The 1136403-nt window shown below is 46.5% G+C and overlaps 1 protein-coding gene across 2 annotated transcripts; it reads right to left on the minus strand.

Moving 5' to 3' along the window:
• Positions 1-75225: 75225 nt before the first annotated feature.
• LOC147697215 (E3 SUMO-protein ligase RanBP2-like) lies at positions 75226-927263 on the minus strand. 2 transcript variants are annotated; one of them, XM_086934289.1, is made up of 28 exons: positions 927097-927263; positions 885813-885880; positions 858831-858942; positions 841614-841766; positions 834555-834785; positions 833456-833601; positions 812370-812562; positions 811023-811113; positions 788350-788559; positions 715410-715591; positions 715147-715322; positions 678486-678609; positions 613874-614035; positions 550177-550314; positions 458849-458989; positions 454218-454397; positions 423986-424069; positions 405422-405560; positions 362227-362321; positions 319027-323488; positions 243284-243442; positions 218381-218473; positions 192736-192902; positions 159092-159302; positions 115741-115842; positions 102637-102779; positions 82007-82280; positions 75226-75893 (listed from the first exon to the last, which is right to left on the minus strand). In XM_086934289.1, the coding sequence occupies exons 1-28, from the start codon at positions 927166-927168 to the stop codon at positions 75766-75768; spliced, it is 8436 nt and encodes a 2811-aa protein (XP_086790415.1). In that variant the 5' UTR covers positions 927169-927263; the 3' UTR covers positions 75226-75765. The 2 variants fall into 2 exon arrangements, with proteins under 2 accessions (XP_086790415.1, XP_086790414.1); XM_086934288.1 differs by having other exon boundaries at positions 192712-192902.
• Between the last annotated feature and the right edge of the window lie 209140 nt (positions 927264-1136403).

Here is a 1136403-nt window from a genome sequence, read left to right on the forward strand (position 1 = left end):
TACAGTCCTACACATTACAAAAGGAGGCAGACGTTGTAGGAGGTGAGGGCCAACTGGATGCTGGAACCCCGGAGGGGAAGAGGGGAGGGGAAGGAATGTAACCATTTTGAATGTTGTTGCTGTATACTATAGTTAATTGAGGATATTAGGGCCGGACAATGTATCACCAGGATGGGCCCTGAGTTTAATGATCACGTAAAACGACTATTCTGTTGGACCATTACTGCTGTAATTGTCGATAGCTGATTGACACACTGGTAAAATGTCACCCCATCGCATGAATCAGTATGTATGGGATAGTCCCTTCATTCACTACCCTACTGTCTTGATTGATCGATTGTATACTGTAAAATTGCAATGCCTTGTCGATTGCCCATTGTCTATGTATGAGAAAATGTTATAAATAAACGTTTAATAAAAAAAAAACTCTAGACCTTCCAAACTACCAGCACCTAGGCTATTCCCACTTCTCGACGGCAAACCGTGAATGCAGGGCCAACTTTGATGCAGGTACGGCTGCCTCGTTTGGGTATTCAGCTGAACCAGGGAACATGCCACGTGGATTTGCTCAATCTATCGCGTGCACTTTTGGGGAGGAAAGATCATGTACAACGCCAGCAGGTGACCACGCGCAATTGGCGACTACCGTGCCTACCTGTGCCACAGTAAACCAGGCTAGTCCTGCACCATGGTTATATGGCCCTGAACCCCCTATGATGTATGGGGGATCGGAACATAGCTTAGCAGTGGAATGGCTACCGGGCCCTACATCTTCCCCCGGCTGCCGCCCCTTTGGTGGTAGTCTTGAATGTTCCAGCTTTGCGGGAAGGACAGATTGAATCCACTGAACAATTACTGGCCAAAACTGTGCACTGGTTCAATGCACAATTGAAGGCTGTTGGGGTTTGGGACGGGGATATATGCAATCAGATGATCATGGCCAGATGTTCAGAATGGATAGGTCACTCTAGGAAGGAAGGGAGGGGCGATTGTGTAGTTGCCAATTTTAATAACGAGTAGGTTGTCAAATTTCTCCTGGATCACCTGGGTAGTAGTTATCTAGGGAACCAGTCTGGGAAAATTTCAGTCCTGCCCCTAGGGTACTTTTATAGACCACGCCATCCCCATTCAATAGGGTGGGGTACCTTACGTGCACGGAGACATCCATGGGCTTCCCCCAAGAACCACACATAGACTCCCCCATGTCAAACTTGCTAATAAATTTGCCACTTTGTCCGATCTAGATGCATGTGACTACTTCCAGCTGTCCCGCCCCAAGTAGTGAACCCTGATATTCAGCCCGTCCCCTCTCCCGTGACTTATATGAGACAACAGATAGTAAACTCAATCGCCCCTGGGAGTATAGGGAACCCAGCACCTATAGATAGGGGAGGTAGTATGGTTTCTTCCTTATTAACTCTAATATCTTGGAATATTGCCGGTCTACCATCTAGGATTATGTCCTCTGATTGGTCATGTTTCATTGAGAACCACAGCATTATTGTCCTCCAGGAAACCTGGTCATTGAGCATGATCTTTCTTCCTGGCTATCTGGCCTTTGGTAAACTGGCAACTGCAGGTCAGAAAGGGAGACCCTGTGGGGTATTGATTATTTGGGTGAGAAACAGCGGGTGGGTTATCAGGTGGAAGAGCTAATGATTGACAGCTCTTACATCCTGGCCATTAAAATCCGTTGTGAATATGAGCCAGATCTCATATTGATCAATGTGTATGCAAGAGGGATAGCAGGAGGGAAAGCATCACCAACCATCTCTAGACTGGACTCATTTATTGAACCCATGAAAGGGACAAATCATTTGGTAATTGCTGGTGATTTCAACTGTACATTTGAGCCATTTGGTCTTGAAGATCAATGAGGATGCGGTATAGGGGTATACCACTCTTACCGCTGCCCCAAATTAACAAATCGACAGAGGCAGCGCTCCAGTTAAAAAGCTTATCTCTGGAGAGGGGTCTCAGGGCTTTTAATGGAAGGTTGAAATCAGATAGTGAAGGTACCCACACTTTTAACAACGGGACAAGAAGCAGTAGAATCGACTACTTCTTTATTAATTTAGAATTATGGTCAAAGCTTATGGACGTGAAGATCCAACGCAGAACGGAGAGTGATCCTAACCTGTTAGTACTGACTCTAGAGACAAAGGGCCATTATATGGCAAGGTCAAGAACTGAAACAGTGACGGCAGACGTAATTATGTCCCCAGATTGTCGCCGACTAAAATGGGCAGTTGTTTCAAAAGATGAGGGAACCATGGATTTGATAAAGCTAACTCTTGGAGACACGCTAATAGCTCTTTCAACTCTAGATATGCATGAGGCCTCTCTCACTGCCTTTACAAAGGTTCATGGGGACCTTTTTTTTTAAAAGTTGAAAGCTTTTTTTTACTAAAACCAAAAGATCCTCAAGGCAGGCTACCCAAAAATCAGCAAAATGGTATGATGGAGCATGCAGGTCCACATTTAGGCACCTCTCTCAAGCCATTAGGTTGAGAGTACCGCAGGAGGTTAGGCAAGCAAGGTCCGAATATAAGAAAACCCAACTCAGGGCGAAGAAGACCTTTGATGAAAACAGATGGAAGGACTTGCTATATGCAAGTAATGGGAAGAACTGGCGACTATTCTGGCAAACAGTTAAATGGGGTAGTGGAGACATAGGGCCGGTACCAGTTAACAATGTACCACCGGAAGTATGGGTTTCGCATTACCAGTCTCAATCTGCATCTACTACAGGTAGCCTTAGCCAATACCCACAAGTAGCATCCGATACTCGCCTAGCCTTTGACATAGGGGAGATGGAAAGAGTTTTCGACGGTGTTCCAGCAGGCAGGGGCCCTGGCCCAGATTGTATTCCGGCCGATATATTTAAAACCAATAGGCAGAACTGGCTTAAATACATTCATACTTTATCTCATGCCCTGGCGAGAGGTGCCCCTATACCAGAATCTTGGCGCAGGGCAGAAATTATCCCAATTTACAAAAAAGGGGACCGCGCCAGCCCAAGTAACTACAGGCCTTTAAGCCTCATAGATACATTACAAAAAAGATGGTGGCCAGACTTGTGCTAAGTAGGGTAAATACCTGGATAGATGACCAGGGAATTCTTTCCACTTTCCAAGTTGGCTTCCGCCCTCATGTCAGTACCATCGATCAGGTTTTTAGATTCATGATGATATATTGGAATACAGTGGTTTTAGCGGGGGGACTCTTTATGCTGCATTCATGGATCTAAAATCAACGTTTGATCTTGTGCCCCGATACAAGCTGTGGGACACATTAAAGGAAGCAGGGATGCCCCCTGAGATTTTATGCTTTATTATCAAACTTCATGAGTCTAATTATGCCCAGGTACGGTGGGGACAACAGGGTGAGGTGAATGGTTTGTTTACCAGTGAATAAGGGAGTTCGGCAGGGGTGCGTTTTGGCCCCCACCCTTTTCTCTCTGTTTATAAATAAGGTTAGCTCATATTATACTGTGTATCCAACTGACGCCCCTACACTTGCTGGTACCAAGGTCCCACTGTTAATGTTTGCAGACGACACCTTAATTTTGTCTAAAACACAATCTGGCCTGCAACGGGTCCTTGACAGATTCACTCTCTTTTGTAACGGCCATGAGCTAGTAGTTAACATTTAAAAGACCAAGTTCAAGGTATTTACACAAAACAGTGAAAGGCAGCGTAGAAATGAATAATGTGTCCTTGGAGCAAACAGATACCTTCATGCACCTGGGAGTAACAATGGCCAAGAGGATGAACTGGAAGTACCAGATAGATTTACTGGTCGTCAGGCACAATCAATTAGCAGGGGCCCTCTTAAAAGAACATCAATAATATATGGTGCCGAACTCTGGGGCTTTGAAAATCTAGGTCCTTTAGTCCTTGCCAAAACAAGTTTGAGATCATTGACTGTTCTCCCACAATCGACCTCTCTCAAACCCCTACTATTAGATCTGGGATGCATTTCATTTGAGGAGGCATCGGGTTTTAGACCCCTGGCGTACTGGAGACGCCTATGGCCAATCCCGGAGTTAGCACCTTATGCTAATGCAGTAATGTTGTGTGGCGTTTCAGGCTCCGAGTAAATTTTTCCGATTCATGCCCTAAAATAGGCATATAAATCATTCCCTTATTTAGACATAGCCCATGCACACCAAATACAGGCATGGCTACTTCCACCCGTACAAAACGTCACAACGATTTCTAGGAAAATCGGCTTAAGCAGTTAGGGAAGTTACCCTTGCTTGAATATTGCTTTGTCCTAGAACTCATGTACTTTGCAAAGAACTACTATTCCCTAGGGGTTCTTTCCTGACGTTATCATGCCTGACTTTACGTCAAACTAGACACCTTCAAGGTATAAATATGCCTTCCCTTGCTCCAGCAAGACACAGTGGTTCGGAGCAGTTAGACTATCTACTTGCCTGATGCAGCTCGCCACAGCAAGTGCCGAAGGAAGCCGACCCTCCAGCTGACGCACTGATCGAGAAGCTGTCCTTTCTCTCGCTGAGAATCCAGCTCCAGTGTTTCCAAGCACCCCTTGCGGGATGTTGAGAAATCAAGTCCCGAGACAGAGATACCAGACCAGCTCCATACCTTAGTTTAGAATGAAGCAGATTAGAACCTAACAGAAATCTTGGATAGATTCTTGGCAAAGAAAACTAAACCTATGCTACACAATGCTCACTTCTTCCTGCGTACTAGACTTAGGTTAGGTACATTGGGGTAGGCGTATTTTAGAAGCACCAGTTGAGTACTTTTAGTCAATAATATATATGTATGTATTTTTATGTGGCTTAGAAACCATACAATGCTCTTAGTCCAGTCAAGTCAAAGAATTTATATAGCGCTCTACATACCCGCAGGGTCTCAAGGCGCTTGAAGAAGGGTGGGGAGTTACTTGTCAAATATCCAAGTTTTCAGTTGCTTTCTGAATGCTAGGTGGTTCTGAGTGAGACGAAGGTGAGTGGGGAGTGAGTTCCAGGTTTTAGCTGCGAGGTAGGAGAAGGATCTACCTCCCATGGTGGTTTTATTGATGCGAGGTACGGTAGCAAAGGCTTGGTTGGAGGATCGTAGCTGGCGGGAGAGGGTGTAGAAGGAAAGTCATGTGTTGAGGCATTCGGGTCCAAGTTCGTAGAGTGCTTTGTGTGCGTGGGTTCGGAGGCGGAAAGTAATCCTCTTATTGACGGGGAGCCAGTGGAGGTTTTTCAGGTGACTAGAGATGTGGTCTTTACGCGGGATGTCTAGTATGATTCTAGCTGATGCGTTCTGGATGCGTTGGAGTTTTTTCTGGAGTTTTGCGGTGATACCGGCGTATAGGGTGTTTCCGTAGTCCAGGCGGCTGGTAACCAGAGCATGGGTGACCGTTTTTCTGGTGTCGGTGGGGATCCAGCGAAATGATTTTTTTGAGCATGCGAAGAATGTTGAAGCAAGATGATGAAACGGCATTGACTTGTCTGTTCATAGAGAGTGAGGAGTCCAGGATGACGCCCAGGTTCCGTGCGTGGTCCGTCGGGATGGGTGCTTTTCCAAGGGCCTCTGGCCACCAAGAGTCGTCCCACGCGGAGGGGGAGGTACCTAAGATAAGGACTTCTGTTTTGTCTGAGTTCAGTTTCAGACGGCTGTGCTTCATCCACTCGGCTACTTCTTTCATTCCTTCCTGTAGGTTGGTTTTGGCGGTGTTAGGGTCTTTGGTGAGTGATAGGATCAGTTGAGTGTCATCCGCGTAGGAGATGATGTTGAGGTTGTGTTTGCGAGCGATGGCCGCGAGGGGGCTCATGTATACGTTGAAGAGGGTGGGACTGAGTGAGGACCCTTGGGGTACGCCGCAGATGACTTCAGTGGCCTCTGAGTTGAATGGTGGGAGGCGGACTCTCTGGGTTCTTCCGGTGAGGAACGAGGTGATCCATTCCAGTGCTTTTCCTTGGATTCCGATGTTACTGAGGCGCTGTAGAAGGGTGCTATTTAGAAAAGGGGGTGGTGATGAACAGAGTGTCTGAGTTAAACAGACCACTCTTACCCAGTCCAAAGATCAGGGCTTGATCCATCACCGTTATTTATCTCACTGCCCCATCCCAGCTCAGAACCTGGCTATATGCAAATCAGTCTGTCCCTGGCCCAGTGCATCATGGGAACAGGGCAGACTAAACTACCAAGCCAATTCTTCACCAGAAAGGAGACAAGCTACCGGGGACCGGTTTCTGGCATTTCAGCCTTCTTCGGCCCGGCTTGCTTGAATCCTGATGGAGCAGTGAGAAAGGGACTCATGTCTGAGTATACCCTGCCACACCTATAGTGGCCAAAAACAATTTAGAAAAGGGGGTGGTGATGAACAGAGTGTCTGAGTTAAACAGACCACTCTTACCCAGTCCAAAGATCAGGGCTTGATCCATCACCATTATTTATCTCACTGCCCCATCCCAGCTCAGAACCTGGCTATATGCAAATCAGTCTGTCCCTGGCCCAGTGCATCATGGGAACAGGGCAGACTAAACTACCAAGCCAATTCTTCACCAGAAAGGAGACAAGCTACCGGGGACCGGTTTCTGGCATTTCAGCCTTCTTCGGCCCGGCTATGGCAGACTGTGTCGAAGGCCGCGGAGAGGTCGAGGAGGATGAGGGCGACTGTGTCTCCATTGTCCAGTAGAGTTCGAATGTCGTCTGTTGCAGCGATGAGGGCGGTTTCGGTGCTGTGTTTGGCTCGGAAGCCGGACTGTGAGGAGTCGAGGGATTTGTTGGTTTCGAGGAAGGCGGCGAGCTGGTTGTTGACGGCTTTCTCAATGACTTTGGCCGGGAATGGAAGGAGTGAGATGGGGCGGTAGTTTTTGAGTTCGGTGGGGTCAGCTGTGGGTTTTTTCAGAAGGGCGCTGAGTTCGGCGTGTTTCCAGCTATCCGGGAAGGTGGCGGAGTTGAGGAAGCAGTTGATGACAGTATTATTTACAGTATTATTTACTTACAGTATTATTTTGTAATATTGTTCTCGCTGTACGCACTATATTTTGCAGCCTGCATTACGATTGTAGCTGTTCATTTCTTTTGCATGATAAAGAAGGCTGTTCAATAAATCCTTTTATTGAAAACGCCTGTCTCTCTATTTCTCTGCACCTCTGTTGAAATGAAGCATGCACAATTGACTGAGTGAAATACTTATCAATTGTTTCCGCGACTCTAGAGATACATTTCTTATTCTTGGAAAACAAAGTTGTCATGTTTATGCCGTTGTCAGAAACTTATCCCTTCTTGTCAATTCGAGAAAGTTTCTAGTGACCTCTGAGCTAGCTGGCACTCACTATTAAGTTTAATATATTCGATAGAGACCTAGTCGACCTTAGTCCTACGTCTAATCTATAGGATATAATATTCCAATGCGCAGAGCCTATTGGGAATATAGGAACTACACTACATGGCGTCCAACGTTTGGTAAGGCACTAATTTAACGCTAGATACTAAAGTAACTCAGAACTGCTTTTCTCAGAGACCCCTTTTGCCTGTAAATACTCCAATTGACGTCTGGAGTGGGTAAAAGGATAAAATATCTGCCATAACTGAGTAGGACGAGAATCCTCTGTATTAGTTTTTGGTTTTGTTTAACGTTGAAGGATACAGTGTTCCAAAATATTGTGCACCTTATCTTTGTTTCTCTGAAACTTGTGCTGCAACCTTCATTAAGCAATGTCGGTTAACATTGACAACAACGTGACAGGTGGAGCTGCGGCAGCTGCAGCCCTACCAGGCTTAGACGTTACAGGCTTTAATGAAGATGACCCAGATGCTATAATCATCCCGGAAAATTTAAGGAAAACCATCACTATAAAACTTCTAACAAGGTGGTAGGGTAATTTTTGTAATCAAGGCACATTAATATCAGCAGACAGAGTTATTCTATTAATGGATTATCTTCCCTGAAGCAAATTCAGTAATACATGTGTTTCACTTCTACAAAGAAGAGGAACATCCAATGGAATACACTCCTTTCGAGGATGTTGAAATTCCACTAACGTACCAAGAGCATGCGCTCTGGTTTAAAGGCGCCCTACAACATCAAAATCACATTACCAGGCTCGGTCCACTAGGTAGACCAGGAGCAACATGGCTGGTTTTAGCCAGTTATACACCACACCCTGCCATTGAAGAAATGTCCGGTGCGGAACTATTAGTTCAACTAAAACAACAAATCAAAATCCATAAACAAATGGTTCAATATGTCATGCAAACTCTAACAGTCCAACCTCCTATAAGGATTCCACAGCACACCCCTTACCAGGGGAACACAAATAAAATCACACCACAGACTATACAATCAGTCATTGGTAAATTTCCTGCAAAACAGGAAGAAATTCCATTCTGGACAGCTTAGAAAATAACTCAAATAGAGGCAGTATTTCCTGATACTACCCTTCATGAGAAACACAGGATTCTAACAATATGTTTACCAATGGGGATCGTTCCACACCGGGAGGACTGACACTTGGGCTACAGTCTTTGCTGGAATCTACACAAAAACACATGGTGTTCCATCTATGGCGGTAATACCAGATGTCCTGAAGCAGATTCAAAATGAATACAGGGCAGAGCCTGCTTTAAGTCTAGGTATGAAACTACTGAAAGATTTCAAACAGGTCTCAACAATAATATTACGTAATATTAAAGTTGAGGCAGCATCCGTGGCGATTCGCCAAAAATTAAGAGAATTTGATGTCACTGAACACCCTTATGAATTGGCCAAAATAATTGAAAAATCATATGAAGAACTAGGTAGAGATAGTTTGGGTGGGAAACCAGTTCAACCACAGCTAACTGAAAGAACTGAAAAGGTCTTTATTAAAAACACTCTCACTGTTCCTAAAAAGAAGTGGGAAAACACTAAAATTTCTAAAGAGAAGCGTTCTCAATCCTGAGGTAGGTCTCCTCAAAAGGAGCCCTCTGAAAGGAGGTATAACCTTAGGAATAGGGATAATTTGAGAAAACCCTATAGATATCAAGATACTGATACACGTTCCTCTCATACCTTTCAGACTTCCTCACAGAAATCGAAAAGAAGAGGACTGTCGGAACAGAAAGAAGAACGCGTGAAGTCCAAAGACGATCAAAACGTTCCAAAAAATAAGAAAACCCAATTCACCAAAAAGAAGGTAGCAGGTCTACAAATCAGACATGCCGAGGATCTTGAGGACACAACTCAAGAACGAGGAGTGGGCTCAGACAATGTTGGACAGCGCAGCAGAAGTAACCATGGCTCGCAAGATCATGAAGGATCATCTGGAGACAGTGGACTTGAATGAGTACATCCAAGTTGAAACTGCAGATATCAGGATTAGTGTACCCCATAAGTTATATGAAGTAACAATAAGCATGGAGGGGGATATATATAGAAAAATAAGAGCTCTCTTTTGGGAGCGGCTCTCTCAGGGTTATGACATTCTTCTACCTGAAAAAGATTGTCCACCTGAATTTATCAGGGAGTGCTCACAAGCCGAAGACATTATGCCTGCCTTCTCCAATCATATTCCAATTCATTAAAAAAAATACACCTGTGACAGGAAATGGGCAGTAGCCCAGGCTCCTGAATTATATATAAACATGAAGGATGGGATGAGGATTCTCCTCAGCATAAAATGCAGTTAAAAACTCAACCAACTGCACAAAGGCAGTTTCCAGTTAAGCAAGAAGCTAGAAAACAAGTCAGGGAGATCATAGATCAACTTGAATACCAAGGGGTCATTGAAACATGCACCTCGTCAATGAACAATCCTTTGTTTCCTGTCTCAAAACCAGACAATACATATCGTCTAGTTTTGGATTACAGACATTTAAACTCCTGTTGCAAAACTTTTGCAGAACAAAATGCACATAGTGCAGCACTAATGAATAACATTGTGCGTAAAAAATATAAAACATTAGATATTTCTAACGGTTTCTTCTGTCAAAACATTGCACCAGAAAGTAGGTATTTGACCGCTTTCTAAATAATGGGGACACAGGGTCAATTCTGTTGTCTCCCCTAGGGATTCAAGAATAGGCCAGGGTTATTTTCAGCAAGAGAAATAGAGTTACTACAAATGTATGAAGATGAGGCATTATCATATGTCGATGACATCTATCTAACGGATGATGACTTGGATAGGCACTTGAATAGGGTGAACACCATTATACTTGGCTTCGACTCTGAAGGGTAAAAATTCAATTTTAAAAAAAATCACAAATTGCCCATTTAAATGTCCTTTTTCTAGGATATGAATTATCAAGTGAAGGCAAAAGCCTGGCAGCCAACTTTTTTGAAAAGTGTGCGCTGCTCCAACCTCCAAAAGCGATGAAAAACTTAGTCAATTCTAGGTTTCCTAAATTTCGGAAGAACTTAGGGGCATATTACCAAGCAATAGCGCTAATTATCGCTATTGCTTGGTTAGAGACAAAAATTTACCGCAGCGCTGCGGCGATTTTTACAGCAAATAAACCTTGGTATTACCAAGGTTTAACGCAAATGCGGTAAAAATCGCCGCAAAGCATGAATATCGCTGAAAAGTCAGCAATATATTCATGCATTAGCGAGCTAATGCTCTTAGCCATGTTATCCACCTCCCATTGGATAACATGGCTAAGAAGTGCTCAGGGCAGGTGTTAGCTTTTGGAGATATTCCCGCTTAGCGCGAATATCTCCAAACGTTGGTAATAGGAGATAGCGATGTTAGCGACTGTTTTCAGTCGCTAACATCTTGGCACGCCCACTTTGCATCTCATTAGTGATAAATATCACTGACATGCAAAGTGGGGCCCAAGATGGTCGCTATCTCCTACTAGCTGTCGCTAACTGGTGTTAGTGGCAGCTAGGTAATAGGGAGATAATTTTATCTCAGCTTTCTTGGCTTTTAAAGCCAAAAAAGCGGAGATAAACCCCCTTGATAATATGCCCCTTACATTCTAATCTACGCAGAAAGGGTTAAACTTCTCTACGAATTAATCAAACCTGATTTCAAAACAACTTAATTGGACTCAAAAACACACACATTTTGCGTTCAGTGCAAACCGACATGTTGGCAACAACACATTTAAAGACTCGCGTAAACGTACGCCATCTTGTAATCCGAATCATTCCAGGAAGATGCAGATTCACGTACTTAACCTTTAATGAAGGAGAAAAAGTACCAATTGCTTATAAATCACGCTTGTACACACAAGCTGAAATGAAATTCACTTCTACAGAAAAAATTCTAACTTCGGTTCAAACTGCAGTAGCAAAAGAGAGAGCCCTCGCACAGGATAAGCGCATTATGGTTGTTACTCCTGTACCTGCCTTAGAGGCAGTTACAAAAGCGAGCATTCCAAATGCAAAGGCTTTACATCCGAGATGGATACCATGGGTTAATTCTCTTGCTGCAACAGACGTTGAATACGTTTTTGAACCCTATTTGAAAACACAAGAATTTCTAGAATACGAACAAGAATGTCAAAAACAACAGTTGATGGACAGAATGCAGAACAATGTCATACATTCACCCCAGTACAGAGATCTGGGCCTAAATCCATAGTTTTTTTGGCTCACCATGCCATTCCAGTTTGAACCCACCATATGCAAATCAGTCTTGGCCCTGTGCCCCATGGGAACAGTCCAGCCCGAACTGCCAAGCCAGGTCCTCCCTGGACTGGAAACAAGCATCCAAGGACCAGTTTTGGGCTTTCAGCCCTCATCATCCTGGATAGCTTGATTCCAGTGGCATGGAGAGCACGGGATTCACGTCTGAGCATACCCGTCCCACTCGGGGTGACAAATGCATAAACGACAGTTGATGGGCAGAATGCAGAACAATGTCATACATTCACCCCAGTACAGAGATCTGGGCCTAAATCCATCTTTTTTTTGCTCACCATGCCATTACAGTTTGAACCCACCATATGCAAACCAGTCTTGACCCTGTGCCCCATGGGAACAGTCCAGCCCGAACTGCCAAGCCAGGTCCTCCCTAGACTGGAAACAAGCATCCAAGGACCGGTTCGGGCTTTCAGCCCTCATCAGCCTGGATAGCTTGATTCCAGTGGCATGGAGAGCACGGGACTCTGAGCATACCCGTCCAACTCGGGGTGACAAATGCAAAAACAACAGTTGATGGACAGAATGCAGAACAATGTCATACATTCACCCCAGTACGAGAATGTCCTCTACCCACTGAGATTCTGCCTCTAGAACAGTACAAATGCATAATTTATACAGACGGATCAGCACAGCCTGCAATTGGAGGTAAACAAGCCTGTAGTGCTGCGTGCGCGATCATTAAAGGTCGCTGGCACGATGGTAAATTCCGACCTATGGTCACAAAAACGCAATCTCTCGGAGATTGTACAGCTCAGTGAGCCGAACTACAACCATTGAAGATGGCGCTTCAAAATACCGATCGCGAATTCCTCACACTCCTAGTGTGCGATTCTGATTACTGCGTTCAATCTTATAATGAATAGTTGCAGAACTGGATTCAAAACGGTTTCGAAGAGGCAAAAGGTGGCATAATCAAGCGTAAGTTACTTTAGGTATAAATAGTTAAGTTACAAAAAGAACTACAAAAAACTCACGTGATCCATACACTGAGTCATCAACGTGATGGCGTTCATGTTGCAGGGAATTTATTAACTGACGAAGCCACAAAGGCAGCTGTGCAAACGGCTTCCAAAGCTGCAATTACTCTTTCAAAAACGAAAATAGACGGTGAAATAATGCTAGCTTTCAATGCCACAAGCAAAGGCAGCGGTGCAGCGTTACCTCAAAATTACCCACTTGAATATTCATACATAATTGATGCCAACTCTGTTCCTTTTGCTGGAATCCCAGGAGTGGGGGATAGAGAAATTACAAACATGGAACATAGATTAGGACTAATCTTAGCAGCACATGAAGGGCTCGCTTCTGCACATGCAGGTGTTTCCGCCACAGTGTCATTATTAAAACAGAGATACTGGTGGCCGCGCATGAGGAAACAAACTAGAAACTTTGTTTTAGAATGTGAAATCTGCCAAAAAATGAAAGTCTCTACAGTGAAACGTCCTGCGCAGACACCTCTTTTAATTTCAGATAAACCATTAGCTTGCGTTTACCTGGACCACTGCGGTACCTTACAGAGGGATTGTAACTACAAATATATAATGGTCGCAGTGGATTCGTGCTCAAGATTGATTAGGATGTGGCCTCAGCGCTCGGCTGACGCCCGAACTGTTATAAAAGATTTGCGAGTCTTTATCGGCACATACGCAGTCGGCACCTTACATTCTGACCAGGGTCCTGCGTTTAGCGCTCGAGTTTACAAGGAGGTCATGGCCAATCTGGGCGTTGCATTGCGGTATTCTAGTCCATTTCATCCTGAGGGAAATTTGGTAGTGGAGAGAAAAAAACGGGACATAAAGCAATCAATAACAGCTAGGGTATTAGGCTCGGGTGATGGGTGGGTCATACATCTAATAAGTGTCCAACGTAGTCTTAATAATCTGCCAAGAAGTTCTCAAGGGGGTATCACTCCATAATAAATCCTTTTTGAAACTAGAATGATTGTCCAGAACCTTGATTGTTACACTTCAGTGGTAGAACAAAAAGCTTTGATATCAAAGAATGTTTGGCTGTTTTGCAGGACTTAAATGAAACAAGGAAAAGTCAAAGCAACACATTGCAGAAGCCAACGACCACTGAAAGGGAACCACCCGTCCCAGCAAGGCCTTCCTGGACTCCAAAGATTGGGTATCTAGTCAGAGAAAAGATCGTGGATAAGAAGGAATTTGGGCCTACTTACAGACAACCAGTACATGTGCTAGCAATCCACGGATCAAGAACAGTGTTACTACCGCCCCTTGCTGGAAGAAAGGAGAACAGGTTCGTATCCATCGACCTGTAAAACCACATCATGTGGCCGATCATAAGTAGTAGGCCAAGTGGGCTCCAAAGATGTAGCAGACAACCAAATCTGGCTACTATCCAAGAGGTTCAAACTGAGAGGCTCATTACCTTTAAAGAATCTGCAGTGCGAAAAGGAGGACTATGCAACAAAGCCATGGAACTTGTACCTCTTTTGAGACCCAAATAACAGTTCATCAAGAAACGCCTGTCTACAATGATATAGCGTCTGACTATACTAATATGACAAGGGATCAAGTAGCTCCAGCGATTTCAAATTATCCTGATGTAATACCTACAATTGACAGAACTGCCTCTGGCATTTTCATTAACTTTGATACGTTTTCCGAGGATCCCAGTGAACCGTAAACGACGCCAGCAAAAATAACTTTTACAGAACAAGCTACAGAACTTTTTCATCAACTAGAAAAGATTTATCTGGTTTCACCATGGGTTGAACTTTGGATTGTATTGGGCGCACTTTTTCTTCTACTTTGGTTGACTCTTGTATTAACTTTGGGAATAATGATAAATGGAAGATGTGATGTGATGTGAAGAACCATTTCTATAGCGCATCTATCACTCCAAGGAGCATCTTGGCGCTCAAAGACCAGAGACAGATGTAAACTGGTCATACTGCTCTTATCCGTGGGTTCCAACACTCAAACTAACGCTTTGCCCGCTGTGTCCGCAAGACTATATATCCAGGTCTTAAGTAATTTTCTGAACCGTGTTTCAGAAGGAATATGACGTAAATGGGGGGGGGGGGGGGGGGGGAGTTTGTTCCAGGTCCTGGACCCGATCACTGCCAGGGATTTCCCTCCCTTGGTAGCAAGCCTAAACTTGGGGATAATTAGCATATTCACGTTAGAGGATATAAGGTTACGCGATGGACAATAGCGCCTAAAAGCTTTCTGGAGATATTTTGGTCCTTGTGAATGGAAGGCCCTAACAATGAGGACTAGTATTTTGAACAAGATGCGTTTGTGAATAGGAAGACAATGAAGAGCATCCAGTGCTGCAGAGGCAGAGGACTTCCTGGGCCATCTAAGCACTAGGTGAGCGGCTGCATGCTGGACCATCTGCAGCCTATGTAGGACCACTTTCTTCGATCCCGCATAGAGGCTGTTACAATAGTCCAGCCTCAATGTTATCAATGCAACCACCACCGTTCGTCTTGCTGCTAATGGGAGAAGATCAAATAATTTTCTCAATCCCTTTATGATGTTAAAGCAGGTGCCTGCCACAGCCAACGCCTGTTGCTTAAAAGACAAAGTGTCATCAAACTTAATTCCCAAATTGCGGGCGGCACTAATAGTATTGGGGGGCGATTCTGCATCATCAGGCCACCACTGTTTCGGGACAAAAAGATTATGTTGTCCAAACGGCAGGATTTCAGTTTTACCAGAATTACACTTCAGGTGGTTGGTTCTCTTCCATTCAAAGGTGGTTGAGAGACAATTTTTAAGGTTTTCTTCAGCATTCACCAAGTCTTTGTCAAGGACTAGGATCAGCTGCGTGTCGTCCGCATAAGAGATGGTACTAATCTTAAAAGACTAAATTAGTTCGATCAGGGGGACCATATACAGATTAAAAAGCGTTGGGCTCAGACTGGAGCCCTGAGGTACCCCTGTCATCAGAGCTTTTTCTTCTGAGCAAAACTGTCCTAGGGTAGTCACTTGGTGCCTCTGTTTCAAAAAATTCCTAAACCACTCCAATAAGACTCCTGCTATGCCAGATGTTGTTAGGCGATCTATAAGGATAGCATGTGAGACCGTATCAAAGGCCGCCGATAGATCTAATAAGATCAAGACAGCCTTCTTGCCCTGATCCATGGCGGCCCGTAGGGTTTCTGCCGTGAACAGGAGGGCGGACTCAGTTGAGCGTTGGGCTCTAAAGCCAGATTGATTGGTATGCAATATATTATTGTCCTCCAGAAACATAGTGAGCTGCCAATTAACAAAAATTTCCGTTAGCTTACAAAGTGCCGGGAGAAGTGAGATGGGCCGTAGATTTGAGAGGGTAGTAGGGTCTGCTAGTTGTTTTTAGGTCTCGCCTTTTCCATTCCGAAGGAATGGGAAATGGCGAGAATTCAAGTGCTCAAAATACTCGTGAAACCACAGGTTTTTTCGTGCGGTTTTCTTTGAGTTCACGTGAATCACGTGACCAAACAAGCACGCGCATCAGCCTCCCTCCCTCCCTCCTAATTGCATTTTTTCACGGCCGCCACCACATCAAAGGGCTTCTCCCAGTGTGTGCTCTGCGGCTTCTCCTCCCATAATTATTCATGGCTGGCCGGTGGCCGGCCGTACTTTCAGTTTCCCTGCCTCTCTTGTTGTCTATTTTCTCAGAAAGAATCACGTTTTTGAGTCACTTAATAATTAGAAGCATTGTGTAAAGGATAGCCTACTTGTCACTAAAGTGTCTCTTGTATACTCAAAATAGACACAGCGACAAAACAAAATTCAAACTGTTTCGGATTGGAACACAACAAAACTTTAGTATGCTGAAATTGCTCAAACAAACGGAAGACTCAAATCTGAGGAATCTTAGGGCTCCCTAGAACAGACATGAACGGAACTTGTACGCGATCTCGATGCAGTTCGCTGGCCGACCGCGGATGTGGCTGGGTGTGCTTATGCCCCGAGGTTGTCTCTTCCCGTTTGCCTGGACCTGATCTGATACTCTATCGTCCAACCACCTACTCAAAATGGGTTGACTTGTAATCGAAGTGCTCATGCGAGTACAATGAAAGAACGAAATATTTTCAAGTTTCGAAAAGTGAAGCGGTACAACAGAAGCATCATTTGACAAATAAACAAAAGATATTCACGTGATTTGTGAAAAAACATGACTTTTATATGTTACCAATTTTAAATAGTTGTCATTTAGTTAACTTTATGCACATTATCAATTATTTATTATGTTTTAATATAAATTAATCATAACGCTGACATATAATTGTAACTATTTCACTTGTCAAAATAAATCATTATTACTGTATTTTCTGGCGTATAAGACGACTTTTTAACCCTTGAAAATCTTTTCAAAAGTTGGGGGTCGTCTTATACGCCGGTGTCATTTAATAAACAAGCGAATATAGCCCAAACCCTATATTTTAAAAGGAAATGTAGGGGGTCGTCTTATACGCCCAGTCGTCTTATACGCCAGAAAATACGGTAATAAATAATTTGTTCCTAGAAGTAAGGTCGCGAAATGTAGTGTCTCTTACACGGTTAATGCAAAGATGGCAGCTACGTTAGCAGGAACGCTGAAGTCTTACGCAAATGTTATCGCGAATCGTTTCACAAAGTTACCGCGGAGTTAGAGCTCGTGCATGTGTTTCGGTAGTCATGGAGATGGGAATACAACATGGCGGCAAGATACATTCAGAAGCAATGACACGATGAGGTGTGCACAGTGCTGAAGTCGGATCGCCACTTACCGACTACGGGCAAAGACCACTCTGCCCCATGATGACCAGTAAGTACACTACAGATAACAAGCTTTGTGCTCTAGTATTCATTTATTTGAAGGTAACTCCGGCAGGGATATCTCACAATGAGAGTACTTGTCTAGAAATCCAGCTTAATTACAGGGTATGCATCCATCTTAAGGACTGCGGCGGCAACAGTAATAATATATAACAGTAAGCGCATTTGAAGTTATGTTATCATCTAATCTTATTGTAAGAACTTCCAAGAGGGAAATGTATAGCATTAGGTGGAACGATGTAGTTTGCTCTTTGTATTATATTGGAGTGAGGACTATTTTATGGAACGTGGGGAAATCGGAGGGAGGTCATCAGGCCTCCCTAAAAAAACAGGAAATGTATTTCTTAAATAGTAATTGGATGCATGCTAAAAAGTCCATCTATCCATCCTACATGGCATCTCTGAAAGCTGAGTCTTCCCCAGTCTTCATTATAAACATGCAGACAGTCACCTTCATAACAAAGTGGCTCGCTCCTTAAAGGGTTCCTCCACTAGAATGCTCACACAGTACATAGGCTGCGCTGTTGTGGGAATGGATAAGAATGGCAGTGTGGTGACCACTTCCAAAGTTTCCTTTTTAGGGGTGGCTAATGATTGTTTTTAACCATCACACCCTCACCCACCCTCACCCACCCCCCTCACAACCCTCTCACCCTCACTCAGCCTCACACCCTCACCCTCACACACTCTCACCCTCACACCCCCTCACTCACCCTCGCACACTCACTCACCCTCACACCCTCACACCACTCAGCGCTACAACACATATGTGTGTGTAGGAGCAAATGCAATGTTCTTGGATTTTCGTCACAAAAAAATACACTGAACATAATCTTCACAAAATGTATTTACAAATGTTTAAGCTATTGCCATTATAAATTGCAATAACTTTTATTTAAGTATTAAATATTTACAAAATTAAAAGCCATTGTTATTTGTAATATCAATACATCTAAGTCACGTAAATACAACACACATTGCATTACAAATGCTATAGGTGTCACATTTGCGAAAGTTAAAACTATTGACATTGTAACTGACAAAGCTATTAATTTTGCTATTTTCAAAACCAACACATAAATTTAAAAAGTGTCATTTACAATACCAATCGCTCAAACTTTCCTAATGCGAAAAGTTAAAAGTATGGGCATTGTAAATCACAAAAAAAATAAAATGTCATTTAGAAAACCAATAGCTCAAACTTTCCTACTGCAAGACCTATTGGCAACGCCAGTGCTTGTTTATGAAACGGCTTTACTGCTGCGAGTTTCCATTCCATCGGGATTTCGGCAGATGCCAGTGAAGAGTTAATAATACTATTAATAATGGGGTTAGCCGTGTCCACCATTGCTTGTAACAGCATAGGGGGGCAAGGATCAAAAGGGGATCCCGATTTAATAGAGAAGATGGCCTGGCGGGTTTCCTCCAGACTGATAGGACAGAAGGTCCTCATACAGGCAGTATTTGTAGCAGCATCCATAGCCCCCCCATCAAAGATAGAAGAAACAGGATGGGGGAAATCTTTAGTGAGGGCTTGTACCTTCTGAGCAAAGAAGTCGGCTATGGTGTTGCAAAGGGTCTGGGAGGGTGGGATTTCTTGCAGCAATATTTTGGGGTTCCTAAAGACGTTTACAATCTTAAAAATCTCTTTCTGATTGTTGTTAGTGGCTTAAATGGCTGCCGTATAGAAATCAGCTTTTGTGCGTTTAATCAGGGCATGGTAATGTCTCCTAGCCGTTTTATAGGTGCTAAGATCATTGTTATCATAATTAATATATTTATATAGTATAAAGGACACAGCAAGTAGGAACATCAACTTACTCCTCAAACCACACAAATCTTCCCATTGTGAACAACGAGACCTATCATCAGTGAATACCACAGCTGTTCCTATAGAAGGTGGTATAGCTTGGGACATAACTGACTGACATCTTTGGTCCGGCGAAGCTGTTAAAAATTCCACACCAATTCAAGGTTTCCTTGAGTGACTTTGTTTCATCTAACACCTTTTCTGATGATTGGGACTTTGAGACTGTTAATAATATGATGTCAGACTTATAAATGTCTGCAAAATTTACAAATCATGAACACTTAGAAGGTTCATAAGATTATGAACAAATGTACTGTTATAATCACTATGATCATCACTTTTTGCATAAATCTGCAAATCCTAGAAATGTTTACACTTATAATAATTGGGAACATTGTCCAATGCCACCAAAGGGTAGCTCAAAAACATTTTATGACAAATGTCCATACTTTTCAGGTTTTAATGTCTCAAATCCAGAAGCATTTTACTTAAAAAATGTTAAGACAAGTATGAAAAGTATGTTGACTAATACTAAGCAAATGTATTCTGCGGCCTTTTATGCTCAGCTGTCTACATTAGGTTTTGACTTTTGGAAAGATAACATTGAGACAAAAACTGTCTGGGGCACAACAGACTGGCAGGTGCAGAGATTAGAAGCTTTATTTAGAGCCTGCATCATCCCAGAACAAATAATGTTTTAAATGACACTGTTCAACAGACATCCTGTCTTGGATTAGCTAAGATAAAAGATTTAAACAAACCGCCCATACCTATACCTACACCTGATAGTAAAAACACTACAGAGGGGGTGGCCGACGTAAAAACTATTTTACTTAAAAACAGAACAGATCCTTATTGGAAAAAATGGTTAATCTGGCCCACCTACACAAACGACTGTCAAGATAGATTCCTGAATAAGACACAAGGGGTCATATTCACTAGGCTAGATCCAAGATATGCCCAGAGACAACATCCAGGGATAGTAACATCATACAGTGTAGGAAAACTGTGCCTTGAGTGGCTACTAAAATCCACACTAAAAGAGGTAAAAAAAACACTTATCTTTACTTAAAGATGGCGTTGATTTAAGGGACTTCTTACAAAGACCTAGGAAACCGCGTCATAAACGTTTTATATACGCTGGTATCTATGCCGTTTATAATGAAGCTTGGAGAGCAACGCAAGCAGAGACTGCAGAAGGAATACGAGAAATTGATTGTATTCATTTAGAGAAATGTCTCTCTGTAGTTGTTAATGGGTTAACGACTCTGTCATCCAGTATATATTCTTTGGACAGCATAGTATCCTCTGCCATAGACATAATGGAACAGGACTTGGTCATGTTACAACAATTGCGTTCTATAATGCTTTTAGGCTGGACGTTACAAAATCTTCATTCTGGCTATGTGCCATGGCGTCTAATCAACACCACGTCATTCTTTTCTGAATTTAACCTTACAGATAAACAAATCACTTTGGCACAAAGAGTAGCAGACTATACGGTGCTGAGCATTGAAAAACTGGAAAGATTACCATTAACTGTTTGTGAAAAGCCAGCAACAGAATGGATAATGCATGGGACAATCTGCCTGTGACGATTTTCCATTTTCAATATTGTTGGAAACATATACCAGCAGGCGTATATGAAAGGTTGGGTAAAGAATACATCAAGACATCCTGGGATTTACCATATACACACAGATGTTGGAGTGGGGGGAAAAGAAGTGTTTCTTAGTGGTACAAACTGCAAAAATGCACTAAGCGGTACACTTTTATGTCGGGGTATTAACTTGCACGGGGCCTGCGATGGTCCTTCAACCAATTTATCCTGCTACCTGAAAGGTTCTCTAGCTGCAGTGATAGATCCAATTTTTAGGCAGCTTTCTAATGGAAGTTATATTACGTTGAATGATCACAGTTGCTGTGGCATATTGCCAGGAATACCCTATCTGTAAGCGTGTCAGCCAGGGTCACTTATTGTATGCAAGTATTGTTTCCTAAAACCAAGACAGACAGGGAGTTGCCGTTATGGCCTTCACTCAACATCTCTTCTATACGAATTGATACTTTAAGCAGAAAGAAAGCCATTCTTTTACAAAAAACTGTGCCACTGACCTCGACCAAAGAACGTATGATCTGCAAGTTGCAAGGACTTCTGCAGAGATACATGCCCTTTTATACATAAACTGCCCTATACATTTCTCAGAAATGTTAGGTCGTATCTTAAACTTGTCTGATACCAGTGGTATTGTACATGTATTTAAGACAGTTTTTTCGGGACTGTTAGCACTCTTTGAAGCAGTCCTAGGTATTTTTCCAAACTTCGTGCACTCAGTGTTTGGCGTCCTGCCTCTCATTTTGGGACTCGTTGCAGGGATACTATTTTTGCTCCTTTTGCTCCGATATGGAGAGTCAAATCACCATCGACACCCAGATCGCCTTGGAAACACCCTCTTGGCAATGAAGTGTCGTGAGTGCATGATACAGACTCTGGGACTTGCTCGTTTAAGAGATTTGAATACCACATGGCTCCTATCGTTCAGACCAATCTGGCATGATTGCATCTTACCTGTTCTGCGATGCCTGCTATGTGGAGAAGAATACGTGCTAGACATCTGTCTCTCCCATCAGTCCTGCCAACGGAAGTTGATACTTTGCTTGAACCAGTAACGGCTCATGCACTGTGTTGTCCCCAGTGGCTACCAATCCTGATGATATCATTCGCTGAGATCTCACAGACGCAATATGCTGACAGTGAGATACGTGATGCAACAGGTGCACAGATACCATCTACTTTGAACATTGCTAATGTGACTGCGCTGACGGCAATGCTTCGCATCTATGTGCTATTGATCTGCTTAACGAGGTAGTCCAAATTTTACCTACATTCTTAGACGAGTTCTTTACCAGCTAAGAAGATTTGATGTTTTCTCCAAACAATAACACTGACTTTTGAAATTGGCACACCGTGTTCTGAGAGACTCTAAATTAGACCTTCATTTTTTCAAAACAAGCTTCTAACTTTGGAACTCCCATTTAATTATTTTTTTTACTTCTACTTCTTTATGATCAGACCTTTTTCCAAATTTGTATTTTTTCCCTTTTGGCACAAAGTACTCTGCTTAAAGTAGAACTATTCATAGAGAACTAGATTTCATTGAAAAACTTCTAAAAGACAATATTTGACCTTGTCCACATTCAACCAGTTTATATAATCTGCCATGATATGGTCTCGACTTTTTTCGTCTGTATTTAAGAGCCATTTCATAAATGTATTTTTGTGATTCATTCGGATAGCATTTCCAATGTCACACTATATGTTTTGAATTCAACTTTGCTTTTAAAATGCGTACAGCACAAATGCTCTTTTCGTGTACAAACCATTTCAAATGCGTTTTTATGTATTTTGGGTGGGGTCTTAACACATCAAGTTTAGATATGTTTTAATGTGTTTTAGAAACTTAGTAATGTTGTACATGATAAAGTGGAGTGGGTGTTGTGTGGCGTTTTAGGCTCCGACAAAATTTTCCCGATTCATGCCCTTATATAGGTACAATTCACATTGCCCTAATATAGGCGTAGAAATCATTCCCTTATTTTGACATAGCCCATGCACACCAAATACAGGCATGGCTACTTCCACCCGTACAAAACGCCACAACGATTTCTAGGAAAATCGGCTTAAGCAGTTAGGGAAGTTCCCATTGCTTGATTATTGATTTGTCCTAGAACTTGTGTACTTTGCGAAGAACTACTATTCCCTAGGGGCTCTTTCCTGACGTTATCATGCCCGACTACATAAAACTAGACACCTTCAAGGTATAAATATGCCTTCACTTGCTCTAGCAAGACACAGTGGTTCTAAGCAGTTCAACTATCTACTTGCCCGACGCAGCTCGCTACAGCAAGTGCCCAAGGAAGCCGACCCTCCAGCTGACTCACTGATCGAGAAGCTGTCCTTTCTCTCGCTGAGAATCCAGCTCCAGTGTTTCCAAGCTCTCCTTACAGGGTGTTGAGAAATCGAGTCCCGAGACAGAGATACCAGACCTCCTTCATTCTAAACTAAGGTATGGAGCTGATTAGAACCTAACAGAAATCTTGGATAGATTCTTGGCAAAGAAAACTAAACCTATGCTACACAATACTTACTTCTTCCCGCGTACTAGACTTAGGTTAGGTACATTGGGGTAGGCGTATTTTAGAAGCACCAGTGGAGTACTTTTAGTCAATATTATTTATGTATGTATTTTTATATGGCTTAGAAACCATACATTGCTCTTACAGTATTATTTTATAATATTGTTCTCGCTGTACGCATTATACTTTGCAGTCTGCATGACGATTGTAGCAGTTCATCTCTTTTGCATGAGAAAGAAGGCTGTTCAATAAATCCTTTTATTGAAAACACCCGTCTCTCTATTTCTCTGCACCTCTGTTGAAATGAAGCATGCACGATTGACTGAGTGAAATACTTATCTATTGTTTTTGCAACTCTAGAGATACATTTCTTATTCTTGGGAAACAAAGTTGTCATGTTTATGCGGTTGTCAGAAACTAATCCCTTCTTGTCAATTCGAGAAAGTTTCTAGTGACCTCTGAGCTAGCTGGCACTCACTATTAAGATTAATATATTCGATAGAGACCTAGTCGACCTCAGTCCTACGTCTAATCTATAGGATATATTATTCCAATGTGCAGAGCCTATTTGGAATATAGGAACTACACTACAGTAAAGTAGATTAGAGATGCTGATTTGCGGTCAAAAATTAACTGGTTACAGAAGATTCAGTGCACACTCTTTGATATGGGGCTTAGACACCTGTGGGAGGACCCTGAAGGGAATCTGTTCCCATCAAAGAAATTATTTTAACGCCCTATATAGGGACATGGTCTATCATAAGTCCATGTCATTGGTGAGTAATGCATCCCTGACAGGCATCTTTTTAGAACAAAAGTATGAATATAGGCCGGAGGCCTACTGGGATTTTATTACGAGACCTGGTGACAGGAAAGTGTATCACCAATTTAGAGTAGGTTCCCTCCCCCTGAAATCTTTCATGGCAAAGTGACACGATGCCCCAGACACAAAATGTCCTATGTGTCCATCTATGGAAGAGACCATATCACATGTACTGTTTGTGTGCCCAGCCTATAAGGGCCCTCAACATATTTGCCTCAAGCCGATCTGTTCAAATCTCTGCACAGGATCATCCCAAATAGCACTGCCTATCTTAAAAATAGCCACACAGGAAGACGTAGTTATAGCTTTGGCTAAATTTTTTAGCTGGGCATGGGGCCTTAGAAGGAATAGTTTGGGTGTCACACCTGGCTCTATTCTGCATTAACTTACCTGTTTATATGTTGGTGCGATGGGCTCTCTGCCTATTGTATATCCATTGGTAAACTGTTACATATATGTTGTGTTTTATAATAATTTCCATGTGTTATGGATATTAATTTTACTCACCACTTTTATCACTAGCAAATTTTATTACTTAGAATTGTATGTCATAGCGTGGAAATTCTTTCTTTTTATGGAACCATTATGAATATTACAACAGCTATGACTACGGTCTTTTAAAATATTTAAGCTATTTTATGATATGTATGTATCGTATAAGTGTCTTTTATGATTGGAAAATATCGAAGAAAGACTAATTTGATTTGAATGTCAAACTATATTTTGGTAGGAGGCAGTAAGGAAGGTGAAATCTGGAAATAGGTTAATTTAAATTTTTAAATAAGTCCTCACCCAATGCTAGTGCTACATACATGTTGGAGCTAAATTCTATTTCCTGTTGAATAGAAGGCAGGGACTATGTAAAAAAAAAAAGGCAGTAAATCGTATAAATAGTGGGACACAGGGCGAGAGAGGGATTTCTTCTGGATGTTTCAAATTGCAGACGCCTCACCTTCAGGGAGCAGGAGGTGAACTTGAACTTCATCGAGCACAAGACACAGTCATGGGCCCATTCTCACTTGATGTCCTGGTCGAAGTCGCTGTCCTCTACTAAGAATAAGTTCAAAGGCTAATCTCAGCACAAACACAAGAAGTCGATATGGGAGACCAATCTTCGATGACTTACTCAACTCATACTCTGATCCCGAACAAAACCTTCAGATTGTTCCACATGGTGGGGAAAGCGATTAGTAAAAGTGGGGTAATTTTAAGCTGCTTCCTTACTACACTGATGATGCACTGTATTTAGAGCTCGAGAGTATTAGTGGTTTTGTCACTTCTCCTGAGATGTATTAGATTGTCCATCTTGGCGATGGACTCGAGACTAAGGGGTTTGGTGAGTGAGATCTTGCCCACACTCCCCGAAGAATTTGAGAACTCCACAGAAACTGTCCATACTCCATGGACATGCAGATACCCCTCATGGGAAGGCCCTTGGTGGCTCCAACCTATTTGGTGACCAGTCTGATTCAGCTTTAGATAGATTGAAAGATAGCTGCACAACGGCCCCATCCTTGGGCTTCCTTTCTCTGGCCCGCCAGGACCAGCAACTGTGTAAGTTCATGTGCAGCAGACTGTCTGGCCCTTATACGGCTGTAGGAGGTGGCGCGGAGGCTTTGGACGAGGCCACCATTTACAGGGTCAGCCCTCCTCTTCCTCTGCTGCTAAGCTGCTCTGGTTTGCCCATTGGAAGTCACCTGCAGCCAGTAGGGACATGATAAATTTTTACCCACAAAACTAGCGTGCGCGGTTACCTCAGTCCAATGAGTCTGATTGTCAGTCCTGGTTAGGCCTTTTTCTTTCTGTCAATCCATCCTACAGTTCCTCCTGATTTCTCTCCTGGGCAGAACATGGATGCATCTTTGATCAGTCACTGCAGGACAAACGAGCAATAGGGTGGCTCGTTAAGAAGGCGAGGGGACACGAGTGTTATTCCTACTACTACTTAGGGCCCAAAAAGGATGGTAGGCTCAGACCGATTTTGGCCCTTTGAGCAACTTCCTTTAGAGATACAAATTTAAGATGCTAACTCTGTCATTTCTGCCCTAGATCCTTGGGACTCAATGGTGTCCTTGGTGGTTTAGGAGTTGTACATTTGTGCCCCCAGTCTGCAGTTCCACAAGCAGTCCCTCTATTTCATCTTTGGGAAGAAACATTTTTAGTTCACCATCTTCGCCGGCTGGAAGCGCATGCATTCTTTATTGCGACGACTGATTGCTGAAAGTCAGCTCGTCAAAGACCACCTACTGATGACCATCCTGCACCGGTCTAGTGTTCCCCATCAATGAACCAAAATCCCATCTTCGGCCAGTATTGAAGATTTACTTTGTAGGGCTGTCCTGGTCATGGCCTGGAGGAAAGCCTTTCTGCCCCTACAGCGAGTCCAGGACATTCGGGTTATGGTCTTGATGTTTCAGGTTTGGTACTATGGTCCGGTCTGGACAGTTCTGAGGCTTCTTGCACACTGGGCCGCATGGATTCTGCTGGCCCCCCCATGCCAATAGGCATGTGTGGGTGGGCTATGCAGTAGAACTGCTGAAGTCAATGGACTCAGCGATGAGAGTGCTTCTTGGAAAGCATCAGGGTGTTAAACGCGGTGGCAGGGGATGTCCAATGGTGGATGAAGGGTGTCCGGCTGTTCTCCCTCGCAACAACAAGAGTGTACAGTGGTAAGACCGAGGAAGAGAATTGTTCACTCGTGATATATGCACTGGTCATCCTCCCATAAGTATTACAGGTCTCACCCAGGTATGGCAGGACCGGCCTCAAGACCCCTTTAATCTACTGAACAAATACCTACTGACACAGCATTGATTCACAATCTAAAAATGGATCTGCGCTGAGCCAGGTGTTAAATATTATGGATCAAATTTACTAAAAATGTTGCATTGGGTTGTCTTTTTTTATGCAGCCTGACGCAAAATCTAGTAAATATGGCACATTTCTGCATTTTTCCTTTAACAAAACACAGCGCATTTCCTTGTTGTGCTGCATGGCAAGTTTAGTAAATCTACCCCTACAAGTCAACCTTTCTGTATAAGAGCGTTCCCTGGTGGAGCTCCCTACATGTCTCTGATAAGGCTTCATCCCAAAAATAAATGTATTCAAAACTAAATCTGACACCATTCAATTTATCTCCGTGGTAATGTATGTGTTATCTGATGGAGCTGAGACCCCACAACGGTCCTGTGGGGTTGCTTGGCAACTCAAGACTTCTCTGCCTTCCGTCAAGAGACGTGGCATTCAGGGACCCCGTCAGAGGACTTTCACACAAGAACATTTAATCAGCCTCATTTTCATCAGGGCAAATGAGCTCAACAGTTGCCATCCAGCTGACCACGAGCGGCATGTGCATTAGGAGGTGGTTCAAGATGTTTCCTCAGTGGGATGCCCTGGGTAGATATTTTTGTCACCTCTAAAAGCTCTCATTGTTGAACTTTTTGATCTATAGAATTTCCTCCGCAGGGTACCCTAGGAGATGTGTTGTACCTACAGGGGATTTCCAACCTCCTTTATGCGTCCCAGTCTCTTCCGCAGTTTCATGTGGTTTTAAGAATGTTAGGTGCGTCTGGGCCCAGCTCCACCTGCTAATTCCAGACTGAGCTCTAGGGGCTCTACACCCCAACCTCCACAGCTTACACGTCCATGTGTGGAAATGAAGCACAACCAGTTGCGCAGACTATCTGCCCCAGGAAGTAGTGGGTATAATCCTGGCTGCTCACCATCCATCCATGAAGTCCATCTATTCCAGACGTTGGGCATAGTTTGTGGCCTAATGTGAGGATTGTCTCGTCGACTTTCTACAGGATAAACTTTCAGATCTTTGTGTTTCTCTTGTCTTGGTCCCATAAGGCTTTACTGCACGCAACCTTATAGGTTACTTGTTGGGCCTTTCAATGCTTACTGAATTAACTCTGTTTATTAAGTCACCAGTTGTGATGTTTTTAAAATAGCTTAAATATGTGTCCTCCTGTGCCGTTTCTCATGCCACAGTGGGACCTTAATTTGATTCTTACCCTCTTATTGTTCATGCCTTTCGAGCATATGCACAGCTGTTCTTTGCGTTTACTTTTAAAATAAATTCCTCATTGCGATTATTCAGTGTGCCGTTGTTATATTGCAACCACCATATACCACTTTTCTGGACAAGGTGCTGCTTCAGACTCTAGCTTAATTTCTGTCACACGTGGTGCCCACCTTTCAATGTGGGAGAGTTATTCATGCTCCCTGCTTTCCCCCCTTCTACCACATCTCTTTAAGGAGGACCCTTAGCTTTGACATCAACCTAGGGGAGAAGCACCTACTGGATTACCAACTTTTTGTGGGGTTCCGTGGTGCTAAAAATGGTCAAGGCACGTCAGATGGCTCATGAGAACACACACTGACTGCAGCTGTATGCCATGCTGGTTACACTGGTGGGAGTCTGAGGAGACGTGTTCCACTTGAGGTGGGACTTCCATTTTCAAGCATGCATTTCCTCCCATCCCTTGGAAGCTGTGTCAAAACCATGAGTTAGATGACCTTGATTACACTGGGCTGGCCGAGCAACGTGTGGGAGTCTGACCAGCCTGTATCTCTGCCCTCCACTCAGGATGCACCTCTCCCAATAGGAGACGTAGTTTCTGCATCTGAAACTCCAGACCTGTAGAAAAAGGGTAGGGCCGATGTCAACCGAGAACCTTTTAAGTATTGCCCGGCGCTAACCGCCTCTCATACCACTCAAATCTTTCAAACAAAGAGGCAGGCGCTGGAGTCTGGAAGGCAGGAAACAGAAGTTTTATTCCGACGGAGCAGGACACGTCAACTCAGACAACAGGGTATCTTCTCGAGGTGCTCTAACCGCATCTCTGAGGCCTGGCCTCTTATACACAGGTTTATTGCTTTATTACATAAAACACATCCTTGCCAACACTTTGATGTACGGAAAGACATCCTCGGAATCCCCGCTTCAAGCCCGTTCCCTCACACATTTACAGTAGAAGTCCCCTCCCCGTTCACAACAGGTGACGATTGTCACGCAGCTGGGCATTCCGCCGATTCCCGGAATGCATGTGGTTGATCGGATCTCATGGGGTGGGGGCTTTGATCAGTTGTGGATCCTTTTATGGGGGAAGCTTCCTACTGTATGGGGGCAATAAACAGCATCCGCAGGGCCAGGTGACGGCCTGGGAACGAGCAGGACAATCGGGCACAGAGGAAAGGGGGTTTATCAAAGGATACGGGATCATGAAAGGAATGGAGGGAGGTGTTGAGCTGGGAACAGGATAGGGTTCCGAGGCAGGGTTGCGCTGAAGAGGGGTTTATGGCCCAAGCATGTGAGAGCGGGGGCTGTCAGCGCGCGGGGATGCTTGCGAGGCTAGGAGAGAGAGAGAGAGACGCGCTGGCTATCTGCAGTGGGCAGAGAGGCCATGGCATTTCAAAATGGCTGCCGCTTACGCGCACGAATGAGCCTAAAAAGGGACAAGATGGCGCCGATAATGTTGATGTCGCAAACTAGATTTTAACAGTCCTCCCTTTTCAACATATCTAGCCAGCTTGTCTAATCGATATTTATCTTCATCAAGTTCCTAACCTCGACATCGTACAATGCTCTCATGCGTTCTTATTCGAAGTCCAGAGTCTTAGGGCAGATACAATTTGCACACAGAACACAGAGGCGGCAGGCATTGAATTCCTAGGCAGAACCCACATATCACAACAACAGGTATCAGTATAATCGTAAATAACCTCCACCCCCAGTTCTTTACAGTACTCCAGAACCAACCATCAAGCGACCATTCTTCTTGTTCCTGGTGAACTTCTGAGGAAAGTCTGTGGAGGTGTTCGATGGCTTTGTACACTGAGGGTGAATTGTCCGGTATATATGTGCAGCAGCTGGACCCAATAATACGGCATGCTCCTCCACGATCCGCTAGAACCACATCTAGAACAAGGCAGTTCTGGAGAGCCACCAGGCGGACCGCTTGAAGCTTGGCTGTATTGTTTGCAAGGATGCCAGCTGTAATGTTCATCGTTGTTTCAACTGCCTGGGTCAAATGTCGGATGGCACGGCTGTTCGCCATCGGGCCCCAGAGTGGAACAAGTCCCTTCATTGCATCGAGGAACTGTGCTCCAGTGGAGTCGGCCTGCTCAATGTCCTTTGCTCGTTTTTGTCTGATGATTCGCTGGAGCCACATAGGTCAAAGGAAGGATGAAGGCAATGTAACAGGTGCCCCCCCAGCCTTTGGGGAGCCAGGTGTAAGCCTTTGTACCACAAACAAAGTACATGTTCGGAGAAGTGACAAAAGAGGGTGGATCAGTGGAGTCCAGAGTTCTGGTGATGCGGCAAGCTCTGCGGCCTACCAGCTGCGTCCCAAGCCCTTCGATACACATAAGGCCTGTGACGTTGATGACCGATAGGGCCACAGTCAGGGTGGCAGCTGTTCGTTTCCGGAGGTAGGAGAAGGTGGGTCTGGTCGGATTGTTGAACACCTTCATTTCAATCCGTTCTTTGACAGGGATGTCCATGTGGATAGAGTCGTTGGAGGTCTGTGGACAAAAGTGTGCAGCAGTTTTCTTGGTTTTGTTCTGCCAGACCTCGTGAAAGAAATGTGTCATAGTTCTACTGGAGGTGGCATTATCCCTATAGCTTTCTTGCAAGAGGATCAGCCAAGCAAGGCAGGAGCCGTGAACTGAGAAGGGTGAAGGGATGAAGGGTATAGAATGTCCAGTGGTGTGGGGGTAGCAACCCACAGATCCAGCAGTTGGTTGCATTGGTGGCGAGATTGTGCCGGTGCAGCAGTTGCACGAAGGAGTTGTTCCAAAACTCCTTACGCCTTTCTCGGAGTTGGGGTGAAAGAGAAATCAGATAATGTTCCTTCATTGTGGTAGGCTGTGCAGTGGTCAGGAATGTCTCATGAGCTGGCGCGCTCTCTTCCACAATCCAGAGGGTGGTCATGAGGAGTAGGCAAAAGAGAAGGGCGATAAAAAGTGCAATAGTCTTTATACTGTTGATTTTGTCAGTCTTTGGATTTCTGTAGCGAATCTTCGGATGTCCGGTTGCTTCCATCATCTTCTTGTCGGGCGCTTCCATCATCTTCTTATCGGGCGCTTCCATCATCTTTAAGGGGGCTCGGTAGCGGGCAGAACCACAAGCTTCGTCTGGTTTCTCTCCTGGCAGCCTTAGTAGTGTTAGGCCACCGCTCTGAGAATTATGACTTAGTCAGTGGTCTGCTTAGCCGAAGCTCCCTCCTTTCGTCGCAGGTTATACCCTTCTCTGGATGGCACAGTGGGGTCGGGATATTTTGCCAATTCGAGTATCTCTGTATCAGGATAACAGTTCAAGGGTGGTCAGTCTTGTTCAGGAGCTCTTCTTGGGTGGCCACGTCTTCGGTCGTCGTCAGAGTCGATGCGATCTTCTTGCAGTGGTGTGCATGCACCCAATTGCGCTTCCCCTCCACTCGAAGAGCTGTTCGGGTGGTGATCAAGACTTGCCAGGGACCCGTCCACCGGGGTTCCAGACTCTTTGCACGCTGGAAGTTTCGAATCAACACGAAGTCCCCGGGTTGTAGGTTGTGTCCGGGACCCCTGGAAGCATCAGGAATGGCATGCAGCACCTGTTGGTGGATAACAGACAGTGTCTTAGTCAACTTATACAAGTAATCCGACAATAGGACGTCCGGGACGTCATGAATGGAAGTCGGTTTTGGTGCAGACCAGACGCTCGTGGGCCGGCCGAAGACGACCTCGTAAGGTGTCAAGTGGTGTTTGGTGGGGGTGGAACGCATTGATAGCAATGCCAGTGGGAGAGCGTCTGGCCATTTCAGTCCTGTGGTAGCCACTATCTTAGCGAGCTTTAGCTTCAGTGTGGCATTATGTCGTTCAACTAGTCCAGCAGATTTGGGGTGGAAGACTGCGTGGAACTTCTGTTTTACACTCAACCCCTTCAAGATGAGTTGGATAACTTCGGCTACGAAGTGGGGGCCATTGTCGCTCCACAAAATTCGACATAGGCCGTAACGAGGGAAGAATTCTTTCAGTAGTACTTTTGCAGTGGCCATGGCAGTGTTGTCACGGGTTGGATAGGCTTCTACCCACTTGCTAAATGCGCACACCACAACAAGTACGTACTTCAGGCCTTGGCATCTTTCTAGCTGGATGTAGTCCATCTGCAGGACTTCAAACAGGTGATTGGGAACCCCAAACCCTCCCCGTGGTACTACAGTTCCTTTCCCAGGGTTGTGTTGCAGGCATATCAGACATTGTTGGACCAGACGTTTGGCGGAGTCTGCGATCTTGTTATTGTGCCAAACTTTGGAGACAAGCTCGGTCATAGGGGCAGATCCTATGTGTGCAGGGGAGTGTGCCATGGTCAGTATGGGGATCAGGTATGAATCAGGTAGCAACCATTTGTTCGTGTCTTTTGTCCGCCAGCAGCCTTCATCATCTTTCAGTCCCACCCGTGCCCATTCAGGAAATTAGTCTGGTGAGCTGGCCATTTGGATGTCCCTAATAGTTTCCCTAGCGTCTGTCCATTTCTCTGCTTGTGACCTGGTCACGTACATGCATGTCGTCGTCCTATTCTCAGCTGTGGTTCGGGCAGTGATGTCAGCTAGTGCATCCCCTGTCCAATGATGTCTGTCACCTTTTTGTGTGCTTGGCATTTTATTACTGCAAGTTGTTTGGGAAGAAGGACTGCTTCAGTTAGGGCGGAGACTAGATCTCCGTGTAAGATGGGAGTGCGGTGTGAGGTCAAGAATCCCCTCTCCTTCCAAAGGAGCCCAAAATGATGAACCACCCCGAAGGCGTACTGGCTGTCGGTGTAAATGTTTGCTGTGGTTCCTGCTGCCAGGATACATGCTTGTGTGAGGGCAATCAGTTCTGCTGCCTGTGCAGATCGTTGTGTGATGCGGGCTGTTTCTACTACAGTTCGGGCTGTGGTAACTGCATAAGCAGCTGAGGTGGTGCCATCGGGGAGTTTGATGCAAGAACCGTCTACCCACAGCTCTCCGTCAGGGTCAGGGAAAGCTGTGTCTCTGAGGTCGACCCTACTCCTAGTCTGTTCGTCCGTGAGGGTCACACAGTCATGTGCAGGGGACACATTGGGGTCGTTTTCTGGTAGGGGTAACAAAGTCACTGGGTTCAGTGTGGTGCATCTTTTCAGGGTGATGTGGGGTGCAAGCAGAGTCAATTCGTATCCAGTCAGTCGTGCACTCGTCAGGTGTTGCGTCTTAGTCTGATTCAGGAGGGTGTCAGCCGCATGGGGTACTAACACTGTGAGGGAATTCGAGAGCACGATCCCCTCACTTTGTCGGATAGAGATAGCAGCGGCAGCTACAGCTCGAAGGCAGGCAGGCAAAGCTCTGGCTACGGGGTCAAGAGTGGCAGAGAAGTAAGATCATGGGCGTTGCTTTGGGCCAATGGACTGGGTCAAGACAGACAAAGCACATCCCTCCCTTTCGTGAGTGTAGATGGAGAAGGGCTTTGTGTAATCGGGGGTTCCTAGGACAGGGGCCGAGCAGAGGGCATCTCTTAGTTCTATGAAGGAGGATTGGCATTCAGGGGTCCAAGGGAGTGGGAAGGGGACATCTTTAGCTAGCAGAGAAAGCAGTGGTTTTACAATGAGGCTGAAATTCGGTAACCACTGTCGGCAGAAGGAAGTGAGGCCTAGTAGGGAGCGGACTTGTTTCTGGGTCTTAGGGACAGAGGTCTCTAGAATGGTTTAGATTCGGTCGGGAGTAAGTTTCCTTCCGTCTTTGGACAAGAGGTGGCCTAGGTAAGTGACCTGGGGTTGGCAGAATTGCAACTTCTTTTTGGAGACCTTGTGGCCATTTTCCGCAAGGAAGTGCAAGAGTTGGATGGTGGCTGTGACTGCAAGTGGAGTGGTGTCGGCCGCCAAAAGGATGTCATCAACGTATTGTATCAATACCACTCCATCTGGTAACTGGACTGCGTCCAGTTGCCTCTTGAGGGCCTGACTGTAGATGCTGGGGCTTTCAGTGTAGCCTTGGGGTGCTCGACAGAATCTATATGAGCGGGCTTTTAGGGTGAAGCCAAAGATGTATCGGCTATCTGGGTGGATGGGGATAGAGAAGAAAGCATTCTTTAGATCAATGACAGTGAAGGTGGGGGCGGTGGAAGGAATCAGAGTCAGAATAGTGGTGATGTCTGAGACCACGGGGTACTGAGGTACAACTACTTTGTTAACCTCTCGTAGGTCGTTGATGAAGCGGTACGCTTTCTCATCTCCCTCTCCTTGTTTCTTTATGATGGGTAGGATAGGGCTATTGCAAACATGGCTAACTACTTCCTCTACCACTCCTGCGTCTATCAGGGACTGAATAATATTTACCAATGCCTTCTCGCCCTCTGGCGATATCCGATATTGTGGAAGTTTTGGGAGTATTGCGTACTGTCGAACAGTTATGTGCACTGGGTCGATCATCATGCGTCCTACGTCAGAGTCAGTTTTGGCCCACAGATACGGAGGCAGAGTGTCAAGTAGGGACGAGTCAGCGTCAGAAATGGAAAACATGCGTCGGGAAGGACAATGTCTGAGCAGAGCCGGGTTGTCGTACAGAAAGACCCGAACTCCATCTTGTGAACACCTAATAGTAGCTCGGAAATGTTTCAGCAAGTCAAGCCCCATAATGGCGTCAGAGGTATTAGAAGAAAGCAAAAACGTCGTGTCAGTGATGTTATTTTCTAAATCAAAAGAGATCGGTGTGGACAAAGGGTTAGTGGAGGGCATTCCATTGAAACCTATCGATGTTACAAGTGAGCCAGACAAGGGTGCCCTTGGAATCAGTCGTTTAGATAACGCACTACGTGTCGCGCCAGTGTCTACCAGAAATGGAGACTTCGTACCCAGGACCTTAGCGGTGACATAAGGACCTTGCTGGTCAACATAGAGCTCGACTGGATCCCTCCCTTGCCCTAGGGAGTCCTATGCGAAGTCGTGGGTGTCGTCGCAGTCAGACTGTTGGCACTGGCTCGGTCGGGGACGGTCAAATGTATTCGGTCTGCCTGATCTGTCGTTATTCGTATCATTTGTGGACCCTCGTCCCTGTCCTCTATTTCTCGGTCCACCCGCTACGTCTTTGGGGTCCCTATTCTTATTCATCTCTAACAGAACCGGACACTGGGATTTCCAATGGCCGAATCCCTTGCAGAATGCACACTGGTCCTCGCTAATATCTTTACGTCCAACATAGGGTGCGGGGAGTACGGTCTTTAGAGGGTGGGTTCCTAGGGGCATTCGTCTGGTAATTCCCCTTGTACTGCTCTCGTCCTACAGTCACCCCTTGCAACTGTGCAATCATCACCCTTTCCTTCAAGTCCTTTTTCTTTTTCTCAGTCGCCCTATCATTTTCGTTTTTCTGATGCTCATAATATTGGGCCATCTGGAGGATAGCCGCGGGTTTGGAGGCTGCCCAACTACTCTCGCTAGCCTGCAATTTTTGAGAGACCTCCTGCGACAGACCTTTGACATAATTCTGGACAAACAGATGGTGTCCGGTTGCAGTGGCCGCTGTAATCGGAGAACACCGTTTCAAACGGGAGAATTATTCTGATACGTCTTCCTGGGGTTTCTTTTTTTTTTTTTATTTGTTTTTATTGCAGAATTATAAACAAACTTCAAGGTCAGATGACCAGTCTACATCTCCCATTACAAGGCACTATACTGTTGTAATATAGTACACAGCCATTCAGCCCACATCCCGGAGGCTGGGCGGCGCACCATCAAATCCCAGCAGGAGTTCCCATGTACCGACCAGAGGGATACCAGGTCAACAGCGCAATTATTTATCTGCTTTTGTTACCTATCAAACTCCCCCCTCCCCCTCCCCTCCCCACCGCCGATACATTCCAGCACTTTGTATTATGCAGTGCCCGGGCCCCCAGTGTCCGCATTGTGAGGTCTATGCCAAAGCTCTTCTAGGACAGCCGTCCAATAGCGTCTAACATCTTCCACTCCTCGTCGACACATGCGTGCCGCCCTACTCTCCACCTGCTGGGGGACCGGGTGAGTCTCCCTGTCGTAGGTGCCCCCTTTGGTGTGTCTGCGGTGTCCTAGTAACTCCCCCCCCACCCCTCCCTCCCCTGCTGCCTCTGACGTGGGTGGTATCTATGTGTTCCAATAGGATGCCATATTACCCATCGGGGTCAAGCATTCGGCCTTCCAAGCCTCATGGAACCTCCCTTTCCAGATGTCCCTCCTCTTCATCCTTGGTCAAATGGTCATTCAGATCCTGCACAATCATTTCCCATGCCCTTGCAAACTCTAAGCTCTTCTCGTTACCAGTCCCCGTGGCCTGCCGCATTCTGATCTCACTCTCACATTTGGACCATTTCCGCAGCTCATTCGACCATCTCCGAACAGATGGGCCCTCCCTGGATTTCCAGCGCCAAGTAATCTCTCTTTGCGCTAGCATGAGTCCCAGGTCAATAAACTTGCTCGTGATTTTGGTCTTTGTCGTGTGCGGGAACCAAAGTAATATGCACGCGGCCATATCAAATTCCACCTCTCTCTCAGTGACTGCATTCAGAAGCTCTCCCACCTCTGCCCAGTATGTCCCTAACTGCGGGCAGCTCCACAGCATATGATCTAGCTCAACTTCAGGTACTAAGCATCTCGGACACGCTGCATCCTGTACCTGAAAGTGCCTTCTGATTTTTCCTGGTGTCAGGTACGCCCTATGCAATATAAAGAAGTGTATCTGTTGGAAGCGGGCATTCCTACACCCCTTCCATGTTCTCTTACAAATATGGCCCCAAACCGGGTCTGGTAGGGGCTTACCTATGCTTTCCTCCCATTTTCCCTTCAGCGCGGCGAACGGTGCAAGACCCTCATTCAGCATTCTTGAAAGGATACAGGTCACCGCCTTTACCGTACCCGCAGCCATCACCACGTATTGGCAGGCCATGGTCGTATCTGGCTCCGCCAGTCCCCCCGTCCAGTGCTTTTGTATCGCTGTTGTCACTGCGGCATGCAAGAGGTAGCTCCCATCCGTAAGTCCAAACTGGTCCTGTAGTACCCGAAAGGGAACCAGCACCCCGTCGGCATAGAGATCTCCCACCATCTGCAGACCCAGGTCTTCCCATTCCGCCAACGGAGACCAATCTCCTCCATGCGGCAGCGCCGTCAGCATTCCTATGGGGATCTCTGGGGTGTATGGGCGAGCAGCCCCCGCCCTCCTCAGGCTCCTATGCCAGCACATCCGGAGGGTTTTCTCTTCAATCGTGAGATCGCCCAATCCCAGCTTCTGCTGCATTACAATGTAGGACAGAATGTGCCGCTGAATACCTTTCCCCCGTCCCTGGTCAGGGCCCCTAAACTCTCTCGCGATGTTCTGCGTCAAAATCTGAAGCTGGGCCGCTAGGTAGTACAGTTCAAAATCAGGGACCGCCATCCCACCCTCAAGTTTGGGTCTATGCAAAGTATGCAACGCCACTCTGCGCCTGCCCTGGCCCCAAAGGAAGGCAATGACCATTGATCGCAAATCTTTGAAAACCCACAGAGGGATCCATATCGGCAGGGTGCGGAAATAATAGAGCAACCGCGGCGGAGCTATCATTTTTAACAATGCTATTCGGCCCAGCACTGACAAAGGGAGAGAGGCCCAAAAAGTCATACAGCCCCACAACGCCCTTATGCAACGGCCTATGTTACCCTCCAGTAGTTCAGCAGCTTCATGATAAACCCGGACCCCCAGGTAGGTGAAGCATGAGCCCTCCCAGACCACATCTATCGTTAGAGGGGGGTACGGTACATTCCCCTTCAGCGGGAAAATGCAGGTTTTTTTCCAGTTCACCTTGAGGCCTGATAGCCTGCCAAATCGGGAGAGCATTTCCGTCGTCCCTCTAAGGGCGCCTTCCGTGTCCTCCAAATAGAGCAGCAGATCATCCGCATACAGTGAGATATGATGGGTTACCTCATAGCACCGGACTCCAGAATATAATACACCCGTTTGTGCCTGTGCCGCCAGTGGTTCCATCGCCAAAGCGAACAGGAGAGGGGATAGCGAGCAGCCCTGCCTCGTTCCTCTGCGCACTGGATACGTGGGCGATATTACCGGTCCCAGTCTTACCCTGGCCGTTGCATCAGCATAGAGGACCTTCGTCCAACGGCCAAAGCCACCTCCCAGGCCGAGCTTCTCCAGGACCTTATCAAGATATTGCCATTCAAGGCTATCAAAGGCCTTCTCGATATCCACCGATAGCACTGTGGATCTATGCTCCAAGGCCGGAGCGCTGTCCAGTATACGGATCAGGCGGCGGATATTAAGGGATGTATTCCAAGTGGGAATGAACCCCGCTTGGTCCTCATGGACCAATGTGGTCATGTGTGGCAGTAATCTAGTGGCCAGAATACGGCTTAAGATCTTGTAATCCACCGTCAGCATAGATAGGGGCCTATATGATGTCACATCTGAGGCTTCTTTACCTGGTTTCAACAGCGGCACCACTAAGGCTTCCCTCATTGATTGGGGGAGGGGTCCCAAGGTCTGGGCCTCGGAGTATACTACTAAGAGCCTGGTGCCAAAACATCTATGAATTTCGCATAGAATTCAATCGGCAGGCCATCCACCCCCGGCGTCTTATTTCTAGCCATCTGTTTAATGGCCACCGAATCTCCGATAGAGTTATTGGGCCGCCCAAATCCTTCGCAGTCTCGTCATCTAGTGTCGGGAGCTGAACAGTGTCCAGGTATTCGTCTATCACAGCGCCGTCTACCTCCAGTTGGCTCTCATATAGAGTCGTATAGTAGGACTGGAAGCGAGTCAAAACCGCAGTCTGGGAATAGACCACCTCCCCGACCCCGTTTTAATGCTCATGATCGGGCAACCCCTAGGTTCCGGGTTAGCGAGTTTAGCAAGTAGAGTGCCCACCTTATCTCTTTCCCCGTGCACCTTGGTGAGGTATAACTTGTAATCATACCATCTTAGCCTCTCTGTTTCAGTCGCCGCTACTTCCTTTGCTTCCAATAGCCTGCCCTGTAGTTCCGGTCGCTCAGGCCTGCGCTGCTCTAGATCCCTCAGTGCACACTCTGCCTTCTCCAGATCAGCCACCACAGACGTTATGGCATTCGAAAATCTGCCCATACACACACCTCTCACCACCACCTTTATCACATCCCATTCCACCGATCTCGTGGCAGTCGTGCCCTCGTTCATGTCAAAATACTGCTTGATGCCCTGCTGGACCGTGGCGCTAAACACTGGATCCTCTAATGTGTCAGGGCGCAGCCTCCATGTCTGTACCGCAGTCCTCGCCCGCTGCCATTGTACCGTCATCAGTAAGGGATTGTGGTCAGAGATGGTCCTGGCCAGATATTTCGTATGCGTTATCATGGCTGCCAGGGGACCACTACACAGTATAGAATCTATTCTAACATGTAATGCATGCAGTGCTGAAAAGAAAGAGTAGTCCCTAATGTCGGGGTGTTACTTCCTCCATACATCCACAAAGCCCCACCTCCTCTGCCAGTCTTTCCTGTGCGCGGCCAGCCTCCGCACCGGAGAGTTGGCCAGCGGCGGGTGTGATCTATCTCGCGTCACATCAATGATTGAATTAAAGTCCCCCCCCCCCACTATAATGGGGCCCGCTAGGAAGTGTGCCAGTAACCCGGAGAGTTTATCAAAGAAACGGGCTTGGTCGACATTAGGGGCATATATGCTACTCAGCACCACCTCCCGTCCATACAGCCTGCCCTCCACTACCAAAAATCAGCCCTCAGGGTCCACTAGCTGATTCGTAACCTGGAATGTGACTCCCGCTCTCACCCATATCAGTACCCCTCTGGCAAACGCTGAATATGTTGTGCCAAACACCTGGCCACGCCATCTCTTTTGCAATGCAGTACATTCCTGCTTGGTCAGATGGGTCTCCTGCAATAATGCAATCTGAATGCCACGTCTCACCAAATAAGCGTGCACCTTGCTTCTCCGGGACATCGTACGGAGTCCACGGACGTTCCATGTAAGGCTTTTTAAATCAGGTAACGTTCCCATTGCTGCTATTTCCCCTCCATTCCGGCTACATCATTTGGACCCCCACATCATGGCAGCATTCCCCCCAACATGAAACATCCAAAAAAACTTTCCCAACCCCTCTCCCCAGAACAGGACCCAATAATGAAGCATCAGCCCTCATCCAAACATGTAACATCACACACAGTCCACTACTCTGTGGTCGTCACCACAGAAGGCCTTAAGGGCAATGAGGGGAGGCCCGGGCCGACCCGGGGCAAGCTGGGCCCCTGCTCCAAGCCTATGATCCCTTATAATACGTACAACAGAGTACCTGCTAGTCCGCCCGACACCCCGGATAGTTCGCTCCAGCAGGAGCCGCGAATTTGGCCTGCACTGCAATTATCACTCGTTGAACAGTCCATCTGCCGTTTGTGGGGTGACCTTCGGCCCCACGGAGCTATCCGCCTCAGACAGTTCCTCCCCAGACTTTCTGCTCTCCACTTCTGAGTCTGAGTCATCCAGTCCCTTCTCCTGTTGCGAGCCCGTGATGATCGCCGTTGCCGCCAGCGCCCCTTTCAGTCCTCCGCCATCTCAGCAGTTCGCTGTGCATTTTTTAGTTTGTTCTTCTTGCGGATGCGTTGTGATTTTCGAATCTGCACCGGCTTCTGTCGTTCCCGTTCACCTTTATGTTGGCGATCTGTGCCAGCGCGGTACGACTCCAGCCAAGACCACGCCTCATCAGGGGTCTGGAAGAATTGGGTCGCTCCATCCAGGATTACTCGCAGTTTGGCCGGGAAGAGTAGGGAATACTGAATACCCTCGCTTCTCAGCTCTTTTTTCACGGCCAAGAATGACGCCCTGCTCCTCTGGACTTCTTGCGTGTAGTCTGGGAAAATCGTGACCGAGCTATTGTCTATTTTGAAGGGGCCCACCGAGCGTGCTCTTTGAATCAGGAAGTCTCGGTCCTTGAAGTGCAAGAGTCTGATCACCATTGGCCGTGGAGGGCGCCCCTGCATGGGCGGGCGAGTCGGGACCCTGTGCGCTCGCTCCAGGGAGAAGAATGGAGACAAGCCCTCCGGGGCCACGACCGTTTTAAACCAGTTCTCCATGTAGGCCACGGCATCGTCCCCCTCAATTTTTTCTGGCAGGCCCACCACCCTTATGTTGTTCCTCCGGTTGCAGCTTTCGGAATCCTCCACCCGTTTCTCCAGCGTCGCCAGCCTTTCCAGGATATCAGACAATTTGCGTTCTGCGGTGACCACCGCTGGTTTCAGTTCCAGGAGCAGTTGTTCATTATTCTTAACTTTGTCGGACAGTTTCGCGTGATCCGCCCTCAACAGACCCAGTCCCGTGGCCACCTGAGCAATGTCCTGATGAAGGGATTCCTTGGTTGCCGTAATCGCATCCAATATGCCATCCAGCCGTGCGTTCAGTCTTAGTTCTTGCGCTGACGCATCCTGTGCTCTGGGAGACCCCCGTCTGTGTCCGGCATGGCCAGCTGGCCGCTTCCCCTTTCCATGCACACGTTACTGCCAGTGGCGGCCATCTGGAGATCCGCGTGTATCGCCGCCGGGTAGCCCCCAGTTGACCGGCTAGTCCAAAGGTCCCTCTGCCGGGTGGGCTGCCCCTTGAGTCTCCCACTCCGCGTTCCTAACTGTCTGCCCAAGGTATATCCGCCGTCTCCAGGTAACGGGCCGCACCCCGCTCAAGGAGTCACTCTCGCATTCGGGGTGGGCATCCCCCTGTTTCTCCAAACAAGATCACCCCAACGGGTTCCTCACGGCTCAAGGGCTACGTCGTCCAGCGCCTCCCCCCCTTGCGCCAGGTCCCAACAAGCGCAAGGGCAGGGAGTCGACTACACCCCCTTAGGCACTCGAATCAGGGCAGCCCCAACTGGGCGCGGGCGCGTCACTCCAGCGGCGCAGCGTAGCGATCCCCCCTTGCCACCTGGGTCCTGACCTCCTGGTCGGCTCAGCACCAGCTGCGTGATTTTGTGCCCTCATATGCTGCTCCCCTCCCAGTGACCGGTCGGGTTTGCTAGGCCAGGTCGTGAGCACCCCCTCCAGCCTCTTTCTCACCGCTCGCGGACCGGGTCTCCCCTTGTGCTTCAGTTGCTTTCATCAGGCAGTTTCTCGTCCGTGGGCCGAGTCCACCGTGCCGCTCCCTTTCCAGCTCCTCCGCACTTGCCAATATTCCGGAGCTCCGACACCGCCCGGTTTTCCGCCGCTGCAGGGGGATCAGGCGTCACTGCAGATGACCGTTCCCTGGTGAAATGGCCGCCGGAACCAGCAGCGGGGGGATGGGCTCCCAGCCAACGACCCCGGAACGGCAGGCCCCCGCTCCGCGCCCCCTCCGCAGTTTCCCGTCCTCACACGGCAAGGGCTGCACCCTCCAGGGTCCTCAGACCGCCGCCCACACCGCACCGCAGCCGCGGCCCTCTGCTCCCCGCAGCTCAACCTCCGCTGCTCGGGGCGGCCGCCATCTTGGGCTCTTTGTCTCTCGCCCCGCAAGACTCCGATAGCTGGTCACCTCTCGGTCCTCGGCTACCTGCTGGCCCACGATTGTCACCCGCTGTGTATCCGGTGACTAAGGCTTGGTTTCCGAGCTTTCTGCTCGCCCGGAAGCGAGGGATTGCAGGATAAATATGGGATCAGGCATGGAGCTGTAGGCTCACGCCGCCATCCCGATCGGCGTCAAAGCCACGCCCCTCTCCTGGGGTTTCTGACGACAGGCCGTTACTATCGACCAGTCCACTTTCTTTTCTGGGATCAGGGTTTTCAATTTCTGCACAATTTTGTCTGGGAGTTCTAAAATGGATTTCAAAGGCTTCTGTCCAGGCTCTCGTTGTCTATCTATGCCATCGAGTTGTGACCAGGTATGTCCAAACAGCTCAAGGTGGTCGACTTTCCAGGTTTGCTTCCACACATCAGCTGGCAGACATAACCCGAAAAACAAGTCAATGTCAGCTAGGGTCATAATCGTTGAACCTAAGGCTGTACCTAGTTCAGTATATAAGGCAGTGGGGTTTTTACGTAAATCGGGCAGAGATTTTCGGAACGTCAGAATATCTTGCCGATCCCATGGTTGGTAGACCCAGTTATACACTACCCTCCCTCTTGCATCTTGATGGTTAACGTCATCGTGTGTTCCCTGACCTCGTGGGGGAACCCAGTAGGGAGCAGCCTCTCTTATTGGCATCATGGCGCCAGCTTGCTCTATTCGTGGTTCGGTCGCTACAGAAGTCGTAGGTTTAGCTTCCAACTCTTGTTCAGTGAGGTGGCAGAAAACCTCAAGCGTACGCACAAGGAGGTCCGTCACGTCACACTCGCCCTCATCCCCGATATCGACCTTTCTATACAGAGTCGTTAGGCTCTCGGGACCTTTGTCTCGATATCGGTCCTCATACGCATTTAGGGCATGATAACCTAATCGTACGACAAAGTGTCGTCTGTGGCTCCCAGCATATGAGTTGAACATATCAATGATGTGCTCCTCACTCTCCTTTCGTTCTACTAGTGTCCTTACTACCTTGTCAATCCCTGCTCGCTCATCTTTGCTCAACCTGTTCGTTCTTTTGGAATCTGTCTTTCGGCCCTCAGGGTCATCTAACATTGTTGCTTGTGCTGTATCTAGTACAAGGGGTTCGGCCGGCGCGGAAGCCATGGAGACCGAGGCCCTGGTACTGCTCTCGCCTGTGCTTGGGGGCGGCGGGTGCTGCGCTAAAGGTTGGGAAGGGGCATATGGAGGGGGCATGTAGATGATCGGAGGACCTAATAAAAGATCATTGTTGGCTCGCTGTTTCGAAGGTTATTCAGGGTAGAGCGTAGAGGGTGTTATAACAGGACACTGACTCGATGTTTCGGATTCTTGCTTCCGTTTGGCTTCCTCTCTTTCCTTTATCTCTTCTTCTAATTTTCTAGCAGCTAGGTGAGCTGCTTTTCATACCTCTTTCTCTAATCTAATTTTGTTTCTCTTTTTTCGTTGTTCCGTTTCTTTGCGCCACATACCGAGACTATCAAGCATAGTGGGCGTTGTCTTATTGTTACAAAGGGCTGTTTCTAGCGCGCTTATTTTATCTTCATCGAAGGATCCTATCAGTGGCCACTGACTTTTCTGATCCTTTTTTCGTATATTTATGCCATAGTTTTCTCTAGGCTGTGGCGATTAATCCATGCTTCATGAACATGTCCTTATTAGGGGTGCCTTCCAGTGGAGCCGGATGGTTCATCTCTAATAAGCGGTCCGGGCTGAACCAACTACCAATCAGTGGGGAGAAGATAGGCATGACAGATTACAACGGGGGACAAAGGTCCGCACTACCTATCCTTTCTTCTACTTGCAAAGACTAGACAGAATATTTCTATTCCACGTTATTTGCAAACAGAGAATATCTCAAAGAACCAATTTCAAACAGTCAATGTTCGAACAATCAAACAATCAGTGGGGAGAAAGAATAGGCACGACGGGTTACAACGGGGGACAAAAGTCCGCGTTACCTACCCCTCACTATCTGCAAAGGAAGAGAGAATATTTCTATTTTTCCTCGTTTGTAGACAGAGAGAATCTCAAGAGAACAATCCGCGAACAAACAATGTTCGGGCAAACAATCAATCAGTGGGGGAGAAAAATAGGCACGACGGGTTACAGCGGGGGACAAAAGTCTGCGTTACCTACCCTTCACTACCTGCAAAGGAAGAGAGAATCTTTCTATTCTTCTCCATTTGCAGACAGAGAATCTCCAAAAAGAACCAACAATCGAAGAGTAATACTAGTATTTGCCAAACAATCAAACAATCATTTCGCAATTTGTCGTGTTACACGACCTTACCCGGACCACATGGACAGTTTCTTGTCTTCCGAATCCAGCGCCCGATCGTCCTCTATTCTCCGTGACTGTCGCGGCACTCCTGATGGTTCCCAATCAGGACCGTAGATCACTCGAGAGAGGTCTGTTCGGAACCAGTGAAGTTCGGATGACCGGCTGTCAGACGAGGGTCTATCGGACAGGAGCTCTACCGATCGTTGCAGTCGTTCACTCTGTCGTCAGGACCTCTCCCACTGGATCCACGTGTCACTGATGGGCCCCACGTTTGGGACGCCAATTGTAGAAAAAGGGTAGGGCCGATGTCGACCGAGAACCTTTTAAGTATTGCCCGGCGCTAACCGCCTCTCATACCACTCGAATCTTTCAAACGAATAGGCAGGCGCTGGAGACTGGAAGGCAGGAAACAGAAGTTTTATTCCGACTGAGCAGAACACGTCAACTCAGACAACAGGGTATCTTCTCGAGATGCTCTAACCGCATTTCTGAGGCCTGGCCTCTTATACATAGGTTTATTGCTTTATTACATAAAACACATCCTTGCCAACACTTTGATGTACGGAAAGACATCCTCGGAATCCCCGCTTCAAGCCCGTTCCCACACACATTTACAGTAGAAGTCCCCACCCCGGTCACAACAGGTGACGATTGTCGCACAGCTGGGCATTCCGCCGATTCCCGGAATGCATGTGGTTGATCGGATCTCATGGGGTGGGGGCTTTGATCAGTTGTGGATCCTTTGATGGGCGTCTTCCTACTGTATGGGGGCAATAAACAGCATCCGCAGGGCCAGATGGCGGCCTGGGAACGAGCAGGACAATCAGGCACAGAGGAAAGGGGGTTTATCAAAGGATACGGGATCATGAAAGGAATGGAACAGGATGGGGTTCAGAGGCAGGGTTGCGCTGAAGAGGGGTTTATGGCCCAAGCATGTGAGAGCGGGGGCTGTCAGCGCGCGGGGGGGATGCTTGCGAGGCTAGGAGAGAGAGAGAGAGAGAGAGACGCGCTGGCTATCGGCAGTGGGCAGAGAGGCCATGGCATTTCAAAATGGCTGCCGCTTACGCGCACGAATGAGCCTAAAAAGGGACAAGATGGCGCTGATAATGTTGATGTCGCAAACTAGATTTTAACAGACCTTCCACCTTCATGCCTAGAGATTGAGTGGGGCAAATTGAGCTACTTTGTCATACCTTCAGTAGTGGCCATTGCACCTCTCCCAATACTTTTTAATCTGGCCGATGGTCAGTTTCTTTTCTCATTGCACAGATGAGATAGTTGATATCCTCAAAGACCGTTGTGCTGTGTAGGTTCCTTAGCTCATCTTGCTGTGGGCACTGTTAAGTGTTATTGGTTTTCCTTTTTCACTTTTCGTTCAAGACTCCCTTTTGTAATGCATTGTCTGAAAGAGTTGACATTTATTTTCCTCCTTCTCCCTCTGTTGTGCGTCATGGGCCCCTAACCTGTTGATGGACAGAATGCAGAACAATGTCATACATTCACCCCAGTACAGAGATCTGGGTCTAAATCCATTGTGTGTTTGCTCACCAAGCCATTCCAGTTTGAACCCAGCCATATGCAAATCAGTCTTAACCCTGTGCCTCATGGGAACAGTCCTGCCCGAACTGCCAAGCCAGGTCCTCCTTGGACTGGAAACAAGCATCCTAGGACGGGTTTTGGGGTTTCACCCCTCTTCAGCCAGGATAGCCTGATTTCAGTGGCATGGAGAGCACAAAAACCCACTTCTGAGCATACCCGTCCCACTCGGGGTGACAATTGCAAAAACAACAGTTGATGGACAGAACGCAGAACAATGTTTTACATTCACCCCAGTATAGTGATCTGGGCCTAAATCCATCGTTTTTTGCTCACCATACCATTACAGTTTGAACCCAGTCATATGCAAATCAGTCTTGACCCTGTGCTTCATGGGAGCAGTCCAGCCTGAACTGCCAAGCTAGCTTCCTAATGGGCTTACCTCTTGATCCTTTGTCGGCTGCTTACATTGAAAACACGGGGGCCATATTTACTAATCTTTTACGCAACGCAGTGTAGCAAGGCAACTTGCTGTGCTGCATTGTGTGAAAGGGAGGGAGCTGAAATGTGCCATTTCTACTACGATATGGCGGACTTTTGTTCTCTAATAGCATTTGCACACTTCAAAGTAGCCTAGCGCCAATGTAGGCACCCTTGCAGCACAGTGCATGGGTGCTTGTGTTACAAGGAGAAATGTTTTTGTGCAGGAAGATAGACCTTCCTGCATAAAAAGTCTCTGAAGGCATTTTCCTCTTTCTATGTGTGCTGCAGCACACTCCGGAGTAAGAGGACGGTGCAACAGGTACAAGGCAGGCACTGACCAGAAAAGCTGGTCAACATCTTACCGCTTCACTCCTGGAAGCATTGGCTGCAAATTCTAAGCGCATACATGATAAGGGAATCCCCTCTCACACTTCGAGAAACACCTTAGTGAGTGTAACACATAGCCTGGATTACACTCCTTTTTAACCTGCACTACACTCTATTTTAAAAAGGTCCTGAAGAAAGCCAGATTTAGTTTAAGGCACTGGCTGAAACATGTCGACCAACTGATGGATGTAGGAGGTAGTAACTCGCCTCCCCTAAACATCCCCAAGCCTTATTTTAACCGCTGACTGGGGCCCAGTTATTAAAATTTAATTTACCCTCGGGTACTGGAACCCTCGCCAAGCCGCTTTAACTCACAATTCACTTTACACCTTACACTGCACTCTCAGTAAAATACCAGCTCCGCTGTAATCAGGCGTCGCAGCACACCCGGGACACATTAGGTGTCACTGGGTGGGCCCGATGATGAAGCATGCCACCAACCAGGTTGGTGGGTGAGGGCTTCATGAACTCACCAACGAGGTGCCCATGACAAATCTTATCAGAGTCCTAACAATATTGGTCATATTTAAGCTAGTCTCTTTTGATAACACATATAAACTATGGGGACTCGGACTAGCTTTCTAGTCCTCTCTCTCTCTTGATACGCGCATTTGTTTAATAAAGCCCTCTGAAACCATTGTTTTGAATAGTTACCCAGATTCAGCATAGGTATCTTTAGTATCCCTTATTCATTATATAAGGCTAAAAAATATTTCTGAAAGAAACACTTAGTGATAGATTCCTTACCTTAAAATTACCCCCAGGCACCCGACTGGATCCAGGAAGTTTTCGTCAGCAGTACCCCTGCGCGTCGGAAGGTGGCGTTGTGCGGTTCTGCGCCTGTTATAGGCATTGTGATCGCCAGGATGACGTCGCGGCAGCTACTTAGACGCCGCCCTTGCTCGCTGACGTCAGTTCTTTCTTTTATCGCACCTTCAAGCGCAGATCCGGGAAGAGCAAATACCCCTAGTCACTTTTTGTCTACATTTTTTCGAGGCCTTTTGTCTCAATTCTTTTGAGTCAATCGACTCCTGGTGTCGTAGGGATGCCCAGCTTTAAGAACTGTGGGGACTGTCACAGCATGATGTCGGTGACGGACCCACACCGCATGTGTCTCTACTGCCTGGGGCGCGACCACGACGCCCGGCAGTTGTGCCCCGACTGTCAGGCCATGGCGCCAAAGACTTTGCAGGAGCGGTCCCGAAAGTTGCTGGAAGTCCGGCAGTCACTCCACGCCGTTCATGGTCCCTGTCCTGTGGGAGCTCGAGGGATCTAAGTCTTCACATTCGAGGTCAGGTTAAGTCGAAGCATTCCAAGAAAAAGTCGAAGACACATCGCTCTTCGACTTCCCCTCGCTCGTCGCAGGTGTGGGTGGTGCCTCCCCCGCAGCTCCAGTGAAGCCTGGGACATCGCCACCGGCCTACCTGCCCTTTCCGGGTCCGTCGGCGACGCCGGATCACTGAAATAATATCTACTACCAAAATATCGAGTTCCCAAAATATCGATGACAAAATATCGAGGGACATAATATCGACTTTCTATCTGCACTAAGGTAAGTACAAAAATATCGACTTTAAAATATCGAGTGTTAAAAATATAGACTGTCAAAATATCGATTTTGTTATGTCTTTAAAATAAGTTAAAACTATTATAATAATACATATATTTAATATAAACATTGTTAAAATTATTAAATAAATGTAACATTATTACATAATTAATGTAAATTTAAAAATTAATAATAATACATATATATATAAATACATGTTATTAATAAAACATATAGAATATATTTACCGTGGCATAGCAAAAGGTTTAAATTTAATGTACCCACTCCAGTGGGTGCTACATTACAGAGATCGTTGGATAGCGTAGGGGTAAAAATTACTATTCCCACTCCAGTGGGTGCTACAGTAGAGAAAGTGTACGCCTGTACACCTGTACCCCAAAAACCCAAAACTGACCCTGAACCCTAAAAATATCCCTGTACCCCAAAAACCCAAAACTGACCCTGAACCCTAAAAATACCCCTTTACCAAAAAACCCCAAACTGACCCTGAACCCTAAAAATACCCCTTTACCCAAAAACTGAAAACTGACCCTGAACCCTAAAAATACCCCTTTACCCAAAAACTGAAAACTGACCCTGAACCCTAAAAACACCCCTTTACCCAAAAACTGAAAACTGACCCTGAACCCTAAAAATACCCCTTTACCAAAAGACTGAAAACTGACCCTGAACCCTAAAAATACCCCTTTACCCAAGAACTGAAAACTGACCCTGAACCCTAAAAATACCCCTTTACCCAAAAACTGAAAACTGACCCTGAACCCTATAAACACACAACCCGCTACAGAAAATAAATTTTAAAACATTAATTATTTATCAATTATTTATTTTAAATTAATTACCAATTATATTTTATTTACCAATTATTATTTAATTAACAATTAGATTACATTTACATAATTAATTAATTATAATTAAATTACTTCCCACCCTATTCCCCTATAAACACACAACCCGCTACAGAAAATAAATTACTAAAAATTAATTATTTATCCATTAATAATTTTTAATTAATTAACTATTATATTTTAATTTTTTAACAATTATTATTTAATTAACAATTAGATTAAATTTACATAATTAATTAATTATAATTAAATTACTTCCCACCCTATTCCCCTATAAACACACAACCCGCTACAGAAAATAAATTACTAAAAATTAATTATTTATCAATTAATAATTTTTAATTAATTAACTATTATATTTTAATTATTTACAAATTATTATTTAATGAACAATTAGATTAAATTTACATAATTAATTAATTATAATTAAATTACTTCCCACCCTATTCCCCTATAAACCCACAACACGCTACAGATTTATATTACTCAAATATTATTAAATATTAATAACTTACCTTATTTTCGATATTTTTGTTGTCTATATTTTTTCTAGTCTATATTATGTCTAGTCTATATTTTTGATTCGATATTTTGGCTATTCTAGTCGATATTAGTCGATATTTTTGTTGTCTATATTTTGTCTAGTCTATATTTTGTCCAGTCTATATTTTTTACTCGATATTTTGTCCAATCGATATTTTGGACTCGATATTAAGTCTGTTTACCGGCGACGCCTACTCAGGTGCAAGAGTTTCTTGCTACCATGGCCGGACTCTTTGGGCCGTCTGACCCCGCCGGTGCGCCTACGGACCCGACTGAGGGTCCTGGCCTTCCATCGCCGGCGGCTTCGGCCCGGGGTATTCGACCCCGACGCCTCAGGATCCCCAGCAACACCGGTTGAGCTCATAACACCTCCACCGGTGTCAGCCCCTCCTCCGGCACCACCTCCGACATCATTCGGTGCTGCTGCCGACATCGGCTCTAGTTTCAGCCCCGACCCAGACACAGCGCTGGATCGGCGTCGCTTGACGCCGATGGGGCCATTTTTCCCCTATGTCCGTCCTCCTTATTTTCAGCCTGTTTTGCCAACTTCAGAGGAAGGGGGAGGACTGGCAGGGGTCTGAGTACCCTGTCACACAACAGTGTGACTATGATCTAGACTAGGCAGAGGACTTGGGGGATGCCAGTGGTCTTGACACCTCACCTGACTTTGGCATGCAGTCGTCTCCTACCGTGGCTACGGAGGAGGGACCCAGTTACGCAGTGGTGTTTCGTAGGGTGGCCGAGGCCCTCCAACTCCCTACGGTGGCTGTCAGGACTAACCTCCTGACAGAAGTGCTTCAGCAGGCGGCAACCTCTTCTGAGCCCTTGCTGCCTTTTAATGACGCACTTTCGGACATTGTTTAGGCACTTGGTCCAGGCCCAACACAAGGGCTCCTGTGGACAGGAATGTGGCCCGATGCCATCGCCCGGCTTTGGGCGGCCCCCTCTTTCTCTCCCAATACCCCACTCCTGAGAGCTTGCTTGTCCAAGCTTCTGCTTCCCAGAGCATATTCCCTTCCGCACCTCCGGATAGGGAATCCAAGAAGCTGGAGCAGCTTGGCAAGAAGCTGTTTTCATCTGCCAACCTAGGGCTACGGTCGGTGAACACTGCATGCCTCTTGGGCCGTTATTCCCCCTCTGTGTGGGACACGATTGCGCAGGTGCTGCACAACTGTCCGGAGGAGGCATGGACAGTATTCTCCCAAGATATAGCAGCTGGGAGAGACGCAGCTAAGTTCACCATTTGTTGTGTGGTTGATACCCACGACTCGCTGGGCGAGCGATTTCCACGATGGTGATGCTTCGGCGCCACGCCTGGCTGAGGACAACTGGCTTCTCTGGGGATGTCCAGAACACTCTGATGGAAATGCCCTTTGATGGCATTCGCCTTTTCGGCAATAAGGCAGATAGTGCGTTGGAGCGCTTTAAGGACTCACAGGCTACAGTCCAAGTCCTTGGGCCTGTTGGCCACTCGCCCTCCTCTCCGCTTTTTGCTTCTTTCGTGGCCACGGAAGGCGTGCCCCAATACGTTCATTTCAGAGCCACAGCCTGCGCAGCATCAGCGAGGCTGCGGAAACCGCCGAGGCGGTTCTGGGGGCCAGTGGGCGGGTCAGTCCACTTCCACACCACAGCATCCACTTCCAAGCCTTCCTAGTCCGAACTTTCAGGCCCATCAGACGCCAGTGGGCGGCAGGATTCGCCATCATCTCCCACACTGGCGCAAAATCACCTCAGACAGGTGGGTGCTGCAATTAGTCCGAAGGGGCTACTCCCTCCCCTTGGAGACTACCCCCCCAGCCAGGTCACCTCAATACCATTGCATGTCGGGGGAACCATCTTGCGCTTCTTATGGATAAGGGTGCCATCCTCTGGATTTGGCTGGAACACCAGGGCATTGCTCTGGTGGCTCAACACCTGGCAGGTTCTCTGAACGCCAGGGCGGACGAACTCAGCCGTCGGTGCATGATGGATCATGAATGGAGTCTGAACTCGGACATGGTGCAAGGTCTCTTTCAGCAGTGGGGAGAGCCTTTGGGTAGATCTATTCGCCACAAAAGAGAACGCGCAATGTCATCAGTTTTGCACGTTGGAATTTCCAAGGCGTCACGAGTGGAGTTGCGAGTACTATACGCCTTTCCGCCTATTCTTCTTCTACTCAGGGTGCTGAAGAAGATCAAGCACGAACGGGCCTAAGTCATTCTTGTGGCTCCGGACTGGGCTCGAAGAGTATGGTATCCTGAGCTACTCAGCATGGCCATCGGTCCCCTGATCCTCCTCTTCAGGAGGATCTTCCCTCACAGCACGAGGGGACGGTCCTCCACCCGAACCTGTCCAGCCTCCACCTCCTTGCGTGAAGATTGAGAGGCGGCAGTTGACATCTTTCGACCTGACTCCTGAAGTTTTTTAATGTAAGCTTGGCAGCCAGGCGGCCCTCCACTAAGACGGTATACTCCTGCAGGTGGAATAAGTTTGTGGCATGGTGCACAGCAAAGGCTGTGGATCCCCTTTCAGAGGTCCTTCTATTCCTACTCTCTTTGGCCCAGCAGGGCTCTGATCTGGGCACTATCAAGGGCTATCTCTAGGCCATTTCAGCCTTTTTACGGCTTCCAGATCTGCCTTCCCTTTTCAAGTCCCCTATTGTAAGTAATGTACTCATGGATCAAAATATTTATCACTTTCTTCTAATTTAGCATTTCCAATGCACTTCCCTATTTCTCAGCCTATACTTCGCTCAATATATCTTCTAGCCCAGCCTTCTGACTCATCTCAAACTTCTTTCTAGTACTCTTTCCAGTGCACTACCCTATCTCTCATCCTATACATCTATCAATATATCATCTACATGCACTCTCATTTATCCCAAACCCCATACCACTACTATGATCCCCAAAATAACCCTTTCTAGACTCTACTATACCGATCCCCCAAAACAAACCTTTCTAAACTCTTCTCTCTTTTCTACCCCTCCCGAACCCTTCTCAATCCAAATAACTGACTAACATATCCACCACTAAAATTACTTTCATGTTTCATCATACTAATTCAACACTAATCCTGATGGGTTCCAGAGTAGCGTGCTACTTTCACTTCAAAACCCCATCAGGGGTAGCAAGCGCTATATAAATACAAACCTCTTTCCCTTCACTATCCCACCACCTACCCTTCTCTACCCAAATAACAGAATAACATATCCACTACTCAAATTACTTCATATTTTACTATACTAATTTTCAACACAAATCCTTTATGGGCTCCGGAGTGGCGTGCTACTTGCCAGAAAAGCTCTTTAACATCCATCAGGGGTAACTAGTGCCATATGAATGCAAACCTTTCTTCCCTTTTATCCCTCCGCTATCCTACTCACTCCAAATAACGGACTGATATCCACCACTGAAATTACTTTCATATTTCACCATACTAATTCACCACTAATCCTTTATGGGCTTCCGGAGTAGCGTGTTTCAACACCCCATCAGGGGTAACAAGCACTATATGAATACAAATCATTTTTCCTCCTCTATCCTTCTGTTATCATTCCAAATCCAAATAACTGACTAACCTATACACCAGTTAAAATGTACTTGCATGTTTCACTATACTAATTCAACACTAATCCTCTATGGGTCCCGGAGTAGCGTGCTACTCGCCGAAAAAGCGCTTCAACGCGTCGTCAGGGTTAGTAAGCGCTACATAAATGCAATTACAATACAATACAATACTCATCTTTTCCCTCCTGTCCCTTTCATAATGCCTCTGTGGGACTTGAACCTGGTTCTGACATATCTGATGTGTGCTCCCTTTGAGCCACTTCACAACTGTCCTCTTCGTCTTCTCACTTTAAAGACTACTTTCCTGGTTGCCATCACCTCTGCCAGAAGAGTGAGTGAGCTCCAGGCTCTTTCTTTTAAACCTCCTTTTCTCTCTGTCCATCCGGACAAAGTTGTTCTAACGACTCATCCATCTTTTCTGCCAAAGGTTGTTGTCACTGCCTTTTACATCAGGCAGACCATCACTTTGCCCACCTTCTTTCCGCCTCCGCATCCCTCAAAAGAAGAGCAGAGGCTCCACTGTCTGGACCCAAAACGTGCGCTCTCATTCTACCTCAAACGCACACAAAAGTTCCGGGTGGATGACCAGGTTTTTGTTGGCTATGTGGGCGCCAAGGAAGTCGCGCCGTGTACAAGCGGACCATCTCTCGGTGGGTCGTTCTGTGCATTAAAGCTTGTTATTCTTTGGCTAAAAAGGAGTCTTCGTGTGGGGCTACGCTCCCATTCTACCAGGGCGACGGCAGCCACTACTGCTTTGGGACGGGGAGTTCCCTTGCATGACATCTGTCAGGCAGCTACGTGGGCCTGGCTGCACACTTTAACCAAGCATGACAGGCAAGTCCGGAGAGACGGCTTCTTTGGCCGTTCTGTTCTCCAGGACTTTCTGGTGTGTTCTTGGTTCACAGACCCACCACTGAGGTTGCTTTTGCTGGGGTATCTATTCTAAGGTAAGGAATCTATCACTACGCGTTTCTTTCAGATGCACAAGTTACTTACCTTCGGTAACAATATATCTGTAAGAAACATTAGAAGTGATACATTCCTTACCGCCCCTCCCATCCTCCCCGTTATGCGATCTGATTTCTAAGGTTAAGGTCATCCATTTCAGGGCCCTAGTTCAAGGCACGAGTGGTCAGCATCTTGCATGGGTCTGCATTCCTGGCACGGAAAGTCGTGTACAGAACTGACGTCAGCATGCGAAGGCGGCGTCTAAGTAGCTGCCTCAACGTCATCCCGACGATCATGACGCCTACGACGGATGCGGAGCCGCACAATGCCACCTGCCGACACGCAGAGTACTGCTGATGAAAACCTTCCGGATCCAGTCTGACTCCTGGGGGTAATTCTAAGGTAAGGAATCTACTAATGTTTTTTACAGATTTATCGTTACCGAAGGTAAGTAACTTAACATGACAATAGGTGGTTTAGCAGCTAAAGGAGGCTTATATACCCAGAGCTACAACTTTTTTTGAAGAGCAACATATCAAGAAAATCCAAACAAAATATTAATGTCTGGTTCTCCAAAAAGAGGTCTTGCTGTCCTAAACAATGGGCACTTTGGCAGTATGACCAAACTTTTTGAATGGTAATCCAAGAGAGTTGAAAGTACCCTGCGCTGTATTTCTAGGATATTAGGGGCATATTTAACAAAAAGTCACGCAGCGCAGCAAGTCAGCTTGCTGTTCTGCATGAAAAGAGAAATGGCAGGAATGTGCCATATTTAACATGATGCTGCACATTCCGGTCTTTTCCCAGCGCTGGCACATAACGTACTGCCTACTCCCAATTCATGTACCCTTGCACCAAGGGTGCCTGCGTTGTAAGCAGGATTGTTTTTGTGCAGTAAGGGATACCTTCCTCCACAAAAACAACCTGAGACATTTCCCTCTATCTATGTGTGCTGCACATCCCAGGGCAGAGTAACGCAAACAGCTGTTTGCGTTGAATTATTCTGGACTTATCAAGCCACTCGGGTCACGCAAGGTGGCCTTGCATGGCTTGATAAATCAAAATTATGGTTTGCATTACTTTTGCACCCCTTTCGTGGTGCAAAAGCAACACAATCTCAATGATGAATAAGCCCCTTAGTTTCCAAATCAGCAGTGACTAGCAGTGGACAAAAGTTAAAGAAAAATGCTATATCTCCAAAAACAAGGTGCAGTGTCAAAGTCTGCATTGTACAAGACCATGATGGACACAGCTAGCTTTTTTTTGGTTCAAAATGTTATATGAAATTTTAGATAGAATCAAAAGATCATACAAAATAGAGCACCGTAAAAAGGTACATAGCATTGTACATCAATATAACTAAGCCAATATCAATTGTAAGATAATATAAAAGCAAGCCAATAAAGTACCTATACATTCTCAAATCAGAATATGCTAATAAAAGAAAAAGGAATACATTGAAACATTTGAATTATAACTTAATAGAGCTACTAAAATGAACCAATCTATCTTCACCTGAAAGTTATATATAATGTTAGTGAAAGATAATAAAAAATGTAAATCCATATAATTATCAATAGGCTTTCAAAATAAATGATACTTAGGAGTATTATGAGTGAAAGTAAATGTAGCTCCTTTTCTAGTAAATATTATCCAGGACCACCATGCATGTGTAGATAACAATGACGCATTTTTTTAATTGGTAGTAATTGATTTTAAAGCTGCAGTAATAAAACAATCTAGGAAGTTTGCTATTGAGAAGATATCTTTGTTTTAAGTAAAGATGATCTACAAATTACTATATCAAATGACAGTTTATCTAGGATATGAAATATTTAGTATTGAGCCTACAAACCTCATTCCGAAATGTAAGAATAATATTACATTATTAAACATATGACGTAACGAGCCTGCATTCTGATTACAATTCCAACAGTTAGGAGAATCTGAAAAGTTTGCATTAAATAGTCTTAAAGGTGACCATAAGCAATTAAACAGTATATATGAATTTGTTTTATATAGAGAGACAGGCCACCATCCAGAGATACTATTCACCGAAATTTTCTTCCATGTGTCTTGAGATATTGATTAAACGTAATTCATTGTTTCAAATAGGATGACAAAATTTTAATATTGTCCCCTTTTAAATTAATCCATTTTTTGTAAAGCAAAGGAACTGCATGGGATGATGACACAATTGTGTGAATGAACATTTCTAAATCTGAAGCATTTGTTACATCAAAATATTTGGAAATGAATCAAGGATTGAATTACACAATAGCTCATATTTATTAATGTCTGAGGGTCGCATAGTAAATTCTGTAATTCATCAAAAGTCAAAAAAGCATTATTATGATAAATATATTTTAAATGAAAAATACCAGCCGGGGGAGGAGCCAAGATGGCGATGGGAACGGACGTGTAGTCTCTCGGCTCCTCGATCCTTTGTTCCTCGCGGCGACATCCTGATCTTTATCCTGCCATGGAGTGATAGCGAGAGGACGGCGAAAGAGCGCTGCATTGACTGATGCTCCCCCGTTGTCCCTGCCTGCCTGAGAACCCGATATATTATCGAGTGACTTGCGGCGTTCGTCTCTACCCCCGTGACCGAGACCCAGGCTGGGATACAGACATGGCGGCTGCCGGAGCTACGAGGGGTTATGGACGCAGAGTGAACCTGGCGCCCTGGCTGGCGCTGATGTCTGCTACTGTCAGCGCCTGCCCTTAATTTGTGAACCGTGTGCCTGCCGACCGGGAGTCCTCATGGGTGCCTCTGCCACCGGGATCTACAGGTGAGGTGCGCTTCGTCACCCCCATGCTGGGGGCCATCTGAATACCGTAGCTCCCCCACAAGCCTGCTCCTGCTACACAGTGACCGGCGGAGGGCCTTTATTATGGATCCCACACAGCTTACAGATCCGCTCTGGGACAGCGACCTGGGTCCCTGTTGTTTTGTGGTATTGGCGCCTACGCGCCCCTGTGATTCCCCCGGCGGGGCTGCTAAGATGGCTGGTCCGGCTGCGCTGATTACCAGCGTTGCCTCGGATGAGCGCTGGACTGAGCTGAGGAGCCCTGGGCGCTGTCCCGACTTGGGAGCCGCGCCTGTGATCGTGGAGAAGATGGAACCCCCGGCTGCTCTAACTTATGGCTCTATTCTCAATGCACTCGACGACTTGCGGGCAGAAATGCGTGAAGGTTTTCTATTGCTGTGCGAGAGGCTTGAGGCTGTTGCGCCCGGGGTGGATTGTATACCAATGGATTGCTTTTCTCGCCGTGACGCCTTGCCTATCCTGACTTTTGACCGGGCTACATTGTTGCCGCACGAGTGCTCTACACTTCAGCTCTCCGGCACTGTTGGCGGACGCGGTTTGATGCCCGCTTTCTTCACCAGCGCTACACTGTCTCCACTTCCACCGGAGCTCATACTCTCTGCCGTGGCTTTGCTGCCTTTGGGAATGGCGCCGCAGGCGCGGCATCTACCTTGCCTGTTTGCCCACGCTCAGCTGGTCCTGCTTCTGACTTTTACTATTTTGCAGCTTTGGGAGCATCTGTTGGCACTATTCCGTGGGGTTCATGGATCTGGTCGAGAATGGACCCGTCCATTTTGTCTCGGAACAACATCTCCCTGCCGAGAGCGGCCATCTTGTTCCTTTGTTCTGCTAGTGAGGGTTGCCCCACGAGGGTTCTGGCCGGGGGGACGTGTGCGAACTGGCCAGGGTTAGCGGATTTCCTTTGATGACTTTGACATTCCTTGCTGGCGAGATCTCGAATTGCAGCGCTTCTTTAAAGTGTACTAGTGTGACTCTCCTTGCTCTGTATAATGTTCGCAGCTCACTGTTTTTTGCTGGTACACATGGGGGGATGTGACAGATTGGGTTTGATTGTCGGGTGGGGATTCGGGATGGGACACCTCTTAAGTGCGTGCTGATATGACACGTGTGATCTCTCCCTATTTTACTTTGTACTGTATATTCTCTAATCTTGCTATGATGTATAGGGTGGGAGATGTTATATGACTGGGCTGTCCGAGAGACTTAGTATTCGGTGGGCTCCTCCCCTCTTTTCCTTTCATTGGGAGTTATAGATTAGAATCTTCTTTTCTTACTCCCTATATCCCAGGAGTTATATTTATTCTTTCTCTCTCTTCTCTCTTTTACTCTATATTTCGGGTTTATTGGGCGACAGACACACTGCTGGGGGGGGGGGGGGGGGGGGAGGGGGGGGAGGCCGTAGCCTCTGCATGCGTGTAGGGTGGGGGTTGGGGGATGGGATTTTAGGTTGGTTTCGGTTTCTATGGTGCCTTGTTTTTGCTTTTTTTACTTTTTGCCTTTGTTTCTCTTTCTTTACTTTTGTCTTGGGTCCGTGTTTAGGATAGTTGATGGGTAGGTGGTGATGGACACTGTTTATGACGTTGACTGTTATACTCCTGCTGTACATACTTAGAGCCGCTCTTCTGCCTGTGGAGATTACTTCTGTGTTAAAGATTACATGGTACTGTGGTTGCTGCTACCACGTCATGACTGCACGGACTCTGCTCTTTTGATTTCTTTGTCTATGCTAAAATTACGAATGTCGAACTTAATAGCTGCCAGAAAAAATATAAAACGAACCTTTATTAATCCTGGACGCGGTAACATCATGACCTACAATGTAACTTCCGAATGCTTGCTTTTCATGACAAGATGCTACTGTGTCGCCGTATTGCATGCTTTGGTGCTTCAAACGTATCCGTGGCCGGCCTGTTGGTTGTGGGCCCGTATTTGTTCTATTCTTGTTGCACAATAAAGGTTTTCAAAAAATTAAAAAAAAAAAATACCAGCCTGAAAAAAAGATTGCCAGAATTTAGGATGTCTAGCTAGTTTATGAGAGGATTATATCATAATGATAAATTTAAGGTATGTGAAATCAGGATTGGAAAACCAAATCCAAATCTTGTAATACCAATTTTGTAGACTTTAATATTACAGATCTTTTAAGCAGGGCAGATGAGTTTGCCATTGTGATTAAAGCTTATAAAGGAAATGAAGAAATCAAACTTTGTTCCACAAGAAGCCGTGAAGGTGAATTAGAAAGCTGTGGGTACAGAATCCATAAGGAACTTTGGGACATATTTACAAAGAGTTAACCCCAACAGACCATTACTTTTTACAGCATTCTGGTGACGTTGAGTCCTTCACCTTATTGACAAGGCGGCGTTAAGCCATTTAACGTCGCTTAATGCTGCCTTGTAAATAATGCCCCTATTCATGCAGCACTTAGTGTGGAAGGAGCGTGCAATGGGTGTTCTGCCACAACACCCATTGCTATTTGACCCTGCCCCATATTTGCAAGGTATGGGGCAGGACCAAAAATATTGCCAGGGAATATCTGGTCTTAAGCAGGCAACACGAGGAGAAATGCTCCATTTCTCATCGTATTTTGCTCTTTCCATGTGTGCTGCAGAAACAGCAAATCGCCTGTAAAGATTATATACAGGAAGGTATCCCTTCCGACACATGAACAATCACCCTCTTAGTGCAGCCACCCTTGCAACATTGTGCAAGGGTGCCTGCGCTGGTGCTAGGCAGCTTCTTTAGCACCAGCGCTAGGGAAAATTGCAGGGGTGCGCCACATTCTTGTATATATGACGCATCCCTGCATTTTGAAACTGACGAAGCGCAGCATTACCAATTTAGGCGAAACACTGTGCTTTGCCAGTTTCAAGTAAATATGCCCCTTTGTTTTCAAATTAACGCTTTATGATAATTAAGGAAATTTGGTAAAGTTGAATAGGTATCATAGAAAGAAGATAACAATTTGGAGCAATAACCATTTTAATAAAATCTGTTTTTCCCCACCAAGATAAATGTAAGGCAGACCACTTATGACATTTATTTTTGATATGATTGTTAATAACTTTACAGTTCAATGCAATCAATGGTTTGGTTTGAGAAAATAAAATACTGAGATATTTATGGTTTTCCTTTTGCCATATTATTACTCTGTTTGGTTGCATATCAGGGACACAACACATATTCATAGGAAACAATTCTGTTTTTTCAGTATTTCAAGTATATCCTGAAATCAGAGAGTACTTGTGAATTAGATTTAATAGACGTGGAATGGAAAATGTAGGATTACCAATATATGAGTACATCAGCATAAGCTGACGCTTCAATAGGAACATTATTTATGAGGATACCTAAAATTTCCACAGAATTTCTGATAGCAATAAGTAAAGGTTCACTAGCAAGAAGAAAAAGTAAGTGATGGGGCAACCTTGTGTTGGTACCTCTAAAAAGGAAAAATTTATTTGAAATTTGACCATTAATGAAAAGTTTGGCAGAAGGACCAGAGTAAAAAGAGGAGATCATATTAATAAATGAGCTGTCAAAGTTAAAAGCAGATGCGGTATGTAAAAGATATTGCTAATGGAATTTATCAAATGTCTTTTCCGCATCTGTAAAGATGGATCAGTTTCAATGGCATGGTATAGTAATCTTACACTAATTACCGCATATCTATTTTTCATGAAAACAGATTGGTCGATATGAACGTTAGTATCAAGCACGGAGGCCAATTTGGTTCCCAAAATCTTTGCAAAAAGTTTACAGTCTGGATTAGTTAAAGAAATAGGTGGATAGTTTGCGACAATATTGGGATCCTTATAATATTAAGTTGAATAATAATTCATAAATTTTTGAACTATTTCTTTGTGAGATAAAGCTATTTGGCCATTAGAATTATACTATTTGATTTGTATTTTACTTAATACGCAGATAATTTGCAAATATTTTCCAGATTGATTAGCACTGAAACAAATTTAGCTTTGCTATTAGAAATTTGTATGCCAGCTCTATAGCTTAATGTTGAATTTAAATTCAGAATAAAGTTTTTGCAGTAGCCAATTTATATTTGATGTGATAAAGAAACGTTCATACATTGCTATCTGTTTACGTAATTATTTAACTCTGGAATTAAGCGATTTGTTGTTATGAGCCACAATAGCAATTGTCGTCCCTCTAACATATGCCTTAAATGCATCCCATCTATTAATAAGTAAGGTAGAACCTTTGGGATTAAACAAAAAAATCACTTAGTGCAGACAAAAACTTGGACGTATTTTTTCATTGAGGACAAGATTGGTGTTCATGCGCCATCAACCTTGATATTGCTAAGAGGGGCTAGGACATAAAACACATGTAATTAGAGCTTGATCACAAATATTAACAATATGAATAGTAGGAGCAAAAACTGAAGGGATTCATTAACAGGATTTTTATATATAATTTACATGAGTAGGAATTATGATTAGGAAAAAAAGTAAATTGTTTCTGTGTTGGATGATGTAGACGTCAACAATCTGCTAATTTGGTAGATCTAAAAATGGTGAAAAAAGCCTTGGGAGAACGATATTTGGTTTGAGATGTTCTATCCCATAAGTTCTCACATTTAAGATTAGAATCGCCTCCAATAGTAAGCGGGACATTACCTATTTATTGAATTTCTGACGTGAATAGAGACCAAAAATTAGGGTCATCAGATGTTGGACCGTAGACATTAACTAGGTGCAAAATATTATCAATTTTAGCAATGATGTAACTATCTTCTGCATCTGAACATTTGTTCAGAATTTGAAGATGTATTTTTTTTTGCAAATAGAACAACTCTATTTTTCTTGTTAAGCGCGGGAGGAGAAATAACATTACCATCCCATCTTTTCGTTCATACAAGATAATACTGTATCATCTATATTGGAAGTAAACAAATATCAGCTTTATGTCTAGCTAAATATTGTAGAACCTTAGTACGTTTTGTAGGGTTTCGTAAACCTTTACCATTAAAAAAAAAACGTTTTTTTTTTAAAAACAATTTTTATTGACAGATTGCACACAAGGCGCAGCACTCCGTCCTCCGGAGGAACTGCAAGCAGGAAAGCATCATTTAGTGGGAAGCAATCTATACAATAGTTTAAACAGAACATTCCCCCCCCCCCCCCCCCCCCATCATCAACTCCCCCCCCCACCCGGATCTAACCCTAACCCCTTGCAAAAAGTCATTGCGTTCCTGAAAAAGGAGAAGTTCACACATAGCATCCAATGTACACACTCCCTCACCCATGGCCCCATCACACCAGTCCCGTAGCATCATCTTGTTGCACTGGTGGCTCCAACCACAGCCCCCTATAATCTGCCCATCGCTTCCATATTTTATAGTGTTTCCTAGGGCAGCCCCTGGCCTAAAAAACAGGACGCTCCAGCCCCATACAGAAGTCGATGCCCTTCTTCCACACCACTACCGGGGGGGCCCTGGGATCCTTCCAGGCCCGAGCCACGTCCCTCTTAGCAACAGTAAGGCCTAGAAGCAATAGATGTATTTTATAGATGTTGCCGCCCACTTGTTCCAGGATGTGTAGGAGGCCCAATTGTGGAGTACGAGGAAGGTCCCATCCCAACACTTCAGATAAGCAATCCCATACCCCTGTCCATAACCCCGCCAAAGCTCCACAAGCCCACACTGTGTGCAGAAAGGTGCCCACCTCCTGGCCACACCTCAAGCATTCGGGGGATTCAATCAGGCCTGCCTGCCACAGTCTCTCCCTAGTGTAATAGGCTCTATGTAGGTATTTAAATTAGATCAATCGTAGGCGTATGGCAATAGCCGCATCTCTTGGGGCTTCCAGAGCTTCCCTCCAATCTTCCTCCTCTAGTGCACCCACATCCCCTTCCCAGGAGTCCCACAGCTTGTCAAGAGAGGGGGAGCTATGTGTAACCAGCATCTGATAGATGCAGGATATTTTCTTGTCTTCTAAATCCCCCATAAATACCTTAGCTTCTAGTGGGCTAAATTCGGGCAAGGAGTCTAGGCCTTCTAAGCTAGGTGTAATGGCGTGACGAAACTGCAAGTATTTAAAGAACTGGGTTCGAGGCATGCCATACTCCTCACTAAGCTCTTTAAACGATATAAGGGTCGTGCATTTCAGAACATGACCCAACGCTGAGATTCCTATTGAATCCCACCCGCGAAATCCTTGCAAGGACGCCAGAGCCGGTAACCGACCATTCTGCCAGAGTGGGGTTTCTCCAGTTAACTTGTTCCACCATCCCATACGGCGTAGTGCCTGCCGCCAAATCCGAATGATCACCTGGGTGGCCACGAACAACCTCTTCCTCAACCTACCCGAGTATTGGATTGTGTGTAGGGTGTCAAGTTCCATTAAATACCTCTCAAGGGCATATGCCGGTCCCCCCTGTCCCCATACCACCATTCGTTCAATATTAAAAGATGAGATGCTTGGTAATAGGACAAAATATCGGACGTCGCCAATCCTCCGCAATGTCGATAGGAAACAGGTGCGCAGCGCCACTCACAGCACCCCCCGCCCAAAGGAATTGCCACAGCGCTGAGTTAACCTGCCGAAACCACTGTGGTGAAATAGGGTAAGGGTGGTTCTGCAATTGGTACAGCAGGCGTGGAAGGGCAACCATCTTGAAAATGGCCGAACGGCCGTAAATATTAAGGGGCATACGGGACCACGTTTTCATCTCAGACCGGACCCGGACCCAGACCCAGACTGGCACTACATTGCGCTCCCAGGAGACAGCAGGCAGATCCGTCAAAAACACTCCCAAATACTTAAGGCCCCCCGCTGCTACCTGCAACGCGGACGCCCAGAATCCTAGACCTGTGCGGTCACCCAGCACCCATAGTGTGGATTTACGTAAGTTCAAATGGAGCCCCGACACTTCCCCAAAAACCTACATTATCTCCAAAACTCTTGGTCCCGACCTATTAAGATCTGTAAGGAAGAACAGGACGTCATCCGCATAAAGCGCGATTCTATCAGACGGTCCTGTCTCCCACTCAAAGCCTCGCATCTGTGCGTCTATGCGTATCCACGCCGCTAGTGGTTCCATAGCAAGGGCGAACAGATACGTCGAGAGGGGGCACCCCTTTTGAGTGCCCCGTCCAATGGCAAAGGCGGTGGACGTCGCCCCTGCTACTCTCACCAAAGCCGCCAAGTCAGTATACAACAGCTTCAGGTACAATAGAAAATGGAGCCCAAAATTAAGGTGGGAGAGGAGTGCAAGTAGATTAAAGAGTCGAAAGCTCTGTCTATATTGGCCAGCAGACGCGCCGCTTGAGTCCCAGCTCCCCGAATCGCCTCCACCGCAACATGTGCGCGCCTAATATTGCGTCTCGTCGCTCTACCGGGCATAAACCCAGTCTGATCTGGGTGGATCAGCTCCGCTATATATTGTGGAGGAGTCGATTGGCGAGCGCCTTGGCCAATACCTTTGCTTCAACATTTAGGAGAGATATGGGTCGATATGACTCATGTTTATCCGGGGGCCTCCCAGGCTTGCAGAACACTATTTCGGCATGCCTCCAATCCGCTTGTAAGCGGCTGCATTCCCTGGCAGCCTCCAATGCCCCTTTATAATGCTTACCTAATTGAAGGTGGTATTTCCTGTAGAATTCACTCAGAAACCCATTAGGCCCGGGGGCCTTTCAGGTGTTAAGCTCCCCGAGAGCCGTGCCCAACTCCTCAGCCGACAGGGGAAGGTCGAGACGTTCCTGCACCTTATCCGACAGCGCCCGTGGCGGGAGGTCCGTGATAAATTTATCGACCGCTGCTGCAGGGAGAGACTCCCGCGGGGCATAAAGAGCAGCATAGTATCGCGCAAAACTGTCCGCTAGCTCCCCCGGGGCCGAGAGAGGGTCTCCAGCCTCATCCCGGAGTCCCGGCAATGCCTGCGCCTGGAAAGCTCCCCTACAGAGCCTATACAACATCGTACTTGACTTGTCGCCCCATTGATATATCCTGCTCTGCGTCGCGAACCACACCTGCCGAGCTCAAGTAGTAAGGATGCATAAGACTGCTGTGCCAGTAATAATTGTCCCATTTCTCTATCCTCCCTAGCCGCACTGCATCGCTCCTCTAGCTCCTGTACTTGCGCCGCGGCTGGCCCCAGGTTCTCCCTACGCTTCCTACGGGTCGCCGCACACCAGGCGATGTCCACCCCACGAAGCGTGGGCTTCAGAGCCTCCCAGAGTGTCACAACGTCGGTTACCGATCCAACATTGTCTTCCCAATAATGGGCTATGGCCTCTCCCATGTGCCTTTGGTAGTCGTCCTGCTGTAGATGCCATGTGGATAGGCGCCATCGGAAAGGCTGCCGCCCCTTGTCTAGCGAAAGGTCAACGGTGACCGGGGAGTGGTCCAAAAGACCCCGTGGCAATATGGATGCTGAGTCCACTCTCCCTACCATTCCTTGGGGGACGAATATGTAGTCAAGTCTAGAGAACGATTTATGTACAGCCGAAACATATGTATATTCCCGACTATGTGTATGGTGATAGCGCCACGTGTCCACCCAGCCCATCCCCCGCACCATACCTCCCAGTTTAGTGGGCGTGTCTGTAAACTGTCCTCCCCCGGGCCTACAACGATCTATCCGGGAATCCATGACATCATTCCAGTCGCCCACGACAACCGCCATTACCTCAGGAATTTCGGCCCATACTGTAAACAGCTTTTCTACCAGCGACCACTGCAGTGGGGGAGGGGCATACACACTTCCAAACACCATGGATTCCTCCCCAACCATTCCTTTGATAAACACATAGTGACCTTGTGGATCAACCCACTGCGTCGAGTGGATATAGGACACCCTGCGCTGCCCAAGATAGCTACCCCTCGCGAACCCAGCATGGTAAACCTGCTGGTACCCGTATTGCTGCAGGCTAAGTGTTTAGGTACCCAGAAGATGCCTCTCCTGCAGTAACAGGATATCTGCTCTTTCCTGTTTCCCCAACCTCAGAACTGCACCCCTCTTCAGCTTATCAAGCATACCCCTTACATTCCAGCTCATGATCCGTACAGATGCCCTGGGAGCTACCGGCCTGAGATCATCAACCCTCATCCAGGTGCATGTAAATCAAGGGCCTAGGTGTCGGGCATTGCAGACGTGTACATACCAATTGTGAAGAACTTAGAGGCATTGTGGACCAACCCCCCCACCCCCTCCCCCCAAACACCCAGCCCCCCAACCCACTCCCACAACCACCCCCCCTCCCCCAACCCCCTCCCTCCACCCAATACGTTGAAGTACCTGTCGCGTTATGGATCGTCGCCCGCCCCCCACGGGAGGCCGGCAACCATCCATCCCAATGGATCCCATGATCTACCTACTCAAAATCCCAACCACCCCCCTGAGGAACTAACTTCCTGAACTCGGGGAATGCATACGCCCAGAACACTGCCCCCCAACCCACATTCGTCCCACGTCAACCAAAGTACTGTAAAATTGTCTTGATGGTCGTTCCATGCGGCCTCGAATATTCAGCAGAGAATATCCAGTCTTCTCAAGCCCCACAGACTTAGATATGTGCCAAGGTGTGTTCCATACAGGACCAGTGTTCAAGGATCCTCCGCCGGAGGGTCGGAGGCCACCGCCCCCCGTTCAGCTTCTCTCTGGAATTAGAGCGTTGTTTAGGCCTGGATCTCCAGTTGCTTTTGCTCCGCGATCGGCGGGGGGTGTGAGTCGGCGCAGCACTGGACGTAGAGTCCGAGTCTCGGCCTGGCGGCGTATGCACTCTCACCTTCAGTCTCGTCCATCCAATTAAATACTTCCTCCGGGGAGTTAAAGAAAAGAGTACGGGATTCATAGACCACTTGCAGGCGGGCGGGGTACATTAAGGCGTAGGGGAGCTTCAGGTCCCACAGGCGTGCCTTGGCCGCCATGAAGGACTCTCTGTTGCTGCACAAGCCTGGTGTAGTCTGGGAAGATTAGGATTTTCTGGTTATCACACATGAGGGGATCCTTTGCCCGTGCTTGTCGCCGGATAGTGTCCAGATCATGATAATTCAGCAGTCTGGCAATCACTGGCCGGGGGCGGGATCCCACCTGCGGCCTTTGGATAAGAGGCCTGTGCTCTCGTTCTATCACAAAGCAGCGTGAGAGGGAATCCGGCGGTAGCCAGCTCTCAAGCCACTGTGTCAGGAAGCTCTCCATATTATCTTTCTCGAAGCCCTCCGGGAATCCAACAAATCATAGGTTGTTCCGCCGAGCCCGCCCTTCCGCATCTGCCCGGAGCGCTAGACCCTTCTGGATTCCTTCCATACTGGCCACCTTCCGCTTCAGGGTCGCCACATCGTCCTCCACTCCCGAAATTCTGTCTCAGCCTCTGTGATAGGGGCCAAGGCATTCCGTAGGTCTTCGCGCAGTAGCGTGACATCTGCCCCTATCTTCGCATCCAACATATCCCTGGATTGGGTTATCGCCGCCATAAGTGCCGCATTATCTGGTCCCGGTGTCTGTTGGCCCCCTGAAGCTCCAGCACCCCCACTCGGTCCCGTGAACTTGTCAATGGGTCCCTGCTTCGGGCCCCCCCCCTCCAGTGCCACCTCTGGCCATCGCGGGCTGCGTCAGGGATATCTATTACCTATGGCACATGACACCCAATCCGGTGCCTCCGAGAGGTGGTCTCTCCCAAGGTCGCACTATGTGTCCAGGGTATGAGCCGGACCAAGCATGTCCAAAGGTAACACTCGGGGCCGCCTAGGCTACAGCCAGCCGCCGTTGCCAAAAACTGCTCAGTGTCACACCACCGTGCCTCTCACCTCCAGGCCCCGGCCGCAGCTGCCGACCACTCCACTCGGTTCACTCCCAGATCGTCGTGGAGAGTATGCCTCCTCCTCAGGTCCAGCTCTGTGTACCCGCCGAGACGTCGCCGTCCCGGGCCCATATTGGATGGGGGCCCAGCGCCCCACCGCCGGGTCTGCCTCACCTGCGGCCGCCGCGACCCCCCCCCCCCCCCCCCGGACCGGGCCCCACACGGATTGGCCCTACTTCAATGATGACACCCCCGGATGTCTTGCCAATCCAACTGGCAGGGGGTGAGTTACACCTTCGGCCCCGTGCACTCTGCACACCCCCAAGCCAGTGCCATGGCCCATTCTGACCACCGATTGAGGGTATTGCTGGCCTCCCTGTCCTAGAATACTGCAATGGCGCAGAGCGGGCTCTCCGGGGCAGGGCTGTGTCCCAGATGCCCCCACCTGTTATCAGGGAGGCCCACCGGTTGGTGGCCTGCAGTCCAGCCCGGGTAGGGAGGAAAGGAAAGGTCAAGGCGGCTGGGCCAGTCCACGCCAGCCACCCCCCTTCCCTGCTGTGGCCAGGTCTTGATACACCCCTCGATACCGGTGCGGTCCGATTCGACTGCCGGGAGGGCCGCCGCCCACTCTACTTCACCTATCACCACACGGGGCCAAGTGCATACCCCAGGATAGCTCACCTCCGTGTCCTGCGGCCGGACGCCACCAGGGAAGGCCGCCACGAATCCCGGCTCCCAGGTCACCAAAATTGAGTCCCCGGCTCCATATGGACGTCTAGGCCGCACCGGACCCTCGGCCGTCGCTGTGAGCTGCTCTCTGGTGCCCACCATCAGTGGGGGCCGATCCGTATCGCCAAAGCACCTCTAGCGCCGATGTATGGCCGGTGGCAGCCGCCTCTCACCATCTGCTCCCCTGCCGCCGGGACCCACGAAACTCGAGGTCCCCGGCGTCACGACGTGGCACAGGCCTCACTGTATCGGGTTTTGGACCTCCGGCCCCCGGAGCACACCGTCCGCCGGAATCTCACACAGGGCTTGTTGCCGCTTTCCGCCACAGGAATATCGCACCGGGGCGCCTCAGGGTGGGGGAGGAAGGGATATTTCGGCGGATATTCGGCCGGCAGGACGGAGCTCATCTAGGCTGCATCCGCCATGCTGGCTACCTTGGCCACGCCCCCCCCCGAAAAAAACAACAATTTTAATACTTTTAATAATAGCCATTTTTATAAGAGTCAGTAAAGCAGAAAAAACAAGTAGATTAAGAGAATAAAAAGTAGCTCCAACATGAAGTGAAAGGAATAAAAGAAAATACGCAATCACCAAAAAGTCAACATTGACAAACAAACACACCATAAACACATAAATAGTAGCCCAGACTCACACAGATGCATATGAAAGGGTTGACTGCCTAAATAAAGCCCTCATAAAAGAACTTAGAAAAGTAGGCGAGTTAACAAGAATAACTTATAACATGGGATTCAAGTGTCAGACACATTTGTTTCCATTGAGAGCGGTAACTGTTGATCCAGGAAGAGACGGAGGTCCTCGGGGCATTGAAAAGACTTGGAAAAACCATTTTTCCATATTCTCATAGTGATGGCTCAAAAAGGCCCTTTATAAAACCAAAAGACACACAGTTGATGGATGAAATGCAGAACAAATCAAAACATTTACCCCCAGTCAAGAGATCTGGGTTAAATCCATCATTCTTTTGCTCAACATGCCACCCCAGTTTAGACCTGGCCATATGCAAATCAGTCATGACCCTGTGCGTCATGTGAACAGACCAGCCCGAACTTCCAAGCCAGGTCCTTCCTGGACCGGAAACAAGCATCCTAGGACCGGGTTCAGGGTTTCATCCTTCATCAGCCAGGATACCTTGAACCCAGTGGCACAGTACCCACGTCTGGGCATTCCCGGCACACTTAGGGCGAGAAAGCAGAAGACACACAGTTGACGTAGAGAATCCAGAACAAATCAAAGCAGTCACCCTCAGTCAAGAGATCCGGGTTAAATCTATCATTCTTTTGCTCAACATGCCACCCCAGTTAAGACTTGGCAGTATGCAAATCAGCCTTGACCCTGTGCCTCATGGGAACAATCCAACCCAGCCCGAACTGCCAAGCCAGGTCCTCCCTGGACCGGAAATGAGCATCCTAGGACCGGTTTCATCCCTCATCAACCAGGATAGCTTGAATCCAGTGGCACAGTGAGCCCAGGATCCCAGTCTGTGCATACACAGCACACTTAGGGCGAGAAAGCAAAAGACACAGTTGATGGGCGGAATGCAGAACGAATCAAAACATTCACCCCCAGTCAAGAGATCTGGCATGGCAGTTGGGGCTGGACTATTCCCATGAGGCACATGGTCAAGACGGATTTTCATATGGCCGGGTCTAAACTGGGGTGGCATGATGAGCAAAAGAATGATAGATTTAACCCAGATCTTTTGACTGGGGGTGAATGTTTTGATTTGTTCTGCATTTCGTCCATCATTTGTGTCTCTTTTGTTTTTAAAACAATAGCTTCTTATTTGAGGCCGGAGGTCCAAGAACGCCTTGATTATTTTAACTGTTTCTTTGACGAAGTCTTGGTGAATAACATTTTATGACCACTGACCATCAAAGACGAGATCTGCTGATTTCCCGATCATCACCAGATGATGAAAAAAACCTTGAAGATCATTTGACGAGGTATGTTATGGCTTGGATTACGATGTGAAGGAATTCTATGTGCCTTATCAATTTCAATTTTTTCTGGAATAGACCCGGTAAAACCTTTTATAAATATTGTCTGGAGTTATTTCCTTCAACATTCTCTGGCAAATAAAAAATATGCAGGTTGCCTTTCTATTGCAATTTTCTAAATCAAGCAATTAATGACTGCATATGCAATATTTTTGCTGTAATACGCATCAAATCATTAATTTTTGATTTATCATCCTGAATTTTATTTAATTGCATTGTCAGAAACCTTAATTGAAAGATGTGCTATTTCTTTGCGTATAGTTTTAAATTCTGACGCAAAATATTCTGTATTGGATCAAACTGCATGTAATTCCTCTAATGACATGGATAAAGAAGGCTCCTCAGTCTTTACAATTTTTGATTTGACTGGTGGAGGAGAAATATTTTGTTTTTATTTGTTAGGAACAGCATGCACATTTTTCCCTTCCATTTTAATAATTACACTGCAATAAAGATAAAAGCAGATTAAAATGATGACATAAGACAAATTAAATGACAAGATCTGCAAAAAAAGGCTGTGCAGCATTATGTCTCGTAGCATACTTTCGAGTGAGCGGAAGGCAGGAGGTAGGTACAGCGTCAAATTAGTGAAAAAGTAAAGACGCAGGAGCACCACCATTTTCGTAAGGGCAACTCTCAGTGACCGAGAGCGCAAGAGGCTTCCAAAAAGACCTCTGTGATGCTAAGTAAGCGATTGCCCTTGTGAAGTTGCCAATCAAGTAAGTCCCGGTCTGTGTGGTAAATCTGAATGCCAAATAACAGAATATAAGCGGTTGCCAAGAGGCAGTAGCTTAGTTGATTATGAGTGCTGGGTCTGGCATTCCGGGATCCAATGGAAACAAGAAAGGTTTTCCACAATTAACATTCAATACAGATAGGTGTGTAAGGTGGTCCGGTATGACACCCGGGACAGAGAAAGCATCTCTAACCTATAGTAGCAGATTATCCACGTATAGTGAAATCGCATGGGCTTCCCAAACCCTGTGGTTTTCCCCAGGATCCTGCCAAAGCTCGAATGACCAGAGCGAGGGGTTCTATGGCGAAAGAAAACAGGAGGAGAAAGGGGGCAACCGTGTCTAGTGTCTCAACAGACCTAGTGGTGCAGAGACGAGGCTTTCCATTAAGACCCTCAGGGTTGGGCTATCATAGAGAAGTTTCACCAAACATACACATTTCAGAAGGACCTCAAAGAGATAAGGTCACTCGATGGTGTAAAACGCCTTCTCTAGATCGAGGACGAGACATCTTGACTGCAGCCAGGCATGGGGGGCCGTATGACATCAGTCGGGAGTGGTGTCATAAATTAAAAGAAGTGGTACGTGCTGGAACAAACCTGTTGTGATCAGCGTGTATTAGGGAGGGCACCAGTGGAGTCAGCCTCTCCTCTAAAACCTCAACCAATATCTTGTAATCCGTGTTTAATAATGCCAGTGGATGATAGGAGCCCAGGAGTGTAGGTTCTCTATCTGGCTTAGGTAGGGAGACTAGTGTGGCCTCGCTGAGAGAGGCAGCGAGGTGGGAGGAGATGACCACCTCATCATAAACCTGCTGCAGATGTGAGGTTAGTAGGTCCGCGTACACATTATAAAATTCAGATGGGAAGCCATCTGGACCCGGCACATTCCCGGTTGCAAGGGTCCTCATTGCATCCCGGATCTCAGCAGAGGTAATGGGGGCATCAAGGTTCCGAGCTAAAGAACAATGATGGATTCAACCCAGACCCAATAGTGACTGGGGGTGAGTGTCTGAAAAGTTTATGCGCTCAGTCCATAATCTCCTTGTGGTTGCTTTGTTCGCCCTAACTTGGCAGGGTATACCCAGACGTGGGTCCCTTGTTTAATTTGCTGCTAGATTCAAGCTAGCCAAGCTGATGAGTCCCAGGATGCTTGTTTCTGTTACAGGGTAGACCTGGCTTGCTGGTTTGGACAGGACTGTTCAGATAAGGAACAGGGTCAAGATTGATTTACATAAGGCTAAGCCTGAACTGGGGTGGCGAAGTGAGCTAAAGAACGATAATGGATTCAACACAGATCCAATAGTGACTGAGGCAGTGAGTATTTGAAAAGTTTCAGCGCTGTCCATAATCTCTGTATATTTACTACATACAAACCCCCCCCACAATTTTACAGAAGTTCCATGACCCAACACATCTTTATAGATCAGACAAACAAAGAGTAGAAGAAAGATCTGACATAAAAGATCTGGATAATTCTGAACATGGCAATGTAGTTACTTTGCCCACTACTTGATATGATGAACATATGGAGGAAAAGGACACTTTGTTGCCTGCTAATGAATCAGCAATGAGTGTGGCTGATACACCTAATGCTGCTTATGTATCCCCTACAGAAAGTGCTACATATACACACACAAAAGGTGATGGGTGGATGCTTGCAATAAGTCAAACCACTGGCAATCGCTCTGGTAACATTCCAACCCATTGTTCTTTTGCCCAGCATGCCACCTCATATTAAACCCAGTCATATGCAAATCAGTTGTGACACTGCTCCAATAGGAACAGTCCAGCTTAAAGCCGATGCCTCTATGAACTGGAACACAAACAACCCAAAAAATTGCGCAAGGGTGCCTGCATTGGCGCTAGGCAGCAAATTGTGCACCAGCATTGTGAAGCACACATGCAAAGAGCAAAATGCCTTTGTTTATATGCTGGAAGGTGCCCCTTCCTGTACATTAACAATCATTAAATGATGGCGATTTGCTACTTTTGTGTGTGCAGAGCAATGCAGCACACATAGAAGTTACAAATTGCCATTATTGTTTATGTGCAGGAAGGGGCATCTTCCTGCACAGAAACAATAATTCTCAGCAACACAAGCATATGGGGCAAGGTTGGCCTGCGTTGGCACGAGGCAGGTAGTTTTGTCACCAGCACTAGGAAAAACACAGGGGTGCTGCTTATTGTAAATACATCGCATCCCTGCATTTTGGAAATGTGGGATCATGGCGCTGCAAATTTTGGCTCAGCTCCGCGCTCTGACATTTTCTTGCACATATGCCCCTAAATGTAGTAGGTGTGCAACGGAGAGGCAAAGCATCTGCCTCTAGGCGTGGCCCAACTCAGACAGGTTTGCCTTTGGTGAGCATGGTCTAGTGACACCCTAATCAGCTGCTTAAGCAGCTCACCAATAACTAGTGGGGTAAAGACAAAAATAAATAAATTGCTACACGGAGACTCCTAGTCAACCGGGAACCTACCACCCTGTGGAACCCACTAGGAAATCAACTTAAGGCTTGCCTGCTTGGTCTTCTGCCTCTATATTTTGTTCCCTTGGAAGATGCAGTGCCATTTTCAAAATGTTTCTTTGGCATCCTCACTTCCAGATGTACTGTGCTATCTTTAGTATAATTTTGTGCTGGCAGCAGTGTTTCCAGAAGAAAGCAGATTCTGACTGCCCATCCTTTAGCCTTAACTCATATGTATCTGCTGCAGTGTGCTGTATATGGTAATATTTTCTGGAGGGGAAAGCCTGAATGGGTATGAATCAACCTCCTCTTACGGGGAGTCAGTCTCCCCATCTTGCAAAATGTCTTCATCCTGAGTACCCTTTTCTATGGGTATGTCTACGTAATTCCCAAAGAAAACTTCTTCAGGCTCTTCCCTTGGTGCAGAAGATGTAGCTAATTCAATTGACTGTCTTCTCCCCTGAATCTTTTTGGTTTAATTAGAATTTTGAATGCTTTGAGCCACCCTTTGTATTCATTTCTCTTCTGGAGCAATGCTGCCATTTTGGCTTCGAGACATCATTTCTTTCCATTTTGACATCAACTGCCCTCTCTCTCTGCCAGACATTATGAATCAGTATGGCTTTTTTCTCAGGGGGGGGGGACAAACACAAGAAGGAAGCAGAAAAGCAAGCCATCGACTATGAAGCAAGGATATTAGTGACAAGATATCCAACCAATAGAAAGAAATGGGTGAGCTCTTAGCACATTTTAAGTTTTTGGTATGGTTCACATGAGGCTTTTTCCCCACAGACAGCTAAACGAGGTCGGTTAGAGGAGACCTAAAAACCTTGCTAAAACTTAAACACAAACATTAAATTCAAGGCTAACCAAGTAACCAATAAAAGGCTGCTTTCTCATATATGACTTTTATTCAACTTTATTTACATCACAAGTTTTAAAACGTGAATTTGTATTGAAAACACTAGGGCTCAGTTTAGGAAGATTCTAGGAAAATTAATTACACAGGTACTTGATTACTCATTACAAGTAGGAAAATCAAACACAGTAACTTAATATAAGATCAAAATGTGCTTGTTCCTGATGATCAATAACTGGGAATCTTCTCTGTGGAACATCGTGACTGGCTTTAAATTGCACTGCTTCCTGTTCAGTTTTTGCACTCCAACACTTATGTGACAGCACAATGAAGGGCTCTAATGCGACTTAGTACCAGTACAATCACCAAACTCTGACCATACTGATCACAGTAAAACCTAGCAGAAGGAGTACAGTGAAGTTCCATAGTGTCTCATCTGTTCGGTAGTTTAAAGCCATCAAATCTTCTGGCTCCTCTTAGCTCTAGGAGAGTATGACGTCAATCACTATGTGATTATCACCTTCAACCCAACATGTACAATGCATAATAGTAGGCTGTGGTACCAAAATTATTTTATGATTCAGACACGTGTTCAATTTCTGGTAAGTTGCGTTGACATTCTTCAAATCGCTTCTTGAAGGCATCGGTCATTTCCTGAGTTTTGAATCTAACTGCAAGTTGTTCCACTTTTCCTTCACCTTCTAAATAAAACCAAAAGAAAAATATATTAGATTGCTTACCTCTTCAATTTAACGAGTATTCTAATATATACAGTGCAGGAAAACAGTAGTTTAGGTATGAATAATCTTTAGTCGCTGCTACTAGAACAATAAGTTAATCAAAAAAACGTATGGATAGAAGTACTTACATAGTGGACAAATAAAAGTGATATGGAAAGGCTTTTTACTTGCAGAAGTTACTTACCTTTGGTAATGCTCTTTCTGGTGGATACTCCATCAAACGCCAGAATATCTTCAGGCCTGAAACTCAAAAACCTATGCTTCTGTGTAATGGTAGATTGCGTCATAGTACCATGTGTCAACTCCTTTCTGCTACGGAGGTGACTAGCTGAGTAGCATACAAGCGCCTCCCATGCTTGCTGATATCAGTTAATTTTTATAAGCCTGTCTGAGCACTTTGACGTGGACCCCATCAGTGACTGGAAGAACCAGTGTGCAGATTCATAAACAAGAGACCTTTTTAGATGAAGAGAGACTGCATGTTCACAAAGCACTACTGCCTTGAGAGCCCTGTCTGAAGAGATGGGCATTCTGCCCAATCCGTCCTGCAGGACTTTCTGATCTGGGTCGTTCCACAGACATACCACCTTGAGAGGTACTGCTTCGGTATCAATTCTAAAGGTGTGGGATCTCCAGTTAGAAGTGTGCTTCAGAATAACAATTTACTCACCTTTGGCAATTCTCTCTCCGAAGAATACTCTAACTGCAGATTCCTCATAGCACTCCTTCTTCCTGAGAATGGTCTCCTTTCTAATCTACAAGCATTTGCAATGCAATAGGTCTCGCAATAATTAAGTTTGAGCTATTGGCATTGCTTAACATTGCAACACCAATTGCAACAAAAGTCTATTAATTGTAGGCCAAAAAAATGTGTATTTATTTGCCTGGTGGAAGTGTGCGCTGTCGGCTGGTGGTGTGTGCCTGGTCGAAGTGTGCACCGACAGCTGGTGGTGTGGGTGTGCCTGGTGAAAGCGTGCACAGACAGCTGGTGGTGTGGGTGTGCCTGGTGAAAGTGTGCACTGACGGCTGGTGGTGTGTGTGCCTGGTGGAGGCTGGTGGGGTGTGTGTGCCTAGTGGTAGCGTGCACTGACGGCTGGTGGTGTTTGTGCCCTGTGAAAGCGTGCACTAATGGCTGGTGGTGTTTGTGCCTGGTGAAAGCGTGTACTGACGGCTGGTGGTGTTTGTGCCTGGTGAAAGTGTGCACTGATGGTGTGTGTGTTAGTGTGGGTGTGTGTGTGGGTGTGTGTGTGGGTGAGTGTGTGGGTGAGTGTGTGGGTGAGTGTGTGGGTGAGTGTGTGGGTGAGTGTGTGTGTGTGTGTGGGTGAGTGTGTGGGTGTGTGGGTGTGTGTGTGTGTGGGTGTGTGTGGGTGTGTGGGGGTGTGTGTGGGTGTGTGGGGGTGTGTGTGGGTGTGTGTGGTTGTGTGTGGGTGGTTGTGTGGTGGTGTGGTTGTGTGGTGGTGTGGTGGTGTGGTGGTGTGTGTGTGTGTGGTTGCGTGTGTGGTTGCGTGTGTGGTTGTGTGTGTGGTTGTGTTTGTGGTTGTGTTTGTGGTTGTGTGTGCTCGTGGTTGTGTGCTCGTGGTTGTGTGTGTGTGTGTGTGGTGGTAGTGTGTGGTGGTAGTGTGTGGTGGTTGTGTGTGGTGGTTGTGTGTGTGGTTGTGTGTGTGTGGTTGTGTGTGTGGTTGTGTGTGTGGTTGTGTGTGTGTGGTTGTGTGTGTGTGGTTGTGTGTGTGTGGGGGGGTGTGTGTGTGGTGGTGTGTGTGTGGTGGTGTGTGTGTGGTGGTGTGTGTGTGTGTGGTTGTGTGTGTGGTTGTGTTTGTGTTTGTGGGTGTGTGTGGTTGTGGGTGTGATTGACCACTTAATCACACTTGTGCAGTACTTGCTGCCTATGTCATCCATAACGCCACGGGCCCCCATTCCAATACCAGTAATTTCAAGATGACAACACAGGCCACCAAAAAAAGCAAACCAAAATGTCCACAGTCTTACCTGGATAACCAACAATTCATGCATATCGCGAAAAAGCTATTACCAGTAAGCGTTGCATAGCATGAAGTTATTCGAGAGGACGATGCATAACTGGTGGCAGAAAAAGAGGGCAACGATCTTCGCATCCCTACCAACTCTGTTACTGACACCTTCAAAGCGATGAGCATTTGTGGACAACCTTGAATTGTTATTGAGAACGTTCGCGTTCTCCTGGAAATGATCAGCGACATTCTTTTGCATTATTTGCCCTCTGGAAATCCAAATGCTCATATCTGTAGTCTAATATGTTGCCACTGGCCACGGTAACAACATTTCTAAGCAACCAACCAATACGGCAGCCTCTAAAAGCACCCCGGGTCTCCCTGCAATGCCTCCCATCCCGAGCATTGCTTTCTCCGAGCCCACCAGCGGGTATTGGAGCAGGCCGAAGGCCCCCATTTAATCAGACTACTCTTGGGAGGGGCATCATTTACCACACAACCCACCCTCTCCCACAGCACCCCTCCCCCTTTCAAGGCATTGCACTGCAGTGTTTCCTTTCAGCAGCCGATGATGCCCCGCACACCTCAAAACCACAAACTGTCCACAAACCACCAGGCTAGCAACTCTCCATGTCTGGCGACCTGCAGCAGCTCCCTGACTCCCTCAGAGCCCCCTGCTGCCCAAATGGGTGCAACCTCCGACACTTATGCGTTCCCTCTCCTCACTGCCCGACCCCTTGCCCGCCGGACAGTGGCACTCACGGCAGCCAAAACGTCACTTGCCACCCCACCGAACCGGTCACAGCTAGCAAACAAAACCCCAGCAGTTATGTCCACATACAGAACTAACACCACAAAAGCGTCATACCTGCCCCCTATCGTTCTGTGCAAGCGAAGGCACTCTCAGCCATCCTCTACCCCTTTGTCGCCCAACCGCCCCCCGGAGCCCGTACACGTTCCTCCGAGAGCCCTGCCACCGTAGCCCTGCCTTAGTTTGCCATACTGCCACTGTGGTGTATGGCCTCGCCCACTCCTATACCATTTTCTGTGTAAATATACATCGAATTATACTCTGCATGTGTCCAGTTCCTCCTACTGTTCCTTTGAACAGCCACAGAGAAAGGACATGTGCTGACCCCATGCAAAATGAATTCCCCCCACTCCCCGTCGGCAGCCCAGCATCTCCCCAACCTGTTCCTTCCTCCATCTACCCCACTTCAGCCCACCACAGGCCCCCTTCCCCCCACCTCACACTCTGTAGCCGCCGCACCAGGTTTGTAGCCGCCGCACCAGGTTCAGGCGCCATGGAGTGGACCCTCTAGTTTTCTGGCGAGCCCCCGCGAGGCTTGGAGAGTGACCGTGTCGGCCGTGGGACTGCCTCTACCAAGCCGGTAAGCCTTTTTTGCTGAGCCCTGCCCTCCAGCAAATTAAAACACACATACCTGCACATACCTGTGTACATCAGCGGTGCCCCAGCTGGGCTGCCGGGGACTGGAGTCGGATTGTCCGCCTGGTTGTGCTGCAAAACCGTTATCCTCCCTCCTCCTCCAGTCGATGTGCAGAAGAGGGAAAGAGGCAGCAGAGAACACTGTGTGACCTCGGAAGCTGCGGTGTGAGTACAGACTACTGGCCCACAGAGTGGACTGTGGTGGGGGCCTCTGTCGGAAGTGGGTCCTGCCAGGCACAAACAGCTCCCTGAACTGCAATTTCTATTGCATACTGGGTAGGGAGGAGGAAGGCGATCGCAAAACTGAAAGCGATCGGAAAAACAAAGCAGCGAGTGGTACACGCGCGTGCCATATGCTTTCAATTATCGCGCCCGTGTCTGGGCACGATAATTGAAACCATATGGCAGGAAATGCGCGTAATAGACATCTATATGCCAGGAGCAGAGCTATGCCCCTGCCTCTGGCCTATTGGTGTCTATTTTACAAAACAACACGCAGGGAAAGGCCAATAACAGGCCGCAAATGGAAAATCACACGCACAAGCGCGTGCATTTTCCAGGTCCATTTCCAAAACCCAGACACAAGGACTCTCGCTGTGCGAACACTAGGCGCGAGACTTAAAAAAGGGCCCAATCTAGGAATCTGCAAACTGGTATAGCTGAATACTGGCAGGCTCAAAGTCCAAAGGTGTGACATGAGCATGCCGGGGTTGCGCTTATATGCAGCTCTGTTCGTCACTGTCGGGGTGAAATGAAGTTAGTGTGGAGATGCATGATGCTACCTACCAGCACGTGGGAAGAATGTTGTTTAAATCTTCCAGGTTCAGTCTGGTGCCCTCGCATATTACAAAGGAAAGGAATCTGTGGTTAGATGGTGAGTATCAGAAAGAAAGTTACCAAAGGTAATTAACTTGCTCACTTAGAGGGTGGCCTAAAAATGGAAATACAAGCGTAGGGGTGAGAGGGTGGGTCAAGTCACTGTTTAGAGGTAGGAGCTCCTTTATTGGAACCACCTCAGCCCAGAACTGGTTATGTGCCAGTGTCTGGCTGCCCTTGCATGTATTCACTGTGTCAAGCTTCTTACTCCAAGGTGGAGAGCTGTTCCTTTTGGCTTGCCTGAGGTGTGGCACACCAGAGAATTGAAGGAGATGGAGGGGGTTTGGGTATATAAGCCTTAAAATCTAGCAGTTTTCTGAAGCAGCTTTGTATTACCATTTCAGAGTTTGTGGACAAGATTGTGTGTGGATGGCAACAAGAACATTACATTACCAAAGGTGCTTTATTAGGAGCAGGTAAGAGCTCCTGAATCCCAAAGAATTACTAATGTAGTAAACCTTTTAAAGGATGCTTGACAACTTAATTCTGTAATGTGAATACATGTATTGTTTGATAATAAAGTCATGACAATTTACAAATATTAATACTTCTGTAGTCATCCTTGATAGCTCCATAAGAAAATGAACACCTTCTGAATGAGAAAGTTTGGTAGATCTTTCTGTGATGCCAGGATTCAAAGGACCTTTAACCTCTTATTAGGACTCCCATGAAGAGTCCTATCAACCTATTGAGATGCAATAACCAGTCTGCATCAGCGCCATATGAGGAATCTTATGAGTATGCTTCTAGCTGTATTTTACTTTCTTCTTACTGAAGAAAGTATTCCCTATGTTGATTTCCTTGGTAGTCTAAGAATCATGCATGAAAGCCATAAAAAACGTACAAGGGTAAAGTTTTGGTTCAGTTGACATCTCAGACATTCCACTAGCTGTGGAGCTTGAGGAGTATTTGTTGGTTGCAGGACTTATAATTCAGATGCAGAAGATTTTACTGTTTAATTTCTCAGGACCAAATGCGTTGACCTCAAAGGACAGTCCTCCAACATGAGTTGTGATGAAAGCACTGCAGACACCTGCCTATTTGTAAAGTCGGTGCCAAAAGTCATATCTGGGTGAATAACACAGCAGATGCAGAGATGTTGGAGGCAGGGCAAGTAACCATCAAGAAATAGAACTCTGAAAGTATTCAGTGTGTTTTCTGCCAAAAATGGGGGTAGGGAATGCATACCTAAATTTTACATTGAAGGATTATCTCCAAGCAAGAAATGCTACCAGTTAAAAAAAGCTGACTGCTACCTACCCGTGCAGAATCTGCCACTCCACCCCCATATAACAGTTTATAACAATTAAGGTCCAAAAACAGTGTCAAACAACAATGGGATACTCTCTTACTGAGCTGACAAACTGAACTGAGATTTTATTCAGGGGGGAAATTGTGGGGGTATGGAGATGAAAGCGTTAAAAGGTTAACAATTTATTTGTTGGGCAGTCTGCTAAGGCTTAGATTAAAACATTGCAAATGTGTAATGATTGTGTTTGTTTTTATAATACTATCTGAGTAAAGCTCAGACTTTTAAAGATTTTACAAGTGTCAAGAATCCTGCTGGATTCCCATAAACATGCTGGTGGTGATATGAAGAAAAAACCTTTTCCTGGTTGGAGATAGATGTATACAATATGAACAAATGTACATGCCCACACTCTCACACCCAACCCAAAAACCCACACAGAGAGCCAATTACGCCCCCCCCCCACACACACAAACAAACAGCCCATACACAAGAACACCACCTAAAATAAAAGGCAGATGTAATTTGGACTTACCAGAATAATCCATGGCTGTCCAAACTAAAGCATTATTTGATGTGCTTAAAGGCTGGATGTCCATTGACTTGGAGATAACATGGTTTGCACACACTTTTAGAACTTGGTCTCTCCTCATCAGAACACGGTAATATTGGTTTTCTTGATGATAAAGGATTTTTATTTCTCCTACACCACGCTCCTTCCATTGGCCAACATCTCTGTCCCACCTGTACAGCTTTGCTCTCTCTTTGAACAGGATCTCTTCATCTTCTTCACCAGACTTTACCTCTACCTAGAAAGTAATACAAATCAACAAGATTCAAACTGAAAATAAAGAATCATGCCATTAGTGTGACAAGTTGGGCGTGGCTACACAGAGTAGTAACAGTGAAAAGCATTGACACAAGTGAACAATAAATACTAAACGTTCTTACCATTGAGGACACAATCTGGAAGGGGCAATCCCGTCTTACTCAGACAGAGACTCTTTAAAGAGGATCTTCCAAGTACTGCCACAGGCTTTCCCTAGCTTTCAGGTAACCCTCTCCAGGCCTGCACACAGTATTCATTCTACTGTATGACAGTGCTCATGCAGTCATCTCATTTTTGTCTGCACCAGTAAACATATGGAATAATAAACTGTGATATACTCAATGATTGACAAAGTGTTTGTCACAAGAAAAGACCCCCTTCCCACCCACAACTGTCTACCTCATTTTACCCTTGACATCTGTACTGTCCGATTGAGGCTATGGCTAGCTGCCTTGAAACACCTCCTGACAAGCCACAGTCCTGCTCTGCCGCCCTTCCTTTCAACGTCCACATACCCTTTTTCCTTGTGCATATGGGCCAAATGGGGGGAAGAAGGGCATATCCAGTGATATCTTAGAAGAACAAGCTACTTACTTTCAGTAACATTCTCACTAGTTGAAAATTCGTCACCTTCTGACCCTCCCTAGGCAACAGACTGGATCTGAAAACTTTTTTCGTTGTAGCCCTGCACGCCAGAAGGTGGCATTGTGTGGCTCCACACTGATGCCGTTCCCGAAGTGACATGTGGGGCCTATATAAGCACCATTCCCACGTGCTGTCAGTTGCTTTTGAGACTGTCCGTGGTCCAGATGTGGAGCTGCAAAAGCAAATTGATGTATCAGTGTTCAGAGCCCTAGACTTGGGATCTTATTAATAGGTAGAGAGCAAAAACAGAATGGGGCGGATTGGAGAGGAATCTGCGGCTAGATGGTCTCTATCAGGAAGCGAGTTACCAAAGGTAAGTAACATGTTCTTTTGATAAAAATTTCAAGCCGCAGATTCCTCAGTTCTGAATGTATACCAAAGCAGTACCTTTATGGAGCTGGGTCTGTGAATGACTCAAATCAGAAAGTGCTGCGGGACCGAGCGGGAGAAAAGCCCATCTCTGCAAACCTGACTGTCCTGGCAATAGTAATTTGTGAACGTATGAAGGAACACCAACATAGGTACCTGGCAGATGTCTAGTACAGGGACTATGCAAGTTAACATAGTGGTAGCAGCTTTGACCCTGGTGGAATGAGCACACAAGCATTCTGGAGGCAGCTTCTTTGCACTTGCGTAGCAGATCTTAATGGAGAGCACGATCCAGTGCCAAATGGTACACTTCTGCACAGCCTAGCCTTTTTTTAGGTCTTGCCTAGACGAAAGCAAAAGCGAAGCTTTTGCTGACTAGGGCGAGACTACTTATGTAATCACTTTTGGGGGAATGTGGACAGCAGACTGTCACACGCTTCTCCTGCCGGAGATTTGACCTCGTGGGCTTGCACGCCCAGCCGGCGCCGTGCACATCCCCTGCCTCTGATTCTCACCTAAACACGCAGGCAGGCACACACGCAGGCAGGCACACACACAGACGCAGGCACATACAAGCGCACGCACATACAGCCACACACGCACTTGCACCCGCCCCCCACACAGCCACGCACGCACACCTACCACTCACGGGCGCGCACACACACACACACACACAGGTTAAAACCCCCCACTCCCACTCACCGTGCTCTTTCTGCCTCGTTTTAAATTGTGCTTGAATACTGTTCTGAAGGTTTGCAGAACTGCAGGAAATCGAGCATTGTTCCGACACCCCTGTAACACTGACGAAGCCCCCGGGCTCCCCTAACGCTGCGCCTCCTGTACAGTTAGAGTTGCGCGCGCTCTGCACCCAGCGGGAGCTCGCCCAGCCTTCAGCAGTTCTTGCAGTGACGCGCCCTCTATACAGATACAACCCCCCCCCCTCCCACTCACCGTGCTCTTTCTGCCTCGTTTTAAATTGTGCTTGAATACTGTTCTGAAGGTTTGCAGAACTGCAGGAAATTGAGCATTGTTCCGACACCCCTGGAACACTGACGAAGCCCCCGGGCTCCCCTAACGCTGCGCCTCCTGTACAGTTAGAGCTGCGCGCGCTCTGCACCCAGCGGGAGCTCGACCAGCCTTCAGCAGTTCTTGCAGTCACGCGCCCTCTAGTGGCCCGGTGTGGTAGAAGAGCTCGCGCGCGGCTGACGTCAGCGGCGCAGCCGCCTGAGCTTGGAGGCTGCTGGAGTGCGAGACGGGCGCGCGGGCAAAGAGTTGCTGGCGGAGCAAGGAGTTGTGCGTGGGGCACGCGGGCAGCCGGAGGGGAGCCGGAGCATCGGGAGGACGTGCGGCTGGAACAATGGGGTGCAGGGGCGCCTCCCGCCGCCGCCAGTCCGGCAGCAGCCAAGGCGCGGGCGCTCGCTGCCATCCTCGGGACTTTGCTTGGACTTGTGACTGCGGTGCGGGAAGGCGAGACTTACACAGGTAAGGAGAGCTGCGGATGCGACAGATCTGGGTACTGGGGGGCGGGCAGCCCCCTTGTTGTGATTTTGGTTGATGCTCTGTTGCAGCAGAGAACCGGTGACATGGGACGTCGTCTACCCCTGTACTGCCAACAGTGCCCCTGCAGTGCTAACTGTGCCTCTGCCAAGCTAAGGGGTGCACGGGCACAGGATGCATCTGTAGTTTAAGGGTGAAAGTGTTCATGTAGAGGCCCGTGGCGTGGGTGAGCCCTTCCCTATCAGTGCATGCAACAGTGTGCGGACTTGGCAAACTCCTCACCTGTGACTCTGGAGCTCTCTGGCAGCAGGCGCCCTGGCACGGCACATGGTATCAGCAGCAACTTCAGGGTGGCGCCCAAGGCTGCCCCTTTCCTCGCCTGAAACTGCCCCCTGGTCTGTCTCAGGATTTCTATGCTTCCATTCCTGTGCCCTTTCCGCTTTTGTTGCAACTCCTGATGCTACCCTCTTCCCTATACCATGAGGGTGCCCTCGCCACCATGTTGTATCACTCCCGTTGTATGTGCCCTCATGCCCAATGTGGCTGCCCTCCTTCCTTCTCTGTCGGCTCGCCGCAGTTGCCCAGTCCTGTGAATCTGACCTCAGGTCTGTCTCCTGTGGGCATATCTGCGGTGTCTTCACCCGAGATCTGCCCTTTCAGTTGTCCTATTCTCTGCTCCTCTTCATAGCTTAGTTTCTGTGTATTTTTGCGGTCAGGGGGTGGGGGCACCAAAGTCTGCATGGTTCGCACGGGGTGCACCCCATGCAGCGGCTCCCGCTCGGAGCCGATGTGCACTTTAAATGGGCAGGTACAGTTGGATACAGAGTTTCTGCACTTTACCTATGAAGGGGGAGCACCTGCCCTTCTCAGCAGAGATGCAGGGGAATATTACCGTCACTTCGCAGTATCCCGCGGGTATTCTGGGACAGTGAGTACCTAAACTTCTGTATTTCCATTTCAAATACTGGAACAGGAGCACACCCAAACCTAATGTCAAATCTGCTCCAAGCCCACTGACAGTCACTCCTTCTCGGGCAGTCTCCAGGGAATCTTGGCAAAGCTCGCCCGCGCCCTCCGCACCTCCTGTGAACTTCCAGTGCCGGTCGCTGAGCAGACAATGCCTGATAAACATACTTCCCATGGCGGATCGACTGGGTGGGACAGGCCTTATGCCAGTCTCCTCAGCGGGGGATCGTCAGTAAACATTAAAGAAGAACGGGGGGAGCGCGGTTCGCTCCAAACGCATCTCTTTCCAGAGATGGTGCGGTGCCCTGCAGTTTCAAAGTTTGGAGCCAGGGCACCAGCCGCCGAATTCTGGCGCTCCCCTCCCTTCACCTAAAGTGTCTGACACTGGGCAAATCTCTGTATTTCCCAGTTCCACCGCTTCCTTATCAGCGTGAGGGCTGGGAGCACTTACGCTGAAGTCTGACGAGCCTTGCTGAAATTAAGTCAAGTTCACAATTAACTCTACGCCTAGCCGCAAATTGACCCCAAACTCTACTCAGCTCGCGTTCCGTTGCTGAATAGCATCCTAGCAGGGGCGTCTGTCAGTCATGGTGGTTCTCCCCTTGGGGCAGGCTACGTGCCACCTGAATTTGTAATCTGTAAATATGTAACTCTCACCTCGAATAACCGTAGTAGCCATAAATGTGGTTCCTTACTACCTTGTTACTTTAAACCTTCTCATGTAGCACTCCTCGCTCCAATGTAGAGCGCTCTGACGCCTCTGGTAGTGCAGGCGCTATATAAAATCGCATACATAAATCTGTAATATTGACTAGTGCGTGTTCTTGGAATTGTCCCAGTTGACTTGCTATGACTAATAAAGTACATTTGAATTGCATTTTGCTGAGGCCCTGTAATCCACCCTCCCCCCGGAGTGTTTTTGGGGCTTGTTAAAAGCACATACTTGAAGCGAGCACCAGGCACACACACCACCAGCCGTCAGTGCACGCTTCCACCAGGCACACACACCACCAGCCGTCAGTGCACGCTTCCACCAAGCACACACACCACCAGCTGGCAGTGCACACTTCCACCAGGCACACACACCACCAGGCATCAGTGCACGCATCAATTGTTAATGCATCCACAATTTACTATTGTAGCAATCGCAGTATGGTGCACTTTACTTCTAAACATGTCAGTGCACACTTTTCCACCAGGCACACACACCACCAGCCTTCAGTGCATGCTTCCAGACGCACACACCACCAGCCGTCAGTGCACGCTTTCACCAGGGATACACACACACACACCACCAGCCGTCAGTGCACACTCACCAGGCACAGACACAACCAGCCGTCCGTGCGCACTTTCACCTGACACAAACACCACCAGCCGTCAGTGCACGCTTCCACCACACACACACCACCAGACGTCAGTGCATGATTTCACCTGGCACACACACACACACACCACCAGCCGTCAGTGCACACTTTCACCGGGCACAAACAGCACCAGCCTTCAGTGCACGCTTCCACCAGGCACACACCACCAGCTGTCAGTGCACGCTTTCATCAAGCACACACACACACACACCACCAGCCGTCAGTGCACGCTTTCACCAGGCACACACCACCAGCCGTCAGTGTACGCTTTCACCAGGCACCCCCCCCAGCCTTCACTGCATGCTTCCATCAGGCACACACCACCATCCATCAGTGCACGCTTTCACCAAACACACACACCACCAGCCGTCAGTGCACGCTTTAGCCAGGCACACGCCACCAGCTGTCAGTGCACGCTTTCACCAAGCACACACAATACCAGCCGTCAGTGCACACTTCCACCAGGCACACACACCACCAACCGTCAGTGCACACTTCCACCAGGCACACACACCACCAGCCATCAGTGCACCATTTCTACAGGCACACACACCACCAGCCATCAGTGCACACATCAATTGTTAACGCATCCACAATTAACTATTGTAGAAATCGCAGTATGGCACACTTTACTTTCCGCGCAACCACTGCATCACTCAGCGCAACCACAGCATCACTCAGCACCACCACAGCATCACTGGTTCAAATATGTTCTCTCAATGTTTCAAGCTTTATTACAAATGTCACAAAAAGATGTTAATATTTCACTTCTGTTCTTGGATTTTCGTCACAATAAAATACACTGAACATAATGTTCACAAAAGTTATTTACAAAAGTTTAAGCTATTGCCATTATAAATTAGAATCACTTTTAAGTATTAATTATTAAAAAGAAATAAAAGCCATTGTTATTTGTAATATCAACACATGTAAGTCACGTAAATACAAAACATGTTGCATTACCAATGCTATAGGCGTCACATTTGTGAAAGTTATAACTATTGGCATTGTAAATGACAAAGCTATTAATTACTTTATTTTAAAAAAAACACATAAATAAAAAATTTGTCATTTACCATACCAATAGCTCAAACTTTCCTAATGCGAGACCTATTGCATTGCAAATGCTTGTTACTCTTGCGAATCCCATACAAAGCTGATCATCCACCCATAGGTCTTTGGTACGATCGATGTAGAAACTGAGCGCTATTTTGGGGTCCAAGCGATGGAGTCTCTCCTCTCCCTTAAAGGAAAGAAACGGAGCATAGAATGCCTGCAGGATGATGGTTTGACCGACGTGGAACAGCGTTGCAACTTTCGGTAGACACGAGGGCTAGTTCGCAGAACCAGCTTATCTGGGAAGAAGGTGGTGTATGGGGGACGAACACACAGACCCTGAAGCTCACTCACACACCAAACAGAGGTGATGGCAGTCAGTAACAAAGTCCTAATGGCAAGAAATCGCAAAGGACAGCTGTGGAGTGGCTCTAACGGAGTACACATTAAGGGGCTCATTAGGATGGCGGACGGAAGTGCCTCCGCAGGCCCGGAGCATGCGGAACATGGCTATTCTGCGTCCGCCCGTCGTGGACACTCCGTCCGCCAGATCAGGATAGGAAATATGGGCCAAAATCCGTCCGCGGCGGCAGATCACGGTCCGCCGCCCAACTACACCCAACCACGCGGCGGACGTAACCAATCCAGAGACTCCGCCGTACGGACTGACGTCTAGGACCGTCCTCCAAATCAAGATGGCGGAAAATACACATAAAAGCGCTGCGGAAAAAAAACCTGCCTGAACACTGCGGATGCCCCACAGCGACCATACCCACCACGAGCCGCTCGCCGACATGGACCCTGCACTACACGCTTACCCGATACTCTTCGCGATCCACCACGTCCTAGTCTTGGCCCACCATCGAGGTCGACGCAGGTAGGCAACAAACCATTCGCTGTCTGGAGAGGAGTACCTGCAAGGGTCGTGACGTAGGTAGGGGGGAGTGACATGTATCTGAACCCACTGCCTTGGAGTAAATACAAATACACACCAACATCACACACGCAAGAATGACTCCGACAACCCACGACACATGATTGACACGTTTATTTACACATAATCGGGGTAACATCACAGTCTAGGCTCGAGCATGGGCATTAAGGACACCAGAGCAGGTCCATCAGAGGCAGCACATGAGAGGGCATACAGCAGTATCAGAACAGCAACAGGGCATTGTGGACACTAGAGCAGGTCCATCAGAGGCAGCACATGAGGGCATACAGCAGTATCAGAACAGCAACAGGGCATTGTGGACACCAGAGCAGGTACATCAGAGGTAGTACATCAGAGGGCATACAGCAGTATCAGAACAGCAACAGGGCATTGTGGACACCAGAGCAGGTACATCAGAGGCAGTACATGAGAGGGCATACAGCAGTATCAGAACAGCAACAGGGCATTGTGGACACCAGAGCAGGTCCATCAGAGGCAGTACATGAGAAGGCATACAGCAGTATCAGAACAGCAACAGGGCATTGTGGACACCAGAGCAGGTCCATCAGAGGCAGCACATGAGAGGGGCTAAGTGCACCAACAGTCCATGGCAAGGCACAGGTCCATCAGAGGCAGTACATGAGAGGGCATACATCAGTATCAGAACAGCAACAGGGCATTGTGGACACCAGAGTAGGTACATCAGAGGCAGTACATGAGAGGGCATACAGCAGTATCAGAACAGCAACAGGGCATTGTGGACACCAGAGCAGGTCCATCAGAGGCAGCACATGAGAGGAGCTAAGTGCAACAACAGTCCATGGCAAGGCACAGGTCCATCAGAGGCAGTACATGAGAGGGCATACAGCAGTATCAGAACAGCAACAGGGCATTGTGGACACCAGAGCAGGTCCATCAGAGGCAGCACATGAGAGGGCACAATGCAGTATCTGAGGCACCACAAGTACGAATCACAATTAACCCGTCCCAAGGACCACAGCAGTGGAAGACTGTTTACAATGGACAATGTACACACCATGTACAATGACATGTGAGTGAAGACAACAGCACCTTACAGCACACTATCAGGTGGATTGCGTGAAGTACCCGCATCGGACAGACTGCCAGCACCAGCAACCGGAGTGTGACACACAGCCACAGATGTAGTGACTGACACGTGAGCCACAGACCCAGAGACCTCACACACCCCACCCACCACCACCGCCATCCCTATGCACATGGGGTCTGTTGGGAGTTGGACTAGTGACCTCTCACACACCCCACCCACCACCACCGCCACCCCTATGGACATGTGGGCCTGGTGGGAGTTGTAGTGCCGTCCTCTCACACACCCGACCCACCACCACCGCCATCCCTATGCACATGGGGGCCTGTTGGGATTTGGACTAGTGACCTCTCACACACCCCACCCACCACCACCGTCATTCCTATGCACATGGGGGCCTGTTGGAGTGGTTTAGACATTGGTGAGTATGTGGACTGTGTAGGAGAGTAGGGTCTGCAATCCTATGATCACCCAGATTTTTTGCTTTTGTTTCACTGGTTTACGACTTTCTCTGGCTGTGGGCCTGCTAATCAGACCCACAGCCTGGCTGTTCTCTTTCTAAATTACGATATGTACCCTAGGTGCATTTACCAATTGGTACTGGACCACCTTATCAGACCCCGTAACGCAGGGCATAGGTGTACCCAGGGCCGCCAGGGGCTGCAGCATGTATTATGCCACCCCTGGCTGGCCTCTTAAATTTGACACAACTGGCTGCACGACAGCTGGGGCGAAGACGTGTAACCACCCTTCGCTTTAGGTATAGTAGCTCTATATCTAACCATACGATGGACACCCGAGTTCCTATCAGTCACTCCTATGGCAGGCCTTAACAATCCTGAAGGCAGAGTGCGTGGGCTCGTGTGAGCTAGGTTCAGGCCCGAGCCGAGCCCGGTTGCAGCTTGCGGAATCAAGACCCAATGGCTGTTCCATGATAACGCGTACCATATCGGTAACTCCGGTGTCGCGTTATCAAGGCATGTCGAGTAAGGTGTCATACGAATCGGGGTGCTGCCCTCTCCCCAACTCTGGTGGGGAGGTTAGCATTCCACCCTTCTAGAGGGACACGACATGTACGTAACTGTGAACCCCGGTTAAAGTTAACTGAAGCCTCAGCTCCACAAAATGGATGCTGCCACCACAGACACAAGTCTGACCTCCTGCTGCTGGGAGTCCTTCCAGCGAGGAGCACTTGGACAAAGGGTTTCCTGTCGAGGGCGCTGTTCGCACCGTCCCAGACAGGGTTTGTGTATTCTGGGTAGGTAGGGCTTTGGCGAGAAGGTGACTGCGGAGTGGCACCCCGGTGCTCACTACGCATCTGCCGGTTAGAACCAGTTCCAGGGGCGACAGCCCTGGCCTGGGGAAAGTCCGGCAGGGGAGAGGGGCGTAACTACCCCCCTTCCTGGTCCCACCCTTAGGGCAGGACCTAGTCATGTACCCACCCCTTTCTTTAGGATAAAGGCCGGAGCGGGGACCCTTCCAAATTAGATCATCTTTGAATCAAGAACTACTTTCTACGAAAGGACACTCAAGACTCTTCTCAAGATTTCTCCCTTGTGGCTAAGGAGTAGTCACCCTGCATCAGCAGGCACCATCTAAGAACTCTGTGGTTTGCTGCAAGTCCTTCCTCAAGGATCCGACGGCCCAGCTCGACGAGAACCGGCTTCCCTGGCACCTCTGACCTCTACCCACGTCATCAGCTCAGCTGTGATCTGTGGGTGCGACGAGACCTCGAGGGACCGGCCATCATCAGAACCTGCACGCTCTTAAAAACCAGCACGACCATCGAGGTAACTCTCGGGTGAGTGCTCTGGGGTCCCAGAAACCCCGACCCTGAGCCGCTCTAGCACCGAAGTGCAGTCTCCCAGCATCTCCACGATCTGCGTGGGGCCCTTCTGCTCGCTGCTCAGCACGTTGTCTGGTCACTCGCCGCTGGCTTGTGCCCTTCTGTGACGACATCCGAGAATCATCACTGCTGGTCTGGTTGCTCCAGACTGGCCCTTGCTTCCATCTTTGCGAGAAGCACCCCGGACCCTCCTGGTCCACTCAAGACGCCATCTTAGGCCCACCCCGTGGCCCTGAGATCTGCCAAGGCTTGTTGCCCCATCCTGGGCCCAGCGACGCCGACAGCATCATCCTTCGTGGGACAGCTCGCACCTCCACCGTGGTCGCCGACAACGCCTCCTGGTCCGCGAGACTGCAGAGCCTAGCGTCGCCCACTCACCTGGTCGAGGTGACGGCCAACCGGTGCCTTCCTGGTACCCTCTGACTACTGGCTAGTAGTACGAACTTGGTCCCCTCTGCTTTCAGGTTTCATCAATCTCCGATCCAGGCTTGGATCTCTACGAACTATTCAGCACTGGTCGCCGGCCAGCAACTCCTTTCTTCCGGCTCCTGGCTCGTCAGCGAAGACCCCGACGCCTGTAAGACTTGTGCAGCCGCAGCCCTCGTGGCTAGGTAACTCGGCATTTCGGTGCCTGCATAGCCTCCTTACTCTAGGGTCCCGAGTCCCTCGCTTCCGACTTGCCTTATCGGGTCCGCCCGAGACCTTAACCTTTCCGTGTCCCCGGACACTTGTTTTAAACTGTGCACTTGAAGTATTTGCTAAAGAGATTTGGTTTGTGCTTAGTACCCTGTCCTCATAAAGAGTACAGGGCTGTTGTGATTCTTAATAAATATCTTGTTTATTTTCATAACACTTGTGTGGTGTCCTTTCACTGGGTATTCAAGGGGTACATGTGTGGTAAACAGCTGGCTTAACACGCCCTCTCGAGTCTTTAGCCTTAGACTGCTCGTATCCACGCTACTAGGATAGCTGGTCTATAGGTTGACTTACAACCAAACACCATAAGGGTCGTTGGAACGATACATAGCGGTCGCTAGAATAGCGAACGTTGCATATCGGGCCAACTTCTCACAGACTGCATGCATGGGTTGGGGTTTGGGAGATGTGTCTTCAGAGTTGTGCGAGGCACACCATGTTGTAGTGCTCGTGGTGCTTGGTTTGTACTTACCAGCCTCTTCTCCATCCTCAAGTCCATCAAGGGTCTCAGGGTGCAGGATGCTCAGCACCTTGTCCTCCCACTCGGTGTACGGTAATGGCTCCGGGGGGGGTTCCACCGCCTGTGTGATTTGCCCGGAGATAGTTCTTTGCTCGGATGGATTTGACTCGGGTCTTGAGGTCATGCCACCGCCTCTGAATCTCCTGCTTCGTCCTCGGGACGGTCCCAGACGCATTCACCCTGGTGACTATCCGGTCCCACATGTTGTTTTTCCTGGCTATGCTGGTCTGCTGCACTAGGGCCCCGAATAAGTGGGGTTCTACACGTATTATCTCATCTACCATAACCTTTAACTCGGTGTCAGTGAATTTGGGGTTCTTTTTTGGTGCCATGGTGTGTGGTGCTCGGGGTGTGGGTTTGAGTGAATAGTGAGGTGCAGGTGTGTGGTGTGTAGGAATGGTGTGGTGGGTCTTTGTGTAGTGGGTGTGTTTGGGTGTGGGTTATGTGTAAGATATCTGTGTTTGCTGTAAGTTCTGTGGTGTCTCCTGCTAGCAGCTATGCTGTGATGCAGAGGATTTCTGGAGTGGGTGGGAGTTATTTTATAGTCTGTGTCTTGGCCCTGTCTGAATGGTTGTTGGCAGTCAGGTGCTAGGTGGGTGTGTTGGCAGGTGTGCATTATGTGGTACTTGGGGGTAGGTCATTGTGTCTTGTGATTGGTTTTGATGTTTCAGGTGGGTGGTCGTTCATTTTCCTGTGTTTGGTGATAACTTCCGTCGCAATGTATGGCATTGGTTTGACGGTAGGGATGTTGTTCGTGTTGGGCTTCCGCTGTGGAGCACGGTTTCTCGTAGCATTGGTACCGCAGCGGACGTAGATCGCGGTGGCTACCGGGGTACTTGCGGAGTTATCCTAATTGCGGACACGGACACTACGCAGGTATCGCGGGGGAAGTGGATGTTTTCGCGGTCATGTGCGTATGCGGCGGTCGGTGTTCTTTCGGTTCCGTCCGCCTGCCGCGGGCTCAGGTGTACTTCGACCGCCGCGGACGGGGATTGGTGTGCTCCGTCCGCCGCGATCGGTGTTTCAATCATATTTTATCCTAATCGCTATTGCGGTTTTTCCGCGGACAGGTCCGGAGTATCTTGCCACCTTCCTCGGCGGACAGAACACGTTTCCGTCCGCGATCCTAATCGACCCCTAAGTAAATACAAGATTGAGGTCCCACTGGGTTATCACGAACAAAGGGGGAAAGGTGCTGTAATCCTTTAAAAAAATCGCATCACAAATGGTGATTTAAACAAAGAAGGCTGATCAAGCAACATTAAGAAGCCCAAGAGGTCCGAAAGATAACTCTTAACTGTGCAGAGAGCAAGGTCTTGCCAGGCAACAGAGAGAACAAATAATAAAACGACAAAGGTAACCGATGAAACGTTCGAGGGCAGAATGCACTTTTTCCCCGAACAAGTGAGCTGCATTAAAAACTCTTGTCCATCAGGGAGAACTGGACATTGTCAAGAACCCAGTTGATCAAAGCCACGCATGGCGATGAATGGCAACATTGGTGCCAATAGCCTGTCCGATGGAGTCTAGTGTCCAAGCCACAACAATTTGCTAACTTGGGAGCGTCACAAACATCCTGAATGGCCTGTGACAGAACAGGGTGAAGTATTTCAGGAACACCTGGGAGGCCTTGTGCCCCTCCCCCCTCCCAAGTCCCAGAGGGCATGAATGTAGCGGCCCAGCAAAAAGGAGGTGTTAATGGATCACAGGGTCATACTTGCTGCTGAGCAGAGGCATTTACCAAGTCTCTCCACTCGCTTTGATTCCCTGTCGGAGGGTGTGGTAGGAAAATTGTTGGGGTTAGTTTGGCTGGAAGAAACAGGCACCACAAGGCTCTCAGGATAAGGGTACTGAAACAAAAAGGCATGATCGCCTGATGTAGGGCGATGGCATCTGGCAATTTGCCGGTTAAAAGGAGGGCCAGTAAAAGGCCTAGCCCCCAATAAGGTATCAGTCAATGCATCATTAAAAGGTAAGGTTCAGAAGCACTCAAGCCAAGCTGCAGGTCTTCCACCAGGACACTTGTTTTCACCTACACAGAGGGGAGATGGAGGTCAATGACTTCTGCCACGCTACGCATAACCATGGTACAGGACCCTGATTCCTCTGTGGCGGGGGGTTGGGGGTGGGGGGAGATGGTTGGGAAGGTTAAAAAAGGTCAGACTCGGGGAAGTATCTAGCCCACTAGCATCTTGGAAGTCTTCATACCAATTGTCATTAGCATAGAAAGCTCTATCTGATTCTGTTGTGTGATGGGTCAAATTTAGGCTGGCTTTGAAAATAACAAATTGGGGTCACTCTCCAGGCTGCGGAGTTGTCATTGACATACTCTGGCCCGGAGTGGGAAGGGCACTGAAGCCGCGTTGGTACTGGAACCGAGGGTGGCTCAGAGGGTCCAGCTGGTGCAGAGGATGAACCTACCAGCGGTAATAGCTGGTCACTCAGTTCGGTGGTCCCCAGTGGCCCAGTGGCGCACCAGAGGGAGTTGGTAAAAATCTGAAGAGCCGAAGCATAATTAAGCAAAACTCTTAGATCTGATATGGTGTGGCTGAAGGTTCTGGTTTGGCCGGAACCAGCTGCAAAATCTGCTCCAAATTAGGTAGACTTTGAGGACGGGGACACTAGCACCACCCATGAGCTTCATCAAAGGAGGGGAATGGTGCAAAGGAGCAGAATTCCACTTTGAGTTCTTATGTTTCTTGTGCTTACCTGAGGATTTGCAGCGTGGTGAAGACGGACTCTGTGAACTCTGCGAACGGGACTTGGAGCGGTCCCGGCGCTTGGTCTTCTTGTACTTGGTGACGCACAAGTTACTTACCTTCGGTAATGATATATCTGTAAGAAACAGTAGTTTGTATTAGATTCCTTACCTTAGAATATCCCCAGGCGTCAAGACTGGATCCGGAAACTTTTGCGTAGCAGTACCCTTGCACGTCTGTAGGCGTCGTCTGCGGCTCCCCGTCCATCGTCGGCATCGGGATGACGTCGCCGGAGTACTTAGACGCCGCCCTCACGCACGGACATCAATTCTTATACACAGCTTTTCCGCGCCAAAAACGCAGAGCCATGATAAAAACCAACACTGGTGCCATGAAACTAGGGCCCTGAAAGGGGATGACTGTAACCCTAGATATCGGTTCGCAGAACGGGGAGGATGGGTAGGGCGGTAAGGAATCTAACACTAACTACTGTTTCTTACAGATATATCGTTACCGAAGGTAAGTAACTTGTTCATCTGAAAGAAACCGGTTAGTATTATATTCCTTACCTTAGAATAGATACCCCAGCAATACAAACCCCGGTGGTGGGTCTGCGAACCAATAATCACACCAGAAAGTCCTGGAGGACGGAACGGCCAAAGAAGCCATCTCTCCGGACTTGGCTGTCCAGGTAGTAGTGTCTTGCGAACATGTGCAGTGAGGCCCACGTAGCTGCCTGACAGATGTCCTGCAAGGGGACTCCCCGGCCCAGGGCAGTAGTAGCCGCCATGGCCCGAGTGGAATGGGCCCTCAGCCCAACAAGAGGTTCCTTCTTGGCCAAAGAGTAGCATGCTTTGATCCACAACACGACCCACAGACAGATGGTCAGTTTGTGCACCGCCCGTCCCTTCTTAGCGCCCACGTAACCAACAAAGAGTTGGTTATCCACCCGGAACTGGCGTGTGTGGTCCAGATAGTATAAGAGCGCACGTTTTGGGTCCAGACGGTGGAGCCGCTCTTCCTCTTTAGAGGGATGCGGTGGCGGAAAGAAGGTGGGCAAGGTGATGGACTGCCCGATGTGGAAGGCTGTGACTACCGTGGGCAGGAAAGAGGGTCTTGTCCGCAACACAACCTTGTCCGGATGGACAGAAAGGAAAGGAGACTTGGAGGAAAGAGTCTGGAGCTCACTCACTCCCCTGGCAGAGGTGATGGGAACCAGGAAAGCAGTCTTAAGCATAAGAAGACTGAGAGGACAGTTATGAAGCGGCTCAAAAGGAGCGCACATCAGGTAAGTCAGAACCAGGTTCAAGTCCCACTGGGGCATCACGAAAGGGACAGGGGGGGAACACAGAGTGATGCAATTCAAGAACCTATTTACAATCGGGGACTTGAACAAAGAAGGCTGATCAGGTAGCCTTAAGAAGGCGGAAAGGGCAGAAAGGTAGCCCTTGATAGTGCCCAGAGCAGAGCCCTGCTGGGCAAGAGAAAGAAGGAAGAGGAGAATCTCAGAAAGGGTGTGGATCCACAGCTTTTGCTGTGCACCATGCCACAAATCTGTTCCACCTGCAGGCGTATACCGACTTTGTGGAGGGACGCCTGGCTGCCAGAATCACATTACAAACTTCAGGAGGCAAGTCAAATGGCCTCAACTGTCGCCGCTCAATCTCCAAGCATGGAGGTGGAGACTGGACAGGTTCGGGTGGAGGACCGTCCCCTGCTGCTGCGACAGAAGGTCCTCCTGAAGAGGCAGACAAATCGGGAGATCAACAGACTTGCTGAGTAGCTCGGGATACCAGTATCTTCGTGCCCATTCCGGAGCCACAAGGATAACTTGGGCCCGGTCGCGTCAGATCTTCTTCAGCACTCTGGGCAGAAGTGGTATAGGCGGAAAGGCGTACAACAGACCGCAGCTTCACTTGCGACGAAAAGCGTCTCCGAGCGAGTGCCGCCTTGGAAACTCCAACGCGCAGAACTGATGACATTGCGCGTTCTCTTCTGGTGAATAGATCTAACCAAGGCTCTCCCCACTGCTGAAAGAGGCCTTGCGCCACGTCAGAGTTCAGACGCCATTCGTGATCCATCATGCAACGACGGCTGAGTTCGTCCGCCCTGGCGTTCAGGGAACCTGCCAGGTGTTGAACCACCAGGGTCACTCCCTGATGTTCCAGCCACTGCCAGAGGCGCTGAGCCTCCTGGCATAGGGTCCATGATCCCACCCCGCCCTGATTGTTGCAGTACCACATGGCGGTGGTGTCGTCCGTGAACACCTGCACTACACTCCCCCGGACAGATGGGAGGAATGCCTTCAGTGCAAGCCGGATCACCCGCAGCTCCAGAAGTTTGATGTGGAGACGGGACTCAGCCGGAGAACAGAGGCCTCTGATCTCCGCCTCTCCCATGTGGCCCCCCCAGCCCTGCAGGGACACGTCCGTCACAAATACGTGCTCCGGTTGGGGTAGGGAGAGGGATCTGCCGCTGACCCAATCGAGGTCCGTGAGCGACCACTGCAACTGTCTTGCAGTGACCTCCGAGACAAAGACATGGTCGGACAAGTTGCCCTGATGCTGGCCCCACTGAAACTTCAGGTCCCACTGCAGAGCCCGAATCCGCCACCTGGCGTGATGCACCAGAAGGATGCAGGAGGCCATCAGCCCCAGAGACGCAGCATCAACCTGACCGCGACTCGGGATAACGGCTGAAAGATCGTAATCAGAGCCTGAACATCCCGAACCCACTGTTCGAGAGGATAAACACGAAACTGCGCCGAGTCTAGAACTGCTCGGATGAAGAGGAGCTTCTGAGAGGGACACAGGTGTGACTTTGGCACTTTGATGGAGAACCCCAGCAGGTGCAGGAGGTCAGCCGTAGTCTGCAGGTGGCTGACGACTGTCTGGGGCAAGCCCGCCTTCAACAACCAGTAATCAAGGTAGGGGAAGACTGAAACCCCTAACCTGCGCAGATGAGCTGCGACCACCGCCATCACTTTCGTGAACACCCGTGGGGCTCTGGTAAGGCCGAAGGGGAGCACGGTAAACTAAGTGCTCGTGGCCTACCGTGGGCCGGCAGGACGGGGATGTGAAAATAAGCGTCCTGCAAGTCCAACGCTACCATTCAGTCTCCCGGGTCCAGGGCAGCTAAGACCCGAGCCAAAGTCAGCATCTTGAACTTCTCCTTCCGGATGAAGCAGTTGACGTTCCGCAGGTCCAAGATAGGGTGTAGGCCCCCTTTGCCCTTCTTGGATACCAGAAAGTAGTGGGAGAAACAACCACACCCTACTTCTGGCCCAGGAACGCGCTCGATGGCCCCCTTGGCCAAGAGGGCCGTAACTTCCTCTAGTAGAAGTTTCAAGTGATCCCCCGACAGGCGGTGGTACTGCGGTGGCATGGCTGGAGAAGTCGCCTTGACGGGGAGGGAGTAGCTCCTTCGGACGATTTGCAGCACCCACTTGTCCGTGTGCCTTGACAGTGCGCCAGTGGAGGGGGTGATGGCGAACCCTGCCCCCCACTGGCGTCACATGGGCCTGAAAGCTCCGACTAGGAGGGTTTTGAGCCGGATGCAGCAGGGGCAGGTGTGGACTGGCCTCGCCGTTGTCCACGACCGCCACCACGGCGGTTTCCACGTCCACCACCGCCCCGGATGGTAGTCTGCGTCCCGTGGCTAGCAGGACGTGTGGGAACGCCCATTCCTTGTACATGAAAGGAGCGAAAGGCAGCCGTTTGCTGGCGCGGGGCCGAGAGGCCCAAGGACTTGGCCGTAGCCCTGGAGTCCTTAAAGCGTTCGAGCGCATGGTCTGCCTTGTCGCCAAAGAGGCGACGGCCATAAGGGTGTTTTGGACATCAGCCAAAAAGTTGGCAGACCTCAACTAGGCATGGCGACGAATCGCCACCGTCGTTGCCATCGCTCTGCCCAGTGAGTCCGTGGTATCCAGCCCACACCGGATGGAATACCGTGCCGCATCTCGACCCTCCGCAAGGGCTTGGGAGAGTTTAGTCCGGACCCCCTCCGGACATTGTGGCAGCACGTCCGCGACCGTGTCCCACAGAGAGTGGGTGTAACGGCCCAAGAGGCACGCAGTGTTGACTGATCGCAACCCCAAACTCAGGGAGGAGAATACCTTTTTCCCGTATTGCTCATACCTCTTGGATTCCCGATCGGGGGAGCCGTCTGGAATGTGGTCTGGGAGTTAGAGGCCTAGATGACCAGGCTCTCGGGGGTGGGGTGGGTGGACAGGAAGCAAGGGTCACCCGGAGCCGGGCGGTGGCGCCTGGCCATGTTCCTATCTACAGGCGGACCTGTAGCGGCCTTAGACCAAGTGCCCAGAAGAACGTCTGACAAGGCCTCATTAAACAGCAGAAGAGGCTCTGCCGAGCTTGCTTGCGGTTTAAGGACCTCAGTGAGGAGGTTAGTCCTCACGGCCGCGACGGGGAGCTCAAGGCCCAAGACCTTGGCAGCCCCCCCCTCCGTAGCCACAGTAGGAGGGGAGACAAAACCAGTGTCAGGCGAAGTGTCCAGACCACTGGCCTCCCCAAGCTCACCTGTCCAGTCCTGAGAAGACCGGCACTCACGTGCCAGAGGGTCCTCGGACCCCTCCCAATCCTCCTTGCCACCCATCTCCTGATACTCAGGGTCAAAGGATGGGGCCGGGTCATAGAAATAGAAATCTCCCATCGGCGTCGAGAGCGGCGCCGCTCCAACGCCGGACCCGAATCGAGGGTAGGACCAGGGTCGTTGTCGTCTTGGGACGGCGCCAGAGGTGAGACCCTGGGGGCCGGCGAGGTCGTGAGGTCGACCGGCGACGACCCGGATCCGGCGGGACCCTGCAGCATCGGGACCGAAGTGGCCGACGGCGCCAGGGCCGAAGCACCCGGCCTGCATGGGGAACCAGTCGGGCCGCTTGGCCCGAAGGCGCCACGGAACCCGATGGAGGAGTGAGTGACCTCGTGGCCGAGAGGGACGCCTCGATCTCCTCCAGTGTCGCGTTCTGCCCAGGGACCAGCAGGTATGGACCAGGCCGCGACGCCTGCGGCTCTGGCGGAGCCGAGGGGGCGGTGTCACCCGAAACCCCGGCCGCGTCGGGGGGAGTCAGAAGAGTGATGACTCCTCTTCGACTTCTTGTGCCTCTTACCTGAGGACTTCGAGCCCGAAGACTGGTGACGACTCCCGGAGCTATGATGACTCCGACCCCACGACCGGTCCCTCGACCTCCTTGCGGACCGGGACCTCGAGCGGCGCAGGGCCGACTGCCGGAGCTTGAGTCGCTTGTGGGACCGCTCCAGTCTAGCTTTGGACGTCAGGGCCCGGCAGTCGGAGCAGGACTTGTCGTCGTGGTCGGGGCCCAGACAGTGAAGGCACCGGCGATGGGGGTCGGTCACCGACATCAGTCGGTTGAGGTCGACGCAGGGTTTGAACCCGGGCATCCCTACCGGCACCTTTGGAGTCGATGTACTCCGGCGACGTCATCCCGGCGCCAACGACGGACGCGGAGCCGCAGACGACGGACGCGGAGCCGCAGACGACGCGCAAGGGTACTGCTATGCAAAAGTTTCCGGATCCAGTCTGACGCCTGGGGATATTCTAAGGTAAGGAATCTAATACTAACCTGTTTCTTTCAGATGCAGAGTTTCACCTTGCTTTCCCTGATGGCCTTCGTTTCATTGAAACGCAGTCTCCAAAGGTCTTCGAGTCGTGGCTTGAACCCCTGTCACCCCAGGTAAACTAGGTGGAGATCTATCACAGACATTTGTTTGCAACAGTCCCTACAGAACTTAAACCTTGTCGTCTTAGGGGGTGCCATTACTTGCATACTTGAAAATTTGACCGAATATTGCAAAAATAAGTTGGAGAGACAAGAGAAGCTGATGTCTGCGTACAAGACTGGTCCCTTTATAGGCCCCATACATCACTTCTGGAGTGAAATGGAGTCAATGCTGCATGGCGCCACCTTCTGGCACATAGAGCTACTATGAAAAAAGTTTCCATCTGATAACTGAGGAGTATTAAGAAGGCGAGGAATCTGCAGCTAGAAGTCTCAGTCTTGTTGTTGGGTGTTGGCAGAAACTGCTCCTTAAAATCTGATCATAGTAGAAGGGATTGGTCGCGGTTTGTTGATTGGATCGTTTTAACAGTGGTTAGTGTTACAGGCTCAACTTAGAACAAGTCATAGCACCTATGGTGGGTATTTCTTTTTGTGGAGCGGCAGACACGCTGTAACAATCCTAAAATGAGTAGACGTCACACCATCTTATGCTATGTAGAAGCGGTATTGTTATAAAACAGAAAGTCAACGTGCAATTGTATGTTAATCCCCCCTTCCCCCTAAACATCAATAACTGTGCAGTATACTCTGAATAGTGTCTGAAAAGTGCAGACCACAGAAGAATATTAAAAATGTGAGCATAATTGGGGGAATGTTTCAAAGAGGTACCTGTTTATACAGTATTGTATGTAAAGTTCAAAGCCTAGAACAAAGCATTAATTACTTTTTTTCTGTGTGCACTGTGTGGATAATGATGGCTTGCTACACATTCCTCAGCAGACAAGAACTGAAAAAAGCTCAAAATCAAAACACACACTCAACCACTGAAATCAGTTTGATTTAGATGGAAAATATGTTTTACTTCAGCTCTTTTGATCTCATATCACCTGCATAAAACTGCTTCATTTAGATCTAGAGCTTACCTCTGGTAATGAAACTATTGGTTCAAAGTGTATTTCGTCATTTTGCACAGTTTCTTCGTTACCCTCTTCATCATCCTCACGTTTAGTGACCGTTAGGGATTTAAAAATAACTTCTCCAGTATTCTGCCATTTGAAGTTTGCATCTGCATGTATAGTAAGAAAAAAGAAAAAAATATTAGACTACATTTAAGGGAATACAGTTTCCGATTTTTAAAGTGAAAACTTAATCTTCCAGATAGCTTTGTGCTTGTTAAATCTCTCCATAGGTATCACCTGCAGGAAAGCTAATTTTTTAATTGTTAAAATGTATAGATTTTTTTATATTCATTCAACACACTAGTATGTATTCAGTATCCTTTCTTCGTAATACATCTACCAAGTCAGGTGTGGTAATTCGGCTTACGCTGGCTGATGTATTGCATAAACATAAAATACTTTTCTTGTTTTTTTTCTACAGCACAAACCCAAATACACCTCAGTGAACATTAGTTCCTTTATTGACATTTTAGCACGCAGAAGATGAAAAAAGGGTTTATCTTAGTCTGATATATAATTGTAAGTAGAGCATTTCAAAAGAAATAATCGGTTATCATAACTTTGTTTCATCTATAAGCATAGTCATTGTGCTTTCGCAGACATGAACAGTTTTGTAAATTAATTAACCCTGTGCATCTGGGTTTAATTAATTCAATCTACTGATATACATACATTTTGCAGTTTGTATTATGATCATAGGTGTGCTACACTTATATCTGAAGATGAAGAATGTGTGTTCTACGTGCTGTCAGTCAAACAAACAATTTGTCATGCTAAATCTGAACTAGGATGTACTACCGCCGAGTCATGTTGAAGAGGTTCGGAAGGCTGCACAAGGATCTGCGCTAGGAACTGTGTACAAATGAAAGATTATTTCCACATAATATGGCCATGCCCTAGGCTCCGGCATCTCAAGGATAGTGTTGGACGCTACCAGGAGAGATTTCGAGATAACAATTTGTTGGGTGCGAAATGGTTGTGTACACGGAAATGATTGTAGCCTAAAGTTACATAGATTCCTGGGATGCGAAAACCTTCCAACACTGAACTGGCGATAAATTATGCACCAGCTGTGTAGAGCAGGGGCTGCCTAAAGAAATGTAAAAAGATATGGCGACCCTGGCTACTAAAAGGCAAAAAGCTGCATATGAAAGGCTATGCCTACAATGGAACTCATTGAGTGTCAGAGACCCCAAGTAGCGAAATATCCTTTTGTGCTATCAGTTAAAATAAACTAAGAGAAAGAGGGGAGGAGGGTGAGGCCAGCAAGATGCCCAACGGCATCGCACACTGTTCCAGATGCGAAGCGTCAAAAAGGGGCCTGAAAACAGGCCAGAGGAACCGCTTACTCCAGATCCGCGTTGCATGCAGAAAAGAAGGAAAACAGACGTCAGCGCACCGGGAGGGACTTATATGACCTCGCTGACGTCACATCCGTGGACGACGTCAGGGCGAGGTTGTGTGGGCCGCCCCCCCCCCCCGCGCGCAGAGGTGCTGCTGCAAAAAAAAATCCGGGTCAAGTCTGACGCCTGGGGATATTCTAAATTAAGGAATCTGCGGCTAGATGTCTGTATCAGATTTACAAATGCAAGCTTGCTGGCGGACCAATCCACGCGCACAGTAATTCTTAGTAAATGTGTCTGGGGTCAACCATGTAGCTGCTTTGCAGATGTCAGCTATAGGGACATTACCCAGAAAAGCCATTGATGCCCCTTTCTTATGGATGGAGTGGGGTTTGCGAGGGACAGCAAAGGGTCTTTTTGTCTTAGCATTAACGGGCTGTATGCACTTTGAGCCCACATGCCACACCAGACTTAAAATTAACACGCCTCTTATGTTGTGTGGAGAAAGACACAGAGCTGTTGCATCTTACGGATGGGCTTGGTTCTGACAATGAAATATATGAGACCTCGTTTAACATCCATAGTTAGCAGAGCACGGTCAGCTACTGATTCTAAATTTGGAAAGAAAACTAGGGGTTCTACTGATTGTTTGAAATGAAAACTAGAAACCACTTTGAGTAGGAAACTGGGGTTTGTTCTTAGGGCTACCCTATCATGATGTACCTGGAAGAAAGGTTCTTTCAGGGTGATAGCATGTATTTCACTTACACGCTTAAGGAAAATGACGGCTACAAGGAAAGCCACCTTCCAGGAAAGGAGCTGTAAGGGATAAAGGTGAAGTGGCTCGAAAGGAGGGCCCATTAGTCTAGTGACTGTTTTCCTGAAGTTCCACAAAGGAGTGGGGGCGTCCGTGGTGGGATAACCCTTTTGAGGCATTGCATGAAAGTTTTGATAACAGGATTTCTGAAAAGCCTTGCGTGTTCCCAAATTTGTTAATAAACTGCCATAGCAGCTAAATGAAGTCTGATAGAGGTATAGGCAAGGCCTGATTCCTGCAGGTGACGAAGGTAACAGATCATGTCTTGCCCTGAGGATGTGAGATAGTCAACATGTTCAGGGAGACAGTGTATGATCCATTTCCACTTGGCCTCATAGCAGGTTCTGGTTGTAAGCCTGCATGCTTCCTTCAGAATGGTCGTGTATTCTGTGGGGAGACTGAGGTAGCCAAATTCTAAGACCTCAGGAGTCAAATTGCAAGATAAAGCTCTTGGGAGTTTGGAAGCCTGAGAGTGCCTTTAATTTGGTAGAGAAATCCAGTCATCTCATGAGGCACTAGAGAGAGGTCGAGAACGGTGGTGAACCAGGGCTGGCATGGCCAGGTTGGGGCTACTAGGATAAAATTGAGGGATGTTTTTCTCAGTTTACATACCACAAATGGAAAGGGTGGGAGAGGCGAAAAAATGCAAGCAAGTATCCCTGACCAATTCATCCATAGTGCAATGCCGATGGACTCTGGATGTGTGAGCCTGGAGGCGAAGCATGGGTATTTTGCATTTTTTGACGACGGTTAACAGGCCCATCTATGGGAACCCCCAGCGGTGGAAGTACGGGATTAGGACAAGGGGGTGGAGTTCCCATTCGTGGACTTGTTGATGTGTCCTGCTGAGCATGTCTGTCAGGTCGTTTTCCATCCTGGGAATGTCCTGGATGAGGAGATGGGCTCTGATGTATAACCTACCGCCAAATAATCAGGGCTAAAGCAGACAAGTGAAGTGAGTGGATGCTACCCTCTATTTGAAGGTAAAACATGGCAGACCTGTTGTCCGTCTGGACTAGGACTACTTTGAGTTAAATGAGAGAGCAGAAACCCTTGAAGGCCAACTGAACAGGTAGCAGCTTCAGATGGTTGATGTGGAAACCCCTTTGGGCAGTTGTCTACACACCTTGGATACCGAAATTCTGCAGATGCGCTACCAGCGGTGAGCGAGGGGGCCCGTGGTGATGGTCTCTTGCACAATGAGTTGAGAAAGGGCCATCTCTGTAACAGGTTGTTGGTATTTCACCACTGCAGAAAGCGATAAGTACAGTCCCAAATCAACTCTAGATCCCTCTAAATGACCCTCCGCTTGCGACCAATGTGCTGCTAGGCATTGCTGCAAGGGATGCCTGTGTAACCTGGCATGAGGAGCTTTGACGATGCAAGATACCATCATGCCGACTAAACACATAACCTTTCTGAACATGATCTGGCTGAAAAAGAGTTAGTAGTGTTTGGAATGCTTGTACCCTTACTGGGCTGGAGTAAGCTCTCCTAACCCTGGATTAGAGTATGGCCCAGAGGAAGGGCTGAACTTGGAGAGGCTGGAGGAGGGATTTGGATACATGGAGAGTGAAGCAGAGGCGGTGAGGGAGGTGCATGGTGGCCTGTGTTTGTGCTAGGCATTGCTGCAGCATGGCGCATTTGATCAGTAAATCGTCCACGTATGGGAAGACAAGGATGCCGCTCCTTCTGATGTGAGTTGCTTCCACTGCAAGACACTTTGCAAAGACCCTGAGGGCTGAGGTTGCCCTGAAGGGCATCTCTTTAAACTGATAATTCTGCCACTTACTCCAAACTGTAGGAATCTTTGATAAGCAGTGTGAATGGGTAAGTGAAAGTAGGCGCCCTTCAGATCAAGGGCGGTCATGGCGTCACCTTGTTGTAGGAGAGGAATGGCATCCTGAAGAGTTACCATGTGGAAGTGCTCTGACAGGATGTACTTGCTGAGCAACCCAAGGTCGAGGATGGGCATTAGGGACCCAACTTTTTTGCAGATAAGAAAGTATAGGGACTACACCCCTTTGCTGTAGTGTTGTTGTGGTACTGTTTCTATACACCCTTTGGTGAGTAGCGCATGCATCTCCTCTTGCAGTAGGCGCTGATGTTCTGGGGAGAGCCTGTGCTTGCAGGGGGAATATTTGGTGGTGTCTGTGTGAGCTCTAAGCAATGCCTTTCTTGTATGATGTCTAGAATCCACTGGTCGGCGCAATCTCTGCCCAGGATCTGGGTGCTTTGGGGCTACATCCTTTCCCCCCACCCCTGCCATTATTTCCCTTGTGTCTTCCCCTGTAGGAACCCTGAGAGGGTGACATTGTATCATATATTGGATTGGAAGAGGCCCAACACAATGCGCCAATGTGTGGCGGACTGTGCAGCGACGCGTTTGCTTCCTGGATCAATCTTTTTACTCTCCTGGTCCGGAGGGGGCACATCTTTTGTGCCCTTGGAGTTAGCCTGCATTCTGGCGTAAGTGCAGGACCAAGGAGGTTTTTTTTGGGGGGGTGGGGTGGGGGGGTGGGGGTTTGGGTTGCTGGCACATGATGTAAGGTGGGTCAGATGAGACGCCTTACATTTCTTATCCACCAATGGTGTGACAACTTGCACCTTCACTGGCTGTTTGAAGATGTCACTAGGAAGTTAAGCATGCCTTTCAGCATGGGCTGTCACTGGAGTGACTTGTGTGTGGAAGAGAGGGTCTCTATGAGGAAGTCATCCTCCTCAGGCTGAACGTTCATTTCCACCTTGTGGAAGGTGGCTGCCTGGTGCAAAACCTCACTGTATAAGGTGGTGTAGTCTGGGGATGAGGGTTTGGTAGAATATTGGTCCGGATCAGTGTCAGCTTGGGGGCACTATATTGTAGTCATCCCAAGGGTGGTCGGGATCACGTGGCAGGTAATAAAGTTCAAGTGGAGATCCTGGGCCCCCTCAAGAATGTGAAGAACACTGCGGGTATGTTGCAGAGGGTCCACAGGTAGCAAAGAAGTGGTGGGCACGGGGAGGGTGAGGAAGAGGAGGAGGACGGGAAGGAGGTCATTTAGGGAGTGTAGAGGAACTCCTGTCATGGGGCAATTGCAATCGAAGGCCAACTTCCTCTTGCGAGGAATCAGATTCTTATGTGCATGGAGAGGCTTGGCCAGGATCTGACAAGTGCCAGGATCTGACAAGTGCCAGGCTAGATGTGAATGTAACGGTCTGGCGTCGAGCTGTTCTTGAAGCTGCTGGAGGATCGGCTGGCGAAGATCCTCGGAAGCAGCGATGGAAACGGCTGTGGATGCCCGTCTGATAGAAGCCAGGGCTTTCGGTGACCTGATGACACTGAAGTGGGTCTCCACTCCATGAACTTTGGCTCCGTGGGCTCTGGCTACGATGGGAGCCTGGAAGGCATCTTTGACGCTGGCACCAAAGCAGCGGAGATTATTTGCGAGGCATTGAGCACGACTTCAGCACCAAGGTCTAGGCAGGCATCGGATCGAGCTTGTGTATTCTGTGCCAACCAATGCCATGAAGCAGTACTGGACAGAAGGCCTTATGGGTGGCTTGTGAGCTGGAACTTGTTGCTTCCCGGTGGTAAATGGAATGAGAGACTGTAGTACTCACTACAAGTATCTTCGGTGGTGTCGCTGAGCCGAGGCTTGTCTGCTGTGGTATCTGCGCTGTCCGCTTAGAATCTTGGGGGCGGGAGATTCCAGTTGCTAGGGATCTTTGGTGTTCTGGATTCTGCAGAGGTCAGGAGTATCCTCTGCTTCTCTCCTGTGTGCCATGGTAGCCAGAGGCGATACGATGAGCTCGGTAGCTCCAAAGAGTTTTCTCATTTCGAAGCACAATACATGCTGCACAAGAGTCTTCTCAATGGTCAGCGGACAGAGGTTACAGACAGTGCAGGTCTGTCCTCTGGTACTTGGAGCAGCAAGTGGGGCAGGAACAGAACGGAGACCGTTCCATCACATGAACATTCTTGGGTGCCGAAGTGCTGGAGGCCTGAAGGGGTTGAGCCCCGAACAGAGAAGAGTTGCAGACTGAAGAGCAGAGTCTAAAGGAATACGCAAAGGTTGGACCCGACGAGTAAGCATGACTATAGACTCTACAGACGAGAAATGGATCTGAGGGCCTGGCGATAACAGTACTATGTGGGAAGAGGAGCAACCTCTTCACAAGAGGCCTGCGCACTTCTTTTGAATGAAACCACTATGGTTTTTCTTCTTGTGTAAACAACATTCAATCAAGTCATTAAATCCATTAGGCTGACGTGCAGTTGTGAATCACTGTATTTATTTACATTTTCATCATGTTCCTAGTATTTTTTCTTCGTAAAGACAATAATACGTTAAATGATACTTCTCTTATTTCATATTGCCCAATGCATTTCGGGTCAACAAGGTATGACCCTTCATCAGGGGCCTGTGAATAGCAAAAAACAGGACCGTAGCATTTGTATTAATTCAAATGAAAATAAGACTCATTTGTAGTCATAATGATCATAATAAACAGTGGATATTCTGATGTTATATGAATAATAAATCACAATTAGTGCTATATCGTAATCCATGCATAGCGTGCTAAAACAAGATTCAAATAATGAACAAGGAATGATAAAGGATAATAGGTGTAGGAATGTAATCAGTGCGTAGCGTGCTCGGTATTCTACAACATATGTAGCTATTGAGTTAGCTATCATTTGATGTGGCATTCGGGTACATGAATTAGGATGTGTTGGTATAGAGAAATGGCAGGTTCAAAAACGTGATGCCAGATTATAGAAGAGTCCCGGGCGTATGGGCGAAATATCTCGGGCCACTTACTTGGGTGAGAGAAGGAAAGAATTTTCGTCTCGGACCACGTTGCTCTAGTGCCGAGTGGCTTGATTCGTAATGAAAGCCATGTGGCGTGTGGGTGTTTACTAAAAGCGTGTTCGCGATCACGTGATAACCAGGAAGTATAGTCTCTTTTTCGAGTCGGTGGATAATATATGCATTTTAATCCATATCTTTATTGTTCCCAATCGTGTCAAACACTCACACGAACATATCGTTCTTTCATTCATTACGCTTCGATACTTTAATCACATGATCTGCATCACATGACCATTTTAACGTTAATCTCGGTATTACATTAAGACAACATAATACTTTTTCTATCCCGGTCCCCTATTGTCATTTACAGGACGGATTTAACTGTAGATTCATCCGGGTCATATATTATCCACCGACTCGAAAAAGAGACTTTACTTCCTGGTTATCACGTGATCGCGAACTCGCTTTTAGTAAACACCCACACGGCTTTCATTACGAATCAAGCCACTTGGCACTAGAGCAACGTGGTCCGAGACAAAATTCTTTCCTTCTCTTACACAAGTAAGTGGCCCGAGATATTTCACCCATACCCCGTGACTCTTCCATAATCTGGCATCACGTTTTTGAACCTGCCATTTCTCTATACCAACACATCCTAATTTATGTACCCGAACGCCACATCAAACGATAGCTAACTCAAAAGCTACATATGTTGTAGAATACCGAGCACGCTACGCACTGATTACATTCCTACACCTATTATCCTTTATCATTCCTTGTTCATTATTTGAATCTTGTTTTAGCACGCTATGCATGGATTACGATATAACACTAATTGTGATTTATTATTCATATAACATCACATTATCCACTGTTTATTATGCTTATTATGACTACAAATGAGTCTTATTTTCATTTTAATTAATACAAATGCTAAGGTCCTGTTTTTTGCTATTCACAGGCCCCTGATGAAGGGTCATACCTTGTTGACCCGAAATGCATTGGGCAATATGAAATAAGAGAAGTTTCATTTAATGTATTATTGTCTTTACGAAGAAAAAGTACGAGGAACATGATAAAAATATAAATAAATACAGTGATTCACAACTGCACGTCAGCCTAATGGATTTAATGACTTGATTGAATGCTGTTTACACAAGACGAAAAACCATAGTGGTTTCATTCAAAAGAAGTGCGCAGGCCTCTTGTGAAGAGGTTGCTCCTCTTCACACATAGTACTGTTATTATTTAGGCACGGCGGGCACCGTGCAACAGACCTAGCGCCTGACCCTAAACAAAAGACTTTGAATCAATTTAGAACAATTTTTTGAGTGCAACTGGACAACACATTCTAGGCCTGCGATAACACCATGCGGCGTTAAACTGGAGCTCGCAGAGAAACGTCTGAACCTGATGGCAGAGAAAAAACAGTTAACAAAGGAGTGGATGCCCATGCGCATTCAATCAATCAATCAGGGCTGGTAGAGCGCAACTACTCACTCGTGAGAGTCTCCAGGCGCTGGGGGGGATGGGTGGGGGGGCTCCGCTGACTGCTGGGGTCATCCGAAGAGCCAGCTCTTGAGGTCTTTCCTGAGCTGGGGCAATATGGGAGCTTGCCTGAGGGGAAGGTAGTTCCAGGCTTTGGCTGCAAGGTAGGAGAAAGACCTGTTGATACGTGGGACGGTGGCCAGAGAGCTCGACTGATCGGAGGTGTGTTTTGGGTGCGTGGAAGGCGAGGTCGTTGTTCAGGTATGTGGGTCCGGTGTTGTGAAGGGCCTTGTATGCGTGAGTGAGGAGTTTGAAAGTTATTCTTCTTTCGACTGGGAGCCAGTGAAGATCGTGAAGGTGTTGGATGATGTGACTGTTATGGGGGATGTCGAGGATCAGTCTGGCTGCGACGTTCTGGACAGTCTGGAGTGAGCAAACGAGTATCTTGTTGATTCCGGTATAGAGAGCGTTGCCGTAGTCCAGTCTGCTGCTGATGTGTGTGTGTGTGACAGTTTTTCTGGATTCGGAAGGGATCCATCGGAACGTCTTTCGAAGCATGTGGAGGGTGTTGAAGCAGGTCGAGGATACAGCTTTGATCTGGCGGCTCATTGTGAGCGAGGAGTCTAGTATGATGCTGAGGTTTCGTGCGTGGTCCGTCGGGGTGGAGGAGTGAGGGCCACCAGGAGTCGTCCCATGCAGAGTGGGTGGAGCAAAGGATGAGGAGTTCTGTTTTAAAATGTGTTGAGTTTCAGGCAGCTGTTCTTCATACAGGTGGTGACAGCTTTCCTCCCTTTGAAGTTGTAGGGTGTCGGCGTAGGAGACTATGTTGAGCCCCTGGTTCCTGATGATGGTTGTAGGGGGCTATGCAGAAGTTGAAGAGGGTGGGGCTGAGGAATGAGCTCTGGGGCACTCCACAGTTGGTCTCTGTTTGTTCCGAGAGGTAGGGAGGGTCTGACTCGCTGAGTTTTGACGGTGAGGAAGGAGCGTATCCAGTCACGGGCCTTGCCTTGGATGCTGGAGTCGTGGAGTCTGGTAGCTAGGGTGTGGTGTGGTGGGAGACTATGTTGAAGGCAGCAGAGAGGTCCAGGAGGATGAGGGCTGCTTTTTCACCCTGGTGAAGGAGGGAGCAGATGTAGTGCGGTCTTGGTGCTATGGTTGCTGCAGAATACGGATTGGGAGATGTCCAGGGCGTTGTTAGCATCGATGAAGTTTGCTAGCTGGGTGTTGATGACCTTGGCTGCGAATGGAAGCAGGGAGAAGGGCCTGAAGTTCTTGAGGTCCGTCAGGTATGTGGAGGGTTTCCGCAGGATGGGGTTAACTTCGGTGTGTTTACAGTTGTCGGGGAACGTGGCGGTCTCAAAGGAGCAGTTGATCGTCCGATGTAGTTCGGGTGCAATGGCAGAGGCTGCTCTGTGGAAGATGAGGAGGTGGCAGGGGTCTGAAGGTGCTCCAGAGTGGATGCTTTTCATGGTCTTCAAGGTGTCTTCTGTTGTGAGTGGGGTCCATTTGAGAAGGGTCTGTTGGGTGGCGTCGCATGGAGGGGGAGCTGGAGTGCTGAGGTCTTGGTTGTCGAAGTTGTCATAGATCATCCTAATCTTATGGTAGAAGAAGGTGATGTGTCTGTTGCAAAGTTCTTGGGAGGGTGGACATCTGTTTCACTGCAGGGTTTGACAAATTCCTTGATGATGGATAAGAGTTCTTTGGTTCTGTGAGCGTTGTTGAGGATTCAGTCTTGGAGGGATTTCTTCCTTGTGGGTTTGAGGAGATGGTGGCGTGTGGTGGTGGCTGCTTTGTAGGCGGTGTGTGTTTCCGGGGTTTTGTTATTCCTCCATGTCTTTTGGAGTCCTCTGCTGGAGAGGCTGGATTCTTGGACTGCAGGGGTGAACCATTAGCTTACTTGATTTGTCTTCCTGTGGCTTTCTTGAGTGGGGCGAGTGTGTTGGCTCAGTTTCTGCGGTGCTTGCGTCTGACGGTGGTGCTGATGAGGGCGGAGGTGAGCTGGTTTATGGTGACTTTATTCCAGCTTCTGTGGGTGAGGCGGTGGGCGTGCTTGTGTATGGTGGGTGTTGTGAAGGAGAAATGGATGCAGTGGTGATCTGTCCAGAGGAGTACAGTGGTGTGGCTGTAGGAGACGCTGTTTCCTTCGGCGAAGACTGGGTTGAATGCGTGTCCCTCTGTGTGCTTGGAGGCGGTGACTAGTTGTTTCAGTCCTATGTTGGTCAGGTTCTCTAGGAGCAAGCCGGTGTTTTGAGTCGTCGTGGTTGTCCAGGTGGAAGTTTAGGTCTCTGAGTAGGATGTAGTCTGCAGAGGCAAGGGAGTGGGGTGCAAAGAGGTCGGTGATGGAGTCGGTAGTGGGAGCGCGGGCACCGGGCGGCCTGTAGATGAGGGTTCCTCAGAGTCATTTTAGGGTTGGTCTGGATGTGGAAGTGCTCCATGAGGGTCGTTGTGTCGTGCGAGACGGTGGTCATGCAGTGGGTGCTTTTGTAAACTATGGCGATGCCTACACCTTGACGGATCAGTTGGGAATGGTGGTGGTGATGTCGGGTGAAGAGATGCCTTTGGTCCAGGTTTCTGTGAGGAAGGCGATGTCAGGCAAGTAGGTGTTGAGGATGAGCCAGATTTCTATGGCTTGCTTGTGTAGGGAACGTACGTTGAGGAGGATGCAGTTGAGTGGTTTGTGAGCAATGATGTCCAGTAGGCTGGGAGATGCTAGTGGGGTACGGCGGTGGGTGAAGGTGTGGCGGCAGTGTAGACAAAAGAGAGGGCCTTGGGTGGTGTTCAGCTTCGAGAGCTGGCAGTTGTTGCATCTGGGGTTGAGATCGTGGAGGGTGCTGGAATTGTAGCGGAGGAGGGCGAGAGGACCAGGGTCCCTAGTGCTGCTCGGGTCACGGAGGGGTGCAGATGGGCTTGCCTTTGCCGCCCCAGCGGCATGGCCGCGCAGCAGCTGCCATTAAGTAGGGATCGGGGAGGGCAGGACAGCTGGGATGCGGTAAGGACACATAGGAGGGAGAGGGGCCGCGGGGTCAGCATCAGTGGGGGAAAAACGCAGCAAGAGACAGAAAGAAGGAAGAGACAGAGGAAAGAAGCAACAGAAGAAAGGAAAGTAAAAAAGAAGGCCCAGAGGAAAGAGGCGGCAGAGGCAGAACAACAGAAGAGGTGATTGATCTCCCACTGGACCACAAGGGATGAGGCACAAGCAGGAGCCTGCGGGTGGAGGAGGGCCTCGAACACCCTGCAAAAGTGAGCTCAGGGGGTAGCACTCAGCGGTGAAGCTGCGCAGGGGGAGAGCAATCACACTGACCAGGTCAGTGGTCCTGCAATACCAGCAATAGGTGGAGTCACTATAGCTTGTGACTCAAAAGAACCGCTTTGAGGAAAAACAAGTTACACACGTCCAAGCCCAATGCTAGATGGCAGACGTATGCACAGCATGTGTATCTACAGCTACACATGCCAAAAGAATCTGTACCAAAGAGGACCTCAATATTTTTGAGAGATTTGTACCAAGCACAACCAGTCTTAAGATTGGTTCTGGAATATTACCAGATCTACTTACAGCAGCAACACTTAGATGGGAATGGCAGTAAATAGATTACCTCTTAACAGATTAAAATTGCTATACTTTTACCTGGTCAGGGATATTTTCACAAATATCACTAGATGGTGTCAACGAGGGGCTAGTGCAGGGACTGCAACAAGAACTGCTTTGTGAAATAGTTAATGGGATCAAGACCAAGAATGGCTCTCAAAGGGTAGTGTCCAGAGATTGAGATGAACGGTGAGAATTCATTTGGCCCCATCAATATTTACCTGCATCTTTCCGCAACCAGTTTCAAACATCATAGAGAACACCCCTAAATTCCAATACTTAACAAGGGATAAACAGCTCATAATTAGAGGGAACATGGAGGCAGGCCTTGTGACAAATAGCAGCTAGAAACTACCTGTCAAACTATGGACTTCTCAAAAACAGGCATAGACCATAAAATAAATTAATAGAATCAGTAATAATGTTCTCCAAATTATAAACTCCATTGTATCGAAAGAACAGCCAGTGATTAAAAGCAAGGCTCACATTTCCACATTTATATTGTATACATGGATAACTGTGGAGGTGAATAAACTCTTAATGGCTCTAATCCTCAGAGATCCCATAAAGACCAGTGTGAAAAGAGGTCTCTAAACTGACACAAAATAAAATGTAAGTGTCATAGGTCTTCCCCCAACCTCTGCTTTTATCAGAAGACAGCAAATGAGTTATAAAGAAAGGAGGGTTATAAAGTGGCCTGAGGGGAGGGACTCACCTGTTTCCACAAGTTTCTTTTATCTCCATAAGGTGAACGCTGGTTCAAGACAATCAACCTAAAGCTGGAGACAAACCTCATTTGATAGCATCCTTAGTCCTATGTGGTTACGCTCTATAAAAGCTCTAATTGTATTAAAGTTCAATTCAGAATCAGCATAGGTGCTCACTGCAGTACTTAACAAGGAACACTATGAATACGACTCTTTAGAAGGCAGTGGTGGAGGAGTAGGATGTTTTAGCATTTAGAAAATACTCAAGGAAATTATGCCAGTTTTAATGACAACTTAATGTAGAACATAACAAACATCAATTCAATCTTACCAGCAACACCAAAGGCAAAGTCTCCTGAACTTGTTGAAGCTAGATCTGCAAAGGACTGGCCAGTGGATGAGCTAAATCCAAATAGATCGAAGTTTTTTAAACCTAAGAAACAAAAATAATTCTTTTAAAAGATAAACCTTGCAAAAACAGCTATCTTCATTCAGTTCTTTATCAATTTATTTGTGTATACCTAGCAGCAATAACAGTTGCATCAAATGATACAGCAAATGGTCCCATACAGCAAAATTGCGGTATAAAAGGGTAGTCAGAGAGTACAAACGAATGGACCTACTCGGCTCTCTGATCACCAGACTGACCAATAAATTATTTAACACTTCTACATTTTTGGTGTAGAACCAACATTGAATATTTATACTTTATTACAGCCCTATTTGTTACTTACTAGAGAAAATACAACCCAAATTACATTAAATAATTCTGCCAATGTATGAATATGATTGCAAGGAAAAATATCTATTTTCTAATGGAACAGAGAAATAAACTGCACATATTTACATCAGACCGGACTGGGTATCATTCATGTCTTTTTTCATCCTTGCCACGGACACTTTCGCCGCCAATAATCACGCCGGACTGCTATTTCTAAACAGCACCACGTTTCCGAACCCGTTCGTCTCGCATCATATTCCAGCCGCTTTTTAAACAGAACACAGAACTTTCATATACCGGCTGACATCGGATACACACTACGCAAATATACTGGGGGGAAAAGAAACGTGCGATGCAGTCTTTTATCCTGTATGTCTGGGAGCCTATAAGAGCACGCTCATACGAAGGTTTGGAGAGTTGTTCGTTTATTGCAAGATGTATACTGAATATTGAAGATTCCTGATACATCAGCAGGAACCTAATATTCCTATTTATAAAGTGGAATGACTAATACTTCGTGGCATTGCCTTTTAATCGTTTGAACCCATTTATCCTGAAGATTCATTTGAGAAACAGCTTCAGATATGTGCTGATAAGGTGCTGTTAAGGTCCTGATGAAGACACTGTGTCGAAACGAGTTGACATCGACCCGAACTATCAGCAGTGGGAGCCATTACAGTTTCCACTTCTTCTTTTACGATAAAGAGATTAGTCTATCTGTTTTCTCTTAATGTTATCTTTTATTTTAATATCAATAATGTAAAATTTTTTATCAATTTGTATCCATGGTATTACATTTTATATGTGACTATAATTAATGGTTATCTTGCTTTCTTTTACTTGTGTCTATATATTATTGCACTACATTGTGTGTTTTTTGCCAGTTTAATCTTATCCTTTATTGCCTGGATATTGTTGTTCTCTATTATCATTCATGTCTTTCCAGTTGCAGCAGGTAACCATAGTACAATTTTTAACTCTTGACGGACGAGTTCCAGTGCATGGGGCCTCCACGGAATTCTGAAAATCTATCTGTGGGGTGCCACAATGGTCGGCCCTCAGCCCGACCCTCTTCAATGCACACATGATCCCTTTGGCTAACATCATACATGCTCACGTCAGCAACATCCTCTCATATGCCAACAACACCAACTCGCACTCTCCCTTTCGGATAAGTCCCCAACACAGCAAATAAGTTCTTAGCCATAGTTACTAACTTGATGAAACCCAATGGTCTCAAGCTCAACACCGACAAGATAGAGGTACTGATCCATGGCAAGAACACCACCTCATGGGACCAACTGTCAGCCGTCCAAACTCTGACTCATGGCAGGAACCCCTGGATCATACTCCATAGCAAATTGGACATGACTGCACAAGTCAACACCATCACATCCATGCTACTTCTACAGCCTGAAGATGCTGAGGAAAATCTTCATATCGCTCCCATGCAATAAAAGAAAAAACTTAATTCACTCCCCCATCACCAGCAAGAGGGACTACGGGAACACTCAATACACTGGTATCAACAAGCAACTCACCAGAAGACTGTAGTGTCCGCCCCAGCTCCGGGACCATGCAAAGGAATACACCACACATGGAGCTCTGGATTGTACTTCCTTATTCCTCAGCATACAATCTCACACTGCACACTCATTGCGTCATAACCGTTCATAACCACACCATAACACCTCCCAGCACGTTACACAATTCCTTTTTGAGTCTGCCCAGAACCACAAAGGTCCTAATGCACAGTCTCATGACATGACATCCTCCCCCCTTGTTAAATAAAAAGTACAAAGAATAATCACATCATATTTCTTCAATAAGGCGTTGAGGCGCTGCCACTAGTTGGCCAGATCCAGTGATATAAGATGGTTGAGATGCCCTCTCCTTGTGCACAGATGGCACAGATTCGGATAGTTGATCTGGACTGTCAAGCAGAGCTCCCATACATTGCAGGAGCTTATGACAGTGAGGTAGGTGCTTAAAGTGAGAAGAGTCCAGTTTGCTGGAATTTCTGGGACGATGCATCATCACCATATGTCCTTCGCACATCACAACCCTCAAAAGATCGACAGCAAACAGTGTGTCTGTTTTCCGGTTTAGTCTCTGCTTGACCAGGACCCAGTTACCTTCATCAAAGGTGGTTTCCTGAGCTTGTTGATGTTCATCTGGCACTTACGAGAAGTGTTCATGACACCAACCTTATCAGTATTCAAGGAATGGTCTACTGAGGCAGTTTGGGGGACTCTTCAGTCAGGACTTACCCGCATACTAATTGGCTGGCACCCACATTTGCTGGGAAAGAGGGATAGCAGGGGGCTCTTCAGGTTCTCGCCGCTTTTGGCTGCCATATTGGGTTGGGACCACGAAAGTTCATTACTATCTTTAGGCGCCATCTTGCGTGAGGGGCCAGTGGCTTGCCCTCACAGGAATCTCGCGATACCTTGGTGTATAAGATGGCCACCTCCTTAGCGCGCAGCGTTGGCGTGCAGCGGGCGCGAGGTAGGCGGCCGTAGGTTCGCCAGAGGTAAGCCTGTTTGCGCCCGTTCGCGCAACGGACGCGCCTAGGACCGCTCACTCTGTGTTGTCGCACAGCCCACGCATAGTATTCTCCAGGAATGATCTTTTGCAGCTCAGACCCCAGCTGGCTGCTCCTGTGGCTAAACCAGAGCAACTACTATGTGGTCTACTGAACGTCCGCTCTCTATGTAAGCACCATATGGAGATTGCCATCCTTATTGAGTCCTGTAGGCTCGACGTGCTCTTCCTCACGGAAACATGGACTCGTGCGGATTGTGAGGTAGAACTGGGTCTGGCATGATCCCAGGGCTATAAAATCAGGCACACCCCTCGTGTGAATAACAGAGGTGGTGGTATAGGTTTCATTTTTAGGGAAACCCTGGCTCTAGCTCAGCTGCATATTAAGGAGGTGCAGGGCTTTGAGCTCATGGGTTTCTCCCTTAAAGGACAGGAGAAAACGCTATACTCTGGGGTGCTTTGCTATAGACCACCGGGCAAGGCCCCCTCTACTCTTCCGACTTTTATCGATCTTATCTATGATCTTTTCAACTCTCACAATAGACTGATCGTTCTGGGAGATTTTAATCTGTGGCCAAATGGCCCTTTGGATTTTGCCTACCATGACCTCTGTCAGGCCTGTAAGAACATCCAGCTGCAGCAGCTGGTCGGTTCTGCGACCCATCAGAAAGGCCATGCTCTGGACTTGGTGTTTGCTGACGCCCAACATGTAGTGGTGAATGACATCTTGCCCCAATGCTGGACGGATCATGCGCTGGTTTTATTTCATCTTTGCCTTCCTGCAGCCAAGGGTGATGCAGGGAAGAGCAATACTAAAATGGGTAGACCTTGGTCCCGACTTTTTAGATCCTCGACCTTGCCGATCCTTCTTCCCGAAGGTTTTGCATTGGGAAACAATATCGACGAAAGCTACGCCAGTTTATGTCGGCAGATGTCCGATTCCCTGGATAAGGCAGCTCCAATGCGTCGATCAGAGAATAGACAGAATCGCGCTATGCCCTGGTACACCCCCGACCTTCTGCAGCTAAGGTTGAGATGCAGGCGGGCAGAGAGGGTGTGGAGGAGGCACTATCTAGAAGCGGATAAAACTGTTTTCAAATCGACACTACAGGAATATAAAGCACAGATTAAATGTGCTAAGGCACTTTACCTGGAGAATACGCTAAATCAGTCAACCAATAAATCTCAATCTCTATTTAAGATTGTGAATGATCTTTCCCATCCGGTTGGTGCCACAAATGCTATCCCAGTCTCACAGACTTTATGTGATTCTTTGGCAGCTTTCTTTGAGGATAAGATCTCCACGATTTTGTATGGCCTTGCGGAGGAGCCTTTATCTCTATCGACTCCCTTGGACTGTTTATCTAGTTATCCTACCTTGGAAAATACGACAGAATCTTCCAGTCGACCCCAACTGAGTTGTTCGTCTCTCGACTTGGGAGCTCCGGAAGAATCCCCCAGCCAACCTCGGTCAAGTCGTCTGATTCTTAGCCTGGAAGCTCCGGAGGTGACCTTCAGTTGACCCGTTTTCTGGCCCGGGAGCTCCGGATGAGTCTTCCAGTCGACCCCAGCCCCCCCCCTCCGAGAAACTCTTTTCTCGCTGTGGGAGCTCCGGAAGAGTCTTCCAGTCGACCTCGGGAGAGTTACCGGTATCTCAGTCAGGGAGCTCCGGAGGAACCTCCTAGCTCTAGCCATCTCTATTGGCGATTTCTGGCTGACCCTCTTAATCATCCTCAATTAAGCCGTTTTCCTTTGCCCTCTTTTGAGGAGTTTTGTAAATTGGCACAGACGGTATCCTCAGGCTCGCCGCTAGATCCTCTTCCACATAAAATCTGGGAAGCACTCCAGGATGAACTTTTCCACCCTCTGTATTCCATCTGTCAGCAGTCGCTGGCTACCGCAACCGTCCCGGAGAGTTGGAAATTGGCGGTAGTCTCTCCCCTCCTGAAAAAACCCTCACTTGATCCCACCTGTCTGTCTAATTATAGACCTATCCCCCTGCTCCCTTTTCCGGCTAAAATCCTGGAGAAGTGGGTCATCCGCTCTCTATCTAGTTTTCTCGAGGATAACGAATGGCTGGATGTGGCCCAGTTAGGGTTTCGGCCAGCGCATGGGACAGAATCAGCGCTGGTAGCCGTGTTAGACAATCTTCGGGCGCGGGTCGACACAGGTCGGGCAGCCTTTTTAGTGCTGCTCGACATGTCGGCCACATTCGACACGGTGTGCCACTCCACCCTTATCAGGAGACTGGAGGAGAGCGGGGTTACGGGGTTGGCCAGGGACTGGTTAGTCTCCTATTTGGACAACAGACAGCAGGTAGTGGCTCTGCCGCCTTTTAAGTCGGATATGCGGAAAGTTGGGCAGGGGATACCACAGGGCTCGGCCATCAGCCCCATACTTTTCAACTTGTACCTCCGCCCTCTGATCCAACTAATAAAATCTTTCGGCATATCGGTGTTTAATTAGGCCGACGACACTCAGTTGGTTTTCTCATTGGAGGGCAAAGATGCCGTCTCCCTAGAGACTTTCCACCGCTGCCTGACTGCCACTTCGAACTGGTTGCGTTCCAACTCCCTCCAGTTCAACGGATCTAAGACGGAGGTTCTCTACTGCTCCAATGAACGTGTACCACGTGCTCTACCGGATGAGTTCTGGCCTCCTTCTTTCTCTGGGACGGTGACGGCCGCAGAGTCTGCTCGTAATCTGGGGGTCATGTTTTGGCCCAACCTTCAACTGGATCTTTTTGTAAATAAGTCCGTGGCCACTTGCATGCTGCTGCTTCGGATGCTACGGAAGGTTCTACCACTTCTTCCAGCTCAGGCTAGGCCAGAGGTAGTGCGGGGTCTGATCCTAAGCAGATTGGACTATTGCAACGCACTACTTCTGGAGGCGCCTAAAAGGCTGGTGGGCAGGCTGCAGCGGGTCCAGAACATGGCAGCCAAGCTGGCACTATCTCGACCACGTGCTGCTTCTTCCACTCTTATTACAAGAATGGGGTAACCCTAAAGGTATGGACCTGGGTAACTTAGCAGTATGAACAAACAATGGTCCGCAACCTATAAATTGAGGTATACAGATCTGATCAGAAATTAAATTATTATTCCCAAAACAGTAGCACCTTTGATAAGTCTGCTAACTATACAGCAAAGACTAAATCTTTGGGAGAAGAAACCTAACACCACGGTTTTTGAAAAATATATATTCTTATTTTATTTTTATATATTCAAATTTTTGGTATATTTTTTCAATAAAAACAAACGGGTTGCCCCACGACAGGAAAGTGCAGTGATAAAAGTGTGATTCAAGGGGGTGAGCAAGTGAAAACAGAAAAGAAATTGCACAGTAATAGAAAAGAGAATTGAATATAATTCAAACAATCAATACTGCATATACATAATTCAACAAAATTGCAGCAATGAGCACCTAACCAGCAGATATAAATTCATAAAGTCATAAAACACAACACTGTAGTCTTCATGTGTCAATGTCCATAGTTTTGCACAGTCTACAATGTTGGAAATACACTGGTCTAGGGTGTGTGTGTAGAAAGTGTCGACGTTTCGACTCAACTTATTCCCAACCGGTGATTTAGACCTGGGGATGGCGAGTCTTCATCAGGACAAGAGGCAAAATTACGAGGCAACCAGGGATTAATGAATAACTCCTTAGTAGTAGAGGAACCGTTGATTTTGGTGATCCAAAAGAATTCACCGCGTCTCACACAGGAATCCTTGAGAGACAGCACGAAAGGGTGGGTAGAGTCTATCCCACAACTCCGTGGTGATTATTCCCACCTCACCTGGTTGGTGATTCAAGATCAATATCTGAGTCCATATGGAGTCATTATTTCGTTATATGGACATGATAGGAGATGCCTTAGAGATATATAACTTGGTCCATGTAATATACGTAATCTTCTTATATGGGCATGTAGTTCCTACCTTAACTGTGTCAGTGCACAGATTCCAAATAGAACAGATACGACCGATCACTCCAATAAGTAGAAGGCGCACTGATTCCCAGTTATTTAAAGGACGCTAATGAAGCTAATCCAAATTCCATCCAATTGTTAGCCGCTGTATTCCGGCTTCCAACGTAAGCATCCGAGCCTCCCAGTGCTTCCGGATGTGTAAACAATGTGGAGGTCACTTCCACTGTTACATGGGGACGCCGTCCATACGTCCACGGAACCCTCTATCACCGAGCCTCACAGTGCTTCGGGATACCGGCGGTTCCGTGGATGTATGGACGGCGTCCCCATGTAACAGTGGAAGTGACCTCCACATTGTTTACACATCCGGAAGCACTGGGAGGCTCGGATGCTTACGTTGGAAGCCGGAATACAGCGGCTAACAATTGGATGGAATTTGGATTAGCTTCATTAGCGTCCTTTAAATAACTGGGAATCAGTGCGCCTTCTACTTATTGGAGTGATCGGTCGTATCTGTTCTATTTGGAATCTGTGCACTGACACAGTTAAGGTAGGAACTACATGCCCATATAAGAAGATTACGTATATTACATGGACCAAGTTATATATCTCTAAGGCATCTCCTATCATGTCCATATAACGAAATAATGACTCCATATGGACTCAGATATTGATCTTGAATCACCAACCAGGTGAGGTGGGAATAATCACCACGGAGTTGTGGGATAGATTCTACCCACCCTTTCGTGCTGTCTCTCAAGGATTCCTGTGTGAGACGCGGTGAATTCTTTTGGATCACCAAAATCAACGGTTCCTCTACTACTAAGGGGTTATTCATTAATCCCTGGTTGCCTCGTAATTTTGCCTCTTGTCCTGATGAAGACTCGCCATCCCCAGGTCTAAATCACCGGTTGGGAATAAGTCGAGTCGAAACGTCGACACTTTCTACACACACACCCTAGACCAGTGTATTTCCAACATTGTAGACTGTGCAAAACTATGGACATTGACACATGAAGACTACAGTGTTGTGTTTTATGACTTTATGAATTTATATCTGCTGGTTAGGTGCTCATTGCTGCAATTTTGTTGAATTATGTATATGCAGTATTGATTGTTTGAATTATATTCAATTCTCTTTTCTATTACTGTGCAATTTCTTTTCTGTTTTCACTTGCTCACCCCCTTGAATCACACTTTTATCACTGCACTTTCCTGTCGTGGGGCAACCCGTTTGTTTTTATTGAAAAAATATACCAAAAATTTGAATATATAAAAATAAAATAAGAATATATATTTTTCAAAAACCGTGGTGTTAGGTTTCTTCTCCCAAAGATTTAGTCTTTGCTGTATAGTTAGCAGACTTATCAAAGGTGCTACTGTTTTGGGAATAATAATTTAATTTCTGATCAGATCTGTATACCTCAATTTATAGGTTGCGGACCATTGTTTGTTCATACTGCTTCTTCCACTCTGGCATTACACGATCTACATTGGCTGCCGGTTCACCAGCGGATCCTTTTCAAAGCATCCTGTCTTGTTTTTAGAGCTTTACATAGACAGGGCCCAGTGCTGTTACAGAACCTTTTCTCCTGGTATACCACATCTCGGAGCCTGCGCTCCTCGTCGGCGTACTTGGTGTCGGTTCCTAGAGTGCAGAGAGTAAGGATGGGTGGACGGTCGTTTAGTTTTGCGGCCGCCAGACTCTGGAACTCCCTTCCGCTCTCGTTAAGTCGTCAGGGTGAATTCCTAGCCTTTAAAAAAGGGCTGAAAACCCATCTGTTTCCTAGAATAGCCTAACTTAGCATCTGTTTCTTAGTGCAGCCTAATTCCGCATCGATAGTTGTGGCTTATCTAGTCAAAGCGCCAGGATGCCCTTTGGGTGACAGATCAGCGCTATATAAGTATGCCACATAAATAAATAAATAATATTTGGTTCTGATGGTTCTCCCAAATAGTAAGGTTGCAGGACTCTCGCCAACTATGGAGTGAGAAGTTGAATGATAGGCACCGAGAGCTTGACTTGGATTTAACTTCATTCCCTCCATCAATGCTCATTGAATTACCAGTTTGAGGGTACCCATGAATCGTTCCACAACACCATTAGCTTGGGGCCACAGAGGTGGGCTCATTTGAAGCTTGACATTTAGTCTGACCAGAAATTCCTTCAATTCTTTGCTATTGAACGGCTGACCATTGTCAGACTTGTGAATGGTGGGATACCCCATACTGCAAAGATGTCTCCAGCCGCCCAACTACCTTGTCATAGGTACTTGACGATAACTCCTTAACTAAAGTAAAATGTGAATACTCATTGATAACTACCATGAGATGATGTCCGTTTTCTAAAGGACCAATGAAATCAATTACGCCTTTCCCACACATGTGTAGGAAGGGCAGACATTGTCAATGGGTGCTGCGTCACTTTAGGAGAAATTTAATTAAACAACAGGGGGTGGTGATGGACAGAGTTTCTGAATTAAGCAGAATACTCTCACCCAGTCAAGAGATCAGGGCTTAATCCAACACCGTTTTTTACTCACTGCACCATCCCAGCTCAGAACCTGGCTATATGCAAATTAGTCTGTCCCTGGCCCAGTGTATCATGGGAACAGGGTAAACCAAACTACCAAGCCAATTCTTTCACTGGGAAGGAAACAAGCTACCGGGGACCGGTTTCTGGCATTTCAGCCGTCTTCGGCCAGGCTTGCTTGAATCCTGATGGTGCAATGAGCTAGGGGCTCACGTCTGAGTATACCCTTCCACGCTTATGGTGGACAAAATAATTAAACAACAGGGGGTGGTGATGGACAGAATTTCTGAATTAAGCAGAATACTCTCACCCAGTCAAGAGATCAGGGCTTAATCCAACACCGTTTTTTACTCACTGCACCATCCCAGCTCAGAACCTGGCTATATGCAAATTAGTCTGTCCCTGGCCCAGTGTATCATGGGAACAGGGCAAACCAAACTACCAAGCCAATTCTTTCACTGGGAAGGAAACAAGCTACCGGGGACCGGTTTCTGCCATTTCAGCCGTCTTCGGCCCGGCTTGCTTGAATCCTGATGGTGCAATGAGCTAGGGACTCACGTCTGAGTATACCCTTCCACGCTTATGGTGGACAAAATAATTAAACAACAGGTGTAGAGGAAAAAAAGAAAACAAATTAAAAAAAAAACACCACCCACATCAGGATAGCACATTGTATGGGAGAACTGCCCCGCGCCAGGACATCTCCAGATCCTGACAGATATGAACACAGAGATAGGTACATGGCATGCAAAAAAATAAGCATGAGTACAGACTAAGAGCCAAATAGGGAGGAAGGACATTTTGATCGCACTGAAGACATTTGCTGGTAGACTGTCACTAAAGCTGTTTGAGGGTTTAAGTACTGTTAGGATTTTGAGAATGGCTTTCTCATCAAATGTTTTGAATGTGCTACACAAGGCATTCTCTTTGGGAAAGTGGGCTGTGAGGCATGGTGTCTCAGCCTGAGGTAAGAGAGGCAGTTGCTCCCTCGCTGTCCGCAGGTCACTTTCGCTCTTTCTGGTCTTATCCATGAAGAAGGCAGCAAAATCCTCTCGATATGGCTGTGTCTTAAAACCTGTAGGGGATGGGTTGAGTTGCTTATTGGATTGTAGTTTGACAAGTTTGAATACTTTTTTGGGAAGAGTTCTAGCTTCATTTAATTGGATTGTAAATAAATTAACTTTCGAGCTTCTGATACGTTTGTTGTAAATGCTCCTCAATTATCTCAGGTGTTTCAGGTTTTTGGGGGCGGTGAGAATTTAGACTGTCACTGAACCAAGGTTTGAAATCTTTGGTGGACATTCTTTTTAGCTGTAAGGGCGCTAACACGTTTAGAATGTTCAGCATTAAGTTACTGTAGTGGTCTGTGAGGTCATGGACATCCTCCATATCCAAGGAAGGTGTCAAGATGTTATTTCTGAGGGATGTGAGATCGTTCAAGTTAATACTCCGCATGTTTCGTTTCCATTGTTTGGGTTTCTTTAGTTGAGCCTTTATTGTCTTCATCGATTTTGTGATGAGGAAAGTGATGCTGTGGTGATCTGTCCAGTCACATGGGATGATAGATTATCGTTGGATGATATTACATTTGGCAATGATGAGGTCCAGGGTTGCATCCAAGTTATGGTTAGGACTTTCACAGAATTGAGTCAGGTTGAGGTCCACAAGGAAGGATTTAAAGCTGTTGACTGCTGGGTCATTAGTGTCATTCCAATGGAGGGTGAAATCTCTGAGGAAGATTTGGGAGCAGTATTGTCCTGCGTTGGAGATGGTTCCATAATTTGTTCTATAGGTGTGATGTTATCATCTAGTGGGTGGCAAATCGTGTGCAATTTGCACAATGGATGGTTGCTTAAAATGTAATGCATAAGAATTCGCATAAGGATACAGCAATGATTTGTGACTTTCTCTGAGACTGTTTGTGTGTATGCAAGTAATATCTCCAACAGGTCTGATGGGTCTATCTAATCTAATGATGTTGTGGTTAGGTGGGACTAGTAAGTCAAGTGTAGGTGTTGAGTCATTGTTTAGTCACAATTCGGTCAAAATCAGTATGTCCAGTTCGTGTGCAAGTATGATGTCCGCCACATGTTTCTTGCTGATCTGCAATTGAGTAGCATGCATTAAAGGTAAGGTTTGTTATCTAAAACGGTTGACTGAGTAATGGGTACTTGCTTAAGTTTTGACTTGTTTACTGCTCTCTACCTGGAGCTGGTTCTCTGTATGGGTTAGTAGGGACTGATTAGATTTGGCCCAAGTCGACTATGCTTGTAGAGTAGGTAGAGTTATAAGAGCGGAGAAGGGTGTATGCATGTCATTATCTGAAAGAGTATCATTTAATCTGATGGGCCTTTAATAGTTGTTGGGGTATGGTATATTTTGCCATCTACTATGTGGAGAAGCCAAGATAGTTGAAATCCTGTATACTGTGGTGTGTGTAATTAATAAGGCATGGTTGTGTCTATTCATACTAGGGGTTATGTTGTTCCATTCTTTGTTCTCCAACTCTGAAGAGATGTTTATTAGGCTTTTTAGATCTGCTTTAAGTAGTTGTAGATTATATGTCATCTCGCTAAGTATGGACTCTAATGATGTGGGAGCACAGGTACATGAGGTTTGCGTTAATAAGAGAAGCTGGGGGGAGCTCAATGCTGTGGTGTTAGAGTGCTGCTGGTTTGGGCTGAACCACTGGGTGGTGGTTAAGTTGGAGCTAGAGTGGGTCATGCAGAGGGGAGAAGTAGAGCTGAATAGGAAGGAGCGCTTGGATCTTACACAGTCTGATTTAGTTCGTGTTTTCAGGCCTCGTAGGTAAAACTGCTTGGCCCAAGTGGAGTGCATTGAGCACGCTCGCAGTATTCCCGTGGATGTGATCAGTAGACCCAGGGATATTGTGGATGAAATGGTTACTTCTGTGTCTGTGTAATTCTGAGATCAGTGCTTCTGAGGTGTAACAAGGGTGTTTTCTAGATTGGTGATTTGTGGATGCGGGCTCAGGTTCCCCATGTGGTGGTGTATAGTTAGTGTTGTGTGTGATGAGTACCATGGGGGAGCGAGAAGAGCTAGATGCAGCAAGGGCAAGCGGTGACAGTTCTCGGGGTTCCTGATGGACATCAGACGGGTCTAGACACCATTGGGAGGGGGCATGTTCATAACTAGTTATAGAGTTTTTGATGATAGAGAAGGTTTCATCAACATTTCTAGATTGTGGTCTGAGGACTGGATGAGGATAATCCAGTTATTGTATAGGGAGATGGTTGCATCAGCTCTATAAGCGCGTGAGGGAGCTACCGTGAGACTGAGCCCATGTGGAATTTTTCTGGATGCAGAGATCTGGAGCCTAGAGAGCAAGGCTTTCCTCCACTGAGTAGTGTTTTATTTGTGGAATGTAAGATCACTAATTATGGCTTCTTTTGTAGAACAGAAGTAAAGGTCAGAAATAAGCATTTCTGGGTGAGATATTCTAAATTTGTGTTTTAGGCGCTTGGATGCATTTTAGCTAGGTTAGGAGGATATGCAAGTATGAAGGCATTGCAGCCTACCTGCTCCAGTCTATTGTTGTGATTTCTAGTGGGGTTAGTATCCGTCTCTGAGTGACCAGATAAAAAAAAAACGAAATGTAATGGGTCTGATGGGACCGAATTAAAAATGTCGATATTGTGCTCTTTGCTGTCCAAGAGACGAAGCAGAGTCAACCAGTTAACGTGGCTGATGGTGGTTCCCCTGCAGGATACTCACAATTACAATGGGTGTCCAATTTAAGGGGTTCAACAATAGAACTGATAAGAGATTATCCTATTTACCATAAGTTCCCCGTGAAGCTGGAATTGCGGTGAAATGCTCATCAGCTGATATAGCGTGTGTAAAAGTGGTGAGGACAATGAGAAACTGTCCCATTTAGCCAAGTCTCTTCGGTCATCTGGATTTGCACATAGTTATATGTTCTCTATCTGATATGGTATGTGTAATGAGATGGGGAAAATAAACTTCCATCATCTAGGAATAATAAAAAGGAACACCTTGCCATATGATGGCTTGTGGAGGAGGATACAATTGTAAAGGGAAACAAACCAAAACCATTACAAAATGGCAGTTTCATTAGCTGTTAAGGAGGACCAATGTGAAGAGCCGAGTCCTTTACTTTCCCTAAAGAACTTCGGTCCCAGTCCTACCTCAATTGCAGTCACAAGGCGATTGAGCGCCATCTCGTTATTGAGTCCTCCTTTTTAAGCAGTAGGGTTAGCCCAAAATGGATGGTTTCTCCCCATCCAATGACAACTGTGTGTTCTTAAGTCACAACCCCCGAGGAGCAACAAATAGTTTACTGCCCAGGGCTCCCGAAGTGCAGGAAAAGCAGCGCAGATCACTCTAAGACCAGCCAATACCACTCAGGTGGTGTTTCCATCAAATTAAGAGTAGGGCGCATGCTGGGCTCTGCAGTATCCAACCAAATTCTGCCCCCACAATGTATATCACCGAGGTCCTGCTCCGTACACTCAGCAGCAGTTGCTCCCCGTTGGGGGCAACTTACAACCAATGTATGCGGCACGCGAGCCAGCTCCCGCTGCGACGCCCAACCAGCCAGTCAGCCCGTGAACGTCTAGGGCACCACAGCGCGAAAGCAGAGTATCTAGGCAACAACCGCTTTCAGTGCCTGAATGGAAGAAAGGTCGCAGGGGTGGAAGCGTGGCAGAGGCTCTGCAGGACGCTGAGTGCGGAAATCAGCAGTCCACCGACCAGTTAAAGGGGAGGGCGTCAGGCGGGTCCCTCCTTGTGTGTGGGCTTATCTGTTGGGTCACCATTGGCACACAGAACATTGCGCCCTTGAGACTGGGGACGGAAGTGGGCCTATGGTTCCCCTGGCGATACGGGGTCCAGCAAGCTCCGTTAACATCCACCCAGTGTTCTTGGTTCTCCTGTACTGCCTGCCCGTGGTTCTTTCAGCAGCTCGGGATTACAACTGCACTTGGGCACGTTTTGCTATGTACTCAGGGCACTTCGGAACAATTGGTCTGTTATTCTGTAGCTGTTCCAAATGCTTTGGTGAGGAGTATCCTTTGTTTCCAATGTATTCCCCGCAGATTTCTTCTTATTCAGGGCTTATATGAACTCCATCAACGTCACACCCTGAGGAGAACGACGCTACGGAGTCGCTCGAAGCTCACTACTGAAGCGCAGAGGTACCTCTGAACAAAAATGTCCGGATCCAATCTGATGCCTGGGGAGATTTCTAAGAGAAGAAATCTGCGGCCAGATGTTTATCAGATACAGGGATTTACAGGGGGCATCTTGATTTTCAGGTTGCCAAAAATAGTGAGCTGTACTTGATAATCAGTAATAACAAAGAAACGTTTTTCCATATAGAAACACATGAAAATGTTTCCAGACCCACACTACAGCCAGACTCTCCTTCTCCAGCTGAGAATAGGCATGTTCCATGTCAGACAAGCTTTTACTGGCATAGGACACAATGTGTGTCTGAGCATTCGGATGACCATTATATTGAGTAAGGATTGCCCCAACCACATCTTAGTGTGTAACTTAGAGACAAAATAGGCCTCATCGGTTGAATTTTCAATCGCATGTTTTATTCTTTTGAAGCTTTGATCCCATTCAGCAGACCACTGGAAAGGGACATCTCGTTTTGTCGAAGTCTCTCAATGGGGCACACACAGTAACAAAGTCACAAATGTATCTTGAGCAATGATTTGCCATGCCTAAGAAGGATCACAGCAGAACGACATCTTGTGGGGGACAGGTAGCTGACAGTGCTTGTAATTTATAAGGCTTAGGAGTCATTCCCCCATCAGAGCGTATGTACCCAAAGAATTTGAGTTTGGTCTTGTGAAACTCTCACTTTGCTTAATTTCGAGCAAGACCTGCCTCAGCAAGTAACTGACACACTTGCATAAGAGCCTTGTCATGCTCCTGTTAAGTAGCCCCAAATACCATTATGTCATCACTGTAATTGAAAGCATGCATGACAGGTTGAATTATTCGACGTATAGAGTTCTGAAATATTCTGCAGCAGACAAAATTCTACCTCAACCTTTTGTATCTGAAGTAGCAAACATGGGTGGAAAAATTTGTGATGTACCTGCTGTTTTCTTCCAACTCGAGTTGATGGTATCCCTTGTTCAGGTCAAGAAGACCATGGCACTGTTCAATTGCATGATCATGTCTGCTATGTGTGGACCAGGATGTATTTATCTCTCAATTGCTTTGTTGGCCTGGTGTATATCAACACACAGATGCACACTGCACCTCCACTGTCTTTTAGTGGCATCCCCACTATGGGCAAAACCCATGGCGTAGTACAGATGGAACGCTCAATGAGGTCATGCTTCAACAGTGTTTCTAGTTCTTTCTCAACAGTTTCTTGCAAGTGGAAAAGTGGCTGTGCTGTTCCGCTGGACATCAGGGCGAATGTCCTCATTGATGTGAAGTCACACTTTCATCATCTTGAGCCTGCCTACGCCATTAAATAACAAAAGAAATTGACAACTTCAGATTGAATGTGGAGGTTGTAATTGTGAGATATCAGTCTCATGTAGGCAAAACTGAGTAGGCATGCACTGGATGAGGCTCCTTGAACATGAAGTGGCATTTGCACAGATAAGGTTTTGTGTCTCATCGGCGCTATGAATGATCCTGGACTCTGAACGTTTCAGAAAAGGCCACATATATACTCTTGTGTTCGACGGGTTGAGGCATGGCACAGGAGAGAATCTATTTAGTTTTTCGACTGGCATAAAGTAAATCGACAGACCATTGTCTATGATAAAGGTTATGAAACAACTGTTGACCTTTACTGTAATCATGGGGCAATGTCCAAATGAATTCTGTGGTTTCGTGTGGTGGTTTGCCTATGTGTTTTGTTCTTCTTTGCAGGCGGCCAAACCTACATGTGCCTTTCGCTTGTTGGTCAATGACATCATTACACATCCATCTTCTTCACTGGCGCTCAATAATGGCTAAGACACGCAAACTTCAGAGAGGAGTGTTCGAAGGGGGCCTAGCGGTCCCAGACAAAGAAATACTACTGGGCAGCCCAGGTGATCACAATCAATGACAGGGTGTTTGCAGACAGTGATGAACCCACCTACCGGGTGGATCACTATGCAATGGGAAGTCGAGGCTATCCAGCCACACTTTACCGTCGAAAGCAGGAGAGGCGACTGCCATTACACACACACACAAGCAGTGGTCTGTGCATGATGGGAAGCAACTAGATTTGCAAATTAACAGAGAAAACCTCGCTATGGGACAGTGATTTGTTTTCGGGAAGTGGGGAGCCTGAAGGGATTCCATAAATGGGGAATTGTGGGTATTGACTACCTCAGAGATGTTTGGAGGAGTTGGGCAATGATTTCCTTTCACAACCTGAGAGTAGTACACCAAATGACAGATACACAAAGATTTCGATACTTACAGCTGGGGCATGCGCTGTGCAGACATGCGCTCGAAGGAGAACAATTGTACAGCCCTGGAGGATCGGCTATTGCTAGACCCTTTTGACAGCCAAAGCCACCTTTTTAACATACAGAAAACTCATGAACAACTCACCAGATACCATAGGGGCCCTGAGGGAGGCATGGGAAACTGATGTACAGAGTGTGACTAAGGTCATGAGCCTAGACATCCCACTGGAGGCGAGATGGAATGTCTTGTGTGTGACCGGAGACGAGTACGGCCCAAATATCACAAGATGTGGCTCATGGTAGTAGTCATCGTGGCGAAAAGGAACATAGCTAGGGCCTGGGGAGCAGATCTCCTGCCCAGGGTAATGGATTGGAAAATCGATCTAGATTTGTGCAGTATCACAGAAAAAGTGGTGCCAGAGTCGGGGCTGTATGCAAAACAGTGAAAAGGTTTGGGGTCTGTGAGAGGCATACAGGGGTTACTTAACATGTACCCTAGAGAAACTGGGATTGCATTTATACAGCGATTTTGCTTGATTAATCAGCAATGTAAAGTGGTGCACCTTACATGGGACAGTTGCCTTTAATGCAGATTAGTGAACACTGTAAAAATTGAAAACTTCTATGTCTATATTTTTGTTGAAAACTACGAATATGGAATGGTCCTGAGCACATGTTGCATAGAAAGAATTAAAAAAAGAAGTACTGTGACAAACCTTTGTAAGATGAACTTGACGACAATCAACGGTCTCGTTTTTAACTGTCATAACTTATGTTGCTTTTTGGCTTTGTGGGTATGGCTAAAATGCTTCCGGAACTTTCTGGGGCCCATTTTCTCTTCTTGCTGTGACTTTGTTAGTTTCTCTTGCTTTGCAAACCATTACGAAGTGTCTTTTTTTACTGCAACCTTTGCATGTCTGTCACATGGCTGAACATTTGCCTTCATGGGGATATTAAAACCCACATCGGAAAGGAACATGCTACTTACCAGTATGCATCTGTTCTTGGCATGAAGGGCTGCTGACATTCATATCTGTGCATAGATCGCCGCCTAGTGTTGGGTCCGGATGATTGCACATTGTTGTCCTGGAAGAGTCTTCGAAGTATCACGAGATAGGTGGCTCCTCCCCTGGACTACAGTGCGCATGGGCATCCTCTCCATCCCCAGATTGTTTTCCGCAATTGTGGCAGAGATGGAGTGTAATACTGAAAGTGATGACCATGCCTGAAAATGATTCTGAGAGCTACAGCTGCGACAGGCACCGGGGAGGAGGGTGGTCGATATGAATGTCAGCAGCCCTACATGCCAAGAACAGATGCATACTGGTAAGTAGCATATTCCGTTCGAGGCATGTGGGCTGCTGAATTCATATCTGTGCATAGAATAAATAGCAGTTACCTCCTTACCAGCGGGTGCCCGTGCCAGCTGCAGCAGTCTGAAAGAGAGTTCTGAGAACAGCCTGTCCTACAGCAGCTTGCTGTTTGGAGTGTACATCTACGCAGTAGTGTTTGGTAAATGTATGTATGGTGGACCATGTGGCTGCTCTACATATATCTTCTAGAGGAATGTTACCCAGGAAAGCCATGGAAGCCCCTAACCTGCGTGTGGAATGCGCTCTAGGGGGAACTGTTAATGTGCGCTTAGCCTTCAGATAACAGATCTGGATGCATTTAACAATCCACCTGCCTGTACCTGACTTGGAGATTGGGTTGCCCTTATGTTGTGGAGAGAAGGCAACGAATAGTTGTTTAGTTTTTCGAAAGTCTTTTGTCCTGTCGATGTAATACAGGAGAGCCCTTTTGACATCTAAAGTGTGCAATGCTCTGTCTGCCACTGAGTCAGGGTTAGGAAAGAAAACTGGCAGTTCTATGTTTTGGTTAAGGTGGAACTGCGAAACCACCTTTGGCATGAATTTAGGGTTGGTGCGAAGCACCACTCTATTTGCATGAATTTTCAGGTAGGGTTCTTGAATTGTGAGGGCTTGCAGCTCACTGACCCTCCGCAGCGATGTAATAGCTATGAGGAAGGCCACCTTCCAGGAAAGAAACTGTATTTCACATGAATGAAGAGGCTCGAAGGGTGGCCCCATGAGTCTGGTGAGAACGATATTTAGGTTCCAGACTGGTGAAGGAGGGTGTCTGGGAGGGATTACTCTCTTAAGTCCCTCCAAAAAGGCTTTAATGGCAGGCACACTGAAAACAGAAAGGTGCTGCCTGTTTTGAAGGTAAGCGGCTATGGCCGTCAAATGTATCCTGATTGAACTGTATCCCAGGTTGCATTGGTACAGATGCAATAAGTAACATATGATGTCTTGCGTAGATGCATCCAACGGATTAATGTCATTGCTGGAGCAGTAAATAACAAAGCACTTCCATTTGGCTGCATTGCAGGCCCTGGTAGTGGCTCGTCTTGCCTCCTTGATGATGTTCATACACTCAGGAGGCAAGTTCAGGTATCCAAATTCTATGACCTCAGGAGCCAAATCGCAAGGTTCAACTGTTGGGGATCTGGGTGCTGAACCTCGCCATGGCTCTGAGTGAGGAGGCTGGGAGTGAGGCGCAGCCGTTGGTGAGGCACCACTGAAAGTTCCAGGAACGTGGTGTACCAAGCTTGCCGTGCCCACGTTGGAGCAACCAGGATGAGCGTCATGGAGTGCTGTCGCAGTTTGCGCGCCACCAGAGGTATGAGGGGGGCTGGCGGAAAAGCGTACGCAAATCTGCCTGACCAGTTCATCCATATCGCATTGCCCTGAGACTGCGGGTGTGGGAACCTGGCGGCGAAGTTTGGGCATTTTGCGTTCTCGCTTGTGGCGAAGAGGTCGATGTCTGGATGACCCCACCGCTGGAAGTATGGATGGAGTACTGACGGGTGGATCTCCCACTCGTGCACCTGATGATTGTGCCTGCTGAGCAGGTCCGCCATCTGGTTGTCGACACCCGGGAGATGCTCCGCCATGAGGAAGATGTTCCTCTGAATGGCCCACTTCCACAAGCTCTGGGCCAGGTGAGACAGCTGCGGGGAGTGCGTGCCTCCCTGTTTCTGGATGTAATACATGGCGGTCATGTTGTCCGTCCGGATCAATACGACCTTGTTGCACAGGTGCAACTTGAAAGCCTTCAGAGCCATGAAGATTGCCATCAACTCCAACACATTGATATGCATCTTCTGCTGTTGTGACGTCCAGAGTCCCTGCACTGTGAGATGGAGAACATGCGCTCCCCAACCCTGGAGAGAAGCGTCCGTCGTTAGCACTATCTGCGGAACAGGCTCTTGAAACGGTCGCCCCCTGCAAAGGTTTTGTGGATTCCACCAATGCAGAGAGCTGTAAGCACGACCAGTCACCAACACTAGGTCTGTCAGATGGCCATGAGCCTGGTTCCATTGTAGGGCTAAGCATTCTTGAAGGGGACGCATGTGCAGTCTCGCGTGCGGGACTATGAATATGCAGGATGCCATCATGCCGATTAGTTTCATGAACACCTGCGCTGGGAGGGATTGCTGAGGTTTGAACCTCTGAATGAGCAGCTGCATGCTGTCGACCCTGGCAGAGTTCGCTGCGCTGTGGCCGACTGAGTGTTTATCGTTGCCCCTAGGTACTGTTGCACATGGGCTGGCAGCAGGTGAGACTTCGCGTAGTTGAATGAGAACCCCAGACTGTGTAGGAGGTGCATGGTCCGCGACATATCGCGGCCGCACTGCTTTGCTGATCTGGCCTGAACCAGCCAGTCGTCTAGGTAGGGATACACGTGAACACCTTGCCTGCGAAGGTGCGTCGCCACAGTCGCTAAGCACTTGGTGAAGACCCTGGGAGCAGTAGTGACCCCGAACGGCAGAACCTTGAACTGGTAATGCTGATTGTTGATAGTGAACCTGAGATATTTTCTGTGGCTGGGGTGAATGATAATGTGGAAATATGCATACTTGAGGTCCAGGGTGGCTAGGAAGTCGCCCTGACGGAGCAGCGGTAGGACCTGTTGCAAGGTCAGCATGTGAAAGTGCTCTGAAAGGATGTATTGGTTGAGGGGTCTGAGGTCTAGAATGGGCCGCAGGGAGCCGTCCTTTTTTGGAATCAAGAAGTACAGAGTGTACACCCCTGTACCCTGCTCTTCTACAGGCACGAGTTCTAGGACTCCTTTTTGCAGCATGGAGAGTACTTCTTGCTGTAATAAGTGCGTGTGCTCTGCGGACATAGGACGGTTCCTTGGGGGTATGTTGGGGGGGGTGGAGGTTAGTTCTAGACAATAGCCGTACCGGATAAGTTGTCTCACCCACCTGTCTGTTGTAATGTCTTCCCAGAGTGGCAGGAACTGCTGGAGTCTTCCCCCGACAGGTGTTAGAAGGTCGGGGGCAGTGACAAGAAGTCACTGTTTGTTGGGAGCGGAGGATCTGGCGTTGTTATTGCCGCGTCCTCTCCCTTTGGCGCTGTTCCCACGGTATCCACTCTTGGTGTTTTTCGTGTAGGTAGACTGCGTGTTGCCCTTGGCGTATTGGGAGTGCTGTAGAGCCTGTCCTCTTGTGGCTCCCCTGTTTCCGGAGCGAAAAAAGGAAGTGCCACGAAACTGCTGGGACTGTAGAGCCCCCATGGATTTCGCCGTCTGTGTCTTTTTTCATTTTCTCAAGTGTTGTGTCAACTTCCGGTCCAAACAGGAAGTCCAGGTTAACCGGCTGATTGAGAAGAGTAGTTTGGATCTCGGATTTAAACCCTGAGATGCGCAGCCAGGCATGGCGTCGCAGCATCACGCTAGTATTAATTGCCCTGCCGCTGTGTCTGCTGCGTCCAGAGCGCATTTGATTGACGCATTGGAGGCTAATTTCCCCTCTTTTATAACCATTCCTGCACCTTCTCTGTACATATCAGGCATGTGCTGCACTAACTGTTCTAGTGTATCGTAGTGCGCCCTGTCGTATCTAGCCAACAGGGCCTGTGTATTGGCTATTCTCCAAATATTAGCGGCTTGCGCTGCCACACGCTTTCCAGACGCTTCAAAGATTTTTACTCTTTGTCCAGAGGGGGAGCGTCACCACTGGTTTGAGAGTTAGCCCTCTTGCGTGCATTAGCCACCACGAGTGAGTCCAAGGGGAGCTGGCCTTCGATATAGGTGGGGTCCACTGGGGCAGGCCTGTATTTCTTGTCGATCCGGGGGTTAATAACCCTGGCTTTGGTTGGCTCCTTGAAAATGTCCGTCGCATGCTTGAGGACCCCTTTAAGCATGGGTAGTGTTTTAGTGGAGCGTTCAGATGTTGAGAAGGTGTCAAATAAGAAATCCTCATCCACTGGCTCGGCATGCATGTCGACGTCATGGTTAAGGGCAGCACGTTCAATTAATGCATTAAATGCTGCGGTGTCCTCAGTTGGAGATGGTTTAACATTGTAGGACTGTGAGTCCGGAGCTGTATGGGGGTCATCAGGGTCATCGCCTTGATCCCCTGTCCCTGACCATTGATGCGAGTCATCCTGATCAGGGTCTGTGTGGTAAGAGTAGGCCATAGTCTGTATTTAAGTCCTCCTTACTCTGAGCTGGAGAATGAGGCACATGTTGCTAATAGTCCTGAACAGGCTCAAAGAGAACAGGAGAGGTAGATGAGACCATCTTCTTTTTGAGGGGAATCCTGTAACCTTCCAACGGATGTTCAGGCGCGACCTTCCGCTTGTGGATGGTAAGCCTGCCTGTCTCCGAGTCAATCATGAGTTTAGCCTGGTTGTCATATGAAGGCTCGTGATAGACGACCTGTTCGTGCGTGGACTTGGAGGACACCTTCGACGTCTTGGAAGCCTCTGCGGTTTCATGGCGTTCGAGATGCTTCGGGCGGGCCGTAGGCGGAAGTCCAAACTTTATTTGCGCCGAGCATGTAGGTTTCGAGCCTGAAGCGGCTGATTCGGGCCTTTTCGACGCCTGTGTAGGCCGCTCGCTTGCCCGCGTCGAATCGAGCTCCCGCGGCGTGGCGCCCCCATTTTTGGGCGTCGCCGACACCTTCGGGGCATCCTTGGTTGTTGGTTCAGCTCGTTTTCCAAGCATAGTCTTGAGTCCAGACAGGTTTGTCTCGAGACTTTCTCGACGGAAGGTCTTTGCTCTTCTCGCCATGTTTGGTCGTCGACGTCGGCGCCGACGCCGACCCCTTCGAGGCGACGTGCTTGCTGGTCGAGGCCTGCTTCGATGACCCAGTCTTGGAGCCGACGGCCATCTTCGACGCCGAAGGATCGCCGACAGCCTTTGTTTGGACGTGCGTCGACGTCGAACCGACCACCATCTTGAGTAGTTTCGGTTTCGATTTCGGCTCCAACTGTTTCGGTTTCGATTTCGTGGAATCGACCGATGGCTCCTTGGAAAGGGTCTTAGCCTGGCTTTGGCGCGGGGCTGTAGACCGTGTGGAAGGATCTTGGCTAAGGCGTTTCGGCGATGCCTCGACCGGATCCGGAGGGGGGGTATGGTAGTGATAGGCCCCGTAACTGCGGGCGGGCTCGGCTCTCCATTGGAGTCGTCATAGACGGCCCCAAGGGCCTCATCGTCGTCCCCTAACTCGACGACGTCTTGGTCGTGGACGTATTCTTCAGCTTGCTCGTCCACCTCGAAGTTGGAGTCCTGCTCCGACGCCGGTTCCGACATTTCTTCGGGAACGTCTTCTTCGTCTTCCTCCTCTTCAGGGAGGACCTCTTCGTCTCCGGCATCGAAGATGTTCGCAGGTGCAGGTGCCGACTGTTGGGCCGACTGCCTCGCCGCGCGTCGAAGTTTGATAGTTTTCTTCGAGCGGAACTTCGAGCAGGCGAAACATTTTGACTCGTCGTGGTCGGGGGACAAACATGTATTGCACACTGGGGGCACATCTAAGTTGGAGTATTTTGAATTACAAACAGGACACCGCTTGAACGGGGTCCGTTCCATCGTCGATGTAGTCTGGGCCTGTGTTGTCGAAATAAATTTCGTCTTTCGACGTCGATTGAAGAACTCGAAAGGGACAGGCACCGAACAATACAATACCGACGCTGTGAAGGCCTTTTGGCCTTAGGAGTAAAGAGTACAAGTTTTGGAAACTGGAGTCGAGATAAGGACATCCGAACCCAATGGCGGAAAAAAACAATCTGGGGATGGAGAGGATGCCCGTGCGCACTGTAGTCCAGGGGAGGAGCCACCTATCTCGTGATACTTCGAAGACTCTTCCAGGACAACAATGTGCAATCATCCGGACCCAACACTAGGCGGCGATCTATGCACAGATATGAATTCAGCAGCCCACATGCCTCGAACCTAAACTTTTTCTTCTCTGTGGACGTCTATGTGCATGCCTCTTCCTTGTACTTGCTTTTCATGACCGGCACAGATTCATTTTCCGCTGTTCCAGTTTCCATATCAGAGGCTTGTCGATCTGCTCTTTCCTCTGCCCTTGCAGCCAATAGTACTTTCTCCAAGCTGAGTGTCTCTCTCAACGTGCGTCTTATGAAAGACAGCCATCGATGACTCGAAGATGTATGACTTCTTCATCATTGAAGTCATTAAACTTGCAGTGTCTGATAAGCACTTCAAGTCTTTTAACAAACTCATCCATCGTTTCACTAGCTAGCTGTCATTGAAAATGTACCTTTCATAGTCGACATTGGATTTAACTTGGCTCTCAAATGCTTCTGACGGTATGATATTGCATTAGCTTGTGATAATTTCTTTATCAATTCTTTCACTATCACAAGCAAGATTCTTTAAGTACTTCATTATTTTCTCATTGTCTACTTCTTACAATGTGTCAATAAAATCATCGAACGTCTGGATCCATGCAGTCCACCTGGTGCCAATATTCTGCTTCTTGGCCTTGTCAAATGGGGTTGGTGGTTTCAGGAATGCAGCAGCACAGTACTTTGCGCTCCCTACTGCAGCCATTAAAACATTTCTCCGTTCCGAAGGCCCTTAGGTGCACTGGATACCACTTGCCGCTGTGCATACTTCGGCAGCTCAACTAAGCCTGGTCATCACACCCGATTCGAGGTCGTGTGACACTTTCCTTGTTCTTGCTGATAAGTACTTCACCCTTTGGACCTGGTTATCACTGCCTTTAGAGTTGTACCAGGTTATGGCTGCCTTTGGAGTTTTGCTTTGCATGGATGATGGCTCTGTGTTATGATGGGGTGCCTTATCTCTTCTTTTCGCTTTACAAGGGTTTTTCTAGCAGGTTTTTCGAATGTGCTCCTCCGCAGGGCCTTTAAATTCTTTGAGGGTCATTTAGGGGCTGGAGCGGGGCTTTGATTCCACACACTGCAACATCATACTGCTTATCATCGACTTGGGCACATGTGGCTGTAGTGTTGCGAATTCTCAGCTAGAGTAGTTTGTTTCTTCAGGGCCCAGATCCCCTACTCGTTGCCAGTTGCCAGTTGTAGTGTCCTCCCCAGCCCAAGAAGCATGCAAAGGAATACGCCACACACTGAGCTCTGGATTGTACGTCTTTATTCCTTAGCAAACAATCACACATTGCAGACATTAAATCATAACAGTTAATAACCACACCTTAACACCTCCCAGCAAGTTACGTAATTCCTTGTCGAGTCCACCCAATACCGCAAGGGTTCCAACGCATAGTCTCATGACTCTACAAATACTACAAAATATCCAGAACTTGGCAGCCAAACTCATTCTACAAGGCATTATACAACTTATGCCCCACCTACCAGAACAGCCACATCTTCCACCAGACACCTCCACTTTACAGGACTCCTACTCGCACACACTCCACACATGCACAGAATTACACCCCAAGAGCGGGCTTTCTCTTGCATGACTCCTAAAGCGTGGAATAACTTCCCATCAAAGGGAAATCCTCTCTTTTTGAATTCCCCCAGAAGCTTAAGACCCATTGAGTTGAAGAAGGTAGTCTTTTTTAAGCATGATTTACAAACTGATGGCAGGCATGTCTTGATTTTCCCCAAATCTAGTGCAGACATGCAGTCCAGGGGGAAGTTTTTCAATGAAATGCATCAAGACTATCAATTTAGGCACCATGTGCTTATTGTAGAATGCAGCTATACTTAAAGGGGCATGAGATGAGACTTAAGACTTTAACGGTTCCGAGGTAGCCGGGTAATTTGTGGACAGCATATAAAACACAGTTCCCATGAGGGCTAAATGATGATAACTCCTGATGATAGGTAAGTGGCAACCCTCATTTTGCAAAACTGCTTAATTTTGTCTCACAGCTGTGACTAGTCTTGAAGTGGAATGTGCAGAACCCAAGCTGATGGATAAGTGGCGATACATCAGCATTATGGTGGTTCGTTGGTCTTTGGCATGTTAACAACTTTCTCCACTCCCATTCAATCCTCTCCTTTTCCTTTCTTTCCCTAAGGCAGGTTTGTAGTGCTTATTTTAATTTCATGTTTCACAAAAATAATAGTAAAATTGGTACTTTTATTTATGGCCTAATACGCTTCTGGCCTATACTATTAGTAAGAGAAGTTGCATGGGTATGCCCTGTCCCAACTGAGAGAAGCTACCCGACTTCAAGTCAAGGATATATCACAAAGGTTGAACATGGGTAGGAAACTGGTAGCCTACCCTAATCTGACTGCATTAGTGAAGTGTGACAATGTTATAATGGACGAATCTAGTAAGGGTTCAAATGTGTGTGTCTACCCAGCAGTCACAGGAGGAAACTAAGAAGTTCTATGACTTGATCTTGTTCTAGTCTGTACCAAGGACTGGCCTTTGCTTCAGCTTTTAATTAAAAGACCACTTCAGATACCGGTACTCCACAAAATGTTAAACATGCCTCATAGGGGTCTCTCTTGAGCCAAACCATTTGGTTAGTATTTGCTGAACTTATTCGAGTGCAGAAGTAGTTTTTAATCTGCAGAACTTAGATCATGAAGAGAATGCACAATAGAAAATTCATCATAATGTAGTTTAGTATGCCAAGGCATGATATTGCAAACTTTCGCCATCTACATGGGTTGTAATATTACAACTTCAGTTGATCTGAAAAGCCATCTATATATAATGTGCTCAGGGAGATGGACACCAAGATATCGAAATCGCTTTGCAACCAATAGAAATTAATAACTGGATGCATCCTAGTGAACGTATGCTCGTTCTCCACCACATTCGAAGAATTGCCCACAAAGTCGTCAATTCTCAAGTGAGAAAGTCAAGCTCACTTGCACCGGTTCAGGAGATATCTATTTGATGCCAACAGGCATGGGACATCATCTATGAACAGCTTTCCTTTGTATTAGCCAGAACCTAAGAAAAGATCTGCAATTTCAGCATTGTTTTGGATACATTGGACTGATGGTTTCATTGAAATAAGAAACCAGAGGGAAAAAAAGGCAGCTTGATTTCATGCTTCATAATACTTTGATAGCTTTGGAATGCTTAGAGTTCAGTTTAAGATGGCCTGAGAGCGTGGAAAGTTAGCAGAGGCAAACAGTTGTGTGTTGGGAAGAAATTATGTTTTGGCTACGAACCCTTTAATATTCCAATTGACATATTAATATTCCTTCCCTGCATCCAGTGACAAGACCTCATCCATAGTTTATCAAGGGCCAATCTTTGTATTCCGTTCAGTGCAAGGCATATTTCTTCACTCCCTTATCTACACTTTTCAAAGCCAATTTGCTCTCTACTATTAAACCGAGTTTAGCCACTTTGCAATTACCCTTCCACCGCACTTTCAGAGAGATTAATCTATATGCGCCACATAACTCCTAATCTTTATCCAGGTTAGGGGAATTAGCTCAAATACATAGTCCATCATAAAAGGTGTGATTTTGTGAGAATCCAGGCAGCAGGTGGAGATTCTGACATCCGTTTCTTTCCAAGCCAGATGTGCAGAGCTCTGAAGAACACTGACCACTGGTGTCTGAAACGAGGGCCCTGAAAGGGGAAACAGTCCTAAGTCTATAACCTGTTCCTAAAGCAGGAAGCATGGGTGGATCGGTAAGGAATCTGCGGCTAGATAGTCTCTACTAGATAAGGCGTTAAGAAAAAGGTAAGTAACTTGTTCATCCTACAGTTAATTCTAGTCACGGATTCGATGGCTCTGCAGAACGATTTTATACTAAAAAGTGCAGCAGGTTCAAATTGGCGAAGTACCCATCCCTATGGACCGGACTGTCCAGGCAGTAGTGCTTGGTAAACGTGTGCAGAGACGCCCACGTTGTTGCCTGGCAGATGTCCAGGACCGGGACACCTCGAGCAAATGCAGTGGTCGCAGTCTTGTCTCTGGTGGAATGAGCACGCATGCCCTTAGGGCAGTTGCTTCTTGGCCAATGCGTAGCAGATTTTGATAATAAGCATGATCCATCAGGAGATTGTCTATTTCTGTACCGCCTCTGCTTTCTGGGCTCCGATATACCAGACGAAGAGTTGGTGGTCCACTATGAACTCTTTTGTGCGGTCAAGGTAGAGCGACAATGTTCTTTTTAGGTCCAGCGGGTGGAGCCGCTCATTTTCCTTAGAGGGATGAGGCGGACTGCGAAAGATGGGCAGGGTGATGGACTGGCCTACATGAAAGGGAGTGACAACCTTCGGTAGGAAGGAAGCTCTAATGTGAAGGACCGGTTTGTCTGGAAAGATGTTGAGAAATGGAGGCTTAAATGGCAAAGCTAGGAGTTCACCGACCGTCCAGGCAGATGTTATTTCCACTAGATAGACGGTCTTGACAGTCAGGAGCCTGATAGTGAAGCTATTGAGTGTCTCAACAGGAGTGCATATTAGTAAAATCAAGACTAAATTTAGGTCTCACTGAGGCATGATGAAGGGTGAAGGTGAGAACAATTGTTGGAGACTTTCCACCTATGTACAATAGGGAATTGAAAAGGAATGGTTGAGATTGCAATTTTAGAAATACCGAGATGGCAGAAAGATAACCTTTTAAGGTGCCCATAGCAGACCCCTGCTAGGCAAGAGGAAGAATCAACAGAAGAGCCTGAGAAAGGGGAGCATAAAGGAGATCAACCAGTTTTTCTTCACACCATGCCACAAATTTTGCCCAACGGCATGCGTAAACAGTCTTCGTGGAGGGAAGCCTAGCTGCCAAGAGAACGTCACGGACTTCGGAAGAAGGTCAAAAGCGGTCAACTGTTGCAGCTCAATCTTCACGGAAGCCGAGCGTTGACAGTTTTGTGTGGAGAATCCTCCCCTGCTGCTGCTACAGAAGATCCTTCTGAATGGGCAGTCTGATCGATACAACAGCTTGGTATATACCAGACTCTCCGTGGCTACAAGGATGACTTAGCCCAGTCAATCCTGATCTTCTTGAGAACTTTGGGCAGGAGTGGTATGGGCGGAAAGGCTTACAGGAGAGGCCTGAGCTCCACTCGAGGTGAGAAGTCTACGAGCGACAAACTCCTTGGAAACTCCATCGCGCAGAATTGCTGACATTGCACGATCTCAGCAGCAGAAAACCAATATAACCAAGGTTCTGCCTACCGCTGAAAGAGACCTTGCACCACCTCCAGATGGAGAAGTCATTCGTGATCTGCTCGGCATCTTCGGCTGAGTTTGTCCACCCTGGCATTCAGAGAACCCCCCCGGTGGTGAACCACCAGGGAAAAACCCTGACATTCCAGTCATGTCCAGAGACACAGGTCCTCTTGACAAAGGGTCCACAACAACATCTCACCCTGTTTGTTGCAGAACCAAATGGGGTGGTGGTGTCCCCTAACACCTGCACTAGCCTTCCCTTGATGGAGGGTAGAAAGACTTTCAATGCCAGCTGGATCGTTCGGACCATCAACCGGTTGATGTAGAGTCCGGATTCCGCTGGAGACCAGAGTCCTCTGATCTCTACCTCTCTCAGATGGCTGCACCATTCCAGAAGGAATTAGTTACTTACCTGTACACTATAGTTCTCCAGTATTATCTTTCATAGATTCACATGCTTGTATCTTCCCCGTCGTCATGGTGGGAGTCTCACGGTAACAGAATGACCAAGCAGTATCATAGAGAAGAAAAACTGCATAGAAAATCCCCATAGGGGCTGTATTATTTGGTAACCAGACCATTTCTTTGTTTGGTCCAAAAGCCAGCCAATCAGCATTGCTGCCCTGCCCTCACACTCCCCAGCAGAAGCTTCCTGCCTCAGATTTCCGTCCCCGAGTGAGAGACATGGATAAATACCGAGATAACAGGTTCTGCCTGAGAAACGGGGAGGCGGGCGGGCGCATGTGAATCTATGAAAGATAATACTGGAGAACTATAGTGTACAGGTAAGTAACTAATTCCTTCTCCAGTATTACATCTTTCATAGATTCACATGCTTGTATCAGAGTAGTAAGCAGTGCTCACAACATTTGCAGCGTTTCCAGGACAGAACTCAGAAGGAAGCTCTGCCGCAAAGCAATAATATAACAATACATATCAATATATAAGCAATACGATAAATGCATGTTTAAATATAAGTCAAAGTATTGTCTAGAAAAGCAATCATGCCATTAGGTCATACCTTACTGAAATAGACGTTTCAGAACAGCTTGTCCCACTGCCGTGTCCTCCTTCCACGCAGTGTCTAGACAGTAGTGTCTTGTAAATGAATGCACGCTCTTCCACGTTGCTGCTCTGCAGATGTCAGGCAGCGACACTCCTGCGAACAAGGCCATTGAAGTTGCCATCTACCTCGTGGAATGTGCATGCACCTTAGAACATAGCGGCTTTCCCGCTTTTTCATGACATTTCTGGATAGCTAAGGATATCCACCTGGCAATACTCAGTCTTGACAAAGGAAGGCCTTTCATTTGTCCTTCGAATGCAATGAATAATTGCTTGGACTTGCGGAACGTTTTTGTCCGTTCAATGTAGAATTTTAGGCATCTGGAGATGTCTAGAGAGTGTAAGGCCCTTTCTGCTTCCGATGAGGGATTGCTGAAAAAAGTAGGCAAAATAATAGGCTCATTGAGGTGAAAAGACGTCGTCACTTTGGGAATAAAAGTAGGATTTGTTCTTAATATAACCCTGTCCTGACGGAATTGTAAGAAGGGTTCCTCCACTGAAAAGGCCTGGATTTCGCTAACCCTCCTTGCTGATGTCAATGCGAGCAGAAGGGCTGTTTTCCATGACAGGAACTGTAAGTCTGTTTTGTGTATGGGCTCAAAAGGCGGCCTCATAAGCTGGGATAGGACTGTATTGAGGTGCCACGGTACTGGTGGGCACCGGATGGGTGGGAAAACTCTAAAAAGTCCTTTGATAAATTCTTTTATGATCCTGCAGGACCAGAGAGATGGTTCATTTGGCTTCCGCCTGAAGCGTGATATCGCTGCCAGGTGAACCTTGACCGAGGCATGTGAGAGACCTGCCTTAGAAAGTGACAGTAGGTAAGGTAAGACACCTTCTGGTTGTACCTCAAACGGATGCAAGTTTTGACTGCTGCACCAGTGGCAAAAACGGGTCCATTTCGCTGCATATGTTGTTTGTTGATGCAGCTCTGGCTTGCGAAAGAATATGCTTGCATTCCTGCGGAATGTCTATATTTTGAAATTCCCGCTCGTGAGGTTCCATGCTGACAATTTTAGCGATTGCAGATCCGGGTGCAGAATCTGCCCTTCTTTCATGGAAATGAGGTTCTGAAATGTCGGAAGCTGGATCTTGTTGCCCTTCGACATTTGAAGTAGGTCTGAAAACCACGCTTGTCTTGGCCAGGCTGGTGCTATCAGTATGACATGGCAGGGTTTGAATCTCATCTTGCGCAGGATTCGCGGTATCACCGGAAACGGAGGGAAGGCGTAGGCAAATCTTCCTGTCCAGTCCATGAGAAATGCATTTCCCTTGGAACCTTGTTGATGGTACCTGGACGCAAATTGGACACACTTTGAGTTGTTCTTTGTTGCGAACAAGTCTAATGTGGGGGTGCCCCACCTTTGAAACAAGTTGCGAACCTGAGTGTCGTGCAGTTCCCACTCGTGCGTCACCTTGGAAGTGCGGCTCAGGGCGTCCGCCCGTGTGTTGAGGACTCCCTGTATATGCTGTACCTGAATTGAGATGCCGTTGGATATCAGCCATTTCCAGATTCTTTGCGCCAATGTCGACAGCTGTTTGGATCTCGTTCCACCCCGTTTTATCAAGTAAAACATGGTCGTGGTGCTGTCCGTCTGGATAAGTACTGACGATTGGCGTATTCTGGGAAGGAATGCTTGAAGCCCCAGAAACACCGCTTTTAGCCCCAACATATTTATGTGAAGCTGAGCTTCCCAATCTGACCAAAGGCCCTGAATTTCTAGCTCCTGAAGATGCGCACCCCATCCTTTCAGCGAAGCGTCCGTTGTCATCACGAATTGGTGATCTTGAGGAATAAAGCTCAAGCCTTGGTCCAAGTTCTTTTGAACCTTCCACCATGACATGGCCACCTTCATACGGTTCGTGATGATAATGCGATCCTCGAAGGTTCCTTTGGATTGGACCCACTGCTCGTCTAGTTGTTCCTGCAAAGGTCTCATTCGAAGACGACAGTTTGGCACCAGTGGGATGCAGGATGATATCATCCCCAACATGGACTTGTACAGTCTCACGGAAGTGGACTTTTTTGTTTGCAGTGATGCCGTTAGCCCCATGATCTTTCTCCTTCGATCTTCGGAAGGATAGGCTTTGCCTGTTCTGGTGCATATCCATGCCCCCAAGAACTGGATGCCTTGGGCCGGAGTCAGCGAGGATTTCTCCAAATTGGTCCTCAGACCCAAGCGTTGGAACAGCCGAATGCAGCCCTGAAGAGACCTTGCTGCGTCCTTGAAAGATGGACCTGTCACCAACCAGTCGTCCAGATATGGGTAAATGCAATGCCCTTGCAGTCTTAAATGGGCAGCCACCGGGGCCATGCATTTGGTAAACACCCTCGGTGCCGATTTGAGTCCGAATGGCAGGACCTTGAACTGAAAGTGGCGACTCTCCACAACAAATCTCAAATACTTCCTGTGCTTCCGGTGAATGGGAATATGGAAGTAAGCGTCCATGAGATCCAAGGACGCCATGTAGTCTTTTTCCTTTATCATTAACAGAATCTCCTGCAACGATAGCATTCTGAAGGGTATCTTCTTTATGTATTGATTGAGATCCCTCAAATCCAATACCTGCCTCCATTTCAGGGTTTGTTTCTTTTTGATGAGGAAGAAATGCGAATAGAATCCTCTCCCTCTGAGATGTTGCGGCACTTCCTCTATGGCTCCCTTTTGCAGAAGCAAGTGTACTTCTTTCTGCATTTCCTGGCGATGTTGGTTGAGCCTGAGTACTGGGGGATGATCCGGTGGTATTTCCACAAATTCCAGAGTGTGGCCCCTGCTTATGACATCTAGAACCCATTTGTCCGATGTTATGGACATCCAGTTGGTGTAATATTGAGACAGATAGTGGTCGTTTTCCGGGATCTGTTGTGTGGGGAGCGCCGGCCTGAAATCATTGACGTCTATTAGACTGCTGATTTTTCCCCCTGGCGCTTGGTTTACCTCTGGACTGTTGTTGGTAAGAGGAGTTGGAGGATCTGAACTGGTTGTTGGTATTATACTGTCGATATCCCTGTTGATTATACGGTTGATATCGATTGGACTGAAAAGAGGCTCTTTGATTAAATTGACCTCTTGCACCCCTCTTTCGAAAGGACTGAAACCTTCCCTGCTGAAGAGATCCCAGCGCTCTAGCTGTATCCGTGTCCGACTTTATGCCCTGCAACGCCTCATCGATATGCTTCCCAAATAAATTTTCACCGTCAAAAGGCATATCGACAATTTTCGCCTGCACCTCTGGACGAAAAGATGTCGCCTTAAGCCAGCCCTGCCTGCGAAGCGAAACCGCTCCAGCCAACTGCCTGAAGGCCATAGACGAGACATCCATGGCGATGTCGATAGATTCGGCAGCAGATTTAGCTCCTTCTTTGAGGAGGGCTGCCGCTTCCTCCTTTCTATCTTCCGGAAGTGCAGAAAGTATGGGTGCAAGATCGGACCATATTTGTCTGTTGTAACGGCCAAGCAGTGCCATAGCATTTGCCGCTTTAATGGTAGAGGCTGCCATGACCGCAAACCTCTTACCTGCTCCATCCATTCTCCTTCCTTCCTTGTCTGGTGGCACTAGGGAAGTAGCCACCGGGTTCTTTGAATTTCTTTGCGCCGCCTGCGTCACGACTGATTCCGGCCTGGGGTGCCCAATGAGGCAGGCTGCTGTGGACTCTGGTGCTCTGTACTTTTTTTCAATTCGGGGAACTGAAACCGCTATAGACGCCGGTGTTTTCAGAATCTTTAGGCCCTCCTCCCAGATGTGAGGGATAATCGGAATTGAGCGAAGCGATCTTTTGTTATCATCTTTGAAATCGTACAAGAAACAATCCGTCTCTTGCACTTCCACATCCAGATTGAATCTCTTGGCCGCTCTTTCCATGATATCATGGAAACCTCCGATGTCTTGAGGAGGAGAGGTAGACGGTAGTGGGACAGGTGACGAAGCCGATGGTAAAATGTATTCGTCCCATTCCCGCCCCGAAGCATCATGAACAAGCTCTCCATCCTCAGGCTGTTCATCTTCGTCGGATTCCGTTAGGTCATCCCTTATAGTAACCACCTGCGGTGATCTCACCCCTTGCTCTTGTGAAGCAGGTGCTTTAGGCGTCTGCGAGGAAGGCGTCTGCGCAGCTGGTTGCGAGGAATTCGCCTCCGGGAAACGACGGTAGTAGTCGTTTAACATCAACCTAAGGTCAGACACAAGAGTGAGAGGTATGGAAACCGTCTCTTGACGTTCTTCCTCCCGTGAGTCCTCATGCTGCTCCTCCTCCTCATCATAATCACCAGATTCCTGAAATGACTCATATCTGGAAGATTGGGGTCTGTCCCTGAAGGAATATACTTCCTCCTCGTCCGTGTCTTGGCTCTTTATCTGAAGCTGAGAAGGACTGTAGGCGGCACCTGAGGACTCCTCTCCATCTGAGTCCTGCTCCAGCAATGAGGATGGTGGCAAAGGAGAAATCTTTGTCCATGAGGTGAACTCTGCAGATTTACTGATAGTAGCCGAACCCCTGGTCGACTGAAAAGACCGGATTGAGATCATGGTCTTCGACTGCGGTGATTTGAATGCTTTTGCAGATGATAGCACAATTTTCGTCGACGGCGCCATCGACGGAACCATCGTCGACGGGACCTTCGTCGACGGGACCTTCGTCGACGGGACCTTCGTCGACGGGACCTTCGTCGACGGGACCTTCGTCGACGGGACCTTCGTCGACGGAGCCTTCGTCGACGGAGCCTTCGTCGACACGACCATCGTCGACGGGGCCCCCGTCGACATCCTCGACATCGAACCTGTCGTCGACGGAGTCGTCGTCGTCGACGGTCTTCTCGTCGACAGTGAAATTTTACTCGTCGATGTTGTTGTCGTCGACGTCGTAGCCGTCGACGTAGCTTTAGATCCTATCGTCGATGAAGCTGTCGTCGTCGACGGTGAAGTCGTCGACGGAGCTGAAGTCTTCACCACAGGTTTTGGAGCAGAAGCTATGGAGCTGGTCGAAGGTGCAGACCCAGGCCCTTTAAGACTTGACTGCTTTTCCAGAGGAGTAATAGGAAGAGATGAGGTTGATTTCTCCTTAGATTTACTCCTTTTAGACTCTACTCTCTCCACAGAAACAGAGGCCTTTCTTTTCTTGGGAGTTGAATGAGAAGATTCCTCCTCAGAGTCTGAGCCTGATGTGGCCTTCTTCTTCTGAAGCCATAACAGTAATCTAGCCTCTCTGTCTCTTTTAGTCTAGTCAGAAAATTTTCTACAGAGTTTACAGTCTTTCACCAAGTGTTTAGGGTAGAGACAGTAAAGGCAGTCCTCATGTGGGTCCTCAGAGAAAAGTCTGGCCTTCCCACAGGACCTGCAAGGCCTGAACAGCCTCTTTTTAGAGCTTTCAGCCATCATGAGAAAAATAAGTACACACAATACCTTAATCCAGCAGATAGAAAATAAGATTCCAAAGGGTCAAAAGTTCACACAGGAACAGAAAACTGAGCAGAGCTCAGGGAGACTCCTTTCTCACACGAAGGCGGTTGGAAATCTGAGGCAGGAAGCTTCTGCTGGGGAGTGTGAGGGCAGGGCAGCAATGCTGATTGGCTGGCTTTTGGACCAAACAAAGAAATGGTCTGGTTACCAAATAATACAGCCCCTATGGGGATTTTCTATGCAGTTTTTCTTCTCTATGATACTGCTTGGTCATTCTGTTACCGTGAGACTCCCACCATGACGACGGGGAAGATACAAGCATGTGAATCTATGAAAGATGTAATACTGGAGAATTGACGAATCGGTCACTACTGTCAATTCCGGTTGGGGAAGGGCGAGGGGTCTGAATCTGACCCAATCACGGTTCCTTACCCACCACTGCAGATCATTTGCAGTGCCATCCAAGATCTTGACCATGTTGGAGAGATTCCTCTGATGCTGTGCCCACTGGAAAGTCAGGTCCAACTACAGGGCCCCAATATACACGCTGGCATGTGTCGCAAGCAGGAAGCCATAATGCCTATCAGAGTCAGTCTCACCAAAATCTAGGATAGAGGTTGAAACATAAGTATCATAGCCTGAATATCCTGGACTCCCTGTCTGGGAGGATAAGCCGGAAACTGCACTGTGTCCATGCACTGTGTCCAGGACAGCTCCACTGAAAGGAATTGTCTGAGAAGGGGTCATGTGTGACTTCGGCACGTTTCTAGTGGCCGGCCGTAATCTGGAGATAGGAGAAGACTGCTTGCGACAAGCCCACCTTCAAAAACCAGCCGTCGAGATAGGGGAAGACTGGCACCCTAGATCTCTGCAGTTGAGCTTTAACCACTGCCATCACCTTGGTGAACACCGGAGGGGTTCTGGTAAGGCCAAAGGGGAGCATGGTGAACTGAAAGTATTCATGACCTACCATGAACCACAGGTAAGTTCTAAAGGCAGGTAAGACGGGGATGTGGAAATATGCATCCAGCAAGTCCAATGCTACCAACCAGTCTCCCGGGTCTAGGGTAGACAGGACTTGAGCAAGCGTAAGCATTTTTAATTTCTCCTTTTTCAGGACGTAATTGAGGAGGTCAGGTCTAGAATTGGACGAAGGCCTCTGTCCTTCTTGGGCACCAGAATGTAGTGGGAATAGCAACCGCAACCTATTTCTGCTGCCGGTACCCTCTCTATGTATTCCTTGGCCCATTAGAACTGCGACTTCCTGGCGGAGTAAAGAGAGATGGTCATCCTTCAGCCTATCATACGTGAGTGGCATGGGTGGAGAGGTAGTCACCAAGGTGAGGGAGTTGATTCTTCTGGGAATCTGAAGAACCCAATGGTCGGATGTTATCAACTGCCAGTGGTGCAGGTGATGGAGTATTCTGCCATTGATGATGGCCAGAGGCAAACCAAAGAAGTTTGGAGGCTGCAGCTGGCGGGGTAGTGTTGGGCTGGCCTACCCTCTGGCTACCTGACCCACGGGCCTGTCGGTACAGCGTCCTCAGCGACAAATGGTCTGGGATGCTTGTTTGCTGTGGTGGAAGGGCAGGTAATGACGCTGTAAGAAGCCCTTTCTGTCACCATGAAAGGAGCGAAAGGCGGACTGGTGTTGGTGAGGGGTCATGTTAAGGCCCAAGAACCTGGTCATAGCTCTGCTATCCTTGAAGCGCTCTAGCGCCGAGTCCGCCTTGTCCCTGAAAAGGCCGGTACCATCAAAGGGCATGTCCATGAGCCAGGCCTGGTCATCCCCCGAAATGTCAGTGGTTTTCAATCTGGCATGGTGCTGCTCAGCCTAGTGAGTTGGTCTTATCCAACCCACAGCGTATGCTGAACTTAGCTGCGTCCCTCCCATCAGCAACAGCTTGGGAGAGTATGCCCACGGCCCCCCTCTGAAACCACTGACAGCACCAACGCAACCCAGTCCCAAAGTGAGTGGGAGTACCGGCCCAAAAGGCAGGCAGTGTTCACCGACCTTAGTGCCAGACTGGCGGAAGAAAACATCTTTCCCAAGGTATCCAGTCTCTTCAATTCCCTGTCTGGCGGAGTGGTAGGGAATGACCGAGGAATACGTTTGGAAGTGGAGGCTTGGACCACCAAGCTGTCAATGGTGGGGGGTTGGGTGCAGAAGCTTGGGTCCCTTGGGGCGGGGCGGCAGAGTGCAATTGTCTGATTCACAGGAGCCCCTGTGCAAGGCTTGGACCAGGCCCAGAGTAGGACGTCCATGAGGGATTCATTAAAAGAGAGTAGCGGTTTAGATGGTGTGACTCACAGCTGAAGCACCTCCGTCAAGATGTTAGTCTTGTCAGCCACATAGGGCAGCTGAGGGTCCAGGACTTCAGCCACCTTTCTCACCACCATAGCAAATGAGGCTCTCTCTTCCGTAGCCATGGTAGGAGTAGAGACCAAGCCAGTATCTAGGGAAGTGTCCAAACCACAGGCCTCCGCCAGATCCTCACACCTGTTGACTCATTGGGTTCTATGGGCTGGTATCCATTAGGTTCCAGTGACCCCTCCCAATCTTCCCCAAGTCCTAGCCTATATAAAATAAGGCTCAGGCTTTGGTCTGGAGGGAATGGCGCTGGTGAACACCCATCCAGCTCCGTGTCAGAGACGAGGATGAAAAAGGGGGCGACACTGCCACTGGGCACCAGGGACATCAGTAGTGGGGCCGGTGCAGGTCGAAAAGCCTTGAACAGCATTGGTCCGGATTCGTCCATGGATCCAAGGGGCCTGTCTGGCGCGGCACACAAACCTGCCGGCGGCAAACCAGTAAGGGCCCCTCGTGAACCCACAGGGCCTGATGGCTCACCAGCGGGTCTCAACCACCGAAATATGAGGTGCATTGTCTCATAAAACTTACAGAGTTGGGTGAGGGTCACTTCGGCTCCCGGAAACTCGGGGAGGTGTTGAGACAGTACTGGTTCAACCATGGAGCCAGGCCACAAGAGCAGATGTTCCCTCATCTCATCAGAGGACTGACGGTTGGGGCGAAGATCTCTTCAACTTCTTTGTTCTTCCTTTTTTTGTGGGACTTACCCGAACACCCCGATGACTTTGACGATTATGGATGACTCGTTGAGCCAATTCCGGGACCTTCCACTCAAACAAGATGAAGATCAATGCGGAAGCGCATGTCTAGCAGCAAGGAGTTAGAGGGACTGGTCCCTCAAGGCCTTGTGGTGCATGGCACAACAACTGATGCAGGTCTTGGCATTGGGGTTGCACTGGAGACACCAGAAGCAGGTGAGGTGTGGGTACTTCACCAACATTTGGGGGTTGCCCAGCCTTCCTCGTGAACATACCTCACAACAGGAGACAATGTCTCAAAGTTCTTCGACAAAAGGTCGAAAAACATCAGTCAAAAAGTGACTCTGGGTAGCTCTTCTACCGAGCTGCACTGACTGGCACGGAAAGAAAACAACTGACGTCAGTGTACTGGGATGGCGCTTACATAGGCAATGTGCACATCACTTCCAGCGCGGACAACGCCAACAACGCCACACAGAGACGAACAACTCCACCTACTGGCACACAGAGGTACAGGTCAGGAAAATTTTCCAGATCCAGTCAGATGGCATGGGATAATTCTAAGGTAAGGAATCTGCAGCTTGAAGTCTCTAGAAGATGTTTTGGATATGTGCATGGCCCTGTCCTTGCCATGATTTGGTAGACCAGTACTTTTCTACTGTATCTTCCTTTTCATAATACATTTGCTTGGAGTGAAGTAGCTATTTAGATGCTGGTGTGGCTAGGACAGCTTCTAAATTCCCTCCTCAAATTCCTCAAGGAACTGGTAAATTTCAAAAATCTCAGTATGTTTTTCTATGTTACTTTAATTGGCTTTCTTAACCAAATCTTTGACTTTGGTCCAACTGATTACTTGTCATCAGTGAGTGCCATAGCACAGTCTTATAATGTGTGTAGTAGAACCTAGCCATGCACAGTCTTTCTAATATAATAACCTATAGGTTTTAATGACCACCTCTCTCCCATTATGGCCAATAAAAAATACCAGATTCAGCCTCTCAGGCCTATGGAGTCAAACTTTGTATAGGGGTGAGACAGTTGACTACAGGACAGTAGTATAGTTCAATAGAATAGACTCCATATGGGCCCTGCAAATCCCATCTTGTATCATGGGGGAATCAGTTTGCAACCTATTCAAGAGTGGCTTTATTGTACACTGAACTAGAAAGTGTAATTTCTTTTCCCAGGGGAACGGATGTGGTTTGGAAGCAGAAGAGATACTGCAATGAAAAGAATACAGACTTCAAAAGGACTCCATCTCCCTTCAGTTGGGGGGGGTGGGGGGTGGGGGGGGGAGGGTTCTTGGAGCACAGCCACGTCAACACTTAATCCTGAAGCAGTTTCACTAAGGCACTAAGCTTTACATGCGACTCCAGTCCCTGAACAGTGATCATTAAACTGGAAGTGAGATTATCTGTTCCCCGCAGTGGATTATGCAAGTGTAGTAGGATGAAGGATGAAGCCAACCTTTACAAAAGGTAAAACACAAAAAAAAAATACTAGAATCCTAATGGCAATATAAGAGCAGAATAAAAACTCCAGAACAATCAGTACCTAGCATGTGGATGTTCCATATTCTACACCTCAATATATATCCTGTTACTCTATTCCCTCGATTTCAAAAGGGTTGCACAAGCGATATTAGGATCCCTTATTAAAAAAAAAAAAAAAGCTTAACAAATTCCAACAGCTGAGCTACAAGGAACCAATGGTGTGATCTACTGTATTTCTCTAAAGGTCCTGGGTTTCTGGAGTATATAAACCTTTAATATATGGTTATGTCTCTTGGGGATCCCCAGGTAAACAGCACTGTTGTGGTCCAACTTGAACAGTACCACTGTCGGAACAGCAAGTACTTTGATTTCGGGGTCATAGCGACTAGGTCTTTTCAGTCATTCTCAGTTGGTGCATACCATCACCCTCCACTCGCTTCACACAGCTAATGATACATTTTATACTCTACAATATTCCAAAGGAAACTCCTTGATCCTGCTGAACATTCTAGCTTTGCCCATTGCCATTTGTTGGACACAAGCTGTTGGGATTATGATAAAATTCCTAACAGTTGCTTCAAGTGATGCAAAAGGTGGAAAAGTGACTTAATTGCAATAGTAGTTCTACATATAGGAATCAGCACTAAATTCATGTATAGTGAACATATCTCCATGTATGAGCAGGATACCAAAACACTTTTACAAGAGGAATAGCGATTATTTACGCCTGTGCCTCATGCAATCAGCAGAATCAGACTTTGGTGCTTTGCTGTAAAAGATAAAATTAAAAAAAAAACTGGGCAAAATAGCATCAAGACTACACAAAAAGAAAAATGCACTGCAACTTTTAAGGACGCACTCTAACTCTGCTATTTCAGTTGCAGGACACTGGCAGGCAAGGTAATCTTGATGCTTGAGGAAGGTGCAGGGATACTTCACTACATGGGCCACAAGGTGCAATTCAGGGTTCCAGAATATCAGTAAAGATCCAGGATATAGAGGGAAAGCTTACTTACCTTTAAGTATAGTTCTCCATCATAGGGGTGTCTTTACCTTCATAAACACTCACTGAAGCTCCCTGCTTCTTGAGGGTTTCGATCAAGTTAATACTTTTTTTGTATAAACATCAAAATGTCAAACTATTTGCCTCTTATGACAATAACTATAGCGGATCCATCATAATAAACTGTCTTTCAATGATGATCAAGAAGAAAGAAATGAGATAATGAAGCTAGCTCAAATAGGCTAGTCATCTTCCAAGTGAGAAAATAAACACTGCAATTTGACAAAAAAAGGGCAATAAATCCAGAATGCAATGCAGGGACAGAAGAAAGCAATTTTCACGGTCAAGCTATGGGTGGCGCCTAACAAGAATGGAGGACAATCCATCACTGCTATGCTTTCAGAATGGGACCCTCCAATCAGTTGTCTGTGAAATAGATGGTCTAGTCACTGCCAAAACTACTTTTACAAGACTGTACAAGTACTTCAGGATACACAAATGTTTGCAATAGGTACCTTGACGGTCACTAGTATTCAAGTATGGGAAAAAAGAACCGTGAAGAATTAGGGGAGTACAAAAGTAAGCGAAGTAGAGCATTGGAACTAAAGATGGTTACATGGCTATTTTCATATGGGAGACACACTGAAGAGATACACGTCAACCACAAGGATTTAAGTGGTTTCCTATAGGAGCATTGAGTTAATCTCTCATGGTCAGGCACGGGGTTGTCACTATTGCAATCTGATTAGATGTCGTCTCTAGCTTAGCAGCGATATGTATTTACTTGCCGCTTAAATCTAAGCCTCTCTGTGGAGGAGCACCAACTTCGGATGGTATGGTACAGGGAGACTGTCCTGGGGGTTGCCACCCAGTTCAAAATCTTGACTGGGAAGAGAAGTGACTCCGTGATTATTCAGTACCACTGATGTGATGTTTGCGCCTAACGTGGTGTGCCTGCCCTGACCTGCTTGCTTGCTACCAGCTTAGGGTTAGGAAAAACAATTAAACCAATTTAAAAGAAATAGTTTAGCATTGATGAAATCTGTTAACAGCTTGGGGAGACTTTCATTGATCACACGTAAAATTGCTGTTTAGAAAAGGTTGCAGAACTATCTAACAGAATATCATATGTGCTTGCCCTATATTTGAGGCTAGGAAATTTTTTTAAGGCATATATTGAAACTAGGATCACAACAGTCACTGTACAATGCTGCTACAAATGAGAAACTAATGTTACATGTAGTAAAGAAAAACTCAAATGTTGCATTAAATTCTATAAATATGTTCTCAAATCAAAACTGTTAGGGCCATTCTTAATCTAAAAACAATCATGGAGAGGCATCCAAATGGCCAGCATAGTTAAAACTGTTTAAACACCAACCAGATTGATACCGTGGCAAATCTATCTTTTTCGATTCCATCAATGCTGAGGGTCAGCGAAAATTCCAAAGGATTTCTTTAACAAAGCTTGTACCACGCAACTGATCAAGATTCAACAACAGTTATCAAACTTGATCCTGTGAACAGAGTAGCAGCATACTGACCACAATTAACAACTTTTTCCAGTTTCTGTTAGCAGGGAGGGCCAACAAAACAGCCAGGGGTAATTTCTATGAATTAAGCTAGAGTGTAAGAATTATCTGTGGTTAAAACAAAACGTCTTGAAATTTATTTTAGTAACTTATTACAGATATTTATATAAACCCTGCCCTTTGCTTCATCTAATGATGTGCAATTTAGGGAAACAAGAAACTACCATATGGTAGCAATACACACTTTTCACAATACTGTTACTTCTATTCTTTCCTCCTATTTTCTGTACAGGTAGTCGGAATCTCTAGGCTCAGTAGTTTAGCTCTTTGTAGCTTTCCTGTGTGCATCTACATCCGGTTCGAGTAAAAGTACAACACTATGTCATCTATTTTTCTGGCAATTTTGATAAAAATAAAGAAACAGAGATAAGTTTGTAAACATATATATGCAAATGTTGTGTTTTATCATATAATTAGTTCAAACTTAAATCATTAAATAGGCATGTTTCACAATGCAATGGTATAATGTAAATGCAGCTGCAACTTCAAGAAACAGAACAAAAACAGATACCTTGACTGGTGGAATCAGGAGTTGGGTGTTCTGTTTTAGTTGATAAATCGACAGGTTGGTCATCCGTCGCTGAGGAAGATTGAACCTTCTGTGAGGGGTCAGAAGTAGAATCTGGTTCCATTTCTGACTTAACACTAGGGAGGACTAGTGCTTCACCTTTATTTGAGCTTACTACATCAGCTGAGCTGCTGACTTCTTCATTTGGGGATTTCTGAGGGTAAAACGTTCAATGTATAATGTATTTCTCTCACATACAAAACACTTGGCAGGATATTAGTTATTTACAATGAATCATTTAAAAACAATTTTACAAGTAGTCAAAACAGAGGAAAACATACAATATTGAATAAAACTAGGGAGAAAACAATTGAAGCTAAAAGATTTTCCAGTGGAATAACTTGTCTCCAAAAATAATAAAAAAACAAGTGTGAAGTAATGGTAACACTGCAGCATACTGACCAAACTGAAGCAAACAATATATTCTAGAACAGGAACATGCTTGTTTAAATAAATACTCACATGGCAAATTCAAAAGATTTGTATTGACTGGCTTATCTGGCAATGGTATGGACGACTTGGTAGGCCCTTGCTACATAAAACAAGGTTACACTGGACATAAAGCCAATAAATGTAACAAATAAAATTAATAACAGAAGTTTGTTCTTACTTACCTTTTAAAATGGTGCTGGACGAAATGGAGATCAGGGGCACCAAGTCTCACTTAATTCTGTGGTAATTGATTTCTTTAGGTTCGAGGCATGTGGGCTGCTGAATTCATATCTGTGCATAGATCACCGCCTAGTGTTGGGTCCGGATGATTGCACATTGTTGTCCTGGAAGAGTCTTTGAAAAATAACTAGATAGGTGGCTCCTCCCCTGGCCTACAGTGCGCATGGGCATCCCCTCCATCCTCAGATTGTTTTTTTCCGCCATTCGGTTCGGATGTACTTTCTTGACTCAAGTTCGGAATCAACATAAAACTCTTTGCGCAAGGCCAAAAGGCCTTTGGGGCGTCGGTATGGTCTCGTTCGGTGCCTATAATTCATCCTGTTCTTTCAACAGGACATCGAAGCCCGTTTGCCTTTTCGACACCAGGCCCCAACTTCGACGACGATGGAACGGAGCCCGTTAAAGAGATGCCTCGTTTGCAACTCTAAGTACCCTCACATTGATGTGCACCCAGTGTGCAATAAATGTTTGTCCCCGGACCACGACGAGGCCAGCTGTATGGCCTGTTCAAAGTTCTAGTCGAAGAAGACGCTTCTAGTTCGACGCGCCGCGCGAGAGTCGGCGCAAAAAGCGAGGGCTGACCCGGAGAACATCTTCGAGGCCGATGAAGGCGTCGATGAAGAGGTTCCTGACCAGCAGTCGGACCCCGAGTCGGAGCGAGATTCTACCTTCGGTATGGACGACGATGAAGACTACGTCCATGTAGAAGACGTCGTCGAGGTAGGAGACGACGCAGAGGCCATCGGAGCCGTCGATGACGACTCGAGCGATGAGCAAGGCCCACCCACAATTGTGGGGCCTAATATTGACAGTGTACTCTCTAAGGCGCAGGTCGAGGCATCGCCGGAAGGCCTTAGCCAAGATCCTAAGTTACATTCTATAGCCCCGCGTCAAGGCCCGGCTAAGCATATGTCTATGGAGCCATTGGTCGATCCACAGAAATCGAAACCGAAACCAATAGAGGCAAAAGCGAAACCGAAACTGGTGAAGGGAGTCCTCGGATCGACGCCCTCGAGCTCCTCGGCTCCAGTCAAGTCTACTAACGTCATCGACCCTTCGGGGCCACAAGGCGGCACCGACCCCAAGAGCGGGGCGCCGAAGCCAGTCTCGACGATCAAGCACGTCAGTCTGACGCCCTCGACGTCGACGTCCAAACATGGCAACACTGCCAAAGGTCTCCAGACTAAAAAGACTGTTGAACCGACGCTTGTAGCCTCAAAGACGCTATTCAGTAAGGCCCTTGAGCCAAACCCGACCCGAAGGAGCATGTCGCGTCGAAGACCAAGACCGTATCTGCTGTGCACCATCAGCTCGAGTCGACGCAAGGCCGCAAGCATGCTGGTGATACATCGAAGCCAATCGGATCGAAGACGACATCACTCCCTAAGGCGGTCGGTTCATCTCCGGTGCTTCCGCCACCAATTAAATACGGACTGCCCCCAACCCCTCGACCCAAAACGCTCGAGCCACAAAGGAGCGACGAACCCTCCAAAAAGGTATCGGGACCTCCTAAATCTCAGTCCATTCCGGAGGAGGTAATGCTCCAGGCACCCTAGTATGACAATCAGTCGAAGCTCTACATCGACTCGGATTCTAGCAAACTCACCATTCACAAAAGGAAAATCGCACCAGAACATCCTTTGGAGTCATATAAAATCCCCCTCAAAAAGAAAAAGTACTCTGCAACCTCCCCTGTTCTCTTTGAATATATTCAGTCCTATACACAACATGGTACCGATTAACCCACGCGCAGCGACGAGGAAGTGGGAGATGATTATAGTCATATGGGATTCATTTACAATGCTGACGCTGATCAAGGGGAGACTCAACAATGGACTGACCCTGCTGACCTTGATGATCCCCACACTACGCCCGACACTCAGTCTTATATTTTTTATTTCTGGTATTTATAGAGCGCGACACTCATCCCATAGGATATCACGGCGCTAAAAGAAAAAGGGGACTACTGAGATTATGCGAGGGGAGTTCGTTTTTTGGAAAAAGGTGGGTTTTGAGTTTATGCCGGAATTGAAGGAGGTTTGTAGTGTGTCTAAGATCCATAGGTAACTCGTTCCATCGTTTGGCCGCCAGGTGTGAGAAGGCTCGCCCACCTGTCCTCGTTTTGTAGATGCGCTTGGGTTTTGCTAGGGCTGAGTTGTTGGATCTTAGGTTCCTGGTTAGAATATAAAATTCGATTTTTCCTTGCAGGATTGTAGGGCCTGTTTTGTGGAGGGCTTTGTGCGCGTGACAAAGTAGTTTGAAGGTGGCTCGCTGACGCATTGGTAGCCAGTGGAGTTTTTTCAAGCATGCTGATGCCAAATCTCGTTTGCCTTTGTTGCATACCAGTTTGGCTGCCTGGTTTTGAAGGACCTGTAAGCGGGAGAACAGCTGCTCGTTCATTCCTTCGAATAAAGCATTGCCATAGTCCAAGCGGCTGACCAGGAGGGCCTGGGTAATTGTACGCCGACAGTCCAATGGGATCCAAGAGAAGATTTTAGCTAGGAGTTTCAAAATTGCAAATCCTTTGCCCCAGAGTATGCGTACGTGGTCTTTCATGGACAGTGCGTCGTCCATCATGATGCCAAGGTTTCTGGCGTACTGTTTTGGGGTGTCAAAACCTCGCCTACTGAAGACACAGCAGCTATTAATGCCTTAATTGAAAGAGCAGCCCTCAACCATGATGTTGACATGCACGCAGAGCCAGTGGAGGAGGACTTTCTCTTCGATACTTTCTCCACCTCAGAAAGATAAGTAAAAACACTGCCTATGCTAAAGGGTGTCCTCAAACATGCTAATGACATTTTCAAGGAACCCACAAAGGCAAGGGTTATAAACCCAAGGATTGAAAGAAAGTATAGGCCTGCGCCTGTGGACCCTATGTACATCAAGGGCCAACTCCCATTGGACTCCCTAGTAGTGGCTAATGCTCGCAAGAGAGTAAACTCTCAGACAAGTGGTGATGCTCCTCCTCTGGACAAAGAATCCAAAATCTTGGAGGCTTCTGGTAAACGGGTGGCAGCTCAAGCGGCTAATATTTGGAGGATCTCAAACACACAGGCCCTATTAGCCAGATATGATAGGGCTCACTACGACACGCTAGAACAGCTGATGCAACACCTGCCTGATGCTTACAAAGAGGGGGCAGAAATGCTGATACAGGAAGGAAAGTTGATTTCAAATGCACTCGATGCAGCAGACACAGCAGCTAGAGCCATCAACACTAGCGTAATGCTGAGACGTCATGCCTGGCTCCGCATCTCTGGTTTCAAACCAGAAATCCAAACAACTTTGCTAAATCAGCCAGTTAACTCTGACTTTCTCTTTGGCCCTGATGTAGACACTACCCTTGAGAAAATTAAAAAAGACACAGACAGCTTTTTTAAAAATTAAAAAAGACACAGACAGCAAAATCCATGGGGGCTCTGCAGTCACAGCAGTTCAGGGGCAGTTCCTTTCGTCGCTCCGGTAACAGGGGAGCTTCTAGAGGTCAGGCATTACAGCAAGCCCAGTACAACAAGGGGAGCACGCAAACCACCTACAACAAGAATAACAGGGGTGGATATCGTGGGAACAGCACCAAAGGCAGAGGACGTGGAAATAACAATGCCAGATCCTCCGCCACCAATAAACAGTGACGCCTTGGCACTGCCCCCGACCATATAACACCGGTCGGGGAATGACTCCAGCAGTTCCTGCTAGTCTGGGAAGGCATTACCACAGACAGGTGGGTGAGACAACTTATCCAATATGGCTATTTTCTGGAACTAACCTCCACTCCTCCCAACATACGCCCATGGCACCGCCCTATGTCCGCAGAGCACATGCACTTATTGCAGCAAGAAGTACTCAGCATGCTGCAAAAAGGAGCCATAGAACTCGTGCCTTTAGAACAGCAAGGTACAGGAGTGTACTCACTGTACTTCTTAATCCCAAAAAAGGACGGATCCCTGCGGCCCATTCTAGACCTCAAACCCTAAACCAGTACATCCTGTCAGAACAATTCCATATGTTAACTTTACAGCAAGTTCTACAGTTGCTCAGGCAAGGGGGCTTCCTAGCAACACTAGACCTGAAGGATGCCTATTTTCACATTCCCATTCACCCAGGTCACAGGAAGTATCTCAGGTTCACAGTCAACAACCAGCATTACCAGTTCAAGGTCCTGCCTTTCGGGGTCACTACAGCCCCCAGGGTGTTCACCAAGCGCTTGGCGACAGTGGCTGCACACCTTCGGAGACAACACATCCATGTCTATCCTTACCTGGACGACTGGCTTGTTCAAGCAAAGTCAGCCCAGCAATGTGCAAGCCACATGTCCTGCACAATTCGCCTCCTACACAGTCTAGGATTTTCACTAAATTACCCAAAATCACACCTTCAGGCCCGCACGCGAGGCTGCACATGCGTCCCCTCCAGGAGTGCTTGGCGCAACAGTGGTACCAGGCTCATGGACATCTAAAAGACCTAGTGTTGGTGACCGGTCGTGCTTACAACTCTCTGCATTGGTGGAACACACAAAACCTTTGCAGGGGACGACCGTTCCAAGAGCCTGTACCACAGGTAGTGCTGACGACAGACGCGTCTCTCCAGGGCTGGGGAGCGCATGTCCTCCATTATACAGTGCAGGGACTATGGACGACACAGCAGCAAAAGATGCACATCAACCTGCTGGAGCTCATGGCGATCTTCATGGCGATCTTCATGGCAATGAAGGCGTTCAAATTACACTTGTGCAACCAAGTCGTGCTGATCCGGACGGACAACATGACTGCCATGTATTACATCCAGAAGCAGGGAGGCACACACTCCACAATTGTCTCATCTAGCCCAGAGCATGTGGAAGTGGGCCATTCAGAGAAACATGTTCCTCATGGCAGAACATCTCCCAGGCAAGGACAACCAGATGGCGGACCTGCTCAGCAGGCACAGCCATCAGATGCACGAGTGGGAGATACATCCCTCAGTGCTCCAACCTATTTCCAGCGGTGGGGTCATCCAGAGATCGACCTATTCGCCACATAGGAAAACGCAAAATGCCAAACCTTCGCTGCCAGGTTCCCACACCCGCAGTCTCAGGGCAATGCGATATGGATGAACTGGTCAGGCAGATTTGCGTACACTTTTCCTCCAGCACCACTCATACCACTAGTGGCACGCAAACTTCGACAACACTCCATGACGCTCATCCTGGTTGCTCCAACGTGGGCATGGCAAGCCTGGTACACCACGTTCCTAGAACTTTCAGTGGTGCCCCACGAAAGGCTGCGCCTCACGCCCAGTCTCCTCACTCAGAGCCATGGAGACATTCAGCACCCAAATCCACACAGTTGAGCCTTGCAATATGGCTCCTGAGGTCATAGAGTTTGGCTACCTCAACCTGCCCCCTGACTGTATGAACATCATCAAGGAGGCAAGGCGACCTACAACTAGGGCATGTTATGCGGCCAAATGGAAACGGTTTGTCATTTACTGTTCCAATAATGACATTGATCCCTTGGATGCGTCCACGCAAAATATCATATGCTATTTGTTGCATCTCTACAGATGCAATCTGGCATATAGTTCCATCAGGATACACCTGGCTGCCATTGCGGCGTATCTTCAAAACAGGCAGCATCTTTCCCTTTTCAGGGTGCCTGCCATTAAAGCCTTTCTGGAAGGACTCAAAAGAGTGATCCCTCCCAGGCACCCTCCTTCACCTGTCTGGAATCTAAACGTGGTTCTCACCACCCTTTGAACCCCTTCACTCTTATGAAATACAGTTTCTCACATGGAAAGTGGCTTTTCTGGTAGCCATCACATCCCTACAAAGAGTTAGTGAGCTTCAAGCCCTAACTATTCAAGAGCCTTTCATACAAATTCATGCTAATAGGGTAGTGCTACGTACCAACCCTAAATTCATGCCTAAGGTGGTGTCGCAGTTCCACATTAATCAAAACATTGAACTTCCAGTTTTCTTCCCCAATCCAGATTCTGTGGCAGAGCGAGCACTGCACACCCTAGATGTTAAAAGAGCTCTCCTGTATTACATCGACAAGACAAAAGATTTTAGAAAGATTAAGCAACTGTTTGTTGCCTTCTCTCCACAACACAAAGGCAACCCCATTTCTAAATCAGGTATAGCCAGATGGATTGTTAAGTGCATGCAAATCTGTTATCAAAAAGCTAAACGCACATTAACAGTTCCCCCAAGAGCGCATTCCACACGCTAGGTAACATTCCCCTAGAAGATATATGTAGAGCAGCCACATGGACCACCATACATACATTTACCAAACACTACTGTGTAGATGTACACTCCAAACAGCAAGATGCTGTAGGACAGGCTGTTCTCAAAAACCTTTTTCAGACTGCTGCAGCTGGCACGGGCAACCACCGCTAAGGAGGTAACTGCTATTTATTCTATGCACAGATATGAATTCAGCAGCCCACATGCCTCGAACGGAATATGCTACTTACCAGTATGCATCTGTTCTTGGCATGTAGGGCTGCTGACATTCATATCGCCCGCCCTCCTCCACGGTGCCTGTCGCAGCTGTAGCACTCAGAATCATTCTCAGACATGGTCATCACTTACTGTATTACACTCCATCTCTGCCACAATGGCGAAAAACAATCTGAGGATGGAGAGGATGCCCGTGCCCACTGTAGTCCAGGGGAGGAGCCACCTATCTAGTGATACTTCGAAGACTCTTCCAGGACAACAATGTGCAATCAGCCGGACCCAACACTAGGCGGCGATCTATGCACAGATATGAATGTCAGCAGCCCTACATGCCAAGAACAGATGCATACTGGTAAGTAGCATATTCCTTCCTCCCAAATGTACGGATTAGGTTGCAGAAGCAATCTTCCAAGGACATACTATCAACTGCTCTTTTCAAATCTTTGTTGTTGGCCCTCCTTATACTACTGTCTTCCTACTAACACTCTCTCCATCCAGCACAAGTGAAGAATGATTTGCTGATTCCTAACCAGAGTGTTCTGTTAAAAGGATCTTATTCTTACTGATTATCAATTTCATTTGAACAGCCTTTTCGGGGTATGGCTTGGCATTCTTTAAATATGATACTCTTAAATGTTTTTTTTTATATTTACTTTTATTAAGTATAACAAGCAAGGCATGAAAACAAAATTCAGAGCGCTTTGTTCAAATGAGGCCAGATAAACAGTACATCAAATAATCAGTAATCATTATAAGGAAGGGAGGAGTACAGGGGCGAAGCAGTAAGCAGACAATAAGCAAACATTAATGCGGGGTCAGGGGGAGAGTGGGATTTCGATGTTATCCACTGCAGGTGGTGTACATATGTCTCCACGATACCTGTTCCATGGCCCCCATACTCTATGCCATTTCCGGGGGCGGCCCTGGGCCAGATACACTGTTTTTTCACTGAACATGCACCAGTCCATGTTTTCCTTCCATACTTCAACTGTAGGGGGCCTTTGGGACCCCACAATTGTGCAATATCACGCTTAGCAATCATGGCCCCCAGGGTCGCCCACTGGGTCTGGGCTACAATGTAATCCGTAGGCTCCCAGACATTTAACAAGCAGCGCCTGGCCTCCGGTAAGAGAGCAATACCCGTAACTTCTTCCATTACATCATACACCCCGTTTCAATAAGCCGCAACTTTATGACATTCCCAAATAATATGAAGAAATGTCCCCACCTGTCCAAATCCCCGCTTACACAAACCCTCCTCGGAAAAGCCCATCCGAACCAGACAGGGGCCCGTGATGTACACCCTGTGAAGAATCTTAAGCTGAACCAGCCGAAGTCTCGCTGGAATCGCGACCTCCTTGGGAGAGGAGATCGTCGATTGCCAGTCCTCGTCATCCAATTCGAGGCCGTCACAGACCCAGAGATCACGCAAGGGCAACCGGAGGTCCGACCTATCGTTGATCAACTTTTTATAGACAAGGGAAATAGTACTGTCTGGAACGTGACCATCTAGCAATCTGTCTTCAAGCGGGGACGACTCAGGGAGCGCCTCCCCCATCGAAAAGACTGACATCAAGGCATGGCAAACTTAGACATAGCGGAAATACTCTGAGTTCCCTAATTCAAACTCCGTCCTTAAAGTATCAAATGATTTCACTTGTCCCTTAACCCAGAGGTCTCCCACCTTGCTAATACCAATAAGGTCCCACCTATCAAACCCTTTTGTCTTCCACAGTTTACCAAATCTATCAGAGTCGAAAAGTGGGATCGCTAAAGCCAAGCGGTCTTTCCATCCCATTGAATTAGTTGCATCTTGCCATATACGAACTGCCGTTTTAGTAGGCCCCTTGACCTTGACTTGACCACTGATTTCGAGTATAGTGCTCTATAGTAGTTACCCCCAGGCAGCAGCCATCTATCCATAGCGAAAGCTGGGTTCAATTCTGGACCATACATACCATGATTAATGGCCCCCAACTGAGACGCCCAGTAATATCGCTTGATGTCCGGGAGGGCAATACCCCTGTCGTACCACGGGAGCATTAGTTTGGCCAGCGCAATGCGAGGTCTACCGTCCCATATCGGTTTCCTCTGAAGACCCTCAGCTTTACGAAAATAACTAGCGAGGACTATATCAAGAGTGTTTTGGGGGACATAAAGGAAACTAGGCAGAGACATCTTCTTAAAGAGGGCCGCGCGTCCCAACGGCGCGAGCGGAAGTCTACGCCAACCCGCGACGTCCTGCCTCAATCTGGTCAGAGGTGGGAGGAGATTCCGCTCATACCGAGCCACAGGGTCCATAGAAACCCAGATACCGAGATATTTAAATCCAGTCTGTGTCACCTGTATGGGGCAGTTACGCGGAAGGAGGAGGACGTCACCAGAAAGAACGTACAAATAGGATTTTGCCCAATTGATAATTAAACCCGAGTTTCTACCAAAGGAGGCCAGGACATCGCAGAAAACCATCAACGACTTCCTGGGCGAGGTCAGATATAGGAAAATGTCATCTGCGTAGAGCGAGATGCGATCTTCCTACTCAGAGGACCACCGAATACCCCTCATCGAGGGCTCCCAGCGGATCCATGCTGCAAGGGGCTCGAGGGCCAGGGCGAACAGGAGCGGTGACAGGGGACACCCCTGACTAGTACCGCGCCCGAGACCAAACGGAACCGAAACTCGACCGTTCACTACAATTTGCGCAAGGGGGTCTTCGTAAAGAAGTCGCACCCAGCCAATAAAACCGGGACCAAAACCAAATTTAGCTAACACAGCCCACAGATAAGGCCATTCAATAGTATCAAAGGCCATCGTGGCATCCAAGGACGCCAAAATGACCGGCTCGCCTAGCGTCGCAGCCCTCGCAAGAACTCCGTGCAGACGCCTAAGATTCAGAGCAGTGTTACGATGGGGAATAAAACCGGATTAATCCGGATGGATCAGTTCGCTAATAACAGTAATCAATCGACTGGCCAGTACCTTTGCGAGAATCTTAGGCCCGGCGTTCAAAAGAGATATAGGTCGGTACGACCCACACTTGTCCCTCGGTTTCACCTCCTTATGTATAACAACAATTGCCGCAAGTCGCTGATCCCTGGGGAGAGAACCACGTTCACGAGACTCTAAAAACATATCTTTCAAATAGGGCGCTATCTCCTCGGGCCGCAACTTGTATAGCTCTATCGGCAGCCCGTTAGGACCCATGGCTTTACCAGACCGCAAGGAGCGGATCCCAAGGACTACCTCATCAGCAGTTATTGCGCTATCCATTTGTTCTCTATCTGCATCTGAAAAACCTGGCAGAGCAATGTCCCGCAGCAACAAATGAGAGTCCTCCTCCGGTCCATCCGACACGGGGGAGTACACCATCTGAAAATGATCAGCGAAGCACTCAACAATCTCCACAGGGTCCGCGACCCGCACACCACTCGCCGTCTCAATCTCCAGCACAACACGACTAGCTCTGTCCCTCTTGTCCTACCATGCTATGAATTTACCTGCTTTATCTCCCACATCATATAGACGACCCTGTTGCTCTCGACTCATGGCCTTAGCTGCATCCGTGACCAACGCCCTGTATTCCAACAGTTTTAATCGCAATACATGCGTCTTTGCGCGGGTGACCTCCTGTTCCAGATCTAACTCGAGGTCTGCTATTTCAGTCTCAACCTTCACTACTGCCTCATCTCTCCGTTTCTTAACGCCCGCAATCAAAAACAGGGCTTGGCCCCTGATAACTGTTTTAAAGGCCTCCCAACGCGACACTGCGGATGAAACAGAGCCCTCATTCTCTGAAAAATATTGATTGAGTGACTTTATCAAATCGTGACGAGTTTTAGGGTTGCGGAGATACCAAGGGTTGATCGGGGCCACCCGCCCCTCGGTCCCCAAAGACAATTCAATCCGAAGCCACAAAGGAGAATGATCAGATATTCCCGAGCCATATGTTTAACCTCAGTGACAAAAGGCGCCTGTGCAGCAGGCACCAAGATGAAATCGATCCTCGAGAGGCTACCATGAGCACCAGAATGGAATGTGTATTGCCACTGAGAGGGGTGCAACAGTCTCCAGCAATCTACAAGGCCTAAAGTATCAATGAAGTCATGAAGCCAATTCTGCGCCACCTTGAGGTCCCTAGGTGGGTGTCTATCAGAAATACCAGATACAACAGCATTAAAATCACCACCCAGTAGCAATGATCCCTCGGGGAGAGCAAGGATAACCCGTCCTAAGTCCGCTAAGGTAGTTGACTGTAGGCCGGGAGGGACATATACGGAGACCAGGGAAAGGGTCCTGCCCTCCCATCGACCAGTAAGAACAACATAACGCCCTCTATCACCGAGGACAGTTGCATCAACTTCCAACGGGAGAGAGTTCTTAATAAGGATACCCACCCCCCGGGAGCCTGAGGAGAACCCTGCATGGGCAACCAAATGATACTCCTTCCTTGTTAGCTGATAGCAGTGGAGGTGTCAGGGTGACGCTGCGACAAATGAGTGACTTATCATGGTCATCACTCAAATTTAAGAAAAGTGGATTCTACCTCCACGAAGCAAGATTTGTAATTGATTAAGTCTATCTTCTTTTACTCTGAACTATTACTCTGGATGTCACTCCATGCTCTTCATGAATATATACCAGTGAACCTGACTATAAGGATTGTGTCCCTAAGATATATCTTTTTTGGGACTCATATTACTGGTGTGACCTTAGAACTCGGCTTCATCTGCATTAGATAACAAGATTTGTGGTGTTCAATATCAGTGCATTATTTCCGTCTTCTTGGCCTTGAAAAAGTCTCCAAAGAGACGAAACGCGTGTCGGCAGGACAAGCTGGAAATATTTTTAATGTTTATGAAATAAAGATTTGAAGTCTAACGCTTGGCTCTGGATCCGTACTTTGGAAGTCCATTTCCTATCAATGAACTGTATTCTGTAAACTTGTGATAATTACTTGGATCATTACATATCTTGTGAGAGTGCTTGATTAATGCCTGTTCTTTCTTTGGTAAATGATACTCCTTCCTATTCATGGCATAGCATGTATTTCCTATCAAGTGAGTCTCCTGAAGTAGGACCACATCTCAGGAGTAACGTTTTAAAAGTTGCAGCACTACTCCACACTTTATCCTATCCCCCAACCCATTCACATTCCAGCTCATAAGCCTCAACCCCCTACCCCCATCCCACAAGAGGTAGAAGATCCGAACCCGAGAATAACCCAGCACTTCAATCAGAAAGTCTTGCAATACTGTGCCTTTGCGGAAAAAGAAACTGGAAAACCAACAAATCCCCCCCCCCCCCCCTCCAACATCCCATTACAAGCCCCCCACCCTGCACCCCTGCATAAGACTAGAAACCCACCCCAACTTGCAGTGTGCCTGTTGCCCCCACATCTAAACTAAGCTACAGAAAGTCAAGCAGAGCAGGAAAATCACCCCCCCCAAATGTCTCACAGAATCATACTGCATAACTAGTGCACCACAGTTCAAAGCCCCCGAAAGACCCCAGGAACCAGACAATGATAGCGCTTATTCCTGATCCATCGATCCGCCCTCCGCACCACCGGTCTTGCCTGTCCTGTGGATGATGGGTCGGTAGAGTATCCAGCCAGTCAGCCACCACTTCCGGTCTGTCGAAAAAATAGGTTCGCTCTGCATGTTCAATTCGCAACTTGGCCGGAAAAATCATGGCGTACTTGAGGCCCATCTCACAGAGTCTCTTTTTTACCCCAAGAAAACCAAGTCTCTGTTTCTGAACAGCTTGGGTAAAGTCTGGATAAAAACTGATGGTAGAGTTCTCAAACTTTATGGGACCGCCCGCCCACGAGGCCTGCAGGATAGCGTCTCTATCACGGAAGTAAAAAATCTGTGCTATCATAGGCCGCGGTGGGGCACCCGTCTTGGGTTTACCACCCAGAACCCTGTGAGCCCGTTCCACAGTGAAAAAATTACTCAGTCCCTTGGGTGCAAGGTAATCAACAATGAGGTTCTCCACGTAGAGATCAGCTGCCGGATCCTCTGCCTTCTCCGGAACACCGATGATACGGACATTGTTCCGACTAGCCCTTCCTTCAAAATCCTCCAGACGAAGCACAAAGAGGTCATTGGAGGCCCTCAAATTGCGAACCTTTATCTGTATCTCAACAACATCGTCCATCAGACTGGAAGTCTTAATGTCCAACGATTTAACCTTTTCGTTGGTTTTCGTTAGGTCCGTGCGGATCAGATTCACATCAATCGCCACCGTGTTGATTTTGTGGGCGAGTCTCCATTTGTTTCCTGAGGGACTATCTGATCCCATCGATGGAGGCCATGACGTCTTGCAGGGTCGACTCGGCTGCTGAAGTCAGTGGATCTCTCGTTCCCTCCAGCGACCTACCCGGTCCACTGAGAGATACCTTAGCCTGGGCATAGCGATCCATGATGTTAGTTTGGGTATAACCACCCCGCCGAGTGGTCTTAGACTTCTGTTTGTCCCCCTCCGGTTTCCCCGCCATTGTGGGAAATAGTAGGTAAGGTCCCAAAGGGGGGTGGGGAGATAAAGCGCAAACTAAGAGGCTGAGTGGTAGGCTATGTCCGGCAGCAATCGACGTCGGTCAACTTGGAACAGTCAGACAGAGTGGAAAGATGGAGGCCTCAAAGGTCCCTCGAGCGGAAGTTCAGAATCAGCCAGAGAACACGGCTCGAGCGTCTCTCCAGGGCAGGTCAATCCTTGAAATAAACACACTCGAGTGCCAAGCCAGACAGTTGCCTTCAGCGAGAGGTAGGCACTCCCAGTATCGGGTATCTCCAGTAGGCAAAACCAAAAGTGAAAGTGGACCGGACCAGCCGTCTCCGCCACCTCAGGCCGATGTTGTTCGATTACATCTCGGGCACCATGCCAACTCCACAGCCGGGCATCACGGGGGCGCAGGCCGCAATCTTCCAATCGCCACAACTCTGGTTCCCGGGGTCCGATCTGGATTCTGGTTACAGTTTTTGCCTCCCCAGTGGTTGGTCTTCACGAAGACATATATAAAGGTCAGGATAGTCGGCAGGATATATGCGGGAGGTTACGAGGGTCTCGGGAGCCCTGTGCTCACGCGGCCATATAGGTTGCGCGCGAAGCTCCTCCTATTTCGATACTCTTAAATGTTAATAATTTATGTAAACTATTATCCTTTTGTTCCAACATTTCAAGCATCAGTTTAAGTCTTCCAATGGACATTTGTAGCCATATGTCCCTTGTGAGCAATCATGTTAGCAATAAAATTGTGTGATTTAATGTTTACTGCTGAAACAGTTGCAGCCAGTTATGTTTTTGCAAGGTAGTCTAGTTATATGGATTAGTTATATCACTTTCATATTTCAACTTAGCTTTGTGAAGTTAAGTAAATAATCTGTATGTTTACTGTACTGTGTGCTTGTGGTTTTACAACTATATGCAGATTAATAAAATAGAGAAATATCTTTTTACAGGCATTTTTTTAACTGTAGCTCCAATGATGAAAGAGCTATGCAGTTGAGTATACGCATTTTGAAGAAAATATGAAACATTTTGTGAAACAAAAAAGAGTTTTTAACATGATGGAGATTTAAAGGGAATGTTAACTGAATGGCTCTGTAGTGTGTGCACCCTACTCAGGTTTCTCTTTACAATTAGGATCTGTAGGGTTTTGGTATTACCCACAGTACACACAGCAATCAAGTTTCTTGTTGAAGACATCACGTGTAATGGTTGGAGATCAAGAGAAGGGTACTGTGCTGTGAATGTCACCAAAAGTGCATCACTCAATTTGGCCAGTGGCACCTGTACCCACAACACCTCAACTCACCTAACCCTAAGGAACAGTCCGGCAGCTATAGCAGCTTTTTCGTAATTGAGTTCTGAACTCTTTCTCCCATCCTCAAACACAAACACAAACACAAACAATACCTCCCTGAGAACAAAAGGATTGTTCGCCTATGCTGCCCCGAGAGTCTAGTGCCAAAGGGTGTACTATGCTTAGTTTGCACAGCCATAGTATGACAGACACCAGTGATAAAAAGACCCTCAGGACACTAGTGACAAAATACCTGAACCAGTGCTCTGTCACAACAGAATATGGGAAACGCCACATGACATACTTATGGAAGATTGGGAGGACTGGAATAAAAAAAAAGTTGAAACATGTTTACTAGGTTTCACGTTGCATTATAACATAGGGTAGTTTAAAATGTATAGACCTAGCTCTATTACTGGCAAAGAGGGATATCCCTGTGTCTGGGAAATGGGAGAAAGAGAAAGAAAGGTAGAAAGAGAGAGATAAAGAGAGAGAGATGAAGAGAGAGGGAGAGATGAGAGATAGAGAGAGAGAGAGAGAGAGGGGGGGGGGGTTAATAGTGCTTTCTAAAGACCTATCATGGGAATATCTGTTATTGGACTTTGGAGGTGAAGGATAAAACCATGAGAAATTATTTTTTCGGCTCAATCTAGTGTGACTCGAGATAGGCTATATAAATGATCTGGATGAGTTAACCTACCACTAGATATGGCAATGAAGGGCTATGACCTTGAAATTAAAGACAGTCACCAGAAGTTACAAAGAGCACCAGAATTCCATATGTAAAAGACCTCAGGTAGCAAAACTCCAATATAACAGATTGCACACGTGATGAAGTAATCCAGTATCAAAGTGTACCATTTGAATGCGGCACAACATCTGTTAATACATGATCTTACACTCGTTTGATGGCAGAATTAAAGCTAGATTATTATCCTAATACTGAGCACAATCATTTGGAATAATTTTATGAAGTTTAGGTTCTTCGTTTTCCGAATTCGTTCCGTATTTAGCCGCCATTTTGTGTCTTGTCGCCATTTTGTGTTGCCCTCACTCAGGCAGCATGGCGAACGGAGTGTTTTTGCTTTTCCCAGCTGCTACGTGTCTCTTCTGTTAAAAAGTAACCCCCTGCCCTTGTTTACGAAACCGATGTCAGGGTCTGGGCGAGTTCACTAATCTATGTCTGGGTTGATTGATCCCGGTCTCGACTGACTATTTGGCTTCTTCTATTCTTTCCTTACATTATCCGACTAGCCTTCGGTATTCTCTCCTTGTATTCTCTTGTTACACAACTATCCTTTGAGGCACACAAATACGTCCTGCCACCTGCAAATTGGATTGTCGGTACTAGGATTGAATAATTTGTGGGGAGGGGTGACACAGGGTTTGAGAGAGGGGCGTATTTGGGACACCGGATAGTTTGTTTTCCAACTTTTCCTATTGGCTTGCTTTGTATGTACTTGGAGTAAACGTTGTAAATATGTGTGCTATAAAAGATTGTGCTCAACGGACTAAAGTGGCAGTCTCCTCAGAATAAAAGCTGTACTTCTGGGACAACTGTGCTTAGCTGCAGCTAATAAACCTGGTTTTCTACGCCTAACAGAGTGTCTCGTGTCTCTGTTCGACACGGCAGGTGAACTCGTGGATTTAAGGCGTGCCCTGCACCGCCAGGCCCATAAGGCCCGGTTCTCCAGAGTGCATATTTAGACTCTAAATTGACTATCCCATATGATAGGAATAATTGCTTTATAAGAACTTCACTTATCATAACTAAATGAAAATAATAAACTTTCAGTTAAGAAATGTCCCTTGCTTTCCCACAAACTGTGAGGTTTATTAGGTTGGGGAACAGTTTGGGTGGTGAATCTTGCCATGTTATGTATATATTAACTTATTGTTAATGCGTGTGTTGGGTTTACGTGTAAGCTGACATGTTGCGTGGGAAATGCAGCCCATGTTAATGATCATGGTGCACTCAATGCTTAATACTGCAAAACAGATAGTGAAATTGTAATTATCCATCTCTAGGTTGTTTTAGGTGCACAGTGTGACCATTTACTTTCGACTCCATATGAAGCCTAGTTAGCAGTTTGGGGAATTGAGCGCAGTACATCCATGAATCCATCTGCATGTTGTTGTGTAGGTACGTGCTGGATGTGCTGGTGTAGTATGGCTTATAGGTCCATTGTCGACATTTGCTAAGTTAGCATGAGCGTCGCTGCTATGAGCCTGCATTAAACCACGACACTGCATGCATATATTTCGCAAGACCCTGTTTGTGCCCCTTTCACAGGAGATCTGTCTACCTTGCCCGTTCTCTGCTGTGCTCTGAGGTTTAGTCAGCACATGCAGTTCAGGGTTAAACAACAATTCCCCTTGTTATTCCGTTCTGGTCAGTCCCTCGCACCTAGACATAACATGCTACACACAGCTGTACTATTGAAAATTGTGTGCTTTAATATTGCAAGCACAACAAGTATTGAGGAACTTGGAGAGACACCTTTCCTAAGAGAAGAGCTGAGCTTGTCCTGAGATGTGAACATTGCATCTATGCCTTGAGGTATGAGGTTCAGCTGACAAAGCCCAGAGGTGGTCTTTTTTATAATAAACAATCTCTTACCAAGGGAAGGGTGGTTAGGTCGTTAATTCCTTTTCCACTGTTTTTTATAACATGATATCCCCATTTGTATTCTATGGTATTGTAACAATGCTGACCATAATGTGTTTATGCATTTTGCTGCTAGTATTGGCTTGTGTACTGCACAATAGAGCGCGTTAGTTGAAATAAACATTTCTAAACTATACCGAGTCTCAGATTACTTGCATTGTGGAAAAGTACAAGTGAGTGAGCGAAAGAGTGTCTGGCTCCTGCGATTCCCAAGATAGAGTGACGTGTTCTGGGTTGTCTAATCATTGGTAGCTTCACTGTAGATGGAGAACGACACTATAGCTAGTCGGCTTGGGATTTTGGGTACTAATGTGGTAGGTTGGTACACCCCATACAATGAGGTCCTGTTTTCCTGTGCATAGTTGTAATAAAGTGGCTCTATAAATACAGGACCAAAGTAAGGTACAGGGTGTATAGAGTCCCCAGAGGTATGACAGAGGTTAAAGTTAGATATAACCTTACTCTCTAAAGTGGTAGCTCGGTCGAGCAGTATGGCAGTATCAGAGGACAGTGTAAAGCATTTGTTGTACACACTCAGTCAGCAAAAGGTTTCACACTCAAGAACTGAACTCTAGGCCAATTATTTTTATATCAAAAGATACAGTGGTTTTATTTTAGAACCAACAGGTATCAAAATATACTTTTCTTAATATGAATGACTTTAGGTAATTACTTTGCATAAAGGCAATAGACTATGTAAGTACAATAGCTACAGTGGTTGCAAAAGGCAGCACCATTTCTAAACACAATTTAACAATGAGCTCAGTGGGTTTTTCCTACATACTTACTGTAAGGATTACTTTTCTAACGACACGACTGGATCCTGGATTCAGTCCCGGGACCTCAACTTTAAAACAGTTAAGTAAAAGCATTTTGGTTACAGTTGTGATTTTTAAAGAATATAAATGTATTTTCAAAGTCACACTTGGAAACTTTTCAGTGAAAAACTAGCAATGTTATCCTATGGAAGGAAATTCAAGTCACAGGTAAAGTAGGTCTCGTTACTTTTGTAATCCAGTACTGGACTCCTAGGTTCAGCACTGGGACCTCTACCAAAGACAGATAAGTAATTACTGTTTGATAGTTGGTACGATTTGTAAAGAATATTTCTAGTTTGCAAAAATCGACACTTAGAAGAAATTTCACAGAAAAACAGTCAATGATTTCCTATGGAAGAAAATTCAGGTTATGGTTAAGTACGGTTAGGATTACTTTGTTGGTTCAGTACAGTACTGGCTTCTCTCCTGATCACAGGTGAGTACTTCGGAATTCGGCTGATTTTAGAAGAATATTTTAAAGTTTCAAAACTCCACACTTAGAAGAAATTTCAAGTGAAAACCAGTCAATGTTAACCTACAGAAGGAAAGCGAGTTATCAGCTTTTAGGGAAGTACTCGACTGGTGGAGTTAAGGTTCTGGGCGTAGACTCAGGGGTCTCCCAGGGTCTTAAAAGGTACAGTAGTTAAACTCTCAGCGGCACAGGGGCAGCCAGGTGCAGAGAGAGTAGGCCCAATGCAATCCAATAGAGGGTAGGGGGCCTCCGGTTGGTGGCTGCAAGCAAGCAGGCCACGCGGCTGTGGGATCGGAGCTCCTAGTCACTTACTCAGGGCAAGTGGGGAAGTAGAGTAGGGTAGTTGTTGCACTTCCAGCGGCACTCGGGCGGCTGGGTGCACGGTGATTTTGAGCCGTCTGGCGCTCAATGTTATATAATGGGAAAGTTAAAAAGTGAACAAAGGCTGCAGGCTCGGGGACGGAGATTCTTCAGGTGCGACCACCACTTCGAGAGGTAAGTTGGGATCATTGAGAAGAGGTAGGTACCCCAAAGGAGGGGACAGGGGGCCGCAGGGCGCCGGGTGCAGGGGTGTCTTTTGGTGTTGGGAAATCTTACCCCCGGCTGGTCGCGGTTGGAGGGGTCCCTAGTTCTGAGGCTGCAGGCGTCGTCTGGTTGGCCGAGGAGGGTCTTTGGGCACTGGACTTTGGGTCCCAGTCACCGGGGGGGATGTCCTCGTGGTCTTGCCCACAGGCCGGGCTTGGCAGGTGCAGAGTGGGCTGGATTCGTGGTTCCTGGCTGGAACCAGGGGTATTGCTGTTGGAGCAGAACCACTGCTCATGGGAGTCCCAATCTTTTGGAAGGTTCAAGGCAGGCGGGTCCTCCGGGGTTGTCGAGGTTGCTGTCCGCAGGAGACGCTGGAGTTTCACAGGAGCAGGTTCAAGGATCAACAGGCCTGTAGGGTTCTGGGGCCAAGTCAGTGGGCGTCGTCCTTTTGTAAGCAGCTGCGTAGCAGGTTTTCTTGTTTCTTGGTCTTCTTGTTGTTGCAATCGGGATCTGAGGAAGGAAGGTTCAGGGTGCCCCTAAATACTAAATGTAGGGGCATTACAGGTAGGGCAAGGGCAGGGACCAATGGGTCCCTGTCCTGGGGTGGGTACACTTCCTAGCCTGCTCCTCTCCTGTGGGAGGGGGGGCAGGAGCCTAGCTGTGATTGGGCAGGGATCCCCATCTTCAAGATGGCCGGAGACTGGAGTCGTGCTTCACCTCGCCTATCCCACCTGAGGGGTGGGGTTGGCATAGGCATTGTGGGACTGGGAGGCAGTGCACTAGTCTGGCGGCCATCTTGGAGAGGCAGGCTTGCTAGTCAGCGGACTAGGGTTGCTGCTTCCCGAGGACGGGCACTATAAATTCAGACGGGGATGCTTCCGCGCTGCGGACGTGAGCAGTGGACGCGCCTACCCCGCACCAAAGGAGCGCCTAAGGAAAGCCCGTCTGCGCCCGTCGGCGTCTCGGAGGCGGCGGACGGGCTGGCGCACCCCCGGGGCTTTCCTTGGGGAACTTAATCTGTACTCCTCTGCTCACCTCTTAAGTTTAAGAGGAAACTTTAATGGCGGGTGTTTAGGCAGGTACCACTGCCTCAAGAGTAACTTTCACTGCCCTAGATGTGTGTGGGCTTTAAATAAGGGCTTAATGAAAAGGGCCCCCTTGGAGCGGGCCCTTCAGTGTGCAATTAAGAGCGATCGGGGACCTACTGACAGCAACTTTACTTGTGCGCTGCTGAACACTCGGTCCGTGAGCAAACACGCTCTGGATCTATTTCATTTTTTATCATAATGCAAACCCGCATGCGTTTTTTTGACGGAGACTTGGCTTGGTGCGCTCTCCGGCCCGGACATTGCCAACGCTCTTACCCCAAATTATTTCATGATCAGGAAAGATCGGGGAGTTGGCGGAGGAGTGGCCTTGGTGATAGATAGTCGCTATAAATGCTCTGCTGTCCCGACGGATGATATTTATGGGGCAGAGGCTTTGGTCTTCTGCCTGACTCTTTCACCTCACCAATCCTGCGCGGGTCTGCTAGTCTATAGACCTCCAGGTCCGACTGGGGCTTTTCATGAGGAGCTGTATACTGTGATATCATCTCGGAGTGTGAAATTTAAACATTGCATATTGGTAGGCGACTTTAACATTCATATGGATCAGGCAGATGCAGCAGACACCATGAAATTATTTGATACCACTAAACCATTAGGCTTACTGCCCTATATTGTGTCCCCTACTCACAACAAGGGACACACTCTGGATCAAATATTCTCTACTGTCCCGATGGTAGCAGCCGTTCCTAAACCAGTGTTGTGGTCTGACCACATGCTGGTGAGTTTTGACATCTTGGGTAAATCCAGGCCCACGATTAGGGGCCCTGGCCGCCAATCTCAGCCCCAACGGGCTCTTGTTCGGATATCGGCTGATATGGTGAAGCAGCACCCAACGACACATCCGTGCAAGCTCATGGGCTGTCTTGAGAATGATTTGGAGCGTTTTCAAACATGGCTTGTGCAATGTCTCGATGAATTAACACCCTCTCAGTCGATGCATAAGAACTCGTTGCGGGCCTCGGCACCATGGTTCACGCCGGCACTCAACATCAGCAGGAGGCAGTGCAAGAAGGCTGAAAGAGCATGGCGATCGAATTATGAAGAACCACTTAAAAAAGCTTAAAGACAGTGTGTTGAAGCCTATCACAAAGAAATCTACCTGGAAAAAAATGCTTACTTCGCCAGGAGGATTGATGAGGCAATTAACACTAGCAAAGAAATCTTCACGATCGTGAAGGAATTTACATCTCCGGCCTCGATGACAACCAAGTGCGCTTTCTTGGAGCCATGGGTCTTGAATTAGCCAGCTTTTTTTGCTAATAAAATTCGTAACATTCAGCTCTCGTTTGGGCCGGCTGGTCCAGGGGTGACCGGTAATGTTGTTCCCGTTTCTTTACCTATGGGAGGGGACAGAGACACGCTGTCTGAGTTTCTGCCTTACGGTCCTAAGACGTCGTTGGATCTCCTATCCAAAATGAAATCTGGCTCCCAGCGGGACCCCTGTCCCGCTAAGTTTTTAGCTAAAATCGCACAGGCCATTAACCCCATCATTAATCCTATCTTAAATTGCTCACTTGAGTCGGGGGTGGTGCCTGCATGCACTGGTTCTAGCTCTACTGAAGAAGCTGACCCTTGACCCTAAGAGCCACGCTAACTATCGGCCCATTTCCCTGCTCCCGGTCTTGGCTAAGATCGCGGAAAAACACGTACAGGCGACTCTCTCAAACTTTGTTGAGACTCATGGGGCCCTGCATCAGACTCAGTCTGGATTCAGGGCTAATATGAGCACTGAAACAGCATTGTTGGAGGTATCGAAGGCCATTAAGGAGGTTCTTGACGGTGGGGGAAAGGCTCTGTTGGTGATGTTAGACCTCTCGGCGGCATTTGACACCGTCCCCCACAACCGTCTCCTCGCAAGACTCTCGGAAATTGGAGTTGAGGGGACGGTGTTCAGATGGTTCGAGTACTTTCTTTCGGACCGCCAACAGACAGTCTGGGCCCCTCCATACTCAGCCGGAGTGCCGCCTCTGGGGGTGGGAGTTCCTCAGGGTTCCATTCTGAGCCCCACTCTCTTCAATAACTATATGTCCCCACTGGCGGCGCTGGCTGAGTCTTGTGGTGCCCGGATTGTCTCCTATGCCGATGACACACAGCTTCTCTTCACCTGTGGTAAGAACAGGGATTTCAATGGAGAGCAGATTAAGAACTGCCTGGATACCATCTTCGCTTGGTTCTAACTAAACCAATTGAAGTGTAACTCTGATAAATCAGAGGTCCTTTTTTTCGGCTGTGCTCCGGACCCTGGCTGGAAATCTTGGTGGCCGGAAGACATGTTTCCGCCGGCCACGAACACTTCAGTTGCGAAGAATCTTGGAGTGAAGATGGACAATGGTCTTCCGTCCAAACTGCAGATTCTGGGCCTGGTCGGGCATTGTTTTGGCCTGCTCAAAATGCTGAAGAAATTTCTTCCACTCCTGTCCATCTCTCATAGGAGGATGATTGTCCAAGCGCTGATAGGATCCAGGCTGGATTATGCGAATGTGCTCCATCTGGGCCTCCCTGACTATCTTCTGTCCCGCTTACAGGTGGTGCAGAATTCTGCGGCGTGGGCAATTTTCGGTCTTGGCCGGAGATTCCACACCGCTGAGCTCCTGAAATCTCTCTACTGGTTGCCCATTCAAAAACGTATTGTTTTCAAAACCCTTACCATCGCGTTTAAATCTTTGCATGGTGAGGGCGCCGGTTACTGAGGAATAGGATTGGATTCCACAACCCGGCCAGAGCCTCACGCTCAGCCTCATTGGCACTGGCCACGACCCCGGTCATTAGACGTGCTCGCACCGGAGGTCGCTCCTTTAAGTATCTGGCGCCCAAGGCCTGGAATGCTTTGCCAATGTCTCTAAGGAAGATAGACAACCTATTGTCATTCAGAAAAGAGCTCAAGACCTGGCTGTTCTGCCAATAGTTTTATCTCCGTCTTTCGTTTGGTGTCTTTTGTTGGGTCTGTCAGCGCCGGGACACTCTGTTTGAGTAGCTGAGAGCTTTACAAAACCCTAATTAACATAACATAACATAGGCTGGGCCACCCCCTTTCCTCACTTAGGGTTTCCCGCCTTTCTTCCAGCCAGAGTGGGGGTCAGTTGCCGAGCACAGCAAGTGGCTGGAGAAGCTCACAAGGGCGGTATGCCTTTGAAGCTTCCCCTGCCCAGTCTGGGAGAGGAGGCTTTGCACCTCGTCCCAGGATGTGCATTGTTTCAGGCCCCCGAGAGCGGCAGGCTCTCGACCCAGGGGTCCAGAAACATGTCTGGTGTGTGGCAGCCTAGGCAGCCTCTCAGGCAAGACGTGGATTGTAGGTTAGGTTTCAGGGGGCATCTCTAAGATGCCCTCTGTAGTGCATTTTACATTAAATTCCACACTGGCATCAGTGTGGGTTAAATGTGCTGAGAAGTTTGATATTAAACTTGTCAGGCTTCAGTGTAGCCATTATGGTGCTGTGGAGTTCGTAATGACAACCTCCCAGCACCATATACTCTTAATGGCATCACTGCACTTACAGTACCCAGGAATGGCCCTGGGTACTGTAGGGGCACAGGGCTCATGCACCTGTGCCCACACCACTGGCATAGGGCACCCAGCTAGAGGCGTGGCTGAGGTAGGCCAGGGCAGTGGGTTTTGTGGGCATGGCACACAGGGATGTGTGCCATGTCGACTCCACGTTTAGTTCTGTACTTAGCCACTCAGCCTGCAAAGGCAGGGGTTGGATGTCAGGGTACAGGGCCCCTAAGGGTGGCACAATGAGTGCTGCAACCCTTAGGGGTCTTCTCTGGTACCATGCCCTGGGTACCTAGGGTCCCATTTACTAGGGCTGACAGGTGGCCAGAGATGCCAATTGGGTTTTGGTTTCAACACAGTTTTAGGGAAGGAACACATGCCCTGGGCACCTGGTTGGCAGGAGCCCAGGGCACACTCAAAGCACATCAGCAATTCAGCAAAAAGTGGGGGCTTACCTATGCAAGAAAGATGGCACTTTCTCACAATAGTTCCATATATGTGCAGAATCCCAGCAAAACTGGATCGGCAGAACAGACCAGTAAACAGAGAGAAACTTACTGGATCTGTTTACTCAACACAGACAAAGAAGGGCTTAATTTAGAGATTTTATGGATGGTTACCTAAATCCAAACCACCTTTGTTGGACATCATTTATCTCCACTAAATATGGAAGAACTGCTATATGGGCATAAGATCCAAAATTTTGCAGGCTATTGTGGACTATCATCAGTGGCCCTTTTTGATCATAAAGCTTTCACTCAACTACGTCGCTATGGAGCCATAAATAGTCCCAACCCAATAAGTTAGCCTGGCTATATTATCGATCTAATCCACTCTGACGAAAAATTGCAGTGAGAATATTAAGACTCTTCATACCATAGGACATTATTACATCAGTAGCCCTCTCTCTTTTGTCATACTGAAGTTGAACTATTAGGTGAATTCTCACCTGATATCCCATTAGCAGATATGGTGAGTTCCTGATATGTAGTACTTTACAGGACCACGTTTGCTTTTATATTGCATTTGTCTTTGTAATGAGTACAAGGGAGGACATATATTGATTCCATTGGTCACCAATGCAAGTGATAGAACCTGTAACGCTACACTTCAAGATGGTACCTAATATCACTTATATTTCTTTCCCTTGGGAACTAATTAGATATTACTGATGTGTTTTTTAACAAAAAACATCTAATTAGGTTATGCAATTCCTTTAAGCATAACCATATATAGCATGTATTAATGGGGAATATATGTTATCGATAGAAAAAGTTTTTAAGAGAGTGAATTCAGTCGCAGAACCACACTACAACATGGCGCAGAATATTTCCAACACTGTTAAGCAGTATTCAATTGGTCTTACCGCTCTCGCGGTATCGCTTTCTCCTCCCAGAAATTGGCTGCGTAATTTAAACAGGAGAAGCAATGTTCTTTTCCTTTTGCGCCAAGGACTAGCAGCCAGTGTCTACAACTGTTCGGACTTCAATATAAAGGTAGGCATATATATGATAGACTTGGCGGTCATAAGGTAACGGCTCACCGCAGATAGGAGGTTTTTAAATAAGCTGTATTATTGTTGGGTATTCGCAAGCCACCGGTGTGAGCGTTGATACACAGGTTAGGTTGGGCTGTCCCTAACTAATGTAGATGCACTAGGCAGCTGCTTGACCGTGGAGAGACCGCTTTTGGACAGCCGCGTAATGGCTGAGGATTTGAAAGCCATCTGCAGGGACTGTTGACTGACAGTCTTTCATTTCACTGACACATCCGGGTTTATTTAGGCAATCGGCTATCCCATGAGAGATACGTGGAGGCCCGAAATACCCATTTAACAATTTTTCATCTTTAGACAGCCAAACATCCTGAAATTTCCCTTACATATGAGATATTGCTTGTCTCACATGCATATCTTGTTTACTTTACTTCACTTCATGTCCACGATGACATATACCTTCGGTCTGAGAAAGATTATCTCGTTAAAATTCTCCTTGCTTTAAATGATTTCATGTAGTAGACATAGTAGACATAGTTTTGACCAACATTTATTTTTTCAATATGAGGTTACAACTGGTTAACACTTATATTTTGGTTACTTCTTGATTATATCTAAAGTAAAACCTTTTTATCACCGATAACAATTGGAGGCATCAATATCCAAAAGAGCGTGCCATTTAATTCTAGGATTTTAAACAACAAGGAGCTCTGGAGTAGATTATTCTCCCAGGTTGGTCCCATTTTAAAGGTCACTACAAAAATAGCCCAGAGTAGCTTCAACATGTGCACGTTATTATAACATAGCTCATGGTTGTCTCACTTTGAGTGAGTGAAGTTCAAGCACCACTAGACAAATGTAATTAAGTTTTGGAGCACACCTACATTTTTTAAATAGATCTGAATACCGTAGAACATATGCCATATAATGGTTTAATTATTGATTGGGCAGCCATACAATGATGCATTCTTTGGCTGTTGTCAGAGTTCCTTCTCATAATATACTTCTCAGATTTTACTTTTAACTGGCGTATCTGCACAGTACAGCAATTTAATAACCATCTACCACATCGGGCGTCACAAATATGGAAACCTAATATGTCATTTTTGCTTTCTTCGTGCCCCCAAAGTCTTTTTGAGATGCACTGAATAGTTTGATTTTGCATGACCAAGGACTCTTCACCATGCCGTTCTAGTATGACATCATCAGTAGTATGGCCTGGCATTAACAGACAAGTGCATGGTAAGGTATTACAACTTTGACCTTATGCCTTGATGGCCGACCATTAATACTAAGAAAATCTCTCAAATTAAAGTACCTTCTCTGAGTGCTTTGTTTGCAATCAACACAATGGATTGAATAAGCGCGAATATTCCTATTGTCAGAGCGATATGGGAAATGTACAAAAGTGAAACTGCAGCATGGTACCCTCATGAATTAAAAAGAAATCAATCTCACATACCCATGCTGTAAGTTCCCTAGACTCTTTTAATGGTCTTAGAACCCCTATTTTGTGTCTCCCATACGGCTATAAGTGGCACTTGGATGCAGAACCCGTATTCTTAGGGTTTCCTTCTCTCTTCCTGTGACACGGCTAATCTTTCAAGGCATGACCATTGGTAATGAGTTTATGCACAAGTCTCTAACTCTGGGATCACTTTATTATCCTGTTGCACACTTTTTGTTTTGACTATTCTAGTCATGCACATCTGAAATGGTGTTGGTGGTAGATATCTATCCTACTTTGGGCAAGTTAATCACTTTGTGAATTTTCTCGGTCTTCACAAACCGATGGAGCATTGTACAATAAAGAAACATGTTCTTGATTATGGGGTAGTCCTAAGTAACTTTGGGCTTTGAAATTTACAGATTCCCCAACCACTCGCCTTTATATTCTAGATTAGGGGTCCCGAAGAAGGTGGTCCCAAAGTGATGATAACCACTGAAACGTGCATTGACCTGGATGTTTGATACCCAACCTACAACACGGTCAAATAGACTGCTGTGTATCTGTCTTTACTGTGACCTTTGTAGTGTATGTGATCTAGGTATGGTATGGTATGTTTTGATGAGTCGGAATGTATGTTGGTGTGATAGGTTAGTTGCAAGTGTGGTCAATAATCAGGGGATGTATAATTATAATTAAATTATACAGGCATTAATGATAATGAAGAATAGCACATGTTCATATTTATATATAGCTGGAATTGTTGGATATTTAAAAAAATGTTGTGGGAGGAGCTACGTCAGCAAGTAAGATGGCTGCTTAGGCCGCCGCTTAGCTCCGCCGACCTCCGTAATCCGCTACGATATCCTGTAACTTATCCTGACTTTACACCTAGTCTATGTGTGCATGAACTGTTCCGCACTCCGATGGTGAAATCCGGAAACTTTTATCAGCTTTTTTGACGAAGTTCCATCGAGTTGCAGTTTACGACCTACTCCAGCGCTGAAGCCGGGGTCTGGAGTACTTTCACAGCCGGGCTGTAGTGCAACAACATCGGCCAGGAAATCGTGCTGGGTCCGGTCAACCGGAGTGGAGGCTTTAATTCAGCCCAAAATTGGCAGCGATCATTTTCATTACTCAGCATCGACCGAGGGGTGAGTCAGCTTGCTGCAGGCTGCGGGTGGGGACCCCCGTCCCGCGGACCCGGTTTGCGTTCGGTGGTTCGGGGTCTCTGGCCTGCGGCCTTAACTGGGTTCATCGTGGCTACGGTCAAAGACTAGTCACCCCTCGCATCTGCACGTTTGTGGTCCTGTCTGATCCCCCCCTCCCCGAGGATGCCGTATTCACCCGCGGAGGTGATTGTGACTGATATCGGGCTTGAGAACATGGATCGAACGGTGCATGAGCCATCGCTGAGGTCCATACTGGCACACCTTTGGGCATTTTGCTCACATGTGGATACTTTGTTGAGCAAATTGGACACGCGCCTAACTGAGATGCTCCGGGTGGAACCAGGCCCAGCCTTATTGTTGGAACAGGATTCTACAGCCATTCATACCGCAGCCATTTTGTCTGCGTGCGAGAACCCCGTGAGGAAACAAGTATTGGAACCATCGGATGGTGCCCTGGGAGACGGTGTTCCCGAGGATGTCATGGTATGGCTGAACCTTCCACCACCACCGGCTTTGGAGATAATGTCAGGCGTTCCCCTCCCGGAGAATATTGTTTGTAACTTTCCATTCATTTTGTGGTCATCTTCTCCTTTCCTGGTGACACTACGACTCCTGTGCAAGACACATTGGACTGTTTAACTAGGAGGGAGAGTTCGTCTGCGTCTGTGGACTCACTGCCTGCCGGTAGCCATGGGCTGCTTTCGGATGACTCTTTTCTTCTTTATTGCTTCATTGTGTGCCTTTGGGTCTCGCTGGGAGGGGTTCGTGTTCCTGTTCGGAAGGGCCAAGGTTAAGATCGACTGGGTCGGGAAGGGTTGGTGTGGCTTTCATAAGTGTTGGACCTGCAACTGTTTGCTCTAAGAGGCTGGGCGGTGTTTCACGGTACCCTCTAATTTCTTATATATTGTTGTCCTAAATTTGTCTTTTAGTGATAGGGGGTGGCTGTTTCAGGCGGGGGGTTTAAAGGGGCTGGGAGCCCACATGGATATGCCCTCCTCCGTTCTTTTTCCTACCTTTGGGGTTTTAGTTATTAGGGGCAACAGGCACGCTGCTAGTGGGGTTAGGCTGTAGCCATCTGCAGGGGTGCAGGGTGGGGGGCAGGAGGGGGGTTTTTTATTTTGCCTTTTTTATTTTCTATGGCCTTTCTTTCTTTCTTTCTCTCTCTTTCTTAAAGGATCTGTATAGCTATGAATCACTCGGATTCTTATCGTGTGCTTGTATTTCGTGCTTCTGCTCTTTTGATATCCTGATTCCTGGGTGGGCAGGTATCGGGTGCTGGCGCAACATGGAATGTACACTGTGTGTTCTTTTGTACCGATTTATATGCTCTGGCGTCAATTCTCCATTATAGTGGTTATCACAGACATATCCTGTTTCCTACCCTGTCCCCCGCATTCTGTTTGATTGTATGGCACCTGATCCCCTTTTATAAAATATAAAATGGAACCTTTGTCTCATACTGGAACCCAGTTGTGCATTCTAATATAGTTTTTAAACTGAATCGCTGCCGGGCCTCCGGGTTGTCGGCTGATGAGCTGTGTCACACTGTGATATCGGAGATTTTAATTTGTCTAGTGGCCGGCCCCAGCGTTTGTAGGCCCATACTTGTATTTTTTATTGTATGCTCAATAAAGTTTTTCAAAAAAAAAAAAGAAGAAAAAAAAATGTGGATACAAAAATAAAAAAATGTTTTACACTTTGTATGTTGACACAAATGATAAAATATTATTTTGAATAACTAAATTAAAACAAACAATAAAGACAGATATTGTGGGCTTGTTAAGTCATAACTGTGGATAGCCCCATAGAGCTGTGGTCAGCCTACATAAAAGCAATAAAGTTCTAGTGGGATTTCTTTGTGCAGATTTATTTTTGTCATCAAGTGTCATACATGTGATGAAGAACAGTACTCTGTTGAGAGAGCACACCTATGTTGGAACTGTAGAAATAGCAGTAGGCTGTTGCTAAAGCTAGTATGGGGAGTACCCCATGATATGCGACATTGAGGAAGTGTACTACCCTGTAGTGAGTACATGCATGATGTTGAAGAAAAAATGTGTGATATCCCCAGAGATTGTAAGGTGAAGTACCACATGGACTAAATATTTGGAGAAACGTAATACCCTGTGGTGCTGGGGGTGATAGACACAAGTTTTGCCTATATGTGCTCTGATACCAGTTGTATTTCTCCACAAATGGAAAGATTTATCAGAAGATACATTACGTTTGTGGTTGTCTAGTGGTGCATTTTATTCAATTTGCGTTAATGGAACCGGTCGGTGCTGTGCTTTAATTGTAGTGTTTGATGTAGCTCTAGTGTGTTATAGGAGAGTACTTCTTTAGCTGCTGACGTGGTCCAGTGTCAATGGATGTATTACTGGACTGCTCTAAAGTTTGATTGTTCTATTATGTATAACTTGGTCATGTTGGTTTGGCGAAGTAAAGTGCTGGGGTGTGGGGCATGTTTAGGGGCTGATCTGCATTTTTGTGTGTGGTGTAATGTGTTGTTCTTGTGGGGATGTGTGCGTTGCTTATAAAAGAAGGCAAAGGTGTTACAGTTTGTTTTGCTGTGTAGTGTGGTAATGTGAGGTGGATGTCTGAGGATACTGTGTATGAGTAGTTGTGATGACCTGTTTTGTGTTGGTCTGGTCAAGGGAATTTTGAATTGAAGTGCTGTATGGTTAAACGTTCTGTTTTTGTTTTGTGTCTTGAATTGGTAGACCTAGGAATGACAGGGAAACCCTTTGTCAAATGAAGCTGGTGGGATCCGTGCCCTGGCTACCAAGGGACTGAGCGTCCTACACTATGTCCTTTTTGCATAAATATTGTTCAGTGTCATTGTGCAATGTGATGGTAGGACCTCATGTCCGAGGAGGTCGCAAGACGTGCACGTCTTCTACTGTTGTGTAATGGTAGTCACAAGTTAGTTATTGTCTTGTTCCTTTGTTTGATATGAAGAGTAGGTCGAAGCTTCAAGTCAAGATCTATTACAGAGTCTCTGTGACTGGTATTTGTTATGTGTATGCATGGGCATTGGAGAATTTAACATGTAGTAGTTGGGTGAATGTGTAAGCTACACATGTTGGAGACTGAGTGATCGTGAATGATAGTCCTGTTCTTTGTTTTCTTGTTTGGAAGAAAGAGAGGTGTGTAGTATCCTGTGTGTCCCCATGCCCTAAATGTCCGAGATGAAGTCTGGAATGCTGAGAATGGATAACATAAGTTTGCAGTGAAAGCTAGGAGATAAGGAACGCTGGAGGGAGAATAGAGCCAAGAAAGGACCTACATATTGGTGCTGTATTCCAAAACCTTGAAATAAGTGAAAGTTTGCCTACAAGGGATTTTGTTTGTGGATGAATTTCAGAGATAATATCTTAAACATTTATTTTAGGTCAACCCTAACTGGTGGTGAACTATTGATCAATCTGGCAATAAAAGAATGATTTTGCTTAGCAGATTACTGTCATAAAAACAGAGTTTAACACACAGGGCAGACTTTACTTCAAACAAAACATATATTTAATATATGAACAATTGAGAGCTAGGGAGAAGGAAATCAACTAGACATAGTTCTAGAGGTGACATAAAATTGCCTACAAAGGAACTATGCATACATCTATTCTACAAATTGGTAGATGGAAACAATCTGATACATCAGAGAAAATTCCTTTAAATCAAAAAATGAACATAGAAGTAGATGCCGCAGTCAACATTTCGGTCTGTGTTGGCGATAACAGTCAGACCATCTTCAGGACATAAGGTTGAGTAATATCCCTATACGTACAATATGAATAAATATTTTTTAACATTATCAGCATATTTAATCAGTATGTTAAAAGAAGTGAAAGACGCACCTGTGGGGAAAAAAAAGGATAAAACCAAGCTGTAAAAGTAAGGAAATTACATCTCAACCCAAACGTGTGGTTAGTACAGAGACCCAAATCTCCATGTAAAGTAAAAAGTATTTCTTTCTTACAGAAGAACAATGCCCCTTAACTGATTAAATTTGCTGACAATGTTTAAAAATATTTATTCACATTGTACATATATGGATATTACTCAACCTTACGACCTGAAGATGGTCTGAGGCAAACCTTCACTTATTTCATGCTTTATCACCCAAGCCTCCATGGGTACATTGGGTTTGCCCACCTCTTTTGAAATAGTACCCCAAAACCGAACATGAACTTTCTTCCCATTTGAGTGGCTCCAGATTCTTGTATGAAGAGCCTGCCCTCGCTACACCACAGACTTGTTAATGCAGGAAACAAAGGGTATGTGCTATTCTCATTCTTGATAAAACAATATCAGTCAGTGGCATTACATCCTTTTAGATCTAAATCCAAAGCTCTCAATTGAAGTGTGCCTCAGTGGTCTCTACATCTGCCCTTTTATTCATCATCTACATGAGTCCACTAGCCATCATTAGAGACAGTTTTTATATGTATAATGACAACACACAATTGATCAGTGGGTTATCAAGCACCACAGAGAACTCTTCATTCTGCTAGAAAGCAAATTCGTAAACTACTGGTGAATGTCAGAAAACTGCAAGAAATTAAACTCTACTAAAACGGAGATTCTGATCGCTTCTCAAGGCTCGATGCCTCCAGAAGACTTCGACTTATCCTCTTATGTGGTCTTCTCATACTCTTGCTTCACCCTCTGTAAAATGGACATCTACCTTGACCCTAACCTAGTTGTGAAAAGTCAATCAAAAAAGGTAGCTAGTTCATGTTTCTCTCAACAGAAGATTGTGCATGCTATCTTCCCTTTCAAGGAATAACAATTTCACATTCCAGTGATGAACGCCTTGGTCCACTCCCAATTGGGCTTCAGCAATCCCATTTATCTTGCTTCCTCTGAGAATTTTAGAAATGACTACAGCTGAGACACAATGAAGCTGCTCACTTAGTGACATCCCAAGGAAAGATCATATCCTCCCATTTCAAGAAAGCTGTACTGGTTGCCTGTACATAATAGGGTCATTTTTAAGGTAATGGCCATTGTTCAGAGCCATCTAACAGGGCTTCCTTGACTTTTTGGCCTCCAAATTTACTTTCTACAAACCTTTGAGATCTTATAGGTCTACTCAGCTGTTCCGGATGACTACCCACATAGCCAGACCAGTTACCTTTGGAGACAGATCATTTCCATTTCAATTGCGAAAGAGTGGATCTACCAACCATGAACGCTGTACTATGATTCTTCCCTGTTCCACTTTAGGATTCTCTTAAAAAAACACATTTATTCAATTAATAATATTAGTAGACAGTTGCTTTGCTTGGCTATTTAGCGCCATGAAACTGCAGAGTGCGTACAGTTTATAAATAACCTTAACATTACATAACTTGGGTCAATGAAGATGTGATTTAGAAAGCAAAACATATATTCTGTGCACATTTGGTATTTTTTAACTTAAAAAAACACATAACTCATCTTACATGAGATCCTTTAATTTTTCTCACTTCAGTGTCAAAGTCTTCTTGGGGGTCCTTGTCCTCATCAGTATCACTACTTATGCCACAGAAGAATGTAGGTGGTAGCTTAAGGTTTTCAGCTTTTGCCTTCTCTTCAGGGGTTGGTCGCTTTTCCCACACCAAAACACACTCTTGCGATTCAGAACTTGCAGTGTCTGGAAAAGTAATACACAAGTTAAGCCAAAATGTGTCAGTAAAATTACCAGTCTTCTTTTAGGAGTCACACAAAACACAACTGTTAAACACTACCATATATTTAAACTGTACGTGGAATAAAAAAGGTAACAGAACACAATCAATCACTTCTAAACCTTGAGTCCATAGGCTTCCTCTAACAGTTATCTAATCGGAAGGTTTCACCACCTTGTGACAAGGACCTAAGGCTTTAGTTGGCAGATTAAAAAGTGCGTAATGACAAGGACAGCTTGGTGGACGGTGTCTGTACACCTTACATTTGTTTTCGCTCTCATTAGCTAAAATTATGAAAATGTGCCAGAATCACTACAAATACTGTATCTTCCAGTGGTAATGGAAGAAACCAAAGGATTGTGGATAGAATTCAGAGTTAGGACTGCTGAGTAGCAGCTACTTACTCTTACATCTGGCTGCCTTCCACTACCTGGTTATAGAAAGGCCCCAATATAGCCATTATCCTGTTTCAGTCAGACATCATTAACTAACGTTAAGAGGATAGGTTCTATATCTGTTCCAGGGTGCAGTGTTGACACTTCTGATAGTGACAAAGGTGGGCACATTTATACAGTTTGTAAAAGGTGCTGGATAATGTTTTTGGGTTACAGAGCCTTCCATTACCCTTCATCAGCACCTTTTCACTGGACCTTCCATTACATAGGGCCCGATTAACAGAACTAACTTAAGACAAAATCCTATCTTACGACAATTTTGGTATTTATTTTATTTTATTTTGAAAGTTTTATATAGCGCGGACAAGATCCTTGCAGATATCAGAGCGCTTTACACAGAGAAGTACATGAGCATGGCTAAAACAGATACATCAATAGGTCAAATGATACAAGTAGCTGGCAGCTAAGCCCAAATAGGTGGCTACAAGGCCACACATGTGAGTAATAGAGCAGTTAATACAAAATCAAAAGGGTCAAACAAGTAGTATAGATCGGTGCAGAGTACTAACAGATAGTAGTTCAGGTGTATTTAGCCATGAGGATAGCTTTTACTTCATTTTTAAAGAGTGTGGTGGAAGAGATAAGTCTTGTTTCGGGCGGGAGAGAGTTCCAAATCCTGGGCGCCATTCCCGAGAAGGAGCGCTTATATGTTTTTTCCTTCCGGAATCTTCGAGGTTTCAACAGAAGGTTGTTTGAGCCTCTGGTATTTCTAGTTCCTCCAGAGATTGTCAGTTTCTGAGCGAGGTATCTGGGTGAGTTTAGATGTACCGCCTTGTGTGTCAGGCAGGCGATTTTCAGATGTATTCTAGCTTCAAATGGCAGCCAGTTCAGGGATCTCAAGTCCGGGGTAATATGGGAGTATTTTTTGACCCAGTGATGAGTCTCGCTGCAGCGTTTAGAGAAGCTCTTAGGGGTGCGGTTGTAGTTAGGGGGAGTCCACAGAGGGCGATGCTGCCGTATTCAATTCGAGGGATGACTAGTGCTTGTACTGCGGTTTGGAAGTCCTTGGCTGGGAGGAAGGGTTTAAGTTTCCTCAGAGTGTTGATCTGGAAGTTTGCTCCCTTTGTTGCCTTGCTGATATGTTGCTGCATGTTCAAATTGGTGTCGAGTGTTATGCCTAGGGATTTTGCTGAGTCCACGATGGTGGGTTGGACATTGAGTGCAGTTAGGTCTTTAAGCCAAATTTGAGTGGTGGAGGCCTTCGCTGGAGGTGAGATCAGAAAGAATTCTGTTTTCAGGGCATTGAGTTTGAGATGATTATCGGCCAGCCAGGATTGGGTGCATCTGATCGTTGAGTTCAGGAGCAAGATGTCCTTGGGGGACTGTATTTTGAGATAGAGTTGGGTGTCATCTGCGTACATGTGAAAGTGTACATTGGATGCTTGTAGCAGGGTGGTGAGAGGTTCCATGACTAGGTTGAATAGAGTTGGGGATAGCGAGGATCCTTGGGGGACACCTAGCGTTACGGGTATTGGCGATGACATCCTGTTGTTGCTCTTGAATTTCTGCGACCTGTTGTGAAGAAAGGAGGTGAACCACTTGAGAACAGTACCAGATAAGCCCATTCTTGTGTTTAGGAGCTCTAGTAGATTCTCATGTTTAACAGTATCAAATGCTGAGGAGAGATCAAGGAGGATGAGGAGGCAGGTGTCGTTCCGGTCTAGCATTTGAAGTGCGTCGTCAATTATGTGAGTCATAGCCGTTTCTGTACTGTGCCCTGCTCGGAAGCCTGATTGATGCGGGTTGAGAAGATCAAATTGATCAATGTGTTTGGCCAATTGTAGTTGTGCACATTTTTCCAGCAGTTTGGCGAGGGTGGGAATGTTGGTAATGGGACGGTAGTTGTTGAGATCAGAGGGGTCGGCTGTAGGTTTCTTTAGGAGAGGTGTGACCTGACCAACTTTTAGTGAGTCAGGTATGCTTCCCTGTTGGAGAGAGCTGTTGATAATTTTAGTCCAGAGAGGGATAAGCAAGGGGGTAAAGTCTTTTACTGCTGCAGCAGGAAGGGGGTCCGTGAGGTGATTGGATAGTTTCAGGGTGCTGAGCAGTTTGCCAATTTCTTCTTCTGAGTATGTGCCAAAGGTTGACCATGAGGCATTGTTTTTTGGTTCAGTGGCTGCTAGGCACTGTGGTTTGGAGTAGAGGCTTGCGTCAATAAGGAGGTCGCTCTTTATGTTGTCAGTTTTTTGGGAAAAGAAAGCAGCGAAGTCTTCGCAGGAAGGCGCCTCACGCGCAGTGATGAGTGGTTGGGGTTGATCCTTGGATTGTGATCCGATTAGCTCAAACAGTTTTCTCGGACGGTTTTTTGCTTGGTCGAGCTGGAGGCTGAAGAAGTCTGATTTTGAGCGTTTTATTTTCCTGAAGTAGGCGTTTCTCTTTTCCTTTAGGTCTTTTAGGTGCATTGCCGATGGAGCTGATCTCCAGGTACGCTCTGCCATTCGCATGTCTCGTCTATCTTCATTGAGTCTCCCGTCGTACCATGGTTTAGAGATTTTAGTAGAGGTTCTTTTTAGCTGCAAAGGTGCAGCCTCATTAATTATGGAGGTCATAGCGTTGAGATACTGGTCAGTCAGTGTTTGAACGTTCGAATCGCCTGCCGGTGGCAGTAGGAGATTGCACCTGTTAGGGGGCAGAGAGTCTGGGTTGAGTTTTTTCATGTCTCTTTTCCAGACTTTTGGCTTGGATACTTGAGCCGGGTTAACTTTAACTTTTTCATTGATGAAGAATGTGACAGTATGATGATCCGACCAGTCACAGGGTTGGATGGAGTCGAGTTGGATGGATTCCTCTTTGGAGATGACCAGGTCGAGGATAGAGCCTTTCTCGTGGGTCGGGCTGTTACATATTTGGGTGAGGTTGAGGGCATCGAGGAAGCTTTTAAGACTATTTACCACTGCGTCCTTGCCATCATTCCAGTGGAGGTTGAAGTCACCCAGGTATATTTGGGTGAGCTGCCGTCCAGAATTGTTTGAGATCATATCCATGATTTGTTGAGAAAAGGTGGAGTTGGAGTTGTCCCTGGGTGGGCGGTAGATGCTGTGAAGAGAACATATCGGTTTGCCCTCATTGATAATGTCAAGGCAGATGTATTCCCAGGTTGTTGGGGATGGTAGGGAAGTAGAATTTACTTTCTGAACAGAGATGGTATTCCTGTAGATGCATGCGATTCCACCACCTAATTTGCCTGTTCTGTCTAGCCTGATAATGTGGTAGTTGGGAGGGACCAGAATGTCCATTATAGGTGTCAAGGATTCAGTTAGCCATGTTTCGGTCAGGATGATTAGGTCAAGGTCCGTTAATAATAGTAGATCAGCAATTGCGGCAGAGTGTTTCGAGGCCGATCTACAGTTGAAGAGGGTGCATTTGAGACGAGGTGTGGTGCGGGTGCTAGATTTTTCTAGCGAGAGAGGGACTTTTCTGAGGTTATTGGGGATGGAGAATCTGCTGTTTAGTGTGGGGGGTCTAAGGGGATTTTAGTGTATCGTGGGAATGTTGAGGTGTGGGGTGGTTATGTGATTTTGGGGGGCTGGGTCGTAGGAGCGTAGAAGGGTGAGAGTGTCACGGTCAGAAGTAGAGTTGTGGGTGCGACGGGGGCGGTTGTTGCGATTGCTAGCTGGGAGTGAGTTCAGGTTGGGGGAGAGTTGAGTGAGAGAGTTAGTCGGAAGGGTGGGGGACCCGTTGGGCGGGGAGGTGTAGTTGTGTGAGGGGGGGTTGTAGGGGCGACGAGGGAGACGGGGGCAGTTGCTGCGCCTATGGGCAGTAGTTGACGCCCGGTTTGGGGCGTGTTGAGTGGGGGAGTCAGCTGGAGGGCAAGGGGACAAGTTGGGAGGGGAGGTGGGTGCTGGGTGCATGAATGGATTGAGGGGAGAAGACGCAAGGCAGCGCCTCAACGCCTGAGAGGACGGTACCAGAAAGAGATGACCATCTGTCACCAGAGGACATGAGCAACACAGCAGTCAAGAAGAGGACAGACCAGACCATTTCCACGATCCATGAGGGCCCATCATAAAGTGTGAGAGGGACACAACATCTACATCTACTGATGCTGCTGTGTGAAGTACACATGATGGTCTGCACCTGCAGAAAAATAGACTGAAGAGGACAACGCAGGGCAGGTCCGTGACACTGCCCCTGAACAAGACGACTGCGGACCAGGAGGAAAAGCAGATGACCGCTTACTGCGTGCCTTTAAACTACTGACACTTGCAAAAGGTGCCCAGGAACTGAGTTAGAAGTGTCACTGTAGCACTATGCATTGCACAGAGACAATATTTGTTAGACACTTACTGCTGGTATCACAACAGCCTGCTGATATAATATTGATATCATCAAGATGTATCAACGTGACAATATATGCATTTTATGCAAAGACTGTGTAATGCCATCCAAAGATATGTAACTAATGTTTCCTACATATATATATATATATATATATATATTTTGGTTTTACACTAATGTTGGATAGGTATATCCAAAAGGGGGGATTGTTACAAAATATATATGAATATCCATATACATTCATTTGCATGTACTTCCAAAGAGTTCATGATTATATAAGATCACTTAAACATGAGGCCTGGAGCTCAAAATGGCTTCCTATCTGACCTTGACTGGACAAGCTTCAACAAGCTATTCTGTACACCCTTACAGGTCACCTTGCTTGTCTTGACTACATGATATGCAAATGTTACACAGTGCAGAGCCTGCCTTTCTGGTCTGCCCATATCTGGCTGTTTTGCATGGTGCAGACATTGCACATCCATGTCAGCCATATTTGGCTTGGCTTGGAAGGTATTCACAGAAGGCACTTACTCATTTCGGTATTCACGGAAGTTAGGAGTTGTAACTTTAGGATTCCTAAAAGCCTTCTGTGAATCACGAAAGTCTTAAAGTTAGGATGTTTCTCAGTTTAGGAGTAGTAAAAATCCTAACTTTAAGACTTTCGGTATTCACAGAAGGAATTTAGGAGTCCTAAATTTAGGAGTCCTAACTTTACTACTCCTAAACTGAGCAAAAATCCTAACTTTAAAGCTTTCGGTATTCACAGAAGGCATTTAGGATAACTTCTGTGAATACCAAAAGGAGTAAGTGCCTTCTGTGAATACCGATATGAGAAAGTGACTTCTGTGCATATCAAAATGGTAGTAAGTTTAGGATTTTGTCTTAAGTTAGTTCTGTGAATCAGGCCCACGCCGAGACGCCCTCGGGCAATTGTTCGCGCTCTATAAATTGCATTAATAAATAAATAATAAATAAAAAATAAATTCCGTTTGGGTTGGAACGTGGATTTGTGCAGGATGTACATGCGTGCTGCTAAATTGAATCTCACTTTGGATTCAACAAGTTTGAGAAACAGTTTTGTTGCCCCACTCAAAGATGGTAGCACCACAATTTGTTAATCTGTGAAAACTTGGAACATCCTACTCCTTATAAAGGTGACTGTATTGTACCTAATAAATATCAATTGATTTAACCTGTGTACCACAATACCAAAGGAGTGCTGTGTCTGAGCTTGCACATGCTCGATACTGTCTGGGGTGCATGTTTGGGTGGGCAGGGGAATACTGTTTACCATTCCTCAACTTGAAATTTATCACAGCTTCTGGATCTTGGGATTTGCTGGTAAACCGGTCAGGGTCATGAGTGCTTAATGTGTCATGCCAACTCACCTAACTCCACTTGTATGTTACATAGAGTAAATATGTACCTTAAGTTATATGCTTAAGGCACAACAACTGCCCAGAGATTGCAATGGCTTCAGACATCCCTTCAGGGCACATTAATTCAGACAGGAGGGGGCTTGGAAACAACAGTTTGCCTTAGAAAATCTCTGAAGTAGGTAAGTCTTGGGGGAGATAACTAGTGCGTAGAGGGTACAGCAGGGGAAGGAAGTTGAAGGGTCGCAAAAAGCATACAGGCTACAAACGTGGACCCCAGTGCTAGTCTTTCACCTCATCCATTAGACCGTTGCCCGCTGGGTAGGAGAGCCTTAGCGGTACATGCAGCACCAAGGCGTGCCTCACAAGGGGAACTTGCCAAACTTTCAAAACGACAGCCCAAAAGCCTGAGGAAAACTCATAATAAAAAGATCAATACATTCCTAGCGGATCTTCCCCCGGGTAAACTAGGGCAAGTGTACCCTATTTTTCTAGCACGAGCTATAGTCAGTGGCTTCCCTCGAAAAAAAGCCTGAAGATCCTGTAGAGGAGGCATGCACTAAAGAAAAGGGGGTTAACTTGAATTCTATTCAAGCGAAAGCACAATTAACGAGGAAGGCAAAGGACCGACAAGTGGACCAGAACCAACGGCAGCCAGCCCACCCCCGACCGGATAAAAAAGAGCCAGATATAACAGGAGTCGATCAAGTTCGCTACCTACCTGGCTCAAAGATTTTGGCTGGTTCAGTGCAACGCAACATAAACTCGGACAGTAATACGTGCAATCTGCCCCCCAAAGGTGGAAACAGACAAACCTTCATTGAAAAATCTAGTATCCAATCCATGAAGTCAAAATAGAAAATACGCAAATGCGGAACCTCGAACAAGGCACTGCAACGTTACAACAGAGTTTGCAAATATCAGAGCAGTGACCCAATGCCCGCCAGGAAGTAGTTTGTATAGCCCAGGCTGGTACAAATGAATCATCATTCCAGATTAGCCCTCTTAGCAACTGTTGCAAAGTGCCATTTTTTCCAATATACAAGTCTAGGGGGCACTTTGATAGAATAAACAGAGGTACGTATGGCCAGAGAAATACCAGTGTTAAATCACATTGACTCTTCTGATATCCATCCAGTCACATTTTTAAACGCACCAACATGGGGCGGTGAAGAACTGACGTTGATTCCTTGGGCAACAACCGCCTTAGCCCACCAAGTGTAGGTAGAAAAGGAGTTATTTGCAAAATGGGGAATAGACATGTCGAGGGAAAAGGAGGAAGCCTACCCACAGTTTCTTCACATGGAAGGTTGTGAGGCCCGTACTAAGGTAGAAGGATAGGGGGGAAGAAAGGGCTTTCAAGGAGTTTTTAAAAGGCATTAAAGCCTACGAAAAGCCCAATAAATCTCATGAATAATCGACAACTAGCTGCAACTTTGATTTTAAAAGGGGCAAGGAGTCAATCAATCTCACCATGTAGTGCCACTATAGCCACCCTGGAAGATAATCGTTACAAGGAAGACACAGCAAGCCAAGCCCCACACCAAAACTCTGACTGGTCTAGGCTTCCGGGCGCACTGCTTTCTGGGCCATACAAAGGAGTAAGTAAATGACAGAAAAATGGCTCATTAGCCGGCCAAAAAGAGAACAATGTTGACGTCTGTGAATGGAATATTGAGGGACTTATTGCAAAGACTGATAAGGAGTCCCTATTCTTCATTAGAAGATTTCATATAGTTGTCCTTCAACAGACATGGGCTCAAGAAGAAATTGTTCTCCCAACATATTTTTGCTACAGTAAATCAGCAATTAAAACAAAATCAATGAGGTACTCTGCAGGGTGCTAGGGGTTGCATGTAGCAGTGAACCTTAATATCAAAATCGAAGAAGTTAGGATTTATCATCTGCATATACTGGCGAAAATGGTTTGGGCCAACCACCCATTTAACGTGACCTCTTTGTGGATAATAAATGTTTATATTCACCCCCTTGAAATCATAAAAACAGAATCAATTGAAAACATACAGAGTTTCATATCAGCCCAATGTGCAATGAATCAAGCGCCCTTGATTTTCCGCTCTGGTGATTTTAACATGAACCTTTTTCAAGCAACGCCTAGGGACCAAATAATGGATATTATCAACCATATTTTGTATTTCCCGCCTACCCAAGTTTTAAACAACGGTTCGATAGAACGGGGAATGATGCGGCGTGTAACTTGGAGAATTTGGGTTTACGAGTATTAAATGGCCGGGTGTCTCCGGACATTCCGGCACAGCCGTCACATCACTCAGTAAAATCCCATGCAGTCATAGATTATTTCTTAGTATCACTTCCCCTATATCATATGGTTAAAAGCTACATTTTGGATAATAGGTTGGAAAGTGAACATCAGCCGCAAATTATCAGTTTTAATATAAATATCACATACCACGATCAACCGGCTACGGAAATAGGCTACGCTACGGTACAAAACTACAAAAAACTACAGTGGTCGGTAGCCTATATTGAGAAATTTGAACATCAAGCTAGAGAGCAGTGTGATAATCTATATGATGCAAAACAAAATCCTTTGGTCCACTGGGAACAATTTACAATGCTCCCATTAGACAAAAACGCAGTTCGTCAAACAGCCAGAACAACTAATTCTTTTCCTAGGAAAATTTCAGCCCAAATTATAACAGCTAAAAAGAAATTAAACCACGCTCTCAGGGTCTTAAGTAACAACCCGTCCACTAGCGTCCTAGTGATAATTTACCAAAACGAAGGATGCTTTACAAAAAAATCGTTTGGTCCTAAACAAATTCTAAGTTTGACCAGAACAGGTGCAAAATTCTCTATAAGCCTCTAAAAGCAATGATGCAAGAGAATTCTGGAAATTAGTAAATCAATCCATCATTTGGAAACTACAACGTTTAACGTCAAATATATCTAAATAAGCATGGAGTATACATCTGGGTGTCATGTACAGGGGTAGAGACACTAACCGGAGCTTTAAAAATAGCCATCCAAATTAACACTAAGGAAAACTAGCCTATTGTGATCCATTCCAGAACAGTGGAAACAATCACTAGCAATAGCCGTCAGGATGGGGCCCCGGGGCCGAACGGCCTCCCTCAAGCACTTTATAAAGTGAACCTGCGACACTGGATGAAGAATCTGACAACTTTATTTAACCATCCTGGTGAGGGAAGAAATACTGGATAATTGGAAAGGATAAATCCTCGTCCCTATCTACAAAGCCGGACAAACTTCGGACCCCGCTAATTATCAGCAAATAGCCCTAAAGACTGTGAGGCCAAATTTTTTGCCAAATGTTTGCTGGTTCATCTAACGACGTGGGTGGATTCTAAAAACCTGTAGCTGAGAAATAAGACCGGGTTTATTGAAGGCCTGGGTAAATCTATTAACATCCAAATGCTAGCACTTACAATTGATCTAGCCAGGCGGCACTCACTGAACCTTCATTTGTGTTTTATTGATTTTCGATCTGCTTTTCATTCGGTGCAGAGGAATATCCTCTGGGATAAGCTATAAAAATTAGGAATTTCCCCATATCTACTCAGAGCGATTCAGTTATTGTATACGGATAAAAGGACAAGAGTGAGGTTGGGCCAAGGCACAACCATTAAAAAAAAAAAAAGTATTAACAACTAATGGCCTAAAACAAGGCTGTGTCTTGGCCCCTCTCTTGTTCAATTGGTATCTTGCTGATATTTCTTCTTGTTTGAACAACATTAACTCGCACTCCCAGTCTGTGGCTGGTTTTAAGATCTCCCATCTTTTGTACACTGATGATATTGTCCTGCTGAGCTACACAAAGGTAGGGCTTCAGCAGTTAATTAGTAACACTGCTTTGTATGCCTCGTCCCATGGGTTAAAGGTCAACTTAAGTAAAACAAAAACTACGCTAGTGAGAAAGGTCATCGCAGCCCGCCCAAAATTCAGTATAGAAGGGACCGGGCTGAAGCGAGTTCTAGAGTACAAATATTTGGCGGTAATAGAGGCGAGGGGCTCCTTTGAGAACCAGTGCGCTGCAATACAAAGAAGGAATAATTATTTAATTGTAGCATTTGTTTCCCTCCTGAACACCTTAAAAGATCTGTCCCTCAAGCCTTTACTACATGTTCTGACAGCAAAACATGTTCCATCTTTGACATATGGCGTGGAGATTTTGAGAGGGAAGGCTGATAATATCATAGATAAGCTTGTGACAGGGACTTACCATTACCTGTTTAATCTCCCACAGCAGGCCTCGCTGGCACAAATCAGATTAGAGTTTGGCCTCAGACGACAATATTTGAATTTGTGTCGCAAACTCCAAAAACGATAATTCCACTCTTATGTCAGTTATTTGGGAGGCAATAAGTGAAACACACGAAGGCTCATGAATATTTTAATTTGGCTATATCCGCGTTTAAGGCAGAACAATTAGGGCCTTGCCCCTTTCACAGTCTGCATTTAAAAGTTATTAGTGGGGGTAGCAAAAAAAATTTCACCACTGTGGATAGAGAGATGCTGACGAAAAGATCCCACGCGTGGATGGTAATTGCAACATATGGCCAACTAAAACCCCAGAATTATCTGGGGTGTCTGAATGGATTAAATGCAAAACTAAAGGTTTTGAGACTCCGGCTTGGCAATTTTCGATTTCGCATTGACGTTCCCACCTGGAAAAAATTGAGCAACAGAACATCATTCCGTCTCTGGACTTATAACAGAGAAGATACTTGCCATATAGTGTGTAGTTGCCAAGCCTTAACTGTTTAACACAAATCTGCTAAGCAGGATTGTAATCAATAAGCTACACGTACTTGCAGCCAAGCAGCAGTAGCCAGTCTACAGAGAGAAGATTTACAATTTACTGGAAGATTTTTAAAGTTTGTAGATATTGCAGAGGGGAAATTAGCTAAATGTGCACATTAAAGGGCTTTCACTTCTTATTATCCTATCAATTTAGTAACAAACCACCTGGCAGAACAGATAAACATTGTAAGAGTTGAGCTGCTTCCTTATTACATGAGCATCTTGAATAACGTGGGAAAATTAGGGTTTAGAACCTGTCAAGCCTGGAGATGATTTTACAAAAGGCATATTGCACTTTATAACTTGATATGATGTAAGCTAACTTTATTTAATACCAATAATAAGTTTGCTAAGACTACCTGTAAGCCACACGATAGAATTGAATGAGATTACTCAGAGTGTAACATGAATCATGATTAGCAACCAACAGACGAAACAGAGCACTTGAGGCATAGCGGAAATAGTAGGTCGATCATATGTCTTGTAAATGCCTTTTGTCAGAAAGTTTTTTAGGTGGATTTTAACTTGATGAATTAACTGTATTTATTATGGGAGTAATTATAATTGTGCTTTTACAAAGTTGTTCAACTGTAATATTACGTATAATATGTGCACAAATGAGTCATATCGTACGTTTTTATTAAATGAACACTACATTTCAATTTCACAGGCTTGAGATACAGTCCATTGTGCACTGTCACCAATTCACTCTGAAAGTGTTCCAAGTCCCAGAAATAAAACTCTGTTTGACCTCTTCACTCTTTAGATACCAGGAACATTTGAAAAGGAGAAAGTTCATCATCTGCTGAATAGTTTGACCCTTTTCTATTAAATCTTTGGCACCTCTTTTTCTAATGCACTGAAAACTATCTTATTTTTAGGCTTCGCTGTACAGTAGAATTGTTTACCCGAGTTAGTTCCACCTGCTCTAGGGTGACCAAACAACTGGTAGTTTGCTTTATAAATTAAATATAAGTTTAATATAACATTAGAAACTAGGGAAACGAGTCCTTGAGTAGTCTCAGAGGTATCTTTGGTATTGCCTTTTTTCAGGTCTCACCTTTCCTGAACTAGAAAGAGGAAAAAGCACAAGACCATTAGGATTCAAAAAAACGTATTCCTGAAAACCTCCAGGTGAAAAATGGACACTGCTTCTACAAAACGTCAAGTGAACAACGCCTGCAGGAAATAAGGGGAGATGCCCTTCAGATGTCTCTTGAGAATCCTATGAGAAGAAGAATATGTCTTTGGGAGAAACAGCAGAAATCCTCTTGGGTATTAACAATTAGAAGTAGCAGTGCAAAATGCAGGAGACTGTCCTCCTTGCACTAGTAGTTGTGGAAGTATGTGTGAGGAGCTCAAAAGTGATTCTTTTGTTGACTTAGAGCCAGTGGAGTTCTCAAATGTATTTGAGGATGTGGTTGCCACGGGGATGTTGAGCACCAGTCTGACTGCAGCATTGTTAACGTTCTGTAGTTTCCGGAGGAGTTTCTGGGTGACGCCGGCATAGAGTGCGTTGCCATATTTGAGTCTGCTGCCGACCAGAATTTCTCCCCTTATCTTAAATATCGAGGATAAATTTCTCATTTCTGGATAGGGAAACTGTCAGCTTAGGTACTCCGCCTGTACATTCTATTCCCTTGCTATGCGGTCCACAACCAGAAAGATGTTAAGGGGTCAAGGGCAGACATTCTTCGCAGTATTGTAGAGGGCAGCAAGTCAGGCTTCATCCTGATACCGTCCAAACGAGCACTGGAATGATTGGTCTTTGATCATTACTTTGAGCTGCAGAATATTGATGTAGGGAAGAACATTCCGATGTAGTCATAAGCAGTTAAAAGATGAATGGCCACTCTGTTCTCTCCCATCACAACTCTGAAGAGGCAAAATGGAGTCAGAAGGAAAGAACCAATTACCCAATAGGGTTAATCATGAGGTTAATTCTGAACTAGGAACCTGTTCACGGTTCCTAATGTTGTCACAGTCCAGAGGTAAATTTGGAAGGGCCTCAACAGGAGTCCCGCATGTGGGAATATATCCTTTAAGAAGCCTGAAAGGTTAGTTGATGAGGCAACATATAACTCATGTCCATTATTAAGGATATTATTTATAAAGCATGAAAAAGCTATAACTTGTGTTATCCTTGATGAGTACAGTGAACTGAATTATTCAAGAAGGAACTATAGACCACTTTGGGATGTTTACTGAAAATGCCACAATTTAAAGTGTATGTGTGACACCAGGTTGGAAACTTGTTTCCATCTTCTCTTCCGAAATAAAAAAGCCTTCTGTTGAAACAAAAGTAACAATCCTGCAAAGTTAGAACAAGGCTCACCTTTCCTAAACAAGTTAATGCCACAGCATTCTTCTCTATTCTTTTTTTGGACTAAATGTCTAAGCAATACTACTTGGTGCTGATGTGTAGAAAACACATGGTTGTTGTACAAATACTGGGACTCCAGTCTAGCAAAGTGTGTTTGCAGCAATCCCTGTGGTGTTATCCTTGATGAGTACAGTGAACCGAATTATTCAAGAATGAACTATAGACCACTTTGGGATGTTTACTGAAAATGCCACAATTTAAAGTGTATGTGTGACACCAGGTTGGAAACTTGTTTCCATCTTCTCTTCCGAAATGGCCCTGATCACCAGTTCCTTGAGTTATAAATATACTTCGGTCACAGCTTTAAATAAAAAAGCCTTCAGTTGAAACAAAAGTAACAATCCTGCAGAAGTTAGAACAAGGCTCACCTTTCCTAAACAAGTTAATGCAACAGCATTCTTCTCTGTTCTTTTTTTGGACTGAATGTCTAAGCAATACTACTTGGTGCTGATGTGTAGAAAACAACACATGGTATTTGTACAAATACTGGGACTCCAGCCTATCAAAGTGTGGTTGCAGCAATCCCTGTGGTGCAATTTTCTGTAAGCTTCCAGACTAGCTTTCTGTTAATGTGTTACGGGAAAAGAAAATGGATCAGGAAATACCATGCTTGGATATTCACACACATTTTGGTCCCATATCTAATGATGAAAACAATTAGGCAATTAAACAGAATTTAATTAAGTTCTGATGAAAGACTAAGTGGACATCTAAAATGTATATTTAAGGTAAGTTTCTGCTAGGTGGAGGAGTCAGGGCAGGACTTGATGGGGTATGAAATAAAATTCTGCAACATTTTACCATTACTGAAAATATGAAATCCCTCCCATTTCATACAATACACAAGTCTGTTCCAGGATGCCCTTAGTGACTTCAAAACAGTCTCAGGTTGCTAGCCCACTGTCAAACTTTTGGGGTGGACCCACAGTCTAGACATTAGGCGAGAAAGGTTGGGGGACGTATTGGGACCCAGAACAAGATCTGTGTTAGCCAACAGTTCAAGGTTGAGCCATCTAAGTTTCATCCATTGTAATATTTATTTCCGAAAGTTTGATATTTTCTGCATAGATATATGTGATTGGATTCCAAGATACTGATCACTTTGATCATGTAGATGTTGAAAATGCTCGGTGAGAGGACAGAGCAGTGTGGGACCACAGTCTATGGTGGTGATGGCAACCAGTTAAAAAACAAACATGATGTGATTAACGCAATTGCTCAAAACTTTGACTAATAATAGGTTACACAGCAATTAAAGAACACATTATGATCAACAGTGTCCAAGGCAAACTAGATGTCCAGGAGGACCAGATCAAGTAAGAGTTCCTCTAAGATGTTTTTCCAACAGGTATCTGCCTAGTCAGAGTGGTGGTGGTATCCCAACTAAAGATCACTTTTATGGTACATGCAGAGATGTATAATGAAACACGTTACATACCTTTGGTAATGCCGTATCTGGTAGAGACTATCTTACCTTAGAATTAGCCCCAGGTGTCAGACCAGATCCGAAAATGTTTTGTTCCCCTATGCACCGGTAGCTGGCCTAGTTCGGCTCCATGTAGCGTAGTTCGCTCCGAAATCGACATGCGTGGTGCCTGTATAGGCGCTACCCCAGCACGCTGACGTCAGTTCCTTTTCGTGACTGTCCACGCCATGAGCGCGGAACCACGAATAACACTGACCACTGGTGTGGAAAACTAGGGCCCTGAAAAGGGAAAAGCCCTGTTCCTAGAAATCTGTTTGCAGAGCGGGCAGGATGGGTGGGTTGGTAAGGAATCTGTGGCTAGATAGTCTCTCTACCAGATAAGGCATTACATAAGATAAGTAACTTGTTCATCCGGAATGAGACTTTTAGCTGCAGATTCCGTACCTTAGAAGAGATAATAAAAGCAATACCTTCCCGGAGATGAGTCTGCATAACAATTTCACAATAAAAAGTCCTGCAGGATCGAGCAGGCAAACTGCCCGTACCGCTGGACCAGACTGTCCAGGCAGCAGTGTTTTGTGAATGTGTGCAGAGGGGCCCCCGTTGCTGTCTGGCAGATGTCCAGGATGGGACTCCGCATGCTAATGCAGTGGTCACAGCCTTGGCTATGGTAGAACCAGCATGCAAGCCCCTCAGGGGGCTTGCTTCTTGGCCAATGTGCAGCAAATCTTATTACAGGGCATGGTCCATCTGGAGATGACCCACTTCTACACAGCCTCTCTCTTCTTCGCTCTGACATAACCCACGAAGATTTGGATGTGCACATGGAATTCATTAGTGTGGTCATCACAGAATGACAATGCTCTTTTTGGGTCCAGTCAGTGGAGTCGCTCCTCTTGTTTAGAGGAATGAGGTGGAGCATAAAAAATTGGCAAGGTGACAGAGTGGCCTACATAAAAAGGAGTAACTATTTTCAGCAGAAAGGAAGCTTTAGTGCGAAAAGACAGCTGGGTCTGGGTAGATGTTCTGATACGGAGGCTTGGATGACAAAGCCTGAAGCTCACTGATCCTCTGGACAGATGTCATTGCCACCAGGAAGGCAGCCTTGATAGTAAAGAGCCTGAGAGGACAGATGTGCAAGGGCTTAAATGGAGTGTACATCAAGAATGTCAGGACTAATTTAAGGTTCACTGAGGCATGATGAAGGGGGAAGGAGGAAACATGTTGCAAACTTTTCAAGAACCTATGTACAATAGGGGATTGGAAAAGGGATGGCTGGTCGGGCAACCGCAGAAAGGCTGAGATAGCAAAAAGATAGCCCTTTAAGGAGCCCAGAGCACTGCTGGGCAAGGTAAAGGATGAAGAGAAGGACCTGAGAGAGGGGAGCAGCAAAAGGGTCAACCTGTTTCTCTGCACAACAGGCCACAAACTTGTCCCAACGGCAGGCGCATACCAATTTGGTGGAGGGACACCTAGCTGCGTTGTAAGGCCACCGTTGAGGAAACTCCTCTGCCTAGCGAGTCGGTGGTATCCAGTCCACATCTGATTGTGAACATAGCTGCATCTTTCCAATCAGCAACAGCTTAGTACAGTGGTCCGGGCCTCCTTCGCAACTATGGGTAGCACCTGCGCTACCGAATTCCATGGAGCATGGGAGTTATGGCTGAAAAGGTATGCAGTGTTCATGGACACTGTGCCAGGCTGGTGGAAGAAGACATCTTCTTGCCTAAGGTGTCCAGCCTCCTGGATTACCTATCCAGTGAGGCGGTTAGCAATGTGCCAGGATTTACACAGGAAGGAGGAGGTTTGGAAAACCAATGCCTCCGGGGTAGGATGTTGCGTGAAGAAACTGAGTTTCTCTGGGGCAGGACAGTGTCGGTGGGCAATCGTCCTGTTCACAAGAGCCCCTGTGCAGGGCTTGGATCAAGTCTTAAACAGGATGTCTGTAACAGCTTTGTCAAAAAGAAGAAGTGGTTGTGAGGGGCGTCACTCCTGGCTGAAGCATCTCTGTCACGACGTTAGCCTTGACTGCCACTGATGGTAGGCTTTGGTCTAGGACCCCGGCTGCCCTTCACACCATCATTACAAATGATGTTCCCTCCTCTTGAGCCACGATCGGGAAAGACAGCATGGCAGTATCTGGAGAAGTGTCCTGACCACTGGCCTCTGAAAAGTTCTCACACCATTCCACGTTGGTATCTATTTGACAGTATCCGCAACCCCTCCCATTCTTCCCAGAGGCCTTGCCCAAAGTAATATGGCTCATGCTCCAACCTGGTAGACATGGCTCAAGTTGGCATTGGATTCCACACCTCCGGCTCCATGTCAGAGTCGGGGATCAGAATAGGGATGGCACCGCCGGTACATCGGTATCAGGACAGGCACCAGAGGTAGGTCGAAGTGATACGACCGATGTTGGTCCGGTCAATCTGTAGAACCAGTAGGTGCCCCTCTCGAACTCACGAGGCACCAAGGCGCGCCACCGGGAACGGGCCGCTCAAATATCAGGTGAATGGAGCCCGGCTTCGAATAACGACGGTACCTTATCTTAGAAAGCGACAGGGCGAAGTCGAAGCCCTCTTCGACTTACCCGAGGTGTCCCGCCAACTTCGGATGCCACAAGGTTCGTGGACTCCAAGACTTATCCTGGGCTTTCCTCTTGACCAGGATCGACACTGCCGCAGCGACGCACGTCGGGCAGTAAAGAGCTTAAGGGACCGCTCCCTCAAGGCCTTTGAGTGCATGGCACGGAATCAGGGTAGGTCTTCATGTCGTGGTCCTGCTCCAGGCACCAGAGGCAAACAAGATGTAGGTAAGTCACTGACATCTGTTAATGAAAGGCGCTGCAGGGCTTGAAACCACCTTCCGAATGGATATCCCTGCCACACCAGGAGAAGAGTTAAAAAAAAAACTCTTCGGCAAGTCAAAAAAGTTCAGTCAAAAAATGACTGGGGTAGCTCTCTCTGTATCTGCACTGACTGGCATGGTAAGAAAATAACTGTTGTCAGCGCGCTGGGGAGGCACCGATATAGGCAACTCGCACGTCACTTCCGGCGTGAATGACACCAAGTGGAACCAAATGACGCCACCTACCAGTGCACAGGGGTACTGCTCACAAAAAATGTCTGGATCCAGTGTGACGCATGGGGATAATTCTAAGGTAAGGAATCTGTGGCTAGAAGTCTCTATCAGATAGTGTCCACAACAAAGCTTTGCTGAGCCAAGGAAGGCATACCATGCAACATCAGATAATCACACCTTAAGGGGGTCAACTTCCTCCTCTGCACACAAGGAGACAAAACTTGACCCATCCAGCGTAAACCGTTCACTCTCCAAGGCAAGAAGGCAGATTCTTTGGAAGTTCATGTGCAGGCCCTGCCCTTCCCAATGCAAAAAGAGCTCTGCCCTGAGCAGAAGAGGGCACAGGAACAGGCAGAGGAGACTTGAGTACCACTCTGCGACAAGTACACTGCTTTGAACTTCAATCATGCAAGACTGATGCATCTGTGCCAGAACATGAGGAAACTTAGGGATATGAGGAAACGGTGGTGAAAGATGAAGGAAATTCCACCTCTGGCAGAGCCCATTACTGTTCATCAAGAATCGCCCTTATGGGTATCCTGGAGGCTCTCGAGGAAAGCCAGCAGGATCGTACCTTGCAAAACCATTTATAAAGACAGAGTATGACCAAACAAACAACAATAGATTTAAGGGAAATGATGGAGTACTATAATCTATTAAGTAACTAATGCAATTGGTGTGGATGAATTTGTCTCGGATGATTATCATTATGAGGATGACTGCACTGTATTTATTTGTTAGGTTTACACATCTCCCCAGAATCAGCACAATGTAGTACTTGGATTTCTTCTTGCTAGACTAGCATTCGTCCACAGCAGACTGACTAGGAATTCTAATACCCAAAGGGACAGAGCTCCAACATCTGTTTAATTTTAGGGAATTCAGTAGGGGATTGTGACTAATCTACACATGCCATTCAGCAAACATTTAGCACAAATTCACTCTACATGACACCTAAGAACAAGTAACTTACCTTCAATAACACACTTTATGGTGGCTACTCTAACCACAGATTCCTCCTCTTGTGATTATCCCAAGGCACGAGCTGGAAAATTCAAAAAGTGCTTCCGCACAATGGTAGGTGGCATGGTGCAGATCTGTACAGATGTTATTCTGCTTTGAAATGACTAATGACGTTGCATAGAAGCTCCCCCCATGAGTGTGAATGTCAGTATCTTTGATTCGCTGGTCTGCACCCAAAGATGCAGAGTATAACAGTAGATAGAACAACCATTGTGCGAATTCCTACCTGGGAACTTTTTAGATGGAATAGGAGACCATTCCAGAGGTGGGAGGAATCTATGGTTAGATAGTGTATCCACCAGAAAGAGTGTTACAGAAGGTAAGTAACTTGTTCTTCTGATTGATACTTCTAACCGCATATTCCTCACTTTTAGAATAGAAAGCAAAGGAATACCCTCCCAAGCTGATAGGTCTGTGGATAAAAGGTCCTGCAGGTCACAAATGCCCTTTCCAACAGACCTGTTAAGGCATTAATGCTTCATGATCAAAGGCCTTTTGGAGGCAGCTTCTTAGCCAATGTGCAATAGATCTTAATCCCCTTCTTTGCATGAGAGAATCCCATAAAGAGCTGATCGTATTCCTGGCGGTCCTTAGTACAATCGATTTAAAAGGTCAGTGCTAAATTGGGGTAGAAGTGATGGAGTCTCTCTCTCTTTTGAGGGATGAGGTGGAACAAGGAATGTCAGACGAGTGATTGCTTGTCCAATGTGAAAAAGCCTATTGGGAATATAGGAACTACACTACAAGCTCTCATCTTGAGGAGGCTGTTTATCCAATGAGAGAAACTGGAATCAGAGTGTTAGGCGTTTACAAATACAGGAATTTGACATTAAAAAAAAAGAGTGTCATGAGGGTACATAAGTTTGCCCTCAGTGGTTATCGCAAAGGTGGTCCCTAGTCTGAAGCAAATTCCAGGATGCTCTAATCTTTCTCTTGTCCACTACACTGTGACCTCAAAGCTCAGTGTCTCTACCCCTAGCTCCTTTTGCCAACTCTATGGAACCACAATTCTTCAGGGTAAATCTTCAAGGTGAAGATCAGTCAACAAGCCAAGTCAATTTCATCATATGGCAAGAGTGAATTGCTTATATCAAAGATTAGAGTCAGATAATGTCTGCCTCTGAGATATGATCTTGCAGTGCTTGGAAAATCATGTTAAAGCCCGCCATTTTTAACTACTGCTGCAAGGCATTGCTTATATGTGTCGATTTCAGTGATTTTAAAATTACTATTATGAAACACCACTGTAATCTCTAATTTTACCGAATTATGGAATTGGTCTGCCAGCAGCTTTTGTGACATGATGAAATACAATGAGGCTCTTGATGACTTATTTTCTAAGTCAAGAAGATAGAGAGGTGAGAACAGGATCAGTAATTCTGGAAAACCCAACTATCTTGTGCTTTGTTTCTTTCTTGCTATGTCCCTAATAGTAGATCTATCTAGTTAGGCATCTCGTTTTCATGGAACGTCCTTTGGCGCTAAACAGAGGTCCAAAACATAACAGTAAAAGATGAGATTTCAGAGATAGTTGCAATTATGGCTGATCAAACAGCTGTCTTTCTTTTTATGTTTCAAAGTGAAACAGTTTCAGAGTTTTTAACCTAGGTTCAAAAAGGGCCTTCCTGATTGTCTGAATAAAGAATTATAAAAAGCATCAGTATTTGAACGAAAACTGATTTACATTTTTTTAAGGCGGAGGTTAGACATAATTTACTGGGTAGAAAGCAGGGAAAAATTTAGATAAACAACTTTGAACTTAATCCATTCTGGACAGAGAAACAAAGTAAAGATTTCAGAATGTGTTCGATTGCGAGCAAAACCACTGGTGCACATGATGATCTTAACAGAGTGAAAAACGGATGACTACGGATTCACTAACCCTGACATCTAACATAACTTAGGTGACCTCAGCATAAACGATCATGGAAATAACCAGACCATCAAGTACATTAACAAGGGGGAGGAGGGAGGGCCATGCAAATGCTGAATGAACAGCACAGGGGGGAGTGCAGATGGTAGTGGCACTCCCTGGGAAACAACTTTAGCAGAGGAAGTAACTGCTCCTAGCTGCACTATTTGTTTTTGTTATCCGAAAAAAAAAAAACCAGTAACCAGCCAATGGCTTTATCCTTAACATGTCAATCAAATAAATGTGACAGGAGAATGTGGTGGCATCAAACGCTGTTGACAAACCCAAGAAGATCAGTATCCTGACTCTGAAGACATCCACAAATACTGCTGCCTCAATAACTAGACCCAGACAAAAACCTGAGGATTGAGATGCAACAAAGTCTTGCAACTAGCAAGTCACTGTCTTATGTATCACTGTTGCTAGGTAGAGCAAAGGGGATACCACTTGAACATTGGCTGTGTCACTAGCCTTCAAAGAGGGCTTTTTCAATATAGGGAGAATTATGGTACCTTGAATTCAGAGGGAATGGTACCCAGAGAGGTTTCCCAGACGTAGAAGTAAGGGGCTAACTATCTCTCAAACTAACACAAAATGTTGGACAATCAGAAGACACTGGGCGAACTACTAACTTCAATGGAGGACAACCACCTCCGAAATTCTGTCAAAGGAGGGGGATAAAAACAGACTTGCTGCGATAAAAGAAAATTCTGAAGAAATGCAACAAGGCATATTTGTAGCAATCAGGATGCCATCTATGTCGATGCTATTCCTGATTGTATCAACTTTTTTAAAGAAACAGTGGAGACCACTCAATTAGTGCAAAGTAGCGTCGCCCCTCCCCCGCTGTCAGCAAAGGAGAAAAATAAAATGGTAAAATGAATGTATTACGTTTTTATTTTTCCCTTTCCCAGCCAGCCGTGTTTGGGGCGGGCCACTGCTGGTGACTGGAAGCTGGGGAGTGATGCTCACTCCACCAGTTTAGAGTGGACATGTCATTTTGGCCGGCTGTCTAGTGAAAGCCAGTCTGTCATGAGCACTTTAACCCCTGCATGCTGATGACGGCCGGGAGCCGTCATGGCACACAGTGCTCGTGTGCTGATGCCAGCTCCCGCCCGTCATGACCGCACCCGTGATCGGAATGTACTGCACAGGCGCAGAATCGCAGCAGCATGCAAGGGGTTAAACTCTCTACCCAGAGCTGGGTGGAGACTGGGTACAGGCCCCCAGTGCCTGCAGGAGCATCAAGGCAGCCCACTCGAGCCAATCCTGGCACTGTGAGGAGGGGATAAATATTTTTTTTCGAAATGAGCAAATCAAGAAATCTTCCTGGGCGCAGCTAGCAGAGAGATGTAAAGTGTATGTCGGCCATATTGTTCAACTCTCAGACAACTTCTCGGAGAAAAGGTGCCTCTGTCAGGAACAATTTATGAAAAATATATACTTTTATACAATGCACGAAGGGTTCATGCCTTTTCTTCGCGACCAGCTGGTGGGGGTCAGGGGACATGTGGGTGGTGGGTTGGGACTTGCGTAGCAGAAAGTCTTGCCTGCTGAAGGACAGCAGAGACTGAATGGCTCAGTGCAGGTTTGCTTATAGATTGGTTAAAAATGTCCTACACCTTATTATAACAGCAACGAGTGATAGCATTTTGGAGATCTGCTGGGCTTCCTTGTCAGGAATGTCAGAGCTAGCTGTATCTGTTCCAGCCCTCCCTTTTATCCCAGAAAATGATTTTTGTTTTACGATAAACTCAACTCTCAGGGCTATAGCTGTCCTCTTCAGTGTATTTTATGCCCCATTAATCAAATTAATCTTTGCTGTTGCAGTTACATTTTGTAAATTCCATTATTCCTTTATACAGTGCCTAATGCTTTGAGTAGTTTCATAGAGTGCAGCGTGGCGCTTCAGAGTCTAGTAAATGTGCCACAGTCTGTAGTTTGCGATTAGGGGGAAAAGGGCGAATTCGAATTCTGAAAGAGGGTCCCATTTCAGCATTATTCAGTCGCCAGTTAGTGCACCGCTGGTGGCTGGAGTTGCCGACCGTTGAGTGGCGCACATACTGTGAGGTGAAAGAGCACCATTGGTGGGGACCTCAGGAAATGTGAGACCAGTGCAGAGATCGATGCTTCATCAGGTTCGGATATGGTGCATAGTTTAAGGAGGGCAGCATTCCCGCCACTGAAGGCTGCACTTGATGGGTCTCTTTTCTTGGGTAATGGGTCACAGGGTGCAGGAATGAACATAGCCAGAGTGGTGCTTTCGCGCATGGCAGTGGTTGTGGAAAGGCTTGGTGAAATGGAGAGATTGTCTAGGATCACACAGACAGCAAAGCAGAGATTTTCCCAGATTTTCAATTTTTACATAGTGCAGTTTGGTCACTGGATAAGTGTATTTTTCTAAACTTTTGATGCTTTGTCCTTTATTTTTGGAGTATGGGATCAGAGTGTCAGACAGGAGACAGAGAAATCTTTGCATTTTTCAGCTTGGGGAGATGTGTTGGAATTCAGGGCTACTTCCCGATGTTTGGCAGCTGTGGCCGGTGAGCCACATCGCCTTTTGTGTTTTTGGTCATGAACCCAAGGCATGCAACTCCAACCTACTAGCCCCTGACCCTACGACGACGAATGTGTCACTGGTGACCTGATGGGAGGTCTGTTGTGGTGCTTTGTCTTTCATTCTTGGTGCATGAGGTTGGAGTTGGGCGGTAGGCAGAGGCTACAAGTGGGCTCTGTTTGTTTTAGGCTCAATGGTCCAGGAGCATCTCAGGCTGAGTCGGGCATCTGGCTCGGGCCTGCAATGGCTTGCACAATATCTGTATTTTTAGGTCATTATGTGAGATGATTGTGTATGGAATGCTCCATTTGGCTCCGTTTACTCTGCAAGCGCTTTTTGTCCAAGGAGTCCATGAGCCCCAAGCCCACCTGGGGAGGTTTCACTAGTTCTCTTCGCTGTCGTGCTCCAATGTAAAGAAATACAATGAAAAGAACTGCTAATCCAGCGAAAGTACTCAATCTCAGTTCTGATGGTGTTAGCAGGGCAAGGAGTTTTAAGTTACCCTAATCTTCAGAGAGCAGTGTTAGTTCTTTGTTTGCCGGACTAAACTGTTGTATTTTTCAAATTAGGAACAATAAAAGGATTTTTTAAGTGAATCCCAATTTTTCTCCAGTTTATTTCAAGTTTACCCAAAAATTATTTTTTTCTTCACGAAAAATAAATGTTTTCTTCCTTTGGCAAAGGGTGTGACCTATTAGCCAGATTGAGATGTTCCTTAAATGAGCTATTTACCTCAAATCTGAAACAAGGAGATCATGCATTACTTTAAGGCAAATTAACAGATCTTCAACCAGACGAGCCGTTATGCTTGTATACATTATCTGTTTCTAGACTGCAACATTTGTGGTAGATGCATTTGTTCAAGGGCAGCTAGAGATCACACCGGCTTTAGATTTTGTAAAATACAGTTTATATTAGAGTCAAGCATGTACCAAGGAAACAAAAGTTATGTCATTTCTTCATGAAAATTAACAGTGACTCTTAACCTCTTTTTTCCATGCCATACTGGCAGACGTTACAACAATTGAGGGGCACACAATCTACAGTTATTGAAAACCAATCAGCTATCAACCACATTTCAATAAGAAACAAATGTATGCTGATCACGTCTATTCTGGATTACAGTAGAATAATTCCAGCACTCGAAGGGGCAATGCTCACCTGGCCACACATTTTACTACCCGTGGAAAAATCAAATTAAATAAATTCTCAAGCTACATGGGGCCAAGCGCAGCATCACTAAAAGTGGCTCACTTTTATGATAGATCTACCTCCAGCATGGCTACCTTTTTTCCAAGGTTGACATGGGTACCACGAAGCGGGTGACAAATTGGTATCAGAAAGCAACCCCGAAACAACAGCACCCAGAAAATGATAACCACCTAAGTACAGGAATAAAAGGCGAATTTAGAGTTGTCCTAATAAAAAATAATGTAAAATATATAACAATAAGTGGGCAGGGTACAAGTCCCACAATTAAAATAAAGCGATCAGAGATTCAAAACCCCCTTTCAGTGTAAATTCAAGAGAAATAAAAGCAGGATTACCACATTGCTTACCGATACACAGCAAATTAATGTTTGCACTTTGGCAGAAACCACCCAGGCTCAATGAATATTTACAGTGTCAGCTAAAATTTGTCACTTATGGATATGGCGGGGTAAAATTTATAGCACTTTAACAATATTGATATCTGACAAATATTTCTAATTCCATCTGAAACTCAACAAAACTTGTAACTTCCTTCTGACAGAGGTACATCAGCATTGTAGCATAATCTGAAATGAGATCACATTTGAATATTTGCATAACTGACAAGGCAACACAGATCGACTGCTAAGCTTCCACTTAATCCAATTTTCCTTTCTTCCATTTCATATCAAAGCTGATCCGTTAGTGATGAGACAACCTGGGTGACGGCAACAATAATACCTCACAGGTTATTAAGGGGCGACTATAGAAAATAAACAACTTGCACCCAAATAATAAAAGTTGGACATTTTGACCAATCTGAGGAACTGGAATTGTGATTATTTGCTAACTGTCCACGCATTGACACAGCCTTCTATTCTATCGGTGCTAATGAGGACTATCTTCAATGCGATCATTACGATGTTTATGCTTGTTTTAGTACTTTTACTTACCAGTCACAACATCCTGAGATGACGTACAAACATTACGGCTATCCAGGTACAACTTTCCATTAAGTTGTTTCACAGCGGTTTCAAAGTCTTCATCTACAATAGAAAACATACAAAAATGTGCATTTAAAAGAAAAATGGTGCTTCCTCATCCAGTTAGATAAAGTGTTGAACATAAAGCAATATTTGCCTCTCATAATTCCAGTTATAGGTATGTGCACAGTCGTCATACACACACCCCTATCTTTGTAAAGAGAAAATAAAAGAAGCATGATTCTTAGGCCATGTTTTGCAGAAAACAGAGCGAGACATTTATGTTGCTGTGGGATCTTATGTTAAATATTAGCCCGAAATAGACTGGGCTCCAAAGGTATAAAGAAAAAGCACAACTTGGAATATTCAAGCTTTTGGCCAGAGTGGTCCAGGTATGCCATACATGCAGCTATCTTGGTCTTAAACGGCTGTATGATATATTAAGAAAGCCAAGTTAAATGGGAATGCAAGGTTTTTTTCCTGCCATCAAAGTTCCAAATCTTTGCCCTAGGTGCAGTTACCGGTTTATATCTGCTTTCTTTCAAGATCACTTTAAATGAATGAAACGGGACTACAAGATAAGTTGCACAGTACAGCGAGATCATTTTCACCCTAATAAACCCTTAGAAGATGGAAAATGTATACACACCTATTCTCTGCAAGTTTGTTTGCTGAGCTCTTTGAAGCACAATATTGCTTTGCACAGGAAATAAACAAAACTGCTTCACCAGAGTATCGACCGCAAGATTTTAAACTTGATGCGTATGACAATCGTTTACCACTGGAGATTTGTTTGATAGTGTTCTGCAGAGTTCTGGCTCTGGAGCTTTGTTTATAAGGATAACAATTACCTTAGATAAACAAGCATTTGCCATGCAGTAGGTCTCGCGTTTGCAAGAGTTTAAGCTATTGGCATTGTAAATGTCTTTTATTTATGTTTTGATTTTTAAAACATAAAGAAAAGACATGGTCATTTATAATGCCAATAGCTTAAACTTTCGCAAATGCGAGACCAAATGCATTCCAAATGCTTGAAGGCATCGCTGAGTAGCCTGCTTCTGTCTCCCATGGCCCCTGAAGAGCTTCTCGTTAGCCGGAGGTCACAACTGTGCACGAGAAAATGGTGCTTAGAGACTAAAGAAGACGTACATTGTAACAACCAAAGTAAAAGGGCCAGCCCACATGGGATAATACAAATGAAGACAAGGCGGTACTAAGGAGGGACTAACACAAGCCTAATAACAAATCAGAGGCCATCATCTACGAAGGACAATGACCCAAGCCAGTTACAAATATGGGCGGAGAGTGGGCGGGGCTTCAAGTACATACTGAAATACAGCATGGCTCGCAGAGCAGCTCATGCGCTGCCCAGGCTCGACCTAAAGATGGTTAGTCTGTTGGAATAAGAAATTGGGTTTGAGGACAAATGTGGTTGCTCAACAAATGGGTGCAACTATTTAAAGAGTGAATTTTAAAATCAGATAATTGGTAAGGAAAATGCTAGTAGTAGACTCGAGCCCCAGAGTGCCCACGGTCATCAGGGGCCCCTACAAGCTGGTTTCTTCAGACCACGCAGCACTCAGAGCTCACTGGCTTATCAGGACCCTCTTTACAAGAGCCGCAACCTTTGAGGTATGGGACATAAGGATCCTAGACAAAGTACCCTACCTTTTGGGAAGGCGGCTAAGGGAACAGCGTCACACCCCCCCCACCATGATGGTGGGCAAAGAGCCCACTCGGAACCCCCTGATGCCTTGGTTGCGTCACTGCTGCTCGAGTTGAGGGCAGGTTTTAAGGCGCTGGACTCCCGCTTTGACTCTCTGGATCAGACAATCGCGTCACTGAGCGCCAAATTTCAGGCCCACGACCGTCGTCTGGATGTGGTGGAAGCTCGTGTATCAGACTTAGAAGACGGGACAGCATGAAAAGGCTAGAACGGACGGAACGCCTTCTAAAAGAAGAGGCCATCAAGAACGAGGACGTGGAAGCACGTGGATAGTGCAACAACGTTCGCATTATAGGGGTCCCGGAGACAACGTCTACAGGCCGGATGGACCTCTTTGTCGAGAAGCTACTTCCAGACCTGTTTGGCAGCAAAGCTTTCACGCCAGGCTTTGTGGTACAAAAGAGCCCACAGATCGTTTGGCCCCAGACCTAACCCGGGTCAACCCCGAGACTCATCATAGCGAGACTCCTGAACTTCTGAGATAGCGACACAGCGCTGAGGCTGGTGAGAGTATGTGGTGTAATTGAGTAGCAGAGATCGAAACTGTCCTTATACCCAGATTTCACTCTAATGGTCCAGGAGGCACAACGGAAATTCTAGGGGGTGAAGGCCACACTGCGCAACCTTGGGCTCAAATATGGAATGTTATATCCAGCGAGACTGAAAGTTGACTTTGGCGGTAGGTCCTGAATATTTGACACTCCAGCAGAGGCCCAGGAATTCTGCAGCACGCATAAGATCCTGAACACGCAAAACTCTGTGGAGGGCGCGCTCGCCTCCCCGCCACACAGCGGATCAGATGCTAGTGCGGAACTTTTTTTAAACTCCGGAACTGGATGATGGTTTGATTGTATTTGATTGCATCAATACTTTGCTCTGGGGAATTCGTACTGTTTAGTGTTATTATATGATACATCACTTGGCCGGTCTGATTGCGGGCTGCCACTACCCTCTGGTATATCCACTGTGTTTGGTTTGATGCCATCCTGGGGTCTACTTCTTGGTCCTCAATTGCTAGCCTAACGGTCCCTATGACCTACAGGCGGGAGAATTATTAGGGGATGGTCACCTTTAGGATGGAGAGCGGCTGGGTGGGGGGGGGGGCGGTCAGGGGACAGAACTGCACATTGTATTTGTGGTTATTCACACTTTATTTTAGCATTGCTTGTCACATTGCCATTAGGTACAAGTCCTTACAGACAAAGGTTCACACACTGTTTAGATGTCACGGTTAGGTAACATACAGGGGTCCTCGGCCATCACCTTCATGTCCTGGATCGTTCGAGGACTCAACACCCGTAAGAGGAGGCAGGTGATCCATTGTCTTATTCGACATACGGTCGACATAGCATATTTACAAGAGACACACCTCCCGACTACAGACTAGGCCCATTTCGGCACTAGCTGGGGCACACACAGATTCTTCGCCAATTACAGTACCTACGCTAGGGGACAAGCTATATTTGTCCCCAGGAGAATCCCTTTCACACTTATAGATGCGGCCCGAGACCGTGAGGGCAGATATGTGATAGTCACAGGCAATCTATATGACCACAAAGTCACCTTAATGTTTATGCTCCCAATGCAGACGCCCCTGAGTTTTTCCACGACCTGAATGCCCGGGTCACAAAGCAAGACACCCATGCACTTCTCTTGGGAGGGGAGCTCAATTTATTATTACACCCTACACTGGACAGCACATCTAAGGCACGGGACGCCAAACCACGGGCACATCACGTCACGCCTTGTGGGACCTCTGTGTGCAACATACATTAATCGACATCTGGCGACAGCACAATCCACCCCTCACCAAATACACCCATCACTCTGGCCCACACGGAACCTGGTCCAGGATAGATTACTAGCTGATCTCTCCCTGACTGATTTGACTCCCATACTACGCTCCCTTACACATACTCTGACCACTCCCTGATTGTTTTACAGTTGATGCTCCCACGACCGTAATGGTCTGAGAGACAGTGGCGTTTCCCTGGTAAAGCCCTGCAAGACGACCTGTTCAAGGCTGAGGTTCAGGAAGCAATAGAGAACTATTTTGAACTTAACACTGGCTCTGTAGACACCATGGTGGTACTGTGGGAGGGCTTTAAGGCCGTTATCAGAGGAGTATGCATTTCCAAGCAGGCGGGGGAATTTAGGGATCTCAGACAGATGATTGCCCGAGCGAGAAATAGCCACATTAGATTCCCAACTAGCGACCCTCCCTGATACAACGGCTCAGGCTGCGAGACTCGCCCTGTTGACTGAATATAGGGACACGGCGGATCGTGAGATACTATACATGGGGGAATACCTCACGGCAAGAAGATATGGGGAGAGCGAGCTGCCCGCAGGGTACTGGCGCAAATGTTGAGACTCCCTTACAGTAAAAAGTATTTCACCGAACTACACTCAGCCACCAGTACCACTCACCTCCACAGCGGCTATCCGGGACGAGTTCTTAGACTATTATACTACACTCTACACAGCTAGAGCAGACCCCAACAGTATGGCCCAGACTGCATACCTAGACAAAATCGCATTGGTGTTCTCGGAGAAATACATGCTAAACTTTATGGCAGAGCCAATATCCGTTGCTGATGTCATACTAGCCATAGACACCCTGCGGGGATCTACATCACCGGGAGTAGATGTCTTCTCCGGGGACTTCTACAAAGAGTTCAAGGACATTTTGGCCCCCCAGTTAATTGAGGTATATGCAGAGGCATTGGAAAAGCAATGTCGCCCCCCCCACAATGCGTGAAGCTGTGATTATACTTCTTCCGAAGCCAAGCAAAGATCACAAACAATGCAGCTCTTATGAACTGCTGTCCCTACTGAATTTGGACTACAAAATGTTGGCGAAGTACTCACAAACAAGCTTTCACAGCTGATGGAGTATATCATTTCCCCAGTGCAGTCTGGCTTTGTCCCCAGGCGCTCGACATCCCTGAACCTCCGAACACTGTTTGCTATGTTGCACAGAATACAGCCTGAGGTGCCGGTGGTGTTACTTGATGCAGAGAAAGCGTTTGACTTCTTGGAGTGGCCATTCCTCGTGGAAGTGATGCAGCGCATGGGTTTACCTTATGGCTTCATCGCCAGTCTCCTTACTATACAGCGGCTCCTCTGCACGACTTAGCTTGAAGGGTACTCTGTCCATGCCATTTTGTCTACACCGGGGGACTAGACAGAATTGCCCCCTGTCCCCCTTATTATTCATTTTAGCAAGGGAACCGCTAAACAGGCATTTTCAAGAGCGCCATTAACATAAAGGGCTGAAGTTCAAAACAGGCCCGCTTCTGGCTTCACTGAACGTGGATGATACCATCCTGTTTGTCCGGGAGCCACACCTAAACCTGTCATCCCTGATCCGTGAAATTATGAGTTTCAGCAAATTCTCGGGACTGGGCATCAACTGGCATAAATCCATCATATTCCCACTAACAGAGAGCACAGTCAAATGGGATTGCGAATTCCCTCTTGAATGGTGCCAAGACTCAGTGAAATATCTTGGCATTCATATCCACCTGGACAGCACTCCGATTATACGCTTAAACTATGGGCAGACCTTCCAAAAACTAGAAGAGCAGGTGGACAAATGGCTGTGATTACCCTTGTCACTAGCGGGCAGGTTGGCTATATTAAAAATGGTGGTTCTCCCCAAATTTTTTATATCTCTTTAATAATATTCCAGTGCCCCTGTCGGACGGCTTCTTTCGCACTCTGCGGACACTCACGATCCGCCTGGTATGGGGTGGACAACGGCCCGCGTTCGCTGGTCCATATTGACCCTGCCGTACGACAGAAGGGGTTTCAATGTCCCGGAATTCCAATTGTACTACTTGGTGGCGCAATGCCACTATGCGCACACTTGGTTTCACCCTGAAGCTCGTATCCAGTTTCTAAGACCAGAGGCGGACCTGGTTCTCCTGGACAAATTGAGCGAGGTGCTGCCAGGGGGTTTTCCACAGGACAGAAGAGACATCCAGACAGTATCCACTACCGCTTGGGCGAGGGGCAAGCTGAGAAAGCGCACAGGAGCTACACTTCTATGCTCCTCCGCCCTCCCATTACCCAATGCTAGATGGTTCCCACTCACTGGAGAATAAATAGTACAGCGTACATTGGCTACATCAGACAGTGAAGATGGGAAATCTTTTTCCTGGGGGTCATATTTTCTGCATAGACGAAGACGCCAGGTTCACTGATTACAGCTTTATGACCCGCTTCCCAATGAGCCGAGTGGAATCCGTGCTGTGTGCGGTGCTCCCCACATACCCAGTAGATCCAGACTTGTTTTCCCCACTTACTTTGGTATTGGAGAACCCAAGTGGCGCACGCCTAATTTCCAAAATGTACAAGACCTGCGCCCAAATGCTCCCTGTAGATGACTAAAAAATTAGACAAGACTGGGAGGCAGATAAGGGAGGGGCGATTTTAGACGAGCAATGGGTGAAATGTTGTGTGGCCATCAAGGACCTTTCACTTAACACCAGCCATAAGTTACTACATTTCAAATTCCTCTGCCGTGCCTATTTTACATCAGCCATGGCCCACAAGATTGATGCCACTAAGTCACACAATTGTTTAAAATGCGCTTCCCCATACGCTGACGTTCTGCATCTGGCGTGGTCCTGTCCTCGTTTGCAGACCTACTGGTCAGCGGTGCATGAGACACTAGGGAAAATAATTGGGATTCCACTTGCCCCCTTCCCAAAATTGCACTTTTAGGATATACAGTTCAGATTCCAAAGAAAGTAAAGCGATTGGCGTCATTGGGGCTACTGCTGTCGAAAAGGGAAGTTGCCATCCACTGGGGCAGGAAAACTGCCCCCAAACTGCAAGATTGGCTGGGTAGCCTGGTATACTGCAACACCAATGCAGAGATATATGCCAGTCTTATGCCACCAACATTATGTCCCAAAGACATATTGGGACCGCTGAGGGCACATCTGGATGCAGCTAAGCAGGCTTCCAACGCAGAGGCAGGCAACGGCATAGTGCCGGAGGGAGTGGGCTGAAGGAGAGTTTCTGGTCACACGGTCGCACTGCACAGCGTGGCGGGATCATGGTGCGAGACAGTTGCTCAGAGCAACTAGCAATACATTGACAGCCTTAAAAATTACGACTTGGAATCGGACCGTGGGAGGGGGTGTGGGGAAGTGTTGCGAACAGGCGTCTGCTGTGCGTTATCACTGTACTGGTTGGTATCATATCCACTATTGTACTGAAAATGTCAGGCACGATTTGTTTTGGTTGTGAAGAAAATATATGCAATGTGAATTCTCTCCTTTATTTGAAAAATAAAGTGTTTAAAAACAAAAAAAGATGAAAAGATTAAGGCCTGATTCCGAGTTATTTAGTAAGGGAACCGCAGTTGAAGTGACGCTGAATTCCCCACCGCACAGCTGGTGGTCCGCCCGCCGAATGACAATGTTGGCAGTCTGTTAAAGGAAAGACTGCCAGAGTCCCACCGACGTCGCTAGGCATTCGCAGACCGCTGCAATGGCGGTTGGGGGAAATCCGTTGTCAGAGGGCGGTACAGACAATTTTACTGCCGTCGGAATTCAGAGTTGGCTTTCCATCAAGTTGACTGAGGAGGGAAGACCGCCTGCTTCGAGTCGGCGGAATCAAAGGAATTGGGGTGCATACACACGCATTTCCTTTTCTTCCCTTCAGTCTCCCACATGGATCCCTTCCTCCAGGCCTCACCTTCACAGCAGCATCTTGAACTCAGAAGAAAATTACCCTGTTGGCGCCAAAATCTAGGTAAGTCCATTTTGCGCTATTTACCCTTGACTGGACTGGGCACATATGGTCTGGACTCCAGCAATGGGAAAGTACCAGTAGTAAGTCTTTTTTCACGTGTCATGCATATCATATGTGTACATTGAACACTTTTGCAGTCAAAATATACACACCTGCCTCGACACATATGTTAAAATATTCCGTACCGTCAAATACACCGCCGCTGGCCCAGTGGTGACATTGTAATAAGGCTGGCAGGAGATCGCCACCGTGAGAGTATGGTGGTAAGACCGCCGAACTCTTGATCAGGCTTTAGATGTTATAAATGCAGCATTTTTAAAAAAAAGTTTGAATATAACATTTAAATATACTTCTACATTTAACGTAATTTTTATATGCTGTAATATTTTGCAGTACTATTTTTCAATTAATACTTTTTAACTAAGAATTTTAATGTTAAAAATGTGTTTGTAGTTAGAGTAATACTTTGAACATTCACAATTATAAGTTCTTTTATTTTGAGTTACAATATTAATTCTGATACCCCACCTACCGCCCAAACACAGTGCACTTTTACCAATGTTAGTAGGACTGGAGTTGGAATGGTAAATCTGATCCCCCAAATATATGCATTTTTCTCCCAATGTAAGGGGACTGAAATTAGAATATTTATCCTGCTGCTATGAAATACATATGCACTTGTTTGTAGGTTTCTTAATTCACAATAACAAATCTGTTCCATTAAATATATGAAGCTTCACAAATGACTGAGGACTGGAGTTCGAATATAACACCTGACAACCCCCCGCCTCCAACTTGTATGCATTCCCCAAGGTTACTTGTACTGGAATTAGAAAAGTAACTGTGCCCCCTCCAATTATATGTACTGTCCCTAATATTTGCGGGACTGGAATTAGAATAGTAAATCTGAAGGCCCAAATATATGCAGCTTTGGAGTAAGATGATCATATCTGCTTCGTCCCAATTCTAAGCACTTTTCTTCATTGTTCCTGGGACTGTAATCAGAATAGCAAATTGTATTTCCTCCTCTAATATGCATACACTTTCCTTAATGTTTGAGATATTGGGGTTGGAATAGCGAATCTCAAACTTGCTCCCCTCCCCAAGATAAAACAAAATGCACTTTTCTGATCCTTTGTATTACTGGAGTTACAAAACAGTAAAGCTGACCAATCTCCAAAAAATACATGCACTTTCTCCAATGTTAACAGCACTGGACTTAAGATAGTAAATCTGCACCCCCAGCTCCACACTATGTTCACACTCTATGTTTGTAAGCCTAGAGGTAACATAGTAATTCTGAGCTATCTCCCCCACCAAATATACAAACTTTCTCAAATGTTAGTAGAGCTGGAGTTAAAATAGTAAATCTGACCCCTCACAATAGATGCACTTTTACTATGAATGATGGACTGACGTTAGAATACTAAATCTTAAACATGTTGACATTATCCAATGGTTTTTAAACCAGATGAATAGCAAATCACACCCCAACATTAAAATAAATATACACACTATATATATATATATATATATATATATATATATATATATATATATATATTCACTGAAAAAACCGTAGGTTATAGACCATATATAGTTAGGAATTTAGGAATTTGCATTTACAAAACCTTGAAAATTCACTGAAAAAACCATAGGTTATAGACCATATATAGTTAGGGATTAGCATTTACAAAACCTTATTTTACTCGCACAAAACCATTGAAATTCCATATATAGTTAGTTGCACTAACTATATATCGCGCACCCGCAATCCACTGCTAATGATGTCACATATTACATCATTCATGACATGGTCAGTGACATCACTGATGACATCACTGATGACATCTCAAATGACATCACTGATGACATCACTAATGACAACACCCAGTGACTGTATGTTTCTGTAAAGTTAAAATATGTCTTACATATTGAAGAATGAGTGGATGTATAAGTGTCTGGATGAAGGATTTAGTAGGTGCATGACTGACTGTATGAGAGAATGATTAAATGTGTCTCACTGAGTGCATGGGTTAGTGACTAAACTGTCTTAATTTGGCAATCATTATATATGTTGTTCTGTAAACTGCTGCATGTTTAAATCAGTAGCTATATGAGTAACTATATGGGTTATTGAATGGTTGCCCAAGTATTTGTATGGGAGACTGAGTATGTGTGTGGGTGGCTGGGAGGTGTATGACTCTGTGCATAGATGTGTGAGCAGTTGATTCACTAAATGTATGGGTTCAAAAGTGCATGTGGAAACAGCTGTATGGGCGGTTGACTAAGTGCATGAGTGTATTGGTGAGTGAATGGATATCTCAGTGCTACATGTCAAAGTAAGTACATATGTAAAACACAGTCCATGTGAGAGTTGACATATATAAATAACTGAACATAAGAGCCAGTGAATGTGAGAATGGCTGTATGGATCATTGTGAACTTGTATCAGGGATTGTATAAGAGAGTAAATATGTGTTAGTATATGTTTGAATAAGTAAGGTGTGTATAACTGTATAGTTGAGGAAATGGAGGTGTGATTAATTTTTTGCATGACTGACTAGGTGTGTGAGTAACTCCATGGATAAGTGACAGTCTGTGAGTGTCTGTTTATACTGATTGTATCTAAGGTTATATTAGAGTCTGAAGATCATTGTATTATCACATAAATGATATCATCAGTGATGTGATCAGTAATGTCAAATGAGATGTCAGTGATGTCATCAGTGATGTCATTTGAGATGTCATCAGTGATGTCATCAGTGATGTCATCAGTGATGTCATCAGTGATGTCATCAGTGATGTCACTGACCATGTCATGAATGATGTAATATGTGACATCATTAGCAGTGGATTGCGGGTGCGCGATATATAGTTAGTGCAACTAACTATATATGGAATTTCAATGGTTTTGTGCGAGTAAAATAAGGTTTTGTAAATGCTAATCCCTAACTATATATGGTCTATAACCTATGGTTTTTTCAGTGAATTTTCAAGGTTTTGTAAATGCAAATTCCTAACTATATATGGTCTATAACCTACGGTTTTTTCAGTGAATTTCATTGGTTTTTTAAAAGCTAATATTTATAGCTGTAAAATATATTCTTTATTACGTGATGTATCACGTAGCCCGTGAGACGCCTCATGATGCATCGCTTAACCGTGACGTATCGTCTCTGCAGCGCAAACAAAACCCGTAACGTAAGCGCGCAAGAGCACGCTTAAAGATATATATATATTTTTTTAACCTTAATTAGACAAAATCCACACGTGCACATATCACAAACGTTCCAAAAACACAATATGTCGGACTCCCAGTACGCTGCCAGTTAGCTGCCCGGTTAACATACCGGAAAGCACCTCTACCGCGAAAAATCGAAATTTTTTTTTCTTTTGCCCCGCGGGGAACTTCAATAGCCCCCTCATCAATCCTAGGGGTTCAGGAGGGGTCTACCTTACCCCTTTCCTTCATTTACACCTTTTTTTTTTCCACCTCTTGTCTCTCGATCCCACCGAGAGACAAGATGGCGGCCGCTCCAGACTGTTTACAATGTTAACAGCCAATCAGCTACTCCTCAGACTCCCGTTACACTGCCGGTTAGCTGCCCAGTTAGCTGCCCGGTTCGCGTACCGGGACGGGCCTCTACGGCAAAAAATCACATTTTTTTTTTGCCCCGCGTGGCTCTATAATATCCCCCTCATCAATCCTAGGGGGTCAGAAGGGGTCTACCTTGCCCCCTTTCCTTCATTTCCCCCTTTGTTTTGGCCTCCTCTTGTCTCTCGATCCTACCGAGAGACAAGATGGCGGCCGCTCCGGACTGTTTAGAATGTTGACAGACACCGGAGAGCCAATCAGCTTCGCTTCGCAAAGTTCCGTTATGCGAAAAGTACGCGAACCGGAGCGCTGCCCGGAGCGCTGTCACAGATATATATATATTATTTTGAACGTTAATTTCTCAAAATCCACTGGAGCACATATATTGAGACCTAGCAAAGGCACATCGGGCTAACAGTCCCTACAATTTTGCCAAGTTTCGTGCAAATCCATTCAGCCGTTCGAGCTAAAAGTGAGGCCAACCGCCCTATGGAAAAATGAATGGGAAAAACGCGTTTTGGGACCCCCCTTTTTTCTCGGCCCCCCCTTGACAAACACCCCCCCAAATTTTCAGGGGCTGCTCAGAAACAAAATGTGCCATTTTCCTGAAAATTTCAGCCAATTCCGTCCACAAACGCCAAAGTTATTAGACATAGAATTTTCAAAAATCCCATAGAGAAAAAATCCTAACTATATATACCTACTGGCTATCGCCAGTAGGTAATATATATATATATATATTTCTAGCGTTTGTAGGATTGTTATTAAAACACATTTATTGTGAACTTTTTTATATTTTTCATTGACCTTTATAATTACTTGGTAGATGCTTATTACATATTTCTATATATTTATATTTTTATTTAAAATTAGTTATTTTCAGATTGTAATTTTTTGATACTTTTTAAATTATGTCTCTACAAGCATTTATGGTATTTATATAGAACAATCAAAGGAATTAGCTAAATATAAATACATTTTTTAAATTCTAATTTTATTTATATTTTTGCCTAAATATACTTTTTATATTTATTTATTGAAAAAAATATATCAATGTAGTTAATTGGTTTACACTTCTTTAGAAAGGTGTTTTAAGTATTTATATTTTGAAAACATTTGTAATGGCTTTAGTAATTGAAATTGTTTTATAAACTATTTTTAAAATACTTTGGAACACTGTTTTAGATATTGTTAATTTTGTTTTAATACTATATCACTGTAGGAGATCTTGTTAGTAGATATTTTTAAACTAAATCGAGGTTTTGCTCATTCTAATTAGAAAAGCTCAATATTTTGATAATAGATGTTTTGCCATCATTACTTTGGTGCATAGGTACTTTTAGCAGATATGTAAGACATCAAATTTGGCTTGGGCATTGCAGCCCTTTGCAGACAGTATACTGAGACATGACTGTATTGGAGAAGTCCAGGATACAACTGACACTTTCAAAATAACTATGTTTGCAGAACACATTATGATGTCACTGACAGATACACTATTCTCTTACCTACTTTGATGAAGGAACTTGGTACACACAGTGCAAACTCAGGTTTCAAAGTTAACATCACAAAATCTGAAGCACTATTGTTGCACTCATATCGGGACTACATTCAGACACGCTTTCCATTCTGATGGTCAACCAGAGCAGTATCTTACTGAGCTACACAAACAACCCATTTTGCAATAGAGATCATTGCCTTGAACTACCGGCCATTACTAAACACCATCCTGAGGGAACTGCAGTATTGGCATATGTAACACTTTTCCTGCCTGGGCAGAACAGGTGCTCCTAAAATGACAATACTTCCCATGATTCTGTAGTTGTTTTGTACGTTCTCTACTGCTTGCTGTGCATCAACAGTTTCAAAACTCAACAATTTTATATGGAGACTGGGGGAGGACGGGCAGCGGAGGTATTTAGAATAACAACTCAATTGTTGTATTTCCTGGTCTCCCAGATATTATCAAGCAACACAAAGACACTTCCTCTTGGGGTGGAGCAAAGTACAAAAAGAGTAGCAATGGTGCTTTACTGATCACACCATTGTAGGAATATCAATGTAGATGATCCCTCGAATTTAAAGGAAGCACAGGAACTGGGTTCTGTATTCCTCACAGTAACTACAGTGGCCCTTCAAATATTTTATGCACAAAGACTTTACATCACATCTATTCACATTGTCCCCAATTTGTGAAAACCGTTACTTTAACCCCAGCCAGGATAGGAGCAATTTTAAACCATGGAGGGGTAGCAAATTTCTACTGCTGGGTTCCTTATTTAAGGTGGGGTCCATTAAGATCTGAAGGTAAAGGAGTATGTTACTTACCCAGTAAGCATCTATTTGTAGCGTGTAGTGCTGCAGATTCACATGCTATGCACACACCTGCCATCTACTATTGGACCGGGCTGCTGTAATCTGTTTTTCTCGAGGAAGTCTTTAATGGTTGACGTCTTGCATTGTATCTCCTCCAGGCATTCGCCATGTTCAACGGTTCTTTATTAGATTAGAATGTTTTTTTCCCTGCCATACAGGAAGTGCGAATATAGTCTGCTAAGTTAGCGTCTGCTGTTGTGTACCATGGTTGACGTTCCCACGTTGGGGCTATGAGCATCATAGTTAGTGAACATGTCTGAATTTCCTGACCATGTAAGGAATCAGTGGGAGAGGTGGAAAAGCGTATGCAAATATCCCTGATCAGTTCGTCGCTAGTGCATTGCCCTTTGATTGTGGGTGCCTGGATGCAAAGTGTTGGTATTTTGCTTTTACTACAGTGGCAAAGACATCTATTGTTGGAGTCCCCCACCATTGCAAGTTTCTTTGTAGGACTTGAGTGTTGATTTCCCACTCATGGACTTGTTGTTTCATCCTGCTTAGTAGGTCCGCCAGGGAGTTGTCCACCCCTGGTATGTACTGTACCAGGAGGTGGATTTTGTGTTTGATGGCCCATTTCCATATGATTGCTGGTAGTTGAGATAGCTGTATTGAATGGATCCATCCTGGTTTCAGTACACTGCAGTCATATTGTCTGTGCGTAGAAGAATATTCTTGCCTTTTATGTTGGGTAGGAATGCTTTGAGAGCTAATTGTATGGCTATTAGTTCCAGCACATTGATATGAAAAGTCTGTTGTTGGGCAGACCAGTGACCCTGTATGGTAATGCCCTCCATGTGAGCACCACAACCCATGAGTGATGCTTCTGTTGGATTGTCACTTGCTGGACTGGGTCTTTGAATGCTCTTTGTTTCTATGTGTTTTGTGGGTTCCACCATTTTAGTGCCTGGTAGACCTTGGATAAAACCAACACTAGTTCCCCCAAGTTGCCTCCCACTTGTGACCATTGTGATGCTTAGTACTCTTGTAGGGGTCTCAAGTGTAGTCATGCACATGGTACTATTGCTATGCAAGAGGCCATCAAACCTAGGAGGAGCATCATCATTTTGACTGTTAGGTGATGATGTGGATGAAAAAGAGCCAGTTGGTTCTTGAGATTGAAAACCCTTTGTGGATTGGGATAAGCTTTTGATCGAACTGAGTATGGATGCCTCCAATGTAAGGCTGTACATGAGGCAGTAAGAGATGGGAGTTGGTCGCATTTATTGTGAATCCCAATTTGTGGAGTGAGTTGATAATGTTTTGAGTGTCCTGTAGACATTTTTGTTAGCTGGAACTCTTGATCAGGCAATCGTCCAGATATGGGAAGACAAGTATGTTTTCCCTTTGTAAACTTGCAGCTACTACTGCTTAGCATTCGGTGAACATGTGCGGGGTTGTGGTCACACCCAGTAGTAGTAATTTGAATTGATAGTGCTGTCCACTTAACGCAAACCATCAGTATCAGCGATGCACCGGATGGATTGGTATATGGAAGTATGCGTCCTTCAGATCTAGTGCAGTCATTTAGTCACCTTCCTATAGTAGTGGTATTACATTCTGTAGTGTCACCATGTGGAAGTGTTCGGATAGGATGTAGTAATTTAGTGGGCCTAAGTCTAGTATGGGACGCAGCTTTCCATCGTTTTTTGGGGTTGCCCAACTGAGTGAAAAGGACTATCCGAGAAAGATCATTCGGAAATCAAAGAAGAGGGCGTCCAACAATAATAGAGATTCCCTCTTGGAAATACAGCCACCCAAAGATAAGACAAACCGTATTGCTTTTGTGAATACATTTAACACACGCTCAAACCTGGTACAGAAAACCATAAAGAAACATTGGTCGATCCTAAAGACTGAAAATGATGACATTGCCCCCCCTATTTTTGCTTTCAAAAGAGGACAAAATCTCAAGGACCAATTGGTCCATACCCGCCCACGCAACAAAGAACCCAGGCAAGTTGGCACGTTGTGGGACTTACCTCCAGTATCTGGACACCACCCCTGCGGGGCATGTAGTGTTTGTCCCCAAACCAGGAAATCCACCGAGGTTGACATTGGGACTAATCGCCCTTGGATACAGAAGAGATTTACCAACTGCAACAGCAGCAACCTAATATACTTGATTACCTGCCCTTGCCTTTTGCGATACGTAGGCATGACGACCCGCAAAATCAGGACGAGACTACAGGAGCACAAAAGCACGGTGCGGTGTAGAAAACAAGCCACCCGCCTCACCGCGCATTTCTTGGAAAAGGGACATGGCCCGGAAGATTTCTGTTGGACTGTTCTTGAGCAACCATTGATACCCTTGTCCTGTACTGACATCAGCCGTTTCCTGTTCAAAATTGAACAAAAGTGGGTATACCGTCTTAACAGTGACAAAGAGGGACTAAACGAACCTATCCCTTGGATGTCCCTATGATCCTCTACTGTAAACACACACATATATCTACCCTCTGGGTTTTCACTAGCAACTCTGCCTCGGCGCTTTTTAGGCCATAGACTACTCTTTTGAACTCCCTAGATACTCATTACTGTACATATTTGCCTTAATCATTGTCTGATTTACACACTGATCTCAGTTGGAACTACATTTCCCAGCATTCCTGTGGTCATGTGATTGTACCACGTGACCGTCATTATTCCTTGTACAACGAGGAAGTGCATATCAGTCGCGTCCACAGTAACGCCGGTGCCCCCCCAAGCAGTACAGCTGACTGCCTGGAGACATCGACGGATTAGGTAAGCGAGCAGGCTCTCTGTGCTTGAAGCCCAAACAATGCATCGCTGTTAGATCACGATCGCGTTACTAGGTATACGCGCTGATGCAGCCTGCTGCCTGTTTCAGAATCGGAGCGCGTTGTCAGTGAGACGAGTTTCTTTACCCTGCTGCCTGTTTCAGAATTAGAGCGCGTTGTTAGTGAGACGAGTTTCTTTACCCGGCTAACAGAATTAATATTGTCACGTTAGTGATTTTGACAACGATCGCGCTATAATCAGTGTCTGCCTTTTCCAGAATCATAGCGCGTTGTTAGTAAGACGAGTATCTTTACCCGGCCAACAAAACTAATACTGTCACGTCAGTTATTTTGACAACGATCGCGCTAAAACCAGTGCCCCAGAGTTTGGATGCCTTAAGCTCACAAGGCTCAATATTTTTCTAACAATATGTTGTTTAAAAGCGCTTGACTTGAGTTCACAAGGCTCAATATTTTTCTAACAGTATGTTGTTTAAAAGCGCTTGACTCTGGAGGTGTTCTGATTACAAAGCACACACGCTGATAAGCGTAGTTTATATAACGATTAACCCCTCTATGACCAAGCTATCCTCCTCTTGGCCAGCCATTTTTGGATTGATGGAGTTGAGTAGTAGTGGGATGCTCCACATTTTTAAATGAGGAGTAGGAAGGACTTATCAAACCATTAACCACGATGTGAACTCATTTTTAAACTTTTGATTTATTGCTCTAAAGGCATTACTTATGAATTCTTTGTAGAGCGGTGCTCCTCATACCTGCGCTGTGGCCAGGTGGGGTGAAGCCTCTCAACCACAAGATTTGGGTGAGTCTGCTAATCGACAATGTTTGTCTTTATACATGTCTTTTTTGTCACAGTATACCAATCATGGGAATATGACTCAACCATGTTCTCTTTTCTATCTTGTCTGTCTTTTTGTGTGGATCTAATATCGTGCGACGCAACAGTATTCGGTTGAGTTTGTACCTGAAGATCAGGTGATATTGGTTTTAATTTCACAAAATCTAAGTAGCAGTGTTTTACAATTTCGGTCCTGAAGAATGCATTTGAAACTTTGTTCAGAATAATGCAGAAACATGTTGACCATCATATAGTACGGTGATTATTTGGAACCCGCACTTACACTTGCTTTTTAATTTTTAGGGATTGGGGGACACTAATAAATGTTGTTTGTCCACCCGACCACCTAATTTTATATTCTCTCCCCTCACTCAGCACTTTTCCCACCACAACACTGCCTCTACAGTAGCCACCTTAATCATTTGTACTTCATTCACTTCCCTTATCTCGCACATATCGGCTACGGTAACACCTGACCGGCCGTTCAGTCTCCTGGGTAAGGAGAACCCAGATGATGAGAATAAGGGCGGTACAGAGTGGCTTCTGATGGGAACTATTTCTCCATTTGCTCTTGAGCCTTACCTCGGCCGGCATTTCGCTATCGAAGCTCACTCACTGGTGTCTTTTGTGTTGCAATTGGTCTTATGATCCACCGCTTATTTTTGACCCCCAGGTGTTCTCTGTAGTGATAATACTGTATTTTGGGGCATGCACCTGGTTGGTCGGTAAACTCGCCCTTAGACCCTACCCCCATTGTTTGTTGTGAAAGGCAACCCTGTGTTCCTCAGAACCTGGGTATAGTAGATGTGTGCTACAATTGGTTGGGTTTTGCAATTGCTTTGTAAGAATAGTAATTCGTATTCAATTTCATCAGACAAAATGAATCAAACTTACACCCCACAATAGATATCTATATCACTCTCTATATATATATATATATATATATATATATATATATATATATATATATATATATATATATATATATATATATATATATATATATATATATATATATATATATATATATATATATATATATATATATATATATATATATATAGTGAATTTCTTGTCATAAATATGGCTGCTATACCGGCCAGTTCTTCTTTGCAGTCCAAATTAGACCACGAAAGGGCCACGTTCATGCCAATTCATTTAGCACTATTACTGCCAATTCCTGGAATATTCTCAGGCCGTCCATACTGGATTCATTAGTACAGGAATCATTTGTCCAGATGGAATCACACATTCGAGAACAAGCACATCGCTTGCACTGAATAAGGACCTTATCTGAATAATTGCATTCAGCCTGAATCGAAGAACTGGACGAGTCCACCACTTTCATTGGTTGTCTATATGCTTTGCTGCAAGTCCTGATGAAGACCCTCTGTGATGTTTCTACAATAACACATGCATCCTGGGTCGAAACGCTGAGCTACAGCTATTTCATGTCTTGAGTCACACCCCCTATCTAAAACAATTGTGAAACTAATATAGGGTGGGAGTTGAACCACTTGAAATCTAAAAAAAAGACAAACACCGTGATTTTCGTGAAATGGGATTCATGTTGCACATTTGTCACTATTTCTGTCACAAATATTTTTGGGTTTGTCTAAAAACGTCTTTTCAACGTTTGTTATAAATATGGTTGCTATACAATCCAATTCATGACAAGAATTTCACATAATATATATATATGTTGGTATAAGTATATTGTGTGGTGTATCTTTGATTCATTTTGTCTGATGAAACTGAATTCGAACTACTGTTAAAAAGCAACTGCAAAACCCAACAGAACCAATTGTAGCACGCATACTCCAGTGTTTGGCATGTCCTGGCGCCACGCTCTTTCTTGCAGCATCAATGAGCTTGCTCTCCTTATCAGGTGGTGGTGAGTCCCTTGAATCCTGTGATGCAGCTCTTTAAAGTGCTGTAGTTACTACTAAGGAGTTTTCAGCAGGGTGCCCTCTGATGTATAGATGGTGCAAAGATGAAGGCTGGTATTTTCTTTCAATTCTGGGCATAAGCACCTTTGATTTTACTGGGTCTTTAAAAATGTCTTTTGAGACTATAAACATGGATACTTTCATTGGGAGGTATTGGACTGTTCTCTCTGTTCAGGAAAGTATTTCCACTAGGAAGACTGTTTCTTCTGTGGTGTGTATTGGCAGTTTGTGATATGCGACTGCCCTTTGAATCACATGAAGAGGTATCATCAGGAGGAGATGCCTTAGTTATGACAAATGATTTGATGTCAGTGTCTGGGAGGACCACATCATAGTCGTCCCATGGGTTGTGGCTATGTGCTGTGCATCCCTGTGAGTCAAAGTAATCAGCCACATGTTCTGGGTGGTGTCCTCCCTCCATTTCCTGGGTAGGTGAGGGTGACCTTGTGCGTGGTGATGGCTGACTTAATGGCTTGGGCCCTATGCTCAGTAGCTACCTTTTTTGGTAGTGGATGTATTACATCCAAATCCTGTGCTTGTCCTTTGGATGCCTCCTTACGACTTCTTTTTCTTGAGCTCATGAAGGCCTTCAGATATATTGCCTTCTTCCTCTTGCATTGAAGGCTTGTGATGTGTTTTTGCCTGTTTGTCTGGTAATGGTATTGCTACTGAGAAAGGCGGTTTTGTCTTTTGGGTTGTTCGCACCAAGGTCGCCTTTGGCATTGAAGAGTGGCTGTGTGGTCTAGGCTTTGTCGGAATCAATGCGCTTTCCGGGTCCGAATGGCTCGACGCCGAGTGTTTTTTTTTAATCAACGCTTTCCTCTGAGCCAAAGCCTGGTGTACGTGTTTGGTCAATGCCGATGTGTGGTTCGATGTCTATAGCTGTTTCCTAACCGATGTCAAACTGTTATTGGCTCCATCTCTACCTGTAGGCCTCGTCACCCGATCGGGATTAAAAACGTTCTCGTCCTGTCTTGGCTCCGAGGCTTGCTCTCTGTGTCAACGAGAGCCTGACCGGTATGGCGCACTGTGGCATGGAGGGGGAGGTTTATGTATAATCCTTTTGGCACAGGTGGGTCAATTGAACTCATGGCTCTTGGAGTGGTCCTCATCCTGGGCCCTGACCCCGGTACCAAAGTCTGGTGCATTGCCGCTCCAACTTGCACAGCGTTACCGGAACCATCGGAAAAACGTAGTGTGGGATGGTGCCGACATACCATTAACTTGCTGTCTAGCTCGGCCTCGCTCTGCTCTTCTTCTTGGGAGAACTCTGCCTCTGTTGCCATGTCCCTTTATGGGTTAGCCTTCGATCGAGTCTGCTTTTCTGCATCTTCTTTTTCTGAAACAAGTTGCAACCAGCATAGTCCCACTCCTTGTGCTCCGGCGACAGGCACAGATTACAGACTTTGAAGGTGTCTGAATAGGCTTACATTGCCCCAGACCGAAGGCACCTCCTGAATAAATGGTCTTTTTTAGCCTCCTTTACCCAGACCAAACTGTCTCGACAGGTGTGGAAGGCAATAATGTGGAAGACTATTGCTTCCCAACGATTGCAGGAGCCATGCTGACTCAGTCAGTCATCCGTAGGCCGTATGGGTGTCGAAAACTACAGAGCTCCGACGCAGTCCATCAGCGCCGGATGGCAGAAAAAAATCATTTAAGAAAGGAACCACTGAACATATGCAAAGTCTTGAGAAGGAGGCGATACGATGCACGACAGACCATAAAAAAACTTTCAAGAAAATCAAATTGCAGAGTCCGGGTCCACCATTAAAACTCGAGGGTATGCATAGCATGTGTATCTGGAGCCAACACATGCTATGAACATTTAACTACCAGAAGTGGAGACTTATTTTAGTAAGACAGTGAGCAGACCACCAGGCAGTGACAGAAGGAACACTGTGCGAGGAGTTGAAATTTGAGAAATAGATGAAAAGGGGAGACCACAGCAGAAATCTAATTATATATATATATATATATATATATATATATATATATATATATATATTTATATAATATCTATCTATCTATTCTACTATTATAAAGAGAGAACTGTGTCCTTTAAGCCAGGTAAACTCGAAAAGTACACCACCTATCACAACACCCAATACAGCGCTGGAAAGGGGAGGTCCAGGAGATGGACATAGGCTATATAAATGGACACCATATACACTAAAAAGGGGGGGGCGCCATCAGTGGTAAAGTAGTCCCTTCTGGGCATTGTGTGTGGGCGTTAACATTCAGAGAGGCAAGTTGTGGGGGTTACATGTGGGCGTTAACCCCTTCAGCGCGGCGCAAATTTTCGTGCTGTGCTGAAGGTTCTAATGAGCCTATCGGCTCATGACGGAACGGTTCCGTCATGAGCACAGCTCAACCGACGCTCATGACGGAACCGTTCCGTCATGAGCATGGAAGGGGTTAACATTGTAGTTCACGGTGCAAAACCAAACAGTGAGGAGATGTGGGCGTTAGATGTGGGCATTAACATTCAGAGAGGCAAGTTGTGGGCGTTAGATGTGTGAGGAGAACACTGAGATGCGAGGAGATGTCACGGTGCAAAACCAAACACACCATTCGCGCTCACAGTGCAGAGTATTTGAAACGCGCAATAATCACAGTGCAGCATATTGCAACCGCGAAATATTCACTCACACACACATCTTCGGGGAGGCACATTCATTGACCTGGGAGTTACCGTTGTACGTTGACATCAGGGACGTGGCGCAGCATGCATTCACAGCCGACCAATCACGCCACATAACTCGCATAACACATGCAAGCCTTGCGAGGAATATTTTACAAATGATTTCACCATTGGTCACGCTCATGTTTGTCACAGGGGGATGACCTCAAGCAAAAGAGGTGCGGCTTACACGGCGTTTCATGGCTTAGGTGAGTAAGCGTTCTGCTGTTCTGAAGCTGCAATATTTATCGTACGGAGATATCATACATAAAAAAAACAGGCTTTCGAATGGCCCTTAAGCGAGTCAGCGTTCACCACAGTACTTGCGTTCTAAACCTAAGAACAAAGCTGCGGATTTACTTGCCGCTATCTGTGTTTTCACTGTAACACTCCCACTTATTGCGGTGCTAAGGGGAAAACTTGACTTCAGGGCTTAAACAAATGGTTCATTTGCCAACATCACCAAGTGCAACATAAAATATTGTCTTGGCAGAAGCAACAACATTCTCACGGGGGGGGCAAGGACAAACAAGGAAACACGAGTAACATTAACTAGAGGGACCTTTCGCCAACAAGATTACACAGTTTACTTTTCGAACCCGGACAACGTCGGGACGGGCTGCTAGTATATATATATATATATATATATATATATATATATATATATATATATATATATACTAGCAGCCCGTCCCGACGTTGTCCGGTATATATATATATATATATATATATATATATATATATATATATATATATATATATATATATATACCCACACACAAGATGATGAGTGTCAAATCAATCACAAATTCTCAGGGCAAACAACAGTGGTAGAGAGAATTAGGCAGAGGTGATAAATGAGGGGGGTTAATCTATGACACTGCTAGGGTGGAAATACAGCATGTGAAAAGAAGCGAGGATCTGTATCAGGCTCCTATCTACTGGTATCATACATCCAAAAAGCTCCATAGGTGGGACAAAGCAAAATTGTCAATTTGCTCGAGACTTTGTGAGCCAACAAGCTTTGTACTCCACCTATTATGGCAATGTCTGATGTAGGGAAAATATTGGACAATGATACTATGTGCAACTAGTGAGAGGTCGGACACTCAAATCGTGAGGAAGCAAGGGTGGTACTCTTAGGTCTCCACTACCGGAGCCAGACAAAGGTCACAAACTGGGAAGCCGCCACCCATGACATTGAGCCTGCAGTAGTCTAGGAAGCATTGGAGGATGATTGCCTGCCTATGTCTCCCAGATTTGCCAATCATACGTTTCTTGACCTAATCAGATACACAGTAATCAACATCACAAAGTGGTCATAAAGAGCTAATGACGTTAATGTTGCATTCTAACTGATTGCAGCAATACATGCAGGCACCTTGCCTAAACAATAAATGCTTAGGTCGCATGAGGGATGTTCACAGTAAGATACCAGTATCAATTATTTAAGACAACACCACAAGTAGCTTTTTAACTAACTGAACAATAACTGTAAGCGAGTTCAACTCCCAACCATCCATAAACAGCTAGTCTTAAAAATAAACCTCACAAATACAGATATGAGCCTTTTCATAGATATTTAAAATGTATAGTGAGTTTTTATACTTTGGAACCGGAGTACAAAAGAGTGGATATGCTGCACAATTAAAGTAGTACAATCCCATGATTTTCCTGAGCCGATAAAGAGTACCATAATTTAGAAAAAACTATCAGCAATTATCACGAAAAAAAGACTAGGCTCTGAATGTTGTAGAGCGGGACCTGAATAACAACTGCACCTAAGCAATTTTTATAATTTTTTTCTAAAGGGGCGGGTAATAGATTGTATGACAATATTTACATTTTTATAAAGGCCACTGTTGAAATAATCCTTGTTGAAAATGTCTCAGAGCACATGCAATGAGTGTTATTTCAGGTCGGTGCCTTGGGAGGACAGAAGACTTGTATGGTTAGTTGGTTTCAAACTCACAACTCAAGTACGACTAAAGCCACACAAGACTGCCACCGCTAGAGGTCTCTACTCCAGAATTCCACAACATGTCTGCCAAAGTACACATGAATTAAATTAAGCAGCTATTTACCTTTGTGTTACTAAAGGGTCAATAAATAATTCCATTAGAAAAAGATTGTACAGCACAGTTTTAATTAATATTAACTCAGCATAGAATTTTGTTCTCTCAAAGAAATAGGCTTAAATATCGACATCTAAATAAAAAAAATATATATTTTGCTTATGCTATTGTTGGTTGGTTTTTCTTGGAAACAATCTGACGTTTTGATTCTATATACACTGTTCTATACTATAGATCCACTTATGCAGATATGAGTTCTCTTTACCAACTGCAGCTCACTAATTGACTCAATGTATGAAACCAGCATGTACTGCGGTACATTCCAAACCAATAGTGCGATGGGAGGCTTTGATATTGATTTTAAGAATATTGTGTTTAAGCTAATATCAAAAGCGTAGGCAAATTCCTTGAATTATTAACAGACGCATTGCATATTTAGCCTAATAAACATTTTAATAGAAATTCTTCAAGAATTTTGACCGCAATCAATTGAAAAATATTCGCTGTGTACTTACAATATTAAAGAATGTAAAAATCTATTTTTTTCTAAGGCAGCTTTTTATGAATAAAATGGGTAGGAAAGAGAAAAATGAACAAAAATGACAATGCAGAATTAAAGAAATGCTGTATTACTGAGATTTTGCTTATGATAGTTGCAAGTAGCAGGAGTTAGAATGAAGCAAGCAAAACATTTTATAGGGGACAAGAAGGTTAAGCACACTGAAGGAAAGGCATGATTGACAAAGTAAATTGCTAAGAGTATACTGGTTAGAAAACAGTTGAGATGTGTGCGATGAGGTGAATGATCCAGGCTATTGCAGGCAGTCAGGAACTTCTCCTTATTGTCCTTATATCTAAACTGTTATCACTAGAACAAGATCAAAGGCCCAAAATACTCATTTTCTGTCTTCATCCAGGGCATTTCAGGAAGTAATTTAAGTACTAGAATTTAATTTATCGGCATAACCTTTCTCGGATTGTTTGTTGGCACTTTTAAGTTCCTAGCCTCCGACTGTTCTTTCCACCCAAATATTTCACCATAATAGTGTGACTTATTTTTTTTTAAGCGTTATTTAAATAAAAAAGTTGCATATTTTTACCATCTGGTTCATCATCACTAGTGTAGTCTGGTCTATTCTGGTAACAGAAGAAAGTGACAGGCAATTGAAGACTTTCTGCAAGGGCCTTTTGCTCAGGTGTAGGGATGAGTTCAGATACGAATATGACATCCGATGAATCTGTTTCTTTCTTGTTTTCAGCTGTAATGAAATAACAAAATAATGAAATTAACTCTGATTTCATAGCTGCCATTTACAAATGACAAATAGCATTTTAAGTTAGAAGCCATTAACTGTACAATTGGTGCCAGTTCTACAATTTGTATAACAAATATCTTGAATGGAATGTTCTACGGTTCATATTCAAAGCCAGTCACACTCTGAAAGAGCTACTCCATTGCCCTTATGAATGTGATGCGACAAGCATAGGAGCTATAAGATGACTGATTCCATGTCAACTAAAATCATAGTTTTCAAGTGTGTTTGACCAACTGAAATAACTCATGCTCCAAAGTGTACACCTAAACAGGAACGAAGACTCTAACTTCATCTGATAACTATGCACAAGCATACAGGGATACACAGTGGGAACTGCAAGCTGCAGACACCCAATACATGGTAAATCCTCTTGCGTTGTGTTGGCCCTTGCATACAAATATTATGAGTCATGGGTTTAAAAATAATCAAAATAATACATTTTACAGAGGTTTTGAAATCTAGAAATGGAAACATTTAGCTATACTAGGGAATTAAGCTTTAGAAGAGCATAACAGTATTAAAAGCTGGTCTAGATCTTCATTTCAGCGGTCATGGTCATTCTGACAAAGCATTTGACGGTATTGCTCTTTGCATATGCATGGACAGCTATCTTTTACCAGATTCCAGAGTTGTGATATTATCAACCCTTCTCATGATACACAGGTTACTATATTTCTCAAGCAATGAGTGTTTCAATCCGAGGTAGTTAAGCCTAAGGATTTTTCAATGCAAAAATGTGTCACTATTACAGCTGGGTGCATTGAGTGCCTAATGTGAACCAGGTTTTTCATTTTGGGCCTTTTGGGGGCTGGTACATTTTTTAGTTACCAGACACTGACCCCGACCAAGAGAGAGAGAGACACAGGGGTGATGAAAGATGAAGAGAAAGAAGGAAAAGACATGACAATCTGAAAAGCAGGAACCTGCAAGAGTCAGATAAAGGGACAAGGAGTCTAGCTGAAGAAAGAGGCATGAGGTGCAATTAAGACTACACAGCCTTGGAAATTCAACACCCCAAACTTCGGTAGCTTGGGCTGTGGGCTTCTGAATAAATCCTTGGTCTCCGGCACTTTACAAATTAAGCAGTGGGTGCAGAGCTAGTCCCTAATTGAGGAAAGATGTGCTTCGCCCACAGATGAAGATTGTATCTCTTAGTCTTGTAGGGAAAGCAGTAAAACAGTGTGTAACTAGCGAACCAATCCTTGACTGTGCCCAACCGGGACTGTGACCAATTTCTCACAGCTTCTTCATTAGGATTACTACTAAATCCTTGTATGTGTACAGCGCCCACCTTACCCAAAGCAGAACCCTACTCTGAAAAATGACACTTATTTTGAAAAAGAATTGGAATGAAAGGGGTGATTTGAAACTAGAAGGTGTTATCTTATTGCATATTTTATTTACAAGCACAGTAAGGAATATGCTACTTACCAGTATGCATCTGTTCTTGGCATAGAGGGCTGCAGAGTGGTACATTATGAATAGATCGCCATCTGGTGTTGGGCTCGGAAGATTGCACTTTGTTTTTCTCTTGGAGAGTCTTTTGTATCTTGGTGACTCCTCCCTTGGTTGGTAGTGCGCATGGGCATCGGCTCCATCCTTAGATTGTTTTGCCATAGTAGGGTTAGATGGAGTAGTGTATTAGAATACAGATAAGAATGCCCATGTAAGTGTATCTAAATTAGATAATGTTGGAACAGACACAGGTTTCCGGGGAGGCTGGGAGGGCATGTACCACTCTGCAGCCCTCTATGCCAAGAACAGATGCATACTGGTAAGTAGCATATTCCGTTCGAGGCATATGGGCTGCAGATGGTACATTATGAATAGACTATACAGCAGTTCTCTCCCTAGCGGTGGTCGCCCGTGTCTGTTGCAACTGTCTGAAATTACGTTTTTAATACTGCTTGTCCCACTCTAGCTTGTTGTGTTGTGTGCACATCTACACAATAGTGTTTTGTGAAGGTGTGCGGTGTAACCCAGGTAGCTGCTTTGCATATGTCATCTAGTGGAATGTTTCCCAAAAATGCCATAGATGCTCCTAGTTTACGTGTAGAATGAGCTCTAGGAGGAACAGTTAATGTTCTCTTTGCTTTTAAGTAGCATATTTGAATGCATTTTACAATCCATCTGGAAATGCCCGCTTTAGAGATGGGATTGCCCTTGTGTGTTGGAGAAAACGCAACAAATAGCTGTTTTGTCTTTCTGAAAGTTTGTGTTCTTTCTATGTAGTACAATATGGCCCTTCTAACATCTAGTGTATGCAGGGCTCTTTCTGCTACTGTTTGTGGTTTTGGAAAGAAAACCGGTAATTCCACTGACTGATTGATGTGGAATGCTGAAATTACCTTTGGTAAGAATTTTGGGTTTGTACTAAGAACCACCTTATTTTGGTGTAACTGCATAAATGGTTCTTGAATTGTAAAAGCCTGCAACTCACTTACTCTTCTAAGTGACGTGATAGCTATGAGGAAGGCCACCTTCCATGTGAGGAATTGTATTTCACACCTATGCATAGGTTCAAAGGGTGGCCCCATTAGTCTGGTAAGTACTATGTTGAGATTCCAGACTGGGGAAGGTGGTCTTCTTGGTGGAATGACTCTTTTGAGTCCTTCCATGAAGGCTTTAATTGCTGGTACTTTAAACAGGGAAAGATGTTGCCTGTTTTGTAGGTACGCCGCTATAGCTGCGAGATGAACTCTTATAGAGGTGTATGCTAAGTTACATTGCTGCAAGTGTAGTAAATAGCAAATGATTTGTTTAGTGGATGCGTCCAGAGGGTTGATGTGCTTACTGTTACAGTGTATAGCAAACCTTTTCCATTTTGCTGCATAGCATGCTCTGGTGGTAGGACGTCTTGCTTGTTTAATGATTTCCATACATTCTGGTGGTAAATTTAAATATCCAAACTCTATGACCTCAGGAGCCAGATCGCTAGGTTCAGTTGTTTGGGATCTGGGTGCATTATTTCTCCATGGTTCTGTGTAAGATGCATGGGTAATAATCTTAGCTTTTGATGTGGTACTTGTGAGAGTTGTAGCAGTGTGGTGAACCACGGCTGCCTTGCCCACGTGGGTGCCACTAGTATCATTGTCATTGAGTGTTGCTGCAGCTTCCGAACCAGTAACGGAACTAGTGGTAGAGGAGGGAACGCGTAAGCAAATTTGTTTGACCAATTTATCCATAGTGCATTGCCCTGGGACCGTTGGTGTGGGTACCTGGATGCGAAGTTTTTGCATTTTGCGTTCTGATGATTGGCAAACAGATCTATCTCTGGTTGCCCCCATTTTTGGAAGAATGGCTGCAGTATTTGGTCGTGCAGCTCCCATTCGTGTACTTGTTCTGACTGTCTGCTTAGGATGTCTGCTATCTGGTTTTGAACTCCTGGTAGATGTTCTGCTAACAGATAGATCTTTTGAGGAACGGCCCATCTCCAAATGTCCTGTGCTAGTTTGGATAGTTGGAGTGAGTGTGTCCCCCCCTGTTTTTGAATGTAATACATTGCAGTCATGTTGTCTGTTCTGATCAGGACTGCCTTGCCTGTAATTTGCATTTGGAAAGCTTTTAGTGCTAGAAATACTGCTAATAGTTCTAGGTAGTTGATGTGCAGTTTCTTTTGCTGCACACTCCACTTCCCCTGCACTGTGTATTTGTCCATATGCGCTCCCCATCCTGAGAGCGATGCGTCCGCTGTTATTATCACTTGTGGAATTGGCTCTAGGAACGACCGTCCCTTGGAAATGTTTTCCGTGTTCCACCACTTCAGAGAGCGATACGTCCGGTCGTTTACCAACACCAGATCTGTAATCTGACCTTGAGCCTGATTCCACTGTGTCGCTAGACACTCCTGTAGTGGACGCATTTGTAGTCTGGCATGTGGTATTAGCAGTAGGACATCATGCCTAAGAGTTGCATAAACACTCGTGCTGGTAGTGAGTGTTGTGGTTGAAATCTTTGTATTAACCCGACCATTGTTTGTATCCTGATTGGGTTGGGGTATGCTATTGCCTTTTCTGTGTTTATCGTAGCCCCCAGGTATTGCTGAATCTGGTTTGGTTGCAGGTGTGATTTTTTGTAGTTCACCGTGAACCCTAGGTGGTGCAGCAATTGAATTGTCTTCTGTGTGTTGTGAAGACATTCTTCTTTTGACTTGGCCTTTATTAGCCAATCGTCCAAGTATGGGAAGACATGTATTTGTTGTCTTCTTAGGTGTGCTGCCACCACAGCTAGGCATTTTGTGAAAACTCTCGGTGCTGTTGTGACACCGAATGGAAGGACTTTGAACTGATAGTGTTGTCCTTCTAATACAAACCTTAGGTATTTTCTGTGGGCTTTGTGAATTGGGATATGAAAGTAAGCGTCTTTTAGATCCAGTGTAGAAAGAAAGTCCCCTTTCTTCAGTAAAGGGAGTACTTGTTGGAGCGTGACCATGTGGAAATGCTCCGAATTTATGTAAGCATTGAGAGGTCTGAGGTCCAATATTGGTCTTAGGGACCCGTCCTTTTTGGGGATCAGGAAGTATAGAGAGTATACTCCTGTTCCTTGTTGATCTTTTGGGACCTTCTCTATTGCATGCTTTTGTAGAAGTGCTAGTACTTCTTCTCTTAACAATGTCAGATGATCTTGACTCATTGGACGCTGTTTGGGGGGGATGTTTGGTGGGGTAGCTGTGAGTTCCAGACAATAACCATGTTGGATAATTTGTCTCACCCACTTGTGTGATGTGATGTTCTCCCAGACAGGTAGGAACTGTGATAGACGTCCCCCGACCGGTGTTATGTGGTCTGGGGGAAGTTCTATGAAGTCACTGTTTTGGGGTTGAGGCGTTGCGGTTGTTATTATTTCAGCGGCCTCTACCTTTGTTGTTGTTACCTCTGTAACTGCCTCTTGAATTACCTCTGGGTGATGTTGGTGTGAAAGAGGTGGATTGCTGACTTGTTCCTGTATTCTTTGAGCCCCCTCTATAGGTGGATCTACGAAAGGAACCTCTTTGTGTTGGCTGTTGCAATGCTCCCATTGACTTAGCCGTTTCTGTATCTTTTTTCATTTTTTCTAAGGTCTCATCTGTGCTTGAACCAAACAGTGTCTTTTGATCAAATGGTTTATTCAGTAGGGCCGTTTGTACTTCCTGTTTGAATCCTGAGATTCTAAGCCATGCATGTCTCCTTAACATGACACTGGTGTTGATAGATCTTGCTGCAGTGTCTGCTGCGTCTAGGGCACACTTAATGGAAGTATTAGTTATTATTTTACCTTCCTGTATTAACTGATCTGCCTTTTTCTGATGTTCTTTGGGGAGATGTGTGATGAGTTTTTCTAATTCATCATAATGTGCCCTATCATAACGTGCGAGTAGTGCCTGTGTATTGGCTATACGCCAGCTATTTGCCGCCTGTGATGCTACTCTTTTGCCTGATGCATCTATTAATTTTGACTCTATCAGGTGGAGGAGCCTCTCCTGTAGATAATGAGTTTGCTCTTTTACGAGCGTTTGAGACCACCAGCGAGTCTAGAGGTACATGCCCTTTAATAAATATTGGATCCTTTGGAGCCGCCTTATATTTTTTATCAATTCTTGGGTTTAACACCCTAGCCCTCACTGGGTCTTTGAATATTTCTTCTGTGTGACTGAGAAGACCCTTCAACATAGGAAGAGTACCTGATGTTCTTTGTGCATTAGGTAGCGTCTCTAACAGGAAATCCTCTATTTGAGGTTCTGTATGTATATCTACTTTATGATATTTTGCTGCCCTATTAATGAGCTGCACAAACCCTGTGTTATCATCAGGTGGTGAAGGCTTTGAGGGATATAACTCTGGGTCGTTGTCCTCATCTGACCCTACGTCATAATTTTCCCATGGGTCATCCTCATCTGGGATGGTTTCGTCATCCCCTTGAGGTTCTCCCTCCCCTAGATCACTGTCTACATCAGACTGAGTGTAGATGGTCTTGGTGTGGAAGGTGTAGGAATATTTGGCCTAGTGTGAGGAATAGGAGAAGAGGGTATGACTTTAGGTCGAGGAGAAGCAGGAGGAGTTATATTTGTCCCCACTGTTCTTTTTTGAAGGAAGAGATTTATCTTCTGTCTGTTCATTCTTTCTCTTCTTTGTGACCACTTTGCCAGTTTGCGGATCGATAAACAAGATCTTTTGTTTGGGATCTGTCTGTTGCTCCTGAATCGGTACCGAAGGTCCTGGTTCCGAAAGGTGCTTATGTTTTCGATCGTCAGTGTTTGGTGTTTTCGGCACCGAATGTCTACTCGATTCCGATTTCCTGGGTATCGAGTGAATCTTGGACGACGAATCATATTTATGTTTCGACATGGAATGTTTCGATACCGAGCTTTCCTTTATATGTAGCCTCGGTGCCGAAGTCGATGTCGCCCTTTTCTCGGATCCGACATGGTGGGAGTCCGAGTGTTTTGGTTTCAGTTTCGGTTTCGTTGCCGGGCCCGAGGGCGGGGCGTCGGAAACTTTTTTCTGCGGTTTGACCGGGCCCGAAGGCGGGGTCGTTACCGCACGGAGTCGGTTTTTCGGTAAGGGGACGTCGTCACTCACGGTTTGTTGCTCGATGAGTTCTTCAACCTCCGACTGGTCCCCTTCCGACCCCGACTGATCCTCTTCTTCTTCAATTTGCTCGTCTCCGAACAGCTCCGGGATCGCCTCCGACTACATTCTGGAAACCTCGTGTCTTCGAGCTCGACGATTTCTAATCGTTAGCTTGGAGGAGAATGCTGCGCAGGCTTCGCAGTCCCTGGATTCGTGTTCAGGCGATAGACAGAGGTTGCACACCTCGTGTAGGTCCTTGTGTGGGAACTTAGCACCACACGTTGGTCATTTTTTGAATGGAGTCCTTTCCATGGACTCCGGGCTTGACTGCGTCGAGAAAGGTCTCCTGTTCGTCGACGTAGATCCAAGTTTTTTCTCTTCGATTTTGAATTTGCAACGCGTCGGAATGGAAATGAAACGCGTTCGATAACAATACCGTCGAATTGGAAAGGGAATACGCGCCGATAAATCACTTTTCTCTGAAGTTGATCTGGAGCGTCTCGATCCTCATCCGAACCCGATGGCGGAAAAAAACAATCTAAGGATGGAGCCGATGCCCATGCGCACTACCAACCAAGGGAGGAGTCACCAAGATACAAAAGACTCTCCAAGAGAAAAACAAAGTGCAATCATCCGAGCCCAACACCAGATGGCGATCTATTCATAATGTACCATCTGCAGCCCATATGCCTCGAACTTGTTAATTATTCTTTCACTGTTCAGATGTATCATTGTTTCACAACAGTGACAGAGGTTTAAGAATGCAAGAAAGGTAAAATAATAAGCATGTTAAGACTAGAAAAAGTGGTTCACAATTCCAGTACAACTTTTAGGTAAAATACACTTCATAAAAATCATAGCATGCCAAAGCAATTTCCTTGCGATCTGTACATAACATTTTCGAAAATATGCATCAGTACAGTGGCTTTCGAATGTCAAATGTTCTGACTTACAAAAAGCATTCTGATTACACCTTTCAGCACCAATCGCTCATAGTTATCAAATGCACCTACCAAGAGACACATCTGGCAAATAGGATCAGCATAGTCCACCAAAACCTCAACTGTGTGACTGATGGCTCCAACGTCTGCACAAACACAACACATTGTTCCGAGTCCACTTCACCCACATGCTACCACACACTATACCCTACCATTAAATGGTGGAGGTAGTGGCTGGCCACATAAGTTCCATAAGAGAGGCTTATGCAATAGTGTCCATCCTTGTGTACTGAGATTTTTGGAAGGCAGGCGCCAACAATATCAGCATGCAAGAGTGTACCTAGTCATCTGTTTTTTTTCTGCATTTGTCTTGTTTTCATAAACCATTAATATCAGTGCTTGATTCGAGTGAATGTCTGATGTTGAAAAATACGTTTCTCATTGTCCTCAAAAAGAAGCACCTGTGTCCACCAACACCAACTACTGGGACAAAACCAGAGAAGGAAAATCAGAAAAGTAAGCCTGGAAAGGAGAAGAGAAAGAGGAGTGAAAAAAGTGACAGAGGAGGATGAGGGGGCAGAAAAAGAACAAGCGTAGGCAAAATAATGATACAGGCAGATAAAGGTGGTGGAAGAAAGAGGCTTGAGGTGGAATTCAGTTTAATCAGCTTTGGTGTTAGGCAGCCGTGGGCTCCCAAGGAATAAATGGGGTCTTGTTATTTTTATTTATTTTAGAAATAAAGCACTGACTATGATGCTAAGAATATTTGCTCACTCTGTTGGCCTCCATGCACAGTGCAGTCTTTGCAGATAATTATATATAGCTGCTGAGCATTCCTTCAACTGAACAGGTTAACACAATCTTATTCGAGCTCTGGTGGACGTGCTGTGTGCTTACATACAATCAAAAGCAACACTGAGGCCATGGATGTAGCACTACAAACGTGGGTCATTGGCACTAAGGCACATATTCTTTTTTTTTTATTTTAAAGATTTATTTATCATTTTCCAGAAAATACAGAAATACAGTTCAGTGTGGTCCATCACAGGCATCAACATAGGGTGAGATACATAAGCATGAAAAACAATAAGCAATACATAGTGCATTGTCTAGTCGCGTATAGCAGGTCCCAAAGGTTCAGCCCATCAGGAATTGGGCCAGAGTAATGCGGCAAATCACAGTCTGAATATAGGCAATGTCCAGGAAGGAAAAAATGAGATATCAATAGATTGCATTATACCAGGCATATGCAGAGAGAACAGTTTTCTTTGTATAGCACAGTGCAATTTCCACCATGATGTTATATATAATACATCCTCACAAAGCATGTTAATAGCGAGTTAAAAGAAAAAACAAAAAACAAAAAAACCCAATCATGAACATTTAGGTCGTGTCTTACCCAAACTCGTCTCCTGAAGCCTCTCCACGCAGTGACCCTCCCGCAGTTACCCTCCCGATTCTGACGCTGTGCTGACAAGGTAGGCCTGTAGTGGCCCCCATATATCCCTTGGCCTACTCGTCATCGGTTGTGTTTCAGCATATATAGTATGTTGCTCTTGACAGTAGAGAACATCAGTGAGCCGATCCTTAAATTGGGGGGGCTCTTCCTCTGCCCCAGCGGCATGCCGCTCGTCGCTTTGCCAGCAGCAAGGGTATGTCAAGGAACTTCCTGTATGGCTTGGGTATTTGCATAGTGTATCCCAGCAACAGTACTAATAAATCTCTACCCAGTTCAACCTCCACCATAGCCTGTAGTGCCGCATGCACCTGTGTCTAGTATTCCCATATACCAGGACACTCCCACGCCAGATGCCTAAAGCCAGCTCCCTCCGCCCTGCATCTGTCACAGCGATCATTGTCAGACAGGGGAAACCTATACTTTTTAGCCGGTGTGTAGTAAAGTCTCTGCAAAAACTTATAATGAATAATCTTTAGCCGACAGCTAGCCGATATGTTCGCTGTAATGCCACAGCAATAGCTCCACTGCGGATCAGAGATCTCCACGCCCATGTCCTCCCCCCAATGCACCCGAGCTGTTCCCTCAATTCCCTGCCGCTGCGCCCAATACTGCCATAAATGTTAAATACCAGGTGACGCTCATCAGGGGAGCCTACCATACAATGCAATGGAGCAAGGTTTTCTGGTAACAGGGGGAAGTCCGGCAATATTTCCCTCACTCCCTGTCTCAGCCTAACGTAATAAAATATCTCAAGGGGTGTAGGCCGTGTACTTCCAAAAAAAGAATCCATGGGCCGCAGCTGTCCCTCCAAGAAAAGGTCTCCCCAAGTAGCTATCTTGAGGGGCCGGCACATTGCTTGAAATCCCTGTTACTGAAGGAGCACTGATTTGGGATAGTAAGTAAGTGGCATGCGTGCCGAGTATAGCAGCTGAGTTTGGAAAAGCTTCGCAATGCGTCTCCAAGCATCAATCGTGCATGTCACCGCCGTAGGCGGTGTCTCTAGAGCACTGATAGGGCCGTGTATAAGACCATTCAGGGGTAGGGGATGTGCCACCCAATCTTCAGCCGCTATTTGAGGCATAAAGGGCGTGGGTGCCATCCAGTGATAGGCATAGTGAGCCTGCGCGCTCAGATAATAAACTTCAAAGTCGGGGATATCAAACCCGCCTTTCTCATAGGGCTGTGCTTGAATGGACCATTTAAGCCGTGGTTGCTTATCCTGCCACAATAAGCGAATCAACTCAGTTCGCAGCGATTTAATGAAGAAAGAACCTGGATAGTACGGGATATTCAAGAAGAGATATAAGAAACGTGGCAGTACCACCATTTTAATAAGTGAGGCTCTGCCCGCCATGGATAAGGGGAGAGAGATCCATTGCGTAACATCTGAGGATAGTTTGGTAACAGCAGTGCCATAATTTAGTCTAAGTGTTTCTTCCCTGTTCCTATTCACCTGAATCCCCAAATAGCGAAGATCATCGTGGCATCATTCAAGGGGACAATCCAATTGAAATTCAGAAACTGCGGGCGTGAGTGGAAAGAATTGGGACTTCCCCCAATTAATCTGCACCCCAGACATCCTACCAAACACCAAGAATTTGCGTAATAGCGGATTAAGATTTTGCTGCGGGTTTGTAACAGAGCGTTAGATCATCAGCGTAAAGCGATATTCCAATTTGGCGTTGAAAACAATTAAACGCGCTGTCCCTATGGAGCTGCCGTAGCCGACACGCTAATGGCTCCTCAGCGATGGCAAAAAGAAGAGGGGAAAGCGGGCACCCCTGTCTGGTGCCCCTCTTGATAGAGAGTGAATTGGAGAGCCGGCCGTTTACAAGAACCCGGGCAGTAGGCTGGGTATAAAGTAGTTGTATCCATGACATAAATAATTTAGGAAACCCCATGCGTTGAAAAACCACGAATAAATAATTCCATTCAACCGAATCAAATGCTTTGGAGTCATCTAAAAATATTGCTGCAGTTGGAAAATCAGGCGCAATAGTCTGTATCAGGGAGAATAGCGTGTGCAAATTATGTGTGGTAGACCTGCCCTGGACGAAACCGGCTTGATCAGGAAGGATGATACTCGTCATTAGAAGAGATAAACGCGTGGCCAATACCTTAGCAAGAATTTTCGCGTCGCAGTTAATTAATGACAATTGGTAAGAGTTACAATCCGTGGGGTTTTTACCGGGCTTCAAGAGGGATGTAATCACCACTTCTTGCATGGAGCGGGGAAGCGCTCCCACCTCTAGCGACTCCTCATACACCTCCCGGAGCACAGGGGCCATGATATCTATGTAGCATTAGTAGAATTCCGCAGGCAATCCGTCGAGCCCCGGTGCCTTCCCATTCTTTAGTGACATTATTGCTTCCGTATCTCATCTAATTCTAATGGTGCGCTAAGGAATGTCCTGTGTACGTCACTTAGCCAGCATAAAGCAATATCTTCCAAGAAGTCCTTCCATCCCGCCACATCCGCACTCTGCGTGGTATACAATTGACCATAATGCACAGCAAATATTTCAAGGATACCCTCAGTGTCCTGACATGTACCACCCTCTGGCCTATTAATTTCCAAGATATGAGAACCATACTGTGGATGCCTGGTGATCTCTGCCAATGCATTACCCGGCCATTCTCCTTCACAATATTTGCACGCTACCCAATGTTGCCCCCGGAATTTAGCCTCCCGCGCAGCCTCCTCCTCATACTTTGACAATGTAGCTCGAAAGTCCTTATGCACCTGTAACGTCTCTCCCTGCACCATGAGTGTCTCTAACCCCTTCAGTTCCTGGTTCAGAGTCCTCAAAGTCCTCTGAATCTTGCGCAAGACCCCAAAACTCTTAGAGATACAATACCCTCGGACCGTGACCTTGAATGCTTCCCACACTACTTTAACGCTATCCACCGAACCTTTGTTACGAGAAAAGAATGCCGCTATCTCCTCCCCCAGTTCAGTCTTAAATACCTCATCCAATAGGGCAGTATGTTGTAGGCGCCACGTCGGCCGAGGCCTATCGCAACCCGGCAGACGCATTTGTATCAAAACCGGACAATGATCAGAATATGTCCTGGCCAAGTGAAAAGACTTCGTGAGCTCCGCACTCAGCCCTCTAGAGATGAAACAATAGTCAAGGCGGGCCCAGGTGCCAGAGTAAGACGTGTAATGTGTCCCTTCCGTCCTAAGGGAGTGTAGAAAGCGCCAGCTGTCGAGTAATCTTCCCTCTTCCACAATACCCTGCAGTACCTCCCGAGAATGGCCATTGTACTGCGCATTACCATCAGCCCTGTCCTGAGAAGGAACCAGTGCCACATTAAAGTCCCCCCCCAGACGATATGCTGTGTCCCAACATTTACCACTTTACCCCACAGTGTTGTAAAAAAATTCCGGCGTATCAATGTTAGGGGCATAGCAGTTCACAATAGTAACAGTGTCAGACCCCAACCTACCCCACATAATAGCATACCTCCCACCTGTATCCACAATTTCTCCCAATACAGAGAATCGTACAGTCTTCTTGATCGATATGACCAACCCCCTGGCGTAGGTGGAGTAAGATGAGAACAACCGCACAGTCGATCACGTGGAGTAAGATGAGAACAACCGCACAGTCGATCACCTACTAGCAAAAGTGCTACGAGTGTGTGAAGGGAGATGTGTCTCTTGCAAGAGTGCAATGTGCACCTGAAGACGTTCTAAGTATGCCAAAACATTCCGTCCCTTCCTCACATTATTCAGACCCCGTACATTCCAAGACAGTATTGTTAAAGCTGAATCCCCCCCAGTGCTTGACATACTGTATACTGTATGTTAACAGACCTGTAGCAGAACCATATATATTGCTACCCCGCCATATCATGATATGTAACTAGAACCCACATTGCACCACATTCTCCCGCAAATGAAGAATGTCCCCAGCCCCTCTCCCCCTCCCACTGAAGCATCCCAATCATGCCAGTCAACCAACAGCCCGCCCTCCCCCCCTCCCCCCCCCCGACAACCTTTAACCATGTAGCAATAGGGGGTACTCCCATCGGGGTCGACCTTCTAGATGACGCACTTTAACCTTGCTTCTGGCTAAGAAGCCTTCTGAGCACAGTAGTCCCCAGTACCAGCAAGGGCGTCCGGCTACAGCATCCGAGCAGGTTACCCCGCCTCCACAGCATCATAAACGAACATTCAAGTGTTAACAGATGATTACAGTTCCAATACATCACCAACAGCATACATTACGATAGTCCTGAGTCCGAGGCCCGTCGCCATTGTTCAGAGCATGCGTGTCATCGCTGCACCGCCATCACTGCAAGTGGTCATTCCACGTCAGACAGCAGCGTTTCCTCCTCTTCGTCTCGTCCTGCAGAAGCATTTTTCCGCTGTTTCCACCGATTGAGGCATCGTGTGAAAGGTCTGTTTGCCTTGATGGGTGATCCGTAGACGCGTAGGGTATAGTAGGGTGTAGTCCACTTGTTCCTGCCGCAGGTCCTGCTTCACAGCATTGAATTTTCTCCGCTCTTCTTGCACACATACCATGAAGTCAGGGAAAATAGTGAAGGAAACCCCATCGTAGTTAAGTTGTTTCTTTTCTCTCGCCACTCTGAGAACTGTGTTGCGGTCTCGGTAATTTAGGAGACGCGCAATGATGGGGCGATGAGTCGCCCCCGGAGGCGGCCGAGGACCAAGCGATCGATGCGCTCTTTCACCTATGAATTGGGGAGAGAGTGCGCCCTCATCTGTAATTGCTATAAGTATTTTCTCCACGTAGTGTTCTAAGCGCCCTGTTTTGGTGTTTTCTGGCACGCCTAGGATGCTCACATTATTACGCCGACTGCGGGCTTCAATATCCTCGTTCTTGGCATCGATTATCCTCATGAGCTTATCCATTTGCGTCACCGCTGACTTCAATTGTTCAGTGACATCCTCTGAGTCTGAAATCCGCTGTTCAGCTTCTTTGAGGCGGGTATCGTGGTTTTCCAGCTTTCGCGCAATACCATCCATACGGGTTGTGAGTGTGTCCACCTTCTCCGCTATCGTCGCAAAGCATTGTCGCATTTCAGTGAGAATGGTGTCCATCTCCTTGGTTGGGCCGGGAGGCCCACCAGCCACCGCCTCCGACCCATCAGGCCCCTCCTCCGCTGGCGTCTTTTTGGGGTTTCTCTTAGCCTCAAAGGTGAGGCGCGGCTGTCGTGAGTCAAGGCGGCCCATGGTGCGACACTCACACCTGTCCAACACTGCGCTCAGTCACTGTGTGATATCAGGCTAGTAGTATGTAGGCCGGCACACCTCCGTCAATGGCTAGTTCCCCGTGCAGTGACAGCAGACTCTTCAATGTCACGCAATAGGGCCACAACCGCAACTACACTGATGTCTCCCTCCAGCACCTTGAGATATCATGCCACAAACAGTGTCTCTTAGGGAAATGAAGGCCCATACTATTGTCTGTCCAATGTTATAGGCTAGTAGTACCGTAGCTGCAGGCCCAGGCAGGGGGTGATGGTCACGCAGAGCAAGAGTCCCCACTCTATCGTAGCCGCTTCTCAGGTCCTCGCCAGCACACCAGCGATCGAAGGTCACAAGCCTTGTAGTGCCTTCAAGGGGGGGGGGGGGCAGCCGCCGCAGCTGGACAAGGGACACCCACGCCGTCATCCAAGAACCAGTCCATTATGTAGCCTCCGCCGCACTCCTGCCAGCCAGTTTAGAAATCTCCCAGTGCTATATCTACGCTGCAGCCCGCTTACGCTCTCACCCTGGGCACCACCGTGATTAAAATTGCATTGAGGGAACAGTCCATCGGCACCTCATCTTCGGAACCAGCCACTGGTCTCAGCGGTGTCACTAGCTAAGCAGCAGCAGGCACACTATTCCCAATTGTAGAATATACGGCCGGCATTCAAAGTTGCAGGGCCTAGTTTCCGCTGCGAGGCCGCGGCGCTCGCATAGCCACCAGTGCGTCCAATGTCACACAGCTCACAAGGGGCGTGGGGCTGTACCTCCTCTCGCCCAGCGCCACCGTCCTACCTGTCTTCCACTGCGGCCTTCGTAGTCAGCGTGTCGCCACTCGATAAGCATCAGGCATCATGCATCCCCATAATGGCCGCCACAGGGAGAGAGGATAGAGAGCTGCAACCTGGTTTGCGTGTGTCCGCACCGTCCGTTAGCTGTACTCCGCAGCTGTGTCCACGCCCGGGGCTATACACCCCTGTGTTCGTTCTCCGCCTTAGCCGCCAATGCTCCAGAAAGCAGTCCTGCGCCCGTGTGCAATCTGCAGCCTGCACACCACGTGGGGACCACGGCACTAGTGTAGCTGCTGCCCCCGTGGCGCGCTCCTCACTAGCTCCAGAAGCGCATTGCTGAGACACCTCCAGTCGCCGAAGAGTCCACCGCCGCTGCACTGTCACGGCCCCCCGGGGTTCACCATCTGTTAGCAAAGCATGGGCAATAGTTGATGCTCATATGGAGGATCGTGTAACCAGGATAATTGAAAAATAATCAGCCGGACAGCGGGAGCCTCACAGAGTTGCGGCCATTCCGCTTGTGCGCCACCTAGCACCCCCAAGAGAGCACATATTCTTAAGTAAACTTCTGCTAAGCAATTTTTAAAATGTAGTTTAAGTTTGATTAGGTTCTATCAATAATATTTATCAATGTTTATTACAAATAGTGTTATTGTACCACAATCCTCTTAATCACAGCCAACTCTTTTTGCTGCTTCCATGCCGCTTTCTCAAGGAAGTAAATTTCTGGTCTTCCATTGACCTGTCTGCCTTATTCCTGTGAATTTACTAAGATTGTTTTTGCAACTGTCTTAACTACTGGGATTCTGCTTGTATCTGGCTTTGTCTGACCCTCCGCTTTAAAGTAAGTTATTGCTTCAATTTGATTTGTAGAATTCTGATTCCTTATTCTGTATAATCGGCAGATCATATCAGACCTGAAAGTGGCCTTCTTCTGAATAGTAACTTTAAATTCATAATAGTGACTCCTTTCACCTAGACTGGTTGGATCTGGCCATTTGAAGTTGAACTGTAAGGTCACACGATTCAAATTAACAGCTACGACCTTACATTATCCATATATAATGACCCCCTTTATTATTAGTAGCTTTCCAGGGAGAGACAAATCATGTTTTAAAAGGATAGGAAGATCCTAACGATCCCTGGGTATAGATTTTGAATAACAATTACATACTCCAATGCCCACTTCTATCAACTTACCTTATTCAATTCTTCGTACAGCTAAATCACTTTTGTGTTCTATTCTTTGGTACAAATCATTAAGGAAAAAAATAGTACATATGCCAACAGTGCGCCAAGTGACTTATGTGCTTGTGGGATTACTTCTATGAACTGGCTTATGTTTAAAGTGATTAAAGATGCAGAATAAGTAAATTTTGCAACTAACAGTACAGAATGGACAACTGAATACAGTTGCATACATTTAGTTATTCGCTGGGAGTTCCATTTATCATTCACCATCAAGAAGGAAACTATAGCTATTTTTAGAACTGGTGTTGACCAAGACTTTGATTTTACTAAAACTATAAGTAGAATATACTTTCTCAAAGGGGCTTTCTGCAAGCACTCTTCCTCCCTTGTTCTGTTAGTGTGTCGTTCACATTCTTCTTCTTGCACTCACACAGCAAGGGGCAATAGCTCAGCGTGCTTCGGCCACTGGCTATCTTCACTGTGAGTGATGACATTCTGCACTTTAACAAGGAACACATACACACACAAAACAGTTCCCTTGAGTGCTAGGGACTACTACAATTGAAATATGTGTTTTTTGAAACCCAAAACTTTTTGGGGGGATTTCAGCCATATTTCCCTTATTCGGATTTTGCCTGCTCAAAAAAAGTTTTGCACAAATCATGGAAAAATAAAACAAGAACTGACAAAGCCAAACGTTTGGGAAGAAGAAATGCGTTACTTACCTGTAACTGCAGTTATCCAGTATTGGTGTCTTTCATAGATTCACATGCCTGAATCATTCCCCGATGTCGGGATGGAAGTCACCGGTACATAAAGATAGTAATGTCCTATTAGACATATAGAGAAATAGGCCCAATGGCCTCACCTTAGTAACATATCCTTGTCCTTTTGTAGAAAGGACCAAACTCTAGAGAAGAGCCAATCAGCTTTCACCTCCCTCTAGAGCACCATGCTAAACAAGTACATCACAGAGAATTAGATGAGTCCTTCCAGGGGAGGCGGGAGGGTTGCATGTGAATCTATGAAAGACATCAATACTGGATAACTGCAGTTACAGGTAAGTAACACATTTCTTATCCAGTATGAGGGGTGTCTTTCATAGATTCACATGCCTGAATCAAAATAGCAAGCAAGGATAAGCACTTTTCGGATGGTATTGAATATACAAGTCATTAGATAATAACATATCAAGTGACCAATAGAAACATTCCATTATAAGTAGCAATACCATCAAACAATACAATAAAGAAATATGCGTAAATGGAAAAAGGATGGCGGGATGAAAGGAAGGCTCACCTCTATTGAAACAGATGGCGAAGTACTGCTTGTCCTACAGCAGCATCTTTCATGAATTCTGTATCCAGGCAGAAATGCCTGGTGAAGGTATGTGGCGACTTCCATGTTGCCGCTGTGCAAATGTCTATGATTGGTACTCCTGCGAACAATGCCATGGATGAAGACATCGCTCTAGTAGAATGGGCTCATACTTTAGAATGCAGGGTCTCTCCTGCCCGATTGTGACAGAATGCAATAGCTGCAGAGATCCAGCGAGAAATACTTTGCTTAGTGAGTGGAAGACCTTTCCTGGGTCTACTGTAAGCTACAAAAAGTTGTTTAGATTTACGAAAGGATTTGGTCTTCTCAATATAAAATTTCAGACCGCGTTTAAGGTCCAGAGAATTTAACATTCTTTCTGCTGCAGTCTGAGGATTTGGAAAGAAAGAGCGCAAGACAACAGGCTCATTGAGATGGAAGTCCGACGGAACGGGACTCAAGTTGCTCATCTTGAGGAGATATGTAAACTGCTTCAATCGCATTGGTGGTTCTAGAGAAAGAAGGTGGAGTTCTGTGAACCAATGTTGGCGTGGCCAGGTTGGGGCTATCAGAATGAGTGTACAGGGCTCCGCTTTCAAATTCCTGAGGACTCTGAGAATCATTGGAAATGGCAGAAAGGCGTATGCAAAGACGTTGCACCACGCGATCGAAAATGCATTCCCTAGAGATCCTTTTTGGGGATGCCAGCTTGCAAAGTGTTGGCATTTGGCGTTGTCCTTTGTGGCGAATAGGTAGATCAGAGGAGAACCCCATTGAGAGAATACTTGGTTGAGGGTCTCCTGATCCAGCTCCCACTCGTGAGACGTTGTGTGTTGTCTGCTTAGTGAATCGGCTAGAACGTTGTCCGTGCCTGGGACATATTCCGCTCGAAGTGAGATATTGTGCAGGATTAACCAGTTCCAGATTTTCTGAGATTCGCGAGAGAGTATTAGAGAGCAAGTCCCTCCTTGTTTGTTGAGATAGTGCATCGTCGTGGTATTGTCCGTACGTACGAGCACTAGTGAGTTTTTGATTCTTGGGAAAAAGGCTTGAAGGGCGAGGAAGACCGCCCTCCGTTCGAGGAGATTTATATGAAGTCCTTTTTCGGAGGGGGACCACTTTCCGCTTATCTGCAATTCTTGGAGGAAAGCTCCCCAGCCTCCCAGAGAGGCATACGCTGATGACTTGTGGTGAAGCCGGAAGTAAGAAGGGCAAGCCTTGAGAAAGATTTTAAATAGACATCCACCATTGTAAAGCTTTGACAATTTGAGGAGTCATCTGTATGAGATCGTCGAATGATCCTCTGCATTGGACCCCTTGCGCTGAGAGTGCCTCTTGGAGAGGGCACATCTTTAGGAGGCAGTGAGGAACCAATAGGATACATGATGACATCATTCCGAGTAGGGACTTAAAAAGGCGAACTGTTAAGCTTCTCTTTGAGGCTACGAGAGCAGCCAGTTTCACCAGCTTTTCTATTCTCTCCTGTGATGGAAAAGCTTTTCTCAGTTTTGTGTTGAGTGTAGCGCCTAGGAAATTTATACGTTGAGAAGAAAGAAGGACTGATTTTTCCCAATTGAGTGTGAGTCCTAAACGATTGAAAAGTTGGAAACAAGCTTTGGAAGACCTGGACGCGTCTTCTAGGGATGGAGCCTTGATCAGCCAGTCGTCCAGATATGGAAAAACTTGATGGTGCTCTTGTGTGAGATATGCAGCCACTGGAGAGAGGCATTTTGTAAAAATGCGAGGTGCAGACTTGAGTCCGAAGGGAAGGACACGAAACTGGAAGTGTCAGCCCACTACTGCAAATCTTAATTTCTTGTGATTTCTGTGAATTGTGATGTGAAAATAAGCATCCTGAAGATCCAGGGATACCATGTAATCTTTTATATCTAGGAGTTGTAAGACCTCCTGGATTGTTACCATACGAAACAACTGCTTTTTTAGGAATTAGTGGAGGGCTCTGAGATCTAAAATCGGCCTCCACTTCTTTTCCTTCGTCTGAATTAGGAAGAAGCGGGAATAAAATCCTTTCCCTCGTTGGGACAGAGGGACTTTTTCTATCGCTCCTTTCTGGAGCATAAGTGAGACCTGTCGGAGAAGCAGACGCAGATTTTTGTGAAGCATAGGACGGGGAGGAGTTCGGGGAGGAATGTGAAGGGACTCCAATGAATGGCCGAATTGAACTAATTGTAGAACCTACCGGTCCGTGGTAATTTTCTTTGATGGCGGAGATGGATTGGAGACTGACTGAAGGAAAAGGTCATTGTCTATGAGCGTTGCCTTTTCGTTGGCCTTTACCCCGAAAGGACGCTTTGCCATACGAAGATTGTTGGTGCGGCTGTCGGCGTTGTTGAAACTGTGGCCGATGTTGCTGCCCCGAAGAGTATGATGACCGATATTGATAATCCCCCTTGTAAGAGGACTGTCCTCTACCTCTTGAGCTGCGAAAGGACGGACTTTTGTATTGGAGAGTTCCCAACGCTCTGGCCGTGTCCGTGTCCTTTTTTCTACTCTGTAACGCCTCATCTATCTGAGGTCCAAAGAGAAATTGGCCATCATAAGGCATATGTATCCAAGATTTTCATTTAAATCTCGGGACGAAAGGAAGTTGCCTTCAGCCAACCTTGCCATCTCAAAACAGCTACCCCGGCAAGTTGGCGAAATCCAGTTGTTGCGATACCCATTGCGCAGTCTATAATTTCTGACGCAGAGCGTTCCCCTTCAAGCAATATTTTCTTCGCCTCTCCCTTCGATTCTTCAGGCAAGGCCGTTAGATAAGGGGCTATGTCTGCCAATTACTGTCTGTTGTAAAGTCCCAAAAGTGCTAAGGCATTAGACGCCTTTACTGTCAGAGCAGACATTGTTGAGAAATGTTTCCCAATAGTGTCCAGCCTTCGGCCGTCTTTATCTGGCAGAGCTGACAGCGGGGCAGAAATATGTTTAGACTTCTTTTGAGCTGCCTGTGTTATCACCGAGTCCGGCTTGGGATGTCCTATTAAACAAGCTGGCGCAATATCAGGCGCCCTATACTTTTTGTGTAAGCGAGGAACTACCGGAGGTACTGAGGAAGGGTTCTGCATCACTTTACACCTTGTCCCCACAGGTATTCTATTATAGGTATCGATTTCACAGATTTTTTTGAAGGGCTACTTAAAATCATATAAGACGCATTCCTGCTGGAGACCATGGGGATTTGGAAACGTTGAGCTGCCCTCTCAATGACATTATGGAACCCTCCGATGTCTCCGGGTGGCGAGTCCGCTTGTGCCTGAACTGGAGAAGCAGGGCATGGAATGACAGTCATCCCATTCATCATGGTTAGATTGAAGCTCTCCCTCTTCATGTTGGTCTTCTTCCTAGTCTTCATAGGTAGACGGAGGATGTGATAAGTTGACTGGATCCGGTTGTAAATGTAAAGATGGAGGCTGTGGTCTTGGTGAGAAAGACTCTGCTGAAGGTTGAGGTGCAGGTGACTGTGGAAACCTCTGTTTGTAATATGTTATGAGGTATTGTAAGTCCGAGACTAAAGAGGCTGGAAGGCAAACCATTGGTGGAGGAGATGGATGATATTCTTCCTCTTGCTCATCTTCATCCGAAGTTTCTTGATATTTTACATTAAGCTCAGAGGGGCTTGTCGCAGTTTGGAACATGTCCCCTTCATCTGAATCCTCCTCCTCAAGGAGACATGATGGAGGCAGCGGTTGGACTCTACTTGGTGATGTTAAATCAGGTGTTAGCGTCTTTTTTGTGATCCTGAGATGCACATATGTGCTCTTCAAACTTGGATCCATCGTCGTCGACGAAGTATTGACGGATGTTGTAGTCGTTGGTGTTATTGTCGATGGTGCAGTCGTCGATACTGGTGTCATCGCTGGAGATCTCGTCGACGGCGTCCTCGACGGCGTCCTCGACGGCGTCCTCGTCGACGGTGTTCGTGTCGACGGAATCTTAGTCGACGATGTTGTCGACGAGGACCTCGTCGACGAGTCAGTCGTCGGCGAGCGCAGCGTCGACGAATGTTTCGTCGTCGATGGTGTCTTCTTGATGCTTATCGTCGACGACACAGTCTTACCTGCCGTCGACGATGAGGTCGTAGTTGTCGACGAGGTCAATGACTATGTTGCCGTCGACATTGAGATAGTAGTCGTCGACGTAGTGACATACTGTACTGAAGAAACAGCTTTCTTCATCGTTGAAGCCGTTGACTATGTCAAAGTAGGCTTCTTGAAGGTGGGAACTTCCTGAGAGGACACCTTCGATGAAACCACCTTAGAGTGGACCTCTGAAGACTTTTTCAGTGTCTTCTTTTGAGGAGGCTGTGTGGAAGGGCCAGGAGAAGTCACTCTTGGTCTCTTCTGAGAAGACTTGGAAGAAACTGAAGAGCCTTCACTTTCTTCAGAAGATTCCAGCTGGTCTCTAGCTTTCAATCTGTGAAGCCAGATTAGGAGACGTCCCTCACGATCTTTGAGGTTTTTTTTTTTTTCAAAACAGACTTTATTGAAAGATTGCACACCAGGCGCAGCACTCCGTAACCTGGAGAAAACTGCGACCATTTATACAGTATCAGACAAATGGCAATCTGGATATCTCTTAGAATAAATAACAATAGCAAATCCCATTCTATGCCCCCCCCGACCCTTATCCCACCCCTCGCCCCAAACTCCCCCCCTCCCCGGTCCCTCCCCACCCCGCCGCACAAAATCATCTCACATTTCAAGTACAATGCCTAATCAAATGTGTACAATCATCAGCTATGCCAGTCCTTTCATATCATCCCCGGAAAATCCTCCTGTTCCACTGGGGGGTCCAGCCACAGGCCTCTGTAGTCCTCTCAATGCTTCCATATTTTATAGTGTTTCCTTGGGCATCCCCGGGCCTCAAATATCGGACGCTCCAATCCCATACAGAAGTCTAGCCCTCTTTTCCACACCAGCACTGATGGCGCCCTGGGATCCTTCCATGCCCTAGCCACATAACTTTTGGCAATGGTGAGGCCTAGCAACAATAGATGCCGTTTATATGCATTTCCCCCCACCCCCTCTAAGACATGCAGTAGACCCAACCGCGGAGTACGAGGAAGCTCCCATCCCAGAACCTCAGACAAGCTGCTCCACCCCACCCCCCTTTCCAAAACCTGACCAAGCCACAGCTCCACACCGTATGAATCAATTTCCAACCTCCCGACCACACCGAAGACAGTCTGGGGATGCAATCAGTCCCGCCTGCCACAATTTTTCTCTTGTAAAATATATTTGATGTAAATATTTAAATTGAACTAGTCTCAAACACATTGCAATTGCAGCTCCTCTGGGGGCCTCAAGTGCCTCCCGCCAATCTTCTTCTTCCATTGCCCCAACATCTCTCCCCCATGCATCCCTCAGTTTGTGCAGGGAGGTAGAGCAGTGTGTCACCAGGGTTTGATATATGCTGGACATCTTCTTATCTCCTAGATCCCCCATGAAGACTTTGGCCTCCAGTGGGCTAAATTCTGGTAAGGAGTCAAGGCCCGCTAAACTCGGTGTGATGGCGTGTCGGAACTGAAGATATTTTAAAAATTGGTAACAGGGCATCCCATATTCCCTGCTTAAGTCTTGGAAGGCTTTAAGAGTCGTGCCAGACATTACATCCCCGAGTGTCGATATCCCTATAATGTCCCAACCTCGGAACCTGCTAAGATTTGCCAGCGCCGGCAGGGGGTCTCCTCAGTTAAAGTGCCCCACCAGCCCATACGACGCAAAGCCTGCCTCCAAGTCTGAAAGACAACCTGGGTGGCTGGTGGCAGCCTCTTCCGCAGCAATGCCGCGTACAGGATTGTAGGAAGGGTATCAGACCCCATTAGATGCCTTTCCAAAGCATACGCGTGGCCCCCCCTGTCCCTGTACCACCACTCGTTTAGGACCAGTAGGTGGGATGCCTGGTAGTACGATATGTCCGACGTTGCCAACCCTCCACAGTACGTCGACAAGAAACAGGTGCGCAATGCATCCCGTACAGCACCGCCCATCCATAGGAAATGTCCCAGCGCCGAGCCCACCTGCCTGAACCATTGGGGCAGAATCGGATAGGGGTGGTTCTGCAGCTGGTAGAGGAGACGCGGGAGGGCAACCATCTGAAAGATGGCTGACCGGCCATATATCGTGAGGGGCATGCGAGACCATGTCTTCATTTCGGCACGAACCCGATCCCACACTGGTGCTATATTACGCTCCCAAGAGACAGTAGGAGTCTCAGATATGAACACTCCTAAGAACTTGAGACCACCCAACGCCACCTTCAACGGGGACGCCCACAGCCCAATCCCGGAGCGTTCTCCCAGGATCCATAAGGTTGATTTACGCGGATGTAGAGCCCAGATGCTTTGCCAAATATCCGCATGATTTCTAGGACACGCGGTCCCGATCTATTAGGGTTGGTGATAAAAAACAGAACGTCGTCCGCATAGAGCACTATTCTATCCAACAGACCGGTCTCCCACTCGAAGCCCTGCAGTTGCGCATCTATGCGCACCCACGCGGCCAGCGGTTCCATCGAAAGGGGAAACACAGAAGGCGAGAGGGGGCACCCCTGCCTTGTACCTCGTCTGATGGAAAATTTGGTGGATATAGCTCCCTATTGTGCCTCGTCGCCCTACGTGGCATAAACCCCGCCTGATCCAGGTACACCAGATCTGCTACGTGTGGGAGAAGGTGGTTAGCCAGCGCCTTGGCCAATATCTTAGCCTACACATTCAGGAGGGATATCGGTCGGTAAGACGCATGCTGCTCCGGAGGCCTACCTGGTTTGTGAAACACTACCACCTCTGCATGTCTCCAATCCACCGGAAGGCTACCTCGCTCCCGAGCCTCTTCCAACGCCGCTCCATAATGAGCGCCCAGTTGGAGATGGTATTTCTTAAAGAATTCACTCGGGAACCCATTGGGTCCCGTTGCATTCCCAGTGTTAAGCTCCCCCAGTGCCGTACCCAACTCTTCAGCGGTCAATGGGTGATCCAGGCTCTCTCTCACGTCGTCGGACACCACGCTTGGCGGCAGGTCCGCAATGAATTTGTCTACCTCAGCTGCTGGGAGGTATTCCCTCTGGGCACACTGCTCGACATAATAGACTGCAAAGCTGTCCCCAATTCCTGTGGGTCCGTGATTGGGGACCCAGCGGCGTCCCCGATTCCCGGTAGGGTCTGTGCTTGGAATGTAGTTTGACAGAGCCTATGGAGCATCGAACCCGGTTTGCCCCCTCACTGATAGACTCTTCTGCGCGTCGCCAGCCACACCTGTCGCGCCTCATTCAGCAGGAGGGACGCATAGAACTGCTGTGCCAGCTGAAGTTGCCCCATTGATTGACAGTCCCCTTCTTCACTGCAACGTCTCTCAGGGGCCTCAATTTCTGTTGTTGCTCGCACCAAGTCTTCCCTGCGCTGCCTTCGGGGTGCCGCGCAGTGTGGGTTTAAGGGCTTCCCACACCGTCCCAGCGTCCATCACCGAACCAACATTTTCATCTAAGAAGTGTGTTATGGCCTTCCCCATATGTTTCGTATAGTCCTCCCCTTGGAGATGCCATGTGGAGAGGCGCCACCGGAATGGCTGCCGCCCCTTTTTCAGCCAGAATTCTACCGCTACTGGGGAATGATCCGACAACCCACGCGGCAAGATCACCGACGATTCCATCCGACCAATCACTGCACGGGGAACAAATATGTAATCCAATCTCGAGAAGGATTTGTGGACCGCTGATAGGTAGGTATATGCCCTGCTCTGTGCATGCAAATAGGGCCATGTGTCCACCCAACCAATCCCGGTAATCAGATCTCCCAATTTAGTGGGCGTATCAGCCACCTGCCCTCCCCGGTCGACATCTATCCACCCGGCAGTCCATAACATCATTCCAGTCCCCCCCCCCAATCACTGCTGGTGCCTCGGGAATCTCTGCCCATACTCCAAACAGTTTCTCAACAAGCGACCACTGCAGTGGGGGTGGGGCATACATACTTCCAAAACCACAGGCTCCTCACCAATCGTTCCTTTAATAAAAACATACCGGCCCTGTGGGTCAAACCACTGCGACAAGTGAACATACGACAGTCCACGATGTACCAATATGTCCACTCCCCTGGACCCTCTAACAAACCCCGCATGGTAAACCTGTTGGTAGCCATATCTTTGCAAACATAGTATTTTGTGGCCCAATAAATGTGTTCTTGCAATGGCAAAACATCTGCTTTCTCTCTTTTCGCCTGCCGCAACACCGCCCCTCTCTTAACCTTGTCCAGCATTCCCCGCACATTCCAGCTCAGGACATACATTGAAGCTCAAGGGTTTAGCAGCCTGGTTCCCTCATCAGCCATCCGGGGAAATTTAGGACATATGCCCAGGCACTGGGCCTTGTATACTTGTACACACATACCAGTGAGATCACATGATAATCGTGCAGCTCAACCCAAACATACCACCCTCAACACCCAGTTCTCCCCTTCGCCCAACCGTGCCCCCCCCATACCTCAAGAACTCTAAAGGACCTATTGGGGCGTGGGCAACCCGTGATCCCGAACGCGGGACCCGAGGGCGTCCACACCAATGGATCACCAACAACCCCCTCATTCACCCAACCTCTCCCCCCAAAAAACGAACTCTGAACAAGGGGAAAGCATCCGCCCTTAATACAGCACCCCTCCCCAACCCCCCACCCCTGCCGCCCCATACAACCAAAATCACTATAGCTCAACAGTCTCTCTTGGTCGTTCCTTTCAGCCCCAAGATTGCTCAGTAGGTTGTCCCCATCCTACCAGTTACCGCAGGTATATATGTGCTCCAAAGTTCTGCAGCTTATAGTTCAAGCGTGCAAGGTTCCGTCATCGGTAGGTCGGGGGCTGTCGTCTTCCCATCAGGCGCCCCCCGGAGGTAGAGTGCCTCCTAGATCTGGATCTCCAGTTGCTTTTGCTCCGTGAACATCGGGGGTCTGCCCCGGTGCCCCGCTTGATGAGGAGTCTGAGTCTCCGCCCGGCGGAGTATGCACCCTCACTTTCACCGTCTCGTCGGTCCAGTGGAACACTTCCTCTGGGGTGTCGAAGAAAAGAGTGCGGGACTGGTATACCACTCGCAGGTGGGCCGGGTATAATAAGGCATAGGGGAGCTTAAGATCGCGCAGGCGTGCCTTGGCCGCCGTAAATGGTTTTCTGATTGTCAAACAAAAGAGGTTCCTTTGCCTGCGCCTGTCGCAGTATAGTGTACCGATCGTGGTAATTCAACAGTTTGGCTATCACTGGCCGGGGCGAGATCCTACAGGCGGCTTTTGTATGAGAGCTCTAGGGGCTAGCTCTATTACGAAGCATCTGGAGAGGGAGTCAGGCCGGAGCTAGCTCTCCAGCCACTGGTTAAGAGACTCTCCATGTTGCCCTTTTCACAGCCCTCCGGGAACCCTACAAATCTCAGGTTGTTCCGCCAGGCCCGCTCTTCTGCATCTTCTGCTCGGAGTGCTAGGCCTTTCTGAATCCCCTCCATACTGGCCACCTTCTGCTTCAAGATCGCCACATCATCTTCCACACCAGATATCCTAATTTCGGCCATGGTGATGTGGGCCACGGCATTTTGCAGATCCTGGCGCAGCAGTGTGACATCTGCCCCCACAGCTCCTATCTTCGCATCCAGCATATGCCTGGATTGGGTTATCGCCGCCATAAGTGCTGCATTGTCCGGCCCCGTGCCCTGTTGGCCCCCGGCGGCCCCAGTGCCGCCACTCGGCCCCGTGTATTTGTCTATGGGACCCTGCTTCGAGGCCCCTCCACAGCTCCCGCCTCTAGTCATAGTGGACTGTGGCGGGGGCACTCGCCTTGGGACCTACTGCTCGAGCCCCGGGACGCCTCTTCCAGTGCCGCCGGGGAAAGTTACAGGTGGGGTCTCACCATGTCTTGTACCCGGTATGCCTGGAAGTCTTACGAGGGCCGACCAGGGACCGGTGGGCCGCCGTCACAAGGGTCCGCCTAATGTCGCTCCGCTGCACACCTCAGCTCTTGCAGCCTCCATGGGCGGCACCATCCATCTCTCCGTCCAGATCTCTGTTCAGGCCTCGGCACCTCCTCAGGCCCAATGTATTTGGCGTCCCCACGTCCGGCCTTGTGTACCGATACAGCCACTCTCAGAGGCCGTTCTCCCCCACGACGTCTTCCCTACGATGTTGTGGTGTGGGGGACGTCTCTTCGGGTGGCCCACCACTCCCACTCCCAGGCCGCACCACAGGTCGCCAGGCCCTGCCGCAGAAATTCTCCGCACCAGTCCCTTCCCTTGACTGTCCTTCCTCAGTAGCAGATTCCTAGGGCCCCTTGAAGTGTCCCCGTTACTGCCGCCTTGTTTTCTTGGACTCTGGGCCTTTCACCGCCAATAATGTTCCATTGGGGCCAGTGTGCTCCGGAGCAGCCGCTTACCACCGTCTCTTTCAATCGTGGGCCAGGCGTACTCCAGTATCTTCTTTGGAGGCCGACAATCCCCCCGATCCCCCGCCAAGGGCGCCCACTTCCCGGGCTTCCCCACCAGTATCGCCAAAATTTTGTCCCCAGCTTCACGTGGATCCCTAGGCCTCGAGTCCGGGAGGCCCCTGCAGCTCCGCCATGTAATGGGGACTCAGGAGTTCCACTGGCAGCATCTGCTGGCACAAGAGGTCTGTGAGTCCCGCTACAGACTGCCAGGGGAGATCGGGGCTCTTCCGCACTCCCGGGCCCCACTCCGATGTATTCAGTAGCCTGCAGCGGTCCTGGCTCAGGGAGCGCCAAATTCGAGGCCCAGGCTGCACGGCGCTCGACCAGGCCACAGACTGTCTCTCTCCGCCGCTCGGTGACCGGGAGCCCCAGCACTCGGGAAATGCCACCGGAGAGTGTCCAGTCAGCTCTGTGAGCTAGGCAGCCGTTTTGGGCAGCAGCAAGGACTGGGGAGACAGGATATCTTGTCTGAAGAGTTACGGACAGGACGGAGCTCTTCTAGGCAGCGTCCTCCATGTGCGCCCGCTAAGCCACGCCCCCGATCTTTGAGGGTTTTAGAGGAGAAGGTACGACATACCTTGCAATCCTTGGAAGAATGATCCGGATACAGGCAATATAGACCGTCTTTATGTTGGTCATCTATATGTAGCCTTTTCTTCCCACAGGAACCACAGGGCCTATAAAGACGCTTTTTTGGTGTCTCAGCCATGAAGATATTAGTAACTGTAGTCCAGAAAACAAAAATAGTACCAGAGAACACTGGAAACCCAGTTGAGAAGAGAAAACTGAGCAGAGCTCAGAGGAGACTCCCTTAGCCCGACGTGCGGTAGAAAATCTGAGGGACTGAGGCTCCTTCCAGGAGGTTTCTAGAGGGAGGTGAGATCTGATTTGCTCTTCTCTAGAGTTTGGTTCTTACTACAAAAGGACAAGGATATGTTACTAAGGTGAGGCCCTTGAGCCTATTTCTCTATATGTCTAATAGGACATTACTATCTTTATGTACCGGGGACTCTAATCCCGACGACAGGGAATGATTCAGGCATGTGAATCTATGAAAGTCACCCCTAATACTGGATAAACGCAAGATCTACTGGCTTTGCGAATGCTTGTTTCTTGATGTGTCCTGAGGTTAGCCTTTATGAGAAGAAACAATATATTAAAAAATCCAGTTTAATCACATGCATTTTATTTTTATTGCGGCAGCCATTCTTGCACTTTCATTTCTGGACCTCCTATTGTGTTACTGCATTTCGACCCTTACTCTTTAAGGGGCTATCTTCAGTGCAGAACTTAGGACCATTGTTAAACATCTGGAGAAGAAGAGCTGTGATGCTGTAGGTTTGTCCGTCTCTTGAGTTACTTTCAAATCAAGCAGGGAAATAACTTTTGTACAACAGATCCCTAGCATGTACAAACAAACAGAATGTAATAGGGTGCCAAGCAGGGGTAGTGTATGGAACTATTAGTAGGTATATTACATTAAGCATGGGTCATCTTATGTTATACCATGCATGACTTCATCTCAGTCACTGTGAAAGCTGCATTAATTAGCTTGAGGGTAGGGTTTGCATTCGGGTTTGATGTTTATACCCAATACCTCCGGCTCCTAACCCTACACCCAAGGGATAGAAGTCGACATTCATTCACTGCAGTGAACTCCATGCTCATTTGAAAACCTAGTGTAGTAAGACCAGATTAATTACAAAGGATGCACTGGTGCATAGAGCCAACAACAAACATTTTGAGATCCGGTCTGAAGGAAGGGCTTAACACAAAAAGACTTTTGAATTGTGCCCTGTATCTATCAGCAGCAAGAGAACGTTGGACCTTTATTTTGATGCAACTCTTGTAGTAATGGTGTTTCAGGTAAGCCCACTGCTTCATTCTTACAGGTCCCCTTTCTCTGCAGTTTAGTTTGTTGCTGGAGTTGCTGCAGAGCACATCCACAATGTTAACACGCTACCGTCATACTACTTTAAGCACATCAAAATTACCACTATGGAGAATACCACAGGTAGGATATTTACTTTTTTTTAAATTAATTTAGGGTTAGCATTAAAGTTATATTAGCGTATTTATAGCATGCTCTGGTACCTACTGGGATCCCGGTGCTGCAGGATTACTTGTAGAGGGCAACTGAACCAAGTGAACAGAAGTTAACTAATGACAAAATGAGAAATGGTAATAACGGTGGATAGTGGTAGGAGACACTCCAATGCGGACAACAATAAGAAACAAGCATTTGCAATGCAATAGGTCTCGCATTAGGAAAGTTTGAGCTATTGGTCTTGTAAATAACAATTTTTTTTATTTATGTGTTGGTTTTGAAAATAGCTAAATTAATAGCTTTGTCATTTACAATGCCAATAGTTATAACTTTCGCAAATGTGACACCTATAGCATTTGTAATGCAACATGTTTTGTATTTACGTGACTTAGCTGTATTGATATTACAAATTACAATGGCTTTTAATTTTTTTAAATAATGAATACTTAAATAAAAGGGATTTTAATTTATGATGGCAATAGCTTAAACGTTTGTAAATAACTTTTGTGAAGATTATGTTCAGTGTATTTTATTATGACGAAAATCCAAGAACAGAAGTGAAATATTAACATCTTTTTGTGACATTTGTAATAAAGTTTGAAACATTGAGAGAACATGTTCGAACCAGTTGTTGAATGGTTGCGAAGATTGATGCTGGGGTGGAAATGTACTATAAAAACACGCTCAGAGCATGCCATAATATAACACACTTTGTGATGTGCTGTAGTGTAGGTGTGCTGCGTGTCTGCTTGCGGTTGCATGTGTGTGTTGCAGCATAGATAAACAGCAACCGTTGCGGTTTATCTATGGAATCATATGTCAGTATTTTGTGTTTTCTCTGTTTGTGTCTCTGTTTGTTGCCTGTGCGTGAGTGCTTTTGTGCACGTTATGTAAATTGTTACATGTATCTGTCTGTCTTTGCTTTATTTTTTTTATATCTGTACATGTCTGAATTAGCTCATATGTGCGTGAGTGCTTGTGCGGTCGGTCATATATGTAACAGTAATGAATGTAACTGCATGAACGTGTGGGTTTGTGCTTGTGTGTGTGCGTGTTGGGGTAACTGTGCATGGTGTGGGTTACATGTTAGCATCTGTATGACTGTATGTATTTATAATGTGTGACAAGTGTTGTGTGTGCATGCATTTTACTTGTCTGTGTGTGTCGGTGAATTTGTGTTTAAAGATTTGTGGCTTTGAGTTCCTGCCATGTTTAGAGCAAACCGCAATGATAGAGAAAGAGCGGGAGTGGGGGGTGGAGGAGGTGGACAGGTTGGGGGCAGAGAGGCGGTGAGCGCGTGTGGGCAGTGGAATGAGCAAGAGAGAGAGTCTGGAAGGGAGAGGAGAGGAGAGGGTGAGTGGGAGTTAGAGAGAGCTGGGGGAGGCAGGGGTGTGTGGGAGAGACGGAGAGCTAGAGAGAGCGAGGGGGAGGAGGGAATATATAATTTAGCTGCATTCATAAAACCCTATGCGGCTTGTACCAGCGCAGCGCTCTAAAAGTAACGGAATGATTGCAATTCTATGGTTCCTGAAAATAAGGGGGGAAATAATTGCCTGCGACGAAGGAAGCAGTGGTCTTTTCATTGAACGCGGTGAATAGGTGTGAGGGGCATGTCAGGCGCGACCCTGGGCAGCGGCACCTGGCGAAGGGGGGCGGGGGCACGCGTGAGTGGAGCGCCTTCAAGGCTGCACTTAAAGCGCGGCTTGGTGCTGGCTATATTGAGAGGCGCCATTCCGGAAGCTTCCAGGGCCCGCAGTGGTGGCGTTTCTTGCTAATGCTGCGCTGATTTAAAGCCTCGAGCACACGATTCACTGCTCACCTGTTCCCCAGCAGCCTAACCTGCATGAGCTCAGGACACATCCTAAAACACCCACCTGTTTACTCCGAACCACAGCGCAAGGCATCCCTGTACCCCAACATCCCAAATTACCAGGTTTCAAAAGACAACCCAATATGCACGAACCCCAATGCATCGAACTTCTACAGCATAGGCAAACTAGCAACCGGACGTTCGGCAGCATGAAGCCGGTCGTGGGGCGGGACTTCCGCCTTCGGCGTGAAGCCCTCATCCACGGAGTGCCAGAGAGCAGCATTGGTGACGCAGGGCTCCCATGCCTGAGGGAGAGCCCCGCGGTGGCTGCAGAAGTCAGGAGTGGCGGCGATGCGGTGAGTGGGGCTTAGTTGTAAGGGGGGGCGGGGGGCGGGGGTGTGTGTGTGTGCAGGGGGGTAGGGGGCGGCGGCGTGTGTATGCGTGTGTGTCTGTGTGTGTGTGCGTGTCTGTATGTGTGTGTGTGTGTGTGCAGGGGGTGGGGGTGGCAGCGTGTGTATGTGTGCGTGCGCCTGTGTGTGTGTGTGTGTGCAGGGGGGTGGGGGCTGGCTGTGTGTGAGTGCGCCGTTAGTGCATGCGAGCCAAGCGAAAGCAGGGGCTGTGTGTGCATCTGCGCAAGCGCGTCTCAGAGCCGCGCTCCCGCGGTCAAAACTGAGAATGGAAAAGCGCGCGTCTGACTCGTGTCTACATTCCCAGAAACGGGTGACAATAGTTGTCGAGCAGACAGCAATCAATGCTTCGCATTGATTACACGTCGAGCTCGACCTAAAAACAAGAGGCCTAGTACCAGCTCTCTCATCAAAAGAAAAATCGAACCGTTTCTTCCAGAAAACATCTTGAGAACTGGTGGTCATGCCCACAAACCCCCACATCTCAGTGGTGGTAATGCCCTACTCTATCAATGCCCCCTGTAACTCCACATTGGTGCCCTTACGAGCATCATAAACACCACAGCACATCTCATCGAGGGCCAGAAGAAATAGCATCACGTCACTCCTATCCTAATATAACTCTAATGGTGCCGTTTGCTAGTCTGCAGCACCATCTTTAAAACCAGCTGCATCATTTACAAAGCCGTCACTACCTGCACCACTGCATATGCTATAGACAAGTTCATCTCTGGTGGTGCTCGGCACACCCGCAACCAGGACACTGTCCGACTGTCCAATAAGAAATTTAAACAAGTAATATAGAGTTAGTAGAGTTGCAGATAGTGAGTAGTAGGTAGTAGAGAGTGATTAGTAGAGTGTGAGTAGAGCAGAGAGTAGTAGAAAGGGAGTAGTAGAAAGTGAGTAGTAAAGAGTGAGTAGTAAAGAGTGAGTAGTAAAGAGGAAGTAGTAGAGTGAGTAATAGTGAGTAGTAGAGAGTGTGTAGTAGAGAGTGCATAGTAGAGAGTGCGTAGTAGACTATTCGAGTGAGTACTAGAGAGTAGTCGCGATTGAGTAGTAGAGTGAGTAGGGAGTATTAGAGAGTTGTAGAGTAAGTAGTAGAGTAGTAGAGTGAGTAAGAGTGAGTAGTAGAGAGTGAGTAGTAGAGAGTGAGTAGTAGAGTGTGAGTAGTAGAGAGTGAGTAGTAGAGAGTGAGTAGTAGAGAGTGCGTAGTAGAGTATTAGAGTGAGTACTAGATAGTAATAGAGTTATTAATAGAGTGAGTAGTAGAGAGTTGTAGTGAGTACTACAGTGAGTAGTAGTGAGTATTGTGAGTAGTAGAGAGTGAGTAGAGAGTAGTAGAGTGAGTATTAGAGAGTAGTCGAGATTGAGTAGTAGGGTGAGTAGGGAGTATTAGAGAGTTGTAGAGTAAGTAGTAGAGTATTAGAGTGAGTAGTGAGAGTATTAGAGAGTGAGTAGTAAAGAGTGAGTAGTAGAGAGTAGTAGAGAGTAGTAGAGAGTGAGTAGTAAATAGTGAGTAGTAGAGAGTAGTAGAGAGTGGGTAGTAGAGAGTAGAGAGTGAGTAGTAGAGAGAGTAGAAGAGAGTAGTAGAGAGTGTAGTAGAGTAGAGTAGTAGAGTAGAGTAGAGTAGAGCAGTAGAGTAGTAGAGGGCGGGGGTAGGGTGAGGGTGGAGTTTTATGGTGAGGGTGGAGTTGGTGGATGGAGTTGGTGGGTTGAGTTGGTGGGTGGAGTTGGTGGGTGGAGTTGGTGGGTGGAGTTGGTGGGTGGAGTTGGTGGGTGGAGTTGGTGGGTGGAGTTGGAGGGTGAAGTTGGGTGGAGTTGGAGGGTGGAGTTTGAGGGTGGAGTTTGAGGGTGGAGTTTGAGGTTGGAGTTTGAGGTTGGAGTTGGAGGGTGGAGTGTGAGTTGGAGGGTGGAGTTTGAGTTGGAGAGTGGAGTTTGAGTTGGAGAGTGGAGTTTGAGTTGGAGAGTGGAGTTTGAGTTGGAGAGTGGAGTTTGAGTTGGAGAGTGGAGTATGAGTTGGAGGGTGGAGTTTGAGTTGGAGGGTGGAGTATGAGTTGGAGGGTGGAGTTTGAGTTGGAGGGTGGAGTTTGAGTTGGAGGGTGGAGTTTGAGTTGGAGGGTGGAGTTTGAGTTGGAGGGTGGAGTGTGAGTTGAAGGGTGGAGTTTGAGTTGGAGGGTGGAGTTTGAGTTGGAGGGTGGAGTTGGAGGTTGGATTTTGAGTTGGAGGTGGAGTTTGAGTTGGAGGGTGGAGTTTGAGTTGGAGGGTGGAGTTGGAAGGTGGATTTGGAGGGTGGAGATGGATTTGGAGGGTGGAGATGGATTTGGAGGGTGGAGTTTGAGTTGGAGGGTGGAGTTTGAGTTGGAGGGTGGGGTTTGTGTTTGGAGTTGGAGGGTGGAGTTGGAGGGTGGACTTGGAGGGTGGAGTTGGTGGGTGGAGTTTGAGTTGGAGGGTGGAGTTTGAGTAGGAGGATGGAGTTGGAGTTGGAGGGTGGAGTTTGAGTTGGAGGGCGGAGTTCTAGTTTGTAGATACTCAGCTGATCCCAAAACCGCCACCCTTCGGTACGCCCCAGGTCTTTCAATACCATGTTCTCCCAGAGTCTCTAGTCTTTATTTAAATACAGGCTACATTTATGTGTGACTTTTTGTTTGAGAGCATCAACTGTGGTGGCTGGGGCTTGTTACTACACTGGGGCATAGAGACTGAAAGCCCAGAAGAACTGCACATGTAAGGTGCTGTTCATGGGACAACAACGCTTTTGGATTAGTGTTTAAAGGCCAAGGCAATAAATCTTTCTAGAACAAAAACCTCCTATCCTTCATGGGTTAGGACTATGGCCAAGTTATTCCTAAACAACAAGGTAAGCTGTTCTTGCGTGTAAGAGAGTGGCAGGTGTCATTCCACACTGTTTAAAGAAGAGAGAGGGGTATAAATAAGGAAAAAAAATATTATTTTTTTTACTTGAGATTCCACAAAAACAATATCTACGCCAGCGGATTGGTCATGGACTGACTGATGGGGTAAGGCATCTAAAAGGAGGCAGTGCCAGTCTGTTGTGTCCTCCAAATCATCAGAGAGGAATAATCAATAAATTTCTGGTATTGTAATTAATTGTTAAAAGTTTATTATTTTGCTTATTCAGATGCCCTCAGGGTATTCACAGTTGATCTTAGATTCAAATGGCGCCAACCTGTTCATGAGAGTGCCAAATTCTTTACTTGGACTCTCTGAATGAGTGTTGTGTAGTCTGAAATATGAGGAGGTGCTGTAATCAAAGGTGATGATTAATCGCCTCACTTTAAACCAAAGCACTATTTTTTCACACTAGAAGTTGGTTGGACATGCAGAGAGGCAAGTAATAGTTCCCTTGTTAGTTTCTTCGAGGATGCTTTATTTATATAAAGTTTTATGTAGCGCAGACAAGACCCAGGCGGGTATCTGAGCACTACAGATGTTCCCGGACCAAAAGAGGTAGGCCAGTAGGTCCGAAGAAACAACAGTGATTGGCAAGATATTGGAGTAAAAAGAGGAACAAAGGGATATATATGAGCATATATGCACAACAAACAAATATGTTCGGTTCTGCACGCATAATTGGTAGGCTCGTGTGGTATGTGGTTGGTCAATAAATATATCTGGTGGTCACGAGCATTCTATTGTGGGTCAGGTACACTGAAGTTAATACATGCCACTCAAATGCATTGAAAATGTATTATGTGGCATACAAACAAAGGTCGGCTATTGGGATTTGCTGACAAATTTTCCTCCTCGGGCAGACATGTAACTTAAAATATGAGTGATACAACGTCGTGTGAAATGTTGCCAGCCTGCAAAGAAGTACAGCGCCTGAAATCCAGACAAAATACTGTTTTTAGCTGCTTTGATACGAAGCTGTGACAGTAGGGGCCTGAGCCCGGCACACCCGCAACCAGGACACTGTCCGACTGTCCAATAAGAAATTTAAACAAGTAATATAGAGTTAGTAGAGTTGCAGATAGTGAGTAGTAGGTAGTAGAGAGTGATTAGTAGAGTGTGAGTAGAGCAGAGAGTAGTAGAAAGGGAGTAGTAGAAAGTGAGTAGTAAAGAGTGAGTAGTAAAGAGTGAGTAGTAAAGAGGAAGTAGTAGAGTGAGTAATAGTGAGTAGTAGAGAGTGTGTAGTAGAGAGTGCATAGTAGAGACTGCGTAGTAGACTATTAGAGTGAGTACTAGAGAGTAGTCGAGATTGAGTAGTAGAGTGAGTAGGGAGTATTAGAGAGTTGTAGAGTAAGTAGTAGAGTAGTAGAGTGAGTAAGAGTGAGTAGTAGAGAGTGAGTAGTAGAGAGTGAGTAGTAGAGAGTGAGTAGTAGAGTGTGAGTAGTAGAGAGTGAGTAGTAGAGAGTGCGTAGTAGAGTATTAGAGTGAGTACTAGATAGTAATAGAGTTATTAATAGAGTGAGTAGTAGAGAGTTGTAGTGAGTACTACAGTGAGTAGTAGTGAGTATTGTGAGTAGTAGAGAGTGAGTAGAGAGTAGTAGAGTGAGTATTAGAGAGTAGTCGAGATTGAGTAGTAGGGTGAGTAGGGAGCATTAGAGAGTTGTAGAGTAAGTAGTAGAGTATTAGAGTGAGTAGTGAGAGTATTAGAGAGTGAGTAGTAAAGAGTGAGTAGTAGAGAGTAGTAGAGTTGAGTAGTAGAGAGTGAGTAGTAGAGGGTAGTAGAGAGTAGTAGAGAGTGAGTAGTAAATAGTGAGTAGTAGAGAGTAGTAGAGAGTGGGTAGTAGAGAGTAGAGAGTGAGTAGTTGAGAGAGTAGAAGAGAGTAGTAGAGAGAGTAGTAGAGTAGAGTAGAGCAGTAGAGGGCGGGGGTAGGGTGAGGGTGGAGTTTTATGGTGAGGGTGGAGTTGGTGGATGGAGTTGGTGGGTTGAGTTGGTGGGTTGAGTTGGTGGGTTGAGTTGGTGGGTGGAGTTGGTGGGTGGAGTTGGAGGGTGAAGTTGGGTGGAGTTGGAGGGTGGAGTTTGAGTTGGAGAGTGGAGTTTGAGTTGGAGAGTGGAGTATGAGTTGGAGGGTGAAGTTTGAGTTGGAGGGTGGAGTTGGAGGGTGGAGTTTGAGTTGGAGGGTGGAGTTCGAGTTGGAGGGAGGGGTTTGAGTTGGTGGAGTTTGAGTTGGAGGGTGGAGTTTGAGTTGAAGGGTGGAGTTTGAGTTGGAGGGTGGAGTTTGAGTTGGAGGGTGGAGTTTGAGTTGGAGGGTGGAGTGTGAGTTGGAGGGTGGAGTTTGAGTTGGAGGGTGGAGTTTGAGTTGGAGGGTGGAGTTTGAGTTGGAGGTTGGATTTTGAGTTGGAGGTGGAGTTTGAGTTGGAGGGTGGAGTTGGAAGGTGGATTTGGAGGGTGGAGATGGATTTGGAGGGTGGAGATGGATTTGGAGGGTGGAGTTTGAGTTGGAGGGTGGAGTTTGAGTTGGAGGGTGGGGTTTGTGGGTGGAGTTGGAGGGTGGAGTTGGAGGGTGGACTTGGAGGGTGGAGTTGGTGGGTGGAGTTTGAGTTGGAGGGTGGAGTTTGAGTAGGAGGATGGAGTTGGAGTTGGAGGGTGGAGTTTGAGTTGGAGGGCGGAGTTCTAGTTTGTAGATACTCAGCTGATCCCAAAACCGCCACCCTTCGGTACGCCCCAGGTCTTTCAATACCATGTTCTCCCAGAGTCTCTAGTCTTTATTTAAATACAGGCTACATTTATGTGTGACTTTTTGTTTGAGAGCATCAACTGTGGTGGCTGGGGCTTGTTACTACACTGGGGCATAGAGACTGAAAGCCCAGAAGAACTGCACTTGTAAGGTGCTGTTCATGGGACAACAACGCTTTTGGATTAGTGTTTAAAGGCCAAGGCAATAAATCTTTCTAGAACAAAAACCTCCTATCCTTCATGGGTTAGGACTATGGCCAAGTTATTCCTAAACAACAAGGTAAGCTGTTCTTGCGTGTAAGAGAGTGGCAGGTGTCATTCCACACTGTTTAAAGAAGAGAGAGGGGTATAAATAAGGAAAAAAAATATTATTTTTTTTACTTGAGATTCCACAAAAACAATATCTACGCCAGCGGATTGGTCATGGACTGACTGATGGGGTAAGGCATCTAAAAGGAGGCAGTGCCAGTCTGTTGTGTCCTCCAAATCATCAGAGAGGAATAATCAATAAATTTCTGGTATTGTAATTAATTGTTAAAAGTTTATTATTTTGCTTATTCAGATGCCCTCAGGGTATTCACAGTTGATCTTAGATTCAAATGGCGCCAACCTGTTCATGAGAGTGCCAAATTCTTTACTTGGACTCTCTGAATGAGTGTTGTGTAGTCTGAAATATGAGGAGGTGCTGTAATCAAAGGATGATTAATCGCCTCACTTTAAACCAAAGCACTATTTTTTCACACTAGAAGTTGGTTGGACATGCAGAGAGGCAAGTAATAGTTCCCTTGTTAGTTTCTTCGAGGATGCTTTATTTATATAAAGTTTTATGTAGCGCGGACAAGACCCAGGCGGGTATCTGAGCACTACAGATGTTCCCGGACCAAAAGAGGTAGGCCAGTAGGTCCGAAGAAACAACAGTGATTGGCAAGATATTGGAGTAAAAAGAGGAACAAAGGGATATATATGAGCATATATGCACAACAAACAAATATGTTCGGTTCTGCACGCATAATTGGTAGGCTCGTGTGGTATGTGGTTGGTCAATAAATATATCTGGTGGTCACGAGCATTCTATTGTGGGTCAGGTACACTGAAGTTAATACATGCCACTCAAATGTATTGAAAATGTATTATGTGGCATACAAACAAAGGTCGGCTATTGGGATTTGTTGACAAATTTTCCTCCTCGGGCAGACATGTAACTTAAAATATGAGTGATACAACGTCGTGTGAAATGTTGCCAGCCTGCAAAGAAGTACAGCGCCTGAAATCCAGACAAAATACTGTTTTTAGCTGCTTTGATACGAAGCTGTGACAGTAGGGGCCTGGGGCCTCATTTATGAAAAGTGACGCATCGCTGCGTGAAAACAGCGATGCGTCACTTTTCAGTGCGCACTCCTTGCGACACCAATGATGCGTCATATTTAATGTATGATGCATCATGTCGCAAGGACTTACAGATACGTCAGTATTTCTGACGTATCTGTAAGCGCAAAAGTGACGCATTACTGGAGTGTGTCACAAAAGTGACGCAACTCCAGCAATGCGTCCTTTCACATGGGGAAAGCCCCATGTGAAAGGGCTTGCGTCAGTCTTACGCCTGTTGTGAGGCAGGTGCAAGATTTTGACGCAACAGCATCCTAAAAGTGACGCAGTGAAATCTCATAGATTTCACTGCGTCACTATTACGAGGCTTTTTGTGGGGGAACGCCCCCTCTGCATACATTATACCTGACGCAGGTATAATGTGACGCAGGGGTTTAAAAAGTAACGCATCTACCCAGATGCGTCACTTTTTAAATATGGCGCAACAAGGCGCATATTTTACACCGCGGTGCGTCACAAAAAGTGACGCACCGGCGGCGCAAAACTGGCGCAAGCCCTCATAAATAAGGGCCCTGGTTTGCAGAAATCGAAGAGCTCAGATCAGGACTTATTTTCGTCTCGTAGCCCCCGTGTGGCCCACTCCTCACACGCACCCACACACTCAGACACTCTGCGCCCCCCACTCAATCACGGGCTCTAATTGTGAAGCGGCTTCATTTCCTCGCTGCTCCCACAGCGCTTCTCCATCCAGTCTGCAACCACTTGGCCCGCCCAGCTCCAGCTGATGCGAGACCATCATAGTTGAAATAAAAAAACGAGATGAAACGTGGATGACTATTTATCGAGATGAATTATAACATTTACGGATGTTGTATCGACCTCGAAATGATAAAGGCTGAAAGAAGTCAATTCCGTCAAAGAGGCTTTACACGCAACTTCAGTAGCAGCAGGTGCATTAACTACTTTGGCCGTGAACCATCGGAAGACGCCAGTTAACCTTGGGAGAGTCTGCCAGGGGAGGGGGGTTGTTGAAGAAAGAGATGACCGCCTTGGACAAGCAAAGAGAAGAAACTAACAGTGAGAGCGCAGAGAGAGAGAGAGAAAAGACAGAGAGAGAGAGAGAGCAATGCGGGAGAGGGAAAAGGGAGAAGAATAGAGCGAAAAAGTGGGTTGGAAGCGTGGAGACAGAAGTGCGTGCCTGGGATAAAAGCAAGCATTGGCCGCACAGCCATCAAACAATGCGGCCGCAAAAGTGAAAGTGATCGAGCTCAAGGCGGTGCGCGATGTGCTTAATGAGAATGACGAGGATCGCCATATGCGCTGGGTCAGGCCTAAAAACCGAGACCCCAAGAAACTGGTTTTACCCTCTCTTTCTTCCATTCCTTTATTTGCACCTATGTGAAATGGATCCAAAAAAGAACAAGTCAAAACGAAACCTAAGAGCCGCGAGCGTGAGCTTTTACCGTAGACAGCTCACGTCGCGCGGCTCTTAGGTTTCGTTTTCCAAGGCGTATGGCAGAGTCGCGCTCGCACGCAAACAGCCAGCAGCAAAAGCGCGCTCACGAGGGCAAATCCAAGACGGAAAATGCGCGCCTCCGACTCGTGTCCCCATATTCAAGTATACTAAAGTATACACGAGGTCCATAAAGTATACACGAGGTCCATCGCTACGCTCGACCTAAAAAGGAACAGTTGCCTATATATGCTCAAAGGATTCTTAAAAGTGAAAGAAGACTGAGTTGTAGCGAAAAAACCTGGAAGGGTTGCAAGTCAGTAAATGCAGTTACAGAAAAAACAGTGACCAATACAGAGTTTTGAAGAGACCCCCATCTCCCTAAAAAAAGCCAGGGAAGACTCAAGTGGTTGGCGATGAAAAAGTAGATAGGAAGGCCAAAAATATAGCAAGCAGTCATGTTCTGTATCAGTTGCAAGCACTTGAGAGGAAAAATTTGAAGGCCTAGGTAGAAGTTCCAGTCATCAAAGCAAGAAAGTATGGGAGCTTGCACTACCAGTTGTTTGAAACTGTGGGGTAGAGAAGGGATTATTTCCCAGAAAACCCACAGAATAAAAAAGTTGGTTAAAGATACCTTGCTCACCTGTTCCTTGAAAGATAAGCTGAAGTCAAAGATGAAAGCCCAAGCTTTCAGCAGAAGAGGCTGGTGTAGGCAAGTTGTCAAGCTCTTAAGGCCAACATGCTGAGTTCCAACTAGAGTGCACCTATAGAGCAAAACATCTGTCTTGTTACCATTTAGTTTTAAGGGGGTTCTGCTTATGCAAGTGGCAGCTGCAGACTTTATTAATTTATTTTAACTTAATTTAAATTAGAGTGAGATTTAAGGAATGATAAGCTAATTCAGTAAATTCATTTACGGTGAGGTAGAACTTTAGGCAATTTATTGAATTAAATGTAGTTCTATTTACATTTATTGAAGGGTTTAGTTAAGATTAGCATATGTGATAAAGTTTATTAATAACAATCACAGTATTTAAATTATTTAATTTAGAAAAAGGGCTTATTTTAAGGTTAGGTTAAGGTTACTTATTTAATTACATTTAATACACTATTATCTGATGTGATTTAGGGTTAGAGAAAGATTACTCTTGTACATTAAGTTCATTCAGTTAAATTTAGTGTAACAGGTATTGTTAGGTTGAGAGTAGGGTTGATGTAGTGTAAATGCAGGGTTGAAGTAGAGGTATAGTATAGTGAACACTTACCTTGTTAAAGCAGCTGTAGATGACAGAGTGTTAAGTCAAGGTATCAGACCCTGAAGTAACAACATACAACTGGATGCCGATCCTCCCTCCATCAGTAAGTAGCAGAGAGAGGGATAGAACACAAGAACAACAAAATCTATTGCAGCACACGTGCCTGACAACATGCACCATAACACACTAAGGCAAAGGCCACACTCCATGCAGTGAATGCAGCCGTTCAAGAAGCAGCACTCTTGTTCGTGTACACCGCTTCTGTTCCTGCGAGTGTTCAACACCTGGAGTTGGCCATCTGTTTCTTGTGATGACAGGTCCCTTGTCCTTCCTCTCAAATGCTCCACCATTTGACGGAAGGTGTGAGTGTGCGTTTGGAGCACTACACGGGTGCCATAATGCTTCTGGGCTATGGTCACAAGCCCTGGAGCAAAGAAGCCCGTCAAGAGGCTGCAAACACATCTGCAACTGGTCAAAAATGGGCACATTGTGTACCGACGAGGTATTTGATTGGAGCTTGTGATTGCATCACTCTCTTCATTTTGCTTGATGCTCAAGGTAAGATGTGCATTTTAGCAAGTCTGCCAGAAGGCCTAAAAAGAAGTCCATGAGGATGAAAAGTACCAGAGTCAATAAGAGAAAGAAAAAACACTAATGGATATTGCCAGTTCCAGGCAAAAGAGGAACAAGTTGGAAACTAAAGAACAATCTGCTACCCTTGATGGTGCCTTAAATATAGTCTAAAATCTGTTTTCCCCCACACTATTTGTTAAAATAGAATACCCAAACAGGGGAAAACAACCGGCACTAGCAGTGACAATGCCAAATCCTTTTTGCTGCTTCGCTTAGCCCTGGACAACATTATGCCTTATTTTGATTTTCCTCTCCATCTATACATTATTGATGCTTTTAGAACATTATGTCCCAGCTGTAGTTATAGTCTTTCATGTTGTAGTAATGACTATAGTTGATCTTGGATACTTAACTTCTTCCTCTCACCTATTTATCAATTTATGAAAAACTAGCGTAATTGTCAAGTCCATATTAGATTCCAAGCAACATATATGTTATAAAGGAGACAAGGAAGGGGGGAAAAAGCTGAAAGCATCCTCCATTTTTCAATTTTGTCGAGAGATTTATGTAAATGCAAAACATACTTCCTTGTTTGAAAATCTTGTTGTGATTTTTTTTTTACATGATGAAGCTTTTGTTAACTAGGACAGGAGAAGATGAAGATCTTCCTTCCTTCTCTGGTGAGCCACTGCCAAAGCCATGGATTCATAAAAAGATGTCTAGACACGAAATGGTAGACACTTTTTATTGATAATAAGCAATCCCAATGTTGAAGTGAAGAAACTTTCAATGCTTTCTACAATTGGCATGCGAAAATAGATGCCTTGTAAATTAATGGTGCACATAAATTTTCCTTACATAGGAGTTGCTTAAACATTTAATGTGTAGTCAATAACCGTATATTTATCTCGATACCGATTGGTTCACTGTACAGACATCAAGGAGGAATCTAAATTCCTGTACTTACATTTACCATCATACCAGATCAATTTCCCAAAAAACGACAAAAGACCAGGCCCGGGGATTGCTTTTCCAGAGGCTGACTGATGTCCTACTGCTGTTGATGAAATGGATAGGCAAGCCTTTGAGTGTATAAGTAACTGTTTTGCCTAATTTTCATCACCCTTCAATCTCTTCTTTTACATTCTATTCTGAAATATGGTATCGCCATCTGGATAAAGAAAGAGTGGGAGTCAGAAAGTCATTCCTTTGTGTTAGTTTGTGCTTCCTTACAGCAGCTGAGGGCTGTTGAACTGGCCTCTCTGCTGCCGTCTCTGCGGAAATAGCTGCTTCGAGTAAATCAGCTGCTTATGTTCCCTATTAGAAGAGCAAGGCTTTTAATGGTGGTACCTTAACTTTTCATCTAATAAAGATCATTGCCAGAATGAATATTAATGAGCCTTGATCCAGAAAAAGAGTGACAATAGATAAGGAAATAGTTCTATTTATTTTAGCCCTGCAAACAGTAAGGAATTCAGACACAATTACATAAACCTACTAAATGTAATTAATTGAAGGTCATTTATAGGATAAGATGCTCGTGTAATCAAGCGGATATTGGGTGCACAGTCTACAAGGTCCATACGTGAATCTTTAAATATAAAACTAGAATTAGATGATCAGTTTATACTACACATTTAGTTGAGCTTTTCTTAAAACATGGGCATGATGAAAAAGACATCCACTAGACGATCGCAGCTGTTAACTCTGGGCCCAAAGAGAGGGAACGTACTTGCTTCTTACTCAAAAAGAGATTAACTGGTGCAATATATTTGTTCATACTCATTGGGATTAAATAAACAGGATGCACCTCACTAATGATTTCTGGCCCCCACCACTTAGTCACATAATCTGCAGCAACTATATTTAAGAGGTCTTAACAAAAGACATAAAACAACATTTGCATAAGGTGCCACAAAATATCACACAAGAGGAGGAATTAATAATTCCCTCAGACTGATAAAGCAACAGAGAGGTAACCCGAGGTCATATATCTCAAGTTGCCTGGAAAAAGTCACAATGGCTGCCTATCAGGCGCGGTGCGTCCATTGGGGCGTAGCCCCTCCCCCGCCCGGCCGCAGCGCTGGCGTCTTTGATCTTAAGTAATTTGAATCAGTTTACATAAGTTCAAACACGCCGGCCCGAGGGAGAACGAACTGACAATCATGTCAGTCAGCATGACGTCGGACCCCCACCGGTCCGACGTCATGTTGACTGACATGATGGTCAAACCAGGAGCAACAGGCTGCATCACAAGTGCGCATGAGTGGGGACGGAGGGCACCCTGCCCACTCATGCGCACTACTGTCTGCTCTGCTGTCGCATGCCCATTAGGAGAGCGAGGGTTGAGCAAAGGCTCAAACCTCGGTCTCCTAATGGGCAGGCGGGCGAGTAGTAACCGTGCCTGGCACTCAGGTAGGTTTTGATTTGCGTTTGTTGTTTTATTTCCCCTCCCTCCCTCGAGCATGCAGGCCGCCGCTGGGAAGGAAAGCAGTGCCTCGAAAAGTAAGAATGAATAGTAGTTCTGCATGAGTTTGGTTGAATTCTTGCCGTGCCTGCAGGTTGAGGAGGAAACTGTATAAATATATTTCTCCAAGCAGGGAATGCTTTCTGTCATTCGTGCCCAGATGATCGCTCGGATGCCGGACAGAATGAGTGCATCAGTTAATAACGCGGTCACTTTCTCAAGGCACGAAAATTCAAGTGCTACGCTCCGCACCCTGAAGGAGTAAAATTGTTTTTTAAAAAGCTATTTGCTTGGAAGCTTTGTTTTAATAGTGTATATAATGGGTGGATTATAGCGTGCTTCCTGTGTTACTACAGAAGCGTTATCCAAGCAATATAAAAAGCTGCGCCATTGCTTAGCAGCAGTAAAGTTGACTCGTGCAAAACAGGAGCACCGTGCGTGGGAGGTAGGGGTGAAGGAGCAGTACTTGAGCTGCAATGGGCAGTAGATAAAGATGGATTAAACACGCCCATTTGATAAGCCGCAATAGTAAGGTCGAGTGCAAAAGCTGATAATGGAAAAAAGTGGATGTGCCTTTAGTTCAATTGGAAAGGAAAGACCGAATTGCAGTTATAAGCGGAGTGTCTGTGTTAAGGAGCCCTCCTAGGGGATGGATGCTGGCCGAGCACGAGACTACAATTAAAACAGTTAGACTATTAATAATGAACGTTGTGTCCTGTGCTGTCTGTTACTGTACGTCTACCAACTAATTATGCATTCATTTAATAATTTTTGTTATTTTATTTTTCAGTTAGTCTGGCCATTACGGCCATGCCTGCAGTGCACACAGGTCGCGCACACAACCCCTTCAAATGTTTCTCTCCGCCCCCCTCTCAGTTTCTCTCTGTGTGCCTCTCCCCTTACCTCTCCGTGGCTATCTATTACCCTCTCTCTCTCGCGTGTCTCTAATAGAACATGTGCATTTTGGGACAGTCTGACTTCTGCTTCTGCTTGTATTGTGCTAATTTGTGAGCTTTGAGTTGACATGTTCTAAGCATTGTTCATGCCACAACAACATAGTTTGTAATAGAAAAGCTGCATTTGTTTTGTTGTCTACACAGAAGTCCTCCACCATGGCGCCTACCGAACAAGCTAAAAAAACAAACACATTTCTATCTATAAGAAATGGTATGTTTCTGAAGCTAGGCCCTGCCACGCACCACCGAAAATCATACAATTTGCGTGCCATCAGTGCCTAGCTTCAGAGATTGAACATTTGTAGATAGAAATGTTCCTAAAACTAGGCCCTGCTGGCACGCAGCGTGCTTGCTTCTCAGAGAGAGGTGCACAGAGAGTTTGCCAGCTCTATTCTGCAGTCTCGCCCCAATGACCTTCATAAAAAATTTTGGAATACCGGTTTCTTAACATTTCTTTTTAAAGTGGGAGACTAGTCCATTACAGACATTTTGCAGAAAAAGGGTGTTTAGTAATGTTTAATGTAAAAACTGCACTTTCACAATTGCTTTATTACCTTCTTGCTTTCTGAAGAAACTAATATGGAGTGAGAAAAATCAAGCAAATCAAGCAACCTGGGCAAAGGTTTTCCACGCTAGCAAGCAAAAGAACTCTAGAGACTTCTGGATGATTATCAATAACCTTGCTAGACCTAACAAGCAGGTAATCTCATCACCATTAACTGAGCAGGAATGGGAGATCTTTCTGAGGAGACACTTAAATCAGGACACTTCACAGTTAAGACCTCTAGAAAAGGGACATGGGTGCAAAAAAGATAAATCTCCTTTTAAGGATACGCCAATAGTTATAGAAATAGAAGAGATAATCAAACTTATTAAAAAAACAGAAAAACAGCGCTCCTGGACCAAATGGGATACAGTTTGCTCTCTTTAAAGAAAACCCAGAACTATGGGCGACCATATTAGAGAAACTATACACAGAAGTCATTAGAACTGGAATTATCCCTAAATCATGGCGAGGATCTCTAATAACTCCAATTTTTAAAAAAGGAGACTGGGCTCTTGCAGAAAACTACAGACTGATTACTCTTCAAGACACGGATGCCAAGCTATTTGCAAGAATTTTGTTAATAAAACTATCTGAATGGGTGAGGGAAACGAAGAAATTGCCCTTAAACCAAACAGGCTTTATTCAAGGCCTAGGAACAACAAACATAATGGTTCTTGCACTACTATTGGATAAATCAATCAGACTCAAACAACCCCTGTACTTATGTTTTATAGACTTTAAATCAGCATTCGATTGTGTCAAAAGAGACCTTCTGTGGAATAAACTGGAAAAAATGAACATCCCACACCCCCTCCTCAAGCTGATTCGCCTTTTATATACAGAGACATTGGTAAGTATGAGGATGGGGGATGGACGAACGCTATCAAAGGAGATTCCAGCAAAGGAAGGCCTGAAACAAGGCTGTGTTTTAGCCCCCTACTGTTTAATTTGTTTCTTGCGGACCTAACAGGAATATTGGATGACGAGAATGCGCATCCCCCGAAACTAGCTGATAAGCCCCTTACGAATTTAATGTATGCGGATGACGTCATGCTAATGAGCCACACTAAAGTGGGACTGCAGCGTCTAATCAGGAGGACTCAAACATACTCGAAAGAGAATGGGATGGTCATAAACGAGACTAAAACAAAGATTATGGTAGTGACCAAAAACAACAAGAGAAGATATAAAAGTACATGGATTATGGATACAAAGGAGCTGGAGCAAGTAGAGGTATATAAATACCTGGGTATGCTATTTGATGCAAAGAGTAGCTATCAACTGCAAAAAAATGAGACTCAAAGAAAAGCGAACTCACTAACTGCAGCATTTAGAATTGTGCAAAAGTCACTTCCCAGCCTAACATATGGTCCTCTGCTGAATGTAATTGCCGCAAAACTCCTACCGACCATAACATATAGCAGTGAGGTGATAATGGGCAAGGATAGCGAAACCCCGAACAAGATCATAACCAGAGCCTACCGAGCCATATTCCATTTACCAGCAAATGCGTCCCCCGCCCAAGTAAGGCTGGAGTTTGGACTGACCAACCAGCAACATGCAAGGCAAGGCCACTTTATAAAAGTATGGCACCAAATAAAAAATGACCATCAAAATGAAATATCGTAACTCTTATGGAGAGAAATAAATAAGGACACAAATTCTACTGCGTGGATCTACCCAAGGGAAGCAATAAAGGAATTTGCGATCATGCCAATATAGGAAAACAATATAATTAAGTCATCGTTCAAGAAAATAATTAATAAAACTGCAAACCATCTATCCATCTTAAACGATAAAGCTATCCTCACCAAAAGAAAACACGCATGGACGATAATTAATGGATATAAAAAGAAGGAAATCCAACAATACCTGGTAACACCATGAGCAGAAAAAACAGGTCCTCCTCAAAGCCAGATTTGGAACTATGCCAGGCCTATGTCACCTTCCCCCGTGGGAGAGACCGAAAACTCAAAAGAAATGCAGACTGTGTAACAACGGTGAGGAAGATATGCTTCATCTTCTCTGTATCTGCCCTACGCTTTTACAGGAGAGGAAATCGTTACTAAAGTTTCCCTTCAAAGTACATGGCATAAGGACATGTAGACAGGCCTTGATCAATTGCATGAACTCGAACAACATTATTTTAAACGCTATCTTTGTAAAGTTTTTAATGATAGTCAAAAGCAAATTAGATGTAATGCCTATTGTAAATATTTAATTACTTACAAAACGACATTTTTTAGTGTTTTTTATTCGAGAACACACTTTTTAGTCTTTTTCCGAGATGTGTAATATTGTAAGATTTTAAATAATCATCACAATAAATGATTTACTTACTACCTTCTTGCTTTCTCAAATGTTCTTGAAAATACACCATTTGCCCACTCTTTTCTCAAAGTTTTCTCATGGGGAAAGGTTGTTTGAGCTTGCTCGCTCGCCGCACTCCACTCCAACAATAATTTCACGGCCCACCGCTTTCAAATGCACCAGCCACCACTGCTGCCTATTGCCTCTACACAGCAACAGCAATCACCAACATTACTTTAAACTCAAATCCTTGGGCGAGAGGAGACTACATGCCACAGCATCAAGTCTGGAGCACACTCTTCAGGCCTTAGACGCAATGCCAAAACAAAAAAGTAATACATGAGACTTAAACCAATATTCGCCTTCTTTTCACATACTACATATGGCGTCACTCATTTTGTTTTGTCAGTTATTTGTGTTCTCAGCAAGAAGAGTGCACTAAAGAAATAATACAAAACGTGCACAGAGCAGATGGCGTGTCCCTTTTACGTTAGCTACTTTAGTTGCTAGGACTGTCCCAAAATCAAGTTTGAATGAAATTCTCTTTAGATTGACTGATTTAGTCTGTAATGGCCCACTGCAGGGACTACCAAATGCAGGTGCAAATACCAACACTGCCTAGTTTTGTTCCACCCCTTGTTGTAAATATTTTTGTCCACCCTAAGCGTGGAAGGGTATACTCAGACATGAGTCCCTTGCTCATTGCACCATCAGGATTCAAGCAAACCGGGCCGAAGACGGCTGTAATGCCAGAAACCGGTCCCTGGGAGCTTGTTTCCTTCCCAGTGTAAGAATTGGCTTTTGTAGTTTGGTTTGCCCTGTTCCCATCATGCACTGGGACAGGAACAGACTAATTTGCATACAGCCAGGTTCTGAAACTGGGATGGTGCAGTGAGCTAAAAAACGGTGTTGGATCTAGCCCTGATCTCTTGACTGGGTGAGAGCTTTCTGCTTAATTCAGAGACTCTGTCCCTCACCACCCCTTGTTGTAAATAGTTTTGTTCCACAGGCCTTTTTCTTCCGCCATCCAAATGACCTGTCTTTTTATCTCACTCCCGCGTGTTCCTTTTCATTTATACTTTCCTCCCTGTGTTAGAGCTATTGCATCTTTTTCTGTCATCTCTTTTCTCTCTTTTAGTTTATATCTGCTGATGAAAAAGTAGGCCTGGTCCGGAAAAGTAGTCTTAATGCCCACCACCTGTAACCATCCCTTAAATTACGCAGTGTTTAAGAGGCTCCTTGGTAAAAGGTCTTATTAAATTGCTGTGATTAAAATTATCTTTTTAAAACAAGCATTCTGTAGATGCACGTAAGCCAAAAGGATCTCTGGCTGGGTCTTCTTTTTTTTTTGGTTTATTTTGCAAGAAGCCATTTTGGCTGTTTACACGTACAGCTCTGATCCTAAAAGGCAAATCAAGAGATTATGCTTCAATTTACGATTTGGGACTGAACATTTTTTGGCAGAAGGACATCACACCTCAGCTGTCATGTTTACATCAATTAAATTCAACTGAAAGCAAGATACTGAAAGTTACATGCCACAGATACAATTACATAGTTAGACCATCAAAAACATAATCCCAAAAGACGCAATTAAATAACACTAAACCAAATAATGAAGATAATACCAATCTTAGTCCAGGGATTAAGCTTCATTCTAAACATAGCTTTAGCCATAATCAAGATTTGAAGCCCTGAACCCTGTGCCTGACAACAAGTTTACTTTTTTGTTATTTGTGTGATATAGACGTTTTTGGTTTATTATGGCTGCATACATCACCAGAGGGTATTTTAATCGCAACAGAAAGCAACATGGGTTTGTATATTGTTCTAAACTGCTCAATACTCTATTTTAATGTTAGCCCTTCCCTTCATCTGCCAAGGAAACACCAGATTATATATACAAATACATGCTGCCTGGGAGAAGAGATCTAGAGGTGTGCAGTGCTATTGAAGATGAAAAACAGCATTTAGTGTCCAGAACAATATATGTTAATTTTGAAATAAACTACAGCTGACTTTCATTTTAATCTAATGTATCTGTAAAACATTAATTACGTCATCTGCGATCTCATGTGAAATCATGTGTGGTGTATTGGGGTGGCATACCGTTCAAACTGATACACACAAGAATTAAGGAATTTAGAAAAGCAGTGGTGCAACAAAACAGGCAACCTGATAACGTTTTCTGGATTTCAATCATAACAATGCAGTGTTAGGCTTTCTAGACTCCCGTGCCACTAAGAATTTTGCGTCAGTTTGTCAACCAGAAATAAAAAGCATATTGGACTGCGATCACCTGGCAACTCAACAACCATTATTTGAATTAAATACATTCTAGGTAATAGAAAGGGGGTTGGGAGCACACTGCCTCACAGTCCCAGCAGAGTTTACCCCTTTGCATTATGGTAAATGCAGTACACAGTTCAAACTTACTTCAAAATTAGCTGGAGTTTTTTCACCAAAGTTGGTGCAGACATTGCTGTATATCTCTAGACTCGTGTTTCTGGGTTGAGACCGTCTTCAGTAGAGAGCAGCAGTATTAGAGAGCAAAGAAAAATCGTCTGGGGTTGCTGGAAATGCTGCCAAGTTTTTCTCAGGTCACAGTACCACTCACAGGCACACAGGTGCATCTCCAAAGCTCGTCAGCTTGCTGGCTCAAGTGACCACATTCCTACGAGATCAGAATGTGGCTTCTCCTGGGGCCACCCCTTTCGCCTTATCTTTCGTTGGCAGAACAGACTTGTCCAGGTTAGATCTCGGTCGGCAGCCAGGGAGCTCCTTGGCCTGGATGACGCCGCCACTACCTCGGGGGGGGGGGGGGGGGGGGGGGGGGGGGGGGGGGGGGGCATCGATCACGCTCCCTGTGTTTTGGGGGGACACTGCCTGGTCTCGCCACCCCCGACCCTTACGGTCATTGGTGGATGGCCCCCTTGTGGTGCCTTTCGCTGTTTTTTTCTATATGGTTTTTTCAATACTGATTTTTCTAACAGTTTGGGGTAGTGAGTGTGAGGGGTGATGGGGAGACAGGGGTGGGAGGGTAGTGGTGGTAGCGGAGAGTCTTGTGTGCATGGGTCGTGGTGTGTGGAAGATGTTGGACGGGCTGAGATGGATGACCTGGAGGGAGGGTGGGGGATGGGGGTTGGTCATGGCATAACGTGGTGCAGTCTTGGACCTAGGCTATTGGGCACTGTTTAAACTCACAGAGGGGGGAGTGTTGAGGGGCACTGGTCCTGGCTGGGGAGGGGGAGGTCTGCCAGAAGGATACGGACTGTTGAGCGGGGTGGGGTTTTACTTCTGTGATGCCTCTCACATTGGGTACTTGGAATGTGAAAGGTTTGAACTCTCCCCAGAAGCGCCAGAGGGTTTGGAAGTATATCCTTGACCATCAATTAGACGTGATGGGCCTTCAGGAAACCCACCTGGCACAGAAAGATGAAACCCGCCTTAAGAATAAGCAATTTCCCATTATTTATAGGTCCTCAGCACCCACGAAACATAGGGGAGTGGCCCTTCTTTTCCGCTCGACCGAACACTTCCAACCCATGGGAGTGCATGGCGACAAAGAGGGCAGCTGGCTCATGGTTAAGGGTATGCTCCTTGGCAAGCTGAGTATGTTTCTGGTCCTATATGCTCCCAATGTGGGGCAGAATGGGTTTGTGCAAGACCTGCTGCGGATTGTTGAGGGGGCTTTGGTAGTGATAGGGGATTTTAATCTGGTTTGGCATAAGGAATTGGACAGCTATCATCACCAGAGAACCGAAACCGGCCTTTTCTCCGCCGAGACACAATGGAGGATGGGGGACATGGGCCTTGTGGACAGTTGGGGCTTTCTCCACCCCCAGTCTAGGGACTTTACTTTCTTCTCCCATGTTCATCATTCCTATTCCCGCTTAGACCACATTTTTCTGAGTCAACGCCTTCGGGGGCACCTTTGCGACGCCAAGATATTCCCTCGGTCTGTTTCTGATCATAGCCTGCTTACGACTTGCTTACATTGGGCGGCGGGCAGCAATGTTCAACGAAAGTGGTACGTTACGGCCTCCCTAGTCCGGGACGACCCATCCTGCAAGGCAGTACGGACAGCTATTCGCGAATTTTTTTACTTTAACCACGAGAATGACACCTCTATTCTTGTTCGATGGGACGCATTCAAGGCATCGATCCGGGGCAGCGGTTTGGCACTTAATGCCACACTGAATAAGCTGAGACGGACGGAACGGGAGGAGCTGGAGAGGGAGCTCTCCGCTCTTGAGCTGGCGCATAAACAAAACCCCTCTAGACAGATGCTGAGGCCACTGACGGCTGTCAGGGGCAAACTCAAGGCTCATTATAATAACAGAGCGGAATTTACCCTGCTGAAATTGCGACGCCTCTCCTATTCACAGGGGAACAAGGTGGGGAAACACCTGGCTCGCCAACTTCGAGAGAAAAGGGAGAGAGACTATGTGGGAGGGATCAGAGATGCGGCAGGGACCTTAACTCATAGTGATGAGGCCAAGGCTGGCCTCTTCGGTGAATTCAGCGCAGCACTGTACTCAGGGGAGGCTCTTGACCCCGGAAGGCAGAGAGAGTACTTGGACGCGCTCCCGCTCCCTCGGGTGTCTGCGGAGTGGAACAAACTGCTCTCTGCTCTCTTCACCAGAGAGGAGGTGTTGACTGCCATTAGGGCTCTGAAGCCCCATAAAGCTCCGGGAGCGGACGGCTTTACAGCTCTCTTCTATCAAACATTTGCCTCTGAGTTGGCTGACTTCTTGGTGCAACTTTTTAACAACATGGCGGAAACAGGCATGACTTCGGACTCCATGGCGGAGGCTATCATATCGATCATCCCCAAACCAGGGAAGGACCCGTCTAAGTGTTCCTCGTATAGACCTATAGCCCTCTTTAACGTAGATGCCAAGCTGTATTCTTCCATCATCGTTAACAGACTCCAGAATTTGATGCCGGCACTCATTCACCCGGACCAATCGGGGTTCATTAAAGGGCGCCAAACTCATGATAACACCAGGAAAGTGATTCATTTGATAGAGAAGGCCAATAAGTTTGAGACTCCAGCAGTCCTCGTAGGCCTTGACGCCGAGAAGGCCTTTGACCGGGTGGATTGGTGCTTCTTATACCACACTTTGACAGCGTTTGGCTTCTCAGCCAAATTTCTAGAGATGCTCAAAGCGAACTATAGCATCCCCCGGTCTAGAGTTACGGTTAATGGACATCTGTTGGCGTTCTTTCTGCATTCAAGAGTAACTAGGCAGGGTTGCCCCCTTTTCCCCCTGCTTTTTGCTTTGAGCATTGAGCCCCTGGCACTTGCTGTGAGGGAGAGCCCAGATATTCGGGGACTGGGGAACAACACAAGATCACCCTGTTCGCCGATGATGTCCTGTTGTCCCTTTCGGACCCCGCTCACTCCCTTCCCCACATTCAGGACGCTCTGTCGCACTTTGAAGAAGTGGCGGGTTTTAAGATTAACCACGATAAATCCTATATCCTCAACCTCACGCTCTCTTCAGCAGAGATGGACCGCCTCCGGCCACTCACACTCTGCCTTGGACCCTTTCCTCCATACTGTACCTGGGGATCCGTTTGACTCCCACGGTTGAGAAGCTGTACTCTGCTAACTTCCCTCCCCTATTGCAGAGCGTGCAGGGTGACCTAGCCCGTTGGCGGCCACTGTTCATATCTTGGCTGGGGCGGATTCATGCGGTCAAAATGACCCTTCTCCCTAAGCTCTTATACCTCTTCCATGCACTTCCCATCGCTCTTGAGAGGGACTTCTTCAGTCTTATCAAAACACTGATGCTCCGCTTTATCTGGCAGGGAGAGCGCGCTCGGTTTTCGTTTACCATTCTCCGACGCCCAAGAAAGGAGTGAGGGGTAGGCCTTTCCGACATGCAGTTATACTACAAGGCAGCACAATTACGGGTATTGGTGGAGTGGTCCCAGCCTACCTCGGAGAAACATTGGTAACACATGGATAGGAGTGTAGCGGGGAAAACGATATGGGACTTGATATGGAAGCCCAAGAGTGATAGGCCCCTGAACGCTTACATTAGTACGCCCACCGGCACTGCATTGAAAGTATTGGACTCGGTCTCTGGTGATGAACGTTGGACGTCATTCCCGTCCCCCTTTACGCCTATACACTTTAATCCTGCCTTTCCACCTGCTGCACGGGAAGGCCCCTTTGATGCCTGGAGGGAGGGGGGCTGCCTAGCTCTCACGCATTTGTTCCATGGCTATGCCCCGCTCACCTTTGACAATTGTATGCGGGACTACGAGGTCCAACGGTCAGAGGGGTTCCGCTATACCCAAATGCTTCATTGGGTGCTGGCCCCCTCGGTCAGAGATGCGGCCACCCGACCGCCTACCCCCTTCGAAACCTTCCTTTCTAAGACTTCCACCATGCGGGGGGTCATTTCCTTCCTATATAACCTCCTGCTTTCTACGTCTATCTCCCGTAGACCGCGATACATGTCACTGTGGGAAGATCTCATCGGATGGGATATCTCAGAGGTTGAGTGGTCCCACCTGTGGCATGATATAACTAAACACAATCATTCAGTGGAGCTTAGGGAGACCCATCTTAAAACAATGATGGACTGGTACTTATATCCGGCTAAGTTGAGCCAGATTTTTCCGGGCTCCTCGGATAGATGTTGGAGGGGCTGTGGCCTGCTGGGAGACTTCAGGCACATCTGGTGGGACTGCCCTGTCATCCGTCCCTATTGGGAGGAGATACTATCCCATATTAAGGAGATTCTGGGCTACCCGATTGAGGATACTATGGCACATATTTTGCTGGGCCTCTGGGATCCAAATCTGGAACACCAAACTAGGGCAGACAAAAAGATACTTTGGCTTTGTACTGGAGCTGCCAAACTGACCCTCGCAGCAGCTTGGAAGACGGCAGCCTCACTGTGGCATGCGAGATTATGGAAGTTGTTGAGCATGGAACACATGGCTGATATCTTTCGGGGCGACTTCCGAAACTTCACGTTTCGCTGGGGTCCCCTAGTTCACTTTCTCTCTAAAGGATTGCCATCTGCGGTTTGCCCGCCTACGGTGCGAGCCCTTCATTTATTTCAAGTGTGAGTGTTACCCATACGGTTGACTGTGTGTATGTGAATAGAGCTACAGCCACTGGGGAGGGGGGAGGGGTTTTGGGTGGGTATGGGGAGTTTTTCGTTCAGGATCTGGCAATGCCCCGACACATGGCTGAGGCGGTGAGATGGATAAAGCGGAGGAGAGTGCAGGCCTCTTTTTGTAGTTTTATTTCTGCAGGAGCACCTCTCCGGTCGATAGCCCTAACTCTGTTCTACTCTATTTCGAAATGGGCTACGCTTCATGTACTTTCCTTTGACTGGTGGCCTACTATGCCTCGGAGTACGTGCTTCCTTTGGTCCATGCCATCTCTACCGCCTGCATTTACATTTGTCCCCTGCGTGGGAAGTTGTGCGGGATTGTCGCATGTTTTTTCCTTTGCTGGCTGTTCTATAAATATTAATAAAAACACCTTTGACAAAAAAAAAAAAAGAGAAATCATCTCTAGAATCCAGTCATGCTCAGAAAATTCAAAGGGGCTGCAGACTGGCCTCCTGTTCAGAGCACAGGAACATACAGTGGAAGAAGCCTGCTGGGACAAGTTGGTAGCCTAAAGTCTTCAAGTCACTACTGCCGCCGCCGGGCACCAAGACCCAACGCAGAGAGTTGCACCAGAGTTCACTGAGCCCAGAAGTGCTGTTGGAGAGTTACAGGGACCCTCAGAAGGCAAGTTATTGTCACAGGAAGGATTCCACTGTCACCGTGACAACAGGCGACTGGTAGTCCAGACTGTAGAGGACTTTGTGGGATGCCAACCCTGCAACCAGGGCCCCCTCACCACCTTCGCGGACCAAGGAATCCCTGCAGGAAGACCCCAAAGGCAGTGTCACATCCACAGCCTCCTTTGAGCATCTTTAGCATCCTTCATCCTTTGCAACAAGACCACTTTATAGGAATTCATTGCCATGCGGATAAAGTGCTTGGACCTGTCAGAAGGACTGCTCCAGAAAGTAACTTCCTGAAGACCTCGCAGGGCCCTCTGACTAGCTCCCTGCTGGAGTTGGTCGCCCCAAGTACTTCTAATAGACTGCATTGACACTTACCTAAGTTTTCTTTGAAAATGTTTCCAAGTGTCTATTTTGTTGAATTTGACAAGGCTTGTTTGCAGTCGAGTGAAATAGCACGGATTTATTATTACTTGTAAAATCTATATATCTTTGGAACCCTGCAGTGGATCCTTTTCATTGAAGTGTCTAAATTCTTATAAAAATACAAACTATTTATATAAATTGGTGTTGGATTTTTTTTAGTCTTGTTGATTTCTTCTTCAATTGTTTTGACGAAGTTTAAATGTGGTTCCTTTCTGTAAGCCTTGCTGCTTAGAGCCAGGGTTAAGCTGAAGGGTTTGACAAACGAAACGCAAGGGCACTAAAGGGGTTGGTAAGTGTATTACACGGTGAGGTGTCAGAACAAAACCTAAATAATACACCCCATTTCCTCACAGGGACAATATGACCACCATAGGTGAAACAGTATTTCTTCTGCGATTCAGTTTATCGCACAGGAGAGAAAGAAAAAAAAAACATATTTAAGGAGGGTGTGAACACTGATGCAGCTGTTCCTGTGTGTAAGCCTTGCTGCTCATTTCCACAGCTACCCAGGATTGAGCTAAGGGTTTGACAGGTAAGTCCCAAAGGTCCTAAAGTTGTTTAGAAGTATTTCACAGTGAGTTTGCGCTACTACACCATATAACACACCCCTCACAGAAAAAAACATTATAAAGAATACCAAATGCTGAAATTGCCACACAATAACAGCTACAAGTTAGAGTAGCAATCCAGAGTTGCCTCTAGCCAAAACCCACAGCACAGTTATAGTCACTTCAAGAAGGCCATAAAACATGAAACGTATCTGGATTTAGCCAAGGAGGAAAATATACACAAGTGATTTAGGTGATGTCTGAACAGTGGAGACAAAACAATGTTTTTTGTAATACCAGGGCATCTAAAAAGTGGTAGCCTGCAATTTACTTATATTAAACTCTCCCTGGTTGTAACAGAATGTATTGCTTTGTGATTTGCTTGAAGGCAAAGCCTGATTTATACAGATATTTGCACTACACAGTGATGTAATATACTGCACTGTTTCCTGATGGACTGAAAGCATCAGACCATGAACAAACAGGATTATGTCTGCAGTGAGGTAAAATCCCATTAAAGTGACATGCTCCAGAATAGACGGGATACACTAGACTAAAAAAGAAACTGGATATGCAGTCTAAATCCTAATCGGATAACATGATGAACAGAAGGGGCATCAGAAAGCACTACCCGTCTCTAGAAATCGAGCTGTTCTTTAGTATTCTTTGACAGGGGGTATCTTTCAGTTCAATACAAAATGTTGCAATTCTGATTAGGATCGGATTTACCAGATGTTGGCACTTCGTAGGACTGTGAAGAAATGCACAATTTTGATGAGGGATAGTGGAGAGAGGAAGAGAACAGCAGCCATATGTTGGGATGAGAGACGGGGCCTACGCTTTGTGGCAGAATCTTATATTTGGCAAAATCGTTCATGTGAGATGGGGCTGCACATAGACACCATCAATTCCAAAACTCCTAAACCTCACTGCTGGCATTCCTTTTGAACATGCCAAATTGAATCTCTGGGTGCGATTTCATGAAATGAGACCTTGTTTCAGAGCTAGCATTGACCAGACTGTACCCTGGTGCAGTGTGCGGACATGCAGTGCCCATGGTCAGGGTCTCAGTAAACTGTGGCAGCGTCAGTGCTCTGTCTCCCTTGACATCACAAGCAGGCTGGGCACCAGCCCCATCTCACCTTTATATGAGAGTGGGGTGGAGGTGTGATTTGAATGCATTAGGATCTTGCTGATGGCTCACAGCAGGTTACTGCAAAACATTCACCATTACACAGTTGTTCTTCCTTCTTTTCTGCAAGAAGGGTATTTTCTTTTGAGTTTTTTGTTTTGCTAATTAGTGGGAAAGAAACATACAAGGCTACAATATCGCTGCTGTGATGAGTAAGAAGCAATCAAGATGTGAAAGGAGCAATCCGGAGAATTACCAAGATGCACACTGCATCAGTGAATGGGTTAGGGGAGGCATGAGTGAGCAGATTAAATACATATACAATATTCCGGGAGAAGGAAATGTGCTTAGAGCTCTCCATAAATCTGTTCATACTTTCCAACAGTCCCATATCTGGTAAGACAGTCCTGACTCGTGCATATATATGGGCACTTGCTTTTGTGTTTCATTTAATTTTCTTCTAATTAAAAAAATCCATTGTGCCTAAAGCTGTAGGACACCTTTTCTATAGTTGAAGAGTTGAAAGTGGAAATATGTAGAATGCGCCCTATATCACAATTAAAGACAGCTTTTATTTTGACCATATACTTGTGTACATATTTTGAAACTGGAATACACAGATCTGGGCTCAAATTCAGCCTTCACATTTACATTTCTACAACTTCCACAAAATAAGACAGATTTATGTACAAATGCAGAGTCCGTATAATTTCACAGACGACTACCCATATGAGTTGATATTATTCAAGAGGAGCATTGTGCATCGGGGGAAAAGAGGCCACTGTTTTATCAAGCCATTCTACAATCCTAATTCTACGCTTTGGCAAAGTGTGCAGTCAGAGTAAAATGGTAATTTCTCACTCCCCTCTCCTTTTACCAATGGTCATGGAGGAGAACAGTCATTTTGAAGGGCTGTAGATGGCGTGCAAATCATAAATTAAGGTATTCTTCAGATGTACAATCCCATAACTAAGGTAGTCTTCACAATAGATTCACAGAAAGCAAGAATATACAACTCCTGAACTCCAGACCTAATGTTACTGGAATCCTTTTCTGAGGGTTTTTGTGGCAATTGGCTCTTTTAGGATAGTCATATTTTGAGAAAAATGTAATCAGATGGCTTAAAACTGAAGAACACGAATGGATAAAAGGTTAGAAGATAGGACCAATGGTAAGGAGTTAAGGTCAGAAAGGAGAGTCTGAAATATTGTTCTCTGGTGCTCTCCTTAAGGTTTGTAAACCTCCAGGGCGTTTTGTGAAATATTAACAGCTAATGAGTCCAGTACCAGGGAGAAGCTACTGCTACATGACAAAATATACATTTGTTTCTGGAGAGGAAGCCTTAAAAAAAGGAGACATTTCCCCATGTCTTCTTTGTGACGTTTGCCAGGCGTAAGGGAATTTTTAAAGGACTAGGCTGAAACATAATGTTCTAGATAGGGTACCTGAATGCTTCCAGCAGTTCGGATAATTCAGGATTAGCAGCATTTGTGGTTTAAGAAGTAGATACCCTCTATAATAAATTGAAACATGCATGAGGTAACAGCATATTCTGCCGTAAGACTCTTCAATGGAGAACTCTCACATACCATTTCTAATTATCTTCAAGAGGCTGTAAGGCGGAGTGTTGCATGACAGTATTCACTCCAAGACCCGAATGAGAAATGAAGGGAGGAAATGTAGCGTTCATATCTACAGAGCAAGTTACCCAGGATGAGATGGAAAAATAAGGATTCTGGACTGTCCCTAGAATAATAACCACTTTCTTTACCTCCAGCACAGTGCCACCTCTACCTGGTCATCCTCCCACTATTCTATCAAATAAGCATTTGCAATGCAATGCAATAGGTCTCGCATTTGTGAGTTTGAGCTATTGGCATTAGAAATGATAATGCTTTTTATTTAGGTTTTAAAAACCTGCAAGCGATGCGTAAACACGCACTTTGTACTTACAGTGCTTGCTTACGGGAAGCCAGGCTGGCAGTAAAAGAGGCGCAGTCACTGCCAGCTTGGCTTCCCGTAAGCAATGACTATAAGTACAAAGTGCTTGTTTATGCATCACTTGCAGGTTTTCAAAACACAAATAAAAGGCATCATTTACAATACCTCAAACTCTTGCAAATGCGACACCGATTGCATTGCAAATGCTTGTTTTTTTTTGGAGTATGTGATTATGGCGTGGCTAGCTGCAGACGATTATGCAAATGAGTGGCAGAGAAGTATAAATAGTTTCAAAAGGCTTTTACCTACAGCTTTCTGGTATGTGAGACAAAAAATTTACCTGACCGTGTGTGACAAATGGCCCTCCTAAAGGCCCCACTTTAGTGGTCTCACACATACCCCAAGGGAAATGTTTTTTTTTGCAGAAAATAAGTCTCAGGCCCTGCATCATTTGTCCTCCGGGGGTGGGGTAGTCGCAGCACAGAAGCAATGATGATCCTCCCGCCTTGTACTTTTGCACCACTCTCGTTCACCCTCTTTCTCTTGCCAACAGAAATGTGTGGCCCTCGAGCTGAGCAAGAGCCAGGCTCGAGCTTTCAGTGTCTCCAGGCTCGAGTCTGGCTCGAGCTTTCAGTGTCTCACCCACCTTTAGTCTGTGGTCCTTGCAATCTCACTGATAGTTCTCTACACAGCCCTCTGTCCTCCCAGTGAAGCCATGGGTGCCGCGGTCTTGGTTTTGGGATGGTACCATAGTGGTAGTAAAACAGATCCTGAGATGCATACAGTTGCAGAGTAGCTGTGACCCCGCCCGCCTTGCCGTACTGCTTAGGATGCTGGGGAGGCGCGAATTAACAGCCCAATGCCTTCAAACATTCAACAGTTACCTCGTGTCCCAATACGCAGATATCAGCCTGCAGTTATGGTCCACCCACTTAATTTTTTCCCTAAATTACATTGGGGTCTTTGGTTGGTTCCGAGGCGTGACTTGTAGCTAATAGTAGTGTTCCATAGGGGACGGTCAGCATTCCTCATTAATTCCTGTAGATCTACAGTATGCAGTGATTGCTCTGCGTGGTGGTTCGTGAATTGAGGCCCTCCACCCAACCCATCAGCTGTCATTCTCCTGACTCAAGCTAATTCCTGTATGTTTCTATGATGGGATCGTTTGTACAATTAGTAAGGTGTTCATCTGCTACATTATTCAGTTGTTGACTCTTTGCTTGTGGTGGTGTTTGTCTTCTGTATGATGGTGCAGAAGAATGTTCTCCTTTAATGGTTTGTTTATTTTGTGAAAGGTACTGCCTGTCATTTTTGATAGGGTTTTTGTTTGTGATTTTCGGAAAGATCCTCGTTTTATTTGTAAATTGGCTCCCGTTTTGCATACAGCTTTATATGGAGTCATTTGCATTTAGGCACCATCTACTGTGCAGGGTATTTTCTGAGTGGGTTGTTTATGTTGTTAAGGAATCTCCACTCTTTTAGTTGTGTGGCTTGGCTCCCCTTTTGCATACAGTTTTATATGGAGTAATTTGTGTTTAGGCATCTTCAACTGTGCAGGATATTTTGTGCGCAGGTTGGTTATGTGAAGGCATCTCCGCTTTGTGTAGGAGTGCAGCTTGGTCCCCCATTTGCATACAAATGTGAAGCATTGCTCTTTAGTGCAGTGCTGAGTGACACGGAGCACAGCTTGTGATAAATGACTGGGAAGGCGATTATTTGGCAGGGGAATAAATGAAGAACTTTTAGTCCATCTGCCAGGGAGTTTCAGGTCTGCGTACCCATTGCAATTGTTGTTGTTTGTCGTCGGTCCTCCGAGACACAGAATGTTACAAAGCAAACCGCGAACCCACAATACGATGAAAGGAGATAAGACTGACATATCTCTGAAAATAACCTTTGCCATCTGACCCAAGCAGGCTACAAAAACCAAAACTAGCTTCGAAATGCTCCCTGGTGCCTCATAACTCTTTCCCCAGGCTCACCTCCTGGCACCTCCTCTGATCCTCAGTCAGGGCCTTGGGGTGCTCCCGACATTCACGCACTGAGCACTCGCAGCAACTGCAGTGCTGCTCCGGGATACAGTACAGCTCCAGCAGGCGGCCGTGGCGGGAGCAGAGGGCCTGGCACACTCTATTTTGCGTTGTTTGTGATTGCACCATAGGTTGTTGCTGCGAAGTCCGCCTCTCGGGTGACCCGTTAGGGTCCCCTCGGGCCCACTTCATCACATCACCTGTGATATCGCACAGGGTCACGCTGTTGGTGAGCTGAGGCCTCTGGGGCTCGGATGCACAGCAATCGGGACAGGAAAAGCCTTGGGCCTCTACGTCCTGGCCGGCTGCGCCCAGCAGTCCCTCTTCGTGACCATAGCGCTTCTCCATGAACTCCCAGCAGAAACTGTGCCCACAGGTGGTGGTCACTGGCTTCTTGTAGACATCTCTGCAGATGGAGCAGACCAGCATTTCTTGGAGCATAGTCAACAATCTGAGAGGGGACAAGGGGCGCCCAAAGGCCTGGTTACTCTGCCCATGCATTGGCTCTAAATGTACCAGAGGCTGTGGCTCCTAGGAGAGCGGATCTGGTGAATACGGGGTATGACTGGGAGCCGGCACCACAGCCTCTCTAATCCTGCACAAGGTAACGCTGGTGGCGAGCTGTGGCCTCAAGAGGTCAGAACTCCTGCAAGAGGGACAGTATATTTGCGGTTGGGGTCTGGGTTCTCGGAGCCAGCCCCCCACAGGCCCCTGCTGGTCCTGATCCCAGTGCAGCTCGATGCACGATCGGCAGAAGCTGTGTCCGCAGTGTGTAGTCACAGGCTCCTTTTAGGCTTCCAGGCATATCGAGCAAAGTTAGCTTTTCATGGAGTGACTTCATCATTCTGGGAGGAGACGAGGGGAGCGAGGCAGGGATGAGATTGTGCGGCTCCACAGAGATGAAGGGACAGACCGAATTCTTACTGTGGTATCAACAGATCGTGCCCGGGGCAGGCAGGTTGAGGAAGCAACAAGGGTGTCTGGAGAGTGGCGAGAGTAGAAGCCTTGGAAAGCCAAAGCAAACTCGAACAGAGTTAAGAGGAAAAGCAAAGAGGCTCGCGAGTGTTGCGCGTGCGCACCACAGCGAGACGCGCTTTCAATTATCGCGCCTGTGTCTGGGCACAATAGTTGAAACCACATGGCCTATTGGTGTCTATTACGCGCACCAAGCGCGTAATAGACACCAATATGCCATGGGCGGAGCAATGCGTCTGCATGTGTCCAATTGCGTGCAGTCTTATATAAAAAGATGCACGCAAAGGTCAATGGGGTAGCTCAAAAGGAAACGCACAGGTGTGCGATTCCTAGGTCAGCTTAGATGCCCTGTTTTTCACCTACAAAATGTCTCTCACTGCACGAGCACTGCTACGCAGTGCACCGCTAGGCGCGAGACCTAAAAAGTAGCAGGACCCTTTTCTGCACAAGTGGGACCTTTGGTGGGCATCCTGGAGACTTTCAAAACAAACACAGTTGGGTCTATAAGTCTCCCAGAACTTCCTTAAGAAGAATTTGCACCTCTGACTTCAAGTCCTCTCCATTAGGGACTGGGCATCCCCTGGATATAGGCTCGTGATTTCTTGGATTAATTTCCAAGGCTTCAATGAGCAATGTAATTACCTTCAGTAACGCTTTAATTGGTAGAGACTATCTAGCCGCAGACTCTTTACCATAGAATATTCCCAGCTGTCAGACTGGATCTGGAAATGTTTTAGCAATCCCCCCTTGTGTGACGGTAGGTGAAGTAATTCGACTTCCCCTGGCATCTTTGGCATTGTAAGCACCAGAAGTGATGTACGTGGTGCCTATATAGGTGCCACCCAGGCACGTTGATCTTAGTTCTTGTCTATTGTCAAGCTGAGGAGGAATAGATAGTATACCTGTGAAGTCCAAAAGGATCTCTGAAAATGAGAAGGCAGTTCACAAAACGAGGAGGACCAGTAGGAAATCTGCAGCTAGTCTCTACCAGATAAAGCATTATCAAAGGTAAGTTACTTGTTCATCTGATAGACAATTATAGCCACAGATTCATTACCTTACGATAGATCCCAAAGCAATCACTCCCAGGAGGCAGGTATGCGGACTGTTTTAAACTAAGAAATTCTGGAAGCTCGAACGGACAAAATGCTCATCTCACCGGATGAACGGTCGAGGCTGTAGTGTTTCGCAAAGGTGTGCAACAATGCCCAAGTAACTGCCTGACAGATGGGACTGCTCTAACCAAAGCAGTGGTCGCAGCTGTAGCTCTGGTACAGCAAGCTCATTTTCCTTCAGGAAGCTGTTTCTTGGCGGTTGCGTTGCAGGTCATAATACAAAGGAAAATCCATCGAGAGATGGTACTCTTCTGAATTGTCTTCCCTTTCTTTGCCCCAGAAAATCCAACAAAGAGTTCATCGTCAACCCGGATTTCTTTGGTACAATCAATATAGAATGATAAAACTCTTTTCAGATCTAGACGGTGGAGTGGCTCCTCTTCTTTAGAAGAATGAGGTGGGGGAAAATAGGTAGGACATGAAAAGGTGCGAACACCTGTGGCAAAAAAGAAGGGCTAGTTTGAAGAACAAGCTTGTCTGGGAAGGATCAAGTGTAGGGAAGGGTTAACTGACAGCGCCTGCAATTAGCTAACCCTCTTGGCAGATGTTATCACCACAAGGAAGATAGTGCTCAGAGTTAGGCGCCGTAGAGGGCAGCTGTGCACTGGCTCAAAATGAGAACACATTGAGGAGGAGAGAACTAAATTCAAGTCCCAGTGGTGCATAATGAAGGATGTGGGAGGAAATATTTGCCGAAGGGGCAGTCTGACTGGAGGACAGATGCTCATGTTTAGGAGTTCAAGATACCATACTCTGTGCCCAGTCTGGAGCCACTAAGATGACTTGGGTCCAGTTAATCCTGATCTTGCTGAGAACTCTGGATAGAAGTGGTATGAGCGGAAAAGCATTTTAGGAGTCTTGAGCTCCTCTCGAGACTAAATGCCTCTCCGAGCAAGAGCCACCTTGGAAACTCCAGCGCATAGAAGTGCTGACATTGCACATTCTTTGCTGAGGCAAACAGATCTAACCAAAGTTCTCTCCAATCATGGAATAGACCATTTACCACCTCCGGATGAAGACTCCATTCCTGATCAGCTAGACATCAACAGCTGAGTTTGTCTGTTCTGGTGTTCAGAGAGCCAGCCAGATGTTAAACCACCAGGAATAGGACCTAACGTTCCAGCCATGTTTAGACACATAGAGCCTCTTCACATAGAGTTGACAACTCCACCCGCCCTGTTTGTTGCAATACCACATGGCGATGGTGTTGTCTGTGAACATCTGAACTAGCCTTCCACTGATGGAAGGAAGAAAGGTTTCCATGCAAGACGGATCGCACTCAGTTCCAACAGATTGATATGGAGCTGAGTCTCCGCCAGAGACCAGAGGCATCTGACCACCATCACTCCCAGATGGACGCCACAACCAAGTGACGCATCTGTCACTACTCTGAGCTCTGGGTAGGGAATAGATAAATATCTATTGCTGACCCAATCACTGTCCTTGAGTCACCCACTCACTGCAGTTTTTTTGCAGTTCCCTTCGATTCCTGGACCAGCTTGAAGAGATTCCCCATATGCTGTGCCCCTAGGTCTTCAAGTCCCAAAGCAGAGCCCCAAATGCCAACGGGTATGTTTTACCAGCAGGATACAGGAGGCCAGGAGACCCAGCAGCCTCAATCAGTCTTACCAAAATACAGGATAGAGCCTGAAACACTGGAATCATGACCTGAACATATTGGACTCACTGTTCTGGAGGATAAACCCAACACTGCACTTAATCCAGAACAGCTCAGATGAAAGGAGTGTCTGAAAGGGAGTCAGGTGCGACTTCAGCACGTTGACCGTAAACCCCAGCGAGTGGAGGGGGTCCGCCATAGTCTGGAGGTGGAAGACAATTGCCTGTAACGAGCTCGCCTTCAACAGCCAATCATTGAGATAGGGGAAGGCTGGAATCCCTGACTTTTGCAGATGTGCTACAACCACTGCCATCACCTTGGTGAAAACCTACAGGGCACTGGTAAGGCCAAAGTAGAGTACAGCAAACTGATAATGCTCCTGGCCCACCATGAACAGCAGGTAACTACTATGAGCAGGCGGGACAGGAATGCGGAAATAGGTGTCCTGCAAGTCCAGAACTAACCATCCAGGGTCGAGGGCAGATAAAACCTGAGACCAGAGTCTTAATTTTCCATTGTTTAGAAGTAATGGATCGGGTGACCGTGTACGGTAGGACAGAGGACTTCATCCTTATTTGGCACCTGAAATTAGTACTCCCTGTCTCAAGAGCAGCAAGATGATACTCTATCAGCCAATGTGGGGACGGAGAGAGTGGTGGAGGTGTTTGATGCAACGGGAGACCACAGGCCCACTGGACAATTTGGAGCACCCATTCGTCTGTTGTAATCTCTCTCCATTGGTGCAGATGGTATCCGAATCTGCTGTCAACCGGATGTCCATGAATGAAAGAGGGCAAGCTAAAGAGGCTTTGACTGTGCGGCTGTCGGGGAGGAAGCAGATTGGGCTGATCTCCGGCTCTGGGTCCCACGAGGTTTGTTGGAGCCGCATCCGCGGCCACCAAAGGACTGAAACTGCTGGTCGTGGTGGCTAGGGGGAAAGGATGTGGCCAATAGCCCCTACCGTAGCCACAGCATGGCCATTAGGCAGAATGCATCTGTCATGGGGCCACAGAGAGCTCCAATGACCTAGCAGGGGCCTTACTGTCTTTGAATCTCTCCAAGGCCAAACCTGCTTTGTCTTTAAAAAGATGGGTTTCAACAAAGGGCATGTCCATGAGCAAGGCTTGAACATACCCCGAAAGCCAGTATCCCTTAACCAGGCGTGACGTCCAAGTCCCACCAAAGAAGTAATGGCTCTGCCAAGTGAGTTGGTCACATCCAACTTGCATCTGATAGTGAACTTTGCTGCATCTCAGCCTTCAGCAATAGCGTGGGAAAGTATGGCCCAGGCCCCACCTGGGACCATAGGCAGCACTTGAGCAACCAAATCCTACATAGTATGGGAATAATGGCCCAATAGGCATGTAGTGGTCACAGACCACAGTGCCATGCTGGCAGAAGAAAAAATCCTCTCTCCAAAGGTATCCAGCCTCTTGGATTCCCTTTCCGGTGGTGTGGTAGGTAACACACCAGGACTGATTCAGGACTTTGAGGCTCTCATGAGTAGGATACTGGGTGAGGAAGGCTGGGTGACAGGGCGCGGAGAGAGGACGCCGGGAGATTGTCCTGTGCACCAGTGTGTCTGTGCAAGACTTGGCCCAGGACCCAAGCACGTCATCAGTGAGGACTTCATTGAATGGTAGTAAGGGGTCTGATGGGAATACTCCCAGTTGAATCACTGCCATCAAAACATTTGTTTTTACTCGAACCATGAGCAGTTGTAGGTCCAGCATCAAGGCCGCCTGCTGCCCCAAATGGCAACAGAAGCCCCTTCCTCTGTAGCCACTGTGGGAGGAGAGAGGAGGCCAGAGTCTGGTGAAGTATCCAGACCACTGGCCAGATACTCTTGCCAGTTGTCATCAGCCAATGACTCTGCTAGGGGGTCAGTCTAGGAATAGGGATCTTCAGATCCTCTTCAGTAAAATAGACCTCTGTCTCCAATGTGGGCCTGGTCGTTGCCATATCTGATTCAGGAGTTCCGATGGGCGCTGGTGGCACCAGAAACGGTGTCACTAGAACAGTCCCTACAGGAGGTTGTGAAGTCTCAGCCGGGCTGGATCCGGTTCCACCAACAAATCCCAAGGGGTCGATTGATGCAGAGAGCGAACCGGCCTGTAGAACTCCATTTAAAGATCTGTCTGAACCTGTAGGACTCAAAGGAGCTCCATGGGGTTAATCTGCCTAAAAATGAGACTCATGCCTCAAACCTCTTGGAGCTGGGGAGGGTTGCTCTGGCAAATTAGGGGAAGCGCAGTGTAGACCCAGTTTGCAACGTCGGGTGCACAGGAGCGAGGTCGTGATTGTGGTGTTACTTGCTCTACTTATCCAAAAAATGGGAGCGATGCAGAGAAGTCGAAAATCTGTTCAACTTCTTGGACTTCTTCATGCGGGACTTACCAGAAGAACTCCTGAAGCGATACTAAGACTGACACAAACAACTCCAGGAGCGGTTCTGAGACCTCACACGCAAACAGCCCCTTGAGTGGTGTAGAGTCACGTGGCGAGCAACCAAAACTTTCAAGGTTCGCTCAACTATGCTTTATGCTTCATTGTCCAGCACTCCGCACACAACGCAAAGTCGTGGTCGTTCTCAAGGCACCACATCCATACCAAATGTGGGTCTGTCACTGACATCTGTCAATGACAGGCGCCACAAGGTTTAAACCTGTTGGTTTTTTTCAGGGACATCTAAAAAAAAAAAAAAAAGAGTAAAAAGGCATGCCAGTCGTCGACAAAATGGTCAAAGTCAGTAAAAAAATGACAGAGGGGAGATCGATCTGAATCAGCAACAACAGATAAAGGTCAGTGCGCTGCCTACATAGGCACCACACATGTCAATTACAGCATGGACGATGCCAGCGACCCCAGGCAGAGCCAAACTACTCCACTTTCTGCTGCGCAAGGAGGATTGTTCAAAAATTGCTCAAAATTTCGAAGGTAACGAATCTTCAGCTATAACTCTCTATCAGATTGTGGCTTTCACCGAGGTGAGAGGCAACTGCACAATCCTCAAACTGCAGGGATATGTAGGCTTCACCTTTGAGATATAACACTTTGAACATGGGCCAGGCAGTGGTTCAAGTTCCCTACTTGGAGCTGTGCGACAGTGGAACAGCCTTTCCCTTCTGTAACTGCCCTGTACCTCTCTAGGGCTGTAACTTTCCCTCCTGCACACTGCTGTGTAGCCCTGCATCGCACTCAATGTTGCCTTTATCATGGGCTTACCCTGCAAGATAGAAGACTCCGGCAAATCCTCATTAATCTGTTAGGATTCTCAGGGTAAGGAGAACATAAGGGGCAAAAGTCACTCCTGCTCTACACTCATTCTCCAAGCCCCCATGTGTTCTGTAAGCACACTACCACTAAGTTCAGTATGAGCCTTCACAGAGATGAGCACCTGTCCAAAAGGAGAAGCTTGGCAGTCACTCCCACCTTTTCACACTCCATTGCATCTCGGTGCACCTCCTAGCGCTTGGTGTGGGAGACTCCCCTGAGAATCCAGTTCTACAAGGAGGATCCCACCTGCGCCTGTGGCGTACAAAAAATGTTCTCTAGGTATTGCACCACACATCTACCCAATGAGGTCCATATAGTCAAGGTTGAAAACAGCAATGTTGCACAGGTTGCTGTGACCATGCAGGAAATTCATGGCCATTAGGTAACTGATGAACCCTGGAGGAGCAGGTACCACCTCCTCAGTAACCATCAATACTGTCCAATGTCCCACCTTACACAGAGTGCATAAGGATAAAGACTAGAGGCTGGTAACTCTATAGAACTTCATAGGGATGTGGCCATGTAAGAGTATCGCAACACTGACCACTTTCAGCAATAGATGCAAGAAAAAAACAGAACTAACAAATTTGGCCAGAAGTCTATTTACTGTACCTGTACTACCATAGTAGCAGGTTGCAATTTAAGGCATTTATTGGACGTATTCAATCAAAAGGCTTGGGTACCGCTGAAATTCTGCAGCTCTCTAGGTGTCCCAGAGCCTCGGTACAGCATTTAGCTTCAGCAAGGTATTTAAACAAGTTCCAGGCAGCATTACTAAAAGCACAGAAGAACAGTGCATCTGGGAGACAAAGAAACCTAGGTAAAGAAAAGGACACACATGCACATCCCCCATGGTCTTAATCCTTGAAAGCGGTTTGCACACTTTCAGTTTATCAAACAGGTGGTGGCGTTCACACACATTAAGAAAAGGAAGCAGACCAATAAGAGAGGAAACAAAAATAATTCCACATTCACCAAAGTTCTGTTACAATTACTTCAGATTGTATCCCAAAATAAAAACTGTTATCTCACACATTTTAACACTTCATGCATGTTAAGCATTTATCACGAATGATCTGTTTGTTTGTACATACTGCTTGCTTATCTTTAGTAAATATCGGCTAAGCATACTTAAAAGCACATAGCGACTCAACACCAATACCTTCTGCGGCTGGTTTTGAGGTAGATGTACGTGTCCAAAACGTCTTTGGATTATTTTTAAAAAGGCTAAAATTAAAGCCTAAAAGAAAAATACAATTCAGAAGTGAACACTTTAGCCAGTAGTGGTTTGGATGTAGGTACGAGAACTGATACTTTTACCCCATTTTTCCCATTAATCTATAATTTACAGATACCTACTAAAACATTTCAGTCAAAAGCACTCCAGTAGCAAAAATATTTCCGAGCAAAATGTACCATCTGCAGAGAAATGCTTTCATTTTAACAACACCCATTCCATACATGCAGCACTGTAATTATTAATCAATTTAAGAGTTCTGTAAGGTTCTGCTCATTCTCGTCGGGTTATTTGAGAGCACGGAAGGTACAGCAAACAGTATACAATGAACAAGGGTATGGGAAAATAAAAGTCTGATCCTGCCTGATGTAATGAAGTTCAATATTACATAAGTTTGAAAGATTGGTTTTAGGTTGTTTTGTGAACTACAGGTTTGTTTATTTGTTTGTTTCTCCATCATCTGGAGCATTCTTTCAGCAGTTTAAATGTTTGATATTGGCTTAATTGTGCAGTCACAAAATGTAGGTTTCTGATTGGAGCACAACTGGCTGGCTTAAAAATGTAAAGAATGGTGGAGGGGAGCAGTAATAATGGCTGTTTTTAATAGTATTTGGGGATTTTCCCTAGTTGGCTTTGATCAGTATGTAGACCTCAAACTTGATCCCGGCAGTCTCTCGGATTGTATGGCTGGTTTAGTGTGGTCAGGTTTGCAACGGTTGTAGTAGTGTGGATTTGGTGACCTTTGGAACTTACAGAGTTTCTTGTGTATACTATATTATAGCAGTGAAGTTGTGTCAAGAGCCGAACTCTTGGGACTCCTCCCAGTCATTGATCAAGAATAGCCACAGGCTTTTCGAGAGGACAAAAACTTACATGTTTAAGCCCTTGGTCACTGTGCTGATTTAGGACATGAAGGACAGCCAAGAGAATCCCCCCCGTTTCTGACCATTAAAGAGGTAGATGGACTTTGTATGAGGCCTATTGTCCAGATGAAAGGTAGTCATTTGAGATGAGCTCCTCATGCTATTACACTCGGTTTTAGCTCTGTTCATGCACTACAAACTCTTCTAGTAGGTCTAGGTAAAACTATTTTTGCTATGTGACACATATTTTCAGGGTTTCTAGGACTAATTGAGGAAGCCTATAACTGCTAAGGTCCAAAAAAGACAAATTTGTAGCAGAAATCTTTCATTAAAGCTCTGCTGGGAGGGAAGGTCCCTTAAGAGCAGTGTAGGTGTGTGTATCTATCTGTAGCCGCCAGTGGGTAAAATATATATATATATATATATATATATATTTATATCACCTATTGGCAGGCGCCAGTAGGTAGTTATAATTAGGACCAAAGCTTCCATAGGAAAAACGTTTTTTGTTTTGCCAATAACTTTTGCACTGCTTAATGAATCTTCAAGAAATTAAAAAAAAAATGTCCCCTTTTTGGTTCGATTGGGTAAAGATACCTTCAAGGGATTTTAAAATTCCTGTGTCTATTAAAATCCCTTGAAGGTATCTTTACCCCATCATACTCTTTGCCCAAACCCTCAAGGGTATACTGGGTCGCCCACTATCAATTCCCTTTTTGGTTCAGCTGCTGTGTTGAAAGTTTTGGGGTGATCTGACAAGTCAGGGCCGAGAAAAAAAAGGGGGGTCCCAAAACATTTTCCCCATGTAATGTCTATGGGTATTTTTTTAACAAGTCTACAGCCCAAACTGCTGAACGGAATTACACCAAATTTGGCAGAAAGCTAGATGCTGGTCCAGAAAGTGTGCTTTTTCTGATTTGGTGTAAATCCATTCAGTAGTTCCAGAGTTATTTAAGTAAAAACAAAATATAAAGATATCTGGGAACTCAAAATCCTACTGAAACCCTACAGAAATTTGATTCGCTGCCAACACGGATGGCCTTTTCTAATACTTTGGAAGGGAGCAGGGAAATTGATCAGTGGTTATTGAGTTCGCTGGGGTCTGCCAATTGTTTCTTTAGTAGGGCATTGACTTCTGTGTGCTTCCAGTCCTGAGCAAAGGTGGCTGTGGCGATTGAAGTGTTCAACAAGTTGGTGAGTACGTGGCTGATTCTGGCTTCACCTCGGTTGAGGATGTGGTGAGGGCATGGGTGGGTTGGAGCCCGTGAGTAGATAGAGGTCATAATGGAGGCTGTGTACTGTGGGGCGAGCTGGCTCATTCGGTTAGTCAGATGCCTGTGATGTTAGCAGGTTTGTAGTGTTGCTTGAAGAAGTTGATGGCCTTTGGCTGGGGTCTGAGGTTTCTGTAGATGTTTTCAAGGAATAAGTTTGCAAGGTCGACGCAGAGTTCCTGTGAGGGGTAATGTTTGTTGCAACTGAGGGATTGTAGAATTCTTTTACGATGTTGAAGAGTTCTGTGATGTTATTGGAGCTTGATTTGATGTGCTATTCTTTGATTCTCTCAACTGTCTGTGGTAGAGGATGAGGGCAGTTTTGAAGGCGGTCTTGTCAGTCATGTCCTTGCTGGAGCGTCATGTTCTTTCAAGTTGTATAGTGGTTCTGAGGTCTTGAATGTACCAGCTAGCCTGCTTGGTGGACCTTCTGTGGGTTTTGTTGCCGATGGGAGCAACACTGTTGGTGCAGTCGGTGATCCAATTGATTTAGTTTCTGACGTTCTGGTGTAGGTTGTTGGTGGAGATGGGGTGGCTGGTGTTGCTCAATGTGTTCTTTGAGACTTTGCTCCAGCTGCGGTGGGGGGCGTTTGGCAGACTGTGGGGGGAGGTCTGTGAGCTGATGATGTTGAAGTGGATCATGGAGTGGTCAGTCCAAATGAGTTCTTTGATGTGGAGAAGATGGAGTCTTGAGTGTGACCTGCAGTGTTCATGGATGTTTTGGGTGAGTTTGACATTGTTCATGCTGTTGAGGACGTTGACAGTGTTGATGTCATTGTGGTCGTTAAGATGAAAGTTGAGGTCACAGAGGAAAAAGCAGTTGTTGGAGTCTATGGCGAAGGGTTGATAAAGACTACGTAGTTGCAGAAGGGTGGACTTAGTCCTCCAGGACGGTAGGGGAGGGTTCCCCTGAAGGTGGTTTTGCTCTCTATTTGGAGTCGGAAGTTGAGGTGGTCCATGGCTGGGGTGATGTTTGTGGTAGTGCACTGGATGGATTCCTTGTGTATGCTGGCGATCCCTTTGCCAGGCTTATTGATGCAGTTGCAGTGGGTGATCTTCTATCCTTCGGGCATTGCAGTGGTGATGTTGAGCATGGAAGTTGGGGTTGAGCCAGGTCTAAGCAAGGAAGAGGACGTTGGGTGTAAGGGTGGAGATGAGGTCCCAAATCTCTGTGGTGTGTTTGCATAGCGAGTGTCTGCTGAGAAAGGCGCCCGCGAGTTGATGTTTTTCTTCAGTTGGTGTCTGTGGTTTGTGCGGGTTGGTCAGTGGGCTGGTGTACATGCTGTGGCAGCTGAAGTGGCAGTGGGTGCAGATGAAAGGCCCTACTGTGGAGCATGTTGTGACGCAGTGGAAAGGTTTGTTGAGGTGTACGGGTGTAGAGCTCAAAGAGGTTGCAACTGAGGAGGGCAGGAGAGCCAGGGGTAGTGGTGCTGGGCGTGGCCTGGCACAAACAGGCGCAGACAGAGTTGCACTACGGCCTGCATTAAGTATGTCCTGGGATGGGCAGGGCTTCCGTTGGCAGGAAGAATGATGAAAGGGAAAACCCGGGTGCAGAAAAAAAAATCAGGAAGGAGTGGTATCACTGGATCAGGCTGGACCAAGCAGGACCTGGAGGCCACAAGCAAGTGGTAAGGTAGATGCCCAGGCGTGCGTGTGGATAAAGTCAAGTGTGTAAGAAGGTAGATGGTGTAAGCAGCACAGGGCAAAAAATGGCAATAGGAAGAATGCAGAGTGAAGAAAACATATGAAAGGAAAAATGATGAATAGATCCACGAAGGAAGATCGTGAGAAGTGATGAGTAAAGGTGACTGGACAGTGACTACAGATTACTACAACCAAAGATAAAAGAAACTTTTAATAGAGTAATGAAAACTTTTCTAGTTAATTCATAATGTGGTATAGGTGTAATCACAATCTAAGATAAGCAATGCACGGTATTCCTTAACTTTGTTGCTGGGGAGCAAAGATATTCTAAAGTGTCTTATATCTTGTACAGAAAAGTAGGTGGCGGCCCACAGAAAGGAGTAGAATGAAAAACCTTGATCTTCAGCAAAAGAGACTAGGGAAATCTTCTTGAACGCACTATAGATGATCACTGAATAAGTAGTCTTTAGTGCTGAATCAAAGTGATCGACAGTCAAACTCTCTATCACAGTAAATATTTTGTTCAAGGGTCTATACTATTAAGATTATTTTGGTCTTTTATGGGAAGGTTCTAGTGCATCAGCAATATAGTATCAATCCACATCAAACTCTAAATCAAAAACATTTAACTTTCAGAAGAAAACATATAAACTGAAGTTAACTGAGCACACATTCTTGGGATTCCCTACTCAGAATGATTGGGAATTCTGAGATTATGATTGGGAATTCTGAGATTATGATAGATAATCAAAAGAAACACCTATTTCTGTAGACTTGTAACATGTACAATGAGTGATACCGGTTCAAAGGAAACTAGTAATAAAACAAATCTACTTCTAGGAAAGCTCAATGAATGAAGATGTGTGATGAAGAGTGCAAAAACAATTATTTTAGCTGCTTGAGCGTAGACATTAGGAAATGAAATACTAAATAGCTACATTTTAATGTAATGGTCTTACCTTTTACTGGTATTTGAAAAGCATTGGTTTGCAAGGATCCTTTCAATGCTGAGGACACCACTGCATTTTCGGACACCTTGTTTAAATCACTGGCAGAAATATCATGTGAATTCCCTCCTGTACTGAAGTCCAACTTTTTCACAGTAATATCTTGGGATATAGAATTTTTTTTCTCACTTCTGGTCTCTGGAGGAGTGTAGCTGAAGCCAAACAGAGTCCCAGATGCTAAAGTGCTGCCAAAAGTAAATGATGTTGGTTTTTCGCAACTAAAAATGTTTTTTACAGAATCTGAACCAAACACAAACTTTGGGGGAGAAACAACTGCTTTTGTTGGAGTAGCAGATGAGTTGGATGTATCCGATTTCTCATGAGTAGGATCTTTAGTATCAATGTCTGTTCTCTCTTTAGTTGTTTCTTCCAAAACTCCAACGGCCAGCTTGCCACAAGGGGATACCCTTGGTGTGTTACCACGGGATGAAAGAGGTGTAAGCAAGGTCTCTTTTTCTAGAGATTGTTTTGCTTCTTCAAAAATCTGTTTAAATGAGTCTGCAATTTCCTGAAGTTTAAAACGAACTGCAAACATTTCCAATTTTCCTTCACCCTCAGAAAAGTCATGAGCTGTCCAAACCCAAGAACGTTCAGTCCCAATCATGGGTTTTAAATCTAGGTCGGCAGTAATCCTGTGATTGGCACAAAGTTTTAGCACCTGGTCCCGTCTCATGAGTACGCGAACAATTTTTGTATCATAATTCTGCAAGATCTTTAAATCACCAATACCCTTTTCCTTCCATTGATTAGCGTCTTTATCAAATCTATAGAGCTTTGCTCTGTGGCAAAAAACAACTTGTTCATTTTCTTCACCACTTGAAACTTCAACCAAATCTGGCAAAGGTACAACAGGTTCAAAGTATTGTCCATCTTTTTCATCTTCTTGATTAATGTCGGACTCATCGTCTGTGCCTATAGAGACCCTACTTTGGTTTAATTTGATGGGAGATTTTGAAGGACTTAAAACTGGTTGGAAGCTGAAGTTAAACCCTGCTGTAGAGTCACCAAAACGAAAGAGGTTTGTTTTCTCAGGACTACTTGCCAAAGGAGAAGCGTACACAGAGTTGTCCAAATTATCATTTAAAGCTTCCTCCCGTAGATCATAGTTATCCCATTCTAGAGTTGGCCCAGTACTTTCAGCATGAGGCTTAATCACTAAACCAGATGTGTTACTCATAGAACTTAGGTTCCTACTGTCTTCCTCAGAACGAGTTGCTCTGTCTTCTGTTAAAAAGGTTTTCATGTCTTTCAAACCAGTCTTCATTTCTTCTGCTTTTTGTATCAGTTGTGCAGATCTACCAGTATCAACCAGTTTATGAGGGGTCTGAAGCGGTATATCCAGTAACAACATCTGACACTCTTCAAATTTATGCCTAAATTCTTCAGCTTGCTCAGGAGATTTAAACTTAGCAGCCAACTGTTCCAGTTTGGCATCGCCATCCGAAAAATCACTGGCTAACCACATCCAGGCTCGATCAGAACCACATAATGGCTTTAGGTTCATTGTGGTGGTTATCCAGTGGTTAGCACATACTTTGAGCACCTGCTCACGTCGCATGAGGATTCTGAGCTTACCATTGTCTTGATTCCTAAGGATTTTCAGATTACCCACTCCACGTTCTTTCCACTGGCTTGTATCCGGATCAAACCTGAACAATTTCACTCTTTGTGAGTAGAGAACCTGCTCTTCCTCTTCTCCGGTTACAAGCTCAACTTTTTCTGGCAACTGCACCACAGGTTCAAAGTGGATATCATCACGTTCCTCTGTGTGATACAGTTCATCACCTCTCTCTTGCTCTGAAGATGTGTTAAGTTGCCCTCGAGAAACATTTGTGGTTGAAAATAATTTTTCACCTGCCCGTGAAAAACCTTTGAACTCTGGATCTTTTTTACCAAATTCATAGCCTTTCTCAGATGAAGACTTTGCAAGATCAGCAAAAGTAAATGTGTTGTCGTTCAGTCCAAAAAACATTTCACTAGTTTGCTTGTTGGTTCCTTCCACTGTCAGACTAGTTTTGTTTTCTGCAGATTTAACCTTTATTTCACTTACAGAATCCTTCTGAACACTGTCACCAACTTCCTTCACACCATCTTGTTTTGAATCATTTTTGTTAGGTTCCTGTATACCAAATTTAAAGCCACCTGGTGGAACAGGCATTGAAAAGCTGAAGCCTTCCTTTCCTGTCTTGGCTTCAGAAGTGGAAGATGGAATTTGAAATTTGAACGTTGATGGAGTTATTGTTTGTTCATTGGTTCCAAATTTAAAACTGCTTTCTGGAAAAACATTTTTAAATCCTGATCCAGATTGTCCATCAGTAGGTTCAGAGAGCTTACTCTTCAAACTAAACGTAAAGGCTGAAGATGCTAGAGTTGCTGAAGGGACAGTCTTCATACTTGGATTTGTGGTCTGGCAGGATACACAGTTTATCTGGCAGATTTCATTTCTCACCAAACATGTTGGGCAATCCCACTGCCCTTCCTTCTTCAGAAACTGTGCCCCAAACCCTGATAGTTTTAAGGAGCTCGTCTCTGAGCTAGAACCAAACTTGAAACTGGGAGCAGATGGAAGCGTCACTGCAGTCCCAAGTGTTGCCTGTGGATTAGGGGTCAGACATGACACACAACTTGCAGAAGAGGCTTCATTTCTTACCAAACACACATTGCAATCCCACTGACCTTCCTTTAAGGAAAAGCGTGATCCAAAGTCACTTTTCACAGAAGTTGACAGGCTACCTGATCCCAATTTCTTTGAAGATGCTTGCTGGCTAGATCCCACAACACTGCCTGTGTTTGGAGTCATGCACGCTACACACAATTTTGCAGTTGGTTCATTTGTCACCAAGCAGACACTGCAATCCCACTGGCCTTTCTTTTTTTTTAAGTGCTCACTGAATCCGCCTGAAGTAGAAGTTACCGGTGCTTTACTGAAACTAAATTTTGGTAGTGTTGGAACACTTAACATAGCAATATCTCCAATGCCGGCTGGTGGAGTTACTTTGCTACTTAGATGTGGTGAAGCTGTCTGACAAGCAACACAAACTGAGGCAGAGGGATAATTTCTAACACAGCAAACATCACAATCCCACTCTCCTGGTTTCCTGGCAAACTGATGTGCAAAGTCTGAACCTCCTCCAGAAGACTTGGCAGGAGCCCTAGTTTCTTTACTTGGTGCCTCTTTGAAAGTAAGAACACTTTGCTGGGGAGTGGTACTGGCAGCAGTCAACTCCTTTAACAGCTTTTGGGCGTCTTCAAATTTTTGCTTGAAAAGAGTTGCTTCTTCTGGTGTTTTGAATCTAATGGCAAGCTGTTCAGGTTTTGCCATTTCATCGGCATAATCCAATGCATGCCATACATAGGACTTGTCTGAGCCAGCATTCGGCTTTAGTGTCATATCTGGATTAATGTAGTGATTAGCACAAATTTTTAACACTTGCTCACGTCGCATTAAGAGTCGTATTTTGCCAGATTTTTTATGCCTTAAAATTTTCACAATACCAATACCCCTTTCCTTCCATTCTTTCAATTCCGCATCAAATCGGAAAAGCTTGGCTCTGTTAGAGAATAGTTCTTCTTCGTCCTCTTCACCAGTCTTGACTTCAACCTTGTCGGGAAGAGGAACAACAGGTTCAAAATGTGGACCGTCATCGTCAGCAGCTCCCAGAATGCTTCCACCATCCAATTCATGACTTTTATCTGCAGCTTCTGCATTTGGAGTTTCAAATGCAATCCTTACAGAATCTTGGAAACTGAATGGCTGATTGTCGTTGCCAAAAAACAAAGGAGTTTTATTTTGACTTTGTGTAATAGTGTCTGTAAGGCAGTGGTCCGAAATAGATTTGCTACCAAAATTAAAGCGATTTTGCTGATCAGTTGTTGGTTCCTGCACTGTGTAACCATCTTGATAAGTTTTATCTGAAGTCAAAAGTCCAAAAAGACTTTCGCTGCCAGTGAATGTAGCGCTGGGTGCCACAATCTGTGGTGAAGTAAATGTGAAATCCCCATCATTGGATTTGAAATTAGAATTAAATTTGAAAGATGATGGAGCAGCTTGTCCTGGAGTTATGAATGGTGACACTTTTGTGGCCTCAGTTTGCATGGTTGGGCCAAAATGTGTCTTGCCAAACTCAATAATCTTGGAGTCTGAACTCGGAGGTCCCATGGAAGGCTTTGTGAAATAGCCTGGTTCAGGTAAGGGTGGGTTAGCGCTAGCCGGTGGAATACTGTAGTTGTAGTACTCATCACCACGGGGAGAAAGAAGTCCTGGTGCAGGAGATTCAAAGCGGATTGGCGCACCATAGATTTCTTGTGTAAAGACACAAGATGATGAATTCTGGAGAGGTGGCGTGTGCATCTGTGGTTGATATCCATATATATGTTGCTGGGGCGCAAGCCTGTTCACCCCATAGACTGCAGCCTACAAAAGAAAATTTAAAAATAGTTTAAAAAAAAGCTTTGCATGTGTAAGCTTTTAGATTAGTTATAGGACATAGATGTACCTCAATCTCCATTAAATAAACAGTCATGAAAACAGGAGTCAAAAATAAAATACCATTAATTCTTTTAAGACTTCCTCTATATAGAATTACATTAAAATAACATTTCAATTCAATAGTGTAGTGGAGTAGCCCAGCAAGGGAATGTAGGTGATGTGATCCTTGCGACCGCTACATCACATTGTATTTTAAAGCAATACAGATCGGTCGATGACTGATTGACAGAAGTGAAATGGCAGGTGGTTGGAGACTTACCTGCCATTTCAAGGACATATTAAGCAAATCAATTGGTGAAAAATAAACCATATGAATCTGCGTGACAGACAAAGATGTGGGTGCCATCTTGTTCCCAATCTTCTCAGCTGGGGAGATGTGCGAGATGGAAGTCTTTGCAGCGTCTGTGGGGCGCAGAGAGACTCAAGCTGCCTAAATAGTGGACCAGTCGAGAAAGATCTTCCTTAAACAGGCATACAGACACACAAAATGAGTGGATTCTGACCAACTGCTCCTGAGATCTGCATTGATCACTAATACATTTTTAGCGCCTCGTCAATTGAGAGAATATACCAGTGTTTTGTTGTCCCATACTCTGCACCAATTATCAGATTAACAAATATTTACCACCTGGCTAGAAACAGAGGGAAAAGGAACCATTGAAGGACCTGCTTCCTGCGAAAAGCGTTAAATTGGAATGACCTCCAGTCTTAACAACATCATTGGCTGTTAGTAACACTGCTTTAGCAACAATGCCCATCAACACTTATGAACTACCTGCAAAAACTCTGAAGGAGATAAAATTGGAAGTTGATACCATAATGACTTATTGAAGACGTCTCTAGGAACTTGAAAAGTACATTACATCTCTAGATGACAGAGCTGATGATCTATAGAGAATAGTCGGTGACTGAGGTGAGAACATCACCTAGGCATTGATGTACTATCCTTGAAAAAGAATTATGATTAATTCTTGCTAGTACAAGAGAACTTGGAGAACAGGTCTAGATGCAATAGCACTTGCACAAGGGCCTGCTTAGGAATGGTAAAAAGCAGGAGATTCACAACAATTTCAAAACACAAAGACCCACTGATACAGCTTGATCGGACAGAAGGGATATTGGAATCTGCAGGCTCCAAGAAATTCTTATGCCTTGAGTGGGACAGTATTCATTTGTGCCACAATCTGTAGGTTTCTCCTGTGAAGAGGAAAAACTGACTATCTATATACTCATTACATGACTACCAAATGGGCTAGCCATTATATCGGTTTGTTTTTTCACCTGGGCATAGAGTGAAGAGGACAGCTTGGTCTCTGATTCACAAAACTAGACTATTCTTTGGATGAATGACACAGGAAGCAGCACGTCAATAATTAAGAATGTGGCTGGAGAAATGAGACAATGTGGAGGAAAGTTAGTCAGAGGAGACGTAGGAGTGCCCCATATGTTAGAGATACTGAGAAGGCTAAAGCAGAAACTCTCCAAAATGTGCTGAAAATGAGTAAGCCACTAAAATTAGACTCAATAGAGGGGGATCTGACATTACAGTAATCTAAACGGATGTTCTCACACTGGCCATGCCAACCTTTCTATATAATGTAATTGTTCTTGTCAATAGGTACAAGTAAGCAAGGGGAGCATGGGAGCTGTCCAGTGGTCATCGTCACTTGAAGGATGAGAGTGAATTACTCTCCAATAGAATTTATATTTGACTTTATGGTTGTTAGTTTCAGATTTGGATGGCGTGGGAGATAGGCCATTTTTCATTCAATGGAGGCCTGTTTCCTTAATCGTGAGAAGAGAATTCCAACATACATAAAAATAAGTAACCCGCTTACAAATAGTGACTTATCAATGTGGAAAAGATCATGAGCTTTAATGTATAGGGGCTTACTGTATAGAGTGAAGGACTGGTTAGCATTTATATCTGTTGGGTGACTTTATGATGGACATTTGCTTGCACAAGGAGTTTAGCCTTCTTGGAAGAGATTGGCCCACACTAGGCTCATGGTTCACAACTTAACAATTCTCCTATAGCCCCATAACAAAGTGTGGGTTGTAATTTTGTTTGCATAAGGGTTTCAAATCGAGATTAAGAGTGTGGTGCTGTCAATGCAGGCTATTTTTCCGATTGGTCCAAACACTGGTCAATCTAAACACCCCCCATTTGATTAGGGCATCTGATTAAGGCCCGAATGATGATCAACACAAATTTTGAAAGATTCCCATTTCTGATACTTTTAAGTTTGCAAAGGTTGAGGCTGTGGCTAGGAGATACCGGAGAACCGTTATGGATAGCTCCAGTGATTGCCCACTCCAGTGTTTTGGTAGGAGTGGTGAGGTTTCTCCACAATTCAATAATTTAGTTGTTCTCTGCATGGAGCGCTCTTCACAAAGATGAAACTGACCTGGTGTCTCCAACCAGTCAATCGCGAGCTACCAGTAGCTCGCAGAAACCTTCAGAGTAGCTCCCAGCGTTGATTTCATTTTTGACTAATAACTGCACGCAAAAAATGTTGAATTTTCATTTTAAAAGTAAGGAAAGGCTATGTTTATTTAACATTATCAGGCTGCAGATGGAGCCTAATAATGAGCAGTGCTACACTCAGATTTATGTGGGTCACAGAGGTTCAGAACGAAAGCACTGCAGTATTTAACTCTTAAATGAAGGTATTCTCAACTCAATATGAGAACAAAATTATATTTCTGAATGCTTTTAAATGAGAGAAAATTTAAATGAAGAGTTAACTTAATGATTTAGTTTACTCTTCATTACAATTTTTTCCCTTTCCAAAGTGTCACATTTACAAATGGGCATCTTGCCCCCAGTGGCAGGTAGACACATTGCCATATTTATAACTGAAAAATAACCCTTTTCGTTTAAATGGAACACATTTAAAGTGAAGAAAAATGTTTTAATGAGACACTGTCTCAATGTTTTTCTTTACTTTAAATCAAGGCAATTAAGTCCTACTGTTTATGAAGCCCGTTTCTTCACTTTAAATTCCTCACATTTAAACAAATGACTATTTTCCGGTTATAGATATGGCACCATGTCTACAGGCCACTTGGAGAAATATGCCTGCTGTTTGTAAAGACACTTTGATAAGAGAGAAAATTAAATGATGAGTTTCAAGTTGTGCATATAAACAACGTTAACTATTCAGTAGAATGTTCTCCCATTTCAAAGTGTCGCATTTACACACAGCAAGCATCTTTCTCCCAGTGGCTGGTAGACACGCTGCCATATTTATAACTAAAAAACACAGCCATTATATTTAAATGGGAGAAATGTACAGTGCAGGAAAATGTTCCTTAAGAACATTTTTGCTGAATATTTTTCTGCACTTTAAATTTCTCCCAATTGAAAAAAGAGGTTGTATATTTCTGTTGTGTATGTATGCCACATATGGCGAAAGGTATGTTCTGTGCCACAAGTACGCACGACACAGGCTCTCAATCACCCATGCACATGTATCCCATTCATTTACATGCATGTTCATTCATCTCCACAGACCGTGCACTCACGGACGCATATGGCAGCCCTATCGCAGTACGCCTAGTAACAGTATTTTGTTAAACCATAGTATTGGGCTCCTTTGACTTTAAGTTTAAAGTCAATTAGGCTGGGCGAGGGGGTGTCTGGTAAAAATGCTCAAGTTGCTTGGCATTCAGGAGCTCACAATGATTTTTACTGATCAGAAGTAGCTGTCATTACAGAAAAGTTTGGAAACCCATGGCACTACACATTCTGCAGAGCTGCTCATGGAACATTCACATGATTTGAAACGTGTTGATGGGGTTATTGTTAATGCTGAATTTAATAGGTTCTTTGATAGGTCAACACAGCTCTTCTGGAGCACATGTCAACATGCTTGTCCTTTACAATTATCATTTACAGGGGGCACCGCCCATCTTCCAGATGGAACAAATAGTTAATTATTGACAACCTCATCCATGATGTTATTCTTAAGAGGAAAATCGAGAAGCGCTTAGAGACCCCGGTGGTTATAACGCGCTATACAAATTAAATAAATAAAATAAATAAATAAATAAGCTGTCAAGCATTTCATGCTAGAGAAAGGCAAATATGGAATAGTAATAACATTCTAGGACACACTGGCACTCAAGATGGTGTAGGATATTTAGGGAAAGAACGTCACATCCAGCCAGCTAATAAGAAACTATGCGGACTAAAACAGGCTGTGTGGAACCCAAGGACAGTAATAGGGAAGCCCAAACAGCCAGAGGCTCATGCCGACTGTTCACAAAGGTGCAATACTGTCACGTCTTAAGGAACACAATACCCAAGACAGATGGAGAACGAAATATGCCTTTAAGCACAGGAAGATGCATTTTGCATGCCTGCAAGAGACATTTTACACAAAATAAATTAACAGATTATGAAAGAAAATCGCTAGCACCACTTTATTGGCATTTGCGAGGAGTAGTCAGATTTGGATAGCCCAGGCTGTTCCTTTGCGATCAACATAAAACTTATCGACACTGAGGGGAGATTTAAAATCTTAGGGGGTACTTTGGAAGGAGAATCACTGACTATAGCCTGCATTTATTCCCCGAACGTCAATGTGGTCAACTTTTTTTTGGACTCTTTTGCACCGGATCTCCATGTGAACCAAATAAAACCTGGGATTTGGGGTAGGGACTACAATTGTGCAAACAATAGCCACTTTGATAAGCCAATACCCTTGTTAGAAATCCACTGCAGAATGCTCTAGCTGAATTTAACATGCGGCTCTTGCAACTGAAGTGCATGGTATTTGGAGGATATGCAGCAGGCTACACATGAATATTAGTTTTACGCCCCTGTTCATGACATTCACACCGGTCTGGATAGGTGTTTGACTGCAGAAATCTTGAGGCAAAACTTGATGAACTCAGAGTACCTGGGTTGAACATACTTAGATCACAACCCATTATTAGTGATATGGTGATCCGACCGTGGGAGCACCTACCTAGCGTGTGCAATTAGAGGGTCTGCAAGATCCACCCTCCTATATCACTCTGGGGATCAGAATAAATGAGTTCTTTTGCATCAATAAGGTAACAACTAGTAGTAAGAAAGTTGAATGGACACATTTAAAGTTGTCACAAGAGGTGTTCTAATGGTATTAAAACAAACTACATACGGAATAAAATTGACACTAGGAATATCATTTCAGCTGAAGAGCAGAACAGAATATCAGACAAACAGAATGTGACCCCCCCACCAACAATTAAATAGCATAATGCTTGGTTGAGGCAAGATAAAAACACTGAACTGGTGGACTGCATAAGTTGTGTGGACTTCAGGGTGGAAAGTAAATAGACAACACTCAGATGAAGACAAAGGTGGAAGATTAGTGGCCTGGTTGATAGCCGCTCAGTAACCCCAAAAAGCCAATATGTGAGAAACATAACTCAGTCCCACTGGAAATGCCGAGAACAAGATAAAAGCAGAATCTGTTGTCTACTATAAAGAATTGTATACCATTCAGTGAGAGCGGAAGGCAGAGCAACTTGCTGACTATTTGACAAACAACCCTGTACAGAGCATAACACCTACAAAAAGGGATGTATTAGATAAGCCACTAACACTCGAAAAGGCAAAGGGAGCACTGATGTTCTGGTGAGACAGCTGATCTAGTGTGGTATATGTCTTCTATTTCTATTGTAGTTCGCTCTTTACATCTAGACAGACTACCAGCAGATTTTATTTTGCATAAAAGGCAAACTGGTGCCTAAACTGATGTCATGGTATGAGGAAACATACAAGACTAGTATATTTGCACAAACTGATAGAAAGGCAACTGTACTGGTGTTACTGAAGCAGGTCTTATCTTTTATCTCTATCGAACACAGAATATAAAATTTTGGGCAAAGTTATAGTGAACAGATTATTGTTGTTGCCAGAAATTGTTCATCACGATTAATGAGGGTTTATAATAGGGGTGAGCATAATTTGCATTTGAGTAATGATGCAAAATGGGAAAATATGCAAAATAAGCACAATTATCTGAAATGCAAACTGGCATTTTGCACTATATTTTAGTGTGAAATGTAGTCTTGCATCCACTTTGGATGAGACGGCGTGTTTCTCGCTCACAAGTAGTGCAAAATACATAAGGGCCGCAAACAGTAGCCGCTCACCTTCTAGTTGTTTGTATTTTTGAGCGCTTAATTGTTGCCACATATTACATGCTGTACTGTGACAGTGCTCTTTTGAGAATTTCCCATAAATTGCAATGCAAAATTACGCAAGATAACACCAGCATATTGGAATTTTACCCAGAAATACAATTTACCTCCGTGGAACACACATATCAATTTGGTAACATTATTTTATATATTGGACGGGGCCACTACAGTGGTTCTAATTCCGGTAGTTGCCTATCCAGAAAAATAAAAAACATTAGACACCCAATCATGGTCAAATCTCTTTGCAGTTCTGAGGAAGTTTGGCACTGGAGAAGGCATAATGCGATGGTTCTAGATCCTTTACAATCAGCTATTGGATAGGGTCTGATCAGTGCGAGACTGTCGTCTTAGTGACCAATACGTTTAAACCAGTAGGTTTTATACTAAAGCACACTGGGAGCAAAATTGCTCTAATGATTGGACAAAATGCAGAAAAAGGTGGTCAAAAAGTGACCAAGGTAGCTCTTCCGGATCCATGCTGATGGCGTGGGAAGAAAGGAACTGAAGTCAGCGTACTGAGGAGGCATCTATATAGACAAGATACACAACACATCCGGCACGGAAAACATGGAGCCTCCGATGCAAAAAGGTACTGCTCAAGATTTTCCAGATCCAGTCGGACACCTAGGGAATATTCTAAGGTAAGGAATCTGCAGCTAGAAGTCCCTATGAGATAATGATGTGACCTTTTTGCAGGAGATTCACCTAGATCCCAGTAGCGCTTGGACCTTTGCTAACAAGTGGGGTTAATGATCGATAGTTTGCATCAAATAGCTCCAATTCAAGTGGGGTGACAATACTAATTTGCAAGGGAGTTGCCATTAATCAGGAATTAATGTACTTCGATTAGGAAGGTAGAATATGGATTGCAGCTGGTAAACCGTGAACACTATGGACTACTTAAAAATATCTATGCCCGGGGGGGCGTGGCTAGCAGCCGAGCATGGCGGCCGCTTGAAGTGAGAGCTCCCGAGGGCACTGTAGCCTTTAATCTATCCGGCACAATAATCCGCTAACTAGCGCACCTGAAGCGGCGGCGTTCGAGTCCCGGGCTTCAGCGGTGTCACCGGTCCGACTTTGGGACAGATCAGAGCACCGGAGCCCGAGTTAAGTCGAATGGCAAGTTGGGGCCTGTAGCCAGAAGAGCAGCACCGGCCTTTCGTGACATCCGAGCCCCGGCGGAAGCGCGGCCGAGCCGGCCGGCAGGAGTGAACGCACCCTGACGCCAGCCGAACTAGCCTAACACTCCTGCAAACACCATCCGGAGGCGCGCGGACTGCCGCCACCACCAAACGGGACTGCAGCGGCACACAGGTCGGAGCCCTGGCCGCACGGAACGGCGCCCTCATCCTGGTAAAAACCCCCGCCCCCCCCCACGAAGTCTTAGCGGGCCGGGAACGCCTCGGCGGCCATCAGCGGACCCCGCGTACCTGGGAGTCAACAGCGGACTCTGCTACCGCTGCAGACTTACGGTCCAGAACGCCGGTACCCCGGGGGGACGACGCCGCTCCGGCCACCTACGCGGGAGCACAGGGAGGATCCCTGGGCCTGCATTTTACCGGACACACCTAACAGCACCTACACAGAGGCAGTAACCCGGCGGCCTGCTGGGGGGGGCGGCTGCCAGAGCTCAGACCCCAAACCATCTGTGGTGGCCGTGCAGGACGGAGCGATACTGCAAACGTGGGAAGAGGTCGCAGTAACCGCCCCAGCCCAGGAGGAAACCACCAGGGGCACCAAATCGGAACCGACGGGCAATTTCCCGACACCCACGCGAACGACCACTGAGGCTCAGCAGTCAGCAGACAAGAACACTCAGTCCACCACCCACCGACCTGCTGTTCCCGAATCTAACGGTACACTCAGACGCACGGCGAAGCTTCGAACCTCACGAATCTTACCACTATGGCGGGTAAAGGCCTCAGGAGTGGATCCACACAGGCCAAACTGGACAAATTCGCCTACGGCCACCAGGGTCAACAGCAGACCACGGGGCGCCCATCCACGGGACAAGCCCAGGATGCAGAGAAAACGAACAAAATAACGCTGGAGGACATCATGAAAACACTCTCGGAGGTGAAAACCACGGTGGGCGCCATCTCCTCGGAAGTCTCCCTGCTACGAGCCGACTTTCACAAAATGGCGGAGAGGGTGTCGCAGGTGGAAGTGGTCACCAAGTCACTGGTGGAAGACACTTCAGAGCTCCAACTGGCCATGGAAAGGATGCAGAAAGTGACCAAGCTCCTGCACGACAAGCTGGACGACCAGGAAGGGCGTTCACGACGCAACAACGTACGTATCCTTGGGCTTCCAGAGACGGAGGGGAAAGGGGCAATGGACCTCTATATAGAAGACCTCATCAAAAGCAAACTCCAACCCAAAGGTCTATCTCACTTCTTCTCGGTAGAGAGGGCGCACAGGGTGCCGGGAGGCCCGCCCAAGACGGGGGCAGCACCACGACCAGTGCTTGCCCGGCTCTTCAACTTCAGAGACAGAGACGCAATTCTACAGGCAGCAAGGAACTCACCGCCAGTGCGGATTCAAAATGCAACCCTAGCCTTTTTCCCGGATTATACGGCGGAAGTGGCCAGACGACGCAAATCCTTCACGGAGGTTAAGAAAGCGCTACGTGACAGAGAACTGCCGTACTCCATGATGTTCCCTGCTAAACTGCGGATAGTGGCGGAGGGGAAGACTTGGTTCTTCGACACACCGGAGGTAGCGCAGGAATGGCTGGAGGGCTGGAGACCTGCGGGACAGAGACACCGCTCACAGCGTGACCGACCGCGACATCGTCCTGAGAAATCGCCGCCCAGTCAGTCTTCCCAGCGGCCGCTACAGAGAGGCGAGGAGGAAATAGAATCAGACCTTGAGAGAGACCCTTTGGACTCTGGGCAATCGGCTCCGGTATGACACTGTACTACATTGCTTTCGAGACTGTATGGGCCGCGGATGCCGTGGCTCGGACAAAGCTGAGTAGGGTGGGCACAGGCAGTGCCCGAAGGGGACTCACCGACCCCACAAGCAAGTAAGATGTATGGGGGAGGGCGAAAGCACTCTGCACAGCTGGGGAAGCGGGCGGGGAATGGTCCGTGGAGCAGGGTAGCAGGGAGGGGGGGCGGGATTGAAGTTTTCAGGTTGAAATGTTTAATTTTGTTTGTAGTCATCGCTCACCACCTACAGTGTGCTATTACCTCGACATCAGTATGTCTCCTACACAGCACGACACACTCCGGCGCATGGGTTACGCCACAGCACACGTCGTGTGCAGCACTCCCTCATCACCTTAATGGCCAGGCCACTTAATCACACGCCCGCCGAGGGCTCCTCCACGGCCGGGGGGGTTCCCCCACTACGCATACTGACATGGAATGTCCGGGGCCTTGGTGACAAAATTAAGAGAGGCTTGGTCCTACAGGCCATAAAACGACAAAACCCAGATATAATACTCCTACAGGAAACCCACCTCACGGGGTCCACCTGCAAAGCTCTAGACAGGAGAGGCTACGCAATGGCTGTGCATGCAGACTTCACATCTGGCTCCAGGGGAACGGGCATACTGATGAGAAAGTCATCCCCCTTTATAGTAACACGCCGGGTGGAGGATGACCAGGGTCGCTTTGCCGCGGTCCATGGGCAGTGGGAGGGCAGAGCTCTAAATGTGGTATCAGTATATATTCCCCCAGCCCTACACTCTGTGGCCCTTCCGGCACTGGGCAAATTCCTTCTTGATCTCCCTGATGGCGCAACAATTGTGGGGGGGGACTTCAATGCAGTCATGGATCCGATAGTGGACACCTTTCCCTCTAGGACCCGGCCACGCGGTACGGCACCACTGTCGGACTTTGCGGAAGCCCTGGGCCTTGTGGATCTCTGGCGACAACTCAACGCCGAGACCACTACATACACCTATTATTCAGCGGTACACAATAGCCTTTCTCGCATAGACTACTTCATGGCACTGGGACTGGGACTGGACATGGTGGACAGGGTGGACACACTACCCAGGGGAATCTCAGATCATTCTCCAATTGTTCTAACACTCACCACTGGGGGCACACGGAAGGCCCGGATTTACCCTATCTACCCTAACTTTCTGAAAATCCCCAAGATTCGAAAAAGGCTTCAACTGGTAACCACACGGTACTTTGCTGAAAACACGGGCACAGTGGAATCACCCTCAACCCTATGGGAGGCGTACAAAACAGTCCTCAGGGGGGCGGCCATTGCAGCGATTACGGGACACAAACGAGACTCACGAAAAGACCTCACAGACCTGGAACTGGCACTCGACCTGGCCAACCATGCACATATGTCAGACCCATCCCCATCCACGACGCACACCCTCATGATTAGGCAACAACAACACCTGGCGCACCTCAAAACGACCGAGAAGGGTTATATCGCGAACACTAGACATAGAATTTACGATGTGGGCGACAAAGCGGGCCGTATGCTTGCGTGGCTGGATAGGAGAGGGAATGGGACTAGAGGCATTCAGAGGCTCAACACGGAGGAGGGGCGAACACTGGTGCACCCAGAAGAAATAGTTTGCGAACTAGCACGACACTATCGGGCAGTGTACACACCAGAACGGAGAGTCACTAGACAAATGGCAACGGCAACACTCGCAGACATTACCATCCCCAGCATTACTCAGGAAGATAGGGACTCCCTAGAACTGGACCCAACGGGAGAGGAAATCCAGCTGGCAATCCAGGCGTTGCAGTCCGGAAAAGCTCTGGGCCCTAACAGGATACCGGTAGAGTGGTACAAGTCCATGGCTTCAGACCTCAGTACCCCATTGCTGGCCATGTTCTTAGAAAGTAGGGATAAGCTAGAACTACCACTAGATCAACGCACGGCCACGATCGTGACGATACCCAAGCCAGGAAAACCCCCGACAGAATGCAACACATACCGCCCAATATCGTTACTGAACATCGAAGCCAAGATACTGGCTAAACTTCTGGCCACCCGCATGCTACCCCACCTCAGTACCCTGATCCACCCTGACCAGTCGGGCTTTATGCCCCACCGGAGCACTGCGATGAATCTCAGAAGGGTCCATGGAGTGCTAGCCCGGGCGCACCTCCTTGCGGAGCAGGCGGTGATTCTCTCTCTCGACGCCAAAATGGCATTCGATCTGGTGGAGTGGGAGTATCTCTTTGTGGTACTGGAACGTATGGGGTTTGGGCCGAAATACATACAATGGATACGGTTACTTTATGCGAAACCCGTGGCACAGGTGGTGGCCAACGGCCACATATCACCAAGCTTCCCACTGAGCAGGGGGACTAGGCAGGGCTGCCCCCTGTCCCCCCTGCTCTTTGCACTGGTACTTGAGCCTCTAGCCATCCAGATCAGAACCACGTCACTGTTCGCAGGCATCACGTGGGAGGAGGGGTGGGAGGACAAAGTCTCGCTATACGCAGACGACATGCTTATCTACATGTCCGCACCTGATACAGGCATCCCAGCCCTGCTTGACCTTTGTGACACGCATGGGCGCGCATCGGGATACACTCTCAACTGGTCGAAATCCACAATATTCACGTTGAAGGGCCCGGCTCCGACATTGCAGGCGAGCTGTCCATTGCTGACGACGTCGGCCTCTTTCAAATACCTAGGAATTGTCATAGCATGTGGGGAAACTGAGTTTTTTGTTAACAACCTGAAGCCACCCATAGATCGCCTGCGAGCCGATGTTAAATATTGGGCAACCCTGCCCCTGACCCTACTGGGCAGAGCGGCTCTCTACAAGATGATGGCCCTCCCACGACTCCTCTATGTCCTAGAAAATACTCCGCATTTGGTACCACCGCAATACTTTAAACAGATCGTGGCGCTGGTCACGGTCCTGCTATGGAACGCTGGCCCGGCGCGTATAGCATACGACAAACTAGTGAAAAGCTGGTACGAAGGGGGCATAGCGCTCCCCAACATCCAGCTATATTACTGGGCAGCCCAGCTCAAAATTGTAAACTACTGGATCCACGCCCCAAGAAACGACCCGGCCTATCGGGCGGACTGGTCCCAACTTGGGACGAACGGTATGCTGTCCGTACTCTATAACAAATCACAACTAAAAACGCTGATTGGCCCGACCAAACACACGGCGGCATTGTGGCACGTGGCGCAGGCCCGTCTGGGATGGACAGGTCGGATCACTAAAATGACGCCCTTATGGGACACGAAGGCATTGGGAAACCTGAGAGGCTGTAAAGGGTTTGAGCGATGGGACTCCATAGGCATATCTACCGTAGGAGACCTGTGGGATACTGACTCAGTGCTACCATTCACGCACCTACAACAACAATACAGTCTAGGACCCACAGAGACGTTTAGATACGTCCAAGTTAGACACGCATTACTACAAGCAATCCCTGCAGGTACCACTCTGCCGGACTCCTCCCCGCTGGAAGATAGGCTACTGACGGAATACATGCTCCAGAGCGCCACCTCCCTTACCTATAAAAAACTGCTAAACAATCTCAAAGACCCGACACTAAAACTTAAAGAAAAATGGGAAAGGGAGCTAGGTGGAACTGACGAGTTCGAATGGAATGAAGCACTGGCCTCCCCGAAGGAGGTTGGGATCTCGAGTAAGCTCAGACTAGTACAACTTAAAATCCTACACCGCGTCTACTACACCAGGCCGCTGCTGCACAAAATTGGGAGGGCACTACACCCCTTTTGTTTGAGAGGATGCGGGGAGGAAGGGACGCTGATACACACACTATGGGAATGCCCGCACATTCGTGAATTCTGGAGGCAGATACTCCGCTCAATCTCCCAGGCCCTTAAACTGTCCATATTACCGGAACCACGTAAATGCCTTCTGAACATCTGGGACCCTAATGATCTGGGCAGGTACGAACTGATTTGGGCATCATTGGCTATAACAGTGGCTAAGCGGGACATAGCGCAGAAATGGGGGGCGCCAGAAATACCCACCGCTAGTAAGTGGGCCAAAAACATGGACATTCTCATGGTGACAGAGAGAGCTGTATACGTGCTCCGAGCGGCGCCCCGGAAATGGAACAAAGTCTGGGCGGCGTGGAACAAGTACAGAGGGGACATCTGTGAACCCTTGCCAGAAGGGGAAGACTCAGATTCGGAGGGGGAGGAGGAGTAACTGAACGGGCACGGGGGGCTGCCTCATGAACAGGACAATGCTACTATAGCGGCGCTGGCCCGGCCACACGCCACAGTGCGTGGAGAGACACGGACTACTGTAACATGTGGGTGGGTGAAAAAGGTTGCGATGACACATGGTTAAGGGGGGTAAGTTGGGAAGTTTGTTCACACTGTTCAATGGAAAAATGACTTCGCCATCACTGACACAGGAGGGAGGGGTTATCAGGGAACTCAATCCTGCACGTTGTAACTCACAGATGATGTATGTAATGTACCTGAGCAATGCAGGCAACGCAGTTCATGTTACGAAAAATCGCTCGTCACGTATAGAAATGTTAAATTAAAATGCTATGTGGCGATCACCTAATGGAATGTATGTAACTAATAAACCACTATTCCTTCCTTCAATAAAGTTTTTAAAAAAAAAAAAAATATCTATGCCCCTAATGTAGAGGTGCCGGAATTCTTTAATGAAAATTTAAATGCTATTACATACATATAAAACTAATCAAGTCGGCAGTGGTGGCTTTACCTTGGCAATAGAGATCTCAGGACAGAACCGGGCCAAATATCCCTTGTAAGATGTGACAGATGAGGCCTTTGCTTTATTTACTAGAAGTATTCTATCTGCCAAATGTCTGGCAAGAGAAAAAGGGTGAAGAAAAAGTTTTGTCATTTTACTCATAAATTCACAACAGTTACTCCAGACTAGAGGATTGGTTTTTCATTGCCGAAAAAGAATAGTGGATATCTGGCCTGAATTATATATAGTGCACACTGCCAGATGACTCACCTATATTATTAAACATCATATTTTGAAAGGCTGGCCTTTTCCTTCCATGGCCCAAAACAACATAAACAAATAAGTTATTAGCATCACCCACTGGAGGAATTAAAAGCAATGCTGCACAACACACCACAAGTACCACCATGCAATGCGCTTACCGGAACGGCCACTGGAGGTCTATGAACTATAAAAGGTGCAAGGTGGTATGTAGATGCTTCAGGGCGGCACCTTTGCAAAAGGTCAAAGTTCTGACCGAAACGCGTCAGGTTGCCCAAGAAATTAAGAAAATAAAGGGATTAAAAACTTCATCGCAGGAGTGCGGTTCGTTTCTTTCCGTGAGGGGAGAGTGAAGAAGATATATCAGGTCAAAACATCTCCTCCCTTGGATTGGATGAAGCAGGACACAGCGGGGCTTCGTTTTTCAAAATTTATTAAAACAGGTTCGCATGACCGGTTTCGGCTGAACGCCTTTCTCATATGCTTTCAGTCCCGACATCTCCTCTCCCACTCAAATCAATTGTTAGCTCCGCCTTGCCTAGTGGTGGTTGGCTCACTGCACATGGTCATTCTTCACGAATAACAGGGGACTACCAGTCCCATAATGCCGCAGAGTAATGATTCCGTGCAGTGGGGTGGGAAAGTCGATCTAATTAATTAAAGAAATCTTCATGCCCCATACTTTCATCCACCAACCTCGGTTTTTAACAAACAGTCTCTCGAGGCGCCGTTCTTAATGAAAGCGCCTCCGCTCTTGGTACAGGCCCGCTGTTTCAAGTCATGCCATGACTCTGCAGAGGATGAGGTGGAGGGCCAGGAAAATATTCTGCTACAACGGTTACCATCAGTTTTTTCCCTTGTTTCTCTGGCCGCTTCTCCGAAAGGGTCCTGCCATTTGTGTCATAGGAAACGCAGTAACATCAGGTCAAAACATCTCCTCCCTTGGATTCGATGAAGCAGGACACAGCGGGGCTTCGTTTTTCAAAATTTAATAAAACAGGTTCGCATGACCGGTTTCGGCTGAACGCCTTTCTCAAATGCTTTCAGTCGACATCATCTATCCCACTCAAATCAATTGTTAGCTCCGCCTTGCCTAGTGGTGGTTGGCTCACTGCACCTGGTCATTCTTCGCGAATAACAGGGGACTACCAGTCCCATAATGCCGCAGAGTAATGATTCCGTGCAGTGGGGTGGGAAAGTCGATCTAATTAATTAAAGAAATCTTCATGCCCCATACTTTCATCCACTAACCTCGGTTTTTAACTAACAGTCTTTCGAGGCGCCGTTCTTAATGAAAGCGCCTCCGCTCTTGGTACAGGTCCGCTGTTTCAAGTCATGCCAGGATTTAATAAACGGACTTCAATTCCCATCAGGCAACGTGTTGGTTTTCATAGAGAACAGCCCATCGGGGCTCACGATATGGCCAAATGAGGGAAGCGAGGTAGCACCATGCACTCTTCTGATTGCCTCTGAAGAAGTTATTACGAAACGCGTCAGGCTAATCAGGTGCCTTTTAAATGTTCAAATGTGAAGACTGCCCATACCGTTGAAACACTTTGGGGAAGGTGCACGCACGCCGGGTGCGGCTCGATTGTTGGACACCCCAGGAGCAGATATATATATATATATATCCAAAAAATATGACAACCTCAAAGCCCGCCAAAAAGTTACAACCAGCACTAAAACATCGGGGCAACCCACCAGTACTGCACCAGCTGAGGTTTCTTCAATCTCCGAGGGGAGCTCAGCTGTGGACAGCGAATCAGATAAGGAGTTAAAATGCAGCCAAAGGTTGGGATTTCGCAAATTTACCCTGGTGCAAGAGCTAGAAGTGGTCCAGCAGGATCGAAAACAGACCCTTCGCTCTGGTACCCGGGGAGCCGCCGCAAACAAATCAACAACAGGAAACGCACAGAAAGGAGAAAGTTCAACAAAAGTAGGAAATGCGGGCGGAAAACAAAAGAAGCAACTGGGCAAATGGCAACGCAATCAGGTGCCAAAATAACGGATGCAAATACAGTGGTGAATTTGACGAATATAGTGCTTACCCAGAGTGAAACGGCCATTCTATCTTTGGGACTTTCATATAGTGCTCGGGGGGACTTTGATTATGCTAGCACTAAAATTGACTTATTTAAGTATGTCCGGAAGTTGAAACTCAAAAAATATCACTGTACTCATAAAGCACCTGACATAACTCTTACGGCACAGTCCACCTTAGTGCTGTCCAGTCCACCTAGCGCATGACTCGCACTGACACAAAAGCTTTTGGAGCTACAAGAGGAGGAAGCGTTGACACAGCCGGTTCCCGGTTGGGGATTGGAAGTAGTGCCAACTACCAGCATTTTTAAACCCAAATCGAAGTTCTGCCCTCTAATGTTGAAGGACAATTTGGATATGTTCCACAACAAAGTTGCCTCAGAACTAAAAGCCTTGCACCTGAAAATCTCTAATTTCACCAGGAGACGCAACTATAGGGACATGGAATATCACAAACTGATTAGGAAACTTAAGACCAATGTGAATGTGGTCATTCGGCAATCGGACAAAGGCGGAAATGTAGTGCTTTGGCCACGCAAAATATATATGGAGGTAGCATTAGGCCAGTTGAATGACCGTAAATGTTATAGAAGGACCAACACCAATGAGGTTCAACTGGCCTGGAATGATATCTACTCAAAGCTAATGGCCTGGAGGAGTAAAGGGCTGTTGACTATGGATGAATAAAAGTATTTGAAAAATGACTGTCCAACAACACCGGTCATATACTTTATTCCCAAAATACTCAAAAATAGCCTACAGCCACCAGGCAGACCTATCATTTCCGCACGCAACAGCATTCTTGAGAATGTAAGCAAGTACGTAGACTATTTCCTACAGGAGCATGTCAAAATTCTGCCCTCCTTCATTTTGGATACAGGAGATCTGCTCAAGAAATTAACAACTGTCAAGTGGGAACCTGGATACCTTTTGGTTTCACTGGATGTCACATCCCTCTATACGAGCATTTTTCACAGGGATGGAATTAAGGCAGTCCAGCATTATCTGAATAAGAGACCAGCTTGCTTTTATGAACACTCTAGAATGATTATTACCATGATTAACATGTGTTTGGATAATAATGTCTTTTTGTTTTCTAACCAGTTGTTTCAGCAGACTAGGGGAGTGGCTATGGGGGCCTACTTTTCTCCCAGTTATGCCTGTCTGCACATGGGCTACTGGGAGGAGCAGGTCCTCATACCCAACTTCAGCACCATCATGAATTCCAAAGTAAAAAAATGGTTGAGGTATATAGATGACCTCTTTCTGATTTGGGATGGGTCTGCAAGTGAAGCTGCCAAGTTCATAGATGAACCCAATGTAAACAATCTTACCTTAAAGTTCACTAGCAGCATAAGCTCCACGTCCATTGTCTTCCTAGACATTGAGATCTTTGTCTACAATGGAAAGTTGGAGACTAAGCTCTACCAAAAACCAACAGTGGGCAATACAGTGTTGCATGCTGCCAGCCACCATCCGGCGCACCTGATATGGAGCATCCCCTACGGGGAAATGCTTCGTATTGGGAGAATTTGTAGTAGTGACAGAATGCCACAAGGCGCAAATGGAGTGCAAGGCGAGGTTTATGAATAGAGGGTATAGCACTGAAACCATAGACAGGGCGATTAGTAGAGCTAACTCTCATGACAGACAGCAACTGCTGGTTCCTGCAGCAGCAAACAACGTTTCCAATTTAACAGTAACTAGCGAGACACGCATCATACTTGGCTTCAGTAACCAACATCAGGCTATTCACAGGATTGTGAAAAGCAACTGGTCCCTCGTAACAAGTGATCCGGTTGTTGGCAAGTTGGTTACAGGAATGCAGAGTACAGGAAAGCTAGATCGATGCAGGATAGTCTTGTTTCCAGTAGCCCCGAAGTTAAAACCACGGATCTGTGGCTAAATAGTAGTAAGGGCTTTCTGAAATCTCAACCTGCAAGGCTTGCAGGAATGGTGTGAGCAGGAAAGATTACATGACTCCGTTCAGTACGAATCCTATTAAGATCAGACAGAAATGGACTTGTAGGACGGAGTACGCTGTATATGTGTTGGAATGTCCCTGTGGTCTGAGGTACGTGGGGAGTACCAGACCACAGGTGTACAAACGGATCCTGCAACATCTAAGGGCCATTACCAATGCACATGCAGCTTACCCTGTCGCGCGCCACTTTGAGGAATGTCATGGGAAGAATGCCACTGGGCTGAGGTATTTTGTCATCGATACTGTACCCCCCCCCAGAGAAGGGGTGGGGACCGTGAAGCCCAGTTGCGCAAACTAGAAACAAGGCATATTATCCTGCTCGACACTAAAATGCCGAACGGTCTCAATGCCAGCGAGGACGGTTATACTTATTTAGGAAGAAACCCGTATTAGACAGCAATGATGAACTTAGAGTATGAGTATGAAGTTACATAATGAAAACCGCTGCTTTCCACACCCATATACAGTATATGATATTTTAAATCACCTATTTTCTTATCTCACTGGTAGCACTATTTTCAAATAACCATTACTAATTATGTATATAAATTTACTTGCACAGCGGTATTTTGCACAAACAGATAGTTTTGCCCACTAGGGCATTATCAAGCACTTTCCTCACAGTAGATGAATGGAAATGTTTTAGGCATCCTTGTTGTGTATAATGAAATGAAATAGGCTTATGGTGATGATGTTTGCATACAGTTAGCCATGTTTTATACAACTGTTTCTTTTATGGATGTTCTCAGTTGCTTCTCAGCAATGATATGTAATATTTATATTTTAAAACATTTTATATATTTATATGTTTTATTGTTATTCTCAATTGCCGATACAACTTTATCTGTATAAATGTGCAAAATGTGGGGTAGATACCTATGAGGAAAATGTGGTATTTTAAAAATCCTCACCCGCGAGTATCTCACATTATGTGAGTATGGTGTTAAGTATTTTTTCTATGTTTACTCTGTAATGGCACTTTGCACTTTAAAAATGGGAAGTCTGCCCCCATGACGGTGTCATGTGATCAAGTCCTCGTTAGGCCGAAACGCGTCATGGCGGAGTGGTTTGGGCTTAATAAAATAACACGCACCATCATTGGGTTTGCCTCGTCTTTTTTCACGGCTGGAAGTGCTGTTTTGGACGACAACGTACTGTATATTATATATATATATATATATATATATATATATATATATATATATATATATATATATATATATACACACACACACACACACACACACACACACACACACACACACACACACACACACACACACACACACACACACACACACACACATGGGATGGCAATTGTGACTCATTCTGGAGTATTAGGATACAAGGCAACAGCTGCATATAGGAAAAACTAAACTTGTGACTATAAAAAAAAAAAATAAGTTAAACACCTCACCGAAACATTTTAGGTTACATCAATGAGCTGCTACTGGAGCATGGAGAATGCAAGAAACGAGAGGTCAAGTATCTTGGCAAACATGTACAGGCAAACAGATATGTAGAGCGTGACACCCATGAACAAAGTTGCTTAAGGATGACAGTCATCACTCTTCAATGGATTTCGTCCTTAGCACAAAAGGGAGCGTAAGAGTTTACACTAGCAACAGAATTCTAAACACAACTATATTTAAGTCTGCACTAGCATAGGAACTCAACATCGCCTATTTTAAAGATGTGGCACTAGCCTGAGTGGAAGACAAACTTCGAGAACCCATGCTCACCTCTATAAGTGTAGGCAAAATCATTAAAGCAATAGAGAGCTTTCTTGGGTGTAAGGCCCCTAGATTTGATGGGCTAACTAAAGAATGTTATAAACAATGTAAAGATCTGTTGGCCCCCAATCTGATTAATGCCTACAGCGAAGCCATGCTAACGAACTGCCCCCTGACCTCTACAGGCAGTAATAATGCTCCTTTTTAAGACTAGTAAGAAAGCATATCACCAGTCATTTTGGCCACTATCTTTAATTAATTAAGGCTACAAAATATTATCTAACATCCTTTCCATGCAGATCGCTCTTTAATGGATAAACTGGTGCTCCATGAGCAAGCTAGTTTCATACCTGGAGAACACCATCCCATGATTCACATAGTATATATGCAGCAAATCCATCTGGATGTCGAAACAATGGTGGTGTTTTTGGACACCAAGAAAGACACTGACTTCCTAGAGTGGTCACTTCTCCATAAAGTCATAAAACACATGTGCTTTGGTAAATATTTAATGGACTTAATCAAAGTCCTATCCTTGTATTACTTTGTCCTATACCTTCTCAATTAGTAGGGGGGGATATGACAAGCATGCCTATTATTCCCTTCTTGTTTGCCCTTGCAACTAAAACGTAGGCTTGCAAATATCATTCGCGTAAGGGGTGGGTTGGGGGAGGGCAACTTCAGGTGGGCATACCCCCCTACGTGTTGGTCTTTATACCCTACTTAATCAGCAAGAAAAACGACTGAAATAAAAAAAGCAATGGTTAGATGTTTTACAAGCACAGGGCTCTATATTTGATTTCCAAGTCCCACAAAACCTCAAGATGGTTTTGCTAAGTCCAGGGTCAAGATCACCAAAATCATAGAAGGAAAAAAAATTCTCATGGCACGTGTATCCCAAACAATATGGTGGAAACAAGAGATAGATCAAAATATGCCGATCTTCACTACTGAACATGATACTTGGTCCAGCCTGCACAATTATTTACATTTAGCTGTATAAAATGCTTTAAGCATAAAAAAACGTAAACATTCCCTGTTGTCAGGCTGTGAGACCCTAGTAACATTTAAAAACAGCAAAATTAACATGCATACATGTAAGATAGCCTTGTCAGTAATTCAACCAGTTAGGTCTGCCTGGAAGCATATGAGGTGGTTGTGCTTTTTGCCCTAATACACTTGGAAGAGACAATACTTCAGAGTTTCAACCACAAGTATGCAATTATTGGCTGAGGAATCATCATAGGGGACAACTAAGGGCCGCAAGTATATCCATAAAAGATACCATAACTGGGGAATTCAGTTTTCAGACATTTGTTAAGCAGCATGAATGACCTGCCACGCCTACACAGTGAAATACCTCCAGGTTCAAGAAGCCAGAACGAAATCTGGAATGGAAGAGGCGGGGCTCAGAGCTCTGTTCCAGTAGGATGCAAGGCATCTTAATCTGTCAATCTCTGGCGGCTCTAGAAACACTAGAGGCACAAACAATCTTCTGCTAAAACCTCGAAGATTCCGGAAGGTAAAAACCTATAAACGCTCTTTCTCAGGAATGGCACCCAGGATCTGGAACTCACTCCCTCCCTCCTGAAACCAGGCTCATCTCCTCCTTCACACTTTTTAAGAAAGAAGTAAAAGCTATTTTTATGGCCAAATACACTTGACCTATTAGCGTGGATCTGGAAAGACCCTACACCGACCTGTATTACTTTGTTCGAACTCTATGACTATGTATTTCACCTGTATTATTGACGCTACTGACTATCTATGCACACATTTAACTCTCTGTTCGAACTCTAGGACTATGTATTTCACCTGTATTATTGACGCTACTGACTATCTATGCACACATTTAACTGTTATATTTGTATTATTGATGTGCTGTACTACTTTGCTCCCTCACGTACCTACCCTTCCCACTTATTATGTGTAACCCCACTCTCTTGCTGGCATTCCCGGCTTTGTAAAGCGCTCTGATATCTGCAAAGATCTTGTTCGCGCTATATAAAACTTTCAAAAAAATAAATAAATAAACTCCCACATTTTCTTACAGTAACTGCTTGATGGCTGCAAGAAACACTTGCTGACAAGCATTTTAATAAATAGTTAGCTAGAGACATTGCATAGTAACTGGCGAGGCTAGCAAAAAGGCAACATTTTGCTTGGCTCATCAACCTACAATTGGAGCATGTCAGTGAACAAGCATTGCCTCAACCAAAGCTTTGGCTGTCAATGTCAGTGTGCAAGTGACTGTTTCCCTTTATCTTCACTAGCAATCTCGAACTCTGTAAAATGGTAGCAAATGGTATGCAAAACGTCACTGTCATATTAAAACTGATTTCCCTTGTGTCCCTGTCTGCCACAGCCTTCTCATAAAGCACCAGGATTTCAGGATGAACAGGTTCTTCTGCGACGTGCTCATCTTCAAAATACATGCTGCATCTGTTACTCGTTCAACTATCGCTCATGTCAAGTGTGCAAAGACGATGCTGAGCAAAACTGCAAGCACAGTGACCTGCCTTGGTTGTCATCTATGGCAATAGACATTGCTTTTGATGTCCCAGCGCCAAAGTCATTTGAATGTCTCATGGCTGAATGGTCAAAAATACAAAGGTGATGGGCGGAATGCTTGCAATAAGTCGAACCACTAGCAATCGCTCGTGGTAGCACTCCAACCGATTGCACTATTGTTCATCATGCCACCTCAATTTGGATCCAGCCCTATGCAAATTTGTCTTGACCTTGCTCTAATAGGAACAGTCCAGCCCAAACTGCCAAGCCGGTGTTGCAACACTTCAGTGTGACGGGCATGTCCAGATGTTGATTCTTGTGAGGTTTCAAATCAATCAACCAATCAATGAGGGAGTTGTAAGCGCGCTACTAACCCGTGAGGGTCTCGAGGTGCTGAGGGGTCTGCAGATCTGTTTAGCCGAAGAGCCAGGTCTTGAGGGTCTTCCTTAAGGTGTTCAGGGAGGGGCGCATCTCATGTCTGCTGGTAGCTCGTTCCAGGTCGTGGCTACAATGTGAGAAGGATCTTCAGCCTGATCTAGCTCTGTGGATGTGCAGTGTATCGGCCAGTGCGAGGTTGGAAGAACGGAAGTTTCTTTTGGGTACGTGTAAGTTGATTCGGTCGTTGCGTTATTTGGGTATGTGGTTGTATAGGCATTTGTAGGCATGAGTGAGGATTTTGAAAGTGACTATTTTCTCCACGGGGAGCCAGTAGAGACTTCATAGGTGTTGACTGATGTGTTCATGTCGGGGGATGCAGAGGACGAGTCTGGCAGCGGTATTCTGTATCGTCTGGAGTTTGCGGAGTAGGGACTTGTTTATGCCGGTGTAGAGTGCGTTTCCATAGTCCAGTGTGATGGTGATGAGTGCATGGGTGACTGTCTTCCTTGACTCAAGGGGGGATCCACTTGAAGGTCTTGCGGTGGGTGTTGAAGCAGCTGGAGGTGACGGCGTTAACCTGTCTGTTCATGGTGAGTAATGTGTCGAGTACAATGCAGAGGTTCTTGGCGTGGTCTGAGGGAGTAGGTGGGCTTTAGAAGGCGGTCGGACACCAGGAGCTGTCCCATGCAGAAGGGGTGGTACCGAGGACGAGGACTTCTGTCTTCTCGGCGTTGAGCTTCAGGCAGCTGTTGGCCATCCAGACTGCAACGTCTTGCATTCCTTTCTGGAAGTTGAGTTTGCCAGTGGTGGGGTCTTTGGTGAGGGAGAGGCTGAGCTGGGTGTCGTTGGCGTAGGTTACGATGTTGAGGCTGTGTTGTCGGACAATGGCTGTGAGGGGGGCCATGTAGATGTTGAAGAGGGTGGAGCTCAGGGATGAACCCTGTGAGACTCGGCCAGGGATTTTTGTGGGATCGGAGAGGAAGGATGGGAGTCTGATCCTTTGGCTTCTTCCAGTGAGGAATCATGGGATCCAGTCCAGGACTGTTACCTGTATGTCTGCCTTGTGCAGTCTGGCGACAAGTGTGCGGTGGGAGACGGTGTCGAAGGCGCTGATAGGTCGAGTAGGATGAGGGCTGCGGAGTGGCCTTGGTTCAGGAGGGTGCGGATGTCATCTGTGGCAGCGAGTAGGGCGGTCTCTGTGCTGTGGTTGCTTCGGAATCCGGATTGGGATGGGTCAATGAGAACTTACTCCATCCACACAACTCATCTGTGAAAGGTCTGAAAGGAGAGGCCAGTCCCTCCTCACTGGCTATCAGTTGCACCTGTTATCCTAGGGAGAGGTAAAAAAAAAAAAAGAGGCCAGCCCCACTACACACCTACAATGTACACCCATTATGCAAGAGAGGGGTCTCAACATAGAGAGGCCAGTCCCTGCACATGCCCTACTATGTATAGTAGTTAGTTGAAAGAAGTTTGAAAGCGGAGGGTAGTCCCTTCTAATACTCCAGTAGGCACATCAAATATGCAAAAGAGGAATTTTAGTGGAGAGGCTAGTGCTTCACATAGATTACTATTTCCCTACAATTGTGTTGCGATCCCACAAGAGTCTTGTAAGTATTGAGCGCAAGCTTCAGGGAGTGAGGCTTCCCGCAAAACGCTCATATGATCCCACAAACCTCACAGGACCACATGGAAAATTACTGGGCCAGCCATGAGGTGTTTTATGATCCTGTGAGAATCTCGTAAGACTGTATGGGGAGAAGCAAAATAAAAAGGCTAAGGCTCAACCAATAATTAGCATTCTTATTAAATGGATGGTTGGAGAAATGCTGTGATGGGAGTGGCTGTAGAGTCAGGGATACCTCCGTTTGTCTTTGATGTTTTGAAGGAGAAGGAAGTCTGTTTGATTTTTGCTCAGCAGAAGTGTATTTATGTGGAGCTGAAAGAGACTGGCATCTTCCTCTGCATTAAAGAAGTTCAAGTATTTAATAATTTATTTTATAAACTTGGTTGTGGAGTGTCAGTAAGTGTAGCAATGCTGGTAAACTTATTTTACACCATGATTACAGAGTGAAAAGTTGTTTGAGGAAGTGTAGATGTGTTAATATAGCTTTTGAGAGGTACACAATGTAGAGTGATGCAAGCAAGGTTTGCAGATTGTGTTGAAAAATGGAGTGTTATAACAGTGTGTAATTTTAAGTCAAAGGAGCAGTGGTTATCAAACTATAAAAGAAAGATTGTGAAACGTGATAACACAAACCCTAGTATTTTTATGAAGCTCTCTGTACTTCTACTTAAGCTCTCTGAGGTGTTTGAGTGGTGATATTGCTATTTCTCGTGTGAAACACTGTGGAGAGTGTTAGCAAAGGTGTGTGAAGAAGAGTGTGGCACTTTATAAACTGTCATGGAAGCAGAGTTCAGGGCATGTGTGGTATCTTCATTTCTATGCCATGCTTTCTCTTCTTAGTGTTATGTCCCCTGCTGCTCATCCAGAGGGACAGTGATGTAATTAGAATACTGGAATGTGCATGGTTTGAGAGAGAGCCAGTTGAGTGTGTGGGCTGGGCAGCAAGGATGCTGCTCCCAGTGGGGCTTCCTTACTACCATCGTTAACTGAGACTCTTACCTTGAGACTAAACCTTATCCCGGTTCACCTTACTACTCGCTATCCTGCATCTTCATTTACCACATGGCGACGAACAGAAAAATGACCTAGTATGAAGACTACAAGGCTACTACTGGAACCGGGAAGGAGAACAGTTTACAACTGAAGATTATCTGAAACTATACAAGTGACTTAATACTACAACTGAACTTAAACATGTGCAACCTGAAGGCACTGAAACGCCCTAAAGGCCTCACTGATGTTTCTCTACAACTGATAGTCTGTAGTTTGGGGCATTCACCCTTTTCATCAATTTCGTCAACAAGCATAGCACCCTGCTTTTTAGGACCAATGTCAACTAGATACTGAAAAGTTTTTTTACAGCTCAGGCTCGTGGGCGTTTGACTGTTGACAACATTTAACCTGCTTTTAATTTATGCTCTGCAACGCCCCCTCTGTGTGATTTTATACTTGAGGAATGAAACTTGCAGCCTGCTGGTCACCGAAGACTTGCTTAATTTTGTTATGCTTTTTGGGATGATCTGATGCAAAGGAGACTCTTTTACTGAGCACCTACTGACAAGCAATGCATCAAACAAAAGATTATGGCAGCATTGAAGTTATACATACTGGCAGCGTTTATCTGGAAGATAGCTTATCATTTGGAAGCATCAGGAATCGTTTATTTGTTTTCCTCTATCAACCAGGAAAAGAATTCTGGGGAATGTGTCTGCTCAATTGGTCCTAGAATGCAAGACCATAGAGCATGCGAATAGAGCTGTAATTCTGCTTTAGTGCAAGTATAAGCTGTTCGGCACAATGGACCTGGAGATGGCTGAAAGCAGAGGCATTCATGTCTAGGACCGTGCTTAGATTGCTTTGAATGACTATGTGCTTGTATTTCACTCTACTTTAAAAAATGCGACAAAGGGTCTCCAGGTATCTAGCAGCAAGAGCTACTTTTGCAGCTATTACATCAACATTTTTAAAAATCTGGTTCTCTTGTTTTTTTGGTGATTTTGAATGCTGGGATCTTTTTCAGATTCAATTCCTGCGACAAACATGTTTCTCTGCTCGAACTTTCGTCAAGCTACCATATGGGTTCTAAGCATGAATTATTTTGTCTAGTGTGTTTTCATGACATAATCTGCTGCATTGTTGGATTCTGCGTATATATTTATGCCACATTTTCATTTCTGCTATGCTTATTTTAATATTGTTGACTATGTTCTGTATTGGTTGACATTTATTGCATAAATAGATTTTTGTTATTCAGTATGTCTCCGCGGGTGTGGAGTTTTTCTCTACTTTACTATGTGCTTACTTGCTATTATTACTTATTTTGGTGAGGAGGCATGTAGCTGCTCTCAAATCTTTTTTTTTTTTTTTTTTGGCCTCATATCCACCATGGTTTAAGAAAGCCATTTAGAATAAGCATTAGACCAGTTTACACAGTATTATAACTGGGAGGGATCATTTCGCTCGAGTGGAAAGGCCATAAATCCCGCAACTGTCTCAGCTTGATATTCTTTTAGGCTACCAGTGGGGAGGCCTACTGCTGGGCCTAGGCATGACCGGACAGGGTTTGAATTGGCACCATAGTAGTATAATCATTGGACCCGGGGAAAAAAAAAAAAAAAAACAACCCCGGATCTTTATTGTGCCCATACAATCAAATGCCAAAAGGTCCTTTTGCTTTGGTTTCCTGATCTGGCTAAATCCATTCGTGCAGTTTGTAACGTTGATGATAGCCAGTCCCCATGGGAAGGAGGGATAGGATCCTTCCACCTCCTGCAGATCTCTCTTCTTGCTAGAAGGATCGTGTAGAAGACCAGGCTTCTAGCTGTATTTTGAGTTGTCCTCAGAACTCCGAAGATCACTAATGGTAAGTCTATAATAATTGGGGTACCTAATGATGCCGTAAGAGTCTTACCTATGGCCAACCCAATAAGGTGCTATTCAGGGACACTCAAAAAACATATGGATATCTGAAGCTGCAATCAGCCCACACCTTGCACATGCCACTGAGTTCCCTGAGGTAAATTTGGATAATCTTTGGGGAGAGTAATATGCCCTGTGAAGGGTAAAAAGATGGTTTCTACGAAGCCATGAGGGTTTCACCATAGTTTTTAAAAGCTCAAATGAGATGGACCAGAGTTCTTGTACGTCTTGAGTCGATATTACATCACCCCAAAGTTGGGTTGGTAACTTAAATTCCCCATCAGATTCATCTAGAAGGAGTCTATACCATTGTGAAATCTCATGTTTGGTTGAGGGGGTACCAACCAAATTTGTTATTAGCTGACTATGCCCTCCGAGTGGAAACTTGCTGCGTTTTAATTGTGGATCGTTATATGCCTGTGTCCAACTTCTGATTTGTATATATTTAAACCTCGAAAAGGTTGGACCTATTTTATTCTGTAAATACTCCCACGAAAGCAGGTCCCCCTCATAAAACAAAAAATCCCCCCATTCTTTGAGGCCTGCATCTCTCAAGGGAGTGGCTAGGGAATCTTCCAACCAGGCTGGGCTATCAGGTAAACCCCAAAGCGGTGTTTTATCGCAGTAATATCCCTGTTTAATAGATTTTATTACCTCAGACCAGGTTTTCGCCAAACCATACAGGACCTTCAACTTGATCTTTTTGAAGAATTTCAGGTTGCCAAATTTAAATAAGTATTCCGACTGGCTGAGGCCTTCCCCATTTAACATGGCCGAAAACATTAATCCTATCCCATAATCAGTAGGTTTATTTAGAAGCATTCGTATGTGAGATAGCTGAAAAGCCCACAAATATAATTTTAAATCTGGTGCGGCTAATCCTCCCTTCTCCCACCGCCGTCTAAGCTTCTTCCAAGCTATTCTTGGTAGTTTTTTATTCCAGATGAAAGAAGTGATTTCTGATTGTATTTTAGTTATTTGAGTTTGATCAAAGTAAAGGGGAAGGGTGTTGAAGAGAAAATAAATTTTAGGCAAAATGGCCATTTTAACAAGGTTAACCCTCCCTATCAAAGATAATTGAAGGTGAGACCATGCTTGCATTAATTTCCTACATTCTTTAATAATTGCAATAATATTTACTGTAGCAAGCCTATTGATGTCTTTTATGATGTTTAGGCCCAGATATCGTAATGATTCGCCCTCCTGTATTTCCAAGAAACTCGGATTGTCATTCCAGACCAACATCTCTGTTTTTAATGTGTTGATCTGGTAACCTGATATTTTCCCAAAATCCTTAGCAATTTCAAATATAACCGGGAGTGAGGTTGTTACGTCTGATGTAAGAACGAGCAGGTCGTCAGCATATAACGCTACCTTCTTTTCCCAGCCTCTATAACGAAAAGGGATAATCGCATTCTCTCCCCTCAGTTGTTGTGCGAGAGGTTCAATATAAAAGTTAAACAGAAGAGGGGAAAGCGGGCAACCCTGCTGAGTCCCTCTAGTTATATTAAAGGGGTCTGACAACTCGCCGTTAATTAATAGGCTAGCCGATGGATTGGCGTACAATAGACTAACAGCATGACAGAATCTCTTCCCCACTCCAAATTTAGCCAGGGCCCCCGACAGGTACACCCAATTAACCCTGTCGAAGGCCTTGGTCGCATCCAGAGTGAGGGCAGTCAAGGTTAAGTTCTGTGTCACCGCGATATCTATTGCCCCTATTAGGTCGTATGTTAATTCATACAGTTGCCGGCCTTTTACAAATCCTTTTTGATCTGCGTGTAGGACTGCCAGGGCTACCAAAGCAAACCTAGAGGCTAAAATTGTGGTGAAGATTTTATAATCCACATTTAAGATGGATATGGGCCTATATGATTCGCAGGCGTCCCTAGGCTTCCCAGGTTTCAGTATGAGTGTAATAGATGCATTATCCCATGATGACTGGGGAGTTTGGCCTTCAAGAAGGATCTGATTAAACATCTCAGTAAGGAAGGGGGCAATCTCATCTTCTAGCAATCTGTAGATTTCTGCTGGTAAGCCATCGGGGCCCGCTGCCTTTCCCTTCTTGCTTTTTTTTATAGCGGCCCTAACTTCTCCTTCGGTGATAATATCATCCAATGCTTGAGACTGAACATGTGTAAGTCTAGGGAGATTAATATGGCTTAGCCAATCATCGACCTCCTCAGATCGGGTTACAATATCCTCCTTATAGATACTCAAAAAAGACCTGAAAGGCCCTTCTAATCTCAGTATCCGATGTTAAGGAATCGTTGCCGACCTTGATTTTTGAAATATTTTTCCTGACCTGATCTGATTTAGACTTCCACGCAAGCATTTTACCTGCACCTTCACTATACTCAAAATGGGCTAGTTTGCTTGCTTCCCATCTCTGCTGCAGTCTAAGATACAATACTGAACCCAGATTGGCCTTCAAATTCGCCATTTCTTTCCTATAGTTATTTATAACTGACTCATCTTCCCCCGTATTGCTATCGATAATACCTTGGAGATTTATTATCTTTCCCTCTATGGACAGAATTTGTTCTTTATATTGCATCCTATTGTGAGACGCTTTTGCTGTTATAAGACCCCTTAAAAATGCTTTGAGCGAGTCCCAGACGATTCTTGTTGTTGCTGAATCCTTATTAATCAAAAAAAAATTGTGTGCTTCTCTTTTGAGATATAGTATGTCATCAGGTGAAGAGAGAAGTGAACGATCAAAGGACCATCTGGAGGACAATCTCTCCATTACATAGGTTAGGTCCATAAGTACTGCAGAGTGGTCTGAAAGATGTAGAGGTAAATATTCAATGGATCTTACATGTTCAACCAGTCGTTGGCTGATAAAGATAAAGTCAATCCTTGACTGGTGTTTATATTTATAATTTCGGAAAGACACTCCTTGCTGATCCCCAGACCTCTCACTCCATATGTCCACATACCCATAAGTTTTCATTGCAGATTGCAGCACTGACCTAGACTTGGACAAAACTAAGGATCGACTATTAGGGGATTTATCCAAAGCAGGATTTAGGACAATATTAAAATCACCTGCTATGATAGTTGGCTCAGGAAAGGAGAGTAAATGTGAGAACATAGTCTCCAGTACAGTAGGATCATCCTGATTCGGCCCATAATGTCCTAGAACTGTGGTTTGAGATCCCGCTATTACCACGGAGGCTATGGCCCATCTTCCACCTGGGTCGACCTGCTGGGATATCAGCCTAGCTTTAGCTACTTTCTTGAAAATTATAGATACCCCTCTGGTACTACTAGTCTGAGTAGTGGAGACCGCAAAGTCTATCCACTTATTTCTTTTAAATAAATCTATCGTCTCAGAATTTGTTAAATGAGTCTTCTGGAGAACAATGACCTGCGCTTCCAGATCTCGTATATATTGCATGATTTTGTTTGCCCTTGGTTTGGTGCGCAGGCCATTAATGTTCCATGAGAAATATTTTATGTTAATCATCTTCTACATAGGTATCTATCAAGAAAGATAAGAAAGAGAGGCAAAAAGATAAGGCTAGACCGACCCATACTTGTCTAAAACTCTTTTCATAAGATAGTGATATCGCATTCTTACTATCAAAACTATTATATCTTGGCTTTTTGAGGACATTTTTACTTTTTTTCCACCCCCACCACCTACCCTAGCTATGTGCCAACACCCTCCCCCTTCCCATTCCCTGGAAAACCCTTGCGATATCTAACCGGTGCAATGTCTGGTTGATAGCGCCCCTCCGCGAACTCCCAGATAGACACCCCACCCATTTAGATGCAAAAGATATAAAGTATAAAGACTTGACTAATAGTGACACTGAAATAGTTATATTATTTGATAACTCTTAGGGAGATTTTTTTTTTTTTAACACTTTATGCATAAGAGCTCAGAGAAGTCAAGAGATGACCATGGACACTAACTCATCTACTGAATCCTAAGACTTCCTATTGCTTACTGCTTCCAATCTGCATCAGAAGTTCATCCGCTGCCTGTACTGTTCTAATGTTAATCATCTTATTATTATACATTATTTTCATACCAGCAGGGAATGTTAATTGAGCTGAGGCTCCCGCTGCTCTGAACGCTTCCAGACGCCTCCCAAACTCCCATTGCTTCTCCAGGGTAATTCTTGAGAGATCTGACCTTATTAAGAATGTAACCCCTTTTGCAACCAGCGATTTTTGTTTTAGTGCAAGATTAAGTATTCATTCTTTCAGAACATAAGTATGAAAATTTACTAGAATTTTACGGGGTTTGGATCCCTGGGGATTTCGTCTAAAAGGATCCCTGTGGACTCTTTGGATGTCCAATGCTATTTCTTCTATAGAAAGGTCTAAACTCAAGGACTCTTTTAGCAAGCCCGTTATATATTGTTTTAAGTCTGAGCCCTCTGAACCTTCAGGCACATTCAGAATTCGTAGGTTCCCCCTCCACGCGTTGTTTTCCAAGGTCTCCATCCTTTCACTGAGCGCTTGCTCCTCTCTAGAGAGCTTCTGAATATCTTCTTTCGCCTGGTCTAGATAAATAGAGAGTGTTCCTGTAGTCTCCTCCAGGACTCCCGTTCTTATAGCGAGCACCTCGATTTTATTTTCAAGGGATTCACAGTAGCTTTTTATTTCAGCTTGATGAATAGCTAAATTTGCTGAAGACTCCGCAAAGCCCTTCCTTATTTCTAACGTGAGAGCTGAGAACATGCCTAGTATAGCCGCTGGTGTTATTTCATCATTGGTTGCAAACTTGGATTGATCAGTGAGGGAGTCTAAAGAGTAGTCAATTTGAATGGGAAGATCACCCCCAACTGCTCCAGCTTCTTCATTTGAACTGCCAGGGGGAGCCTCACTGTCCGGCAAATCTTCTGAACCTTGTAATATGGGGACAGGTACCGACTCCACCCGGGCTAAAGAAGATTGTGAGCGTGACCCTTTTTAGTAATCCTCGTCTCCTTCTGCTAAACTTAATTCTCTAGCTTCAGGTTCTATACCCCCTTCTTCTGTTCTATGATCAATGACCTCTATTGCGTCTATAGGGTCAGAATTATGTACTAGAGAGATCCTATCGATTTGGGGAGAAGTTTCCACTTTTGAACCGGCTGACATGGCGTGATCCCCTGGTAGATGTAGTATTTGGGGTATGACTTTGAAATAGGATCGTAGGGAAGGGGTGATCTTAGCTTTTTTCTCTGATATGTTGTTCTGCGCTTTAGTTTTTGTCTTAATTTTAGACTTCGACCCGTATTTGGTGCCTCTTCCTTTGACCTCTGTGTTTAGATAGGAGGAGGATTTTTTATCTTCAGCTGCTACAGTATGGTCACCCACTCCACTAGGTGAGCCTGATATCTCAACCTTATCCTGTAGCAAAGCACCTTTCTTCTTCCACCCTCTTTTACTGGTAACTTTAGTTTTACTGAGAGGGGACTGTATTTTTGCAGTGGATTCAGAAGCGACTACTACTTTTATTGGCACCTCCTGACCTGCCAAGGTTGTAGTATGGGGATCAGAAAAAACTAAAACCCCCTGTCCCCTCCCTCCGCAGGATCCGCCACCACAGATAATGAAGGTGCAGCTATATGTATTGGCTGCATTCCCTGGTGTTTAGATACTGGCTCTGGGGCTCTACGCAGGGTTTTGTCAGAGGTCACTGCGTGGTGTGGCTGCCCCAGACTTCTAAGTAGCCTCGCTTTCCTCAGCTCCAGCGCGGCTACCTGTAAGCGGAGTAACGGTGGTTGTAGTTGCTGAGGATATTTGAACACACCTGTTAACTCCTGTAAATGTGACTGCAAAAACCTCCCAGGGAGATCCCAGAAACGTATGGGGGGCCTCTGATTCCCAAATAAAAGGTTTACCGCTCCTTTAAGGGCTTCCCCGGCAGAAATTAAATCCAGTTTACTTATCTCGTTCTGTGGATATTTCCAAAGCCCCTGCTCCTGCTGCTGGAAAATCGCTGAATTCTTCGAAGCAATACCGCACCCTCTCAAGCAGTTGCAGGACAAGCAGAGATCAATGCCGGTAAACAGCCAACAGCAGCTCGCGTTCACCCCGCCCTCAGCTCCGCACTCGAACAGAAAGCGGACTGACGGAGACTCGGACCCGGACTCAATGTGACGGGACAACATCCCCCGCCACGAAGACCTTCGGTACGGTGAAAAAAGTCGGCACCGGTAGTCGGGGCTCAGCTCCCCAGCTAACGTGAGTGTCCAGACGCACTTTTCTATATCGATTAAGTTGACGTGGGCATCCTCACCGGGAGTTCACTACGGAGCACTGCAACCGCTTAACCAGCGGCCGCCATGTTTTCCCCCCATAGCATTCAATATCTTTCCACAGACCAGAATCAGCCAGCGCTGCTCTCAAATCTTGTTTACAATTATGTGTGATGGGACGTATTACTTGCTACCCCAAAACGTTGCTTACATTTGCTAATGTTGGGGCATGTTTACTGTGCCCAAACTATACTTTCTTTTATGTACTGGGTTTCACCCAGACATTACTTACTGTTACTGGTGATGGGGTACCTGCATTGCACCCAAACCATACTAACTGTTACAGGTCTCGGGGCATAGTATGTGCACCCAGACGTTACTTATTGTTGCTGATGATGGGCATTTGTGTTGCGACCAAACCGTACCATTTAAATATTATGGGGCATATCTCTTGCACCCAAATGTTGCTTTGCGATGGGCTTGTGAGTTGCTAACCAAACAAATACTTACTTTACAACTACGTACAGTTGTTGGAAAATAGGGCATTTATTTTGCGCTCAAACCTTTTCTTTGGGGCATATGTGTTCCACCCACAGGGGGCATAGGTTTTGCTTGTGGCAGGAGTATGCCATCCCCTGGGGCACACTTCTTGAACCCTCATACTCTGCTGCAGTCGGTGACTCTAATGTGAGGTGTAACTTTGTTGCTCGTTTATATTTTAAAGTCTGCTTAGGGGAGGAGAGAGTGGGTGTTTCACCCTAGTAATGTATGCATGTGTTACTCTTACCCCATATCTGTCCTTTTCCGGTCCTATTTTTATGTATTGCGTGACTGAATGTGTACTCCCATTCTTTGTTTATTTTTATAGATGTGGAGTATCACGGTCTAATTTAGATTTTTTATTTTTTCCGTAAAGAAGGGAAGTGTGTGGTATCTTCATTTCTATGCCATGCATTCTCCCCTTAGTGTTATATGTCCTGCTGCTCAGCCAGAGTGACTGATGTAATTGGAATTCTGGTGGGTGCATAGTTTGAAAGTGTGTCAGTTCAGTGCATGGGCTGAGCAGAAAAGATGGGTCTTCCTTACTACAATATTTACCTGTCACCAGAGACTCCTACCTGTGGAATAAACCTTATTCTGTTTCACCTTACTACTGGTTACCCAGCATTTTCATTTACACACCACGCTATAACTTAATTGCGAAAATATGAAAATAGAGTGGATGAAGGTGGGGATTTTTTCAAGTATAATAACTTACCGGTTTACCAGATATAAATATGTGATTGTCAGTGAAAAATGTAGTAACGCTTAGACAAAATAGTGATGTATCAATTATTGAGCAGTATATACATTTTATCTTTCTGGTTATTTTGTGTTTTTTAGGCAGAAAATGGAAACTTGCTTTTGAGGAAATAATTGTCTTACATAAGCAGCAAAAGAGAGACTTGAAGTAAAAGGCACAAAGACCACTGCTTAAATCGTTTCAATACCATTGGCAGTGCTGTGCATGTTCCATAAGAAGGCTCATTTATGGCAAAATCATGAATATTATATGCATAATATTATATAATATTATGTAGCACGTGAAATTGTATCAAGAATCTATGCAGGATACAAAGACTACTGTTCCCATGAGACATTGAGAGTATGAGGCTGCACCTGAAGCCAATAAAGGTATTGAAACGATATAAGCAGTGGTCTTTGTGCCTTTTACTTCAATGATACATGCTGCCTGTGAACAAGGATATGTTTACATCTGAAACGCGTAAGGCTTCCTGGATTGTACCTATGGTTCTATTGTCTGCACTGCCGCTCAGATTAACAAATGTTGCCAAGGGGGAGTGCGCCCTAAAGTAGGATACTTGTGAACAGTCATAAATTTAACGGCAGTCCAGCCGTGGGGCTGCACCAAACGCGAACAAGGCGGACTGGTGGCACCGAGATTTCGGAGCTAATTACGGACCTTTTGGCTGAGCAAAGATTATTGGCAGTGCTGTGCATGTAACCAAACCACAAAAAGGGGGATGCCCGGTCAAGGGGGTGTGTGCTGTAGTACAGAAAGCGACATACTATGTGTGATGAGTCATATCTGGTTGAGAAATTCCCATCTGACCACCCTTATGTTGGCGGAGTATCGTCATGTGGGAGTTGTAGTATGATCTCAATATCACCCAGACCATCAGATGACGGTACGGATATGGATCTTCAAGAAACTCTAGCCAAGATAATGCTCGAAGAGTGGGAAAATGAGGTGCAGTGCTTAAGTGAAAGTGATGATTAAAATTAACTAACTAGACAAAAAGTATGTTTATTAGAGATTGTCTAGGTGTCAAAGTTAAAACCACGCCCTGTAGTGGAAATTAATAACTACAAAGTGGCGCTGTGCAGAACGGTCGACAAGTTTCAGCCTGTTGGATGAATTTTCCGGCTTTCTTCAGGACCCTATGGTGAAATTAGCTACTGCAAAATTACACGGTGAAGTGAAATAAACAATAATACTTTACAGTACAGAAGTCTCAGAGGACCTTGGAGCCCCAATGTATCCTTGAGATATACGTATTTCTGTTCCCAGCTCTATGTGGGAGAAGACCTCACCTCACCCGGCAACCTACTCGGGAAATTGAGGCCCCGCTCTGTCCGTCGGTACCTCTCTCAGTCATCCAAGAGGAAGTGAGTTGCATGTTCCAAAAGAAGGCTCATTTATGGCAAAATCATGAATATTATATGCAAGTAGCACGTGAGATTGTATCAAGAATCTATGCAGGATACAAAGACTACTATTCCCATGAGACATTGAGAGTATGAGGCTGCACCTGAAGCCAATAAAGGTATTGAAACGATTTAAGCAGTGATCTTTGTGCCTTTTACTTCAATGCTACATGCTGCCTGTGAACAAGGATATGTTTATATCTGAAACGCGTAAGGCTTCCTGGATTGTACCTATGGTTCTATTGTCTGCACTGCCGCTCAGATTAACGGATGTTGCCAAGGGGGAGTGCGCCCTAAAGTAGGATACTTGTGAACAGTTATATATATATATATATATATATATATTCACTGAAAAAACCATAGGTTTCACACCAGTTATAGTTAGCTGGAAATTTTACTGACATAAAACCATTGAAATTCCAACGTTATAGTTAGTTGGCTCACTATAACAAGCGCGCCTGCTATGCACTGCTGATGACGTCACATATTACATCACTCATGACATCGTCAGTGACATCACTCATGACATCATTGATGACACCAGCCAGTGAATGTGTGTCTTTCTTTAAAATTAATATGTTTAATATTTGTATTTGTAAAGGTTGATGGAAGAATAAATGGTTAAATAAGTGTGTAAATGGATGTTTTTTGTTTAAAAAAAATGATTGGTTAACTGCTTTAAGTGTATTTTATTTAATACATATATTAGCGAGTAACTTTTAAATATTGAAATATATGTATCACTGTTTCACTTTGTGAATAAGTAGCTGCATGGGTTGGTGACTGACTCACTGTTTGTATGTGTTAGTGAGTGAATGACTGTCTCACTATTGTGTTTTTTTTAGTAACAACATATATTTTATTCTAATGTATGTGAGTTTTGATGTATATAAGTGAGTATATGTGAGAGTAAGAGATTGTAAGAGTTCCTGTTTAAATAAGTATATCTTTATATAAATGATTGTTTAAGAGAGTAAGTATGTGTAAGTTTCCTTAGAAATAAAGAGGTAGTGTGTGTGTATAGTTTTATATGCAAATAAATGGATGTTCAATAATTTATTTGCATGTGTGAGTATGTGTGTGAGTAACTTTTGGATGACTGTCGGTGTATAACAGGATGTATAAATGTATCACTACATATGATGAGTGAGTATATGTATGAGTGACTATATAGAATTGTTGGTAAATGAGTGGATGTGTATATAGATGGTGGAATTACTGAATTGGTTGTTGTAACTGGTATGGGTATCCATTTTTTTGAAAATGTTAGTTTCTATTTTTGAATATCTATTTCAAGGGTTACATTACACTAAAAGAAGGTCTGTCACTCTGTCACAAGGATGGTGTCATAAGTGATGTCATGAGTGATGTCACTGACAATGTCATGAGTGATGTAATATGTGACGTCATCAGCAGTGCATTGCAGGCGCGCTTGTTATAGTAAGTCCAACTAACTATAACGTTGGAATTTCAATGGTTTCATGTCAGTAAAATTTCCAGCTAACTATAACTGGTGTGAAACCTATGGTTTTTTCAGTGAATTTAATAGGTTTTTAAATGATAATTCATAACTATAACTGGTCTGAAACCTATGGTTTTTTCAGTGAATCACATAGGTTTTTTAAATGCTAATTCCTAACTATATATAGGGCCTCAAACCTATGAAATTTAATATTTTTGTATAATGAATCCTATATTGTACATTTATATAATACTTTTTTTGCCCTGGTGCGCGCCCCGGAAAGCGGTGAGCGTCCCGTTAGCGCTATTGCCGCGAACGAAAACATCATCGTGACGTATCGCGTAGCTGCGCCCGCGTGATACGCACGGCGTAAGCGCACCCGGAAGCACTCGAGCGAATACTATCGCGCAATGTAAGCATTCGACGCACTTACGCAACGCGCCCCTGGGCGCGCCCCCCGGGGCGCGTAGCGTAAGCGCGTCGGGTCATGTGACCTAAAAATGACACTTTTTATTGGTTTAGGACAGTTTTGGTTTCCAAATGATGAAAGCCCTGGTCATGTGGCCTTAAAATAACTCTTTTCATTGGTTATCAGTTTTTTTTACAACTAATGAAAACCCCATCCATTTCCTTCATTTCTTCTTTCACTTTGGAGACAGCAAGACCTGTTTTTTTCTGTCCTACCATTTTGTGCAAAGAATGGCAGCTAGACCATTCAGCAGTAGTGAGGACTCAGAGGGCTTCATTGAGGAACAGCCTCCTCAGCCCAAGATCAAGGAGCATTTTATTTGGAATTTTTTTTCAATACCTGAAGGATTTAAAAAGGTGAATGCTTCCAAAGTAGAATGCCTAATCTGCCAAACTGTGCTTTCCCGAGGAGACCCAAAAAGGAAGTACAGTTTTGGCAATTCGTTGGTAACTTCAACAATTTTTAAGAAAAACTATGGGCAGCCAATTTTACTATATTTACTGTACCTTTGGTGGAGCAACAGCAGCTGCAGTTCTTAATGGATATTGTGAATTGTATGCAGGTGATTGATTGTAGTAGACGGCTGGCCCGGATGTGGACACTAGAAAAAGGAAAAGACAGGGTGGACAATTCAGTTATTCATTTATAACAAGCACACATTGTGAGCAACTCTGTTCCCCTCATTCCACACACCAGATAACCAACTTTTAGGAACCTCAAAGCAAGATCAGAATCACCTTCTAATCAACGCGACCAGTATGTGCGCAGACCTCATTAATGGCCGAGATCCATATAGCAGTTTTCCCAATCCTTACCTATACTCCCAATACACACCTTTAATTCAACTGCAACAAATCAGAGGTAACTGTATAAAAACAAACTGCCTTATTTTTTATCTAAAGGACAGAGGGTTAGAAAGTTTCTAAAACTATTTAACTTAATCTTACTACTGAAACTTTCTTCATCAGATTTCAAACTTACATAAACACATTAACAAGCACTAGATCTTAGACTGGGTGACAATTAAAATCATTAACCGGTATTCAACAAATATGCTGCAAGGAAAAACTTGGGTACACTGGATGCACATACCAAAACTAGTATTCAAGAAGCAAAGATTATTATTCAGAAGCCTACATGACTTCATACTGTGATGTGATAAAGTAACATCTGTAGATAAGATCTGACTTATCGCTGGTCACAATGTTTCTCATGGGTATAGTGATCTTTTTAAAGATTTTTCACTTTTGGAATGCATTACTGCCTTCAGGAATGTTTCCACATGTATAACTATCCTCCACAAATTATTCGAAAAATTGGCCACATTTGGGGAGCTGTGCAGAGGCCATAAGCGCTGACCATAAAATGATTTCTGTAGTTCATAAGCAAACCAAAGAAGGTACTTCTTGTGAGGTATCTTTAGACATATCTAATCTGCTACTGATTAGGATGAAGAAAAACAAACAGTACTTTTAGTAACGCTTTGCATGTGCCACTGTTATGGGGATTCTTTAGCAAAACGCAATTTTATGTCTGAAGATCTCTGAAGTCTATCAGAGGTATTGTCAAACAGTTGTCTACTGCAGGCACTAAAGGTTCTGATACTTGAAACTAATCAGACAGCAGAGAAATGAATGCACAAGTGTGTAAGCCCTAGCCAAGAAAAAAAACCTCCCAATTTTAGAACAGTAAGAAAGATGTGCAAATCTCTGAAACTAGCTAGCTAGACCAGTTTAACAGACAGTATTGGTAGGAGTTGGGTTTCACAGCCAGTGCTCCTTAAAAGTGGGGACATAAAAATCCCACAAAAATGTCACTGGGGCAAAGGTACCAAGATACCTCTTCCCGGGGGGTCTCTTGCACCAGAGGCAGGACATTTAGGTTTTCTATGCTTTTGGGCTCCTTGTACCACCAAGTGCAAGAAGAGGTTTCAAAACAAACTGCTCTGGGTGCAATAAAGATACAAAGAACACTAAGAATTAATACCATTATTTTTTTTACTCTGCATGCATCAAAGGTTCCACCAGTTTCTAGCAGCCCTTACTGCTCTCGACTGGCTGAGTGGAGACTGGTGAATATGAGGTTCCTGTATTTTCAAGCTGAAACGTTCACAAAGTTGACATTTTGGTTAGGCCCCTGTCCTACAGAAAAATATTAGACAGGCCTGGATATTGATTATTCTGGCTTTCTGGGTGTGAATACCAGACCTGTACAAGCATTATCCTAATCTTTCTTTAGATACTATGCAAACCACAGTCCTCTTTTTCTTGAAGAACAATCCTAGAACTGTACAAAATGCGCGCTCTCTCTCTTTCATTGCCCGCTTTCACCATCTCCCATAAGTTGTTTTCCTCAAAGACCTATCTCACTTGTATTGAACCTCTGCCCCATCTTTAATTCACTTCAGTCCTTAGACCTACAGTCTCATGCTGCATGTACCTCTCTTCCTCAGACTCATTGTAACCCTGATGTCACTCTCTAATCCAGTGTTATCTGACTTGCAGTTTGTTTCCTTCAATCATTCAGCTACCGCATCGCTGCCTCTTTTCAGCATTCAGGCCATGTTTCACTACAGCAAACCAATTTCTTTGCCAGCACTCACATTCTTTGTGCTGTGGTAGCGTCACTTATCCATAAAGTATCTGGCTCCCTAACCCACACACGCAGTGTGCCAAAAACTCTCTCCCCAGTCCTGTAACTTGTCCCACTACTTTCTCCACCATCTTGTCCTTTGGCCCACTAATCTGATTACTGCCCAACTCTCTCGAAAAATGTATTCAATTGGAACTAAAAATAGAATTAAAAACCTTACATCAACTGCAGATCAAAATAACAATGTTAATAACATTTAACTATCAAGCAACAATTACAACATTAACATGTTTCTATATCGTCTACAAACCACACTATCCACAAGAAGTTTGCCTCCCTCAGTGTTGCTATTATACTCGTGTCATAGCGTTAAAGGTCTGGATAAAGTGAAGCTATAAAAGGAAAAAGTCTGCATGGGTATAACAAGCCTAACACGGGGCAAGTAGATCTAAAGACAAAGCCAGTAGTTCTGGCACAAAGCCAGTAGTTCTGGCACAAAGCCAGTAGTTCTGGCACAAAGCCAGTAGTTCTGGCACAAAGCCAGTAGTGCTGGCACAAAGCCAGTAGTGCTGGCACAAAGCCAGTAGTGCTGGCACAAAGCCAGTAGTTCTGGCACAAAGCCAGTAGGTCTGGCACAAAGCCAGTAGGTCTGGCACAAAGCCAGTAGGTCTGGTTTTAGCAGCCTTGACCTTTTTGGGCCAACCTATGCAAAACAAGAAGGCAAAAGAAAGGGTGGAAATATAAAAAATTGTGAATAACATTCCAACAGACCAATGGATGAAGTGGGATGACTGAAAGACCATGCGTGTGTATTAAATTCAATGTCCTTTTTTAGGATTGGCGGGGGCATGAGACCGAGGAAACCGATACAATTGCCTTTAGGACAAACCTGAAAGAGATCAAATACTTAATATAGACACTTCTCTCCCCTAAAAGATATATTTCAACTTCTGGACACATTCAGTAAGATTGATCATCTCACCAATTGTTTCAGGAGTTCAATGGCTTCCCTATCGGTGGAATATCCAGGAAAAAGACTAACACACACACACCCTCTTATCTCAACCATTTTGGATTTAGTGGCACAGAGGTTAAGAGAAAAATTACAGAAGCCCTCTATTAAGGATAATATCAAATTTAGGGTAATTAGCTCTACTATTTTGTATTCAGAGCTACATTTAACTCGGTAGGAAAGGTCTCTTTTAGTTCACTTTCGGGCTGGAAATGTTAGGCAATTAATTACGTTTTCTTCATGGGCCTGACATGTTTAGCAGCAGTCCGTGGGTTTACCTGTGAGAAGATGAGTCTCTCCAGTCCTTTCTCCATTTTAAGTTTTTTTGATGTATTTTGATTTATTTTTAAAACCTTTTTTTAAGGCATTTAGCGTTCAGGCAGTGTAGAATGTCATTACTATATTTGCAACATCTAGATAACACTGAGGTGTGCTTTAGTGTTAGCTCCTTTTTAAAGGCACTGAATAGGGCACGCAAATCTATGGAACGGTAACTGGTTTTCAGTTTAACATCTTAATGTTATGCGTCTGTTTAGTCAGATGGAGCCTTAGATGCTTTTGATACTAGAATTGCTGGGTTTTGGAGGGTTCTGTTGTCTTTTGTGTAATTGTTTCCTATCACATGCACTTCGCACTTTAAAACTGTACATTGTGTAAGTATTTTATCATGCTCTCCAGAACACTATTTTATTGTTTTATGTCTGATGTATTCTGTAAATGCACTATTATAATGTTTCTTAAAATCGAATAAAGTTTGTCAAACAAAACAAATACACCATTTTAAAAAATACGAGTCTGCAAACATGAAGGGTTTTTCAAACTCAAACTCTCAATGATGTGCTTAAGTCAAGGGATTTGCAAGCATTCACCAAAATTAGAACACGCCACAGTTCTAAATTCAGATATAGGCCTTGTTCGATCTCTACATGTTTATTTTAACTTATTGCTGGCTTGAAAAACGCCCAGGTGCAATGAAACATGTTATATCAGCATTTTTCTCGCTAATCTCAAACCACTGCAGTAGAATCCATCCTCTATTTATCCACATGATCAACTAACTTCCGGCATAAGGGCTCACTATAGTAGAACTGATTTCACTTCTTACTCAAAAGCACAATACTATTTATCTGTGATTCAAGGTGGTTCTTATCACAACATACATGTTTGGGAAGAATGAAACAAAATGTATTTTACAAAGTGTTATATGTGCAGCTACGGGCTTTGGCCAAATTTAATAAACAACAGTTTGAAATTCTTAATTTGTTCACAATTTGCTTAATCTACTTGCTGGTTTACCTACAATTGAGCGGAGTGCTACCTTACTCTTCAGCTGTGCAGTCCCTAATAGTTGTGGAGTTCCTGGAAGGTTTTAAGTTGCCTAAGTGAAACAACCACCTGCTTCCAGTGTATAAACTAGTTCTGGAAGGAGTTAGGAGTGTGGTTGGACATACCACCATTACCCTCTTTGTAAGAGGAGATCCAACAACAAATAAAATCTACATAATAGAATATATATAATGCAGAGGTGAAATCTGGCGTACTATGTGAATTTACTACCTCTGTAGCTAAAACCGGTTATTTTTTTCTGAACTTACACTTTTCAAACATTAGACCGAATAAAAGCTCGAGCGCTCCTCCGGCCAGCACACAGAAAAAGCTGAAAAACACATGCAGCCCCCTTTAAGGAAACAAACTTCTATATCCCACAATGCATTGCACGGGCATTTGTTTCACAGTGTAAGTTCTTTTTGAGGAGCATTTGTATATATAACAATGACTGAAGAAGCACATTTTATACCTTGTACAGGAAATCAAGGATTCTCCTGGTAATAAAATTGTTGGGGATAAGGACTTGCCGGCCTGCTTATGTTAAATTGCAGCAATTAGAAACTGTGTTTGCTGTAGCATCAGTAACAGCTTTTTTAAAGAATGTTTTTAAATGCAGGAAAACAATTATGATGTGATAAAATCGAATTATATCTTGGCATGATGATTTTGCTTGCGGTTCTGTCCCCATTCTTGCAGAATAAAAAAAAAAAAAAATTAACCTCTGTATAATATCTTATCAATTGTTTTTTATTCTGTGCTTTTATGATTATACTTTGTAATCGAATAAAGTATTATTGACTTGAGTTGACTGAAGAAGTCTACGCAGTTGAAAAACAGAGACTGTGCAGGCGTGAGGGTTTTTCATTACTTTAATGAAGATTCCTACAATGCTGAACAAGGATTACAAGTTAACTTTTTCTTCATTAATAATCAAAAGCACACAACAGCAAGCTCCATTCCAAAAAGAAGCTGCAGTTGTTTGAAGATTTAAATGGTGATCATTTAACAAATGTTTGAACACTATTCAGTGACATACCAACCACAGAGGTTTATTGAGGACAGCTTGTGTCCCCTCTTTGTGTCTGAAACAAACGATACTGTCCGGTAAAGGTGAACAAACTTCCATACCTCTATTTTAAAAATATCAGAAATGGTGATATTTCTTAATTAAGCAGCAGTTTCTGACTTCCCTCTTCTGGAATGAACTGGCTAGTTGGTAAGAAAGTAAAATGCAAGAAACAATCCACCTAAAGATGGATTGTTTGTTATTGGCTAGGCCTGTACCATCAGGATCATAGTTTATAAAAAGCTGATTACATTTCCTTAGATCTTTTGTTCGATTTAGATAATATTTTTTTAGATTCCCTACGCACCTTAAAAATGTAAATATGTCTCTCCTGGAGAGGAAGGTTTGCTAAAGAAAACGAGCAAGAAAATAGATTTTTTATGTGAAAATCAGCAACCATCTTTGTTAAGAATAAAAGATGTCTATCGTAACTACTCGATTGACGTGAAAAATAGTATTATAAGCCTCTATAGAGGTTAAAGCCTGAAGATGGCTCACTTTACATGCCAATGTAATAGCCACTAAAAGTCTGTTTTCCATAACAGACCCTGCAATGTTGCTTATGGATAGGGTCAATTGTAGGAGCCATCAACTTTGGATAAAAACACCAGGGTTTCTGTTTTACAGTTAGAACTGATTGTAACCAATAAAACACCATCAGCAGTAATATTTGCTTTTCAATGGATGCCAGTAAACACTGGATTTTGCAGCACTTTCACTGCATTGCTGCCCTCTGGTGTGAAAGCAGTACAAACACAGCCACTATCTGTGATGGATGGTCCCACTATGACCAACTCCGGCCATGGAAAGACACTTATGATACCTTTGTGACCATCCACAATGTGCCTGAGCCCCAAGCCCTACACCCAGTCCTTTTTGTGAAGCATGGCTCTCTCCTATATGGCTTCGGCTCACTGTTCCCTGCATGATACTGGGTAGTGGCCAGCAGGTTTGCAGCTGAACTCCGAGCATAGTGACGTGTAATGATTCTGCCCCAGCCAAACTATGTTGAACATCAATTCCTACTGCCTTCATGTCAATAGCAAACTTGGCACTTATGATGCAGAAAGGAACAAGGTCGAACACTTTGCAACATTAGCCACACACACCAATATGGTCACATTTAATTGTTACATATTGAGCAGTGATCATTCTTTTTCGGAAAGAGAAGATGGAAACGGAAGACTGAAAATGTACTAGAACAGTGCAAGTTGCACATAAAGAAAATTATGTGCCCTCTGCATCTCAGACATGTGCACAGATAGTGCACAATCCGTGCATAGTTTTCAAATAATAAAAGACCCACAATGTTAAAACCAATGCTAAGCACTATTCACACTTGAATTCAAATAAACAGAAAAGTCTACAGGCAGGGCCCAAATACAAAATGTATTCACAATGTGAACTGCTCAGGCAAATGATTCAATGCATGTTACAATTTGTAGATTTTCTTTGCTACCTCAGTAGTGGCTTAATACAGAAGCACAGTAAGCGGTCACCAAAGAATCTATAGTTAACAACATGAATAGGAATTCCTTAGCAGGTTTATCTCTTATAACTAGGTAGAGCAGGGATAGGCCTAGATCAAACAGTAATAACACATTTTAAGCCAAGTTCATTCTTGGTAATATGAGAGCAAGAACAGGGTAGCATGAAACGGACTTACAATAGGTGAACAACAAGAACCTCACAAGTATGCTAGGCTATGGGATTTATAGAGTGAATGGCGACCCTGAGGCATCCAAACGCTAAGAGAGAGAAAGCACAGCGCGCCTAAGATTGCATGTATGTACATAAAATCATCGTGGAAAGAACCAGGTTAATTTCAATGGCTTTGCGAATACACCGCTCATTATCTAGACACCTAATGGCCAAGTGGAGAAAATTCCAACACTTAGCAACATTAAATTGAAAGGAGCACTCTCCCTTTCTGGCTATTTTAACTCCGGGAAAAGTGACCAAATACTGGTTAGACAAGTGAAGGGCACTTTTGGGAAAACGGGTGACAAGCTGTTGAAGGATGGGCGGACTGTTCCCATGAAGAATTCTATGGGCAATGCACAAGTACTTGAATATAACTCTTTGATCAATAGAAAGCCAGTAAAATGCCATCAGCCCCATTCAGGCTAATTGAGAACTGGGAAAACCAATTAACATAGGAGCAGCTGCATTTTGCACCACTTGCGGTTTCTGAATGGCCGCCTTGGGAGATCCTAGTTAAAGAGAATTCCCGTAGTCCAGGTGGGAAAGGATTAATGCCTGGATTACTACTTACTTTGCAGTCTAGGGCAGCAACGGCAACATCGTACTTATCATCCACAGCAGACCAAAGCAGCTGGCTAATGTTTTAATGGTCTAGGCTGTCATGGTCAAGAAATCATCAATCCACATGCCAAGACGTTTTATAGCTGGTTTATTAGTCGGGCGACAAGCGAGTAGGCCATACCATATCGTATTGGATGGAGGATGTATTGGCAAGTATCATTAATTCAGTTTGGGCTCCATTGAGCTTAAGACAGGATTGATTCATCCAGTTGGCTATTTGTTCCCAACATGCTCCCAGATGAACTGGGGGCGAGCCGGAACCAGGTGTAAGTGACAGCACCAGCTGGGTGTCATCAGAGTAGGACACTATGGACAACCCAAAAAGAGCTACAATGTCCGCTAGTGGCTGGAGATGGATGTTAAATATTGTTGGGCTGTGAGAGGACCCCTGCGGGACCCCACAAGTGATAGGCAAGATATGCGAGGTGCAGCCCATGTCAAAGTTACCACCACTCTGGAATGAGGAAAGAAGAAATTCTTGCTCAAAGAGAAGACGAACTGTAGACCCACCAATGTGGTGTACCTCATCCTGTGTCCCTGTGAAAAGGGCTATGTTGGAAAAACCAAAACAAACAAGATGATGGATGGAATGTTGCACAATGGCAAAACATTCACCCCCAGTCACAGATCTGGGTTTAATCCATCGTTATTTTGCTCACCAAGCCATCCCAGTTCAGACATGGCCATATGCAATTCAGTCTTGACCCTGTGCCTCATGGGAACAGTCCAGCCCGAACTGCCAAGCCATGTCTTCCCTGTACCGGAATCAAGCATCCTAGGACCGGTTTTTGGTCTATCAGCCATCTTCAGCCAGGATAGCTTGACTCCAGTGGCGTAGTTTGCAAGGGACCACGTCTGGGCATACCCTTCCCACATAGGGTGAACAGCAAAACAAACAAGATGGACGGACGGAATGTTGCACAATGGCAAAACATTCACCCTCAGTCACAGATCTGGGTTTAATCCATCGTTATTTTGCTCACCAAGCCACCCCAGTTCGGACATGGCCATATGCAAATCAGTCTTGACCTTGTGCCTCATAGAACAGCCCAGCCCGAACTGCCAAGCCATGTCTTCCCTGGACTGGAATCAAGCATCCTACGACGGGTGGGGCGTGGCTAGGCGCCGGCGAAGATGGCCGCCTGACTCGAGAGTTCCGCGGAACCGAGCCCTTACCTCAGATAATCCGGACAGAATCCGTGTATGACTGCACTCCTAATGCAGCAATAGTCCGGCGCTGAGCAGAGGTGACGGTGGAATCAAATTCGGAGACTCTGCCTGTCTCCTACGCCGAGCTACAATCCTGTTGACTGTACTCGGGCACTGGCTGCGTGAGCTGGAGCTGCAAACGCGGGCCCAAAATTACGAGAGGCCCCGGCTTGACGGCCTGGGCTGGAGAAGACGGCGTGCGCCGGGGCCTGTATCAGGGCTCGCGCTTCCCAACTAAAGTGACAGTGGTTCCGGCGGAGAGGCAAGGACTGAGAATAGACGTTAGCGCCCAACGATAGCGACGGGGGCTGGAGAGTGAACAGTCCCAGTGTGTGTTGGGGGAAGGCCCGGAGCGTGTGAGGCCTAGCGGTGGGCCCGGGTGATTAACAGCGCCATTAACCACCAGTCACTCGTTGATACAGAGTGAGGAGGCCAGGCGGAAGGCGGCGCTCGTAGGCCTGGAAGGCGGCGCTCGTAGGCCTGGAAGGCGGCGCTCGTAGGCCAGGAAGGGGCTAATTACAATAGAAGAGACATCGGGGCGCGTCCGTCCGCCGCGTCCGTCCGCCGCCCCCAACCCCCCCCCCCCGTCCACCCCCCCCCAGAAGTCAGGAGGGATGATTCAGGCGTGATAGCGGGCACGGTGCAGGTCATGTACAACAGCATAAACGGCCACGGGGGACATGTGTGGGCCTTCCTGTAAGATCTAGGAGACAATTGTAGCGGAGAGAAACGGTTGCAGGGACGTCGTGGGAGTCACATGCGGATGGGAGGTCAGTCGGGGAGTATTGCGGCCAGTGGACTACACAACTATCCAGGGACCGCTATCTGAGGGACGGTGCCCTTGCCAGAAACCACGCGAACTGTTGGCGGTGACTCAGTGGAGGGCGTGCTGGATGAGGGGTAGCCGCCTGGGACCCAAACCAGCGGTGCAGGGAAACACACTAAGGGCTCAAGTGGATAACGCGACTGGTGGGTGGGCCGCGATCATAGCCACTGGTGGGAGAGCAGACCCCTGGAGTATGCCACGTGCCCAACGGTGGTGAGGGGGGGTCTCTCAGACAGGCCTGTAGTTGCTGCGGGACCGTAGCGGACTGAGTGAGTGTGTTGCACAATGAGGCCCAAGAATACTACTGCCACGCAGTCGAAGTTAGACAAATATGCAGGCCAGATGGGGACTCCCCAGGCGGAGGGTGCATCAGGAGATCAAACCGCCCCTAAAGAACCAAAGCTGGCTTCCATCATGGCGGCAATACAGACATTGGGCACCAACCTGGAGACGAAAATTGATAAGATCTCCATCGAGGTTAATCTTCTCGTACCGACCTCAGTAAAACCTCAGAGAAGGCCAAGGCAAATGAAGCTGATATCCGGCAGCTCCAAACATCCACTAAGACACTGGAACAACGCGTCAACGATTTGGTACACCAGCATCGCCGGGTGCCCCTGCGGTTGGAGGACCAAGAAGGAAGAGCCCGCTGGAGTAATATCGCGTGGTAGGCGTTCCAGAGGAGTCCGAGGGGCCTAGCGTGGAACTTTTTCTGGAGGACCTGATCCTCAACCGCTTGAAGCCTAAGCGCCTGTCCAACATTTTCACCATAGAACGTGCCCACCGTGCACCTATCCCTAAGCCCAAGCCGGGGGTGCCGCCCAGGACAATAATAGCGAAGATCCTGAATTATAGGGATAGAGATGCCATCCTACAGGCAGCCAGGCAGTCGGGGGACTAGCAATTCGAAAACGCCACAATTCGATTTTTCCCGGACTTCACGCTTCAGGTACAGCGAGAGAGGCGCTCATTTGCAGGTGTAAAGGCAGCACTGCGGGACAGAGGCATCAGATATATGTTGTGTTTTCCTGCCAAGCTCAAGGTCCTTGTGGGGGGCAAATCTTTGTTCTTTACCACGCATTCGGATGTGCAAGATTGGCTTGACAAGGAGTCGTCACGTGCTCTGGACCCGGCGGAAGGAGAGAGCTGGAGAGACAATCAGGCTGCGTCTCCGGGATCGACGACTGGGAGTTCGGATGTGGATGGGCAGAGCCAGCGCTCCTGGAGGTCGAGATCGGTCAGTCCTAGATTGGGGAGTCTTCGAGAGGCGGCTGAGCATTAGTAGTGATGGACCTGCTGACGTGGACCTCTACGAACTGTAACGTATTATGGGTTCCAGTGCTTGAGTGTGGGTCCTGCTCTCTCTGGTGGATCCTGGAGGGGGGGGTAGGGGGGCGCTATTCCATCCTGAAGGGACATGTGGCCTTAGTTGTGAGGGGAAGAGATAGTTGCCGGTCCTCCCTACTCTCCTGTGACTTTGGGTAACGTAATGTCCCAAGATGGGCTGCAACACTGACTAATCAAGGTCAGGCTCCGACCTAAAGTGACTGAAACTCAATCCTTGAGGAGTGTAAGCTTTAGTAGTACACTGTTATTCTATGAGGGGTGGGGCGTGGTCGGCGGTTGGAGCTGGGGCCGGCGCACACTCCTCTTTGGAAAAGTTTTTCGGGAGGGGAAGGTTTTTCTCCATTCCAGGTTTGGGTTCTGGGCGAAAGGCGCTCTGCTAATTGGGGATGTGGGTTGTTCAAAGCCTACAGAGCAGGAAAGCAGGGAGGGGGGTTTGTTGTTGGGGGGGGGGGAGGGGTGGAGGTGGAACACCAGTTCCTGGGGGTTGGGGGGGGGGGAGAGGGAGCAAAGAGGGGGTGGGGGGATAGGTTGTTAAGGTCACACCGAGGTCAGGCACATATTCTGGAACAGAGACTTGGGGAGCACAGGAACAACTTGGCAAGAAGCAGTACATATGGCTATTAAGTGGGATTAAAGTCTTAAATTGATTAGCTGGAACGTCAATGGGTTGGGGGACAAACTTAAACGGAGTATCGGGCTACAGTTTGTTAAGAGGCACCTCCCGGATACTGCTTTACTGCAAGAGACCAACCTGTGGGGAAACACATGTCAGGCACTAAACAGATTTGGGGTACACCTTGACAGCGCATGCCGGTTTCACATCAGGGTCCTGAGGCGTAGGAATTCTTCTGCGCCGCAACTTTCCCATTGTTGTGGAGCGTACAGATGTAGATCCCCCTAGGGCGCTTTGCGGCGATCTCAGGGAAATGGGAGGGTGGCAGACTCAATTTAGTAACGGTTTACATTCCACCGGGCCTCCAAACGCAATCATACCAGGATCTAGGGGAGATGCTGCTGTCCCTCCCAGACGGGCTGCTCCTGGTGGGTGGGGACTTCAATGCTGTTGTTTCCGATCAGGTGGATAGGCATCCGGCTAGAGACATTGGGGCAAGATAGAGGTGGCTTCCCAACCTTCTGGAGGCGTTCGGACTTGTTGACCTCTGGCGCCTACGACACCCGACACAAAAACAATACACTTTCCTATCGGGTCCACACCGCACCTTCTCACGCCTGGACTACCTCCTTGCACCAATGCACCAAGATGCGACGATCCGTGAGGTCACCCACTTTGCGCGAGGTATATCGGAACAGTCCTCTCTTTGGGCACACAACACTTGGCGACCGGAAGGTTGGATGTATGGCTCCAATCACCACATGGCACATAAAGGGCGAGGATACCAAAAATAAACTTACTCAATCGATCGATCGATACTTTGAGGAAACCATGGGAAAGGTTGCTTCGGGGGTGGTTTTGTGAGAGGCCTTCAAGACGGTGTTGAGGGGAGAAGCCCTCTCGGTGATTACGGGATGCTGTAAGGAGCGAGAGGCACAATTGGGGACTTTAGAAACTGACCTGCGGGCACTTGAGGGTACTGCGCAGAGTGATGGGAACCCTGACACGATCAAACAACTCCAATTAAAAGCCGCAGAGTACAAGGACCTGGCTACTGACGCAGCCAAGACATTGGAGAGAGACAGGGAGGGTAGATTATACAAACAGGGTGACAAGGAAGGCAAATTAATAGCATGGTTAGATAAGAAACGGCAAGCTCAGAAGGTGGTGGCTGAACTTAAGGTGGACGCAGGGACCGTTATTATGGAGCCCCAGGAGATTGTCAAGGAGTTTGCATCCCACTTTAAAAGGGTATATACTAGAAGATCCGAAAGGTCGGAAGAAGAATCGGCGGCCTTCTTGGGCGGCATCGTCCTTCCCACCCTCTCCGCGGAAGAACAGGAGACTATGGAAGCACCTCTGACCGTGGATGAGATAGTAACAGCCATTCATGACTTTTGTCCCGGAAAGGCTCTTGGGCCCCAGGGGCTACCTGTTGAGCTATAAAAGCTCAAACCCGACAGCCTTGGTAGACACCTGAAACGAATGTTCGAAGATAGTAGGGAGCAGGGTATAATGCCCCAGGACCAGCGCATAGCTACTATCGTTGCTATCCCCAAGGCGGGGAAACCCAAAGAGTCCTGTGCCTCTTAAAGGCAGATATCACTGCTCAATGTGGAGCCGAAACTCCTAGCCAAGGTGCTGCCCAACAGCAGAAAGCCGGTCCTGCATACCCTCGTACATCCGGACCAATCGGGCTTCATGCCTCACCGTAACACGGCACTTAATTTACGCTGTCTCCATGGGGTGTTGGGATGCTGCCACCGGTTGCGCAAGGATGCAGTGGTGGTGTCATCGGACGCAGCGATGCCTTTTGACACTCTTGAATAGTCGTACATGTTGGGGTTCGGTCCAAACTGTTAGCTGGGTGCAACTACTCTACACAGAACCCTTGGCTCGAGTAGTTGTCAACAATAAACACCCTGAGGTTTTCACACTGGAGAGGGTGACGAGACCGGGATGTCCCCTCTCACCCCTGCTCTTGCTCTAGAACCGTTGGCAGCCTAGATTAGGCAGACCCCCTCCCTGAAGGAGATACGATGGACTGACGGGTGGGAGGACAGGATCTCGCTATATGCGGATGATATCCTCCTGTACCTTACAGCACCGCATGAGTCCCTTACTACAACACTGGATATCTTTAGGAGTTTCGGAGATTACTCCGGCTACAGCATTAACTGGGGGAAATCTCTCCTATATGTCCTGCACGGTGCCCCCCACGAACACCGGATGATTGCCAGATCCAAATAGCTAGCGAGGGCTTCACATACCTAGGAATTTTCATTTCAAAGGACCGTGCCGCGCAATACGAGAGGAACCTCGGGACGCCGCCATCTGGAAGAACCTCCCGTTATTGCTGCTGGGCCGAGCAGCACTATTTAAAATGATGGCGCTGCCACGGTTCCTGTATGCCCTCCAAAATCACCCAGACTTAGTCCCGCAAAAGTATTTTGCCACTATTGAGGCTACCCAGAGAGACCTTCTCTGGACCGGAGTGCCCCGTATCTCCCTCCAACAACTCACACTAGGTTGGTTTGACGGGGGATAGCCCTCCCGGATATCCGGAAATATTACTGGGCGGCACATTTGTCGGCCATTAACCAGGGTACATACTGTGCAGGGAATGATCCAGGATACAAGATTGACAAATGGCATCTTCCGGGTGGAAACTTCAAAGCAGCTCTCTACTCCAGACCAGGAAGGTATTGCCTTACAGGACCCACCATACACTCAGTCCAGCTGTGGCATATAGTCCAAAAGAAATTGGGTTGAGCAGGCAGGCTCACCCTAGCAACCCCGCTGTGGGCTTCAGAGACTCTAGGCACTCTTAGCCGCACAAAAGGATTTCGAAATTGGGACCCAATAGGCATATCTTGTATCAAAGACTTATGGGGCCCAGAGGGAGTACTATCATTCGACACCCTTCAACACACCTATGATTTAGCCCGGAAGGAACACTTCCGCTACATGCAGGTTCGGCAAGCACTTCTTGCCAATATTCCTCCCTGGACGCACCTCCCGGTGTCATCACCGCTCGAACATAGACTACTGGATGGCCACCTCCAGGAGAGGGCCATATCGCTCGCATACAAAAAGCCCATTAATCATACTCCGGATCCACTACTAGCCCTTAGGCAGGCGGACTCGAGATAGACGATGAAGAATGGCGAGAGGCGCTGGCGTCCCCCAAAGAAATAGCAATATCAGCTAAACTGCGCTTAATCCAGTTGAACATCCTGCATAGAGTATACATCTCTGGTACCAGGTTAGTCCTGATGGGGCGAAGAGACGATGGACTCTGTCGTAGGGGGTGTGGGGAGGTAGGCACCTTTCTACATATACTATGGGAATGCCGGGAGATACAGACCTATTTGACTCGGGTGCTCAATTGTATGAAGGAAGTGTGCTCTGAGGCAAAGAGGTGCCTCCTTAACATCTGGGAGCCCTCGGACCTCCCAGCGAAAGGCAAACTGTGGGCAACGTTGGGCCTTGCGATAGCGAAGAGGAATATTGGAAGGGTGTGGGGGGCCGCCACACCACCAACACTCAGCCTATGGCAGAAAGACAGATTGGAGCATGGTTCAGGAAAACACAGTATATGAGGCCAGGGGATGTCTGAGGAAGTGGGTATCTGTGTGGTCCAAATGGAATGAGTACAGGGGAAGCATACGCGAGCCCCCCATGATTACCCCGCTTGACGAGCTAATTGATTGATGATCTCTGTAAAATGGGTAATGGACTTATGTCCATGATTTAATGTGATTCGCCAGATTTTTGATTCCTGTGTATTCCATATATGTATATTGTGTAACAATGATATGCCTTGTGTGTGACCACCACTTAATGTTGTTTTTTTTGAAAAATAAAAAGATTAAAAAAAAAAAAAAAGCATCCTAGGACCGGTTTTTGGCTATCAGCCATCTTCAGCCAGGATAGCTTGACTCCAGTGGCGTAGTGAGCAAGGGACCCACGTCTGGGCATACCCTTCCCACATAGGGTGAACAGCAAAACAAACAAGATGATGGACGGAATGTTGCACAATGGCAAAAACATTCACCACCAGTCACAGATCTGGGTTTAATCCATTGTTATTTTGCTCACCAAGCCACCCTAGTTCAGACATGGCCATATGCAAATCAGACTTGACCCTTTGCCTCATGGGAACAGTCCAGCCCGAACTGCCAAGCCAGGTCTTCCCTGGATTTGCATATGTCGGAACTGGGGTGGCTTGGTGAGCAAAATAACGTTGGATTAAACCCAGATCTGTGACTGGTAGTGAATGTTTTGCCATTGTGCAACATTCCGTCCATCTTCTTGTGTGTTTTGATGTTGGAAAAACCAGCAGAGAAATGAGTCAGATTTAGTAAACACAAATCTGCCATTAATACAAATGCATTGGAGCGCCGCTGGTTACGCATTGGCTTCATTGTCAACATTCTATAAAAGATGTTCAATGGCTTATCTTGGGTTTTTCATCCTAAAGATGGTAATATTGACGCCCTGGGAAGAAAAAGGGAGGTGTTTTGGATTTATATGCTACAGACAGCTGAGAAAGGCCTCAATGAATCCCTCCCTTGGGAAAATGCCATTACATGATCTCCTAACTTTCTAGATTTTTCTATTCTTTTTATAGGTTCCAAAGGTCCAATATTGTTGGATCAGATATGTAATTCTGGATACTATCTCTATCTTCTAAATGTATTGGTCACAGTATAGTTAGGACCCCCCCAATCTCTTTTTTGTTTTGAATAGTGGGACATTATTCGAATTATGGTTCCGTACCTGGCCTCAATATGGCAGCCTCTTGCAGATCAATACTATTCTTTTCTCTGGCTGTATGGTATATCCCTTCAGTGGGTTGAGAGCCTTTTGATTTCCCAAACCTTTAAAATTCGAATTTTGGGACTCACTTTACACCCGGTTCTGTAATATAGAATCTCATACAGGTGGCCATTTAGTCTGAGATACGGATTTCTGAATTAGCTTATATCCTTACTCTTATTCATTATGCGCATTAATTGGTAGAATTCCTTAGCGATACTACTTTTGTATGTCCATTTTGACCTTTTCAATTAAGGGAGATAAGGATCAATCTAGGGAAACTTGTTCAGGGCACTCACCACTCTAATATGGTGGCCAATTCGAGATGCATATAACTTAACAACTACCTGCACAATCCTTGGTGCAGGTGCTTCTATTAGAATCGAAATACAGTCAGTGACGCTGTGGGTGACTACATATACACCCGGTAGTCCGACCGTATCCTTTTGGAGGACGCACGACCCGGACGTAGATGTACTGAATTATGGAGGATTCCCCCTCTATATGAGTAAATCTTTCGACCGGGAGAGGAGGAGAATATGTATATATATATACCGTGAATTTCCATTTCAAAGTCAGGTTTAATTCCCTGTTTGCTGATATATATATATCGTGCTCCAGAAGTCCACCAGCCTGCTGCACACTCAAGCGGGTGCTTCTTTAGTGTTGGTGTACCCGCCAACGTAATCACTGCTCCCCAATACTTTCACCGTCCATTCATCGAACAAGAAAAAAGCACTTGCAGGGGGGATTTATAATGCCAATACAGCTTTATTGGCAAACCTATTTACAACAAGGGGTGGTGAGGGACAGAGTCTCTGAATTAAGCAGAAAGCTCTCACCCAGTCAAGAGATCAGGGCTAGATCCAACACCGTTTTTTAGCTCACTGCACCATCCCAGTTTCAGAACCTGGCTGTATGCAAATTAGTCTGTTCCTGTCCCAGTGCATGATGGGAACAGGGCAAACCAAACTACAAAAGCCAATTCTTACACTGGGAAGGAAACAAGCTCCCGGGGACCGGTTTCTGGCATTACAGCCGTCTTCGGCCCGGTTTGCTTGAATCCTGATGGTGCAATGAGCAAGGGTCTCACATCTGAGAATACCCTTCCACGCTTAGGGTGGACAAAAATATTTACAACAAGGGGTGGTGAGGGACAGAGTCTCTGAATTAAGCAGAAAGCTCTCACCCAGTCAAGAGATCAGGGCTAGATCCAACACCGTTTTTTAGCTCACTGCACCATCCCAGTTTCAGAACCTGGCTGTATGCAAATTAGTCTGTTCCTGTCCCAGTGCATGATGGGAACAGGGCAAACCAAACTACAAAAGCCAATTCTTACACTGGGAAGGAAACAAGCTCCCGGGGACCGGTTTCTGGCATTACAGCCGTCTTCGGCCCGGTTTGCTTGAATCCTGATGGTGCAATGAGCAAGGGTCTCACATCTGAGAATACCCTTCCACGCTTAGGGTGGACAAAAATATTTACAACAAGGGGTGGTGAGGGACAGAGTCTCTGAATTAGGCAGAAAGCTCTCACCCAGTCAAGAGATCAGGGCTAGATCCAACACCGTTTTTTAGCTCACTGCACCATCCCAGTTTCAGAACCTGGCTGTATGCAAATTAGTCTGTTCCTGTCCCAGTGCATGATGGGAACAGGGCAAACCAAACTACAAAAGCCAATTCTTACACTGGGAAGGAAACAAGCTCCCGGGGACCGGTTTCTGGCATTACAGCCGTCTTCGGCCCGGTTTGCTTGAATCCTGATGGTGCAATGAGCAAGGGTCTCACATCTGAGAATACCCTTCCACGCTTAGGGTGGACAAAAATATTTACAACAAGGGGTGGTGAGGGACAGAGTCTCTGAATTAAGCAGAAAGCTCTCACCCAGTCAAGAGATCAGGGCTAGATCCAACACCGTTTTTTAGCTCACTGCACCATCCCAGTTTCAGAACCTGGCTGTATGCAAATTAGTCTGTTCCTGTCCCAGTGCATGATGGGAACAGGGCAAACCAAACTACAAAAGCCAATTCTTACACTGGGAAGGAAACAAGCTCCCGGGGACCGGTTTCTGGCATTACAGCCGTCTTCGGCCCGGTTTGCTTGAATCCTGATGGTGCAATGAGCAAGGGTCTCACATCTGAGAATACCCTTCCACGCTTAGGGTGGACAAAAATATTTACTAAATCGTTTTTGGCCACTATAGGTGTGGCAGGGTATACTCAGACATGAGTCCCTTTCTCACTGCTCCATCAGGATTCAAGCAAGCCGGGCCGAAGAAGGCTGAAATGCCAGAAACCGGTCCCCGGTAGCTTGTCTCCTTTCTGGTGAAGAATTGGCTTGGTAGTTTAGTCTGCCCTGTTCCCATGATGCACTGGGCCAGGGACAGACTGATTTGCATATAGCCAGGTTCTGAGCTGGGATGGGGCAGTGAGATAAATAACGGTGATGGATCAAGCCCTGATCTTTGGACTGGGTAAGAGTGGTCTGTTTAACTCAGACACTCTGTTCATCACCACCCCCTTTTCTAAATCGTTTTTGGCCACTATAGGTGTGGCAGGGTATACTCAGACATGAGTCCCTTTCTCACTGCTCCATCAGGATTCAAGCAAGCCGGGCCGAAGAAGGCTGAAATGCCAGAAACCGGTCCCCGGTAGCTTGTCTCCTTTCTGGTGAAGAATTGGCTTGGTAGTTTAGTCTGCCCTGTTCCCATGATGCACTGGGCCAGGGACAGACTGATTTGCATATAGCCAGGTTCTGAGCTGGGATGGGGCAGTGAGATAAATAACGGTGATGGATCAAGCCCTGATCTTTGGACTGGGTAAGAGTGGTCTGTTTAACTCAGACACTCTGTTCATCACCACCCCCTTTTCTAAATCGTTATTGGCAAACCAGCACAGACAAGACGCGTTTCAGCGCTTAGCCTTCGTCAATTGTGGTCCGAACGCGCCGCCATTGCTGTTAAGTACATTTCTTTTGGTCATAGCATATAAATCATAGGCATGGAAAGAAAGGTTTCTAAAACCATCGCCATTTTGTAAAGTGCTATGCACTATAAACGCGAAAAAGAAGTAGAATACATTCTTTAAATGATAGTCTTCCATCAAATTATAATAATCAGTTGATATCAACTAGTTGACTGTGCATTCAATCAACATTGTTATCTCGCCCTGGATGGGCATTAATGCAATAAGCACAAGTAATTCAGCCCCTGGATGGGCAAACTCCCATAGATATACATGCTTCCCAAAAAAGATCAATTTGTCAGTTCAAAAAACTCTTAATTACTATTGGTTACTCAAATATTTTCAAGAACAGTCTAATTAACAAACAATCAGTTAAAAATCTATAGATATACCAGTTGTCTATTAACCCAAATGAACTGCCAATTCTTCATGTGCATTCAAACCTGTAGGGCTCTTGCTTTGTAGGTCTATTATATAGCGTGACTCTAACCGCCTTAATTTCTGCAGACGATCTCCCCCTCTGGGGTGTGCTGGCACGCTATCCAGACAAAAATAGGCCAATAGATCCCTATTATGCCCATGCATTTTGTTAAAATGCCTGGCTATAGGATAAGATTCATCGATGTTATTGATCGCTCGCATATGCTCTAATATGCGTAGCTTCACAGGGTTAATTGTACTTCCGATATATCGTAGCCCACAAGGACACACCAGACAATATATGACATATGGAGTTGGACAAGTCAGAAATGTATTGATTTTTTGGGGGTATTTTAGACCCGGTATTATATATGTTAGGGTCCTCTTGCTTATTTTACAAGCCTTACATCGGCCACAGGGATATTCAGTGTTATTTGACCAGGGGCACTAGGTTTTGTCGAGTGGTGGCTATGGACCAAGTGATCTTTCAAGGCCCTAGCTTTGCGAAATGTCACCATAGGATTTGATGGTAAATCATCTTTGATTATATTATCTGTAAGCAAGATACTCCAATTCTTACGTAGTATCTTTTTCACTTGTCCTGCATTCTCTGAAAAAGTAGTTATTAATCTGAATGTCCCCTTGTCAGTATTCAGTTTCTGCTTAGGTTTCAATAGTTCTGGTCGGTTGTTTACTCTGGTTAATGCCTGTGTTAATACCCCCTCATTGTAACCAAGTACTCTGAAACGATCTATGCAAAGTTTGGCAGATTTCTGAAATTCCTCTTCAGTGGAGGTATTTCTCTTCAGTCTCAAGAGTTCCCCATAAGGGATACTCTTTAACAGTTGTTTCGGAAGGCTACTAGTAGCATACAAAGTGGAGTTACCAGACGTGGTTTTGCGGAACAATTTTGTATATAATTGTCCTTGCTCAATTTATACAGTTAAATCCAGGTAATTAACACTTGAATCACTGATCTCCCCACTGATTCTTAAATTAACAGTATTATCATTAAGCACATCGACATATGCGGTTGCTTCTGCTGTAGATTCCCTCAAATATAATAAAGAGATCATCGATGTATCAATGCCAAGCTTTGATTTTATTATTCCACATCGAATTGGTGTTAGCCCAGGCTACCTGCTCCTCCCACCAGCCAACGCAAAGATTGGCGTAGCTGGGGGCGGAGCAGGAACCCATGGCCACGCCCGACATTTGCCTGTATAGCTGGCCATTGAACACAAAGATGTTATTGTTTAAACTAAATGCTAAAAACTCTATTAACATTTTGTTGTGTTCATAGAACCTGATTTGTCTAGTTTGTAAAAAGCTATGGACAGCTCTCAGTCAGTCTGTGTGTGCAATGCTGGTGTATAAACTGGTAATATCTAGTACCATCATACAATATCCATTTTGCCAAACAAAACTTCCCATCAGGTTTAGAAAGTGAGTAGTGTCTTTAAGATACGATTTTAGAGCAATCACGTCTGGTGACAAGAAGGAATCAATGTACATAGAAAGATGTTCAGTCAAACCCCCTTGTGATGCCACGATGGGAAGTCCTGGAGGATTTACTTTATCTTTGTGCACCTTGGGTAGGTGATAAAATGTCGGGGTAACTGGATTTAAGCAGCGCAGAAATAGGAATTCATCCGTGTTTAGCATGTCCTTCTCGTACCATTTAGAGATCATGTTGTGAAATTCTGTTATACTTTGTTGATATTTAGAATTAGTGATCTTACGGTAGCAATTTAAATCATTCAACTGGCGACATGCTTCTGTCTCATACTGTGTTTTGGTCATCAATACAATATTCCCTCCCTTATCTGAAGGTTTACAGACCAAGGAGGAATCATCGTAGAGTTTGTAAAACGCTTTTTGTTGTTTCTTAGTGAAATTTGTATTTTTATCTTGGTATTGTGTATCATGTCTTAATCTCATCAGATCTTTTATAACGGCTTCTGAGAATATATCTATGGCATCTACAGATGTAGGAGGCATTCTATGTCTATTGTCACGCACTGTGTGTTTTGGGCACGTAAAGTTATATTTAAATGTCTGCTTGTCGATGATTAATCACCCGTGACCAAGGCAATTTATCGCTGAAACGCGTTGGGTTTTTCGTTGGCTTGATGTTTGAATAAATATCTTTCAAGTTTCTCTGACTGGCGGATTATATTGGAAAGAGTGCACCACGTACTGGCTTGTGCGATGTGGATTTCATTTACTTTAGGGTGACCTCGGGCCCTGGTGTGCACCGGCGCAGGAGTGCCCCGGCAACTGGAGGGAGGTGGAAAGGTGATATATATATATATATATATATCTCTTTTTTTTGTGGACACCATTGAGCAGACTTCTAATATGAAGTATATTTATTACAGTACTTTTTTTTAACCCTTTATAGGAAATCTTTGATGACCGTTATCATGAAGACCGACCTTTCCTTCATGATGTAACAGCTACAAAGGTGCACATTGCTAGAAAATAATGTTTTGACAGAGGAGCAAGGTGGAGAACATATGGTAAAATCATGTCTGCTTGGCTTGGAATTATAGAATTATGAACATTTATATGTTTAGAAAGCTCGTGGTTGATTTTTTGGCCTATTTCAAGATGCCCATACAAGCCTGTGCGAGATTTAGATATCCTTATTATACAAACTGGGGAGCCATGAAGCCAAATTCTAGACTACCAGGCTGGACGGAAACACTGATCTTTCATCCAGCATAGGATTTGTTTGCATGGAAGCCTGTTGTGCAGACACAGTGATAGGTAAAGTAGGTCTGGAAACCACCATTGCCTTGGCCACTCGGAGCTATAATAAACAAATTGGCTTTGGAATATTTTAGCTCCACAAGAACTGTCTGGATTATGGAATGGGTGCAAAGATGTAGGCAGATTAGGATGACTAATCTATGAATAGGCCATTGCCTAGAGATCCTGTTGCCATGCTGTGAAGGTTGGCATTTTGCATATAAAGATGCTGCAAACAGGTCTGTCAGTGGGAAACCCCAATCCCCAAGACATCTTGAAGCAAGCTACGTATGCTTAGTGCAATGCGTGGGAATTCTTCAGGTCTGGAAGTTTTACTAGCTGAATAAAAATATTTCTTGCCAAAAGCCATTTCCAGATTGCTTGGGCTTACAGAGAAGAATCCTAGATCAGGTACCGTCTTAATTGTCAAGGCGGTGCATTGCAGTGATATTGTTAGTCTGTATCAGGATCCTGTTTGAGATGGCACGAAGAAGTTGAGTGCTAGATGGACTAATCTCTCTCCATTACATTGTTATTATACAGGCACTCTGTCGGCTCACAAGCTTTCTAGAATAAAGTTCAGAACAAGGGTGCCTCAATCTATTAAGTAAGTATCTGTTGCAATGGTTTCTGATGGAAAATATCGACTGGACTACAAGCCTTGTATAATCAAATTCTGAACATGGACTCCCCTACTCATTAGGTTAAGTATCTGTTACAATTGCCTGCGATTGAAAACTTTCATAAAAAGGAACATCATTTAGGTTAGACTTCTCGCACCACCATGGTAGAGACTGTCACTTGTATAAAACGCAGATGTTTTTCTTACCAACTGTTTGTCTCTTCATTGAAACCACTTTTCTAAGCATTCCGATAGAGGCCACATATGAAGTCTTTCATTTGAACAATGAAGATGAAGGCCACTGAGCCTAAGATAGAGGACAAATGACAAGCAGTTGCCACAGGAGGGGTTTGAATTTAGATACATTTCTGAAAAATACACTTTATTCTCTGAAGGAAACACTCTGTCCTCGTTCTCTATTTAAGCATACGCCTAGATAGGTTAGTGCCTTGACTGGCATTAGTGCAGACTTTTAAAGTTGATAAAAAAATTCCAGATCGGGAAATTGAGAAGCCATCTTGTTAAAGCTTTGTAGAGCTTTCTCTGTAGAATCAGTTTTTATTATCCAATCGTACTGTGAAGGGAAGCTGCCTGCGCTGCCATACATATTGAAACATTTTAGTGATCAGACTTAAGCGCAAAGGGGAGAACTTGATGTGAGAATGCACTGTTCCACACTATAAAGCATAGGAATTCATGTGTTTCTCCTCCACTGGAATGTGAAAGTAGGTATTTTGCAGATCCATGCAGATACATTACCTTCCTTTCTGACGGAGGAAAGATTTGCTGAAGGGCCAGCATATAAAATGCTTCTTTCTTGACCCATAAATTAGACCATTTAAGGTCCAAAATTAGTCTGAATTTTCAAATGGGGCCTTTTCTCTTTTCTGTGAACCAAAAATTATCAGGAATAGATGCCTTTTCCTTAATGAGATGAAGGAACAGGTTCTACCATTTATTTATTTATTTATTTAGTGTATATTGTATAGCGCGCAGCTACCCCAACGGGGTGTCCCGGCGCTCCTGCCCATTTGCTGAGTCTTACACAGAGGAGTTTAGCAGAAAAGAAATGTTTTCAGTGCCTTGCGAAAAGGTAGCTCCTCCTGAATCATCCGGATGGAGATGGGAAGTTTGTTCCATTGAGAGGAGGCACATACCTGGAAGGTTTTTCCCCCAGAACGTGCTTTTTTAAATCTAGGGGTAGACAGCAAGCTTTTTGAATTAGATCGAAGGTATCTAGCATTGCTGTATGGGCAAAGACAGGAAGAAAGATACGCAGAGCCATTTCCTTTGATAGCACAATGAGCTAAGGTAAAAGCTTTAAATTCTGCTCTTTTATGAACTGGTAACCAGTGTAGCCTGCGTCGATGTGGCGAGATGTGCTCACGAAGAGAGATGCCACAGACCAGCCGGACTGCTGCATTCTGGACTATCTGTAACCGGTGACAGAGGCCAGAAGAAAGGCCAAGATACAGGCCGTTAGCATAATCTAAATGGGATGTTATTAATGCTTGGACAATGGTTTTCCTGGTGTTACTAGGGAGAAAATTGATAATTTTTTTTTTATCATCCTAATTTTTGAGAAGCAGGCAGCAGACACAGTCTGGACTTGGTTATGGAAGGAGAGACTAGAATCCCATCTAACCCCCAGGTTTTTTACTGATTCCTTGGGGGAGGGGACCGCACTCAAGTCAAGTGGCCATCAAAGGTTCGAGTCCAGAGGAGAGGATTGATGGAAAAAGAGAACCTCAGTTTTTCCTGCATTCAGCCAAAGGAAATTATTGTCCATCCAACAGGCGATGTTACGAAGACAGTCTTTCAGTGGGTCAAAAGTGGTCTGAGTGGGAGCATCATAAGAAAACAAGAGCTGAATATCATCAGCATACGAGGTTACCTTAATTCCTGATTGTGCGATAAGCTCAGTCGGGGGGGGGGGGGGGGGGGGGGGGGAAATAGACATTAAACAAAAGGGGGCCCAGTAAGGAGCCCTGAGGGCCTCCCCACTTTGGCGGACGGCTATCGGAGGAGTAGGGAGGAGTAAACACCGCCTGTGTTTGATTGGATAAAAAAGAGGAGAGCCAGTCCAAGGCCCTACCTTGAATACCTTTAGACCGAAGGCGGTCAAGCAGGACGGGGTGAGAGACGGTGTTGAATGCTGCACAGAGATCAAGCAGCACCAACACCACTCTTGAGCCCCCGTCCAGCTTCCATCGCACGCAATCAGCCATCTCTATCAAGGCAGACTCGGTGCTATAGCCTGTTCTAAATCCATGTTGGGAGGCATGGAATAAGCCGCGGGTTTCAATAAAGCCTGCTAGTTGCTGATGCACCAGCTTTTCGAGAACCTTGGCTGGGGCGGGCAATAGGGAGATGGGCCTGTAATTGGCCGGTTCATCTGGGTCTGCGTTGACTTTTTTAAGAATAGGAACCAATTGGGCATGTTTCCATGAATCCGGGAATATGCCTCTCCTGAGGGAGTCATTCCAGATGCCGTTGAGTATGGGATGAAGAAGAGGGCCCAGTACTTTATATTGTTTGGCCGGCCAAGGGTCACTTGGAGAGCCTGACCTACATTTTAAGAGTTCTGCCAAAGAACGATCTAACGTGATCTCCTCGAATTCTAAAAAAACAGGAGCAGCCACTGGGAGGTCCACAGGTTTTTCTCCAGTGCCTAGACTGCTACTACAAGGGAAAGAATCATAGATGGATGCGATTTTTTCCTCAAAGTAGTCGGAGAGACGAGTACTGAGGGACTGTGACACCGGGGTTTGGTGTTTAAGGGCCATAGGGTCAGTGAAAGTTCTTACTGTATTAAAGATTTCCCTAGTAGAGCCTTGTGCTTCTTAATTTTCTCCTCCAGGTAATTTCTTTTATGATCAATAATCTTCTTACGGTATTCTTTAGGAGCTATTTTATATTTAAGTTTACTGTCTGGGGAGTATGAGTATCTCCATCGTCGCTCCAAAAGTTTGCAAGCAGATTTACACTTGCGAAGTTCGTCAGAGTACCAGGGTGAGGAGGGGGCAACTCGAAAGGTTTTAATGGGCCTCATAGGAGCAATAGAATCAATGGCAGAGGAGATCCAGTTGTTAAAATTGGTCAAACAAGAGTCCAAGTCTAGTGTGTCCAGAGGGGCCGCAGTTGGGAGGTGTTCAGCTAAAGTATCTGGAGAGATTTATTCTTTAACAGGGTTGCAGTCTCTTTTCGAGGAAGGTGCAGCCCTTGAGACACTCCCTCACACTAGGGAGGCAAACAGAGGAAAGGAAGTGAGGGGGTAATTGTCTGAGATGGGTGATGCTTAGCCAGACGAGGACAACTGCTGCTGTTGCCCCTTTTCTCTTGGTCTTCAGTTTTAGGTAGACTTTTGCTGTTGTGGGCCTTCTTTTTGCAGAAGGCATTACCAACATGGGGAACTGAACTTTGTCACAGAGATCACAGTTCTTCTTTTAGGCAAATAGCTGATTTGGAGAGTGTCTTCCTTTCATTCATTCATTTCCATCTTTATTTCGATCAATTTTAGAACATAAAAGATATGCAAAACACATACAGTTAAAACAGCAAGACGGTCAAGCCGAGATTACGCAACATTTAAAAAAAATATTAGATTTACATAAAATCAGGACATTTCATTTATGCGAGCTCCTGCTCAAATTTTAAAAGTCGATTACGGATATGCCACATCGCAGTTAAGAATTTAGCCACCCCGAATACAATAATAGGTGAGAGGTCCGTTTTTAAAATCCTGTAAGCTGGGAGGTATCTTGTGAAGCCCAATTTTTTGAGGAGAGGGACAAGCCAGTATTTCCTGGGTCTTCGATAGGCCTTGCAGAAGAATATAATGTGCAGATCATCTTCCCGATGGTGCGAACAAGACGGGCAATGCTCACTCAATGAAGTCTGGGCCCAATGTTTTGTAAATGCCCTTGTAGGAAGTGTGCCATATCGCCATTGTAAAAAGATTTTCCTTGTAAAGACCGAAGAAATGTCGTCTAGCACACGCTCAAATAAGTACACTTCCTTAAACTTGAGAAACAAGTCTATCAAGGTCCCCTCCCGTGGTTTTCCCAATGTAACAGTGAGCCTCATCTCCCGAAAATCTCTCACTATGAGTTTGCGTGAGGTCCTAGTGCAAGTGTTAGCTGGATCTAGCCATAACTCTGGTCTGCCTATTTTCTCACATGTTGGTTTGATGTAATTCAACCATGGAATTTGTCTTGATTTAGGTAGACAGAGGATCTCTTGAAGCTCACTTCTGTAGCTCGCAAGTTCTGGTGTGCTCCAGATGCGGCGCCAGAAGATGATTGGTCTTAATCCCAATTCCTCCACAATGGGTCTCAGACCTAAGTCGAGTCTCAGCGGGAGGAGAGGGGTACTTGCAGGTAGGGCCGCCCATCTGCCTAATGAAATTATTTTCAGTTGTTAGTAGTTTTTGGCTAGAAGAGTAACCCCACAATTCGCCTCCATATAAAACTGCCCCTCTGGCCTGCATTTTGTAAATTTCAAGGGCAGCACTAAAGGGTTTGTAGGTCGATCTGCTTATCCTAGAAATACCTCTGGATAATTGGACCAATTTCATGTGGGCCTTTGCCCGATGCGTGTCCCACGTCATGTCCTGGTTGATAGCTACATCCAGGTATTCGAAGGTAAAAACCCTGTCGGAGAGTGCCCCATTTCTACCACACCTGACTCGTGCGAAATTTCCCTGGTGTAGCCTTATCAGAATAGTCAGGATGTCTGCCGGAATACCCAACTCGAACAATACAGTCCAAAGTTTCTCTCTGGCTACTAGATCGAAGGCGGCTCGCAAGTCCACGAAGACCGTGTACATGCTGCCGCCCTCGAGTACCGCAGTCTTCCAATAGAGAAGGTTCAGGCGGAATATCTGATCCATAGTGGAAACTCTTCTTCTGAATCCCGCCTGATAGGGGCTAAGAATGGAATTTTCCTCCATCCAGTTTTGGAGGCGATCTAATATCAGCCTACCGAATAACTTCTGGGGAACATCGATAAGGCTGATAGGCCTGTAGTTGGCTGGGAGCAGAGGTGATCCCTTTTTAAATATGGGAACGATCTCTGCGCCCAGCCAAATACTAGGAACCTCCATACCCTCTAGGACAGCATTGAATATTACAACCAAGTATGGTGCCCATACATCAGGCTCGTGCTTAAATAGATCGCCCGGGAGGCCATCCAGTCCTGGCGCTTTGCCTGTTGCCAGCCCTGTGATGGCTGCACGGACTTCCGCCTCTGTGAAAGGTTCACCCTCGGTTACTGTATCAGTGATCAGTGGTGTATCGGCAGTAGAGTCATCAGGGGCCTTAAATAACGAGTAAAAATATTCCCCCCATAACTTGGCTGAGATGTTGGGTTCGATTGCCGGAGCTAGCTCCTCGGACCCTGTATTAACTATACACCAGAATTTGCGGGAATCCCTAGTAACTAGTGTTCTTACAAGGTTTTCCCACTTTTCATGCTCCCATTCGCTTTTGGCATTAGTGATCAAATGTTTATAGTCCCTTCTTCTTGCCTGGACCACTGACCTTTCCTTTCAAGGACTACAGCTTCTAATGCATCTGTCTCATTTCTTATCCACTACATATAGTCGCCTCTGAGGGACCAAAGACAGCTGAACTTGTAAATGGTGATTTTGAACAGGGCATCAGGCTTGAGAGATGGAACACACAGCCCCAAACAAATCTTTACAGGGATATTCTGCAACAAAACTCAGAAATCACCAAGTCTGCAGAGTCCACAGAGGCACTAATAACTTAATTTGAGAGCAGCATACTCTCTTGAAACCGATTCCAAAAAATCTAGTTTCTTCGCTTTTGGAAAGAGCTTGGCATAAATTTTAAGTGAATCTCACACCGCTGTCTTACCCCCTCCAATAGGTGTTGCACTTGCTGTTTTAAAGGCTGTTACCTTTCTGCTACCAGTGTCAATTTATTTGCACTGAAATTCCATGGCACATGGAGGCTTCTTTGTGACTGCAGAAACAACCACCCAATCAGGTTAAGGTTCCTGATGTAAAAATATTGAGTTTTGATCTGATGATTTCTATTTTTTCAAGAGCTTTGGTGTCACACCTGTAGCAGTTGCAGGAGACAAATATTCCTCACGAAGCTTTTCAGAGCCCAGAAACATAGAAAGCAAAGATCTTGGAGAAGCTGGAGACTGCAGCGTTTCCATTCTAACAGAATCTTAAGTTCACCAAATCTGTAATAGGATATTAAACCTCGCTGTTTTCCTGACTGATGAACTTGATGGTGCGCAAGTAGGGGAAGTTGGTGTGTAAAACGATAGAGTCAGAGTCTGAAGAATCATCTGAATAATATGGAGATGGGTAGCTCCAGCTGGGATGATTATCCTTGGTGACAAAAGGAGAAGGCACTCATGTGGCAGAACATGAAAGACAGCTTTGAAGGTTCAGTAGACGCTGTCAAACTTGAGAACCTTCACATCTATCTTCTTAAAGGCGAATGGGAGGGTGTTAATCACAGTGATCGCAAAAGGCATGCAGAATACTTGAACACTAAACAATGAGACCCATGTTGTGATGACTTCAATGGAGGTGCCTTCCATGCAGAGTGTACCTTCACCCTGCGTCCAGCTCAGAAAGCAGTCCTTAAAAGCAAACATGTTGGGTAGTGATGTGCTTCTACTTCTGTTTTATCAATTTAGATCTGCAGCCTAAGTAATGGTGGTTGAGATGAGGTCCTCTTTTTTTATCTCCTTTGATATACTTCTGGGGGAGTCTTTTAAAAAGGCAGACCTAGTCTTAGGGTAAGGGGTGCCTTCGCTTGTCTATCGGCGGTGATTTTTCCTCACTTCCTCTGCCTTCTAGTGTGGCTCAAAGATAGATGCCTTCTCGGTCTTGGAGGGTACTCTTTATGATTTTTTTTCTCCAGAAGTTGTACTGTTTCACTGAATGTGAAGTGTATCAGAGGCTGCCTTATCTCTGCCACAGGAAGGGCAATTGACAAGACAGCACAAAAGTCTGTTTCAAAGGATAAAAATAAAAGGAGGACCTGCTTCAAACATGTTTAAAAATCAAATGAAGCCAAATTCTGAGATACAACTGTCACTGAATAAGGCGTCAAACCCTTTAAGTGTTCCTAAAGTCAGTGTGAGAGCCAGAAAAACAGAAATCAGGCTGTGATGGGTACTACCCTATCAAAGGCATTAACTACAATACTATTGCATCAGATCTTTTAACCTTGACATCAATTAGCAGAGAGGACCTGTAGCTCTTCACATCCTCAATTCTACTCTACACCAAATTCATGTGTTCTGCCGCTTACCCCCAACATTATAGTTGTTAAAGATTCCCAGTGCAGCTCTAGTCCACAACATAAACATAGCATGTAGAACAATGTCAGTCTCTCATCGTCACATCTGGGGCCGGTATTAAGGATGCTTGGGTTGATATGGTGCCATCTGTCAGTGATAAAGTAAGTTCTGTGTGAGATATTATTTAAAATTATATTCAGCATTCTTAGTTACTGTCTTTGGGAAGCTACATATTCTATTCCACACTGCTTTTGTACACACCTTGTCCAGTTGTGCTTCCCACTTACATGTTCTATAATCGCAGTTCACTACATTGCCAGTTCTCAGCTTACCATATAGACGGTTAACAGCCTTTCAGCCCCTCAATCGCCATATCAGTAATAATTGTACTAAAACAACGATGGAGGGGCCATTCAATTATATTCCTCATTAGTGGACTGTGTGAATCGGTTATATATATATATATATATATATATATATATATATATATATATATATATATATATATATATATATATATTACCTACTGGCGGTCGCCAGTAGGTAGTTATAGTTAGGATTGTTTTCCATAGGAAATCCTCAACATTCTATTTGGAATAACTTTGGCCCTGGTTGAAGAATCTTAGCGAATTTCTCAAAGAAGATGGCTCGGTCCGCTGCGCTCCTTCCCTGAAAGTTTGGGGGGGATTGGTCAAGTGGGGGCTGAGATATAAGGGGGGTCCCAAAACGTGTTTTCTGCATGTTATTTTCCATAGGACCTTTAGACTCGGCTACAGGTCGAACGGCTGAATGGATTTATAAGAAATTTGGCAAAACTGTAGAGTCCGGTTCGCAGATTACGCTTTTTTTGGAATGGTGTAAATCCGTTCAGTAGTTGTTGAGAAAATTAAAGTTAAAGTCAATTATATATCTATAGGCGCGCACACGTGCGCGCACCCAAGCGGCTGCGCGTGAGTGGAATTTTTTTGCTGCGTGACGTCTGTTAACGTTCGATTCGAAGGAAATCAGGAAGTTTTGTCCGCCATTTTGTCACTGCGAGTAAATATATTGTTCATTTCAAAGCGTTGAAACATGGAAAGGAGAGAAGGTAGAGATTGTTTTGCTGCGTAGCTTTTCTCGGGGTGTGCAGTAAGGCCCTTAAACGCAAAAAGATATAATTTTTTCCCGAAAAAAAATACGGGGTGCGCGCACCCGGTCGCGCACACCTATTTACAAGAGTGTGAAAATGGAGATAAATCAGAAGTTTGAGTGCTTAGATATAAGGTGGCTCTGAAAAGAGCCATTGTGTTAATTGAGTGTTTTCTGCATTTATAAGTAAGTACCGATGCAGAGCCTGATGTTGCAGAGGAAGATTCTGTCTCCCTCATTCGTGAAATGAACACCGTCTCTCCTATAGACGTCTTGCATGTGGTATAGCAAGTTGTTGTGGTAAATAGAACCCATGCTATAATCTCTGAGGAACGCAGAAACAGATTTATTTACATGTCTCCTTGCATTCTCAAATTGTGCACTATGTTGATTGGACCAATTCCATTTCTGTCTTTGGCATATATTGGAATATACCAAGGCAGATCGAGGAAAAAGTGTCATCAATTGTCGAAAGGTGTCTTTTAGAAGCATTTCCAGACCTACCCCAGTGATTGTGCCTAGATCGTTCCCACCACAGTGCACAATTATTAGGTCTGGTTCTGGGAGATGCATAAAAGTTTTCACCAATGGAATCAATTGGTGACATTTCAATCCTCTTTTGGCAATCCATGTTATGTGTACATTTGGTACGCCGAGGTTGCAAATTCGTCTGCTTACTGCATATTTTTCACTCCAGTGAATATAACTGTGTCCTATTAGCCAGACCTTCATTTTCAAGGGATTTGTAGTCGTCCTCCGATCGGTTCTGGAAGTGGAATGGTAGTTAGAAGTTGAAATTCTAAATAAAGAAAAAGGAAGAGGCTGGGTGTGGTTAAAAAAATAAAAATGATTGGTTGATTGTAATAAGTGGAGATTGAACAGTACGTTGCATGTTAATGTTTATGTTAAACGAAAAGTACTATTGGGTGTGAAAAAAAAAGACATGTAACAGAGTTGTGGATTGGCAGGTGTTTCTGGAGGGAAAACAGTCTTCTTAGTTTGCTGTAGAACGTTGAGACATGAACTTTTGACCTGTGCCTTCAGCAAGGTGCAGAATGAGGTGTTACCATGGAAACAGCCGGAGATGGCAGTTGGTGATGGGTTCACTCTTTGGTGCCTCTGCATCTGACTCTGTTCTCTGGTGGCTGGCGGAGAACTGTTTTTATTGTGGAAATGAAAGGGTGATAAGGAGAGAAATACGACATAGCGTCTGGCCTGTAGAAGCGTGGGAGCAGTGATTAAGTTTAAGTGAAGCGGAACTGTGGCGGTGCTTAGTAACAGTAAAAAAAATTTTTTAACAGTGGTATAACTGTCTGTACGGTGCGCGACCTACTAAGAAAGAGTTCACGGGGCGTAATTGGCTTGCAGGTTCTAGTATCAGTAAGTGAGGTCGAGAAAAGAAAACATTCAGGACTTTATTTATGAAGGCCTTGCGCCACCGGTGCGTCAGTTTTTCACATTTAAAAAAATGAGGCACCGGCGGCGGAAGGTCTTCATAAATAAGGTCCTCAGTGACTACAGTTAAGGTTATGTCGAACCCATGAAAAGTTTTTCAATATGAAATAATTTCAGTTGAGATTATGGATTAAAAGAGAAACCGTGAATATTTGAAATGTTTATTTAGAAATGTACTGTTTTAAAGGCAAATCATTATGTAATATGAGTACAGAAATTGCAAAAAACACAGTAATTGGTATTGTCAGTAGTACATGGAATACAAACGCTATAGTTGAAGAAAAATGAATATAGTTAGAAAAAAACATTGTACACTTTTATAAGGAAGTATATCATATTTTAATAAATGGAAGGTCTCTGGCCTTTCAGTTAGGGAACGATATATGAAAATGCAAGTGGTTATACATCATTACTTTATCAATCAGCTGTCTACATGCGAAGCACTATCAAGTTTGTGTTATGTCAGTGTGTGAGGGGAAAAAAAGGCGCCAAAAGCAATAAAATGGTGAGAGGTGCATGTATGTAATCTGTTGGATGCTGCGCGAATCACTATTGAGGAGAACTACTGTATTGAGATATCTTTTGACGGTTGTAGTATTGCATTTTAAATACAGCACAAGTAATAATGGAAATATTATTGAAAGAACATATTTTTCTGTAAAGTATTTTAAAAACATAATTTTATAGGAAATTAAAGGAGTAGAGGCGTGTGAGGCGGAAATAAGCAGTTGAGATGCGAAATGGCGTTTACAGTTATAAAAAACTCGTTTAAAATGTACACATTAATTAGGGCACATGTAGCATATATTAGCGAGTTTTGCATCGAGTACGTTTGAAATAACCTTAGATAAGATATGCAATAGAATTGTTGAGAATAGACTGTAAAAAAATAAAGTTGAACATCGAGTAGCTGAAGAAACAAATGTAGTCCACATAAAAGACCAAAATTTAACCAGCACGAAATCATAATGTCCACTGTTAGTAAAGCCAATAGGTCTGTTCTTCAAAAGAAAATATGGAAAATAATGTGAAGAATATAGGGAAGCAAAAGGAAATGAGGACGTCAATGGCTTATATAAGAGTTATTGAAGCATTGTTTAGGCAAAATAGGTAGGTTCTGCTTGTAACAGGAAATCACTTTTATCATTTGAAAGTATGTCAGCTAGCCAATGGAAAAGAGTAAAGCAGTACTCATGATCTGTTAAAATCGGAGCCTCTTTTATTATCACAGGGCAGCTCGGTGGGTTTTCGATGTAGTTCTCTGTTAGGAAAGAGTTAACCGTCCATTGTGTAGGCAAAGTAGGCAGCAAGTGCTTCTAACAGGAAATCACTGTTATCATCTGAAAACATGTCAGCCATCCAATTGAGAAGATCAAAGGAGCATTCATGATCTGTCATTATTGGAGCGTCTTTTACCATCATTGGGCAGCTCGGTGGGTTTTCGATGTAGCTCTCTGTTAGGAAATCTTGCGCCGCTGCGAATATATTCCAATGACCCAGAACTCCTTGTATCGCTGCAAAGGCCATAAACCCTCCGTTGTAACAAAGCTGTTCATGATCAAGTAACGGATTCATGAGGTGATTGTAATTCGGTTCAGGAGGTACCAAATTGCAGAGACATAAATCCAGGGCCCACGTGAAATCACAGCTCAGGCAATGAAATACAGGCTGCACACAGGTGAAATACGAATATCGAAATGATAATCGATATGATGCATTCAAAGTCGAGAGTGGTAAGATGCCGTAGTAGTCAAGCATCCTCTGGCGAAATTGTTCTAAGTGGCCCGGCTCGTTTGCGAAGGCAGGAGGGACATCCATTTTGAATTTCCCAAGATGGTAAAGGAAACGGCGCAGTACTGCCGGTTGCCGGGAGGAGCAGAATGACTTGATAAATTTTCTAGGAGTCTAGTCACTTAAATATTGCTTAGTAGTTATCAAAAAAGTAGCTTTTCTTGAAGGTCACTTTTTTTTTACATCAATGATGTTTTCTGTGAATGTTAGCTAAGTGAAAGATATATGTGTGAGCAGATGCTACGTTCAGTTTTAAATGTGACAATGGAGCTCTTGTTCATGTCTTCCGATTCAAGGTCGGTATTCGCTGCCAAATGCAAATATCAAGAAACGCATGCGTGGGGTAGATAGTCTGCATTCTTAAAGGAAAGCAAATGGAGGGTTATTTTTACCGCGTTAGCATTGTCGTTTAAAAAGTTACAGTGATTTTCATTATATGTTAAGAAAGTGTCACTGATGAAGACTGAAAATAAATCCTTATAAATAACAGGGACTGGTGTATTTTAGAAAAGGTGTGTAACATTACATAAATTGTAAAAAAAAAAATAATGTAATTGAAAGTGTATGGTTTGAAAATGAAATGTAGAGGTTTATAGTTCACGTTTTGAAAGCGGTTCTAGAGGGTCAGATGCATGATAGATTTATAAAAAATAGAACATGTTTTTCAATAGTATTATGGAAAAAATATGTACATTTATGTACTATTTAGATTATCTGCCTTTGCCTATTCTTTGAGTTTTAGTAATCCTGTGTCTTATAAGTTTTCCAGGGGCGGTTTGAGGTTCATGGTGGGCTTGGGCAGGGAGGGTAGGTTGGGGGTTTGTAATAGGGGGTCCGGGTGGGGTGGAGTGCGGAGTTTAGTGAAGCGTGAGGGGGGCGGGGGGTTAGGGTGTTTGGTAATGGAGCAGAGTCAGAGGACGCCAAATTTCTGTTATGGGGTGCCACGGAAATATGTATTTATTCTCAGAGGTTTATTATATTAAAGATATATATTAACATGGTGGCTCTTGTGGTTTTGTGGTTCCGTGCATGTGTATAATGCTGGCCCTGTAGTTTTTGTCTATGGACCTCATTACGACACAGGGGAGCCACGTTGCACAGTTGGAGATCAGAGACTTAGGAAATAAAACTTTATAATTGTAAGGGCTCTCAGCGATACAAATCGCCCGTTCTCGGTGTAAAAAATATCACCGCTATTGGTGGTATTTTCTACTGTGTTAGTGCTCGAAGGAGAATAGTAACATATATGTGAAAGAAAATTCTGTAACAGGCTCAGCATTTCACATTATCGCGTGAAAACAAAAGTTGTTCTCACATAGCAATAAGTCTCTTATAATTAAGGGACGGAGTGTATATAGTGCTATTTACTACTCTGCTATGTGAACGATGTCGAATATTTCATAAGAGGAGGCTTTAAAAGTTTTTCCATAAACTGGTTTTCCAGGGAAGTGGGTGGAGTGTTCCGTGTAAACTGCAGAATAGAAACTAGTAAGAACCAATTGGAAGTGTTGTTTTAAAGTCACATGACTGCACATGCGTGTCTCGACGCCTGTACGCGATAGGTGGGTGCGCGCACCCGGACGCGCACTAAATGAAAGCGGCGAAAAAACATCTCATAATATGCTCTTGGAGCACGTTTTGGTAGAAAGAGTTAGTTCTGAAAAGAACTTTTTTTTTTTTTTGGAAATAAGTGTTATGATGCTTTTGATTTCTTAAAGTTGCTACGACATTTTTCAGTATGTCATACTATCCAAATAAAGTGAAGAAATTTAACTTTTCTTGGAGCATTTATGACTCTCAATTTTGTGTTTAATTAGAATAAAGCTTTGCTCTCCGTATACAAGAAGTTTTCCACAGTTCGTGCATTTCATGTGCACGTTCGCCAGATATGGTTTCAAGTCCATTTCAGCACTCGATGGAGGTACAGGTCGTCCACCGGAAGATGTGCTGATTACTTCTGATGGTAATAGCGTGGCCTCCGTTTTTCTTCTCAAAGGTGGTCGCTCATTTCCTTCAGATTCGGAAGATGAATGCGGAACGGTAGCCATTGCAGCAAAGTCTTCGGGAAGATGTTCGACGTTGTTCTCTCTTGAGAGTAGAAAAGAAAGTGATGGAAGTGGGTGGAGTGCTGCGTGTAAATTCCAGAATAGAAACTACCAAGAACCAATTAGAAGTGTTGTTTTGAAGTCACATGACTTCACATGCAAGTGTCAGGTCCTATACGCGATAGGAGGGTGCGCGCACCCGGTCTCGCACTAAAATAAAGCGGCGAAAAACCATCTCATAATATGCTCTTGGAGCACGTTTTGGTAGAAAGAGTTAGTTCTGAAAAGAACTTTTTTTTTGGAAACAAGTGTTATGAAGCTTTCGATTTTTTAAAGTTGCTACGTCATTTTTCAGTATGTAATACTATGAAAATGAAGTGAAGAAATTTATCTTTTCTTGGGGCATTTGTGACTTTCAATTTTCAGTTTAATAAGACTGAGGCTCTGCTCTCCATACAAAAGAATTTTTCCACACTCGTTGCATTTCATATGCACCTTCGCAAGATATGGTCTCAAGTCCATCTCAGCACTCGATGGAGATACAGGTCATCCACCAGAAGATGTGCTGGCCACCTCTGATGGTAATAGCGTGGCCAGGGCTCTTGTCGATGCTTTTGCATAATGCTCAGGGTGCCTTTGTTTAACATGCCGCTGCATGGTGTGTATAGAAAAGGAATATTTTCTATCTGGATTTCCCCTTGAGAGCTCCGAATTGCATATCGTGCAGGTTACTTTTGGTGCATTCACTTTCTTTTGATCTTCAGGATAAGTAAAAAATTGCCAAATGAAAGATTCCTTTTTTCTTCCTAACGGTGGTCGCTCATTTCCTTCAGATTCGGAAGATGAATGCGGAAGGGCAGCCATTTCAGCAAAGTTTTCCGGAAGATGCTCGACGTTTTTGTCTCTTGAGAGTAGAAAAGATTGTGAGGAAAGTGGGTGGAGTGCTTCGTGTAAATTCCAGAACAGAAACTACTAAGAACCAATTGCAAGTGTTGTTTTCAAGTCACATGACTTTACATGCGCTTCTTAGGACGTGTAGGCGGTGACACTATCTAGTTACGAACGTGATTTCATACTTAGGAACTAGCATTCAAAAAACCTATGAAATTCACTGAAAAAACCATAGGTTTTACACACGTTATAGTTAGGAAATAGCATTTGAAAAACCTATGAAATTCACTGAAAAAACCATAGGTTTGACAACAGTTATAGTTAGCTGGAAATTTTACTGACATAAAACCAATGAAATTCCACGTTATAGTTAGTTGGACTCACTATAACTTGCGCGTGTAATGCACTGCTGATGACATTACATATTACATCATCCTGACATGGTCAGTGACATCACTCATGACATCACTGATGACATCAACCAGTGAATGTGTGTCTTTCTGAAAAATAAACATGTTTTATATATGTATATGTAAAGGTCGAGGGAAGAATAAATGTTTAAATTATTGTCTTAATGAATGTTTTTTTTAAAAAGAAATGATTGGATAACTGGCTTATTAAGTGTATCTTAGTGAATACATATATTAGCGAGTAATGTTTAAATATTTAAATATATGTATTAGTGTTTCACTTTGTGAATAAGTGGCTGCATGGGTTGATGAATACCTACATGTGTGTGTATATGGGTTATTAGATGTTTTTTTAGTATCAGTATGAGTGTCTCTATGGTTTGGTGGGGGTGTTACTTATCATATAGATCCATCAATGACTGACTCACTGTTACTATGTTTTTTGAAGACAGCATATGTACAGGACTGTATGGGTGGATGAGTGTGTATATGTGTGTGTTAGTGAGTGAATGCCTGCCTCACTAGTGTCTTTATTAGTAACAAGATATGTTTTAATTTAGTATATGTGAGTATTGATATATATAAGTCAGTATATGTGAGACTAAGAGATAGAAAGAGTTCCTGTTTAAATAAGTATATGTTTCTATAAGTGATTGTTTAAGAGAGTAAGTATGTATAAGTTTCCTTAGAAGTAACGTGGTAGTGTGTGTATAGTTGTATATGCAAATGAATGGATGTTCAATAGTTTATTTGCATGTGTGAGTATGTGTGTGAGTAACTTTTGGATGACTGTCGGTGTGTAACAGGATGTATAGGTGTATCACTACATATGATGAGTGAGTATATGTATGAGTGACTATATAGAACTGTTGGTGAATGAGAGAATGTGTATATAGATGGTGGAATTACTGAATTGGTTGTTGTAACTGGTATGGGTATCTCCATTTTTTTGAAAATGTTAATTTCTATTTTCCAATATGTGTTTTAAGGGTTACATAACACTTAAAGGAGGTCTGTCATCAGTGATGTCATGAGTGATGTCACTGACCATGTCATGAGTGATGTAATATGTAATGTCATCAGCAGTGCATTACACGCGCAAGTTATAGTGAGTCCAACTAACTATAACGTGGAATTTCATTGGTTTTATGTCAGTAAAATTTCCAGCTAACTATAACTGTTGTCAAACCTATGGTTTTTTCAGTGAATATATATATATATATATATATATATATATATATATATATATATATATATATATATATATATATATACACACACACACACGTCACTGTACCATGAGCATCCCATATCACTCCCGTAGTTCCACCAGCATTTTCATTTCCCAACTCCATACACGTCCACAAGCCCAGTGGTACCCACTTCCTACCATGCCACCATCCTCTCGGTGTGCCCCATAACTTCCAGTCTCCCAACAGCCCATAACGGAAGTTCAGGGACAGACGCTACCATAAGGTTGGTCTTATTACAATAAGTGTACCAAAATCCTTGGACCATTTCCACTAAGAGCAGCAAACTTCTCCCTCGTGCTTTGTATCCCCATAAGGGTCTCTCAAATTGAGTAATTGCCAATGCATTAGTAATAAACCACAACCACAGTAATAAATCACCAGGCAGTCTTCTAGGAAATTCTTAAGCATTCTTCTGTATCTTCCATCCTGTATGCTATGGATCTTGCTCTCTTCTGCACACCGTCAACTTCTTAGTATAATCCAGTAACTTTGCTGGGTACTTCAAACAGTATAGTTTCTACATCAGTGATTACTATTATTATTAATTAACATTTGATACAGTGCATGGCTACCCTTAGGCATCCCAGCGCTTACGACAGCAGGCAGTCAAGTACAGTTCACGCTCCAGTCTGGAACAGCCTCGTTTTTAGATGTTTCCGAAACGTTAGGTGGTGGTCATTGACCGGACATCAATGGGCAGCATATTAAAAACTTTGCAGCATTGTAGGTAAATATCCAGCCTCAAGTCCATGCTCTCTTGATTTTCGGCGTCGTCGCCACGAACATTTTCGCCGAGTGCAGACTTCGAGGGGCGATAGAAAGCTATGAGTGCGAGGTTGATTTTTGGGCCCCAACCCCAGAGTGTTTTATGTGCTATACATAATGACTTAAACATTATGCGTTCCTTGATTGGTAGCCGGTGAAGCTCTTTTAAGGCCGGCTTGGCAGAGTGTGCTTTCGGGATGTTGCGCAGCAGCCTGGCTGCGTATTTCTGTACCACTTGTAATTTCCTTGTTGTGGTCTTTGGAGTCCCCAAGTAAAAGTGAATTTCCATAATCCAGCCGGGATAACACCAGTGCCTGGAACATGATCCTGCTTGCTGATTCAGGAGGGAATGGAAGGATTTTTCGCGTCTACCTAATGATGCCGTAACATGACATTGCTAATTGTACTGCTTGCTGGTCAAAGTTAAGCGAACTATCCAGCCAAACACCCAAACTCTTAATCTTTTCTTTGGCCGTTGGCACAGGGCCCAAACAGTTTGGCCAACTCAGGCCTGACATGGCGCTCTAGCCGTTGCCCAGGACCATTAGCTCAGTTTTGTCTCCATTAAGCTTGAGACATGATTGGTCCATCCACCTGGCCACTGTTGCTAAGCAGGATTCTAGATCAGCTGGCACCTTCTTTGGGTAGCTTAATGCCACCACTAATTGTGTGTCATCTGCATAAGTTATAATGTGGATTCCATATGGCAGGACTAACTCTGCAAGGAGCCTCACATATACAATAAACAGGATAGGACTCAGTGAGAATCCCTGTGGCACACCACACGTAAGTGCCACTTTTTTTGAGGTAGCATTGCCCTCAAAATACCTGGTATGACCGGTCTTTCAAAAAGGATTTGATCCAGGTGAGGACTTTTCTTGATACTCCGATCGTTCTTAAATGTCGACGAGGATGCTGTGGTTGACAGTGTCGAAAGCAGAGCTCAGGTCAAGCAGGATGACTGCCACTGTGCCTCCGCATGTAAAAAAATAAATCGGGATTCCTCCACTACTGCCAATAGGGCCGTTTCTGTTCCATGCTTTGACCGAAAACCCGTCTTGGATGGGTACAAAATCAAATGGGTTTCTATGTACTCCAATAGGGTCCTATTTATATGTTTCTCTAGGATTTTACTGGCCATGGGAAGGAGCGAGACCGGACGATAGTTGCCCCAGATGTCAGGGTTCAGGCTATTTTTTTAAATTTATTTTTAGAAGTGCTCATATTATGGCATGTTTCCATGGCCTGGGCACTTGGCACGTTGCTAGAGAAGAGTTTAATCCTTCTAATAGAACATGTAAAATGATATTCCCCACCTTGCAAAGGATATGCATGGGGGCAGCATTCAGGGGGGAGCCTAATTTAACTTTGGAAAACAGTTGGTATAATGTGTCCAAGTCAGAGCAGGATTCTGGCTGCAAATGTACATTGATACCCCTTAAATAAGTCCACCTCATTAGTAACAGGCTCAATGTTCATTTCCATTGCCATTCTAGCTTCCTATTTGGCAGCAAGAATGCAATCAAACTGTCACCACCATCTTGTACTGTGGAATGTCGCCACAAGTGTGCTTTTGCTACGCGCCAGAAGACAGACATGCTGAGGTCTTTGTTGAATCCATATGGTGTGAGTCACTGTCCACTTTGGTAGATCTTGTCTTCACCATAAAGGTGTAGATCCTTTCATACTCAAATATTCCGAAGAGGGCATAATTCACACCAGAATCCCCTTGATTAATCAATAATCTGCCACACTCATTCTCCAGTGTTTTAGCAGAAGGCACCAAATATTTACCCTACTCTGCTCCAGTTTTACTGAAGTCCCATTCCCATCGCGTGGTGCCCTTCCTTTTATAACTACATCAGCATGAGCAGAAATTTCAGGATTGCCCTTTCTGTTGATTTTTCCTGTGTTTATTGTCTCCATTTCCTAGGGAGAGTTGGGAGTCTTCTTTTCCCAGACTTGAAACTGCATAAATAGCTCTGCTAAGCGGCTCCAAAGTCCCATGGGGTCCCATACTTCAATAAGCGGTAAGTTGGTGATTGCTGCAGTCTGATCTGCTCCTATGTCTCCAAGTGAGATAATGGGAATGTAGGGAAATTATGCCTCTACTATCCAAATATGACCCTCAATGCAACAGCTCCTGTCCCTAGTCACTCAGGCCGAGCCCTCTCTCTACTTTACATCCTAAAGACACATCTTGCAACAACGTCCCCACAAGCAGCAATCGAGAAACTATACGTGCTTTAGATCTTCCTCAAGTGCAGTGACATTCACTGGAAAACACCCCGAGCTATAGAGTTGATTTGGTTGCTTTCTCTGCTCTCTTTGCTAAGCTGTGGACCCCAAGGTCACGGAGCACAGCAACACATGTTCAAGTTAAAGGTGGCCACATGCTCCTACGAGCAGGGCTTGCCAAGGTCATGTACAAGAAATTCTGCTCATTGCAGCCAAAGATTGTTCTAAAGCTCACTCAGTGTAACATTTAGGATTTCAGGGCTCTACCACCAGTCTGTACGTCTTTTTTTATGTGGTACCCAGGACGATTTAGGCATAAGCTATAGACCAAACTGGAAGCCAAGCTTAATCACATCCTCACTCCACTGCTGAGCAGCAATGACCCCATCCGTCATGGAACATATAAACAGATTCAGGTTGCATATCATACAGCACTTTGTATAAGTATACTATCTGAAGTAAGTGGACAGTTCTCAATCATCTTACCATAAATATTTAATAAACACAGTTTATTGAACTGAACATTCATTTTTATACCTGTTAGTGGAGCTCCATGAAAGCTCTGTGCTGCCTGATAGCTGTCGGGCATTGCGTCTGGCGCAAAACTATCAGAAGGCCATCGATGAGGTGACAGATTAGCATTGGAGTTATTACTTTTGAGCTCTTCTACTTCATTCTGTTGGAAATAAAAAAGTAGTAATAAAACAGTAGCTCTACAACTACAAACTACAGAATAAATAGAAACACATTACAGCAAGTAGACAAGCACGTACAACAATGTAAATAGATTATGTTACTAAAATTAAATATTAGTCAAATACACATCTAAATGAGCGAACAAGTTGGCAATGAAGCCGACAATGCTGCTTGGCATACCCTTGTAAAATTAAATTTTTTAATCACAGAAATCATAATGCTTCATCATTACACAAATTTGGCTGTACTTTGAAAACAATTACTTTCCTATATTGTGTCCATAATAGCTGAGAGCATATTGATAACTACTCAAGTGGTCTCACGCTAAAATTGTGGAAGCAAGAACTCACCTGATATCCCTCATGAAGAAAGTATTCATCTTATATTATCCCAGAGGTTAACTTGTGAGGCAAACAAATGTGTCAACTTCTTCCTCAAGGGGAAGACTATCTCTCTGCCTCTCTATAATACTGAAGCAACAATTTCCAAAGTGAACAGCCATCCAAATTAGAAGTCTTAAACTTCAGAATAACTAGGATAACTTATCTTGCCGATTGCAGACACTTCACTGGGTTACATCTAGTAAACAGTACCTTAGAACTCAGGGTCCTTGGGAAACAATGTCCTTGTAACTTCCACAGATTGCTTGTAAATGGCTACCACTGTAATGCAAGGCAAGCTAGCATTCAAGTTGGGTTGCCTTTTTAGTTTCGGCAGGGCTCAAATAGGGGTATTTTGAATGTACTTCATTGATCAGGCCTTTAGAGACACCTTGATAAAGGGTTTCCCACAGTACTGTAAGATAATACCAAATACATAAAGGCCCAGACTCTGAGGAAAGTGACCTAAAAAGTATTTTACTCCCGGCCAGTGACCAATATCAAACAGGTGAGCAGAGAATGTATTTGTGTTCCTTAATAGACATTTTAGAGTCCACTAAATGTCAACAGTACAGCTATTTAAATTCTCTTCCCAGGATTGTAAGAGGTCCATCAATGGAAATTTATTATAGGGGTTTACTGACGACACCAATTCCTGCAGGACCCCAGCAGTCCAGAGTTCTCCACCTTGCTGTCTGCAGAGAGCTACTGCTTGAGTTATATAAAAGACTATCCAGATGAGCACCCCCTTCTGTAGACCACAGTTGCGAAGTCTCTTTAACAGGTTGTTAAACAGTATAAAAGGCAGCTGATGAGTCCAGCAGTGCCCCACATGTGCCAACCTGTTTTTTAAAACTCAAATAGCAAGTGGAGCCGCGCCGGCGACCAAGATGGCCGCTTGAGCACCGGCTCCGCCGGCCACCACATCCTGACTTGCCATCCGGCACATTATCCTGAACCCCGTCCCTACCATCTGGTGGGGGACCCGCTCCTGAGCCACTGGGCGAAATTCTGAATGCTTTGGGCGCTCTGATGACTTGAATTCATCGTCTGGAACTTTTGGGGCCTATTGGGTGCGCCACCAGGACCCAGTGTGTGGCACTACCCGCTTTGGAGTTCAACAACAACGGCGAGAGGGATTGGAAGTGTGCAGTGACACTCGTTCCGTGGAAGTCGCGTCCCACTCGAGTGGCTCTCGGACCCCCATCTCAAGCCAATTGACTCTGCACACCTACGCCACTACGGAGCAACCTGTGGCTGCGTCGATTGCCCTTGCGAAATAGGGGTTTATTCAGCTGGCGGAGTTCGTGGTCGCACAGAAGATGAACATGGCGGCGAGGGGGGATCCCGAGAAGCTACCTCCAAAAACGATGAGGAACACCAAACCGGTCCAGTCCAATAGACTGGAAAAGTACAGTTTCGCCAAAGGGTCCCCGGTGGACGAGAAACGCACGCAAGTGAGCAGCCATGATGATGGCCCGTCCGGGGCAGACCAGACATTGAAAGACCTGATGGCGGCGATCACCGGGATTCAGTCATCCCTTGGTAAGATGGACACCAAGTTGGACACTGTCCACATCGAGGTGGGCCTAATCCGAGCAGACCTGACTAAAACCTAGGAAAAAGTCAAACCACTCGAGATTAAAACATCGAGTCTCACGGACGATGTGTCGGACCTCCAGCGAGAAGTGAGAGAGTTGAAGGAGTCTCGGACCCAATTTGCTCGCAAGCTGGACAAGTATGAAGGACGGGCGAGGCGCAATAACGTCCGTATCCTAGGCATACCAGAGAGATCAGAGGGGCAGGCCCCAGACCTGTTCGTGGAAGATCTTATCCTGAACCATCTAAAACCCAAGGGTCTCAGCAACTTTTTTACCGTGGAGAGGGCCCACGGAGTACCTGGCGGCCGCCCGAAGACAGGGGCGCCCCCTCGCCCTACGATTGTCTGCATTTTGAACTTTCGGGACAGAGACACTATTCTACAGACAGAGATCCTCTGGACCTCTGGCTTATGAAAACGTGTCTCTCTTTTTTTCCCTGACTTCACCCAGGCCATTCAGAAACAAAGGCAGGGTTTCATAAACATCAAAAGAAGGCTGCGTGCCTCGGAACTCAAATACTCTATGTTGTTCCCTGCCCGCCTCCGGATAGAACGCGACGGCAAAGCCTGGTTTTTTGATCACCCAGACGGGGCACCCGACTGGTTGGACCGTATCCAGGGGCCTGATACCGAAGGCGACACCCCGATGGACAATGAGGAACAATGATCCTGTGTTCGTCGTTGCAGTTGATCAGGGTGGCAAGGGAGCTGGTTTGATGGGGGAGATCTCTTAATCCCGCTGACTTTGTTAATATTCTGGGGGGTTTTCATTATTACTGATAGGGGTTCATATGCGGGTTGGGATGGGGTGGGCTGGTGGCCTGTTGTAAGGTCCTCCTCCATTTTCTACGTTTAGATATTGTAGTTAGTTTTGGGGCGACAGGCACACTGCTGGTTGGGGATGTGCACACGTTGCATGCAGGGGTGCAGGGTTGGGGGTTGGGTTGTGGGGACTTTTGTTCGTTGATTTGTGTTTTGTTTATGAACTATGCTTGCAATGGATGTCACGTAATGCTTTAGGATTTTCCGGGGACGAATATGGCGTCAGCTAGACGGGGTTTGGGTGTGAATGGCCTGGGAGATAAGATCAAACGTGCAATGGTGGGACAGCTGATCAGGCGCCAGTTGCCAGATGTAGTCCTACTCCAAGAGACTCATCTCATGGGAAAGAGATGTATGGCGCTACACAGGGGTGGGTATAAATTGGTTGCCCACGCCGGTTACACCTCAGGCTCCAGAAGGGTGGGAATGTTGGTCAAGAATTCCTTCCCGCTCACCATACGGGCTACCTGATCTGATAATCGTGGCCGGTGTGTCAGTGTCTCGGGGTAGTGGGAGGCCAGAACAATTACGTTCCTTTCAGTTTATGTACCCCCCACATTGCAGACGGACACTTTTCGTGACCTGGAGTAGGATGTTTTTGTCGCTACCCATTGGCATCATGGCGATAGGGGGGGACTTTAATGCAGTCATGGACGGTGAATTAGATAGATATCCCTCCCGTGTGTTACCTCCCTCTAGTAGGTAGTTGTCGGAGTTTGTTACTGGTACGGGTTTGGTGGATGGGTGTAGGCTTCGGCACCCTGTAGACTTGGAATACATGCACACATCCGCGGCACACCACTCTTTCTCTAGGATTGACTATCTGCTGTTGCCTGAGTCGCAGGCGGCATTCGTCCTGGAAGTGCGCCATCTGGCTAGGGGAGTGTCTGATCACTCTCCGATATGGTTGCAGTTGGAAGTCGGACCGGACAATGTTGCGAGGGTTGCACCAATTAGTGCTTGGCGGATGAGAGATCCCGCCACCAAAAAAGAACTGATACGTGTCACTGATAGCTACTTTAGCGAGAACTTGGGGACAGTCTAATCTGACTGCTCTCTCTGGGAGGCCTACAAAACAGTTGTCAGGGGGGAGGCCCTCTCCCTAATCTCTGGGCAGAAGAAGAAGAGCAGGGCGGAAATTGACAGGGTCGAGGTGGAGCTATGGCGACGGAAAAGGAGGTCTCCACCACGGGGGATCCGGGTGACGAACATCGCCTCAGTCTCCTTCGGGACGAGTTTAAACACCTAGCGCGAGAGGGGGCGAGGGAACAACACACTAACACACAAAGCAGAATTTACGAACATGGAGACAAGGCAGGGAAACTAATAGCGTGGTTAGAAAGGGGAGACTGGGGGTCGCATCTGGTCCCGGAGCTGCAGATTGCAAGCTCGGGGATCACGGCGGATCCGCAGCTCATAGTGGACGAGTTTGCCAGTTATTACGAGGAGGTTTACACCTCAGCGGGGCTGCACACGGTGGAAGAGAACGCGGAGGTCATCCGGGATATCCGAATGCCCGTTTTATCGGCCGAAGATCGGGAGTTTATGGATTCCGATATAACAAACGACGAGGTTGCGATGGCCATCCGTGGGGTACGCTCTGGGAAAGCCTCAGACCCGAATGGTATTCCTGTTGAACTCTATAAACTCCAGGCTGACCGCATATCTCCTTTCATGAAGGCCATGTATCTTGAGAACAGGGAAAATGGCATGCTTCCCTAAGACCAGCGTATTGCCAACATTGTTGTTATATATAAGGATGGTAAGCCGCGTCTGGAATGCTCCTCCTATCGCCCAATCTCTCTCCTAAATGTGGAGCCTAAAATTCTGGCCAAACTGCTCGCGAATCGGCTAGTGAAAATCATAACTGAACTGGTACACCCGGATCAGTCCGGTTTATGCCGCGCCGCAATACCGCCCTTAATCTTCGTAGACTCCATGGGGTGGTGGCGGGTTCGGCTCGCATTCATGAGCCAGCAGCGCTTTTGTCGTTGGACGCCACTATGGCGTTCGACAGAGTGGAATGGCCTTATTTATTTGCGGTGTTGGAGAAATTCAGGTTTGGCCCAGAATTCATACGATGGATCCGTCTCCTGTATTCCGCGCCGCTGGCTCGGGTGGTGGTGAACAACCACAAGTCCCGTGATTTTCAGCTTGGGAGGGGCACCAGACAAGGAGGTCCCCTCTCGCCACTACTATTTGCTCTGGCACTGGAGCCGCTTGCGGCCTGTGTACGATGGATAGATCGATCAAAGGGTTGCTGGACTTCGGAGTGGGAGGACAAAATCTCGCTATACGCGGACGATATCCTGATGTATTTGACCTCCTTCCGACAGTCCCTCATTATCTTCATGGATATCTTGGCGATATACAGTAGATATTCGGGGTTCGCCATCAATTGGAACAAATCGGTCCTATTTGTGTTGAGCGGCGACCCCCCTAGAGTGCCAGAAACCTGCCCGGTAAGGGTGGAGCAGGTGGGCTTTCGCTATCTTGGTATCTACATCTCCCGGGACCCTAAACAGGGTTTTGATGCTAACCTGGTTCCTGCCTTGGCCAGACTCCGGCGGGATATCGCAAAATGGAAGGAACTGCCACTCTCCCTACTGGGTCGTGCGTTTCCGTTTAAAATGATGGCGCTACCGCGGTTCTTATACGCTTTACAGAACTTCTTTGATCCCGTGCCTTCCTCTAATTTCAATGAGATAGAATCGCTACAGCGTCAGCTTCGTTGGGCTTGGAGGCCGCGGATTGCGTTATCTAAATTGAAGTTACCCTGGTATGACGGTGGGATTGGACTACCCAGCATCAGGAAATACTACTGGGCTTCCCAACTGGCCCCCATTAACCACGCGATCTATGGCTCCCCGGCCGACCCCGGGTTCGCAATGGATCGAGCCCAGTTGCCAGGGGGTGAGTACACCCGGATTTTGTATGCCAAGCGAGGTAGGTTCCCTTTGATGGGTCCCGTGTACGCTTCGGCACGGGCGTGGCATGATGCCAACCGTGCTCTCCAATGGGAGGGTAGGATAACTATGGCCACCCCACTATGGAACTCCGAAGCCCTGGGCAGCCTGTGGAAGTCGAAGGGTTTCGATCGTTGGGACCTAATAGGTATCTCCCTGATTAAGGACATATGGGTCAAGAAGGGGATATTGGCCTTCGAGGAATTGCAGGCTAGACACCATCTGAATGAGAGTGAGCGATTCCGATATCTGCAAATTAAACAAGCCCTGGCGGCAGCTGTTCCTCGTGATGTGACACCGCCGTAGGCCTCCCCGCTGGAAGATCGAATCCTGGACGGGTATCTCCCCACCAGAGCGATCTCTCTGGTTTACAAAAAGTTGGTCAACCACGCAGAAGATCCCCTGGTGAGAGTCCGTGAGCAATGGGTGGCGGATGATTTGATTTTGGATGATGAGAATTGGGTGGAGGCTGTGTCCTCCCCTCGAGAAGTGGCGATCTCCATGAGACTTCGGTTGGTGCAACTTAGAATTCTCCACCGGTCCTACACCACGGGCCCGGGGTTGTGCCGAATGGGGCTTGCCTCAAATGCTAACTGTCGAAGGGGTTGTGGTATGTTAGGTACCTTCATGCACATTCTGTGGGAGTGCCCAGCTATCCAGAAATACTGGACCAAGATTCATGAGAAAATTAGCGAGGTGTGGGGTGTACGGGTTGCATTGGAGGCACGCCGCTGTTTGCTGAATGTATGGGAGCCTTCCGACCTTTCGATTCATGGCAGGCTTTGGGTAACACTTGCCTGTATGATTGCAAAGCGAAACATCGCTCAACTATGGGGGGCCGGTCGAGCACCCCGGGTTCGGAAATGGATGGATGACCTTGATTGGTGAATGTTTCGGGAGAGAGCTGTGTATGTGGCCAGAGGGAGACCCCGCAAATGGGGAAAGATATGGCATGCCTGGAATGTATACCGAGGAGATATTTGCTCAATACCAGAACCCGATTCAGTAAATGAGGACACTGACGCACCATGAACCCAATTGTGATACTCCTGCATGATTCTGTATCGCTGGAACTCTGATTTGCCGAAACTGTATTGCAGATGTCCGTTGCATGATGGTCGTGTTTGTTGTAATTGTCTATTATTTAAAAAAAAAAACAATAAAAAAAAAACTCAAATAGCAATGTTACCTCAAAATAGCTTGATCCTATTCAGAAAGGATAAGTTACTTACCTGTAATCTTAGTTCTCTTTCAGGGGTATACTACTCAAAGTCATAAGCACTGAATAATCCCAGCCCACGCGAGGAATCCCGAGCATATATAAGAATACATATATATGTGTATGTTTAGACAAAAAGTACAGAGTACTTCCAAAACATACATATATACATGTATACATACATAAACATGCAGCGTATTATAGTTCCAATAGGCTAATATGCCAAAAAGACATGGATTTCTTATCGAATGAAAATAATTCCACAAATAAATATTGCAATAGAGAACATACACTCCAATAGTGTTCCAAGACAGCCCTTTATTTTCAGAGAAAGAAATAGGTAATAATAGGCAATTAGCCCATAGGCTGTATAGATAAAGAAAACATCACAGTATTATAAAAACCTGGCACCTTGCCTTTAAGGCTTCCAAGAACCTGGACACTGTGCGCCTTTAAGACCTCCAGGAGCCCCATGCTCCCATCATGCACCTCAGGTGGCAGTTAGGTCAGTTCTTTTTTACAGTGTACTAACTTGTAGGAACCAGGACATAAGGTGCAGACAACACGCTATTATACTGTCAATACTCGTCCGGGGAGGCGGAGGGTTGCTTATGACTTGGAGGAGTATACCCCTGGAAGAGAACTAGATTACAGATAAGTAACTTGACCTTCTCTTCCAGGGATACTCATCAATTGTCATATGCACTGAATAGAGTAGCAAGTCCATACCCACTTCCTCACAGACAAGCAACAGCACAAATAACAGTAAATATAGCACCTTAACACTGAATCATCCAAACACATTTCTTAATGAGGCTTGTCCAAACTGAGCATCCGCCTGTGTGTCAGAGTCCAAACAGTAATGGCGAGTGAAAGTATGCTCTACACATTTCTGCGATAGGTACATTCCTAAGGAGAGCCGTGGTAGAGGCTTTTCCCCTGGTAGAATGAACCTTAGGTTTGCCTGGGAGGTCTTTGTTGGCTAGTTGGTAGGACAAAGATATACAAGACAGTATCCACCCAAAGATATACCCAAAGATATACAAGACACTATCCTCCTTGGAAGCTGCAGAACCAGTATTTATGGAACCATAGCTTATAACTAGGCAGTCTGATTTTCTCAAGGCCTTCGTCTTGTCTAAATAGAATTTCAGAACCCTCTTGAGGTCTGGTGAATAAAGGGACCTCTCTGATGATTTGAGGGATTGGGAAAGAACGAGGGGAGAGTGATGGCCTGATTAATATGGAAATCCGAGACTACTTTAGGTAGGAAACTCGGATGGGTTCTTAAAACCACTCTGTTTGCATGAAAAACGATATAGGTCTCTTTACAACACAAGGTCTGGATCTCACTAACCCTGCGAGCAGAGGTGATGGCTACTAAAAAAACGGCCTTCCATGACAAGTGCTGCAGAGAAGCTCTGTGAATAGGCTCAAAAGGAGCACCCATCAACTTAGCAAGAACTATGTTGAGCTCCCAAGGTGGAGATGGAGATCTGATTGGTGGGTACATTTTTTTATCCCTTCGAGAAAATTTTTAGCCACAGAAACTTGGAAAAAGGAAACATGTATAGGGGACTTTCTGTATGCAGTGACAGCGGCTAGATGAACTTTTATAGAGGAAAACTGAAGGCCAGATTTGGCCAAATGTAGCAAATACGGTAAGATCACCTGCTCTTGATCCCGAAAGGGATCATGACCATTGTCCATACACCATAAGTAAAATCGCTTCCACTGGAAAGTGTACGATTTTCTGGTGAAAGGTCTTCTGGCTTCTTTGAGTATGTTCATACAGTCAGAAGGCAAGTCGAAGTGTCCGTATTGAAGGACTTCAGGAGCCATGCCGTCAATCGAAGGGATGAGAGATGGGGTGAAACACCTTCCCTTCGTTCTTGGATAAAAATTCTGGACGGCATGGTAACCTCTTGTGTGGAACCTCCGATAGCTGAAGAAGGTCCGGGTACCACCACTGATGAGGCCATTCTGGGGCTATCAGTATCATTCTGGTGTTGGTCCTGTAGAACTTGTTGATCACCGCAGGAATCAACGGGGTTGGTGAAAAGGGGTATAGTAATGTCCGAGACCATTTTATCAAAAGGGCATTCCCCCGTGAACCTGGTTGGTTTAACCTGGATGCGAAGACGGGGCATTTTGCGTTCGCTGCGTCTGCAAACAGATCGATGTCTGGCACTCCCCATTGGTGGAAAATGTTTTTCTTGACCTCGTTGTTGAGCATCCAGTCACTTAGGGTGTCTGCTTGGACGTTGAGAGTTCCCGGAAGATGAATCGTCACAATGGTTAAAATTTCTTGCGAGAAGCCATTTCCAGATGGTCTGAGACTCCAGAGAGAGAGGACTCAACCTGGTACCCCCGTTTGTTCACATAATACATTGTGGTGGTGCTGTCCATTTGAACCAATAGGGAGCGAGACTGGAGAGAAGGGAACAGTGATTTGAGAGCTAGATGCACATCTCTCAGCTCTAGAAGGTTGATGTGATACCCTTATTCTGCCTCTAAACAAAGCCCTGGAACTTGGAGTGGACCCATATGAGCCCCCATCCATGGAGGGAAGCATCCATGATGACTGACTGAGTGGGAGGGTCCTGGTGAAAAGGAACTCCCTTCAGTAGATGGGATCGCTTCATCCACCATCTGATGGAATCCTTGGTCGATTGGGGGAGAAAAACACAGCCCTCCCAGCGGCCCGATATCTGCATCCACTGGTCCTCCAGAGATTGCTGCAGAGGACGCATGTTTAACCTGCTGTTTTGTACATTGAAGATGCATGATGCCATTGATCCCAACAGCGATGACACCTGCCTGACTGTGGGATGCTAAGAAAAAAGATTGTGACATTTCTCTCTGATTGAGGATAACCTCTCCTCCGAAGGACACACACTTACCTTTGTGGTATCCAGGGAAGCACCCAGGTAGTGGATCTTCTGGGTCGGGTTGAAAATTGACTTTTTGAAGTTGACTTTTAGGCCCAGCTTGCTCAGTAGTTGAAGGCAGTATGAGAGATGACTCTGAAGCAGAGTGGGTGATGAGCTCTTCAGGAGCCAGTTGTCCAGGTAAGGATATATGAATAGCCTTTGTTTGCGAAGAAAAACTGCCACCTCTGCCACGCATTTCGAAAAAGTTTGGGAGCTGGTTTGAGCTCAAACCTTGAATTGGAAATGCTGCAGAGCCACTTGAAATTTCAGAAATTTGCGATGTTTCTTGGACTCCGGAACATGAAAGTAGGCGTCCTGCAGGTCTATAGAACACATTCAGTCCCCTTGGTGTAGATGAGGAAAGATTTGGTGACGCGCTAACATCCAAATATTTTCTTTGCGGATGAATTCGATTAAAAACCTCAGGTCTAGTATTGGTCTGTATTCTCTGGTAGCGTCTCTTTTCTGTACCAGAAAATATCGAGAATATATTCCTGGTCTTCGTTGTGGAACAGGGACTGTTTCTACGGCATCTTTCTGAAGAAGACTGTTCAACTCCCCTTGCAACAAGTGGTGTTTTTGGAGATATGTTTCTCGCGGAGGTACTAATGGAGGTGGGGATTTGAATCTGAGCAAATAGCCATGCTGCACAATATTCAGCACCCACTTGTCTATGTTATTTTTTTCCACTCTTCCAGATGAAACATAATACTTTCCGCCACCGGAGTGGTTAAAAGGCATGGAGGAAGCCATAGCTCATTGCTTTGCTGGTTGCTTTGTTGTAGAAGATGACTGTCTTACAGCTCCCCTTCCTCTACCAGGCCTTCTCTGATGGTAGTGAGACCTGGTTTGATTTTGATGCTGAGTGAACAGGTGAGGGGTTTGAACCCTCCGCTGGAAGGAGCGCCGGTGGTAGGGTCGGAACTTCAGTCGAAATTCCTTTCACTTTTCCAATCCAACGTCTTTTAGAGTGTCCAACTCTGTTTTCATTTTGGACATTTCATCGTCCGCATGATATCCAAATAGAGAGGAGTCATTGAAAGGGAGATTCACAATTCTCTGCTGTGCATCCGGTTTCAGCCCCGTAAGACGCAGCCAGGCTGAGCATCTAGAGCAGATGTCATGGGAGTAGCCATGGGCAGCCATATCTGATGAGTCTGTCACTGCACTAATAACTTGGTTTGCCACCAAGCCACCTGCTTGCAGGATTTCTTGAAAACCTTGCTGATCTTCTTTCGGCAGCTTTTCTGTGAACCGTGACAAGGAGTCCCAGAGTGATCTGTCATACCTCCCCAGGAGAGCTGAAGAACTAGCCACCTTCATCACTGGCCACCTTCATCACTGATGCAGAAGTGTTACACATTCTTTTGCCCATAGAGTCCATGCTTTAGTGTCCTTCTCCAGGGGAATGGAGGAGGAGGCTGCCACTGAATGTGCCTTCCTGCCTGCCGCCACTTTGACTGAGTATGGAGGCTGATCCAATCGAAGGAAAATCGGATCCTGATTGGTGGCCTTGTACTTCTTAGAAATACGTGGGGGAGCTGAACCCATGGTAGCCAGGAACAGAAAAGTCTGCATCGCTGGTTCTAACAGACCTGGGACTAAAGGGAGCAAAGGTTTCGCGAGGATCTGTGATGCAGGGTCTCAGAAATTACAGATGTAGAGACTTTCGGTGCCGACATATTAATGTTCAGTTTGCTGGCATCCCTGCATAGAACCTCATTAAAAGTCCCTATATTGTCAATTTGGGACACTCTGGATGGAGGTGTCACAGAAAGAGTTGGAGAATAGTCTCTAAATGGAAGACCTTGAGGATGAGGACCATGACAGTGACCTTCGTCTCCTTTTTGGTGTGGAAAAAAGACGAGATCCTGATTGCCCTGTGTCCTGGATTGTGAGAGTTGAGCTGACTGAGATCTAGCCCTTCCCGGGGCCCTGAGTGGAGAAGCCCTCATGGATGCAGTATGAGGGGGGTCCACCAGAGACTCTGGCGGGAGAATATGTTCTGGAGAAATCAGAGCCCTGACTTCTGTGTGGAACCTTCCAGTGTTGTACGCTCTCTAGACATCTTAGGGAAAGATTGACAGGAGGAGTCTTGTCTCCCGGAACCGGAGATCCCTCCGGTGTAATCTGTATGATGATAATGCCACTGGATGATGACCCTTCCCTCGACATTGAACATATGGTACTCAACGTCGACCTCGACCTGTCTGGCACTTCTCCTGAAGTGACCGCAGGGTTTTTCTCCCTCAACGTCGAACGATGTCTTGCCGATGACACGGAATGTGCCGACGTCGACTGCTCCTGTGGGGAGACATATGAGGAATCCCGTCTGTGCAAGGATGTTCTCAACCTCGGTCTCTTCAACATCGACTGTCCATGGGACTATAATAGATTCCTCGACGTCGACTGTCTATGGACTTTCTGCGGTGTATTCGACGTCTACCTCTTATGCGTTGATCGTTGTGACGGACGTGGAGTTCTCAAAACTGACTGCCTGTAGGTTTGTGAGTCTTTGCCGTTGAATGTCTCGACGACGACCTTTGTGAAGGCAGCAGCGATCTAGACGCCAACCGGTGTCTCAAAATCGACGGATGTTTCAACATCGTCTTAGGTCTCTCTGGACCAACTTACTTCGAGGCCAAAGTAGTATGCCTCGACGTCAACTTACTTTTCAGCGACAGAGGTTCTCGTCGCTTCGCCGGCGATCTATCCCTTGACGTTAATTGCTTCTGATAAAGGTTTTAAGGTGGCAGGAAAGTGGAGCTCATACAGGTAACCTTGACCTATATGGACATGTGGGGATTAGGAGTATGTGGTGCATCCAGATCAGAGGTAAGCCCAAAACCTTTGAAACAGGAGAAAGAGCTGAAAAACTCTTAATACAGTATACATAAACACAGTACTGGGCACACATGTATGATCATAAGTTGATACATTTGTAGATAATGAAGTCGTCAACACCGGTGGTTTTCTTTATGGATAGTTTTTAGGAGGATTTTCATGTGAAAAATTACAACTCCTCCAGCCGACACGTGTTTCGTCAACAGGTCAGTGCCTGTGACTCTTCAGGGCTGGGGAACAATGTGGCAAGGAGAGAATACATAAATAATCAAGTGAATAACAGTAGGTATAAATAGAGCAAGGTGGGAGCATTTGTAGGTGAGGAGTATACAAAAACACCCATTACTAGTAGAAACCCTATCGAGACCAAAATATCAAAATCAAGAGGAAGAGCTTACAGTCGAAGAGAGCATGTATTTTTCAGTACAATCCGACAGGCACAGGGTATCTGGAGTTTTTAATTCACTTGGAAGGCATACATAGTAGTTATTCGCAAGAAATTTAGAAACAGAGGGGAAACTGAGTGGAGAAGTGTGGCTCAATGGTTAGAGCGGCAGACCCTGATGCAGAGGTCTAGCCCGGGACCAGGGTTCAATGCTCTGCCTCGGCGGGTCTTGGGCTAAAAAATTCCACGGACCTGATAATTCTCGCCTCGGTGCCTATTCCAATCATGGAGTCCCACTCTGCAACTCTGGGCAATAGCTTGCTTAATCTCCACAACGGCCCCCACAACGCTAAGGATGCCTGGCCTCCACCTTGGGGGTGCCCAGGAGTGGACGCCTCACAGGGAAAGCCAGGATGGGTTCCACAGTGGTATTCGTACAAGCGCCTTGAGACCCTTGCGGGTGAGTAGTGCGCTATACAAGTATCAATTTACAATGATAAGTGATTCACCTGGCCAGTGCTCTCGAATAGTGCTTCTCAGGGAATACGCGAGCGTAACCAACTAGGTCGTTTTGAACAACACACTAGTACAAACATAGTACGACGGTAAAGACATGCACGGTCTCAAAATATTTATTCCAGTGCTAAGGTGCGACAAGAGAGCGTAAGTGCTTGCAACGAATCTGTGGCGGTTAAAAAACACTAGGTCATGCGAAATAGTTATGCAGCAAGGGTCAAAGACCACAATACAGAAAGGATCGGGTAAAATGCTATATGTTGAATCAACATAACTATTCAAAAATGCCGCTGTGTCGAATAATATAAACTATTCTACTAGTGGTGCGTAAAGGTGTGCGGTGAAAGTGACGGATAGAAGAAAAACGTGATAGCAAAATACATATATTCTGAATTTACGAGTACAAAATTAATTCAGCGATGAGATGGTTGCGTGTGCAAGGAGTCAAATTCAGTATGCTGAGGGCCAAGAGAAGAGGCCAGTGCGGTTACCATGATAACTATTTCCCATGACCTTGTGTTTTTTAACCGCCACAGATTTGTTGCAAGCACTTACGCTCTCTTGTCGCACCTTAGCACGGGTATAAATATTTTGAGACCTTGCATGTCTTTACAGTCTTACTATGTTTGTACTAGTGTGTTGTTCGAGAGCGCTGGCCAGGTGAATCACTCATCATTCCCCTCTCAGTTTCTAAATTCCTTGCGATTAACTACTATGTATGCCTTCCAAGCGAATTAAAAACTCCAGATACCCTGTGCCTGTCGGATTTTAGTTAAAAAATACATGCTCTCTTCGACTGTAAGCTCTTCCTCTTGATTTTGATATTTTGGTCTTGATAGGGTTTCCACTAGTAATGGGTGTTTTTGTATACACCTCACCTACAAATGCTCCCACCTTGCTCTATTTATACCTACTGTTATTCACTTGATTATTTATGTATTCTCTCCTTGCCACATTGTTCCCCAGCCCTGAAGAGTCAGAGGCACTGACCTGTTGATGAAACACGTGTCGGCTGGCGTGGTTGTAATTTTTCACATGAAAATCCTCAAAAACTATCCATAAAGAAAACCACCGGTGTTGACAACTTCATTATCTACAAATGTATCAACTTATGATCATACATGTGTGCCCAGTACTGTGTTAATGTCCCTTGACGTTGTTGCATGCCTTACTTGCTTTTCAGACGTCGATCTCGATGCCGACGGCAAACAATCAAGAATCTGCTTACTTTTTTACGCTGAGGGAGCGGATCAACACAGTTTTTTGTGTTTTCCTGAGAGGAGGGCTCTTTGAAGGCAGGACTGCTCTTAAGACCACTTTTAGAATGTCCTTTTCCTCTCTCCAGCAAGGCCTGAAGTCTAATCTTCTCTCTGTCATGCAGAGTTCTTCTGGAGAATTGCTGGCAGTTATAGCATTTCTCTGGATTGTGTGAAGATGGCAAACACACGATGTACACAGAGTGAGGGTCTGATTTTGCCATTTTCGTCCCACAGGAAGGACATTAGTGGACTAAAGCTGCCATTTCTGACAGAAAATAGTTGTTAAATGTGTCAGAAAATAACTGAAAACAGTTATCAGCAGTCACAAATGTCGAATAAAGATGAAACAAACCAATTTCTGACTAGAAAAACTCAAAAACTGACGAGCTCAAGCTCCAGGATCCTCACAGAAGGTGCCTGAAAAAAGAACTGACATGTGACCTGTAGTACATGAAGGGAGCAGGGGGCTCCTGGTGGTCTTAAAGGCACAGTGTCCAGGTTTTTGCAATCCTTAAAGCAAAGGTTCCATTTTTTTTTATAATACAGTGACTTTTTCTTCACCTATGCAACCTATGGGCTAATTGTCTTGGAACACTTTTGGAGTGTATGTTCTCTATTACAGTATTTATATGTGGAATTATTTTCATTTGAAGAGAAATCCATGTAATTTTGGCATATTAGCCTATTGGAACTATAATAGGCTGCATGTTTATGTATGTATATATGTATGTTTTGGAAGTACTCTGTACTTGTTTGTCTAAACATACACATATCTATGTATTTCTATATATGCTACGGGGTCCCACACGTGGGTGGGAATTATTCAATGCTTATGACTTTGATGAGTATCCCCTGGAAGAGAAGTTTCCTTTACACACCCTGTAGTTAGGGGTTTCTGTTGGGTGTCACTTCCCCAATACTCATCTAAGCCTAATTGTGACAGGGATGCCTTTAAGTTGGTCAGTCACTTCATTCTCTTGCCCATGTCCAAGTCTGGCATTTCATTAAAAGCACTAAAGTAATCTTCAGGGGCCGGGGAAGACTACAGGCTCCGCCAGTATAGCACCGGCCTTAATTTAGCCCAAACCATATTAGATTTTATACATGTCCCACAACAAAGGGAGCAATGGCGTGCATATAGGTAGATTCAACATTGATGTTCTAAAATAATTTTCTGCATTTGCCAGAGTTGTCAGCGCAGTGTGTCCCTACACCTCAGTTCCATATGGGGCGCTCCCTACAATCTTAATCTGGTAGATGTTAAGGGCTGGCAATACCCGCCTTGTTTTTGCAGAATTATAGAGCCACAGTATCCCAGATGCTTGTTGGCATACGTTTAAGCTACTTTTCCTGATTTTAGGAAGCAGGCACATATTCAATGTTTGCCTAAAGCCCAAGTAATCAAAATCCCACATTTTGCCCAGACTGCGGCCACCCAAATTTGATAAACCCTTTGAATGTCTTTTGTGGGTCTATGGACATAAATTTGTATTTCCCCTGGTTTATTTCTAGACCCCGATATGCACAGAAAATTGCAAAGTGGTCCACTAAGGTCTGTAGATCAGCTGGAGTTTTGGACACCAGCAAGGTGCCATCAGCAAGTAGGAGTAAAGGAATCTTACGCCAGCAATCATTGGTGCATCACTCCTACAGTCCTCCTATTGGGGCACAACATTGTTTAGGTACAGGGAAAAGAGAGTGGGAGCTAACACACACCACTGTTGCACCATCTCCTATCAGTTCCGCGAGCTCGCCTTGCTGTGTCCAGTGTCCTTGCACGTAGGTGTCTGAGTGCAAGCAAATTAGAACATCTGGCAAGGCTGGCGGGATCCCATTTTCTTTCAGTACCTCCCAGAGCTTACTATGAGGGACCAGGTCAACTGTGGATTTTAAATCCACAAAACTTCATATAAATGGGCTTTCTGGAGGACTACTGTCTTCCAGTATAGATCTAGAAATGTAAACACCTGGTCAATGGTGCTGAAGGGTTTCCTAAAACCTGCCTGCAAACACGACAAGGCATTATAATCTTCTATCCATGCATTAAGCATGTTCAAGATCTGTCTGCAAACTACTTTCTGGGTGGCTAAGGATAATGTGTCCATAGTTCAATGGTAGATCCTTGGAACCCTTTTTGAATATGGGTACAATCTCAGTGGCTTTCTAGGAGATGTGAATCTCTGCTCCCTCTAGTATCACATTTGAATGTGTGTTAACATAAATAGCCCAGTTCAGTGTCAGCAATAAAACAGGCCCCTGGGATCTCATCAGGGCCCACAGCTTTACCTGCCACAATATTCTTGATTGCACTTAAAAGATCTACAACCATTCAGGATTTCATGGTATTTCTCCCTTGCCTTTGTTATATTTTGCATCTAGTTCCAAAGAAAACCTAAAAATTATACAACTATATTGACCATATCATGCATTTTTTGTTGAGATATTCATTGTTTTACGGAGAAATATAAAAACTGCAACAAAAACAAAAAAAAGTCAGGGAAGGGGACAAAGGCATCTTGCCTCACGGCTCATCTACTGTGCTGGGTGAGGGCATGGCAATGTAGGGTGGGGGACAAGTACACAGACAACTCAGAAGACCGAACCAGCTATGGAAGATTCACTCTGTAGAGTGACTCAACAACAAAACAAATAGCTCCCAAAACCGCGAACAGGGTAAGGAGGCAAGTACTAGGGCCATGCACTAGGAAAAGGTCAGATGCAAGAAGAGGAAAGTGGCTACTGCAGAGCTGACCAGCAGGAAGAAAGCAATTGAGAGTTGGTTTGAAGCCATCTAATGGTAAGTAATGGGCATCCTCCGAGCCCTCTACCAGTAAACAGTGCAGGCGCTGTCTAGCCGAGACCTAAAAAGGCCAGTTGGAGGAGTACTTCCAGGACCTTGCTGTCCTCTAACCTAGCCATTAGTTTAAAGTGCATGACATCCACGCACTCAAGCCCTTGCAGGGGATGACTATTCTCTCTCGGTGGGGTGTCCTCTCCCAAACTGCCACCCTAAAGGGACTGCTTTCACTCTCCACTGAGGTGTGAAGTGGTGATTCTTATATGCAAAAGTCCTTTGACACAGCTGGAAAACTAGACATTTCCAATGAGGGGGCGCAGACAACTCCTAAGACCCATCACTCAAAAAGAGTACACCGTCCAAGGTAGCTTCCTCATTTTCTCAAGTGGCTCTTTCTCTGAAGAATTGGAGAAGTGTGATGGTTTCTGGAATCCTTTCAATTAGATTTCGAGTTTACACTTGATTTTCTGTCTCTCGGACAGGCTTCCACCCCAAATAAATTGTTCTTTAGTATTTACAGTGGAAATAATACCAGAAAATCTGTAATTGTATTGTGATATTAAAAGGCCACACTTTGCACATGAAGTAAATATGAAGCACAGTATTCTCTGCCTTTATAGGTGACTTTAGATAATAAATTAATTTACAGAAAGCACATTACTTTGAAAGTATATCATGCTTTACCTTAAGTGCTTCCACCCTGTGACAAAGCATCTGAAGTAAGGACTTCTGATCTTCTGCCCAGCGAGGTGGGGTTTTTGGAGAGAGCTAAGGAAACAAATGAATTAGAATATGCAAAGTACAAGTTTGTTATGATAATTCCACATGCTTAATAGATAACTTTCACATTTTTTTTTCACCCAATGAAAACTCTAGCTCCCTCCTCCTCATGAATCAACACCCCCAAGGAGGCCCAACCACCCACCACCAGACAAAAGTGGGGAATTGATGCTGCTCCAAGTTTCTGTCATGAGTCAATCAGGGTGATGCTAGAGCCCAATATGACCGACGTCTGTACTTTTATTCATTGAGGAACTGTTAGCAGTTCTAACAAATATTATTTATAGCATCAAGCGATACACACAAATATTAGCAGACTGCAGCGGTCACAGAGTGGTAGACTGATGAAACAGGAGAGAAGCAAACATTACAAGGTAGAATCTTTAAGCATGCATTCCAGGAATGATATTTGTGCAGAACCTTCTGCCATTATAATAGCATTGAAGTGCTTTGTCAAGCTGGGAGCACTTGTGTGCATACCGTGAAGTTCCTTAAATAATGTCTGTTGGTGTTTGACTATCAGGAGGTTAAGAGAGCTTATACATTCTCTCATTTAAAAGAGGCTTGCCAAGGTCAGAGTGAAAGTAGAAGTAGTTTGATCTTGATAAATCTTTGTAGCATCTTGTGTATGGAAGTACTAGCTACATTATGTGCATATTCAAATATTTGATGGTGTTTAAGGAAGGGGAGATTCATTTATTCATGGCATCGTGTTTCCTGATGAAGTCAATGGGACAGGACATTGTATTTGAAACTCTATAAAGGAAGAGGCGGCTTTGAGTTTATGAAGGAAGTACCAGAAAGAACAACCAAATAATTCAAATATTCTGAAAGCTTGAAATGACACGTGGAAGTCGGGAGACACCTAAAAGGTGAAGTTTGACAGAATGTAGGCATGGGAACAAGTCCGGGAGTTCCCAATGGAGGGCTCGGTTCACAGGGGTCCTGGGAGCAAGCCAGCACAGTCAGTTTTCAGGGTATATGTCGACAGGGCTTGTGCTTTGCAGGTCCTTGTGGTTGTCGGTCTAGCCAGTTGAGGGTGCAAAAATTAGGACAGCTGGGCGGACTCTGGAAGCTCGACGGCTGCTCGGTCTTGTTGAAGTCCGGTTTGGACACAAACAGGCTTTGGTTGCTGCAAGGGGTACGATACCCCGGTTATTGGTGCTCTGCGTCTCAGGTTGGTCCTGGTGTCTTAACACTTGGTGGGGAGACTGATCTGATCTTCTGGAGCATGCTGACCTCTTCCTTGGTGGCTACTTCGTCAGTAATACCAGGGAGGAGCAGCACCGTAAACCAGACTCTGCTGTTTTGGTGCCTGTTGACTGCAGGGGAGTAGCTCCTCTACTACAAGGGAGATTGCTGGTAATTTGTGAAGGGCTGGGAGTCTACAGGAGTTCTTTGTATAGGTTCAGCTTCAGGATGAGTTAGGTTATTCATAATTGTCAAGATTGGTGCTGGAAGGCAGGTTTTGGCCACACAATTAATTTTAAATCTTTTTTCTTGTGAGGAAGAATTCTCTCCTCCCCATATGAGGACCCAGGGAGGTCATTGAGATGTGTGCCATACAAAATAAGGGTTAGATAGCTATACACACACACACTACATTCTTCTTATCTTGTTTGCGTGTTAGTTCCTCCATATACATAGGAAAGGTGCTGAAGATGAAAAAGTGAGCAAATTGGTGAGAACTTGGCAATTAGATTCGGGTTGGTTGCTTACTAGAGGCATTTTCTATATTTGTCCATATATTTTCTTCACACATTTATGGTATATCCCTGGGCACTGGACTGGTCTTAAATGTAGAGCATAAACAGAGGGAGTTTCTAGATGGATACTAGAACAGATTCCTTCCTGAATGGTTAAAGGTGATCCCCTGTATTAAGAATTAAGTAAATGTCCAATTGACCAATATTTGTAAAGCGCGAACAACTACCCGAAGGTGTCAAGGCACTGGGGCCATCAGGAAGATTAAACGAGCTATTGTACAGAGTCACATGGTGTTGTGTTGATCTGCCGCCGGGATCGGACCGTGAGCCCTGATTCTGGAGTCAGTCACCCTGGCCTCTGTGCCACACCTCTTCCAAGTATGTTGTGTCTACCAAGTGCTTGGTTATGATTAATTGGTTTGAATGGAGGGCGCCCTGGATGCATTTCCCTCTATAGCTCCCAACGTTTGTAGAGGCAGGGTTTGGTTAACAGTCCTTAGCAAGTTTTCAGATCTCGTTTTCGCAGCTGTTCTTTGTCTTCTTATTTCGGGCCAGTCAAACCTGAGTTTCTAGCATCAGGGGCGCCACCTAAATATTTAATTTAGAAAGGTTAAGAGGAGTGACAGGTGGTAGACAGTGGGCTAATCTCCTTTAGGGTGATCACACCCCCACTTCCTGTGGGAAGTGGGCATAACCCGGACCCAATGAGCCTAACGCCACCAAAAACCAGGATGTTCAAATTCTAGTTTTCGTGTTCAGATCATTTAGCTCACCTTAGGGGTGGAACTGGCCTGATAGTGAATACACCTGACTAACTAATTTTCCCACCTAACCTGGTGCTAAATGGGCCTGGGGCAGGTGGTGGTGTTTCCCCTGTGTGGGGGAAGCCTGGGTCTCATATCAAAGGCAGTGAAGGCCTTTAAAGCCACCTGCCTTGATTTGCTGATTATTAGCCATACTGCTTGGAGTCATTGTTTCTGCCCTCAGAGTGCATGGGCTTTCACCTTCAGAGGGTCGCAAATCTGTGAATAATTTTTTTTTGTTTAGGTCTTAGCAGTAGGAAGAGGCTTTTGGATGAGTAAAAAGGAGTTTTGGAGGTGAGGAGTCAGAGGGGAGAGTTTAGAAATGTTTGTTTTAGCGGATCGGTGTAGTAAAAGGGTGTCAGATAATGCAAGGAGGGGTAGAGCAGGAGAGTCTAGAAAGGGTTATTTTGGCGATCATAGTAGTGGTAGGGGGTTTGGGATAAATGAGAGAGTGGATGTAGAGGATACATGATAGATGTATAGGATGAGAGATAGGGTAGTGCATTGGAAGGAGTAGTAGAAAGAAGTTTGAGATGAGTCAGAAGGTTGGGCTAGAAGATATATTGAGCGAAGTATAGGCTGAGAAATAGGCTAGTGTATTGGAAATGCTAAATTAGAAGAAAGTGATAAATATATAGATCCATAAGTACATTGAAAGTATATAGATACATAAAATGAGTAAGTATATTTAGATTAAATATATTGATAGAGGCACAGGATGAGAAATAGGGTAGTGCATTGGATATGCTTTTTCAAGAGAAAAGTAACAGACACACAGATCCAAGTATACGAAGGTACATAGATGCACAATGGAAGTATGTACATGTAGAACAAAGATGCTTTTTATTTATTGATTAATATTATTATTTATTTATTTATTTTTTCTTTTCTCTTAACTTAATTATTTTACATTTTTGATAATGTAATACACAAAGATAGGTACATATCTACAGTGAAAACAAATGCTTATATACAGAGGGATATGCTGTAAAGAACAAGTTACTTACCTTCGGTAACACTTTTTCTGGTAGATACAGTATCTGCCTGTGGATTCCTCACCTTGTGAACATCCCCCCTGCGTCAGCAGCATTCAGAAATTCTTTTTGTAGCTTCACGCCGACGTGGACCGACGTCACAGAGGCACAGCATATCGCGCGACTCCGCTGACGTCACCAACACCATATTAGGCCCACGCCAGCATGATGACATCAGTTCCGTCCTTTTTTCCGTGCCTTCGAGGCACACGGACGGACCAATGACAGTAGAAATATACACAGTATACACAATACACAAATATCAAGGTAACACACACAGTGTGAAACAAATGCAATCAACATTTGAAATAAAAATTCCGTGACAATAAAGCAAATACATTACAGTTACTCAGGTATAGAAGAGTGGACAACGGGGAGGCGGGTGGGTCAGTGAGGAATCCACAGGCAGATACTGTATCTACCAGAAGGAATATGCTACTTACCAGTATGCATCTGTTCTTGGCATGTAGGGCTGCTGACATTCATATCTGTGCATAGATCGCCGCCTAGTGTTGGGTCCGGATGATTGCACCTTATTGTCCTGGAAGAGTTTACGAAGTATCACAAGATAGGTGGCTCCTCCCTTGGACTACAGTGCGTATGGGCATCCTCTCCATCTTCAGATTATTTTTTGCCATTGTGGCAGAGATAGAGTATAGTTCAGTAAGAAATGTCCATGCAAAAGAGAGAAATGCTATAGCTGTAACAGGCACCGGGGAGGAGGGTGGGCGATACGAATGTCAGCAGCCCTACTTGCCAAGAACAGATGCATACTGGTAAGTAGCATATTCCGCTCGAGGCATGTGGGCTGCTGAATTCATATCTGTGCATAGACTGTATAGGAGTATCTCCTCTAGCGGTGGCTACCTGTGCCGGCTGCAGCAGTTTGAAAAAGAGTTTTAAGAACAGCCTGTCCTACAGCAGCTTGCTGTTTGGAATGTACGTCTACACAATGTTTTGTGAAAGTGTGTATGGTAGACCATGTGGCTGCTCTACAGATATCCTCAAGGGGAATATTTCCTAGGAAAGCCATGGATGCCCCCATTTTGCGTGTGGAGTGTGCTCTTGGGGGGACTGTTAAAGTGCGTTAAGCTTTTTGATAGCATATTTGAATGCATTTAACTATCCATCTGGCTATTCCTGACTTTGATATGGGATTTCCTTTGTGTTGCGGTGCGAAAGCAACAAACAACTGTTTTGTTTTACTGAATGCCTTTGTCCTGTCAACTTAATATAGCAGAGCTCTTTTGACATCTAGGGTGTGTAGGGCTCTTACAGCTACTGACTGTGGATTTTGGAAGAACACTGGCAGTTCTATAGATTGGTTGATGTGGAAATTGGATATGACTTTTGGCATAAACTTAGGGTTTGTTCTAAGTACTACCCAGTTTGCGTGTATTTGCATAAAGGGTTCTTGAATAGTTAGTGCTTGTAGCTCGCTAACTCTTCTAAGTTAGGTAATAGCAATAAGGAAAGCCACCTTCCATGTGAGAAATTGTAGTTCACATGAATGTAGGGGTTCAAAGGGAGGCTCCATAAGTCTGGGGAGTACAATGTTTAGATTCCAGACTGGTGAAGGTGAGTTTTTTGGAGGAATTACTCTTTTGAGGCCCTCCATGAACGCTTTTATTGCTGGTACTCTAAACAGTGAAAATTGTTGTCTGTTTTAGAGGTATGCTGCTATAGCAGCTAAGTGTAGTCTTGTAGAAGAATAAGCTAGGTTGCACCTTTAAAGGTGCAACAGGTAGCATATGATGATTTGTATAGAAGCATCTAATGAATTGATTTGGTTATTGTTACAGTAAATAACAAATCTTTTCCATTTAGCGGCATTACATGCCCTAGTTGTTGGCCTTCTTGCCTCCTTAATAATGTTCATGTAGTCTGGAGGCAAGTTAAGGTATCCGAACTCGAAGACTTCAGGAGCCAGATCGCTAGGTTCAACTGATTGGGATCTGGGTGTTTGATTTCTCCATGGCTCTGAGTCAGAAGATTGGGTGTGAGTTTTAGTCTTTGATGAGGCACTACTGAAAGTTCTAGGAACGTTGTGTACCATGGTTGCCTTGCCCATGTTGGAGCAACTAGGATCATTGTGACTGACTGTTGCCGGAGTTTGCATGCTACTACTGGAATTAGTGGAGCTGGGGGAAAAGCGTACGCAAATCTGCCTGACAAGTTCATCCATATCGCATTGCCCTGTGACAACGGATGTGGGAACCTGGCGGCAAAGTATTAGCATTTTGTGTTTTGTTTTGTGGCAAACAGGTCTATTTCTGGGTGCCCCCATTTTTGAAAGAATGGTTGGAGGACTTGAGGGTGAATCTCCCATTCGTGTAGCTGCTGGCTGTGTCTGCTGAGTAGATCCGCTATGTGATTGTCCTTCCCTGGGAGGTGTTCTGCCAGGAGAAAGATGTTTTTTGTAATTGCCCACTTCCATATGCTTTGCGCTAAGTGAGACAGTTGTAGAGAGTGCGTTCCTCCCTGTTTTTGTATGTAGTACATGGCTGTCATGTTGTCCGTCCGGATCAACACAGTCTTGTTGTACAGGTGCTTCTGAAATGCTTTTAGAGCTAGAAATATTGCTAGCAACTCCAAATGGTTGATATGCAATTTTTTCTGCTGAGTTGTCCAAAGTCCCTGCACTGTGTATTGGAGTACGTGGGCTCCCCAACCTAACAGTGATGCGTCTGCTGTTAACACTATCTGTGGAACCTGCTCTTGGAACAGTCGTCCTTTGGAAAGGTTTTGTGGGTTCCACCACTGCAGAGAGTTGATGCACGACTGTTTACCAACACTAGGTCCTTTAATAGTCCCTGAGCTTGGTTCCACTGGTTTGCTAGGCATTCCTGCAGTAGACACATGTGATGTCGGGCATGAGGGACAATGAAAATGCAGGAGGCCATCATGCCTATGAGCTGCATGAACACTCGAGCTGACAGGGAGTGTTGTGGTTGGAATTTGCGAATAAGCATTTGCATACTGGTTATTCTCGCTGCGTTTGGATATGCCTTTGCTAGCGAGGTGTTTATAGTAGCTCCCAGATATTGATGTATGTGGGATGGCTGTAGGTTGGATTTTGGGTAGTTTATTGAAAAACCTAAGCTGTGTAGCAGCTGAAGTGTTTGAGACATATGGCTTTTGTACTGTTTGTACGATTTTGCTTGTATCAGCCAATCGTCCAAGTATGGATAAACGTGAATGTGTTGTCTCCTTAAATGTGCAGCTACTGTCGCTAGACATTTTGTGAACACTCTTGGAGCTGTGGTCACCCAAAGGGGAGAACTTTGAATTGATAGTGCTGGTTTTGGATTGTGAACCGGAGATACTTTCTGTGAGAAAGATGTATAGGTATGTGGAAGTATGCATCCTTGAGGTCTAAGATTGCTAGGAAGTCTCCTTGCCTTAGCAACGGTAGGACTTGCTGTAGAGTGATCATGTGGAAGTGCTCCGAAAGTATATACTGGTTTAGGGGTCTGAGGTCCAGTATTGGTCTGAAGGACCAGTCTTTCTTGGGAATGAGAAAGTATAGTGAGTATACTCCTGTTCCTTGGTGCTGGAGAGGGACTGGCTTTATGGCCCCCTTTTCCAGCATACTTTTCGCCTCTTGTTGTAAGAGAGCGATGTGTTCTGTGGACATTGGACGGTATTTGGGTGGTATGTTGGGTGGAGTAGAAGTCAGTTCTAGACGGTAGCCATACTGGATAATTTGTCTTACCCACCTGTCTGTGGTAATGTTGTTCCAGACTGGTAGGAACTGTTGTATTCTTCCTCCGACCGGTGTTATGTGGTCTGGAGGTAGTGTATTGAAGTCACTATTTTGTGGCAGTGGAGGTTCTGTTGTTATTGCCTCCACCTACTTTCCTCCCCTTATTGCTATTTCCTCTGTATCCACCTCAATTGGGACTTTTATTGAAGCTGGACTGGGTATTGGCTTTATATGCCGAGGTACCTTGTGCGGTGTTGCCTCGTGCAGCTCCTCTGTATGATGAGCACCGAAAGGAGCTTTTATGCTGTTGGAACTGCAACGCACCCATTGACTTTGCAGTCTCAGTGTCTTTTTTCATTTGATCCAGAATATTATCTACTGCTGGTCCAAAGAGGAAGTCTGGATTGACCGGCTTGTTTAGAATAGTAGATTGCACCTCGCTTTTAAAGCCTGAGATGCGTAGCCATGCGTGTCGTCTTAGCAAGACACTAGTGTTAACGGATCTTCCTGCGGTATCTGCTGCGTCTAATGCACATTTAATGGAAGCATTTGTGATGAGTTTCCCCTCCTGAATAAGAGCATCAGCTTGTTCTTTGAATGGCTCAGGTAGATGTTGCATTATGCTCTTTAGTCTATCGTAGTGTGCCCTGTCGTAGCGAGCTAGTAGGGCCTGCGTGTTGGCTATTCTCCATGAATTGGCTGCCTGTGCAGCCACTCTTTTTCCTGAGGCTTCAAGGATTTTGGATTCCTTATCGGGAGGTGGTGCTTCTCCAGTTGTTTGGGAGTTAGCCATTTTACGTGCATTAGCTACAACTAGTGAATCCAATGGTGGTTGACTTCTAATGTATGTGGGGTCTGTAGGGGCAGGCCTATATTTTTTCTCAACCCTAGGGTTGATAACACGCGCTGTAGCTGTATCCTTAAAGATGTCATTGGCGTGTTTTAGCACACCCTTTAACATAGGGAGTGTTACAACTGTTCTCTCAGAAGAGGCAAATGTGTCAAAAAAGGAAATCCTCCTCTATTGGGTCACTATGCATATCAACATTGAGGTATAGTGCGGCCCTGTCCACTAGTAGGTTAAATGCTACTGTATCATCTGTGGGTGATGGTTTAACTGGATAGGAGGAGGGGTCAGGGATGGCTTGTGTATCATATGGGTCTTGTTGATTGTCCCATGTGTTATCCTCTGTCTCTTGGTCCTGTGGATAGTTATAATCCTGCTCAGGATCCTCTTCTTCATAATCTACATTATACTCTGTGTTGGAGAGTAAGGGGCATAAGGCGTGGTAGGCATAGTAGGAGAGACAGGTTTTTAAGGTCTAAGTGGAGAAGTGGCAGAGTCTTTCTTTTTCTTTAGAGGAATTGGTGTAGAAGGTTCAGTGTCCACAGGTCTCTTCTTTTTTCTGTAAACTGTTACTTTGCCAGTCTCAGGGTCTATGTACAGTTTAGATTGTTCCTCTTCTATAGGATCAGGGTGAAAGAGTTCTTCTTCCACTGTCCTTGGTTTTGGAGTCGAATCCTTTGGTTTTGTCTTTTTTGGTTCGACGTTTGTTTTTGGATCGACAGGTTTTGTAGGCTTAGGTGTTTTTTCAGCCTTTTTCGGGTCGACCGTTTTATTTAGGAGTTTCGACCTTCTTTTGTTGATTCTCCTTTGTCGAATCGATTGGTTTCTTCGGTTCAACTGTGTTCTTGGGAGCAGTTATGCTCGGGTCGATTGGTTTTGGCACAACCTTCTTTGATTGGACTGCTTTCGGTTCGTCAAATTTCGGTTTCGGCTCGATCGGCTTTTTCGGGGCGACGCTAGAGTCGATGCCCATCTTCAGGTCGACGACCTTTGGTTGTAAAGACTTACGCAGCACGTCGAGTCTCGGCGGCCTTTGGGTCTGTGACTTTCGGTACGATGACCTTCTGTCCGACAGCCTTCGGATCGACAACCTTTGGTTTTTTGAGAACGTGACATGGAACTTGAGTGTCAAAAGGCTTTTTCTTGGTATTCGTAGCTGAGCTTGAATGCAGGGCTATTGAATCAATGTCTTGATCTTGGCTAAGGCCTGTTGGCGATGCATCAACCGGAGCCTTTGTTCTCGGTAGAGTGGGTTTTAGGGGCAGTGTACACACGGTTCGCCCCTGCGGGATCTGTTAGTCTTCCGAATCGTCCTCGACGGCCACAATCTCTAGATCAGAGTTTTGTACGTCGACGAGTTCTTGGTCGTCGTCGAAAAGGTTTTCCGGGTCTGGTGCTGGTCTCTGCATCTCCTGCCTAGCGGACCGTCTATTCCGGATCGTCTTTTTGGAATGGAATTGGGCACAAGCCAGGCAATCTTCTTCTTTATGGTCCGGTGACAAGCACTTGTTGCATACTGGGTGTCTGTCAGTATGCGGGTACTTGGAATGACATTGTGGGCAGAATTTAAATGGACTCCGTTCCATCGACGATAGGCCCACGTGGCGTCGAAAGGCCCAACGGGCCGCGTCGACGACCGGAGAGAAGAAGGAGGTTTATCCGAGGTAACAGGCACCGAGAGGAAACAATACCGTCTTTTCCGAAGGCCTTTTGGCCTTTAAAAAAAGTTTCGTTTCGATTCCGAACTTCAAGTGTAGGAAAAACATCCGAACCCAATGGCGGAAAAAAACCATCTGAAGATGGAGAGGATGCCCATGCGCACTGTAGTCCAAGGGAGGAGCCACCTATCTTGTGATACTTCGAAGACTCTTCCAGGACAACAAGGTGCAATCATCCGGACCATACACTAGGCGGCGATCTATGCACAGATATGAATTCAGCAGCCCACATGCCTCGAACAAAGCGTTACCGAAGGTAAGTAACTTGTTCTTCTGATAGATACATCTGCCAGTGGATTCCTCACCTTGTGAATAGAGTCCCACAGCAGTCCCCACTCCCGGAGGAGGGTGTCCACTCTCCTATACCAGAAAATCCTGGAGGACAGCACGCCCAAAGTGGTCCTCCCTCCTCACTTCGGCATCTAAGCAGTAATGCTTCGCGAAAGTATGGAGGGAGGACCACGTCGCCGCTTTACAAATGTCCTCAACTGGAACACCCCTAGACAAAGCAGATGCTGATGACTTTGCTCTAGTAGAGTGAGCTCTTATACCCTCTAGAGGGTCCTTACCCGCCAGGGCGTAGCAAATCTTAATGCAGAGGATGATCCACCTCGAAAGCGTACGCTTGTGCACCGCCTTCCCTACGAACAGCTGATCATCCAACCTGAACTCCTGTGTCGTGTCCAGGTAAAAGCTCACTGCCCTCTTAGGGTCCAAGCGGTGAAGTCTCTCCTTCTCCTTGGAAGGGTGAGGGGGAGGATAAAATGTTGGGAGGGTATAGGACTGCCCCAGATGGAAAGGAGTAACCACCTTAGGCAGAAAAGCAGCCCTGGTCCTTAGAACCATTCTTTCAGCATGAATGGATAAAAACGGGGGCTTAGAACTAAGAGCTGCTCACTTACCCTCCTTGCCGAGGTAATTGCCACCAGAAAAACAGTCTTGAAAGACAAAAGTCTCAAGGGACATGTGTGTAAAGGCTCAAAAGGTGAACCCATTAAAAACGTAAGAACAAGGTTCAAGTCCCATTGAGGTACAATAAAAGGTGTAGGAGGAAATGTATTGGTAAGGCCCTTAATGAAATGTAAAACAATGGGAGATTTAAACAAAGAGGGCTGGTCTGGCAAACAAAGAAAAGCCGACAAGGACGACAAATAACCTTTGATAGTTGCCACCGCAAAACCCTGCTGGGCCAAAGAAAGTGCGAATTGAAGTATATTGGACAAACGAGCCCTTAAAGGGTCAACGGACTTCTCCCCGCACCAAGCAACAAACTTAGACCATCTATAAGAATAAACGAACTTGGTGGAGTCACGCCTGGCCGACTAGATGAAATACACCACATCGTGCGGGAGAGAAAAGGAAATCAGGTTGCCCCGTTCAATCTCCAGGCATGAAGGTGTAAGGTCTGAAAGACCTGATGAACTACCTCTGGATGGAGCCTCCACTCGTGTTCGTGGAGAACTGCCGACTGAGACTGTCTGCACGAACGTTCAGAACTCCGGCCAGATGATTTGCCATCAGACAGCGCTTGAAGAACCTGTGCAAGGGTGAGCATCTTGAACTTCTCCTGCTTCAGGTAAAGGTTCAAGATCCTGAGATCTAGGATTGGACGGAGTCTGCCATCCTTCTTGGGGACCAGAAAATACCGGGAGTAGCATCCCTGACCCCTCTCCTGCTCTGGAACCACCTCTATTGCACCCTTTCTGAACAGAGCCAGGACTTCTTCCTGCAGGAGTAGCAGATGGTCCTCCGAACAATAACCCTGGCAAGGAGGGTAATTTGGGGGAAATTCCCGAAAGGGAAGAGCCTACCCATTCTCCACGAGATTGAGAACCCAAAGATCTGATGTAATCCATTCCCAATTTCGTAGAAAATGGGTAAGACGGCCCCCAACTGGGCCCACATGATCCGGACTGCCCGATCTAGGGCTGCTTTGCTGCGTTGGCAGAGGGCTGGAAAGGGGAAGAGGAGGAGGAGGAGGCTTGACCTCTAGGACGAGCTCGTTGTCTTCCTCTATAGGACTTATACAGCATATTTTCCTGTTGTTGTGGCTGCTGCTGCGATGTTTTATAGGAACGAAAGGAAGATCTGCCAAATCCTCTGAAGCGCCTTCCAGTAGTACCCCTGGTTTGAAGTCCAAAGATTTTGCTGTGGCCCTACTATCTTTGAAACGTTCCAAGGCAGCATCAGCCTTCTTGCCAAACAATCCTGAGCCATCAAATGGCAAGTTCATCAAAGCAGACTGAACATCTGCAGAAAACTCCAATGTTTTAGCCACGTGGCTCTTCTAGTGGCCACCGAACTGCCCATGACTCTCGCCAACGAATCAGTAGTGTCCAGCCCACTCTGTATCACTTGTCTCGCAGCAGCTTGAGTGTCCGAAATTACTTCCTGAAAATCCTTTATGTCCACCTCAGGAATTTTTGGCACTAACTGCTTTACGGAATCCATAAAGGCATGGATGTACCGTCCCATTAGACAAGTTGCGTTGGTAGTTTTTACCGCCATACTGGCTGAAGAGAAGACCACCTTGGCCGCCTGATCTTGGTTTCTGGACTCCTTTTCACCAGGAACCTGCGGAAAAGCCCCCACAGATTCCTTTGAGCAGGCAGCCTGCACAACCAGACTCTCAGGCAGAGGGTGTGTTGATAAAAAGTCCGGGTCATTAGGTGCAACCCTATACCTCTTTGCTGCAGACCTTGAAACAGCTGGAGCTGCCAAAGGCTTCTTCCAGACTTCATAGATGGGTTCAGCCAAAGCATCAATAAACGGCAGCATTGGCTCAATAACTGAAGAAGGGGAGTGAAGGACCTCTGTGAGAAGATTAGACTTATACTCAGCAGTGGGCAGAGTGATATTCAGCAAGCTGGCTGCCTTTTTAATAACAACGTTATATGGCATCACATCTTTGGAAGGCACATCTGACACAGAAGCCAAATCCCACTCAGGAGACATTTCAAGCCCACTGGCCTCTCTCAGGTCATCAAAAGTATCATCAGAATCCTGTAACTCCCCTTCCTCAACATCTGTAAACTGATACCTTTCTTCGTCCAGAAGTCTCTGGGCTTCACGCCTTGACCTTTCCTTAGTAAACGAGGCCGACTGATCCGGAACCGACTCCGTCGGCGCCGGAGCCGGCGTCTAACTCTAAGTCGGGCGAGGCAGTTTCACCCGATGTCGAACAGAATCCTGCCTCGGAGTCGTAGGCACCGGCGTTGATGGAATCGGCGTCGATTGGTGCGGCGTCGACGGCTTCGAAGGCGTCGGAAAATTCCATTGTGGTGTGAGAGCCGGCATGAAAGGCATGAACGGCGTAGGAGCATAAGCTTGGGGAACGCCCAAGTTAAATGACATAGGACCCGTGGGACCAACAAGTGCACCAGAGGGGTACATCGCCCTGGAGTGAACTCCAAACATTGCATTCAGGAACTGGGATGGATCCTGACCTGGAGCCGGAAAGGCTGGATAAGGCCCCCTGGTTGCTCTCGAGGTGGTGGAGTCGTCACGACGTCGATTTCCTCCTCGGCCTGTGGCACCGGGGTCGACGAACCCGCAGGCACTTGAACCTCATCACCAACCTCCTCCACCTCACCTTCATCCTCCCGACCAGAAGGATTAGATGGATCCGGAGAAGGGTTCGCTTGCTGCTTCGGTAACCCTGGCGAATTCGGAAGTGAAGCCTCACCATCAGTGTCCTGAGCTTCCGACGCCGAAACCTCCACTTCCTTACGAAGAAGCCTTACTTGCAACTTCGGTCGCAAACTGGAGTCCTTTCCTGAGTGATGACGTGACTCATGACTCCTCTTCTTATGCTTCTTCCTAGAAGACTTTGAAGCATGAGCAGATGACTACTCCGCGACCTCGATCGAGACCTCGACCTCAAACGCCGAGACCGAGACTTCGAAGTCTTCTTTTTTTTCTTCTTTTTAAGCTTCGCAACGAGGAGCTTCGTCTCCCTCTTCCGAAGGGCCTTCAGAGTTATTTTCCTGCACAATGGGCAATCCTCAACATCATGGTCGAAGCTTAGACACCAGACGCAGCACAAATGCGGGTAAGTTATGGACATAGTCTTGCCACATTCCCCGCAAGCCTTAAAACAAGTCTTCTTCGAAGACATCTCAACAGAAGACGAAGATACAGTGAAAATAATCACAGAGTAACACAGTTACTACAAAGCTACTGTACGATCCCAGAAAACCGTTAGCGTCGACGACGCGGAAAAAAGGGAACTGATGTCATCACGCCGGCGTGGGCCTAATATGGTGTCGGTGACCTCAGTGGAGTCGCGCCTGATGCAGTGCCTCTGTGACGTCGGTCCACGTCGGCGCGAAGCTACAAAAAGAATTTCCGAATGCTGCTGATGCAGGGGGATATTCACAAGGTGAGGAATCCACTGGCAGATGTATCTATCAGAATTTCTGTTTCCGTATGGTGCTTATGTGGGTACGAGCCAAATCTTGAGTAGTTTTCTGAAGATAAGGTGGTTGTCGGTGGATATTATGTTGGGGGTAAAGAGTTCCATAGTTTGGCTGCTTAAACAGAGAAGGATGTGCGACCCATAGTTTTTTTCTTGTATGGTGGGATTTTGAGGCGAGATGCTACTTTAGAGCAGAGGTTCCTTTGTTGAATGTGTTTGGTGATTTTATTCCTGATGAAGAGTGGTCCTATTCCATGTATTGCTTTGTGGGTAATACAAAGCAGCTTGAACGTGGATCTTCTGGCAACCGGTAACCAATGCAGGGCTTTCAAGGGAGGGGAGATGTGGTCTCGTGGTTTGATATACAAGAGTAGTCTGGCAGCGAGTTCTGAATCCGTTGTAGTCTTTTCATGGTCGTTAAAGGTGATCCGTGGTAAAGGCTATTGGTGTAATCGAGTTTGGATGGAACAAGGGAGATGGTAGCTTGGACCTTGTGTGGAAATCCCAAATGAGGGAAAATTTGTCGCAGCGTTTTTATAGTAGCAAAGCTTGATCTTGCTAGTTTATCCACTTGGGCATTCATCGACAGCTTGGAGTCCATCGTCATTCCGAGGTTTCTTACTTCCTTCGATACTTTAGGCAGTGATCCCAGTTCATCAGGCCATGCGGCAACCGGGTTGTAATTTTTCCAATCGCCACACATCAGTATTTCAGTTTTTGAAGCATTCAATTTGAGATGGTTCCAAGTCATCCACTTTTCCACGGTTCTGAGACAGCTGAAAATTGGTGATTTTCCAATGTCTTTGGGGCATTCTAGTTGAAGGAGTATTTGCGTGTCATCTGCATAGTTGTAGCACGTGAAGTGAAATTTATTGATCAGTACTGGTAAAGACTTCATGTAGATGTTGAAAAGCATGGGCGAGATAATAGAACCTTGAGGGACCCCTGCTTTTGTAGAGTACGGTTTGGATGAGAAAGGTGGAGTATTGATGACATTAGTTATGTTTTGAAGATGGGACGTGATCCAGTCTAGAGCAGTTCCCTCTATGCCGGCTTCTTAAAGTCTTTGTTTCAGAGTGTCATGGTCAACTGTGTCAAAGGCAACTGAGAGGTCCAAGTGGAGTAGCGCAGATATGTCCTCACATGTAATATAATGCACTGTGCTATAGGGCTGTATGGTCTGCTGTAGGGATGACATATATTGCATGCAGTGCCTACCGGCATGGCACACAGGAGGTAAGCCATGTTGTGTCTTCACTTTCTGTCTGCAACATGTCATGCAGCCTGCAATGGCAGTTTGCATGAGCTTGGGAGGGGTCCCTTAGGGCGGTACAGCATGCTGCAGCCCTTAGGAACCCTCTTCAGCATCCATGCCCTCAGTACCAGGGGTACTATTTACTAGGGACCTACACGGGTGTTAAGGTATTGCCAATTGGGGGAACAATAGTACAGCTTCAGGAGAAGAGATCTGGCACTGGGGAACTGGACAGCAGGAACCCAGTGCCCTTCTGTCAAAATTGCATAATTTACCAGGCAAAAAGTGAGGATGACCATGTCAAAAGGGGGCCCTTTTCAATATGAGGCATATCTTGAGTCATTTAATTCCTGCAACTGATCAGTATTGATAATTCATCTACAAAAAGTCACAATCTGCATTTCTTAACTAGAGTCTGACAGGGGTATGAAATCACTAGAAAAACAGGCTTCACGACATTCACTTAATTGGGTTGAGCTACACATCAGCACTAGCTCTAAAATCCCTTGGCCATATATTAATAATATTTCATTGATTTGACTTGTGGACCATCCTGCATACAGAGCTTCAACGTGTGCACACATGGCTGTGCAGTTTCAAAGCTGGACCTTTCACTTTCAAGCAACTCTGTATGAGCAGTTGATGTAGTCGCTATAAACTATGATGATCAGCAGACGACAGAGTGTGGATATTTATAGACGGATCACGAATAGTGCCTGTTAAGAGAGAACTTGAAGACCTTTCCACAAATGATTTAGGAGGGCATGCCATTTGGAGTGTTTTTTAAAGAATTTGTACATAAAATGTGTTTTACAAATATAGGATATTGCAGTTTGTTCTGCATACTACAGAGGACTGCATAAAACGTATTTATTTTTGCTATTACCATGAGCAGGACTTTTCTTTACCATATTGGAATATTCTGTCTCTTAAGAAATGCTTTTCACTGAATGCATATGGCATTATGATGTGCACAAGAGGTTGCCAGCACTGGCCAAAAGTGAAACAAATTAATAAACTGTTTCAAGGGAGGAGGAACAAAAGAGATCATGGAGAGAAAGCTTGGGGGAGTGGACGACCGCACTCTAAGATGTCCACACTGTAGCAGAGCTTCCAAACCTGCCTCCGGTCCCTGGAGGATTGCGGCGCTAGGAGCTGCCAAATCGGGCCAAAAACGTAGGCCAGCAGCATACAGGCAGGACTGGGAGTGAGTGCTGGCAACTAGTGGGGAGGCAGTAAGCGCCTGTGAAACAGAAGAGCCCTGAACAGCAGGAACCAGCAACAAGATGGAAGCCATCTACTGAGCAAAGTGTTGGCTGTGATGCCAGTGTCCAGCCCGGGGGAGGCCTGCTTCTCGTCCCCAGAGGACAGCATTGTGGGAAGTCACTGGGGCTGGCCTGGAATGTGGCCCTGAAGTAACAGAGGAGGACCAAACCAGGGCATGCACTATGGCCCACAAAGACAGGGGGATTCCCATCCCCACGAGTGGGGAGAGCATGCCACAAAAAGAAGAGCTGCAGGAGGAACGGGGTCCAAGCGAGGGGGCTCCATAACAGAGCGACTGCATGTCGGGGATGACGACAACCGCAAGGACAGTGCCACTGCCCCACTCTGACAGAGAGAGAAGTTAGGAGCTGTTTTGCTCTCCAGAGGGGTTGCTACTCTTGTGGCCAGAAGCAGAGTGACTGCAGCAAACCTGAACAGGAAAAGCAGACAGAGAGGAACTGCCAGAGGTCTGAGTTTACTTGGTGTGGAAGCTGGTGATGGACAGCCCCACAGTCTGGTCGATGCGGCCTCACAAGGAGAAGCCATGAAGACTTGAGGTGCTGCTAGTGACACAAAAAGGGCTGCAGCTGAGGTTGGAGGCGATGTCCTCCTCCACAGGCCGGGATGGCCGAGTGACTGGTGTGATGGTGCACCAACTGATGAGTGACTCCGTGGATAGCCCTTGACCCAGAGGTGAGCGATAATACGGGGACTGAGAGCAAACGGGCCCTACTACCGTGCCTGAGTAGGGCCCGTTACAACACTCCTGAAGTGATATGGACTGCACCAAGGCAAGTAGGGACACCCTTGGTGGGAGACAGGTGGACTGCATGAAACCGTACAACCTACGGCCAACATGTGAAGCAGGGAGACATGCTGCCAGTGTAGTCTGGCTCTTCAGCCCTGCAGTACAAACTAAAGCTCATCCTTAATGCAGTGAACGCCTCTCAAGAGGTACCAGAAACTAAGATAGACAACGTCTCTGTGGACTTGGAGATTCTCCAAGACGATCACGTAAACTGGCAGACAAAGTGAAGGGAGCGGAGGCAGCCACAGCAGACTTGCGCCCAAACGTGGAGGGTATGCTAGACAGAGTCCCCGAATTGACCAGGAAAGTCGAGACCCTGGAAAGAAAGAGCAGAAGATGCAGAGGGCCTTGCAATTTGCTGCTTTAATCGAAATGTATACTGAATGCTTGCTTTGATGTCACTTCTGTACTTACTGTATGCTGAGCAATGTTTCAATAAAAGTTTTTTTTAAAAAGAGCGAGAGAAGAAGCAGAGGGCCGCAGCCGGCACATCAACATCAAGATAGAGGGCCTACTTGAGAAGCTGGAGAGGACAGATCTGGTTACCTTCTTGGAAGACTGGCTGTCCGAGTGGTTGACCCCTTAGACAGTCGCCGTTCTTTGCAGTGGAAAGAAAACACAGAGTTCCCATGAGCACGTCTATGCCTATTGGCAGCCTGCCAGTTGCACTTCAAAGATAGAATCAGTTTTCCCATGTGTCCGGGAGGCTAAACAATTCAGCCTCGAAAATGCCTATGTAGCCATCTTCCCAGATAACAAGCTGGGGGTTCAGCAACAAAGATCCTCCTTCCTAGGGGAAAAAAGGAGCTCTGTGAGGTTGGAATACTCTATGCACTCCTCTTCCCATTGAGCTTCAAAGTCCTTGTAAAGAACAACGCCCTGTTTTTCAACAGTACAACTGAAACATGGGACTGGCTTGAGCAGTACAAAGTGGGGCGGGATCGTGCAGAATACCCAGGATCCCAGAGATTTAAGAAACATCGGATAAGACGGCACTCTGACATTCAAGAGGCATGACCAACCAAAACCAAGGCGGACAGGAGAGAATAGCAACGATTGACGTGGCGGACTCCTTTGGGGCCTTGCCGGGACAGAGTTCGAAGACATGCCGTACTGCCACATCCCCATGTAGTGCAAACTACGACATCCCACAGGGCCTTCAGTGAGACGGCAGATAACCCCTGGGATGGCGGAGGACAACTCACTACGAAAGTGCACTGCACTGAACGTTACACTGATTCCACGCGACCGTGAACTGTATGACCAGCTGCAATATACCAGACGGCCCAGTGATCGCCACTACACAGAATTCTTCCGGAGATGGGACCAATCGGAGGCAGAAGCTGCATTATTTCCAGAGATGGAGGCAACCACCACTCACAACTACCCCTTTCTCCTCATAAAGGAATCAGTGTTTGCTATGATCTGTTGTATGAAACTACATATTTTGGACAGACTGTCGTTGCCACTCTGACCTGAGAAGGGGGGGATTCAGAATGGTTATGTTTTCACCCAGTTTTGGCAATTACTTTAGTATATTGCTACCGGTGTAGATGGTAGGATACAAATGCTTAACACCTTGGCTGCTAAGGGGTTTTCCCCTCCTGTGCTGCAGATCCTTATTTCCCATTGTTCATGACAAGGTCAGCTCGTCATAAGCACAGCGCAGGTAACACCCATGACGAGCTGACCTTGTCATTAGCATGGAAGGGGTTAAACATACTGCAAATGTACTATGATTTTAATTTCCTAAATGATCAACTAGGCACTAGTATTTGTCCTTACTCCTTTATACAGATAATGCATCCTCTAGTGACATAAAATCTGTTAATCAATTATATTTACCTGTCATTGCTTCTGAATCTAAATCCTATTTCAGTCCCCAAAAATCATGGCAAATGATATTATCGTGGAAAGGGTTAACAAATTCAATTAGATTGCCAAATGAGAAGCCAAGGGTCCCTTATTAGACATTGTGCCATCTCTTTCAGTAACTAAATGTGCTCAGGTATGATGGGCGCTCTTATTTAATGCATCAGATAAGCAGTGCTCCTGATTTCAATGCTACCATCCCGGCAGATATTCTAGAAGTATTTAATGCTTTCTGTGTTTTACTGTAATCTGTATGAAACTGCAAGTAGTGGTTTCTACAAGTTTTTGAATCAAGCATGGCCTGAACTGCAAAGAGAGCAGCAGCAAATCTTTAGTCTACACCAGCCATCCCAGCTTAATATGTCTGAATCCAGAGGCAAGCTGCAGGAGTGACCCTGAAGGGGGTGAAAGCTGTGAGACAGGGCAGACTTGTTTATAGCAGCTCATGAGCTGAGAATGTTGTGGCTGGTCGCCTCTCCCAAGGCATGGCCTGCAAGGGGACTATTGGGTCGCGAAAGATGGCCAGAAATTGCGTGCCGTGAAAGAATATATGCTCTTCTTCGAGCTCGCGTAATGGTCATATTTGCTGGAAAGACTATTTTCTTGACAGCCCAGAAAGTGTGTGGCATTGAATCAAGGAGGAGGAAAGACAAAGCGTGCGCTCAGCAGATGCCCTGGTCGCGGCTGCCGACCAGGAGCCAGAGAAACAAGAGATGCCACCATTCGGCAGAGGAAGCGATTAGCAATCTAGAATGCCAAAGGTTCTTCCCAGAGACGGCAGACTAGGCAGTGGAGGGGCCAAACAGCCACTAAGATACTGGCATCCCACAGCCCTTCCGTCCGACCCTGCAGTAAAATCATACTTGCAGACTGGTGACACATACCTTTTCTTCTATCCGGGAAGGGTGGGATATGCCCGAACCGACAGATCGACTCTTTAGTTGTTAATGGGTTGCTTTTAAGGGGTCAATGCAAGCGACCCAACAGTCCCCTTGCAGGCCATGCCTTGGGAGGTGGCCCCCAGGAACATTGGATCAGATTGCTTTATATGCAGATGACATGCTAATCTTCCTGCCAGATTCACCCGTCGGGCACATGAGCCTTTAGGATTCTGCAGTTTTTTTTGGAGAGTATGATGTATCACACATGAACATTACTAAATCTGCCTTATATCCAGTAGGGAGCAGGACACACTCGCTGTCTTGGGCTACAGACCTCAGGGTACACACAGATAATTTCCAATATCTAAGAGTATATATCACCGAGAATAGCTATTAAGCCTGGAAGAGAACTTACAGCCACAGAGTGCAGGCAGATTTAGACTTCTGGTCCATGCTTTCACTCTCACTTATAGGCAGGAGGGCAATCTCCAAAATGGTTGGGCTCCCCAAACTACTGTATCGGCTGCAAAACTACACGTAACCTATACCTAAGACTTTCTTTATGCGTCTAAACAAGGCTTTGTGGTGCTTCCTCTGGAACTGTCGGCTGCCCAGAATTGCACTGACTAAATGCTGTTAGTCAACCTTTGACGATCCCCTCTCATACTACAGAGCTGCACACTTAGTGGTACTTAATGAGTGATGGATGCGAGGAGATGATCCAGTCTACGATTAGGAAAAATGGGCAATGCAGGGGACCCCAATTTCACTCTTACTGTTAAAGCCCCCTCCCTCCAACGCTTTCCTCTGTGACTCGGGTAGTCTGCCAAATTTGGAGCAATAGTCTGCGCAAGCAGGGCTGGAGCAGGAGCCTTACCGGAGAAACCTTACTGTGGATCAGATGCTGGCTCCCACAGAGTAATCTCTGGAAGGTTTCAGAGTACACAGTCATTGGAATCAACACCCTGGAAGTCATCATGACCGGGACAACTATTAAATCCTTCAAGCAGAATATAAGTTACACAGAACTCAATTCTACCGCTACCTGCAAATCAGATATGGTCTTTAGCCCGATACCTCCAACCTGAAGGAGCTCCTTGAGTTTAGTCCCTTAGAGGTCCAGGTACTAATTAACCACTCTCGATCCAACACAAACTGTCCGAAATTTACAAATCATTGATCTGACCCACCCGCAGACTCTTTTCCTGACCAGCAGGCCACCTGGATGAGAGATCTCAAACAATTAGACAATGACGATTGACGAGAGGCTCAAAGATCTCCCAGAGACCATGTCTGCGCAATTCAACTTCATGCAATCAAGTACCTACAGAGATCTTGACTCCCACATTACAAACTGTAGCGAATGGGTGCAATCGTCACACAGTTGTGCCTGTGCTGCACAACCCGCCAAGGAAACTTTGTGCCTTCTGGACGGAAGTTTTGGCCTGTCTGGGCAAAGTTTTACGGTGGCTGTTAGTCGCTGACCCTATACATACTGCTACACAACTGACATGAGAGCAATAGGTACAAAAGGGCCCTACTATAGATAGGACTGGTAGTGGCGAAGACAGACATCGCCAGACATGAATTCAGTAGATTCCCCATCATTAGAGGAATAGAAGACGGGCCTGGACAGGTGCATAACACTGGAAAAGCTAGTCTATGCAGCTAGAGAATGCTCTCCAAAACATGGGAGAGTCTGTGGGAGTTGGGTACACCATCTTGGGATCATACTCTCGTCCCCCAATGACCTTGCCCACTTACCAGACACATAATTGCAGGCTTTCAGAATGAGATGACACAGCCGGGAAAGTGGACCTGAGGCAATGGAGGGAGTCAGATGTTACAGGTAATCTACCTGGGAGGGAAAGGTGGCAGCAATAACATCGAGCGAATGCGATTTACTGTACTATCCTGTGCTTTGCTGAGGGGGGTGCCATTTGGAACGAATATGGACAAAGAACTGTTTTACTTTTCATTTAGTTGAAAAACACAGTTTGAGTGAACAGGATTGAAATGGGAAAATATGTTATAAAAGAACTGGAATGCTGGACTTGTTCATACGGTTAAGTCAACCTTTTTCTGCTCTGTCACAAATGAAAATGCAGATTTTTAAAAAGCTTATAACTAATGTGAACAATAGGTTAAGTGATATAACTGAAGGATAACTGGAAAGTTCTAAAGTTGAACTTTTACTACAATATCCGAGTACTTTCCACTTTGATCACTAAAATGCATACATTAAATATTACTTTTAGGAAGTGTAGGAAACCGGAGGATTGTGTTCCAGTTGACCCCCCCACACACACACACGCTTTGCCCCATTTCTGACTACTAGATGCTGGTTTTCAACTCCGACAGTGCGAGGAAGCCTGCTAAGAAGACCACAGCGCCAGTGACCTTTCCCCTAAGACAAGTTGAAGTCTAACTATAAGCCAATTGGCGCACAAGTTACTTACTTGTGTAACAATATATCTGTAAGAGACATTAGTTAGTGATAGATTCCTAACCTTAGAGTATTCCCAGGTGTCAGACTGGATCCAGAAAGTTTTCGGCAGCAGTAATCCTGCGCGTTGGTAGGCATAGTCGTACGGCTCCGCATATGTCGTTGGCGTCATAGTCGCAGAGATTAAACCGCTGGAGCTACTTAGACACGCCCACACGCGCTGACGTCAGTTCTGTACACTACTTTCCGCGCCAGGAATGCAGAGCCATGCAAGATACTGACCACTGGTGCATTGAAACTTGGGCCCTGAAAGGGATGACCTAAACCCTAGAAATCTGTTCGCAGAACGGGAAGGACGGTTGGGGCGGTAAGGAATCTATCACTAATGCCTGCACTAACTAACTTGTGCATCTGAAAGAGACACTTTAGTGATAGATTCCTTACATTAGAATAGATACCCCAGCAATACCAACCCGGGTGGTGGGTCTGTAAACCAAGATCACACCTGAAAGTCACAGAGAACAGAACGGCAAAATAAGCTGTCTCTCCAGACTTTGCTGTCAAGGCAATAATGCTTGGTGAAAGTGTGCAACGAGGCCCACCTGGCTGCCTCACAGATGTCTTGCAGGGGGACACCACGTCCCAATGCAGTAGTAGCTGCTGTCGCCCTGGTAGAATGGGTGCGCAACCCCACCAGAGGTTCCATTTTGGCCAGAGAATAACAGGCTTTGATACACAAGACTTCCCAGTGGGAGATAGTTATCCTGTGTACAGCCCGGCCTTTCTTGGCGCCCACGTAGCAAACAAATAGCTGTTCATCCACCCGGAACTGTTGTGTGCGATTTAGGTCAAATGAGAGCACACGTTTTGAGTCCAGACGGTGGAGCCTCTCTTCCTCTCTGGAAGGGTGCGGAGGCGGAAAGAAAGTGGGCAAGGTGATAGTTTGCCCAATGTGGAAGGCAGTGACAACCTTTGGCAAGAAGGAAGGGCAAGTGCAAAGCACAACCTTGTCCGTATGAACCGACAGAAAAGGAGGCTTACAGGAAAGAGCCTGGAGCTCACTCATGCACCTAGCAGAGGTGATGGCAACCAGGAAAGCAGTCTTCAAAGTTAATAAATGAAGAAGACAATTGTGAAGTGGCTCAAAAAGAGCACATAGCAGAAAAGTAAGAACCATATTCAAGTCCCACTGCGGCATCACAAACGGAATAGGAGGGAAAAGGTGAGCAATGCCTTTGAGAAATCTATTCACAACAGGGGACTTGAAAAGAGAGGGCAGATCAGGGAGCCTGAGAAAGGCCGACATCACAGAAAGATAGCCCTTGACTGTGCCCAGAGTAGAGCCCTGCTGGGCCAGAGAAAGAAGGAACAAAAGGACTTCTGAAAGAGGGGCAGAAAGGGGATCCACAGCCTTTGCTGTGCACCATGCCGCAAATTTGTTCCACCTGCAGGAGTATACCGATTTAGTGGAGGGATGCTTGGCTTCCACAATTATATCCCAGACTTCAGAAGGCAAGTCAAAAGGAATCAACTGTCGCCGCTCAATCTCCACGCATGTAGGTGGAGGCTGGACGGGTTCGGGTGGAGGACTGTCCCCTGCTGCTGCAACAGAAGATCCTACTGAAGAGGCAGTCGGATCAGGGGATCCATTCTCATACTGAGTAGCTCGGGATACCAAACTCTTCGAGCCCAGTCCGGGGCCACAAGAATGACTTGGGCCCGGTCGCGCCTGATCTTCTTTAGCACTCTGGGTAGAAGTGGTATAGGCGGAATGGCATACAATAGACCACAGCTCCACTCGTGACAAAAAGTGCCACAGAGCGAGTGCCGCCTTGGAAATTCCAACGCGCAGAAGTGATGACATTGCGCGCTCTCTTCAGTGGCGAATAGATGTAACCAAGGCTCTCCCCACTGTTGAAAGAGACCTTGCGCCACCTGCGAGTGAAGACGCCATTCGTGATCCAACAGGCACCTGAGGCTGAGTTCATCCGATCTGGCGTTCAAAAGAACCTGCCAGGTGTTACACCGTCAAGGAAATGCCTTGACGTTCCAGCCATGTCCAGAGGTGCAGAGCCTCCTGACGTAGGGGTCCACGACCCCACCCCACCTAGTTTGTTGCAATACCACATGGCAGTGTGTTGTCTGTGAACACCTGCACCATCCTTCCCTTGACAGAGGGAAGGAATGCTTTCAGTGCAAGAAGGATCGCCCAAAGCTCCAGAAGGTTGATTTGGAGCCGGTACTCTGCCAGAAACCAGCGGCCTCCGCCTCTCCCATGTGGCCACCCCATCCCAGGATGAACGCATCAGTCACCACTGTGTGCTCTGGCTGGAGAAGGGAGTGGGCTCTGCCGTTGACCCAATGCTGATCCGTGAGCCACCACTGCAATTGTTGTGCAGTGCCCTCCGAGATCTGGAAGTAGTCGGACAGGTTCCCCTGATGCTGCACCCACTGGAACTTCAGGTCCCACTGCAGAGCCCGCATAGGCTATCTGGCATGGTTGGTTAGCAGGATGCAGGAAGCCATGAGGCCCAGCAGCCTCAAGGTTGTCCTGACCGAAACCCAGGACAAGGGCTGAAAGATGGGAATCATAGCCCGAAGGTCCCAGACTTGCTATTCGGGAGGATAAACCCAAAACTGTGCATTGTCCAGAACCACTCCGATAAAGAGGAGGTTCTGAGAGGGAATCAGGTGCAACTTCAGCACGTTGATGGAGAACCCCAGCAAATGCAGGTCGACCGTAGTCTGGAGGTGGGAGAGGACTGTTTGAGGCGAGCCCGCCTTCAACAACCAGTCGTCCAGAAAGGCGAAGACTGAAACCCCTGATCTGCGCAGATTAGCCGCAACCACCGCCATCACTTTGCTGAACACCATAGGGGCGCTGGTAAGGCCAAATGGGAGCACAGTGAACTGAAAATGCTCCTGCCCTAGCATGAATCGCAGGTAACGCCGATGAGCCGGCAGGATGGGGATATGAAAGTACGCGTCCTGCAGGTCCAAAGGTACCATCCAGTCTTGCGGGTCGAGGGCAGACAAGACCTGAGCAAGTGTGAGCATCTTGAACTTCTCCTTCCAGAGGAAGCGAATGACGTTCCGAAGGTCTAAGATGGGACGCAGACCTTTGTCCTTCTTTGGCACCAGGAAGTAGTGGGAGTAACAACCACGACCTACGTCTGGCGTCGGAACGTGCTCAATGGCCCCCTTGACCAAGAGGGCCGTAACTTCCTCCTGGAGAAGTGCCAAATGATCCCCCGTCATGCAGTGATACTATGGTGGCATGGCTGGGGAGGGGTTGTCTCGAAGGGGAGGGACAATTTGCAGAACCCACCTGTCCGATGTGATGGTGCGCCAGTGGTGGAGTTGATGGCGAATCCTGCCACCCACTGGCATCTGGTGGGCCTGAAACACCTGACTAGGAAAGTTTGGAGGGAGTGGCAGCAGGGTGGGTGGTGGACTGACATGCATGCTGGCCCCGTGACCCGCCTCTGTGGGTTCCACGTCCACAGCTGCGTTGACTGTTGCTTCGCAGGACTGTGGCTATGAAACGTACGTGCTTGGGCACCCATTCCTGGACCACGAAAGGAGCCAGAAGGAGTGCGTGTGGCCGAAAGGCCCAAGGACTTGGCTGTAGCCAGCGAGTCCTTATAACACTCCATCGCACAATCCGCCTTATCGCCGAACAGGCAAGTGCCATCAAAGGGCATGTCCATCAATGTGTTCTGGACATCCCCAGAAAATCAGTCGTTCTCAGCCAGGCGTGGCGGCGTAGCACCACTGTCATGAAAATCGCCCTGCCCAGCAAGTCAGCAGTGTCAAGACCACAACGGATCATGAACTTGGATGCGTCTCTCCCCTCAGCAATAGTTTGAGAGAGTATACTGTCCAAGCCTCCATTGGACACGGAGGCAGCACCTGCGCAACTGTAGCTCACACATGCCCATGGCCCAAGAGACATGAGGTGTTTACAGTCAAGAACTGGCTGAAGAAAAAATCTTCTTCCCAAACTGCTCCAGTTTCTTGGATTCCGTATCCAGTGGTGTGGAAGGGAACGTGCGCGGGGACACAGAGGCTTGTACAACCAAGCTCTCAGGGATAGGGTTTTGGCAGAGGAAATCAGGGTCACCTGGGCCGGGTGATGGCATCGGGCCACGTTCTTATCCACAGGAGCCCCTGTGTTGGGCCTGGACCAGGTGCCTAAAAGAACATCCGAGAGTGCATCATTAAAGGGCAGCAGCGGCTCCATAGAAGAAGACGCTGGCCGAAGCACCTCTGTCAGGAGGTTAGTCCCCACGGCCACGGTAGGGAGCTTGAGGTGGAGAGCCTAGGCTACCCTCAGCAACACCATGGAATAGGAACCAGCTTCCTCTGTAGCCCCGGTAGAAGGAGACAGTGAGCCAGGTTCCGGAGTATAATCCTGGTCACCTGCATCCCCCAGATCCTCATCACAGTACGAGTCTAACTGGCATTGTGCTGCGAGAGGGTCATCAGACCTCTCCCAGTCCTCCCTGTCCTCCACATGCCGAACATGTGGAACATAAGGAGGTGGGTGTAGAAAGGGAAAGAAATTCCCAATTGGCGTCGGAATCGGCGTCGGTCGACACCCTTCCGGCGTCGGCTCCACGTCGGGGAGGAAGTCAGGGACGGCATCTGCCGGGACTGCGGCCGGTGGCGGCACCATCGACGTCAGTGGAGGACGTACAGGGCCAACAGAATTGGGCCAGGATCCATGGGGGTCTCTCTGTATCGAGACCGAAGGCGTCGACTATGTCGGGCCGGAGCTGGCAACGTCGATGCATGAGGATCCCCAGTGGGGCCCGCGTGCCCGAAGGCGCACCCGCAGGGCCGGACGGTCTGAAGACACATGCCATGGCTGACAGGAACTCCTGCAGCTGAGCCGGAGTCGCCGATGGACACGGAAAGGGCAGGTAAGACATCGGCAACTGCGGAGGCTCCATCGGAGCTGCGGGGTTGGTGCCACCCGCACCCTCAGCCCGACAGGCGAGGGGAAGGCGAAGAGCGACGGTGCTTCTTCACTTTTGTGCTTCGCCTTAACGGACTCCAAGTGCGAAGACATGGAATAGTGGTTGATGGCTCCCTGGCCGATCCCTCTACCTCCCACGGGACCGGGACATGGAACGGGGCTGAGCTGACTCCCGGGCCTCTAGCCACTTTCAGAACCACACCCGCAAAGTCTTCAGAGCCATTACCCGGCAGTGGGGGCACGACTCAGAGTTGTGGTCTCTCCCCAGGCAGTAGAGACAATCGCGGTGCTGGTCCATCACCGACATTATGCGGGGGCAGGCTGCGCAAGGCTAAAATCTAGGCATCCCTATGCACCTGGGGTGTAAGTAATCAAAAAACAGAGACAAAAATCCCCTAAAACTCAGTCAAAGAATTACTGGGGGTGCCGGATCTGCTTTTGCAGGGGCGGAAAAAGAAAGAACTGACGTCAGTGCGCATGTGCGTGTCCAAGTAGCTCCAAGGAAGTCATCTCGGCGACTAAGACGTCAACGATGTACGAGGAACCGTACGACGATGCCTAACCGCGTACGGGTACTGCGGACGAAAACTTTCTGGATCCAGTCTGACACCTGGGGATATTCTAAGGAAAGGAATCTATAACTAACGTGTCTCTTTCAGATATGGAATTTAGCACTCCGGTAAGACCCTAGTAAATAGTACCCCTGGTACCTAGGGCATGGGTACTAAAGAGGGTCCCTAAGGGCCGCAGCATGTCTGATGCCACAATAAGGGACCCACACACAAATTGCATGCAGGCTGCCATTGCAGACTGCATGTCACTTCCGTGCACCAGTATACACAGACTACAGCTGCCTGGTCCAGCGTTCTGTGTACCCCTTGGCCCATCGAGAGAGCAGCATCCCAATAAAAGGTCTTTGTGCTCCAGGAGGTCAGATCTGTCACCCCACCAAGTTTGGAAATGCAAGGAACCCTAGGAGCTGCCCTTCACCAATACCAGAGGTACCGGAGCCATTGCTACAACCAAAGCTTGCTGCGTGTTCAACCCGGACACCGCCGAAATTAACCTACCATCGAGGGACATTAGGATCCACGAGGTCAGCACAGAGAGTGGCCCTCCTGCCCAGTTTGTCCCCCTCCACCAGGTCCCCGACAGAGTGAGAGACTCTGGCAGCTCGACCCAGCCGGAAAAACCACCTATGCACCCGAGCCACACAGCCTAAGACTAAGGAAACCGACAGTGCCCCAGAGACTCTCCAGAACCTAGCTCCCATTAGGGTTTTTCCGGACTGGTACCACAGTCCTCACTTGCAGCTTCTTTCTGCAGGTACCCTTCCCCCATGACTTTAACAGGTACCATTTGAGGCTACCATCATGACCAGCACCCCTGCTCCTGGACACCCCAAGGCAGAAGAAATTGAACTGCTGGTGGTTTCTTGGCCCTTGGTCCCTACTTATGTTAAGTCGAGAAGATAATTCCTGTGACTAAATTTTAAGTGACTCTATGCAGTGAATGTTTCTTCCTTAGGATAACATTACCGCATTTGAGGCACATGCCTCAAATTTGACAGCCGTCATTGTCTACTGTAAAATTTGATAACGTCTAAAGTACTTACTCGATTACGAAGTTCTGGTGTCTAAAATGATATAAAAATCAATATTATTTTTCTAAATTGGTCTCGAGTTTCTTCTTGAGTGTGTGTCTCATTTATGGACTCTGTTTACAACAAATGCTTAACACTACCCTCTGATAAGCCAAAACTACTCGCCCACACTACCACAAAAGAGAGCATCTGGGATTAGTAATTTAAGCAATGTAAGCCAATAAGAGTCGTCTGCACTTTCTACATAGTGTACCTCATTTTGGTGCTCTACATAATAAGGCAGCTTCCAACAGGAAAGTATTTTACCATGCTTTCCAACTGCACCATGGGTCACAGTGAAATGAATTTCAGCAAACTGTCATACATATATGTGTCAACATAAGGTCTCTGATAACAGAAACCTGAAAGCCTAGCCGGTCACTATAATTCCATTCGCAACACTCATTGGGGTTGGCCTGGAAGGTATAGTAGATGGAAAAAGAGAATTGCTCTTTTTCTTGGTGTCCCAGTCCTCTACGGGCCCCTATGATGAAGCATGTCACCATGGGGCAACCCTGGTGAGTGAGGGGACACCAAGAAAAAGAGCAATTCTCTTTTTCCATCTACTATACCTTCCAGGCCAACCCCAATGAGTGTTGCGAATGGAATTATAGTGACCGGCTAGGCTTTCAGGTTTCTGTTATCAGAGACCTTATGTTGACTACAGTATTTGGAGGGTGAGCCTGTGCCTTTTTTCCTCCCTCTAACTCCCTTTCCTTTTGTACTAATACATATATGTGTGACAAGCACATACCTTAAAACTTTTGGTTGGTGACAAAGTAAACTTTGTTGGAGATGGTGTAGAGTGCTTAATTTCTGAACTTATGCGAGGTGAATCACCATTGAAGACAGGGCTCTCTTCTCCACAGTATTCGCCCAGTTCCTGCATCACTGAATCCAACATCTCTTTTACAGAATCTATTGGCACAGGCAACTAGAAACAAAGATATCCAAGGTTTAAAACAAAGCCATCCTTGGTTGAAAGTGGACACAACATGCAAATATACTCCAAGTTCTACTGACACCATGCAAGAGAACACATTATGAAACACGTTAACCTAACATCTGAATTATGGTAATGCTTTTTTCAATAGCAAGAAAAACGGCCTGCCACCAAGAAATTCCTTGACTGGAAGATTAAAATCTGAGGTTAAATACCATAAATAGATAATGTGCCGCCTGGACCCTCCTTCAGCACGGTTGCTCCCCCACGCTCCAGCCTGGTATCGTTTAACCTCCTAGCGCTGCATTGTCTCACATAACCTTCATTGTACAGCGCTACACGATCGCCTCATAGCGCTGCACTGCTGAGATTAACTTAACTTAATTATTCAATTAATTGTGCTGCTCTGTGTTTCTGACTCATTTTATCAGCGCCGCACTGTCGCTCTTATTTAATTGTTAACGCGACATCGCTGAGGCAGTTACTTTGCATCTAAACTTTATTCAGCTGCCACTGCGTGTAAGGCTCTCGCCTTTGACCCTCCATTTTGCGTTGCTGTTGTTGTTGTTGCCGCCCCTCCTCCCGCCACCGCCTCCCAGCTGCTGACCCTCCCACGCTCCGCCCCCTCCACCATCCATTTATGGCCAATGGTCCCACGCGCAGCGTCCACGCGCTTCGGACACGCCGAAGGTGCGCCAAAGGTAAGCCCGTCTACACCCGTCCGCGCCTGGACCGCGCCCAGCGCCAGACCCCCTGCCCCTCGCGCTGCCCAGCCCCCCCGCGTTACTTACGATGCCGCCACGCTCCTAGCCCTTAACCCCGGTCGCGCCCCCAACTGCGTCCAAGCCGCTCCTGGACGCACCCATGGACCGTTCTCCTGCCTCTCCTGCAAATTTAGCGGCACCGACAACATCTCAGCTACGACCACAACAAAGATTCCCGACCCCAACCACCTAGAATGCATCCTTCTCAACACCCGCTCAGTCCACAAGCACGCCATTGACCTTTGGAACCTACTAGACACCATCTCTCCGGACGTCGCCTTCCTAACGGAAACATGGATGAACGCTTCCTCCGCCCCGGACATCGCCATCGCTATCCCTGACGACTATAAGATCACACGCAAGGACCGCACCGACCATACAGGAGGTGGAATCGCTATCGTCCATAAGAAATCTATCCGCATCTCAACCAGCTCTGACGCCAACCTCGCTAACTCCGAACACCTTCACTTCCAGATCCACATCGACCCCAAGACCACACTCAGAGGCACCCTCCTCTACAGACCACCAGGACCCCGCGCAAAATTCAGTGAAGACATCACGGACTTCATCACCCCACACGCGCTCCCCTCCAAAGACTACATCCTTCTGGGAGACCTCAACTTCCACCTTGAAAAGATCAACGACCGCAACACCGCCGCCCTCTTGGACAACCTAGCCAACCTCGAACTTAAACAACTGGTCACTTCCCCCACCCACATCGCAGGTCACACACTCGACCCCATCTTCACCTCCAGCAATCATGTCTCCTTCAGCCACACTACGGATCTCCTCTGGACTGACCACAGCTGCGTTCACTTCACCTACAACAAGCCGAAACCCATCATCCACCTCCAACCAACTCTACAAAGAAACTGGAACAAAATCACCACGGAGCAGATCTCCACATCGCTCCTTCAAACCTCCCCAGCCCCCTTTTCTAACGCCAACGAAGCCGCCTCCAACCTCACCCTTTGGTTATCCAACACCGCCGACTCCTTAGCACCACTGAAAAAACGTCAACACAAACTTGGCATCAAGAAGGCCTCATGGTTCAACGATGACCTCAAGAAGTCCAAGAAACTGTGCCGCTCCCTTGAAAAGGCCTGGAAAAAAGACCCATCCACCAGCAACAAGGACGCCTTCAAAAGCGCCATCCGTACTCACCACCAACTGATCCGAAAAGCCAAGAAAACAGCATTCAAGGATCGAACTGACAACAACGCCCACAACAGCAAGGAACTTTTCAACATCGTCAAGGAATTTTCCAACCCCTCGGCCAACTCCAACGACGTCACCCCTTCTCAAACCCTCTGCGACTCCCTAGCTTCTTTTTTCCACAACAAGATTGCTGACATCCACAACAGCTTTGACATCCAACCCGGAAGCCAACCCACCCTACCATCAGCTGACCATCTTCCCCCCGTTAACACCCTTAACGCCTGGAACCCAATCTCCACTGAGGACACCATCCGCCTGATGAACTCCATCCACTCTGGATCCCCCTCAGACCCATGCCCTCACCACATCTTCAACAAAGCAGACTCCGTCATAGCTCCGCACCTCCGAGACGTCATCAACTGCTCCTTCAACTCCGCTACCTTCCCAGAAGACTGGAAACACGCTGAACTCACCGCCCTTCTGAAAAAACCAACAGCAGACCCCACCGAACTCAAAAACTACCGCCCCATCTCGCTCCTTCCATTCCCGGCCAAAGTCATCGAGAAAGCTGTCAACAACCAGCTCGCCGCTTTCCTCGAAGCCAACAAATCCCTCGACTCCTCACAGTCCGGCTTCCGAGCAAAACACAGCACTGAGACCGCCCTCATCGCAGCAACAGACGACATTCGAACTCTACTGGACAATGGAGACACAGTCGCCCTCATCCTCCTCGACCTCTCTGCAGCCTTCGACACAGTCTGCCACAGCACCCTTTTACAACGCCTCAGAAACATCAGAATCCAAGGAAAGGCAATGGAATGGATCACCTCCTTCCTCTCCGGAAGAACACAGAGAGTCCGCCTCCCACCATTCAAATCCGAGGCCTCTGAAATCATCTGCGGCGTACCACAAGGATCCTCACTCAGTCCCACCCTCTTCAACGTATACATGAGCCCCCTCGCGGCCATCGCACGCCAACACAACCTCAACATCATCTCTTATGCGGATGACACTCAACTGATCCTTTCTCTCACCAATGACCCCAGCACCGCCAAGACTAACCTACACGAAGGAATGAAAGAAGTCGCCGAATGGATGAAACAAAGCCGTCTGAAACTGAACTCAGACAAAACAGAAGTCCTCATCTTAGGTAAATCCCCCTCTGCATGGGACGACTCCTGGTGGCCGGAAGCCCTCGGAAATGCACCCATCCCGACAGACCACGCACGGAACCTTGGCGTCATCCTGGATTCTTCACTCTCAATGAACAGACAAGTCAGCGCCGTATCCTCTTCCTGCTTTAACATTCTTCGCATGCTGAGAAAAACATTTCGCTGGATCCCCACCGAAACAAGGAAAACAGTCACCCACGCTCTAGTCACGAGCCGACTGGACTACGGAAACACCCTATACGCAGGTACCACCGCTAAACTCCAGAAGAAACTACAACGAATCCAAAACGCCTCAGCCAGGCTCATATTAGACATCCCACGCTACGAACACATCTCTGGTCACCTTAAAGACCTCCACTGGCTACCCGTCAATAAGAGGATTACTTTCCGACTGCTTACCCACGCACACAAATCACTATACGACATCGGACCAGACTGCCTCAACTCTCGACTGTCCTTCTACACCCCCTCCCGCCAACTGCGCTCTTCCAGCCAAGCCTTCGCCACTGTACCTCGCATCAACAAGACCACCATGGGAGGCAGATCCTTCTCATATCTGGCTGCCAAAACATGGAACTCACTCCCCGCTTACCTTCGACTCACCCAGAATCACCTAGCGTTCAGAAAGCAGCTTAAAACGTGGATCTTTGACAAATAATCCTCCCCCCCTTCCTAAGCGCCTTGAAACCCTCTGGGTATGTAGTGCGCTATATAAATTTTATGACTTGACTTGACTTGACCCATAATCTCTTAGCATTAAATATAGGTGAAAGAAGAATGCCCAAAATTAGCCTAAGCAGAACTTTGGAGCTTGTCATTCTTAATAATGTACAACTATTTTGTCCAACAGGCCCACAGGCTTTGTCTCCGATATTTCTCATCAAACTTTTTCCTGTAAACCTCTGTTTTGCATTCAGACATATGCATACATGCATATTCTGCAAAAGATTTACACAACTAGCAAAAAATATTGTAAAAACAAACGACTACATGAAACAGCTAACACAACGAACTAAATTGGAAGCCTGAAACCCCAGGTGACAACCTCCTCTGAAAGAATTTCGGTCAAGATTTCACATCCAGTCCTCTTCTCCAAGTCGAGATTTGTAGCCATTTCTCACAAGAAATGCTATGTAAGTTAAAGGATTTGTAAAGCCCGTAGCTGCCCCAGACACGGGGCGTCCGAGCTCTAGTCTTAAAACAGCACACTACCAAAAGCGACCCATCACAAAGTGCTGCAGGGAGCAGTTGATCTCATTCTAAATTGTTTCGAAACAGCATCTTGTAAGGCAAGTTGTGTCCACAATTAATGAAGAGGGGTGGCTAGGAGGGACAGCCTACAGCTTACCTTCTCAGCAACTGTGTTACTTGCAAAGCTTTCTTCTATGATCTTCAATAAGTACTCTCTGCACTTTTTCAAATAGTTCTTGCACTCATCTTGATCTTCTGGTGAATCATTTTCAATATCTTCTGCTTTTCTCTGGAATATCTGAAAAGAAAGAGAAATTTTAGCAAAACAAAGAGGGAGAAGGGGAGGGTGAGGAAAAAGGAGAGGGATATGGGGCAGAGCATGTGTGTGCCTTTCCATTTCTCTTTCAAACTACAGCGTCATCTTATTTGACCATATGAACAAGTTACTTACCTTCGGTAACGATATATCTGTAAGAAACAGTAGTTAGTATTAGATTCCTTACCTTAGAATACCCCCAGGCGTCAGACTGGATCCGGAAATTTTTGCGGAGCAGTACCCTTGCACGTCGGTAGGCGTCGTCCGCTGCTCCGCATCCGTCGTCGTGGGCGCCGTGATGACGTCGTCCGAGTACTTAGACGCCACCTCTGCGCGCTGACGTCAGTTCTTATACACAGCTTTTCCGCGCCAGAAACGTAGAGCCATGTTAAAAACCAACACTGGTGCCGTTGAAACTAGGGCCCTGAAAGGGGATGACCTTAACCCTAGATATCGGTTCACAGAACGGGGAGGATGGGTGAGGCGGTAAGGAATCTAATACGAACTACTGTTTCTTACAGATATATCGTTACCGAAGGTAAGTAACTTGTTCATCTATAAGAAACAGGTTAGTATTAGATTCCTTACCTTAGAATAGATACCCCAGCAATACCAACCCCGGTGGTGGATCTGCGAACCAATAATCACACCAGAAAGTCCTGGAGGACAAAATGGCCAAAGAAGCCATCCCTCCGGACTTGGCTGTCCAGGCAGTAGTGTCTTGCAAACGTGTGCAGCGAGGCCCACATAGCTGCCTGACAGATGTCCTGCAAGAGGACTCCCCGGCCCAGGGCAGTGGTAGCCGCCGTGGCCCGAGTGGAATGGGCCCTCAGCCCAACAGGAGGCTCCTTCTTCGCCAAGGAGTAACAAGCCTTGATACACAAGACGACCCACCGAGAGATGGTCCGCTTGTGGACCGCCCGTCCCTTCGTAGCGCCCACGTAACCAACAAAGAGTTGGTCATTTTGGGGGTGGGAACAGACTCACAGAGACAGGTACTGAGGGTAACGCTGGCTTTATTGTTTTTAGGAAGCGTCTCAGCTGGGTCACCCGCCGGTAGTAGGGTAGGGCGAGTTCGGTCTCTGTCTCCGCGAGGGACTGTCTGTCCTTACGCCTCTCCGCTCCGAGTCCTCTCCTTTCCCGGGGACTTCTGGGACAGGTAGTCCGGTAGTCAGCGGTGTGGACTTGCGATTCAGGGTCGCGGTAGGTGGGAAGAAAAGAGATGTAGGACAGGCGTTAGTCCTAATGCTGTGGTAGACAACGATCAGGGAAGGGAGTGAGGGTCACACGTGCATAGCAAACAAAAAACCCTGGTGTCCTGTGGTGACGGTTTGGTGAATGGGGGGGGGGGGGGTTTGTGCTGATGAAAGCCGTGTGAGGTTCTAAGGAGGTTTAATCCATCTACGTCCCGCCCAGCCCGCAAAGTGTGACCGTACCTGCGAGAGCCACACTTTCCTTGAAGTGTGGCTGGGCGAAGCGCCTTCTCGTTGGCCTCCTGGCTTGTCGCTGTAGACGTCTGCTCTGTCTCAGCGTGCCTCCGGTTGCCTCCTCCTCCTCGAGGTGTCGGGCTCCCCCGGCGTCGCCGCCGCCTGCTCCAGACTCTCCTCCGGTCCTCCTCTCCTTCTGTGATCCTGTACTCCGCTCCGCCGCTCTCCTCGTCTCTCCAACTGCCTCCTCCGCCTCCGGGTGAGGAACACACCTGAGAGTGTTCAGGGCTGGGTTTTACCTTACTCTTGTGGGCGTGGTTTGGCTCGAGTTCTGCCGAATTAAAGTAACAGTGTTCGTCCTGCAAGCCGGTCTCGGGTCTGTGGAAAAAGCCTTCACCAGCTTTCCAATTCTCCGGTTGCTGGTTAGAAAAGGAGGAAAGAAAAAGTGTTTTGTTCAAGGGTGGCTGTGTAATGTCCTGTCGCACAGGGTCATCCGGGTCCCCCTCGTCACAGTCGTCCACCCGGAACTGGCTAGAACGAAAGCGCACATTTTGGGTCAAGACGGTGGAGCCGCTCTTCCTCCTTTGATGGATACGGAGGCGGAAAGAAGGTGGGCAAGGTGATAGACTGCCCGATGTGGAAGGCCGTGACAACCTTGGGCAGGAAAGAGGGTCTAGTCCGCAACACAACCTTGTCTGGATGGACAGAAAGGAAAGGAGTTTTGGAAGAAAGAGCCTGGAGCTCACTCACTCTCCTGGCAGAGGTGATGGCAACCAGGAAGGCAGTCTTCAGAGTAAGAAGGCGGAGAGGACAGTTGTGAAGTGGCTCAAAGGGAGTGCACATCAGATAGGTAAGAACAAGGTTCAACTCCCACTGAGGCATCACAAACGGAACAGGGGGAAACGTGTGTGATGCCTTTCAGAAAATGAGTTACAATAGGGGACTTGAATAAAGAGGGTTGATCAGGCAGTCTTAGAAAGGCTGAAAGGGCAGAAAGGTAGCCCTTGATAGTGCCCAGAGCAGAGCCCTGCTGGGCAAGAGAAAGAAGGAAGAGAAGAACCTCAGAAAGAGGATCCACAGCCTTTGCTGTGCACCATGCCACAAATCTGTTCCACCTGCAAGTGTACACCGACTTTGTGGAGGGACCCCTGGCTGCCAGAATAACACTACAGACTTCAGGAGGCAAGTCAAATGGCCTCAACTGTCACCGCTCAATCTCCAAGCATGGAGGTGGAGACTGGACAGGTTTGGGTGGAGGACCGTCCCCTGCTGCTGCGACAGAAGGTCCTCCTGACAAGCCAGACGAACCGGGGGATCGACTGACATACTGAGTAGCTTGGGATACCAGTACCTTCGTGCCCAGTCCGCTGCCACAAGGATGACTTGGGCCCGGTCGCGTTTGATCTTCTTCTGCCCAGAGTGCTGAAGTGGTATAGGTGGAAAGGCGTACAACAGACCGCAACTCCACTCGCGACGAAAAGCGTCTCCGAGCGAGTGCGCCTTGGAAATTCCAACGCGCAGAACTGATGACATTGCGCGTTCTCTTCGGTGGTGAATAGATCTAACCAAGGCTCTCCCCACTGCAGAAAGAGACCTTGCACCATGTCCGAGTTCGGACGCCATTCGTGATCCATCATGCACCGGCGGCTGAGTTTGTCCGCCCTGGCGTTCAGAGAACCTGCCAGGTGTTCAAACACCAGCGTCACGCCCTGATGTTCCAGCCACTGCCAGAGGCGAGGAGCCTCCTGCCAGAGGGTCCACAACCCCACCCGCCCTGTTTGTTGCAGTACCACATGGCGGTGGTGGGGTCCGTGAACACCTGCACTACACTCCTCCGAACAGAGGGGAAGAATGCCTTCAGAGCTAGACAAATCGCCCGCAGCTCCAAAAGGTTTATATGGAGACGGGACTCCGCCGGAGACCAGAGGCCTCTGATCTCCGCCTCTCCCATGTGGCCTCCCCAGCCCTGCAGGGACGCGTCCGTCACAACTACGTGCTCCGGTTGGGGAAGGGAGAGGGATCTGCCGCTGACCCAATCGCGGTCCGTGAGCCACCACTGCAGCTGTCTCGCAGTGCCCTCCGAGATCAGAATATGGTCGGACAGGTTGCCTTGATGCTGGGCACACTGAAACTTCAGGTCCCACTGCAGAACCCGCATCCGCTATCAGCCCCAGAATCCGCAGCGTCAACCTGACCGAGACTCGGGATAAAGGCTGAAAGAGCGGAATCAGAGCCTGAATATCCCGAACCCGCTGTTTGGGAGGATAAACCCGAAACTGCGCAGAGTCGAGAACCGCTCAGATGAAGAGGAGTTTCTGGGAGGGGCACAGGTGTGACTTCGGCACATTGATGGAGAACCCCAGTTGGTGCAGGTGGTCTGCCATCGTCTGGAGGTGGCTGACGACTGTCTGGGGCGAGCCCACCTTCAACAACCAGTCGTCGAGGTAGGGGAAGACTGAAACCCCTATCCTGCGCAGATGAGCTGCGACCACCGCCATCACCTTCGTGAACACCCGTGGGGCACTGGTAAGGTAGAAGGGGAGCACGGTAAACTGAAAGGGCTCGCGGCCTACCGCGAACCGCAGGTAGCGCCGGTGGGCCGGCAGGACGGGTATGTGGAAATAAGCGTCCTGCAAGTCCAACGCTACCATCCAGTCTCCTGGGCAGCTAAGACCTGAGTCAGTGTCAGCATTTTGAACTTCTCCTTACGGAGGAATCCGTTCATGTTCCGTAGATCCAAGATAGGGCGTAGGCCCCCTTTGCCCTTCTTGGGTACCAGAAAGTAGTGAGAGTAGCAACCACACCCTACTTCTGGCCCAGGAACGCGCTTGATGGCCCCCTTGGCCAAGAGGGCCGTAACTTCCTCTTGCGGAACTCGCAAGTGATCCCCCGACACGCGGTGGTATTGCGGCGGCATGGCTGGAGGGGTCGCCTCGAAGGGGAGGGAGTAGCCCCTTCGGACGATTTGCAGCACCCACCTGTCCGATGTGACTGCGCCAGTGGAGGAGATGATGGCGAACCGTGCCCCCCTCTGGCGTCACATGGGCCTGAAAGCTCTGACTGAGAGGGTTTTGAGGCAGATGCTGCAGGGGTAGGTGTGGGCTGACCTCGATATTGTCCCCGACCGCAGCCACGGTGGTTTCCACGGCCACCACCGCGTTGTAAACTAGTCTGCGGTGCGTGGCTGGCAGCACGTTTGGGGGCGCCCCTTCCTTGGCCACGAAAGGCACCCGTTTGCTGGCACGGGCCGAGAGGCCCAAGGACTTGGCCGTAGCCCTGGAGTCCTTAAAGCGCTCAAGCGCATGGTCTGCCTGGTCGCCAAAAAGGCGACGGCCAGGAGTGTATTCTGGACATCGGCCGAAAAGTTGGCGGACCTCAACCAGGCGTGGAGTTGAATCGCCACTGTCGTTGCCATCGCTCTGCCCAGTGAGTCGTGGTATCCATTCCACACCGGATGGAAAAACGTACTGCATCTCGACCTCCGGCAAGGGCTTGGGCGAGCTTAGCCTTGACCTCCGCCGGGCATTCTGGCAGCACGTTCGCGACAGTGTCCCGTAGAGAGTGGGTGTACCGGCCCAAGAGGCATGCAGTGTTGGAAGACCGCAGTCCCAAACTCAGGGAGGAGAATACCTTCTTGCCGTATTGCTCGTACCTCTTGGATTTCCGATCGGGCAGAGCCGTCGGGAATGCGGTCTGGGAGTTGGAGGCCTGGATGACCAGGCTCTCGGGGGTGGGATGGTGGACAGGAAACAAGGGTCGTCCGGGGTCGGGCGGTGGCGTCTGGCCACGTTCCTATCTACAGGCGGACCTGTAGCAGGCCTGGACCAAGTGCCCAAAAGAACGTCAGTCAAGGCCTCATTAAACTGCAGCAGAGGCTCAGCCGAGCTTGACTGCTGTTTAAGGACCTCAGTGAGGAGGTTAGTCCTCACGGCCGCGACGGGGAGCTCAAGGCCCAAGGCCTTGCCACCCGCGTCAGCACCACACTGTAGGTTGCCCCCTCCTCCGTAGCCATGGTAGGAGGTGAGACAAAACCAGTGTCCAGCGAAGTGTCCAGACCACTGGCATTCCCAAGTTCACCTGTCCAGTCCTGCTGGGATTGACAATAACGTGTCAGAAGATCCTCAGACCCCTTCCAATACTCCTCATCACCAATCTCCTGATAATCAGGGTTGTCAAAGGATGGGGCAGGTTCGTTAAAGAAGAAATCTCCAAGCGGCGTTGAATACGGCCGGAACCGGATTGAGGGAGGCATCAGGGACAGCGTCGCCCGAGGTGAACCCCTAGGGATCGGCGCCGGTGAGGTCGTCAGGTCAACCGGCGACGACCCGGATCCGGAAGCAGATCCGGTGGGGCCCTGTGGCGCCGTCGGGCCGAAGCACCCGCCGGCGTCTGGGCCGAAGCACCCGACCCGCTGGGGCCCCCAGATGGAGCCGCGTGGGCGGTGTCACCCTGAACCCCCAGCCGCGTCGCGCGAGCATCGGGGGGAGTCGGAAGAGCAATGACGTCTCTTCGACTTCTTGTGCTTACCTGACGACTTCGAGTCCGAAGACCGATGGGGACTCCCGGAGCTATGATGGCTCCGACCCCGCGACCGGTCCCTTGACCTCCGTCCGGACCGGGACCTCTTGCGGCGCAGGGCCGACTGCCGGAGCTCGAGCGGCTTATGGGACCGCTCCCGCCTAGCTTTCGACATCAGGGCTCGGCAGTCGGGGCAGGCCTTGCCGTCGTGATCGAAGCCGAGACAGTGAAGGCACCGGCAGTGAGGGTCGGTAACCGACATCAGTCGGTCGCAGTCCTCACAGGGTTTAAATCCAGGCATCCTTACCGGCACCGTTCAGAGTCGAAAGACTCTGAAAAATGATCAAAATGGATCGAAATAGTTAGTCAAAAATTGTCTATGGGTACCACTTTTTCCGGATCTGCGCTGCTGGCATGGAAAAAAGAACTGATGTCAGAGCGCGGAGAAGGCGTCTAAGTACTCAGACGACGTCATCACGGCACCGACTACGGACACGGAGCCGCGGACGACGCCTACCGACGCGCAAGGGTACTGCTACACAAAAATTTCCGGATCCAGTCTGACGCCTGGGGATATTCGAAGGTAAGGAATCTAATACTAACCGGTTTCTTTCAGATATGGACCCCAAAATGGCATGGATGTTCCTGGTGTTAATTTACACTACCTTCTAGTGGTAAAACATGAACCATCTGAATTGCGAAAGTTAGGTAGGAGGTAAAATCACATCTAGTGAAAATAGGAATTTGTAAGAATTGTATAACCAACCAATTCTCTTTATTTTTGTGACTTTTTATTTAGCCTTTCAGATTGTACAAATTCTTATTCATATAAGCTGCACTCTCCAAGTGTTCTTTATATTATAACTCATTACGTACCTTCTCGAATGTATTACACAATGAAATACAGTTTGAATTATGTGGAGAATCTGTATTTCTGCCTTTACATACTCACTTTGTGCCTAGTAGAATGTTTATACAACTTTCTAACTAACCCATGCCCCCTTCTGTTTATCACTGGAGAGATGCTTTACAACTTCATTACTTTAAATACAAGTTGTGAGGCCATTTGTGTGTGCAGCTGCTTCCCCTCCCATCCAGAATCTTTTCTTTCGTGAAATGCTTTCTTAGGTACAGGCCTGGTCACTAACGTCATTTCTTTACTATTTTAGTCCACCATTTTAAAAACCCTCCAGGGGAGATTAATACAACTAACTTATTTCCCCAGTAGCCATATGGTCAGATTTTTGTTCCTTGCGTGTTTGTTTACTGTGATTCGGCCTCATTATTTCCATTTCCTTTGAAGGCAATCACCAATTCGTCTCAAGCTGCTGCAATGGGTCTTTTACGTAACCTTGGTCATTCCTTTCTGAAAAGCACTCTACTCAGTGCCTCCATCCAACATACCACCTCCACCTAACGATTGTGGGAGGCACAGCCACCTTCCATCTAATGGTTAAGGCTCTTTTGGCCTATAGAACAGCAATGTCTACAAACTTAGTGACTACTTTCTTTTTTTGAGTCTCGTGCGTATCCTCAGCTCGCATCTCAATACCGCTCAGATCAGCATTTACCACTGAACAACCCACATCATCTAGCACTAACCACCAGTAATTTTGTACTGCTGGCCAGCTCCGCATCATATGTATAAAGCTCCCTGTGTCACTTCCAAGCCAAGAGCTGGTAGCAGAAGCCCCTGAACAGATCTGATTGTTGTTAAATGGAATGAGGGATGCCCTGTGTAATGCATTAAACTGAATATATCAAAAGCGGGCCTTATGGGATGCTTTTTCCAGGTAATCAAACTCTTTGCCACGCCTTGTCATTGAAGGCACAGGCCACTTCATCATCCCATTTGTCCAGGAGCACTTGCAGGGAGACACTGGCATATTATCATAGCTTTGTAAAGCCAGGAGACTACTCTACAATCCCGTTCTCTCAAGTCTGATTAATTTCATGTGTTACGGGTTTGATAGTGGCTAAGTCCCATTGTTGCTTAAGAGCATGTATCACTATTGTTCAGTAGGAATTGACCTCTCGGGATGTCCCATTCATCTACTATTTCGAATTCTATATAAGTTCCTTTGTTAAAAAATAGTACAATTGTGTTGATCCCTGCAGTGTCTCAGTGCTGTAGGTCACAGGGGGCAAAGTTGGGAGTCAATTCAAGGGCGTCGCTGGTGGATAAGGCAGGGAAGGCCTTGCATAGGTTATGCTCCTTCTTAGGCATTCCATCATTGTCCTAACCAAAAGTAGACGGTCTACCCTGGATATACTATGCTTCATCACAGGGCCTGCAGCGTTCCCTTTCAGAGACATGACTTTGCATTCCTATTTCATCTAGAAGGTGACCTGCCAGCCAGAGCCCGAACCACTGCAATAGGGCCCCCATGTAGTACCTTTTGTAATCTGGGGCCCCATTCCGCCTTCATCAGTCAGGAGCTTCAACTTAGCTAGGGCTACTCTTCGCCTTCTTGCTCCCTGTATCAAGGTTTCCAGCAGTGTATCCAGTTCCCTAAAGATCTGTGCCAGGATTAGAAATGGTATATTTGCGAAGTAGTACAAGGCCGGGAGCGTTACCATCTTGGCCACTACTATTTCCCCCTCCACAGAACATGGAAGCATAGACCAAATTGACACCTGTGACAATGGGGAACTTATTGCTTTATGTCAGTTGCCTTCTAGCATGTCTACTTCATTGTGGTATATATGAATACCTAAATACTGAAAGGTGTGGGGTTCCCAAAGCAGTGCTCAGCGCTTTAGGGCAAACAGACATCGGTTGTGACTGTCTCAGTGGAAACGCACATCACTCAGTTTACCAACAGCCTACAACCTTCTCTAAATTCCTGCTAAATATTAGCTATTGGCGTCAGGTCCATTCTCTCATCTTCTATATAGAGCAACATGTCATCTGCCTAGAGGGACACAGCATGTGGTGTGTTCGATAGTGGTACTTCCCAAGTTAGAGCACTCAGTCTGTTTCCATGACAGGGGCTCCACAGGCAGTGCAAACACCAGGGACATAAGACATCATTGTCTTGTTTCCCTGACAATTTCATGAGCATCCGATGTAGGACGCTCCAATGGTGCGCTGGCCGTGTGCTGAGCATACAGGAGTTTAATCCATAACATTATTTTCATCCAGCACCCAAACAGTACAACACTTTATGGATATATTTCACTTAGAAGTATCAAACACCTGTTCTAGGTCCATCTCCAAGCACACTAACGTTGGTCAGTTTACACAGGCTTGCTCTTGGGTTCTTTAGAACCACTGCAGATTTAAGGAAGTACTTCTATATGGGATAAACCCATTCTAATGACCGAGGATTAGCACAGGCATTAATGGGAGGAACCTCTCAGTATTTTCCGTAAGATGTTATAATCAGTGTTTACTCTGGACAATGGTCTATAGAAGGTCATTTCTAGAGGTCAGAAGCAAGTATAGAAGCAACCCATGCTTCTCAGGTCATGGACAGAAGGCAACGCTCGGTTGCTGCTAGAAGTCCCAATAATATGAAGGTGTAGTTACCACACTTTTCTGGTACTACTCAAATAAGATCGAATCTAAGCTGGGCTTAAAAAGAGCCCCAAGTAGCCGCAATTGCCTGTGGAGTAAGGTAAGGGTAATCGAAGACAAAGCTTATTACACAGTGCGTTATTATAGTTATGCAGGGTGTCAACTTAAAATGAGAAACCCAGTTACCGAAAGAGGAGGAGCTCAGATTTTCAAGGAGTGGCATGACATATGAATAAGTGAATTCCTGGTGACTAAATCTCAAAATGACAAGTGCAGTTCTAGTCTTCTTAAGTAGGTTGGAAAGAAGTCCAGTCAGATTCAAATAGTTACATAGCTTAAATACAGAATAAACATACATTGTTACGCACTAGAAAGCTGGTGAACAGGGGCATCTTTATTTGTTGCTGAAAGGGGTTTGAACAATACTGAATAAATACATCATCAAGATGTTTTGGAGCAACACCTGCTCAGGACAAATTTCAGAAAAGATTTTGAATATTTTTTTGAAACACTATGAACCTGGGTATTCCCAAAATGGAATTTTCTACCTTGACAAATGGAGTCAGACATTTGTACCCCACCAAATTTCAGCAGACCAGTATTTCCGCTTTTGCTACTTCTGCATTATTACCAACTGCATGGTTTAACCCAAACCCATAATTACATAGAGTATAAAATGAGGGATGTGGTAGTAGAACCAACTTACTACTAAGAAACAGAGTAGCTTATCTTTTGACAGAGCCTAAGGTAGTAGGTCAATATTGGCACCTGCCATAGAAGATTATATGTTGTTTAGCCTTTGTCAAAGATAAGCTACTCTGTTTCTTAGTAGTAAATATTCCCCCCTTTCTGAGAACACAGTCAACATCCTCCGGAGTTACTCCTAATAATTTGCATCGATCCATGAGAAGACAGATAATTGAAGTAAGATAATGGAAAACCCAACTACGGAATCCAAAGCATAAACAATGTCATAGCACACTAGGTCAATATTTAGCGAAGCATAAGGTCAAAACTTTTCAATAGTACAAAGTCAAATGTAATCATATTTACAAAGAACCACCAGAAATACAATGTCAATAGGGTGGGTATATTGAAGTCCAATCAAGTAAGAGTGAGCTAATCCTTGCCTCCGAGTCCTTAAACAGAATTGAAACTTTCCATTACGACAGCTAGGACATTTTTTATTCTTTGTCAGAAACAGAGGCGATGATTAGACTAGTTTGAAATAAAACCTTTAAAAAATACAATCCGAGGATCAATCCGCTGCATTAAGAATATCCACTGCATTAAGAATGTCCTCTACAGGAGCTCCCAAAGAAAAAAGCCTTGGAAGCCAAAGCATGGAGTGAGCTCCAAACTGAGAAACATGAATCCCCACTTATTGCATGTCCCATCGGACCTATCTTCCAATTGTAGGGGAAGAAACTGCTTGATGAGGTTTTGTAAGAGCAATAAGTAATAGACTTTCGCCCTGAAAGCGTAACCGGGCCTTCTCAGGAATGGCTCCCAGGATTTGGAATGATTTGCCCCCAGAAACAAGACCGAATCCCACCTCTGCATTCTTCAAAAAAGAAGTGAAAGCTATTCTCATGGCTAAATTGACTTGATCTATTCTTCTTGTACATATTACCTCTAATATAGCTGCTAATCTGTGTTAGTAATATTTTTGTAGTAGTCTTACCTACATTTTTTCTATGCCTGTATTTGGTTACTTACATCGACCTTGTAAAGAGCTCTGATACCCGTAAGGGTCTTGTTCGCGCTATACAAAACTTTCAAATAATAAGCCTTCAATGCTCTAACACATTGTTACTCCCAAATTTTTTCTCGGGGGCAAAAATTAAAGTCTGGCTTGTGGCCGAAGGCTGCACAGATGAGCCTGTGTGATGTGGGCGGGGTAAGTGGGAGTCTGGGTCAGTAGGGGCGAGATTACTGGGGTGAAATAAAAAATCCCCCCCCCCCTTTTCAAAACATGACTAGACAACGCTGTACTTCGAAATGCGATATATATGTGTATATACCCCGAACAAATACGGTCAATATTTTTATTTTTATTAGGGTCTGTTTATTTCTCACCATAGTTTTCTATCTTTGCCTTGTTTTGACAAGAACCCAGTTCCCTGCTCTTAGGCCTTCAGTTGCGCAGACACTTGGACACAACTTTAATGTGTCTCTCAGAAGACACAACTAATACCTCTATGCCTCTCAAAGTTGCTCCGAACAACCCTTAATGGCCCTGTTGAGAGTTTACAGTACCAAGCCCCAAGCTCATCCAGCAAAACTCAGAAGCGTAAATGCAAAGTGCATTGATCGAGGTAGGTTTTCTGTCCTCTGTGCAGCCCGCTGTGCACACCCCAGCTCATGAAACTTACCACATGCATGTAACCCTAGGAAATCCAAACTTCAGTGACAGCAGTCTGTCATAATCTTGATGGACCGAGACAGTACATGCATAAATGGTCCAATGCTTATTGTGCATGCTTGGGTCGACACAATACATGCATTCATGTACTTGGGTTGTAATGCACATTTACAATGGCACAATGACTGGCATAATGGGCACAAAACCTGGAACGTCTCATGCTGCCTTCTCCTAGACAATGTGCTGGCCCAACAATGCAGCAGAAGTATTGTAGTGTCATCTCCAAAATGACTACCATCGCAGGTAGGTGCATGCCATTTAATAATAATGCATGTCCAAGGCAGAACATCTACTACTGTTCTTCCCTGAGCCCCACACTCAATAACACTGTTGTTAGGGTCCGCTGTGATGCTAGATTTCACTCTGACCCTGCACTCTGACCCTACCAGACCCTACCTTATAGCTGTTTCATGCTTACTATATTCCTCTACTTCACCCCCTCATCCCACCTCTACCCATCACTTTGGCCTTAATAATTCACTTTTTTCCTAACCCATACCACAGCCTGGCACTCTGTCACAGCTTTACTCTTCTATTGTATTACCCTCAATGTACACTACTTCTTATTCCTCTCCCCCTATCCATGGGTATTTCCTCATCTCATAAATGCCCCTAACACAGTACCTAGCCCCACTTTCTATTACCATCATCACAATCTGCTCCTAGTACCTCTTTCCTCAGTTCATAAGCTTCCTCTGTCTGACCCGCAACTCATGATTCCACTCCTCTTCACTCTTATACTCCATTCCTGGCCCTTCTATTTCACTAGGCTCATAGCCTCATTTTGCACCTACTTTGGCCCCAATTTCTTAAACTTTATTCTCTCTTCACAGCATGACTTCTTAATGCTGCTCTTGCTCTCCCCTTCATCACACTCTACCCCTACCTGGTCACACCTTTTTGGTGCCACACGTGTCTACTTTTCTCAGCATTATTTCTCTCACTCTCCTCATTAGCTATACTGCCTACCCTCTAATTGTGCCCTAACACCTCATCCTAAGCCTAACCTCTCATTGCACTCAAACACACAACTCTGCGCCTACCCTCTCATTGGGCCCTACTGCAGTATTCAACCCCTACCCACTCATTGTGCCGGTACACCTTCACTCTACTTAAGATTCACTCTATTCAAGTCAATAATCTTTATTCGTATATTTCATTATCCATAAAAGTACAATTATTCACACAATCACGTATATGGTCGATCATTATTAATAATATAAACGGCATTAAAATTAAAATAAAACGTTGTTAGGTTTTCCATTTCATTAACGACAGGAGCAATACTAAAGTAGCAATGTAGAAAATGCATTATTTCCCAGGAAGTCACTGAATCTTAGAAATATTACTTTATAGCAGCATCAAATAAAGTGCAAAAGTGCGAAATTCCCATTAGAGGTAGCAGCAAAAGGTACAGAATGCAAAATTCCCATAGCTCAGCTAAAGGAGCAGATTACTAGAGCTCGTATAGATTACAATTAACAGTATAAAGTAAAGTGCAGGAAGTGCAAAAGTGCAGAATTCCTATTTGCGGTAACATTAAAATAGGTACAAAGTGCAAAGTTTCCCATAGCAACAGCTAAAAGAGCAGATTACTAAAGCTCATATAAGTTACAATTAGCAACATTAAGTAAGGTGCGGCTGTGCAATGGTGCAAAATACAAAAAACCTCTAAATGCATTTAATACAACCTAGTCTAGCAAACATCAATTCATAGAGGAACGAGAGCGGATAGCCATTTTCAAAAAAGGTGCACACACAATATATAATGTCATCGTCTTTAAGCTGGAAAATAGTTTTATAAGCTACTTCAAAATCCTTTATGCCCTTAGCTCTAAAAAACGGTATCAACAGCTGCATACTATATGTTTGATAAAAGGAGAAAAAGAACAGAAAATGTAGTATGGATTGTTTCCCTGAGTTCCCGCATGGACAGGCCAGATTCTCAATATTGGGTTGGTGGCCTGTAGGGAAACACAGCAGATATTGTATAGATCCTGATCTTAATCGAAAAAGAAGACTGCGCTCCCAGCGAGTAATATCTTTAAGGAGATAACTTACAGGTAAACACGAAATGGGTTCACCATCACCTTTCATTGAGATATACTGTTTCACAGAGACTTTGGCTGATTCCTGAGCATATCTAGCTTCCCCATAATATTTATATAACATTTTACGGATGATCTTCCCATCAATCCCATCTAATTTGTTGGGGTTGTCAAATATGTGCTTGAGGTTAACAGCAGTCAAACTCGCCCGTACTTGGGCCAGGCAGGGAATTCTGATACCCTGGTCGCATTTTAGGCAGTCTGACAACATTTCCCTGGTCAAGGTGGCTTCAGGATTTTTCCAAACCTTTAACCAAAACAGGACAGGGCGGGACCTAATATAGTCCTCCAAATAAGGCAGTTTGAGCTCATTATGGCTTACAAAGGTGGACGATGAGATTGGTATACCCAAGAGCCTTCTGCAAAATCTATTTTCTTCAACCTGTACATTTATCAAATTTGTGTATCCCCAAATTTCAGCCCCATAGGTCATAATTGGTACACATTGCGTCCTGTAGATTTCAAGGAATGACAGTACCACCTCTATTCTTTTTGGTTTAGGAAGGTTCAGTACTGAGTTTATAGCTCTTAGGAACTTACACCGTCCATAGGCCAAATGTGGGGTCCAAGAGCCACTATCCGTAAATTGTATGCCCAGATAGGGAAAAGTGCGAGTGCATAACAGGAAATCTTGATCCAAAGTGATCCTGTTAAGAGAGCATTTCTTTGGGCCACAACACATTAAAAAAACATTTTTTAAATTGGTACAAAGATCCAAACCATACATATAATATGCAAATCCCCTGACTAAAATTCTCAAGGCGTTTGGTGTGCGACCCATTAAAACCGCATCATCTGCATATAGTAAGGCGGGCAATTTAGTGCCGTTAATTATGGGGATGTCGGGGGTTTGGTTAGACAAGACATTGTGGAGTACGTTAATGTATAAAATAAATAAAAGTGGGGCAAGAATGCATCCTTGTCTAACACCACTGCCGACCACTATGTCTTCTGACACTACTCCGTCCATGCTGATCCTTACTCGGGCCTTTAAATCTCTATGCAGGTAAGGTAAAAAGTACACCAAATCTTTATCTAGACCATAATCCAGGAGGCGTTGCCAAAGCCTTGATCTATTAACAATATCAAAAGAGGATGAGAGGTCCATAAATGCCAGGTAGAGTGGACTGTGTCGGGCGATGGTATACTTCCCCTGTTATTAGGTTAAGGTTCAGACACTGCTCCACTCACTCCACTGCTTCCCTTCACTCTGCTGCTAGCTCATAGCTGTTGCTTCCATTATTGTTTCATACCCCTCACTATTTCCTTGCCCATGTCTCGGACTTAGCACTCCCCTTCCAAATATATCACTCAAAACTCATAACCTGCAATACCCTTACCAGGGATGTGGAATTTAATAAACTATCTACTTGTCCATGGGGCAGGTTGCTTCATAAATCTACTTGTCCTGTAAGAAATTCCACTTGTCCAAAAGCTTTACCAGCTTGCCTGATAGTTCCTTTCTATATAGGAAAGCATTGTCCTGTCTGGTCTCGTAGAGGCACAACACCACATTGATTAACCATAGCTAGCAATACAACAGGGGATGTGGAATTTTATAAAATATCTGCTTATCCATAGGGTGGATTGATTGATTTGTAAATCTACTTGGCCTGTAACAAAATCCACTTTTCCCTTTTGTGCCATGTAATGCGGCGACAAATTATGGCAGCAATCTCATTATATAAGACCTCTGATATAGCCTCTCTGACTATGCCAGGGCTCATACAATAATAGGGTTTGAATACTAGCCATTCCCTTATGTTGCCATGTTTCCACAGATCTACATACCAGGGCTGAAGGTCGTGGTAAGCAATAGTTACAGGGTTGGAATGACCTTTTCAGACTGTGCCAACCTACTAACTTGCATATTTTGAGGGTTTTCACCAACTCTTCTCTAATCTTTTCCCATACTGAGACAGGTTGGAAATTTAATCCTGACAATGGTAGATGTGAAACTTCTTCCAGGGTTGGGGAAAAAGTGATTGGAGGAAAAGTGAAATTGCAAACACTCAGATTTTTTGCATGAGCAAATCTACACATGCTTATTTGCTCATGCTAAAATCCAGTTCACAGATATTATCTAGGAGTACTATTTCTTGGCCTATTTCTATAAATTCTTGTGAATTCATGAAAGTTTTATATCTGCACTTTTTATCAATCAAAACAAGCTTTATTCGATTTCAAGTAATAAAATCATAAAAGCATACATGCAGGAAAAAGAATTCATCAATTAATATCACATAAGATGCAACTATATACGACGATCCAGTTAATTATACTAACAGGTTCATAAAAGTAGTTATAGACATATAATGCTTGCTTTAAAAGTTTCTAATAGGCTCTTCCCCGGATTCACTGATTAGTAACTCTTCTAGTCCTTATTACACTCTTTACGAATCCCACCATGGAACGAATGCAATCAAAACAATCCAACATCTGCAAATATGTAAACGCAGGGCGACATTGCCTCCAACCTCCCTGTTTGAGTAGCGGCTTTAACCATCTGATCCTTTCAGTGGAGTAGAACTTGCAAAATAAAACCACATGTATCGTGCTTTGCTGTGATGGACCGTCGCAAGGACATCGAGATAATACTCTCTACCAGTCACTTAATGTATGGACATATACCATGGGTGCACGTTTGAGACTTTCTTTAATAATTGAGCCCCTAATTAGATCTGGCGTTAACTATTCCCTTTTGTGTTTCCTAATTTTTTGTCTATCTCTCGGTCAGTCGGCTGGCTTCACTGTGAGTGACAGCACTCTGCTTTTTTACCAGGAGCATATCTGTACACATAGTTGTTTTGTTCAGTGCCAGGAACTGAGGCAATGTTTGCTTTTTGAAACCAAAAACAATTTTTGCTTTTGCCAATTTTTTTTATAATTGTGAGGGCCGGCAGCTCCCACACCAATAAGGTTTTACAAAAACCATGGTAAAACAAATCACACATTGACATAAACAAAAGGCTGACCACCAATTTCAGACCTGCTGGCTTTGCAAATGCTTGTTTATTTATATGTTTCTCATAATCTTATTGAAACTAGTTTCACTAATTTTCCATTATAAATATCTTTAGAAAATACTAGCATACATCAACACATTTTTTATATTCACCTTTCACGAACACTAGCATTTCTGTGCTAGGCTTGCAGTAGCATTCTACACCTAATTCCTGAGAAAGGCCTTGATAATAAGTTGATCGATATGGCTGAAACATGTAGACCTGTTTTATAAGACTAGTGCAGTTACCATTTTTTCATACTGCACTCGCACTGTTATTAGTTTTGGCACCAAGAGATACCTAATAAAATATTTTCCTTAGGTAGTCAATTTTAAATCACTTCACACTTAATCACATGCACTACAAACATCAACCCAAAAAATGAGCTTGCTCCATCATTCACGGACTTTAGATAATCCTTGAGTTTGACTATATCAAAACATCCCTGAGCTCCTCCCTCTCAGTGAGGGGCTTGTAGACCTTGATTGGACTAGCCTTTGTAACTAAGGGGAGATCCCAGATGATGAAGCATGCTACCTCGGTGGGTGATAGGATTCCATTCTCTTTAAAGGACTTCCCTTGCTTTTAAGTGGGTCACAAAAGCCTGTACTGTTCTGTACTTAAAGAGCTCTTTTCGAGTTCAGACAGACCCCCAATTTCTTCCTGTTGAGAGGGACCAGTGCCTGGTAAGGGTACCAGTTTAACCAAGATGTTCTTTAAGGAAGGTAAAACCCACTGGTTACAGTACATATTTTTTAGTGGCAAGCGTGCTCACAACATGGAACAGGATGACCAGTAGACTTCTTGCTTGAACAAGTGATAGTTATTAGAGGGACCTTCCTCTGGCAAGGGACCTTCACGTCTTCATGTACGCAGTTAAGTTCCCAATTCTCTTCACGGCTTCCATCCATTTGTCTATAACTGGGCTTCAGACCTAGTTCTAGTCCAGAAGGGCAGCGGCAACCCTGCAGCAGTTCAACTTCTGCAGCTTGTCAGTGTCTCACCTGGGCTGGTGCACAGGACCTCCTTTGGTTGCAGTCTCCAAGGATGAGAGCCACCATGGATGAGTTAAGTACTGGCTTAAGAGATGAGCACTTTTCTTTCCCAAATAGTCTTGTATGGCCAATCAGGGGATATTCACCTTTTGGGTTTTCAGTCCTGGGACCATGATCTTGTTGTGATTATCTTGTGTCTACGTGAGAACATGCTGCCAGCCCTCTTGAGACCGTTTAGGCTGGCTCATGTGAAATATGGAACAGCGTTATACAGAAGACTATCTCCTGTAGAAATGCATATCTTGAACATGAAAGGGGTGGTGTAGGTTTCCTTCTGACAGGTAAGTTTGCTACATACACAAAGATAGGTTTTGAGATTGTACAAAGGAAATTACTGTGCATAGGTTCTCTTGCATTATATGTACACTAGCAATCTAACACAAAAGTGACCAGCATTTTGTTCATTCATACTGTCCAGGTACAGACAGAAGCTGGGATACAGACACGGGCAAACTTTCATGCATGTCCCAGTTATGGGAGGATGAATAGACTTGGGGAGTAGATAACCACCCTCACAAGGAGGAGTGCACTTTGAATGACCCAGGTCAAATTCCCTGCCCAGAAGGCTCAGAAAAGTCACCAACTGCATGAATATTGAGCTCACTGTGGAAAAATGCGGAACGCTGTTCAGAGGATTCTAATCCCAATATAGAGGGTCCCTGAAAAGTGACAAAGCGTCTGGTGTCTAAATGTACGTAATCATTCTACTTTACCAGACCAGCAGACAATCCTCTTATTCACAAAGTATAAAAAAGTAAGATAATTCTGTAATATAAATTAAGTGAAATATATCTGGTTTAGCTCTTTAATACAAAACTGTACATTAAATCTACGTTCTATGAGGGAGGTTTACCCTCTCTCTGGGACACTCCGGATGTGGTGAAGTGAGTCCCGAGCTAAAGGAGCACCAGAGGGAATATTTGTGGCTGTGGGAACTACAGTGTGTAAAGGTAGGGAGTCCGAAAGACATGTTTTTAGACCTTAAGATTTCCCCAGCGTATGAGTAATTTCTTGACATTGTCCTGGAATGTACTCCACTGCAACTTTTTTTTTAATGAAGATATGGGGTTCTGCCTGTGAACAGCTTCTAGGCCAAATGGGGTGAGAAATATTGCACCTTCAGTAAGTGCCTCTTATGCACCGCCATTGATAAAACTCGTCATGATTTTGCCTTTTTCTGCCCAGCATATATACAACGCCATAAATGTCTCAAACGTGTGTGCAAGCTTTCGGGATTTAGTAGATATGCGTCTGCATTACAGATATTCTGCTCTGATACAAGAGAGGTTATAGTCATTGCAAAGGCAAAATATTTACATGCTGCTTCGCTTATTATTAGTCGTACCGTCCGTGGTTAAAATCTTGACATGATCCGTATAGCATCGGTTTTCAGACACTATCATTTAACATGTGGCTCTATGTTTTCTGCACTTGCCTTGCATTGTATTACTGCTTCTTATGTTTCTCTATGGTTTTTAAGAATCCAGTCAAGTATTCACCATGCCAGTATACTCAACATTTCCGCAGATAACTCTGCTACACAGTGCTGTTCTGTGACTCAGCAAATACGCCTCTCCCAAAAGATGCTGGCGCCTGCACTCTAAATGAGATTGTTGGCACTTTACATTCCATGTACTATGAATTTTGCATCGCACAAATTTTTTATCTTGTTTGACTGATGAATATTATGTTTTATGATTGCTATATCCAAGATAGAGTTTTTTTTTAAACAGATTTTATTTGATAGATTGCACATATAATGCGACCCCCCACATGTCGGAAGCAGCCGCCAGGCAATACAAAGCATAATTTTCACAGCAATCTGTATATCATTTTATACAGCAACAATATCTAACTGAAAACAGTAAAAGTCTCCCCCTTCCCTGGAACCCCCCCCCCACCAGAGTCACACTACCCTGTCCCCCTTGGTCAGTACTTGGTGGCTCAGGTCAGTATCATCTATATATCCATAATTGTAGTTCAGCACACATTCCCCACTGTAACCTCACGCTCTACCGGAGGGTCCAGCTACAAGCCCCTGCAGTCGGCCCACCTCTTCCAAATCCAATAATGTTTTCACGGGCAGCCCCGGGCCACATAGATTGGCTGCTCCAAACCCATGCAGGAGTCCAACCCCATATTCCACACCGGAACAGAGGGAGCTCGGGGATCTTTCCATGCTTTCGCTATATCCCTTTTAGCGAGGGTCAAGCCTAAGACTAATAAGTGCCTCTTGTACCTATTCCCTCCTATCCCCTCCATCACATGTAGCAGGCCCAGTTGTGCCGTTTGCGTGAGATCCCACCCCAGAACCTCTGCCAGACAACCCCACACTCCTCCCCAGAATCTAGCTAGTGAGGTGCAGTCCCACACCATGTGTAGCAGTGTCCCCACTTCCCCACCACATCTCAGGCAATTCGGGCTTGCGATAAGACCTGCCTTCCACAGCCGCTCCCTAGTATAATAAATTCTGTGGAGATATTTAAATTGAATAAGCCTCAATCTCATTGCTATCGCCGCACCTCTAGGAGCCTCCAGTGCCTCCCGCCAATCCTCCTCCTCCAGTGCCCCAACATCCCCTTCCCACGACTCCCTAAGCTTCTATAGTGTCGAGGAACAATGTGTGGTGAGAGTCTGGTATATGTGTGATATCTTTTTGTCCCCCAAGTCATCCATGAAAACCTTGGCCTCCACGGGACTAAACTCTGGGAGAGAATCCAATCCCACTAGACTCAGTGTAATGGCATGACGGAATTGCAAATATTTGAAAAATTGGGTCCGGGGCATACCGTATTCCATTCGAAGTGAAGTAGTGTGGCTCACTGGTTAGAGGCGGCAGACCCGAAAGCAGAGGACGGCCCGGGACCAGGGTTCGATTCCCGGCGCGGCAGGTTTCTGGACCAGGGTCAGCGGACTCGATAATTCTCTCGCCTCGGTGCCCACTCTGATCAGCGATCACACTCGGCAACTCTGGGCATTAGCTTGCCTCATCTTCACTAACGGCCCCACCAGACCGCCGGGGATGCCTGGTCTCACCCTGGAGATACCCATTAAGGGACCATCTCTCAGGGAAGCCAGGAAGGGTTTTGCAGCGGTCGAAGCGCCTTGGGACCCTATGGGTAAGTAGTGCGCTATATAAATGCCAATACATTTTACATTTTACATTCGAAGGTCCTGAAAGGATTTAAGCTTAGTACCCAACATTAACATCCCCTAATCTCGAGATCCCGATGGCGTCCCAACCCCCGAAGGGACTCCAGAGCCGGGAAGCGTCCATTCCGCCACAGCTGGGGCTCCGAAGTCAGTCTGCCCCACCATCCCATACGACGCAATGTCTGTCTCCAAATCTGGAATACCTGCTGGGTTGCCTGCGGGAGCCCCCTACAAAGGTGTGCCGCGTATAATATCTGATGTAAAGAGTTGTTACCCATCAGATAGCGTTCCAGGGTGTATGCTGGGTCGCCCCTGCCCCCGTACCAACAGTCATTTAGAACTAGGAGATGAGAGGCCTGATAGTACGACAGGACATCCGTGGACGCAAGACCCCCACAGTACGTTGAGAAAAAACACGTCCGCAGTGTCACCCGCATCACACCCCCCTCCCAAAGGAATTGTCCCAGTGCTAAATTCACTTGACGGAACCACTGGGGAGATTTAGGGTAGGGATAATTCAGCAGTTGATCGGGGGAGTGCTACTATTTTAAAAATGGCAGACCTGCCGTATATAGCGAGAGGCATGCGGGGCCAAGTCTACATGTCAGTCCGGACCCTATCCCATACAGGTATCACATTGAGCTCCCAGGAGACAGCAGGGACCACAGAGAGAAACTCTCCCAGATATTTGATACCTCCAACTGCCACCTGCAGCGCCGAAGCCCAATCGCCCACTCCAGCCCGGTCTCCCAGCACCCATAGCGGGGATTAAGGTATAGGCCCGAGGTCTCACCGAAGATTTGCATTATTTCAAGAACACAAGGTCCTGACCTATTTAGGTTAGTGAGGAAGAACAGGACGTCGCCCGCATAGAGGGCTATCCTATCAGATGGACCCCGCTCCCATTCCAAGCCGCTAAGTTGTGCGTCCATACGGACCTTGGCCGCCAGCGGCTCCATTGCCAAGGCAAATAGGTATGGGGAGAGGGGACAGCCCTGCCTGGTTCCCCGCCCGATTGTAAACTTAGTAGAGATGGCCCCCGCTACTCTCACTGAAGCCGTCAGGTCCGTGTATAACAGTTGTATGTAGGACAGGAACCGAGGACCCAAGTTTAGCCTGGGCAGTAGCGCAAATAAATAGACCCAGCTCAGGGAATCAAAGGCCCTATCAATATCGGATAGGAGAAGAGCCGCCTGCACCCCGAGGCCCCGGGCTGCCGCCACCGCCACATGTGCCCTACGGATATTGTGTCTAGTGGCCCTATGCGGCATGAACCCAGCCTGGTCAGGGTGGACGAGGCCCGCCATATGGGGCAGAAGACGATTGGCTAGTGCTTTCGCCAAGATTTTGGCCTCGACGTTCAAAAGGGAGATTGGCCTATAGGAAGCATGTTGGTCCGGTGGCCTACCAGGCTTCTGGAACACCACTATTTCTGCATGCCTCCAATCTGCAGGGAGGCGGCCATGGTGCTGTGCCTCCTCCAACACCGCCCTGTAATGCACTCCCAGTTGAGTGTAATATTTCTTGAAAAACTCACTGAGGAATCCATTCGGTCCTGGAGCTTTCCCGGTATTCAGTTCACCTAAGGCCTTCCCCAGTTCCTCCATAGTCAGTGGGACTCGAGATCCTCCCGGACCTCATCCGTCACCGCCCGAGGCGGCAGGTCTGCTATGAATTTTTCCACCATCTCCGCTGGGAGACACTCGTTCGGGGCATATTGACCTGCATAGTAGGATGCGAAGCTTTCGGCCAGCCGCCTTGGGTCCATAAGTGGGCCCCCAGCCGCATCCAGAAGCCCTGGCAAAGTCTGAGCCTGGAGTGTGCCCTGACATAGCCGATGCAGCATCGTTCCGGACTGTTCCCCCACTGATAGATTCTATTGCACGTCGCCAGCCAAACCTGGCGAGCCTCGTCTAGCAACAATGACGAATAGGATTGCTGGGTCAATAGAAGTTATGCCACAATCTGACTCTCTCCCCCAATACTAAAGCGCCGCTCCAGGGATTCTACTTCTGCCGCTACGAGCTGAAAGTCTGCTCTACGCTGTCTGCGCGCTGCCACACACCACGCGATGTCCACCCCCGCAGCGTGGGCTTCAGCGCCTCCCACAACGTCCCTGCCGCCGGCACCGAACCAATGTTATCAATCAAAAAATGAGCGATGGCCTCCCCCATGTGTTTCTGATACTCCTCCTTGTGCAGGTGCCAGGTGGACAGGCGCCACCGAAAACGGCTGCCAGCCCCACCCAGCTGGAATTCAATACTCACTGGTGAATGGTCGGATAGCCCCCGTGGCAATATGGCCGCCGCAACTACCCTGCCAATAACTGTTCGAGGAACAAAGATATAATCCAGCCTGGAGAAGGAGCTATGGACTGCTGAGACATAAGTGTACTCCTGCTGAGTCGCGAGCAGGTACCTCCACGTGTCTATCCAATCTAAATTGGTAACCATACCCCCCAACCTAGTAGCTACTGCTGGACCCCGCACTCCTCCAGGCCTACACCTACCCACCAGACCATCCATTTTTTTTAAATATTTTTATTCAATTTCCCCCCCCCCAACAATTTTTCTGATAAGTCCAATACAATTTTTTCAATACAGATTTGATTTTACAAAGTTATACATATAAAATTCGACAGTCTTCATTCATAACAAAGGAAAGAAAGGGAAAGAGAAAGACGAAACAAAGATCAATATAGGCCACGGAGAGCCAAAAGCAAAAAAAACACCTCATGTACTTTTAATTCTTCCTGTTCTTCCATTGCTCCATGGGTAGCCAAATTCTACCACCCAATGCCCTTGCCCTTCTGCCTTTCCTATCATAGATAGCTTTCTCCAGATTATATGTGGAAAGTAGCTTTGCTATCCATGTCTGAAATGTCGGTGCCGATTTATCAATCCAGGCTTTTGCAATAATGATCCTAAAAACTGCTGTAACCATAAACAAAAATTCTGGGTATACATTATTATCTCCTATACTAATACCTAATATTATCAACTCATCCGTTAATTTAGATTTTAATCCCAGAGAACTCTCCAAAAATTCCTCTATTGCCAATTTTAGAGTGTAAAGTTGTGGACATTGTGAAAACATTTGAGTAATATTGGCGCTTGTTGAGTTGCAACGTGGACAAGTTATTCCAGTGCTTCCCCCCCGCTGGGCAATTCTAGCAGGTGTATGGTATAACGAGTAAACTGTCTTGTAGTGTTGGGTTTGTAGCGTTGCTGAGCACAGGACAGTTCGGCCTAGGTCTAATGAAGCTTGCAGATCTTCAGGAAGTGCCCTTACTTGTTCCACCCATTTATTGCCATATTTCTCTCTATCATCTCTCTCTATCATCTGTTTTGTATTCCTGTAGTTCTGCGTACAGTTGTCTAATTGAGCACTGTAAACTGCTCCCCCAGTAGTCCATTATCCTACAATTTGTCAATCCTGCTGTCCCCCCCCGTTTTGTATGAAAGTAGCTCCTCACTTGTAAATATTTAAAGAAATTATTCCCAGATATTTTAAATTTGTATTGGATATCTTGGAACAGTAAGAACCCTCCTTTTACATCCAATAGGTCTCCTAATTTCTTGATCCCCCTGCCATCCCACTCTTTCATAACTGCATCCCTAAAAATCTCTGCCGGGAGCTCGTTATTCGTGTACAGCCTCAGGTATCCATTATACCTGCCCAATCCTAACTTTTTTTTTTTTTTGGAAAACCTTTATTGAAAATTCAAGGCACACAGCTATTCAGCCTTACATCCCTGAGGCTAGGCAGCATTATAATGAACGGAGAAAAGGTGCGCACAAATCGAATTGAGGAGCAAATCAGATTTAATTTTATATTATAAATAAGAAACCTAAGGGAACAACAAAAAGGAAACAAGAAAGAAGGTGGCAAGGTACAACACATGAGCGGCAATGCACGATTCCAGGGGGCGGGTGGGACCATGTAGCTCTCTGTAATAACCATACTGGAGAGGCATACAGAGGGGGGGGGGGGGGGGGGGGGGGGGGGGAAGGAAGAAAAACAGGATTCCGTTCAAGTAAAAAGTTGGGCGGAAGGAAGGGCTAGGGAGAGAGATGAACCTCCAGTGGGCCTGTATCGGGGGGCACACAAATATCGCCTCTATATTCATTCCACGCACCCCAAACAACCCCCCACCTCTTGGGTTTACCCCTGGCCACATACACAGTCTTCTCACGGAGCATGCACCAATCCATATTGGTTTTCCACAGTTCCGCGGTGGGGGGAGTCGGGGCACCCCACTTCTGAGCAATGTCTCGCTTGGCCACCATGTAACCCAATGTGACCCAGCGGGTTTGAGCAGTAGTGTAGTCAGTCGGACCCCACACGTTCAACAAGCAGCGCCTAGCTTCTGCACTCAAATCCACACCAGTCACCTCACGCATGATCACATGCACCCGTTCCCAATATGAAGCAATAACCTGGCATTCCCAGATGGTATGCATGAAGGTGGCCAGTGCGCCGCACCCACGCCTACAGAGACCATCCGCGGAGAGCCCCATGTGAATCAGTCTAGGGCCAGTTACATAAACTCTGTGGAGTATCTTCAATTGGACTAAGCGCAGCCTAGCCGAAATTGCCACTTCTTTGGGGGAAGACACCGCACACTGCCAATCCTCATCATCCAACTCAATCCCATCACGCACCCACTGATCTCTCACATTCAACAACAGATCCGTCCGAACATTTATCAACTTTTTATAGGTCAGGGAAATGGCACTGTCGGGCATATGGCCGTCCAGCACCCTGTCTTCCAGCGGGGATGATTCGGGGACCTTCTCACCAATAGGCAGGGCAGACGTAAGGGCATGTCTCAATTGGGCGTATCTGAAATACTCAGTGGCACCCAGTTGAAATTCAGTTTTCAGAGCCTCAAAAGACTTGATTTCCCCCCTGGCCATCACATCAGCCACCTTGGAAATACCAATGAGGTCCCACCGGTCAAACCCCTTCGAGTGCCACAGCCTACCCAGCAAGTCAGAGTCATAAAGTGGAGTGGCCATAGTAAATCTGCCCTTCCACCCCAATGCTTTCGTAATGGCCCTCCAAATGTGCACAGCAGTCTTGGTGGGACCAGGCGATTTCTTAAAAGCAATGCATGAAACTGAAAAAAATTGCGAATTCGCAATTAGAGAGAAAAAATTACCATGAGGTTGGACCTCATGGTAATTTTGCGAAATGTTAAAAATATGCAGTTTTGTGCATTTTTGTAACTTTCATATTATGCACACACATGCCCTTAGGGCATGTGTGTACACAACATTTGTGCATTGTTTGATTTCAGGGGTGCAACAGGGTGTCCTTTGGACACCCCTGCACCCTTGAAATCGCAATCTCAATTTGCGATTAGCTAATTGCGAATCGCAAATTGAGATTGTCTTCCCATTCATTCCTATGGGCCTCTAGGCCCATAGGAATGAATGGGAAGGGATTCCTTAATTGCGATTCGCAAAATGCTAATCGCAATTAAGGGATTCTAAGGAATCGCAATTTATTTAGCGATTTCTTGATGCATAGGCATTTGCGATTTCTTAATTGCGATTCCTTAAAAATCGCAATTAAGGAATCGCAAATGCCGAGATTGATGCATGTACCTGCTAGAGTATAGCGCTCTGTAGTACATCCCATCATTCAAGAGCCAGCGGTCCATGGCGTACCCCGGGCTCTCCGCCGGTCCATAAAAGCCGTGATTAAGAGCGGCCAATTGGGAGGCCCAATAGTACCGGCGGATGTCAGGCAAAGCAATACCGCCATCGTACCAGGGGATAGTCAGTTTCACTACGGCGATACGCGGCCTACCCTCCCACAAGAGGGTCCGCTGTAGACCTTCAATTTCTTTGAAATATTTGGAAGGGACGGGATCCTGTGTGTTCTGGAGCGCGTACAAGAATCTCGGCAGGGACATCATCTTGAACAATGCCGCGCGGCCCAACAGGGACAGCGGCAATCTTTTCCAGCCCTCCACATCGCGCCTGAGGCGCGCAAGAGAAGGAAGCAAGTTGTTAGTGTATCGCGCCCGGGCATCCGTTGATATATAGATATCCAGGTACTTAAACCCCTGCTGCGAGACCTGTATAGCGCAACCCCTAGGAAGACGTGGGGTTTCTACACTGAGCACATAGATATAGGATTTCGACCAGTTAATAACTAGGCCCGAGTACCCACCAAAAGTGCTCAACACGTCAAAAGCCACAATCAAAGACCGACAGGGGGAAGTGAGGTAGAGCAGGATATCATCCGCGTACAATAAGACTCGGTCCTCAAAGCCCGGTGACCACTTGATCCCACAGATGTCAGGGTGGGTGCGTATCCAGGCAGCGAGCGGTTCAAGCGCTAAAGCAAAAAGGAGCGGCGACAGTGGGCAACCTTGTCTAGTACCCCTGCGCAAGGCAAATGAAGCCGACACCCGGCCGTTGACCGTTACATTGGCCAACGGGGAGGCATAGAGAAGCCTGACCCAACCAATAAAGTCGGGGCCAAACCCAAACTTGGACAACACCGCCCAAAGATAATTCCATTCGAGAGAATCAAACGCCATTGTCGCGTCCAGTGAGGCCAGGACGGTCGGATCGCAGAGTTTGTGCACCCGCGCCATGACAGCGTGAAGCCTCCGAAGATTAAGAGCGGTGTTGCGATGAGGTATAAAGCCCGACTGGTCCGGATGGACCAAGTCGGCGATCACACCCACCAGCCGGTTAGCCAGTAACTTAGCCAGAATCTTGGGTTCGGCATTCAGCAGGGAGATCGGGCGGTACGATCTACAGAGGTCCCTGGGCTTCCCCTCCTTATGAATAACCACAATGGTGGCCAATCGCTGGTCCAGCGGAAGCTCACCAGCCTCACGAGCCTCCAAAAACATACGCCGCAGGGGCACTGCGACGGTGTCAGCCCTAATCTTGTAGAGTTCCACCGGAAGACCGTTGGGACCGGGAGCCTTGCCAGAGCGCAAGGATCGTATCGCGAGTGCCACCTCATCAGCCGTAATGCCCCTGTCCATGTCGTCACGCTCGGTGTCCGACAGGCAAGGGAGCTCAACTCCCTCCAGAAAAGAGGCAGAGTCCGACTCAGTCAAGGTGGAGACCGAGGTGTAAACCGTCTCGAAATAGTCAGCAAAAGCCGAAACAATAGCGCTGGGGTCAGTAACAACCACCCCGTCCTCACCAGAACCTCGGGCACCACGCGGGAAGCCATCTCCCTCCTATCCAACCAGGCAAGGAGTTTGCCCGCCTTGTCCCCTGCATCATAGATCCTCCCTTGCTGTTCCCTGCCCATCGCCTTGGCAGCGTCAGTGGCAGTGGCTCGATACTCCGACTGCTTTAAGGAGAGGGCGTGCAGCAGTTCGGGTGTCGGGTCTGTTTCCAGTTGAGAATCAAGGTCCTCAATTTCCGACTCCAACCGCACCATTTCCTAATCCCTGCGTCTGCGCACCTCGGCTATCAAGGAGAAGGCTTCTCCTCTCAGGACAGTTTTGAAGGCCTCCCACAGAGATAAGGCCGATGATACCGAGCCCGCATTCTCGGAGAAATACAGGTCGATAGCTTTAGCTAGGAGGTCACGAGTTTTGGGGTTGCGAAAGTACCAAGGATTGACCGGTACTGGTCTAGAAGTTGCCACAATACCAAAGTCAAACGACACCCAGACCGGGGAGTGGTCTGATATGCCTCTGGCCATCAGACGGGCTCCGGAAACGGTCGATGCCTGGACCGCCGGAGTCAAGATATAGTCAATCCTGGAGAGGCTTCCGTGCACGCCCAAGTGAAAGGAGTACTGCCGCTGGGCGGGATGGAGAAGCCGCCAGCAATCAATAAGACCCATAGTACTCAGGAAATTTGGGAGCCATGATTGCGCACCACGAAGATCTCTGGATGGAAAACGGTCAAGGGTCCCCGACACCACCGCATTAAAATCCCCACCAAGAATGAGCCTTCCCCCCGGCAGGCCCAAAATGGCGCCCCGAGATCCTGGAAGGTAGTCGTCTGCAGGCCGGGGGGGGGGACATAAACAGAAACCAAAACCAGGGTACGCCCCTCCCATCTACCCACAATAGCAACATAGCGGCCCCTGTCATCAATCACTCTGGTCTCCACCTCAAATGGGAGAGACATGCGCACCATGATCCCAACCCCTCGGGACCCCGAAGAGAACCCAGAGTGAGCCACCATCTTAAACCCTTTCCTATTGAGTGCGTGGCACGTATTGCCAATGAGATGCGTCTCCTGTAGCAAAATGACATCGGGTACACAACGTTTAAACATCTGCAGTACAACCCCACGTTTAATGCGATCCCCCAGCCCATTCACATTCCAACTCAATACGTTTAATGTCTTACCCCCCATCATCAAAGAAGCACCGTCCCAACCACCACCCCCAGAAAGCAGCTACCGCAACATAATAAACAGGAGAATAGTCACATTGCCTCAAGAGAAAAGGAAAAAGAGAAACAGAAGGAAAACACTCAAACCAACCACCCCCCCACCCTGCACCCCTGCATTAGACTAAGAAGCCCCCCCAACCAGCAGTGTGCCTGTCGCCCCCAAAAACTAATCTACGGAAAGCCCCCAGAGGAGAAAGGAGACATCCTATCACCCCCCGTTATCCTCCAGAATCGAAAAGCAGCATTAGAAAGAAAAAGAAGAACATTAGTCCGTGACTGATTGCACTTGCAGGGCCTTCCACCGAACGAAGCTCGAGGAAACATTGTTCATTCCTGAAGATCAGGACCACCCGACGCCTCTTCCGACTGATCTCCAGGGGCAGTCCGATGTTGAGGCAAGGTGTCCAGCCAGTCCCCGGCAGCCTTCGGCAAGTCAAAGAACACCACCCGGGCGCCATGTTCTATCCGAAGCTTCGCCGGGAATAGCATAGAGTACTTCATCCCCATCTCCCTCAACCTACGCTTGACGCCCATAAAACTTTGCCGGCGTTTCTGAACCGCTTGAGTGAAGTCGGGGAAAAAGTTCACATCGGCATTCTGGAATTTCAACGGACCACCTCTTCTCGATGCCTGCAGGATCGCATCTCGGTCCCTGTAGTTGAAAAGTCTGGCAATGATGGGGCGCGGAGATGCTCCCAGTTTCGGCTGGCCACCGGGTAGTCTGTGTGCTCGCTCCACCGAAAAGAACTTGCTCAGTCCACCGGGAGCCAAGTGCTTCAACACCAAGTTCTCAACAAAGAGATCAACGGCGTCTTCCTCGGCGCCCTCCGGCACACCGATAATGCGGACGTTCTGGCGCCTTGCCCGTCCTTCAAAATCATCGAGCCTGCGGGCAAGCAGCGTGTTAGCGGCTTTCAGGGCCCGAACTTCCGATTGCACGTCGGACATATCAGTAGTCAAACTCGACGTCTTAATGTCGAGCGACTTGACTCTGTCGTTCGTCTTTCCGAGGTCGGCCCTGATAAGGTTGACTTCGATCGCCAACGTGTCGACCTTGTGTGACAACACGTCGTGCTGCTTATGCATTTCGGCCTTGATGCCTGCAATGGCCCCCATGACATCCCGGAGGGTGGGTTCAGCATCGTCCGGAGACACATCGCGCTGCGAGTCTTTAGCACGGCCTGAAGCACCAGGCGATCCCTTTGGGAGGGAGAAGCGTTCAGAGATGGTGGTCTGCGAAACGGAAGGTTTCCTGCTGACTCTCGGTGGCTTCCCTTTGTCCGGGTCACCTCTGCCCGCCATGATGGGCGACGGGGGTATCACAGCCCAGAGAGAGGTCTAACCGGCACTACCACTTCCAGACGGCAGAAATCAGTAATCGCCTCCACCGTCTCATCAGAACGTCAGGCCGCTGGACAATCTGGTCTGGCCACCAGCGCAGAACGGGGCAGCTCCAACCTCTCGAGCTGCCACCGTGTGGAAGCACCACCGTCCCCCTCGTAATGCCAGACTGTTATGGCGTCGTCGTCGCCAATCTTCGCCACGGTGTAACTCAGCGCAGGAAACCCGGATCTTCGATCGGAGAACGGGCCCCGCCTCAGCAACTGCACCGTAACAAATTCCCACTACTGTGGGACAGGATAGGCAGCAGGATCAATACGGAGGATCGGAGGGTCTTCGGAGCTCCGAGCTCACGCGGCCATCTTGGTTGCCCGCGAAGCTCCTCCTCTCCCCTAACTTTTTCTTAATTGCCCTCCAGATTTTATATACCTCGCTCAGAGTCTTGAACCTCGTGTGTTTAAAATAGACAAAATCCACTGTCGTTACTAAGGCATTCTCTGCCGCCTTTCCCAGAAGTGCTTCATAGACGTTCGCTGGACACGCTCTCTCATCCTGTTGATCACTTCCTCCTAATAACCCCTTAGAGTATTGGAGAGCTGCCGCCCAATAATAGAATCTAAAATCCGGTGCCCCCCAACCTCCCTTCTCTCTTGTTAGTGTCAAAAATAGATATGCTCTACGTGTCTTCCCCTGTGCCCAAATTAATCTATTCACTGTTGATTCTATTCTATTAAACCATGTGCCATCAAAATATAAGGGAATTGCTCTAAAAAGATATAAAATTTTTGGAAAAGTGACCATTTTAATAAAATTAATACGGCCCATTAGTGTCAAATGTAGATTGACTCTCTCCATATTTCTTTTAACCTTCCCTAACAGTGGTTCCATGTTAATCTCTACTAGTTTCTCTAAGTCCGCAGTCACCCTGACTCCCAAGTACATTGCTTCTGAAACTACTCTTGTGTCTTCAAATGTTGTATATCTGTTCTGTACTACTTGTGTCTTTCCTCTGTTTATTAGATACCCTGAGACCGCTCCGAAGTTCCTTGCCTCCTGTTCTATTACCATCAGTGCCCCCTCCGGTGCTGGTGTTGTAATAGCCACGTCATCCGCATAAGCGAATAGTTTGTAATCCTTCTCGTGCAGTGTAACTGGGGGTATCCTGTTATTATGTGTGAGCCTTCTTAAAAACGGGTCCAGGTATATGGCAAATAGTAAAGGCGAGGCTGGACAGCCCTGCCTAGTCCCTCGTCTAATCTGTACCGCCTTTGAGTAGGATTTATTAATTCTTATCCTGGCTAAGGGTTGTTTATAGAGTGCCTGGATTGCTGTTATATATCCCTTGCCTATACCTGCCCATTTCATGGCTTTCCATAGATAAGCCTAGGAGACCCTGTCAAAAGCCTTCTCGGCATCTAAAAAGATAGCCGCAACAGGGTCTCCTGCAGCTCCGCTGCATCTAAGATGGTAATCATCTGCCTAGTATGTTGGGTAGTCCCTTTACCAGGTATAAAGCCATGTTGCGCTGGGGATACCACCCCCTCTATAACCTTGCTCAACCTATTAGCTAGTGATTTAGAAAATATCTTTGCATCCGCATTTAACAGCGTGATTGGCCTATATGAGCCCGGTTCCGTTGGAGGTTTGTCTTTTTTTAGTATCACTATAATATCCGCGCCGGCCCATGATTGTGGGACTATTCTGCCCCCCTGTGCCAGACAACAGATTGCCCACATGTCCTTAGCTAGCACATCCCAAAAGGTTTTGTAGAACTCTGCAGGTATCTGATCTTGTCCTGTTGCTTTGCCAGAGGGGAGACTGAATGCCGCATCCCTTACCTCCTGGACTGTTAGCTGCCCATCTAACTTATCCCTCTCCTCTGTGCTTAACCCTACCTGTGGTACTTGTAACAAGTATTCCATACTTTCGGTCTCTAGATTTACATTGTTTGTGTCTTGTTCGTATAGGACCTCGTAAAACCTTCTAAACACCTCCTGTACCTCCTCTACCTTGTTGACAATTGTCCCTGTGCTATCCTTAATTTATTTTATCTCTCCTGCTGCTAGAGTTTGTCTGGTCCTAATTGCCAGAAGGTGTCCCACCCTCTCATTAAATTCATAGCATTTTTCTTTTTTTGCTAGATAGTTCCCTGCTGTTTTCTGCGCCAATGTAGTGCCTGCTTCTGCCTTCTGTACTTCCAAAGCCAACAGGATCTGCTCAATAGGTTCCTGTCTACCTATTGCATCCACTAGAGCCTCTTCTAGTTCCACCAGAGCTCTGATCTCCACGCACACAAAGCACTCTACGAAATCGGACCCGAATGCCTCAACACACGACTGTCCTTCTACACCCCCTCCCGCCAGCTACGATCCTCCAACCAAGCCCTTGCCACTGTACCTCGCATCAACAAAACCACCATGGGAGGTAGATCCTTCTCCTACCTGGCAGCTAAAACCTGGAACTCACTTCCCACTCATCTTCGCCTTACTCAGAACCACCTAGCATTCAGAAAGCAACTTAAAACGTGGATATTTGACAAGTAATTCCCCACCCTTCCTCAAGCGCCTTGAGACCCTCTGGGTATGTAGCGCGCTATATAAATTTATTGACTTTACTTCCATCTTCTCCTTTTCCCTCTTACTTCTTAATAGTGTGTAACTTAGTGTCTCCCCCCTCACTCCTGCTTTAAAGCTATCCCATACCATATCCGCTGAAGCCGAATACCTATCCATGTCCCAGAAATGTGTTATCCAATCCTGCATTCTTTTTTTTTGAAAACCTTTATTCAGAAAAGAAGAAGATACATGCACAGGCCCACAACCATCATGGCCGGCCGCAAAAGCAATCAATAAAACAGGAGAAACTGAAGCCAATCAGGAAACAGGATATATCAAGGTACATCAAATGCGGTTGTGGGGCTAGCAGACAGGATATGAGGTTTTCATTTTTAAATTTTAGAAGAAGAGTGGGGGCTGCAACAACAAGGGCATCGCACCTCACAGGATAGGAGCACAAAGGAGACGATTGGGACCAACCCCAATCACAGTCGGAGATAGGCTATAACAAAGCAACTATACAATCCAAGCAGCCACGGCGATGAAACTGGACGGGAAACCACATTACAATGATCCACAGTTCCAAAAATCACCCCAAAGAGCCTACCCCCCCAAGAGCTGAAAAACAGAGGCTTGTCGAGAAGCCGAATAAAGAAATAGAAAGGTGCAAGACCAAGAGACAGCCAACCCTACGAAAGGGGAAAGAACCCTCCCAAAGCCAGAAAAGAGCGATAGAGACCATAGAACAAAACAAACTAAAATAACAAACCCCCCCCACACCCGCCACCCTGCACCCCTGTAATGGCTACGGCCTAACCCACTAACAGCGTGCCTGTCGCCCCGGAACTGCCCCACAGAAGGGAAAGTATTAAAAAGAAGTGGAGGAGGAGAAATCAAACAGGCCCCCGGACACCTGATACCTCCCGCCGGCGGTATCCCCCCCATAGCACAATCGTCATCAATAAGCAGAATCAGTCAGCATTAGCACGGGGAGGACAATCACCAGAAACCCCCCCCCCCCAACCCCCTGCCCGGTGAGGTATTCGGTGCAATCCCGGCAAGAATAAACGGAGCAACCCCAAGGAATCAGAAGTCAACCCTGCAAGCGTCACGAGGAGTTATATCGCCAAAGTCGTAAGCGTCTCAAAGTTCAAAGCAGTGGCAAGGAGCAAGAAAATTCCAAAGTCAAAGTCAGCCCTGACCAGTGCGAATCCGTTCCGGAGCACATCTCAACCAAGCCGCATCAGACCAGAAGCAGTCAAAGCGTCCATGGTGGACCAGGGCAGTGAAGGCAAAGCACGGGTCGGTTTCAAAATGGCGGCTTCCGTTGCGCAAACTGGCCGGGACAAAGGAAAATGGCGATCTTCTCCGACGGGACCGTGAGACTCGGCAATGGGGAACAGGATTTCCAACGACGACACACCATCGAAGAGGAGATGTAGAGGGAAGACCATGCGCTGCAGTAGATGAAGGAAAGGTGGGGCCGACTCTCAAAGGAACAAAATCGGGCTGCCGCTCGGTCCCCCGCAGATGGAGGGTCAAATCGGTCGTCTGGATCGCAGATTTCTGTGCAGGCACCGCAGCAACCGTGGCCGGCCGCGAGCAAACATCGTCCAGTTTCGCCGCCAGGGAGACACAAGCGCCGGTGAATTGCGAGCGGAGCGCCCCAATCGCCGCCATTACGGACCTCAATGAATGTGCGCCATCCATCCCCTCCATCCCGGGGCTCAGAGGACGGAGGGGAACACAAATTCCAGCACACAGCACCGGGCTCCGGGAACACACTTGGCGATCGCAACAGCAAGGGCGTCCCGAACTGGCGCACTCAGGACAGACACCGGCCGTGGGTGCAGCCCGTCGGCCCCGGGACCGTGAAACGGGGGCAGGCACACAACCCACAGCCGCGGTGCAGGAGGATCCCAGCAGTATCTCTTCTCCATCCATCAACAAGGACAAGAGTCAAGAGCAGAAAAAAAAATTCCAGACCTGGAAGACCGGCCACAATCGCGGTCCCACAGCCGATGTTGATGAGGTCCCTCTCGGGTGCTTCAGAAATCGAGGACCCGGCGGCAGCTCGGGAGTAGGCCGAAAGTGGAACACGACATAACTTCGTCGCTAAAGAAGATAGAAAATCCGGGAAAGCACCATTGGCATCAGGCAACCTTCGTACAGCCAGGCACGGGGCGTGGGTAGAGGATAGTCGACAGGATAGTCGGGCGGTCGGCGGAGCCGGGAGCTTATGCGGCCATCTTGGATCACGACGTAGCTCCTCCTCCCAATCCTGCATTCTTGTAATGTACCCCTTCTCCTTCAGCAACCCCCGTTCAAATGTCCATGTAGTTATTGATCTTTCCTTATTTTTAGGCACTGACATACTTAGGACCAGCGGATTATGGTCTGACACTATTCTGGGAAGTCGTTCTATTCTGGCTCCACCTACAAGTGAACTAGATATAAAGAAGTAATCCAGTCTGGCAATTGTTTTATGTGGGGCTGAATAGAAAGTGCTTCCTGTACCTATTGGGTTCATTTCCGCCCACATGTCCACCAGCGCATTATGTCGGACAAGATTTTGTACAGCTTTATATATCTTTTTTTTCCTCCCTCCGTATCTACCCCCACCCTTATCAGTTAGGCCATCCAAACCATTAATGTTAAAATCCCCACAGCATATCACAGGTTCTGGCCACAATGCTAATTCGCCATCCATAAATTCAATTAATTCAGGTTCATCCTCAGTTGACCCATACACTGAAGTAAGTGTAAATCTTCCTGCCATAGTTTCCATATCCAACATTACCCATCTCCCATCTCGGTCCTCCTTTTTCTTTTTAATTTTTACAGTGCCTTTCCTAGCTAAAACTGCCACTCCCTTACTTCTACCTTCCTGTCCTGTATAAGCAAGAACCTCAAATCCCATTTGATCCAGCATAAACTTGTCTTTGGCGGCTACATGCGTTTCCTGTAAACAAATTATATAAATTCTCCAGAATCGTAACAATGCAGATAGCTTTTGTCCTTTCTCCCCGTTATTCAGACAACAAATATTAATCGTGATTATCCTGACTGCCATAGCTCATGTTTTACTTTTACCTTCCCTACAAATGCTCTCTTGAAGTTATCCACACATTTTCTCTCTCCCTTATATATTTTACAAATCTGTGCTGTATTGCTACACCAACCATCACCAGTGCCATTGCCCCCCCCCCACCCCCCTCTTTCATCCCCCCCCCTCCCATTCTGCTGGCCCACCCCCCCTGCGACAGGCAAATAGGTCACTCCTGACCTATGCGTGACCACTGAGCGTTGTAGTGTCGTCCCCTCTCCTCCCCTCAACACTCATTTCCCCATTGTAATTCCTAACTACCAGGCTCATTAAGCTGATTATCTTCTCCCATTACCCTTCTCTTTTTATTCCTCTCTTTATAATTTCCTTTTTACTTCCTCCTAGCTCCCCCTTGTTCTGTTAATTCTGCCAAAAATTCTCCTGCTTTAATCTCCGAGAAAAACATTCTTGTTCGACCTGCAGATATGACTTTTAACTTTGCCGGGAACATTAAATACGCCTCTGCCCCTTGGCTCTGAAATGCTGCAATCAATTGTCTGAGTCTCCATCGCCTCTCGACTGTTACATGGCAAAAGTCTGGTCTAGCAAAAAATGTTATTCCTTCGACAGTCTTCCTAGAGTCAGGTCTAGCTTTCTCCATCAGTTCTTGTCTTGCTAAAAAGTTTCCAAAAAAAACTAACATGGCCCTTGGAAGAGCATCCGTACCCCCTTCTCGCCTTTTCTTTACTGTGAGCGGGAACTTATGGGCTCTCTGTACTTCTTGCTCCCAAAGCCATGGCACCTCCGGGAAGGCCCCTTTTAGCAGCTTGATAACGAAGCCTCTGGGGTCTTGCCCCTCCACACCTTCCTCAATTCCAAGAAGTCTGGCGTTATTGCGACTCTGGCGGTTTTCCAAATCCTCCACCTTCCATTGTAAATCCTCCACAATCTTTGTCTGCTCCTCTCTAGATGTCTGCCAGTCTGTGACTTCGTCCTCTAGTCTACCAGTTCTCTCTTCGACTCCTATGACTCTCTCCTCCACTTCCTCAAATTTTTTATTTATTTTCCTGATTGACGCTTGGATTTTTTGGGTATCGTGCCTAGCTCTCCGACTTTCAGCTCTAGCTTCTGTTTGCATCTGTTTTAATGTGGCAAACATTATATCCAATTTTCCTCCTTCATTTTGAGTTTCTTGACCATCCTCTTTATACATATTAGAGGTAGCAGAGTAGTCCCATAACAGTTTATGTGTACTCTTATACGTACTCAGGGGGGAGCCTGCTTTTCTAGATGCCATCTTGCGCCTTTTTTGAGTACCTCTTCCCCTGGAGCCGTCACTGTCTCCAGAACTTGAGCATGAATCTGAAGTGTCTCTCTCCTCGTCGCTACTTGCCATCGTTGATTCAGACTCTTCAGGGACCGAGAAGAACCTGTCCCCCTCAGCTCCCTCCGTGAAATCCGCCTCTGCCTGTTCTTTCTGTGGTCTGAGGCTCGCTACACCCCCCCCCTCTTTGTAGCGCTATCTCTTTGTATTTGGGCTTGCTCCTCCAGCATCTCTGCCTCCACCTCTTTGAGGGCGTCTAGCATTTGTCCAGTGTTCAAAACCTCTGCCCCGCCAGCAGCCTCTCTCACCTTTCTCTCGGCATCACTCCACTCGTCTTGGCTCCCCTGCTCCAGCTCTCGCCCAGCGTCGTCCGTCAAACTCGCTATCGGGAGCTCCGCGGGAAGCGTGAGTTCTGTGCATCCCGGTTGCCTAGCGACGCTTCCGCTTGCGTCCTCGAGGACGTTGCTGCCTGATCCATCGGGCGGCAGGCTTGCAGTGCTCGGCGGGTTTACCGTGACAGATCCTGACGCCCCCGGAGCTGCTTTGACACTGAAGACTTCTGATACGGAAGGCTGACGGTAAGTGGGGTCTTTCTCACTCTTCTTCTTTTCTGAAAGGTCCCGCGCCGCTTGATTACTGCTGCTGCTTCGTGTGTCTTTGCCCTGCTTGAGCTCTTTCTCCTTCTCGCTGGCTCTTTCCAACTTGCGCTGTTGGGCTTTAGTTGCTGTAGATACTGTGGGAGTCGATCGTTTGGCAGGAGGTGGCATTTTAGTTTTCGGGATGGTGCCCGATCTCCCGGCTTCTTTCTGGCATGTTTCTTTATTTAAGCCGCTGGGCATGGGCTGTTGCTGTTTGTCTTTTCCTCGGAACGCCATCTCTGCCTGAAATGCTTTGAAAAGTGAAACAGACAGTGTCTTCACTTTTTCCAAAATGCGTGCGAGACTGCAAAACACGCCGTTGCACTTCTTCGAACTCGATCTGCTAGCACTTCCTTGCTGGCTGCAAAAGATAAGTTGCATACTGCTTTCACAAGTCCATCTGATGCCTGGAACTAAACATGGGTCGGAGAGGGGTCGGAATGCGACTTACTCCTACAGCGCTTCGGCGGCCATCTAGCCTCAGTGCAAGAAAAAGCCCACCAGACCATCCATGACGTCATTCCAGTCTCCTCCCACCACTGCTAAAGACTCGGAAATGTCGGCCCAAAGTGTGAACAATCTCTCTACCAAGGACCATTGTAAAGGAGGTGGGGCATACACGCTGCCAAACACGAAAGTCTCCTCCCCAATCGTACCTTTGATAAATATGTACCTGCCCTGTGGATCTACCCATTGGGTGATGTGGACGTACCTGAGCCTGCGATGCACTAATATGGCCACCCCACGGGAGCCTCTAGTGAAACCTGCATGGAAGACTTGCTGATAGCCAAAGGGCTCAAACAAAGGGTCTTGGTACCCATCAGATGGGTTTCCTGCAGCAATAGAATATCCGGGCGCTCAAGCTTGGCCTTTCGCAAAACAGCGCCCCTCTTTATTTGTTCCAGCATACCCCTCACATTCCAACTGAGGATACGAAGGGAAGCCCCAACACCACTCATTAGCTTCCGCGCCCCCCATCAATGAACCACAAAGGGGAATGCACTCGCACTGAGCACCACTCGTACATGCATACCAGCCAAGGAGACGCCTCTAGTGTTGTGTGACCCCCCCAACCCACCCTCCCTTGTGTACCAACAAACTGCCCCCCCCACCAAATCCCAGATCCCGACCCCATACCTCAAGAACATTGAAGTACCTATCGCGGCGTAGGCAGCCCATGATCCAAAACAGAGTATCCAAGCCGAACCCCACCAATGGATCCCCCCCACAAAACCCATCCTCAAACCTCCCCCTTAACAAAACCCAAACCAGGGGTAAAGCCCGCCTCCCAAATCCCCCCCCCACCACCTAAGTCATAAATAATACGGCACCACATACTTTCACAGTCCTTCCTGGCCAAATATTCTACTATAGCAACAATATCCTGGCCCCGTCTAATGGAGCCAGAGAAGTGCAATCCCCCAGCGTAACCAATCTCTAGACCCACCAGACCCGCAGTCAGGGCTCAACTACAGGAGGATCAACCGCACTCTTAGAGCCCCCCCTTCGCCCCCCCCAGAGTCGGAGCGCTTCCGGGACCTGGAACGCCAGTTCTCCCTACTTCTCGACCCTCGGGCCGTCCGCTGCTGTTCTCCACTTTGCAATGTGTCGGAGTCCCGGCCCGGCGGGGTATGAGCCCGCACCTTAACGGTCTCATCGGTCTATTGAAAAACCTCTTCAGTAGAGTCAAAGAAGTGCGTGCGAGATTGGAACACCACTCTCAGGCGGGCTGGATACAGAAGAGCATATGGAAGTTTGAGGTCCCGTAGTCGAGCTTTGGCCGCCATTAATGATTGGCGCTGCTGCCGTACCATCTTTGTATAGTCAGGAAAGATAAGTATCCGCTGGTTCTCGTAGAGGAGAGGATCCTTTGCCCGAGCCTGTTGTAAAATAGTGTCCCGGTCAGGATAGTTCAACAATTTAGCAATCACAGGCCTGGGACGGGACCCAACCGGCGGCTTCTGGATCAGGGCCCTGTGCGCCCGCTCCACGATAAAGCAAGTGGAAAAGGAGTCAGGAGGGAGCCATCTCGTCAGCCATTGCGTCAGGAATGTCTCCATATTACCCTTCTCGCAGCCCTCCGGAAGCCCCACAAAGCGCAAGTTGTTGCGGCGGGCCCGGCCTTCCGCATCCTCGGCCCGAAGCGCCAGGTTCTTTTGCACACTCTCCATGTTTGCAACTTTACGCTTAAGGGTCATCACATCGTCCTCCACCCCCGATATCCTCGTTTCGGCCTCCGTGATGCGGGCCACAGCGTTGCGCAGATCTTGACGCAAAGGGTAACGTTCGCCCCCACAGCCCCAATTTTTGCATCCAATGCGTACCTGGACTGATTTATAGCGGCCAACAGCGTTGCGTTATCGGGACCAGGGCCCGGGGGCCCCCTGCTGTTCCAGCCCCTCCATTTGGCTCCGTGTACTTGTCTATGGGCCCATGTTTCGTGGCGCACCCACCGCGTGTCATCTCGGTACTCAATGGCACCAACCCGCACAAGTGGTCCGCCGACCAGGGCCCCACACCGCTTGCGTCCGGGAAGGTCTGAACGCAGGATCACCTCTCCGTAGCCAGCGCCAAGCCCCTCTCCAGTACCAGAGGCCCACACTCCAAGCCCCACTGCACCACTGGTAGGGCCGCTACTATGGTCACGGGCCCCTCCCAGGAGCCAACTGTCTCTGGAATAGATATGCCAGGCTCAGCCACCAAATCGTGCCCTTCACACTCAGTCCAGGCTCTCGCCACAGGCCTCAGCCCCCCCGGGTCTCTCCACCTCTGGTCTACAGTTAATTGGTGAGGTGGGAGGGCCCCCCGCCACCACCCTCAAGGGCCTCACTCCACGGGCAAGTAACCTCACATGTAATGAGCCCAGTGCTGTAGGCGCTGTTCCAGGCACGACCTGGCCAGGGCCCCAAAAGGCCTCCACTTACTATAAGGGCGCCCCCAGCCGCGCTCCACAAGAGCGTCCAGTGCCACCCCCAGTTCTCACAGGTCCTAGCACGGCACCAGCACACAAGGACCGACCTGTACCCCGAGCCTCGCCCCACCAGGATCCCCCTTCGGGTGTCGCCAAACTGTGGGTTCCGGCTTTGCGGCTAACCTCCAGCCGGGCAATCGTCAGGGTCCGAATGCTGGACTTAAAGGATCTTGCCACCGCCTAGCTGCCCACACACCTCCAGCCGCCACCAGGGAATGCCTCAGGATGTTGCTCACATGGGCCGGGGCGCCAGCCTGCCCGCCGCGACCCCTCTTCCGGCTGCCGTCGCTCGTGCACCACAGCCGGGGACCTGAAAATCGAGGTCCCGGATGCCACAGGATGGACCAGGCCTCAGTCCGGAGCTCCTCGCCACTGGCCGCCCAGCCGCTCCAAAAGTCCGCAGGTCCGCACCGGAGCTGCACCAGCGGTCTATGCACCTGCGCCCTTCTTCAGAACTGTACAGCGGCGCGGGGGAGCAGGATAATCGGAAGGATATATAGCTGGCGGGATGGAGCTATTCTAAGCTGCGTCCGCCATGATAGCCGGCTTGGCCATGCCCCCAAGATACAGAGTTTTGATGATAACAAAACTGTAGCACATGTTTTTATTACATGATCTTTTTTATACGAATTTTTATTCTTTTCCATGTATACTCATTAACACAAATTCATAGAAAATAAAGAGAACCACCAAAACAATACCAACAGCCTGATCTTGTCCGCAAAAATCTCCCACCTCCATTGCCACCTCGTGCAACATATTTTTCCATTCTAATTAGGCAGACAAACGAAATTCAGTGGGAGGGGAACTGCCCTTTCTGTGTGCCCAAAGTCTGTTCTACAGCACCTCATCATGACTCACATTAAGTCTCAGAGCCCTCAGTGCCTTCGGGCATTTCAAACTGGGTGTTTTGACCTGCAAGCAATCAACAATGGTTTTTCTGGTCATTTGTCATATGTTACCATTTCGATCCTCATTGAAGTCCATAACCAGTGGACCTACGCCGCTACCTCCAAGGGGGTGGAGATATTTCCAATGAGCAGCAATTTCTTGTTTCGCTGCAAGTACCATCTGTGCAAAACCATTCACTCAACACCTTTTTGTACTCTTCCAGTTCTTAGATATAATCTGTTGTCTGTGGTGACTGCGAGGACATGGATGGGTTGGAGGCCCCTCCTGTGGCCACAAAATGGGCAGAAGGCGACTGGGGGTGATAAGGCACCATAGACAAGTAAAAGGACCAGGCAGTGGCTCTGCTGTCCATAAAGTGCTCCAGGAATGAGTCCACCTTCTCTACAACAAGACAACAGCCATCGAAGGGCATGCTCAAAAGTGAAAATGAGAAACCAGTCACTCAGCCAAGTGTGGCACCGCAGGACCACGGACTATGAAATCATTCTAACCAGCAAGTCGGTCGCGTTGAGTCAACATCGCATGGTGAACTTTGCTGCGCCTCTACCGTTCGCAATAGCTTGAGAGAGTATTACTCGTGCCTCCTCTAAGACAATGGCAGCATTTGCACAAATGAATCCCAGATTATACAGGAATATTGGCACAAAAGGCATACTGTGTTCACCAACCGCAGTGCAAGGCTGGCGGAAGAATAACACTCTCTTTTCAAAGGTATCAAGCCTTTTTGGTTCCTTATCTGGTGGAATGGTAGCAAACATGCCTGGCATTGATCCTAGAGGTGGATGCTTGGACTACCAAGCTCTCGGGTTGGGGTGCTACATAAGGAAACTGGGGTCCACAGAAGTGAGGCAATGGTGGCGAGCAATTGTCCTATGCACATGAGCCCCTGTGTGCAGAGTTTGGGCCAGGCTCCGAGTAGAACGTCAGTTAGGGCTTCATTAAATGGAATTAAGGGTTCGGAGGGGGTGACTCCCAGCTGAAGCACCTCTAACAAGAGGTTTGCTTCAACTGCCACTGAGGGCAGCTGAAGGTGCATGGCCTCAGCTGCCCTACGCACCACCATAGCAAAAGAGGCTCCCTCCTTCGTAGCCATGGAAGGAAGAGAGACCAAGCCAGCCATGGAAGGAAGAGAGGCCTCCACCAGTTCCTCCTACCACTTGTCCTCCTTATCTAAGAGATGCTGATAACCACAAGGGTCCTCAAACTTCTCCCATTCCTCTACCTCTCCACGCCTATCAAGGGTAAAAGGTCCTGCCTCTGCCCTGGAGAGCATGGTGCCGGAAAAGGCCTCGAGCGACACCATCCAGCTCTATATTCGAGTCAGGAATGAGGATGGCGTCAAGACCAGAGCGGTGCTAAGGAAGAGCCGTCACACCCCAGTGGCTTCACTCTGGATCCAGCAAGGGATCCAGGAGGTCCGACTGGTACCAAGGGTGAATCCACCTGCAGGGATCCAGTGGGGGCCCCTCCTGAACACAGGGGGCCCGGGCCGAAGGTGCTCCAGAGAAGCTGGGCTGCCCAGATAGGAGGTGCATGGATACATACATTTTCTGTGAGATGAGTGAAGATGCTCTGGCTCCTGGAAAATCAGGGAAGCGCGGAAGAGACCTTGAGTCAGATTCCGCTGAAGCGTGAGGCCTAGAGTGCAGACACTCCCACGCTTCGTCGAACAACTTCGACAAGCGCAGTTAAGTCAAAGACCTTTTCGACTTTTTGTATTTGTGGGACTTACCAGATGACTTGGATTGCGACGACGTTCAATGGGTGAGGCTCTGTGACCGATCCGGGACCTCCACGCGGCTGGGATCATGAATGTCGCGGGGTTGTCCATGTTGCATGATCATTCCCTCAGTGCCTTCGGATGCATGGCATGGCAGTCCTCACAAGTCTTGGAGTTGTGGTCATGCTCTATGTGTTGGGTGCATAGAAGCATGTGTTTCCGAGCTTGCACGCTTTTGTTCTTATGTGTATTTGCCAAGTTGCCACAAGCGGGACTCTTGTGTGGGACATTTAGCGGGGCTCATGCGGGAGCGGGTGTTTATGTCTGAACGTGGGGAAAGTTATTTATATGTTGAGAGATGCAACTGTGGGTCAATGGAGACTTGACCGCAGAGCTTGGATGCCGTTGCCAACTACATTAAACATGGATCCCTATGAAGACGAGTCTGTGTGTTCTTTTGAAAATAAGATCACCTTATTTTACAACACTAAGCACCACAATTATTGTACACTGCTGTGAAATGTTTAATAAATATTCAATATATATATATTTTTTTAAAGCACCACAAATACGCCAAGTGGGGGTCTGTCACTAGAATCTACCTGTGACTGCCACCAGATGGCTTGCAACCATCCTCTTTATTAGGTGACATCTTCACACCAGGAGAGAAATCTAAAAAAAAAAAAAAAGATTATCCAAAGCCGGCAACAAAAAAACCAATCAAATAAAGAATGGGTTTTTGTTGCAGTGTACCCCCCACCCCACACACACACGTTCTGCCTGGTTTTTGATGCAACTTTGACTAAAGCACACTGGGTTCATGGTAACCAGCTTCTCAGTACCAGTTTTCTTTCCCTAAAAACTGTACAATTGCTTCAACAAATGGCATCACTTTAGCTCACATATAAGTTCCTACTAAGAGGTACCCTTGGACCAAGGGCCTTTTGGTTAAAGAAGACCCATAAGGGCTGCAGCATGAATTGTGCCACTCTAAGGGACCCCTCACAAAGCACTTGAACGCTGCCACTGCCTCTGCAACCTGCGTGCCTTGGAGAAAACAAAACTGAAGAGTCTACATGGCACACATCTGTCACGCCTACAAACACTGCATAAGATATAGGTAAGACGTCCCTCTAGCCGGCATTAGCCCTAAGGGAGTGTGCACTACACTTCCTGTGAAGGCAAATCTGCATGAGCAGATATGCTCCTGCAATAGCCTTGTCGATTCCTGGATATTTTAAGTGAACAGGAAAGCCATAGTAAGTACATGGGCTGGACACTAGTCATTATGAGTTCCCCAGCTCCATGATGGCTTCACTGAAGTACGAGGTGTTTGGTACCAAACATCAAGTCATAATAAATCTGCACTGATTCCAGTGTTGGATTTATTTAAAAAAACACACACAGAGTATCTCTTAAAGGGGTCCCCTGAAACCTACCAACCCTTAGTGTGGTCACCAACTGGCCTGAGCCAGTCTGCTACCACAAGATAGTGTTTGCATCTCATGGGGTGAGTCGAGAACAGTGCCTTTCTTGGGTGGAGGTGTTCACACCTCCACCTGGTCAGGAAGGGCCATCTATGGCGGCGAGCTTTAAATGCCTTGCTGCCTATGTAACACAACTGCAGCCTTCCTTTTAGAAGGAAAAAGACCCCCTTCCTGTCCTCACCCCCTATTGGTGAGAGAACAGGCGGGAATACTCATAAAGAGGTGTGCCCCCTTTGCCAACTCCATCCCTCAGGTGGTGGAGGCGAGGTAAAGTACACTTTTCAGTGCCCACCATCTTGAAGATGGTAGGGCTTATCCAATAAGGGCTAGGAGTATGGCCCCCTCCCATATGAAGTGAGCATAATAGAGGGTATAGTGACCCCAGGTAAGGGGCCCATTGGCCACTACCGGTCAATCCCTCGTTACGACCCTAAATCTAGTATTTAGGAGGCATCCCCAGACCCTTAAGTTCAGTTCCTGACGACCTAAGAAGAGCCAGACAACACAGAGTCACACCAGCAGAGAAGACTGCAGAGAACTAATGACTTGGCCCCAGCCCTACCGGCCTGTCTGCAGCCCTGGCCGATTCAGAGCCAAAAGAAGGCTTGTCCTATAGCCCAGAGACCTTCAAAACCTTGGGAGGACTTGCTGTCTTCGATAAAGATCAAGATCTCCCAAGAACATCGAATCTGTTCACTAACAACAAACTACAAGCAAGGTCTCTGTGACCTGAAGAAATGCTAAACACTGCTCCTGGTTCCACCTCTGAACCTGATACCTCCGGCTCGAGTCCAAATGGCCAACCTGCCCCAGTCAGGTTCTCCAGCGGACTCCTCGACGTCGCTTGCAGCCTCTAAACGGAGAACTCTCAACCGTGAACTGCTCCGGTAAGTCATTTCCGACACCAAAAAACACCCCTGCACCCACCGGCCCTAGGCCTTGGTGAAGTGAACCAAAGGTGTTACTACGTCCCCGAGCATCTCAATTTAGCTCTCCAGCTGTTGGTTTCCTTTGACCGGCCTCCTGGCCTGAGGCTGTAGCCCTGTTCCAATTTTGCCTTTCTTCATTGCTTTACATTGGGCACCGGACGGACGCTGTGTTGGCACCCTGCACTCCGCTGCCCCTGTGCCGCTGGTGGTATAGTGTTGGTGCTGCCTTTGATCCTGCTCAGTGTTTGCTTCAACCCCTAGAGACTGCCCCGCTGCTACTTACCTGTACACAACCTGTCTGATTGCCCCATTCTTCATTGATTTGCAATGAGTGCCCGATACCATATTTGCACCCTGCACCCAGCCACCCCTGTGCTACTGGTGGTGTACTGTTGGTGCTGAACTGAACCTTGCACAATACTGACCTTAACTCCTGAAGACTGGTATTGTAAGTCAATGTTACCTATCTGTATGCTGAATGTTTTCTTCCTTCCATAGGTTAACATTGCAAAGTCTGAAAATTACAGTGTTCGCTTTTGATATTGAAAAATATTTCTATTGCAAAACATATTACCTTAGACTAAGTTTGGCGGTACTACAAAATAAATATAGCTAAGTATTATTTTTATAAATTGTTCTTGGATTTATTCATTGAGTGTGTGTCTCATTTATTGCCACTGTGTGTACAACAAATACTCAACACAGCCCTATGATGAGCCTAACTGTTCACCCACACAACCACAAAAGAGAGCATGAGTATTATCTACTTTAGCCTCTGTAAAGCCTTTGGGGATCCACTGAAATCTCTGCACACTATACCTCTTTCTGGTATAGTATATAGAGAGCTAGCTTCCGACAACAGCTCAGATCATTGCTATCTTGTGCGGAAACCAACAACTAACATCAGCGCACCGGGGTGGCAGCTATTTAGGTACTGCTCACATAACTTCCTACAAGGATGCTGCGGAGTCGAACAACATCACCAACCGGTGCGCAGGTGTACTGCTCAAAAATCTTCCGGATCCAGTCACACATTTGGGGATATTCTAAGGTAAGGAATCTGCAGCTAGAAGTCTCTATCAGATTGTATTTGTGTTGCCTATTAATGTTAAGTACTCTGCTACTAGAAGCTGCTTCAGGCACAAGGCCCAAATCCATTTGGATTTTATCTACTATATTTCACTTATTGTTTTTACATTGCATTAGTACAACCTTGGGGTTGCTTCTGAGAACAATTTGAAGGGGATAGTGACAAACTCCCACAAAAAGCATTACACAGTTTCAAATAAGTGTTCTGAGCAGAACAGGCAGACCTTCAGGTGATGGCAGAAATTACCAAAACCATCTTCAAAGTGAGAATGCAAAGCAAGGACATGCCAAACAAATAAGCCTTGCCCATTCAGGGACCTGCTAACTGTTGGCAGGTATGGTGGTAGCACTACAAGAGCCTGTTCTGGCTGGCAGACCTAAGCCTGTTAGTGTTCAAAACCTCCACACAGTTGATAGTTATGCCATTAGATCGGTATGCACTACTGTATGAACAAGCAAGAAGGTTTCTGATATCAACTCTGTGTAAGCATCACCAGCGGAGAGCTTTCAACACCGGTATTATAGCTTTAGGAGCATAAGAAAGCTAGCCAATGTTGAGTTTTTTGCATCTTAATTATTGTACGGGTGTAAAACCCAGCTAATGTTAAAAATGTGTGAAAAGAGATTATCTTGCACAACATTATTTATGTGCACTGTTTGAATTTGCAATAGGCGGTAGAACATATTTGTGGAGACATTTGCTTACTTGTGGAGCGATTAAAAATGAAAGTAAAAAAGTACTGTATTTGAAACAACAAGAAAGAATGCAGTTAAGCGCCCGATTTTTTGAGGAATGCCAGTCCTCCACAATGAGAGTCCCGGATCTCAAAACAAGACAATAAATAAAGATTGGCAAAGTTTTGATCCTTCAGATCTATAGATAATGATGCTTCACTGTAGAGATGACTGAGGCCACTATACTTTTAGCTATGGGTTGCTTAGATGAGGCAAAACAGCTAAGCACAGCCTCCCAGTTAACAAATAATGTTAGGGATGCTACCTCGTTTGGAGATTCTTTGTCAGGACTAGAGGTAAGGGTTATGCTTTCTTCCTCAGCGTTTAATATGCATTTCAACTAACCAGGAAAGCAAACAAGAATAACATCAATTAGAGAGCAGGTGTCCACAAAGTCCTTTGTCTTTTGAAGCTCACTCTTTCTTCGCTGCTCAGCGACCAGAGATGAGCATTCAACTGCTCTCTGTGCATTTTTAGTTACTTGCATTGTGGATGAATTATTGTTTGCAGCCTTCGGGGTCGCTGGACCTTTCTCGCCCTGTTCTGCGGCAGCAGGAACACTCTTCACTCAGCCAAAACTTCTATTTCCGTCATAGCGGGACCGCGGGCGCTGTCCTCCAACCGAATTCCAGCATTGCAGAGCTCTCGGCCTGCGTATCTTTCGGAGTCTTGCGGCACGTCTTTCAGTTTAGCCGAGCAAGATTGAAGATGCGTGCCGCCTCTATGAAATGAGCCTGGCCCCACTGCCTCAAGGAGGTCTCTGTATTCCTTTATTGATAGACACCTTGCAGGGTCAGTACTTCCAGAGTTCTGCACCCTTTCCTTTAGTGGCCCTGCAGGCCAGCTTTTGGACACAGTCCCAGGCATACCTTAACCCTCCATACCTTGTGGGTGTTGTGTTCCCCAGCTTGGGCTCTTAAACAGTAAGGCTCCAGTCTCCCCAGATCTACTGGATTCCCAGTGCAATAATGGGAAGTGCTGTGCTTGCAATTCTGAAGGCTCCTGAGCAGTGTGTGATGCATACAACAGAGAGTATTTATGTGAACATTTTCCTTCCTCCTTTGGGACGATGATTTTTATAAGGCAGTAAATGCCTCTGTATATAGGGCGGTGTCTGAAACAATGCCCCCCTTTGAGCAGTGCATTTACAGGCAAATTGGGGAGGATTGTGTGAAGGTTCGCCCACCTGACTTTGCAGTTCTAGGGTTCTCAGGGACTCCCATTCCTAGCCAGGTTACCCAGCGCCAGACATTTGGAAGGGAAAGTTGCCCTCACTCCAAAGATCTATCAAAAGAAGGTCACATTTTGGCGAAGTACATTAAGGACCTGAAGTAGGTGATGAACAATTGTTACTTACCTGTAAACAGGTGGTTCTCCAGTATTGGTGTCTTTCATAGATTCACAAGCTTGAATATTCCATGTCATCGAAGTAGGAGTCCCACGGTAAATAAAATAGCAATAACATACTAATAACATAACACAAAACATATACTAGAAAAATATAGTAAATACCCAAAACAAATTCCTACATAGGAATACATGGTAGAGAGAGAAAACACTTGTATCACATTCCTGTCATTGTGTTTGTCCAAACTACAGCCAATCAGGCGCCAGCACCCTTCCAGAACCTTCTCCTCAGAGCTCAGTCCCTCAGATTTTCGTAGCACAAGAGTGCCAAAAGTGTTGATGAGGAGAAGCGAGTCTCTGAGGGGAGGTGGGTGGGTCGCATGTGAATCTATGAAAGACAACAATACTGGAGAACCACCTGTTTACAGGTAAGTAACAATTGTTCTTCTCCAGTATTAGGGTGTCTTTCATAGATTCACATGCTTGAATAGAATAGAGAGCAGTAACAGCCGAAGAGGCCCGAATTGCCATGCAACAGCATGGAGAAAGTCAATGAGACAATAATACAGTCATGCAAGTACTGATAGCAATCATATAAAACCATAATGGAGGAGGGAAGACAGAGGCTCACCTTAGTTACAAAAAAATGACAAAGTACTGCCTGTCCCACTGCTGTATCCGCCTCATTGATGGCATCCAGACAGTAGTGTTTCGTGAAAGTGTGCCTGTTGGAGCACGTGGCTGCTCTGCAGATCTGATGAAGCGGCACACCAGCAAACAGGGATGTAGAGGATGACATCGCCCTGGTGGAATGAGCCCTCACTGAAGATTGTAGAGGCTTGCCGGCTTGCTGATTGCAGAAGATAATGGCTGAAGAAATCCAACGTGCAATAGTTGGCTTGGTAACAGGGCGCCCTTTACGCATGAGTCCATAGGCAATGAACAGTTGATGGGACCTGCGAAAGGGGGCTGTCCTGTTGATGTATAATTTAAGGCATCTTTTAATGTCCAAAGAGTGCAATCGTTTCTCCGCCGAAGATTGAGGATCGGCAAACAAGGTCTTTAAGAAAACAGGTTCGTTAAGATGGAAATCCGTAGGCACCTTTGGCAAAAAGGTTGGGTTAGTGCGAAGCACCACACAGTCAGATTTGAATTGGAGAAAAGGAGGTTTAATAGTTAAAGCGTGAAGATCAAGCGACAAGATGATGTCAGAGCAAAGAGAAGGGCTACCTTCCAGGTCAGAAACTTTAAAGTCCCCCCTATGGATAGGCTTGAATGGTGCCTTCATCAGTTGGTCCAAGACGACATTGAGGTGCCAAGAAGGAGGAGGATGCCGGAGAGGTGGGAACTTCCGGAACAGTCCTTTGAAAAACTGACGAATAACTCTGTAAGAGCAGAGAGAGGAGGAGCCATCCTGCCGGAAACAAGAGATTGCAGCCAAAAAAACTTTCAAAGTAGCATGGGAAAGCCCTGATTGAGCCAGGTGCAAAAAGAACAGAAGTTGCTGGTCCGGAGTGGAATGGATAGGATGGATATTAGCAGCCGCGCACCAATGACAGAACCTCTTCCATTTGAGCTTTTAGGTCTTAATGGTAGACGGAGCTCTGGCCTGAGCGAGAATGTCTCTGCATTACGGTGAAATATTTAAATGCGCAAGTTCAAGGTGCTCAGGTTCCAGGCCGACAATTGCAGAGAGGAGGGGTCCGGATGGCAAATCTGAACCTTGTCCAGCGTGAGGAGGTCCGCTCAAGGATGGGCTCGCACTGGGACAGAAGGAGCAACTCCGAGAACCTTGCATGTCGGGGCCATCTGGGGGCGATCAGGAGAATGTGGCACGGCTGCCTCCGCATCTTCCACAGCACACGAGGCACCAGCTGAATCTGAGGAAAAGCGTAGGCGAATAGATCGCACCAATTCATCAAAAGGGCATTCCCGCATGACCCGTGGTGGAGATGCCAAATTGCGTAAGATGGGCATTTCCGGTTCTCCGGGGTTGCAAAGAGATCCAGAGACAGACGACCCCACCGTTGAAAAACTAGGTCTAGAGTTGGTTGATGCAACTCCCACTCGTGGGTCGACAACGTGAATCTGGTGAGGGAATCCGCTAATATGTTGGAGACTCCTGGTAGATGCACCGCCGTCAGGGTAACTTGATGACGGATTGCCCAATCCCAGATCGACTGAGCCAGCCGAGTGGAGACCTGGTTCCGCCCTGCTTGTTGACATAGTGCATAGCAGTGGTATTCTCTGTCTGAATGAGCACCGACTCCCCTTGAATCACAGGATGGAACGACTTGAGTGCCAGAAAAATGGCCATCAACTCCAGCCTGTTGATGTGCCAAGAATGCTGAAGCAGAGACCATTTGCCCTTGGAGTCCTTTAAGGTGAGCACCCCAGCTTTCTAAGGAGGCGTCTGTTGTTAGCGTGAGTTCTGGAGTGGTGGAGAGGAAAGAAGACCCTGTTGCAAGGTTGGTTGGTTGCGCCCACCACTGGAGAGCTGATCTCATGCGAACTGTGTCACTGACTAGGTCGTTGAAAGAACCGGTGACCTGACGCCACTGTACATCCAATTCCTCCTGAATGGGGTGAGTCCGCAGCCTGCAATTTGGGATCAGTGCAATACAAGACAATGCCATCCCCAGAAATGATTAAGATCCGGACTGAAACGGACTGTTTTGCCCGAATCAGAGACACCAAGTGGAGTGTTTTTTGTTGACGCTCTTGGGACACGAATGCCTTTGCAAGCGTTGTGTCCAAAGTGGCTCCCAGAAAATTCCTGCGGGGAGCCGGGTTGACCTGGGACTTGTCAGCATTGATGGCGAGGCCGAGAGATCGAAATACGTCCTGACAAAGGCGAGTGTCTTAAAGCAGCTGGTTGAGAGACTGTGACTTGAGGAGGCAGTCGTCCAGATATGGAAAGATGTGGACGCCCTGGAGACGCAGGTAAGCCACCACTGGAGCCAATACTTTCGTGGAGACACAAGGGGCGAATCGGAGGCCGAAAGGCAACACCTTGAACTGGAAATCTCTCCCTCCCACCCGGAAGTGCAAATACTTCCGATGCCGTAGAAGAATTGGAACATGGAAGTAAGCATCCTGAAGGTCGATGGTGACCATGAAGTCGCCCATGGAGAGTAGACGCAAGATCTCTACCAGTGTAAGCATGCGGAAGGATTGGCTCTTGAGATACATGTTGAGTGCTCGCAAATCCAGGATCGGTCGCCAGTCTCCCGTCTTCTTGAGTATTACGAAAAAACAGGAATAGAATCCCTTTCCCCTCTGAGACTTGGGAACCACTTCGACAGCACCTTTTTGGATTAGAAGACGAACTTGATGGAAAAGCTCCTTGAGGTGGGGAGGAGGCGGGCCAGACGGTGGAGTGGGAGGAGGAAACTTGACGAACTCTAGAGCATGGCCCTTCGCCACAATTTCCAGAAACCAGCGGTCCGAGGTGATGAAGGATCACTGAGAAAAGAACAGGGAGATTCGACTTCCAACACTGGGGGGGGATACACAAGTCATTGTTGTTTGTGAGTGGATCCTCTATATGAGGATTTTCCCCTGTAGGATTTGGACGACTGCTGTCGGGTGGACTGCTGTTGGTTGGAGGAGTAACGTTTATTGCCTTAGTGGTAGGAGCGATATTGAGTGTTTCCGCCACGAAAAGTTGAGGAGGTGCCGCGTGCACCACGAAAGGCTGCTTCCGAAACTGTAAAGTCCCCAATGAGCGAGCAGTATCAGTGTCCCTCTTAATGGACTGTAATGCCTCATCGACATGCGCCCCAAAAAGCGACTCGCCGCCATACGGAATATCAAGGATTTTTGCCTGCACCTCCTGGCTGAAAGAGGTGGACCGTAACCAACCCTGCCTTCGCAAGACCGCTGCCCCAGCAAGCTGACGAAAGACAGTGCACGCAATGTCAACTGCGCAGTCAATTTCCTTCGATGTTCTCTCTCTGTCCTGCAGAATCTTTAAGGCTTCCGCCTTGGAAGCGTCTGGGATGAGGGCCACCAGGGCAGACAAGTCCGACCACATCTGGCGGTCGTAGCAGCCTAAGATGGCTAAAGCATTAGCCGCCCTCACCGTATTGGATGCCATTGTGGAAAATTTGCGTCCAATAGCGTCCAGGCGACGACCCTCCCGATCCGGAGGAGCCGTAATTGGAGAAGTCTGATTACGTGAACGACGTTGTGCAGCTTGAGTGACCACTGAGTCAGGCTTTGGGTGAGCAACAAGGCACGCTGGAGATCTGATGGGCGCCTTATATTTTTTCTCAAGGCGAGGCAGTTGTGCTGGTAGTGAATTTGGAGTTTGCATTAATTTCACCCCTTCAGTCCATATGAAATCTATGATGGGTATAGTGTGGACTTGCTTTAACAGTTGATTTTTAAAATCAGAGGAAACAGTCCTCCTCCCTCTGGACTCTGGGCAGCTTAAAACGCTGGCCGCTCTATCCATCAGCTGATGGAAACTTGCATAGTCCACCGGAGGAGGGGAAGGCGTCTGGATTTGATGATAGTCCCACTCAGCCATGTGAGTGGTGTCGTCCTCATCGTGAACTTCTCCATCTTCCCGTTCTGGAATGACGTCGTCATAGTCAACAGGATAAACCGTAGTGTGTATTTTAACTGATGTCTGAACCTGAGAAGGCGTTGATGGCTGTGGAACAGCTACAGGAGCCGCCGCAGGCGCATGAGGCACAGGCGAACCCTGTTGAGAGGGCGGGAAAGGCAGATTGTAGTCATCCAACATATGTTGGAGATTTGAGATGAGCGACAAAGGCAGTGTCGCAGTTGGAACCTGCACAGAATATTCCTCTGCCTGAGAATATTGGTTGTCATCATCATCACCATAATCCTGGCACTTGATAATTAAATCCGAAGGACTGCGAGCCACTCTGAAGGAATCATTCACATCATTGTCAGAGTCCTGCTCGGAGCGCGCGGCCAACATGGGTGAGGGAGGCTGTGGATCTGGGATGGACAGCTGGTCAACTGGCCGCTTACGACGATGGTGCAAGGGGTCGACAGCGGAGGAGCCAGACCCGGTGGAAGAAAAAGGCGCCAAAGGTAAGGAAGCAAAAGAAGATGGAACCATCGTCGACGTTGTCGTCGACGGTGCAGACGACGATGATGGCACAGGCGTCGACGGAGTCGCTGCAGAAGGATCCAACGTCAACGGAGCTGCTGTCGACGGAAGCATCGTAGACGGAAAGGCCGTCGACTGAGTAGTCGTCGACAAGTAGTCGTCGACGGGAGCGACGACGAAGATGATTTCTTGTGATCTTTCGTCAACGATGATTTTGCTGACGAAGAAGCTTTCTTCGTCGACGGCGAAGCAATTGGTATCGTCTACGGGACAGTCTTCAAGCTAAGTGATACCTTCGTCGACATGGAAGACGTCGACGTTGCTGTGGACGACAATCAGGAAGCTGATGTTGTCACTGTCGCCGTCGCCGACGATCCGGAGACAGCAATCCTCGTCGTCGGGACGATCGTCGATGCTCCCGTCGACGAAGAAACATGTTTCGGAGCAGAAACATGATGGGAGGCAGCAAGAGACGCCTGAGAGACAGGTCTCGTGGGCGTAGAGGTAGTAGGAGGTGGTGACGACACCGCAGGAGCCACAGACAGTGAAAGTTTCTTCCTTTTCAGAAAAGGAGAAGGCATATCCTGCACACTACTATGCTTGGAGGCTGCTTTTGAAGGTCCAGATAGCAGGCTTTCTGCATCCGACAGTACCGAATCCTTATCTTTAAGTCTCTGAAGCCAAAGGTGGAGACGGCCTTCTCTGTCCTTAAGGGTCTTAGTAGAGAAAGTTCTGCAAAACTTGCATTTACCAACCTCATGGTCGGGATAAAGACAATAAATGCACTTCTTGTAGGGGGTCCTCAGAGTAAAGACGCAATTGCCCACAAGAAGAACACAGTCTAAATAAAGACTTCTTACTTGAAGACATGCTGAGAAGACAGGAAACTTGAAGAAGTAGAGAAAACTGAGCAGAGCTCAGCGAGCCTCCCTTCACACGATGTGCGGTAGAAAATCTGAGGGACTGAGCTCTGAGGAGAAGGTTCTGGAAGGGTGCTGGCGCCTGATTCGCTGTAGTTTGGGCTAACATAATGACAGGAATGTGTTACAAGTGTTTTCTCTCTGTACCATGTATTCCTATGTAGGAATTGTTTTGGGGTATTTATTATAATTTTCTAGTATATATTTTATGTGTTTTGTATTCACATACATATGTTATTAGTATGTTATTGCTATTAAATTTACCGTGGGACTCCCACTTAGACGTCGGGGAATATTCAAGCATGTGAATCTATGAAAGACACCCTAATACTGGAGAAAGGTAGTTCTTGGTGCTCCGGACAAAACAAACTTCTGGACATCACTGGGCCCCTTACCAAAATCTTAGATATAGCTAAGGAGGCCAAGTTGTCTGGGTCCTTAATCTCCCATGAGGTACTTTCGGGCTGGGGCCAGCGAGCAGTCAATGTTAAGTAATGCCAACTGAGCATTACCTACGGAGAGACGCCGCTCTTTATTGTTCAATATTGGAACTAAAGTTGGGGGGACCTTGCAACTTCGGAAGCGAGGCCAGTGACTCAGGGGAGCATTTTTAGAGGCCCATTCATTAAAGAACTGGGGAAGTCTATGGCAATATTCACCTCCCTGGACAAGGCCCAAGCCTTCATTAAGAAGATCGTAAACCCTAGGTTCTTCCAAGTAGCCGGCCTTGGCAGGGGCCACTCTGCCGGCCGGTTCTCCTCACAACTACCCTCCAGGAAAGACGGCTCCAAGAGCGGTCAAAGGCAGGAACAATCTCTCATCGGATCCTCCGTCCCATCGAGGCCAAGAATTCCATGGTAGAGGTGGCTTCAAGGGGCATGCCATCCAGGCTTCCGCTAACAGTGATTGTTCACCCTTCTTCCTGAAAATAAGATAGAGGGCCATCTGGCAAATTTTTCCACTCATGGGTGGAAATCACAATGAACACATGGGTCTTACAGCCCAGTCAGGACATTCCTTATCTAGTTCTATGCCCCCGTCCACCAATCAAGTGAACCACCCTTCTCGATCAGGTTTGCTGTGCAGGCCTCCACCCTGATATATGCTGAGATCTCAGATCTCTAAGACAAAAAGGGTATTTTTCCAGTTGAGCTCCATCCCAACAGGTTCGTCACCAACCTGTTTTTGGTCGGCAAGAACAATGGAGGGCAGCACCCTTTAATAAAACTGCAAGAATTCAACGAGTGGCTGGTGTACAGTCATTTCAAGATGGAGGGCACCCACCTTTTCCAGGATGTCTTGCGTCCTCTCAACTGGATCGAAGGTTAGGTTAGATTACATTATGTGGGTTTGTAAAGCATTGCTAATCACCTGTGTGAGAGTATCCAGGAGCTGAAAAGGAATCGTACTTCACAGTTCCAATCTCCGAATTCACCACTGTCCTGTTCTGGCTATCATAGCCCTGTGGCGCTTCAAGTAGGTCCTAAATCCGGTAGTGTGAACACTTGTGGGCCCAGGGGATGTGTCTTACTGTCCTCCCAGACAACATCCATATTTTAGAACAGTGGTCCCTGAAGCTTTTCCAGCACCTTCAGACAAATGCCAACCTTCTAGAGGGTCTGGGATTTGTCATAAACAAGAAGCCTCTCCTGATACTATCCCAAAGGACGACATTCCACTGGGGTTGGAATACTGGAACGAAAATGGGGAACCACAAACCCAACCCCGACAAACTGGCCTATAAAGCAACATTGGGCACATACCACAAAAACATTAGGGAAGCCAGAAAGACATATATAATGGACACAATTCACTTTCTCCAGGCATAAACCATCACTGCGGAAGATTGCCCGACTGGTGGACCATCAGTCATCCTCCATCCAGGCGATCTTTCCGGGGAGATTCTATTATTAGGCATTGCTAAGCCTCAAAGCACACCACCTTCGCAAGGGATTAACCTACTCCCACCTAGACTTCTGTCATATGAATCAAAGGAAGAAATAGACTGGGGGCTTTCTCATATGAAAGCCTACAAACAGAATAGCGATTTTCGGTTCCAAAACGGACCTGATCACATTGATAAATTTATAGAGCGCTCTAATGTCCCTAGGGATCTTGGCGCTGGTGTACGTAAATATAGAAATATTCAGATTTATATCAAAATGGAAAGGTGGTGTTAAAAAAGCAGATTTTGTGATGAGCTATGTTTTAAATTGCTTCCTGAACTGAAATGGATGGATGAAGCTTTGAGGTACAGGGGAAGTATTCCACATTTTAGTGGGGATATCTGAAAGACTTTTACTTCTCCAAGCTGCTCTCCTAGTCAGAGTCCGATGACAGCAAGTTAGGCTGGGGCGAGTGGTGTGTGGACCTCTCCACAGGCAGAAAATGGTAAGAACACAAACAGAATTTGCATATCAATTGACTGGAGCTTCTCACTGGCTCCTTTGCAGTTCGGTGCTGGACTAGGGACAGGATCCAACCCTTTGTCCTTATGAAAATGGACAATGTTGCATCAATCACCTCGGAGGGATGAGGTCCAAATTCCTCATAGATCTGGCGAAGAACTTCTAGCACTACTGCCTGGACCATCACATCTTGGTCATGGCAGAATATATCCTCGGAAAGTGAACCAAGTGACAGACTGGCATTCTCGACACTACCAGGGCACAGGTCTGTGGACGCTAGACCTTGAGGTACTCACAGCCAACTCAGAAAAGTGGGGCCCTTTTTAGTGGACCTTTTTGCCTCATGCCTGGATCACCAAGTTGTCAGGTTCTTCAGTTGGAAACCAGATCCTCAAATGGGAGAGATTGAATCATTCCTTCAGGACTGGAGCCAAGGCAAGGTTACGCCTTTCCCTCGCTCTCTATAATCACCAGGGCGTTTGCAAGCAGATAGATGTGGTCATTGGGATTGCCCTCTGGGGGGTCTCAAGTTTGGATTTCGGTTTTGAAGGAACACTTTTGGGATTCACCACTCCTTCTCGCAATGTTCTAGACCCTCTTCCTGGACCCATTCTAGACCCGCATCAGATGGTGCTGGATGGATTTCTGTGTCTGATCCAATGGTGGATTACAGAGCATGCTGAAAATCCCAGGACTTTTGCAACAGGCTGAGGTCCTCTCACAGCCCCCGGAACGCAGATATTCCACTCTCTGGGATGTTAATCAGGTCCTTAAACTATTTCTGTCCTGGCAATCCGCAGGTTTTTGCTGCTGAAGGAGCTCTCTGTGAAACTTGTCATGCTGTTATGCCTCGCATCATGCAGGAGGGTCTCTGATGCGAGAGCCCTTGACATTACAGGTAGAGTATTCACCCTGGATGGGGTCTATTTTAGAATCATTAGGAGGACTAATTCAACACTAGAATAATTTTTCACCTGGTGTTTGCCAACTCCCCCAAGTTCTGTGTGGCATAGTGCTCAAAAGAGTATGAAGATATGTCAGAGGAATTTCGTCCTCCGGCAAATGGCAACTGCTCATTGCATTGCGTAAACTGCACAAAGCTGTCTCCTCATCCACATTAGCCCAAAGGGTGTGGTGGGTGATGCAGAAGGCTGGTATTTACACCCAAAGGTTTGAGGCACATTCAGCTAGTGCGGCATGGCCTCAAAAGAATTCTGCATGGGCGCCCGTCAAGAGGACATCATGAATGAAACAGATTGGTCTTCTGATTCTATATTCAAGAGGTTTTACTTCAAGCCGGTGGTAGAAGTGGTCCAGTTGGTAGAGAGCAAGCTCAGAACTAGCCTCCGGGCCAGACAGAGAACATAACATTTCCTAGCTTTCGTAATGGAAAGTTTGAATTCTATTACGGACTCCGAGGCGAGGATTATTCCACACAGCGAGATATCGCTTTATTGTCCCTCTCGTTACCATTAAGTAGTTTGGTTCTTCTTGGTATTAACAAAGATATAGGTCTGTAAGGAAATGTTTGGTATCACACGATGTTCCTAAACTGCCTAGATCTTGTGAATATACATTGTGGCGATGTTTTAGGTTTCTAATAAAAGGCACAGTTTACAATATTGGTTTCTTTCTCAAAATGGATTGGTGGTTCCAAACAGGACTTGTAAACAAAGTGCAGCGGTCACAAAGAAAGAGGGGTTTTGGGACCACCACACATCAACAAGGTTTAGGTCCTACAAGCTTAGAGTGGCCTGAGCAAGGTGAACTTGGCCCCCCAGAGGCAGCCAATCTGTCCAAGGTCAGGTCCAGTACCAAGTTAGAATCCCCTCCCAAAATCACTTGGTTAGAGCAAAATTGGCCTCTCAAGAAGAATTGTGCAAAGAAGGGTTCCTTGTGATCACTGGCCCAATAACCCTAGATTATAGTGCATGTTTAAAAGCAAATATCCCCCCGAATCCCCATGGCTCGACCTTCTTTATCTTTCTAGGTTGTGACCTCTGTCAGCTGAAGGTTTGCCTTCATCAAAACCGCAGTCCCTGGTTTTCCTAGCTGCCGTAGAATGAAACGGTCAGGGTAGAAAAGAGAATGTAGCCTAAGTATATCAATCACAAAGTTAGCCTCATGCAGTAGGACTATATCTGCTATATTAACATGGAGACATTTAATCAATGCTTTACTTTTCCCAGGGGAATTAGGATAGGATAGGATAGTAGCTTCCAAAGGGCTCTAATGATGAGGCATCTTGGCGCTGGGTGTGTGAGCAGGGCAAATTATGCTGTAGACTCTAGGGTTATTGTTTAACGGGAACAGCCAAGTCTTCAAAGAATTGGTTGAAATCGCCGGTTGATCGGTATTTGGTTCCAGACATTTGCCGCGCAGTGTGATACGCTTCGGCCACCCCATTTAACTCTGCGTATTTTCGGGATGTTGACAAGGCCGGAGTTAGAGCATCTAAGGGTTCTGAAGGGAGAGTACCAGGAGAACAGCCTCTGGATCTCAGCCGAACCACCTCCATAGAGAGCCTTGTGTACCATGCAGAGGGCCTTAAATTTGACTTGTTGCTGGACAGGGAACCAACTGAGTGACCTTATGGCAGCCGAGGTGGAGTGACCTTTTAGTATGATCATCAATAGTCGAGCTGCAGTGTTTTACAGTGACTGAAGTTTGGTTTTCTGAGACTGGTCGATACCCATGAACAAGGCATTGCAATAGTCTAGTTTTGAGAGAAAAAGCCCTACTACAACAGTTTTTTAAGCTCCTGAGGGATGAATGGAAAGATCTTACGAAGACTTTTCAGTAAATAGAAACAGGAGGAGGTTAAACTGTTAACCTGGGTTGAGAAGTTACGTTGATTGTCAAAGATTACACCGAGGTTCCTAACCTTGGTAGTGAGGGAAGGACAATCTCCTTCCTGTGTTGGCCACCAGGTTTTATTCCATAGTGAGGGACATTTCCCGAAATCCAGTACCTCGGTTTTCTCTGTGTTAATTTCAAGAAAGTTTTGGCTCATTCAGCTCATAATATCTGCAAGACAGGTGTGGATGCTGCTGGCCACAATCTGTGGTTGTTCTGCAACCGATACCATGAGCTGTGAGTCATCGGCATAGGAGACCAGCGAAAAACCATGCTTTCCAACAAGTTTGGCCAGATGGGTGACATACACGTTAAAAAGTGTGGGAGACAGATTGCATATTGCGAGTCATAAGTGTTAACGCTGACGTGTATCATTAGGATTTTTTAAAGTGCGGATTTGACATTTCCGTCATGCCTCGCATCTATGTGTAATCTTTGTGACTTATAGGTCTCTCCATCATGTTAACGGTCAATAATTAAAGCAATAGTTAAAGAAATATAACTTAAAAAACATTTTCTCTCAAAGCTCAAATAAGTGAAAATACTGAACAAGTGCAACATAAGAGGTACTGCATCTGCATTGGTCCTTTAAATACCCCTAGTGTCTTGGTCTCGCTTGCGTGTCCCGCCTGTAGATATTCAGACAGCCTACTTGCAGAATTTCATGAGGCCTAAATAGCCTGCACAAAATGAAAAGGAGGGCAAGTAGAAGAGAAAGAAAGAGAAAAGCAGAGGGAACATTTCTACACCAGCTTCTCGAGTTACATCATCACCTAACTCCTTGTACAATTTGTAGCCTTTATTCCTTTTGTGTCTTGTAGCTCAGTGAGAACACTTTCTCCACTGAGGTCTCAAGGTTGATTTTAAAGCATCAGGATCTCAGTCAGACAGCCAGTCGAGCAATTTCATAGCTTCTTCCTTGGAGGAGACAGCCACTTGCTTGTAGTGGAGGGGAAAAGGAGCCTGAAGGGACCGGCCATATATAGAGGGAGCTGACGTTTAGTCACAGGCTTAAAGTGCTACATTTTGCTAAAGTCACAGTCTAGCTATCCTACTCTCGAATCCAAGAGAACTGGGTTGGATCTCCTGGCCGCTTTCAACATTTCTTCCTTAATTCAATAAAAGTGAACATCAGCTAGGACATCAGGCATGAAGTTGTTAATTTGAAAGGCGTTAAGGTCCTATGGACTCTGACTAGTTTCAACGGTTGATCTTCTGGTGTCCTAAGAAAGCAGCGAATCTGAACTTGGAAGTATTCACTTAGGTCAGTATCAACCAATGAATTCAAGATACCACACACTCGTAGGCTGTTCCTGAGTGATTGTTTTTCACCAACCTGAAATTTGTCATTGAGCAATTAACAGCATTGCTTTAGATCATGCACCCAAACCTCCAAATTGTACATTTAATGTCTTTCCTCTGCCATTGCCACCTCCAAGTGGCCCACACGTTAGGTTAGTATTCTGTGAAAGGTGATCGAGCCAAATGGCTTTCCTAAAATCTTGGCACATGGCACTCAGAATTCGTTCAGCATGAAGTGAATATCGCCTTTCCATATTTTCCAGAGTTGAGCAGCCAGAGGAGGCTTCTGTAGGAGATATGGATAAAATTGAAGGTTTAGCTCTGTTTGCCATTCTCAGTGCTTGGATCACATGTTTAATAATTGGGCCCTTTGCTGATTGCGGCTTCTTCAGCATTGGAGTAAAGAGGCTGCAAAAGAGGCAACTCTGGAGGTGCAAGAGCTCAACAAAAAATCCCAGCTACATATTATGAGCGGGTCGTTGGCAAATCAGGAGGGAAAGTGTATTAAAACCTAACTCATGGAGGAGGAGCTTCGCGGGCAACCAAGATGGCCGCGTAAGCTCGGAGCTCCGCGGACCTTCCGATCCTCCTCATATATTCTGCTTGCTATCCTGTTCCACGAGGGTGGATTCTTATTGCTGATGGTCTACTGAGGCGAGAACTGCTTTCCGTTTTCGAATCGGTGGTTCCTGCGCTGAGCTACGTCGAGTGGAACTCCGTGCCAGTACTGTGCCATTGTCTCTCCGATCTCCGCCGCTCCGCACGATTGATCTGCGGAGTGCCTGCCTGACGTCTCTACTGGCGGAGTCCTAGTGCCTGCAGCGCGTTCCTACGCCGGCCTGATCTAAATTTCCAGTCCGGACACCCCACTCAGCTCGCTGGGGTCGGGCTTGGCTGGCACAGCCCTTTGTCCTCATCGGAACCAACATGGCGGGCAGAGGTGATCCCGACAAGACATCGAATAGAGGAGTCCGCGGGAAATCACAGTCGCAACAGAGCAAGATTGAACGCTATACCCAGCCGAAGACACCGCCCGTTACGGGACCCTCTGCCAAGGGCCTTCCACCTACGGGCTCGCCCGACGGCTCCGAGCCTACCCTGAGCGACATTATGGGAGCCACCAGTTTTCGGGCTGAAATGCAACAGCAAAATTAGATCTTGGCCCACAAGGTGGATACTATGGCCGTTGACCTGACTCTCATTAGAGCCGATCTGGGCAAAACTAATGATAGAGTGAAAACGTTGGACATTAAGACCTCCAGCCTGACGGCCGATGACTCGGACCTGCAAACTGAGGTCCGAAACCTGCGGATGACCGCTGACCAATTCTCGAGGAGGCTGGAGGACTTTGAGGGACGTGCCAGGCGGCAAAATGTACGCATTGTTGGTGTCCCGGAGGGATCGGAGGAAGCGGCGACGGACCTTTTTGTTGAAGAACTGATAAAATCCCATTTGTCACCGTCTGGCCTTAGTAACTTTTTCTCTGTGGAGCGTGCCCACCGGGTGCCGGGCGGCCCGCCTAAGACGGGCGTGGCGCCTAGACCCATTGTGGCACGACTTCTCAATTTCCGCGATCGGAACGCGGTCCTGCAAGCATCCAGACGACATGGGCCGCTTCAGTACCAGAACGCCGAAATTCACTTCTATCCGGACTTTACCAGGGCGGTACAACGGCAGCGCCAAAGCTATGCCGGGGTGAAGAGATGATTGCGGGATATGGGATATAAATATTCCATGATGTTTCCTGCCAAACTCCGGATCGAACATGAGGGCCGTGCCCTGTTTTTTGACTTTGCCGAGAATGTGAGTGACTGGTTGGACACATTGTCGCCGCATCGAGACGCTCGAGATGACCATGATGGAGGTGCGGCTGGTGGCCCGGATCTATGAGACTTGGCTCTACAGTAGGGACACCGATGTTCGTGACCCCGCTTCATTGGACTGCCGGGTATCGTTCTTTTACCCTGTTGACTTTCCTGTTGATACATGGAGGGTGGCGGGAGGTGTTCGCGGGGATTCCTTACTCCTCTGGGTCTCTTTTTGTAGAGTAGTTTCTGGGGCGACAGGCACACTGCTGGTTGGGGGGGCTTTTTAGTCTAATGCAGGGGTGCAGGGTGGGGGGTGCAACTATGCAAGTTTATTTGTTTGTTCGTTCTCTCTCTTCTCTTTCCTTCAGGCATTGGATCGTGTTTACTGCTGTTTACTTGATGTTTGGGTTGGCTGGGATTGGGTGGGACGGGTTGCGGGATGATGGGGGGTAGGAAACTGAAAGTGATCAGTTGGAATGTTAATGTGTTGGGTGATCGAATTAAGAGAGGAGTGGTGATTCAACTGCTTAAACGACATATGCCCGATATTGTGTTTTTACAGGAGACGCATTTGGTGGGCAACTCTTGTAAGGCCCTTAACCGTAGGGGCTACAAGATGGTGGCCCACTCTGGGTTCTCTTCGGGCTCCCGAGGGGCGGGTGTCTTGGTGCGTGCGTCCCTTCCCCTGGAGATAGACGCCACTGTGATTGATGAGAGGGGACGCTACGCCGCGGTGGCGGGGAGGTGGAAGGGGCGTTCCCTAGCGCTACTTTCGGTTTATGTTCCCCCGGGCCTGCAATCTAGTACGTTCCAAGACCTTGGTGCCGCCATACTGTCTCTGCCCGCTGGCCTATTGATAATGGGGGGTGATTTCAACTCAGTCTGCTCTGGCTCCCTTGACCGCCAACCGCCGAGAGATCTCCGTAGTTCCCAATTGTGTTTGCCTTCCTTCCTTGATTCTATGGGTTTGGTGGACAGTTGGCGACTGCTACATCCCGTGCTCCGCCAATTTTCCTTTCTGTCGAGTGCCCACTGCAGCCTTTCCCGTATAGACTATGTACTGACCCTTGCCGCGCATGCATCTGCCGTGTCTGAGGCCCGCTTTCTGGCACGGGGTATTTCGGATCACTCCCCGCTGTGGGTCTCGTTTGATTTTACCATTGCGCTGTCTGATCGTCCGGTTACGGTGAATCCGTGGTATTTCCGTAATCCCAAGACTCGGGCACTCCTTGCTAAGGCCATCGACCTCTTTTTCTCCGAAAACGTGGGCTCTGTTGGATCGGCTATCACCTTGTGGGAGGCTTTCAAGACTGTGTTGAGGGGTGAGGCTCTTGCTCTCATTGCCGAGGCCAAGCGAGTCAGAGACGCCGACCTCGCGCGTATTGAAGACGAGGTCTTGGACCTCGAGTCCCGTTTAGGGCCCGAGCCCGACCCCTCTCTCTTGCATGACCTTTCCCTTAAACAAGCGGAATATCACGATCTCGCCACAAATGTTGCCATTACCCTTGTCAAAGAACAACAAGGTCGTATTTAAGATGTTGGGGACAAGGCCGGAAAGTTGCTGGCTTGGCTAGACAGGCGTGAGATGGCCAGCCGTGTGGTACCCGAGATTTTGGGCGATGACGGTGTGACCGTCACGGACCAGAGTGCCATTGTCGAGTCCTTTGCGGATTATTTTCGGGGTGTCTACACTTCCAACTCTGACCGTTCCGAGGCTGACTCGGCTGCGTTCCTCTCGACGATTGACCTTCCCTGTCTCTCTGAAGATGACCGTGCCGACTTAGATCGAGACATATCCGCTGACGAGGTCGCCTTGGCGATCCGTGCGTTAAGGTCGGGTAAAGCAACCGGCCCCAATGGTATCCCGGTCGAGTTATACAAAATTCGACCGGACGTGGTATCCCCGCACCTGCGGACTATGTTTTTGAAGGCACGAGACGAGGGCCTCCTCCCCTTGGATCAGCGACTAGCCACCATCGTGGTTATTCACAAAGAGGGCAAACCGAGAGATGTGTGCCGATCATACCGCCCCATTTCTCTCCTCAATGTGGAGCCCAAGATCCTGGCTAAATTACTCGCCAATCGGCTGATTGGAGTCATTGGCGATTTGGTACACCCTGACCAGTCGGGCTTTATTCCCCGCCGTAACACTGCCCTTAATCTGCGTCGGCTCCATGGTGTTATGGCCAGAGCTCACACCCTGGATGAACCGGCGATACTTGCCTCCCTAGACGCCACGATGGCCTTTGACTCCCTTGAGTGGAGTTATCTTTGGGCGGTACTAGCGAAATTTGGCTTTGGACCGTGCTTCCTGAGTTGGGTGAGACTTCTTTACGCTTGCCCACTGGCTAATGTCACAGTTAATGGCCGCGTGTCGGCTTCCTTTGCCCTTCACCGGGGTACCCGGCAGGGCTGCCCCCTGTCACCTCTCCTCTTTGCTCTGGCTCTGGAGCCGCTTGCGGCCATGCTGCGTGTACACCCGGACTTGCATGGTATAACCTGGGTCCCAGGCTTTGAGGATAGAGTTTCCCTGTACGCAGATGGCATCCTGCTTTACCTTACTTACCCCAACAAGTCGCTCATTGTGGCATGCGACGTGATCAGACTGTTTGGCCGCCACTCTGGCCTGATCATCAATTGGGCTAAATCTTCCCTTTACATTCTAAAGGGAGACACGCCTCGCCTCCCTAGAGGCTGCGATATCCAGATGGCCGGTCAGGGATTTAAGTATCTGGGAATTTACATTTCCGGTACTCCTAAGGCGCGATATGATCACAATCTCCTTCCCCCTCTCCAGCGCCTACGGAGAGATGTGGGCAGCTGGCGCAAGCTCCCGCTCTCTCTCCTGGGCCGGGCAGCTTTGTTTAAAATGATGTCTTTGCCCAGATTTCTGTACGCCCTACAGAACACTCAGGACCCGGTCCCGGCTCGCTATTTTCGTGAAATTGAAAGCTTACAACGCGCATTGCTCTGGGAGGGTCAACCCCGTGTAGCCATCCAGAAGCTCACATTGCCGTGGTACGACGGGGGCATCGCCCTACCGGATGTGCGTCGGTACTACTGGTCCTCCCAGCTCACTGCAATCAACCATGGTTTCTATGGCCCCGTGGATAGTCCAGGCTATGCAATGGATAGATGGCTTTTGCGCGGTGGTAACTACTATCGCGCCCTTTACTCTAGATCCTTTGATCGACGCCTGTCGGGCCCAACCAAAGCAGCGGTTCACACTTGGCGGACGATTACTAAAGCACAGGGTTGGCAGGGCAGACTGACTAGATTTACCCCACTGTACGACTCTGATATTCTGGGAAGGCTGTGGCACACCAAGGGCTTTGATAAATGGGACCTCATAGGTATCTCCAGGGTGGACGACATGGTTATTAAGGGCGACTTTAAGACCTTTTCTCAACTGCAAGCCGAATATCAACTGGGTGGTTCGGAATTTTTCCGGTACGCTCAGCTAAGGCATGCGTTGCTCCCTGCCAGACTGGCGGAAGGTGAGATTCCCGAAAGTTCCCCCCTGGAGGACAGGATTCTGGATGGCCATATGCCTGACAGTGCTATTTCCCTGTCCTATAAGAAGTTGATAAATGTTCGAACTGACCTCCTCCTGTGCTTGAGAGATCAATGGATGGCGGACGGCCTGGAACTTGACGACGAGGACTGGCAGAGTGCGGTGTCCTCCCCTAAGGAGGTCGCTATCTCCTCCCGTCTTCGCCTGGTACAATTCAAAATCCTACACCGGGTATATGTTACTGGCCCCCGTCTCTTGCGTATGGGATTTTCGCCCGATGGCCTTTGTCGTCGTGGTTGTGGGGCGCTTGCAACCTTTCTGCATATTCTGTGGGAATGCCCCGTCATTGCCCCTTATTGGGCGAAAGTGCACCGCATTATGGGAGAGGTGACTGGTGTGGCCCTGGCAGTGGAGGCGCGGAGATGCCTTCTTAACGTCTGGGAACCGACGGATTGCAACACTGCGCAGACTCGTTGGACGACATTGGGCAATATGATTGCCAAGCGTGATATTGCACAGAAGTGGGGTGCTGCTGCGGCCCCCCTGGTGGTACAATGGAAAGCCAACATGGACTGGTGCATGTTCAGGGAGAAGACGGTTTATACTGCCAGGGGGAGGCCTCAGACATGAAATAAAGTATGGGGGGCATGGAATGCATACAGGGGAGATGTGTGTCTACCACCGGAACCTGCCCCACTGGATGAACGCCTATCACTGTAGCCTGTAACACCAACTGTTTCCTGCAGTTTCTATTTCTCCTGATCTTTCCTCCCCCCCCTTCCCCATTCTACCACTAGTTCTTTCAACGAATCTCTACCTGTCCTCCCTTGCCTTGACCGACTCCAATACATCTCTGTTGTTCCATTGCCAATCTTTCGCGCCTTTCGGCGTTTCCTTTCTTGGTTTAGTTATCTTTCTTAATAAAATAGAAAAACAACCTGCAATGTCCTGATGTGTATTGCCTTGCACTGTTTTTCTCCTGAGTCTATGCTGCCTTGCCTCCGGGATGTTGGGCTGAATAGCTGTGTGCTCTTTCATAATAAAGGTTTTAAAAATGTAAAAAAAAAAAAAAAAACCTAACTCATGAAGGAGGTACCTCATTACCAACTGAAATATTTACAAGGGCCTCTCCCTAGGTAGGGATATCATCAGTCCCACCTGCAGTACAAGTCAGACGGGGTCCAGCGTTGAAGTATGGCATTAGCCAAGGCCAGCATCTTGGCATTAATGAAAATACTCCCCTCTGACCTGGGAGTTTCAGCTGGGAGGTCCTCTGCAGGCGTCACTGGCGATCCACAATGCCAGATCGCAGTGGAGCGGTTTAATGTGCCCTCCCAGTCTGGGGGCCCCAAGTCAGCACTGAGGATCAGGGATAGTGGCTGTTTGAGGAGGTATGTTCCAGCCTGTCTTTACAGCTGCTGCTCTAATCTCACTCTTCCTTGCCAGTCTAGTTGCGGTGTCTTGTCCCTACCAAGGGGGACGGTGCCCCCTGTTAGGTGGGTGCCGGAAGCAGGCAGTTCACTTGGGCTATGAGTCGCCGATATCCGGCAGCACTGTAGCAATCTTGGAATGTTGTTCTGGGGCGGGTGGTCAAGCTTGGTGGGCACATTAATTCTTCCCCTACATAGGCATCGGTAAAATTACAGTGTTACTGTGTTACCCTTCGCTTCTTCTGCTAGGGATGTTGTTAGTTGCTTCCCATCAATACCAAACCATGCTTCCTTGCAGACTTTTATGTTGGTTGACCTCGGGTGTTCAAGAACGGGTCTACATGGGTCCTGGCCATAGGTACAATCCCCATTGAATCCACCATTACGTTTTGTAGATGTGGTAGGTCCATTGCTACTCTCTGTTGGCACCATGCCAAGAGCCTGATTAGTAGAGCCTCAACTAAAAAAATAGTGGATCTGGTTCCTCCCAGTTCGGTCAGAGACTGTAGGGCAGTAGTACGGTACTTGTCACAACTGATCCTTTGAATCAATAATTCTAAGCAAGCACAGTCGAGCACACCGAACATCCTTAGGTTTACGATGAACTGGATGAGAGCCAACTCACTAAAAGTGAACCTAGATAAGACAGAGGTTCTAGCAATCACCACAGGTGGTAACCCCATGGCATATTATTTATGGCCACAGGAGTTAGGTTCCACACGGAAACCGGTACCTGTTGTGAAGAGTCTGGGTATTAAGTTGAACAATAAGTTGCCACTGATAATCAGATGATAACAGTGGTAGGAAACTGTGTGGGCCTACTGAGGCAACTTCGTAAATTGGTACCCCTCCTATCTTTCTCAGCAATGCGAATTGCGGTGGCGGCACTGATTGTGTTGTGACTGGACTATGGAAATGTGCTATATATTGGGCTCCAGGACAAGTTGCTGGGGAAGCTCCAAGTGGTAATGAACGATGCAGCAAGATTAATTTTCAAGCTTCCAAAGCGGTCACATTCTACACCATTGCTGCAACAATTGCATTGGCTTCCAATTAAACAGAGGATTAGGTTCAAGGGCTTATGTATTACACATAAGACCCTGTATGGCATGGTACCAGTCTACATTAAGGACCACGCCGGGACAACACCTACTGTTGTCCGAGTTAAACTTGTTGAACAGCCCACAGTTTGATCAATCGACCAAGGGTGGACGGGCTATCCCAGTACCAATACCCCAGTTGTGGAATAAACTGCCGGAAAGTTTACGAGGGGAAGTTACATTCCTTCCATTCAGTAAGAAACTGAAAACTTTTTTGTTCAAGTAGGTCTTTGGACAAGATTAGCTTTGAACGAATGGGCATTAAGACAAGTAATAACTGGTGTTAGGCTGTAAATTCCCATCAAGCGCTAAGAGACCGTTGGTAATTTGGCACTATATAAGTGAAACCTTACATAACATAACTTGTACTTCATAATAGACTTGACACAAAAGCAGAAGATACTTGAGAGCAAAAGTATAGCTCTCAGCTTCAGTATTATTACATGTTGAGAGTGTGCCTTTGCAAATAGTTCTAGTGAGAGGTTGATCCGTTTGAGATCCCACATTCAAAATGAATGCAGCTGTCTCTATTAACAAATGTTCTTAGAGGGGGAATCCTTTCAGCAGAAACTTCTCTAGTTCTACTACAGAAGAGATCACAGAACTGACTGGGATAGTTTCAACTTGTCTCCTCAAAATCTGGACTTTTGGGAGCACCTTTCCTTACGGTAATTAAAGTGTGTACTACTGAATGAAGAATAAGAATTGAATAAGAATTGAATAAGAATGAGAATTAAGAATAAGAATGAGAATAAGAATAAGAATAAGAATGCCATACAGTGCAGAAGGGAGAAAACCTCCCACCAATGGATTAGGCTTTGTCTGGAAAGCTATGCACTTTTGATACATAGAAGTTAATCTGCTTAATATTTCTGCAACACTTAACAACGCTGGCAGGTATTGAACTGATTTAATTAGTGAAGCTATAGATTTGGCAAATGTAATTTAATTGCCTAGAGGCTACGGTCTACTGATAGTGATTTTGAAGGGAAGCATAACTTGCTTTCGTGAGTTAGATGATTATGTAAAGTCGAATGCTTTTATCTACTCAGATACACTGCAACTATTGCCATGCATTTGTGAGACTTTTCATGGATCAGACTTTATCCTGAATGACAGAAATTTGAACTGGCAGTTGACCAGGTTCAATATATATCAAGAGAACATTGGTAAGTGGAGGTGTGCATCTGGCTGTAGTCTTCTATGTGGCTAAACCAAGAATGGTTTCCTTCTTAGTCACTTTTTGCTATTTTGTGGTGAAAGGATAAGTTAATTACCTGTAATCCTAGTTCTCTTCCAGGGGTATCCTCATCAATAGTCATAAGCACTGAATATTCCCGCCCAAGTGCGGGGACCCCGGAAATAATATAAAATTATATACGGATATCACATATATCTAGCTCCACATATATGTAAGAACATATATCATTTTTTCTCACACCAATGCAGCCCCAAACTGAGGCTAAACAATGTAATTACCCATACATATACTGTATTTGCAAGGATATAAAAAACACATTAGGTCAAATAGTACCTGAACTCTGTGTTTTAATGAGCAAAACACTCATAAACCCTGAAAATTGCTAATACATAGACCTTGTTAGCCCACAGGCTGCATTGTAAAGCAATAGCATAGAAAATGAAAGCATTTTCAACAAAAACTGGCACCGTGCCTTAAAGGCAGCCATGACCCCTAGCTACCTATCATGCCTCAGGGGTGACAGTTAGGTCAGTTGTTCTTTGCATAACCCTGAAAGTCAGGGTTCAACCATAAACTGTAAACATTTTTAAAACGTCTCATTAACCTGGGGAGGCAGGTGGGTTGCTCATGACTTTGATGAGGATACCCCTGGAAGAGAACTAGGATTACAGGTAAGTAACTTATCCTTCTCTTCCTGGGGATCCTCATCAATTGTCATAAGCACTGAATAGAATAGCAATCCCACCACCTGCATGTAAATGAGAAACACATGACCCAACCAAAGAGTGTAATAGACGAAAATCAGCTATTGAACAGATTCCGCAAGGAGGCCTGGCGTACTTGTGTATCTGCTCTAGTGTCTGACTCTAGACAATAGTGTCTGGTAAATATATGAACGGACCTCCAGGTCGCCGCCTTACAAATCTCAGACATGGGCACATTATGCAGAAAAGCCGTAGTAGCTGCTTTTCCTCTGGTGGAATGCGCTTTAGGAGAAAACCCCAGGGTCTTCTGCGCCAATTGGTAAACAAGTTTGATACAAGAAACTATCCACCTTGAAATAGAACGTTTCGAGGCTGCATAACCTGGTCTGATCGATCCATAGTTGACAAATAACTGATCAGACTTCCGTATCGTTTTGGACTTATCAAGATTACATTTCAGAACTCTTTTCAGGTCCAACAAATGCAATGCCGTCTCAGCTGGAGTGGAGGGATTGGGGAAAAAGGTGGGCAGAGAAATGGTCTGGTTTACATGAAAATCTGATACCACCTTAGGTAGGAAAAAAGGATGTGTTCTCAACACTACTCTATTCAGATGGAACACTGTGTAAGGCTCTTTGGAACAGAGAGCCTGAATTTCGCTCACCCTGAAAAGCTGACGTGATTGCTACCAAAAAAGCAGCCATTCACGAAATATGCTGCAAAGTTGCTTTATAAATGGGTTCAAAAGGTGGACCCATCAATTTTGATAGCACCAGGTTCAACTCCCAGGGGGGTGACTGAGGTCGCTCTAGAGGGTAAACCTTTTTCAACCTCTGCAGAAAATCCTTCACAGCTTGCAACTGGAAAAAAGAAGGTTGGGAAGGTGAACGCCTATAAGCTGTTATAGCAGCCAAATGCACCTTAATCGAATTAAACTTCAACCCTGCTTTAGCAAGATACAATAAATAACGAAGAATAACTTCTTCCTGGCCCTTGATAGGATGGATGACAATTGTTCTGCATACACCATATATAGAAACGCTTCCACCTGCATGCACAAGAATGTCTTGTGGAAGGACGTCTTGCCTCTTAAGATGGACATGCAGTCCTGCGGCCGTCCTAGGTGGCCGTATTGTATGACCTCAGGAGCCATGCTGCCAAGTTCAGTGACGGAAGGTTGAGAAGATGAATCCTCCCGTTCATCTTGGATAGCAGGTCCGGCCTGCAAGGCAACTTCCTGTGCGGAGTCACTGATAGATGGAGAAGGTCCCTGTATCACCATTGTCTCTGCCAATCGGGAGCAATGAGGATCATCGTTGTGTAAGAGTTCGTCAGCTTGCTCACCACCTTCGGGATCAGTGGAAGGGGTGGAAAAACGTACACAAATTCCCCTGACCAGTCTATCAAAAGGGCATTCCCTTTCGATCCTGGTCGGTAGAATCTTGAGGCGAAGTCTCGGCATTTGGTGTTCCTCGTCTGTGAAGAGATCTATGGTGGAACGACCCAAAGACTGGAAGATGCCTTCGACTACCTCGTCGTTGAGAACCCAGTCCTCTCTGTCTTCGAAATGCCGGCTTAGAGCGTCTGCCCTCACATTCTGTTCACCTGGGAGGTGGACTGCTGTGATTGACAGATTGCGAGCCAGGAGCCAATGCCAAATGTTTTGGGCCTCCAGCGAAAGTCCGTGAGCGTGTCCCTCCCTGCTTGTTCAGGTAGTACATTGTGGTGGTGTTGTCCGTCTGTACTAACACTGACAAGTTCTGAATCGAGGGAAGGAACGCTTTGAGAGCTAAGTGGACTGCCCTCAACTCCAGCATGTTCATGTGATAAGTACGCTCTTTCGGGGACCACAGACCTTGCATTTGGAGATGACCCATGTGTGCTCCCCATCCTTGCAAAGATGCATCCGTGATTAACGTCCGGGCAGGAGGAGGCTGATGGAACCGAATTCCGACCTGCATATTTCTTCTTTGTCCACCAAGGAATGGCTGCTCGCGCTGCGTCTGACAGTGTGATTGTCGTCCCAGCATGGTGATTGCTGGTCACACTTGTCCTCCAGATCCTGCTGAAGAGGACGCATTCGAAGTCTGGCATTCGGGACCTGGAAAATGCAGGATGCCATCGACCCTAGTAGGGAGGCTATCCTTCCGCCCTTAGGTCTTAGCTGCGAAGCACCAGTTGACACTTCTGAGCTATGGAACACTGTCTCTCTTCCAAAGGAAACACTTTTCCTACATCGGAGTCTAGCAGAGTTCCTAGGAAGTGTATCTTCTGCGTAGGCTGTGACACTGACTTGTTGAAGTTCACATGCAGACCCAACTGGTGGCAGAGGTTGATGCAGCTCAAGAATTGATTTCTTACACTGCCTGGGGAAGGACCTTTCAACAGCCAATCGTCCAGGTATGGGTACACGAAGACACCCCTGCGGCGTAGAGCGGCCGCTACCACTGCGACACACTACGTGAAAACTCGGGGGGCTGACTTCAACCCGAACAGTAGGACTTTGAACGGATAGTGAGAGGTCCCCACTCGGAACCAAAGGAATCTTCTGTGATTGTGAGCGATCGGCACATGAAAATATGCATCTTGTAGGTCCAGCGAACACATCCAATCTCCTCTCCTGAGATGTGGATATATTTGATGAAGCGCCAAGAGGCGAAACCTTTCTTTTTTGACATACAGATTGAGTGTTCTTAAGTCCAGAATGGGTCTGTATTCTGCCTTCTGGTCCTTTTTTCTGACTATAAAATATTGAGTATACACTCCTTTCCCCCTTTGAGAGATTGGCACCCTCTCGATGGCTGACTTGTCGAGAAGGATCGCCACTTCCTTTTTTAGAAGGTCCAGCTGATGACTTGATGCTGGCATTGGAGGTACGGGCGGAGACAGGTGTTGGAAACGAAGACAGTATCCATTCTGAAGTGTAGCTAACACCCAGCGATCTTTTGTAATGGTATGCCACTCTTCCATATGATGCGCAATGCTCCCCCCCCCACTGGAGTGGTTAGCAGCGCTGGGGGAAGGAAGGACTCATTGTTTAGATTGGGCTTTGTTTCGATTGTTGCCCTGGCGCTAATTTCCACCGCCTCTGGAATTATGCCTGCCTCTATATTGAGATTTCTGCTGCCCCTGTTGGTCCTGACCCTTATGCCACTGAGGGGTTTGAACCCTCTGCTTGGAAGAGCCTTTATTGAAGGGGCGAAACCTTCGTCAAAACTCTTTTTTTCTTTTCAAGACCCATGGCTTTTAAGAGTGTCCAATTCTGCTTTCATCCGCTGCATCTCTTCATCCGTTCTTGCCCCAAACAATGATGTTCCTGAAAACGGCAGGTTCAAGATACGGGATTGAGCTTCAGGTTTCAATGCAGTAAGACACAGCCAGGAAGACCTTCTTGCACACACTCCGTGAGCATAGCCATGCGCTGAGAGGGTCGCACCGTCCGCTGCAGAGCTGATGATTTGGTTGGAGACTTGGATGCTCTCCAAAAGAATCTCCTCAAAGTCTACCCTATCCTCCTGCGGAAGTTTCTCGATGAACCGCTGCAGAGAATCCCACAGGGACCTTTCATAACGGCCTAGAAGCGCTTCCGCATTGGAAACTTTTAGGAGGGAGGCTGAGGTGTTGCAGACTCTTCTTCCCCATGAATCCTGTGACTTGCTCTCCTTATCAGGAGGTACCGTAGAAGAGGAAGCTACAGCAGGGGATTTTCTCGCCGCTGCAATAATTACCGAGTCTGGTGGCGGATCGGCTCTGTGGAAGAGTGGATCCTCCTCTGGCGAGCGGTATTTATTGAGAATCCGCGCTGGACCGGCCCTTATTGTCGCTGGAGTGAGGAACACCTCCATGACCGGTTCAATAAACCCCAGATCCAAGGGTAGAAGGGGTTTGGGTGCAGACCTGTGGTACAAAGTCTCAAAAATAACGGAGGTTTTGGTCTGTTGCGTTGTCATGGGGACTCCTAGCTTAAGAGGCTCTCTGCCCAAGATGTGAAAGGGTAAAGGTACCTTCAAGGGATTTTGTTTTTGTTGTTTTCAGCGTTTGTAGCACAATTATCACTTTAAGACCCAAAGAAATGTTGGTCTGGTGTGCACATATGCAACAAATGTTACTAGTTCAATTTGAAATAGTCACATCAAATGATCTAAATATAAAGAACAGAAAAGGGTGTATATGAAGAATTGGTATTTAATACATTAAAAGAATCTAAGCAGACGGGTACAGACAACATATATCAAACAGTGTTGCAACAAGTACATGTTCTTTAAACAAATAAAACACTTCATTGAAACACTTGTGAGCACTTTCCTTCTTTGGTACAGTTCATGCACTGATTTTGACGAAGAAAAAGCGAGAGTCGACGTTTCGGTCTCTTATAAATAGATTGATGAGACCATCCTCAGGCAAAAGAGATGTATACGAGGACCCCGAATATCAGAAATAGAAGCAATCGGAAACAGAATAAATTTTGTTTTCGATATGTGGTAGTTCGCCAATACTACTGAGCATGGACGAGTCTTTATTTATAAAGAGTTTAGATACAGCCAAATCAATGTGGAGCGGCTTTTAGGGAAAATTGTCACCGTGAGTTACACAGCTTGGATTCGTGAATACACAAATTATCACGATCAGCTCCCAGTGGCCAGGAGAGTTGAAGGTCTTTGTACCTTATGTAACGGAGCAAATCGTATCGTCCAGCAGAAGTCTCTGCCCAAGATGTCCTGGAAGGTAAAAATGTCATCCACAGGAGATATTCTGATGGAGGACTGTCCGTTAAGGTCAGAGAATAGTCCCTATGAGATTGAGTAGGGGAAGAGGAAGAAGTGGGAGATCTGCGTTCCCTTCTGCTCCTAGACCTGGACCTCCGTGTGCTGGAGCGCACCGGGGTGCATGATCGTTCTCTGGGCCTGGACACTGGCCTGTTTCGATCTGCTGCCAGCCTGGCCGCTGTTTTTTGTCCGACGCCCAATGATGGAGAGGCCTGTACCATGTTGGTGATAATCTGATGGAGCGCGACTTCTAAGTATCTCTCCTCACAGGCAAACTTGCTGGAGGGGGTGATCTCCTCTGTTCATGTGTCGAACGAGCAGCAGAGTGCCTGGACCTCTCACTGTTGGAGGAATATATCACCACAACTGGGGACCTGTTCCAGTGAGAGGAGTGAGAGCCTGAAGAAGATGATTAAATGCTCACTGGAGGCGAATTCTCTCTGGAAAAGCTTCTAGAAATGGATCTTGAGTGACTCCGTGCTGTCTGATCCGCTGGACCCCTCTTTCTTCTAGCAGTAAGACTCCTGCTCCCAGGAGAATGTTCTGTAGACCTAGAGTGTCCCCCTGAGGTCAACTCTCCCTCTGCCGCCAACGTCGTCTGCGGAGATCTCTGCTGCAACGTGTTCTGTGCCCGAGCGACGGAGCTGGTAAACTCTACGTGTAGCTTTCTGTGCAGAGGCCAGTTGAGCTTCTCCTTACGGAGATCTCTGGCTCGACGTCGAACACCTCTGGGGTTCAGATGGAGAGACTTGCCTCGACGTCGGGCTTTGGTATTAATAAGCAGACGACTTATGACTCTACGTCGAGCGTCTATGCTTTGACGCTGACGGAGGATGCTTTGACGACGAGCGTCGGTGGTGCACCGTCGACGAAGACTGCCTTGACGTCGAGCGCCGGTGATGAGGCGACGACGGGGTGCGCCTCGACGTTGAGCGCCGGTGGTGAGGCGATAGAGTAGGCCTCGACTCGAGCGTCGACGATGAGACGCAGACGGAGTAAGCCTCGACGTCGGACACTCATGACTAGGCGTCGACGGAGGAAGCTTCGCCGTCGAGGGCTTGCGATGCTGCATCGATGAAGGCTGTCTCAACGTTGAGCTCCTATGCGTCAACGGAGACCTCTCCCACGACGCCGAACCTTGCCTGGTTGACGTCGGCGGAGGTACCTTGGATCTCGACGTTGAAGTCTTCATCGTCGATGGAAAGTGTCTCGTCTTCGACGCCGATCCCGACGCCGCAGGTGAACAAGTCGGGACTTCTCTCTACGTTGATCGCGCCCTTCATTTTTTCTGCCTCTTAGGAGACCTAGTTCTTTCAGAGAGGCCATAAATTCTTATCCTCTCTCTATCTTTGAGGGTTCTCCTAGAAAGATTCTTGTAGTGTTCACAGGAATCTGCTGAGTGTGTCTCAGGGAGAAAGAGGATACACACAGGGTGTGTATCATTCCTGGCCTTCTTCTTCCCACAGGAAGGGCAGGTGTCAAAGAGATAAGGCATTTTGACAAAAATATTCCTTTTTTGAAAGTCAAAAAAGGCAGCACTGGGGGAGTTTCTCTTCGAGGTCCCTGCTGTCTCCTGGGAACGTAACTTGGTACCGGTATGGGATCGGGTCCGGACTGACATGAAGACTTGGTCCCATATGCCTCTCACTATTTAAGGCAGGTCGGCCATTTTTAAAATGGTGGCACTCCCCCGATTACTCTACCAACTACAGAATCATCCATATCCTATTCCTCCCCAGTGGTTTTGTCAAGTAAATTCAGCGCTAGGGCAATTCCTTTGATTGGATTTGATTCGAGGATTTGTAGAGCGCGTAGCTACCCTCGGGCGTCCCAGCGCTATCGTGACAGCTTGGCAGTACTCCTGGGGCTGGATTATTGGGGGAACAACCAGGTTTTCAGCAATCTGCGGAATGAGAGTAGGTTGTTTTCTTTGCGGATGTTGAGGGGGAGGCTGTTCCAGAGCTTGGGAGCGTTGTAAGAAAAGCGGCAGCCGCCCGTGCGTGCTTTCTTTTTTCTGGGGACGCTCGCCAGAAACAGGGTGTCCGACCTGAGCGGTCGGGTTGATTTGTGAAGCTTGATGAGAGGTCTCAATATTGGTGGGCCTTTGCCTTGTAAGATTTTATGGGCGATGCAGAAGGCTTTGAAGGCAATGCGCTCTTGGATGGGAAGCCAGTGAAGCACCTTGAGGGATGGTTTAGCTGATCATCTGGATTTCGTTCCCGTGAGTAGTCTTGCTGCAGTGTTCTGGGCGTGCTGGAGTTTTTTTATGACAGCTGATGGTGCGCCTAGGTATAGGGCGTTTCCATAGTCTAGTCTCGATGAGATGAGGCCCTGGATCAGAATTTTCCTAGACTGGGGGGGGGGGGATAAAAGGAAGGATCTTACGGGCTGCTCGCATGAGCCCAAAGCAGGTGCCGGCTGTCTTTCTTGCTTGGGCTCTGAAGCTAAGGTCTTGGTCTAGCCAAAAGCCTAGGCTTTTGATTTCTTGTTTTGGTGAGGGGGGGGGGGGGGGGGGGGGGAGTGCCCATGCTAGGTGGCCAGGCAAGGGTTTTGGGAAGTTTGTTTGGGTCGCCTAGGAGCATGATTTCGGATTTCTCTCCGTTGAGTTTGAGTCTGGAGTCGCCCATCCATATAGATATATTGTGCAGGCAGGTGACTAGGTTCTCCATTGATTGATCGGCCTGGTTGATGGAGACGACTAGTTGTGTGTCGTCGGCGTAAGTGACCACCTTTATGCCGAATGGTGAGGCGCTGTCGTCCAAGGGGGCCATGTAAACATTAAAAAGTGTGGGGCTCAGGGAGGAGCCCTGAGGGACTCCACAGTTCAGGGGGAGAGATTCGGAGTGACCGTGGCTGTTGGCAACTTGGAAGGTCCTGTGTTCCAAGAATGATTTTAGCCATGCCAGGGAGGTCCCCGAGATGCCCGTTTTTCGGAGGCGGTGGAGGAGGATGGTGTGGTCCACCGTGTCGAAGGCGGCACTCAAGTCCAGGAGGATCACTGCCACTGATCCTCCTGCGTCCAGGATTGACCGTGTCTCCTCTGTTACGGCCAGGAGGGCAGTGTCAGTCCCCTGTCCAGGTCTGAACCCGGTCTGTGAGTGGCGAAGGAGGTTGTTAGTCTCTAGAAATGTCGAGGGCTGTTCATTTACAATTCTCTCTGCCACTTTGCTGATGCCTGGGAGGAGGGAGATGGGTCTGAAGTTTGAAGGGTCCAAGGGGTCTAGATGAGGTTTCTTTATGAGTGCCCGAACTATCGCACTTTTCCAGTTGACGGGGACTATCCCGCTGGAGAGAGAGGCATTTATCAGCCTCGTGAGAAGGGGGAATATAGTGGGGGCTACTAGTTTGAGTTTACTCATGGGTGCTGGGTCGTCCGGGGAGCCGCTCTTCACCAGATTGAGAGTGTCCAACAGTCTCTCGATGGAGACGGGGAGGAAGGCTTTCAGGTCTGGTGCGTCTGGAACGATGGGCCCAGCTGGGAGGTCGATTGGGGGATAGGTATTGGGGAAAGTCATTATGATTTTGAGGATTTTGGAAGAGAAGAACTCAGCGAGTTGGGTACATCTGGCACCGGTGGGATCCGTGGCCGGCTGCGGTTCAGGGACTTTCATGAGAGATTTTACTATGCGGTAGGTCTCCTTGGAGGAGTTGGAGGCAGCCAGGATTTTCCCTTCGTAATAGGAAGCTTGTGTATTTTTGATAAGGGTTTTATATTGCTTCATGGCCAATTTGTAAATTTCTTTGTTGTTTGGGTTCCAATCTTTCCTCCAGAGACGTTCCAGTTTTTTGCATTTTTTTCGGAGATCTCGTAGTTCCGAAGTGAACCAAGGAGATTTGAACGAACCCCTCTTACTAGGGAGCTATTTGACAGGGAGAACCACGTCCAGGGACGATTCTATCCAATCTCAGATTTGGGCGTCTGCTAGTGAGGGATCCGGATTCAAGGCTATGAGCTGGTTGGTCCAGGCATCCGTGTTTAGTTTGTGCCACGGACGCGAAGGCGCTTGGGGTAGAAGGTTGAGGCTGATTTCGCTAGAGATTGGGATTTTGAGGAAGATAAGGTGATGTTCTGTCCAGGGGATGGGTAGGTGTGAGGATGTGGAGAGTTCTGGGATATTTGAGAAGATAGGGTCCAGAAGATGGCCCTTTTTATGAGTGGGCAGGAGGTTTTTCAGGGAGAGGCTGAGTGCTGAGAGATCTTCTTTGAGGTCCCCCGCTATTTTGTTCCCTGGGTCATCGAAGTGGATGCTAAGGTCTCCCAGCACTGTAAAGTTGGAAGATAAACAGGCTAGGGAGGTGGCAGTCTCTACCAGGGAGTTAGGGACTGTCCAAGTGGTCCCGGGGGTCGGTATATGAGAAGAACCGACAGAGTTTTCTCCGGGGAGAGATGTAGGGCAAAGTGAGCATTTTCGCAGTTAAGGATTGGACTGTCTTTGAGATGGCAGGTGAGATGGGCTTTGGTAATTATTGCTAATCCCTCTCCTGATCCTTGAGGTCTGTCCAGATTTTTAATTGTATAGCCCGGAGGGAGGGCTTGGACTATGTCTGGGTCGGATGCTGAATTGATTCATGTTTCCGTGAGAAACAGCACATCTATGTCGTTGTTCAGTATTAGGAGGTTTATTTCGGTGCTGTGCTTGGGGAGGGATCTGCAGTTAAGCAGAGCCATTTTGATTGTCCTCACTTTGGGAGATGAGTGTGGGGTGAGTTTGTATGAGCAATGGTTGCATTTGTTATGATGTTCATCGGGAGAATGAGTGAAGGCAGGGGTCCAGGGCACGAGTTGCCAGTTTCCGAAGAGTGTCTGATGAGTAGCTAATGGGTAATGAGACTAGGGGAGCAGGGGGGCTGGGCTCTGGGCTCGTACTGGCGCGGACGGGAGCAGACGGGCTTACCTTTGGCGCCGATGCACATCCTTTTGAGGGAGGTGGGAGGGGGCGTGGCCTCTGGCGGTGGGCGTGACCTCACTTCCCTTGCAGGTGGCGGCAATTGTTGTCAGGCCAGCGGCAGCGTTAAGATCGGCTGCGCGGTGACTGTGAGCAGCTCCAAGGAGGGGGGAGTGCTTAAGGTGAATGTGCAGAACAAACAGGTATTTTAAAAACAGTTTTTGAACTACAGTGCTTTAAAAAACGGCGATCGATTCCTCCCGGCTTCCGCCTCAGGAGTTCTCTGTGTCAGCTAATGCGGGCTAAGATTCAGCGCGACTTATATAGTCCAGGTGGGCATGGCCTCGGACGTGGCCTCACTTCCCTTGCAGGTGGCGGCAATTGTTGTCAGGCCCGCGGCAGCGTTAAGATCGGCTGCGCGGTGACTGTGAGCAGCTCCAAGGAGGGGGGAGTGCTCAAGGTTTGAGAGGGAGGTGTGGTGCGGGTGGCGTTGCGAACGTGTTTTCTTTCCACGTACTGTGGGGGTCTCGCATCCACGGATGTCCTTTCGTACTTTCAGGCCTCTCATCTCCTTGTTTTAAATGAATGGTGGTACAGGGACAGGGGCGACCCAGCGTACGCCCCTGAACGCCATCTGATGGAGGACAACACTCTACATCGGATACTATATGTGGCACACCTTCGCAGGAGGCTGCCGCCAGCAACTCGATGCTTTGAAAGAACAATGGTTCAGGGTAGGCCTTAGGAGGTCCTTAGTGAGGAATAGAACAGAAAGCGAGTACTTAATAAGTCCCTGGGGAGCAAAAGTAGTAGGTATTGGTAGGAGTTTTTATTTTACTCTCTTTTCTTAAGGGTATACATAAATAATTATACTGTATTGCAGGTGCTCAAGTGAATAGTAAGGTGCAGGACGTGACATAAGTGATCAAAGTGAACGAACTGTCACACAACAACAACAAGGATAAAAACACAACAATTATATACAGATAGAACGGGTGAAATTCCTTGGGTAGGTCGACGGCGTTTCGATCTATATTAATCTAGATCATCATCAGGACAGATGAGCCTCCTGAAACTATAAGAATTAAAATTAAAATCAGGCTCCTACATGTATGCCTCACATGGCATTCCTACATGTATACTTTTAATTGCAAATTAGTTTTTTGCTCCCGGGGAAAAGAAGGTCAAAGCATGCACATGTACATATCTTTACACATGGGCATTTGGTGAAGACTCATTTTAAAGTTAGAATGAATTAAGGAGGCATGTAATTTTACCTCAACTTAGTGTGTGGCGCTTCATCAGTCAAGAGTTATGAGCGCATCTATTGCTGGTACAAAATAATTTATACAAAAGTGAACAAATTAATTTAAATTTAAAAATATATATACCTTGCCGGTGCTCTTTAAGGCAAGGACGATTAGTTGGCAATACAGTAGATGTTGCTGTGCTCAATTGAATCTGTAGGTAATAGAGAATGGTAGTGAGCATGGGATGTATTTTGTAACATTAAAGGGTTAAGGGGCTGTAGATAATGTCTATAAATGCAGGGACAGTTAATAAATTGGACGGATTTAAGGAAAAAAATCACATATATTTTTACAGCATATGCTAAGTTTCTCCCTTTAGTTAATGAAACATGGTTCTGGGGTTGGGAAAGAGTATCTACTATTGAGGAGTTAGTTAGAGAAGGCGGGCTAAGGAATAGCCACACAAACTGCGACTTACAGTTTACTTAGTGAAAGCATGGGTCTTCCATTGAAGGGAAACAAGTAGCGCTCGGTCACATCTACTTGGCCGAGGGTCCTACTTGAACTTTATACAAAAAAGAGAACAGAAATACATTAATTTGGACCTTAAAAACGATGCTCATCACTACTGGGCTGTATGAGATATAAACTACTCACTTGGAAGGGGAGAAACTCACTACCATTCTCTATTACCTACAGATTCAATTGAGCACAGCAACATCTACTGTATTGCCAACTAATCGTCCTTGCCTTAAAGAGCACCGGCAAGGTATATATATTTTTAAATTTAAATTAATTTGTTCACTTTTGTATAAATTATTTTGTACCAGCAATAGATGCGCTCATAACTCTTGACTGATGAAGCGCCACACACTAAGTTGAGGTAAAATTACATGCCTCCTTAATTCATTCTAACTTTAAAATGAGTCTTCACCAAATGCCCATGTGTAAAGATATGTACATGTGCATGCTTTGACCTTCTTTTCCCCGGGAGCAAAAAACTAATTTGCAATTAAAAGTATACATGTAGGAATGCCATGTGAGGCATACATGTAGGAGCCTGATTTTAATTTTAATTCTTATAGTTTCAGGAGGCTCATCTGTCCTGATGATGATCTAGATTAATATAGATCGAAACGCCGTCGACCTACCCAAGGAATTTCACCCGTTCTATCTGTATATAATTGTTGTGTTTTTATCCTTGTTGTTGTTGTGTGACAGTTCGTTCACTTTGATCACTTATGTCACGTCCTGCACCTTACTATTCACTTGAGCACCTGCAATACAGTATAATTATTTATGTATACCCTTAAGAAAAGAGTAAAATAAAAACTCCTACCAATACCTACTACTTTTGCTCCCCAGCGACTTATTAAGTACTCGCTTTCTGTTCTATTCCTCACTAAGGACCTCCTAAGGCCTACCCTGAACCATTGTTCTTTCAAAGCATCTCGTTACCCCAGGTTCTACTGTATGGGGTTCCCTTGTTTTTAACAAACACGCCGCCAGCAACTCGGCTGGTCTTCCAGATTTGGAGGCAGATATTGCGTCGCATGGGATGGTGGGGCAAACTGACTGCGGAATCCCCGTTGTGGCAGAATGGACGCTTTCCGGCTCTGGAGTCCGTTCGGGGACTCAGGGGATGGGACAATATAGGGATCTCGAGATTAGGGGGTGTCATGTCGGGTACTACGCTTAAATCCTTTCAGAACCTCCAAACGGAATACGGTATGCCCCAGTCCCAATTTTTCCAATATTTGCAATTTCGTCATGCCATTACATCGAGTCTGGTGGGTCTGGAGTCCCACCCAGAGTTTAGTCCTGTGGAAGCAAGGTCTTCATGGGAGACTTGGGTGAAAAAAAGATATTGCGCATCTATCAGACTCTCACCACACATTGTTCCTCGACACTACAGAAACTTAGGGAGTCGTGGGAAGGGGATGTTGGGGCATTAGAGGAGGAGGATTGGCGGGAGGCACTGGAGGCCCCTAGAGGTGCGGCGATAGCAATGACATTGCGGCTTATTCAATTTAAATATCTTCACAGAATTTATTATACTAGGGAGCGGTTGTGGAAGGCAGGTCTTATTGCAAGCCCGAACTGTCTGAGATGTGGAGGGGAGGTGGGGACACTGCTTCACACAGTGTGGGACTGCACCTCACTGGCTAGATTCTGGAGAGGAGTGTGGGGTTATCTGGCCGAGGTTCTTGGGGGGGGACATTCCCGCTTACCGCACGACTGGGTCTGCTACATGTGATGGAGGGGGTTAGGGGGAACAGGTACAAGAGGCACCTATTGGTCTTAGGCTTGACCCTCGCTAGAAGGGATATTGCAAAAGCATGGAAAGATCCCGAGCTCCTTCTGTTCTGGTGTGGAAGAAGGGGTTGGACTTCTGCATGGGGTTAGAGCAGCCAATTCTTGAGGCCCGAGGCTGCGCGCGTAAACACTATCGGATTTGGAAGAGGTGGGCAGACTACAGGGGCTGGTGGCTGGACCCTCCGGTAGAGCGAGAGGCTATAGTGGGGAATGTGTGCTGAGCCATAATGGCGGATGTATAAGAGATTCTGGCCTGAGATACCATGTGCTGACCAGGGGATACCATGTGCTGACCAGGGGAGACGGGGTTGTGTGAACGGGGTGGGGGGGGGGGGAGGGGATTATGGGAGTGGTTTCCAGGGAAGGGGAGACGGGGGGGAAGAGGTGGGAAGGGAGGGAATTTCACTATGTTCAGTTTGATAAGTTTGATATGGTTGCTGTATAAAATGATGTACAGATTGCTATGATAATGATGTTTTGTTTTGATTGGTGGCTGCCTCCGACATGCGGGGGGTCGCGTTATATGTGCATTCTATCAAATAAAATCTGTTTAAAAAAAAAGGCAGCACTGACACTCTAAGCCTAAAAGAGGTCGTGCAAAAGTAAAAATTGAGGAACATCAGTAATATTTGTTGACAGAAAGCCAGGGTCCTGACTGAAGGAGCCGGAAAGAACAACTGACCTAACTGTCACCCCTGAGGCATGATGGGAAGCTAGGGGTCATGGCTGCCTTAAAGGCACAGTGCCAGTTTTTGTTGAAAATGCTTTCATTTTCTATGCTCTTGCTTTATAAGGCAGCCTGTGGGCTAACAATGTCTATTAATTAGCAATTTTCAGCATTTATGAGTGTTTTGCTCAATAAAACACAGAGTTCAAGTACAATTTGACCTAATGTGTTTTTTATATCCATGCAAGTACAGCATATGAATGGGTAATTACATTGTTTAGCCTCAGTTTGGGCCTGCATTGGTGTGAGAAAAAATTATATATGTTCATACATATACGTGGAGCTAAATATATATGATTTCCATGCATAATTTTATATTATTTCCGGAGTCCCCGCACATGGGCGGGAATATTCAGTGCTTATGACTATTGATGAGGATCCCCTGGAAGAGAAATAATATTAGCGCAAATTGTGGCTTCAGTCACTTTCTATAAAAAGAAAAGCCAGAACATGTTTGTTTGATTTTCTAAATACATTAGAACAACATAAGAGCATAATATGGTACCTCTATGGCAGAAGCTAAGGTCAGCTATAACATTTGGGGTGCTGATGACTTGGTCTGGTGTCAGCAGGTCTTCAAGCACATCTCTAAAACCTTTATTCTCTGATGAGTAAATTTGAGTTTTGTTGTTGATTTCCAGAGAACATAGTCATTAGGGCCAAGCAGAGGTGTAAAGCCAACTACAATCAAGGCTGTAGATATGTTACCATTTAGGACTATCCCAGTTTCTATTGTTGCTGCTTTATATTCCAACCTAGCAGCCCGTCCCGACGTTGTCCGGGTATGAATTGCTGCTGGCCAGCAGTATATTGTTTTGTAGGATTTCGTTTTGATAGCATTTCTTATCTGTGACAGGCCTGTGAAACGCTCCGATTCACAGTGCACTGCTGATGTACTTAAGAGTGTGCGTTCAGTAGTGTGTGAACTCGAGTTTCCCTACTTTATTTTTCCTTGCAATAATATATAGCTCAAACTCGACAACATGACATGAGCACAATTTACATTACAGAAGAACACATTCATTTGTGGTAGGCACGGGGAGACAAAGCAATTTGCCTGGAATCACAGGATGTTGAGCTGATGCCGAGATTCGAACGTAGCTCCCCAGCTCTAAAATTTGCAATTCTAGAACTTGTGGCGGGAGGTGTGTCTAAAAGTGTATGTGCGTGCTGGCCATCAATGAGAGAGACCTGTGCATTTTTCAAATGGGTGGTGAAAAAATGAGTACGTTGCTGGAGATGTGGGCCGCCGTGCCACCAATGTACTTACCGGGCGAGGGTAAACACCCATTATTCCGCAACTTTCTTTCCGCATACCATCACTCCGCATACTTTCATTACGAAAGTACCATGACTCCGCAATGCCATTATAACGCATGGCTTTACATTTTATATGCTTTTACCATGCATACATTTACAACGAAATTCGTTGTAAATGCATGAATGGTAAAAGCATGTTTTTTTTAAATGTTTGGATAAGGTAAGTATGGGTATAGGGGTATCTATTTTGGGGTACTGAGGTATATGTTTTGGGTTTTTTGGTATTTTAAGGGTTCAGATATAGTTTTGGGTTATGGGGTACAGGGGTAGTTTTAGGGTTTAGGGATAGGTATGGGTTTTGGGGTACAGGGGTATTTTAAGGGTTCAGGGCTAGGTTTGGGTTTTGGGGTACAGGGGTATTGTTAGGGTTTAGGGCTAGGTTCGGGTTTTGGGTATACAGGGGTATTTTAGGGTTCAGGGGCAGGTATGGGTTTTGGGGTACAGGGTTATTTTTTAGGGTTCAGGGCTAGGTTTGGGGTACAGGGGAATTTCTAGGGTTCGGGTAGGTTTGGGTTTTGGGGTACAGGGGTATTTTAAGGGTTCAGGGCTAGGTTTGGGTTTTGGGGTACAGGGGTAGGTTTGGGTTTTGGGGTACAGTAGTAGGTTTGGGTTTTGGGGTACAGTAGTATTTTTAGGGTTCAGGGCTAGGTTTGGGGGTACAGGGGTATTTTTAGGGTTCAGGGGTAGGTTTGGGTTTTGAGGTACGGGGGTATTTATTGGGTTCAGGGCTAGGTTTGGGTTTTGGGGTACAGGGGTATTTTTAGGGTTTAGGGATAGGTTTGGGTTTTGGGGTACAGGGTATATTTATAGGGTTAAGATGAGTTAGTGTTTAAGGGTGTTGGGGTATTTTAAGGAGTAAGGGTGGGTTATGATTATGGGGTGCAGAGGTATTTAAAGGGAGCAGGGTGGGATTAGCACACGATATGAGACATGGCATGAAGGGCGGAACGTACCACACGCCCCCAGCGTTTGTCACACCCCCAGCACACGCCCACAGCACAACGCAGACACGCCCACAAGAGACTACTTTGCTGGTACAGCTATTTTACCTTTTAAATGTATATGGTGGGCATCTGCATAGCCTATGTCCTTCTGCTGCAACTGCTCTTTCCAACGCTGTATTGTGTGTTAATATACCCTGTACCCCAAAACCCAAACCTATCCCTAAACCCTAAAAATACCCCTGTACCCCAAAACCCAAACCTAGCCCTGAACCCAATAAATACCCCTGTACCTCAAAACCCAAACCTACCTCTGAACCCTAAAAATACCCCTGTACCCCCAAACCTAGCCCTGAACCCTAAAAATACTACTGTACCCCAAAACCCAAACCTACTACTGTACCCCCAAAACCCAACCCTACCCCTGTACCCCCAAAACCCAACCCTACCCCTGTACCCCAAAACCCATACCTGCCCCTGAACCCTAACAATACCCCTGTACGGCAAAACCCAAACCTAGCCCTGAACCCTTAAAATACCCCTGTACCCTAAAACCCATACCTATCCCTAAACCCTAAAACTACCCCTGTATCCCATAACCCAAAACTATATCTGAACCCTTAAAATACCAAAACAACCCAAAACATATACCTCAGTACCCCAAAATAGATACCCCTATACCCATACTTACCTTATCCAAACATTTAAAAAAAACATGCTTTTACCATTCATGCATTTACAACGAATTTCAATGTAAATGTATGCATGGTAAAAGCATATAAAATGTAAAGCCATGCGTTATAATGGCATTGCGGAGTCATGGTACTTTTGTAATGAAAGTATGCGGAGTGATGGTATGCGGAAAGAAAGTTGCGGAATAATGGGTGTTTACCCTCGCCCGGTAAGTACATTGGTGGCACGGCGGCCCACCTCTCCAGCAACGTACTCATTTTTTCACCACCCATTTGAAAAATGCACAAACCTCTCTCATTGATGGCCAGCACCCACATACACTTTTAGACACACCTCCCGCCACAAGTTCTAGAATTGCAAACTTTAGAGCTGGGGAGCTACGTTCGAATCTCGGCATCAGCTCAACATCCTGTGATTCCAGGCAAATTGCTTTGTCTCCCCGTGCCTACCACAAATGAATGTGTTCTTCTGTAATGTAAATTGTGCTCATGTCATGTTGTCGAGTTTGAGCTATATATTATTGCAAGGAAAAATAAAGTAGGGAAACTCGAGTTCACACACTACTGAACGCACACTCTTAAGTACATCAGCAGTGCACTGTGAATCGGAGCGTTTCACAGGCCTGTCACAGATAAGAAATGCTATCAAAACGAAATCCTACAAAACAATATACTGCTGGCCAGCAGCAATTCATACCCGGACAACGTCCGGACGGGCTGCTAGTAATATATAAAATGAGATCACACCCGCCTGATGAGGGTGGGTTGACAATATGCCCCATTAGCTTCGTCATCTGATGCTCCAGTTACATGAGATGACTACAACTGCTCACCAAAGACCAGAGTAGACCCCCAAGTCACAAGTGTTTAAGAAGCAAAAGGGGACGGCTGGAGTTGTAGTTCATAGAACACGCGAGACCCACAAGTCCCGAAAACACAGGACCACAGCCCTCAGAGAGCCATGCGACAAACGGGTATAGGAAGCGGGGTCGACTATGTATAATCGGCCGCGCAGTCCAGGGGGAAGGGGGGACCCACATTAAGAATAAAGAATAAAAAGTGAAGTGTGTCACAAAGCGTTAGGGAAGAAAGATAATGGGATAGCAGCCATAAGCCCAGTCAGGAAACCACGGGCACTGCCAATTCCTTTTGATGAAAATAGGCAGTATGTTTTTGCTCAGGAATAGTCAATCTGGATATCTAACCTCCCTTTAGCCAGTTTGCAGCGCCTGTTTTAAGTGAGATGATGCTTACTATTTAGATCTACGTAGAGAGAAGGGTGGGTACATTTGGTGCTGTACAGCCCACCCCCACCTGCACTTACTGACGGCGGCATCTGAGTGCATCGTCCCTGCGTAGATGTCCCAGCCTCTGTCCTCAATCTCAGCCTTCACCAGGATGACAGCGCAGTTCCTACCAGCCCATAGAACACAGCTTACAACTACTCCCATGCCGTGCATTCATTGGCTAAAGCTACGCTTATAGTGGCCCCTTGCTCAATTCTATTGGACAGTACGTCACACTTCAACTTCTTGGCCACACCTCTCTATTCTAATCCTACCAATAATGGCTCAATCATGCCCCTGAAGAAAAACGACTCCTCCTTTTCGCACAAAAAAACTCTGAATTCACATTACATACGCTTTAAAATTCTGGAAAGGATGGGGGGGGTCATGTCAGGTCAAGCCAATGAAAACGCGGCCGCTAAAACTAGAAAAACAAGCTCGCAAGTAGTGCGTGCGCGCCACAGCAAGCAATCTGTTTTCAATTATCGCGCCCGTTTCTGGGCACGATAATTGAAAACAGATTTGGCCTGTGGGGGTAACCGCAAGCAATAGGCGGTGGGCGGAGCAAAGGCAGGACATGTACCCGCCTTGCCCAATTGCGTGCTGTCTTTGTTAGAAAGACGCACGCACAGCCCAATAGCCAAGGAGAAAAACAAAAGCACAGGCAGGAGCGTGTGGTGAGCTTTCTGAAGACCATTGCTAAAAGTCTTGTAAGCAGCGCATGCGCGCTGCTCTAGGCTTGACCTTAAAAGTGTACGCTTTTACTGAAGTTAACTTGTTTTGAGCCCGGTAAGAAATATCGTTTTCAGACGGATTTAAAGAACTTCATTTACATTGAGTTAAGCCAGAATAAGTCAAGTACATTTAAGGTAAAATGAATGCAACTGTATTTCACAACGCAGAGTGTCCCACTTGTAAAAGCCACATTTCATTATGGGGTATCATAATAGACTTACCAGTGCCAGGTTCCAGTAGGCCACAACATTATTTATACCATCAAATGCTTGTATTGCTTCTTCTGTATTACCATCAACTAGATTTAGTGAGGCAAAGGCTAGTTGTGCCTCCACTTCATATTCGTGAACTTCGTTAACCTGCAAAAAAGAATGCATTTCAGAAATATATGTACTGTGAAACAAAAAATAACCTGAATTACTTGCTGCTGTACAACATTTGAGTCTACATAACCTTACATTTATCTTTCAGTAGCTTATAATGACATTTTGCAGCAGATTGATTGCGAAGGACGTCTTTACATTTTCTCATGTATATGAATTGTCTACTACTTTTATCTCTTGTACCTGTATTTCCCCGTTTTTCATCTTACGGTTCCACTATGATTTTTTTTGCTGCCAGTCGCAAACAGCACAGTCATCAATTTTCTAACGTACATTTAGAGTGCACTTTGGACCTTCCCTTTGCTCATGACCATCTATTTCAATTCCTTGTTACATATTCGATGGGTTTACTCTCTTTTCTGGGGTTTGTCTCTTGATAAATTTGGTTTCAGCCTGTTTTTGATTGAATAAGTGGATCCTTCCACACTACTAATGTCAGGGAATTTTCTTTTCTTCTGCATGTTTCTATTAACCTTTGACATTTTGTACTTGATTGGAGAGTATAGCCCTTTCTCTTTTCTTACCTCTTTCCGTCTCTCCGCCCTCACCTGCACATTGCCATTGCTCCACCTCTCCAAGCTTTTTGCTTCCCTACCTCCAGCTCCTCTATTCTACCTTTCTGCACCACCTGCTTGAAGGAGGCAGTCTCAGGTTGCAAACTGGGACTCAATCACCTTGCCCACTTTCCTGTGCGAGGCTCCTCATTGAGAAAATGGATGTAAGAAAAGTGTCTGCCCGCTACACAGCAATATTAACTTTGCAAACCCATGTAAATTGTGGGACAGCAATTAGCAAAATCAAAGGTGCATGCAGCCATCCGTAAATGGTGGCTGCCTGTGCCTATTGACTCTACTAATGTTTGCGGCACAATTGTGCAAGTATTGGCAAAGCTAATAACGGAGGGCACTTTGTGGTCTTGCTACTCTACAAAGATTGCCAATGACAACAGAACAAGTAAAACATACTGGCTTTTAAAAAGATTCTTTTATTCTGGATGTAGGAGTCAAAGTTTCCAAGCGTTTGCTTAGAACGAATGGCTGCCAACAAATTTCCTGGTCATCGTCGTCGTACAGTCCGGTTGGCAGCTGCCACCCTGAGCAGGGTTGCTCTGAATATACAGTGCATTGCATAATGTCCAGGTTATATGTCAAATGAAAAATGTTCAGATTTAGCAAGCTGTAACAGGGAAAAGTGCCTTAACATTGTCAGCAGTTTATGCTCTTAAGTGATGCAATAAACAGTAGTCAGAACTGTTATTTATGTAAAGATTTACAAAAGAGTATGCTTTAAGGGGCCATCCAGAGAAGAAAAAATATTATGTTGCCTACCCTGTAGGCATCTACTTGTAGCATGTGGTGCTGTACATTCACATGCTTTGTATACTCCTACCATCTAGTGCTGGGCTTGGACATTTGCAACTAGTTTTTCGAGTCATGCAGTATTGTGGCTTCTCCTCTGTCAATGCGCATGGTCATTGGCCAAGCTTTTTAGATTATTTTTCACACATTTGGTGCACGTTAGTAGAGATAAAAATAGAACAAAATGCGGACCACACATTCCAATTGTAAAAAAGGAAATATATTTAATACATCCAGAAAGCAACCAGTAACTAAGGCAACCAATATCTTCCAGGGAGGTGGGGGGCCGCATGTGAATCTACAGCATTAATTGATACGAATAGATTCCCACAGGGTAAGTTCCAATCCCTTTGTAGCATGTGTGGCTGTAGTTACACATGCTCTTCATAGACTGTAAAGCAGTTCTACCCTAATGGAGGATAGTCCGTGGATGGTGCAGATAGCTGAAATAAGGTTCTCAGTATAGCCTGTCTAACACATGCCTGCTGGCGTGCTAGAACATCGACACAGTAGTGTTTAGTGAATGTGTGTGGAATTTACCATGTAGCTGCTTTGCAGATGTCAGCTTTATGAATGTTACCCAGAAAAGCCATAAAACCATCCTGTTCCATAAGGAGTCTGGTCTTGAAGAGACTGGTAATGTCACCCTGCCTTGATGTAACATGTCTGGATGGATTTAACTACAGATACTGGTCTTAGATATTGCCGTACCCATTCTTGGTTTTGAGAAGGAATCAAATAACTGTTGTGTTTTACGGAAATATTTAGTTATGTCAATGTAATACGTGAGCTCTTTTTACATCTTGTGTATGCAGAGCTCTCACTGCGACAGTCTGGATTTGGAAAGAAAACTGGTAACTCAATAGTTTGGTTCAGGTGAAAAGAGGACACTACTTTTGACAATAATTTAGGGTTGGTTCTAAAAACGACCCTATCTTGGTATACCTGAAAAAAGGGTTTTTCTAAAGTCAGAGCATGTATCATTGACTCTAATAAAGGACGCAATTGCTACCAGGAAGGAATATGCTACTTACCGGTATGCATCTGTTCTTGGCATGTAGGGCTGTTGACATTCATATCTGTGCATAGATCGCCACCTAGTGTTGGGTCTGGATGATTGCACCTTGTTGTCCTGGAAGAGTCTTCGAAGTATCACAAGATAGGTGACTCCTCCCCTGGACTACAGTGAGCATGGGCATCTTCTCCATCTTCAGATTGTTTTTCGCCATTGTGGCAGAGATGGAGATAGTAAAGTAAGAGATGGCCATGCAAAAGATAATGCTGCAGCTGCGACAGGCACCGGGGAGGAGGGCGGGCGATATGAATGTCAGCAGCCCTACATGCCAAGAACAGATGCATACTGGTAAGTAGCATATTCCGTTCGAGGCATGTGGGCTGCTGAATTCATATCTGGGCATAGACTGTATAGCAGTATCTCCTCTAGCAGTGGTTACCTGTGCCAGCTGCAGCAGTTTGAAAAAGAGTTTTGAGGACAGCCTGGCCTACAGCAGCTTGCTGCTTTGCTTGCACGTTTACACAGTAGTGTTTTGTTAAAGTGTGTATGGTAGTCCATGTGGCTGCTCTACATATGTCTTCAAGAGGAATATTCCCTAGGAAAGCCATAGATGCCCCCATTTTTCGCTTAGAGTGTGCTCTTGGGGGGACAGTTAAATGCATTCAAATATGTTATCAAAAAGCTAAACGCACTTTAACAATCCATCTGGCTATTCCTGACTTTGATATTGGATTTCCTTTATGTTGTGGTGAAAACGCAACAAATAATTGCTTTGTTTTCGTTCTGTCCACATAATAAAGCAGAGCTCTCTTTACATCCAGTGTGTGTAGGGCTCTTTCAGGTAATGACTGTGGATTTTGGAAGAACACTGGCAGTTCTATTGATTAATTAATACGGAAATTGGATATGACCTGTAGCATAAACTTAGGGTTTGTTCTAAGAACCACCCTGTTAGCATGTATTTGCATGAAGGGTTCTTGAATTGTTAGTGCTTGTAACTCGCCTGAGTGAGGTAATAGCAATCAAGAATGCCACCTTCCATGTTAAGAATTGCAGTTCGCATGAGTGTAGAGGTTTGAATAGAGGTCCCATAAGTCTGGTAAGTACTATATTTAGATTCCAGACTAGGGAAGGTGGGTGTCTTGGAGGGATCAGCCTTTTAAAATCCTCCATAAAAGCCTTTATTGCAGGTGCTCTAAACAGTGAAAGGTGTTGCCTGTTTTGAAGGTATACTGCTATAGCAGCGAGGTGTAGTCTTATGGAAGAGTATGCTAGGTTGCATCTTTGAAGATGCAGCAGGTAACATATAATGTTCTGTATGGAAGCATCTAAAGGGTTGATTTGGTTATTGTTGCAGTAAATAACAAATCTCTTCCATTTAGCTGCATAGCACGCTCTCGTAGTTGGTCGTCTTGCCTCTTTAATGATGTTCATGCAGTCTGGAGGCAAGTTAAGGTATCCAAATTCTAAGACTTCAGGAGCCAGATCGCTAGGTTCATCTGATTGGGATCTGGGTGTCTGATTGCTCCATGGTTCTGAGTTAGAAGATGGGGTGCGAGGCGCAGCCTTTGATGAGGAACTACTGAAAGTTCCAGGAACGTTGTGTACCATGGCTGTCTCGCCCATGTGGGAGCAACTAGGATCAGTGTGAGTGACTGCTGCCGCAGTTTGCGTGCCACCAGCGGTATCAGTGGTGCTGGGGGAAAAGCGTACACAAATCTGCCTGACCAGTTCATCCATATCGCATAGCCTTGTGACAACGGATGTGGGAATCTGGCGGTAAAGTTCTGGCATTCTGGGTTTTCGTTTGTGGCAACAGGTCTATCTCTGGGTGCCCCCACTGCCTGAAGAATGGTTGGAGAACTGGGGGGTGAATCTGCCATTTGATTGTCTTTCCCTGGGAGGTGTTCTGCCAGGGGAAAGATATCTTTTGGAATTGCCCACTTCCATATGCTCTGTGCTAAGTTGGACAGTTGTGGAGAGTGTGTTCCTCCCGGTTTCTGGATATAGTACATTGCTGTCATGCCCGTCCGGATCAACACAGTCTTGCTAAACAAGTATTTTTGGAATGCTTTCAGGGCTAGGAATATTGCTAGCAACTCTAGTTGGTTGATATGCAACTTCTTTTGCTTGATTGTCCAGAGCCCTTGTACTGTGTAGTGAAGGAGGTGAGCTACCCAGCCTGTCAGTGATGCGTCCGCTGTTAGTACTAGTTGTGGAATCGGCTCTTGGAACAGTCGCCCCTTGGAAAGGTTTTGTGGGTTCCACCACTGCAGAGAGTTGTGAGCGCGACTGTCTACCAACACTAGGTCTTTTAGTTGTCCTTGAGCTTGGTTCCACTGCCGTGCTAGGCATTCTTGCAATGGACGCATTTGAAGTCTGGCATGGGGGACAATGAATATGCAGGAGGCCATCATGCCTATGTGCTGCACGAAGACTAGAGCTGGAAGAGAGTGTTGTGACAGAAATTTGCGAATGAGCATCTGCATGCTGGCTATCCTCGCTGAGTTTGGGTATGCCTTTGCCACTGAGGTATCTATAGTAGCTCCCAGATATTGTTGTGTGTGGAAAGGTTGTAGATGCGATTTTGGGTAGTTTATGGAAAACCCTAGGCTGTGTAGCAGCTGAAGTGTTTGAGACGTGTCTCTTGAACACTGTTGGTACGATTTTGCTTGTATCAGCCAATCGTCCAGGTACGGGAACACATGGATGTGTTGCCTCCTGAGATGTGCAGCTACTGTCGCTAAGCATTTTGTAAACACTCTTGGAGCCGTGGTCACCCCCGAAGGGGATAACCTTGAATTGGTAGTGTCGACCTTCTATTGTGAACCTGAGATATTTTCTGTGAGCTGGATGGATGGGTATGTGAAAATACGCGTCCTTGAGGTCCAATGTTGCTAGGCAGTCTCCTTGCTGTAGCAACGGGAGCACTTGCTGTAGTGTGATCATATGGAAGTGTTCCGACAGTATGTATTGATTTAGGGGTCTGAGGTCCAATATTGGTCTGAGTGAACCGTCCTTCTTGGGAATAAGGAAGTATAGGGAGTATACTCCTGTCCCTTGGTGTTGGAAAGGGACTGGCTCTATGGCCCCCTTTTCCAGCATGCATTTCACCTCTTGTTGTAGCAGGGTGATGTGTTCTTTGGACATAGGACGGTGTCTAGGTGGTATGTTTGGTGGGGTAGAGGTGAGTTCTAGGCAATAAACATACTGGATAATTTGTCTCACCCACATTGCGTTCCAGACAGGTAGGAATTGTTGGAGTCTGCCTCCGACCGGTGTTAGGTGGTCTGGAGGTAGCGTGATGAAGTCACTGTTTTGTGACAGTGGAGGCTCTGGTGTTATTGCCTCCACATCCTCTCCCCTTGTTATTGTTGCCCCTATAACCTCCTCTGTTGGAGTTCTTGTTAAAGGAACCTTGGGTGTTGCCTTTGTATGTAGATGAGGTCTGTGAAGTATTGCCTCGTGTAGCTGCTCTGTATGAGGAGCGTCGAAAGGAACCTCTGTGTTGCTGAAACTGAAATGCACCCATTGATTTTGCAGTTTGTGTCTTTCTTCATTTTGTCTAAAATGGTGTCAACTGCAGGGCCAAAAAGGAAGTCTTGATTGACTGGTTGGTTAAGAATGGTGGACTGCACCTCGTTCTTAAAGCCCGAAATACGCAGCCATGCAGGTCGTCGTAGTAAAACGCTAGTGTTAATAGACCTGGCTGCAGTGTCGGATGAGTCAAGCGCACATTTTATGGAGGCGTTTGTAATAAATCTTCCCTCCTGTATGAGGTCATTAGCTTGGGCTTTAAAAGGCTCAGGCAGGTATTGCATTAAGCTTTCAAGCTGGTCATAGTGTGCTCGGTCGTAACGAGCTAGCAGAGCTTGTGTATTCGCAATTCTCCATGAATTGGAGGCCTGTGATGCTACCCTTTTACCCGAGGCCTCTAGTATTTTGGACTCTTTATCAGGAGGAGGAACCTCCCCGGTTGTCTGTGAGTTGGCCCTTTTGCGTGCATAAGCCACTACCAATGAGTCTAATGGTAACTGACCTCTGATATAGGAAGGGTCTGTAGGGGCTGCCCTATATTTCTTTTCAATCCTGGGATTGATTACGCGTGCCCTGGCTGTGTCTTTAAATATATCAGGCGCGTGTTTTAATACCCCCCTTTAGCATAGGAAGTGTTCTGACGTTTTTCTCCGAAGTAGGGAAAGTGTCAAATAAGAAGTCTTCGTCTATAGGGTCATTGTGCATGTCTACGTTGTGGTACTGCGCTGCCCTGTCTATTAGTTGGTTGAAGACAATGGTGTCGTCAGTAGATGACTGTTTTGTTGGGTATGAGGAGACGTCAGGGATGGGATGCGTGTCATATGGGTCAGTTGGATCTCCCTATGGTTCATTTTGGGGGTTAGGATCCTCTGGATAGTCCTAATCATGCTGAGGATCTTCCCCTGTGTCGCCCTCATTGTCCCCATAGTGAGAAGGAGAGTAAGGGGCAAAAGGCGTAGTAGGCATAGTGGGATAGAAAGGAATGAAGGGTCTAAAGCATGGGTCTTCAATCTGTTGGGCGCGACCCCGAGGGGGGGCATGGACTCATTCAAAGGGGGTCGCGCACTCCTGCCTGGAACTGCCTGGATCCGGAATCCAAAACGTTTGCGTTCTGGATTCCCAACAATGCGTGTCAATGTGCTCTCTGATTGGAGGACACCGTAAAAGACTATAACAATCAACCACGCCTGTCCTCCAATCAGAGAAACGTCAGGATGCACACATGGAAATGCCGGGAGCTGGGTCCATGAATATGCACCTGTGGAATAAACATAGGGTGCATCAATATTTTTTTTTCGCTGCCTTGCATCCTGTTGCCTTTTCTGGACTTCTTAGTTGTTGCTGCTATTGCTGTGTAGTTCCAGCTGGTGCCCTTACCGTGCCTCTTCCTAGTGGCTGCTCATGGTATCTGATCACCCTGCGGTGTCCTGGTTCCCAAGGCAACCCAAGCTTCGAATACTGGTGAGTCAGCTGCCTCTCCCCATCCACCTCCTTCCTCCACATCCACCATGTTTTCACCCCTCAGACATACACACACACCCCTCGTCTTTATTATTTCAAACCATGCTATTTCCGAAACCTGGCTATATTACAACATTACCGTTTATTTATGTTCACTTTCAAGCTGACTGCATAAGCCTTTTTACTCCTATTCTGCGTGGTCCCATGATTTCCTTTAAATCAATTATTAACAGCATAATTCCGCCGTTTCAAGGTGACACCAAACTACAGCAAAGTACTGCAATTATGTATGGGCTATCATTGCATACGTGGGTCTATTTTCCAAAATCATGCATTAGGAGATCGCAGTGACCGGGGTCTGGTGGCTCAATGAACTTTTGTACATGCTTCAGGAGTTTCTCTTCGACCAAATGGTCACAGGTTTGAATTCCGGTGAGTCCACCTGCCTTCCAACCTTTCGAGGTCGATAAAATAATTACTGTTGAGTTGGGTAAAAATAAACATCTGTTATCTGTCAGGGCACCAAGGGGCCTTCTTGGGGTGAGTTGGACACTGCAAATATGCCTATTATATAGATGCCAAGTGAATGAGCATTCAGGCACCCGAGGTAAAACTGAAGAAAGGGGCAGTGTGCCATTGTTTCTACCTTGCACTGAAATGTCTTGGCCTGAATCGTATTTATTGGCTTGAATGTATATCGTTGGGAAGGTTTTTTAAGTTTTTTAATAAAAATGTGCCAAATGTTTTGTTCGAGTACTCTTAGCCATAAGGTGGATGGAAGACACACTCATAAAGTTAACATGTTGATGAAGCCTCCTGTGCCTCAGAACATACCTCAACTGCACTCATATTTTGATCATTATTATCATCATAGATTGTGGCTGCATTATGAACAGTCTCTATACCAGTCATATTCTTTATTAGGGAACATGGCATCTTACATCAGTGGGTCTTTCGAGGCCATGGCACGGAAGCAACGCTCTTCTTTTCAACGCGGATAGACCAGAGCAGACAATATCAATTGCTTCATGCAAACATAAACCCACACTCAAGTTGTTTTGTTCATGGATTTATTCATTTATCAAGTGAGTAAGGCGTCATAGCTGATGAACACCAATTTTGAATATGAATTCAAGAGTGCAATAAAATATGCCAACAGTGTACGTTAAGAGTTGTCGTGAAAGAAACGCAACAAGGTATAGACCACGACAAGCATATTTGTGAAGCAGGAGCCAATAGCTGCAAATATTTGCAATACTTTTGGAGGAAAAAAAGTGAAAAAAACAGAACACCTGCCCACAAAGGAGGGAGTTCATGGTCAGGGTCCAAAGCCTAACCGACTTTACTATCACAGCTTCATCTATGCTTATTTGAATTGTAACCATTTAAGGATTAGAGTTTGTGGAGTTTTTTTTGGTAGGTGGAGTTTTATATAGCATAAACTAGACCCGAAAGGTATCAGAGCACTTTACATGAGCACCAGTTACGTTACAGACAGACACATACATTTTAGTTAGACATTGTAGGAGAGTAGGGTCTGCAATCCTATGATCACCCAGATTTTTTGCTTTTGTTTCACTGGTTTACGACTTTCTCTGGCTGTGGGCCTGCCAATCAGACCCACAGCCTGGCTGTTCTCTTTCTAAATTACCACATGTACCCTAGGTGCATCTACCAATTGGTACTGGGCCACCCTATCAGACCCTGTAACTCAGGGCATGAGTGTACCCAGGGCTGCCAGGGGCTGCAGCATGTATTATGCCACCCCTGGCTGGCCTCCTAAATTTGACACAACTGGCTGCATGACAGCTGGGGCAAAGTCGTGTAATCACCCTTTGCTGTAGGTGTAGTATACCTATACCTAACCCTAAAATGGACACACAGATTCCTATCAGTCACTCCTATGGCAGGCCTTGACAATCCTGAAGGCAGAGTGCTTGGAATCGTGTGAGATGGTGCTCTGGCATGAGCTGAGCCTGTCTGCAGCTTGCGGAACCAAGTCCTAATAGCTGTTCCATGATATTGCATACCATATACTCTTAAGTGCATTATAATCCTCGCGGTTAAATGCTATCTTTGGTATTGCTTTATCAAAACATGTCGAGTAAGGTGTCATACGAATTCGAATACTAACCCCTCGCCAATTCTGGCGACGGGGTTAGCATTCCACCCTTCTAGAGGGACACGACATGTATGTAACTGTGAACCCCGGTTAAAGTTAACTAAAGCCTCAGCTCCACAAAATGGATGCTGCCACCACAGACACAAGTCTAACCTCCTGCTGCTGGGAGTCCTTCCAGCGAGGGAGGCCTGGACAAAGGGTTTCCTGTCCGGGGCGGTGCTAGCACCATCCCAGACATGGTTTTGTGTATCCTGGGTAGGCAGGGCTTTTCAGGAAGGTGACTGCTGAGTGGCACCCCGGTGCTCACTACGCATAGGCCAGTCAGAACCAGTTCCAGGGGCACACCAGCCCCTGGCCTGGGGATGTCCGGCAGGGGAGAGGGGTGTAAACACCCCCCTCCTGGTCCCACCCATAGGCAGGACCTAGTCACCGGGTCAGCCCCCTTTTTTAGTATAAAGATGGGAGCGGGCCCCCTGTTCAAATTAGATCATCTTTGGAATCAAGACCCGACTTTCTGCGAAAGGCATCAAGATTTCCTTCTTCAAGATTCTCCCTTGTGGCTAAGGAGTAGTCACCCTGCATCCGCAGGCACCATCCTAAGACCACTGCGGTCTGCTGCAAGTCCTTCTTCACGAATCCGACGACCCAGCTCGACGAGACCCGGCTTCCCTGGCACCTCTGACCTCTACTCACCTCTACAGCAAAGCTGAGAACTGTGAGTGCGACGAGACCTCGAGGGACCGACGATCGCCAAGACTGCACGACTTCTTTGTAACAAGCCCACCGAGTCTTCCACTGGTGAGTGCTTTGGGGTCCGAGAAGCCCCAACCCTGCGCAGCTCCAGCATCCAAGAGCAGCCTCCCTGCATCTCCACGATCTGCGTGGGGCCCTTCTGCTGTTTGCTGTGCACCGCGTTGTTTGGCTACTAGCCGGCTGGCTTGTGGCCTTCTGAACGACGCCCGACGACATCACTGCTGCTGGTCTGGTTGCTCCAGACTGGCCCTTGCTTCCTTCTTCAAGAGAGGCACCCCGGACCCTCCTGGTCCACTCCAGACACCATTTTAGGTCCACCGCGTGGGCTTGAATTTGCCAAGGCTTTGTTGCCCAATCCTGGGTCCAGCGACGCCGACAGCTTCTATCTTCGTGGGACAGCTCGCTCCTCCATCCTGGTCACCGACAACGCCTCCTGGTCCGTGAGATCTCCGAGCACAGCGTCACCCACTCACCTTGTCGAGGTGGCTACCATCCGGTGCCCTCCTGGTGCCCACTGACTACTGGCTAGTAGTCACGAACTTGGTCCCCTCTGCTTTCAGGTGTCATCTTCCATCGATCCAGGCTTGGATCCACCGAACTTTCTTCACTGGTCGCCTGCCAGCAACTTCTTTCTTCCAGGCTCCTGGTCCGGCAACGAGGATTCCCGACGTCCTTTGAGTCCTATGCAGCTGCAGCCCCTGGGCTAGGTAACTTCGGCATTTCGGTGCCCCAGCATAGCCTCACTATCCAAGGGTCAGAATCCACTTTCGTTTTCCTCCTACCAGGTCGGGTTCGCCCGAGAACACTAACTTTGCAAATTCTAGCTACCATAGACTTTGTCCCGCATCCCACGTGAGAGTGCACACTCTGCACCCGAGTCCCCTGGGTCTCCTAGAAGTAATCTAACGATTCTATAGTCAAGTCCTAGCGATTCCAAAGGCTATTAGTACTGTACTTACCTGCTAGTAATTTCGCATTCCACTTTTCAAGTATATGGTTTTACGTGCCCCTCGGGCATTTGTATATACTGGGCTAACTTAAGTATTTTTGTAAGAGTTTTGGTTTGTGCTTAGTACCCTGTCCTCATAAAGAGTACAGGGCTGTTGTGATTCTTAATAAATAACTGTTTATTTTCATAACACTTGTGTGGTGTCCTTTCACTGGGTGTTCAAGGGGTATATGTGTGGTAAACAGCTGGCTTAACACGCCCTCTCGAGTCTTTAGCCTTAGACTGCTCGTATCCACGCTACTAGGATAGCTGGTCTATAAGGTTGACTTACAACCAATCATCAATAAGGGTTGCTGGACTGATACATAGTGTTCACTAGAATAGTGAGCACTGCATATCAGGCCACCTTCTCACATTGGTGAGCAGCGGTTGGGATTTGAGCTTGCTGTTTTACCACACGTATCCTAAGAATATCTTGTTGAAAGATCACATAAGTACTGTTAGTACATATAACTAAGCTTAGAATACTCTGAGTTCTACTGAACCAGCTGTTGCAGCTCCTCAAGGCCTAGCACACCTTGGCTGCAACTCTTAGCAAGGGATCAGTAGGTAACACATAGTGTAGGTAGGTGCATCACTTACACCACACTAGAAACAGTATGTTGGACAAAGGAGGAAACTCTGAGTCTCCCCTTGTGTCAGTTGACCCTCCACAGGTCATCCCTTCAAGATATACTGTGCTTAGCTTCTATGAGTTACGACAAGTGTGTACCTCTAGGAAGATTAAGCAGGGGTCTAACCCCACCACCTCCTTTCTGATTGGTCTCCTAGAGACCTATGATGCCAGAAAGGCTGAGAGACTTCTTAGCCCTTCTAATCCAGATGGAGGCATGCCTCCCCTTGAGGGAACCAGAGGAGACCCTGACCTAATCCACCTCTCCATTGAGAATGAAAATGGGGAGGAGGATGAGGATGAGGAGCCCTCTGGGGATGAGGCAGACAAGGGACAGGTAGAAGTCAGCAGACTAACCAGGTCCAACTTAAGCAAACATGACAGTGGTACTGGGGGACCCCTGGGGCCACTATCAGGTCAGCTTAACATTGGGAATGGACGAGCCAGATCTCTGTCAAGAGGCTCTGGCAGATCCCTTCAAACCAATGGCTCTCACAACTCTTCTCAAAGAGGGATGACTTCCCCTCAGAGGAGAGTGTATGAAGCTAAAGAAAGGGCAGCCAATCTGAGGATTGAAAGGGAAGAACTTGCCCTGGCCAAAGAAAGGCTTGCCTTTGCTAGAGAGCAACAGTTAAGTGGGGTAGTCCCCACTGGTGGCAGCATTGTACCTAGCAATAGGGAAAGGAGTTTTGATACAAAGCACCTTGGTAAGATAGTGCCCCCCTTTAAACAAGGGGATGACATCCACAAATGGATTACTGCTCTGGAGAGGGCCTGCACTGTGCAGGGTGTTCCCCAGAGTCAGTGGGCAGCTATCTTGTGGCTCTCCTTTGAAGGCAAAGGTAGAGATAAGCTCCTCACCACAAGGGTGGAGGATGCTAACAATTACCAAGTCTTGAAAAACACACTGGTTGAAGGGTTTGGCCTAACCACTGAGCAGTACAGGGTGCTGTTCAGGGATACCCAGAAAACTCAGTCTCAAGATTGGTCTGACTTTGTAGATTGTGCCACTAAGGCTTTTGAGGGCTGGTTGCTGGGCAGTAAGTATACTGATTATAAAGGATTGTATAATTTGATGATGAGAGAACAAATTTTAAACAATTGTCAGAACCAGTTGTTGCATCAGCATCTTGTTGACTCAGATCTGACCTCTCCCCAAGAATTGGGAAAGAAGGCAGACAGATGGGTTAGAACAAGAGTTAAGCAGAACCAGGGCCAGAATCAAGGTGGTCAGAAGAAAGCAGACCAGAAGGGTAAAGATTCTAAGGGGGAACAAAATGACCAGAAGTCTTCGACAGGTCCCCAACAACCCAAAGAGGGTGGGGGTCAGGCTCCCCAAAAGAAGAAAGAAGGCCAATCTAAAAGGTGGTGCCAATACTGCAAAAGTAAAACTCACTGGTTTAGTGAGTGCACCAAGAAAGGAGGAGGGCAGACTCCTGCCACTGCAGCCCCTAAGGCACCTGTGCCCCCTAGTACAGTCAGCAGTGGTAGTGCACCTCCCAAGGGTTTAGTAGGGTTAACCCTGGGTTCTGAGGGGTGTGACAACTTAGTTGGTACACTCACTCAGGCTGTCCTTGTCAGTACAGGGGATATGGATATGTCCCCTGACATAAGTCCCAATACTTTGGGCAAATACAGACAGACACCTTTCATTAATGGAAAAATGGCTCAGGCCTATAGGGACACTTGTGCCAGTGTCACAATGGTGACACCTAACTTTGTGGACCCTGGACAGATCATGCCAGGTACAGAATTCCTGGTGACCAATGCAAGCAATGTCACTACCACTCATAGTATGGCAATTGTAGCTTTCTCCTGGGGAGGGGTAACTGGCCAAAAGAAGGTTGTAGTTAGTTCAGACCTCCCAGTGGATTGTTTGTTGGGCAATGATTTGGAGTCATCACAATGGACAGAGGTGGAGCAGAGGACTCACATGGAAATGTTAGGCTTGCCAGCACATGTGTTTGCTGTGACCAGGTCACAGGTCAGGAAATGCCCCACTGAACAGGTGCTGGATCTTGGAACAATGGACCAGACACCTTCCAAGAAAAAGAGCAGTAGGGTTAAGGCTGTGCCTTCCCCCTTGCCCCAGGTTGTGGATCAAGTCTCAGAGGAGGCTGACCTACAGGAATTGAGGGAAACTGAGCCTAGAGAGTTTGAACTTGATCAAGTTGAATTCTTGGGTTCAGGGGGACCCTCAAGGGAAGACCTAGGGAAGGACCAGTTAGACTGCCCTTCTCTTGAACCCCTCAGACAGCAGGCTGCTGCTGAGGCTGCTGGGAACGCCACAGGTACCCACAAGGTATACTGGGAAGATGGACTCCTGTACACTGAGTCAAGAGACCCCAAGCCTGGCATGACCAGGAGGCTGGTTGTACCCTTGTCTCAGAGAGGTTTCCTACTTACCTTGGCCCATGAGATTCCCTTAGCAGGTCACTTAGGCCAGACAAAGACTTGGGACAGGCTTGTCTCACACTTTCACTGGCCTCACATGAATGAGGATACCAAGGAGTTTTGTCGCTCCTGTGTCACTTGCCAAGCCAGTGGTAAGTCAGGTGGCACAACAAAGGCCCCCCTTATACCAATGCCTGTGGTGGGGGTGCCCTCTGAAAGAGTGGGGATTGACATTGTTGGTCCAATGGAACCCCAGACAGCATCAGGGCACAAGTTTATACTGGTGGTAGTGGATCATGCCACCAGGTATCCTGAAGCTATTCCACTTAGGACCACCACAGCACCTGTGGTGGCAAGGGCCCTAGTTGGAGTGTTCTCCAGAGTGGGCTTCCCTAAGGAGGTTGTCTCTGACAGAGGTGCAAACTTCATGTCAAGCTACTTAACTGCTATGTGGAAGGAATGTGGTGTCAATTATAAATTCACTACACCCTATCATCCACAATGCAATGGGCTTGTTGAAAGGTTCAACAGGACCCTAAAAGGGATGATTCATGGACTACCTGAAAAGCTCAGGCGTAGATGGGATGTACTGATTCCCTGCCTTCTGTTTGCTTACAGAGAGGTCCCACAAAAGGGGGTTGGCTACAGCCCTTTTGAACTTTTGTATGGGCATCCTGTGAGAGGCCCCCTGTGTTTGGTGAAGGAAGGATGGGAGAGACCTCTCAAAAAGCCTGCAACCAACATAGTGGACTATGTACTTGGTCTCCGCTCCAGGATGGCTGAGTATATGGAGAAGGCATCTGAAAACCTTAAGGCCAGTCAAGAACTTCAAAAAGCTTGGCATGACCAAAAGGCTGTCCTGACTGTTTACCAGCCTGGACAGAAGGTGTGGGTGTTGGAGCCAGTGGCCCCAGCAGCACTCAAAGACAAATGGTCTGGGCCCCACACAATTCTTGAGCAAAAGGGAGAGGTCACCTACCTGGTGGACCTTGGAACTCCCAGGAGCCCCCACAGGGTACTCCATGTCAACAGGCTCAAAGCATATGTCGACAGGAAGGACATGAGCTTGCTCATGGCCATAGATGAGGGCCAGGAGGAAGAGAGTGACCCTCTCCCAGACCTGCTCACTCAGAATCCTGATGATGGGTCAGTAGATGGTGTTGTCTTTTGTGGCAGCCTCTCTGAACATCAGCAGAAAGACTGTAAACAGGTTCTTCAGTCTTTCAGACATATGTTCTCTCTGACACCCAGTCAGACCAATTGGTGCACCCATGAGGTTGACACTGGTGACAGCCTGCCAGTCAAGAGTAAAATCTACAGGCAGCCTGATCATGTTAGAGACTGCATAAAAACTGAAGTGCAGAAAATGTTGGAGTTGGGAGTCATTGAACCCTCAGATAGCCCTTGGGCTAGTCCAGTAGTTCTAGTGCCAAAGCCTCACACCCAAGATGGTAAGAGAGAGATGAGGTTTTGCGTAGACTACAGGGGTCTCAATGCAGTCACTAAGACTGATGCCCACCCAATACCAAGGGCAGATGAACTTATAGATAGATTGGCTTCTGCCAACTACTTAAGTACATTTGACTTAACAGCTGGGTATTGGCAAATCAGGTTAGCTGAGGATGCCAAGCCCAAGACAGCATTTTCAACCCCTGGTGGGCATTATCAATTTGTGGTAATGCCCTTTGGTCTGAAAAATGCACCTGCCACCTTCCAAAGGTTGGTGAATCAAGTCCTTACTGGGCTGGATGACTTCTGTGCAGCATATCTAGATGATATTGCTGTCTTTAGCTCCACCTGGGAGGATCACCTGGTCCACCTGAGGAAAGTGTTAGAGGCTCTGCAAGCAGCAGGCCTCACTATCAAGGCCACCAAGTGCCAGATAGGGCAGACACAGGTTGTATACCTGGGCCACATTGTAGGTGGAGGCCAGGTTCAGCCACTGGAGAGCAAAATACAGTCAATCAGGGACTGGGCTCCTCCAACCACCCAGACTCAGGTTCGAGCTTTCTTGGGCCTGACTGGATACTACAGAAAGTTTGTCAGGAACTATGGTTCCATTGTGACACCATTAAATGAACTGACAAGTAGGAAAATGCCAAAAAAGGTTCAGTGGACAGCAGGCTGTCAAAAAGCATTTGATGACCTAAAGCAGGCCATGTGCACAGCACCTATCCTTAAGAGTCCAGACTACTCCAAACCATTCATTGTCCAAACAGATGCTTCTGAGTTGGGTGTGGGAGCTGTTCTTTCTCAACTGAATTTTGATGGTCAAGACCAGCCCATTGCTTTTATAAGCAGAAGGCTGACCCCCAGAGAGAGGAATTGGTCAGCTATTGAGAGGGAGGCCTTTGCTGTGGTTTGGGCCCTGAAGAAGCTGAGGCCATACTTGTTTGGCACTCACTTCAAGATTCAGACCGACCATAAGCCCCTCTTGTGGCTAAATCAGATGAAGGGTGAAAACCCCAAACTGCTTAGGTGGTCCATTTCCCTACAGGGGATGGACTTTACAGTGGAACATAGACCTGGTACTGATCATGGCAATGCCGATGGGCTCTCCAGATATTTCCACTTAGAACAAGAAGACTCACCTGGTCAAGGTTAGCTTATTGTCCCAAAGTTTGGGGGGGGGGGGGGGGTCATGTAGGAGAGTAGGGTCTGCAATCCTATGATCACCCAGATTTTTTGCTTTTGTTTCACTGGTTTACAGCTTTCTCTGGCTGTGGGCCTGCCAATCAGACCCACAGCCTGGCTGTTCTCTTTCTAAATTACCACATGTACCCTAGGTGCATCTACCAATTGGTACTGGGCCACCCTATCAGACCCTGTAACTCAGGGCATGAGTGTACCCAGGGCTGCCAGGGGCTGCAGCATGTATTATGCCACCCCTGGCTGGCCTCCTAAATTTGACACAACTGGCTGCATGACAGCTGGGGCAAAGTCGTGTAATCACCCTTTGCTGTAGGTGTAGTATACCTATACCTAACCCTAAAATGGACACACAGATTCCTATCAGTCACTCCTATGGCAGGCCTTGACAATCCTGAAGGCAGAGTGCTTGGAATCGTGTGAGATGGTGCTCTAGCATGAGCTGAGCCTGTCTGCAGCTTGCGGAACCAAGTCCTAATAGCTGTTCCATGATATTGCATACCATATACTCTTAAGTGCATTATAATCCTCGCGGTTAAATGCTATCTTTGGTACTGCTTTATCAAAACATGTCGAGTAAGGTGTCATACGAATTCGAATACTAACCCCTCGCCAATTCTGGCGACGGGGTTAGCATTCCACCCTTCTAGAGGGACACGACATGTATGTAACTGTGAACCCCGGTTAAAGTTAACTAAAGCCTCAGCTCCACAAAATGGATGCTGCCACCACAGACACGAGTCTAACCTCCTGCTGCTGGGAGTCCTTCCAGCGAGGGAGGCCTGGACAAAGGGTTTCCTGTCCGGGGCGGTGCTAGCACCAAACCAGACATGGTTTTGTGTATCCTGGGTAGGCAGGGCTTTTCAGGAAGGTGACTGCTGAGTGGCACCCCGGTGCTCACTACGCATAGGCCAGTCAGAACCAGTTCCAGGGGCACACCAGCCCCTGGCCTGGGGAAGTCCGGCAGGGGAGAGGGGTGTAACCACCCCCCTCCTGGTCCCACCCATAGGCAGGACCTAGTCACCGGGTCAGCCCCCTTTTTTAGTATAAAGATGGGAGCGGGCCCCCTGTTCAAATTAGATCATCTTTGGAATCAAGACCCGACTTTCTGCGAAAGGCATCAAGATTTCCTTCTTCAAGATTCTCCCTTGTGGCTAAGGAGTAGTCACCCTGCATCCGCAGGCACCATCCTAAGAACACTGCGGTCTGCTGCAAGTCCTTCTTCACGAATCCGACGACCCAGCTCGACGAGACCCGGCTTCCCTGGCACCTCTGACCTCTACTCACCTCTACAGCAAAGCTGAGAACTGTGAGTGCGACGAGACCTCGAGGGACCGACGATCGCCAAGACTGCACGACTTCTTTGTAACAAGCCCACCGAGTCTTCCACTGGTGAGTGCTTTGGGGTCCGAGAAGCCCCAACCCTGCGCAGCTCCAGCATCCAAGAGCAGCCTCCCTGCATCTCCACGATCTGCGTGGGGCCCTTCTGCTGTTTGCTGTGCACCGCGTTGTTTGGCTACTAGCCGGCAGGCTTGTGGCCTTCTGAACGACGCCCGACGACATCACTGCTGCTGGTCTGGTTGCTCCAGACTGGCCCTTGCTTCCTTCTTCAAGAGAGGCACCCCGGACCCTCCTGGTCCACTCCAGACGCCATTTTAGGTCCACCGCGTGGGCTTGAATTTGCCAAGGCTTTGTTGCCCAATCCTGGGTCCAGCGACGCCGACAGCTTCTATCTTCGTGGGACAGCTCGCTCCTCCATCCTGGTCACCGACAACGCCTCCTGGTCCGTGAGATCTCCGAGCACAGCGTCACCCACTCACCTTGTCGAGGTGGCTACCATCCGGTGCCCTCCTGGTGCCCACTGACTACTGGCTAGTAGTCACGAACTTGGTCCCCTCTGCTTTCAGGTGTCATCTTCCATCGATCCAGGCTTGGATCCACCGAACTTTCTTCACTGGTCGCCTGCCAGCAACTTCTTTCTTCCAGGCTCCTGGTCCGGCAACGAGGATTCCCGACGTCCTTTGAGTCCTATGCAGCTGCAGCCCCTGGGCTAGGTAACTTCGGCATTTCGGTGCCCCAGCATAGCCTCACTATCCAAGGGTCAGAATCCACTTTCGTTTTCCTCCTACCAGGTCGGGTTCGCCCGAGAACACTAATTTTGCAAATTCTAGCTACCATAGACTTTGTCCCGCATTCCGCGTGAGAGTGCACACTCTGCACCCGAGTCCCCTGGGTCTCCTAGAAGTAATCTAACGATTCTATAGTCAAGTCCTAGCGATTCCAAAGGCTATTAGTACTGTACTTACCTGCTAGTAATTTCGCATTCCACTTTTCAAGTATATGGTTTTACGTGCCCCTCGGGCATTTGTATATACTGGGCTAACTTAAGTATTTTTGTAAGAGTTTTGGTTTGTGCTTAGTACCCTGTCCTCATAAAGAGTACAGGGCTGTTGTGATTCTTAATAAATAACTGTTTATTTTCATAACACTTGTGTGGTGTCCTTTCACTGGGTGTTCAAGGGGTATATGTGTGGTAAACAGCTGGCTTAACACGCCCTCTCGAGTCTTTAGCCTTAGACTGCTCGTATCCACGCTACTAGGATAGCTGGTCTATAAGGTTGACTTACAACCAATCATCAATAAGGGTTGCTGGACTGATACATAGTGTTCACTAGAATAGTGAGCACTGCATATCAGGCCACCTTCTCACAGACATGATGAGATTAAGTGATTCGCCCAGAATCACAGAATGTTGAGCATCCCTGCCGAGACTCGAACCAGGTTCCCCAGCTCAGAGGTCGACTGCCCTAGCCATTGGGCCATATTCTCTCCCCAGTTTGGTGTGATAGCACTTGGCACAACAGAATGTTGTCTAAATGTTCAAGACACCAGGGAAATCTCAATAAAAGCATTCCTACTCTTGCGCATGAACTGTAAATCATGAAAGATACCATATCTAGAATATGACGGATTGTCACATTGCTCTGTATGTTAAGTTGCCTCAAGGTTAAGACTTGTATCTCAGTACTGTAAAAAAGGCAAGCAACATAATAATGATGTAATGAAAATAGTTTTTAAAAAAACTATGGATGGCCAAGAATTGGGTACAAACTGCAGCAAATTTGTATTTTCTGTTACTTTGCAGTTTATGGGCTTATGTGTAGTAATTAACTGATGGAGGACATTATGAGGTTGGTAATTCTGTCATTTAGGGTACATTGAAGCAGTTAATTTTGGGACATACATATTTACACAATCAAGTCTGTAATCTTCTGGTCACAACTGTACCTGTCTGTTGAACAGAAGTGGTGGGGATTTGAAAATGCCAACCCTCAGGGTTGTATAAACTCTCAATCGTTTGTGTAGGTTTTTCACAGAACTTGTGAGTAAGCTGCCTCTTCCCCCGCCTTCCTCCACATCCGCCATGCCCTGGCTTTTCACCCCTCAGACACACACACAAACATCACAAACATACATGCATGCACACACACACACACACACACACACACACACACACACACACACACACACACACACACATTCTTATTTACAAGAATTCTCCTGAAGATGTTTCCCAGAATACTGTATTCCCCTGGAAGCTTTGTTGATTTTAAACAATCCGCTTTCTACTGCTGATGGCACTGGTTAAATTTCCACCATCTCTCTGTTGCTACCCTCACCCCCTTTATTTTCACACTCCCCCTTTCCCCACTGCTGTCTTTGGTATTCTTCTGCTCTGCGCCTGCTGTTTCAGCTCCCCTGTTTCCGTTTTTGTTATAAACTGGTACTGATAAGGGGAAATCTTGCCAAGTGTTACCATGTGTAAAAAATTTGAAAATAATGAAGCAATACTATCCCAAAATGTACCTCATCGCATAACATTATTTACATTTTCTTACCACACAATTTAGTCAGCCCTGCCGCATTATTTGGTCAACCCCTGCCTCATAATTCCAGTTGCCCTGCCTACAGGACAGTCTGACACAAATGCATGCAGTCTCCCATACCTTATAAAGCACTTATATAGCTTTGTCTTTATAAATTTAAAACGGACCCGTAATTTGGTCCTCCCCTGCCTCATAAATTCCAGTTGCCCAATATAAAGTGCTGTTCTTTTTGTCGACTTTCAGTTTATACTGTGTAGTAAGCCTGTGACTCCAAACCACAGGCACCCACAAACATTTGATTTGCTATACACTGTTTAATATTTCCCCAACAGAAAAATGATTTGCAGTGGGAACTGTGGGCGTTTATGCTTGTCGATGATGAGGAGTACCAAGTTCTAGAAATTTTTGTCAGGAGGGGGGTCCTCAAGCCTGAAAATTTTGACAGAAGGGTCGCGGCATCAAAAAGTTTGAAGACCTCTGGTCTAGAGGGAGAAGTCCCAAAGTCGTCCTTCTTTAGAGGAATGGGGGAACGAGAGTCCGTGTCCAGTGGTCTCTTCTTCCTGTGTAGAATTGTGACTTTACCAGTCTCAGGATTAATATATATTTTAGCCTGGTCGTCTGATGGATCTGGATGGAAGAATTCTTCTTCTTCCACTGTCCGTAGCTGTGTCTTTGATTTCTTCGGCTTAGTCTGTTTTGGATTGACTATTGCCTCTGGGTCGTTACCCCCTTCTGTTTTGACGACTTTCGGTGCCTTATTGCTTTTTCTCGGCTCGGACCCTTTGTTCGGGTCGACGAGTGATTTCGGGTCGACCGGGTTTTTCGGTTCGACACGCTTCTTGTGCTCAACAGGTTTTTTCGGTTGACTGTCCTTTGTCGAGTCGATGGCTTTTTTCAGATCGACAAGTCTTTTTGGAGCTCTTGTCTTTGGTTCAATAGCCTTCTCCGGCTGAATCACAGGCTTCGATACGGCTCCCTTTCCGTCTTCGACCTTCTTTGGTTCGGCGACCTTCGGCACAGCGGGCGTTTTTGGCTCGATGGACTTCTTCGGGTCGGCGCCCTTCGGCTCGGTGGCCTTCTTTGGCTCGATGGCATTTTTAGGTTCGGCGCCTTTTGGCTCGACGGCCTTCTTCGGGTCGACGCCTTTAGGCTGTACGGCCTTTTTCGGTTCGACGCCCTTCGGGTCGACGACCTTCTTGGGTTCTAGAACCTTCTTTGGGATCACGTTACTTGGCCCTGGGGTCTCTGAAGGCTTAGTTTTTGGTTTCGGAGCCGAGCCGGACGGCGGGGCTGGTGAATGTTTCTTCGGATCTTGGCTAAGGCCTTTTGGCGATTCCTCGACCGGAGCCTTCGGTAACGGGGTAATCTGTGTCGGTGGCAGTGTACTCACGATTTGCCCCGGTGGGATCTCGTCGTTGGAGTCCGAGTAGTCGACAACGGTGACTATCTCTAGGTCCGAATCTTCAGCTTCTGGAAGTTCTTGGTCATCATCGAAGATGTTTTCTGGTTCCGGTGCCTGTCGCTGCATCTCTTGCCTAGCGGCCCATCGAATCCGGATGGTTTTCTTCTAACGGAATTGGGCACAGGCTGGGCAGGTTTTTCCTTATGGTCTGATGATAGGCACTTGTTGCATACTGAGTGTTTGTCAGTATGCGGGAACTTGGAGTGGCATTGTGGGCACCTTTTGAACGGGCTCCTTTCCATCGACAGTAGGCCCACGTGGCGTTGAAAAGGCCCAATGGCCCGCGTCGACGACCGGTTCGAGATGGAAAGTTTGATCGATTCAATGAGTACCGAGCGAAAATAATACCGTCAAAGTCGAAGGCCTTTAGAAAACTTTTGTTTCGATTCCAAAGTTGGAGTATAGGAATAACATCAGAACCCAATGGCGGAAAAAAACAATCAGAGGATGGAGAAGATGCCCATGCGCACTGTAGTCCAGGGGAGGAGTCACCTATCTCGTGATACTTCGAAGACTCTTCCAGGACAACAAGGTGCAATCATCTGGATCCAACACTAGGCGGCGATCTATGCACAGATATGAATTCAGCAGCCCACATGCCTCGAACAGCAACTTTCCATTAGTGAAACTCTTGGAGGTGGAGCAGTTTGGGTTTCGACTAGCCCATGGCACTGAAACAGCTCTGGTAACCGTGATGAACAAACTTCGGGGGCGCCTTTGATACGGTTAACCTTGAAATCCTGTTGAGACGACTTAAAGAGGTGGGAGTGACTGGGTGTGCCCTGAGGTGGTTCTAATCGTTTGTCAGGCAGGCAGCAGGCAGTCTCCCTCTCTTCTTTTCAATCTGGTTTTACTAGTGTCCTGCACGGCGTGCCACAGGGCTCGGCCATCAGCCCTATTCTTTTTAATATCTACTTGAAACCCCTGATGGCTGTCACCAAGCGTCATAACATTGAGATTGTTAACTATGCGGATGATACGCAATTAATTCTCTCCCTGGAGGGACCCCATTCAACCTCTCTAGATGAGTTTCATAGTTGCATGCGGGACACAACATTGTGGCTGAGGGATAACTCGTTCCAATTTAATGCGTACAAAACGGAGTTGCTTTACTGTACCTCAGAAAGGATTCCTTCTGGGCTGCCTAGTAATTTTTGGTCCTCCGATCCCCCTAATTTGGTTCAGCCTGTTAAGTCAGTTCTCAACCTGGGTGTGACATTTTATCGTAATCTTACTTTGGAGGCGCATGTGGCGAAAGTAGTAGGCTGTTGCCTGGCTATTATCCGTTCTTTATGGAAGATTTTTCCCTTGCTTCCTCCTTTGGCGCGCTCATTGATAGCTCGGAGCACCGTACTTAGCAGAGTTGACTACTGTAATGCCCTCCTCCTTGAGTCACTGAAGTTTCTACTTGCTAGGATGCAGAGGCTACAGTCCACTGCAGCGAAATTGGTACTAGGATGGTCTAGAAGGTCCTCCACCTCATTGGCTTTGGCGGAGCTGCACTGGCTTCCTGTGAAATAAAGAATCCAGTTTAAATCAATCTGCTTGGTATTTAAGGCCTTGCATGGAATGGGTCCCACCTCTTTTCAAAGCAAATTTGAGTGGTATGATCCTGCTCGAACATTACACTCATCTGGTGCAAAACTCCCTAGATTTAAAAAAGTTAGAGCAGGTGGTAGATCCTTTGGGGTCGCTGCTGCAAAGCTCTGGAACACCTTGCCTTTTGAGCTGAGACAAATCAGTGACCTCCTGCTATTTAGAAGGAATTTAAAAACATGGTTATTTCCCAAGATTTAGGGGTGGGCTTCAGTGGGCTCTTAAGGAGGTATGCTATGTCGAGTCACTATTAGCGCCAGGATGCCTGTCAGGTGACAGTGCGCTCTAGAAATGATATAAATAAAAGAAACTGAAGTGCACATGAGTGTAAAGATTCAAAACCAGAGACCATTAGACTGGTTAGTACCACATTAAGAATCCACACTGGAGCAGGTGGTGACTGCAGATATTATACTCTTTAAACACTCCATGAATGCTTTAAAAGCAGGGATTCTGAATAGTGAAGTTGTTCCCTGTTCTGGATATGCAGCAATAGCTATTGAGAGTAGTCGTATAGATGTGTAAGCTAACAATGCCTTTTGTAAGTGTAGGAGGGGATCAATGTGCTGTGTGTTACAGTAGTGGAGAAATCTCTTGTACTTAGGCGAATTACATGCTCTAGTGGCAGGTCGTCTTGCCTCCCTCAGGATATCCATACATTCTGATGGCAACTTAACCAAACTTTAGAATCTTAGGAGCCAGTTTGAGCTGTCTGGGATTTGGATGTCTGACTCTGCTTTGTTTGAGTGCGAACATCCAGCCTGCTGGAGAGACTTTTGTGAGGAACTACAAATAGCTCTAGTAGGGTCATATACCATGGTTGGCTTGGTCATTTGGGAGCTATCAGAATCAAAGTGAGATGGCTTTTTGAGCTTTTTCACCACATATGGTAGTAAGGGAAGAGGGGACAGGGTAGGCAAATATCCATTACCGATTCATCCATAGTGCATTGCCTTTGGACTGTGAGAGAGAACACCTGAAGGTGAAGGTTTGGCATGTTGAGTTCTGTACCGTGGCAAAGAGATCGAAGTCTAGTATTCCCTAAAGTTGGAAGCATGAAAATAGAACTTGTGAGCAGAGTTTCCACTCATGGGCCTGTTGCTGTGTCCTGCTTAAGAGGTCAGCAAAGTTGTCTCTGCCAAGAGGTGAGTGTGACAGTGAGTTGGCTAATTCCTTATGCTCTATGCTAGCTTGGACAGCTGTGGAGAGTGAGTGCCTCCCTGTTTCTGCTGTTAATACATGGCTGTCATATTGCCCAACTATATGAGGACTACTTTGTGATGAATATTCAAGAAGAAAGATTTCAGGGCAAGTTTTATTGTCAGTAGTTCCAATAAACTGATGTGGAGAGTCTTTTGCGGAGCCATCCACAACCCTTTTATTGCCATGTTTATCATGAGTTCTCCCAAACCTGTGAGTGATGATGTCTGTAGTGATGGTCATCTGCAGTGTAGGATTCATAAGAGGCCTGCCCTGAAACAGGTTGTTTATTTTGTTCTCTACAGAGATTCAGACCATGGGCTGAATCAATACTAGATTCTCAAAACAGCCCTCCGCTTGTGATCACTGCGACGCAAGACATATAATGGGAGCATAAGCAGTCTGGCATGTGGGACAGTTGCTATGCAGGAAGCCATCCAGCCTAGGCGATGCATTATTGTCCTGAATAGCCTTTGACAATGTGATTGAAAATGAGCCCGTTGTTTCTGGAAGTTCATTACCCTCTGTCGATTGGAATAGGCTTGGGCTGTGACTGAGAAGAGAATTGCTCAGAGATAAGGTGGGACAGGAAGTGCTTCCAGGTGGGATGTCTTCACATTTATCGTAAATATTAACATGGAGAGAAGATTGATCATGGCGGTCTATCTTTTATACACTCTGTAAGAAAGTGCCCCTTTTTGACATGGTCACCCCTACTTTTCGCCTTGTATCTGATGCAATTTTTTTTTGAAAACAGATTTTATTGTGTGAACTCACATATCATGCACACCTCTGACACCCAGAGGCACGTGCCATCATCAATACACCAGCTATATCTTCAGTCACATGTACAACAATGATTATCCCCAAACAACCCCCCCGCTGACGAATTAGTACCACAGGATACAATCAATATTCAACCCCCTCTCCCTCTACCCCCACCCGCGCCCCCTCTGCGTGCTAACTCGCCCATCCAACGCATAAAACAGCAAAACATTTCATGCCATGTAACTTCCATACGAACCGCCACTGTTCACAGTCCGTGTCCTCATATCGTCGGGAGGGAGGCCTCCTCAGGAGGCGGGTCGAGGTCTATACCCCGGTAGTCCACCCACCGCTTCCAGATTTTGAAGTGCTTCCGGGGACAGTCCCTTGCTAGAAATACGGGTTCTTCCAGGCCCATGCAATAGTCCATTCCGTTCTTCCAGGCCGTGAGTGACGGTGCCTGGGGGGCTTTCCATGCTTTCGCAATATCACGTTTCGCCAGCGTAAATGCTAACAACATTCAGTGACGCTTATACCTATTCTTCCCAACCCCAGCCATGACATGCAGCAGTGCTAGTTTAGGGTCCCTCTGTATCCTCCAGGCTAAGGCTTCATCAAGGCATCGATAAACCCCTCCCAAAACCTTTGCAGCGATGGGCGTATCTGATGCAATTTTGACAGAAGTGTACTGGGTTAATGCTATTCAGGTCCCCAGTGTCAGATCGCTTTCTCTTTAACTATACAATGGTCCCCCAATTGACAATACCTTTAACACCCACTGTAAGTCCCTAGTAAATAGTACCCCTGGTACCTAGGGCAAGGAGGGCAAAGAGGGTCCCTAAGGGCTGCAGCATGCATTGTGCCACACCAAGGGACACCTCAGCACCAACATACAAACTGCCATTGCAAGCAGCATACCACGGTGCAGAGAAAAGTGAAGATACGACATGGCACACCACCTGTGAGCCATGCCTGCAGACACTGCATGCATTAAAGTAATTCACCCTACAGCAAACCTTACAGCCCTAAGTTAGGGCTCACTATAGTACGTGTGGAGATATATGCATAAGCAAATATGCCCCTGTGATATCCAAGTCGAAACTTAGATATATCAAGTAAACAGGGAAGCCATTTTAAGTACAAGTACTGAACACTAGAGAAAACAAATTCCGCAGCTAAATGATGGCTTCACTGAAACTAGAGAGGTTTGGTATCAAACATCTTGTAGTAATAAGCCCACACTGATTCCAGCAATGATTTATTAATACAAGCACAGAGAGGGCACCTTAGCGGTGCGACGACTAGTGTAGTGGCTGACTGGTGTAGACCAACCTGCCACCACAGACAGGTTTCTGACCCCTTGCAAGGGACAGACCGCACTCTCAGAGCAGAAACAATGCCTGCACCAGCAGGAGGTGTTGTCACCTCCGCCAAGCAGGATGGCTAAGTGATCAGCATATTAAGGCAGGAGCTTAAAAGGCCTCTGCCACCTTTGATTTGCTATCCAAACATTTCCCAGACGGTGGAAATGCCACCCCCTGCCAGAGCCCATTTGGAACCAGGACAGGCAGGAAATTTTGTCAGGCGGTGTGTTCCCCCACCAGGCTAGTTCCACTACTAAGGTGGGCTTCCTGATGTGAACACGACATTTAGAATCCCACCATCTAAGTGATTTTGGAATTTGGCTCTCTGGTTCCTGGTTATGCCTCCTTCCCACAGGAAATACTAAATAGAGGATGTAGAGGTAATTAGCACATTGGCTACTACCTGCCACTCCCCTTAACGCTCCTAAATTGCTTATTTAGGAAGTACCCTGATGCCAGGAATTCCGATTTGATAGCTTCAGAAGAAGAGGACTACGAAGAGCCACAAGAAAAGAGAGTTGAAGACTTGCTGTAGACCTTTGCAGCCAAACCCTGCGTGCACCAGTCTCGACAATCTTGACCAGCTACTCGTCCTGCAACTGAGCATCTTTTAAGCACCCCAGGAGACTACCAGCCCTTTGCAAATTGCCAGCAATCGCCTTCGGAGTAGATGAGCTACTCCCAAGCAGGCACCGAAGAAGCAGAGTCTGGTGTAACGTGTTGCCACTCGGCGGCTAGTCCGACACCCCAGTCCCCCAGGAAGAGGTACCCCTGCTCCTGAAGGTCTGATCTGTCGCCCCACCAATGAGAGGACACCAGGATCAACAGGAGCTGCACAGGACCCATACCCGGGGTACTGGACAACTAGCAGCAAACAAAGACCATGAGAGTCAATTCCGGGCTCCAATGACAGAGACCACACATCCATGGAGGGAAGTCAGCCCCTCAGAGACCCACCTCCAGAGTGGCCCAAAGTTCTCCTCTGCAGCCTGTTTTGAAGGTGCCATCCAGTTCTTCTACCTGCGTAGCATGCACAGCTACCAACCCGACCAGCACATCTGCAAACGGATGACCCAAAGCAGGTAATGAGTAACTGCTGGTGGTACTTTGGACCTTTGCACCCTACGACCTGAAGTCCCAAAGAAGAGCCTCAGAAACTGACTTACATACCTGTATGCAACATATGTCTTTCTCCATAAAAAAGAAAAGCTGCATAAAGACGCATATAGGTGAACTATTTACTTACCTGTAGAAATCGATGTTTAAAAAAGTACTTACTTGATAACGAAGTTCTTCGTATCACAATTTACATAAAAATACAACTTATTTTTCTAAATTGATATCGGATTTATTCTGGAGCGTGTCTCATTTATTGCCTGTGTACAAAAAATGCTTAGCACTACACTCTGATCAGACCAACTGCTCGCCCACACTACCACAAAAGAGAGCATTTGGTGTTACAATTTTAGCCTCTGCAAACCAACTGGGGTTTGCCTGGACTCTTTACACGGTGTACCTCGTTATGGTCCACTATATAAAGAGCCAGCTTCCTACACACTCCGGTTTGAATAAACTCTTCATCAGCTAGTTTTCTAGGTAAGGGAAAACATGAATGCTCGGTCTCCTTAGATGGGCGGCAACTACAGCTAAGGATTCTGTGAATTCCCTTGGAGCTGTTGTGACCGCCAAATGATAAAACCTTGAATTGTTTATGGCATCCACTTACCATAAACCACAGATAGCAGCGGTGAGCAGAGTCGATGGCAATGTGGAAGTATGTGTCTTTAGGTCAAGAGCTGCCATAAAGTCACATTCATGTAGGAGTGCTATGACAGTGTAATGTGACCAAATTAAAAAGTTCAGACTTGATAAATCGGTTGAGAGGCCAGAGGTCTATGACAGGCCTCTGTGTTCAGTCTTTCTTTGGAATAAGAAAGTAAATGTGTACACCCTTCTGCCTTGGTGTTTCTTTGAAACTGGCTCAAGAACCCCCTTTGCAAAGAGCGCTTTTACCTCTTCTTTGAGAAGGTGCAAGGGTTGTGAACTGAGGGTGTGATTGGTGGAGGCATGTTTTGTGGGGTTGCTGCGAGTTCAAGACCGTAACTGTGCTCAATGATGTAGAGCACCCACTGGTTAGAAGTGAAGCCCCCCTCCCAGCCCCCTAATATGCCAAGAACCCTTGAACTCTACCCCTGACAGTTGTTAAGTTATCAGGGGAAATGTGAAGGGAGTCGTTGTTTGCTGGTTGATGCACTCTTTGAAGGCATACCTACACCACTTCTCTTTGGTCTGTTGCCTTTATAGGCTCCTACACTGTAGCCTTTACCACTTTGCTGGTGATAGGCTTGTTGTTGTCTTTGGTAAGTCTGCTCCTGCTTCAAGGTGGATGCTTTAGCACTAACCCTGCCTTCCTATTCAAGAAAGGACTGGCGTGGAGTCATTCTCTGCAACACCCCAATAGCCTTTGATGTTTTGCTATCTTTTCTCTAGCATTTCATCAACTTGTGAGCCGCATAAATGCTCGCCATCAAATGGAATGTTAATTAGGTACTTTTGTACCTCTGGCTTGAAGCCTGAAATTTGCAACCATGCATGTCTGTGCAAGATTACAGGTGAGTTTATACCCCTTGCGGAGGTGTCAGCAGCATCTAGCGCACACCTAATGGTGGCCTTAGACATAAGCTTCCCCTCACCCACTAATTCCCCACCTCTCTTTCTGTACTCATCTGGGGGATGTTGGAGGAGATCCTGCATCTTATCCCAGTGAGGCCTGTTGTACAGGGAGAGTGACCCCACTGAATTAGGAATCCGCCAACTATTGGAATTTCCTACAGGCCCCTTTTTCCCTAAAGCATCAATGAATTTACTAACTTTATCAAGAGGCAGGGCATCTCCTGTTGTCTGTGCTGTAGCTCTCTTTCAAGCAATAACAAGGACGAACGTGTCAAGGTAAGTTTATCTAAGCATGTTCAGTAGGTCTGAGGGGGGTCGGTTTAGACTTCCACTCCACTTTGGGAGTAGGTACCCTCACCGTTACTCTGTCTTTGAAGATGTCAGCAGCTAGATTCAGCATAGACCTTATTATACCGTTATCTCCTACTGCTGGATGTTGAGTTATCAATGTTGTGGTGTAGACGAAGTACATTTTTTACTTCTTCAATGAAACAATTCAGCACCGCAGTCATTGGGCTTTAAAAAAGTGTTGAAAATTAGAGCGTCAGTGAAACTTGTCCAAGGCAATGGAGGAGAAAAACAATCTAACAAAGGAGCCAATGACATGCACATTGCTAGAGGAGGACTCACAATACCTCATGACTCGAAAGAATTCTTTGAAGAACAAACAGCAAATGTTGGAGCCCAACACTAGATGGCAAGAGTATGCAGAGCTTGTGTTTCTCCAGCCACACATGCTACGAATGAACAGATTTCTTCAAGTAGTCCCACATTACAAACAGTCACCAATCGGCAAGCCAGAATGTTTCTCAGTTTGATGAGATGTGCTTCAGTTTTGAAACTGTTTGTGACAATATGTACCAGATGGCCCCTATAATGTATAAAGGTACTATCTTCTATTCTGGGCTGGGAGGACAACTCATTTAGTCTTTTAGTCATTCAATAATCAAGCTGGAAGATATATTAGAATGGGTCGGAAAGTGACAGCTGGAAGATACTGCTGGAAAAAATGTGTTTACGGATAATGACAGGGACAAAAATTACTGATTCTGGTGGGGTGTTTTCATTAACCATCTAGTTATCCGGAGCTTAACCTTGCAGCAACCAGAAGTTCAATATGCTGAGAAAACAAAAAACTGTGCCTTATTTATCCCAGAGAATATGGTGAAACTTCATGCATTCGGTATGGTGAGATTCCTCTGAAAACCACCACCATATTTGCATGCTTATAAATGGTCACCAATATATACTTAACCACTTTTGGGGGTCCTCCTGTGTGAAACATTGCTCTTTAGACCGCCAAGGACAGAATAAATCCTACCTGAGTGTGAATTAACTCAGTTTTACGGAAAGGAGGAAGCTGTACATATTTTAGGTAGAGGGATAGGCATGGGGATGCCACATAGGGTGAAGCACTTTGGAAAGAAAGATATCCCTATTCTGATAGAGTAACTCACTTTTGGGATGTGCACAATTAATTCATTAAACCAAGTTGTGAGGTGAAATACTTTGTACCCGGGTGATGGCGACACTGCCATGAGTGAAAATTGCTACCTGCCTCGAACATATACTCCAGGGGTTTTCTGCTCCTTTCCTGCGGGACGCTGACCCGGCCCAGTGACTTGCCACAGCAGTAGATGCAGACCACTTTATTGGAATGATGCACAATGCCAGAACCAGTAGAAGGCTCCACAAGCCCCCTCCACCTGGCAACAATAAAGCTCCAGGTGCACAATGACTAATAACCCACTCAGACCCCATGGAATAGGATGATTGAGTGACTAATCTGGAGCACCCTGGGATAAAGACCAACACCACCCTCACCTGCATTTAGGTAGCTTTTTTATGCATGGTTTATGATTTACCCTGAAAAGCCTGAACGACTGCAGCACCCTTCCCAGGACTCTCCCATGGAGGTAGCAGTGCTATTTTTACAGAGGACCTGTACTATCAACTGTCAAGATAATTGGCAAGCCCTTCACACTGTGCTTCTGGGGACCCACTAACAGGTACTTTATGTAATACCACCAAAGAAACAGACCAAGAAGAGGGTCAATAGCTTATTTGCCTCTACTTTGTACCAGCTGAGCAGCATGTGGTTGTAGTGTCCTACTAGTGCCTCCTAATGAGCAGATATACCTACAACTATGGCACTCACCAAAGCGGATATACTCACCACCCTGCAAAACCTGTATGACACAGATCCTTTCTATTCAACTAAAGGAGTAGTATCTGACAACCATGAAATCTCCTGAGATGTTGAGGGGTTGGGGTAGGATTAAACTTGAGACACCTTGCAGAAGCCATTGACTGCCTCTCAAGCTCAAATAAGATGTGACACCAGGTTGTGGACCACAACTAAATGGACTAGTACCTAGACCCATCCAATGCAATTGTCAAATGGACCCTAAATCTGGCTATGTCAGCCTGCCCAGGGAAAACATAAAATGTGACATACTGGTGTGGGAACAACGGGGCTCCCATTCTGGCCACAGTCCCTGGGCTGAGCACTTGCTTCCCATGCTCCACACAGGAGCAGAGCTGCTGTTTGACTCACCACTACTCTCTCTTTCTTGTTCCTCTTTGTGCTCCATACTTGAATCCCAGGGAGGGACCTCCCGCCGATCTGAACTCTCACAGTGGTTCTACGCTAAGGAAGGAGATCACTTTTCAATGCTGGTTTTAAGTCCCCTATACCACAATTACTGCTGTTAAAATATTTGCATCCTACATTAGCTTGTTGATGTGCTAATACATCCACACTATAATGTTTGGTAAATGTGTGTGGTTTAGACCATGTTGCTGCTTTACAAATGTCAGCTAGAGGAATGTTAACCAAGAAGGCCACAGATGCTCCTATTTAGGAGTGGAATGGGCTTTAGGAGGTATAACGTTACGGTGCCTTTAATATAGCATGTTTGGATACATTTAACAATCCATCTGGAAATGCCAGATTTAGAGATAGGTTTTTCTTTATGAGGGGGAACAAAAGCAAGAAACATTTGTTCTGTTTTTGCGAACATCTTTTGTTTTATTAATTTAACACAATGCTCTTTTTACATCGAATGTATGTAGTTCCCTTTCTGCTACTTAATCAGGTTGAGGGAAGACAACAGGTAACAACTGATTGGTTAATATGAAAAGCAGAGACTTCTTTTGGAAGGAACTTTGGGTTCGTTTGAAGAACCACTGTCTTTATGGAATTGGAAGAAGGGTTCTTCTAAAGTTAGTCCATTAAGCTCACTAACACATCTTAGTGAAGTGATACAAATCAAGAAAGCAACTTTCCAAGAACGGAACTGTAATGGACAATTGTGAAATGGTTCAAATGCTGGACTTGGAAGTCTTGTTAGAACAATATTAAGGTTCCGTGCAGGTGTCACTTTTGCTCTTATTGCTCTTTTAAGGCCTTCCATAAAGGCTTGAATCACTGGTTAACAGAGATAAGTGGTGTCTGTTTTGAAGATAAGCAGCTACTGCTGCAAGGTGTAGACATATGGATGTGTAGGCAAGGCCTGCACTTTGTAGATGCAATAGATAAAAAATGTTTTGTGTATAGAAGCATCTAATGGATCAATGGTTTGGTTATTAGATGATATAACAAACTTTTTTTTATTTTGCTGCATAACATGCTCTAGCAGTACGCTTCTTTATAAATTGTCACGTAATCTGGTGGTAAATTTAGGTATCCAATTATGACTTCAGGAGCCAAATCACTAGGTTGAGCTCTCCGAGATTTGGATGTCTGATTTCTCCATGGTTCTGAGTAAGAAGGTCTGATATGGGGTGAAGCTTCTGACATGGAACTACTGAGTGTTCTAGAAGTGTGGTCAACCATGGCTGATGAACCCATGCAGGATCCACTAGAATAAGGGTGAGTGATGTTTTTCTGAGCTTCCGAACCAGAAATGGAAGAAGAGGGAGAGGCGGAAAAGCGTAAGCAAATATCCCTGACCAATTCATCCATACAGCATTTCCTTTGGATAGAGTGTGTGGGAACCTCGAGACAATGTTTGGGCATTTTAAATTCTCTGCTGTGTGAAAGAGAAGTAGCTATGTAAACCCCATTTTTGAAAGAATGGGAGGAGAACTTGGGGGTGGAGTTCCCACTCGTGCACTTGTTGCTGCAACCTGCTGAGGTCAGCAAATTTGTTGTCCGTCCCTGCAAGGTGTTCTGCTAGCAATTGGATTTTGTGATGCATTGCCAAATGGTCTGTGAGAGGTGCGATAACTGTAGAGAGTGTCTGCACCCGCGTACCCCCCTGTTTTAACTGTCATATTGTTCGTCCAGATTAAGACAACTATCCCTATCAGGTGAGGTGGAAATGCTTTCAGTGCTGGGTGGACAGCTAGTAGCACTAGGTAGTTGATGTGGAGACTTGTGCGTTTGATGTCCCAGAGACCCTGAACTGTTAGATATTGTAGATGGGCACCCCACCCTGTAAGGGAAGTGTCAACTGGGAGCACAACATGAGGAACAGGGTTGATAATGGGCCGCCATTGACAAGTTTTGTGTGTTCCACCTCCGCAGGGTCCGGCTGTCTACCAACACAAGATCTTTTAGCTGACCCTGTGATTGATTTCATTGTTGTGCAAAGCATTCCTTTTTATCGCATGTTTAATCTTGCATGAGGTAATATTGCAATCCATGATGCCATCATCCCTAAAAGTTGCCTGAACGTTCTTACTGTTAGATATTGGTTGCTTTGGAATTGTAGTGGCAGTGTTTGAAAATTGTGAATTCTGGGTGCATTGCCTAAACCGGTTTTTAGTCTTTAGGATAGCTTCGAAATAGGGTTACTGTTATATTTAGCCTGTTTCTTTTCTGCCCATGGGATTTCACTGTGGCTCGCATGATGTCACCACTAGAATGTTTGTTGACATCATGGAGTGTTGGGGTCTTTGCCTGGCCTCAACTGGCAGTTGGCACCAGGCAGGCTGAGTGACAAGGAGGTCACTCCTGGTGGGGTCTTCACTATGTCTTCTGTATTTCCATCTTAATGACTTGACCTGCAACTTGCCTTGAATAAAGTAACCTGATAATACACCCGCCTCAAGGACTTCTATTTACAACATTTTTGGCGGCGTTTGAAAAATGTTGAAAGAACTTACAGCGTGTAAAGAAAAGGAGCAAAAATAAAGATCCTACAGCGTGCAAGAAACAGAAAGGAAGGGTCTGTGTATTTAAAGAACTTGAAAATACTGAAACTAATGAAACTAAGAGAAAAGAAGCACCCTGGTAAGTCCTACCAGTGTCCATAGTAATCAGGACGGCCTGCACATCCAGGGTGTTGGTGTGCATGGGATTCATTTTGTGCCAAAGTTGACGAAGATCATTATTGTGTGAGAATATGCTGCAGTAAAGGAAGGGCTTAGTGGATTGATACATCGATTTAAGAACTGCGTGCCAAAAGTAACTGAGAAACTGATGTACCGTTAACTCAGCATGCGTTTTTGACTGGTATTCAAGACTGTAATCGCAAGTCATGATCTAGCGCATGGGGGAGAGTTTAATTTGAACAAGGCACCATTATTAGCACTTAGCGGCTGGTGAAGATATGCTGAGTGACAAGCATCCAATCTGTTTCACAGTGCCTTTGTTTCAGAAGCTGTTAAGATCGTGAATCTGGGAGAGTGGAAATTTGAACAGTACTTTGCGGTTGTGCTTTACAAGCTGCGTAAGGACATGCGGAGAGCAAGTGACGGCTCATACAGACATGCGGAGAGCAAGTGACCGCTCTTGTGATTATTTTAATGAAACCAACATAATTTCAACTGCGCAATGCAAAGTGCGCAAGATATGCTTAACTGTCATCTTTAATTTGAAAAAAGTGCACGAGAAAGACGTGAAGCCTACCTTTGTTCCTCAGCTCTTTGTGATGTTGTGGGAGTTTTGTTGTGCCGCACTTTCACGTTTTGGAGCAGCTGCGTGCCCAGAGCCACCCGGTGCGACGCAGTATGCGTGCCGCCATCTTGCGCTGATGTTCATCACCATGGAAATGAGCCTTCGGGGGCTTTTGACATTTGATTGGATGTTGCAACAGAAAGAACTGGCAGACAGTGACCTTTTCAGCGACATGCAAGCAGTTTTTGGGAGATGTCGCGAAGATTGGAGGCTGTTCGTTTTGGTCTGGCTTGTGCCTACCTATCGAATGGACAATACAAGGGGTTCACTGACAAAAGGTACTTTCATTGTTCTGTCCATGGGATAATACTACTACTGGCACGTGGAGAACAGCTATTTCCACTTCTTTGATAACCTGGGGTGAGAGATCGCTCACCGGAGCACGAGACTTTCTCTTGCATTATTTTGCTGGTCATTGTAATGTTGGTCTCGTTGTCCGTGTGGGTTCAGTGAGGGGTCAGTGGTAAATCAGTACTGATTAGTACTTTATTGCTGTTTATTTTGGTGGTGGTGTGTCCCTTGTACAATTTATTTTTCGGTATTTTGGAGGAGATGCTGGATGATGTGTCACAGCAGAGAAGGTGGTGTGTTTTTGGGGTGGTGAGTGCCCTGTGCAGTTTATTTTATATGTGGTGAGTGGCAAGTGAGTGGTGAGTGCCTGTGCAGCTAATTTTAGGTGTGGTGAGCGGCATGTGAATGGTGAGTGCAGTGCCGTACTATTGTGTATTTGTGGGGTGGTGTGTTTTCGGGGTGGTGAGTGCCCCGTATGGTTTGTTATAGCTGGCAATGTTCCAGTTTGAATTCAGAGTGATACCCTGTTACATGTTTATTTTTGAGATGGAAGCTATATGCTCCAATTGTTTTAAGTTTACAGGGTGAGGTGCACCTTGTTACATCCTCAGTTGTGGGACTATATGTGTCCCAGTTATGGAGTTATGGTTCACAGGGCGTTGTGTGCCCTGTTGTGGGGTAAAGAGTACTCCAATTTTTGGGTTCACGGGGTGATGAGTGCCCTGGTACGGAGCAAAGTGTACTCCAATTTTAGTTTAGGGGTGGTGAGTTCCCCATTACATATTTGGTGGCGGAGCAATATGTACTCCAAGGTGTGGTTCACGGGGTGAGGTGTACCCCGTTACGGAGCAAAGTGGGCTCCATTTTGCCACAAAATCAATTTGTGTTTGATTGTGTTTCCCAAGGAAAGGGGATGAGACTAGTTGTGTTTGGGATTTGTTATTAATTACCTTTGGGACTTGTTACTAATTACCTGAGGGTGTGAGGTAGTGTGAATGTTATCTTAATGCTCTATCTTTAGAATGCATTGTGTACTTTGATATCGATATGTACACTGAAGTTAATGTTATTCATTTTAATTTCACCTTTTCTGATTTCCCTAAAGAAAGGAGATGTGTTATATTTAGCCTGTCTCTTTTCTGCCCATGGGATTTCACTGTGACTCGCATGATGTCACCACTAGAATGTTTGGTGACATCATGGAGTGTTGGGGGCTTTGCCTGGCCTCAACTGGCAGTTGGCACCAGGCAGGCTGAGTGACAAGGAGGTCACTCCTGGTGGGGTCTTCACTATGTCTTCTGTATTTCCATCTTAATGACTTGACCTGCAACTTGACTTGAATAAAGTAACCTGATGTAAATGTAAATGTAAATGTAAATGTATTGCGATTTATATAGCGCACGAATCACCCGAAGGCATCAAGGCGCTTGCCTTGGGAACCCGTCCTGGTATTCCCCTGTGAGATAACCCCAGCAGGGTATCCACAAGGTGAAAGCCAGGCATCCCGCCGCGAGGGGCCGTAGTGGAGATTAAGCAAACTATTGCCCAGAGTCGCAGAATGTGAACCCGTGAGTCGAGTAGGCACCGGAACGAGAATTATCGAGTCCGTGGAATTTTTGAGCCCAAGACCCACCGAGGCGGGGAATTGAACCCTGGTCCAGGACCGATCTCAGCTTCCGGGTCTGCCGCCTCTAACCCCTGAGCCACACTTCTTCACTGATAATACACCCGCCTCAAGGACTTCTATTTACAACAGTTACATCTGTGTAGATTGAAGATGGGGATTAGGAAGTAAAGTGAGTAAAGCCCCCCCACCCTTGGTGTTGTACTGGAAATGGTTCTATAGCTCCTTGTGTTAGAAGAGCTTGTAGTGAATGCGAGGTGGAATTTTGGGAGGGCTGCCTGGGAGCTCCAGATATGAACCCTTTTGGATAATGTCCAATACCCATTTGTCTGATGTTATTGACTGCCAAATGGGAAGAAATTGATGAAGTCTTTCCTGACAGGTGTATGATGATTGGCGGAATTGCTGTGAAGGCACTGTTTGTTGGGAGATCGAGAGGTATGTGTTGAGCTCCCTCTACCTCTGCCCTTAAAAATGTTCCTTCTGTAACTGTCTTGGTAAAATCCTCCAGTGGGGGGGGGGGGGGGGGGGTATGGATTCTGTGGTTTATAGGAATATGTGTGGGATCTGTAGAGTCATTTTTGGAGCCTCCCCTATAAAATCTGCGGTGAAAGGAACCTCTGTGAAAGGTTGACTGTAGTGCCCCCACAGATGTTGCTACTTCTGTATCTTTCTTCATTTTTTCAAGTGATTCATCCACTTGCGGCCAAAGAGATGCTCCTTATTGTAGAGGGCATTTAGTATTGGTTGTTATACTTCTGGTTTAAAACCAGAGATTCTTAACCATGCATGTCCTCTAAAGAGAATACTGGTATGGACTCCTCTGGCTGCAGCATCTAAAGCACACCTAATAGAGGATATAGAAATGAGTTTTCTTGTACTAGTTCCTGCCCTCTTTTTCTGTGTTCTTCTGGGAGATATTGGCGTAAGTCTTCCATTTTGTCCAAGTGGGCACAACCAAATCTAGCCAAAAGACCTCGCGTATTGGCTTTACGCCAGTGGTTGGCTGATTGTGCAGCCACTCTTTTGCCTGAGGATTCTATTAAATTGGACTCTTTGTACGGAGGTGGTGCATCCCCTGTAGTTTGTGAAATTGCTCTTTTACAAACATTGGACACAACCAAGGAATCTAAAGGAAGCTGGCTCAAATAAAAATTGGGTCAGATGGTGGGGAGGTTATACTGGTTATTCATTCTAGGTGTTATAATACGTCCTTGTCATGCCTCATCATACCGTTTGAGATAGGTAATGACTGTGTTGTCCTATGTGTGGTTCCTAATGTTTCAAATAAGAAATCTTCTTGCACAGATTCCTTATATAAAGTAATTCCATAGTATGCAGCTGCTTTGGCAATTACCTCCTATTGTCATCAGGAGGGGAATGTTTAGCAGGGTATAGATCTGGATCGGTACTGGTAAGAGGGATCTATAATGTAATCATCCCATGGAGCTGGTGGCGGTTGTCCACAAGTGCCATCCCATCCCCTGTATCAGGATCTGTATGTGGAGAGGGTCTGCTGGTGGTACAATAGGCACTGGTGAAGAGGGTGGAGGGGTAGGAGAAATAGAATGAAGAGGTCTGGTAGCCATGTCCTTTTTAAGAGGGATTTTATGTCAAGTGTATCTTTCTTTTGAAGGATGGTATCACGGTTTTTGCTGTAATATGCCCAGTGTCTGGATTTATATACAGTTTTTTGGTCTAGATCCAGCTTCTGTTGCATGGTTTCCAAATTTTGCTCTGGAGGCTTTTGAAGCGTATCTTTTTGTTTCGGTGGTGAAATGGTCGGTACCGAGCTGGATTTGACTTTCGGAGTCGAAGCTTTAGGTGCCTAAGGCGTTTTATCTCAACTCCAGTCCAAGCCAGAAGGTTTGACGTGTGCTTTCAGTGCTGAGCCGGAGTGCAAGGCGTTGCAAGCAGATTCTCTGTGCCTACCATGGCCTGATGAGTGGCGGCCCAGAAGCCTTATGTTTGAGGGAAGTGGGTTTTGTGGATAAAGGGACTTTGGTAAGCATGGCACTTTGACCGTCTGGAACGTCTTGGGACTCAAATTCTATTTCCAGCTCGGAATCTGAATCCTGGACGGAGGTCTCTGCTTCCTCTGCAGCAGACGCTTCAGTTTCTTCTTGTTCAATATCTTCCCTGAAGATATTGGGTGTCTCTTCGATGTTTTGTCACTGCAATCCTTTCCGTCGAGCCCGGCGATCATGAAGGGTCTTTTTAAACCGGAAAAGTGGCAGGTGTCACAGTCTCCTTCCTTGTGCCCTGGAAATAGGCACAAGTTACAGGCTTTCTGAAGGTTGGTGCGCGGATATTTGGAATGGCACCCAGGGCAGAACTGGAACGGAGTCTTTTCCATCGGCAGATTTACTCTATGTTGATCTCTCGAGGGGAACTGAAAGAATGGCTAGGCTAGGTCCAAAGGCCGCAGTTGGAGTTTTGTAGATCCAACTGTAATAGTTTTCTGATTTTCGACACGTGGAGGAAGGGAAAACTCATTCGAAACATTACGGACGAGGGTACAGTGGGTTGCAAACCGAAGGGATCCCGGCGTAAGGTCCCGAACCGGAGCACAGCAAACCACGTCCGAACCCGATGACAGAAAGAAAACATCTAACAATGGAGTTGATGCCCATGCGCAATGTCACCGAAAGGAGGAGTCACCTTGCCTTGTGACTGGAAAAGACTTCTTAGAAGAAAAACAACTTGCAAACATCCGGACCCAACACTAGATGGCAGGAGTATGTAAGCATGTCTATTTACAGCACACATGCCTCGAACACAGATATACTAAGCTATTACAAAAGTTAAATTAGTATAGTGTACTACTAAGGAGTGATACTACTTCTAACATATATTATGTGTGTTACTGTATCAGTGCGTGAGTGGGTGTCTCAATGGCTGTGAGTTGCTAAATAGGTGTGTGAGTGGCTGTACGGGTGGGTGGGTGAGTGGCTGTACGGGTGGGTGGGTGAGTGGCTGTACGGGTGGGTGGGTGAGTGGCTGTACGGGTGGGTGGGTGAGTGGCAGTACGGGTGGGTGGGTGAGTGGCAGTACGGGTGGGTGAGTGGCAGTACGGGTGGGTGAGTGGCAGTACGGGTGGGTGGGTGAGTGGCAGTACGGGTGGGTGGGTGAGTGGCAGTACGGGTGGGTGGGTGAGTGGCAGTACGGGTGGGTGGGTGAGTGGCAGTACGGGTGAGTGGCAGTACGGGTGGGTGGGTGAGTGGCAGTACGGGTGGGTGAGTGGCAGTACGGGTGGGTGAGTGGCAGTACGGGTGGGTGGATGGGTGAGTGGCAGTACGGGTGGGTGGATGGGTGAGTGGCAGTACGGGTGGGTGGATGGGTGAGTGGCAGTACGGGTGGGTGAGTGGCAGTACGGGTGGGTGAGTGGCAGTACGGGTGGGTGGGTGAGTGGCAGTACTGGTGGGTGGGTGAGTGGCAGTACGGGTGGGTGGGTGAGTGGCAGTACGGGTGGGTGGGTGAGTGGCAGTACGGGTGGGTGGGTGAGTGGCAGTACGGGTGGGTGGGTGAGTGGCAGTACGGGTGGGTGGGTGGGTGAGTGGCAGTACGGGTGGGTGGGTGGGTGAGTGAGTGGCAGTACGGCGTGGGTGGGTGAGTGGCAGGGTGGGTGGGTGGCAGTACGGGTGGGTGGGTGAGTGGCTGTACGGGTGGGTGGGTGAGTGGCTGTACGGGTGGGTGGGTGAGTGGCAGTACGGGTGGGTGGGTGAGTGGCAGTACGGGTGGGTGGGTGAGTGGCAGTACGAGCGGGTGGGTGAGTGGCAGTACGGGTGGGTGAGTGGCAGTACGGGTGGATGAGTGGCAGTACGGGTGGGTGGGTGAGTGGCAGTACGGGTGGGTGGGTGAGTGGCAGTACGGGTGGGTGAGTGGCAGTACGGGTGGGTGAGTGGCAGTACGGGTGGGTGGGTGAGTGGCAGTACGGGTGGGTGGGTGGGTGAGTGAGTGGCAGTACGGGTGGGTGGGTGGGTGAGTGAGTGGCAGTACGGGTGGGTGGGTGGGTGGGTGAGTGGCAGTACGGGTGGGTGGGTGGGTGAGTGGCAGTACGGGTGGGTGGGTGGGTGAGTGGCAGTACGGGTGGGTGGGTGAGTGGCAGTACGGGTGGGTGGGTGAGTGGCAGTACGGGTGGGGGGGTGAGTGGCTGTACGGGTGGGGGGGTGAGTGGCTGTACGGGTGGGTGGGTGAGTGAGTGGCTGTACGGGTGGGTGGGTGAGTGGCAGTACGGGTGGGTGGGTGAGTGGCAGTACGGGTGGGTGAGTGGCAGTACGGGTGGGTGAGTGGCAGTACGGGTGGGTGAGTGGCAGTACGGGTGGGTGAGTGGCAGTACGGGTGGGTGGGTGAGTGGCAGTACGGGTGGGTGGGTGGGTGAGTGGCAGTACGGGTGGGTGAGTGGCAGTACGGGTGGGTGGGTGAGTGGCAGTACGGGTGGGTGGGTGAGTGGCAGGGTGGGTGGGTGAGTGGCAGGGTGGGTGGGTGGCAGTACGGGTGGGTGGGTGAGTGGCAGTACGGGTGGGTGGGTGGGTGAGTGGCAGTACGGGTGGGTGGGTGAGTAGCAGGGTGGGTGGGTGAGTAGCAGGGTGGGTGGGTGGGTGGCAGTACGGGTGGGTGGGTGAGTGGCTGTACGGGTGGGTGGGTGAGTGGCTGTACGGGTGGGTGGGTGAGTGGCAGTACGGGTGGGTGGGTGAGTGGCAGTACGGGTGGGTGGGTGAGTGGCAGTACGGGTGGGTGGGTGAGTGGCAGTACGAGCGGGTGGGTGAGTGGCAGTACGGGTGGGTGAGTGGCAGTACGGGTGGATGAGTGGCAGTACGGGTGGGTGGGTGAGTGGCAGTACGGGTGGGTGGGTGGGTGAGTGGCAGTACGGGTGGGTGGGTGAGTGGCAGTACGGGTGGGTGGGTGGGTGAGTGGCAGTACGGGTGGGTGGGTGAGTGGCAGTACGGGTGGGGGGGTGAGTGGCAGTACGGGTGGGGGGGTGAGTGGCAGTACGGGTGGGGGGGTGAGTGGCAGTACGGGTGGGTGGGTGAGTGGCTGTACGGGTGGGTGGGTGAGTGGCAGTACGGGTGGGTGGGTGAGTGGCAGTACGGGTGGGTGAGTGGCAGTACGGGTGGGTGGGTGAGTGGCAGTACGGGTGGGTGGGTGGGTGAGTGGCAGTACGGGTGGGTGAGTGGCAGTACGGGTGGGTGGGTGAGTGAGTGGCAGTACGGGTGGGTGGATGGGTGAGTGGCAGTACGGGTGGGTGGATGGGTGAGTGGCAGTACGGGTGGGTGGATGGGTGAGTGGCAGTACGGGTGGGTGAGTGGCAGTACGGGTGGGTGAGTGGCAGTACGGGTGGGTGGGTGAGTGGCAGTACTGGTGGGTGGGTGAGTGGCAGTACGGGTGGGTGGGTGAGTGGCAGTACGGGTGGGTGAGTGGCAGTACGGGTGGGTGGGTGAGTGGCAGTACGGGTGGGTGGGTGAGTGGCAGTACGGGTGGGTGGGTGGGTGAGTGAGTGGCAGTACGGCGTGGGTGGGTGAGTGGCAGGGTGGGTGGGTGGCAGTACGGGTGGGTGGGTGAGTGGCAGTACGGGTGGGTGAGTGGCAGTACGGGTGGGTGAGTGGCAGTACGGGTGGGTGAGTGGCAGTACGGGTGGCAGTACGGGTGGGTGGATGGGTGAGTGGCAGTACGGGTGGGTGAGTGGCAGTACGAGTGGGTGGGTGAGTGGCAGTACGGGTGGGTGAGTGGCAGTACGGGTGGGTGGGTGGGTGAGTGGCAGTACGGGTGGGTGAGTGGCAGTACGAGTGGGTGGGTGAGTGGCAGTACGGGTGGGTGGGTGAGTGGCAGTACGGGTGGGTGAGTGGCAGTACGGGTGGGTGGGTGAGTGGCAGTACGGGTGGGTGGGTGAGTGGCAGTACGGGTGGGTGAGTGGCAGTACGAGTGGGTGGGTGAGTGGCAGTACGAGTGGGTGGGTGAGTGGCAGTACGGGTGGGTGGGTGAGTGGCAGTACGGGTGGGTGGGTGAGTGGCAGTACGGGTGGGTGGGTGAGTGGCAGTACGGGTGGGTGGGTGGGTGAGTGGCAGTACGGGTGGGTGGGTGGGTGGGTGAGTGGCAGTACGGGTGGGTGGGTGGGTGAGTGGCAGTACGGGTGGGTGGGTGGGTGAGTGGCAGTACGGGTGGGTGGGTGGGTGAGTGGCAGTACGGGTGGGTGGGTGGGTGAGTGGCAGTACGGGTGGGTGGGTGAGTGGCAGGGTGGGTGAGTGGCTGTACGGGTGGGTGGGTGAGTGGCTGTACGGGTGGGTGGGTGAGTGGCTGTACGGGTGGGTGGGTGAGTGGCAGTACGGGTGGGTGGGTGAGTGGCAGTACGGGTGGGTGGGTGAGTGGCAGTACGGGTGGGTGGGTGGGTGAGTGGCAGTACGGGTGGGTGGGTGAGTGGCAGTACGGGTGGGTGGGTGGGTGAGTGGCAGTACGGGTGGGTGAGTGGCAGTACGGGTGGGTGGGTGGGTGAGTGAGTGGCAGTACGGGTGGGTGGGTGAGTGGCAGGGTGGGTGGGTGAGTGGCAGGGTGGGTGGGTGGGTGGCAGTACGGGTGGGTGGGTGAGTGGCTGTACGGGTGGGTGGGTGAGTGGCTGTACGGGTGGGTGGGTGAGTGGCAGTACGGGTGGGTGGGTGAGTGGCAGTACGGGTGGGTGGGTGAGTGGCAGTACGGGTGGGTGGGTGAGTGGCAGTACGGGTGGGTGGGTGAGTGGCAGTACGGGTGGGTGGGTGGCAGTACGGGTGGGTGGGTGAGTGGCAGTACGGGTGGGTGGGTGAGTGGCAGTACGGGTGGGTGGGTGGGTGAGTGGCAGTACGGGTGGGTGGGTGGGTGAGTGGCAGTACGGGTGGGTGGGTGAGTGGCAGGGTGGGTGGGTGAGTGGCAGGGTGGGTGGGTGAGTGGCAGGGTGGGTGGGTGGCAGTACGGGTGGGTGGGTGAGTGGCAGTACGGGTGGGTGGGTGAGTGAGTGGCAGTACGGGTGGGTGGGTGAGTGAGTGGCAGTACGGGTGGGTGGGTGAGTGAGTGGCAGTACGGGTGGGTGGGTGGGTGAGTGAGTGGCTGGGTGGGTGGCAGTACGGGTGGGTGGGTGAGTGGCTGTACGGGTGGGTGGGTGAGTGGCTGTACGGGTGGGTGGGTGAGTGGCAGTACGGGTGGGTGGGTGAGTGGCAGTACGGGTGGGTGGGTGAGTGGCAGTACGAGCGGGTGGGTGAGTGGCAGTACGGGTGGGTGAGTGGCAGTACGGGTGGGTGAGTGGCAGTACGGGTGGGTGGGTGAGTGGCAGTACGGGTGGGTGGGTGAGTGGCAGTACGGGTGGGTGGGTGAGTGGCAGTACGGGTGGGTGGGTGAGTGGCAGTACGAGTGGGTGGGTGAGTGGCAGTACGAGTGGGTGGGTGAGTGGCAGTACGGGTGGGTGAGTGGCAGTACGGGTGGGTGGGTGAGTGGCAGTACGGGTGGGTGAGTGGCAGTACGGGTGGGTGGGTGAGTGGCAGTACGGGTGGGTGGGTGAGTGGCAGTACGGGTGGGTGGGTGAGTGGCAGTACGGGTGGGTGGGTGAGTGGCAGTACGGGTGGGTGGGTGAGTGGCAGTACGGGTGGGTGGGTGAGTGGCAGTACGAGTGGGTGGGTGAGTGGCAGTACGAGTGGGTGGGTGAGTGGCAGTACGAGTGGGTGGGTGAGTGGCAGTACGGGTGGGTGGGTGAGTGGCAGTACGGGTGGGTGGGTGAGTGGCAGTACGGGTGGGTGGGTGAGTGGCAGTACGGGTGGGTGAGTGGCAGTACGAGTGGGTGAGTGGCAGTACGGGTGGGTGAGTGGCAGTACGAGTGGGTGAGTGGCAGTACGGGTGGGTGAGTGGCAGTACGAGTGGGTGAGTGGCAGTACGGGTGGGTGAGTGGCAGTACGGGTGGGTGAGTGGCAGTACGGGTGGGTGAGTGGCAGTACGGGTGGGTGAGTGGCAGTACGGGTGGGTGGGTGAGTGGCAGTACGGGTGGGTGGGTGGGTGAGTGAGTGGCAGTACGGGTGGGTGGGTGGGTGAGTGGCAGTACGGGTGGGTGGGTGAGTGGCAGTACGGGTGGGTGGATGGGTGAGTGGCAGTACGGGTGGGTGGATGGGTGAGTGGCAGTACGGGTGGGTGGGTGAGTGGCAGTACGAGTGGGTGGGTGGGTGAGTGGCAGTACGGGTGGGTGGGTGGGTGAGTGGCAGTACGGGTGGGTGGGTGAGTGGCAGTACGGGTGGGTGGGTGAGTGGCAGTACGGGTGGGTGGGTGAGTGGCAGTACGGGTGGGTGGGTGGGTGAGTGGCAGTACGGGTGGGTGGGTGGGTGAGTGGCAGTACGGGTGGGTGGGTGGGTGAGTGGCAGTACGGGTGGGTGGGTGAGTGGCAGTACGGGTGGGTGGGTGAGTGGCAGTACGGGTGGGTGGGTGGGTGAGTGGCAGTACGGGTGGGTGGGTGGGTGAGTGGCAAATCTGGAACACCTGGTCACCCTACTGTATTGGTGAGTGAGCGGATGTTGGAGTGCTTGTATGGGTGTGTGACTGGGTATGCAAGTGGGTGTATGAGAGGTTGTATAGGAGTGAGAGTGGGCATGTGAGTACTTCTGTGAATGAGGTCATCAGTGACGTCAGTTTAGATGTCATCAGGGATGTCACTGGTCATGTCATGCATGATGTGGTATTTGAGGTATTAAGCTGTGCATTGCATGGGTGTAAGTTATAGTTTGGCTTAGGTAACGATAACTGCTGAATTTCACTAGTCTTCTATGAATCTGAACCTAACTATAACATCCCTGTAACCTTTGGTTTATTCAGTGAATTAAACTATAACGTCCTATACCTTTGCTTTTTTAGGCAAATATCTAAGGTTTTTAAAAGTGTATTTCCTAACTATAACCTTTGAGAGTGCATGAGTGCTCAGTGGGGGAGTGTGTGTGTGTGTCTCAATTAGTGTGTGAGTATCTCACTGTGTCTTTGAGTGGGTGCATTAGTGTCCGAGTGGGTGCATTAGTGTCCGAGTGGGTCTGTGAGTCGCTGTGTCTGAGTGGGTTTGCAAGTGACTCTATGCGTGCGAGTCACTCTGAGTGCATGAGTGCCAGAGCTGGTCTGTGAGTGGTGTGGGTCTGAGACTCCGTATGTGCATGAGTGGGTGTGAGAGTGTGCGAGTGGTTCTGTAAGTGGGTGCATGAGTATCTGAGTGGGTCTGTGAGTTTCTGGGTGAGTGCAAAAGTGTGTGACAGGGAATCTAAGTGTCTGTGTGGGTGTCAGTAGCTGTGTCAGTGACTGAGCTACAAAGAAATTGCACCTGCCCCTTTATCCAAAAAGAGTCCAAAGTTTTGATGAAATATCTACCCAAATGGAGTACTTTCTACTTGTTAATTACTAAGTGCTACCTCCTTGGGTAAATGTCCAGTACATATTCTACATTACAGCTGCACAATGGAGCACAAGGAAATGTCACCAGAGACCTTATGTGCGTTTTGGCAATGTGGTTGTTCATTGTGCGTCTTTATCCAACATTTTTGATAAAATGAATCTTCCTATACAGAAGTTGACGAGAGTGCAAAGAGGTAAATCTCCTCCAAACGAGGATCCTTCCTCTTAACTATATGAAGTAAGTGCTTTGTTTGTTTGGTGGAGTTGTCCTCCTATCCCTCAGCATCAAATATGCCTCACCAAGTTCATCGGGAAACAGCGCTGGGTGGGGGGCTTTTGATAAGCTGCCCATCATCCTGGATAAAGACGGAAGACTATAGCAAACTACTAAGGTGCACCGGGCGAGGCCAAACAGGCAGAGCTCCAGGTCATTTTGCACATTTGTATACTCATAGTCATTTAAAGGGAGAACCAGGGACTCTGTTCTCACCAGGTAAGGACAAAAAAAGAACCCACTTGTCCCATTCATTACATTTGCTCTAATAGATCGACAATGTATACACCTCCACAAAGCATTTCAGATTGTCTTTCAATGTGGAATTGCCAAGAAAACACCCTTGCTTTGCCTTTATCAAACCCAGGTGGTCAATATAAGTTGTCCTTAACAGAGGTGGAGCTTCAATTGGGGTACCTGCTATGTTTATAGATATAATTGTTTCCTGCTTAGGTTTAATTTCTGTAAAAAAATGTAGCAGGTCCTCATGCCAGCTCCCCCTGCGGCAGTTCTCCTGTCCAGCTGGTTTTCAGTCCACTACCCTCTGCTGCCAGTCCACCTGCTGCCCTCTGTTTGTGGCTCCTCTGCTCGCTTCATGCTCTGTTTTACTCTTTCTGCTCATTTTTCTGCCCAATGTTTTGCCTTCTCTGCTTCTTTTCTGCTATTATGCAGTTTTCTGTTGTGTTTTACCTTTTGTGCTAGTTTTTTTGCCGTCTGTTTTCTTTCCTGCTTGTTTTTCTGCCCTCCATTTTGCCTTGTGCTTGTTTTTCTTGCCTGTTTTGCCTTTTTCTGCTTGTTTATATGCCCTCTGTTTTGCCTTTCCTGCTCGTTTTTCTGCTGTTTTGATTTTTTCTGCTAGTTTTTCTGTCCTCCGATTTGCCTTTTTCTGTTTGTGTTTGTGTCCTCGGTTTTACCTTTCATACTCATTTTTCTGCCCTCAGTTGTGCCTCATCTGCTCATTTTTCTACCCTCTGTTTTTTGCCTTTTGTGCTGGTTTTTCTGCCCTCCGTTTTGCCTTTTCTGCTGGTTTTTCAGCCATTTGTGTTGCCTTTTCGGCATGTTTATTTGCCCTCTGGCCTTTTCTGTACATTTTCTGCCCTCTGTTTGGCCCTCTTCTGCTCCATTTTGCCTTTTCTACTGGTATTTTTGCCCTATTTTGCCTTTTTCTGCTCATTCTTCTTCCCTGTTTTGCCCAGTTCTGCAATGGGGAAGGCGGGCTGCATGACCATTCAATTGCATGACTATTTCGGCCCTAGGAACCCATCACCGGGGCTTGGGCAAATTTCAATAGGGGAGGAGGGCCACATAGCACCCCTCCCCGGGACGATTTTGGATTGGGTATCCCATCCCCTGGGGCTTGGCCACATCTACCTGTGTGCCCTGGCCCCACCCAGGGCCGCCGGTGTGCATCATTGGGGACCGCAGAGGAAGCCTCAAGGTGCCTGATGTCCTAGTCGGCTCCCCGCCTTCTGCTAAATATGCAGCTCTCTGTGTGTGGGAGCAATGGTTCGAATATGCTACTTACCAGTATGCATCTGTTCTTGGCATGTAGGACTGCCGACATACATATCTGTGGATAGATCGCCGCCTATTGTTGGGTCCGGATGATTGCACATTGTTGTCCTGGAAGAGTCTTCGAAGTATCACGAGATAGGTGGCTCCTCCCCTTGACTACAGTGCGCATGGGCATCCTCTCCATCCTCAGATTGTTTTTCGCCATTGTGGCAGAGATGGAGTGTAATACAGTGAGTGATGTCCATGCTACATCGTAATTCTGAATGCTAAAGCTGCTACAGGCGCCGGGGAGGAGGGTGGGCGATATGAATGTAAGCAGCCCTACATGCCAAGAACAGATGCATACTGGTAAGTAGCATATCCGGTTCGAGGCATGTGGGCTGCTGAATTCATATCTGTGCATAGATTATATAGCAGTCCCTCTTGTTAGCGGCGGCTGCCCGTGCCAGCTGCAGCAGTCTGAAAAAGAGTTTTGAGAACAGCCTGTCCTACAGCTGCCTGCTGTCTTGAATGTACATCTACGCAGTAGTGTTTCGTAAATGTATGTGTAGTGGACCATGTGGCTGCTTTACATATCTCTTCTAAAGGAATATTCCCCAGGAAAGCCATGGATGCTCCTAACTTACGTGTGGAGTGTGCTCTTGGAGGAATGGTTAGTGTGCGTTTAGCCTTTGCGTAGCAAATCTGTATACACTTAACGATCCATCTGGCTATTCCTGCTTTGGAAATGGGGTTGCCTTTGTGCTGTGGAGAAAAGGCAACAAACAGTTGTTTTGTTTTCCTGAAATCCTTTGTTCTGTCTATATAGTACATAAGAGCTCTCTTGACGTCTAATGTGGGTAGAGATCTCTCTGTGACATTTTCCGGATTAGGATAGAAAACAGGCAGTTCTATGGTTTGGTTCATGTGGAACTGCTAAATCACCTTAGGCATGAATGTAGGGTTGGTGCGTAGTACAACTCTATTTGTTGGACCTGTATGAATGGCTCTTGAATGGTTAGTGCCTGGAGTTCACTAACTCTTCTTAGTGAGGTAATGGCTACTAGGAAAGCAACTTTCCAGGTCAGACATTGAATCTCACAAGAGTGTAGAGGTTCAAAAGGTGGTCCCATCAGTCTGGTGAGGACCACATTCAGGTTCCAGACTGGTGAAGGTGGGTGTCTGGGACGGATCACTTTTTTGAGTCCCTCCAAAAAACTTTAATGGCAGGCACTCTGAATAGTGAGAGGTGCTGCCTGTTCTAAAGATAAGCTGCTATTGCAGATAAATGTATACGAATGGAACTGTACGCCAGATTACATCTGTATAAGTGCAACAAATAACAGATAATGTTTTGAATAGATGCATCCAGTGGGTTAAAGTCATTATTATTACAATATATGACAAACCTTTTCCATTTAGCCGCATAACATGCTCTGGTTGTGGGTCTTCTTGCCTCCTTGATGATGTTCATACATTCTGGTGGCAAGTTGAGGTATCCAAATTCTAAGACTTCAGGAGCCAGATCGCCAGGTTGAGCTGTTGCGGATCTGGGTGCTGAATTTCGCCATGGCTCTGCGTTAAAAGTCTGGGTGTTAGCCACAGTCTTTGATGCGGTACCACGGAAAGTTCTACTAGCGTGGTGTACCATGGCTGGTGTGCCCACGTTGGAGCAACCAAGATGAGTGTCATCGAGTGTTGCTTCAGCTTGCGTGCCACCAGAGGTATTAGAGGCGCTCGGGGAAAAGCGTACGCAAACCTGCCTGACCAGTTCATCCATATCGCATTGCCCTGTGACTGCGGATGTGGGAACCTGGCGGCGAAGCTTTGGCATTTTGCGTTTTCCCTTGTGGCGAATAGGTCTATCTCTGGATGACCTCACTGCTGGAAGTACGGTTGGAGTACTGATGGATGTATCTCCCACTCGTGCATCTGGTGGCTGTGTCTGCTGAGCAGATCCGCCATCTGGTTGTCCTTGCCCGGGAGGTGTTCGGCCATGAGGAAGATGTTCCTCTGAATGGCCCACTTCGACATGCTCTGAGCCAGATGAGACAACTGTGGAGAGTGTGTTCCTCCCTGCTTCTGTATGTAGTACATAGCAGTCATGTTGTCCGTCCGGATCAACAGTACCTTGTTGCACAAGTGTACTTTGAAAGCTTTCATTGCCATGAAGATTGCCATCAATTCCAGAAGGTTGATGTGTATCTTCTTTTGCTATGCTGTCCATAGTCCCTGCACTGTGTAGTGGAGTACATGAGCTCCCCATCACTGGAGAGATGCGTTCGTTGTCAGTATAATCTGTGGCACAGGCTCCTGGAACGGTCGGCCCTTGCAAAGGTTTCGTGGGTTCCACCAATGCAGCGAGTTGTACGCCCGACCGCTCACCAACACTAGGTCTTTCATTTGTCCTTGAGCCTGATTCCACTGACGTGCCAAGCACTCCTGAAGCGGACGCATATGTAGTCTCGCGTGCGGGACTATGAAGATGCAGGAGGCCATCATGCCTATCAACTGCATGAACACTTTTGCTGGAAGCGAGTGTTGGGATCTGAATTTTTGTATCAGCAATTGCATGCTGTTTATCCTCACTGAATTTGGCTGAGCTTTGGCTGCTAGAGTGTTTATTGTCGCGCCCAGGTACTGTCGCACATGGGCGGGCTGAAGATGTGACTTTGGATAATTCAGCGAGAATCCCAGATTGTGAAGAAGATGAATGGTGTGGGACATGTGGCTGGCACACTGCTGGGCCGTCTTTGCTTGAATAAGCCAGTCGTCCAGATAAGGGTAGACATGTATGTGCTGTCTCCTTAGGTGTGCTGCTACTGTCGCCAGGCACTTTGTGAACACCCTGGGTGCCGTTGTTACTCCGAAAGGGAGGACTTTGAACTGATAATGTTGATCCTGAATAGTGAACCTGAGATACTGTCTGTGTGACAGGTGTATGGGTATATGGAAATACGCATCTTTTAGATCTAGTGTTGCGAGGAAGTCTCCCTGACTGAGTAACGGTAGAACCTGCTGTAAGGTGAGCATATGAAAATGCTCTGACAGAATGTATCTGTTTAGAGGCCTGAGGTCCAGTATGGGTCTGAGAGACCCGTCCTTTTTCGGTATTAAGAAATACAGAGAGTACACCCCTGAGCCTTGGTCTTCTACAGGCACAAGCTCTATGGCTCCTTTTTGCAGCATGCTGACGACCTCCTGCTGCAATAAGTGTAAGTGCTCTGCGGACATAGGACGGTGTCTTGGTGGTATGTTGGGTGGAGTGGATGTCAGCTCTAGACAGTACCCGTACTGGACAATGTCTCTCACCCACCTGTCTGTGGTGATGGATTTCCAGACCGGCAGGAACTGTTGCAGTCTCCCCCCGACAGGTGTTATATGGTCGGGGGCAGTGACAGGGCGTCGTTTTTTTTGTTATTGGCAGAGGATCTGGAATTGTTGTTTCCTCTTCCTCTGCCCTTGATGTTGTTTCCACGATATCCACCCCTGTTTTTATTGTAGGTGGATTGTGTACCTCCTTTATTAGACTGTGTCTGCTGTGTGGTTTCGCCTCTTGAAGGTCCTCTAGTATTGGAGCGACGAAAAGAGCCACCCCGAAACTGCTGTGACTGCAGAGCCCCAATAGACTTCGCAGTCTCGGTGTCTTTTTTAATCTTTTCAAGGGTGGTGTCAACCTCAGGTCCAAATAAGTAGTCCGGGTTAACTGGCTGATTGAGGATAGTAGTTTGTATTTCTGGTTTGAATCCCGAGATTCTTAACCAGGCATGTCTTCTCAACATGACGCTAGTGTTAATGACCCTGGCTGCAGTGTCAGCTGCGTCTAGCGCGCACTTGATGGAAGCATTGGTTATAAGCTTTACTTCTTGGATTAGTAGCTCAGCTCCGCTAACTCCTTGTACTGATCTCGTAGGTGTTGCAACAGTGTCTCAAGGGTATCATAATGGGACCTGTCATATCTGGCTAAGAGTGCCTGAGTGTTGGCAATGCGCCAGATGTTAGCTGCCTGCGCTGCCACCCTTTTTCCCGAAGTTTCTAGTACTTTCGACTCCTTGTCAGGAGGGGGAGCATCACCTGTAGTCTGTGAGTTTGCTCTCTTAGGTGCATTAGAAACAACTAATGAGTCCAATGGCAACTGTCCTCTTATATAAGTAGGGTCCACAGGTGCAGGTCTATATATTTTTTTCAATTCTCGGGTTTAATACCCTTGCCCTGGTGTTTTCCTTAAAAATGTCACCAGCATGCTTAAGGACCCCTTTTAGCATGGGCAAAGTCTTGACGGTTCTTTCCGAAGTGGAAAAGGTGTCGACCAGAAAATCTTCCTCAACAGGGTCAGCATGTAGTTGCACATCATGGTTACCTGCCGCTCTTTCAATAAGGGCATTAACGGCAGTAGTGTCCTCAGTGGGAGATGTTTTTAAATTATATGCATGTGTGTCAGGGGCATTCTGCGGATCCCTTGAGTCAGCTGGGTCTGCCCATGGTTGGTTCTGATCGTCGGGATCAGTGTCCACATAAGTGTCATCCTCATTTTCGTCATCCCCTGCATCCACATCTGAGTATGTGGGTGAAAAAGACTGAGGTTCTTGTCCATAGGATTGCAGAGGTTCCACAAGAACTGGCGATGTGGTTGAATCCCTCTTCTTCTTTAATGGAATCTTATATGACTCCATGGGTGTTTCTGGTATTATTTTCCTTTTATACATGGACAGTCTACCAGTGTCTGAGTCGATGAAGTGCCTCGACTCCTGTTCTTCAGGCTCCTCTGTAGCCCCCAGTCCCATCAACACTTCTTTAATGTCTCAGATACCCTTTTTTGGTTCGAACATCTTTGGTCGCACCATCGGTGGCAACCCGAATTTGATTGGTGTCGATGTGGTCTGAAGGTTTCCGACCAACTTCGGGGTTGGGGCCTTCTTCGGCCCGACCGTTGTAGCCTTTTCTCTGATGCGTTGGAGTGACTCCGACACCTCTTTGGATACGAATGGGGTCGGCTGCGTCGACTCGACAGGGTCCTTTGAGCCAGTCTTTGTCTTGGCCGCAGGCCTTGTCCGAGGATCGACCCCCTCTGTTGGTTCGAGCCGTTTGTCTATGTCGGCTCTCTTTGGCGCCGACTTAGTCGGTTCGACAGCCTTGACTTTGGTCTTCGGTGCCCCAACCTTCGGGTCGATTACCTTTTTGAACTTCTCGGTATCAATGGCCTTTTTCTGTTTCTTCGGCTCAGAGGGGTTTGAGGCCTTGGAACCGACCAGAGTCATCTGCACTTTTGGTTTCGGTTTTGGCAGTGATGCTTTCGGTTTTGATTTCTTTGGATCGACCAATGGCAGTTTCGATATCAATGGCTCTTTATATATGTTTGTAGCCGGGCCTTTATGCGGGGCTGTAGAACGAGTCAGTAGATCTCGGGTGAGGCCTTGTGGCGATCCCTCGACCTGAGCCTTATCGAGTGCTTCATCGTCGACCCCCGTATCGATGGTTGGGCCTAGCTCCTCGCCTGAGCTATCTTCTAAGGCCCCAAGGGAACTCTGCGTCGTCTCCTACCTTATCGACGACGTTTTCTTTTTCTTCCAATATTTCTTCATCTTCGGCGTCATACTCTGAGTCATGCTCTGAAACAGGATCCGAGTGTTCTTCCCGATCCTCCAGATCAACAACCTCTTCGGTCCCGAAGATGTTTTCTGGATTAGGCGCTGATCTCTGCGACTCTAATCAAGCCGCGCGTCGAACCCGAAGAGTTTTCTTCGACCTGAACCGTACACAGGCCATACAGTTGGCTTCGTTGTGATCCGGGGACAGGCACTGGTTGCACACCGGGTGGACATCGATGTGCGGGTATTTTGCATTGCAAAGTGGACACCTCTTTAATGGGCTTCTTTCCATTGTAGATCGAAGATCGGGTCGAGTGTGGAAAGAAAACAGTCTTATTCCTCGATGTCCCTTCGAAGCAAAGTTATCGGTACCGAACAAAACTATACCGACGCTGTTGAAAGCCTTTTGGCTTTTTAGAAAGTTTTCCTAACTTGAGCTAAGATAGTAACATCCGAACCCAATGGCGAAAAAAGCAATCTGAGGATGCCCATGCGCACTGTAGTCCAGGGGAGGAGCCACCGATCTCGTGATACTTCGAAGACTCTTCCAGGACAACAATGTGCAATCATCCGGACCAAACACTAGGCGGCGATCTATGCACAGATATGAATTCAGCAGCCCACATGCCACAAACTCATCTGTTTCCCTGCCGGCATCACTGCGGGTAGGGAAATAGACGGAAACTCTACTCCCAGCAAGTGGGAACAGTTTGAAAGCTCCTACTTGCTAGGAACGGAGTTAGTGTTTCCTTTCGCTTGGCTGGAGCTGTGACAGCACCCGCCACGCAAAATATGCATAGCCCGTCCTTTAATTGGCACTGGCCGGTCCCAAGAGATAGTGCTCCCTGGGGCTGTATACGGCCCAGGATGGGATACAAGTCCCAGGTAAATTGTACCAATGGTATCCAGGGCCTGGGTTCTAAAGAGGGTCCCTTTGGGTTGTAGCATGTATTCTGCCACCCAAAGAGACCCCACAAAAACTGCAAGCAGACTGCCACTGCAGGATGCGTAAAAGGGCGCGAGCCCTTCTGAAAACACGACATTGCGCACTTGTGTATAATTCCCAAATACACAGCATGTCTTAAATGCAAGTCAGCCCTACAGCAAGCCTTAGAGCCCTAAGGCAGGGTGCATTATGATACATGTGAGGGCATATCTGCATGAGCAGGTACACCCCCATGATATCTAGTACCATTACTAGAACATTTCAAGTGATCAGGCAGCCATGTTAAGGGTATGGATTGGGCACTGGGCATTACAAGTTACCCAGCTACATAATGACTGCACTGGAAATAATGGTGTTTGGTATCAAACACCTCGTCTCAATAATCTGTAATGATGCCAGTATCAAAATATTTGGATTTTTTGTATCCCAATGAAGTATCTGTTTGTTTAATTCTGCAGTTGTCAATGTTTTAGTACTATCCCACACCACTCCAACATGTAGCTGAGCGCAATACAACGCATGCTCCCGCTTTGGCATGCCGGATAACATAGCGTGTGATTTAGCTTCACTGGCTCAGACCGTTCGCGTCAGGGCGACTGAGAGAATACTTTGAAAATTTGTGGATACTTTGTATCCAAAGAGATAAATGGCTTCTATTCTGCCGCCTTACTGTTTCTTTTCTCTGAACGCTATTAAGAAAATGATGTTACCTGATACACCGGCACCATTATGTATTTTTTATAGGGCCTTTTGATGATTAAGTCACATAATCCTTCTATCTTGTGCAGATTAGTTCTGCTTTGGTGAGTAATTGTACTCTGAGTGTTTCTCATTTGTCCATTTTAATATAGGGAACACTTGGTGATAAGCCATGTTTTGGTCTTTACCTTAGCGCGGAACGTCATTTGAAACTGAGTTTCGGGGCGTTCTTCCAATACTTTGCCTGTTAACATTTGGAGAGGAGCATTTTTAGAATACTTATAGAAGAGGAAGTGCCAATCTTTCATTTTCTCAATAGTGATGATATTTCCAATCCTTGTAGTAAGGTTCTCCTACAGAAGAGGAGCCGGCTGGCCATCACTGTTTTTTCGCAATCAGTTAATTCCTACACTGGCTATTGCTGGAACTCAGGAGAGTTTCGCCAGCAGAGGCAGAGAGACTGTATATATTTATACATATATATAATGCACACACTTTTTGTGAGTGGTTTTTAATGACTATAATTTCCCATTTGTCCTATAGGTTGCTCCCCACTCAGCACTCTGTCCTGATGAAGACCCACACATAAGGCTCTAACTTCACAAGCACTTTCTTTGGGCACTCTGCTGCACTTATTGGAGAAACCGATGTGCAAATGCATTTCTATATGTATATTGAGGTTTCCTAAATATAATGTATTCTGTGTTGCATTTGAGTGTATTGTTTTTGTGTAATATAGTTTCCCTTTTTTTTTTAATGTTCTCTTCCCTCTACTGATACAGTATTTATATTTTCTCCGTTGGCTGTTTAGGTTTAATTCTTCTACCACTGGTTAGGTTTATCAATTAAGCCATCCCTCAACATCTGTGTGGACCATCTGTTGTCTATATTATTTTGTACCTAGGTCCTACGACTTTATGGGTGTCTCCATTATTATGTGACACTTACAGGCTAGGTACACACCTATGTTAGGCCAACCTGAAGTTAACAGGAGAGGAAGGGTTTCACCAATTTGAATTTGGTGAAACTAGGAACTATGGGTTAGGAATGTCCCTACTCTCCACAGGAAGTTATCATATAGGTGATGATGTCACCCCAGGTGTAAGTAGCCAATTGCCTAATGCCCTACACTCCCCTAAACACCCCTAAATTCAGTACTTAGGGCCGCCCCCCCCGACTAAGAACTCAGATTCATCCACTGATAACAGAAAGGAGGACAAAGAGCAGCCAAAGTCATGGGAACAGAGGTCCTGCACCTAGATTGGTGCCAAACCCTGCCTGGCTGTTTGCACCATGACAACCATGAAGACTGGCTCGTCCAGCGGTTGAATAGCCTCCCCAAACTTTTGGAGGACTGTTCTCCCCTTCAACAACCAAGCAGCATCTCTCTTGGGGTAGAAGAGCCATCTCCCTGCATCTGTAGGAACGGACCACATCTACCCGGTACTTCATATTGCCAGCTATCTGGCCCACTGAGGGAGCAACTTTCTAGGAAGAGGTTGTAGTGAGTCCAGGAGGTCAACCCTGTCACTCTCACTAAGCCTTGAATGCTGACCCCTCCAGCAGCTTCTCAAAACCAATTCTCTGGGTACCAGAGCCCTTGCATCTAACAAGGCTTGTTGTGTGTCCAGTCCGGACATCACAGACACCAACCTGCCGTCGAGGCACTGCTGCCCTGTTTTCGCTGCCTCTCCAGGTCATCAAGGCCAAGTGAGAGCCTCTAAATACAGTGACCTGCCATACAAAAACACATTTGCACCCGAGCCACTCAACCTGGGTTCACGTAAACAGACTGTGGCCCTGTGCTCCAGAGACCCTCAAGAGCCGGGCACCCCTTTGGGTTCTGCCAGACTTGTCCCCAAGCACCCACTTGCAGCCTTTCTTTTGCAGGTGCTTCTTCCATAGACTTTAATGCATAGCGCTCGAGGTTACTAACGCAACCAGCACCTCTGCACTCAGACTCACCAGGGCAGATAAAACCGAACTGCTGGTGGTTTCTTGGACCTTGGCTCCTAAGCACCTCAAGTCCTAGAAGGCGCAGTGCAAGATGTTTGTAAGTATATCGGTGCAGTATGTGTTACTCCCTTAGCATAACATTACTGCATTTGAAGCTCATACCTCAAAACCGTTATTCGACTATATTCTCAATTTCTAAAAAAATCTATAACTCTCAAAGTACTTACCTGATTCTGACAATCTTGGTGTCTAAAATTATATAAAAATCTTTGTAGTTTTTTTAATTGGTCTTGGATTTTCTTCTTGAGTGTGTGTCTCATTCATTGACTGTGTGAACAGCAAATGCTTAACCCTGCCTCTGATAAGCCTAAGCTTCTCAACCACACTACTACAAGTAGAGAGCTTGGGATCATTAATTTTAGCCCTGTAAACCAATAAGGGTCGTCTGTACTTTTTGCATGGTGTGCCCGCACATTAGCACTACCACATAAAAAGGCCAGCTTCCCACATGGAGAGGTCCATGCCCACCTCAGGCACACAGTTAAAGATATTAGTTCACACAAACACAGGATCTGCATGTGAGTAAATAAGGGCGGAACGGGGTAGACAAAGGTTAGAACTTCAGCCTACGGTCAATAAATTGCTGCCAGGGAGATGAGGGCCCGGTTTAAGACACCCTCCATGACGCATACCTACTCTGCAGGTCAGCCATCCTAAAATTTGTGTCAAAATGAACCCCGAGCGCTATATATGCAAGGACTTCTCTAGCCTAATTAGTGCCCACCAAAATCCCTCTGCAGCCTGGTCAACTCTGCAGTAGTCAAGTGTTTCTCCTGCAGGCATGTCAAGTGAATACAGTGTTGCATCAAGTAAGCGTGAATCAGAACTACTCAAACACCCAAACTCCCCATTCCAGGCAGAGGGTCAGCACTTCTCCCTGCAAAATAAAAAAGCGCTGTAAAACGGTGAAGTAACTCCGTCAAGTCAGAAAGTACATGAGGACTGAATTAGCAGTAGTCATGCATAGCAGAGCTGTCCACAGGCTGCCCCTACAGCACAAGTGTAATCACATTCTCCCCACAGTTCCAGGATAATGCACCTCACTGTGGTCGACAGCCCCATTCACTTCAGTCCAACAATCTTGGCTAGGGTTACCAGGACCATGACAGCAGTCCCTTTAAGCTACTGTGATCAGATTAACAATCTGCAGTCATTGATTTGATTTCTAGGCAATGTCTGAGAGCAGCCACAGCATCTTCGATAGCTTAATTCGCCCCGGATTGGACAGCCTGGTCATCATGGGGCAACCCAGACATGGAACTGCAATGCAAATCCAGTTTATCTATCACTTATGCATGCTCTTTGACTACCTGCTCCGTGGTGGGGCATCCTTTGAGCCTTCTCACTGATCTTACCCTTTGTTTCACAGTTCACCATTCTCCATCTGCAACAGTCCAATCTGTCCGCATTGTTATCCGTTTTAACTTCAACCATAACCAGGTGTCTGCCAGGCTAATAAAATACTTTGTGAGGTCTCTCTCCACAGGACGGCCTCGGACTCTATATGCGTTCAGTTGAGAAAAAGGTCAACTGCTTGCCAGCTAGTACCATCTGTACCAGCCATCCCTTTAGGTAGAGGTCCACACTCGACCCCTTCACCTTTTACGTCAATCCAACAATGGGCTCATTATTCCTGTGTGATTGCCCTTCAGCGTCACCCACCTTTAGTTTCAGATATCGAACTTCGTCCTGAAAGACCTTTAGTTGCTCCAGAATATTCTGCACAGAGGGTTCTATCGCAACAATTGCGGAGTCAGTGGTGACTACATGCTCCGACGGCTTTCAATGATCTGCTCGCAGTAGCACTACTTGCAGGGCTACCACATCTATCTTGGGTTCTAAGGTGGATTTAAGATAGCCTCTAATTTGCTTTAGTGCTGCAGCGATTACTTCGGTCGCAGCCTGTCTGTTTCAGTGCGCTATTCTGTGAGTCCATATCCACTCAATTGCTTCACCTGGCCCTTGGATTTGCCCATTACTGACAGCTCATGGCTCCCGGTACAAGGTATCTTTCAAATTACTTACTCCATAGTTAAAAAAAGTCCTAGGGATATCTCCACCTCGTCTCGCATTTCCAGCCTGCTGTGTCCACCATGGTGCAAATCTCGGATCATTGAATCCCGGGTAGCAAGAAGTGCCAGTGTGAAATAGTAACGGGATAGAAGCAAGTGCAAAAAGAAAATCGGGCATGAGGAATGTACCAGATCAACGTTTGGACTCACAGTAAGGGACACTGCAAGACTTGAAGTAGGCAACAGGGGCATATCACACTGGGTCTAGGGGTAGGGCGTCCTCAAGCGTAATCAGGCCAGCATGGGCGGACCAGCCCTGGTCCCTTTCATGCCACAAAGAACCCCCGGGAGGGGTCTCGCCATGTATCCTGCAGAAGTTAAATGGAGCTCGGGGTGAAGTGTGGGGGGTAGGATCCAACTCCTGCAAGCCAGCTAGCATCCGCACCAGCAGAGAGACGGAGGAATAATCCGGATAGGCGCACGCCGCCAGCCTGTGTCTTGGGAAGGTGGTGGCCACCCACGACCAACCTCTGATGGAGCGTTCGGAGCCTCGTGGCGTAGGAGCGCTCCTCTTCCCATACCCCAGGAGGGGAGTCAGCAGTCAATCCCAGGCAACAGGTAGGCAGTTAAACAGCACCCAAGCCGCCCTCGCAGTCCTATTGAGTCTGCAGTAATAGACATGGTTGCAGGCCGACCTAGGTCCCCGCGGCTCGCGCCTGCTCAGGACAATGCTAATTGCAATATCAGCAAGCGTGCAAATTTCTCTCAGCCCTGGGCAGAGGGGCCACCTCGGAAGGGGACGGTCACAGTAAAACCATGATGCCTGTATCATGAGGTCACTGTGGAGCTGGCCGTTGTGCGATTCACATGTCCACCATTCTAACCACCCCTCAGCAATAGTGGTCAGGGTGGCCCTAATGGCATGAGAGGAGAAAGGAAGAGAGGATTTCTGGTGTGTCACTGTTTCATCAGAGGAACACAATTATGTGATGGTGTAGTGCCTGCAGCAGCGAGAGCTGCAGTTGCGTACATCAACCCAAACTAGAGAAATAGGAGAATTTATTTTTTCAGGCCTAAACATAAGTCAGAACTGGGGGGGTAGCCGATAACACCAATTCACATCGCCGTCGTTTTGTGTGAATTGCAAACGTCTGCTGGGAGTCCTCCGATATGCGTACCGTATGATGGAATGAATGATAACAGGATAATATGAATTGCTTGGGGTTCTTTTGCTTCAATTGTACCATGTGTTGTTTAATTGCACTTAGATAATTTGTTATTTAAAATTTCTTTTGTATGTCAACAAAGTAATTTGTATTTATGTATAAATAGATAAACCACAAGGTAAAAAAGAAAAATAATAAAATAATGTTTTGAATAAATTACATGACTTTTTCTTACTTATAGCATCCTTCTCTTAAAGTATTTGTGAAGAATATCACTGAAAAAGCAATATAGGTCTAATCAGAGGTACCCCCCCCCCCCCCCCCCCCCCAGTTTTGGTTTTTTTCTCTCCCTCCTCTGGACCTAAAACTATACTGGGAGAACTCTTCCATTTGTTTCTAAACATAAGTCAGAAAATGGCTGAAGAGGACTAATGAGGAGGAATTTGGTGAAGATAGGATGACCAACATATTATTTAGTGGGCAAAATGAGAGGAGGATTCTAGATAAAAGTGTGAATAAATTGAACACAGAGCAATACTTTAAAAGTGAAGGAAACTCATATGGAACTCATGGATGGTCATGCAAAGAGGGGTAAGTTGGAGTTCTGTACGGCAGATCCGAAGCTGAGAATTGTGCATTTATGCAGTTTAAGGAGGAAGGCGGAATTGACTGATGTTCCAGCAAGGAGTGGCTAGCACCATGCTGCTGCTGGAGAACAAACTTGAGATCTAGCAAAAGATGATTAAAGCAGCCGCCAGAGGTTGTGGTGGGACTACCTGACTTGGCACTCAAGATGCACTTTTCTGAAGTGATGTTCACCTCAAGCCAAACATAAGGTAAAACAAGTATTTGCAATGCAATAGGTCACGTATTTACGAGAGTTTGAGCAATTGACATTGTAAATGATAATGCCTTTTATTTACGTGCTGCTTTTAAAAATGATTTTAGAAAGGCATTGTCGTTTACAATGCCATCAGCTTAAACTCTCGCAAATGCAAGACCTATCGTATTGCAAATGCGTTTGTGCTATAAACATTTAGAAAACGTGTTAGGAGAGAGCTTATCTTGCCTGCAACAGCAGGAAGGACAAAGCTATTTGAGGAAATAGTGCTCGGAGGTTGTAATTAATGCCCACCGAGTAAAAACACACTTAACCGGGTGTGTTGCCATGGGAGGTTACAAAATGAGACAAGTTGGCACTAAAGAGGGACTACTAAGTCTATTCACCAATCAACAGCCACAGTATACAGTGGACAACTACACACGCCAATGAAAAATAAGGGCAGAGAGAGGGCGGAGCTTCAAGTCCCTACCTGAGTACAGCAAGCCAAGCACAGCAGAGCATGCGCGGCCCAGGCTCGACCTAAAGAGCCAACATCTTTCATATGATGCGCTGTAAGGCAATGGTATGATCCAATCCTGAAAAAGTCGCCTACTTGGGCTGTGAGTTGCTTTATGAGTAGAAGTGTCTTTTACTCTCCATATGGGAGCGCTGGAACTATCTCAGAGGCAACCACTACGAATGGTGCTTACGGGACTAGTGACCCTGGAAGTCCTATTTGGCTGGTGATACAATGCTAAGTTATGGATAGAGCAGGGAAACAAGAACTATCTATTCCATAAGTTAATGAGGTTAATACAACGCTTCATGGATAGTGCCACCTTTTCTATCTAAGTTTGGTCTGCTGCCCACGCCTGCTTGTGAACCACTTCACTGGAGGTATTGGATGGGAGAATGTGTCCCTAGTTTCAAGAATTCATTGCCAGAACAGTACACAGTTTTCTGATTCAGTCTCTTTTCAATTTCCATTGACTGCATTCCCTGTCCTTCTCCCTCTTATGTTACCCATTTACTTTGTTTCTGCAGGCATGCCATTAATTTATTCTTATAGTGCACTACATACCGCACTTCTGCCATTCAGAATCACCGCAAATACCAGTTGTTACTCCTAACCACTCATAGTACTCATCCTATCTACCTGAGGAGTATGGACGGCTGATTACCTATGACAAGATTGGAGAGTGCGGCTTGCCAATCACCACTTTGTTCCAGCATGTGCGCGCTCATCTCACTGAGCTATCTCTAACTATTTGAATATTGTGGTTGACTTATAGTGTGAGAACAATCATAAAATATTGAATTATTTGAGGTGAAGATGAGACTAGAAACGAGGTGTGTTCTGGGGTATTGTCCCGTGCAGTGCTGGAACTCCACATATCTTTGATTTTACAGTATTTGTTTTGGACAGTAAAAACATTTAAATGTTTTTTTTTTAAACAATACCTGAATATCTTGACTGTGAAAGTGCTTGAACAGCGGGTCAACAGGTTCAGGAATACTCTTTTTCCTCTTGATGATCTCTAGCAAAGGCAAAACCTTCTTCCAGTAATAAACACAACGTCCCATGTACTCCCTCTGGTCATAAAAGGAATTCAGTGTACTGCCCTAAAAGAGTTCACAGAATATACTGTTTGAGACAGAGCAGAGAGTTTGATAAAGCCCACTATTTACAGTTTTAAACTAGCACCACTTCCGAATTTTTAAGCATCTCCAATTTAATACTCACATGGCAAGTGATTTTTTTGTACTAGATAAAGCATACTTCAACCCTGGAAATCTGTATTAATTCATGGAAACTTTATTTCGATCACTTCAGATCAAAAAAGTACAGCATAAACAGTGCATTTACAAACACAAGACAATACAACATAAAACATTAAACTCGTCAGTCCATTTCAAATAGCGGCAGAGATTTTTCGATTAAAAAAAACCTTCAAAATTAATCATAAAAATGCATTTGTTATAAAAACAGAAGTAAAAAGAACAATAAATAATCAACTATAAGGTTTCCAAATAGCAAGATAGAGTAAAATGGTAACCTGAGAGGGTTGGCTTTAAAAGATTACCAAGTATACACTTGGTGCACCTAATCCAAATTGCCATTAGGAATTTGGCCATGCAGAATACCAGGATAAGAAATGTATCTGTCTGCAGTGTTCTCAACACCTCCTGGTGCTTCCCAATTCCCAGGTTCCTACATGGGGAGGCTATCCATTTACCTTGGGACTGCCTATTCAACATGCTTAAGTGTCTCAGGTACTCCTTGGCAACAGGTACAAAGCTCATCCACCATATCCATATCTTAATGCCACTTCCTTCTAAAAGCATTTATGGGTAGACACCCATTCCTAAACTGTGGATATAGCTTCCTTGCTAGCGGTGGGACTATCTCATTAATGGTTCTTCTGTACAATGGTGTCGGTATAAAATCAATAAAAGCAACAGACAGCGAACCTAAACAGTTTCCAGTATTCTCCGCCGCAACACTACCCCAGTAAACAGCCTTAAGACTGGGCTTTTGGATTCGACCCAAAGTCTCTGGGAAGTCCCAATATGTATCAAGGCTTAACTTAACCTCTACAAGAGAGCCTTAACCCCTTTGATGCGTCTGACGCGCAGGAGCCGCCTAACGCACAAGTGTTACTGTGCGTCGGGCAGCTCCCGCGCGTCCGACACCATTGCCCATGAAATCCCTCTGGTGCAAGCACCAGAGGGATTACTTTTACACCTGCAAAGCCTCGGGAGCTGGGGAAGAGCTTCTCCAGCTCCCAAGCCTCGACTAGAAACAGGGATTTTTGCTTTTATTTGTGTAGGGGTGGTGGGCTGCCCAAAATGTGCATGACAATTACCCCCCCACGAAGAAATTCTAGTCTTTCTGCATACCAATGCCCCCACCCCTACAAAAAATAGCCACAGTCGTTCTGCCCCTTGGGGGCATATCAGGGCAACCTCCCCCAAAACAGCTTTGCCTGATACGTGTTTCTGGAATGCTTTTAATGCCAGAAAGATTGCTAGTAGCTCCAAATGATTGATGTGGAGTACCTTTTGCTGAGGTGTCCATTTGCCTTGTATGGTGTGATGTAGTAGATGAGCTCTCCAGTTGGTGAGCGATGCATCTGCTGTTAACACGATTTGTGGAACCAGCTCCAGGAACAGTCGCCCTTTGGAAAAGTTTTGGGTGTTCCACACTGCAGAGAGCGATGTGTGCGGCCGTCCACCAACACCAGATCTGTTAGCTGACCTTGAGCTTGGTACCACTGACTGCTAAAAAATTCCTGTAAGGGGCGCATTTGGGTTCTTGCACGAGGTACTATGAATATGCAATACGCCATCATCCCTATTAGTTGCATAAACACTCGAGCTGGAAGTGAGTGCTGTGGTTGGAATTTTGTTAAAAGGCTCTGCATACTTGCTATTCTGGATGGAATAGGACATGCAAGGCCTTTTGAGGTAACTATTGTGGCACCTAGATATTGTTGGATGCGGGATGGTTGAAGGTGAGACTTTGGGAGGTTTATTGTGAACCCTAAGTCGTGAAGTAGTTGGATTGTGGTGTGTGTGTTTGATTTACACACTGGGTATGCGAAATGGCTTTTATGAGCCAGTTGTCCAAGTTTGGTAAGACGTGAATTTGTTGTCTTCTTAAGTGGGCTGCTACCACTGCTAGACATTTTGTGAATACTCTGGGTGCTGTGGTGACTCTGAATGGGAGAACCTTGAACTGGTAATGTTGACTGTCCACTACAAATCAAAGATATTTCCTGTGAGTAGGGTGAATGGGAATGTGGAAGTAGCGAGCTTGAGATCTAAAGTAGCAAGGAAATCGCCTTGTTTGAGTAGAGAAAGGACCTGTTGAAGAGTGACCATATGAAAATTATCTGATTGTATGTATAGGATTAATGGTCTGACGTCCAAGATGGGTCTCACAGTTCCATCCTTCTTTGGAATCAGAAAATACAGGGAATAACCCCCTGTGTTTTGATGATGCAGGGGAACTGGTTCTATTGCATGTTTTTGTAGGAGGGAAAGCACCTCTTGTTTTAGAAGCGTTAAATGCTCTGTTGAGATTGGACGCTGTTTGGGTGGTATGTTTGGGGGAGTTGAAGTGAGCTCTAGGCAATAACCGGATTGGAAGATTTGTCTCACCCACCTGTCCGTGGTAATGGTGTTCCAGACAGGCAGGAATGTATCAATCTTCCCCCGACCGGAGTATAATGGTCCGGGGGGAGTTGCCGGAAGTCATTGTTTGAAGGTGGAGGCAGTATGAGTATTGGTAGTTTTGCCTCTACCTTTGTTGTTATTGCTTCTGTAACCTCCTCTTTAATAACCTCTGGTAGAGGAGGTTTGTGTGGGACTCTTATAGGAGGTGGAGGAGTTATCGGTGTTAAAGCCTCTAGAGGCGCCCCTATAAGAGGATCGACGAAAGGAACTTCTGGGCGCTTGCGATTGCAAAGCTTCCATTGTTTTGCCATTAGCATCTTTTTTCATCTTTTCTAAAGATGAATCTACCGCAGGACCGAATAAGTTTCCTTGGTCAAAAGGTTGGTTCAGTATGGTAGTCTGAAACTTGGGTTTGTACACTGAAATCCTTAGCCAGGCATGTCTACGTAAAAGAACACTGGTATTAATAGCTCTGGAGGCTGTGTCTGCCGCATCCAGAGCACATCAAATGGAGGTATTGGTTACTAGCTTACCTTCCTGTATGAAATCATTGGCCCTTGTTTTATACTGATCTGGAAGGTGTTGTAGTAGGGTCTCTAGTGCATCATAGTGTGCCCTATTGTACCTAGCTAGTAAGGCCTGTGTGTTGGCAATTCTCCAAATGTTGGCTGCTTGTGACGCTGTTCTTTTAGCAGATGCGTCTAAGAGTTTTGACTCTTTGTCAGGCGGTGGAGCATCGCCTGAGGTTGGGAGTTAGCCCATTTCCTGGCGTTGGAGACCACCAAGGAATCTAAGGGAAGCTGGCCTTTAATGTATGCAGGGTCAGTTGGGGCAGCCTTGTACTTTTTTTCCATTCTGGGGTTAACTACTCTAGCCCTTACGGGGTCTTTAAAGACTTCAGGAGCGTGTTTGATTACTTCTTTTAACATTGGGAGAATGGAAGTGGACCTTTGAGATGTTGCAAAAGTGTCCATGAGGAAGTCTTCTTCTATAGGGTCTGTATGTAAATTTACCCCATGTTATTCTGCAACCCTGTGTATAAGATGAGTGAATCCTATAGTGTCCTCTGGAGGGCATGGTCTAGATGGGTAGACATCCTCTTGTGGTACATTAGGAACATCTTGTGTGCCATAATTTTCCCATGGGTCATTTGGGATATATAAGGATGACTAGGTTCCCCTAGAGGTTCATCATCACCCTCGTCTCCAGTGGTGCCCTCATCATCTGGAGGTGGAGAAGATTGTGGAGATGGGATAGGAGAGATGCATTGTGGGAGGAGGTGGAGAAGAAATCTTTAAAGGAGAAGTAGCAATGTCTCTTTTCTTTAAAGGAATTGGAGGTGGTTTATTTTTCTCAATTTTCCTTTTATTGGAAGGACTAATTCTAAGATGACCTGTTTCTGGCTCTATTTCCAGAGTTTTTTGGGTTGGATCGGGTGTAAAAAGCTCCTCCTCTGGAGTTTGTTGTTTCAGTGCCGATTTTTTCGGGTCCAAGTGTTTGTGGGGAACAGTTTTTGGAGTTGTCTTATGCTCCTTAGGTTAGGAATCAGGAGTTTTCTTGGGTTCCGAAGGTTTGCTTGGGGTCTTTGGAACCGGTTGCTTGTTCGGTTCTGATGATTTTTAGGGATCCGAAGTATGTGGGCCAGGTGTCTTAGGAACCTGGCTGTTTTTTTTGTTTCCAATGATTTTTTCAGATCTGAAGGTTGATTATTAGTTGTTTTCGGAACCGGCTGTTTCTTTGGTTCCGATGCTTTTTTCGGATCCGAAGGTTCAGTCTCTGTGGATTTCGGAGCCGAGTGCACCGATGTGGAACCATGCTTTGGTGCAGGCGAAGACAGTGAAGTGAAGAGTCATGTACGTGAAAAGTATTTAATTTAGATGTTGCATATAAATTGGTAAACAGTATTTAATGCACACTTTTCATTGTTATTTTCAGATGCACCTGATGAAGGGCCCTAGAGGCCTGAAATGCATTGGGTTTTTAATAAACTGCTTTTGATGAAGTTAGCACTTGAGCGTGTTTTAAATAAGAGGTTTGGATGGCCCATTTGGAACAAGAGGAACCCAGAAAATTGCTTTCCTTGCATGTAGACTTTAACAGTGTTACGAGTGAAAGAGTTGGTAAACAATGGAATAAACTGAGAACATTTGAAGATATTGAAAAGTAACAGTGCAAACGCAGTGAAATGGCTGTGCCACTGGAGCTGGGTGAAAGGTTGCCCCAAAAAGATGTTGTGTAGTTAAAAACGTGCAGTTTGGGCTAGGCATTTCACCAGTGATAAGCACGCATAGATGAACTATGTGAAACTAGGAAGAATTGAACGTAAGCAAAGGAGTGCAACCAGCATATATGATGTTTATGAGGATGGGGTTTTGGCACTGACAGTAGGTGGCTCGATCTAGAGTGGCCTGAAGGCTTATATGCGGACTTCTTTGCAGGGCCCTAAGGTGGGCATGCTAAGTTTTATCCCGGAGTGCACCTAGGCCCGAAGGTGAAGGTGTTACCGGAGCCTTTGAATGGATGGGTGGGACGGAGTGGTCGACGTCAGTACTTATGACCCGTTGCCCCGGAGTGATGTCTTTGACGTCGGATTCTTCGGCTTCTGAGGTGCTAAAAGTGCCTTCTACCATCTGCTCCTGCTCCGGTACATTGATACCTTCTTGGAAGATATTGTCCGGTATCGATGTTGATGATCGAGCCATGCTTCTTCAAGCTCAACGATCTCATAGTTTTCTTGGAGCGGAAAGAGGCACAAGCTGGACAGTCTTTGGCCTCGTGCTCAGGTGAAAGGCAGAGGTTACACTCCTCATGAAGATCGGTGTGTGGAAACTTGGATCCACATTGAAGACACTTTGTAAAAGGAGTCCTTTCCATAAGCCAAAGGGCCTGTTGGCGCAGATAGGCCCAAAGACGTGCGTCCACGACCTGAACCGAAGAATTGAAGTTTGGAGAGATGTGTGTCGAATAGGAAACGCGATCGAAGACAATACCGAAGAGAGGGTAAAGGATTGCGCGTCGAAAGGTAGATCGGTAATGACACCGAACTGGAACACGCCGAAAACACATCTGAGCCCGAATTCGAAAAAAAAACAATCTGAAGATGAGTCAATGCCCATGCGCACTATTGTCCAGAGGAGGAATCACCTATCTTGTGACTTCCAAAGCCTTGTTCCAAGACAATAACAAAAGCCAAACATCTGGGCCCAACACCAGATGGAGATCTATGCATAGTGCAGTGGTTCCCAAACTTTTTCGACCCGTGGCTCCCTTTATCTATTGCCCGTAGTCTGCGGCTCCTCATTATGTCATTTTATTTTTCAGGTGGTGGGTTGTAAGCCTGGCCTCTGCAGTACTTCCATTTTTCTTCTCTTTTGTCTGGTGGTTGGTCACTTTCTTACCAAGACATCCAATGGTTGTTCAAAAAACACTGGGGTGGTTCTGCATCAGACAGACTGTGCTAAAGTGGCATGTACACAAACTCCCCAACAGTAAATGAGCCGTTGGGGTTGCCACCTGACCAGTTTTCTATCAGCACCACCGGTAATTTCAAGTCCCAGCTGGTCCAAAAATAAACAACTCCACCCAAAGCTGGTATTTTTATAGCCCTTATGATCTGTACATGCTTCAAACAGCAAATATAATTTGAGATCTCTTTTAAATGTATTCTAGAGCTGTGTTGATAAGTAACTAATAATTGAAGTAAGCAAGTTCAATCATAGTGCTGCTGTCTGCTGAGTCCTGTAGCTGACACTGGAGCAGGACTTAGTCATAAACATTCCCATTGTGTACAGTGGAACCATCAGTGCTGTGAACTCGCTTCCGAACGGCTTCATGCTGATTTGTGAGTCGCAAGTGTAACCGTACTTTAGTATAGAGGAGTAGGTGTTTATGAGCACACATGTTCTACCACGTTCCAAACGTTTTACGGAGTGGTGAATATTTAAAAGAGTGGGGAGGGAGCATAAAAAGGTTGTTCTCTTCATTTTTTAAGATAAGCCAACTGACAATGCCGCATTTTGTTTGTATTGGCAGGAGAAGATACAACGCACACAACATAGTTCTCCAGTCATCTCAAACATCCCATACCTTCACAAACACTCACAGCTGAGCGTTCTAAATCCCCAATGGTTTGGGTTAGGAAAATATCTCTTAACTTCTCAGCCATGCCAGCTCAAGGTTTCTCGAGCGCTCTTAGCTTCCAAGTACAACAGAGAAGCTGCTGCAAGGGCTCGGAAATGTTACCCAGATATCTAGAATTATAATGGTTTTCACGCACAAATATAAAATAATATACAGGGCACATGTGATGTACTTCCCCTAGCTGCTACGCACCACCATCATTTTTGTTTATTTTATTGTTGAGCTGATATGTAATTGCGTGTGTTTCTTTCTTGGCAGAAATTGGCAGGTCCAGTGCTCGGTTTCAGGAGAGGGGGGGTCGGTTACATGCCATGAATCTGAATGAACCACACAGCGCTCAGTGATCTGAAAATCAGCAGCACATCTTAATAGGATATAATTATCATGTGTATTCAGTGGAAGGTTTCATTAGAATTTGCAACTGCGCCCCTCTTCCAAGGCCTCTCTTTCCTTGCATTCAACATTGTTTACCCACGAATCACTTTTGCTTACTAGATGTCTTCCGATACACACAAAGGACACGTTTTGGGAGTGAAGAGGCATGAAGACATTAGCTTTGTTGGTAAATATACAAAAAGTTTGAAATGAACAATCTCACATTTATAATGATTACCCGATTTTCCTGGTAGACACCATTACTAGAGTCACTGCAGAGCACGAGCAGCAATAACGCTCAGCATCATGTTATGATTGTTTGCCCCTGCCCTGCAACACGTCCTACGCTGGTCCAAAACATCCCAGAGGCTGACAGGTGCTGCTTCCAAAACTCCCCCCGCAAGACATGTTTACTCGGGCCGCAAGTACACGTTTCAAATATGCAACTAACCTGTTTTAGAACGGGGGCGTACTTATAAAAAGCTTGCTACCTTTCACACATCCCCCAGAAGTGCGCTGCGCCCCTGGCAAGCTCTTGTGGTGCACCGGAGAGCCATGGCAGCACACGTTTGGGAACCACTGGCGTAGTGTGTGATCTGCAGCTCATATTCTTCGAACAAATATTTTCCTCACATTTATGTGGTGGAAAGTTCTGGAATATGCATGGATCCACGAAATTCCACCCACCCAGCATTCCTCAAAGTCTTCCAAGAAAAATGGTACCTCATTTGTGTGGGTATGCCTAGTGCCCGCGACATGAAACGGGCCAAAAGGCAACGTGGACACACCACATTTTCACAGTAAAAAACAGAACTTTTTTAGCAAAGTGTATAGCTGTAGATTTCGAACCTTAGCTCTGCCGGCACCTAGGGAAACCTAGCAAACCTATAAATCTTTTAAAACTAGACACCCAGGGGAATCCAGCATGGGGTGATTTGTCTGAGTCTCACCAGCTTCTGTTACCCAGAATCCCTTGCCTACCTCAATATGTGTCCCAAAAAAACAAATTTCCTCACATTTCTGTGGTGCCACGCACACACACAGACAGAGCCACGCACACACACACACAGACAGACACAGACAGACAGAGCCACGCACACACACACACAGACAGACAGAGCCACGCACACACACACACAGACAGACAGAGCCACGTACACACACACAGACAGAGCCACGCGCACACACAGACAGAGCCACGCGCACACACAGACAGAGCCACGCGCACACACAGACAGAGCCACGCGCACACACAGACAGAGCCACGCGCACACACAGAGCCACGTACACACAGAGAGCCACGTACACACAGAGAGCCACGTACACACAGAGAGCCACGTACACACAGAGAGCCACGTACACACAGAGAGCCACGCACACACACAGACAGAGCCACGCACACACACAGAGCCACGCACACACACAGAGCCACGCACACACACAGACAGAGCCACGCACACACACAGACAGAGCCACGCACACACACAGACAGAGCCACGCACACACACAGGCAGAGCCACACACACAGACAGAGCCACGCACACAGACAGAGCCACGCACACAGACACAGCCACGCACACAGACACAGCCACGCACACACACAGACACAGCCACGCACACACACAGACAGAGCCACGCACACACACAGACAGAGCCACGCACACACACAGAGCCACGCACACACACAGAGCCACGCACACACACAGACAGAGCCACGCACACACACAGACAGAGCCACGCACACACACAGACAGAGCCACGCACACACACAGAGCCACGCACACACACAGAGCCACGCACACACACAGACAGAGCCACGCACACACACAGACAGAGCCACGCACACACACAGACAGAGCCACGCACACACACAGGCAGAGCCACACACACAGACAGAGCCACGCACACAGACAGAGCCACGCACACAGACACAGCCACGCACACAGACACAGCCACGCACACACACAGACAGAGCCACGCACACACACAGACAGAGCCACGCACACACACAGACAGAGCCACGCACACACACAGACAGAGCCACGCACACACACACACAGACAGAGCCACGCACACACACACACAGACAGAGCCACGCACACACACACACAGACAGAGCCACGCACACAGAGCCACGCACACAGACAGAGCCACGCACACAGACAGAGCCACGCACACAGACAGAGCCACGCACACAGACACAGCCACGCACACAGACACAGCCACGCACACAGACACAGCCACGCACACAGACACAGCCACGCACACAGACAGAGCCACGCACACACACAGACAGAGCCACGCACACACACAGACAGACAGAGCCACGCACACACACAGACAGAGCCACGCACACACACAGACAGAGCCACGCACACACACACAGACAGAGCCACGCACACACACACAGACAGAGCCACGCACACACACACAGACAGAGCCACGCACACACACACAGACAGAGCCACGCACACACACACAGACAGAGCCACGCACACACACACAGACAGAGCCACGCACACAGACAGAGCCACGCACACAGACAGAGCCACGCACACAGACACAGCCACGCACACAGACAGAGCCACGCACACACACACACAGACAGAGCCACGCACACACACACACAGAGCCGCACACACACACACACAGAGCCACGCACACACACACACAGAGCCACGCACACACACACAGAGCCACGCACACACACACAGAGCCACGCACACACACACAGAGCCACGCACACACAGACAGAGCCACACACACACACACACACACAGACAGAGCCACACACACACACAGACAGAGCCACACACACACACAGACAGAGCCACACACACACACAGACAGAGCCACGCACACAGACAGAGCCACGCACACACACAGACAGAGCCACGCACACACACAGACAGAGCCACGCACACAGACAGAGCCACGCACACACACACACACAGACAGAGCCACGCACACACACACACACAGACAAGCCACGCACACACACACACACACAGACAGAGCCACGCACACACACACAGAGCCACGCACACACACACACAGACAGAGCCACGCACACACACACACACAGACAGAGCCACGCACACACACACACAGACAGAGCCACGCACACACACACACAGACAGAGCCACGCACACACACACACAGACAGAGCCACGCACACACACACACAGACAGAGCCACGCACACACACACACAGACAGAGCCACGCACACACACACACAGACAGAGCCACGCACACACACACACAGACAGAGCCACGCACACACACACAGAGCCACGCACACACACACACAGAGCCACGCACACACACACACAGACAGAGCCACGCACACACACACACAGACAGAGCCACGCACACACACACACAGACAGAGCCACGCACACACACACACAGACAGAGCCACGCACACACAGAGCCACGCACACACAGAGCCACGCACACACAGAGCCACGCACACACAGACAGAGCCACGCACACACAGACAGAGCCACGCACACACAGACAGAGCCACGCACACACAGACAGAGCCACGCACACACAGACAGAGCCACGCACACACAGACAGAGCCACGCACACACAGACAGAGCCACGCACACACACACAGACAGAGCCACACACACAGACAGAGCCACGCACACAGACAGACAGAGCCACGCACACAGACAGACAGAGCCACGCACACACACAGACAGAGCCACGCACACACACAGACAGAGCCACACACACACACAGACAGAGCCACGCACACACACACACAGACAGAGCCACGCACACACACACACAGACAGAGCCACGCACACACACACACAGACAGAGCCACGCACACACACAGACAGAGCCACGCACACACACAGACAGAGCCACGCACACACACAGACAGAGCCACGCACACAGACAGAGCCACGCACACACACAGACAGAGCCACGCACACACACACACACAGACAGAGCCACGCACACACACACACACAGACAGAGCCACGCACACACACACAGACAGAGCCACGCACACACACACACAGACAGAGCCACGCACACACACACAGAGCCACGCACACACACACAGAGCCACGCACACACACACAGAGCCACGCACACACACACACAGCCACGCACACACACACACAGACAGAGCCACGCACACACAGAGCCACGCACACACAGACAGAGCCACGCACACACAGACAGAGCCACGCACACACAGACAGAGCCACGCACACACAGACAGAGCCACGCACACACAGACAGAGCCACGCACACACAGACAGAGCCACGCACACACAGACAGAGCCACGCACACACACACAGAGCCACGCACACACACACAGAGCCACGCACACACACAGACAGAGCCACGCACACACACACACAGAGCCACGCACACACACACACAGACAGAGCCACGCACACACACACACAGACAGAGCCACGCACACACACACACACAGACAGAGCCACGCACACACACACAGAGCCACGCACACACACACAGAGCCACGCACACACACACAGAGCCACGCACACACACACAGAGCCACGCACACACACACACAGACAGAGCCACGCACACACACACACAGACAGAGCCACGCACACACAGAGCCACACACACAGACAGAGCCACGCACACACAGACAGAGCCACGCACACACAGAGCCACGCACACACAGACAGAGCCACGCACACACAGACAGAGCCACGCACACACACAGACAGAGCCACGCACACACACAGACAGAGCCACGCACACACACACACACACAGACAGAGCCACACACACAGACAGAGCCACGCACACACACAGACAGAGCCACGCACACACACAGACAGAGCCACGCACACACACAGACAGAGCCACGCACACACACAGAGCCACGCACACACACAGAGCCACGCACACACACAGAGCCACGCACACACACAGAGCCACGCACACACACAGAGCCACGCACACACACAGAGCCACGCACACACACAGAGCCACGCACACACACAGAGCCACGCACACACACAGACAGAGCCACGCACACACACAGACAGAGCCACGCACACACACAGACAGAGCCACGCACACACACAGACAGAGCCACGCACACACACAGACAGAGCCACGCACACACACAGACAGAGCCACGCACACACACAGACAGAGCCACGCACACACACAGACAGAGCCACGCACACACACAGACAGAGCCACGCACACACACAGACAGAGCCACGCACACACACAGACAGAGCCACGCACACAGACAGAGCCACGCACACAGACAGAGCCACGCACACACACAGACAGAGCCACGCACACACACAGAGCCACGCACACACACAGACAGAGCCACGTACACACACACACAGAGCCACGTACACACACAGACAGAGCCACGCACACACACAGACAGAGCCACGCACACACACAGACAGCCACGCACACACACAGACAGAGCCACGCACACACACACAGACAGAGCCACGCACACACACACAGACAGAGCCACGCACACACACACAGACAGAGCCACGCACACACAGACAGAGCCACGCACACACACAGACAGAGCCACGCACACACACAGACAGAGCCACCCACACACCACAGACAGAGCCACCCACACACCACAGACAGAGCCACGCACACACACAGACAGAGCCACGCACACAGACACAGACAGAGCCACGCACACAGACAGAGCCACGCACACAGACACAGACAGAGCCACGCACACAGACAGAGCCACGCACACAGACACACGCACACAGACACAGACACAGACACAGACAGAGCCACGCACACAGACACAGACAGAGCCACGCACACAGACAGAGCCACGCACACAGACACAGACAGAGCCACGCACACACACAGACAGAGCCACACACACACACACACAGACAGAGCCACACACACACAGACAGAGCCACGCACACACACAGAGCCACGCACAGACAGAGCCACGCACACACACAGACAGAGCCACGCACACACACAGACAGAGCCACGCACACACACAGACAGAGCCACGCACACACACAGACAGAGCCACGCACACACACAGACAGAGCCACGCACACACACAGACAGAGCCACGCACACACACAGACAGAGCCACGCACACACACAGACAGAGCCACGCACACACAGACAGAGCCACGCACACACAGACAGCCACACACAGACAGCCACGCACACACAGACAGCCACGCACACACAGACAGCCACGCACACACAGACAGCCACGCACACAGAGGCACAGCCACGCACACACACAGACAGAGCCACGCACACACACACACACAGACAGAGCCACGCACACACACACACACAGACAGAGCCACGCACACACACACAGACAGAGCCACGCACACACACACAGAGCCACGCACACACACACAGAGCCACGCACACACACACAGAGCCACGCACACACACACAGAGCCACGCACACACACACACAGACAGAGCCACGCACACACACACACAGACAGAGCCACGCACACACAGAGCCACACACACAGACAGAGCCACGCACACACAGACAGAGCCACGCACACACAGAGCCACGCACACACAGACAGAGCCACGCACACACAGACAGAGCCACGCACACACACAGACAGAGCCACGCACACACACAGACAGAGCCACGCACACACACACACACACAGACAGAGCCACACACACAGACAGAGCCACGCACACACACAGACAGAGCCACGCACACACACAGACAGAGCCACGCACACACACAGACAGAGCCACGCACACACACAGAGCCACGCACACACACAGAGCCACGCACACACACAGAGCCACGCACACACACAGAGCCACGCACACACACAGAGCCACGCACACACACAGAGCCACGCACACACACAGAGCCACGCACACACACAGAGCCACGCACACACACAGACAGAGCCACGCACACACACAGACAGAGCCACGCACACACACAGACAGAGCCACGCACACACACAGACAGAGCCACGCACACACACAGACAGAGCCACGCACACACACAGACAGAGCCACGCACACACACAGACAGAGCCACGCACACACACAGACAGAGCCACGCACACACACAGACAGAGCCACGCACACACACAGACAGAGCCACGCACACAGACAGAGCCACGCACACAGACAGAGCCACGCACACACACAGACAGAGCCACGCACACACACAGAGCCACGCACACACACAGACAGAGCCACGTACACACACACACAGAGCCACGTACACACACAGACAGAGCCACGCACACACACAGACAGAGCCACGCACACACACAGACAGCCACGCACACACACAGACAGAGCCACGCACACACACACAGACAGAGCCACGCACACACACACAGACAGAGCCACGCACACACACACAGACAGAGCCACGCACACACAGACAGAGCCACGCACACACACAGACAGAGCCACGCACACACACAGACAGAGCCACCCACACACCACAGACAGAGCCACCCACACACCACAGACAGAGCCACGCACACACACAGACAGAGCCACGCACACAGACACAGACAGAGCCACGCACACAGACAGAGCCACGCACACAGACACAGACAGAGCCACGCACACAGACAGAGCCACGCACACAGACACACGCACACAGACACAGACACAGACACAGACAGAGCCACGCACACAGACACAGACAGAGCCACGCACACAGACAGAGCCACGCACACAGACACAGACAGAGCCACGCACACACACAGACAGAGCCACACACACACACAGACAGAGCCACGCACACACACAGACAGAGCCACGCACACACACAGACAGAGCCACGCACACACACAGACAGAGCCACGCACACACACAGACAGAGCCACGCACACACAGACAGAGCCACGCACACACAGACAGCCACACACAGACAGCCACGCACACACAGACAGCCACGCACACACAGACAGCCACGCACACACAGACAGCCACGCACACAGAGGCACAGCCACGCACACACACAGACAGAGCCACGCACACACACACACACAGACAGAGCCACGCACACACACACACACAGACAGAGCCACGCACACACACACAGACAGAGCCACGCACACACACACAGAGCCACGCACACACACACAGAGCCACGCACACACACACAGAGCCACGCACACACACACAGAGCCACGCACACACACACACAGACAGAGCCACGCACACACAGAGCCACGCACACACAGACAGAGCCACGCACACACAGACAGAGCCACGCACACACAGACAGAGCCACGCACACACAGACAGAGCCACGCACACACAGACAGAGCCACGCACACACACACAGAGCCACGCACACACACAGACAGAGCCACGCACACACACACACAGAGACAGAGCCACGCACACACACACACACAGACAGAGCCACGCACACACACACACAGACAGAGCCACGCACACACACACACAGACAGAGCCACGCACACACACACACAGACAGAGCCACGCACACACACACACAGACAGAGCCACGCACACACACACAGAGCCACGCACACACACACAGAGCCACGCACACACACAGAGCCACGCACACACACACAGAGCCACGCACACACACACACAGACAGAGCCACGCACACACACACACACACAGAGCCACGCACACACAGAGCCACGCACACACAGAGCCACGCACACACAGAGCCACGCACACACAGACAGAGCCACGCACACACAGACAGAGCCACGCACACACAGACAGAGCCACGCACACACAGACAGAGCCACGCACACACACACACACACAGACAGAGCCACACACACAGACAGAGCCACGCACACACACAGACAGAGCCACGCACACACACAGACAGAGCCACGCACACAGACAGAGCCACGCACACACACAGAGCCACGCACACACACAGAGCCACGCACACACACAGAGCCACGCACACACACAGAGCCACGCACACACACAGAGCCACGCACACACACAGAGCCACGCACACACACAGAGCCACGCACACACACAGACAGAGCCACGCACACACACAGACAGAGCCACGCACACACACAGACAGAGCCACGCACACACACAGACAGAGCCACGCACACACACAGACAGAGCCACGCACACACACAGACAGAGCCACGCACACACACAGACAGAGCCACGCACACAGACAGAGCCACGCACACAGACAGAGCCACGCACACAGACAGAGCCACGCACACAGACAGAGCCACGCACACACACAGACAGAGCCACGCACACACACAGAGCCACGTACACACACAGACAGAGCCACGTACACACACAGACAGAGCCACGCACACACACAGACAGAGCCACGCACACACACAGACAGCCACGCACACACACAGACAGAGCCACGCACACACACACAGACAGAGCCACGCACACACACACAGACAGAGCCACGCACACACACACAGACAGAGCCACGCACACACAGACAGAGCCACGCACACACACAGACAGAGCCACGCACACACACAGACAGAGCCACCCACACACCACAGACAGAGCCACCCACACACCACAGACAGAGCCACGCACACACACAGACAGAGCCACGCACACAGACACAGACAGAGCCACGCACACAGACAGAGCCACGCACACAGACACACGCACACAGACACAGACACAGACAGAGCCACGCACACAGACACAGACAGAGCCACGCACACAGACAGAGCCACGCACACAGACACAGACAGAGCCACGCACACAGACACAGACAGAGCCACGCACACACACAGACAGAGCCACACACACACACACAGACAGAGCCACACACACACAGACAGAGCCACGCACACACACAGACAGAGCCACGCACACACACACAGACAGAGCCACGCACACACACAGACAGAGCCACGCACACACACAGACAGAGCCACGCACACACAGACAGAGCCACGCACACACAGACAGCCACACACAGACAGCCACGCACACACAGACAGCCACGCACACACAGACAGCCACGCACACACAGACAGCCACGCACACACAGACAGCCACGCACACAGAGGCACAGAAAAACCGGGATGACAAGCAGGGAACAGAGGCACAGAAAAACCGGGATGACAAGCAGGGAACAGAGGCACAGAAAAACCGGGGGAACAGAGGCACAGAAAAACCGGGATGACAAGCAGGGAACAGAGGCACAGAAAAACCGGAGGAACAGAGGCACAGAAAAACCGGGGGAACAGAGGCACAGAAAAACCGGGATGACAAGCAGGGAACAGAGGCACAGAAAAACCGGGGGAACAGAGGCACGAAAAACCGGGGGAACAGAGGCACGAAAAACCGGGGGAACAGAGGCACGAAAAACCGGGGGAACAGAGGCACGAAAAACCGGGGGAACAGAGGCACGAAAAACCGGATCACAAGCAGGGAAACAGAGGCACCAAAAACCAGATCACAAGCAGGGAAACAGAGGCACGAAAAACTGGATAACAAGCAGGGAAACAGAGGCACGAAAAACCAGATCACAAGGAGGGAAACAGGCGCACGAAAAACCAGATCACAAGGAGGGAAACAGAGGCACGAAAAACCAGATCACAAGGAGGGAAACAGAGGCACGAAAAACCAGATCACAAGCAGGGAAACAGAGGCACAAAAAACCAGATCACAAGCAGTGAAACAGAGGCACGAAAAACTAGATCACAGGCAGGGAAACAGGCACAAAAAACCGGATCACAGGCAGGGAAACAGAGGCACGTAAACAAGAAAACTGGCACAATCACCGGATCACAAGCAGGGAAACAGGCATGAAAACCGGATCACAAGCAGGGAAACAGAGGCACGAAAACAAGAAAACGGGCACAATCAGGGAAACAGAGGCAAGAAAAAAACTTACTTGCTCGGGGGTGGGGGTGGGGGGGTGTTGTCCCTCGAAGACTTCCTCGGCTGCCGGTGTGAAATCCTGTGGCTGAGAGGCGGGCGGGAAATCAAGCAGCACCACCATGTTTCTCCGAGGCGATGCAGAAATGCCTCGGAGAAAGCATCGTCATTTTCTGATTCGGGGTCGTGGTTTTCTTTCTCTCCTCTTCCCATTGGCTGGAAGGTAAAATTCCAGTCAATGGGAAGAGGAGAAAGATAACAAGCAAGAAGCGAAAAAAGACGCCCCCGAATCGGAAAAAGACGGGGCTTGAACGAAGTGACGCGCCTCTCCTCGAATGGCTAGCCTCCATTTAGGAAGCCAGCCAATGGAGAAGAGGGGCGGGTTCAAGCCCCCATACCTAAAAACAATAAATCTCGGACCGAGACTGCGCAAACGCAGCCTACGGTCCTTGGCATAAAAAGGGTCTGTTTTCACTGTGAAAATGTGGTGTGTCCACGCTGCGTTTTGGACGGTTTCCTGTAGCAGGAACTAGGCCTACCCAAACAACTGAGGTACCATTTTTATCAGGAGACTTAGTGTAACACAGGATTGTAGAGGAACTGTTATACCCATTGACTTTTGATGCATTTCTGCTTTCCAAATGAAGGATAATGTGTAAAAAAGAAGTAATTTTGAAAAGTCTCATGCTAGTATGGGTACTCACAATTTCGGAAATGAGCAAATATCGGTTTCTAAAGTCTATATTTTGTTCCAATTTCCCAAATTAATTGCTATATACCCGGAACATAATGAAAAACTGTTAGACGGACCGGGAGGGTCGGCCGAGATTACGGGGAGAGGTCTCCAGGGAGAGCCGTCTCCAACGACTGTACAGGTAAGTAACTTCCCCCCCACAGACGGACACCACACAAGGTTGAAGGTTAACGAGACTTTATATGCAATTCTTAGGTTACGTCGCTATGATACAAGGAGGTCTGGACTCAGGGGTCCCCTCGGTTCTGATCTCTGGTTGAGGAGAAAGGGTAGCGGGACAGTCTTAGTTACCAATGAGTTAAATAGCTCTCAATCCTCGAGCTTGGCGTGGTTGCTGATCGGGCCGTGGAGGAGCCAAGCAGGTCCCGAGATGGATGAAGGATGGTCGACGGGCCGTGGAGAAGCCAAGCAGGTCCCGATGAAGATGATGGTTACAACGGTCCGCGGCCTCGCCAGCAGATCCGGACGACGGTGAAGAATGAAGGTTACGACGGCTGTGGCAGCGCCAACAGGCAGGACGATGGTGCACAGGACAGAGCTACGGCAGCGCCAGTAGTCCGTCCAGGGTGAGTTCCTCTGACGTCTCTCGACTCCAAGATACAACTGACTTCCTGCTCTGGAGCTGTCCCAGTTATAGGGCTGGCGTGCTTTGATGTCCGGACCCTCGCACTTGGAGGTCGGGAGGTCCGGGATGAGGGAGTCCAGACACCCAGCAGGGGGGTGGAGCCAGCGCCCGGGGAGGCGATGGGCGAGCGGCACTGGGCGGGGGGAGAGCCATCGGCACCTCTCTCTCCCATTGACTTGCCAAGTAGCCCGCTCACCTCCTGGGTGGAGGGTGGTGCCGGATTGTCTGAGGCTGGGCTAGGCCCAGGGTTGAGGTCGATCGGGGGCCAGGCGGCCTCGTGGCGAGGCGTCCAAGATGGCGGCCCGGGCTGGGTGCATGGGCCGGCAGTGGATCGGACCCACGAGGTTATCATGTTCGAGGGCAGGGGTCCCTGAGGGGACGTAGGGCGTGCAATGGTGGTGTGTGGTGCTTGCGTGACTGGGCTCGGGCCTGGTCGAGCCGGGGGAGAGCGGCCCGTCATGTGGCCTGTCCAACATGCGTCCCCCCCAGCTGAAGGCGGGGAGAGTTACCCATCCTCTTGGGGACTCTCTTCGTCGAGGCGGAAAAACCGGGACAGGCCATCGGCGTTGGCGTGGTCGGACCCAGGCCGGTGTTCGACTGTGAAGTCCATACCTTGTAAGGAGATGGACCAGCGTAGCAATTTTGGGTTTTCCCCCCGCATATGCATCAACCACTGCAGGGGTCGGTGGTCAGTCTGCACCCGAAAGTGGGTGCCAAAAAGGTAGGGCCGGAGCTTCTTGAGGGCCCATACCACAGCGAAGGCTTCCCTCTCTATGGTGCTCCAGCGTTGTTCCCGGGGTAGGAGTCTCCGGCTGATGAAGGCCACCGGTTGATCGAGGCCTTCGGTGTTCACTTGGGACAGGACCGCCCCAATGCCCTGGTCGGAGGCGTCCGTCTGGACGACGAACTCCCGGCTGTAGTCTGGGGCCTGGAGCACAGGAGCGGAACACATGGCGGCCTTTAACTGTTCGAATGCCGCTTGACACTCTGGGGTCCAGTTCACCTTCTTGGGCTGATTTTTTGACGTGAGTTCGGTGAGAGGCCCCACGATGGTACCATAATCTCTCACGAACCTTCGGTAGTAGCCCGTGAGGCCCAGGAAGGCTCGCACCTCAGTTTGAGTGATAGGGGGTTGCCAGTTCTGGATGGCGGCAATTTTCAGCTGTAGGGGGGCCACTAGGCCGCTTCCCACCTGGTGTCCGAGGTAGGTCACCGACCCTTGTCCAATTTGGCATTTGCTGGCCTTGATCGTGAGGCCAGCTCGCTGAAGGGCTTGCAGCACTGCTTGGAGGTGGTGGAGGTGCTCGGTCCAATGGTGGCTGTACACAGCGATGTCGTCCAGGTAGGCGGCGCTGAACTCTTCGAGCCCCGCCAGGACCTGATTGACGAGCCGTTGGAACGTCGCTGGGGCGTTCTTCATGCCGAAGGGCATGACCGTAAAGTGATAGTGGCCATCGGGGGTGGAGAAGGCAGAGCGTTCTTGTGCTCGGGGTGTGAGGCCGATCTGCCAATAACCTGCCGTCAGGTCGAAGATGCTGAGGTAGCGGGCAGCGCCCATTCGGTCGACCAGTTCATCCGCCCGGGGGATGGGGTGTGCGTCCGTTCTGGTGACTTCATTCAGACCCCGGTAGTCGACACAGAACCGGAGTTCTGGTGTGGTCCCGGGGGCGGCTGCTTTGGGGACCAGTACGACCGGGCTGGCCCATGGACTGTCTGAGGGCTCGATGACCCCGAGCGTGAGCATCTTAGCTACTTCCGCCTGGATGCAGGCCCGTACCCGATCAGGTACGCGGTAGGCCCGGTGGCGGATAGGAGGGCTGTCTCCGGTGTCCACATCGTGCACACACCAGGAAGTGACACCCGGGGTGAGGGAGAACAGACTGGCGAACCGTGATAGGAGGGCTTGGCACTCTTGCCGTTGTTCTCTGGTGAGGGTCTCCGAGAGTCGGACCCCATCCACGGAGCCGTCTTGCCCCTGGGTCCGCAAGAGGTCAGGGAGAGGCTCGGAGTCGTCTTCAACCCCATTGTCTGTGGCCATCAAGAGGCTGAGTTCTGTTCGTGCAAAGTGGGGTTTCAGTCTGTTGGTGTGGAGGACTCGGAGCGGATTCCGGGCGGACTCCATATCGATCAGATAGGTGGCAGGACCCTTGCGCTCGATTACCTTGAAGGGTCCCGTCCATTTGTCTTGGAGAGCGCACGGTTCGGTGGGGGACATTACCCAGACCTGTTGCCCCGGCTCGAATTCAATGGATGAGGCGTTCTGGTCATACCATTTCTTCATGTCCTCTTGACTGGCCTCCAGGTTGGCTTTTGCTAGGTCTCTGAACCGCCGGGACTGGTTGCGGAGGGTGAGGAGGTACCGGAAGACATCTGGAGGACTCTTGGCCGGAGGCATCTCCCAGCCTTCTTTGATCAGGCTGAGGGGCCCCCGTACTGGGTGCCCATAGAGCAGCTCGAAGGGGCTGAAGCCTAGGGACTTCTGTGGGACCTCCCGGTAGGCGAAGAGGAGGCACGGCAGCAGCACGTCCCACTGGCGACGGAGGGGCTCTTCCAATCCCCCGATCATCCCTTTTAGCGTGCGATTGAACCGCTCAACAAGTCCGTTTCCTTGGGGGTGATAGGGGGTCGTGAAGCGGTAGGTGACCCCACACTGTTGCCAGAGGGACTTCATATATTTAGAAATGAAGTTCGTGCCTCTGTCACTGACGACTTCTCGGGGGAACCCCACACGGGAGAAGATCCCCATCAGGGCCCGGCCGACCACTGGGGCTGTCACGGTCCGGAGAGGAATAGCCTCAGGGTAGCGGGTGGCGTGGTCCACTAGTACCAGGATGAAGCGATGGCCTTGTCTTGTACGCGGGTCCAGGGGTCCCACAATGTCTATCCCAACCCTCTCAAATGGGGTTGTGACTACTGGAAAGGGTTGCAGGGGAGCCTTTAATTTGCGGCCGCTCTTCCCACTGGCTTGGCACGTGGGGCAAGATCGGCAATGCTGGTGCACATCGTTTCTCATTTTGGGCCAGAAGAAGTGGGTCACTAGGCGGCTGTAGGTTTTATCCTGTCCCAGGTGCCCTGCCAGGGGGGCATCGTGGGCCAGGTTTAGCAGGAAGTCTCTAAAGCGGAGGGGCACCACTAGTACTCGGTTGGCCCCCAGCTCGGCGATTCGTTGCTCGCTGTACAATAGATCATTGTCCCAGTAGACCCAATGAGTTCCGGAGGTATCCCCGGCGCTTTGGGCGAGCGCTTGTTGTCGGAGTCCCTCAAGGGAGGGACAGGTCTTCTGTTCCTGACGAAATTGTTCTTGTGTGGGTCCCCCTTCTTGAGCCCACTGATCAAGATTAGCGAGGTCGGAAGGTTGAGCAAGTTCGAGGGGGATGCCATGGTCGGGGGTCTCGGCGGGGGCGACCGGAGGCGGTGGCGCCGGCCATTCTGGTTCTTCCGGGTGATGGTTGGCACGGGCGGCCATGGACCGGGTGGTGACGCACGCCCAGTCTGGGACGCCCAACATCCCCAAGTGTTCTTTTCGCTCCACGGCTGCCCACGGGGAGCTTTCCAGGTCATTTCCGAGGAGGCATTCCACGGGGGCGTCGTCTCGGACCGTTACCTTCAACATGCCGGAGACCCCTCCCCACTCAAAGGGGACGCAGGCCATCCGACACAGACTTTCCGAGTTGTCGGCTGATCGCACAGGGCAGAGAACGTTCGGTAGATATTGTTCTGGGGTCACCAGATGACAGCGGACGGCTGTCACACTGGCCCCGGTGTCTCGAAGGGCTTCGGCCCGTTGTCCATTGATGCTCACCCATTGGCTGTACTTCTGGGTGTTAGCGGGTAGGGGGACCCGCGGGACCATGTCTCTTCCCCCTAAGCACGCGAGAGTCATGGCGGCTGGCTCCCACTCTTGATACTCTTGCTCGCCTGTTTCTTGTTCCTCGGAGATCTGTTCTTCCCCTAGTGCCGCGGCGGCCACCTGGCGGGGTCTTGGACTCTGATACTGCGGGCAGCTTGGGTCGTTTGCATAGTGGCCGACTCGTTGGCATCGGTGACATGTAACATTGGCTCTGTATCCCGGTCGCGCCGGGGTGCTGCCCCGGTTGGCCGGGGGGGTGGTGCTGGTAGCGGGGGCGGCCGGAGTATTGTCTCTTCCTCGTCCTTGGCCCCCTCCTCCTCCTCTGGGTCGGTAGTGACCATTGTTGTTCCTGTTCTGCTCGTAGGACCCATTCCGGCCCACTCTGGTGATCTCCCACCGGTCAGCTTCGGCTGCGAGCTGCCGGGGATCGGTTAACTTGCTGTCGAGGAGGTGTTGGCGTAGTTCAATGAAGCAATTGTTGGACAGATGCTCCCATACCATCAGATTGAACAGCTGCTCGTAGGTCGTGACGTTGTTCCCTCTGATCCAGCCTTCGAAGGCTCGGCTAAAGTACGTTACATAGTCCACCCAAGTTGTACCTGGAATGCGTGTGCAGTCTCGGAACCTCTGACGGTACATCTCGGGCGTGAGGCCATAGCGGGTGAGGAGGGCCGCTTTCATATGGTCGTAGGAGGTCATCTGGTGGTCTGGGAGCTGTAACAGAGTATCGCGGCCCTCATTGAGGAATTTGCCCCATAGGCCGGCTCCCCAGTCGGTTCTATCGATCCGGTGCGCAGTCATCGCGATTTCATAGGCCTTAAACCATTGCTGGATGTCGTCTTCTCGAAAATATTCTCGGACCACATCCTTGGGGATGTGCACTTTTTTCTCCGCGGTCCCTGGGGTGGACGGTCTGTCGGGCACCCCTAACTCTTTATTTTGTTTGCGCAGGTTGATCTCGGCTAGGTTCCGTTCGTGCTCGTACGTTAGTCTTTTTTCCTCGAGCTCCCTTTGCCTCTGTTTCTCCTCTCTTTCTTCTCGGAGGCGAAGGTGCTCTAAGTTTATTTTTTGCTCGGCCAATTTGAGTTCTATGTCCATCTTGAGTCGGGCCATTTCGAGTTCGTGTAGTCGGGCTTTTTCTCTTTCTTGGATCTCGTCTTGCGAGAGACTGGTTCTTTGCCCCTCAGGGGCCGTGTTGGTATTTTTCGCGGTGCTTTGCTCAGGGGTTTCGACATCCCCGGTCTCTGCCCAAGATTCTAGGGCATGCTTAAAATCGTCCTTGGTACTTAGTCCGGTGGTAGCGATACCTAGTTCGATGCAGAACTGCTTTAGTTCACGATGGCTGTATTCCTCTAGTTTTTCCATTTGGAACTTCTCAGTTGATCCGCTCTCTTTAGTCGACATTGTTGTTCGTTGTGGGGTGAGCTACTCTCTGTACGTTATGCGGTGATTCGGATCCCACCGCTGCCACCAATGTTAGACGGACCGGGAGGGTCGGCCGAGATTACGGGGAGAGGTCTCCAGGGAGAGCCGTCTCCAACGACTGTACAGGTAAGTAACTTCCCCCCCACAGACGGACACCACACAAGGTTGAAGGTTAACGAGACTTTATATGCAATTCTTAGGTTACGTCGCTATGATACAAGGAGGTCTGGACTCAGGGGTCCCCTCGGTTCTGATCTCTGGTTGAGGAGAAAGGGTAGCGGGACAGTCTTAGTTACCAATGAGTTAAATAGCTCTCAATCCTCGAGCTTGGCGTGGTTGCTGATCGGGCCGTGGAGGAGCCAAGCAGGTCCCGAGATGGATGAAGGATGGTCGACGGGCCGTGGAGAAGCCAAGCAGGTCCCGATGAAGATGATGGTTACAACGGTCCGCGGCCTCGCCAGCAGATCCGGACGACGGTGAAGAATGAAGGTTACGACGGCTGTGGCAGCGCCAACAGGCAGGACGATGGTGCACAGGACAGAGCTACGGCAGCGCCAGTAGTCCGTCCAGGGTGAGTTCCTCTGACGTCTCTCGACTCCAAGATACAACTGACTTCCTGCTCTGGAGCTGTCCCAGTTATAGGGCTGGCGTGCTTTGATGTCCGGACCCTCGCACTTGGAGGTCGGGAGGTCCGGGATGAGGGAGTCCAGACACCCAGCAGGGGGGTGGAGCCAGCGCCCGGGGAGGCGATGGGCGAGCGGCACTGGGCGGGGGGAGAGCCATCGGCACCTCTCTCTCCCATTGACTTGCCAAGTAGCCCGCTCACCTCCTGGGTGGAGGGTGGTGCCGGATTGTCTGAGGCTGGGCTAGGCCCAGGGTTGAGGTCGATCGGGGGCCAGGCGGCCTCGTGGCGAGGCGTCCAAGATGGCGGCCCGGGCTGGGTGCATGGGCCGGCAGTGGATCGGACCCACGAGGTTATCATGTTCGAGGGCAGGGGTCCCTGAGGGGACGTAGGGCGTGCAATGGTGGTGTGTGGTGCTTGCGTGACTGGGCTCGGGCCTGGTCGAGCCGGGGGAGAGCGGCCCGTCATGTGGCCTGTCCAACAAAAACCATTGCAAGACGCTGCTCAGTTATTGGCTCTGGGTTCGTCGGGTTCTTGGTGAACCTACAAGTCCTATATATCCCCACAACTAGAAAGTCTAGCGGATGTAGCGGTATATTGCTTTAAAACAGATGTCACAATTAGAAGAAGTTACAGTTGAAAACGTTGGCACAAATGGCTGTTTTTTCAACTAATTTTCAATTTTTCCTATATTTAACTGTTAGTTTCTATGAAGAAACCTTGAAGGATCTACACAAATGAATGAATTTGGTCTACTTTTCTAAAATGCATAGCTTTCCAGAATCCATTATTGCTTTCATACCCATTTCTACCATTAACTGGAAGGAGGTTGAAAGCACAAAAATAGGCTATTTTTTTGATTTTCTGACAAAAGTCTGCGTGTCCCTGAAAGCTGGGAAAATTGTGATTTCAGCCCCACAACCGCTTTGTTGATACCCTTTGAAGGTAAAATACCAGAGGCTTTCATCTGTAGCCCTTTTTTTAAAATTTCCACATAAAAAAACAAAGTTTTGATGTATTTTGGCTAATTTCTGGGTCCCCTCCAGGGGAATCCACAAACCCTGGGTACCTTTAGAATCCCCATGATGTTGGAAAAAAAGGACGCATATTTGGTGTGTATACCTTATGTGGTCAAAAAGTTACAGCGGCCTAAGCGCAAACTCCCCCAAATAGCCGAAAAACCCCAAAAAAGGCTTAGCACAAGGGGGGGTGGGGGGGGATTTGGGGGAGGAGTAGCAGTGAAGGGGTTAAGAGTACGTAGCCATAGAATCTTACGTACACATTGTGGTGACATTAGGTCAAGAAGGCCAACCCTATAAGATGCTAGGGCTATTGTGGTCTATAATAGATGCCAAAACATAAGCATCTGTAATTTTAACATGAGAAAAGAAACTTAATTATTACTTACCTATAGACAACGTTTATACATCATTAGCATCTACTGTAAAGCGTTATTCTTTGCTCAAGCGTTCCTTGGCATCTGGCAAGAACGCAGAAGAATTTTATTTTTGAAGGAAACACTAATATAAGTAGGGACTGGCGCTGCATTTTAACCTTATGATGTCCAAGTACATACAAACCTAAGCTTGCAAGGCACATCATGGATTGCTTTTTGTAGTAGAGCTGGAGAATTAGAAATGGAGGATGGCATCCTTTATATATTGACAGACAACTAGAGATCACTGTTACAGATCAGAAAGTTTACAATCAAAAGCACAGATTTTCACTGTAAGCCTTCTGGGTAGGACCAATCAAGGTCAGAGCATGTTTACAGGGAGCAAGGATACCTGTTAAAGTCATGCAAATGCGGTCAGTACAAAAGGAGGATACACACTCCAAAGCTGTATATTAATCAAATGCAATGTATTAGGAAAGGAAAACTCCATGCTTTTTGGTTGGGTGGTCTGGATGCTTTTTTAATTAAATCTGTAAAGACAGAGATTCTAAAATGTGCTTTTTTTCAACTGAGGCTTTTTGATGAAAATCAATCATATGGTTTCATCTCAGTAAAGATTGCAAATTGTCAATACATTTAATTATTCTAGATTTATCTAGTGCATGGGTACTCACAAACATTTCCCCAGGGGCCGCAAAGTGTGTTCTGTGATGTGATCGGGGGCCGCATTAATGCCAGCAGGGTGGCGGTTCAGGGGTGAGGTGGACGGTAAGATGGGTATAAGGGAAGCAAGCATATGCATCTAGTGGCTGAAACAGAAAAGCTGGAATTAATCCCAGCATCTCCACCAAACTGTGCGAACCTAGTAATTTTTTTTTCCACTTTCTTCATTATCACATATGAGGAGCTCAAAATACAGGACTTCTGGGTGTAAATTGTACAAAACCTGTGTTTGATTTTAACAAACGATAAAGTTGTTCATGTATAACAGGAACCCATGCCTTCCTAACATGCCTTCCTAACAGTGCACATAACTGCCTTGCCTCTTAGTGTACTGTTGGCATTGTTCTCAGGGGTGAAGAATAAATGCTTCTAAATTCATATTTGAAAACTATCACTTTAAAAAATACTTCTCAAAGCACTGATCTAATCTGATCTACTAAGGTGAAATGGCTCTGCATGTTAATGAAATACACCATTAAATCCGCCTGGTTGGCCTACCCAAGAGAGGGGAAGGTACAGACATGGTTGCTTTCTTAGAGGTCTGGCATCGAACATCAGTGGCACCTGAGGGCCTCTCCTCCTTTGTTGCATTGAAACTGGACTGAAAGTGCAGGGTCATGATTTTCCCCAATTTTTTAGAGCTTTGTTTATGGAAGTCAAAAAAGGTTTCAGGCAGAATGGCCTTAAATAAGCAATGCTTTCCCTGCCAGGCTGAAGATTACAACTAAGATTGGGGCTCAATTCTTCACGGATCCGAGGGATGACAGAGATTGGCTGGACATGCAGATGGTGGCTCCAGAGGGGCTGCTCAAAGAGCTACAGAGAAATAAAGAACACTGGTAGGACCATCAGCCTGGCTCTGTGGGAGGGGGGGGGGGGGGGGGGGGGTTACCCCACCAATAAACAGTAGCACTTACATGGCGAAGTTGAGTGAAGTGGCAGCGGGCCGCCAGGCAGGCTTTAGAGTGGGATGAACTACCCTCGCAATCTACGGACTTGGGTTGGTTGGGCCCAGGCTGAACCCACAATCTGTGGATGATCTATTGTGAACTGTGATGAAGGTTATAGCACTATCTGGACTGTGAAGGTACAATTGAGGTCCACATACTGATTAATGGCCTGCTCTTTGCTGAGGGGCAGTACCCTTCTGATCAGGGATTCGACAGGACAATGTTTTTGGTACTTTAAGACTGTCATTACTGGATGGTTGGTTCCGGTGCTGGGGGATGGGTTGTGGCTTTCAGTGTTGGGTGGGTTGTTTAGGGTACTATATGCCACCACCCGCTAATTTTGCATGTGTCTGTTGTTGGTATGATAGTTACATGATGTTCGCCATGCCTGGTTTGGATGGGGGAGGGGGGGGGATGTTGCCTTTTAGCCAAGATTCAGGTGCTGGGGAGACTAGTGGCAGGATGAGCTGTGTCAGTGATGGGGAGGCATAACCCTATTGTTGTATCCCTGGCCTGAGTTAAGGTGAGCAATGATACTCCCCCTTGGAGGTTGCAGGCTGAGAATTTGGAGGACCAGTTCTTTCACCACACTATTGGGGAGGGGATTCAGCAATATTTTGCAGACAATGGCAGGACTGCTGCCTCGGCACAGGTGAAATTAGATGCCTTTCAAACTATGATCAGGGGACTGTGCATTGCGACTGTGGTGGGGTTTGCCGAATGTTGGTAGACAAGGTGGATGCCCGGGAAAGTGTATTGCAGGCGTAAAGAGGAGGAGGCCAGGGTACCCAGAGAGACAGGGGGCATTATTGGAGAAAAAGATAGGGGAATGGGTAAAGCGTCTCTACTGTTAGGATTACAAGCAGTATATGGTGGCTATCCATGCTGAAAGGGGTAAGACAGGACAGGTTTTGGCGAAATCGGTTGATCCCAATAGGCATGGCTCACAGGTCTTCGAACTGGATACAGCTGAGAGGACCAGAGTGTACGGGCAAGATGATATGAATGGCCTACATTAGGGGAGGCGAGGGACAGTCAGCCTGCTTTCCAAGCCTTTCACCATGCACTACCTGTGCTGGCTCTTACACCAGAGGAGGGAGGAGACCTGGGCGGTGACATAACCCCACTGGAAATAAAGACAGTTCAGCTGTACATGGCATGGCCAAGGGCAAGTTTCCCAGTAGCGATGGGCTCCCGTGGAGTTCAACGCTACCTAGATTGAGGTGCTGGCCTCACGGCTGGAGGAGGTTATAGGGAAGCTAGGCATACTGCAAATCTCCCTGTGACAACTAGGGAAGTGATTATAATTACCCTGGCTTCTAACGATGTTGAACGTCGATTATAAAACATTGAGTAAAGTTCTGGTGGTGCGATGCCTACCGTACATGACGTGACTGATCCTTACTAATCAAGCAGGATTTACGCTTAGTAGGGCGAATGATCTCCATACTGCTGAATGCTCCAGATATTGTTCCTAATGCGTTGGTCATGTCTGTTGAAACTAAGAAAGCATTCAACAGTCTAGATTGGCGCCAACTATATTCTGCAATGGCACAGATGGGCCTAGGGCCTGGATTTACCAAATGGACGCAATAGTATACCAACCACACGGCTTGAGATAAGACTGGTGGGATATTACTGGATGCCTATCGGGTGGGGAGGGGCAACAGTCAGGACTGTCTGCTCTTTCCGCTGTTTACGCTAGCAGTGGAGCCATTGGCAGGAGCAGCTAGAACGGGTGGGCACTGTGAAGGTATGGTCAGCCATGGCGGCCTGCATCCTATTGCATTATATTCAAATATGTTACTCTTTCTTCTGGACAAATAGTCTGACCGACTATTTCAGGCCTGCAAGTTAATTGGGGGAATATCTGCTTATTTCAGGATTTGGACAAATGTAGACGCAGCCCTACTGGCCCAGGATGTAGTCTAGGAAACTACCTTGCTCAAATACTTGGGAGCCTGCATTTATCGGATGATAGAGCATATGGTGGAGGGCAACATCAGTGCTGCTATGACCTCCCTGCGGATTACTATATCCTTCTGAAAAACACTTCCACTGTTGATGGTGGGGAGGGAGCAGTGATAAGATGGCGACGCTAGCCAGGCTCCTATTTCTTAAGCACGCTGCCCATTGTGGTTCCCAGGACCATATTCTGGGAAATGGACTTTTTACTGGTAGCCTTCTTTTGGGGGGTGGGCAGACTGTGTGTGGCGCTTGCTAATCTGCAACGACCGATGACAGAAGGGGGCCTGGAAGGCCCAGACTTTGGGCGTACTATATAGCGGCTCAGCTGCAGTGGGTGAAAAGGTAGTTGAAAGCAGGTGCAGAGAGGTTTGCCCAGGACACACTTGGGGGGGCTGCAGAAGCAGTGGTTGGCGCAGTTTATTATGGAACCCCCGCCTCCTATAGAGGACTGCGCAGGAGTTGGGTTAAGTATTGTTTTTTTTTTCTTTCCAGAACGTGCTGCCTACAGAAGACTAGAGTGAAACACCCATATTCTCCCAAAATGCAGCTACAATGGCTAGCTGAACGTCTTCTGTTGGTTTGCCTGCATATGCTCGCGGCTTGATTGGGGGGAGACATAGGGGTGATTGATACCTTGCATAGAGTGGGTGAGCTGATGTCGTATGAGGACCTGCAAGTGGAGTCTGACCTGCCAGCAGGGCCTTTCTTAGTATATGGAGTAGTGGTTGTAGCGTTTCAGGGGAAATGGCCAGGGGATGTAGGAGAACTTCAGACGCATCATTGTTGTCACTTTCTCAGTGCCTCTTCCAAGAATGTCAGGGTTGTTTCAGGCCTCTATCAAGCCATTAGAATGACATTGATGCACCACTAGCTGTGCTGCAGGATAATATTGGGTTGCAGATATGGGGATACCTTTTGCTGAGGATGCCTCTGGGAAAATCATGGAACGGATACTGAAGGTATCCAGACATACGGAGTTTAAATTGATCAACTTTTATTTTTTGCAGAGAGAGTACTCACGGCCAGGAAGAATTTATAAGATTTTCCTGCAGGCCAATACCACTTGTCCTTGGTGTGGGGTCCTGGGGGATGAATTGTTGTATGTGGTTTGGGACTTTCTGGGGCTCACAACTTACTGGGGTGAGATTCTTGCACCGCTCAATGCTGTTACAGGTCACATTATGGTTGGAACACCAGCGGCGTGCCTGTTGGGTCTCTACCCATAAAATACTAAACAAAAGATCACTTCCAAGTATTTGGATTTGATGCTTATCCTGACTTGACAACAAATCACCATCTGTTGGAAGTCGGTGTTGGGTCCCATGGTGGATATGTGGAAAAGGGAGATGCTCCGATGGACGGACACCAAAAGTGTTACCTTTCTGAGAGACACGAAGAGGAGGTGTGAGATGTATAGAAGTGACAAGGGCATTGGGGAACCTGGTGCTAAAGTTGAAAGCGGACAACAGGACTCAGATGATGATTTTGCTTTGGGGGACCATGGGGCTGGGGTACTCAATTAGAGCATCTTGAGGGCACTAGCGGGGAGTATGAGGTTGATGAACGAGGAAAGGCTGCATGTGTGGTGGCACGGTGCATGACCCCTCCAGGGATTTTTTCTGTGACTTTGTGGGCAGCGCAAACAACTCTGGCTTGACAGAGCTTAAGTTGTTATAAGACACCATACAGAGTAGGCTGGATGGGGGTAGATGGGGTGGGGGTGTTTAAAGGGAGGAGTGGGTAGTTGGGGAACTGGTGCTTCTCGTGAAGTAGATGATGGAGCTGGTAGGATATCCGTAAGGTGTGGGTTGCCCTAGGGATCCCCTGGGGTCACTTTAACTTTCCATGGAGGGATGCTAATTTTATTGGTGCCTATAGGGATGTACTGCCTGTTGTTGTTGTACATGTTAATGGTACACATCTCAGATTGTACTGTCATGCAAATGGCAATAAAGTTTGTTAACAAAAGAAACTAAAGACATCATGATAAAAGTGATTAAAGGTGTCTGGAAAAAAAGAAAGACAATCCATCAGTTTCAAGTAAAAGAAAGGTGTGATGCAATCTGGCTTACTTTGTAAGTGAACCCCTGAGAACATGGACTTCCTCAGTGACAGCATCATCACTATTTCTGGTAAGGAGGTTGTGATGCTCTACAGAGACAATATTTTGCCAGGTGGCTATGGAGCTGCACCCATTAAAGTCACAAGATACTTCAATGCTAAATTGTGTTCCTAGTAGTGAAATAACAAAATAATGAGACAGAAAAAGGGAATTCCTATTAAATTTACACCATCCAGCAGAATGATGCATTAGGATTGATAGCAAGAGTCTTAAACATGTGCTTCAAGAGAGTGGGAACAATAAACATATAAACTTACAGGTCCATACCCCAAAGTTTTTAGGAAAAAACGTAGATGTTTGTATGGGGTTATCCACAAACTAAAAGTGAGGAAATGTGCCAACCCAAAAATATGTAATGCAAGATGTGTTCCTGTGGTACTAAGAATAGCAGTTGAAGATGAATGAGGGAGTTGCTGAGGGAGGGCACACCTTGGCTGGTGGAAGCAATCAAATGGTAGGTAGCTCTGTGTTTCATTGAAAGGCACAAGGACAGACCTGAAAATAAGCGAATTTGGATAGGTTTCCATTACTACAACTAAATTGTAAATTGTAAATTGTTGTGTCTTGTAAAGCGCACTGCTACCCGGAGGCCTCGTAGCGCTATAGACCGCTGGGGAACCCGTCCTGGCTTTCCCTGTGAGATAGTCCCTCCTGGGGGTCTCCAAGGTGAAACCAGGCATCCCCGGCGTTTGTGTGGGGCCGTTGTGGAGATGAGGCAAGCTAATGCCCAGAGTTGCCGAGTGTGCTTCCTGGTCGGAGTAGGCACCGATGCGAGAATTATCAGTCCGCTGATCCTGGTCCAAGACCCTGCCGCGTCGGGAATCGAACCCTGGTCCCGGGCCGTTCTCTGCACTCGGGTCTGCCGCATCTCACCAGTGAGCCACACCTCTCTACGTGGTATTAGTGACTTTGCTGTGTGAGGTTCCGTGAATTCTGAACCCGTTTCATAAAAGTCATGGTATCGTTACGAATTTGGTAGTAACGGACCGTAAATAGGGAGTGCGACAAGCACAAGTGTTTTCGTCATGTTCGATCGATGGATTCACTATGTATTTAGGGATTTTGTTCTGAACCCTTGGGTTCCATTTTGTGTACGGCAGCCATTTTGTGTTTGCCCTCACATAGGCCGATGACTACTGCCGAACGAGTCTTTGGTACACGTACACCTTTAGCTGACTTTTAGATGACCTGAGCGAACTGACCCTGTTGCCTGAAGCTAACCTTGCTATGCCAGTTCCTTGTCCGGTAGCTGATCGAGATAGAGATCAAAGAGCAGGACGTTGTTGAGTTTATTGTACACACACACACCCCTTTATCTTGCTTCACATCTGTTTCTGTTCCTTCTTTTATGGCCTGTTTTATGGTTTGGGTTGTGGTCTTTTATTATGAGTTTGTCCGGCCTGTCCGAGCAAGAATGTTGGGCTTTCCCGTGTAATTGATGGTGGGCAGGACAACTGAAAAGTGGGTTTGTCGTTATGCGATACCTTTTGCAATGTTACCTTTGATTGGACAGTTCGTAAATATTGCAAATGCTACTTATCAGTATGCATCTGTTCTTGGCATGTAGGGCTGCTGACATTCATATCGGTGCATAGATCGCCGCCTAGTGTTGGGTCCGGATGATTGCACATTGTTGTCCTGGAAGAGTCTTCGAAGTATCACGAGATAGGTGGCTCCTCCCCTGGACTACAGTGCGCATGGGCATCGACTCCATCCCCAGATTGTTTTTAGCCATTGTGGCCAAGATGGAGTGAAACTCAGTGAATGATGACCATGCCATGAAATGATATGTGAACACTGCAGCTGCTACAGGCGCCGGGGAGGAGGGCGGGCGATATGAATGTCAGCAGCTCTACATGCCAAGAACAGATGCATACTGGTAAGTAGCATTTGCAGTTCGAGGCATGTGGGCTGCTGAATTCATATCTGTGCATAGAATACATAGCAGTCCCTCCATTAGCGGCGGCCGCCCGTGCCAGCTGCAGCAGTTTGGAAAAGTGTTTTGAGAACAGCCTGCCCTACAGCTGCCTGCTGTTTGGAGTGTACGTCTACACAGTAATGCTTAGTAAATGTATGTGTGGTAGACCATGTGGCTGCTCTACATATGTCCTCTAAGGGAATGTTTCCAAGGAAAGCCATAGAGGCCCCCAACTTTCTGGTGGAGTGGGCTCTTGGTGGAATTGTAAGAGTGCGTTTTGCCTTTGCATAGCAGATTTGAATACATTTCACGATCCACCTAGCAATACCAGCCTTGGAAATAGGGTTACCTTTGTGATGTGGCGCAAAGGCAACAAAAAGCTGCTTAGTCTTTCTAAAATCCTTGGTCCTATCAATGTAATACATTAGGGCCCGTTTAACGTCAAGGGTGTGGAGCATCCGCTCCGCCAGTGACTCTGGATTTTGAAAGAACACCGGCAACTCAATGGTTTGGTTGATGTGGAACTGAGACACAACCTTGGGTAGAAATTTAGGGTTAGTGCGGAGCACTGCCCTGTTTGAATGAACTTGGAAGAAAGGCTCTTGGATTGTGAGGGCTTGCAATTCACTAACCTTCCGTAGCGATGTAATTGCTACAAGGAAAGCCACTTTCCATGTCAAGAACTGAATCTCGCAGGAATGTAGTGGCTCAAAGGGAGGACCCATCAGTCTTTTAAGAACCACATTGAGGTTCCATTCAGGAGCTGGTGGAGTCCGTGGCGGAATGACTCTTGAGGCCTTCCAGAAATGCTTTGATGGCAGGCACTTTCGAAAAGTGAAAGGTGCTGTCTATTTTGGAGGTATGCGGCCATCGCAGACAGGTGAATGCGAATGGAAGTATATGCCAGATTACTCTTGTATAGATGGAACAGGTAACAGATGATGTTCTGAATAGAAGCATCTAGTGGATCAATGTTGTGGTTTGCGCAATAGATGATAAACCGTTTCCATTTTGCCGCATAACATGCTCTAGTAGTGGGTTTCCTTGCCTCCCGAATGATGTCCATGCAATTGGGAGGAAGGTTGAGGTAGCCAAACTCTAGGACTTCAGGAGCCAGATCGCCAGGTTGAGCTGTTGCGGATCTGGGTGCTGAATGTCGCCATGGCTCTGCGTCAGAAGGCTGGGTGTGAGATGAAGCCTTTGATGCGGTACCACAGAGTTCCAGAAACGTGGTGTACCATGGTTGGCGAGCCCACGTTGGAGCAACTAGGATGAGAGTCATCGAGTGCTGCCTGAGCTTGCGCGCCACCAGTGGTATCAGAGGTGCTGGGGGAAAAGCGTACGCAAATCTGCCTGACCAGTTCATCCACATCGCATTGCCCTGCGATTGCGGGTGTGGGAACCTGGCGGCGAAGCTTTGGCATTTTGCGTTCTCCATTGTGGCGAACAGGGCGATCTCTGGATGACCCCACCTTTGGAAGTACGGTTGGAGTACTGATGAATGTATCTCCCACTCGTGCATTTGGTGGCTGTGCCTGCTGAGCAGGTCCGCCATTTGATTGTCCTTGCCTGGGAGATGTTCTGCCATGAGGAAAATGTTCCTCTGAATGGCCCACTTCCACATGCTCGGAGCCAGATGAGACAGCTGCGGAGAGTGTGTGCCCCCTTGTTTCTGAATGTAGTACATGGCGGTCATGTTGTCCGTCCGGATCAACACGACCTTGTTGCACAGATGTACTTTGAATGCCTTTAAGGCCATTAAGATTGCCATCAGTTCCAGTACATTGATGTGCATCTTCCTTTGCTGTAGTGTCCATAGTCCCTGCACCGTGTATTGGAGTACATGCGCTCCCCAACCCTGGAGAGAAGCGTCCGTCGTCAGGATAATCTGCGGCACAGGCTCTTGAAACGGTCGGCCCTTGCAAAGGTTTCGTGGATTCCACCAATGCAGAGAGTTGTATGCCCGACCGCTCACCAACACTAGGTCTTTTAACTGCCCGTGAGCCTGAGTCCACTGACGTGCCAAGCACTCCTGAAGCGGACGCATATGTAGTCTCGCGTGTGTGACTATTGAGATGCAGGAGGTCATCATGCCTATCAACTGCATGAACACTCTCGCTGGAAGCGAGTGTTGAGGTCTGAATCTTTGGATCAGCGACTGAATGCTGTTGACTCTCACTGAATTTGGCTGCGCAGTGGCCGCCAGAGTGTTTATAGTCGCACCCAGATACTGCCGTATGTGGGCGGGCTGGAGATGTGATTTTGGATAATTCAGTGAGAAACCCAGATCGTGCAGAAGGTGAATGGCGTGGGACACGTGGTCGGCTCACTGCTGGGCCGACTTCGCTTGAATGAGCCAGTCGTCCAGATAGAGGTAGACGTGGATGTTTTGACGTCTCAGATGCGCCGCCACCGTCGCTAGGCACTTTGTGAAGACCCTCGGCGCAGTGGTGACCCCAAAAGGCAAAACCTTGAACTGGTAGTGCTGGTTTTGAATGGTGAACCTGAGGTACTTTCTGTGTGAAGGATTCAGTGGAATGTGAAAGTACGCATCCTTGAGGTCCAGAGTTGCCAGGAAGTCCCCTTGCCGAAGCAGTGGGAGAACCTGCTGCAGCGTGAGCATATGGAAATGTTCCGACAGAATGTAAAAGTTTAGAGGTCTGAGGTCCAGGATGGGCCTGAGGGATCCGTCCTTCTTCGGAATCAGAAAGTACAGGGAGTAAACTCCTGTACCTTGTACCTGCAGGGGCACGAGCTCTATTGCTCCTTTTTGCAGCATGACGTTGACTTCCTGCTGCAACAAGTGCAAGTGCTCGCCGGACATAGGACGGCTCTTTGGGGGTATGTTGGGTGGAGTGGATGTGAGCTCCAGACAATAACCATATTGGATAAGAGATCTGACCCACCTGTCCGTGGTGATGGACTTCCACACGGGCAGGAACTGCTGGAGTCTCCCCCCGACTGGTGTTGCGTGGTCGGGGGGCAGTGACAAGGCGTCACTGTTTGTTGGCGGTGGAGGACCTGGAGCTGTTATTACCACGTCCTCTGCCTTTGACGTTGTTGCCACGGTATCCACCCCGACCCTTGTTGGTATAGGAGGGTTGGGTGTTACTCTTATAGAACTGCGTTGACTGTGACGCTTGACCCCTCGAGGTGCTTCTATTATTGGAGCGACGAAAGGAACCACCCCGAAACTGCTGTGACTGCAAGGCACCCATAGACTTAGCAGTGTCGGTGTCCTTTTTCATTTTCTCGAGGGTGGGATCCACTTCTGGGCCAAACAGGTGGTCTGGGTTGACAGTTTGGTTGAGGATGGTAGTTTGAATGTCTGGTTTGAAACCGGATATTCTGAGCCATGCATGCCTACGCAGTAGAACGCTAGTGTTTATCGCTCTTGAGGCGGTGTCAGCCACATCCAGAGCGCACTTAATTGAAGCATTGGTGATAAGCTTCCCCTCCTGTATCAACATTTCTGCTCCTTCCTTATATTGATCTGGTAAGTGCTGTAGAAGGGTCTCTAAAGTGTCGTAGTGTGCCCTGTCGTAACGCGCAAGCAGCGCCTGTGTGTTGGATATGCGCCATATGTTGGCTGCACGCTTCCCCGAAGCCTCAAATACTTTTGATTCCTTGTCAGCATCACCCGTAGTCTGTGAGTTGGCTCTTTTGCGAGCATTGGAGACAACCAAGGAATCCAGAGGCAACTGTCCTTTGATGTATGTTGGATCAGTGGGCGCTGCCTTGTACTTTTTGTCAATACGTGGGTTGACAACTCTTGCTCGGGTGGGCTCCTTGAAGACCTCTGGCGCATGTTTCAACACCCCTTTTAGCATTGGCAAAGTCTTTACAGTTTTTTCAGCGACTGAAAAGGTGTCAAAAAGAAAATCGACGTCTACTGGGTCAGCATGGAGATCGACGTCATGGTTGGCTGCCGCCCTTTCAATTAGAGCATTGAAAGCTGCAGAGTCCTCAGTTGGGGAAGTTTTTGCAGAAAAGAGCTGAGGCTCCTGTCCTGAATGCGGGTCCCCCGGGTCGCCACCAGCAGACCAAGGCTCAGTCACATCCTCTGAGTCTGAGTAGACTGGGTAGGCATACTCATCCTCGTCGTTACCATCACCCTCCTCAACATTAGAATGAGTGGGTGAAAGTTCATGGCCTTGAGGTGATGCAGGCTCCAAAGGGGCAGAGGCACCAGCAGAGTTTATCTTTTTCTTAAGTGGGATTTGGAAATGCTCCAAAGCTGGTTCAGGGGTGATTTTCCGTTTAAGGAGAGAGAGTTTGCCTGTGTTGGCGTCGATGATTACTTCTCGACGCTCTTCTTCTGCCAGTGGTTGGTGGCGCGGGCTTGGGACCACCAACAATGCCTTCGGCGTCAAAGATAACTTCAAGGGCCCCCCGGCCCCAGGCTTTGCTGTGAAAGCCTTCGGCGCCGTTTTCGGCGGTAACGTGAACAGAATCGGCGTTGGCGCTTTCGCCGGTTTCTGGAGAGGCTTGGGCGGCACAGTGTCCTTCGGCTCGACTGTTGCGGCCCCCTCCCCAATACGCTGAAGGGACTCCGTGACCTTTTTAGTGAACGAGGCGGAGGGACGCACCGACTCGAGAGAGTCTGCTGAAGCAGATTTTGGGCCGGCGACCGAGGCCGCAGTCTTCGGAGCAGACGCAGCTGCCCCCTTGGCCTTGTCGATTGGAAGCGGGTCAGTGATAGACTTGGGGTCGTCCTGCCGCTTTTTAGTGGTCTTCTTATGGTCGTCGACCTTCTTGGTATCGATGCGACTTTTAAGTGCGTCGACCAACTTCGGCGCCGACGCAGCCGCGTCGGCCGTCTTCACCTTCGGCTTCGACACCGTAGTCTTTGGGTCGGCCATTTTGGCGTGTCCCTTGAGCTCGACGGCCATCTTGGATTTCTTCGGCGTCGAGGCCTCCGAAGCCTTCGACCCGACCAGTGCGACTTGCGCTTTCGGTTTCGATACGTCTGGCGTCGAGACAGATGGTTTCACTTTCGGTTTCTGTACCGTAAGTGGTGCCGTATCAATGTCCGTGGCCGGGCCGGAAGGCGGAGCCGTGGGACGGGAATCAAGACTTTGGGTAAGGCCCGAAGGCGATCCCTCGGCCTGGGCCTTAGAATGGTGGCTGGCCCCGGAGTCAGTGTGAGGAAGCTCCTCTTCCGAGCTATCCTCTACGGTGGCAATGGCCCCGTCGTCGTCCCCTACCTCCTCGACGACTTCATCGAAATCCTCGTCTTCCGCGTCGTAGTCTTCCTCGACCTCCGACGCCGGGTTAGATTCCGTGATATCTTGGATAGTGTCGTCGCCGACATCCTCCGTGTCGAAGATGACCGTCGGAGGGGGTGCCGATCGCTGGGCCTGCAGTCTTGCAGCTCGGCGGAGCTTAAGCGTCTTCTTCGACCGGAACTTGGAGCAGGCCATACACTTGGCCTCGTCGTGGTCCGGCGACAAGCACTTATTGCACACTGGGTGCACGTCGATATGTGGGTACTTCGAGGCACACACCGGGCACCTCTTAAATGGACTTCGTTCCATGATGAAGAGTTTGGAGCGTCGTGTAGGCCTGTCCGCGCCGAAAGCACGCGGAAGGGCAGAGTTGGCTCGGAGTCGATGAAACAAACGAACCCGAACGATAGACAATACCGACGCGAGTCCTAAAGACCTTTTGGTCTCAAGTAAAAGAAGTTAAACAACTATCGATTCCGACAGAGGGAACCGAAACACATCCAAACCCAATGGCGGAAAAAAACAATCTGGGGATGGAGTCGATGCCCATGCGCACTGTAGTCCAGGGGAGGAGCCACCTATCTCGTGATACTTCGAAGACTCTTCCAGGACAACAATGTGCAATCATCCGGACCCAACACTAGGCGGCGATCTATGCACAGATATGAATTCAGCAGCCCACATGCCTCGAACTGGGTGTTTGTCAGGAATGTGATTTTTTAGCATAAAAGACGATGTCTCGCAATACGAAAATTGAGCAGTCTCTAGCGAACCTACTTGTGTCGTACTTCGTAGACTTCTGTTCCTGGTTGCAGCCAATAAATTTGATCTTTGACGTCACCGAGAAGTATCCCGTGTCTCTGTATTCTAAGACAGGTGAACCCGAAGACATTGGGCGTGCCCCTGGCACCGCTGGGTTCTAAAACCCGGTTCTTCAGTTGGCGCCCATGTGGGGCGACTTCAGTGGTACCGGTCCAAGCCTGAAGATCGTGAGGAGCTTTGTGAGGAAATTCTGGAGGTGGGCCCCCACTTCATCGACCCCGGCATGTTGAACGTGGACTGAAGGTTTTTGCTGCCAGGCTTCCCGCTTTCCGACGGCTACGAAGGACTGCTGCCCTGACTGTCGCCCTGTCTTGGACCCCTTTGACGATTTATAGAGCGAGACGATAGACGGGTCTTCTGGTGACGTGATCGATACTTCAGTTAAGTATAAGTGGCGCGTCTCCCAGTCCTTAGTTTTTGGGTATCCTTCAGGATCTTTGATTTGGAACTTGCAAGTGCCAAAGCCGAGGGACTCGTATATTTGCGAGACTATCGAATTTGGTAATCCCTTGAAGTTTGAAGCTAGATCAGTGAGCGAAGATGCCTGGTCTTAGCAAACTTGGAAAGATGTTTTGTTGTGGTTGTAATAGGGATTTCCGATTGGAGGATTCGTGTCCGATACCTCCGGTTGGAACTCCGACCTATGAGCTCTATTCTAAACATGGCGTGGGCCCGATTACGTATAATGCGTTGTGGGTCCGATACACCAGGAAAGACGGTGTTTTAAAATAGCCTCAACATAGTAGCTATGACACAGAGATTTTAGATAATCTGGAAGTTAAACTATTTAAGAAGAAAGCCCGGCCGGCAATGTTTGACTCTTTCCGCCTCTGGCGAAAGGAGGCCAAACAGAAAGAAATTAAACTAGCGAAGAGAAATAAAAGAGAGAAGGTTATATCAATAATGCAGGCTGCTATACAGTTTAAAGCTAATGAAGAAGAACAAGCGAGTGCGCAGTTGCATAGGCAACGTAAAATGGCCATCGATAAATGTTATCCAGCCTTATCACCCCTTCAACAGGGTGCAACGAAGGACCCTGAAAAGGATCCTTTGATGTCCCATTTGTTGAGTTCTCCACCCCCTTATGTGCAGAGTGATACAGCACCTCCGCAACCTTTAGTTCAGCAACCTCCAGTTGCTTTGCCTCCCGTTGTTGTTCAACAGCCAGCTCCTCTTCAGTTGGTTCCTACTTCTTTGGCGCTGCCTTCTCAAGAGCCGCCGACTTTGCTATCAGTTCCGTCTCCAATTTTTACGACTTTTTCTCCTGTATTTCCTACTTCTTCTGATACTCCTTCTGCTACTAATTCTACGTATGCTTTGTCTCAACCTGCTTTGCCTCCTGTCCTTATGACAGCTTCTCCTTCTGTTCGACAGAGAATGACTGTTACTGGTCTTTTGTCTCCTTTCTTTGGGTAATTGAGTATGACCCCTGCTTCTGCGCGTAAACAGTTGCGTAGCCAGTTGCCTGGTCCCGAAGAGCGGGCAGTGTTGGATCATTTGGCACGCAAGTGGGTTACTAATTCTTCGAGATATGATTTAGAGTCCGTTATGGATGTCTTCCGTCAATGGGAAGCACCAAAGCAGAGGTATGTCTTCGACATGATGTGTACTTTCCTCCGTGAGGAATGGGAAGATGGTGAGTTGGGACAAACTCCGTCAGAGTTGTTTCGTGTACAGTCCGAGTTTGCAAAAGGAACAATAGTGGGTCTTGATGTTGAAAAAGCAGTTGCGATGTTGCTTTCGTTTAGGAGTGTGCATCCTTCTCAGTCATTGTTTGAGCCCGATCCTTCTGTTAGGAGAAAAGCGCGACAGTATCCAATGAGAGAGGTTCCTCCGGTATGGAAAGATGCAGTTCAGGCTGATGTTAACAATGGTATTGCAGCTGTGGAAGCTCATTTTCAGCGTGTTTGGGTACATGTTCCGTGGAAACGAGCTAAAGTTTTGGCCCTTAAGCAGACTTTACCTGATCCCCGAAAGAACCCTGCAGGGTATTATAAAGAGTTGTCACAGACAGCCGACGCATGCATTATGAACTTAGCCGATATAGATATGTTGTTTGGGAATGTGGTTCCTCAACCCTTATGGGGAACGATTCGTCATGTGGATCATAAACAAGAGTTAGGTGATACATGGGCTAACATTACTGCTTCAGATGGTCTTCAAGGTGGAGGGGCTAAACCTGAAGAAGCTTTAGTTGCAGAACTTCCCGGTAGGATCATTAATTATATGAAGACTTTGATGCCTGCTATGCGAGTGAATTGGGATAAGTTGTCTGCATGCAAGCAGAAGAAAGACGAAAGTGTGTCTGATTTCTTCACTAGATTCGAAGAGACTTTTATAGACCACAGTGGTCAAGATAGGAGTACGGAAGGTGGCCAACAATTGTTAGTCGATAAGTTTGTGCATAACTTGCTTCCCGAGTTGTGTACTAAGTTAAAGGATTCAGAGAGTTCATGGGCTGTTTCTTCGTCGGCCCAGATATTGGCTACTGCACAATATTACGAGAATAGAGATAAGGATGAGAAAGATAAAGCCGACAAAGACTAAGGATTTAAAGACAAAGGTTCTTTTGCAGCAAGCGTATCCGCCTCGTAATAATCAGCGTGAATATCAGCAACCTCAGCAGTTTCAGAGGGGTTCGCAAAGGTCCGAGCCTTTTCAACAGCGTTTTCTTGTAGGCCCCAATCAGTGTGCGTATTGTAAAGAAGAAGGCCACTTCAAGAATAGTTGTCCGGTTCTGTTGCAGCGCACGAATGGTGCTTTTGGTGTGAGAGGTTGTGCTGTTCAGCAAGCTCCTAGAGGTAGAGGACGTGGTGTGTTCCCCCAGAATGCACGTTCCTTTCCTCCACAGAATTCTATGAATTGCTTTGATCAACAGAATGTTGCGTCTGGTCGGTCGACTTAGTACTATGCTGATGACTACTATGTTGAGCGTGAGAATGTTGACGGTAATGATTGCTAGGACAGCCATAGACAAAGAGAGGGAGTTGTGTCAGTTCCAGTAGATCAGAGTGGACCTTATGTTGAAGTGATTACATCAGGTGTGTCAGAGCCTTTTCTGTTGGATACTGGTGCTGCAAAGAGTTCTATCATGCACTCTAAACTCCCTGGCGCACCTTTGTCTGGCTGGACGAATGTTTCGGTATGTTTTTCTGGTGCCCCAGTTCGTAATCCGGTTTCTAGTCCTTTGTCTCTTTCTGTTAGACCTTGTGAATTTGAAGCACCCCTCATTTTGACGACAGGTTGTGGTGAGAATTTGTTGGGATTGGATTTGTTGAAAAGATTGTATGCGACACTACATTATTCTCCTTCAGGAGTACAGCTTACATTGGGTAAGAGAGTGATCTCTCCGATGTATTTGTCTAAAGATCGGCTTCCATTGGAATGGTGTTCTCTCCCTGATACTCTTTGGGCTACAGGTCCTAATGATGTGGGTCTTTTGAAGATTCCACCATATGATGTGACGCTTAAAGCGAATGCTAGATTGCCACGTATTCCCCAATATCGGATTTCTAGTGATGGTGAAAGAGCACTTTTAGCGCTCATTTATGATCTAATTGAGAAAGTGTGATCGAAGAAACGAGAGGTAATGTGTGCAATAGTCCGGTTTTGCCTGTTCTGAAACGTACTGATTCTTCACAACCGCCTGTGTATAGGTTTGTGATCGATCTTCGCGAAGTGAACAAAATTGTCGTACCGCAGTTTCCGGTTGTTCCAGACATTACTGCTTTGCTGACTATGATTCCTGCCTCTGCTACCTGGTTTTCGGTGATTGATCTGAAGAATGCTTTCTTCAGCATCCCGATTGCCGAGGAGAGTAGAGATATTTTTGGCTTCTCTTTAGGAGGCCGAAGTTTCTGGTTTAAGCGTGCTCCTAAAGGCTATTGTGAAAGTCCATCCATCTATAGTCAAGCTTTGAAAACACAGCTTGATACGATTGCCTTATCTGATGGTGCTGCTCTTATTCAATATGTCGACGATTTGTTAGTTGCTGCTGATGAGGAGATCTGTAAAGAATCTACTCTTTCTTTGTTGCGACATTTGTCTGACCTCCATCATAAAGTGTCACTTTCGAAATTACAAGATTGTCGACAAGAAGTGACCTACTTAGGTCATCTCTTATCGAAGGAGGGAAGAAGATTGACCCCAGAACGAATTCAAGCGATTGCGAAAATGAATGTGCCAACTACACAGACAAGTGCGTGCTTTCTTGGGTATTACTTCGTACTGTAGGCAATGGATTCCAAATTTTTTGCTTCTTGGGAAACCTTTGTTAGCACTTACTGTTAAGGATACTCCGAATCCTATTCCTTGGACTGACGAATGCCAGAAGAGTTTTTCTGAATTGCGTGATGCGTTGTGTTCGGCTCCTGTGTTGGGTACTCCCGACTACAGTAAGCCTTTTACACTATGTTCACGAGAGAGAGGGATGTGCATTGTGAGTCCTGACACAGCTGTTCGGCGAGAAACAACGTCCATGTGCGTATTTCTCGTTGACTTTGGATCCGGTAGCTAGAGCGTTGCAGAGTTGTTTGAGAGCTACAGCAGCAGCAGCTGTTTCTATTCGACAGTCTGCTGGTTTGGTGATCAATCAATCAATCATAACACTTGTATAGCGCACTACTCACCCGGAAGGGTCTCAAGGCGCTTGGGGGAAGGGGTCCGCTACTGCTCGAACAGCCAGGTCTTGAGTTGTCTCCTGAAGGCGAGATGGTCCTGGGTCAGCCGAAGGTGGATGGGGAGGGAGTTCCATGTCTTGGCCGCCAGGTAGGAGAAGGATCTGCCTCCGGCGGTTGCTCTTCGGATGCGTGGTACGGCGGCGAGGCTAGTAGACCGTAGCTGGCAGGTGGGCATGTAGAAGAGCAGGTGGTCGTTGAGGTACTTGGGGCCCAGGCCGTGGAGAGACTTGTGTGCGTGGGTGAGGAGCCTGAACGTGATCCTCTTGTTGACGGGGAGCCAGTGCAGGTCCCTCAGGTGGCCGGAGATGTGGCTGCGTCGGGGATGTCCAGGATGTCGGGCAGAGGCGTTCTGGATGCGTTGGAGTCTTTTCTGTAGCTTGGCTGTGGTTCTGGCGTAGAGGGTGTTTCCGTAGTCCAATCGGCTGGTGACGAGGGCCTGGTTGACCGTCTTCCTGGTTTCGGTTGGGATCCATCGGAAGATCTTGCGAAGCATGCGTAGGGTGTGAAAGCATGATGAGGAGACGGCGTTGACTTGTCTGGTCATCGAGAGGGAGGAGTCCAGGATGAAGCCCAGGATGCGTGCGTGGTCTGTTGGCTTGGGAGCGGTGCCCAGGGCTGGGGGCCACCAGGAGTCGTCCCAGGAGGAGGGCGATGGTCCCAGGATGAGGACTTCCGTCTTGTCTGAGTTCAGTTTCAGGCGGCTGTTCTTCATCCACTCAGCGACGTCTTTCATCCCTTCGTGTAGGCTGGTTCTGGCGGTGTCGGGGTCTCTGGTGAGGGAGAGGATCAGCTGGGTGTCGTCGGCGTAGGAGATGATGTTGAGGTTGTGTTGGCGTGCGATGGCGGCGAGAGGTCTCATGTAGACGTTAAAGAGGGTGGGGCGGAGTGATGATCCTTGCGGAACGCCGCAGATGACTTTGGTGGCCTCGGATCAAAACGGGGGGAGGCGGACTCTCTGTGTACTTTCAGCGAGGAACGAGACGATCCACTCCAGTGCCTTCTCTTGGATGCCGATTTTGCTGAGGTGCTGTATTAGGGTGCGGTGGCATACAGTGTTGAACGCTGCGGAGAAGTCCAGAAAGATGAGTGCCGCTGTTTCCCCGTTGTCGAGCAGGGCTCGGATGTCGTCGGTGGCTGCGATGAGGGCGGTCTCGGTGCTGTGGTTGGCTCTGAAACCGGACTGCGAGGGGTCGAGGGATCCGTTCGTCTCGAGGAAGGTGGCAAGCTGTCTGTTGACGATCTTCTCGATGACTTTGGCAGGAAAAGGAAGGAGCAAGATGGGGCGGAAGTTTTTGAGGTCGGTGGGGTCCGCTGTTGGTTTCTTTAGTAGGGCGCTGAGCTCGGCATGCTTCCAGCTCTCCGGGAAGGTGGCGGTGTCGAAAGAGGTGTTGATGACGTCTCGGAGTTGGGGTGCGGTGGTGGAGTCGGCCTTGTTGAAGACGTGGTGGGGGCAGGGGTCAGTCGGAGACCCGGAGTGGATGGTGTTCATCGTGCGGGCTGTGTCTTCGGTGGTCACCGTGGTCCAGGTGCGGAGGGTAGCGGTGGGGGGCGTTGGTTCGGCGGTTGGGTGCGTGGGTGGTGCGCCAAAACTGTTGTGGATGTCGGCAATCTTACGGTGGAAGAACGAGGCGAGAGAGTCGCAGAGATCTTGTGAGGGAGTGATGCCGTTGCCGGTGCTGGGGTTGGAGAACTCCTTGACGATGGTGAAGAGTTCCTTGCTGTCGTGGGCGTTGTTGTCCAGTCGTTCCTTCAGTGATTTCTTCTTGGTGGTGCGGATGAGCTGGTGGTGCTTGCGGGTGGCGTGTTTGAGGGCGGTCATGTCAGTGGTCTGGTCGAGGAGCCAGGCTTACTCGAGGGTGCGGCAGGTCTTCTTGGAGTCCTTGAGTTCGTCGGTGAACCAGGAGGCCTTCTTGCTTCTGGGTCTGCTGGGAGGGTTCTTCAGTGGTGCGAGTTCGTCAGCGCAGGCGGTCAGCCACTGGGTGAGGTTGAGGGCTGCTGTTCTTCATCCACTCGGCGACGTCTTTCATCCCTTCGTGTAGGCTGGTTCTGGCGGTGTCGGAGCTCTGATGAGGGAGAGGATCAGCTGGGTGTCGTCGGCGTAGGAGATGATGTTGAGGGATAATATGTTGATTGTGATGGTTCCACATGCAGTGGATACTTTTCTAAATAGGACCAAGACACAGCACTTAACTAGATTGTCAGGTTACGAGTTGACACTTTTGGCGAGTCATGTGCAAATAAAGCGATGCAACACATTGAATCCAGCTACGTTGTTGCCGATTTCTGTAGAGACAGATGTTCAGGAACAGCATGATTGCTTTCTTAGGACAGAGGAGGAAACGAAGGGTAGAATCGATTTAAAGGACACTCCTCTTGCAAAGTGTGATGGTACCTTATGGGTAGATGGTTCCTGTTTCAAGCTTCCGAATGGTGATACGACTGCAGCATATGCGGTTACTACTTTGCATAAGATTGTTGAAACTGCACATATCCCACAAAATTCAGCTCAAGCAGCAGAGTTGATTGCACTGACAAGAGCGTGTGCGTTGTCGAAAGGAAAGAGAGTGACTGTGTATACCGATAGCCAGTATGCATTTGGTGTGGCTCATAGTTTTGGTCGCTTGTGGAAGGAACGTGGGTTCCTCACGTCTCATGGTACGAAAATTCAGCATGGTCAGTTGGTGAATGAACTTCTTGAGTCACTTACTTTGCCGATGCAAGTTGCGATCGTGAAATGCAGTGCACACAAGAAGGTTACCGATGACGTTGGTCGTGGTAATGCTTTTGCGGATGAAGTTGCGAAAGAGACGGCGAAGGATGTGATGAGTCGAATGTATGTTGCGGGTCCAGCAAGGTGGGTTCCGGATAGAGGAATGTGTGAAGATACGATAGTGTGTGAAGTCAATTAAGGCTGAAGCTACGGAGAAAGAATTGAATGTATGGAGAGAGAGTATGGGGAAATTGGATTCGAATGGTTGTTGGATTGAGTTGTCGGAACATCAGCGATGGTTGTTACCTGATGCGTATGTGCTTGCAGTGGTTACAATGGCGCATGAAATGGCTCACGTTAGTGCGAAAGGGATTTGTACGTTATTGGTACCAGTATGGCAGAATGCTGGCATTCCTAAGTGTGCAGAGAATCTGGTTAAGAATGGTATGGTTTGTCTAATGTAGAACCCTGGCAAGGGAACTCCAACTACAGCTGGTCACTTTGCGCCTCCGACGTATCCGTTTGAGGTTTTGCAATTAGATTTCATCCACATGGAGAGATGTAATAACCTGAAATACGTCCTTGTGGTTGTTTGTGCCTTTTCAAGATGGATAGAAGCATACCCCCTGAAAGATAATACTGCCTTGTCCACAGCTAAAGCCCTACTCAAGGAATTTTTCCCTAGGCATGGTTTGCCAAGAATGGTGTGGAGTGATAATGGGAGTGAATTTGTGGGTCAAGTCATGAAGAGAGTATGTGAAGGTTTAGGCATCAGACAGAAGTTCCACTCAGCAAATCACCCCCAATCAGCTGGTCTAGTCGAATGCTACAATGGCACCTTGAAGCTGAAACTAGCCGAGATTCAGGCGAGCTCTGGTCTCCAATGGCCCGATGCTTTGCCATTGGCACTTTTGTCAGGACGACAGTACATTCTCGAGTGGGACTTAGTCCTTACGAGATAGTTTTTGGTCGCCCGGCAAACGTATGGGGAGTGCCGAGGCCGACAAAGTTTAGTGAGATTGAACATCCTATGCTGATTGATTATTTGTACGATTTGACGGCTAAATTGCGTGTCTTACACCAACAGGTTCACGATACATTGCCACAAGCATCTGAAGATCCAGGACACGCCATCGATCCTGGCTCGTGGGTCCTCGTGCGGAATTTCCAGCGGACAAAGAACAATCAGCCCCGCTGGTCCGGACCCTTTCAAGTTTTGTTGTCAACGCGTACCGCAGTGAGAGTGCACGGCAAAAAGAACTGATCCACGGCGTACATTGTAAGAGGGCCCCTTTGCCTCTGCCGTACGACCAGTGGGTCCAGGAGGGTGTTGGTGATTCAGAAACCGAGACTGTGCCACGTTTTGTTCCGTTCAACGATGCAAGTTTGATTGGGACAAGCTCTGAGCGTGAGAACAACAACATTCTGCAAGAAGCTGTGCCTCCATCAGTCCGACTGAACACTACTGAGCCTAAGTTATTGTTTCGTGATCAGACATTGCCTGGTAAAGGCCGCTGTAATTTGCGACCGAGAGTCGTTGGACAAATAAAGTGATACTATTCTTGCTATTTTTGAAACTAGGAGATTTTCTGAAGGGTTTTCTGCCGTTTTGGGGACCTATGGTCAACAGTAGGAACATACGGCAATTGACAAGAGTGGTTGAGTCCACCATAGTTGAGACTGCCGGTGCCCTTAGTAACCTGACTGCTGAGCTCCAATCGGATCGTCTTATGACGTTGCAGAATCGAGTTGCGTTAGATGTTATACTTGCAGATAGAGGAGGGGTATGTAAATTGATTCAATCGAGCTGCTGCGTTTTCATTCCAGACAATGCTCCGACAGTGTACCAGGCCATTTCCAAGCTACATAAGATCTCCGAGTCTGTACATGTGGACGAAGGAGATTATTCGTTGATGGGATGGTTTTGGGGATTGTTATCCACTTGGGGATGGAAGATTCTGATGATCATTGGGATGGTTTTAGCTATCCTTTTCCTGTTCTGTTTTTGTGTACAGTGTGCTCCTGTTATATGTGGCCTTTGTGCTACTCCGTGTGCAAGGAGACCTGTCCAGAGAGAGTTACTAAGTACTAGGATAATGCTCCAGCAACATCTTGATGATCTGATGAATATAGATCTGGATTCAGATTGACGTGAGTTTAGGTTATTGCCTATGTAAAGGCAAAAGGAAGGTCTGAGGTTCCGTGAATTCTGAACCCGTTTCATAAAGGTCATGGTATCGTTACGAATTTGGTAGTAACGGACCGTAAATAGTGAGTGCGACGAGCACAAGTGTTTTCGTCATGTTCGATCGATGGATTCACTATGTATTTAGGGATTTCGTTCTGAACCCTCGGGTTCCATTTTGTGTATGGCAGCCATTTTGTGGTTGCCCTCACATAGGGCGATGACTACGGCCGAACGAGTCTTTGGTACACGTACAGCTTTAGCTGACTTTTAGATGACCTGAACGAACTGACCCAGTTGCCTGAAGCTAACCTTGCTAGGCCAGTTCCTTGTCCGGTAGCTGATCGGGATAGAGATCAAAGAGCAGGACGTTGTTGAGTTTATTGTACACGCACACACCCCTTTATCTTGCTTCACATCTGTTTCTGTTCCTTCTTTTATGGCCTGTTTTATGGTTTGGGTTGTGGTCTTTCATTATGGGTTTGTCCGGCCTGTCCGAGCAAGAATGTTGGGCTTTCCCGTGTAATTGATGGTGGGCTGGACAACTGAAAAGATGGTTTGTCGTTATGCGATACCTTTTGCAATGTTACCTTTGATTGGACAGTTCGTAAATAATGGGTATTTGTCAGGAATGTGATTTTTTTTAGCATAAAAGACGCTGTCTCGCAATACGAAAATTGAGCAGTCTCTAGCGAACCTACTTGTGTCGTACTTCGTAGACTTCTGTTCCTGGTTGCAGCCAATAAATTTGATCTTTGACGTCACAGAGAAGTATCCTGTGTCTCTGTATTCTAAGACAGGTGAACCCGAAGACATTGGGCGTGCCCCTGGCACCGCTGGGTTCTAAAACCCGGTTCTTCATGTGGGAGGTGATATTGTTTATCACCACTGATCTGAGCCAATCATCATGTTAAACTTCATTCTTCTAATCATGTTTTAATGGTGTTTTTTTTAATATTTCTTTTTATTGAAAAACAAGCAAGGCATATACAAAACATAGGAATGCAAAGACTTTACGAGGGTCGAGCATCATATCATCAAATGTTGCAATAAACAATATATTGATGGGGGGAGAGAACACAGAAGAACAAGGAAGGTAATCAATAAAAAGAAGGGGTCAGGGGGAAAGTGGGACATCACGGACCGGAGTAACTGGTGGCACACATATATCCCCCTCTATATCTATTCCAAGGGCCCCAGATCTTGCTCCATTTCCGGGGGCGACCCCGAGCCAAGTACACCGTTTTCTCCCGGAACATACACCAGTCCATGTTTTCTACCCACACGTCAAGAGTAGGAGGCCTCTGGGACCCCCACAACTGCGCAATGTTTCGTTTGGCAATCATGGTCCCTAGAGTCACCCATTGGGTTTGTGTCACATTATTATCAGTAGGCTCCCAGATATTCAGCAAACAGCGTCTGGCCTCCGCTAAGAGAGCCAAGCCTGTGACCTCCTGCATTACCGCATGGACTCTACTCCAATAATCAAACAATTCCCGACATTCCCAGATGATATGGAGGACCGTCCCCAGCTGACTGCAACCCCTCCAACACAGAACCTCATCAGATAGCCCCATCCGGACTAAACGGGGACCCGTGACGTATATCCTATGCAATATTTTAAGTTGAACCAATCTCAGCCGCGCTGGAATCGCGACCTCCTTCGGAGAGGAGATCGCCGACTGCCAATCTTCGTCATCAAGCTCAAGGCCGTCACGGGTCCACTGATCACGTAGCTGCAGTAAAAGGTCCGCCCTATGATTAATCAATTTCTTATATACTAGGGATATGGTACTATCAGGCATATGGCCATCCAAGATACGATCCTCTAACGGGGTAGATTCAGGTATCTCTTCCCCCTCCGGGAAAACTGAAGTTAGTGCATGTCGAATCTGAGCATAACGAAAGTATTCCATCTCTCCCAATTCAAACTCTGTCTGCAAGGCCGCAAATGATTTCACCTGTCCCTTCACCCATATGTCTCCCACCTTGGAGATACCAGTAAGATCCCACTTGTTGAACCCTTTAGTGTTCCACAGTTTGCCAAACCTGTCAGAGCCGAAAAGTGGGGTAGGCAAAGTTTAACGGTCCTTCCACCCTAATGAACTGGTAGCATCGCGCGAGAGCCGCACAGCTGTCCTGGTCGGCCCCGTCAAAGCCTTCATCACAGATTTAGAATACAACGCTCTATAATAATTACCACCAGGAAGTAACCACCTATCCATGGCGAAACCGGGATTCAACACAGGGCCGTACGTACAGTGATTGATGGCTGCCAACTGCGACGCCCAATAATATCTCAATGTCAGGGAGAGCGATGCCCCCATCATACCACGGGAGCGTTAATTTAGCTAGCGCAATACGCGGTCTGCCATCCCATAACAACTTCCTCTGTAAATCCTCCACCAAACGAAAGTAACCGGGACAATATCCAGCATGTTCTGAAGGGTGTACAGAAAACGAGGGAGCAACATCATTTAAAAAAGGGCCGCCCGCCCAAGCATGGACAATGGGAGTTTCCACCAGCCCGCAACATCTCGCTTTAACTGAGTCAAGGGAGGGAGAAGGTTCCTCTCGTATCGTACCACGGGGTCTATGGAAATATAAAGTCCGAGATATTTGAATCCCTCTTGTGCTATTTGGATAGGACAGTTACGCGGCAGGATCGGTATCTCGCCACTGAGAACGTATAAGGAGGATTTTGCCCAATTAATGACCAAACCAGAGTTTCTTCCGAAGGAGGTCAGAACATCACAGAGTAGCATTAAAGATTTCTTGGGGGAGGTCAAATACAGCAAGATGTCATCCGCATATAAGGAAATACGATCCTCAAACTGCGGAGACCAATTAATGCCCCTCATCGAGGGCTCCCAGCGGATCCAAGCCGCGAGAGGCTTGAAAGCCAACGCGAATAAAAGAGGAGACAGCGGGCAACCCTGACGAGTACCCCGCCCAAGACAAAATGGCTCCGATACGCGACCATTAACCACGATCTGGGCAAGAGGGTCTGCATAAAGAAGGCGCACCCAGCTAATGAAATCTGAACCGAAATCAAATTTAGCTAGCACCGCCCACAGATACGGCCATTCAACAGTATCAAACGCCATTGTGGCTTCCAATTACGCCAAAATGGCCGGCTCACGTAGCGTCAAGGCCCTCGCAAGAACCCCATGTAAGCGCCTAAGGTTAAGTGACGTATTTCTGTGTGGGATAAAGCCAGACTGGTCTGGGTGAACCAGATCGCTAATAACCTTTATCAGTCTATTAGCCAACAACTTAGCCAGAATCTTAGGTTCAGAGTTCAACAGTAAGATCGGCCGATACGAGGCACACCTATTGTTCGGTTTCCCTTCCTTATGAATTACGACTATGGAAGCCAACCTCTGATCACGGGGGAGGAGACCACGATCCCGGGACTCCAAGAACAGGTCTCTCAAATACAGAGCAATCCTACCTGGGCGAAGCTTATATAGTTCAATCGGCAGACCATCAGGACCCATCGCTTTACCTGAATTCAGAGAGCGCACTGCCAACGCTACTTCATCAGCAGAGATCTTACTATCCAGAAGGTCCCGGTCCATCTCGGACAAACATTCGAGCGCGATATCTCGCAATAATAAGCATGAATCTTCCTCCGGTCTATCAGACACGGAAGAGTTTACAGAGCGAAAATGTTCAGCAAAGCATGTCACTATCTCTTGCGGGTCGGTGACCAGAGCCCCATCTTCCATCTCAATTTCGGGTACCACACGACTAGCTCTGTCCTTTCTATCTAACCATGCAATTAATTTTCCAGCCATATCCCCAACATCGTAGATACGCCCTTGTTGTTCCCGACTAAGGGCCCTTGCACCATCCGTTACCAAAATCCTGTAATCAGACTGCTTCAAGTGCAGGACATGCAATCTAGAGGGGGTAACCTCTCGCTCCAATTCCGATTCCAAATCAGCTATCTCCGTTTCTATCCTCACCACATCCTCTTCCTTCTGTTTTTTATTTATTTATTTTTAATATTTGTAAAGCGCTGCATATACCCGTAGGCGTCTTGGCGCTAAAAACCAATATTAACTCAGGAAATGTGAAGGGGTAAACCAGTTAATTAAACAGATGTAAGGGAAGAAAAGAAAAAAAAAAGATTAATGAGAGAACAGCCAGGTTTTCAAGAGTTTACGGAACTGAAGCAGTGTGACACTTTGTCTGATGTTAAGGGGCAAGGTGTTCCAACACCAACAATTGGAGAGAGCTTGACCTCTAATCACGGTCTTAAAAGCCTCCCGCAACGATACCCAGGAAGAGACCGATCCCTCATTCTCTTGGAAATAATGTTCCAATGCCTTAATTAGTGAGCTGCGAGTCTAGGGGTTCCGGAGATACCAAGGGTTAATGGGAGCTATCCTCCCTCCAGAGCCCGGTGCCAGTTCAAACCCAAACCAAAGTGGGGAGTGATCGGAAATACCCCGAGCCATATGTCTGATCTCAGCAATATAGGACGCCTGTGCAGCTGGCACTAACACATAGTCTTTCCTGGAGAGACTACCGTGGGCACCAGAATGAAAAGTATACTGTTGTTGTGTAGCGTGTAGCAACCTCCAGCCGTCCACTAGGCCCATCATGTCAAAGTCAGGCAACCAACCCTGAGCCCCCTTGAGAACCCGAGGTGGGTGCCTGTCCAACTCTCCAGATACCACTGCATTAAAATCACCCCCCAGAATCAGAAACCCCCAGGGAGATCTAGTAGAAACCGTCCGAGGTCAGCAAAAGTCGTAGACTGCAGGCCAGGAGGGACATAAACAGATACAAGGGAAAGCACACGGCCCTCCCACCTTCCAGAAACAGCCACATAGCACCCTCTCTCATCAAGGACCGAGGACTCCACTTCAAATGGAAAAGAGTTCTTGAGGAGAATTCCAACCCCCCGGGACCCAGATGAGAACCTTGCATGAGCCACCAAACGATATCTCTTTCTGTTCATGGCATGACACATACTACCCCCTAAGTGGGTTTCTTGAAGTAAAACCGCATTAGGAGAGTGTCGTTTCAGGAGTTGCAACACCACCCCACTTTTAATCTTGTCCCTCAACCCATTCACATTCCAGCTCATCAACCTCAACCCACTACCCCATCATAAAACAGAATGAAAATCCATCCCCCCTCCAAGTCATTCACATCAATAAAAATGTCCTGCAATATAGCGCCTTGCTGAAAAACAAAACTGAAAACCAACACCCCCCCACCTCCCCGTCCCAAACAACCAGTTTCAATACCCCCCACCCTGCACCCCTGCTTCCGACTATAGAGCCACCCCAACTTGCAGTGTGCCCGTCGCCCCACATCTACTAAAAGTCAAGCTGTGGAGGAGAGAGACCCTCCGGTAGCCCAACAACCCCCCCCATTACATCTGCATGAAACTACACATTAAGTTAGAACCCGCACAATAGGAAATACCCTAGCAACCCCAGGGACCGGGCATTCGATATTCATTCCCGATCCATATGTCCACCTTCAGCCCCACCAGATTGTCTCTCCAGATCTTGCTGGGCCGGCAAAGTGTCCAACCAATCGGCCACCACTTTGGGCTTGTCGAAGAAATAGGTCCTTTCATCGTGTTCAATCCTCAGTTTGGCCGGAAAAAGCATGGCATATTTGAGACCCATGTCACGAAGTCTCCTCTTCACCCCCAGAAAGCTGAGTCTTTGTTTTTGGACCGCCTGTGTGAAGTCCGGATACAAGCTGATAGATGAGTTCTCGAACTTCAGGCGCCCACCCGCTCGAGATACCTGGAGGATAGCGTCTCTGTCGCGGAAGTTAAAGATCCGTGCTATAATAGGTCTCGGCGGGGCGCCCACTTTCGGTCTTCCACCAGGATCCCTGTGTGCTCGTTCCACAGTAAAGAACTTACTCAGACCCTTGGGCTTTAGATGGTTGATGATAAGGTCTTCAGTAAAAAGATCAGCCGCTTGATCCTCCGCCTTTTAAGGAACTCCATTTATACGGACATTGTTCCTTCGGGCCCTTCCTTCAAAGTCCTCAAGGCAAAGGACAACAGTGTCATTCGAGGCCCTCAGATTTCGAACCTCGGTCTGCAATTCGGTGACGTCAACAGTTAGACTCGATGTCTTAATATCCGACGATTTGACCTTCTCATTTGTCTTTGTGAGGTCAGTGCGAATCAGATTCACGTCAATAGCCACCGTGTCCAACTTATGTGCCAAGGTCTCCATCTGCTTACCAAGGGACGACCCAATACCGTCAATGGTGGCCATAACGTCCTGCAACGTCAGTTCAGTTACCGGAGCCGAGGAATCCTTCACCTCCTCCTGCGATTTACCAAGTCCGCCGGGCGATCCCTTAACCTGGGCATATCGATCCATGACATCCACCCCTTCTTGTGGTTTTCATCCTCTGCTTGTCCCCCTCCGATTTGCTCGCCATTTCAGAGCAATCTCAAGTTGGTGTCCAAGTCAGGAGAACAGGTCTCCGATCCGGCAGGCAATATAGGAACTCTGTTCCAGGATACGCTCCCAACGTCTCTTATTCGCCCAGATGTAAAAAATAAGAACGGAGAGTGTAAAATGGCTTCCGAGCAATGCACTTGAATCAGCCCAACGAAAGGGGAGGGATGGCGTGTCCCCAAGCCCAAAGCACGACACGTCGTATATTGTCCAGGACGCTCCGGCACCAACAGGTGCCTGAGCAGTCGTCACAGTGCGACGTCTTCCGATTCAAAGAACGGTCCAAGTGCCAAAACCGAAAGTGAGGTTGGACCGGCCGCTTCCGCTGAACCGTGCCGATGTTGTTCAATTACGCCTCGGGCACCATGCCAATCCAAGCGCCGGGCCTCCAGGAGACGTGGGCCGCAAACTTCACCACACCACAACTCCGGCCTTCGGGGTCCGATCGGGACGCAATTTTCAGCTTTCAGTTCTCCTGTGGTTCATCTGCTCAGAGATGTCGACAGCAGACAGGATCAGTGCCAGGATATATGCGCGAGGGTACGAGGGTCTCGGGAGCCCTTTGCTCATGCTCCCATCTTGGATGCGCGCGAAGCTCCTCCCATAATGGTGTTTGTTACACAGGCATTTGGGTGTAAAATATCCAAATTTTTACCACATTTCCCCTAAAATGTTTTAACTGACGGACTCTGGAAAGTCGGTACTTTCGTCCTCTGTGAAGTTTGGGCTGAGTAACAGACTTGACATGCATGTGTCCTTCCCTAAACATGAAAAACCTTTTTTCGTCATATGCGAGTGCAAATATCATAAGATCACAAGTACATCAACAGTGCCATAAAGCAATGGGACATTTAAGCATATAAATCACTCTACAATGGGGGCTGCCAGGCAGCTGTAGTCGCAAAATAGTGCTAGACTAAAGTGTTAGCATGATGAAAAAAGGAGTACTGATTAATACCTCACATATACAGTAGAGATTCCCATTGAGGTGCAAGGAAAAAATGACAGGGGGAAACAAACCAATTTTTAAGTTTAAAATTCCAGATTTAACACTGTGTAAGACAACTGTCAGTGTGACATTAAATCCTAGAACTTAATGTGCAGTGTTTAAATCTGAAATGTAAATTAGGTCTACATTTACATTTAAAAAGGTAACTTAGTTTAATTGCTGTGGTCTAAAGGAGCAGGTTATGCTTTTAAAAGCATGAAGTTTACTAAAAAAAAAAACGTCATCAACTCAAGCAAGGAACTAAGAAGAAAAGTAATTGTGCCACAGCTAAATAAAATAATAATAATAAAAAAGAAACATTAGTCATAGGGAATTTTGTGTTGTATAGGGTGCAGGATGACTTTCATAAAATGTCTCACTGTTTGCCTAGAAGTAACTAGTCTGTGCTGGTGCCCTCAATCCCTTTGGAGCAGTTGAATAGTCCTCGACTTAAGAGAAAATGTGTTTCGTTTACACCTACTTCGCTACCCGGAGAAATGACCAACAAAAACTGATCAAAGCCTTCTCTCACAAAAACGTGTCTGCTGTTCATTTCTGTTACGCTGTTGCACCTGTCTGCCAATGGGACTATGATGTTATTCATTTTCAAAGGGAAGAACCTCTGGAGACCTGTGGGAAATCTTTCCACAAGTAGGAAACACAGAGGACTGGAAATTTTATTTGATAATCTGGGGGCTCGAGACAGTTGGCTTTAAGAATAACAGTGAAAGAGCTTGAGAGAGAATTCTAAGCCAAACGATCCGGTCCTTTAAAAGAAATTGGTGAATTACATTTTAAATGCGCTTCGGCCGTATGTCCACTGCAAATAAACATAAGCCGGGTAATAGGGTAGTTACAAAAAAAAGGCAAGTGTGTGGAACTTTAGCTAGATTTGTGTATGGAACTTTGTTAATCACAGTAAATTCCAACCTTTCAGAGCTGTTGCACAGCCCTCAAGTCGGAAAGCTGAACTGGACTAAGATGAGAGTTTAAAACCTGCTTGGAAGAAGTATTTATGTACGCCTTGTGAAGGAATGAAGAGTGAAGACTTCTTTTTTATCTTAAATCTCTGGAAATGAAAAAGCTGCGCTCCAGGGTCATGGTAAGCCGGTCTCTTGCTGAGAAGAGAGTCCAGGATCTGACTAGGAATAAAGTGAAGTTGTGAAAGCCTCTTTGGTGGTCAAGGAGGGTTAAAGAAGTGGACAGGGTGTTTGAAGAATGTGTTCTGCATTTCACAAATTAGAAGAAACTGAGGTGATAATACCCTTGACTCCCATCCATTTGACTGACTTGCCTCTGGAACCTTTGTACACTGCAGGCCTGAGTTGTGTGTGATAGAAAACTCATGTTTGTAATATTGCAAGTACATCCTTATCTCTGATTCCAAGAGCACTGTGTCAAAAAAAGTATTGCCATATAGAAACTGAAGGACAATGGAAGTGGTCTTCAATTAGGAAGGAGTTCCTGCCTTGTAGCTTTGAAACAACAGGGTGCAAGTGAATGCCATATTTGACATTTTTGTGCGGGCTGCTTAAAGGCCAAATTTAAAATGGGTGACTACAGAGATAGCTTATCCCTATCACATTTGGGGTAAAACCTGTGACATGAAACTTAAGAAAAGCTATGTGGCACTCCAGGCTATGCCTAGATTTTGAAGGGGGAAACAAACCAATTTTTAAGTTTAAAATTCCAGATTTAACACTGTGTAAGACAACTGTCAGTGTGACATTAAATCCTAGAACTTAATGTGCAGTGTTTAAATCTGAAATGTAAATTAGGTCTACATTTACATTTAAAAAGGTAACTTAGTTTAATTGCTGTGGTCTAAAGGAGCAGGTTATGCTTTTAAAAGCATGAAGTTTACTAAAAAAAAAAACGTCATCAACTCAAGCAAGGAACTAAGAAGAAAAGTAATTGTGCCACAGCTAAATAAAATAATAATAATAAAAAAGAAACATTAGTCATAGGGAATTTTGTGTTGTATAGGGTGCAGGATGACTTTCATAAAATGTCTCACTGTTTGCCTAGAAGTAACTAGTCTGTGCTGGTGCCCTCAATCCCTTTGGAGCAGTTGAATAGTCCTCGACTTAAGAGAAAATGTGTTTCGTTTACACCTACTTCGCTACCCGGAGAAATGACCAACAAAAACTGATCAAAGCCTTCTCTCACAAAAACGTGTCTGCTGTTCATTTCTGTTACGCTGTTGCACCTGTCTGCCAATGGGACTATGATGTTATTCATTTTCAAAGGGAAGAACCTCTGGAGACCTGTGGGAAATCTTTCCACAAGTAGGAAACACAGAGGACTGGAAATTTTATTTGATAATCTGGGGGCTCGAGACAGTTGGCTTTAAGAATAACAGTGAAAGAGCTTGAGAGAGAATTCTAAGCCAAACGATCCGGTCCTTTAAAAGAAATTGGTGAATTACATTTTAAATGCGCTTCGGCCGTATGTCCACTGCAAATAAACATAAGCCGGGTAATAGGGTAGTTACAAAAAAAAGGCAAGTGTGTGGAACTTTAGCTAGATTTGTGTATGGAACTTTGTTAATCACAGTAAATTCCAACCTTTCAGAGCTGTTGCACAGCCCTCAAGTCGGAAAGCTGAACTGGACTAAGATGAGAGTTTAAAACCTGCTTGGAAGAAGTATTTATGTACGCCTTGTGAAGGAATGAAGAGTGAAGACTTCTTTTTTATCTTAAATCTCTGGAAATGAAAAAGCTGCGCTCCAGGGTCATGGTAAGCCGGTCTCTTGCTGAGAAGAGAGTCCAGGATCTGACTAGGAATAAAGTGAAGTTGTGAAAGCCTCTTTGGTGGTCAAGGAGGGTTAAAGAAGTGGACAGGGTGTTTGAAGAATGTGTTCTGCATTTCACAAATTAGAAGAAACTGAGGTGATAATACCCTTGACTCCCATCCATTTGACTGACTTGCCTCTGGAACCTTTGTACACTGCAGGCCTGAGTTGTGTGTGATAGAAAACTCATGTTTGTAATATTGCAAGTACATCCTTATCTCTGATTCCAAGAGCACTGTGTCAAAAAAAGTATTGCCATATAGAAACTGAAGGACAATGGAAGTGGTCTTCAATTAGGAAGGAGTTCCTGCCTTGTAGCTTTGAAACAACAGGGTGCAAGTGATCTTTACAGAGATGTCGTCATATGCGAGTGCAAATATCATAAGATCACAAGTACATCAACAGTGCCATAAAGCAATGGGACATTTAAGCATATAAATCACTCTACAATGGGGGCTGCCAGGCAGCTGTAGTCGCAAAATAGTGCTAGACTAAAGTGTTAGCATGATGAAAAAAGGAGTACTGATTAATACCTCACATATACAGTAGAGATTCCCATTGAGGTGCAAGGAAAAAATGACAGCATTTCTTATTTGTGTCTGTATGGATGGAAAGGGCCAAAAGGATGGAAAATACTAGCGACATGGTCAGAATGAAATAGGAGTGCACATCAGAAGAACTGCAAAGTGAAAACATTTGTAAGGTGGAGTGTAACGGAGTGAACACTTGTTTGAGCAAGGCAGTAAGACTGCATATTGCAAGATGTGGGTAGGTTGCGGTCTTTTGGTGCAGAACAGTCCAGGGTTCCACCCGCTACTAACAATCTAGGAAAGAAATATACAGTGGTTGTTGAAGGATTGCAGGGTCATCACAAATTGGCGAAGAAAATGTCCTGTGTTCTTTCGGAAATACAGGTGAGCTTATGCGGCTGACAGTGTGAAATTATGAGTGTTATGTGTGATCTATCGCAGTTGTGCATGTGTTTGTTGTGTGCATGTCAGTGTGATGGAATGGGTAGAATTTCTAGTGTTAGAGGCAGTTGGAGACTGATGGAAGTGCCACTCTGCCTGGGGGTTCTGAAAGATACAGTTTAGTGTGTGTTGCATCTGCTTCAGTTTTCTTCACTTTGTGAAATAGGTTTCTTAATAAAGCACCCAATTCTATAAAAACACAATTTTTCAACCGTCAGCAAGGACAATTTCTCCAAAGGTAAATGGCATTTTCATATAGCTTCCCTTCTTACATATCGGAGAATGATACAACCTTAGACTGTATTTCATTGTATAGGTGTATGTAGTGTTTGTAACAAATGAAACAACCAGAAAAGGAAGTGCAGAGCTGTAAAGGATCAAAGGCAAGCATATAGTCAAAAAGTAAAGGAGAATAGTCGGTTATTGGATAGTTACTTCATTTTGATATATTGTTCTTTATAGAGGTGTGACTTCAAAGAAAGAACAATGCACTTTTATGCAACATTTACTCCTGATGTTCTGGGGCCCCAACCTACTATGGATCTCACTCAACTGTGCCAAGTAACCCTTCTTCGCTTGACTCCCAGGGCCAGCTGTGGTAGTGCAGTCAAGGCTCCTCGGGTTGGGGGGGGGGGGGGAACACGACTCATAACTCAAAACGCAAACAGTAAAAACAATGCATTAATGTCCAGCCAAATATTTGCTATAAGAAGAGTAGTATTTTATTTCTAATATACACATGTAAAGAGATGCTACTACACAATCATTCTTGAGGTCAGGGCTTTAGTAGTCTTCAGGTGAATCCCTGTCCCACCCTCCTTCATTTAACATGTTCAGGTTTATTCCACCTTTACTGGTGGGCGCATCATGGAATGCAAACCAGAAGGCCGTACCTAAAAGTTCCCTTTTTACTCTTCAGGATTTTAGCACCTTTAGCAGTGAATAGCCCGGAGCCCCAAAGGCCCTAGTTCAAGTTTTACCCGCTCCAGCAAAGCAGAAGCATTCGGCATTACAGCGGGTGCCCTCAGTGCGGGCACTCGAGAGATCCAATCCTGCTAGGAGAAGTTAGGCTGCTCGTGATACACGTGGCAGCGTCAGGAGGGCGCAGGCTTGCTCTTCAGAGTGGCGCATCCGCTGTCCCTATCAATCAGAGAAGCTTACAGCTCACAGAGATGCAGTAAGTCAAGTTCTCCCCGATGGGGGAACTATATCCTCGGCTCCTGACTGAAGTCCCACAAAGAAGAGTCATCCTCCTCGGCGTCCTCCTAGTCCACGGGTGTCAGTCAGTACAGACTCTTCGGTGCAGCTAGCCCCACCATCACAGCCTCACTTCAGTCCCCGGGCCTGAAGTCTTTGATGATTTGGTCCCGGCACCTTGGTGCCCCAGGCAGGTTGTGTTGGTTTCCCTGGGTGGTACCCAACAGGAAAACTAACAGGCCTTGGAACCCAGTCTTGGTCACAGGCATAAGTCTTGCAAAGCTTCCCCTTATCACACAGCATGTCTGGCTGCTTGACAGATAAAAAAGGTGTGGACTCACCATCCTCTTCTTATAGTCCTTTTCCTGACACCAAATATGATTTAGTTGTGGTTCTGCTTCTTTTGAAGTGGTAACGTCTAATTTTCATCTGCCTTCATGAAAGAGGTCTGCCAAGCAGAAACTATTCCGAAGGGGATGGTCCACAAGTCTTAGGAGTGACCAGAGTTCACACCTGTATATCAGTCACAGGATATATGCATCAAGAGGTTACTCACAAACCCCCCAGCCCACTCTAGGATTATCTTATCAGCCCAATCACCTTTCCTGAGATGTGTCCAGGCCCCTTACTTGTGATCAAATACTGAATCAAAGAGTAGTCTTTGGAAACGTAAAGGGAGTCTCTTCCTTTCCCCTACATTGTGTCCACCACCAGATCATAGGAATGCAGCAATACCAAAATCTGTCTGTAAGTATTCCTCTCCTCGTGTCTTTACCAGGCAGGCCTGTCTTCCCAAAATGGAACCCAGAGTCCTCCATACAATGTACCATTGCAGGAACACTTGCTAAATGTACATTCATAGTACACTTTCTGTTCAGCACAAATACCTCTATGCACTGTACTCTTACATGTACACATGCTTTCAGTACACAACATTCGATCTACACGCACTGTTCAGCACTGAAGCTTTTCTATCTTTAACCAAGAAGTGTTGATCAAAAACACACACACTGCCAGCACACACACACTCACCATGTGCAAGCTGTACAACACTTCACCCTTCCTGTATTTTACTTCACACAAGCACACATACACCCAGCACCTGCCGTACCTGCGCACGCACTGCACAGCACTACATCTCTCATGTAATGTATTCCTCTCAGGCATATATACACCAAGTGCATGTACTAACTACACATTTACTGCACAATACTGCTCCATCCTTGTACTGTACCCTTCCCAGGCACACATACCACTAACAAAGTGTTACTACACCAGCTCTATGCAGCACTCCACATCAACATGATGTAGGCCAAGGATGAGTTACGCACACAGCAGTGGAGGTTTTAAGAAGGTGAGTGAACCTGTAGGCCTCACGTCAGTGACAGGATGCAAAAAGGTCCTGTTCACTGGTAATGATCACTACACTGTATGCTGCCACCACCGTGCTCGTGGTGTTTAACTCCTGGTGAAGGGCAGTAGCCTTTGGGTACCCCTCCCAATCCAACAAGACCACAATCCGTGAGACAGGCCTATGTTACGGGCATACATGCATTATCTGTGTTCACCTAGGACAAATAAATAAAATAAAAAAATAATCAGCATTAGGGATCCAGTCAACAGTTGGGCACTCAGGGGAGGGGTACAAGTCTCTTACCATAGAGGACTTTTCTGTCCCAATATGCCCTCTTTCTGTTCATAGTAAAAACTATCTCTCCACCTTCTGCGATGTATGTGAATTTCACTAACTGAAATCAGGATGTTGCACACACATTTATCTAAGTGCAAGCTTGGAAAAACCATCCCCACTAGCTTTCCAAGCACATCCGTCGGAAACTGAAATACAAATGCCATCTGCATTAGGTTCCATTCACATACAACAAAGACACTAGGCAGAGACCGATTTAAAGAATGACCTCAAAATGGATTTACAGTTTGTCAGGTAGTATTCCAAATAATAAGGTGGTGCAGTGAGAAACAAAATGTTACGGTTAAGGCTAACAAAGTTTCATTTTAGTTAACTCTGATGACATAGCCTAATACTTTAATAGTTGTGAACCAACTAGTTTAGACTATACCAGGCACAAAGGTTTAAAAGGCCAACATACTGTTTTTTGAAGATTTCTTGCCCAGTGAATTATTAAGGATGGCTGAAGACCATGCTTTTCCAGTGCTCTCACAGTGGTAAGTTCATGCTGAACCAAAAGCCTCAGTTTTGCCGACATGCCAGGCCTAGGGAAAGAAAATAATTAAGGACTTTGGAATTACAAATTATTTGTGCTGAAATTTGCATTTAACTATTGTTTTGTTAATTTCTTTTTTTCCCAATTCTCAAAGAACCTTTAGAAAGGCAACTGTGCATACTTCGGTCTCCTATTTGCTGAACATCTTTTAACAGTATTGCTATTAAGGTAGAAGAAAGTTAATGTAAGAGGCAAAATTCCTAACGAAGCTGGAAACCTATATTAAGTAATACTCTTTATGAATAGTCAAAATAAACATATAGAGAAAATGACAAAGGAGCCTAAGTAGCTTATCGCAATAAAAGTGGGAAATGCGAGCGCATCTCAGTGCAAGGACACAGAGGGTAATGGGAATGGAAATCAAGAGGGAGGACTGTGATACACGGATCTGCAAATCAGGGAAAGATAGTGAAATAGGAGTGGGGACAGTATATTCTGTGACTAGAAAAAAAGCTAAGATTCAGAGACCTCATCTTGCATCACATACAGCTGAACGTTTCCATAGCGTTTAGTGTGAAAATAGAGAAGATCACAACTAATAACCACACCCAAATTATTTGAAATAAAATCCTAGAACAAAACAAACATAAGATTGTATGGTTGAAAGCCTCTGTAATAGTAGCCATGTAAAGGAAACCAGAGAGAGCACGTGAGATAGAGGCCTCAGTCTTGATATGAGCTTTTGCTAAGCCCACCCCCTCCCCAAGTCAAATATTTAGCACTTACGAGTAAAAGTACATTTTTATGACAAATACCAAGCATACCATTGCTAGTTTTGCATGGGTCTCTAGGTCCAGAGTGTGAGATAAGGTACCAGTCACCCCTAGGCTTAATCGTATTACTGGACCAAATGTAGAGCACTAACTATGCCAATACTAGCACTTGACTTTCAATGGAGCATGGGTGAGCAGTTTAAGCTCACTCAGAGATTTGGTGTGACATGAGAGACTCAGAAGTCAACAAACAGCACATACCAGTACTCCGGTTTATGAAAAGAAAGGAATATGCTACTTACCAGTATGCATCTGCTCTTGGCATGTAGGGCTGCTGACATTCAAATCTGTGCATAGATCGCTGCCTAGTGTTGGGTCCAGATGATTGCACATTGTTGTCCTGGAAGAGTCTTCGAAGTATCACGAGATAGGTGGCTCCTCCCCTGGACTACAGTGCGCATGGGCATCCTCTCCATCCTCAGATTGTTTTTCGCCATTGTGGCAGAGATGGAGTGTAATACAGTAAGTGATGACCATGCTTGAGAATGATTCTGAGTGCTACAGCTGCTACAGGCACCGGGGAGGAGGGCGGGCGATATGAATGTCAGCAGCCCTACATGCCAAGAACAGATGCATACTGGTAAGTAGGATATTCCGTTCGAGGCATGTGGGCTGCTGAATTCATATCTGTGCATAGAATAAATAGCAGTTACCTCCTTAGCGGTGGTTGCCCGTGCCAGCTGCAGCAGTCTGAAAAAGAGTTCTGAGAGCAGCCTGTCCTACAGCAGCTTGCTGTTTGGAGTGTACATCTACGCAGTAGTGTTTGGTAAATGTATGTATGGTGGACCATGTGGCTGCTCTACATATATCCTCTAGAGGAATGTTACCTAGGAAAGCCATGGATGCCCCTAGCTTGCGTGTGGAATGCGCTCTTGGGGGAACTGTTAAAGTGCGTTTAGCTTTTTGATAACAGATTTGTATGCACTTAACAATCCATCTGGCTATACCCGATTTGGAAATAGGGTTGCCCTTGTGTTGTGGAGAGAAGGCAACAAACAGTTGTTTAGTCTTTCTAAAGTCTTTTGTCCTGTCGATGTAATACAGGAGAGCTCTTTTAACATCTAAGGTGTGCAGTGCTCGGTCTGCCACAGAATCATGGTTTGGAAAGAAAACTGGCAGTTCTATGGTTTGATTAATGTGGAACTGCGACACCACCTTAGGCATGAATTTAGGGTTGGTACGCAGTACTACCCTATTAACATGAATTTGTAGGAAAGGCTCTTGAATTGCTGGGGCTTGAAGCTCACTAACTCTTCTTAGCGATGTGATGGCTATCAGAAAAGCCACTTTCCATGTAAGAAACTGTATCTCACAAGAAGGAAGAGGTTCAAAGGGTGGCCCCATGAGCCTGGTGAGAACTATGTTTAGATTCCAGACAGGTGAAGGAGGGTGTCTGGGAGGGATCACTCTTTTGAGTCCTTCCAAAAAAGCCTTAATGGCAGGCACTCTGAAAAGGGAAAGAAGCTGTCTGTTTTGAAGATAAGCTGCTATGGCGGCCAAATGTATCCTGATGGAACTATATGGTAGTTTGCATCTATATAGATGAAACAAATAACATATGATGTTCTGCGTGGACGCATCTAGCAGATTAATGTCATTATTGGAACAGTAGATGACAAATCGCTTCCATTTGGCTGCATAGCACGCCCTAGTTGTAGGCCGCCTTGCCTCCTTGATGATGTTCATACAGTCAGGGGGCAAGTTGAGGTAGCCGAACTATGACCTCAGGAGCCATATCGCAAGGCTCACCTGTTGCGGATCTGGGTGCTGAATGTCTCCATGGCTCTGAGTGAGGAGACTGGGCGTGAGGCGCAGCCGTTGGTGAGGCACCACTGAAAGTTCCAGGAACGTGGTGTACCAGGCCTGCCTTGCCCACGTTGGAGCAACCAGGATGAGCGTCATGGAGTGCTGCAGCAGTTTGCGTGCCACTAGAGGTATGAGCGGTGCTGGAGGAAAAGCGTACGCAAATCTGCCTGACCAGTTCATCGATATCGCATTGCCCTGAGACTGCGGGTGTGGGAACCTGGCGGCGAAGGTTTGGCATTTTGCGTTTTCCTTTGTGGCGAACCTATCTCTGGATGACCCCACTGTCTATCTCTGGATGACCCCACTGCTGGAAATATGGTTGGAGCACCGAGGGGTGTATATCCCACTCGTGGATCTAATGGCTGTGCCTGCTGAGCAGGTCCGCCATCTGGTTGTCTTTGTCTAGGGAGATGTTCCGCCATGAGGAAGATGTTACTCTGGATAGCCCACTTCCACCTGCTCTGGGCTAGATGAGACGGTTGTGGAGAGTGTGTGCCTCCCTGCTTTTGGATGTAATACATGGCAGTCATGTTGTCCGTCTGGATCAGCACGACTTTGTTGCACAGGTGCAATTTGAATGCCTTCATCGCCATGAAGATTGCCATCAGCTCCAACAGATTGATATGCATCTTTTGCTGCTTCATCGTCCATAGTCCCTGCACGGTATAAAGGAGGACATGCGCTCCCCAGCCCTGGAGAGATGCGTCCGTTGTCAGCACTATTTGTGGGACAGGCTCTTGGAACGGTCGTCCCCTGCAAAGGTTTTGTGTGTTCCACCAATGCAGAGAGTTGTATTCACGACAGGTCACCAACACTAGGTCTTTCAGATGCCCATGAGCCTGGTTCCACTGTCGTGCTAAGCACTCTTGAAGCGGACGCATGTGTAGCCTCGCGTGCAGGACTATGAAGATGCAGGAGGCCATCATACCGATCAGCTGCATGAATACCTGCGCTGGGAGCGAGTGTTGGGGCCTGAATTTCCGAATTAGCAATTGCATGCTGTTGACTCTGGCAGAGTTTGGCTGCGCTGTTGCTGTCAGAGTGTTTATTGTTGGCCCTAGGTACTGTTGTACATGAGCGGGCTGAAGGTGTGACTTTGGGTAATTCAGTGAAAATCCTAGGCTGTGTAGGAGGTGAATTGTGCGGGACATGTGGCTGGCACATTGCTGGGCTGACTTTGCTTGGACAAGCCAGTCGTCCAGGTAAGGATAGACATGGATGTGTTGTCTTCGAAGGTGAGCAGCCACAGTCGCTAAGCACTTGGTGAACACCCTGGGGGCAGTAGCGACCCCGAAAGGCAGGACCTTGAACTGGTAATGCTGGTTGTTGACGGTGAACCTGAGATACTTCCTGTGACCTGGGTGAATGGGAATGTGGAAATATGCATCCTTCAGATCTAGGGTTGCCAGGAAGTCTCCCTGACTGAGCAATGGTAGGATGTTCTGACAAGATGTACTGGTTCAGGGGTCTGAGGTCTAGAATGGGCCGCAGGGAACCGTCCTTTTTTGGGATTAAGAACTACAGAGAGTACACCCCTGTACCTTGCTGTTCTAAAGGCACGAGTTCTATTGGCCCTTTTTGCAGCATGGAGAGTACTTCTTGCTGCAATAAGTGCATGTGCTCTGCAGACATAGGACGGTGCCTTGGGGGTATGTTGGGAGGAGTGGAGGTTTGTTCCAGACAATAGCCGTATTGGATAAGTTGTCTCACCCACCTGTCCGTGGGTAATGCCTTCCCAGACTGGCAGGAACTGTTGGAGTCTTCCCCCGACCGGTGTTATGTGGTCTGGGGGCAGTGACAAGGCGTCACTGTTTATTGGTGGCGGAGGATCTGGCATTGTTATTTCCACATCCTCTGCCTTTGGTGCTGGTCCCACGATATCCACCCCTGTTACTTTTGATATAGGTGGTCTGGTTGCTCCCTTTGTTGTATTGGGCTTGCTGCAATGCTTGTCCTCTAGAAGCCCCCCTGTTACCGGAGCGACGAAAGGAACTGCCCCTGAACTGCTGTGACTGCAGAGCCCCCATGGATTTTGCTGTCTCAGTGTCTTTCTTAATCTTTTCAAGGGTCGTGTCTACATCAGGACCAAAAAGGAAGTCAGGGTTAACTGGCTGATTGAGCAAAGTTGTTTGGATCTCTGGCTTAAAACCAGAGATGCGGAGCCAGGCATGACGTCTCAGCATTACGCTAGTGTTGATGGCCCTAGCTGCCGTGTCTGCTGCATCGAGTGCACACTTGATGGATGCATTTGAAATTAACTTTCCTTCCTGTTTTAGCATTTCTGCTCCCTCTTTATAAGCATCAGGCAGGTGTTGCATCAGCTGTTCTAATGTGTCGTAGTGAGCCCTATCATATCTGGCTAATAGGGCCTGTGTATTTGAGATCCTCCAAATATTAGCTGCTTGAGCTGCTACCCGTTTGCCAGAAGCCTCCAAGATTTGGATTCTTTGTCCGGAGGAGGAGCATCACCACTAGTTTGAGAGTTTGCTCTCTTGCGAGCATTAGCCACTACTAGGGAGTCCAATAGGAGCTGGCCCTTGATGTAGGTAGGGTCAACAGGCGCAGGCCTATATTTTCTTTCAATCCTTGGGTTTACAACCCTTGCCCTTGTGGTTTCCTTGAAAATGTCAGTAGCATGTTTGAGGACACCCTTTAGCATAGGCAATGTCTTTACCGATCTTTCTGAGGTGGAGAAAGTATCGAATAGGAAGTCCTCCTCCACTGGCTCGGCGTGCAATTCAACGCCATGGTTAATGGCCGCCCTTTCAATTAAAGCGTTAAACGCCGCCGTGTCTTCAGTAAGCGAGGTTTTGACATTATAAGACTGAGGATCAGGCGTAGTGTGTGGATCATCAGGGTCAACAGTGTCAGTCCAGTGTTGAGGTTCCCCTTGATCTGTGTCAGCATGATAAATAAATCCCATATGACTGTAATCATCTCCCACATCCTCATCGCTGCGTGTGGGAGAATCGGCAACGTGCTGTGTACATGTTCAAAGAGAACAGGTGAGGTGGCTGAATTCTTTTTCCTCTTGAGAGGGATTTTGTATGACTCTAAAGGATGTTCTGGTGCGATTTTCCGTTTGTGAATGGTGAGTCTGCCAGAATCAGAGTCGATGAAGAGCTTCGACTGATTGTTATACGAGGGTGCTTGGAACATTACCTGAATGGACTGAGACTTGGAAGGTCCCGATACCTTCTTGGAGGTGTCGGCGCTCCTTTGTGGCTCGAACGTTTTGGGTTGAGCGGTCGGGGGCAGTCCGTATTTAATTGGTGGAGGAAGCCCCGGAGACGAACCGACCTTATTAGCGATTGACGTCGTCTTCGATCAGATTTGCTTCGGTGGATCACCAGCATGCTTGCGGCCTTGCGTCAACTCGAGCTCATGATGAGCAGCAGGTACGGCCTTGGGCTTCGACGCGATATGCTCTTTCGGGTCGGGTTTGGTCTTCGACTCGAGAGCCTTGCTTAACATTGGCTTAGAGGCTGCAAGCGTCGGTTCGACAGTCTTTTTAGCCTGGAGTCCTTTGGCCGTGTCGCCATGTTTGGACGTCGACGGCGTCAGAGTGACGTGCTTGACCGTTGAGACTGGCCTCGGCGCCCCGCTCTTCGGGCCGACGCCCCCTTGTGACCCCGAAGGGTCGACGACACTTTTAGACTTGACTGGAGTCGAGGAGTCCGAGGGCGTCGATCCGAGGACTGTCTTCAACAGTTTCGCTTTCGCTTTCGCCTCTGTTGGTTTCGGTTTCGATTTTGATGGATCGACCGATGGCTCCTTTGAAGTATTCTTAGCCGGGCCTTGACGCGGGGCTATAGAATGTGGAGTAAGATCTCGGCTAAGGCCTTCCGGCGATGCCTCGACCTGAGCCTTAGAGAGCACAGTGTTAATATTAGGACCCGCGACTGCGGGTGGGCCCTGCTCATCGCTCGAGTCATTGACGGCTCCGATTGCCTCTGCGCCATCTCCTACCTCGACGACGTCTTCTTCATGGACGTAGTCTTCTTCTTCGTCCACATGGAAGTTAGAGTTTTGCTCCGACGCAGGGTCCGACTGGTCTGGATCCTCTTCATCGACGCCTTCATCGTCATCGGCCTCGAAGATGTTCTCCGGGTCGGGCGCCGCTTGCTGCGCCGACTGTCGCGCTGCGCGCCGAACTCGAAGAGTCTTCTCCGACCGGAACTTGGAACAGGCCATACAGCTGGCCTCGTCGTGGTCCGGGGATAAACATTTATTGCACACTGGGTGCACATCAATGTGAGGGTATTTTGAGTTGCAGACGGGGCATCCCTTGAACGGGCTCCGTTCCATCGTCGTCGTAGTTGGGGCCTTTGGTGTCGAAAAGGCAAACGGCCTTCGACGTCCTGTTCGAAGAACTGGATGAAGTATAGGCACCGAACGAGACAATACAGACGCCCCGAAGGCCTTTTGGCCTTGCGCAAAGAGTTTTATACTGATTCCGAACTTTAGTCAAGAAAGTACATCCGAACCCAATGGGGAAAAAAACAATCTGAGGATGGAGAGGATGCCCATGCACACTGTAGTCCAGGGGAGGAGCCACCTATCTCGTGATACTTCGAAGACTCTTCCAGGACAAAAATGTGCAATCATGCGGACCAAACACTAGGCGGCGATCTATGCACAGATATGAATTCAGCAGCCCACATGCCTCGAACAGTATGTTATCGTGCTACCCTAGACAACTGGAATTACATGGTTTGCATCTTTTTCTGCTCACAATAGGAAATTCTGCAGAGACCTTTACTATCAGCTAGGACAAATGTATAATTTCCCTAAAGAAAATACACAGATGTTATAGAGACTTCACCAGCACAGCAACTCTGCCATTACAACCACAACATTCATCCTCTGACATAACATTACCTGACAGGTCTGTGGACGAAGCCTCAACTTTAAAAATACAGAGGAAGTGTATAAGCAGACTAGTAACATCAGTATCCAATCAACATGAACACAAGGAACCTACAGACAACAGATCAAAAGCAAATAGAGAGGATCACAAAGAAAAATATGGATACAAACCAAAGCACAGCAGAAGCAGCAGGAGACAGAACCATCACCACAAATAAAGCCCTAGTCTCACACCAAAAGACAAAGTGCAGGAATCAGATTATTTAACGAAGAACTCGTTCATTCAAAGCGCCCAGTGCGATATACTGTAAACCAAAACAGATCTATTTAAATAAAGAAATAGACTGATATTACACTCATTCTTCAAAGATAAACCTTCAACCAATATTTGATATGGAACAACCTTTAGGTCTTGCAGAGGCAACAAAAAGACGGTGTTTAACAGAAGGACCTAGTCCTATCTAATGATACATAAGAGTATGCTTGATATCAAGTATGTGAAATGGTCTTTCTGCTACACAGTCAAACTGGGGCAAGAATAATGAGGAGTTCAATTGTCTGGTTAAGGTGAAAGAGGGAAACCACCTTAGAGAGAAATGTGGGGTTGGTTCTAAACTCACTAATACACCAAAGGGATATTATGGCTACTAGAAGGTGACCTTCCAGGGGAGAAACTGTAAAGGCAAGAGATTAGTGGTTTAAAAGGAGGGCCTGTGAGCTTGGTGACAACGTTGATGCTCCAGACTGGGGTAAGTAGCAACATGGGTGGGTTGACTCATTTAAGGACTACCATGAAGGATTTATTGACTGGGATTTTAAACAGTGAAGAGTGTTTCCGGTTTTGCAAATATGCGGCGATAGCGGCTAGGTGTAGCTGAATGAAGGTATAGGCTAGTACGTACTTCTCCAAATGTAAAAAAGTGTGTGGGGTGGGGGGGGGGGGAGGCACTTGCTTCTGGACAGCGTCTCCACCCTGAAAGACATTCTTCGGGGTGACGTATAGGTCTACCTTGTGGCGGCAGCTGCACAGTGGACAACACTGTAGTATGCGATGGTATCGTCTCGTGGGAAAGTCCCAACAGGGAGATCACTAAGATCAGAGTCCCCTGGGGGCTCGACATCAGCTCTACCAAGGGTCGTCCGTGGGATGGGGTAAATGGGAGCTCCAAAGTGATCTGCTTGAGAATAGGGACTAGGGCAACGAGAGTTAGAATAAGACTCAAGTGACTTCTGAGGAGAAGTCGAGGGAGGAGAATGTGGCGGTGCTTGAAGTGGTGGCGGTGGTAGAGGAGGGCGAGAAGGTGGATAGCTAGTAACCTTGTACTTTGTTAACCTTGTACTTTGTTCCAGAGATAGCAGCTGTAGAGAAGGTCCAGCTGTGAAACTTCCTCAAAGGAAAGTTTGGGATTTTTAGGAAGTCTTCTACTGGCAGAGATCTTGCCAATGTGGGGATGAATGATTATGCATCGCAGCCAGTCGTCAAGCTACTGTTGGAGCTTCTTGAGAATGGGTCTCTTGTCACAATCTGCAGTCGATGATTTTGGAACCGATACTGATTTCGGCCCCTTTGACGGATTGGCTGGCTTCAATGTCACTGCCTCAATGTGTGCCATTCCACCCAAAGGCCAATTTCTGGGAGGGAAGGCAGAGGTGGGTGGCTGAGGGAAGGACAGAGGCTTTTTGTCTGTATCCAGTCTCAGCTCCCCAGCCTGTCTCACTATCAACCGAAGCCCAAAGTTGCTGCCGCTTATCTGTTTTGGGAGTCTGAGAGTCGACTGTGCTCATGTGTATCGATGTGGACTTAGTGTGAGGTCTGGAGTCGACATAGATAGATTGAGTGTCTTCCAGTGTCTCTTCCTCCTCTTGGACTTCCTCCTCTTTCTGGTCTGAGGCATCAGAGACAATGATTTCTGGGCTAGTTTGAAGTACCAATAAGTGTGATAGCTCATCAGATTCCTCTTCTTCAACAACAGACGGGGCTGCTTCACCCTAAATATCTGGCGTCTCAGACAATGTGCAGTACACTTGGGAAACGCCCTTAGGAAGAAGCCGGAATCACACTGTGCCTTCACAGCATCGGCATCAGAACAAATTAATCTTTAGCACACAATTGTTCAGCATGCAACTCGTTACAACAAATTGCTTTAGGGGTGCGCAATGGTGGAGAAATGTTAGAATTGAAGTCCAACACCTTCACTACTGTTGCGCAGACCAGAGTTGGAATAGTAAATTAAACTATTCCAATATCCAGCGCCCCCCTAAGGCAAGTTGTTAAAACAACTTGCATGCATAACAAATGTGTGCTAAAGGTGCATTTGTTCAAATTAAGAGTTCCTAGGGCATGCATGAAAAATGCATGCAGAATTGCATTATACATTCATACATTTTGGTGTGGAATCCGCTTCTGTCTCTCCGCTGCCTGAGGGTCTACTTGCTCCTTAAAACCAAGCAGAAATCGCAGTGTACTATGTATCTTTTGCACTCTCCTTAGAAGCAAACAATGAAACGTGTAAATACTACCTAGTGTAACATGTACCCTATACATCTTTCCTAGTAAAAAATAAATAAACACTGAATAGATTAAGGCTAACTCCAGCAAAATATGTCATCTGCATCATTAACCCTTTTTCCAATAGGTACTAACTATGATAAGAAAAAACCCTTTATGGGTATGAGATTGAATGCTGTATGGATGGTCATATGACTAGACCGTATGAACCCTGGTCCCACCTCCACATTAGCCTTCCAAAGTTATACTTTTCTATAATCCTAAAATCAACAATCACACTACCAGACTGCAATCAATACAGCAACTCCATAAGTCTGTTATGATACAGACATTGCAGTAACCGTAAAATTAATCTTGACGCATACCTGACATAAATCACCATATGCAAGGAGTGTTCTAGTACCAACGCTTCTTCCCTTGCACATGACTAACTAGCCTGTCAGGCCACCACTGAGTGGACCACACAGACGGTTGCCCACAAAAGATCAGGGCCGCCGTCTTGTCCCTATTCAATCATAGGTAGTTTCTCTCCATCCAAGTGGCCACTGCCTGCATACGTTTTTTTATAATTGAGGCAATCACATTGATGTCCTTCGAGATAGACATGATGTTTTGGGTGTCTTCAGCGTCAGACAAGGCTTGGAGCCCAAAAGAAAATGCAACATTATGGAGTGCAAGCAGAAGTGCTCCTCCATTACCATCCAAGATCTATCACTTAGAAAAGGTGCCAGGAGTTTGAGTGCCAAGTCTGTGACTCCTAACTGCTGGAGCCGCTCTGAAAGAAGAGTCGGGGAGATGATATTGAAAGCTGCAGATAGGTCCAAAAGGACCAACAATGCAGCCTCCTTAGTATCCACCATGCAACGGATGTTATTGCCTGCAGACACTATTGCTAACGCTGTCCCATGGTTACTCCTAAATCCTAAATTAATACGCATCTAGGAGTTGGAATTGTTCAAGATAATTCATAATCTGGGAGTTCCGGTGTTTCTCAAGGATTTTAGGGGGCTAAGGCAGCAAGGAGATGGGGGGTAGCTTTTTGAGTCTCCAGGATCTAAATTATCTTTTTTAAGCAGCAGCTTGACTACCGCCTTTTTCCATATGAAAGGAAAACATCCAGATTCGATTACTTTGTTTAAGGTTTATGTAAGGCGGGGGACAATTGTTATTGTTAATTGACATTTGTATAGCGCTGAATCACCAGCAGAGGTCTCAGCGCTAGGGAGGAGAAGGTGGGCAGCTAGACGACACAGAGTTGATGCGCGAGTTTAAACAGTGCTAATGCTCTTGCCTCCTAATAGCAAAATATTAGGGGGACAAGGTTCTAGTGGGGAGCCGGATTTGATACCAAGCAGATGACATTCTGCCTGCTGTTGTGTCAATAATGTGAACTGTGAAAGGATGCTGAGGAATCCTCTAAAATAGACCAGTTGCGTTGAAATTCAAGTGCTGCCGGAGACTCTGCATCCAAGAGATTAGAAGAATTTGAGTTGTGGAAATCCAGATCTTTGTTGATATCCACGACTTTTGAATAGAAAAATTTGGCCATTCGATCACAGAAATCTTGTGAGTTCTCTGTACGCAGTAGAGCTGAAGGGACAGTTACACAGATGTGACTCTGATATAGAACTTTGGTAAAGATTATACTCTGACCTTGTAGTATTACTGCTTTAACCACATCGCTGCTGTGCATTTTCCCCTCCTGTGCTGATTAATGTTGAACTCCATTGTTCATGACGAGCTCAGCTCGTCATCAGCACGGCTCCACTGTGCCTCATGACGAGCTGAGCTCGTCATGAGCATGGAAGGGGTTAACGTCTTGTTTGCCCTGTTATACTTTAGTCAGCAAGTCTATATACTACATCATTTTGATACACCAAACTCACAGTAACTCTTAAATTACTCGCAAGCGCAGTGTGGTGTGTTTTCATGTCATAAGTGATGCACAAAGATTCTCTTACTAAGGTGTTACAAGGAAGGGGTTCTTCTAGAACACTATATATATATATATATATATATACACATACGTATACACAATCAGAAATGCTTTAATACACCTTACTCTATCATAAATATTATTTAACAGACTTAAATTAAAAGTCCCAAATGTTGCAGCTATTGAGGGGTTAAGCAGGTCGGCTGAGACCGGAGCAGAAAAAGATGCAAATACAGCACGTTGCAATGCAGCATGAAAGAAAATAAAATTATATCAGCAGCCTCTTGCACCTCACATGCAACATATGTATGCACTCAATATGTACAAATAATTTAACACTATTTCCACACTTAATCTTTGTAAACTATGATAAAAATGAAGCAATGCCGCCCCCATTCTTCAACCAGGAAGCTGGTTTGAAACAGATTCCAAAAGTATCCAATGCAGTGTTTTTAAGTGTCAGATGACAATGAAAGCAGCCCAGGTCTACAGAACTTGTGGCGCTGGTTCTACAACCTCTTTTCTGATGCTCCAAATATCCACATATCTTCAGGGTCCGCTCCTTGGAAGACAGGTAATGGGTTCAAGAGCATTAAAGGGTAGTCAAGACCAAAGCAAAACATCCAAAAGTCTTACTATTTTACCTTTAGACAGATACAGCCCCATCACTCACTTGCTCTTCCACATTGCTCTCCTGGATGCAGGGGAAACGCTACACAGCAAGAAGTCTCCTTTTAGTTAGTCTTGGACCTCTTTCTCCTTGGTGTGGGAGTTAGCCAAGTTTTCTGTGGCTAAAGGTAGTGGAAAAGACCAGTATGCTTGGAAGAAATTCTCATAGCTGTGCAGGAAAGTGTTAATTTCCGATTCACAGTGCGCTTGTGCTTAAGCTGCCCTGATGCACCCCCTAGGAATCCTAGTCGATCTGGCAGAGGCACTCAAGCTCCGAGCCTTTCCATGACCACCCCCAAATTGGAATCTTCAATCTACCCAGCATTTTAAAGGTCCAATCTTGTACTTTTGTTGAGGAAGGCCTCCCCATGCCTGGTATGTATAACCGTGTATTCTCAAGTAGCCCTGCAGAATAAAGGTGCATGCATGCAAACTGTTCTGGTTAAGACACTGTATCGAAGAAGTATGCAATTCCTAGAGTGGGAGGGGGAGGAGACACTGCCAGCTGTGCTGGTGGCTGGGAACTAAAGAGGCTATGGTAATGCTGAGTGAACTCCGTTCACTGCTTTCCTGCTCCTATGGTCATTGGCAGACTAGATCCTTTGTGCACAGCCTTGAGGTAGACTTCACAGGCTACATTAACAATCTGACACTCAAATGGAACTAAAGAGTTCACTCAAAACATTAAGCATTGCAGTCAAAACATAGAAAGAGTTCTACAAGGGTCCGATGGGTGACTAAAGCAGGCAGCTAGTGTGCTAAGATCCATATTCCTCAACTGTGATGATGTTCATTAACAATTGGGAGATTGGTGTAGACAATGGTTCTCAGTTGGGCAATGGTTTCTTTAGTAGTCATGCTTTAGATTAGTTCAAACCAGGTTAGTGGCCACAAGCACAGCGGCAACGCAGCCCACATTGCAACAGCATGCATCTTCATGGCCACTGGGATGGGTAGACCCAAGGTTTGGGCAATACGCCTTCTGAAAGGTATGGCTAGGCAGTATATCTTGGGGAAAAGGGACAGAGACTGCTTATCACAGCCCTGGCAAACAGCTCAGTTGAGAAACTCCTGCTCAGAGCCTCTCATTCCAGTTACCGTCCTTCCTCAAAATCTCCTTATTTGTCCAGGCTGCTGGGATGTGAGACACTCCTCTAGGCAAAGACACTAGCCTCTGAACTAAGAAATCTTCTCCAGTACACAGGTGTACGATGCCTAAACCCTGGTCAATGAGAAATCCCTAGAACACAGACCTCAAGATTCTAGACCAGGCATATCCCTAAATAACATCCTAAAATGTGCACGGTAGAGCTCTGCTCTGTTTAGGGAATAGCTTGCTTTTGGTGGGTGGGTGGGGGTTGGGGGCGTGGGGGGAGGGGGGGGGGGCTGGGATATTCTTCTCCAGAGACTGCTCGGGCAAACTATTAATATACAGATATGGCTGGTCAATGAGAAATCCCTGGCACACTGACCTCAGGATTCTACTCCAGACCTATCCCTGAAAAACGACCTAAAATGTGCACTGCAGAGCTCTGCTCTGTTTAGGGAGTCACTTGCTATGGGGAGGAGACTTTCTTCCCCAGGGACTGGTCAGTCAAACTATTAATATACAGATATGTCAGCAAAGAAGGGGGGAGATAGGTGGTCCCTTCAGAAGAAAAAGAAAAAAGGCACAAGGGAAATGTGATTCTATCCCTACCTGGCCATTACACTTAATTATCTGTATTACAACTCTGGTGCAGGAAGGAAGCTGCAAGGAGATTGTAGCTGCCTTATATAATGAAAGGCAATTGGACCAACACCCTTCATTCAAAGGAGCCTGGTTCACCTCACCGGGAGTCAGGACCTTTCTGGACATTTCAGCCAAACCACACAACAGTCTGACAGGCCCATCTCTGACCGCCATCTTTTTGGCCATTTGCGGCATGCAGGAGTTTCAAAACAGAACCAAACCACAAGACGGTCAAGAACACACTCCTGCACTCCACGTTCTTACTACCACTACAGAGTACACTTGCACTCACCTTCCATTTACCATATGGATGGAGAAAAGGACCCAGGTTCAAATAAACTGGTACATCAATGTCAATGAAAGAGGCCAGAAAGCATGCTCATGAAAGCAACAGGAAAAAGGCTTGCCTTTCCACCACACCTCTTTTCCACCATAGGGAAGTAACAGTAGTCACTCTCCAAAAGGAGTGCTTTTGGATGCCTCTCCAGATCACAGAGAATCACTCGAACTCAAGTTGCTCACACAAGATGCCCAGAGCAAACACACATTGTTGTGAGACTCACTGTAAAGAAAATTAGGCCAAGTCAAGCAGAACACATTCACACCCCAACATACAACAAAGGTTTATTTACTTAGTGTGAAGTTTAATAGTTAAATGCAAAACCTAGTGTAGATTCCAAATCTACATGCAGACTTGGGCTGACGAGAAACAGGGCTTCTTTTCATGTTATGTGCAATGTATTTATCCCTAAGGGGATGGCGAAAACCTAGCTTTGATCCAAATGTGACTATTGACTTCTACACCCCTTCTGCTTTTTGTGGGTATCCCCAGTAATCGTACAAAGAACTCAAGTAGGCCAATTAAGACAAATGGTTACCACATTTAGGGAAAGGCGCCCAATAAATGTTTCAACAGACTTAACTGACCAGAGGTCAAAATTACAATCCATCTTGGCCATAAACAAATATAAAATGAATGGGGCATGAGCAAAAAAAGCTTCAATTTTCACCACACTACAGGGCATCCTGCTCATCACTGCCTCATTCTGACTAACCCAGTAGGTTTTTCTCTGAGGGAGGTTCATGTCAAGAGTATCACAACCGGTACTCTACATGACCACATACTCCTTACCAACAGAGACCTAGAGTCCTGTGTGCGATAGGGTACACCAAAAGCTTCCCTTCTTTTAAAATGGATAACTACTATCCCATGACCAGGCCAAGACATGACTAATGGTGGGTGGCACCTGGATTCAGTCTTTTTACCTGCACTCCATAGTGGAACAGCCACCTGGCTCTCCCAATGTAAATGTTTATGATTTATAAAGACTGGGAGCCGGGATTCTCAGTTTGAATGTGGTATGTGTAAGTAATGCTGGAGTACAAGAGACATGGGCAAACATTAGATTGGGGTATTCACTTTATATTTCCCAAAGGATGCAACATACTCCATAGAGTTCAGTTTTCAATAAGTTTTACTGAGTTTTTAGAAAGATACAACTGAAAGCGGACATACCTAACTATTGCCACCCCCTCCTCCATAACTACATAATTTCCATGTCAAACGTATTAACCTCACCCTACCCTAAATCTTTCCATCCCAGCACACCGAATTCATAGAGCTCGGCCCACAAAACTGCTATCTCATTTCCTTTCTTATCCATTATCCGTCCCTTGCTTCCTTCTCTGCCCACCAGGTTTTTATCCTCATCTAGAAGGCCTACTACTCTGTTTCAATGGGCACCATAATACACTATAGTCTTGATAACGTATGTGGTAACTGGTCCACAGTGTCAACTGAATTTGTAATAGAATTCCACTACATAATAGGCTAGTTCTTGAGTCTTAGCCAGGTTCATATTCGCAGCAACAAAAGATCTAGAAATCGTCTATAGATCTTATCCCAAAGTGTTAGAACTACCCATTTAGCCGGCAACAAAAGATGAGAAGGCTGTCCCCATTTTCCCCCCTTACAGAGAGTATGGGGAAGCTCTCCCTTGCAGCATAGCCCAACAGTTCATTTCCATGTACGTTTACATGTACCTTTCCACCTCTTTTTACATACTCTGCTTAATGGCCCCCAATATATCGTACCAGAAGATTGACAACTTTGGGATGTTCACAAGTGTATGACCGACTGACAGCCTTTCAAAATAGACCGATCTTCATTTTATTATTTGCTTTTATGTAGCACTCGCAAAGCTGGAGGACTAATTCTAAGCACTATGAGGGAAGGGCTTTAAGTACAAGAGGTGAACGCCCATCATCAAGGTGTAAGTTCTTTTCAACAGCTGGACAGGTACCAACCATTAAAGTCGCTGCAGGAATGAAGACCCAACGGCTGCAGTGATACCTGGGTTTTCAGTACTTTCCTAAAAATTCTCAAACCCCCTTGAATTTGAAAAGGCAATGCGAGAGATCCACAGGGAAAGGCTTTGAATGTTTAAGGGTCTGACCCCAAGTACAAGAGTCTTACTGGTTTGGTGAAGTGTCTTGATTGGGTAATAGGCTTTGGAGGACTGGCAAAACACCGTTAATTTATCAAAAAGAAGCAGTGCCTAACTGTGTAGGCATAAGGCACGACAAAGAAGCTTGAAGTCAACTCCTTGCTTGAAATGGCGTTTCATCAGAGATAGTAAGCAGTGATCTCTGCATTGCAGACCTAGGAAGAGACAGGCTTGGATATCTTTTGGGTGGAGAGTTGGAAATAGCTCCTACTGCTGTAATTCAAGCGGACGAATATCACTCCAACAATGAGGGGAACCTCATGCAGTAATAGAAATAAGGGAGGGGAGGTAGCTGTTTATGCACATTCCCCATGATATTGCTCTTCTGATGGATCAAGAATATATTACAAAACAGGATTTTCACAAATTGAGAACCTATATGAACATAGTTGGTTGAATGTGAATAAAGGTTTGCCAGCTGAACAAATAGTCCCGTTCCAGCAGCAGCTCAACCTCAGTGGAGATGTCTAGCCCAGTGCACGTCTAAGTCTAGGTAAAGTATTTTATCAGTGTAATGAGCAGGGAGTGGATTGTCCTCCTCCTGGTCATTCATTTAATCACTTAATAAAGAGATTTTTGTAGGCCCTGGATTGTGTCAGAATCTGAACCAAATAGGACCTCTGGTAAGATTTGTGTCTTGTTAGGAGGCTGTACCATGGTATTCTCATAGGGCAACATAGGCCTGGCGTGGGCAGGAGGCTGGAGACAGGGATTGGGATTAGAGTTGGCAGTTCTGGCAATATGGAAGGGACAGGTGTGGACCTTGGACCCAGAGCAGAAGAATGGGTCAGCATTGGTATGAGCTTCCATTACGTTTGGGGTGGGTGGGGTGGGGGTATAGCCAGGGAAGGCCCAACTGGAAGTCTGACGGGTGACCCCTGCAGTTCCGTGAGCTACGCCAAAGTGAGTCAGCAGCATCTGAAAGAACTGCAAAATGGCCTCTTTGAAGGCCCCAACTTGCTGCGAGGCCTACCAAGGTCCAGACAATTTTGGGCTGTGGTACAGGATCTAATTCAGAAGAAGTTGACCTTAAAGTGTTATCCTTGCAACTTCTCATCCGATTTAGATTGGAGGGCCCAGGTTGATTCTCATGTTGCTTTCTTGCACTTATGGCATGTTTGACTTTTCTGAAGAAATCAAGCAACAGGAGGGACTTTGAGCGTGATGTGGAGCGAAATAGAGACCCGTCTTGAACATGAACTCTTCTTATGCTCGGCAATTTAGAGTTTTGCTTCCTGCTCTCTGATTGCCTTCAAGTACAGAGGGGCACATTTCTCACAGAACAAGAGTCAAGGCACCAAAGGCAGTTGCCACATGGCTTGAATCCTGACACCTTCAAGGGAGACTCTGTCCCTAGCACATTTTCCCCTCAAGAATTTTGAGACGTGGGAGCAGAGCGCCTGGTCTGCGTCAAAAGGAGAAAAAAATTAAGGAACTGGCGTCAACACACAGGGGTGAAGTCAATATGCAGCTCCCCTCAGCCACTTCTGGGGCATTGGCAGGTCGCCAGCACCACACAGCGCCACCTGTAGGCATAGAGAAGTGTTTGCTGAGAGTTTTTCCCAGATCCAGTCTGGTGCCTGGGATATTCTAAAAAGGAGAATTCTGTGGTTTGAAGTATTTATTAGAAATACATTTCAAATAATGCCCTTATTGTATAATGTTCTATTTCCATCTGTCTGATTTTAAGCCCTGTCACAATGGAAGATATGAGTTCAATTAAAGTGTTAAGGTCATTATGAGCGTTCAGGTACAGCATGGAACATATGTTGCATGGAACCTATGTTGCTGACCTCGTTACAGTCTCTTTACAGGTATCCAGAACATGGCATCTCATAAAAACAAGGAAAGAATTATACAGCATGAAGCCTTTTCATCCATACATGACACACGAGTTTTGAAGAATGTGCTCTATCCTATTTGGCCTTAAATATATGCAGAAACATTTTCCATGAAAAATACAATACAAAAAAATAATTTTTATAGCAGAGTTGAAAAATGTTTTCAGATTTTTTCAAAAAAAATTGCTAATGAGGCAGCAAACCGAAGGCAGATTGGAAGGCCGTTCCAGAACCCAGCAGTAAGTAAAGTAAATGATCTTCCTCCACTCCTAACTTTACACATCCAGAGAGTTTGACGTAGACTTTGACTGTTGGATCTCAGAGTGCGAAACTGGAAATAAGCCTTAATTCGCTTTCTTAAATATGCAGGACCACTAGGGTTTCAAGCTCTAAAGGCCAAGATGAACATCTTAAATCGGACTTGCTTAACAATGGGCAGCCAATGAAGGTGTCAAAGATGGGAAGTTACCGATTTTCAAAATCAGTCTGGCAGGCACATTTTTCACAATCTGTAGACAACGCAGTAAGTAGGCAGGCAAGCCCAAATAAAGACTATTTGCATGGTCCATTTTCGACGTCACTAAGGAGTGAACCATGATCTTATGTGCCCTTGGGCAAAAGATGTAGTATTCTTCTTAGAGATTTACGAGTGGCAAAGCAATTAATCGATACGCTTTTCACTTGGGTACCAAAGGAAAGAGGATTCCAATGTTCCTGCCAGTTGATGCAGGGAAGGGAGGGACCCCAAGTTCCGAAGGCTACCAATTGCATGAGTCAGGATAGCAGCTATTACCACAAGAGGAGGACCTCTTTTTTGTCACAGTTAAGCCTGAAGAAAAAAGAACACATCCAATTTTTGTCAGACTCCCTAAGATCCCATGTTTCTGCTAGGATGGCTAGCGGCCCCAGGTAAATATTAAAAAAGATGTGACTTAATGCTAAGCCGTGTCGCACTCCACATTACAGCGGTTTTGCCGAAGAGGAAAAAGGCAATACCAGGACAGATTGTACATCCTGTCCTCCAAAAAGGACTTAAACCACAAGAGAGCCTGACCTTGTATTCTTATGTTTCTAAGCCTACCGTATCGAATGCTGAAGATAAACCTACAAGCGCCACAGTGGCTGCAGAGTTTGCATCAGGATTCTATTTTAGAAATTCAGAGACTTCCAGCAGGGCTAACCCGGTGCTGTATCCAGACCTAAAGCCAGATTAGGAACCAGGTTAGAGACAGACTACAGAAAATGTGACAGTTGTCTGTTCACCGGTTTCTCCAACATTTTAGCCACGGCCGGCAGAGGAGAAACCGGTCTATAGTTAGTAAAGATCTTGAAGTCTGCAGTGGGATTTTTGAGTAATGGCAGCAGAACAGCCTGTTTCAAACATTTCGTAACTAGTCCGAAGTCAATGGAGGAATTCATCAGCTTATTCAAGATGGGTCTCACATAGGAGGATACCATTTTATGAATGTCGGTGGACATTGGTTCAGAGGAGAACCAGTCTTGCATTTAGCCAGTTCTGATAGAAAGTCCTCCAGAGATATAGGACTAAAGTTTGCACAAACTGGCCCAGAGAAAGAGTTCGCATCCATGGTAAGCATGGCTTCAGAATTTCTTTGGAATTTGTTATAGAGGACTTAAATCTTGTTATGGAAAAACTCTGAAAGCTCCTCACATATATTTGCAGAAGGGGTAGGCTTATTCTGAAAAGCACTCAGAGGTGCACGCACAACCCATTTTGCATTTAATCTTGTGGTAGAGGGGTCTGAAAATATTTCTTCCATTACATTCATACATCATTTTATTTAACTACTAAGGTGACAATTATAAATTATATCTTTTTTTTTTATATTCAAATGTTATTGATGTTGAACAAATGAAACAAATCAGCAGGTACACGGAAATCAAATCAAGTACAATCTGTAGTCAATGCATCCCCCAAGCACGAACCCCAAAAGACATACACAGACAGGATATGGCGTCCGGCTACACGAAACCCTCAACATTACCCAACCATTTCCTCCACACTTTACAATACTTTTTACCGCACCACTTGGCCATGTACAGGGATTTCTCCTGGGTCGCGCACCAGTCCACCCCTTTACGCCACCTGCCCAGATCAGGTAGATCGGGACTTATCCAGGTTGTCGCTATGTGCTGTTTGGCCACGATCATAGCTGTATTAAAAAGTAACTTTTCATTTCTGGACCCATCCAACCCGTCCGTGATCCCCAGTAGTGAGTGACGTGGGCCATGGGGAATCCCCCAACCCAGTACCTCTGTAAGCTCTGCCTCGAGAGACCCCCAGAACAGCTCCAACCGGAGGCACGACCAAAATATGTGGAAAAAGTCAGCCGGAGTGTAAGCACATCTGGCACATGACGCTACCGAGTGCAAGCCATCTCGGAAAAGGCACAGGTGGGTGAGATACATAGCGTGCAGGAAGTAAAGTTGAATCAGTTTAAGTTTGGCGGAGACAGTGACTGCCCTGGGGGCCATGAGCGCATGGCGCCGATCCACTTCATCGAGGGGAACCCCCCCATTCCACCCATTGTTCCCTCAACTTATTCAAGGCGGTGGGGGTGGTGTTAACTAAAGTGCGATAAATGCGGGAGATGCCCCCCTTACCCAAGTCCCCCATCAGTGTTTGGGCCTCAATGGGGCTGTGTTCGGGGAGCCTCGTGTCATAAGGGATGTGCGTGTGGAGGGTGTCTCTTATCTGCAAATATTTATAAAATTGGGACGAGTGTAGCCAGTATCGGGTTTGAAGATCTTGGAAGGAAAGTGCATGGCCTTTAGCTCACACGTCCCCTAGTTGTGAGATGCCAATAAGGTCCCATGTTTTAAATCCCTGCAGTCCGCCAACCTCCCGGAGTCAGGTCCCATGCCAGAGAGGTGTGCGCATTGGGTCAGTTTGTGGGTCCATCCGTTATGGCGCAACAAGGCCCGCCAGGCCAGTAACATCGAGCGTGTCACCTCAGGCAATCGGGTTGGGATGGGCCCCCCATAAATCATGGCCTGGATTTTAGTGAAACCGAGTTCACTCAGCTCCAACCTATAGGCCAGCCCCCATTGAACCAGTCGAGGATCACCAGGAGACATACGGCCAGGAAATAAAGGTATAAGTGAGTCATCCCCATACTCCATGAAAGGAGGGAATTTGGCAGGAGGACAAAGCAAGGCGCGTCCTCCCACCACCTCAGAGAAACCGGGTAATTAAACTGTCCAGTTCCCGGAACAGAGTCCTGGGAAAGCAGAAGGGGGGTATTTTGAAGGACATAGAGAAATCTGGGGAGGATCATCATTTTAAACAAGGCCACACTCCCCAGGGGGCTCAGAGGTAAAGTTTTCCATTTAATGAGATCTTCAGTGGCCTTCTTAACCAACCGGCTACATTAAGAGCCCAGCCCAGCTCGGGGAGGAGGGTAATCCATATCCACAAATACCTAAAGGATTGATGCCGAAGTGGTATGGTGGATTGCCACTCAAAGCACTCCCTAGAGAGATGCAAGGGGACCAGAACCGAATTCCCAGGGTTTAGTCGCAAACCAGAGGCCTGTTCAAAAGAGTGTAAAGTCTGGAGGCAGTGTGACCCGGAGCAGGCTGGGTCAGCCAAAAAGATCAGGACATCGTCCGCATATGATGCGATCTTGTCCGCCTCGATATGAGGCCACTCCCAGCCCAAATGAGATCCTCAGCAAGCACCAGGGAAGCCAAGGGCTCCATCACCAGGGTGAACAACAACAGAGAGAGTGGGCACCCCTGGCGATGGGAAAGGCCTCCGATAGCACCCAGTTGACCAGCACTCGCACTCTCGGGTGGGCGTAAAGGACACGGACCAAAGCTCTGAAATGAGGACCAAATCCCATCTCAGTCAACACATCCTGCAAATATGTCCAGTCCACCGAATCAAATGCTTTTTCGAAATCCACGGGCAAGAGGGCTAAGTACAGGGTAAGCACGTGCCCGTGGGCAAGAGCCAGTTGTAGACTCCGGAGGCATGAACCCACATTGTCCAGTAAGGTTTCAATCGTTGAGCCAGAATGGTGGCAAACAATTTAATTTCTGTATTGAGGAGGGAGATGGGACGATAGTCCAAGCATCTACGAGAAGGGGGCTGGGATTTCGGGAGAACCACAATAGTGGCAATGTCTGTTTCCTGTGAAAAGGAACCATTCTCCACGGCCTAGCGTAATAAGCTGGTCATGTCTCCTGAGGCGAAAAGCCGGGAGTAGAAGCTATTGTGATTGTTGTAATTTTAAAAACCTTACTTGTTATATTTTTAAGCACTTTGCACTTTAAGGGCACGGTAGAGCGGATCTAGCGCTCACGTGACCCCCTTGCACCGGCTTCCATCGCCGCTGGCCACGCCCATCTCTAGGCCACGCCCCCTTCCCGCCCTTGAGGCCTCCTATTTCAATGTGCAACTTTAGAACGCGCAGCGGACGTGCGCAGCGGGCGCGCCGTTTGCGAGCCGAAGGCGCGCCTAAGGCAAGCTCGTCTGCGCCCGTCCACGGCCGGACGGGGCCAGGGGCACGACTCCATGCCAAATTTACATCATACTCTTCTGAGGAGCTTACCACCCTCCAAGGCCACTGGCCACTCTCAGAATCCGTCCGTAAGCACATTGCCTCATTAGGGCTTGCCCCTCCTTCTGCTCCAGCATCGCCGCCTTCTCTTCCGGCCTCTCCGCCACATTGCTTTTCCCCGCCTGACCCCCCCCCCCCTTCTCCGTCATTATCTGTTCGTTTACTCAACACCAGGTCAGCGGTCAAGCACCATCATGAGCTGTTTGTCCTGCTCGATTCTGAGAAGCCTGACTTACTGCTCTTGACCGAAACCTGGTTCTGTGATTCTTCCCTCCCCGTTCTTTTGGCTACCCTCCCCCCTTCCTACGTTGCCTTACGTGCCGATCGCCCGGCGGGCAGGGTTGGCGGTGGTGTGGCGTTAATCGCTCGGTCTGAATTGAATTTTCAAACCCTTCCCTCTCCCCCCATCCCCCCCACTGAGTTCCTTGTAGTCCGCTCCCTTTTCTTCTCCCCCCCTATTACTTGCCTCCTGATGTATCGCCCACCCCAGTCTTCGTCTCTGTTCCTACCGGCATTTCAAGACCTGCTGGCCAACTTGGTGGTCAACTACGCTTCGGTCTTGGTGCTAGGGGATTTTAACTACTGGCCCTCGGACCCTTCTGAGTGCATTGCTTCGAAAGAATTCACAGAATCTCTTCTTTCTCTGAACTTTGCCCCGCACATAACTGTCCCCACTCATTCTCACGGTCACATACTTGACCAGGTTTGGTCCCTCAACCTTCCAGTTTCCTCGGTGACTGTATCTCCTTGTCCCTGGTCCGACCATGCCCTTATCTCTTTCTCCATTTCTCTCAGCCCGGTATCCAAAGTCCCACACGCCAAAAATACCTGGGCGCGGAATTGGAACAGAGTTGATCTTCCCTCCTTAACCTCCCTGCTTCGGAACTCCACTCCGACCCTTTCTGGCCTTTCATCCGACTCTCAAGCCAACGCTATTAATACCTGGCTGGCTGGAGGTTGTGACTCAGTGGCTCCTCTGCGTCGCATTTCCATCCGGGGACCCAAGGACTCCAACAGGTGGTTCAATGACCACCTAAAAGAGCTAAAACTGACCGTTCGACAGGCAGAGAGGCAGTGGAGAAAAATTACTATCCCTCACTAAAAACCCTCTATCGCACATCACTTGCCGAATACAAAACTGCAATCCTCACTGCTAAAACCACCTATTTTTCAACAAAAATAATGTCAGCCGAAAATAAACCTAGGGAAATCTTCGGTATAGTGAATGACCTGGCCTATTCCGACAGAGCCTCACCCCAAATCCCTCCATCCCAGCCTCTATGCGACCAACGTAACACCTACTTTTTGGATAAGATCGCTACCATCAAGGCCAACATCCCCCCCCCCTCGTCTGCCTTTGTTGATCCCCCCCCCCCACCGTTCAATGTCATCTTACCTCCATTCCCCCCCTTACAGAGGAAATATTCCTGGAGATACTCCCCAAAGTAAGTCGGGTTCTCCGGCAGACATCTGTCCGGCACGAATCCTGCAACAAATCTATTCCTCTTGCCCTGAACCCCCCATTACTTTCCTCAACAGCTCCCTTGCGCAGGGAGTAGTGACCCCTGCGCTCAAATCAGCCACCATAGTGCCCATTTTAAAGAAGCCTGGCGCTGACCCGTCCATCTCAGCCAATTACCGCCCCATTTCCCTGCTGCCCTACTTGGGCAAGGTGCTGGAACGCCATGTCACCGCGGTACTCAGCGCCCATGTAGATTTTAATGGGGGTCTGGCCCCCCGCCAGGCCGGCTTCCGCCCCAGGCACTCGACGGCATCAGTTGTGGTCTCGGTCCTGGACAACCTCAGGAAGGGCATGGATTGTAACAAACACCAGGCGTTGGTTCTCCTCGATCTCTCCGCCGCCTTTGACACGGTGGACCACACCATCTTACTGTCCCGTGTCAAGGCGGCTGGAATTGAGGGATCAGCCCTGGTCTGGCTTTCCTCCTTCCTGAGGGACCGCACCCAGGCGGTCCGGCTAGGAGACTTCACGACCACCCCACTCCCCGTCACCTGTGGTGTTCCCCAGGGCTCCTCTATTTCCCCCTTACTGTTCAACCTTTATATCTTTCCTCTTATTTTCGCTCTTCAGCAGCTGGAGGTCACCGTGTACAATTATGCGGATGACCTCCAGCTCATCTTTGACCTATCCTCTCTCCCCTCTCTGTCTCTAATTTCCAGTCTACTATGACATTCATCAGGGACTGGATGAACCACAACCATCTTAAGTTGAACCCGGATAAAACCGAGTTGGTTCTCACCGGTGGTTCTTCCAGTCCCTGGAACTCTCTTCTGGCCCTCCTCCCTTGGTCCTGCCCCCACTCCTTCTACCACGGTCAAAACACTGGGTGTTAAAATGAAAAACCAGCTCACCCTCCATTCACAAATCAGCTCTGTAGTCTCCTCCTGCTTCCTCACCCTCCGAACCATCCGCACTGTCTCCCGTTTTTTTTCCCCCCAGGCACTCAAGTTGATCATGGCTGCACTGGTGATATCGCGGCTGGACTATGCCAATGCCCTTTACAACGGCATCCCAGCATACAGCCTGCGGAGGCTCCAGATGGTCCAGAACCAGGCGGCCCGGTTGGTCTATGCTCTCTCACGTTATCACCACTCTACACCCCTCCTCAGGGAGCTTCACTGGCTTCCTGTCAAGGAACGTTCCCTTTTTAAGACCGGCTGCATGGTTTTCCAGGCCCGCCAAGGCACTGCCCCCCCTTCATCTCCTCGCTCATAAAAGAATACGTCCCCACCAGAGAGCTTCGCTCTTCCTCCAAGTCTCTCCTTCAAATCCCACGCTTCAAACGCAAAAAGTGGGGTGGGACCAACTTTTCTACCTTGGCTCCCACTTTCTGGAACTCCCTCCCCGACCACCTTCGTTCTGCCACTCATTATCTTTCTTTCCGTAAAAACCTAAAAACGTTCCTTTTCAAACAGGCCTTCTCCGTATAACTTCCCCCTCTTCTCTACGATAGGTTTTATTTTGCCTCTGTTGCCGAACCCTCTACTAGCGCCAAGAAACCGTATGGTGCACGCTGCGCTCTATAAATGTTTTAAATTGGAAATTGGGGCCTTAGCGTGTCTCGGTATGCCACATAATACTTTTGAGGAAGACTATCGGGGCCTGGGGTCTTACCAGAAAAGATGAGGGTGATCGCCTCTTCGATTTCTTTGCGTGAAATGGGACGATTCAGGTCTTTCTGGACAGCCGTTTCTAGCCTAGGGAGACGCACCCCACCCTACTTAAGGAGGGCCAAGAGTGACAGCTCAGGGGATTGCGTTGTGTATAGTTTCTGGTAGTAGGCCGCGAAGGTGTTAGCCATTGCCAAAGCCGCACGGTGCACCTCTCCAGCCTAGTCAGCCACCTCTGGGATAATACGATTCGCCCTGGGGTATGGGGCCAGCCCGTGCAGGATCGTGCCATTTTTGTCCCCCCAACCATAGATTCTCGCCACCGAAAACCTCCATAGGACCTTAATTGCGTCCAGGGATAACTGTCTAATGTGGTCCCGAAGATGGGCAAGCTGATGGTCTTGGGCAACATCTTCTGATGTAGATATTCGCTGTTCCAGGCGAATTGCCTGCGCCTCCTTGGATGAGATCTTCTGCAATTGCGCCTGCCTCTGGATCTTTAGCTGCCCTTTGACGACGCCCCGAATGGTTTCCTTCCCTGCCTCCCATAGGGTACCCGGGGAGGCTACAAAACCCTCATTATTAGCGAAGTATTGTTTAAGCTCCTTCCCCACCACTTTTTTAAAGACTTTATCTTGGAGGAACGAGGCCTTCATCCTCCATGTTTGGCGGGCCGAAGGAGGGGGTGCCCCAGTGCTGAGGAGTACTGGAGAGTGATCGGAAATGCCTCTGGGCAAAATGCGGACATCTAAAATCTCAGAACAGTCAGACGCAGGAACGAAGATCGCATCTATATGCGCATGTGTGTGGTGGGCCGCGGAGGTATGCATGAATTGAGTGGTGCGGGGTTGCCATGTGCACCATGCATCGCATAGTCCCAGGGATTCGGACCAACTCCTCAGTTGTTTCGGGCGCGCCGTGCGTGCAGCAGAGGGAGGACCCGTTTTGTCAAGGGCTGGGGCCAGAACTGCATTCAATGACAAATCTACATAGATGTCCTCAAAGGAATTATTTACAGTTATTTACTATTTATAAACAGTCACAAAGAGTGAACATATATTAGCCAGAACATGGGATATATCTCGATTCTTATTTATTTAGATCAAGATTTAGTATGGCAACAACAATACTACTAACATTACAAATCTTGTTTGAAAACATCAATCAATACATATTATTATCCCAGTATAAAGTATTGTTTGCTCACCTCAAAAGACACCAAAAAGGTGAAACCAAGACCGCGAATTTGCCCCGTAACACCGTGCGAATCAAAACAACAAGTGCTAACCCAAAACGTGACTGAAAATATCAAAAAATGATCAACAACTGACTAGATATGTACAGGCCAACAAATAATTGGTTTAGGGCTTACCTAATACTTCCAGCCGGAAGTATATTTTAGTCAAATGGACCTCAATGTCCAAAAAATCTAAAAATTAATTAAAAGGAAAAAGCCACCTATTAATTACAAAAGAGCTCTCTCACACGTTAAAAAATGGTATAGCTGCACCACCTTAGTACTGTACTTACTCGGAGCTGGTGTCCACAATAGTTGAACCTGTACAATGAAACCACGAAAAAGGAATTTGTACCCTACTCTAATACTGGGATAATATGTATTGATTGATTATGTCTATTTTACATTGTAATTAGGAATGTGCAAATTTTTTTCGTCCCGAGGATGGTCCTGGGGAATGTTTTCACCGTTAGCGGACCGAAACGTCGACGCTCTTAACATCGATTTGCTTATAAGTGAACCTCTGTGTCATGTTGATAACAGTCATATGTCTAATGAAAATGTTATGATGTATGGTATATTATCTGTCCATGCAAAAAGCAAAAGGTGTTATATACTACTCACAATAAGATTTGTAATGTTAGTAGTATTGTTGTTGCCATACTAAATCTTGATCTAAATAAATAAGAATCGAGATATATCCCATGTTCTGGCTAATATATGTTCACTCTGTGACTGTTCATAAATAGTAAATAACTGTAAATAATTCCTTTGAGGACATCTATGTAGATTTGTCATTAATATACTCAGTCCTCCAGGGATAATTGGGTGGCTCTGTCTTTTTGTAGAACTGCATTCAAGTCATCCCCCACAACCATGTTGCACACAGGTGTATTATTTAGCAGGGCAGCCGTGTGCGCAAGTGTGGACGTGAGCATCGCGGGGGGAGCATATACGGACATGAGAGTGAGAGGGGAGCCAGCCAGCGACCCAGAAACTGTTACAGACGACCCTTGAGGATCAAGAATCACTTGGGAAAGTACGAAGGGCAGGGTGTGCCTCAGGAAGATGGCCACCCCGTGAGCCCCTGGATAAGCGGGAGTGCCATACTCTGTCGTAGTCGTAGCGAGCCAAGAAGGGGCAGCAGTTACCCAACAGGTGCGTTTCCTGAAGCATAAGTATATCGATGTGGAGACGCTGCGCACAACTTAGAACCGCTATGCGCTTGTGCAGATCTAGCAGACCATTGACGTGCCACGACAACAGGTGGAGAGACGCCCTTGGTGTAGTATTAGCAATCATGGTAGGTGTTACCTTGTCCAGGACGCGCAGTCTGATGGGGGTATTTAGTGGCGCGTGGGAGCCCACATTGATATGAGCATTTGCATGCTATAGGAGCAAATCCTGTCTTAAAAAAAATAGCCTGTGTCATTCCGTGGTAGCTGAAACAAAACCCAACAACAAAACTAACAACATAGGGAAAACAACCTTCCCAAACTTCCCCCCCCCCCCTCCCCCACCTTACACTTCAGGAATGGAAGCATCTGTCGACCCTCCAGGTAACTAATACCAAATTACAATTAGTGAACAACCAAAACTAAAAGGCTTGGGAATGGGGAAGCATGGAGAACCCCTCCTCTTGTGCGGATGCGTGTTTATGAGTCCATCTGGAAAAACAAGAAACATCTGAGTTAGAGTGCAGTCTCCGGCCACGGAGCCAGGCCCGGCGGGCAGAGACCAGTTCAAGCTGGGTCCTTTAGGAGCACTGGGTTGCGTGTTAGGTCCGTGTCCGGGAGATCAGTCGCAGGAGACCGGGGCGAGGAACCCCCGCCACCCAAGCGGCCAGAGGAGCCAGAACACCCCCCAGTCGAGGGTCCCTCAGCGAGCATGATCGACTGTTGTGAGTGGCCCAGCGGGAAATCTGGGCGCGCCCTTCTTTGCCCACGCGTCAGCAGGAACGGCTGAGGTGCACCTGGACTGAGGTGGCCAGGACCACCCTCTGCTCCTCCCGATCCCGGGGTTTGGACTTCAGCCCCCAAAGGGCACTCCTCATTGCCCAGGTCCAGGCCTCCATCGAGCTGTCGAAGAACAATGTCTTGTTTGCGAACAACACACGCAGGCGAGCCGGGAAGAGGAGCCGATACTGAATGTTAAGCGCCTGCAACTTTTGCTTGACCTTCCCAAAAGAGTGGCGCTGGCGCTGGCTCTGGATATCACGGGTGTAGTCTGGGAAGATAATGATGGGGCAGTTTTCATGATAGAGCCACTGCTGCTTGCGGGCTTCAGACAGGCTAGCATCGCAATCTTTGAAATTAAGGGCCCGCAGTATGATAGGGTGAGGAGGTGCACCCGGCGCCGGCCAAGGATCGGTGGGCTCGCTCAATCGTGAACCAAGGAGAAAGAAAGCCCTCAGGGACCCATGACTTCAACCACTTTTCCAGGAAGTCCACCATCCGGCCCTGCTCCACCCCCTCCAGAAATCCCACCAGGCTGAGATTGTTGCGGCTGGACCTATTTTCTGCGTCCTCCGCCCGACGATGCAATTTATGAGTGTGCGACTGGAGGCGGGCCACCTGCCACTTGAGCTGTTGGACATCGTCTTCCACAGTGGGTTTCTGTCTCTTTAATCCGGGCAGTTGCATTGCGGAGGTCCCGCTGGGTGAGCGTCATGTCCACTCGCACTTCTGCGATCTTACCCTACACCGAGGTCTGGGATGCGTGGAGGGCCTGTAGGATGGTGGTCAAATCGTCCGAAGGAGGAGCCTCCTGCTCGGCCACACCCCCGGTTGCCCCCACATCGGAGGTGGTGAATCGGTCCATTTTTGTCTGGGTGGCAGGGGTCCTCGCCAAACTCTCAGTTCTGCCCATGGCGGACCCTGGGGAGTCACTGAATCCCAAAGTCTCCACGACTGGGCCCCACAGTGGGAGGCCGACAGAGCGACTCAGGTTGACCAAGGTCTGGCAAAGGCAAGCAGCCGGCGCGGAGACCAGGGGCGAACCAAGTTACCTCCCAAAATGTACAGCCAGCGGAGAAGAAGAAAACAGAAGAAGGGTCTTACTCCAGAGGCGTACACGGGACCCCTCCACAAGATCCACATAGCAATCCACCGGGGCGGCAGCCCAGCCAAGACGTGGACTGCCGGGGGCAGCAGCGGGTCCAGGGCCGGAGGATCGACACAAACGTCCCCGGGGCCGCAGCAGTGACCAATGACCATGGACAGGCCTAAGGAGAGGACCGCTCAAATCCAGCCCCACAAAACCACTACTGCAACCCCCTAGGGACTCCAGTCCTCCAGGTCCGGCACAGGTACGCCCCACGTAGGGTCACCGCCACCCAAAACAGCGGCTGAAGCACTCCCGAACACACCGCGGGCCAGAGTTGGGAATCCCAGCAAGCATGCCTCCACAACCACCTCGCCAACCGGCCCCCATGCCGCTTCCCGACCACGGTAGCCGAGCACCCCCAACCCCACTCACCAGGCTGGCGGGGGGGGGGGGGAAGAGGAAGGATAATCCCCAGTGCACCGCCTCCCGATATGACAGCTGATCTCCCTCGCAGACACCTCTCCTGCACCCCCGCCAAGCAGCACTCCTCATCTCCACTTGGCAGTAGAACGGGGGGCAGACAGAAGCTCACTCAAACCACCGTATCAGCAGGGCTCAACGCCATGGGCGCAGGCTGCACCGCCTGGGCCGACCGTTCCAACATATCAAGCGGGCCGCCACTGCAGGGTCCCAAGACACCCGCACGAGGTGGGGGGGTCGATAAACCAGGGCGTCTTAGTCCACAGCAGGCTGGGCCCAAGGAAGGCCACCACACCACCCAAAGACACCCCACGGCGGGGAGGTCTCACCTCTCTTCCCGTCGCATACAGACAGCAACCCAGCTCCGGGGCAGACACCAGGTCGTTGCAGCACTCAACGGACGTCTGCCGGATGACAGCCACCAATCGGCCATGAACAACAAGACGAGATATGGGGCCGGGGGGGTCGCAGCACCACAGCCGGGCTCAGGATTACTTTGGCTACAGGTTAATGATATTTAGGCCTTTCGATGGTGGCGAATGAAGAGCGGATGACGGAGGGGTCAGGAGCACTTCTAAAGTGCGACCGACATTTTGACGCTCTTGGCCACGCCCCCGTATCATGTTTTTAAATTTGTAGCACCTCATGCACGTTTGTAAAATAAGGCCCCTCCCCGAAGGGCATAACATGCTTTCTTATATCAGCCTTTGGGCTGAACATGTACAGGAAAGCAAACTAGGGAGCCTTTAAACTGTTTCATACATCAGTTATGGTTGAAGCCTGAGTTGAGCTATTGATAATGAAGGATGAGGTCTGTTCATTCTTTTTTAGAACAGTTGTGGCTTGAAGATTTGGGTCATCAGAAACTATGTGAGTTGTCTAGATTTCAGGACTTACATTGGGTTTGCTGCTACAATAACAATCTCTCTACACGCGATTCTACAAATTCCCAAAAATATTTTCCGGTGACTGTTTTCCAGACATGCAACTTTAGCTTTACAGGGGGCTGGATTCTTCATGCACAGAAGAACCTCCTCTAATAGATGCTCCACTAATGGAATGCCGCTGTTGACTTACAGAGTTTATCTTTAGTTATTTCAAACAAAGTAGACAGTCTAAGGATGACTTTAGAGGCTGCCCACTCCATCTAGCGGTGTTTTATTTCTGTGATTGTTAGGTGGGGAGTCTCCTGGAATAGGATGCTTGGTATAATTACCTTGCACCACATATTTGTGCCACTCATTGCCTGCAGTGGGTCTATAGCTATAATTGGGTGCTTACTTTCAACACCAGAGATGCAGTCATTAGCTCCAACTACCTCTTCCTTCACCTCTTTACCTTCGTGCGGCAGCATCGGAGGGGCCATAACAGTAAACTTGCAATGGCCTGGCTCTGGTCACTGTTTTGGCAGTGGCTGTCCACCATAAAAAGTCATGCATTATGCTTCATGCAATCTAAAACAGCTTCCAAAACTATCAGCATCATAGGCAAGGTCCTGTGCCAGACAAAGTCCTTGAAAGGCAACAGTTATAGGCAAGGTGGTGTGGTAGGTGAGGCTCACCAGAGTCATTACCGACTAGGTTATCCTGAAAACATGCCCTTGTTTTGGCACTGTAAGAGGGATGGAGTTTTTGCAAACCAGATGTCCCAAGGCAGTCACAGAGAATTTCAAAATTGATGCATCCAAGACCGCGACACCTTTGCCTTTTTCACTTCAGAGCACTATTTCTACATGTTTCAATTTCCTGGCATGATAGAAAAAGTAAGGTCACTACAAACAGGTTTTCTCCAGATGACCTGGCCTCTTTCATAAAGTTCAAAGATTTTTGGTGAGAAAATCTAGCATATGTTACAATTTTGAAGGAAATGCATAGGCTGCACAAGGACAATGCACCCTGTGTGTGTCCCTCAACATTGTGACATTCAAGTGTGTACAGTGTGGCCCATCAGAGAACAATTTCTGATGGTTGGTAGGGTTTGAATAAAAAGAAAATCTTGCTTTGGTAGAAGAATCCTGCCACTGTGCAATGGAAATGAGTCACAAGTAGAACAACATACCTCTCTTGGTCTAGACCTCGGAGATCTCATGAAGGAAGAAATTATTGTGTATATATCAAAAGAGAGAGTAAGGGAGATTGCACAGGCTATGTGTAGTGGGAACTCCTGGTCCCCTAAGGTAGAGTTAAACAACAATGGAGGAGTACCCCCTATAGGCAAAAAATACAAAGAAGGAATTTCTTCTGTATCTGGAGCTTAAGGCTCTGGTTAGCAAAAATTGCCCCAACCCTTTACAGGACAGTAGTAGTCCTTAGAGAAGACCCCTCGCTCACCAACCTGGTTGGTGACATGCTTCATCATTGGGGTCCCACCCCATAGGCTGAATGCCCATAGGGTGTGCTGCGACACCTGGTTACAGTGGAGCGGGTTTCTTGATTTGTTATATGTGCAAAAGATAATTGTGATACGTGTGTTAAAAAGGGGCCAAGACTACTCACACCAAGACTTTATTCTTGAGTGCTTGATCCCTATTAAAAAGTATTTGTGGCACCAGTGCCTATTTAGGAAGGCTTTGGTGTCTCGAGAAGTGTGATAATTCTAAAAATAGCGAAGTGTGCTATGTGAATTAGTTAAAAGTAGGTCTACATGTTTCAACCATCTGTAAAAAATTATTTGGTTTTCGTCAGGACCGTGTGTCTTGAACGGGGTGGTCCGCACACGCTAAGGCGCGTCCAGCCCTCGTTCAAATACAGACCACAAATTATGGTCTGGTGTAAAAATGTGTTTTATCCTGGATCAGGAGAAAAACCTGTAAAAGAAAAAACATATAGGATTGGGTTTACGTACTGGGGAGGACAAAACAAGGGTACACACTTAACAAATAATGTGCTAGGTGGGTTCACCAAAACTCGGGTGGTAATAGAACACCTAATATATCAGGTCGTACCCGTGGTCTGTCTATGGTACAAGACAGCAGTGCTCAGGCGGTAGTTACCGGAGCGTAGATGTGCTAAAAGAGAGAATCCAGCATCTAGTTTGTATACTAGTTGTTGGGACACGTGAAAAGGGAGGGGGAGGTGTGGGAGAGCAATCGCCACTACTAGTGCGGCGTCACAACACGCCCAGGCACTACTGGAAGTGAACGGCAACTATAGTCTTGTGCCGCAGAAAAGCAGGTCGTTTTTGTGGAAAAAATATAGTACACAGAGTTGTTGTATTGCTTACACTTGAAGCGGTAATTAGCACTTCATGGGCATCGAGTTGTCCAAGACGGCAAGTATCCGTCACCTGTAAATTGCGAAAAATGAAAGGCGCGCATCCAATTAAAATGTCGCCTCTCTTAGATGCATGTAGGTCTAAGACGTATAATATGCGTCTTACGTCTAATCACAGGGCACTTACTTGCGGCTTCTGCTCGTCTGGCTTACAAAACTACTTGGTTCTTACTCGTGAATGCCCCGTGGAGTGTTCCGATGTGGTAGCAACGCCGAGAAGTAAACTCTTCGCTACTTCCTGACTAGGCGTGGCTCCAATCAGAAGCTCCCGGCGGACCAATCAGGGCGAAGCTCAGGGGAGGGACCCGCTGACGCTTCGTCTGACGCTGCGGTCACGTGGGTTTTGTGTTTGCGGTTGTCGGGACAACTGCTGAGCAGACGAAGCTCACGGAGGAGCCGCGTCACAGAGGAAAAAACAGGGCTCGGAGAATAGCCGAGTCTGATTAATTCTTCAGTGAAACATTAGGGAAAAACTAGGGAGCCGGAAGGAGAGATTTTTTGCTACAGTTTGCAAAAATGGGCAAATCAAATGGTGGGCATAAATTTTAAAACAAGTGTCTCGATGTTATGACCCTTATTCAGTTCAAAGTCTCAGTGCAGGGTACATTAAGCGACCACGATATATATATAAAAATAGCAATAAACCCATCTCAAAGGGTCAATTACCCCATTACTGAGTTCCATGTAATATTGTCGTTGAGACCAGTCTTGTGTGTTGCAAGTCTGTAAACCCACCTTTGTTCTTTTTCAAAAAGGCGTTGGTTCACATTTGTTCCTGATTTTATTTGCTCAATTATAGTCCATTGTATTTCATCAGGGTTATGCCCTACCGACAGATAGTGTTCGGTAAGTCTGGTATTGGCCTTTCTGCACCTAATGGTGCTCCTGTGCTCGCCAATACGTGTTTTAATTTTTCTGCTGGTCATTCCCACGTAGCGTAGGTCGCAGGGGCATGTTAACAAGTACACAACATTTTCACTATTGCAGTTAGTATGCCCTAAGGAAGAAATTATTGCCCCTGAAAATGAGTGGGGAACATTCTCTAATGGTTCCCATGGGGCTGTTAGAAAAGAAATAGGCGTAGTTGTTCATAAAGAATGGTAGTAAATAGTCGTCTTGTGAGCAGAGTTTTGAAGAATTCCACTTTCACTCAACATTCAGTTGAAAATATGAGTCATGATAGGCTCGGGGGGAATGGAGCTCAGATTCTCTTCACCTCAGCGACTCTAGTTTGGGACATAGTTAAGTGGATGGGCTACATACTGTTTAATGTTAAAAGAGCATTTACGATCACAGTTGTCATTTACTAATGGGGATTACTAGCATAATGACCTGGTACAATCATAACATAAATCCATGCTTTAGAATCTCCATAACATAAGGTTGGCCCCTTTTTCAGTTCAACAATGTTGCATTATAGTATGCAGTATTAGACTATGATGAGCTGCCTCACTTCCCAAACCCTTCTTTTCAGGGCTCATTTATGTCCTGATTTCCTATCCAGGTAGGAACCAAGTCCCTATTCTCTTTCTAGCCACCTTTATAGAAGACCCTTCCCTCTACCACCTAAGACTTCTATTCCTGTGCATCGATTCACTTTTCCTTCAGTTTCATCTCCATTACTTAGCTGGTATTCTTCACAAACTGCTGATGAGATGCTAATGCATGATACTGTGGGGATATTAGAACAAAATTAATTGTGGAAAAAAGCAGAAGTATCAAATCTACATAATGTGGATTAACCACACACACAAGGAGTACTCATAAAAACTCAGAAATAATGCAATTCTAGTTTCTTGGAATCTACACTGCTACAAAAAAACTGCTATCCATTTCAACTGTGGTTGTCTGTTTTTCTACAACTGCAACACACACTTATGTTTTAAAGTTGAAAGAAGTCTTCAGAAACAGTAGTACCTGAGATTGCAATGGCTAAATTATGAGATTATATATTAAGACATAGCTAACACATGGTCCTCATCTGATTTCCTCTGTATCGAATGTAGAAGCACCCAGACTGCATTAGCCACACAAATTCATTAACATTGCGCTAAACCATGGCAGTGAAATAAAGAAAACCTTAATTTTGCCCACCATTAGTTTAAAATCATGAAAAACATTAGCAGACTTACTGTGCTTTTCTGTGAATGAGGTTATAGACCGCATCCCACCATGAACTATGTCTTTCAGTGCACAGCGGTTTGCAGATGGCCATGGGTAAACATCGTGGCTGGTGTGCACTGTAGTGAACATTAAAGTGATCTTGCAATTGCAAATGGCTAGTAAATATCACACCAAGAAGAAATACCTGTATTCGGAAAAGAATAGAAAGCAATTCATAATTGGGTAAAACAGCTGGTTAAGAGGAATTTAAAAAGTATGTAAACGTGCAAACCTCGAGATCTAAGAGGCATATGGACTCCGGAGCATTTGTATCAAGTTTGGAGGTTTCCTGAGGCAAGCGAGGAAACAGCTGTTTCAACCATTTGCGAACTGTTGGAAGTGAGGCGAGATCATGCCATTGTAAACCCAGCCAAATCAAATGGTGGAGATCACCATTATGCAAACGGATTGAACCTAAAGGAAAGAATATATACAAAACCAAGTCAGAGGAAAACCCACTTTCAGACTCTGCCAATTGTCAACAAAATACACTTTATTCCTGGAGTGAGGCTGTGATTTCAGCAGTTCCAATACAACTTGTCTTTCAACAGAATCACATGCCCATTTATTTATCAACACCTTTGATGTGCATCCTTTATCAGAATCTTCAGAGTAAATGAAGTCCTTCTGTTCAAGGAAGATGGATGTTTAGAAGTCTACATGGCTGTACATGGTTCAGGAGCGCACAATCGCCAGTGGTGACAGCATGCCACAGCAGAAAGCAAGGAGAGGGAGTGGCTCCTGCTAGCCTGAAATGGGTAGGGGTTTGAGGAAATAGCAAGAAATTAAGCAGTAAGCCAAATCAACCTTGTGTTTTAAATATTACAATATATTGCCTATGGTTGATAGCACAAATAATGGGATGGAGTAATATATGCTATGATTGACGGTCATGGGAGTATGCAAGCTTTAAGACCTAACCCGGAGGCTAAACATTGCTTATTCTCCCTGTTCTTCTTTGAGGGGATTCTGCGTCCAAACTAGAATTTTATTAGAACATTGCAGGTAAAGGGGAAAATCTGGGAAATCAATCCTGCACTAATACTAGATTGCTTTCAGAAAGACTGTTCGATTTAGAACACTCTAAAAAAACGGGTTTATCTGCTAGGTTCCAGAAAGGTGCTCTTAATCATTGTGTCTCCATTTTTTGATAGATTTCCTTTATGCTGTACCAAGAAATCATTGAAAGCTCCATATTCATAATGTGTGGTGTGACTGCCTGACAACCATTCAATGAAGGAATGTGATTTTGTCAAAGCTGGTCATTGAGAACATTGAGAAACACTGGAAAAATATCAGGCTGAGTGATTACAAATCAGAAATAAAAGGCTAGGGAGGTGTAGCCATCGCCTTAGAGGTGGTGGTGTCTGCTCATTACTCTGTTAAGAGTATGAATGACTAGCAACATCATTGAGACTTTCATCCATAACTCAACACCCATGCATTTAATACAATTACCATCTAAGGAAGTTCCAAGGGAAGAAGGCTCCTTTATGCTATTGAATCGATAAAAAGTATATTGCCCTCAGGAATCACAATGTCAGAGTATACTGAACGCAAAACACATTAACATAAAAGGGACGCTTACCACATGTTGGACACCCAAAAGTCGCACCCAGATAGAATGCCGCTGAATACACAAGTAGAGCCTGCATGCCACATACAGACAATATATTCATGCCAGCAATCATCGCAATCCAGGAACCACCACTTTAAATACTTAGAGGTGCCACGCTAAATTTGACCCCATCCCAGTTTATCTTAGTTGTCCCTGATTTTGCCCCCCACCTCCAATATTAACACTTTTGAAAAGCGGAGCACACACAACGTGCCAGTAGGTAATCTCCCCCTCAGTGACCAACAACGCATCAGGAATCGAAATTCGTTAACTGTTGAGTCACTTCACCGCACACGGTTACTGAGTCACCAAGATTGTAACTATATTCTGTATTACATATATTTATTAACTGTCACTTGGAGGTGTAATGCCCTGTACCGTGTAAAGTGTATCTGTTGGTTCAATATTGAGACGATGATAAAAACAATAAAAACAGATTAGAACAAATAACATAAAAGGGACGCTTACATAAAAAAAATCTTATGTTGTAGGCATCCACGTTAAAAGACGCAAAGATGCAAATGATTCCACAATACAAAGTAAAACATTGCCAAGTAGATAGTGATGTCAAACAAATATTAATCATTGTGAGTGCCCAGGATATCATTATCATTGCAACAACTGCAGTGATATGTCACACCTCAAAAGAAAGGCGGCAAATGTGGTAAACACTAAACTCATGCAAGAAACTGTCCTCTCAAAGATGAGTATCTTGCTTAATCAGCCAAACATCCAAAAGGAGCTGAAAAAAAAACAAGGTCTATGATGAAAACATAAAACTTGTGAACAAAAACACTAAAGATTCACAAGCATAACCAAGTTGCAGTTCACAATCGTGAAGCAGTTTCTACACCTACTTCGCCAATTATCATGTCACCCGTCAACCTTGAGAAAACTAGGGCTATATCAATCTTGTTTTTTGCGCTGCGCGGAAGGGGTGTATGCTTTTGTTTTCATGTGCTCAGCACATCCATTAACCCGAAAATTCTCTGAGTTAGTGCGCCAGTTACGGATATTTATTTATTTATTGTTGCAATTTGTTAAGCGCAACAAATACACTAAGGCGCCTCGGCGCTGTTCAGATCAGGTGCGTGGACTCAGGAATTACTGGTTAAAGAGCCAAGTTTTTTATTGTCTCCGGAAGATCATGAGGGAAGGGCATGATTTTATGTGGAGGGGGAGAGTGTTCCATAGCCTAGCTGCAGCTACCGTGAATCGTCTATCCCCCCAATTCACTTTTTTAGTGCGGGGAATTGGTAGCAGGTTAGCAGAGGAGGAGCGCAACGCTCTTTTGGGTGTATCGACAGAGAAGGCTTGCTTTAAAAACTCTGGGCCTGTGCCGTTCCTGGCCTTATAGATAGCAGAGCTCGAAAACAAGAGGCAGGGTTTGCCCCTGTTCCCAAGCTCCGCTGTCAGAAAACCACTAACACAGATATCTTCAAGTCCCACGTAGACGGCACACATGCAGTGCTGCAAAACATTGTTTACGATTCAATGAGCTTACAACCCGCCCAAAGCCTACTTTTAGTTATTTTCGTCGCCGCAATCTTTAGATTGCTTTGTTCCCGAAGTTTCCCCTTCTTTTCTTGTGGTAGCTCCTCCCTGGCACAATGGTCAAGACCATGCGTTCCTTTTTAGTATTTTGCAACACTTTTTTTTATTTTTTTATAAGCGATTCAGTATTATTCCTGGACATGCAATGTGCTTTCCTACTTTCAACACAGACATAACTCTCTTATTTAAGTTGCTTGCACCCTAACTTCCCTCTCAATCTCCATTAACGCTTTAGTTACTCACACCTACAAGTGTACAGTACTCCACTGTACGCCACTAACTTTTAGCCATGCTGTACAGCAGCCACATTGCTGTACAACTTGGCTAAAGAACAATAGCAAAGCCAATAGCTTACATAAGCGAGATCTATTGGCTTCGCCAAGGCTCAACTGAGTTAACAAATACGCAGAAGACACGTAAAAGAAATGCAAAGATCCTTTCTGCGCCAGCTCAGTGTGGGAAACAGCATCATAGTAATGCTCAAGAGGTGATGAAACAAACAAGCAACTAAGGAAAGTTAACTGTTGTAAGAGAAACCACAATACATCGTATAATTTGACTGGCTGCTGAAAAAACGGATATTCACTGGTTTAATGACACATCGGCAATTGATTACAAATATATATATATATATATATATATATATATATATATATATATATATATATATATATATCCTATTCCTTTTGAATAGGCATGGGTTTTACATGCCTACTAAAGGGACCTTTGAGGGTTAGAATGAAAAGAAACAGAATTAGCCACAGAAAGCTACATCAGATTTTTGGCGATGACCAACGGGCTCTGCCTGGTATTGAACTTTATTACATAACTGCATCAAATGCCTACCCGAAAAGGACAATAAATCTCACTTTGTAATAAATATAGTAGTTCCAAACTGAATTTTATAATAAAAATAAAGTTGCCCCCAATCGGCCATAGATAACATTTTTTGAATAATACTGGCATCTAGACTTAATTCTGATATCAGGAGTTATTTATTTACCATTTAATCTAAATTCTTTATTCAGTATAACATTCATATTTGCCAATGACAACTTAAAGTACTAAAATCAAAGAAGTCAAACATCTGTACAATCTTAGGTACACAACACATGTTGGCACCAAGTGCACTGAAACTCCTACCACATACTGTGCTCTAAAACGGTATCTGTTAGAAAAGTTTAAGGTCTGAATTGGACGCAAAAGATGAAAAAGAGAACATCCTTTAAATTATTTTGGAGGATCAAATAAATAATTATTGAAGACCTCTTAGTTTCGAGCCCTAAACCCTCAGATGACACACTCCAAACAAATCAGAATATTAACTATATATTTTCCCATGGGAACTCTACAATCCATCGTAGAGTGTGGGGAAATATATTTACTAACTTAGCTGCCATCAGGCATGGAATTATCTCTGTAGTGGTATTACAGGAAGTTCTGAAACAAACACAAAATGAGAGAAAAGCAGCACTATTGCCAATATGCATTCGCTTGCAACCGTGCCACTTAAGCATAGGGAGCAAGAGTTGCTCAATATTATTTCAGAAATATGTACGTCCATAGGTTGAGATACTCGATACCACCTATCCAAACCACAACTCAAGCCAAGAATGAAGTAGATGGAACACCAAGAGACAAGGCACCATACCTTATGAAGAAACAAAAGGGCCCATAATTAGTCCTGGATCGCCCTCTCAGCGAAAGTCCGTAGTGGGTTATAAGTTGGGAGACAATTTAACTCAAACAGCCCGAGGGGGGGATCACTATTTTGATGCCTGTGCTCCACAGGACTCTGGGGCTAGCAGACACGTGGGGCCATTCTGAAGAAAAGAAGGAAGGGTCTAACAGAATGGCAAAGAAAGAACATGCCTGCCTGTTAAAAAAGTAAGGAAGGGCAATCCCAGCAATGGAACACCGAGTCTAGTGGAAAAAACAGGAAGAGAAAGGTTCAGAAACATAGGGTCACTTGAAGGTGGCAGAATTGATAACTAAAAAGTAACCATATGAGAACTTGAGGATTTAAGAGAAAAAGGCACATGAGCTGGCTTAAAGAAAATAAAATAAAAAAAAGGCCTTGCAGTGCATTAAAAAAAATGGGTAGGAAAAGTACTGAATTTTATATGTGATTCTTCTTTTAAACCACAGGTTCAAGTCAAATATCTATTTAAGGCAGAAGCCAAGAACAATATGAAAGTTATCCTGAAAGAATTATAATATGATGCATGGGATTCTGTAAAATATCTGTTTCTATATAAATCAGCGATTTTACGCACCCGGTCGCCTATTATATCTTTTTGCAACAAATATCTAATTGTTTTTTTGATGTGTTTAATTTTACACTAGAGATTTTTATTCTTCATGTTTGTAAACATGCTCTCTCTTTCTTATGTGAGAGCTAAACACCAAGGATTTAAGTGGTTTGTGGGAGAGGTGATGGTGTGACAACGTATTATAAGGAATTAAGTACCATATGCAGTACATCAGGACATTGCAAGTCGCCTCAGAGTTCCATAACCTTTTAAAGGAGATCAGCCTTCGGCCTTGGTCCTCTATGTGGTCATGGAGACCCTCGTTGATGTGCAATATCTTTGTAAAGTACTGCAGGGTGTACTTTATCCCACATATCAAGAGTGATAGTACCCTATAGCTTGATCATGAATACCCATCTCTTACCAGTGATTATGCCAGATAATTCAAATCTTCTAGTATTGTACTAGAGAAATTTGAACTCTCTCACTAGCATGCAGTGTCGAATGCCTATGAAATTGTGCTAATGACAAATTTAGAATGGAAAAAAAAGCTAAATATTTTGACACTGCAAACTTTTTTTCAGTCAAATAGAGCGCCTGAATCACAATATTGGACAACCTTTTCATTTGGAGGTACCCAATATATGAAATTACTAGAGGGGTATAAAAACCCTCATGGTCTTCAGGATGATCAAAACTGTTTGCCATACATTGACAATAAATATTTCACTGAGAAGGACTTGAATAAACTCTTAGAAAGGGCAGACATTAAAATATTTATTCTAGAAGGAAAAGGATATAAAACGTATTTTAGAAAATGAAAAAATTCCTTCCTTCGGATCACCTTTTTAGGATAAGAATTATGAAGTAAGTGCAATGCATTGGCTGTTTCTACAAAAATGTACCATCCTTCATCCATCAATACAGAACGAAAATACAACTCATTATGGGTTTTTTGAATTTTGGATGGGTACCTGCCACACTAGGCAGAGGGGGGAAATTGGTTGCTTTGTTTGGCCATGCACAACTTTTTCAAAGACTTTGACTGAAGTCCATACAATTGAGGTTGGGGAAGCTAAACACAGAATTCTTACAAACAAGATATCTGCCGAAAAGGGAAAATAAATAAAATCTAATCATCAGGGTCGTTCCTAGCACATGAGGCTATATGTTGTATTATACAATAAGCAACAAAATTCTATAAATCTTATTTATATTCAACTGCAGAGGAGCAAACCACTCCCTCTGAGAAAATTCTCATGGTGGCACATACCACAATCTTGAAGAAGATACTACTCAGGCACGGTAGAAAAGTTAGTGATTTCCCATTGTCTACATTACAGGCAACTAAGTGAGCTTTTCCTAGTGTTCATCACTATGCTTAGTGCAAGGGGTCTTGAGCAGACATGAACAAACTCAGCTTGACTCATTTCCTACATGCAAGAATCAATTTTTACAATAGCAATAGTCAACTCTTCAGTTACCACCCATACACATTTATACATTGTGTCCAATACTGACAGCTCTGCCCAGCATGTGTGTAAAAATACAGGAACTCTTTGCTGCTGTAGCTGCAGTTTAGGGAGTCTTCTACAATGCAGAATTCCAGGTAACAGAGGCTCACACTAAAATGTTAGGAGACTCAAAATTCAAGCCATTCTGTTAGCCCTTGAGAAAGCTGACCCATTGGTTGCCACACTTTCTGATTCCGCTTTTAGTGTGGGATACAATGTAGACTTGCCCCTGTGGTGTTGCACAGATTCAGATATGTAGATAAAAGCTACACAGCTTCGGGGAAAGGTAGCCATCCGAAAGAACCAGGTACTACCGGTCTAGCTACAGCACAATGGGCAAAATAGCAAAGGAAATCATTAAAAAAGGGAACTGTGAAGCTAACTGTGCAGCTAATTCAGACTCAGAGACAGAGTTTCAATCTTACAGGTCTGCACTGGCGTCCTTTCAGCTAAGGTTCATTCCATGATAACAATACAGACAACATTCAGAGGGGAGACACCCCAGGAGGAATTTCCTGCTAAACATTCAAAGTCTTATCTAAGATGATGTTCCAATAGTTTTCATTCCAGGGATAGATGATAGGCGTGTACTCAATCATAATTCATACTAAACGTCAAAAGGTATGAGAGAAAAGCATGTGCCCCGGTCGACATTGGTGCTACATTATCAATTGTACAGCAACAGATATTAATTACCATTTATGCCTAAGGCAGTTGAAAATTTGTACAACTTGTGAAATAGGGGCCTGATGTAGTTTGGTGGATGTGTTATTCGGTCACAAACATGAAATATCCTGCCTGCTTAGTACAAGTGCTATAGGATATAGCGGCAAGGATAGGATATCAGTAACGTTTGTGCAGAGTAACTTACTCGCCAAACTCTAAATTGGGTTCAAAGCACTCTACAGATGGGACTCCCAGCCCCATGCCTTTTGAGGAATCAGAGATACCTTTTGGTATTACCTACCTCGACATTGGGCATTTGCATCCTCTAAAATTGTAAAAATACATACAGGTTCCAGTCGAATAATGTTTTCGTTTTCTGTGGGTGTGGCCACTAAAGACTGCTACTGGTTAAGAGCTCATAATAGACTTGAGGGCTGTTAGGCAATGGCAGCAGTGCAGCTTTTTTTATCAGAAAATGGCCAGGAGTTTGCCACAAAATCATTTGCTGAGCACGTGTGCTGAGGGTCTGAGATTCTTGTATGCTTCTCATCTGCAAGTGAGTGTAATCATCAAACAAGCCAATGGTACAAACAAGCATTGACTGGTTTGTTACTGGTCACAGGACTGTTGTGCTTCCACAACCCAGATTAGCCCCACAGAGCACTCCATAACTTGGCAAGGGGTGTACAAACGTGCACCCCATTTCAAATTTTGTTTAGTGCTTCTGTGTTTGAGCCAGATCTCCTGCTCCCTGGAGAACTGAAATAACAGCCCGACTTGCATGTTGATCTTTTGCAGACACTAGAAGAAATGACAGTTAAAGTTTCAATCACAAAGGCTTCTGCAGACTACACCTCCAAAATGAAAGTCGCTGGAAAGTGGCCCCAGAAACGAAGATAATTGGTCTAAGATCATATGGCAAAGACAACTCCATTTGGATCCTCAAACTAACCATCTGTTCCAGTTCTTAGAGTAGACAGAACTTTCAAACAGTTATCCTCCCTCAATCGCCAGTGTCTAGAAAAATCAAAAGGTATTGACTGATCACATCAAGAAAGATCAAGACAACGGTCCTGTCAATACACCCCCCCCCATCCAATGCCAAGTGTAGTGGTGGGTTGGACTGACCATCTGTTGGTTAAAGTGTCATGCCCCTTAGATAACCCACAACTTAAACCTGTGGATAAACAGATCCTAAAGCGAAATTGGCGTAAACTCAAGCTGGAGGAGTTTGTCAAGATATTGGAGGCACAGCCCCTAGGCAAACCGCAGAATGTGGAACTGGGATATGAACAGTTTTGCAACTGGGTCCTTACTGCCCTCGATTCTCTTATACCTCTGCGCTGGTCAAAATGTCACGCCAAAAACCGCAGCCCTTGGTATAATGAGACCCTTGCCGAGCTCAAGAGAACCTGCCGGCAAGCTGAGAGGGCCTGGAGGAAATCCTTTGATTCCACGTTAAAATCGCTGTACTTTGCCCAGCTTAAGATCTACCACAGAGCTATCTGTCAAACCCGGGCTGCTTATTATGCAGCTGAGTTTTCCAACAGCCCTAATCCTTCCAAATTAATCTTCAAGGTACTCAAAGACCTGATGGGGAAACGGGCCACCTCGCTAGAAATCTGCACGGACTCTCACTGTGAAAGTTTGGCATTCTTTTTCGTGGAGAAGGTGCAGGCAATCTACCGAGGATTTATACCATCTGTTCCCGGGGATGCTCCTAGTGATGTGAAGGTTTCGGTTTCCGAAACTCTGCCCTCCTTGCCGGCCATGTCCAACGAGGTATTTGACACGCTGAGCCTCAAAATTAAATCTGGCTCTCCCTCAGACCCGCTGAAGCCGGAGTTCTTTACTCTTCTCCCGCCTCTCTGTCGTGAGCCCATCTTGGACTTGATCAATCTCTCCCTCAGTGAGGGCGTGGTTCCTTCCTCCTGGAAGCAAGCTGTGGTCAGCCCTATTTTGAAGAAATCCAACTTAGACCCCTTGCTCCCCGAGAATTACCGGCCCATCTCCCTCCTGCCTTGGACCGCCAAGGTCACTGAGGCACACGTGAACTCCATCTTGTCTGCCCACCTCTCTCGTAATAATATTCTTGACGAGAGTCAAAATGGGTTTCGCGCACAACACAGCACTGAAACTGCTTTGCTCTTTATGACCGAGCATTTGTGTTCAGTGCTGGATGCGGGGCAGACAGCGGCGCTCCTATTGTTAGACCTGAGCGCCGCGTTCGACACGGTGTCTCATGACATTTTGATGCGGCGCTTGGAGGAAGTGGGTATTGTGGGGAAGGCTCTTCAATGGTTCCGCTCTTTCCTTTCGGACCGGTCTATCAAAGTAGCCATTCCACCTGGCCAGTCCTCTTTCCACTCTCTGGGACTGGGAGTCCCTCAGGGCTCTGCCTTGAGCCCCACATTGTTCAACCTGTATGTGAAACCGCTGGCCGCTGTCGTCAGGCAATGTGGCCTTACCATGACATCGTATGCCGACGACACGCAGCTGGCGGTGACACTCAGTGGGGACCCTGAGGTGACTGTGCCCAGATTCCGCTTATAGCTGTGGCAAATTGGATGCGCAGCAACTGCTTACAGCTTAATGCTAAGAAAACCGAGGTCCTGATTTTAGGGAAGCAGGCGGAACAATGGGGAGACCAGTGGTGGCTTCCCGAATTGGGGGTGTACCCCATCCCAGCGGCCGAAGTTAAAAATCTGGGGGTTTGGCTGGATCCTAACCTCTCTTTTACCAGCCACACAAAGAAGACAGCAGCTACCTGCTTTGGTATTCTGCGAGGACTGAGACCTGTCCTCAAATTCTTCGACCCTCCCACTCGGCAACTGGTGGTTCAGGCCTCTATCCTTTCCCGGCTGGACTACGGGAGTGCCCTGCTGCTTGGAGTTAATCAGGCTGAGGCTACTAGGCTTCAGAGGGTGCAGAACGCTGCTGCACGGGCCATTGTTGGCCTTCCGAGACGATGTTCTGTCTACTGTCCTGACCTCCCTTCACTGGCTTCCGGTCAGACAGAGAATCAAATTTAAGGCTCTCTGTCTGACATTTAAGATTTTGAAGCTTTCCTCTCCTCCTGCCCTCGCGGGCCTTATCTCTACGTATGTCCCCACGCGGTCTCTCAGGTCTGAATCTCACCATCTGGCGATTAAGCCTAGGTTCAGACTGAGTAGGATGGGAGGACGCTCCTTTCGTGTTCTGGCGGTTGAACTATGGAATTCCCTTCCTGTACATATTCGTGCCCTAAATAGCCTGACTCTTTTCAGACGCGCCATTAAAACCCACCTGTTTGCCTCTGCTAATTGATTCCTTTCTTTTCAGCTCTGACCTGTTGTGTTGTGGTTCTTGATCAGGCGCCAGGACGCCCCTTCGCTGGGGCAGCTGTGCGCCGAATAAAAGTTATTAACATAACATAACATAACATTCCAATTAGTCTAGAATGCCCTCTCAGTACACTGAACTCACCCGAGAAGAGACACTCAAAGGTGAAATTGTCTCACTCGATCTTGAGACTGCCGTCTCCAGTTCTGCCTTCATTATATCCTGGTTTGATACCAGCGATCACAGGACCTGTGCCTCCACTTTCTGCACCACTGCAAGAAGCTGTATCAGAGTGGGAGGAATTTGATACAGAAATTCCAAGTGTCATCTTTCAGCCTGCTATTCCAGATAGCCATACATTGTACGATTCAGGTCGATGGATAGCTACAATATGAGCATTTAAGGATACATTCGCCCACGATAGTCCAATAGTTGGGTTGCAGCTGGCAGCTCATTGATTCGCTTGCGAATAGCTTTGCTGATTTATGTCGTAAAGATGGTGTATGGGCAACATCTCTGTCCCCCACCATCTTGTGTGTAACAACACTTGAAGTCACACTGATTCTCTGACAAGGCATGGACATTTTGTTAAGATGGGTATCGATTGTCTAATGGCATAATTGGTAATAAAATCCAGCACTAGCTTTTGAGACTTACTAAAATGGTTCAAATACCACACATACTTCTGCCAGTTCATGGGAAATCAAAGATGCCAAGTATCTCTTGGATGACCTCGATAGATATGCATGAGTCATCAAATTCGATCCTTCGGCCAACAGCAAGAACTTTTTGATGTATTTTTTGCATCCTTATGGGCACCGATACATCCATCGCTTCACTGGCCAGTATGCACTCTGCAATTTCACACATTGGGAAAACTGTTGGACATCTCATGCAGATAGCCAGAAGACTTCGAGAAAAATTGTGTAAACCGACTGTAGATCCGATTCATCTGTTTCTAATTATTAGCAGTATCTTGAACTACAAACAGTTTTGGTTACATTTATATCACATCTCAATAGGTTTGCCTTAGTTCTTTAAATTATTTTAGGACAAGGTTATAAGTACTGGGATGCTACCACTACTGCCTGCATGTCTTTACCCCGGTGAGTTAATTTTCCTCAATGAAACCATTTAGCAAACAACGTGCATGGGATTTGCCTCCCTTAAGGCTTTGCAGGCCACTTTAGCTCCTGAAGGTTATTAGACATTTTATGTTAATCAAAGAGGACTAGCCTATTTGTGAAGTTTTACATTACTCAGGACTGTATGACAAAGTGGAAAGCATTAGGTTTGTTCGTGAAGCCCTCACCCACCAACCTAGTTGGTGCCATTCTTCATCATAGGGCCCACCCAGTGACACCGAATGTGTCCCGGGTGTGCTACTACACCTGGTTACAGCGGAGCTGGTATGGTGCGGAGTGTGCAGTGTAAGTGACGTTAAAGTGAGATTTCAAAACGGCTATACAGTGGTCCCAGTACCCGAGGGGATAATTAAGCTTCAATATCTGGGCCTCTGTTAGCATTAAAAAGGCAAGTGGATGTGATAGGAGGGTGTATTAGGATCTCTTACATCAAGGTGTGGTCTACATGTTTCAGCCAGGCCTTTATAGTAAAACTGGCTTTCCTCAGTACCATTGAATAAGTGATGGTGCAATCTATACTTAAGTGAGTGTTTGATTATAAAAATGTGAAGCGCTCGCTAAGGTGCTATATATGTGGGAGGGGGATTCCCTCTCCAAGCATTAACTAGCGTTTTGCCGCAAATGCCCTAGGGAGAAATGCGGCAGAGGTGTTGACCGGCTCCGTGACGGAACAGGTTTCCTGCAGGTCTTGACCACCAGAGCCGGTCAACACCTCTGCCAGATTTCTCCCTGGGGCATTTGCCGCAAAACGCTAGAGGGAAGGGAATCCACCTCCCACATATATAGCACCTTATTAAGTGCTTAGGAGTGGTTCAGGGAACTTTTACCTCAGTGGTTAGGGCACACCCAGGAGTCATTTCCACCTACTACCTCATGTCAGCCATACAGGTGGCATCTCGAGACACCCACTTCAGAACACTCCGGTATCAAACTATGATCAGAAGGGGAATAACCTGCTTTCTGAGACCTAAGAGCTTAAAAGATTGAAACTGCACTCTCTCTCTCTCTCTCTCTCTCTTGTACCCAGAGCATAAAATGGACTCCAAGGGTCATAATGCTAACGTTCTGTTAAATCTACAAGAACACAACCAGCTACAACAGGCCTTTTCCTGCCACTAGCCAATTAAATAGTGGCAACAAGACCTGGACAGGACCCTACTGTTTGGCTCTAAGTGCCTCTTCTGGGGAACTTTAGAGGTGTACTCCTGGGGTAGATTGGGACTTAAAGGACTAAAAGTCAGAAGGTAAAATATTTCATCTTGACAAACCTGGCTAGAGTATTCGTCCTGCACTCCATCGCAGTCAGCATTCAATTGCACCTAGGTCTCAGTCTACTACAACCATTGTCTAGCATTGGTACTCTCTGCGTATTGGCACTATACATACTTAAAACAAGCAATTCATCTCTCTGGTTTTACATTTTGGTATAATTTTATTACAATTTACTCTTTGTTTCTAGTTTGTTTGGGATTTTAGTGTTTTAACTTTATTAAATTTTCGGTATTGCAGAAATACTTCACACATGCCCTAAATTAAGCCTATATGCTCTGTGCCTTAGCTACCAGCGGGTTCACCCCAAGTTAATTTAGTCTTTGAGGATTGTTCCTTGAGGTGAGTCGTCATCCACACCAAATATTAACTCCATGGCTGCTAAGGCTTTTCCCCCCCTGTGCTGACTTATTGACTTTCCCATTATTCATGACGAGCTGGGCTCGTCATCAGTGTATGAGGAGGCTACACCATGACGAGCCCAGCTCGTCATGAGTGTGGAAGGGGTTAATACATTCTTACATCCAACGTCCAGATTCTAGGTAATAACATGTCAACCTTACAACCTACAGTGTGGCTAAATAATGTCAACTGTGACTATCGACATCTAACCTTTATTCAGGTAAAACCATGCAAATGATACAGGATATGAATCAAATGCATTTTCTTCAACGTTCAGCTCCTGCCACGAAGAGGTGGGCCCCAAATTGTATTCTAATAAATTATTTGCTTCAACAGAAAAGTATACAAAAATGATTGATGCAATGCTTGAATTAATCTCAGCCACTAGAAATTTGGGGCCGCATTCCAGTCCATTGTTATTTTGCAAACCTTTGCCCCATAGGATTGGACCAGTCAAATGAAAATCAGTCTTGACCCTGCTCCAATAAGAATGTGAATTTGCATATGGCTGCCTCCAAACGGAGATGGCATGGTGTGCAAAATAACGATGGACTGGAATGCAACCCAAGTAATTGCCAGTGGTTAAAATTATTTGAAGCATTCCATCCATATCGTTTGTATACTTTAGTGTGTCACCCTAAATGGAACAGTAGGTACAGGACCCACGTCTGGGCATACACAGACGTGGGTCAACTACATGCTGTCTCGCTGGAACCAAGATATAACCGGCTGATGAGCCAGAATTAGGGCAAAACCAGACCTGGGATGCTTGTGTTTTAGTTCAGGGAGGACCAGGCAATTCGGGCGAGACTGTTCCCACTGGAGCAAGATAAGCGGATTTCCATATGACTGGGTCCAAACTAAGGTGGCATGGCGTGCAGAATAATGATGGAATGGAATATGGCCCAGGATAATTACCAGAGGCTGATATTAATTCAAGCATTCCACCCATTTTTCTGTATACTTCAGACTATTGCTTCAACAGAAAGCAGGGAATTCTTAAGATGCAGCTGCAGCACTTATTCGGAAACTGGATAGGGAATCATTGAAACACCACCATTCTTATAAACAATGCTTTTATAGACAATGTACTACACTTTATAAACATATATATTCTGTCTGTAGGTAACAGGGCTTTTTTTGCAGTTACCCCCCAACTTTTTGCCCCCTTTTTAGCTACTAGATGCTGATTTTCGACTCTGACAGTGCACTGAGTCCTGCTAACCAGACCTCAGTGCCAGTGCTTCTTTACTAAAACAAGGTAAAGTCTAATTGTGCTACCATTGGCTTTGAACTTTCACACCCCTGTAAGTACCTAGTAAATGGTACTCCAGGTACCTAGGGCATGGATACTAGAGAGGGTCCTTAAGGGCTGCAGCGTATCTTATGCTACCCTAAGGGACCCACACACATTCCACACACACTGCCATTGCAGCCTGCGTAACATGGTGCAAGCCAAGAGTGAAAACACGACATGCCACACTATAGAAGGCCCCTACACCCTACACCCTTACAACATGCCTTTGAGCCCTAAGGCAGGGTGCATTATATTTTATGTGAGGACATACCTGCATGAGCAAAAGGAATGTATGACAGAAATAATAATGACTTTACAAGGAATGCTTCTACAACGGCAGCGGAAGAATAACAGTACCATTACAACACCAGCTTATATGACGAAAACCTTAATTACGCCGCATAATTTACTATTGTAATCACAAACACAAATATCTTCGATAAGTGTCCTACCCATACTGTTTAAACGCCAATTCTAAGTCATCATTATATGCACTATTAGTAATCTGAAAATTTAAAGATATAAAAATATATTTCTGAAAGTTAAAGGTTCTAAAAATGTCAAATACAGCAAGCATCCTAAATAACCAGTTTATGCTGTAGTCCTACCTTTTTGTCTACCATTTCATTTCTGTGCTTCCTGATTGTAAGTGCCTATCATTATTTGTCCTATACGTCCGTTATTAATCTGGCCCACAAGCTCCTCTTACTGATTGTAAGCTACGCCCTCTGCCTCAAATCATGTGATGTGGGTTGGAAAATTTCCGATGTTGGACAGCAAACAAGTGGAAGCGTAGCTTATGATTCGCCTTCTATATACCTCTACAGGCTAGCCAACCCTCCGACTCTTCCAGCACGTCAATAGAGGTAAGTAGCTCACACTCTGCTGCACCTGTGGCTCTCTACAGCTACTTCACAGGCTCGTACTTGCATCTCTCACATTGGTTAGAGGAAATCCACTCTAAACATTACGGTCATCTTTCTCAATACATGGTGAAGTCAGGCGTTGTACACTAAAATACATTTTGTAGTAATGCCATTCGTTGTAATGGCAGTCTTGTTGTTAAAACAGGTGTAGTAATGCCTCTCTCGTACTTCCAGATTCGCTGTAAAGGCTTCACATACTTAAGCCTTTGTAATAAGGGGCGTTTCACGAGCAGAAGTACCCCAGTGATGTCTATTTTTATTACTAGATACTGTAAGCGATCAGTAAAGCCATTTTAAAAGCATGTGCTGGACACTGTAAAAACTATTTCCCCAGCTACAAGATGGCTTCACTGAAAATAGGGATGTTTGGTATCAAACATCTCATATTAATAAACCAACACTGATGCCAGTATCGGATTTACTAATGCATTCACGCGGGGGCACCTTAGAGGTGCACACTGAAACCTACCAGCCCTTGGTGTGTTGGCTCTGCTTTCTGCCAGCCTGCCACCAGAGACGAGTGTCTGATCCCCCAAGGGTAAGAGCCTTTGCTCTCAGGAGATCAGAAACAAAGCCTGCTCGTGGAGAGGGCGATAACCCCTCCCACAGGATAACTTGCTGATTAGCATTCCAAGGCAGAGGGGCTTCAAAGAAGATACTGGAGAAGTGTGGCTCACTGGTTAGAGCGGCAGACTCTGAAGCAGAGATCAGGCCCGGGACCAGGGTTCAAGTCCCGACGCGGCAGGGTCTTGGGCTCAATGTCTGCGGATTCGATATTTCTCGCCTCAGCGCCTACTCTAACCATGGGTCCCACGCTGCAACTCTGGGCAATAGCTTGCTTAATCTCCACAACGGCCCCTACAACACTGGAATGCCTGGCTTCACGTTGGGGGTGCCCAGGAGGGGCATCTCACAGGGAGAGCCAGGAAGGGTTCCACAGCGTTATACAGCGCCCATTGGGGCAGCTGTGCGCTAAACAAAATACACTACATTACATTACATTACATACTGCCTTTGAAATTAGTCTGGCTTCCCTCACAGGCGAGCAGGAAGACCCCCTTTGTGCAGTGCCCTTTGACACCTGGACAGGCGGGGAAATTAGCTAGTCATGTACAAGTGCCCACTCCAAGGTTAGTAAAACCTCTAAGGAGGCCTCATCGAATGTGGACACAACATTTCAGAGTTAGCCATCTTTGTGTTGGCAAACTTGGGGTTTCTGGGACAGGGTAATGGCCACTCTTCACAGGAAGGGTCATATAGGGAGGCCAAAGTGACCCCAGGGGTAAGGAGGCCATTGGCTATTACCCCACACTGCCCTCAATGCCTCTAAATTTTGTCTTTAGGAGACCCCCCAATATCAGATTTCCAGATTTTGTTGGACATAAAAGAAGGAGTGGAAGAAGAGTGCTGAACCAAGAACCAGGGAGTACTCATGAATGGCCCGGCTGTCCAGTTTGCCCCTCCTGCACAAAACAAAAATAAAGAAGTGAGTCTGCGAGCACTGCCACCCGACACCTCTCCGTTCCAGAGTCAGAGTCCATGAAATGTGACGGTATCAAATGGGTCCCTAGACCCACAAGAGCCAATTCACTCTTGGGTTTACCTAGACTGGACCTCCAGTCGCTGCCTGCAGCCTATTTCTGCAGGACCCCTCCAACCGCAAGAAACTCCTGCACCGGAATCGGACCTCAAAACATAGCACTGCACCAGAGCTCCACAGCCCAGGAAGAAGTGGACCAAAGGTGTCCCTGTATGCCTGAGTGTTAGAACTGGCTATTTCTGGTTGGCTAAGGCTGACGCCAAAGCTAGGCAGAAACCACCATTCTAGTCAGGGCAAGGGAGTCACACGCCAAGATAACCCCTGCTCACCCCCTTGGTAGCTTGGCACGAGCAGTAAGGCTAAACTCGGAGGCAATGTGTAAAGCATTTGCGCCAGCACACAACAGCAACAACATACTAGGCACACCACAAAAGGAACTCCACACAAGGTTATTATAAAATAACTTTTGTATTGTAAAAACACATCAGATAGAAGTCACACATGTACATTGTGCCAACTGGCACGGGCAATATTCACAAGGGATTATTTACAGGACAGGGCCACATGGGCCACTGTCAGAATGAACACTTTTAGAAACAGAATAAGTATAACACAAGATAGCAGTTATAAATCACGTCCAGTAACTACTGGGAACAGGTACCAGGACCTCACTCGGACCACCTGTACTAAAAGAACAACCACCTAAGAATAAAATACATTTAGGGGTCTAGGAGAGAACACATTACCCATGATGCATAAATATACATTCAGAGGAGTAGTAAAGAGAAACACATGATGCCTAAAAACATTCAGAGGTGTACGGACAACCACCTAAGTATCACACAGCGTTTAGGGGTCTAGGAAAGAACACATTACCCATGATGCATAAATATACATTCAGAGGAGTAGTAAAGAGAAACACATGATGCATAAACCTACACATTCAGCGGTGTTAAGAACAAAGCACATGATGCAATCAAATACATTCAGAGGTGCAGCGCAAGCAGACACATGATGCCTAAAACATTCAGAGGTGCAGCGCAGGGAAAAGGAAGACACATGATGCCTAAAAACATTCAGAGGTGCCAGAACAATACAATAGCGCAAAAATCACATGATGCCTAAAAACATTCAGAGGTGCAGGAATAACACATGATGCAAGAAAACACATTCAGAGGTGCAATAACCATACAATTGTGCAAAACTTACATAAGCCACCACCTGTGTCAGTCCCTAAGTCAACTGGCCTTGTTGGGGCTAAGACGCCCTGTGTCCAGAATGTCAGGGCGCGCTGCCAGGCAGCGCCAGTCCAAGCACAAGGCTAAACGTAGCAGGTGCCCACTACTTGCTGGGCACCTGGGAACACTCACAAGGGAGATAAACTTCAAAACTGCGACAGGGTCCTCACTGACCCCTAGGCGCAAACTGCACCCACTGCTGGAGCCACACAGGCTATGGGCATGTCACGTGCCCCAAACGTTGGAGCCACACAGGCTCGGGACATCACACATGTCCTAAACGTTGGAGTCCCTCCCGGGGGACTCAATATGAACCAAATGCCAGGCAAGAGCCTCTCATTGCTCGCTAAACAAATGTGCTGCGTGGGGCTTCTCAGGGCTCCACATGAAGCCATGCCCTTGAGCCTCTCGGGGCTCTCACAGCAAGTATGCCCCCGGGACCTCGGGGGCTCGGTATCAATGAAAATGCGGGTGGGAGCCTCTCAGGGCTCTACACACGTAGGGGCGACCCACTGCCAACCGGGGCCGCCCTTGAAGCCCTCGTGGCTTCGCACTGACAAGCGCGAGCTCGCGCTACCGGGGGGGGGGGGGGGGGGAGCGGACACCGACAATGTGTCCCGGCGCCCCTCCCTTCTTCTGCCCCACTCACCGGTTTGCTGGCGATCGCTCCTCTTCAGGCAGCGCAGGGGCTCTCACCACCGGACAGCTTCCTCTTCTTCCCGGGGCTCCCTCAGCACACTGGAGCCCCGCAACGGGCCACGCTTACTCTTTTCTTCCCGGGGCATCAGCAGGGCTCTCCCTAGAACGCGGGAGCCCTCCTCGCATCGGCGCCGCCATGCTCCTTCCTGGGGCAAGCCGTCCCGCCCAACCAATGGCTGCGGAGCCTTGCTATGACGCAAGGGAATCCCGAGGCCAATCATATCGCGGCCCCGGGCGCCGAGCCTCCACCAATAGCAGCGCGGCCCTTGCAGGGGAGGCGGGTGCAGCGTCTCCTCCACGATCCCCGGGCCAGCAGCGGTGAAACACGGGGCACTGACCAGGTAGGCACCGGCTCTTCTCAGTCATTTAACAATCGAGGTGGCCACTCGATCGGGCCATAAACAAAAGTGCTCCTAAGCGCTAAAATAAAAAAATAAAGCGCTCTCCAATGCTTGGGGGAAATAAAGCGCTCCAAAGCGCTAGAAAACAGGCAGAGCGCTCCCAGGCGCTCAGGGGAAGCACAGCGCTTCCAGGCGCTAGAAATACAACTCAAGCGCTCTCCACGGGAAAAGGCAGCTTCTCCATGCTGCAAAGGTCCCAGAGATTCCCAGGGGGCAAAGCCAAGTCCCCCCCATCAGCCCAAGCAAGGCAGAGGGGTCCCCCAGGAGTCCAGGAAAGTCCATCAGAGGTCCAGGGGCTGGGCAGGGCCCAGGGATTCCCCTGAGCCCAAGCAGCAGCACGCCCCTGGCAGATTCAAGTCCAAAAACAAGAATTTATTGGAAGGGGACACAGCCCCTTCTTATACAGAGAAAAGTCTTTGGAGTCTTTGTGCAGGCAGTGTGAAAACCAGATAGAACTGTTTATAGGGATATCTCTTCAGTATCAGGGACAGAGGTGACAGTCGGCCAGCGGGGGGGTGGAGCCAGCATTGTGGTCAGGCAGGCACAGCCCTTCACTATCAGGTGCCATCTCCTCCCACTTCCCTGGCAGCAGATGCTGCCTTTCATCCACGGGCTGACTCAGACAACCTCCTGGGGCTCTGCAGCCCCTGTCACCCTCAAACCAGACAGTCAATCCACAGCAGGCCCAGGCACTCTGGGCCAGGCTCACCAGCCAATCACACGCCAGACACAAATTACACAAATATGACAACTTCTAAAAGTGGCACTTCTAGACTAGCCACACTCCTGCCGCATATACCATTACGCAGCATTCAATCTCACGAGTTCGCACATATCAAACTCGCCCCTGCACTCCCCACACATCAGGAACTACCATGGGCATACATATTCCCCATTCATTCCTATGGGAGGGCAGGTTACTGACCACACATACATAGAGAGCTCAAGCACTTTACACTGTACCAGAATGAAAAAGTGCGCAGAGGCCTAAAATCACCACCACCAGGGTCCAGAAACAGGCTAGGAAAAAGCAAAAAAGTCTCGGGGTGAACCTGCCAAAAGGGCCGGGTCCAACATTGAGGATCTCAAGGGCCCAGTTCCCCTGTGGGTTCTCGTGGACTGCCCCTCCCCGGTTCCAGCTTGCTGCCTCTTTGTAACCAAACTGTTCTCCGATTGGCATTAATGGGACACCCAAAGCCGTGACACCTCTGCACCCGCACACCCAAGAGCTCCCAAAGGTGACCTGTTGGTGTGGTCTTGGACCTTGCCACAAAATCACCTCAAGTACAGAAGGACAGTCCTGTAAGTTGCTGACAAGTGCCTAAATGCAATACAAGTTTTTCCTCCACAGGATAACATTGCCAGTACAGAAAATGCACTGTGTCTATTTCTGAAAAGCACTTATCAAATTCTGAAGACCTTGGTATCTCAATGTATTTAAAAGTATGTGTTTTTATAATTTTGTGTAGGATTTCTTTATTTAGTGTAGTCTCACTTACTGCCTTTGTGTGTGTAATAAATGCCTAGCACTACCTTCTGATATGCCGAACTGCTCGCCCACACTACCACAAAACAGTGAAAATGGGCCGTCATTTCTGCCACTGTAATTCCTCCAGTGTTTTCTTGGACACTTTACCAAGTGTACCTCCTTTTAGTCCACTATGTAAAGAGCCAGCTTCCTACACTGTCTCTTTTGTTAGAGAATATGCACTCAAAATACTGCTTGCCATACCTATACCAATAGCAAGTGCAAAAGGCTGCACTAACCGAGCTTCACTGGGCTCTGTAAACTCTTAAGTCATAAAGTGTGCCCTGGGCCTACTCATTCAGGAGTCCCTTTTTGCTTCCTAAGAGAACTAACCAACTAGAAAGGATGAAATGTATTAATTACTTTCTGGCCAATAAGTTGAAGGTGCAACCTCTTCTACAGCTGCTGATCCTCACACAATGTGATTAGTACACAAGAATCTCCCTATTCATCACTACCTTTCAATATGACTTCTTATGAATCTCTTCCATGGGATTGCATCAGTCTATTCGTGGCAACTCTGTCACCAATGAGATCTTCCCATCCAATTCCATTGCCTGTTTCATGTGGCCTGAGTCCTTATTGCACATCTTCATGCACAAATGCCATGGGAGGCTGCTTGATATGCAACTCTTACAATACATATTCCTTGTAACTGTGATTATCTTCGACTGGCAAATCCATATTTGCAGGAACCCACTTCTCTTCTTCCACAGCATCACTCTCTCAATAAAAACAAAATGTTAATACTGTGAGTTGTGTCAAGATTGTTTATCGATTTACTGCGGAAATGAATTCTTGTGTTGTGAAATGTTATCGCCCTCTGCAAGCGCAGAAATTTCATAAAACGTTTATAAGTAGGTCCGCTTTAAAATTACTAAGAGAACATTCAATTTCCACACCTCTTCAGGTCCATGAATCTCTGCAACCGTATTAGAATGGAGCACAACCATAACACATCTCTAAAATACAAATTGTCGGCATTTGAAGTTTAGTCAATGAGAGGATTGATTAAGCTTTCAAGGTTTATATTCTCTTTAAGTGATTAGTCTGAATTTTTGTCTCTTTTATTCAGTCAACTAAATCAATTTACAGAAATAGAGAAAACTTTGGATAGAACAAGCATTCAAAATAACATAGGAATTAGCTCCCATCTTAATCTAAAGGACCTAACCTATCGTAGCAAGGAACCCATAAAGAGTTCCTTTTGAAAAGGAGTAAGTAAAATTAGGAGCAAAAGGTTAATGACTATGAAAAGGTTGAACTCCCCATAATGAGCAGTTCTGGAAACTCAGCCGAGTTCCCCATTAGCTGCAGTAGCAAACGTTAAAACAGGTAAAAGAATTAATCACTGCATTGGCTATGACCAGCATAAAGGTAGAAAAACTCCTCAGAAAGCAAAGGAAAACAAAGAAATCATTGTTAGCAGTAGCTTATGGCAATTTCGGCTTGCACAACAAAGTGCTAAGGGACATGGCAGAATAGGGGTGCACAGAATGCCTTAACTCTCTAGCTAGGAACACGTATTATAAAGAAAGCACACAACATGATGCAAACTATGAATGTTAAATCATTTTTAACCAATAGGAAAGGATCTGCCTATGGTCTGTCATCTTCTTTCTCGACTCCCACAATAACGTCCATGTCGACATCTATTTATTTGAATGCGGCTACAGCGTATTACAAGGATACATCTATGAAGGTTTCCATGAGAACCTTTGCAGGCCTACCCTGTTAGCTGCTCAGTTTCCCACTATGCAACAATGAGCTGCTCAATTAAATAAAGCATTAATATCTGCAATGTTCTGGTTAGATCATAGAATTTAAACCTACACCAAGCATTTTCTTTTCTTTAATTTACTTGTTCATTATATGCAGGTGGCAGTGGAAACAATCTAAAATATGATGAAGTCATATGGTGTGAGGAAAGAAATACAATTTGCAGCAAACAGAACATTTCACGAAGATGTCAAATTCTACAGTTCAGTTATACCGTTAAATCATCATTTACAAAATTACATTTATTTTACTGAAGGGATGGGAAAGAATCAAGAAAGTATTGAGGGGGGGGGGGCGTGGCTAGCAGCCGGAGGGTATGGCCGCTTTCTAACGCGGCTCCCGGCCCTCGCCTGGTTATCCGCTATCAGACGGGGACTCCTCTGAACTCGAGAGGTCCCTAACAGAAGCCTTCGGTGCACACCATAGACACGACTCAGATCTTCAGGGTCGCGCAGAGAGAGAGACCGAAGCAATCGAAGTGTGGTCCCCGCCGCTCGCAAGATGGCGCCCGCTATGATGATCTGACCCTGATGCATTCAGACCACCGACGGCGTGACGAGACCGAGCCAGAGAAGCACGGCCTGCCCCTCCGCCATCGACCGGAGCAGAACGAACACCCTTCGCAACTGACGGAGACCCGCAGTGGCGCTGAGAGCCCCAGAGAGATCGAACTGGAGGGGCAGCTCGTTGCCGTCCATAGCCCCCAGGCGCCATCTACGCAACACCCCGGCTCCTGGGCCTAGATATTCCGGAGGCCGCAGGATCAACTCCTCGCCTCGGACATTGGCCGCGACACCTCAACCTGACCCCCTGGCGGCCAATCAACAACTGCAGAGGCTCGGTGGCAGAGGAGCTTACTTCGCGTGGGTGAGTTGGGTCCGGCCCTCGGTGAGGTGAGCTCGCTGCGCGGCGGGTCCCGGCTGGGCTCCGCACCATACAGACGCGCCCTGAGTTTCTACGAGTGGCAGGGCCCCGGCGGCGGCTTTGTGAGTATCGGCTCCCAGTAAGGTGAGCCGGACTTGGTGCTGGGGGTAACTGCTGTCTCCTGTCTCCCCACTTGTGGCACCAGGGGCTTAGACGACCCGTACTCCGTACTGGGACTACATTGGCGGGCTCTGGGGGCCCCCGGACTCCCCCCTATCCTTGATCGGCTCGCTACATCTGGATGGTCATCCACATCAAGGCTCTTACATTGCGCTGGGGCTACAGAATTTTGTTGAACAGTATAGCTTGAACCCTGGTGGGACAGAGAGGCGGGCCTTGGACTTGAGCAGCTCTTCCTCAAGGACTCCTTGTGGTGAATCGACTGACAGGCCACCTGAACTGCTCCAAATGTCGCAAACAGGGAATTTATACACCTGCTGCTCCGGTGTGCCGGCACTGACTCCACATGGCGTCGAACAAGGGGACCGGGCATTCAAACCAGAGACAAATTAACAAACTTTCCTGGGGCTCCAAAGGAGACAACAAGGTTGCGACCCTACCTGGTGACCCGAAACCCTTATCCCCCTCACCAGGAGTTAAGACTCTCACTCTAGAAGATGTCATGGAGGCAATTGCGGGGCTCCTGTCTTCCCTTGAGACCCGTAAAGACTCAGTTAACATAGAGGTGACCCTACTAAGAGCAGACCTTCGCAAAATGGACTCACAGGTTAAAGATGTCGAGATCAAAACCGCTGCCCTCATAGATGACACTTCTACTCTCCATCAACAAATTGCCCAGCTTCAGAAACCGCAGAAGCAAATGGGGGACCTTCTGGATGAATATGAAGGGAGGGCGAGACGGAACAACATCCGTATCCTGGGCGTTCCGGAGAGGATGGAGCTGCCAGCAACAGACATATTTGTTGAAGACCTAGTTACAAAACACCTCCAGCCCAAAAACCTCTCCAACTACTTCTCAATTGAACGGGCACACAGGGTCCCAGGAGGGAAGCCGAAACCGGGAGCCCTTCCCCGCCCCATCGTCGCGAGGGTCTTCAACTTCAGAGATCGAGACACCATCCTCCAAACGGCTCGCTCGGGACCGCCTCTACTCCTGGAAAACGCCCGTATCACGATTTTCACAGACTTCACGATGAGGGTGCAAGGAACAGAGACGCAGCTTCCTAGAAGTTAAGAAAGCCCTCCGAGACAAAAGTATAAAATACTCAATGCTCTTTCCTGCAAAGCTACGCGTAGAGAAGGACGGAAAGGACTGGTTTTTCCTGTCACCGGACGAGGGGTGGGAGTGGTGGGAGGGGTGGGAGTGGCTGGAGGGCGCGCGTTGAGTTGGAAGACTCCCCAGACGACCACCCAAGCGACAACAATCTGCCAGGGAGCCAAGAGCTATTTACTGGAACCAACGAGGGCGGGGAATGATAATTCTCTGTTACAAGGGGTTTAGAATGTACGATTGTGAGTGTGTGTGTTCTGATCGGTCCTGAGGCGGAAGCCGGGACCTGGAAACGATTACGTTTTCTGCTGCTACTTGGATTTTAAAAGCGCAAATTTACTTTAGGATTTTAAATTGCATATTTTGCACATGACGGGCTAGAACCCAAGCTAAATTGGCCCATTTGGTCCCGCCATCTTGACTGAGGAACACAAGCTGGGCGAGCAGTCTAGTGCTCCGCCCCTCCCGCCCCTGCCTGCATAAAAACCCCGTGAAAACACTTCACCGCTGACTGAGAGTGTGTGTGGTGTTTTGATCTGTTTTGAGGCGGAAGCCGGGACCTGGAAAGTATTATCATTTCTCCTGCTACTTGGTTTTAATAGCGCAAATTTACTTTACGATTTTAAATTGCGAGCAGTCTAGCGCTCCGCCCCTCCCGCCCTGCATAAAAACCCGGTGAAAACACTTCACCGCTGATTGAGAGTGTGTGTGGTGTTCTGATCGGTCCTGAGGCGGAAGCCGGGACCTGGAAACGATTAAGTTTTCTGCTGCTACTTGGATTTTAAAAGCGCACATTTACTTTAGGATTTTAAATTGTGTATTTTGCACATGACGGGGTAGAACCCGAGCTAAATTGCCCCATTTGGTCCCGCCATCTTGACTGAGGAGCAGGAGCTGGGCGAGCAGTCTAGTGCTCCGCCACTCCCGCCCCTGCCTGTATAAAATGGCACCCTGGCCCAGGAAGCGCAGCGGGCGCGCCGGCGGCGCGCCAAAGGCAAGCCCGTCTGCGCCCGTTCGTGCCGGATCCGCGCCTAGAGCCTGGACCCCTGGTTGGATGCATTCTAAACCAACTACGCGGCACACCTATAACCGCAATACCCTATGGGCACTGGGGGGCAATACCAGTATAACAGGCTGCGTTACTATGGAGATGGGGGAAGATGTGCTGACCAATCCCAATCAGTGCGCAAACTGCAAGCAGGCCCTGCCTAATCTATGCTGGCAAACCATTGCACCCTCTAGGGTTTCAAACAAAACTACGGAGAGGAAAGAGCACGCCTCAGCTTAGCGCATTAGCGTGCAGCGCTTGATCAGTGTACAGCTACTGCTGCTTTTAAACCCCCGTTTTGTGTATTTTGGTTTGTTTTCGTTTTCATTGTATTCCCTGTTCTTAATAATCGCCCTTGCCTACCAGCTTAGCGCATTAGCGTGCAGCTCAGTGCATTAGCGTGCAGCGCTCGACCAGTATACAGCTACTGCTGTTTTTAAATCCCCGTTTTGTATATTTGGTTCGTTTTCATTTTTAAAGTATTTCCCTGTTTTTAATAATTGTCCTTGCTTACCTGCACTGCTGTCACCTCAACTTGCACTCTAATCAGACTATCTCACCGCATTTTTTGCGGGTCCCTCGCCCTTGTCACGGTGGCGGCCATATTGCGTGAGGAGCGATCCATTTCGCGCTCTAGTCTTCAGCTAGGAGGCTCGACCTCCATATATTGCAGTCATGCAGACGCGCAGCGTCATCGCGCAGCGGGGTCGCCGGTTTTCCGCCGGAGTTACGCCAGAGTTCAGCCCGTCTGCGCCCGTCCGCGCTGAGGACGGGCTGCAGGTCGGGCTGGACCCGGGTTCCTTACTTTCGCTCCCTGGTAAGACATTTTTGCGCTATTCTTCTTCTGCGCTTTTGGCTCTCAGACCTCCCACATGCCCCTCTCTACATTGTTTTTCCCCGCTGGGGCTATTACATTCTCGCCGCTGTACGGCCTGCTCTTCCTCTTTCCATCCCCTTGTCACCTGTTCTACTAGCTTCTGTTCTTCCTCCTCTAGACCCACAGTTTCTCATAACACTGGGTTTCTATTAAATGCGCGCTCGCTAATCAAACATAATCTTGCCTTCCACGATTTTGTGGACGAAAGGCAGCCAGACTGGGTCTTTATCACAGAGACCTGGGCCACTGACTCCTCGGGTCATGACCTTCTTCTAGCCATTCCTGAGGGCTACTCCTTACATAGGCATGACAGACCTAAACGTAGAGGAGGAGGCATTGCCATTCTTTTTAAATCCTCCTTGCTATGTACGGTTAATCCACTTTCCTCGCCCCAAGACCGCTTTGAAGCTCTTTACTTCTGTATTACATATGCCCCTTCAGTCTCTTTCACGGGTATATTGATCTACAGGCCGCCTGGTCACAGAGCTAATTTTGCCTCGGACATATTGAGAATCCTTGAACCTTACTTCGGAAAGCCCTCCACCATTTTAGGTGACCTCAATTTCCATCTCGATGAGGTTCACTCTAAGGATACTATATCATTGGTTGAATCACTCGGAGCTTGTGATCTCATTCAGCTTGTTACCAATGCTACTCACATAGCAGGTCACATCCTTGACGGGGTTTTCTCTAATGATCTAAGACTCTCCAGCGGCACACCTTTACCATTGGTGTGGACAGATCATCTTGCGGTTCCTTTGCAGTTAGCCTTTTCTACTTCTCATTCGACTAAGAAAGGGACTACCCCTTTCGTTTCTAGAAGAAATTTCAGAAACCTTACTACTGAGGCTTTTGCTCCTTTCGTTCCTACACCAGAGGCTCTCTCCCTAAAAGACGCGGATGAGGCAGCACAAGATCTGCAGGATTCCATCACTAATGCAGTAGAAAAACTTGCCCCTGCATCCCTGCGATATGTAGCCTGGCAGAAACCATCAGCGCCATGGTTCTCGGACCATCTTAGAGTATTAAGACAGGGTTGCAGAAGCAGCGAGAGGAGATGGAGGAAATCCTGGGACCCCAAGGATAGGGAGGCTCACAAGTCTGCTCTACGGGAGTATAAGCAGAAGGTGATAATGGAGAAGCAGGAATACTTCTCCAACCTTACCAGTTCACTCACTTCCTCTAGGGAGCTTTTTAAAATTGCTGACTCGCTATGCTCCCTCCAACTTCCAGATCCCGTAGTCAGCTCTCAACGTCTTTGTGACGACATTGCAGACTTTTTTCATACAAAAATCCTTGATATTCATACTTCCTTGGAAGTTCAACGTCTCTCCTTGGCTGAAAATCTCCCTCCAGGCATAAGTTCTTCTGAGACACTGGATATAGTCCCTTCCAGCCTCCTTTCTGTTTTTCCTTCTATGTCTCTGGAGGGATTGAATCTTCTTCTAGACAAGACGAAATCCTCCTCTCCACTAGATCCATTGCCCCTCAAAAAGCTAAAAGAGTGTAGGAACAGTCTCCTTCCTCCCCTACTTGAGGTGATGAACAAGGCAATTGCTCAAGGTACTTTTCCATCAATATGGAAGAAGGCCATTGTGAAGCCGCTCCTTAAGAAGCCTTCACTCGATCCCGGCCTCCTGAAAAATTTTAGACCTATCTCTCTGCTCCCTGCACCTGCTAAAATTCTAGAGGCACACCTGAATCGCCATCTATCCCCTTTCCTTGAAGCTTCGGAGTATCTTGACATTACCCAGCATGGATTTCGAAAACAGCATAGCACAGAATCTGCCCTCACCTCTGTAGTCGACAACATCCGACGCAAGGTTGATGCTGGACAAACTACTGTTCTTGTGCTATTGGACCTCACGGCCGCATTCGACACTCTGTCTCCTGCCATTTTAACATCTCGGCTTAGGGAGGCAGGTGTCACTGGCTCGGCCCTGAGTCTCCTCAACTCCTTTCTCCTTGATAGGGAACAGAGAGTGATGCTCGGCAACCACCTCTCCCCAGCAAAGTCTTTGCAATGTGGGGTGCCACAGGGGTCGGCATTAAGTCCGACCCTGTTCAACATCTACGTGGCCCCCCTTGCTAGGCTAGTAAGATCGCAAAGTGAAAATCCCACCAAGAAAGATCAGGAAATGGAAAAGCATAAAAGGTGAAGCGCTTGAGGACATACTGAGAACATCTATGACGCCCCCCTCAGGAAATGTGGAGGAGGTGGCCTCAGGTAACACCAATTGGCTCGAGGCAGCATGTTTGCATCTGGCTCCCCCTAAAATGTATCATTCCGCGCGCTCAAAGCCTTCTGCCCCCTGGTGTTCAGATCAGATCAGAGACCATAAAGTTCTCTGGAAAAAACTGGAAAAATCTTGGAGGACAAACTACAGGGAGGCGGACAAAAGATTACTCAATGCCGAGCTGAGAGTTTATAAAGAGATGATTCGATTGGCTAAACGTGCATTCTTTACGAAACGGATCAAGGAAGCTAGCAACTCCCCAAAGGAACTATTTTTCACGGTGTCATCTCTAGCTGCCCCCAAACCAGTGGCGATACCCCCTAGTCCCCACCTTTGTGAAAACCTGGCCAAGTTCTTTTTGGGAAAGGTGGAAAAGATGGTCTACCCTCTAGACAACCTAGTCAGGACTCATGCCCCTAACGTAGGCCCAGAGATTGACAGCAAAAAGGAAAGTCTACTTAAGTTCACTCCGATTAGCGAGGAGGAGGTAGCAAACCGACTACAAAGGATAAAATCAGGCTCCCCTCATGACCCTTGCCCAGCCACAATTGCAAAATTAGCACCCGCTACCATTGCTGCAGGACTTACCCCCCTGTTTAACAACATGCTTGATAGCGGGTAATTCCCCTCACGATGGAAGCGAGCATCCATTCTGCCCCTTCTTAAAAAATCTAACATCGATGTAACCGACCTTAACAACTATCGGCCCATCGCTAGATTACCCCTTCCAGCCAAAATCATGGAGGGCATACTAAACACGCAGCTGAGCACCTTCCGGAGGACAGGAGAATGTCTAGATCCATCTCAGCATGGATTCCAGGCGGGGCACAGCACGGAATCAGCACTGATCAAGTCTGCTGAAGACATAAGAATAGTGATGGATGCAGGTGGCAGAGCCGCTCTGATCCTGCTGGACTTGTCCGCGGCCTTCGACACGGTCCACCACAAGTCATTGGTGGACCAGTTGGGGGCCTGTGGAATTCAAGGAAAGGCACTTAAAATCTTGCAGGCCTTCCTATCCAGCAGGACTCAGACGGTGGCCCTGGGGGACTTTGAATCCCACCCATTTGTGCTTCCATGCGGAGTTCCCCAGGGGTCTTCCCTGAGTCCGACTCTTTTTAATGTGTGCGTCTCCACCCTGGCGCCAGTGATTTGATCCTTTGGTTTTAACCTTACATCGTATGCAGACGACACGCAGATTGTGGTGTCGCTGCTCCCGGGTGAAACAAAAAGCACAGCAGACTGGTTCAGAGGCTGCATGCGGGAGGTTAGCAACTGGATGGCACAAAACTATCTTAAACTCAACTCAGCAAAGACGGAAGTGTTGCTATTTGGGTCCAAAGACAACTTCTGGTCCCCAAGATGGTGGCCAGAGGAAATGGGGACCCCCCCGTCACCGATGGCAAAGGTCAAAAACCTGGGTGTACTAAAGGACGATTCTCTGTCCTTCAGACCACAAATTAACGCACTATCCTCAACAACCCACTATGTGCTAAAAATCATTCAGAAAATTCTGCTGTTTCTGGCGGATGAACATAGGAAGACAGTGGTAACAGGATTGGTGATGTCCCGACTGGATTACTGCAACAGCCTCCTTCTGAATGCCCAACAGGGGCAGCTAAATAAACTCCAGATCCTGCAGAACGCAGCAGCCCGCCTGATCACGGGCACACCCAAGTTTGCCTCAGTAGCACAGGACCTGGTGAAGCTACACTGGTTACCAGTTCGTAAAAGAATAGCCTTTAAAGCACTTTGCGTGATCTTCAAGGCACTGCATGGCCTAGGCCCCCAATGTATGAAGCCGCTCTTCCACTGGTACAAGCCTGCAAGATCCCTAAGGTCAGCTGAGCAGGGGCTGGTGATAGTCCCAAGAGTCAGGAAAGCTCGCTGGGGGAGCAGGAGTTTCTCTCTGGGGGCGGCTAAGGCCTGGAACGCACTGCCACAGAGCCTTAGACAGATCGCTGACCTGCTGGCATTCAGGAGAGCACTCAAGACGTGGCTCTTTACTCACTAATTCCTCAGCACAAGCACACCAGTGATCACCCAGAGCCAGGACACCTCCGGGTAACAGTGTGCTTTAAAAATGTGAATAAATAAATAAACTATTGCTCGGACCCCACATGTCTGACCTGCACCCACCAAGCGGGAATTGATTGGGGTGACGAGTTGCGGCTACTTACTTCTTTCTTCCCCCGGAGGGCTCTGCCCCTGTACTGAACGAACTGGAACAATGGTCCACATTGTATTGTTTATAATATGAAGAAAAGCACCAGGTTATGTTTTTTTTGGTACAGACTTGCTATGTCAGATTATTCTACTACGTGTATCGGACGAGAGGCTCCAACGGCTCATCAGGTACCCCTGATATGGTTGGGAGGGCGACAGGCACTCTGCCTAGTTGGGGTGTGGATAGTTTCAAATCTGCGGGTAGGAAAGCAGGGAGGGGTGAGGGGAAGAGGGGAGGGGGGAAATTGTTCTATTTTGTTGTTATGTTTTGGGGTTTCATTGGCGCTTATTGCAAAGTCTTCTCTAGTCACAAGTCCTACTGGGTTCAACCGCAAATTGTCGGCTTCTCCGGGGGGTTACCCATCCCTCGAGACGTCCAGGTACCCCCCGACATCACGCCCCTAACACAGCCGAAATCTTGTTGCACATGTCACTTTTCCCCCGGTCATAGACTGGCATCCCAAATCCACCACCATCATGTCTCACACCACCCCTAGGACCATCAGGATACTCTCGTGGAATGTTAACGGACTGGGGCACAAAATAAAACGTAGTATAGTTCTTCAGTTCCTACGGCGACATTCTCCAGACATAGTAATGAGAGGTGGCTACAGATTACTAGTTCACGCAGGGTTCACCTCTGGCTCCAGAGGTACGGTGATTCTTGTCAAGAAAACTCTAGCCCTAACCTACAAACCCACATGGGCCGATCAACTGGGCCGATTTGCAATAGTTGAGGCCACCTGGGAAGGGCGCCCCCTGAAACTTGCGTTGATTTACCTCCCACCGACCCTAGGTCGAGACTCTCTCAGGGAACTAGGCCCCAGACTACTGAACTTGCCTACCGGTACACTCCTCATAGGGGGAGACTTCAACATGGCGATGAACGACGACCTAGATCGTCACCGTAAGCGCCCCTCACATAGACATAGTACTATCCTATCGGACTTCGTCCGGACAATGGGACTTGAGGATGTCTGGTGACACCACCACTATGACACACCATATTTTACACACTACTCTAACGCACACAGAAGCATGTCCTGCATCGACTATTTTCTCTGTCCTGCAACAGACTTAGATTTAGATTTCTTCACACGACCTAAGGGCCTCCCCCGTGGTATCTCAGACCATTCTCCTATCACAGTGGGGCTAACGTATCACCGCCCCTTCAGCCGAGGCCCTATAATTATTAACCCCTGGCTCCTCCAGATACCTGACATCAAGGACAGCCTGATAGAACAGACAGGACACTACTTTGAAGAAAATGTCGGTTCAGTGATCTCGGCAGTCACTATCTGGGAGGCGTACCCAGCGGTTATCAAGGGTGAGGCATTAGCAATGAAAATGGGATACCTTCGTAAACACGATGAAAAGATTTCTCAGGCGGAGTCGGACCTCCTTAGGCTTGAAGCTTTGCATAATGCAGCCCCCTCGGTCGAGACAGCATGCCACCTTAGTATCCAACAACTTGTATATAAATCCTTGACTCAAGAGAGGGCGCAGGCCTGCTTACTCCACACTCGGCACCGTATATACAAGCACGGAGATACTGCAGGAAAGATGCTGGCGTGGCTAGAGCGACGGGAAAAAAGGGACCCAGATGGGTCCGTTCCATAGTAAGGTCGGAAGGATACAAGATCGTGAATCCACAGGCCATCACGGACGCCTTTGCTGATCACCTAGAGACTGTTTACACAGCGAGAGCATACTACTCCTTGGAAGAATCCAGGCAACTGTTGGAGGAAATGCGCTTGCCCACCTTCTCAGAGTCAGACAAAGAGACCCTGGATGCAGACATAACTCTAGACAAGCTCACCACAGCAGTATTTAGCGTAAATTCTGGCAAGGCAATGGTCCCAAACAGTGTCCCCATAGAGTTCTTGAAAGCTATGGCTTTGGAAACGGTTCCCAATCTGAAGAACATGTTTGAAGAGAGTCGAGACAGAGGTATCCTACCTCCCGCTCAAAGGCTGGCCTCCATTGCAGTTATCCTCAAGCCTAATAAACCACCCTCTGACTGTGGTTCCTATAGACCAATCTCTTATCAATGCAGAGGCCAAAGTCCTGGCCAAGTTACTGGTGACTCGCCTGCTCCTCGTGCTTCCCTCCCTAATCCATGATGACCAATCAGGCTTTCTTCCGGGCCGAAATATGGCCCTCAACCTGCGACGAGTCAATAACGTCTTAAGTCGGCAATCTACCATGCAACACGATGCCGCCATTTTATCCCTAGACGCCACAATGGCGTTTGACTCGATCGAATGGTCCTAACTTTTTGAGGTTCTTCGTAGATTTGGCTTCGGACCTAAATTTATCCAATGGGTGCGACTTCTCTATACCGACCTATCGGGCCAGGTGCGGGTCAATGACCATACATCTCGTCAATTCCGACTCCACAGAGGGACCAGACAAGGTTGCCCTCTGTCGCCATTACTATTTGCCCTCACCCTAGAACCTTTGGCCCACTGGGTTCGCACGGACGTGTCTACTAGAGGCCTCCAGTGGAACAATGGGATTCTAGACAAAATTTCTCTCTATGCCGATGACATCCTGGTATATGTAGCCTCTCCCCGATCTTCAATTAACAGCCTCTTCCATGTCCTTACTAACTTTGGGAAATACTCGGGCTACTCGATTAATTGGTCCAAATCTGCACTCTATGTGCTACATGGTCCCCCGCCCAAGCTACCTAAAGGATTTACCATTACGTCAGCTCCGGATGGTTTCAGATAGCTCGGTATCTTCATCACGCCAGATCCAGCGGTTTTCCTGGACCGAAACCTCCATGCCATCGCCGACCTAACTTCCTTACCTGAAAGTTCCCCCTTGGAGGATAGACTACTGACAGAACCTCTCCCCGAAAAGGCCATATCCCTCACCTATTGTAAGCTTTGCAACAACCTCCCCGACACCTTCCGACCCCTACGAAATAAATGGGAGGAAGACCAGGGGCTTCTGGAAGAAGAGGAATGGCGAGCGGCTTTAATGTCTCCAAGGGAGTCAGCCATTAACCATAGATTCCGACTAATCCAACTGAAAGTCTTACATCGACCATACATGTCTGCTCTCACACTAGCTAAAATTGGCAGGCGCCCTGACACACTATGCCTCAGAGGGTGTGGCCAACCGGGCACCTTCTATCACATCCGGTGGGACTGCCCGAAGGTGCAACAACTGTGGAAGGGGATCTTAAGAAAAATGAGGGCTTCCCTGAGTAAGCCGATTCCAATATTCCCGAAAGAGTGTGTCCTAAATATATGGGGGGCTACAGACCTGAACGAACTGGAATTGCAGTGGGCGGCGCTTGCCTTCCTATGGCCAAACGCTCCATCGCTATGAAGTGGGGTTCCCCAGAGAGGCCTCTGGTGGTGGGTTGGGTGGCTGAGATGGATCGTTGCATGCTTGCTGAAAAAACTGTGTACAAGATTAGGGGTTGCCCCAAGAAATGGGATAGAAAATGGGGGGGCCCTTTCGGTGGCGCCTGTCAGCGTGGCACTTACAACAAGACTACTATCAGTCGCACATTCGAGAGGCCATATCTCACTACTGGGAGGACAATGATGGGCCCAACATGGACGCCGCCACCCTGTGGGAGGCTCTAAAACCCGTGATCCGGGGAGTCGACATTGAGTGGTGTGCGAGAGCCCGTAGGACCCGCAGAGGGGCCATAGAGGAGGCTGCGGGGCGAGTCCAAGAGTTGGAGGGGGAGAGTAACACTGGGGATTCGACTGAGGCTGTAGGGCAGCTGCTATTAGCACAGCAATCCTATACGTCCCTGTTGCTGGACGAGGCGCGCCAACTGTGGTTAGCCACGCAGAGTAGAATCTATCAGTGGGGGGATAAGATATGAGAGGAAACGAGGCCCAAGATTCAGGCGGGACAGAAGCGCTCAAAGATAGACCCAGCTTAGAGAGTCAAAGGCTCTGTCTATGTCGGCCAGCAGGAGCGCCGCAGGGATCCCGGCGGCCCGGGCCGCCTCTACCACCACCTGGGCACGACGAATGTTGTGTCTCGTCGCCCTAAGGGGCATGAATCCTGCCTGATCAGGGTGAACTAAGTCCGTTATGTAGGGGAGAAGACGATTGGCCAGGGCTTTCGCCAAGAGTTTTGCTTTGAAATTTAGGAGCGAAATCGGTCTATATGAGGAATTGTGTTCGGGGGGCCTCCCGGCTTTACAGAAAACCACGATTTCGGCGTGTCGCCAATCCGCCGGAAGGAGACCACGCTCCCTGGCCGCCTCTAATGCTTTCCTATAACGCACCCCCAATTGAAGATGAAAGGTTTTCAAAAACTCACATGGGAATCCGTTAGGTCCTGGGGCCTTTCAGTGTTGAGCACCCCAAGCGCTGTACCCAACTCCTCCAGTGATAACGGGAGCTCTGACGGCATCGGTGAGAGTGGCTGGGTGGTGTCGGACCCTTTCTCCATCGGCCGGGGCACCAGGCAGGGTTGTCCCCTATCACCCTATTTATTTGCATTGGCTATGGAGCCGCTTGCGGCTTGGGTGCGGATGGACGCGCAGTTGCGAGGGCTCGAGTGGGAGTCGGGCCCGTCGGATCGCATTGCACTCTACGCTGACGACGTCCTCTTCTTTCTTACGGACATAGACAGGTCAGGGCCTAGAGTTCTTGAGATAATGCGTATTTTTGGGGAGGTATCAGGCTTACACTTGAATGTGCGGAAATCTACGCTGTGGGTGCTGGGGGGACGTAAACAGAAGGGGCACTGGGCGTCCGCGCTGCAGGAGGCGGCTGGCGGTATTAAGTATCTTGGCGTTTTCTTGACCGATGTACCGGGAGTGGCCTGGGCGCGCAACGTGGTTCCTGTTTGGGATCGCGTACGATCGGATATTAAGACATGGTCCAGAATGCCCTGAACATCTACGGTCGTTTGGCAATATTCAAGATGGTGGCCCTCCCGCGCCTCCTGCATCAGCTGCAAAACCATCCATACCACATTGCGCCGCAGTGGTTTCGACAAGTGAACTCGGCGTTAAGCCAGTTTCTCTGGGCTGGAGGCGCTGCGAGGGTGGCCCTTCGTACTTGCTTTCTCTCTACGTATTGTAGGGGTCTAGCCACCTCGGACATTCTGTCCTATTATCAAGCGTCTCACCTGCTGGTACTCAACGAATGGTGGTACGGGGACCGGGTCGACCCGGCTTATGTCCTCGAGCGCTATATAATGGACCCGAACTCGTTACACACTATTCTATATTCCGCGACCATCAGAAAGAGGCTTCCCGTGGTCACCCAGGTGGTCTTCCGAGTGTGGCGGGGAGCTCTACGCCGTATGGGGTGGTGGAACAAATTGCCGAGAGAGACTCCGCTACCGGCCCTGGCGTCCTTGGAGGGGTTTCGGGGCTGGGATGCCATTGGCATTTCCACATTGGGGCATGTTATGAAAGGCATGACACTTAAGTCGTTCCAGGCGTTGCGTGAGGAATATGCCATGCCCCGAACCCAATTTTTTAAGTACTTACAGCTGCGACACGCCCTGTCCCCCTCCCTGGTAGGCCTGGACTCGTTGCCTGAATTTAGTCCCCTAGAGGCTAAGATGTTTATGGGGGAACTAGAAGAAAAGAAAATATCCAACATATACCAGACTCTGGTCACTCATTGCTCCTCTCCACTAGACAAATTGCGTTCCGTATGGGAGAGTGACATCGGGGAGTTCGAGGAGGAGGACTGGCGTGAGACCCTAGGAGCCCCGAGAGGAGCGGCAATAGTAGTGCGCTTACGTTTCATCCAATTCAAATATTTACACAGGGCCTATTACACCAGGGACCGGCTGTGGAGAGCTGGATTGATTGCCTCCCCTGAGTGCTTGAGGTGCGAGCGAGCGGTGGGCACGTTTATCCATACAGTGTGGTCGTGCGAAAAATTGTCGAGATTTTGGATGGGAGTGTGGAATTGCTTGTCTGAGGTTCTGAGCTGGGATCTTCCTCGCTCGCCGCAGCTGGGCCTGTTGCATATCATGGAACAAGTTGGAGGAAACATATATAAGCGCCATCTACTGGTCCTGGGCCTCACAGTAGCCAAAAGGGACATTGCCCGGGCCTGGAAGGACCCCAGGGCCCCTTTGCTGGAAGTGTGGAATAGAGGTTTGGATTTTTGAATGGGGTTAGAGCGTCCAGTGTTTAAGGCCAGGGGCTGCCCCCGGAAACATTTTAAGATATGGAAGCGATGGGCAGACTACAGAGGGCTATGGTTGGACCCGCCTGCGCAACAGGACGTTGATGCCGAACAATTCTTAGTTGAGCCCGAGTGAATGGGAGTACACACTGTTAGTGACATGATTATCTCTGCTCTTGGACTCTGTAGACACTGTGAGGGGAGGGGGGTTGGAACTGGGGTTGAGGGGAGGGGGGTTGAAACTGGGGTGGAGGGTAGGGGGTGGGGGTTGGGAGGGCTGTTTTAATTTAAAAACGTTGATTTAACTGAAATGTATGCAATGCCTTATTATTTGCTCACTGATCCTTCGGTGTTTTGAGGGACGGTGTCCTATATGCCAGTTGTCAACGAAATAAAATTTGTTCTGAAAAAAACATTTTAACTTCCACACATCCAATTAGGTATGCTGACATTCCTTTTGAGGCAAGCATCACTCTTCTCTCTACACACTTTGATAAAGTGAGCAAATAAGTTTCAATGACTTTTACCTAGCTTGAGCATTTATCCAAATGCAACCATATAACACCATGCATAGTTAAATGGTTCAGTCTTTACATTGATAAAGCATTTTTTGATTTGCCTATAAATGTTTATCCCATGGGCTGATTAACACGAAACTCAGCAATTTACTAACTTAGTCAGCTAGGTTTTGGCATACCAAGCTTCGTGAAGATCCATGCAAGATGAGGGAGGCAAAATTTCACAGCAAACATCACTGGCAACTACTCATAAGGCCAGAGGGTCCAGCAGGCGGCAGCAATGAACTGAGTGCATGAGAGTGGGACCCAGCGAGTGAAGGACACACCGGGGCGGGTATCACGCCAAACTACTCCCCCAGCAGATCACAGAGGAGGGACAGGCGTCACGACCCGCACGTCCCCCCCACAAGCAGGGTTGCCAGATGTGGGAAGCGCAAAGCCAACCATAAAAGGCTTAAATATAGACTAAAAGGGCTACTCAAAATATGACTGCACTGCAATGCAGACCATCATGAATTCTGTTAATGACTGTGCTGGCATATAGGGGTTATGTGCAGTGCCTCATACTGCCTGCTGCTTCTATCTCCAGTGAAGAGTATGCCAGACAATGGAACAGTCTTCGTCCGCAATGGGCAGGTGGCAGCAGGAGAGTTGTTAGACAGTCAAGGTATTAGCACTGTACCTTCACCAAAATTGATAAAAGTCATAGGACAGCGGCCTTGGCCAAATGGGCAGGATCAACTTGTTGGCAAACACACACAGCAACTTTGTGAAGTAGATGGGAAACTGACATAACCAATTTCTGGAGGGTGGATTACCTTCTTTGGAAATTCATGCCAATTGGTTCAATCTACTCGACCCCATGCACAGGACAAAAGAGTCTTGCATCAATCGGCCATTATCAAAACTAAGGAATAATAAAAAGCAAATAAAATCTTTAAGTCACTCTCCTCATTACCTGCAATCATTGTGCAGGCAAACGTTTGCACCATAACATGACAAGCATCAGTACTCAAAACCCTGACCAGGCAGGAGCTCACCTAGAACCAAGCTAGACCTGACTGAAGAGCCCCAATCAGGGCTAAACCAGTTTTGGGTTGCCTATGTTCCGGTTCAGGCAGGACCTAGCCTGGCAATTTGGGCTGGACTCTACCTATTGGAGTTGGGTCAAGAATTATTCGCATATGGCTTGGTACAAACTGAGGTGGCATGGTGAGCAAAAGAACAATGGGTTGGAATGCTATACAAGTAACAAGCATTTGCAATGCAATAGGTCCCGCATTTACGCAAGTTTTAGCTATTGGCATTGTATGTTTTGTTCTTTAAAACATAAATCAAAGACAGGGTCATTTACAATGCCAATAGCTTAAACTATTGCAAATGGGAGACTTATTGCATTAAAAATGCTTGTTTAATTTTGCAAATAGTGAATAATATTTATCACTGTTAGTGTTATATAAAATGGAGTATATTAGCTAGAATATGACCCTCTCTGGAAGCTAAGGTAAGTAAAAAAAATACTGCTAAATGTATGTTTTATGCATGCTTGCGGGTGAGCGTGTTTATGTGTGCGAGTGCATGTGAATGTTAGTATGCCTTAGTCTGCACCACTGGCTCTGCTGAAGGTGTAGCTGGAATGGGTGAGGACCTGAGTCTTTGTGTGTGTCTCCAGCTGGCCTGAGTTTCTGGGTGCATGGGGGGGGGGGGGGGGGCGATGGTCTGGCATATATCTCTGCAGTCTGTCCCGCACACGACGGCCTGCATGCAAGTGTTTGCAAGGTCTGCCTGCAACATGCTTCTGTGCTGACACCACCTCAAAGTCCACTGCCTCGCTGGTGCTTTTATGCTTCGAGTGAGGGGCTCCTCTGAGTGAGATATGGGCATGCTGGGGTGGGTATCTTATGCTGTTGAGTAGGAAGAGGGTGAGTCTGCCACTACCGGGGGGGCTTTGGCTTTCGGCACCTTTGTTTCCATACGTTTTGCCCCTTGGTGTAGGTAGCGTGTGCCAACCCATGTACCCTTCCTGTCTTTCCCTTTGGGGTACTACGCTCACTGCTCCTTATGCCGGCTTTTATGTAATTTCTTTGCGAAACAAGTAGCGCAGCAAAGAGTAAAGGCGCGGCGGAAACTGATATTTACTTCTTCTGCCTGATTAACATTGTTTTATCATTCAAAAGTGATTCAATTAAGACTTCATTTAGCACACATATCAGGGCACACAGAAAGGGATCTGGGAGACGGTGCTGGCGGATAATACCCAGCAAATGGCTTTTTTTGTTTGGACTCTGCCAAACGCGGTGGGTGCCCGGAGCAGATGCAGGGCCGGCCTTTCTCCGTGGAGCTGGTGGCTGCTGTCTACGTCTGCGGGACAGGCTAGGGACAATGGAGGCGGCCAAACAAGGGTGGACACTTTGTGTAGCTCATTTTTTTTCTCTGCCTTTCTTCCCGGGGTCTCGGCTGCACATAGCGGTTCATCTTCTGTGCGAGTCAATCTGTTCACTAGTACCGGGAAGATGGGGCAGTCGATCAACGCCCCCTCCCCTCCCCCCCCCACACGAGCGTGTCAACAACAAACAGCTCGGCACCGGATGCACACAGCGAGTTCCGCGGAACCGGGAGGAGCTCGGCAAACAAGCGCGGACCCGGCACCGGTGAGGGTATCGAGGGAATCTCGGACCAGGGAGAGGTCTGTAAACTCCTTGAGTCATGGGGCCGGAGACCAACCAACCACGCACGTAAATAAACACGCACACAGAGCCCGCTCGGCACCGGCTGCATATAGTGATTCAGTATGTTCCACGGACCAGGGAGAAGTCTGTGAGCGCCTCCGAGTGATCGCGGCCGGATGATGATCCACCATGCGCAAAACGTAAAAAGAAAATAAATAACGTGAGCGCGGTGTCCCTAGTGGGCGCTGTGCTCATTAAAGTAACAAGACGGAAGATACGCGGGAAGGCAGGAGCAAGACGCCATGAGCGTGCATGTTGGCGTGCCCTGCGGCTCGTGCCCAGTGGCAGCGAGTCTTCGCTCGCTGTTCTTGAGGAGTGCTGCGCGGCTTGTGAAGCTGTGGGAAGGGCCGCCAAACGGTACAAAAAACAGCCCCTGCACGCGATGCTGCACGCCCGAGGAGCCTGCCTGCTCGAGAAGAGCTACCCGGAGGCCACCAAGATGGGTGAGTGGCAGCACTGCAGTACCTGCGAGCACCGCGCTGCTACAACAAAGTTAACATCGCAATGCTCCTAAAACGAAATGTACAATTTTGTGCGACTTGCAGGGAGGGGCGCAGCTGTACATGTCTAACAATGAAAGTGAAAGTTAATTAACAGCTCACAGTTGATGCTAGCCTGTGTTCACGCTCGCTACCTGATCCGATTCCGGCATGCTGCGCATGCCCATCTCCTGTCTCTTTTTTAGGGCAGAGTCCAGAGTCGACAACTATAGGTCTCGCTGGCGACAGCGCTTCGCACTGCATCGCCAGGTGCGAGACCTAAAAAGTGGTATATAAATGTTGCACTACAACATATTACATTCTGCACATCTGTATACATTACATATTTATTGTGTTACAGATCCATAATCCCCAAAAATAGACAGAAATTAGATGCCAAGCGATCAGAAAAGTAAACAGACTAGATAGATAGATAGATAGATAGATAGATAGATAGATAGATAGATAGATAGATATACACCTACTGGCGGTCGCCATTAGGTAGCTATATTTAGGACCTAGTTTCCATAGGAAAATAGTTTTTTTGTTTTGCCAATAACTTTGACGCCATTTGACGAATCCTCACAAAATGTTCAAAACGAGTTTACCACTCACTTCAGCTGCTGTCTGGAAAGCTTCCATCAAGAAAAAGGAGGAGGGGGTTCCAAAACGTGTTTCCGCCGTGCAATTTTTCATAAGGATTTTAGGTACAGCTACAGCCCGAACCACTGAACGAAATTACATCAAATTTGGCAGAAAGGTAGAAATTGGTCCGCAAGAACCCTGCAGGCCATGAAAATCATTTTATTTCCGGCAGGAATCAGGCTAGATCCTCAGTTCCCACCAAAAAACAAAAAGATACACAGCCTCACACGCTTCTGCTTCTCTACAATTTAGTCACTGGGTGGGCACGGTCAGGCAGGCTTAAAATATGGAGGGGTGTGCACAGACCCCGCTCTGAGGCACTTTTATATCCCAGGGACCACCACCTTCCCAGGGTTTTTTCAATGAAATGAAGAGGGGGCTGAGCGGACCCCCCTCCTGGACTCCTAAGTCTCAGGAGCAGCCACCTTATTCTGAAGTTGAAGGGGGCCATACAGAACTCCTTCCATGGGGCAGGTTCAAGCCTCGGGTACCACCACCTCCCCGGGGCTACATTAAAAGAAATTTGGGGGCGAGTGGACCCCAGCCACCATCTGCTGGGATGTTCTCGGCCAGAGGAACACTACCCCCCCTGGGGCACACACATGAAAGTGAAAAGAGGGGGGCCAATTGGCCCCCCTCCTGGAGCCAATAAAAGCCCTGGGGACAGCCAATGCTATGTACCAGGGTGCCTATCCTCGGGACATAGCTGTTTGCTGTGACTTGGCAAGAGCTTTGGCAGCTCCCGCCAAGTCAGAGCAAACACTACGCTTCAAACAACTGAGAGCTGAGGAAATGCTACTCGCCTACTGGAAGCGGAGCGTTCGTCTGTTTCCCTGCATGCTGTGAGGTGGGCAGGGAAACAGTCAAAAGTATTGCTCCTGCACGAAAGGAGCTGCCCTTTAGCAGCTCCCTCCTCCGAAATCGACCCTGGGGGGGCTGTGCAGGTCTTTCCCATTTAAAATGTAATTAATGCATTAGGATCGGGTGAGGTGGTGGTCCCGGTGTCAACGCGCTCCCGAGTACAATTTTTAAAACCTACGTTTGATGATGATGAAAAAACATATGCTCCAGGGAGGTTGTGATCTCTGGAGAATAGAAATTAATATGGGGAGGGGCAATATGGGGAAGGGCAATGTGCCCGCTCCCTATTAATTTTAAAATATACGGACATGGCACCCCTGGACCTGGACCGCCTGGGGGCTTTTTGCAAAACAAATGCGGGAACAACCATTGACTTTATTTTTTTCATTTTTTCCGCAACACTGATGCAGTCGCTCACAGACCCACCCAGAAACTCACGCACCCACTCACAGATCCCCCTCAGACACTTATGCACTCACTCACAGATCCACTGAGACACTTGCACACCCACTCACTCATGCAGCCACTCACACACCCAGTGAGACATTCATGCACACACACACATTCACTCTCAAAGGTTAAGGTTACTGTTAGGAAATACAATTTAAAAAACCTTACAAACTCTTTGAACAAACTAAAGGTTTCAGGGACGTTATAGATAGGTTTACATTTCACTTGTACAAAACCAGTACAAGTCAACATTTATAGTTAGCTGAGCTAACTAGACCTTGCGCCCCGCAATGCACTGCTTATGACCATACATTTTACATCACTCTTGACATGGTCAGTGAGATCACTGATGACATCATCCACAGAAACACACACCCACTCACACCTCTGTACAACCTGTCATACACCCACTCACACACCCACCTACACCAACTTACATATCCATTCACAGACCCATACAAGTAATCACACGACCATTCACCCAACCACAAAGCTACTCATATAACCAGTCACTTACAGCTACTCACACATCCACTTCTTATTATTACCACTTATAGAGCGCACGACTACCCCCAACGGGGGTGTCCCGGCGCTAGCAGCAACAGGGATGGCGATCATTATGAAATTCAGGGGAGGCTAAACATCCAAGTTTTTAGTGTTTTCCTGAACAGTCTTTCTGTCCTGGCTTTCCTGATGTGTATAGGGATGGTGTTCCATGATGCAGCCGTTTTTACTGAAAAGGAGCATCCACCGATTCTAGATTTTCTGTATCGTGGAGTTACTAGCAGTTCTTGCAAGTTGAATCTAAGGCCCTAGCCTGGGTTTATTTCTGTATTCTTATTTTCAAATATTTAGGAGCTTTCTCCCTAAATGCCCTATATGCTATGGTTAGTGCTTTGAACTCTATTCCTTTCTTAACTGGTATTAAGGGCAGGCTCCGTAGGTGGGGGAAGATATGATGGCGGAGTAGGATGTTCCTGATCAACCTTGCAGCCGAGTTTTGGATTGTCTGTAGTTTCCTGAGTAAATATGCGGGGAGACCCAAATACAGACTGTTGGCATAATCCAGTTGTGAGGTGACCAGTGCATGCACCACCGTCTTCCTACAGTCCATCGGGAGAAACTGGAGAAACCTACGTAGGGTTTTTAATTTCCAGAAACACTAGGAGGAGACATGTCTGACCTGTGCTTTACCGGTAAGTGCAGAGTCAAATTTAAAACCTAGGTTTCTTGCCGCCTCTACAGGTACGGGGGGGGGGTTAAGCTCTACCGGCCACCATAGTTCTGACCTAGGGGGATGTACCTGGTTGAAAAATAGCACCTCTGTTTTGTCAGCATTTAACTTCAGACAGCGGTCTGTCATCCAAGATGAGATATTGAGCAGACACTGCCTGAAGTTTGCAAAGGCTGCCTCTGTGTGTTCCTTAAAGGAAAACACCAGCTGGGTGTCATCAGCATAGGAGATAGCCTTAACATCCCACTGTTCGACTAGAGGCCAGAAGGGCAAGGTAAACATTAAAGAGGGTCGGACTCAATGCCGAACCCTGTGGCACACCGTATGTAAGAGGTTTTGCCGATGAAATGTGGGGATGGAGGAAAACTTGTTGATACCTGTCCTCAAGAAAGGATTTAAACCAAGCAAGTACAGTTCCCGTCACTTCCATCCTTTCAAACCTTTTTATCAGGATACAGTGTCAAAGGCCGCGGACAGATCCAGCAGCACCAGCATTGCACAGTTTTCCTGGTCAACTGTAGTGTGCACAGTCTCTGCCACCTCAAGCAGGGCTGTCTCTGTGCTATAGCCAGCCCTGAAGCCTGACAATCATGTAAGAGGTTATTTGACTCCATGTAGGCCAACAACCGTTTCTGGACCTCTTTCTCCAAAATTTTAGAGGGTACAGGGAGTAAAGAAATCGGTCGATAGTTTTTGAGAGTGGCTGGATCAGCATCCTCCTTCTTAAGAATAGGTCTAACATGTGCTGTCTTCACCTATAACATTCACTCACACACCCACTCACACATACAGCATCTCAACACAGCCCCTCGCCCATGCAAGCACTCACACACTTACAACCGCTTACATGCCCATTCACACACCCATATAAGCACTCGCACATCACCTATATATCAATTCACAGTCACTATGGTACAACCTCTTGCATGCCAGTTTACTTAACCAAACAGCAACTCTGATAGCTGCTAACTCACCCACACAGCCACTTACATAGCCAGTCGCTCACTCGTACAGCCATTCAGATACACACTTACTCAGTTACTTACTCACCCACTAACTCATCCATACAGCCACTCATACAGCCACTCAGTCACCCATGCAGCTGTTGTAATCGAATCTTGGCCCCTATTTTAATTTTCCAGATTCATGCCCTTATATAGGTAAACTTTAGATATCTTTATATAGGCATAGAAATCACTACCCTATTTGATCTAAGTCATACAGCCCGGATACGGCATGGCTTCTTCCACTAGGTTCCGAGAATTAACAACAATTTCTTGGAAAAACCCACCTTCAGCAGCTAGGAACATCCCCCTGCTTGAATATTAAGTTCTCCAAGAACTCCTGGCGTTTTCCAAGAATATAGCCTTTGAGTGACGATATTAAGTCCAAACATGCGTCAAACTCTGCACCTTCAAAGTATAAATATGCTCAGGTTTGCCCAGTCAAACACACAGTGGTTTGGAGCAGATAGACTATCTACTTGCCCGACGCCCTGCAGCAGCAAGTGCCGGAGGAAGCCAACCCTCCAGCTGACGCACTGAGAAAGACGCTGTCTTTTCTCTTGCCGAGAAATCCAGCTCCAGTGTTTCCGGCTTACCCTTGCGGGTATCTGGGAAATAAAGTTCTGAGAGAGAGATACAAGACCTCCTTCATTCTAAAATCAAGGTACGGAGCCGATTAGACCTCTTAGAGAATTCTTGGTATAGATTCCTGGCAGAGAACTACCAAACTTAGGCTACTCCTCACTTACTCCTTCCCTAGTACTAGACTTGAGTTAGGTACACCGGGGAAGGCGTATTTTAGTAACACCAGTGGAGTACTTTTAGTCATTATTTATTACTGTATGTATTTTATACATTTTATGCACTTTATGGCTTAGAAACCCTATCATGCTTTTACAGTACTACTTTATAATACTGTGTATATTATATGCCTTGTACTTTATAACCAGTATTACGATTGTAGCAGTTCATTTCCAATGCTTGAGAAAGAAGACTGTTCAATAAATACTTTTATTGAAAACGCCAGTCTCTATATTTCTCTACATCTCTGTTGAAACGAAGCATGCACGATTGAGTAAAATAGTTATCCATTGTTTCCGCGACTCTAGAGATTTGATTTCTTATTCTTGGGAAACGAAGTTGTCATGTTTATGCCGTTGTCAGAAACGAATCCCTTCTTGTGAATTCAAGAAAGTTTCTAGTGACCTCTGAGCTAGCTGGCACTCACTATTAAGTTTAATATATTCGGTAGAGACCTAGTCGACTTCAGTCCTACGTCTAAACTACAGTATATATTATTCCAATGCGCAGAGCCTATTGGGAACATAGGAACTACACTACATGGCTCCCAACGTTTGGTAAGGCGATAATTTAATGCTGGATACTAGAGTAACTCAGTCGTGCTTTTCACACAGACCCTTTTTTCCCGTAGAATACTCCAATAGACGTCTGGAGTCGGTAAAGCACAAGTTACTACTTGTGTAACGATATATCTGTAAGAGACATTAGTTAGCGATAGATTCCTTACCTTAGAATATCCCCAGGCGTCAGACTGGATCCGGAAAATTTTGCGTAGCAATACCCCTGCGCACCGGCAGGCGTCGTCCGCGGCTCCGTGTCAGTCGTCGGCGTCGTGAGCGCCGGAATGACGTTGTCGGAGTACTTAGACGCCGCCCATGCGCGCTGACGTCAGTTCTGATACACAGCTTTTCCGCGCCAGATATGCAGAGCAATGTTAGAACCAACACTGGTTCCATGAAAGTAGGGCCCTGAAAGGGGATGACCTTAACGCTAGATATCGGTTCGCAGAACGGGGAGGATGGGTGGGTCGGTAAGGAATCTATCACTAACTAATGTCTCTTACAGATTTATCGTTACACAAGTAGTAACTTGTGCATCTGAAAGAGACGTTAGTGATAGATTCCTTACCTTAGAATAGATACCCCAGCAATACCAACCCCGGTGGTGGGTCTGCGAACCAATAATCACACCAGAAAGTCCTGGAGGACAGAACGGCCAAAGAAGCCATCCTTCCGGACTTGGCTGTCCAGGCAATAATGTCTCGCAAACTTGTGCAGCGAGGCCCACGTAGCTGCCTGGCAAATATCTTGCAATGGTACTCCTCAGCCCAGGGCAGTTGTAGTCGCCGTGGCCAGAGTAGAATGAGCCCGTAGACCCACAGGGGGTTCCTTCTTCGCCAAGGAGTAACACGCCTGGATACACAATATGATCCACCGCGAGATGGTCCGCTTGTGCACCGCCTTTCCCTTCTTCGCGCCACGTAACCAACAAAGAGTTGGTCATCCACCCGGAACTGGCGTGTGCGATCCAGATAGTAAGAGAGCGCACGTTTTGGGTCCAGACGGTGGAGCCTCTCTTCCTCTTTCGAGGGATGCGGAAAGAAGGTGGGCAAGGTAATGGACTGCCCAACGTGGAAGGCCGTGACAACCTTGGGTAGGAATGAAGGTCTAGTCTGCAACACAACCTTATCCGGATGAACGGAAGGGGGTCTAGAAGAAAGAGCCTGGAGCTCACTCACTCTCCTGGCAGAGGTGATGGCAACCAGGAAAGCAGTCTTCAAGGTAAGAAGACGGAGAGGACAGTTATGGAGCGGCTCAAAGGGAGCACACATTAGATAAGTAAGTACAAGATTCAAGTCCCACTGGGGCATCACGAAGGGAACAGGAGGGAACATACGAGTGATGCCCTTTAAGAATCTGTTGACAATGGGGGACTTGAACAAAGAAGGCTGATCAGGTAGCCTTAAGAAGGCGGAAAGAGCAGAAAGGTAGCCCTTGAGAGTGCCCAGAGCAGAGCCCTGCTGGGCAAGAGAAAGAAGGAAGAGAAGAACCTCAGAGAGAGGGGCAGAAAGAGGATCCACAGCCTTTGCTGTGCACCATGCCACAAATCTGTTCCACATGCAGGCGTATACCGACTTTGTGGAGGGACGCCGGGCTGCCAGAATGACATCACAGACTTCGGGAGGCAAGTCAAATGGCCTCAATTGTCGCCGCTCAATCTCCAAGCTTGTAGGTGGAGACTGGACAGGTTCGGGTGGAGGACCGTCCTCTGCTGCTGTGACAGAAGGTCCTCCCGAAGAGGCAGACGAATCGGGGGGATCGACTGACATGCTGAGTAGCTCGGGATACCAGTATCTTCGTGCCCAGTCCGGAGCCACAAGGATAACTTGGGCCCGGTCGCGCCTGATCTTCTTCAGCACTCTGGGCAGAAGTGGTATAGTCGGAAAGGCGTTCAATAGACCGCAACTCCACTCGCGATGAAAAGCGTCCCCGAGCGAGTGCCGCCTTGGAAATTCCAAAGCGCAGAACTGATGACATTGCGCGTTCTCTTCTGTGGCGAATAGATATAACCAAGGCTCTCTCACACTGCTGAAAGAGGCCTTGCGTCTGAACTCGGACGTGTCGCCATTTGTGATCCATCATGCACCGTCGGCTGAGTTTGTCCGCCCTGGCGTTCAGGGAACCTGCCAGGTGTTGAACCACCAGGGTCACGCCCTGATTTTCCAGCCACTGCCAGAGGCGCAGAGCCTCCTGGCAGAGGGCCCACAACCCCACCCCGCCCTGTTTGTTGCAGTACCACATGGCGGTGGTGTTGTCCGTGAACACCTGCACTACACTCCCCCTGACAGAGGGGAGGAATGCCTTCAGTGCAAGACGAATCGCCCGCAGCTCCAAAAGGTTGATATGGAGCCGGGACTCTGCCGGAGACCAGAGGCCTCTGATCTCCGCCTCTCCCATGTGGCCTCCGCAACCCTGGAGGGACGCGTCCGTCACAACTACGTGCTCCGGGTGGGGTAGGGAGACGGATCTGCCACTGACCCATTTGCGGTCCGTGAGCCACCACTGCAGCTCTTTTGCAGTGCCCCCCGAGATCAAGACATGGTTGGACAAGTTGCCCTGATTCTAGGCCCACTGAAACTTCAGATCCCACTGCAGAGCCCGCATCCGCCACCGGGCGTGATGCACCAGAAGGATGCAGGAGGCCATCAGCCCCAGAAGCCGCAGCGTCACCCTGACCGAGACCCGGGTTAAAGGCTGAAAGATCGGAATCAGAGCCTGAATATCCCAAACCCGCTGTTCGGGTGGATAAACCCGAAACTGCGCCGAGTCCAGAACCGCTCCGATGAAGATGAGCTTCTGAGAGGGACACAGGTGTGACTTCGGCACGTTGATGGAGAACCCCAGCAGATGCAGGAGATCGGCCGTAGTCTGGAGGTGGCTGAAGACTATCTGGGGCGAGCCCGCCTTCAACAACCAGTCGACGAGATAGGGGAAGACTGAAACCCCTAACCTGCACAGATGGGCTGCGACCACCGCCATCACTTTGGTGAACACCCGTGGTGCGCTGATAAGGCCGAAGGGCAGCACGGTAAATATAAAGTGCTTGTGGCCTACCGTGAACCTGAGGTAACGCCGGTGCGCCGGCAGGACGGGGATGTGAAAATAGGCGTCCTGCAAGTCCAACACTACCATCCAGTCTCCTGGGTCCAGGGCAGCTAAGACCTGAGCCAGAGTCAGCATCTTGAACTTCTCCTTCCGGAGGAAGCCGTTGACGTACCATAGGTCCAAGATAGGGAGTAGGCCCCCTTTGCCCTTCTTGGGTACCAGAAAGTAGTGGGAGTAACAACTACACCCTACTTCGGGCCCAGGAACGTGCTTGATGGCCCCCTTGGCAAAGAGGGCCGTGACTTCCTCTTGCAGAAGTCGCAAGTGATCCCCGGACACACGGTGGAATTGCAGTGGCATGGCTGGAAGGTTCGCCTCGAAGGGGAGGGAGTAGCCCCTTCGGACGATTTGCAGCACCCACCTGTCCGACGTGACTGTGCGCCAGTGGAAGAGGTGATGGCGAACCCTGCCCCCCATTGGCGTCACATGGGCCTGAAAGCACGGACTATGAGGGTTTTGAGGCAGGTGCTGAGGGGGAAGGTGTGGACTGGCCGCGCCGTTGACCCCGACCGCCGCCACGGCGGTTTCCACAGCCGCCACCGCGCTGTTGGACATTCTGCGGCGCGTGGCTGGCAGCACGTGTGGGGGCGCCTCTTCCTTGGCCGCGAAAGGCACCCGTTTGCTGACGAGGGGCAGAGAGGCCCAAGGACTTGGCCGTAGCCCTGGAGTCCTTAAATCGGTCCAGCGCATGGTCTGCCTTGTCGCCAAAGAGGCGACGGCCATCAAACGGCATGTCCAGCAGAGTGGCCTGGACATCGGCCGAAAAGTTGGCAGACCTCAATCAGGCGTGGGGTAGAACCGACACTGTCGTTGCCATCGCCCTGCCCAGTGAGTCCGTGGTATCCAGCCCACACCGGATGGAATACCGTGCTGCATCTCGGCCCTCCGCAAGGGTTTGGGCGAGTTTTGCCCGGACCTCCTCCGGACACTGTGGCAGCATGTTTGCGACCACGTCCCACAGGGTGTGGGTATAGCGGTTCAAGAGGCATGCGGTATTAACTGACCGCAGTCCCAAACTGAGGGACGAGAACACCTTCTTCCCGAACTGTTCGTACCTCTTGGATTCCCGATCGGGCGGAGCCGTTGGGAATGCGGTCTGGGGAAGTGGAGGCCTGGATGACCAGGCTCTCGGGGGTGGGGTGGGTGGACAAAAAGCAAGGGTCGCCCGGGGCCGGGCGGTATCGCCTGGCCACGTTCCTATCCATAGGCGGACCTGTGGCGGGCTTGGACCAAGTACCCACAAGAACGTCACACAAGGCCTCATTAAACTGCAGCAGAGGCTCACTGGAGCTTGCCTGCGGTTTAAGGACCTCTGTGAGGAGGTTAGTCCTCTTGGCCGCGACAGGGAGTAACAAGGTTTAGGGCCTTGGCTGCCCGTGTCAACACTACACTATAAGCTGCCCCCTCCTCCGTAGCCACGGTGGGAGGGGAGAAAAATCCAGTGTCTGGTTAAGTGTCAATGCCACTGGCCTCCCCAAGTTCATATGTCCAGTCCTGCGGTGCCAGAGAGTCCTTAGACCCCTCCCAATCACCCTCGTCACCCATCTCCTGTAGCACAGATTCAACAGATGGTTCCTGTTCATGGAAATAGAAATCTCCAAAAGCTGTCGCTAACGGCGCCCATCGGCGCCGCTCCGGCGCCAGAACCGAACCGGGGGTGGGATTGGGGACGGCGTCCATAACAGGCATCGGGGGTGACACCCGTAGGGCCGGCGTCGGAGAGGTCGTGAGGTCGACACGGATCCGGAAGCGGATCCAGAGAGGGCCTGCGGCGCCGAGACCTAAGTCGTCGGCGGCGCCGGGACCGAAGTACCCGACGGCGTCGGAGCTGAAGCGCCGGACCCGCTAGGCCCTCCAGCCGGGGCCGTTGGGCCCGAAGGCCCAACGGAACCAGTCTGAGGAGGGAGGGACCCCTTGACCATGAGTTACCGCTCGACCTCCTCAGGCGTAGCGTCTTGCCCAGGGACCCGAAGGTGTGGGGGCGACGACAGCGACTCCGGTGGAGCTGTGCGGGTGGTGTCACCCGAACCCCCGGCTGCATCGTGCGAGCGTCGGGGTGGGTCGGAGGAACGATGATGTCTCTCCGACCTCTTATGCTTCTTACCTGAGGATTTGGATCCTGACGACCGATGTCCACTCCCGGAGCTGCAAGGGCTCCGACCCCGCGACCTGTCACTCGACCTCCCGTGGGAGTTGACCTGGAGCGGCGCAGGCCCGAGTGCCGGAGCTCCAGTCGCTTGCGAGACCGCTCTCGCCTAGCCTTGGACGTCAGGGCCCGGCAGTCGGAGCAGGTGCGGTCGTCGTGGTCGAGGCCTAAACACTTGAGGCACCGGCGATGGGGGTCGGTAACCGACATCAGTCGGTCGCACCTGGAACAGGGTTTAAATCCCGGCATCCCTACCGGCACCGTAGGAGTCGAAGACTCGAGCAAAGAAATGATCAAAAAGATCAAAAAGTTTAGTCAAAAAAGACTAAGGGGTAGAGCTTCACCGGATCTGCGCTAGCTGGCGCGGAAAAAAGAAGAACTGACGTCAGCGCGCCAACGACGGCGACGACGGACGCGGAGCCGCGGACGACGACTGCCGGCGCGCTGGGGTATTGCTACGCAAAATTTTCCTGATACAGTCGGACGCCTGGGTATATTCTAAGGTAAGGAATCTATCACTAACGTGTCTCTTTCAGATAGGAAAATATCCGCCAAAACGGAGTAGGACGAAAAATCCTATGTATTCGTTTTTGGTTTATTCAACGTTGAAGGATGAAGTGTTCCAAAATATTGTGCACCTAATCTCTGTTTCCTTGAAACCTTGCTCTAAAAAAACCTTTAGTCAACAAAATGTCGGAGAGAGATGACGAAAGGGAGACAGTGGCAGCAGCAGCTCAAGCAGTCTTAGAAGACACAAATCTCCAACAGAATGACGCGGATGCAATAATCATCCCGGCAAATGTAAGGAAAACCATAACTATAAAACTTATAGAAAATTGGGGTATCATCGAGAGGTGGTAAAGTTATCTTTGTTCTGAAATTATTAGATATGACACTGCTGCTAGCAATTAGAACAATTACCATGAGGTGGAAATCATGTAGACCGCCTGGGGCACACCTCTAGCACTCAGTAGTACTTAAGTGGGGGCGAGTGGAGGGGGAGATACTTAGAAGGGAAGTATCAAGAGGCCTTCGGAAGTTCCCTATCTCCCTGGAATGGGAGACCATGCTCATTACAATGGAGGGAGAAGACCGAACACAAGCATGGGACATTGCGCAGGAGGATTAGAAGGGAGTAGTTCCACCCCGCCTGGCAAGCAACAGTACGCTCTGGCCCCACTCACATTCACCTGCGTTACCCACTGCCACATGTCATTACGCCCCACGTAATGGTACATATCAGCACCTATGCTTGCCGGGAAGAGACCCACTTTCAACTTTCCCTTAGATGATTGTCCTTGATGGACGCCCAGGAGACGACCAGTTTCAGGATGAGAGAGGGTAGGGGGAGGTGGGCGGACGGGGGGTTGTTTGGTTGATGATATCACATTACCTCGTGAAATGAATATCGTGACACTACGAGACAAATGTTTATGTAACGTTGTGAGGTATTGTATGAATATCACTGCTATAAGAGATAGAGGTTTGAGTTGGGGTGAAAATATAAAACCCAGCTGTAGCACTAGGAATATTTGATGTACTGTTATACTTGATGTCAAAACAGCTGCGAATAAAGTTTTTAAAAAAAACGTTATCTTTGTTATAGAGTCACATGAATATCGGCAGACAGAGGTATTCTATTCATGGATTATGTTTCCTGCAGCAAATGAGGTAACACACGAGTTCCAGTACTACAAATTAGAGGAACCTCCAGCGGAATACGTTCCTTTTGAGGACGTTGAAATTCCATTAACTTACCAAGAGCATCAGCTCTGGTTTAAAGGCGCCCTACAACATCAAAATCACATTACCAGGCTCGGTCCACTAGGTAGACCAGGAGCAACATGGCCGGAACTGGCTAGCTACACACCACATTCTGACATTAACAGAATGACAGGTCCAGAACTGTTAGCTCAGCTGAAACCGTTAATTAAAATACACAGACAATTGGTTCAATATGTCATGCGGACTTTAACAGTCCAACCAGCTGTAAGGACTCCAAAGCACACCCCTCACCAGGGGAACACAAACAAAATTACACCACAGACTACACAATCGGTCATTGGTAAATTGTCCGCAAAAAGGGAACAAATTCCGATCTGGTTAGCTCAAAAAATTACTCTGAGGCAGTATTCCCTGATAGTACACCTCATGAGAAACACATAATTCTGCCAATCTGTTTACCAATGGGGACAGCACCACACGTGGAGGACTGTGACACTTGGGGTACAGTCTTTGCTTCAATCTACACAAAAACACATGGTGTACCGTCCAAGACGTTCTGAGGCAGATTCAAAATGAATACCGTCCAGAACCGGCCTTAAATCTAGGTATGAAATTAATGAAAGATTTCAAACAGGTCTCAGCTATATTATTGGCTAACATTAAAAGTGAAGCAGCATCCGTGGCAATCCGCCAAAAGTTAAAAGAAACAAATCAACCATATGAGCTTGCTAGAATTATTGAAAAATCTTATGAAGAATTAGGAAGAGATAGTTTGGGTGGGAAATCAGTAAAGCCAGAATTAACTGAAAATCCTGAAAAGGTGTTTATTAAAAATAATCCCACTACTCCTAAAAAGAAGTGGGAAAACACTAAATACTCTTTCTACAGAAAAACATTCTCAGTCCAGAGGAAGATCTCCCCAACGGAATCCCTCTGAAAAAAGGTACAACCTTAGGAATAGGGATAATTTGAAGAAACCAGATAGATAAAGATAATGATACACGTCCCTCTCTATCTTTTCAGACTTCCTCGCAGAAATTGGAAAGAAGAGGACGGTCAGAACACAAGGAGGAACGCATCAAGTCCAAAGACAAAGAACCCGTTCACCAAAGTAAAAAAGCTCAATTTCCTAAAAAGAAGGTAGCAAGCATAAAGATCAGACATGCTGAGGATCTTGAGGACACAACTCAAGAACGGGGAGTGGGCTCAAACAATGCTAGACAGCGCAGCAGAAGTCACCATAGTTTGCAGGATCCTGAAGCATCATCTGGAGACAGTGGACTTGAATGAATGGATTCAGGTTGAAACTGCCGACGCCAGGGTTAGTGTACCCCACAAGTTATATGAAGTAACACTCCAGATGGAGGGGGACATAACTAGAAAAATAAGAGCACTCTTTTGGGAAAAGCTCTCTAAGGGCTATGACATTCTTCTAGCTGAACAAGATTGGCCACCTGAATTTGTCAGGGAGTGCCCACATGGCGAAGAGATAATTATGCCGGCCTTTTCAAATCATATTCCAATTCATAAAAAATACACTTATGCCAGAAAATGGACATTAGCTCAGACTCCAGCGTTATATAAAAATCATGTGGGATGGGATGAGGATTCTCCTAACCATAAAATCCAGTAAAAAAAGAATAAAAAAATCAACCTGCTGCACAAATGCAGTACCCAGTTAAACAAGAAGCTAAGAAACAAGTCAGGGAGATATTAAATCAACTTGAATACCAAGGGGTGATTGAAACATGCACCTCGTCAAAGAACAATCCTTTGTTTCCTGTCTCCAAACCAGACAATTCATATCGTCCAGTATTGGATTACAGACACAAACTCTTGTTGCAAAACTTTTGCAGTGGAAAATGCACACAGTGCAGCACTGATGAATAACATTGTACGCAAAAAATATAAAACCACATTAGATATTTCAAATGGGTTTTTCTGTCAAAACATTGCACCTGAAAGCAGGCATCTAACCACTTTCTCAATAATGGGGACGCAGCGACAATTTTGCAGTCTCCCCCAAGGATTCAAGAATAGTCCAGGGTTATTTTCAGCCAGGGTAACAGAGTTACTACAAACGTACGATGATGAGGCATTATCTTATGTCGATGACATCTATCTTACAGATGATGACTTGGACAGGCACTTGGAAAGAGTGAACACCATAATACTTGGTTTCGCCTCTGAGGGGTATAAATTCAATTTCAAGAAACCACGAATTACCCACCTCAATGTCCTATTTCTAGGATACGAGTTATCAAGTGAAGGCAAGAGCCTGGCAGCAAACTTTCTTGAAAAGTGTGCGCTGCTCCAAACTCCAAGAACGCTGAAAAACATACAGTCCATTCTAGGTTTCCTGAATTTTGGAAGAACTTACGTTCTAAATTACCCAGAAAGGGTTAAACCTCTCTACGAACTAAGCAAACCTGATTTCAAACCAACTAATTGGACTCAAGCACACACAGAAATTCTGCGTTCAGTCCAAACAGACAGGTTAGCTAAAAAACTGTTACAGACACGTGAAAACTTTCGCAACCTTGTGATCAGAGTCATCCCAGGAAGATGCGGATTCACGTACCTGACCTTTAATGAGGGAGAAACTGTACCAATAGCCTACAAATCACACTTGTATTCACAAGATGAAATGAAGTTCACTTCTACTGAGAAAATTCTGACAGCGGTTCAAACTGCAGTAGCAAAAGAGAGGGATCTCGCACAGGGTAAACGCATAATGATCGTTACACCTGTACCTTCCTTAGAGGCAGTGACAAAAGCAAGCATTCCAAATGCTAAAGCTTTACATCCGAAATGGATACAATGGGTTAACTCTCTTGCTGCAACAGACGTTGAATACGTTTTTGACCCTAGCTTAAAAACACAAGAATTTCTCCAATACGAACATGAATGTCCTCTGCTGACCGAAATTCTGCCTCTGGAACATTACGGATGTATAATATATACAGATGGATCAGCACAGCCCGCAATTGGGGGTAAACAAGCCTATGGTGCTGCGTGCGCGATTGTTAAAGGTAGTTGGCTCGAAGGCAAATTCAGACCTATGGTCACAAAAACTCAATCACTCAGAGACTGTACAGCTCAGTGAGCTGAACTACAGGCTTTCAAGATGGCGCTTGAAAATACCGATCGCGAATTCCCCACACTAATAGTGTGCGATTCGTATTACTGCGTACAATCTTACAATGAATACTTGCAGAACTGGGTTCAGAATGGCTTCAAAGATGCTAAAGGTGGCACAATCAAGCATAAAATGCTTTGGGAACAAGTAGTTCTTTTGCAGAAAGAACTACAAAAGACTCATGTGATTCATACACTGAGTCATCAGCGTGATGGCGTTCACGTTGCAAGGAATTCATTGGCTGATGAAGCTGCGAAGGCAGCTGCAAACAGCTTCCGTAGCTACAATCGCTCGCTCAAAAAGAGTAATAGACAGTGAAACGTTACTAGCAGTAAAAGCCTCTATGGAAGGCAATCATGCAGCGTTACCTCTATCCACTCACGTATACATACATAATTGATGCAAACTCCGTTCCTTTTGCTCGAATCCCTGGAGTGGGGGGCAGAGTAATTCCAAACATGAAGCGGAGAGCTTACTTCGTTCAAGAAGCACATATGGGGGAGGGTCCGACACATCAAGGGATCTTGAAAACTCTAAAAGAATTAGAAGAGATGTACTGGTGGCCAGGAATGAGCATTCAAGTTTACGAATTTGGAATAAATTGCGATACCTGTTACAGATATCATAGCTTTGACAACCACCAGATACCTGACTACAGTGTAGCCAGCCCAGTTCAGATACCACTGTTAGACAGCATTCGGCTATCTACCCGCAGGCGTCCCTATAGACAAATGCGGTCCCACAACTACTAGGACAAGATTTATTTGGTTATGGCCTCAGCGCTCGGCTGAAGCAAGAACTGTTATAAAGGATTTGCGAGTCTTTATCGGCACATACGCAATCGGCACGCTACATTCTGGCCAGGGTCCTGCGTTTAGCTCTCAAGCTTACTAGGAGGCTATGGTTAGCTTGGGAGTTGCATTGTGGTATTCTAGTCCCTTTCATCCTGAGGGTAATGCTGTAGTGGAAAGAAAAAACCGTGACAAAGCAATCCATAACAGCTAAGGTATTAGGTTTGGGTGATGGGTGGGTCAAACATTGAATAAGTGTACAGCGTAGTCTTAACAATCTGGCAAGAAATTCTCTGGGGGGAATCACTCCTTATGAATTACTGTTTGGTGCTAGAATGATAATCTAAGACCTCTATTGTCAAACTTCAATGGTGGAACAAAAACCCTTTGAGGTCAAAGATCATTTGGCTGTTTTACTGGACTTAAACGAAACAAGAAGAAGTCTGAGTAACACAACAAAAAAGCCAATAGCCACTGAAGAAAAACCACCTGTCCCAGCAAGACCGGTCTGGATTCCAAAGATTGGGGCTCTAGTCAGGGAAAAGATAGCGGTGAAGAAGGAATTTGGGCCTTCTTACAGTAAAGCAGTACCTGTCTTAGCAATCCAAGGAACAAGATCTGTAGTACTACCGCCCCTTGCTGGTAAAAAGAGAACAGAGTTATGTCCATCGACCTGGTCAAACCACAACATGTGGCCAATAATAAGTAGTAGGCCCAGTGGACTCCCAAGATGTAGCAGAAGACCAAATCTTGCTACTATCCAAGAGGTTCAGACTGAAAGACTTATCACGTTTGATAAACCTGCAGTAAGAAAAGAAGGACTATACAACGAAGCCATGGAACTCGTACCTCTTGAGACCCAAATAACAGTTCGTCAAGAAAAACCGGTCTACAATGATGTAGCCTCTGACTATACCAATATGACAAAGGAAGAAGCAACTCCTAAGATTAATAACAATCCGGATGCAATACCAACAATTGACAGAACAGCCTCTGGCTATTTTATCAACTTTGATATATTCTCTGAGAATCCCAGTGAACCCGAAGAAATGCCAGCAAAGAAAACTCTCAAAGAAAAAAACAACAGAACTGTTTCATCAACTAGAGAAAATATATCTGGTTTCACCATGGATTGAATTTTGGATTGATTTGGGTGCATTTTTTCTCCTGCTCTGGCTGACATTAGTTTTAACCTTGGGACAAATGATAGATGGAAAATACAGTAAAATGGACACAGCAAGTCAGAAAATCAACTTGGTCCTAAAACCTCACAAATCATCCCATCGTGAAAAAAGAGACCTATCGTCAGTAAACATCACAGCCGTTCCTATACCTGGTGGTATAGCATGGGATAGAACTGACCATGACATCTATGGCCCGGTGGAGCTGCTAAAGGTTCCACACCAGTTCCAGATTTCTTTAAGTGACTTTGTATCGCCCAGCACATTTTCTGATGATTGGGACTTTGAGACTATTAATAATATGATGTCAGATTTAGAAATGTCTGCAAAATTTATTGAACATGACTATTTAGAAGGGTTATCAGACTATGAACAAATTTATTGTTTCAATCACTATGGTCATCACTATTTGCACAAATCTGCAAGTCTTAGGAATGTCTTTACATATAATCAATGGGAACATTGTTCCACGCCTCCAAAAGGTTGCTCAAAAACAAACCATGAAAAGTTTTCGTATTTCTAAGGGTTTAATGTTACAAATCCAGAAACATTTCATTTCAAAAATGTAAATAAGACCGGAATGAGAACCATGTTGACTAACACTAAACAAATTTATTCTGCAAACTTTTATGCTCAGCTGTCTACATTAGGTTTCAACTTTTGGAAAGACAACAGAGACAAAGACTGTCTGGGGCACGAAAGAATGGCAAGTACAGGGTTTAAAGGCCTTGTTCAAAGCCTGCATTATACCAGAACAAATAATGTTTTTAAACGATACTGTTCAACAGACTTCTTGTCTTGGCTTGGCTAAGATAAAAGATTTAAATAAACAGTCTTTACCTAAACCCACTTCTGAAAGTACCGACATAACAGAAAAGGAGGTAGACGTACCATTTATTTTTACGCAAAACAGAACTAATCCCGATTGGAAAAAATGGTTAATCTGGCCCACAGACACCAATAACTGTCATGATCGATTCCTGAACAAAACACAGGGCTTAAAACTGAACAGGCCAGATCCAAGATACTCCCAGAGACAACATCCAGGTATAGTAACCACATATAGTGTAGGAAAGCTATGCCATAAGTTGCTACCGACATCCACACTTCCGGAAATCAGACAACACTTATCTTTACTTAAAGAAAGCAATGATTTAAGAGATTTCTTAATGGGGCCTCGCAAACAACAGCAAAAACGTTTTATATACGCCGGTATATATGCTGCGTACAACGAAGCTTGGAAAATAACACAAATTGAAACTGCAGATAGAAAACGAGAAATTGATCGTATTAATTTGGAAAAAGCTCTCTCTGTAGTAGACAATGGGTTAACGACTCTGTCCTCAAGAATATATTAATTGGACAGCATTGTATCCTCTGCAATTGATATAATGGAACAGGACTTGCTAATGTTACAACATGGCCAGTCTCAATTACGTTCTATAATGCAGTTAGGCTGGACGTTACAAAACCTTCGTTCAGGCTACGTGCCATGGCGTCTAATCAACATGTCATTGTTTGCTGTATTTAACCTTACAGATAAACAAATCTCTTTGGCACAAAGAGGAGCAGACTATACGGTGCTCAGCATTGAAAAACTGGAAAGATTACCATTGACAGATTCTGAGAAGCCTGTCATTGAATGTATAATTCATGGCACCATCATGATACCAGTAATGATTTGCCAATTTTTAGTATTGTCTACAGCATATGCCAGCAGGCCTGTATGAAGAGTTGGGTAAAGAATACATTAAGTCGACATGGACTTTACTGTTGGAATTCCAGAATGATGACAGGACTCTGGAAGTATGTTGAGTTGTAGTTAATTGACCATCTACTCTCCTCACTGAAGAGCGCACCAACATTCCACAGTAAGCTTCAGGGTGGGGGAAACCAACAGGGGCCTTTTTGGTAGGGGTGGACGGAACATACCAATGGGGTATAATTGCAACACATCTCCCTTCCTTATAAAGTGGACAACGGGAGATGGGAAAGGAAACCCATGATGACAAAGGGGCTGGAAGGGACCAGCCGGCAAGGCAGTAGCAGGGGTTTACACAGCAAAAGAACATTACGTATGTGCACATACACTGTTGTAAAAACTCCACCATTGACCATTTTCAAGCTGGACCACATTCTTAAGCACTTTAACAATTTTACTTGGAGAATGATATTTGCTGAGAGCGGTCCCCACCTTCTTGTTCTTCCTAGCTTGTACCATGTCGCCCACCTCCCACTTGTGGGCTTTCATACCATGTTTTTGGTCATACCACTGTTTGTATTTGTCTTGGTGTTGCTTGATCTTTTCTCCTGCTTCCTCCTGATCTACTTCCCTGATCCTGCCACCGCTTAACCAACTTGGATTGAATTTAGTACAAGGTTCCCTACCACGTAATGACACAAAAGGAGAAACCCCAGTAACCTTATTGGGTGTTGTATGATATGCCCACAGAAATTTCCTAAGAGAGTTTTCTATGTCATGTCCATTGATGGCAGCTAACTGGATATGTTCCTTAATGATCCTGTTTGCCCGCTCCACTAGGCCATTGGCCTTCGGGCAAAATAAAGTTGTGGTTTCATGCTTTATGTCAAAACCCTTCAGGAATTCTTGTATTTCTTCTGAGGTGAACTGTACACCATTGTCGGTAACTATAATAGAGGGAATCCCTTCCTCATAGAACACCTCCTTTAAGAACTCAATCACTGATTTTGTGGTGATACTATGTACAAACTTTTACTTAACCCAGTGTGATGTATAATCAATCAGGACCAGCATAAATCTCTTTTGTACACCTATTTCCTGCATTGGTCCAATAATGTCCATAGCCAACTTGGTCCACGGCTTGGTAGGAACTATAACAGGGGACAAAGGAGCTTTGTGTACCACCTTTGACTGGTCACTCCTGGCACATGCCCCTCACTCCTTTACAATTTGTTCGGCCATAGCATCCATTCTTGGGAACCAGAAATTAGATCTTACTCTAGCCTTGGTAGCGCTGCGCCCAAGGTGACCTTCATGTGCCAAGTCGATAACTCTTCCCGAGCTCTTTAGGGGGTACTACCCTGTTGTGGGACACCTTTTCTCCAATGACACTCAGTTCATTTCTGACTTCCCAATAATCTTCAATGCCTGCTTCCAGCTCGTTCTTCTTATTGGGCCATCCTGGTCTCATGTATTCCTTTAGGGTACTCAACTTCTTATCCGCCTTCATATAGTCTCCCCATTCGCTTTCAGTGATGGCGGGTATGTCCATCATTAATATTGGACTGTCTAGGGCTTCTTCTGTGGCTCCCGCTTCTGGTAAGGGTGACCTTGATAGAAAATCTGCAATTTTATTTTCCTTGCCCGGCACATGCTCTATACTGAAATTGTAATGTTCCAGTCCTAGGATCCATCTGCTGATGCGTGGGGTGCAATTTTCGAGACCCTTTACTGAAAATATAAATGTGAGTGGTTTGTGGTCAGTCCGAATCGTGAACCTCAAACCCCATAGGAAAAACTTGAAATGTCTCTCAGCACAAAAGCAGGCTAAAGCTTCCCGCTCAATTACCGAGTAGTTCTTCTTGGGTTTTGAGAGACTCCTGGATGCAAAAGCAACAATCTTCTCATCATTTCCATCTTTTTGCATGAGAGTAGCACCTAGACCATTGTTTGAGGCATCAGTTGCAAGTATTGTTCTCTTGGACGAGTCAAAAGTTCCTAAAGCCGGAGAGTTGATCAGGTCGTCCTTTAAGGCATTCGCCACCGATTCATGTTCTTCATTCCACATGAACTCCTCGTTTTTCTTCAATAGTTCTCTCATTGGTTTGCATTTTGCAGCAAAGTTGACATACTTGGACATATACTCCATGAGCCCAAGAAAGGACTTCAGTTCCTCTTTGTTCCTAGGATGGGGAGCCTCTTACCGCTTGGATCAAGCTGCTCTTAGGTCTGAATCCATCTTCTGAAATTGAATGCCCCAGGTATTCAACTTGTTGTAATCTTATCTTGCACTTTTCTCTTTTTACCATTAGGCCCGCATCCATGAGTCTCGTAAAAACTTGCCTTAGCACACCATCATGTTCTTCCGTGTTGTGGCCGTAGACCAAAATATAATCTTGGAAACACATTGTACGTTCTACACCCTCCAAAATCTTCTGCATGGCTTTTTGAAAAATAGCCACAGCGGACACAAGGCCAAAAGGCATTCTTTTAAACATAAATGCCCCGAATGGTGAGATGAACGCCGTGAGTAGTCTTGATTCTGGATGGAGCTCAATCTGGTGGTACGCCATGGATATATCTATCACACTAAAATACTTTGCAGGACCCATGGTGCTAAGCATTTAATTGATTATGGGCAAAGGATATCTTTCTACCCAAATACTATTATTGAAACTGTGCAAGTCTACACAGAGACGAATCCCCTCCCCATTGGACTTGGCCGCGATAACTATCGGAGCCAACCTTTCCGAACAGTCTATAGGTTGGATTATGTCTAAAGCACATAGCTTGCGCAACTCATTCTCAAGGGGATCTTTCAATTTATGAGGCACTGGACGTAGACTGTGCACAATAGGTTTTGCATTGTATTTTAGCTTGATCCTATGTTGGAAATTGTGCAAACATCCTAGCTCCTCAAATAGCTGCTTGAACTCTTCACAAATGTTATCACCCATATGGAACTTTTCTGTGAGCAGGACTTGTTCAGCACTATTGGGGTCTAAGATGATTCCCAGCTCTTTCTGGTGTACCCACCCTAGTAGATTAGAACCGGATTTCACTACATACACAGTTCCATAAGTTTTCCGGTCCTTAAATCGTAGCTGCACATTTTTCGTACCTAAAAGAGGAATGGGTCATTTGTTGCATCCTGTAGGAGAAATATCTGGCATTTTTAACTCACTAACATTACTGTTACCCAGGGCGACACAATCATCTTTGTTTAGTAGTGTGAACGGTGAACAAGAATCAGCATACATTTCTACACATTTGTCATCAATGAATACTTCGCATTTAGGATAAATGAAATTTACAGTGTTACTGACGTCTTTTAATTGCAAAACAAATTTTTCCACTTTTTGCTCTATACATTTCACTTCCTTACTTGTGACCTTCTCCGTGTTCCTTTCATGTTCTCTTGTGTGCGGTTCACCATCTCGACACACTCTCGTGAAATGCCCTCTCCTATTGCATTTTTTTACAAGTGACATACCTGACAGGGCATTGCAAAAAATTTGCAAAATGGTTGTTACTCCCACACCGGTAGCATTTAGGACCCTTTTCTCTGTTATCTACTCTGATGCTAGCATTCTCTTTACATTTCACTTTATACACTTCATTCTAGTCTTCTTCATCATTAATAGTTGCCAAAACCTCACAGTTAGGTTTCATTTCCTTAATGCACCATGCAGTATGCTCAACTGACTTTGCTATTTTAATAGCTTCTCTTAGCCCTAGATCTTTTGCCAATAATTTTTCTTGGATGCGAGGATTATTAGTGCACCTCACCAGTTGGTCTCTTATTAGGGAATCGGTGAGGTTACCAAACTCACATAGTTGAGTAAAGCCCCACAAAGCTGCAATATAATTCTGCACTGACTCTTGTTTGCTCTGGCTCCTCTTAAAAAACTTGTGGCGTTCTAGGACCACATTGACCCTATCTCCAAAATGTTTTTCTAATTTCCCCATGGTTTGCGCAAACACATCTACCTCTCCTACTACATCCTCCTCCAGTCTGGCACTGGTAATGATTTGTACACTTTGCGCCCCTGCACACCCAAATTATGGAGCAATATGTGCTGTTTCCTCACAGAGCTGAACCTCTCACCCCCAATAGCTATGAGGTAGGATTCAAAGAGCTTTACCCACTCCTTCCAACTTATCTCCGGTTCTCCGATATCATTCAAAAAGGGCGGGGGTTGACTCGTGCCAGCTGCAGCCATTATTTACCAGGAAGAGTATAAAGGAACTGATGAGGAGAGGATAGAGTATTGTACCCACTATAGTAGGCCAGGGACTATAACCTTTACTAGGGATGATTGGCAGAGCGTGGAACCTGTGACAAAATATAGACAGAATAGTGAATTTATACAGAACCCAGCTTCAATTTAGCAAGTTACCACAGTTGACTCTAATAAACAGCCCAAAGTTATGTTCCTGCTCGAATCGCCGCTACAGTCAAGAGTTCTGGAGGGGTGAGGAAGATGGTGCTGGAATACGTAGAAACTTGAAATACGGAAACCAGATGCAGATCGGTTCACTCACCGCCTAGACAGAAGGTCAACTACCAGGAATTCGCAGTTGCGTTTCTCTCGAGTCACCACAAAGGTCTGTGAATCGCCGTAGAGCCGGAACACAATAGACTAGTTGCCGGATAACTTAGAAACTACCAGCCCTCAGTACCTGGTGCGCCAGCCGAAACTGACGAGCTCCGGATACAGATGGAATTCAGCTAACCGCGCTGACAGATCCGGCCCCCACAGCTGACGGACAGAACAATTTCGCAGACACCTCAGCACGGGGACCCAAGCTTACGGAAACCTGACAGGATTTCCCACACCAGAAGCCGACGTTCGCTCGTCAGACCCGGACGCTGACAAGGATGTTGCCCACGGATCCGTGCTGCCGCACCTCACTCATGCCCAACAGACGCTCCGCGCCTCTACCATGCGTGACACACCCGCCACCGATGAAGGCAGGTAAATTGCTTGAATACTAGAGACCCGGCAGGTGAGCACATTAAGTTTTAGCTCTTTGGCCGGACCACACAGCAGGAAAAAACTTCGCACTTCATCCGCCCTTAACTTGAGTCAGTCAGGGGACACGCTGTCTGATGAATAGGGAAGCAGCGATTGACTTCTCCCACGGCGGAAAACACCCACAACAGTACAGCCAGGAACCCAGTCACGACGACATAAATCTTCCTTTGATTATTTGGTAGGTTGTATAGTCTTACCCAATGTTGCCAAAGGAAAGGTTAAGGCAGGGGTGACCACGAGTTTCTCACTGGATACTAGAAACGATCCGCTTGCACGATGCTTTCTTTATTTTAAAACAGCATTCCGCAATAACCGTTACTCAAAAACTGCCAAAAGCAGGGATCTACAAATTGGATGATTCTGGTGTTTCTTCCTTCTCGTGTGGAGAGAGTACTCAAAGGGGAAATGGTCAATACTGCACCCTACGCAGTTCCGTCGCCAGTGTTGGAATTCCAGAATGATGACAGGACTCTGGACGTATGTTGAGTTGTAGTTTATTGACCATCCACTCTCCTCACTGAAGAGCGCACCAACATTCCACAGTAAGCTTCAGGGTGGGGGAAACCAACAGGGCCAGTTTGGTAGGGGTGGACGGAACATACCAATGGGGTATAATTGCAACATTTACCTTCCACACACAAATGTTGGAACAAGGGAAATTAGGTATTCCTTAGTGGAAAAAATTGTAAAAACTCAGAAAGTTGTACACTTTCGTGCAAAGTTATTAATTTACACGGAGCCTGCGGCGGTTCTGCAAATAACCTCTCTTGCCACCTGCACGGTACTCCCTCGACTGTGATAGAACCCATTTTCAGGCAGCTATCCAATGCCAGTTACGTTATGTTGAAGGACCACGGCTGCTGTGGCATGATGCCCGGAAAGCTTTATCTCATTAGTGTGTCGTCCATGGTCACTTGTTGTATGCAAGTCTTGTATCCAACTCAAAAGACAGACAGTGGGACTACAATATGGCCTTCACTGAATATCTCTTCTATACGAATTGATACTTTGAGCAGAATAAAAGCCATTCTTTTGCAAAAGTCTGTGCCACTGACCTCGTCTAAAGAAACATATGATCTGCAAGTTGCGAGGACATCTGCAGAGATACATACATTATCAACAAACTGCCCAGTACATTTCGCAGAAATGTTTAGTCAAATCTTAAACATGTCTGATACCAGTGGCATCACACATGTATTTAAGACTATTTTTTCGAGACTGTTAACACCATTTGAAGCAGTCCTCGGCATTTTTCTAAATTTTGTGCACTCTGTGTTCAGCGGCCTGCCTCTCATCTTAGGACTCGTAGCAGGAATTTTATTTTTATTCCTTCTGCTCCGATATGGCAAGTCCAGCAACCAACGATACCCAGACGAACATGGAAGAGGCCCTCCTTGCCATGAGTTATTGTGAAAGGATTTCACAGATGCTTGGCTCGTTTAAGAGATCTGAACACTACCTGGTTTCTATCGTTCAGACCATTCTGGCGAAATTGCATCTTACCTGTTCTACGATGCCTGCTATGCGGAGAGGAATGTGTGTTGGACATCTGTCTTACACTTCCATCAGTCCAGCCATCGGATGCGATGGCTTGCTAGGTCCTGTAACGGCTCATGCATCGTGTTGTCCCCAACGGCTACCGATCCTGATGACGGCATTTATTGAGATCTCACCAGTAAGTCTAACTGAGGGTGAGATACAAGAATCAACAGGCACACAGGTACTATCTGATTTGAACACTGCTAATGCGGCACCTGACGCTGACGGCAATGCTTCTCATCTGTTCACATTTGATCTGCTTGATCAAGTGGTTCCACTTTCACCTACTGGGGTAGACTATTTCTTTGCCAGCCTTGATGATCTAATGTTTTCTCCTGACACCGAGAATAACTTTTGATTCATGCACACAGCGTTCCCTGAACTCTGAAATTCGGCCTTCAATTTTCAAAACAAAGAAATTTAACTTTGGAACTCTGTTTTTTACAACCATTAGAATTTTTTCTCTCGAAAAACATTGTACTTTTTTGGCACAGGCTAATCTGCTTAAAGTAGAACTATTCTTAGAGAACAAGAAATTATTTTCTTTTCCCACACTGCCTAGAAAATATATTTGGCTTTATCCTCATATAACCTTTGACATGATAGGTTATGGTATGAAATGGTGTCGACTTTTTTCTGTATTTAAGAGCCATTTTCATAAATGTAAATTCATGATTCCTTCAGTTTGCATATTTAGATACCATGCTATATGCTTAGACTGTCATCACTTCCTTAAAATGTGTACTGTAGAAATACTCAATATTCTTATCAAGTGCATTTTTATGTATTTTGGGGTGGGATTATGAACACTAGCTTTAGATAGGTTCAGTGTTTATTAGATTAGCTTAATTCAACTTAAGATTGTGGAGTGGGTGTTGTAATCGAATCTAGGCCCCTAGTGTAATTTTCCAGATTCATGCCCTTATATAGGTAGACTTTATCATATCCTTATATAGGCATAGAAATCACTACCCTATTTGGTCTAAGTCATACAGCTCAAATACGGCATGGCTACTTCCACTAGGTTCCAAGAATTAACAACAATTTCTTGGAAAAACCCACCTTCAGCAGCTAGGAACATCCCCCTGCTTGAATATTAAGTTCTCCAAGAACTCCTGGCGTTTTCCAAGAATTTAGCCTTTGAGTGTCGATATTAAGTCCAAACATGCGTCAAACTCGGCACCTTCAAAGTATAAATATGCTCAGGTTTGCCCAGTCAAACACACGGTGGTTTGGAGCAGATAGACTATCTACTTGCCCGACGCCCTGCAGCAGCAAGTGCCGAAGGAAGCCAACCCTCCAGCTGACGCACTGAGAAAGACGCTGTCTTTTCTCTTGCCGAGAAATCCAGCTCCAGTGTTTCCGGCTTACCCATGCGGGTATCTGGGAAATCAAGTTCTGAGAGAGAGATACAAGACCTCCTTCATTCTAAAATCAAGGTACGGAGCCGATTAGACCTCTTAGAGAATTCTTGGTATAGATTCCTGGCAGAGAACTACTAAACTTAGGCTACTCCTCACTTACTCCTTCCCAGGTACTAGACTTGCGTTAAGTACACCGGGGTAGGCGTATTTTAGTAACACCAGTGGAGTACTTTTAGTCATTATTTATTACTGTATGTATTTTATACATTTTATGCACTTTATGGCTTAGAACCCCTATCATGCTTTTACAGTACTACTTTATAATACTGTGTGTATTATATGCCTTGTACTTTATAACCAGTATTACGATTGTAGCAGTTCATTTCCAATACTTGAGAAAGAAGACTATTCAATAAATACTTTTATTGAAAATGCCAGTCTCTCTATTTCTCTGCATCTCTGTTGAAACGAAGCATGCACGATTGAGTAAAATAGTTATCTATTGTTTCCGCGACTCTAGAGGTTTGATTTCTTATTCTTGGGAAACAAAGTTGTCATGTTTATGCGGTTGTCAGAAACGAATCCCTTCTTGTGAATTCGAGAAAGTTTCTAGTGACCTCTGAGCTAGCTGGCACTCACTATTAAGTTTAAAATATTCGGTAGAGACCTAGTCGACTTCAGTCCTACGTCTAAACTACAGTATATATTATTCCAATGCGCAGAGCCTATTGGGAATATAGGAACTACAGTACATGGAGCCCAACGTTTGGTAAGGCGATAATTTAATGCTAGATACTAGAGTAACTCAGTCGTGCTTTTCACACAGACCCTTTTTTCCCGTAAAATACTCCAATAGACGTCTGGAGTGGGTAAAGCACAAGTTACTACTTGTGTAACGATATATCTGTAGGAGACATTAGTTAGTGATAGATTCCTTACCTTAGAATATCCCCAGGCGTCGGACTGGATCCGGAAAATTTTGCGTAGCAAAATCCCTGCGCGCCGGCAGGCGTCGTCCGCGGCTCCGCGTCCGTCGTCGGCGTCGTTAGCGCCGGAATGACTCTCCCAGAAGGCCGCACCATCGCAGAAGTGAGGCATCTGTCAACATAGTCAGCTCTGGGTGGGGAAGGGAGAGGGGTCTGCTGCTCACCCAACCGCGGGTTCATCAAACACCACTTCAGGCCTTTTGCAGTTTCCTCCGAACTCTGAAACAGGTCGGGACGATTCCTCTGGTGTTGTGCCCACTGGGACTTAAATCCCACTGAAGACCCTGCATGTGACAATTAGGGTGACTTACTACCAAGATGCAGAAGACAATCAGACCCAGCAGTTTCTGAATCAGTCTCACTGAGATTCAGGACTGAGGCAGAACACCAGGATCATAGCCCGAATATCCTGGACTCTCAGCTGTAGAAGGTAGGCGCAGAACTGCATTGTGTCCAGATTGGCTTTGATGAAAGGGAGTGTATGAAAAGGAGGCATAAGTGAGGTTGCACATTGATCGTGAACCCCTACCGAATGGAGGAAGTCCGTTGTAGTCTGGAAGTCAGTGGCTACTGCCTGTGGTGATCCCGCCTTCATCAGCCAGTTGTCGAAGAAGTTGCAGATTGGAAACCCTGATCTCTTAAAATGTGCTGCAACCACCACCATCACCTTCATCAACACCCGTGGGGCATTGGAGAGGCCAAAAGAGCACAGAGAACTGGAAATGCTCCTGGCCCACCAGGAACCGCATGTAATACCTGTGGACCTGCAGGACGGGAATGTGGCAATAAGTGTCCTGGCGATCCAATGCCAACATTCAGTCTCCGGGATCAAGGGCAGACAAGACCTGGGCCATGGTGAGCAATTTGAATTTGACCTATGTATGAAGGCGCTAAGAGGGAAAACATCTAGGATAGGATGGAGGCCTCAGTCCTTTTTCTGCACCAAAACGTGGCAGGAATAGCAACCACAACCTACTTCTGATGGAGGTACCCCCTCAATGGCTCCTTTGACCAGAAAATTCTGCACCTCCTGATGTAGCAAGGAGAGGGGGTTCTCAGTCAGGCGGAAGACAGTAGTTTCCAGAAATGGATGATCATAACCCAGTTGAACAATTTGAGAAACCATCTTGATTGAGGTTATTGTTTGCACTGGGACAGGTGGTGTTTGATTGTGCCACCAACACGGGGACCCTGCTGTGTTGAGGGCATGCTTAAGAGGCCTGGAGGCTGCTGCAGCTTGAGGGGTGGAGGACTGGACAGTTCGCTGGCTTGGAGTCCCATGTCCTCTGTGGGAAACACGTCCACGACAGGGAAGACTGATGGCCTTTGGGGTAGGGTCGATATTGTGGAAGCGGCTTGGAGCCACTACCGTAGCCACAGAACGGACAAAAGGAGGAGTGTGGCTGGCACAGCACCAATGAGGTTCTCAAAGACTAGGCAGTAACCCAATTCTCCTTTAAGCACTCGAGTGCTGTATCGACCTTGTTGCCAAACAGGCACGAGACATCAAAGGACATGTTCTTCCGTGCAGACTAGACATCTCCTGTCAAGCCAGTTGATCTCAACCAGGTGAGGGGACGGAGTGCCACTGTGGCTACAATGGCCCTGTCCAATGAGTCAGTGGTGTCCAATCCACATCGGATGGTCAACTTTGCTGCATCTCAGCCATCAAGTATAACCTGCTTAAGTATGGCCCAGGCCTCCTCCAGAAGAATGGGCAGCACTTGTGAAACAGAGTCCCATGTGGGAGTACCGACCAAGAAGTTTACAGTGTTCACCAACCGCAAAGCTAGGCTGGTAGAAGAGGAAATTCTCTTTCCAAAGGTGACCAGCCTCTTGAACTTCCTGTTGATGGAGTGGTAGGGCACGCATTATGATTGACTTTGGTAGCCAAGGTCTGCACCAAACTCACATGGAAAGCATGGTGGCTGAGGAAAGCTGGGTACCCAGGAGTGGCGAGGTGGTGACAGAGGTAGCTCGCTGGATCAAAAGGAACTAATGTCAGCGCTCTCAGGTGTCACCTATATGGAATTGCGCACCACCCTTTTAACGCAGACTATGTTGAAGCAGAGTCACTGAAGCGACCTACCGTCACGCAGAGGTATTGCTCTAGATCAAGTCTGACGCCTGGGAAATATTCTAAGGTGAGGAATCTGTGGTTAGAAGTCCCTAACATAAAGCGCAAAAAACACAGTTGATGGACAGAATGCAGAACAATGTCTTACATTCACCCCAGTACAAAGATCTGGACCTAAATCAATCGTTTTATTGCTCTCCGTCCATCACCACCCCCTTTTATACCCCTAACATAAAGCAACAATACGAAGAGTGATGGGAGAATGAGAGAAGGCAAGCAACAATACGAAGAGGGTCAGGATGTGGGAGGAGCCAAGCAACAACTCGGAACAGGACTGGATGTGGGGGTGGGCAATCAATAATATGGAACCAGACGGGATGGGGCAAGAAACAACATTGAAAGGGACAGTTGTAGACGTATAAGAGGCAGAGAGCCTACAAACACCTGTACGCTTATGGAGAGCTTCAACGAAAATAAAAAAGATGCTCCGAAAGGGCGAGCAGTGGACAGACAAGTACTTGGTTCATTCTCCAAGGGAATAACAAACGCACAAAGAGGAAATTAGGCCAGCACACACCACCCAGAGAGAAACAAGGAAATAAGGGATGAAGCCAACCAATGATAAGCAAATGGATGAGCTCAAAGCCCACTGTAAGCATGTAAAATGTCTAAAAAGAGGCAGCACACTCATCGGCCCAGGTGAGACCTAAAAAACGTATGTACTCTCCAAAAAGGTTGTCGCTACGATATAATTTATGCAAAATGTTACTTGTGCAAGAACTCTGTCTCCGGTCCTATCGAGCCCCCAAAAATTAAAATCATCAAAACAGCACGAAAAAGGGGATACTTAAAAAAAAAAAAAAAAAAAAAAGTATATAAGTCGGTCTTGGCTCCACAATGAGGCTTTAGTAATAGTTAAATTGATCTGTACAGTACAACTATGTAACCATTTTTGTCCCACAGCTTGATTACTTAATCTTACAATATAATCCCCCCCTCCCATGTCATCCCAGATCCCAGTTTTCCATTTCTGGGCACTATAGAAAATCTAATTTCAGACAAAGATTCTCTGGGGTTTCAAATAATGTCAGAACCATAGTGTATCAGATTTATAGGAAGGGAGGGTGATAAAAATAAAGGTACAACAATTTAAAAAGAGCACAAAATCCTTCAATATAAATGTATGTTAAAAGGACAATAGACCGAAAACATTAAAAAAGCTGGAAACAATTGCAGCAAGGAGAGGTGGTAATTTCAAAGGAGTTTCCTACCATTATCACTTCTGGCCAGTTCAGCAAGTTCAGGATCGCTGCAGTCTATTCTTTTGATGTCATCACATCCCAAAAAAGACCGCTCCATCATTGCTTCATTATCAAACAAAACTTCAAACAAAGCAGTTTGTCCACTTTTATTAGCAAAGGTTTCCACAACCATCTTGCAAAAATCAGGCTGGTTCTGAATTAGATTTAGTAGCATGTGCCCTGTTAAATAACAGATTCGGGGAAAAAGCATCACATTTACCAATATTTCCATTTAGTATGCATCAAAGCAACTTTTCATAAACCCAATCAAAACAAACAATTTATAAAGTAAGTTTACAAAGATTTAAATTGCCCCAGATATAATCAGTATAAAAACTGCGCAGTCGAACGGCAAACAGGGAAATGAAGAAAACAACTAATAGGGACAAACGGGAAAAAAAAAAGAGTACAGCTGAATGAAAAGATACAAATGACAACTGCAAACGGTAAAAAAAAAAACTGCTTGTGGGCTACAGCTTTGTTATTACAACAAACTTACTACAGGACACTCACTATGATTGTTGGTACACATCAATAAGGAAATAGTAGAGCACAAACCCTGTTGAGTGGAATGGAGCAATTAACAAGGCTGTTGCCCAGAGTTTCAATTCAGTATAGTTCACAATGAAGCACAATGTTTGAGAGTGGTGATCCTGATTTATGTGGAAAATGTGATCTCTGAAGAGGTTGATCTTCCACTCCTTTCATAACTTGAGAATGTTTGAGGCAGTGATTGGCTGCATGTCAATACCATTTCCAAGGAAGAAAAAGTTACTTATCGTACAAGTTACTTACCTTTGGTAACGATGTATCTGGTATAGACGATTATAGCTGCAGATTCCTTAACGTAGAATTATCCCCATGTGTGAGACTGGAACCGGCAAACTTTTTTTGCCAAAGCACCTCTGCGCGCCGGGGGCGGTACCACGCGACCGCTTCCTGACGTCGTCCGCAGGCGTGAAGTCACATAAGACCCACCCCGGCGCGCTGAAGTCAGTTTTCTTCAGAGAATTTTTCCGCGCCACAACGCGGAGCCATCACAAATAAAACTGTGGAGAGTACGCGGAGCCATCACAAACAAAACTGTGGAGAGTACAGGAACAGTGTGCGAAAAAGCAGTGAAAACAGAAAAAGGGAGGAACGAAAAGTGAGGAACAGCACCAGTTGGAAAAATGTCAAGCACAAAGGTACAGAAAGCCATAACAGTGAAAGAGCAGAGCACCGCTCTGAAGAGCAACCTTGCAAGCTAAGGCGACATCCTCCCTGGAGGCAGAAAAGCGTGTGAAAAACATCATAGCAGATGATAGAGTCTGCAATCACAATCCACCACAGTGAAGGGCAACAAGTTCGGGACAGATGAGCAACGGCAAAGTACCCCAAGACAAAACCATCAAGGAGGGTTGTATCCCCTGGAAGGAGCTAAAGGCTGAGGTACAGTCAAAAGACCCCTATTCAGAGGACTGCAGAGGAATGAGAAACCCCAAGCAATTGAAAAGGGAAGAAGAGTAAAAGTAGGCCCCCACACTGGAAAAAACCAGGGTGTAGGGAAGAAGAAGAACACATGAACCAACCAACCTTGTACCAGCAAGGAAGGTGTGGAACAATGAAACAGTACGAAGCATACCGTCAGGAAGGTAGCGAAGAGGACACTCACGGAAGACAAGACACCCTGAGGGAGGAGAGTGCAGAAAACCAAGCGGAAGATCCTTGCAGAATGGGGAGGAAGGGCGGGTCGTTAAGGAATCTGCGGCTAGAATCGGCTCTACCAGATACATCATTACCGAAGGTAAGTAACTTGTACATCTGATAGAGACTACTAGCCGCAGATTCCTTAATGTAGAATAGATACCCTAGCCATACCCAGAGGGGAGGAGGGCCTGCGAGAGAACCTCCTAGCAGGGGATGTGTCACAGGGACAAGAAGGGCGGCCCCACCAAGCAGAAGTAAGCAAGAACAAGGTGAAGGGAAGGCCAGGATACCCCAAGCCCATCCAAGGTACAAGGGACATCCGCCAGAAAACCTTTGAGGAACAGACCGTGCCAGAGGAGCACCAAGGAAGAAAAGAACCACCCCAAACTCCAAGGAGAAGAGGTAGAAACAGAGGCAGAGCCCGCCGCAGGAGAACACGCACACAGCGAAAGGGACAGCTGAACAGGCATCAGCCTCGAGGCAGCGGACAAGGCAGGAACAGCTCCACACCCAAGAAGCGCAGGCATGAGAATAAAGACACAATCGCGCAAAGCTCCAACAGAACAAGAGGCAGCAGCACAAGGGTACAAGGTGGACCATAACGAGCAGGCGTGGGCAGCTGACAAACACCATGCAGCAGTGCACCCAGAACAAGCCAAGCGCAAGTCAAAGACAGAGGCCAGGGAAATCCAGAACAACCTCCAAAGGAGGACCGTTCCAGAGACAAACCGACCCACAAAAAGAAGTGGGACCAGCCAGAAGAGAAATACGCAGGACGGACCGAAGCCATCAACCAGAACACAGGAAAATGCTAGGAGAAACCTAGCCCCCCTGGAACACCAGACAGAGGACCAGGCCGAAACGCCGGCCAAGAAAGTTAAAACACCACAACACAACGCCGTAGACGGCATGCCAAAGCCGGTCTAGCGATGTAGCGGACACTGAGAATGACAGAACCTTGAGCAGCGCAAGCTACGCCAAGACAAAGACAAAAGAGACCGCACCAGCGGTGTACAGTGATGCCAGGAGAGGCGAGAAACCCGAAAAAGGGTGTCCACACCCTCCCAGCTTAGGACAGAGCTATAGAATAGCTACAAGTACCCCACTTAGCGTATGACACGTCCCAAAGAAAACACAGGAACACCTCTTAGGGGAAAAATCCTGCAGCAGAGGACAGAACATAAAGGACCTGCGGGTAGTACCACAGACGGCTTACCAATCACTCACAAAATGCACAGAAGGCTCAACCTGACGACCTTTAAGGTTTTACCAACAGCCAAAAACCACAAAAGCCAAATGGGGATGTACCAGCAGCCAACAGTACAGAGGGGCCAACCTAATGACCCCGAAAGCACGTCAAACCACACAGAACACACAGACGGGCCAACCCAAACACTAGACCCCAGAAGAAAGGTGGGCTAACGCCTCCCATAAAGCACCGGAGAACCAACAAGCAAAGGTTACGGAGGGGGAGGAGGACTGAGCCCCGCAAGGAGCCGCTGAATGGCGGAGTCCTCGTGGGTGTTAAATAAAAGAACCCCATCAAAAGGCTGGTCAACCAGACGCTCCCAAATATTCTCTGGAAAAACGCCATCCCACAACTAAACATGGCGGCAATGAGCTACGGAACTTGCCATAGCGGGGTCGAGAGCATCAGAAACATCCAAGGCCGAACAGAGAATGAACGCGGCCAACTCCCGGCCATCCAACACATGGTGCCGCAGATCAGCGCGGACACCTTTTTGGGAGGCGCAAGACAGAAGGGACTCCACGGAATCCCACAAGCTGGAGGTAGCCCTGGCCAACACACAAAGTGTGTTGAGCGCTCGCAAAGCACCACTAGAGGAAGCAAAGATGTTATGCCCCCATGAATCCAACCACCAGGCCTCCCGTGACGGAGAGACCACCACCAAAGGCAAGGAAGGAAAAGCAGTCTGCAGAAGAGGGCCCTTGGTCAAAGGGTGGAAAGAAAGGCAGACTGGATTGTGCGGAGCAGGACGGTGTAGGAGTGGCTGAGGCACCGGATCACCCGTGGCAGGACGCCCCCAGGAGAGAATTGTGGCGCAAAGCTTCGAATGGAAGAAGCAGCTCTTGACCACCAGAACCCTGGTGGAGAACCTTTAACAAATGGTCCATAGGGAATGGGTTGACGGGGTCGCCCATCTGCAAAATGCCAGCGGCCTCCATTAAGGCAGCTGCCAGCCCAAAGGACAGAGGGGGACTCTGGGACGAACTGTGAGTCCCGGCGACCTCTTGCGACACCACAGGGACCCCCTTGGGGATTTGTGGCGAGGCAGGACTGCTGTGGTGCTGTGGATCGAAGAGGGGAACGCTGTAGGGCTGCACCCCGACAACACCACACCCCCAAAACCTGAAGCCGAACTAGTGGGCGCCGAAGCCGCTGGCGACTCCGCGGAAGAACCCGCGCGTGGCAAGGGATCCGCGGACCTCTCAGGAAGAGGAGGAAGAGGTGCCAAAGAAGCCTGCAGAGCGGTAGCGTAGGCGGTAGCGTAGGCCTCCATTTGGGCACTAGTCGCCCCGGCGCCAGGAAACGGCGGGTAGGGTGGCGACGAGCGAGGCCGCATGTCCCAAGGAGAACCCGCGCCCTCTGCAGAACGGGGACCAGGCCGCGGTGACAAGCTGCAAGACTTACCGGGGGGCGAGCAACGCCCATGAGGCCTCGGTGAAGGAAGATGCCGTAGTCGGAATCAGCAGTTTCTGGACCCTTCAAAGGTAGGGGACAGATGCGGTGAAGACACCGATCTGGACAAGCGGGCCGAAAGTAGTTTCATCCGGCGCTCCCGCCGGGACTTCGGCTTCAGATGCTGGCAACGGTCGCAGTCCGTAGAATCATGGTGCTCCCCCAAACACCACATACAAATAAGGTGAGGGTCCGTCGCCGACATCTGACGAGTACAAGAAGTACACGTCTTGAAGCTCGAAGTATTCGCACACTGTTCCTCAATGCAAAAGCGTGAAAAGAAGGCCTGAAAACAGGTCAGGACACGATCCGGATCCGCATTGCACGCAGAAAAGAAGGAAACTGACGACAGCGCGCCAGGGTGGGGCTTATTTGACCTCGCTGACATTACGCCAGCGTACGTCAGGGGGGAGTTGCTTGGTACCGTCCCCGGCGCGCAGAGATGCTGGGACAAAGAACGTTTTCTGGATCCAGTCTCACGCCTGGGGATGATTCTACGTTAAGGAATCTGCGGCTAGTAGTCTCTATCCGATTGGGACAACAGTTCTCCTCCGTCGATATCTCTCAAATATTCACTTGCTTCAATTATCCTCAATGTCAGGCTGGGAACCTTGATTAGTCAAAGTGAGACTACTGGCAGCCAATCCACCGCCTTATGCGACCTGAATATCAGGCAAAAAAGTGGAGAGGCTTATAGCTCCAACCCTCCTCAGAAACAACAACGGTGATATGCTAATAGCTTGCCTGAGAGACTATTGGTAGCCTACTGAATGTAAAGAAGGGTGGGCAAAAGAGAATCTAAGAACGATAGCAAAGCTGAAGAATTGTAGTTACAGCAAAGTAATGTTTTTTAGGTCTCGTAAAGAAAACACAGCGCGTAAGCGCTGTGTCTCGTCAGAGATCTTTTGTTACTGACTCTGCTTCCCAGGAGACAGCACCTGGCCGCGCGCATCTCGCAAAAGGCGATCGGCGCAGGTCACGCGAACGCGCTCGCCGTGTCTGTCTCCTGGAAAGCGCATACATACACAGGCATACTTCCCCCTGCACGCATGCGCACACACAGAGACACACACACGAGCGCACATACACGCACACATACAGAGACCCCCATCGCACACACACACACCTTCCCCTGCATGCATGCGCACACACATGCACAAGCACACATACACGCACGGAGAGACATCCCCCCCCCCACCCCTCCGCCGTCGCACACACAGACACACACACATGCACACATACAGGCATCCCCCCCTCCCCGCTCACCGGACTTGTGCAGCCTCCGACCGCGGGGCTCTCCCTCGGTGCTCCTCCAGGCACTCCGTGGGCACGGGCTTCACAAAATGGAAGTCCCGCCCCACGATAGGTTTCGTTTTGCGCGCGCACTTCCACTGGCCAGAAACTTGAGCACATTACGTGACCCGCGAGTATTAAGAAACAAGATAGGGGGGACAGCAATGGACCACAGCGCTGCACTACAAAGTAAGTGGGCACGGAAAGCTGGGGCGGAGGTAAGCCGGGAGAATAAGCTGAACCAACAATTGATTGTTCCGGCTTACAGTGAGAAAGATTTAATGTCTACTCCAGGCTCAGACTCTGTCGGCATAAGATGGCTACAAGACACTGCTGAATCGGCAAGGTGTAGGGAGAAAAAAACAGTTATTTCGAACACCGTGGCTGTATTCCTTATTTATTTCACAGTCCAGAGTGATCCAGCGGACGTTAATGTTTGCATCCTCTGTACAGAAAGGCATTAAGGGCACTTTGTACCACCAATGTGTGAAGTTACATGTACGCGATTGGCACGCTCGTAGCTCGCCTCTTGTACATAACCTTTGTTGGCTCTGAACGCGAGCGAGAGACTGACTCACCAGCCACAGCATTTAGCGGCTGCACGCCCCGCTGCTCGTTAAGTGGGCGGGATTCACAGGACAAAACAAGTGATGCCGAGTATTTACGGAGTATGTATATAGGAAATGGTGTTGCCTATCCAGCCTCGTCTGTATGCGTGCCTAAGAGCCCAGCCCTGGCAGGAAACACAGTCTTCGAGCCCTGTTGAATGGGATTAGTGCTGGTAAATAGCTGTCACCTAGGTAAAATAAGCCTAACTTTACTACGCAGCAGTCTGGTCTCCCCTGTTTCCTGATGGCGCTCTATGCAGCTGTGACCACTGTCAGTGCGACAGGTTCCCTCCCACCTTCGGAGAGAGGCTGCCCGAGGAGATTACCTGCCAAATGACACCTGGGCAGCGCCTAGTTCTTCGCTCCTTTCACAACCCGAGTAGGTGACCAGTAGCTGAAACCTTAAGCACGAGTTTGGGTCTGTGGGGCGGGTCCTTTCTGGTGCCTCTTCCTCTGTTTTTGTTTTCCATGACGCGTACTTTGCTTTTCATTTTCATTATTGCTATTCAGTTCTGGGCTGCTCCCTCAGACGCTGAGTAATGTGTACAGAGGTGTGCTCTGTAGGTGAAGGGAGGGAACAATAAAATGCCATGAGCAGCCCCTGGGGGCCTGGAGAGGAGAGTTTGAAACCGGAGAGTTTCTGCACGACCACGTGACCTGAAAGGAATTCCAGCTTCATATAGGAGATACCATGCAGGCGTGCCGGTGGTGAGTGTTTTACTCTTACACTGTCCATATATGGCCCAGGGCGGTAAGGCTATTCCACCAAGACTTGGGTGCCAAGTAACACTACTGCAAAATGTAGAATGGTGAAGCAATACGTCCAAGAAAGACTACACATGCTCAGTCCTCTGTGATGATGTACATTTACCCCACTCACATAGGGGCTCAATGCTGTTGCTAATAAAGGAGTAATCCTTAAGGTTGCAGACGGAAATCTGAGCCAAAATATGCTTGCTTCTAGAGACCTATTTGGTTTCGGAGTACTGGAGCAGGTTGAGTTCCAGTTGGTTCCCTTACTAATACTTGGTCTCAGATACTACCAAAACAAGCATTTGCAATGCAATAGGTCTCGCAGCATTAAAGTTTGAGTTACTGGCATGGTCTCTGACAATGCTTTGCATAACTTTTTTGTTTTGTTTACAATTGATATATAAACATTGTTTATGAGTGGTTAGCTGTTGCTAACAGACACCCTCACAGACCTAGAGCATTGCACGGCTCATATACTCGAATTTGCACTGAAATCGGAAGGCTGCAATGCTGATTGAATGCATAGGGCCCAGGGCCCATGCACTCCTGATGTGCAGTTGAGGCCTACCTTACAGAGGGCCCCACCAATTGTAAATTTTAAAAAAAAAAAAGTTATGCAAAGCATTGTCAGAGACAATGCCAGTAACTCAAACTTTAATGCTGCAAGACCTATTGCATTGCAAATGCTCTTTTTCTCCAGCATTTGATTGTTCATAGATTGGTAATCCTAATTTAAGCATGTCAAACTAGTAACTTAACAATAAAGTAAGCATAGTAGGAAATGAGACTCCCCTTTGCAAAGCAGGTTGCACTGCAGCAACTGTGCAACTGCCAGTTCGGATTTTAATGAGATATTAAGGAAATTAAACTTTCCAAAGGTACAAGCCACGCCCATATTGGTGTCCAGACATAAGCGCATGAGCATTGGTAAAGCCAGTAGGTCTTGCCGCTGCAATAGCTTTTGGTTCAGTTTATTACAGCAGTGTTGTACAGCACAGTGGTTGTACAGTGTGTTTAAAGATTTATTCTAAGTTGCTATGAAGCAGACATTTTTCTTTTGTCATTAATCAATGCATGAGGGATGATATGAGTTTTGAATTAAAATGTGAAATGGAAGGGAAGTAGCAACACGGGCAACGGATGTTTTAAAAAGTATTATGATACAGTGAGCACTGCACTTTGAGAGGTTGGAGGTGCTTAATATAGAGAATGGGATGGGTAGTGGTAGGGAATAAGTAAGATGGATAATGAGTAGTATAATAGTAAATATGCATCATGATTAGAGGAAAGAACCGCTTAATTTTAATATATTAAATAATTTATTTAAATGGATGGAAATGGTGCAAATTAATGTACACCTGTCAAAAAAGATTAATGAAATGTCCCCCATAACATTGCAAGTGAAGAGAGGTGGGATAGCATATTTTCTTATCTCAAAGGGAACAGAATGCCACAGAATGTGTATAACGGGCAAGCAGTTCCTCAAATGTGATAAGGTGTGCTTGAGCTAAGAAAAAATGCTATTTGTTTTTAAAAGCACAGCACACGTGTGTCTTTGAAGATCACTTTTTGGAACAGTAAGGTTAAAAATAAAACCTAGGTTGTGGGTGAGGTGCAGTTGCAAATGTTGTTTAAAGCTGCCTAACAAAAGGATTGAAAGGCAACATTGTTCGAGGGGAATAAAACGTAGGTTGTGGTTGAGGTGCAGTCACAAGTATTATTTAAAGCTGTCTAACATAACAAATGAGTGGCAGCATTGCCAGGGCGGAATAAAGGTAAATTTAAAGCTGGGTGTAAATGTTGCCCTCTTGGTCACTTTTTGGACCCCTAAGCAAAAATAAGTTTAGGTTAACATTTTGCCATATACCCTGCACACATCTATGTGGTTGAGGTGTGAGGTGTAGTTACATATATTATTTAAAGCTGTCCAACTTTAAATGAAAAGCAGCATCGTTCGAGGTGGAACTAAGTTAAGTTTGGCGGGGAACGAGGACGCAGGTCCCATCGTGGATCTAAGGAGCCACGCCACAGGAGCTACGTGTTCACCTACAGTCAGGGCCCACTGGCATATTTTAAGGGAATCGTGAGCCTTCGATGCACCCTCTCTTCAGGACATTATGCATAGCTAATTTCACACCCAACCTAATTGATCAGATTGGTTACTAGGGCACAGCGACTGCATGAACTGTCGGAACACTGGACTGGGGCACTGACAAACACTACATTGCTGGCCTCTGAGGACTGTGAGCTGCCCCCAACCCACAGTAATGACAGAGCTGAAGGTCCCGCAGAGCCATAATGCCCTTGGGAGGCTGCAAATAGCAAAGGAAACACCCTTTGGTGTACCATTTTACCACTGGCCCTGGACCTTCGTCTATCCCTAGCTGGGGTGATGATCCTCTAGTGCCACAAAAAGGGGACTGGTCGCCACGTAGCCTGGGCAGCCACTGAGGTGTAGCTGTATTATGGGACTTCAGGCTAGCACATGCTGAGCAGTGTGGGGCACGCAAATGTCTCTCGTGGGTTACCGAAAAAAAGCCACCTCCACATATGGGGCTGGAATAAACAAAGATGGCGCGGACAGCGCCCCACCTGCCTGTGTTAAATCCCTTTATGACCTTCCAAAGAACATTGTACCGCTGGTTACACCTAACAGATGCAGGGGCACTTGTATACCCATGATCTGTGAGAGCTGTGTGGCGCTAAGAGCTCCCCCTCTCACCCACTTGGCTCCCTTTACATATACCTGCATCTGAACCTGATGCCTGTGTCTCCTCACCCTAGACTCACAGTCACTGTGGTCAGCAGTCATTGGAGCAAGGTTAGGGCAAAATTCTCCAATCCCTGCCTCCCCCGAAAACAATGGCTATGCTGAAGGCCTCCACGGCACCTGCAGATCCGATCCGCCAACTGGAAAGTACTCTTGAGAAGCACGCTGGAATGTTTGACAAGGTGCCGCAGACCATCCAGGATTCTAAAACTGCCATGGAGGCCCAACTCAGAGCCATCCAGCTAGAGACTGGGATTTTGCAGGCAGACCATTCCACACTCACGGAGAGGGTGGACGGCGCAGAGTCCACTCTACCTACTATGCGACCTTCCTTGATGGCCGTACAGAGCCAACTGAAACTCTTGCAAACAGAGGTCAGCGACCTCAACATGAGCATTGAAGACGCAGAGGGCCTTCCAGATTTCCAGATGTAATAACTTATCTCTGGCCATCCAGCTGTTCCATAGGCCCCCCAATGTCGGTGACTGCAAGTCTACTCAAAAAAAGGGACAGCGACCTTGTCCTGCAGTTGTTCCGTGCGAAGGGCCCCTGGATCTAGGAATACCGCCACAACATATTCCGATAACACTGTAGAGGTTCGAAGGTGTTTCAAAGCGGAACTGGGACTAATGTATGCCTTGCTCTTCCCTGCGAGCCTCAGGGTGGTAGATCCAGACGCAACTCAGTTCTTCCCTTCCCTGGACGATGCCTGGACGTGGCTGCGCACCAAGGGTGTTCAGGACCAGACAGAAGCAGAAGGCAATGATCACCGAGGATGGTCAGATGGGATGTCATGGTTAAGTTACTACATGCCATATTCGGGAAATTGTGGAACGATGCCGATTAACGCCCAAGGGAGTGGGAGCTTTTGATCCGTTTTGCTTGTTGTTTAACGATGGAGGAGGCAATGGGCTCTTTGTGCTGCGAGCGCACATTAGCAAGACCCAGTGGAGGGGCACCTTCTTTACAAAAGGATTACCAAATACAATACATTTTTATGGAATAAAGGGGGTATGGAAACTTCTGTACGCAGTCATAGAATTTATGCATACCTTAGGCGTAGAAACATACATCAAGCCTGCCAGCAGGAGACACACCTCCCTGCCAACGGATTAGCTAAAGTATCCCAGAGTTGGAATGGGCAGGTGATTGGCACTAAGTATCTGCGTTTGCTATAGGAATGAAAATCTGGAATGCCCAGGAGTCCCGTTTGTATAGCTCAGAACAATGGTGGACCCTGATGGCCGCTTTGTATTGTTGGAAGGTGCACTGGATGGGCACTCCAGGTCGACAGTTTCACGATACACACCCAACATGCTCCATGGTGAATTCCTGTGCACATGGTCTCTAGCTTTATTCACCGATTCCCAGGCTCCTAGTATGCGGAAAGGGGATTTAAATTATGTACATTTCGCTGCTCTGGACAGGTTGGAACCCTTCCTACAGGGCCTTCTGGCAAAAAGCAATTTAGGCAATGGACATCCACGACACAACTTCACAATATATAACAATTAGGTCGCCCCAAGGATGCTGAATACTCATATTACGCTCCTGGACACCAAAAGCATGCTAGGCTAGACTATCTCTTCTGCAATGCAGAGTTCTGAACATAGTTGGAGCTCAGAGCACTTGGGCTGGACAATGTCAGGCCATAGCCCGCTTGAGGTGACCTTTCACTGTGGGGAGGATAGGGGGCAGATACTTACCTGGTGCTGGAGGTCAGAAGCCCTCCTCGAAGTATATAGGGAAACCATAAGTGCTCACCTACTCCATTACTTTGAGGAGAACTAGAGTCCAAAGACGATGAATGGAATGCTATAAATGTGGTTATGAGGTGACACTGCATGAAGGCATCTTGGGGGGAATGGGGGTTCCTCCTTTGCAGCTTGGTAGCGCGAGAGGCGCGTCTACGTGCTATTGAACTCAATGCTGTGATGTTGGGGGGAGGATCGCGCATGACTGCGGGACCTGAGTGGTCAATATAGGGAAGAGGTAAGCTGCTTAAACAATACAGACTATAAGGAGACCCTGGCTCGACAACACGCAGATGAGGACAAGCCAGGATGCACGTTGGCATGGCTGAGCTCAGCGGTTCCTAGGACTATCCTTGGGGGGATTCGCACTCCCACGGATGACATCGTGAACTCCCAGGCAGATATAGGCATGGTCTTTGCCCAGTACTACGAGACATTGTATTCCCCGACCCTTGCCAAGACTGCCTACCGAATTACATCCCCGGAGCTGCCCTTCCCCGCCTCAATCCCCCCTACAGTTGCAGGAACTTGAGCAACCCATACAGATTAAGGAAATACAGGCAGCAATATGCCAGGTGGCCTGCAATAAAGTCACAGGAACAGATCGGTTCCCCATAGAATATTATATATTGTTTAGGGTGACCTGCACGCCCAAATTGGTCTAGGTGTGTCAAGAGGCACACCAGCATGGTAGGATGCCCGACTCCTTATGCAAGGCCCTTAAAACGGTGTTGTCCAAATCTGGCAGGGACCACCTAGAGGTAAGCTCCTATCGACCTTTGTCAATGTTCAATATCTATATATATATATAAAAACAAATTGTCTGTTTGCCTTTATACATTACTACACCATTCATCTGATCGCCATGAAACTTTGGGAAGTTGTGGAGTACACTCCCGCGAAGGTTTCTGGCATACATTTTTTTAAAATATCGGCCCCCAGGGTCCAAATATCGGCCCCCCCAGGGCCCTCATAATCTTACAAATACTGAAATAGACAGCGAATTTGCGAGCATCGTCGACAGTTATGACCCCCAAACGGAAATCGATTGGTCAATCTACATCAGAAGCACGAAAGAAAAAGGCATTACGAGCTTCAGAAACAGACGAGCAACGGGAAGCAAGATTAGAAGCTGTTCGAATACAAGTTTCCTTGAATTTCCTTTCTTCTGAGATCGCAGCAACGCGCGACGGGTACGCTAGTAAACTATAAAATCCAGAGTACAAGTGCTGGCGAACACTTTGCTCCTGCTCCTTCAGACACTGGTCCACCCAGATCAATGCGGGTTCATCCCCCATAGGGCCGCCTCCTTATGTCACCTTTTGAATGCGGTTTCGGGGTTGGGGGAACTCCCAGTAGAGGTCTCCTTGGACTTTGAAAAAGCTTTTGGCACCCTTGGATGACCATATTTGCTGCTGGTCCTGGAGACCCTGGGAATGGGTTCCGAGTTCCTGGTGTGGGTAAAGGTATTTCATATGCACCGCATGCCAGAGTTAGGAACGGGATGTCAAATATCTCATCAGTTCAACTTTTACAGGGGTACACAACAGGGGTGTTTCCTTTCTCCTGTAATCTTCACACTGGCTATGGAACCCCTGGTCGCCCTGTTGCGGGCAAGAAGCCCGGACTGGGCCATACGTGGACAAGGTCCTGATATACCTGCGGAACCCTAGACGGGGAATTCCTGCTCTTTACTCTTCTGGATCAATTCAGAGTCATGGCAGGTCAAGTAAACTGGGGGAAGTCCTGTATCTATCCCCTAAGGAGATTGGACCCTGCGGACACCAAGGAGCTGGAATTTGACCGTCTTCCTTGGCAATTTGTGACATTTGGCTATCTGGGGGTAAGCATCTACCACACTGACAGGGATCTCCTGTAGGAAGTTGGCTCTCTATATAGTGCACCAAAATGAGATACACTGTGCGGAGAGCCAAGGCAACATTTATTGGTTTACAGGGGTTAAAATAATCCCAAATGCTATTTTTTGTGGTATTGTGGGCAAGACGTTTAGGCTTATTAGAGGATAGTGTTAAGCATTTATTGCACACACAGTCAGTAAGCGAGATCCACTCAAAGACATCCGACACAAATTTATAGAAATAACAGACAGTATATGTATTTAGACACCGAGGGCATCATTATCAAGTAAGTAATTTTGAGTTACTGATTTTTCAAGAAATAGAAAAGGCACTGTATTTATTTCTTTAGAGTGGTAATGCTATCCTATGGAGAACATCAGATGCTGAATTTGGTCACTTAGCATAGAATCAGACTTTTCTTCTGGACCGAGGTAAGTATGGGGCACTGTCCAAGGCAGCACAACAGGTCACCTCAGTTGGTTCTGGGGCGTCTGAGTGCAGAGGTGCTTTTCGGTATCAGGTGCCCCGTTGTTCAACTCAATGGGAACCAGTCCAGTTGAAAAGACGCTGCAATGTGGATTGGGGGGCCAGTCCGGTTGAACCCATAGGAGGGTTCAGGGCTTGAGTGTCTTGGGCCCACAGGGATACATTGGACCACTCTAACTCAGGCGTGTATGCAGTGCTTTGTCTAGTGGGGTCGCGCTGCTGGAGAGACTCAGGGTTCTTGATACCTGCAGAAAGATGTTGCAGGCGGCAACTAGGGCATCAGTCAGGCCAAACCCAAGGGTGGGCTCGGGTCCCGAGGGTCTTAGGACCACATTAGCGCCGTTACCTCCCTGGACTTAGGCTGTGGGGTCCGGGAGCGGGTGCAGGGGTGCTTTGAGGCATTGGGTCACGGTTGATAAGAGGCTCATTCTGTGTCTTTGTGACCTGGTAAGAGGGGAAACAGAGTAGCAGGGCCAAACTTGGTACTGGTCTAGTGGATCTGGACGTCCGTCAATGGTAGATCGTGCTTTGTGCTGTTGGAGTCAGGACAGGACCAACAACAAGTTTTGGTTGCTGCAACTGCTCCGGTACCCAGGGTATTGTTGCAGGCCAGCGCCTGGAGGTCTTGGATTGTCCAAACTTTGCAAGAAGATGGATCTGACCTCCTGGGCACGAAGACCTTATCCTGACGCGCTGCTCCTTCGGTGAGCCCGATGGCTATGAACACTGAACCAGCAGATGCTTTGCAGTGCCTGCAGATGCAGGGGAGACGCTCCTCTACTCCAAGGGGGCTCTTTTCTGGTTGCTGAGGGGCTGTGCAGTACTTCAGGTGTTTCGGGGAGAGTGATCAGCTTTTGGTTAAGTCGGTCAAAGTGTAAGCAGCCTGGCAGGGTTTTGTGCCAGTCTCTGATGCAGGTCTTCAGTATTCGGTCTCTCAGGTCGGTCTTTCTTCCTCAGTTCCCAGTAGCGAAATAGGAGTTACTCTTGTCAGGGGGCATCTAACTACATAATTAAGGCGAGTGAAGGGTAGTACCCAAAGGGCTACTTACCCCTGGGGTCAATATACCCACAAGATAACCACTTCATGTGGGGAATGGGCATCACCGTGTCCCAGAGTTGGCAATACCACCACAACCAAGATGGTGGAATCCTAAGTTTGATGCTCATTTCACGTAGCCCACACCTTAGGGGTGGGACTAGCCTGGATGTGCAGCACGCCTCCTTGCATAGTTAATTTCCCCACCTGTCCTGGAGGTGGCATCCTCTAGGGTCTGGGGGAAGTCAGGCTCAAGTATCAAAGGCGGTGTGCTCTTTCAAGCTCCCTGCCTTGACATGCTAATCTACTAGCCTTCCTGCTGATGGAGGTGTAAACACCTCCTTCAAGCACAAGCATTGTTTTTTACTTCAGATAGCGGGCTCTCACCTCCTAGGGGGTAGAAACTAGTCTGTGGTGGCAGGCTGGACTGGACAGGACCAGTCAGTCAGCAAACTGGAGGACTAGTAGCGTTCAGGCGGTACCACTAAGTACCCTCTGGGTGCAGGTATTAATTAATCCATCACTGGTATCTATGGGTTTATTAACCCCTTCGATGCTGATGACGAGCTCAGCTCGTCATCACCCACGGGTGTCGTGTGCTGATGACGAGCTGAGCTCGTCATGGTGCCACTAAAATGGCAATTTCCAGCACAGGGGGGGGGGGGGGGGGGGGGGAAACGCCTAGCAGCCAAGGTGTTAATACAAGGTGCTTTATCCAAACACCATATGTTTCAGTGAAGCCATTACGCAGCTGGGTAACTTGTTTTGACCAGTGCCCAGGACATACCTTAAGATGGCTTGCTTCTCTGTTCACTTGCAATATCTAGCAACAGAACTAGACATCACAGGGGCATATCTGTTCATGGAGATATGTCCTCACATAACTATGTCACGCAGCCTGCAATGGCAGTCTGTGGAATTTGTGTGCGTGTCCCCTAAAGTGGCATAATATATGCTGCAGCCCTTAGGGACCTTCTTTAGTACCCATACCCTAGGCATCAGGGGTACCATTTACTAAGGTCTTACATGGTGGTAAACCTATTTGCCATTTGTGTTACAATTAGACATCACCCTGTTTTAAGGAAAGAGCACTGGTGTTTGGTTAACAGGCCTTAGTGCACGGTCAGAGACTAAAACCAACATCTAGTAGCTAAAAATGGGGCAACTGCCGCAAGATACAAATCTAGTTGCCTACACCTCCACGACAGGAACTATAACAAAGCCCTGACCTCACAGGGGGCATTCCTTGTGGCCCACACTATATAATGAGTAGGCTGGCACGTATTGCGAAACTTTTTTGGAACAGGTATATACAGCTGCGACGTGGTATGCCGCCTTACCCCCACAGTTACTGTTCTGGGGGATGCGAAGCAGGAGGGCTCGGCTGGAGGCTCACAACTAGATACCTTGGCAGGAAGCAGGGGTATCCTGCCTGGAAGACTTATAGAGTGATGGGGACCTGCGTTCCTTTCAGGATTTGCAGGATGTATATGATCTAGGAGTTGGTAAATTCCTCACCCACAATGCTCTTATACTAGAGATCAGAAACACCTGAATGGTAGGTCAAGAGGACCCGACCCTACATCATGGGTTGCAGTGTACACCGACGCAAGACTGTCACAGTCCTATATGCAGCGTGGACGCAGGGCTTTTGGTGCATGGCAAACCCCGCCAAGATACATGTCTAGGGATAGTACTGACTGCCAAGCAGCGGGGGATGGTGCTCGAAAAGGTATAACGGGTGTCCCAAAACTCTTCCCTGAAGTTCACCCAGTTCAACTATCTATATCACACTTACCTCACACTGCACCACCTTCATAAGATGCTTCCGTGGGTGGCCCGATGTGCCCCTCATTTGAACACCACAATAAGACCTTCGTGCACATGGTGAATGCCAGCCCTCCCAAACCCCTCCCACCCCTGCTGATTTGGGTGCAGGTTATGGCACGTGTCGGCGGTGGTCAATGTGCGATTCCCGCTCAGCCCCCCTGCTCTGCTTACTTGGAATCACAAAGTGCAATTAATACTATCTATAACTAGCTGACCTGGTGGTACACAATAGCCATGTCATGGAAAGCGGCGCAGCCACCCTCGATCGACTGCGGGTCGTGCTTAGAAGTGCGACAGCCAAGGCTGATGTTATGGTTCAGGACTCACATACACTGTGAGAGGGGGGTGTGGCCATCCATGGGACACATATATGCTCAAGCTGCAAGACAAAGTGTATGCCCTTGCTTTATCATGGACATGGTCAGCAGTACTCCTGGGCCCTCACACTGTTGAACTGTTAGTTCTAAGAAGAACCTGACATGGGATCACTCTGCCCGAACACAGGATGAGACCCTGTTCCTGGACACCCTAGAGGCAGACGAAACGGGGAGAGTTCTCATACACATAGCCACACAAGAGGCCCCCTCCATCTACCCCTTTATACCTTGTATCTTTGTGCTCACATAGATTGTACGTTTGGGCTCCCAAGGCCACCATCAGGTTCCAACGACCCTAGTTTTTCAGATTGTTTGAGTAATCATAATCATTGTTGCAGAATTGATATTCTTTGCTGTCGTTAATTTGGGTAATGTATTGTCTTGACCCTCCTCCCTCCTATGGGGCCTAAAAACCGAATAATTGAAGTCTGGTCTACTTCTGTACTATGTGAATTTCCATGTTGCTCTATAACTTAATGCTAACTTACTGGGATTCTTTTTCTTTGGTGTTTATTGTGATTTTTGCTGTCATAAGTTGACCTAACCGCATTATTTGCTGGTGTCTTGATCACTGTTGTATCAAACTGAAAATGCCATTAAATAGTTTTTAAAAAAACACAAGCCCTCACATGCAAAGTCTGTTACGTTTGAGATATGAAAATGTGCTTTCCATACTGCTATCACTTGCAATGTTATGGGGCGGGGGGAAGTGTTGGATTATTCTGTTTTTTACATGTCCACATTAACTAATTTGAACAACAATCATAAGAAGTTGAGAGACTGCTGGGACTGGAATGGGGCTCCCCATTTTCAAAAGCCACAGCTGTACACATAACAAAACACACAGCAATGGTCATCTGCAGATCAGTGGCACTTGAAACTGGGGAACTCATAAAAGTCCTGTTCCCCGTAACAGAGCAAGTGAAGAGAGTAGGGAAGAACATTTTCTTATCTCAAAGGAAACGGGATGCAAAAAAGTGTGTATATAACAGGCAAGCAGGTTTTCTAATGTGGAAACGCGTGCTGGAGCTAAGAATAATCAAACACTGATGTGCTAAGTCCCCTCTCAGTCACGCCTATATCACAAACTCGAGCAAATGAAATGTGTTCTAAAAAACACAGTAAGGCTGTGGGATGCAGTTGCAAACAGTTGTGAAAGATAAATAAACAAGCGGACAACTGGAGGGTTGGGCACACCAATAGGAGGGGGAACAGGCAAGCACACACAAAGAAATATACCAGAGGAAAAGCCAACTATGAAAGATGAACACTGTATAGGGGCTCAACAAAAAGAAAAATAGCTACCAAAATGGCGAGCAGTGTAAAGACAAAGGTACTTGGGCAATGTTCTAGGGGAGGGTCACGTTCTAGGGGAGGGTCACATGCAAGAAGAGGGAAGCGCTGACGAGCTAGAAGCAAGCAATCGAGAGTGGCTTTGAAGCCCACCAATGGTAAGTAACTAGAGGGATAAAAGCCCAATAAAAAGTAAACAAAAGGTCTCGAAAAAACTGCACATGCACATGCACAGTCTACGCGAGACCCAAGAAAATGGCTGCACACTTTTAGTTAAATGTGCTTTAATCATGTGCCTGAAAGATACTAAACTCTTGCAATGCAGAAGAAGATATAAACTATGATCCAGTGAGCAATCCTTTGTTTTGAAATAGCATGACCGATATTAGAATTTCTATAAATGAGCACAAGCTGATCTTATTTTCTTAAGTCTTTTGCCCTATTTAATGTAAAACTTCAAACAACATTTGAGGTCTAGGGAATGTATTGCTCTTGGTGCAGATGTAGACTGTTGAGAGAAAAAAACTCTTTAAATAGTTTTTTAATTAAGATTGGTGATATTAGGACCTCGCCCCGAAATGAGGATTTGTTGAAAGTCACCTCGTTCTTGTCTCATTTCAGATAATACAACTTGTAGAGGTTATGGTTTGGAAAAACATCTTCCATGAGAGCATTTTCACAGATGTCTTCTGAATAGGTTTGACAGCATCTTTAACTTGAGCCACTAGCACCATGCTGAGCTCAGATGCTGTATGTTATTTTGTAAGAGGTGGAAAGGTCCATAAAAGTCCTTTAATTCCTTTACTTCTCTACTCAAGCATAGAGAAGATGCACTCCCAGTGCTGAAGTACCCGGAGATAACTACTAGATGTATTCTAACAGAGGAACCCTGACCCAGGTATGTGTAGAAGGTAAGTCAATACTTCATGTTAGCACTTTGTAAAATAATCAAGGTCTTAAGAGGAGTCTCAGATGCAGAAATGTTCCATTTCTGAGAATAGTCTTGCACAGTGAAAGCTGCTGTAGCGATGTGTAAAATCTTATGAGAATGTCAAGAGAATGATTTGAAGGTCTTAAGTGGCCTGGCAGTCAGATGTAGGGAATTCAAATTGGTGTGTAACATGGCCCCAGTTCTTCGAGAGGAGATGAGCGTCCTATTTGAACTTATATCTAGAGGTCTGTGTACGAAAACTGTCTGACCCTCGCTGGCACAATCAGAACAAGAGGACATGATTCTCTTTTGAGCTTTGGAAGAACCCTTTGGACCAGAAGAATAGGAGGAAAGGCATAAACCAAAAATTCCTGACCAAGGAATAGAAAGTGCTACAGCCCCCTCCCAAATCCCAGGATACCACCACTAATTGGCAAAGGTTTGGCATTTGGATCCATTTGTGACAATACGCAATGGAATTTTGCACTCTGAACATGCTCCACAGTTAGTGTTTTTCTGTGATCCAGAGGTCCATTGCAAAAGAACTGAGCTTCTTGAAATATAGTTAGAGATTTTGTTCCTTATGTGTTTGATGTAATAAAAAGTAGCCTCATTCTGCTCTTATAATATATTTCTGCAATATATTGTTAGTTTTTTTCTTTAAGAGGTGCAATTAGGGCAGCATTTCGGTCAATCTTAGGTGACTGATTTTTAACCATTTCCAAAAATACTAAGGAGAATTTACTTTACCCAAAAATATTCCAGGATGGCGTTTAGAATAGTAAATAACTGTTCTGTCTTATTTTGGGGAAAATTCCACTTTCACAAAATATTCTAGTATTGGAGTTAGAATAGTAAATGTTCATACTGGTTGTAGGGCAAGAAAGGATCCCAACACTGCACTTTATATTCCTCCTGCACCACTATCCTAATGGTGCGTTTACAAATCTAAGTCCTCCAGGAAGCAGCAACAAAATGAATAGCTCCATTCGATATATGTTCCATTTATTTCTTTTTTTTCAAATTTTAAGTTGGGTTATAAAGTTTTTGAGATGTGGTCATGAATGAATGGATTTAAGAACTTCAGATTTGAAAATAAAGATATAAATTGGAGAGGAACATATATTGGAACATATATTGGATGGGAGTATTAATTTTGCTATGCCTCCTGGATTTAAGGAATAGTAAATGTGGCCTTCCCATGTCCGCCAAGCCCCCTGCTAAACTTAAGGCAAGAAAGACAAAAAAGTGGTGCCTGATTTCACCCATAACCAGAATGTGTTCCTCCAATTACCCTGAGATTTGTTTCCATTGCATATCTAATTAATCTTGGGAGTGGTATTGTTCTAAGGGGGCATTGAGAAATTAAAAGGATAGCAATAACATCCCTAAAACCACTTTGCATTTCCATATTGTGATCGCAGATCTTGCAAAGGTGTTCTGTGTCACCTTTAGCAGTCTTTCTTCTCTTTCCTGAGAAGGATAAGCTTTTAGAATGTCTACACAAATGTTTGCTCCTAGGAATAAAGTATGTTGCAAATGGGTAAGTACCAACTTACTTTTGCTCAGAGTGACATCTGCTTACCTAATGGGCCCAGCTTCAAATGGACTGCTTGTGTTTTTTTTACTAGACTATAAGAGCCTGTTCAGGCACAGGAAATCCCTGACACCTTGACACCTTAGATGTGCCGCTTCTAGTGTTATTGCCATGTACTTTATAAATACTCTGGGTGCCGTTTTGAACCCAAACTGGAGAGTTTTGAATTGGCCATCCACCAGGACTGAAGTACCAATGTGAAGTAATCGAGAAATGTAGTTTTTTATGAACTTTATCTCTCGTAGACTCAGAAATGTGCATCATGCTTATATCTTTTTTGCAAATAAGAAAAAACTCCAATAAAGCAATGCTGATGGCATTTTTGCTATTAATTCTATCGCTGACAAGTGAAGTAGTTTGATAATTTCTAATCACACAGCTTCCACGTGTGATGTTAATTCACAGGAGGTTTGAGTGACAATTTTTACAAGAATTCTATGGAGTACTCATCATAATGTAACAACGCAGCGATCATATGTAATTTGGCACCAAACTAGAAGATAAGCCTGAATTTATCTCCCACAGATATGCGAGATGAGGAAAGCGGGCCATTGAGAAATCAGGTATGCATGGCCCCCTGCATGCTAGCGACCTTTCATATTGAAGGGTTTCATACTGTGGGAAGGACTGGAATGGAGGAACAGCAGCACTGCTGGAAAGACTGAAAATCACTCCATGATCATGCTAATACCACCTTCTTTGGCCAAAGGATTGGTGTTTGTAGTAAGAGAAGTTTTGCTGGTTTTAAAGAATAAAGAGCAACATTGCCTTAATAGTATCTGTTTTCATAGCCTACAAGGCATCATTCTATATGATTTCCAAACAAGTGTTGTCTATCAATAGGCATGTTTTAAGTTTCCCTGGACCTTTACCACCAAATATGTTCAACAAAGATGGTCTAGGAAGAAAAGTATGTATCAAAAGTAGTTTCTAGTACTATTCATGCCACCTTTCAAGAACTCACTCAGAAGGAAGAGGGTCCCTCTACAGAGAGGGTCACTGCACCTGTAACAGGTTTCTCAGAACTATATCCGCTTTGCAAGGCTCTTACCACCCCTTCATGCTAGTGATCAAATCAAAGCAATCTCTTCAGAGATAAGAGAAATCAGTTGGCAAGCAACTTAGGAGGTCTGGATGGAACTTGTATAAATGGTATCACAGAGCACATGCAGGCCCACCATGAGTGTTGCCCTAAATAGAAGCAGAGGTTATGTGGGTCAGCTTCTGAAAACAGCAGTTAATCAAGCTGAAGAAGAAATGGAGCAAAATAAAATCTCCACTGCAAGAAAAGTGGAAAAGGGCCCAGAGTATAAATTGTTCAACACAAGAGTAGCAGCTTCCAGATGACATCGATGAGCAGTAAAGAAAATTAGCAAAACCTCACCTAGCAAGGGAGTACACATGTGTGGACTTGAGGACATTCCCATGTACGAGGGTATCTGGCTACACAAAACTGTTACTGAAGTAATTTCCAGTCCCAGGTTTACGTTACATGGCCTGGTACTCACAGGTTGCGAACGGAGGAGATGCAGCACATACAAATAACTGGATATGACAGGTTAAAGATCAAAAGCTACACAAAGACATAGTTAATTAACTGGACAAAAAGTAAATCGAGGACTCCCCAGGCATAAGATACCATTGTAAATAAAGGAATATTCATTACCTGACTGGCTCTGACGATCACAGGCTAGCAGTTCAAGTAAATCTTGTCCATTTTCATCCCGTTTTATTGATTTATTTTTTGGCTTTGGGACCTGGCATAAGTGTAGAGGGAAATGTAAGTATAAAAAATATATATTGACATTTCACTCTTATCATAGATATTTCAAAATAAAAATCAGTTTTTCCAAGAGTACTTGCCTCACTCTGAAAGCTAAAGAACATGATTTCAAAGTAGACCTAGGAACAGTTGCAGCAGGTTCATGTGCAGCTTAATAAAAAACGTTTGACGCCTACCCCTTTTTTGTTACAGCACAAAGTTACATATTTAAGTCACACAAAATCTAAGGAGTACATTAATGTACTTTTCACTGCAAAAGAGCCATGTTTTGAGAAATGCAGCATTTTTTTAAAAGTACTAAACAGTTTCAAGATCTACCTTTCGTAATAAAGTTATGGCTCTTTAGTCTATTGTAAAACATTATTTTACACTGTATTCTTTACCTACAATTTTTGGAGAGGAAACACCTCCTTTCTTAAAGGTTGGCTTTGCACACTCATTCAATGGCTTTGCAATTCCTCTAGCTTAGGTAAAATCAAACCTGTGATTTTCAACAGACTTATTCAGAAAGTTGACTACTTGTCCACTGAAGACGCTGCCTCCATCTCTTAATCAAATATTTTTAACTCAATTTGCTCCCAACAACCTAACCACGAATCAAGGAGTCCTAGTGAAAGAGGAAACCAACTTTTACTTTAATTACCTTTTAATATGGGTTAAAGAGGTAATCGGTCCTATGCTGGCTGCTACCCACTACATCAGAAACCCAACTGACAGATAATACATCCATCCTACACAGTACAGCCAGGTGTTGGCTGTCACCATACCATATACGATGGATTAATCTTTCAATAATTGGGTATTTCTGAAGATGGATGAACATCTACTTCACACGGTTTTCAAATGATTTGTTTACAGTAGCAACAATCTGAAAATCCTGTGTTGCCCACGTGTACATTATAAGATGGATTATTCGGTCTTCACAAAAATATATAGGGCAAATAAGGTTTGCAATGAAGCAAAGTCTGTGCTGCTCCCTTCCTTTTAAATGACTTCAAAAACCGTATCTGAATCCCAACTTCTAGTGAGACAAAATTACAAGTACGCATGAATTCAACTACCATTGCTAAACATAGCAGATTTTTTTGCTGTAAAGAGAGTCATCATTATATTCCAAGAAGCAGCTCTAAAAAAACTAAATGTGGAAGTTTTAAGAAACAAGGAAAAAAATCTTTTCAGTCAGTAACTTTGGTGAAACTGTTAAAACACTTGAACAATACGAAAACTCACCTGAAAAGCAATCAGGTAGCACAAAGCAGCTGGTTCAGTCACTGCTCTCCACTGTGCTTCGCTTTCTTGTGCCATCTTCAAAAGTAAAGTTGCAGCATGCATGTAGAAATGACCTCTTATCTCCTGGAATGCTGCAGACAGATCATCAGTGCCACCAGCATGAGGTTTCACTGACTGAAGTGTATGGTCAAAACTGAAAGAAAATGGCAACTTGATTACAATAACTGAATGTTTCACCATTCTTCTCAAAGACCCATTATTGCTTCTTAAATGATGTTCGCATGAGAAACAGAAGCTGTGATATGTATCATTCTGTTCAAACCATCGCTAGCCTCCATCATTTTGCCTTGAATCTGAATGGTTCATACTGGGCTTATGCTATGTAAGGGGCTTTTCTATTCTAAGATGGGAGGCAAGTCCAAAAACAAAATCAAGATTCAAACACATTTTAATGGTCATTTACAAACTGAAAACAGAAAGTAAAGGGGTATTAAATTAGACCGACCTATCAAATGAACTTATGGGAGAACGGATTCTCAACACCCAAATTATTTTTAGTATCCACTTTAGTTTCAAATTACAATATCCACATCACCAAATCTCAAAATGCTACTTTTTTTTAATCTTTAAAAAAACATTTTAGTCACAGAAGGTAAGTCTATGTATATAGAGTGTGCACATGCATAACCTTGCTCCTAAAATACCCATAACGTTTTAGAAACGCTTCCCTTCGGTTTACTTTTGAAGATCCTCATTTTAAGAATGGAAATTTCACAACTTTCAACGAAAAGACAGAAAATATATTTTTCAAAGTTAACAACTGGTTTAATGACCTAAAGCTAACTGAAGTCAGATTTCAGAAAAGTTTAAAAAGATAAAAAAGTGCTTAGTGGCAAACTATTTGTACTGATCCAACTATTGTTTTAAATTGTTTAAATGAATTGAGATGGCAGAAAATATTGCCTGTCTTACACAGATAAAGATTTTCAAAAGCAGACGAGTAACATTGCAGAGGTTCAAATACCAGCCAAATCTTTATAGAAGAAAATGGAAAAGCTACTTCAATAATACAAGTCCACAACGACAGAATAGCATAGCAAAATGCAAAACGAGTGACAATTTTATATTGGCAAAGAAATAGTTGAGCTGGGATTCTTGTAAAACAAAATACTGCATTCCTTTACAGACTACCATGTGTTTAAAACTTTTTGAATTTCTGTTAGAAACACACACGAGAGTCCTATCTCATCAGCAAGACAACACAGATACCTTATTATGGGCATCAGTGAAGGGTGTAAAAAAGCTTTAGTCAATCTAAAACAAGGCTGCTTGGGATCAATCCCGACAGTAAAGAATTTAAATTAACGAACAGAAAACTGTACAAATAAGCAATTGCACAGCATGGAGGTTTGCATACCCTAATTGGAAGGCATGTTATGATGACTTTATTCATTAAATACAGTTAGCGCTAGACCTAAGCAATCTTATTCATGGGATTTATTACATTCTTTAGTGAGATATTGTATTAAAATACGATTGAATTTGAAGAGGCTACAATATCAAACCCTTCTATTATTTGACAAGAAGCTGGCTGGTCCCAGATTTTAGTGTTACATATTGGAAGAATGGTGGTAGATAAAATGCCCATTTGAAATAATACGCAATACATACTTTTTAACCCCACATCAGGTTTAAGAAATATTGGAAAAAATTGAGCGTTTCTGCTAATGTAATAAAAAAATCTTGAGGTAGTTTAGTAACTTTTTTTTAAAACATCCTGCACTAACTCTTCGCGTAATTTAAGGATAGTTCTACATAAAAATCTAGGGACAATGTAAAGATCTGAACGTAACAAAACTCATACAACAAATAAATCTGAAATCGAGCGTCATGCAATTTAACAGCAGCAGCAGCACGCAATTCTTAGCCTCAATGCACATCATTGATACAGTCAACCACAGCATTTAAAGTTTAATTCTAAACGAATAAGAACACAGATGTCATTAATAATTAAACCTTTGTTGCCTGAAAGACAACACCTTTATTCTTAGTCACCTTTCAATCACAGCAACACACCACAGGGATCATTACATCGGAATTGGTCCCACTGATATATTTTTGTATCTGTGCTGAGGATTCCAAGTTATTGGATACTAACTGAATGGGTGCCGTTTTTTTTGTTTTGTGTTTTTTAATAAGTGACCCAAATATAACAGAATTTATTAACTTTGTAGCCATACTGGAATCAAGTATCTGAGAAAGCTGGGGCGTTTGAAAACACTGAAGGAAGCATCATATCAGTCCCAAAAGACTAACATGGAAGTGATTTTGGATGCTTAATTCTTAAGTCTAAGTCCTCTGAGGAAAATGGTTCCCTTTAATTTTTCCCATGCATTATCAGCAACCACTCTAGAGAATCCTTGATTAAGGTAATGCAAAATTGTTACTAAAGAAAAGGGTCCATGATTCCTTTTTCTCATTATTATTATTTTAAAGTTTTGTATAGCCCGAACAAGACCCTTACGGGTATCAGAGCGCTTTACAAGGTCGATGTAAGTAACCAAATACAGGCATAGAAAAAATGTAGGTAAGACTAATACAAACATATTTCTAACAAAGATTAGCAGCTATATTACAGGTAATCTGTACAAGAAAAATAGATCAAGTAAATTTAGCCATGAGAATAGCTTTCACTTCTTTTTTGAAGAATGCAGAGGTGGAATTCGGTCTCGTTTCTGGGGGCAAATCATTCCAAATCCTGGGAGCCATTCCGGAGAAGGCCCAGTTGTAAGTTTTCTTCTTGAGAAAAAGTTGTGGTTTCAGTAGAGGATTGCAGGAGCTCCTGGTGGACGTATTGCCACATGATAGCACTCATGTCTGAGCTAGATAACTCTGGGTTTTGTGATGTAGTGCCTTGTGTGTCATACAAGCGATTGTCAGATTAATTCTACCCCCGAACAGTAGCCAGTTGAGGACTCAAAGGTCGGGGGAGATGTGACTTTCTTTTGGGGCCAGTGATGAGTCTAGCAGCAGCGTTAATTGAAGCTCTTAAAGGGGCCGTCGTCGATATGGGAAGGCCGCAGAGAGTGACAGTCCCATATTCCACTCTGGGGATTGGTAGAGCTTGAACTGCATGCTTGAAGTCATTTGGGGGCAGCAAGAGTTTCATTTTTCTCAAGGTGTTCATCTGAAAAATTTCTCCTTGTACAGGCGCCGATGTGTTTCCGCATGTTTAACTTTCTATCTAGTGTCACTCGCAGTGATTCTGCTAAGTCGATAATGCAAGCTTGACCTTTGAGTTCGGTGGTTCATCCAATCGAGGATTTTGGTCATTTAGTTGGGGGAAGCGATTAAGAGGAATTCAGTTTTGAGAGTGTTCAGTTGAAGATTGTTTTCAGGCAGCCAGGACTGCGTTTTTTTAAGGCTGAATTGAGAGATTTGATGTCCGCAAGTGAGTGGATCTTTATGTAAAGTTGTGTGTCATCTGCATTCATGTGATAATGTACATTCGATAAGCCGAGAACTTTGGTGAGTGGCTCAATGAAAAGGTTGAAAAGTGTAGGTGAAAGGGATGACCCCTGTGGTACTCCTAGAGGAACTGGTATGGTCTTGGATAATGATTGATTGACCTTGAATCTTTGCGATCTATTTTGGAGGAAGAAGGTGAACCAATTTAGAACAACTCCTGATAGACCCATTCTGTGTTTCAAGGTGTCGTGTTTGACGGAGTCAAAGGTCGAGGATAGGTCCAACAAGATTAGTAGACAGGCATCATTTTGGTCAATGATTTTTAATGCGTCATCTATTATGTGGGTCATGGATGATTCGGTACAGCTCATGATTTTCCATTGATCCAACAAACTTTCTAAACCTTCCAATTTCTAAGAGACAAAAAATTCAGGCCATGATGACTGGAGCCCTTAATCCTTGGTGATATTATCACTGGGGCTTTCTCTCAAGTTTCAGACCCACTTACTACTTTACTACACCATTTAACCATTTTACCAGATAATCAAAAAAGACTGGGCAAGGTAAACTGGCTTGTCACCAGAACTTCTAAACCTGAATGCCATAGCAATGGTCCTCCAAAGGTTGAAAAATGAAGTCCGCTTACATAGTATGTTTGTGAACATCTGGGAGGCAGAATTGCAAATAGGTGTGTCGAGTGGGTGGGGTTTACACTTCAACATAATCCATATGTATGGGGTATGTTTTAGGAGGTCTCTGAATAGTGATTCCAAGTGACAATATTGATCTTACGGTCCTAAATCATTTTTACAGCCAAATCACACCCATGTTAGAGTACAGAAATGTTGCACTTACATATTCTAAATGAGTGCATGTTAGAGTAGTCTTAGCATGCTATTTGATGCTAAGTTCTCACCTAGGAGCAGATGCGATGATCCCATTGGTTCAAGAGGTCTCCTTATACCTGGGCTGCTCTTTTCTCACAGAAACTGTTCTAGTTAGCTCTGACCAAAGGCCCTGTGGCATTCTGAAGGGTGCCCATGCCTCTTTTCTCACATACAAGGTTTCCCATTTTGCAACTATCCACTATTCATTACATGCCATGTTCCCACTAATTACCGGTCTTGCTTAGCTATGCTTATTGGAGGAGCTTCTCTTATCTAAGGCCTCTAGATTCACCAGTTTATAAAAGGCAGGTGACCCTCATTTACATTGTGGTTCCAAGAGGAAATAGGGTAGTGTCCACTGTCATTCATGCATCACAAGAGATAGCAGGAGGAAAAATAGGCTTCTCCTTCCTTCTGTGTTCTACTTAGCCCTCCCTCACAGCTCTCGTGTAGAGACTATGATAACTCTTCTATTAGACCTAGTGCACAACCACTACTTCAGGTTACCTCACAACACTGTCAAAAGAAGGATGGAAAAGAGCCCCGCCATTATGGAAGTAAATTATTCCTGGCAGGTGAGTATTGTGGAGTCACTAAGAGTTGGTATTATTTGCGCACGTGCTGTTATCTACACAAAGGCTAGCAAATACAACTCTGTGAGAATACACTCAATAAAAAGTACTAGAAGATAAAACTCATTTTCCATTGTACAACAATAGTTATATATGTGTTGAATTACTCCTATTACGTTGATTACTAGATCTCAGGAAACCTACCAAAAGTAAGAAGCGTAACAGTCTATCAGGGCACCAGATCACAGGACTTAGAGGGGTGGCCCGACCCGGTCCCAAACGGCCCTGCCCTTGTCCTGGGCGTAGCCCAGCGCTGCCCGCGCGCGGTCCCGCGACGCGGGGGCTGCCCTCACTTTTAAAGCACCTCCGGGCGCGGAAATGTCGGTGGCGGCTTCCGCCGCAGGTGAGTCTGGTGGATGAAGTCCTCCTCAACCGCGGCCGCGAATGGTGGACAGCTGCGGGAGGGAAAACCAGGCAGCCAACGAGTGTGGCCAAGGAGCAGGGGTGAGTCCAAAGATGCCCCACAGTGCCCGACAATGTCCGCAGTCTCCAGAAACCAAAGGGCGCCCGCTACGCCGGGGCTGCCCTCACTTTTAAAGCGCCTCCGGGCGTGGAAATGCAGGTGGCGGCTTCAACCGCAGGTGAGTCTGGGGGATGAAGTCCTCCGCAACCGCAGCCGCGAATGGTGGACAGCTGCGGCAGCGGGAGGGAAAACCAACCAGCCAACGAGTGTGGCCAGGAGCAGGGGTGAGTCCAAAGATGCCCCACAGTGCCCGACAATGTCTGCAGTCTCCAGAAACCAAAGGGCGTGTGGAGTCAAAAGGAGATTAACTGCTAGTCTTTCTCTGTGGCCAGTTGGAAGGTGCTTAAGTAAACAAAGAGAATCCAACGCAGAGGAAGGGAGGGGGGGGGGAAGAGTGATCAACAAGTGTTGAAGCACTCAGTGTTTTGTAAAATACCCCTCACACACCAAAAGGCCCCTTGGTGTCATGCTTCATTATCGGGGTCTTCGCACCCCTCTAACGGGATGCGGCGTGCTGCGACCAACGCGGGAGCACTTCTAGTAATGACTATGTGTGGTGCAAAGTGTGTGGGGTGTATTTTTAAGTGAGTGGTGGGATGTGGTGAAAATTAGAAAGTACCTGGCACATGAGTATAAAGAAAAAAATTGTATTCTGAACTCTGGCTGGTACTGTTAAAAGAAGTGCAGTGTGAGGTCGAATCTGTTGTATTAAAGAACAGGACCTCTGGTGTGCGTCGACATGTTTCGGAGGCAAGCTCCTTCTTCAGGACAGGGGCACAACTTCCCCACCTTACTCACGTATTTCTAATTAAATCTAGCAGTGTATTTACAAAAAAAGTGAAGTATTTAGGCTAAGTGTGCCTACAGCGGTCTGCTACAAGTACAATGACCTGTAGAAAGACAAAAAAATAAAAATAAACTAATGGTTACCCATGTAGCGGGTAGTTCAAGCAGGTGCAGTCACCTGGAACCTCACCATTTGCTTGTAATAAGCCCTCTAGAAAGAAAAGGTACTCACATCACATGCAACACATAACACAAGTACTAGGAGTTACTGGCAGTAGTTGTCATACTTGTGAAGCTTGGTTGCTGGCTTCATGAGCATATAGGAACGTCAGGGGTGTTGCTTGATTGCAATCTGTAGTGAGGAATGATGAAGGTTTTAATAATTCATTCTCACTTACTTTCGGGAATGGTTCAGATGGTCGTTTTTATGATCGTTTTAGTTTTATACTCACAGGATCAGGACGCAGTGATCACCGTCTTACCCCCACACGCTGCTCCGCTGTTATGAGGTGATCGTCGGGTTTGTGCTATTTATACCCTATATTGTAATTGGGCGGAAATGTCTACATGCCCAAACATAGGTGTTCCGCTCATTGTTGTTAATTACATGCCCATGTATGGAGCATCCGCTCCTTGACCGTACATATTATACTTGTATGCCCGAAACGGACTCACATGGGACCAGCGTCGTTGAGCGCGAGTGTTCCTCTAGTGCGCATGCGCATAGATCCGGTAGTGGTAGTCCATTGCGCATGCGTATTGCAGTTCAGCGCTCGCTTTGGTGACAGTGATGTTTGCGCATGCGGGCCTGTTTTCTGTGCATTTCGGGGGAAATAGTGTCTCATTTCATGATTCACAGGACCTTAAGCATACGTGAGGGAAAACAAATCGGTAATCTGACCTGGTAATGTTATCAAGGTTGTAATGGGGACCCAAATCCGGCGGACACATTCAATAATGAAGCGATGCATGGAGCTCGTTGGTTAGATCAGTATATCCACAATACTACATCTGTTTGAAAGTCTAGGGGCAGCATTTTAATTGGATAGTTGACCCCAGGGCACCTCATCATTAAGCCCAATTATGTGGGTGCCAAGTCTGAATACCCATCTTTGTTCTTTTAGGAAGAGGCCGTCCTCAGAAGGTAGCTGCTCTATAATTGTCCAATTTAGATCATTCACACAGTGTTGTGCTGTCAGGTAGTGTGTGGCCATTTTGGTGGTACTTTTCTTACAGCGCACGTTGCTTTTGTGCTCGTTCATTCTTGTCTTTATTGCCCTCGTGGTCATACCTACATATTCGAGATTGCAGGGGCATTTTATAAGGTAGACCACGTTTTTGGAGTTACAGTTGGAAAACCGCCTTTGCTCCCATGTGGTTCCATTGCGGAAAGTTAGTCTGGTGCTCTTCTGTGTCAGATCGCAGCTGCTGCAGTTCCCGCAAGGGAAATGGCCTTGAATACCTATGGATGGTTGTATGGCAATGGTTGTTGGTTTAGGTCTGGTATGTACCAGCATGTCTCTGAGATTGCGTCCCCTTCGGTGAGCGAACATTGGTTTTTCTAGGTTCAGGTTGCCACATGTTAGTGTCCTCCAATGCTTGTTGACGATTTTGGATACTTCGTTGGACATGGTGTTGAATGTCGTCACACAGATTGGTCGTCTGTTTTCATTTGGTTCTTTTTGTCGCTCTTCCAATAGTGCCTCTCTGTTATTTTTAGCTCTCTTCATCGCTTTGTCAATGATTCTGATTGGGTACTCTCGTAGTTTCAGTTTTTCTTTCAGGTCCTTGGCCTGAAGTTTGAAGTTAGACACATCTGTGCAGTTACGCCTGAGGCGTAAAAATTGTCCGTAAGGTAAGTTCTCTCGCAGGTGCCTGGGGTGAAAACTATCATATCTTAGCAGGCAATTCCTGGATGTCGGCTTGAAATGGGTGGTGGTTTTCAAACATCCTCCAATCCTCTGCGTTGGATTCTCTTTGTTTACTTAAGTATCTTTGTGGAGCAGGAATCCAACCCTTTTGCTCTACCTCCCCCGTGTGTTTTTGATACAGTTGGAAGGTACTCATCTGGCCTGAATTAATTCCCTTCAATAGTGGTAAGGTTCAGAAAATGATGTTCCACCTGCAATGAAATACACCATTTTGGAGCATTCTCCATACTCTTTATGATCAAGGCCCTTCTTAAGATGGGCATTCTAATATTGCTGAAACAGATCAACTAATCACACATGGAAGGTCCGTTGCTTGAGGTACCTGTTCAGAATCTTGCAGTAGGCAGCACAAGTAAAACTTTCACCAACCAAGTGCCACACAATTTTAGTACAGGTCCAACAGTAATATAAAAACAAGTAGGGTTAGTCAAAATAAAACTATAGCCCCACATCAGTTGGGGGACAAACAGCTATGGTATAAGGGAACACAAACAGCTATACGCAAGGATGCTGCCCAGGGCAGGACACTATAGCTGCCACACCAACAGGACTTCATTTTCAGGTTTATTAATCTAGCACATTTTACATCAACACTAACATTTGCAGTGCTCGATTAATTTTGATTTGAAGTGCTATGTTATTGCCGTAACTATGTGTGTCTAATACAGTGAAGTAAAAGGAAAATGCTACTTACCAGTATGCATCTGTTCTTGGCATGTAGAGCTGCAGAGTTACACATTGTGCACAGATCGCCACCTAGTGTTGGGCCCGGATGTTTGCAGTTTGTTTTTGTCCTGAAAAGTCTTTGGAAGTCACGGGATAGACAACTCCTCCTTTGGATCTTATTGAGCATGGGCATCGACTCCATCCTGACATTGTTTTTCGCCATTAGGGAAATGATGGAGCTTTGCAAGAAAAGGAAGGATGTCCATGTAAGCTGTATCTAATTAAGATAATACTGGAACAGATAAAGGTAGCCGGGAAGGCGGAAGGGCATGTGTAACTCTGTAGCTCTACATGCCAAGCACAGATGCAAACTGGTAAGTAGCATTTTCTGTTCGAGGCATATGAGCTGCAGATTACACACTGTGCATAGATTGTTTAGCAGTACCCACACTTAGCGGCGACTACCTGTATCTGTTGCAGTGGTTTGAAACAGTGTTTTGAGTACAGCCTGGCCCACAGAATCTTGTTGATTAGTTTGCACATCAACACAATAGTGTTTTGTGAATGTATGCAGTGTAGACCATGTAGCTGCTTTGCAGATATCATTTAAGGGAATGTTCCCTAAAAATGCCATTGATGCCCCTTTCTTTCTTGTAGAATGGGCTTTAGGAGGAACAGATAATGTATGTTTAGATTTATGGTAGCAAATTTGTATGCATTTGACAATCCAACTATCTATCCCAGATTTTGATATGGGGTTACCTTTGTGTGGTGGTGAAAAAGACTAAGTTGTTTCGTCTTGCGAAAAGTTTGTGTCCTTTCAATGTAGGAAAGGAATGCTCTTTTTACATCTAAGGTATGAAGAGCTCTTTCTGCGACTGTTTCTGGCTGCGAGAAGAATGCGGACAGTTCTACAGATTGATTGAGATGGAAGGATGAAATGACTTTTGGAAGGAATTTAGGATTAGTTCTGAGAACAACTTTATTATGGTGCAGTTGCAGAAAAGGTTCTTGAATGGTGAATGCTTGTAGCTCACTAACTTTTCTGAGATAAGTAATAGCTACTAGGAAAACATCTTTCCAAGTTAAGAAATGCAGTTCACATTTATGTAAAGGTTCGAAGGGAGATCCCATTAACCGTGTGAGCGCAATGTTTAAATTCCACACCGGTGAAGGTGGTGTTCTGGGAGGAATTATTCTTTTGAGTCCTTCCATAAAAGCCTTTATGGCAGGTACTTTAAAAGTGATAGATGTTGTCTATTTTGTAGGTATGCTCCAATGGCAGCAAGGTGCAGTCTAATAGAGGTGTACGCTAAGTTACAACTTTGAAGGTGTAGTATGTATCCTATGACAGTATATTACAAAACGTTTCCACTTGGCTGCATAACGTGCTCCAGTGGTGGGACGTCTAGCTTCTTTAATAACATTCATACAGTCAGGGGGAAGGTTAAGGTAACCGAACTCTATGACTTCAGGAGCCAGATCGCTACGTTGAGCTGAGCTGGGTCCGTGTGTCTGATCTCTCCATAATTCTGGGTTAGTAGTACCACTAATGGAAGTAGTGGGAGAGGTGGAAAGGAGTACGCAAATTTGCCGGATCAGTTCATCCATATTGCATTGCCTTTGGACAGAGGGTGTGGATATCTGGCGGCGAAGCTTGGGCATTTGGCGTTTTCGTGGGTGGCGAAAAGGTCTATTTGAGGTTGTCCCCAAAGTTGAACGAAAGGTTGAAGAACTTGTGGATGAAGTTGTCCCCACAGTTGAAAGAACAGTTGAAGAACTTGTGGATTAAGTCCCCACTTGTGGATCTGTTGTGTCTGCCGACTTAACAGATCTGCAATTGTGTTTTGTACTCCTGGAACATGTTGGGCTAAGAGGAAGATCTTTAGTGGTATAGCCCATCTCCATATCTGCTGTGCTAACAGAGAGTTGCGGAGAGTGTATTCCTCCTTGTTTGTTTATGTAGTACATGGCTGTCATGTTGTCTGCGAGGACTAAGACAGCTTTGCCTGATATTTGCTTTTGGAATGCTTTTAGGGCTAGAAATACAGCTAGTAATTCCAGGTGGTTGATATGGAGTAACTTTTGTTGCGGTGTCCTCCAGCCTTGCATGGTGTGGTGCAGTAGATGAGCTCCCCAGCCGGAGAGCGATGCGTCTGTTGTCATGACTATTTGAGGAACTGGTTCAAGGAACAGTCAGCCCTTGGAAAGGTTTTTGGTGCTCCACCATTAAAGAGAGCGGTTAGTCCGACAGTCTACCAACACTAGGTCTGTTAATTGACCTTGAGCCCGGTTCCATTGGCGTTCCATTGGCGTGCTAAGCACTCTTGAAGCGGACGCATTTGTAGTCTTGCATGAGGCACTATGAATATGCAAGTGGCCATCATTCCTATGAGTTGCATGAACACTCGAGCTGGAAGAGAGTTTGTGAAAAGTTGGCCTGGTATATGATGATCACTATTCTAGTGAGCACCTTGCACCAGTCCAAACGACCCTTATGGTGATTGGTTGTAAGTCAACCTTATAGACCAGCTATCCTAGGGGTAGCATGGACAAAAGCAGTCTTAGGCTAAACTCAAGAGGGCATGTGAAGCCAGCTGTTTTACCATATGCAATCCTTTTAACATCAAATAAAAGGACACCACACAAGTTATATATCATAAAATATATGTATTTATTACTAGAATAATCCCCTGTACTCTTTATGAGGACAGAAGCACAAGCGTTAAACAAAGAACTTCATATAACATACAAAAGTTGCACAAATATGGATAGGCCCGGTGGCCACTCAAACCATATACTACAATAGTGGTATAAGAACCACATCACGAACAATGGTAAGGCCTAGGGCCTTGAGAATCGCTGGGGCTACACTGGACTAACGAAGGTTAGGTCGGGGGAGGCCCACAGGATGCGGGTGCAGTGTCTATAGGCACACACGTTTACCAATAGAAGTCAATGGTGCGTAAAAGTTAGAAAGTTACTGATTTAGGAGTCTTCCGACTGGACTATACTTAACCCCTTAAAACTAGGACACTAGAGGTGTAAACCACTACAGGAGCACCGGAGTACTCTTGTTACCTCACCCACAGGAAGCGGGGGCATAGGTGTCAAAGTGCGTCGGGTTTCGTTGTGGAGTTCTATGGAGCCTGGAGGAAAAGATGCTGCAGGCGACCAGGAGAGAAGAGTCCGGTTGGATCCAAGGGTGGATCGAAGATGTAGACTCGTTCCAGACCGGTTGCTCCCACCCTCGCTCCTCTACCATTACTGCTACCTGCTCTTGGTGATCGCACCCCCAGCTGGACACAACGGTATCGCCTGCGCTCTGCAATCAGTATCGCCTGCGCTCTGCAATATTTACATAAGCGTCATTTAAATGCTGTTTGACATTAAGCAGACTCTGCTTTGTAACTGACCTGTTATTATAGCGCATTGAATCGGAGCGCCGCCCGCCCTGCTTTGTGCATTGTACACGCGACTTTGGGTTTATTTTCATTAGCCTGCAAGTATTAAGATAGCACTCTCGGTGCCACAGTCTATTTGTTGCCCCTGCCTCGCCTCCCCTTTGACCTCCATTTTGTTGTGTGTTGTTCTTCCCAGGCACGCCCCTCCTCCCCGCTACCGCCTCCCTGCTGCTGACCCTCCCACCCTCCGCCCCCTCCACCATCCATTTATGGCCAATGTCCCTACGCGCAGCGTCCACGCGCTACGGACACGCCGAAGGTGCGCCAAAGGTATGCCCGTCTACGCCCGTCCGCGCCTGGACCGCGCCCAGCGCCAGACCCCCTGCCCCTCGCGCTCCCCAGCCCTCCCGCATTACCTACGATGCCGCCACCCTCCTAGCCCTTAACCCCGGTCGCGCCCCCAACTGCGTCCAAGCCGCTCCTGGACGCACCCATGGACCTTTCTCCTGCTACTCCTGCAAATTCAGCGGCACCGACAACATCTCCGCTAAGACCACACCACAGATTCACGACCCCAACCACCTACAATGCATCCTTCTCAACACCCGATCGATCCACAGGCACGCCATTGACCTATGGAATCTACTAGACACCATTTCCCCGGACATCGCCTTCCTTACGGAAACATGGATGAACGCCTCCTCCGCACCAGACATCACCATTGCCATCCCTGAAGACTAGAAGATCACCCGCAAAGACCGTACCAGCCACACAGGAGGAGGAATCGCTATCGTCCATAAGAAATCTATCCGCATCTCAACCAGCTCTGACGCCAACCTCGCCAACTCCGAACACCTTCACTTCCAGATCCACATCGACCCCAAAACAACACTCAGAGGCACTCTCCTCTACAGACCACCAGGACCTCGCGCAAAATTCAGTGAAGACATCACGGACTTCATCTCTCCACACGCGCTCCCCTCCATAGACTACATCCTTCTGGGAGACTTCAACTTTCACCTTGAAAAGATAAACGACCACAACACCGCCACCCTCTTGGACAACCTCGCCAACCTCGGACTTAAACAACTAGTCACTTCCCCCACCCACATCGCAGGTCACACACTCGACCCCATCTTCACATCCAGCAACCACGTATCCTTCAGCCACACTACGGACCTCCTCTGGACCGACCACAGCTGCGTTCACTTCACCTACAACAAGCCGAAACCCATCAACCACTCCCAACCTTCCCTACAAAGAAACTGGAACAAAATCACCACGGACCAAATCTCCGCATCGCTCCTTCGAAACTCCCCAGCCCTCTCTTCTAACGCCAACGAAGCCGCCGCCAACCTCACCCTATGGTTATCCAACACCGCCGACACATTAGCACCACTGAAAAAACGTCAAAGCAAACCTGGCAGCAAGAAAGCCTCATGGTTCAACGATGATCTCAAGAAGTCCAAGAAAGTCTGCCGCTCCCTTGAAAAGGCCTGGAAAAAAGACCCAACCACCAGCACCAAGGACGCCTTCAAAAACGCCACCCGCACTCACCACCAACTGATCCGAAAAGCCAAGAAAACAGCATTCAAGGATCGACTTGACAACAACGCCCACAACAGCAAGGAACTTTTCAACATCGTCAAGGAATTTTCCAATCCCTCGGCCAACTCCAACGACATCACCCCCTCTCAAACCCTCTGCGACTCCCTAGCCTCCTTTTTCCACAACAAGATTGCAGACATCCACAACAGCTTTGACAACCAACCCGGAAACCAACCCACCCCACCATCTGTTGACCATCTTCCCCCCGTAAACACCCTTAACGCATGGAACCCAATCTCCACTGAGGAAACCATCCGCCTGATGAATTCCATCCACTCTGGATCCCCCACAGACCCATGCCCTCACCACATCTTCAACAAAGCAGACTCCGTCATAGCACCGCACCTCCGAGACGTCATCAACTGCTCCTTGATATCCGCGACCTTCCCAGAAGACTGGAAACACGCTTAACTCACCGCCCTTCTGAAAAAACCAACAGCGGACCCCACCGAACTCAAAAATTACCGCCCCATCTCGCTTCTTCCATTCCCGGCCAAAGTCATCGAGAAAGCCGTCAACAACCAGCTCGCCGCCTTCCTCAAAGCCAACAAATCCCTCGACCCCTCACAATCTGGCTTCTGAGCAAAACACAGCACTGAGACCGCCCTCATCGCAGCAACAGACGACATTCGAACTCTACTGGACAATGGAGACACAGTCGCCCTCATCCTCCTCGACCTCTCTGCAGCATTCGATACAGTCTGCCACAGCACCCTTCTACAACGCCTCAATAACATCGGAATCCAAGGAAAAGCACTTGAATGGATCACCTCATTCCTCACCGGAAGAACCCAGAGAGTCCGCCTTTCTCCATTCAAGTCCGAGGCCTCTGAAGTCATCTGCGGCGTACCTCAAGGATCCTCACTCAGTCCCACCCTCTTCAACGTATACATGAGCCCCCTCGCGGCCATCGCACGCCAACATAACCTCAACATCATCTCTTACGCGGACGACACTCAACTGATCCTTTCTCTCACCAATGACCCCAGCACCGCCAAAACTAACCTTCACGAAGGAATGAAAGAAGTTGCCGAATGGATGAAACAAAGCCGTCTGAAACTGAACTCAGACAAAACAGAAGTCCTCATCTTAGGTACCTCCCCCTCTGCATGGGACGACTCCTGGTGGCCGGAAGCCCTCGGAAAAGCACCCATCCCGACAGACCACGCACGGAACCTAGGCGTTATCCTGGATTCTTCACTTTCAATGAACAAACAAGTCAGCGCCGTTTCCTCTTCTTGCTTCAACATTCTTCGCATGCTCAGAAAAACATTTCGCTGGATCCCCTCCGAAACAAGGAAAACAGTCACCCACGCTCTGGTCACGAGCCGACTGGACTACGGAAACACCCTCTACGCGGGTACTACCGCAAAACTCCAGAAGAAACTCCAACGAATCCAAAACGCCTCAGCCAGGCTCATATTAGACATCCCACGCAACGAACACATCTCTGGTCACCTTAAAGACCTCCACTGGCTACCCGTCAATAAGAGGATCACTTTCCGACTGCTTACCCACGCACACAAATCACTCTACGACATCGGACCAGATTGCCTCAACTCTCGTCTGTCCTTCTACACCCCCTCCCGCCAACTACGTTCTTCCAGCCAAGCCCTCGCCACTGTACCTCGCATCAACAAGACCACCATGGGAGGCAGATCCTTTTCATACCTAGCTGCTAAAACATGGAACTCACTCCCCGCTTACCTTCGCCTCACCCAGAACCACCTAGCGTTCAGAAAACAGCTTAAGACGTGGATATTTGACAAATAATCCCCCTCCCCTTCCTAAGCGCCTTGAAACCCTCTGGGTATGTAGTGCGCTATACAAATCTTATGACTTGACTTGACTTGACTTGAAAGCAGAGGGGACAGAGTCTGGGTCAATAGCCAGTGACCAGGATGGAACCAGGCGATGTCGGGTTGCGATCAGGTGATGTCGTGAAGTTTGTATCCGCAGCCACGTGGACCAGGAGAAATCGACGACGACCAGGAGGTGGACAGGAGGTGGACACTGACTGTCCCAGGAAGGCTCTCGCTGTCGGTTCTCGAATAGGAGTCAACAGGCCTTGGCAAATGCAACCCACGCAGGAATCTGAGATGGCTTCTGGATCGGACCAGCAAGGTCTGATCGGCTGCTCCTTTTCAGGGGAGCAAAGGCCAGTCTGGAGCAACCAGACCAGCAGTGTAAATTCGAAGGATCGTCGTCACAGAGGCCACTAGCCAACGGGCAAGTGACCGGACAATGCGTTGAGCAGGAAAAAAGCAAAAGGGCCCCACGCAGCACTCTGAGTGTGGAGAGGTGATCTTTGGTGCAAAAGCTGCTCAGGGCTGGGGCTTCTCAACCCCCAATGCACAGCTTTGAGGGTGCCTCGGGCGCTGCACAGGAAGCACTTTGCTGGCTTTCCAAGACGGACGGTCCCACGTCTACTGATCGAAGAGCCAGGTCTTGAAAAGTCTTCTGAAGGCCAACAGGTCCTGGGTCTGTCGTAGGCTGGTAGGGAGAGTGTTCCAGGTCTTGGCGGCGAGGTAGAAGCAGGATCTGCCCCGCAGTGGCTTTCCGGATACGAGAAACTGTGGCGAGGGAGAGGTTGGCTGAGCGGAGGCTTCGGGTGGGGGTGTGGAAGCTGAGTCGGTTGTTGAAGTATGTAGGTCCGGTGTTGTGTAGTGCTTTGTGTGCGTGGATGAGGAGTTTGAAGGTGATCCTCTTGTTGACGAGGAGCCAGTGCAGGCCTCTCAGGTGGGGTGTGATGTGGCTGCGTCAGGGGACGTCGAGGATCAGTCGTGCTGAGGTGTTCTGGATTCGTTGTAGTCGTCTCAGGAGCTTGGTTGTTGTTCCCGAGTAGAGGGCGTTCCCGTAGTCGAGTCTGCTGGTGATGAGGACCTGGGTGACGGTTTTTCTTGTGTCGGGAGGGATCCATTTGAAGATCCTGCTGAGCATTCGAAGGGTGTTGAAGCAGGATGCGGAGACAGCGTTGACTTGCCTGGTCATGCAGAGGGTGGAGTCGAGGATGACCCCCAGGTTGCGTGCGTTGTCTGTGGGTTCCGGGGCTGTGCCTAGTGATGGGGGCCACCAAGAATCATCCCAGGCTGATGGGGTGGGTCCGAGAAGGAGTACCTCCGTCTTGTCTGAATTCAGCTTCAGTCTGCCGTCCTTCATCCAGTAGGCTACGGCCTTCATTCCTCTGTAGAGGTTGGCTTTGGGGGTCTTCGGTGAGGGATATGATCAGCTGGGTGTCGTCGGTGTAGAAGATGATGTTCAGGTTATGTTGTCGTGCGACGTGGGCGAGCGGTGCCATGTAGATATTGAACAGCGTCGGGCTGAGGGAGGATACCTGTGGGACGCCGCAGATGATCTCAGTGGTTTTTGAGCGGAAGGGAGGGAGGCGGACGCTCTGGGTTCTGCCAGAGAGGAAGGATGTGGTCCAGGCCAGGGACTTCTCTTGAATTCCGGCGTTATGGAGGCGTGCTGATAGGGTGCGGTGGCAGACTGTGTCAAAGGCTGCCGGTAGGTTCAGGAGGATGAGGGAGGCTGTTTCTCCTTTGTCCATCAGGATCCTGATGTTGTCAGTGGCGGCGATGAGGGCGGTCTCGGTGCTGTGGTTGCTGAGAAAGCCGGATTGGGAAGGGTCCAGGATGTTGTTGTCTTCGAGGTAGCGGGTTAGCTGTTTGTTGACAATCTTCTCTGTCACTTTTGCCGGGAGCAGGGAGATGGGCCGGAGGTTCTTGAGGTATTTGGGGACCGCCTTGGGCTTCTTCAGAAGGGTGTTGATCTCGCTTTGCTTCCAGCTTTCCGGGAAAGGTTGCTGTCTCGAAGGGACTGTTGATTGTATTCCGGAGGTGGGGCGCGATGGTTGTGCTGGCTTTGTTGAAGACGTGGGGAGGGCAGGGGTCAGATGGGGAATCCGGAGTGGATGGAGTTCATGGTTTTGATGGGGTCTTCGTCTAGCTCCTACTATAGGTGGATTGAGTAGGGGCTTTGTAAGAAGTAGGGGGACTGTCTTAGGAGTATCCCCTAGTGTTGCCTCTGTAAGATGAGCGGCGAAAGGAGCGTCTGGGAGCTTGCGACTACAAGGCTCCCATAGATTTAGCCGTGTCTGTATCCTTTTTCATTTTATCAAGGGATACGTCCACATTAGGCCCAAATAAATGTTGCTCATCAAAGGGTTGGTTAAGAATGGCACTTTGTACTTCAGGTTTGAAACCTGAAATGCGCAGCCAAGCATGTCAACGCAACAAGACACTGGTATTAACTGCCCTTGAAGCAGTATCTGCTGCATTCAGGGCACACTGAATAGAGGTATTGGTGATGTTTTTACCCTCTTGTATAAGCTCATTTACCCTAATTGTGTATTTATCTGGAAGGTGCTGCATTATTGATTCTAATTCATCATAATGTGCCCTGTTGTATCTTGCAAGTAATGCTCGAGTATTGGCAATACGCCAAATGTTTGCTGCCTGTGACGCTGTTGTTTTACCTGATGCGTCAAGGAGCTTAGACTCTTTATCTGGGGGGGGGGGGGGGGGGGGGGGGGGGGGGGGGAGCCTCGCCTGATGTTTGTGAATTTGTTTTTTTTGCGTTCGTTGGAGACTACAAGGGAGTCTAATGGTGCAGGCCCTTTAATGTAGGCTGGCTCTGAAGAGGCAGCCTTATACTTTTTTTCAATTCGGGGGTGGATGATTCGAGCCCTAACTGGGTCTTTGAAGACTTCTGGCACCTGCTTAATAACCCCTTTAAGCATGGGTAAAACTGATGTGGACCTTTGTGCAGTGTCAAAGGTATCCATAAGGAAGTCTTCGTCTATTGGGTCAGTATGTAGGTCAACCCCATGGTATTGGGCAGCCCTATGTACCAGTTGGTTAAATCCCATAGTGTCTTCTGGTGGAGAAGGCCTGGAGTGATATATGTCATCTTGTGGGATGTAAGGGACATCTGGGGTGCTATAATCATCCCAAGGGTCAGATGAACCAGGAGGACTAGAATGATGTGGTGACTCACTATCTGCACCACCCCCTGTGTCATTAGAGGTGTCATCCCTGTTATCATTGTCTCCTAACGGAGTAGGAGATGGTGTAGGGGAGTGATGTGGTAGGGGAGGAGGTGGTGAAGGAATATGAGGTAGAGGAGAAAGAGTAAGAGGAGAATGTATCCTTAGAGGAGAGGTTGCAATGTTCTTTTTCTTAGGATGAGGAGCAGGTGCAGGCGTGTCCTATGGCCGTTTTTTAGAACTAAGAGTTAGTCGACCAGTTTATGGATCTTTAACCAGAGTTTTTTGTGTAGGGTCTGGATGGAATAAGTCCTCCGTAGAAGGTTGCTCCTTCGGTGCCGAAGGCTTTTTGGGCACCGAGCTATGAGCATCTTTAGGTTTTGAAACATGTTCTTTGGCAGTGTCTTTGGCCGGTGGAACATTTGTCTTTTTCGGCTCCAAGGGTTTTTTGGCTCCGGGGTTTTCTTCGGCTCCGAGGATTTTTTCAGCTCCAAAGCATGGGAGTCTGGTACTTTGACTGTAAATTCTTTGCTCGGCTCCGAGTGTGGTTTTGGAGCAGAGGAGCTAGTCCTTGTCTTCGGTGCCGAGTGCTTAGATGCTGGCGTGGAGGAAGACTAGGTTTTCTTTTTCGGTGCCGGTATATGTGCACCGGCACCGGGGGCAGGCTGACTCGAGCCCGAGTCGCCTAAAGGCTTATAAGGCTTCTTTGCCGAGCTCGAATGCGAGGCATGGGATGCAGTGTATCGGTGTGCACCCGAGCCCGAGGGTGTGTCCGAAGCCTTTTAGGAGGCGGTTGAGGAAGGGTCGGGGGTCGGCGTTTGTACTCCCGACCTGCCGAGCTGGAGTGATGTCCTTGATGTCTGAATCTTTGGCCTCAGAGTTGCTGTCGACGCCATGTTGTTGCTCCTGTTCTGGGACGTCGACACCCTCTTCGAAGATGTCGTCTGGGATCGAAGCTGACGAGCGAGCCATTGTTCTTCGAGCTAGTCGGTCCCGGATCGTCTTCTTGGAGCGGTAGGAGGCACAAACGGAACAGTATCTGGCCTCGTGCTCCGGTGAGAGGCAAAGGTTGCACACCTCATGGAGATCGGTGTGGGGAAACTTCGACCCACATTGAGGACACTTTTTAAATGGAGTCCTTTCCATGAGCTGGAAGATGAGGCCTGGATAGGCCCGAAGGCCTTCATCGATGACCGGAATTGGAGACTTTGGAGTTGAAGAGTAGCATCTATTGGAAAAGAGTTCGAAACAATACCGTCGAGTCGGTGAGGATTGCGCGGCAAAGGAAAAATCGTTCCCAACACAGAGCACAGGAAACACATCCGAGCCCTGTGGTGGAAAAAACAATCCAAGGATGGAGCCGATGCCTATGCGCAATATGATCCAAAGGAGGAGTCACCTATCCCGTTACTTCCAAAGACTTTTCAGGATAAAAACAAACTGCAAACATCCGGGACAAACACAAGGTGGCGATCTATGCACAGTGTGTAATCTGCAGCTCATATGCCTCGAACATATATATTATAATGTATATGATTAAGTAATATAGGGCGAAACCCACAAAGTTATCCAAAGTAAAACTGAAATGTAAATTTCCCAGATCGCTAAATCTGGAAAAATACAACAATTGTATGGATTAAGAGGTCGGAAAAAATAACAAAAATAAAACAGATACTCTTACAAAAAAAAAAATAATGAAAAAAGTAGTCCGGAAAGGAAAATGAAAACATACCTATAAATCAGGACCATTAACTTGAAAAATAACTTGGATTTTCAAATTGCATTCCCTACAGCATTTACAAATCTAGAGGAAAAGGTTAACCCAAAAAAAGCCTAATTATCTATTAAAGATAGAAAGAAAGGCCATTGATGGTTGATTGTAGGCAGAAGATTTGTATAATTTTTCATTTCACTGTTTGAAAATGAATAAAAATTGATACAACCCTAAAAATAGAAAGTAAGTCTGAATGAAGGACATACGCCCTCAAAATCAAGAGTTTAAAAACCAGGAAACAGCTGTAACAAAACAAAATCTAAGATGACCAAAATGTAATATTACAAAGAAATAAGATGACCAAAATGTAATATTACAAAGAAATAAAAATTACAATGACCAACAATGTGGAGAGGCACTACCTTAAAGGAACACCCATGAGCCAGCAACAACTAGACCCTATGAACATCATCACTCCCCGTTCTATTTATTGAGCAACATTTGCAAGCACCTAAATTCATAACTTAAAAAGCACAGTACCTCTGGAACGTTTTCCGGGACTCTTGAACATCTCTGGTCGAAAGAGTCAGCAACATGAGATTGCAATGAGCCAGCAGCAGCTCTTTATTGAGTGACCTCCATATAGTTTTATCTGACCCAACATTTTGGAGAGATTCTATATAGTCCTGTAAGTTTCAAAAGAAGGAGGGAAAAGGAACAATCCAAATATGTAATTTGTGTTACTAAACATGGATCAATGAGAGTAACAACTGAAAGTATGTACTAAAATGACGTAAATGAATCATGCAACTGTTTAACTTCTACAAAGAAAACAAGCTTTACCATACAACTTTTACTGAAAGTGGAGTTTCAGTACTCCATGGTGGATAAATTGTGTAGAAGTGCACTTATTGTGCTTGCAACTGATTAACAGTTAGACCCAAGATGGAGGATGCCCATTTTTAAGACCCTGGCAGTACTAGCCGAAAATGCTCTTTTAATACGATAATTGTGAGTTTACAAGAAAAAGAACTGACAAAGGAATACCAGACGTTCGAGCGACTTAGTGTAAGGTTTCTCTGGATGACAGGAGGCCAGAGAAAGCCTGCAGTCAGTGGAGAGTCCGTTCACAACAATACTTAATGAGTGGAGTCCCCCAAATGGTGGACCAATCCTCAGGGAGCACAGAAGTGGAGCAAGAGACATTGAGTGGAGAGCGAGGTGAGCTAGATTGGATCGCCCATGGCTCACTCCAAGTGGCAAAAGCATAACAGGAAAGCAGAAGAAGAGGCCCTAGGAGTAGGTTTCGGCATAGAGAGAGAGCTGTAAGAGGAGGCCAGAGTGAAGAAGCCGCAGGCTCAGCAGAAATCGGACATATTGGGAACCAAGAAGCATGGCAACCAAGAATCTCAGTGGAGGCCCACAACCACATAATACTTCCTACAGCCTGCTTTGACTCTCCCCCCCAATGTTAAATACTAAAATGTAATCTATTATAAAACCATAAAAGACAAAACGACTCCAAACTGTACCCCGCTCTCTGTAACATGCGCAAAGCACATATTGTGGAGACATTGAAGTAGTCAAAATAAGCAAAAGGACAATAACCCACTAATTCAAAAATCACATATAAGTATACCTTCAGTATGTGTACAACACAAGAACACCACTCCAAGCTGGCACGCAGGGCTCCTTTCTTCTCTGCATTGCGACAGTGATTCACTGCCTCTTCCAGCCTTTTATCAGATTGGTAAAGTTCCACTAGTCTGATGTTCACATAGACGTCATCTGGTCGGGCATACAGTTCAGACTGAATTAAGTCAAATAATTGATTCCATCCTACTTCACCTTTAATATTCAGCAACTTCTCCTAATTAATAATAAAAAGAAGTTATTTCATAAACCAAGGCATAGCTGCTCAGCTTTTAATGGCTAAAGAAAAGTACCTCCATCATATACATCAAAGTAATTTCATAATGCTACGCAAAACAAATATATCTTTTGGGAAAATAAGACAGAAAGTGATTGTTTGCAATGCAAAATGTTCATTTCCATAGACACAATGAAAACAAAACAACCATGTTAGTTTTACATCACCTATATAAAAACAGAAAGTAAAAGGATGCCCATACTAGTATTTATGGCAAAATAAATACAAACGTACACGTGCAATACTTGTTGGATTAACATGAAAACAGTGCACTCATGTATGAGCTAGGTGAAAAGCTTTTTCTCAAATGCCAACCTTCTAAATATAACAAGCTATGGGAAAAGTTGCAAGGTTGTTCTTCTGCCTGAAAAGTTCTGCAACATGACAAAAAGAATCCAACTGAGAAATGGGTTTAAAGCATTTGATTTTGGGTGAAGCAATTTATGGAAAGACTATACTTCAATCTGCAAAAGTAAATTACTAAATAGTCCGTAGTTTTGGCAAATACTGGTATGTAAAAAGATATCTAGAGCAAGAGATCTTGCATGTGAAGACATCAGGAAACTTGCTGCTTCTGGAGAAATATTCACTAGCTCAGATAATATGAAGATATGCCAAAACCGTGTTCATAGAACCATGCTGAAAAAGCACAAGCAATAGCAAGAGTGGACAATCGAGCCAGGAATGGCCTTGGAGGCACAGGATGGCCTCCTGAGCAATATGGTCCCAGGTGATGCGAGCGGCCACCCATCCTCAACCGGGGGTAGCTTCTGTAAGCGTGCCTAAAGTGGTAGATCTGGAGGTGGTGCAGGTCAGGCACGTGTCTACAAGAGATGGTGTTGACCATCACACTCTTTAGTCACACCTCCATGCAGTTCAAAAAACTATACTGCCACCTGGTCAACTCCAAGGCCCCACAAATGTGCTAGTATGGAGCCTTACAACCCTACCCTTCTTTAAAAACCATTTGCCAGCCCCTCGAGACCGGAATCGCCCACACCCCTCCCAAGCGTTTAAAAAAAAGTAAATTGCCGGATATCCACTACAAATTTGCTGCATATTTTAAAACCCCACCTGGGCTATGGGAGCAGGGTACCTCGTAAGAAAGCGGACAACAAAGGCATATCTGGTCCAACCCATCGAGTGAGTAAAAATGGTTTTCTGAAGCTTCCGCCTAGCGGCAGCAAACATCTTCTACTCCCTCTGGGCGGGGGCAATGCTGGCTCCCACAGCATGCAAGTAGACAGTTGAGCCCAGGGGTTACCTTATCGTGACCAACGTATCGCTTGGTGGGTACCAGGGAACACAACAATAAAGTTATGAGGTCCAAGAGGATTAAGTCCCCGGACCTATTAAGGCTTGGTGTGTGTATTGGGGGGAGGGGGGGTTGCGCCCCTTCCTTCCCTTTAATTTGGCATTCGAACTCAGGGATAGTCACCATGGCCCCATAGAGCTCAGAGAGGTGGGGCCATGCACCCCTCCAATAATAGTCCTCAAAGCCAATAGTGGCGGGGGAGGGTGGGGGGTGGGTTGTTGAAGTGTGAAGGGTTTACCACAGGGCCTAACGAAAGGCTGGGCGCAGCAGGGGATATCTTTGCATATAGTAATAAAATATTATTACTTTAGGTTAAAAAAAAAAGCTTTCGTAATTCAATGAAAAACACAAAGTTTAAAATGACGCCATAGTTCGGTGAATAGGTCAGTGACAATATAACATTTTCACAAAAAAAAAGCATCAAATATCAACCACAGAAATTCACCAGTTATAGTTATCAGAGCTAACTATAAGTTGTGCCTCAGTCGTGCACTGCTTATGACCTCACATATTACATCACTCACGACATGTTCTATGACCTCATTTACGACATCACTGACGTTTGTGTGTCTATCTATAGTTACAGCCTAGTTTCCATAGGAAAAGCATTCTTTTGCTTTGCCAACAACTTCGGGGCCATTTGACGAATTCTACCAAACGTTTCAAAACTAGTTTGAGACTCACTTCAGCTGCTGGCTTGAACGTTTCGGGGTGATACCTCAAGCGGGGTATGAGACAAAAGAGGGGGGGGGGTCATATTTTTTTCTCGATTTTAATTCCCATAGGAACGGTCGACACAGCTACAACCCGAACTGCTGAACGGAATTACACCAAATTTGGCAGAAAGGTAGATATTGGTCCAGAAAAGTGTCTCTTATTTGGTGCAAGTCAGTTCAGTAGTTGCAGGATTATTAAAATAAATTAAAATTTGTATACTTAGGAACGAGAGGATCTTCCGAGGATCAGACTCGATTTCAGCAGAGTCCACACATTAAAAAAAACGAAAAACACAAAAGAAAAAGATGGGCTCAAGGTAGGAATACCCTGACAGCCTAAGCCTCTTTGGGGGCAATAAAACTCTTAATAAAAAATAAAAAAAATAAAACTTTCTGCAGGAGATATGCTGGAGCTGCGGCTCCTGCTGGAAAAAAATGAACTCCTTTACTAATAAGCCCCCGGGAGGCAAGGAGGCATGAGGAATCAAAGGAGGGGGCACATGGGCCAGATGGTGAAGTTTGATGTCACTAACCATGTCATGAGTGATGTAATGTGTGTGAACAATAAGCATATTGCCCTCCAGAATAGAAACATTTCTGAGGTAACGGAATCAGACCATCTAACAAAAATTATAAGGAAATTGAAAACAGAAGGTGCAGCAGGCCCAAACTGAAAATGAAATGCTCTCTTTAAGGGAGAAGCAACTTATTGGGCGCCCTACTTTACACCATTCTTTAATGAGTTGTTTTCGAAAAATCTAATTCCTGAATCATGGAGAGGCTGTATCTTTCAGCCAATCTTTAAAGGTGGAAATCCTACAAATTATAGACTCATTGCATTATAAGACATGGAAGCCAAGCTATTTGCAGCGTATCTGCTGGCCCATCTAAAAAACACATAGTCAGATGACAACAAAGGCATTCCCAGGACCCAAACCGGGTTCAGGGTCGGTGGAGGAACTAATAAATCTTACAGCACTAATGTTATTAGCCAAAAATACCAAAAACAAGAACAACTGGCTGTTCGCCTGCTTCGTGGACCACAAGTCTGCCTTCGACCATGTGCCCTGAAGACACCTATGGGAAAAAATGGCCAATTGGGGTATCCCAAATAAGTTATTGAATGCCATCAAGGAACTATACACAGGAACATGGACGCAGGTAAGATACCCACAACGGATTAAAAGGGCCCCCAGTCTCTTAAACTTGTATTTATCTGATCTTGAAGAAGCTCTCTGGGATGTCAACAGTCATCCTCCATCATTGGCAAAAGAGGAAATAGGGTGCCTCCAGTATGCGGACGATATAGTGCTGTAAGGTCAAACCCCAATTGGTTTACAAGTTGGAATGAGCAGATTAACCAGGTACATGGAAGTGCAAGGGTTAGAATTAACTTTATCAAAAACAAAAGGTAGTACTGTTACTGGATGCAAAATGTAAGAAATACACGTGGTACCTGGATGGGAAAAGTAGCTTCAAACAAATCTCAGATTCAAGGTCATACAAAAGCCATGTTATAAATCACAGCTCACCGCAATGCGGGCAAAAGCCCAAAATGTCATATAGTGCTATGCAAACAAATGATGGACGGAATCCTGAATAAATCATAAAATCACACCCAGTCAAGAGATCTGGGTTAAATCCATTGTTCTTTTGCTCACCATGCCACCCCAGTTTAGACCCAGCCATATGCAAATCAGTCTTGACCCTGTGCCTCATGGGAACAGTCCAGACCGAACTGCCAAGCCAGGTCCTTTACAAAAACTTCTTCCACATACAGCAATCTGCATCACCGGCTCAATTTCGACTTGAGTTTGGCATGTCCAATCAAATATTCCGGAGTAAAGGTGCACTCCTGAAACTATATGGGAGGCTACTAGCATCTGAAACTGGTTCCATTAAAAATCTGTGCTGAAAGGAAATTGGTATGCAAAAAGAGAATAAAACAAGGTTCCTGGGGTTGCTATCTAATCCAGGTAATAGAGGATCTGTGCACTCAAGACATTTGGAATTCTAGCATTGGGAAAAAGGCCTTCAATAAAGTAATCGATTTAACAACAAAACTCCTGTCGCATTAAACAGACAAGAACATTCTAATACAAAGACTTTATGCCAGGAAGGTGATCGGCTCATATGGTACAAGGAAGCCTCGGGAATATTTATCAGCTCATTTTTTGTGTGGCCTTAAAACATCAATTTATGTAATTATGCTTTGGTATGTGGGAAACAAAGGATCTCATTCCTTCATAGAAAGATTAAAAGCATAACTGAGACTGCAGACTGTGTGATTATAAGTATAAATCTCTCCAACTTATTCTCTGTGCATGCCCAAAGTTATTAAAAGAAAGAAAGTTATTATTAAAAGAAATATTTAATAACACGAAAATTCGAACACCCAGAGAAGCAGTTATCACCTTGCTAGGTGGGACCTCAATCTCCCTAGTTTGCAGGGGGTGTCATTTTTAAAGCTGTATTTGAAGGAACTAGGTCAAATTCCAGTGGAAACCTAAACAGAGTTTTAAAATATTTGGAAATCACAAAAACTTGCAAAGAAAACTAGATGTTACAGAATCATAGTTTTATACATAGCTTTTCTGATGGATAACTGACATTTCACTCAATGTACATTTAAATGTGGAACAAGGATTATTTGTTTTGAACTTTCTATAAATGATATTTACTAGGATTCTTTTTAAGCTGTAAAACGTAGTGCGTTGGTACAATTATGTTTTTTTTTAACCGCATCCTTGCTATAGTACATTCCCGTGCTGGGCTGCAATTTTCAAAATCCCATTGTTTGTGACAAGGTCAACTCGTCATAAGCACAGCGCAGGTAACACCCATGACGAGTTGACCTTGTCACAAGCATCGAAGGGGTTAAATACAGAACACTTGAACAAAATTTACTGTAATTAGGATGTAATATGTTAGCTCATAAGCAGTGCATTTTCGGGTGCGTAATTTATAGTTAGCTCAGGTAAAAACACATGCTGAGTTTCAATGGTTTTGTATGAGTGAAATTGGAGCTTAGTTATAAGGTCCCTGAAACCTTTGTTTTTTCAGTGAATGTATATGAAATTAACAATTTTTCTTCAAACATAGGTTACGAGTTCTGAAAATAAAAACAATGTCCTGAAAGAACAATTTTCAATTTTGTGATATACAGATTCAACAAAACAAAAGCTTTTTACTTAATAGGTTGGCTGTACACTGGAGGGTGCTTACAAGTAACTGGAGAGCTACCAGTAGCTGATGAGCTACTCGTTGGAAACATCTGGTGTACATTTTTTTAGTTCTGAAGATGTTTGGAACCCAGAATCATTTCAAATGGGCATAAACAGTTAGGACCTTCAAAGAAACTAAAAGTGGAAAGATTTCTTATAAGCGAGATGGCGTGATTAGACATTTTAAAAGCCTGCTAGCTTGAGGACAGCGATGAGAAAAGAAATAGAAATCAGATTAAGTATCAAAGGCAGGACAATTAAGTACAGGTACCAAACAAGGCCCTAGAAAATTAGACGGCCAGATGTAGGCTTCTTGTCATAAAGGGATACGGTGTGGTTCACTTTACACCCCTCTTGACATCAGAGCTGGCTCTTATTTCAGGAAAACACCCACAATATAACCCTTTACTAAGTGAGGGTGGCTACTTCGCGCACCCCCCACCACAAACCTAGGTTTGTGGTGACCTGACAGTGAGATTAAAGTTAGTCACCCAAACCCCTTTGGAGAGGCTGTGTATCAGCAGTTGTCAGGAAAAAACAGGTCAATCCCCATAACTCAGAAAGTGTCATGTATGTGAGCCATGAGGTGAGGAAAGCCAAACTGCCCAGTACTAAGCAATATTCAAGAACAGCATCATCTGGGTTGATGAGCTGCACTATCACCTTCTAACATCAATAATGCGAGTTTGCAACATCCGTGACACCTCTCTTCCAAGCCCCAGAAAAAGTAGGAGGCAGTTGGCCTACAAATCAATGGAGTGGGGTCCAGTTCTGTTAGCTGGAAAGTTTATCAGATTTTAGAACCCATGGAAATACCCTTGTAGATCTTAGATTTCTGGAGCCACCAACATTTATGGCTGAAGTCAGGACCTAACTAGAACGACAAGATTCTTGTTCAACTAGTGACATGTGAGCCCCGAGTGAGACGGGTTAAAGGAGACCAGCAGAAACCAAGATGCAGGCCACTAGAGGAAAAATCATTCTAGGACTACCCTAGTGAGTACTGGTGGACCAGTCCATCTCGTCCCATCACAAAGTATTCAAGACTATCAGATGGGCCTATAACTGGTAGGTGTACTCCAAGGGGCTTGTGATTTGAACTGTGGTCTTTACTAGATACGGATGACCAAATTCTCCCACCACCAGGGCATAAACATCATATACAGCACCAGATGCTTCAATGAGTAAGCTCCCAGTTTTCTGGGTGGAGGGTTTTTGAGATGCATCATTTTTACAGGCGACTCCTTTCATTCTGATTTTGATAATAGATCGAACAACACAGATGAACAATGAACTACAGAATTCAGATTTTTCATTCAAGAACTGGTGCAAAGAAACTGTAAACTAATAAAATCCATGGTTGAAAAAACATAAACCTAGCATTACAGGGGTATACAAATGTATGTCCAGTGTTACACAACCTGACAGGTGGTAGTTAAAATACTGGAAGCAAAAACATGTGTATTGCTGAACTAAGAAGTTACTCTCCAAAATAACAAGATCTTTTACATACTTTCAGTTTGAAAACTGCAGGGCTCCCCGGAAAGAGTTTGGATGCTCGTTCTACCCAATACTGTGTTCTTCCATCATCAATGTTCTGATCGCAAAGTAATTGTGCAATCTTTAAAACAAGGTCCTTCTGGGTAGGATTTAACTCTACTGAACGCTGAAAATGTCAAGAATAGAAAAAATTAAATGTATTTAGAAATGCTGTCTATTACACACATGGTACTCGCTCATTGCTGTAAGGCCACTCCTTTTGTTCAAACAAGCAACTCAAAATATTTAGACAAAATATGTACAAAATAACTCAAGTCATTTCTTTGTGTTGGTTGCATGACCGAAAAGGGCCCCACAATCTAGAACAATGACAACGAATCGGTAGACTACATGTAACACAAAGAAGTTGGTTGAAGGCATTCATATAGTTGCAGTGATGTGTAAAACTACAATTAGTTAGGCCTCCTAAAAAGTATTAGTGAGGTTCCAAATTTACCCTTTACACCTTTGGGTCCCCATCTCCATTAAGCTGCAGACAAATCAGGTGACTGCACTATCATCCGATTAACAACTGAGTGAGATACAGTTACTTTCAGGCTGCTCAGCAGCATTTATATCTGCAATAAACAAGTATTGGCATAGCAAATAGGTCTCGCCTTTGGGACCTTATAAGTGTTTAGCCATGCAACAGTTGATGATGTTGCACCAAGGATATTGTGCTGCACAACTAAATACTTATAAGGTCCCAAAAGCAAGACATATTGGCTATGCCATTGCTTGTTTGTTTTGTTGCAGTTTTAGCAAACATCTTGGCCTTCTTCCTCCTTTTTTCCCACCCCCATTGCAAATCACTTCTTCCAATCACCAGAGCCCACCATTCTATCGTGCAATTTGAAAACATTAAAACAATCATCTCCCATCACTAGAAGGGCAAAAAGGCAATTTCTGACTTTCCCTACCTATGCCCAAAGCCATTGTATCCAAGTTCATTTCTGAACATGAATGCCTGTTTCTCTTTCCTCCATGTATTTTGCCAGAGTTGTTGTGAAACACACTAGTAACAACAAATTAGGTAGTCGTATTCGTATTCGTATTCAAAAACTTTATTCGATACATAAAATGAATCATAAAAGTATTGAACATACAATCATATCACATTTCAGATAAGAATACATTTCTACTAGTCATTTAAAACTAATTTGTAAACACAATTTGTTTTAAAAGAGACATAATAATAACAATGACAGAAATTCAAAGATTACAGTTTAAAATTTTACAATATTCTTAACCTGCGAAGCTACCCATAATTCTTTCTGATCTTTAGGGAGATTCTGATAAAATTTAACATTGCGCAACAGATTTCCACAGAAGATAAGGATAACAAATGTTCATAGCCTTCCTTGTAAGTACAAGGTTGCCTACCCTTCAGAATAGATTTAATAAACCGGAGTCTTGGCTCTTTATACAGGGAACAGAAGAGAACCAAATGTAAGGTACTCTGCCTGTCCTTGTTACTACAAGGACAAGGGGACAGTCTCTCAACCCAGCCCCCTTGTTTAGGGAAAGCAAGTAAAAAGTGAAGGGTCTCCAGCCTAAACCGTGTTAAAAGAAATCGCCATTGCGCATTAAAAGTAAATGTTAAATAAAACTGCGGTTGTGGTTTACAAACATGCACGGTTCCAGTGCCAATTTTATCCATAAGAGGCTGAATACCTGCCTTCACGAACTTTGATTTTATCTCCTTTTTATAATTCCCCTTGATTTTCTCAGGGCTGTTGAAATAAAAACCAAGTTCGATTTTGTTCAGCATATTACAAACATAAGATAACCAGGGGATCTGCTTGGAGTTATCTAAGGCCATGCAATCAGTTATAATTTCTTTTGTTAATTGCAAGTCCTCTGATTGCCAGATTTTACCCCATAAAAGTAAAGGGGACATACTGATTATATCAGATACACTGACCATACCAATTTCATCATGACAGAAGGTGTTTGAGGTGCTTTTAGGAACTGCCAAGACCCTTTTTATGAAGTCATTTTCCACCACCTGTATTGCGGCAGGCATTTCAGTCCCCCACACCCCTGCCCCATAGGTGGCAACAGATAGGCACTTTGAGGTGTAAAGGGTTCTGAGATGCATAATGTGTTTTTGCCCCAATTTACTACAGAAGCGGAAGATACCCTCTATCGCCCTTGTCATGTTCTGGGCTCGGACCTTCATTACCGGTGTCCAACTTAGTTTACTATCAAACAGGTTACCAAGATAATTGAAATTATCAACTTTCCCAATTATGCGGCTGTTTACCTCGAACTTCCTAGTCGACGGCCCCTTTGGGCCACAGGACATTACAAAGGATTTCTCGAAGTTTACCTTTAGATCTAAGTCAAGCATGAATTTGTTAAAAGCGTTTAAACACATTTGCATGCTGTTGCCTGTTAGTGTCATTAGGACAGTATCGTCCGCATATGAAAGCATTGGAATGCTTTTACCATTGATTTTTGGGAAATCACAACCCTGGTTTAATAGGTATTGTTCTAAACCATTTGTGTAAACCAAGAAGAGGAAAGGCGCCAAGATACATCCTTGACGTACTCCTTCCGTGGAAGGTATTGGTTTCGTTAATTCCCCTCCGGGACCAAATCTAATGGACACATTTGTAGCTTCATGCAACCTACGGAGCAAGGTCACCAGGGGTTCCTCAAAGCCCATATCAGTCATCATCTTCCACAGCTTACTCCTGCAGACTGTGTCGAAAGCACTTGTCAGGTCCATGAAGGCCAAATGAATAACAGATTTTTTGGCCTTCATATACTTCCCCAGGATCAGGGCCAAATTGAGACACTGCTCATTTGTCCCCTTTCCGTGCCTGAAACCATATTGGGAATCGACTAGCAAACCAACAGAATCTGCCCAACTTTCCAATCTCACCAGAATGACTCTGCCAAGGATTTTGCAAGCAGCGTCTATTAAAGAAATTGGACGGTAACAGCGAGGATCAGATCTGTTACCCTTCTTAAAGATTGGCACAACGGTTGCCTCTTTCCATGTGCCAGGGATGCGGCCAACCACCACAGCTTTAAATACATTTAATAAAATGGGTGCCCACAGGCTGATATTGGATTTAAAAAGATCGAGGGGAACAGCATCAGGGCCTGGCGCTTTTAAAGATGCTCCTTTCCCTAAGGCTTCCTCAATCTCAGTCAATGTAATTGATGAGCTGAGGGTCAAAGCCGAGGGAGATGGTAGCACCACGCCCCCTGTCTCCTCAACACTCGAAGTAATTGGATATGATTTAGGATTAAAAATCTTGCTATAGTGTTGAACCCATTGTTCGGCAGTAACCTGCATAGCTATAGCTTCACTGTTATCACTCTTAAAAAGGGGGCGATTTATAACCTCCCAGAATAGCCTGCTATCTTTCAGTTCTGCTGCCTTTTCAAGGTCATCCCAGGCCATATCTTTCAGGTCTTGCTTTCTTTTTGTAATGGCGTCTCTATAAGCTTTCCTACTGATCTTTACAAGCTCCTTATTTCTTGGCTTTTGGGACAAAGCTAGTTTTAGTGACCTATGTGTGGCAGAGCACACAGAATCAAACCATCTAAAGGCCCTTTGGCCACCTTTCCCTTTAGGCTTTTTTAGGCACTGTCCTATATGGCAACACAACTTTTCAAAACTTCCTATGACCTTATGAGAATCAAATCCTGCTAGACATGTATCTATTTCGGTTTTACAGTTTGCAGTAATGTCATCTTGCAACTGGGACACATTTATCTTCCTCCATTTCAGAGTGACACCCTGATTTTTGTTGTACTGAATAGGTTGTTCACAAGACCTTAGGGATTCATGTGTCGAAACCCAGATTGATAAAATTAGAGGATTATGATCACTGGCGGGGTTTGCTACCACCTCCAACTTATCTACATGCTTTAAAAAGGTGCTTGATACCAAAACAAAATCAATTGTACTCATTTCGCCCCTCAAGCCCTGAAAGCTCGGTAAATGTAGGGTATCTGGGGGGGACCAAGGGTCTACTATACACAGATCATTAGTTAGGATGATATTATTCAGGGCGTCCCCCTGCGGTGTGTGCCTAAAGTGGTTTAGAGGCTGAGCATTCAAATCCTCCAGACCACATACATTCGACCCTGCATGAATGCAAAGTGTACAATTAAAATCACCCACCCAGATAAGCGGAGAAGAAGGGTGCCTACCACGGACTTTAACCAAAGCATACTCCAAATCCTGAATTATTGAGGTATCATGCCCATTAAAGATGTTATAGTACCAATTAATTAATAACACAGGTTCAGGGAAAAGGTATTCCAACAACAATACTTGATACCAGTTTGTTTTTGCCAGTGACGAGATTTTGGGATCCTGTAGTTTTATAGACAATGCAGTCAATATTCCACCTTTGGCCCTTCCCGATGTAGATGGAACAGCCGGGACAGCAAGTGATTGAAAGCCCTCGATGTCACAGGTGGTCTTAGACCATGTCTCTTGTAGACACAAGATTTCATGAGTTTTCACAAAATCTAACCAAATCTCATCCTCTAGCTTATTTGCTATTCCGAAGATGTTCCAGCACAATAAGGAAATTAATGAAGAGGAAGGTGAAGGCCCTTGCGTTTCATCACTATTTCCCGAATCATCTCCTACAACAGTGGTATCTGGGTTAAGCAATGATAACATATTCTGTTCGTATCCCTTGTCTATGTTGGCCATTGGCACGGCAACAGTCCCCTTCTGTGAGTGTCCAGTAGTCGCATTTTCGCCTTCAAAAGTATCCCGCACTAAATTACCATCATAAATACATATCCCTTGGTCTTCTTTTATACCCTCAGTTATTGATGTTTCTATGACCTTAACCCTGGGTGACAGTCAATCTACCTCATCTAGGTTCATCAAAGGGTCAAAGCGATTCCTCAATGGGATGTTATTATTATAGTTATTATTGTTATTTGGGAACCAGCCAGGATATTCTGCGCCCATGAACCTTGGTCTTCGCGGGTTATAAGGGACTTGTATGAAATTTCCCATACTTTGTGGCCCCATGAGATTAGCTGTCTCATGCCAAGGAGTATAAAGGTGATGCGGGCCATAATTCATATTTGGGTTATGTGCCCACCCCGTTTGGTGTCTACTATTTATGCCATATCTTTGGCGGGAAGAATTTTGATCAGGGAAGGACTGATGGAGATTGGGATAAAAATATTCAAGACCAATGCACTGGATGTCCCCCATCCGCCCAAACCTAGCCTTGCTGCAAATAATATCCTTGACCCAGTTATCTCTAAAGTTTATCAATATGCAGTCACCCTCCAGGTCTTTTTTACTTGGTCCAACCCAGGGAACCCTCCGTACACTTAGGATTTTTGTAGTAGTATCCTCAGTTAATGGCCTGTTTGTATTTAGCCAATATTTTGTTTTATTCAGGAGGTCCTCGTTTTTCTCGTATTTATTCTCTGGGATTAATGGTACACCTGTCAGGATAGCCATGTATGGAGCAGACTCCGGTGGTATATTTACGTAGATTTGTCTACCTTGTAGTGGGGTTTTACTAGGGGCCTGAGGTTTACTCGATGGAGTTTCTTTCACTTTATTATCAATCTGGGCAGGCCCAGGTGTAACAACTGGCGTAGTTACCACCAGCGAGTTACTTGACTTTTGTCCCACTGTGTTCCCCTGCTTGATTTTTATTGAGGGAGTTAGAACCGAACAGGGGGTGGTACAGGGAGTAGTGCCGCTAGGTAGGGGTTGAGGTATCTGATTAGGCTTAGGGCCCTTTTTTCCTACACTGGTATTATCACTATTAGTCTTACCAGCAGTGGTAGCTGGTTGTTTTTTATTTCCTACCAGGCTTTCCAATAAAGCGGTATTCTTAGATGTTAAGAACTCCAGTTGATCTAATTTTAGATTTATTATTTGAGTTTTCTCTATCAGGGGATTCAATAGACTTTTTATAAGTTTCTCGACACCGATCATTAGGTCCTTATCTTCCTTACCGGAGTGCTTTTTCCCTGACTGCAAAAGGTTCTTTTCCATATTGGAAATTTGGGAACCTATCTGTGCTAATCTGTCCTCAAAGGGATTTAAAAGCTTTTTAAGCGTTTCCCACACTACATTCAAAAATTCAACGTCTTCCCCATTTATAACACAAAGAGGTGTTTCGTTATTCTCCTTCACTATTGTCAATTTGTCCCTGTCCTGGATTATCTCTAGCACATCCATATTGACCTCTGCAGTAAAGTCAGAAGGTTGTGTAATTGTCACTGGAGGCGGAGAAGGCAAATTGGTGGATAGTTGGGATTTTGCAACCTTTACCTTTTTCCTAGCGTATGATGTTTGGTTACCACGCTTCCTTTTGGTATATGGCCCTTGCTGTTTGTTTTCGGGAAATCCCCCAGCCTGCACTATAGATATAGATTCTGGACCCAACACCGGCACATCTTTCTTACACTCATTCATTTCCTCTATTACCTCTATTACCCCAGACATAGGTACTTTTGAAGAAGTGGTAGGGGATACTAAAGGTAATGGTAAGGTCTCCTTTGGTGTGGGTGTAGTGGGAACAATTGACTGGTGAACATCTACAATGGTTTCAATCAATTTCAGTGGCTGGGCGATAGAGCGGTCAGGGGTTTTGGCGAAAGCGAAGGCACCTAAGGAGGATTTTTTTGCCGCGGCTATCTCCTGTGACAGCCTCCTTGCAGCGTCCAACTCAGATGAGACTCGACGTTGCATTTTGGCAATCTCACTGTCTATGGCGGAATGGGTTTTGGTAATGAAATCATCCAGGGTTCCGTTTTTTAATTTGGATTTTGCAGCCCTCACCTTGTACTCCCTGGATGACATGGTTTCTGGTGGTGACAATGGAGCCCGTATCTAAAGGCTTAGAGGGGTGGCCCAGTCCAGTCCGCTCAGGCCTCGAACGGCCTCAAACGGTCCCGCCCTTGTCCCGGGCTTCTCCCGGCGCGCTCCCGCTCGCTCCCGCGTAGCGGTGGGGCAAGCGTTTGTATATAGATGGTGTGATTGGTGAAGGGGCGGGGCTTGCAGGGAGAGCGGCCCAGGTGTTAGCTGCCGGGCTATCAGGGACTCCTGGGATATGGAGTCCCTGACCACGCTGCTCGCAGCCCTGCAAGGCTTACCGGCACCCTTGGCGTCCTCCTCTCCCAAGCGACGAAGCGGGACCCGCGGAGCGGGTCCGGCGAGGAGTTGCTGGGTCCAAAGAGAGAGCTGTACCACCAGGAAAACGGGCAGCAGGTATGCAAGTAGAGAGTCCCAAAGCGACGGTGGGAGCGCTGGCTTTTGACTCCGTAGGTGAAGGGGCGGGGCTTGCAGGGAGAGCGGCCCAGGTGTTAGCTGCCGGGCTATCAGGGACTCCTGGGATATGGAGTCCCTGACCACGCTGCTCGCAGCCCTGCAAGGCTTACCGGCACCCTTGGCGTCCTCCTCTCCCAAGCGACGAAGCGGGACCCGCGGAGCGGGTCCGGCGAGGAGTTGCTGGGTCCAAAGAGAGAGCTGTACCACCAGGAAAACGGGCAGCAGGTATGCAAGTAGAGAGTCCCAAAGCGACGGTGGGAGCGCTGGCTTTTGACTCCGTAGGTGAAGGGGCGGGGCTTGCAGGGAGAGCGGCCCAGGTGTTAGCTGCCGGGCTATCAGGGACTCCTGGGATATGGAGTCCCTGACCACGCTGCTCGCAGCCCTGCAAGGCTTACCGGCACCCTTGGCGTCCTCCTCTCCCAAGCGACGAAGCGAGACCCGCGGAGCGGGTCCGGCGAGGAGTTGCTGGGTCCAAAGAGAGAGCTGTACCACCAGGAAAACGGGCAGCAGGTATGCAAGTAGAGAGTCCCAAAGCGACGGTGGGAGCGCTGGCTTTTGACTCCGTAGGTGAAGGGGCGGGGCTTGCAGGGAGAGCGGCCCAGGTGTTAGCTGCCGGGCTATCAGGGACTCCTGGGATATGGAGTCCCTGACCACGCTGCTCGCAGCCCTGCAAGGCTTACCGGCACCCTTGGCGTCCTCCTCTCCCAAGCGACGAAGCGGGACCCGCGGAGCGGGTCCGGCGAGGAGTTGCTGGGTCCAAAGAGAGAGCTGTACCACCAGGAAAACGGGCAGCAGGTATGCAAGTAGAGAGTCCCCAAATTAGGTAGTCTTGGAGAGCATTAGGATCCGATACTATTGCTAGAGGGTGCACCAACAGACATCAGAAGCAAGAACAAATAACTTTGTAAAATGAAGTCTTGGAAAGATAGCAGACATTAAGTTGACCCCTGAGGTTGGCAGATGCTGTTTTTTTTTTTAGGAGTCTAACCAGATTTCAGCTCATGTTAGTAACTATAGCCATCTACGTTTGCTAGCAAAACAAATGGCAGGAATTACTTAAAACACAAAGTATTAACCTGGTATTGCTGTTACCATGCTATGTACCATCACTGTTCTCGAAAAAAAACATTTGACAATATGCAGTCATGATATTAAAATAATAAATTCATATTTATCATATACCAGCAATAACAATCTGTATCTTGGAAAATAAATACTTTGAACATGAATATAACAGTACCACTAGCAAAAGGCCATGCATGCTTCACTAAGTAAGACAATGAATGCACAGTGCATAACATTGGGCACTCAGCACTGTCGTATGAGAGTGTGGTGAGAGAAGGCAATACACATAGCAAATCGAGGAAGAGGTACATTTATGCACAGTGAATGACGATGGGGTGGAAGAAAGGAGTCAACACACAATTCAGGTGGTTGTGAGAAGGCACTGTCAGTGTGTGGTACAGTCTATGTACCTCGTGAGTGGTTGCAAGGGGCTGTACGTGCAAAGAAGGTTGTGTCAATAAATGAACAACTGCAAGGGGTGGAGTCCATGTACAAAGCAAGCACGTTACAGACGGGCAGTCCATGCATAGATCAGAAAGACAATATACATTTAGTAAGCGAGTTATGGAAATGATAGTTTAGGCATGTGTTGAGGCAAGCTGTGGCAATGTAGGCACATTCCATGCTTACAGGGGACAAGAGTTTTTGTGGATACATGATTTCATACATTGTACAAGTGCATAGTCAATGGACAAGGTAAGAGGTCTGTTGGGAGGCAATCTAGGCTCAATAGCATTGCCTTTTTTGGGGGGAGAGAAGCTCGAGCAACTCGTACTCAATGCAAGAAAACCCAGTCTCCATTTTAGCATGAGTACTAAATTAGATACTCTATCGGTGCGCTGAAGCTAATGGGAATTTCTGAGAGGAGTGCACTCGCCAGCAACACTGAGCTCTGCACCACCTCGGACATGCTTTGCAGCAGTTCAGCCGTGGTTCCCAGTTTGCTCAGCGCCCAGGTGAACTTCCTGGTCTGCATGGGGGCGGCGTGAGACATGCGTGCAGGGCTGGTAAAGGGACTCCAGTCCGGGGGTGTTAAAACAGCCCTGTGAGCATCATTAGAGGGCTCGGCGTCGCAATGGGGATGCCCCGGTATAGCGCTGTCAACGGCTGTATCACTGATCCCGTTTAAAAAAAACTGCTTGGCACTCACCTTCATGCGCAGGGAGGAAATCCCACACCAAAGGCACGTACAATCCAATGATCAGAATTCTAAACACACACTGCAAAAAAACCTCACAACACATGCATTGACAATCATCAAGACGGAAGCCAAAGGAAAATAAACAAGACAAGCCTGGCTTCAAAAGTGGCGCGCGTGCGAAAGTGAAAGTGAAAGCAGCGCGTTTGCACATATGTTTGCAATTAAAGCGAGACGCGGTGGGAGGGGCGGAGGAGCAATGAGAAAGCAATCAAGTGAGAGGAAAGCCAGATGGCCTGATCGGGCTCTGAAAGCTGGCAGTTGCGCGCAATCTCGCTTGTGTGACCGCAACCGCTATGCCAGCCAAAGCTTGTGGTAGCACTTTAAAAAGCCATTAACTAAATGTCTCGCAGAGTAGCACATGTGCTGGCTCAGCAAGACCTAAAAAGCATGAGTTGTGTAACTCCCCTTTGTAAAACAAAGATCAAAAATTAAGTATTTAAGTAGTGCATCTGTTTACTCAGAATCTCTTTATTGAAATGTCTAAGTCAGTAGAACAAAGTGTGACTGAGAAGCCAAATACATCATAGAAGGGCAGGAGATCAAGTGTTACATGGCAGATAGACAGAGCATATGTGCTAAGACCAAATGGAAATACACAAGATCAGAGTCAAATTGTCATGGTACTGGGTAATCCACCATAATGCATCTATTTAAAGATAGGTTTATCTGACAAACTAATAGGCGTTTGCAGAAGTCTTTATTTATAAACATGCATTTTATTTTAAATCCGTCCCTGCAAATGGGCTTTCCCAATGTAACTTTTACATTTCACAAGTCCTTTTCTACCCCACCCTAGTGTTGACCTACACAGGACCTGGCCTGGCCACAGTTTATAGTCAACCTTGCTTAGTTTGGGAGATGATGCACTGTCAAAGTATCCTTTGCTATAGTTGGCGCTGACTTTTGGGAAATGCTAGGGTAGCCATACTTGTGCCATAAAAAGGGTTGTCTTTGGAACTGTGAAGAGGCTCATGCGGGGGGCCCCCTCCGGGCTCGGATATATTACTTAGTCACCTTCCCTCTTTTGGGCTAACTATCATTTGAGTTGCTCTATATAACATCAATTCAACAAATTAAGGATCAATAAGGAGTAGTTTCTGTCCTGTAACTCCAGTTCTGTAGTAGGGGTATCTCTGTTATAGCCATAATCTAGTGAATAGTCCCGCCCATGTGCGCGGACCCCGGAGCAATCAAAAATAATCTCTTAAGTTGTCAAAACATGCAGACCTGCATCGACACTTAAGAGAGAATTTAAAGACAGATAATGCAGCCTATATCCACAGGCTACACTGTCCAATACTTCAACTAGAAATTCCACCAAAATCCACAAACAGCACAGCCTGTCCAGGGTTTTCCACAGAGAAAACCTTGCCTTTAACAGCAAAACCCTCTGGAATGATAGAGAGGAAGAAGTGGACAGACAAGCCCCATAGGCTGCCATTATGTGGCTCAAAACAGGATACTGTGCCTTTAAGAGAACTTTCCAGAAGCCTCACAGTATCCCAGAATGCAGTGCAGGTCCCTTTCACCTTCAGTTCTTTTTGAAGGCGTAACACGCCAGACCTGTAGCATTTCTTCAATGAATATCTCTCTCCACCGGGGAGGAGGGCGGGCCCTTATGACTATAACAGAGATACCCCTACTACAGAACTGGAGTTACAGGACAGAAACTACTCCTTCTGTAGTAGGGGATCTCTGTGTATAGTCATAATCTAGTGAATAGAATGGCAAGCCCATCCCCACACCAAAGCGGCGGTGGAGAACCAAGAAATAACACCACTACTGTGCGAACAGATTTCGCAGCGAAGCCTGCCCAACCTGAGCATCTGCCCTGGCATCAGTGTCCAGACAGTAAGGCTTAACAAAGGTATGGACCGACTTCCAAGTGGCCGCCTTGCAGATTTCTACAATTGGAACATTACGCAGCAAAGCAGTCATGGCAGCTTTGCCCCTGGTGGAATGAGCCTTAGGTTTACCGCCTAAGGTCTTATCAGCCTTTTGGCAACACAATTGTATACAGGACACAACCCACCTCTAGATGGACTGTTTAGAGGTAGCAAGACCGGTCCTGACTGATCCACAATTGATAAACAATTGGTCTGACCTACGAATATCTTTGGTTTCATCATGATAAAATTTCAACACCCTCCTAACATCCAGGGAATGCAGAGACCTTTCCGCTGGAGATGAAGGATTCTGAAAAAACGTAGGTAATGTATAGTCTGGTTACCATGGAAATCAGACATAACCTTTGGACGAAATATAGGGAGAGTATGCATAACAACCTTAGCAGCATGAAATACAGTATAAGGTTCTCGGCAACACAACGCCGGAATTTCCCTCACCCTGCGGGCCGATGTAATGGCCACGAGGACCGCCGCCTTCCAGGACAGGTGCTGCAACGAAGCTTTATGAAAAGGTTCAAAAGGCTCCTTCCTCAGTCTGGACTGCACCACGTTCAATTCCCATGAAGGGGAAGGAAGCCGGACAGGAGGGAACACTTTCTTCAAGCCTTCCAAAAAATCTTTGATCACAGGGATCTGAAAGAAGGAAGTCTGTGAAGGGCATTTCCTGTAGGCAGTCAGCGCAGCAAGATGAACCTTAATGGAATGGACATTAAGGCCAAACTGCGCCAGATGTAGCAGGTACGGAAGGATGACATCTTCCTTACACGTCGTCAGGTCATGGTCCTCGGACTTGCACCAGATGCAAAACCTCTTCCACTTGTAAGCATAAGAAGTCCTAGTGGAAGGTTGCTTAGCCTCCTTCAGTATGTCCATACAAACTTCTGGTAGATTCAAATGGCCAGATTGCACTATCTCAGGAGCCATGCCGCCAAACTCAAAGACGAGAGGTTGGGGTGCAACACCTGCCCTCTGAACTTCGTGAGAAGGTCCGGCCTACACGGCCGTCGTATGTGAGGAAGGAGAGACCGGTGAAGCAGGTCCGTGAACCACCACTGTCTGGGCCATTCCGGGGCAATCAGGATCATCCGCGCCCTGGACTGGGATAGCTGGATGAGCACCGCCGGAATCAGGGGAAAGGGTGGAAAAGCGTACAGAAAGCTGTTCGACCAGTTGATCCATAACGCATTCCCCAGCGTCCCCTGCTGGTAGTTCCCAGAGGCGAAGTCTCGGCATTTGCTGTTTTCGGCGGTGGAGAACAGATCTACATCTGGTGTCCCCCATCTTGCGAAGACTTCTCCTAGTACCTCGTCGTTTATGACCCATTTGTGGTTTTCCTGAATCAGTCTGCTCAGTGCGTCCGCCTGAACATTCTATACACCTGGCAAATGGGTAGCCGTTATCGTCAGTCCTCTGGCTAGAAACCAGCGCCAGATCGCCCGCGCCTCCTGCGACAGAGTGCGCGATCTCGAACCCCCCTGCTTGTTGAGGTAATACATTGTGGTCGTATTGTCCGTCTGTACAAGCAGAGAGTTGGTCTGGAAGGACGGAAGAAACGCCTTCAGTGCCAAGTGGACAGCTCTGAGTTCCCGGAAAATGATGTGATACGTGGACTCCATCGGGGACCACGTTCCTTGTATCTGCAAGTCTCCGGAAAGCGACCCCCAGCCGTGGGGAGACGCATCCGTCACGATAGTCTGTGTGGAAATGTCCTTGTGAAAGGGAACCCCTCTGAGGAGAATCTCCGCTGAACACCACCACTTCAGAGACTGAAGAGCACGCAGAGACAGTCTTATCTAGTCGCCCCAAGATCCTTTCCTCTAATCCCACTGATCCTCCAAGCACTCCTGCAAAGGTCTCATGAGCCGCCGTGCGTGTGACGTGAGGAAGATACAAGAGGCCATCGACCCCAGTAGAGAAGACACCGTCCCCACTGTTGTAGATGGGTCGGTCACAAGAGCCTGAGCCTTCCTAAGGAGTGATAATTGTCTCTCCTCCGAAGGAGACACGGCTGTTGACAGCGTATTGATGGAGGCTCCCAAGTGCTGTACGCACTGGACCGGAATCGGGACAGACTTGGACATGTTGATGTGCAACCCCAGCTTGTTCAAGAGAACGCATGTCCTCTGGAAGTGTGCCTGAGCTTCCGAGAAGGAGGAGGCCTTGATCAACCAATCGTCCAGGTACGGGTAGAGAAAACACCTTGTTTTTCCTCAGGCGTGCAGCGACCACCGCCATGCACTTCGAGAATGTTCTGGGCGCAGACTTCAGCCCGACTGGCAGTACTGTGTACTGATAATGATGGGCGCAGACTTGGAATCGCAGGAACTTCCTGTGTTTGTGTGCAATGAGCACATGGAAGTACGCATCCTGTAGATCTATAGCACAGAGCCAATCTCCCTGTTGCAGCGGAGTATAAACCTGACGCAAAGACAGCATGCGAAATTCCCTCTGCGAATCCATTTGTTTGCTTGTCGCAAATCCAGAATGGGCCTGAACTCGTTCTTGTCCTTCTTGCGAACCAGAAAGAACCGGGAGTACAGACCTCTTCCCCTTTGAGACAGAGGTACGTCCTCTATCGCCCTTTTCCTTAACAGGATATCGGCCTCTGCTTGGAGCTCGCGCGGCTGAAACCGCAAGCTGACCGGAGGAATCGCTGGAGGAGGGCCGATGAACCGAAGACTGACTTAGACCCGGACGGCCTTTGTTCGCCGAGGAGCAACAAGCTCTCCCGCGGCCTTTGTTCGCCGAGGAGCAACAAGCTCACCCGGACGGCCTTTGTTCGCCGAGGAGCAACAAGCTCTCCCGCGTATGCGCACAATATACTTGTAAAGCATTAAATGGCGTCCCGGGACCACAGGCAAATCCTGGGAGGAAAAACGCCGCTAGAAAGGGCAGAAGGCATCAAGCCGTTCTCCACGCCCCAAACCTACAGCCGTCCAAAAGTCTCCGATTCAGACTTCATGCGAGCCACTCACTACTCTCATGGCAGCCCAAGGGTTGCCCAAAGAACGGGAGAGTAGAAGCACACTGCTGAGCCGCAGGCTGCAGAGACGTCAGACGAAACAAAGTATGGCAACGTAGTACAAACCCACAATACCTGGGGGTCGGCAGGAGAGAAAACTCCGCTCCGACCGAAACCATCAGGCCCATTAGACCATCTCTTGTAAGGCTTCCCTCCTGTCTCTCGGCAGGGGAACTACAAATCGGTGAAGAAAACACCCCCACAGAGGGATCTCACCACAACGGTCCAGCAACAGCGGGCCACAGCATGACGTCTACATGCCCCCACTCCTGCGACCAAGTCAGGAGCACGGTCGGAGCCAGAACCTCCTGTCAGGTGGTAGTGGACGAAAGTTAAGTCCTGCCAACCAGTTAAGAGTCGGAAAGAGACTCCCCGTACTCATGGAAGACGCATCCCTGGCATCAAGGCACGGGGGTTCGCAGACTGAGGGGCCAAAGGCCCCTGGGGTGGTGGGCGGGAGAGGGAACAGAGAGAATTCCGAAACATCCCTGGTGGTCTCACCAGTGGTGGTTGAGCAGGAGGCGACCTAGCCGACGAGTAGGTTTGCAAATACTCAAAACTAAGCAAAAGGACCAACGTCCCTCGCTTACACGTGGTGAGTAGCCACAAACTCCCCATCAGAAGGGTTCCTCGACGCTGAGCAACTGCTCTGCGTCGTGAGTGGACGGTGCCGGGAACACAAAGTCCCCTCCTATGAAGAGAGGCTCACCACGGAGCGAGGCCTGGAAAAAGACCCAGGCGTCAAGCGCCGGCAGTATTCTGCGGCTGTAACCCATGACGTCGACCTCACTACAACGTCACCATCACTAAGACAATGACTGTATCTACGACAACCAACACTCAGACGTAAAAATGTCACTACGGTGTCAAACACGGAGATGCCGAGCCATCCCTAACGGTGACGTCCGGACCCAACGGAAGAGAGCAGAGCCCAAGCGACCAACGCCCCAAAAGGAGCATCCCTGCTCCATTGACGTCGAGCATCCCTGCTCCATTGACGTCGAGCATCCCTGCTCCATTGACGTCGAGCATCCCTGCTCCATTGACGTCCAGGCACTCCATGACGTCCAGGCACTCCATGACGTCCAGGCACTCCATGACGTCCAGGCACTCCATGACGTCCAGGCACTCCATGACGTCCAGGCACTCCATGACGTCCAGGCACTCCATGACGTCCAGGCACTCCATGACGTCCAGGCACTCCATGACGTCCAGGCACTCCATGACGTCCAGGCACCCCATGACGTCGAGGCCCTCCATGACGGCCCCGAAGCAGACCGGAACCGCGTCATAGCTCAGATGTGCCCTTACTGGGGAGAACCCCAGAGATCACAGCATGGGACTCGGTAGAGGACCTACCCTCTCCTTACCCAGAGGCTGAAGATGCCTTCAAACTCCTCCGTTTGAAACCTGGGAGCCGAAGCCTCCTAGAAAAGAAGGTACAGAGAAGACAGGTGTCAAAAGACACAGGCAAGCACAGAGTACAAACCCTGTGAGCTTCAGCTTTGGTCTTTAGTTCAGCTGCAGACAAAGCACTTGTCAGACTAGAAATAGTCTAAAGACAAGAAGACTGCAGAAATTCTGCCAAAAAAACACAGCAGAATGTAGATAAAGGCCAAAGACGTCGAGTGAAGCTACAAAAATCCAAAATTATCACAAAAATTGTAAAGAAAAAACTCAAAACAGAAGAGCTAATGCTCCAGGGTCCTGCTAGCAGGAGCCGGAAAAAAGAACTGAAGGTGAAAGGGACCTGCACTGCATTCTGGGATACTGTGAGGCTTCTGGAAAGTTCTCTTAAAGGCACAGTATCCTGTTTTGAGCCACATAATGGCAGCCTATGGGGCTTGTCTGTCCACTTCTTCCTCTCTATCATTCCAGAGGGTTTTGCTGTTAAAGGCAAGGTTTTCTCTGTGGAAAACCCTGGACAGGCTGTGCTGTTTGTGGATTTTGGTGGAATTTCTAGTTGAAGTATTGGACAGTGTAGCCTGTGGATATAGGCTGCATTATCTGTCTTTAAATTCTCTCTTAAGTGTCGGTGCAGGTCTGCATGTTTTGACAACTTAAGAGATTATTTTTGATTGCTCCGGGGTCCGCGCACATGGGCGGGACTATTCACTAGATTATGACTATACACAGAGATCCCCTACTACAGAACTGACAGACTGAACATAATGTTTCACTGGGATGCTCGTCCTCGACAATAAGGAAGCACTCTGTACCAATTTCTTCCCTTTTTATATTGTCGTTTGGGTTAATTTGGATGTTATGACGTTCAGTTTTGAGATTTTGTACCATGTATCTCAACTGCTATAGTTCCTGACACTGCACCCCCTTGCTGAAGGACAAGGGGCTGCATGGTGTCAGAAGTTTCACCTGGAGATCAAATAAATAATATTCACCAGGTCTTGAAAAGGAAGGATTGAAGTGGAGCAAACAAACATTTTAAGAAGTTCCTGATTTTTTTTTAATTCAAAATAAAACAGAGGAAAATGACAAGATTCTGCATGAAAGTAGGGAGGGAGAAAGCGTAGATATTAGGACACTTAAAAATGGTGTGGACGTCGGTTCTAAACAGACTAGAAAACTTCACTGTAATAGTACACTGCCATCTGCCAGTCTAAATAAACCTACTCATGCTTTGAGCGCAATAAATTAAAAATGGCATAGAACAGAAATATTTCTACCACGGTCTCAATTGATTGGTTTCTTACCTTGTAGCATCCCACAGCTTTGTGTATGTTCTCCTCAATTTCATACAGATGACCAAGGAATTTATGGGCTTTAGGATCCCTTTCCTGTACATTCAGGTAGGTGGAGATATATCTGGAAAAACAAAGCAGCACACATTTCTACAATAGTCCAGACAAATAAATGTTTATTTTATGAAACCTCACACACTTTGTTAACACATAAAAAACATTCTGCCCCTTGGATGACTAAAGAGTGGACCCCACTTTGATCTTTGATGCAGCATCATAGAACCTGCAGATAGCAACATCCCAAGCAAATCAAGAAAAAAGTAGCATCCCACTCTTCTGTCAAACATCTCTTAATATCCTACAACAGTAGTACTTTTCTGCCACATGAGAGAGGAAGCTGTGTGCTTGGGCTGAGTGTGTTGTGCACAGAGTACATTATGAAAGCATACAGTTCAAAACGCTCAAAGAACTGCCTATGGTTATTCCTGTTTCCCTGTCACTGGAGCAGATCCCTTGGACTATGACCCCCCCCCCCCCACCCCGAGATCTGTCACAGTGTACCCTTTGCTGCCTTCTGACTGAAATACAAATGCAAATCCCTGTTTGGTCATAAAAGTCTAACCTAAACCAACATGACAGCTTTAATAGACCTTTTTACCACCACTAAAGGAGCCAGCAGTACATATCTTAGAGTCCAATGTCCCAGACAATTTCGCGACTGCCCTCCCCCCTTTTTTAAACATCTGGTAAGACATCTACTAGATGTGCTCTAGTTTTACTGGCGTACATTCAGATTTCTAATCTAGCACCCAAACAAGATTGGTCCTGGCTTTCTGCCTGTGGCTGATGTTTTAGATAAATAATGGGTCATTTTGAAACGGTATCCTAAATGTGTCTAGACTTCAGTAGTAGCACTGCTGCACAGTTAAAGACGAGCTTCTGAAATAGGTCTATGGAAGCTGCTATTTTCCTAAGACTGGGATAAAAGGCTAGCACTTCTGTAATGGCCTTCTGTAGGAAAGTGCCCCTTTTTGTCATGGTCACACCCTCTTTTTGCTCACCAATACTGAGGTTTTAGACTTGTAGTGCACTGGAAGCCTGCTAACCAGGCCCCAGTGCCAATGCTCTTTCCCTAAAACAAGATCAAAAATACAATTGTGATACAATTCGGAATACACTGTGGCACCTCTGTAAGTCACTAGTAAATGGTACGCCTGGTACCTAGGGCATGGGTACCACAGAAGGTCCACAAGGGCTGCATGTCTAATGCCACACTAAGTGAGCCCCATACAAATTGCATGCAGATTGCCTCTGAGGTTCTTCGGTTTTCGACTTCGTCCTGTATTCGGCCGCCATTTTGTGTCCCGTCGCCATTTTGTGTTGCCCTCACTCAGGCAGCACGGCGAACGGAGTGTTTTTGCCTTTTCCAGCTGCTACGTGTCTCTTCTGTTAAAAAGTAACCCCCGCCCTTGTTTACGAAACCGATGTCAGAGTCTGGCCGAGTCCACTAATCCATGTTTAGGTTGATTGATCCCCGTCTCGACTGACTGTTTGGCTCTCCCTATTCTTTACTTACTTTATCTTATCCGACTGGCCTTCGTTATTCTCTCCTTGCATTCTCTTGTTACACAACTATCCTTTGAGGCACACTAATACGTCCTGCCACCTGCAAATTGGATTGTAGGCACTAGCACTGATTAACTTGTGGGGAGGGGTGACACACAGGGTCTGAAAGAAGGGCGTATTTGGGACACTTGATAGCTTGTTTTCCAACTTTTCCTATTGGCTAGCCTTGTATGTATTGGGAGTATACGTTGTAAATATGTGTGCTATAAAAGATTGTGTGCCACGGAATAAAGTGGCAGTCTCCTAAGAACCTACTCTCTACTTCTGGGACAACTGTGCTTAGCTGCAGCTAATAAACCTGGTTTTCTACACCTAACAGAGTGTCTTGTATTTCTGTCTGACAAGGCAGGTGAACTCGGAGATTTAAGGCGTGCCCTGCGCCGCCAGTCTCATTAAGGCCCGGTTCTTCATCATTGCAAGCTACGTGTCATGGTGCAAACCATGGTGAAAACACGGCAAAGTCACTGCATATGGTATATACAAGTCACCCCTACAGCAGGCCTTGCAGCCTAACTTTATAGCCTATGTGAGGGCATAACTGCATAAGCCAATATGGACATGAAATGCCTAGTTCAACTGCTAGATAGTGCAAGTGAACAGGGAAGCAATCTTATGGTATGTACTGGGCACTGGTCAGAACGATTTACCCAGCTATATAATAGCTTAATTGACATCTATGTGGTTTGGTATCAAGCACCTTGGTTAAATAAATCTATACTGATTACAGTATCAGATTTATTATACCATGCCCCCAGGGGGGGCATTTTACAGGTGTACCCTGAGACCTACTAGCCTTAAGTAGGCTGGCTGACTGACTGGTGTAGTCCAGTCTGCCACCACACACAGTTTTTTGACCCTGCGCAGGTGACAGCCCCCGCTCTGTAACCAGAAACAATGCCTGCTCCAGAGGAAGGTGTTAACACCTCCTCCAGTGAGATGGCTAGTTATTTAACATATCAGAGCCAGGGACTTCAAAGCCCTTGTCGCCTTTTATATGTGAACCCGGCTTCCCCAGACCTGGGAGATGCCACCCGCTGCCCTGAGGGGCATTTGGCACCAGGACAGGTGGGAACTTAGACATGCAGAGAGGCGTGGTTGTAGTACAAGGCAAGTCACACCTCTAAGGTGAGATACCTGATGTGACCAACGAAAGAAGTGGTCATATAAGGAGTGTAATGACCACAAGGGTAAGTAGCCCAATGGCTACTACCCTTCACTCTGCTTACCTAAATCTAGTAATTAGGGAAGCCCCTAGCCCAGGAAATCAGTATCAACAGACTCAAGAAGGAGGATAAAGTGGAGCCGCAAGAAGCAAGAACTGAGGAGCAGCAACTAACTTGGCGCCAACCCTGCAGGCCTGCTTGCTGTCCCTGACCATTGCGATAAAGATGGCTCATCCTGCAGCTGTTCAGGATCCAAAAGCCAGGGAGGGCTGCCAGCACTTGGCAAAAAAGCCAGCATCTTCCATGGAAGAGCTGAGTTACATCCCTACATCCTGTAGGCACTGAAATGCAAGCTCTGGTTTACCAAGCTGCTGTCCACCCCCCCCCAGCCTCACCGATGCAGCAGCCACCCCGGAGGAGGTGTTCTTTGTTCCCAGAGGACAGCCTCATCTACCCAGCAAGTAACGAGACTCTAGACCCGCCAGGAGCCCTCCAGCACCAATATCCAAGGTACCCGACCCCTTGCAGCAGCCAAGACGTGTTGGGGGCCCAACCAGGACACCGACCCCACAGAGACTGACCAGCCAACGAGGGATGTCAAAATGGCAGAAGCCTTCATCTAGAGTGACCCAGCTGTCCTGTTGTGTCCCCATTTTCAGGTCATCACCAGAAGCAAGTGTCTAACCACCGTGACTTGACACCACAAAGCACCTCTGCACCAGAGTCCCACAGCCCAAGTCCAAGTGAACAGACGGTGTCCCCATCACCCAGAGACCCCCAAGACCTGAACTCACCTTTGAGTTCTGCTGGACTGGTCTCTCGGATCCCTGCCTGCAGCCTCTTTCTGCAAGCTCACTGAAACAATGCACCTCTGACCACCACAACCAGCCAGACCAAAGACCACTGTACACGAGCCCCACAGCCCGAGTCCATATAAACTGAGGGTTCATCCAAGCACCAGATAACTTAAAGACCCGAGCCTCTCTTTGGGTTTGAACCGACTGCCCCCCCCCCACCCCCCCCCAGTCGCCGCTTGCAGCTTGTTTATGCAGGAACCGTTTCCCAGTGACTTCAACAGGTCACTAGACACCAAAAAGCACCTCTGCAGGCGGACACCCAGAGCTGAAGGAGATGACCTGTTGGTGCGGTCTTGGGCCTTGGCCCCTACTTACCTTAAGTCTTGAACAACAGTCTTGTAAGTCGTAGACAAGTGGTTGTAGGAGAGTAGGGTCTGCTTCCTATGGTTACCCCCCCTTTTTGCTGTGATTCTCTGGTTTTTCAACTTTAGTATGGCTGTGGTTCTGCTAACCAGGCCCATAGCCTAGCTGTTCTCTCTCTAAATTGATACCATGTACTTTAGGTACATCCCAGATTGGTTACTGGTTCACCCATGTGAGTCCCTGTATAGTGTACCATAGGTACCCAGGGCATAGGTACACCCTAGGCCTACCAGGGGCTGCAGCATGTATTGTACCACCCCTGGTTAGCCTTCCAAACTGACACCACAGGTCTGTTCTTACAGCCTGGGTAAGGTGGTGTAATCACCCCTTACTTAGATAGAGTACATCTATATCTACCTTATCATGTGGCAATAGATCCACCAGGAGCTCCAGCAATCCTCTACTGAAACCACAACGTTTTCTCAAGAAGAAAACTTACAACCGGGCCTTCTCAGGAATGGCTCCCAGGATTTGAAATGATTTGCCCCCAGAAACGAGACTGAATCCCACCTCTGCATTCTTCAAAAAGGAAGTGAAAGCTATTCTCATGGCGTGTGCCCTAGCATGAGATGAGTCCCTCTGCATCTTTCGGAATCATCTCCTTATAGCTGTTCTATGATGTAGCCACACCATATACTCTTAAGTGCATTATAATCCTCGCGGTTAATGCTAACTTTGGTTTGGCTTTATCAAAACATGTTGTGTAAGGTGTCAAACACTTTGGAATACTACACCCCCCGCCAGTTCTGGTGGCGGGGGTAGTATTCCACTCTTCTAGAGGGAGAAGACATGTAGTTATTGTTAAACTCGCTTAAAGTTAAACAGAGCCCAAATGGATGCTGCTGCCACAGACACGAGTCTGCACTCCTGCTGATGGGCAAAACTCCGGCAGGGGAGGCTTGGACAATAGGTTTCCTGTCCAGGGAGGGGACGCTGGCCTGCGCTCCCAGATAAGCTGAGACATGTGGGGGACACGAGAGACGTGGGACCGGAACTCCTGGACATACTGCATTTTGCTACCTGCACCGACTTCCCGAGGTATCCCAAAGTTGTGCATTGGGGTGCTTGAAGCCCCAGCCCGAGCACCTTTTGCACCGAAGCGCAGAGGCCCACACTCCACGAGTGTCCCGTGGGCCCGCTTAGTGCATTTCAACTCAACGCATCTTCGCGGTTCCAATTCCGTTGGCTAGTGAGCCCCCAAGAAGACCAATCCTTGATTTAACTTGCTTTCCTTGTTGCTCCAGGCTTCCTCTAACTTCCCTGCAAAGGAGAAGTTCCTCAGACCTTGCGGGTCTGTACCTTAGCCAATCTCGACATCCTGCGTGGGTTGCGTTTGCCAAGGCTTGTTGGGTCCAATCCGGATACCGACACCGCAGTCCACTAGATCCTTCGTGGCACAGCTCGAATCCAGCTCCTGGTCGTCGTCGATACCTCCTGGACCTCGTGACTGAAGAGACAAACTTCGCCTTTGCACCTGAAATCACCAGACATCTGGTGGCATCTTCCTATCGCCGCCCTGGTCACTGGCGGTCTGAGAATTAGAACACGGTTCGCCTTGGACACTGCGGTACGATATAAGAGGATTGAAAAGTGAAAATTCCCTTGATCAGACTACAGGTTGTTGACATGCTTCCTGAGTGTGGGTGGTCCTGAAGAGAATCCCCATCAATCGTGGGATTCGAAACGCATAGAGCCTTTGGTCTGCCTGCTTGCCTATTTTTGGTTTATTTAATCACGAAAAATCGCGGCAACTGTACACCATACTATTTTTTCATGTGATGAAATTTAAGTCATTTTGATGAGTTGTTTAGTAGGTGTATTCACAACAAACAGTGGTAGAAATTAACGTATTTTGGCAGACCTATTGCTTTGTCAATTGGTGTATTTATTCGCCGGTTGATTGATCATTGTACAGGATGAATGTGTGAGGTGTGTTTGTGACATGATTGAAGTGGTATGTATGAAGGTATTTGTGTGAATTTCGTGCACTTTCCCTTGTGTCCAATTGAATTTATATGTTTGTGTATAACATTGTGCGTTTTTATGTGTTGAATCTTCTAAAGAACTTGAAAAATTCATTTTTTCAAATAAAAGAAGCTATTTAATAGCACAGGATACATAGTTCGGTGGTCTTTGTATCTTGGATAAATCGTGTTTTTGATTTGAGCATCAGTATTGGCATTTTCTCTTGTTATGACATTCTATAAGAACAGAACATGTCTAACTGTCTGGCCAGGGCTTTGCTGAACCAGAACAGAAGCAACCCAAGCCTGGTTTTGCACCGATTGGGGCTCTTCAGTCAGGTGTAGCTCGCCTCCAGTGGCACAATAAGCACGGGACCCATGTCTGGGCATGCAGTTGCACTTAGGGCGTTGTACTGGAGTGTATAAAAGACTGATGGTTGGAATGCTTCAGTGAATCTAATCTACTCATGTTTCCTCAGGGCCACTGAGATGAGAAATCTGCGACAGATAAGTGCCTTACGCACAATCAACATCGGATGCTACTGTGCTTTTAGCGCATGATGTGTACATGACTACGCAAGGTCACTATTTTTGCAATCTTAGATTCCTATCTGTATTGTCCTTTCTACAGGCCTCAGGGGATTTGTCTCTATTGCCACTTCAAAAGCTTTTTCAAGACATCCCGACCACGCAACAAAAGAAGAAGCAGTTTTTGATTTTTAAAAGTTTACGCCTACCGTGCACTTTGGTTACCAGTGTCTTGATAACACAGTCCATAGTACAGCATGCCAGTATGGAGGTTTTGGTGGTTAGAACCATGTGCAATCTCTGCCTGCCAACTGCATTTGAAATTAAGTTCCTGTCGCTGCTAGGCAATTAGCTTAAAGTTTGCACTTCACTCATGCACATGTCTTTACCTAGCACAAAGTGAGCTCACACCATAAGCTGTGACAAAGCGGTGCATTATTTTACATAAAAGATCAGTCTCTGCCAGTTGGTTGCTCCCCTGCTGAAAATGACAGTGGTATAGACTCTGCAAGTTAGAGAGGGCTGAAAGAGTTGGAAACATGAAGGCTATTTACCGATGCTGCAAGAACACCAAGGCCTACACCAACATTATGCAAGCTCTTCACAATTTGTGTCTAATCTTGGTCTCAGTAATGCACAAAATCACCCACCAATTTACAGCCATTTTACATATTTAAAGAACTTTCAGCCAAGCTTTGCTTACCCAAAACTGCTACAGACTTACACTCACCTATGTGCTACACACACCCTCAGTGAACAAGTTACTTACCTTCAGTAACTCTCTAGCTGGAAGAGACTATCTAGCCACAGATTGCCCATCTTTTGTCAGACTGGATCAGAGACAATTTCAGCAGAACCTCTGCATGCAGGTAGGGGGGTTGTGTGGCTTGGCAATGATACAGCTCCGTTCTGGAAATGAGAAGCAGAGCCTATATTGTGCCACTCCTGCATGCTGAGCCCCAAAGATAATTGGTGTGACCAGTGTGCAGATTCCTAGACTTGAGATATTATTAATGGTTAGGGTCCAATCAAAGAACAGGGAGGATGAGAATATCGGCAAGGAATCTGTGGCTAAACAGGGTCTACCAGAAAGAGCATCACAGAAGGTAAGTAACGTGTTCTTCAGATAGGGTTCTAACTGCGAGATTCCCCACCTTCTGCATAGATACCAAAGTATCCGTATTAGGAGTTAACCGGACTCAAATCTGAAAGTTGTGCAAGACCTAGTGGGCAAAATGCCCCCATCGGCAAAGCCGACTGACCAGGCAATAGTGCTTTCTAATTGTATGGATGGACGCCCCATGTCGCCACCAGGTAAATGTGAGGGACAGGGACTTTGCGTGTCAACGCAGTGGTAGCAGCTTTAGTGCTGGCAAAATGACCACGCACCTCTTTAGGAGGCTGCTTTTTAGCTAATGCGTAGCAGATCTTAATGCAGAACGCGATCCAGCTGAAGATGGTTCTTTTCTGCACAGCCTCACTTTTTCTTTGCTCCAGAGAACCCCACAAAGAGTTGATTGTCTACCCAGTGTACTTCAGTATGATCAATGTAAAAGCTCTGCGCTCTCTTGGGTCAAAGTGATGGAGTCTCTTCTCCTCTTTAGAGTTGTGAGGCGGAACATAGAACACCGACAAAATGATGTTCTGACTGACAAGGAATGGGGTCACAACTTAAGTCAGGAAAATAGCCCGGGTCCTTAAACCTGGCTTGTCTGGAAGAAGGTGGTATATGGCGGGTTGACACAGAGCTTGAAGCTCTCACACACTGTGCCATGCAATAGCAACAAGGAACACTGTCTTGAGGGTGAGAAGCCACAAGGAGCAGCTGTGAAGCAGCTTGAAGGGAGTGTACATCAGAAACATAAGGACCAAGTTAAGGTCTCCCTGTGGCATGACAAAGGGAGAGAGAGAGACGAAAAATACTGTAAATATTTCAAACAGTGCATGACAATAGGAGACTTCAAGAATTAAGGCTGATCCGGAACCTGAAAAAAAAAAAGCCAAAATGTATCCATAAATGTACCCAGAGCAAAACCTTGCCCAGCTAGAAAAAAAACAAATACGTCAAACAACTTTGCCTAAATGGGGTCTATCTGCAGAGTACCACACCAAACCACAAATTTGACTGACAGACGTATACAGTTTTTATCTAGGGATGCCTGGCTGCCAAGATTACACTAACCACTTCAAGAGGATGGCTGGAGGAGTTCAGTTGCCACCACTCAATCTTCAAGCATGAAGGTGGTGACTGCGAAGGGCCGGGCAAAAACATCCTCCCAGAGGGGCAGCTTGATAGGAGGACAGATGCTCAAGCACAGGATTTCTGGATACCATACTCTCTGTGCCCAATCTAGAGCCACAAGAATGACTTGCACCTAGTCGGTCCCCATCTTCTTGAGAACTAGGGGCAGAAGAGCTAACAGTGGAAAGCCATACTGGAGTCAAAGTTCCACTGGAGGCGGAATACGTCCGAGAGTAGGAGAAGTCTTGGAAACTCCAAAGGGGAGAAGTGCTGGCATTGCATGTTCGACTGTGTTGACTAGATGAAGCCAAGGCCTTCCAGAACCGTGGAGTACACCTTGCGCCAACTCCGGGATTAACATGTCACATGTAATCTGTTAGGCGCTGACAGCTGAGCTCGCCTGCCCTGGAATTTAATGATCCTGCCAGGTGGTTCACCACCAGGAAAATTAATTGGTGGTCCAGCAATTTCTGAAGGCGTAGAGCTTCCTAGCACAGAGTCTGTGACCCTAACACCACCCATCTTGCTCTAGTACCACATGGCGGTGGGGTTGTCTACAAGCACCTGTACAAGCCTCAAATTTAAAACAGATGGAAGGAAGGCTTTCAATGTCAAGCAGATGGTCTTCAGCTCCAGGAGTTTGATGTGGAGTCTGGACTTCACCAAGACCAGAGGCCTCTGATCTCCACCTCTCCCAAATGGCCACTCTAACCCAGAAGCGATACTTCGGCCACCACTATAAGCTCTGGGTGGGGGAAGGAGAGGGGTCTCCTGCTGATCCATTTGCAGTCCAGTACCACCACTGCATATCTTTTGCAGTCTCCTCCGAAATCTGAACATGGTCAGAGAGGTTCCCTAGATATTGGGCACGCAGACTTCAAATCCCATTGCATAGCCTGCATAGGCCACCAGCATGCTCAGCCAACAGGATGCAGGAAACCATCAGTCTCAGCAGCCTCTGAGTTGACCTCACTGAAATCCAGGACCAGTGGTTCCTAACCTGTGGTTTGGTATCCCATGGGGGTCCGTGAAGTCCATTCAGGGGGTCTGTGACTGCTTAGAAGTTAAATATTATTAACACATTAAAAAAGGGTATATAAATAAAGAAGCCAAGGGTAAGGTTGAACATTTAAAACCGTTCTGTAAATGTGAGGGAATTTGAAACTGGAGGCTAAAAATTAAGCTAGTATCCTACGATTGATTAGTGGGAGCATTGCAAGTGCATCAAACAGATTATGGCGTGGGAGCATTGCAAGTGCATCAAACAGATTATGGTATGGGCAATAAGTGGCCTAAATTGAATTTACAAAAGCTCCAAATTTCACAATAAAGTCTGGATTTTTTATATACATTTATATTGTGAATTAAATAAAATATTTTATAATTTGTGTATTTGAAGAATTTTTCTTTCTGCATTTTTTGTGTATGGTTTGTGGTTCAAATCATCGAAAATACTTAAGCTGGGGTCCCCAGCTTGCAGTAATGACTCAGGGGGAAACCAAAGAAGTCAAAAGGTTACAAATCACTGTGCAAAAACGATTGTACGGAATACTGAAGTGTGTACATGTACGGGGAATGAACTGAGAACTAGCTTAGACAAATGTTCATTATTTGTGCAATTGTTGCGTTGTTATAGAAAGAAAATCAATAAACTGTCCAAGACTGTTCCCCCAACAAAGGCAAAAAACCGAAGTGTCCAGAATTGCTCAGATGAAGAGGAGTCTAGTTTGATTTCGACGCTTTGATAGCGAGCAGAGCACCAACGATAACAGGACGTTCGCAGTAGTCTAGAGGTGGTTGCCGACTGCCTGCGGCGACAGGTTGGAGATGTTCAGGAACACCTGGGCAGGACTTGAGCCACCGAGTCCCAAAGGACAGGGGAATAGTGCCGCAGCAGGAAGCTGGCATTCACAGATCAAAGCACCAAGCTGGTGGACGAGAAGACCCTATTTTGCAAAGGTCTCCAAACATTTTGACTCCCTATCAGGATAATAGTCGAGTGTGTGTTTGGGGTCAGTTTTGCTAGCAGATGTCTGCACCACCAAGCTTTCCAGGGAGGGCTACAGAGATAAAAACGAATATGATACCAGTATGCATCTGTTCTTGGCATGTAGGGCTGCTGACATTCATATCTGTGCATAGATTGTCGCCTAGTGTTGGGTCCGGATGATTGCACATTGTTGTCCTGGAAGAGTCTTCGAAGTATCACGAGATAGGTGACTCCTCCCCTGGACTACAGTGCGCATGGGCATCCCCTCCATCCTCAGATTGTTTTTCGCCATTGTGGCAGAGATGGAGTGTAATACAGTGAATGATGTCCATGGTACATAGTAATTCTGAATGCTACAGCTGCTACAGGCGCCGGGGAGGAGGGTGGGCGATATGAATGTCAGCAGCCCTACATGCCAAGAACAGATGCATACTGGTAAGTAGCATATTCGGTTCGAGGCATGTGGGCTGCTGAATTCATATCTGTGCATAGATTACAGAGCAGTCCCTCCTGTTAGCGGTGGCTGCACGTGCCAGCTGCAGCAGTCTGAAAAAGAGTTTTGAGAACAGCCTGTCCTACAGCTGCCTGCTGGTTTGAATGTACATTTACGCAGTAGTGTTTTGTAAATGTATGTATAGTGGACCATGTGGCTGCTCTACATATCTCTTCTAGAGGAATATTCCCCAGGAAAGCCATGGATGCTCCTAACTTACGTGTGGAGTGTGCTCTTGGAGGAATGGTTAGTGTGCGTTTAGCCTTTGCATAGCAAATCTGTATACACTTAACGATCCATCTGGCTATTCCTGCTTTGGAAATGGGGTTGCCTTTGTACTGTGGAGAAAAGGCAACAAACAGTTGTTTTGTCTTCCTGAAATCCTGTGTTCTGTCTATATAGTACATGAGAGCCCTTTTGACATCTAATGTGTGTAGAGATCTCTCTGCGACATTTTCCGGATTAGGATAGAAAACAGGCAGTTCTATGGTTTGGTTTATGTGGAACTACGAATTCACCTTAGGCATGAATGTAGGGTTGGTGCGTAGTACAACTATTTGCGTGGACCTGTATGAATGGCTCTTGAATGGTTAGTGCCTGGTGTTCACTAACTCTTCTCAGTGAGGTAATGGCTACTAGGAAAGCAACTTTGCAGGTCAGAAATTGAATCTCACATGAGTGTAGAGGTTCAAAAGGTGGTCCCATAAGTCTGGTGAGGACCACATTCAGGCTCCAGACTGGTGAAGGTGGGTGTCTGGGAGGGATCACTCTTTTAAGTCCCTCCAGAAAAGCTTTAATGGCAGGCACTCTGAATAGTGAGAGGTGCTGCCTGTTCTGAAGATAAGCTGCTATTGCGGATAAATGTATACAAATGGAACTGTACGCTAGATTACATCTGTATAAATGCAACAAATAACAGATAATGTTTTGAATTGATGCATCCAGTGGGTTAATGTCATTATTGTTACAATATATGACAAACCTTTTCCATTTAGCCGCATAGCATGCTCTGGTTGTGGGTCGTCTTGCCTCCTTGATGATCTTCATACATTCTGGCAGCAAGTTGAGGTAGCCAAATTCTAAGACTTCAGGAGCCAGATTGCCAGGTTGAGCTGTTGCGGATCTGGGTGCTGAATTTCGCCATGGCTCTGCATTAAAAGTCTGGGTGTTAGCCGCAGTCTTTGATGCGGTACCACGGAAAGTTCTACTAGCGTGGTGTACCATGGCTGGCGTGCCCACGTTGGAGCAACCAGGATGAGTGTCATCGAGTGTTGCTTCAGCTTGCGTGCCACCAGCGGTATAAGAGGTGCTGGGGGAAAAGCGTACGCAAATCTGCCTGACCAGTTCATCCATATCGCATTGCCCTGTGACTGCGGATGTGGGAACCTGGCAGCGAAGCTTTGGCATTTTGCGTTTTTCCTTGTGGCGAATAGGTCTATCTCTAGATGACCCCACTGCTGGAAGTACGGTTGGAGTACTGATGGATGTATCTCCCACTCGTGCATCTGGTGGCTGTGTCTGCTGAGCAGAACCGCCATCTGGTTGTCTTTGCCCGGGAGGTGCTCCGCCATGAGGAAGATGTTCCTCTGAATGGCCCACTTCCACATGCTCGGAGCCAGATGAGACAACTGTGGAGAGTGTGTTCCTCCCTGCTTCTGTATATAGTACATGGCAGTCATGTTGTCCGTCCGGATCAACACGACCTTGTTGCACAGGTGTACTTTCAAAGCTTTCATTGCCATGAAGATTGCCATCAATTCCAGAAGGGTGATGTGCATCATCTTCTGCTGTGCTGTCCATAGTCCCTGCACTGTGTAGTGGAGTACATGAGCTCCCCATCCCTGGAGAGATGCGTCAGTCGTCGGTATAATCTGTGGCACAGGCTCCTGGAACGGTCGGCCTTGCAAAGGTTTTGTGGGTTACACCAATGCTGAGAGTTGTACGCCCGACCGCTCACCAACACTAGGTCTTTCAATTGTCCTTGAGCAAGATTCCACTGACGTGCCAAGCACTCCTGAAGTGGGCGCATATGTAGTCTCGCGTGCGGGACTATGAAGATGCAGGAGGCCATCATGCCTATCAACTGCATGAACACTTGCTGGAAGCGAGTGTTCGGGAGTGAATTTTTGTATCAGTAATTGCATGCTGTTTATCCTCACTGAATTTGGCTGAGCTTTGGCTGCCAGAGTGTTTATTGTTACGCCCAGGTACTGTCGCACGTGGGCGGGCTGAAGATGTGACTTTGGATAATTCAGCGAGAATCCCAGATTGTGAAGAAGATGAATGGTGTGGGACATGTGGCTGGCACACTGCTGGGCCGTCTTTGCTTGAATAAGCCAGTCGTCCAGATAAGGGTAGACATGTATGTGCTGTCTCCTTGGGTATGCTGCTACTGTCGCCAGGCACTTTGTGAACACCCTGGGTGCCGTCGTTACTCCGAAAGGGAGGACTTTGAACTGATAATGTTGATCTTGAATAGTGAACCTGAGATACTTTCTGTGTGATGGGTGTATGGGTATATGGGTATATGGGTATATGGAAATACGCATCTTTTAGATCTAGTGTTGCGATGAAGTCTCCCTGACTGAGTAACGGTAGAACCTGCTGTAAGGTGAGCATATGAAAATGCTCTGACAGAATGTATCTGTTTAGAGGCCTTAGGTCCAGTATGGGTCTGGGAGACCCGTCCTTTTTGGGTATTAAGAAATACAGAGAGTACACCCCTGAGCCTTGGTCTTCCACAGGCACTAGTTCTATGGCTCCTTTTTGCAGCATGCTGACGACCTCCTGCTGCAATAAGTGTAAGTGCTCTGCGGACATAGGACGGTGTCTTGGTGGTATGTTGGGTGGAGTGGATGTCAGCTCTAGACAGTACCCGTACTGGACAATGTCTCTTACCCAACTGTCTGTGGTGATGGATTTCCAGACCGTCAGGGACTGTTGCAGTCTCCCCCCGACAGGTGTTATATGGTCGGGGGCAGTGACAGGGCGTCACTGTTTGTTATTGGCAGAGGATCTGGAATTGTTGTTTCCTCTTCCTCTGCCCTTGATGTTGTTTCCACGATATCCACCCCTGCTGTGTTTATTGTAGGTGGTTTGTGTACCTCCTTTATTATACTGCGTCTGCTGTGTGTTTTGGCCTCTTGAAGGTCCTCTAGTATTGGAGCGACGAAAAGAGCCACCCCAAAACTGCTGTGACTGCAGAGCCCCCATAGACTTCGCAGTCTCTGTGTCTTTTTTAATCTTTTCAAGGGTGGTGTCAACGTCAGGTCCAAATAAGTAGTCCGGGTTAACTGGCTGATTGAGGATAGTAGTTTGTATTTCTGGTTTGAATCCAGAGATTCTTAACCAGGCATGTCTTCTTAACATGACGCTAGTGTTAATGGCCCTGGCTGCAGTGTCAGCTGCGTCTAGCGCGCACTTGATGGAAGCATTGGTTATAAGCTTTCCTTCTTGGATTAGTAGCTCCGCTCCCTCCTTGTACTGATCTGGTAGGTGTTGCAACAGTGTCTCAAGGATATCATAATGGGACCGGTCATATCTGGCTAAGATTGCCTGAGTGTTGGCAATGCGCCAGATGTTAGCTGCCTGCGCTGCCACCCTTTTTCCCGAAGTTTCTAGTACTTTCGACTCCTTGTCAGGAGGGGGAGCATCACCTGTAGTCTGGGAGTTTGCTCTCTTACGTGCATTAGAAACAACTAATGAGTCCAATGGCAACTGTCCTCTTATATAAGTAGGGTCCACAGGTGCTGGTCTATATTTCTTTTCAATTCTAGGGTTTATTACCCTTGCCCTGGTGGTCTCTTTAAAAATGTCACCAGCATGCTTATGGATCCCTTTTTGCATGGGCGGAGTCTTGACGGTTCTTTCCGAAGTGGAAAAGGTGTCGACCAGAAAATCTTCCTCAACAGGGTCAGCATGTAGTTGCAGATCATGGTTACCCGCCGCTCTTTCAATAAGGGCGTTAAAGGCAGTAGTGTCCTCAGTAGGAGATGTTTTTACAATGTATGCATGTGTGTCAGGGGCATTCTGTGGATCCCATGGGTCAGCTGGGTCTGCCCATGGTTGGTTCTGATCGTCGGGATCAGTGTCCACATGATAAGTGTCATCCTCCTTATCGTCATCCCCTGCATCCACATCTGAGTATGTGGGTGAAGAAGACTGGAGGTTCTTGTCCATAGGATTGCAGAGGCTCCACAAGAATTGGTGATGTGGTTGAATCCCTCTTCTTGTTTAATGGAATCTTATGACTCCATGGGTGTTTCTGGTATTATTTTCCTCTTATACATGGACAGTCTACCAGTGTCCGAGTCGATGAACTGCCTCGATTCCTGTTCTTTAGGCTCCTCTGTAGCCCCCAGTCCCATCGACACTCCCTTAACTGCTCCGATACCCTTTTTCGGTTCGAACATCTTCGGTCGCACCATCGGTGGCAACCCGAATTTGATTGGTGTCGATGCGGTCTGAATGTTTCTGACCAACTTCGGGGTTGGGGCCTTCTTCGGTCCGACCGTTGTAGCCTTTTCTCTGATGCGTTGGAGTGACTCCGACACCTCTTTGGATATGAATGGGGTCGGCTGCGTCGACTCGACAGGGTCCTTGGAGCCAGTCTTTGTCTTGGCCACAGGCCTTGTCCGAGGATCGACCCCCTCTCTTGGTTCGAGCCTTTTGTCTGTGTCGACTCTCTTCGGCGCCGACTTTGTCTGTTCAACAGCCTTGACTTTGGTCTTCGGTGCCCCAACCTTCGGCTCGATGACCTTTTTGAACTTCTCGGTATCGATGGCCTTCTTCTGTTTCTTCGGCTCCGAGGGGTTTAAGGCCTTGGAACCAGCCAGAGTCAGCTGCACTTTTGGTTTCGTTTTGGCAGTGATGCTTTCGGTTTCGATTTCTTTGGATCGACCGATGGCAGTTTCGATACCGATGGCTCTTTATATATGTTCGTAACCGGGCCTTTATGCGGGGCTGTAGAACGAGTCGGTAGATCTCGGGTAAGGCCTTGTGGCGATCCGTCGACCTGAGCCTTATCGAGTGCTTCATCGTCGGCCCCCGTATCGACGGTTGGGCCTAGCTCCTCGCCTGAGCTATCTTCTACGGCCCCAAGGGCCTCTGCGTCATCTCCTACCTCATCTACGTTTTCTTCTTCTTCCAATATCTCTTCATCTTCGGCGTCATGCTCCGAAACAGGATCCGAGTGTTCTTCCCGATCCTCCAGATCAACGACCTCTTCGTCTTCGGTCCCGAAGATGTTTTCTGGATTAGGCGCTTATCTCTGCGACTCTAATCGAGCCGCGCGTCGAATCCGAAGAGTTTTCTTCGACCTGAACCGGGCACAGGCCATTCAGTTGGCTTTGTTGTGATCCCGGGACAGGCACTTGTTGCACACCGGGTGGACATCGATGTGCGGGTATTTTGCATTGCAAAGTGGACACCTCTTGAATGGGCTTCTTTCCATCAAAGATCAGGTCGAGTGTGGAAAAAAACGTCTGATCCCTCGATGTCCTCTCGAAGCAAAGTTATCGGTACCGAGAAAAACTATACAGACGCTGTCGAAAGCCTTTTGGCTTTGTAGAAAGTTTTCCTAACTTGAGCTAAGATAGTAACAGCCGAACCCAATGGCGGAAAAAAACTATCTGAGGATGGAGGGGATACCCATGCGCACTGTAGTCCAGGGGAGGAGTCACCTATCTCGTGATACTTCGAAGACTCTTCCAGGACAACAATGTGCAATCATCCGGACCCAACACTAGGCGGCGATCTATGCATAGATCTGAATTCAGCAGCCCACATGCCTCGAACTGCCTGTTCACCCAGGGAAGGGCTGTGGCGTTTTGCAATATTAGCGGTTGACAGGGGGCCCAGAGCAAGGTTTGGCCCTTGTCACCAACCAAGTGTCTGTAAGGCCTTCGTTAAAAGGTAAGAGGGGCTCAGTGGAGGTTTGCCCAAACTGAAGGACTTCTGTAAGAACATTTGTATTGACCTCCAAGGTGGAGATCTTGTGGTCAAGGACTTAGTCAGCCCTATGTATCACCATAGCGTAGAAGCACTCTCCTCAGTAGCCGGACCAGCGGGTGAAAGAAGCCCTCACTTAGGGTTGTTGTCAAGACCACCAGCCTCTTATAACTTGTCGTACCAATTCTCCTGATGGTAAGGCTGGCCAATCACAACCCACTTTTTACCATTTTCATCTGAATCGGTGCAAAACAGGAAAAGCAGAGTATGTGTCACCTTTGTGAAGGCTCGGGTGGAGGAAGCGATGCAGACTCCGAGAGTACAAAAATAGGTACCTCGTCATCCGGCATCGATGAGGTGGACATCGAAGTTGCGGGAACTGGCATGGTGCTGTGGGCAGTCGGAACGAAGTCCAGAGTTGGCCTCGTGGTGGACTTGGAGGGTCCTAACGGCACCAAGAGCATACCCTGCTGGCTGCATTCCAAGTAGAGGACCTCAAGGCTCTGTGGGGCCCAAAGTACCCCTAGAGAGTCGGCAAGGATCTAGAGTCGGAGCATGGCTTTACAGAACTCCCATCTGGTTTGGAGTGGCGGATGGCCAAGGATACCCCAGTTGTGGTGGAATAAGTTGAGGGTTAGGCTCAGACGTCAACAGGTTTCGGAAGCGAGATTGAGAAGTACGACACCGCCTCAAGGGAAGCCCCTTGAAACTACTCCTGCAACTTCTGGATCTGTAACAGGACTGGGATCAAACTTTTGACTTGCAGTGGTCCTGTTGTAGAGTCTTCTACAATGTAGAGTTTTGCGTTGCACTCTCATATGGCATTCGGGTTCATCGATAAACAAATGCTGCAGGCCTTAAAGTTGTGACTCGATCACAGGCATACATCAGAGATCTGGCATTAGTAGGCACTTTCACAATAATTTATTATCTAAAAGGATTAGAGTGAGGAAGGTATTCTTATCTTTGCCCACGGCCAGCAATTCAATAGCACAGTACGCCCAAATCCTCCGTGCCCACTTGATTTTACAACAATTGCAAAAAAAGGAAGGAAAGAAAAGTGGCCAGTCAATTCACACAAAAGATAGCATACCCCCACTGTTCAAGTGTATGTGTGCTACAAAAATGTGTAGAGAAAAGAGAAAGTAGCTCACATGCGCACCACCAGAGGAGCTACTGGTAGGTTCTGACCAGCTTGCCCACGTTTTTGTCATCATCGATAACTTTCTCAAATGAAAACAAGTGTGATGTGTCCAGTGAAGAAAAAAAAGAGAATCAAGACCTCGTGAAAAAAATGAGACCCAAGAAGTCTCTTTTAAAATTGGGCTAGACACACACACAACTGTGTCACTTTTATTCCGAATTGTGAGTCTGCACAAGGTTAAAAACACAGCATGTTGTAGACTGGCCGTTTGAAATGACTCCTTCAACTTCAGTATCTGTAAAGGGACTGGGATCGAACTTTTGACTTGCAGTGGTCCTGTCGCAGAGTCTTCCGCGATGTAGAGTTTTGCGTTGCAGTCTCATATGGCATTCGGGTTCATCGACACACAAATGCTGCAGGCCTTAAAGTCGTGACTCGATCACAGGCAAACCTGATGAGGGTCTGTCACAGACATCTATTTGCAACAGCCCCTACAGCGTTAAAACCGGTAGTTTTGGGAGGTAACATTTCCTGTACACGCTGTTTTACAATTCTCAAATGGTAAAAGGAATCTAAAAGAGACAGGAGGGCACCCTGGATGTGTGTCTGGTGGCTCGGAAAAAAGGAACTGACACTAGCATGTGAGAGTGGCACCTATGTAAGCCCTGCAAGTCATTTCAGGAGTGGAATGTAGTCAATGCAAACGGGCACAGCACCACGTACTAGTGTCTAGAAGTACTGCAAAAAGATTCCAGATCCAGTATGGCACCTAGGAATACTCAAAAGGGGAATAATATGTGGCTAGAAGTGTCTGCCAGAAAGTGCTATATCCATCCAAAACACATCCTTAGCCACACCTTGGACCACTTTAGGACTCTACCCTTAGCCTAGTCCAGTTCACCCTCAACACTATTGTGTTGCTGATGCTCACTCTGCAATTTTGCTGTACGCCCTTCAGACTCACTCCTAGTAAACTCCTCATCCCAAATAATGGTTTAGTTCAGTAGCTTCACACAAGGCATTTAGTACACAAGGCATTTAGTAGGTCTTCCATTGAGGTTCCCTGAATTTAGCAGTACAAGGGATCCTAACCTGTAGCCCAGGGACCCCTGGGGGTCAGCAACACCTGCTCAGGGGAGTCTGACTGCTTAGAAAATTACATATTAACAAAAAAAATCAGTGTATATAAATGAAGAAATAAAATGTACAATTGAAAATGTTCTGTGAAAGAATTTGAAATTGGAGGCTAAAAATTAAGTATGTGTCCTCAGATTGATTCTTAGGAGCGGTGCAAGGGAATGAAACAGATTATAACCAACGATAAGTGGCCTTAACCTTCCTATTAAAATGAAGATTTTTTCAAAACATTTGTTTGGGAATTAAATATTTAATCATTTGTGTATCTGTTTAATAAAGGTTTGTGGGGAGCGGAGCCTAACCAGCGACCAGGATGGCCGCTTAAAGAGTCGGCTCCGCCGATCTCCCTCGCCCACTCCGATATCCTGCAACATATCCTGGTGCCAAGCCCCCCTCCCGGGTGTGGGACAAGAGGCGACTAGTGCTGGTGCTCGTCCGAGCCGCCACCGAGGTCCGGCGGCGAAGACAAGTCGCCGGACAGTTTGGGGCCAGGTTTGGCGGCCGGACCGGGGCCTCGAGTGCATTGCTGCCCAGCTGGAAGTTCGACAAAACCGGGCGCGGAAAGCCGGGAGGCCCTGGTCCGCCCCAATAATTCCCGACATTTGGCCGAAATTCGAGGAACCGGCCTTGGAACGTATTGCTGGGGCGTTGCAGCGGTGGGGGCCCGAACCCATGAAGACACTCCTTTACTGGCTGCAGACGGGTATATTAACCCAAGATAGCCAGCATGAGCCCTACGGCATTGCAGCAGGCAGATCCAGCTCCCTGACACAGCCCTGACATGAGAGCAGAGTGAAGTGCCTCAGAGGCAGCGTTGTGGTCTGCTGTTGGGAGCTCCTGGGGTGCCAATTCGCCCGCCCCCCGCGATCTCGACAGAGAAGCATCCTGACTGGGTGGGGGGCGAGTGTCTCTCCCCGAGGGGGTCCCCTGTACATGTGAGCAGAGTTGTAAATCACATAGGGGGAGTGAAAATCTGGCCATTATTGAGGAGGCCCGGTCACCTGGTGACGGTGGACGATGATGTGGCTTGTGAATGGAGGTGCCTGGCTGGTGCCCACCAATCATGGCAACCCAGTGAGAGATGAGTAGTTGCTGGAGACAAGGACACAAACAAGTAGAGAGGTGACGGTCGGGAGCTGAAGGGGGCACCTCTCGCAGTAACTCCATAGCAGTGGCTATTACTCCCCATGGGTCTTCGGATGGTGTAGCAGCCCTAGAGGTGAGGAGAGGCCCGGTGGGGACTTGTGGGGCGCGTGAGGAGAAAACCGCCATTGAGTTGTGTAGTGGCGTGACAAGGGAGTGGGCACCACAATGGCGACGAAAACCGATCAAGATAAGGGCCAGCCTCGCACATCCAGAGGGGCCAGGAATGTACAGTCCAACACACTGGAGCGCTACGCCCTACCAAGGGGGTCACCGGTGGAGCCTAAGTGGGCGCAAATGAGGGTGGAACCTGATGCTCCTTCCTCGGTGGAGCCAACGTTGTCGGACCTCATGGTGGCCATTACCAGTATCCAAAAGTCACTGGGACAAAAGATGGAGGACCTGGATAATAAGATAGACACTGTTGCCATCGAAGTGGGGCTGATAAGAGCGGATCTCACTAAAGCAAGTGAGAAGGATCTTAAAGCCTGAAAGGCCCTCACGGATCGGAAGCTGGATGAATTTGAAGGTAGAGCGTGACGCAACAACATTCGCATTTTAGGGGTGCCCGAGAGGTCGGAGGGTCAAGCACCTGATTTGTTTGTCAAAAAGATTGTACTTAACCACATTCAGCCTAAGGGTCTCAGCAACTTTTTTACAGTTGAACGTGCCCACAGGGTCCCGGGGGGGCAGACCCATGCCGGGGGCGCCTCCCCGCCCCATGATCGCAAGGGTCTTTAAGTTTCGCGACAGGGATGTAATATTGCTGGCGGCCCGGTCGGGCCCCCGTTAAAATTTGAAAATGCAACACTTTCCTTTTTTCCGGACTTCACCCAAACAGTACAAAAACTGCGACAGGGGTTCATGTCGGTGAAGAGGAGATTGCGTGACAGGGGTATGAAGTATGCCATGATGTTTCCAGCCCGGCTTCGAGTGGAGCATTACGGAAAGGCCTTGTTTTTCGACAACCCTGATGTGGTGGTGGACTGGTTGGACAGCACACATGCAGCGGGGACAGAGAGCCTAAACAGAGAAGAGGCTGATGAGTAATTGATGGCTGAACAAGGTGATGAGTGAGCCTGAACAGTGGAGTGCATTGAACGGGGGGAGGGGTAGGGGTGAAATGCTTTGCATACTCCGCTAAGCTGGCAGAGATGCTTCAGAGGGTTGATCTAGATAAAGGCGGTGGGGAGGGGTGCAGGGGGGGGGAGAGTTCGGCTTGGGGTCCTTCTTCATTTACTACTTTTAGTTAGTTGTAGAGTATATTGTGGGCGAAAGGCACACTGCTAGTTGTGGATGAGCGTAAGCTACTGGCAGGGGTGCAGGATGGGGGTGGAGGTGTGGGGGGTTTGAGAAATTTACGATTTGTTAAAACAATTGTGATGACACTTTCAGTAACATTGTTTGAAGTTTGTGTTCATGGTTTCTTTCACGCATCGGGTGACTTGGATATGATGTACCACTTTAATGTCTTCTGGTAGACAGGGGTTGGGGATAGCCACGCTCAGTTGGAATGTGAACGGGCTGGGAGATAAGATAAAACGGAGAATGGTTAATTAGCTGATTAGAAGCCACGCTCATGATGTAGTGTTGTTGCAAGAGACGCACCCTGTGGGAAATCGTTGTATGGCACTGCACTGGGTGGGGGCATAGACTGATGGCACATGCTGGATTTACACCGGGATCCAGAGGCAGGGGATTCTAGTGAGAAATTCCTTCCCCATGACAATCCAAGCTACATGGGCTGACAATCGCGGCAGATACATTGGAATTTCTGGGTCGTGGAAGGGGAGGACGGTTACCTTCTTGTCTGTTGATGTGCCGCCGGCCCTGCAGGCTGATACCTTTCGTGATATGAGTCTAATTTTCCTAACCCTGCCTGTTGGACTGTTGATTGTGGGGGGTGATTTCAATGCTGTAATGAAAGGTGAATTGGAAAGGTTCCCTCCCCGTGTTCTGCCACCTCTCACCGATGGCTCTCGGACTTCGTAGAAACTACTGGGCTGGTGGACGGGTGGAGGTTGAGGAATCCGATAGAAACATCTTATACACACTCCTCTGCTGCGCACCATTCCCTCTCACGGATAGATTATGTTTTGGTACCGCGTCACAGGTGACCGGGGTTCGAGAGGTGAGACATCTAGGCAGGGGGATTTCTGATCACTCACCTGTCTGGCTTCGTGTAGAGGTGGGAGAGAGGGATGTCGGTAGAGTCGTTCCAATAAGTGCCTGGCAGTTGAAAGACCCTGCTATCAAGAAGGAGATTGGCCGAGTCACGGACTGCTATTTCCAAAACAATGTCGGAACGGAGTCAAAGTGCACCCTGTGGGAGGCATATAAAACCGTGGTCCGAGGGGAGGCACTGTCTTTGATCTCTGGAAAGAAAAAGGGTTGTGCAGAGGTGGATAGAGTGGAGGCAGAGTTGGTGACAGAGGGGGAAGAAGGGAGGCATCGCTTGAGGCTCCTCCGGGATGAATATAAGAATCTGGCGAAGGAGAGGGCTAAGGTGCAACACGTAGTCACGCAGAGTAAGATCTACGAACATGGTGATAAAGCCGGAAAGCTGATCGCATGGTTGGAGAGAGGGAAGAGGGAGTCTCGATTGGTATCGGAGTTGCACTCTGAGACCTTAGGTAGAATTACAGATCCGCAACAAATAGTAGAGGATTTTTCGACCTATTACAGAGCAGTTTACACAGCGGCAAATGCATATACAGAGGCTGATAATGCAGACATGATACACTATGTCGAGATGCCGGCGCTCTCTGAGGAAGATCGGCAGTATCTGGACTCCCCCCTCACTAACGATGAAGTCGCACAGGCGATCAGGGGGGTGAACTCCAGGAGGCTTCTGGCCCAAAAGGACTCCCCATAGAGCTGTATAAATTGAACGCTAACAAGTTGGCTCCTTTGCTGCGAGACATGTTTATTGAGAGCAAAGGAGAGGGTCAGCTTCCATATGATCAGCGCGTAGCCAATTTAGTCGTTATTCATAAAGATGGCAAACCTAGGACGGCGTCTTCTTATCGGCCAATTTCTCTTTTAAATGCAGAGCCCAAAGTGCTGGCAAAATTGTTGGCGATCAGGCTGGTCATGGTCATTACGACCCTGATCCATCCGGATCAATCTGGATTCATGCCCCGTCGTAATGCAGCCCTTAACATACGGAGGTTACACGGGATTCTGGCAGGTGCGTCCCGTATACTCCAGCCAACGGTTCTCTTGTCACTGGATGCTACTATGGCCTTCGACAGTCGAGTGGCCATACTTATTTGCAGTTTTGAGAAAGAGGTTTGGACCGGAATTCATTGTGTGGATTAGTCTTTTGTATACACACCCCCTCGCAAAGGTGGTGGTGAATAACCATAGATCCGCGGATGTCCCACTGGGACGGGGTACGAGGCAGGGATGTCCTCTGTCCCTGTTGCTCTTTGGGCTATCTCTTGAGTCGCTGGCGGCGTGGGTCCGCTGGGATAGGACGATCAGGGGGCGGAGATGGATGCAAGATTGGGAGGACAACATTTTGCCATATGCAGATGACATCCTCCTCTATCTTACCACCCCCCGGGAATCACTGACCAATTTCCTGGACGTCCTGGCTATATTTGGGAGGTATTCGGGTTTCGCCATCAACTGGATGAAGTCAGTCCTTTTTGTTATCAGTGGCGACCCTCCAGACGTCCCAAGCACCTGCCTGTTGCAGGTGAAGCCAGTGGGCTTTAGATATCTAGGAATTTCTATTACTATGGACCCGAAGCTACGATATGATAATAATCTGGGGCCCCCACTGGCTCGGTTCCGGCGAGATGTGGCGAGTTGGAAGGCGTTGCCACACTCCCTACTGGGTCGCGCTGTACTGTTTAAAATGATGGCGCTACCCAGATTCTGGTATGCGCTACAGAATGCTATGGACCCAGTGCCTCCCTCCTAGTTCAAGGATATAGAGTCTCTTCAGGGCCAGCTCCTCTGGGAGGGCAGACCACGTATCACATTCTCCAAACTCACGTTGCCCTGGTGTGACGGAGGTATGGGTCTGCCCGACCTCCGTAAATACTATTGGGCCTCCCAATTAGCGGGGATTAATCATGCGATCTATGGATCACCCCTGGACCCCGGTTATGCGATGGATCGGGGCCAGATGCCGGGGCATGACTATATGAGGGCACTCTATGCTAGACTAGGCAGGATCTCCATTGTCAGACCGGCGGCGCAAGCGGTTCGAGTGTGGCATCTGGCTAACCGGCACCTCAAGTGGGATGGGAGGATTACCTTGGCTACTCCGCTATGGAGTTCGGAGGTATTGGGTAATCTGCAGAAACTAAGGGCTTTGACCGGTGGGACCTCGTTGGGATCTCACAGGTTAAAGATGTGTGGTGGAAAGATGGGGTCATTACATTTGAATCCCTGCAGGAAAGACACCAGCTGCATGAGACGGAGAGATATAGGTACGTCCAGATGAGACATGCCCTGCTGGCAAATATCCCCCTGGGCACTACACCCCTGAGGCTTCCCCATTGAAGGACCTGGTGCTGGATGGGCATCTCCCCACTAAAACCATTTCATTGATCTACAGAAAACTGATTAACCACAGAGGATCCGTTGGTAGCACTTAGAGAGCAGTGGAGTGCAGACGGCATAGTCTTAGATGATGAAGATTGGAGGGAGTCCGTGTCTTCCCCCAAAATAGTAGCTATCCAAATGAGATAGCGGCTAGTGCAATTGAAAATACTGCATCGATTCTACTTTACAGGACCCCGTTTGGTGCGGATGAGATTGAGATTGGTGGAGGACGGGATGTGTCGGAGAGGATGTGGTGATTCTGGAACATTCATGTATGTTTTATGGCACTGTATTGAAATACAACGCTATTGGGTCAAGATTCATGAAAAATTTAGAGAGGTGCTGGGAGTGGAGGTACTGTTGGAGACCCGACAATTTATTTTGAATGTTTGGGAGCCTTCTGACCTTACAGCGCATGGGAAGCAATGGGTAACCCTGGCATGTATGATTGCTAAGCGTAATAGCGCACAGTTGTGGGGTGCCAGTCAGGTGCCTCAAATTGGGAAATGGATGGAGGATCTCGACTGGTGTTTGTTTAGAGAGAGGCCGGTATATGTGGCTAGCGGTCGACCCAGGAAGTGGGGGGAAATTTGGGGTGCTTGGAATAGCTACAGAGGAGATATCTGTGCTCCTCCGATCGTGCCTGCCGATGCTGTTGCATTGGAGTCTCCATAATCCCTAAAACTCCTATTGGTATATTGTGATGATTAGTACTGTACAAATGATTATTGTAATAACATGGGCAGTCACCTGATGCTTTGTTTCGGTTTGTTAATAAAAGGTTTTGTTTTTTTTTAATGATTGTGTACTAGTTGTGATTTAAAGCATCGAAAATGATTAGGCGGGGGATCCCCTGCTTCCAGTAATAACTCACTGGGGGTGCCAGGATTCCAATAATGATTCAGTGGGGGCTCCCAGCATCCAAAAGGTTAAGAAGCACTGAAGTAGAAATTGTTAAAGTTCAAAGGTATGACTACATGCATCACAAGTGTGTGTAGTGAAGGAAGAGTTTGTTTGAGGGTTGGGTAGACTAGGCTACTGTTTGTACGAATATGCCCTTTGCATATTATAAATGGACAAACATTAAGAAGTGGGCCCCTGCAGGTTTCACCAGCAACATGTCACTGAGGTTGAGCGCTATAGAAGATATTATGCCACATTAAAAGCGTATCGAATTCTCTCTTGGGACCCAGTAACAGGAATTACTGACAGCATTAGGATTCAGAGGTAGGCTGTAGATCTGCAGACCTGGAAATATTCCAATGGGGCTCCTGCTACAGCAAGTCACTGAAATCTTCAGAGGAAACTATGGGGAAGAATGGGCATTACAGGGAAAATCAGACTTAGAATTACTGATTTCTCAGGTAACTCTCAGGGTTCCACCAACATCCCTGTTAACAAAGCTACCCTCAACTCAGGAGTTACTGGTACACCTAGTATCAGAAACTCTAGGGGGTCGAGTTACCCGAATGATTGCAAGGCCATTCGATAAAGGGGTCATAAAGGCCATTCCAGAGGTTAAAAGCATGAGAAATGAATCAGAAGGTTTGGGCTCTAAAGTCTCTGAAGTGCGTTAACCCTAGTGCAAGTAGTTTTCATGCTAGCTATTGTGAACAATGAAAGACTGGGTCATCTCTGCTGGGGATAAAATACTGGTAATGGGTTACTTTATAATACAAACTTGATGACTTTAACGAGATGAGACATTTTGTGATTCGACAAGACCATTTTATTTTTTTAATAGGATTTGTTTTTTTACAAAATATGGTATTTTCTATGATATTTTTGACACCGCCTTTTAACTGAATAACAACTGAAATAGTGAATTACTCTACCTTTTAGCCAGTTCATATTCTTTGGCTTCAAAGTACAGCTTTGCAAAAAAGAATCCCTTCATAGATTTCTAAAAGGAAAAAAATAAAAATTGGTTTTATTACACAACAAAGATATACACATTTCACAGACCAGAACAAAGAGTTTTAAACTATGTCACAGTTAGTGTGTCTTCAGAAACAAACAGTCCGGTATACGTACCTTTCAATTCACATGCCTTTTCGCACATTGAACCGTAACGTATTTGAACAAGTCAAATCTCTACTTGCAAATCCTGCATTTCAAGATCTGAAAGAAAGGGTCTACAGGAAACATCCCGGTCCAGATGAAACTAATGTTTCTCGCTCTCACAAACCACCCATTCAGATATATAATGGAGGTGACAGGCCCAATAGTATTCCAGAAGGTTGGGGCACGCCAGCCCACCCCGATCCAGAGGTAACATCAGAATCTTGTTGGAAAGGCGTGGCCGGGAATTCCCCATATAAATTTCTTGAAGTTGCGCTGAAGGGCAAAAATGTCAGACAGGGTATAGGAGTAGGGAGGGTCTGAAAGAGGTATACAATTGCAGGAAGAAGGGACAATTTAACAGTAGTGATAAGACCCAACCATGCAAGAGGAAGGCCCTTCCATCTGTGCAGTTCCTCATGTATAGCTTTAATGTATCTAGACCAATTAGACTAGGTCCATGTCAAGAGTGTAGAGGTCAGGTCCAGTCCCAAGTACTGAATCGAAACATCGGTCCACTGTACGGGATCAGATGTTTCAACTCCTGGATTTCTGGGGGTTGTAGTTTGAGGTTTAAGGGCGTGGGATTTGCCAAGATTGATCCGGTATCCCGAGGCGTCTTCAAAGGTTTTTAAAAGAGTAGCTGCAGCCGGGAGGGAAGTAGCTGGTGAGGAAAGGGAGAAAAGGAGGTCATCAGCGAAAAGGGAGGCTTAACCACCGATGGGGATACCCCGTATGGCCCGGTCCCGGCGGATGGCAATGGCGAGGGGTTCTACCACTAAGGCAAAAAGTAAAGGGGATAGTGGGCACCCCTGTCTGGTGCCACGGTATATGGGAATAGGGGCAGCGAGGCGCCCATTAAAGTGAATGCGGGTGGTGGGTTTCGCATAAAGGGGCCAATAATCTGGAGATCATCCCCGGCCCCAGGGCCACCCTCTGTAAGACTTCCTTAAGAAATCCCCAGTCCACTCGGTCAAATGCTTTCTACGCATCGAGGGACACTAAACAAGCAGGAATATCTCTGGAGCGTGCTTCTTCCACCAGATGGGCTATCCGACGGATGTTGTCGGCTCCCTGACATTGGCGGATAAACCCCACTTGGTCAGGATCAATGAAACCCGGGAGATGAGGCTCGAGACGGTTTTCCAGAATTTTAATGTAGATCTTAGCGTCCGTGTTCAATAAAGCGATATGGCAATAAGATGTGGGCCAGGAGTGATCTTTGACCGGCTTAGGAATGAGCACTACCTCCACTTCATTCATTGTTGGGGTGAGACACAAACTGGCATTGAGGCTATTAAAAAGATGGAGCAAGTGATCACGGAGCTGTGGATAGAATACCCGGTGGAAAGTGACTGGCAACCCATTGGGGCCCGGGGTTTTACCTACTGGGAACTGTTTCAGGGCTCTAGCGATTTCGTCGTAAGTAATTGGGTCTTCCAGCAGTTTCGCAAAATCAATGGGGTCCCAAGGGCAAGACTCAAGGAAAGCAGAGACAGCTTTGCGAGGGCAAGGAGTATTTGCATATAAGCCCCTATAGAAGTGTTCCAGTTCCAGAGCTTTATCCGCTTCTGAAATGGCCTATGTGCCATCAGGACACCTAGGTTTAGCAATGTGGGCCTTCGCGGTCTGCATTCGGAGGCGCCACGCCAGGCACGCCCAAACCTTGTCCCGCTGTGTAAAATTTCTGTTTAAGAGTGAGTAGGAGGTGCTCCACCTTGTTGGTACGATGTAAGCGCAATTGGCCCCGTAGTTCAGAAAGGAGCTGCTTATTGCGAAGGGACGACTGCAGGTGGTCTTTGCATTCAAGACTTTTAACAGGCAGAATTAGAACTTTTAAAAAATATATATATTTCAAAGAAAAAAATAAAAGAATTGTCCCATTGTCAGTAAAGAAATTAACTGTCACCAGAAACTATGAACTCAAAGTAATAAACAAATAAGGAAAGCTTTTAGATTGAATGCAGAACAACGGTGGTTTTATAATAAGTATCCCAGTTTTCCATTTCTAAAGATCAATACAGAAAGAGAACAAATCTATTTCCCAGCAGAAAGTTGTGCTTCTTCTGACTGACTCTCCATGCTGTCCTTCATGAATTTCAGACTACTAGCTAATAGCATGGAGAATTAGTTAAATAGTTAAGTAGTGTTTTGATAAATTTGGCTGCTTAGTTTGCTAATAAGTGACAGGAATCAAAATATGAGTGAATGTTAATTAATATACCATGTTATGACTCCCATTTATTATCAAAACACAAAATAAATGTGTATAAATACCAATAGGATGGCCAAAAAATAAATATGAATAAATACAGACATTTAAAAAATATATATACCACAAAACCGGGAGTCCTATTTATTAATTATCATAAACAATGTATGAATAACCTAAAGAAACTGTAATAGTATTACTGCTGATCTTGCAATGTGGCCGAGTATTCCACGGTTTTACCTGTCTCTTTGGGGTAACTCTAAAAAATGCTGTGATGTTTCTGTTGCAAGATCAACTTCCGCCTTACATGGCAGCACCTCAGAAACACACAAACTCAACCCACAGCTCCGCCTACATGAAAAATTACTTAAACTTCTCACTTTGATTCATACTTCTTTCTTCCCTCTCTCCATTCCTATCCATCCTCTCTCCCCAACCTTCCTTCATTCATTCATTTACCCATGCACCCAACTGTCCATATACACACCTATTCATCATCACAGTTTCACAGATTTTTTCAACATGTCGAGTCAGGAATCATAACCAGCGGGTGCGCTATCGCCGCGATTGCTACCCCACACCAAACCAGAAGCACAGACTGTCCAGGGATACTGGCCTTCCCCTCATCTAAATCAGTTGCTGGTAGCGGGACCAACAAAAGGTGAGTGCCCTGGCATAAGAGTGTCCATAATGTGGGGGCTTAGATTCACAGGGCTCAGACAGTAACACCAAATTAATGAAAGGTGCCCTACGAAAAGTTTCACTCATTTGAGGAATGTGCCTTTTTCCACCTTTTCATAGCACAGATCCTTCCCGATTCCTGGAGGGGCACTAAGCAGAACCCTATTCTTTGTCATATATCAGTTCGTGCTTTCATGGCACCATTCAGCAATCAATCAATCAATCAGGCGTTTGTTGAGCGTGACTACTCACCTGTAGGGGTCTCAAGGCGCTAGGGGTAGGGGCGTGCAGGGTTCCAGTCCATCAAGGAGGGGGTCTGTCGAAGAGCCAGGTTTTGAGGTTTCTTGTGAAGATGGAGAGCGATGTTGTCTGTCTGAGGTGGAGCGCAAGGTCGTTCCAGGATTTGGCCGCGAGGAAGGAGAAGGAGAGGCCTCCCGATCAGGTCTTTCTGATGAGGGGGACCACGGATTAGGAGAGTTGGCTGATCGTAGGGTCCTTTGTGGTGCGTGGAATTTGAGTTGGGTGTTCAGGTATGCTGTTCCGGTGTCGTGGAGGGCCTTGTGTGCATGGGTGAGTATCTTAAAGGTGATTCTAGCCTCAACGGGGAGCCAGTGGAGTGTGCGCAGGTGCTGCGAGATGTGACAGTGTTTTGGCAGGTGGAGGACCAGTCTTGCAGCAGCGTTCTGGATGTTCTGTAGCTTGAGGGTGAGGTTTTTGTTTATTCCGGCGTAGAGTGCGTTGCCATATTCGCGTCTGCTGTTGACCAGGGCGTGAGTGACGATCTTCAATGTTTGAGGGGGATCCATTTGAAGGTCTTACGAAGGAGGCGGAGGGTGTGGAAGCAGAAAGACGAGACGGAGTTGATCTGGCAGTGCATCATGCAGTCTGCGTATTAAGGTGCGATGAGAGACTGTGTCAAACGCCGCTGAGAGATCGAGGAGGATGAGGGCTACGGTTTCTCCTTTGTCCAGTAGGGTGCGGATGTCGTCTGTTGCAGCGAGGAGGGCGGTTTCCATACTGTGGTTTTTTTCTGAAGCCAGATTGGGAGGAGTCGAGGATGTTGTGCTCTTCGATGAATGTGGCGAGTTAGCTGTTGATGGCTTTTTCGATTACTTTCGCTGGGAACGGGAGCAGGGAGATGGGTCTGTAGTTTTTGAGGTCGGTGGGGTCTGCCGAGGGTTTCTTCAGCAGGGGGTTGACCTCAGCGTGTTTACAGTCGTCAGGGAACGGTTGATGGAGTGGCAGAGCATGGGTGCGATGGTGTCGGAGGCTCTGTTGAAGATGTGGTGGGAGCAGGGGTCTGTGGGGCCCCCCCGAGTGGATTGACTTCATTGTCTTCAGTGGTGAGGGCTGTCCAGTTGTCAATCACTGGTTTCCGGGTGTCTAGGGTGGTTGGTGAGGGTTCAGTGTGTTGATTGTTTTCGTCAAAGTAGTCGTAGATGCTCTTGATTGTGGTGGGAAAAGGTGTGGAGTTTGTCGCAAAGGTCTTATGAGGGAGGGATGTCAGTGAACTCGCTGGTGGGTTAGGCGAACTCCTTGATGTTGAAGAGTTCTTTGCTGTTGTGCGCGTGGGTTGAGATTCTGTCTTCAATCGCTTTGTCCTGGTTTCTCTGATGAGTTGGTGGTGGGCATTGGTGGTGGCTCTGAAGCTGTTGTGGGCGTCTGTGGATTTGGTGTTCCTCCAGGCCTATGAGGCAGCAGCAAGTGCGTCTGGACTCCATGTTCGGTGGTAAACCATCTGGCTTTCTTGGTGCGGGTATTGTTGTATTGTTGTTTTTCTTGAGGGGAGCTATGGTGTTGGCGCTGTCAGAGATCAATCTATGCAGGGTACGGGCTGCAGTGTTGCGGTGTCTGCGGATGGTGGGTGTTCTGAAGGTGAAGTGGACGCAACGATGGTCAGTCCATGGGAGTTTGGTTGTGTGGATGAAGGGGATGGAGTTTCCTGTAGGGAAGAGGGGGTCAAGGGTGAATCCTGCTGAGCGCGTGGGCTCGGTCACGATCTGGCAGAGTCCAATTTTGTGAAGGTCGTCCAAGAGGGATGTGGTGTTGGGGTCCAAGTTGAGGTCTCCCAGCAGTATGTAGCTGGTGGATGCTTTGGAATGCGGGGAGATGTCCGTGATGCAGTTGGCGAAGGGTCCAGGGGGGTCGGTAGAGGAGGGTTCCTCAGAGGGTGGCAGTGGGGCTGGCCAGTATCTTGAAGTGAAGGTATTCCATCAGGTCTGTGGGCTCGTTGGGGAGTGTGCTCAGGCGGAGAGTGGATTTGTGGACGATGGCAATTCCTCCTCCTGAGCGGGTGGGGCGGACCTTCCTGGAGATCTTGTATCCCTGGGCAATGGCAATGTCCGGTCCCGAGGTGGTGTTGGTCCAGGTTTCGGTGAAGAATGCTATGTCTGGGGTGGTGCTGTCGAGGAGGTTCCAGATTTCGGTGGCATGTTTGTGGAGGGATCGGACATTGAGGAGGATGCATTGTAGGGTCTTCGGTTCAGTTGTGTTCTTGTGGGCGGGTTGTGCTGGATCTGTGTTTTTGGTGGTGCTGCAGGTGTGCCGGCATCAGTGACAGCTTAAGGATCAGTAGGTGATGGCTGGTGATGCTAGCTTGCAGTTGTCTGTGTGGAGTGCTGCTGGGTCGTTTCATTGGCGGGGCAGAGGTCCAGGGGACCTGACGCTGGTCAGGGCGCAGATGGGCACCAATAAGTAGGGGTCGGGGAGGGCTAGACATCTGGGAGTGGGGGTGGGAGCTGGATTGGTTGGGCTGGAAGTGCTGGGAGGGGAGGAGCCGCGGGGCAGCAGCGGCGGGGGGTGGGGGGAACGGGAAGGAAAGGAGTAGTAACAGAGAAAACAGAGAAACAAGCAGAAACACAGGACAGTGAAGAAAGCAGAAAAAGTGCAGAAAAATAGATTGAGGAAAGAGGGTGAAAAAGGAGATGAAAGAGGAGCGAGAAAAGGGTGACAGAAGTCCACTGGACCAACAGGGATGAGGCGCAGGTGAACCTGCGGGTGGAGGAGGACCTCAAACACCCACACTAGAGAGTGCAGGGGCTGGGGAGGCCTCACTGGATGGTGGAGTTGTGAGGGTGGGAGAGCAATTTCACTGACAGAGTCAGCGGTCACCCCCTTGTACATCAGCCATGTGCATTTTCATAGTACCTTCATTCACGGGAGAAGCTCGTAGGAGACAAACTCATAGACCTATTCACTTATATTCAATACGTTGCCACACTCAAAAAAATAGGCGCATTGTGCTTTGTGGAATTTGTCTTGCTGTGGCTTTATATGTAGCCCACAATTCTCAATGTTAAAAACTGGCTTTTTGTTGTGCAATACTCTTCACAGTATTCTTATTGTGTCGTTTCTGTGCGCAAGAGAAGAACATAGCCCTGCTGAATACCTTTCATTTTAATGCAAATACATTTATTACCTTGTAGGATGTAGGAAAGTGTATCATTGAGTACGATAATTAAGGGGATGGAAATTGGATGCTGCAAAAGACTAGTGGGTCTCCCAAATCAAAAAGAGGGCTAGGAAGTTGCGACCTACAAATGAAAACGTTTAACTGTATACATATTTGCAACCAATACAAATCGTTCGATTTCGCAGGCAGTAGTGTTTTTTACTGCTGCCTGGCATAGCGGGCACAAAGCAGGGAGGGAAAGGCTCATTATTCTAGATGTGTGTATGCCAGGTTTGCATAAACCACAAAATCCAATTTAGATGTAATCAACAGTTTCATTCTAATAAACATATGCCTTGTTTAGTGTGGAAAACTGATCTTTAACATATTTGTAAATGCAATGTCTTGCTTTGTCGTGCTCTTCTGTGCACACACAGGTCCATGCTTATTCGTTTTTTGTCCTCTTGCTATCTTTCGAACCGGGAACAGTATATCTCGATTGTCATGAGAATTGACAAATTTAAGTATCTGAAATGCTCATCCATGGACTGTGTATTGTAGTGTTGCATTGGAGGCCTCATGATAATCAGGTACACAATACTCATGCCCTCAAAAAGCTTGTCTAATTGCATTCTTCTGTACCAAGCGTGCAACCACAATTGGCAAAAAATTTAAATGCCTCATTTTTGGATTCGTAAAGAAAGTACATGCTCTTTCCTGGGTCTTCTCCAGACACAGCCTTAGTGTAGTGATGCTCCTTACAGCAGGGTAGTCTCCGGCCTGGATCATGCACAAAGAGCCGAGAAGTCTATGCATTTGCCGGTGATCAAGAAAGACAAAAGGCTGGGTCTGACCTAGAGGGACACCTTTCACCTTGTACAAGCGAGTCTGCAGTCCAACCCACTCCATTACATTCACCAAAGGACAGGTCTTGAGGCAGTTTAATGAGCAGCCCCTTGCGTACAAAGTATTCAAAAACTTCTAAAAGGAACCCAGTCACCATGGCCTCACCTAGGTGTCTGGATCACCACTTTCAGCATTAGTAATTTAGACAATACACTTCCCTGTCTGGGAAAGATGTCCGTGCTACAATCAGGAGGAATCTAAAGAGATCCTTTTTTGCTCCTTATAATTACGACTCCGGTTTCTGTTTTTACAGATAAATACAGACCGAATCCATTCATTTTCCTGTATGCGTTTATTTTTAAATGTAGATAAAAAACGGAAATTGAATTGCATCTGATTCCAAATGCTGTCAATCATGACTGCTCGGCCAATAGCTGTGCAGACTGACAGGCAAAGGGTTAAAAAATGAAATGAATTTTAGTAAAGAGGCTTAAACAACAGTAGATATGCACAACATTGAAACTAAAATGTTCATGTTTTCATATATGTGCATTGATTTATCATCTGTGGGTGTTCATATCATTGAACCCTAATAGGTGTTCAAGCATGAATGCATATTAATCAGTTACATACATGTGGAAATATATTAGTTTAAACTTCATTTTTTTTCCAAAATCGAAAATAAATATGGGTATGTGCGGATAACATTAGCCAAAAAAATATATACATAAATACAGAAAGAAATGCCAATACAATAAATTCCATATAACTGGGAGCCTTACTTATAATTAATACCATGAACATTCCCAAGACATCCACTCCAGCATTTCCAGAATCTCCTTTTCAATGTTAGCACTATTAACCTATAAATTTTTGCTCACAGTGCTATGATCGGGAGGTTAATGGTCCCTTCAAGCAAAGCCTAAAGCTCTTGATATTTCCTAATATATACGGACATCCATTACTTTATGCTTTGAAACCCTCGCTGATCAGTTGACTTTGCTAGAGCGGTGGTCTAGCAAGAACCATGCAGTAGATGGTCTGTTTGCCAGATTCTAGAACACATCAAAAGTAAATCATATTTCACTATCCTATTGCATAAAATGTACGCTGATACTTTCTAAAATTGAATGCTGTATCAAACCAACCTCAATATTTTTTACTCTGGCTTGAAAACTGATCTTTACATAAAACGTATGATTCTCCTCTACTTCTCTTTCAAATGGCCCTCTCCTTCTCTTCCATCCACTGCATGCCTCCTCTCTTTGAACACAATATTCTCAGAGTCACATGCATGTTTGACTTAATCTCTATGATTGTATGTCAAGAAACTGTCCACAACTCATTTGAAGGATTACAACCTCTCCTTTGTTGAAAGTCACACCCATGCAACCTAACAATGCTTAGTCTCTTCAAAAGCATCTACTAACCCCACCACCAATGCGCATGAATTCACATAAGACCTTCACTATCAATCCTATTATTGTAATCACAAAGAAACAGGAATAACTAAAATGAATGCATGGAATAGTTTGCAGAGGACTAATTCCAATAACTAACAATAACCAATTACACTGGTCTAACCACTAAACTTGGGGTCTGGAGCAGCTTGCTGCCCAGCATAAAGCACTGCAACATGCTATCAAGGGTATTAAGTGCTTCATAAATGCAATTTAAATTACTAATAAGCATGACATGCAGGTATAAAAAAGTCACCTTATTAATTGATACTGGAGAAACAAAGTCTGCAAGGGTTATGGATGAGAAGTTGAAGCACAATCACTGTGTAGCATCAACCCTCCCTAAAGTGGTTGAACAGTGCTACACTGTAAATAATGAGGTACACATACCATAATGTCTGGTAGGCCTTTAGCTGGGCATAATAAAGGACAGGGGCTGGGTTGCTGAGGGAGTGGCGTGCTGGACATCCTAAAGCTTTCTCGCAATTAATTCGGATATTTGATTTATTCTGCTCAAACTATGCCAGTCTTTCTGAGAATATCTCGACAAGAGATTATAGTGTTGCCAAGCTGGACTACGACATCCGTGACACGGTTCTGGCCTTCTTACCATCTGCATGTTGTCTTCACAGGCTTACAGTTTTACATTTTTAGGTTCACAGTAAGAACTTTAAAGAGACGCATGCAAAGAAAAAGCAAGCAACTCTGCAGTGACTATCAGCCCTAGAAACAAATGTTTTGAAACTCAAATAACATACATAAACAGATCTAAAACCCCAGGTGGACAGCACATCAACATCTCTCGTAATAAGTAAAGCTTTTACCCTTTCTAAGTGGGGAAAATGATGTGGGGTCAGGGTAATTTAAGAGACAAACCAACGCAGACAAATCAGTCCAGATATTTTTCTGGTTTTTGGGCTGTGTAATTGTTGGTTAACATAAGTGGGGTAATATGTGGCTTCAACAATGGTGCACATTTCTAGGTCTGAAATCTAGCCTGGAGCGATCATTTACCTTACAGGCAGATAAGGTCAGTGTGGTTACTGGCTGCTCAACAGTAAAGTAAACCATGCACTGAAATTTGGAGGTACACTTTTCAAGGGCAGTCAGGTGCGTTTTTTTTTCATTTCATAGTGAGTGTGTTTTATTTATTATTGTATTTTTTAAAGTGCAAACTAAGCACTGGCCCTTTACTAAAATGTAATTACTGGTGGGGCGTGGCCTGGCGGCGACCAAGATGCCCGCATAGATCTGCGGCGCTCCGTCGGCGATCCTGATGACCCCTAATATCCGGCTTTAATCCTGTAATTCGGCGACACCCCACATTGGGACTGGAGAGATCCTACCCTCCGACGCCTGCGGCCGCCTTCCCGGTCTTGATCCGACCCCGGGAGGCGGAGATCGGCGTGTGCGGCCTGCCAGAGGGAGCTCCGTCTGAGCGGCACCGGCCTCAGGTGTGCAGTGGGCCGAGGCGGAGGGGCGAGACGGCGGCCGCCGGCACTATTTGATCCCGTGGGAAACGACTTGGGGCCGAGTGTGATTCCCCCTATTGCTCGGACCTGGGCGGTGGGCCCCCCCCTTCATCTCTTGCTGCCGGGGGAGTGGGGATGTGAGGAGTGAGCCCGTCCAGCGGTGAAGATCACAGCGGGAGACAGGGCCCATCACGCTGGAAGGCGGGCCCATACCCGGAGAGGCCCCGGTAATATCCTGTTAGCGGACGGTGACTGGGCTGTCCCTGTTGGCCTGCCTGGAGGAGCTGGGAGGGGGGCCTGGGCCCGGGGCCCCACAGGCCGGTGATTGGCAGTTGCGGGCTGGGCGTGGCTGCCCCGGAGGGTGCCCCCCTGGAGTGCTGTTGGCCCCGGGGCCCGGGTGAGCTGTGGTGAGTGTACAGGGAGGAGGCAGAGTGGGTCGCTCGGCGCTGGTGAGTCCCTGGATGGTGGGACATCTGCTCTCTCCCCCCGCGTGGAAGCAACGCGACCAACTGTGCCCCCCCCCCCCTGTAGAGGGTGCGGGGAGTGAAGACCGGACTCGGCCTGACACGAGAAGCGGTTGCGGGACGGCGGGGCCTCCCGCTCCAGAGCGCGGCCCCCCCTCCCCTGAACATCGAGGCAGCGGATAAGACCTGAGGAGGGGGCGAACAGGGGCCCTGGGGTCCGAGGGATCTGCGCCTAGCTGGCCTAGGCTGGGCGGCGTAGGCCTAAAAAAGACTGATCTCGCTTCTCTCCGGGACGGACGGGTGTGAGCAGCCGGCGGTGGGCTAGAGGGACAGGAGGGGCAAGAAACCTACAGCGACCCAATCCAGCACCATGGACAATTATACGGCGGACCCGGGTGGCAGAGGCCCACCCCACCCCCTCTGAGGGGCCCCGGGAGCCATCTCTCTCCTCCATCATGCAGGCCATACAATCTCTGGGCACTGCCTTGGAGTCTAAGATAGACAAAATGTCAATTGAATTAACATTACAGCGGGCGGACTTAAACAAAACATCTGAAAAAGCCGCACAAAACACTGCCGCCATTGCGGACCTTCAGGGGGTCGCTAAAGAGTTGAAACAGCAGGTCCAACAGCTCACGCACCAACAGAGGCAGATGGCGGCGCGGCTGGAGGATCAGGAAGGACGGGCCCGAAGGAACAACCTCAGGGTGGTAGGTGTGCTGGAAAAAATGGGAAAGGCTAGCACGGAACTGTTCTTGAAGACCTCATTCTGAACACCCTGAAACCCAAGAGACTGTCTAAGTTCTTCGTCATAGAGCGAGCTCACAGAGCGCCGATCCCACCGCCGCGTCCGGGGGTCCCACCGAGAACCATCATCGCGCGAGTACTTAACTATCGGGACAGGGATGCCATCCTGCAGGCGGCGAGGAGGCATGGAGATCTGCGGGTAGAGGACGCCACGATACGCTTCTTCCCTGATTTCACGATCAAAGTCCAACAGGAGCGCTGTTCGTTTGACGCGGTCAAGAGATGACTCCGAGAGCGTGGCTTCCGCTACATGATGTTCTTCCCGGCACGACTTAAGGTAGTAGCGGAGGGAAAATCCGTCTTCTTCAATTCACCGGAAGAGGCCCATGCCTGGCTGGAAGATCGCACCCTGCAGCGGGGGGCTCCGGCTCACGAGCGTAGCTGGAGGAGCGCGGCCCCACAGTCCCCGGCGTCGTCGTTGAGATAGACAGGGAGGGCGCGACAGCAACAGGAGAGCCAGCATCATCCAACTCCGAGAAGGACTCGCAGTCTCTCGGCGTCGCCGGACCTGGAGTGAGAGGGCGGACCACATAGACTCGCACTGGTAGGATCCTGCAGAGGGTCTGCGAATGCGGACCCTGAAGGAGGACTGAGAATGGGATAAGGCATCGGCTGGCTTAGGGGGGCTAGCGAGAACGGAAAGAAGGCCTGAACAGGTATTTGTACATGTTGCTAGTTCTCACTTTAATTGAGGGACAGTGCTGGCGTCATGGGAGGCTCTTCTTCCACTATGGGACAATGAGGTAGAAGGGGCGGATCGTCTGACTACTTATCGGACTGTGCAGTGGGGTCGGGGGGAGCCCCAGAGGCTGGACTTGGTTGCACAGCTCACCCCTGAGTTTATCGTTGAAAGGGCTACAGGCGCTCTGCTTGTTGGGGATGTCTGGCATGGTTGGCCGGAGTGGCAGGGTAGCAGGGTGGGGGGTTGTTTGGTGGGGGAATGGGGGGGGGGGGGGGGAACGTTGTGGTTACTGCTCTTTGTTCTTGTATTGTATGAAGGTTTTGACTCCATTAACACACACAGAGGCTAGGTGGGAGGGGGGTGGGGGGGAGAGGTGGGAACTCCCCATTCGAGTCGCCAGGGACAATGGCTAGGTCACACACATCTCAGATGCAGCACATAGACGTCCTATCCTGGAATGTGAACGGGCTACTGAATAAGATTAAACACACTGTCATGTTGCAGTACCTTCGCAGACACACTCCGGATGTTGTCCTCCTGCAGGAGACGCATCTGCTGGGGAACCATTGCAGGGCCCTAGACCGATTTGGTTACACCCTCCGTGCCCATTCTGGATTCACTACTGGATCCAGGGGAGTATGCATACTCATTAAGAACTCCCTGCCATTGGTCCTGGGGTACAGCTGGTTGGACCCCTTGGGTCGTTATGTGGCATTGTCTGTGCAATGGGAGGGTCGCACCATTAACCTTTGCTCGCTATACATACCCCCGAAGCTGCATGCGTCCACACTTCCTGATGTGGGGAGGATCCTGTTAGAAATACCCCAGGGGGTGCTGGTCATGGGAGGGGACATGAACGATGTGATGACTAGAGAGCTGGATCGATTACCGTCTGCATTGGGTAGGGGAGGGGTGAGCCACTTCAGAGACTTTGTATAGGCACTGGGTTTGATTAACCTGTGAAGGACGCATAACCCACACAAGAGACAGTACACTCACATCTCTGAGGCCCACAGGTCCGCCTCTAGGATTGATAATATATTCACACTAGCAGACTGCATGAATCTGTTTAGAGATGGACATCATAAGGCCAGAGGGATCTCTGATCATGCGCCTGTTGGGGTTCAGCTGCTGGGCCCCAGGCGAGATTGGAGCGTACCACCTATGCTTGACTCCTTTCTATTTAAGGACAGAGACTTTCAGGAGAGGTTCCGGGGGAGGGTAGATCAATACTTCGGAGACAACATAGGCTCTGTAGACTCCCCCGGAATAGTGTGGGAGGCATACAAGACTGTAGCCAGAGATTTTGTACAGGCTGAGGTGGGGCGGAGGCGTAAGAACAAACATGCGCAGGTGGAACAATTGGAGTCGGAGCTCCTGGCTCTAGATACCGGGGCGGGACTCACCCCTGAACAGGAGCGGGACAGGCTACATAAGGCGCGCCTCCTCAACAACGAAATACGGGATCTCCTGACGGACCAGGCGCGATCGTATGCACTAGCCACCCAGCGGAGGGTGTATGACCTTGGTGACAAGGCAAAAAAAAAATGATAGCCTGGCTGGAAAGGAGAGACCGAGACCGTAGTTGGGTGCCGCAGATTGAGCATCCGGATGGGTCAGTGAGCACCACCAGCGCGGCAATTGCGGAGGATTTTGCACGCTATTATGAGGAGGTATATCGCTCTCTCACGACGAGGGACGAGCAGGAGTGTCGGGATTTCCTGGCCCCCCTGCAGCTCCCGGTCTTGGACCCTGTAGACAGGGACCTGCTGGAAGCCGATATTACAGTCAAGGAAGTGGAGGAGGCAATGGGGGACCTGCAGACTGAGAAGGCCCCCGGACCTAATGGGTTCCCTGCGGAAGCATTTGGCTGTGTGGCTAGCCGCATGGCGCCTCACTTATGCAGCATGCTCCGTGAGGCGCGAGAGATTGGGCAGCTCCCGAGGGACCTACGATCAGCCACGATCGTTGTGATCCACAAAGAAGGGAAACCACAAGGGGCCTGCAGTTCATACCGACCCATCTCCCCCCTTAACTACGAGGCGAAGGTCTTGGGGAAGATCCTGGCCACACGCCTGGGGCGGTGATCCAGTCGCTGGTTCACCCGGACCAGTCGGGCTTTATGCCCCACAGGAGCACGAGACTCAACCTGCGGCGCCTATTCGGGGTTCTACAGACGGTGCCCGCGCGTCAGGGGGTACCAGCGTCACTGCTTTCTCTCGATGCCCATATGGCCTTCGATAGTATCGAGTGGAGATATACCTACGCAGTCTTGGAGAGACTGGGCTTTGTGGATAACTTCCACTCCTGGGTGAAGCTACTATACACTGGGCCACTGGCAAGGGTCCGAGTCAACGGGACTGTCGCGAGAATTTCAGCTGGAACGCGGCACGAGACAGGGATGCCCCCTGTCCCCGACCTTGTTTGCCCTGGCGTTGGAGCCGCTGGCGCACTGGGTGAGGACGGACCCGGGGGTGTGGGGTATAGACATGGGGGGCGGATGGGAAGAACGCATATCGCTGTATGCCGACGATATACTCCTTTACACCCAACGACCGTCAGAGTCCATACAACGACTGATGGTCATATTACGCACGTTCGGGGAATACTCGTGGTACGGCATTAACTGGAGCAAATCCCTGGGTTATGTTCTGACGGGACCTCAGCCACACACAGTGTTTGGCTGCGAAGGCCTTGTTTGGCGCGCAGCGTTTCGTTATCTAGGAATATGGATTACACCCTCCGACACAGAGTTTTTCCAACTCAATGTGTAGGCACAATTGAACCGCCTGCACAGTGATATACAACACTGGCGAACCCTTCCGGTCTCCCTTATGGAAAGAGCCGTGTTGTTCAAAATGATGGCCCTACCCAGTCTGCTATATGTATTGCAGAGCGCGCCTTACCCGATCCCGGAGCATGTCTTTAGAACGGTGGAGTCGGAGCAGCGCTCATTATTAGAACGGTGGATGTCAGAGGATCGCTCTTCGGAAATTGCAGCGGGGTCCCTATGAGGGAGGTCTGGCGGTACCAGACATCCGCCTATATTATTGGGCGAGGCAGTTGATTAATATTAATGGGTGGGTATTCGCCCCACAGGAGGAACCGGCATATCGGGTGGATCGTATGGCCCTAGGAACGGGCTCTTACATAGCAGCTCTCTACTCCAAACTGCGGTGCGGCCGGTCCTTGCCTCCCCTCACAGCGGTGGTGGTGGGAATATGGAAGCGGGCGACGAAAATGCTTGGATGGAGGGGATGAAGCTCGCGGCCCAAACGCCGTTATGGCAGGGAGACTTCCTTAGGGAAGTGGTGAAACTCTGCGACCTGCGACAGTGGAGCTTAATCGGTATAGATATGCTGGGGGACGTCTGGAAGAGGGGACAGGTGGTAGAATTCACGGCTCTTCAATCGGAATTCCAGATGGGTGATGGAGAATTCCTCCACTATCAACAATTCAAACACGCCCTATCCCTACATCTGACACAGGGGAACCAGGTCCCCGACTATGCCCGTAAACAAATTGCGCCTTACCTATTGAAACTACATCAAAGATTCATTGACCACCTGGGACAGTCTGATGCATCGTCCAGATCCTCCAAGTGTGTTGTCGAACACTAAACCCCTGGGTCAGAGATGTAGATTTAAAGCAAAAAACAAAGACAGGTCCCAATGTTTCAAAAAAATATAGTGTGAGCACAGAGAGAACACCCCACTGACGTAACTCCCAAGGGGGTTCCTGGTTAGCAATGTCCAGTGTACCCACTTCTCATCATCGGTTACTCTCTCTGTGTGGAGTGTGAGAAAAGGTCAAAGAAACGCACAAATAGTGGTATGCAAAAAAACAGTAACCAATGCTACAGTGCACTTATATAAATAGTGTGTCTGTACACATATGAACCCAAAACCAAAGACTAAGAAATAGTGTTTAAAGTGCAACCAAAATGTTAGAAAGATTAATGGTAAGAGTTGCTAGCTTTCTATCTTTATTCTGGTGCTGCAAGCCTTCCAAATTAAAAATGGATTTTCATATACCATACAAGTTCAAAATGCAGACATGTTTCATTGCTATCCATTCAGCAAATTCATCAGGGCAGTCAGAGGTTCTTAGTCATCACACTCATATGTGTATCTAGGACCTGTATCAGAAAGATAAAACAGAACACAGAGGTGAAATCATGACACCCCTAGCCAGGGGCTTTCTACTGGAGGTCACTCTTACACCGCCCATAGATATATGGGCCTCAGAATTACCTTATGGTTGCCACATCCGGACGTACCGGCAACAATGTGTAGGACCCCGTGTCTACTGATCACGTGTCCTTCAGTGCTTTGGTAAGACTCAAGCCCGCTGGAAAAGTAAATATGCGTAAGAAAGACCAATCAGTGATTTGGCGGAAAATATACAGGTTTTTTAATTCGCCACGCACAATCACTGGAAATTCTAAAAATCGCCATTATGTCCTCCTGGCATCATCCATGATTATATGCCCCAGTTACAAAAAGTATAGCCAGCATGCACCACCAACTGTGCAGCGTAGGCAACATTCAATCGAACTTGCCTGATATACCCGCTTTGAGTCGTAAGTAATGCAGGGTAAACAGCGCGTCATATTTACAAGCTTTCCGACCGAACTGACAGTTCGGAGAGTCTACAAACGAGCTTGCCCCATGCGCCCGTAACATTTCACGGACCAGATTGACAGACACCTCATGTCAAGACAATGTCTACCCCGCATCAAGCCTCCTTAAAATGCCTCGTCCCTCCGGCGCTTCCGACTGTCCTGCAACAGGCTTCCGTCGCGGAGGAGTATACGAAGGGGCTCCAGGTCCCGCCCACTACGTGACGTGACAATTTATATACGTGCACTGTGGCATAGAGAGTAACCTATGATGAGAAGTGGGTACACTGGACATTGCTAACCAGGAACCCCCTCAGGAGTTACGTCCATGAGGTGTTCTCTCTGTGCTCACACTATATTTTTTTGAAACATTGGGACCGGTCTTTGTTTTTTGCTTTAAATCTACATCTCTGACCCAGGGGTTTAGTGTTGGATAACACACTTGGAGGATCTGGACGATGCATCAGACTGTCCCGGGTGGTCAATAAATCTTTGATGTAGTTTCAATAGGTAAGGCGCAATTTGTGGAGGAGTGTGGCTCAATGCTTAGAGCGGCAGACCTTGATGCAGAATGCTGGCCAGGGACCAGGGTTCGATTCCCGCCTCAGCGGGTTTCGGGCTTAAATTCCTCTGACCGGATATTCTCGCCTCAGTGCTGATTCTAAGCTTGGGTCCCACGCTGCAACTCTGGGCAATAGCTTGCTTAGTCTCCACAAAGGCCCCCGATGCACAAGGGATGCCTGGTTTCACCATGGGATGCCCAGGAGTGGACACCCCACAAGGAAAAGCCAGGAGGGGTTCCCTTGTGGTAGGAGTACAAGCGCCGGGATGCCTCCGGGTCACTGTTCGCGCTATACAAATATGCCACATTTACATTTACATTTGTTTACAGGTACTTGAGTGGGGGGCGGCCTTACCTCTTTCCCCCTGCACTCCTATTGATGACCCTGACTATGCCCCACTCGAGGATAGGCTACTGTTGGACCCCATGATTGATACGGCCATATCACTTACCTATAAGAAGCTCATTATTAATATCCCTGATATCTTGGGGCCACTGAGGGAGAAGTGGGAATCCGACCTGGGGTTGTTAGAGGATGACGACTGGAATGAGGCCCTGCAGTGTCCCAGGGAGGTGGCGATTCGAGCCTGATTCAGGCTGGTACAGCTGCGCATCCTTCACAGGTCCTACACCCCTCGAACGGTACAATTCAAGATGGGTTACGCAGCGTCACACTTTTGTTTGAGAGGTTGTGGGGAGGAGGGCACATTCTTTCACATCCTCTGGGACTGCCCTAAGATCCATACGTACGGGGTCAGTCTGAAGGATATAATGGAGGAGGTGCTGAGAGTGGAGGTGCCACTGGAGGCTAGATGGCACGTGTTGGGGGTCACGGGGGAGGTTACGTGGCCTAAAGGAGACAAGACATGGCTGGCCTTTGCGAGTATGGTGGCTAAACGAAACATCGCAAGACTTTGGGGGAGTGACTTGATACCGACGATAGAAGAATGGGAGCGAGATATGGACTGGTGTCAGAGGGCTGAGAAGGTCATCTATAACAGCAGGGGATGCCCCAAAAAATGGGAAAAGATATGGCTGGCTTGGAGGCGATATAGGGGGGGATTGGAGGGATACCCCAGAGGCCTCTCCGAACTGGGTCTCCCCCACTGGGTTCCACGGACTGTGTATCCTTGCAACACCCACTCCCTGGGACAACATGCGCCCCGATTGGTAGCAGAGTATGCACACACGGCAGGGGGGAGAAGGGAGGTAGGGGGGAAGATCTTGACCGGGGAGGGGGGTTAGGACAGGGGGAGGGGCAAATTATCAGACCCACTCGTATTTGTTAAGAGCATGTTCTGGGGGGGTAAGCTGTTCCTTTGTCCGCTACTGGCTGGTTTATTCTGCTCATTTACTAAGTAATTACTAATGCACTCTCCTTGCTACCTGATGTGTCTTTTGATGGAGCTGTTATGTTTCAATAAAAAGATTTTTTTTTAAATGTAATTACTGTTTGATATTTTACTGTCTGTGGCTTTAAAGTTTGCCATTCTTGGAAAAAAATATACACTATATAACAAAGTTGCAAAAATAGAGCAGGGACCCTAAGTAGTTGCAAGGTTTTAGGCGGAGGGCAGGTCCTTTATATGGAACACTCAACACCAGACGCTTTGACTCACCTCATATTTTTATTTTTCTGGAAGAGGTCTTAAGCAAAGGAGTAGCAGTGCCATCAACACCGAGCTAGAAAGTGGCAAAGCCTTCTGCTAATGTTGTGTCACATTGCAGTCCTGTCACCAATCTGCCTGCACTTGACCAACTGGAAAGAGTTTTGGTGGCACAAGACACAATGCATCAGTAGCCCAGCTATACTACCACATGTAGTCAGGCTTGCAAACTCATCACAAGATAGTGAAAGCAAACTGGTAGAAGCATGCAATAACATCCTGACTACTGAAGACTGTCAAGTCCAGTGCATCAGCATTTTAAGTATCTTCCATGGCCTTAGGCATAGAATAAAAAATCTTGATGGTAATATTAAGGTCACCAAAGAGGGCCCATTAGTTGTGAATTGGCTTGTTTTTTCTAAAAGAAAAATAGTCAGTCAGTCAACCACCCTGGGAACAGGTATGCAACAAGCAGGAAGGATTACCGAGTAAAATATGGATAGCCCCTCTCCATGCCATGTGTACTATTTATCTAATCCCACAGGTAACAATCTTCTCCTTTAACATAGAGGCACACTGGCATGATGATGCAGTAGTAGTATATATATATTCTCAGATAGTTTGTGCGACCACATGAGGAACTCACTTTCATTTTTTTAAATCTTTTTATTGGCATTTACATTTCTTATCGGATTTCTTACACTTGTTCTATACAGTAAGTTTACAATGCAGTTATAGATTGTTAGTTCACGTTACCCACATATCTCTGAAGTGAGAGAGTACAGTTCCACAGGATTACCACATTGTGTGAAATTAGAATAATGCAATACAACATGAAGGAATAAGGAAATTCTGACTCGGACCAATGAGTTGTCATATGGTGCACACCACAGCATAAATCAACTAAGATTCACGGGCAGGAATTGTCAGTGATCCAGGTACGATAAAGAACTGTTATCATATAATACATATTGCAGTGTGTGTAGTTAGAGGCAAATAATGGGAGGGTAAAACTGGGCGAAAAACAAAACTGTTCCGAATAAAATATTTAAAAAAAGGACTGGGATAACATAAAATCATCTGAGAAGATATCACTGGTATTATGCTGTAAGGGGGCCTTATGTCTATGAACTATAAATGTTTGTGTGTATGCTCTGGTGGCAGGTAATTGGTTCAGGATTACATTAATGATGTCTGGCTTGTCCATGTCCGAGAGTGTTTTGCACATGTATCGGGGAAATCCATGGGTGCGCTCAGCGGGTACTCTCTCTCATTTAGGGAAAGTGGGCCACCGTTCCCCAACCAGAATTACTCTATCTATACCGATATCTACTCATACGTGCCCAGAAGTATCATGTCTTGTGTTATCATTACTTCCATTGTCTGTATCATTCAGCTCTAAGTTTGGGTCTGTCTCTGGGTGTATGCAGCTATTTAGTACTGCCTGCCATAAATCCGCCAGAGGGCACCTACGTAATCCCTGGGCATCCTCTCGCCCGAGTGCCGGTCACTTGGACTCTGCTCAAGTCAGGACATCTTTCTCCCAGTTTTCCAGGATCTGTCCTTTGTCTCATTTCCTCGTCAGTGCTATTTGGAGGCATGCCAGGGTAACGTCTAGAAACCTCAAACCCCACTTTCTTCGTTTTGGGCCTTTGGAAGTCTCCCATGAGACAAGTCTGTATCGTGCAGAAGTGGGTTCGACCTAACATGGTCTGAAGTCGCAGGATCACTGCAGTACAGAATACCTGGAGTCTGTCATCCCATATGACAGAAATCTGCATCAGGATGAGAAACTCCCTTTCTTGATTGCTGTTTAGTCATGGAGACCAAAGACATGGTTACAAAGATTTTTTTTGTCAAGTTCCTTTCCTGATTACAGGATAGTAGCATTGCCAACCGTTTTAGTGCCTTGGTTCATGCCGGTGCAAAGCTGCAAAACCTTGGAATTTGGTGGGGCACACATTGATCATTGCTAGATCATACTAATAGTGCAGTAAATGTTTTACTTCCACTAAACCTGCAAGGATTATTATAGTCTTCTGGCAGGCATTTCACTGGCTGCTTGAAGAAAAGTTAAGCGGATCAAAAATCTATATTACCTATAATGAGAGATTTGGTTAGAAAAGGACCACTTCCCACCCTTGAGATGTTCAGTTTTCAACGTTAAATTAAAATAGGATGTCCTACAGCACTCAGCAATGGTCAGATTACCAGAAGCGCACAAAAATAGGGCTATTGTTCAACCCGAGTTGTGCGCTCCAAAGATTGTTTTTTTGCACATTTCCCAGTACCAAAATATTTTATGAGTTTGCTCTATGGAAAAACCTTACCTCAAGTCTTGGTGTTAAAGTCAGGAAACCAAATACCACCATAAAAAATACCTTTTCAAATGGTCATCCAGCTTGCCCTCAACTCTGCAGTGATATAAATAACCCAATTCGAGAGCAAGTAATGAGAAAGAGACTACAGTATATAGTCCTGGTTAATCTAGGGATATACAGATGCTTATGCCTCTTGTCGTTAAAGCCGGATAAGGCCAATTTTGCAGTGGTCATCCAGCTCGCCCTCAACTCTGCAGTGATAGAAATGACCCAATTGGAGAGCAAGGAATGAGAAAGAGGCTACAGTATACAGTTCTGGTTAATCTAGGGATATACAGATGCTTATGCGTCTTGTGGTTAAAGCCGGATAAGGCCAATATTTTAGCTATGTAGTAATGTGATCATGGATCTTGCTAGTGGGAGCCTCGAGGGCAAAAGGCCATTAAATCATCATCCATATCATTTTGCATGCTCATCACTCAAATTTCTCCTTTGTGGTAAACTGACCTCAGCTCATGCTCATTGGAAAGCCAGGGCTCGAAAAATCCACTCGACCGCTCGCAATTGCGAGGTAAATTTAATGAGGGCGAGCTATTTTTAGGTCCTACTCGCTCTTTCTGGTGAGTAGGAAGACAAACTAATTTTTGTCCTCTGTCTCTGAAAACAGAGCACATGTGACAAGATAAGATTTAAAGGCATTTTTATGGCTCACAAAGTGATTGAGTAATAAAGATGCCTTTAAATCTTGTTATCTTGTCACATTTGCTCCACTTTCAGAGACTGAAGTCAAGTAGATTAAAGTTAAGTCGAGGAGATTTCTCAAGGTACTAGACCTGAAGGACTAGTACCGTTTTTAGGATTTTTCAAGCCCTGAAAGCAAGCTGGCTCAGTGGAAAGGTAACATTACAGAGCGTCTGGTATACAGTCCCTACCACCTCTTATTGTGGATATCTATCCTGTTATGTATCTGTAACGACCGGATTCTCAGAACAGGCAGCTCACCAACCGTGGCTAACTCAGTCGTTACGTAACGACACTCTTCTCAGGCCACTATTTACAAGACATCTAGAATACTCACCTGAGAAAGTGAAAAGAAGCTATTTACATGCCTGTATACTCAAACATACCACTAACTCCTTATGTTATGTTATCTGTGTCTTTTATAGCGCTCGGCTACTCCAAGGAGTGTCCCGGCGCTTTTATTTTTAACCTGTAACAGAGAACACAACAGGGCAAAAGAAAAAGAGACCAGAAATCAAAAGAGAGAGCAAATCTAGAGAGCAAAAAGCCAAGTTTTAAGGCCCTTCCTAAAAGCTAACAGGTTGGAAGTGCTACGCAGTGACACGGGCAGAGTGTTCCAAAGCTGTGGTGCAAACAGCCTGAAAGACCGGCCCCAATGCGTGCCCTTTTTACCCGAGGAACCACGGCAAGAACAAAGACTCGGATCTCAGGGATCGGGCAGGATGGTAGAAAGCTAGCCTCTTTTGAAGATATTTCGCTCCAGAAGCATAGAGAGCCTTGTGAGCCAAGGTCAAGGCCTTAAAAACTATCCGCTTCCGGATAGGTAGCCAATGAAGTGACTGCAGGAGGCCACAGGTTCTGGCTCGGCCGTGGAGGCCAAAAATGGCCCGTGCTGCCGAGTTCTGGACCACCTGCAACCGTTGAAAGAGATACTCCGGCAGGCCGAGATAAAGGACATTGGAATAGTCCAATCTCGAGCCAATTAAGGCCTGAACCGTAATCTTCCTGTGATCTTCCGGGAGCAGAGGAAGAAACTTGCGGAGCATCCTGAGGAGGCCAAAGCATGTACCCGTTAAGCCCAGAATCTGGGATCTCAACGTCAGGCCGTTATCGATCTTCACCCCCAGATTCTTGGCTAGCTGGGAAGAGCCTGCTGGAGGGAACATGTTAACAGGCCACCATTCCTGCCAATCTGGATCAGACCGACAACCGAAGAAGAGTACCTCAGATTTATCTTAGTTGCACTTGAGGCTGTTAAGCTGGAACCAATTAAAAACAGCCCCAAGGCACCCACGGATACTCTCTCCGTCAAAATCTGCTCTCTTCCCACACGTAAAGAGGAGCTGGGTATCATCGGCATAGGATACGATCTGGGCCCCAAAAGACTCCGCCAGTGCCGCCAAAGGGGTCATAAAGATGTTGAAGAGAGTCTGGCTCAACACTGAGCCCTGCGGGACTCCGACCGCCAGTGGTGGCACCACGGCAGAGCAAGGGGGGGCCCAGCCCATTTGTCGGCGGCCAGCCAAAAAAGATCTAAACCAGCTGAGCACCGTCCCCCTCAGACCGATCTCATAAAGTCTGGCGAGGAGACACTCATGGGGGACGGTGTCAAATGCCGCCGACAGATCAAGCATCACAAGCATAGCTTTGCCTCCTGAATCCAGTGCCTCCTTAATTGCCTCCGAAACTTCAAATAGCGCCGTTTCGGTGCTTAAGTTGGTACGGAAGCCGGATTGGGTGGAATGAAGCAAATTGTGGGATTCTAGAAAATTGGAGAGCACAGTGTGCACATGCTTCTCCAAGACCTTAACAAAAGCAGGCAGGAGAGAGATGGGCCTGTAGTTGGCGAGAACCTCAGGATCTAAGCCAGGCTTCTTGAGTAGAGGAATGATCATCGCCTGCTTCCAAGCATGCTGGACCACCCCCTCACCCAAGGAAAAATTCAAAAGGGGATTCACCAAAGGATTAATGACCTCCGCCACTTTCGCCAAAAATTTGGCAGGGCACGGGTCAAGAGGCGATCCGGATTTTAATTTTGTCAGAAGTTCCAAGGACGTGGAAACTCAATGTGGCGGAAATTCTGCCAAAACCGGATCCGAACTAGCTATTAAATCTGACCCACCCTCAGTGCTGGGAGATATTCCAGCCGCACTCAGGGGAAAAGAGTCCTGGATCAATTTTATCTTGGTGGTGAAAAAGTTAGTTAGTGCACTTACCCACGGCTCCGAAGGAGCTGCCTGGGTCGAATTCATGCATGGGGCCGTAAATTCCCTCACGATAGTAAAAATCTCTTTACACGAGTTGGCAGCAGTCTCAATCCTCTTTGCAAAATAACCTTTCTTTTCAAGGAGGATGTCAAAATGGTAAACTTTGACAGACGTCCTGTAAGCAAGCTTGGCTGCGGAATCATACTGTGAGCGCCAGGCCCTCTCTGCCACCTTGCACTGCCATTGCGATGCCACCAGTGCTTCAGTGAACCAAGGGGCAGAGATCCGTTTAGCTGTTTTTCGGGGGGCCATCACAGGGGCAAGGTCGTCCAGCCTATCCGTCAGCCATGCTTGCAGAGACTCTAAATCCCTTTCCAAGTCGCCTGACATAGGACAGGGATGATCCAGACATGCCTGTGCCAGCATTTCCGGGGTCACCCGATGATACGCCCTCAGTGCTTGACACGGCTGCCGGAGAGCAGCACTAGATGGCTTTTTTGCACCAACACATGAAATTTGACCAGCCGGTGATCCGACCAGAGCACCGGCAGAGGTGCCGACATCTCAACAAGGGTAGTGGAAAAGACCTGATCCAGGGTGTGGCCTTTTTCATGCGTCGGCCCAAAGAGATAAGGAGAAAGGCCTGAAGGAGCCGTAACATCAATCATTTTAATCGTGTCCGCATCCAGCCCATCATCCATATGGAAATTAAAGTCCCCCGCCAATACACAATGCTCGGATCTCAACACCAATGCTGAGACTACCGACTGGAGCGCTTCAAAAAAAAAAAAAAAAGAGCCCACCGATCCAGGGGGCCTGTAGACTAGGAGCCCTTTAAAAGATTGGTGAGGCGATAATACTATGGAGAAGGCCAAAGATTCACATCCAGTAATTACATCCATAGGAATAGTAGAGCATGCGACCAGTTTATTCACCACAAGTGCCACACCGCCGCCCCTCCCCTTCAATCTATCCTGCCTGAAGATATTATAGTCAGGGGTAATTGCTGTGGCAATATCCGGGTTAGAAGACTCCCCTAACCACGTCTCTGTCAGCATCAGACATAAAGGCTTTTCCGTGACCAGGAGATCGTAAATATCCAGAGCATGTCTGCTCAATGATCTTGTATTTAGGAGCAGACCTAGATGCTTCACCCTGTCTGCCCCACTGTCAGATATAGTGGCCGGGGCATTGCCTGGCAACCACCCACAGCCAGGACACCGCCTTTTACCCCAATACCGACCAGGAAAGACCTTGTGACAGGAGCGCGCTCCCTTTTGAAGGGACAGGAGCTCCGCCGCCGTATACCGAAGCATGATATCGGCTGGAGAAGATATCAAAATAGCCCAGCCCAACCCGTCGCTCCGGCCGCCTCCGGGACGCTGACGGGCGCAGACTGGCTGGACTGACTCCGGCATCACTACGGCGAGAACGCTGCGCGAGAACACTGCGCGTAGAAAGGTCGCTTTATATGCAGGCCAGCGTGTCCTTGTGACAGCTGGTCTGCTAGCCCAAATGGCGCCGCCAGGCGTCCGAGAAAACTTCCCCCAATATGGCGGCCAAAGTCAAGAAGGAACCGGGGAATCCGGGGACCCGCCAAAGCGCGGTGCAATACAATTACAGTGCAGGTGAGAGGACGACGCGAGCTAAAAAAACAAGGTACAATGCAAAAATAAATTGAAATAAAATACAAAAGGGGAATTATTACAAACGCTGTAGCGTGAATCGCTGCTATGCCCTGTAACGCGCTGATGGTATCAGGTCAGGTACACAAGTAGTTGTTAGAAGGGGAGCCCGACTAGAATGCCCTCCTTACATGGAGGCCAGTGTGTCCTTGTGACAGCTGGTCTGCTAGCCCAAATGGCGCCGCAATATCTCATCCTATATTTACCTCATTTTATATTCCATCTTTATAGTCCAGTAAGACTGTTTCTATCTTTATAGTCCCGTAAGACTGTATCTTTAACGTCACCCGACAATCTCTTTAACGTCACCCGACAATCTCTTTAACGTCACCCGACAATCTCTTTAACGTCACCCGACAATCTCTTTAACGTCACCCGACGATCTCTTAAACGTCACCCGACGATCTCTTAAACGTCACCCGACGATCTCTTAAACGTCACCCGACGATCTCTTAAACGTCACCCGACGATCTCTTAAACGTAAATATTGGGTAAACTGATCTTACTTCCTCGGAGAGATGGAGTTCGTACTATAATTTGTTTGGCTCATATGATTTTAACTAGACAAAACATTTAAACTTTTCCAGAGTCTGTGGTTATTTAATAAAATAGAAGATAAAATGAACCTGTCATTTCACCATCGACTAGTTCCAACTAACCGGTCCATTGACCAGAGGAAAGAACTTTTTGATCAGTGAAAAGATTAGTTAATGAAACAGGTAACCGATCTTATCAAAGCATCTATAAAAATTGACCCCCAGCGGTGATAACCAGCCTAGATGAATGAGTGTGTGTTTACGGGCCCAGGTGAATATATGGTGATAGGGTTCCTGTGGTTGGTATCCTCCTGGATCACCATCCAGTCCTGACCCATTTGGTATGTGCAGTTGGAACTGTCAGCTGACGGTTCTACAGTTGATTAGAACCTGTGGTGGTGTATAGACGTTAATAAACTACATTACAACTTTTGCACAGCATCATTCTTTTATAATATAGGTGACAATTTTACTGTGTGGGGACAGCTACACCACCACTCCCAGCCATACTCCAATAGCAGTGGTATAATTAAACAGTGCATCTTGATACGGTGAGAATGGATCATTCTACTAATTTACTGGAGAACTTCGAACGTTTTACTTACGATTAGCTGTTCCTTCTCTAATGAAAATCTATTGGGCTGTCTTGCATTACAAATTGCTGTATCCACAATTTTATGCCCAGCTGAATCTTTCAAATACAGCCTCTCCGCATATTTCTACTGACTCTTACACCTTCCCTTGAGTGTGGCGTGGCGGGCTTTCTTCAACACAAGCCTTGCCCCGGGTTGCTGCTGGATCATTGCTGCCAACGCAGGGGAGGTTTGTCAGTGCTGTTGGGGGGTAATTGCGCAATTGTTTTTGCGGTTGTGTGTGAAGCCGAAGAATGAACAGAAGCTTCGCCCCCAGAGTTGTTCTCGGACTAGGGCTGTCAACGCAGAAGAGGTGCGGCTGCGCTGCTGCAGTGTGTTTTCCGTGTGGAGCCGAAGACCTCTTGGAAGTTTTCTTGAGCGCTACCCGGGCAACCACGCCCTACGGAGACATATCCGGATTAGTTGTGTCAGCAAGTGCGGTTACTTTTGTGTTAATTCAGCCGACCACCACCTCTGACAGGCCCAGCTGTCCGGTTATGTCCTGTCCTGTCATGTCATTGTCTTCCGTATCAGGAGGATGGTCTAGGGGCATGTACCTCAGCGGTAACCTGCCCACTTCATCGTGCTGGCAGGCACAGCTGTAAGTCAAGATCTTCCTGAGCCCAAGACGGCGTTCCTTTCGCACTATAGCCGGCCGCTCTTTTCCTCATCACTTCTTGCTGAGGGGTTCACACTGCAAATCTCTATATAAAAAGAAAAAGTCCATTTTCAACTGCGCTGACAGGCACATCTGTTCCTGTCATTCCATGAGTAAGACGAGTATGCTGATTTCTCCAATGTTCTCAAAAATCGTGTTGTGAAAGAATGTCGCTGACAGGCACAGCTTCATTAATAATAATAATAATAATAATAATAATAATAATAATAGGGGCATTTGTAGAGCGCTGAGTTACGCACACCGGCGTGTCCCCGCGCTAAGATGAGAGAGGCGGAAAACAGGGATATTTAGCTGCAAGGCAGGCAGTTATCCGACATAGAGGTATGTTTTTAATTTAGCTCGAAACCTAGTTTCTGCTGGTTCCAAACGTAGGTCCACTGGGAGTTTGTTCCAATGGTTTGCCGCTAAATACCTAAAGGATCTGCCTCCCATGCGAGCTTTCTTCACCTTGGTGATCCTCAGCAGTCCCCCACCCGCAGATCTGAGCGCTCGGGCAGGTTCGTAGGATTCAATCAAGCTCTGCAGTGGTCGAGGTGCCCTGCCATTCAGAATCCGATGGCAGGTGCAGAGGGCCTTGTACTCAACTCTGCTCCTCACAGGGAACCAATGTAGCTTCTGCAGGGCCTCCTTCGAAGGCGCCCTTTTGGGCAACCTGAGGATCAAACGTGCTGCCGCATTTTGCAGCACTTGAAGGCGACCAACACTCTTCCCCGGTGCCCCCAGATATAGCAAGTTCGCATAGTCCAACCTTGCGGTCACCAGTGCATGTACCAGGGTTTTGCGAGCTTCCATCGGCAGTAGTTCAAGGACTTTCCTCAGCCTTTTCAGGACCCCAAAACACACGCCCACCACACGGTTGATCTGGGGCCCAAAAGTGAGACCCGCGTCAAACCATACTCCTAGGTTTTTTGCTTCCTGACAAGGGGTGGGGGTCGGTCCTAGACAGGATGGCCACCAAGCCGACGACCAAGCAGACTGGGCTCTCCCCACCACCAGCACCTCTGTCTTGCTGCCGTTAAGTTTCAAACAATTCATGGCCATCCAATCGGCAAGATCTTTCATGCACGATCGGAAGCCATCTGCAGCAAGACAGGGCGCATGCGACAGGGAGATGACCAGTTGCGTATCATCGGCATAAGATACCATTTGGAGGCCATGACTCTCCACAATGGAGGCAACAGGCGCTACATACAAATTAAAAAGGGTCGGGCTCAGGGACGAGCCCTGAGGCACGCCCTGGCCCAGGAGTACCCCTTTGGAGTAGCAGTCGCCCTGCCTCACTTGGAAGCTTCTTCCCGTTAAGAAGGCCTGGATCCACCTCAGCGCAGTGTTAGCGATGCCACCTCTGTTCAGACACTGTAGCAAGGTGGAATGTGCTACAGTGTCGAACGCTGCGCTGATGTCTAACAGGATCAAGGCCATCGTTTGCCCCTCATCTACACCCTGTCTCAGATGTTCTGTTGCCATAAGTAGGGCAGACTCTGTAGAGTGGCGCGGTCTAAAGCCAAACTGCGTAGTGTGGAGCAAGCCCGCCTCCTCCACATATTCCATAATTTGGGTGTTTACCACCTTCTCAGCCACTTTGGACAGAAAAGGCAGGAGTGAGATGGGCCTCAGATTTTCTAACACCTCAAAACTAACGTGAGATTTCTTCCGGAGAGGGAGCACCACTGCCTGTTTCCACCCCTTGGGTAGCATGCCAGACTTAAAGGAGACCTCCAGGACATGCCTTATATAGGGCTCCAGGACCTCCAAGCTGTCCCCCAGCCGTTTAGGGGACACCGGGTCCAAAGGGGAGCCAGATTTTACTGAGAGACATACCCTGACTAGCTCTTCAGGAGGGGGAGTACTGAAGTTTGTGAGGAGCCCCGAAATCTCCGTGCCCTCAGATGTTACCTCAAACTCAGCCCCTGTGGGGGGAGGGTTAGGGAAGATAGAGTAGATTTTTTCGACTTTAGTGGAGAAATAGTTGGCGATGCGATCGCATGTTTCCGTCGAACAACTCTCCGGGTCTGCAGACGAGTCTATAGTAGTCAAAGACTTGTAAATGCAGAAGAGCTCTTTAGCCGAGTTCTTTGCCCCTAAAATTTTTCCTGCATAGAAGGCCGCCTTCGACTTTTTAATCAGCCTATGATGCAGCCGCCTTTTTTCTAAAAACAGTTCCCTGGCCTGAGTGTCATATGTTACCCTCCATGCTCTTTCAGCTCGCTTACATTCCGCCTTTGTCCGCCGCAGCTCTCCATTGAACCATGGGGCTGATCTTTCCTTGTGGCCGCTCGCGGATGTTCAACAGAGTGGTGCGGTCTGATCTAGCGCCTCTTTAATGCGCCTATTCAGGTTAAAAACAGCCGATTCTATATCCTCTCCTCCAGGCAGGCCTTCCCTTGTCAGTGCTTCATTAAAATCCTCCAAGGAGAATTTTGCCCACTTCCTCCTCAAATAATTCAGGGGTGCCTGACTATGTTTTATGGCCTTAGTGCTATTTATGGAGAATACCACCAAAAAGTGGTCTGTCCAGGGGATCGGCTCGACTGTAGAGACCTCAACCCCACCCCAGTTTGCAAAGACCGGGTCCAGCAGATGACCTTGACGATGCGTGGGACTTGAGATCTTAAGTTCAAGCTGAAGGGCTTGTATGTCCCTGCAGAACTCCTCCACTCCTTTATTTCCTGGGCTATTCAGGTGCAAATTCAAATCTCCCAGTAAGAGGAATTTGTCCCTGCGTAGCGCTGCCTCTGTTACACTCTCTAACAAACTCTCCCTGAACTTGGTACAAGACCCAGGGGGTCTATATATAAGAAAGCCTTTAATAGTCATTCCCCCATTAACTTTTAGGGTGAAAGCTCCCGCCTCACTATCAGCGACCGGGGTCAACTTCAATAGACAACCAAGAGTCTTCTTAAAAATAATCGCTATCCCCCCCTCCCTTCCCCACTGGCCTGTCCTGCCTGACCATTAACCTGCCTACCAGCTGTGAATTACAAGTGAACCTCAATTACACTTGGCCATCATTGTTTCACATTGCATGACACAGCTACTATCAGCCACATACTTACAGCTGGTCTGCAATCTTCACGCTGACAGGCACAGCGCACGTAGTATAGAGCTGTACTTTAGCAAAGCCTTGTTTGTACAGTACATTTAGGGAGTTCTTGCATACCAGAATATTTGAGGTTTCTATCAATACATAGTTGGAGTGTTACATTCAACTGAGAAAGTTAGTTGGCAAGTAGATATCTAATCACATCCAGTTTCTGCATGATTTAAGTGTTCAGTTTCTATTGAGCTTTACGTATAGGGAGTAACATAAGCTTCTCTAATTTTTTTTTCCAGAGCTTTACATAGCGCGAACTTGACCCGAAGGTATCGGGTATCAGAGCGCTTTACATGAGTACCAGTTGCATTACAGAAGGACACATTCATTTTTTTTTTGGTTAGGCACAGGGAGATTAAGTGATTTACCCAGAATCACAGGATGTTGAGCATCGTTGCAGAGACTCAAACCCAGTTCCCTAGATTTGAGGTTGACTGCGGCCCTCATCCTCCTCCTCCTCGACCTCTCCGCGGCCTTCGGCACTGTCTGCCATCGTACCCTAGTACAACGCCTCAGCAACGTCGGAGTCCAGGAGAAGGCACTGGAGTGGATCATCTCCTTCCTCGCCGGAAGGACACAGAGTCCGCCTCCCTCCGTTCAGATCTGAAGCCACCGAAGTCATCTGCGGCGTCCCTCAAGGCTCCTCGCTCAGTCCAACCCTCTTCAACATCTACATGAGCCCCCTCGCAGACATCGCACACCAGCACAACCTCAACATCATCTCCTACGCCGACGACACCCAGCTGATCCTCTCCCTTACCAACGACCCCGCCACTGCCAGAGCCAACCTTCACGAAGGGATGAAAGAGATAGCCGAATGGATGAAGAACAGCCGCCTGAAACTGAACTCAGATAAGACGGAAGTCATCAACCTGGGATCCTCACCCGCCGCTTGGGACGACTCCTGGTGGCCCCCCGCCCTAGGCAGCGCACCCAAACCAACAGACCACGCACGCAACCTGGGCTTCATCCTGGACTCCTCCCTCTCCATGACCAGACAAGTCAACGCCGTCTCCTCGTCGTGCTTCAAAATCCTGCGCATGCTTCGCAAGATCCTCCGGTGGATCCCCACCGAGACCAGGAAGACGGTCACCCAGGCCCTGGTCACCAGCCGTCTGGACTACGGCAACACCCTCTACGCCGGAACCACCGCCAAACTCCAGAAGAGACTCCAGCGGATCCAGAACGCCACAGCACGACTCAACCTGGACATCCCCTGCCGCAGCCACATCTCCGGACACCTGAGAGACCTGCACTGGCTCCCGGTCAACAAGAGAATCACCTTCCGTCTCCTCACCCATGCACACAAAGCCCTACACAGCCAAGGCCCAGGATACCTCAACAGCCGCCTCAACTTCTACGCTCCCAAACGCCAGCTTCGATCGACCAGCCACGCCCTCGCCGCCGTCCCCCGCATCCGTAGAGCCACCACAGGGGGACGGTCCTTCTCCTACCTCGCCGCCAAGACATGGAACTCCCTCCCCACCCACCTCCGCCTGACCCAGGACCACCTCGCCTTCAGGAAGCAACTCAAGACCTGGTTGTTCGAGCAGTAGCAGATCCCCCTCCCCCAGCGCCTTGAGACCCACTGGGTAAGTAGTGCGCTATATAAATGCGATGATTGATTGATTGACTGCCCTAGCCAGTAGGCCACAGCCGCTCCCTTATAACATGACTGCAACTAATGTGTCATAATCACCTCCATTTTTAAACGATGTGGGGAACCCAAAAATCCTTGAGAACAGTGGAAAATAATTATTCAAGTTGTAGCTAATAGCTATAGGAGGAGAAAAAAAGTCACCATCCTTCGTAAACAGCACATTTTACTCCATAACCTAGGGGTAGAAGGATTCAAACATATGATAGCATTACAGTCTTTCCAAGATAGGGAGAATAGTGATTAAGATGAAAATGTGTATCAAGTCACCATAATCAGACTAGAGAAGCATTTTTAATAAAATTGATAAATGTGGTGTTAGAAAGACAAGTTATTCTCCAGAATTCAAGGAAAAAGTCAAAATGTATATTGCTGTTTTGAAGGGCTTATCCAATACATGTGAATTTGAACAATTAACTGATTTGCTGATTAGGGATCAATTAGTCAAATGTACCAATAATTATAAAATCCAAGAAAAGTTACTAGCTGTAATCCTGATCTCAAACAAGCAATTGAAATTGCTGTGACTAGAACACACTGCAGACTGTATTGAAGAGATACACAAGTCAGGCTCTGACACTACAATGGAGGCAAAGGAATAAAAAGGATATCAACAAAGAAATCAATAAACAAGATAAAGAGGGAAACACAAAAGCCAGGTGCCCAGTGGTAATAAACTCAAATGTTACAGGTGTGGCAGGGCATCTTGCAAATAGTTTGACTTGTCAGGCTAGAACAGTAGTATTCCCTGACTGTGGGAAGAAGGGACATTTGGTTAGAGTACGCCTAGAACTATGCTCCACACGTGTTGGTTGTTCAACCAACCCACCCGAGACTAAATTGGTGCTTCAATTCAAAAGTAGAAATGATATAGTGAGTTGCCCTTCATGCAGAATTACCCTTGATAACAAACCTGAACTGTGTTCGCCGACTCATGTTCACCTTACAGACTACTTTATAGTGATTTGTTTACCGAGTTGACAAAAAGAATAAACTGAAGTACCTGATATCAATCAGGGGGTAAAACGGGGATCGCATATATTATTGGGTATGACCACGATGCAGATTGGTTTCAAGGGAAGGAACACTGTAGGAAGAATTTATGTTATCAAAAAAGGGTCCAGTCCATTTGCGTGGAGGCACCAAAAAGAGCTGGGGATCAACTTAGATCCCAACAGTCCTGACCAAGAACTCCTTATGTACCCTACTGTGTGTGGCTATGATGTCTGCAGCGAATTTCCTGATGTATTTGCAGATAAATTGGGCTCATTAAAGGACAATCAACATAGCATAAAGTTAAAATCCAAGGCTAAACCAGTAGCACAAAGTTAGACCTATTCCTCACTTGATGCAGCCACTTTTAAAAGGATCATGCAGCACATTTTAAAGGATGTGCCAGGTAGCTTATGTTTCCAGGATGGCATCCTTATCTATGGCAAGGACGTAAAGGACCACAACGAAATGCTAAGGGAAGTGTCAAAATGGCTACAAAATGCAGGGCTCACCTTCAAGAAAGAAAAATGTCAAATTGGTGTGGGATACATTGACTATATAGGACACACCGGTGACGGTATTAAACGCAAATTGAGTCTAGTAGAGGCCATCATGAATATTGCAGCTCCCACCAATGTTGAAAAGCTCAAATCCATTTTTGGGACTGTCGGAGTACTACTCAAAATTCATACAGAATTATGGCAGTATTGTAGAGCTTATGTATAGTTTGCTTAAGATGTAAGTCCCTTTTAAGTGGAACAAAGACTACCAAACAGCATTGATTTCTGTCAAAAACAGCACAACAAGCCTACTCTCTGGGAAGATTAGACCCTATCAAACCCACCATTCCATCCACAGATGCCAGCAAAAAGGGTTTAGAAGCTAGTCTTATACAATGGGTGGATGGTAAAGAGCAAATGGGCTCTTTAGCCTCAAGAGCATCGAAAGGAGAGGAGAAACAATATTATGTTGTGAAGAAGTAGGCTCTTGTATGAATCTGGGCAGTCATACTTTTTAAATTATATAACGATAGGGACACCTGCCAAACCTGCCCTTCAAGACACAATGTCTCTCCTTCTGCTTCCTTAAAAAGGTAGAATTCCCAAAACGAAATTAACCGCTGCGTGTTTGAAGAAGCGTGTGTGTGAGGTGGACAAGAATTAAATTTCTAGGAAAATAACCCAGCACCAGTATAAATACAAAAACAGATATGATATCACCAAATGTGTTAAACCCCCGCATTTAGAGAGGGAAAATGGGTTCGAGTAGATCTTCCCAAACCAGGGAGAAAAGATGATTGCAGGTTCTCAGAGCCTCTGAAAAGAATTCAGATAGGGAGAAACGCTGTGCATTTTGAGAACAATCAAATATGGTGTATGGACAAAACTGTTTCTCCCAAAACCACTCGGAAATCAGCAGGAGGTGCTGCAGCAAGGGGTGTACAGTCCGATATCGAAATAAACCTTATAAGGAGATCTCAGAGAGCTAATAGCTCCCCGGCATGGCATAATGATTTCAGTATTGAATAATGTGCTTCTTAAATTGTTGCCTACCCTTGTTGTAATTACATGTATATCGACCTTCCCTCGTGCTCTACTGTATTATATCTTTTTGATATCTGAGGGTTATTATAGTCATATGGGTTGTTGTTCCTTATTTTTCTTTTTAGCTGCTTTTCCATTATTCTGTTATTTATTGTAAATTAATCTGTTATCTTCCTGCCAATGGAGGGGTGTTATAATGTACTTGTTGTTACATTCCCAAAACCCCCCTCCTGTCTTGACCCATTTGGAATGTAAGGTTGGAACGGTCTCCTGAAGGTTCTACAGCAGACTCCAGCTGACTGCAACCTGTGGTGGTGTATAGAATAACCTACCTTACAACTTCTGCACAGAGTCATTCTTTTATAAGAACGTCACAAATCAGATTATATTAGGTAAGTACAGAAGAGATTTTGTCAGGTGCCAAACTACTACTAGCTTTAATAACGAGTGCTAGTAACTTGTACACTACTCTTTTTCTATTTAAAAAAAAAGACAGTCAGTACAGATAAAATATGAAGAGATAAGACTGCTTGGGTTGAGGGGCTATCTGCCAGCATTATAATTATATATTGAAAATTAATTCAGGACTATACAGTGACAACATATGGTAGAGACACAGTTTAATGGCTAATGTATCAGGCCTACCTTTAATTCTTCCACGTTGTTGTGCAGTATGTCATGTGTTGTATAATTTTTATTGAATATATATAAGAATTTTATTAAATTGAATACATTTATAATTTTGTAAACACACAACAGCCATATGAGGTGGCTGATGATACAGGCAAGTGTTTAAGTTGATTTGCTTTGAGGGGGTTTAAGTAGCACCTACGTGTGCATTTTTTCCAATTTGGTTTATCTACCTTGACCTGTTGGTTCAAGGGTTTGTCTCTTGTTACTTCTGTTTCTTTGTAGTTGTACATAAGCAATAATAAATATTTTTCTAACACATCTTAATGCCAATGTGCTAGGACAAAACCACCTCTAGTGGAACAAATGGGTGTTCAGAGTACAAAGCGAGGAAAATCACTTTAAAACACTTGTCTAGATGAACAAAAATATCCAGGGTCAGATTTGACTTATAGGCCATCCTTAATTCTCAATAGACTACCAAGGTCCTTCCTTCCTTACACTGTTAAATAAGGATGGAATTCCTGCTGAAAGCATGGAGGACAGTATTATGCTAATGAAAAACAATTGAGAACGTTTCTCAATCCTTATGTAGAACCGTCTCCAGCAGAAAAGGGATTCACATCTGCATGCTATTGGTTTCTAAACAACAGCTTGCCAGATACACTTTCCTTGGTATCTGTGGCTTCTGCTAAACTGGACCTACCTGCTCCAGCAGGACTTGCTGTTTCCAAACAAAGATTGCAGTAATCCTTCAAATTTCTGGTTTCAAAGAAGATAACTAAAGGCCTGGGTTTCAATCAACAATATGATTTAACTGTTCAATAAAAAGAGTTCATTAGTGCACCTGCTTACACTCTCTAAAAGAGAAACACTCAAATTATATATGCAACGTGGAGGAACATAATATTCAATAAATATAGAACAAAGATTGTAAAGAAATAAGGAATATTGGAAAAGTTCTCCAATCAAGGAGGCCGTTCGGTACGGATGTATCACAAAGTCCTTCAAGTATGGTTTCATTAGATTAAAGTAGGCGACGTTGCTACTTTTATAAGTGAAGCAGTGACTCTTGTATTCAACACTGTTGTTGTGGGAAGAAAGATAAAGTTATCTATTTGCAGAATTGATCGACGCGGAATAATCTCCTGCTTTGCATAAAACAAACGTCTACATTTCATTGGAGTGATTGCATAAGGAACCGAAATGATAGCGCAGTCCCATATACAAAATTTTGGGGAGGGATCTATTAAAGAGATTCCCATTAATGCATCAAGGAACACATGAATTACGGGGAGCCGATGCAATTGAAGGAGGGTAGCTGGGATTCACTAACGGCCTGAATTGCATGGAAGGTTCGACCGGCACAGGATTAATGTGTGACGATGTATGTTTGGCCTATACTAGTATTATATTGTTATGGTTCTAGTTGTTAAATTCGGCAGTCATCTCACATTGGTTACTTGGCGCGCGGACAGCTGTCAGTGTCTAGAATGTATATAACTGACATCATGGTGCGATTCGCGACTACACACCGTGACTCTGTGCAGTCACCGCTCATCACACAAGCTCTTTCACTTGATGAATAAATATTCCTAAAATTCATTTCTTTCTTCTGGAATTCTTTCAACTTCATATCACAACATATGGCGACGAGGACGGGAGACTATTAAATTGATGAGCTTGTGGATGGGTCGTCTTTCGGCAGCGTGTTCTTTTCTTCAAGGCAAGTGACAAGATTCATTCTTTTCTTAAGTGAAGATTTCATTCTAATTTTTTCTTCGAAATTTTTTTTTTGTCGGGCATGCTGTGAAGCAGAAAAAAGTTCTTCCCGCATGAAGCAGTTTGTGACAAAAGTACATCGTGTGGCAACATTCGCACTCATCTAGCTGTTTCAAGATAATTTTCAGGCAAGTTCAGAGCGCTTGTTCGTTTCAACAGAACATTCATCTATTTTATTGTGCTTTTCCTTTGATTTTCTGTATTTGCAGCGTGTGAGGCAAAGCAGGTGAAGGCATCGAAGCTCCAGTCACAGTTGACCATTACGTCAGTGCAACTGTCACTTGTCAACTGCCTCAGCTGTGCGGTAACCAGTTAGGTTGCTCGAACGTCATTACGTCTATTACGTAGATAACGCGACGCCATTTTGGGGGCCGAATTCTCATTGTAAGGCACAGCCTCGCCGTCACGCTCATAGGATATTTAAGGTACTGTCAGAAAAATTACATTTAATTATAGTTCAAGGCGAAATATAGTGAAATCAATATTCCGTTTCACTTGCTGACATGAAAGTTAAAAGTTCATCCGGGTAGGTAAAATTTACATGGGGCGCTGCCAGTAAGAGAAAACGCTCGTGTCAGTTAGTTATTTACCATAAGAACTATAGGTTATTTCATTCATTTGTAAAATCGGAAGTTGTTGTTTCTGGAACTAAATACGAGAAAAAGGTTATAAAGCTGTAAATGTATTTCACTATATGATCACATACAAATGCAGGTTAGGTCAATCAAGTTTCCATATAATAATCATTGTTAGTCTGTACATTGTTAGCATTTAGGTCTGTCAGCAGCAGGTTTAGTGGTCTATGTCACTATTTCAGCGCTTAGCAGAACAGAAGGTAAACCATTATTTTTTTGTTTAGCTTATAAGTTAATACAGTCATATCTCCTCTTTTTGAGTAAATAACGCTTATTATAAAAAGTACATTGTCTAATACTAATTGCACATATATTCCTGTTAATTCAAAGAGAGTTCTCTTCTACTGTAAATACCTGTTCAAGCATTTCCTTCGGTAAAAAAAAAAATCCGTCACAATTGATATTAGAATTAAAAAAGAGGCAGGGGAAGTAAGTCAAGTCATGTCCAACGAAAGTATTTTCAATGTTCCAGCACACTTTCTCGAAGTTCCAGGTAAACCAGTTACTAAATGGAAGATATGGTACAAGGCTTTCGAGAATTATTTGGTTGCGATTAATGGCAAAAACTTTGACGCTGAACGTAAAAAAGCTATTCTTTATGGACTCTTAGGAATTGCGGGACAGGAAATTTTTTAAAGCTTACCAGAGTATGAATCCGTTCCGGGACAGTTCATTCCCCTTGATGAATTTCAGGAGGCAGTGAAAAGATTGGAAAAACAATTTGACGAAGAAGAGAACATTATGGTGGGCAGACATCGTTTTGCTTTAAGAAAACAATTAGAATCAGAAAATGTAGAGGAGTATATTGGGAGTTTAAGGGTGTTAGCCACTAAGTGTGATTTTGGAGACATGGGAGATATGTACATTCGCGACCAATTTGTGTTCCATTGTTTTGAGCGTAAAATTCAGGAGCGATTACTGGCCTGTAAAAAAACCTACATTGTCTGAAGTAGTAGAAATTGCAAAAGGCATCGAAAGGTCACTTGAAGGCAGGAGAGAACTAGCAAAAGTAAATGAAGAATCTTGTTCTAGTGTGTCTTACGTAAACGACAGAAGGCGAGGAGAATATATTAACGTGAAGTCCTGCAGTTCTACTAACTATAATTCAAATTCCGTTCTCATCGTATGTTTCAGATGTGGTTCCCTTAACCATAAAGCCGATTCAATAAGTTGTCCTGCAAGTAAGAAAAGATGTACTAGCTGCCTTAAGGTAGGACATTTCGCAAGTGTTTGTGGAAAATTTGACCAAAAGTACAATGGAAGAACAAACATTAATCTAGTAGATGATTTTGATGAGAATATGTGCTCCAATATTGTTATATAGCCTATTCCACGTGTTATATGAGGGTTCATTTCTCTATATTTTCTTCCATCAGATACAAGTTACAATATTAATATATCTACATGTAGGTAAGTCTATTAAGGATCCTATCTGATATAGTGCAGAACATGTTTCATGCAGTAAATAGCAAGACATATCCACATGTTGGGCAGAGTATGGTACAGCATTTCAGAAGAACATAGAAGGGTTGGAAACATGAATGGTGTAAAATTATTAATTTTATCCATTAGACTAACATATTCATTTCAAACATAGATGGCTCTATACGGGGCTAAGAAAGAATATTGGTGGAAATGGAAACCGGTCTACAGGTCAAAGGATGCTTCCGCTTGAAATCATCTTGCACATGGACCTAGAAGTGATGTACATAAGGAAGGCTACGCTGTAGACAAGATCTTCTCAGGCGAGGTCGCTGCACCAAAGATGCTCGTATGCCCAGAGACCCCTCTGTATATCCTCCAGAAACTAAGAACATTTTGGTAGAACACAGAGCTCCTCTTGGACATTATTTCACTGGTTGTGACTCCTATGTCACTACTTAAAGACACTAAACAATTGTCAATGGTTATATATTGTAAGGGAAGGATAGGCCAATCAGTCTTCCACTTGTAGATTTAATTATATCCTCTCCACCTAAACCAGGCAGTGTAGTTTAACATAGTTGTAGGGTTCATACCTTTAGGAACCTCCTTACCATGCCTAGCTGAAGTACCTAGGGGATTTTATATTAACACTCACTTATTGCCTTGTAATGTTTTGTCTTTATTAGGTGCTTATAGGAGTTTAAGGGACTTACCATGTTTGCCATAAACCTCTGTTCTACTGTGGCATTTAAGAGTAGGAATTTGTTTAACTTTTTCCCCATAAAAAGGGAGATGTCATGGTTCTAGTTGTTAAATTCGGCAGTCATCTCTCATTGGTTGCTAGGCGCGCGGACAGCTGTCAGTGTCTAGAGTGTATATAACTGACGTCATGGTGCGATTCGCGACTACACACCGTGACTCTGTGCAGTCACAGCTCATCACACAAGCTATTTCACTTGATGAATAAATATTCCTAGAATTCATTTCTTTCTTTTGGAATTATTTCAACTTCATATCACAACATATATACTCGCAGAAATGTATCACTGTACTGCATATTCGTTGTCATAACTGTACGAAATAACCAAAAATCAAATTAAAAAAAGGAACACATGAACTACAGCAATCACAACGATTACAAAGAGAAAGTCTAACACCTTTTCTTACTCTGCCCAGTGTGCTCCAAATAAAGTCGAGACAGACATCGCGAACTACACAGCCCCACCTTCACACCACTTAAAATACTTTCCTTAACTCAGCTCAAACGTCTCTGACAGTTACAGGTAGGCATGTCGAACACTAAAAGTAAAATACTGCTTGACCGGTTAGAGGTATAACCCCACCCCACACCTTAATCGATGCATGTAAGCTCCGGCAGCACCGGTGGCTCAAAAGTGGCGCCTCCAGTTACAACAGCACGTAGAAAAGGCACGAATTAAACTAATATTATCCAGAATGAACCAGCGCACGTTACAGTGCCATTCCGAAAATAGAAACACTGTCTACTGCGAACAACTCCGTAGCAACTCGTCTGCCGCTGACACCCAAGGAAGCAGTCTTCGGAACACCAACAGCTCATTACTAGCGCCCCAAAAAACGAAAACCTGCAGCCGTGGGCTTGACGGACCCTTCGGGGGCTCTAGAGGCTGCTCTGGTGGTGTACCACTACTCTGCGTCTCCGTTGCCTCTCACCTCTCGCGGGGACGGTGAAGCACTCTGAACCGATGCGATGTAACGCTCCACCTCGGCCTTGCTGCGCCTCATGTTGGATGCGGGTAGAGCCCCCCTGCGAGAGAGACCGGCAGCTGCTCCTGCGAGCCAGAGCTCTCCCCGCTTCCGCGGTAAGAGTGAGACCGGGGGCGCAGGACAATGACGCACCGCGGCAGCGACAGCACAGGCTTGCGCAGCGTGCGTGAATTAATGTTGCCGGGTGTCTTTAGACAGATCTGGGATGTCCTTCTTTCCCAACGCTCCTTACATTTTCACAGTAGGTTGATTCAGTATTTTTGGTGGCTTGTTAAAGGACCAAAACGCCGCTTGTTTTTAGGATTCTTAAGGAGCTGGGTTTTGGACAAGCCAGTAAAAAGTGCGGTTTATATAGAACGGCCAATCAAGGATACAGCATATATGAAGGGAAGTGCTTCACGCAGAGCAGATGTCCGTAAGTACGCAATTCCTATAACGCACATAAAGACTCCAAGCAAGGGCACGATGGGAGCCATCTTAGAATGGCGCGTTTCGTAATATTACAAACAGCATGCTACAGAAAAGGGTAGGAGCAGTAATGTACTTACATTTTATACAATTAACTGCTTAAAATATAAGTGCACGAATCAATTCACTTTCATACCAGCTAAAAGAGAAAACTTTTCAGAACAATTAAATCAAAAAAAGTTATCTGATTAGTTAAACTAAAAATCCCAGAAGGGTAATGGAGATTCGCGCAAATAAGGACACTCCACACGACTCTGCTAGTGTAAAGTAAGGTTGTTAACTCAGAGGAGGACCTCGAGAGGGGAATCTGATGGTACGCACTCTTGAAATCCAAAAGTGAGAAAATTTTGGATTCCGAAATGCCTGTCAACAATTCTTGAATTTTAGGTAAGGGATGGCAATCCACAATGATGTTTTGATTAAGGGAGCGCAAATCCGCACATAAACGAATAGAGGAATCCTTTTTCTTAACGTGGACACAATTTTGCATGACATCCCAAATGTACAAGCCTATCAGGATGATGTCCTGATTCATTCAAAAAATAGATCAGAGCATCTTAAAGTGTTAAGGAGAGTTTTGTCTCGCTTTCAAGAAGTTGGCATAACTCTGGGTGTTAAGAAATGCATATTTATGGTAAAAGAACTTGACTACTTGGGCCATAGTATTTCTGCATATGGTATTAAACCAAAGATTTGTTTGACCAAAGCTATTTCCAATGTTGCTGTCCCTAAAGATAAGGATGCCCTAAGGTCATTTCTTGGACTTGCTGAGTACTATTCACGCTTCATCCAAAATTATTCTCAGTTTGTCCAACCTCTCCGCACCTTACTCAAGAAAGATATTAAATTCATTTGGTCTGAAGAAGCTAACAAGGCTTTTGACACTGTTAAAAAGGTTATTGTTGAAGCACCTGCACTATCATCATTCAATCCAAGTTTAGAATGTACCATTGCTGTTGACGCCAGTCAAAGGGGTTTAGGTGCAGTGTTGACTCAAAGAGACTCTTGTAGGGAGAATACTATAGGTTTTGCATCAAGAGCCTTAAATGTAGCTGAGTCTCACTATAGCACTATTGAAAGAGAAGCCCTTGCCTGTTCTTGGGCAATTGAGAAATTTAAAACATTTATTTGGGGCTCTCACTTTATTCTCCTCAGTGATCACAAGCCCTTACTTCATCTTCTCAATGGTAATGGTACAGGCAAGGCTTCTTCTAGATTAGTTCGCATTTTGTCTAAGCTACATGAGTACAATTTCACAATTAGACACATTTCAGGTGGCAATAATTTACGAGCTGATGCCCTTTCAAGACTTACTTTACTTGAAAATGATGTTGATGATGATTCCGTTGATGACGTTGAGTGTGTGGTAGCATCCATAGAAGAGTTGGTCCTTTCACCTTTTTGTATATCAGAGACTGAATGGAAGCATAGTTGCTCTGAGGATTCAGTTCTTCTCAATGTTAAAAATCTAATTGTTTCTGGGTGGCCAAGAATTCGCTCTCTCCCTGCGTCCTTGAAAGTCTTTGCTCAAGTGTCTGGTGAACTGTCCATTGCTAATGATGTCATTTTTAGAGGTGATTTATGCGTTCCTCCTTTGGGTATTAGGAAGAAACTTTTTGACGTTGCTCATCAGGGACACCTTGGTGTTGGCAGCACCTCGAGGAAATTGAAGGAACACTTTTGGTGGCCTGGTTTAGATGGTGATGTTGCTAACTGGATTGGGTCTTGTTCTACTTGTCTGGTTTCGGACAAGCACTTGAAGACACCCCTTTTACCGTTGCATACAGTTCCTTTTCCTGCTGAAGCTTGGCAAAAGCTAGCTATTGATTTCTCTGGTCCTTGGGAGGTTTTACCTAGTAATAAACGTTTTATTGTGTCACTAGTTGACTATCATTCTAAGTGGTGCACTTTTGACTTCTCAGACTCTCCCACTTCTGTTGCTGCCATTGATTTTCTCAGTAAAGTTTTTCTCTCCGAGGGTCCTCCTAGAGAGCTGGTCAGTGACAATGGCTCTCATTTTTGTTCATCCTCGTTTGAGTCATTCCTCAAGTCTTATGATATCAAACATCTTAAAGTGGCACTATACTCTCCTTCATCTAATGGACTAATTGAGAGGATGAATAGGTTTTTCAAGGAGGGAATACAGACCGCTGTCTCTTCTAGTTTGGATGTAGAAAAATTCCTTAGGGGCAAATTATGGTCTTACTTAGTTACCCCTCATAGTACAACTGGCGTTTCCCCTTTCAGACTTCTAAGAAAAAGAAATCCAAATGGGAATATTTGCCCATCCTGGATAAAAGACTTGAAAGTTAAGGACAACGTCTGCTTAGCTTGCAACGACAAGGAGATTGTCAAAGTAAATGTTGCTTCAAAACAACTAATTCAACAGAAAAACTTTAACTCAAAATTGCTTTCTTCTATTCAACCTTTCAATGTAGGAGACTGGGTTATGGTTAAATTTAATAGCAAGGTTAAAAAAGGTTTATCTACCTTTTCTTTACCTACACAGGTCCTCAAAGTTTCCAAAGGTTCTCTCTTCCTTGATGGAAGGGGGTGGTGGAGTAAGCGTGTCATTGTCAGACTTACTCCCGAACAGGCAAGGAAAATCACCTCAAGTAAATATGTAAATGAATCTTCCTCATCTTCTTTTTTCCCTTTAGGTACCACTTCTGATGAACATTATGAACTTTCACCTGACACTTCTCCTTGTTCTCGAATTTCATCACCAAACCCAAATTTTGTTGAAGGTTCTAATGTCAATGAAACAATGTATAGTGATGCTGTTAACTCTCATGCTATTGCAACCCCTTCTCATGTTTCCACTGACAGGTCTCACAGAAATTGTTCTCTTCCTTCTCGTTTTAAGGATTATTTTCTTACTTAAGTTTTCACTTTTCTTTTATCTTTTATTTTATGTAAATAGGGAGAAGATGTAAAGTACATGTAAGTGTATCATTTAAATAAGTTGCATGGCACGCTGCGGCGCGCTCATGCATTCTTTTGTGTTTATGTTACATCATCATTTCTCTTGTATTCCAACATGCTGCACGCACTTCTGAAGAGAATGTTTCTCTTCAAAAGTGCGTCCCTCGTGTCATGCTGGACACTGTTGTGTATTAACCGTACCTGAGTCAGTTTCTCCACGGATCCGTTCCTGGCAAGCTGCGCTCCTGTGATCTGCTGTTCAACTTACAATTAAACTATTGTTTAATAGTTTCTACTGCTTCGTCCTCATTGCCTACTTACTTTACAGCTAGATAGCATAAAAGGTCACTTTTATTATTAGGACAGCCAAAGACAGACTCCGCAACATTACCTTTATTAAACATACACCTTGTGAAATTTCCCCAAAACCATTTACCAAATTGTTATACATCACCATTCCCAATTCTTTATTATTTGCCAACAATCCATAACTTGTTTAATGCCAAACCAATATTATTTCCAACTATTCCTTTTTCCTTCCCACCTATCCCCCCCCCCATAGAGAAAGGATGAATCTGCTCTAGATTATCCTATCCCCTAAGAACACGCCTAACAAACATATAACACAAAAGGAGACTGTCAATACTGCCCTAAAGTGACATCTTTTCTCTCTTTTTCTTCTTTTTTATTTTTGAAAAACAGGACAAGATTAACATCTATAACTGACGAACAAACACCCTTCCCAACCCCTTGAAGGCTCGGGTGGGTGCGGGCCAAAAACACGACGCCACTGCTCCCTCACTCGAGCTGAGTGACGTCGCACCTCCCGCTCCCTCCCCGTGCCTGAACAGCCCCTCCCAACACCCAAACAGCCATTCAGAGCGCATGGGACATCCCATTGCGAGAAATACCCCCGGGGGACACCGGCTCGTGCCAAGTCCTCCTGGGACCCATTGCGCAAATAAGGCCATCCACACAACTCTGCTAGATAGCATAAAAGGTCACTTTTATTATTAGTTCAGCCACAGACAGACTCCGCAACATTACCTTTATTAAACATACACCTTGTGAAATTTCCCCAAAACCTTTTACCAAATTGGCATACATCACCATTCCCAATTCTTTATTATTTGCCAGCAATCCATAATTTGTTTAATGCCAAACCAATATTATTTCCAACTTTTCCCTTTTCCTTCCCACCTACCCTCCCAACCCCCCCCCATAGAAAAAGGATGAATCCGCTCTAGATTAACCTATCCCCTAAGAACATGCCACCCAGGAAAACCCCAGAGTTTTCCTGCCCCACCCAAATTTCTAACATAGCACAATTTGTTGTAGATGTGGTCTTCTTTTTTTTTTTTTTTTACTTCCTTCTGTGAACACCATAAATCCACACACCACAAGTTGGCCAATGCATCTCGTAGCTCCATAAGGTAGTACGCTTGCCCCATCTGTGACAGGTGCACACCATCACTTCTGAATAAATGAAGCATTTCGCTGGAAAACTGCTCATGCGCCAGAACAGTTATGCCCATAGCTGTGCAAACATTTTTTAAAGCTCTGTTCAACTTGCGTCGAGCTTTTTCCACAGCCGCATGTACTCGGGCACCTCTCCAATGTTGTCTTATACAAATTCAGTCCTAACCACCCTTGTTCCCACCCAATTGGATTTAATCACTGCCAGATCCAGCTTCATTTGTTTAATCAGGGATAGCCCTGATAATTCCACCAAATCATTTTCACCAAGGTGTATTATTAGTAGGTCTGGAATTCCCCAAGCCGCGGCCAATTTAGACAGCAAGGGAAATAAGTCCTTCCATTTAATTCCTCCACTCCTTTCCATAACACTTCATGTTCTTTTCCATACAAACCTAAACCCTTTCCACAGATTTGCTGTTCAGCAAAAATTGATGACCATTTAACTATGGAATGTCCGACAATCCAAGTCCTCTTTTTCCGAGGGAAATCCAAAACTCGACCTGTGATACAAAAACCAACATTACTACCATACACACATACCACAAATATATTTACAACCTCACATATCTGTAACAACAGTTAGATTTCCAACGTCCTATGCGTTGTAACTCTTCCTTCCCCCAACCCAATCTAGCGGCCTCCGTAGCCGCGCCTATTCTAAAGGAATGTGTTCCGAAGCATTTTGGATTTTCCCCCACCAATTAAAGCGTTTTCCTCAATACTGACAAAAACTGAAAACAAGTCAACTGGTCCCCTTTTTTATGACAAAAAATTGTTCCAGAACAGAAAACGTTGGACTGTAAAAATGACCCCCACTCTTCAAAGGGGCAACAATCCACCACCCCACTCCCTCCCAATTTTACCCAAGTCCCCATCCCCATTTGGTCTGTCTTTGACTGTCGCAGCCTGATCTATAACATGTTCCCCTCCTATATGTGGATATCTGACGCCTAGATCCCCACTTGGTTCCTCAACCCAATCAGTTCCGAAATGCGGAACGCTCCAAAGAAAAGCCAAATCATACACAACCTGAACCGTACTAACTCCCACTCATTGTAACAACAACCAGGCAGAACTCCTAAAATGCGTCATAACAGGTCAAATGTAATAGGGTCCCTCAACTGTTTAGCATGCACTTTGCTTTTCCCAAACCCTTTCAGCATCTTCCTCAAAATGAACCCTATCTGTACCGTCTTTCCCAACAATAACTGGCTGTAAAATGAAATACCTGCAAGTTTGCTTGAAATCGTTGTATGAGACAAACCTTTGTCCATTAAATATAATAAAAATTCCAACATAAACTATTCACTCTCAACTGCTGTACCGTCCCGCTAAAGGTCCGAAGCATAAAGTAAAAAGTCAGTCCACGCTTGCTGGTAACTCCTTCTCGTGGATTTAGCTATAGAATGCTCCACCAGCTCCGCAATCCTCACTCCCCCAGGTCCCAAATGGTCGAAGGGATCGCCGTCTTGTGTCTGTCTGCTCTTGGCGCCAACTCCCGAAACTTCTGCCAATTGCAACGAGACAGAGCGTCAGCAATTGAGTTGTTCACCCCAGGAATATGTTTAGCCTTGAAAACAATATTCAACTTAAGGATTCGCAACATGAATGCCCTTAACAAGTGTAGAAACCCTCACATCTCTCGCTCGTTGCCCATTAACCAGACTTACCACCGCCATGTTGTCTATATGGAACAGTACACAGCGATCCTTGAACTCTTCTCCCCACACCGCAATGCAACCAAAAGCGGGAAAAATTCCAGGAAGGCGATGCTACGGCCCTGTTCTAACCAATGAGCCGGCCAAAGCTCTGCGCACCAGCGCCCTTCCCAGAATAACCCAAATTTTGGGCTCCCGAAGCATCTGAGAAAATCTGGACCTGCAACATGGTGTCTTCATCCACAAAATTGACAGACACGCAATTAAACTCATCCAAAAACTTCAACCAAATGAGCAAATCCTCTTTAACTTTGTTTTTCAGTCTTATGTGATGATGCGGCAAGGAAGCCCCAAACCAAGGCGTCTGCAAAAAGTTCTGCCCGCTCTGACTACTCTGCAGGCAAAATTAAGATACCCCAGAAGCCTCTGGACCTGACGGAGTAGCAATTTCTTTTCGCCAATAACTTCCTGCAAAAAGGACCTAATCTCTTGCACCTTAGCCAAGTGCAAACGAGCTACCATAGCTGCGGTATCGATCTCTATACCTAAGAAGACTAATTTCGATGTCGGACCTTCCGTTTTGTCTGCAGCCAATGATACTCCAAATTCACCTGCCATCTCTTGAAAGCAAGCCAGAACCTTACTGCACTGATCACTTCCTGCCTGTCCAACAAACAAAAAATCATCCAGGTAGTGACAAACTGCTGCATGCCCAGACCTACGTATAACACACCATTCCAAAAACTTGCTAAAAGTCTCGAAAAGGGAACAGGAAATAGAACATCCCATTGGCAACACACGGTCTACATAATATGCGTCTTCAAAGTACATGCCCAATAATTCAAAATCCATGGGATGGATGGGTAACAACCAAAAAGTCGCCTGAATATCACATTTTGCAAGTTGCGCTCCCATACCAGCCTTGCGAACCATCTGTAAAGCATCGTCGACTGAAGCATATGACACCGCCGTGTCATCTGTCGAGATGAAGTCATTTACTGATTGCCCTTCCGGCCAAGACAAATGGTGAATAAGCCGGAACTCACCTTGGGCCTTTTTTGGAATAACTCCCAGAGGCGATACCATCAAATTAGGCAGGGGACAATGTGAGAAAGGACCCACTATTCTACCCAAATCCAGTTCTTTCTGCAATTTAGCTCGTACCACATTAGGCTACTCTTTTGCTGATTCTAAGTTTTCAGCCCAGCGCAGAACATGAGGACCTTGATACCCAATGCGAAAGCCTAACCTAAAACCCCAGATCAATTTAGCTGCAGCCTCATTATCCGGGTAGGCTTCCAGACACTGCAGCATCGCCTGAAGTCTAATTGGGGTAGGAGCCTTTTGGTATAAGTGGTGGAAGGGTACCCCGTCCTCTCTGCCCCCTCCCATGGTCCCCCTGGTGTTGATTGGGAAAGCATTGGAAAATAGCGTGTCTACCCCCACACTGCGCACATTCGTGTTTGAATTTGCAATATTGACTCACACAGGAGCCATGATTGAAACCCCAACACGCTCCCATGGTAGGCAACTGTCCTCTCCCAAATCCACCCGCCCCCATTGTGGCGGGACGCTGCAGAAAGGGCCGGTATGCTATTGGTAAACTGCTGACCGTATGAATCGTGTTTGATGACGGTGCCCTGACAACCATTGGAGCCACAGCTCCTGGTCCACCTCCCCCCACGGTTTATCATTAAAGAGACTCACCCTAGCCCGGAACTCTTCATCGTAATTCAACAAAGCATAACCCCCTGCCTGTAGATGTGCCCTCCTGATGATATCTATGTATTTAAAAAGTGCCACCGCCCTCTCTGGATAACGTTCACAATAGACACTTACATATATAAATAAAGCAGCCGTCCAATTCTCTATTGTTTTAGGCACCTTTGGGCGGCGGGACAATTCCAGCTCTTCCTCCTTAGAACCTTCTCTAGCCTGCAGATCTCTATGCAAAAGCCGAAAAATATCCACATAGTCGTGGCTACCTGATGGCAGCTGTGTAGCCCTTTGTTGAAATTCCTTAAGACCATCACACTGATGATGTCCGCAATACCGTGCACGATCGTCAGAGAAAGCCGCTCTAGATCCCTGAAATACACTAGAAGAGGTGAGATGACCTCCCCCCCTCACCCCAAACTCCTGGCCGCCCAAACCAGAAGCCGCTTCCTTAGACACCCAATCCCTTGAATAAACCCTATTTTCTTTGTCAAATTCATCATATTCACCACCATCCACATCCTGAAATTCAGTATCCACAAAACTAGAGCTCGGCATAGAGCCATTACCAGTGTCAACGTCATAATTTGCCACATCAGCCACGGGCCTCTGTGTAAAGCGCCTGGCTGATGACCCAAAATCTGCACCAGATTCGCTTTGGGTATCCCGCCCGACCCCAATGCCGCACTTTGCTTCGCTCTAATAGGAATAGAACTCTGTACCACAGAACCGCGACTAGAGCCCGTTGCCAAGTTCCCGCCGCTCCAGCGAGGAAACGCTCTTAACCTACCTTTTACCTGATCCATTGGAAATCCAGATGAGTGCTTCTTGCGCATATCAGCGTGGTTCACCCAAACCCACTGCCCTTGCTGTGGACCCATATCAGAATCAAACTCCACGCTTGGGTGACGCGGAGGAGGCCTGGACTCCGGAAAAAACTCAAACATCTCACTGTCCCCGCGACCAACCCCACTCCCACTCTGGCCCTCCACCCAACCAGAACTTTCCCCACCCGCTTATCCCACAAAACACCCCCAACAGGCTGGAAATCATATTTGTCACCAGAGGAATGTGGCTCCTCATAAAGGAAGTCTGCGCCACTCAAAGCCCTTGGGGGGCCTCTAGGCTGAGGTAACAAAACTTCTTGACAGTCTGAAAACACTCGCTGCATGTTGTGCTCCGTCGACGCAGGCTCTCCGCTCACAGCACCTTCAAACTCAACAGCTTCCAACTGGCCATAATCTTCCTCTTCACTGTCACTGGATTAATCCTCTAATGTATTCTTTTGGCCCCCAAAGCAAACCACTGGCGCAATTTCAATTCTATTGCTAGCCTTGGCAACAGCATAGCTCATTGGGGGTATTCCTCCTGAAAATGACGCTTCCTTTTGAAGAAAAGAAACTCCTGGCGCCTGTGCCACCTTTTCAACTCCTGCGCTGCTCTCACTGAATAGAGCCTCCTCACTTAGCTGCACATGTCGAATTCTAGTATCTAGCGCAAAGCTGGCTCTGCCTCTGCGCTTTCCTGCCCTCTTCCTAGCTTGAGGTTCAAAAACAAGCTGGCCTCCCCTCACAACACTTGGGGCTGAGGCAGAGCGCGGGGGGGTTTTCTTCCCTCGAGTACTATTGCCTGAGGAGCGCGCTCTCCGTGGTCTAACAGCTGGCATTTTTTCTTCACACACAGTCTCTGTAGAACTGCCTGCTACAGACCTATAAGCAGCGACAGCGCGACTCACCCCCTCTCCTGCTAAGCGCCAAGGACGCTTCACCTCGACAGAGCCTTCCACCACAGCACCTGGGCGCAATAAATCAATGCGCCCCACCTCCACCAGTGTTCTTATTGCCTCCCTGGCAATATCCTCCGCCGACATGGCCTGAATGCTCTTTCTGCCGTCGAATAAACAGCAACCCGATGTAACTAAACGCTGACAGGAATTCCTCTCAGCTGACAGCCAAAAACACGACGCCACTGCTCCCTCACTCGAGCTGAGTGACGTCGCACCTCCCGCTCCCTCCCCGTGCCTGAACAGCCCCTCCCAACACCCATAAGCCAATCAGAGTGCATGGGACATCCCATTGTGCGAAATACCCCAGGGGGACACCGGCTCGTGCCAAGTCCCCCTGGGACCCATTCCCTAGCTTTTGTGAAAGAAAGGCTAGATTTTATTAATGACAGGCGGCAAGCATTACAGATTCTGTTCTTGTTTTTATACTAATAGCAAATAAGAATAAAACAACATTACCTAGTAAACAGTGGTTAAAAAAATTACAAAGTGACATCTTATAGGCTTGACCAATGAGATGTAGGGTGACCAGAATTTTAAAGCCAAAACCAAGGACATTTTACAAAAGTAGAAGGACTACAATTTTACAGAATGACAGCGCTCCTCAGTAGAGAATTACAGAACAGGCAATAAGAACATAGATAAAATACAATGTTCAAACCCAGTAGCTTGTCTGTTAATTAAATTGCTGTCTTGAAACAACTGCTAACTATTCCTGCTTTGAAAAACATAAATAAGCACCTCCTGTCGTTTTCATTCGACCCTCTTTAAAAACCGGGACATGAGTTACATTTCTTGAAATCTGCCGGGACAGCTGGTGAAAACCCAGTACTGTCTGGACAAATCCGGGACGCCTGTTCACCCTAATGAGATACGATAAACAAATGGGAGAGCTAGGATTATTTTTGGGCCGTCCTTGTCCCTTGGTAAATACTGGAAAAACAACTAGGGGGTACCTGTCTAGCAGTTTGCCTGACAATGCAGTGCCCGACACCGCAAGGGTTTGTTAGAAGAACCCTCACACACCAACTTAGTTGGTGTCATGCTTCCTCATCGGGTTCCCAGCTGAGTAGCCGAATGCTACTCAGCTGTGCTGCGACACCTGATTACAGTCTGGGTCTCTACCTGATGATTACTTTTTTCCCAGTGGCCCAGGGTATAATAAAAAAAAACGAGTGGATAACTAGAAGAGAGAGTTAATTGCGTCTCATTTATCAGCTAGGTCAACATGTTTCAGCCCAAGTAAAACAATTGTGGGGCTTTCCTCAGGACCTTTCTCACTATGAATTAAAATGGCAGTGTAGGTGGAAAAGTGAGAGGCAAAAATTATTGACGCCGCATGTATATGCATTTTTTAGCCCACGTGCTAAGGTGTGCTAGCTTATGCTGTGTGGACTGACCGAAATTCGCGTCCACCTCTGAAAAATACCTGTAAAGGAAATTTTTACAAGACAAGACAATACAACATGTAACATAAAATTTAGACATATGAAATAATCATTCATTTGCGTTATGATGGTGATTTTTTTTAATAAAGAGAACACGCAGTGTCATTCAGACGTGTTGAACCACTCGTTCACAAGTCATGCATGCCATAAACATTTGTATGTGAAGAAAAGCATGCTTGTGACAGGGCTAGACAAGGCGCTTCCATCGTGGTTTAATACGTGATTCCTACGGTGCTTGAACGGTCACGAAATTCGACAGTACGCGACCAGCGCGTACGTCCGGTACTGGGTGGTTAGTCTTACTTGTAACGAAAGGCTGACCCGCATATACACCTAAATTGGGCTCCACAGGACCAGGATGGTCCCGCGGTATTGTTTAGTAGTGCAAAAGCGCGGGGGAGGTGCCGTTCGGCAGCACGTCACCTGTGCTGCGCGAGTGACGTATGTAGCCTAGAGTGCTAAATTCAAAGGCGTGGCAGGGCAGTGGCAATCCTGAGCATGCGCAGTGCCCCCAGCCGCAAGGGGTGTTTCCAGCATACATGCTGACAAAGTTGATGTTTACCGGGCTCAGTGATGTGATTTACACTACAGTTGAAATAAATGGCCCCAAGGGCATCTCAGGCCTGTCCTTTTGAAGGAATAACGGCATTAATGTAGTTATCATACTAGTGTAAGTGCAGCATGTATTGATAGCAATAAAGTGGCTATTATGCTAGCGTAAGTGTATTTTACTGTAGACATCGGGCACGCAACCAGTCTTGTTGGATGCATGTGCTGCGTATGTGATGTAATTATTCGGTACCTCAAATGTCAGCATTTTCAGGCTACAATGGGTACAGGGACTGGTAATAAGTTGAGATGCTATTACACACATGTATGTGTTGTAGGCTGGCTGAGAGTTGAGTGAATAACATAATTCATAATAAAGGCGTATATTATTGCCAAACACTATACATCTTGTAGGATCGTGCTCACATCAGTAAAGGTCGAAAATATAGCCCCTAGGCTCATTTGATTAACTGTAAGGTAAAAATAAGGAAGAATGTTACAACTAGAATCCTCAGTTTGTGGGCAACTATCGAACTTCCTTATTTCGATTGATAGTTTTTCTTCATGGTAGGATCATTTGTTCAAACTATTCCATGGACTGTTATAGTTTAACCCATGTAGATGGGTGGATAGTCGCTATATCCATTGTTGTTTTTTCTCCAGCAGTTGTTGTTGGGCATTGTTAGAGGTGATTTCTCGGTGTTCAATGATAGTCCATTCCATATCATTTGTGGTGTGGCCCCTTTCTAGAAAATGGTTTGTCATCTGTGTTGTGTTTCTATTGCACCGAATGGTGCTTCTGTGTTCGCATATTCATGTCTTTACTTTCCGACTGGTCATGCTGATGTACCTTAGATTGCATGGGCATGTGTTTAGGTATATTGCATTGGCAGTGTTGCAATTTGTGTGTTTACGTATTTCCCACACTTTACCCGGTTCCAAATTTAGAGATTTTGCTGATTTAGGTAAGTGGCACACACTGCAGTCGCTGCCGGGGCAGTGGCCTGTTGTCTTAGATAGTCCCCATGCATTTTGTATGGTGTTAGTTTTTTTCATTGGTTGTGGTGGTCTGGTTGAGACTAGATTGTCTTTCAGGCTCCTTCCCTTTTGGTAAGAGAATAAGGGTTTCTCCCATTGTTGGTTGCCTGAATTGAGTATTTTCAAATGTTTTTGGATGATGTTGGATACTTTGTTGGACACAGCATTGAATGTGGTTATGCCGGTCAGTGGAGTTGACTGCTCTGTTGGTGGTTTCTGTTCGAGAAGGGCGTCTCTGTTCTGATTGTGTGCCTTTGTTGCTTTATCGGTGATTCTTTTTGGTTACCCTCTATCTTCTAGTTTGTGTGAGAGTATTTCTGCTTGCTCTTTGAAATCTTGGAGATTACAACAATTTCTCTGTAGTCACAGGTATTGTCCATACTTCAAGTTCTCTCTGAGGGTGAGGATGGAAGCTGGTGTAGTGCAGCAAAGAATTCTTTGTAGTCTTCTTGGAATGTGTCCTTTTGTCCAGTTGGCCATTTGCATGGGAGATATCTAGGTCTACAAATGTAATTGACAACTAAGGTAAGAGTTGTAGTGCATAGAAAGTATTGGCGCTCAGCAAATTTATGTTCAGTATATATGGGTAAACTGGTGAGTATGGTGCTAACCAGGAAGGGGAGACCCTTGTAACCCCTCGATGTGTGTAGGCATCTATTGCTCATGTCTGAGGACCAGGACTCTAACTATAAAATAAAGGAAGTTGGGCATTTAAACGGGAGGCAAACCAATCATTATGTATCTGTGAATCTCTAAGATGAACAATTATTTCCATTTTGAAATGGTAATAGACCACAAAGTTGTTGAAGCTTTTTTAAGTTTATTACTGGTTGAAATATTTGGTTTTTTTTGTACTAGAAAAATTGTATTTGCAAAACAAGAAGGGTCAAATTATGTATGTTCTATCACTTTCTCCAAAAGTGGAGATTAAACTTTAGCTTCTACCAACTGGGATTTTTTTGAGAGAAAAGCATAAGTTGAAGTACAAAGTGTTGGACAGCAGGAATCTGATAATGATCCATGCTATAACCATGCAAAATCTGCAGAACCTGAGGGTCTGAAGGGATTTTTTTCCATGTTGATAGAAAACATTTAAAACAATCTCCTACAGGATAAAGGCTAGAGTTTGGAATTCTGACCTCTGTTTTACTCTCCTCTGTGTTGATAAACTCTATTCCTGAAACCCCTGCTCCATTGGGGAAAGAATCAGGGCTTGGACTCTTGGTTGACTCATTGGTTGTAGGAGCCTCTGTAATAGATGTTCCCTCTGGAGAGTTATCAGACAGCAAAGCAACTCCTTCCTTTGCTGGCCTGCCCCAAAACACAAGAGCCAAAAGTCTTCTACAAAGAATCCTGCGTCTTATTAATGGAGGCAAAGGTTGCCACATATTTACTCATCTCTTTAAAAAACAAGTCTCCAAAAAAAAGCCAATTTCCTTGCTGACCCTCCTCCTTAGTGGATAAATTGCCTAGTTTGGAGTCAATCTTTAGATGTAAACTCTTACATCTTTCTTGGGATATGTATGCTTTGGAAGTTCAAAGCATATCATTCATATCAGTGATTGTCACCCCCCCCCACCATTGTCCTCAAAACTTGAAAAATAAACCGATAAAAAAACAGGTTTAATATCATTTTATGTTTCATGTTTTAAACGCAGAGTCTTGGGGGTGGGGCCATCACAGGGGCAGTCAAGGAAGGAGAGTGGTTGTGCACTGCAATCAGTGTGCATGTGGGTTGGGCTGGCCTTCTTAAGACGACTGAACCGACATACGCACTGAGATGTCTCCAACCCAAGCTGAATTGCCAGATTGGAGACAGCAGGTACAGGCTCCCAGTATAGTATGTCTGGGAGCGCAAATCCAGGGCGCTCAGGGCTATTCTGACACTGCTCTCATGCTGCCAACAGCATAAGATCAGCATCTGGATTGGCCGTAGAGGAATCTGGGAGCCTGTGCTGCAGTAGAGCCAAAGAGGAACAGAAGAGCAGCAGCAGGTACGTTCTTTTTGGCCTGTTATTGTTAATATTTTCTCATCTGTCCCCTCCCACTTCGCCACTCTGCCCTGACACCAGCCGCTACTGATACATATAGCCCATGTAGCCCAATTAGATAAGGTGTCAGGGTCAATCTGTGAATCTTTGATTCAGCTTCTTCCACTAGGTCAAGAATTCTTGTAAGGGGTCCAATCAATTTGCCGTGCAATCTTTCACCATCAATAGGAAGGCTCCTTCCGTTGACCCCACCCATGGCTCCACAAATGGACCCAACCCCACCAAATTCACATCATTTATCACTCTCCTGGCACAATTCCTTAAAGACCTAGCAGGCTTAATTTTACTAATCCTCACTAAAAGACAGTTTAACAAAACAGGGTCTTGGCTCCTACCACAGCAAGGCTAAGCCAAATATATGAAATAAACAAAACAAATGCCAATACTGCATTTAACTCTCTAAAGTCTGCTAGAGCCCATATGAATAAACCATACCGGTCTGTTTAGTATAATGTCACTAGTTTATTGGTTTAATAATTCCACTAGTTTGTAATTATTTTTTCGCTTTTTTTGAGACAAAACTTTTTTTTTGTGCATATACAAAAATTCACAATTGAATACAATCTATAATAATCACAAACAATCACTATACATATTTACAACTCATCTACTCCAAGCTTACAATCCAGTGCATTCATTCTACAATCATACCACCCTCACAACCAAAATGAAACAATGAAATGTGGTCTTGTGTCAAAACAAACGTTTTTCTAAACACTTGATGTGCCCTAGAGGCCGTTTCAATGACACAATGTTACATACAAATGTTCAATTGGAAAAAACCCTGAGTTTTTTTGATATGACAACGTCCTTCTAATCTTTATTATTGACACTAGGCCACCTACAGTCGACGCGTTTCGAACTCCCTAATTGCGGAATTCTCCTCAGGACCATACAGTTTGTAAAGCAAACTTTGCTAGTTTGACTATGAAGCTTGTTGGAACTCTAGTTGGTTGCTCCCTTTCATCCAGGAAAAATGTTAAAGTTTCTAATGCCTGTTCCTGGGGGATTTGGTTGTGAAGGTGGTATGATTGTAGAATGAATGCACTGGATTTTAAGCTTGGAGTAGATGAGTTGTAAATATGTATAGTGATTGTTTGTGATTATTATAGCTTGTATTCAATTGTGAATTTTTGTATATGCACCAAAAAAGTTTTTGTCTCAAAAAAATTGAAAAAATAATTACAAACTAGTGGAATTAATAAACCAATAAACTAGTGACGTTATTCTAAACAGACCGGTATGTTTTATTCATATGGGCTCTAGCAGACTTTAGAGAGTTAAATGCAGTATTGGCATTTGTTTTGTTTATTTCACTAAAAGACAGCACCAACATTATATATGGAGACCTAAAGTTGCACCGGAACAACACTAACGACCCCACAGTACAAGCCCTCTACATCCTCTTGGAAGCGAACAATCTCACCCAACATTGCAACATGCAAATGCACAACAAGGGCTCCACCTTTGCCGCAATCATCACAAAGCACAACTCACTATCTCTGCGCACTATCCTACCATCCAACTGGGCAGATTACCATTAAATTCTCTTCGATCTATATCCCACTTATCATCGTTCACCCCAATGCATCCGTCCCAAGCTCTGGGTAAGAAACATGCAACAAATCCCTCAAAAAGAGCTAGAAGCACTTATTAGTACCCAAATCCTACATCCACCCATGACCTATTATCCGCTGAGGACCTCACTGCCCACTACACCACCCAAATTACGGAATTTGTGGAAAAAAATCACCCTGTGAAACTCGAGAAATCAGGATAGATCCTCTCTAGAGACTGGTTCTACTAAGACCTCAATAATGAAAGGCAACAACTCTGTTTAGCATAAAGAACCATCAGAATCCAATCTCTCGTTCCTCTGGGCTGAACGCCAAAATTACAAAAAACACATCTGTTGCAAAGTCATCCTGTGCTCTGGGCACCCCCCCAACTTTTTGCTGAATGGTACTGGTGGTAACTGATTTTGACTGACCCTGGGCTCTGCCTAACCAGGCCCATGGCCAGTATTATTGTAGGAAACCAAGGAAGGACACGAAAGAAGTTGCAATCAGGAACGGAGTTTATTAGATGCTCTCGTCTTGAAGTTCAGGCTTGTAATGCCCGCTCAACAGATGTAGTGCAACGATGACATTTACCGTCATTCAAAAGATAACAAGGTGGTACAATAACACGAGCTTGTCACGAGCAGCCAGACATGCCTGAACGCTCGTGACAGCTCGAGTCAAGCAGAATACATTCCCAACACACCTTCCCCCCTTAAAAGAAAAAAAAAAAAAAAAAAAAAAACAAGATTAATTCATTACAAAATCATTAAACCTAACAGGTAAGCGATGTGAGCGTAAAGCTCTGGAGTTGTTGGAATCACACACAGCTTGAGGACATCCGCCATTATCACTCATTCTTCCAACATCATAAAAAACACTGCTGTCCGAATCTTCCATCGATTGAAAAGGACCATTAAACAAGGAAACCCTGCTCAAATTCCAGACAGAACCACCATCAAGCCTGACCGCATTTCTAAAAACTTCGACAACCTTCTTGGGGTTTGACCAAACAGGAAAACCCTTACTCACACCCTCTTTCTTTTTAATACGAACAAGGTCGCCCACCTTGATAGAACGACCAGACGTAGGACCAATCCTTTTGACCATATCGCGTTTCATCCTTTCCTTATATGACTGAACCCTGTGTAGAACAGCTTCAAAATCAACTTTAGAACAATTTTCAAAACCAGCTAAATTTTTTTTTAGCCACCAAGGGACTAACTTGGTACTGGGTTTCCGCCCTCTCAAAAGCTCAAAAGGAGTAACCAAGGTCACAGAATTGGGAGAAGTTCTATAAGCCAATAACATTGATTGCAAGGCATTCCTCCAGTTTAGATTACCTTTAATAGAAAGCTGTATGGCTTCTTTGACCACACGGTTGAAGCGCTCAACCTGACCGTTCGCTTCAGGATGGAAAACTGCAATCTTCCTATGGACAATACCACATTTGGCAAAGAAAAGTTCTATCTCCTTACTCACAAACTGTGGACCATTGTCAGTCACAATCTCCTGGGGAATCCCTTCCCTACAAAAGGTTTCATCTAAGAATTCTATAACTTGACTCGAAGTAACTTCCCTAACCATTTTGACCTCAGGCCATTTAGAGAAATAGTCTATGAGCACAATCCCGAAAGCCTCTTGCTTTGGTAAACAACTGAAAGGCCCAATGATGTCTAACCCCAATTTCCGCCAGGGACCTAAGGGTAAATCAACGGGGCATGGCTCAGGACGTAAAGCGACTGCTGATTTATCGCTGTTAGAACATTGGGTACACTTACGCACAAAATGCTCTACACACGAGTCAATACCTGGCCACCAAAAGGACTCCTTCAAACGCCTTCTGGTAAAAGAAATCCCCAGATGTCCCTCATGCGCAATTTCAAGTAGGGAATTCCTAAGTTGAAAAGGTGGAACAATCTTGTCGCCACGGAGAATCAACCCATTTTCAACGGCAAGTTCTTCCTGAACCTTAAAAAAACCCATCATGTTCCCGGATAACTTCCTCTGTTCAGGCCAACCCTGTATGAGGTACTTCTTTACACTGCTTAACTCCAAATCTTTATCCATCTCTTCCATCCAAACATCCTCTTGTAAAGAAAAACGTTCGCTGCACACAGAATTGACATCTTTAAAATTGAAAGCGACCTCACACTCCTCTTCATGCACAACTCCCGGAACATCAGATTCAGAAATCAGTCTGGACATGCAATCCGCATGAACATTCGCCTTCCCTTGAACATATTCAATAGTATATTGAAAAGACTGCAACCTAGAAGCTAATCTTGCAAGGCGTGCTGACATAGTCCTTCCTCCACCCGGAGCCATGAGGTACACCAATGGCTTATGATCGGTTTTTATCAAAAATTTAGTCCCCCACAAAAAAGGTCTGAAATGTTCAGCACCCCAAACACATGCCAGTAACTCCCTTTCTATAACGGAGTAATTCTTTTCAGCATCACGTAAAGCCCTAGATGCGTATGCCACAACCCATTCTTTCTCACAATCTTTCTGCAAAAGAACTCCACCTAAACCGGAAGCACTGGCGTCCACCATAATAATGCATTTTACACCAATGACAAAAGGTTTTAAGCAGGGGGCATTCACAATGAACAATTTTAAGGATTCAAAAGCTTGTGTCATTACATTAGTCCAAACAAACTTTGCGTTTTTCTTCAACAGACATCTGAATGGGTCAACTTTTACTGAAAAATTTGGGATAAACTTAGCGTAGAACTCAATAAGACCTAAAAAAGCCACAAGTTGCTCTTTTGACGTAGGCACAGGAGCATCCACAATGCTCTTAACGTGATTCTTCTTTGGTTTGATTCCCATTCCACTGATAGTGTGCCCAAGATATTCTACCTCCTTTTGCCTAAATTTGCATTTATCAAGGCGAAGTGTAAGGCCCTTCTGTGCCAATGCAGCGATCACACACCTCAGATTATTATCATGCTCATAGTCATCCTTCCCATGAACTAAAATGTCGTCCTGGAAAGCTATGGCACCACTCAGACCTTCCAGGGTATCTCTCATTAGCCTCTGGAACACGGAGGCAGCGCTTGCCAGTCCAAAGGGCATGCGACAAAACCTATATAACCCTTCAGGTGTGATAAAGGCAGTGATGTTTTTGGACTCTTCAGCAAGTACAACTTGGTGGTAAGCACTGGCTAGGTCAACACATGAAAAAACCTGTGCACCAGCCAATGTCGATACCATCTCATGGAGGTTTGGTAAAGGATGCGAATCAACCCAAATAGCGTTATTGACACTGCGAAGGTCAATGCATAACCTGAGTTCACCATTGGACTTAATCGAAATAACGATCGGAGAAACCCAAGGTGACGACTCGATAGGTTCAATGATGTTCTTCTCACACAAATCGTTTAACATATCCTTAAGTTTGACTCTATAAGATAAAGGAACATTCCTTACTCTATGTCTTACAGGAATGGCATTCTCATTTAATCTGATGACATGTTCAAAACCCTTGTACCGACCCAAGGTACCACTGAACACAGTGGGACAGGATTGGCGTAAATTCTCAATAAGTAAAGAACTGTCACCAAGGACACTAGATACGCTCACAGGTTGCGCCAAATACACAGGAGGATCAGCCCTGGGATCAATTTTCATCCCCAATTGATATTGGTGTGGCCAACTCAAAAGCGACAAACCAGATCTTGGCACATAAATCTTCCCTGAAATGTGGTTCCCAGAAAATTGTATGTCTGCTATGAAATAGCCAATTAAGTCAATTCTGTGACCTGTATAACCACCAGGTGAAACATCAGAGTCAATTAGACTCTTATTCGGAAATTTGTCTTTAAAGACATTTAAGGAAATTAAAGTGTACCAAGCACACGAGTCTACATAAATTTCTAAACTCACATTATCAATGGTTATGATACAAGATGGAAATTTTGTGCAGTCTCCATCTTCACAAACATTGATAACGGTGTTAACTTGAAAAGTTTCTTCATCATCTGATTGAAACTCTTCACAGCATTCATGTACACAATTCGTCTTCCCTGGTGTGGATTTACAATACTTGGTGAAATGACCTTTTTTATAGCACTTTGAACAAGTTTTGCCTAGTGCAGGACAATTCTTACTGTCTGCTAAATGTGCATCACTTCCACACCTGAAACACAATAGTTTAGAAGTTCTCTTATCATATTTCTGATTCCTATATTTGTTATCGGTCCTAGAAGAAAACTCATTTCTCTGTGAAAAACTCTTCTTAAACTTATCCCTGTCTTTAGATACACTAAAAACATCACTCTTATCATTACCCCTGATTTCTTTGACAAATTTTTCTGAATGTTCTATAGACTTTGCAATGTCAATAGCATTATTGAGAGACATATCAGAGGTTGTCCAAAGACGTTCTTGCACTTTTTTGTTATTAGTTCTCATCAAAATCTGGTCCCTTAATACTTGCTCATAAGAGATATGTTCGAAATCACATGTCACAGCCAATGATCTTAAAGCTGATACAAAATCCTCTACAGGTTCATCAGAACGTTGTTTTCGAGAGTAAAATATAAACCTCTCCATGACCACGTTCTTCTTTTTCCCATATCTCAAACATAACTGTTGTGAAGCATATTCATACACATCTATGTTTCCTGGATTCACTAGAACAGGTAAAGTTTTAAATTCCTTCAAAGCAATGCCGCCTAAACAATGTTTTAACAAGGACAATTTCCTTTCTGGTTCACACTCCCCTTCTTCTAATACATCAACGTAAGCCAAAAAAACAGGTTCCCAAATCTCCCAAGCCATGGGTGGCTCTCCAGGTGCTGACAAAAATGAGGGAGGTGGTACAATGCCAGACATGTTACCTTAAGTATTTACACACTATGAGGAAGTTGATATACACATTTAACTATTATCAAAATATGTATGAGCATTTAAAAAAAAACAATTGTGTTGTAAATCATAAATATGTGTAAAATGCGAATGAATAGTGACCTAAATCATCCAACACAGTTACAAGAGAGATAAAAAAAAAAAAACAATAATTATGCAGCTCCCGCTCGTCGCCAGTGTAGGAAACCAAGGAAGGACACGAAAGAAGTTGCAATCAGGAACGGAGTTTATTAGATGCTCTCGTCTTGAAGTTCAGGCTTGTAATGCCCGCTCAACAGATGTAGTGCAACGATGACATTTACCGTCATTCAAAAGATAACAAGGTGGTACAATAACACGAGCTTGTCACGAGCAGCCAGACATGCCTGAACGCTCGTGACAGCTCGAGTCAAGCAGAATACATTCCCAACAATTATGCTAAAAGAGACACGTTAGAATACAGTTAAAACACCTACATACACTAGGGTACAGAATGGTATGGTGGGTACCCCTGTGATTGGCATGACCTACCCTATAAGCCACTAGTATATAATAGGACTGGAGGATTGAAACTACCTAGAAGTCCCTAATACCCTATGGCATTGCAGTTTACAGGACAGCAGCTCTTCTTGCACTTGCATGTGTGCACTGCTGAAGCCTGAGGTCAGTTTAAAAGCAGCCCTGCATGGCAAGTCTGCTTTTAAAAAGTAAATTGTGCCCAAACTCGACTTTGGTGTTTGGGGCGCTTAAAAATGGATAACCTACAATGTTTTGGCATCTTAGGGACCCTCAGGGTCTCCGCTAGGTATCCCAGGGGTGGGGGGTCAGGTATTTTTAAGGTGCACCCTTATGAAATTAGTTTTTACATGCCTGGGTAAGTGAAATTTCATATTTTACTCCCCGCATTGTGGTAAAGTGCTGCTCAAATTCGACGTTGATGCTAGGAGCACCGTGGAGGGAGAATCTGCAATATTTCTACAGATTCAGAACCCCTAAAATCTCCCAAGTTGCACATGGGGTGGAGTCCTGTAAATAGAAGGCAAGTACTTATAAGATATGTTTTTGTAAGTCCTGTTGCTGGAAAAATAGCCCAAGTCATTTTTCCCACTGCAAATCCCCTGTTGCATAGGTTAACATGGTAGGAAGTATTGATTAATAACTCTTGATAGGAGAGGGATAGAAATGCCATTCAAAGACTTCCCAGAATGTTATTAATAAATCCAACAATATCATATTTTTGAATTTCTCCTAAAGTGTACATACAAGAAGTTATAAGACTTTCTTGTTTAAGTCCAAATTCATCCTTCCAGTGGTCTGCCTTGATTGGTCAGAGTTAAGTGGATTAACCAGGCTGCCTTGTAGAGGTGATAGAGAGTCTCTGAGGTTAGCCAGCTCTGCTGGTAGGGCAGTGTACTGTTCCATAGGAATGCCAGGCCTGGGGGAGGAGTCTTAAACTATGTTCTTCAAAGAGGAGTAGAGACCAGTGTCATTTACGGCTCTGAATTTACCACCTTAGGCAGATGGCAGGATTAAGGAAGGTAAGAAAAGATGCAAAGGAGAGAGTCTAAGTAAATTAGCAATCCTAGGGGTGTGTTTAGCCAGCTCTTATCTCCTTGGTGGAAAGTCAGCCATTACGGATTTGTAAGATTTGATGCACTCTGGGACAAAATAATGCCACACTCTACAGGATGTTATCATATATTGAAGGTGTCCTCCTGCTTGACGCGGAGTTCTAGGAATAAGTCTCTGAGAGGGTCAGAGCCCACCAGATCTGCTGCTTGAAACTTACTGAAGCAAGAAGTGCCCTGTTGAGAACTTTAGCTGTGCAAAGATTTCTAAATCCTGACCACTGAAGACTGCACCATCTGAAACTACAGCCCTCTGGATTATCTTGCTGAAAAAGAACTAAAGAGTGGATTCCCTGAAAGCTATAGGTTAAAAGAGCTCATCTGGAACATCACCAACTAAATCTACACCTCGGAGAACCATCAGTGGATTTGTAAGAGTTTTGTACCAGTGGATTGTGGGAACTGAAGTCCTCAACTTTCAAAGACCATCTTGGAGCTTCCAGACCCCTGGTGTGAGTTTGAGACACTTTGGGACCCCTTGAGGGACTTCAGGAAGAAGTTCAAGAAGTTTGGAGAAATTTGAAGCAACTTAGAAAAAAAGCTCCATAGAGGGACCGACTCAACCTCGCAAGGCCGCCTGCCTTCAACCGCGAGCTGGCCAAGCCAACCAGGTTCGCCCCGCTAAAAGCTCCATCGCGCCAACTTCCAGCGATTGACCGGGACTAGAGAACATATGAAGCCGGCAAACTCTCACCAGATCCGGCTACATGAGGAGCACCGAGAGACCCCACGAGAAAAAGCTCCAGAAAAGTTTCTAAGTCCGCTCGTAGAAAAGGTGACCGGGAGCAACTGCGAAAGCCAAGCCGCCTGCCTTCCATCGCGTGCCGGCCTGGATTCCTGGGTTGCCCCGCTGAAGAAATCTTGAGAAATTTTCTAGGTCCTCTCCAGGGAAGTTGACCGGGACCTCGTCACAAGTCAAGCTGGCGAACCCTCACCAAATCTGGACTGGCTGGGAACTTCGAGGGGCCTCGAGGAGAAAAGCTTCAGAAAAGTTTCTAAGTGTGAAGGTAGAAATTGAAACCGGGACCTGCCGCGAGCTGTAGCTGCTCAGGGCTCCATCGCGCCCAGCCTGAAACTTTGCATTTAGCCCTGTCTATAGCAAACAGGTATCACAGTACGGTGCTATAAACTTCTAAGTGCTATATTTTATTAAATCTTTGAAAAGTATATATCCTGCCACTAATCCTGATGAGGACGACGGGTTATTTAGGACACAACCCAGCTGATATAATAGCTGTTTTCAGAAATCGATTTGGACGCAGGGAGCCGAACTTACGCCACTCCGAATATTGGTGGCCTAATCCAAGGAACAGCCAGGGACTCGAGTCACCGTGGTGCCCAGGTGGTAGTTGAACAACAACGGCCAGCGGGAGCGGACTTGCGCCCCTGGGTGGACTTTCGGTTTCGTTTTTGGATTTTTCTACCGAAGCCTACAATCACACTCGGTGCAGGCGGTCTTACTCGCCTGATTGTGTGGTTGCCTGTCACGACCCATATCCAGACTCTCCCTGGACTGACTTGTGAGGAGCCATTCTTACCAGGTCCCAGAGGCCCCTCCTGGGCGCATCGCTCTCAACATGGCGGGCAGACCAGACAGCGAGAAGCGGAAGACCAAAACCACACACAGAGGGGGCACCATTCAATCAAATATTATGGATCGCTATACCCAGCCTAAAGGAACCCCCAGTGGTGCGAGTAGAACTCTGGAAGAGGCCGGAGATGGCTCGGCTGCAATGGATGATTTGACCTTACGTGATGTCATGGGCGCCATTGCTAGCATGAAGACCTCCATAGGCCAACAATATGAGACATTGGCCCTAAAGCTCTACACAGTGGCTATTGACGTCAACCTGATCAGGACAGACCTGGCAAAGACCAACGAAAAGGTCAAGTGTCTAGACATAAAGACCGCCAGCCTTACGACCGATGTGTCCAATTTACAAGCGAAGGTTCGTAATCTACGGTCCTCCAACGACTTTTTTGCCCGCCGACTGGAAGATTTTGAAAGTCGGGCAAGGCGCAACAACGTTCGTATCATCGGAGTCCCTGAGAAGTCGACCGAGTTGACCACAGACCTCCTCGTGGAAGATCTTATTCTGAATCACCTTGCCCCCAAGGGCCTCAGCAACTTTTCTGCTGTGGAACGTGCGCACAGAGTTCCGGGTCGAAAGCATAAACCAGGCGCCCCTCCACGGCCTATAATAGCCAGAATCTTTAACTTTAGGGATAGAGACGCTATCCTGCAGGCGTCACAGGCAGGTGGCCTCACTAAGTTTGAGACCACTACGGTTAGCTTCTACCCGGATTTCACCCAATCCGTTCAGAAACAAAGGATGGGGTTCCTGGGGGTGAAGCGGAGACTGAGAAACATGGGGTTGAAGTATGCAATGTTTTTTCCAGCTCTGCTTCGCGTTGAATACAACGAACGGACGTTTCTCTTTGATCGGCCCGAGAGCGTTAGTGACTGGCTTGATACTTTGCCGACGCAACGAGACCACTCGGAACATTCTGGAGGCGCGGAAGGTGGCCCACTGGAACAAGAATGAGGAGTGGTAACCGGTCCCGAGCAGTACACGGAACTCACAGCGGTGGTTTGATGACTTTTGTATTTGTAATGCGACTGGTGTAATACCCAGAGGTGGCGGGGGGGACGGGACTCTCCCTCGTTCCGGGGGTTTTCTTCTTGTAGACTAGTTTTATGTTAGGGCGACAGGCACACTGCAAGTTGGGGTGGCTTTTGAGTCTAACGCAGGGATGCAGGGTGGGGGGATGTGTTCTGGGGATTCTTTGGGGGGTGGGGGGGCTTGGTTCGGTTTTCTTTTGTTTCGAGGCAATGCATTGTTGTATATTTTGATTTGGGTGTTCTGTTCGCTGTGGGGTGGATCCTGCCCTTACTTCTGGGATGGGGGGTAGGGGGTTGAAGGTACTATGTTGGAATGTTAACAGTCTGGGGGATAGGATAAAACGAGGAGTAGTATTACAGCTTCTGAGACGTCTTTCCCCTGATGTAGTATTACTGCAGGATACACATTTGGTTGGCAATACGTGCCATGCCATGAATCGGCGAGGTTATTGCTTAATCGCACACTCAGGATTCACTTCTGGATCCAGGGGGGCGGGTATCCTAGTCAGGAGTTCCCTCTCCCTGGAGTTAGATGACACAATTCTGGACGACAGGGGGCGCTATGCCGCCATCACGGGTAGGTGGGAAGGGAAGACGATCTCATTACTCTCTGTGTATGTTCCACCAGGTTTGCAAACATTGACCTTCGCTGATTTGGGAAGAATAGTGTTGGGGCTCCCTGAGGGTATTCTTGTTATGGGCGGAGATTTCAATTCGGTCGTCTCCGGTAGGGAAGACCGCAGCCCCCCCCAGGGACCTCACGAGATCGCAGTCTTGGTTGGGTAGCTTCTTAGAGACACTGGGTCTGGTAGATTGCTGGAGACTGATGCACCCGGGACAGACACAATACACTTTTCACTCTGGTGCACACGGTAGCCTCGCTAGGCTTGACTATGTTCTAATGCCGGCTGCACAAGCCGCCTCGGTGAGGGAAGTTAGACACTTGGCTAGGGGTATTTCAGACCACTACCCACTGTGGCTTTCCATTGACATGCAGACGGGCTCCGAAGGTTGAGTGGCTCCGATCAATCCCTGGCATCTTCGTAACCCTAAGACCCGGGCCAGATTGGTCAAGTCTATAGACCATTACTTTGCCGAAAACGTGGGGTCAGTGTCCTCATCAATTTCACTGTGGGAAGCCTTCAAGACGGTAATCCGTGGTCAGGCACTGTCGTTGATTGCTTGTGCAAAAAAAAGAAAGAATGAGGAGGTGGTACGGCTGGAAGCCGAGATAACTGAGCTGGAGGGGGAATTGGAGTCTGGTATTACACATGATAAGTTGTACGTTCTCAACCTCAAACAGCTTGACTATAGGGCCCTGGTAACGGATGCGGCTAAAGCTATGAGTCGAGAGCAGCAGGGACGGCTGTATGATGTTGGAGACAAAGCCGGGAAGCTGATTGCCTGGTTGGATAGAAAGGAGAGGGCGAGTCGTGTGGTTCCCGTGATTGAGAGAGTGGTTGGAGTGTGTGTTATGGACCCTGTTGAGATAGTGGAGTGTTTTGCTGAACACTTTCGTAAGGTATATTCACCAGTCTCAGACAGACCGGAAGAAGACTCGCATTTGTTGTTACGAGACATCGCGTTGCCTCGTCTATCTGATTCTGATAGAGATTTGATGGATGCGGAGTTTTCCGACGATGAGGTAGCAATCGCTATCCGCTCCATCGCTCGGGAAAAGCTTTGGGCCTGAATGGTATCCCCATCGAGCTTTACAAGCTGCGTCCAGACAAAATGGCGCTGTATCTCCGTGGAATGTTCTTGGAATTGCGAGAAGTCGGTTCCCTTCCCCGTGATCAACGACTTGCAACCATTGTCGTGATCCATAAGGAGGGGAAACCACGGGATCGATGTACGTCTTACAGGCCTATATCGCTTTTGAATGCAGAACCCAAGATTCTAGCAAAATTGTTGGCAAACCGACTGATAAAGGTGATTAGCGATTTGATACATCCGGATCAGTCAGGTTTCATTCCACATCGCAATACCGCATTAAGCCTGCGTCGTCTTCATGGCGTCCTGGCGAGAGCGGAGTCGCTACGTGAGCCGGCCATCTTGGTTTCCTTGGATGCCACGATGGCCTTTGATACAGTGGAATGGCCATATCTGTGGTCTGCTCTTGCAAAGTTTGGTTTTGGCCCTGGTTTCATTGGCTGGGTTAAACTCCTATATGAGGAACCACTGGCCCAGGTTGTAGTAAATGGCAGGGTCTCTGGGTCCTTTGTTCTCGGGAGGGGCACGCGGCAGGGGTGCCAGTTGTCCCCACTGCTTTTTGCCCTTGCCTTGGAACCCCTAGCCGCTTGGTTGAGGTGGGAGCCATCGCTTAAGGGTATTCAGTGGACCCCTGATTTCGAGGATCGAATATCACTCTACGCGGATGATACCTTGCTGTATCTCACATCACCTCGGAAGTCATTGATAGTATTGTTTGACGTGCTTAACTCATTCGGGAAGAACTCCGGTCTGGTGATTAACTGGACTAAGTCCTGTGTTTATTTCCTTACTAGAGACGTTCCCCCCCTTGCCGCGTGTCTGCCCGATACAGGTATTGCAGATTGGTTTTAAATATCTGGGGATCTTCATTTCACTGGACCCCGCTGTCCGTTATGAGCGTAACTTGCTTCCCCCGCTCCGGCGGCTGAAGTCTGATGTAGCGGCCTGGTGTAACCTGCCATTGTCCCCTCTCGGACGGGCGGCCCTTTTTTCCAAGATGATGTCTCTGCCATGGTTTTTATACGCGCTTCAGAATACGCTTGATCTCATACCGGCGAGTTACTTCTGGGAGGTGGAGAGTTTGCAGAGGCAGTTGATATAGGGCGGATGTCCTCGTATCGCCCTGGCTAAATTGACATTGCCTTGGTATGACGGGGGTATCGCACTACCGGACATCAAGCGCTACTACTGGGCATCTCAACTGGGTGAAATTAATCACGCAATGTATGGCCCTATGCCGAACCCCGCGTTTGAAATGGATAGGTGGCAGTTGCCGGGTGGAGATTACAACAGGGCGCTCTACTCCAAGTCGGTCGGAGGGAAACTATCAGGACCCACCAAGATTGCAGTACGAGTGTGGCATAGTGCGAATGCGGCAATGGGGTGGTCAGATCGCTTGACCCGGGCGACCCCGCTCTACGTAACTGAAAGACTGGGTAACTTATGGAAGACGAAGGGCTTTGAGAAGTGGGATCTTATCGGTATTTGTAGGGTCAGACATCTTTGGAATAAAGATAGGATTAAAACCTTCGAGGAGTTGAAGGTGGAATATGAACTTAGTGACAGGGAGTATTTTCGCTATATATGCAGATCCGCCATGCACGGAGTTCAGTTTTTCCGGCCGGGGTTGCGATTCTGGAATCGTCCCCTCTCGAAGATCGGGTGCTGGACGGACATGTTCCGGACAGCACCTTTTCTTTGATATATAAGAAATTGATTAACGACCGTACGGATCTACTGTTGCATCTCCGTGAGGTTTGGACCAACGATGGACTGGCGTTGGATGATGAAGATTGGCAAGCTGCGATATCCTCTCCTAAGGAGGTCGCAATCCCGGCCCGTCTCTGGCTAGTGCAACTCAAAATTCTACACTGGATTTATATAACTGGCCCCCGTCTACTCCGTATGGGTTATTCTGTGGATGGATTGTGTAAGCGTGGATGTGGTTTAACGGGTACTTTCCTTCATATTATTTGGGAATGCCCAGAGGTGGTAGTGTTCTGGAACAGAGTGCATGCAGTTATGGAAGAGGTCACAGGAGTTTCGTTGTTGCCCGAAGCCCGGCGATGTCTGCTGAATGTCTGGGAACCGACCGATTATAATGTAGCACAGACTCAATGGGCGACCCTTGGGAACATGATAGCAAAGAGAGACATAGGACAATTGTGGGGGTCCCAAAGAGCACCCACTGACACAGCGTGGAAGGAAAACATGGACTGGTGCATGTTTCGGGAAAAACGGTGTATGTGGCCCGTGGCAGACCGAGGAAATGGGGTAGAATTTGGGACCAATGGAATTCATACCGGGGGGAGGTGTGTACTCCTCCCTTTGTAGATAGTCCTGAAATGTCGCAGTCTCCCTAGCTGGACATTCCTTCTACTGTTTAGATCTTTTGAAAACACGGTAGTCTACTTCCTCCCTGCCTCCCCCCCCTCTTCTTTTTCATTTAACATCAAAAACGTAAATTGACTTGTGGCATGGTTTCTTCCCCCCCTGGAGCAGGTACCCATCGATATTGTCTATTTTTGCCTTGTTCGTTGTTGTTTATTTATTGTTTATAATTAGATTTATATATAAATAAAATAAAAAACCTTTATTTCATCCTGTGCATAAATCCTGCGATCAATACGAACTGTACCCTGAATCGCTGCCGGACCCCCGGGATGTCGGCTGAAGAGCTGTGTTCTACAGTACTATACTTGTGTCTAATTTGATTAGCGGCCGGCCCCTGTGGTTGTAGGCCCATGCCTGTAATGTTATTGAAATGAACACTTAAGGTTTAAAAAAAAAAATCTTTGAAAATTCATATCTCCGGTTCCCTACATCTGATTTTTGTCGTTTTGGTTTAATTTTAAAGATAAAAAATATTTCCTATTGTTATAAATTGGTGTTGGATTTTTATTATGTGTTGTGTCTTAATTATTTACTGAAATTGTGTTTTTAAATGCTTTACATACCTGTCTTTGAAGTTAAGCCTGTCTGCTCGCAGCCACGTTACCAAGGGATGAGCATAGGAAAAATTTTCTAACACCTATGCTGAGTCCTATCATGTGTTAGTGGTCTTATTGCCAGTCGCAGACCTACATTTGCCCTACCAATAACCCACTTTCCAACAACATTTTTAAAGAAGAATCTGCCTTCTTCCGAGATCAACTTGAACGGTTTAGGAACAGAACAAAAGAGCTATTCACCATCATCAAACAACAAACCTCCTCGGTCCCCCAGCCTTATAGCGTAGTGAAGAATTCGCCACATTTGATGCTGAAAAAATATTGAACATTGAACTATCTCTCAAGCAATCAAGCTTCTCACCCTGCACGAAAGATGCCCCTGGCGGTAAGGGCTCACTCATAGCCCTACCGTCAGCTCACCAACCTCCTCCCCCTACAGCTGAAAAATAATGCAGCCTGGTCAATATTTAACTATACCCCTAAAGAAGAAGTGCTCAAGTTACTCTCCAAAATGAAGCCGGCTTCGCACATCTCGGACACCCTCCCTGCTGCGATTGTGAAAAATCTCAGGTACATTATCTCACCGATTTGAACCAAAATCATCAATTACTCTCAAGCAACTCCACGCCGGTTCCACTAAAACTCTGTGTGGGAGGGCAGGGCGGATATACAAACGTGGAGGCTGGATATATTGTCGAATAAATGTGCTTTTATTTTCAGTAAACACAGTTTCCTGTTTAATAGCGCTAGTACGAGTCTCTTTTCCACTCTCAATATGGCTGGTCGCAGTGGCTCCCGTGGTTCCTCCTTCTTCAGGTGGTAGATGGATGGGGTGGTCTTCGTAATCGTCCGTGGTGTCACTTTCCCGGAGGCTCGCCCAAGAGAAAAGAAGAAAGAAAGCCTATCAGGTCACTGTGCTTATTGAATTCCGACCATCACCTACACCCAGTAGTGCTCAAGGTCTATGGACTGTGAGGGTAATAAGGGTTGTTAGGGAAATGGTTGATAAGGAATATACCCTGGTTACTGTCGAGTTGTCAGGAATTAGCATACCACCATATAATGTAACAATATGATGAGTAATGGAGTGCACAACAATTAACATTCAGGTGTTCACTTTCCTTCTAAGCATTAGCGTTTTACCGTACGACTAAACAGCATACCCCTTTTCATGCAGACACCTTCTAAGTTCCTCTCCTCCCCGCCCTCCTTTGAACAATGCATTTCTCCGTGATAGAGCACTTACATGGCTCCGCCGTTACTCTCCTGAGTCACGGCCGCTCTCCAGCGTCCTCCGTTGGAATCCACCACTCCTCCGTCCAGTGGTCGTCCGGTTCCTCCGTCTCCTGGTCGCGCTGGATGTTTTCTCCTCTCTCTCTCAGTTCTTCGTCTCCCTCCTCGGTCTCGGCGTCCTGCTCCACACTTCGCGTTTCTGGACCCGCCTTCCCGCCGGTCAAAGACGCCTCTTCCGGTCCTGGCTTTCCCTTTATTGGCGGCCCTTGAGTGTTTCCGGGGTCAGCTTCGTCTCCTTGCAATCCCAAGTCGCGCTGCAAGGAGAGAGGAAAGGTACGCGTTGACCGCCAGGTACGTGTTTTTCCCGTTTCCGCCTGTGTCCGTCCCCTCGGCACAAAGGATCCTGGTCGCTGTAGTCCCGGTCTCCCCGGTCTCCCGTGACTTCCCTTCTCACATCCCCTTTCCCTTGCTGTCTTATACTAGGGAGATTTCCCTGGGGATATCTTGACAAAAAGTCCACGTTTTCTTGGTCTGCTCCCTTGCGATGCTGTGTTTGGAATCTGTAAGGCTGTAGAGCCAGAAACCATCTTAACACCCTGTCGTTGTTTCCTTTGTTTCGGGCCAACCATTCTAAAGGAGCGTGATCTGTGTACAAGGTGAATTCCCTTCCTTCTAGATAGTACCTGAGGGTTTCTATCGCCCATTTAATGGCCAGAGCTTCTTTCTCGATCACAGCATAATTCTGCTCCCTTGGGAATAGCTTTCGGCTAATATATAGAATGGGTCTTTCCTCTCCCTGGCTTGTTACTTGGGACAATACCGCTCCTATTTCCTGGTCTGACGCGTCTGTTTGTAGGATAAAGGGGAGGGAGTAATCAGGGCTAGCTAAAACCGTATCCGACGTAAGGGATCCTTTCAAGGATTCAAAGGCTTGTGTGATCTCGGGGTGGGATATTTTAACTGAGTCTCTGTATTTGAAGCTTTCTGTAGCAAATTAGTGAAAGGGGCTGCTGTTTGAGAAAAATTTGGAATAAACCGTCGGTAGTAACCGAGTAATCCTAAGAATGCTCTGAGGTCTTTCTTTGTCTTAGGTAAAGGGACTTGAGAGATGGCTGTTAACTTTGAGTCATGGGGTCTTATTACGCCTTCTCCTAACAGATAACCCAAATACTTGACAGTTTGGGCTGCTAAATGACTTTAGGTTGGGTTGATCTTTAGTCCGTACTGCCCTAGGGTCTGGAAAACCTGTGTTAAATGGTCCATGTGTTGGTCACAGTCGTCGCTATAGATGATTATGTCATCTATGTATGAGCCAGCATACTGCTCATGGGACCGCAGAATACAATTCATGGCCCTCTGAAATGTGGCCGGAGCTCCATGAAATCCAAAGGGAAGTACCTTGAACTGATATAACTCATCTGGAGTGGAAAATGCAGTTTTTTCTTTATCTTGTGGACGTAGAGGAATCTGCCAATAACCTTTGCACAAATCCAGGGTGCTGATATATTTGGCTCTCCCGATTTTCTCTACCATTTCGTCCACCCTGGGTAAAGGTTAGGTGTCAAACTCCGATATCTTGTTCACTTCCCTGAAATCGATGCACAACCTCACCGAGCCATCCGGCTTCGGTACGAGAACTATTGGGGAATTCCACTCACTGATGGACGATTCTATTATATCCATCTGTAGTATCTTTTGTACCTCCTCATGTATAGTCAGGCGGTGGGCTTCTGGTATTCTATAAGGCCTTAGTCTCACTCTTTTCCCTAACAGGGTCTTTATGGCATGTTCCACCAAGGTGGTCCTTCCGGGGGTCAGAGAAAACACCTCACTATGATGTAGCAGTACATTTATTAGCCTGTTTCTAAGAGGATCTGATAGAGCAGGGTCTAAGCATTGTTCAAACAACAGTTCATCTGGTTCTATCTGTGCTACCACGGTTGGAAGAGGTCCTTCCCATTTTTAAGCACATTGATATGATAAATCTGTGAGGTACCTCGATTAGGATCTAATTCAATACGGTATGTAACCGGGGTCACTTTCTCTCTAACTATGTAGGGTCCCTGCCACTGTCCCAAGAGTTTGTGGTCAGAGGATGCCATCATAAGTAATACAGGATCACCCACATCAAAGGACCTCTCTTTGGCTTTTTTGTCATATTGGGCTTTTTGCGCTACTTGGGCTTCCTCTAAGTTGAGGCGGACGATTGACCTAATTTGACTTAAATGAGTCTTTAGGTTAGAATCATAGTCCACTAAGGGTTTGGCGTTATCCTGTTCAGTCTCCCATTTCTCCTGAGCCATGTCCAATAAGGTTCTAGGCTGGTGGCCATACAATAACTCAAAGGGGGAATATCCCGTACTTTTCTGTACCTTGCACCGTATTGCGAACAGGGCCAAGGGTAACATATCCTCCCATTTTCTAGTTTCAAGATTGAGGAGTTTTTTCAAAGTAGTCTTAAGTGTGGCATTATATTTTTCTACCAACCCATCGGTTTGTGGGTGGTATGCCGCTGTCCTAATCTGTTGGATCCCCAACTGTGTACATATCTGTTTCATGACTTTTGATATGAAGGGGGTCCCTTGATCTGTTAAGATTTCTTTCGGGAATCCTACTCTAGAGAACACGGTTACCATGGCTTTGGCAATATTGGTGGTGTCTGGCCTACGCAATGCTATTGCTTCAGGGAACCTTATGGCATAGTCAACAATGACCAATACGTATCTACATCCACTCCGTGAGGGCAGTAAGGGTCCAATAATGTCCATGCCCACCCTAGAAAAGGGTTCTTCTATGACGGGTAAGGGGTACAAAGGAGCCCGGGGTGGTTTGTACCGACTATGTCTTTGATATATAGGGCATTCTCTACAATATGTTTTCACTTGTTGGAAGTTACGTGGCCAATAGAAGTTCTCTGTAATCTGTTTCTCGGTCTTGTCCACCCCAAAGTGTCCCCCTAACAAATGACTATGGGCCAGAAACAACACCTTTTCTCTAAAGGACACAGGGATTAACAATTGGGATTTCAGGTTAGGCCCTCCTTTCCTGTATAACAAGCAATTCTTCTTATTAAAATATATTGACATACTTGAAGATGGTCTTCTTGTTCGAGGGCGTTTTTCCACGCTTCCTGTAATGCTGGATCTTCTTGTTGAGAAGCCCGAAAGTTTCGGTCAGTTTCCCATGGGTTATCGTCTGTCATCACAGGTAACACAGTAGGAGGTTTTCCTTTCTCGGCTCTTCTTTGTCTTCTGCTTTTTCGTGTTTTGGAATCGGGCCACTCGGGTTTTTCATCACTGGAGAAGGGCGCTTCGGCCCACCAATTCTCTTCCTGATTTGGGTCGGTCTTCAACATTTGGGGAAGGTGGGGGTAATCGTTCCCAAGAATCACTTTCTCCGGTAGATTGGGAATAAGCCCCACTTTCAAGGAAGTACAGGCATCGCCTTCATGTTGTATGTGGACTTGTGTAGTCGGATATTGCTTAACATCACCATGTACACACCGAATGGCTACTGTTCCATCTACGGGTCCAATCTAGAATTCCAGATCTCCAGGGTGTACCACGCTTTGACGACACCCTGTGTCTTCTAGAGCCATGGTTTGTTGTCCATTCACCCTTACCGAGCAATGATAGGGTGGGAGGGGTTTTTCAGAAGAGGAACAGTAATAATGACGAGCAACTCCAATTTCCATTGGTTGCTCTTTTTGTGGACAAAATCTAGCGATATGTCCCATTCCGCCACAATGAAAACACTGGGGTCCTGGCGTCGGAGTACGAAGGACAGGGTTTGGAGTAACTATCCCAGGTAGAAATGCCACTGGATCAGGCTTCTTGGGAAGGGGGGCGGTGTGGTCGGTGTGTTCCTTGGGTACCGGGCTTCCATGAGGGTTCATCTTTTCCTTTTTGGATTTCCTGAGCCCGGTTATATGCACTGGCGATTTACACAGCAGTTTCCAGAGTGAGGTGGGCCTGTTGTCATACTCATCTTTGTATGGGTGGGTGCAAAGAAGCTAAATATTGTTCCAAATACATGTTTGCCATTATATCATCCTTATTGGTGGTGGCTGGTTTCAACCACCGGTCCGTCATGTCCTTTACCCTTAAATATAAAGCCCTAGGAGTTTCTTGGGGTCCTTCCTTTATCTGGCATAGCTTGATCCGGTATGACTCGTCATCCACTCCCAATCTCTCCATGATACACCTTTTAATATCAGCTTTGGGGACAGTTCCTTGCACAGTTGCTGCTTGATAAGCGGCTTGTAGATCGCAGGATAATAAGGGTCCCAGATATTGGCCCCATTTGTCTGCAGGCCAGGCAGCAGCAGTGGCTATTCGTTCGCAGTTAGTAAAAAAGAAATCTGGGTCCTCCCCGCTAACATATTTCTGTAGTACCATGGATGGTAGTGATCTGGGACCTCTCTGATTTCCCAAGACCTCAGCAATCTTGTCCATGGCGGCTCCGTGGGTTTGGCTTTGTCCCGTGATTGCCTTTTGAACTTTCTGCCTATCTTCTTCCACCACGTTTAGAAACCTCTCCATCACCTTACTTAAGTGTTCCTGATTCTCCGCCATCCTTGCCAGAGTGGCCTACATGTCTCCGCTAGATCCCACTTCTGACACCACTTGTGGGAGGGCAGGGCTGATATACAGACGTGGAGGCTGGATATATTGTCGAACAAATGTTCTTTTATTTTCAGTAAACACAGTTTCCTGTTTAATAGGGCTAGTACGAGTCTCTTTTCCACTCTCAATATGGCTGGTCGCAGTGGCTCCCGTGGTTCCTCCTTCTTCAGGTGGTAGATGGATGGAGTGGTCTTCGTAATCGTCCGTGGTGTCACTTTCCCGGAGGCTCGCCCAAGAGAAAAGAAGAAAGGAAGCCTATCAGGTCACTGTGCTTATTGAATTCTGACAGTCACCTACACCCAGTAGTGCTCAAGGTCTATGGACTGTGAGGGTAATAAGGGTTGTTAGGGAAATGGTGGATAAGGAATATACCCTGGTTACTGTCGAGTTGTCAGGAATTAGCATACCATCATATGAGGTAACAATAGGATGGTCAGGAATTAGCATACCACCATATGAGTAGGCTGTCCGGATTTCGGTTTAAACCGAGTCTGCCCGAGACTACCCTACTGGATGAAAATCAGTTGACCCGGTTTAAACCGAGTGTCGCTGATTTTCATAGTTGTTGTTGTTAGCTGTTGCACTGTAGTTGCACCATTTGGCCACTTGATGGAGCCATATCCTTATAATGTGAATGTGAGCTTCACAGCGTCTGAACTGACAGGCCTTTCGGAGCTGGGGCAGGTGGAAAGGGGGAGACCCGTGACCTCGAGCAGAGCAGGGCAGGCGTTGGGCCATTGTAAACGCAGGACAAGTGGCAGTATTTGTAACAGCGAGTGGCAGAATAACTGCTGCACCCAGAGGAACAATGGAGTGGGGCACGCACGAGCTGCACGCCGAGACCCCATCTCCCCTCGGAGCAAGGTTGAGGCAAACACCATGCAGCCAGCACACAACCCACTGCGCTGCCTGTGCGGGACCACATACGGACTCAGTGGTGAAGGGCGGCCTGAGTCCTTAAGCATGGGCCCCTCACAGACAGCTTCTGTCCCCCAGAATCAGAGCCTGGTGGGCTGCAGCCCCGCTCCGCCCTCGGGGGCAATAATAAAAAAAAAAGATTCTTACTTTGGCATTGCTTTGTGTCAGCGAAAGAAGCAGTTGAATTTCCTGACTGCACGTTTAAATAGCAGTTGCGCAACACATTTCCTGCACCTCGGAAACCAACTTTCCTTTGGAAACTTGACAAATGTCATCTGTTTTGTCCGGGCTGAAACAGCAGAGAATCCGCAAATACCTTTAGATCCCATCATGAAATGGACACGATGGAGTGAGTCACTTTGCATGACTGAATTTTTAGAGGTTTCTTTTGCCCCAGCTGGCCTTATTGTTAGTAAATAGGGCCTGCAGTGTATTCTGGGAGGAGAGTGGCGAGCCTGTCAGCAGGCTATAGTATCTTCACTCCGGGACGGGTCAGTGTGCACCCTGGGGTGGTGGGGTGCCAGCTGAGAGGAGGAGGCAGGGCGTTTTAGGCTCTCTCTAATAGCAAAGCAGCCAAACAGCCTGCAGGGACGGATGCCGCTGAGGTACATTCTTTGGGAAAGGGTTGCCGCTGCGACCTGGTTGCTGCTCAGAGTTAGCATGTCTATTAAAACACGCATTTCCCCATTCCTGCTCCCAGCATGAGGCAAGGGGGGGCTCTCCCCGTGCTCCAGCAGTGAGGGGAATCTGCGGACTGACCTCGAAGATGAGCTGTGGTGACCCGTCTCTGCGCCGGGGATCGGGTTCCCCGTGTAAGCAGAGGAGAGGATGTTCCCCGATTCAAACCCTCATTGTGTTTGGAGCTCGCCTCTCTGTGACTCCGAGTCTTTAGGAGAAAGTGGGAAAGTGTGTGTGTGTGGTGGTGGGAGGGGGAGGGGTTTCACTGCGGATATTGAGGTAAACTAGGAGGGTGGGGGTCATCTCCAAAAAAGTATATCTCTTTGGACAGCAGAATTCGAAGATGCGCGAGCGGCGTCAATCACAGCACTGCATGGTAAGAAAAGTAAATGGATGCTGCAATTATTGAAGTACGTATTTAGCTTCAATTAGTTAGTATCAATTAACGTTCAGAGTCCAATGTTGGACTTTAAACCCTTCCTTTTCCCGACCAAGCCCTTCACCGGTATTCTCTACCACTTATCACAATAAATTGCCTCCTTTCTCATTCCCGTTGTATCATTTTGTTCTTCAGCCACCTCTCCCCAACCAACCTCTCTTTCTCTCTTGCTTTCATGGTTCTTGCTTTCTCACTCCATCCCTTCTCCCCGCGCTCCATTCTCTGCTTTCTTTCTGCAGTTTTCTCTGTTCTATCCCTGCTCTCACCATGGTTTCTCCTTTATTTTTTACCCGCCCGTATCGCTCCCTCGCCAGTTTTTCTCTTGCTATCCCTGAGGTCTTCTGTTTTTCTTAATGTTTATCTGAAGGTGTGTAGGGTGTCTCTCGCGAGTCTGTAGGACGCTTCAGCCATCAACCTACACTGACCCTGGTGCACACTGCAGAGTGTAATAAGATGGCTTGTGTTTGCGTAGGGGGTAGGGGGGTTCTATGATTGCTTTCTCTCACCTGCAACAGCAGCCCAATCTGCATCCAGACATCCCCATACCCACGCTCCGGCGGCCCCTTCCCCACCCCACCAGTTTCAAATGTCACTAGCTGCCCCTGAAGGCAGAGGGATGAGTCCCGGGGGTCCCCTCATCATTCACACCCCAAAGGTGACATTGAAATGCAAAGTACCTGGCTAAACACAGGCTGGGCTCTCCCGCCCCCTCTTTAAACACCTCACTGTTTGCCCTATTATTAGACAAAACCTCTCAAAGGAGAATGCGCTTCTCTGAGATTTACTGTTTAGATTTACTGTTGGTTGTGCTTTTAAAATACGCAATCCCACAGCAATTGCTTTTCTGAATCAAGAGGTAAATGGATTTGCACCAAGAAAGTGCGCCTCGGAACAGGCACATCTTTAAATTATTACTTTGCTCCCATTGAAATAATGGCCTGTACCCTTATCGCCTGGTTGACTTCTTAGTTTAGGGCTGTTAATTGATTCCGCACCTGTGTTTTTCTTTCTTCTGGGGTAATTTTACATTGAAGTGTCACTGAATGCCGTATTTTAACTGAATTCAATGAATTTTAGTAATTTAAAACGCAAAAACAACACTATCAAGCTATTTCTTTCATTCAAAACCGGGAATATTTGAGATTATTGCCGGAGACTCCCTAAAAAAGTGATCATCATAAAAGTATCACCGAATTCTTGATTTAAATGGACTGATCTAGCAAAGACATTTAGTAATTGCTTTAAATAGTGTGTGTTCTTTGCCCCTTTTTAACTATGTATGTTGTAATATTAACACATCTTTCTTATGTAAATATGCACACACATATAGACATATATTAATATATGTGGTATAGTCCCCATTAGAAGTTGCTTTTTTATTCTGAACAGTAATGTGTTTAGAATGATACCACAGTGAAGATTAATTATGTTTTGTTAAAATCCATTTTGTTAATCTAACCCTGCAACCTAGAAAGCAATAATTCTTCTAGCTTTCTTTTTTTTTTAGTGGGTTATCAGTAGTTTGAATAATACATTTTCTTGCTGCAAGGGATTCACAGATGTGATTTTATAGCATGATCCCTCACTGCCTGTAAAGAAGCTGCTGCAGTTTGCAAACATATTCAAAAGGCAAGAGCAAAAATAGAAGTAAGAGTAAAAAGAAAGGACAAATAGTAAAAAGTAACAAAATTAAGGAAAAGGAAAGTAAGAAAAGGGTGAAAAGAAGGCTAAAAAATAAAAAGAATACTGAAATGCGAGATTTTGCCTGCGCTCTAGAATGTAAAGAAAGAGCTCGGCTCTTGGCACAGTCCACAGATATCATGTAAGTAGAGACACTAACCTTCCAACCTTTGTACCCGACCCTTGAAGAGCCTCTGAGGAGCCGGAGCCCTGGGAGAGGTACACTGGCCTGTTATTGGTATTTGTCACTCAAGAACATTCCTGCACGGGGCAGCAGTACACATTATTACCATGCAAAGAATATTTCCTAAAACATTTTTTTAAAGAAAAAGACCCCGAAGAATGTTTTCCCCTCAAAATATATCCAACAGCAACTTACTTTTTTTGTTTTAATTAGAGAAGATTAATCGACCGCATATGTTTTATGAAATTAGACCTTACTCACTTAAAATCTCTCGGATGTAGACTCTGGGCATGAGGACGAGTGCACTGATGTGGATGTCTACTGTGAATAATTAATTTAAGAATACCATGGGCAAGTGCTGAGGACCAATTCAGGAAATTTTATTTTACAATGCATGAGAAATGGCTAGCAATTATGCATAGAAATGTCCCTTCACCAACCATGGCGTTCACTGTGGTACTCTGCACAAGTATTAGATCCCTGCCATAAAGGAAAAAAAATTCCAGACTTTGCAAAGTACAGCTTCATTTTTGACCACTTTAATACCTCTGAGGGCATGTGCACCCAGTTCAACGCATATGTTGCAGAACCTGTCCCAGAGAATATCAACCTTGGGGTGCACCAGTAATGGCATGGAAAGCTACGTCAGTGGCCAGAGTTGGCAAATTGTGTACTGGCTGTTTTGGCGTTGCCAGTCTCAAGTGCCAATGTTGAGAGGGCTTTTTTTAACAAATAAAAGTGTACATGGGAAGAAAAGAGAGAGCGCGAATGACTAAAGAATCACTGAAGAAATATTGTATGGTGTACTACAATAAATTTGACTTGTAAAAATGTATTTGGACTTCATATACACGTAGGTACACTGTCTATATGCCATGCATCAATGAAGAAAGCCAGGAATAATAAAAGCAAAGCGTTCCATAAACACCGGAAAAACACTGTTTCAGTTGGTTTTTATGGCGCGAAAATTAGTAATCACTGAAAAACACAGTTTTTTTCAGGTATTGAAATCACTGGAAAACACTGACAAAACACCACCAGAATTTACCCAAAATAGAAACTGAAAACAGGAAAGCCTACATATGAGGTATCAATATGATGAGTAATGGAGTGCACAACAATTAACATTCAGGTGTTCACTTTCCTTCTAAGCATCAGCGTTTTACCGTACGACTAAATAGCATACCCCTTTTCATGCAGACACCTTTTAAGTTCCTCTCCTCCCCACCCTCCTTTTAACAATACATTTCCCCGTGATAGAGCACTTACATGGCTCTGCCGTAACTCTCCTGAGTCACTGCCGCTCTCCAGCGTCCTCCGTTGGAATCCACCACTCCTCCGTCCAGTAGTCGTCCAGTTTCTCCGTCTCCTGGTCGCACTGGATGTTTTCTTCTCTCTCTCTCAGTTCTTCGTCTCCCTCCTCGGTCTCGGCGTCCTGCTCCACACTTCGCGTTTCTGGACCCGCCTTCCCGCCGGTCAAAGACGCCTCTTCCGGTCCTGGCTTTCCCTTTATTGGCGGCCCTTGAGTGTTTCCGGGGTCAGCTTCGTCTCCTTGCAATCCCAAGTCGCGCTGCAAGGAGAGAGGAAAGGTACGCGTTGGCCGCCAGGTACGTGTTTTTCCCGTTTCCGCCTGTGTCCGTCCCCTCGGCGCAAAGGATCCTGGTCGCTGTAGTCCCGGTCTCCCCAGTCTCCCGTGACTCCCGTGGCTCCCCTTCTCACACTCGGCCAAGACACCTCCCTTATCAAAAAAAAAGACGCCAACCAAAACGAACTTAATAACTACCAACTTATAACCAACCCCCCACTCCTCTCTGAAACCATGGAAAAATGTGTGCTTGTTGAACTCAATAACCATATTGAAAAATACAACCTGCTTGACACCTTCCAATCTGGGTTCAGGAAAAGCTGCAGCCCAGAGACTGCTATACTAATCATAATGGATGACCTTCACAGATATTTGGACGATGGCAACCTAGACCTCTCTGTCGCCTTCAACAATGTCAACCACATCACCCTCCTGAACACACTCTCACAACGTGCAGACATCAACAGGACTGTCCTCCAGTACTTCTCATTTCTAAGCCAACGCACACAGCTAATCAAGCTGAACAACCCAACCTCAGAAACAACAACACCAGTCTCCAAAGGAGTCTCTCAAGAGGCAATCCTAACTCCTACACTATTCAACCTCAATATGGAACCCCTTGCAATGATCCTGAGTTAAGCTAGAATAGACTACTATCTATATGCAGATGACACCCGTCTATACATAAAAATTTCGTCAGTCAAAGACATCCAGCACCTAAATAACGCTCTCCTCACAGTTCAAGCTTGCTTGACTAGCAACCACCTCAAACTCAACCCCAGCAAAACTGAACTCCCCCTCATTCATGCCAAATAAAACTCCTTTCCCATAGACTGCTGGCTTGACAACTTCATGGCTTTCAAATGCAAACTGTCCATTTCCAACTCTGTTAAATCCTAGGGGATTACACTTGATCCCCCACCTAAGCATGAAAGACCATACCAACGCCTCTGCAAAAAGCACTTTCTACAGGCTGAAAAACCTCAAAAAAGTCAAATCCTTCATCCCCAGTGAATACATAAAGACGGTGGTGCTATCCTTGGTCTTACCTAAGCTAGACTACAGCAACGCAATGGGTACCAATGCCCCAAAATCCTGCCTAGCCCCTCTGAAAGCCACTCTCCATGCTATGGGTAGACTTATATAGGGAGAAAGGCCCTTTGGGGGCGTCGCTTTGCTAACCACGATGGCGGACGTGGCTCCTTAGAGCTCTGCACGGGTTCCCGACAAGCGGCATCCATCGGCTGAGTAAGGGCTCCAAAACGAACCAGAGGGCTCTTGACGACCTCCCCAATGGAAGAAGCATCAGCAGTTCTAGAGGCGGTGCGGAAAGAGAGAGGAGACATGAAGAACCTGGCGGACCATGAGGTAGTGTAAGACAAACAGTGTAAGACAAACACGTCATGCTCTTCCCAGACTACTCCAAAGCCGTGCAGTGGAAGCGAGCATCATTCCTAAAAGTAAAGAGACTACTACAGAGTCAAAACATCCAATATTCTCTGTTATTCCCAGCACGGCTTAAAATTATCCACAACAACACTACAATATTCTTCACGGACCCGCAGGAAGCAACGAACTGGATGGTACGGAATCTACAAACTGATATAGGTCAGAGGAACACTAGAACACCGAAGCCCAAGATGTCCAGGCCTCCAAGGCGAAGAGCAAAGAGCACCCGAGCCAATCAGAAACGAAACCGCTCCATAAATCATTGACATTACCAGATCTAGAACCAATTATAACGGAGCATCAAAAGGCTCTTCAGGTAGCGGCAGAAGTGGGAGCGAACCTCTCAAATTCAGATCATAAAGACACTCTGCTCATTTTCACACCAGAAGGGTTCCTCTACGACTCCAGTAACTCCGACGAGAATTCTGGGACCCTACCAACTGTCACATCACAGACAGCTGATGCACTTATATAAGGTCCACTAGCAGTGGTAGATACATCGAACCTATGCGCTAGAGATGCCCCACTCTCCAGTTCTGCACCATATATCACGCACCATGATTGTATAAGCCTCAAACCCACTAATGCTCAGACGTGCATCCGGTGCTCTCCATGCCACTGGAATCAAGCTATCCTGGCTGAAGAGGGGTGTAACCCCAAAACCGGTCCTAGGATGCTTGTTTCCAGTCCAGGGAGGACCTGGCTTGGCAGTTCAGGCTGGACTGTTCCCTTGAGGCACATGGTCAAGACTGATTTGCATATGGCTGGGTTCAAACTGGAATGGCATGGTGAGCAAAAAAACAATGGATTTAGGCCCAGATCTCTGTATTGGGGTGAATGTATGACATTGTTCTGCATTCTGTCCATCAACTGTTGTTTTTGCATTTCTCCGATTGGAAAGCATTGCTGCGTAAAGACGCATTTAAGGAAACATTTTACTTACTGTAGAAATCGATATTTAAATAGTACTTACTTGATAGCGAAGTTCTTGGTATCAAAAGTTATATGAAAATACCACTTATTTTTCTAAATTGGTCTCAGATTTTTTCTTGAATGTGTGCCTCATTATTGCCTCTGTGAGTACAACAAATTCAAGGCACTACCCTCTGGTAAGCCTAAAATTCTCTCCCTTACTACCAGAAAAGAGAGCATCTAGGGCCATATGTAGGTAATTTAGAAATACCGATTCCTAAATACCGAATTTTACCGAATCAGTATTTATGAATTGGCATTTCCTATGTACGTAATAATTCGGTAAATATTACTGAATCAGAAAAATTTGGTAAATATTTACTGGTTCAACAATACCGATCTTTTTTTCCCGAATCGGTAAATACCGATTCGGAATTTCAAAAGAACAGCAATTGAGGGATCAGCCAATCCTGTGCAAACGCCACCCCTCCCAACCAGGAAGTGGTCACACCCAGGCAGGTGCACACAATCAGAACCTTCTGGAGAGGCTGTGAGTGCAGAGGAGAGAAACAGAGCCACTGCCTGAAGTTTTTCATGAAATTCTTTCACAATGACCAGACAGGACACAAAAAGAGAAGGACTGGAAAGGAAAAGGAAACTTAAATTCAGTCCAAAGGAACTGCAGGTCCTTGTGGAGGAGGTAGGGAAGCAGCACACAAAGCTGTTTGGAAAGCAGTCCCTGCAAGTTGCAGAGTGAGAAAAAAGAAAAATCTGGCTCGGAATCCAGTCTCGGGTAAATGCCATCGGAGTGACCCCCCGGGACATTGATGTGCTGAAGAAGCGGTGGTTTGACCTCAGAATCATCACCAAAAAGAAGATGACTGATCTGAAAAAATAATCCAGCCAGACAGGAGGAGGAAGGAACAGGGGACCTGCCCTGACTGAACTAGAGCAGCTTGTGGAATCCACGAGAGAGCCAGAAAGTGGCTGTGGAATTGGTGATGCAGACAGCTCTGCCAGAGCTGCTTCCAAACAAGGTAAGAAGCATGCACAGCATTGTGCACCCCCTTCCCCTAGCCCAAATCCCCAATTGGGCTATGTGTATACCATTCCAGTACAGGTGTTTGTTCAAACCAGCAATGCATTATGGGAGATGTAGTCAGTGAAACCCCTATCATGCCAGGAATTACACTGAACAACAAGGCATGTGAGACACATCAGCGATAAGCAGGCAAAGGGCAGTGAGATAGTGTGCCAGAAATGTAATCTTTAATTATTGCAATGCTGGCCAGCAAGAACACTGAGCTAATGTACAATTTCTGTCCACAGGCGAAACATCGCGCAGGACAGCTCAGGACAAGGGAGAGAGGGCACCCCGGAAGGACATCACTGAAAAGGCCAGTACGAGTGCAGGGCACACAACACCACCACAGCCAGCTTCACCACAACAGCCAGCTTCACCGCCACAGCCAGCCTCACCAGCAGCAACACCACCTGCAGTGGTTCGACCTAGGAGGCGTGCAGATGTCAGACTGCCGGAGTTTGAGTCCTCCTCGGAATACTCCGGGGGGCGGGGCCAGGGGGGGGACATCTACTGTGCCACTGGATGGCAGCAATGCTGGTTTGCTGTCCACTGCTGAGGGATCACCCACAGGTGCCAGATGCTGCCGCAGGGCTCATGAGAGCAGTGCACCTCCACAGGGTGAGAGCCATGGTATCTTCGGAGGACTGGAGTCTACCATGGTAAAGGTACAGCGCCTACAAGGAAAGGCAATTCAGTCAGTCCAGCGACAAATGAAGCGCCTAAATGACAACATGAGCAACATTGGTAAGGGCATTAGCTCAATGACTGAGGGAATGAAGGAGATGGCAGAGGGCATGCGGGACATGTCCCATTCAGTGATGCTGCTGTGCAGCAAGTTGGATGAGGACAGGCAAACACGGCGCCGGGAGAGGTTAGAAGTTTGAACGCCATACAAGTGCAGTGAACCGCCTAGCTACTGCCACATCTATGCTATGCAGGCGCTCCGTGCAGGAGGGGCTGGCACAGTGCAGCACTGATGTCTCAAAGGGGCTGGTAAGGGTAACCAGTGCGCTTGAAGTGCTGTTGACAACACAGTCTGCCTCTACTGGTGCTGTGGAAGTTGGGGACAGCTCCGAGACGGCCAATGGAATGTGAAAAACTATATTGGCTGGATTCGGTACCACAGGACAACATGGAAAAAATATGCTTTTAATCTCCTGCACTATTCTGTTCTTTTCATTTATTTTCAGTGAACCTTTGATCAGAAAGTTACACAAACTTCCAATCAATTCCATCAAAAATCCTTTTATTGGTAAAATTTCTGCAACTGATGGTATTCCTGAATACATGTCATCTGGTTCTAATTTTAATAAGGCATGTTCTGCACATTTTATTAATCTGACATCCTTCTCTGTGCACTCTCTTATTTCTGTGTTTATTATTTTTTCAAAATCAGAAGGTAATGTTTCAACTGTCTTTTCTGAAAATAATGCTACAGCTGTCTCTTGTTGGGCCATTTTAAAATATACATCCTCATCAGGAATCTGAAAAATAACATTATCTGGTGTACAATATTCTGTGCTGTTTAATTTGCAAAACAATTGTTTTTCTGCCAGGCCAGAGTCACAGACAACAGTTTTGCAGTTTTCCTCAAATGGGCCTAATTTGGGTGCAAATTTTTCTAAAACTGAGTTTATAATTTCTTTCTTTAAAACTCTTGAAATTAAGTCTGGACTTTCCACTGCCTCCACAATGGACTTGGTAAATTCAGAATTGTGAGGGTTAAAACTCTCATTTTCAAACACAGCAACCTGTTGGACTGGGTTCTGATTTTGTCTCTGGAAATAATTCACATTTGCTCTGGACATCTTATTTAAATTCATTTAAGCATTTTCCATATTTTGTGGGATCTTTGCTTGAAAAATTCCTGCCATAGGTACCTGTTTCTGAACTGACATTTGCATTTGCTTAGCTGGTATATTTTGCATCTGCATTTCTCCATGTTTTTGTGCATCATGTTTAAATTTATTTTTCTTCTTCCAATGCTCAAATCTGCTATAAAGATGGCAAAAGGACACATTTTCCAGCAGTACAACATTCAAACCGGAATTTGCACAAACCAAAACACTTTTACTTCCATCCTGTGTTCTTTTATTCTGTACCCACTCAACATCCTTTGCTGGCACTTTGCCCTTCAGGAAAGTAATCACTGCTATGTTTTCCTCCATATCAACAGAAAATGATGGTGCATAAATGCAAACCCTTTTCATTGTCTCCTCACCTGGCCCTTGAACAACTTTAGATTCAAACCACAATTTAGTCTGCATGGCAATGTAAAAGAACATTTCCAAATTAATGCACAGCCATCAACTTGTGGGTACCACAGCATAATTCTGTCTCAACTGTGGGAATGTGTTCAGAAATGCTGCAAGTTCACTTTTATTCTGTGGCATAGGAACATGCACTTCTCCCACTATTTCTCTCAATGAGTACACAAAAGCTTCTCCCTCATTCTGCTTATTATTTTTCTCAACTAAATCTGGTGGCTTCTTTTCCTTATCCAGTTTCATTGCAAGGTCTGGTGGTTTCTTTTTCTTCTCATGTTTTCTTGCCCATTTGTCTCCTAATTTCTCAAACCCATTGCAATTAAAAAATATACTTTATTTCTGCAATGTGCAATTGCATTCCTGAAGAACACATTTTCTCATTTGCTTCATCATCCATATGTACCCTAAAACTTTTCTGAGATGGAAAACTTCCTGAAATATCAATTTCATCATTTTGAGCCAAATCTGTCAGGCCATTATGTATAGTTAATGCACATACAGCTGTTTCCTTACTCGGGGAAATTAATTCTTTTTCCTGAGACTTGTTCACATTTTCATTATTTAAACAGCATGGACTGTTATTTTCTCCATGTTCAAGTGCTGAATTTAAAACACTAAGCTGTCTCTCTTTTTCAGGGCCTGTGTTAATATGTTCTCCCATGTTTTCTATCTTTTTAATCACTGCTGTTTCCTCAAAGCAGGTTTGAGAAATCCCATTTTCAAATATATTTATTTTATCCTGTGCTGTAGATGTTGTAAAGGCCATGTTTCCCTCACCTTTCAGTGCTTGGGGTAATTTCTGTTCAATAATCTGCGAATTCTGATTTTCTTAAATAAACTCTGCCATAATCACTCCTTCTGCAGCTCTTTGAACCTTTTCAGTAGGCACCATATTAATTGGGACAGTCATAATTTTTCTATGCATTATCTGTGCATCTGCAGTTAGCAATTCTTGGACTGAATCGGGCACATTTGAAGCAGTAACACCTGGAGGTATCACCGCCAGTGCTGAATCAACAGGTAACGGGTCAATCTGAAATGTTTGCACAGTTTTTTCAATCTGTGTTTTTCTCTGTTCAACAGAAGCAGTAGCCACTGTAGTGCTTACTAGTACACTATTTTCAGTATTTTTAATGGGAACCACATAAAGTGGTGGACACTCAGTTAACAATGCATCCATTATTTTATCCCCTGAATCATTATTTATTTGAAGCTCTTTATCATCATTAATTCTCTTCTCCTGCATTTGGTGCTTTACCTTTTTATCCTCACTTGCTTTCTCTCTTGCTGTCTTTTACCATATGCTTAAGGTCTCAAATTGTGCAGCTTTAGATGGTGTCTTTATTTCACATAAGACTTCCCTTAATTTTTCAATAATTTGCAATTCAAAAGTACCATCTTTTGGAAACCTCAAAGCATCCTCTTTTTCAGTAATCTTGCACCATTGGTGAACCCACATACATGTATTTTGTCCCAAATTGGTAGACATAAAATGCACAGGTGTTCCTTCGGGAGCATTACCAATAAAAAATGCATTTTTCACTTTACCTCCTAAGAGCTTCTTTAAGCCTTCAAACAATTTCATTTTTGCAATAGTTCAATGCAATTTCTCTTTTACAAAGCTGTCAGTCTCAATTTCAGTCAGTTTTACTCCTATTACTGACCCTCCTCAAAATCTTACTGCAATATTTCTCTTAATCAATAACTCTGTTAGTAACAACATAAATACATTCGCTACTCTGTCTGTTGTGCTAAATAAAGGATAGATTTATATTCACTGCGAGTAACACATTCCGCTTACCCTTCACAAAGTAAGACCTTCCGTTTACTCTTCAAACACTACAGGTAAATCCCTTCCGCTTACCTTTCACTCAAGCTCAGAAGAACCTGCTACTCCTTTGGACTTATCCTTCAGGATATATCTTAGGCCAAAGTTTCACCAGCGAACCCTTTTGCTGTCACTCAAGCTCAGAAGAACCTGCTACTCCTTTGGACTTATCCTTCTGGATATATCTTGGGCCAAAGTTTCACCAGCGAACTCTTTGCTATAAATCACTCACACAGAAAATAGTCCCTAATTTAACACTGCCAGCCCTACCTAGCTTCTCAGTGTTATTCCAACAGACGAGTAACCTCAGTGCAGTGTGGCTTCCATTTACCACCCGCTATTCCTTCCCGGGATTCCACAGGTGTGCATACCTGCGTGTTCAGACACCATAGAACAAGACACTAACTTAACATGAAGAGTTAAAACATGTAATCAATAACCAAAAAAAGTATGTCCTATGAAATTACCAATATAATCAATAACACCATCAATTCAAAATGAGCAACATGTCACCAACAGTAAAATAAACTTAATATTTTGAACGCTTCAAAAATACATCCTAGCATATTAACAACATTTCACAACCCTATTGATACTCACACCACTTCTTGCATCACCTTCCAGTACTGCTTTGCCAGTCTTCAGGTTCTGAGCATTGGAGTCAGGAATCAGGACTTGGACATTTATCTAACTTGGGCAATTATTTTGCTTCCCTCTTAAGGTCAATGATCCATTAGTTGAGTAGTTGATGGTGAAATCAATAATCATTAATCACCAAACTAATCAATAATGACCATCCTCTGATTACCAAAAACTGATGGAGCGGTAATTTCTTCTGGTAGTTTCTCAATGCAAAACCTTCATGCTACCTCTAATTTACTGCTCAAAAGGTGTTGGGCCCTTCACACCATGTATTACCTTCAGGAGACTTTAAATAAAGATGAACAGTCAAAAATGCAATTATTATTTTAAGCCAAAAAAGAGAGTTGTTGAGTATTTAAAGGGTTTTATTTTCTAGTAAAAAGTTAATTTTCTCTGACCCTTTATTCATTAGTAAAATATCAATCAGGTTACAGAATTTGGAAAACAGGAAAAATAGCATTAATACAGAACATATTACAGTCTGCATCTAAGCATTACATATAGGAAAGAAAATGTGGCACAAAATTTCAGTCAAAATTCTTAAAGAGTTTCTAAGAAAAATAGTCTTGCAAAGCTAATCAATAATTAAATAGTTTGCAAAAATCTCCCATTAAGAGAAATAAATGCATAAGTCAAATAATCTTTTCAGACATAATTAATTAGTCAAAGCATAAACTTAAAGTTTAGCATCTAAATCTAAAGAGCTTTTCTATCTGTTGCTGCTCTGTGCATCTCTGTGTCTAAAGAGCAAAAAAGGAGCGAGACAGCCCGCCCTTCACCAGACCTCAAAGGAATGTGGCCTGCAGTGCCAAAATATGACGTGAAAGCAAGAAACCTCCCCCTGACTCTCCTCGGACGCCCCAGGCTGCACCCGTGACGATCTCGTACCTAACCCATAGAATGAAGCAAAGCCTAAGCCAAAATGAGCAAGAAGCCAGATGAGCTGAGAAAGCCAGCCCCTCCTCCGGAGAGGTCAGTATTTATACTCTAAACCTTGGCAGTCTACTCAAAGATGTAGCATCTTAATGAAAACTTGTACGTGATTGGTCAGTCATGATGGCATGAGTTCTCACTACCCTGACTCATTCTAAAAACCTGACTTTACCAGTTTTAACAAAAGAAGCATACATGAATAACTACATTTATAAACATTTGCAACATTTACTAGAAAAAATGTTTCATTCTAATTCATCCTTCCTTCCTTCCACAGTGCAGTCAGATGGATACTTTTAACTAACTGGTACATTCGCACAATCACAAGAATGTACAGTTCAAGATGTCCTTGACTTCTTCGTGGTTTGAGGAAAGCTGCCACAGTCTGCGCATGCTCCTTTCTCATTAAATTGCAAGCCATAGCCTTGATGGATTCACAGGCAGCCATGTTTTGTGTAGGCCCCAAAAATAAAACAAACACAAAGATAACATTAATTTCATGTAAATCAGCCCATTATGTTTCCCAACTCCATACTAATACCCCTTATAAATGTTTACCTAGCCAAGCTATTAATGTAAAGCAGCTTTTCTATTATTTATGACAACATGCAAAATAAATGTGCAATGTACAACATAGCATTTTTATGCTTTAGTGTAAAAGTTAAAAGCACACACAGTTTATATAGCGCAAACAGTTAATACAACACACACAGCAACATGCTTTAGTGTTTTAGATAGCTTTTCATGCAAAAAAGCATTTAGCCCCCTGTGTAGTGTTTGGTGCATTATTAATTCACACACATTATAAAAAGAGGTGTTATTAACTGAAAATATTTATCAAAATATGCAACAAGTCAAAGTCTCTTAAGACAGAAATAGTGAATGTAGATTTTAAGGTATGAGCGGGGAAAGAGAGAAACATTCTATTAATCTTCAAAGCTAAAAAGGCCACTTTTCTCTACATTGCAAAAATACAGCATTTCAGAGTGAATAGGCCTCACTTTCATATTTTTCATGTGCCATATTTTTAACTTGCACCAAAAGGTGTGTGGCAATTTAAATGCAGTTTGTCTGAAGCACAAAAAATAAAACAATGCCTGACTGCAGATGAAATCTGCTCCATCAACTTGACCTCAAAGATTCAATGAAAAGCCTGCGAGTTTGGAGGTGGAGTGCTGCAGTAAGGGAGCCGACTTGGCCTGTTAAAATCTTTTTCTATGAAAATCGCAAATAAACTTACTATTACTACAAGTGTAAAGCAAATGAACAATAAATATTGAAAAAAACATTAATAAATGTTACATATATAAAGATGATGCTTATCTTAACTGTGAGCAGCAATACAAGAGGGATTGTTGATCCTAGTCAGTATAATTATTGGGTTTTATGACATTTCATTGGTCAAGCCTCTTTGATGTTCCTTTATAGTTTCTTCACCACTAACCATTGTTACCCTTACATTACCATTGCCATTGTTTTCTGGGTAGTGTAGTTTTGCTATTCTTGACAGCTATTAGAATAAAAGCAAAACAGTAATGCATAATAGGAGTCTCTGCTCTTGTAATAAAATGAACAGAGAGCTGGTTTGGCACTAAGAACCGTGCACAAGCTGAGCCTTGAAAATATTTTGGCATGTAAACTGTGAAGCAAACATCATGTAAAAATATGAATTTAGTCATTTCAATTGTCAAGAAAGTGTATTTCAACATGTGGAAGCATTTCACATTAGTATCCGATTATATCAATACTTTGAGTGTCACTTATTACAAGTGATAATTTTTAAACATGACTTTAAAAACATTCATCCACCCAAACTTAAATACAGCCAATGAACCAAGAGGCAAGTCATTTGTCTTGGGCACCCTGCTATATGTGGCCGAGCTTGGTATTAGAACTGAGTCCTCGGAGACCGGGGACTATGCAGCGCACTGCTGTAAGGTAATGATACCTCAATCTGTTGTAACTCTGATTTCCAAAGGATACTTTGTTTATTTTGTAAACAAAAATTATTATTCAAAATATTTCAATTGTCAAACATAATATTAGAAATGCGACAATGTATCATATATTCAATAAGATTCATAAATACATCAATGGAAATATTGTGCATATATGTAAATAAATTGCAGTTTTCAAACAGTAAAAAGAAGAAACACTCTCAAAATAACCCAATGCATTTCGGGTCTCTCCTGACCCTTCCTCAGGGGTATGGTAAGGTTTTCAATGAGCAAGAGTTCAAAATTCTCAGGGAAGATTCAGGTAACGAATCTACAACAGAATATGTATGGTATTCAAAATCAAAATTCCATATATCTCAAAGCATGTCAAAAAAACAGTCACAGGTTTTCAAAATCACACTCATGGCGATCTCAGGGTGTGGTTTGCATTTTCCCAATATCCAATCTTAAACCCTCAGGACGCGTGATCATTAAAAGAATTGTGCGAGATAAGTAGTGCTGATAAAAGTGAGAGTAATACCAATTGTCATAGTACCAATATCAGCCATCTGTCTGTATCGGTGAAAGATGAAAAGCGAGAGTGTTTAGTATGTGCTAATGAGGAGAATAAAAGAATAAAGATGGTCAAATAGCCCATGTGTAATTGTGCTAGTGAATACAAACAGGCATGCTGAAAACAGAAATAGGGTATCGTGTATACCGTCGGGTCTCCAACAAGATGCTAATTTCAAACAAATCACTTCAAAGAAATCGTCCCTCTCTGTAATCGAAAAACAACCGTAAATCACCAATATGTTGCTAGTAACGCCAGTATACCAAACACTCATTCATGAGAAAATGTCTACATACCCGTCTCTCAAGGGTTAAATCCAGACGGTTTTCCCAAAAGTCATTACATCTTAGTTTGGTGATGTGTCTCTGTTAAAGAATATATATGAACATTATGTATAAATCTATCTATACTGAAGGTATCGTGTATAATAAACTGGGACTGGAGACTCCTTACCCCCAAACGTAGGGCTGGGAAGTTAAATGCCACCAGTGGCCTGCAGTTACAATAGGGGGTGGGAACCCAATAAACCCTTGCAGGCTTGGGCGAAATAGATATGAAAAAAACAAATTGCCTACAAGGGATTTTTGTTTGTGAAAAGCTTGTGCAAGATATTATCTCTGTATTATGAATTGAAAGCACACTCTAATTGGTAGTGTACAATGAAACTAATCAAAACACAATTTTATGAAATCTCTTCAAATTCAACAAATGATAAATAGCAATCACATAAAGTAATTACATAAGTGACACACGGGCGAAAACTGTACTATGAAAAAATCATATATTTAATATATGAAACAGGTATAAAATGATAAAAAGCAACCAAACATAGCTTGCAAGGTGACAATATTTTAGCCTATACAACAGCTATGTTGACATCTTTCTGTGGACTTTTAGACAATCAATGTTAGTCAGAAGAGATGCCACTGTCAAACCAGTGGCCTGCAGCACCTATTGTGCCAGCCGGTACATTGGATAACCTTTAAAACCTTACCGTTTCCATGCATAAAGTTCCTCGAGGCTAATTTGCATGTGATCTCCAAATGCAAATTAGCCTCCAGGCTTCTCCCTTCCAGTGAGTATCATTTGAATATATGTGAATGAGGTGTGTAAAAGAGGTACAAAATGAGTGCCAAGAACAAAGGGGAAGCTCACTCTGTTGGTCATTGGAATACACTCTCCTTCTTTACTACCTGTAAGACCTGACAGCCTTAGGGCGGTCTCCCCCCCAAACTTTTTGCCTACCTCCTCCACTTTTCTGACCCCGTTTTTCCTGGTTTTAGGACTCTGTGCACTTTACCACTGCTAAAGTGCTTGTGCTCTCTCCACTAAACATGTTTGTATTGGTTTATCCCCAATTGCCATATTTAATTTTCCTATAAGTCTTTAGAACAGTGGTACCCCTTATACACAGTATCTGTAAATTAACTGCTACTAGGGGGCTTGCAGCACTGATTGTACCACCCACTTAAGTAGCCTTGCCTGACAAAAAAAACTTTTTCCAGGCAAACACCTTCCCTTTTTCTATACAAATGTCACCCCTAATGTAAGTGGAAGAGGTGTGGCACAGCGATCAGGATGCCTGACTCCAGACCACAGGGTTCACAGTTTGAGCGCCGAACCCAGCGGCAGGTTAGCCCAGCACCATGTGACTCTGGGCAATAGCTTGCTTAATCTTCCCGACGGCCCCCAGCGGAGGTAGCTGTGCGCTTTACAAATGCTGGCATTTACATTTATATATAAGCCTATGGGGCAGGGTGCAATGTATTTAAAAGGAAGGACGTGCACTTTTAAGTTTTATATGTCTTGGAAAGTAAAAAACTCCCAAAGCCATTTTTTACTACTGCAAATCCTATCGCGCCATAGGATAATATTGGGATTACCTTATTTCATTTTATAAGTGTAATTTTCAATTGGAAAGAGTGCGCTATATAAAACTTTATAAATAAATAAATAAAATAAGACCCTCGAGTCTGGTGTCCATGTAATCACTATTTAAAATCACAACGTATGGTGAATTTCGATTTCAAATTGTAATTCTGAAAATGCCACTTTTAGAAAGCTGTACAAAAGGGGGTGGTGATGGACGGAGCATCTGAATCAATCAAACAATCACACCCAGTCAAAAGATCTGGGTTTAATCCATCACCGTTCTTTAGCCCACTCTGCCACCCCAGTTCAGACATGGCTATATGCAAATCAGTCTGACCCTGTGCCTCATGGGAACAGTCCAGCCCGAACTGCCAAGCCATGTCTTCCCTGGACCGGAAACAAGCTTCCGAGGACCGGTTTCTGGCATTCCAGCTGTCTTCAGCCCGGCTTGCTTTATCCAGTGGCAAAGTGAGCAAGGGACTCACGTCTGAGCATACCCTGCCACACTTATGGTGGCCAAAAGCGGTACAAAAGGGGGTGGTGATGGATGGAGCATCTGAATCAATCAAGCACTCACACCCAGTCAAAAGATCTGGGTTTAATCCATCACCGTTCTTTAGCCCACTCTGCCACCCCAGTTCAGACATGGCTATATGCAAATCAGTCTGACCCTGTGCCTCATGGGAACTGTCCAGCCCGAACTGCCAAGCCATGTCTTTCCTGGACCCGAAACAAGCTTCCGAGGACCGGTTTCTGGCATTCCAGCCGTCTTCAGCCCGGCTTGCTTGAATCCAGTGGCAAAGTGAGCAAGGGACTCACGTCTGAGCATACCCTGCCACACTTATGGCGGCCAAAAGCGGTACAAAAGGGGGTGGTGATGGACGGAGCATCTGAAGCAATCAAGCACTCACACCCAGTCAAAAGATCTGGGTTTAATCCATCACCGTTCTTTAGCCCACTCTGCCACCTCAGTTCAGACATGGCTATATGCAAATCAGTCTGACCCTGTGCCTCATGGGAACAGTCCACCCCGAACTGCCAAGCCATGTCTTCCCTGGACCGGAAACAAGCTTCCGAGGACCTGTTTCTGGCATTCCAGACGTCTTCAGCCCGGCTTGCTTGAATCCAGTGGCAAAGTGAGCAAGGGACTCACGTCTGAGCATACCCTGCCACACTTATGGCGGCCAAAAGCGGTACAAAAGGGGGTGGTGATGGACGGAGCATCTGAATCAATCAAACACTCACACCCAGTCAGAAGATCTGGGTTTAATCCATCACCGTTCTTTAGCACACTCTGTCACCCCAGTTCAGACATGGCTATATGCAAATCAGTCTGACCCTATGCCTCATGGGAACAGTCCAGCCCGAACTGCCAAGCGATGTCTTCCCTGGACCGGAAACAAGCTTCCGAGGACCGGTTTCTGGCATTCCAGCCGTCTTCAGCCCGGCTTGCTTGAATCCAGTGGCAAAGTGAGCAAGGGACTCACGTCTGAGCATACCCTGCCACACTTATGGCGGCCAAAAGCGGTACAAAAGGGGGTGGTGATGGACGGAGCATCTGAATCAAACACTCACACCCACTTGTAGCATGGTTTCCGTTCTCCCACCGCAACTGTGCACAGAGATCTAGAACCTGGGTGAGTTAGGGTGACCCACAACTCACCTTTGTTTCAGAAATCCCCTTACCAAGCTAGCTACAGTGTCTCATCGGTAGTAATAACTTACCAATGACTTAGACAATCCAGAACATGAACTTAGAGTACCTCAGGTATCGTGGAACACATGAACACTCTTTCGTTATATTATCATTCCAAACCGAAACTGGGAGGCAAAGAATACACGTGCAAGTTTGAAATGTTTATTTTTCAATGCAGCATTCTCAAACGCAGTATCTTGTATAATATCAACATACATATTATAAAAATCAGAGTCAGCAGCATAGTCACTAATCCATAGTAAGCAAAAGGTGATAGCATTTTATGATGCAAAAATCTATAGAATTCTGTATCACCTATATTTCGCGCACCCTAATTAGCATATTATATTATATCTAAGAAGGTCTCATCTGGGTTCTTAGCAGGTTGGACCCATACCTCTAATTCTCAGTAGGAGGAGATCACATCAACAGCTACCAGCTCTCTGCATGCTCAGCATCAAGTGTGTTGATTCATTCCCTGTAACTGTATCTTAAACCCACGTAGAGCCCAATGTTGGCAGCAACATTATTTGTGTTATGACTAACGTGGTGCGAGGATCAGGCCTTCAGCAACCTTGTGTTAGGTTATTCTTAGAGTGTGCAGTTCTCAGTGTGCAGACAGTTGTACCAAGTGTACCAAGCACGACTGATACCAGGGCAATAACATATTATTCTCAAATAAATCACATCTTTCGTCTAGGTTGAAAGCTACAATAACAATTAGGTGTCGTGTGCAAACCGAAGCAGAAAGAAAATATGGCGTTTAAACATTTAATAAGCACATGTTAACTTAACACAATATATAGAAACGTAGTAACCATATGACACCCCCCCAATGATCCGAGGACGGTTAAAAAATAAAAAATATAAGCCAATACTCTATGAGAGGCAAGACATGAAAGCAGAGTTCAATGATATTGAGCCAAGCTAAATGTATGCAAATGTATGTAAAATTTAAAAACACAAAAATGTATGTATGAATGCCTATAGTGGCCACACAAAATATAAAAAGTCGAACTTGAAGCCTATTCTCAGTTAATAGGCCTAGAACATATGAAAAAATCGAATGTTCGTATTGAAAAAGGCACCATTCAGAATTACAAAAAAGTCACGTGCCATAATGATGGAAGTCTTCAGAGTCACTCATCGTTGAATGAATATGCAAAATAGGTAGCTACAGCTTCCAACATGAAATCACTGCCATCATCCGAAAACAGTTCAGCCATCCAATTAAGCAATGGGAAAGAACATACGTGCTCCTCCAACACCGATTCCTCTAGCAACATCAGAGGACAACTCAGTGGGTTCTCGAGAACGCTCTGTGCCAGAAAGTCATGCGCCGCTGCGAATATGTCCCACTGACCCATTAGTCCATGCATCGCTGCCACAGCCATAACCCTTTCGCCAGAACAGACCAACTCGTGAGCCACTACGGGGTTCATCAGCTGATCAAAGTTGACGTCAGGAGAAGTCGGTAAACAGAGACACAAATCAATGGCCCCGTCGAAATCACAGCTCAGGCAATGAAACACATGTGAAATAGGAAAATCTGAAGGATAATCCAAAAGCCGTGCTTAAGGTCGCAGGCGGCAAGGAGCCATAATAATCAAGCATCCGGTTGCGAAACTGCATCAGTAGGGGCTGAGCGTTTCCTTGCGCAGGATGGGCATCCATGTTTTGTAAAATAAAATATCACCAGAACGCCTGCAGCCAAAGCCAGCAAAACAGGAAATCCGCCAAACAGGCTAGCGAATATAGAATGAAAGAACGCAGGGATAATACCAAATACTTTTTCAAATGTAATCACGAGACCACTGCTAACCATTTTAAAAAAATGAGCCAGGCTCGTTGTGGAGGAGGCATTGAAGATTTGATGAACCAGCTCGCAGAAATGAAACGGCAAATCAGTACTTAAAAGTGCCTGTACTTCTGTGCGTGTGTTTGCTATGTGAAGGACATAAGTTTCGTTGGCAGAGCTCAGGGCCACCTGCTTTTGAGACAATAGGGCTCTTATACGGCCTAAACCATTGAACTCAGCTCCCAAGGTTGGTATTCTTGGCCAAATTAAAACATCTGAATTCCCATGCGTGGGTGGATACAACACATTCTTGCAGCAAACCACCCTTTCTGACACGGTAACCACATAAGCGATACCAGCCTCTAACCCACAACAAAACTCGTTATTCAAAAGTAAATAACTTCCGTTGGACAACAAAGTGAACGTGGGAACTATTGCAGGAACTGGTGTCCCTTTCAAAACACAGGCCAAATTAGGTTTGTCCTGATTACAAGAACCATGCAACTGGATGTGTCTGCATATTAGTGAGCGGTCAGGCGACTGTGTACATTCTTCACCATTCAGATTCACTTCATTTCCCTCCTTTAGGCATCTGTAAGTGTATGGTAAAGACCATGTCTCATGGAGGAAAGCGCTGCCTAATGGTTCATATCGCCCAATGGCTATATATTTCATACAATTTGTAAATTTATACAAAGCAAAAGGTAAGGTTATAACACCATGGATAAGCCATGTAGCAGCAGTCACCTCAGCCACAGAAAAGGGCAGGGATTCTAATTTTTCAATATGTAACATAGAAAATGTTGCATCTCTCATTGATAGCATGCGCTGTTTCTCAGTCAGATTAAATGGGGCAAATAGTGATGAGACATTCATAAAATTCCAAGGCACTCGACCAGACTTAAGAGTCTGTAGTGTCCAAGCAAACTGCATCACAGAACGTAATTGATTCTGACCATGATATAACACGGACACTTCATCATGTACAATGTCAACAACAGAAGACACAATATTGTTTAACATGTAAATTCGGGAAGAAAGCGTGTTAATACTGTTATCAACAACTGCAAGCACCTTTTCTAAATTTGCTTGATCAATAGCTCTCAGGCGTTTAGCAGCCTCAACCTGGGTAACTTTCCAAATTTCATTGTAAATCGCATACAGCCATCGTTTAGATCTACCTTTAGCTGGGCCTTTTATAAAATCGTTCAAATCCACATCATCATTTAATAGAGACAGATGTAGTTTAACTGCAGCTAATGTGGAATGTTGTAACCAATTCTGACACAGCTTCCCCACAGAATAAGTCGTGACAGTATAGTCTTCTTTAAAACGAGGATCGAGTCTGACTTGTGTAAAACCCTCAGCCAAACCCAGAAAACGGCGTTGGCAAGAATCAGCACTCCTATGCCACACCAGCCAACCCTTGGAATCCAAACTGGAAATGTTAAAGGACGAATTGTGTAAAAGAGTTTGCAACTCATGAATGGACAAATCAGTAAAATTACCCCAACCTGTATATTCCTCTAAATCTGGGATGGTTGGTGTATTTAATTTTTTAGAAGTAGCCAATCCAAAGCATGTTGTTTGGAAAATGGATGAATTTAAAAACAACATGTGATTCGGGACGAGACATGCACGGTGCAAAGCCTCAGCGCCTTGTACCTGCCAATCTTTGGTACCCCAAACCGATTTAAGGTCAATTGTTCCTTTCCAAAACTCGTAGCCATCTACAGCCAACCTGTCTAGAAAGGACTTCGAATACAGCAATTTTGTATCGGTAAGTCTAACTTTGGACATGGACTTTTGTGTCATTTTAAAATAAAATGACTCGGGATTAGATTGATTAAAGTCTGTAAAATAGGTGTATTTTTTCAGAAACGTATTGGAACTGCCACCGAATGGAGCAGGGCAATGTTCCCATTGTGTATAATTTACAGCAACCCTCCTGGAATTTGTCTTATGTAAAAAATGATTTCCATAGTGTTGAAAACAAAACAAATCACCATAATTAATAGAATCTGTGTACAGATCCTCAGCATCGAAGGCAGCATAATACTTTAAATCAGAGAATAATGCTTCTACGGCCTGAATATCCCAATCATTTATTTATTTATTTTATTTATTTACTGGCATTTTTAAAGCGCAACCAAATACCCGTGGGTGTCTCGGCGCTAGACTGCAGTAATGTCTGTCCTAAGAAGTAGGTACGGTGAGCTGAGGATGTGAGTTACTGGTCAAATAACCAAGTTTTTAATTGTTTCCTAAACTGTAGGAGTGATGAGCTGGATTTGACGTAATGAGGTAGGGAATTCCAGATCTTAGAGGCTGCGGCCGGAAAACGACGGTCGCCCCAAGTAGCTGTTCTGCTGCGTGGAGTGATTAGTTGATTGAGTGTGGAGGAGCGGAGTGTTCTGACTGGATTGTAGAGTTTTAATTGATCTTTAAGGAAGCGAGGCCCCTGGTCCTGCATCACTTTGTACACTATACACATGGCTTTAAACTTTATCCTATTTTGGATGGACAGCCAGTGATAGGTTCTCAGAGTATCTGAGATGGGGGTGAATTTGGATTTTTTGGATAACAGGCGAGCAGCCGCGTTTTGTACAGTCTGTAGTTTTTTTGTTACTCTTTTTTGTGCATTTAGAAGAAGGCCATTGCAATAATCAAGGGAGGTAAGAACCAGTGATGTAACCAGGGTCCTGGCGGCCGTGTCAGGTAGAAAAGGCAAGATTTTTCTAATCATCCTGAGTTTGTAATGGGCCGTGGAAGCTACCTTGTTAGCATGAGTCATAAAGTTGAGTTGGTCATCAAACATGACTCCCAGATTTCTGGCTTTAGAGACGGGACAAGGTGGGGTGCCAAAAGTTGATGGCCACCAGGCTGTGGGCCAAGATGGAGAGAGCTTGCCAAAGATGACCACCTCCGTTTTATCGGAGTTTAGCTTTAGGCAGTTACCTGCCATCCATTCTCCGATTGCCATCATACCAGCTTGGAACCGTTCGGCCACCTCCTGACCATTATCCTTAATGGCCAGAACGAGCTGTGTGTCGTCGGCGTATGAGGTTAGGCTCATCCCATGTGCTTTGATGACACTTGCAAGGTCCGACACGTAGATGTTGAAAAGTGTCGGACTAAGGGATGAGCCTTGAGGAACCCCACACGGTAGCGACCGACTGGCAGATTGGAATGGGCCGAGAGTGACCGCCTGCGTTCTGTTAGCCAGGAAGGAGGTCAGTAGATCTTTTGCCGTGGACTGGATGCCCATCATCAGAACGTATATTCTGTTTAATTACATCTCCCATGTTTACTCTAAGCACATTTGGAACATTAATCACTTCAGTGGGCCCATGTATCTGAAACCTAACCGCATCCCACACAATCCCATCAAGGACAGGCCAAGCAGTAATGTTAACTGAAGAGGAAAGAGGGGCCAATGTTCCATTAAGGTACCGAATTCCTGTTCTTTCTTTAACGTAGTGACCATCAATCAGGCGGAAAAAATAAAACACAAAACCAATTGACATAAAAAGATAGAATGAAAATAGGATCAACCAAATGTATGTCCAAGGGGGAATTAAAAAATGTTTTTTAAACAACGTGGCATATCTTGCAATGTTTGTGGGTTTCTTTGAAGGTTCCGAAACAGAGTCAAAAGAGAATCTGGACTGGTCGGCCAAACGGGTATGCAAATCAGGCATCGATAAATCAGCAGGATAAGTGTAGTTTAGCTCATCAATGTTAGTATCAGGAATAGTATTTAATAAAGGACTGGATATGGCAGGCATCTCGAGGGACACCTCCTGTTCTGCACCAGATGTAATAGCCAGCACAGAGTGCCTCACCATGGAAGGACAGGATACAGCCGGTGTCATGCTATGAAGAATCGGCCACCCTGTGTGTCTTGACATTGTCAATAGAAATAAATCTGTTTTCCTTACGACCTGGAAGTGGTGGTAAAATGACTGTTCTTGTGCCCTTCATTCCAAGAACTCGAACCGGTGCTCGATATGAGGGACCAAACTCTTTCTTGTTATCGATCTTCTCTCGAACCAGTTCTCCAACTTGGGGTAGCCAGCCAACTACCGGGATCTGCAGCGCATCATCCGATGTGGAGGGCAAATGTTCCTTTGCAAGACTGTCTCTGGTCTTTTGTAGATTCTGTAAAACATTGCAATGTTCATCTACGTCAAAGGCCGTGGCCTGGGCCTTGCTGTCTAGCCCATCGAGGTCAGCTACATACATCTTGATACCAAAGAGCATTTCGTATGGGGTCCGCCCACCCAGAGACCTTCTAGGGAGATTATTAAGCGCACGCTGCACGCCTATGAGGTGGGCTAACCAGTTTCTGCCAGTGCCTATAACTCGAGCTGTCAAAGATTGCTTTAAGTCGCGGTTCATTCGTTCAACTACACTATTACCCTCGGGTCTGTAGGGACTCGAAAATTTGACTTGGACCCCCATCGAAACCATAGCATCCTTATACGCCTTAGAGGCAAAAGCCGGACCCTGATCCGAATGAAAGGTACCACAGGCAAAAATTCCCACAAAGACTCACAAATCCTTAATGACAGTACGTGAATCAGCGCTTCGATGTGGCCATACCCACACAAAGCGTGTGCATGAATCTACTGCTACTAAGATGTACTTGTATGCAGTATCAGATGAAAATGGACCACAGTGATCCAAATAAACGCATCCAAGCGGTTTATTCGAGATATACAACCATGTCTGAGGCGGACCCGCAGCAGTTGAAGGCTTAATCTGCTGGCAAATGTCACATTGAAGAACATAATCGCGCGTCTGTTTGTACAGTCCCCGCCACCAGAATCTTTGTTGTAGCTGAGTTACAGTGGCTGAGACGCCCGCATGCGCAGACGCCACACCTTCATGAGCCGCTGCAATCAAAGCAGCCCTGCGATCCGAGTTGGGAACTAGACGTTCGCCAACATCAGGGATTTTCACATAAGGAACCTTATCGGGACTTAAGTGGTATGTGTATTTAGAAGGGAACCCCGCAGGATATTTACTTCCCTTCTCCGTTGCAGCAACTGCCGCCAAGATGTCATCATCTATTTTGCTTTTGGACCTCGTGACCGCTGCAACCAAGTATTTTGATACCGCTGACTTCGCTGCTTCATCAGCAAGCGAATTGCCAACAGCGTGGACCCCCACGCGCTAATGACCGAGAGTATGAATCACAAACACGAGTGGCAACTTCTCTTTAAGTTCCGCCACTCGGACCCAGATCATTTTATGTTTTATTGTGCTACCTTTGGAATCACGAAATTCATTTTGAATCCAAAAGAACAAGTTCTCATTGTAAGACTGGACACAGTAGTAAGAATCACTTACGATCAAAGTCGTCACACTAGGATCAGCGTACTCCAATGCAAGCATCAGTGCACGAAGCTCTGCTAATTGTGCGGTGCAGTCCCCAAGCGTCTGCGTATGCACGACACTGGACTTGAACTCATCGTTCACCATGGCCCCGACCACAATGGCGCAAGCGGAAACGTAGGCATGTTTAGAGCCATGCGCAACCTGCGCCGAACCATCAGTGTAAATGATGCAATGGAAATCCTCCAACGGCCGCATTGCTAATGGAGCAGGATGAACAAATTCATACTGTAAATACTCCTGCGACCGTAAAGTGGCGTCAAAAATAAACGTGACATCCTGGGACGTCAAGGATGCAGCCCATTGAATCCACCGAGGGTGCAAAGCTTTGGAATTAGGTACACTGGCTTTCGTAACCGCCTCTAAGGCAGAACACGGGGTAACAACCAACATGCGCTTTCCTTGTGACAGGGCACGTTCCTTAAGAATTGCCATCTGCACAGCCGTTAAAACTTTCTCCACAGTGGAAAAACGCAATTCAGCCGAAGTGTACAAGTGTGACTTGTAAGCAATAGGTACTGTGTCTCCTTCATTAAAAGTCAGGTACGTGAAACCCACCGCCCCAGGGATAATTCTTATCACCAGGTTGGTTTGGTTATCACGAGTCTGTAAGTATTCAGAAGCGAGCAAATCAGCCTGCAAAGACTGCAGAATGGCCGAATGCTCAGGCAACCAGCATGATTTGGAAAAAGATGGTTGTATCAAAGCATATAAAGGCTTGATACGCTGGGCATATTCCGGAATGTATGTCCTCCCGAAATTCAGAAAGCCCAGTAGAGATTGTAATTTTTTCAGTGTTGTCGGAGAGCGCAATTGTGCGCATTTCTCCAGGAAGTGGGGTGCTAAACCCTTCCCTTCGTTGTTAAGCTCGTAACCTAGAAACAACACTGTGTACTCTGCAATGTGCGACTTTGCAAAGTTAAACTTGTAACCTATGTCAGCAAAGTTACAAATTATGCTATTTACCCGACACAGATGCTCCCAAAGATCGTCGTCTGTGAGATAAATGTCATCCACATACGAACAAGCAACTGGGTCGAAGCTCTCCAGAAGAGAGACAATGCGTGCGGAAAATACTCCAGGACTGTTCTTGTAGCCCATTGGGAGTCGCCTAAACATTTTTTGCACACCGCCGCATGTAAAACTGGTCCATTGGGAACTTAGACCGTCTAATCTATGGGCATAAAAACCATCGGAAATGTCAAGCGTGGTTTTGAACCGTTTACGCTCAAGACTATTCACTAACGCAGAGCCATGAGTATTCTGTACTGCGCAGCTATGGCAATGCGAGTTCAAATGCCTATAATCCAAAACCAAACGATATGAGCCGTCCGGCTTGTTTACAGTAAAAAGGGGATTATTCATCGGTGACACACACGTTTCAATTACACCTTGATATTCCAATTGTTCAAGGATAGCCGCGACTGAAGCTTTTGCTTCACGCCGTATGGGATATTGAGGTTGAGGCTGTGGCTGAGACCGTAAAGGAATTTCGTGGCTTGGTGACAATTTATCCCAGCCACACTGATTGCGGTACACAGCCGGCGCAAGCGCCAAAGCCCACTCTTCTGCAAAATGCAGCGCCTCCACTCTCGGCACAGTGTGCGCGAAGCTGGGTAGGATTACCTCCTCCCCTCGCGGAGCTGCGAGAACAAAAGGTGGGGGCCAGTCAGCCTCCGAAAGCAAAATGTCATACGTAGACGAGAGATTTTCCCAAAATACCCCTTTTACAGTTCGCTGCATGTCACCTTCAATTAGCAGGACAATTTCAAAAAGACGTTCAGGGGGAGCAACATGCGTATCAGCAGTTTCAATCACAACATAAGAATCAGTCGCTGTCACCTTCAACAGTGGACGGAGGGCCTCTCTCACTATGGTAATCTCTGCTGCGCTGTCCAGCAAGGTCAGAGCCCACGTCAGATTCCGAAGCCGCGTTCTCACTATCTGGGGCATAACGATGCGCGGTCAGGGCAGCGACTTTCTTCGTGGCAAACTGTGGTCTCTTGGGCGTAGAGCCTTCCTGCTGATCTCCACCGGCACGCAGGCGGGGCTGACCACGTCCTTGCTGGCCACCCCGGCCCCTGCCGCCCCCTCCACCACCGGTTGACGGAGCCGATGAGTCCTGAAAGGAACGAGGAGAGCGTTGGTCAGAAGCCTGAAACCTCTCAGGCGATTTAATCATCGCGCGGTCGCGCAAATCATAAACACGATCCGACTGCTCAGGCAACGGAGACGCAGGAGCAGAAACCTGTGTTTGTTGTTGTTGTTGCTTACCCTGATTCTGCTTTTTAGGCCAATTTTGTTTCTTGGACTTTTGTTGACCACTAGTTTCCGATGTCTGACCCTGGGGCTGCTTCTTCTCCTTATCAGGAAAAGCTTTAACCCCCATTGCATTGCGGCCAACCATTTTGTAAGCAGCTACAATTATCCTTGCTAACCGTCGGGGTCGTTCGGCCTCGGGAACCAACGCTAATGCGTTAGCAACTTGAAAGTTCACTGCATCCCCCTTGACATTCGCAAGGATCAGATCGCAAACCACATCAAAGGAGCCACATAGGCGCATACCCAATTCAACAGCCGACTCCGGTCCGTGTTCGTCTTGAACACGTTTAAGGACCCCACCCAGATTGGTCACAGACGGGGAGCCATAGCACCTCGAATAGACCGCTGCAAAAGTCTTGCCCCAGGTCTCACAGTCAACAAGTTCAGGAGCCAAATCCTTCGGCAAACTTAGTGTAAGAATCCGGTGTTTATCACCCGGACTCGTGTTGGGAAACACAGCTTCCAGCTGGCCGAATTTCTCAGCAAGCCAGAACGGAAAATCATCCTTGTCCTGGGGCTTTTTACCCATCACGGAATTAACCATGACCGGATTGATTTTCAGACCAGCATGTTCTGCACGAAGCTGTGCGCCCCTAGGGGCCGCGTCCTGAACATTACGGCTAGTATAATGAGCAAGCGCTCTAATCACTTCCACCGCGACTTCATGAAGCCTCCGCAGATCAGCCACGTTACAAGTGGCGCGTCGAGGGTGAGGAGTAAATCCAGCCAAAGCGGGCCAAGGAGTGCCCGGAATGGACAAAGGACCTAACCTCGAAGCGGTTAAAGCGTGCGGTAGGGCGCCACCAAACCAAACTCCATGCTGCCAAGCATCAATAGGAACTTCCAGTGCCCTGTACGGAGCGTACGCAACCGGTACATCCGAAGCAGTGTATGAGTGGAACACACCAGTATTAGCGTCCACTGCCGGAAATGTCACCCACGAATAAAACAGTTCGTACGGGTAAGCATGTTCCGCACTCACCACCAGAACCACAGCCAAGCCTTCCATAGGAACATCATACATCCGCAAATGGTCACGCACCGCAATGCGACTATGCTGCGGGATGTCCACGGCTTGTGCCATGTCAGCACAGGAAAGCGAAAACACAAAGATCACTTTGTAGCACAACTGGGTAGTAATTCAAAGAAACCGTTTACAGTTAGATTCAAGCTTGAAAAAGACCTATTGCAAAAATAGGTAGGTTTTTCCGACACTGCCGTTTTCCGGAAACGGGAATGAAGGCGTTAAGGTTTGAATGATATACTACTCGAGTGTCATGATATAAGGCCAATCAACGTATGGGCGCCATGTAGCATGGTTTCCGTTCTCCCACAGAACTGTGCACAGAGATCTAGAACCTGGGTGAGTTAGGGTGACCCACAACTCACCTTTGTTTCAGAAATCCCCTTACCAAGCTAGCTACAGTGTCTCATCGGTAGTAATAACTTACCAATGACTTAGACAATCCAGAACATGAACTTAGAGTACCTCAGGTATCGTGGAACACATGAACACTCTTTCGTTATATTATCATTCCAAACCGAAACTGGGAGGCAAAGAATACACGTGCAAGTTTGAAATGTTTATTTTTCAATGCAGCATTCTCAAACGCAGTATCTTGTATAATATCAACATACATATTATAAAAATCAGAGTCAGCAGCATAGTCACTAATCCATAGTAAGCAAAAGGTGATAGCATTTTATGATGCAAAAATCTATAGAATTCTGTATCACCTATATTTCGCGCACCCTAGTTAGCATATTATATTATATCTAAGAAGGTCTCATCTGGGTTCTTAGCAGGGCGGACCCATACCTCTAATTCTCAGTAGGAGGAGATCACATCAACAGCTACCAGCTCTCTGCATGCTCAGCATCAAGTGTGTTGATTCATTCCCTGTAACTGTATCTTAAACCCACGTAGAGCCCAATGTTGGCAGCAACATTATTTGTGTTATGACTAACGTGGTGCGAGGATCAGGCCTTCAGCAACCTTGTGTTAGGTTATTCTTAGAGTGTGCAGTTCTCAGTGTGCAGACAGTTGTACCAAGTACGACTGATACCAGGGCAATAACATATTATTCTCAAATAAATCACATCTTTCGTCTAGGTTGAAAGCTACAATAACAATTAGGTGTTGTGCGCAAACCGAAGCAGAAAGAAAATATGGCGTTTAAACATTTAATAAGCACATGCTAACTTAACACGATATATATAGAAACGTAGTAACCATATGACACACTCAAAAGATCTGGGTTTATTCCATCACCGTTCTTTAGCCCACTCTGCCACCCCAGTTCAGACATGGCTATATGCAAATCAGTCTCACCCTGTGCCTCATGGGAACAGTCCAGCCCGAACTGCCAAGCCATGTCTTCCCTGGACCGGAAACAAGCTTCTGAGGATCGGTTTCTGGCATTCCAGCCGTTTTTCAGCCCGGCTTGCTTGAATCCAGTGGCAAAGTGAGCAAGGGACTCACGTCTGAGCATACCCTGCCACACTTATGGTGGCCAAAAGCAGTACAAAAGGGGGTGGTGATGGATGGAGCATCTGAATCAATCAAACACTCACACCCAGTCAGAAGATCTGGGTTTAATCCATCAACGTTGTTTAGCCCACTCTGCCACCCCAGTTCAGACATGGCTATATGCAAATCAGTCTGACCCTATGCCTCATGGGAACAGTCCAGCCCGAACTGACAAGCCATGTCTTCCCTGGACCGGAAACAAGCTTCCGAGGACCTGTTTCTGGAATTCCAGCCGTCTTCAGCCCGGCTTGCTTGAATCCAGTGGCAAAGTGAGCAAGGGACTCACGTCTGAGCATACCCTGCCACACTTATGGCGGCCAAAAGCGGTACAAAAGGGGGTGGTGATGGACGGAGCATCTGAATCAAACACTCACACCCAGTTAAAAGATCTGGGTTTAATCCATCACCGTTCATAAGCCCACTCTGCCACCCCAGTTCAGACATGGCTATATGCAAATCAGTCTGACCATGTGCCTCATGGGAACAGTCCAGCCCGAACTGCCAAGCCATGTCTTCCCTGGACCGAAAACAAGCTTCTGAGGACCGGTTTCTGGCATTCCAGCCGTCTTCAGCCCGGCTTCCTTGAATCCAGTGGCAAAGTGAGCAAGGGACTCACGTCTGAGCATACCCTGCCACACTTATGGCGGCCAAAAGCGGTACAAAAGGGGGTGGTGATGGACGGAGCATCTGAATCAATCAAACACTCACACCCAGTCAAAAGATTTGGGTTTAATCCATCACAGTTCTTTAGCCCACTCTGCCACCTCATTTCAGACATGGCTATATGCAAATCAGTCTGACCCTGTGCTTCATGGGAACAGTCCAGCCCGAACTGCCAAGCCATGTCTTCCCTGGACCAGAAACAAGCTTCCGAGGACCGGTTCCTGGCATTCCAGCCGTCTTCAGCCCGGCTTGCTTGAATCCAGTGCAAAGTGAGCAAGGGACTCACGTCTGAGCATACCCTGCCACACTTATGGCGGCCAAAAGCTGGTACAAAAGGGGGTGGAGATGGACGTAGCATCTGAATCAACCAAACACTCACACCCAGTCAAAAGATCTGGGTTTAATCCATCACCGTTCTTTAGCCCACTCTGCCACCTCAGTTCAGACATGGCTATATGCTAATCAGTCTGACCCTGTGCCTCATGGGAACAGTCCAGCCCGAACTGCCAAGCCATGTCTTCCCTGGACCGGAACAAGCTTCCGAGGACCGGTTTCTGGCATTCCAGCCGTCTTCAGCCCGGCTTGCTTGAATCCAGTGGCAAAGTGAGCAAGGGACTCACGTCTGAGCATACCCTGTCACACTTATGGCGGCCAAAAGCGGTAAAAAAAGGGGGTGGTGATGGACGGAGTATCTGAATCAATCAAACACTCACACAAAGTCAAAAGATCTGGGTTTATTCCATCACCGTTCTTTAGCCCACTCTGCCACCCCAGTTCAGACATGGCTATATGCAAATCAGTCTGACCCTGTGCCTCATGGGAACAGCCCAGCCCGAACTGCCAAGCCATGTCTTCCCTGGACCGGAAACAAGCTTCCGAGGACCGGTTTCTGGCATTCCAGCCGTTTTTAGCCCGGCTTGCTTGAATCCAGTGGCAAAGTGAGCAAGGGACTCACGTCTGAGCATACCCTGCCACACTTATGGCGGCCAAAAGCGGTACAAAAGGGGGTGGTGATGGACGGAGCATCTGAATCAATCAAACACTCTCACCCAGTCAGAAGATCTGGGTTTAATCTATCACCGTTCTTTAGCCCACTCTGCCACCCCAGTTCAGACATGGCTATATGCAAATCAGTCTGACCCTGTGCCTCATGGGAAGAGTCCAGCCCGAACTGCCAAGCCATGTCTTCCCTGGACCGGAAACAAGCTTTCGAGGACCGGTTTCTGGCATTCCAGCCGTCTTCAGCCCGGCTTGCTTGAATCCAGTGGCAAAGTGAGCAAGGGACTCACGTTTGAGCATACCCGGCCACACTTATGGAGGCCAAAAGCTGGCATTTTCTTACTTTACCCATTTTGTGCCTGCTGCCTGTCTCTGTTCAGTCTGGGTTGGGTGACAGCGGCCCTTTGTATATTCCTCCTAGACATTCGCACACAAAGGGAGCTTGGGGCTGACTTGATGGACTATCATGGGAGATGCTGGCACAGGCTTACACTTACACCTCAATAGGTTGTGTCCAGCTTTTGTGACAATCCCATGTAGGCAATTCTGCAAAAGACATTTGGTATCCTACTCTAACAGAGTGCGTTAGATAATCCCTATAAGAGAACTTGAAAAATAGGTTAATAAGATTAATAACAGAAACCTCATTCCCAATTAAATCTTTTGACTAGGTTAAATGTTTAAATGTTAGAGAAATGTGAAGTTTCTTTCAAGTTTGATACATGTTTTAAGATGTGGAATGCATTTGATTCAATTATTGTAATTTTATTTTCAAGGTGGTGCTGTTTTGAAAACTTTATGTTTATTCATAGAGGGCTGTAAATAATATGCTTCAGACAGAAATGTGGTCTGAATAATATGTGAAGTTGTTCATGAAATGCATACAAATATTATGAAGTCTCAAAAATCATAATAAGATTAAGGGAATTACATTTCTTGATTTTTTGCAAAAAAAGCATTGACAACATTTTTTCAGCCTTGTAATTATGTAGGATTTTGATTTTTAAGTGTCCCATCCCAGCTGATTTAAAAGGCCCAACCGCCATACATAACTTTAAGAAAGTTGTCATTTTCTTTTCCAAACAATTTGTCCCTTCTGTCAGTGTCTGAGTTCACATGACTGTGAATGGATCTGCTGTTGTGGTCTGTGTATTGCTTTCAGACAGTAACACAAAAGCGGCTTTGGTTTGGATAGGATGGACCATCCTGGCAGGATGACTGGGTGGGGCTGAGCTCTGCCCATTTACATTTCAAAGGACTTTGACTTCTGCACACACAAAGTAATCTGACACCAGGCCTGCCCTGTCTTTTGTCAGTCCAGACAGTTTGGAGCCTTGACTGTTGAAGGGGAAGAACTTTCCAGAACCAGGTGTGGGGGTATGACAGGTAATCCCCCTACACAAAGACTGCCACCAGGTATACATATTGGGCCTCCAGAGTCACTCTTAAGAACACTCCTGGACCTGTAGACACTGCAGAAGAAGCACTGCCCTGCTGCTGAGGACTGTTTTGCTGTCTCAGAATAAAGACTGGACCCACTTACCTTTATCCCATACTAACCTGAGTGAATCCAAGGGTCAGTTGGCTGGCCTCTTGTGAGAGCTACAGGGACATACAAGCTCCAGAGGCCTTGCTGCAACTGCCCAGCTGACCTGTTGCACTGGACATGCAACTGGACCTTCCTGAGCCCTGCTGGACTCTGCTGGAGTCAGTTCCTGATCCACAAGGTGTTACCCAGTGCCTGGACCCTTGGCTGGCATCAGTCTGAGCTCCTTCAGAAGAAGAAAAGGCGAAACCCCGGAGTTTAGGCTCTTTGCGACTGAGAACAGTCCCTTTCATGCCAAGACACTGCCACTGTGACAACCCACATTGCACAGCTCTGGTGAGACCTGCTCTTCGCGCTACAGAGACCACCAGCGACAACTGACAACCCTAGATATGCACCCCACGCTACAGTGACAACTGTCTGCAATCAGTGGCAGCTGGCATATGTAAAAGCAGTGAGGCAGTGGCGTGGTGCGGGGTGGGAGGGGGTAAGTCGACGGGATGGAATAGGTATAATTAAATACATAAATAATACCTATTCCATCATCTGTTGGCTTCCCCCTGCCGCGGCCTGCCACGCCCCAAGGTGCTTACCTGTGCTAGCCGCCACTGCCCGCAATGACTGGCCTGCTCTTTGCATTACAGCAAAGACCATTCGCGACACTCTCTCTGCTCCTTTTTACTTTATAACTGTTTGTGTTCTTCATAAATACTTTACACATTGCTTCTTAGTTAGGCCTGACTGCTTTTGAGCCCGCGTCCAGAAGTTTAAGCACAGGTTAATTTAGTGACTTTTGTGTTTCACCCTGACAAGGATTGTGGTTGTTGCCTGAGTGGGTTTCCACCCTCTCCAACCTATAACACAATTTCTTACAAAGCAACAGACAGCCTGCTAACCAGACCTCAGTGCCAGTGTTCTTAGCCATTGCAAATTATGTTGAATTTGCTATCCCCAATTGGCAAGAACTGACTTATAGGTCCCTAGTATATGATACCCAGGGTACCAAGGCCATATACAGCATTGTGTTCATGGTTTAGGGCTGCAGCACTGATTGTGCCACTCTCTGTGTGACAATGTACAAAATGGCTCCCAGCCTGCCACTTCAGACTGGAAGGGCAGTTGTCACACTGATGAAATGGACATGTTTTTGCTATTCTGTTTGTGCAATTGTTTTATGTAAGTTAGCATTCGCTGCACCATTTTATGTTTAGCCGTCATTTTGAATAATCCCATTAGCTGCTTATTGTCTCCTTGCGAAGCAGGCTGTGGAAAGTTTCATTTGTCCACGGTTAGGCCTTGCTCTGCTAATGAATACACTGTTCTTATTAGCGCATACCTTTTCCACAAGATAGAGGTCTTCTGCCACCAGTCTGGCAGCAGGCATGGACAGAATGACCTTTGGTATGAGATACTGTGTGCCCGGCCTCAGAATCGAAACCCATCCTACTGTACTTCTTTATGTTAGCTGCACCTGCTTAGAAAATTCCATTATGGGCAGGTCTTCCTTGGTTCTGAAATGTACATAATGTATTGCTATGTTTGCTGAAGTCAGTCTTCTCTGCAGCACATCTAAGCGACTGGGCAGACGGGGCTCCACTCAAGTGTATCTGAATAAACACATACTTGGTTTGTATTCTCTACTGTCTGACCGACTCTTCATTTGGTATGGAAGGCTGAGAGGTGGTCGCGAGTAACCCGGTGACCCTAAATGGGGCACTTCCTTCAGTTGGCGCCCGAACAGGGATTCCTTTAGGTGAGTGACCCATCCCCTCCTGCGGACGGGTGGGGAGAACAGGGCTATCGTTGGGTCGGACGGACGGATCAGGGATCCCAGCACAAGAGTGTTCCTGAACTCTCAGCTGCCCCTTCTGTCCAGCCGGACGGTGGCTCCCCCAGGGGTCATCCCGACTGGAGTCCTAAACGGTGAAACCCTTGGATCTGACAGTTTGGTCCGAAGAGTCAGCAGTGGAGAATACATTTGTTTGACCTGAATATATCAGGTGAGTTTGTTTTGGTTCTTTGTGCCTATGGTACGATTTTGGTTTGTATTTGGTACAGTCTGAGGACCAATTTTGGAAAAAGCGTTTGCAAATACTTTTCCAGGCATAAGTAGTGAACTTGTTTTCTTTTGAGAATGCCTGGTCTCAGTAAACTGTTTTGTTTGGGCTGTTGTTGTTGTTCTACTGATGCTCAATTGGAAGAAAGTCAGCCAGCTCCTCCAGAAGGCACTCCGAATTTTGATATGTATGTGAAGCATGGCCTTGACCCTATTATGTTTAGTACGCTATGACCCAAATATACGAGGGACAATGCCGAGTTGCAGTAGCTGTTGATGGGCACTTTTGATGAACAGAAAAATTGAGTTTTTACAGGAGAAATTGTTTGCGAAAAGAAGTAGACAGTCTATGTTTGATTCCCTTTGAACGTGGCAAAAGGAGGCTAAACAGAGGCGAATGAAAGCAGAGCGAGAGGCCCGGAGGGGGAGAATGCCAACATTGACTCAGAAAGCTGGAGCACATGATAGAGAAAAGCAAGAGATAGTGATTGGAGGTGCAGATAGGATACTTTGATTGAATATTGATAAATCTTATGTAGCCCGAGAAGAAAATGATACTTTTGTGGAAGAATACTAGATACTAGACCCCCACCCCATATGCCCGCAGAGGATATATCCCGCTCTTCCCTCAAAGGCCCAGCAACCCGGTTCTTCTGTCTCTACTGTTTCTGTTCCTGTTACTATTGATCGGACTGCCTTGGCCACGGCACCTGCTGTCCTTTCTTTGTCCTCGCCGTCTGCTGCAACTATAACTGTTAGTACTCCTGCAACTCCTATTGCTTCAACGTCTCTTTCACCAGCCCTTACACCTACGATGCAACCAGTAGCGACGTTGGTGCCTGTTACTTCTGTTGCTACTCCCCCTTTGTTCTTTCATCCCCCAACAGTAGTGGGACACCAGTATGTGGCCCTGAGGAGCCAGATTGGATGGAATTTAAGTAACGCATGGGGCGAACGTTAGTACAATCTGATGTGGGAGATGAAGAGAAAAAGGTAGTAGCTAACCAGGCTGCCCAGTGGGCTCGAAATCCAATTTACAGTGTGGAGGATGTGTGGAATGTGATGAAGGATTATGAGCCTTTAGTACAGCAGCATCCCCTTAAACATATGTTACTCTGATTGATCTGTGGGAGCAGTGTTTCAACAATGCAGCACCGCAGATTTTATTTGATATTAAGGATGGTGTGTATGCTAGTAATATGGAGCCTGGCCATGTTTTTAGTAGTGTTGCGACATTGATTGCTTATCGGGGTAGGCTGATTGACAAGAGCCCCACCACAGTATCCCAGTTTCCGATGCAGGACGTCACCCTATATATCACCGTGAGATACCAGAGTTAAGGGAGCAGCACAATGCTGTTATTAGACAAGGTGAAGCAGCCGCTGTGAAGAACAGTGGTTTATACTCTATGGAAAAAGGAGTGAGGTTATGTCCCTGATCCTAGAAAAATCCTACTGCATATTATAAAGAATTGACTGAGGCAGCCTCTTCAACAGTAATGACGCTTGCGGATATTGAAATGTTTTTTGGTTTGCTGGTTCAGGTTGACAAGTGCACACACAGGATCATGGTGCGGAATTGGGTGGTACATGGGATCAAATAAAAGCATGGGATCAGGTCAGGAAGTCAGGTGATAAGCCTTAGGCAGAGATATTTGCTTTGCCATGTCGCATTATTACGTATATGCATTCTCTTATTCCACAGAGAAAGGTTGATTGGGATAAGTTATCGGCTTGTCGTCAGAAGAAAAATGAGAGTGTGCCTGATTTGTTTCCCTTGGTTTTAAATGTGTTTCTGGATTATAGTGGGCAGGATTTGTCTATTGAGGGAGGAGTCTGATTGTTTGTTAATAGATTTGTTTCAAATTTGCTTCCCAGATTGCAACTGGATTGCAGACTTCCGAGAGCACCTGGTCCACCTCTTTTCCTTCTGTTATATTGAATATGGCACAGTATTATAAGCACAGGGAAAAGGAGGATAAGGAGAGGACGGAGAAGAAGCACAAGGATTTGAAGACGAAGGTGTTGTTGCAGCAGGGTTCTAGAGGGAATGGTAGAGGGCGTGGTGGTTTGGCCAGACAGCTTCTACGTACTAGCAGGAATACTACGCCTGTAGGGCTGAATGAGTGTGCGTATTGTAAGAAAGTAGGACACTGGTGTAGCGAGTGTTCTGTGTTGTTGCAGAAGGTGTGGGCCCCAAGAGGACGAGGTTCTCATGGATGGGGTCGTGTAGCTGGAGGAGCTGACAGGGTTCAGAATGCTGTGGCCTCACAGGGTCATTCTGATAATGATTACTTCGATGACCCTCGGGCCAGACACCATTCTCATGATGATTCTGACACTATTGAGGTGACCGGAATGTCTTACAGCTAGGACAGCCTGGGACAGAGTGAGGAACCAGTTTCGATACCTGTAGATCAGTGCGGTCCTTATGTTACTGCAAACTTGCATGGCTTGGCTAAGGAATTTTGGTGGATACAGGTGCAACAAACAGTTCTGTTTCTCGCTCTTTGGTCCCTGGGGTAGCTCTGGCTGGCCATAATATTCTTTCCTTAGGTTTTTCTGGTGTACCGGTTGTAAGCCCCCTTTCAAAATCTCTTGCATTGACCATAGGTCCTTTCAATGTAGATTCACCATTTTTGTTGACATCTAATTGTGGTGAGAATTTGATGGGTCTGGATTTATTGAAAAAGTTGCATGCCACAATTTATTGTTCTCTAGATTTGTCTATATGACAATAGGTCCGGATGTGGTGGTGCTAAGCAGTGCCTGTCCAAAGATGCGCCCCTTCCTGCTGAGTTTAAAGATGTACCACCCACTCTGTGGGCAACAGGCAACACAGATGTGGGATTGTTGCAGATATCACATGTTTCGATATGCTTTAAGGAAGGTGCCATTCTACCTCATATCCCTCAATATAAAATACAGCAGGCAGGATCGTACAGGATTTGATTGAGAAAGGTGTGGTTGAGGAGGCGACTGCTAATATTTGCAAAAGCCCTATTCTTCAGATTCTTAAAAGGGCATCCCAGGGGTTCCTCTGGTGACCATGAAGATGTTTATAGTTTTGTGATCGATTTGCGGGAAATTTATAAAATAGTGATTCCCCAGTTTCCGGTGGTTCCTGACATCACCACTCTTCTGACAATGATTCCCTCCTGCTAAATTATTTTCTGATGTGCCAGGACATCTGTCAGTGATTTGAAAAATGTGTTCTTCAGGATTCCTATTAATCCGGATAGCAGATATCTGTTTGGGTTCACCCTAGCTGGCAGAAACCTTAGATTATGTCGAGCTCCTCAGGGCTATACTGAAAGTCCAAGTATCTATAGTCAGGATTTGAAGGCCCAATTGGACTCCCTTATGCTTCCTGCAGGTAATGTATTGCTTCAGTATGTTGACAACCTCCTCGTCGCTTCTGACACAGAACAAGGTTGTAGGGACAGTACAGTTAAATTGTTGTTGTACCTGGCACATCACGGACATATAGTGTCCCTTTCCAAATTTCAGTATTGTCGACAGGAGGTCACCTATTTAGGTCACCTACTGTCGAAGGAGGGTAGGAAGCTAACTTCGGAGCGTATTAGTGTTATTGTTAAAATGCCCATTCCTCAAACTCAAAAAGATGTGCGAGCTTTTATTGGCATTACTTCCCACTGTTGCCAGTGTTTTCCAAATTATTCCCTACTAACCACACCCCTGCTTGCTTTGACTACTAAAGGTGTGCATTTATTTATTTTATTTATTAGTTGAATTTGTAAGGCACAACAGCTACCAAAAAAGGGTTTGCCGGATCGGACTGACTGGAATATTAGCAGCTTGGGGAGAAATATTGGCTAACAACCAGGTCTTCAGGGATTTTGGGAAGCGGGTGTAGACTGTTTCTTTCCGGATAGCTGGGGGGAATGAATTCCAGAGGGGCCAAAGGTAGGCAAAAGATCGGCCACCCATCCTGGATAATTTAAATCTGGGTACAATAAAATTCTCATGGGTTGATGAGTGGAGGTGACAGGCAGGCACATAGGGGCTAACCAAAGATTGCAGGTACTGTGGTGCCAAGCCAGTTTTAATTTTGAACATGTAGCTCAGGGCTTTGAACTTAATTTGGTTCTCCACTCTGAGCCAGTGTAGGTCCCGTATGTGGCTGGAGATGAAAGAGTCACTGGGGACCCTGCAGAGTAGTCTTGCTGTAGATTTTTGTACCATTTGTAACCTATTCGTCACAGCCTTGTTAGACCCAAGATATAGAACTTTTCTATAGTCCAGCCGTGAGGTGATAAGAGCTTGGACTACTGTTCTCTGGGTAGACTCTGGCAGCATCCAGATGATCTTTCTGAGCCACTTTAGGACAGTGAAACATGGCCGCAACCTTAACTGCCTGGTTGTGCATGGTGAATGAGTTGTCAATGGTTATGCCTAAATTACGGACGTAGTTAGATGGCCGGGGAAGTGCACCCATCTCAATGGGCCAGTGTAGTGGGCCCCATGAATCTTTGTTTTTTGCCAAGTATCAGGAGCTTCGTTTTTTCGCCGTTTAGTTTTAGATAGTTGGTGTGCATCCATTAAGCTATTTTCCCTAATCCAACCTGAAGGTGGGATGAGACACTGGTATTTGCATTAGAGAGAGAGCAGTTATTCTGGGAGTCGTCAGCATAGGAAAAGAAAGTTAACCCAGCCTCTTCTGCAATGTCAGCTAAGGGTCTGACATATAGGTTAAAAAGCAAGGGGCTAAGGATGGAACCCTGGGGCACCCCATAACGTAAGCAGTGTTTGTCAGAGCTGGCAATTGCGGAAAAGATTTGGAAGGTACGGTTATCCAGGAAGGAAGTTAGCCATTTTAAAGCTGTGCCACAGTGACTCCAGCGGGTTTACAAGTATTTAATGAGATACTGTGTCAAACGCCGCGCTTAGGTCTAATAGTATAAGCGCGATAGTATCACCATGGTCCAAGTGATGCCACAGCCGTTCCGTGACCCCTAATAGTGTAGTCTCTGTAGAAAAACCTGTTCAGAAACCAGATTAAGATGGATTGAGAATTGTATTGGTTTCTACAAATTTGGAAAACTGGGAGTGGATATGTTTCTTCAGCATTTTCGAGAAGGCCGGTAGTAAGGTGATAGGCCTATAGATGAAAAGTGTGTCGGGATGGGCATTGGGCTTTTTTAGAAGAGGGGTCACCATGGCGTGCTTCCAGGCTGACGGGACTGAGGATTCGAGTAGGGAAGCATTTAGAAGATCCATAATAACACGCAGATGAGGTGTCTCAAGCTGTTTAAGCACTGAGATTGGCATAGGGTCATTAGGTGAGCCAGATTTCACACTGTCTAAGAGAACTTTAAAAGAGTCTTCGTTAAGAAGGGGCCAGGAGTCCAGAACATTTGGTGGAGTATCATGCGCTCTGACTTGGTCCGGGGGTGTATTGTTAGCCATGTGTGGAGAGGGTGTGAGCTGGGGAGAGTTTAGGCTGTGACTAAGAGGGGCTGCTGCAGTAAGAGACCGCAATGTCTAAGTATATTTTTTCTCATTTCTGAACAAAGAAGAGAGCAAGATCCTCACATTTACTTTTATTGAGAGGGGGGTCTCGCTAAGGTGTCTGAGACGGCCAGCTGCTTGACTATGCCAAAAAGTGTTTTCGAGCAGAGCAAAGCATCAGAGATGGTTTTAGAGACAAACGTAGCGCGGGCTGAGTTACAAAGATTATGGTACAGTTTTTTGCCCTTTTGTGTATATTTTTAGATTCTGGAGCGTAGTCTCTTCTCCATTTCCGTTCTAGCACTTTTCATTTGGCTTTCTCTTTTTTAAGAGTGTCAGTATACCATAGCGCAGATGGACGATGATTGACGATCTTTTTATTTGAAAGGGGAAGACAGGTGTCTATAGCATTCAAAAGCCATTTGTGTACGGTATCAGAGAGCGCATTCACCCTTAAGTCCGTGATGGGTATATTGGAGCATAAGAGGTGGTTTAAGGCAGTCAGGTTGAGATCTTTCCAGTTCATTTTAACTACCCCTATGGAGGGAAAGGAGGTCTCAGAAGTGATCGGTGGGTTTAAACTGAACTTAGTTAAAAAATGGTCAGACCAGCATAATGGTAGGTCAGGAGAACAGCAGATGCAGGATAAATTGGAAATGTGCATGAACTACTGCCTTGGAATTCCTGAATGTCAGCAGTCTTTTGAGCAATTAAAAAGTGCACTTTGTTTGTCTCCAGTGCTTGGCACGCCTAACTACAGCACTCCATTTGCATTATATGTCCATGAGACGGCTGTTTGTGAGCTTTCTGTTTTAACACAAAGATTTGGAGATAAGCAATGGCTGTGTGCTTATTTCTACGCTGATCTTGACCCTGTCGCAAGAGCCCTCCTGAGCTGTGTAAGAGCGATCACGGCTGTGGCCGTCTCGATAAGACAATCGGCTGGACTCGTGCTTCATACCTCACAGTCATGGTACCCCATGCTGTGGATACACTTTTGAATAAGACCAAGACACAGCACCTCACCAGTGCACGTCTGACGGGTTATGAATCGACACCCTTTGCCAAGCATATTACGATCAAACGGTGTGCCACTCTGAACTCAGCCATGTTACTACCCCTTCCTTCTGAAAATGACAAAAATTAGAAAAATGATTTTATCTTCCAGATGGAAGAAGAGACAAAAGGACGGGTAGACTTGACTGATGTTCCCTTATCTGACCAACAAGGGGAACTTTATGTCGATGGCTCTTGTTTCAACTTGCCAGATGGCCCTACAACTGCTGCTTATGCCATCACCACTTTGCGTCCAGTCGTATAGACATCACAAGTCCCTTATCAGTCCGCCCAAGCAGCTGAGTTAGCCTCCCTTATTTGAGCTTGTGAATTGAGCGAAGGACTGGTTGTCAATATTTATACTGACAGCCAGTATACCATCGGGGTCACACATAATTTTGGGCAACTCTGGGCTGAGAGAGGGTTTCTTACTACCCATATTACAAACATCCAGCACGGTCACCTTATATATATGCTTTTGTCCGCTTTGACACTCCCTAAGAAATTGGCAATAGTGAAGTGTAGCACCCATAGGAAAGTTACTGATGATTTAGGTAAAGGGAACTGTTAGATCTGGAGGTCTCTAATTGGCAGAGGTAAGTACCTTAGACCAAGTAGGGACCCTTGCTTCTAGTCAGGGTGAAGGAATACACACAGTAGATAACCCCTGCTCTCCCTCTGGGTAGCTTAGCGCGAGCAGGCAGGCTTATCCCCAAGGCAATGTGTATAATAAATGCACTTAACACAACAATAATCCCCAATCCACCACAAACTGAGACCACACAGGTAAATATATTTTATAAAAATATATCTTTATCTATTTGCAGCAGTAAAAATCAGCACTACACAATATTTACTTCTTCAGGAATGTGTTGCACTTAATCTTAATGGTTGCAGTTGTCATTAGGAAGTTTGTATATAAAAAATAGTCTCAAGTCTCTCAAATCAGTATCCAAAAATGCTGCTACTGACTTAGCTCACATTTGCCCCAAAAACGAGTGGTACAATTGATGCCAGCATGCTAAGCCCTCCAAGATCAGCCCTTCGGAGAAAGGGGCCCCAAGCGCTGCAAGCGCGCCTCACCGAATACTCCTGGGACTCCTTTCTGTCGATCTGCACAGCCTCGCACCCTCAATGGGTTCAGGCGCACCGCGCCGAACAGAGCACACTCGCTCCCCGCCCCGGCCGGTCCCAACAGCCCTCCGCCCGCTCTCAGATCCTCGAGGAGCGGCGGGGGAGCTAGCTCGGCGCTCCGAACAGGGACAGGCAGGCCAGGGGCAGGGTGCACTCACAGCGCTCCCTCGGCGAGGTCAGGTCAATCTTCCCCCGGCTTCGTCACTGGAGACACGCAGCTTCTCGCAGGATGACGCCGTGGACCAATCCGGTCACGGCGTTCACGGCAGGCCTCCACACACGCCTGGGAGTCAGCCAATGGCAGTGCGGCTCCCAGGACAGGCCTGTGATGACGCGCTTCTGGACAGCCAACCACAACACGGCAACAGCGATGACGTTGCGGCGCACGGGCCAATCCCGTCGCGGCGTCAGTGAGGGGGCTCGGCTCCTTCGACCAATGGGAGCACGGCGGCTTCGATCTTCGGCCCTGCAGCTCCGATCAGGACGGCGATCTTGAAAGAGGTTTTCTGGCCCCTGGCAGCGGCGGTGAACAGACGGCAGATAATTTTTGAGGGCGCAGGTCACGGCAAGACCGCCCTCACGGCCTCACAACCGCTCTATACCAGAATTCACGAGGGGAGGCACCACGGACCTCTGACCCTCGCTGGGAATGTGCCGATGAGCACGCCGATCCCTACTCACGCTCAGCAGTTGATCACCAAGCACGCTCCAGGTCAAAACAGCACGATCTGCACAGCGTCTTGGGGCTTCTTTCGGAACCTTTTAACCCTGGGTTCCAGGAACAGGAGGCCAACTCTTCTCAGGCCCTTGGAGATTCAGTGAAGACACAGCAAAGTCTTTTAAGTTCAAGTAAGCAGGAACACAGCAAAGTCCCTCTTCTCCTCAGCTGCAGTTGGTCAGCAGATCAGGTCAGCCCTTAGAGCACACAGCAAGGCAATCTTCCTTCAGTTCTTCAGCAGTCCTTCTTCCAGCAGAGCTTCCTCTTGATTGTAGAATCTGATTTTCTGTTGTCAGGGGTCCTTCTCTTATACCCCAAAAAGTCTTTGAAGTTCTTTGAAGTCTTTGTGCAAGTGGGCCCTGAGCCCGGTCTGAACCAGTTCTGGGTATTGCTGGGGCACTGGGGGTTTCCTGGCTTCCTTCTTTCTTTCAGTATCAGGGACAGAGGTGACAGTCGCCCAGCGGGAGGTGGAGCCAGCATTGTGGTCAGGCAGGCACAGCCCTAGTCACTCCCAGGTGCTATCTCCTCCCACTTCCTTGGCAGCAGATGCAGCCTTTCATCCACGGGCTGACTCAGACAACCTCCTGGGGGCTCTGCAGCCCCTGTCACCCTCAAAGCAGACAGTCAGTTCACTGACTGCACACAGGCCCTGCGCTGGCAGGCCTGAGACTCCATTTTAGGGCTACTTATGTGGGTGGCGCAATCTGCGCTGCAGGCCCACTAGTAGCATCTGTCATCACCAGCCCTGGCACACACAGTGTACTTTACTAGGGACTTCATGGTGATACAAATATGCCAATCAGGTATACCCAATCAATATGACAATTTACATAGGGAGCACTTACACTCTGGCACTGATCAGCAGTGGCAGAGTGTCCAAAGCATCTAAATCAGCAAAACGAAATCCAGCACAGCATCAAAAATACAGGAGGCAGAGGCAAAAAGATGGGGTAAAACCACGCCAAGGGTGTCAGGTCTAACACGTGTCCCCTCCAGGTGAAAGTGGGGAGAACTACCCAACCTCTTGGGAGTCCTCATCACTAAGGCGGAAGAATCTGGACAGACCATCAGCATTGGCGTGTTCTGTACCAGGGCGGTGCTCCGCCGTAAAGTCCATCCCCTGTAGGGAAATGGACCACCTCAACAGTTTTGGATTCTCACCCCTCATCTGCATTAACCATCTGAGGGGCCTGTGGTCGGTCTGAACACGGAAGTGAGTCCCAAACAGGTAGGGCCTCAGCTTCTTCAGTGCCCAGACCACAGCAAAAGCTTCCCTTTCAATCGCACTCCATCTCTGTTCCCTGGGGAGTAGCCTCCTACTAATGAAAGCCACCGGTTGGTCTCCGCCCTCATCGTTGATCTGTGAGAGTACTGCTCCCACGCCTTGCTCTTAAGCGTCAGTTTGCACAATGAACTCACTGGAAAAGTCAGGTGCCTTAAGCACCGGTGCTGTGCACATGGCAGTTTTGAGGGCGTCAAAAGCATTTTGACAGGCCTCGGAACAATTCACTTTCCTGGGCTGATTTCTAGATGTCAGCTCTGTCAAAGGGGCCACAATGGTGCCATATCCTTGGACAAACCGTCTGTAATACCCGGTGAGACCTAGAAAGGCTCTCACCTCAGTCTGGGTTTTGGGGGGTTCCCAAGCCAGGATGGTATCAATCTTTGCCTGTAGGGGCACCACCTGGCCGCTCCCCACCTGGTGTCCCAAGTACACCACTGATCCCTGCCCTATCTGGCACTTACTGGCCTTGATAGTGAGGCCTGCCTTCTGCAGAGCCTTCAACACTGCACAGAGGTGTTGCAAGTGTTCCTCCCAAGTGGAGCGGAACACAGCAATGTCATCCAGGTATGCTGCGCTGAATTCCTCCAGCCCTGCTAATACCTGGTTGACCAGTCTCTGGAATGTGGCAGGGGCATTTTTCAACCCAAAGGGCATGACACGAAACTGGAAGTGCCCCTCTGGCGTTGAAAATGCTGATCTTTCCTTGGCCCCCTCAGTTAAGGCAATCTGCCAGTAACCTGAAGTCAAATCAAAGGTGCTCAGGTACTGGGCAGCTCCCAACCGATCCACAAGCTCATCAGCTCTGGGGATGGGGTGCGCGTCAGTCTTGGTGACCGCATTGAGCCCACGGTAGTCCACGCAGAAACAGAGTTATGGGGGCCCACCAGGTGTAGCAGCTTTCTTAGGCACTAAGACCACTGGGGTAGCCCAGGGGCTGCTGGAGGGCTCAATTACCCCTAGAGCTAACATCTTGGAAACTTCTTCTTTGATGCTAGCTCTGACCTTGTCTGCCACCCTGTAAAACTTCTGTTTCACAGGCAGACTATCTCCAGTGTCCACATCCTGGACGCACCAGTTGGTGACACCTGGGGTCAGGGAGAACAGGGGGCGAACTGACCCAAGACCTGGCGACAGTCATTCTGCTGCTCTGGGGTCAGGGTGGGTGAGAGTCTCATGCCATCCACTGACCCATCTTGCTCCTTGGTTGCCAGGAGGTCAGGGAGAGGATCACTATCCTCCTCCCCTCCAGTATCTGTAGCCATGAGCATAGTCACTTCTGACCTCTCAAAGTGGGGCTTGGTTCACATGCAACACTCTCATGGGCTGCCTGGGAGTCTTCAGGTTAACCAAGTAGGTAACCTCGCTCTTGCGCTCCACCACCTCATATGGGCCGGACCACTTGTCACGGAACGCACAAGGCTCCACCGGCGCCATCACCCACACTTTCTGACCAGGGTGGAACTCAACCAGAGAGGTGTTCTGATCATACCATCGCTTCATTTTTTCCTGGCTAGCCTCCAGGTTCTCTTAAGCGAGCTTCCTGAAGCGCTTGGTCTGGTTGCGGATAGCCAGCACATAGCTGAACACATCCTGAGGGGTTTTCCCATGGGATTTCTCCCACCCCTCTTCACCAGAGTGAGAGGCCCTCTGACAGGGTGGCCATACAGCAACTCAAAGGGACTGAACCCTAAGGATTTCTGAGGCACCTCCCTGTATGCGAACAACAGGCATGGTAACAAGACGTCCCACTTCCGCCTCATGGGCTCCTCTAGGCCCATAATCATGCCCTTCAGGGTGCGGTTGAATCTTTCAACCAACCCATTTCCTTGAGGATGGTAAGGAGTGGTGAACTTATATGTCACCCCACACTCCGCCCACAGAGACTTCATGTACCTAGAGATGAAGTTTGTACCCCTGTCAGAAACCACCTCTCTGGGGAACCCCACACGGGAAAAGATCCCCATTAAGGCACGGCCCACCACGGGGGCTGTGACTGTCCTGAGAGGGATTGCTTTCGGGTACCGGGTGGCATGGTCCACCAAGACCAGGATAAACCTGTTGCCTAGGGCTGTCTTGGGGTCCAGGGGCCCCACAATGTCAATGCCCACCCGCTCAAAAGGGGAGCTCACCACGGGAAAGGGTTGGAGAGGTGCCACACACTTCCATCCGCTCTTGCCACTGGCCTGACAAGTTTGACAAGACTTACAAAAGGCAGCGACGTGCTTCTTTATCTGGGACCAGTAGAAGTGGGTGACAAGCCTGTGATAGGTCTTGTCTTGCCCCAGATGTCCTGCGAGTGGCACGTCGTGAGCCAGACCCAGTAGGAAGTTCCTGAAGCGCTCGGGTACCACCAGCACACGGGTTGCACCGGTCTCAGCGAACTTAGGCTCACTATAAAGTAAGTCATCCTCCCAATAGATCAAGTGTTCCTTGGACACCAGGCCTGCTGCCTGGTCTGCAGCCTGCTGCCGCACACCAATAAGAGAAGGGCACTCCTTCTGAGCCTGGCAGAATTCCTCCCTGGAGGGACCACCATCTTGCTGCCACTGGGACAGCTCAGGCAATTCCCCCGGTTCGGCCACCTGCTCCCCTGTAGGTTCCAGGGCATGCCCCTCAGGTTCTGCTTCCTCCTGGACCGTGGAAACAGTGGGGGCTGGTTTCTCACGCCCTCTACCCCTTCCTCTCTTGGCAGGTCCCTGGGCTATTGTTCCACACTCCAGTTCTGCTAATCCACCCTTACTGGCTGCCATTGCACGTGTGGTCACACAGATCAACGCAGGCAAGCCCAACATTTCCAAGTGAGTCCTGTGCTCCACATATTTCCATAGAGAGCTCTCCAGGTCATTACCTAATAGACAATCTACAGGCAAGGCATCACTTACAACAACTTCCAATATACCGGAGACTCCTCCCCATTCAAATGGAACACGTGCCAACTTGCAGAGGCGCACTGAACTGTCAGCTGCCACCACAGGACGGAGTACATTGGGAATGATCTGCTCTTCAGACACCCACTGACACCTGACAGATGTCACACTGGCCCCTGTGTCTCTCAGAGCTTCTATCTCTTTTCTATTGATGGTCACCTTCTGCCCATATTTCTTAGTTTTTAAGGGCAGCAAGGTTTCCTGGGCCATCTCTTGGTCTCCTAAAGAGACAAGGGTCATCACTGCTAACCCCTCCTCCCCATTAGAAATCAAATCCCCTCCCAAAGCTACCATGGCTAACCCCGGGGTTGGAGCACCAGTGGGTGCTGGAGGTTTGTTCGGACATTTGGGGGCAATGTGCCCCACCTCCCGACATGAATAGCAAGTAGGCGTAGACCTGTTGTCCTGCTTGCCTTTATGGGGCCAGGACTTCTTAGGCTTGGGGGGTTGAGACTCCTTCTCCTGGGAATTATTTTGGGGCTCTTTAGAAGACTCCTTTTGATTACCCTTGTCCCCCCCACTCTTCTGCTGGGGACCCTGTCCACCTTTGGCTGGGGTACTTACCACCCCCTTGTGGACCCTGCTGCTAGTCCAGCGGTCCGCCTCCTTAGCAAGCTCACTGGGATCAGTTAACTTGCTGTCTAAAAGATGCTGGCGCAGCTCTGGAACACATAGACTACTTAAGTGCTCCCAACTAATCAAGTGACACAACCCCACATAATCAGTAACTTTGCTGCCCTTTATCCAACCTTCCAGTGCACGTGTGTACATACTCACACACTCCACCCAAGTACTAGAATCAAGCTTCTTGAAGTTCCTAAACTTCTGGCGGTATTGTTCTGGAGTGAGCCCATACCTGAGGCATAAAGCCTCCTTCATAGTGGGGTAGGATAAGGTACCTGCTGCTTCTAAGGGTGCCAAGACATCCCTCCCAGAGGCCTCAAAGTGCTTCCACAAACCTGCCCCCCAATTCTTCTCAGGCACTTCATTCATCTTTAGGGCAAGTTCATACGATCTAAACCACGCATAAATATCCTCACCCCTCTGATAATTCTGTACCAGATCCTTTGGTATGTATACTTTACCCGCCTGTACTGGTTGTGCGCTGCCACCATTAGGACTGGACTCCACCTGTTTGGCTTTAATGTTCAGCTCCCTCATGCTCAACTCATGAGCCAATTGGAGTTTCTTCTCTTCAAAAGCAAGAACATTCCTCCTCTCCTCCGCCTTCTTTTCACTTTCAAGGCGCAGTCTCCTCTCTTCTGCTTGGGCTTTGAGTTTAAAAAGCTCAATCTCATGGGCCCTAGCTCTCTGATTATCCTCCAGCTCCTCTGGAGAAATAACCCTACTGGAGTGGTTGCTGCCAGCCTTAGACGCTGACCTCACTGGCAAATCACTGGATACAAAAGCATTCTCCTGTATGCCTCCCTTTTCAGTAACATCTTCTGAGTCAACATGTTTGGCCTCCCACCAGGCCCTTAGAGCTTTCCTAAACTCTTCCTTGTTAGAACTGCCCTTCACTGAGCATCCAAGCTGCTTGCAGAATTGCTTTAGCTGCTCCTTTCTGTAGATGAGCAACTCCTGAATTTCAAATTCCACTTCTGCTACTTCGCTCACAGCTTTCTGAGACATAATGCTTCCTAGACCTTCAAAAATAGGTTTCACCAAAAAAAAAAAAATCTTGTGCAACCTGTGCTGCTAAACAAGAATAGTGATGTACAATTTGTAATTTGTGTGGGTATTAATAGAGCGCAACGGTCGCTCCGGAAGGAGCATCTTGGCGCTGATTTCCAGGTAGGAGATCAAATTACTTCTTAGTGGCTGAGGAATTAGATGGCTGCCATGGTGTAATCGTCGGGAAGGTTAAAGATCCAGGTTTTTAGCAATTTTCTGAAGTGTTTTTCTTGGGTTTGGAACCTCAGGTTTTTGGGCATGAGGTTCCAGGCTTTAGTGGCCAGGTAATTTAAGGTTTTGCCACCTTTTGTCTTCAGATTAAACCTAGCTGGAAGGATTAGATTGTCATTGGAGGAGCGCAGGGATCTGCTAGGGTTGTAGTGAGGAAACGCCTGATGAGGTATTTTGGGCCGGAGTTATTGAATGCCCGGAATGCAACAATAAGAATCTTGAAGAATATTCTTTTATGAAGTGGGAGCCAGTGTAAGGATTTTAAAGCTGCGGATATTTATGATTTTCTGGGAAGCTTTAAGACTAATCTGGCTGCGGTGTGAAGTACACTTTGAAGTTTTTTAAGTGTAGCCTTCTTTGCTCCAGCCAGGAGACCGTTGCAGTAGTCCAGGCGTGCGAGAACTAGGGCCACTGTTACGGTTTTTCTAGAGTCTAACGGTAAAAAGTCAAAAACATTTTTTAGAGACTTTATGATTCCAAAACATCGGCCAGCCACAGTCCTGACGTGTTGGTCGAAGGACAAATCGGTGTCGAACAGGACACCGAGATTCCTTGCAGTTGTTACGGTCTGGGGGGGGGCAGCTGAAACTTCCGGCCACCATAGGCCTGGACAGAAGATGGTGTTTTTTCCCATTGGGAGGATCTCTGTCTTGCTGGAGTTGCATTTTAGATGGTTTATATCCATCCAGTGGAAAACAGCCTTCAGACAGTTTTTGAGGTTTTGCTCTGCCTTAGTCGAGTTTTCCTCTAAGGGCACGATGAGTTGCGTATCATCGGCATACGATGTTACAAGTATGCCGAATGACTCAATCAGAGATATACAGTGGAATTAAGTAAATCAAATATTAGTTCAAAATCCACACCGCTGTCCAACAATGTTAGATCTGGGGGTCTCTAATTGGCAGAGGTAAGTACCTTAGACCAAGTAGGGACCCTTGCTTCTAGTCAGGGTGAAGGAATACACACAGTAGATAACCCCTGATCTCCCTCTAGGTAGCTTGGCGCGAGCAGGCAGGCTTTTCCCCAAGGCAATGTGTATAATAAATGCACTTAACACAACAATAATCCCCAATCCACCACAAACTGAGACCATACAGGTAAGTATATTTTATAAAAATATATCTTTATCTATTTGCAGCAGTAAAAATCAGCACTACACAATATTTACTTCTTCAGGAATATGTTGCACTTAATCTTAATGGTTGCAGTTGTCATTAGGAAGTTTGTATATAAAAAAAATAGTCTCAAGTCTCTTAAATCAGTATCCAAAAATGCTGCTACTGACTTATCTCACATTTGCCCCAAAAACGAGTGGTACAATTGATGCCAGCGTGCTAAGCCCTCCAAGATCAGCCCTTCGGAGAAAGGGGCCCCAAGCGCTGCAAGCGCGCCTCACCGAATACTCCTGGGACTCCTTTCTGTCGATCTGCACAGCCTTGCACCCTCAATGGGTTCAGGCGCACCGCGCCGAACAGAGCACACTCGCTCCCCGCCCCGGCCGGTCCCAACAGCCCTCCGCCTGCTCTCAGATCCTCGAGGAGCGGCGGGGGGGCAAGCTCGGCGCTCCGAGCAGGGACAGGCAGGCCAGGGGCAGGGTGCACTCACAGCGCTCCCTCGGTGAGGTCGGGTCAATCTTCCCCCGGCTTCGTCACTGGAGACACGCAGCTTCTCGCAGGATGACGCCATGGACCAATCCGGTCGCGGCGTTCACGGCAAGCCTCCACACACGCCCGGGAGTCAGCCAATGGCAGTGCGGCTACCGGGACAGGCCTGTGATGACGCGCTTCTGGACAGCCAACCACAACACGGCAACAGCGATGATGCTGCGGCGCACGGGCCAATCCCGTCGTGGCGTCAGTGAGGGGGCTTGGCTCCTTCGACCAATGGGAGCGTGGCGGCTTAGCTCTTCGGCCCCCCAGCTCCAATCAAGACGGCAATCTTGAAAGAGGTTTTCTGGCCCCGGGCAGCGGCGGTGAACAGACAGCAGATGATTTTTGAGGGCGCAGGTCACGGCAAGACCGCCCTCTCGGCCTCACAACCGCTCTAGAGCAGAATTCACGAGGGGAGGCACCACAGACCTCTGACCCTCGCTGGGAATGTGCCGATGAGCACACCGATCCCTACTCACGCTCAGCAGTTGATCACCAAGCACGCTCCAGGTCAAAACAGCACAATCTGCACAGCGTCTTGGGGCTTCTTTAGGAACCTTTTAACCCTGGGTTCCAGGAACAGGAGGCCAGCTCTTCTCAGGCCCTTGGAGATTCAGTGAAGACACAGCACACAGCAAAGTCTTTTAAGTTCAAGTAAGCAGGGGCACAGCACACAGCAAAGTCCCTCTTCTCCTCAGCTTCAGTTGGTCAGCAGAACAGGTCAGCCCTTAGAGCACACAGCAAGGTAATCTTCCTTCAGTTCTTCAGCAGTCCTTCTTCCAGCAGAGGTTCCTCTTGATTGTAGAATCTGATTTTCTGTTGTCAGGGGTCCTTCTCTTATACCCCAAAAAGTCTTTGAAGTTCTTTGAAGTCTTTGTGCAAGTGGGCCCTGAGCCCGGTCTGAACCAGTTCTGGGTGTTACTGGGGGTTTCCTGGCTTCCTTCTTTCTTTCAGTATCAGGGACAGAGGTAACAGTCGCCCAGCGGGAGGTGGAGCCAGCATTGTGGTCAGGCAGGCACAGCCCTATTCACTCCCAGGTGCTATCTCCTCCCACTTCCTTGGCAGCAGATGCAGCCTTTCATCCACGGGCTGACTCAGACAACCTCCTGGGGGCTCTGCAGCCCCTGTCACCCTCAAAGCAGACAGTCAATCCACAAACAGTCCCAGGCACACAGAAAGGTTAGACAAGAGAACAGCCACTTTCTAAAAGTACTATTCTCAAACACAGAATTTAAAAACAACCTTTCCTAAAAGATGTGTTATTAAATTCTGAGTTCAGGGATATCAATCACTTATGTCCCATCTTGTTCCTATGGGAAGATAGGCTGGTATCCATTGGGACCAGCCTCCCCCATGTTAATCTATGGAGCAAATTAACCTTGCAGCAGTGAGCACACAAAATGGCGGCTGCTCACTACCAGAGCATGTTACCTGCACTAGTACATGCTCTACCTTACCCATACACTGCACCCTGCCCAGGGGGGTACCTTGAGCCTTCCATAGGGGTGACTGATGTGCACAGACAGGGAAGGGTTAGGCCCAGCCAGTGGGGACACTGGCCAGGCAGACATGGCAGTCCACTGACTGCACACAGGCCCTGCGCTGGCAGGCCTGAGACACTATTTTAGGGCTACTTATGTGAGTGGCGCAATCTGCGCTGCAGGCCCACTAGTAGCATCTGTCATTACCAGCCCTGGCACACACCATGCACTTTACTAGGGATTTCATGGTGATACAAATATGCCAATCAGGTATACCCAATCAATATGACAATTTACATAGGGAGCACTTACACTCTGGCACTGATCAGCAGTGGCAGAGTGTCCAAAGCATCTAAACCAGCAAAACGAAATCCAGCACATCATCAAAAATACAGGAGGCAGAGGCAAAAAGATGGGGGAAAACCACGCCAAGGGTGTCAGGTCTAACAGGAACGCTTTTGCAGATCAGACAGCTAAGGAAACAGCCCGGATTAGGATGAAAAGAATGTTTGTAGCAGGTTCTGTTAGGTGGGTGCCCGAGGTCACCATGTTTGCGGATACACTTGAGATCGTGAAGGAAATACAGAGGGAGGCCACAGTGGAGGAATTTGCAGTGTGGCAAGAAAGTACAGCACAATTGAATGATGAGGGATGTTGGGTTGACAAGTCAGGGAAGCAGAGATGGATGTTGCCAGATGCATATGTTCTTCCTGTAGTCACAATGGCCCATGGTCCAGACCATATTAGTGCTAAGGGTATTTGCAAGTGGTTAGACCCTGTATGGGAATATAGCAATTGTGACTGCAAAGGTACTCCCGAAGGAGTTTTTTCCCTCTCTTCAGCTTGCCCCATTTGATCTGGAGTGATAACGGAAGTCATTTTAATGCCGAAGTTATTCAGCTAATTTGTAAGGGTTTGCACATAAAACAGAAGTTTCATGCTGCAAATCACCCACAGTCTGCAGGTTTGGTTGAGAAGTACAATGGTACTCTCATGCTGAAATTGGCTAAGATCCAGGAGACAACACGGTTGCAGTAGCCAGATGCTTTACCATCAGCTCTTTTGTCAACAAGAACAGCAGCACATTCTAGGACAGGATTGTCACTATACGAGGTCGTTTGGGCACCCCGCAAATGTCTGGGGCGTCCCGCATCCTTGTATATTTTCTGACTTTGAATATCCATTGTTGACAGGCTACCTTTGCCAGTTAACTGAAAATGTGTGTTCTATTCACCAACAGGTCCACGTGTCCCTTCCACCCACACCAGAGGGGCATGTACATGATATTCAGTCTGGAGGCTATATATTAGTGAAGGACTTCCAGCGGAAGAAGAGCTTGGTGCCCCGTTGGAAGGGACCTGAACAGGTCCTCCTGGCCACCCGCACCGTGGTGAAGGTCGCCTGCTGGAAGAACTGGGTTCAACATTGACGCCGCAGGATTCCGCTGCCCTTACTCTATGACCAATGAGTGAGGGATGGTGTCTGGGATGCTGAGTGTAAAAAGGTGCCTCAGTTCATCCCCTTCAGCGATGCAAAGCTGACTTGGACTAAAGGGAAAAAGAAAACGATGATGTGTTGAATGCAGCGGTTCCCCCAGAGATAAGAGCTATAAAGGAGCTGCTGTTTCTTGATCAAACGGTGTCTGGGGCTGCCAGGTACAATTTGCGGCCCGACTTGGGAATAGTGCACAAAAGGAGAAGTTAGATTAGACAGGGATGGACTGTGTAAGTTAGGGTGTACTTTGCTGTAATATCAACTGAGTCATTTTAGGGTGAAGTGAGATTTGTGCACTGTTCATGACATTGGACAGGATAAGTTGCATGTGCTCTCCTGGAGGGGGGTACATTATCCCGATCGTCGTGGAATTCATCTCGAGGTTAGGACTGAGCAAGCTCCACCGCTGGTGCTCAAGAACGCCAACGTTTGATGAACAATAGGAGCCTGTACCAGTGAGGCTCAGACAGACCCTGGGAACATTTGCCTTTATTATTCTTGCATTCCTTGCCTAATGATGCATCCTTTTGGTTGGTCTGAGGCTGAGGAGGAACATCTATTTGCACCATTGTGTTTAATGAAGGGTTGGTCGAAAAAGTTTGTTACTTTGGCCCCTCGCAAAGAAGAGCATAGAAAGTCTTACACAGATAATGTATTTATACAAATGTTACATCAAGCCCATGATGTGTCCAATACAACTAATTTTTGGGTTTGTGGATTGCTCCCCTCAGTTACTCATAAGAGCGACAATTTCTTGTCCATGCCATTGTCATATATTGGTAGCTGTGAAGGTTGGTTTGAATTGTTCATTATGGTGCACAACCATTTCCAACTCTCTACTCTGATTATGACACCTGATGATTCTTGCACTGTGGTAGAGTATATACGTTTTCATCATGGGTTTACTCCCATAGGATCGACAGGACAAGGGACCTTTGGTATATTGTCCCCAAAATCCTGTATGAGCACAAACGAAAGAGTGAGAACGAAACATGGCTTCAAATGGAAATGGCTGATTTCCAAAGGATGAACACCTCTGAGTACTTTCAATCTTTCCAAGCTCGCAATATTACCAAGGACAAACCGATGCGGGTGTCCGTGGTCAACACAACAGCTAGTTTTTTGTCCAGGGGACTGGGGAGGTAAAGGTGGAGGAGAGTAAATGCGATTTCACCTACAGACTTAGAACGATTATTAGTTTGCCCTTGGTCCTACCCCATAATATCTATTTTGTTTGTGGATCCCAAGCTCATATCTGGCTTCTGAGGGGATGGTCAGGCAGATGTTATCTCTCTTTCCTCCTCCCCCTGTTATGTTGCTCCATCCAATTATCATCTTGATCATCAGCTGCAGCGTAGGAGTACATACTTGCCCCGAGTCAGAAGGGTTGTTAACACAAAGGATATAGATCAGACAGATACCACCGCACATCAGTTTGGGGTGCCATAAAGGGACTTCTACCTTTCTTGGGCCCCATGGCTAATAGTCTTCAACTTTGTCGGCTAATAAGAGTTGTGGAGGGGGTTATTAATACAAATGCAGGAATAATGACAAACATCACTGCTGAGCTTCAGGCTACGAGATTAGTCACTTTGCAGAACCGGATGGTGTTAGATGTCATACTTGCAGATAGGGGTGGGGCTTGTCACGTCATTGGCAGCAGTTGTTGTGTTTACATACCTGATCATGCTCCCAACGTGTATGTAGCTATACAAAAATTGCATAGACTTTCGTCTGACATACACCAAGAGACAGGTACTGGGACACTATTGGGATAGTTCTTGAACATACTCACATCCTGGGGTTGGAAGATCCTCATTTTCCTAGCTGTGGTTGCCTCTGCATACAATGTCTCCCAGGTTGTTGCTCCTATTGTGTCACTATCCTCACTCCCGAGCTGAAAATGCCAGTTCATGATACTAATGCAGCAGTTATGTTATAGAAAGGCATTGACGAAATGATGCAGATTGACAAAGGAATTTTTGTTTCTACATCATCCCTTGCAAGCTTCTATTCCTGATACTAAGTATATGGATTGTTCCGAGTACTGATGTCCCTTTGCCCACAAGCATGTTATGTCCTCTCTGTCCATCACATAAATTAGTTAGCGAATGTCAAAAGGAGGGTCTGATGAAATGAACATGTTTTTGCTATTTTGTTTGTGCAATTGTTTTATGTAAGTTAGCACTTGCGGCACAATTTTATGTTTAGCCGCCATTTCGAATCTTGCCATTAGCTGCTTATTGTATCCTCGCGAAGCAGGCTGTGGGACGTTTCATTTCTCCAAGGTTAAGCCTTGCTCTGCTGATGAATACACTGTTCGTATTACTGCATACCTTTCCCACTAGATAGAGGTCTTCTCCCACCAGTCTAGCGGCAAGCCCAGACAGAATTAACTTGAGTAGGAGATACTGTGTGCCGGGCCTCAGAATTTAAACCCATCCTACTGTACGTCTTTGTGTTAGCTGAATCTGCTTGGAAAATTCCATTATGGGTGGGTCTTCCTTGGTTCTGAAATGTACATATTGTATTGCTATGTTTCCTGAAGTCAGTCCTCTCTGCAGCACCCCTAAGCAACTGGGCAAACGGGGCTCTACTCCAGTGTATCTGAATAAACATATACTTGGTTTGTATTCTATACTCTCTGACCGACTCTTCTTTTGATATGGAAGGCTGAGAGGTGGTCGTGAATGACCTGGCTGACCCAAAACAGGCCACTTCCTTCAACACTGCCAGTTCAAATTTGCCATTACAATTATTGGCAAAGCCACACCTTCCCTTAATAATATATGTAAGTCTCCCCAATGAAGACCTAAGAGCCCTAAGGCAGGGAGCTGTATATTATGAAATAGGACATATGTGTTTATATGTGTCTTAACAGCAAAACCCCAAAAGGTGTTTTGCTGTGGAAAAGTTAGTAGCCTCATTGGCTAAAACAGGATTACCAGCGGGCTCCTCAGCCTGGCTAACTTCTGAATGGGACTACCTAACTGGGTACTGTAAGGTATCAAATTAATTTTAATGATGTTATTATTAAAGTAATGCAACTTTTAGAAAGTTGCCAGCATGTTACCCAGCTGGTCCAGTAGCCTTACACGGGCACCGACCCACAGACAGCTTTCTGCCCACCTGGGGAGTTGTGTGGATGACTCCAAGGCTTTGAAACAATAGTGGCCCGCAGCAGGGAGAGGTGTGACCTCCACCTTGCAGGAAGCCACTCTGGTGGTAGCTGAAAAGGTGAGCTTCAAGAGGTAAAGCCGGCTTCGATGGGCAAATGGCAATAACCACTCCGGACGGGCTGCCCTTTGTTCAGGTAGACAGGCTGGAGACAGGTAAAGAAACAGAAGACCAGTGCCTAAACTGTTTTTCCCATGGACGTGTAGCCTCACCTCTAGGGTGGGCTACCAAGCTACTCACAGTCAAGGAAAGGTTCATATGTCTTGAGAGTGACCAGAATAGTGCACTCTGGGATCGCCAAATACCATACATTGCCAGAATAAGTCGTCACCAAGAGGTAGGGGACCTGGTAGCCCACTGGCTAGTAATTGCATCGTTCCCTCAAGGCACTTTCTCAGGATAAATAGGGCACCACTGGCACCTAGAACCTCAGATCAAGGCGAAATTGGAACAAGGATCCATAAAGGACTGTCCTGATGCCGCCTGGACTGCACAAAGAGAGGCTGCACCGTCTTCTGGGCTGCACCTGCTGCCATTTTGGGCTAGCAAAGTTAAGTATGTGCCTGTGGCTACTGGCTTAAGAAATAGTAATTCCCCAGCCCAAGACTGAGCAGTGACTTCAAAGGTCAGTTGACTAGTCTCTTAGAGCAGCTCCAGGGACAGCTGAAGAAGCCCAAACCGGCAAGTTGGTAGCCACTTCAGAGGATTCGCCGCTAACTGCAGCTGAGCGCCCCAAGAGACCAATCCTCAATGGCCAAAAGTTGCACACAAGTTCACTGGTCCCGGGAGTGTTGTCAGAGTTCAGATTGGTTGCCCAAGAGGGACACTAGCCCCCACTAAAGGATTTTGCAAGGACTGTGGTGTACGGAGACCGGAAGTTCAACCACTGATGGCCTTCCATGGTCCCAAAGAGGACTTCAAGGGACCCTGACCTTTGTTGCCAAAGTCTCACCACACGACCTGTAGACCGTGGAATCACCAACAAGGCACTCCCATTGACCGCACAGTGACAGGAGCATTGTTGAGCATCTTTTCATCCTTTATCCTCAGCATGTCAAGTCAAGTCAAAGAATTTATATAGCGCACTACATACCCAGAGGGTCTCAAGGCGCTTAGGGAGGGGAGGAGGATTATTTGTCAAATATCCACGTTTTAAGTTGCTTTCTGAATGCAAGGTGGTTCTGGGTAAGGCGAAGGTGAGTGGGGAGTGAGTTCCATGTTTTAGCAGCCAGGTATGAGAAGGATCTGCCTCCCATGGTTGTCTTGTTGATGCGAGGTATAGTGGCGAGGGCTTGGCCGGAAGAGCGCAGTTGGCGGGAGGGGGTGTAGAAGGACAGTCGTGAGTTGAGGCATTCTGGTCCGATGTCGTAGAGTGATTTGTGTGCGTGGGTGAGCAGTCGGAAAGTGATCCTCTTGTTGACGGGTAGCCAGTGGAGGTCTCTCAGGTGACCAGAGATGTGTTCGTTACGCGGGATGTCTAATATGATCCTGGCTGAGGCGTTTTGGATTTGTTGGAGTTTCTTCTGGAGTTTAGCGGTAGTACCTGCGTAGAGGGTGTTTCCGTAGTCCAGTCGGCTTGTGACCAGAGCGTGGGTGACTGTTTTTCTGGTCTCGGTGGGGATCCAACGAAATGTTTTTTTGAGCATGCGAAGAATGTTGAAGCAGGATGAGGATACTGCGCTGACTTGTCTATTCATTGAAAGTGAAGAATCCAGGATAACGCCGAGGTTCCGTGCGTGGTCTGTCGGGATGGGTGCTTTTCCAAGGGCTTCCGGCCACCAAGAGTCGTCCCATGCAGAGGGGGATGTACCTAAGATGAGGACTTCAGTTTTGTCTGAATTCAGTTTCAGACGGCTGTGTTTCATCCATTCGGCAACTTCTTTCATCCCTTTGTGTAGGTTAGTTTTGGCGGTGTTGGGGTCATTGGTGATAGAAAGGATCAGTTGAGTGTCATCCGCGTAAGAGATGATGTTGAGGTTGTGTTGGCGTGCGATGGCCGCGAGGGGGCTCATGTATACGTTGAAGAGGGTGGGGCTGAGTGAGGATCCTTGTGGTACTCCACAGATGACTTCAGAGGCCTCGGACTTGAATGGTGGAAGGCGGACTTTCTGGGTTCTTCCGGTGAGGAACGAGGTGATCCATGCAAGTGCTTTTCCTTGTATTCCGATGTTTCTGAGGCGTTGTAAAAGGGTGCTATGGCATACTGTGTCGAAGGCTGCGGAGAGGTCGAGGAGGATGAGGGCGACTGTGTCTCCATTGTCCAGTAGAGTTCGAATGTCGTCTGTTGCTGCGATGAGGGCGGTCTCAGTGCTGTGTTTTGCTCGGAAGCCAGATTGTGAGGAGTCGAGGGATTTGTTGGCTTCGAGGAAAGCGGCGAGTTGGTTGTTGACGGCTTTCTCAATGACTTTGGCCGGGAAAGGAAGGAGTGATATGGGGCGGTAATTTTTTAGTTCGGTGGGGTCCGCTGTGGGTTTTTTCAGAAGGGCGGTGAGTTCAGCGTGTTTCCAGCTTTCCGGGAAGGTGGCGGAGTTGAAGGAGCAGTTGATGACGTCTCGGAGGTGCGGAGCTATGATGGAGTCTGCTTTGTTGAAGATGTGATGAGGACATGGGTCTGTGGGGGATCCTGAGTGGATGGAGTTCATCAGGCGGATGGTGTCGTCGGTGGCGATTGGGTTCCAGTCGTTAAGGGTGATCAAGGGGGGAGAAGGTTCATCGTATGGTTGGGTGGGTTGGTCTCCGGGTTGGTTGTCGAAGCTGTTGTGAATGTCTGCAATTTTGTTGTGGAAGAATGAGGCTAGGGAGTCGCAGAGGGCTTGAGAGGGGGTGATGTCGTTGGAGTTGGCCGAGGGATTGGTAAATTCCTTGACGATGTTGAAAAGTTCCTTGCTGTTGTGGGCGTTGTTGTCTAGTCGGTCCTTGAATGCTGTTTTCTTGGCCTTTCGGATTAGTTGGTGGTGTATGCGGGTGGCATTTTTGTGGGCGTCTTTGGTGCTGGTGGTTGGGTCTTTTTTCCAGGCTTTTTCAAGGGAGCGGCAGAGTTTCTTGGACTTCTTAAGATCATCGTTGAACCATGAGGCCTTCTTGCTGCCAGGTTTGTTTTGACGTTTTTTCAGTGGTGCTAGAGTGTCGGCGGTGTTGGATAACCATAGGGTGAGGTTGGTGGCGGCTTGGTCTGGGTTAGAGGAGTGGGCAGGGGTGTTTAGAAGGAGCGATGAGGAGATCTGGTCGATGGTGATTTTGTTCCAGTTTCTTTGTAGAGTTGGTTGGAGGTGGTTGATGGGTTTCGGCTTGTTGTAGGTGAAATGAACGCAGCTGTGGTCAGTCCAGAGGAGATCCGTAGTATGGCTGAAGGAGACATGATTGCTGGAGGTGAAGATGGGGTCGAGTGTGTGACCTGCGATGTGGGTGGGGGAGGTGACCAGTTGTTTAAGTCCGAGGTTGGCGAGGTTGTCCAAGAGGGTGGTGGTGTTGCGGTCGTTGTATTTTTCAAGGTGAAAATTGAGGTCTCCCAGGAGGATGTACTCTTTGGAGGGGAGCGCGTGTGGAGTGATGAAGTCCGTGATGTCTTCGCTGAATTTTGCGCGGGGTCCTGGTGGTCTGTAGAGGAGGGTGCCTCTGAGTGTGGTCTTGGGGTCGATGTGGATCTGGAAGTGAAGGTGTTCAGAGTTGGCGAGGTTGACGTCAGAGCTGGTTGAGATGCGGATTGATTTTTTATGGACGATAGCGATTCCTCCTCCTGTGTGGCCGGTACGGTCCTTGCGTGTGATCTTATAATCTTCAGGGATGGCAATGGTGATGTCTGGGGCGGAGGAAGCGTTCATCCATGTTTCTATTAGGAAGGCGACGTCTGGAGAGATGGTGTCTAGTAGGTTCCATAAGTCAATGGCGTGTCTGTGGACCGATCGGGTGTTGAGAAGGATGCATTGTAGGTGATTGGGGTCGGGAATCTTTGGTGTGATCGTATCGGGGATGTTGTCGGTGCCGATGAATTTGCAGGAGTGGCAAGAGAAAGGTCCATGGGTGTGTCCAGGAGCGGCTTGGACGCAGTTGGGGGCGTGACCGGGGTTGAGGGCTAGGAGGGAGGAGGCATCGTAGGTAATGTGGGCGGGATGGGCAGCGCGAGGGGCAGGGGGTATGGCACTGGGCGCGGTCCAGGCGCGGACGGGCGTAGACGGGCTTACCTTTGGCGCACCTTCGGCGAGGCCGTAGCGCGTGGACGCTGCGCGTTGGCTCATCAGTCTTAAAAGGATAGTGGAGGGGGCGGCGCGTGGGAGGGGGAGGTGGGCGGCGTGAGCGTAGGGGGAGGGACGGGCTGCAGGCACAACAAAATGGAAGGGGAGATAAACAACAGGACCGGGAAGTGCGAGCTGGCGCTGGAACACGGGCACAGCAACAGATCGAATCAAGTGAGAGCAATGCACACCTTTCTCAAATGCAATAAGCAAATCTGGCCAAACTATGCGCAAAATCACCGCTCGTATGGAAAACACACCACGAGCAGAGCAATGCTGAGCGCTGCGCAGACAAAGCGAGTGCAGATCCAAATAGCCAAATAACAATGATGTCAGAGGTTTGGGAGAAGCGCTACGATACCCCAAGCAGCGCTATGAATCCAGGAGGGAGGGTGGAGCGGCCGCCTCACACGGAGTCAGGCAAGTCACAAAGGTTCAACAGCTGGGACGTCCCTGGTATCTCGTGGGTGGGAGGGGGAGGTGGGAGGCGTGAGCGTAGGGGGAGGGACGGGCTGCAGGCACAACAAAATGGAAGGGGAGATAAACAACAGGACCGGGAAGTGCGAGCTGGCGCTGGAACACAGGCACAGCAACAGATCGAATCAAGTGAGAGCAATGCACACCTTTCTCAAATGCAATAAGCAAATCTGGCCAAACTATGCGCAAAATCACCGCTCGTATGGAAAACACACCACGAGCAGAGCAATGCTGAGCGCTGCGCAGACAAAGCGAGTGCAGATCCAAATAGCCAAATAACAATGATGTCAGAGGTTTGGGAGAAGCGCTACGATACCCCAAGCAGCGCTATCAGGACCACTCCATTAAAGTCTATAACAGTTGTGCCATAAAGTTTGGAGCTGGACTGGTAAATGCTCTGGTGGCTAGGTAGCTGTCCAAATCTACCCCTTTGGCACCCCAGACCGTCTCCCTGTTGGATTTGGTTGCCCAAGCTGGGACTGTATAGCCAAACTAACTTTCACAAATGTTTCAAAAGTTTGTAAACTTTTGATTGACCAATGCTTATTTATGATTCAATTAAAAAGTGAACATACTAAGATTCCCCCGTGGTCAATTCGTACTTTCTAATGTGGCAAAGCTCATCAGATTAATCAGTTAACCTTCTTAGTAACATAGGTACAACAAAATGAGTACTTTCATTTTACATATTTCATTTCTTTTTTCTTTTTCTGTAGTATATCAAAATTATATATTTTTCTTTTTTAGATCATTTCTTGTGTATACATCAAGTTCATAGATATTGATTCTAATTCAATCAATTTTAAAATGCAGCGAAAAATACCATGATCTTTACAGTGTATTTAAAAAATCCAATTACTTTTACAATACAAAACAATAGAACCCTGTCTGTCACACACCAACCATCAAACACACTTACTCATTCATACATCTTCACATTTATTCCAATCCCAATCTAAAACAATTTCTAACGTTGAGGTAACACAGATGTTGTTAGTGTATTTTCCACGCCAGGTCTACGCGCGTTTCGGTGGCTTAAGACCACCTTCCTCAGGACCAGATCAAAAATAGTTTTATTCTCTCCTCAGCGTGTGTGTGCAGGGTACCTTAGGTTTGATGATAACCAGAAGTATCTGGATTCCTTTATATGTGGATATACACTTCTCTTTATAATGGGTAAACAAACAGACCCCCAAATTTATCATAAGTACATCACTCGGTGAGTATTCCTTATCTTGATTTGCGGGGCTGACGCAGGCGTTTTTTGGTGTAGCTCTCGGAGCAGGGGAGACGAGGCTAGACGACCACACACATCGGCAAAATTAACCAAAAAGACCATTCCTATTAGGAAGGTGAGGAATTAAAAGAGAATCGACATGGACCATACAATATGAATATAAATGAGGACCATAGACTGCTTTCTTTCGTCTGAAGCAAAGGATGTCTTATTACGAGAGCTACACCAAAAAACGCCTGCGTCAGCCCCGCAAATCAAGATAAGGAATACTCCCCGAGTGATGTACTTATGATAAATTTGGGGGTTTGTTTGTTTACCCATTACAAAGAGAAGTGTATATCCACATATAAAGGAATCCAGATACTTCTGGTTATCATCAAACCTAAGGTACCCTGCACACACACGCTGAGGAGAGAATAAAACTCTTTCTGATCTGGTCCTGAGGAAGGTGGTCTTAACCCACCGAAACGCGCGTAGACCTGGCGTGGAAAATACACAAACAACATCTGTGTTACCTCAACCTTAGAAATAGTTTTTGTTGGGATTGGAATAAATGTGAAGATGTATGAATGAGTAAGTGTGTTTGATGGTTGGTGTGTGACAGACAGGGTTCTATTGTTTTGTATTGTAAAAATAATTGGATTTTTTAAATACACTGTAAAGATCATGGTATTTTTCGCTGCATTTTAAAATTGATTGAATTAGAATCAATATCTATGAACTTGATGTATACACAAGAAATGATCTAAAAAAGAAAAAAATATATTTTTGATATACTACAGAAAAAGAAAAAAGAAATGAAATATGTAAAATGAAAGTACTTATTTTGTTGTACCTATGTTACTAAGAAGGTTAACTGATTAATCTGATGAGCTTTGCCACATAAGAAAGTACGAATTGACCATGGGGGAATCTTAGTATGTTTACATTGATGTTGTCCTCTCTTTTCCCTGGTCATTAACTTAAACATAGAGGGGGTCCCATTATTCATGCGATTTCAATTAAAAAGTGATACAACTTCTAAAAATCTGTATCTGTGAACCCTCTGGTGAATTTTGCTTTTCAACGACTCGCAAAATTCATACAAATATAATCTGTTGTTATAAATTGGTGTTCTTATTCTTTTGGGTTGTGTGGCTTTCTTATTTTGTTGTTTGGTACTGTTAAATACTTCACACTAAGCTTCTTTATTCAAGCCTTGCTGCTCAAAGCCATAGCTACCCATTGTTGACATAAAGGGTGTTCAAATGAGCCTGACTGGACCCAAGACAGATTTTGCGAGTGTATTCTATAGTAAGGCTGCACAGCCATACTATATAATACCCCCAAATCATCAGAGGCTGAGTTCCTTGGATTTCAATAATGACTCCTTTTGGGTCACCGGATTCTAATACTGATTCGGGGGGAGGGGGGAGTGGATTCCAGTAATGAATATGTGGGGGTCCGCAGAAGTTAAAAGGTTAAGAACCATTGAACTAAAGGAACAATGATAATAAGGGAGGACAAGAACTTGAACATTGGTGCTACTGTTGAGAGTTGCTGCTATAAAGGGGCAAGAAGTTGTGCAATCTTGCAGCCAGGTCACAACTTGGTAGTCTACAACTCACATAAGAATAGCGCCAATAAAAATGGATTGATCTCAAGCATTGGATAATTTGACAATTGCTATGTTCAATAAATGCATTTTCGAATGAAGGTGGGCTCATGTATTTTAGATTGTATATACTTGTACTGCATTCAGGTTAGTGATTATAAAGCATATTTATGTCAAGGAATACCTTACATAAGAGAGAGCTCAAGAACAGTTTTGTGATAGTGCGGGGGTGGTGACATAAGTGAGCAAACATTTTTATATGTTTTGATAATGTTACATGTGCCACCAGCCTTGAGGCATTTTATTATAGCCCATCTTTGCACTGACCGAATCGGAGTGCTTGGTTAACTAAATGAGCTATGCTAGGGTTTGTCCTTTGGGCCTCTCCTAACCTGAGATTCTTAGGTTCATTTTTGTGTGCTAGCTAACAGTATTTGTATGAGCTAAACGGTGATGTAGTTTTCTGCTGTTCACTTTGTAATAGCCGCCAGCGGATTTTTACATTCCCTTCTGCAGTCTTTGCAGTGTCTAACAGTTTGCTAGATCCATGTTGGTGGACTAAAGTGAAAGTCTGTGGAAAGTGAAAAACGGTTGGCTTCGCATGCTTCCTAAAGATCTAATAGGAGCATTGTTTTCAGTACTGTGTTAGAATTGCAGGACCCAAGGACCACAGGCCTCCATATTTGTGTTGTAGTGCATCATGCCATCAGAAACCTTGATGTGCTACTCTTGAGGAGTAATGCTGTCAAAATGAAGTGGGACCTCCTCTTGCAATGTTTCTTATTTACTAGGTGATACCACAGGAAGGAGTAGAGTTCAGTCCCAATGAACCTCTTTTTGGTTTCCTTGTCCAAGGCCCTTGACTTCGGTCAGAGAGGGCTTGGAGGGAAACCCTGATTTCCCTATTCATGCTGTATGAACTATTTTGCGGGCCATGGAAAATGGCGGCCCAGTTCATGAGCATAGTACAGCCCTGAAGGAGTGTTATGATGAGACCACTTAATTTATGCGACACCAGAGGGTCAGGAAGTTTGGGTCTTGAAGTCTAAACTTTCCCGGGCTGTAGCAGATGATTGGTGTGACCTCTGTAATGTAGTCAAGGAAATCTTTGACATCCTCTTTTTAGTTTACACAGGTGCTACCCAGGACGACCTAAGTATGTTCTATGTTATTCGGCTGAAACAGCATTTCTGTAAGGTTTATGCAGTATCTATATATGGAATGGCTAAAGAAGCTGAGAAGGAGAGTGAGCCATTCCCTAACTTAATGCAAGGCGCTATGAAACGAATGACTCAGCAGAAAGAGTTAAAATCACTTTGAACGGACGCAACACTAAACAGTGTGCACTGAAGTGCTGAGATGATTTTCCCATCTCTTCTATCTCACATCAGTTTTGATGCTGGTCTGTTTCCACAACATAGTCCAGCAATTCCCAAACTATGCGCAGCGGCACCCTGTCACGCCATCAAAACTAGCCAGGGGTGATGCGAACCAGTGGGCGAAGTGGGCGGGATCTGCAGGGCACAGTGTGCCCCTGCTTTAATTTAGTAGAATCCGATCCCCAACCTTTTTATTTAAAAAAATGCAGCCCAAGACAGTAGAAATAGCCAAGACCTATAGATAAGGCTCAGCCTGTTCGTGGCCGTTTGGGACGGGTGGGAAGCAGAGAAGGAAAAGGACTCTTGTCTTTTCCTTCTTGCCCAGAGAAGACAATGACAGTGTCCACTTCTCTTGTTCTGTGGCCCCTTCTTCCTCTTATTCCCTCTCTTTCTTTCTCGCCCCTCCTCACTTGCTGAAAACCGTGACTTTAACAAACGGCTCTTACCCCCTCTGTGCTGAAGAAAGGATCTTGCGCAAGATCAGGGTATCTAAGGGTCACAATCACACAGTCCCCTGAGAAACCTTTCCTACTTCTACCGATCCAGGGCACCCTCCTCACCATCAGGATATGTCTGTGATCACTAATATTAAACCCCGCATACCTGCACATCCAGTGCGCCACCTTATTAATCAATTGTGTCGTGGGTTCCTCTTTTTGGCTTATGTGTGCTGGGACACCAGTTAAGACAACTATATACGGGCATGGGGCTGGGGGTAGGTCTAAAACTGATAGACCTATGGTGCTCTGTGCAGTTAGAGAAGACATTTCTTTTAGTTGTTGGTTCACATGGTCTCCCCTTTCTAACCTTGCAGTGACTACTTGCTGTGTTAAGGGATTGCCTAGGGTCCCTGTGCTCAGTTCCCTTGGCCCCTTAGCGACAGTACTTGCATTGGGCCTAGTTACTTCCTGGTGTGCAAATGGGACTCTATTACTCATAACATCTATCCCTGTTATGTGTTCGTTATTTCCATTCGCCCTCCCCTCATTCACATGTAAAGGTAATGGGGCAGGAGTTTTAGGGACTTCCCTGAATTAATGAAATTAAATTTCTATAGCTCGTAGCTACCCTGAGGCCTCCTCAGCTCTTCTGGACCGGGCAAGCAGATAGATTTGCCATGTTAATGCGTAGTATTGAAAAGATGGGTTTTGAGAAGCTTACGGAAAGGCCAGTAAGTTTCTTTCCTCCCGAAGAGTGGGGGGGGAGAGTTCCAAAGGTTTGAAGCTGGCTTTCTACAACTAGGCATTGCGCTCGCACTAAGACGCATTCGCGATTTTAACTTACCTGTTTTGTCTTTCCTTTTTAGTATTATTTTAGCTCACAGTTATCCCCTGTTTTTAATCACCGTCCGCATTGCCGCACTGTAATTTTGCCCTCACCGCTATTCAGGCGGCGCTGGCCCTCGCGCTTTGAAATTGGTGGGCGCTATCTTGGATGGGTTTAGGGAAGCGCTGCACTACTCCGTGCTCTAGCAGTCAGGTGGACTCGCTAGAGCCCTACATAAACCGGACTTCATGGCGTGCAGCGTGTGCGCGATGCGTGTGCGCTGCAGTGACGCCGGAGTCACGCCAGAGTCCAGCCCGTCTGCAGGACGGCTGGACGGCTGGTCAGGATGAGGCTGGCCTTCTGCTCTTTAAGTATTCGTTACAGGAGGTGTTGAGGCTTAAACCTCCGGTACTTGTGTGTTTTCACAAAAGTTCTCCAGATGATCTCCTATTATCTCCATGTTGCGGTTGTTTTTTCCGGCAGGCCCTGGGGGCTCTAGCCTACCTCCTTCTTCTCATCTATTAGATACCCATGCTGACTTAGGAGCCAACGCGTTGAGAGAAGATTGCATTCTTATTAACGCTCGCTCGCTTATTAAAAACAACATTGCTTTCAAGGAGCTGGTACTCGACAGGAAACCTTCGTGGGTCTTTGTCACGGAAACGTGGGCAAAGGACTCCTCGGGTCCTGACCTTGTTGAAGCAGTCCCTGAAGGGTACTGCCTGGCACGGCAGGACAGAATGAGCCGCGTAGGAGGTGGATTAGCGATTCTGTATAAGGACAGCTTCCACTGCCACATTCTACCAGTCTCTGACCCCAAGGATACTTTTCAAGTCTTATATTTCTCTCTGACAGGCTTCCATAACTTTGCATTCAATGGGATCCTGGTCTACCGTCCCCCAGGCCCCAGAGCAGACTTCGGACAGCAGCTGCTCCATGTCCTAGAACCCTATTTTGGTTGTGATAACCTAACTGTTTTAGGAGATTTTAATTTTCATCTGGAGTTGCTGGAGACCCATGATACTCTCTCCCTGCTGGATGTTATGTCAGCCTGTGGACTCACCCAATTGGTAAAAGGGGCCACCCATCAAGCGGGTCATACGCTCGACGGTTTTTTTTCTTATGATCGGAGTTTACGGTAAAATACCCCTTTTTCCTCTCCTGGTCAGATCACCTAGCCGTTCCTTTCAATGTGTCCTGTCTGATCTCGGACAGAACTAGAAAAAATCCGAGCAAAATGGAATCACGTAGGAATTTTAAGAACATCACGGAAAGTTCCTTCGCTCCTTGGACATCTAGCCTACATCCCAGGAGGACAATGTCCAGTCGGCGGTCTTACAATACGAAAAGACCGTTACAGAGGCTCTGGAAGAACTGGCCCCCATCCGGTTGTGTTACTCAGCCAGGAAAAGACCATCTGCCCCATGGTTCTCGGAGCACTTAAGACTCCTCAGACAGGAAGCTAGAAGACGGGAGCGTCTCTGGCACACTAGCTGGGATCTAAGGGACAAGGAAGCCCATAAGATCCTGATAAGGAAATATAAGTTGGAAGTAATAAGCACAAAACAAGAATACTTTACGGCTCTCACCACCTCACTCTCTTCTCCAAAAGACCTGTTTAGGATAGTGGATTCCCTCACAACCCTCCAGACCCCGGACCCGGTCATTGCATCACAGGAGCTTTGTGATAGTATAGCCTCATTTTTCCAGACCAAAATCTCGGACATTTATACCGCCTTGGAGTTGCAGAAATCTTTTACCACTGAGCCCCCTGCCCCCGTTGATTTGGACCTTGTTCTCTCGGAGAAACTCTCGCCGGGAGGTTTGGAATTTTTCCCTCCTCTCTCTTTACAGGATTTAGAGACTCTCCTTAATAAAACCAAATCCGGCTCCCCTCTAGATGCTTGTCCGCTCAAGATCCTGAAGCAGTGTAGAGAATCCCTCTTGCCCCCCCTTGTTGACATCATGAACAGGGCCATGAGGGATGGTATTTTTCCTCAGCAGTGGAAAAATGTAGTAGTAAAACCTTTACTCAAGAAACCTTCTCTTGATCCTGGGGTATTAAAGAACTTCCGCCCCATTTCACTGCTTCCGGCTCCTGCGAAGATGTTAGAAACACATTTAAATAAACATCTTGCTGCCTTCGTGGAAAGCTCGGGTTGTCTGGATCTTTCCCAGCATGGTTTCAGGAGGGAACATAGCACTGAGTCTGCCCTGACCATAGTGCTGGACAATATCCGAACGCGTGTGGATGGGGGACAGACCTCCCTCCTGATCCTCTTAGACCTTACGGCGGCCTTCGACACCCTTTCTCCCTCAGTCTTAACATCTCGCCTGAGGGAGATCGGGGTTCAGGGGGCGGCCCTGAGGTTACTCACCTCTTTCCTCGATCAAAGAGAGCAAAGAGTGATGCTGGGTAAATTTCTATCTTCATCCCTGTCTGTGCAATGTGGGGTCCCCCAGGGGTCGGCGCTAAGTCCAACCCTTTTTAACATATATGTGACCCCCCTTGCCAGACTAATTAGATCTTTTGGGATGGAGGTAGTTTCATACGCGGATGACACGCAGATCCTCGTCTCTCTCTCCCAGTCAGTTACTTCGACTGCCTCCAACTTTAGATCTTGTATGGAGGCAGTCAGTCAATGGATGATTTACAATTCGTTGAAACTGAATGGGGAGAAGACTGAGGTGATGGTGTTCGCAGGAAAGGAGGAGATATGGTCAGCCGATTGGTGGCCAGACTCATTGGGAGCTTGTCCTGTTCCTGCCTCTTCCGCCAAAAACCTTGGGGTCGTGATAGATCCCACCCTCAGTATGTGCCAACAGGTTAACAGAACTGCATCTACCTGTTGGGGTATCATTTGCATACTGAGGAAGATTAGGCACTACCTTTCACAGCAGGCAAGGAAACAACTTGCTGTTGCCCTTGTTGGTTCTCGGCTGGACTACTGCAATGCGCTGTATGCGGGACTGAATAAAAGCCTGCTGCAGCGCTTGCAGGTGGTCCAGAATGCAGCGGCTAGGTTTGTTCTTGATCTACCCCGGCGCACCTCGGCTACCTCCGCCAGAAAATTGCTTCACTGGCTTCCTATAGAGGACCGTATATTGTTCAAGACCATGTGCATGATCTACAGGGCCTTAGCAAAAAGCAGCCCCACTGGAATTGGATCCATTCTGTCTCGCTACAGCCTTGGTAGGAACCTACGTTCCTCTAACAGACTCCTTTTTTCAGTCCTTCGTATTCGGAGAACCAGATGGGGTGGTAAAGCCTTCTCCAATCTGGCACCTAAGTGGTGGAACGCCCTCCCATTGGAACTAAGGTCCCTTCCCACCCTTCAGCTTTTTAGAAATGCTTTGAAAACCCATCTCTTTGTGCGGACATACCTGTAGTTGTGCTTTGCCTTTTTTTGATCTGTTTTGGTAGGCGCCTTGATACCTTCGGGTTTTAGTCGCGCAATACAAATTGCATTTCAATTCAATTCAATTCAATTTGAAGCATTCAGGGAGAAGGAGCGTCCACCCCACCTAGCTCTTTGTACTTTCCTTGGGGTGACCAGAGAAGCGGAGCTAGATCGAAGATTCCTAGAGGGTTGGTATGAGGTGACCAGGGACTGGATACTGGCTGGATCAGTTTTCCAAATGGCTCTGTGAGTCAGACACATGGCCTTGAACTTGATCCTCGCCCAGATTGGGATCCAGTGAAGATTCCTCAATGCTGGTTTTGCTGATTGTCTCCGAGGAATCTGAAAAAGTTGACGGGCCGCACAATTCTGGATCACTTGTAGTTTCTGAATTGTGGACTGGGGGGTGCCCAAATACAGCGCATTCCCGTAGTCCAGGCGTGACAGTATGAGGGCTTGCATCATAATCCTTCTTGCCTGGAAAGGGAGCAGGGGAAGGATCTTTCGTAGCATTCTCATCAGGCCAAAACAAGTAGCAGAGAGCTTAGTGGCTAGGTAAATGAAACAGAGGGAGCTGTCTAGCCACATGCCCAAGCTCCTGATCTGCTGCTTTGGAACTGGAGTAGGGCCGAGACAGGTCGGCCATATGAAAGCCAGAGAAGTTGATGGAGGTTTGCCCAAAAGCATCAATTTGGTCTTGTCCCCGTTTAGCTTAAGGTGAGAAAGTTCCATCCAATTGGCTACCACCTCTAGGTAGGAGCCTAGAGTGTAAGATGACCCCTCGGATGGTTTAATTCCACAACCAGTTGAGTGTCATCTGCGTAGGTAATGATCAATATGCCGAATGGGTGGACTATCTCTACCAAGGGAGCCATATAGGTGTTAAAATGCGTGGGGCTCAAAGAAGAACCCTTGGGAACCCCACAGCTAAGAGGCCACCAGTTTTATGTGGCAGTTCCATCGAGGACTTGAAAGAACCGGTCACTTAGGAAGGACTGGAACCAGGTAAGTGCCATATCTGTCACTCCAAGATTTTTTAGTCGCTCATGCAGGATGTTATGATCAACAGTGTCGAAGGCGAAAGAATGATTGCTGCTGAGCCGCCCTGGTCCAGAAGTCTCCTTGCCTCCTCTGTTTCATTCATTCATTCTTTCATTCATAATTTGAATTGAGTCACATCCAGTTCTTTATAGCGCAGCACATTTGGGTTGTAGCTGAAGGCAATGAAAGTTTCTCTCAGTGGGGAGAGGATGTGGCACTATGGTCAGAGCTGCCGAATTTGAGAACCAGGTTCAGCCTTCATGACCAGTCACCCAGACCACTCTCTTTTGGGAGTACATTCCCATGCTAGATGTTAGAAGGCCCACTAGACCTTAGAAGCCCTGGTATCATAGCACCACCAGGTGGACCTAGCAGTGGCAAGTGTGGGTGAACCTTGAAGGCCTGTCCACCACAGTCCATACTGAAGTTCACCTCCAGTCTTGTGGGCAGGCCTACGAAGCAGCACACCCTAGAGTGACAGTGATTCTGTCACTGAGGACACAGACCCTTAAGGCAAGTCAGACTCACCCATTGGTAACTCCATTGGCCTTTTTTCCAGCAGTAGTAGTGCAACTAACTAGGGATCCGCAATACAGGATTTGCAGGTACACCAAACTAAGTTTACAAACTTCACAGTCTCTCTACTTCTTGCACAAGCAATTTTATCATGCGCTGCTGGCTTTGGGGCCACTGGAATTATGCGGCAATGGCAGACAAAATTATGTTTCAGTGTTGACTAAATTATGAAGCAAAAAAAGGCTGCAGCGTAATGTGGTACATTTTCTGATACTTGATTATTTTGACATTTTTTACACATACTTACAGTCTCTGCAAATATATTGCCTCATTAATACATGTATAACATACAAATGCAGCAGTGAGAAAGGTGACCAGTCAGTTTTGCAAAGGGCCCCCCACTTGGCAGCAACACAAGGCACATTTTTAAGTAACTTTTGATCTGTTTCAGCTACAAACAATTTTTTTTTTAAATTTGTCAAATTATGCAGCAGATGATGTTATATGTGACAAATATGGCAGAGCCATAATTATGTGAAAAACATTTGCAAACTAGGATATTTTGCCACTCATAATTGAACTGCTCTTGTGGGAAAAGGGTGGAGAAGTGCTGATGACAGAAACTGCACAGCTCAGAGACAAGTGGCTTGTGATTCTATTTTTAAGTGTATTTGGCACATTCTGTGATTGGAAACGTATCCCACTTTGTGAATGTATTTTAATGGCAATAACTCATATTAAACCTTAAATAAACATGTGTATCCTTTGGTTGAATTAAATAACGTAATAAGCTGTAATTGGTCATTAAAATGCCAAATACAAAAAATTGGGATGTTTTGCTCTTTTTGGCCACACCTCTGACTCCGCCCACTGAACCAATCCTCAGGTCATTCCCACCCTCAGATTTTCCGCCCACAGTTCCCCTACTTTTTTCCCCCACTTCCACCACTGCCGCAAATGCACACCAACACTGTTCTGTAACAGGTCCCTACATTTTTTTTTACCAAGAACGGGGCATACATTCCTGTTTATCCAGAGTCGCCTTATTCCATTTTAAAATAGCCGATTCAAATGTAAACTGGCACCTCCACTCAGAGAGCTCAGAGGGCGGATTCTCCTTCATTAGTGCTCTGATGCGATATCACAAGCTAACTGCATGGGGGCTTGGCCACGTGCTACCTATTGCAGGCAGAGGCACCAAATAGGCGCTGCCCTCCTGCTTCGTGCCCTACAAAAAACAAGCATTTGCAATGCAATAGGTCTCGCATTTATGCAAGTTTAAGCTACTGACATTGTAAATAACAATGCATTTTATTTATGTTTCAAAAACCAAAACATAAATAAAAGGCATTCTCATTTACAATGCAAATAGCTCAAACTTGCGTAAATTCGAGACCTGTTGCATTGCAAATGCTTGTTTTTTTAATGGGGTTATGTCACTTCCCGGTGTCTTGTGCCCTGCCTTGGGTGCTTCTGTCTATGACTTTCACACTCTGCTCGCGCCACTCCACCCCTCCCAGGGAAGTTACAAACTAAAGTCTGCTTTCCACTTACGGACAAAACTTTAACGTTTGGAACATTGTAAGGTTTGATGGGCTGTCTTATTATTATATATTGTATAAGCCCTCCATGGGCACGTCTTACGTAGCAAAAATGGACCCTCAGAAGCATAAACATTCTATAAGCTTCAAAATATGGTAAAGATACACTCCATATCACTTAGGCGAATCCCTGATTGCATTTTAAGATTTTTTGTTAACTATTTTGTGTCATGCTCTTGTTACATTGAGCGGATTGAATACTTTAAAAAAATAAGTATACGGAATGGTATGTACCATTTCCAACACAATAGGCGTATATTGTATTGCTGAAATGAAAGTATGTAAAGAGACCTTTGCAAAAAATACTTATTGTTCACGTGTTACAGTACTGAAAAATGTGTCATTGATGCAAAGTCAATGCACTATCTTCAACGTAATTAATGGCTATAGCCCATATAATTTGTCAGCTCAAAAATAAAATATAACACCAAAGTTCGTCTGTCAAAGAACAATAAACAGAAAAGTCTGTTTTAGCATGGTATCGTCAAAAACGGAAAATATGAAGCTGCTGTCTTATTTACCAGGCTAATAATTCAACATTGGGGAACTTGTAAAACAAGCACTGGCGTTGCCAATAGGTCTTGCAGTAGGAAAGTTGGAGCTATTGGTTTTGTAAATGACATTTTATATTTATGTTTTGTGATTTACAATGCCAATAGTTTTAACTTTAGCAAATGTGACACTTTTAGCATTTGTAATGCCACATGTTTTGTATTGACGTGACTTAGATGTATTGATATTACAAATAACAATGGCTTTTAATTTTTTTAAATAATTAATACTTAAATAAAAGTGATTGTAATTTATAATGGCGATGGTACGTTTTTGCCAGAGCTATTGGCTTTGCCAATGTATGTAAGCTATGTTCAAGAGCAGCATACACTAACAGAATACAACTTTATTACTGACTAATGGGTTAATACTTTATTTATCTAACATGATATGAGCTATTTCAGGAGAAAATATATAAGACTTGTTCTCTCTCGCCTGAACCACTCTAACTGCTCAGCACAAAGGCACCTGGTTTCTATGCGGTGGCTATGCAATATATCTTACTGACAGCATGCTTTATTAATGTAAGCACAATGCTAAAACGAGAAATCCTATTTAATGGCGCGAAACAAGCCTAGATTAGTGCCCCTCAAATAAACGGTGTCGTTTTGCACTTTGTGTACTGAACTGCTGTTGAGACGCAGATAAAGAGTTATCATACTGATACACAGAATGATGATTCACGGCTCTGGATGCAGCCTTTCGGTGACTAAGCACAGGGCCCTCTGCCAGGCTTCGGGTTGCATCCGGGCACGTGGCGGCTGACACGGCCGCATCCGACGGTAAACATCTCGCACTGCACCGCCCGCCGCATGGACGAGAACAGAGAGGACCAATTTTCACCGTCAGTTAGAAAGGAAGCCGTGTAAATAATTAAAAAGCGCTGCGAGGCCCAAATGCAGCACGAATCCCAAACAAAACGCAGCAGCCTCGCTCCTTGTGACTGGAGTTTCCCTTTGAGCAATGACGCATACTTAATGGGTAGTAAAAGACGGCCGCAAATGATGCATAGTGGGTCGCCACTCCCCGCTGTGGCCTGGTGCACCGAGATTAGCATTAGCACCATCGGTGCTGTGCAGATACCTCCCTTGCGCTGAAGTTTTTAAAAACCCATTGTTCATGACGAGCTCAGCTCGTCATGAGTGTACGAGAGGTGTACCTCATGACGAGCTGAGCTCGTCATGAGCATCGAAGCAGAATTATCCTGAACATGAAAGCTACAAGGGCAGAGCATTCACACAACATTATCTGCGACAGCTGACATACGCTAACGCTATAAAAAACCAGCCGGGAAACATAGTGTTAGTTAAAAAAAAAAAATGCACGTTTAAGTCGCATGACTTAAGTATATTGTTTCTTTCTGTGTGCAAGAAAGGACTCGCTGACAACGTAGACGCTGACGATAGGCAGCAGAATGCGGGAAGTCAACCCGCAGTGGCTGAACATTAATCATTGAAAAGTAACATCGAAATTGCAGCTGCAAAGTAACATTACTGCTGGTGCCCGTTTTCATGAGTCGTCAATGCAGGGGAACTGCAGCTGCTATAATTTATGATATCAATCAAAGGCATTGGTTTTATTGACAAAGCAGGCGGGAACCTGATAAAAAAAGTACAGACAGCAGAACCGTGATTCTCTCGAGTCGCATACACGCTGTGCATGCTTGAGGGTTGTGGATGAGAGATGGCGGCTGCTCCCCAAATGTCCTTTTGACACCCCTGGCGCGGTCTTTGTTACTACTGGTCTCATTGGTCATAGCAGTAACGAGGACCAGAGAGGTAAAGGGTTTATGGTGCCGTATGCTTACAGCACGCGCTGTTACTACACAACGTGCTGTGCACTGTGCTCCCATCGAGTGTTATTTTTAAAATATTGCAAGTTGTTCGCGTGAAAAGTTGTAAGTTTTGGTTTTGGGAATGATTTATTATTCCGTATTTGAAACTAGGTGTATGTATCAGCATGCAGACTCCACCCTGGATTATGTTTTTCCATCACCGGGTTCGGAGCTAAAAATCACGGATGTGTCTTTGAAACTGTGATTCCAAGAGCAAGGCGTCCCCGGGGAGGGCGGCGGAAGGAGGCTGGCGGGGGGGAGGGGGCGAGAGGCAAGAAGGATGGATGAAAGAAGGGAGTGGTTAAGGGAGAGTGATTAGAGAACAAAGAGAGAGAAGGGGAGGGGGAGGGGGAGCGGTGAAAGAGGCCAGTCGGGTAATGGAATTAGAGGAGGGTGAGGTGGTTTCAAGGGGTGGGATGGGGGGAGGGGGGCGGGTGGAGAGAGGAGGAGAGAAAGGAGTCGGTGAAAGAGGTGCATTTGGAGACAGAGGGGATGGTACGAAGCAGGGGAGTAACCGAAGCCCCTTCAAGTAAGGCTGTGTGCCGGGAGAGAGAGGGGAGGTGCTGGAGCTGGGGAACAGATGGCCATGCGCGAAGCGCTTGGAGAGTGGAGGGAGGGAGGCTGATGCGCGTGCTTGTTTGGTCACGTGATTCACGTGAACTCAAACAAAACTGCACCAAGAAGCCCTTGGTTTGACGAGGATTTTGAGCACTTGAATTCTCGCTCCGCTCAATGCGCTTGCGCGCATTGATAGGTCGCGAGACATAACCAGCCGGGAAACATAGTGTTAGTTAAAAAAAAAAAAAAATGCACGTTTCAGTCGCATGACTTAAGTATATTGTTTCTTTCTGTGTGCAAGAAAGGACTCGCTGACAACGTAGACGCTGACGATAGGCAGCAGAATGCGGGAAGTCAACCCGCAGTGGCTGAACATTAATCATTGAAAAATAACATCGAAATTGCAGCTGCAAAGTAACATTACTGCTGGTGCCCGTTTTCATGAGTTGTCAATGCAGGGGAACTGCAGCTGCTATAATTTATGATATCAATCAAAGGCATTGGTTTTATTGACAAAGCAGGCGGGAACCTGATAAAAAAAAGTACAGACAGCAGAACCGTGATTCTCTAGAGTCGCATACACGCTGTGCATGCTTGAGGGTTGTGGATGAGAGATGGCGGCTGCTCCCCAGCTTGTCCTTTTGGCACCCCTGGCGCGGTCTTTGTTACTGCTGGTCTCATTGGTCATAGCAGTAACGAGGACCAGAGAGGTAAAGGGTTTATGGTGCCGTATGCTTACAGCACGCGCTGTTACTACACAACGTGCTGTGTACTGTCCTCCCATTGAGTGTTATTTTTAAAATATTGCAAGTTGTTCGCGTGAAAAGTTGTAAGTTTTGGTTTTGGGAATGATTTATTATTCCGTATTTGAAACTAGGTGTATGTATCAGCATGCAGACTCCACCCTGGATTATGTTTTTCCACCACCGGGTTCGGAGCTAAAAATCACAGATGTGTCTTTGAAACTGTGATTCCAAGAGCAAAGCGTCCCCGGGGAGGGCGGCGGAAGGAGGCTGGTGGGGGGGAGGGGGCGAGAGGCAAGAAGGATGGATGAAAGAAGGGAGTGGTTAAGGGAGAGTGATTAGAGAACAAAGAGAGAGAAGGCAAGGGGGAGGGGGAGGGGGAGCGGTGACAGAGGCCAGTCGGGTAATGGAATTAGAGGAGGGTGAGGTGGTTTGAAGGGGTGGGATGGGGGAGGGGGGCGGGTGGAGAGAGGAGGAGAGAAAGGAGTCGGTGAAAGAGGTGCATTTGGAGACAGAGGGGATGGTACGAAGCAGGGGAGTAACCGAAGCCCCTTCAAGTAAGGCTGTGTGCCGGGAGAGAGAGGGGAGGTGCTGGAGCTGGGGAACAGATGGCCGTGCGCAAAGCGCTTGGAGAGTGGAGGGAGGGAGGGAGGCTGATGCGCGTGCTTGTTTGGTCACGTGATTCACGTGAACTCAAACAAAACCGCACCAAGAAGCCCTTCGTTTGACGAGGATTTTGAGCACTTGAATTCTCGCTCCGCTCAATGCGCTTGCGCGCATTGATAGGTCGCGAGACCTAAAAAACGAGGCGCACAGTGGCGAAGTACAATTTATCTTTTCTTGGCAGTAGTGTAAGCCGTGGTGGAAACAGAAACACTGCATTAGTGAGGTAAAGAGAGAGCGGGATTTAGGGTGGTGGAGCAAAGGGCCAAGGAGTGGAATCAGGGCTGAGCCAATTTCCGAGGAACGTGTCTGGCGCTAAGTAAAAGTGCACTGGAAATACACAGCCCTCGAGTGGTCCGCGCGTGAGAGAGAGGGGGAGCAGGAGTTGAGCCAGCGAGTGGCGCTTGGGAGAGCAGTCTTCTCATTATCAAGCACTGCACTCATGCTTGTGGCGCGCTGCTGCTCGCTCCCGCAAGGTGGATGCCGCCACAAGCACGAGTGTGCTTAAAAATGAGCAGACCGATGGTTAAAGGCCCTCCTAGAGCAGTGTAAACGGGGAATAACCTGCTTCCTCATTTCCATGAGGCTAAAAAAGTGCTTGCAACCAAACAACGCAGATTGATGGCTATAGCACAGAATTGTCAATATTTGTGAATCCCCTTTACTATTTTGCCTGTCATAGGATGATTTTCAACATTGTTGTATGATGTATTTTCCTTCTTTGTATGCCCGTTTTTCCAATCAATTCTCCATTCACCTCATTGTCTTTATGATGAGTTCCAGTAAAAAAGTGAAAACTAAATAGAATGTTTTTAAATAACATTGGGATTGTTTGCATTTTTTGAACATTCATGTACATTTTTTGAGGGCATTGTTTTTTGTTGATTCTGGGTTCTATGCACTGCCATATAGGCAGAATGGGGGTAGCTTGCTTGTTAGTCTGCAGAGGTCACTCCGGTATCTTTGGTGGGGAATGTACTGCTCACCTGGAGAGCCTGGGAATCAAATGATTTGAGTACAACTGCCAAATATATTGTAATTGCATTTATATAACACTTACTACACCTGATGAGGGGTTAAAGCGCTTTTTCGGCAAGTAGCACGCTACTCCGGAACCGAGAGGATTAGTAGTGCATTAGTATAGGAAGATATGAAATTCATTTGAGTGGTGGACATGTGAGTTTGTTATTTGGATTGAAAAAGGAAAGCAGAGGGATAGAAGAGGGAAGGGTTTGCATTCACATAGCGCTTGCTGCCCCATATGAGGTGTTGAATCGCTTTTCGGTGGGTAGCACAATACTTCAGAGCCCAAACAGGATTAGTGGGGAATTAGCATAGGGAAATATGAAATGAATTTGAGCGGTGGACATGTTAGTCTGTTAGTTGGATTGAAAAGGATAGTGGGGATATAGCAGAGGGAAGGGTCTAGAAAGCAGTTTTTTTGACGCTCATAGCAGTAAGTGGACATTTGGGATGAGTAAAGGGGAGGTGGAGGAGGGAAGAGTCAGAGGGAGATATTTAGAAAGGCTTTTTCAGGAGATCTGAATAGTAAAAGAGGTACGAGATGATGCAAGGAGGGGTGAAGGAGGGAAGGGTCTAGAAAGGCTTATTTTGGGGCTCACAGTAGTAGAATGGGGTTTGGGATAAGTCAAAGAGTGGAGGTAGAGGATATATTGAGAGAGGTATAGGGTGAGAAAAAGGGTAGTGCATTGGACAGAGTAGTAGAATGAGGTTTGGGATGTGTGAGAGAGCAGAGGTAGAGGATATATAAGAAGAGATATTAAGTAGTGCCTTGGAGATGCTGAATTAGATGAAAAGGAATAAATATAAAGATACACAAGTACATGGAAGGTATATATGTATAAAAAAGGTAATATGTGTAGATTTAAGTTGTATTTAATAAATTCAGACTTTCAAGTGTTGCTGTACTTTAAGCTAATTATTTTGTTTGATATATTTTTTGTAGTTTAATAATGAAGCAATTGTAGACACGTTAAACACAGAATAATATAACCATAAGTAATTTGTACATTTGTTGAGCAGAACTAACTAATATCTGTATATTTATAAACATAAATATTATACGACTTTATACTTTATAGCCCTGTAGACTAAACAGGCTAAGCTGCTTTATTTGTCAGGCTTGAGATACGAACACTAGTTGATGATCATAAGTATGTTAAATCGGATGAAACATTTTAAAGACACTGTTTGCACTTATTTAATATTGCCAACTTCTAGCTCCTACCAGGTACATCAGGTTCAAGGTCTCCACTTTGATACCGGACTTACTCAGCCTTTTAGCCATATTTTTAGGGTTTCAATTCAATGTTCTTACACATCAGTTTTTTTACTACTTGGAATATAGTATCATCTTATATTGTAAAGATTTTTATTATATATATATCAGAATGAGAGTGGGACAAGGAACACTGTAGAGGTCCAGTACCCATGAATCTAAAGGGATCAGCAAGTATAACAACATTAGTTGGGTACTTGTTCCTATCAAGAGAACAAAAGAATAATAATAATGAAATAGTTGGATATGGGATAATTTGGAGGGGATCTTCCTGTTTAGGAAGTGATGCCCTCACACACTCATGTGGGTGTCATGCTTCATCATTGGGCTTTTTGCTCACTGTGGGGTAGGTGCTGCAATGTCTCACAGGCCCCGCAAGAGGGCTCTTTGGCGGAGATCTTTTCAAAGCAAAAGCCGTGATGGTGCGTGCAGGTGTGTGGAGCCAAGTAGTGTAAGCGTGAGTTTTAAAATTACCTGGATGGGTACCCTAGGGCAAGTTTATAAGGGGGGTCCCTTGGGTACGTTAAAAAAGGGGAATAAAAACTTGGCAGTTGGTGCAGAGTTAGGAAGCACGACTGTCTGGTGAATGGAGCATGAACACAATGTGGTTTATGATAGATCAAGTCGACATGTTTCACGGCCAGGTGGTCCAAATGGATCTGAAGTGCTTCTTCAGGAGCAGTGAATGTGGTGAGCACCCTAGTCTGAGTCCAAAAAAGGTGTGTGGACGTTATGGTATATTGTCTATTCTAGTGGAACAGCATCAGGTCATAAAAGTAACTCAAATATGCTTCCCCTGTAATATAACATAATCCAACCTGGAGAAAAACAATTCACTAGAGAAATGTGCAACACCCGCTCATGATGTGCGGTTTGAGAAGAACATTAGGGTTTTTGCGCACGCAACTAAAAAATGTGGCGGCCATTTTGACACCTGTTCCCCCTCAGTGATAAAGAAGATAAAAACAATGCATATCAGAGGGTCATACACAACGGTGTGACTGGAGCCCATGATTGGCATTCACAAAATTACAAAGTGGCACGAGCCAGGACCAGCAGCAGGGTTGTGTGCGTCAAGAGCATGTCCCTCTAAACATGACGCCTTGCTGAATCGAATTGTTGGAAAATCACTGACACACACAAGAAACCTCTATTTGCTTTCAGATGGAACAAAGACATCTGTGATTCTGTGGCGAGTTCCTTCTTGAAAACTGAAAAGAATTCCAACACAATTCCCACACAACTGAAACTCCCTCCACTTCTAGGGCATTTTAAGTGTGGGCAGTGCAAGACCTGTGAACTTACCACAGAAGGCAGGAACTTTGATCACTATATATGCAATAAGGTGTCCCAGCAATAGGATCTATGTGGGCCAAGCGAAGCAAAAGGTTTAGCGACACATCTTGCAACAATACAGCCGGATTAGATGTGGGACGCAAGGGGCACCTCTGGTGGAACACTTGCATGAACAAAAACACTCAGTGGAAAGTCTAAGGTTGTGGGTCATTGAGAAAGTGACGAGACCCGAGAGGAGGAGACAGAGTCGAAACTTAACACCAGGGAGTGCAAGTGGATACATGTATTGAATTCAGTAAGTACTGGCTTAAACTATGTTGAGGAAATGAATAGGCAAACTGGCCTTTTAACATAGTTCTGATATGTAACTGATTCATTCCCTTAACCTGCCATGCATGACCTATTTACACTACCCCTGGGTTATGCAACCTTTTTGTGAACTGCCACCACCATTAAAATGACATAACCGGGTCACAGGTAATCGACTGCACCATGATTTTTCAACAGTTCGATTCAGCAAGGGGTCATGTTAAGAGGGACATGTTCTTGACATACACAACCCTGCTGCAGGTCCTGGCTCATGTGCCACTTTGTAATCTTGTGAATTCATATGTTAAACCAATCATAGGCCCCAATACCTCCTTTGTGTATGACCCTCTGACATGCATTCGTCTAACCTTATTTATCAGATAAGGGGAACAATGTCAAGATGGCCGCCACGTTTTTCATTTACATGCGCAAAATCCCTAATGTTCTTCTCAAACCGCACAACCACGAGCGGGTGTTGAGCATCTCTCTAGTGAATTGTTTTGTTCCATTTGGGGCGACATGAGTAGTCATTTGCACATCGTGAGCCCCTAAACTCTATATGATGGAACAGAGGTTAAGATGGCCGCCACGTGTCTAGTCACGGGCGTCAGACATCTTTTGACCATGTGACACTGTCATTTGATGTAAGTACTGATCTATAGAATTTCCATCCGCGGCTCAAATTATCACGAGCCTTGGTTAGACATGAGCCTATCAAGAAAATGTATTTCTTTGACTTGGGGCTGCGGTAGTAACCATTCGCTGCACTGCACTGCTTCCATACCCACGTGTATCCTGACGGGGCAACAGAGGTCAAGATGGCCGCCACGTTAGCATTCACCGAGAGCAGACCTCACATGGCCATGTGACATTGTCACGTGGTGTCCCAGCAATCCATTTAAGCAGGGAACACGAGCTGCAGCTCACTTGACCGCGAGTTGGTGAGACACACTCCAGGGGCGGCCCTAGGCTCATGGTCGCCCTGGGCAGGGAGCATAGGCACGGGGCTCCTGGAGGAACGCAGGTGCCGAGGCCAGTGAGGGGGGGGGTCAGGGTGTTTGGAAGTGGAACAGAGCCGTAGGCCGCCAAATCCCTGCCAGGGGCCGCCAAGCAAATATGTATCCATCCTCAGAGGATTATTATATTAAGGATATGTATAGGTGTGGTGGCCCCTGGGGTTTGGCGGCCCTGTTCAGGTGCACAGCTTGCACATGCCTAAGGCCGCCCCTGCACACTCGAGAATACAGGTAAGGAGACTATGACTGTTGTTGGGATGTGGGTAGGCAGGAGCATGTACTTTTGCACCGCTGAGCGCTTAGTTTCTTGAATTAACTTTATGTTCATGTTGCCTCCAGTATTTAAGGAGGTTTGGGAAGCAAGCACTGATGAACTTTTACATCAATACATGACGATCTCTAAGCACTGAATACTACGAATACTTTGAACCCTCTGGAGCCCGACGAGCACAACAAGAGGGGTGAGTTTCTAAGACCTTACATTGACGGGTCATCTTTGGGAGTCCATGTGTGGACTTGTTTTACCAAAGGGAGAGGAGGACACTTAGTCTTTCCCTCTCATTACAGGTACACAGCTAAAGTTTGAACAGCTGGTTGATTGGAGAGTATATGTAACAGATGCAGAATTTGCATAGAGTATTCGCTATACACGTATAGGGATGCAGATATTAACTGGCCATTTTGCAGCTGATTCCTGAATAAAAACTCCTTCCGGGCTTGGAAGAGTTACCAGATTTATTCTTGTGAATTCACAACCACCAAGGGTGAGAACTCCAAGAGTATGGCGGCTCACACATTGTAAATTTTTATTCCACATCATACTAATAGGAATTTAATTTTCCTTGGAATAGGCTGTCGCACTTCCTTCTTTAGTCCTGAAGAAGACCCTACTTGATGTATCTACAAATGTATATATATATACAATGTCCCAAAAATGTCAGGGGCGGCAACCGCAAGCTTGCATTGCGCCGCCTAGAATCCAGATATATTATTCTGTTGAATTCTAAGATCCCCGCAGGGCTCAATGCTGATGAAGCCCTAAATGTCCATATCTAGAGCAACTTTCCTCATCTTTCCCGAGTACCCAATAACATCGCATGCCAGATTGCGCGATAAATTTATAAAATTACACTATCTGTCACATGTAGTCATACAGCACCCTGAGTAGATATCAACCACCTCATTTGCTTAAATGGTTCCCCATGTATGTTATGCGGGAGGAGGGTACATTTCCTTGAAGGTAGAGTAAATGCGCACTAGCCCGGGATTATCCTCTCCTTTTTGGTTCAAACAGGACGGTCATTAGCAATGTCTTGGGAGGCTCACTGTAACAAACAGAGGTCTTACTTACCGGCTGCACGAGGACGAAGTGTTAGCACTGCAACATGTTCTGTCTCTGCCGTCAGGCCAGCAAACCGATTGCCGATGAAAATGAGCCCATTTGTATGTACCAGGTCCGTGTAACCAATCCCAGTCACGGGCTTCACACACCTCCCCTCTGACACGCCCTATCCTTAATGACACAGGTTAACACACAGGGTGTTACGTAATATGAGTTATTTTTACAATGAGGAACTGTAAAGTACGTATAATACAGGGATCAGCAATGCAATTAGAACAAATGATTAATGCTGAGATGAAATGGATTAAGATACACTACAAAACCCGAGTATGTTGATAAACATGATGTAAATGTTTAATAATGCATGCCAATGAACGTGACAATTAACTAAACCCGCCGAAAATGTCAGAAACATGCGAGTAGTCACGTAATTGTGTGGGTGTAACCTGAAGTCACCATGGCAACAAACCAATGCCAATTAGTGATGTTAATTATGACTCATGTGAATTTTGGAACATGTATATATAGCGTTACTTTGTCTGGTCAGATGTTAGTGAGCAAGGCGGGAGTAGCCGCCGAAACGCGTCTGAGCAGAAGTTGATGTAAAAATAAACACCCTTGAACTGAGATACACGGAGTCAGCGCCTTCTTGGATGGTGAAGTTTGGTGTGGTGTTAATATATATATATATATATATATATATATATATATATATATATATATATATATTTAAAATCAAAGCTCCTCCTCAGCACGCTCTGCGCTCGCAGACACCGCTTCCACGCCAGCAAGAATGAGGAACGGACCAACAAAGTCAGCAAGATGGTTATTTATTCCAACAGAACCAGCGACGCGTTTCGAGCAAAAGAGCCCTTGTTCACGCTGCAACATGTTAAGAATTATAATGCTTTTTTATATACTTTTAGTGATGACATCACCACCCCCTAGTGGTGATCACCGGTGTCACATGTGTAACAAGTAGTGAAGACATACTATCGCTGTTAGTCTTTTCTTGCCCATGTCACAAAAAGAAAACGCAATTACTGGTTAAATCCAAGTAATGACCAACAAGCTAAATTTAGCCAGTTACCAGAGACCTAAATGTCACAAAATATAAACAATCAATATACATTCAAAGAAGGCATAATTAGCCATATGTAGTATTGCTTATAGCATGTGCAAATCTATACATTTAGCAGCGAGAGTTAAAGTTCAAAAAGTGTAAAAAAGTGCAAAGTGTGAGAATCTCAAAAAAGTGCAAAGTGCGAGGATAAGCCGCGTTACCATCGGAACAGAAATACCTAATACTTCATATTAATCTACATTCTCAATTTCCTGGGTTCATAAATGATTGTATTATTAAATAGAAGGTTCTCTAAAAGTTACAAATGGTAAAACTATGTATCAAAAAAGTTACAAATGGGAATATGTAAAAATAATGTCATATCCCATATATATAGATCATGATCTACTGTACAGTAAAAACCTATACAAAAAGTGAGGAATATTTCTTAATATGTCAGTATAATACAGTTCAATTGTATAAATTGACAGGAACTAAGTTAAAAAACCTAAATACCAGGATAAATACAGAACTGTAAAATGCTATTAAAACAGATGGAAGTGTATGTTAGAAAATACATATTCATAATAAGATCTTAGCTTTGATAAATTCATACAACAGTAAACATCAAATCGGTACATAATAGGTGTTGACAGCTATGTTGCTGCTTCAATGGAATATTTCTCCTAATAGGTAACCTAACTAGGAGAAGAAGCGCCACACATCGAAGGATACTGGATAGCTAATATGTACAGATAGCCGTGATTAGATGCATCAATGTGGAAGTTTACAAAAAATGATGCATTTCTTCAATATTGTTAAGCCCATTCGGCCAACGGCTATCGAGCTCCAGAATAAATCTGGTCTCCAGTTTCCTAAGCTGTAGTTCACGATCACCCCCTCTTTTCAGACATGGTACTGCTCCAATAACAAAGTAACTCAGACAGTTCAGGTCATTATTGTGAACTCGTTTAAAATGGCGGGCGACCGGGTAGGCAGGGTCACTGTGTAATATTGCCCGTAAGTGCTGTAATATCCGGACATGCACCTGGAGCTTAGTGCTCCCCACATATCTCAGCCCACAGGTGCATGTCAGGACGTAGACAGCACGATCTGTCTTACAAGATCTGAAGAGAAGAAACTGTGCTTTTCCAGCAAGCGTGGGGTGGCCGCTAATTGTAATCTGATGCATCCTTTCTATTGTCTAGCTGATCCTAACAAAGCGCTTGGAGACCTCTGGGTTATAGTGCGCTATATAAATCACAATAAATAAATAAAATAAATAAATAAATAAGAGTAGTTACCCAAGATCGGTTTAGTAATAGCACTAAAAGGGGTGGAATAGTGTGTAGTAGTAGTACCGAATTTGCAGGCTCGGCAACTAGAGCATCTGAAAAAGCCTTGAGTAGGACGTAACCAAGGTGTTTTCATTTTAAGTTCAGGAGCTGCCTTATCTAAGGAATTGCCCATAGTTTTCGCGCGTCTAAATGTAACAGTAGGGGAAGCAGGCAATCTAGTGTTAAGTATGTGGTCACTAAGGACGATTGGCCAGTTCTTGTTAATGATGGACTTGATTTTTCTGTCCTCTCTACTATAAGTTGTAATCAGGCACGGGCAATCCAACTGGGGTTTAGTTATGGTAAGGGTTTCAGTCTCGGAAGTGGGTATTGGAAAGAGATATATATATATATATATATATATATATATATATATATATATATACACACTAGCAGCCCGCCCTGACGTTGTCCGGGGGCAATGAGGCTTCAGGGCCAACCGCCCGCCCAGGCCCCCGCCCGGACATTGTCCGTGTCCCGGAGCCACCTCCCGCCCCCGGCCCCCTCCCGCCCCGACATTTTATGTGTCCCTTTGCCTTACCTGAGCCGGCTCTCCTGACTTCACCGCCGCTCCTCGCCGCTCGTCACCGCTCCTCCCCGACATTGTCCGGGGGCAATGAGGCATCAAGGCAAACCGCCCGCCCAGGCCCCCGCCCGCCCCAACATTGTCCGTGTCATAGAGCCACCTCCCGCCCCCGGCCCCCTCCCGGCATGACATTTTACGTGTCCCTTTGCCTAACCTGAGCCGGCGCTCCTGACTTCACCGCCGCTCCTCGCCGCTCATCACCGCTCCTCCCCGCCTGTCCGCCGCTCCTCCCCGCCTGTCCGCCGCTCATGTCCGCCGCTTCCCCTCGTCATCAAGCACGTCGCGGCCAGCTCTACGTCGCGGTCGGCGCTACTTCCAGGGGACTACTTTTTTTTTAAGTTACATTTTTTAATTTAAGTTTAATTTTTATTTTATATAGACTATGTCCATCTGCACACCCTGACATTTTCAACGATGTATCGGGTGTGTGGATTGACGCTGTGGTTCTCAAGTTTACCTGGCTCAAACGTTTGTGTTCTCTCTTTATAATAGTAGTATAGATATACATACAAGGTCGAAACGTCAACGCACAACCATCTCATGTCCTGGCTCACTATAGCAATTAATTTAAGAAGCAGGACTAGCTAAAGTAAAAGACCTGAAAAGGACGGAGAATTTATGTTAATATCTTGTTTATTGTTTGAATTTGAAAGTTCACCCATTTGCACTATATGTCACCACAGTCACCCATTGAATGGTCAGTGTATTTTTTATTGTGTTTTCTTTGTCGGACAGCCCCCATTGGTATTATCTTTTTGTATAAAACTGTTTACACAATTGGTGAGAAAAACAGAACAAATAATTTAATAAATATATTTGTTTGATAAAAACCTACTGAGGTGTGGTACATTTATAAATGTTCACTATTGATTGTGAAAGAAATAATCGGGTTCTGAACCAGTACCCCGTGATACTTACCCAAAGGAACCACTTGGAGCTTTATAACTATTAACCCAGGTTCCGAGGGATACAGGGTGACCTTGTTGATTTTAATGACACATTGGACTAGACAACACAACACATATTAGCCATTGTTTGTACAAAATGTCAGACATCTCTATTGAGATATATACACACACGGGTTGAGTAGCCCGCACTTCTTACCCCCAAGGATCTCCCTTTGTGTGCCTTAGTTCTAGACAGAGGACTGCGTACACTGCAGTGAACCTAAAATTATAAACAAACAGGAGCTGCTGTTAAGGATAGGGTTCATCATGTCATTACTCACGTGTTACCGTTATTTGTGCAGCGTGGTTGTACTCCGTCTGGTGCGCATGGTTACGCAGTTGACCTACCCCTTGCTCTGCCTTGCCGGGAAGTCGGGGCTCCATGGTGTGATCGATGTTTATGAGCATCTTTGTAGCAGGTAAGTGGACCCTGTGAGCAGTGCCGCTGTCTAGGTGGAATTTGAAGACTTGTCTGAGTAATGAAGTCAAGAACGACTCTCTATGGCGGCCATCTTTGAGCGGTATGAACGTGGATAATCCACTATTATCCAGAGTCTGAGGCCATGATGTAATGACGTGGGTGTGGATCTCAGACTTCTGCATGGGAGGTTCTAGTGTTATCTGGTGTCGGACGGGGCTGGAGTGATTTTCTATTAGTGTACTGCTTGTGCCCTCAATACGGGGGCTGGGGCAGATCTAGTGTTGCAGTGTTTATCAAGCACTGAATGACTCAATTGTAATACAATGGTCAGTACTATGATGGATGGGGTACGGTGGATACCTGAGCAGCCACCAAGGAGGGCGATCGATATATATAGTCCATCGTGTTTATGTTCCAAAGTCCCCTGGGTAGTTCAAATAAAGGGGCACGGTGAGGCAATTTAATTACTTGGTCTGGGATGTAGTGTAACGCTTGTAGATTAAAACATGGAAAAATAGGTCAAGAATGTGAATGAGAATAATATGGTGTTCTACCTGGTTATTCCTAAATGGGCTTCTATGTAAATCAAATTCAAGAGCGCAGCTGAGTGAATCATAAGATTAAGTCATTCAGTTGTGTAATGAATATAGTTGTCAGATGGCGGGGCAGCATAGCTAAAGTGCTTACAATCAGAATGTTTACGATTGTCTCATTCAGTCATAGGCTTATCTAATACAGTCAAGCCACGGAATGTCATCATTCAGCCCCTGTAGATGGTTGGTTTTTTGTCGTTGTTCTTTTGTGAACCGTAGTCGCTGGTCCCAGCGGTCATTTGCTTCCAAGATAGTCCATTGAAGGTCTTCTGGGGTGTCATCCACAAATCCACCCTCAAGGTCTCCACCCACTCAGACGACACCCTCAACACTGCAGAGCACCTGCACTTCCAGATTCACACAGATCACAACACCACCCTCAGAGGTTCCTTGATGTACAGACCCCCCGCACTCCGACCACAGTTCAGCAACTCCATTGCCGACCTCGTCAGCACTGACGCACTCACCTCCACAGACTACATCCTCCTTGGGGGCCTTAACTTTCACCTCGAGAACAACACCAACTCCGCCACCCTGATCGACAACCTCGCCAATCTCAGCCTCAGACAACTCGTCTCTGCACCCACCCACGCCGCCGGCCACACGCTTGACTCCATCTTCTCTGCAAGCCCCCATGTCTCCTTTGACCACACCACCAGACTCCACTGGACTGACCACCGCTGCATCCACTTCACCTACAGGAAGCCCACCACCGCACCCAACAGATGCCCCACCGCTGCTGGTGCAAAAATCACCAAAGACCAGCTAACCACAACCCTCGCACAGAACCAACCCACCGACCCAGACACCGCCGCATGCAACTCAGACAATGGATCGACGACTGCACCAACACCCTCACCCCGCTCAAGAAACCCTCCATCAGCCTCACCAGTAAGAAAGCCAACTGGTTCACCGAAGAACTCCAGGCCTCCAAACAAAAATGCCAGAAACTTGAGAAGAAATGGCTCCGCGAACGAACACCACACAGCTACACGACCCACAAGACAGCCACCCGCACCTCATCAGATCAGCCAAAAGGTCCTCATTCAAAGACCGTTAGACAACAATGCACACAACAGCAAAGAGCTCTTCAACATCGTGAAGGAACTCGCCAACCCCAGCTCCAACACCAACGACATCCCACCCTCACAAGACCTGTGCGACTCGCTGGCCACCTTCTTCCACCGCAAGATCGTCGACATCCACAACAGCTTCAACATGACGACCACCCCGACAACAACAGATTCTATCCCCCGGCGTCCACTACCCTCACCAACCGCCTGCTCTCCTGGACCAACATCAGCGACGACACCCGCATGATCATGAACTCCATCCATTCAGGATCATCATCAGACCCATGCCCACACCACAGCTTCAACAAAGCCGACACAGCCATCGCACCCCAACTCCGGAAAGTGATCAACATCTCCTTCGAGACAGCAACCTTCCCGGAAAGCTGGAAGCACTCAGATATCAACGCCCTGCTCAAGAAGCCTAAGACTGAACCCAAGGATCTCAAGAACCTCCGGCCATCTCCCTTATCTTATCTTATCAAGAATTTATACAGCGCACGTTCACCCAAGGGTTTCATGGCGCTAACCGATATACTCTAGGAAACTACCACTCAAAGGCTGAAGGAGGACTAAGCCAATGCATGGACAAACAACCATGTCTTGAGAAGTCGCCTAAACTGAAGGAGAGTGACACAGGAGCGGATTTCTAAGGTGAGGGAGTTCCACAGTTTAGTGGCAAGCGTTGCAAACCTGCGTTCTCCCTTACGTTGGAATTTATAACGAGGGACGGTCAAGAGGATTTGTGATGCAGAACACAGGTTGCGCGGAGGAGTATACTTGGGCAAAAGTACTTGAATGAATTTGGGGCTGCGTGCGTGAAGGGACTTAAATGTCATGCAAGCAGCTTTAAAGAGTGTGCGCTGTGTAATAGAAAGCCAATGGAGTTGCTTCAACAATGGTCTTGCAGATTGCCAGCGCGAGAGACGATAAATGAGTCTGGCTGCCTGATTTTGAGCCATCTGAAGGCGTTTACTGAGGGCAGCCGGAAGGCCCAGGTAGATGGCGCTTGCGTAGTCTAGGTGTGACAGCGCCAAGGCCATCACAACCTGGGTCAAAGCGGGCTGGGTGAGCATCCAGCTGATCTTCTTTATTTTCCGGAGCTGGAAGAAACACGATGATACCACTGAGTTTACTTGAGGTTTTAGTGATAATTCTTCATTTTGACAGTGCTGGATGGGTTAGGGGGAAGGCCCAGATTGGGAAGCCAATAACATGGTCCCCAGAGGAGCTTACTTTTACCAAAAAGAACCAGTTCTGTCTTCTCGGGATTCAGTTTCAATTGGTTACTGTCCATCCACTGGCATATAAAGAGCATGGTGGACTGAAATTGATGGACAGATTCTGGGGAGTCATCGATAGTAAAAGTGAGTTGCAGATCGTCTGTGTAATTAAAAGTAGTGACTTTAAAAGTTTTTAGGGAGTGAAACAAGGGAAGCATATAAATGTTAAACAAGATGGGTGATCAAGAAGAGCCCTGGGGGACCCCACAGGTGGTGTAAAGTTTAGAGGATGAGAAAGGCGGCAGGCCGACTGCTTGCGAACGGTCACAAAGAAAGGACCTAATCCAGTCGTGCGCAGGGCCGCAGATGCCGGCTAGTCTGACACGGTCGAGATGGATGTCATGGTCGACCGTGTCAAACGCAGCCGACAGATCGAGCAAGACCAGGGCCTGAGGAGTGCCAAGTCTGCATTATGGCGTAAGGAGTCCAGGACTGCTGTAATGACCGCTTCAGTTGAATGAGCCGGACGAAATCCGGCTTGTGCGGAGTCCAAGATGTCGAACTGTTCAATAAAGCTGGTGAGATGAGATGTTACGTGGGCTTCTAATACTTTGAATAGATATGGCAGCAGAGAGATTGGCCTGTAGTTCGATAGAATAGTGAATTCCACGCCTGATTTTTTTTGCTGGGGCATCACCACTGCCTCCTTAAATGAGTTAGGTACCACACCTTGAGTCAGAGAGGAGTTAAGAAGACCCAGTATGGGAGAAGGAAAGGCAGTAATTACATTTTTAAGACATGAGCGGGGCAGCAATCTCGTGGGGAGCCCGCCTTGATTCTAGCCGTGAGTGCAAGCAAGGACGGAGCGTCCAAAAAGGGAAAGTGATCAAGGGAAGGTTTGCTGGGAATGTAAGTGAAATCAGGGGGGGCAAGAGAGGTAACTGGGATACTAGACTTAATAAGTGTAATTTTATCCAGGAAGTACTGGTTGAGGGTATTACAAAATTCTTGTGTAGCTATAAGTTTGGGCTGAGTTCTTGCAGGATTCGAAAGCTTATCGATGATGGAAAAAATGTCCTTTGATTTATTATTGGACATTTCAATTGCATTAGAGAAAAATTCTGATTTTGCTAGAAAAATGGCCTTCTTGTAGGCAGAACGGGAAACTACATAGTCGGTCTTTCCGAGAGAGTCATAGTTCCTGCTCCACTCACGCTCCTTTTGACGAATAATTAGTTTTTTTGCCCTAAGGTCTGGAGAGAACCACTTGTGAGCGTCGGATTGGCGCAGGGACTTCAGTTTTTTCAGTGGGGCGTATATGTCGCTTGCTTTTGTGAGCCATTCAGAAATATTAACTGCAGATTGGTTAAGATCAGTATTACACTCCGGGGCTGAGTTCTTCAAACTCCCCAAAAAGGCTGGCGTGTCGAGAGAGCCCCACTTCCTAATAAAGCCTTCTCTGGTGTCTAAATTTACTGTGGGTTTAGGAACGGAGATGTGAAATTGGATCAGAAAATGGTCAGACCATATGCATGGAGAGATAATAGGGGGTGAGATGCTAAGATTGGAACTCCAGATCTGATCCAACGTGTGCCCTTTAGTGTGGGTCGCAGTATTGATATAATGGCAAAATTTGAGCCCTGTAAGAAGATCCATGAGCTCACTTGCCAAAGGGCCACCAGACACACTATTGAGCCAGTAGTTAAAGTCACTGATAAGTGGAATCTTAGTAAGGTTAGTGACTAGTGTGGCCAGCTGGTCACACAGAGAGAATGGAAACGTGGGCATGCTCTGAGGAGGCCTATAGAGTAATACACATAAGTGGGCTCACCCTGGAGTCGATTCTAATAACCATATTGTCGACTGCGGGGAGGTCGAAGGACATCAATTTGGAAAATGCGAGATGTTTACTGATGATGGCAGCTACTCCCCCACCCGTTTTACCTGGTGCCCGATCTACCTGTAGGATGTAGTAGCTGTCAGGGTGTGCTGCTAATATATCTGGGGATGAATCAATGTTGAGCCACGTCTCTGTAAGAAGGAGAATGTCTGGCTTTTGACAGGCAAGTAGGAGAAAGATATCCAATTGATGTTTTACTAATGATCTAGTATTGAGATAGAAAATTGTTAGGTGTTGAGTTTCAGCTGGGGCAGAGCTAGGTCGTGTAAGTCTATTGCACGGATCTGCTAAAGGTTGAAAAATTTCCAATTGTGTAAGATGTCTAACAGTGGATGAAAGGAGAGGGGGCCAGCGGTGCTACGAATGTTCGACAGGCATTCAGATGAATAAGTCAACGGTAATGCAGAGGAAATGGCCCCTGGCCCCTAGCCCCAGCCTGGCGCGGACGGGTGCAGACGGGCTTGCCTTTGGCGCGCCTTCAGCGCGCCAACGGTGCGCCCGCTGCACGCGTACGCTGCGCGGCCAGGGGGATGCGCATTTTATGTTAATAGGAGCTGATGTAATGAGAGCTGCAGCGCCAACCCTGGGCTACCCCCAAGATGGCGGATCCCCTGCCAATCCCGGTGACAGCGCCCAATCGGCTGCACGGGGGAGCAGGTCGTGAAAGGAGGACAGGGAGGGTAGGTGCCCAAAAGTGCAAGTTCAATATTCTATTTAAAAGCACAACAATTAAAAATGTAAAACAAACACACGTTGCTCCCGGCTTCCGCCTCAGGAGTTTTCCGGCAGTCTATCAGTAATACGCGTGAGCCACAGAGCGCGACTTATATACTGGGTTTGGGGAGCCGGTGTAATGAGAGCTGCAGCGACCCCCAAGATGGCGGATCCCCTGCCAATCCCGGTGACAGCACCCAATCTGCTGCATGGGGGAGCAGGTCGTGAAAGGAGGACAGGGAGGGTAGGTGCCCAAAAGTGCAAGTTCAATATTCTATTTAAAAGCACAACAATTTAAAATTTAAAACAAACACACGTTTCTCCTGGCTTCTGCCTCAGGAGTTTTCTGGCAGTCTATTAGTCTCCCTGCTCCTGTTCCCGGTGAATGTCATCGAGAAAATCGTCAACAAACAACTGACCCACTACCTCAAGGAGAACAACATCCTGGACCCGTCCCAATCGGTAGGGTGTTAAAATATCGATTACAAAAATATAGCTGACATAAATATCGTTGCAAAAATATCGTTTACAAAAATATCGACACCCTATACTTAAACAGGTAAGTACATAAATATCGACTCCAAAATATCGTTGTAATTAATATAGATGTAAAAAATATCGACTTTTTAAAATAATTAAAATTACATTAAATAATAAATAAATATAAGTACTATTAACAAAATACATTACATTACTTTTATTTTTTAACTATTTCAAAAAAATTTACTACACTTTTTAATTATAAACTTAATAAATGTGGACATATAAATTGATTTCACACATTACTTTATATAACAACAATAATACATATATATAATTAAAATACCCCTTTACCCAAAAACCCAAAACTGACCCTGAACCCTAAAAATACCTCTTTACCCAAAAACTGAAAACTGACCCTGAACCCTAAAAATACCCCTTTACCCAAAAACATTTTCACTAAAAAAATCCTGTACACACACCTAAAATTAATTAAAAAATTAACATAATTACATAATTATTATTCAATTAACTAATTAAAATTAATTAACTATTATTTATTACACTATTTATATTTATTTAAAACATTAATTAATCTATTATTTCATTATATTTAAAAACCCCTTTACCCAAAAACTGAAAACTGACCCTGAACCCTAAAAATACCCCTTTACCCAAGAACTGAAAACTGACCCTGAACCCTAAAAATACCCCTTTACCCAAAAACTGAAAACTGACCCTGAACCCTAAAAATACCCCTTTACCCAAAAACTGAAAACTGACCCTGAACCCTAAAAATACCCCTTTACCCAAAAACTGAAAACTGACCCTGAACCCAAAAAATACCCCTTTACCCAAAAACTGAAAACTGACCCTGAACCCTAAAAATACCCCTTTACCCAAAAACTGAAAACTGACCCTGAACCCTAAAAATACCCCTTTACCCAAAAACATTTTCACTAAAAAAATCATGTACACACACCTAAAAATAATTAAAAAATTAACATAATTAATTACATAATTATTATTCAATTAACTAATTGAAATTAATTAACTATTATTTATTACACTATTTATATTCATTTAAAACATTAATTAATGTATTATTTCATTATATTTAAATTACTTCCCACCCTACTCCCCTATAAACCCACATCCCGCTACGGAACTATTAATACTAAATTCAACTGAAAATACATTATTAAATAATAATATACTACTAAAAATACTACTTTGACTAAAAATATTCATTAAAAACACTACATTACTTATAATTATTTAAAAAACGATATTATTGTAAACTATGTTTTTGTAAACGATATTTATTACAACTATATTAATGTTAACGATATTACTTACCTGTCTGTCGATATTCTGGTCAGACGATATTTTTGTCATCGATATTTCTTCCTGTAGATATTTTTGCAGCGATATTTAGGTTAGTCGATATTTTTACGACGATATTCCTGCTCTGTACCGTCCCAATCCGGGTTCCAAAGCAACCACAGCACCGAGACCGCTCTCATCGCCGCCACCGATGACATCAGGACCCTGCTAGACAATGGAGAAACAGCAGCCCTCATCCTCCTATACCTATCAGCCGCCTTCGACATGGTCAGCCACCGCACACAACAAATACGCCTCCACGAAGCTGGGATTCAAGAGAAGGCCCTGGACTGGACTACTTCTTTCCTCTCTGGCAGAACACAGAGCGTCCACTTCCCCCCCCCCCCCTTCCGCTCCGAAGCCACTGAGATCAACTGCGGCGTAACCCAGGGTTCATCCTTCAGCCCGATGCTGTTTAACATCTACTCCTCTCCTCTCACCCATGTCGCCCGACAACACAACCTCAACATCATCTCCTATGCTGTCGACACCCAGCTGATCCTCTCCCTCACCAAAGACCCTCAGACCGCCAAGACCAACCTCCATGAAGGAATGAAGGCCGTTGCAGAAAGGACGAGGAACAGCCGACTGAAGCTGAACTCAGACAAGACGGAGGTCCTCATCCTCGGATCCACCCCCTCAGCCTGTGATGACACCTGGTGGCCGACCACACTGGGAACAGCACCAACACCCACCGACCATGCATGCAACCTAGGATTCATCCTCAACTTCACCCTCTCCATGACTAAGCAGGTCAACGCCATCTCCTCCTCCTGCTTCAACACCCTCTGCATGCTCCGCAGGATCTACAAGTGAATCCCCACTGAAACAAGAACGGTCACCCAGGCCCTCGTCAGTAGGAGGTTGGAGTACGGAAACGCACTCTAGGCAGGAATTCCGGCCAAACTCCTGAGGCGGCTACAAAGCATCCAGAACGCCTCAGCACGTCTGATTCTCAACACCCTCACTGCAGCCACATCACTCCCCTCCTGAGACACCTTCACTGGCTCCCCGTCAGCAAGAGGATCACCTTCAAACTCCTCACCCACGCAAACAAGACACTCCCCAACAGCAGACCAGCATACCTCAACAGGCGACTCACCTTCTACACCCCTACCCGCCAACTCTGCTCCGCCGGCCTCGCCCTCACCACGGTCCCCCGCATCCAACAAGCGACCTCCGGCGGCAGATCCTTCTCTTTCCTCTCTGCCAAGACCTAGAACACCCTCATCACCCACCTACGGCAGACCCAAGACCTACTCACATTCAGAAAACTCCTCAAGACCTGGCTCTTTGAGCAGTAGCAGCACCCCCTCACCCCCAGTGCCTTGAGACCCTCACGGGTATATAGTGCGCTTTACAAATACTGTGATTGATTGATTGTTGTTGACAAAATGCTTGGTTCTTAGTTGGTGCAATAGAGCTCTGCAGTGTTTCCTGCGCTCCTGCCACCTCAGTGCCTGAGGCCTCATTTCTCCAGTCAGCCCCACACCTCCTCCGCTTCAGTGAAGTGTGCCTCACCCCTGTCCAGTTTGAGGGAAAAAGCGGGCTTACATTCTGTAGGTATTTTTTTACTCCCAAGAAGGCCTCTCTTTAGAGTTGCACAATTGTCACGTAGTTTGGGTATATGCTAACATTCACTCGTTGGATCCCTGTGATTATGCCTCCTTTAATATATAGTCCCCGTCTCAAATTCAGTAGGGTGGCCTCCATGGTAGTGCTCCCAGGATTGGCGCGTACTCTGTGAGCCCGTACAACCGTGAACCATTTTGATGTTGTGCCCCCAGTACAGACACTCTCCTAAGAACAGTTCTGCACTGGGACCCTCAACTTTCTCCAGGATCCCCACCAGCTGGATGTTGTAGCAGCAATATCAGCCCTCAGCGTCATACGATTTCTATGCTAGACTGGCCACCTCCTTCTCCAACACCCTTATGCTGGCCTGACTTGGGCTAAACTAGATTATGCATCTGATACTCTGTCCACTAGTTCGCTAAAGTCAGCTCATAGAAGGTTTACTACTTGCGCCACTGTGTCAATTTTAAGTTCCAAGGCCACCTTGGTTTCCTTCTTTGCCACCAATATGGTTGCCATGTATGTTACCAAGCCTTGGCCTGTGGTCAGGGCAGTTAGAGTGTTCTTCTCATTTTTTGTTCCAGGGTGGTCCCTTTCCCGGGAGTGGCTAGTGGGTTTTTGTCAAATCACTGTTGCTTCTTCATGTTCCTGGTTCAGTGTCCCACTTCCAATGATGCTGTCACGGGCTTGGCACGTGACTCGCCCCACTCACCTCAAGTTCTCTCTTTTGGCCATTGTGGGTCTCTTGTGGTTAGGCGGCGAAAGAACATTAGTTACTTACCTGTAAACTGTGGTTCTCCAGTATTGGTGTCTTTCATACATTCACATGCTTGAATATTCCCCGTCGTCGAAGTGGGAGTGCCACAGTACATAAAATAGTAGTAAAATATATATATATATATATATATATATATATATATATATATATATATATATATATATATAATTATACATATACATAAGAAATGTAATTCATGTAAAATATATAACGTAAAGTTAAAAGTACAATAGAACTGAAAGAAGGCCCATAGAAGCCTTAAAGGGAGAATTCACTTTAGTAACATATCAAAGTCATTATAATAGTCCACATTCCAGCCAATCAGGCAACAGAACCCTCTAGAACCTTCTCCTCAGAAGCTCAAGCCCTTAGATTTTCGTAGCACCAAAGTGACCAAGAGTGCATGAGGAGAAGAGAGCCTCTGAGGGGAGGAAGGATGGGTCGCATGTGAATCTATGAAAGACACCAATACTGGAGAACCACAGTTTACAGGTAAGTAACTAATGTTCTTCTCCAGTATTAGGGGTGTCTTTCATAGATTCACATGCTTGAATAAGAGTAGAAAGCAGTAAAGTAATATACGAGTCATAAAAGGCATTTCAAAACCAAGTAAGTACAACCATAATATGATTTATATAGCATACATTTAGACATATGGCAAAACCTTTTATGACAGGAGGCAGGAAGCAACAGAGGCTCACCTTAGTTAAAAAGATTTCGTAACACAGCTTGGCCCACAGCAGCATCTGCAGCGTCCGCTGATTCCAGACAGTAGTGCCTCGTAAACGTGTGTCTGCTCGACCACGTTGCAGCTCTGCAGATCTGGCGCATAGGCACTCCAGCAAAGAGGGCGGTGGATGATGCCATAGCCCTTGTCGAGTGTGCTCGCACCGGAGCAGAGACAGGCTTTCCGGCCAGGCAATGGCAGAAAGAAATGGCAGAGGAAATACATCTAGTAATAGATTGTTTAGTGACTGACTGTCCTTTACAAACTCGGCCATAGGCTACATAGAGCTGGTCTGATTTTCGAAAAGGAGCGGTGCGCTGGATGTAGAATTTCAGGCAACGTTTTAAATCCAAGGAATGGAGAGAAAACTCAGCAGGAGTCTGAGGGTTGGGGAAGAAAGTTCTGAGAATGACGGGCTCATTCAGATGGAAATCCGAAGGAACTTTGGGAATGAATTTCGGATTTGTCCGTAAAGTAACCGCGTCTTTAGAGAGTTGAAGAAATGGAGGTTGTATCGTGAATGCTTGGATGTCACTTACTCGCCTTGATGATGTAAGCGCGAGTAGAAGAGCCACCTTCCATGTGAGGAATTTTAAGTCCGCTGAATGGATGGGCTCAAAATGAGGTAGGAGGAGCTGAGATAAAACCAGATTCAGGCGCCAAGAAGGCGGCGGATGACGTATGGGCGGATACATTCGAAAAAGGCCTCTGAAGAACTGTCGAATGATCCGAGAGGAATACAGAGAGGTGGTGCAATCATGCCGAAAGCGGGAAATCGCTGCCAGAAAGACTTTAAGAGTGGAATGAGAAAGTTCTGACTTCGCTAGAGATAAGAAAAAAGGCAGGATTTGCTCCGGCTTGACGTGCATTGGATCAAGGGCTTCCTTGTGACACCAAACACAAAAACGCTTCTATTTCAATTGATATGTTTTGATGGTGGAAGGAGCACGTGCATGAGCCAGCACCTTCCTGCACTCCGGAGTGATTTTAAGATCTGCAAACTCATTGTGTTCAGGTTTCAAGCATGCAGTTGGAGATATGCCGGATCCGGATGGCAAATCCACCCTTTGTTCATGGTGAGCAGGTGAGGCAGTGGGCGAAGAGGTATCGGATCGCACTGAGACAACAGGAGGAGGTCCGAGAACCATGGGCGACATGGCCACCTGGGCGCAATCAGTATGACGTGGCATGGTTGGAGCTTCATCCTGTGCAGTAGGCACGGAACGAGACGGAGCGGGGGAAAAGCGTAGACGAATTCGCTCGACCAATTGATCAAAAACGCATTCCTGCTCGACTCTCTGTGGGGATGCCGACTTGCAAAGCGTAGGCATTTGCGGTTGGTCGGGGTCGCAAACAGATCCATCTGTGGATGGCCCCACTGGCGAAAGATGTAATCCAGAGTGGATTGGTGGAGTTCCCACTCGTGATTGTCCACCAGAGATCTGCTGAGACAGTCGGCAAGAGTGTTGGAGACGCCCGGCACGTGAACTGCGGTCAGGTGAACTTGGTGTTGAATCGCCCAATTCCAGATTTCTTGTGCCTGCTTGGAAAGCAGAAGAGACCTTGTACCTCCCTGCTTGTTGAGGTAGTGCATGCTGGTGGTGTTGTCTGTCCGCACCAGCAGCGAGTGGCCTTGTATCAGTATCCTGAAAGATTTCAGGGCAAGAAAGATGGCCAATAGTTCTAGACGATTGATATGCCATGTGCGTTGAGATGCATTCCATTTGCCCTTGACTGACAGTCCGTTGAGGTGTGCCCTCCAACCCTCCAAGGAAGCATCCGTTGTGAGGGTAAGCGTAGGAGTTGTTTCCCGGAAGGGCCGACCTGCGGCGATATTTGGAAGGTGAGCCCACCATTCCAAAGCTGTTTGAATGCGGGGGGTCAGGTAGAGTTTGTCTTTGAACGACCCCGAGACTTGTTTCCATTGTTTGTCCACCTCCTCCTGTATGACTCATGTGGAGTCTGCAGTGCGGAATCAGATGAATGCAAGAGGGGGGCCATGCCCAGAAAAGATTTCAAGATCCGGACAGAAACTGCCTTTTTTGATTTTAGCAAAGTGACCATCTGGAGTATGCGGAGTTGTCGCTCCTGTGATACAAACACCTGTGCCAGACGAGAATCGACTAAGGCTCCTAGAAAGATTCTCTGTTGTGAGGGGTGAAGATGAGACTTTTCCTGATTGACAGAAAGGCCCAAAGTGCGGAAAAGTTTGAGTATACTGTATTGCTGTTTGACGTGTGTATTGCTGTTTGACGTGTCTGTGCTTTTATTAGACAATCGTCTAGATAAGGGTAAAATTGAATGCCTTGTAGGCGAAGGAAAGCTGCGACCGGAGCCATGATTTTTGTGAAGACTCTCGGCGCTGATCGAAGGCCGAAAGGCAGTACTTAGAACTGGAAGTGCTTTGATCCGACAGTGAAGCGAAGATATTTCCTGTGTTTGTGATGTAATGGCACATGAAAATATGCATCTTGGAGGTCGATAGTGGAGAGGAACCTCTGGGGTTGAGGTATTGTAAAATTTCCAGTAGAGTCAACATTCGGAAAGTTAGTGATTTGATAAATTTGTTGAGGGCTCGTAAGTCCCGAATGGGGCGCCACTCTCCCGACTTTTTCTTGATTAAAAAGAAGCGGGAATAAAAGCCTCTGCCCTGTTGTGCTCTAGGAACCACTTCGACAGCTCCTTTTTGAATCATGATCTTGACTTGAGCCAACAGATCTTTTAGATGCAGAGGGGGGGACCGGAAGGTGGACGGGTGGGTGGAAATTTTGTAAACTCAAGAACATGTCCTTTTGAGATGACGTCTAGGACCCAACGATCCGAGGTGATATGAGACCAATTTAAGAAGTTGTGGGAGATTCGACCTCCAATCTTCAGAGTCGGAGAACACTTGTTGCTGGGGAAGTCATTTTTGGAGGTGTTTTCCCCCCTGTAATTATTCTTTCTCCGATAGGGTCTTGAATGGGTTTGACGATTTTGGGATTGGTAGCGGTATCTTTGCTTGTTGTCGGTATAGAAGAGATATTGGGAGGAGCCACGAAAGTTGGAAGATCTGCCTCTGGCACGTGCTCCTCGAAAAGGCCGCTTCCTGTACTGAAGGTTCCCTAAGGCACGAGCAGTATCGGTGTCCTTTTTAATGGCTTCCAGAGCCTCGTCGACATGCTTGCCAAACAGGGAATCACCATCGTATGGCAAGTCAAGAATTCTCGCCTGCACCTCAGGGCGAAAAGCCGTAGATTTGAGCCAGCACTGACGTCGTAAAACAGCAGCTCCAGCAAGCTGTCTGAACCCTGTCAAAGAGATGTCAACAGCGCAGTCAATAATCTCAGAAGAGATTTTCTCTCCTTCTTGGACTATCGTTTGGGCCTCGGTTCGGACGGAATCCGGGAGCTGGTCAATCAGGGCTGCGATTTCAGACCACATTTGGCGGTCATATCTTCCAAGGATGGCCAGGGAGTTGGCCGCTCTGACCGTTGTGGCAGCCATGGTGGTGAATTTTTTGCCGATAGAGTCTAATCGGCGCCCTTCCTGGTCTGGAGGAGAGGTTAGTGGAGTGGCTGGATTTCTCGAACGTTTCTGGGCAGCCTGTGTTACGACAGAATCCGCCTTAGGGTGTGAAACAAGGCATGCTGGAGAGTCTGCAGGCGCCTTGTATTTTTTGTCCAGACGTGGCAAGACGGCAGGGATAGAATTTGGTCGTGCCATAAGTTTGAGACCTTCCTCCCAAATAAAATCAATAATTGGGATGGTATGGGTTTGCTTGAGGGGTTGATCTTTGAAATCATAGAGGAAGCAATCAGTTTGCTGCATCTCCAAGGTTAAATGGAAACGTTTGGCAGCACGTACCATTAAATTATGAAAGCTTCCGATGTCCACCGGCGGGGAAGGCAAAGGTGATGTTGGTGGCGTAGATGGTGTTTGTGCTCTATAATCATCCCAATCTGTGAGGACGTTATCTACCTCCTCATCAGTGTCCTGGTTCACATCCGCATCATCATCTGTATCCTGCTGTGGACGGACCGGCGAATGCGGTGTCTCTGTATGGACGGATGCTGGCGGTACAGGTTGAGGAGTTGGAGAAATAGGCGCAGAAGGAGGGAATCTGCGATTATAATCGTCCAACATATGCTTTAAGTTGGACACCAATGAGGACGGTATCTGAATCATTTGTTCCTCAGAAGGAGCATCAAAGCGAGCCTCATGAACAGGAAAGAGAGCACACCCCTCCTCCTCATAATCTTCATCATCTTCTCGTCACTTTATATTGAGTTCGGATGGACTGGACGCCTGACGAAAGACGTCATTCACATAGGAACCGTCATCAGAATCATCTCCTGCAGATTCAAATAATTGCGTCGGAAGAGTAGAAGCATCAGTTTTAGGACTCAGTGGACTGGGCGTTTGACCACTGAAGCTGTGACCACTGTGAAAGTAATTGCAGTAGCAAGTGAATGGTGTGTCGTTGACGGTCCCATCGACGAGGCGGTAGATGGCAATCGAACCGGCGATGGAGATAACATCCTCTCCTTTGTTTTCAACGACGTAGTCTTGCATGCCGTCGATGGAGCCGTCGATGAGAAGGAAGACATCGACATGGATTTCACCATCAACGAGGCAGTCGTCGACGAAGCTGGAATCGTCAGCGTAGACGGCACCGTCGACGAGGATGTCGCCGAAGGGCTGGTAACCGTCGACGAGGATGCAGCTGTCAACAAAGATCTGGTCGTCGACGAGGTCTTGGTCATCGACGAGGTCTTGGCCGTCGACGATGATGTGGCCGTCGACGAGGATGTAGCCGTAGACGAGGCCTTCGTCGACGAAAGCTTCTTAGCCACAGGCGTCGACGAGGCTGGTTTAACGGCCTTCGACGATATCTTGAGAATAGATGATATAGGCCTCACCTCTGGAAGCGTCGACGACGAGGTAGACGTCGAAGTCCTCGTTGACATAGAACACATTGTCGTCAACGTCGGAACAGCGTCAACGGATCTCGTAGTCGTCGACGGATCTCGTAGTCGTCGACGGATGCGTCGACGGTCCCGTCGATGAGCTGGTGCCCGTTTTAGATGACAAGGGCACTGCTTGGGATTGCGACGCCAGAGAACCAGGTCCCGTAGGCGTGGAGGCAGGCAAATCCCGTGGGGAGACAGATTTAGAAGCGTCGACGAGCTTCTTTCTCTTCAGGAAAAGAGAAGGCACCTCAGTCTCTGACCCACGCTTAAGAGAGGATTTAGAGTGGAAAGAAGACACGCTTTCCATGTCAGAAACAGGATCCTCGGAAGTCTTCAACTTCTGTAGCCACAGAAGGAGACGGGCCTCTCTATCTTTTAAAGTCTTTGAGGAGAAGGTCCTGCAAAACTTGCAGTTTTTAACTTCATGGTCCGGGTAAAGACAGTAAATACACTTACTGTGAGGATCTTCATGAAAAAGGCAAAGTTTCCACAGGATGAACAAGGTCTAAATAATGATTTCTTAGTAGAAGACATCTTGAGAGTAAAATAAGCAAAAGAGTTGAAGAAACTGAGCAGAGCTCAGGGAGACTCCCTTCACACGACGTGCGGTAGAAAATCTGAGGGCTTGAGCTTCTGAGGAGAAGGTTCTAGAGGGTGCTGTTGCCCGATTGGAATGTGGACTATTATAATGACTATGATATGTTACTAATGTGAATTCTCCCTTTAAGGCTTCTATGGGCCTTCTTTCAGTTCTATAGTACTTTTAACTTTACGTTAAATATTTTATATGTATTACATTTCTTATGTATATGTATAATTATATAATTATATATATATATATATATATATATATATATATATATATATATATATTACCTACTGGCGATAGCCAGTAGGTATATATAGTTAGGATTTTTTTCCTATGGGATTTTTGAAAATTCTATGTCGAATAACTTTGGCTTATGAGGACAGAATTGGCTGAAATTTTCAGGAAAATGGAACATTTTGTTTCTGAGCAGCCCCTGAAAATTTGGGGGGTTTTCGTCAAGGGGGGGCCGAGAAAAAAGGGGGGTCCCAAAACGTGTTTTTCCCATGCAATTTTCCATAGGGCGGTTGGCCTCACTTTTAGCCTGAACGGCTGAATGGATTTACACCAAACTTGGCAAAATTGTAGGGACTGGTAGCCCGATGTGCCTTTGCTATGTCTCAAGATATAGGCTCCAGTGGTTTTTACGAAAATTAACTTTGAAAAATATAAATTGGGCTACATTGGGCTATATATATGTTGGAGCCCAAATGTAGCCCAATGTAGCCCAATGTAGCCCAATGTAGCCCAAAGATGGCCACCAGAGACAAAAAACCAAATGTAGCCCAAATATCAGCCAGATGTAGCCCAACTATAGCCCAATGACAGATTGTCCCAGAGTGTTCTAAAGAACAACTAGAGTGCTAACAGTCCTACTTATTACAAAGGTATGGCACACCTGAAGCCATCTTGATTGGAATAAAGTGGTAACTCTTAAAACATTTAATTTAAAAAGGAACAAAATGAGGGGGTTCATTTTGCCATAGAAAGTATGATTAGCGAATATATGACGAAATCCCGCATACCATCAGTCCGCAAAAAAAATCCCGCATGTACTATTAGGCCGCAAATTAAAATAACGAAAACTTTTAGAACGAATATGCCTTTAGCATACACTAAACAACTAAACTACCCTAAACCCTAAAACACTACCCCCAGCATGACCCTACACTACACAAACAGTACAACACTACCCTAAACCCTAAAACACTACCCCCAGCATGACCCTACACTACACAAACACTACAACACTACCCTAAACCCTAAAACACTACCCCCAGCATGACCCTACACTACACAAACACTACAACACTACCCTAAACCCTAAAACACTACCCCCAGCATGACCCTACACTACACAAACACTACAACACTACCCTAAACCCTAAAACACTACCCCCAGCATGACCCTACACTACGCAAACACTACAACACTACCCAAAACCCTAAAACACTACACCCCAGCATGACCCTACACTACGCAAACACTACAACACTACCCTAAACCCTAAAACACTACCCCCAGCATGACCCTACACTACGCAAACACTACAACACAACCCTAAACCCTAAAACACTACCCCCAGCATGACCCTACACTACGCAAACACTACAACACAACCCTAAACCCTAAAACACTACCCCCAGCATGACCCTACACTACGCAAACACTACAACACTAACCTAAATCCTAAAACACTACCCCCAGCATGACCCTACACTACGCAAACACTACAACACTACCCAAAACCCTACAACACTACACCCCAGCATGACCCTACACTACGCAAACACTACAACACTACCATAAACCCTAAAACACTACCCCCAGCATGACCCTACACTACGCAAACACTACAACACTACCCAAAACCCTAAAACACTACACCCCAGCATGACCCTACACTACGCAAACACTACAACACTACCCTAAACCCTAAAACACTACCCCCAGCATGATCCTACACTACGCAAACACTACAACACTACCCTAAACCCTAAAACACTACCCCCAGCATGACCCTACACTACGCAAACACTACAACACTACCCTAAACCCTAAAACACTACCCCCAGCATGACCCTACACTACTCAAACACTACAACACTACCCTAAACCCTAAAACACTACCCCCAGCATGACCCTACACTACGCAAACACTACAACACTACCCTAAACCCTAAAACACTACCCTCAGCATGACCCTACACTACGCAAACACTACAACACTACCCAAAACCCTAAAACACTACCCCCCAGCATGACCCTACACTACGCAAACACTACAACACTACCCAAAACCCTAAAACACTACCCCCAGCATGACCCTACACTACGCAAACACTACAACACTACCCTAAATCCTAAAACACTACCCCCAGCATGACCCTACACTACGCAAACACTACAACACTACCCAAAACCCTAAAACACTACACCCCAGCATGACCCTACACTACGCAAACACTACAACACTACCCTAAACCCTAAAACACTACCCCCAGCATGACCCTACACTACGCAAACACTACAACACTACCCTAAACCCTAAAACACTACCCCCAGCATGACCCTACACTACGCAAACACTACAACACTACCCTAAACCCTAAAACACTACCCCCAGCATGACCCTACACTACGCAAACACTACAACACTACCCTAAACCCTAAAACACTACCCCCAGCATGACCCTACACTACGCAAACACTACAACACTACCCTAAACCCTAAAACACTACCCTCAGCATGACCCTACACTACGCAAACACTACAACACTACCCAAAACCCTAAAACACTACCCCCAGCATGACCCTACACTACGCAAACACTACAACACTACCCAAAACCCTAAAACACTACCCCCCAGCATGACCCTACACTACGCAAACACTACAACACTACCCAAAACCCTAAAACACTACCCCCAGCATGACCCTACACTACGCAAACACTACAACACTACCCAAAACCCTAAAACACTACCCCCAGCATGACCCTACACTACGCAAACACTACAACACTACCCAAAACCCTAAAACACTACACCCCAGCATGACCCTACACTACGCAAACACTACAACACTACCCAAAACCCTAAAACACTACCCCCAGCATGACCCTACACTACGCAAACACTACAACACTACCCAAAACCCTAAAACACTACACCCAGCATGACCCTACACTACGCAAACACTACAACACTACCCTAAACCCTAAAATACTACACCCCAGCATGACCCTACACTACGCAAACACTACAACACTACCCAAAACCCTAAAACACTACCCCCAGCATGACCCTACACTACGCAAACACTACAACACTACCCTAAACCCTAAAACACTACGCCCAGCATGACCCTACACTACGCAAACACTACAACACTACCCTAAACCCTAAAACACTAGCCCCAGCATGACCCTACACTACGCAAACACTACAACACTACCCTGAACCCTAAAACACTACCCCCAGCATGACCCTACACTACGCAAACACTACAACACAACCCTAAACCCTAAAACACTACCCCCAGCATGACCCTACACTAAACAACCACCACAACTCTACACTACACTAACACAACACTACACTACACAACACTACACTACACTACACAATCACTAACCCACGAAAAAATTAACACAAACCCACTTACCTCTCTCGTCATCGTGGTTTTCACAACGCAAATGCATTTACCATACATGCCTTTAAAACGTAATTCTTTGTAAAGGCATGCGCGATAAATGCACATGCGTTTTGAAAAAATGCGGGATAATGGTATGCGAGCTCAATGACCTTGCGGGATAATGGTATGCGGACTGAAAGTCTGCGGGATAAAAAATGCGGGAAAATGGCTGCAAACCATGATTAGCAGCAGACTTCCCTGGTGAGCACTAGCTTTACTACAGTGATCTAATGAGCAACTAGAGTGCTAACATTCAGAATTTATGGCAAATGTGTGACACATCTGAATGCCTTCTTGATAGAACCAAAGTAAACAAGCATTGAAAATGCAATAGATCTCGCCCTCGTTTAAGTTAAAGCCATTCTGTTTGTAATGAGGTGGCTTTTTAGCTTTGCTTTTATTAGTGTTTTTAAAACTTTCATGTAAATAACATGCATATGTATGCATATATGTATATGTATGCATGCATTTATATTTATATAGATATGCAGATTACATATGTTTATATATGTATATTACCTACTGGCGATAGCCAGTGGGTATATATAGTTAGGATTTTTTCTCTATGGGATTTCTGAAAATTCTATGTCTAATAACTTTGGCGTTTGTGGACGGAATTGGCTGAAATTTTCAGGAAAATGGCACATTTTTTTCTGAGCAGCCCCTGAAAATTTGGTGGGGTTTCGTCAAGGGGGGGCCGAGAACAAAGGGGGGTCCCAAAACGCGTTTTTCCCATTCATTTTTCCATAGGGCGGTTGGACTCACTTTTAGCTCGAACGGCTGAATAGATTTACATGAAACTTGGCAAAATTGTAGATATGGTTTGCCCGACGTGCCTTTGCTATGTCTCAATATATGTGCTCCAGTGGATTTTGAGAAATTAACGTTTAAAAAAATATATATATCTGTGACAGCGCTCCGGTTAGCGCCCCGGTTCGCGTACCTGACGCGTAACGGAACTTCGCGAAGCGAATCTGATTGGCTCTCCGGTGTCTGTCAACATTCTAAACAAACCGGAGCGGCCGCCATCTTGTCTCTCGGTACGATCGAGAGACAAGATGTGGTGAAAAACGAAGGGGGAAATGAAGGAAAGGGGGCAAGGTAGACCACTCCTGACCCCCTAGGATTGATGAGGGGGATATTAAAGTGCCCCGCGGGGCAAAAAATTTTGCGATTTTACGCCGTAGAGGCGCGTCCCGGTACGCGAACCGGGCAGCTCACCGGGCAGCTAACCGGGCAGCTAACCGGCAGCGTAGCTGTCAACATTGTAAACAGTCCGGAGCGGCCGCCATCTTGTCTCTCGGTAGGTTCGAGAGACAAGATGTGGTGAAAAAAGAAGGCGGAAATGAAGGAAAGGGGGCAAGGTAAACCCCTCCTGACCCCCTAGGATTTATGAGGGGGATATTAAAGTCCCCCGCGATTTTTCGCGGTAGAGGCGCTTCCCGGTACGCGAACTGGGCAGCTAACCGGCAGCGTAACGGGAGTCCGCCATCTTGTGTTTTTGGAGCGTCCGGTTCGCGTACCGGGTAGCGTCCCGGTAAGCGTAACAAGGGGAAAACCAAGAGAAACAGTAAAAAAAAAATTAAGGGAATAGATTTCCAGCAAACTTGGCAAAATTGTAGGGACTGTTTGTTTGATGTGCCTTTGCAAGGCCTCAAGATATGTGCACGTGTGGATTTTGTCTAATTAAGGTTAAAAAAAATATATATATCTGTAAGCGTGCTCCGGCACGCTTACGTTACGGGTTTTGTTTGCGCTGCAGAACCGATACGTCACGGTTATGCGACGCGTCATGAGGCGTCTCACGTGGCTACGTGATACGTCACGTAATAAAGAATATATTTTACAGCTATAGATATTAGCTTTTAAAAAACCAATGAAATTCACTGAAAAAAACCATAGGTTATAGACCATATATAGTTAGGAATTTGCATTTACAAAACCTTGAAAATTCACTGAAAAAACCATAGGTTAGAGACCATATATAGTTAGCTGGACATTTTATTGACAAAAAACCAATGAAATTCCATATATAGTTAGTTGCACTAACTATATATCGCGCACCCGCAATCCACTGCTGATGATGTCACATATTACATCATTCATGACATGGTCAGTGACATCACTGATGACATCACTGATGACATCTCAAATGACATCACTGATGACATCACTGATGACATCTCAAATGACATCAGTGATGACATCATGACACACCAATACCAGTTACTACATACGCACTCACTGATTCCTACGTCTACACACACATTCACTCATTCACCCATATAATCACTCATACATACAGTCACTCATTATTACACTATCATATGCACTCATACACCTATGCAGACACTCACACACTGCCACTCATCCATGGAGTTACTCACACACCTAGTCAGTCCTGTAAAGAATCAATCACACTTCCATTTCCTCATCTATACAGTTAAACACAGAACACCATACTTCAGTGACATCACTGATGACATCACTGATGACATCTCAAATGACATCACTGATGACATCTCAAATGACATCACTGATGACATCATGACACACCAATACCAGTTACTACATACGCACTCACTGATTCCTACGTCTACACACACATTCACTCATTCACCCATACAATCACTCATACATACAGTCACTCATTATTACAACACTATCATATGCACTCATACACCTAGTCAGTCCTGTGAAGAATCAATCACACTTCGATTTCCTCATGTATACAGTTAAACACAGAACACCATACTTTTCACACATATACTAACACATACTTACTCTCTTATACAATCACTGATACAAGTACACATTGATATGCACAGAGTCACACACCTCCCAGCCAGCCACACAGTCTTCCATACATCCACTCATTCTTCAATATGTAAAACATATTTACACTTTACAAAAACACACAGACACTAGATGATGTCATCAGTGATGTCATTTGAGATGTCATCAGTGATGTCATCAGTGATGTCATTTGAGATGTCATCAGTGATGTCATCAGTGATGTCACTGACCATGTCATGAATGATGTAATATGTGACATCATCAGCAGTGGATTGCGGGTGCGCGATATATAGTTAGTGCAACTAACTATATATGGAATTTCATTGGTTTTTTGTCAATAAAATGTCCAGCTAACTATATATGGTCTCTAACCTATGGTTTTTTCAGTGAATATATATATATATATATATATTCACTGAAAAAAACATAGTTTATAGACCATATATAGTTAGGGATTAGCATTTACAAAACCTTAATTTACTCGCACAAAACCATAGAAATTCGCATATATAGTTAGTTGCCATAACTATATATCGCGCACTCGCAATCCACTGCTGACGATGTCACATATTACATCATTCATGACATGGTCAGTGACATCACTGATGACATTATCCAGTGACTGTATGTTTCTGTAAAGTTAAAATATGTCTTACATATTAAAGAATGAGTGGATGTATAAGTGTCTGGATGAAGCATTTAGTAGGTGCATGACTGACTGTATGAGAGAGTGATTAAATGAGTCTCACTGAGTGCATGGGTTAGTGACTAAACTGTCTTAATTTGTGCATCATTATATCTGTTCTGTAACCTGCTGCATGTTTAAATCAGTAGCTATATGAGTAACTATATGGGTTATTGATTGGTTGCCCAAGTATTTGTATGGGAGACTGAGTGTGTGTGTGGGATGCTGGGAGGTGTGTGACTCTGTGCATAGATGTGTGAGCAGTTGATTCACTAGATGTATGGGTTTAAAAGTGCATGTGGAAACAGCTGTATGGGCGGTTGACTGTGTGCATGAGTGTATCGGTGAGTGAATGGATTTCTCAGTGCTACATGTCAAAGTAAGTACATATGTAAAACACAGTACATGTGAGAGTTGACATATATAAATAACTGTGCATAAGAGCCAGTGAATGTGTGAGTGGCTGTATGGATCATTGTGAACTTCAATCAAGGATTGTATAAAAGAGTAAATATGTGTTAGTATATGTTTGAATAAGTAAGGTGTGTATAACTGTATAGTTGAGGAAATGGAGGTGTGATTGATTCTTTGCATGACTGACTAGGTGTGTGAGTAACTCCATGTATGAGTGACAGTCTATGAGTGTCTGTTTACACTGAGTGTATCTAAGGTTATATTAGAGTCTGAAGAGGTTCATCGTATTATCACATGAATGATGTCATCAGTGATGTTGTCAGTGATGTCATTTGAGTTGTCATCAGTGATGTCATTTGAGATGTCATCAGTGATGTCATTTGAGATGTCATCAGTGATGTCATCAGTGATGTCACTGACCATGTCATGAATGATGTAATATGTGACATAATCAGCAGTGGATTGCGGGTGCGCGATATATAGTTATTGCAACTAACTATATATGCGAATTTCTATGGTTTTGTGCGAGTAAATTAAGGTTTTGTAAATGCTAATCCCTAACTATATATGGTCTATAACCTATGGTTTTTTCAGTGAATTTTCAAGGTTTTGTAAATGCTAATTCCTAACTATATATGGTCTCTAACCTATGGTTTTTTCAGTGAATTTCAATGTTTTTTTAATAGCAAATATCAAAAGCTGTCAAATGTCAAGTACGTGATAGGTAAAAACATTTTCGTGTTTATGCATGCTGATGTGCTTTGAACGCTGCCCCCCCCTCCCCTACCCCCTCTTTTCTCTTAGGAGTACTCTCTCTTTGCAGAAAGTGAAGGGTAGTTAACGCAGGCCTTTGCCCCCGTTGTAATCCATCGTGCCTGCTTCTCTCTCCATTTGATTGATTGTTATCCAAGCATTTACTGTTTTAGAATTGGTTCTCTTTGGTTCATTCCCTATTTACAAACAAGCACAGAGTCGCAATACTCTGTTTAGTCTTTGCAGATAGTGAAAAATCGTTTAAAAAAACAAAAGGAATCGAGCAAAATCAGTAGGCCACTAATGGGATCTCTTTTTGACCTCGCTAAAATAGAAACATTAACAACAACCCCTCATGAGAAATACGAAACTAGTGAGATGAACTGAGCTCCACACTATGATGGCTGCAAGACAGCTCGGCTCCGCCACCCACCCCACCCAAAATAACGACAAACCCTATGCAAATATTATAAATATATACAACACACCAGCAAAGTAACAGGGTAAAACATTTTATTAAATAACTATTTACATAACTATTTTATACTTTTTGTTGCCCGATCCGGCTAGCTCAATCGATCGAGCATGAGACTCATGCACTCTGATCTCCTTGGCCTCAGTCAAGCATCAATAGTAAGATTTTCATACATGAGTGTACGTTCATGGTTTTGGTCCCTGAGTTGCTTCGATGTCACTGCCTTGCACAAATGGCATAAGTCCTGGATGTTGGGTGCCATAGTTCAGAGTTCTGAGCAGCGCTTGTAACACTGTCTGAAGCTTATTTGCACCTGCTGCAGCTTCACTATTCTCAAAGTAAGTGGGGGCCGTTTGTGGACCTGACTGCATTTGAAAACAATGTGATGCGGTGCCTCCCTAAACCGCTTGACGGAGGTCCCCGAGGGGCGGTGTGATGGCGCGGACTCGGAGGGGGCGCTTGGCTCCGACCCCCTCCCCAAGTCTTGTTGCCCTGGTGTGGCCTGAGATCGCCCCCGACATAGGCGGCCGGCTCCCGGGGTCAAGCGGAACTTTTTGCCTTTTGGTGACTCTTCCATTCTGGACCTTGTCCCACAATCCGTTCGACCTGAAGACACGTCCTGCGGTGCCCTAGTCCGACCATCACATATTCCTGCGCCAGGAAACGGCGTGGGATGCACTAGAAGGGAGAGGCGGCGCGAACGAGCCTCCCCCACCTCCCCAGGTGGAGGTTTTTCAGGTACACCCCAGCACTTTACGCAACCAGCTGAGTTGCGCCCGCTCTTGCGGCTACAGCGTCTCGCCCACCATCCACTTGAATTGCACCCACTCTTGCAGTGCAGCGATAGGCGGCTGCCACAGGACTCTCAAAATGGCGGCCGGCTCTTCGGATTTAGGCCTGGCCCACTAAAATGGCACTGGGACACCTTGGAACTCGGACGCTTGACTGCTAGGGCATGGACCCCCATTCCCAAAAGCGTCCCCTCAGCCTTGAAGATTCTACAAAAGTCACCGGGGCCCCCGACTCCCGCAGACTTCCGGTGGTGAGCGACTGCCATGATTGCTCGCGGAATGGCCACGACGTAGCCACGGGGTGCTCTTATGCTGACGCCAGCTTCAATCTGAAACATCCAGAAACACTGTAGACTACCAATTCGATCAGTTCCGGTGGAGCCCCAACATGACCCGGTAGAAAAGAACTTGCCCTCCCCTTTTTTGAGTGATGGTTTTTGTTGCCTGTCCCTTCTGTTGTCATTTTACAGAACTTTTTGGACTACTGAAAGGGGTTGTGTTCCGACCGCTGGTTGGTGGAGACATTTTGACTATATTCTGGACCTACGTTGTCGCGTAATGCGTCATATGACGCGTCGCGTTAGCGCACCCGGAAGTGCTCCGGTGCGCGAGGCGCAGCTTCCCGGAAGCGATCCAGAGCGCGGCACGTAACGTAAGCATAACAGGTCATGTGACTTGTTAATAAAACTTTTCATTGGTTCATTTTACTTTTGTTATTCTAATGATGAAAGGCTTGGTCATATGACCTAAAAATAACGCTTTTCATTGCTTTCGAACATTTTTTTTCCCAAATGATGAAAGCCCCACCTTTTTTTTCTCACTCTGACTTGTAAAGCAAAGGACCCAGATGCATTTACAGTTTATCACTAACAATGTTCCAGGCTAATGTATTTTCCCGGGAAATTTACAACTGTCCTGCAAGTAAAATATTCCTTTTTCGAGAAAAAGGGCGTTTCTTCGTCCCATGAGGGAACCGTTGAGCAAAAGAGGCTCGGCCTGCTGTCTTAGTCGCTGATAGGCATGAATATCAGATTCTTATCGATCACTTTGCAGGAGTAGAAAACACAACAGCCCTTGACCATTTATCTTTACTGCGTTCCTGCGTATTATACCTTTTAACCGTCATGTAATTGGACTGCTTTATTTCACTTGCCTTTTACTGATTCGAAAACAGTGGCTATTATTCAAAACTTTCCCAATGTAAGTACTACTACCATGTTTTGTTTTAAAAACCTTTATTGTGAAAATGTCAGTATACAAATACGGGCCTATAACCACGTGGGCCGGCCACGGAGCAAACTGGAATCGTATATGATGAGGGGACATTTACACTGTAGAAGAACGTAACGGGCGGGCCATTAGGTTGCAAGAACTAAGGTGTCTAACAGTTGCGGAATCGATGGACGTACATTTTATAATTAAAATACGACAAGCCAGTTACAATAAAATTATCTAGATATACATTTGCGGGCAAGTACCATGGGTGATGTTAATTCGAACTTTCAATAGTACAGTAATCAATAACACATCAGAACTTAATATCAATAGGGATGTCGAAATGTTCAATCAATTCTCGTCCCCGCCCGCCATGTGCTTCAAAACTGCATACGTATCTCGTGATATCAAGGTTGGGCAACCAGTACACAACAAGGAGTTACGAGTCCCATTTATACCGGCGCCATTTGGGCGAAGCCGAGCAGGTCCAGGATATAGTCAAAATGTCTCCACCAACCATCGACTATGATGATGTTCATAAGCTCTATTGATTAGACTAACACTCCTCTCTCCACATGAAATTAATTTGCCGCAAGTTAAACATGTCATTTTCATTTGTCCAAAGTTCTTCTGAAGATTTAGAACCGTTTCCCTTGCCTCTGATGCTGTCACTGCCACTTCATTGGTGGATGTACTGGCAGGTCGGGGGTTATCCACCAAATCTCGAATTTGGGCAGCACTATAATTAATCGGGTGCCACCTCTCCATATGACGATGCATGGTATAATTACCATAACTATATATTTTTTCGGTTCCTCTGGAGAGTACATCGTGGCAGATGAGGCAGGTAACGTACCGGGCATTTACCTTTTTTGCATGTGTAGGAAAGGAAAAAAATTCGAGCGTCCGAGTTCCAAGGTGTCCCAGGGCCATTTTAGTGGACCAGGCCCAAATCCAAAGAACAGGCCACCATTTTGAGAGTCCTGTTGCAGCCGCCTATCGCTGTAGCAGCAAGAGCGGGCGAAACTCAGCTAGACGGCGCCCCACTGCAGATGAAGTGCCTCCACCTGGAGAGGCGGGAGAGGCTCATTTGCGCCGCCTCCCCCCCCCGCAGCATTGTAGGATGGCCACACCAGTACGGCAACTTGCTGGACACCACCTCGGTGCCATCCAGATCTCGGCGCGTTGTGCTGCCTTCGGCCTACTGTAGCCGCAAGTGCGGACGCAACTCAGCTGGATAGCGAGTGAAACACCATGGGGCGCCCCACTGCAGCCGAGGAGCCTCCATCTTGGGGGCGAGGCACTGCATCCCATTGCTTTCCAATGCAGTCAGATCCTCAAACAGCCCCCACTTACTGACGCCACCTCACAGGCCAACAGGGCACCCCACAGCGACTTTCGGCGCAGCATTGTAGGATGGCCACACCAGTGCAGCAACTTGCTGGACACCACCTCGGTGCCATCCGGATCTCGGCGCGTTGTGCTGCCTTCGGCCTATTCGCACATCGGTCCGCTACTGACGCCCCCTCACGGGCCAACTGATTTTTTTGGCTTTTTATAGCCCAAAGCCGCATAACAGGTCATGTGACTTGTTTTTAAAACTTTTCATTGGTTCATTTTACTTTTGGTTTCCTAATGATGGAAGGCTTGATCATATGACCTAAAAATAACTTTTCATTGGATTAAAACATTTTTTTTTCCCAAACGATGAAAGCCCCACCTTTCTTTTTCTCACTCGGCAATCCAAAAAGGTTCTGTTAGATGACAACAGAGGGGACAGGCAACAAGAACCATCACTCAAAAAAGGGGAGGGCAAGTTCTTCCCTACCGGGTCACGTTGGGGCTCCACCGGAACTCATCGAATTGATAGTCTACAGTGTTTCTGGATGTTTCAGACTGAAGCTGGTGTCAGCATGAGAGCACCACCATCTCGTAGCTCCGTCGTGGCCATTCCGCAAGCAATCATGACAGCCGCTCCCCACCGGAAGCCTGCGGGAGTCGGGGGCCCCCAAGACTTTTGTAGAATCTTCAAGGCAGAGGGGACGCTTTCGAGAATGGGGCCCAAGCCCTAGCAGAGAAGCGTCCGAGTTCCAAGGTGTCCCAGGGCCATTTTAGTGGACCAGGCCCAAATCCGAAGAGCCTGCCGCCATTTTGAGAGTCCTGTGGCAGCCGCCTATCGCTGCACCGCAAGAGTGGGCGCAACTCAGCTGAATGGCGGATTTTGGCACAGTGTACCAAAAGCGGGCGGAATGGCAACTGAAACGGTAAAGGGGCGCCCCACTACAGCAGACGAGCCTCCACCTGGGGAGGCCCGTTCACGCCGCCTCCCCCCGCCCCACTCCCCGGGGCACCCCACGCTGTTTTTCGGAGCAGCATTGTAGGATACCAAAACCAGTGCGGCAACTTACTGGACATCACCTGGATGCGATCCACATCTCAGCGCGTTCTGCTGCCTTGGGACTATTCGCACAACAGACCGCTACTAACGAGGCCTCCCCCCCCCACCTCTCCCCCCCCCGGGGCGCCCCACGCCGTTTTTCGGAGCAGCATTGTAGGATACCAAAAACCAGTGCGGCACCCAGGTGACATCACCTGGGTGCCGTCCAGAACTCAGCACGTTGTGCTGCCTTGGGACTATTCACACAAAAGACAGCTACTGACCATTGTTGCTTCTTTTTTCAAATTTTTTTTTAAATGTGTTTACTGTTTTTGTTGCGTTGTATATATTTATAAGTTATTAAAGTTTTATAATCCTACTACTTTGTTGGAGTGCTATATATTTTTAATGTGACACATAATTGTAAAAACTTTGATGTACAAAGAGGCATCCCTGGAATCTTCCGCTTCAGGCTCGGTCCCACACACCCTCACAGTGAGAATCCCCTCCCCAATCACAATACAGGATGGTTATCAGATAGTAGGAACGCGTGTGCTGTGACGGATCTCATGAGGTGGAGGCCTTGATCTACTGTAACTCCTTTGAACAGGGGTGATTCTTTAAAGTTGGGGCCATAAACTACATCCGCACGGCTAGGTGATAGCCTAGGACCAGCCTGGACAATTAGACACAGAGGAAGAGGAGTGTCAGAGGGTGCGGTAGTGAATAGGGTGAAAGGGAGGTGTCGGGCGGGCACAGGGTGTGATTCTCAGGGGAGAACAGCGCAGATGGTGGGAGGTTTATGGCCCATGCATGAGAGAGAGAGCGGGGGTGACCAGTGCGTAGGGGAGATGCTTGCGAGGGTGGGGAGCCATGCTGAGGATCGGCGACGTGCAGAGAGTGGGTCTGGTCAAGGCATCTAAAATGGCTGCAGTGCACGACAAAAGTGTGGCATTGGAAAAAAAAAGCAAGATGGCGCAGACAATGTTTATCAATACGGATTAATTTATAACAATTATTTTTAACAATATATTTACTCGCAGTGTCAAAATGGCGGTCAACACTTCCTGATTTCCTTCGATTCGAACGTTAACAGACGTCACGCAGCAAAAAAAAAAAAAAAAACGCTCACGCGCAGCCGCTGGTAGACATGTATCAACATATTTGAGCCACCCTCAGAAAACATAAAGGGTCAGGATATGTCTCCCGTACCCCCTTATACCCTGTAATTTAATTAAAATGAAATACAAAATGGTGAATTCCCGTTTCGCTACCTGTTCGCGAACCGGGAAGCGCTTCTACCGTGAAAAATCTAATTTTTTTTTTCCCACGGGACCCTTTATTAACCCCAACATCATTCCTAGTGGGTCAAGAGGGGTCTACCTTGCCCCCTTTCATTAAATTCCCCCTTCGTTTTTCTCCTCCTGTTTTCTCTCGATCCTACCGAGAGACAAGATGGTGGCCACTCCGGACTGTTTAGAATGTTGACAGACACCGGAGAGCCAATCAGCTTCGCTTCGCAAAGCTCCGTTACGCGACAAGTTCGCGAACCGGAGCGCTACCCGGGACGCTGTCACAGATATATCTGTTTTTTAAAACGTTAATTTCTCAAAATCCACTGGAGCACATATATTGAGACCCAGCAAAGGCACATCGGGCTAACAGTCCCTAAAATTTTGCCAAGTTTCGTGCAAATCCATTCAGCCGTTCGAGCTAAAAAGGAGGCCAAACGCCCTATGGAAAACTCAATGTTAAAAATGCGTTTTGGGACCCCCCTTTTTTCTCGGCCCCCCCTTGACGAAACACCCCCATATTTTCAGGGGCTGCTCAGAAACAAAATGTGCCATTTTCCTGAAAATTTCAGCCGATTCCGTCCACAAACGCCAAAGTTATTAGACATAGAATTTTCAAAAGTCCCATAGAGAAAAAATCCTAACTATATATACCTACTGGCGACCGCCAGTAGGTAATATATATATATATATATATATATATATATATATATATATATATATATATAACCTACTGGCGGTCGCCAGTAGGTAGTTATAGTTAGGATTTTTTTCAATGTTAAATCTCAAAATTCTATTTGGAATAACTTTGGCGCCGGTTGACGAATCTGCCTGAAAATTTCCTCAAATTTGCCTCGCGGAGCTCCGGTCCTTCCTTGAAATTTTGGGGGGGGATTCGTCAAGCGGGGGCCGAGATAAAAGGGGGGTCCCAAAACGCATTTCCCCATGTTAATTTCCATAGGGCGGTCGATTTCACTTTTAGCCAGAACGGCGAATGGATTTCCACCAAACTTTGCAAAATTGTAGGGACTGGTAGCCCGATGTGCCTTTGCTATGTCTCAAGTTATGTGCTCCAGTGGATTTTGAGTAATTTAGGTTAAAAAAATATATATATATCTAGAGCCGCGCACCGGGGAGCGCACCGGGGAGCGCTCCAAGCGGGTGTCTGTAAACATTCTAAACAGTCCGGAGCGGCCGCCATCTTGTGCCTCGGTAGGATTGAGGTGGTAAAAATCAAAGGGGAAAATGAGCAAAAGGGGGCAGGGTACACCCCCCCTGACTCCCTAGGTTTGTTGTGGGGGCCATAAAAGGGCCCCACGGGGCAAAAAAAAATTATGTTTTTGATTTGCGCGGGGGGAGCGCCCGGTACGCGCACCGGGGAGCGTACCGGGGAGCGTACCATGGAGAAAAAAGAATGACACTTTTTTTTTTTAATTGCATTTTTTTATAAATTGGAGGTAGTTCTGAAAAGAACTTTTTTTTGTTTTTGTTGTTTTATATTTTTTTATACTTTTAAAAACAATTTTATATTTTTTTGGATTTTTTTCAGGGAAAAAACAAAAACAGGGATTCAAAAACTGCTCAACAGGAGCAAAAAAATTAGAAAATTTAGGGACGGGGAGAGCATTGGTGTTCCTGTCTTTATTGCAATGAGTTCAACGCTCTGCTCCCCATAACAGAGTAGTTCGTCACAGTCCATGCATAAAAATGTTATGCCTGCAAAGACCGGCTGCACGTTAGGGACCATTCTTGCACGTGTTGTTCCTGAAGTTGTTGCTCGACCAGTGGAGGTGCTGCCGCCATCTCTTGGTAAATTCCGTGCCAGCTCTCTGACACTTTCCCTGGAATAATTTTTTGGGTGTTTTCTTTTGACATGCCTAATTAAATTGGCATTTCCAAAGCTATATTTTTTTTTGAGGATTGCCTCTGGATAAAATACTGCCACATATTTTACAAGTTACTTTACTTGCATTAACTTTTTTTTGTCCTTCAGGGATGTCATAAAATTTCCAGATAAAGTGGTTCTTTGTTTTCTGGTGAGGAGGGTCCTCTTGCAAAAAACCATCTGAATCACTGCTGGATGACTCCCTTGCAGCCATTGCTGTAGATCAGGAAAATTATGAGTAGATAATTCCCAAAACACCTCTTGCTCTCTCCAAGTGCAAATCAATAGTGAGAGAAACGGGTGGGTTTCTCAAAATTATGAAAAAAAAAATTATTGAACCAATGAAAAGTGTTATTTTCAGGTCACATGACCAGGGGCTTCATCATTATGAAACCAAAACTGTTATGAACCAATAAAAAGTGTTATTTTCAGGTCACATGACCCGACGCGCTTACGCTACGCGCCCCGGGGGCGCGCCCCGGGTCGCGTCGCGTAAGCGCATTGAATGTTTACGTTGCGTGATCGTATTCGCTCGAGTGCTTCCGGGTGCGCTTACGCCGTGCGTATCACGCGGACGCGGCTACGCGATACGTCACAATCATGTTTTCGTTCGCGATATTGGCGCTTACGGGACGCTCCCCGGAGCGCTTTATGAAAAAACGCTCTCGGGGCGCTCCCCTGGGCACGCACCGGGAGCGCTCCATAGCAAAAAAAAAAAAAATTGGGAAAAATAGTAGGGACTGGTAGCCCAATATGCTTTTGCTATTCTCAAGTGGTTTTTACGAAAATTAACTTTGAAAAAAATATATATTGCGCTACATTGGGCTATGTATATGTTAGAGACCAAATGTAGCCCAAAGATGGCCACCAGAGACAAAAAAAAGCAAATGTAGCCCAAATATCAGCCAGATGTAGCCCAACTGTAGCCCAATGACAGAATGTACCAGAGTGTTCTAAAGAACAACTAGAGCGCTAACAGTCTTACTTATAAAGTGAGACTTATAGTTAGGAATTAGCATTAAAAAAAAAACTATTAAATTCACTGAAAAAACCATAGGTTTCACACCAGTTATAGTTAGGAATTAGCATTTAAAAACCCTTTGAAATTCACTGAAAAAACCTTAGGTTTCACACCAGTTATAGTTAGGAATTAGCATTTAAAAAACCTATTAAATTCACTGAAAAAACCATAGGTTTCACATCAGTTATAGTTAGCTGGAAGTTTTACTCGCATAAAACCATTGAAATTTCCACGTTATAGTTAGATGGACTCACTATAACTTGTGCGTGCAATGCACTGCTGATGACGTCACATATTACATCACTCATGACATGGTCAGTGACATCACTCATGACATCACTGATGACACCATCCTTGTGACAGACCTCCTTTCACTGTAATGTAACCCATGAAACACATATTCAAAAATAGAATTTTTTTTTTTTTTTTACATTGAGATACACATACCAGTTACAACAACCAATTCAATAATTCCAAAATCTATATACACATCCACTCATTCACCAACAGTTCTATATAGTCACTCATACATATACTCACTCATCATATGTAGTGATACACCTATACATCCTGTTACACACCGACAGTCATCCAAAAGTTACTCTCACACATACAAATAAACTTTTGAACATCCATTTATTTGCATATACAGCTATACACACACAACCACCTTACTTCCAAGGAAACTTACACATACTTACCCTCTTAAACAATCACTTATAGAAACACAAACGTATTTAAACAGGAACTCTTACAATCTCTCAGTCTCACATATACTCACTTATATACATCAATACTCACATATACTAGATTAAAACATATGTAGTTACTGATAAAGACACTAGTGAGACAGTCATTCACTCACTAACACACATATATACACACACATCCACCCATACAGTCCTGCTCATATGCTGTCTTCAAAAGACATAGAAACAGTGAGTCAATCATTGATGCACCTATGTGTTAAGTAACACCCCCACCAAATCATACAGACACTTATACTGATACAAAAAAAAATCTAATAATCCATATACACACACATGTAGCTACTCACCAACCCATGCAGCCACTTATACACTAAGATACACTTAATAAGCCAGTTAACCAATCAATTTTCTTTTTTTTTTTAAAACATCCATTAAGACACTTATTTAAACATGTATTTTTCCATTGACCTTTACATATACATATATAAAACATTTATTTTTCAGAAAGACACGCATTCACTGGATGGGGTCATCAGTGATGTCATGAGTGATGTCACTGACCATGTCATGAGTGATGTAATATGTGACGTCATCAGCAGTGCATTGCACACGCAAGTTATAGTGAGTCCATCTAACTATAACGTGGGAATTTCAATGGTTTTATGCGAGTAAAACTTCCAGCTAACTATAACTGGTGTGAAACCTATGATTTTTTCAGTGAATTTAATAGGTTTTTTAAATGCTAATTCCGAACTATAACTGGTGTGAAACCTATGGTTTTTTCAGTGAATATATATATATATATATATATATATTACTACTATTTTATGTACCGTGGGACTCCCACTTCGACAACGGGGAATATTCAAGCATGTGAATCTATGAAAGACACCCCTATTACTGGAGAACATGTTGCATCTCTCTCCTTTTTCAGCTTCTCTGATGATCGCTGGTCTCGCCTGCGTGCGCCATCTGTCATCTGCATTAACAAGTGTCCCAGGTCTTTACCATTCCTCCTGGATCTGCCTGGGGCCTCAAGTCACGTGGTGCATTGTAGGTCAATGAGTTCCACTCCGGGCCCCTCCCTTCACTGTAGCTCCATCCTCTCCCCTGCCAGGGCTGTGCTTACTTTTTGCTCTTTTGGAGCACCACAAGTCTCCGAGGGGCCCTCATCGTTCCACCCAACCATGCTTTTCCTCAGTTCCTTTTTTTTAAAATTTATTTTTTTATTAATGCAAAGATAGAATCAATAAATCTGGCAATATTATACATTATGTACATCATATAAAGGGAAAAAAACAGCAAAGGCATACACAAGAATATTGCATTAGTAATTTTTCATCCGGTTTAACCTTCCTCCCACCCTGCCTCCCCTCCCACCCCATCTGGGGATGGTCACCCTCTGGTAGCTTTCCAGATTCATGTACACGTTTATGGTAAACTTTTCGTCAATCACTCATTGATCGCCAACCATCTAGTCAAAGAGGGTCAAATTTCTCGACCTTTGCTTCGGGAGCGCGTTCCCCTCTTTGCATAGATAGCTTTTTCGAAATTATAATTCACAAGTAATCGGGAGAGCCACTGTTGGAACCCTGGTGGGTTAGGATCCAACCAGGCAGATGCTAAACATAGGCGCAGAATTGCCATGTCAATAAACACCAATTTTCCCCCGGGTTTCCCCTGTAGGTCCTGGTCTACCCCAAGTCTGATTAAAGTTGGAGGGAGAGAGCATGTAATCCCCAGATCTTTGTTATAAAAACTGGTAATTTCTTGTTTTAGATTGTCCAAAACATTACAGGTGGCAAGAATGTGATTTAGATCCGCTTGATATAGTGTGCATCGCGGACAGACGGTTCCTCTCCACGTTACCCATTTAGCAATTATTTTCAGGGTATAATAAAGTGAGAAACACAATTTATAGTATTGAGCCTGAAGTCTGGCTGGTATTAAAATATTCTGTGCTAAATTACCTGAATGAAAAAATACATTTTCTTGTATCCCAATCTCTGCCTTCCATTTAGCAGATTGATTTTCCATATCATCTGGCATTAATGAATTTAAAAAAATTATAGACAACTCCAATAGATCAATCTCTGTTCTTTCTAAGTTTATCTATAATTTCAATGTTGGGGAAACCTATCGGACCCCCCCTTTTTAAAATCAAAAAGTCCAGGATTTATAAAAACTTGAAAAGGTCTCTCCTATCTAAACCAAACCAATCTCTAAGATTTTCAAACAAGACCAACCCTGTTGAGAAATAAAAAACCTCCAAGTTTAGTCAAGCCTGCTGTACTCCATCTTTATATAACAGAGCCTTTAAAAATCTCCGGCAAGATGGGGTTATCATAGAGTGGTGTGTAAAAGTTTAAGCGGCCAAGCCCAATATGTTTCTGAATAAATGTAATGACTTGAAGCGGACATTCTTGTAATGAATGTCATTCAGATGTCGCCAGACCCACCCCCACACCTCTGTCCCCATAATAAGCTCCAGTGGCAATGGTATTTCTTCCATACTATTTTCTCTCGGTCTTTCCTGGATAAGGACTAAATTATGCAGCATGGTCATGGCCCAATAGTAGAGTTTGATGTTTGGTATGGCGAGCCCTCTCCTTTCTTTGGGTAAAGAAAGACATTTGAATGCTCTTCTAGGCTTCGCATATCCCCAATGAAATCTAGAAAATAAATCTTCGATTGCTTTCAAACATTTAGTGTCAAATTCTAGAGGGATTGCCCACAGCAAATACAGGAATTTTGGAAAAAAACAGCCTTTTCATGATATTACATCTGCAAATTATGGATATGTGTAGATTATGCAATCTAGCCAGTTCTGGTTTAGTTTTACTATTAGTGGCTAAATAATGTCCTTAACAATACAGTCAGTGTTTGCAATGCTATCTACACCCAAATATGTTGCTTTTTTAACCACTCGGTCATCATTAGTCTTAACCTGCTCATTGCAAATAATCTGAGTTTTATTGCGATTGAGGAAATACCCGGAGAGCAACCCAAATCTCGCTGCCTCTATTTCAACCTCGCCAATAGCTACGTCAGGATCAGAGGTCACCAAAGCGATATCAATGGCATATGTAGGACTTTGGTTTCCCAGCCGTTAGTTATAGTGGGCCTAATAACATTATTAAGTTCTAGCTGGCGTAGGAAGGGGTCAATGTATATTGCAAACCTCAGGCATCCCTGCCGGGTACCTCTCATTTTAAAGGTATCTGTAAGTTCTCCATCTACCAAGAGTTTTTTTTTGTTTTTTAAACCTTTATTGAAAGTACAAAAAGGGTTAGTCCACAGCAAACTGCCCACATCCCCAGTGGGGCCGGCATTGCAATGCAGCAGGCATAAAAATAGCAAATTCAAAAGTTGAGGGAAGTACACAGCAAGTCGCCTACAACCCCATCGGGCCGGCCGCGTTAGTTGGAGCGTAGAACGTTAGGGTCAGCTAAATATCAACAGTCATCTATCAATGAACAATAACTGTGAAAGAAGAGAAATAAACAGAAAAAAAACAACCACCACCATGCCATTGTTTGCACTATAATCAAAGTGTACAAGTCTGAAGTATTGGCGCATTCCAATCCTTTGTGTGTGAGGTGGTATCCCATAGTGTCCCGTGGTCTCCAGTAAAGGGGAAGCGTAGGCTCAGCTGGGGGTTCCCTGTGTAACGTGGCATGTACCTGCTAGGGTGACGTGGAATCTGTATCGACGGGGTGCTCCAGTAAATATGTCTGTAAGGGGGCCCAAATATCCTTTGGGCGGGACGAAGGGGGCTGGAGGTCCGCATAAGTATGTAGTTGCTTTTGGCAATAGATAAGATCTTGGAGCCAGTCCTTAAATGTTGGCGCCCTTCCTCTTCCCCACCTACAGGCTATCAGTCTCTTAGCAAGGAGCGCAAGAGAGGTGTATCTCCACACTTTAGCAGCAAGGGGTTCAGTATAACCCAGTAAAGCGGTCAGGGGGTCTGCGGGAATGTGTAGACCTGTCATGTGATCTAGTGCTTCTATTACTTCCGATCAGAAGCGTTGGACGGGCGGGCAGTCCCACGCTATGTGCTTAAAATCCGCGTCCCCCGCAACGGTCACATCTATCGTGATCCCGGAGTCCCAAGCGATGCAGAAGTGCTGGTGTATAGTATAGACGATGTACATATTTATAGTGTACGATTCTAAATCTGCTGCTGGCAGAAATATCTCCTGTTTGTCTACAGCAAAATGTCCACTGTTAGTCTGTGAGGGGGTGTCCTAGTTCTTCCTCCTATCTCCCTCTGGCCAAAGGGCGGTCATACTCACGTTAGCTTGAACCGTGCGATATAATAGCGACAGGACGTATGAGGGAGCAGGTTGTTGCAGGACTGCATGTAATGGGAAGATGATGGAGTGCTCTTGTTAAAAGTACAATGTGATGGTTTTCACGTCAGCTTGTGTGGTCGGTTTACCCGGTTTGGGTAGGGGGATAAGTACTTCGCGCATAGGAGGTAAGATGCCCTATTCACAGGCCTCCTCAAGGACAAGGCGCAGGACCGGGATGATCAGATGGCGAAATGTTTTAAAAAATTCGGCCAGGAGGCTGTCTGGTCCTGGAGCCTTCCCAGATTGTAGCTGCATAATAGCGCAGATAATCTCCTCGTCTTCGTGATGCGCAAGGAGAAAATCCCTCTGGCCATCTCCTAACCACGCGATAGCAGTGTCCTCGAAGAACGCGGTTAAGTCCCCCGCAGCTCTTCGGTGGGTAGCATATAGTTTTTTATAGAATGTTTTAAAAATATCGAGTATGTCCGAAGTGTTTCTATGTGTTTGTCCGTCCTCATCTTCAATCTCGAGGTCAGTGTTAGCAAAGCGAGGGTGTCAGACAGAGGAGGCCAACAGCTTTTCTCGGTTGCTCCCCTTCTCCATATCAAAGGGCCTGGTGGTATTTTCCCCTAAATTTACATTCCTGTGCAGCCGTTTCCTGGTATTCTGTAAGCAGGGCGCGTAGGTGCGTTTGCAATGCAGAGGAGGGTGTGGACTGTATAGACAACTCAGTTTGTTTAATATCTTATTCCAACCTCCGAAGTGTAATGTGGATATCCTTTAACACTCCCCCCCACTTTTAGCAATGCAGACTGCCCATACAGTGACCTTGAAAGCTTCCCATATCGTGGAGTATTGTGAAACTGAGCCATTATTGCGGAGAAAGAAGTCAGATATTTCTGCTCAAGTTCATCCTTGAAAACGGAATCTAACAGTGTCTGCGGGTTGAGGCGCCAGGAGAGGAAGGGGGGTCTTCATGTGGAGATGTGAGGGTGAGGAGTACAGGGGAGTGGTCACAGTATGTGCGAAGGAGGTGAGACACATGGGTCATCCAGGTTGCTAATCCTTTGTCGATGAGCCAAGCATCAAAGCGCGACCAGGAGGAATGGGCTGAGGAGTAACATGTACCCTCTTGTGCTATTGGGTGGAGAGTTCTCAAAGCGTCAACGAGGCCATGGTGTTCAACAATGTTATTGAGAGTAAATTGTGCATTGGTGTAGTGGTGAGGCTGCGGGTGTGACCTGTCCAGAGTCGTATGTATTGTGACAAAGTCGCCTCCCCATAGTAAGTGCGTAGACCATATGTCCATTATTTTTCCCCATAATATTCGGAAAAATTCTGGATCATCAGTGTTAGGCCCCTAGCAAGATACTACTGTTATGGATTGTGCGGATAGTCGTCCCCATAGGATGCTGTAGCGGCCCTGTGGGTCTCCATAAGAGCCGATGGGGGTGTAGGGGAGTGTGTGCTTCACCAGAATGAGAGTACACTGGGCATATGAGGAATATGTAGAGAAGCATCTAGTGTTCGCCCAGCGGGTTGCAAAAGTAGAGGGTGTATTGGGAGCAAGATGTGTGTTTGGAGCATGGCGCAGTGTATGTTGTTACGATCTAGTTAGGCTAGGATGTGTCGGCATTTGCGGGGGTTTCCCAAACCTCATACATTCCATGTCAGAAAATTGTACTGGAGGGTTCTAAGTCGGGACTCCATGGTGTATGTGGAAAGGTGTATCTATATATAATGCGATGTAATTGGTCATAGCAGATGGCATCGGCCAATGTGACAAGATTGGCATAGTGCAAAGTGGTGTACAAAAAACATGACCCAAAACCTCCCCCCTCCCACAACAGCATCCCCAACTTGCCGTGACTCATCCCCCCCTCCTCCCCGATAGTCCCATAAACCCCCTTTCCAACTGGGGAAAGAGGGATAACCATTTAGTCATCTTTAAGATAGAGTTTTAGGGTTCACCTTGTGGGTGGCGGCTAAAGGGCGACCAGATTCACCTTGCGAGGGCGCCTGGGTAACATAGCATGAGTCCATCTTGATGCAGTGTCTAGTGTGGTCCTTAATGCAATGTGAGTCTTCCAGTGGAAACAGGCATATCCTCTGCAATAGCGTAGGCCAGTGGCTCCCGCCTCAGGACTCTCAGCGCTGACTCCGGTGCGGATGCTCCTTATGTGAGCTATGTGTAGTGTCTCACCCCACTAGAGAGTCAAAAAATTTCGATGCGGGCAGTAAGTATGGTGCTCAGATGAGGAGCAGGTTGGCCCCCGCTACGGCCAGCTACAGGAAATAGAACATTCAAATCTTCTCAGTAGCTTGTGGGGTGTGAGCACTATGTCTTGATAGGTCCTCGTGTATTCGGTGGGAGCCATAGAAGTCCGGTCTGTATCCATAGGGGCCCCGGGCATCACCGCAGAGGCATGGAGTTGCATCCATCGGTTTCGGTATTAGCCGTGGGGGGTGCTACTCTATATCGGATGCTCCGCCATTATTTCCTTGATGGTGTGTCGGGGATTCGTTACCACCAGGCTGTCTAGGCAGGTTCCTGAGGAAATCCTGGGCATGCTGCGGATTGGTGAAAAAATGTTGTTTTCCTTGGTGTGTTACTTTAAGGCGGGCCGGGAACAGCATACCATATGGTATATTGAGTTGTTGCAGTTTCTTCTGGACCTGTAAGAATTTACGTCTCTGTTCCTGGACAGCCATAGTAAAGTCGGAGTAGATCGATATCTCCATTCCCTCATATTTAAGTTGAACTTTTTCACGTGAGGGCAGCGTCCCGGTCTGTATAATTCAGCAATTTGGCTATGATGGGGCGTGGAGGGGTCCCGGGGGCAGGTCGACTCGCTAGCGAACGGTGCGCCCTCTCCACTACAAGGAGGGTTGAAAATTCGTCTCTGCCCAATAATGCTATGAGAAGGTGCTCCACGTCTTCCTACATTTTTCATATGGCTGTCGACTCTGGCACACCTATAATGTGGAGGTTATTTCTCCTAGAGCTCGATTCCAGGTCTTCATTCTTCGCAGCTATCACCTTAAGGACCTTCTCCATCTCGAGCGTGCGGCTGGTGGTAGCATTTGAGGTGTCTTCCAGGTCAGATATGGATGTAAGGCTCGACTGCATTACCTTGAGGTCTTTGGTAGAGTTAGTGTGGGCATCAACGTGATCTTCATGCTCCGTCTGAGACCGAGAAGTCTTTCGTGTATCAAAGTTGAGCTTCAGCTGTTTTCCATCTGGCTTCCCGATGGTGCGGGAGGGCCTGCGGCCCAGACGAGGTCCAGGGGGGTCTGTTTCGCACTCCTGTGGTATGCTCCCCGGCTGTGTGCGGCGGAGGCCCAACGCGAAATAGAGCGAGTGCGTGAGGGGGAGGGTATCTGCAACTCAATCTCTGCCGCAGCGGAGGTCAGCAATCGACGTCGCTTGTAAGTGCTGATCGGTTCCCACCACTACGCTAGGAGGAGGTAGTGTCTGCGCCTTTCTCTCAGTTCTCAAGAAATCGGCTACATATATATGAAGGTGTTGGGGTGGAGCGGCGGGTTTAAGGTCAATGCGGGGTATCAGGCAGGCAGCTAAGCGTCTCCCCCAATCAGCCGCATGTGTGATTCAGGTCCCAGAGTTATGGCAGCTAGCAGACCAACTCCAGCGGTGCCTGACTCCTCTCTTTGGCTTTATGGCGTGAGGGCATTCCACTCCCCGCAGCGAATAGGGGAGGGGGGTCAAGTCTTGTTCAAGGCCCAGCAGGTTCTGTAGTGCACCATTATCTCAGTGCACCAGCAGGAAACTTGGCAGTATGCAGCAAACCCCCAGCTCAGTTATTTAGGAGCCACCGCACTCAGTCGGCTCACAGAGAGGTCCCAGGGGGCCACCGCGGCACTCAGGAGAGCAGTCAGGCAGGGAGCCGGGATCGCCGACAGTGCAACCGCCCCCAGTGCAGTACAAGTGCTCAAAGGCCGCTATCTTCACGGCCCGTTCCCCACCACCACGTCGGGTGAGTGCCGAGGAGCTGTGATCACACCAGCGGCCGCAGCAGGGGCACACGGGCTGCGCCAGACACTCACCGCATCAGCCAGATGGGTTCTCCCCGGGGTCTCCAGCGCCGCAGTCACGTCAGTCCCAGCAGCGTCCCACCAGAGGGCACCGGAGCCTCCCCTCAGCCTCCGCAGGCAGCCTTCCTCTGCCGCGGGGGAGAGTCAGCCCATGGAAGCCTGCCGCTATGTGGGGGCCAGCAGCGTAGTTGTTCTGCGGCAGTCAGCGCCTCCTCTATCCGCCCAGTATACCCCTCAGCTGGCCACTAGAGCGCCGCAGTGGTCATTTTGAGATCTCCAGCGGCGGGGACAGCAGTGTGAGTATTCTAATGCTGAAGCAACTCCGCGACCTCCAGCCAATCTCTCAGAGTGGTTCGCGGCGAGGGCAGTAAGGTAGGACCTTTTTTTTCCATGATGAGCAAGAGATGGGTAGGATATTTGTCGGATAATCTCCCGGGCAGCAGGAGCCTCACTATGTGCGGCCATCTTGCTTGGCGCCCTCTAGCGCCCCCATCCTCCGTTTACCAAGAGTTTTGCGGTTGAAAGTACATAAAGCGTTTTAAGGGCTTGCAGAATACCCTTTCCAATCCCCACCCTCGCCAGAGCCTCCCAAAGGAAAGGCCAGGAGACTCTGTTGATGGCCTTTTCCGCGTCCAATAAAATTAGTGCTATTGGTTCCTTAGAAAATATTTTTTGCATCTAGAAGTGTAATGGCCCTACGTATGTGATCAATCGTCCCACATCCAGGAATAAACCCATGCTGACCTTTAGAAACAACCATATGGATTACCGTGGCCAGGCGTGTAGCTAACATTTTTTAGTAGATCAGTGTTATGGGGCGGTATGAGCAAGAATTTGTCAGTGTTTTTTTAAAAGAAATATGATGATTTTTGCTTGTGACCAAGATTTAGGTGGTCTACCCACTTTGAAGACATGTGTAATCAGCTTCATCATAGAATCTCATGATCACATGTGCAGCTTCATTATCCAGACACATCTTAATGGATTTATTTGAACAAATGAGTCCTTCATGACCTACTATGTCTCTTGAAGATGTTTAATTACTCTTTCAGTTTTTCCCCCCCAGACTCTTGTCATATCTTCTTTATTCGCAGTCTTCTAATAATAGGCAGCTGCACAACACACTTTCCAGCCTTTGGCTTGTCACATGCTCTCGGATTATTAGACCTCTTCTTGGTAGTTGTAACAATTTGTGAAGCAGGTTGGTATATTTTCTCTACCCTAGGATTTACCAATTGAGTTTTGCTGACTTGTCAAGTATTTTCATTGGCTCATTTAACACCTCCACCATTATAGCTAGGCACTTATTTGTTGATTTTGAGGGAATATAACGTATTGGGACAAATCCTCAGCTAAAAGTTAAAAATCAATGATGAGGCTCCTGGACACTTACCTATCATTGAAGGCCCTAGTATTCCATATTACCAACAGGATTATGTTACTTACCCTGTAAGCATCTGTTCTTGGCATATAGTGTTGTAGATTTCACATGCTTTGCATACTCCAGCCATCCAGTGTTGGGTCCAAATGTGTTGTTTTTCTTCAAAGAAGTCTTTCGAGTCACGAGGTAAGGTGACTCCTTCTCTTGGTAATAGTGCTCATGGGCATCAACTTCATTGTTAGATTGTTTTCCTGCAAGAGGGTGAGAATGGAGTATGTGTAAGTAAAGAGATGTCCATGGACATGAAATTGTAGATTAGAACTGCAACAACCATAAGTGTCCGGGGAGGAGGGTGGGTGCATGTGAACCTACAGCACCACATGCCAAGTACAGATGCTTACAGGGTCAGTAAAAATCTGTTTGAGGCATGCGTGGCTGTAGATACACATGCTTTGCTTAGACTGCATAGCAGTGCCCTGCAAAAGTGGTGGCTAACCATGGATGTTGCAGTTTGAAAAAGTGTACATAGCACTGCCAGTCCTGGATTATTCACACAAAAGTGCTTGGTAAATGTGTGTGGATCATGTAGCTGCTTTGCAAAATTCAGCTTTGGGAATGTTACCTAGGAAAGCCATAAATGCCCCTATTTTAAAGAGTAGAATGTGCTCTAGGAGGGATAGATACTTTAGCTTTGAGCTAGCATGTTTGAATGCATTAAACAATCTATCTGAAAATGCCTGATCTTGAAATGGGTTTCCCTTTATAAGGGATGGAGCAAACACAATAAAGAGTTGTTTTGGTTTGCGAGGCATCTGTGGAGGTGGTTTTGGAACCCACCAAATAATAGGAGCGAAGAAAGAAACCTTGAGTGTTTGGTGTTTGAAGCACTCCAATGTATTTGGCGACTTCAGTATCTTTTTTCATTTTTTCTAACGCCTCATCTGCTTGTGGGCCAAAGACAGGCTCCTTACTAAAGGGGACGTTCAATAAAGTTTTCTGGACTTCTGGGTTAATTCCAGATATACACAACCAGGCATGTCTCCGTAGGATGATCCTTGTATTGATGCCTTTGGCGGCAGTATCAGCAGAGTCCAGTGCAAATCTGCTATAGGAGTTGCAAATTAATTTTCCTTCTTGGACTAGTTCTTGTCCCTTTTTTATGCTCCTCTGGGAGATATTGGAGGAATTCCTCCATTTCATACCAGTGAGCTATCTCATACCAGGATACTCACCAGTAACAGAGCGCGTTACAAAACGGTTTATAACAAACGGTTTATAACATAACATACCTGGTCAACAGTCCCTGTGTATTTCCGAAATTGCCAATGATTGGCAGATTGTGCAGCAACCCCTTTGCTTGACGCGTCATCAAGTTTTGATTCCTTATCAGGAGGTGGTGCGTCTGCTGTAGTTTGTGAATTTGCCCTTTTACGGGAATTTGATACCACTAGGAAGTCTGGTGGACGCTGGCCTCAAATAAAAATTGGGTCAGATGGTGCAACCTTATTTTTTTAATCTACCCTAGCAGTAATGATGCGAGCACATACACAATCTTTAAAAATATCATCTGCATGGCACATGCTTTTAACAAGGGAAGAGATCGAGACGTCCTATGTGTGGTGCATAATGCCTCAAATAAAAAAATATTTTTCCATGGATTCCTGGAGTAGTGTAGTCTCATGGTATGTTGCTGCCCTAGCTATAAGCTTCTGATATAATTAAGTATCATCAGGAGTTGAGGGTTTGGCAGGATATAGCACTATGGAAAAAGAGGACCCCTATATATTAATAGTAATATACTTGCTATACATAGGGAACACTAATCAATTTGAGAACGGTCTATAGTCAAGTAGAGGTACAAAAACTGTGAAACAATGTGTAAAACAACCACCATTCAGTGTTATGGTAGTAGCATCCAATTGTATGTAAACTCACCATGAATTGAGTTATTTGATTTATTTATTCAAAAATTGATATAAATATTTTATCTTTTTGTAACACTTTTTTTATATATGTATATATCTTTTTTTATTTTGTATATTCATTTCTCATATGAGTGATTTACAGTTCATAAACATATAAATTTAAAAACATTAACAAACAGACAATGGGCATGAGACTAGACAGATGGTGGAGGCAATACGGCAGGGTAGTTCACAACGCGAGTTTCGGCCAATTAGCCTTCCTCAGGTGGCAGTCTATTGCACTAAAATGTTAAAAACAGTGTGGGTGAGAGTTAAACAATTATAAACAGTGGACACACACAATAAATTTGATTATATACAATAAATCAACACAAAACAACTGTTTATGTGCGATATATATAAAAACACAGTTATAAACAATCAGCAGATATAATACAATTAATTATATATAATGAACACATACGAGACAGTTTGTTATGTACAGCATAATTAAACACTTCATCTAATTTCAAAATAGTGGAAATTCAACAAACCCTTGTTACTTTACAATGTATCTGGTAATGCAAACGCGTACTGAAGCAGGTCTATGTCACATGTTAGGCATTTTACAATTTATAGGACATTCAGGTGGGGTAAATACTAGAGGCATACATCGATTTTCTCCTGTTATGCTTTTTCTCCCTTTTCATAAGTTGATAAACTTTGCATTTCAATATGCACATTAAGGTGGGGCTCAAACCTAAGTGCCTCCCCAAAAATATAACATATAGAGATAACAGAGAATTGACAGTAGATGGTTATGTCAATCAGCCATTTTCACTCACATTTTAAGAAAGTTGGGTCTATCATGATGAAATAACACATTGCATTAAAAACAGCGAATTATACCAACTTGCATTAAAGACAGCGAATTGTAACAGAAAACAGTAAGGGAACTTATTGTGGATAGCTAAAGTGCATAGCGGGGTGTAAATAATATAATGGGATATTGTACTTACAAGAACCAAGATGTCCAAACCATGCGAAAAAGGAGAAAGGACAAGTGAAGGGCTGCTAGATGTCAACCCTCTTTTCTTGCCGATTAAACTAAGGGGGGGGGAATAAATGTGTGAAAGAGTATATATGACAGATCACGGACAGATATTCTCGTGCTTAATCGTTTACCAAGACAATATTTGAAGAAAATTGAGGGTGGATTATAAAGCACAAAATAGCATACCCAGAAATAGCTGTTTATTTTGAAAGAACGATACAAGTGGTCATAAAATGTATAGATACGATATGCACACGTAATGTCATTATTCAACGAAACATACGGTAATGTGAAGACCACTTACCTAATTTAGACTGGGATAGAACGTGGTGATCAAGGCCATAATGAGATATTTTACTAGTTGTAGTACCTAGTGGGTGGAAAAAATGATGAGGCAATGTGAAATAATTTCCACATGATGCTACTGTGTAGAATAAGATATAAAGTAAAGGCAGTATATACCGTAAGAGAGGAGGATTTATGTAACGTGATTGCATCCACTAGTAACGATGTCGGCGACACGAATACAGATCTCGAACACCTAAACTGGAAGAGAACGAAATGACTCGGAGTATAAAAAAGGATAGAGTGCCAACACAATGTAGCATTTTCAAACAATAAAGGCCATGGTATAACTAAAAAACGGGCTCCATGGGTGTCCCTTATAGATTCAAACAAATTCGAGTCGTGCTGGGGATTTGTTTAGCGAAAAGTTCATATACTGATATGTAGCAGATGGTCAGATAATAATGAAAACCTGTAACGAAACAGGAAGAGGGAGGGGAGACCGTCACCGAGAGCAGTTTTAAAATCCATGAATGACAAACGGAGTTAAATCACTATAATTACCTAAACATGACGTTTATCGGGGGGGGGGGGGGGGGGGGCGAGAGTCAGGGTTCAAAAAATGTTTCATGTCGTTATTCTGAGAAAATAAAACAAGCATTTACAATGCAATGGTCTCGGCATTATTAAAGGTAGAGCTATTGGCATTGCTTATGACTTTTTTTATCATAAATAAATAGCATTGTCATTTACAATGCCAATAGCTTAATCGCTTGCATATGCAAGACCTATTGCATTTATACACACAGAGCCACCCACACAAAAAGCTATCTACACAGGAGGAAAAAGTGAGATGGGCAGAAAGAAAGACAAGAATAGAAGGGGAAAGGAAGAGTGAAAGAAGGAAGGAAACTTCGAAACAAAGAAGGAAGAAATGGTGAAGGGTGGAAGGATGGATGGACTTTAGAATGAACCAATTGGAGTAATGGATGGAGCAATGAGTAGCAGAGTGAATTGAGGATTGGTGGAAGGATAGGTGATGGGCTAGTGACTGGATCAATGGCTAAAAAGATAAATGGATGCATGCATATACCGACGAGTGGATGGACAATGAAGGAAGCATGCAAATGTGGATGAATAAAGGGTGAAAGTGAGAACGATGTGTGGATGGATAAGTGAAAGGAAGGACGACGAAAGGGTATAGGAAACTGTTCTGGGGAGTATGGGCAGTGTCCCTTGGTGTTATTTAAGATATGGTTCAAGGTGGGAGCTATTTTACTGTTATTACTGCTCAGTTGTTTCAAAGTCTATGAAATGCTGCAATTCAAGGAGCGCTGTGCTGCACTCCCGAACTTTCATCTGTTGACAAAGTTTGATTTGTTTCCCCTGAATGTTTTGTCAATCCTTGTATTGCTGAATTAAAATCAACCAAAATTATGTGCACAGATTATCAAGTTTGGCAACATATGTTTTGCTACCTCGGAAATCACAGCATTTCTAATTATATATTCTAGTATTATGAACCCAGATCTGTAGGGAATGTCCTGTTATCAGGACATTTCTGTATAGATTTTTTCTGGTCACCCTGATAACAAAGTTGGTTACGAAGTGCAAACAACCAAACGTGAGAATACTTCTGATTACCTCTGAGGGCCATTGCTGGTTCCCAAATCTCTTTTCATCCTTCAGGGCAACAACATTGGACTTGCTGTGTAGACTGAATCGCCTGTCACGGGCAGGCTACACCACTAGATCTTCCAGCCGTTGAAGTTAGCATCTTGGCTCCTACATTCCTTAAAAATATGGAGATATGCCTTTATTACCTAACCTACTGAAGGCAGCTAAGAGCCATTGTATCAGATCGTCTTGTTCCCCTACGTGGGAGAGGTTCTGCATCTAATGTATCAATGTGAACATCGACCCAATGTACGGCAGGGGGACAATATTATCGTCTCTTCTACTTAGCTCAGTCGGACTTGTCAGGAATCCCCGAGCACACTTTCCGCAGAGGTTACTGCTCGTATCTGGAAGGCCTTGTCACATGTCTGAATTCCACTGTAAGCATAGGCTTATTGTAGGCCGGCCTTAGGCAGCTATAGAGGCAAAGGATGGCAGGGCACAGTGGACTGCACTCAACAGTTTTGGGGCATGATAGGGAGAGTGAGAACAGACTGGCGAACTACCAGGGCATTTGGCTCAGGGGAAGATTTAATCACCAGTTGCAGCCACAACCTTTGCCTGGCAACTACAGTTTGTTGGTTCTCTGCTTCATTAGATATGATTATTATTTCACCCCATGTGTGCTCCCTACATCGTTTCTGTGTATTACCATTACGGCCCCCTTTTCCTCACATAGGTCTCTATTCCATTCATGCAGTGCCACTCCTCTGTCATGTCTTGCACTATTAACCTCCTTCCGAATTTCCAAATTACGATTGAGGAAATACCCGGAGAGCAACCCAAATCTCGCTGCCTCTATTTCAACCTCGCCAATAGCTACGTCAGGATCAGAGGTCACCAAAGCGATATCATTGGCATATGTAGGACTTTGGTTTCCCAGCCGTTAGTTTTAGTGGGCCTAATAACATTATTAAGTTCTAGCTGGCGTAGGAAGGGGTCAATGTATATTGCAAACCTCAGACATCCCTGCCGGGTACCTCTCATTTTAAAGGTATCTGTAAGTTCTCCATTTACCAAGAGTTTTTTTTGTTTTTTAAACCTTTATTGAAAGTAGAAAAAGGGTTAGTCCACAGCAAACTGCCCACATCCCCAGTGGGGCTGGCATTGCAATGCAGCAGGCATAAAAATAGCAAATTCAAAAGTTGAGGGAAGTACACAGCAAGTCGCCTACAACCCCATCGGGCCGGCAGCGTTAGTTGGAGCGTAGAACGTTAGGGTCAGCTGAATATCAACAGTCATCTATCAATGAACAATAACTGTGAAAGAAGAGAAATAAACAGAAAAAAAAACAACCGCCACCATGCCATTGTTTGCACTATAATCAAAGTGTACAAGTCTGAAGTATTGGCGCATTCCAATCCTTTGTGTGTGAGGTGGTATCCCATAGTGTCCCGTGGTCTCCAGTAAAGGGGAAGCGTAGGCTCAGCTGGGGGTTCCCTGTGTAACGTGGCATGTACCTGCTAGGGTGTCGTGGAATCTGTATCGACGGGGTGCTCCAGTAAATATGTCTGTAAGGGGGCCCAAATATCCTTCGGGCGGGACGAAGGCGGCTGGAGGTCCGCATAAGTATGTAGTTGCTCTTGGCAATAGATAAGATCTTGGAGCCAGTCCTTAAATTTTGGCGCCCTTCCTCTTCCCCACCTACAGGCTATCAGTCTCTTAGCAAGGAGCGCAAGAGAGGTGTATCCCCGCACTTTAGCAGCAAGGGGTTCAGTATAACCCAGTAATGCGGTCAGGGGGTCTGCAGGAATGTGTAGAGCTGTCATGTGATCTAGTGCTTCTATTACTTCCGATCAGAAGCGTTGGACGGGCGGGCAGTCCCATGCTATGTGCTTAAAATCCGCGCCCCCCACCGCAACGGTCACATCTATCGTGATCCCGGAGTCCCATGCGATGCAGAAGTGCTGATGTATAGTATAGACGATGTACATATTTATAGTGTATGATTCTAAATCTGCTGCTGGCGGAAATATCTCCTGTTTGTCTACAGCAAAATGTCCACGGTTAGTCTGTGAGGGGGTGTCCTAGTCCTTCCTCCTATCTCCCTCTGGCCAAAGGGCGGTCATACTCTCTGTTAGCTTGAACCGTGCGATATAATAGCGACAGGACATATGAGGGAGCAGGTTGTTGCAGGAGTGCGTGTAATGGGAACAGGATGGAGTGCTCTTGTGAAAAGTACAATGTGATTGTTTTCACGTCGGCTTGTGTGGTCGGTTTACCCGGTTTGGGTAGGGAGATAAGTACTTCGCGCATAGAAGGAGGTAAGATGCCCTATTCACGGGCCTCCTCAAGGACATGGCGCAGGACCGGGATGATCAGATGGCGAAATGTTTTAAAAAATTCGGCCAGGAGGCTGTCTGGCCCTGGAGCCTTCCCAGATTGTAGCTGCATAATAGCGTAGATAATCTCCTCGTCTTCGTGATGCGCCAGGAGAAAATCCCTCTGGCCATCTCCTAACCACGCAATAGCAGTGTCCTCGAAGAACGCGGTTAAGTCCACCGCAGCTCTTCGGTGGGTAGCATATAGTTTTTTATAGAATGTTTTAAAAATATCGAGTATGTCCGAAGTGTTTCTATGTGTTTGTCCGTCCTCATCTTCAATCTCTAGGTCAGTGTTAGCAAAGCGAGGGTGTCAGACAGAGGAGGCCAACAGCTTTTCTCGGTTGCTCGCCCTCTCCATATCAAAGGGCCTGGTGGTATTTTCCCCTAAATTTACATTCCTGTGCAGCCGTTTCCTGGTATTCTGTAAGCAGGGCGCGTAGGTGCGTTTGCAATGCAGAGGAGGGTGTGGACTGTATAGACAACTCAGTTTGTTTAATATCTTATTACAACCTCCGAAGTGCAATGTGGATATCCTTTAACACTCCCCCCCACTTTTAGCAATGCAGACTGCCCGTACGGTGACCTTGAAGGCTTCCCATATCGTGGAGTATTGCGAAACTGAGCCATTATTGCGGAGAAAGAAGTCAGATATTTCTGCACAAGTTCATCCTTGAAAACGGAATCTAACAGTGTCTGCGGGTTGAGGCGCCAGGAGAGGAAGGGGGGTCTTCATGTGGAGATGTGAGGGTGAGGAGTACAGGGGAGTGGTCACAGTATGTGCGGGGGAGGTGAGACACATGCGTCATCCAGGGAGCTAATCCTTTGTCGATGAGCCAAGCATCAAAGTGCGACCAGGAGGAATGGGCTGAGGAGTAACATGTACCCTCTTGTGCTATTGGGTGGAGAGTTCTCAAAGCGTCAACGAGGCCATGGTGTTCAACAATGTTATTGAGAGTAAATTGTGCATTGGTGTAGTGGTGAGGCTGCGGGTGTGACCTGTCCAGAGTCGTATGTATTGTGACAAAGTCGCCTCCCCATAGTAAGTGCGTAGACCATATGTCCATTATTTTTCCCCATAATATTCGGAAAAATTCTGGATCATCAGTGTTAGGCCCATAGCAAGATACTAGTGTTATGGATTGTGCGGATAGTCGTCCCCATAGGATGCTGTAGCGGCCCTGTGGGTCTCCATAAGAGCCGATGGGGGTGTAGGGGAGCGTGTGCTTCACCAGAATGAGAGTACCCTGGGCATATGAGGAATATGTAGAGAAGCATCTAGTGTTTGCCCAGTGGGTTGCAAAAGTAGAGGGTGTATTGGGAGCAAGATGTGTGTTTGGAGCATGGCGCAGTGTATCTTGTTACGATCTAGTTAGGCTAGGATGTGTCGGCATTTGCGGGGGTTCCCCAAACCTCATACATTCCATGTCAGAAAATTGTACTGGAGGGTTCTAAGTCGGGACTCCATGGTGTATGTGGAAAGGTGTATCTATATATAATGCGATGTAATTGATCAAAGCAGATGGCATCGGCCGATGTGACAAGATTGGCATAGTGCAAAGTGGTGTACAAAAAACATGACCCAAAATCTCCTACCTCCCACAACAGCATCCCCAACTTGCCATGACTCATCCCTCCCTCCTCCCCGATAGTCCCATAATCCCCCTTTCCAACTGGGGAAAGAGGGGTAACCGTTTAGTCATCTTTAAAATAGAGTTTTAGGGTTCACCTTGTGGGTGGCGGCTAAAGGGCGACCAGATTCACCTTGCGAGGGCGCCTGGGTAACATAGCATGAGTCCATCTTGATGCAGTGTCTAGTGTGGTCCTTAATGCAATGTGAGTCTTCCAGTGGAAACAGGCATATCCTCTGCAATAGCGTAGGCCAGTGGCTCCCGCCTCAGGACTCTCAGCGCCGACTCTGGTGCGGATGCTCCTTATGTGAGCTATGTGTAGTGTCTCACCCCACTAGAGAGTCAAACAATTTCGATGCGGGGCAGTAAGTATGGTGCTCAGATGGGGAGCAGGTTGGCCCCCGCTACGGCCAGCTACAGGAAATAGAACATTCAAATCTTCTCAGTAGCTTGTGGGGTGTGAGCTCTATGTCTTGATAGGTCCTCGTGTATTGGGTGGGAGCCATAGAAGTCCGGTCTGTATCCATAGAGGCTTTAGGGGCCCCTGGGCATCACCGCAGAGGCATGGAGTTGTATCCATCGGTTTCGGTATTAGCCGTGGGTGGTGCTACTCTATATCGGATGCTCCGCCATTATTTCCTTGATGGCGTGTCGGGGATTCGTTACCACCAGGCTGTCTAGGCAGGTTCCTGAGGAAATCCTGGTCATGCTGCGGATTGGTGAAAAAATGTTGTTTTCCTTGGTGTGTTACTTTAAGGCGGGCCGGGAACAGCATACCATATGGTATATTGAGTTGTTGCAGTTTCTTCTGGACCTGTAAGAATTTACGTCTCTGTTCCTGGACAGCCATAGTAAAGTCGGAGTAGATCGATATCTCCATTCCCTCATATTTAAGTTGACCTTTTTCACGTGATAGCCGGAGGGCAGCGTCCCGGTCTGTATAATTCAGCAATTTGGCTATGATGGGGCGTGGAGGGGTCCCGGGGCAGGTCAACTCGCTAGCGAGCGGTGCGCCCTCTCCACTACAAGGAGGGTTGAAAATTCTTCTCTGCCCAATAATGCTATGAGAAGGTACTCCACGTCTTCCTTCATTTTTCATATGGCTGTCGACTCTGGCACACCTATAATGTGGAGGTTATTTCTCCTAGAGCTCGATTCCAGGTCTTCATTCTTCGCAGCTATCACCTTAAGGACCTTCTCCATCTCGAGCGTGCGGCTGGGGGTAGCATTTGAGGTGTCTTCCAGGTCAGATATGGATGTAAGGCTCAACTGCATTACCTTGAGGTCTGTGGTAGAGTTAGTCGGGGCATCAACGTGATCTTCATGCTCCGTCTGAGACCGAGGAGTCTTTCGTGTATCAAAGTTGAGCTTCAGCTGTTTTCCATCTGGCTTCCCGATGGTGCGGGAGGGCCTGCGGCCCAGACGAGGTCCAGGGGGGTCTGTTTCGCACTCCTGTGGTATGCTCCCCGGCTGTGTGCGGCGGAGGCCCAACGCGAAATAGAGCGAGGGCGGGAGGGGGAGGGTATCTGCAACTCAATCTCTGCCGAAGCGGAGGTCAGCAATCGACGTTGCTTGTAAGTGCTGATCGGTTCCCACCACTACGCTAGGAGGAGGTAGTGTCTGCGCCTTTCTCTCAGTTCTCAAGAAATCGGCTACATATATATGAAGGTGTTGGGGTGGGGTGGCGGGTTTAAGGTCAATGCGGGGTATCAGCCAGGCAGCTAAGCGTCTCCCCCAATCAGCCGCATGTGTGATTCAGGACCCAGAGTTATGGCAGCTAGCAGACCAACTCCAGCTGTGCCTGACTCCTCTCTTTGGCTTTATGGCGTGAGGGCATTCCACTCCCCGCAGCGAATAGGGGAGGGGGGTCAAGTCTTGTTCAAGGCCCAGCAGGTTCTGTAGTGCACCATTATCTCAGCGCACCAGCAGGAACCTTGGCACTACGCAGCAAACCCCCAGCTCAGTTATTTAGGAGCCACCGCACTCAGTCGGCTCACAGAGAGGTCCCAGGGGGCCACCGCGGCACTCAGGAGAGCAGTCAGGCAGGGAGTCGGGATCGCCGACAGCGCAACCGCCCCCAGTGCAGTACAAGTGCTCAAAGGCCGCTATCTTCACGGCCCGTTCCCCACCAGCACGTCGGGTGAGTGCCGAGGAGCCGTGATCACACCAGCGGCCGCGGCAGGGGCACACGGGCTGCGCCAGACACTCACCGCATCAGCCAGATGGGTTCTCCCCGGGGTCTCCAGCGCCGCAGTCACGTCAGTCTCAGCAGCGCCCCACCAGAGGGCACCGGAGCCTCCCCTCAGCCTCCGCAGGCAGCCTTCCTCTGCCGCGGGGGAGATTCAGCCCACGGAAGCCTGCCGCTATGTGGGGGCCAGCAGCGTAGTTGTTCTGCGGCAGTCAGCGCCTCCTCTATCCGCCCAGGATACCCCTCAGCTGGCCACTAGAGCGCCGCAGATGTCATTTTGAGATATCCAGCGGCGGGGACAGCAGTGTGAGTATTCTAATGCTGAAGAAACTCAGCGACCTCCAGCCAGTCTCTCAGAGTGGTTCGCGGCGAGGGCAGTAAGGTAGGACCTTTTTTTTGCCGTGGTGAGCAAGAGATGGGTAGGATATTTGTCGGATAATCTCCCGGGCAGCAGGAGCCTCACTACGTGCGGCCATCTTGCTTGGCGCCCTCTAGCGCCCCCATCCTCCATTTACCAAGAGTTTTGCGGTTGAAAGGACATAAAGCGTTTTAAGGGCTTGCAGGATACCCTTTCCAATCCCCACCCTCGCCAGAGCCTCCCAAAGGAAAGGCCAGGAGACTCTGTTGATGGCCTTTTCCGCGTCCAATAAAATTAGTGCTATTGGTTCCTTAGAAAATATTTTTTGCATCTAGAAGTGTAATGGCCCTACGTATGTGATCAATCGTCTCACATCCAGGAATAAACCAATGCTGACCTTTAGAAACAACCATATGGATTACCGTGGCCAGGCGTGTAGCTAACTTTTTTGAGTAGATCAGTGTTATGGGGCGGTATGAGCAAGAATTTGTCAGTGTTTTTTTAAAAAAAATATGATGATTTTTGCTTGTGACCAAGATTTAGGAGGTCTACCCCCTTTGAAGACATGTGTAATCAGCTTCATCATAGAATCTCATGTTCACATGTGCAGCTTCTGTCTTAGCATTATCCAGACACATCTTAATGGATTTATTTGAACAAACGAGTCCTTCATGACCTACTATGTCTCTTGAAGATGTTTAATTACTCTTTCAGTTTTTTCCCCCCAGACTAGTCAAGTCAAGTCAAGTCAAAACATTTATATAGCGCACTACATACCCAGAGGGTTTCAAGGCGCTTAGGAAGGGGAGGTGGATTATTTGTCAAAAATCCACGTTTTAAGCTGCTTTCTGAACGCTAGGTGGTTCTGGGTGAGGCGAAGGTAAGCGGGGAGTGAGTTCCATGTTTTGGCAGCCAGGTATGAGAAGGATCTGCCTCCCATGGTGGTCTTGTTGATGCGAGGAACAGTGGCGAAGGCTTGGCTGGAAGAGCGAAGTTGGCGGGAGGGGGTGTAGAAGGACAGTCGAGAGTTGAGGCAATCTGGTCCGATGTCGTAAAGTGATTTGTGTGCGTGGGTAAGCAGTCGGAAAGAGATCCTCTTATTGACGGGTAGCCAGTGGAGGTCTTTAAGGTGACCAGAGATGTGTTCGTTGCGTGGGATGTCTAATATGAGCCTGGCTGAGGCGTTTTGGATTCGTTGTAGTTTCTTCTGGATTTTGGCGGTGGTACCTGCGTAGAGGGTGTTTCCGTAGTCCAGTCGGCTCGTGACTAGAGCATGGGTGACTGTTTTCCTTGTTTCGGAGGGGATCCAGCGAAATGTTTTTCTGAGCATGCGAAGAATGTTAAAGCAGGAAGAGGATACGGCGCTGACTTGTCTGTTCATTGAGAGTGAAGAATCCAGGATGACGCCAAGGTTCCGTGCGTGGTCTGTCGGGATGGGTGCATTTCCGAGGGCTTCCGGCCACCAGGAGTCGTCCCATGCAGAGGGGGATTTACCTAAGATGAGGACTTCTGTTTTGTCTGAGTTCAGTTTCAGACGGCTTTGTTTCATCCATTCGGCGACTTCTTTCATTCCTTCGTGTAGGTTAGTTTTAGCGGTGCTGGGGTCCTTGGTGAGAGATAGGATCAGTTGAGTGTCATCCGCGTAAGAGATGATGTTGAGGTTGTGTTGGCGGGCGATGGCTGCGAGGGGGCTCATGTATACGTTGAAGAGGGTGGGACTGAGTGAGGATCCTTGTGGTACGCCGCAGATGATTTCAGAGGCCTCGGACTTGAATGGTGGGAGGCGGACTCTCTGGGTTCTTCCGGTGAGGAACGAGGTGATCCATTCCAGTGCCTTTCCTTGGATTCCGATGTTTCTGAGGCGTTGTAAAAGGGTGCTGTGGCAGACTGTGTCGAAGGCTGCAGAGAGGTCGAGGAGGATGAGGGCGACTGTGTCTCCATTGTCCAGTAGAGTTCGAATGTCGTCTGTTGCTGCGATGAGGGCGGTCTCAGTGCTGTGTTTGGCTCGGAAGCCAGATTGTGAGGGGTCGAGTGATTTGTTGGCTTCGAGGAAGGCGGCGAGCTGGTTGTTGACAGCTTTCTCTATGACTTTGGCCGGGAATGGAAGAAGCGAGATGGGGCGGTAGTTTTTGAGTTCGGTGGGGTCTGCTGTTGGTTTTTTCAGAAGGGCGGTGAGTTCAGCGTGTTTCCAATCTTCTGGGAAGGTAGCGGAGTTGAAGGAGCAGTTGATGACGTCTCGGAGGCGAGGTGCTATGACGGAGTCTGCTTTGTTGAAGATGTGGTGAGGGCATGGGTCCGTGGGGGATCCAGAGTGGATGGAATTCATCAGGCGGATGGTGTCCTCAGTGGAGATTGGGTTCCAGGCGTTCAGGGTGTTGACGGGGGGAAGATGGTCAGCAGCTGGTAGGGTGGGTTGGTTTTCGGGTTGGTTGTCAAAGCTGTTGTGGATGTCTGCAATCTTGTTGTGGAAAAAAGAGGCTAGGGAGTCGCAGAGGGTTTGAGAGGGGGTGATGTCGTTGGAGTTGGCCGAGGGATTGGAAAATTCCTTGACGATGTTGAAAAGTTCCTTGCTGTTGTGGGCGTTGTTGTCAAGTCGATCCTTGAATGCTGTTTTCTTGGCTTTTCGGATCAGTTGGTGGTGAGTGCGGGTGGCGCTTTTGAAGGCGTCCTTGGTGCTGGTGGTTGGGTCTTTTTTCCAGGCCTTTTCAAGGGAGCGGCAGAGTTTCTTGGATTTCTTAAGATCATCGTTGAACCATGAGGCCTTCTTGCTGCCTGGTTTGCTTTGCCGTTTTTTCAGTGGTGCTAAGGTGTCGGCGGTGTTGGATAACCATAGGGTGAGGTTGGCGGCGGCTTCGTTGGCGTTAGAGGAGAGGGCTGGGGAGGTTTGAAGGAGTGATGTGGAGATCTGGTCTGTGGTGATTTTGTTCCAGTTTCTTTGTAGAGTTGGTTGGAGGTGGATGATGGGTTTCGGCTTGTTGTAGGTGAAGTGAACGCAGCTGTGGTCAGTCCAGAGGAGATCTGAAGTGTGGCTGAAGGAGACATGGTTGCTGGAGGTGAAGATGGGGTCGAGAGTGTGACCTGCGATGTGGGTGGGGGAAGTGACCAGTTGTTTATGTCCGAGGTTGGCGAGGTTGTCTAAGAGGGTGGCGGTGTTGCGGTCGTTGATCTTTTCAAGCTGGAAGTTGAGGTCTCCCAGAAGGATGTAGTCTTTGGAGGGGAGCGCGTGTGGGGTGATGAAGTCCGTAATGTCTTCACTGAATTTTGCGCGTGGTCCTGGTGGTCTGTAGAGGAGGGTGCCTCTGAGTGTGGTCTTGGGGTCGATGTGGATCTGGAAGTGAAGGTGTTCGGAGTTGGCGAGGTTGGCATCAGAGCTGGTTGAGATGCGGATTGTTTTCTTATGGACGATAGCGATTCCACCTCCTGTATGGTCGGTGCGGTCCTTGCGTGTGATCTTATAGTCATCAGGGATAGCGATGGCGATGTCAGGGGCGGAGGAAGCGTTCATCCATGTTTCCGTTAGGAAGGCGACGTCAGGAGAGATGGTGTCTAGTAGGTTCCAAAGGTCAATGGCGTGCCTGTGGACCGAGCGGGTGTTGAGAAGGATGCATTCTAGGTGGTTGGGGTCGGGAATCTGTGTTGCGGTCGTAGCGGGGATGTTGTCGGTGCCGCTGAATTTGCAGGAGAAGCAGGAGAACGGTCCATGGGTGCGTCCAGGAGCGGCTTGGACGCAGTTGGGGGCGCGACCGGGGTTAAGGGCTAGGAGGGTGGCGGCATCGTAGGTGACGCGGGGGGCTGGGCAGCGCGAGGGGCAGGGGGTCTGGCGCTGGGCGCGGTCCAGGCGCGGACGGGCGTAGACGGGCTTACCTTTGGCGCACCTTCGGCGTGGCCGTAGCGCGTGGACGCTGCGCGTGGGGGCATTGGCCATAAATGGATGGTGGAGGGGGTGGAGCGTGGGAGGGGCGGCTGGGAGGCGGGATCTGGGAGGAGCCACGGGCTGCCGAGGGTAAACACAGCTACAAAGTAGGTAAACAGTGAAAATGCACTCTACAATCGTCTCTTATCTGAAAAATCAGCAGTAGTGCGCAGAAGGACCTCTATATAGTGTCAGCAGGCAAGTACTAGCGAGCGCCGAGTACAATCCAGAGAAAGACAATTAAATAAATAAATGAAATCTGCACAAAAACGATACCGAGCGCTGAGTGCGCTTAAGCAGCAGGCAGGCAGGCAGGCAGGTAGGCAGGAGCGAATGCAGCCAGCAGTGAATTCAGCGTCTGGGGGAGGCAGAGGGCGAAGGGAGCAACCGGACAGGACAGTGTCCACTCGGTCAGACTCTTGTCATATCTTCTTTATTCGCAGTCTTCTAATAATAGGCAGCTGCACAGCACACTTTCCAGCCTTTGGCTTGTCACATGCTCTCGGATTATTAGACCTCTTCTTGGTAGTTGTAACAATTTGTGAAGCAGGTTGGTATATTTTCTCTACCCTAGGATTTACCAATTGAATTTTGCTGACTTGTCAAGTATTTTCATTGGCTCATTTAACACCTCCACCATTATAGCTAGGCACTTATTTGTTGATTTTGAGGGAATATAACGTATTGGGACAAATCCTCATCTAAAAGTTAAAAATCAATGATGAGGCTTCTGGACACTTACCTATCATCGAAGGCCCTAGTATTCCATATTACCAACAGGATTAAGTTACTTACCCTGTAAGCATCTGTTCTTGGCATATAGTGCTGTAGATTTCACATGCTTTGCATACTCCAGCCATCCAGTGTTGGGTCCAAATGTGTTGTTTTTCTTCAAAGAAGTCTTTCGAGTCACGAGGTAAGGTGACTCCTTCTCTTGGTAATAGTGCTCATGGGCATCAACTTCATTGTTAGATTGTTTTCCTGCAAGAGGGTGAGAATGGAGTATGTGTAAGTAAAGAGATGTCCATGGACATGAAATTGTAGATTAGAACTGCAACAACCATAAGTGTCCGGGGAGGAGGGTGGGTGCATGTGAACCTACAGCACCACATGCCAAGTACAGATGCTTACAGGGTCAGTAAAAATCTGTTTGAGGCATGTGTGGCTGTAGATACACATGCTTTGCTTAGACTGCATAACAGTGCCCTGCAAAAGTGGTGGCTAACCATGGATGTTGCAGTTTGAAAAAGTGTACATAGCACTGCCAGTCCTGGATTATTCACACAAAAGTGCTTGGAAAATGTGTGTGGATCATGTATCTGCTTTGCAATATTCAGCTATGGGAATGTTACCTAGGAAAGCCATAAATGTCCCTATTGTAAGAGTAGAATGTGCTCTAGGAGGGATAGATATTTTAGCTTTGAGCTAGCATGTTTGAATGCATTAAACAATCTATCTGAAAATGCCTGATCTTGAAATGGGTTTCCATTTATGAGGGAGGGAGCAAACACAATAAAGAGTTGTTTTGGTTTGCGAGGCATCTGTGGAGGTGGTTTTGGAACCCACCAAATAATAGGAGCGAAGAAAGAAACCTTGAGTGTTTGGTGTTTGAAGCACTCCAATATATTAGGCGACTTCAGTATCTTTTTTCATTTTTTCTAATGTCTCATCTGCTTGTGGGCCAAAGAGAGGCTCCTTACTAAAGGGGACGTTCAATAAAGTTTGCTGGACTTCTGGGTTAATTCCAGATATACACAACCAGGCATGTCTCCGTAGGATGATCCTTGTATTGATGCCTTTGGCGGCAGTATCAGCAGAGTCCAGTGCACATCTGATATAGGAGTTGTAAATTAATTTTCCTTCTTGGACTAGTTCTTGTCCCTTTTTTATGCTCCTCTGGGAGATATTGGAGGAATTCCTAGATTTCATACCAGTGAGCTATCTCATACCTGGTCAACAGTCCCTGTGTATTTCCGAAATTGACAATGATTGGCAGATTGTGCAGCAACCCCTTTGCTTGACGCATCATCAAGTTTTGATCCTTATCAGGAGGTGGTGGGTCTGCTGTAGTTTGTGAATTTGCCCTTTTACGGGAATTTGATACCACTAGGAAGTCTGGTGGACGCTGGCCTCAAATAAAAATTGGGTCAGATGGTGCAGCCTTATTTTTTTAATCTACCCTAGCAGTAATGATGCGAGCACATACACAATCTTTAAAAATATCATCTGCATGGCACATCATGTCTTTTAACAAGGGAAGAGATTGAGACGTCCTATGTGTGGTGCATAATGCCTCAAATAAAAAAATATTTTTCCATGGATTCCTTGAGTAGTGTAGTCTCATGGTATGTTGCTGCCCTAGCTATAAGCTTCTGATATAATTAAGTATCATCAGGAGTTGAGGGTTTGGCAGGATATAGCACTATGGAAAAAGGGGACCCCTATATATTAATAGTAATATACTTGCTATACATAGGGAAAACTAATCAATTTGAGAACGGTCTATAGTCAAGTAGAGGTACAAAAACTGTGAAACAATGTGTAAAACAACCACCATTCAGTGTTATGGTAGTAGCATCCAATAGTATGTAAACTCACCACTCAAAAGAACAGATGAATTGAGTTATTTGATTTATTTATTCAAAAATTGATATAAATATTTTATCTTTTTGTGACACTTTTTTTATATATATGTATATATCTTTTTTCATTTTGTATATCCATTTCTCATATGAGTGATTTACAGTTCATAAACATATACATTTAAAAACATTAACAAACAGACAATGGGCATAAGACTAGACAGATGGTGGGGGCAATATGGCAGGGTAGTTCACAACGCGAGTTTCGGCCAGTTAGCCTTCCTCAGGTGGCAGTCTATTGCACTAAAATGTTAAAAACAGTGTGGGTGAGAGTTAAACAATTATAAACAGTGGACACACACAATAAATTTGATTATATACAATAAATCAACACAAAACAACAGTTTATGTGCGATATATATAAAAACACAGTTATAAACAATCAGCAGATATAATACAATTAATTATATATAATGAACACATACAAAACAGTTTGTTATGTACAGCATAATTAAACACTTCATCTAATTTCAAAATAGTGAGTGCTTCTGGAAATTCAATAAACCCTTGTTACTTTACAATGTATCTGGTAATGCAAACGCGTACTGAAGCAGGTCTATGTCACATGTTATGCATTTTACAATTTATAGGACATTCAGGTGGGGGAAATACTAGAGGCATACATCGATTTTCTCCGGTTATGCTTTTTCTCCCTTTTCATAGGTTGATAAACTTTGCATTTCAATATGCACATTAAGGTGGGGCTCAAACCTAAGTGCCTCCCCAAAAATATAACATATAAAGATAACAGAGAATTGACAGTAGATGGTTATGTCAATCAGCCATTTTCACTCACATTTTAAAAAAGTTGGGTCTATCATGATGAAATAACACATTGCATTAAAAACAGCGAATTGTAACAGAAAACAGTAAGGGAACTTATTGTGGATAGCTAAAGTCCATAGCGGGGTGAAAATAATACAATGGGATATTGTACTTACAAGAACCAAGATGTCCAAACCATGCGTAAAAGGAGAAAGGACAAGTGAAGGGCTGCTAGATGTCAACCCTCTTTTCTTGCCGATTAAACTAAGGGGGGGAAATAAATGTGTGAAAGAGTATATATGACAGATCACGGACAGATAATCTTGTGCTTAATCGTTTACCAAGACAATATTTGAAGAAAATTGAGGGTGGATTATAAAGCACAAAATAGCATACCCAGCAAAAGCTGTTAATTTTGAAAGAACGATACGAGTGGTCATAAAGTGTATAGATACGGTATGCACACGTAATGTCATGATTCAACGAAACATACGGTAATGGGAGGACCACTTACCTAATTTAGACTGGGATAGAACGTGGTGATCAAGGGCATAATGAGATATTTTACTAGTTGTAGTACCTAGTGGGTGGAAAAAATGATGAGGCATTGTGAAATAATTTCCACATGATGCTACTGTGTAGAATAAGATATAAAGTAAAGGCAGTATATACCGTAAGAGAGGAGGATTTATGTAACGTGATTGCATCCACTAGTAACGATGTTGGCGACACAAATAGAGATCTCTAACACCTAAACTGAAAGAGAACAAATTGACTAGGAGTATAAACAATCATTGGCCATGCCAATTGGTCTCGCCATATTATTGTTTTATGAAAATATGATAGTAATAATACATAATCGTTATATATTGTTTTAAATAAACAACTGACTGCTTTAGTAATTAGCTGTAGCGTAAAACAAAAACATCTGGTTGCACAGGCACGTAGCAATGATAATACGGTCAAACAAAGGCAAGGGGGCTGTAGGTAGAACGAAAAAAAAACATTGCCTCACAAGAAACGCAAAGTCGTTATTCCAGAGGCACGAAGTAATATTAATGCTGTGTGATAAGCGCGAGGAAGCTACAGCTAAAAAAAATGTTGCCTGGAGTGAAATCCAAAAGTAAAGCAAGCTTCTCTTCAAGTCCGCTAGCTGGGCCCACAACTATGAAAATAATATTGGCAAACACACAGCAGTATACAATAACTCCATTGGCACATAGTAAATGTAATCTGGAAAAAGACGGAAATACTATAAGCAACTGCTAATAAAAACGTGCGTTTTTGTTTAGAAGGCATATGATAAGCAACCTTGTAAATTTTATAAACCTGAAACGTTTAACTAAATATGTAGATCGAAGAAAATATGTAATCCGCAATAATATTAAAAACAAGTAGTATAAATTCTATATTTTAAAATGCCAATTGATAGCGCGATTATGAAAATCTAGTATTAGATATTACGCGTCCACAAACACCATGATGCTATTAAAACAAGCACGGAGAAGCAGCACATTTTTCAACTGTCCTTAGTAATATGCAACTAACAGCTATTGACAAAGCCAATAGTCTTAGCTTGTTGTTGGCGTAATGTTACTTCTTGTATTATATATGTGGATGCTATAACAGAAGCAGCAAAATACCAGAAGTGTGGCACAGTATGCTAAGCACAGATTTTTAGTTTACTTGTTTTAAGCCACGTCCTTTATTAGATTGACCACACCCCTTTGAGAGACCTCCTCCCAGTTTCATTTTACTTTAAACCCTGTATATACGTTTCCAGAGCTTTCTTTAACAGTATACTAGAATTAGAGCAGAAAGCAAGTATTGCAGAGAATTCTATGCCTTTGCTGCTACAATTGAAAAACTTCTGTCCTCCAGACAAAAAGAAGATTTCTAATTGGGTATTCATATTTTTGCCATAGCTTTGTAGCTCACACCAACGTTGTAAAAGACATTCACTTGCATTCCTAAATCTACAGCTACACACACCGAACAATGATCAACATTGCAACAATCTGACGACAAAACTTAAACACAACATCAACATATTATTTCACAACAGAACCCACTCAACCAATCAGAAAGCAGAATCCGGTGTGTAATTGAATGCTTGAGATCAAGGTTTGAATTCACCCGCATCTGACAAGCACACACTAGGGCAATACAACGAAATGCAAATTTGTGCAACTTGCAATATTATACCACTTGTGCTTAGAATTACCAACGTTGTGTTTTTCACCTTTCCTACTGGTTGGTGCTTAGACCGGTCACTTCATGGCAAACAATTTCTCCCTCCATGGCTGTTTCCCTGTTGCAGAGATGGGCGAACCTCATTAGAACACTTACAAAGTTGGCTGCAGTGCGCACAGACAACACACAGCAGCAGGCATTGTGTCCAAAAATTGTTTACTTTTGACATGTCTTAAATAAACACTTATCAAAATAGCAAATTAAAATCCCATTAAAACACCTGTGTGCGCTACCAGTTTTCCAAACAACAAAGCACGCCGTTGTCTATGTTTTGAAGATTTAATTTGAAGTAGATTCGTGAAACCACTACTTTTATATATTAGTGAAAAGATGGTGGCACTTTTGAATACCTGATTTGACGCATCTTCTCACTCAAACTCCGGACGGAACGAAATTAAGAATTACCGTGGACAGCTGTGCAAATGAAATTATCTATTTTACTAAGCACAGTGCATGCTGTGCAGCGTGATAACTATAAAAAGGCTATTTATAAATGCGCTGCTATTAACCTGGCTCAGCTGAGGTTGTGGTCATATCTCAGAATCAATTGAAATACGGTTGCAAATGAGAAAGAACTACTGGGGCTATTCTGTGTGCGACTCGCCTGATCGGATAAGATGGTTTGATTAATTTTTATTTCTAGGAAGCAGACACACGGCAACTACGGACAGTAATAAAGTACAATGAAGCTGCTGTTTGCCTACTGTATAAAAATGAAATTTTCGCATAGCGCAAATGTACTTTTGTGCAGTCCTCCGTGGAGTTCCCAATCCATATAGTTTTGCTGCGTTTGCTCAGTATGCCACCGCTGGTTTACCCACCTCTTGCTTGCGAGCCTCACTGCGACGTGCTAGAGGGGAGAGAAAAAACAAACCGCAATCTCGGAGGCTCCGACATAGCTGTCAAGGTTTGAGATTTCCATGAGTGACATTCTCCCCAGCTCCTAAATGGGCATCTCTGGTCGTTATGCTACATCTTCTCCCTTGTTTCTGAAAATGTGATCTCAAAAAATCTCGGCCTATACATACACACAACGGTGTATAACAGGCACTACTGTGTTTGTTTGCCACAGGTCCTGGTTAAGATGCCCCTACTTACATTACATATTCACTGTAATGTATGCCTGTCTACCACTGCTCCTACTCAGTTTTCGCTGAGTAGGGACGGGAAAGGACAATAGAGAGGGCAATAATGGCATAGGAGTTGGCAGTAATGAGGCATCAGAGGGGGCATTAACAGGGAGATAGAGCAAGCAATAATGGCATTAGGCAGGACAATAATAACACACGGAATAGGTTAATTACAGGGCAATAAATAAGGAAAAGATACTACTTTAGAAAGTGTAATAATACGGCATCAGAGAAAGCGTTAAGAGGGCATCGGGGAGGGGGTTAACATGGCATCAGAAAGGACAATTATAGGGCCTCAGAGGTGTTAATAACAAAGCATTATTGGCAGGAACAACAGTAAATTAGATAAAACTATAACAGGGCGTCCGAGAGAATAAAAGTGGTGCTTCAGATTGGGTAATAGGGCATTAGAGAGGGAAGAGGAGCGAATCAGTGGGGCTATAAATGTGATGAGGGGAGAACAAGGCATCAAAAGAGGACAATGATAAGGCGTCAGCAAGGAGAACTAGACACGACAATATGGCAGAGCAATAACCAGGTGCTGGATACAATAACGGGGCATTATACAGGGCAATAATAGAGGGAAATGAAGCTTCAAGACGCAGCCTGGCCGCAGATGTGCCTGTGTGTCCAGAGGCTGAGGACAGGTGGCACTTCTAGGCCCTGCAAGGGCTGGCCGTGGCTCTGCAGGCAGCTTGCGCCCAGGTGAGGCTCCGACTCCGGGCCCATTGGCCACCCGGCGGGCCCGCGGCCTCCTCATACACGCTGTTGCAAAAGTTCAGTGCGGACCGCTGAGTGATGTTGTCCTGACGGCCGCTTGGCGCTGAAATCCCTAGCTCAATTCTCCGACTGGGCCGCATTCGGTACTAAGTAGGGATACAAATACTAACACCGCTGTGGGAGCGTAGCAGCAGCCATGGGAGCTGCGCCATTACTGAATGTGTGGCGTAGCCCCAAACCATACATATCGAAGTCGGCCGTATTTAAATCTTTGGGAATTCTCATACCATATCAAATAAAAACATAAGCTTTGGGCTCTTACTGCGATTGAGACTCCACTGTTGGGACACCGGTGTCTTGTGAGCTGCATTGAGGCCGCCACATGCGGGACTCTCTGCTTCCAACCAAGCACAGCCGCCTGACTTCTGACTCGGGTCGCTGCAGTGTTTGCCACAAAGAAAGAATACTTTTTTTCTCCCTGCAGTTATATTTCGGCATTTTGTACTTTCTCCTCTCCGCTATTGTTTTCTTTTCGCCAGCTGAGTGCAAATAGTCTAACTAAACAAGCATGCACGGAAACAGGATACTGAATCCCGCACCTCCAGGACTCCCTGACCTGCCTCATGGTTGCCAAGGCAATATTTCAAGAAATATTGTCGTGCTACCGTAAGGCAGGTCATGGAGTCCTCGAGAGGCGGTATCCAGAGCAGATAAATCTGCTAAACAGCTTTTTCCAATGGCAGGCCTCCGTTTCGAGAGGCCTGCCAATGGAAAAAAGGGGCGTGGCTTCTTGCCATACTGAAATCCCCTGCTCACAATATCTCTTTGCCTGCAGCAGCTTCGCTGCAACACAGGCTTCGACCTAAAAAGGATAGAGTGCCAACACAATGTAGCATTTTCAAACAATAAAGGCCATGGTAACCTAAAAACGGGCTCCATGGGTGTCCGGTATAGATTCAAACAAATGCGAGTCGTGCTGGGGATTTGTTTAGCGAAAAGTTAATATACTGCTATGTAGCAGATGGTCAGATAATAATGAAAACCTGTAACAAAACAGGAAGAGGGAGGGGAGACCGTCACCGAGAGCAGTTTCAAAATCCATGAATGACAGAGTTAAACCACTATAATTACCTAAACGTGACGTTTATCGGGGGGGCCGAGAGTCAGGGTTAAAAAAATGTTTCATGTCGTTATTCTGAGAAAATAAAACAAAAACTGGTGAGTTCTTTAGTGTCACATATCATGCCCCCGTAACAAAAGAACGGACCGCTGTGACAATTCGCTTACCGTGACAGGGAAAAACGATCTCCGGCTATGGCTGTCGGTATCGGGGGAACACCACGAAGGATCCCAGTGTGGCGACTGGCTGGATACAAACAGTGGCCAGTTGTCTTCCGCCATCTTTATATGGGCGGTTTCAAAACGGAAAGTTTTAACTATAGAGAAAGGACTGCAATTGTGGTACTGGAAAACCAGACATAGAAACAGGACAGCGGATCTTAGAAAGTGGACTTTGTGTAACTTAGTATCTGAACAAGCCCATTATGAAAATCGAACTGTACGGCCAGTAAATCGACACTTGAAGAGTGGAATATAAATTATGAAATGGTAGCCGATATGAAGACCCTTATGTCGGTTGGTAACTGTATAAACGGCAAAGGGCATACGCGATAACATGGATGATAAAAACGCTGAAAGATGGTACTTACTGTTTCCATGTTCCTACCAAGCAAGTTGGCCATCGTCCAGGCAGGATATAGGTCTGGATCTAAATCCCCTGGAGGGTAAATGTTAATCCTGCCAGGGGTCTGGTAGTGGTGCTCCTTAATTGTCATCTGCTTTTACAGATGCAGCTGGGCCTGTGTGTATAGATCTCAGAGTTGGCTCCTCCATGGGGGCGTTGCCACACTGCTTTTTTGCAGTGCAAGAAGCCAGTTACATAAACTGGTAAAACTACCATTTTATGTTTCTGTTTCTCACACTGCGAGAAAGCAGAAGTGCCTGGTTAGGGGCGGGCGGTCCTGCTTGAGTGCAGGGGGGAGTGGCTTTGCCCACTGTTGTGGGTACTGACTGTTTGGTCGGTCCCAGGGCCGACCAACTCAGTCATGCGCACTCTCCCTTTTTAGGTCTCGGCCTGCCAATGCGCTTGCGCATTGCTTGCGAGACATATAGAGGGCCACCAGCAAATCCTACCAAGAGGGTTTTGGAGTGCGGATTCCGTCCAGTGCATGTGAGGCATTCAAGCACAATGCTTCGCCAGCACGCGCTCGGCCTCACTTCCTGCTCCCCCTCTTACTTTCGTTATGGCTCACACCCATATGCTCTTTCCCTTCCACCCTTCCGACTTCAAAGGAACACCGCTCCCCTGCTCCCACGCCATGCAATGCCGAGAGCACAACACTAGAATTCATGAACATGGTGGCTGTACCCTCATCTCAGTCCTGACCATGTTGTGCATTCTTACATTTCACGTGCTTTACTTAATTTTGCCATGCTTTACTTAATTTAGTTTTTAACAGCAGACCGCTCCGCTCGGACATGCTGCAATGCAGAGTTCATTATCTCCCCACCAGTCCTTTCATAAATGTGGCAGCCGTCTGCTGTTGTTTGGATTGGCATACCAGTGGAGCAGCTCTCCTCCCCCCACCCACCACCCCCCACGCTTGTAATTAAAGGCAATGCAAAAGTTAGGAAATGTGGCAGCCGTCTGCTGTTTGGATCGGCATACCAGTGGGTCAGCTCTCTCCCACTGGCTTGTAATTGAAGGCAATGCAAAAGTTAGGAGGAAAAAATATATAATGATGCCCTTCTTTTAATTAAGACGTTCACTAACGTGTAGCAGTGCATAGCTATAGTCTTACCTTCTAACTTTTACTGGGCGTGACAACATCGCGCACACACAACCCCCCCCCCCCCACCCCACCCACACACACACACAGCCTTGTTAATTCTGCTCTTGGGCCCTCCTTTCCCGTTCACGGCATCTGGGAATACGAACGCACATAGGCTGCTTTGATTACTTGAATTAGTTTCACTTATACAGAAAATCTGCTTCTTGTATTAGTGATACATCTTTACATACCCACTCGCCCTCTGACTTTTAAAATATTTCTCATCTCTTTGCTTTCTACTCTGTCTCTCTCTTTATTTATTTCTTTCATTCTTTCTACCTCTTTATCCAAACACCGGGCTCTAAAGTAGGCGTCTTTGCCACTGCACCCCTCCCCCTCTAAAGACGACCCTTTCCCAGATGGTCCCGGTGGTGTTGATTTAGGGGCACTCTCCTGACCCAGGCCGTGCGGGTTGCAGGCTGTCTCCGTGCCTGTGTTTTCTTGCTCTCTCTTGAACTTTAGTTTTCAACTAGGAAATATCCTTGGCAGTTGCTGTTGCTGACAAGCCTCAGGCTTAGTTCTCATCATCTTTTGTAAAGTGACTCGACTATTCTGCCACCTCTTTCTTATCCACGCACTTTGTCTTCTTATATCTTCTTCTTCGTGTCTTCTTCCTCTCTTTGATTCTTTCTCATACGTATCTAAAATTTCCCTCTTCTGTTTCCGCTCTTACTTTCTCCTTTTCTCTTCTTCCTCCACTTTTCATAGCTAATTTTCTCGACTTTTACTCTCCCTCAGCCCATGCTCTTCTCTCCCTTCACCCTGGCTTCCTCTCAAATGTCTCTCTGCCTTCACCCTTCACCTCACACTTTCACTCTCGCCTACTCTTGTTCTCACCTTTTCTTGTCTCCCTCTCTTCCTATGCTTCTCCCCCACACTCCGTTACTTTTTGTCTGGGTGCTTCTGCCCCCCCAAACCACCCACGTTGTGAGTTTTAATTTTTTTCTTCTGTTTGCCAAAACATCCATGTTTGTTCTCCCCTCCCACAGGCCCCTGCTGCTGCCTTCTCTCGGCGTTGCCTGACACTCGCTTTCACCAACCTTGCTCTGGTTTATTGCCCCTAACCGTTTTTTCTTTCCCAAACCTTTAACCCTATATGGCAACTGTCAAAATCAATATGCCTGTCTACACTCAGGATATAAAACGGAGCATAACTTTTATACCGTTTAGTTACGGCCCCAGTTCTTCGTGGGGAAGCAGCCTTCTCACTACTGTCTCTGCCGCCACTTAGTAACAGCAAAACAATGTTAATTAGCAAAGATAAAATGCATATTTGCAGTTGTTGCCACTCATAACATAATTAAAATGCACAGATTGATAGAGAATCACCCCACACCATTTGTGCTAACTTTTTTTTGTTTTTCGTTTTCCCATTCAACTTGGATCCAAAAATAGTAAAAAAAGGCACTTGTGTAAATTTTTAGGCGCCTGTTTTCTTGGTGTGCGCACCTACAATATGACATGCAGGTCGCTCAAGATTTTTTTTAAAGCCAAGCTGCATAGTATTGGTAACTGCACACTCACACATTGCTCACTCACACTACTTTAGGCCACACACACACACTGCACTCTCACACCTCGCACCCACACACACACTCATTACACTGTGCCCTCACACATTGCCCCCTCACACACAACCCCACGCACACAACCCCTCCCCGCACACAACCCCTCCCCCACACAACCCCTCCCCACACACAACCCTCGAACAAACACAACCCCTCGAACAAACACAACCCCTCCCCACACACAACCCCTTTACACACACACACACAACCCCTCCACACACACCCAACCCCTCCCCACACACACAACCCCTCCCCACACACACAACCCCTCCCCACACACAGACAACCCCTCCCCACATACACACACCCCTCCACACACACACACCCCTCCCCACACACACACCCCTCCGCACACACCCCCCGCCCCACCCCCCCACACACACAACCCCCAACACCCAACACACAACCCCCCACACATCACCCCAATCAACCCCCTACACACATAACCCCACATACACAACCCCCCCACACACACGCACCCACAACCCCACACACACAACCCCCCACACACATCCCCAGACACACACAACCACATACACAACCCCCCCACACACACAACCCCACACTCAAACAACCACACACACACAACCACACACAGAACCACAACCCCATACACAACCATCTATCTATCGTCCACACTATCTATTACCCTCAGTCTATCTATCACCCTCACTCTATCTATCGCCCTCCCTCTATCTATCTATCGCCCTCCCTCAATCTATCTATCGCCCTCCCTCAATCTATCTATCGCCCTCCCTCAATCTATCTATCGCCCTCCCTCAATCTATCTATCGCCCTCCCTCAATCTATCTATCGCCCTCCCTCAATCTATCTATCGCCCTCCCTCAATCTATCTATCGCCCTCCGTCTATCTATCGCCCTCACTCTATCTTTTGCACTCACTCCATCTATCGCATCACCACAGCATCACTCAGGGGCACCACAGCATCACTCATCACCACCACAGCATCACTCGTCGCCACCACAGTATCAATCTGTGCAACCATTCAACAACTGGTTCAAATATGTTCTCTGAATGTTTCAAGCTTTATTACAAATGTCACAAAAAAATATTAATATTTCACTTCTGCTCTAAGATTTTCGTCACAATAAAATACACTGAACATAATCTTCACAAAAGTTATTTACAAAAGTTTAAGATATTGCATTATAAATTACAATAACTTTTATTTAAGTATTAATTATTTTAAAAAAACAAAGGCCATTGTTATTTGTAATTTCAATACATCTAAGTCACGTAAATACAACACATATTGCATTACAAAGGCTATAGGTGTCACATTTGCGAAAGTTATAACTATTGGCATTGTTAATGACAAAGCTATTAATTTCGCTATTTTCAAAACCAACACAAATAAAACATTTACAATACCAATAGCTCAAACTTTCCTAATGCGAGACCTATTGCATTGCAAATGCTTGTTCTCTATGTAGGCTGCTACTTAGAGAAAACTGCCCGGCTGGGGGCACTCTCCGCTGCGCCTCACCAATCACAACGCTGCTATTGCAGCGTTGTGATTGGGTTAGGGGAGCAGGAGGAGGGAGGCTGCCTAAACACGCCAGGAGCAGCAGGAGCTGAGGAAGCGGGCGGGATGCGGTCGCAGAGGAAGGCAAGTTTTTTATTTTATGCATATATATATTTCGATTTTCCACTTTCCTCGATTAACACGCCTTACCCCCCCCCCGCGCCAACCCACCCGCCTGTCCGTTTTGCCAGCCCAGACTGAAAGTAACGCGTACATTACAATCCGGCATTTTGCGCATAAAAATATTTGATTCTTCTATAATTAAGTATTCTCAAAGTGCTAAAGTATAAGGAGTGGCTACGCTCAACATGACCTGTGCAGTTTTTGCGTTCTGCACATTAAGAGAAGAGTGTTTGTACCCAGAATGTATTCAGTTAATTGTGTTAGTGGGTATGGGAATCTCTCAGTTTGGAAGATAGTTCGCTTGTGCCACGTTGAAGAAACATGACACCCTGGTAGTTATGAGTAGAGTATATAACATATCATAGAAATTTATGAACGTCGTAGGTGCCCCTCCAGTGAGCGCATGCTATGGCAGTTCAATATGGGTAGTGTCAGTACCCGTAAATCAAACGTGCTAGACTCAAATATGCATTGAACACAGGACCATGTTATAGACAGAACGGTCTAAGTGATCATCTAATTTCAGTCACATTTTTTTCGCGTTAAACAGTATAATTAACATTGGTGTCCTTCAAGTGGAAGTGTCCCTTAACATTAGAATACGGACAGTGTCTGCGGCAGTAAACAAAAGGAGTACCAGACCTAATTGTCACTGAACTCGTAACCACGTTCTAAATAAAAGGAGTCCGAGTGAAAACCACTAATTGCAGAGGTTGTCATTTCAATCGGAGCATAACCCTGAATAAGCATAATAATTATCTTTAGTAATAGCACTCTTAGCACATGCATGTGGACAGTGTCTGCGCTCGTAAGTGAAGGAGTGCTGGACTTACTTAGCACTGAAAACTTAACTGCATTCTACGAAAAAAACGGTCTTAAGGTTCCTCTCAATATCTAAATGTGTTTATTCTGTTCTCATTAGATTTAAGATTACACTTATTGAAACCTATCTTCTGTTTCCTGGTAGTCTCTATTTTACCATATTGGCGACGTGGAGTCTTGAGGAGCTCACCATGCACTGGAATTGCACATGTTTCCGTTATTTTCATCACCAAATCTGTCTGTTCTTCTCATTATTGCTTGAAAATGCACCATTTGCCCAGTTTTTAAAATAATTCTCGGGGGCATAAGCGCCCTGAACCTCCCGTAGATGGTTCAGGCACGCTCGCTATGCTCGCTCCTCACAGTGAAGTACAACAATTGTTTTAGGGCCCACCACTTTCAAATGTCACCATCCTCCACTGCCAGAGGTCCAATGTCTAAAGGATTATGTGGTGAGTGAAGTAGAGGAGGAACAGGTGATGAGGACGGTTGTATAGGACAGTAGTTCCCAAACTGTGCGCCGCGGCACCCCAGTGCGCCATCAGAACTCATCAGGGGCGCCGCGCACTTCTTGGGAACAATGGAAAGGTTCTGCTCTAGTACTGTAACTTTAAATTTTATTGTTGACGCAGACTGCCTTGCATTTGTTTACCCGGCGAGTCTTTTCTTAATACGGCTCAGTTGTAAAGACATGCACTTACATTTTTTGTAATGTGCATTTGGAAGCCCCGAGTAGTCGAGTACCCCATGTGGGACTGTCATGTGGGGGAGTTACAGAAGTCGCACGGGTCGGGGTCTGGACTGGTTTAAACCAGCGAGTGACGTAACGATCAAGACAGTGCTGCTGAGGAGTGTGATTGCTGCCATCAGCCACTCTTAGAATCGGAAAAACGGGTAAACCTGATCTTGTGAAGTGAAGAGGTCAAATTACGACCAGCAGAGTGTTTCTGGAGTTTTTGGGGGGTGTTTAAGATTTATGGCTAACTGTGCAATGTGCGTTATAAACTTTCCTTCCACTGAAAATGCCATGTTCTCATTTGGCTTGCCTTGTTTTCCAATGTTAAGAATCCAAACTGCTTGTGTTCCATTATTTCAAAATGTGCACCACGCTGTGCATACTGTAAAAAAAAGCATTGAAATGCAGTGGAACACGCATGTTTGAAAACACCTATTGAAACGGACTTATCTAAGCACATGGATTTTTCCAAGTCATTTCGGAGTTGTTGAAAACTTATTGTATGATGGGCTGCTGCTAAATAATACTCATATCTTGTTTATTACAGCCTGGTGCCACTGTTATACACATACAAGAAATGTCCTGCCAAAATTACTTCATTCGTTTAATAGGACTGATTTCTTACATGGCACAGACACAGATTCACTGTGACGTATCTACCTTCCAAGAATGAGCCTTTCCATGACAATAACAAAGCGCAGACTTTGCACACAGTAAAATAGGAAAGGCTGTTTCTTGATCATCGGCTATTGATCATGGTAGTAGTCACAGTGGGTTTACCATTTCAGTGCTTTCAGTGTTTAAACAAAATGTGTGAACAATATGCAGGGTGAGAGGGAAAGGGGGTACTCCTTGGCATCGGTTGGCACTACCATGCTTTTAAAACCTGTATTGACAACATATCCACAATTATTGTGCAATTCCCTAAAAAGAAATGTCAGGTTTTATTTACCCAGTAACATTTGTATAGATTCCCTGCTGCCGGTAATGAAACAGGAGCCACAGGTTAAAATAAATAAATTTGCAAATCTGGACACCACATTCCCCTGGTTGGACAGAACGGTGCTGTCTAAACGAAAACAGATTGTCATCTTGCTATAAAAGAAACTCCAAATAGTACTAGTGGTTACAAAGCCTTGAGCTGCACAAAGACCCCAGCAATAAAGGAAAGTTTGAGTAAGTCTCCTAATCTTGACAGGTGCACTGAAAGGTTTACTGAAGAAAGTTGCTAGTCTCTGTTAATGTCACACAGTTCTCTCAGAAAACCTACCATGAGGTCAGCACTGCAGATGCCACCGGGCCGATTTTCTTCAGGTCACTTATCTCATCTTCCCCTGATTACAAATTTGTTTACCTTACAATTCACATCAACGGTATGTGTTTGACCACAACACCAGTAAGCCTCCATACCAAAAGCAGCCATGTGACATAACATTTTCTCATTTATTATATCTCCTTCTTAATCACTGCACATTCCAGCACCTGTGGTCAGGCTTACATCTTCTGTGGTTTGCTGTTCACCCTGTGTGGGAAGGGTATGCCCAGACGTGGGTCCCTTGCTCACTACGCCACTGGAGTCAAGTATCCTGGCTGAAGACGGCCGATAGCCAGAAACCGGTCCTAGGATGCTTGATTCCAGTCCAGAGAAGACAGTGTATTGTATTGTAATTGCATTTATATAGCTCTTACTACCCCTGACGAGGCGTCAAAGCGCTTTTTTTGGGAGGATTAGTGTTGAATTAGTATAGTGAAACATGCAAGTACATTTTAAGTGGTGGATAGGTTAGTCAGTTATTTGGATTTGGAATGAAAACAGAAGAATAGAGGAGGACAAAGGTTTGTATTTATTTATCGCTTGTTGACGCACGCTATTCAGGAAGCCTATAAAGGATTAGTGGTGAATTAATATGGTGAAATATGAGGTCATTTCAGTGGTGGATATTAGTCTGTTACTTGGAGTGAGAAAGTTAGCGGAGGGATGAAAGGGGAAGAAAGATTTGCATTCATATAGCACTTGTTACCCCTGATGGGTGTTGAAGCGCTTTTTTGGCGAGTAGCACGCCACTCCGGAACCCATAAAGGATTACTGTTGAAAATTAGTATAGTATAAATATGAATTAATTTGAGTAGTAGATATGGTATTCAGTTATTTGGGCAGTATATTAGTATAGTTGAATATGGAATTTGAGAAGCGAACATGTTAGTCTGTTAATTTGGATTGAAAAGGATAGTGGAGGGATATAAGAGTGAATGATTATTTATTTTAGGTCATAGCAGTAGGAAGAGGCTTTAGGATGAGTATATAGGAGTTTTGGAGGGGAGGAGTCAGAGGGGAGAGTTTAGAAAGGTTTGTTTTAGGGTATCGGTGTAGAAAAAAAGAGGTGTCAGATGATGCAAGGAGGGAGACAGACCGGCTCCATCCACACTTTGGACTTCTGCAGGTAAAGGCTGCACTAACTCGAAATCTAACAATACTGCTTGAATAAAACTTTACTCCCCCTGCTGGCCAAAAAACGAAGTGCACAGGCCCCAGTAAATACAGTTTAAACAGCTCACAGAAGTACCCTCTGATGTAGAATATCCCTGTTGCTGGGGAGGAGGCAAGGGGGTTGGCCTCACTGGCTTGTGAACACAAAATGGTGGATGGGGGTGCACTGTTTTAACACACAGGTCTTAGCACAGAGCAAAGGAGAAATTTGGAGGGAAACAGATTTGTCACCAAGGAATGAGAGGGACAAACTGCAGAGGTTGGACTGCAGATCCCACAATTCAACACGTTGAATGCAAGCAATCATGGGGAGGGAAAACCACAAGTTTAAAACACAAAACAGGTGATAAAATATGCAATCACAGGCAGGTGAAAACTGCAATTTTAAACTGTAACAACCACATGCAAAGACAGTAATCACAGAAAGGGAAAATCGTTTTTTAAACAACTTGTTTTGGGAAGACTGCACTGGGGGTGAATGTTTTGCCATTGTGCAACATTCCGTCCATCATCTTGTGTGTTTTGCTGTTCACCCTATGTGGGAAGGGTATGCCCAGACGTGGGTCCCGTGCTCACTACGCCACTGGAGTCAAGCTATCCTGGCTGAAGACGGCTAATAGCCAGAAACCAGTCGTAGGATGCTAGATTACGGTCCAGGGAAGACATGGCTTGGCAGTTTGGGCTGGACTGTTCCTATGGGGCACAGGGTCAAGACTGATTTGCATATGGCCATGTCTGAACTGGGGTGGCTTTGTGACCAAAATAAGGATGGATTAAACCCAGATCTGTGACTGGGGGTGAATGTTTTCCCATTGTGCAACATTCGGTCGATCATCTTGTGTGTTTTGCTTTACATCACCCCTCCCTAAAAAAAATTGACATGATGGGGAGCCGCGGCCAACCACCAATTATGTCAAGGGAGCTGCGGGTCCAAAAAGTTTGGGAACCACTGGTATAGGAGATGGAGGAGGAAGAGGGTGCAAGAGGAGGAGTCACCTTACCTCATGATTCGAACGACATCTTCAAAGAAGAACTTTCACACACCGACCCAACACGAGATTGCAGAAGTATGCAAAGCATGTGTATCTACAGCCACACATGCCTCGAACATATGTTTTTTTCATCTGGCACAGTAAAAGAAATAAGACATATTCCAGCCTTGCACATCCCTGCTTCAGTGGTTGACTTTTTTGATTAACTCTTCTAGATTATACCAACTCCTGATACCTACTGATGCCCAATGAACTAGCCAAAAAAACTCCAAGGTGCTGTGGTGAGGTTGGTTCCAGGGCTCAAATTTGGCTATGTTGCTGATGCCAGACAGGAGTTGTATTGGCTGAAGACTTCCCAGTATTTAAATGCATAAGCCTGCGATATAAAAGCTTTCATGACAAATTGTTCTCTTACCCGAGGGATCAATCGGCACACCCTCAAACATTCTGGAACTGGTATCCCCCAGCAAACTGTTGTCCATAATATTACCATTCCAATAAGTGAAAAGTATTTTAAACTGATAACCATATAAGATTTTCTGCCACATCAGATAGAAGAGAGACCTCTGATATCTTCCAACATTAACCTAAAACGTAGGTCTATTTGGATTATTTATTCTGTTCAAGACTAGTGTCCTGTTTTCTTTCAGCTTTTATCTCTGTTTAGTCTCTTGGATTGTCCAGACTTGGGAAACATCCTTTTCAACGCAGATGTTACCCCGCAGTGCTTTTACAACGCGTCCCTTACAACGCAAGTCGTAACCACGACTTGCGCTGGAGGGCACTAAAGGATAAAGAATAGTATATTTACTATTCCAACACCTTCCCTACTATCCACGGGGACTGGTGTTAGAATAGTAAATTATACTATTTACTATCCGCGCCCAAAAACGCAAGTCTTTGTAACGACTTGCGTTGTTAAAGACACGTTGTAAAGGCACGCGTTGTACCGCCATACATCCTCCAGACTTCTATAATTCCACTGCCTAAAGACACTAGTGTAGCAGTACACTATATAAGCATTATAGAATTATATCAAGAAGCGTTTTCATTAAAACATGTTTTCTTGTTCTGTATTATATTTGTGTGCATTCCTCTTTATAGCCCTATTGCAGTGTGCTTTTGTCATCTGAAACGTATATTATCTGTATTAGGTTTTTCCTCATTAGTGCATTTCATATCCGTCCTGAATCTGGTCTTTATCTTCTGAACAAAGCATTTCAACCTATTAACAGAAATGTGCCAGACAGAAAGGTAGCTCTTTAACACCTTTAACGACCAAAGGTCTATTTAAGTCACGCTAATTAATTTTTTTTAAGTATATGAAATTTCTGACGGCATTACATTTAAACCCTTAGCCAGTGTCTCTCAAACTAGCTTTGGGGTTTTCTGTGCTTTGGTTCAGAGATGTCCAGCTTTGACAAATGCATTAACGACAAAGATATTACATTTTCATTTGATGATGTTGGCTCAGAGATGCCCGGCTTAGGCAACTGCATTAACGACAATTTGATGTCATGCAGAGGTCAAAGGCCTGTTATCTACCCGACTTAATTTTGAAATATTTTATTTATGCCTTTCGTGTGACAGACTGTGCTCCCCCCCCCCCCCCTTTGTTCTACCCAAGAGCACATTAAAAAGTAAGAGTAAGCAGAAATTTTCCCACTGAAGTATCTGCCTCTTCAATACTTTTGGAAATTGGAAAAGGCTCCCATTTTTCAAAATCTTCATCAGCAAATGCCTCGCCACCAGCATCTGCTGAGTATTTGGCCACCATCACGTCAATAGCTTCAGTGTCAATAGCTTCAGTGACAATAGCTTCAGTGACAGAACGCCAAATCTATTTCCTGGCTGGTGCTGCCCCACCTTTGAAAGTTTCAAGGTTAAACCGCCAACAAATGCTTCATGCGGCGTCACTGTGGTTTCAAAGCAAAAACTTCAACACTAGATTAGTCAGCCCATGGGAACCAATGATACAACCCAAGCAGAACTTAGAGGGTATTTTCGACACAGCCTGATGGCCAAAATACAAACAGAACATTCAAATTAGTAAAACGAAACATTTTCATACTACAACTTCATAAATGGGAAAAATATCAATAAAATAGATCCAATGCAAACGTTTTTATTTTACTTTTTGGGAAACCCACAGTGCACGTCCTCCTGCTCTCAAAGAAGGCAGAAAGTGGTGCAAAAAAATTAAGACATGGCTGATTCGTGTGGCACTACAGAGGGCTATTCAAGTTAATGTTAAAGTGTCATTACCTACACACCCATGTGTACTGCTCCCAATTTATAAACGTTTAATAAAAACATGAGATTTCTAGGCAAGGCTCCTCGATGGCAGGATTAAGCATAACGTGGATTTATAAAGGATGCACAGTGCAAAATTTGCACTGTACCCAAATATAGCATTTATACCACTTCACAAGTAAATCAAACACCATCAACCACTACAGGCATATGATCAGCATAAGCCATACAAAAGTGCACATGCGATGGCATTCCAGCATTCATTTATGTAAGTGTATTGTTACAGAGATGCATTATGTCTTGTTTTCCCACATGCTCCCATAATAGGACTGCACACTCTACACTGTTTCTAAGTTAACTGCAAAATGTTTCCTTTTCGAACACACATTTTTATTTTAGCAGTTTTTTTGTTTCTTTTAATTAGAAAGCAGGTTTAGAGGCCAGGGAGCCAACTGCAAGACAATTAAAAAAGTTTTTCGAATACATCTATGTTTGTTAAAGCCTCTTGCCAGCGTCCTGAATTTCTCAAAAAGAAAACAGGGTTTTTTCAATAAGATGTCTGAAATACATTTTTATCTTCACCCTCAGAATTCTCAGGAACTATTAAGTTAGCCTATTATTGTAGTATTAATTTAGAAGAGGAGTAACTTCACCTTTACCCAATATGCTATGGCGTACACCAAAGAAACTGCAGTTGTTTAAAATAAGGAGTACCAGTTCGAGCACATATGGTAGGACATCTCGAAAAGCCATAATAACAGGTATCTGTTTAATGAAATTCTTATAAAAGGCACATATATGGGACCTAACTCTACAATAGAATCATTGATCTCTAAATTCCAGCCTTCCACCAGCCTCAGGTATTAT

Source organism: Lissotriton vulgaris, chromosome 8 (genome assembly GCF_964263255.1).
Source record: "Lissotriton vulgaris chromosome 8, aLisVul1.2, whole genome shotgun sequence".
Classification (NCBI taxonomy): Eukaryota; Metazoa; Chordata; class Amphibia; order Caudata; family Salamandridae; genus Lissotriton; species Lissotriton vulgaris.

What these genes read in the sequence shown, in the direction of transcription:
- LOC147697215 (XM_086934288.1), bottom strand. Translation starts at nt 927,168, where the DNA reads ATGAGGCGCAGCAAGGCCGAGGTGGAGCGTTACATCGCATCGGTTCAG. An exon ending in CAAGAAATCTTCAAAAAACA is followed by an intron (nt 614,036 to 678,485) that starts GTATGTTGGCCT and finishes GAACTCTTTTAG; the next exon opens with GGCAGTACACTGAATTCCTT. An exon ending in TTTTCAAATACCAGTAAAAG is followed by an intron (nt 243,443 to 319,026) that starts GTAAGACCATTA and finishes ATTTCATTACAG; the next exon opens with CTGAAAACAAGAAAGAAACA.